At 38.7% G+C, this 1,150,771-nt stretch overlaps 6 protein-coding genes and 1 non-coding gene across 13 annotated transcripts in view; 3 read left to right on the top strand and 4 right to left on the bottom strand.

Moving 5' to 3' along the window:
- MYPN (myopalladin) overlaps positions 1 to 33,616 on the bottom strand; it is a 47,932-nt gene extending 14,316 nt beyond the window's left edge. The window contains exons 1-11 of the mRNA XM_086466567.1: positions 32,685 to 33,616; positions 22,498 to 22,673; positions 21,022 to 21,073; positions 18,733 to 18,880; positions 17,255 to 17,326; positions 16,899 to 17,040; positions 16,343 to 16,366; positions 14,239 to 14,355; positions 13,182 to 13,548; positions 10,519 to 11,106; positions 7,370 to 7,517 (exon numbers count right to left, since the gene is read on the bottom strand). Coding sequence (XP_086322693.1) covers positions 7,370 to 7,517; positions 10,519 to 11,106; positions 13,182 to 13,548; positions 14,239 to 14,355; positions 16,343 to 16,366; positions 16,899 to 17,040; positions 17,255 to 17,326; positions 18,733 to 18,880; positions 21,022 to 21,073; positions 22,498 to 22,673; positions 32,685 to 33,616 — 2,766 coding nt within the window. The remainder of the gene's footprint in view (positions 1 to 7,369; positions 7,518 to 10,518; positions 11,107 to 13,181; positions 13,549 to 14,238; positions 14,356 to 16,342; positions 16,367 to 16,898; positions 17,041 to 17,254; positions 17,327 to 18,732; positions 18,881 to 21,021; positions 21,074 to 22,497; positions 22,674 to 32,684) is intronic.
- Positions 33,617 to 64,404: 30,788 nt separating this feature from the next.
- On the top strand, positions 64,405 to 100,264 carry HERC4 (HECT and RLD domain containing E3 ubiquitin protein ligase 4). Of its 4 annotated transcripts, none has more exons than XM_086467227.1 (25): positions 64,405 to 64,424; positions 66,832 to 67,123; positions 69,863 to 70,022; positions 71,394 to 71,470; positions 72,686 to 72,907; positions 74,408 to 74,499; positions 77,994 to 78,124; positions 79,177 to 79,337; positions 79,731 to 79,807; positions 81,853 to 81,977; positions 82,514 to 82,573; positions 83,107 to 83,218; positions 83,550 to 83,739; positions 84,834 to 85,006; positions 86,905 to 87,021; positions 89,573 to 89,596; positions 90,084 to 90,182; positions 91,998 to 92,165; positions 92,290 to 92,433; positions 93,359 to 93,525; positions 94,268 to 94,334; positions 94,549 to 94,631; positions 97,018 to 97,201; positions 97,783 to 97,885; positions 98,907 to 100,264. In XM_086467227.1, the coding sequence occupies exons 2-25, from the start codon at positions 66,898 to 66,900 to the stop codon at positions 99,113 to 99,115; spliced, it is 3,171 nt and encodes a 1,056-aa protein (XP_086323353.1). In that variant the 5' UTR covers positions 64,405 to 64,424; positions 66,832 to 66,897; the 3' UTR covers positions 99,116 to 100,264. The 4 variants fall into 4 exon arrangements, with proteins under 4 accessions (XP_086323353.1, XP_086323352.1, XP_086323355.1 ...); XM_086467226.1 differs by lacking the exon at positions 64,405 to 64,424 and adding an exon at positions 65,549 to 65,576; XM_086467229.1 differs by lacking the exon at positions 64,405 to 64,424 and adding an exon at positions 65,549 to 65,576 and having other exon boundaries at positions 98,882 to 98,937.
- A 7,179-nt stretch (positions 100,265 to 107,443) lies between these two features.
- SIRT1 (sirtuin 1) lies at positions 107,444 to 129,518 on the bottom strand. The gene is made up of 9 exons (XM_086466583.1): positions 129,077 to 129,518; positions 126,115 to 126,231; positions 124,469 to 124,710; positions 123,022 to 123,174; positions 120,146 to 120,293; positions 116,802 to 116,881; positions 112,369 to 112,555; positions 110,435 to 110,995; positions 107,444 to 109,493 (listed from the first exon to the last, which is right to left on the bottom strand). The coding sequence occupies exons 1-9, from the start codon at positions 129,516 to 129,518 to the stop codon at positions 109,171 to 109,173; spliced, it is 2,253 nt and encodes a 750-aa protein (XP_086322709.1). The 3' UTR covers positions 107,444 to 109,170.
- A 4,884-nt stretch (positions 129,519 to 134,402) lies between these two features.
- Positions 134,403 to 149,969, top strand: DNAJC12 (DnaJ heat shock protein family (Hsp40) member C12). The gene is made up of 5 exons (XM_086467069.1): positions 134,403 to 134,480; positions 137,378 to 137,456; positions 139,847 to 139,986; positions 147,861 to 148,059; positions 149,875 to 149,969. The coding sequence occupies exons 1-5, from the start codon at positions 134,403 to 134,405 to the stop codon at positions 149,967 to 149,969; spliced, it is 591 nt and encodes a 196-aa protein (XP_086323195.1).
- Positions 149,970 to 157,585: 7,616 nt separating this feature from the next.
- TRNAS-UGA (transfer RNA serine (anticodon UGA)) lies at positions 157,586 to 157,667 on the bottom strand. The gene has a single exon. It is a non-coding gene; the product is annotated as a tRNA-Ser (tRNA).
- An 18,934-nt stretch (positions 157,668 to 176,601) lies between these two features.
- Positions 176,602 to 713,282, top strand: CTNNA3 (catenin alpha 3). Of its 4 annotated transcripts, XM_086467519.1 has the most exons (19): positions 181,176 to 181,277; positions 188,587 to 188,779; positions 198,341 to 198,511; positions 200,935 to 200,968; positions 210,582 to 210,663; positions 299,745 to 299,939; positions 300,986 to 301,005; positions 303,107 to 303,362; positions 487,594 to 487,674; positions 492,794 to 492,946; positions 530,420 to 530,512; positions 556,980 to 557,136; positions 579,931 to 580,131; positions 614,991 to 615,142; positions 645,827 to 645,919; positions 655,983 to 656,164; positions 693,031 to 693,136; positions 700,011 to 700,145; positions 712,995 to 713,282. In XM_086467519.1, the coding sequence occupies exons 1-19, from the start codon at positions 181,176 to 181,178 to the stop codon at positions 713,280 to 713,282; spliced, it is 2,694 nt and encodes an 897-aa protein (XP_086323645.1). The 4 variants fall into 4 exon arrangements, with proteins under 4 accessions (XP_086323644.1, XP_086323645.1, XP_086323646.1 ...); XM_086467518.1 differs by lacking the exons at positions 200,935 to 200,968; positions 300,986 to 301,005 and adding an exon at positions 176,602 to 176,626 and having other exon boundaries at positions 181,171 to 181,277; positions 198,341 to 198,507; positions 210,544 to 210,663; positions 299,745 to 300,008; positions 303,159 to 303,362; XM_086467520.1 differs by lacking the exon at positions 300,986 to 301,005 and having other exon boundaries at positions 299,745 to 300,008; positions 303,159 to 303,362.
- On the bottom strand, positions 333,535 to 421,240 carry LRRTM3 (leucine rich repeat transmembrane neuronal 3). Its single transcript, XM_009960665.2, has 2 exons — positions 419,660 to 421,240; positions 333,535 to 333,744 (listed from the first exon to the last, which is right to left on the bottom strand). The coding sequence occupies exons 1-2, from the start codon at positions 421,238 to 421,240 to the stop codon at positions 333,535 to 333,537; spliced, it is 1,791 nt and encodes a 596-aa protein (XP_009958967.2).
- Positions 713,283 to 1,150,771: the final 437,489 nt, after the last annotated feature.

Here is a 1,150,771-nt window from a genome sequence, read left to right as displayed (position 1 = left end):
TGGGCTATCATTACTGGCGGCTGCTTCTCTGTCCATGGAAGCCACAAGAGTCATTCTGTTCCCATGCAAACGCAACAGTCTTTGGCTAGGAACTGTGCAGGCTGACTGCATGTGTTTGGACTGGTCATTTTAAGGAGTTATATTTGAAAATACATTTTAAATTAGAAAATACTGAAGTTAGGGTTCCCACAGCCCTGCAGTGTTGCCTGTGTGTTGTGGTAATACTTCAGTCTTTATCTTTCTAAATGTGTTGTTTAGTGTGCTTATATGTGCTTATATAAATTTACACACAAACCAATAAGACTATCTTAACACTGCTGTGAAAATTTTAATGCCAACATATGTAGACTGAAGGTGTTATACCAAACTTCGTATAAAGAACAGGAATCTCTGAAATAAAGTGGAAACACACAGTTATATAGAGAATATAATCTTGGAGTGTTTTGCTTGTTTGGTAGATTTTCTTCTAGGATTAGCAAGCACAGAAAAAAGCTGTTAATATGGCTTTCTGAAGAACTGTTTTTCTCAGATAAACCCCAAAACTGTTTCTGAATGTGATTACCTAAGTGGAGTAGGGCAAAGTGTTTGTGGTTCAGACAAGTATTTCGTAAAGTGTCACACAAAGAACAAGCCAGTGTTAAAACTAGGCTGCAGTTCAGCATACTGGGAAGACTAAGGGGAAGAGTACAAAGGTTCAAGCTCTGGTTTTGGGTCAAAAATGTAGGGTTCCAGCTGCTTTTAGACAACTTCCCTGGAACACAAGATTTTTACCAACAGGAATTCACATGGTTGTTTAATATAGTAGCCAGGTATTAAAATTGTGCTATCTCCCAGCTAGAAAACTGTAAAATTCAAGCTCCTATCTAGAGGAGTAAATGTTCTGTACATTGTAATATATATAAAATACATATCTATACACAGAATATATATACATAATAATTGTATATAATTATCTATATATGCTAAAAACCTGGATATTTCACTAACATGCATTAGCAAAAGGGGAGTAGGCAGTGGTGGTTGCATTGATATTGTCAGGGTATAGCTAGAAGGGTAGAAGACTTAAAACTGTCCAGAGCAAAGCCAGGAAATGCACCAGCAAATGTGTCTTAAGCAGTTCAGTACCATTGTTTTCTAGTCATTAGTAGCAGCTTGTAAGTGAGCTGCATAGCTCACTTATTACCACAGAGACATGTAGTGTATTCATTATATGATTTGACAATGTAGCTGAACTGGTTTAGTTGCCAGCTTGTGCTAGCAGCAGCATTCCCCTGCTTCCCGCCCTGCTCATATTCATCTACTCCCACACGTCCCTACTGCTGTCACTGGCGGTCATCTGATCCCACAGTGTCCTGTTCTGCAGTAGTGAGCTAGAAGGAAGTTAACTCAAAAGGAAAAAAAAAAAAGTCAAACAAGTTCTAGGGCAAATTTGGGGCAGATGGAGAAGTGAAATGCACCTTCTCTTCTGTGGAGCTGCTAGCCTTTGCATTGCCTTGGCAATATTGTTGTAGGGTGCTGCTGAATGGTTGTAATTTGACCAGTATGGCAAACAAAACCTACTCTTAATACAACTTTTGTTGAAGGTACAGATTCACATAATTTTGTCTCTGATCAGTCTGTTTGGCCCCATCACCATCATTTTTTGAGTGACTGACAGCAAGGCACACTTCAGGGCAGGGGCTATTACCTGCATTTTACATGTGAGAAATTGAGGCTTAAAGAAGCTCAGTGACCTGTTAAGGTAACATGGGAAGCCTATGACAGAGCACAGAGTTGAATCATGGTCTCCTAGATCTTGAGTCAAGTCATCTAGATCCTGGGCCATTCTGCTACCCGTGAACCTTTTTGGCAAAAAGGGGAATTGCATAGACTGTAGTAATTCCTGTAAGTTTCTAAGCACCTTTGTGTGTGAATATGAGTTCTAAAGTCCTGGATCTGTTGAAGTTGAAACCTGTTGACTTCAGCAGGATTCTGATCCTAGTGAAAATACATGCTAACAGTTAGTAGAAGCTTGCAGCATCAAAATAATCTGATGTTAGCATAGTAACGCATAGAAATTGCCACAAATAGAAAGGCTAGAGGAACTTTATTTGAATGTTGATTCTGATATACTGTATAAGAACATAATTCTGTTTGCTACTCATTGCCAACTCCAGACAACTTTCCCAATTTAATCCCAGTTTTGTAGCTTTTACTAGATTGGCTTTTTGGAGGAGTTACTCTAAATCCACTTAACAGTTTATCTAAGAAACTGGCATATATTGCATCTCAGGGTCTATTTCTAAGCTGTAACACTCCTTAGCTTCAAAGTGTAATCTAGGCTACTCTGACTGAAATCTTCTGTTTAATTTGGATTCTCTGTCCTTCCCCTCCCACCCCACTCCCCTTTCAGTAGTGGGGGTCAAAAAGCAACAGATCCAATGTGCATGCTTTTCTTCATGTCCCATGAAGAGGTATCACTGAAGCGACTTATTTCTTGCACATTATTTATGTTGGGCCATCTTACATGGCACAAGGCGTGAATATTGTTCTATCCAAATGTAAACATTGTAAAAATTCTTGAAGAGTCTAGCAAATCATCTGTGGCACACAGCTAGACAATATTCGAAATACAGTTCGGCTCGAAGTGATTAAGCAAGAGGTAAACAGAAGAGAAAGCAAATAAGGTTTGCATCTCCAACTTCCACAGACTTATCAGCTTGGAGTGAGTGGCTTATGAGGGTGTGTGAAAGCATGAGGAGCTCAGGTTCTCTTTCCTATGTGATGAGTTCTGCAAGCCAGTATCCTTACCAGGAAAACCTGTCTGTAATTTGTTGATTAGATCTAAGTCTTGAGAAGACAGCTACGAGTGGTTGTTCAGCTGTTCATTCCCACAGTTATTTGGAGCATATATCTATTAATATCAAGATCTGATAATTTGTCTTGGTGAGGTTCTTAAATCTCTTCTCATTTCTAGTACAGAGCAAACAAGCTTCTGGGAGGGCTCCTTGTGATTTAATTCCCATCCTTAGTCCAAAACTATCTACATTTGCTGACCTTTGAGAGATGACCTGAAGCTTGTTTTGAGCAAGATTTTTGGAGTGATTGAATTAAGTGTAACTCTTGTGCTTTGGGGAAAAGAGTTCTTGGTGATTCTCGGGACCTTGCTGAGGCTGACTGCTTAGTGTGGGAACTGCAAGGAGGTGATTCTGATTGATCAGTCTTGATGTGTTGGTGGTGATGTGGTCTGTGTGATGAGTTGGGTTCTGCATATGGCTTTACAGGCCGTGGTTTGTAATGATCTAAAAGCTTTTAGACAAACCCTGCATCTGAAATTTCTTATAAAGTATTCCCTACCAAAAGTAAAGAATATTCATGTGAGGGCTGTGCATAATTTTCTAAACAGCTGTAGGTTTACTCTTTGTCCTAAAAATAAGGCAGTGACCACACTGCTATTTGGGTCTTACATAAGACACAACCAACCAACATTGCCACATAATGTTCTTCATAGTAAGTGACTCAGATATGTGAGCACAGTTTATAGTTCTTGTAACCAAAAGGTATAAACCAGGCCCAGGTACATAACTCCCTTTTCCTTTATTATTGCACAGTTAATTCCTTTATTTTTATTACTGTACAGAATTTTCAGGTTTAATTACCTAATTTTTCTATTTTGTATTATTTGTATAGCAAAGTTTTGAGGAGATAATATAATTAATTTCTAAGTTTTGCCTGTAAAGCTGAATTTCCTTGATTTATAGTCCCATTGGTGAAGCCTGTAAATGTTTTCAAATACCATGGTAAAAGAATCAGTTTGCATTACACATTTATGTTTTTTGCCAAAATGCTCCCAAATTCTAAGTCTGCCCTGTTCTCCACACGTGTCTTTTTCTTTCTACATGATATATTGCAACTGAACAGCACTGAGACATTTTGCTTGTAAGGATGGTAAGAGGCCCAATGGACTAAACTGACAGATTTTGGGAAGTGGAGATAACATTGGCTGTGCTCTCCTTTCATCAAATGGTGCAGTAGCCCAGACACTCACTGAGATTATGAGACTTGGATGCTTTTCTCACAGGGTTTCAACCTCTGTCTCCAAGAGTAAGTTCTGAGCTCCATGCTAATAAAACATTATGGGGCTGGAGATGAGTGGACAGGGAAGATCTTGGTCCTTCTTGTCCTCTTTCGTGTTGCAGAAATACTGAAACTTCCACTACAGAAGGACAAGAATCCAGATGTTTGTTCTGCTTCCTGGGCAGGAGAGTGATTCTCCTTTTCTCTCTCTGTCACTCTCAGTCTGTCTCTGTTTCTTTTCTCCAACACAAACTAGAAGAAAGGATTCTAGCAGCATCCTCAAACAACCCTAACCGTTAAGCTGAAATGCTGTCTGAAATGTCCTGCTAAAGGAGGGCCTGTTCCACACTGCGTGAAAGTCTGTTTTATTCATTGAGCTGGAGAATGGGAGAGAAAGGCTCAGGTCTCCTGTTACAGGAGCTGTTCTGAAAGGTGGAATTTCCAGATTTTTATCCTGCTGATAAAGAATGCTTAACTATTTGTGCAACCTGAGACAGCACCAACAGTACACATACCTGTTGTGAAGGAATTAGGCTGTCCATACGGGATTAAGAGTTATGAATCTGACTGTCTTCGGGCCAAGGAAGAAACTGAGTTGTCTCCTATATCCTGGGATTTGTCCTAACTTCTTCCTGCAGTTGCCTAAAGCTAAACCTCATTTAGTGTATTTTCTGTTTGAAAGAACTGAGCAAATCTGACTGAAGACATTTGGTATAACTGAACCACATTTTTTCAACACTCCTGATTATGAAGAAATTTCACCTGGCAATATAGCATACTACCGTCTGTATAAATGACAGGTTATGGTGGGTTTTTTTCTGGTAAAAATGACAGCTTGTTATTGCATATACTTGATCAAAGTTGCAGCTAGAATCTTAGCAAAATCATGTTTGTATTTCTGTCAGCACTGCATGTTTATCATAGCTGTAGAAGACCAGAGACTAATCTGTTCTGTCTCATGCAACATCAGCAAAATTCCCAACTATGTTCTGATTCTGGATTTCTTTATTGTTGGTGATGAATGATGCACTGAATGAAACAGAAGGAGTACATCTGGATTATTAGATATCATGCTGAGTGCATAATGCTGACACTTAGGAAAGTGTTGACTTGTAAGCTAAACACTTTTCATATGGAAGTCAATGATAGATAATAAATAGAGCACCAGGATGTAAATCACTTATGTTCATTACTGCACTTTATATAGTAATATAAGACAATACCAATACTTTAAGACACAGACTTGTCATCTGCAGCTTTCATTCTGGATGATCCCTACATGCTCTGCAGATATTGTAAATGAGACCAAGTGTTGCTATTGAAACATGGGGTTACAATACAATTCTCTAAATTAAAATATGCTGTAGGACATACTTCATGAGAAAGAATTTTTAAAGTAACATGTAGAAAATAGAGGGAAGCCAACACTTTGAGATTCTTATTGGATGCTGTACTCCATTCATTATGCAGTGATCTCTCCCACAGAGCAGAGTTGCATTTTTATTTATGAGAAAGTGAATAAAAAGTCCTTCCCTACCATTATAATAGTCAATTTAATGCAGATATGTTGTATGTAGGATGAAAATGTCTCCTTTTTAATGCTGTGTTAACTACAAGAGGAAAAAACAGGACAAAATCTATGGGTGTTAATCCAGCCCTCCAGCATATTATTCTCAAGATGTTGATTGTTCTATAAATGACAAAGCAATAGGGATTTTGGAAAATACTGTGCCTCCTCTCATCTCTTTAAATAATCACTGCTTTAACTGAGGAGAAAACTCAGACTTGAATTTGCTGGAGACAGTTTGAGCAGTCCTTTTCCTGCATGTGGAAGAATAAAGTCAGAAGTGATTAAAGGTAGGAACTGAGGGGAAAATGAGGGAACTTTCATTGAACAATCCTAAAATTGTTTGCTAGTTCATTACCATTGGCATTCTAATTACCATAACAATTAGAGAAGTGCCAACTTTGAAGTTTTTCACTGTTTGGGGGGATTTGGGAATCAAGATTTTGATTTGGTCTCATACAGAATAGCAAATAAGTGTATAAATAACTTTTGCTGTCAGCAGATAATTTAGACACTATTAGTAAACATTGTTTGTAAAGGGGTTATGCAGTTAACTCAAAAGACTGATTGGTATTTCACAGTAGCACTCTAAATAATTCGTCTTACTACCATAGCAAGTACAAATTGTAACACTTGTGATTCATCTGCAAAACATAACGCTTGCCAGTTGTTTTACTCAAAGTGCTTTGGCAGCGTGATCTGTCAGAAAGAAAGGTCAACAGCAAAATTAAAACCCCAGGGATTACACTGCAATTGTCCGCAGAGGGTAATTTGCTCCAGAGACTCTATGGCTTTTTGCTTATCTTTGCATGTTCTCTGCATGTCAGAAGGGCGAGCAGAGGTTGTGAAAAGTTCCCTTGTTGATGACAGATCAGGGTAAACCATTATTTGCTGTGTTAAGCCTGAGCTGGAGGGACAGCTATGGAGGGCGCTGTGGCCAAGGTCAGAGTAGCGTAATCACCTGCAGAGGGAACAGCTATCTAGCAGTCCTTAGTATGTCCTACGGTGATTGAACCTGATTTACAGTGTTTTCAACCTCAAATTATTATTTTATTTTTTATTTCTTCTTTAATTTCATAGACACTGCCCAGATCTGGTGAATTTATTGATTCCAGTTAAGAGTGAACTGATATTTAGTTCCTTAAACTAAAAGGCTTGTTATTTTGCTAAACTAATAATACTAGGCCTGAAGTTTGGTGTATGCCAGTAACAGCTACCAAAAACTTTCAAGTTCCTAACAAGTCCCTGTCAACTCATACAAGTTGGGAGATCTGAAAAAACAGTTTAATGCTAAAAATTAAATACCACATTTTAGTTTAACCAAAGTGAAAACAGATAACTTTTTCTTAAACAGTTTGATTACTTTACTCCTTAATTTGTGTTAAAAATATACAGTGTATGAATGTGTATGTGTGCAATGAGTTGAGCAACTTGTAAAGTGAAAAAATGAAATCCAATGTACAGAAGCTTCCATGAAAAGAAAAAAGTTTTACATTCCTACCTAATAGAGATGGTCAGAAATTAAAAATGTTACTCAGTCACAAAGTAAACCTTCTACAGCTGCAGCTCCTCATACTTCCTATTTAAAGCTCCAGTTCGCTATTCCAAACCAGTACTTACCACAAAACCTCACTTTGCAAAGTAGCGTAGCAGCTCAACCACACAAAATCACCTTTTGTTCCAGACGTCATAATACATGTCTTGTTCATAATTGAAGTTTATTGTAATAACACTCGATTTTCTTACCTGCTGACCACTTTGTTGATTAACATCCTCTCTGAAATGCAGTTTTCTTTCCAGGTCTTTTACAAGTGCAGCTTTATTTTCCCGAATAGAATCATCTGTTGCTAACAGCAGAGGCTTCAGATTTTTCTTTGTTAATCCCTGGGTCGGGCTATTAAAAGAAAATTCTGATACTAACATGCAGCAACGAGTATATATTTTTGTCACCTGTGTGATATGGTATGTTACACTTCAGTTGTCTGGAGGAGCCTGTTATTATTTATGTAGAAGCCAAAGCACAATATGGTATTTTATTTTTTTGGTAATATTTTAATGGTGCATCCCATTCCCATGCCAGTAGGAATTAAGGAATAACATCTTAAAGAGTATAAGCATTATAATACTATAATAAGCATCTAAGTTCCATTGATATTTATCCTGGAATAATGGTGTCACAATGAATGCTAAGGAAATGTCTATAGTTGGTATATGATTTATACATTTTACTGTATTAGTCAATAACTTAAGAGTTAATACAATTTCTCATTGATCTTTATCTCCCATTTTCATTGATCATTTATTCTTTCTGTGAACTTTAACTTCTTTCATTTCTCTCACTTTTTTATGACACCTAACATCAACAGTTCTTTTTGTTTCATAGATATAGTCTGTTTTATTTTAGTAAGATTTGAAAGTAGTGAGATTCTTAAATAAGACTGTTGGGAGACTGTGGGAGCACACTGCTGAAGTGCAGCAGCACACCACTAGACAGTGTGAACATTCTAGTAGTTTACCAGGAGTTGAGATCTTTATAAGAGGGAGTCTAGGGAAAATGCATAACTCAGGATTGCTGTGCAATATACCTTCCTTTTGTTGTTCTGCAGGCATGGTGATCTCTCACGGCTTTTGTAATCAGAATTGTAATTGATAATGGCAAAAAAAGGAAGCTGAAACTTCGATAGATATTCCCAATTAGCACAGATATTGTTCAGGTTCCTTCCAGATCTTTTGTGCCCTCATTTTGACTCTTTCCCTTGTGGAGACCTAGATGTGAATCTCAGCACGATGATCTCTAGTTATGTGGGAATTCAGCTCTGGGCTGGGATCCAGGAAAGGTGAAATGAAGAAAACAAAACTAGTGCACCTGGCAGACATTGTGCAAGCATTTATTTGGGAATGCCTGTACAGCAGTTAGAAAAAGTCAAGCACTTTGCGAGGGTTAAATGTCATTAATGCAAAGAGAATAGTGCTTGAGCACTTGTGCACCGGCTCTGAAGGCGACGAAAGGGAGGGGATAAGTAGTTGCAGTTAATATTTTTCTTGCTGATGCACTGTTGTGAAAGCAGGCTGAAGGCTTAAGTTGGGTATAGTTAAAGCCTTCACTGTGAACCTTATAACTTTATTATGTATGCCTGCCCATGATACCAAGGCCGTGAAGGCCTCCAGCTTGTGCAACAGGGTGATGGTGATTATGTGCCTGTGTGGGCAACTAGGAAGTCTGTGAATAGGAGTTCAAGTGTGGTTTGAAGGCAGGATTGACAGCAGCCCTGGGGAGAAGGACTTGGGGGTGCTGGTGGATGAAAAGTTGGACATGACCCAGCAATGTGCGCTTGCAGCCCAGAAAGCCAATCGCATCCTGGGCTGCATCAAGAGCAGCGTGCCCAGCAGGTCAAGGGAGGGGATTCTCCCCCCTTGCTCTGCTCTTGTGAGGCCCCACCTGCAGTGCTGTGTCCAGCTCTGGGGCCCCCAGCACAAGACAGACATGGAGCTGTTGGAGCGAGTCCAGAGGAGGGCTACCAAGATGGTCAGAGGGTTGGAACACCTCTTCTACGAGGACAGGCTGAGAGAGTTGGGCTTGTTCAGCCTGGAAAAGAGAAGGCTCCTGGGAGACCTTATAGCGGCCTTCCAGTACCTGAAGGGGGCCTACAAGAAGGCTGGGGAGGGACTTTTTACAAGGGCTGAACAGTGACAGGACAGGGGATAATGGTTGGAAGCTGGGAGAGGGCAGGTTTAGACTAGATACAAGGAAGAAGTTGTCTTGTCTCTGACAGTGGTGAGACACTGGAGCAGGTTGCCCAGAGAAGCTGTGGATGCTCCATCCCTGGAAGTGTTCAAGACCAGGTTGGATGGAGCCTTGAGCAACCTGGTCTAGTGGCAGGTGTCCCTGCCATGGCAGGGGAGTTGGAACTGGATGATCTTTGAGGTCCCTTCCGACCCAAACCATTCTGTGATTCTATGATTTCTTGGCACACGGTGGTGAATATTATGTATACAGAGGGACTTTTTCCTGTTATAATTACAGATTGGTTGATGTGGTATCAGCAAGATAGTTAGGAGATTGTGACTTACTGATGGCTATAACTACCTTGAAGTTTGCCATTGGTAAAAGGGGAAAATATTCCTTACTTTGTGCAGGATTTGGAGTTCTACATATAAAAAGTTATATCAGTGTACTGGTGTTAGCTGTGCTAACACAGGGTTCACCAAGTCCACAAGAGGGATATTAATTTTTACTAGCACAGAAGGAACTCTTAAGGCCACAAACTTTCCAGTACATCATCATTGTTATTTGCTTGTATGGTGGTAGCCATTTTGTCACAGAAAGCATGCTGGCAGTCAGTTACAGTATTTATGTGCAAACCATTAAACCATTATCTCTCCTGAGATTTTCTGGTGGCCTTTAAATATAGAAAGTATTGCAACCAGAAAAATATCTTTACGTAAGTTATTTCTTACATTATGAGGTAGCTTTTCAAAATTTTACTTGTTGCTTACAATAGGTAGGAAGGTTTTTATAGCTCATATAGGCAGATAGTCTTAGAGTGACTTATTCTGCAAGCTCATGAAATCTCTTTACTCCCACTAGTACAGTCTTATGAATCTCCGAGCCACCAATTTCTTGCATATACCTGTTTATATACTCACATTTCTCTTTCTTGAATTTATCTTACTCTTGATGTATCTTATTATAGAAGCTACTATCTCTTCCTTTCTTAACTGAATGTAAAGGTTAGATGAAATGACCAGAATATACGAATAACTTGCTTTTCTATTTTATGACTGACTTGCATTTCAGTAAACTCCCCACTGAGCCCTTGAACAGAAATACATCTTAGTTTCCTTTATGCGTATTTCTCATCCCTGCTTCTGCACTTATGGTTTGTGCTACTTACGTGGCTGGTGTACTTCTGGGCAGTCCCATAGCGTTGGTTGATGGCACAGTAGGAAGTGAAGGAAGAACAGCACTAAGGAAAGCTACGGGATTCTGAATCCGTCCAGTTGGGGAGATAGGAGCAGGAGTCACACTCTGCGGCTGAAACTGTTTTGCACTGAATGTGGAAAGTGTTAATGGAGGCAACATGGATTCTTTAGGGCTTGGTAGAGACTGTTCACTTTTGCTTGTAAACCCTCCTGAAGACCTTGATTGGGCAGGTGGAGGATTTACTGTGAAATTTTCCTTGTTATTTGTTCTTTGAGTTCCTTGAGGGATGTTGCTGAATGTTGTAACTGAGGAGCTAGGAGAGGAGCTGGTAGGCGCTGTGGTTTGTGATGGTAGGAACTGCTTAGGTCGGGTATAGCTGAATGCTTGTGAAGCAGAGGCTTTGCTTTGTTTGTAAATAGTTGAGGTGGACTGTTGATGGAGTGAAGTAGCAGAATTCAATAAAGCTGTGTTGAATGACAACTCTCTTGTAGATGTCTGATGCACCTGCTGTTGTTCAAGCAAGACCTGGTTGTGGAGCTGTTTTAACTGGGTCTGATCACTGCATATAAAACAAAGACGAGCAAAATCGGTCATGAGCCCTGAATGTGCTGGATGACTACATTTCCACATGTGTATTGTGAGAGAAAACTTCTATGCCCTGTGATACAGTAAGAGGTAGGGAGAACTGCTACATGACATACTCTCTAAGAGTATGAGGACAGCATAACATTAGTTTGCTACTGAGATTAACTTTTCCTTCCTATCCCCTTCTTTGCCAGAGGCACAAAAGCTTTTTGTCTGAAAATTATTTGACTGAAGATGATTCTTACATTTTAACACATGAAATACAGATATAAATCTTACTTAAAGATATTTAAAGGATAGCATTGTCAACTTCTGCTCTATGTCACCTTAGCACTTGTCTGCTCGTGTCACTAAGAGTAGGTTTTGGGTTATCAGATTTTAAATGAGCATTTGTAAGCCAGATTGCAATTTTTTAGCTCCTATTAAAGTGGGTTCTGGAAACAGCATTTTGGCTAATAAAGCTTTGTAGTAATCCCCCAAAAGAGATACTACCAACGTAGTTTAGGTGGTGATGACATTCGGTGACAGGCAGGAGTGCGTAATTTAGAGAGGACTTGCATTTCATGCAGTTGTTGTTTCCTAGATGCTATCTACTGTATATGTCTTCAAGGCTTTTTTACTTCACAATTAAGGAAAATTATTTTGCTTTGTCAAGTGTTTTTTTTAGTTATTAGGTATCTGGAAATACAGCATATAGAAAACAGGCTGACTTTTCCCCTTGCAAAACCAAAAAAGACATAGAGGATATGGAAAGTGATCAGTAATAAACGATTGAGTATTAAACAACTATTGTTAAAAAGTGAAAAATGTAGACGTAGAGACCAACTACAGCTGGTACTCTCAGACCACATACATGAAGTCAATAGAGCTTCTTTTTATTTAAAAGAATTATTGTTTCTCTAATTTACTAAACAAAAATCACATTAAAGGTAGATAAAGATAGCAATTTCAAGCTTTCAAAAAGTAGAATGTTAGAGAGTTAGAAGTTGTGCAATCCTGATTTTGTGTCCTTCATATACACATCTGCATAATAATGCTCTCCTTTGTTACAGGTTTTTTTGGGGGGGCTGTTGAGAGAAATTCTGCTTTATGCAAGCATTGGGCGACTTAAATACTGCTTCTGCTCCCCCCTTAAACACACTATAGCTCTGAAAGTCAATAGGGCTGTGAATATATTAACAAATTAAAAAAACACTGCTCCAAGTTCTTTCTCTGCTACATGGTATGTAAGTTCTGTCTTCTGCTTGTAATATTTATGCTATGAAATTACATCCCTGCTTAAGAGTATTAATGAATTACTTTATAAATTCTTTCCTGAGCCTTAGTTAAAGCTTCTGCCTGTTTGAGATGTGAAATGAAGGACTCTGCATGGTTTTTGTTAAACGAGACTTAGAAGATTTCAAAAATACTGGAAAGAAGTTTCTTAATAAATTCCATAAATTGTCCTCTAAGAAAACTACACTACTTCTTAAAATACTCCCTTGAGCTTGCAGTGCACTAATTGTGCAGGTGCTTTTTAGTTCAAGTGGTTTCACATTATCGAACATTTCCAAGTATTTTATCTGTTTTAGGAGGAGATTACGTTTGTGAGACATAAAAGTCATGAGGCATGGCCTTTGGGACTACAGTTGCTAGCTAGTTGCTAGCCCACACTATGTATAAGACTGAATAAGTCTGGTTTTGGCAAAATTGCATACTCAGAATTGAGTGAGATGTATTTGAAGAACCTGCTTTTATTTTGCCTGCATAAAAGCAATGTTCACATTTTGTTTGCAGCAGAAAACATAGTGTAATTAAATAGAATTTCAAGGGGAAAACATTTTCCTTTTAAAACTGGAGAACACTTTTCCCAAGAGGGATATACAGAAAAAAAATACCTAGCTCTGTAGGATATGTTTTCTAACAGTATGGTTTATTAGGCCAGCACCATGTGATACTGTCTTTTTGTTCTATGTTTGGAGTTTTCTGCTCTAGTGCAATAGTTTCCTGATCTATGAATACTAAATAATATCAGTGATGCTCCTGAGACTTAGAATTCCTTTTACTTACAGCTTTGGTTTAGCCAGTACTGGGGGGGGTTCCTTGGATGGTGATGTTGGCTCTGGTATTTTCATTGGCTGTCCATTTATCCTCTCTTGGAAATAGTTGGGTCTGATTTGGTTTCTGGCGCTGGGTCCATCCTCTGGTGATGATTCACTTCCTTTATCATCTTCAGGCAGCTTGAAGTGCACACGGAGCCCTATCTTGGAACTTGATCTGGGTTCATTGTGGTTCACAAGAACACCTTCAAGTTTAGGTTTGGGGGTTTGATTTCCTACATGATGGGAAGGAGTATGTGGGGGAAGTTGATGGTCAGTAATTAAGTTGATTGAGCTCGTTGTGTGAAGGGTAGCAGCATTATTACTTTCTTCAGATGCTGAAATAGCAAATATAAAACTTTTGTTGACAGGTAAATAGTATAAATTATAATGAAATGAAATCACAAAAGTTACAGTTGGAAAAACTCACTCTTAAGTCCTTCCAGCTGTTGGACTGAGTTGTTTGACCTCATTGTTTAACAACAAATTCCCTTAACAAAGGTATATTGTAAAGGCAGAGGGAAGAGAGACACAATTCTAGTTTGGAAGATCCAGCGTGTCCCCCATGAATTCCTCTAGCATCTTTGAAATACAAACTTACTTTTCAGAGAATTCTCTAACTTTTTAGTTATGAAGAATATTGCCAGAACTTGAGCTGAATTGGAGTCAACAGTGCACTCTGCTTTGCTCACTTAACGGCTTAGAACCTTGGCAGCATAAATCATATAGACAGTATGAAATAATCTGTTTTGAGGTTTCCTCCTTTAGGCTCTGCACCAAAGGGTTATTGAAACAGCAAACTAGACAGTGCGTAGAGATTCCAAAAGTGGCTATTGCCCAAATCTTGAGGTCAGCAAGAGTTGTGTTTTTGGAAGGGCAGTGTGGGATTCATTCCCTAATGTTCCTTGTTCATTCACATTTCTAGCTGGGGAAGGACATTTTGAAAAGACATAGCAATCTGTATGTTCGATAAGCAGCCTGCTCTGCTTGTGTTTGCTAGCAAGCAAAGGACTAAAACAAACTCTTACCTTTGACAGTTAGATGAGCTATACTAGATACTGTGCCGTATTTATTGCTTGCAGTACAGGTGAAACTGCCAGAATCTTCTGAAAATACCTCAGCGATAACGAGAGTACAAATTTCCTCTGCAAAGCATCAGAGCAGTATTATTACTTGAAATGAACATGTGTTGAACAAACACACAAAGCCTTGACTACCCTCAGGGACATTTCCTTAAGGTTTTACACCTTGCTCAGTTTGGTTTTAGTTTCATCAGTCTTATCAATTTTGGCAGCCTTTGTGTGCAGCAGCTGTTATCAGCATTGTCTGCAGCAACTGGTACCCGCTGTGCTCCAGCATGCCCGATGAAACTGAAGAACAGGTGTCAGCAGTGTTTGGAAAACATTAGAAAATGTTTTCCTAATCACATGAAGTACAGACTTTCTCTCTGGAGAACTTAAAATTTAATTTTGGAGAAATATAGTGCTCTATACTCACAACTCACTAAAATATATGTATTCTTATCTCTTTGCAGATTGAAAGATTAGTTATAATTAACTGGGAACAATTCGAGTGGAGTCACTCTGTGAGGTGAAGAAATACAAAACACATAGGACTAGTGGCATTTTCCAAAAGTACCAGTGTAGGTTTGCAAATAGAGGGGATTGTGCTAATTGTGCTTATAGAAAGTTGCCTTTTCACTTCTTTGTGAAGAAGCCTAATGGGCACCAAAACTGTGCTAGCAAAATTGTGCTAGCAAAAATTAAATTCCATTCTGAAAAGTCAATCTGGGGTTATGACGTTCCTGTCTGACCAGTGTCTGATGTCCGGGCAGCAGTACCAGCTAATAAATACCTATGATGAGGGGATTTTAAATCTTTTCTTTGGCTGGGTAGCCACTTTTTCAACTAATCTGTAACTGTTTTGCTACCATTTTGCAGGAAACTTTCTAAACCCTACCGGATTAGTATTTTAGGAGTACTTCTGTAGAAGACCGTACCATACTTAAACTTGATTGTTTTATGTCATCACTGAGGAAAATCTAATAGCAACAAAGAGATTATTTGCTAACAACTATAGGAGAATAACAGTTTATTATAGTACTAGGAATATAGAACTAGTTTAAGGCATTACAGTATCTAGTTTATAGTACTTGGATTTGCCAACCACTGCATGCATGGAAGTCCAGATTCCTTCTGAATGAGCAGCAGATGATGAGGCAGTGACAACTGCACCGAACTGATTACCCTCTAGAAACTGCTTCACATTACTCAGCAGTGATGCCACTGGACAGTAAAGGAACAACATTGGTGGGTTCTGATAGAAGCTCCATTTATTCATTCCTAAGTCTCACCAAGAGACATTGCAGAGAGAGGGAGTCTCTTTCAAGACACTTCTTGGGGTAAAAAACTTTTAATAGGGCAAGAAGAAGAGTTACAGAAGTTTATATTCCATAAGAATTAATGCTCTTTTGGTAATTTTCTGTCCTAAGAGGGACAGCTTTATATTTTTAATAGTGAAAAGCCTAACAGGGGGAGTGATTGTCTCATGGAGAAGTAATCAAAATCTGTAAGGCTCCTTTGCTCAAATCAGGCAAAGTAGCCTACATTCTGCTCTGACCCTTGAAATTGGCAAATCCAGCCACTTTTATAGGACTTGCTGATATCAGGGGTGGAACACCTGATGTGATACTCTCATATTACGCTGGTAGGGAGCAAAGGGAATGGCTGACATGGCTAAACATCTGATGCAATTTTCCCTAACTGGTAAACTAGATAAAAATAACTCAGTCCTGCATCATCTGGTGTACTTCTGAATCTAAGATATACAGGGGTCCCTCATACATTAATTTTATTAATCTTTAGCTCATAAGGTGGTAACATTTAGGTCCTAAGTTAGAACTGGGTCAAAGCAGAACGGAAACATTATTTTCTTCAAAAGTAATAGAATTAATTCAGATTATATATATATAGAACAGTCTACATCGAAACGCATCTCACTAGTAGCTATAGAACATGGGGAAAAGAAGAAATTATGTTAATTAAATGATGGAGTTTAAATAATTAATATTTTGTGAGGTTAAATCACCACATTTGTATAATCAGAAAGTGTGAGCCTTTCGGTGATCCTTACCTGGTTCAGCCATAGATCGTGGTTCTAAAAGGAAAAAGAGCAGAATTAGTAGATTGACTGCATTTGAAAATTAAAGTATATGTTTACAACCTATCATGTATCATGTGCAAACATATGTATGTGTAAGCGTGCTAATGTAGACATCAGGTTACTTTTGTGGATAAATAAGCAATCCACTGCCCATAAGCGCTATTATAATAGCACTTAACTAAAAGAAGAAGGATTTGCGGGCAATGGAACTCTACATAAATGGTGCAAGCTCAAAACCAAACAGCAGAAATAAGGCTGAATTAGAAAAGGGCATTGAAGTGGCAAAAGGGATAGAAGCAGAAGACAAAACAATTCAATATCTTGGGGAATCTCAGACCAATACTACTTGTGAGTATGCTGTTCAATTCATCCCCAGTTTTGGCTTCTGGAACCCAGATTTATTGACATAAATACGGTTTATATAGTTCTTACTATTGTAATAAGAAATTCAAAGTGTTGCTATGTTATCAGTTTTGTTTGTTGCCTATATTTTATTAGACACAATATTTCTGCACAAGAAACATACTTTTCTGTAATATCCTAAAATCTGGAGAATCTTCTATCAGTGTTCCTTCTCTATACCATTCAACCTTTGGGGAAGGAGCTCCTTTCACCCGACATTCAAAGACAACAAGCTGCCCCTCAGAAGCTGAAATATCCTGTAACATCTAATAGAGAAAATGAATAGACAGTCAGTAAATATGTTATTGGTCTGGAAGTCATACTGATTTCAGTAAGATTTCATAAAGCCACTTAAATCCTTGAATGTCTTAAAAAATGCATAATTCCTTTTTTAATCTTTGATAGATATAAAATTGTAATGATCTCTTCATACAATTCATTGACCTCTTTAGTTTTCAAATATGTTGTAGAACAAATTACCTTTGTAAATACAGGAGCTGCAATTATAGGTCTTCCATCCAGTCCTTGCAAATAGTTAGTGGGGCTTTGAGCCTATGGGTTGCAAAACATCACGTGATAAAGTTTCAGTGGACAGAGGCTGTTTTTCCATATGCAGGACAAACATGCTTTTGGTATGACACAAAAGAGATTTCAGTGGGTGAAGTTCAAAGCAAGGTATCTAATGCCATGAGTAAAAGTTGCTCTATTGCAGACAACTGCTAGTGATCTTCCTGGATGGGTTAATGCCTGAGTAACAAAAAAGCTGCCTTACTGCGTTGAGTTAATCATGGCAAGGAAGGCTTTACTGCAGTGTATTATAATATCTTTCATTAATACTTCACTAAGGCGAATCTATATAGGTTGCTTGGTGGTAGTGTCCTTTTGAAAATTCTTATTTTTAAAATATTTATGGATGTTAATAAGGAAAAATTAAGTCAGTCATGTGAGTGACTGCTACTGTAATTCTTCTCCTTTGCCAAAACCATACAATTTCAAAGGTGGAATGCCACCCTGATGATCCTACTTAGTGAAATCAGAATGAAATTATTCCACTCCTGGAAAACTTCCTTATATAACTTGATTAATAGAGTTTTTGTTTTAGTGAAATAGAAGCTTTCCCCAGAAGAGCAAAACTGGTGATTCAGTATCTCAGGAAACAGCCACTTTGTAGTCAAAAGTAAAGGTGCATTAATTCACCTATTCAGTATCTGTTTATTGGTTACCACCTAATCCTAGGTGTAAACCTTGAAAAGGCAGCGTAAAGCATGTTTCTCATTAACTTTTCAGTTTTATTTTTAAGTAAATATGGCTCTTCTTTCCTATTAGGAAAGAAAATATTCGGATAGTTTGCAACAAAAAGGACTCAAAATGCATGCTAACATTAATCAGAAACTCTTTGATATGGATATTAGAATGTTATTTAGTAAATAAGCTTATCTACATAGAAAGTAAACATAGTAGTGAAATGATTTAGCTTAAAATAAGTTTCATTGAAAGAAAATAATTTTGAGTGAGTTCTGCAGAGAGGGAGAGGAAAAAGTCCTAGGCTGCTGCTATTGAAAGTGAATGAGTCAGTCTGCAATGTGAAGAGGGCAGTGAGCTGACTTACACATCCAGTGCCCTTCATGGCATGCAGTCTCTGACCTGCTGGAGCGCACACAGATTCCCGCCAATGGCTGAGCTAGTAGCAGCTGCTCCTTCTGCTCACTGCAGCAAGAGATGCCTGTAACCTGGGGATGAAAGGTTCCCTTCCCTTTGCCAGGTGCTAAAGGTTAGGTAGTAGGCAGGACATCTCTTCTGTGTGTGCAGCTACTGTATGGCTGTAAGGTTCAAAGCTGAGGTTCAACAGCAAAGCAAAAACTAGAAAAATTGGGGGTTCTGAGTCACAAACTGTCGAAGAAACACATTTTTAAGAGCTTGCTTTTGGTCCTTGAAATTCACCATGTTGCCTCCCCTACCTGATTAATCAGTGTTGACACAGGCTGGACAGGTACAGATACAGGCTGAACCACGGCAGATGGTGTCTTCAAGGTTTCTTGATGCTTGGTTGCAGTTCTAACAGCAGAAGATGCTGCATTCAAGGAGGTGTCAGCTGGCTTTGGTTTGCTGTGAAGTATTTACCAAAAACAAGTTTCTAATTGGAAGCTATGTGTGTATCCCTTAGTTATGTCTGTCCTGGTTACATGTCAACCCCAGCCTCATTTCTGGGATCGAATTCCAATTGATCTAAACTGATACATACTCTTAGGTAAACTGTGTTTTATAAGAATAAGGCTGCATGTCTTGCCACTCTAATCTCTCGTACTTTGTTCAGTTACACCAAATGTAATAAATGGCCTCGATTAACCCAATTGTGGCTTGAAAGCTGCTATTACCAACTCTGAGCAGCATGAGAGAGGAATGCTAGTTTCTCAGAGGGCAGTGCTAGTTTCTCTTGCAACTACCTAAGCTTGTATGAAGATTTGGACCTATAAGGTAATGAAAATGCCATGGTCTGCTTGGATATAGATTCAGTAATTTACTGCTGAAAAATAAAAAGAAAGATATGCTTTCTGACCAACATATCACGCAATTTTGATAGTGTACAGGTTGTCACTCTTCACTTCTAGGTTTTTCTGGATGGAAGTAAAAGAGCTGACACTATTTATTTTTATTGCTAAGTAAAATAATACAGACAATGAAGAGATGGTCTTTTTATTCCATTTGAGGTTTGCACTGGCTGCTCTGGAATGTACCACAGGTCCCCCCAGGAAAGCCAGGCTTCAAACCAGGGGGAGCCTTGCTAAGAATGAACATACAGTTGTTGTGATCATTGATTTCTCTTTTGAAATTGTGACCTTTTCTTTTGCACCTGTTCTCATATTAATTCACTTTCATTACAGGTGTTCAGATTCATGTGATGACAGCTGGAAGCTAAGCAAAAATAAAGACACTGATTATATCCAAACTTGATCTTTCATAATTCTATCATTTGAGGATATCCCGCTACAATGTCAGAGCAGCATTCTCTTTTTTTCTAAGAAATACAGAATGCAATACATTACTTCACAATTTAATGAGGTAAGCAATTTAGAGATGCCATCACGTGATCAGGATCATGGTCAACACTACAGTAACACCTAATGAGATTAATAAGAAAAAGCATTATGCCTAAGACATTTGGAAAAGTTTGAGCTAGAACTATGAAAAATGTAGCAATTTGTCCCAAAACTTTTGAGGTTTTCTTGATCTTAAGTTTTATATTGAATGCTTGTATTTGTCAAAGTCTATAAACCAATCCAATCTGAGGTATTTTATGACTTTGAAGTAAAAATCACCTCAGGATTTGCTGTCAGCCTGAGATCTTCAGTCAAACACACTGCAGTGTTTTGTATTTGCATTGTAAAACAAAATGACATTTTTAATGAGTATAAGCCTCCTTAGTAAATAATGGAAAAAACCCAGTGTGCATAAGTCTATCTGAATAAAATTTCCTCTTTATAAAGCACTTGTTGCTTTTGGGGTTGAATTAATCCATACAAAGGTGTTCAAAATAAAAGACTGATTATTTTACTTTTAATCAGTCTGACTGTCTTTCCAGTTAATAAAAAGACTTTGATTCTGAAAGACTGTGGATTTTAAAAGCATTGGATCAGGTTCTGAATGCACAGGGAATGGATTTCATTTAGGAAAAATAAAATTACTTCCCAGGTTTTAGGTTACATCTGACACCTTTTCTTTCTTTTTATTATTAAATAGTCTTTTATACCCATCATTTCAGTTTACTCTAGTTCATATCTATTAATTTCATTCTCTTAAATCTAAAAAATCCATGTAAAACCATCTGCTGCCAAAAACTTCATGACATAATGTATTTTTGTGTGAGAAATTTTACTACACTGTTTTTCCAAGTCAGACACTGAAGTCAGCATTTAAGTTGGGTCTAGTCAAATGGCATCTGTTTTAGTCAATTAAATTTAGTAGTTTAATCTTTAAGGTAATGTATTTATTCTTATGTTAATATTTAATATTAAAGTTTCAATTCTTAAGCTAAAGTTGAGGATGCACAAGCGAATGTGTGTTTGTTCCATACTATTTGTAAAGCAAACAAACACATAAACAAAACCCAATCTAAATGATCCAAACAAATCCCAAACAAAAGCCTGATGTGTTGGAAGTTGTAAAATATTAATGGAAACTGAAATGTCTACACTTGTGAGTTTTTATACTGTAAGAAGTATGGAAGATGTAATTGATTTTAAACTTACTGATCCATTTCGTCTTTGATGATTTCACCTTCAGAGTCAGAAGAAGAGACTCCTATGAAAAAGGAAAAAAAATCACTTAGCAGAGGTGTTTTTGGAGAAGTTCATCTATGAATGATCAACCGTTTATTCAAACTTCCTCTAGAGCATTCTAAAGATATATATTATAAAGCTATGCCAAAAGAAATTATCACATTGCAATGGAAATGAACCAATGTTGCTTACTGTGTAAGATGCAGAACTGCTATTGACATAAGGCAGATTTGGGATGAGGTGCAACTGAAATGAGGAAAACAACATCCAGGAGTGAATGTATACTTGGCCCTTCCTCAGATTACTTTTAAAATGCCTCTAGTATGATTTAGTCTGTAATTGCTGTTGTGAATCAAGTGAGAGCTTTTTTTCCTCATATACTGAGAGCTTTTTTTCCTCATATACCTGATACTAACAGGTTTTTTTCTAAAAAAAAAGAGAGACCTGCAGTTCCTGCCAGTGAGCATCTCCATCAGCCATGGCTTCCATCCAGCATCCACTGAGTTAGGTAAAAGCAGGCCTTGGCCTCAGTCTCGAGAACTAGTAAGCCCCTGCCAAGCGCAGACATCTCCCATTAATGCCGGGGGCAGCGCAGATACTAAAAAAAGGATTTGTCCTTTCACTGTCTGATTAGAGACGTGAAAGAAGAATAACAGTAGAGCAAAGTTAACCTTTTATTAAGTAGGGTAGGTCCTTTAATTTATGAATGGTTGTCAGTGATAGTACTCATAGTGTATTTCTCTGCCTGGGAAATGGAAAAAACACAAAAGGAAAAAAAATTCTATGCGTTTATTTTAAATTTTTAATCCAGCTAGCACAATGATGGATGCAATCTAAAACCTTACCCAAAAGAAGTGTTAAAAAGAAATATAATAAATAGACCTCTCTTAAGCCAAGTAGGATATATTAAAAAGCATAAGGAGAAAGAAGAGACCTAAGTCTGCAGTTATATATTCTGTTTTATTTACAGCATCTATTCTGCAAGTAAAATATCAATTGCTGGCATATGTGTTTTGATAACTATCTCCCAATAATGGGTTAGGATGAAGCTATGCTGTATTGAATTTGTAATAATGACTGTAGGGAAAAGGGATTAATAAGAATTAGAAACAAAGTTTAGGTTCTTATATTTCTGTAGAGTACCATAGACAAAAAATTTAAGGTGGCATCAGAATCTGAATAGTTCTAGATTTTGATCTTGCAGTGAGACATGTAAAATCTCTGGGAAGGAACACAATAAAGTTATATATAAAGGGCGGTCACTTGTCTGAAGGGTGTTTTACAGAGAAATAATAAATACATTAATAATGACGAAAAGTGTTGACTCCCTGCTATGTATTTTTGGTGCTGAATCTATTTCACAGTTAACATACAAAATACATAATTGTATCTTAATCCTGTATGACCAATTTCAACAACCAGTTTCTGGAACAATTCTGACATTACCTTCTATGTAAATCTCTGCAGAAGTGGAGTCTGTCCCATAGATGTTTGAAGCAAAGCACGAGTAACGTCCTGTATCCTCCTCAAAAGCTTCAACAATAACCAATGAGTGTTGATCACCTGTCTGGATAATTTGAATGTCTGGTGAGTTTTCAAGCTCCTTCCCTTCACAGTACCACCTGCAAGGCAAAAATAGTGTTTATCGATGCAAACAACTTGACAACTAGAATGACAATGGTCGAAGTCTTTCTGAGGATAAAATGGGTGAGGTTTAGCCTGCAGATTCTGACAGAGTACTGCGGGCAACTGCTAAATCAACAGTCATAGGAATAAAATATTTATGATTTGCAAAGTATTCAACTACAGTAAATAATAGAGCTCCTTTTTTGCAGTATTTAAAGATACTAACAAACTAGTTTATGTAAGTGACTCTAGCACATATTTTCCTTGATATACAGCATTCAATAGTAGCTCTGAATTTGGAACGCTGGCAATTTCTCTGAATTTCTCTTGAGGTACATTCAGAGCTGTGTGGTGGCTTAAACTGTAGCAAAACACCCTGCCCCTAGGTAAACAAATTTCCCTCAAACTTGTGATTCCAAAGTTCATGTTGATCCAGAACGTGACTGAAATTTACTATAATATTACTCTTTATGTTGTCATATATTTAAGACACTTGTTTTTTATAAAAGATGGCATAAGTGTATCACAAGGGAAGAGAAGCGATCTATTACAATATAGAGGCACTTCCTTACAGGGACATGGCCAGTGAGACAGCTGGACCTTGAATTTGTTTCTGCATTGTATTGCTATGTTGCTCATTTAAACCCGGCTACACATCCAAGAATATATTGGGTCCTTTAGAGACTTCATGCTTTCATCTAAGGCATTTCTAAGTCCCTCAGTGTTTCAGCAGAAAATACAGGAATCCAAGCAAAAGTAAAAGCAGCACCTGAAAAGACAGCTCCATAGTATATGTTAATGATGGTAACCATCAGCTCAACCTGAGAGCTAGTAGGAGGGGAGAGCAGGCCTGATTGCTATTGCTTGTTAATATGGAAAAAACAACAGAAAGAGAAAAAGGTGGGTTTGCAAAACCAAATTCAAATTTAATAAGGCAATCTACGTTTTATAGAGCAGGTGTAGTACTATGTATAGGGATCCAGAGTTAAATGTTTGGGATAATACTCAGAAATACCTGTATTTTTAGATAACTAGCTAAATTTGAAAAGCCAAACTGAAGAGCATTCATCTTCACCATAACTTTTCTCATAAATATAGAAAGACATGAAACTCCACAAAGCTATTTATGTTTTCTGTTTACTTCTGCTTTCTTAACTATGTATAGTTGATTAATGTGTCTTGTGTGTGTGTGGGCGGAGGCCGACATACTGATAACATTCTTTATTAAACTGATTTTTTAAAATGAATAATTGTTTAATGCATCTTTATATGGTAAGTTAGTAGAAGTACCTGCTAGCTTTTGAGTGCATAGAAATGCTATCAAAGCAATGGCAAATGTATTTACTATTATATATTACAGCAAATAAGATTAGTTGTGGAAAGGGTAAGGATAGGTTTTTGAGTAATAATTAATATTTTCTGGCTCATACTATAAGGTGCTCTGATACATTTCCTTCTCAGATAATTTAGAAAAGCATTAATAAATAAATTTATTTAACCATTCAATTGTATTCACCTCTTGGAAGCACACATTTTCACAACAGTTTGTGCTGCAAATTGAGCATGAAGAGAACCCCGAATTAATATCTTGGGGAGAAAAACCCCTATAAGACAGTCCATACCAATGGAAAAACAGAATTTAATCAGAAGTATAATGTAGAATTGAAAAAGAAGCCTCAGAGGGCCTATGAGGTATGAAGGAGTACAGATCTGCAATTTAAATGCTGATGACATAGCTAAGAAGTAAACCATGCACTATTTGTGTTCCATCAGTCCTAGACATCCAACATGGCTTTCTTAAAGTAGACAGGGTGTTCCCCAGTCTACTTCGAGTTGCCCGTTAGTGTAATCTGTAGCTGTACAGTTAACTGACTTGAATGTACAGCTTGGAAAGCGTTCAGGTCAGCCTGTTATGGAGGGAAGCTCCTGCACTGTAGAATGAATCATACTGCTTAACACAATTTCCCCTTTTAGAAAGGCAAACCTTTGTAACGAGAGAGCTAGAACTTAAAAGTCTTGGCTCGTGTTTACATCTGCTTGTTTATCCTCTTCTACAAGCCTTTATTGTAACAAGAATTGAATGTGGGTCTAAGAAAATGACTTTTACAAATTTAACATTTCCAATTGCAATGAACAGTCATGTCATAAATATCATGTTAAAAAAGGATGCCAGCAGGGTGTAAAATGTCCCAGCTCTCTTCCCTGACGTTTAACAGCTGAAGTATGACTTCATCCACATCCTTCTTGCAGGGTTTTACCAATGAGAAACTGGCAGTGCTTTATGCAGAGAACTTCAGCCAAAGTCACTCATTTCTCTCCAATTGAGCCTCAGAGCTCCGATAGACAAGCTCCTGTGGACGTGGCAGTACTACTTTAAAATGTTAAAATCCTCATGCTTACTTCTTTGCTGGAGGTTTCTTGCTCTGAAGTAAGGATGGCAGGTTCAAATGTATTCCCAGGCCCAGCTGCCCAGGTTCTGGTCTAATGAAAATGGGTTTGCGCCAGGACACTAGACATGTGGGTCTAGGATAACGGAACCATAAAAATTCTCCTATATATCACTTTTGGTAAATGTTAACAACCATAATAGAAGGGACTGGGCAGTGAGGAGGCTACAACTGCATCTTAAATGGCCATGGGTGTTTGCTTGAACTCAATGTGAGCCACAATTTAAGGGAGTATTCCTCTGTCCCTTTGAAGTTTGACATAGTTAATTTGCAAGGTTTTCTACCACTCTGGTGGGCAAAATGAGATGCTCCGAGGTACTTTCTGTCAGTGGACAATCTGTCTATGACAAACCTTTACTCCAGGATGGCTTTCAGCAGCCATTCATACTGCTTCTCAAACCTCATTGGAACTTGTTTATGGTGCTTCACAATACAGTTGAAAGCAGTGTTTTGGATATTAATCAAACCCATACAATGTGCAGCACCTTTGGAAATTTAAGAGACAGCTGCCATTACAAAAGGGATTAATAACATCAGCACATATCCTAGGATGCCAGGTGAGCTAACACATGTGAAAACATAAATAAGAACTTACTGAGTGTTCTGGCTCAGACTACAAGTCCATCTAACCCAGCATGCTGTCTTGACAGTGGTCAAAAGCAGACACTTATGGAAGAGTATAAGAACAGAGGGAACATATACATGTACATGTATGTATATTTGTACATTTCTCCCGAGTATCTAACCATTCTCTTTATCTTTTTTATCTTTAATCTTTATCTTTCATAAAGATAAAGCAGCCCTTAAAATAATTTTTAAAAGGGAAAATCAGTAGTCTCAAAGTGGTTATTTGCAAACTACTTCTCTTTTAAAGGATTTCACTATCATAGTACCATTACCATTATTTTCTAGTAGATTAGATTCTATGGTTCTTCACTAACATTTAGTTTGCAAATCCTGCTTTTTATTTGTGTAATCTGTGTTTTGAAATAATTGGTTTACCCTTCCATTCAAAATACATTTCCTTTAAAAATAATGAACTTTCAGTCTTCTTCTGATTGAGCTATAGTGTTCATATTTGATCATAGTCCAGTCAGGAACCTTCAAATCCTCTAATACAAACATCTTCAAAGAGAAGGAACAGCTACATCTGTTTTAGACTTTGCCCATAATGACTTGCCCAAAGCTGGTATTTTCTCCACTAATAATTAGCTACGACAGGGTTCTTTTGACTGCCTCCCCAGAAGTGCATATCACATTTACTTTTCTGTTCAGTGGTGTCCTTATAAACATGCAGAATCAGACACCACAGCTGGCAATGGGGTCCTTGGTCTCCAGAACACAAACATCTAGTGCCTGGGAAAAGGAATAACTGTACCATGGGTGAGCAGAGGAAACGTTTAGCAGTCCCAAGGGAGCTCTCTGATAACGTGCATTACCAGGTTGGTTGAAAAGGTCCTTTGAAATTGGTTAGGTATATGAATGTACAAGTCACCTTTGAGGTGTGTATTCATGCAGACAACTGTGTACTTTGGGAGGTGAGTCATGGCACTTACTCATGTCTTTTTATATACCTACCTCATGCCTCTTCCTTATAATGTAGCCTTGTTTTAGCACGTTAGCCTTAGCAGACAGGAAAAACTATTAAAGACAATACCTATGTTCTAGAATTTGATCTCATTTTCAGCAGCATCTTTTCAGAACATTAAAATAACTTATATAGTGCAGTGATAGTATATTTTTGTATTCACTTAAGTGTGGCTCCTCACTCAAGTGACACATAAAGCAAAACACATTACACAAAATGCTGTGATATAACCATCAGTAAGATATAAGAACTCTTTGTGTTATTGCTGACTGGCTTTTCCGGTTAACCTGTTGTGTTTGTGTAGAAATAAGTCTCTATTGCATGCCTTTGTGAGGCACGATTCTAATTTCCTATAAGCAAATTTAAAAACACCATGTAAGCTATTTCTCCTAGTTATTTTAGTAGTATGTGATTAGTATACATATATTCCTTTACTAGACTTAAACACAGTGAAGCAGGACTGAGTAGTTTCTTTCAGTTAGTTTTTCCTTTGACTAGTCAAAAATTTGCAACATAAGTGATTTAAAACTTCAGGAATAAACTTCTGTTACAAACCTGTATTTAGTTCTCCTATGCAGTGTGTTCTTTAGTCACTATTTTCACCGTAACGCTAAAGTATTTTGAGATTAAGCTGAAAAAAAGAGCATGCCACATATATGTTATCTCTTTGCAATGCTTATAAATGAAAAACTATTCTCTCCTGTAAAATTAAGCTTTATGTAAATCTTTGGTATGGCCATATCTACTACTTGATTATTAACATTTTATTTTACTCTTCGCATCAAAATGTTGCACATGGTAGCAATGAAATGTCAGTTCCAAGAGGAGTTCTGACATTGAGATACGTGGCATGACTGAAGTAGCAATGCTCTCTGTCACTGACATTTCATTCCTGCCATGAATTGTAATGATAGCTTCATCATACAAGGCAGGTTCACATTAAGCACAAGCACCATCATCTGCTGTGCCAAATTCATCCTAGGTCTTAATCCATTGACTTGACTGGAGTTGCATGTAAGAGAAGTTTGGCTCCCTAGACTTTGAGCACTAAAACAGATAAATTTTCTAATTTGTCAGCCAGGAAGAAAAGATCTTAATCAACTTTATGTGGCTTCCGAGTCTAAAAATCTGTGATTAGTTGCAGATCTAGTCTTCTTAAACAAAGCAGCACTAAAATGCGCTTTCTAAGCTTTGTATGCCTATGTTAAAGAATGTTTTCATGGAAACCTTATGACATACAGCCTGTTTTTAGAACATCAAATCCTCATGACACTTCCAGCATAGCTGTGTATGCCAAACCATGCAATGTGATTCATAAGTAAAATTAACCTAGGAGTGATGTGCCAAACAGTTTGGAAAAATGTAGGCACCTCTGAGCTTGGAATAAGGAATGCTCTCCTCACGGAGAGGAGTGAATGTCACACCTATCGTTACCCATACAGAAGCAAAGCTGTAGAAGGAAGCATGAGGAGGAGGTCATCAAAACCTTTAACACTTTGGAAATATCCTACACACTTCTCTCAAATGCTTCTTTCTAACCTGCAGTATACTCAGAGGAAAGTAGTTAATCAATAATTGTAGTAGTGCTCTTTAATTGCAAGCTAGTGTTTGAGCTAGCTAGAGGTCCATATACTATAGTGTCAATCTTTGTTCATCTCTTCTATGACACTGCATTCAGCTGATGATACTGAAAAATGGGTAATGTTTCATTGACACTTCTTTCTAGATAGGTAGACTTAACGAGCTTCCTCTAACATGTGGCATTGTTACATTAAGGCTGAGTTATGTTAAAAAGCAGTTGGACAGGTCTATCTGTATTCAGCCAAGCAGGATTTAGCTTTCCAGATACTGATATTTCAAATCAGTTCCCAGTTTCTTTTCTTGCTCCACCATACAATTTTCTGTCCCACGCTGAGCCCTCATATACACCAGATAATTACCTACTAAGCCTGCAAATTATACTGCTTTATTGTTGCCAATGATATTTTGACCCTTATCCATAATGAATGTAATTTACATAATTTTTTACATCATCAGTTTTGTTTTGTACTATCTTGCTTTCAAACGTGGTATCTGTCCATCATATTTTCCAGTCCTTTTCGTTCCTGTGATCAGCTTCCTTCTAAATGTCCTGTCTCTAGTTTCTCTCTTATCATCCCCATTACACCAGTTTAACTGTCTGATTTCTGCTAGTGTTGACTGAGAAACTACATTACAGAGCTTGTTGAATCTTGTTCTTGTTTCACAATGCTCTGGCTTCCCCCAGTACCGCTTTTACATTGTAAGTGTATGTATTATAAGCATTATAAGAAACTTGGGGATTCCTTTCTGTGGTTAGGAAGTCCATTTTAAGTCAAAGTACACAGGCAAGCATGCATTACTACATGTGTGTCCAAAAGATGCTTGTTTACTGAGCTTGGTCATTCAGCTAAGCTGAAAGGAAGAAGAAATCATGCCTTAAAGTCAGTCAGCATTAAGCTTTCTTTCATCAGTTGTCACCTTGCCAGTTAGTCCTTTCCTGGGACTACTGATTTTTGTGTCTCTCTTGCTTATCTATTCAAATCTTTTCTCCTTGCCCAGCTCCACAGATATGGAACTAACTCACCACAAACCTCAGAAAGCTATTACCCTCAAAGCAAGATGGTTGCCAGTTCTGAGCCCAGTTCTGAACACAGTTCTGTAACTATGGATGTGTCCTTCACTATTTTGGAAGCTTTGCACAGCAGATCAAAGAGATTCCGTATTTTTAGTGAAAGAAACCTGCATTCTCATGGTCCCCAGGGTTAATGGAACACGTACCCCAAAGTACATTGTATTTTCTGATTTCCTCATGCTGTAGCAGTCACTAAAAAGGCCACAATCACACACATATTTATCACTCAGTCAAGTGAATTTTTTTTACACCCTTTCTTAGTGTTACTCCTACACATTGGTGGAGTTGAAAGAATTTTGGATGAAGGGGACAGAAGTTTTGTTAAAAAGCAATTATGATCAGGAAACTCTGTTCAAGAAGCTAACATTCCCAGCTTTCTTCTTAATACAGCACACACATACACACATACAAAAACACAAGGGGAGAGACAGTTCAAACTTACTCCTTGTGATTTATCTTTTATTTGTTAGTTTAATTTGTGAAACTGAAAGCTGAGCCTGATCTTCTTATTGAACTTGACTGCTTGGGACTGATTTTTCTCTATGGGCCTTCTTTCTCCCTGTCACTACTTCCCTTGCCCTTGGGGCATCAGTGTATGACTTCTGGACTTCTGTGTTAGCTCCTCTAAGACCCTGATCTGGCTACATGAATGAGTCAGTAAATCAAGTGTGCATTTCTGTCTGGAGCACTACAGTGTCTGATAGCAGGATATTATCATTGGAAAAGTCTGTGAGAACATAACAGCTCCTGTATTGATTGTCATTCACATTAGTAGCTTATTTTATTATTTTATAATAAAGAAAATCAAATGTTGAAATAGAAATTTCAGTGGAAAAGCTTCAGTTTTGTTGGGACAAAAATAGACCCAAGTTACAAAGATACCCATCATCCAATTCTGTGGAATCAAGTGGTCCCTGAATTGGGTGTATAGGCATCCTGGCCATCCCTGGATACTTCATGGGATGAGTCATTGTTCCTGCATTCTCTGATCTGCCCTTGTGAGGCTTCAGTGACTTTATAGTGTCATCTTCTAATTCAGCTGGTTGTTAAACGCCTAAACTTTGATGGCATGAACACCTTGTCAGTTTTATGTATGTGTCAACGGCATAGGCATGATGTGCTGTTAGAAGGATAGTGTTGTGGCCTTCTGGAGAAATACATAAAATTAACATTGTGCACTGAAGTATAAGTCTATAAACAAGCAATTCAGTGTTGACCCCTTCTGAATACAAAGCAAGCCAGACTGAGTTTGTATACAGGTTTATATCCATAGGAGAAGATTATTTCAGTTGTTTTCTTTGTATTATAAACTAGGAATGATAAGAGAAAAATTAAAAATCTTTCTCATGTCCAGGGATCTTGCTGACATTTTTAATATCAAAAAGATTTATCAAGGCAAGTGCCTGGAGAAATAAGTCTCAACATCTTTATAAGCTAGAGAAGTCTTCAGAAAGTGTTGCTAATATCTAGGGGAGAAGATATTTCCTGTCTGTTTTTTGACAAAACCCCCAAACTTCTGGCACTGTTTTCTCTTTTAATCAGACTCCTCTATAAATTTAGGGGCTGAACACAATACAACATTTATAATGGCATAAGCTCCATCAAGGGAATGCCTCAAAACTGTTGATTAAAGCAGTGAGTTTAGACATGAAGCATAATAGAAAACATATGCTTCCCAAACAAGGTATTTCCTACAGCTTTAGAACAGATTTGTCTTCTATAAACAAATCATTTAGTCCTTTGGAAGCTCACATTGCTGTCATGGACAAGAGACCCTGCGTGGCACCACGGGTCGAGGTCTTGTTAGGGACTGAGAACCTACTGAAGGCACTAGTGAGGCAAAATGGTCTGGCAGTCACAGTTCAGGGACCTTATGAACTGGGTGACTTCTTATTTTCATGACAAGGCTGTCCATAACAAGAGCATTCATTTGTACATCCTTGTTCCTATGTACTTAATAACGCATTGTAAAAGCTTCTTCCTTCTGAAAAATCAGCAGCTAGTGTACCAGAAATCCAAGGGAGAGGAAGACAAAGATTCTTCACAACAAAAATCTTTGGAGCTGTCGTCCTTGGATGTTGAGATAGTTTTCATTTGATGATTGTGCCTATTAATTCAGTGAGAAATATCATAAAGGGTGTTGACTGCAGTAAGAAATGGTAGTAGTGCTCTACTCAGCGTTGTTAAAGTAGATAAGGAAGACAATGAGCTGACAATTGGAAAAAGTGGACCATCTGTGAAGCTCGGAGTCCTTTAATTAGATGCTGAAGATGCAAATAGTTCTTTTAAATATTTAGAAAAGCATCACAGATTTCTAAAATGCCTATAAAAGGATAGGCGACTGTCTAGACTAAGGGTATCTGTTTATGATACTGCAGATATTAGGATGCAAATACATACAGTATGTCTCTAAAAGATGGATAGTTTTCCTTTCTTTGGATTGGTACAGTCCCAGCAAAGGAAATATATTTCCGCCACTGTAAGTGAGAGGTAAATTTGACTATATGAACAAATTTAGATTCAGAAATGCTGATGAGATCTAAGAATTTTCAAGATAAATTTAAAATTACAATAAACTGTTTCTCATTCCACTGATGTCATTGATGAATAAAGTGTAGCTTTTTCACATTTCCTTTCATCTCCAGTGATCTTTGCAAATGTTATTTATTTAACTTTCAAAATCCTCGTAGATATAGGTGAAAACTGAAGCATTAGACTTAGCAGGCTAGTCATACAACATGAATAAGTATCATTTAATAAGGATGTCTTGGTAAAACAGAAGTGTTTATTCTAAGGTCACAGCAGAATCATTGTCAGAATCTGAATTAGAACTGAGCTGCTCCTGGTTATTTCTATAATAACCTAAATGAACTCCTTTCCTCTCTGTTCATGTATGGATGTTTTTGGTTTATAGGATCCTATGTTCACTCATCTCAAATACCTTCAGATATCAGCATGAGGTATCACAGCCATCAGTGGTTTTAGCCAGTTTACATAATCGATCTTGATTTCCATAAAGATAACTAATGTTCTCACTAAGGAGTTAGCACTTTCTTTTAATTATAGAAGTACAGTATTTAAAAACACTTCTCTAAAATTCAAGGAAAGTAACATATCCCAAAATATGTTGTCTTAAAATATAAGCAACCTTCTGTATGATTTAAAGAAAGCAATTTTTTTTCTTATTTGGTTTTAATAACCAAGATCAAGAGACTTCTGCTACAGATTACTGAAACATATGCATCAAAATATCTGGATAGAGTTAGGCATACACCTGCTGTTACAGAAATACAAAATGACAAGTGCAGAATGTGTTTACCTGACTTCAGGTGCTGGGATTCCTACCACAATGCAGTCCAATTGCACTTTAGTTCCTTCAGGAACTTCCCTGCTCTTCAGTTTTTGAGTAAAGCGTGGTGGCTGTCCAATAGGCTCATCAGAATACACAGATGCAGATTCTGACTCTGATTTTAGCTCTGCACTTGATAATTGATTGATAGAGTCCAAGTTTGCTGCCTGTTGATCATCCCTTTGTTCAAATGTTTTCTTGTTTTCCAAGTCGTGCGGTACTGGAATGGAAAGCCTTTCTCTGTTTTCTGATGTGCTAGATAGGCTAGAGCTACCTTTCTGAGCAGGCTTATTCTTAGAATCAGTTTTGCTCCTGTAGTTTTTGCATGTTCGGGGTCTTATTCTTTCAGAGTTGTGAGCTTTGAAAAGTGAGGAGAGTTCCTCAATAAAATCTGCTGCCTTGTTTAGGAATTCCTTTTTTGATTCTGATTCAGAAGGGAGGTGTTGTTTCTTTAGATCTTGAGAGGTCCCTTTGGAGCCCTTTGTATTTCTGACATGGTCCGGACAAAAGTTTGAGTGCAGGCCATTGTCTGATGTTTTCAAAGCTGTAGACTGGGCCATTTGTTTGTGTTTTCCTGTGTTTTTCAGCTGATCTGGGGGATGCTGTGAATGTGCCTGAAGCTCATCTTGTTTAGTTTCCAGAGGATTCTGATCGATAGCTTGTCTTGCCAGGTTTACACTTTCATCTAGCTCTTCTTGGCTCAAAAAGGCAGAGAGATCTGGAAGGTCGTCCGGGGCAGCTACCTCATCTGAATCACCAGAAGCGTTGCCATAGTGGAAATGATGAGAAGCTGGTTCTGATCTGCTTCTTTCACTCTTCCCTTGATGTTTAGTTTCAGCTAAATAACTTTCTCTCAGAAGCTGAGATATTGAAGTTGAGGATTCTAAACTGTCGTCTTGCATGCTGCCAACAAAAAGGACAAATAAGACCACACCTTATCAATAGCAAATTTTTTGATTGCAAACAATTACAGGCCTCTGAAAAGCAGAACACAACATTGTCAAGGTGCACCTGTGTGCTGAATATTAACTTGTAAGTGTGGCCTTGTTGTAAAGGCCTGCTTCTGTCCATACACCAGATACTATTGTCTTTACCCAGTAAAATTAATCTTTTATCACTTTCTACCATTGGTAGCCTTACAGAGCTAAAGCAACTGCAAGTGGTAATCTATATCTTTTTCCAGGCAAAAGTTCAACTACAGAGCTATTAACTGAGTTTCAGTGTCAAATCTTTATCCTTGCTAATGTGTGTTTCTTAGCTAAGAAACAACCTGATCAGATAGATTAAATGCTGAGTATTTCCAGGACTGAAAGTTGTGAGAGAATAACATTACTTTTAAATTAAGTGAATTTAGCTTGAAAGACATTGAAGTAGTAAGTAAATAAACCCTCAAAAGCATTTGAGGGATGGGAGAAGGGGAGAGAACAAAAATAGTCTATAATGACAAATTTTCATTTAAAATTCTTTAAAATATTACATTATAGGAAGCAGTAATGGTGTTAAATGTTCTATACCTTCTTAAATTAAACATCATTTCTAATAAGCTATTTAAAGTAAGTAGAGAATTATGTAGTTATTTGATAGGAACATCATTTGTACTACAAGCCTTTCAAAATCATTATCTTGGATCATCCTGATTCTGAAAAAATGTACCACAGATGAAAAGACAGTATCAGAAAGCCCATACTTAACCTGTGTGCCTGATAAGCAAAGCCAAAGTAACCCTTTTGATATTTAAGTACTCTGCATAATATTCTCCCTTTTATTTGCACAAGAGCAGTTATGAATGTAAAGGGATTCAGACATCCTATTAATACACTTATCTTAAGATGGCTTAAACATGAAAAAAAGTAAGATAAAGACTCTTCACAACCTTTTAGGGAGCTGATACCTTGCAGATACTGAAACAAGTGCATGACTATTTACTGGATCTGTCTCTCAGAATATGGAGTGCACAGTGTCTCTCTCCTACTTCATTTATGGCCCAGCAAGTCTTGCTGTGATGGTTTCAAGTAATCCTTTCCCAAAGTGTCTGATTCATTGCACTGCAGAAGGTTCTGTTCCTGTTGTGGCATCAAGAGAAAGGAATATGCATGCCCTTGCCTCAGCCCTTTCCATTCATACCCTTATGTAACAGCTTAAGTTGCCAGAGAAAGAGAAGAAAAGTAAAAAAGGTATCTGCTGTGAAAGGCTTTCTACTCTACTAGCAGGACAGTTGTCTGTGGAAAAGGGCTGGTAAAAAGCAAATGAGCTGGTAATATCTTATACTGCTGCAGTATTTCTTCCTAGAATGTGAGTGACAGCCCTTCTTCCCTATTTACAAAAAGGAAAGTGTCAATTTAAACTGTTTATGTTCTTCTTCAATGAATGAACATAAAGCTATCATATTCTGATGTACATTTTGAGACCTTAATCCCTCTGCCTGAGGCACAATTTGTTACTTTGAAATTCTTTTTCTTACAGAAATATTTGGCATTTTAGATTTATTGATTTTGCTTTATTTTGGTACTATGAAACAAGCAAAATCAGTAAGACAACAAAGGCATCCAACCAAAATATTGATGAGGTTTTGCCTGTATGAAAAATGACAAATAAAATACCATATAAATTATATGCTTCTAAGCACCCAATCTAGTCCCTGAAACTGAACGAGGGTCTGCAATACTAATTGAACACTTGGTGTTAAATTATGTGGCACACTGTTTCAGTGAAGCTGTGGCACATAAGAGAACATTGATAATGTTGTAAGCTGTTTCATGACTGGACAGAGTGTGTAATTTAACCTCTTGAGAGAACAAAAAGGACTCCATGAGGCTTACAGTTCCTGCTCTATGGATACTACTTCTGCTTGCTCAGCTTTTACTTCTTGAACAGCTGTGCAGCCTTACTGAAGCTGAACATGTTAAGGGGTTGTATTATCTTATGTGCTGATAGCATACTATGTGCTGTAAAGGTCACAGCCGAAGCTACGGTTTCAACTCCAAAAAGTTTAAATACATTCTAATGTAAGGAGTTTACAGCCTGGAAGGCAAACCTGGTGCAGGAATGAACTGCAAACCTAGAATATAGCTGTAACATAGAGCAAGTTTGCTTTAGACCTCCTCCCCGTGTGCCACCTCGTATCTCCTTAAAAACGGAAGGGAAGAAGCAGAGCTATAGCCGTCTCTTTTCTGCACCATGCAGCTGGCTTAGCCTGCAAAAAGAGAGCAATGAGTGTGCTTCTAGTGGGATGTCGTAGAAGGTACAGTCCCTTGGAATATCTCTGAAGTGATGCAGCTCTATGTTAACCTCTCTACATGTGGCCACGGCTAAATGATAGCATCCAGCTGTATGTACCTTTGTGTAGCTTTAGATGCTACAGCGGAAGGCTGTATTTTACCTAGAAGCATGTGCAAAATTTAGCTTGCAACATTTCTTGGCCACTCTGAAACATTTCATCTCAATGTCTGTAAAGGTCATCAGAGCTGAAAAAAAGAAAATATAGAGCACTGGACACTCTAACAAGCAAATGCAAGTAGGAAAATAATACTGTGTGATCAAAACCTGCCGAAGTCAAATGAAGTTAAAGAACTCCTGCAATAATTTTGTTGAGGGGGTATGTGAAAGTCATCTGACCATCACTATTCAGGGTTTGTTTTTCCTCTGTGGTACAGATTTTGCTTGATTTTCTCACTTAAGTTCTATGTCTTTCAACTAAGGTTGTTAATCACAGGGCAGCTTTTCTGCAGATAACCAGAGTAAAGCAACTGTTTGGTGTGGTTATTTGAGACTTTGTTCTGGGTCTTGCATATCTTCTATTCATCTTTTGAACAAAGCATTGAAATATGAAAGAAATAATTTCTTCTAATGTAAGAAATAATTTCTACTAATTCCCTTAAGGAGTGTTACTGGAGTATGAGGAGATGCTCTTAAAGAAGATGTGTTTAAATTGGTAAAGTAGCTTTATAGTTCTAGTTTGCAAAAAAGTATAGTTAAGAGGCCACTGTCTGATAGCAAAAGGAGGAAAATTACAGGCAAATTACTGCAACATAACAAAACCAGGGGTGCCTATACCTAGTGAAAATATAAAATGATAGCGGAAATTAAAGTAGTCAAATCAAAACTTCCTTGTACTGGTGGTTCATTTTGGCTAGCTGCAATGCAGTTGTGTAAAGTATCTTCCATTCGGATGGCCAGGCTATTCAGCACAGCCATACACGGAAGAGCAAAACCCACTTGTCTATCATAGTCCTGAGTGAACACATAGGAAGCAAATGGACAAATCTCTGGTTCAACCCTGTCTCTGCCCCTCTGAGGGGCAAAGGAGCTGGAACAACTTCCTTCCTTCTGCCCATCAAAGCAGAAGAGGTAGAAGGGAGCAGAGTCTTCCTGCTGGTGTTGGGAAGCAAGTTATTGATGAGAATGAATCTGATGCCAGATTCTTAATCCTTAGAGCCGTCACTTTTCTTTAGAGCTCACCCAGGGTCAGAATATTATATCTAACTCTTCTCTATTTTCAGCTGGTGTAGAAGATAATTTTTTATTCTATTTTTAGTAAGGAAGAAGTTGGGTACTAGTCAAATGTAGCACTTTGAGGCAGTGCTTGGCTACTGAAGTTGTAAGATATTTTGAATTATGTGATATTTCTAATTAAATGGAAAATGTTGAGTTTCAGCGAATGTCGCAGTGAGGCTACCAGACAATCCAGTTACAATTATTAATTATGCCTTGCTTATGCCTTGAGAGATATCCAGTTTTTGTTTTGTTTTGTTTGTTTGTTTGTTTGTTTATTTTCTACGAGGAGTTATACTCTCCAATGACAACAGTGGGTTGATGATTGAGGGAAGCACAGGGTAGGCTGAGCCATTCATTCTAGTCTTGAATTCAGGCTTTCTCTTTGCCTGACTTTCTGGATTGTTTAAACTGAGATGTGGAATTGGCCTTAATATGCCTTGAGCCTTCCCTTTAATTTTTCCTTATTAGGACTTTGGAACAGAAGTTTCTTTGTGGCTGCTCAGAAACCATCCCACGGTCCCCCAGTGTGCAGTGGCACAGAATGCTGGCACTGAGTGGTAGTGCATGGCACACTGCTGACATATCATGGAGCTAGCAAAATGTGTACAGTAATTGTAGATATCTCTGTTGAGCAGGTAACTGGAGATAACTCTGTTGAGTAAGCAGTAAGAAGGACAAACTCTAGTAAAAACACAGTAGGCAGCAAACTGTGGTGTCAATGAAAGCACCAATAATTTTGCAGACTGGAAAAATCTGTCTCATAATGAACCAGTATCAGGCGGAAGAATTGCAATACTAGTTACAAATAATAGCTCTAAACTGGTGTTATTTAGGATTGAAAATGGGATGACTGACTCCAGCAGTTAGCAGTTCTCCTCTCTTGACTGGTTCATTACCTACAGCACCAAACAAGTGCATTGAGGTCAACATTTTTTGCTTTCCTGGGACACTAACAGCAGTGACCTCAGGCACCTATTATCTTGAGAGGCATGAGAGGATGTCATGAACAAAACTGACTCCATGAACTTCTTCAGCCTACTAATTCAGTTTCCGCTAGCCAACTAATTGCACAAGCTTTCTGAGTTTTCAAGAGCCTATATTTATGGCAACGCTCTCTTATTAGCTAAGTGATTTTTAGGATAAAATATTCACAAATGTAGAATTAGTTTCCACAGTTTGTTTTGGCAGTGGCTTGACCTGAAGGTCCTTATGTGGAAAGGAGGAAAATTGCATGCAGGAAGCTTGCACAGTGTGACACTGAACCCTTTCATTTCCTCTGTTCTGAGGCTTGTTAGACTCATTGCTGAGTCATCACTGAAAGAATCTGAGCTTTTCATAAGAAAACAGCAGTAGTGAAATCTCAGCAAAGCTGAAGGGAATCCCAGATATATCTGAGTGCAGATCCTGTTTTATGTGATGGGAGACAGCTTTGAACGCTTGATGCCCTAAAGATGTTTTTTTCAAACACTGCTTCTCTGTATCATGATAAAATGGTGATTTGCAAAGGGCAGATTTAATGTAAAAAAAAAATTGAACATCTTGTTTGGCCTTCAGTAGTTAAAAACGTGTAATTTTAGTCAGTACATGTTATTCCTGTCTAACTTTTCAAGCTGCCATTACTTTAATTGAGACGGCTTTTGTGTGAAAATCCAGTATCAGAACAGCCAGCAAACTGCTGCTTCTTTCTCTGCATAGTGGCACCTCGGTGGGCTTTACACAGCAAAGCTCTGGACTTGTATGCCCAGCACCTCTGTTTGGAAGCTGGAAAGTTTATCAGATATTAGAGGCTATATCCTTTTCCAATTTAATTGGACATATATTGCATTTATCCATAGGCTGTTGAACACTAACAGTTATATGGGTGTTTCAACTGTATGATTACAGCTATGAAAAACAAGCTAAGAGATGACACAAGTCATCTGTCTTGCAGACATTGAATGATCACAATCACATTCTTATGTGCTTGCAGGAATTCTCACTTAGCAGTTGCCATTGTCAGCATTTCTGTTACTGCCTGTTGACAAGCTGTAGCTACTGCAAGACAGACTTTGAGACTCCAGACATAGGAAAGGTTAGGCTGAAGCAGAGGACTAAGGTTAGCTGTCTTGTGTGTGTTTGGGGATGTGAGTGTAAGGTGGTTTTAATAATTATATTTAGAAAGCTATGTACAAGAAGGCGGCTTGCTTTTCTGTTTTAGACACATTAGTAGCTTTGAGTTCTATTCCTTGTAATGAATCAACAAAGTCAGATAACTAAACTCCCATTTCCAAGTAATGTAATTAAATAACGGAAAATAGAGAGCCTACAAGCCCAGGAGCGTAACAACTTCCGATGGAAACAATATCCCTCTAAGAACAAGTAGGCTAAAGGTTATGTTCAAGTTTAGTAAGCATCCTACTTCTTTATGTACCTTTTGCAATATAATCTTTTTAATGTTCTAAGTATATGTTGAATTTTCTTCTGTCTCCAACCTATTTTATAAATTCCAGACTTTAAAACTCTCACTTGACTGTAAGTCTAAAGGAGGCTGGTAGCTTCACTGTTAGGTAATTTTGTAAATAGTGAAAAGACTGGTGGTGGTGTTTTAAGTATCTTCACATACTGCTGCTCTTTGCTTTAATGTAAATGTCTGCTTTTCAAGGGATTTTTTGATTGCTGTTGTAATTTATGTATGGCTACTACTGCTTCTGTCCAGAAAAATAAACAGAATAATAAATAGAATCAGGCCCTCTTCTGTAAAGAAAACTCAAATAGTCCAGCTTCTGCCCTTGGATACGTGGCAGGATAGACCTGGAGCAACTTGACTTAAACTGCCCAGGATTTACTTTAGCTGTGAACAGAATTACTAACTCCCACCTTGTAGCCTCTCTATTAGTAAATGCCACACAGTTAAATTTTTTAAGCACTTTCAGGTAAAATGCAAAGTTTTCCTCTACAAACTTGAATCTTAAACCTGTTACCTATAAAAGAATGTTCACTTCTAAAAGGAAGGGAAAAAAGAGAAAGGAAGGGTAGAAAGGGAAGGAAAAGGGAAGAAAGAAGGAAAAAAAGGTAAATCTAGAACATCCAATCTTTAGAATTTTGGGTAAATTTAATTATTTTTAATAAATTTTTAATGGCTTTGGAGTTGAACAATGCCTCATCTTTTGAATACTTGTGGTAGTGTGTTGGGGCCTTACCTGGTAAAACTACTTCTACATTCCTTTTAAACAGAAATTACTATCTGGATTTTCATTAGAAAGGAAATAAAGAATTCAGTTATCTATCTACAGTTATATATAAACTATATTTAGTTAAAAATATTATGCTAAAATAATAAATAATTTTAATTTGCAGAGATGTAATTTAATGTGTGAATATTTTATGAACATTATGTAAATAATCTCAAACCATAAGCAAGTGATTTGAAGACAGGAATATTTAAGAGTCTCGATTTCTGTAGCAGAGGATCTATCAAGACTGCTTTTTGTAGTGATATTGGTCTCCTGTAACACAGCTCTTTTCCTCATGTCTGGAGATGTTCATTATTTCATCCACAGTCACTTGAATGCGACTCAAAGTGTACAAATGTTAAAGCTTTAAAAGCACCTATTTTGCTTTAGGAAACTTTAATGAGCCTTAAAAGCACCTATTTTGCAAGCAAACGGTGCTATTTATCCTTCTGGTGCTAGAAATGTGAGAGGTGAAATGCGGTTCTTCATTGCCACTGTATTTCATCCCTAATATCTCTTCGCTTTCGTGCTGACAGCATAATCACACAGCCCACAAAAGAAAAAAAAAGTTGGAATTCATCATCTCAGAAATGGAATGGGATAAATCCTCTCTCCAAGTCATTCTGCAGAAGACACTGCCAGAGGCCTATGTGCACTTGGAGTCGTGCTCTGGCCTGTGACTGCAGTGTTACAGTAGTGGGCATCCTAAGCAGCATAAAATATTCCATGCTTCTTCAAGGAAAAAGCACATTCAAAGCTCTTTAACTTTTTCAACATTTCCTTCATACTATCATATAATGAAAAGACCTTCTTTCTTTTTACTCTGATCACAAAAAGTCTTTATTTTTTTGTAATTAATATTGTCACTTATTAGTTATCAAAATGAGAACTGAGACCCTTTCTTACTCATGTCTCAAGTTCTCTTTGCCTTCTCAGTGAATCTCCTTAAACTGCAAGGTAAACAATATCTTGAAGAAACTCCAATTAAAGTCAAATTGAAACTGAAAGAAATTAGAAGGTCAAGAAGGAAAACAGGTGATGGCTGTCTTTGAGGCCTGCCTGGGATGCTTCTCCATCCTTCTCTCCCATTGGCCTGTGAAGGCCAGGCCTCAGATGTCAGGACAAGCTCTGAGTGTAGTACTTCAAGGGATCATAATGTAGGACAAGTTTTTTTGATTCAAGTAATGTATATAGTCCAGTTTCCTTCAAGGATTGCCCATATGAGAAAGAGTTTATATGAAAGGCCCAAAAGATACAGCAGAGATCCACAATTTGGTGCTGAATGTACAGACGAAAGTCCTCAGTGGAAAGTATAACTAACAGGCAACAATATTAATTTGTCCTGGTCCAAACAGAGGCACACCATTGTGCAATCCTTTCATGGCTAAAACTGCAAATCCACTTTCATGGACTGCAACCCAAATGATTTCAATTAGGTCATTTCTATTATTCCTGCTAGCAGTATGCATGAGCAGTGCAGAAATCCACAAACACATGTGGTTGAGGATTACTGTAAAGTTTTAGTTTGGGACTGAATCTACGGCTTAGCTTTCAGTATTAAAAAGTGATTTATGTATTGCAAGGGCTCAGTCTAGACTGACAACTTACAGCACTGCAAAGGTACTGTAATGAGAATTTGCACAACTTAAAATGCTGAGCAAAAGTCTCTATTCTACCCGTGCGTGTAAGTGGCATCAATGTTAAGGGAATTGTACACCTATATCTGAAGGCTGGACAACTGACTGCTTGTGTAGCAACACTAAACACACACGAACTGGACAAAGAAAAGCCCTGAAGAGCAGGGGTATTCAAAATACATGGCATTTGCACATCTTTTTGTCTGGTAATTTCAAATCTATGGGCTGTTTTGTTTTTAAACTGAGATTCATCTTTTCGTACAAATACTGGTTCCTAGTTAAAAAAGAGAAATCAAGCCTTAAATTAGACATGAAAGAAATCTGGCTTGCATTTTTACCCCAAGGTTTTTCAGTTGCACCTTTCTTTTTTCACATCCTCACTGTATTTGTTTCTTTTTGTCCACTGTTCTGTCTTTTTTATGCTTTTTTATCAGTCTTCCCTAAGAACATTGTAACATAAAAGCCTTCACATTTGAATCATATTTTCAAACTACAATGTTTAAATGAGATTCATATTAGGTGGAATTAATTTGCCCGTCCCTGTAGAATATTACTGTTTACGAAAACAAGTACTAAACCAGTTAAGTTTTAAACAGAAAAGTGATTTGTTTTTCTCCCCAGTGATTTAGATTACGATTTACATTTCATTGCCAAATTGCTGTAACTGTATTGTGTAAATTTTTAACAAACGATCTTCATGTTGTATTTATGTGCAAATATACCTAGACTGCTAGTTCTTAGCAGCTGTTGATAAGAAACATTCCTTCAGAACCACAGTGAGACTTGCTGTAAAATCTCTAAAGAATGCACAGGAATAGCAAACCAGCACAGAGCACACAGTGCTCCTTTGTCTTTCATAGTCTGTCAAATACAAAACCTAACTAACTCCTGAATTGACTATAAATAATCTCTGATACATAAATATCATTCTGCTCAGCTACAGGAAGTAACACACTTCCTATTGCTGTTTAATTTTGTTAGCTGTTTCTGAAAGAAAAAAAAAAAGACAAAAAGAAATATCCTGACCTTAGGAACCTTCAGCAGGTGTAGGAGAAGGAGAAGAGCAGAGTTGAAGTTTATGAAATTGTTCCATTAGCATTTGCTGATTTTGTTTCCACTCTTAAAGTCCAGAGAGTCTTCCCAAATATAAACCTCATGACCAGAACAAAACTAATGGTAAAGTAAATGGTGTCTTTAGCATGATTTGTAAAATGTTCTATTTGTGTAAACTCAAGAGCTACTCTGTTCTCTTGTCACTTGCTGACATATTATTTTGTAAAACTTAAGATGGGCTTCTGATTACTGCTTAATGTTGCAATATATTGGGCCAAACATTTGCTACTGACAGTCAAATACTTTTCTGAGAGAGAGAAAGAGAGCAAGGGAGATAGTGAGAGCTCAAGGGTGAGAGCTATGCCCTTCTAGCAGGACTGTTTCTGCAGCTGTTGTGTACATTAATCCAGAGAGCAGATCTCCCAGCACTAAATATAGCCAGTGGGGTCATTTTACATGACAAAATAAATAAATAAATAAATAGAAAGTATTTAACTATGGGGTCATGTTAAATTAGGTTTGATTTTGCTTAAGAAGGAAATCCAAATTACGGCATCTTGGTTTAAGGCTGAATACCAGAATGCAAATGTTTCAGAATGTGGAGGGAAACTAAGTAGGAAGAAGAATACAGTCCCAGCAAGGAACTTTTCAGTCGTTACAATCTTCTGTTGACTCTTTGGAGGAGTCAGACTGGCTCCAAGGGATTTTGAGAACCTCACCAATGCTATTCAAGCCCTTCAAACGCTGCAGAGCACCGTTTCCCTTTCACTGCAATTCACATGCCTCAGCATAATTTAGTCAGTCAGTTTAAAAATTATTTGTTCCCTGTATATGTCTTACCAGCAATAATTAGCATTCAAACATACATGCGCATCAAACCCTTCTGCACCTGTGCTGCCAAATCAAACGTAGACCGATCTAAAGATGAAGGATTACCTTTTTTAATTCCTCCAGATGTTGCTGCCCAACTCTGGCAGTTAGTAGCGATGATAATTATCCAGAAGTGTGAGATTAAACTTAAGGAGGCGAGGCAATTCTTCGAGTCCTCAGGAACAGAAACAGCTAGGAGTCCATACAGTGAAGGAAGTTAACCTTCGTTATTATGAGGATGGCTGTAAGGAGCTGGACAACCTGTCACCACCGGAGCAATAGCATTTGTCAGTTTGCAGGTCCCAAGTTATTTTGAGCAGCGTAAACCATGTGCCCGCGAAGCATTCCACCTCATTGGACAGGGAATCCACTGCTCTGACAGCACCTATGGGCACCGAGTGCCTTCTCCTCACTCATGAAACATCCCCTATAGATGCTTATGCGGGTTTTGCTGATTCATCCAAGACGCACTGTAGTGGCATTGTATTGCTCTTGTCAGCCGGTTTAGACTTCAGCCTTTCAAAATTACTAGTTACTTCTATTGTCTTTATGTTTTGATCAGAACTCGAAGATTAGAGTCACTGGGAAACCCATCAGCCGGTAACAATATAAAAGCTTTGCAACTCCAAAGGCAAACTGGGCAAATGCGTGTGATGTAATAGGAAAATATTCCTGACTTCCTTGAAGTGTTCGATTTAATAAACATAGTGCAACAATGCAGAAATCCTTAAGGATGGCCTGTAACTACAAATCCTTAAAAAGCTAGAACTTCTGAACTTGTTAGTGAATGCACAGAAATAAACTGTTGGGGGAAAAGTAATTAAAAGAGGCAAGTGAAAGTTAGCTGTAAGTAAAACAGATATAAACATAGGTGGAATAATTTAAAAATATTTTAAGCAGTACTCAGAGAAACCATGTTGCCATATAGAATTTCTACTGGTTAAAACCTTGAGTGACTAAAACCTACCACATCACTTGGAAAATTTAGAGACTAGATTTTCTTTTCTACTCATCCTATACACCAGCAACAGAAAATAATCTGAAATTCTAAACAGTTCAGCTTACCAGAAATGATGCTTGATTGCTGATACGTTATTTTATTAAAAATGCTTGTCACAATTCCGACTTCAAAAGTTTACTAAAAGGTTATGCATTTATTATAGGGAATTGATACATAGACTTTTCCACAGCTAATGATGTAATTAACTGGCTTTTTGACCTTCTCCCAATGCTCTCAAAATTTCTTTGCTAGAAAAGATGTTCTCCTATGGGATGTAGTTCTTTAGAAAGAGGCGTAACAGTATGAAAAATCAGACGTAAAGGCAATTCTTTTATGAAAAATTTCCTGATGCATTGGAGGTAGTTTTGTTTCTGTCTCTTTTTGTAAAATATCATTGTCAGAATAGCTTGTGAGCATTAGTTTGTGATGTGGTTTCCTCAGGGATATGGAAAAGTTGTATAGTGAAGTCAGCCCTTCTTTTGGGGACGGGTTAGGCATTTTATGGGTTGGGTGATGCCTAATGTGACTTTATACCTGGATCAGAGATCTAACGTATTCTTTTTAATATCTGTAACAGTACATGAGAGCTGTACAGTGCTGACAGGAACAGGATACTGTACTGCAGGCTGCTGTGGTTTGGATATTACAGTATCTGTAGACCTGTAGGCCACAAAGTCTGAACCCTGAAAATAAAGTCTGATGTGTCTGATAAAATAACTGTAGATCTATGTGGACTTCTGCTGAGATGCAATTATTATAAAATGTGCATGGAGTCTTGCTGAGCTGTGAACTCCTGTTTGTGCATGATATGCAAAATTAAGCAATCCAAAGTGACTATTCAATCTGATCCAAAGAAATATGCCAAACTTTTCCACTTTAAGAGAGAGTTTTAGATAAGATGCTAGAATTGCAAAATCGTTGAATAATCTGTGCAACAAATGAGCTAAGGGTTATGCAGAAAGTACAGCATTGAGAAACCTTAAAAGTTACAAGCCTTTACTGGGGCAAACAGACTGACTATTGTAACAGCAGGTGGAACAAGGACAAAACTTCCAGGAATAACAAGAAGTTAGAGCATACACAGTAAATGTGCCAGGTCTTGCGGAGCTGTCATCTTGATAGAGCAAATCAGAGAATTTCAGATTCACTAGTTTGCAAATAACAGCATGAAGCCCATGAAAATACTGTTATTCCTCTGTCTACTCTTTTACAAGACAGTGAATTGAGGCTTTTGACTGCTGAGCACTAAAAAAACACTTCAAGATATCATGACCTCCAGCTTTATGTCCTTTGTCTTTGCTAGCCAGCCTCTCTAGGATAAGGTGTAGTGCCCTAGAATAAATTACATGAGCATTAATTCTCTCCAGATTTTGTCTGTCAAAGCTCAAAGTACCTTTACAAGCAGAAGGAGTAAGTCTTAAAATGGAACTTTGTACATGGCTGGTTGGCTGTTATTCCACAGTAAGATTATCAGTTGTAATTGTAAACCTTCAGGATTTATCATAAATGGAAAATTCTTGATTTTCTAGATATTAGGATGTAATGAATACAATCCTATTAATGGCATATGCTGAACCATTAATTGAGAAATGAGTTACACATTATTAGGTAGAGAACAATTATTAGACATCCATGCGGACGGCCCAAAATTGTGTGAGGAGTCTGTACTGCCTTTTGGGGGTCATCGAAAGGCATCCCTTAATACCGCACATATTATACTGCCTGACAGTAAGCCTATGAATACGGCTGAGGCTGGAAGAAGCCATCTAAAGTACAGTATTGGAGACTTTTAGAGCCTTAGGACATAAAAAAGAAAAGGCACCTGAAGATCTGAAGAAGTCATTGTTCTTCTAAGAAGCAGGGCTTAGCCTACTAGCCCAGAGTAACTGAGGAAGATGAACACCTCTCTGGGGCACAGGCTTGCCAGATTTGCAGTGATTTCAACATTACAATTAAGCCCATAGTACATATAGGTCAGTATCATGTACGTAGCATATATTTGCTTAATTCGTTTGGAATAAGAAATTCTCCAATTCAAGCTACCTGAAGCTCGTAATTACACATGTACAAAAGTTTATTTCGGCTTTAGAGATTAGGGCTGGAAATAGTGCTGACAGCTGCAAGTTGGCAGTAAGCTTTGGGATGTATATTACAGGGCATCCTGATTAGTTAGATACTTATCACAGAAGCTAGTGGTGAAAAACATCTGGACAAACCTCAAAATTGTATTCTGAGCAGGACTACTGCCTTAGCCAAAAGGCATAAAACTGAGGGCTGCTGACATTTAGTTAGGCTGGAAGCAGAGAGGGGATGGAGGCAGGACCAGAAGACTGGCAGCCAGCTGAGGGGCTGTACACGTGGAGCCAGACTGAGACTCAGGCAGTCCAAGAAAGAAAAACAAAACCTGCAGCAAGCTGAACATTAGCAGCGCAACTCATGGGAAAAAGGGCATCAGTTCCTCAAAGGAAAACTTGCCAGCAACTTGTGTTAACAGATGTTTTGTGAAATTACTCTGATTTTACTTAAGCTCAACTGGACTAGACCAAGCCACTTTCACATTGGCTCCAGTCAGTTTACAAACAGCCACTGTCTGTGTGCCTGTAGGGAGACCAAAGTAGTGAGAGTTTCTGCTGTTACTTTTTTAAAGGCAAGTATGTAAAATGGTACTGTAGCTCAAATGATGCTAACTCATTCAACCAGTATAACTTCATCTGAATTTTTAGGGAAAATTTAAATTTATCAATGATTTAATTGTGTACTGTGGACACACCAGTCAAGAAATGTGCAGAATCCGAAAAAGATGTTGAAGTCACAAAGTGACCTAAGAAGCACAAGTCACAGAGCCTGCCACAATTACACTTCCGTCAGGAGCTGATCAGTTACTGTCAGCAATCTCTACACCATGGAAAGGGTGTTCCCTCCCCTGTATAACCAGAATTGCCGCTGATCCTCACAGCTGTCCTATGTTTCAGATTAGCATCTGTCATCTGAAAGGGTCTGGATGTATTCGAGTATCTTTGCCTACAAGAGTAGTTTGTGATACTTCCTCACATGGCAGTCTTTCTGCCATGTGAGCTCATTCTAATGTTGTCTTGCCTTTCTTTTGTCATTATTTCAGAAGAGCATAACAGCGCTTAGCGTGTTTATTCTGGGGTGCTAGAAAGTGCACAGGGGAAAGAATGTTCTGTTTTACAGCTCATCAATCTCTTGGCTTAATTTTCAAACCAATAAAAGGAGTTTGCAGTACAAATAAAGATATGGGCAACAATGTGCATGTTGCAGGTTGTGATTGTATACTAAAAGTGTTGGCTGGTGGGCAAATACAGATTACTGTTGCCATGTCTGCCTCTGCAAGGGACAGGCAAGAGTGCTGAGGCAGATTCCAAGAGCGCTGATCTGTGCTATATATCACACTGGCAAAAAAATAACAAACAAAAAAAGAAAATGGTGGTCCAGCACTGCTTCTACATTGTGAAAAGCAAGTAGACTGTCATTCAAGCAACAGTGGGCCATTTTGTTGCTCTAACAGGACACCTAAGTACAACTAGAGTATATATTATTGTGTAGAAAGTCTGCATATTCTGAGAATTACAGCTGGGAATGTACAAATGAAGATCCTCCGGGAGCTTTGTATGGAACTCTTACAAAAATGGTAGAAATGACAAATCAGTGTTTGGATTGTCAGCAAACTCATGTCCCACTGTCTCTCCGAGACTGCCAAAGGGCCTCATGTCTGAAGGGCTCCAACTGATAGCAAGAAAAGCTGATATCAGAAATGTCATAATAACTTCTTACCATGCTGTCACAAATGCATTCGCGAAAGTGTATGTGCCATTAAGCTGATGAAGGTGGTACACAATGCAATAAAAATTTGCTCTTGATTTAGAGGAACGCAATACACGCTTCTGAAAATCAAATACTGCCTATGAGACATAATTACAGGTTTCATATGGACTTTATCAAAGCCCAGTCTACAAAAGACAAGACATTCAAAAGAAACAGTGATATCATACTAATAATTACACTTGTGTCTTCAATTTTCATATATAAGAAAAAGTTTTGAGAAAAGACACAAACCCCACCTTTTGCATACCAGTTTTATTGGATTTTTTCTGAGCAATGATTAGGAAACATCCAACGTACAACACAACAGCAGACTCTGTCAGTGCCCATAAATAGGTGCAATAGCAGCAATAATCATTGTGTTCTTATGACTACCATGTGTGACCTACAATTATAGAGAGCAGGAAGGTGGTGTTTATACAGCTATCTTACAAATAGAAAATGTGGAGAGATGGGAAAAACTGGAAAAGGAGGAAAAAATCTCACCATGTCTAAACAAGATTTTCTGCAAGACCAGGTTTTTGCCTGTGGTTGTAATCCAATTCCAAATTACTGTCGAAAGTATTGATATTGTCTTTGTAATTGGTCCTAGGTTTCTGATAGGGTTTTAGATTGTGATTGAAAATTCTGGAACAAAAATACTAAACGTTCCATTTCTTTGAAAGCTTCCTAAAGATTCTTTGCAGTCAAGTTCTACTGAGGTAGTGATTTTGCAGATCTCTCTGGAGCCCTGTGGAGCACAAGGTTACTACCCACTCTTGGTTTGCATCCTACTGACCACTGGTCTTGCTCATCCCAAGGCTGAACTCATCTCTTTCTAATGCAGAGTATGAAATGGACAGTGCGTTAAACAAGTTTGCTCTACTAGGCTGAAGGAGTAACTTCAGAAGAGAGGCTTAGCAGACCTGTAACCATTTTGCTGGATGAATATGAATGTTGACTCGTGAAATACCCACTTTGTCTTTTGTTATACCAGCATAGTTATACTAGCTTACTCAGTGAATTTCTCTGTACCTGTGCAGCTTCGGACAATAGCAAGGATATCTCTTCTTGAAGCATCAGTGACTTGCTGCTTGAGGTGTTACATTTAAAGGTCCAGTAATTTGAACAGCAGTGGCAAGCCCCATTTCTCTTTTAGATTATAGACTTTGATGAATTACCTTAAGGCCATAATTCTTTTGGTAAGAAAAGTGTTAATAGAAATTTTCTGGACATTTCTGGTAAAACTAGTTCAATAGTGATTTGCGAACCTTGTGTAAGATAATATGAGTTGGATATTTTCTGTTCATATCATTATGCAGTGCATCTCTTAGCATGAGCCTGCCAGGTATTGTGTGATTCTAACTCAGATTCTAATTTTAGAAGTGGAGATATACCAGAAGGATGAAAGAAATTGTAGCTCTTTCCTGTAGAAGGCACAAATAATAATGTTCAAACATTCCTTTGATGCCTATTTCTTTTTTACCAGGCCCAAAACAGGCTTCATCATTTAACAGTGCAGCGCTCATGTGAGGATTGCCCGAGTGTTGCTACAGCATTTTTTAGTCTTGTTAATTATTTAGATGAAATGTACTAGAATTTATGGAGCTTGGTGCTGTTTCCAATGAAATCAGTGATTGTTCTGTCACCAAAATCAATAGGAGAGAAGTCAGACTTTTCCAAAAAGTCAGTTATAACCACAGTAATGAAAGGAGTCTTTCATTCATCCACACAGAGCCAGAGTCTCTTGTACTATCCTCATCCACTTTCATCCAATGTTCCATCTATTTGCTTTTCAAAATGAATCAACAGGTAAAAATACACCAGTATTTTGCTTTGTTGCAGTAGAAATGGCGCAGCTGAAAAATGTTATGAAGATTTCTATAAACCACAGAGATAATCTCCAGAACATGAAATAATTGATGTTATGGGTGGCAATTGTAAAAAGGGATTTGTAAAATCCCTTTTTGTGTAAAAAACTTTTACTCAGTTAGAGAAGTGTCAGGTTCTTTAAGGTTGATTCCTTGGCTAAAACACATGTGTCCTTATTTTAAATTATGATCTTTTTTTTCTTGTGCAGTGTTATCCATTGTACAATACTATCTTGTATAATATTAGCCTTTCGAAGAACTTGGTCAAATTGTAAAGCAGCCTGTAATACAAAAGAGTTAGCAAAAAGTGTCAGTTCACAACCATTTTACTGTTCCCTATATAGTTAATATTTTATTAGGTTCTCCTACATTCTTCCTTTTGTAAGGGAAATATCTAAACAACATTCTACAAACAGCTGGGTTCTTTAATTTGCTAGCATTCAAATTTTAAAGTAGATAGTTTCCCTTTACAGTTCAAATATAAAGTGCACGAGCTCTACCTGGAAGTGCTCATGTGGCTGAGTAGGATCTCCTTGAAGTTACCACCATCTCTGGGTGCAGGGTTTGGCTCACATCAGCCTTCTTTCTGGGATCAGCGCTACCAGACTTCAATGATTTGTAGAGCACACAGCATGTACTGATATATAGAGACTGGCAGTTGCCCAAAGAAGGAAAAGTTTGATGCAACCTGTTATATGACTGTTTTAACAAATAATTAAAAAAACAAATTAAAAAAAATGGAGGTAATACTAATGAGGACTCCTGTCTATAAAATCCAATGACTTGGTGGAGACTATGTCTGGTGATCAACAGAAACACAAGATCAGAAATCAATGGATTAAAATTAATAGCCCAGAAACTGGGTTTGATTACTGAACAAAATACCAAGGTGATGTGCTGTTCCATTCATGACTTTCTTTGGGCAAGTGAAGCAGGAGGAAGCTTCATTTGACATTGATGCCAAAAAAACAACTTGATTGAAAGGTGTGAGGTTTACAGTCAGCGTTACTTCTCCCAGCATTGTCAGAGACTACAGAATCCATTCTGACACTGTAGGATTTCACTGTCCTGATTGTGAGGCATGACTAGGCCAAGACAGACCATAAAAGGGGATCTGATAATGCCAGTTTTACTGTCTTCATCTAATTTGGGACACTCTGATACGTGAGATTTGCGTTCCTACTATGACCCTCTCCTACCCTGTCTTCTTTTATTTCCTCACTTTATTTCTTGTGTTTTATGTCCTTCCTTCTCTTGTTTTTAATTGGCAGACAAGACTAATTTTGCTATGTTGTTTCAGGTCTCAAATTGAGAGAGCACCAATTGGCACCGACTCAGTCTGATGCTGGTACAGGTTTGTCAGATCTTGCTGTAGCTGATACAACAATGGCCTTGTTTTCCTCAGATTACATATAAGAAACGGCACTAAGCCAAACACTGTGTTTGTACTTTTGCTGTTCTTTTCTGGGTTTTGCTCCCCCCTTTTCTGTGACTTGTCTAAGTTGTTCTTCAGGTAAAGTTCTATCCATTTCAGTTGGCTTCTTTACCTTTCTTCAGAACATACACCTCCAAAACACGTAAAAGGGATGATGATAGCCATGATTTATACCAACTGTCAGAGCATCAGAGGGACTGGTACAAAGGTATATTGTTACCTAAATCTAAAGGAAAAGGAAATATGGGAACATTACTAAAGTGAAAGCCATATTATATACTTGATATTTTGATTATTTGAACATTTTATCCTTTTATTTGTATTGTAATAAAAGTTTAATTATTTTTTTCTCATGGTAGCTGTTTCTGTGGTTGATATTAAGCAGAGCTGACATCTACACTGTCTGCCCTTGTTAACCGCTTACTGTTGTCCAGAGAAAGGGTCATATATATGAATGCTTTTGACTTGGGGTTGAGATTAACACAACACCACATTATGGACTGTATTTTTAAAACTGGATTAAGAGTCACTCTGGTGAGGTGTATTTTGTAACCACACAGTCTCTATTTCCAATTACACATTTGTCAAACAGAGATTACAGTGCAGTCCTTATTCTTATCACCTAAATGGCATTACGTATCTAGAACAGGGTGCAGAATTTCATCCAGGCCACTTACAGGCAAATTCCAAAACCCTTAAAGAACTCAGAAACTTCACTGAGAGTCCATCTGTAAGTGCTTTTAACATAAAAGAACAAAATAAGTGTGGCTATTATTTGCAGAAACTTGATTAATATGAGTTGCACAATAATGAGGGAAATATACTCGGAGGTTCTTGCCTTCTGTCTGAACTAAGAACGTATAGACCATTTATATAAAATACAGGTATCTTCAGTATCTTTTTTCTGATTAGGTGTAGTGGCTTTCCAATGTATTTCCTTGTTTTATATTAGAGGCCATGAGGCCTACAGCAAATTAAACACAAAGGGCCAGGCAGCTGGCAGGAGCTTGAGGCAGCTCAGCTTAATGATAGTGTAGATCCAGGACCTTTAGGATTTTAGACTATCCAAAACCAGAATGAATAGCTGGTGTTTTGAGCATCAGAGGCTTTTGTGCTTGTTACAGACAACTAGAACTGTAGAGAATATCAGCTCTAGTCAGATATTTGATAGGACAAAACATTCAGTAACTCAGTTGCCAAAATTATACTTCATTAGGTACACCTCTAATTAGATTGTTGCTAGAAGAGAGTAAGGAGAGGTTATTCATGGATAGTCTCCATTTTAAAAATAATTTCTTGAGACCTCTTCCTTTCCAAGCGCACTCAGATGGGAGTTTCAGTGGTTTATCAGCAGTTTGCATGGCAGTGAGCTCATTTCTGAACTTGGTCATTGGATCACCTCAGCTAGATATGCCTGGGATAAACAGTTTGGAGGACAGCAACATGGTTGTTCAGTGAGGTGACTAGAGGAACTAACTAAAGACAAGAGCTTGACATGGGTAGGTTAGGTAGCAAGAGAGCATAGTTTGGTAACAGTTTGCTAAAATATGACAGAAGCGAACTCCATGGAGAGACTGTGTATAGTATATTACAATGATGCAAGGAGGTGAACTGAGAAATGGTCAGTCTGAAGGTCCACAGCTGGGGAAGAGAGATTATATCCATACTTACATGGAACCTTTCATCTCGACACATGGTGGCAGCAGAAAAGCATGGCAGTCTTTGTGCCAACAAATAAAAAGCAGAAACACCCTGTGGGGTTAGGGGAATCATGTTGTCTGGTTATAGTCAGGAGAATGAGTGCTGGCTGCTATTATTTGACCCCTTGTGAATAGCATTCAGAAAGCACTGACTCTGCCCAGCTCTCTGATTGTACAGACAAGGGAGAAAAACAACTTCTGTTTGGCTTTTAGAATTTTCCTCCTTTGTATTAAAACAGTGTAATGAAAACATAAATAGGGTATCCCAAACTCTGAATCTCATTAGGTGACTGATTTGAGAAATAGTTACTGTTTTATCAGCACTTTAGGGTGTCACCTTATTCTGCACACTTGAGATCAGTTTACCAGCCCCTCCCGATGAGTCTGGCACACTTTCCCTTATGCTGCCTCATCTGTCTGGAATGCCTTCCCTGAGGCCACTGAGTCACCTTCCCACTTTAAATGTTGCTTTCTTCATTGTAATTTTAAACTTACTTGCATTATAACATAATTTGTAAAAATGTATCTGAAGATGCACTGCAAAAATAAGATCTATAGATACTGATGAAGCTTCAAAAAAACTGGGGTTTTTTAGGATACAACTTTACTGACAGAATTAGTTTTAAAATAAAGGTCTTTTTTGTCAAAACACAAGCAAACTTTCAGAAGGGACAGACATGAGAATTAAAGTATTTTTGACAGTACCAGCTTATTAAACACCAGCAGTATCAGCATCGCTTTGTCTAGCTAAAGAACAAATGATATTCAGATGATGTAAGCTCACTTACCGAAGTAAGGATCATGACCCAGAAAATTACCTCAGAGCAGCAGTAGCAGGAGGTACTGGCCATTCTGACTAGCCATGCAAACTGTTAACTATGCCAAACACGACTTTTTCGCAAGTATGTAAGACAGAGAAAGAGACAGAGAAAGAAAGAGAAAGAGAGGAGGATATACCTTTTCTAGTTTCTAACAGGAAATTAAATAAGACCTGTAATTTATTTCAAATAAATCACTTAGTAATCAAAAATTATGACTGCTTTCCCAGGTCACATTTAAGCCAGTGGTTCTGCTTATGCAGTTGTCAGTCTCCAGAACCATCTAATTTCTAAAGAGTCAAAATATTAATTTACTCAATGGAAGGAGTCAAAAGATATATCACAGGATTGAAAATGTATTCTGATCTGATAAACCATGCATATTACAAGCCAAGTTTAGACCAACTGGTACATAAGTGACGTATAGTAATGCCATGTGCTATCACAGAAGTTATAAAAGACATTTTCCTTCTGCCTAGGTTGCCTTTGAAAGTGCTTTTTTAAATGTCTCACTTCTTTTTGCTTTAGAAAGGGAAGAACATTGGAAGACTCCAAACTGTGACACTTAGAAAGAAAATGCAAATATTATGGCAAGTAATTTTCATTTAATCTGATTGGTAAATGCCTTTTAAAGCACCATAAAACATTTGTGGCATGCTTAATTGGTGGTGTGGGGCTGTAGAAACTCAGTATTTGAACTAAAGCTTAGACATAATGCTCTTAAAGTGTATGCTTAATGTTAAATCAGGACAACATAGTAAATCAAGAAAACACCTATTCTATAAAGAAATATTTACTAGTTTGGAAGTTTAAAGACAGATTATGAAGACCAAGCCTATGTTTTCATTAAATAGTTAAAAAGATATCCTTTCAGTTTTCTTATCTATTTGTTGAAAAGCTAAGGGATTATCTGTGTAGATCCAGTTGTATATTCTCATTCGGGGTGTTTATATTTGGCCAAGGTTTTGACATTTGAGTTGACTAGAGACAGTCACCTAAATCTTTACTTACCATTTTTTGAATATCAAAATACATGTTTTCAAGAGACTTACTCTAGAATGTCTCAACCATTATGTTCATAACCCATAGGTATCACATATGAAAACTGTTCCTCCATATAGAGCAGATTTGGTTTGTTGTGCACTGAGCTGTTGAATAGGATTTAAGGTGATTGAGTGAATAGAGAAGTTTAAGTGGGGACTGGAGTGCGAAGGGCAGCCAGAACTGCTGATATCATGCTGTGATGGACAGAGTTTACATGAAATGCATTTCAGTTTGCTTACTGCACTGCATGAAAGGAGTATAAACATGTATTTTTTCATACTTGACATACTCAGTTGTGGAGTTTTGAGCTGTGATATAAACCCATCAAGACTCGGCTAGTTTAAATTGGCATTAGTTCCATTGATTTCCATTGAGAAACAATTTACCCAGCTGAGGGGTTGACCTAGAGGAAAGGGAAGCAGGGAAAATGATGACTTTGACTTATTGGCCAGGGAGGGCCATGAGAAAGAACTCTGTGGGAAGAACTTCCAGAGTTGTCCCAGCTTTAGTCAAGATAATAAAGTCTAAAATCCAAGAGCCAATGAATAATTTGATTCCCAAGAATTAAGCCTCTAATAACAGTCTCCACCTTGCAGATTTAGCTACTTTCTGTGCGCTCCCATGGGCTCCTTTTGATTGTATTATTGAAACTATTAAGGAGGGATAGCAGTGCTCCAAGTAGTATTGTTTCCTTTCCTGGTTTTGAAAAACTTAGGAAAGAAACTGTTTACATGCTGTGTGCTTCTTAATCCTGAAATACTTGTTCTCTGCTTACGTCGTGCAAGAGAAAACCTTTGGTTCTTTTGCAGAGAGGTGGAGATCTCTCTGGTCTAGATTCTGAGATGCAGGATTTGATGCAGCGAAATGTTTACATCAGAAAATATGTGATGATGAATATATTATTAGTTTCTGGGTTTATTCTTTTTGTTATCACTATATGTCCAAAGAAGTTATGGCAGAGGCAAGCATGATGTTTGAATCTTTAATTTTTCAAATATTAAAAAAATTATAAGTTTCCTGAAATATAGCTATAAACGTAAATTTATTTGTTAATTCTTCAGCTTTTAAATCTCACTTCGAAATAATGTAAATTTAAATTAATGTTTTAAAAAAAATAATTCTACCTGTCAAATGATGTTTGTTTTAACTTTCTGTGGTTTTCTTAGAAAACATCAGGAAAATTAATGTAATAACAGCCTCTGTTTCATTGTTACTTGGGCAAATAGTGAGTTCACTATCCAGTCAAAATTAGCTATAAATCTGATGGTGTCAGAACTTTTAAAGTGAAGACTTTAAAATTGCTATTAACTGTTCCAAACTAAATCTTGGCCAAAAGATAACAGCTTCCATAAATTTGACTTGAAAATGTGCAGACAATGTAATCACAAATACTAGATTCTTAAGAGATCATTGCTGATATAACTCTTTGGGAATTATGACTATTTGTAATGGTTATAAGCAAACCACTTCTAGGTTCATGTCTATGATAATTCTGCAGGGAAGCCAGTAGAGATTATTATAGTTATGAACAGACTCTGTTAATGCTTATGGTTATTATAAACTCAGAAGATAATACAAACAAGTTTATAATGGTGGTGAGCTATTTAGATGCTCAAACTTGAACAAGACGTCAGGAAAAATTATAAAGATGACATATCATTTGCCTCTCAGGAAGAGTGATTTTTAATCCTCATGCTGTTTATTACAAAGCAACCACTTGGCCATAAAGCCAAATAAACATTCTTTTAATTCATTTTATTAAAAAAATTGAAAAATTATACTCAAAGGAATTTAATTTGTAATATTTATACTGTCTGCTGAAGAGCCAGTTTGCGTGGCTGAGTTTGCTACAAGATTATAAGCACACAAATTTGTTTGTATTGAATTGTTTGTATTTGCAAAATTTTTACCACATTGGCACAATATTTTTTTACAAGTCTACTGGCTAGAAAATATTGTGGAACTATTTTCTGATGAAATTGTAGTTTCAAGCTGACTTTTCTGCTGGTAATCTGTCTGGTTTTGGATGTCTCCACTGGGTCATGGGGTAAACAGAAGCTGCTGTGTCTCAGCTGGATACTGTGGAAATGCTGTCTATTTTCCTGAGACAGTCTCGGGAACAATCTCCCTTGAATATCCAGGAATTCAAGCCCTAGGACTACTCTCAAATTTATGTCTATTTACATTTAAATGTAATTTTGCTGCTCTAGAAGCCTGCCCAGAAGCTGGAAATAGCCCTGTATTCTTCTTTTATGAAAGTAAATATGTGTGTGTTAAGTGGGGGCTATCCCCTCAAATGATCATTTCTGATTGGAACCAGTGATCATGTTTAGTGGTCTTCTAGTGGCTTGCTGACATTAATGACAAGAAAGGTGATGAATCACTGCTACCTCCCTCCCTATCCAAGGGAGGAAAAAAAAGCCAGCTAAATGCAATGGAGCTTTGGCACAGATGGCTGCTCTACTGTTTCTGCTTCCAAATGATATATAGTTGCTTTGGCCTCGGCTTTACAAGCTTGAAGTTTTAAATTGAAACAGGTTTTGTATGCTGGTAGACCAAACAAACAAAGAAACGTTATCCCAAAAACATTGTCCCAAGATTTTCTGGAGAGGAGTAAGAGCCTCTAAATCACTCACATTAGAAAATCAACAACAAGATTTCAGCATTTTGCACAACTCCAGTGTCAGTAAACAGAAACAAAAGATTACAAGTTTGTGGCAATTTTTCTTTCCTAAATGGGAGCTTAGTAACTATTGGCATAGGAGATCTCTGGGAAGTCAGAGGAGTCAATAAGTTTCTGTAAATACAAATTGTGTGTAGGTAGCAGCAGTGATTCCATTTTTTATGAGGATTTGATTGCTCATCTCATACAGCTCACTTTCCTTCTGTCTCCAAAATCAAATAATTTTGGAAATCTTTTATTCTAATGCTAAGATTGAGACTTACATCATAGGACATTCAGAGTTACAGCCCTCCAAGGACTCCAAGCTCTGACTGCTCACATATAATTTCTGTGGAGCTCCTTAACAAGCTCTGCAAGAGAAATCTAATTTTCCATCTGTCCAAGAGTCTTTGTCCACTCTGAATATTTAAACCACTTTTTGAACAGAGATGTCCTGTACTGTAGTTTATACAAATGCAGTTGATACCAATTCATTACCACTTTGGCACCACATTTCAGTCCATGCTATACCAAATATCTGTCAGTTGCTAACTGCACCAAAATAGATCTCACAGTATCATGCCCCTCTGGATTTCAGCAATATATGTGAAAACATGAGTCTTACCCTGAATTAAATTACAAAAGCTGCAGAGTACTGTCCAATCATCTTTACTAAATGGAAATATCTTTGTTGCAAAATAGTCCTGTAGTTTTGAGTGATAACTAATAGCAGAAACAGCTGGATGTAGTTTGAACATACTGCTCACAGTTTATCCCTCAGAGTTATTTCCTTTCCAGCTATTCTTCCCAGAGTCCTACCATAGCAATAGAGAAAACAGCATGTCCTGACAATTGTTTATGCACAGGGCCACAGGCTATTACACCTAGCTGATGGTGGTATCTTCTGCTTCCTAGAGATGCATGCTGTGTCTTCTTCCCTCCCAGCGATCAGCCCCAACATCCATTCATGTCATGCCTATTGTGCCCTCTGATATTCAAATGCTATCTTCCAGCTTCTGTTTTCTCTTTATCTGCAAGAATTATTCTGGTCTAGGACCTCTTCATTCACTGTTTCTGTTCCCATACCCAACACAGCCATGCCTCCCTTTCAACTGCCTGGAAGGTTTTTTTCTCTCAAGTCCTACTCCTTAGAAAGCCACGGACTTTATCATCCAAAAAATGGGGTGGAGAGAGAGATGAATATCAGGAAAAAATCAGTCTGGCTCAACAGAGAGGGGACTTTATTGTGGTGTTTCTGATTTCCATACCAGCACAGTATTTTCTTCCGTTCCCAGTTCTATTCCACTAACAAACTTTTCTGTGAATTAAACGCCAGCTCCCATCGCCCCTCTAAGGAAAGAGGCCATCCATGTCATTTGCACAGTTAGTCTTCCCCCCTGCTGTCTCCCAAGGCCCCTGAGAGAACAGGTCCCTCTACCCCACCTCTGTTTACACGAGCACCTTTCTTCTTTCACAATCAGGTCACCCTGTGCTTGGGATAAGAAATGACACTAAACAATCCAACATGGAAATCTGCAAAGAAGCCAAGAGTGCTCACCATGAAGCGTTGTGACCAGCCTGTGTGTGAGCCTCAGTTCTGGTCCTGTCCTGTGCTCTTTGTTCTCCTCGGTGCAGGCTGCTACCTTTCTGCCGGCTCTTTACGAAATAGTAAGAAGGCTAATTTTAGGGTGCTTCATCATCCTGCCATGCAAAGACACAGTGTCATGTCAGAATCAGCAGCATGTGGCACCACTTGGAGCTGCTATTTTATAAGCTGAGGTTCAGTGTGTTCTCAAATTGGTCTCAGCGGGGCGGAACTGGCTCAATTAGTGATCTTGTATTCCTGTAGGATTGCACCTTGAAAAATCAAAGATCACTTTCAGCCTGACCAAAAGCCCAGTTTGATGATATGGGAACTGGTGTGTCAGCATCCAACACTTAAGCGAAAAAACCCAAAAGATTAGATAGCAGTTTCCTGGTGTTCAGTTAGCACCTGGCCTGCAGATCTATTAACAGAAAAATTCATGTGATGGTGCAAAACATCACTGCAATAGGAAAAGAACGTGCCATATGCGGGAAGGAGCTGCACTCCCAGACCTCCGTGTAGGATGCTCAAAAATGTTCGGCATCTTTGGCCCCAACCCGCAGGTGTCTGGGCACTTGTGTGGCTTATGCTGTGCTGCCAGGAAACGGGGTGGTCACTCTGAGTGCCAGGTGCAATTTGTGTGGGCTTGGGGGTATTGGATCCATGTAGGAGTTTGTGACTACAAGAGCTTCATGCCTAATGCAAAGGTCAGCTTGTTTCCATCATTATGGTCTCCCTGTCCAGGATTCATCCTTGTCCTTCACTGCTTTTCCATTTTCTTCACATCTGTCATCCTATGACTAGCATTCTTTTGGCTATTTCAGCTATATTTTGTGGCTTGAGAGGATGTGGGGAACGGGGTGTTGCAGGTTTTTTGTTTTGTTTCTTATTTGAAGGTGTGACTCCTCAGCTTATCCTTAAAGAGCTTCCTTAATTAGGTGCCTCAAATTAGACACAGAACTTGCAATATTGTCGATTTAGTATTTATATAGTGATTTGCCTTCACAAACAAGTCAAAAACTGTTCTTTTTTTTCACTCTATCACCATCAGTTAATAAATAATTTGCCTTACTGGTAAGCACATTTGCATTTGAGCTAACCAGAATCATTACAGTGAGCAGGGCAGGCAGAGAACGAAAACATGCTCAGCTATAAAGTAGCAGAGCATATACAACATGCACGCTACAAGTATGTGTGAATTGTCTGGCTGTCTACACAGGCACTTTCATTAATTACTAACATCCAAATATTGATACTGTGAAGAACATAAGAATAAAATGTAAAACTGAAATGGCACAAAAGGGTCTGACTGTACCTTGTTTGTAAGGCTATTTGCGTTCTAAAGCCTTTCCTTTGTCTTAATCAAGAATATTCTACACAAAGGCTTCACACAAAGGTTAGTAATTTCTCACAGCAAAATGCTGACATCTCTAATTTCACGTTATCAGCTGTTGTGGACACCGATTTCTATTTTCCGTAGTCTGTGACACATCAAAGTGTAAAACGAAGGGGTTTGAAGTGAGGAATTAATGTTTATAAAGTAGGTACTGACTGCTGCCAGGAGGAAATGTAGGCAGAGAGCAGAGTCCATCTCTGTTATTAGCCACGCAGAAAGTTTTGTGCCACGACACTGTAGGCTTCAAAAAAATGTATATTAACTGAAAGATGTTTTCCAGTAATAAAGCAGAAAGTATACATTAGTTAATTCTATATATGATTTTTTTTTCATTTTTTTATTATCTGAATGAGTGATTAACTGGGGTACAATTTAAAAAATACAATTGTGCTGACAGCAATCGGCAGGCAGTAGCCAAGCATTGCTATTTTGATAATGTCAGGGCAACTGAAAATAGTTTCCTGCTTGTTGTGACCATCAGTAAGACTGAGCAAGTGTAGTAGGAAACCTTCTGTGCTGGGGCACTTAGAAAGTTACCCGGATTTACATTTCTTGTTTTCACTGGATTTTGCATCACTGCAAAATACTACTAGAATGGACATGGGGAATTGAGAGGTGCAAGCAGCTCACCTGCAGTTCTCTTGACCACTGCAGCTACAGAACGCCATTTTGGCAGATTTAATGCCAGTGGATGCAGAACTGGTTGTACTGAGTGGCAGGGAGTCCAAACAGTGATGTGGCATCAGAGCAAGTACTCCCTTCCTGCCACTACCTCTGTATCTTTACCCTGTGAAGGAAGGCGCTTTCTCAAGGTGTTAAGACAGGCAGGATAAGGTTTCTCTGGCACAGAAAAGAAAATTTGCTAGAATAGGTAGTAAGTGGAATAAAAATATGGCTTATACCTAATGTGAAGACACATTTGAATTATTTAACTTACAGTAATCTGATTTTAGATCTAAAATAATTCTTTTGAATAAAATAGCCATGTCTTTATTACACAAGGAAGTTGAGATTTGTGCAACATTGTGTGCTGTTTCATGCTTTGTGTATTTGTTATTTAATGCGTTAGGCCAGTTACACCAAAATACTTTTCTATGTAAAAATTGTACCGGGCATATAATGTTCTTTTCAAGTACATGGCCATATCCCCACATGCTGGTCAGAGGACACATTGCACAACGAATCATAACATTTACAATCTACTGCACAGTGTAGCTATTCACAGGTACTACTCTGGTGGTCTTACAAATAAAGGGAAAAGGAAGTTTAGAAGATAATGAATGAAACGTTTTCCTCCACTTGCTCTGTGTAACAGCTACTGCTAACCTTCCATTCGTTACGTGTGGAATGGAAAAAGGCAAATCACTCATCTCTCCTTTAAATTACGAGCCTGTGTGTTTGCTACCCTGAAAAGTGCTGCATCATTTAGCCTTTGTCAGCTGTGCAGCTATCTCATCTTCTCTGTGTCTGAATTTAGTATTTCTGGTTTGGATCTTTACTAACAAATCTATAACAACAAATCCTGAGAAGTCCTGTAGAATCTTACCTATTTAGATATGCAAAGGAGCATTTAATGTCTGGACCAAGACATCCCATTTGTTGTTTTTTTTTAAAAATGTTTTCCATTACAGGGCAATATGACAGCAAACACAGAACCATTCTTACCCATAGTTTGAAAAATCACTTACTGTGAAGTATGGCTGGTCCTGGTCTTTTTAACTTCCTGACCTACATAAAGGTGGATTGCAGTACTATGGAGAGGCTGCTAAATAAGGAAACCGCCCTTGGATTCCCGACCTGGTCCACTTAGGCAAATTGCAGTGGATTTTCCTCCTAGTACTAGCAAAATCCTAAAAAAAAAAAAGCTAAACAATGTGTCTAGTGTGTAAACGTATCTTTAGTTGTTCCACTAGAGATACGTGTTCAGCGAAAGAAACATTCAACATGCCCACACGCGTATGCTCTGACACACAGAAAAGCTTGTAATGGGAATGCGAGATTCAGAAAAGTGCACTCCTTTCTGCCCGAGGGGTACAGCCAACACCCTCCACCTGCCCCTCTGGGAGCCAGGAGGGCCAGCGGCAGGGCTGGAGTTGGCACTGCAGCCTCTCTGCACCGCACCAGCTGATCACCCTCGGGGAAGAGGTCTGTTGTGTCAGAAGTTAATGACAGGTAATTGGAGTAGGAAGAGCAGTTTATTCCTGCTTCTCCCTGGTGGATGCACTTCCCTCTCCCTCACTGATCTCATTCTTTTCGTGCCCTCAGAAATCAAGCAGAGGCTTCTGCAGATCTCTGTAGATCACAGGTAAGGGATAGCAACACGCAGCCAAGCCTCAGCCACTCTGCGAGGAAGGAGAAACTTGCCATCGCGAAGGCCTCTTCTCAGCAAACATAAGACTGATTTGCCCCAGAACATAACTTTTTTAGTTCTTTATTTTAATGCAGTGATGTACTACAGCGATGGCAAGTTCTAAAGCTGCTCTGCGTTTCTGCGCTCACTTGGGCTGAAGCCCAGAGCACACACAGCCACATCCTCACCGCAGCGAGCACCTGAGCCGGCGGCCTGCTCCCTCCGCCAGCCCCATACTCCCCGTGCCGGCCTCCAGCCGCAGCGGCACGGCAGCCGGCACCCCGCGCTCCGCGGGTGCTCTCCGGCATCTCTTTTTTGCAGTCAGCCTCTCGCTCAAGCTCTTCACACCTGGTGACTCCGACGGCAACCTCCCTCCCTGCCCCCGCCTCGGAGCCCACCCCGGCGCGGCTCCTGCTCAGCGCCCGACGGCGCAGTCTGTGGGCCGCTAAACCGCCGCCGGCACCGCCCCGGGGCACGTAGCGCCGAGCCCCGGGCTGATGTCACGCCTTGCCGCCTCTGCGTCAGCGCCGCTGACCACGCGGGCAGGGAGGGAGGCAGGCGGGTAAACGCGCGGCTGTGGCCCCGCCCGCTGAGCTGGCGCCTGCGCAGGAGCGGCAGCCGGGCCCTGTCACCGCTCGCTGCCGGGGCTGCTCACGCCCTCGCGGTGGCCGGTGGGTGCCTGCGGCGGGCGGGCAGGGCCGGGCGCGGCCTGGCGGCGCCGGGGGGGAGCAGAGCAGAGCGACTCGCTGCCGCGCCCGCCGGTGAGTTCCGCTGAGCTGTGACGCGCCGCTCGACCTCGGCGGACCCGGGCACCGCCTCCCTTCGGCCCCACGGGGCGGACGGCAAAGGGGACGGGGCCGCCCTCGGCCCGCGGGGCCGGTGGCTGTGGGAGCGGCGCGGGGGGCAGGTGCGGGGCGACCGGTGGGTCGGGGCGGTGAGGACCGTTACGGGCGACGCCGCTTAGGAGCGGCGGGCGCGCTGAGGGGACCTCGGCGCTTGGCGCCGCCCCCGTCAGAACGGGCGGAGGCCTCGCTCCGGCCGGCGACCCGCGCTTCTCTGCTGAGGTGGCCCCCGCCCCGCCCGTGGCGCGGCCGCTCCCTCCGGACCCCAGCGTGGCGGCGGCGCCCGGGGGAGCCGTGCCCCAGCGAGAGGAGCCGTTCAGCCTGCGCCGCAGGCTGTGGCGGCCTTTGGCAGCGCGTCGGGCGGTGTCCGGCTTGGAGGGACGGCTGGAGCGGGCGGGAGCGTGTGGTGCCGCCCCAGGGAGTGCCGGACGCGCCGCCCGCGGCTGGGGCGCTTTAAGAGCGCGTTCAGTGCCCGTGACCGTGCCCGGCAGCATTACACAGCCCGCTCCAGCCTGCGGGAAACATCCAGACTCTTCCCGTAGCACCATAACTCTCTCTCTGCTGGTAGAACATGAGTTGGGTGGTTTCCCTCGCGTTCTGTATTTGGTGTCGGCATTGGGCTGCTTTTGACGTCACTCATGGTAGTGACCACGCGGGTTGGCTTTCATGACTACATGAAGGGATGAAATACCGCCGTGATTTGAGATCAAAGTACAAAACGCCTTTGGTTTCTGACTCTTAAAAGAGAAAAACCAAAACAAACCAAAACCCCTGTCTTCTATGGAAATACATATCTGTTTCAATAGAAAGGAGAACTTCTTGTTTTGTCCTCCAGAGATAAATCTTGACTACGGAAATCCTGAAGCAGTCTAGTCATACGTCTTTTCTAACTTCTTGTGTTGCAGGTTGAAGTTTGCACTGCAGTCACTGCTGCAGATGTGTGAGATTTGCTGTTGCATAGCTATGTCTTAACCGAAGATGTCTTCGTTTTGATGTCCCCTTCTGAATGTGGTAGGATATAGCTAGTGATAGCTAGGGAAATACTTGATCATGCATCATCTCCTGAGATAGGTAAACAATGCAATATATTTTAAGCTGTTTTGCTGGGGTTTTTTTGGTGTGGTGTTTTTTTTTCTATGAGATCACAAAAATAAGCATCTCGTTTACTGCGTTTTGACTTTTGCAACTTTTGTTGTGGTAGCAAGAATTCTGCCCGCCTTTGGTTTATGTAATGCTTAGATGCTAACTGATGGCTTGCTACTCCAAGCAGTTTTATATTTAGGCAGTTTATACATGTTATGACCCTGCAGAATGTAAGACTGAATGCATTTGTAGTGCATTGTATTCCACATGCCATTATTCATGCTGTCTTCCAAATAATGGTCACAGATGAAAATTTATAGCAATTTTACAGTGTATTGCATTGATTTTTAAATTGCTCTGAGAATATGGGGGAACTTACTGTTGTGTAGTATAAGTAGTAGCGAAAACGTTGTCATAAATTCTTCATCACCTGCAATACTGAAAATGAAAAAGTAGTGTAGCTTTGTATGCTTTCCAAAAAGGTTCAGAGTCTGTCAGCACAAGCGCTGGTAATTGCAGTTTAGGCATTAGGGGTGGGAGTTTGCATGGGGGAGTCTGTTTATGTGGCGTCCTGGTACTGCAGAGTGACTCTGAAGCTGTAGCCTGTGCTGACTGCAGTGCAAGACCAGGGACTTGGGTTTCAACTTTTTTTTTTTTTTTTTTTTTAAATTCTAAGTTCAGTTGACTCATAGTTGTTCAAATGTAATGACTGACACATCATATTATTCTTTGTGTTGCATAACTGGATTGATCAGAGCTGACCAGTTTTTTCCAAGCTATGAGTCAAGTGTTGTTTTGGGGGATGATCTAGAGGCTGTACACAGCGCTTTCTGGAGTCCTGCAGCTCCTGGTGTAGACAGTAGCCTGTACTGCCTCCTTAAAAGGTGTTTGAGGTCGTTTCCACTGGCTAGAGTTGGTTGTGACTGCCATTTGTATAGATCTGGGTTAGGGATTAGAGAAGTTTTACAAAGAATGATATTTCAAGGTTTTGAAACAAGGTTTTATAAAACGGAGGACCTGCATATCTTAAAAGTTATATCTGAAGTGGGAAGGAAAGCATTTCACTGCAGAGTTAATGTAAATACTGTCCAAGTAAATCACACTCTTAAAAAAATTGTTCAATGTTTCAATATATTGGTATATAGAAAGCGAACTTGTGCATTACATGCTATATAGAAGGTAACATAAATGTTAGGCACAATACTGAAAACCCATACATTTTCCTTTTTTTTTTTTTTAACAGCTACACAGAAAGGATATTCTAGAAAAGTGAAGTTGGAAGATCTCTGCAATCAAGAGAAGCATAAACATGTTGTGCTGGGGAAATGCATCTTTTGGACAGCTTGGATTGGGTGGAATTGATGAAGAGATTGTTTTAGAACCCAGAAAAAGTGACTTTTTCTTAAATAAAAGGGTCAGAGATGTAGGATGTGGACTGAGACATACTGTTTTTGTCCTGGATGATGGGACTGTTTATACATGTGGATGCAATGATCTAGGACAACTAGGACATGAAAAAGCCAGGAAAAGACCCGGTAAGTTAAGAATTAGTGAATTGTGGACAGTATGTGTGGTTGTGCCTATATTTTTTGTTTCATTATGCTAGATCAAACCCAAGATTGCCAGGGTCTGTGCATGTGCTGAACTGTATGCACAGTAGTCCTTCCAAGAATGGGCATATTTTTAAATTGAAAAGCATTCCTTTGCTTGGGTTGCATCTTGTGACAGTTGGAAACAACCAACTGTGAAACATGGCTGCTCCCCATATTTTTGCCTGCTGTGCAGCTGGACAGTGCCACTTTTTTATTTCCAGCGTTGAATCACTTTACCTAAGATGGTGTGAGACTCAGTGGCTGGTTTTAATCTCAAGGGGAGGAGACCTGCTTAATACATGGATTAGCACTGTACTGTGTATAAGGGTTTGGGTACTGGAATATGGTAGAAATGAGTATTTGGCATACCGTAGTTGAGAAACACACTGTGTGGTTTTAGTCTAGTGTGTGACTTTTCAGTATATGCAGTGCTACAGGAAGAGGATTTGGAAAAGCCTAAAGGATGCAACATAAAACTTCTTTGGGGTTTTTTCTTCCTATCTATGTTATATGTATTTCTGCTTCTTGCTAGTGCAGTTTGGTAGCAGAAGTGGGTAAACATCTTGCAGGGACTGCAGAGGAGTGTGCACATGGGCTCTCTTCAGAGCTGTGCATGTGAGTCATAACTGCATGCTACTGAGCAGTGCTTCTGACAGTACTTTCAGTGTAACATAAGCAAGCTGAAAAGCATCAGGAAGAGTTTATTCCAATCACTGCTGTAGCAATTTTACAAGTACTTGGTGTGGTAGTTGATACAAATATTTCAAAAGGAAATAAGGCATTGTGCAGCATTTTAGCAGTGCTCCTTTATTCAGAGTTTTGGATTTGGTTCCAAGTAAAGGTTGTGGGGTTTTTTTAGTTGATATGTAACTTTTAAAAACTAATTTGGACTTCTATTGGGAAACAGTAAATGGATATTAAAACTGATAAACTTTAATCCTGTGCAAACATCTGCTTCATGAACATGAATAGAAACCGAGCTTGTCAAACTGAATACTTGTTACCCACTTGGAAAATGATGCTGAATTGTCTTTTAAATCTAAAAGTTACAACAAAAGTATCTGACTTAGTTTTTGTTTTTTAAAAACAATCTTGTATGACCTTTCATATATAATGGACAAACACCTACTACAAATCCTTTTTTTTTTTGACATGCTCAGACACAGCAGTCATGAGTGCTGTAGTGTCCTCCTGCCTAATTTTTCTTCCATCTAGAGGTTACTGGCAGTACTGTTGAATGTTCTAATGTGAAGTCAGTGCAGTGCATTGGGATAACTTCTCTTGTGCAGTCTAAAGCTGCTCAGTGTCTTTACAAATGGGTGGATACTCTCATTTGAATGTATTTCTGCTAACTGAAGATAATTTTGTTGCTGACTGCATGTCTTTGCCACCTCCGTGTCACCAGTGGCACTATTTAGCTGTGCCTTCCCTCTTTCCTCCCCACCGAGCTCTGCTTGCCATAGGGATTGTGTGAATGTTCCTTAATCCATATTAGGCAAAGTCAGCCTGGCTAGTTTAGCAGCTGGTGAAGACAATCTGAGCTAATCTGCATGCAGTTGCCTGAACTGCAGAACACTTACATGACCTCCTCCACTGGCAGAGCTGTGGAGGCCATAATGGGCTGAATTGGGGTGGTAACCCCTTTAATCAAGCCAGCTATTTGAAAAAATGAACTTCTGTCTGCTGCTTGTATTACTTTATTTTGGAAACTGAGTGTCTGTGTGTTGCAGATCCTGTTAGCTACTGTTTTGAAAGGGACTTAGGCTGTGCTAGGCTCTGTTTACAGTGCATGTCACATTGATGATACACAGGCTTTTTTGGTGGTATGCCATTCTTAGGCAGAAATAGAATTTATGTGTTTGAAAACTGAGCATAAAATGTCGAAGCAGGCCCTTATTTAAGGGGACTGTTGAAAATTCCAGTCTTAATGACAGGCCCTGATGATATTTCTCCACTTCACTGTTGCTGGAAAGAAAATGTTAGACTTCTGATCACAAATCATGAGCACGAAAATGAACTTTGAGTTTTTCCCGCTATATTTAAAGGTATTGATGCAGGTTACTGGAAAAAAAATCACAGATATTTTAGTGTTTGCTTTTTCAGAGGCATGTACGCTGTATGTGTAGAAAAATTACTCTTTAGGATCTGTTTCTAAAGTATTTTGCATTATAAAGAGGACATTGTGTAACTCATTGCAAAATCAGTAGCTTTAGTCTTTTAATTTGTCCTGCCTTGTTTTGCAGACTTTTTTGTTAATAATGAATAGGTGAATTTAATTTGCTGTGGTGGAATGTTTTCCTCTTACATAATGTCTACACACGTAGTCATTTGACAATAATCTATTTGACCTTAATGTTAATTGAGTTTCTGCACTCATTTTCAGATGGCAAGATTAGAAGGAACCATTATGATCAAGCTGCAATTTTTGTGCATTTCCATATATTGCTCCAGATAGCACTGTTGTTTTGTTACTTTGGGGTGTGAAATTTAACTTGCTTCTCCTGGAATAGCATGCTTATCATTTTAAATAAAGGATGTTTTGGCAGACTTCTGGACTTACATCTGTGTCAGTTCAATTGATCTCTTAGTACTGAGTATAACTGTCTTGAACAACACTTAAGTTGTTGGTATCTTTTTTTTTAAACAACTGACTTTTTTTTTTTTTTTTTTTTTTTTTTGTAGAGCATGTAGGTGCACTGGATGCCCAAAATATTGTAGCTGTATCATGTGGAGAGGCCCACACTCTTGCATTAAATGACAAGGGTCAGGTATATGCTTGGGGTCTGGCTACTGATGGACAGCTTGGCTTGCCGGGAACAGAGGAGTGCATCAGAGTGCCCAGGTTAAAAATAAGTATATGTTAAGTTTTAGTGTTTGGTTTGTTTTTGGTTTTTTTTTAGTGTGCTTAAATCACATTGGTTAAGCTATTCTGCTCTTATAATTAAAAACGCACATTAGAAAGTGTATTTTAGCTACGGCACTTGTATGCTGCAGACAGTTTCCTTTCTCAAAAGCCAACTTATGAGAAGTGTATTACGGGTTTGCTTGGTTTGGTTTTGTTTTTATATTCTTTTTTTAATAGTCATCTACTAAGAATGAGAGTTATGTTGGAAAAGTAGGATGGGTATTTTCAGAATATAAATGGGGATTGATACCTGCCATTTAAGAGAAGTTAAAGAGAAGTAGAATGTTAAACTTTCCAAACCAGTTGTGGGAGTACATTTGAAGAAGGTACGTTTGCTCTCTGACCTTTGTACTTCAGTTTGCACCCCAAAGTTTTTTAGCTGTGATCAAATAATGTGCCTTCTAGTTATAAAAATGAATGCAAGCCAGATTCACTTGCTTGTTTTCAGAATGCTGTAAGCATTCCAGCTAGCTGAAGTCCACATTTTTGCTGTGATGAATAGGTTCACTGAAATCAGTGGAACTGTTTGTAGCATAAGTTTGTATGTTTGCAAGCTGGAGGTTTTCTTTTCTAATTTTGTTGTTTATGCAGGAAAAAGACACACAAAAGGAACAATTCCTTGAAACATTAGTAATTTATAACTTTATCATGGCTATCTGTGATGTACATAAATATGAAAGATATAAATAACTAATATAAAGGAGTTTTATTTCTGTATCAAATTTTAAAGCCCACAGGCCTTTTAGAAATTGCTTTTCTCGTCAAAAGTTGAAAGCGTACTAGATGTAATGCACATTTGTATGTATTTGCACCTTTATAATATTGTGCAGTACTTAATAGCTCTGTAAATTGAAGTTTTGACTGAAGTTAATGTTGGTAGAGATGAAAAATTAAGTGTTCAAATTTTAAACAGAAAGTAGTTCAGTCTAATAGTGATATGAAGAAGAATGTAAACCTTTTTCACTTTCGGGAACTAGATTTTCTTCTTGCATCCAGTATTCATTTCCTTTGTTCAGCTGTGTGACACCTCCTTCCTAGCTCATGAACCTCTAATTCTTCATTATGCTCTTTTACAGGCTATTAATTTGAAAATAAGATAGAACCTGTCCTTGAAAGTGTTAGAAAAGCAGCAGTTACAGTTTAAGACTGTACTAAATAGCTCCTAATTAATCTTAACATATTTAAATAAGTTTCATATACACTTCAGTGAAAAGGATTCACTTTTTATATATTACCCTTTGACGTGACTTTCTATTTCATACCGTGACCTAGTAGCTTAATTCTTTCTCTGTTTTCTTACCCTGATAGGAATATTAAAAGCTTATCAGAGATCCAGATCGTTCAAGTTGCTTGTGGTTATTATCACTCGCTAGCACTCTCAAAAGGTAAGGCAAATTCTTCTGAAGTTTTGTGTAATTTCTTACCAGGTATTGAATTATATGCATTGTAGGGTGTTTTTTTGTTGGGTGATTTCTTGGTTTGTTTTTTTTTGTCCTGGTTGTAAAAGAATCCACAGAAGTTCTTGCAATATAGCAAGGTTATGGCCTTAAAAATAGACCCACACAGGGAGGAAAATTGGAGCATTTTCAGAGGGGACTTTGTAATAATTTTAAACCTGTAGGGGATGTTGATCAGGTGGATTAGTTTATGTGATTAGAAATGGTTGGCATAGTATTTCTTTGGTGTTAGGAAGATTATTTTGTATAAAAGTGGTGGTTTGGGGGTTGGGTGGGTTTTTTTCGTGCAGTTTGTTTTGATTTGGTTTGGGGTTTTGGTGGTTGTTATTTAAATAAATAAATACAGTCTGAGACACCTGTATACCAGGGGATGAGTTTCATTGTTTCCATCTTGATAAAACTGTTAGGGAAAGATGGAGGTAGGAGAGACATAGGAAACATAAGGATGTTTGAAACACCACATCAGCAAAAGCAAAGTGTCTTTGTGATTAGGTGTTGATCTTTAGGAATAGTGAATACTTTGGCAACATGTTTGTTGTTCAGTAGAACGTTTTATTTTGGAGACAATCTTTACATATATAGATCTGTGATTTGTGATTCTTCAAAAAGGCTTTTTTTTCTTTGTAAGGCATCAAATGACATTATAAACTTGGTGCTTTGTTGATCGTATCAGTAGCACAATATTTTAAAACCTAAAATATATGTACTTAAGTTGTATGTCAAAATTAAGTATTTTACTGTATAAAAGCTTAAATGAGGCTTGTGATTGGAAATTTTTGCATGTCCATTATGTGACTTGAACAAGATCACTGCTTAAAAATATATGCAGTGGTGGAACTCCCAAAGGAACAGCATCTTGCTTTGTAATAACCAAACTCAGCTTACCTAACACTGTTGAAACAGGAATGTTAAGAGCAGTTTTGAGGGTTTTGAATCTGATTTTTCAGTCTGATTAAATATTTGAGTTGAATGTCTGCAAATTACGTGAGAATGCCTAGCTTCAGAAGTCAGTAATTTGTATGCATTTGAAGAGTAACTGTCCAACTTCTAGCTTTTCTTACAGTACGTTAAATTTATATAATTAAACTATATTGATTCTATTTCTTGTTGTTTGTTTTTTTTTTTTTGTCCTCCTTTAAACAGGAAGTGAAGTGTTTTCCTGGGGACAAAATAAATACGGCCAGCTGGGCTTAGGTTATGAGTATAAAAAACAAAACTCGCCACATGTGATTAAATCTCTGCTGGGAATCCCTTTTGCACAGATTGCAGCAGGAGGAGGTCATAGTTTTGTACTAACTCTTTCTGGAGCCATTTTTGGATGGGGACGCAACAAATTTGGGCAGCTGGGTCTTAATGATGATAATGGTAAGTAAACATTACTTCAGTAAAACGTCACGCTGAAGGTTTTGGTTTGTGAATCTAAAGACAGCAGTATTCCTAGAAAAGAAGCAGACAGAACAAACCTTTGTTGAATATTGTCGGAGAGTGTTGATGTCATGTGAGATGGCATAAGGCTTTTTTCCCATGGCTGTTTTGTAGTGAAAATTCTGACAGTGTTTTGTTGAAATTCTAGCCTGCTTGCCTTGTTTTCTTTCCCCGTTCTAGATTTTTCTGTGACTTAAACTTCTGAATGGGATTAAGTTAAGATACTGTGCAGTAGTTAAAGCTTCAGCTGAATTTTAGGTAGATGAAATTGCTTGACAAAACCTAACCGTAATCTGACAAAACTATTTGGTTGTCCTTAGTAGACACATGTAACATCTTCATTGTTTTACTGCCATGTGTGTATCTGCCTTTCTCAGGCCACTTTTGATAATCATTCACAGTTTTCAGCTAACCATTTCTAAAATTTCCTCTGCTTGGGTGGTAATGATTATTAACTTATTAATGATTTTAAGCAAGTGGTTAGGTTAGTCAAAAAATTGTTTCTTTGTTAGTTGTATTACATTACATGCACACTATCTGTGCACAGGGCTCCGAGATGGGAGTATATGCTATCAGGTTCCTTTAATATACAGTTTAGTACAGAATAATCCGTAGTAGTTTCATGAATTCAAATTTTTTCACTGGTTTATTGTTCTCAACACCATTTAAAATAAGAAAAATGCTCTGTAGTTAAAATGTGTATCTGAATTAATGCTTTAAATCTGGTCACACTTGTGTAATAAGAAAATTAGTTGTATTTTTCAGAAATGAAATTTTCATGGGGGACTTTAGTTGCTTCTACATATTCTTTGGAATATATATGACCCCAGTTTTTTATGTAGCATCACTTCTCAGTAAAATCCTTTTTTTATGTCTTGATAGGGCCTCTTCCAGGCATCTAAGCGTACCTGAGAAATTTTAAGTCATTGGCATTAACAGTTAAAAAAATTGCCTCTTTGTGCAACTGGATGACAAAGCTGATTTGTTGTGGTGATGGAGGGAAGTTAGTTGTGCTTCCGAATTATTTGGTATTCCATTCTAGTATACGTTTAGTAATACTGAGCTATGACCAACTGATACCAATTTACAGGAACGCTTTAAAAATGTGAAGCACGTAAACAACTCAAAACAACTGTCATTTGTATTCTTTTCTCCTGGCCAATAGCAGGTCTAATGTACTGTTTCATATTTCACGATTTAGGTATTGAAAATGAGACTATTTGCTACGAAGTATTTCAATATGGTAGTCTTTCTGTTTTATTCTAGTAACACTTCCATCTCAAAGATACATAAACTCAGTCACAATGATTGCATTATGCTGAAAAATTTACAGCGCTTGTTGGACTGGAACCAAATTCAAATAAGTGAGCAAAACTGTTTTCTGATTTTTTTTTAATTATTTTTTTAAAAAGTGACCTACTGCTGTATTAAACCTTTCAGACAGGTATGTTCCTACACTGCTAAAGTCACTGAGAACTCAGAAGGTTGTTCATATATGTTGTGGAGAAGATCATACTGCTGCCCTTACAAAGGTACAATATTTAAAGATATGTTTATGCTTTGATTGTTTTTTTTTAATATTTTCGGGAGAATGTGCTGCCTAAATAGAAAATAATAAACAAAATTCCGCATAAAATTTCTTCAAAGTTTATTGGATGAAGTTGCGGAAACACTGGAAGAATGGTTAAACATTTGAAAATTACCAAATACAAGAACTCCTTCAGTAGTTTTAAATTTTTGTCAGATTTGGTGAAATTGAGCATACAAAATACATCATTTTGATATGACAGTGCATGTTGCATTATTAAAAATATGCAGATACTGGAATTTACGTTAGTGTATCCTAAAGAGATTAGCTGCTTTGTGACTGTAACACCTCTAGCATTGCTGTTATCACTGATCAGACCAAGTTAATTTTGAATTTAATTTGAATGGGGATTGGTGTGTGTGGTTATTTATATATATATATATATATATATATATAAAATTTATTATTATTTAGTTATTATATATATATATATATAAGTTTAGTGAATTGCTGTTTGGTATTGTGGTGGGTTGACCCTGGGTGGATGCCATGTGCCCACCAAGCCACTCGCACTCCCTCTCCTCAGCTGGACAGGGGAGAAAAAATAATGAAAGGCTCATGGGTCAAGATAAGGACAGGGAGATCACTCGGCAACTACTGTCGCAGGCAGAATGGACATGACTTGAGGAAATTAAATTAATTTATTGCCAATTAAAAGTCAGGGTTAGGGTAATGAGGAATAAAAGCAAATCTTAAAACACCTTTTCCCCACCCCTCCCATCTTCCTGGGCACAACTTTCCTCTCAGCTTCTCTAGCTCCGCCCCCCTCCCCCCAGCAGCGCAGGGCAATGGGGAATGAGCATTGTAGTCAGTTCATCACACTTTGTCTCTGCCGCTTGTTCCTCCTTGCTCTCTTCCCCTGCTCCAGCGTGGGGTCCCACCCACTGGAGACAGTCCTCTGTGAACTGCTCCAGCGTGGATCGCTTCCACAGGGTGCAGTCCTTCAGGAGCAAATGGCTTCAGCGTGCGTCCCCTGTGTGGTCACAAGTCTGCCAGCAAACCTGCTGCAGCCTGGGCTCCTCTCCTCGGGTCTGTGGGTCCTACCAGGAGCCTGCTCCAGCACGGGCTTCCCACAGGGTCATAGCCTCCTTTGGGTGCATCCACCTCCTCTGGCATGGGGCCCTCCACAGGCTGCAGGTGCATCTCTGCTCCACAGTGGCCCTCCATGGGCTACAGGGGAACAGCCTGCCTCACCATGGTCTTTCACCATAGGCTGCAGGGGAATCTCTGCTCCAGCACCTGAAGCACCTCCTCCCCTTCCTTCTTCACTGACCTGGGTGTCTGCAGAGTTGTTTCTCACATATTCTCACTCCTCTCTCCTGGCTGCTGTTGTGCAGGAGTGTTTACATACTACTGCAAACCAATAGCAGAAACCAATGATTTACATAATCCACTAGTAAGTATTATGGTGTGAGGTTCTATGAAAAGTTGGTCATTTATTTCAAGGCCAATTTGGAAAAAAAGGCATGTATTCTGTGTCAGAGTGGCATGTTTGTACAGAAATACAGGAATTGATTAAAATAGCTGAAATGTGTCAAATTGCCTTACACATAACTGTTGGCTAAATGCATTATTTGGAGTCTTATTTTTAAACTTATTTGCAAACACTTAGGAGCAACATAGAATGTATAATGCTAGTGCTCTTTCTTACACTCATTTTAGTGATGAATAGTGTATTTCAAGCATCAAGTGATGATAAGTACCTTCATTTTGCAGTGGCTAAAAAAATACATACATGTCTTACTCTAAATGATTGACTCCTCTACTTTTCTTTCTGTGTCTTGATAGTTGGATTGGATTTCAACATTTAGGTATAAATCAGTCTGTATTAACATTTTGACATTTCCTGTTGTTCCTTGCTCTCAATAAAATATATCAATTTATAAACAGAATATTTTGAGCTTGCTTCTGATAGCAGTAGAAAACAGTTCTGTCCAATCAAGATTTGGGCAAGTGACTAAGTGTCCATTTCATGTCTGAATCTGTTGAATTCAGAATAGTAGAAGGCATTAAAGTTTTGAAAGTAACTATTTTTAGTGTCTTATTTTTGAAGAAAAAAAATCTAATTTTACTTACTTTTGGAAAATGTATAGATTTTTTTTAATGTTTTAGTTTGCTTTTTTTTACACCGCAGCAGGTTAAAAGTTGTTTTGAAGAATATGGTCTGCTTAAATGTGGTCATACTTTTGTTGTTTACACACACGTAATTTTCTACAGTGAAAGGAAAAGACTGTTCACAAACAATTGCTTTTTATCCTGAAATATTCTGTCGCTTTGACTGAAAAAGATGTGGCAACTTTGTAATCCTGAAGTTGATATTGATGTGTTGTGCGAGGTTAGGGAAATACAGAATGTAAAGAAAACAGCAATCTGTAACTTGCATGCTAAATGTTTTTCTCTTTTTCATGTACAAAAGTTAACTTCAAACTTGAGGTAAAGCTAATGGACTTGATTAAGATACTGACTTCACTGTAAATGTTCTACAAATTATTTATGTTACCAGTCTGTATAGCTTCATTTTCCCTTGCATGTGAGGCCTTGCAGAACGAGGGGTCTTGATTGGTATCATTTGTAGACAGTACTGAGTATATGTGCGAGCATTCTTCAGGTCCTTCTGAAATGCAGAAAAACCTGTTACTGTTTGTTATCCTGATTCAGTGAATGAGGCTGTTGGTTTTTCTCAGCGGACACTGCCATTTTAATGATGATTTCCAGCAGAGGTCCAGTCTGATGCAGAGTAGAATTGAAACAGCCAGCTTTACAGTTTCAAAGCATTTGAAAAGGGAAAGTTTCAAAGTTGTTGTAAGGTAGGTTTTATAAATTCTGAAAATGTTTCTGATTTAACATTCTTTCATTAAAGTTTTTGGTTACTTTCTTGATTAAATTAATCAAAACACTTTAAAAAAAATTACTTGCCTTACAACAATGTTGGAAGTTTTATGGTTTCTTACGCTTTCAAATAACGAAGCTGACTATTTCAGTCATACTCTGCATCATCTGCCGAAGGAGGACAGCTTCCTATTTGGTAATTTCTTTAAAATTTGTAGTCAGAATTTAAAAGCCAAAGTATACTTTTTTAATAGTGTGAGTTTACATACTGTTGTAGTTCATCAAGAAAACTGGAAAAGAGGAAAAATGAGGATTAGTATCCATTAATGACACAAGTTAATGGCAGGACTATTGTATAATAATATGGAAATTACAATAATGTGTTTTAACATGAGTAAGGTAATACTTGATAGCTGTGCCACGTTTTCATAACTGCAATTAACTTGTGACCCTTCTGTGTCTCGGGGCCCTCTTGTGCATATGTGTTTTCTCTCCTTTCCCCAGAATTCCAAAATCATCAGACAAGGAGATTTATTAAACCCCTATTTCTGTTAAGTTTCTTGTTCTGAGATATACTGTCATTTTAATGCAAATAATTTATTTGTTTAGGAAGGTGGGGTTTTTACATTTGGAGCTGGAGGCTATGGTCAGTTGGGTCATAACTCTACCAGCCATGAGATAAACCCACGGAAAGTTTTTGAACTTATGGGAAGTGTTGTCACACAGATCACTTGTGGCAGGTAAGGTCTATTCTGGGCTAGCACTATGAATCTTACAAATAACTTGTTTTCTATAAAAGTTTATTGATATTGCAATAGGAAGTGGGTTTTTTCTTACCCTTTGTGATTATGAAAGACAAGATAGTCTCTAACAAAGGGCATTTAGAGACCTTACTGGGATTTAAAAAAATGTTCAATAGAAGAGCTAAAGGAAGTTATACCATTCGAGGGGCTCTGATTTTCTAAACTGAAAGTGTGAATAATCAGTGTGAAGGTGTTGTTTATTGCTGTCACTTCATCATTTCCTATTAAAGAGCAAGTGTGTTTGGGGAGGTACATGAGTGTCACTGAGGATAAGTGTAAAATTTGGAAACGTAGCTTGTTTGGTGAAATACCTGTAATACTGTATGGTACTTCAGTTTCTAATGGGTTTTTATTGTATATATTATAATAGGACCCAAGAAATTGAAAAAATTCCCAGCAGACAGGAAAATTCTATGAATGATGTTTCAAATCAAATGAAATTGTCCAAAGAATTGTGTTCTAAGACAAGAAAATGAGGGAGGCAACGTAATTTTTTAAGATATGGGTGCAGTTTATGGCTTGGGTTAAAGAATATGTAAATGTAAACCTATCTTTCTAGCAGTTTGGTTGACACTGAGTGGACCCATTCCCTTTTGGTCGTTTATGTAAATTCAATACTGGTTCTTCCCAGGCTCATGATAGGAGAGAGGGCATCTAGAGTTGAGAAGGATGGTAGTGGAAAGGAGATGCAGCCAATCTGGTAGAACTCCAAATTTCTGAATGTCTAGAGATATGCTCTAAAGGTCAGACTGTGGCTAAGCAGGGGTTCAAGGCAGAACCTGACATCACCGTTCCGTGAACTTGCCCATGAAAATGGAATGTTGCCTGTTAGAGTATAAATGGAGTATTGCCTGTGCATTGCCAATGGACAATTGCAGTGTTTGATACTACAGGACCTTAAATATACTGTTTAACACAATTCTTAGGCGGGCCTGCACAAAGCACGTTATAATGCTTAGTTTTTTGTTACTGAATTTTGTTTGCCCTAGGCAGCACACTACTGCGTTTGTTCCTTCATCTGGAAGAATTTATTCTTTTGGGCTCGGAGGTAATGGGCAATTAGGTACAGGAACCACCAGTAACAGGAAAAGTCCCTTCACAGTGAAAGGAAACTGGCTTCCTTATAGTACTCAGTGCCCAATAGCCACAGGTAAGCAACATCTGGCATATTTGCTTCTTGGATTCCTATTCCTTTTTAGTGTCTTACAGATCTTGAGATTTAAACTAAATATGGGCTATAATCACTTTCTTCCAAACAGTCTATTTTCACTGTGCTCTATTCCCCAAAGTCCGTTTCTGCCGTAGGAGATATATGCTTACTTGAGCTGTTGGGTTAGGTCCTTTGTTAGCACTACAGCTAAAACTTAGAGCTGTTAGCATTTACCTCAGTTACAGATAGTCTTAACTATTGTGTTGCAGATGCCTGCTTCAGCGAGGTTAGGTAATGAAGGAACCTTTTTCTAATTGACTGTTGATTGCAGTGTCTTAAATCATTTCTCAAATTCATGTTTTCACAGTTGCCTGTTTTTTATTCCTGTTGCAGACAGTGAGGAGTGTTATTGTGTAAAGAGAATTTTCTCTGGTGGGGACCAAAGTTTTGCACACTACTTCTATCCACAGGTAACAAATTAAATATACTTTGCTTCCAAAGTCTGTCAAAGTCAAATTTTAGTTTTTTCTGATACATTTTAAAAGGTTTTTGCATTGAAGGTGCATTTTACTTTGTAGAGTTTATTAGAGTGGTGTGGAAGCACAAAACACTGTCAGTTTAGCAACTGGAGGACTTGGATCCAGTTACTGAGTGTTAGCTGTCAGTAAGCCCGTGAGGCTTTTTGGCATAAGCTTTGTTCCTGAGTGGTGGATGCACACACTTCCTTTCATAAAGGAAAAGGTGGTTGACTCTGTGAGTTCTTCACCCCTGCCCAGTTCTCTTTAGTGCCTCCTGACATTTTAGCATACCACAGTGATGAGGAAACAAATGGAGCTTTTTGCGAAAACTTGCAGGTGGTGACATAGTTTGTTATGTGATAAGAGTTTTATGCTAGTCTTAACTTAAGTTTTTAAAGGACAAGAATTGATCTGTTTAAATTCTAGTATGGAGAAAAAGTCTAGAAAGACTTTACAGTAAAAATGGCAATGTGGGATTATGATGGAAAAGAAATGCTATTAGAGAATGAGTTGCAAGACATGTGACTGTTTCCAATATAGCCCAGCAGATATTAGACCATAGGGGTTAATGAAGCATCAAAGTTGAGTATGTGGGGTGAAAACTAACTTGGATGCGAAGGAAAAAAGATTTTAGTGGGAAACATATTTGTTGTCAAGAAAAACTGAGTACAGGTCAGGCTTGCAGCAGCCTTTTGCTTCCACAGCCCGTTCTGGTGCTACAGAATCAACAATTTTTCTAGTTGTGGGGTTTTTTTGTTTGTTTTTCTTAATTCTGATTGAGTTGTGGTAACTGTTTGAGAGAAGTTTGTTCGGCAGGTCTAGACTGGAAAAATTACTGGTAATATAGGCTCAAAACTTCTCTGTTAAAATTCCTGTCTTAAACACTTTCTCGTGTGTAATTTTCATAATTACTGAAGTAGATTCTGACTAATTGAAGTGAACTGGAGACTGTATGAATGCAGTTATTGTGGCTTGTTCTGTACAAGAAGTATTAGCAATAAATGAACTTTGATGCTGCAAAACTATCCCTTTTAATACTCTCTAGTTTGGTAGTTTGTACTGAATTTTTTAAAAGTTATGTGAGTTCTGTACTCTTCGGACTTGTTTGTCCTTGCCAGTTAAGGGATCTTAGCCAAAATCTGTTTGTTTTCTCAAGTTAGTCTTTGGGCAGCTTATTTTCCTGAGTTGTTTCGTTGTGGGTTTAAATGACACTTCAGCTGGACACAAGGGACACGGCAAGAGGATATCTCATCCTGATCCTGTAGGATGGGATCAGAAGTACTGGTAGTACAGCTAGTCATCATTCTATTGAGTCAGCTGTGTTGTCAGACATCACCCTCAGGAGAAATATGTTTCCTTTCACTAGTTTAACCTTATTTTTGATGCTAATGCAGCTCGTTTTGAACCAGTGCTCCTACTCAAAACAATGGTTCTGCTTCTCTTTACTATTAGAAATTTTACTGGAATTCATTCAGTATGAGCAGCACATCAAAATACAGTTCATCTGATGATGCGGTGAATGTTAAGAGAAACATGATTCATTCTCAGAGGAGTCTGATGGAAGTGAGGTGGGAGAACAGCTGTCCAAAAAGAACAGCTGTCCAAAAAATTGAATGGCTCTTTTCTGTATGCTCACAGCTTGGCAGTGAGCTAAATGGCTCCTAGGGACTAGGGAGAAGAGATGCTTGCTACTCTTGTCAAAAGCTTGCTTACTGTTCATCATATAGGAAAGTACTGTATGCTTAGGGATTTTACCATTAAGTAAGCTGTGGTGTGAATTAACACACTCATCTAGATGTTTTTAGTGTGTGCTCTGCTTTCATAGTGAATTCGGAACTGCTAGAATAAGGTAAATTTATCCTTGGGCTTATTTCACAGTAGTAGTCTGTGTAGGCAAATTGTCAGTCAATGAAGAGATAAAGAGCTCGGCCACAGGACTGATTTTTCTGGAAAACAATTTTGCGTGCCTGATTCTTTACGCTTTCTTTAAAATTTAGAACATGGTGCCACCAGATGATTTTAGGTATCCTGACTATTTGAAGCAGATCTGGACTGTGAATGAAACATTTCTTCAAAGATTGCTGACTTTCCCATCTGGAAGACTTCCTGTAGAGATAGCTAAGTAAGTGATGTTGAGGAAAGAAGTTGTCTTTTATACTTTTACTTATGAATTTGGCATTGATGGGGTTTTGTACATACATAGCAAAGCTATTTTTAATTACTGATTTTGTTACATACATAGCTTTTGCTATACTTTCATTGTCATACTTGTTGAGTAGTTCAGATCCTTTAGTGTGTGTCATCTCTGTCACAGTTTAGATGACTGTACAAGATGAAATTAAGTATCTAGTTGCACACTGAAAAATAACAGTACATGTAAAGGAATATGAGAACAACTCAAAGATTATTGCTTCTGCTTTAATAAAGGAGGATGCAAGGAAATTAAAAACAAACTTCAAGACTTGCTTTGATTTGAGCGTCTTAAGCATTGAGTCTTGAATGGAGGTTTTATCTAGTGTTGTTCAGTCACATTAAAGTCAGTTCCATCCTTTGTACAACGTAATGTATTAGGGATTAAATACAGGGGTTTTTTTGCAAATGCTGATTTGCAAGAAGAAAACAAAATAAATGTAATTTATTTCGTATGAACAATTTCAGTGAAATTGATGGAACGTTCTCCTCAGCTGGGTGCCTGAATGGGAGCTTTTTGGCTTTGAGGTAAGTGGTCAGGCTTTTCAGCAAGTATTCCTGTGAACAGAATTAATGGTGGCTACCTTCCACTTAGTGTCTCTTGTTTCAACTGTAACACCTTCCCAGTATTTCCTTGTCTTACTCTTACTCTGATACCTGCAGTTTAAACTTCCTGCTCCTTTACTGCCACATGGTTTGTCAGCTGGCCCAAATGCAGCATGTCTCCTGCCAGTCTTTGGAAGTGTGTGCCGCTGGCTGCTGCCATGTAAGCCAGCCAAACTCATTACATCTCTGCCACAGGTTGTGTATAAATCAAGGGGAATGTATTGTACAGGCTGGTTTAGATCCTAGTATTTTTACACGATTGTCTTGTAGCTAAGAGAAGGTTTTTATTTCAATTGCTTCAAAGGTCATGTAAGAAATGGAAGTATGATGCTGTGATTTCTCATATTTTAATTCCTTAGTTGTTAGGGCAAAAAATTCAAGGTGGAAAAAATTCTCGAGTTGCTGAGAATACGGGATTCAGTCTTTTTCTCTGTGTTTTTTTTTTATTTGTGCAGCAATGATGATCATTACAAAACCAGCGCTAGATTCTCAGGGGTTGATATGAATGCTGCTAGACTACTATTTCACAAACTTATACAGCCTGACCACACTCATATATCACAACAGGTTTGTGCTGCATATTTTCCTTACATTTGGGATTATCTTTCTGCATTACACCTGTCCAGAAATACTATCGTTATGCTTGTTCAGACTCTTTTTAATAACTCTCTTTACTCAATAATATATCAACTGCAAATATGTAAAACTGTATTGTGTTGTGACAATTAGGTAACACATCAACATACTGTATTTTAATATTTAATAGTCTGTCTTTTCTAAATGTATAATAGTCTAGTTTAAACACTTAATGATTGTTTTCTAGATTATTTATCTAGGTAGGCATTTGCTTAAATTCACAATTGCATTAAAATAAACAGAATTTTATCATGTGCTCTAGGTGGCAGCTAGTTTGGAAAAGAACCTTATTCCCAAATTGACCAGCTGCTTACCAGATGTTGAAGCTTTGAGGCTGTATCTTACTCTGCCAGAATGCCCACTGATGAGTGATGCAAACAATTTCACAACATTAGCTATTCCTTTTGGAACAGCTATTCTGAACCTAGAAAAAGCTCCTCTGAAAGTTCTTGGTAAGAAACTGAATTCTTTGTTGTTAAAACTAAGGATCTCCAGATGAAAAGGTATAGAAATTCCATCAGTGAAGACATGGTCTCAGCAACACCTGTTGTGTATTTACATTTCTATAGAATTACTCAATGAGAAAGTTAAGGGTTAACATTGCTTGATGCGTAAGAAGACACCTAATCTGTTGCTTCTGGATGAGTTAACTGGCGATCCATATGAATTCATCTGGTATTGTAATTTTTGGACTGATTCCATTTGGGAGGAATTAAACTGTGTAGGTCAGTGTACTTGATACGTGTCTTTGCACTTTAAAGTGAAAATTATGTGGTCAGACAGCTAACAAGCTCTAAGCAATTTAGAGAAGTGTTGCAGTGCAGATGTTAAATTCTCTTGGTTTTGACTACAGCACGTGTTTTGTTGCTTTTGAGCGGTTGGTGCTTTCTCACTGATCCTAAGATGTCGTCTCCAAACATGCAGCTGCAAATAGCTCTATTTTTTTAACCCTTCTTTCTTACATCTTCTTATTATGACTCCTGTCACCTGAAATTCAGCTTAAAGAATTGAGGTTTCAGAATATTAGCTTTTAAAGTGGTGTATTTTTGAGAGGTTACTTTATTATTCTGCAATTTTTTTTTTTTCCTTCTAACCTATCTCTTGTGTTTTTCAGTAGGTTTTGGTGAGAGTAAAGGGCTTGTCTGCCATTAAGAAAAGCAAACTGCTAACTTCTTTGAACTGTAGATCCTTTTCTTTTCCATGGGTTTCCATTGCTCTCAGGACTGTTTGCTTAAGTCAGGGTTTCAGGGTTTCAGCCATCTGTTTTTATGTCAAATGTTACTTCGAGATACTGTCATGTACTCTGAACAGATTTAGAGTTGGTGTGTAACAGCGTTTGAACAGGGGTTTCATTACTTATACAGAGAGTAGTTTGCTGTTTAAAAGTCAGCACCACTCTTGCTGTGTTCAGTTTTCTTTTCTAGAGAGTGTGTTTGGTAGCTGACAAGTATGCTTTCTAGCAAAATGTGTTTTAGTTGAAAGGGTAGCATAACATAATTTTGTAGTGTCAAGTACTAAGTCTTCAGTGTTCTCTGTTTGTTGACAGAAAATTGGTGGTCTGTACTTGAACCTCCATTGTTCCTCAAGATAGTGGAACTCTACAAGGATGTCGTAGTCCACCTTTTGAAGTTGTGCAAGATGGGTGTTCCGGCTTCTGAAAGAAGAATACTTACCAATTTTCTGCACACGGCTTTCAGAGTTCTGGAAATACTGCATAGAGTATGTTTATGTTAGTTTTAACCGATTACTTATCTGTTTGTTTTTGTCAGCATCTGTGCGCTGTGTAGTTGTTAAAATAAGTTAAGTTACTAAAGAGTTTTAAATACTTAGACTTGTGTCTGCAGAGATACCTGTTCTGTTTGAACCTATGAACCGCTGGAATTCTGGATTCCAATCTGACATGGTGATGGAATTACCTGTGTTCTTGGGAACACAGACTGACCCAGTCAGTTGCATCTGTGAGGGTACGTTGGGAAGAATTGCCTCTTAAGCTTGAAATTATAGCAAGTAAGAGCACAAATGGAAGATAAGAGCAAGCTGTACTTTGAACAAGAAAGATCTGCATGGTTTTACCAAGACAAATGTTTATTTTTCCGATTTGTTAATTCGGTTTGTTAGTATTGTAACTTCACGAAAACTAATGAATTTATGAACTTTGAACAAAAATAGCCCCAATCGTTCGAAGTAACCAGACTCTGCACATCACAGTGCATTATCTAATTGCTGCTGAGGTCTCCTCTCCCACCCCCTATTTTCTTCCCTCTGTACTTCATTCTGGTCCTATGGCATTTTGTGTTTATGTGCTAAAAGAACATTTTAGACAGTCCTTAAGTGCTCGTCAAGTACTGTATTTTTACAACGTAGAAATGGGCACAGGTGTCTGAACTGGACCTTTGTGTGCTATATGTGACAGCCGTCCTCCCCAAGGTAACAGAAAGAACGGAAAAGACTTCTGCTTCGAAAGTTGGAATTTGTATGCTGTGGTTTGCTCAGCTTTTCTTTATTCTCTGTGGAGACCGTCAAATTAAGGCTGACAGTAAGACTATTCAGTAACTGTCTTGTGTTAGAAGTGCAAGATGTCCATTGCAGATTCCCATATGGAAAGCTGTTGGTATATAATAATTTATTATTTTGCTGCCTTTAGAATTTCTGGTACTGCTCAGGCTTGCAGTAGCTGTAAACCTTAACAGCTGAAGTTGTTCTTAAAATCTTAAAGCCTTGTGGGTAATTGTAGAATTGTAACGTGGCTCTCCTCAGTTCCTATTACTTTTTAAACCCAACTTTGACTAATATGTAGCTACTTTGTAGAAATAGTTAAATTTGTACCTACGCTGTTGCCCAACTGTTTATATTGGTGTAGTCTGGATTAGCTGGTAGGGACTAAAGTAAGAGTTAAAAATGGGGTGACATATCTAGGGTATTTTACAGATTTACTAACTGGTGGTTTGCAGGGGGTGGGGATGGTGCGGGAGCTGTTGGAGAAAAGTAGACTTAGATTATCTGGTTATGAAGACAGAATCGAGGATCTTGCTCTTTTGGTAGTTAACAGTGCTTAACAGTCCTTGGGAAAAGAGGTGTGTGTTAGACAAGTGTGGATGCTTCTGGATTATGCTGTAGAGACAAGCCTTTGTATAAAGTTAATTTTCCATGTCTGTTTTTTCTAAGCTTAATGTTTTTGAATGGAAACTATTTCTCTGCTCATGGGTAATATAGATAGTATTCATACGGTAATTAAGGACAGAGTTCTTGAACATAGTACTTAAACTTGTGCAAATACAGGAACAAGTATTTGTTCCACTGTGTACACAGATACGTATATTCATCACTGTTCCTGTGAGATCGTATGATGTTTCGAAGTTAGCAGCACTGTGTTGTGTGATACTGTATCCTCCCTTAATCTTATTTTTCTTTGCATCTTTGATAGGATTGTGAATAATCCATGTATCCATGTCTTTAACATTGTTTTTTTGCGTTCTTTTAGGCACTGTTGTTTTTCTATAATTTTTTAGTAGCTGGGTATCTGTGGCTGACATATCAAATGCTTGAAAAACATGGAAAATGTCCTTTTGAAAACTGTTATACAAAGTGCTAATAAAAAATAAATTGTATTTCTTTAGGTAAATGAAAGAGGACAAGTTATACAGTATGACAGATTTTACATTCATGAGATACAAGATTTGATAGATATCAGAAATGACTATGTCAACTGGGTCCAGCAGCAGGTATTTGGAATGGTAAGTTGTGTTGGTTTATATTTGGGTTTTTTTTGTGGGATTTTTTTATCCCATGTTTAGGTTTTGTCCCTTTAGAGAAGCCCCTAGATTCTCTAAATATGGGCACTTTCTTTTCATAAAGATACCTTCACAGGTCACTGGTGCTGAACCCACACATCTTCTGTCAGGTATTAGCTGAGGAAGAATCGTTAAAGAGATGTGCTTCTTGTAGGGTATCATTCTTAGGACTGACACTGTTCAATGTTTTAATCTATCAATTAAAAAGTGATTTAGAATGCTGTCACTTGAGACTTGCCATGGCAAAAAAGTTTGGAAAGTGATAATTCATGATAGGAAAACATCCAGAATAACCTGAATTGCTGTATAAGATGGGTTCAGTCAGTGAGAAAGCTGAAACTGTCTCGGAAAACTAAGTCTGGAAGCATCATAGGGAGTTGCAGGGGACAGATAACTAACAGTTTTCCACTTTGAGTATAGCAACAAGAACTGAGATAATTAATTCTTGGATCTGTAACAGGAGTGGGAAGTGGGAGTAAATTAATGACTGTGCAAAGAATTAATGAGTTGATTAGGATTTTGCCATATTCTTTGACTTATGCATTGAAAGAATATGGAGTAAGTTAAGTTTTGGTGGCTGGAGAAAGTAAATTAATTTTTTTTGCAGCAGTACCTGGAAGGTCCTGAAAATGGAAGACCTACTTTAGCTGTGGTTTATGAATACAAAGCAAATTATGCTGTCTAATAAAAATTGCAATGTAAAATAGCAACAGCAGGGGGATTGGGAAGTGTAAAGAAATAATAAGTCACTAGTCACTACTGACAGTCATGACGGACACTTGTTTTGGCCAAGCTTGTCTGAAAAAATAACCAGTGTGTGATGTGGGTTGGTGTTGGTAGCTAAGAGGGGTGGTGTACTAAATGGAATGTAGGAGCTAGGGATAAGCATTGTAAGGGTCTTGGAATTAGAGACAGGTATATATACCCTTCATGCCAGTGAAGGGTACAGAAGTGGTGGAAGTTAAAAGATGATGACCTTCGCAACTATGCTTTAAATGGATGCAAACAAACCCAAATTGCTTGTGTCATAGTCAGAGAAGAAAATACTGAGAATGGGAAAACAAGAGTTGGAAAATTGCTTTGTAATAAAAGTCTTAAGCTCCATTTGTTAATTAAATCAGAAGGTTGAGCAGTAGCTTGACACTATTGAGAAAATACTAGGTACTGAATTTCTCTTTAATCATCATTACTTTCTCATGCATTTCTGCAGTTTCAAGTCAGCAGAAAAAGTTATTTTCACTTATTATAGGACTGAAAGAAATCTCATAGCCTTAGGTTTCCCTCATAAATGGTTTTCATGGCCTTTTCCTGGCTTCATATCCACTAGTTTCCCGTGTTCTTGCTTTTAAAATTGTAAGAAACCCTGCTTGCCTATTGAATGAGTAATAATGAATCAGAACTTTTTTTGCTAGTGTAATTTTTATTGTCATAACTCGAGGCAAAACTGTTTGCTCAGTTCCTTAATTAAAACGTGGAGGGAAAAATATAGAAGAAAAGAGAATCTCAAGAGTATTCAGAGTATTCTCAGAGAAACTTGGAAGAAAAAACTTTTATTATTTCAACAACAGAAAAACGAGTGGGGAAAAGCTGAAGGTACTAAATAATGAACTGTTGATTTGAAGAGGCATTCTTGAGATACGGCTTAAAGGAGTTGAGAAAAAACATTTGAATTTGGAATAAATAATGGTAGATACAGTAGGAGTATGAAATTGCCTAAATCTGCCTACTCAAATCTGATGTTTCCTGTAAGAGTTGGAGATACAGACAGCAAGCAAAGTATTCTGGCCATCGCTTTCTCTGAGCCTTGGATGTCTACATACTTGACTTCTGAGTCTCATATGAATAGTAAAAATTAAAATGTATTAGTTTGTCGTTGCCTTTTATTTTTTTTCTGTTTTCTGTCTGCTAGGTACATAGCACCAGATGGATAACTTAGTTTCTTAGCACAGTTGATCTAGCTTGTGGAAGTCTCCACGCAGTCCCAGCCATATGTATTGGTCTGTCTCAAATTTCAAGAGTCAATTGCTTTTTTCATGTCATATCTCATCATAAACCCCAGTGATTCTTCAGACTTCATGATAAAGTGGTGGGGTTCTCTTGCAGTTTTAAATTTTTGCTCATGAAAAATGTTTTGCATTTAAGTTGTCATGCTACAGTCATTTGAGAATGAAATACATAGGTAAAAGCAAGTGTCATTTATTAGTGTATGGTAGCAGACATTTAAAATGTTTAATTTTTTGCATCCAAGAAAACGTGATACTTTAATGGTCCTTTTTTTAAAGACTGATATATAGGGTGTTGAAAGGCATGGTTGTATTTGGTAGATTAATCAGAATGTTTATGGTCAATATTTATTTCTGAGTAAACAGTCTCTTGGGGGGAGAAGCTGTAGATAAATATTTTTAATTCTACATCAGAGATGAATGATTAATGCAGACACTAATGCCACTTTTTCATCTTGATTATTGCTACCTTTGTGCAAATGCTGTCATAGGATGTCAACCATGGATTAACGGAGGTAAGATTGGTTGCAGTCTGATTTCTTTTGCAGAATGTAAGGAAGTCAGAAATATGAATGTCGAGGATTGTTTGATGTGTTCTATGGGGAATAAAGCTTTAAGTTAGCGTTGCTGTAATCTGAAAAGGTTTTTATGGGGCAAAAATATGTAATTCTGTAAAGAATTGCAAATTCAGAGCAGCATTTGAAAACAAGAGCTACTTTGATGATATTCACTAATTGTAATAAAAGTTCCAAAATTAAAATGTATGAAGTGAGAGTGGTGTTTGAGTGTGTTTTGGTTTGTTGTTTGTTTTTGCTGAATTCAAACAATTGAGAATCTACTTAATTTTCCTAAGATGCTTTGGTCCTGCATTGACGATAGGTAAAGATTTCTTTCTCTTTCCAGTAAACTAAAGGTATTAAATGAGTGCTATTGCAATGGCTTCTTTAGCCATGATTGTAGTTCTTAAGTAAGCAGAGATATGACATGTTTTTTTCATTCTAGTTAACAGATATTCCTGTTACAATTTGCACATACCCTTTTGTATTTGATGCCCAGGCAAAGACAACTCTCTTACAAACAGATGCAGTCATACAGATGCAGGTAAGAGTCTCTGGTTTTAATGTTACGAATTTTTTTTTTTCAGTTGGAGGTCTTTGGGAGTTGCTGTAGCTGTTGGATTTTTTGTGTATGTTTTCTTTGATTTTTTTGTTTTTTTTTTTTTTTTAAGGGTTTTTTTGGTTTTCAACTGTAATCTCTTCTCAATAAGGAGGGATCTAGTTAATCTCAGGGTATGTAAATGATAGAAACTAGTGATTTTGTGGGCTTGGGATTTCGTTGAAATTACATTGTTAAATAATTGCATAAATTTCTAAGGAACTTCTTTTCCTTTCGTTAATGAGAGAGCTTTTTTTGAGGTGTTAACAACCCATACTACAGGTGCAAAAAAAAAAAAAACCCAACCAAAACCTAACCCCACCTCCTATATGAGTGGACTTTAAATGACATATGTGTAGAACCCAGAGCTGGAAGTAAATCTATCTTGTTAGAGGCAGCTAGAGTTACTTTTAATTTCTTACCTTGATGCGACTTAGGAGCTAGCGCTGTACTTGATGGGTAGTATCAGAGACGCAACACGTGAATACCGAGTGCACCCCTAATTTCTCATTTCATCTGTCAAACCACCCTCAAAATGCTGCTAAACTCTGAAGTCTGATCAGTGTCTGCAAGGCAGTAGAGAAGAAGCTTATCTTGAAAATCTAGCATCTACTTGAGATAGTGGGAGTAGGCTTCCTGATCTTGCAGTTTGCAGTAGTTTTTGGCACTTTTCCTGTTAAATGAAATTATATGTTACTCCTAATTTGTTCCCTTCTGTTTTAACTACACTTTCCTAGAAATTAGGTACTTGATACAAACAATTGTGTATCTTTACCCATATCTCCTATCTGAGACAACTGTAAAGTAACTGAGAGGATCTTAAGTGTTTTCATGTTTCTCTAGGTAGAACTGAAACCACTGTGATGTGGTGAGCTATGTTTTTATTCATATAATCCATACCTGTTCAGTTGCTGTAAGGGCATAATAAATCATATTCTTAAAAAGGGAAAGGAAGAATGAAGGGATGGTGCTGCAAAAGTAAGAGTAGGAAGAGCACCAGCCCCCCCCCCCCGCCATGTTTATAATGTTTAGCATAATAAAAGTCATTGTTCTGAGTCTGAAATTAAATGGAAGAGATAAGTTACGCTCAAGTAATGGGCTTATGTAGAAAAACACTAGTTTGCTTTTGTAGTTCATAATAAACATGGTTTCTTCTTCCTTTAAAATGTATATACACAGTCAATACGAACATAAGATGAATTCAGGGAAATGTTCACATTGAATGTTTCTGTTAACAATATAAAATAGTATTAAAACCCACAAACTTGCAAGAGTTCTATGCCTTATTCAGAGCATTTGCAACAGTATTTTGGTTTTGAACAATACAAAATTTAGTACAAAAAATACAAATACAAAATTATAATACGAATTAAATAGATGAACAAATCACTTTTCATTCTGTGAATTGGTTTTTAATGGATCTTTCCTTGCCAGATTTATATTAAACGTCTTAGTCTTCATTAGATAAAGTGCAGTATCTTTTTGCTTCCTTTTGTTATCCGAAGTATTTTGACCAGAATGTCAAAAATGGTATTCTAAGACTTCCCTGAACATTAGCATTGATGAGGCTAATGGGTATAGGAAAAATACTTCCTGAGATAAATGGAATATGAAGAAAATTTGGGCAACTTCAGTAGCTCTCTTAACAGCTATTCCCATTCGTGTATTCTGCGCTTTTTAAGACAAGAATGATGGATGTTGAATGTTGACAAGAGTCTTATGTTACCTACTGACGCTTTCGCTTTGTGTTTTTTTTTCCAGATGGCTGTTGATCAGGCTCACAGGCAGAACTTGTCTTCTCTCTTTCTGCCAGTATTTGAATCAGTTAATCCATGCCTGATATTGATGGTACGGAGAGACAATATTGTAGGGGATGCTGTGGAAGTCCTAAGGAAAACAAAGAATGTGGACTACAAGAAGCCACTAAAGGTACTATCAGTACATATTGCTCAAAGTGTCTGTCACTGATGTGCAAGTGATTGAGAATATTTTTGGACAGATCTTGTTTCACAATCTGTTTTTAGTTCAATGCTAACCAAATTGTGTGGTTCAGGTTATTTTTGTAGGGGAAGAAGCTGTTGATGCTGGAGGTGTTCGCAAAGAATTTTTTTTGCTTATCATGAGGGAGTTGCTAGATCCCAAATATGGAATGTTCAGGTATTATGAAGAGTCCAGGCTGATCTGGTTCTCTGATAAGGTAGGGTATGATCTATAGTCATTAATTTTCTTTTAACTTACAGTATTTATATTAACAATGTATGAACATAGTAGTTTGTGGTAATTTTATTTCCAGAGGAGAAGCTGAAGTAACTATTCTTAAAAAATGTTCATTTTGTCATTGTTAGATCAAAACTTTCCCCTTCTATTTTTCTTATTCCTCACTTCTTACCAGTTGTACCCAACTCAGACAAGTTTAGCAGGAAGAAGTGCCAGCCAGAGTAAACTGATTCCGAGAGCAGAATCAGTAAATCAAGGTGGCGGAGAAAAAATCTTGTGGCATGTTTTGGCATGTTGAACAGGTCTTTCTGTGTTTAGTCACATTTATGGGTCTATTTTGTAGGTGGTCACCTGGTCATACTTTCTTGAGAGTTTTGATCATGTGACTTTTTAGTCTCTTTCAGAGAAGACCACAGACTAGGGTGGCTATATCACAAATACCTGAACGTTAACATTTCCACAGGTGTGTTTTAATCCTTGACTGTTATCTCCAAGGGAGTCAATAGTGACCTCCTCCTTCCTTCTGCCAAAAATATTTTTTAACAATATTGACATATATTTAGGCACCGAATAGTGCAATAGTAAGTCATTGACAAAAACAGATTCTTAATGCATTACTACTAGTAGTAAGCATCACTTGTAACACGAAATATGTTGTATCTCAGGTATTTTGGGTTTTGGGGATTTTTTTAAGTAGAAAAAGTTGTATTTCCTGGGATTTCAGTCTGTCTCAGCTGGTTAAAACTTTATCATGTTTTCCTCAGTACTTATGGGTACATACATATTTAAAGAAAATATAAATGAAACTTACTTGGACTATACTGCACTGTACACTTTTTTCTGGACTCTGCAAGATTAAAGTAACTTCTTTATTTTAAACCATCTTGTCTGTTTTCTGTTCTTAGACCTTTGAAGACAGTGACTTGTTTCATTTGATTGGTGTTGTCTGTGGGCTAGCAATATATAATTTTACTATTGTAGACCTTCATTTCCCTTTGGCTTTGTACAAAAAGCTATTGAATAAGAAACCATCCCTGGATGACTTAAAAGAGTTGATGCCAGATGTTGGCAGGTAAGCAAGAGAGAACAATGAGTGTTACTAGGAATTAATTTCTAATTAGAGAAGATAAAGGAAAAATAAAGAACATAAAGAAAATGTGTTATTTTTACACTAACAGGATAAACATCTCGGAGAGATGCAGCCATCGTGTCATTTGAGAAAGGATACATGCTATTGTAAAACACCTCCTTCTAATGCTTGGGTGTAGTATTTGTGTCCTGTTTTATTATCCTACAAGAATTTTAGGGGAAAATAATTTTACATTCAAAACCTTTGAATTTTAGCCATCAATTTTATAAGCCTAAGTGTGAACATAGTTTTAGTTCTGAACAGCTTTAGTCCATCAAGGAAATGTTTTCACTTATTTCAGGAACAAGTACACGCTAAATATCTGCCCTTGAGTAGGGATTTGGATAGCACTGACAGGTAGGAGGTTCCAACGAGCGGAAGTGGGTGTTTGATCACCTCAGTGTTCTGAGTGCTGAAGTTTTCATAGATGCAAGGAGAAATCAAACAAATTAATGGAAGAGCCCATCAATGGTTGTTAAGTACTTATTGCCTCTGGTCTGGAAATCCCTTAGCTGAAGGCTAGGATTTGCATCTTCTCTCTTCACACCTGGAGATAATCAAAAGGAAATAACACTACAAGTAGTGGGTTTTTTAGATTTGATTTATCAAAGCATAAAGAATGCTTCAGGAAAATAAGTTCATCTTTCTTTCCACTGGTACAAGTACTTTGTAACTTATTTTGCAGGGGAATGCAACAGTTACTGGACTATCCAGAGGATGACATAGAAGAAGCATTTTGTCTTAATTTTACTGTAAGTTTTATATAGTGTTTGGTGTATTTCTTATCAAGCTCATACCATCTATTGTAACTGCTCCTGATGGGGTGTTTGAGCAAGAGCACCAGCTGCTATTTCTGATGAATTTTAGCATCTATGTCTGTCGTTCATGTTGCTGGTAGCTAAGTGGTGGGATGAAGTACTCTACACAGTACATAAGATTAATACTGTTTGTGTTTGTTTGAAATAGATCACTGTGGAAAATTTTGGTACAACAGAAATTAAGGAGCTTGTTCCTAATGGTGCTGACATTCCTGTAGTCAAACAAAATAGGTGAGTTTTATGGGTTACGGGGTAGTTCAGTGTTACTGTCTGCCTTGGGAATGTGACCGGGCTGCTAGAAATATCCTTTGCCAAGATGTTACACTAATGTTGGAGGCAAAACTACTTTGGTTGTTTTTCCAAGCTGTTCTCATGTGTATTGTTAAAATAGCTATCGCATATAAGGATTTGCCAGCTGTGGAGAGGCTATCTAATTCTAATCAGAACATGTAATACTTCTTTTTCACTTGGAACTTAAAAGTATTTTGAAGCTTTTTCGGGCCCGTTTTGGCTACGTGGTCTTATTTTATAAGATGAAAAATAGTTGTGGTTCTGCGGGAAGTTGTATATATGATTGGAATTTGGTGAGTAATGATGAAACCTTCAACCTAGATGCCGTTATGAGGCAACTATTCCTATATGAAGTATTATTTCAGAGAAGTCTTCCGTTTGTAGAGTAGATAAACTAGTCTAATGTTACCTAGTGTTATTGTCAGAAGAGTGTGTGAGGGATGGGGTTTTTTTGTTGTTGGTTTTGTGTGTTTTGTTTTGGTTTTTTTTCCCCCCCTTGGTCAAGGATTCTGTTACATCTGTTTATAAAAGCAGCCTCTCCCACCCTTTGTTCCCTTTCTGCTCCCGGAGGATAGGCAGCAGATACCTGGTGGTGCTTTTGTCCAGTTTCGCAGAATACTACCATTTTCCTCTCTCTGTCCATTCCTCTCATGTATTCCTGTCTATTCTTTAATCTTTGTGAATTCTCTGTGCTTTTACTTCTCCCAGAGTAAAGGGAGAATCAAATGGAAAGAGCATATTCTCTGAGAACAGAATGCACCTAGGCTGTGCATGGTAGGAACAGGGGAGAAAATGTACCTCTAGGCATGTTCCTAGAGGGCAAATGTTTGGGGCATCATTTTCTGTAACTAGCTAGATCTGTTGGAGAGGAAAGAGTGATGATGGAAGATTCTGAGGGTATAATAAACCTGCACATAGCCATGTGCAGTGACAGTACCGCCCCCAATGGAGTGATTTTTTTTTTTATCCTTCTGACTTACCCTATCATTAACAACTGCAATCACCACCTATACCTAAACCTGTGCCTTTTTTTTTTTTTTTTTTTATAAAATCCTTGTCTCATAGCTGAGGATTTGTCATACTTTATCTTAAACACAGTAGCTTTGAAGTTCTCTGGTGATGGTTTGATGTTCTGGCACAAAGTGACGGTAAAGTTGGAATCACAAGAAAAGTTTTGAGGTGCCCATGGAATGTATGCTGCACTGTTGTCACCCTTTGTCTTGCAGTAATGAAGAATTCCTGTTTCCCAAGATCCAATAGTCCGTGATGCTTTAATTCAGTTTTTAAAATATTAACATAGAGTACAATAATGCTAAGTAGTTTCTTACTATGAATTTTCTCTGGAACAGCCTTTCCTTCCACTTAAGTGTTACACAAGTTACCTGCCTCTCTGCTAATTACATAGCACGCATAAAGTGGATATATCATTGAGTGCTGGAAGAGGAGCATGATTCACCACTTTGCTCATCTCCAATATTTTCAGTTCAACAACTTTAATAAATGTATTGTCAAAATATGTTTAGATGATTCTTTAAATTATTGGTGGTGGTGTTCAAATACTGTGGATGTTGTTCAAATACCGTGGGTTTCCACAGGGGATGTGTGTTGGTAGAATAACTGTAATCTAGAACTGAGGGCACTCTGCCAGTGTTAAAATGGTAACTAAGAAAAAAAAAAATCATAGTCACGAATACTGTATGACATCAAGGAATTCTAGTTCTCTCCCTGAATGCTGCAGAAGAAGACGTTTCCAACAAGATATAAGAGCTCCTAGTACCGAAGCCCAGATAACAGGCTGGCTGTTTTCCAGTATCTTAGCTCCTTTGCACAGAGCTTTCTACTATATAGGACTCAGATGTCTGTCTGAAGTTGATTTGCATTTTTAGTGCAAATATGGTAATCTTTTTAATTAAAAAAATACAACAGTGAGTTTGACAAGTTGGTTTCAGGACACTGCATGTAATTCAAGCCTTTAAGCTTGTTGCCATTCAGTCCAGTTCACTGCAATGCATACAAGCAGGAGAAATGTTTGTAGTGCCTAAAATAAATCATGCTGACTGGTACTGGTTTTCTGTGGCACGTTATGGCCTCTGTCTTGGGGGGCGTGGTGGGGAAATACATTTGTGTGTCATTTTCATCAAGGTTGTCTTCACTGTGGTTGTAATATGAAGCAGAGAGTATAATACATTAGGGTCCTTTTTACTTAACTTTCTATGTTGTGTTCTGTACAGAAGTGGCTACTGTTTATTAGTAGAAGGGTGACACGTATGTTTGGTTTGGGGTTTTTTTTTCCTCTCCACATAATTCTTTTTTTTTGTTTGTACAGGCAGGATTTTGTAGATGCATATGTGGATTACATCTTCAATAAATCTGTGGCTTCCTTATTCAGTGCATTCCACACAGGCTTCCACAAAGTATGCGGAGGTAAAGTTCTTCAGCTCTTCCAGCCTAGCGAGTTGCAGGCAATGGTGATTGGGAACACAAATTATGATTGGAAAGAATTGGAGAAGGTAAGAACCATAGTTAGCTATTTATTTCATATCTTTTTAATTTCAAGATGTGAAAGCAAAATCTTGAAGTGTCCTTTTGAGCTCTGTTTTAATTAATGTGACTTCCAGCATTAATTGGATTGACTGCATGAGTGAGGAACTTTTTTCAAAATGTCAGTGAATGAAGATATAAAATATTATTTACCTTCCTGCTTAAAGTGTTTCCATCCGATTTCTGAAGGAAATCAGACTTAGAAGAAGAGAGAGGAAGAAAAATCCACAGAACCAAAAGGCAGCATGATGGATTGTGTTAGAAGGGCAACAGTGAACAGAATTCCCACAGTTAAAGTAAATACTCTTGATTGCCAAAACTCACTGTGAGATTTTATCACTACTTTGCTGGGATTGAAAATCCTTTGGAGTACATGCGTCTGGCCATGTAGTTGAAGTCAGACTGTACAGCTGAAGCAGATTGACCATGGAAAACAGTAATATGTCACTTGCAGTATCACTTGACACAAACCACAATCATTCTGCTTTAATGTCAGATTATCCTGTTAGTTCTGCCTGCGAACAATAACCTAATTTCCTGCTCATTTTAGAATACAGAATACAAAGGAGAATACTGGGCAGACCACCCTACAATTAAAATATTCTGGGAGGTTTTTCATGAGCTGTCTTTGGAGAAGAAAAAACAGTTTTTGTGTAAGTATTTGAAACTACTTCACAGAAGTTGCTAGCTGGACAGGATCGCTGTGATTTGAGGCTCTTGCTGTAAGAGGGCAGACGTATTTGTCTATAATGATGTGATTAACTTTATTTGGAAGAAAAAGATTGTAGTAGAAGAAATCGATTATGAGCTTGTCTCTGATTTTGCTGGAGTTATCCTGACTAATTCTGGGTGGTGGGCAGTTACAAGATCACAGTAGACCAGAGCAGCATTAAAAACTGTAAAAACAAAAACAAAAACAAACAAACAAAACCAAAAACAAACAAACAAAACCAAAACCAAACAAACGAAAAACCAAACCAACAACAACAAAAAAAACCCCACCCCACCACAACAAACAAAAAAATTCCCCTAAAACCACAACAACCTAAACTGCTAGTGTCATTTATCTGATGACCAAATTTTTTTTCCCATGTTTTGACATCAGGTTCACCTCCTCCAGTTCTTTCATTGCACATAAATGGAATGTTGAAGTTATAACTGATTGTAAATACGCCAAGGTACTGATATGAGTGGCAATGTACAGGGAAAAACAAAGTTATTGAAGCTTGCTGTGAATGAGCTCTTGTTGAGAATAGATCATAGATTAGTTTCCAATTCAGATAAATTTCTTACTGAACAAACTAATTCTGTGTATTTACAAATGCTCAGTAAAGGTATCACCACTGTTTTTTAAATAACAGGTTTTGATGCGTGAAGAACTTCCTGCTTTTTTTTTTTTTTTTTGAGACTGTTTGGTTTCATATGACAAAAGGAAATATTTTCCTTTATATATCACTTGTTATGTTAGAGTTAAGAGTTCATATGTGTAAGCTGGACATTGGGTTAAATTGTCATTCCCTGCTTTTCAGACTTACTAGAACAACTTTGGTGTGAAAAGCTAACCATTGCTGGAATAATTAAAAAATGCAAATAATGATTAGAACTGTATATATGACATATATACAATGTTAGTCTTAAACTACTTTCAGGACTTTGTTTGTTTTTTCTTGGCAGTGTTTCTGACAGGCAGTGATCGTATTCCAATTCTTGGAATGAAGTGTCTTAAACTAGTCATCCAGCCAACAGGAGGTGGAGAAGGTTATCTTCCGGTAGCTCACACTTGCTTTAATCTTCTTGATCTTCCAAAATACACAGATAAAGAAACCCTGAAGTCTAAGTTGATCCAGGCTATAGATCACTATGAAGGTTTCAGTTTAGTATAACTTCAGAAATGAGAGTTCTGTGTAACGTGGGATTATTAAACTAACTTTTTGTGTCTTGTGGTGGTAAATTCAGTGGAGTAAATGGAGGAGTTGATAATATAACTGATTATTTGCAAAAATGTTCAGTGGTACGGATATTCATGGGAGTCAAAAAACATTTACAAAAATGACAGACTGTCTTAATACATACCTTGTACAGAACCATGTGGATTTTGCCATCTTACAATAAAAACGAGAGTATTGTGAATGGGAGTCAAGTTTCACTAACATGGGTTAACATTTCACCTTATGCAAACAATTTGGCGTGTGAGTGCATGAGAGACTTGCTTAAGGTTTTCAGGTCACTTAGTGAGAACATTTAACTTTTTCCCTGATAAATTCACTTGGTAACTTTTCATTTTGTAAATAATAAATTTTTGTGATAAAATAACCATGTTCCAACAGCAGTATGGTTTCTATTTGCTTGTAATTGAATATGAGCTTATTTTATGGCTTTTAACAGAAGTGACGACTGATTTCTGAAGATATATATTTTTCTGGTTTGTTTTAAGAACCTTAATAACAAAAGTGATTGTTTAAGAGACATTCATCTTCACAATGTACAATCCATGAAGCAGTCACTTAGTACCGATACAAAACTGCATACAATGGCATTTTTAATATGTGGATGGACAAGCTGACTTAATACACTATTTTATTTTTAAGGACTGATTCTGTAATTAAGTGGACACAATTATAAAAGAGGTTAATTTATCATTTGAAACCTCTGCAGCCATGTGTCAAGAATACAGCTTAAAAGAAAAAGATGCACGAGACAATTGTTGCTGTCAAGAGGTTAAACATTTATTTTTAAATGCTGAAAGCCTAGTTTATGGTTTCTAATAGAATTTTCACTTTTTTCCAGATAAATGCATTTGGAATAACTCTTTAACACCCCCTTCCCCTTTTCTTAAGATTTTATTTTTAGTATAATTGCCCTGAGATGATTGTGCTTAGCTGGACACTTTTGGATTTGACTTTTCTTCTCTGGTTAAATTCCAGATTTTGTGGTGTTAATGCATATGTGACTTGCAGCTGTGAAACAAATATTTATTTTTTTTAGTTTTTTAAATGCAGTGAAAAAATTCAAGCTATAATAAAAGACTTGAATGAAAACCTTTGTTGGTTGATGTGTATGGATGCTTGCATCATGCATATTTCTGCAACTGGAGGGCAACCTTTGCGTGCGTTAAATTGAGAGTACAGCGAGGATACCAAGATCTCCCTTGAAAAGCAGGGGAATTCGTTCATTGCAGTAGATTGTGTAACATGCAGTTTCTGAACTGGCAGTAGATGTGGGTGTAATAGAAAGTAATCAGTACAGTTAAAATAATTCTTTTTTTCCTCAACACTGTGTTTTTACAGCTGTCTCATGCAGTGTAACCTCTAGTAATGTCTTTGTGTGCAGGCCATATTCCATCTTTTCCGATGTTCATTACCTGGCTGGGAAATTCTTCCTCTTGTGAAAAACAAGAAACCAATGAAAGCAGCTTAATCAGACTATACAGGGAAGAAAGAAAAGGAGAAAAGAAAAAAAAAAAGGGGGGGGGGGGGGGGGAGGGAAGTGTTATGTCTTCATTTTACCAGGCAGTATTAAAACACTTTCTAAATTATGAAACACCAAGATCCCAAAGGCAAGTACTCAAAAATTAGGAGGTGGCAAACGTAAAGCTGTCTTCTTCCTTTTTCCTTTGTGTATTATTAACATTATCAGGTGCTGGGTTGTTTTTTTTTTCTATGGGACTCTTGCTTCATTCAGCATACACAGTGGATGGTGTTCACTGAATAATACAGGTTCAGTTGTGCAGGTCCAAGTCTAATTTAGCCCATATCATCTAAACCCAGTGCTGTATAGATGTATTTCATTTCCCTTTGGCACTTTCTCTGACTTTTGCCATATTGGATTTTTCATCAATGTTAATATTAATCTGAAAGATGAGTAATAGCCTTATTAGGCTAATCTGAAAGATGAAGGGGTCTGAGGCAGAATCCAAGCCATAGTTACTGAATACTTGATGATTTTTTGGTGCCCAACTTCAAATGCGCTAGAGAACTCAGAAGTTCCTTGTCTTTGAAGTGCAGTTATCATTAAGTAAAACTGCTGTGGCAATTACTTTATGTTGCTGCAACAGTTTCTCCAGCATCAACAAGACACATTTCTTACTCTCCTGGAATGTTAGCAGACTTTAGTTGGGAGGATGGGGGGTGTTGAATGGTTGGTTAAGTGACACATTAAGAACGCAGTGGCAGAGCAGGGCTAGAGACATTTTCCTCAGGGCAGCATTCACTTGAGATGTCTTTCTGCAATTTTGATCTTAGATTTATCCACCTCTGCAAGAAACGGAGTTGGGTCCTGCAGAGCATAATTCCATTTGCTAAATGCTCCTGATTATCTTACAGGTGTTGGCTCACTCTTGCTGTGAGACAGCTGCCCTGTTGCAAAACAGACCCTATCTACATTACAAGGTAAATTACTTTTATGTAGTACCAGAACAGTTGCTAGTCATTGTATTACTTCTGTCAAGCAGTTGGATACTTTCTGTAATTCTTACGTTGCCATGAGTTCTATTCACAGTCGTAACAGCCCTGTGAAGGATCTCTACGGAAGTTGTACACTTAAGTGTTTCTTCTGGCTGTAAAAAGATGGGCAGCGGGAACTACTTTCTCTTTCTTGGATCAAGTTATCATTTTGTATACAGTATTTGATGCTGTGCCTCAGTTGTGGAAAGGGGGAAAAAAAACCATTCTATGCTTAGCTAAAATAGCCATGGTGTTAATGAAGAAAGCCTAGGGCCTTCCTCCTTGTATGGTAGTTAATCAGGAAAACTTGCATACCACTTGTTTAAAAGGATAATGCGAGCAACTGGGGGATAGTAGTACTTTGGGCTGCAGTGGGAGCATTTTACACTTTTAAAGAAAGTCTTTTTATTTGACAATTAGATTAGCATTTTGATAAAGATTTGTAATTATCACTGGACAGGGCTCAGTGCGTGTCAAACTTGTATCCCCCTCCGTCACAGTTACTAAAGGAGGACTTCGTGTTGTAGCAGTGTGGTCATGTACTGAGTTTATTGCACCTGTTGCGTTAGTACAGGGCTGAAGATTGAATTTGCCTGACAGATCTACACAGGCTGTTTCAACTGCATGCATAGCACAAGTTTGTCCCCTGTTCTCAGGGAAAATCTGAGAATGTTGCTGCCCTGTGCCAGTGTAGAACGATTAAAGCAGTGAGCGCTGCCTAAGCATAATGACTTGTCTCCTTTGGCACTTCATGGGAGTTACTACTAATAAGGCTGTTATTAATGGAGAGCATTAAGCCACAGTCTTCCCTTCTGAGAAGGTTTATATGCTACTTTAAAAAGGATTTTAATTCATCGCACTGCTTTCTGCTGCAATAAACTTTATTTATTTGGAACAAATTAAGTTTAATGTAATAAAATACAAACCACTATAAAAACTCTTTAAATAAAAGCACATGAGGTTCTGCAGTTCAGATAAATACAGAATAAAAGCTTTCTTTTAACAATATAATTTTCAGCTTGATAGACTGGTATATAGTGAGCACCATGAGCATGGCTATGCTGGCCGCCTCCATCGTGCAACCAGAACTATGTACTTGGGTGTGCTGTGTACAGCTGTCGGAGCTGTTGAGGGGAAAAAACCCACTTGTTTCTCCTGGTAAGTGACAGTTCCCATTGCTCCACAGGTGGCTATTTCTTAATTGGTAGGGCAGTGTGGGGTTTGGGTGAACTGATTACCAAGCTACTCTTCCTGTCTTTCAGTGTGCTGTTCAGGTTTGTGTTGATGAAGTTCGGAGCAGTAACTTTAGAAACCTTACCTTGACCTCGCAGGCTTAGAGTGTCCTCTCTTACCTGCCACAGCCAGATTTAGTGCTGCACCTTAGAGCCCCAAGAAATCCCCTTGACTGTTTTCCTGGAATGTGTGCACATTTAATCAATATAATAACACCAGCAGCTGTTAATTTCTATATACTTTAGTTCTCTAGCCGTTTGAGTCTTTTTTTTTTTCTTGAGGAAAGGGGCCTGTTCAAGCCTATGCACATTATTTAACTCAGTGTTACCTGGCACAGTGCCTGCCTTCCAGGGGCACGTGCTAAAACTTTCTAACTGCAAACCTCTGGCTCCCCCCTTCTGCACTGATGGAGATCTGTTGGGTGAGGAAGATGTCTTTTATCTTCTGACCACAAGACCGCTGGGGGGGAGCACCTAAACCCAACTGTGGCGATACCAGAGACATACTAGAACTGTGGTAGCAGTCAGCATTTTTTTCCAGCTAAAGGCACATGCGTCAGTCGCATTATTAGAAAAGGAAATGAGGTTTTATGAGTCTTGTTCCACATATGAACTACGGAGCTATGATGTTCAGCATACTTAGTGTGGGCGGGGCTAGTGGGGATCTTCATCTCACCGAAGCTCCAGGCTAGCCCTCCCGGGGTATGAGCAAATACACCTGCTTTTCCATTGGAAGGAACAGAGCTGGCAGGCCAGCTAAAAACCAGCTTGCTATAGAAATCGTATTTGCCGTGTTCTTAAAAAACTTTAAAGGTGAAACTAATTTGATTGCTCGTGGCTTAATTCTGCCCGGGGGCAGTGCAGGCGCCCCTGCTCGCAGCAGCGCTGCGCGTCCCGCCCGGCCGGGGACTGCCGCTGGGCAGGGGCGGGTGTCCCGCCGGCTGCGGGTGCCGAGGTTCAATCGGCGGTGGCCGGAGGTGCGGGAGGGGTCGGCATAGAGCTGCAGCCGCTCGGGGGAGCCCTCCGCGGCCCCACTGCCTGGCCCTGCCGTGGAGGCGGCTCCGCAGCAGCGTGTGTGAGCGCAGGCGGGGCGCAGCCCGGGGCCCGGAGACTGCCGTGGGCAGCAGCCGCTGCCGGGAGAGGCGCCGAAGGCTGGGGTGAGCCGGTAGCGACGCCCCGCTGTGGGGACGAGGGGTGACTCTCCCGCGCACCCCGTGACTGGGCTGGTTGCCGCCTGGAGCCCGGCGCGGATGCGCGTAGCGAAGCGAGCGGCTGAGCTGGCGTCGGTGCTACCGGAGCCCGAGCGGCGAGGGAGGGAGCCGGGCTGGGCCCCCGGCCGCTGCGATGCCCCACCTCACAGTCGGCCGACCCTCGCAGGGGCTGGGGCCGCATCCCTCGGCGGCAGAAGGCCCCCCCCCCCCCCGCCGCCGCCTCCCTCCCGCGACGCGGCTGCCCGGGAGCGCCTTTCACCACGCGAGGAGCTGCCGGCACTCGTCCTAGGCGGGGCCGCCCGGCTCCTGCCCCGAAGCGGCCGCTCTCCCGCCGGCTGCGGAGAAGGTGAGTGGGGCAGTCCGCGGGGGGCGAGCGGGGGCTCCAGCTCCGCCGCCGGGCGGGTGACCCAGTTGCCCGAGGCTGCCGCGGCTCTGCGCGGCCACCCACTGGCGGTTGGGACAGGGTTTCCTTCAGCCGAGGTTTGTGGCGGGAAGCAGCGGGTTGCCCTCTGGTAGTACCGCGAGTGAGAAACAAACCCCTGAGCAAACGACAAACCGCTGAAGTGCGTTTGTGTGTTGTTTTTAAGGACTTCGGAATTGCATTTCTCTTTGGCTTTCAAAACCTTACTCCCTTACTAGGAATATCCAAAATCTGTAGCTGAACTGGTGGTTTGCTCCCCGGCAGGCGGTGCCGGCGGAGTGGCTGCTCTGAGGGCGGCCGGGCCGCGGCTCGGGGGCCGTGGGAGCGGGGTTTGCGGGGCGGCAGCGTCTCTCCTGCTCTGCGGCAGTAAAGCCGACAGTCACGGAGCACTCGGGGTTGTGGCTCTTAAGAAACTTAGTTCTTTAAAGGCCTGTGGTCACGTATCCGCTTCCACCATCTCCGAGGCAGGACGCGTACGTGCTTAGGGCGTGCCTCACGGCTGTTCGCTTGGCCCGGTGTCCCGGTACAAACCGCTGCAGTGCAGCGCTCCATTTCTCCACTTCGCCGGGGAACGGCTGTGCTGGGTTAATCTGAGTTACAAACTGTCTCCACCTGTAGCTAATCCAGGTGCTTACAGGAGATCGTAGAGAGGAAAAGCTGCTTTGCCTTGGAGTCCTCCTCGGGGAGCCCTGTCCCACCTGAATTTGCCCAATTCCGTTTTGAGGCCATTTTGAGCTCCCACAGCACCTTGCGGCAGGGAGTTCCACAGATCCTGTGTGATGCTTTACCTCATTGCCTCAGCTTTTCCACAGCTTCAGCTGGATGGTCCTTGGCCCTCTGCGGGGAGGGTAAACAGCAACTCTTCCCTTCGGGCACCGTTATTACTGTTACTACTTTTCCTACTGAGTCCTAGCAGCCTGTGTGTCTTCTCAGAACTGCTGAGCAAAGAGTGACTCTACAGAGGGTACTGTTACTCTCAATGAGTTGCAGCTAGTTTAGAACCCATTGTTACATAGCCATGGCCAGTTGTTTTAGGCTGAAACTCTGTGTTTTGAATTGGATTTTATTCTGCCGTCACTCTGTAGATAAGTACATTACGCAAATAATTGCAACTGTCTTTAGATTTGACCATTTTGGGTTGGTATTTAAGCGTAGAGAGTGAACGTGAGGTACTGAACCTCATCTTCCTTTTTCTCAAACTTTTTTCAATTTTTTCAGGTTGATTCTGAATGCTGGTTTCATTCGACTTTTGTACTCCTATAGCCCCTCCCAACCAGATGTTGTTCCACACTTTGCTGTCATGCATTTAAAACCATCATGTGTTTTCCATAATCAATTTTTTTTTAAAGAATTAAAAGCATACTGTATTCAAGATAAACCCATAGAGAACACATGATCATTAAGAAAAAAATTCTAGGTTTTTAAATATGGACTTCTTTTACATCACTTGAAATACTTTTGCAAGGTCATTATTATATCTAATGCAGCAAAAACAGGCTGAAAGGGGGCTGGGGAATGGTGGTGTCTTATGAAACAGTTGCTTGTACTCTGCTCTTTTCAGTTGTCTGTTTAATATAAATACTAAGAGGGTTAAGATGCTTTCGCAGGGCAGTAACGCACATTATGAGAAAAATAAGTAATTTCCCTTTTTGAGATTGCACAAATTGCAGCTGGAACTGAACATACTCTTCTGCACTTCCAGGCAAATTTTGTGTGACGTGCTGAATGCTGAGAGATAACAAAGAACTGTGGTAGCAAATGTTTCCTCCTCATCATCATTTGCCTTATGATTGTTTTAAACAGTATTTAAAGATGACGTCTTCACTACAGTGAAAGGGTGGTGTGTGACAGGGAGAAATAAAGCAATATGTTATAGTTTGGGGTTCCCTTTCTGTTCAAATAACATTGGCAAAGATACAAGAATGAACAAGAAGCAAAACTTCTTCATCTAGATATAGAAAAAGGTGCAGCTGTTCTATTCTTGCAGAAAAATGTTTTCAAATCTTTTCAGAGTAATAGGCAATTGATAAGGCAACATTATCTGTGTAAAAAAAAAATCTTAGTATTTCTAATATGTCATGCCTCAAGTTTGTGAGTTTTATAAACTTTTTTTTTTTTTTTTGCCTATTACAAATGTAATTTATATTTGCGGGATGGTGGTTCAGAAGCACAGTGGAATCATCAAAATAGTGTTACATAGTGGAAAAGCAATTAAAGCGGACTCTGGCCCTCAAGGGCCGACAGGAGTGGGTCTTCGCAGTGCATGGGGGTCAGTGCAGCTGTAGCCCCCAGGAAGCTGTGGGACAAACCAGACTGACCCACCCAGGGCTCTCTGCAGTTGGGCTTCACCTGCGGCTGTGCCAGGCAGGCAGGACGGACCACCACCCCAGGGGAAACACAGGCTCTACCTGCCGGCATTACCTGCGCGAAGACAAATCACAAGTGAAATATTTGTGTATGCAATGGCAAAACATGCCCCAAACTCCTGCGCGGTGCAGGTTCCTCACAGGAAGCTTCTCCTGGATGTGGCTGTTCAGGGTTGGGGTGGAAGTGGCAAGTGCCAAGCATGAAGGAAGCTTTGGGCTGGGTAGAGAAAGGGCAGCAGAGCTGCAAGGTGCTGGAACACCAGCAGAAGTGCCGTGTCTCGTTCAGCAAAAGCATCTAAAGTGAACGTAGGGTTTGAAAGGAGAAAAGCAGTGTTCTGAAGGACAACATTACATTGCAGTGTAGGAGGTCATTTTACCGAAGACAGTGCAGAGTAGCCCGTTCAGACTTTTTTTTCCCAACGGAACAGATGGAAAAACCAATTTATGTATGATGCCTTACGTAGCTAGGGTATACCTTGACTTTATAGGTCATCTTCTTAAGCTTTTAAGCTCCAACTAGAAATTAACAGAAACCAGAATCAAATGACAATTTTAATAGACTTTAGAACAGAGTGTACGAGTATAAAACACTGGGTTTGTATTTCAAAAGTTGCAGGAAGATAGCCAGTCATTTTAAACAGTCTTCTACAAAACGTATGCCAGTAGATTACATAAAAGACACTATATACAATATAAAAGAGCAGAAAACAATCCTCACTGTAAAAATAATTTAAAACAAAGTATTTCAATTTAAAATATCTCCTATAGCACAAACTAATACATTGTGACATGCAAGTGAAAACTAAACATATTGCATTCTTTAGTGTAGCCAAATAAGAGCTGTATTAAATTTGGACAATGAGACAACATGCCAACATTTTCTGATGAATACAGGAGGCTGTTCTCAGATATTTATTAACGGAGTATTGTATGTTCGAAGAACAGCTGCTATACATCTTCCAATATGTAATAAATATTAAAGCAAAGTATATGAATAATCTACATCGTAGAGTTCATTTGGGCCAATGTTGAAAAAGTGGTTTATAGAAAAATGCTGTTTCACTTACTACTGCACTGTGCAATTTCACACGATGGTTCTAAAGGCTTGGAAACAACCTGCACTTGGAGATCAGCAACATCCAGTTTTAAGGCAGCCTAAGTGCTGGAATATGTACAATTAACAACTTGAGTAGCTGCTTTGCTTTTAGTACGCAGGGTGGAGCTAGCAGGTGGAGAGTTATTTTCCCAGCCTGAGGCATGACCTCCAACCAGTGTGCTTCCAGCTCAGGTGTTTTGCCCCCTCAGCAGTGTGAGCAGCGGCTCTCAGTATTCAAGTTAGTTTCTCCTGGTTTCATTGCGTCAGAAAGTACAAAGGAAGAGCTTATTTTTTTGTGCCTTCTCACATGCTGGCAGAAACACTATGCTGAACTCAGCCTAGCTTCCTGTGAGATCCTTGGCAGTTTATCAAACAGTGCTGTGCTCCACTTTTGTACACCTTGTGAAAAACTTCTGCCCTGGGGATCCATTTTGTTTAAAATACCAGTATTGTAGAGCCAATGTCAACATCGCTTATCTCCACAGGAAGTACTAAACCCAGTAACTTGAGCATTTTCACAGCACTTCTTGATTGGTCTAAACCCCAGGATTTCGCAAGTGCTCGCTGTCTTGTTTCCATTTAACTATCTACTCACATTTAAGTATGTCTCAAACGTACAAGGTAACTGTTAAAGCAAAAAATTAGCTGCCACAGTAGGTCTTAGAAAATGCCAGTGTTTAATGACAGACTAGGCAAGAATGAAAGGTTTAGCAGAAGCATCATAAGAAGGTTTTAAATAAACCAAACGGTTACATAGCAAGAGGTGTGAAAATACCATTCTTTGGTCTAAATTAGCTGTTCCCTTTATATTAGTTTAACATTCCAATGGCTTTTTCAAACTGTTTAAAAATAATATAAGCTGAAATTCATTATGCAAAAATATGTATTATATACATGGATGCCTGATCAGACAGATGACCTTAAAAGTGAACATAGTGACAATTGTTTAGATATTCCTAGTACCTTAAAAAAAAAAAGTTAGTGTTGAGTGCACAGTAATAGAATTTTATTGAAAAAGGTAAAAAACTAAGCATGAAAATCTGTTTTAGTTATTTATAAACACTACATCCTTATGTTTTTGTTGCTCTAAATTCAGACGTAAACATTCATTCTGACATGCCAAAGCTCCTAATGCTGGTGGAAAGTTCCTGTAACCAGTCAGTGATCACTTTACAACTTGTTGCTTGGATGGTCAGTCCCTGCAGCTTCATTTGTATAAGCTGATTCATCGGCCGCCAATTCATCTTGTTCAACTCCATCTTCCCCAAATCCAGGTTCCTCTTCCCTTTCAGGAGCATCGTCATCCTCCATGCCATTGTAAAACTCTTCGATCTCACTCTCATCCTCCACATCTAAGCTCTGGCTATGACACGAACCACTTTCACTACTACTCCCACAAGAGCTAGAAGATATGATATCATCTTCAGAGTCGGAGTATACCTCAGCACCATGGAAAATATAGCGATTGGGTGCTAAAAACAGATACTGAGTACCTGAAACAGAATTTCAAAAGTCAATCAAAGGCTAAAACAAATGATTCATGCAAGATCTTGCAGACTCCTGGTTAGAAGGCACCTTCATATATGAATTTTCAACACTGAAATTTAACCGACAGATCGGGTTGTATCAGAAACGCGTTTATTTCAATGTACGTGTATTTATTACGAAGCACAAGACCAATGCTTCACTGGAAAGCTCAGCATTCCTTCTCCCTGCTCCCTCTGACACCAAAGAGCATTTAAACTTCAATGTTTAGCAGCTTTTTTCATTAGTACACGTACTCTCAGCTAGATCTCCGTTACTTGCAACAGAACTGGAAGCCACTGCACAGAGTATTTGACAAAGTTTAAGAACAGCGTTTGCTTTGGAAAGTCGCAATGTAATACCTGGTTTGTCATCCGTGCTGATTTTCTAGTGTGATAACTCTTTATATCAGTTAAGAGACTGCATACTGGAAGGCTTCCTTGGAAAGTCTAAAGTTTCCTTCAGGATGTGCCTGGGTCCATCTGTGAGACCTGTTTTTAAACTTCTATTGTGACTTCCATCTTTCTGTTCTACCGCCATACCAATTTATGACCTAGTGTGACCAGCTTCTTAACACCTGAGGGTCAAACTAATGTTTCTGAAAATGCGTTTAAAAATGTTAGATATGGATTTATTTTTTGATACCTACCTTCAACCTCCTAAACTGTGATCTTTTTAGGGAGCATGTAATCACTGATTATAAAACCTATGGCCAATTACAAAAAAAATTCCTATCTGCTTCTCCAAAAGAAATGAATGATACAATGGTAAGTTATGTTGACACTTGTCTGAACAAAAATAACTGCCAAAACCCACTGATTCCCTCGAGTAACTTATTTGTTGCTTTAACGCAAGTCTAGAATAAACACCTCAGCCAAAAAATGCAAAATACTGAAATGAGTTAACTTACCATCCAGCCTTTTGCTAATCTGTTCTTTTGCAGATCTGTTTACCCAGCACTTCTTCACTATTTCATTTTTTTCTTTATTTTCTCCATTGTTAGATCCATTTTCCTTCATGGTTTCAGAGTTCATTAGTTCACTAGTAGGATTTTCAGGGGTTTCTGATGATGTCTGTGTGTCCTGAAGCTTCTCCTCTGTGCAGGTCCCTTTAGTTTCTGAGGCAGGATCACAGTTTTCTACCTTACATTCAGCTGGGTGTTCTGAAGACACCACCGAAGTATCTGGTGGAGTCATTCTTTCTGGTGAACTAGAGCCTTCTGAAATGTTTAAAGGGGTAGGTGGTAGCTCAGATGAGTGCACTTCCAGCTCCTTGTGCGTTCGTGGAGGCTTTTCTGTTATTTCTGAAAGTTTTACCGAGTTGTAGCAAAGTTTTGTATATTCACTACCTAGCCTTTGACATAATTCATTAATAATAACATCACAGTCTCCAAGAAGCTCCACGTCAAAGTGTAGATGAGGCAAAGGTTCTCTATTAATTAAGATCTGAGGCACTTCATGGGGGATGGAACCTATATATAGAAAAGAGAATTTAAAGGTAGTCGCTTCAGTTTTACTTTCAGCAAAGATCCACTTAGAAAGCTTGATTCCTCAGACTTGTCTTCATACCTTCACTTGCAACAAGACCTAAGCAGACAGATCAGGAAGAAGACAAGCAAATCCCAAACCTAACAACAGCAGTTTGAGGTGCTATGCCTACTGTAGCCTATCTAGACTTTTCCCCCTGTTTTTTCCAGTAGAAAGTGTTCCTCTACTCAGTCCCTGAGAAACACATGTGCAGAAATACTGACTACAGCAGTGTTTGTTCAAGTGTTAAAAAGATTATTAACATTAGTGCTATAATCTCTTAGAAGAATTATGCTGATTTTGTGCATTCACTTTTATGTGCTTAAGTGCACATGAAGAATACACTGTTGGTAAATGACATCCCCTTAATTGGGAGAAAATATTTCGAGGTACAGTCTACACTGTACAGAGTTGCTCAACTAAGTTCTGGCATTAGGCATCCAAACCCCCCAGTTTGGTAACCTAGCATTGATTCCTCAGCTAACCAACTCATGGAATTCATTTCTAGGACACAGAAAGAGCAATGGTTTGTGTAGTGGATCTGAGCTTTCCAGTCCTTATGCATTTCCCATCAGCCTCAACTCTAGGCTCTGCCTCTTGTATAGCGAAGAGGATGTTACTACGAAGGCTGTGGACACCTCTCCCAGTCAACAGCAGATGCCAAGCATGTGTCCTTTGCAGGCTTATGCGTGAAGAGAATTTCTTTAGTACCAGTAAGTCTTGCACTCAGTAGGCAAATAAATCACTTGTCATGGTATTTTCTCAGCCTTCCTGAAGGGCATTTTTCTTTAACATGCATTAGCAGAGTTGTTTTTCCATGTCACTTTTAAAAGCTAAGGATCCAAATGGTGACACACATATAATGCACCCTGTGGATCATTTAGTACTGAGTTTAAAATAAGCTACAACTCAGATACCTGATGTACTGGATCTGAGTTGTTGATACTACATTTATTTTTTTAAAGATGATTCCTTTCTAAATCTTTCACATAACTCTGAAAGCATATTGCAAGCAGGAAGAGAAATTAATTGAATCTCAGAACAAAGTCATTCAAGTTTTAGGAAAGCAGTTTTTCAGATTATCACTTCATTACCTTGAGATCTGCCTGGAGTGTAGAAAAAGCACTTGGAATTTGTTACTTTCTCTATTTCGCATTTCAGCTTTACATAGGCAATCTGTTTTCATCTTAGAAAACTAGATGCTTAATCTAGTTTCTTCACAGAACCAAGCCAAAAGCATTTCTTACAGCTTTTAACTGAGAATTTCACTTTTGATCCAAATTTTTGGAAGACAATTTTAGCAGAAATAGTCACTTACTTGGAATCAATGCTACTGGTCTGACTTTCAGTGAAGACCCAATGACAATAAGGAGATCGACTTCGTTTTTGTCGTACTTCATGGCACGATGGAACTGCTCAGGTAGGTTCTCTCCAAAGAACACGATGTCTGGTTTCATGATAGCAAGCGGTTCATCAGGTGCACATCTGGGACATCTAGGTACAACCTGCAATAAAACAGTTTCTATTACTACAATTCAAGGCTGTGCCCTTGAAAACATCAGATTTTAGCAATTGACAGCGACTTATTTTGTTGAAAGACAGGGAAGTTTCAGTAATATTTCCTCATTTAATTTTTCTTTGGATATACAGACAAGTACATCTCTTACTCTAGCCTGCAGCAACTGCACACAGAAATAAAACTGCAGCGGGAATAAAGCGGGAGTCCTCTTAAGTCAAAAGGGAGAAACCATGCAGTTCTACACCACAGTTCTTACCGGACAACTAAGCCAAAGTCCAGAAGTCGTGCTCAGCACCAATAAGCAATTACCTTCTATTTGATAGGTAGGAATATGTTTTCCTTAGTTTAATCAGAGAAAAAACTTCGATTTTGCTGTCAGTTTTCACTACGGGATCTGATACAAAACCCTTCCTAATCAAAGAGTATATTGCAGAGCTTTACCTCTCTCCTTTCTCCACTCCTCCAAAGGGTACGTGTGTTATACACATAGAGCAACACGGCGCTGTAGCAGATGGCTAGCAAAAAGCATACAGGACAAGAACATAGGAAAGAACTTTTGTTTGGTCTCCATTTTAAACTTTTCCAGTTCCTCCAAAACCAGAGCAGAATCCTTGTTCACTAAAAACTGGACGAGAGTTATGTTTGTGGAGAAGTAGGCTCCCTTTCTTCCTGAAACCAGAGGGTTTTCTGATCTTTGGGACTTCTTTCAACTCTTTCCTATCTTAAGACTTTTTCAGAGAGAAGAAAAGCAAGAAGGTGAGTGATATATGTACAGACAATACTTCAATTACTACCAAACAATTTTTTTTTTCCAAATAGTTCAAGTCTTCTCAGCTGTAGTGTTAAAACACAATACCCCAGAATAAATCTAAGAAGCTAAATGTAGCTGCAATCCTAGAGCAAGCAAATCCTATCACAAGCAAATTAGTGCTATGTAAAGGTATAAAGAGATGTATATTACCTATTGTAATAGGAAAATACATGAAAACTGATGTTTAAATCCATAACAGCTCCCTCTCGTACAGAGAACATACGCAGAAAAAATAACACAGAACTTATAAAGTTTAAATCAAAGAACTAGTTTATCGATGCCTGCAGTAGGACAAAAGACAATACTTTCCAAATGAGAAAACAGCACAAGTAAAAGGCCTTCCTCTAGTATCAAAGGACGTTTCCCAACAATCTAAGTCTTTGAACAAAGAATCCAATCCTTCTTTGAAGAAAACCTTGTGGGAGGGATGCGTAAGAAGCACTATGACACAAGAACAGGAATTGGTATGGAGGAAACCTTCACCGTGTACCCAAGCTGAAGAGTGTCTAGTAACCCCATGCTAAAGGGAAACCAACTAAAGAATTCCTCAAAATGGAGCAGATGGGTAGAATGAACCTTGAATTTTGTTCCTGGATCTTTACATACGAGAAACAGCTCGTAACACACAAACAGCTTAAACTTTTCTGAAGCTTTTTACCCTGCTGTGTCTTCTGTTGGTGTTAGTGATGCCTTTGCACTTGCAGTTGGAAGCTTCAGGAGGGAAAATAATTTGCTCTGTATTAGGGGGAAGATGAAGACCTCTAACTTTTGATTTAAAGAGACTGAGTAATATTAACTCTGTTTTCATCATTTCTCACAGGAAGTCCAGTGACTTGTGACTTAGTGGATCTCTGTAGAGCAACTGATGTCCCTATCCAAATCATTTGAGTCACTGTAATGGGCCCATAAACGCATTTCAAAACTACACTACTCACCAGCTTCTCTGCTAATCCTCAGAAAGGTCATCAGTAAGGGGGAAAATCTATTCCAAGAGCTGAAATTGATACCAAGAAGTTAAACCTAGATAATTGGGCCACTCAATTGCCTAGGCTCCTCTTTCCCTCCAGAAGCAGCACTTCCCCAAAACCCCACCACCTCTGCTGATGTATTTGTCTAATGAAAGAGAAATGGAATTTCTCGTTGGCTATTGATGGTATCCATATACCAAAACTGAGATTAGTAAAGATTACGTTTGTTTAAGAACATCCAGGAACTGGTGCATGTTTGCCATTTCTTGGGCCTTTTCTTCCTAAATCTGAGACCCTTTCACTATTTCTTGAAGCTGCCTAAAATAGTCAAAAGCAAAATAAAAGTGTTATTTTTGGAAGTGACTGACAATTGTTTTACTCTTGATGTTCTATGTGTGATTTATAACTGCTTCTCCTTCTCATCCATGAAGGATGGCTGTGTACAGCAAGCAGGAGAAAGAATCATGCTACAGGGAACTAGCAGGTTGTCTTGGAAGTGGCAAAAGAATGACAAGCAGCAACAAGAAACTGGTAGTTTTCTAAACAGATGATCTCAAACAATTCTCAGTCTAGAATATGTTGAAAGGGAATCCTTGCAGGAAGATGCTAGCTAGACTCACTTCCTTGTGAAGCACTGACGATTGTCAGGGGATGGACCAGAGCAAAGGAAAGGGATTTTTAGGGAAAACTGAGGACCCAGGGCCATGTATAACGGAACTTCCAAGTAGTAGAGGACAGCAGAGACTAGAAACTAGACTATCTGATGGGACCCAGGTGCCAAAACCATTTTTGTGAAGGACTTGTTAGAGAACAAAGCTGTTGAAATGGATGGTGTTTTGTATCCTAAGTACAGAAAAGGTTTCTTGTGATATCTAAGGAACCAAATTCTATGTTCTAGAGAGGCAACAGAAAAAAGGAAGCGCATAGCACTGGTTTGGGAAATGCAGGCTACAGAATAAAGATAATGATGGCAAATGGAACAATTTTTTTTTTTTCAGGCATAAAGGAGGAAGGATATGTTTTCTTTCAATAGCTCCATTTCTTGTTGTGTGAAATTATATTTGGCAATAACGATATTTATTTTGCATTATGAAAATAATTCAGTACTACAGCTAAGGCCTGCCCTGGAAAGAGACACCTGGCAACAGTACTGTAAGATTAGAGCTGAGAGATTGAGTGTAAAAAGCTCCTTCAGTCTCATCTCAGGAGTAAGAACCCTCTTCTCATTATGCAGAAATATTGCTAGAGGCTTCTCTCCACTTCCTGCGCTTCCATTACTGACCACCAGCAGGGACAGGGCATCAGGGCAGAAGTTTGGTTCAGCATATGAATGTACAATGACTGAAGTGTTAGGAAAAGGAGACCCAACCACTAAATCAAAACAGAAAATTACAACATGCTTAGGAAGGCTGTTTTGAAGGAAGAAAACCTAAACTCCAACCAGGTGGCTTTGAAGGTAAAGGAGCAGCAAACATCTGTAAGATAAAAAGTTCTCAAAAATAATATTCTTAATAGCAAAGTAAACAAGATTTCACAATCAGTATTTCAGTATTATGAAACTTCAAGCTTATGAGATTCACATTTCTTAAAGCTTTAACTCAAAACATCTCTTCTGAAAGGCTTTCAATGAGTTCCATTTCAAATGTACTACGTAAAAGATTTACATCCCTTCCATGTTTCTCATCTAAAGTTGCAAGTGTGGACTTTAAACATTTATCAAAAAACATAAGCCTGCAGAAAAACAGTTACCCCTTCCATTTGTACAAACAAGACCTTTTTGATCAGAGAATCATCATCTCTCTTCCTTCAAATGAAGGGGAAGAATAGCAAAGAGGGTCTCGCCAAGGCAAAGGTTCATTGCTCTGACAGAGCAGAACTAACTCCTGCCTTGGCCCTGTGGCACTTGACGCCTAGATGTGGGGAATTTGGAATACAGAATAGTTCAGAAGTCCTAGAAAGCAATGTCTGATATCTCATTTGATCCTCGTCCTTGCTCAGAGGCTGCTCTGTAGTTAGCAGTTTCTCTGTGCATCATCTACTGTTTAAACATATTTTTAACATAGGTAAATGCTCAAAGAGCAACCGATGTTATAAATAGCTAAGAATGCTTTCTCAGTGTGACTGCAAGTTCAGATTAACATAAAACAGGTATAAATCCGATTTTCTACTTACCACGTTAACCTCTGCTTTTCTCAGAGGTGCCATTAAAAATGGACTCTTACGGGTTTGTTCTGATTTTTCCCATTACCTAATTTTTGCAGTACAATATTTGAGTGTACTTTTAAATACTAGAGGAAATGCTAAAATACCGATAGGCACTTTTATAAAATACTTGCAAAGATATGCAGCCTTTTAAAAGCAGATCTTTTAAGCAATCCAAGCATGGTGTTTTCATTGTTTTTGTTTGAGAGAATTACTTATTAGAAAGCTGGAGTGCATTAAATTTTTTTTACCTGATTGAAAATATCTCCTCGAACAATTTCACAATCAACTTTGTATTTACAGATCAGGCAGGAAGCTGTTGCAAAGGAACCTGAGGGGAAAAACCCATATGGTAGAAATGAGGATTTTCAGTCATACAGATTTGGTCTTTTTGCCCAAGCTGCTTTGACCCAAAGGCTGTTATGTTGCAGCACTATAAAAATCAGTCATTAAAAAGTAATGTAAAATTAAGAGAAGATACTTGTAGTACCAAAAGTAGTTCTTCTAGATGTTAGTCAGCAGAAATCTTGTTTTAGGATTAGTGATATACCACATGCACGTTAACACAAATGATATTGTGTCCTCTCATTCCCCCAACCTGTACAAGTATATACAAAGAGGGGAGAACACAACCTTCCCTCTTCCTCTTTACACAATCAACAGTCATGCCAACAGCACTGCAAACGGCAGCAGCAGAACATGAACTCTGCAAGAAACTGCAGGGCAAAATAATTAAGAAAAAGCACTAGTAAAGACTTAGGTATAGGCAACTAAATAGCACTACTGTTCCTTTCAGCAGAAGTGAGAAGTTACAGCTATATTGTTCAAATTGAAACACTGCTCTGAACTTGGGTGTCCAGCTTAGCTACTGTGTTTATTATTTGGCAAGACCGTGTTGAGTTCGTTGCTCCATCCAGCCACTTGGTAGCTCTAACTGTCCTGTTTCTGAAGCAGCTGGAGGTGATGCCCGAGTATCTAGTAGCGCATTGGTGTCTCTATCTAAAGGGAAAGCTGATCAGGTGGCTAACACACACAGGAAAATACACAGTGTGAAGTCATTGTGGCAAACTAGAATGTCCTTCTGGTGCGCGCACATGCAGGAGAGATAAACCTACAAGGCCTTTTAGCTGTGGAAGGAATAATGCTAGAAGTAGACAGAATGCTGAAGAATAAAGTAGAAAAATTGACAGATTTTCTCCTAACCATGAAACAAAAGGTTAAAAAAAAATATTTGGGATCTTTGACCCTGCACTGCAATGTGTCACTCATACAGTAAAAGCCTGGAGCTTTCTAATTTCTCATGGTGATTCGAGGGCAGTAAGAAAGCCCTGTGACTGAGTAATGTACGAGGGGGGACGAAAGTCTCTCTTCAAAAGGAAACTTTTAGATAGGTAACCATTAAGACATTGAAAGCTTTGCAGAAGCTAGGAACAGCTAAAAACCTCTGGTACCAAAACTTCAAGTGGAGTATTATTTTAAGCCACCCAAACCAAAGGTGTTTTCTGCTCATAACCTACGCACAGCAGGCAGCCAACACTTATACTGATAAAGGAGGGGGATTCTGGGGCTAAGTACAACATCCAAATATGCTTTGGGGTTATTGTATCTGGGTAAAACAATAAGAGTGAAAGCACAGAAAAATGTGGAGCACATCATTTATGAACAATTGGCAGTTCAGGTCTGCTAATCACTGCTGGCATGGAAAATGCACAGCTTCTGAAATGCTTGCTCAGCCTTGCAACGCCCAGAACTCAAGGGATTCCAAAGACTACAGAAAGTATGGCAGTTATTTGTTCATTATAAGGTATTTATAGTAATAATTTAGGCCGTTATATGGTGTGTTAGGGACATGTCTGTTGGACTAGCAGATCTAAGCCTGCCTGAGGCATCTGTTCCTACCTACTAGCAGTTCTATTACGTGGCTTATTTTTCACTGTCAGAAGGACTTGATCAAGCAGTTAGTTATGCTGCCCCGTGCATAAGTCCTGTGTAGCCAGCAGGCCTCTGATCATTCAGGTACAGCAATGGCAAGCAATATGATCCAATTCCAGATGTTGGTTGAATGCAATAGACATTTTTAATTCAGAAAATACATCTCTAAGACACAATAGTTTTCATAGTAGCAACTCTACTGCCGGTCTGCAGTGTGAAATGAGTTCAGAGGTTCATATATCAACTCCCCAAATCATTATAAAGTTCCTTGTCAATTGGCACACTGATGATTAACTTGCCATTGCCACAGCTAAACAAAAAAGACAGAATAAATATAGCAGTAGGAACCCTTACATAACAGAGCTTCAGTTTCTTTTCAGCCACTACCATTAGTCAACTTGTATTTGTTAAAGAGCAGCATAACTAGGTCGGATAAAGCTTGATGTGCTCAAAACAACCTTTGCTAATTTCTGAGGGCCTCAAAATTTCAGAGTCTGTAGCGTGTATTTAAAGAATCTTTTTAATTTAAAATTGACTTATTCAGGATATATACTAAAGACAGCCTGAAATCTAATTACTGTAGTGCGCAACTGAAGAAATGGGAAGCTTGTGTCAGTGATGTGCAAAAACACAACCACGTAAGAAGTTCATGATAAACGCCTCGTATAGAACGACAAGCAAAAGAAAATGCATGACACGCTAAGCACAAATGGAACCAAGTACTAGGTTTGGGTTATCTGACAGGTAGGATTCTACTGTGTGCTGTTTGATCACCACAACAGAGCATCATATTTGCTCTGTCTGAAAAAGGAAACTTGACAGATCTGGCATGGAGCTAAGCTTTGCAGGTAAGGAAACAAAGTGAGTTTGGTCTCTGGAAAAGGTGGAATTAGACAGACAGAACTTACAAACATGCCAATGCTACTTTTAAACTATTCATTTGCCAGAAGTCTACTAAATGATCCAAACGTGCACTTCAAGAACTAATTTTCTGTGTCCTTTCCTTAAAAATGAATCCTTAGACTTTTTGCTTGACATTTGCAAGTCCTTAGAAATGGAAAGCATATCAAGCATCTGATTGAGAGATTCCACTTAATTTTGTATCATGTTTACATAATGTGTATGACACTGAAGGTGTAACAAGATGATCTTCAGTTCAAGTGAAGTGAACTGGTGATTAATCCATAATATTTTGTACATGAGGTAAAGTCATGTTTAGATTTCAATGGAGTGTAACCTAAATAAAGAATCTGGTAAGATCCAAACTCTATTTAACTGATAGACAGTGAGAGGGACCTATGAAAAGACTGGTTTCCACACTATATTCTCATATATGAATATAAAGAAGCACCAAATAAATTTGAAAAGTTAAAGTCTAAGCTTGTGCAAACAGGGTGTGGATCTTCACTGTCACACAAAGACCACCATTTGTCAAGCATCATTTCTGAAAGATGTATTTCCCCTTGAAACACCTCTGATTTAATTACTTAAGCTACCTAAAAAAAAAATAAAAATTGCCATTTTAAAAGCAGGGCATTTGTTGCCAAGAGATACCAATTCAAGAAAAAAAATAATAAATTCCAATAGCGATTACCTTGCCACATGCACCAGTAAAAATCATTCCTACATATAAAATGAGAAAAGGGAAACTGACACCACTAACCATGACACTGTATTATCCTTTGAATTCCTGCAACCTGTTCCAGCGTGTCTATGTTCTGAGTATAGTTGCGAAGTAGTTTTCCTTCTTTATCCATCAAAGCTATGAACTTGTGACAGAGAGATGGCTGGAATTGTCCTGGATAGATTTCCTAGGGAATTCAGACATACATTAGAAAGTGTAAATGGATGCACAATGTCTTTATTCCAACCGCAGCAATTCATGCTGAGCTAAACGATAATGCTGATGATGTCAGCAGTTAATGTTGTCACTCCCTTTGCATTTTGCCATTTCTCTCAGATCCAACTCTTCTTTCAACAGCTGAGCTTCTCATCATGTCAGGATGAATTGCTCCATGCAAGCTGGTATTTTGTTCTTCAAACAGCATAAAAGCAAGGTTTAGATAATTTTTTTGTTTTGAGAAATATGAAATAGGAAAGCTGTTTTTCCTTTGTAAGTGTCAACTAACCTCACTATTTGTTATTAAAAATATACATGGTTTAATTGCAGTCCAACAAAAATGTCATGAGGAATTTCGATTTTGGTCTTTTGGGTTGGGATCAGCAGTTTTTACTCCTCAGCATTATCCGCAACCATTCCTAGAAGATGGTTGCCCAGAAAGCAGAGAGGCATTAGATACAAAGGGGAAGACAGGTAGTACTCGGACCAGCTTTCCCAATTTAGCCCGTCACAGTAGGCACCAAGTTAAAACCATATGGCTTAGCAGAGCAATTCCACTGCGCCTGACGGATACTCAGCCCTTCCATTAGATCAAGGTAGAGGAGGTAGTGATATCTAAAGAGCATGTGGAAAAATTTATAGGCACTTTTGCAGAATGACTTGATGTTTGCTCACAGTGAACAAGGAGCCTGCCAGAGGAAAAATTAAATGTGGACACCCTGCTGAAAGCTTCATGCTGGGAACCTCTGTCTAGAGCTGACCACCCCAGGTGGTACCCCTGGCTGCTGTGCGACAAGGAGGACAGCAGCGGCGCCACCACCACCGTGTTGCTCAGGAGCATGTATTTAGGGGAGGAACTTGAATTCCAGACCCTCTACTCTCCAGCCACTCTGTCACCACTGAGCAGCAACTGGGGTGGAGTCTCACCTGGGAAAGTGAGGCCTTTTTACAGAAAAAGCACCACTGGCCAAAAGAAAGTTAGCAAGAAGGAGGCTGCTGCCTACCTTTACCGGTAGATACTTAAAGCTGAATCAAAAGTTCTAGCACAACAGTGAACTGTTAAATTAACCTTTGTGACAGCTCTGCCTCCAGCTACCATATAGCCCAACTATTAACAAACAAAAAAGACATTTTGACAGCATTTGTCCTCCCCAAAGTATTGCAAGGTAGTCATAATTCTGAAGCTACATGGGTCTTTGGAGTTAAACTGCAGCAATGATCAATGACTGCTCATAGTGCTATATTACCTAGACTATGATTAGGCTATTACACAACTATAATCAGATATTCATGTGGTCCTAACAGCTTTTATATCTTAGTCTGAAGAAGCAAGACATGTACTGCCACTGAGCTCTTCTGCTGTTCTTTGCTCCTAGAATTAAAGGAACTTAAGATTTCATGGAATAAGAAATCAATATTCTAACTAAGCTGATGGACAGAAAAGGAGAAGGAGGAGAAGCTATTTTAGTAAAAAAGTATCAGTGAAATTGGCTTTGGACTATTCTGCTAAAACCTGTGTATAGACAGGCTTCAAGTTGTTGGGTTTTTTTTGTTTACTGTGGGGTTTTTTGGGTTTGTTTTTATTTTTTAAATATTAAAAATCCAAGGAACTGTGTATACTAATAACCATCAAAATACGATAGTATCTGCACAGGAAGCTTTCAGAGAAAGCCAAGCAGCTAAGGAATGCACTGTTTTTTCTTTCCCAATCTTTGTAACATAACAGGGTACCAGTGTAAATTGTGAGCTAAAGGAAGAAAGAGTGAGCACAACTAGTAATGACTGATTTTCACAAGTCCTTGCTGGTTGCGTAGTAATTCTTGTAATATTTTAGTTTTGATTTTTTTTTTGTCCAGAGGAAATTCCAGACTAGATGCAAATTTTTTTTTGTTTCTACATATGTCTACAGCTTCTACAATTCCTTCTTGTCTCAGTTATACTCCCTGCTTTTTTAAACCATTTAATATCACTAACATCTTTCCAAAACCTGCTGTGTTCTCTCTTTTAAGCAAACACAGTCCCTGCAAAAAGGCCTTAATTCTCTAAGATGTACAGATCTTTGTGACAGCTATGTCAAAACCTGAAAAAAGAACAAACTTATTAGTGCATGAAACTGCTTTTGTCCTCTTTACTGTAAATACAGTGATAAAATGTGAGTGCATTGTATGACACTGAAGAGCACGCCACAGCGTATCAAATTCAAATGTAGCTTTCCACATTACTCATGCACTGGCCAAAAGTTTCTCTCATTCTTTCATTTTTCAGAGAAAGTAACAGCAGCTAAGATTATTGAGGTTTGATCAAAGAACTACAAGTTTTTATTCATCCTCCCTGAAATTAGAGACACCATCTAGAATGGCTGTATATATAATGAACTTATAGCAGTAAAAAAAGCTTAAAAAAAGAATGTTGCTAAATATTTCTGATAAGGCTAATGTGGTTGCATACAATGACTGAAGTAACACTGAGGATATAAAATCGATACATTGCAAAGACCAGCCTAAGCAGAGAGTCTGTATGCCACTGAATGACATCTCTCATTCAAGTAAAATCAATATATTAACACACTTTTCTGTCTTGTTTAAAAAAAAAGACAAAGATACTGTTTTGTCAACAAAATAGTTTTATATCTGATCTATGCATTCTAATATTGCTGTCTGTCTTCACTGACCAAGATAAGAACTGTTGGAAAACCATACCTTTGCAAACTTAAAAAATGGCCTGGGATCCTTTCTGAAGTATTCTATATCAAACATTGCTTGAGGATCTGGAAGGTCTGGGAAGTCTACAGCAAGGCGTGCATAGATGCCATCTCTTGATCTAAAGTCAGGTATTCCACAAGACACAGACACCTGAAATACATTTTCGCAATCTGAAATAAGCAAAACTACATATTGGGCTGTTAAAGACTTGCTGTGATACAAACTATTTGGGAAACCACATTGCTGTATGCTCACCGTGTTCAGAGACATTAAGAACAAAACCAGTGCGGGTTCTCTGTATTTATTTTTCTGGGCTTTTTTTTTCTCTTTTTTTCTTTTTTTTTTTCGGACCAGTATAACAAATCCCAAATCACAAGCAGAAGTCTAACAACTGGGCAAAAAAGCCCTTTAGTACAATCCATACAGGCAGTCACAGGACACCAGAACTTACTTTTACTACTGAAGCTTTGTAAGAAGTGAAGAAAAATTTTAAATGGTGTTGCATTAAATTTGATTAGTAAGTGTTCATTGATCTGCCAGCTTAGGCTTGGACAAGGCGGTCGATTTTTATTTCTTTTTTACATGCTAATGCAGTAACAGAACAGATTCTTACTGTTGATGAATAAACCCCTTTTGATAAACAAACACTGTTTATAATAGCATGGTAGTAGTGAATAAAGACTAACATTTGTTGTCTCGAACTACCCCAAAATACTATGGGAGGAGGAGAAACAGGTGTGTGATAGCAATTACAGGAAGAACAAGATTGGGTAACAGAGGTAGCAATGCTTTTCTGACACACTGATTTGAATTACTCTTCTTTTCTGAATGGTGTCACGCCCTCTGTGTATGAACAACAGAAGCAAAAAATGATCGACTTCTGTATTGTGATCTGGTATATAGGTATAAAGCTGCAAACGTACAACAGTTTAAAAATGATCTTTAGTAAAACTAAGTAATCTTGTGACCATTCTAGAGCAGCATGTTAGAAGCACAATGCAGTCTACAGAAATCTAACCAAACTCCCCTTATAATTCCCCCTTCCTTTTCTTCTTTCTCTTTTCAAGTCCTAGCCTGCTAGTCCCTGTAGCTCCATCAGGTATTTTAACAGATCCACTGACACTTTATTCAAAAAATCATTACCTTTGTTCCAAATGAAAAAAATGACTAGGAAATGTTCTGGAACAGGCAGATGTGATCTTATCCCATAACTATTTTGCATGGAAGCAACTGTTTCAGAGTTTAAATGTTCAAGAATATTTTCTTGTAAGAGAGATCTTGTGCGCATCATTTTAGGGGACAGCTGTGCCTCCTCTTCCCACCTAGCACCATCATTTGATTACCAACATTGCCAGGGTCAAATCACCTGCATGCTGTAAAGCACTGGATAAGGATTTAACCAACTGTCTATATATTCTGTCACTGTCATTGCAGCAATACATACCCCAGCTCCAGTCAAGACCATTATTTTTTTGCATTCTTGTAAAAGTCTCACAGCATCATCAATGGTATTAATATCTTTTCGTTTTTTTCTTTTTGGTGGTTCTGAAAGAATGTTTATAACAATTTGCCACAGTGTCATATCATCCAGTTCAGGTGGAGGGATTGTTTCTGGTAGCAGGTCTCTCAGAATTGTCCGTGGGTCTGTACCTAACATGAGGTGCTGCTGAACAAAAGTGTAGGGACCTAAAAAAAATTAAAAATACAAATATTTAAAATTGAGTCAAGTATTTCAGATGATTATGATCATCATCCCATTTATTAATGCTTGCTACTACAATGTTATTAATCCCATTTAATGTTTCATTCATCAAAACCCCTGTCTGTTTTGGTCTGAATTCTGAAGTGATAGTACAGCTAGCGTTTTTACTTTATTATTATTTTATGTTAATCCATGAAGGATTTCCTAGAAAGTTAGTCAAGGTAGAAGCCCCAGTTCATAGCAAACTTGATGAAAGGTGCACTTACTTAGCAACAAGATTTTCACAATGTATCTCCATTTCGTGGCTTCATTTGTATCTTTTTGTAAGGTATCTACAGTATTAAGTTGAAGAGACAACAAACATACATATACTTTCTAGTCTTATTATAAAGCCTTGCTCTAAAGATAGAAATAGGGCCCACCAGTCCATGGATTGCTGTTGTTTTACTTGTCTAACGCTAAGGATTTCAGACATGGCCTCCTAAATCTTTCAAATTTGAGAAAGATCAAATCAGTCTTTCCAGAAACACTTCAGATTAGAGCAGCAGAAGAAAAGCAGGCAAACCTTAGGAAGCTAAACTGACTAAGAGGACCCCAAAAGCTATCACTAAGGCTAGTTACCGTACATATGAAGAAAACAATTGTACGCATTTACCCAAAAGGTACCAGCAGTGATCCTGTGGTGAGGGATCAGCAAAGACAACAGATTTTAAGTGGAATATTGGGCTATCATAATGTGTTTTCTTGCTGCTATTCTTATCAGTACTCGCAAAATGAATGCTGTGGTATTATCACACCTGCATAAGACAAAAGACCTCAAGTCCCGACCCCACTGCACCCTGGAAGCCACTGTCCCACACAAAGCACCAATGACCTTAGCAGTTATCTTGCCTCTGTGTGTGTCAAGAACTTTCTCATGAGTTCCTAACTGCCATGCGTAACTTATCTGTTGCTAAAATATGCAATATATATGCAGACCAATAATTCCCAAACTGATGTAATGCTTAGGACAGTGAGCCCTACAGATTGGCTAAAATCATACAAGAATCATCTTCCTGTTCCTTAAAGAAATAATAATAAGTAAATAGGCTAGAAATATGGCATAAATGTTCAGTTTAGCGAGTCTGTGCATTTGCTTTTAATATAGATCATGGCAGGATCTCTACACGAAAGACATTGACAATTTAAACCAAAATACAGCAAGTTTAAAGAGGTTCATTTTTAAACTCCTTATTAAATAACATACAGAATACAGTCAACAACTCTAAGCTGCTCAAAAGCAGTAATTGCCATTTTTTTTGCAACAGAAGAAATCCTTTGAAGACTGGGAAGAATGAAGGAACTGTTCAAAGGCAAACAGCATCTAAGAACATTATATAGGCTTCTACCTATACGTGGTCGTGGGGTCCAGTCACTAGAACTTGCATGTGAGGCTCTGTCATCTTCATCGCTATCACAGGAGTGAAAACCATTGGCTATGATTTCATCACTAAAAAGGAAGTTATCTGCAAGACAGCACAACAATGATGGGTTACACTTGAGCCAAACGGCACAGGTATATATATATAAAATATATCACAAAACCTAAAATTGTATGCTTTTACATTTGATTGCAATGAGTTACAAATAGGCAGTTTTGTCAGACACAGAAAATGTCTACTTTTTTTGAGTTTACAGATATGCTTTCAAGCCTTCAGTAGATTTACTGCAGGATTTGCTATCTTCAGTGGGCTGGATGTTGAACTTAGTGAAATTTTCATTCTATTAAGTGTTAGGCATTAAGGATATTGTATCTCAAAAAAAGCCCAGATGTTTTAAAAGTACAATTAAAAATTCCCTTCTCCTGCAATTCTCACTTCATCCAGCTCACTGAGAAATTGGAATACAATGAAAAAGTAGGTTTTAAGAGCACAGCATTTTAAAAGAAACCCACAAACACACATTAGGGGACAATGTAAGTTACAGCATTTTGTTAGGCTGTTACCTCACAGCTGAGCTGCAACAGGCAACCACATACAGTATTTCAGTTATGACAGGAAATGTGCCCCCTTGAACCACCTTCGCTACGGCGCTCTCATCCATTTAACCCTGCAGCTGGGTTTGGCTTAGAGTACCACATTGTTACTTCAGCTCAACTCATGGCCTTGAGCCAGAGTAACTCAATCTAACTGCATCACATATCTAGATGGAGTCCAAAGCTGAACAAGATACTTGTCTTACAGAGTGCATTACTAAGCTAACATTTAAGGAGAAATCTAAATTTTAACCTGAGCAGCTTATTAGACTTTAGACTACTAAGCATTTTTATTGACTTTATTAGAAATAGCAACAGCAACTGTAGCTTAATTTGTTGAAAATCTAAGAGGGGGAGAACGGGGGGAGAACGGGGGGAGAACGGGGGGAGAACGGGGGGAGAACGGGGGGAGAACGGGGGGAGAACGGGGGGAGAACGGGGGGAGAACGGGGGGAGAACGGGGGGAGAACGGGGGGAGAACGGGGGGAGAACGGGGGGAGAACGGGGGGAGAACGGGGGGAGAACGGGGGGAGAACGGGGGGAGAACGGGGGGAGAACGGGGGGAGAACGGGGGGAGAACGGGGGGAGAACGGGTTCCAGTCATGCTCTCTAAAGCAAAGAATCACTATAATAGTTTTTAATCTCTATTTGAATAAACTCCTGCAATATTTTAGCTATGTTACTTCACTTTACTTTTAAAAAAAGAACACCACAAAACATCAGCATTTTTTTATTCAGAGACTGTGTTGTCCTGTTCTTTCCCTTGTTGGCATAAATACTTTATTCTGATTAGAATGGAAAGAAGGAAAGGACAGAAATTTGCTTTTTGTATTTGTCATCTTGTTCTTCTGAGAGCACAGGTGCTCACTGACATTACTATTTGTTATTATTAATCTACATATTTACAGCATTTCACTTCCATCTCATTATGCATGAACACAGTGAACATTATGCAGAAAGCACCATGAAGAAGAAAAAGGTTGATTAGTACACACAGTAAGCACGAAGTACAAGTTTTACTAAAATGATCTTCATGTTTACTGTATAAAGAATCAACACTTACTTTGTTAAAGACTCATCCTATACAGGTCACATGGTATTTAAGAAAGACTGTGACAGGTACAAGCAGGCTAAAGTAACAGTTCAAATTGTAACACTCCCTGAGTATTTGAGTCCTCAAAGGTCTAAAGGGAGTGCTTGCCAGAACTAAGCAATCCACAGCAAAACATGCCTGAGGATCTGAGTAACTTGAACAAAAAGGCTTCATATAAGGCACTGATAACAGATCATCGGCTTTACTCTTGTGCTGTTCCAATGAAGTTTTTAAATACCAAGGCCATTCCCAGCTTCTCACACAGCTCTGTTCCCTTTTGGATTGCTTTTGCACAGGCAGGAGTTTTCTGTAGTTTTACTATGGAGTTAAAGGGAAAATATCTTTAACCGCATTCCAGGATTAAATGGAAAGACTTTACTGGCAGAACGCAGTACCTTATACCTTTTAAGAAGGCTTTCCAAAGCGCTAGCTTAAAAAAAAACAAAACAGCAAAAAACCCTGAAAACATGTCTGTTTCAATAATGCAATGCAAGGTACTTCCATACCGACGCTGCCCAAGCAGTACGCCTTAAACACGGTCTGCAAAGAAACTTCTGAAGGTTATCATTTAGTTTTGTGCTGCCATCACTGTGAATCTTAAAACCAAGACTGTAACTTAACATTATTTAAAGAATTGTTCAAGACTGCTGCTCCTGTGCTTTCTGTGCAGTTTCCAGGAAACGGAAATAAAATAATTACTACGGCAGAAATTTGTTCAAAGGCTTATGATTTTTCACTTTTAATAACTTGTTGCCAGCAACGCAGCAAAATGTTTTCAGCAGGGAGAGCCGAGCCGACCTCCTCCTACGAAGCCAGCACAAGAAACGACAGGCTCTGACAAGGGCCGGTTAGAACCGAGCGCGCTTAGAAAAACGGATGCAGCAGCTCGCTCGAGCTCCCGCACGGTCAGGGAGGCGAGCGCAGCCCAGCCGTGTCCGGTGACCGCCTCGCGCGGAGCAGCCGCTAGCTGCGGCGCCCTCTCCCTCGGCTGCGGCAGGGGAACACCGGGCCTCCCCGAGGCCGGCGCGGCCCGCGGGGCTACCGCCAGGCGGGAGGGCCCGTGCGGCTGTCTGCGGCTCCGCGCCCGCGGGGGCAGCCAGCGCTGAGCCGGCCCCGAGCGCCCGTGCAGGGAGGGTGGCACCGCCGCGGCCGCCGCCTCTCCCGCCGCCTCCCGGCCGCGAGGGGGCGGCCGGCGGCCCGTCCCGCCGGGCCGAGCGGAGGAGGGGAAGGATGGGGTCCTCACCGGGATGCAGGGCCGGCGCCTCGGCCGCCCCGTTTGAACACTGCGCCCGCCTGCAGCCAATGGCCGCCTCCGCCGCGTCTTCGCCGGGCGCCGCCTCCGCCCCCTCCCCCCGGCCCCGCGGCTGCGGAGGCGGCTCCACCCGGGGCAGGCCCCGCAGCCCGGCCCTATTGTCCGCGCCGCTCCAGACCGCCGCCGCTTCTTCGTTCTCCTCCTCCTCCACCAGGCCGCCGCCATGGGCGGTCACGGCCGCCGTCTCGCCCGGCAGCTCAGCCGCCACGGCAGACGGCGGCCCCGCGCCCCGGTCCGGGCGTTGGGCGGGCGCCGCGCCCCGCCCGCAGCCGCCGTCTTCCGAGTCCAGGCGCTGGCGCTTCAGAGCGGGCTCGGCGCTCTCGGCCGGGCCGCCGTCGCGCGGACAGAGGAGCGGAGCCTCCTCGTCCGCCATCTTGGAGTAGCAACCGCCGCCCCCCTCCCGCCCGGCGCAGCGCGCAGCAGCGCCTCCGCCGCGGCCCCCTCCCCCACCCCCAGGGAGCGATTTAAACCCGGCACGTGACCGCGCCGCCGCCCACGCGGGGTCCCGCCCCGCGGAGGCAGCAACAACAACAAACCGGGTCACGTGAGGGGGAAGTGGGGGGTGGTGTGTGTGCTGCCGCCGTCACGTGACGCTGGTGCTGGCTCAGCCCTCGCACGGCGGGGCGCCACTCCCCTTTCCCCACCTCTCTCCACGCGGGCGCCCCTCGCGCCATGGCGGTTTCTCGTCACGTGGTCGCGCGTCTCAGCGCCAGTGTCGCTCAGGCGGGGCCAGTGCCCCGGGCCATTGGGGCTCCCGCCGCCCCCTCCACCTCACTGCGGGGTCTTGTTTTCCAGAGACGCGGCTGCCGCCGGCCGCGGAGGCATAACAGCCCGTGGCGGGAAGGGGGAACCCCGTCCCCGTGGAGCCTGTCCGTCCGCCCCCGCGGCTCACGCCGCAGCGCTCTCCTCCGCCGGCGCCCTCCTGGCAAATGGCGGCTCCGGCGTGGCCTCGCGGGTCTCGATACGCCTCTCGCCACAAGCTGTTTGAGAAACCCTCGGGCTCTTCCGTCAGGGTGTTCAGAGTGCCGGGTAGAGAAGGCACCTTCCCGGGAAGCAAGCGGCGTCTCCCGGCGCAGGCTTCGCGTTGCGGGGCAGGTCGCTGGGCTGCCGCGTAGCTGCGCAGCCCCTGGTGAGGCCGAGCCTCCCTGTGAGCGCGGTTGCCAGTCAGGGAGCGTTACCGAGTGGTTCGTAGCGGCTCGATTTTCTGTAAACAGAGCGCAGGGTAAGGAGTATTTACAGGCTCACGGCTTCTGCCGGGGACGTGTGCCTGCCTGCTGGCTGCCGGGGAAAGGTTTTGCACCTGCAGGCTGAGCTTTTGGTAGGGATCCTTCAATGGGTTACCGTGGTGCTTGAGCTGCTGTGCTACGGGAGGGTTGTGGGGGTGGGGTGGTTTCAGCACCTGTCTGGCCAACAGCTGTTTTAAGAAGGATGCCTGCGTAGAGTATGAGAGACCCGATGGTGAATTGCAAGAGTTGGGGCTTGCTCTAATGACACTCACAAATGCATTCTTGTTCACATCAGCACTCCCAGGTGGGACGTGCACAGGTAGTAGCTGTGGTGACCTGTGGTTCTCCAGCCATGTCTTCTGTGATGTAGAGACAATCCTTAGTGGCCGAGCCAGAGGCTGAATTGCGGACCGTCACTGTGTAGTAAATACAGAGGTACCGCACGTGGGCTTTCTTAGGCGTAGTGTCTCTTTCTACCTGGAAGTCGTGTCAGGGTAGAACTCTGCCACTTTCCCGGGACTTCTACCAACAGAATTTTGACCTAAACTTCATGGATATAAATTTAAATGTTGTTTTGTTTAATGTTGCTGCTCAACATCACAAACTATTTGCAGAACAGTTTTAGTCAATACAACTGAATCCCTAAGTTTAGTGTCAAGACCAAAATGAGGTAGAATCCCTTGCAGGCCTTGATAACAACAACTTTTAAAAAACTTTGGGTTAAAATTGTTGATATATGGGTTTTGCCTTCAAAAGGGACTATTTTATAGGTAGCTGACTTTGTAGGTTGTATGTGTATTTGTAGAAGGGGGCTTTTTTTTTTTTTTTTCTGTTTCTTTTGGGTATTAACAACCCCCAAAAAGATGTACATGCCATTTCTCATACTGACTATTTCTCAAAAACAAGCTAAGTAACCGGGTGTGAGTCAGAACGTTTTTATTATTCTGTGCACATTTGTATGGAAGCATCCTTTTTCCTTATTGAAGCTGAGGCAAGATTCAGATTTCTTAAAAAGCATGTGCAAGATGCTTTTGTCAGCATATAAAGGAGAGGCGTGACTTCAGAATTGTTGTTTTGGTGTGTAGTTATGTGAAGACTGCATTCTAGGGAGGAAAACGTGTGATACAGGTGTATGATCTAAAGCTTTCTGCGAAGCTATGGGTGAGGAAAAGATTCAGTTCAAGGATGCTAAAGCTGACTCTGATATTGCAAGCATTTATATGTGGTAATGATGATGTTGCAGTAGTTACCTCCAAATCGGGAAGTCAGCTTGATAGTGCTTGGGTCCCCTTCTGTTTCTGCAACTCTCAGCACTCAGGGGCCAAGGATGGAGCATGAAATGCAAAAGTCATTTGAGTTCTATTGTGCCTTGAACTTCTTGAAAATGTGTACTCTGCCCTTGGGAAGCAAAACAGCTATAGTCAGTTGAGAAGAACAGGTACTGGAAGACTTTTATGGGAACAAATTAAAATGGAGATTTCCAGATCTTGCTGGTTTATTTAAAGGACCGTTTATGACTTTCACAAGTTGATGGTAAGTCTCCTGTTATACTGAATGAGAATTTAGTTTCACTCGAGGCTCAAAACAAGCAAAATTACTGATAATGCATTAGGAATGAACAGAAACGTTTTGTTCGTGATTGGGTACAGAGAACAAATACTAGATTTCCTCACTTTCAGTGCTGTGTGTACATTCTGAGCAACACTAACCAAAACCCGTGTAGCCACGTAAGCTGTGCCATCTCCAAATAAAGTTTATGTCCTGAAGGCAATCTTTGTATTCTTTTTCCTGCGTATTATATACAAGTTCTCTTGTTTTCTTCTTTTTGATGATGCTTTGCTCTGTGGGTTGTCCCACTGAAGTCAGTAGGAGCAGTAAAAGACTTAAGTTATTATTCAGTATCAGTATTTTGTGTCCTCCACAGGCAAAATTTCAGGCTGTGCTGTGGGACCCTTTGTGCCCCAAGTGCTGGAAATCTCAGGGCAGGGGGCACAAGTGTGGTCACTGCTCCAGTTTGGATCAAAGCCCTCGTTTATTTGGTCTGAACAGACAGGAGTATAGACGGGACCAAGGCTTCAGCGAGCAAATTCTGTGTGAACAAGCAGCCGGCAAGTGTCACGGTTTTCTCATCCAAATCCAGCCCTTGGACCTGCAGTTCACCTTGCAGGACAGAACTAGCCGCTGAAAGCTGGAGGGAAAAAGGGTTAACGAGCCTTCCCTTTCACCTTATGCAAATATGCAAGAAGTACTTGGACGAGAATGGTGTGCCAGGACTGCTGTTGGGAAGAGGGACAGCTGTTTGTTTTTTATCCTCCCCCAAAGTACCATCTATTTAAATATTTACATGATCTCTTGCTAAAAGGCTTTCTTTTCTTTCCTATGATTTTCTGGTTTATTATTAAGTTATGAATGGGGGAGGGGGAGAGATTTGTAGTTGCTAATTCATCCACTTTGTTGAAAAAGGTATCTATTGTTTTATTTACTCAGAGAAATATGGTAGTAGTGTTTTCTAACAGATTTAAATGGCTTCACTGAGGCTTGTGCTTTGCTGTTCAATATTACTTCTTCTTTTCATGTACTGTATATATTTTATAATCCTAATAGGCTATCTGAACATACAGTAAAAATAGGAAATTTCAGACAAATTACTTTTTTGAAGAGAAAGCAGTGGAAGACTAGTATTATAATTAGATAATGTCAGAAGATTAATAATATAGGTAAAATAAAGCACTTGTAAATGCAGGAATTATATATTCAGTATTTTATAAACAGTTCTGAATGGCCTCCAGGTCCTTCACCGATTAGCACACACCAGTTCAAGCCTTGGCCATGCCCTATGTACCTGTTCCGCATAGGCTCTCCAACTAGGTCTATACATCTACAATTGTACAACTCTTCAGGGCATCTACTTCTAAGTGTTGGTTTAAAGAATCAGCAATATTTAATGGCATGAAACATCTTGGATTACAAAGCTCTTGCAGGGATGAGAGAAGTAAAACCAGAGCTCCTTAGGCTCCAGAGGAAAGACTTCAGCAGGGGGTTAGTATTATACCTAGGTAGTAATATTTTAAATTAATAGATCATAGGAGATGCTACAGTTAAACATGTCTGTAGTCTTTGGTGGACTGAGGCCTTGATCATTAATCACAGTTCAAAAATAAAAGTATTGCACTTCAATGTAAAATGAGTTTTTCAAGGAACGTGTTTTGCACACAACACAGACCTTCAAGACACAAATTGAGGGTAATTTAGCCTGAGAAAGTATTTCTTTTGATAGTATACAGTATTTCATGTTGTCTTTTCATAGTTTTAATTCCATCAGACATGCAACCATTGCACAAGAGCTGTTTGATTTTGAAGAGTAGTCTGTACGTACCCTAGGTAGCCTTCAAAGAGTGAAGATTCACCCCTTTCTGTTGAAGGGACTGACAGAACTCTCAGAGGCTTTGGCAAGGTCAGTACTTCATGCTCCAAAGTTTGCAGCCCTGTAATTGTAAGGTTGGAAGTACTCCTTACTCTTTTCTATAATTACCCATAGAATCCCCCTGTGGGGGTGGCAAAATTTGCAATTAAAAATTAAGCAGGAAATATATTTTAGTATTTGTAGGCTCAGGTGCACGAAAGCCTTTAAGTATGTGCCTGATTTTAAGTTTCTGTGCACGTGATGGCATGATCTAAATCTCAAACACAGCTAGATTTTAGTTAGCATCCAGAACTCTTTTCGGTCTGCATGGGACGCACAGTTCAATGTTGGAGTGACTTTGGCAACTACAAATCCCAGGGAGCATTGCCCTTAGCAGGTTTGTGCAACCGGATTGGCATCCTGCAGGGACCAATGGCAGGAGGAGAACTCAAGAAAATTCATGTGTGTCAGCGGCCAGTATTAAAAAGCACTGCAGAGAGCTGTGGACCTGAGTGGAAATTGCCTCTTTCCCTGGGGCTGCTTTTAAACCCGTGTGTGAGCTCCGTGTTGGTACGATATTTTACACCCTCTGTGCCTCGGCTTGAAGAAGCCTGCTGGACGGGTCCAGATGGACGCAATTCTGAACTGCAGACCGGGTGACTTGGAAGATTACTACAACTTGCTAGGATGCGATGAACTAGCTACGGTGAGAGCCTCCCCCACCTCCCCTCCAGGGCTTGTCTCTCTGCAGCGGGGATTTGAAGCTGTTTGCAGGCAGGACTATTTGAAATGCACTGTCAGCCTTCTTTCTTGCCACTTTTAATATCTCCCTTCCTAATGTTCAATTTTCTGATCTGTGTACCCGTGTTAAGATCCTTGAATAAGGCTTTTAATATATGTGTCTTATAAAACAGGAGTGTATTACAGCTACAGCTGAAAGAATGGTTTATTCATTAGTTCAGTTCAACGTGTGATACAGTTGTGAATCATGAGCCAACTGCATAAATTTGATAACATCCAAATAATATCTTGGAATATATTTTCGGTTTTAAAAGACAAACCCCCCCTGTTTATATGCAACTGACATGATGAATGTTCCTAGCTGTAGGTCACTGACAATGCTATTGATTTTCTCAGGTTTTTATACATATTTTAAATTTTTTAAAAGAACCGTTGGGAGGAAAACAAAAAATAACGTAACTTTTTAATTCATCATATTAGTGATTTTTAAATGCTAATTTTAATGACATTCAAATACGACTTTTACTATTTTGTTTTGGTAGCAGATACGTACTTTATAAGGAGATCTAGGTAAGCAATTGTTGACTGATTCGTAGCTGAAACAAGTGTCCTTTTCCCTAGCGGTGTCCATGCAACACCTTGAGGTGGCCCAGCCAGCGGCACGCTAGTGTTTTAGTCCAGGGGTACATTGGCTGGGGCTGCGTTCCGGTGCTGGAACGGGAGCTTTGGGGGCCCTGCGGTAACGAAGGGCGCGTCCCGCGTGGCCCGCGGCTGTGCGTTGCCTGGCCCGCCGAGCGGGATGCTGCCCCGGCGCTGTCCCGGCGCCGGGGCTGAGCCCCTCCCCGTGCGGTCGGGGACGCCGGCCCAGCAGGGGGCGCCCTTGGGGACGGGCGGCCGGTGCCTCGCCGGCCCGCCGCTGCCTCCCGCCCAGCCCGGAGGAGCTCGGCCAGCAGCGACCCGGCCGGGCACACGCGGCAGTGATTTTTCGACTTGCTTAACAATGACATTCCACGTGCCGTGGGTCCTGAAAAATAACCCATCGGCAGAAGCAGCAGGTGCTAGGAGGCTGTTTGGCCTGGGGGTGGAGCTGAGATCGGCAGCTGACAGGTACCGCGGCGGCCTGCCTTCTCTCCGGACGGTGCACGCGGCCCGCAGCGCTTAGCAGGCCTCTGAACGGGCGGGTGTTCTGCCGCCCCTTAGCTTTGTGCATGCAGGGAAGGACCTGTAGCGGCGCAGGCTTCCGCGGGTGCCGCCAGCCCATGCCCAGCTGCAGTACTGCCGTCGGAGCTGCTGAAGGGCCTGGTCTTGATGCGACCGGGTTAGATTTAAGCACAAATAGTCTCAATTTCTACAGATCTTCCCTGTATTCAAGTAAACACCCGTGTTCATGCTTGGCTTCTTGTAGAACTGAGTTCACGGACAGCTCAAGTCTGACATCTTCAGACTTGAGAGGAAGAGGGGAGATTTAATCTACATCCTTCTTCCAAGAACAGCGTTATTCATATGTAGTGGGTATTGGATACCTTTCTTAGTAAAACATCTCACTGAATATTTTATCGAGATTTCATATGTTTTATATAAACTTCTTATAAAGTTCTTCTACTGATTTTTTTTTTTTTTAACTGAAGACTTCCATGCTACCCTTCTGCTACTGTAGGTATTTTAACTTTAAAGTTCTCCTTTATATAACTAAGGTTTAGAGATGGTAGCTAGCTATGTAGTGACCAGTTAGAACAAGCTCTCTGTACAATGTATATATGTTAAAGTGTCTTACTGACTGGAAATATACCACCTTATATCTCTGCCTCTGGAAGAAGTTACTGAGAAGAGCGAAAAGTGTAGAATTCTTAAAATACCACTGTAGACCACATTTTTCCCAGCATATGACAACAAAATTGGGCCAGCTAGTTGAGTGAACTGTAATTTTATTCTAAAGAAAAAAATGTGATGGGCCTTAATTTTGAAATAAATAATTTAAATTGTATAGGGATATCAGGGTTTGAAGGATGAGGAATCCGTATAAACAGACTTTCTCGCATGGGAAAGAATAGTAGCCAATTGATATCTTAGGGCAAATTGTTATGACAGCTTAAGCTGTACTGGAATGATACAAAGAAGATTTGGCTTCTGAATTATAATAAGAACCAAGATTTCAGAATTTTGAAAAATCTGACTATTTTAAAATCTAAGATGATGCCCATGCCAGTGGTTTCCTGTATTTTGTTAACTGTTAATATGTCTTTGTTTTTCCAGTGTTTATAATACTTTCTGGTACTATAAACTGTGTGGGAACTTTTACTAACTAGTAAACCAATACAGGCCTATATTCTAAATTGATTATAAATTTATTCTATTCCAAGCCAGTTTTTTTTCACAGAAAATTAATTCATCAGAAGAATGTGAACGGCTTGTTATCTAGTTTTGGGGTATCCAAGACAGAAGAGTCATGTGTTACTGGCTAAATTTCCTATGAAGAGGATATGGATGAAGCCACCCAATCCCACATTTCAATCCCAATTGATCTTCAGCAACTGAAATGATGCATTTTTGCCTTCTCGGTCAAATGTGAGGAAAGGGTTTCACATGTACAATCTTCACACATTTTTCTGAAAGCCAACTTGCCATATTGGATGGCTGAGTTTCACAAAACCAAGAATGAGTGCATGGAAAATGAAATTAAATAAGCAGTGTCACTGACAGATTGTTATCTATTTTGCTTGTACTAATGCTTGTAAAAATGAACAGGAAAAAAAATCTTTCAGCATTCTTCATTGTTCCTCCCAACCACTTTCAAAAAGCAAATTTGAAAATCATTTCTGTGGGTATGTATTTTCTCACTCTAAGTCTTGGCATTCTATTTAGGTGGAACAAATTCTTGCAGAATTTAAGATTAAAGCCCTTGAATGTCATCCTGACAAACATCCTGGAAACCCCAAAGCAGGTATGTATTCTTACGTGTTTAAAAACCATGTATTTTTTTCTTACATTAACATGACTAAGATATTAAATTCAGCCGTAAAACTTCATTAAATATTCTTTTCCCCCAATATATTTTAATTGTCATGTGTATTGAGCATATTGTCTTTAAATAGCAAGCTTTAATATTCTTTTCTAACACTTGCACACTCCTAGGTAAAAGAGCACAAAGACACTTTTTGGAATTTTTTTTTTCCCTAGGATTTTAAATTTTTTTTCTTTCTGTGGTAGAGCATCTTTTAATCCAGAAATTATTTATGGAGCGTATGCCTTTCTAGACCTATGAGGTTGGCCTGCTTCCATGCTGAGTGGCATTCAGGTGCCATACTTGCGTCAACTACTTAATTTGCTTCCGTGAACAAGCCCATCAGGAACACATTAAATGTACTTTATTTTCTTTTAATGTAATTTAATGGCTGGAAATAAAGAGAAGCCAGCACCACATGAGTAGCCATCTGTCTGCAGAACAGCAGCTAACATTTGCATTGATGAAGGCACGCAGTTTGCACCTGTGACAGCTAAGCAGCGCCTGAGTTACTTGGAGACAGCCTTACCCATTCATAACCACAGGATAGCTCTAATCAGTGCTCACCGATGCCTGAATAGTTTATATTCTTATAATAAAGGCTCTGCTGATCATAATTATGGTCCCCACCAAAAATTTGTTACAGAATAATTAAATATGCTTCTCATTTTGATTCATGCACAATACTTTTCCTTTGGATTCTTTCTATTATTTAACTGTAAACTGAACAGTGTAAGCATAAGCTGAACACCGTGGCCTACCTGCTTGTGCGAGTTTGACCTCATCCACACCCTCCTCTGAGACAGCAGAGCTCCGAGTACAGCAGATGTTAGATGAGACCCGCACTCCCATTGCCTTGAGCAGAGCTCTCAGCAGGGCTTGGCTTTCCTTATTGGTGTGCCATCCTAGCCTAGAATCAGAGAGTTGATGGGGGGGGGAGTTAAAAGGTGAAATAGGTGGGATTTTTTTCACTTTGAGATTCCCTCACAAGGAACCCCCTGAGATTTGGTGTTTGAGAGACAATCTACCACCCCTTAACTATAACCTGATCATGAATATTTCTTCTAAATGTTAGCACAAGTACCAATGAAACTAATGGAATCAACTTTGTCCGCAGAAAATTCTGGCTATTGCAGCAGGGAAACGAGAGACTGTTGCAGTTCATGGTCCTGTTCTGTCTGTACCACCTCCCAGTCCTGTTTTCCTCCCCTCTCCCACCCCCCCAATTAATTGAAACTAGGTAACTCAAAAGGGAGAACAAGTGCCAAATATTGGAGCAGCTTTGTTTGTCAAGAAGAAACATTTTATGCTCCATTTACCTGAACATGCCATATTTACATTAAATACCTTTTTACAGTACTGGTGAAAGTTTACTTTATATTTTTTATTTCCTCAGCTTAAAGCTCAATAGACCTTTTATTTGTTGAAAACTAGTAACTAGAAAAAGGAAACCTAATAGAACTGCCCCCTCAACCTGTTGTCTGTTGTTTGATTTATAGTTATCCATTTTTATTAGTGTTTGGGCTTAGTGTATGTCAAAAGAAATCTCTCTAATTTGTAAACTGGAATAAATTAATAATAATAATAATAATAATATCACAGTAACATAGGTGACTCGTAGATAAAATCTAAGTCTTTGTAGCCCTTCCACAAATAGTAACATGCAGCTGCATCCTTAGTAACCATTTAATGAAAAATTAACCTGTAGGGAAAAATAAGAGCTCTCTTTCATGCAGTCTGGTATTCAAGACAACTTTTTAGCCTGTGTAGAAAGCACACCTAATAAAATGCACAAGTTACTTGATTTGAACTATATTTAGGTTCCTCTTCTTGCTTGTCAATTTTTGCTTGTCATTTCTGTGCCCCATGGCACAACCCTCGCCCCGCATTTTCTTGGTGTCGTCCTTTGCTCTGAGAGCCTTGCTGCTGTGGATGTTAAGTGTGTTCCCTGTAAGTGTGCATTATTACTCCAGTTTAAGTCCCTTTTTAAGATTGTCTACAGGGGGCAACTTGGGCCTTTTGCGTGCTCTACTCTGTACGTTTCTCTGAACTTAAATTTGAGAGATTTTGAAGCTGGTAGACAAATGAGCATTTTTAGCCCTCATTTGAAAAGGATGTCAGTTGTCCACCAAAGGGGCTGTGATCCTAAAGCCAGCTAAAACTGTGCAAAGCTGTAAGCAGAACAACCACACACCTTGGTCACTTCGTTCTCCTTCTGGCTCCTCTACTCTGTTTGCTCTAAGCCATTATTGGCAGCTCCCCTTTCACATCAATTCAAATTTCTTTGAAAACAAATACTGGCTTTATTATGTCTTTGGTTTGTATTCTAGTGGAGAATTTCCAGAAGCTGCAGCAAGCAAAAGAGATTCTTACTAACGAAGAGACTCGAGCGCGTTATGATTACTGGCGACGAAGCAAAATTACTATTCCGTTCCAGCAATGGGAAGCCCTGAGCCATTCTGTGAAAATGGTTGGTGTTGTCTAAATTTGGGCCTTCAGGAGGAGGGGGAGGTAGGGCTGGTCCAGAGAAAACGTTGCAGTGAGGGAGGGGATGAGTTACAACACTTCTGCTGCAGTGGTGGGCTTTGGGGGTGGGAATAGTGCAGAGCGATTCCTGCACCAAGGATATCAAGGAAATGCAGTAAAAATTGGAGGGCTATAGAAGCCCGTTCACAGAAGGGTTTTAGGCTGGTAGTTTTAGAGTGAATTTGTCAAGTTGCTGCTTTTATGTGTCTTACATGAATTTCAAGTAACTTAAAGACTTTTTTTTTTTTTTTAAATGCTTCAGCACACTTTGCTTTTGTAGGAACCTTTTATTTATTTTCAAAGTTAGAATCATTGTATATATATTCTCCTTTTGGTATATTGCTTATCAGATAAGTTTTCATGTTATCTGATTAAATAAAGAGCTCATTGAAAAAGCCAGAAGATGGGTTCCTTGGAACTCTGGGCTTCACAGAGGTCTTTGCAGGGGCCCTCCTTGGCTACCGGGGTGATTTGTTGACAGTCTGAGGGTTGTTTTCCCTCCTAACTTTGCTAGTGAGATAATTTGGTAGTGTGTTCCCAGTAGATCCTAATTCCATATGGTTGATTTTTTTTTTTTCTGGCTTATTAGGATGAATGATAGTTACATGTCTATATGATCATATTTTAAGGCAGGTGAATAAATGTTTCCCTTGCCAATTCTGCCCACCTCAATTCTGCTTGTGTGAGAAGTTTGAGATCCTCTTCAACTAAAGCATTACGTCTGAGTTAAAATGTTTGCCAGAATGTCTTGGTTTGAAAGACAGGTGTCTGTGGAGGAAGGCAGGAGCCTCCCTTGAAATGGAAAGTGCGACCCCCTTCCCTCCAAATTATTATAATTTTGAAATTAACGGGCCTTCAGGCAAAGATACGGGGAATAGGACTAACAGTTCTTTACTAATATATATATATATATATAACACAAGGCAGGGAAAAAACAAACAACCCACTGGTTTACACTGACAGAGTCAGGAATACAACCTGACACCCTGTTAGGGTGGCAGTAGCAGTCTGATAAGATGCTGGCTGCAGTCCTCCTGAAGCCATGGATGTAGTTCTGTGGAAGCAGCGATCTTGTAAAAGGGTCTGGTCTTCCTCCGAAGGTCCAGTGGTAGGTAGGTAGCTCTTGTCCTCTGGAACTCCACTGGGGGGAAAAGCTCCTCTGGGAATCCAGTGGAAGAAGGCTGCTAGGGTGTTCAAAATCTCCGTTTTTATTTGGCATGGACTGCTTGGCTCCTTCCCCCCCCTCCCCGGGCGGAGCATCTCACAATGGGATGGGGAGTCGTGAGGCCGTTCCTTGATGGGCCATTAACAGGAGATAGCCCAGGAGCGAGTTCTCGATGGGTCAGGCGATAAGGCATTGTTGTGCCCATTAACAGGAGATAGTCCAGAGGGGGGAGGCAGGGAGCACCGCCCCACCTGGTCTCAACAGCTCCTGAAGATGGTAATAGAATATTTTTTTTCCTTTTGGCACATTTTACACTGTAACCCAGGACATAATCCACCCCTTATTCTATTACCATCTACACCATACCCAACCCAATGCCCCCTTACAGATACATATATACATATACACACAATGAAACCTTACACAGAGTTCTCACTTAAAATTAGGTCTCCTTGTGGTACACAACGGGTTTCCCCATTTTTCTGCATTACCCACCAAGTGTAACCAGGTCCTTGAGCAAAAACAACCCCACGGAGGGGTGTGCCTTTGCCTGATGTGGGATTAATCCAAACAGTCTTTCCTAACATACCTCTCGTATGTACCACAGGGACTTTATCTCCGTCCACTGTGTGCAAGGGTCCAGACTGGGCGGGACCAGCTCAATTGATGGACCCTCGGGTATTGACCATCCAGGTGGCCTTTGCTAAGTTCAGTTCCCAATTTTTGAAAGTCCCCCCTCCAAGTGCTTTTAGGGTAGTCTTAAGTAGCCCGTTGCACCGTTCAACTTTCCCGGCAGCTGGTGCATGATAAGGGATATGATATATCCATTCGATTCCGTGTTCTCTGGCCCAAGTGCTTATGAGGCTGTTCTTGAAATGTGTCCTGTTGTCTGACTCGATTCTCTCAGGGGTGCCATGTCTCCAAAGAACTTGCTTTTCCAGGCCCAACATGGTGTTCCGGGCAGTAGCATGAGGCACAGGGTAGGTCTCCAGCCACCCAGTGGTTGCTTCCACCATGGTCAGCACGTAGCGCTTGCCTTGACGGGTTTGGGGAAGAGTGATGTAGTCAATTTGCCAGGCTTCCCCATACCTGTACTTCGACCATCGTCCACCGTACCACAGAGGCTTCACCCGCTTGGCCTGCTTGATCGCAGCGCAGGTCTCACAGTCTTGGATAACCTGGGAGATACTGTTCATGGTTAGATCCACCCCTCGGTCCCGTGCCCATTTATAAGTGGCCTCTCTGCCTTGATGGCCTGAGGCATCATGAGCCCATCGAGCTAAGAACAACTCTCCTTTATGTTGCCAATCTAAGTCTATCTGGGACACCTCTATTTTTGCAGCCTGATCTACCTGTTCGTTGTTACGATGTTCTTCATTAGCCCGACTCCTGGGGACATGAGCATCTACATGACGGACCCTCACAGGTAGCTTCTTTACCCGAGTGGCAATATGTTTCCACTCATCAGCAGCCCAGATTGGTTTTCCCCTACGCTGCCAGTTGGCCTTTTTCCACCTTTCCAGCCAGCCCCACAGAGCGTTGGCTACCATCCACGAATCAGTATAAAGGTAGAGCTTTGGCCACTTCTCTCTTTCAGCAATGTCCAGGGCCAGTTGAACGGCTTTGAGTTCAGCAAGTTGACTTGATCCACCTTCTCCTTCAGTAGCTTGTGCGACCTGTCGTGTGGGGCTCCATACGGCTGCTTTCCACTTCCGGTTCATCCCTACGATGCGACAGGAACCGTCAGTGAAAAGAGCATATCGTGTTTCCTCTGCTGGTAGTTGGTTGTACGGTGGAGCTTCTTCAGCTCGCGTCACTTGTTCCTGCTTCTCTTCGTCAGTGAGGCCAAAGTCTTCACCTTCCGGCCAGTTCGTAATTATCTCCAAAATCCCAGGGCAATTTGGGTTTCCAATACGGGCGCGTTGTGTGATGAGGGCAATCCATTTGCTCCATGTGGCGTCGGTGGCGTGGTGGGTGGAGGGAACCTTTCCTTTAAACATCCACCCCAGCACCGGTAGTCGGGGTGCCAGGAGGAGTTGTGCTTCGGTGCCAATCACTTCCGAGGCGGCTTGGACTCCTTCATAGGCTGCTAGGATTTCCTTCTCTGTGGGAGTGTAGTTGGCCTCAGACCCTCTATAACTTCGACTCCAGAATCCCAGTGGTCGGCTGCGAGTCTCTCCAGGCACCTTCTGCCAAAGGCTCCAGGACAAACCATTGTTCCCGGCCGCAGAGTAGAGCACGTTCCTCACCTCTGGTCCCGTCCTGACTGGGCCAAGGGCTAGTGCATGAGCGATCTCCCGCTTGATTTGGGCAAAAGCTTGTTGCTGTTCAGGGCCCCAGTGGAAATCGTTCTTCTTGCGGGTAACCAGGTACAAAGGGCTCACAATCTGGCTGTACTCAGGAATGTGCATTCTCCAAAAACCTATGGCGCCTAGGAAAGCCTGTGTTTCCTTCTTGCTGGTTGGTGGAGACATCGCAGTGATCTTATTGATGACCTCAGTGGGGATCTGACGCCGTCCGTCTTGCCACTTTACCCCCAGGAACTGGATCTCTCGGGCAGGTCCCTTGACTTTGCTCTTCTTGATGGCAAAACCAGCTTCCAGGAGAATCTGGATGATCTTCTCTCCTTTCCCAAATACTTCCCTTGCCGTGTTCCCCCACACAATGATGTCATCGATGTACTGCAGATGTTCCGGAGCTTCACCCTTTTCCAGTGCAGCCTGGATCAGTCCATGGCAGATGGTGGGACTGTGCTTCCACCTCTAGGGCAGTCGGTTCCAGGTGTACTGTACGCCCCTCCAGGTGAAGGCAAACTGAGGCCTACATTCTGCTGCCAGAGGAATGGAGAAAAAAGCATTGGCAATGTCAATAGTGGCCTACCACTTTGCTGCCTTGGACTCCAGCTCGTACTGGAGTTCCAGCATGTCCAGCACGGCAGCGCTCAACAGTGGAGTCACTTCATTCAAGCCACGATAGTCCACAGTCAATCTCCATTCTCCGTCAGACTTGCGCACAGGCCAAATGGGGCTGTTGAAGGGTGAGTGGGTCTTGCTGACCACCCCTTGACACTCCAGCTCGCGGATCATTTTGTGGATGGGGATCACGGCATCTCGATTTGTCCGATACTGCCGGCGGTGCACTGTCGAGGTGGCAATTGGCACTTGTTGCTCTTCCACCTTCAAGAGTCCTACTGCAGATGGGTTTTCTGATAGTCCGGGCAAGGTGTTCAATTGCCTAATGCCCTCTGCCTCCACAGCAGCTATCCCAAATGCCCACCTGAGACCTTTTGGGTCCTTGTAATAGCCGTTCCGGAGGAAGTCTATGCCCAGAATACACAGGGCCTCTGGGCCAGTCACAATCAGATGTTTCTGCCACTCCTTCCCAGTAAGGCTCACCTTGGCTTCCAACAGAGTCAATCGTTGCGATCCCCCCATTACCCCGGCAATGGAAACAGGTTCTGCCCCCACATGTCCCGATGGCATTAGGGTACACTGCGCACCAGTATCAACTAATGCTTTGTATTTTTGTGGCTCTGACGTGCCAGGCCATCGGATCCACACCGTCCAAAATATCCGGTTTTCCCGTGCCTCTCCCTGGCTAGAGGCAGGGCCCCTCTAGCACTGGTTTTCATTTCCTTCCTGGACATACATACTAGAGGTTCCTTCAAGGGGATCTGTCGGATCATCCTCCCTTCTGTAATATCTGGCAGCTCGGTCCTGGGAGGTTGAGGCTACCTTCACTTTAGTGTTACTCCCCCGGTTAGTGTTTCCCTCCTTGAGTTGACGCACCCGTGCTGCCAGGACAGAAGTGGGTTTCCCATCCCACCTTCCCATGTCTTCCCCATGGTCGCGCAGGAAGTACCATAGCTCAGCTCGTGGGGTGTACCCTCTCCCTCTAGCTGGGGGACGTTGGGCTCTGACTTTGGGGCCTGTGACTTGTACCGGTGCCAAATGGGAACTGCTCCTCCTCACCTCCTCCTTTATTTCCCTCATCTCCTCTTGTAGGCTCTTAATCACAGCAGAAACGTTAGCCTGCATTGGGCCATTGATCATGCTTTCAAAATTTCTAAGCTTGCTCGTGACAGAACCCACTGTCTCTCGGTCGTTATCTGCATTAATCATTGCAATGAAGGTGGAGTATTCAGATGGCCCTAGATTTGCCAGATTCCACAACATTTGCCCTGTGCACCTGACTTTGTCAGGGTCATTACCATGCTGTCCATCCCTCCCAAAGAGTACCTCCAATACTGCCACTTCTCTCAGCTGCTGGATCCCTTCCTCAAGGGTCTTCCAGCGCATTCTGTGATGGTGCTCCTGCATTCTCTCTCTGTGGACAAACCTCTCTCTCACACTCATTAAAAGCCACTCCCAGAGGGAAAGGGTCCCTGGCTCCCTTACAAATACCAGATTGACACCTGAGTCCTGAGTCAAGGGTCCCAAATTCCTTGCCTCACTGCCATCCAGTTGCACACCCGTACCCATAAGGTCCCAGACCCGAAGTAACCAGGTTGTAAAAGCCTCACGCCCCCCCCCGTACGATGTCTTTGTGCAGATTACGGAGACTGTCGTACGTCAGGGACTCGGTGATTATCTCAACCACTGGCTCGCCTGCAGGTTCTGAGGGCCCTCCTTTCTTAACTGGGCGCTCTGACTTCATCTTAGATTTCCTCATTTCCACAGGGGCGACTGCTGCTGGCTCTGACTGCCCTTGCGGTTCAGCTGGAACCTGGACGGTTGTAATGTCTGTGGGTTCTACTGCTGCACCATTAGACTCTCCCTCTTCGAGGCAGGAGGAGGGTTTCCCAGCAGCTGAGAGAATGCACTCCTTCAGCATCTGGCCCATCTCACGTATCTCCTTCACCCAATCTGGGTGGTTCATTTCTGATGTGAGCTGTGAGGCAGGGTCAGGTTCTGGAGCAGCATTCCTAGTCAGGGTAGTTATCCAAGTCAATCTCACCTGATCTCTGAATACAGAATAAAACAGGACTATCAGCAACACCAGCCACTGTATGATATCATTAGCACTTAAGGAAGATCTGAATCCTTTGAAAACTGGTGGAGTGGACCCAAAGAGCTGGGTTAAGGGTTGGGAGAAAGTTTCTCCCGGTGTCATTTCCTCACAGTAGGTACCATTATTAAAGTAACTCCAAAAACATACAGTTAGTGTGTGATAGCTCTGAATCCATGTGCCCGCCTTCCAGAGGAAGTTAATAAGCCATGAATTCCTCACCTTATTAATCCATAAAACAAACTGGATAACAGTCACAGTAGCCTTAGTTATAGGACCCATGTTTAGATAAGGGCCTGCAAATGGGAGAAATACAGCCACCACCACATGCCACACGAACCAGGATAAGCTAGCCCACATGATGCCACCTAACGAGGAATCTATATCCAACGCACAAGAACCGTTATTCTTTTTATCTCTCGATGCCCTCGGGCCCCACGTTGGGCGCCAAAATCTGTCTTGGTTTGAAAGACAGGTGTCTGTGGAGGAAGGCAGGAGCCTCCCTTGAAATGGAAAGTGCAACCCCCTTCCCTCCAAATTATTATAATTTTGAAATTAACGGGCGTTCAGGCAAAGATATGGGGAATAGGACTAACAGTTCTTTACTAATATATATATATATATATATATAACACAAGGCAGGGAAAAAACAAACAACCCACTGGTTTACACTGACAGAGTCAGGAATACAACCTGACACCCTGTTAGGGTGGCAGTAGCAGTCCGATAAGATGGTGGCTGCAGTCCTCCTGAAGTGATGGATGTAGTTCTGTGGAAGCAGCGATCAGGTAAAAGAGTCTGGTCTTCCTCCGAAGGTCCAGTGGTAGGTAGGTAGCTCTTGTCCTCTGGAACTCCACTGGGGGGAAAAGCTCCTCTGGGAATCCAGTGGAAGAAGGCTGCTAGGGTGTTCAAAATCTCCGTTTTTATTTGGCATGGACTGCTTGGCTCCTCCCCACCCCCCCCGGCCGAGCATCTAACAATGGGATGGGGAGTCGTGAGGCAGTTCCTTGCTGGGCCATTAACAGGAGATAGCCCAGGAGCGAGTTACCGATGGGTCAGGCGATAAGGCATTGTTGTGCCCATTAACAGGAGATAGTCCAGAGGGGGGAGGCAGGGAGCACCGCCCCACCTGGTCTCAACAGCTCCTGAAGATGGTAATAGGATATTTTTTTTTCCTTTTGGCACATTTTACACTGTAACCCAGGACACAGAAGTATCCCATCAAGCTTAGTTCAGTTCCAAACAGAAGCCATTTGACAGACTTAAATGGTAAATCTTTCCAAATTGTCTTGCTTTCAAAGGGCACCTTGAAGTCAAAGACACCTTTGAAAATGGGTATTTTCTAGGTCACTCAAGCTCTCTTAAAAATGCCTCTGAAGTCATAACAGAAGAAACTGGACGAAAGACCCTTAGAATTATTTGATGCACTTATACATTTTGTTTGTCAGCTCCCCCTGACATAAACTGGCCTCTCAAATGCTATTTGCAATAAGTACCGTGATTTCCCTTTTGCTATTGACCTGCAAGCTTCTAATACGTGCTTTGTTTAACCATTTATTACAGCAATGTAAGAACGAAAAGAGAAGTTCATTAAAAGTCTTTTAAAGCAAAGGAATTAGTTCTTCGGTATTTTTACATTTCTTTAGTCAATGCATTGGGCTGTCCAAAGTAAGAAGGACCAAATGCTGGAAGCTCCTAACCCAAATAACAGCAACATAACTAATGAGATTTGGACCCAACAGACTGAAAATAATGAAGATGGATTGTCAGATGGGAACAGGGAGCAAGAAGATGTTGCAATTCCTGATGTGAAAGCACAGTCTTCAAAGAATCCAGACTCCCCAAGTAAGTGAAACTAGCAGTTACAGAAAATTGCAGGGTTTGGCCTGAAATGGAGGCTTTTAGTCATGAGAAATTCTTCTCCAGAATAATATGTTTAACTGGTAGCTTTTTTAATGTGGTTTTGGGTTGGAGTTTTGTTTAGGGTTTTATGTTCTTTATGATTTCTTTAATCTTGAAGCTTTCAGACCTTTCTTCCTCCCTACCCCATGTTTGCTTTCTTGTTTGCTAGTAAAACCAAAAACTGGAGAAGAAGAAGAAAAAGAATTATTCTTGAACCAAAATGGAAATTTCAGTTTTGCTGCTATATCAAAATGAAAAAAAAAAAGGCAATTATTTTCAAGTGATTTAAAAAAAAACCCACTTTAAAAACTGTTAAATATAATATTTAGGTATTATATATATTTTTTAAAATCCAGCATTCAGTACTTCTGCACGGTTTGCATCTCATGAATTAATGAGGACTACAAATTGAGACTTGAAGGCTTCTTTTGTATTTGAACAGGTTTTTCTTAAAAAATAGTGCATGCAGCAGAATGACTGTGTATTTCAAAAGCTGTCATCTGGCCACTTAGTATTTCCTGTCTGTTGTTTAGGTTAGTATGCCTGAATCAAAATTTAGTTGCCACAACAGCCGCCCTCTGTTCTGCTTGATCCTTCAGGAGTTTCATATTAGACTTATGTTATCAGAGAACTATTGTTAAACAAAGTCCTGTCGTTTCTTCCCAGCTTGATCCAACAGGAAATTAAGTTGAACTGTGAGCGTAGCAAAATCTAATTTAATCCCAAACATTTGTGGAATGAAGAAAATAGGCAAGAAAATGCTACAAAGAAATGTATGTGAGGCATAACTGAAAATTTTATATTTAAAAATTATGCTCTATAACATTATGCTATTTGCTATTTTGGGGTAATTAAACTGTCACTGTATCCTTCGTAGAACAGTAAAATTTCAAGGTAAGGAAAACATCATCTTGTTTGTGTGATGGTGAGCTTTCTTTGCAGGCATCTTCTTTCTCGTAATTTTTTGAAGTTTTAATTTTCATAGATTTGAATAGGAAAATATCAAACCCATCAAATGCCTACTTAATTTATCCAGTGGGCATATATATATTAATAAATGTTAGTATTAGAATATATTTATTTGACAGGGCTTATATGCACTTCAGTCCTCGTACTTGATGTCAGGATGTTGATAATGCCTTTGTTTTGGTCCGGGAGATTTTATTATATTTGGTCCCACTTTTAAACGGATATTTTCAGTTCCTGTCTGCTGGTCTGTAAGAATTATGGACTACAACTCCATGTAGCTATTTCAGCCTGAATAAGAGATTTTAACACTTTAACATCTTCCTGATACGGAAAGATCACATTTTAGTATTAACAGCCCGTAGATCACAAAAACATAGCGCAGGGTCTGAAAAACTCCTTTACTCCCTTGTGTGTGGAAAGGGCCATCTGTACCTTCCCCTTGTGCTGCTGCCTTTTATGTACTTGGAGATTTATTGTGTCACCCTCTCTTTAGATTCAGCAAATGCAATTTGTTCAGTTTTTCTTTGTAAGTTCTCTTTTCTGGACTGCCATCATTCCTGCTGTTCTCCTTTGGACTCTTCTCAGTTGATACATGTCTTGAAGTTTGGGGTTTGCTTGAGTTCTTGTTCAAATGTGCCAAGACTACAGAGGTTGTCCCTGCTAGCCAAGAGCACTGAAAGTGACCAATTTTTTACTTACTTTTTTTTGGGGGGGAAGATTGTCAAGTATTATTTCACATAGTTTTATACATGTTTATAGTAATTCCTTGCCTTTGTCTTTTTTCCTCAGGATTTTCAGAGGCAAATCACTGGCACTTGCGTTTCCGCTGGTCAGGGGATACTCCATCAGAGCTTCTGAGGAAGTTCAGAAACTATGAGATCTAAAATGCAAAATACACAGGAGTGTGAGGTCATCTGTTCAGCAATTCAGTATTTTTTTGGTCAGCAGTTATTTGTATTTTGTATTCATTTATTGTGATATAAGCATTGTTCGAATAAATGCTATGAGCATTACAGATGTTTAATAAGCAAACATTAATAAGCAAAGCCCTTTCCAGTGTTAACATAAAGTGATTTTGTGAAGTTATCTAACATCTTATGTATTGTTTCTTGTATCCTTAAATCTTGTGTAGTGAATAATATTTTTCTCAATACTGTGATGTTATAAAGGATGTACTCTTGGTAGAACCAAAAGTCGATGTTAGACTCCAGCGTATCTCCTATTCAGTGATGATCTTCCAAAAGCTGTATGATAGTGAACTTTAAAACTGTGCTTGTTTGTAAACCACGTGCTCTGGTTCACTTCTCCATGGCATTGTACTTACTGTAGTGATTTGTAGTGCACGCATGCACAATACTATTACAAACTTAACTTGCTGGAGAACTGTGATCTTATGATATAGATGAAATAAGAACCTTATTATCCAAGAAGGTCACCGTGATAGATCAAGCACTTTTAAAAATCACTCGCTTTCTATCTTAACCAAGTACACTTTTTGCACCAGCTGTTTATTTTGGAAGGCAGTTCCAGAACTTCACTTCTCCAGTCAGCAACTTTCTTCTTCATAAGATTTATTGGTGGACAGCTGATACCCCTGTATATGTGCCAGCATTGTCCTGTGGCTTAACAGTAATTTCCCTCCCTGCTCTGGCCTGGTAGACGGGGTCTTATCAGGGTTTTGTACAGTGAGGAATGAAGAATCAGGTCAGTCAGCATTAATGTGTACAAAATCTCACATGAAAGTTTTTTGATATTTTGGGCAACTTTTCAAATTCTACATTGTATTTATTTTGTGTTTGCTTTCTTCTTTGTAAACCTGGCTAATATGTTAGTTACTGACATTGTTGTTTTGTGCAGGCAAGTAATTCCATCAGCAACAAATAAAACTGCATGCATACAGAAAGGGGTTGTTCTCATTTTTAAAAATTGAAATCCTCTCCCACCACAGAGATCCCTTTTGAATTTCTTGTTATTTGTCCCCTCAGTGGGTAAAAGCTGAAGGGGGTCCAGTTATGAATCTTGGGCATCTCCACGGGAAGTCTAATCTGAAAACTGCAGGTCTTCTCCCAACGTGGAAACAACATTGCGATGTCCGTCTCTCCCTGGAGGGATGTGTTTGGCTTTACCGTGCAGGGGTACGATGTGCTGACTGACCTACTGTGCTTCTCCTGTTTGGTTCCTATTTGCTATAAATTGTAACACGAGTGCCTGCCAGTGGAGCCCTGATAATAGCGTATCTTACTAACCTCATTTGTATATTCATTCTGGTGCTAGTTTTCTTTACAGGGGCTGATACCAGTGTTAATGTTGTGTTTGTACCAGTTTATAAAAGCTGAAATTACTGGTCTGCTGGTACAGCTACATCAATCCTAGATTTGATGGCATCAGCAGCAATAGCTATTTTACAGCACATCATCCTGCTTATCCAAAATATATTTTTTTAAATTCTATGTGCTTTTCCCTTGCATATTTTGCAGCTGAAAACATTACAGGGATGAGATTAATAATTTTCTGTAATAATCTGCTAAATGTAATCACAAATTTTCTTCTAGTGCATATGCTGTTTTCCTTTATATAAAGGTATTTGCTCAAGAAAGACTTTCAATCCATTTTATAGCGAGGGACTGTAAAGAATGTCACACAGTAGTAACAGAAGAAACTAGTTTATGCAAAGGATACAAAGTAATAGGGTACAATTTTTCTGTCTTTAACAAAAAGATGGAAATGCAACCAGCTGGACTACTTCGAATCAGATGGCAGCTCAGACTCTCCTCTCCCCTTTCCACTTGCTCGTAAAGGTAAGAGAGGTAGTTGGATGGATGATTTAGCACCTAACCAGCTGGTTTCCCTCAAGAAGTGAGTACACAATAGACCTTTGAACAGCAAACTCATTTTTCTTGTCATTAAAACTGGTGTCATTATTAGCCAATTATTACATGGTTTGTTTTGGCAAAGCAGCTTTACATACTTGTTCTGGATGAACAATCACAGATATTTGGAAGACTCTTAGCCTAGCGAAAGCTGATGGCAAAACTTGCATTTTGCAACGTGCCTGCCAGAGAGCAGTACTCTAGTTTGGTTTTGACCTAGTGAAAGGGGCAAATTATTAACTAGTGGTTTGGCACACAGATACAGGCTTTTTTCCTATTTATATATATATATTTAACTTGAAATGGTCCAATTTTCCGCATTTCTCAAATAGAGCTGAATGAATTCATTTCTAGCACATCAAACCCAGAGGTACTGGAAAGCAAGAGGAAGCTGTGCAGCCTATTTTGCTTTTGGGACAGCACTGGTGGGACCTACCTGTTGGCGAGTAAGAACAGTTAACTGGAATAAGTGGGCAGCTGAGTTCTCCCCCCATGTTAGAAAGGAAAGAAATAAGCGTCTGACAAATTACTGTTAGATCATTTGGGGCACATCTCCCCAGTCATAAACTGCTTATATTTTTTTTTTACATACAGAGTATTTTTACAAGATTTTTGCTAGTAGCATAAAAAGATCCAGCAAATGTCCCGCATGACCTTACCCACAGTAATGTGGTGCCTTGGTCTCTGCACTAGTAAGCACATAACATACTTAACATGCTTAAATATTAATTGGAGCAGGGCTTGGAAGGTGGATCTCTCAAGCTTGGCAAAAATGTGATTAAGAGGTAACAGTCAGGTATACATGGCTTTCCAGTGGTCAACAGAGAACTTCCTTTGGAAAGTGGAAACAGCTGCACAAGGACATTTGTGGGGATGGGGAACAACAGCAACAAACCCAGACACTATATATCAGAAATAGGGTCTGTGAATCTTGAGTTGGGGAAGAGGGCAGCTACCTGCAAGGGATGGTAAGGTCCTATTTTCTTCTTTAGCACTGTCTGTGAGTTGTTTAGGTATGTCACAAAGGGGTCCTGAACCTTCTGGGTATTTATCTGAGGGGTCTGACTTGGTGCGTGCTTCTACTGCACAGCGATTGAGGATTAATATGCTGGAGTGCTTTGCTAGCTATAGCTCGAAAGGACTTAGTGTAGCTTTGTATGAAAATAAACAGACCTGAGAAGTGAGCCTAGATCCTCTGGGGTCTAGCCAAAAGTATTGATTAAACTTGGCCATTACTGGACTTGTGAGGGCTGATGAGATTTCAGCTGGAATTTAGGAGACAGCAGATGGGGGTGCAGGTGGATGATGATGATGATAAAATACAGAGAATAGAGCATGTTTAATACTATGTTTCTAGGTCTCTGAAATTGTATCAACCAGTTTTGTGGTATCAGAAATTAAGCAACTATTTAGCCTGCTGTTTACAATGAAACTGAACAGCTCTGGGGGTTCTTGAATTATATAAAAATAATATGTTCTTAATTACTGTAGTTATGCCCATTCTATAAGATTGAAAATATTCTAGTTCTTCATAAACTTTTTGTTTTGCCAGTATTTGCCAAGTTGTTTTGTCAATGTTTCCCAAGTGGCAATGTAAGAGTTAACATTTTGATGATGAATACAGACAGTACATGACTTAAAATCTCAGGCTGAGTATGCTGAATTATAGGTAAGGTTGTTTCCTGAATGCTTGTTTTCCTCTTTGAATGAGAGAGGAAAAAAAAACAACAAAGAAAAAGGCAGTTTATACGTTCTGTAGTAGAAGCAAGTATCCTGATGATTAAAACAGATACTGGCTAGCTGTAATTTCCTGAGCATGAACATTGCTGTCTCACGCTTTCATATCCTGAAATGAGAGACAAGACTGCTGGGAAGGTGAGCAGTGAAGCTGTTGTAAAGCTGATGAAACCACACAGCAAAAGATAAAGCAACTCAGTAAGTCGTCAGCCTCTGTCCCTGTCAGATGGGGTGATACTGATCAGTTTATGCTGGGTACTTTAATTGCAGCCCAGTGTTCAGGCTCATCCTGCTGTTATAAGAGTTGCCAAGCCTCTCCCCAGATGTTGGGCACTGCGTATGTTTGTTCTTTCACCTTCAGTATTATTTGTCTCTTCTCCCTCCCATGTTAATTAAGATGAGATTCTTCATATGCTGTTTGTCCCAGCTTTGAAAGGCTTGTGTTTTGAGTCATGACAGCGGTGCACAATATAGACTGGGAACTTTTACACATTTTAGGTCTCCGATGAATATCATAACCTGTCACAGGTAACGGATGATGGAGAAAACAAATTTTCTTTCCTCTCTATTCCATCTTCACAGTGGTTTGCTCTTGCACTCTTCTTCTGGTGGGGTAGTAAGGGAGAGGGATTACTTCTAGAAAATGAAATTTGCTACCAATGTTCAGGAGGTTTCCAGTCTTGATGTGCGATGTGATTCTCGATGCTTTGGACAAAATTATTTACTTGCTGCTTTGTCAAAACTACTTCTCTGAAAATATCGAAGGACTCTTGGCATGAGGCAGACAGCTTTTCTAAGGAGATGCAGTTTGACTCTTGGGCATCAGTCCTTACAAAAACTACATTTACTTTGTCAGGATTGTCAGAGCTGGTCCTTTACTAGCAGTTAATTACCATGGAGCCCCCAAATTCATGCTGGGTAGAGGACTGTCAGCTCCCTCTCTTTCTCATAAACAACTTTGTGTCAATGATATCGATGGGACTGGGGTGGGTGGGGGCAAGATAATGAGCAGAAGGGTCCAGATGAGTAAGAGGTTGCTCCAGCTGGTTGGGCCTGGGCGCCTTTGGTGCTTTCTGCTACTTGTGGTCCCCGCTTTCAAAGGATCTGAGTCTTTCCCCAGGATGCCCATGTCCATCCTTGGCCTGCCGCTGCCAAAGGACTAGGCTGCTTGCTTCAGTGTGGATAGCTGATGATGAAAAGGAGACTGGACATCTTAAGCATCTTTGTGCTTAGCTGGCTGGAGGCATCTCAATCCCTGAAGGTACTGTGCAGAGGGCCAGAGCCAGGTTTGGGGAGGAAAATTGCACCAAGTGACAGAGATAAGGAGCAGTAACATTTGAGCCCATATGTACCTTTTGAGGTCTGGACTCCCGCACCAGATTCATCGCTGCCTTGCTCTTTGTCACTCTTATAGCTGCAGTTTAAAAAGAGATGCAGATCAGAACAGTAGCACTTGAACTCTTTGCTACAAAATGGAGATGAAAAGTGATAGGAATCAAGAGGAGAGCACTGAACCCAGAACACTAGTGCTGCTGATGCATACGTAACTTTAGTAAGCTGTCTGGCAGTCCTGACTTACTTTCTTCTGTAATTACAAAAGCTACAAAAAAAATAACTGCAATCAAAACCATATGGCTCTTCCCCTTTAGTGCCTTGATGGGAACATTTTCATAAATCTTGCTGAAGGGTGAGGGTGGGAAACAACTTGGGTGTTCGCTGCTACTCTTTTTTTTTTTTTAACTGCAAATTTTAGGGAAAATCAGTTTCAAGGAGAAAAGGTTTACTGAATGCAAATACTTCCTTAGACAGAGGAGATTTTTTCTTGATTTTCTGGCACACTGGCCTCTTATTTTTCAATATAAAATTTAAAATAACCACGGCTTTTGGTGTCAGTCACATTTCCATCCCCAGCAAGGCCCAGTGAAAAGGACATCTTGAAGTTCCAGACTTCCTAATAAATATTTATTGGGTTGCTGCTTTGTCTTCAGCTCTATTAAAGCAATGAAACATGTCTTTTGGAAACAAGGCATTTTAAGTGGTCAGTAAAAAAACTGGCAACTTCTTCAGGGATGGGGTGGGAAAGAAGGACTTAGTGCAAAGCTTGCCCACTGTGGTTAGTATTTTGACGCTTTTAATACTGTCTTCTTATTAATTTGGAATGCTATGCCAAACTGCATTATGCAAAAATAGAGTTTCTCTCATCTGTTCCTAATTACAGGGGTGGGTGGGATCTTCAAGTTATAAAAGAAGAAAAAAAAGAGTTTAGATTCCTGACTGATTAAACAAAATCAAGCCTTATGTGTGGAAAAGAAGTTATATTTTTTGAATTTTGTATCTGAAATGTTCACACTCACTGAAAATTTTTATATTTTCCAGGGTAACTAACATGTTGTACTGCTCTAAGCACACAATTTTAAGTGGCTGTTAGAATACAAATGTGCTAAGGTGAAAGTAAGTAGCATGTGTACTGCACCTTAGCAAAGGATGCTTAAGTCAGTGCTCTTGAATTTAAAAACTGTCTCTTCTGCAAGGTCTGAGATAAGATGTCCAATTCCGGTACCCCTTGGCACATACCCTGACATGTGAGAACTTAAGGGAAACATTGAATGTTTTGCTTACATATTACACAGTACCATTGTCAGTTATTTACCAGTTTAAGATTCCCTCTGAAGTGTAACCTCTAACACTTGCATATGCCCTAACAGAAACAAATACCCAAACCTGAAATCCCCGGAAGCTTTGTTAGAGAGCACTTGGAAATGTTCATTTTGTTGCCAGTTTAACCAAGTGTTTGTTTGTCCCCTCTTTCTTTTATTTTGTTCTCAGCAAGGATATTTCAATGTTTCCTCTTCTTCCCTTGCCTCCATTTTCTGATTAAATTAAGTTGCACTAACAAAACATGACACTAGAAAGCATGGGTTTGCATGTGTGTGTGTGTGTGGTTTTCGTCTTTTTAAGAGACATGAGTGAAAAGTGGTTCTTCCTACTCTAGCCTATCTTGGCCTCTGTGGAAATGGCCTTTTTCTTATTTCCAGCCTTCTCTTACCCGACTTTGCAAATTTTTCAGCTCTTTACTAATGCTGGGGTCACACATAGGAGGAGATCGACACAGCTGAGTGGTGAAAGGTCAGTTTAAGCCAGTCAGAAAGAGGGGATATATGTGTGTGTGTGTGTAGGAGAAAGTGCCTTGTTCTTATGTCTTTCCTGGTTATTAGTTGCATAATAACTTCTGTGTTTTTTGGTTTTTCCCCTCCTTGCCAGCTTGTGTGTTTCCATGCTTCATGCCTGTGCAGAAGGCCATAAAAGACAGGAAAAGATGTTCTAGGATCCCCTCACTGGAGGTCTAGAAGTAATCAGACCAGCTTCCTTCATGAAAGGGAGGGTTTGATGGAGCAAATGCATTCAATATAGAGTAGCCTGCAGCTGATAAAGTTTTATTTATTTTGTATCATCAGCTGTAGGATGTGGGGGCAGGATTTGCCTTTGGGCAAATCAAAACACTGTCTGTGTGTAATGCATTGGATTAACCCTGAGCTTTGCACTTGGACCGTGCCTGTCCTGTCTACAGAGGACTGAGGAGGTGAGCTGTGGAAACAGCAGTGATCCTAACATGCCCTTCTCCCACCTCCACCAAGTGCTGTTTATCACAAGTGTTTAAGATGCAATGCCGGCAACTTGCCCTGGGACCTATTGCTGCTTTGGTACTACCTTCACTTCCTGATAGAGGAGCACTGTGTAGGCGGGACCTAACGAGTTGCAATAGGATAAATACTAGATTACCCTTCTTGTTCCCGTAGAGGCACGCTTCACAGCGAAGGCATGAGGAGCAAAACCTGCGTGTTATAAACGAGAGGACTAGGGGGAAAAAAAAAAAAAAAGAAGCCCCACCGGGCCGCAGCGAGCAGGGTTCGAACCTGCGCGGGGAGACCCCATTGGATTTCAAGTCCAACGCCTTAACCACTCGGCCATCGCTGCTGCTGGTGCAGTTCTTTTACAGCCGCAACTCTTACCGACCGCCGGTGTAGGAAGTCCCGCCCCGCAGCCCATGAGGGGCCAATGGGCGCCGACGTGTCGCCGGGCCGGGGCGAAGGGCTGTGGCGGCGGCCGACCGCCCCGCTGCAATGGCCGCTCCGCAAGTGGCCCGGCGGAGGGTCGTACGGGCCGGGCTGAGCCAAGCCGATTTCCTGGCAGGATTAACATTTGCGCGTGGGGAAGCAGACGCGTCAGTTACTGCTATCGCCCTTTTAATTTCTCGTTCTTTCTGCCCAGCTAAAAGCGTTCCGTTTTGCTCAGCAGCTCGAGTCGTGCGGCGGCGCTGAGCAGCGTGAGGCTTAGGCGGTTAAAATAGGTGCCACCGTTCCCTGGGTGATCCGTTCCCGCTGCTGAGAAGAGAGCCGCTGGGTGGCACCGTGCGCTTCCCAGCGTCGGCAACAGCGTGAATGGACTCGGCAGGCAGCTGCGGAGCGCGGGAGGCCCCGCTGCCCCTGCGCCTGCGGCGGAGCTTCCAGCCGCAAACGCGGAGGCGCTGCCTGCACCTGCCAACGACCGGGGCCTGCGAGCGGCTGCAGGCACGCTGGGCTCCGCTAGCGCGGACACATACGTGAAGCCAAAAGTCATGATTCGTATCAAAGTTTTATAATATTAGGTAAATAGCAAATGTGTGAAGAGCAGGGTGAGAAAAGGTAGTGCCTTCAGTATACCACACTGTAGTCAAAGGGAACTTCTTAAAGAACAGCCATAGAAGTGGAGAGAGATTAGAGATCATGTTTGCTGGTGGAGAAACAAGTATTTCTCAGGTGTAAATGCCAGAAAAGACTTCTTGGGACTCTTAGTATAAAGCTTTTTTTTTTTTTAATTAATTTGAGGACAAGGAGCAGAGCTGTTTCCTTCTACACAAATAGATCTGCTGCAGACTTATTTTCCTTATATTGTAGAAAACAGACTATTTGAAATCCATACAAGTTATTTGTTTTTAGGAAGATCTTATGAATAGCAAGAACATTTTTCTATTCAAAGCCAACAGAAACCAAATTATAACAATACATCAAAGTTCAGATTTGGTAATACCCCCTCAAGTAAGGGTATTTGTTCTAACTGTTCCTGAAGGGATTGAACCACAGCTGTTATTTTTTTGGTTGTTTCCCCCTAGCGTTGGACAGAAATTTATGCATGTGTGCTTTATATTGGTCTTCATGTGCTACTTACCCGTGTTTGCGTTGCAGCACATGCCTGATGGATAGCGCTGAGATTCCCAGTCATCCAGCAGGCATTTGAAGTTTGAAGTGAACTGTTGGATATTTATAAATCCTGAATGATTACACAAAATCTTCACCTGAATAGGTGACATTTCCAGGATGAGCAAAGGGCAGTAACTTGACATATATTCTGGTCACGAATGAAGGCCTTTTGCCAGTTAAGGTTGTTTAATGGCCTAGAGATCCATGCAGTAAATGGCATGTTACCACCTGAGTCTTTTGTTATTTGCACAAAGTTATTTTACCCAGAAAACAGTAACAGAAAACTTTAAAATACTCTACATTTTGACCCATTTATTAAAGATGATTTGTAAGAGGGAAAAATTTCCCTTATCTATATGAAATATAAAATATGCCTTCCCTGCTTTTCCACATGGCTTGTTCTATGGAAAAAAAAATCATTATATCACTGGGAGACATACATTTAAAATGTTCTTAAAGTCTAAATCGTCTTGCTTTTAGACTACAGAAACAATTCTTCCATTTAATTCTACTGAAGTAGTACTTAGTACTAGGTAGTACTTAGTACAGCAGTTTCTGAGAACTCTAGACCTTTTCCTGTACTTTATTGAAAGAGGGTCTTTCTTAAATACTCCTTTTCTTGACTGAAATGCTAAATACAATTATTTAGTTAAGAATTTTTGATATTCGGATAATTATTCTGTCAGCTGAGAAAATATGGAAATTGTTATCTACAGAGAGGTTTTGAGCTGCATAAGGGAAATGTTCAAGAGAAAATGAAGAACTGGTATGTTTGTTACTATTTTACGCCATTTTGATAGCAAGCAAAATCAATGTGAATGGTATCATTAGTCTGCACTATGCAAATATTCACATCGTGGGAGGTCACATGGCATTTGACCTTTGTTCTAATAGCTGCCCCAAACTCTAATAGCACAATTCCTGTGTCTCGGGAATTAAGTTAATTGGCATCAATACTAAAGTATGCAATCATGTTTTGGAGTTTGTATTTGATCTCCATGTCAAGACATGTGTTTTAAATCTGCTGAAAATTACGCTGGAAAGACAATTATATTCTGAAGCCAGGCACAATACAGAAAACCCAAACAAGACACAGCAAAAATAAATTACAGTGTGGTCTCAGTAACAAAGGAACTTATTTACTTGGAAGAAAGAGAGGGGTATAGACATTGACTGAATACAAAGCTCACACTAGACTCTGCCTTTGGATTCAATGGAAATGCCCCTACTACTTCTGGCAAATCCCAGCTGCTCATTTAAACCAAACTTATTTGATGCCAAACCCAAGGTTACTAGTCTGGGCTCATGAGTGGTAAGCCCATGTCCTTTGGAGCACTGTATACTTGAGCACAGTTTTGTGTGGTAACACAAAGACACACAGAACACTTAGGAATGGTCCACCTGGAAACCCTTGGGTTGCTGACAGTGATGTAGGAATAGCCAATGCATTTCTAAGGCTACTGAGGTCGGGGGGTTTGGATCTGGAGCTTGAGGGAACCCTTGATTTCAGCTATTCTCCATCAGGCCTTCCCTGGAAGGTGAAACCCTATAGCCCAACCATTCCAGGCCCACAGGCTTTTGCCAGGTTGCAATGAACACAAGCTTGTGAAGAGACATCTAAAATATATATGCAGTATCCTGAGCCATTGAAATCTGGAAATAGACTCAGTGTTCCTTTTGCCTCACAATCTGCAATGTCTAACTTTTACATTTTGAATTTAGAAGCCTTTATTTCCTAGCAGGTCTAAAAAGAAACTTATTTTTTTCTTTAAATGATAGTTGCCTTTATTTTGTGTTCCTGTGACTTCGTGACTTACATGTACAATTTCAGTAAAACATAATAAATCATAAGAGCTGGCTGACTTGTGTAAATGACACACAAAGTGTTATATTTAACCAACTACATTCAACTTGAGTCTTAAAAAACTCCTCGTCTGTCTCTTGAGAGAGAAAATTGTTACTTGAGCAATGCTAGAGTGACCTCCAGTGTTCTTTGTGCAAGCTGCAAGTAAAAGAGCAGATAGGCTGTGTTGCAGGTACCAAGTTTAAGCACTTCCATATAATTTTGAAGATGAGTAGCGATCATAAAGGGAATAGGGAAGAGTGGTATCATTTGCAGAGTGCTATTTAAATTCTAGCACTTAAGCTATTGTGTTCCCAAGACAGCAAGAGATCTTAATACAACACAAATCACTAAAAATATCCTAAAGGAAGGCTCAACTGAAATAGCGTTGGAGTGTCCTAGATACTGAGATAGGGAAGCTCAACAATATATAAAAAAGTCATTAAAACCTTGAGATACAAGCCTGAAGTAAAACTCTGAAATTCCTAAAATGTAATAAAGTCTGTTGCCAAGTGCTGGGGAGCCTCTGCAAGTACAGATGCTTAATTAGTAAAGCATGGTACCTACTGTATATAATCTTATTTTAAAGACCTTAAGTCTGAGATATTTGACTACTTTAAGAGGCCGAGGGAATGGAAGGGGAGAGAGGTCAAATGAAAACTGGTCTTGGGCACTTTGAGTAGCATAGAGCTTCCCCAGCATTCAAGCAGGCCCTGGGCTTTTAGATGCCTCAGCCAGCTGCTCAGGCCATCTTTCACAGACATCAAAGAGGGAGATCCTTGTCTCCACTGGGCAAGTAAGCTCACCTATTTCAGAATGGTGTGAGCAGCTCTTCAGAAACACTTTCCAGTAGTCATTGAGCAGCCCTGAAGATGAGTAGAGACTAAAAGCTGAACTAAAGCATTTGGTATGTCATAGGCAAAAATTAGCAATGTTTATGCATGTACATGGTTGATTTGCATACAATGATGTTGTCAAATAATTAGTTCATAATCAAAATTCATGCATGTAACATTGCTGTATGAATGTATTGTTCTATAATTATAGAATTTTCAAGCCTATGGCACCTGTTTTTAAATGGAAATAAAAACTACATCTGACAGCCTTCAGGAAGGATTGTGGCATTTATAAGTTTTTATACACTGCAAATGCAATTATAATACACTTGCTTTGGAAATGCAACCTAAATTAAAACCGTCAATGCTTAGAATTTGTCTTCATGGCAGTACTAAATTTGAAGTAAACACTAAAAAAAAGCTTTAGTATATCTCATGGACTTTTAATGAAGATTTAACTGGTCAAAAATTAACAGAGAATAATAAAAAATTTCCCAATGGAAAAGTGTATTTCGGATAGTAAATTTATCTCCCAAAGGAATCTTAGAAGTTTTATTTATTAATCACTTAAAACTAGTAAGAGCTTCACACCAGAATAGATAACGAAGAGCGAAAAATCTGTTTTAGGACTGTTATATAAAATAATGGTACTAGGATAGGTTTGCCCCTATTTTTTTCATGTCTTTAACTTCTGTAAGTAAAGAGTACAGATACTGCAATATCTTTAATATAGATACGGACAGTTTAACCAACCAGCAGAAAAAAAGTGCAAGTGCTAATCAGCATGCAGATGTATTCTGCTGCATTAAATAATGTCTATATTATTACTGTCTTCTTTAGAAATACAGGACTGATCCCCAAGCACTTCAATGCTTCTTTTTTCTTTCCTTTTTTGACTTCAAATGCAATGTTCATTTGGAAAAGCCCATTTCATCCCTTCTCATGCATTTGCTTTGTGGCCTTTTACTTAATTGATCTCTATCAGCTTTACAAATGCAGGAGTTTCAACACTTACTCCTGTTAGAAATCTAGTAATATGTTAGGTCTGTGATGCTTGCAACAGAAAACTTAGATTAGATTTTGCCTAAGTTAATAAGAAACATTTACAACAATGTCAGTGGACAGTAACTTTATACTTATGTGTAACTTAGAATATTCAAGGGTAAATTGTATGTCCCTTGAAGAATGTAACCTAATTAATGAACCCAACACAAACCATGTATTACAACAGATGATGCTAGCACCACTAGACTACATCATTTCATGTTTTCTTACTGAAGAAACCAATGAATAACAACACCAAAAATAATGCTACATACTGAAGTACATTTCTTCTGTATTTCTCTTATTCTATCTATTAGCTTTGTCAATCATTTCAAAAAACTGAATGCCTAATCCACACAATCAATAAAAATAAGAATTTACTTCAGAAAACCCTAGATGGCTAAAATTTTCCATTCTATGTGCCTAAGAATAGCTCTAGGGACCAGTTTCAGCTACAGAATCAGAAGTGGCTTCATTTTGGAGCTGCTACATAATCTTGTTACAGCCTGCCTTGATAGCCTATTGTTTCATAAACTCCCACACACAGTAGTTCATGCTGTGCTGTACACCCTTACTCTTAGTCCACTTATTTCAATTCTCAAATATAGAATTAGTTTTTAACATTATACCTCTGTATTAAAACATTCTGTTTTTTTAATTTATCCTAAACTTTGAGAGTTCTTACGGCATCTCCAATATCACTGAAGAGCCTTTTAGGGATCATTTGCTGTTTTCATCTATCTCATGAATAACAAATATTCATGGTGTAAGACTGATGTTAAATGCATGTTACTTCTGTTTGTTTTTTTAGTTTTTTTTTTTTTTTTTTAATACAATATTCTTACAATCATTTAGGATTTTTTGGGGAAGAGTGATTTATTTAGCTTTTCTCCAAGTTTTTCTTGCTACTTCCATTAAGACATCTGGAGACTATTAGACACGAATGCTAAATAAAATTAAAAGCTATTATTCATCACTTATAATTCCAACCACTACACCAAATTAACTTGCTTGTGAAACAGATACTAATTTAGTATGAATTTTTTGCACGCTCTATGAGAATTCTCCTTTAAGTGGTCAGTAGAGCTGTCAAGTTTCCAGGAGTTTGCATTTCACCATACTGTGCTTTGTGGCACAATTTATTTAGAAAAGATAAAATGCAAGAGAACTTTCAATCAATCGAAGTGCTTAAGACTTGACACATCTGATCTAGTAATCGTGCATTAACATTAGAAATGTTGAATGGAATCCTGCTATCTTAAACCAAAAGACTATTTAGTGGATATTGCAGATGTTTATCTGGATAATGGAAAACACGAAACCCCTTTCCTTTATTGAGATTAAGACATCAATTACTGGTTGGGGAATGTAGTATTTTTAGAAATTTTTAGCACCTTTTAAAGTCAGACCTCTGCTCTGGCTTCACCTCTCTGGTCTCCCTCACATATTAACAGGGAGTACCAACATGGTCTCCAAGACACAATTCTAATAAAAACTTCTCTGTCCTGAAACAGAGAAAGGTTCTCATGGAATATATGTTATTTTGCCATTTTCTTTTTCTGCTGTGGATGGCTGTAACTTTTGTGAATATGGCATTTATTCTGGGACTGAACTGCAACTGAAGAATGCCAAGAACTGGAGGACACAGATGGCTCAGGTCCCTGGTTATGACAGGTGGAACTTTTCCTTCTTTGTCAATTTGTCGATGATGACAAAACTTGTTGGGCAGCTTCCATGGAATTAATTGGTATCACAAGGTATTTTTTTATAGACATTATCTAGAAAAACAACAAAAAAATTCTGATAGTTATGTAAACCAAACTGTCCTTCTAGTGCTGGTTCTTTCTGGTCAAGAACTTAAGGCTGTTGGCAGGGTAGTCTTGAGAAAGTGCTGATGCTTTTGATTGACATGTTCATTGTATGCAAACATAGCTGCAGTTTCCCATGCATCTGTCTGGCTCTGCTCACAGATACTTAATCAACTTAGTTAAAGAAGCATTTTAAAAGGAAGACAGACATGTGTCAATACAAGTATGTGAATAAACGTGTACTGTTTACTAATCCTGCTTATGCAGCTAAATATTAATTTAGCTGTCTAAACAGCCATGTCTATGCAAAAGGAGGCACACAATTTTATGCTGAAGCTTTCATCTAACTCTTGAAAATGTGACTCTTAATAGACGGCACAGAGTCTGCTTTTCCCTTTTGCCTTCTTGGTTCCTTTTTAGAAAGGTGCTATTAGTTCTACTTAAATTTTAACGAAATTACAGCTTCAGTGTTACAAGATGGTCAAACTATATCACTGAACATCGTTGCAGGTGTCAATGCAGCCAAATGTTTAGTTGAATTCTTATTTTTAAGTAAATAATCCTGGTAAATTTAGGCATGTGTGCTGGGTACTACTGGATTGGAGCCTTTTTCCTTAATGCATTTTTGCCAGTTATTTGGTTTTATACAAAAAGCAACTGCTTTATACATGTTTACTACATTTTTATGAAAACAGAAACAAGGTAAGTGGATAGGCAAATACCTCTAATGTGGCAGGTGAGTGGATATGCTTTCAAAATCTGAGTATGCTAAATCTCATCTGAAAATGCTACTCTATGTGCCAAAAATATGCTCATGATAGGATTATTAATTAGGCCTGGCTTTCACAATGCATCTGTAACACCGTAAATAAAGAGTAACATATTTACCACCTGTGTGAAAATAATATATGCTTCTGGCTCCCATTCTGTATTGCTTGACTCTTGTTGCTGTCCTGACCACAAATCCTTATGTTAGGTATGGATACCCTGATTTACTTTGAAGAGTTTTTCTCTTTTGTATGATTCAAATCTTAAAATACAAGACATTTTTTTAATTTTTCATTTAATCATGTTTTTCCAGTTTGATAGATGTTTTTCCCCATAAAAATAATATATACAGAGTCTATTTAATAGTTGTTATAAAAACCTGATTTTACAGGATGCTTTTCTCATTGTCATTACACTAAGGAATTATGATATTGGGTAAAATCATATTAGCAGATTAGAAGCAAGTTTAAATGAGATAATGGGCAATTATGAAAAAATCCCTTCAACAGAAAATTCCCCGTGTTGACCAGTGGTTGGCTTAACCCTGAAACACATATTTGTGCTGAAACATAAAATCTATTTGTAGTATTGACAGGTTGCAATTATCCTGGGTAAATGACCACTCTAACTTTAATTCCTATTAAGCCTCTGTGATAGATTGTAGGAATAAACCTTTGCAATTCTTTATACCTGTAAAATCAAGTACTTTGTATATTTTGAATTAAAAGACCTTGAATATAGGGAAGCTAAAACTCAGTAACAGATAGAATAGATGCAACTTTGATTATCCTTTAAACTCAATTTACCATGGGTCTTTCAGCTCAATGTCCTCTGTTTCAAATTAAGCTTTTAGTTTGTTAGCTTCTTCTGTTATAAACTATTAGAAGATCTACTAATTACACATCTACTGTTAGCATTTTGTTGTGCAGAAATCTATGGTATACAATATTAGCACTCATGGTTAAAAGTTTGATTTTTATACATCTATATTGTTGATTTCTGATGCTGGTGGGCTGCATGTGGAGAAACACAGTGGTAAGGTGCTTTTGTGGAATTGTCTGAAAACCTTGTGATCTTCATGAATATTCTAATCTTTTTTGATCTTTGGTTATTCTCATCTTTATAGCCTACATTGTCTATGTAAGAAAAATACTTGTGGTGAAAATTCCAAAAGATAGTTTGAAGAAATAAATGTCAAGCAATGGAAGTACTGAGATTTGTGTCTCTTCTTTGTGTGGATCCCGAGAAGACCTAAACACAGGTTCAGGAACTGCAGGCACTGCTGTTTCATTTCCAACGCTCACGGTGATATGATTAATTTTGCAATTTAAGCTTCCATATTACTGATTTCATACTGCATGGCTTCTCTGTAGTAGTGGGAAGTAATGCCTTATAAGCAGGCTAAAGAGTTCTTGCTTTAAATAATGTTATCTATTGTTCGTAAAAATTATAGCTTATGGATTCAATTACAGTTCTGACAAGTTTGATTAAATAATGTACAAATGTGAAATATACTAACTCTGTTCAGTACTTCCAGTAAAAGTAAATAAATTATTAAAGCAACTGAAAATAGAAAGAAATTACTAATTCATTAATTTACTTAGAGATAACAGTTGAAGTCAAATAGACAGTCAGAACATTGGAATGTGCTGTCTGTAAAAGAAAAAAAACTTTTATTTCGGAAGTGATTCAAGTGACAGCTAACATCAGAAGATATAGCGGCAGTGTGATATTTTGTTAAAGAATTTGATTTTAAAATTTCCTTTGGCCTAGTGTAGTCTAAATTATGTAAGCAATCATGATGACATCTATAGTGGTGGACACAGGGGTAAGTTTAAGGCCGTGGGTCTGGCCACACACTCTGTTGTCCATGCCCTCATGCCATGTTGGGGCTACATTCAGCCACTCACCAGTTACGAATTTTTGACTTGCCTTCTGTGGGAATGAAATCCAGGTATATGAGATGCATGAAACCCTGATGTTAATCAGCCAGGTTTGTGACCTGGATGATCACAGACCAAGGCTGGGATGCAGTACAGATTGTGTCCACCCAATGCAAATATGGATACCTTGTTTGATTTGAAATTTGATTTCTTTTTATGAATACCTTGTTTGATTTGAAATTTGATTTATTACAAGTTCCAACGTGCTCTGTCACAAGTGCTGGGTCTAACTAGGTCCAGCTCTCATTCAACGCTATGAAATTCCATCCAGAGTCCTACAGCAGAACACACAAGAGCAGAACCTTGCCTTGTGAACCAAAGGAGAAAAACCCATGACTGTTAGTAAAACAGGCAGGAAAACCTACCACCTAAAAAACCAGCATATGTCAGAAGGATTGATACATGAGCACCTAATATATAACGATTTAACTTAATAAAAATAGGCCTAGTGCACATTTGTGCATTCAGTTTTCCCAACCACCGTTAAGAAGTGGATCTGACAGAAAGAGGTGTCAAGAGCGGGATCTGTTCGTGGAAGTCCCGTTTGCCCCCGGAGCCCAAGCAGCCCCGGGCGGCAGGCCTTCTCGCCAGCCCCTGTAGAACCACCTCCCGGGCAGGTGCGGCTGGCAAACAAGCTGCGCAGCACCGGCTGCTTACCGCACGGTGTAGAAGAAGAAACTCCGTCGATAGAACTGCGGTTTGGCGGGCAGCGGGTGGATTAGAAGCGTGACGTTCCCGCTGTAAATTACCTGTGGCGGCACGAACAGAGAGCGGCAGGCAGCCTCTCCTCAGCGCGCGGGAAGGCGGCCGGCTGGGCGGGGCAAGGCCGAGCCGGGCCGGGTCGGGCCGTCGAGCGGCCCTTGGCGCGGAGCCGTCGAGCGTCGTGCCGGGGCGAGGCGCCGGAGCGATCCCTCTGGCACTGCCGCCTTGGGCTCGTAGCGGGCCGCGCTGCTGTTCCACTCTAGCTCGGGTGCGAGGCAGGGCCGGGGTAGGGTGAGGAGAGGAGGGCAGCAGCGGGTGGGCTCCCCCCGCCTCAGGTCTGCCCTCCGCCCGGACGGGTTTTCGTGTGTGTCTCAATAGGGTAAGGGCACCTGTGTCCTCCTGTGGAGGAGGCGAAGGGGAAGAGAGCGGGAGGGGTGAGAGGTGGAAATCGAGAGCTGAGCACTTTAGAATGCGGGTTGTGACAGGGGCATGGGCCTTCAACAAGCTGTTGAGACAGATGGCCACCTCGGCGTAGAAACTGGGAAGGCTGGGGAGCAAAGAAGAGGTATATGAACGTCCTTTCTTACTGAAGAGAAGATGCGGCTCAGAGAGGTGTTTCCAGGTACAGCGATAATACTCTGGTTTATCATGGGCCTGGTTGCTTTTTTCTCAGAGCTGTTTTGGGATTTTACAATCACTTCTGTGGCACGAATGGTATGAACATGTAAGTAAGTAAAAATATGTTTAATATAGGGATTTTAACATATGTCTTTTAGTGTGGCATCTTCTGCTTTTGCCGATCTTGCCAGCCCACTTGCTGGGGCTAAGGCAAGCGCTTAACCTCTGCTGCCCTGTTCCTGCCGTATTAGCGCAAACGCTCCTCTCAACCTTTACCAGTGACTGCCTTAGCAACATTTGAAAGTGCTTTCAGGGCCTTTTGTTACAAAGTGGTTGTTTTTATTGGTTTGGGATGGCAAGACCTTTGTTCAAAACCTGCCTGTTCTGCCTGCAGCCCTAAAGTTGCCAGAGCTTTTGAGGTAATCCCTCTGAACAAGCACCATGAATTGGAGAGCGAAATGGAGGGAAAGAAGGGTTGAGAGTAGGGTTTTGTGTCCTTTTGCTGTTGGCTTCTTGTTTCTGTTGGGTTAAACCTTTTGATATTGCTTAGTGGATATGCTGCCTGGTTGATTCATTTTGTTTCCAAAAAATGAAGAGTAAAATCCCTTGGTATGAGAGAATGAAATGACTCCAGCATATAGAGTTCTTGTAATTTGTCAGAGGAATTGCCAAATTGCTGACGTATAAGAATCTACTGAATTCTGAAAGTAGCTGAATGAGGGATCATCTATTTTGTAAATTTATTAAATGTAACAGAAAAGAACAGAAATCTTTGAACAAGGGAATAACTTCACCTGTTTAAAAAGACACTTTTTTTTTTTTTTTTTTCCTCTTTAATAAATACAGCTATAGAACAAGGGAATTGAGGAAAAAAAACTCCAACAAGCTTTATTTTGTAATTGCTTTAATCTAGTTTCCACATCAAAATGACTGGTATTTTTTTGGTGAGAACTCATTTTTCTGTGGGGATGCCAGCAGATTAGATTGCACAATGGATTAAAACTGTTCAGTGAAGTTAGTGAAAGATGGGCTAGTTATAGAAGTCAGAGGAAGTTATAGGAAGTCAGGAAGTTATAAGGAGTTACGGCTAGTTAAGAGAGCAAATGTTAAAGAGGCTAGGACAAGGTTAAGAGAAGGCTGTTAAGATAATCTTGAAGACAGCCAAGGTGGAAAAGTATAGTATATAGTAGTTTACAATAATGCGTACCATTAACGTATTTTTAGTTATTGTGTGTGGAATATTTTGATGATACTTAAGAATTAGTGATGCAGTGGCATTTGCAGTGGCTACTGCATAACTTCAACATCTGTGATGTGCCTACCCCTTTAAATGTTTCACAGGTGACCTATCAAACCAAAGTTCCAGTGGAAAAGCTTTATAGCAACAAACAGGAGGATTTGTTAAGATAAAACACAACCTGGGAATGATTCAGGTGCCTGAGCATAGGTGTCTAGAGCCATTTTAGACACTTTTGGCCTGCTGAGCATCTCCATACCCAGGCCTGGCACACGTGGTTGAAGTCTGTGGAGACCTGTGGTACTCTAGAGGCTTGTATGATGCATACCCTACAGTATCTAAAATGCCACTAGCTGCCTTGCTTAAGCAACTGAATCCCAGTCCTCATTTGATAACGCAGATGTCGGGACAAAGAACTTTAAATAAAACTAGCATTTTCCATGCCTCTCCTTAGTGTACCTATTAAAATAAGGAGTATCTCTGTTTACCACTGTAGTAATTCGATTCATAAGTGAAGCGCTGATGTAGTTACAAAGTTCTAATGATTAAAAAAAATGTAATAGGGATCATCTACGTAACTCCACTTGGCTATATTGAATCTTGCAGTCAAGTAAATTGCATTTTTTTTTTTGACTTTCAAATAACATTTATGAAGTAAATAAGAGAGCTAAGAAATGCTGAGAAATGCTAACTGCAGTTAGATCTAGACTTGGATTGCATCACACAGTTTTAATATAGTGCACAGAAAATTAAATCTTTCTTAGTCCAGCAGCTTTCTTCTCTGGCTATTGTTGTTCATGCCTTCTAAATTCATGAGTTGAAGGTGAGCAAAGAAAGGATTATTTTTCAAGGTTGAACCTTGAAAAAGAGTTTTGAGAGGAAAGAATTATGAATAAAATTTTAAGTTTAACATGGCAATACCAGGTGCATTTCCCCTTAATAAATTATTATATCATCTAGGAAAATCTGCTTAGTTTCTATGAATAATATTTGATGCTTTTGCAGGAGAACAAAATCTTCTGTAAGGTGTTCTGTGTACACCTTTTATCTGACTTTCAAATCTTTTCCTTCTAATGCAGCTTTCAGTGCAGAAGACTACTGAAATCAATTGGCCGTTGCACAACAGGGCACAGATGGGTTTATTTTTTTTTCACCATTCCCTCCAATTATTTCAGTACTGTCTCTTATGTCTGTCCAAGTCTTGTTTTTTTTCCTTTACCTGTGAGTAGTCACAATATGTACTCATTCCTCAAGTCTCTTTTTTTTATTTCTTTTTTTCTTTTTTTTTTTTTTTTCTTTCTTCTTCTTCTACCTGAGCCTCTCCAATGCTGTTAGCTGGTGTCAGATTACCTCAACCTTCAGGCCGCCTGTGCCCTTTTTAGCTCTAAATAAACTAAAAATAGACAAACTGCTGTGGCTGAAATTCTCCAAAAAGAAAATTCAGCCTGGCACATGGACCTTGTAGAAATTTTCAGACTGAATGGTTTAAGACCATTAAGATCTTAAGCAGCAGAATAGAGAGTCTTTAGCAGAACAGATATAATTATGGATCAACCTCTGCCTTTTTGGAGTATCCAGAGATTTTTTTACATGAGCGCTATTGCATACTACACTTCAGGGTACTGAAATTTCCTATAATAACAAATTAGCAAAACTTTACTCATGCCCATTTCTTAAATGGCTGCCTTGGTGGAAAACCTAATAAATGTGGGAGCATTGATCTATAAGTATGTTTTGAGTATTTTGTGAAGATAAAAGATGATTATCATATACAGCATGGTTTGTATGAACTTCTATGATATATATTGCAACTGTATTTGATCTGGGTGTTAAATAATAGCCTTTGCTTTCCTCCTTCCCCTTTCCCCTCTCATGTTTAATATGTACCTCATTAATTTCTGAGGGGGCTTTGCTGTTGGCTTCATTGGTGTCTGATGTACAGTCTAAAAGCTCGGTGCCAATCTATGTTTGCAAGACTAGGAATGAGGTTGGGGTTTCTTTAAGTGGTATTTTCAGTAGCAGGTTGTCAGTGAAGTCAGGAACTAACAGTTTAGGAGGAGGTCCCAAATGGGTGCTGCCCTTCCCATTTTGACTCTCTTGCCCTCCTATTTTGTTTCTCATAGACTAGGAATGACAGGCAGCCGTTAGCTGTCTCACTGTTAGTGCTTCTGGAGTCAAACTGCATCAAGAGGAGTTCTTCACAGAGCTGTTTCTAGGATCTCTTGCTAGATTCTTGATACAAAAGGTAAGATTGAAGAGAAATGAAGGGAATTTTCCACTTAGTGAAAGTATGTGATGCTGTGAAAGGAACTATAGTTGCTTAATGAAATAATTGCCTCGGAAGTTTAAGTTAAAAAGCTGGTTTTCTTAACCAACTTTCTAGGAAAAGAACTTTTAAACATGATTTTTTAAAATGTTCTAAATATTTTAAATCAGCATAGTCTTGAAGCCAGTAGCCAGTTGTGCAATGTGTTTGTGTTTCTATTTCCAAATATGAAAAAATGTGTTGTGATATTGGAAAAGGAAGGATAAACTGTTGCATGGATGCTGTTATTTTAAAAAGTTTAACTTGCCTCCTGGTACTTTGCTAGAATTTGCATTTAATGAAAGGAAGGTTTATGTAAATGTACATTTGTCACCTCAGTGTTGAAAATACAGAATTACTGTACAAGGCAATTTTATACAATTATTTTTTATTTTAAACTATAAAAGGCATTTGTTTATAAGCAGGGGGGGGCTGTTACATTCAATGGAACGTTCAGCAGATTTCAAAAACTTTATATATGCTAAGACAATTTTCCATTGCTTAAAATCCATTTTTAATCCTTTTATTAAAGACGAGAGCTATGTTCAGAGCTAGTGAAGCCCAAAAGCCGTCCAACAGCAAAGAATTTGGCCTGATGACATGCATTTAGAAAAAATGCATAATGAATTGTTGCCATTCTCTCCTATTCCTAATCAATTGGTCGATGTTAAGAAACCAATCCACCTTGAAACAAAGTTTGTTTTGTTTTATTTTATTTTATTTTTATAGTTGCTCTTTAGCCAAATCCTTTTGAGTTGAAATGAGAGCAGAGGTCAAAATGGGCAGGAATGTCTTTAGTCTTTATTTCTGAAGCTGTTTCACCAGAAACGATGTCTCAACTAAGTAGGGTTTTTCTTCTGTGCCATGTTTTGATTTGAAACTGGTTGGGTAGAGGATATAGGGTGCTGTGCAGCACCAGGAACCCCATTGGAAGAACTAACCTGCACGTCAGACGTCTGCCCATGTATACAGGCATGGCATGGTAGGATTATGTTTTTGCTTAAATACTGTTTTTCTGTTCCCTGTTTTTTACATGGTGCTTTTGTAGGTGCTAGGTAACTAGTTGCTTGCCAACATCTAAAATGATGGAGATTCTGAGAACCATTTCTCTTTTATTTTCATGCATGTCTCAAAATTAATGTATACTTAAGAAGTATCAATCACATATGCTACCCTTAATTTTGGGGTTATTTTGTGTATGTCTGTAGACAACGGGGAAGAAGAATTGTACTATTTGGGTCACTGGACAAAATAAATAATACAAATCTGTATATAAATTTGAAAGTAGTTACATAAAATGGTACGTGATGATGAAGCATCCTAGGGTAATGCATGGATATGAAACAATAAAATCAACAAATCAGCTTTACAAACAGAAGGAAAAATCATGGGTTTTTTACCTTATTGTAACTGAGTAAGAGAGAGACATTTGTTGAGGAAAACAGTATAATATAATGTTGCAATAGATAACCCTCAGCAAATAACAAAAAGGGCAAATGAAGGTATTACATTTAACAAAAATAAAATTTAAAAACCTTTTAGTAGCACATCATGGAATTTTTTGTTGTCTATTTTTTTTAACGAGTTGAACAATACCCTATTTTTAGTGGAAGGTCAACTTGACCTTTATTTAAACAGAGTCTCTGGTGCTAGATAGAGATAGGAACACTTTAAAAGTGATAACAAAAGGGAGGGCTTGGAGCCAGACCTTCTTAACCTATCATTACCAGCACAGGGTAGCCATCCATGTAGGAACTGTATGCCACTTAGAGGGGGATTCTTGTTCTGTGCTCAAAGTGCATGCAGTGAACATAGCACAGAGACTCATGTGAAAGGATTTTTTTTTTTCTTTAAGATTTTGAAATAGATCCGTAGAGTACTAATGAAAACCTTTTCTTTTTGAATGAAATGTTGCTGTCTGATGCCACACCACCTTCACTTTTTGTCTTTTTTTGAAGGAAATGCTTTTTCAATATCTTAAATATTACAATTGCAGTTCTGAGACCAAAACCTCCAGTACCTGCAAAAGTGTACCTGGAAGAAGTGTATGAAGATAAGATTGGTAAAGCACTTCTAAACCAAGCAAGATTGGTTATGCTGTCACCCATAATGGTGTATATCCACTAGAATTTCATTGATATCAGTGGAATTGTTTGTTTTTGTGCTAATATAGTGAGAGCATTGTCAGGTTCACAAGTTTCCATGGTTATACTTCAGTGAAGGAGACTTTCTTTGCTGAGGTTGTAGGCTCAGGACCATAACACACATTTTTGGTTAGCTGTTGGTTGAAAAGCAGTCTGGCATGCTAATGCAAAGCCAAAAGTTCTGTAGCTGGTCAGGCTGTGGGATTCGCACCTCTGCTGGAACGTCTCCTGGAATTCTGAAGTGGAATTGCTTGCGTTCGACCAAGACAGTGATTTTGATAGTAAGTTTAAGGGAGAAGAATGTATTAGTTTACCTTACTAAAAAGAAGAAATACTAGTATCTGGGTAACTTTCATATGAGTATGGAAGATGAGATTATGTTCTTTAGATTTATAGTGTAAATTGTATTTGGAAAAGTTTTACTCTTCTTAGCCTGTTTATTGGCATCAGTTAAAGAAAGTGTGATTAAGGTGCTTTAGTGGCTAGATGGTTGTATGCCAGCACTCCATCCCTAATTCTGCCAGTGGCATTCTGTGTGATCTTGAGTAAATAATTTTTTTCTCTGTGATTCCATTTCCTTATGTGATACTGCAAGACGACCTCTGCTTGAAAATGTGCCTTGTTAGAATGCACTGTAGAAAAAGTAGGCATGACTATTAAACAAGGAAAAGAGAGCATGTTCTGCATGTTATAACCCTGGCAAAAATCTTCATTTGTTATCTCACTAGACATCAGAAAGTCTGCAGGAGACAAGTTCATTGAGATGTAATGCTTTCCCCCATCTCAAATGTTTTGTTTCCATAAACCTTAATCAAAGTTTTTCATGTCATTAGGTCAGTCATAACCTGTTCTTGACGCGTGGATTCTCTGGTATCCAGTAAGAACTAGGCTTTTATGATGTGTTCTTTTCTGTGTTCATTGTATGGGATGGTGTATGTCAGTATCTATGCTGAGAACTGAGTTGAAGAACTTGGAAATCTTGTGTCCCTGGGAATTTAATCTACTTTTCAGATGTGATTAAATTTGGACAATGGATTGAAAAATTGCTGTAGAGAGAAAGTAGACACAGAGGGAAGTGAAAAGGAATGTTAAAAAAAAAAAAGCGTGGAGGTTTTTTTTTCTTCTCTCAGCATTGAAAATGACCTTCCAGTTACTTCACTGCAAATCTACACCTAAATGTAAAGCCTGTTTAAGTAAAGTAGCCTTCAGTGGATAAATGTTATTAACAGCTCTCAATCCTGCAACCTTCAGTTCTCCAGCTCTTCTTTCCTTTGTGGTGTCTTTGCATTAACAGATGTGTTTCCTGTTACTAGTGATAAGAAGTGATAAAATCTGAGGTGGTTAGAGTGTAACCTGACAGCATTGTATGGAAATGTAAATCATTTGGCAGGGGCGTTACAGGTTTCCCTGGTGTTAAATGGGCCAGATCCTTCCCGGGTGTCAGAGATATTGCTCCATTTCAGCCATTGTTTGGCCCACAAAGTACAGCAGGTCTTCAAGCAAAAAAAGTCCATGCTGTTGTATTGCAAACAGGACTAGTACATTTTAGCATTCTGAATATCTTATTTCATGTATCGGCTAGAGGATTAAAGAAAAATGCAGTAATTGTTTTTGTGGTTTTTATGAAACCTGACTTGCACTTGCTGTATGGACTCTGTAGCAAAAGGAATAACAAATTTTATTCCTAGAATGGTATTGGCACAGATTGATGAAGCTGTATAATAAATATTGAAATTGAGAACAAGTAATAAAACATATTCTGTTACATTTTCTTAGCAGTGTTTCACGTCTTGGAAGTCCTCAGGTGTCCTGTCCATGTGCACCTTGTTTAAAAGTACTAATCCATTCTGCTTTGTTTTAACATTTTTTCTTGTCTTCCCTGTCTTTCAGAAGGCAATAGGTCTGTGCATTTTGTTAAATTGATAGGATAATCTATTGTATGTCAGTGTAGAGTAACATACAATAGAAAAAAAAAAAAAAACAAAGAAAACAAATTTGGTGCCAAGTCACTGGATGAGAGCCTTATGAATCCCTTTGCTGTCCAGCTCAGAAGTCTGAGACTGACTCATTGCATCGAGACAGAAGTTGGCATACAATCAGAATGCATGGGAAAACAGTACTGTGCTGAAAATTACAAGAATAAGCACCAGAACTATTAGTAATGACATGTTTCATGTCATCTAATTGTTCAAAAGCTTTTTAACTTTAAATTTTTTTGACATATTTGTGCTTTAGTGTGTAGCTTTAAGGATGCCCATCCCCCTGCCACCCCTCCAGCAGACGCTGTGTCCTGTCAGTCATCCTGAAATACACTGGAGAGCTTGTCAGGCAGTCCCTTGCAGATGCCTCAGAAGCCAAATAGTGAGCCATAGCAGTTGCACTGAATACGAGGAAATTACATAGGCAGTTGCTTTAGTGCTGAATATGGACCATATATATTCTAGGATAGGTGAGTGATGTGCTATTGGCTTTCTAATGATCTAGCAGGAAATGGATTCTAAAGTTAACGTTTTCTAATTTATGCAGAATATCTTTGGCTCTGCTTTCTGACACTAATTAGTGTATCTATATCTGTATACAGTATACTTACAGATTGTTGAAAACCTGCAGGTACTATATTCACATTGTATTGCAGATGGATACAGACTTTGACTGTTTTTCATGTGTCTCTTTTTTTCTTGCACCAAAAGACTCAGCAGTTTCAGTTTGCTGAAAGACGAAGTTCTCATTATCTTAAAGTTTGTAGCACTTGATAGGAGTGTGCAGGTGGTTACTTTTCTGGCTGTTCCGAGACACAACTGTATCTTGTGACACATGCTTAACATCTTAAGTGTTGTAAGAGCTGCTGGTCTACAGTGCTGAAATTGCCTACTGTAAAGGTTGATATAACCGAGTGTGAGGTTATAGCAGCCTTTTACCAAAACATCTCACAGTCAAGATCCCTGCTGTAATTAGAGGGTGTAATATACTGGTGTAGACATATGCATTTTTAAAAAAATAGAAGATGGGCTGTTATTCCTATTTTTTCCTGAGGCAAACCCCAAAATTTCTTGTCTTAATGAAGATGATCTGGAAGGACAGAATTGTACTTTCTAAGTGGAAATATCAGAGAAAACCCCAGAAGGATCTTTACTGGCTGCATATTTTTCTTTACTGGCTGCATATTTTTCTTTCTATCACCTATTACCCCTGCCTTGTATTAACAAAATAAAACAAAACAATCTATTTAAATACTGATTAGCTAATATGGTAAATAACAGTAAGAAGAGCCTGGTAAGTTAAAAATATCTAGTCAGGGTATAAAAATAATTTAAGATTTTGTAGTTTTCACTCTATTGGCTTACAAGCTTGTTTTCATATTTTGGCAGCTTTAACGGAGTTTCAGGAAGCATTAGAATTTTATTTAAAAAAAACCCCAATAAAACCCTAGAATTGGCAAGTGAGCTCTTAGGTGGGTTATTTATACCTTAGAATATAATTTAAATTTTCAGAAACAGTAATTTTTGCAATTGGCTTTCAGTTAATGATAAGTTACAGGCCTGACCCAACACTAAAAAGCTACTGTTGAGTTCAAAAGCCAGTTGAGCTCAAGCAAAGAATAAAAATGCTTATGTTTGATAATATGCTAAGGTTAAAAACTGACCAACCAACCAAAAAACCCCAAACAACCCAAAAACCCAGAAAAGGGAGTGTTGCAGCACATAGATTCACATTTTTCTGATCTGCAAAAATGGTATTGGATTTGTAACGCTTCCCAAGTTTGAGACTGCTCAGTGGTAGGATTCTGAAGCACAGTGATCTCTAGTAAGAGGAAGTGACTGTGTAATTACAATGACAGTAATTTTATCTGTCAAATTTTAGAAAAGATCTGATCGTTGTAGATGACCTGTAGTATAGGAAGTTGTGCTGTGAGAATGGAGAGCAGCTCTTGCTGCAAGAGGCAAAGGTTTTATTTCTGGATTTTTGGTAAAGTGGTTGCTAACACCCTTCTGTCAAGGAATTGAGGGAAAGCCACTGAGAAGTTAAAGTGTGAGTGTATCTGTAGAAAAAATAACCTGAAAATCGTCTAGTGATTACCTCAAGTCTCAGTAGAAGCACGAAGTGCTATCTTTGTCCAGTTTTTTGCCTGTCCCCTTGCAACTGATGTGTGTCTTGACCAGAAACAATTTCACAGCACAACTGATACCGTGTATTTGTAACTGTTGTGATGGATTTCAAGAAGTGCCCATATACTGGGAGGCTTGTAAAAATGTTGAAGATAAGGGCTGTGAACCAGCAGTATTGTAAAGATTTTTTTTTTTTTTTGAATATCAATAAAAGGCAGATTCATTGACGTGTTGGTCAAAGATTTAGAGAACCAGTGAATTGCAGATGGTAAAAAAAGAAAGCCTGTCTTTTCAAGAGTGTGAAATGATGTGGTTTGATGCATTCCCAGTAAACTGGAGGAGAGTATTGTGTCAAATTAAAAGGCTTTTTGATTCAGGGGTGGACACAGCAGAAACAGCTTTTCACCAGTGTGGGTGTTTCTCTGCTGTATGTTCATAGGCTGCTCCAACAGACTGACAGGCAAGCATAGACATGATCCACCAGTTGTCCACACTGCATGCACTACTGTTTTATTATGAGAGAGGTGGTTTAAGAAGCTATTAAATAGCAGTGAAGTTTGTATAAGAAGCTATTAAATAGCAGTGAAGTTTGTAATTGAAGCTGAGAAGAGCAGGGATGTGAATGACAGACATTTGTGGCTTTCAGAGCAAGTTATTAGTACTGTAGGAAAGCTTACTTTAATGGGTTAAAAAGGATCTCCCATTAACATTTGCTGTCTTTAATTCAAGAGATTCTGTGGAGGTCTGAAAGCCAGTGAGGACGTGGCTCCAAGTTACTGATAGCTGCCTTGCTAGTATAGCAAATGTTGCTGAAAATAACTATATAGCTGTAGCTATAAGAACGCTTGCATTTAAATCTACTTTGCAGACACTGAACCTTTCTGAATATTCATTGTTCAATACAATGATGCAGTTAGTAGGTGTTGGCCCTTTGAGGTTGTATTTTGTATTCGACCTTTCACTCTCGAGGTTTACGACTTTACTTACATCATTGTATATTTACTGTATTTCCAAAGTATTATATGGTTGAGAAATTGGTTTCACTTTTGATTTTAGTTTCCATACATTAAGAACCAATGGGTATTAACAGCAAGAATCATTATAGATAAAATAGAAAGTAAAAAAAAAAACAAACCCCACAACCAAACCTGCTTGTGTGAGTACAGAGTGGACATGCCTGGCCTGAAGTGTAATAAAAAGCTCTTGGTGTAGAGCTCAGCTTACCAAGGATGTTATGTACATGATATAAAGAAACCAGGAGGTGTTGCACTTTTGTGATGACCTAAGATGAACTGTTGATCTGATTCAGTAGGATATTTATTATGTTGAATATGCCTGCAGATATTTTGATTTTTTTTGACTTTTGATGTCTTCTGTCTCTTGTGGTTCTCCTTGGTCAGAAATTCTGTAAACAGTAGTTAAGCAAAGTTTGGAAACAAGATATTTTCGCTTCTGGGAGTATGCCATAACTACCAGCTTCAGCTATGCTGTGTTTTCAGCCTATTTTGTTCTGAGATCAGTGAGTAAATAAATATTTTACATTGAGTACAGCAGAACCAGCAGAAGATACTGAGTCATCAGTATATCATCATACTGTATGCAGCTGAATCTGTGGGAACTTACGGCTGCGACTAGTATGGCTTGTAATAAAAAAAATAAACTTGGCATTTGTATAACCTTTACTAAGAATGGCAAAACCCTAAATTACCTTTAACCTTAATGCTTTAATTATCATTCATGTTATCTTTGCTTACAAATGCAATGTGGAGAACTGTTCTGTGATCAACAGTTCTGATCCATTTCTACACAACTTGCTATAGAAACCCTAAACTTGCTGTGTTGTATTCAATCAATGGTAGGTTCACCAGAAGGTGACAACATATCTCTTTAGCCAGCACAATTGCAGTACCTTATTACTTTATTATACAGCAGCAATGGTTGTAATAAATCCTGCTTAAAAAGGAAAGCTATCCGTTATTTGTGAGTTTGAAGTCCTTACTGGCTAAAAAGGCTTTGCTGAGCTATGTTTTATGGGAAGTTAAGTTAATGGAAAATTTAAAGTGTCTTTTATTTTGGGACAATAATCAGTTGCATTCCTACTAAAGCACAGTTACAATTCTTCATTGGCACACATGTTTCGCTGTGGCTGATGGCCTGAACCATGGCCCAGCAAATTCAGTGAAAGCCCTTAGATTAACATCAGTGGACTTTGGATCAAGCTCCTAATGAATCATTTATTTGCTTTAAAGACCTTACTTAGCTTTACTTCCATCTTATTGACTTTAGTAATAGGCTTTCTTTGACTTACTCTGTTGTGACACTTAGAAAATAGTTGTTGTTACAGGCTGTAAAATAACTGTTTCACTTTCTTCTGCTATTAATTGCCAGGACTTCTAAGGGCTGCTGTATATATTTTTGTTCTTAAAGTATATATTATGACCACTGTAATTTGGCACATGGAATAAGATACAGGTATTGTACACATAGCATTAATGTTTTCGTTTTGTGATAAATTCAATAATGTAATATATAACTTTTGCTGAAAAGCTACTTTTTATTGACTACTAGAAAACTTATATTCAAAGGTCTTCTAATGCAATTATCCATGTGTATTATTTAGTGTACGGTCAATTTAGAAGTCTGGAAGAGAAGACAAGGCATTGTGTGTACTTTAAATCTTTTATTTTACAGTTGATGCAAATATCTGCATAGTTTTTTCACAATTAAGAAATGAGGAATCAGGAAAATTAATTTTATCTTTTGAAATCCTAAGGCTGTTATGGAACCACGTCTGTACCATAGGCAGTCTCTGGGCTCCAGCAGAGGGCAATGACACTTGCAGTTGTGGCTAATAATTGCTTATTGCAATTTTTTTTTTTGTACCTAGGTGAAATGTCAACAGAAGTGCCAAGCATTAAACTGAAAATTGATCCTTGGAATCTGCAGATCCAGACATTTACAGTGGAGAAACTGTTGGAACCATTGATAATTCAGGTATTTCAGTATTGCAGAGAATAAGTTGGATAACCGTAGAAGGAGGGAATAAGGCTGAAGAACTTTGTCTAAGACATACCCACAGCTTTTTTGTACTTGTAGTTTACTCTGGCTTAGAAACTGACCGGGGGGATTGATCTGATTTTCCAGATTTGGTCATTCATTCAGTGACTTCCATTTTTGGAAATGCCACACAGTATGTCATAGCAAATGTTGCATGTTCTAGCCAGTACACTATTATCTAGTGGATGTTTAAATGTAGAATATACTGCAAATGGATTTCCAGCACATGGAACATTTCATATTGTGAGTGGTGGACAGAGCAGAAAAGAGCTTTGAAATCTGTAGGTGACTTTATTTAACTGAATTTTGAGATTAATTGCATTCTGTGCATTTTAGAAGAGATGCCCTAAGAACAGTGCAATTGTTGCATATCATATAAACCTCTTTTACTACTTTTCCTTTCAACTAAGAAAACTTGGACTGAGGGATTTACAAGAATGCCTTCAGGTTTGTTGATAAAACTTTCTTTTTTGGAGGAGCAATTTTACTGCATATTCCAGTTCTATTTCAGGTATTCACTGGTTAAATATGCAGTGCTTATTGTGTTAAAGATTATCCTTCTCTTTGGCATGGATTAGACATGTCTTTTTTTAATACAACGGAAAGGATCTACTTGAAGGCCTGACCTCATTTTGCAAATAATGTGTATAACTAAGAAACTGTTAAAAGACCTCTGTAGCAATATGTTACAGGGTAAAGACATCTTCTGTTTTGAAAGTCAAGCTATTTTGAATTTTCTCTTCATTTTACTTAAAACAAAGGTGTCGGGGTATCTGCATTTAATTAGTCAATAATACATAGCAGAAGGATGCCAGCTTATCACTGTCCTTCAGCCTTGCCAAGATGATGTAGATCAAACTACTTGTCACAGCTGTACACAGCTTATTATTCTTTTCCTGGTGCCTGACGGTACGTTGACATGACACTCACTGCTCTGACTGCAGTTTGTGTAGGTAAGGAAATGTGTGACTTCATTCAGAATTTTCTTTCACTTGCTAATGTACAAAGAATACTGTGTTGTTTTTCGAGTTATGAAGATGGTCAGGTATAATGGCTATGAAGTAGTTTCAGTGGTTGGTTGATTAAGATCTTTCCAAGCCCTGTGAATAATGCCTCTTACAAGACAACAACTTTTTGTTAAATAGGTTATGTTAATAATCAACAAATAAAACTGATACGGGGAGGATGACTGTTGGTAAATAGAGCAAAGCCAGACTGAATGCTGTATGCTGGCTGTTAGTCTGTTTATATGCATGTAAAAATTGGGGGTGTACAGCTTATTGAGAAAAGGTGAGGACATATATACCAAGTTATCTATTATTTCCATTTTTTTGATTTGCAACTTTTCTGTTTTTTAAAAAAAGATAAATAAAATTGTTTTAATTAAGACTGAAACAATTACTACTGTGCTTAGACAGATATCAAAGGAAAAATTTTTTCCTTGTACAACTCATGGGCTTCATTTGACTGCACTCTGCCACTTAGGTACGTGGTAAATTTTGTTACTCCAGGAGTGCACTGCTTTTACACACACTGCTTTGATATCGTCTTTCCTCCCCTCCGTTGTCCCGGGAGCCAGTCCTTTGTGGCTTTTTCCGTAGGCTTGCCAAAGGTGGGGACCAGATACAGGGGAACAGTCAGATTATACAGAGGCAGCTCCTGATGATTGGAGGGAAGGATAATACGGAGATGAAAGTTGAGGACAATAAAATGATGAATGTGTTTGGTGTGATGATTCTTGTGTTTATTTGGACTTCCATGTTGGAAAAGTCCTTTATTTATTCCAGATGTGCTGTGTGTACTCTAAAAGCTAGGAAAATCAAAGAGGTGCTGATCATGTTTTATAGTAGTTCTAGGAAAATTTGCTTTTAAAAATCAGTTAGTGCGTTGAAATAAGTTCCTCTTTAACAAATAAAGTTGTGTTTTCCCCATTTGAAACCCTTGCCTCTGCCTAACTCATCCAGTTTGTGTTATTAATTTTTCTTATCATCTTAGAAATTTCTTCTCTTACTTTTGACTAGATCTTCTTTTCCTCCCTTATTCATTTGTCCCTTCTGGAAGATTCTTTTCTTCAGAAAGTAACCTTTTCTTTTTATCATTACTTCATTACCAGCTGTTATTAACTGAGCTGCCTATCACTCATTTTGTCTGCCTTTATTTATTTTTGCCTCTGTGTGATTGAGGGTAGATAAAACCTCAGTTAACAGTTCAGTGGTTTGTGGAAACTTGTCAAGCTGGAGCATTGTATGTGGATGGATTATAAAATTACTTTCGGAATAGGTGTCCTGATGGACGGCATTTTAAAACCTTCTCTTGTATATACCGATAGGTCAGACTATGCATAGGCAGCTGCAACACTGTGGGTGTTTTTAGAGGAGATGAAGAAATGTAAATTTTGGCCTGAGTTTTGCAGGATCAAAGAAACCTGACAAAACAAAGAAATACAGTTCCAGAACAAAACAAAGAAACCATCTTTTTGTTTGTTTGTTTGTTTAAAGGTCTTCTCAAGCAACTTTCAAAAGCTTGAGTCTGTTAAAAATGGAAATACTTTGGTTCAAAGAGAATTTTGACTGTTTCCCCCCCTGCCCCGTCTCAACCTTAATGCTTTGTTTGTTTCATAACAGAACTGTGGAAGGGAAACTTGCATTTTGAGTGGGAAGGAGACAACAAACGTAGAAAATGCAAAACCAGGAATTAAAACTAATACTCAAGGAAATATGACTGAGATGCTGGAAAGGCAATAAATTAAAAATATCTATGATTAGAAAGAGAATCAGACCAGTCACAAATAAAAATGAATAGTACTATGCTCTGGCCTGATTCACTTAACAGCTGCTGTTTTGAGCACAGTTTAGCTTTGTTTTGAGATTTAAGTTCTAAATTATTTATTCATTTGTCTTGTAATGCTCTAGTAGGAAAGAGGCAGTGGAAGTGTTTGAGCTTCTCTGAAGTCTGTCCTAGCCAGTTACACTGTATTAGAGCAATCATTAGATTAACAGCATCAATATGGGAGAAAATAAAGGCAAAAAGCAGCCTATGCGGAAGTAACTTTGCTAATGACTTTACTAGATTCTCTCTATCTTCCCTGCAATCTGCAATTGCCAGTGATGATCACTTTGAAACTGTGAAAACAATATGATGCATTGTTTTGTATAAAATCCTCTCTGATGGCAGTTTCTCCATCCTTGGAATAAAACAATGCCCTTGCATTACAGTGTTCGGGGCATTGCAGGGGCACCAATCTCACTGCATTTCCCTCTCTGCATCCCAAACAGTGGCCTGACCCAGGGTGGTAAGTTCAAATAGTGCTGTGCAGGGCTCAGCAGAGATAAACTCCTATGTTGGAAGTGGTGTAACTGCATTAGTGTAACCCTGTGTCCAACCTTATAAACTGTATTCTCATGGGATGTACTGCTAGCCACACTCTGTTTTCTATGTATTTCAAAAAAGTCTCTTTAATCCTGTCCATTTGCCTCCTCACCAGAAGGGCTTCCCTCTGGCTGTGGCTCGTATTTTATTTTATTCTGTTTCAGGTGTTTTGAGTCCATTAATTTTGAAAGGAAGGCTTTTAGGTGAAGTTCTCTATCAATGCATCTGGCACATTAAAAATGATAGTTGTCAAATTGACATTATTCAGCTGACAGCTGGCCTGATGTAAGTTGGGTACATGCTCAGCCAAATGATCTTTCCTTAATTCTGGGCTTATATCAGAGGGGTACTCTGTCATGGAGCAATTAGTCCGAAGCTATCAGTAGATCATAAAGCATTTTCATTCACAAAGCTGATGTCTAATATTTGTCATGCTTGTGCTAGATTTACTGACAAAATATAGCAATTAATATAATGGGAAAATATCCTCTTGTTTTATCTCATCGTCACTGACTGAAGTCAGTTTAATCTCTTCGCTATACTATACATTGCTGTGTAATGATTACAGTTATGGCTAGGTATAAATCTGTTCCTGTATCAAAGTGTTGTAAGACTTTTTTTTCCTTTTGAATTTACTTACAAGTAAAAGTTTTGAAAGATATGACTTGATGAGATTCGTATAGCTTCATTAATTCATGCAGAAAACCTTCATAACTGCCTTTGCAGTCATTGCATGTCTTATAAGCTGTAAATTTGCCACTTATTTGGATGTTGTATCTAAAGCACTCTCTATGTATTTATGTATACACACAGACACACACTTAGTATGTATGTTGTGTGTGTGTATGTGTACATAAGCAAATAGTTGTAAGAGCTTTTCCTTGCCAAACCTCTTGCTTCCATCTCTTTGTATTTTATACATACACGAGCTAAGGAAATTTCATGGCTGCAAGAGATAGGTAAGTTTTACAGAATATGTAAAAACATCCATGTATTTTAGAGTCCCGTGTATCACTGATGAAAAAGTAGGCAAGTTGAAAGGCATTTATTATCACCTGTCATCCACACCGACACAGAAAACATACTGTTATTCTGGTTCTAAAAACTTTAATGAGTTTACTTTATGCACACTGAAAATGATTAATCAGTGTTTATTTGTATGAGCAATACGTCAGATTTGATACATTAGATCACTGAGTTCATATCTTGTTTTTTCATATGTCTAGGGATTGCAGTTACACTGAACTACATTTTAAACAAAACCAATGTTTTATGATTGATGCTTTAAAATACTTTTATATTAATATCAAAGGTGAACCAAATATTTTGACTTAAGGTACCAAAACTTTGGTTCCTTAACTACTGCAGTATTAAAAGATTGTCTGTAAGGGCTGGCAGGAACTGAATATAGTGTTGGAAGAACTGCTGCACAGTTCCTCAGGAATTCAGTGTTTGGGATAACTATGACAAAAAATCTGACCCCTTCAGCGTAATAAATGATGGCAGTAACAGGCAACAAGAAGATGAATCAACTTTACAACTGTGATGGCACATGGGCTTGAAAACCTCACTTAAAAAAACCTTGTGCCTCTAGCACAACCCTGTTACTCCTACTAGAGGTACAAAATAAGCTCTCGACAATGAGTTCCAATGGTGGGAGACCTGCTGTGTATGGCAATAAGAAAGTGTTAATAACTGGGAAATACAGTCGAGCATGAGCAGGATTAATAGGGATATGTTTTTCTTTTTTCTTAAAATGATATAATTTTGACTGTGTATTTTGCTGCTACAGGACAAGCTGTATTGACAATGGATCAGAAGGGCACGCTATATTAGCTACTGTGTAGTTCAATTCTTTCTGTGTAGGATCTGCATAAAGTTTTTGCATTCCTCATTGGAATACTGTGTTAGAGAATTCAGAGCAGTTTTTCTGTATTCCTTAATCTCCATGAGTCAAGAACTACCTATCAAATTTTGACTTGTATTTGAGAGCAGAAGCTGCCTCTGCTATTTCCTGACAGTGATGCTTTACAGTCAGGAGTTTTCAGCTGCAGGAATGGTTATTTTTAATATTTTTCCATTTGTTTTGTTTCCTTTCCTCCTCCTCCAAAACATATGAATTAACAGTACATAGAATGGTATTTTATGGAAAAAGGAGACTATAGTAAAAATCTGAGAAATAGAATATATTCTTTTCTGGGAATGGTGATTAAATAGCTAAGACACCTAAATGTCTTTTTCTTGATAGGTTTTTGGGGCAACTTCTAATTTTTTACAGTGTTTTAAACCTTTCTTATTGGAAGCATCAGCCTATAATCTCTTTAACTTACTCTTAAAAATATAATAATTGAAACTGCATTAAGTGCTCTAGAAGTAACGTTAGAGGGTTTGTAAAAATAAAAGATATTAAGATTCTTATTCCTAGTACATTCTCTACCAGTTGGCTAATTTATGTGCAATAAATAATTTAATTTACTTTCTTTGAGCCACAGTCAGAAAAAACACACAAGCCTTCTTTAACAATCTGAGCCAGAGTTATTTACATTTCTGTCTCCCTTGTGACATGCTGAAACAGTTGATGTCAAGTGGCTGGTCCTTTTTCAGGGCTTCTGTCTTTCAAAGATGTGTTCCTAGAAATGCTTCCCAGAGGATGTTTGTCAGTTACTTTTAAAGTACCAAATCGTGAAAAGCACTAAGGTGCATGAATTCATGAACAAGATCTGAAGGTGAGCAAGGGCACAGCTAGCATGCTTCACATTATATACCTCTGAATGGAGCCCTTCTCCGTAGACCAGCTCAAACCACAAGCTGTACTGCAGCCATTAGCTGAGTTTGCCTGCTGGACTGAGAAATTAATATACAGCTTTTGCTTTGCTTATACAATATTGTTGATAATTGGAATACTGTTTCATAAGATGAAGCAATTATGTGTGTATGAAATGTGTTCATTGGGCTCCAAGACTGCATCTGTACTTAGTATTATACTATGCATGTTCTGGCACAGAGAACAGAATAAAGGGAGGATTAAGGAACATCAATGAAGTTAATGAAAGTAAAGTATGTTTTAAACATTCTTTTCTTCTAAAATCTTTTAGGATTCTTTCCTTAGTGTGACAGCTTAAGCAATGCCTCAGAGAATAAACTGTTAGAAATGTTCTGTTGGAGTGTGGAGGCTGTGCTCAGATGATGAGGAATGTGGAGTGGGATGCTATATAAAAATAACTTCTTTATGGGTTTTGAAGTGCATTGTTAAAAAGCGTAATTTGGACAAAGCTGCAGTAAACCTACATTCTGGGGAGAATGATGTACAATAATAATGTTGAGAGACCCCAGAGAATTCTGAGGTGCTGAGTTCTGACCACTGCGTTCTTCCTCTATAAGAAGAGAAAGCATTTTGAAATGCCTCTGTGCTCATTTTGAGTATTTGCTTCTGAGGTAACTTGGGAGATTTAAGCTCAAGTATGGGAAGATTCAGCACTGAATTTATTTCCTGCCTTGGCTGAAGTCTCCTTAGATAACATTGGTAATTTTTTTTTTTTTATCATGAGGAAATCTTAAAATAAACAATGTCAGGAGTTTGCATCAGGGTTAATATAACAGTGAAATTTCTATTGACTTTGCTTTGATCACACAGAAAGAAGAATACAAAAATGAGGCATATTAAGTAAAATTATCTGTCAGATTTGATTCAATAGTTTTGCCCATTCTCTGAATGTACGCTGAGCTTGCCTGTCTTTCTCTAAAGCAGGGGGAGTCTCATTGCTTATTCTCAACTATATTAATTTGATTGGGTTTTTTTAAAATTTGAGAGCAATATAAATTAACTTATTATAGAACTTAGACCCCTGTTGTCTTTTTTTGTTTCTTTTAAATGTAGGTTACAACACTAGTGAACTGTCCACAGAATCCTTCTAGTATGAAAAAGGGATGTTCCAAAAGAGCTCGTGTCTTGCTAGCTTCTGTGGAAGAAGCCACTTGGAATCTGTTGGACAAGGGGGAAAAAATTGCCAAGGAAGCAATTGTGTTTAAAGAAGAACTTCATGTAGCACTCGCTGATGTCCAGAAAGAGAGTAAGTATATGACAAATAATTTAGGCACCACAAGGAGTTAGTTTAACCATGTAACACTGGTATCAAAATGAAGCTAGGATATCCATGAGAAATACATTTTGATGTGCAAATGTCTGAACTTTGAGTTGTCTAATTGTATGTTCTCAGATACCACTTAGAAGGAGGTAAAGTGTGCAATCTGGGCCCCGTTGTGGAAAAACACTTATATCAGTGGACGTTTTGTTGTGTGTGTTTTTGTTTTGTTTTGTTTTTTTTTTTCCAGTTAAGATAGAATGCCCCTTGTTAATTTTCGTGGCCGATAAGCACAAGTTTAAGTTAATGCATACTTTAATGCTCTTCTTGAAAAGAACTGTTTACCTGAATCTGGGGTTAAGGCCTTTTAGTTAAAAATTTAAGAACAGAAATCTTCCCTTTTTTGCGCAGTAGTAAGGACTTGATTTGGGAAGGTGTAATAGTTCTGTTTGGAGGTATGTTTTGAGACTTCAGAGGGAAGAAGATGGATTCTTTAACCTACTGTAAGAGTCATGCCCTCATGACAGAGCAGCTCGTCTTTGGTGAGTTTTGCCATGTTGCATTTCCTCATGACCTATCTCCCCATTCCCAACCAGGCTCCTAGAATAGGACTAGGTTTTATGATCTGCTGAGAACACTGAATTAGCCACTTTCTTTCAGGCTCTTTGTTGCTTTGTTGATTTTTACTCTCCCTGTGGATGATCAGGGCCTATTGGGTGAATATGAAGGCCAGGCTCAAATAGTAATAAGCCAGATGACAGACATCCAAAACGTGTTCCTGCAGAAATAAGCCTTGAAAACTGATTCAGGAGAAAGTTTCAGAGGAAAAATGGGACAGAAGAGTAATGCTTTTAGTTCCTCGTCATTTGAGACCTTTCATCAGTGCTTTGTGAATTTTGTAAACAAATAGTTCCCAAGGGTTGCCTGGAATCCGATTAAGAAGGGTGATGAAAAGCCTTCCCAAACAAGCGGGAGCAGACAAGCAAGGACCAATGGTCTGTACCATAAAGTTATTGTCAGGCCATGATATCGAATGAGCTAGCTGCCAGGCTTGGTTTTATGAAGGGGCAAAGTGGGCTTCCGTTGCCTTTTCACTGCTGAGCAGTGTGGTGTATGTTCTTATGCCATGTGACAACCTGTGCCTGAAAGACTGTGTATTAGTCATTTAAATCAGGTCCTTATATCACCCTCCTCTTACTGAAGTTGCAACTTAGTCAGGATTTTTTTTTGTCTTCTACCATGTGCAGCTGAGGCAGTTTCTGAGTCTCTGCTGTTGTTCAGGGTAGTGATTACTAGTGATTGGCTTCCTCTGGATCCAGAGATGGCTTGCATTTAAGAGTTTGATATATGCATATGGTGTCTGAGATACCTTAAGGTCCTTTGTGATTAAAAGCGTTATGGCCAACAAGTATCATTGTTGTCTGTCACACTGATCAGCTGAGGCTTTTAAAAAAAATCATTCATTTTGGAGTACTCTTAAAAAGGCCCATCCATTCCAGGCTGATAACACAAAACGAGAATAAAATATATAGTTTTATATTGATTTTTTTTTATACATAGAGAGTATAAAAATATTTCACATTTTCAATTTATTTATTGATTCTCAGCCAAGACAAGACATAACTACAAAAATAAATAGTACATAAAGTAGATTATATGCACTTCATACATTTTAAAAGAAAGTTAAGTCCATGTTATCACCTATCATTATGCAATGACAAATTGTGTTCATGGCCTATCTTCCTCCAAGGATTTGCCAAACTGCACAAGTTAATTTTAAGAAGTTGTTGAACAATTGTAAAATAATAGCAGTTTGTTAATTTTGCAGATATTTTTAGTCCTTCGAAGCTGTGTATTATTTTTAATTTGTGGTATGCTGCATCATATGTAACTTTATTGCCTGTTATTCAAGTCACGTTCTGCTGCTGTTACATCTCATGTTATTTACTTCAAGCTCTTTGAAAGAATGGGGGTTGTAAACTGTGCTTGCATGCAGTCACCCGCCACGCATGTCATAGCATATAATATTTAATTTTCTGAGGGCATATTTTTCTGTGGTGACTGGTAGGTATTTTTATTAATATGCTCTTAAATAAATTATGAACTTTTGCTTGTGGCTACAGGTTGTATTTACTGTGTAGTGGAATTTTGAAACAATGCTCTAGAAAACTTCAGTCAAACGTGAAGCAAACTATCAGTCCCAGAGTTGCACACCAACATCTGAAAAGAATAAATACTTTCTCACCTCTTCTCCCATTTTAGCTTATGTCATTCACTGAGCTTGTAGAGTTGAAGACTGTAACATGAGAATTAAACGCTTATTTATTTTGAATGTCAATCACCAGTGTGAAAATGCTGCTTTGTTACTTTTGGAGCTCATTTATAGGGGTTCCTTTTAGAGGATTGATAGACTTTATTCAAGCTGCTGATGATAATCCTGTTCATAAAAATGTTTTGGGGAATAAAGGGGTAAGTTAGTAGGATAAAAGTGAACACTGGAGATAAGATAAACAGAAGATTTGTCTTATTTAATTGATCTGATGCATTAGTGACTCTTCTAATGTCTTCAGAAATGGGGACAGGCATATGGCTTTACTGACTACAGTTTGGTCTTGCCAACACTGTCAGTAGGTGAGATTTTGGTGTCTGAATTTGTTCAGTTGAGTTCTCTCAGTGACATCTGAAAGAAGGTGTTGCTATAATGAATGTCAGGCACATTCCCTGGATAAATCTAGCTTCTGCTTCCTTTGACAGCTGTGAAGTTTTACTGAAGATTTATAGTCTTGGAGCTGATAATTTTAATACAGAGGTGCTCTGTGTTTTTCTTTGAGCTTCCTCTTGAGAAGGTACTTTTTAAGGCCTATCTCTTACCTATGTCTTGTTTCACTTTCTTCTGGAACTCTACTGAATGAGTCACCAGGCAGGCCTCGTGGATTATGTGCATCACCCAGAAATCCACTAGCTAACTGAATCCACTGGTAACTGAAGAACTGCTATGTTTTCCTGTTGATCTGATTTGGTGAAACTTTGTTAATAGACACTCGTTCATGTTTTTACTCTAAAATACTGTAATAAACCCAAATATAAATATTTTGAAAAATTCTTACTGACAGATTTCATGTATACAGCATTTAAAAAAATTGCCTTCTGACTCATGATGTGCTGTGAATCAATAGTAAAATAACTGACCACTGTATAAAGGAATAAGAAGCATTGTTCAACCGTGAATGTTTCTGACACTAATCAATTTTAAGACAAAAGCAGTGATGTAGTTTATGTGGGGAAATATTCTCTTAGGAATTTGCCTTAAAGTCTAGCATTATACTTGGGATAATGATTTTTTGCACTTACGTCAAGGTGTAATGGCTTGTGGTTTTTGAACACTTGTACAGGCATAGCTGAAATGTTTGGTATTTATTGCCATTGCTTACTGACTATATATGGTCAGAAACACAACAGTTGTTGTCTGCGTTGTTTCTATCTATTGCAGTGTCAATGTTTCATGCGTTTAGCTGTTATCACGCTCAAGTGTGTTGCTAGATAAGCTTTTCATCACACATAACAGTGAATTGAAAGCAAATTACTTACTGGAGTTACATTTTGAGCATTCAATTACTATTTAAAAGGAAATGAAAAAAGATATTTTGATATTTCAAATGTCCTTATTTAATGTCTTTTGACATTTACAAGGGGAGGCAAGACTTTGGTGGCATGGAACAAACTACCATTCACTGGCAAGAAACAGAGTACTGTAAGGATATTTGCTAAAGGAAGGGGATAGTGATACCTTGTATTATACTATATTCTTATTTGTTCCCGCCCAAAATCTTAAAAATAAACTTTGCTTTCTCATCCTACATTAAGAGGTACATATGTATGCTGTGCATCTAAGGGACGTTCATTCTGGGACACAGAATTTAGATATTCAAGTGGCTTAAAATAATCTGTGCTGTACTCGCTTTTCATCAAACCAAGAACTGATACCTTGTAGAAAAGCTTCTGACATCACCATTACTGGATCAGGTGTCCCTGAGTGGGAAAGGGGGAATGAAGGGGTGGGTGTAAGGCATGATGGGGGTGTGTGGTGGCTCTGATTACGCATTAGGAAGAACCGTATGAAATGTGGAAGTGGAACTTCCTGGTATGCAGCAGTGAAATAATTGCAATACAACAGAATACAGTGGTATCTGAGTGGGGTAAGAGACTGTGTGACAGGAACAAAATGTCCTGTAATATCTACAGAAAGATATTGTGAGAATCTGAGTTATTATGGTGTTGAATATTAGGAAGATGCAGGAGGTATCAATCTGCTTCACCCTGATAGTGATAACGTCACTTCCAGCTGATTGGCTGAAGCAGATGGGGATGGTATTTGGAGCAGAACAGGTGATTATACTAGTGACTAGTATTGTTTAATCTCTTGGTTTTAGAAAGGGTAGGTTGTTTTGTGCTCTGATGTGACATTGACTCCCAGGCTTCTCTGATACTGATTCTGCTTTCATGTTAGCTCATGTTTGCAGAACTTGAGGCTGCAAATACTAGTATAAATCAGAGTTTATAATTTTTCTTTTATTGGTATAAACTGTAGATTTATTTTTTTTCCTCTCAAGTTTCAGACTAGGACGTTTGAAATCTGCTTTTTTTACTGACTTTGGTACATCCCTCCCTACCTTAGTCAATGGGCTCCCTTTCTCAACTGTGTTTCTCTGGAAATGTAAATCCACCAGCCTCTAAGGGTGCAGTTCACAGGAGTGGGTGACAGGACTTTCTTGGCAACAATACCCCCTTGTGGGAGGACATAAGAATGGCATAAAATTCAGTGCATTCCATGTGGATTTCACGCTGCTGCAGTTAAAAATAAGAAGTGAGAGGAGAAAGCCAGATGTAAAAACAGATAGAGAGAAATAAGATGCTTGGGTGCGATTTAGTAGGAGAATGAAAATCTATTCTAAGAAGTGAAAAAAGAAAGCATAATTCTGGCCGTCGTGCCTAAAACAATAAACATTTAGCTGTTGGCAGAGTGTCATGTTGAACACTGTCTCTGAGGGGTGCTCACTGACTGCAGTTAGTGGTATTACTGCAAGGATCTGTGTAGACCGATTGCCTGCCATCAGCTAGCAGCCCAACAGAAGCGTGTACCTTTTGTCAGATTTTTGCCAACAGCAAATTTGCCAACAGGCTTACAGTTGACTCTTTTTTTTTTTTTTTTTTTTTTTTAAGGAATTTTAATGCAAGTTTTTAGATATTTTTGGTCCTGGATAAAGTACATGGATCCTCTAACTTTTTTAAAAATTACCTGTGGCTGAACTGTGTTTTTCCTTTCGTTATGCCCAAGCATAGATTTATTTATTTACTTTTTTTTTTTTTTTTTTTTTTTTATGGTAAGCACATGCATAAGTAGTAGTCATTTGACAGTAGCAGTAGCTGTCAGTAGCTGATCAGCTGATGGTAGCCACACCATTTACTTTGGGAGTCCTCTATTTGTGTCTGCTGAATAAAGCCTGGGAAGTATCTGCCTTCCCATTATTATGTTGTTATGATATATCCTGACTTGGGTTCATTGAATTGCTTCTGATTTGAATGTCTAAAATAATTGAAATACTATGAATACTCCTATCTTTCTGCTTCCCTATTTGTGCCACTAAAAGGGCCCTGTCTTTCATGTTTCATTGTTTGTGACAAATGTAATTATGGAAGAATATCACTTGATGGGAGTTACAATAAAATGGATGAAATTGCATCAAACTGTCATGTTGTCTACTGCATTTTAAGAAAGTCCTAACATCATGTTCCTGTTGGAGCTGTCATTTTTTACTGCTCGTACTCATAGCTCCTATTTACCTAGGCTCTATCTCATAACTCTTTTTTAGGGTCGTGATTTTATCCTTCTTCATCTGGCCATTTCTGCTTATGACCAACACATTTCTAAGGGCTTGGTTGTATTCAGATGCTTCTGGCTTGTCTTTGCTCACACACTCAATCACAGAGGTCTGGATTCTCGTCCAATCCCTCCCCTCAGGCAGGTCCAGCAGTCTGCCTAGGACCATGTCCAGTCAGCTTTTGAGTATCTCCAAGGATGGAAACTCCACAAGCTTCCTGGTCAGCCTGTGCCGCTGCCAAGTCACTCTCACAGTGAAAAAAATGTTTTGTGGTGTTTAGTCGGAACCTCCTCTATGTCAGTTTGTGCCCATTGCCTCTTGCCCTGTCTCTGGGCACCACTGAGAACAGTCTAGCTCCAACTTCTTTGCACCCTCCCTTCAGCTATTTATGTATACTGGTAAGATACCTCTGAGCTTTCTCTTCTCTAGCCTGAACAGTCCCAGCTCTTTCGGCCTTTCCTCATATGAGAGGTACTGTAGTCCCTTAATCGTCTTTGTGGCTCAAGTACCTGGAAGACATCAGTGTTGAAATGTTTTCAGATTTTAGGACTATTTGAGGTTTTGAAGTGTCTCAGGTGCTTGAAGGACATCCAAATCTATACGGCCATTCTCTTCTGAAAGGTGCAATAGCAAAGACCTGGGCAAATAATGACATGCGGGACCTGTGAACATGGGAGTTCGGCCTTGTGTTTATGAGTAGCGGGAAACATGACATTAGAGGTTTCTGAGGAGCCACTGTGCTGTCAGAAGATTTTATTTTTTGTTCCCAACTTTTATTAAGTATTCCTGATAGTGGCACTATCTCATATCCTCAGCTAAGCTATATGTCACTACTCCTCTGATCTGTTCAGTTACTAACTCAGGCTCACCATTCACTCCTGTCTGGGCTTCTCACAACTGAGTACTTTCACTCCTTCCTAACCAACGAGTTCTGTTTGAATCTGTAGCTCTGCTTTCCTGGTCAATTTTTGTTTGGACCATGTTTACTGTGCACAAAGAAAACTCTACTAGCAGGATATACAGAACTTAAAAAATAAGCAATAGTTGGTTATTGGCTAATACATGCAGTAGATAGCTAAGACTGAGTGACTGAGCAAAGGGTTAATGTATTTATTATTCCCAGTAATGCTGGCCAGATAGTTGTCAGTTATGTGGGAAAATATTGGCCTCTGTTGCTCCTTTGAAACTGTGGCTCAGTTTTGCAGAGTTGTTATCTTTCAAGTTTCTGGGTCTTTTTGCATTTTTGCTGTTCTTGTCTGTATTTTTTCCTCTTGGGATTCTTTGACTGCTAATTACTACTACCTTTACAAGTCCACTTCTGTGTTTTTACTTACCTTGTGTGATGTTAGCTAACATACTTTCTTGCACCTTACCAAAAATTTTCTCAGCTAAGGTCACACAGTTGAACTACACCAAACTAAGCCTTGGATCAGAGAGAGCTGAACCACAGGACTGAGGGTTCCACATAGTCTTCCTCTGGTTGGTTGATTCTCTCACACCCCACCCCAGATTACTGGGCTCAGATTAGTGTTTTGAAACTTTTAGCACTGGAAACAGTACTCATCTGGAGAGGTGTTTCTGTCCATTGCGGATGGGGCAATAAAAAAAAACCTAAAAATTGGTTGTTCTGATTAACATTTGATTTTTATTTCCTGTAGTTTTGTTTGTTGCAATGTGCTCAGTTGTAGAGTGTTATCTCACCAACTGCTGGCAAAAAGTTCTAATTTGCTGTCCTGAGCATAAGAAATTGACTTTTTTTTTTTTTCACTTTCAGTTTTGTGATATAGCAGGTGCTAGAATGAGATTGCAAATTAGTATAATTTTTATTTATTTATGAAGTTTGCTTAAGTAAAGATACATGATTTGCAGAAAGACTTTAACAAATCTAAGAGAAAACCAGAGCACTATTAAAAATGGGTGTTCCTGGAAAACTGATGAGTTTCAGCATGTTGGAAGTATTCAGTGTTCTGAGAATCAAGCCAGTGCTATCTCAGGTGCTGGTATGCAGACTCTAGTAATTGATAGGTTTATTTCTGTAGCCTTTGCTCAATATTTTTCTCAAATGCGGTTTTTAGTAACAGCCATAAAACTTGTTTTTTCTCTGAATCTTGAGAAATGAAGTCACGTATAGAACCAAACTGGTGGACTTGAATAGTCCATGCTCAATTCTGATTGAGGGAACACAGAAGTCTATGTAATTACAGGAAATCCCTTATGTTTGTATGTATTTCTATGAATATGCATTAATTACTGATTATATGTATTTTATACAAACCTTGTTGCCTAGTTTTTGATTTGAGGACTTGGTTCAGGTAAAAAAACTCTTTGCATGACTTTAGCTTTGACTTTACTACTAGATGCTCTGAAGAGACATGCCAATAGTGTTCCTGCATGAGGCCTGTCCAGACTTCTTGCCTTTGAGTGAAGCTATACATTGCTAAGGGTACTGTGAATTTTATTTCAGCAGGCAATATTCTCCCTTTACTTTTGGTCAGAATTTATAGAACAAAATGAAACAAAGATTGCATGTTCCTGCACACTCTCTTGCTATGTAGAAAACCTCTGTGATACAAATGACTGCTTGGAGAAACCTATCCTGTTCTTATACCAAGACTTAGGTTAATATAGGTAGAAAGAATATTGCATAATAAACAAAGGATTTAACTCTGGAGTGATATCAGATTTTTTAAATGCCATGTTTTTCTTTACTGTTGCATCCAAAATCCAGGACATGCTTAAGGCAGTTGTCAACAAAGGGCTGGCTTCATGAATATGTACTCTTTTAATAGCTACATTTACTAATGACATTTCCTAATTTTAGCACAACTGAAACTATTCCATCTTTGGTTTCCAAGCTGATATAGAGAGTTTAATTGGGTAAATGTTTATTTTAGCAGTTTGTGCTTGTGTGATGAGAGTTTTCAGTGCTGTTCTGTCAAGTGAGCTCTCAAGGTTGTGCCTCCACTAGCAACGCTCTTCAGGTGAGAATAGATTTTGAAATGCTTTTAGAAATGAGTGTAGTGGCATTTGTTTTCCTCAGAGTAAGTCTGGGTGACAGACTGCTTAAAATAAACTTGGGTGTTTGTCATTTTTGTTCTTATTGTTAAATTTAATTTGCAAAACTTCATGTTGGAGAGCAGTATATTATTGTCTACTGGCACAGTTACTAGCTCCATTGCATAGATTTCACATATTTTATGTCAGAGTCAGATGTTCAAGTATATGAGATTTTCATTCCATTAACTTATGTTTCTAATGAGAAGAACGATATTTGATTCACCGCTGTGACCAGGAATTATTTGATTGCAAGGACAGCAAAGTACACAGCAATATAAAAAGCAGTGACTAGAAAAGTTTAGCATAGCACCTCTGGCCTCGTTGTGTGCAGTTAAGAGTAATGATGTGATTGCCAAGGGAATTATTTCAGAATTAAGGGATTCAAAAGAACAGAAAGGGAACATCATTCAAAATTTGTAATATTCTGCGTGATCTGTGATAATTACCCTTAATTTCAAGGCATTGGGGCAACAAAGAGATGCCAAATTTATTGGCAATACTTGTTACTTGCCAAATAAGTGATGTAGTTTTAACTTTTTTTTTTTACTTTTTTTTTTTTTTTTTCTTGAGGGTTGTGATATAGCCTAAGGGAATTTATGTCTTCATTTTGCAGGTCAAGCCTTAAAGGTATCAGCAGAGGCGTTTACCAGTGATCCCTGCTATCTGCCAAAGAGGCAGGATGTTGTCCAAGCAGCACGATCTCTACTTATGACTGTCACAAGGCTTCTAATTCTGGCAGACATGGTTGATGTGGCATACTTGCTAGAACATTTAACTGTGGTGAGTAGAATTTGACTTAACTCAGACTTCCTTTAGCTAGAGCAGTGTCTGCTGATGGTTCTTCCTGCATTGAAAATTCTTTCTGTACTTGGGAATTATATATCTTTTGGACGTAACACCCTGACAATTGGTAAAAGTGTAGATTCTAGATGAGATTTGCGGAACATACCGTTTGGTCTAGGGAAGCTGATGGTTATCCATACAAGTAATTTTAACTTCCTTTTTATTTCTTACTTCCTATTTTCTTACTTGAATTGTACTCACATAGCTTTTTATGCATGAAACCTTCCTGATATTTGTGGCAATAGTAAAGAATATACTTGTAGAGAATCTTAAAGGTGGAATTTTATGTGGATGTTTACGGAGGGAAAGAACTCAGTAGGTAAGGATCTGCCTCTGCATTCAAGTCAGTTTATGAAAGACATCAGCTCAAAGGATTGGGAGATTTGTGAAAGATGCTTCCGGCAACTCCCCAGCTCTACTGTGTCATAATAGCGCTATGGTTTGGGTCATCTTTTTTTCCACCTGGCTCTCTTTATACAGAAGGGATGTCTTCCTTCTTCTACTCTCATATAAGACTAAACAGTGGTTGTGCCACTATTGCTGAATTAGGCAAAATGTCCACACTTCTGTTGTTCAACTTCAAAATACTTTCCTGTCTACATAAGCTGGAGTTCCTTTAATGTCAGCCATAGTGTCCTATATGAGCAGGCTTCCTTCCTTTTTTCCACAGTGTGGGTTTAATCTTGCCAGCATCAGGTGTCTGACCATAAAAATGTGTTTACTGAGATTTTTTTCTCGGGCTGCCTACTCCCTTCAATCTGGTGTGTGTCTTTGCTGGGGAGGGCAAGGAATTGTTCTATTTTTGTTTCCTTTTTTTTCCCCAACATCTTCAGTAATGTGTGACAGACTGATAAAAATTCAAAGTTCTATTGACTACTTAATGTTTCAGGGCAGAGGTGAATAATCAATGCCACCTCTAATAATGCTTCATGCCAGGACCCACTGACTTACAGGACCATTTTGAAGCAAGTTCAGTTTGTTGAGGACAGGGGAATGAAAGTGTAGCTCCCTGTCAGAGTAGGAACAGTATTTCATAGTAAAGCAATGTTGTGTGGGTTTCCCAACTTTGACAATTATTGGAGGTGCAGTACAGGCTAAATGAACACTGACTTGCAGAAGTTTCTATGTTGTTACATATGTATGAAACTCGTAATCTGTAAGAGGAGTGGCCTATGTCTTTTATATTGTTTGAGGAGGATTTTCTTAAATTGTGATATTTTTCTTTGGTAGCCTGTTATGTTTTTACATACATTATTTTCATAATCCTGGATGTAACCTTCTAAAATGTTTTCGGTATGTTTTTTATGAGAGAACAAAAATTGGGTAGTCTTCTTTCTGAGAGTTTCGGTATTTCTAAACAACCATGTAATTCACTTCATGATTTCAGTTTGAAAACAAAAAACAATAACTGAAAAGCATAAAAGAATGCAAAGAAACATTCAGGAAAAACTCCAGCACTGCAAAGAGTGCAATTAAGTTACCACCTTCTTCCGTACTTTAATTTAGTTCTTTTAATAGGGGTGAGAACTGAATTCTTCAGTTAACTCTTAGAATAAATTAGTGTGGCGTGACACTCTAGAAAATGCATATGTAAAAAGGCTCACCCTGGTCCTTAGAGGAAGGTAGTACATTTTCCATGTTTATTCAGTCTCTGCCCTGGCTGTTGAACTTGCCAACAGTTGTATTAGCTGTAGTGATGTATTTTTATGTTGACGTCTAATTAGCAAATCAACTTAGAAAATAGAGTAATTTTAACATATGCTACTGAACAACCTTCAAATTATGACAACTTCTGGTCATGACTAACTGAGCCAGATTTACATGCAATTAAATATTTTAATGAGTCTCAACTTTGCTCTTTTCAAGTCTTTAACTTAATTATTATACTTTAAAACTCCCTCAGGAATTCAGTTTTTCTTCAACGTGGACTTGCTCCAACAAAAAGGTGTTGTGTTCACACAGTGACTGCACTGTAGAAAGTAGACCTTGTCTTTGCTGTATCAGCTTTAATATTCTCTATGTTTGCAAGTTCATATAACTTGAAAATCAACTCTCTTTAGAAGTCATTAGCAGTTTTCCTTTGAACTTGTTCTAACATTTTAATAATTCTACGATTTTTATCCTCTTCTTCACAAAACCATGGATGTTAGAGCTTTTATTAATCATTTAAGAGATGAGAAATGTAATTCCATTTTATTTCCATGACTCTGAGCTCTGTAATTGTCATAGAATAAAAGGAAGAAATTTAAAGGGTTGAGCCAAAATTAATTTAAATAATAACATTAATAAAAAATTAATAGTAGAATAAATGACATGAAAATTCTAACCAATAAAGTTTTTTTGTTTGTATGTATAAAGTGAAAGAAAGTTGTCTAGAATCATTAAAGAACTCTGTAAAGTATTAATCGGATCTTATTCAATAATAGAACAAAAAAATACCTTTGTGAACATGAGATTAGCTTTTTTTGAAATTTCACTAATAAAGTGGATAGAATTTTGGTTGTTTTATGGATTCTATAGAATCTTCACCCAGCATGTATCAAATAATGCATATTAGAAGCCAGAACAGATTCTCAGTGACTGATCATATCCTGGCATAGTATGTTTCTAGCCATTTGTGGAATTTACGGCCTTACAGGAGTATGACAGTGCAGTGCAAAAAGCAAGCTCATTTTAGAGTTAACTGAGAAAATGAAGTACATCACGCTGATAAGAAAGATTTTGCTTTTTTAAACAATGGATTTTTTTTGAACAGGGAAGAGTTTAAATAAATAGCTGTCCATATCTGAGTTTCCGTACTTATTTTAGAGTTTGAAGTCTCTAGTCATAAAACTGAGTTGTGAAAAATGTATTCAGACAAAGGGCTATCTCATGTATTGCACTCTTTGATTCAGAGCTGTATTACCAGACTCATTTGTCATAGTTAGTAATGCTTGTATTATTTAAATGAATTAACAGACTAATGGAATTGCTTGAATTTATTGATCGGAAGAGAACAGCAAGAAGATAACAAGTTCTAAGAATTTTATTCAAAGTGCATTGGCAGTTTGTCTTTCTCTAATCTATTTCAGATCATGCTGATCCAACATGTTTTATCTGTGTTTTCCCCCTTCTTGTCATGCTTGTAGATTTACTGTTTAAGTATTCATATTTTTCATGAATGCCTCGGACAGCATGATCTTTATAAAATGCTTGCTTAGAGTTATTTAAAACTCTTGCCAGGAAAGAAACCCACGAGAATGACTACAGATAAAAAGCAACTTGTTAACTTGGGTTCTGTGGGCATAGTGCTGTCTTTTCCTCCCTTCCCTGCGGGGTATTCATTAGCATTAAAAATGTTTTGAGCAGGAGGAAAACAGTATGGTTACATAAAAGAAGAGAGGTCAGTCATCTCAGGCTTACCTACACTTCAGATTTAGGTATTTGGTTTGACTCTCATATCTCTGCTAGAGATAGTTAAACTAGAATTTGGCTTGCTGCCTGCATTACCTTCTGACTGTTGGTGTTGTGGTATCGTGCAGTAAAACACTAAAATGGAAGAAAGGCAAAAAAGAAAGTAGGCTACACTGGGTGTACCAGGCCAGGTTGTGAAACTGAAAATGATCAGAATCTTCCCACCCTCCCTTTGGTGGGCATGGGTCACTCCCATGGCAAGAGAAGTCTCTGAAAATAAGGGTTGTTAAGATGATGACAGGAGTCTTTGGGAGAGGATTTGGCTTCTCCTTTGGATCATACTCATATTTATTTTCTCATCAACCAGCAGAAATGGATTCTTACTACCAATCTGAGGTCAGTATATGCCACATGGGATGCATTGTTTGTAATCAGGGCTACAGCGTTTATCATTCCACTCTGCAAATTCTGTGGCAGTCTGTAATGTGGAATAAATGACAGAGGAAAAAGCAGCCTCTAAAGAATTTTGAGAGTTGAGCTTTTCAAAGGGAACATGGTTTTGAGTGCAAGAAGAACCTGGATCCACTTCTGAAAATAATAATTCTCTTTTTTTTTCAGTGATTCCCATGCTAAGACCAAAACCAGATATTGTATAAACAGAACTGCAGTGACTGGGGAGTCTGTTCCTTAGCTGATTTTGGCCTTAGTGTGGGAAAAAGATTGTTATCCTTTTCTTGCCAGTCAGAAACGTGGCTTTGAAGAGACCCTAACTGGCCAGCTTCAGGTACTACTGTTTCAGAATTCTTTGAGGTGAGCAAGCCTGAAGGCTCCTGAACCCATTTTACCAGAGCACAAGAAAACCAAATGGAATATAGTGGCTGTATTTCCAAGAGAAAAGCACAATTTCTGGGTTAAAAACACACTTAAATGCAAAAGTTTAAAACCAAATCAAATCCTTGTTTCTTTGCAGTGTAGAGGCTTCCCTTCAGACTTATTTCTAGTTCAGTTCCTCTCAGCAGATTTGTGTCTGCAATAGACTCTTCAGTGTCGTCTTTATGTGTATTGAAAACTTTTCTTTGCTCTCACATCCGAGACTTAGGACTTGGCTAATTCTCAACTCTGTCAAGAATTTCTACTTCTCAGTAATTTCCTAGTTTTGCTTCTGCTGCAGGTACCTTGTCTGCTGTCTTTCACTATCTGCTGTCCTACTTAGTATCCTAGAAGAGTCTCCATGAGCAGAGCATGCCTAATAGCTTTGAGAGAGGATAGTTTACGTTTCTTCCAGAATGTCTGTATGATTTGGAGTACAGTAGGACCAGACTCTCACCCTTAGTGGTGGCAGGGCAGTCTTCCTCCCTACTGCTCAGCCACCGCCTTTTTAACAGAGTTATGGGTCAAAATAGCAAAGGAAAATCATGCCCATCTACTGCACTCTAGAAGGCAAAAAAAAAAAAAAAAAAAAAAAGTAGAAAGCAACAGGAGGGAATAGGTTGCCCTCTTAAAACTCCTGTTTGGGAGGGAGCGAGTTTTGGCATCTCTTGATAACTGTGCAAGTAGTGATGGGAGGACAGACCTGGGAAGGGAGGGTATAAACTTTTTTTGTTATGAATTAAGAAAAAGAGTTAAGGAAAAGATTCCTAAAGCTGGGAAAAGCTGCCTTAGACAGTAGTGGTATTAGACAACAGTTGTATCCCTGAGATGATGAGAAAGAATATAAGCAGCAACCTGTAAGTTACACAAACCAGGAGCAAATTGTGATGAGAGGAAATTTATCTGGACTTACTTGGTCCTAAGCTTTATACAAAGTGTGCACAACCCAGGTATAAGGGGAGAGGGAGAAAAAGAAGTAGGGTGTATTTTAAATAAATAAGGCTTTCTTTAAGTAAGATGGAGTTTTTCTGGATTGGTTTAACATGCATAGTATGAAAGATACTTACATACTAGTTTTTCATAAAAATAAATAATTGTAAAGTCCTGAGATAATTTCCAAATGAAGTTGTAAGCATAAAGCCTGGGGAGATACATGATACAAAGGTGGTTTATAGCATAGGTTAACACGGAGTGCATGAAGTTGCCAGAAGTACGACTGAGTTTGAGAAATCTGTATTGTATCCGGTGATGGAGTTTGAAAATTATTTTGGGGAAGTTGGAAGGTGGGATGTTAGAAAAGCGGACACGTATTTTAAATTATTACTTGGGCTACGTGAATAACTGTATGCTTCAATCAGTGACTAGGTCTCTGTTGCAGTAGACTCTCTTCGAACCTATCAGGAAAAAAAGAGCATTGCTAAATTGTTTCCTTCTGAGCAGTTATTACTGTGTTTTGCTTCTACAGCAACACTTACTTAACACTGAAGTGCAGTGCTTATAAGAGAATAATGTAGAAGTGACACTCAAATTTTCTTCTGTGAGCACTAATCTTGGAAGGCAAATTCTAGGTTGGTAAAACAACCTTGGAAAGTGAGTTTCTCTTGACAGATTATTTATTGGTAGCATAGTAATGAAGTCCGTGTAATGTAGATTAGCTTGTCTGATCAACAATTATTTGTACCTCAAGCATGCACTGATCATTCTGATCTAGAGAAATTTATTTTATAACCTGCTCTTGCTTTGGGAGGCAAAAATGAGGAAATGCATACAAACCAAACAGTATCTGCTTTATCATCACAATGCATGTCTTCAGACCTTCTTAAAACGAGATCAAAATCATCTGATATTTTCTGAATGTAAAAAGATGTGTGGCCTACTCTCCATAAACCTTTCCAAAGAGGCACGGTCCCCATTCCATTATAGCAAAATATTGGGAGAGCAACTATTTTCTCATAAGTATGTTGTTCAGTAATTGGAATTTCAGAGAGGTTTTGAATGTTTGGTGGTGGTGGTTTTTTTCCAACTGTATCTCCTGGTAATATCAAATAGTATATTTGGTTTAATTAAGTCTTTTAAAGAAGTAGTATGTTATTAAAACAGGAAGGTATTTGATAGTGAATGGCTTCCTTATGTCAGAATGGGAATAAAATTTGCTTCTTGTCCTTAACTTCTGCTAATCGATGTGATAATAAAGAGAAATATTCACAAATGGATTAAAATAGTTCAGTGCTATTTTGCTGCCCTGCACAGTGGAAGATGGTAGTATTGATATTCTGAAAGACAAATACTCTTTCACTTCTGCAACTCTAGACAAACCAGAAAAGAGCCATTTCTCCTTGTTCTTGAATGACAGACTGGCTTTTTGCAGCGTTGGCGCTGAATCTGAACTGTGTATGTAGATGGGGACTAAGTAAAGGATGTTGTCTTGGTTTGAAAGACAGGTGTCTGCTGAGGAAGGCAGGAGCCTCCCTTGAAATGGAAAATGCAACCCCCTTCCCTCCAAATTATTATAATTTTGAAATTAACGGGCCTTCAGGCAAAGATATGGGGAATAGGAATAACAATTCTTTACTAATATATGTATACATATAGATATAATATAACACAAGGCAGGAAAAAAAACCCAACCCACTGGTTTACACTGACAGAGTCAGGAATACAACCTGACACCCTGTTAGGGTGGCAGTAGCAGTCCGATAAGATGGTGGCTGCAGTCCTCCTGAAGTGATGGATGTAGTTCTGTGGAAGCAGCGATCTTGTAAAAGGGTCTAGTCTTCCTCCGAAGGTCCAGTGGTAGGTAGGTAGCTCTTGTCCTCTGGAACTCTGGGGGGGGGGAAACTCCTCTGGGAATCCAGTGGAAGAAGGCTGCTAGGGTGTTCAAAATCTCCGTTTTTATTTGGCATGGCCTGCTTGGCTCCTTCCCCCCCCTCCCCGGGCGGAGCATCTAACAATGGGATGGGGAGTCATGAGGCAGTTCCTTGCTGGGCCGTTAACAGGAGATAGTCCAGGAGCGAGTTATCGATGGGTCAGGCGATAAGGCATTGTTGTGTCCATTAACAGAAGATAGTCCAGAGGGGGGAGGCAGGGAGCACTGCCCCACCTGGTCTCAACAGCTCCTGAAGATGGTAATAGAATACTTTTTTTTTTTTTTTTTTTTGGTACATTTTACACTGTAACCTAGGACAGATGTGCAGCAGGCCATTTGTTTACATCACCCTTATAGCTTAGCTAGACTCCCAGGCAAATGGCATCAAAGGTATATGGTTTTTCAAACAGCATCGTTCACAAGCAGAAGCAGGATCTCTATACCTCTTTCTGTATATATGGACATTGTACGATTATTAATAGGAATTAGACTTTCTGCTCCATATTTAATGACATCTCCTCCCACATCTCTGAATTGTAAGCAATTGTAAGTACTTTGCACTGCATGTTTATGATCTCACGTTTTTGTGGCCTGGCTCCTGTTTAGCTGACAAGTGGTTTATTTTCATGGCCCGTATTGAGGTTCCCAGGTTTGTCAAGGGAATCTGGTTAAATTTGGAGAGAATTTTGTCCATCTCAGACCAAACAGGCTCAAACTTGTCTAGTGCAGAAGCTGTTTCCTTGGGATTCCATAAAGGATGCTATGAAGCGCAGCTGCAAAGTTATGTTATTGAAATGTAATAATTAAACTAGACTTTAAAAAAATCAGAGAGCAGCTGCCTTTAATATCATTGCTTATTCCACAAATACTTTTATTATGAATCAGTTTGCTTCCAACAGCTTGAACATGGTAGCAACAGTGAACAGTGACCTTAACCTTTTACAGAAAGACCCGGAGCTAAGTGACAATATGAGAAGACTTAAGTCTCTATTAAACTGGATAAATTAATTTGAAAGAAGATCAAAGATAGTAAATTTTAACTTAAGTGATATCAAAATTTTAGTATGATTTCCCGTTGAAGCATTATGCAACCCCTGTTTATGCCTTGGCCTTTTCTCTTTGAACTTACTGCTTCACATCTGTTACATATGACAGAAGCGCAGAATTTCCAAGATTCCTGAAAACAGGTAGATGGATAGTGGAGAAAAAACCAAAAAGACCACATCAGGAGCTTACAAAGAGACCAGAGGATTCTCAGCCCTTATAAATGGCTTTACTACAGGAGAAACTTCAGTCAGAGCTCACATCTCTACTTTGACATTGCAGTGAATAAACTGTGAGTCTATAGGAAATGTAGTTCTGATGTTTACAATTATACTTGCTAATTAAATAGAATCATGGTCATTATCTGAAAGGAGGTTGTAGGACTTCACCATACTAATCAAGGGTGTCATGAAGGGGGCATATTAATAACACTCTTCTGGTCCATCCACATTTCATATCTTTGTCACTTACAGAGTTTTGATGGTATTTGTTGCATCAAGATACCTAAAATGGGACTGTGAGAGTTGCTCCACTTAGTTTAAGACCTCCATCATATGTTGCTTTCCAGTCTGAACCTTCATTCAGCAATGTCTTGACAGTGTTCAGGACATAGGGTCTGGTGTGTCATCCACCTTCTGTGTTTTAGTGCCAAGGTGCTTGGCTCTAGTTTTACAGTTGTTGATTTTTTTTTTTTTTTTTAAATTATGAAACGAATGTTGTAATGTTTGTGAATGTAATGTAACGTTCCTTTGTTTTGAAAAGTTATAAAGTTGTCTATGCAGTATCTGTGCTATGAAGTTATCTACGGTAACCTGACAAATAGAAGCAGCTCTTCAGAATTGTTGAAATACTGGTATTTCTTCTCTACTGTGGTCCAGCTTTCCTCAGAGGAAAAATCAGTCCAGGTAGTTACCCGGTAGCGCTGCAGAGAGCAAAAGTAGTAAAGGAATACTACTTCTCAACTTTCAGAAATTATGTTCAAAGTGCTTTGAAAAAATGACAGGCAAAAAACAGCTTCTGTGGATCTCTTATTTACAATTGGTTACTGATAAGATAGAGAAAAAAATACATTCTGGAGTACTAGTATTTCTTTTCATGTCTAGACAGTAAAAGTGTCAGTGAGAGAGGTGGTCTTGCCTTTCACCCAAAAGTGGTGGTTCACACTGGTAGCAGGATGATACAGAAAGTGCAAGATGTGGTTTTAAGTTTAAAAGACGTTCTGATAACTTTTGTATGTCCACGGCACATTTTTGTGATTTCCTGTTGATGGCAATGAAAATAGCATAAGTATGTTTTCTTAAAATAGCTTTTTTTTTTTTTTAATTTACTTTTGAGTTAAATTTTAAAAAAGTCTGTTTCCCTCGCATCTAAAGACAAACTTCTAAGTAGATGTGCTGGCCATTACCCATCTATTTTATTGACGTATATTACCCTTGTAGTTACACATTTGGTTTGTGTTTACTCATCCTCCCATGCTGGCTCATACCTCTTTCCAGAGAGCTGGATGCATTGGTAATGTTTGGGTTGATTCAGGACATAAAGAATTGAGTGAGCTTGCTGGTAGAGTTCCTGCCAATGGAAAAACTGAAGCTATGGGATTAAGTACATCCTTAAGAGGGTGATGATGATTCTACAACTGTACAACTGTATTGTAGTCTAACATGTGGATGATAAAAAAACCAACCAACCAACCAAAAACCTCAAAAAACCCCTGTACCTCTTGTCCACTTAGTGAGTTTGGGAATCATTAGAGATCTTTTCCCTGTATTACTTAACCCCGTAACAGGATGCAGCAGCTTTGGGGTAATTTCTGGAGATGTGTGTCGTGGTTTGGAGCTGAAGGTGTATGATGAACTTGTACAGATACATTATGAGCAGTTTCTTACACACTTATAAAGAAGGAGCACTGTGGATAGCTTTTGGTCAGCTTAAGCTGTATTAGGTTTTGCTTGCAGATATTGTAATTAAATTGCTTCCGTCTAAGGGGGTTACCATGGAGTGGAAATTGGTGAAAGCAAGCATTGCAAATTCAAGGCTTTCAGAGCAACTCTGGAGCAGAGATAAAAATCTGAAAACAGCAGAGCCTACAAAAGGTGAAAGGTAATGAAGTCAAACAGAAAAGAATAGAGTGTCTTGTGGTTTTTGTCTTAGCATTTGTGTTCTGTCACAGAATTCAGTGAAGTATACTTCAGGTGAGAAAGCTTTCTGTTGTGTTTTGGTAGCAAACATTTCACACACAACTAGAAAGTCTCCAGTTAACCTCTAGTGGTGCTGAATGAGGTATAGTAAGATAAATTACACAGATATAAACATTGCCTTAACCTGCGTGTTGGTTATGAGAGCAGTGAGACTGAAATAAAGGCAGCAAGGTGGCAAACAAGAAGTGCGAACTTGCCTGAACCTTCCAGGATGTATCTGTCTGTTGTAAATTGGCAGCTGAAATTCACTGCAGCTGCTTATTATCCCCAGAGAGGAATTACCTATTGGCTGTTCAACAGCATATACCACTTGGGCTTGATCTCAGTCAAATGCCTGCAGAATGAGTCACACTGTGGAGCTGTCTACATCCATGGTCAACGCTAGCTGTCAATTCTGTTATCAGCTTTTTAAAGAGAGACTGAAGATGAGTGGAGGGTTTTTTTTACTGTCTACTCTGATGGTTCATTTTTCCAATTCAATGACTCTAGCTTTAGCAAAGGTATAGAGAAATGTGTGCTGTAGTTCCTACTGAAGTGCTTGGTTTTCCAGAACTGACTGGAAAGCAGTCCATTTCCTTTGGTCTTTTGCCTCATTCTCTGGATGTCAGTACCACATGCAGCTTACAGTAGCTACTTCATCTACAGGGCCTGTAACTGTAGTAAGCTAAGTCAATATTTTGGATGGATTTAGAAATCATGTAGCTCTTTCTGATTATGTCTGTGTAAATAAATGTTTATAGACTTGCTTCTGGGGGTAATCACTGTGATAACAAAATATTTCTAAACTACTTACAGCTGTCACATGCTTGTGAGGTGAAGAATATTTACAGATGGGGAAACAAAGGAAGTTAGAGAAGGTTCATGAATTCCTGAAGGTAGTGAGGACGCTGTAGCTCCCATTTTTCTTTTGCACGTCTTAACCTTTCTGTTACAGTTCCCTACAGTTGAGTTGGTATTGTTCATCTCTTTGAAAAATACCAGTATGATTTTTAGTAATAGTGTATGCATGAAAGAAATTTTAAATTTAAAAGTAAAATCTATAATGAAGTATTATTAACGTTGTCAAAGCTTTCATACAGAAGTGAGCACATTGCCCGAGGTGAGTATCCTGTCTTGCAGATTGCTCTTAAGTAAATCAACTTGATAAGGAGTACCCTGTTATGTAGAAGATCTACTGTCATGTTTGATAGAATGAGTTTATGGCCTATATAAAGTTGCAAATGCTTTGTTGTATATTTGTTTTTCAACTAATAAATGTGATATCTGTAGGAATATATTCTATCCTATAACATGGCATAGAAAAAGAACTAACCTTTAGAGATGATGTTGATTAACTAATGTTTTGTCTTATGCAAGTCTGACCTATAAACTCAGAGGATTTAATTTTATTAAACAGGGCATATATACTATGCTTTGAGTTCTGGGACTGATTTAAAAACAAAATTGTAGGAATGTCTAGAAGGTGGTATACTCAAGAGGTGACACAGCTCCATAAGATTAGTATTTAGTAGACTAAAATCCTAAACCAGCAAAAAATACAGCAACTGTGTGAATGATGGTATTTGTTGGTTTTTTTTCTTTTTTTTTTTTTTACCATCACAGTTTCAAAGAACATTTGAATCTTTAAGAAATGTATCCAGTAAATCTGATCTACAGAAAACCTACCAGAAGTTTCGAAAAGATCTGGAAAATCTTGATTATTTGGCATACAGACGTCAGCAGGTAAGGATATGGAAGCTTGTTAGGAAGACATAGAATACTGGGCATAAACGTGGTGGGTGGTAAAAGTGATTCATTTGATATTGTTCTATCAGGAGGGTTTTATGCTTCGTGTAATGTCATCAGGTAAGCCAGCAGGAGGGGTGACAAAAGGGGTGACAAATCTGTTTAATGCGTATGATGTTGGACTGCACGGATTTTGATTCTCTCAACAAAGATAGGTAAAGCCACTAAGTGAGACTTTGCAGACTGTTAAATTTTGCATTAACGCGTAACCAACTTATTTTTTAATTAAAGGGTATAAAAGTACTGTTTGGATTTTTTTTACTTGAAAAATGAACTAAATCCACATAAGTTAATGGATTCAGATACTGTCTGTGCCTGCAAACCACTAATTTTTTTCTGCTTTAGAAATGAATTTAAAAGGCTAGATTGCATAAAACTTTGCAGTGTACATGGTTCTTTGACTCACGCCTGCAAGATCAAGGTTCAATTGAATCATTAAAATGTATTTAATGTGGGACGTACTTTCTGTCACTTACGCATGGCTTCTGTGAAAATGTCAGCTCTCATAATAGGTCTTTTTGTGTGTTTTCTTGGTAAAGTAAGACTTCACCTCTTACAGAGCATACTGGTGAAATTCTCTAAAGTTTCTATGTGGGGGTTGTTTTGGTTTGTGTTTTTCTGAGTTCTGTCGCTTGGTGTCAGCGTTGTCAAACACTTGATTTGCTTGAGGACAGATCATTTACAGTTTATGTCAGGTGATTGATTAGATAGTTAAAAATTAGGAAAGTGCTCAGGGACAGATGGTATCTGAACACATGAATATTTGATTCTTGAGAAAGGGAGGTCGGAGCAGTTGGCTTGGGTGACTTTCAGTGTGGTGGGAGTTGTTATTCTGGTAGCACTATAGCATAGTTCTTTGTGCCCTTTGACATGGGGCTGCTGGCAGCCAAAAGACGATGTTTTAACTAGCAACTAGTGTAGGTTTATGTTATCTGATTTCATAATTATGTCAAACATAAATGTCACATCTGCCAGGGCCTGGAGACCATTTCTGAGCCAAGGAAGTGTAAATTCTGTAATTACTTCTCAGGCTATCATCACACTTTTATTGGGAGTGGCTTTCTCGAGTCTGATTTCTCACTCAACTTTGCAAAATTACTTGCTATTTCAAGTTAGATGTGTCTGGTTCTCGAGAAGACTATGAATAGGTCCCTTCCAACTCCTGCCATTCTGTGATTCTGTGTAGTAACATACTTCACCTTGAGCAGAGCATCTTTTCTCCTGTTTTCAGATCTTTACTATCCTTATGTCAATAGTTTGCACTTTCAAGCCATTTGGAGAATCTAAACATCCTTGTTTAATATCAGGCATGCATGTATCTCCCCATGCTGTTTCTGCTCTATATTTAACTGTTGCCAGAAACTTTTGTGTTTGGAGGCACTAAAGATGTGTTAGGTATAAAATCACTTTCTGCTTTCAATCACAGAACTGAAGATAGGCTGTTCTATCCTCTGTTCTGTGGTGGACTCTAAAATGTTTTACAATGCTATTAAGAAAATAAACCAGACAAAGGCTGAAATGATTTTTTAAAAAAAAACCAACCCCCAAACAAAAAATAAATGAGGGAGACTATAGTTGTTCTCTGTATCTTAGTTAATTTGCATTGTATCCCTATCAGTAGTTTTATGGTTTTCTTGAGTAGTATTTTACCTGGTTTTGATACTGAGATTTTAATCTTGATAGAACTTGTTGGAGAGTCTGCAGTGAGGGATTTGAAAAGCTGCCATATCTATTTATTGTTGAATTGTGTCCTGCTTTGAAAAGAAAGCGATATCTCTGTGAAAAAATTAAGATTTGATTTGATTACTGTGCAAAAATCACACAACCTGGATTGGGACTGAAGCTGCTCTGAGTTCTTGACATTTGTATCTGAGTTTGTGGAGTGCGTGCATTTAATTGATAACAACTTACATGCTCTCTTATAAGATTAAGGGTATATTCATAGCCCCACTGGCAAAATGTTGAGTCACTACCATCTGTTTGGAGACGAACAATTGTATACAATATGAATATGAATCCATTCATGGTAAAGTGTTTTATGTAGTTAAAGTAATGAGTATTGCTTTTGAATGAAACACGGTTATGTGCTTCTGTCCTTATTTTTTAGACGTGAGCCATGAAGTGCAATATAGCAAAGTAATTCTTCAGTGGTGAAGTTAGAGGACAGATGGGAAATTAAAACTGTGTTTTTTAAAGGATGCTTAAAATGACCCACATTGACTCTGATTTATAAATATAGACCAAACTTCTATGATTGGTAGACGTAAACAAGAGGCAAACATGTTTGGGATGATGGTTTGTATTAAGTAATTTCTAACTGGCAGTTTTCAGAATGGGGTAGAAGGTCTTGAGTTTTCACATAGCCAGCAGATTGCCAACGGAAATGTCTCGTTAAGATGGGCAATGAGGTCAAGAATTCAGTTCTGCCTTTCTTTATGTAAACCCCCCGAAGTTCTTAGCATATGTTGGTCAAACTTCTCGGAGCTTTCAGGTTCTAATTTTGCAAACAGGCCGAGTGTATGTATGAGTTGGCATGGAACTGGTCAGGGTGGCTAAAGCCTTTGGTGATTACAGAGGAGGAAGATGGGAAGTTCTTGGAGTTGGAGACTTTAATGTTGCAAAACTGAACTGTGTGGATGACATCTAGTATTGTGGTCAAGAAGCCTGAACGATGCTCTTCACCATTCTTCTGTGTCCCAAACACAATATGAAGTATTGAATTGCAGCTGTATGCCAGGTCTAGTTACTGTTGCTGTCTGTGATGAAATCCCACCACATTCAAGTCTTTACCAAACATATTGCTGTGTGTCAGAGCTTTCCTTCTTACTGTTGATTAATGGAACAGACATCTCCATTTCTACAGACTTGCCATGCTTTTCCAAGAGAGATGGCTTCTTAGCCAAGTTATTAGAAAGTATGTTTAACTCAGGATAGATGAATGTAAAATACAGACAAAACATGTGTACTCAGCAGTGGAATGTAGGCTGGCTCCTTGCAAATGTCGATAAAAGATGTGAGTGAAGAAATGCACAGGATCTGCTCATGCTCGAGTTCTTGTCGCTTGGTTGGCCAAGCTAAGAGCTGGTTACTACAGACCCACCTGCAGCCCTGGCATGGGCTTCATGTTCCCGCGCCTTTCGTTCTTCCCATTCTGGCACTTTTCTAACCCTACATGGAGATGCTTCAGTGCTAAACTGAGTTAAAATTACTTGCTTTTCAGTGATCTTATTTTGTTAATCGCTTACCCCTCTCTCTTCCCCATCCAGATGGATGTCCCTTCATCCATCTAGCTTGCAATGACCTGATCTTTCTGCATGCTTCTAGAGTTGGGTTGCATCCTCTAGAGAAATTTGTTTGGATTGAGAACCTCAGTTTATAGCCAGTCTGCCATTTTGAAGCCTTCCAGGAGATACCTGTCTGCAAGAAATGTAGTTTTCTTTTTCTTGTCCAGGAGTCTAGCAATTCCTTTGAATTAAAACAAGCTTTTTACTTCCTTGACACTGTCATCTCTGAAATTTGACTAAAAAAGAATGGCTCCGTGCCACAATAAGTAGTAAAACTCTGCTCGTGCTCTGTGACTTAATGGAATGTCTCCAATAAGAGTTAAGTAAGCTTTACATTGAGCATTGTTTTGTATCAACCTAAATATTAACACATCTGCAATATGCATATTTACAAGGGAAATGAGATAGGACAAAATGGTAAAGCACTTTGGATAAGAGGGGACTCTGTGATGGATCCCAACGCTGTTCCTGGGATACTGTAGTAGGTGTACACTTCCTTTTTTCTTATATGGGACCTTGTTCCTATTGGAGGGAAGTTGTCCATATATTGTTCAGCTGCAACAGTACTGGTTTAAGGCCGTTCATTATAATGATCTTATTGTAAAGTAATTTCAGGAATATTGCGCAATAGCTACAATAAAAATGGAATTATAATCAAATTCAGTGGTATTTAGCACCTGTCAAACAAATGATGGTTGCTGCTTCTGTTCTTAGTGTTAACAGCGCCTTTAGGATGCCTGTAGCCGTGCTGGCTGTAATTCAGAGACATGTAGTTTTTACTCAGCAATGTGGTAATCTAGCAGTTGACAACAGAACTTTAGTATGTGAACACACACAAAAGCAGTATCCTAATGTAAAGGTATGCTAATTTAAGGTTTACTTACTTGGTTTTGATTATATGCCCTCAAGGTAATCGTGTGTTAAAGGACTGAATCTGTGTGAAACCATTTTGGTTATTCCATTTAAAAATCTTTTTAGGATTGCTTCCTGATGATTGCTGTATTTAGAAGTGTTTTAAGAAGTTGCATGAGAAACTGAAGGAGTTAAAGGCTGTGTCAAAGACATTTATGGAGCACAGAGTGATTTATTTTGCTTATAGGAAATAACGCTTCCAGGAGATGGAGCAGAGCCCTTAACCTGTTTCAGTTCAGAGCAGTCCGTCATTATCAGTGCTGCAGTTGTCTTCATGGTCATACAGATCAAATTTTCATTTTAAAAGTCTTAATTTTGGAATGAAGACTTGCTTCTACAGTCAAATGGTATTTCTCTTTGTTCAAGTGGAGTAAGTGTGCTTTTATTCTCTACATTTGATTGTTCACTTTGCTTTTTAAGATGGCATTATGTTGAGCATGAGATTTGTTCACCAAAGTGATCTCCAGAAACTGGAGCCAAGTTTTCAAGAGAGATTGTCATCTATCAACTGGCAGGTTTATTGTGTGACAAACACTTTTAAAAGTATGCTGAAAATTGGAGGGAGTTCAGGGTAGAGGTGAATTATTTGTTGTCAAGAAAACTAGCATTATGATGGAAACCTTAAGGAGTTCAGTATTGTAGCTTATCTGGAAAAGGTTATGGCTTAGAAATACTGCAAATAGAGGTACTTTAAATAAATCTTTATTCTAGTACACAGATATATGACAAGATCCAATGGATGGAAGTCAGAAAAGTTCAAACCAGAAAGCAAATGAATGTTTTTGACAATTAACTACTGAGATGGCTTAGTTAAGAGGTGCAGTATGTTAATTACTGCTTGTAGCCTTTATATCCATAATCCATGCCTTTCTAAAAGATGTACAGTAACTACGATGGAAATCAAAGGGCAGGAATTATTATGGAAACTTTTAAGTCTTGTGCTATTCAATGAATTTGAATGAGAATTCATAATTTTCTTTCCTAGACAAGAATGACTGTATATTTGGTTGTGTATTTAAGGGTAAAGGCAGAATAATGTCTTTTGAATTGCCATCCTGGATTAATAAATGAATGAGTTTGTTTACTTTTGTATTTACCACCATGCCACTGTCTATTTTTCTGCAGGGTTGGGTGTGTTGTGTTCTTGTTTAGGAGGTTTCAAACAAGCCTAGCACTTCACTTTAGAGTAATTTTAAGGACACACATGCATTTGATTCCCATAGGCTTTTCTGAAAATGCCTTCTTTCCTTTCCTTCTTTAATATTTAGTTACACAATATAAATTATAAAATGAGTGTATAGGTTGTATTTCCAGTATTCTAGTTCATCTCCCCTTCCCAGAAGAACAACTATCTCTCATGTTGTGTAATTAAAATAATTGATTTATGCATTCATTTAAAAAAAACAGACAACAAATCAGTCTCAGTAGCTAAGAGAGTGAAAAATTATGACAATTCTGTTTTCAGCCACCTAACATTTCTTGATGGTTCTATGATTATAGCTCTCTCTCTTAGCCATTGCTTCTGTCTGACCTGGGTGTGTCTATAGTTTGCTTAATGGAGGAAGAGGTTTTCCTTTCCCCTGCCCACCTGAAAGTGCTGATATTCCCATTTACAATTCTTTATTATGTATTCAGGGTGGTGATGTGGAAGACTTTTGTATCCCTGATCAGCTTTGCCACTTCATGAACCATAGTTTTACAGCTCAGCTCTTCAATTGGTTTTGTCTGTCTGTAGTGCTAGCCTTACAAGATTTTAACCTGCAAGCAGTTTGTATCTCTGTGTGCGAAATTTTTCTATTTGTGCATGGAAGCCAGACCTCTGAGACAGTCAAGCCTTTTCCATTTGAAGGAAAGAGAAAAGAAAAAAAAAAACAACCACCACAGACATGGTAGAGAATTTCTTTAAAAAACCCAACTGTTTGGCAGCTTCTGTGTGTTGTGGGTGGTTTTTTTCCTTTTTGTGTATGTGTGGCTCCTGATACGGAGATCTGGTGTGCTCACTGTGCAGCTGCATGAGGAGCAGGAGGAAGGTTTTGCTATTCTTCTCATAGATACAGTTTTTACTTGTAATAATCTAAGCATCAAAATTAGGGAAAATAGACAAGAAACCTTAGGGGAGAAACCAGGAAGGTAATATCTATGTAGTTGCTCATGTTTGCACCTAAGTGTCTGGTACTGTGGATGCTGATGGCTTCAGAATCCAGCCTGATGTTAGTCAGTTCACTGAGTAACAACATGATTTTTAGTAAGTAATTAAAAGTCTCACTATAAAGGAGTACTCTAATTTAAAAAAGGTATTGAAATTTCTGCTGAAAGTGTGAACACTGACAAACTGAAGATGGGTGGGGTGGGTGAGTAGGATTCCTCTTTTGGACCAATGAAGGTATATCCAAAACTCAAAGAGGAACCATTTGCACTTAATTGCTTTTTCCACAGCTGTGATAAATGGATGAAGTTTGAAGAGGCAGGGAAGTATATTTTTGTTTTCCAAATATAAAAGGAGAGTAGTAGCCACGCAAATCCTGCTGAAAATCCAGTCACAAAGGTAAAAGCCTAACTGTCTTGCATGTTTTTTGAAATATTCTTGTGTGAGCTAGTGTGTGTGTTTTGGAGTTTGGGGGAAATGGACAGAATTCTATTTTACCTTGCATCCAGAATGAGAATTATGAGAAATAATCTATTTCCCCCTTTCGTACAGTCTGTGGACGATATAAGTAGTTAGCAAGTAAAGCCTTCAGCCTCCAAGATACGAAGAGTCAAACTATTATCTGTGGTGCTCGTGCCAAAAAGCCCTTAAAACTTTGATTTTGGAAGGGAAATAAAATAAGAGAGGGGAAGTTCTGAAACAGTTGTATATTTTTCAGGAATAAAAACAGTGGTGCTGTAAAAAGGTTGAGAGAGATGGTGGTGTTTATTTAAACCAGCTTCTCACTTTCTTGAGAAAACAGAAGGGGACTTGTAGGGAGCCTGGGACTTGAGCAGAGGGCTAAAAGACTTCACCCGGGTCTTTCCAAGCTCAGTCCATTGCTGTTTCTGTGAAACTGAGTTACTGTTTAACTGCACCCAAAATGTCCTCAGTTTTAGTAAAAGATTGCAGTCTAGTCTTGTCTCTGATAAGTGTATCTAAAATGTCTTGGGAGCCAAGGAAGGATCATGCTTTAGGTTTAACCACAGAGTGCCCAGTAATTTAAAAACAAACAAACAATACAAAATTGAGTATAACAGTAGGAAGGAAATGAGATCTTTGGCTAGGAATTAAATTACAGTAGCAACTAAGTAAGTTACACTAAAAGGGCATGACTTAAAAAGCTGATAAAGAATTTTGAGTGGATGCCATGGGGGACTTGCAAACACCACTATTTTTGTATCTGAACACTTGGTATGGTACCATATATGTGCCCTATATGAATTTTGATGTGTGGGTATTTTATTTCAGTGGTATCTAGTGACCCATATTAGAACCCTGTTCTTTCAGTAGACTAAAAACTGGTTGTTTTTTTTTTTTCCCCTAAATTAAATAAACTGATACTTGAGATGATATGTTTATTCTAATGCAGGATAAAAACAGAATTTATGGAATGCAAATAGGGTCAGAGTCTAATGAGAATGGTACTTACTGATGCAACAATAATTGATAATATGACAATTAGAGTATTCTGTTAGGCACCAATGTCCTCTCAAGGGGCTAAGAATACTGTGTTTTTATGCAGCGGGAGTGAAGTGAGCCTTAAAAGGAAGAAATGATTTGGGGTTAATAGTTTCTGATTTCTCAGGAGAGTTTATTAAAAAAGAGTGCAAAGTATTTGTCAAGTGTGTTTTAACAGTTGACGTCTCTGATAAAGCGAAGTTAAGTTGTAGAACTCTGTTTCATGTTCACACTAGATGCTAGAAGGAAGACAGAAATAAAGAGCATCTGATACGGAGGAATAACTGTGGGTGGGACAGAAACTGTGGGTGGGACAGATACAGCGCTTTAAAGTAGATTATATGATTTAGCTGAGAGTAAAGGTAAAATAAAGAATCTGTGTATTAAAATGCACAAAGGAATAATTATTCTGTGCTACAGAGCCTAGACTCTGAAATGGCAGTCATTAGCTGTGACATTTCTGGTAAGATAACTGCTGGAGTTGGTTAAATTTTTTTATTAAAAAGTTACATTTGGGTATATATAATTTTTTTAAAGAGCATGAGACTGACAGGCTGACTGACTTCTATCCAAAAATAGTATTTGCTCCAAATTCAGATTAAAGTTCCTGTTCTATTTGATTTGTGAGGCTTAAACCAACATGGTCTAGTGAGTTTGATATTTGTAATTCTGGGTAATGTGTTTCTTCTCTTGATAAAGGTTATTCCAAGTGCTTCATTTTCTGGTTCACTGCAAAATGGGAAAAATCTTGAAATCTCTGGGACGATTTCAGAATTACAAGTGATCACCAGCACGTCTGATGAACAAGTACAGGAGAAATCAATGTGTTGCTGCATTAGCTTTATGTCCAGTGATCCCAAATATGTTAAGTACTTTGAACGGATGTTTTTTAAAAAATTGGATTGAAACCAACTAAAGGCAAGGTTCTTGGTACACTGGCCTGTTAGATGTAAAATCGTAACAGCACTGAAGTAATCACTTTGGTAGAATTCAGCCAGCTGAGAGAAATTCCATTCTTTGACCTTGAAGTTATAAAAGGGATTCTTTAATACCTCTAAATGCTGATATCAAACAGGCACCTTTTGCTTTGGACTTTGGAAATCAACACATTTAAACTGTTTCACCGTGGTCTGATATTTTATAAGACCATAAAGAATTGCAAAGCACTCCGCTATCTTTTCTGGAAGTTGTCTGGTTTTGCTTTCTGATAATAGTCATGACCATCCGAGTTCACCTGGAAGTTCCTGGGCAGTCAGTGTGGGTCTGCATTTGGGGATATCGCATGGGGTTCCTAGGCAGTTTCTGTAGCTGAAGAGGCACCGCCTTTCCTGGAGAAAGATGAGACAACACAGTGCAGTGGTTGCAGGCTCCTGCTTGATTCAGAACGTTGGGGTAATTGAAGTACTGTTTCCTTACAGATAGGAAATTGTGCTGATCTTGTTGCAGTGAGAGGCAGCTTGCTTCTCTGGGCATACAGTGCTGATATAAGATGATTGACAGTGTTTTGCCTCTGGGCTGATTTGCTGGGCTCCTCTGAGCCCCATATGCACATCCAGGATACACACAGAATGAGGCACAGAAGCTGTGTTTCTGTGTGGCCTGTCTTGTCCACTTTATGATCCACATCTGAACTGTAATCACTGCAAATTTTGTCATCTGTGCATGATCAGCTTCTTATTCGTGAATTCTCTCCATGACAGAGAATGAGTCATAAATTTTAAGAAAAACACCTGGATGAGTTTATAGTTCCTAATAAGATAATCCCCATATTAGCCAAATGGCTTTGAGGTGTATAAAGTTCTTGAGAAATGGTAAGGGAGCAGTGGTTTGAGAAACATATCTGAACTGGGCATACTTTGAGCTTATATGACATGTTTTCTGATTAATGGAAACTCCTCTGAATAGAGGATTACTTTTTAGTAAACTACTGTATTGAGGAAATAATCAAGGATCATAAATGATCCACTTTGCAGGGGACTTTTATACTGTCCTGCCTGCTTCTGGTTAGTACTTCATTTTGTCCCATGTCTCTGTTACAATATCAATAGATCTATATAACCTAGGTGGTTTATGGAGACTGGAGAATTACCATATTAGCTCATCTGCCTTCCATTTTATTTTATTGACTTCAATACTTAGTTTCTATATTCTGAGCTGACTTTATACTGGTTTAAATGTGAAGTAGTTTCAGGAAGTTAATAGTGTTATAAACTTATAACAATATAGCTAAGGTCAGAGCCAATTCTAATTGGACAAAAGCAATTTCAATAAATTAAATGTTTTAAAACTAAATTGCTTGCCATACTTTGAGGCCTGGCTTTGTTTGCTACCAACATGCAATTCGTGTGAATTGTATTCAGAATGAACATTAAGAAGACACAGCAGTATTACTATTACTGTATAATTCACTTCAAGATAATGGAAAAACTTCAAAAAATTGTCTTACTTTGGTGGCATGGGTAGACCTATTGCACAGATATTTTCTATGCAGAGTACCAAGATGGTGTGTGTGTTTTGTTTGGGTTTTTTTTGGAGTATCTGTAGTTGTAATTTTGTTTCCTTCCTGAATAGTTTTGTGTTCAGGAGAGACACAAAGCATTCTGCTTTTTAGACGAGTCCAAAGGATAGTAAAATCAAGAGGAGCCTGTAACAATTCCCCATGTTTTAACACTCCCAGCTAAAATAAAAATTCTTTGAAATGTTCCAGGAGATATCAAGCAATCTTCAGGGTTTTTTTCTTGTTTATTTTGTTTAGCCTTCCTTTTTCAGAAATAATGTTCCTTCTGAAATCCTTTGTGGTAATTTTCATGAATTATGCTTAGCCCTACTGCTGGGGAAGAATTTATCAGCAGTAAGCTTTGCATGGACTGATGTAGACTTCACCAATACACAGCTGTGAGCGCCACACATCTCTCCTTTGCAAATCAGTATGAACTTCAAGAATTATATCCTGTACTTATGGAATAGATAACCTACTAGAGAAGAGAATAAAATATTCTGTGTGTTCAGGAGTGATTAAGAGTGGGCTTGGCAACTGGGAAAAAAATGGACTTGATAAGTGAGTCTTAGTTGCTGTGTTTGTTCTGTTGATCTTTTTCTATTTCCAGATATACAGGCAAAGTAAATTTATGGAAACCTGCACGAATTTTGCAGTAGAAAGGCACAGATACAGATGTTAAATGAAAAAAAAAAAAACCTCTATATGGGCGTAGAGGAAGAAATGTAGTACTTTGAGTTGTTGTGAACTGCTCAGAGATAGAAGGGAATCCAAGAGACATGGGAAGAGAGAATAAACAAAGAACCAAAAGTACAAAGAGAAGACAAAGTACAGCCTTAAACTTGATCACAATCCTTGTTTGTGGTTGTTTCTCTAATTATTCTGTCCAAGAAATTTGAACCTGCACTACCAAGTCCACCACTAAACCATGTTCTTAAGTACCACTTCAAGGAGTCTGTCTTGTTCATGTTCATTTTTTATGGCTCCGATTTTGCCTGCTAAAAAATATTTTATCAATGGAGATTTTACATTATATATATGAGAAGCAACATGTAGTTTGTTTTAAGCAGTCAGCACACAATAAGGAATGTCTTATTCTTCATGTCAAGATATAGCTAAACTATCCCAGGGCAATCTTAAAAATTAAATTAGTCTGAAAATAACAGGGTCAATTATTTGATAATGGAAGTGTCTGTGATTATGGCAGTCCATTCTGTGTACAGAAACAAACCCTGTTCTTTCTAGTTCTGGTGAAGCTTATTTTAAAAGAAAAAATGAACAAGAGAAGATACTAAAAAAAATTAAAGACATTAAGTACAGTTGAAGTTCACATGATTAAATTAACAGCAAAACTACATGCAAAAGTTTTGTGGGAAAGGTGAGTGTTTTGACAGGTGTGGTACATTTATCACAACGCTTGTCTCTATTAGTCAAACAGTATGTTTCTTTTCTGTTTTTGTTTGCTTTCTTCATTGTATCTGCTATGTTAGTTTTTAGAAAACAATGGTGTGGCACACATCAATTGGATTGTAGTTTTCCTGATTTCCCTTCTAGTTTGCCCCCCCCCCCGCCCCGATATGCTGTAGTGTTTGTCAGATTCTAAGTACTGGAAATGGATCATGAACTCATCAGGAATTACTTCCAGCAAATAAGTGCTGTGCTCTTCTCCATGGACCTAGTCCTACTGTATTTATGCCAGACAGTTTTGAACCTGGAGCTCTGCCAGTAGACAAGGCCCCTGCAGTCAGAAGCTTTCTGCCTTCTCTTTGGGAACTGTATCATCTTTTATCATATGTTTAGATAAGAACCTTGGGGTAAAGATCCTGACATACCATATTACCATATGCATTGCACAATGCTAAAAGCATAGAGTACTCAAAATAATGTAACTCTTCAAAAACTTCATCATAATGCTCTCGACCGTGAATGTCAACAGGCTGTGGACCTGCCAATTGTCTGGGTTTTCATGGGCTTGCCCTGGCCTTGGAGAATGGTCTTTCACACAGAGCTCTTTTTCTAAGGGAGAAAAGTCCTAGCTATCTTGATTATGGGGTAGTTCCTTCTGTTTCCCATTAAAAAGCAGATGATGATTATTTTTCTTGAGTCACCCTTTTTTTTCCCCACACCATGTATATCCCCCTCCCAATCCTCCCTTACATCTTTATGTTCCGAAGTGGTTGGTGTGTAAGGCAGAAGGAGAATATTAAAACAAAAATTATGTAAAAAAGAATGTAACTAGACCACTACACATGGAGACCTCTGCTAACAAGGTGCTAAACTTGGTTGCAGAGATCATAGATGGACATAAAGAGCAGAGGTATGTGTTACAGAATGTGGCTTGCTCAAGGACAGTATACACTGACTTCACACAAAACACCAGTACTTGCTTTGCATAGATTTTATTCAGTTCTGTCGTTAAATGTGCAGTTATAGCCCCTGGTATCTCTACTGTTAGTTGACTAGGTTTTCAGAGCTGAGCTTAGGCATAGGCCACCCTAAGCAATTGCTGAGATTGGCTGAATGAAGGGTTGTAGTATTCATGTCCTCTCTGCCTGTGCTTCAGGTTGCATCAGGCATAAGAGCAGAGCTCCTCTTGAATTCCCTGTGAGGCTGGGATATTTCCATGTACCAGACTCTGCTTTTATTGAATCCCCCAAGACCCTGTGCAAAGCTGCAGCATGCAGTTGTGTCTTGGTCTGTCACCTTGCTTCTCTTCTGTTCTCACACAGCTCACCAAAAAGGGCCAGCTCTGCACTATTTTCTGCATCCTGTTGCTGGGCTACAGTGCAGACCTGAGTGGATCTATTTAATGTCACAAAGTGCAGTGATGCTAAAGTTGTACTATGCACTGTAGTATTTTATGTAGCTGGGTATGAGGAAGAGGGGTGGGGTAGCAGATATGCCCTGTAACTTTCTGAGACTGGGTGAAAGTTGGGGTCCTTCAATGTTTTTTGTGACACAGAAGTAGACAGTGTCTACCTGCCTTAAACAGGTGCATTCTGAACCCTAGGTTTCCCAGAGCAGTCTCAGGCATTGAATCTTATAAAGTAAATAATTTAGTAGAATGGTACAGCAGCAGCAGGGTGCATCTGGAGAGGGACCCTGAATTATGGAAGCCCTGGGGATTTATACCTGGCAGACTATGCATCTGCCTTTCATGCGCCTTCCACACACCCCATGGTCTTATGGTGATTCTGGCCTGAGATCCTCTGACACCTTCTGACTCCGTATTGGATTCCTTCACTGTCTCCAGGCAGGCATCTTGACTAGTTGCAGTGCTGTTGACGCTCATATCCTCCTTCTGGTTTGTGCTGGCTCTGGAAGCCCTGTATTGCCTGAATGGATACAAGTTCTGTGCACGTTCAGTAAATCTAGGTCAAGGTTTACAGCTTGTGGCCTAAGCTCAGCAAATCTAGCTACTCATGCTAAGTCAGTAAAGCTAAGCAAACAGCATACTAAATCACAAAATGTTATAACTCGAAGTGATTAATTCTATTTAAAACTTATTTATTTGAGCTAAACAACTATCGCTTAACAATCTGCCCTGGCCTCCCTGTCCTTGTACTATTCTTCGTCCTTGGACAACACATCCAATACAGCTGTGTGAAAACTGAAAGAGGCAAGTGACAACTTCCTTAAGAATGGATTGAATATGCTTTGGGGAAACTTTTGCTCACAGGACCCAATAATTGACTGATTACTTCCAGTGACTTCATCCATCCACAACTGCCTGAAATGCTATGGCTCTCTGCCAGCTTTGTTTCCTTAGGACCTGCTGTGCTGAAGACCTGATCTTGGCTCTCCAATGAGGAGGACAAAATAGGCTTACCAAAATTATTTGTCTGAGAGCATTTAGGACTAATGATTTTCACCTGAAATAGGCCTGTTAGGATTTTTGTGTGTGTGACAGTTCTAGAGAGAAATGCGGAAGTCTGGCAGGAGAAAACTAAGTCTTTGTAGGCAACAGAACACAAGATTTATTCATATAAACCAACAGTGATCTCATGTGCTAGATAGCTGGTTGATAATTTTCTGTTAAATTCTAATTAGTTGTCACTAAAAAGTAAAAACATATATTTCTAGTTTTCAAACTTGTTTCTTTTTTATGTTTTTATTCCGTGTAGCAATGGTCGGACTAAAATCCAAAATTATACTCTGGCCCTTAACAGTCAAGGGAGGTGAACATAAACACATGAACAGAGTTAATTGAAAACTGCCTGAAAGCAGGAGACTAGCAGCAACAAAGCACTGAAACAACAAACTCCATCAGTTACAAAAGAACTTTAAAAGCTGGCAGGTCAGCTCATAGCTTTAGAGTGGCTTCCTGTTACTGGCACAGAGGATGACTTCACAAAGAACACTAGTTATTTTCTGTAAGGTTTGCATATCATATGTGAAGTTTGTTACTGTGACTTTTCCTCTGATTTTCACCATTTAAAAAATAATTTCCAGAGTCTATCTGTGAACACAGTTTTGATGAATGCAACTTGGAGCTCAAGCACAGACTGCTGCTGGTGATTTTGTTTTTTCATCCATTTACCAGTATGTTGCTGGGTAAGCTGCTTAGCCTTGCCAGTAATGTGTCAAAGCAAATCTGATTTTTGTTGCTGTAGAGCTACCCATAACATACCGGTCCAGGTAAGGGAGAGGAAGATACACAAAAGAAAAAAGATACCAACCAGCATGAGTCTTCCTGCTGCCACTGTGAGAACCAGCTATTACATGTTACTCTCTCCTCTCAGTAAATTACCGCAGGGAAGGCTGTAAGAAAATGAAATACATCAAGGTTCCGTCTTATTTCTTGTATGAATGTGGTTGTACTAAAATGAATGTTCTCACTGCTGAATAAGAAAAACAACCACAAGCCTAGATAGCTCTGAAGATAAAATAGAAATACATTACACTGTGGAACGTACAACTGAAAAATCTGTCGTCTTCTGAGAATTAATACATGAACATATAAACTCCCTGGTGACCTAATAACCCCTAAATAAACCAACACTTTTTCCACTAATGAACTGAAACCACATTTTTCTTGTATATATGTATTAATTAGTTATAGAGTTGGCCAGCTATTTCGTGTTGCAGTAATCTGATAGGAGAAGAATGTTCCGTCCTTAAATTGAGAGGTTCTTTTTCTTGCGGAACTGCATTTCAAGGTAATCAGATTGACTGAATTCCAGCTATTAAGACATGAATACTTTATGTCTTAAACTGTGACATTCAGCTGAATTCAGTACAGCTAAAGATGTAATTTGAGGAGGGGAAAAAAGGAGTAGACCGCATTCAGAACATGCAGAAAGTCAGAAATGGGGAAGGGGGGCAATGAAGCATTTACAAACACTTGCATTAAGCAAGTTTGTTTGATATCAAATGTTAGGCTTTTCTTACTTGATATTAACTAGTCTAAAGAAAGTAGTGGGCCCTGAGAGCTTCTTAAATTTGTAAAAACATTCTGTTTCTAGTAGTACTCATGGAAAAATACTCATGACTTATACTGTGTTCCTTAGACTCTAATCTGTTTGATTTCTACAGATGGCAAAGATCTGGTCCTTTGGACTTCATGCAGATATATTGTCTTAATGCAAGTTGCAGGGTATTAGCTATACCAAAACTTGTCCTCCTTAAAGTAGGCAGTACATTTGTTCAGTGCCCTAAATGTAGCTAAGTGTACTTGTGAGGAACTGCATTATACCTTTATTTTGCATACAGGTGTCATTCATGGCTCTGTGTTGATACACTAACGTTAGACTACTGTTTTGCTTTAATGCAGATGAGGTGTATTTAGTATCTTCTAGTTGTCATCTTCCTCTCTGGATACTTTGTAAACTGTATATGAGACTTCTGTAAACTAACAAGTAAGGGAGGCAAAATATGTATTAATTCCATAAGTTAGGGTTGATGAATGAGTGTTGTTTCAAGAAGAGATGAATGCAAAATAAAACCAGGGATTTTTGTTTGGTTTTCCACATCATGGAAATTAACATGCTGAGTAGGGCAACAATCCACATTACAATTAGACAAAAGAGAGAGGAAAGCAGCAGTCTTAAGTTAGAAGACTAGACCAGCTAAAGAGAAAAAAATCTAGAAGCATATTGCAGATAAGAACGTAATATATTTTGGATGAAGATTTTGCTGTTGCTGCCAAATTCCCCCCAGCTAACTCAGTTTAGGCTAGTGCATTTGCAGCATGAATTAGAGATAGAAGTTGTAATATACAAACTTGAAGCTACTTCAAGTAAGTGTATTGAGGTTCAAAGGTTTTGCAGCATTTAGAATATAATTTATTCACAGTAATGACATTTATATAGCCTTTGGTTTGTAACCCTAATATATGTACAGGGGTAAAAAGAGATGGTAGCCTACTAGTAAGGCAAACCAGAGCTGTTTGTGCTTTGGAAATGCTTCCAGCACGCTCTCTGGTTCTAGTTATTTCTTCTATGGTTTACCAACTTCAGCTTCACCCTTAGTAAGTCTCTGTCAGCCATTTGCACCACCCAGTCCACTAGCATATGTTTGTTTTTCCTTTGCTGGCATGTGGTAGTGCCATTCTGCCAGAAAAGCTGCAGAGTGCCTGTCCTGAAATGCTTCAGTGACAGGATCAGTGCGTTTGTGTGGGGGTGTGTGGTTTTTTTTTGTTTTTTTGTTTTTTTGTTTTTTTTTTTTTAATGGGACAGAGTAATTATTTTTGTGCAGGCCTCTGATGTTTTCACAATATGAATGCGGCATAGCAGATCGTTGTCATAAAGTAGTATGCATGCTTGTTATGGCTTCTTCTATATGGATGTTATGGGATCCTTGTTTGGGAGAATATAGAGAAAACCACCTTTCTTTTTCTATGCATCTTGCAAATTGTATTTAGTTTTAAGATTTTGGTCTGGTCTTCTCTCTATGTTCCTGTTGAGTTAAAATGATTAAAAACATTCCTGGGTTTGCTTGCCCACACTGTGATCTGTGTAAGTCTGTACTTACAGTAGCTACTTGCAGTGAAATTTAATTTGCAGTGAAATTTAAATTTACTGAATGAAGTGTTCTGATTGCCCTTGATAGAATGTGGGAAGTATTCTTGGATTTTTCCAGATTAATACTGTCATGTAAGTGTAACTGGGGGGCAAATTGTTGATTTGTGTGGGTGAGTGATTTGGAAGAAAGAGTTCAGGCTTGTGTGGTTTTAGACTGCATTGTTCACACACTGGAGATGGCAAAAAAATTGGATTTGTATGAATATAAAGTACCATAAGGGAGTGGGATGTTTCATAAGTGAAAGATTAATCTTTTAAGTCATCTACTTGGTTGTAAGAAAGTGATTGTGTCATTTTCATGAGAGCTGTGAGAAACTTGAAAGTTGTAGTGATGCTGCTTCTTGATACTAATTAAACCATTTGTGACTACTTTTTTTCCATATTTACCTCAAAGTTTAATGAGACTGAAGTATGCTTGTGTCCTGGAACTGAATGACTGAATATTTTTGGGAGTAGTTTGCATGTTCAGGTTTGGTATCTTTAATTTCCTTACTCTGTGATTTGTGCATATGCATTTCTTTTTGTATATGGCAGTCATGAAATGTGTGTATGGGGTTTTTATGAACATGAAGAGTGCAGCTATCCCTACTGAGGACAACCTAACTCTGTTACACTTTCATATGTTGCAGAGTTATGTGCAAGCCCTGAAAGGCTTGAGGAAGCAGTGAGTTTGTTGACTGATGGTCCTTGTTACCCTATTAATCCAGCAGGATGTCTACAAGTAGCTTAGATTCCAGCAGGAGAGCCAGTGCTCAGAGATTAAACTACAGGGTCTTTTAAAGAAAAACTAAAAAAAAACCAAAAAAATTTTTTTGCAAGACCAGTTTGTCAGTCTTCTATTTATTCTTGGAAAGGAACGTCTAGTGGTTTTGTTTTGTCTTTTAAAGATTTCTGCTCTGTATAGACAGTTAATGAAAAATAACTTTTTTTTTTTTATGTGCCAGGGTAACAAGAACATGCTTTCTCATAAAAATCAGTAATTTTTTTTAGTCATCTTTCATGGGTTGACATAGAGTTGGTGCTCAAACAGTTGCTCTTTGAGGAAATTTTCCCGGTTTCTGCTATCTAGACTGTCTCACATGAAAGTATCGTTTCATTTGCAAGGAAATCATAAATTTCATTCCATGTAGATCTTCCCAAAGCATGGCTAATCTTTCTGACAAGAAATAAGCTCATGCGTCAGGTGGAATGGTAGTGGGATAATGGCTCTATAAGCTGTGATATATATACAGGGTTGAAGTTTTATTAGTAACATGTTTATCACAAAAAAAGTTGAGTCACATTTCAGTTGCTCTGTGAAATTCAGAATTTTGAGAACTCAGGTTGGTTTTCATACAATAAAAGATTGCAACATGCAGGACAATGAAAAGGCCAATGATACATAGTTTGCTTCATAAAGTGGTCTGAACTTCATGGAAGAAAAGTACGATGGCATCTGAATTTGACTACAGGATCTCTGTATCACTGGGGACAGACTGCTCCAAATTTTATTTCCTTCTCATGTTAAGAGCATTAAAAAAAAAAAAATCATGATTTTTTAAACATAACCGCACAAGTGAAGTTCTCTGTCTTGGTACAGTTTATACCAAGAAGAAGAGTTTATTTGGTGATATAAATGATACCTTTTCTGGACAGAATTTTGTTGGCATGAATATATTGATAAAGCCTTTGTGTTGTAATAGTCTTTGTGTCAAATTGCTTTGGGAGTTACTACAAGAATGGAAAAAATATATTCAAATCTGTTTGTGTTTTTGTTTGTAAATGTAAACTAAAAGGTACGTGAAGAGAACATTATTCTGGCTTTCCACTACAGAATTAGATAAACTATTTCAGTAATGTCAGACTATGACCTACTCTGACAGGTGTCTTTATCTAAAATTTTGTTAAAACCTCCAGTGGCTGCCCTGATGTTTCACTGAAGTTAGACTGATTTGGCAAGGCTTGCTCTGGACAAACCCATGGTGGCTATTAGTCATTCCTGTGTGTATTTCGAAGGAACTGAATGGTGTATTTCATTATTTGTTCTAATTTTTTTCCCCAGGAATTTAAGTGTAACTGACTGGTGTAACTCCTTGGTTTCTCTCTTTGGAAAAAGACTAGTCAAGTTTGCTCCCTTTCAGTCTTCCATGGCCATGCAGATCTCCACGCTGTCCCGTAGGGGAACATTAGTATGAACGGAACGTTGAATAGCCTTGCCATCAGCTGATGAGTTCTCTGTTGTCATAGGGTGATGTTCATTCAACCCAACTGCCTTAATGGAACACATTGCTGTTTATTTTGCAGATTTTCATCATGCCTTTCCAAAGGTAATGAGTGCCATCATTAACCTAAAGTGGCTTTCAGAACTCAACACAGTTTGTTCACATTGGTTAAAATAAAATCTAAAAGAGTTTTCACTCAACACTTGCTCCACATTCCTTATCAAACACTAATGCATTCCCAAGATGTTGCTGAACAGTTTCTATGCTACTATATTCCCATCCCCACTGGGTAGTTCAAAGCCTATGCTGTAAGTCCTGCACTTTGAATGCTTCTACCAGCTGTATACAGAAAAATTTCCCTTATGTTCTGTTCTCAGTATGGTTGCTGTACAGATCTTCCTCTCCCCTGCCAGTTCACTCTTGCAGAACTCCTGTTTGCAACAGCTTGCTTGCAGGTCTTGCTGGCACATGGGACTGCTGGGTTTTAATGTCCTCCTTCATGCACCTGTCAAGATTCCTATATTATATAAGCCTTGTGTAAAAGCTTATGCAACATTATGATCTGTAAAGTGTTACATTCTAAGGAACTTTGACAAAGTTTTAAATCAAAAATATTATAAAACATAACACTTTCATATTTGTGCACAAGAAGCAATATTTATATTTGGACTAGATCTAAGTGCTGACTTTATATCTCTAGAAATAATAAAAATTTGGCTTGAAATCTGAAATACTTAAGGGAAGTTATTTTCAAAGACTGTGCCAAGTTCTTTGTCCCTGTCTTATAGATCTACAGCTTAGTACATTTTTATTGGGTGAAATCATCACCTAGTAAAGTGATGCACGATTCTTAGCCATAATTGAAGGAGAAAACACATTCCCTAATTATCTGGGAAGTCACATATCTGAATACACTACAGAAAAAGCAAGAGTTATAGACAATGTTTCGTTTGTTGAACACTATCAAAGGTGATGTACATGCTTTTTTCATTTATCCTTGTTTTCTTCTTTAAGTAAACCAGTCTGGAGCTGGTGATTAGAATAAGGTTTTTCCTTACTGAAAAGTGAAGCAAAAGAAGGAGGGAGGTATGTATACAGATGTCTTGTAAACATTTTCAAATTTGCTTTCTCACAGCTTGCTTATGTGACCTTGAGCAAGCCTCTTAGTACCAGACCTACTGGAGGATGTCACTAAGTGCCTCCAAGTGTTAAAAACCTATATTCTGTGAATATTTGAAGTTCCTTTTTCAGACAATGACATTTATTTATGTCAGACTAAGTAAGTCCTGTCAGCATAGGATGTTGGCTCCTATATTAGGGCAGTCTGGCGTGGGATCTTCTTATTAAGAATTTGCTCTTACTTGTCTCACCTGAGTGAAGTGGTTCAATGAAGTTCAAACTGAGCACAACTGACACGCTTTTACAGGGTCAGAGGCAGCATAAAACATACAGTATAAGCCACTATTTTTGTGTTTGTGGTGGTCTTTTTTTTTTTTTTTTAAAAATATGAGAAAACTCTGTTGTTCAGATACTGAAATAATGCAAGTTAGAAGTGGAAAAACAGTTTGGAATGTAAAGCCCTGATTAGGAAAGGCTGTCTAATGAATAATGTTATGTCATGGTGAAAATGACAGGGATAGTAGTTGCTGAAAGAGTATCTGAAGAGGATTTTATATTGTATTGATCCAAGTCTGACAGACGTATTCTAGTTTCTCACAGAGAAATAACTTCTCTTCTAAAATATTTCTCTACCTTGGCACTTCATAAAAGTCAGGTTAGATGAAATTCAGGGCTGTGCAAAAGGACTGAGCTGTGAGGGGAAAATAGTTTGAGAACATTATGCTTGGGAATGATGGACATATCCTGCAGGAACATTATTCCTGAAGTGCTTGCTCCCTGAACCCTTAGCACACAACAGCAAAAGCAGACTCTGCCAGGAGCAGTTGTGTCTTCTTTCTGTATTTTTCTAAGGCTAAGCTTGTGTTGCAGTTACTATGCCCATACTACTTGCCCATACTTCAGTGCTTTAGTAGATAGAACATTCACATAGGAAACAGAAAACCTGGATTTAGTGCACTCCTCGAACCTGAGAGCGCTAACGCAGGATATAGAATTTTTTTTTTTTTTTAGTTGTCATGTGGATACCCCTAACTGCCTAACCACAGGTTAGGAGGTAGAGGTAGGGATCCTTGTGTCTCCGATGAAACTCCAGTTCTGTAACTGGTTACAATTATGTAACAGGTGAGCTTCATAGCTCACTCCTGGCTAACAACTTTTGTTTTGAGGAAGGAACTCATAAGCCCAATTAATGAGGTTTCTATCACTCGAATAGTAGGTACCCATGCAGCCTCTGGATTCCAGCTGTTTGAGGATATTGCTAAGCTGGAACAATGCTACCCAGGGCTGAAACAAAACCCTAAAGATAGAAATCAATGTTGTGTACACTAACTAATTACTTGTTAGTCTTGGCTTGAAGCCAGGACAATATTCTTACTTTATGATTTGTGACATTATCAAATTGGGCTTGTAGTCCTTCTTCTTGTCTCCCCAACACCCCCAGCTGCCTTCCACAGCACATATTCTGCATAAATTTGCATTCTATATTTTGCATTTACATAATGTTACCCATATGCAGTTTCCCCTCTAAAACTCACTCTAATCATTCAGCACTTAAATTTCTTATCCAGTCACTCTGCATCAATTTTTGCTCAATCTGTCTCTTTCCTCGTCCAAGCCTTTCTGTCATCTGTCATCCACACCTCATTTCTGTTTGTTCATTCTAAACATATTTACTCATTCATTTTGCTCACAGAAAGGTGTTTATCGCGTTACATTCAAATAAACATAGCAATCCTGCCCACATATATACCATTTCCATTTATTCCTGTATGTCCATGCACAAAAGGTGCAGTGCTGTTGGCTGTGTATGTTTTTTTGAATGGTTACCATTAAGAGTTGGAGCATGTGTATGCATGGACTGACAGGTCGCTGATTTTGTGCATGGAGGAAGGAGGGCAAAGGATGGGTCATGAAGAGGTCACTGCCCCAACCTAGTTTTGACCTTCCTGAAGTCATCATTCTTGTCCCTCTAGAACTCCAGATCCTTATCCCAACCCAGCTGAATGCATCTGACTGTCTGCAATATATAGGCGTGTCATTACTGACTCTTTGTCTCATCAAGGACTTGGGAGACCACAGTTAGACCTTCCCCTTGATGGGGCTCGCTGGGCTTTAATATTTTCCTTTATTTGTTAAAACTTGAGTCTGTATTGTGAGATCTTCATGGTTTCAAGAGTCCTACAGCTGGTTCCTTTTCAGTATAGACCTTTTTACTCAGTTGATCTACTTTGAAGTCTTCCTTCCTGTCATTTAGTGAAATTGTGGCTTTATAGGTGGTCATTATGGAACAAAACTTTCTTTGTAGGTAAGATTTTGATACTTGTAACAGTGGGTTTTTTGACTAATGATTACAAATTCTGCTGATGATAGAACAGTGAATGCTTTCCCACGTCCAATTTAAATCTAGGTTTATTTCCTTGTGTAAGAAAGATTATTTTTTTCCCTGCATAAATTTAACCATGGATCTAACTTTATATTGTAAGAACAAGAGATAATATGTAATAAAGTCTTACTTCAGTCAAGCTTTACATATGCAAAAACAATTATATTAATTTTAGCTGTAACTTGGCTGGTGTTAACACTGGGAGAAAAATGAGCATCCTCTTTGATTTGTAGGAGACAAGTACAAACTATACTGCAGTACAATTTATGTAGTTGTTTATTTTAGCTAGATCACAAAGGGTTGCCAAAAAAAAAAAGAGACGCTTTTTATTGATTAAATTTACAGAGTAATCTGCACTCAAGAAATTCAGCACTGGATTTGCTGAAGTGTAAAAGAGATTAGCAGACCACATGGTCACAGAGTTCAGTTAAATATCCTTTAGGGAAAGGAGAACTGGAGGCTAAGATCTCCTGATGATCATTCCCTTTTTTGTTTTTGGGACCTGGGAAGGATGTGTCTGAGCAGTTCCTGCAGATGGTGTGTCTGAAGTTCAGAGTTACTGTACTAAAGGGATACATTTAGTTTGTGCTTGGAACACGGCCCAGAAATGGAGAACGAGACCTGGAAGAATTGCCATTACAGATTCAAAAGGTCTGATTAGCAGACCACGTGTTGGTCTTACATGATCTTCATATCATCTAGTAATGTGCAGTAAGTATAGACTGAATATATAAAAAGTTACAATTCAGACATATTATCAGGAAAGTACTTCAGATTGTCTATAGTACAATCAATACTAAATCTAACTTAGAACAGTGAGTTTAGGCACAGTCAGTTCAGAAAAGATCTGAGAATAAAGCAGCTATTTCAAGTGCTGGTTGAATGGGAGCTAAAAGCATGGAGAAATCAGGTGTTTGAGGCATATTCATGATTCAGTTCTAGTATATGATCTCTAATCAGGGGCTGAAAAATGTTTAAAAAGCTAGGAGAAGGCAGAGCCTTGTTACTATCTTCCAGATCTTTCTGTATACTGCTGTATTGAGGATATGCTAACCATGGAAATAGTGTTGAGAAAGAGAAAGCAATTCTTTTTACGGAACAGCCATTTCACTGTCAGACTCTGTCCACAGTATATTCTTTGTACATATATTTTAGTGATATTACAGCTGTATGGCATGGCTTAAATTAACTTTTACTATCACTAGAGCTATAAATGAGTGTCATAGCTAGATTTGGTGGTGGATATTGCTGATATTCTCCAGTCTTTACGGTAACTAAGCAAGCCTGCTGCTGAATTTCTTTTATGCAGAAACCTGGTTGTGCTCCAGCCCAGTACCTAATTGTACTCAGAAATACTAGTTGTGTTCTCTGAACTGTTCACAAACTCACAGATCATTGCAGGAAGTGGCAAAGGGGAAAAGTATGAGGCAGAAATCCTTGGAGCTGATAGTGTCAATAAGTTTGATCTGTATTTTGAGTAATAGCTTTCCGTTCTAGTTAGTTACTGATTCTCTTTACTGACTGGTATAGATATTATACTATGCTTCTAGGAAGGACAGATGAGAGAAGTATTGTAATGTTTCTTCATATATTCAGATGAGTAAGCTAATGTGAAATTAGTCTTTGCTAGAGCTTCTTGAGAAAATACTGTAGTATTTCTCCTCTTCTACTAAGTTAGTAGAGGCCAATAAATTGTTTCAGGATCTGAATAGAGTGTGCAGCATTACATTTGACTTCCTTACTGATTATTAGTTTATAGACAAAAAACAAATGTGCCAGAAATGAGCTGCTCACCATATGTCTCTGAGTTAAGGTTCCTGGCAAAGCTTATGTTTACTAATAGCCAGCGTTCTTCGAGCAGTACTTTATATGTCAAGGATCGGAACGTAATGGAGTCCATGGAACTAAAATTTGCTTGCAGAATGAAACTTTGGGGATGCTGATTATGTTTTACTGCTAAATCGATAGATAGATAGGAGAGTATAGGTTCAGAGACAATATAAGGAGTAATGTTATCTCCTTGTCTTTTCTTGGTTTGTTTCTTTTTTTCCTCCTTTTACAGGTAGGTTATTGTTTTTAAACACAAGTAAAATGATAGTAAAGTCTCCTGATATACTTGAGCCTGTCTCCTCTGAACTCAATGGGGAGTGTTTCTTAGAGAGGTGGACTGCATTTTATCACAGGAAGGGTGGGTAGATTCATTATTATGGTATGTATAGAATTGAACCTAGGAGGTCAGGAAAAGGAGTTAGTGAGAAAGATAATTGAAAACATGCTAAAGAATTCTTGATCCTTGGCCTTGGCCACTTTCTTGGCTTATTGGAAATGAAATGGGAAGGTTTTTATGTTGCCCTGGAAAATGATTCATTAGATTTACAAAGAGCTAGCTGAGAAGCTCTTAAGAATTTTGAAAAGGTTAGAACAAATGAAGATTAATTTAAAGAAGTGTGTGTATCTCTGCCTGCTCACTGCATGAATCTTGCCTAACCTTTTTCCACCATTGTTGTCAGCAGTAAGGATAGACCAGAAAGGCAATGTACTCCCTTTCCAAATGCCTTTTAATAGTTTAGGGAAGAAATGACAGATGCTTCTAACATAGTTGCAAAATTAAAACAGTTGGCAGGGGAGGGGGGAAAAACGGTAATTCTGAAAATAAAATATGAACAGAAATAATGTAAAAAGAGATTTGAGGACTATTGGAGGCCTCCAAAGAAGATGCAAAAGAGAAATATTTTTAAGGAAATTGAAAATAATTTCAATACATTGTCTCTCTTTCCATTCTTTACTGATTTTAGTAGCTTTCTTCACTGCTTTTAGTAGTCTCAGTAAGACAACTCTGAAAAATCTTTATCTGTAAGTAGACATAAACCTTAACCTGTTTTACAGGAGTCTTGCAAGGAGTATTACTAGGAATCTGATTTTTAAGAATGTTATTAGAGATGACACCTTCAAGTATTATGCAGGGAGCTGTCACCTATCCATTGGGCACTGGTACCCTTCCCTCTAGGAACCAGTACCCATGGAGGAAGTGGAACTGAGGATACTGACCACCCACATGTCTTAGCAGTCTGTGGGTTGCTGGTAAGCGAGTCTACCAAAGGTGCAATTGTACAGTGACCTGCAAGGCTACTGCTCCTACATTTGTTACTGCTAGTCTATGTTACCCTTATTCTTATGGTCCTGCAGTTTATGGATCTTTGCTCAGGATGGACTCCCCAGTGTGGGGTGAGTGCTGTCAGTAGTATTCATGCACGTCTGAGTGGGGTGGGAACTAGACAAGAAAAAAGTAGTGTTTATTTAGTCTCCAGCTAGTCAACTGACTAGTATAGAGATCAACCTACCTATCTAATATAAAAAAAAAGAAAAATATTAAAGCTAGAAGGCAGTGTTTTTTAGTTTGGCAACAATGTACTGGACAGCCAGGAAAGGAAAATGTGTTTAATTGGGTTAAGTAGTTTTTCTCTTTGTTACAATTAATTTGCAATCATCATTGTTCATGTGACTTGTGACACAGATATCTTTGTGATGCTCGTTTGTAAACCAAATCAGAAGTTTATGAAGCTATGTGTGAGGCATGCTGTGAGCTACACACACCAATATTTCTCATTTTCCAAGTTCTACTATAGTAAATACCCTGAAACCCCAACAAGAGAAGTCAGACCCTGGTGCATTCGTTGATATTCTTTGAGATAGCTGTGACTGACTGTCACGATTTGAGGCTGGGCCGGCCACTAACAAATGACAGACGCTCTCTATTAACCCCTCTCCCCTCCCAAAAAGAGAAAAGGAGAGAGAACAAGGGAGAGAGACTTTATGGTTTGGAAAAGAAAACTAAAACAGCTTTAATGAAACAATAACAATAAAAGAAAAGATAATAATAAGAATAAGGGAATAATGAAATATATACAGTATGTACAAATATATACAAAACCAATACCGAACCCAACTCCCCCCACCCTGATGATGATACGTCACTACCACGCTGCAGGGCTGGCACTGGGGCCGTCCCAGGCACCCCCACCGAGTGCTCATTACTAGCTTATGATTTTGTCTTTTTATATAAAGTTCATTAGGTTTATTTAGTTCGTGATTATGGGTTTCCATCTTCCATAGCAGTCTCTCAGGGCAGGAAAGATGTTGTGAAGTTCATTGTGGTTCATGCCCACAGTCTGCAAGTCCGTCTCGAAGAAGTTATTGGACGTCACTTGATGAGGCTAGCTCTGGTTATCCTGAAAGACACTTATTGAACACTGTTAGTATTATGTAGCAATTAACACTGTACAGGTCAGAATTAAGTGTTCTCACCCAGAGTTAAATTCCCTTGAGGTACACATTGGACTTCACCATCCTTAATCATTACCCACCAAGTATGACCAGGTCCTTGAGCGAAAGCAATACCATCAATGGGTTTGCCTTTGCTCGAAGCAGGAAATAACCACACAGTTTTTCCCAACAAATTTCTTTCACACACGACAGGTACTTTATCCCCTTCAACTGTATGTAAAAGGTCAGAGTGGGCAGGACTGGCTCGATTGCTAGATCCTCTGGTGTTAGCTAACCAGGTGGCTTGTGCTAAATGCTTGTCCTAATTTTTGAAAGTTCCACCACCCATTGCTTTCAGAGTAGCTTTTAATAGTCCATTGTACTGTTCAGTTTTCCCAGAGGCTGGAGTGTGGTAGGGAAATGATATACTCACTCAATACTATGTTCCTTAGCCCAGTTGTCTATCAGACTGTTTTTGAAATCAGTCCCGTTATCCGACTCAATTCTTTCTGGAGTTCCATGTTGCCACAAAATTTGCTTTTCAATGCCCAGGATGGTATTCCGGGCAGTGGCATGAGGTACTGGATATGTTTCCAGCCATCCGGTGGGCACTTCCACAATTGTAAGCACGTAACGCTTACCCTGGTGGGTTTGAGGCAATGCGATATAATCAATCTGCCAGGCCTCTGCATACTTATATTTCAACCATCGTCCCCCATACCACAAAGGTTTTAACTGTTTAGCTTGCTTGATTGTGGCGCATGTTTCACAGTCGTGGATAACCTGCGCAATAGCGTCCATAGTTATATCCACCCCTTGGTCACAAGCCCACTTGTACGTCGCATCTCTTTCCTGATGTTCTGAAGTGTCATGGGCCCACCGAGCTAGAAATAGTTCACCTTTATGTTCCCAGTCTAGGTCTGTTTGGAACACTTTCGCAGCCTGATCCACTTGCTGATTGTTTCGATGTTCCTCAGTGACCTGACTTTTAGGTATGTGAGCATCTACATGACATACCTTGACAACTAGTTTCTCCATCCGGGCAGCAATGTCTTGCCACAATGCAGCAACCCAAACTGGTTTACCTCTATGCTGCCAGTTATTCTGCTTCCACTGTTTCAGTCAACCCCACAAGGCATTAGCTACCATCCATGAGTCAGTGTAAAGGTAGAGTACTGGCCACTTTGCCCATTCAGCAATGTCCAAGGCCAACTGGGTGGCTTTTAGCTCAGCAAACTGACTCGATTCACCTTCTCCCTCAGCTGCTTCTACGACTCGTCATGTGGGACTCCACACAGCAGCTTTCCGTTTCCGACGTTTCCCTACAAGGTGGCAGGATCCATCAGTGAACAGAGCATATTGCTTTTCATTATCTGACAACTGATTATATGGTGGGGCTTCTACAGCACGCGTTACTCCTTCTTCTGATGTCATTATAAAGTCTTTACCTTCCGGCCAATCAGTAATGACTTCTAAGATTCCTGGACAATTGGGGTTTCCTATCTGGGCCAGCTGTGTGATTAATGCAACCCACTTACTCCAGGTAGCATCAGTGGCATGATGAGTAAAAGGAGCCTCACCCTTGAACATCCAGCCTAGTACTGGCAATCGTGGTGTCAGGAGGAGCTGTGCTTCAGTACCAATCACTTCCAAAGCAGCTCTGACTCCTTCATATGCTGCCAGTATTTCTTTTTCAGTTGGGGTATAGTTGGCCTCAGAGCTCTTATATCCTCGGCTCCAAAATCCTAGGGGTTGACCTCGAGTCTCCCCTGGTGCTCTCTGCCACAAGCTCCAGGTTGGACCATTATCCCCGGCTGCAGTATAGAGTATATTTTTAATGTCCTGTCCTGTTTGAACTGGCCCAAGAGATACTGCATGTACAATCTCACGTTTGATTTGTTCAAAGGCTTTTTGCTGTTCAGGGCCCCAGTTGAAACTGTTTTTCTTTCGAGTCACTTCATAGAGAGGTTTCACAATTTGACTGTAATCAGGAATATGCATTCGCCAGAAAGCCACAATGCTTAAGAAGGCTTGTGTTTCCTTTTTGTTAGTTGGTGGGGACATAGCAGAGATTTTATTAACCATGTCCGTTGGGATCTGGCGGCGCCCATCATGCCACTTGATTCCCAGAAACTGGATCTCTTGTGCAGGTCCTTTGACCTTGCTCCTTTTTATGGCAAAACCGGCGTCTAAGGGAATTTCGATTATCTTCTTACCTTTCTCAAAGACTTCTTCTGCTGAATTACCCCATATAATGATGTCATCAATGTATTGCAGGTATTCTGGAGCTCCACCCTTCTCCAGTGCAGAATGGATCAGTCCATGGCAAATGGTAGGGCTGTGTTTCGACCGCTGGGGCAATCGAATCCAGGTATACTGGATACCCCTCCAGGTGAAAGCAAACTGTGGCCTGCATTCTGGTGCTATAGGAATAGAAAAGAATGCATTAGCAATGTCAGTTGTAGCATACCACTTAGCTGCCTTTGACTCCAGTTTGTACTGAAGTTCTAATATGTCCAGCACAGCAGCACTAGGCGGTGGCGTAACTTCATTCAGGCCACGATAGTCCACTGTTAATCTCCATTCTTCATTAGACTTCCGCACTGGCCATACAGGGCTGTTAAAGGGTGAATGAGCCTTGTAAACCACCTTTTTATGCTCAAGTTCACAAATGAGCTTAGAAATGGGAATCGGTGAGTCTTGGCTGGTACGATATTGTCGTCGATGCACTGTTTTGGTAGCAATCGGCACCTGTTGATCTTCAACCTTCATCCGTCCCACAGCAGTGGACTCCTCTGAACGTTTAGGCAATGAAGCTAATAGTTCTTTAGCCTCTATAGGTGCTATACCAAAACCCCACCGATGACGTTTTGGGTCTTTATAGTACCCTCTCTTTAAATATGGCAAGGATGCATGGAGCACCAGGACCAGTCACTATAGGGTGCTTCTCCCATTTGCCACCAGTTAGGCTCACTTTGGCCTCCACAACAGTCAGTTGTTGAGATCCTCCTGTGACTCCAGCAGTAGTAACAGCTCATGTTCCTTTGCGATTTGATGGCACTAGGGTGCATTGTGCACCAGTATCTACAAGGGCTTTATACTTCTGTGGTTTTAACGTGCCAGGCCATCGGATCCACACAGTCCAATAAATTCAGCTGTCCCTCTCCTCCACCTGCCTGGAGGCAGGGCTCCTCTAATCTTTAGCACAATACCCATCAAGAAATGGGTTTGTATTCACTGGAGCAATCGCTCTGGTAGAAGAACTTTCTCTTTTGTTCTACCTTGTAACCTACGTACTTGAGCCCGCAAGGCAAAAGTAGGTTTACCATCCCATTTACTCATGTCCTCTCCATGCTCACGCAGGAAAGACCACATGGTACCTTGGGACATGTACTGTTCCTTTCGGGCTGGCCTTGTAGGATAGCATCTTCTCCTAATGGCTCCAACACGAGTCCATTCAGGGGAAGAATAGGATTTATCCTCTTTCTTAGAGAGTTTCTCATACATTTTTTCCATTTTATTAGATATTTCCTCAGCCACTTCCTTAGCTACAGCTGAGACACAGGCCTTCATGGGAGCAGAGAGACTATCCTCATACTGTCGCACTTTGTTAGCCACCTCATTCGCAGTTGGTGTCTTGGCATCTCCTCCCGAGACCATTGTTGACAATGTATGGGAATACATTGATGGTGCACTCTGTACAAACTTCCTCAATATGGGTTGCTGACATGGCATTTAATCGGGATCTATAATTGCTTGCACAGCTAATTCCCTCAGGTACTTAATACCTTTTTCCATAGTGTTCCATTTGCCTGGGTGACATTCAATATCTTCCTTAAAGGGATACCTGTACTTTACAGCTGCTGAGAGTCGTTTCCAGAGGCTGACATTGCTTTTCTTTCTCGCAAGTGCCTTGTCAATTCCTCCATTCTTAGCCAGGAATCCCAACTGCCTAGCTTCTTTACCGTCCAGCTCTATGGTGTCGGCCCCATTATCCCAGCATTGGAGCAACCAACTGGTAATAGGCTCTCCTTCATGATGACTAAAGTCCTTATATTATGCAGCTCTTTCCTAGAGAAGGGTGTACTTTCCTCTCTCTCTGACTCCTCCTCTGATGGTTTTGTTTTAGAAGGACCCTCATCATCTGTCACTGGGCGATATGTCTTTTTAAGGTGTTTTTTCCCAGTCACAGGGGCCTTATCCTCCTCTTCTGATTCTAACTCCTCTACGTCTGCTGGTGGGGCTTTAGTAGGACCCTCTCCTGGATCTGATTTCTTTGTCTGTTTCCTTCTGGACATAGGGGCAACTTGTGCTGCTAGAGATGGAGTGGGAGCCTTAGTACTTATCGGTGTAGCTGCGGAGCTCACCGGAGTTGGAGTAGTGCCAATGCTCACTGTTAGAGTTTGAGCAGCGGCAGCACTTGCTGTGGGAGCAGCAGCGTCGATTGCGGGAGCTGGAGCAGCAGCAGCGCTCAGCAGGGGGGCCTGACAGCAGCAGACAGGAACGGGATGCAGGAGCTGGACTCAGGCACTGGATTTCAGGGATGCACGGATCAGGATCAATGACAGAAGAACAGTCAGAGTCCCCCTCAGATGTCGGCCATCGAAGAAGAGAGAAGAGACCCTCGTGATCTCTCAGCTTTATACTGAATATGACTTGTAGGGGATGGAATACTCTGTTGGTCAGGTTTGTGTCACCTGTCCAGTTTGCTCCTCTCTGCAGGTGTGACCTTTTTCACTCCCAGCACCCCAACACAGAGTACAAGATTCAGCATTGACCTTGGTCGGTACAAGAACAAGTGTAAGCAAGGGCCTCTCTGCGTCCCATTCCTTGGTACGAACTATAAACATCAGGCCTTATCACTGCTAGAAGCAGCCACTGTCTGGAAAAACATGCTGCTGTTTCAGAAAGTGCCATTAGAGGAGACTTAACTGAAAAGTTAAAGCACTAAACCAGAATTAGTTCTGATTTAACCCAAACCAGGACACTGACATAGTGCTATTCTGATGTCAGAGACAAGATGCTTGACTAAATATGTGATCCATATAGGTTATTCTTTTTTTTCCTTTATGGATATTGCTTTATGCAGGTGTCCTCTGAAAGTGAAGTGTTCTGCCAAGATCTTGGTTTTTTTGAACCTTCCCTGATACAGAGTTTGACAGATGTAGGAACAAACATGTACGTACAAACATGACTGTGTGCTTTCGAGAAGCTGCTTTGGGGTTGGAACTGAACCATGTTTTGTGTAGTTGGATTTAGAAACATTAAGGCTCATCTCACACTATTTAAAACAAAACAAAACAAAAAAACCCGAGAACACACACAACAAAACACCCCTCTTCTGGTGGGTTCAGGTGAATTGATGTTAGCCATAATGTAAACAAAGTTCCAGGTTATTGCAGCACATTTACTGTTCTTGTAGTTAAGTTGGAAAAACAGACTTACAGGACAAAATGAAGAGAGTGGTCCTAGTCAAAGAATCTAGTTTGAATTAGAGCTTCCTTTGGTATTAATGTGAGTTCAGTAGAGACAGTATTAGCACTGTTCTGTAAAATTTTCTGGCACAGACAAGATTTATTTAGTTAGAAAATCAAGGTTAAAAGCTGAAGCATGTTCATTACTTAAATATTAGAATGCATACTTGCCTTTTAGCAAGATGTGCTTAATTGTAATACTTAATCCTCTTTTTTGGAAGGAAGAAATGCTAATAAAATGTAACTAGTTAAATCTTATAAAAGTTTTAAATTAAACATTTTACTATGCATATAAATTTTACTATGTTCATGCATACTATAAGAATAGTTTTGGAATTTCTGTATGAAGACTTTATACTCTTGTATAGTAATTTTGCTGCAATATTATTTTATACGTCACAAAAGTGTCACACTGATTTATTTATGACTACCAGCTCCTTTAGTTTCTCCTTCTAATTATAGAATCACAGAATAATTTAGATTGGAAGAGACCTCATGAGGGTCCTAGTACAACCTCCTGCTCAAAGCAGGGTCAGCTTGGGGGTCAGATGAGGTTGCTCAGGGCTTTATCCAGTTGCATCTTGTAAATCTTCAAAGACACAACCTCTCTGGGCAACCTGCTTCACTGTTGGAGTGTCCTCCTGGGGAAAAAAGATTTTGCTTACATCTAATGTGGACCTTTCTTTTTTTCAGCTTATGCCTGTTGTCTCTCATCCTCCTACCACACATCACTGTGTAGACTTTGACTCTGTCTTACAGATGACCTCCTTGTAGGTACTGGAGGGGCTGTTATTAGGTGCACCCAAAGCTATATCTTCCTTAGGCTCAGCAAGCCCTGTTCTCTCACGCACTCTTTACGGGGAAGTGCTCCAGCCCCCTGATGGTTTGATGGCCCTCCACTTATATCACTGCAGCTTACTGGTGTCTTTCCTGTTTCAGAGGGCCCAAAATTAAACAGTTTTCTAGGTGTGGTCTAACAAGCTCCAAGTAAAGGAGAATGCTTCCCTTGACTGCTTGGCTATGATTCTGTTAATACAGCCCAGGACACTTTTGATCCCTCAATTCCTTAAGGATCTTCCCAGATAATCACTTTGGCACTATACCTGGAAGGCTGTATCTTCATTGGCATGACTAGTGTCAGTGAAGTATGCGTTCGAAGGGTCGTGGCCTTATAACTATGTTTTGTATGTAAAATATACAGCAAATCCCTTTTCTGTGGAAGATGCATTTAAAAAGAATGTAGTGCATAGACTTCATAAATTCTATTTGATGAATAGAATGGTATATCTGTTTATGGTTCAGGTTTTGTTAAAGGCATTATCATAAAGCTGTTTTCTGCATTCGTTTACACATGAAGAAACTTTTTCCTGCAACCTTGTACGTTGCTTCCTTGTGTAACTGGCAGCAGTGGCAGACCAAAAGACTTAAAATTAATAGGTTGGTAGAATCAGTGGTCAGTCCAATATATGGTTGTCTTGAGTGGAAGAAGCTTTAATCTTATTTAATGATTGTTTTGCATTTGTCTTAGAAGAGGAATTGTTTTCCAATATGTCTAATCCATAGATTTTTTTTTTAAGTATAAGAGAGTTGTCTCAGAACCAAAGGAAGCATATATTTGCTTGGCTGGAAAGAAATGCCATCTTCTGGTTTATGTTTTGTAACTCGTAAGAAGAATTCTAAATAAATTAATCTATGATACTTGGTCTTCATTGCAGTGGGACTGGGAACTGCTAGATAGGAATGCATGATACTGTTTCACAGTGGATGACTCTTCTATATTTGTTACTTCGATAACACGTTATGATATTGTGGCAAGTAGAGATTATAATCTGGGTGTCACAAGAAGGGGGCAAGGCAGTCTTCTGATTACAGGCTTGTTTCCATGTGTTGGTTCCCTCATCTCTCTGAAAAGAATCTGTTTCCCTGACGCTGGATTCTCTAGTCACCTTTGAGGAGTCCTGAGTAGTACTGAGGGGCCATCTATTTTCATACCCTTTTCTGAAACTTCAGTTGTAATACTTTCTCCTCACTGCTGGTCTTATTTCCATGTTAGCTCCTTGGAAGCATTGTGCCTGTGTCTCAGCAGACAGGCAGCCTAGGGACAGTCTGGACTTTCCGTGGGTTCTGATAGGCATTCAAACATTGTGTCACCCTCTTTATCTGGAAGAACTACTGCTTCTAAAATTTTTACCGAGTGTCCTAGTTTGATACCTGTACTCCTTTCTGCAAACATTATCTGTGTAGATGTTTGCTTGGAAGAACTGTAAAACTCATAGCTGTTTGGTTGTAGACCTATTCATAGTGTACTAATAAATACCTTATGAAAATAATGGAGTTTTCATAAGACACTATTTCTGCCACCTTCACTGTTAAATCTTCCTGTAGATATGAGGAGAAACTTGAAGAGTTTGTGAATTGACAGGTTTTGCTTGTACATTGTAATTCATTATAACATTGAAGAGAATTTCTGTGTGGCACAGGGGAAAAGTTATTTTCATAATAGAAACTGTAAAATTGTATTTTCATATCATGTCTGTTCAGTATAATCCTGTCATGATGGGAAGAGACAAATGCCGCTGCTGCACTAGTAATGGAAAAATGAATGGCAATATCTCCCTGCTCCAGAGAATCATTTACTGTTGCTTTTTTTAATAGCACTTTTAAACAGGAACGGATCAGAAATTTTAGGTATAAATACTTTATGAACAGGACTTTGGGACAGCTCTGGTAGTCATCACACCTGTTACCCATAAGCTTTTTACTCCATGAGCTGGGCAGTGGCTTATTAAAATGATATGGTTGAGTACATTTTTATAATTGTATCTTTTTGTATCTATAACAGACAGACGATGTGTATGTACGCATACTATCAATTCTAAATTTAAACACAGAGAGAATGTAAAGAGATACGTACCTTTTCTGTTTCATGTCTGACACTACCTGCCATGTACATTACCTATTAGATTAATTTCTGTAGTACTGATTAATTCTGATCATGTAGGAAGGTCCCTTTCAACCCAAGCTATTAAAAAAACCCCAACAAACAACAAAAACAACAAAACAAGACATGTAACTGGACCAAATTAAGACTTTTTTTCCTTTTTAATTTTTCTTTCATTTCTCTTTTATATGCTCTTGAAAGCAATCTTTCACGTATTTTACTTAAAAAATTATTTTACTTTAGCCCATGTATCTTTGGCTGTGATTATAATTTAGGTTCTCCAGGCAAAACTAATAATTTTGGATCAAATAATGTGTGACTAAACAGAATGTTCTTTCACAGATACATGTTTGTATTTCCCTCATTGTACTTTTTCTCTTCAGCTTCACAGTCATCTAGTTAAGTCAGCATTTCCTGAACATCAGCAATAATTTTCTATAATACATGTATGTATGTATATTAATATGTATTAACTTCAGTTTGGTTTTGTACCTGTTAACTTCTCTTAACAGATGAAGCACTAAATACAAGGTGTGTTCTTTGAAATGTTCTGGCATGTAAACCAGAATATGAGATGATGATTTGGTTGGTGTGGGTTTTTGTTTTGTTTTGTCTTTTTAGTGTTAGCTTCTGAAACTTGTCAGCTCTTCCTGCCTATTTATCTTTTATAAAGGACTCTTCCAAAATACAATTTGTGTGCCCAGGAAAACCTTTACCATATGCACTCTTGTTCTTTTGGTAAGTTAAACCTACATGAAGTATAAAACTTTGCAGTACAGAGTTATGTCCTAGCATGAAGGTTTAAAGCCAGTGATTGTGTTGTAGCTGTAGCAGTCTGAAGATAAAAACTTGTCCAGGTCATGGGAGAGCTAATGTTTCTGTTAGGCTAATAGAATGCTTTTGAACAAAAACATGCCTACTTTTTTCTCCAGATCCATGTATTGTTCTAGTGGTATACATTAATGGCCCATAAGGAATCCCATTGTCTATATGACTACTTTTTCTTTTCTTTCGCCTTCTGAGAAAAATGTAAAGTAACTGTTTTCTGTAGTCCAGAGATGCTATTTTTTGAAACAGAAACACAAATCTTACTTTTATAAAAATCTAGTTTCTTCCTCATCTCCCTATCCTCCTCTTTTCTTATTTTAAATTGTATCTCAAACATTTGTGAGTCAGAGTGGACTGAGATCTAAAGATTCCAGTCTAGCATTGGCTTGCTTCTATGAGCAAAATACAAAAAAACCTGCTTCATACTTTCAATCAGACCACTTATGGAAGCAATTACCTATCTTCGACAGTCCTCATTATTATGAAAGTGTCATTTTTGTATTTGCTTATTACATATCTGATTCTGTTCATACGAATAGTCTTAATGATGAGGTGGGGGCTATACATGTAAGTGAAGCCTTATAGTTTGATTTGAGTGGTGGTTTGCGTGTGTAAATACTTATCTGTTGTACCCTGACGTGTAGGCTCGCTTTTCAGAATTACTAAGGAAGCTTCTTAGACTAAGCTAGGAGGACTGCCATTTTACCATCATATGTATTGATTTAGGAAACTTTCCTTGTTTAAATTTTAGTGACTTCAGTCTGCTGTTAGTAATGTTACTGACATGCGTAAGGTCTGGATGTGTATTACGGAACAGTGAGCCATCTTAAATTTCCTGGAGAGCCTGGTCTTTGAAAGTTTGTGTGATATATTGGGTGTCCCTGTATTCAGTTTGTTGCACACAGGTTTTTTGCTTTTTGACTGTAGGGCTTTTTCCTTAAGATTATAGTATTTCTCCATTGTGAATGGTTAGAAAATACTTTATTTTCACCACAAACCACTAAACCAGATGTTAGCTTTATCCTGTGATTGAAGTTAGCATGCAGTTACAGGTGCATTTCTATCTGGGAAAACCACATTTTTTCATATGGAATAATTTGAGTGGGATAATCTTTGTTCATGTGACCTTTTTATGATTTGTATTTTTTTGCAATACTGGTAAAACTCGACAGAATTTAATGTGAATTTTTAGCACATTATAAATATCTTGTATTCATATTTTTAATGGCTTATACATTCTTGGGAATTTAATTATATAGATGGTGCTGTTGTAAGAAATTCAGGAAGGAATTAAAAGACAGTGGCAGAATAAATCTTATATGACAAGCATTCAGTATTTTCAAGTTCGCTCTCTTCATCTGGTAAATAAGTTGTTTCAATGGCCCCTAATTGCCTTAAACACAGTCTTACTAAACAAAAAAGAGTGTTTCAAGGGGATAAAGTGAAGTGGTTTTTGAGGAACTACAAAATCTGCCATTGAAAAAAATGCGAAGTCAGTTTGCTAGGCTTACGATTTTTCACTCTATAAAGATTTTACTATGGAGTTGTTGGGGAAATGAAAATGTGAAGCTGTACATTTTGAAGGTAAAGTACGAACAGATGCTGTGGACAGTAGGAGGACTGCATAAGGCAGTCTGCCAGTGTACAGAGCAGCAGGAGGTTTACACAAGTCAACATTCATCTTCATTCTGAAAAATTCAGTAATGAAACTGAAAGAACTACAGTAACATCTTTGTAATAGGAAAGTCATTAATTGCCACTGAGTTACAGTGCCTTGGGGAAGACTGGTATAGATGTAAACTGTGGGTTGTTTTTTTTTTTTTTTTTTATAAAGTTGAATACTTTTGGGAATATACATGATATACACTGATTTATGACGGAAATAAGACCTCCAGTTTAGAAATATGGACTGTTATTTGTTTTTCTCTATATATGTGAAAGTCTGCAGGATGTTAATGATTTGTTTATTAAAGCATAACTCACATGAGTAATTTTGTTGGAGTCTGTATAAGCCACCTTAGCATAATGAAACAACCGACCTCTAAACTGCTTACTCTAAAAGATTAAATTCCTTTCATGTGTGTGACTAAATTTGTTGGTGTGGAGATAAAGAAAACAAAACAGTGTAAGAACATTATATATTTACATTGTAAATTTTTTAACAGTCACTGACTGAAATCCAATGCTTTAGAAACAATTGTGAAAGAAATTATGATTTTTGAAAAGTCAGCTCTAGCTTTTGTGCACAAATATTTTCTTAGGGTACTGCATATTCCATGACTATGTTAATTCACTCTTAGGAGAGTAAAAAGTCAATGTTCCTATGATACTGTAATCTAAGCCAAAAGGCCATATGGCTTTGGTTCTGCCATTTTTTAGAGGATAAAAATCCTGTTGAGTTGAGTGAGACTTCTGTGTACAGGGAGTTAAAGCATCAGTCTTCATGGCTGTAATCCAATAAAGCTGTTTAAACATGTAAGTAGATTCATATGCAAAGAGTGGTGGCAAAAACATAAGCAAGAATACATTTATATATTGCAAAATTGCTTCCAGGAACCAGTCAGCTCTCCAAAAGTTTACAACTTGCGTTTACCTTGAAAATATTGGAAAATAATTTTGGTTTTGAAAGTGCTTTTCTTTTGAAACTAGTTTACACAAAATTGTTGTAATGTTGTCAACATTTCATTTCTGAGAAACTTTTAAAAAAAGGGAAAAAAGAGGGGGGCCAGGGACTGGAAAGTTTTGACCAGATAGAATTGCTGTATTTTGACATTTGTTGTCAGGGTAATGTTAATCAACTACAGCAAGTTTGGAAGTTCAGTTCAGTTCTGCTCAATCACTTACTCACTGAATAAGACGACAGTCAACCATTAAAAAAAATGCATGTTACTAAGTCCTTCATAGCATTCAAAAGGCTGCTGTAATCTTAAAAAGATCAGCTTCCTATTTTTTGTTTGTGCTCTGAATTTTTCTTTATGTCATGCAATGAACAGCAGATAGGACCTCATGTGGATTTACAGATTATTTGGGTGACTTCATGATCTTTCCTGATACATCTGCTTTTAAACCAAGGGTAACAGAAAGAATGTAGATTGGAGTGCTTAAATGTATGATAAATAATAAATTCACAGTAATAAAAAGTAAATGCTAACAACTATGTTGACTGATCAAAAATAATGTTAACCTGCAGATTAAAACAAGTCTAGCTAAACCTTCCCATAGTTACCGACATTTTATAGAAGTGAGGTTCACAATGTAGGTTGAGATTCTAGACCTAATCCATAAGAATACGAGTTAAAGTCCATATTAAAGCATTTTGGAGTGTGATGTTTTGATCTTTCATTTTCAACAGAGTTTTTTTTTGTTTAAAGCATCTTATTTCTTTATATAAAGATTAACAAGAGAAGAAAACAGAAGCTTTTCAAAATTATCGCTAGGGCATAAGGCAGGATAGAGTTTCTCAAAATGCATTGCAAAATGACATTTCATCGTCCATAGTACTTCTGTTAACAAGTAATAGTGACATGTAAGAGATCCTTGCGTGTCCTGGCTTATATATGCCACACTAAAAATATTTTCCTACTCTACTGATATCCAACAAGTGAAAAAAAATAAACAAAATACTCAGCCTCTTATATGTTCCTGTATACCTATCACATTGATATTTGAACCCTGCTGCACAGTCTTTCCAGTGACCCTGCCTCTAAAGATCTGTCAAAATATCTTGATTACATTGTCTTAAAGAACTTCTGTAAGATTAGTAAGGAGTTAAGTAGGAAATCAGTGATGTCAGTACACATGCAAGCAATGAGTGACGGCTCTGAGAAAATTCTGTCTTTGTTAAGTAATAATCTTTAAACAATAATTATTAGGAAACAGGGTAATATTATGCGATTATGTATTTATCCAAACAACAGAACCCTGGGTTGATAGTTGATTTGATTTTTTAAATAGAGGTTATGACAGTCATTAAATTTGTTAGGCTGGCTTCTAACAAGTGAAAGGATATGAAATTGTAAGTGGTAGAAATTCAATGGTATTGTTAACACTTTTGATGGCTAAATTTAAAGGAATTTATTGTGGCACTAGTTTGTAGAGTGTAGTGCTTGTAGGTTTGTTTTTTTTAAGAAGTTCATAAACTGTGACAAGTACCTGCTGTTGTTCTTGAGCACATTTGTAGGGGTTTAGCATAGGATGCTACATAGGACCTACCTTCTTTATTCTGAGCTGTAAAGCTACATTGGAAAGGAGCTAAATCATAGAGTGTGTTTCTTCTCTGCAAAGCAATTTAGTAACAATGGAACAGTACAGCTATACGTTTGTCTCTGACTTCTGTGTTGAATATCCATACCATGAAACTAGAAAATTCACCAAGGAAATCTCCAATCTTAAAACCAGCATTTGGTTGGAACTTGGTCCTTTAGATGTTACTACATAAAAATGCACCACAGTGTGACTGATGAATTTTAATCTGCATGAATTAGATATAACTATAAATCCAATTAATGATGAGTGAATAAGTAAAAGAAAACTCTACAAGCCTGTATCCCAAAAATCAGATTGGTTTTGGTTTGGTCCCTGCAACTAATCCCATTAATATGCAATCTAAGTAGGACAACTTGCACGAAGTTGTGGATTCTTTGACTTTTGGTTCCCCCTCCCCTGCAAAGGGCTCTGAAAAGCCTTTTGGAACAGTGTTCATTGGGTTCAAAGTAATTCTGAAAGGCATAATTCTGAGGATCAACAACTCCAGCTCTGTGAAATCAGACTGTCTCTGACAAAATGGCTTGCAAGAAGAGAAATCAGGGCAAGCTGTTTTTTAGAAATATGGATGTTGCCCTTCAGCCAGGGCATGGTGGCTGCAGCAAAGACTGTGTTCAGCTCTATAGTGTGGCTTCCTTTTGGTAAGTGATATAGTAAATTAAAAGTAATTTAGTAAGTAATTTAGTAAAAGAATTGTCAGGGCCTTAAGATTTAACCAAGAGCATTGGGTGCACATTATCAACAGCAGCTGCACCTTCCCTGTTCCTTGCTTTTTAAACATGTTGAACCATGATGCTATATCCTATTATGCTACTGCCTTCAGCAGTGCTGGAGTTGGGTCTTTTTATTATGTTTTTTGAACTGATTACAACTCTGAATGTAATGCAAAGGCACTTTGTGCTCTCTCTTGCCAGATAACAAACTGAAGCTTCATTAACTAACCTTCTTCCCTTTCAAATTTGAGAGTTTTAAACTTCAATAATACACAGTGAGATTTCTATACAGGTTTGAAGGATTACTGTACTGTGTGTAGACACCAAAACACATTTTAAAGCTCTGACAACCGGCGTATCTCTCTTATCTGTCTCATAAATTATATCTTCAAAGAGCTCCAGCAGATTCTTTTTCTCACACTCATTTCAGATTTACAGGTCTGTCATTTCCTTGTGCATCTATTTAGCGCTTCCTTAAACAGTGATGCTTAGTGTTTATCTCTCATTCATGGTCAGCCTTGAGAGTATTTTATGTATGAATGAAAGAGATGGTTCATACAAAACCTAATCTTCCCAGTCTTGTTAAAAAAAAACAAACCCCAAACAAATCCATGAAAAAAAAAATTGCGTGCAGAGAAGCTTTGGATTCCTTTTGAACATTCAGTAGCTCAGTATGGCTCAGGTTCTATAGGCAGTTGATGGCAGGAACCATATGTAAACAGCATAGTTTGTCCGGCAAGAGAGAAGTGTTATAATTTTATTTTGGTTATTTTCTTGATGCAATAGCAGTGATTTTGGTTAGGTGAATCTTAAGGTTTTCATTACTGCGCAGTTCACAATTCTATTCTATGCCAGATTTATGGTGCTTTTTGTGCCTTAACTTGATTCATCATAATCTCTAATTCTGCTGTCTGTCTTTATTGTGAGGCTTTACAGTGAAAAGAGTCTCTTCTTGGATATGAAGTAGAGGGACTTAAGTAAACAGAACACTTAATAAACCAAAGTACAACCTGTAGAGGTATGCATAAGCTAAGAATAATTGAGATTACTGTATTTATGGTTATTCTTGTTGTCTTACACGTATATTTGACCTATATAATATACATGATACAGTATCATATATAAAATACAAAAGTACTTCAAAAACATCATTTCTAAAGAAATATGTTGCAAGGTTGGAAAGGAAATTGAATTTCATATGATGTGCACTCATTTTAACTGTTTTTGTCCATTTTATTTGCTATCCAAGTAGTTAGTTAACCATCTCTACACCGTCCACTGTTTTGGACACAAGCATCCATATTCTTTCCTTCTGTGACTTTCCGTCAAAGCACTTTAATTGATCCACATGTCTATGTCTCTTCATGGACTTCCATTAGCACCATTCATGCAGCATATCAGAAACAGGGTTAACTGACTCCTAAGCCATCAGGAACCATCTTCATTTACATGTTTTGGTGAAGCTGAACCCCTAGGACCTGCTATGTTTGGGTGTCCCTGTAGTTGACCTAAAAATCTCTGATAGACCTAACTGCTTTTGATTCTATGCTCCACAGAACTGTGATCTCAGTAATATGCAGTATACATGGAAATAAGGCAGACATGTAGATCAAAAATACAGTCTCTGCCCTGCTGGTTCACTACCTCTCTTCTAAAAGAACAATGTTGTAGCACTTTCAGTGCACAAAAACACCAAGCAGAAAGCCACCTCTAGTGGCAGGATCCTGTTGATTTGAGTGGAGCAAGGATTTCATGCCTGATCACAGCCTGTTTGCTGGCAGAAATCATCCTGAACTGGAGGCATCACTACTTTTGGGTCTCTTCAGGAGTTGTGCTTTGAGTAGTTCCCCTTGATTTCACTGGGCATTATGCTTGAGGAAGAAGAGCTGAGCAGAGGCTTTAATGCAGTGTATTGTGTTGCACTGATTGTCTGTGCGGGATAATGTTACTGTAAATTTGGAAAGTATGGTATTCAAGGTAAGATTGATAGTAAAGCAATCTCATTTTGGTTGATCTCTTAATATACTGAACGAACATGTTCAAATATTTCTAGTAAGGTCTTGGTATACAAATAGCTAATATTTTTTCTTTTCAGTATCTGGAAATCTTGGTTGAAAGGCAGTGGACCAAAAAAAATTCCCACATTGGAAGTTAATGTGCTTTTTTATCAAAATACAATTTTAATCTTCCAAAGCTCAGTTATGTAACATTTCACGAATGTCATAGGATCTGATAAGTCTGAAAGACTGCTGTTAACAAGATGGAATCGTATTATTCCTGCATTTACAATTTATCACTGGCTTATGTAAAAAGATAATAATCCATCTTTTCTCCTATTGCTATGCCTAGAAGGCCAAGAATTGTGGGGTGTTGTGAATCTAAAGATGTTTTTTAAGATCTGCTGTGAATGAATTGCACGGAGTGCTGTCATGTGTGCTGTTGCCCATTTTGCTCTAATTTGCAGGATCTCAGTTTTTGCCTAGTTCTTGAACCAATATGAGGTAGCCAGTAGAACTTTTGTGTGTGTTCAAGTCTGTAAAAATGCTTTTGCCACAAAGCAGAGAGGAAGCTCTCTCCTGGAGAGAAGAGGTGACTGATTCTTCTCAGAAGGCACAGATCATGCAGGGCTCTGCACGTGACTTTCTAGGGTTCAGGGTACAGCAGGACAGGCAGCGCGATACAGCAGGTATTGCCTCAGTGTGGACAGAACAGCACCTGAACAGAACAGGGGTGAGGCGGTGAGGGTGCTTTCCTGAGGGATCAGTAATGGTGGAGTAGAGTGGGACAGGAAGCAATGACCTGAGCCTTGGGGACAGTGTGGCCAGAGAGCTGTAAGGTTCTCGGATCTCATATAAGAGCTCTCTCCTAGCACAGCTCTAGGTTTTGTTTCTTTGGTTTTTTACTTTTTCTTTTCCATCTCTTTTTGAAGATGTCTCCTTGTTCTAAGTTGCTGTTTTGCACAGTGTTAAATCACAGCTTTACCAAAGGGCTGCTACTCTCGTATCTTTTTGTATGCCCACCTGATGGAAAAGGTGCAAAACTTCTGTTATCTATCATTCTGTTGTTATATCATGGCAGATATAATCACCCATCTTCAACAAACACAGCAGATTATTTTGGTTTTGACTATTAATGGTTATGATTCTTTTAGTGGGAGTGGCTGCCTGCACATTTCAAAAAAATATCATCAAGCTGATGCAATGTGTGTTTGGGGTAATCTCTGCGTTCGCCAGTATTAGGGACTGAATCAGGGACTTCTAGCTTCAGGAGCAACTATGTGAGTTCATGTAACTTAACCAGAAGCAGCAGGATCTCTAGTTCGGAATGCTACTTGTGAGGGTCTCCTTTGGAGGCGCAGGTGTAATGTAGTGGCGTTGTTGGCTTACACATGCCTGTCCTGTTGTCTTCTATGAACAAATGTTAATAGTTCATATGAAAGCAATGTGGGCCTTGACTGCTGATAAATTTCGCCTTTGTATATTTGGAGTGGTTTTCCTGTTCCTAATCAAAACACTTAAGAATGTGAAACACTTTGGAGACAGCTTATCAAAATGTATTCAAAATAATTTGAGCCCCAGAGACTTCTGAAGTAATCTTTTTTTTTTTTTTTATCATTCCTGCTTTTTTCTTTATTGTTGGTGGATAAAAAGATATAATGCCGCTTCTCACAGTTCTCTTAACTTGCAGTTATTTGTAGTCTTTCCAATAGACATTTACAATGTATTGTTTTATTTTTCTCTCCATTATAGACCTGACTAAATCTTTAAATCTAAATGTTAGCAGAGCTGTATTTTACAGTCTTCACCGGTTCAGGTTGCCCTAAAGCCGGTGAAATCACTAAGTCATGTCAAACGTGGCCAAAATGTGGGATAGAAAGGGGCTCAGGTAAGCAATGAAACAGTTCTTGAAGGTATAATATACAGTAAAGATCTGTGTTTGGTAAACTGTATGCAGTGCATTTAATTATGTATAAATATTCATGAGAACAAAATGGGTTAGCACTTCTCAGTGCAAATAATGGAGCAAATGGGTTATTTAAAAGGCACACTGAAATGGAAAATATTTGACCTTTTTTGACCTGCTCTTCCTTCTACAGATCATCCCTGAAAATAGCTGAGCAGAAAGAGTTTTCAACCATGTTTTTGTTTTTAATGTATATAATGTACTTGTGGTTTATTTACCACCAGGAGTGAAATTGGAAATACGTATAATGAAAATACAGGAAAATGTCCATAGATATCTTACTGTGTATACTTACTGTTTAGTTGAGAAACTACAACTTTTAATTAGTCTAGGTTTGGAAGATTTTATTTCATTTAATTGCAGCGTTGGAATGGGAGATAGTAAACCTGAAATGGTATAAAAAAGGTTTTAAGTAAATAGATAAATAAATTATATTCTGTATAGATTTTCCAGTATACTTTCCCATACAGAGTGAACTTTCAGGCTATAATCTTTGGAATGGAATGGCTGAGAGAGAGACATCCTGGTCTCTGGTATGTGTTATTGAAAGAAACTGCAAAATAGACAAGGATGTAACTCATTAGAATTCTTTATAGGCTACAGGCTGTTAATATTAGTTCTAGAAATGAATCCAGTCAGGTTCTTTACCTACTATTATAGTTTGTGCCTTATATTTATGTATGAATTCCTTATTCTTATAGATGCTATAAATACAGTCAAAAACGTTCTCTCCCATAAGTTTAGATATTTTTTTATTACATACAGTTTGTCTAGAAGAGTGGAGTTAGTATGTCTTTGATAAAATTATTTTAAAAAAAATTTTCATTTTCCAAAATGAGTGGCTTTTCAAGGAAAATGAATTCCCTTGCTCACTATATTTGGTGAGGAAATAAAAATTTTCACTAGCAGTAGACTATATTTCTCCTTCAAAATTTGCTGGTTCAAAACACCAGTGTGCAGTTTGAATGGCAATAATACTTTTTTTTTTTGACATTCTGTTTTATATGCTCAGAGCTTTCCAAATATTCATCCTTAAGGCTGAAACTTTTAATGGATGACCTTTTCTCAGAGGTGAACTTATTTTTGAATGCAGGAGAAAACACTGTCTAGTCCCTTTACTTGTAAAGCTATGAGGAAAACACAGAAGTTTAATCTACTCTGGAAGGTTCTTAAAAGTTAGCTTTATGTTTAGTGTGTCGTATGCTCAGTATAGAGTCATGATATGTACTTTGGTGCTTTTAAGATTAAAATTTCCTTTTAAAATGGCAGACAATGTATACCTTGAGATTCAGTATTACTCTTTCTGATATAATTCTAAACAATCCCTGAATTCTTAAGGAACCATAACATCCACATTTAGACATAATTTTAAGATAACTTCTGAAGAATTGTCTGTTCCAGTTTTCCCTGCTGACTGACTCATGTGATACTAATGTTTTAATCATAGCAGCTTCCGCAGGCAGGCAAATACAGTTTCTCTTCTAAATAAATTCCCCCAAAGTCAAAAAATAAGTAATTATTTAGCTGTACAGCCTGGAAAATGTGGAGGGGTTATGCTGGCAAAACTTCATGCCCTAAATATTTTTTTTCTCTGAAACTGTTAACTACCTGTCTAAAGACATCTGGATCTGGCTTTCCACCTAGGTAATGAATTCCAGGTGGTATGTTGTGTGCATTTGAAGATGGGACTTTAGAAGCTTTGTAGTAAGTTTCTTGGGGAGAAGAAACTGGGCATATTCTAAAAGCAGGTTGTTTTTTCTTGGTTTTCTTCTACAGATTTTTCCCTCTCTCTACCTCAGTCTAGGAAATCTTCCTTTTTTATTGCTTTCTAACTTCTCTCTGCATATAGATCTTCATATTGCACTTGATAAACTTGCTGAACAGTTCCAGTTGCCTAAGCCTTGATGTGGGATTACCCATTTTCAGTTATGGTCCTCGTACCATGCAGACAGTTCAGTGTTTTCAAATGCAGTAGCCAGGTTTTCTGAATTGCTAGCCACACCTTTTTTCTCACTGAATGGTTGGTGTTATGTGCCTAATCATTCTTAAAAATATACCTCACTGACTTCAGACCTCAATGCCTAATTGGCTGACCACACTTGAAAAAAATAATGCCTGTTGAGAACAGCAGCAGCAGAAGAGTCCCTAAAGTTGCTACAAAACCAACTATGTGTTTGTATGTTCAGGCAGCACATGCTGAAAATGCCGAACCAGCTGTGTTACAGGAAAGTGGTTAAGGGGAAGATGGGATTTTTTTTTTTTTTTTTTAAGTGGATTTTAAAAAGCAGTGATGAGTGACATCTGCATGGAGATAACTGTGTTGTAAGGAGTTTATCTATACCGTGGTGCTAATTGTAACACTTTGCTGCACAGGTTTGCAATAATGAGATGATTTTTCTTCCTCATGGCCCTGTTCTGCAATCCTTTCTTATGCTGAGTGGTAGTGCTATATACTGACGTGTACATGTCGCGTATATGGTCAGCATACCTGCTTTCGATGTGCTGGTCTACTTGCAGCTACTAAAAAAATGTCAAGAAATCTGAATGTTCCAGTGTAGATGTAAATTTAAAACAGCCTGCAGGATAGCTTTGATTTTACATGGTTCTTTAGTTTCTAGCTTGTTAGTGAAATCAGCAGAAACTTTATTAGCAATGTTAAGCTGCAACGAAATGCAGTGTGTTTTGAATGATGGTGATATATGTGAACTGAATTTATATTTTTGATATAAGGGGTCATTTCCTGCTACATAATAAAATCAAAGCATTGTCCAAGACCTTTCTGGTTTGGATAAAAGAACACAATTCAAATTTTAACTTCAGCACAGTGTGGCACTGAAAAGACAGTATTGTACAAGTCTATTGCCATGTATCTTTGCCAAGTTGGGACTAGCAATGTGGAGAAGCATTAAGTTGAGATACAGTATTTTTTTTATTTTATTTTTTCCCCCCTAGTTCCTACTTCTGCAGTTTTCTGAGTATTTCCTGTGATCTAAGACTGCAGATACTGTAGCAATTCTTTTTAATACTCCATCACATGCCACGCTGATGACTGTTGCCTAATTTTGACCTGCTTATCAAGTATCTGTTAATGCTTCTCACCCAAAATAACTTTTTGACTATGATCAGGGAGGGGAGGACATCATTGAGTACTTGTGCCATGGTCCATCTGCCAAAATTTTAATGCAGCCACTTCTAAATCTGCACAAAAGGATAAAACATGAGCTTTTTCTTGTCACTGTTGCTTCTGGCTTGCACTGCTCCAGACCTTTCAGACTTTGTGCTTTTCTCACAGGAGTGGTTTGGAGAAAAAATAAGTGCTTACATACAAATTAAAAGGAATTTTTGAATAATCTTTTTGCAGAAGATTGTGTATTGTCTATCCAGAGTCACTTCATGTCTGAAAAAAGATAACAGACATGGAAGAGCAGGCAAACTGCTGCATATTCAATTTAATCACTCGCAATTAAAGAATACTCAAGAGAAAATAATACAACTCTATTCTGTAAGTACTCACCTAGTACATTGCGTCAACAAAATCAAACGTAAGGATTCTTCCAGGTATTGTAACCCAAAGCTTTTGCAACAGCACATGAAATATAAGAAATCATAGAATCACAGAATGGTTTGCGTTGGAAGTGACCTCAAAGATCATCCAGTTCCAACACCCCTGCCATGGCAGGTACACCTACCACTAGACCAGGTCGCTCAAGGCCCCATCCAACCTGGCCTTGAGCACTGCCAGGGATGGAGCATCCACAGCTGCTCTGGGCAATCTGTGCCAGTGTCTCACCACCGTCAGGGTGAAGAACTTCTTCCCTGTATCTAGTGTAAACCTGCCCACTCCCAGCTTCCAATCATTACCTCTCGTCCTGTCACTGCAGGCCCTTGTAAAAAGTCCCTCCCCAGCCTTCTTGTAGGCCCCCTTCAGGTACTGGAAGGCCACTATAAGGTCTCCCTGGACCTTTCTTTTTTCCAGACTGAACAAGCCCAACTCTCTCAGCCTGTCCTTGTAGGAAAGGTGTTTCAACCCTCTGACCATCTTGGTAGCCCTCCTCTGGACTCACTCCAACAGCTCCTTGTCTTTCTTGTGTTGGAGGCTCCAGAGCTGGACGCAGTATTCCAGGTAGGGTCTCATGAGGGCAGAGCAGAGGAGCAGAATCATGTCCCTCAACCTGCTGGCCACGCTGCTCTTGATGCAGCCCCAGGACATGGTTGGCTTTTTGGGCTGTGAGCACACACTGCTGGCTCATATTCAGTTTTTCATCCACCAGCACTCCCAAGTCCTTCTCCCCAGGGCTGCTCTTGATCCACTCATCACCCAGCCTGTATCTGTCCTTGGGATTGCCCCGACCCAGCTTCAGGACTTTGCACTTGGCCTTGTTGAGGCCTTCATGAGGCTGTCCTGGGCCCACCTCTCCAGCCTGTCTAGGTCTCTCTGGATGGCCTCCCTTCCCTCCAGCGTGTTGACTGCACCACACAGCTTGGTGTCATTGGTAAACTTGCTGAGGGCGCCCTCGATGTCGCCAACAAAGTTGTTAAGTAGCACCGGTCCCAGAGGAACACTGCTTGTCACTGATCTCCGCTCAGACATTGAGCCATTGATGGCAACTCTTTGAGTGTGACCTTTCAGCCAATTTGTTATCCACTGAGTGGTGCATCCGTCAAATCTATATATTTCCAATTTGGAGACCAGGATGTCGTGCAGGACAGTGTCGAAGGCTTTGCACAAGTCCAGATAGACAACATCAGTTGCTCTTCCCTTGTCAATTGATGCTGTTACTCCATTGTAAAAGGCCACCAGGTTTGTCAGGCAGGATTTTCCCTTGGTGAAGCCATATTGGTTGCCACCAATCACCTCCACTTTTTCCATGTGCCATAGCAGAGCCTTCAGGAGGATCTCCTCCATGATCTTGCCAGGCACAGAGGTGAGACTCACTGGCCTGTAGTTGCCTGGGTCTTCCCTTTTTCCGTTTTTGAAAATGGGGGTGATGTTTCCCCTTTTCCAGTCAGTGGGCACTTCACCAGACTGCCGTGACTTCTCAAATGTGATGGAAAATGGCCGAGTAACTTGGTCTGCTAGTTCTCTCAGGACCCATGGATGCATCTCATCAGGTCCCGTGGACTTGTACACTTTCAGGTTCTTTAGAAAGTCACGAACCTGTTTGTCACTTACAGTGGGTGGATCTTCCTTCTCTCAGTCCCTGCCTTTGGCTTCTGCAACTTGGACAGTTCAGCTAGAGCCCTTGCCAGCGAAGACTGAGGTAAAGAAATCATTGAGAACGTCAGCCTTCTCCATGTTCCTTGTGACCAGAGGGTTAATCATGGAATCTTAGAATCACAGAATAGTTTGGGTTGGAAGAGATCTTTAAAGGCCATCTAGTCCAACCCCCCTGCAGTGAGCAGGGACATCTGTAGCTACATCAGGTTGCTCAGAGCCCCCTCCAACCTGGCTTTGAATGTTTCCAGGGATGGGGCTTCTACCACTTCTCTGAGCAGCCTGTGCCAGTGTTTTCACCACCCTCAGTGTGGAAAATTTCTTCCTTATATCTAGTCTGAATGTACCCTCTTTTAGTTTAAAACCATCACCCCTTGTCCTGTTGCAAGAGGCCCTACTAAAATGATTGCCCCCATCTTTCTTATAAGCCCCCTTTAAGTAATGGAAGGCCACTATAAGGTCTCCCTAGAGCCTTGTGTTCTCCAGGCTGAACAACTCCAGCTCTCTCAGCCTGTCGTCATAGGAGGAATGCTCCAGCCCCCTGATCATCTTCATGGCCCTCCTCTGGACCTGCTTGAGCATGTCCATGTCTGATAATCCTTGGTACAAAGAAGTGATTGCTGGTGGGAAGTATAATCTTTTGTGTTTGTTTTCATCTTCATCTTGCATTTTTAATAAACAAAAGATCTGGTAAGTAAAATACTATATCCATTTTGTAACAGTAATAAGAATATGAAGAAATGCAGTGTACCACAGGTGGTCGAAGTTCCTGGACTTCTGACTGCGTACCCTAACCTTTATATGTCCAGTAGCCACGAGATATATGTCATAAAATCTTGGAAAGCCTAAGGGATGGAGAGCTGACTTCAAGCTCACAAGCAGGGGTTCCTGTGATCACTCAGGATACAGCTGAACCCTGGGGTGATTTGGTGATGGTGGCCTACTTCTTTGAAGAGCCAGGGCTTTTGGTTATCTAATATCCTCCTTTGCATTCCTGCTTCCTTAGTTGGAGATCATTCATGTGATCAGCAACATGGGAGGGGCATTTAAACTACTTTTAAGTCATGTGCAGTTCAAGGGGCATAGACACCCTATTTGCATGTAGAGAGATGCATCTGCATTTAAAATAGATGTGACAACTGGAATCAGACGGAAATAAGATCCTAGGTGTAGGAACGCAAGTTCTGTTTAGTGTTAATGCTAACTGTTTTGTTTGTGAGATGTGCTGGCTTCTCAGGAAATACTTGACAACAACATTGAAAAAGAAATTGGAAACGTTCTTTGTAATGAAACTATTTCAGACCTTCACAGGAGTTTACTTACGAATTGCAGTAGTGCCTAGAACCCATTAAAAAAGCTAAACCTATTTGCAATAACAGAGCACAGAAGTGTGGAATATGGCAGGCATCTGTGATGAAAAATTGTAACCACATTTACTCTTTTCAAGAGCTGTGCTTTTTTTTTTTTTTAAAGAACTGGTAATCATGTGATAATGAAAAATGAAGGGAATGGCATGCAGCTTATCCTGGCAAGTATTCAGTGATCAATGAAGACAGAGCTCAGTATGATGCCAAATTACATAGTTGTATTACAATCTTCTACAAAGAAAAGATTTTGGAGATTTGTAAATATTAGGACCTTCGGCCTTCTCTGAAAAACTTATTTACTGTTAAATAACTGCAACGTTAAGTGCTTGAAAAATATAAAAATAGGCACAGCTATATAAGCATTGGACTAATGTAGATGCTGTTGCTGTCAGAGAAGGGTCTGTCTGTTGGGCTTTGGATCAGACTGGATTTAACAGGAAGTTGCCAGCATTCCTGTTAGTACTGGCCTAAATCCTCATGAACGGCATTTCAGAAGCTTGTGAAAAGAAGAGTTGGAACATAACCCATTCTTTCCAAAACATTCTCAAAAAATAAATGAGAGCCAATCAGTCAGTACATGATGTGCAGTGAGTATAAATCTTTCAGGGCTGCGGATGAAATCCAGTGTGAAAAAATCTTAGAGTCGAACTGTACAGTATCTGGTTCTACAGGAGAGCAGTCTAACTGTTCCTGTGTACCACGGAATATGGCTATATTCCATTTTGTTAGAAGAAATTATTTTGGCTTCCACAGTCTTTAATTTTTTAATGAATAAATTTTACCAAAATGAAACTGCTTCAGTATTACTACAGTAATATAGAATTCAGTAGATTTCTGTTCATCCTAGAGCGTCAGAAAAAATGTAAGATTTTTAATGTTACATAGCTTCCTGGTATGTGAGAGGTGTTCGTTTCCCTTCTGGCTCATGACCTATATAAAACTGAGCAGTGTGATGTGCTTTACATACCCTTTCTAATACAACCTCAATTAATCTTGGTTTTTTTCCATTTTCAGCATTTGCTGCAATAATTTTCACATGATTGATCACAGCAATCATTAGGGATGCAAGGTTACAGGATTTTGGAAAAAAAGCTACTGAGACAACATTATACCAGATTGTTTTCAATGACAAACTGAAAATAAAAAGTATGATGAGCAGTGGTATTCTAGCTGTTAGCATCTTTGACCTGCAGATTAAAGAAAAGTGTAAGTGTTGCAAGAAAAGAATATGTTTAAAATTCTTGTTCTAACTTTATTATGTAACTTAGCATTTGTAGTGTTTAACTATACATATTTTTGCAGTCTCGAAAGTATTTTCAGTATCATAGATGATTTTATGGATCTAATGGAAATATGGATTTAAATTCTCATGAATAATATCTCAGGTTTTTCCTTGGCTTTGTGAAATAACTGAAGCTGTAATACATGGCTATATAAGCTTCCAGTTTTCTTGTTAAATTAGTGTGACCATAAAAGATAATGCACATTGATAAAATATTTTTTTCCTTTTTGTATTCATAACTTATTCAGAAAAAATGACATAACCGTGCTTGTAGAGTTTGTTTTATATAAATACATTTTGGTGTCTGAATTTTAAATATCTGATTATTTCTTCCAATTGGACAAGAGCCCTGGCTGTTTACACAGCTGCTTGTACAGGCATCCTCCCTGTTTGTTTTGTCTTTTGGATGGCATATAGTGATCTTAGGGATTGTTACATGGCCAGAGGATGCTGAACCTGCTGCCTCCTTCTGCTTTGCAGTCCCTTCGTGTCGGTGTGCAGTATGCAGGCTGGGGAGTTCACTTCCTCCCTCTGGCAAAACAAGAGGAGATAGGAAAAACTTTCCTGCTTCCTATAGAAGTCTAAACAAGATAGAAATGGAAGATGGTTTGTCTCCCCAGTAACCCCTACCCCTTTTTTAATCCTTGGTGCAGTAGCTGGAAAATATTGCAGGGTACCCTTGGCAACCATAGGGAAATAAAGCTCAAGTTATCATTAATGTGTGGTTGCTAAGGAGCCCCTGGTAGTTTCCTGGTTGTCATGATTGGGACTACAGGGATTGTTCTCTGTCCCTGCAAGTGAATCTCCCCATCTACTACTTAAAAAGAGAGCTACCTCCTTTTATTTTTTTTCCTTTTTTTTCACTCAGAATTGCTGAATGGTCCATTGATGTAGAGCAGAGAATAGGGCTACAAGAGAAACAGAGTAATTACACTGTACCATGAAGAAACTGCTAGGTGTGATAAGTACTGACTTTCAGATCTGTGGAAGAATGGATCCCAGTGAGAATTTTTACATGGCTGAATTAAGGTGTTTGTAAATTATGGAGTTTGAGTCTGTACTCCTCGCTAAATCTTTCAACTATTTATTAATGAATGTACGTGTCTGTGCTGGTCTTGGCTGGGATAGAGTTAATTTTCTTCATAGTAGCTGGTGAGGGGCTGTGTTTTGGGTTTGTGCTGAGGGCAGTGCTGATAACACAGGGATGTTTCAGCCAGTGCTGAGCAGGGCTTGCACACAGCTGGGGCCTTTTCTGCCTCTCACACCAACCCACCAGCAAGCGGGCTGGGGGTGCACAAGAAGTTGGGAGGGGACACAGCCGGGACAGCTGACCCCACTGACCAAAGAATATCCCAGACTGTATGATGTCATGCTCAGCATATAAAGCTGGGGAAGAAGCAGCAAGGAGGGGGGGACATTCAGAGGGATGGCGTTTGTCTTCCCAAGTAACCGTTACGCGTGATGGAGCCCTGCTCTCCTGGAGATGGCTGAGCACCTGCCTGCCCATGGGGAATGGTGAATGAATTCCTTGTTTTGCTTTGCTTGCGTGCGTGGCCTTTGCTTTGTCTATTAAACTGTCTGTATCTCAACGCATGAGTTTTCTCACTTTTACTCTTCTGATTCTCTCTGCCATCCTGATGCAGGGAGGAGGGAGTAAGTGACTGCGTGGGGCTTAATTGCCAGCTGGGGTTAAACCCGTGACAATATTACATATGGACAGAGTGTGTTTCTGACATAAAACTTCAGGAAGAATGCCCTTATTCAATGTTTATTACCTGTCACTCACTGGTTTTCATAAATATTTGGTTGTCTATATATTCAATAATAGATATTTTCAACACTAATAGTTATAAAATGTTCAAAAATTGCTTAGCTTTACAGCTTGTCGAAGAGTGTGCACTGATTAAATATGCATTTTTGGTTGCCTTACTGAATGTACATTTTTGTCATAGTCACCCAGTTTCCAAACAATCTGACATTCAGTAAACTAATCAGTAGATATATTTTCCATTATTTACTGAAAAATTTCCAAAGAAATATAAGATTTTTACCATATATTTTCCTAATTCTTGATCTTTAGCACTTGTGAAGGAATGTAACATTTAATCTATTGTGCTGCTGCTACATACTATTTTTAGCTTGAGCCAATGGTAGTGCAGCTGTATTACCAAATTCTGTGAGATTTAAAATATGTTGTGTCATAGTTGTTAAGGGTTGGACTGAAGCTGTGTGTGGATTAACCAATCTATTGGAATCATTCTCTATTTTCTAGAGATTCTTTTGATTTTGTAGTATTTGTAGGAGTAATTTTCTAATTGAAATGCATGCTCGATAGTGCTGCAGATATTATTGCTTTTGTTTAAATGGAGAGACTTCTCAATTATTAGGATTTCCTTTTATGTTCAGGTAGAACAAAGTAATCTTGGCCTTTTCTTGTGTAAAATGTCTTTGAGACCAGCAGGTATTTTGCTTTATAAATGACTTAAGACACTTAAAATGTATTTTTCTTTCCTTTTTTTTTTTTTTTTGGTCTGTTTTCTTTCTTTATTAAAGTCAGTGCTAAAGATCTGATGGGGGACAGGATGCCAGCACAATTATTTTAAATGTGTTCTGTTAAAGCTGTTCCTTAGCTCTATGCAGAGGTGTTTAGGAAGTTCATTGAGTGCAAAATGACGGACAGAGTGATGAGCAGTGACTGTTTATGAAATATATAGAGATGTGTCAAGTAGCTTGTTCTCTCTATGCTTATGAGTTGTTTCAGAATTTCCAGAGTTACACATAGTGAAGAAAAACATTGATTGATTTTTATTTTCCTACCCTTTGTCTTCTTTCAAAATGTTGCAGTGATGTAAAATGTGAGATAGGTGGCTTAATATGGCTTTATCGTGGATATGAAATTTGGAGAGCGGGAAGATACTTGAAAAATGTTCTTTTTGAGTATTATAAGTCATGAATTATGACTAGGGATACACAAAAAATGTTTTAAAACAGGGCTGGTATAGACTAAATTAAGTTGGTTTGTACAACAAAGCATGATTCTCAATTGTCCTTATCTGCTGGACTGTGAATAGAAAGAGCTGATCCAGTGCATTGCTTTTGGCAGAAGAAAGTTATAGGAAGCTCCTTCTGTTCCTCAGCCATGAGTACTTACTGCTGGGCTTCTTTAGATGACCCCATCAAAGCATATGACTGGCCTGAAAGGACAGACCTTCTGAGATCATATACTTTTTTGAGGCAGGTCCTGGTCATCACTGCCAATTATCAGCTAGCTGATTTTTTTGAAGGCTCATCAGCTTCATTAAAGCAGTTCCTGACCCTACAACCCTGTTGTATGACATCGTAAGAGAGTCATTGTAAGAGATCCCACAATGACTAAATGCAAAACTATTGTTAATTATGATCTAAACATGCTGTGGGAGGAGATATTTCGGGGTGATTGCTGGTTTGATGACGTTAAAAAGGACCCAGGGTGGTCTAAACCAGTAATAACAGATATTTGTCACATGCTTGCAGGGAGAGAATAACAAGACTTTGAAACCTACATTGCCTTTAGAACAGATTAGTGTGATGTCTATAATTTGCCTGCCTCACTCACAAGACCAATAAAGCAAGTAAATAAAGGGCTCTTAGATGAGGAAGTTAAAGAGGAGGGGAAGAAGGTGATTACAGAGGCACATCAGAGGCACATAATTTTAATCAGTGAAGGGAAAAAACCACCACTTGATGGGATGCCTGTTGAATTCTATGAAACCTTTAACATTTATTAAATAAGCTCCCTGCTTATGTTTAATCAACTCCGTCTGCTACTTTTCAGTCTGTATAACACTAATTACAGCACTGTTGTGATGTATCAAGACCCTCTAGATTAGTGGTCTGCAAAGCTGTGGTGTGCAAGGGGATGCAGCTGATTCATGGAACTGTTGTAAGCAGTGTTTTCCAAGAGATTTTTCAGTTAAAAGTTTGGAATGTGTTCAAGAGTCTGTGAGAAGTTTTTAGGCCTGATATTGTGTTTGGTGTTAAGCTTGAGAATTTTTATAATAATACAGGTTCCAGAATATGAGTAATAGCTTTGTAAAAGATTATATGAAAAGTTGGAAGAGACATCACTAAATTATTGCTATTAATAATGAAATGAATATTACTATGATTAATGAATTCTTTTCCACAGGGTGTATGAAAAGAAAAAAGATACTTCTCAGCAAACACTGTGTGTGTTTGGTAAAATTTCTGTGATTCATATAGCAGAGACATATGTATGTAATGGGTTTCATATGTAGCAAGGAAATAGAGATTTAACTACTAAGCAGAGGAATATGGTAGGCACACACACCTGAATCAGTGCTGATTCAAGCTGTCATGTCTGTGTACAGCTGTACAGAGATGGTCAAGAATCCTAAAGTTGTCCAGCTTTGCACAAGGATAATAAACTTAGATTTCCTTCTGCTGTGCCACACTGATCATTGTAAGACAGCCCAAAAATATTAATCCTCTGGATCTGAAGGGGTTATTCTGGGACAGTAAAATTATGCTGTGGCTTTAATATGGCACAGCACTGTAAAAACATATTGAAGTTTCTTCTGAATTGAGGCTGTTATCTCTGTGTGTCTCTGTGCTGTGATGTATTACCCTGGGTCAGAGCTAGTATGGGCATCTCTGCATCATGCATCGCTGCACAGGATTAACATTCAGGCTCTTAAGTAACACTTTCGGGTGCAGTCTGATGCTCTCTGGAATAATTTCAAACCTACTTGATAAATAAATTTGAGATGCCAGCCCTACTGAACTGAGGATACTTAAAACCTGGGACCAAACCACAAGCATTACATGCCATGGTAGGTCATTCTGTAATGTAGGACCTTGCTCAGACATAGTGTATAAGAACATGTATGTGTAGGAAGTAGTATCTTCTTTTTAGATTTCTGCACTTCACATGCAGCTTACTCATTAAATTGTCATTATAATTGTTGTGTGTTTTGTAGAATTTGCCCTGCTTGCCCAGAGAAGCTGTGGCTGCCCCTTCCTGGAAGTATTCAAGGCCAGGTTGGATGGGGCTTTGAGCAGCCTGGTCTAGTGGGAGGTGTCCCTTCCATGACAGGGGGGTTCGAACTAGATTGTCTTTCAGGTTCCTTCCAACCCAAACCATTCTATGATTTAATGTAGTGGCTGTGCAAGCTGCTGCATTGAGCAAAATTCACATGCAGAAGTCTGTTTAGCCACAAGGCCAGTAGAGCAGAAACACGGATCCTGTGTACTTTTGGCTTGTTCTGACAACATGCCTGATGTTTTCACATAAGCCTGTACAAGACAGTTATTTTGGTCATGACCAGAGAAAGCGAGATCCAGTTTACTGACCCATAATGAAACCTCTTTATGCGTTTGTAACTCTCTTGTCTTGGTTAGACACATTTCCTTCTGTATTGGATGTGAAATCTCTTTGCTAGTCTAGTGGAGAGCTGTGATATTTGTTATCTGTTTCAAAATGTGTGTTCATAGAATCAGAAAAGTAGGTCTGAAAGCAACACAGGAAGTCATCCAGAATCCATGCACAGAATTAAATATAAATGAGCAATTCCAATAGGTTTTTTTCTTTAAAATCCCTATTTGTGCTACAGCCTCTATGTACAATCTATCCCAGTATTTTACTATCCTTAGTATTAAAGTTTCCCCTTTTATTTGTTTTCCTTGCTATCATTTAAATTTTTTTTTTTACCTTTGTCCACAGTGATCACAGAGAACAGATAATTCACTTCCTTTTTAATATGTTTGAAAAAGATTCATAATTCATACAACTTTTCTCTTTGCAGCCTCAGTCTCCTCAGTTTTTTAGGATTCTTGTGCACTCTTGGTGCTCTCTTCCGTCTTGTTTTGAAGAGAGGTTTTTGTGGCGGGGACCAGGGGTTATAATGTCCATAACTATTCACAGAACTTCAACTCTGGATGTATCATTAAAGATGATGGAAGGTAACCAGATATTTTTATAGGCTACAGACTATTCATTCACTTCTCTTTGATATTTGCTGTTTCGAGCACGCTGGAGAGGGGTTTACCACAGGGCAGCTATTTCTCTTGCACTAAGCTTGTGAATTCACTGTTGTGATTCTTTTTTGTAGGACTGTAATATAGCCAGCAGTTTATTTTTTTTTTTTTTAATTTGAATAGAGGCATCCGTGCATGTTGAAATGTGTGCTTTTAAATTTGTTTTTAGGTTTAGGCCTGTTCCTGAAAGTTATTGAGACTATTTCAGTTTTAATCTTGCCCTTTGTCATCTTGTGTTCTCTTTCAGCTTTCTCTCTTTTTCATAAACTTGGTTGAGGATATTTAGTTTTTTCCAGACACAGAAAAAATTTCTGGAGAGCCTTATTTGGTATGTACTTCCATTTGACAGTGGTCCGTTGTTACCTACTCCAAGATACTTCCACTGCCAGTGTTTTTTTGCAGCCCTTACACTAGTTTCATTTAGAGCATGTTTTCTGAACCTGCTTTGAAGAACCTGATTCGTGATGGGGTTAAAAACCATATTAGAGAAATGACATATGTCATTGTCTTCTACTTTTTTTGGTCACATACCCATGGCCCTATTATAGAAAGAAATGAGATTGAACCAACCCAAATTAGCTTAATTCACTTGTCACTCTTCTTTTTTGTGCTTACAAATGATCTTTTTTTTCTTTTTCAGGATTACTGTTAGATTTCTTATTCCCTTGCTCTTCCTTGTTTTCCTCTTTCTGAGGAATCTCTGCTTTTAAGGATTTTTTTTCTTTTCCCTTAGGTCTCCAGTTACCTCATCAATACTCCAGTAGGGTCTCAGTTTAATCACTTATGACTCTCAGCCTTGATCAGGGTATCATGGGATGAAACTTAACAGGTTTATGCAATTTCAAAGCTGCTAGGTTATCCTAAGTATTCTTTAATGTGTTCTCTTCCAATATTAATCTGAAATCTTACTATTTTTTTTTCTGATTTTAATTAATGAATGCAACTGATCTTTCAAGTCAAGTCTGAAGCAAAAAAAAAAAAAAGTGGTGAACATTTTGTCTTTCACAGTATAATCTGTCTGTGGAGATATTGCTCTGGTGCTCCAGGACTTACTTCAACATCCTCCTACTCCTTCAACATTTCCAGAACCTTTTCTTGCTGTGTTTGGTGTCCCTGAATAATTCAAGCTCATTTTATGTTTTGCCAGTATTGATTTTTGTCCTTTATGTGTTTGTGGTATTCTTCTAAATTTAATTGTAGTAATCTGACGTAGTTTCTATTTTGAATAGGCTGCCTTCATTCTTCTGAGAAGGTAAAGAAATATTTGAGGATTAACCCAGCTGGTGTTTTTCTCTCCATTTCCCGCACTGTTTTGTTTGTCATAGGTCACTGTGTGTTTGTCAAAGTTGTCTTTCTTCAAGTCTGTCCTTGTTATTTTGCTAAAGGCAGAAAGTAACCAAAACTGTATCATGACAGAGTAGAGTGCGTGAGTCAAATGGCATCCTGCATGCATATGATGGTGTAATCTAGATGCAGAAATGAGCAACAGGCTGTATCCTGAGGACTTTTTGCTCTGATGTGGCAATTACTAGAGTAGAATTAGTTTGCAGAAGAATCAGTGGTCATTAGTATGAGAAGGAAAGCTTGTAATATTCAAGAGTGTAGAGACTAGACCAGTGACTTGCCTTGATCTGATTAAGAAAGATGAACGGTGCAAGAATAGATTAAGAACTGTGCTGTAATTTATTTGGAAGTGAAAATCATAAGGATATCTGACCTGTAAAACTTGTGCTAAAGTGCAGTACCCCTGAATCATTTCTGGTGGGATTGGTTAATGGAGATAAAAGGGCTCCAAGATGGAAGCTCTTTCTTTGTCTGATTGGTAACAGTAGCATGCATCCACTAGCGAGTTATTTCATTGAGGTCTCCAGCTCGTTGTTAGCAACTGTGGAAGAACACCACCAATACCAGTGAAAACAAACAGGATTTGGGTGGTTTTTTTGAAGCTGAGTAGTGAGTGGTGCAGGCCAGGTAACTATGTTCTAGCTCTGCTGCTCACCAAACGTCTTCTGGTTTTCCAGGTGATCCCAATCACTGTACAGCAACAGCTGCGTGGAAGGGCTGTGTGCCTTTCTATCACCAAGTGTTTGTGTCTCCTGGATGTAGTTACTTCTTTATTTGAGCTTAGTAACCTTATTTCTAATGGTTATTCTTATTTCTATTTCTTATTTCACTCTTCCTCTGTGGACTTACTTATTTATTCTTTCATATGCGTTTTTGCTTGGCACTGAAGCTGCTGCAAGAAATGGAACATTTTTCCCGACTGTCCTGAGCAAATACTTTTGATAATTAATCTGAGAAAGCTGAACTGTTCAGAAATCCTCTTAATTAAAATGAAGTTAAAATGAGTTACTGGGTTCTATGTTTTCAACTTGTTACCCACTGAAATACTTCTGAGTATGGTAAGGTTTTTTTTTTTTCTTCAATGATTTAAATATTGTGAGTAGTGCATTGCAAAATGGCTGTGCATAAGGCTTCCTAATGAAGCAGTAGCATGATGTCATTTAGCTGCTGTAGCTTATCCATTTGACCTTTAGTGTGATAATAAACTGCAAATGCGAAAGTATATTCTTCAAAGCAAATCCACATGACTTAAAGAATTGCAGATGGCATATAAATAGAGAAGTAGTTCTGTACAGCTATTATTCTAATCACTTCTATCTTCCCTCAGCTGAAAGTTTCACCAAGGAACTGCAGGCAAAGAGGTTTCAAAAAGATTTGCAGAGTGAAGTACTGAGTCCTACAGAAGCTAATCTATTTCTGCTATTATATAGAGCTATAATCCTGATAAAGGTATCTGTATCTGTAAAAACTCGAGATTCTGTGCACTAATGTGGAAAATGGAAAATATTGGAATTTTATGTTGAGTATTTCTGGATTTTGATATGCAAGACAGGCTGCCTTGATCTCTTGGCTATACTCATTACACCGTATTCTGAGCATATGGCTTTTGGCTTTCTCATAACTACCATCATGAATTATCTATTCGTGAAAAGCTGAATGCCTTCTGTGGATATCAGAATGAAAATGTCTAGTTTTCTTTCTTGACTAGACAACAGAAAGATGATAAACTGATTACCTGTAGTTTTTCTAATGGGCAGTCTTTCTTTGTGGTTTATACAAGCTACCAATTTGAAGCCTTAAATTCCTTTTAGAAACTAAATCTTTACTTTTTTTTTCTAAAATAAAAGAATCTGGCAAATCCTGAGAAATGTGTTTTGTCTAAGTGATAGAATGATTTTTCATTTTGGATTCGTTACTTACTAGGAAGACTTGATTAGAGTCTTTGATTTTTGACATATGGTATTTGATGAACTGTTTCGTCCTAGGATTTGATACCAGTATATGGAGCCTTTAGTTGAAGACCAAAGGTTCAAATCTGATTTTTCAGATGATTAGAGATGACATGTAGCAGCTGTTGTCTGTCTTACTGGCAGTTATCTCTGTACATTTATTAGTCTACCAATGCCTAAATTGTAATTATTTTAAATTAAGCAGAAAGTATGTCTGTAGTCCCATGGAGGCTGATGACGTCACTTGTGTTTTCAGTTAGATTTATGTAGTCCTTTGCTGAATCAGAACCTCAGTAAGAGAATGGTTTCAGTAAAGAGTAGGTGCTAAGCCTCTCATGAATTAGGTTGCTTTGTTATCTTAAAAAAGTTATTTCTAAAAAAAAATGTTCCTTGCAGAAAAAGGAGTGAGTTTTAATGACTTTGGTATAGCTTTTCCTGGTGTTAATGGACACATATATAGTCTGTTGGAAAATTCTGTACCTCTCCCTGGAGAGAAACTGCAGAATAAATTATTACTTAGCCTAACAATAAAGTTTGGGTCAATTCTTTGAAAATAAATTATTCCTCATTTGAAGGTCATGTTGCAGCTAATACTGTTTCCAGCTCAATGATTAAAAGCTTAGTCATCCTCTTCAATTTCTGCTGGATTGGTGCCCTGTGTGTAGGAACTGAGTCTGAGCTTCACGGGGACCAATAGGCCAGTACGTTGGTCTGTGTATTGATAAGGAGCCTTTTTAAAGGGCTAGATATTAGTAACATTCATTTTTTTGGTTTTATTCTCTTTAAGAAGCAAACTGCTACATTTTTGAAGCAATTTTTCTTTGCAAGTCAAAAGTAGCTCCAACTTGGTTTACTGATTTATGCTCTGAAGGTTTTTTTTTCTTTTCTGTTTTATGGTAGGAAAGAACAGACCAGTGGGAAGTGAAACCTTAGGGAAACGTGGACTCATGAACTTAGGTAGTCACTGTTTCTGTCTGGGTTTCCAGATGCACAGAAGGATTCTGTATGCTTCTTTTACTCTGGACCTCCCTTCTAATCAGGGAAGAAATGTGTTCAGTTGTTGGAGGTCACAGCCCTTGCTGGTTCTCTGGCATTCTCCGAGTTAACCTCATTCATGTCACACTGTGGAGCAAGCTGGAGCTCAGTGAGTTTCCATTCCACATGTGATTTTTCATCGGGGGGGAAAACAGAAAAGAGCACTTTAAACAGAATATAATGCTGCTTTGAGCTGCACCTTTGCAAAGCTTTCCAAAAGCTACTAATTAGTCTATGCAGATTTCACTTAAGTACTGAGTTGAGTAGTAATATTAGCAAGATTTTGCACACTGCAGTACACTTCAGGTACAAGGTCTTAGGGGAAGGAGGGGGAAATCTTCCATCTCTGTTGGAGAAGTCAAGCAGCCTCATTTGGAAACAATGATAATTATCCCCTTATTTCAAGAGGGAAGTAAGGAGTATTGCATTTCTTCCAAGCTGACAACAAGCCACAGGTCCTAGCCTCTGTTGCATACCAGTTTGACTCAGAATTTTCACTTGGGAGGGTATCCTTTTGTCCAGGCAGTCTGTGAAGCACCATACTTCTGCAGCAGTACTGCCCATACAGCAACTAGTGGGGTAAAAGGTGCCTAGATACTTTAATTGCACAGATAATGAACTTTTGCTCTCCTTTTTTTTTATTGTGTTGGGTTTGCGTGGCAAGGTTTAGGTAGTGGGGGGGCTACAGGGGTGGCTTTTGTGAGAAGCTGCTAGACACTTCCCCTATGTCTGACACCAGCTGGCTCTAAGATAGACCTGCCGCTGGCTGAGGCCGAGCCCAGCAGCAATGGTGGTAGCGCCTCTGGGGTAACATATTGAAGAAAGGGAAAAAGTTACTGTGCAAGAGCAATTGCAGCCAGAGAAAGGAGTGAGAATATGTGAGTGAAACAACTCTGCAGACACCAACATCAGTGAAGAAGGAGGGGGAGGAGGTGCTCCAGGTGTCAGAGCAGAGACTCCCTGCAGTCCCCATGGTGAAGACCATGGTGAGGCAGGTTGTTCCCCTGCAGCCCATGGAGGTTACTGGAGGACCCCATGACGGAGGAGGTGGATGCCCAAAGAATGCTGTGGCCCTGTGGAAAGCCTGTGCTGGAGCAGGCTCCTGGCAGGACCTGTGGACCCATGGAGACAGAGAAGCCGGTGCTGGAGCAGGTTTACTAGCAGGACTTGTGACCCCTCAGGGGGTCCATGCTGGAGCAGTCTGTTCCTGAAGGACTGCACCCTGTGGAAGGGACCTACACTGGAGCAGGGTAGGAGTGTGAGGAATCCTCCCCTTGAGAAGGAAGGAGCAGCAGTAAGAACGTGTGATGAACTGACTGCAACTCCCATTCCCCACTCCCTTGTGCTGCTATGGAGGAGGAGGTTGAGAAACTGGGAATAGTTAAGCCTGAGAAGAAGGGAGGGATGGGGGGAAGGTGTTTTAAGATTTGGTTTTATTTCTCATTACCCTTCTCTGATATCATTGGTAATAAATTAAATTAATTTCCCCAAGTTGAGTGTGTTTTGCCCTTGATGGTAACTGCTGAGTGATCTCCTTATCTTGACCTGTGGGCCTTTCGTTATATTTTCTTCTCTCCTGTCCAGCTGAGGAGGGAAGTGACAGAGCAGCTTTGGTGGGCACCTGATGTCCAGCCAGGGTCAACCCATCACACGTATAATGCATTGCTAGTTGGCTATGTAGTTTTCTCACACTGATTGCTTTTTTTCTGGTATATGTATCCATTTATACCACTATTTTTGCAATTTACTCTAACTGCAAGTTTAGACAGATCAGATAAAGCATGCATTTTGCTTTTGCTAGTTACTGTCTAATTACTGTAAATGGACATGGTTATCGTCATTGGAATTCTCAATACATAGTTTATGTACATATCAGCAGTCAGGCACACATCTCACTCTCTTTTGAACGATTCTCACTGATAGGCACACAAGCCTCCTTGCAGGTGGCTAGGTGCAAGCCCACAAGCAGTCCTGCGTAAGGAGAATTGCCGAATGTACCGAGTTGTCCAACAACATATGTGGCACTGGTCTGGAGCTATCGGAAAGTTTCCTTGCAATATAGCAGCTATTGAATGCAACATGCTGTAGAAGGAGTTCTGTTACGATACAAAAAATAATGTTCTTATAGAGATATTAATGGTTTTTTCTTGATTATCTGAGGAGACTTTAAATCAAAATCGTTTTCCCATGGGAATTGTTATTGTGTGGTTGAATTTTTGGCAGCTTCCTATTTTTACTGTGTCATTAACAGGCTGAATAAGCAGCAGACTTGAACATAGTTCGCTGGCTTTCACAAACCTCAGTTTTTAGGGCTAGCTGTTTAATACAGTGCTCAAAAGAATTTTAAGTGTTTTGCAGTTGGGACATTTTTCTATGCTGAAGTGATTGATGAGACTGATTTCAAATCTAGATGTTTGCATTCTGTGACAGCTTAACAAGGACAGATTATTTTTGTGTAAGTTAGAAGAAGAGTGTCTAAAAAGCAGGAAAAATAGTTAATAACAGACACTCCACAGTTGCTGTGTGGGTGTTATGAGTTGAGTAAGTATACAGAATGCAGGTGTATGCATTTGTTAAAGATCTTTTTTTGGGTGGGTTTGTTGTTATTCTTAATATATGAGTAGCAGTTTAACAGAAGAATATTTTCCATGCTACAACTTCCTAATACAGTTTCCAGTTTGTTCACAATTCTGTAGAGATTTGGGATGAAGAACTTTGAAATTATGTTGTAGACTTGGGCAATTTTTAAACAGACTTCTTTGATTTTGGTGGATGGTTCCTAAAAAAAAAAAAACACCACCACAACCAAAACCCCAAACAGCAAAAAAACCCCAAACAAAACAAAAACCTCACCAAAAAAACCCAACACAAAAAGAATGCTCCAAACTAGGAAATACATGGCTTCTGAGAATGAGATAGGAGTAGTTTTTACTGATATTTGATTCACATGAGAAATGCTGGAAGTGAAGGATTCTTTAGCTTTGGAAGGATATGGTTGCCAAGGTTCTGTGGGACTCCATGTGCGGAATCTTCTTTGCTCCATGCCACAAGCTGTGGAGTGAGAGCACAGTACAGCTGGCCTGTTCAGAGCCTCAAAACAGTCTGTGGGCTTGCGGTAGTCCGGACAGCTTTTGTTCCTGTTTCCCACTGCTATTCTTTTGTTCTCATCAATGTTTATAAATAAGTAAAGGGCAAGCGTCAGGAGGATGGAGCTGGGCTCTTCTCAGTGATGTCCAGTGACAGGACAAGGGGCAACGGGTGCCAGCTGGAGCATAGGAGGTTCCACATTAACATAAGGAAAAACTTTTTCACTGTGAGGGTGACAAGGCACTGGAACAGGCTGCCCAGAGAGGTTGTGGTGTTCTCTGGAGACATTCAAAACCTGCCTGGATGTGTTCCTGTGTGATCTACTCTAGGTGGTCCTGCTCTGGCAGGGGGATTGGACTAGATGATCTTTCGAGGTCCCTTCCAACCCCTCACGTTCTGTGATTCTGTGATTAGACTACTCCTGTGCCAGGTGCTAATCTTTTCATTTCCATAATAGTCAAAAGGAGTGAGATATTTTTTTTTACTATTACTATTATTGGCATACTGAGATTTTCACATACATTTAACAAGCTTTCTTAAGATTGCTGTAGTCCCATAAAACTACAAACACTTCCTGCTGCCTTCTGTGCCATTTCTTTCTCCCCCTAGCCTGACTGTGCTTAAGAGAACTAAAAGCAGAACGTGTGACTAAAATGATGTATCCCTCTGCTCACATGTTTATTTTCTCCTTTCCATATAGGTTCTGTTATCTGTTTATAGCATGACCTGTTTCTGTTACCTTGTGTCAGGAGCAAAGCATCCCCCATGTAAAGTTTATGCAGTGCCTGTATGCTGAGGCTCTGATCTCAGCTGCTACTATGCAATTCTACAGAATGTTGTTCCAGCAGAGGAATGGAGATCCTTTACCTCTTCTTTTAAGGAGCTAGTATTTCAGAGTTAGAATATGGTTCACAAATTTAAAATCTATTGGGGGGGAACCTATGAAACTCATTTTTGAAATATGCAAATACACAACTGGATATCACATTCATGTTGAAAAAGTTTGTGTTAGAAATGTTGGAGCTTTTTTCCTGAGCAAGAATAACTTCTCCAATATTGTCTAAAAATTGACTGTTATAATAAAACACAAAAGATTTGTTTGCTTTCAGAAGGCAGTTATGATTCTTAGCTTTGAAGATCAGGTCTCTGAAGGATTACACTTTTTAAAAATTCTGCACACTTTTCCGAAATGATGTTCTAATAATAATCTAAAAAGTAAATTGATTAGATAGTAATTGAATGTGGTTTATCATTTTAACAGTTGAGATACTGTCTTATGAAAAAAGCCTTAATGCTGCATTAATGTATCACAAGAATAATCTAGAAGAAAGGAAACATTTCAGAAAGGTTATTTTCATGTTAGATAAACTTTCCAAGACAAGAGAACTCTACTAAGTTTTTATATAAATGTAATTCACAGTTCTGAAATTATAAAATATTATGCTGATTGCAGTGTGGCTTAGGGTGGATATAAAGAGAATATAATTTACCGTGGTCTAGTCTCAGCAACCTGGGAAATTACACAACTCATCCAGAACTATAAATGAAAAGCACTCTAGATACTTGTAAATCTTAGAATTTGTGAGTGTGCTGCGATCAAAAGACTGATAATGTAATGAGAGGAAAGTAATTAAATTTAAATTAATTGGGCAATACTTAGCTAGTCAATGGAAGAAATGCCTAAGTCAACTTTTAAAAAACAGATCCAGAAATATAAAAGAAGACTCTGTTATTGTTTATGGTATTTTACACAATTTTTTTGCAAAGACTTATATAGCAGTTTCCCCTTGGCTTGAGGGTATTTTGGATCAGGTCTGTGCTTAGTCAAATCATAACTAACAATGGGAAATTACAGGCTTATTAGTAACATGGTATTCATCTGAGAGGAGTGACTGCTGGCAAGAAGTATACAATGGCACGAAGTCCTAATGCTTAAGAATTCAACACTTGCTGAGCACATGAAATGGGTGTATTCTACTAAGGCGTATTATGCTGAGGGGTTTATAAGAAAAATAATAAATTGCCCCAGAGCAAGAATTTGATACTACAGAGAATAACTGTGCTTAAGCAAAATGCTTGAGATCAAAAGCTTCTCAACCGGTTTAATTAGATGAACACTGATGAATTACAACATCTGGAGATTCTTCCACAATGTTGATACTATCATTAAAAAAAAAAAAAATACCCAAAACAAAAAACCCCAAAACAAAACCAAAAGGAAAACCAAACCAAACTAATTCTGATAACGATTTTTAGCCATTTACAGAAATTTTCCACTTCTAATGAAAAGGTTGAATTAATAAGGAAAAATTATTAGTATGAGGAAAGGTACCTCTTAGATGAGTCAAAAAAATAGGGAAGTCAGCATATGAATGGGTGGAGGACATTTGGCAAAACTGCTGCCACTGCTGCGTGATGCTGGAAGTTCACCATTTCCACTCTTCCACGGCCAAGACCATTATAGGCTATTTTGATCTGGCCTGAGGTAGGGAGATGATGATAAAATAAAGCAGATTTCTTTGTTTCTGATGATGACTGTGGATTTAGCTGTGGATTCATATTTTGTTCTTTAGGAGATACAGTGCAATACTGTAACTAATGTATGCAAGGAAAATTTGGTGAAGGTAAAAATTGCAGTGTTTCACAATGCCTGCAGGGTCCTCATCAAGTTTTCCCTAATACACTTTAACCTGTGACTGCTTTCCACTGCTTTTTCTTGTATTAGTGAGAATCATTATGTTTTGGATGTTGTTTTTACTGAACGCAGCTGTCTTGTATTAAGGTTAAGAATTGTGTTGAACCCACTGAATCGTAACAGCTAGTGCCATGTGAGATAATACAAACAGGCTTGCCGTTTTGTGTTGTCGTATTATGTGTCTGGTACAGGGATAAAGCTGAATTATGGCCAGTTTGAAACATTTTCATATGACTGAACTTCTGATAGAGCATTCAGTTTAGGAAAAAAGGAAATTATATATTGGAACTCTTCTGATTTTCTGCAAAAAAAATCATAATGAAATGTCTTATTTCAGATCAGCTTACCTCAACTGGATTTTTTCATGGATCTTGAACACCTTGTTTGTTATGTTATTTAGAAGTCAAGACAACTGCATTTACTAACCTTATTACTGTATAAGAAATGCGCTACAGGGTTAGCTGTCACTTGCTGTGAGACCAGGAAGACATCCTTTCCTACTGAGTCATTTCAACTATAAAATTTGGAAGCTGCCATGTAAACTAAAATGGGGGTTTAAACTACTGTTAACAGACAGTAGTCTTTTAAGGTAATAGATGGCCTAGGAAATGCAGTTCCATAGTGATCTCATTCTTGAAGGAACTATTTGTAATGTCTTCAAAAAGCCAAAATCATTTTGGTTCCATAAATTTTGAAATTATTTATAGAATCATTGAATGGTTTGGGTGGGAAGGGACCTTAAAGATCATCCTGTTCCAACCTCCCTGCCATCGACAGGGACATCTCCCACTAGACTTTTAGGTTGCTCAAAGCCTCATCCAACCTGGCCTTGGACACTGCCAGGGAGGGGGCAGCCACAGCTTCTCTGGGCAACCTATTCCAGTGTCTCGTCACCCTCACAATGAAAAACTTCTTTGTAATATCTAACCTCAGTCTACCCTCTTTCAGTTTGAAATCATTACCTCTTGTCCTATCACTACCCTTCCTGATCAAGAGTCCCTCCCCACCTTTCTTATAGGCTCCCTTTAAGTACTGGAAGGCCTCTCTAAGGTGTCCCTGGAGCCTTCTCTTCTCCAGGCTGAACAACCCCAGCTCTCTCAGCCTGTCCTCATAGGGGAGGTGCTCCAGTCCCCTGATCATGTTCATGGCCCTCTTCTGGACCTGCTCGAGCAGGTCCATGTCTTTCTTGTGCTGGGGGCCCCAGAGCTGGATGCAGTACTGCAGATGGGGTCTTGCCAGAGCAGAGGAGGAAAATCACAGTATCACAGAGTGGTAGGGATTGGAAGGGACTTCTGGAGATAATCTAGTCCAACCCCCCTGCTAAAGCAGGTTCACCTGCAGCAGGTAGCACAGAACTGCGTCCATGTGTTTTGAACATCTCCATGGAAGGAGACTCCACAACCTCCCTAGGCAGCCTGTACCAGTGCTTTGCCACCCTTAATGTAAAGAAGTTTTGCCTCATGTTCAAGTGGAACTTCCTGTGCTCCCGTTTGTGCCCGTTGCCCCTTGTCCTGTCGCTGGACACCACTGAAAAAAGCCTGGCCTTGTCCTCTTGACACCTGTCCTTCAGACATTTATAAGCATTGATAAGGTCCCCTCTCAGCCTTCTCTTCTCCACGCTAAAGAGCCCCAGGTCTCTCAGCCTTTCCTCATGAGAGAGATGCTCCAGTCCCCTCATCATCTTCGTAGCCCTCCACTGGACTTTCTTCAATAGTTCCCTGTCCCTCTTGAACTGGAGGGCCCAGAACTGGACACAGTGATCTGGATGTGGCCTCACCAGGGCAGAGTAGAGGGGGAAGAGAACCTCCCTTGACCTGCTGGCCACACTCTTCTTAATGCACCCCAGGAGACCACGGGCCTTCTTGGCCACAAGGGCACGTTGCTGGCTCATGGCTAACTTGCCATGCACCAGGACTCCCAGGTCCCTCTCCACAGAGCTGCTCTCCAGCAGGTCAGCCCCCAGCCTGTGCTGGTGCATGGGGTTATTCCTCCCCAGGTGCAGGACCCTACACTTGCCCTTGTTGAACCTCATTAGGTTCCTCTCTGCCCAACTCTTCAGCCTGTCCAGGTCTTGCTGAAAGGCAGCACAGCCTGCTGGTGTGTCAGCCACTCCTCCCAGTTTTGTATCACCAGGAAACTTCCTGAGGGTGCACTCTGTCCCTTCATCCAGGTTGTTGATGAATATGTTGAACAAGACCAGACCCAGTACTGACCCCTGGGGAGCACTGCTAGCCACAGGCCTCCAGCTGGACTCTGCGTTGCTGATGACAACTCTGAGCTCTGTCCTTCAGCCAGTTCTTGATTCACCTCACTGTCCAGTCATCTATCCCACACTTCCTAAGCTTACCTATCAGGATGTGGTGGGAGACAGTGTCAAAAGCTTTTCTAAAGTCAAGGTAGACAACATCCACTGCTTTCCACTTGTCCACCCAGCCATTCATGCCATCACAGAAGGTTATCAGATTGGTCAGGTTTGATTTCTCCTTTGATTTGCATTCCTCATAGTCTTTTCCTCCACATGTTTAGTGATAACAACCAGGATGAGCTGTTCCGTTACCTTTCCTGGGATGGAGGTGGGGCTGACTGGTCTGTAGTCACCTCCCTCAACCTGCTGGCCTCCATTCTCTTGATGTAGCCCAGAATGGGATTTGCTTTCTGGGCTGTGAGCACACACTGCTGGCTCATATTCAGTTTTTCATCCACGAGCACCCCCAAGTCTTCCTTTGCAGGGCTGCTCTTGATCCACTCATGGGCCAGCCTGTATCCGAGCTTGGGATTGCCCCGACCCAGGTGCAGGACTTTGTACTTGGTCTTGTTGAACTTCATGAGGTTTGCACAGGCCCACTTCTCCAGCCAGGTCCCTCTGGATGGCCTCCCTTCCCTCTAACGTGTTGACCTCACCACACAACTTGGTGTTGGCAAACCTGCTGAGGGTGCACTCGATCCCACTGTCCATATCACTGACAAAGATCTTAAACAGCACTGGTCCCAATACTGACCCCTGAGGAACGCCACTTGTCACTGGTCTCCACTTGGACATCAAGCTGTTGACTGTGACTCTTTGAGTGTGACCATCCATCCAAGTCCTTATCCACTGAGTGGTCCAGTTTAGAGACAAGGATGTTTTGCAGGACAGTGTTGAACACCTTACACAAGTCCAGGTAGATGATGTTGGTCGCTTTTCCCTTATCCACTATTGGTGTAACCCCATGATAGAAGGCCACCAAATTTGTCGGGCACAATTTGCCCTTAGTGAAGCCATGTTGGCTGTCACCAGACACCTCCTTATTTTCCCTGAGCCCTAGCATAGTTTCCAGGAGGATCTGCTCCATGATCTTTCCGGGCACAGAGGTAAGACTAACCAGTCTGTAATTCCCTGGGTCTTCCTTTTTTCCCTTTTTAAAAATGAGGGTTGTGTTTCCCCTTTTCCAGTCAGGAGGAACTTCACCAGACTACGGCAACTTCTCAAATAGGGTGGGTAGTGGCTTAGTAATTTCATCCTCCAGTTCCCTCAGGACCTGTGGATGCATCTCATCATGTCCCATGGACCTGTGTATCTTCAGGTTCCTTAGATGATCTCAAACCTGAGCTTTCCCCTGCAGTGGGTGGTTCTTCATTCTGCCAGCCCCTACCTTTGCCCTCTTCGACTTAGGTGATGTGGCTGGAACACTTGCTGGTGAAGACTGAGGCAAAAAAGTCATTGAGTACCTCTGCCTTCTCCATATCCCGGGTAGCAAGGTCTCTGGTTTCTTTCTGGTTAGGGCCCACATTTTCCCTAGTTTTCCTTTTGTACTGACATACCTACATAAGCTTTTCTTGTTGCCCTTGATGTCCCTGGCCAGGTTTAATTCTATCAGGGCCTTGGCTTTCCTGGCTGATCCCTGGCTGCTTGGACAATTTCTCTGTATTCCTCCCAGGCTACCTGTCCTTGCTTCCACCCCCTGTAGGCTTCCTTTTTGTGTTTGAGTTTGCCCATGAACTACTTGTTCATCCACGCAGCTGGTGTTTTTTGCCTGCCTTCCTCTTTGTCAGGATGCATCGCTCCTGAGCTTGGAGGAGGAGATCCTTGAACACTAACCAGCTTTCTTGAGCCTCCTTCTCTCTAGGGCTGTATCCCATGGTATTCTGCCAAGCAGTTCGCTGAAGAGGCCAAAGTCTGATCTCCTGAAGTCCAGGCTAACGAGCTTGCTGTGCACCCTCCTCACTGTGCTAAGGATCTTGGACTCCACCACCTCAATGATGGCATTAACTTGTGTTGATAGAGATGTGATTACAGAATGGTTTTTAAACTGTTAAAATGTCTGTTGTCTAAAAAGAAATTTCAGAAGTTTTTCTCATTTTCTGAATGAAAATCACAGGCTGATAAGTCATGCTTCCTCATTAGTGAAAAATTCGGATCTTGTTCATCCCTTAAAAATCCGTTGCTTAGTGTTCACAAATAAGCAATCATGTATAACTTTGAATGGACATGTGACATTGGGACCCAAAACTTTTGATTTCTTCCATAATATTAATGAAATTCTGCAGTTTTTAGATATTGGTTACAGTGTGTACCACTTTTGCAGCTACTGTGTTACGGTATATATTTTTATAGTGCATTGGATCGTACTCTTGGGCTGGTCACACTATGCTGTGAACGTGATGCAGTTCTCTCAAGCATGAAGAATAGGAGTGTGTGATATGGAGGCTGTGAGTACTGTTGGTAAGGGTGCATGTTGAGAAAAACACAACTGTTTAAACCTTTGCCCCTAAGATTTGCTTCTTGTGGATTTGTGTAGCATACATCTGTTATGTAGTATAAATCAAGTGATCAGGGTACTATATTTCTCTGATTTTCTCAAGCATATTTTGTGTAAAACATAACATGCTAATCATTAGCTTTTTACACACTTTTTACAATTATTTTATAAAACTCTCTTTGTGTCTATGCTTTTTGAATTTTATTTAACACTGGTAAGAATTAAATGGCGTTCTGCATTGAAGTGCCATCAGGGAAGATGAATAAAAGTTCTAATCTAAATAGAATCTATGTAAGGGTAATTTCTAATTTTTATAGGAATGTTAAAACCAAGAAATCAAGTTCTGTATTTGCAGCATTTCTTGACAGATACTGATGCTGTAAATTATACAGCTGTTCTTCCTCTGTATGGATTTTGTAGTACTCACAGCGATTTATAGGTCCAGAGTGCAGCTGCTGGAAGTCATTTATTCTCAGTTCTGTATTGAATCTATCATATAGCAATGCATTAACATTCAGTACAGAGCTCAAGGGCTTATGGCTTTTTCGTTCTTGCTCTGAGTTGCTGTTCTATAAGAGAGGTAGATATGCAGAAGGTTTGCAAGGTATGCAGAAAACAACATTAAAACACTTAAACTGATATACAAGGAAAAAAAAAAGGAAACAGTATTGTCCATGATAAATACTTGAAACCAGCTCATTTTGTAATTTAAGCTGAACAGCAAAACCAAAACCTACTGTTAACATTTCCGAAATTGGTAATGCCTATAACCTTGTTTTGATAGATTAGCACTGCAGTTCTGTTTGCTTGTGTGCCACTCATTACGCATGTCAATTGTACGTGTCTTCATGTTATTGAAACTTAATATTCCATGTGGTTTTTGAATTGTATGCATCTTAAGAGAGTGCATGAGGCTATGTCATTGATTTGATTCAGCTTGTTTTAGTTTTGAATTTTTTTAATTAGAAAAAAGGAAACTAGCTTATTTTAAATATTTGGGAAGTATTTATAATAAATGTTAAAAATAGTTAAACTGTAACTGGAGTTTGTCAGAAGAATAGGGGCAAGGGCCATGCATATTTGAGTAGATAATCTGTGAGAAAATAACAGTTGGAACAAGCTGCCTAATATGAGTTGTATACCTGTTTATTGTTGAGATATTAAATCTAGGAAAACTGGTGCTCTGTTTAAGACCAGGAGAAACTTGTACCTAGGGGAACTTGAGCTGATTTGTTGGAGAAAGAGATCGTGAACTCTTGTGGCAGATGGAATGTGTTTAGACATGGTTATTTATATAAAAATAAGACTAAATCAGAACAGGGTAATTGCGAGCGATCTGTTTGTTCTGCATCTGTTAAACTGTGTATCAGTGAAAATGCTAGTGGACCATGTGTAACATGATCTTCCACTACTAATAGTTTTACTTAAATTGTTTCTGTGTAGCCTAATACCACTAAGGCAGAGAATGAAACAAGTTTTCAATCTAATACCCAAAAATCCCGTCTAATTTTAAAATCTCAAAAAAGCAAGTAAAAAATAATCACATACGGTATTATGAGAATTTAATAAAATTGCAGAAATAAGCAATTGTGAATAAATGCCATTCTGCCACAGTTTTCAATGAGTCATCTTCCATTGAAAAAGTTCCAGGCCAAAATATTTCCTGAAAGCTTTAACAAATGTATTCTGTCCATTGTACTATACATGAATGTTGGTACTTTACATTTTCCGTACCTTTGAAGTAACTACAGTATGAATGACCTTCTATTGAGTCTTCTTTGATGTGGGATTAGTTTTGTTTTGTTTTGTTTTTTTTTGGTATGAATGTTTACAGAATAGTTTTAACCTATCATTTCTCACAAATGGCAGTTTTCAAGTGGCTTTGCTCCTATGAAAGGAGTTAGGTCCTGCTTTGGCATACCTACTGAACTTCATACTTCTGCAAGCTCCACGTTCCGAATTTTTTGCCTTGTATTACTTAGGCGTGTATGCACAAATTCCTAGTCTATTGAAAACTGTGATACATTGTTTAATATTAATTTATGATTTAATGTAAAGCTTATCTTGACTGCCAGAAATATGTATCAGTCTCTGAGCTCTTTTCTCTCAAGGATGGACATTAAACAGCAGATTATTTACCTTAAAGTGTAAGATGGAGTTTAAAACAGCATAGGTCAAGCTAACACTAACCAATACAATGCGTTTCTGAAACAGTTACACCTACCACCTCTTCAGCTTTCTGGAAAGAGATCTATCTCCAAGTCACATTAAGAGCTAAGCAGTGAAAACAAAGCAAGTTTAGATAGGAAAAGAAAATTATGCCATGAAAACACTGGACTTCAGAAAATTTTAAGAGAGATTTGACAGCAGCATAAAGAGAAGGTATTCCTTAGGTAGAGAGTTAACAAAGAAAAAAAATTGCTGCTTTACTAATTTTTTTCTTTAAGAAGAAAATATTGCTGCTTTACTCATTAAATTACATTAAAGGACTGTAGGCTACTCCTGCCCTACTTTTGGGTGCTTCTTCACTAGCTATCTTATTTTCAACTGCTTGGAATCAAGTGGGGTTGATATTTCACTGACTCCTTCCCATCCATTATTTCTTCATCTTAATCTTCCTTACACTTTTTCTCGCTCACTCTTTTGTGTTTTATCTCCCATGTTTCCTGTTTTCCTCTCTTTAAATTAGTCTATATTTCTGCTCTATTTCCTCTCATTTTCCTTGCTTCCTCACCTTCATATCTTTGTTAGCCATCTCCTTCTCTTCAAGATGTGATAAGACCTTCTGGAGGTTCCTAACTTCAGAGCCCTCTCCCTGATGGATGTTTCCTGCCCTAGTGCCAGGCAAGCTCATTGATGACAAATGTGACCATAACTGTAATAGGAGAAAACCTTTGTGAGCCAATATATTAAGTGGTATATGTTTGCAGAAAAAGGATTGCTGGACTTAAAGAAAAAATTTTTACATTAATTCTTACAGTGAAAAATTGCTTTGCTACCTTTCAAAATCAGCTGCTTCATCTAGGAAACTGAAAGTTAACAGAGCAGGGTGTTAGAAGTGTGATGACCAAATCCTGAAATAGTACATAGGGAAGTGACAGCAAGCTGTTGCTCTGTCATCTGTAACTGGGCTAGAAGTTGCTGAAGCATGAGAGACTCAGAATATTGTGCAGTAGTTGCAGAATCATGTGCAGTAGTTGCAGAATATTGTGCAGTACTTGCAATCTGATGCAACAGTCATCAAAAGAAATTGTATCTCCCCTAGCTGAACAGCAAATTCTTGAAAAACATTAGTAAATTAAAAAAGCTGAGATATTAACCAGTCATGGACAGGTTTTGATACTTTGTATAGGATAGCCTTGCTTTTATATACTGTATTATATATCAGTTTGAGTATGATTTATAGTAAACAGGTATAGATACAGAGAGAAAGTTGCAAGGCTTCACCTCTACTGGGAACCTCACTCCTGCAAATGTTTCCTGCTTGTGCTAAGTTGACTGTAAGTTATGGTTTTATAAAGACAGTGCAGAGTCTTCTTAGAGGCAGAGGGTATTACTTAAGGCTTAGTCCTATGGTAATGCTGACATGGCTTTGTACTGTAACACTTTGCATTTTGTGTATTCATGCATAAGTCCAATGCAAACAAAATCTGTCTAGTTTATAGCTATACAGAGTATATATGTATGGTGTTTATGTACTCTGTATACATGCTGCAGTGTAGTTTAGCATGACACTAAGAACTGCTGGTGACTTCTGAAGTCAGGAAAAATAAACGTAGAAGCCAGTTAAGACTTTTTTTAGTAGAAAGTTAGTTTAGAATTTGTGACAGTTAAGCACTGTGTTCTGCATTGTAAAGATAGGTTCCTATTTTTGCCTCCAGTCCTGGTAAGTCTGGAAGATACATCTTTTAAAATGGCTTACTGCTGTGGTGCCTGCAAACACTGTTGTTTTGGGGATTGTCTGTGTTTCACCATTGTCTGTCTATCAGAGAAGAGAAATGAGAAAGTAAACATTTTTAGGTTTAACAATGTTAATTTATTTAAGCTACCTGTTTGGACTGGAATCATCTCTGGAAATGTATGTATTAAAAAAAACCAAAAAGGCAAAATGCAAACAAACTGGCTTTGGGAATACATACTTCCTCTGTTAAGGAGCAGATGAGAGATTTTTAAGAAAAGTTTCCAGTGAGTTTCCACCTCTGTGACACCAGAAGATCTAATAATTTGTTTTGTAGAGGTAATGGCAGGATTTTGATTCAGTCAATGAGAAATGCGCAAAGGCGTGTGTCCTGGGTTACAGTGTAAAATGTGCCAAAAGAAAAAAAATATATTCTATTACCATCTTCAGGAGCTGTTGAGACCAGGTGGGGCGGTGCTCCCTGCTTCCCCCCTCTGGACTATCTCCTGTCAATGGGCACAACAATGCCTTATCGCCTGACCCATCGGTAACTCGCTCCTGGGCTATCTCCTGTTAATGGCCCATCAAGGAACTGCCTCACGACTCCCCATCCCATTGTGAGATGCTCTGCCCGGGGAGGGGGGGGGAAGGAGCCAAGCAGTCCATGCCAAATAAAAACGGAGATTTTGAACACCCTAGCGGCTTTTCTTCCACTGGATTCCCAGAGGAGCTTTTCCCCCCACTGGAGTTCCAGAGGACAAGCGCTACCTGCCGAACACTGGACCTTCGGAGGAAGACCAGACTCTTTTACCTGATCGCTGCTTCCACAGAACTACACTCATCACTTCAGGAGGACTGCAGCCAGCATCTTATCGGACTGCTACTGCCACCCTAACAGGGTGTCAGGTTGTATTCCTGACTCTTGTCAGTGTAAACTAGTGGGTTGTTTGTTTTTTCCCTGCCTTGTGTTATATACATATATATATATTAGTAAAGAACTGTTATTCCTATTCCCCATATCTTTGCCTGAAGGCCCGTTAATTTCAAAATTATAATAGTTTGGAGGGAAGGGGGTTACACTCTCCATTTCAAGGGAGGCTCCTGCCTTCCTCCACAGACACCTGTCTTTTCAAACCAAGACAGATTTTTGGCGCCCAACGTGGGGCTCGAGGGCATCGAGAGATAAAGGAATAACGGTTTTTGTGCATTGGATATAGATTCCTTGTTAAGTGGCATCATGTGGGCTAGTTTATCCCGGTTCGTGTGGCATGTGGTGGTGGCTGTATTTCTCCCATTTGCAGGCCCTTATCTAAACATGGGTCCTATAACTAAGGCTACCGTGACTGTTATCCAGTTTGTTTTATGGATTAATAAGGTGAGGAATTCATGGCTTATTAACTTCCTCTGGAAGGCGGGCACATGGATTCGGAGCTATCAAACACTAAATGTATGCTTTTGGGGTTACTTTAATAATGGTACCTACTGTGAGGAAATGACACCGGGAGAAACTTTCTCCCAACCCCTAACCCAGCTCTTTGGGTCTACTCCACCAGTTTTCGAAGGATTCAGAGCTTTCCTAAGTGCTAATGATATCATACAGTGGCTGGTGTTGCTGATAATCCTGTTTTATTCAGTATTCAGAGATCAGGGGAGATTGGCTTGGATAACTACCCTGACTAGGAATGCTGCTCCAGAATCTGACCCTGCCTCACAGCTCACATCAGAAATGAACCACTCGGATTGGGTGAAGGAGATACGTGAGATGGGCCAGATGCTGAAGGAGTGCATTCTCTCAGCTGCTGGGAATCCCTCCTCCTGCCTTGAAGAGGGAGAGTCTAATGGTGCAGCAGTAGAACCCACAGACGTTACAACCGTCCAGGTTCCAGCTGAAACGCAAGGGCAGTCAGAGCCAGCAGCAGTCGCCCCTGTGGAAACGAGGAAATCTAAGATGAAATCAGACCACTCAGTTAAGAAAGTAGGGCCCTCAGAACCTGCAGGCGAGCCAGTGGTTGAGATAATCACAGAGTCCCTGACGTACGACAGTCTCCATAATCTGCACAAAGACATCGTACGGCGGGGGCGTGAGGCTTTTACAACCTGGTTACTTCGGGTCTGGGATCTTATGGGTACGGGTGTGCAACTGGATGGCAGTGAGGCAAGGAATTTGGGACCCTTGACTCAGGACTCAGGTGTCAATCTGGTATTTGTAAGGGAGCCAGGGACCCTTTCCCTCTGGGAGCGGCTTTTAATGAGTGTGAGAGAGAGGTTTGTCCACAGAGAGAGAATGCAGGAGCACCATCATAGAATGCGCTGGAAGACCCTTGAGGAAGGGATCCAGCAGCTGAGAGAAGTGGCAGTATTGGAGGTACTCTTTGGGAGGGATGGACAGCATGGTAATGACCCTGACAAAGTCAGGTGCACAGGGCAAATGTTGTGGAATCTGGCAAATCTAGGGCCATCCGAATACTCCACCTTCATTGCAATGATTAATGCAGATAACGACCGAGAGACAGTGGGTTCTGTCACGAGCAAGCTTAGAAATTTTGAAAGCATGATCAATGGCCCAATGCAGGCTAACGTTTCTGCTGTGATTAAGAGCCTACAAGAGGAGATGAGGGAAATAAAGGAGGAGGTGAGGAGGAGCAGTTCCCATTTGGCACCGGTACAAGTCACAGGCCCCAAAGTCAGAGCCCAACGTCCCCCAGCTAGAGGGAGAGGGTACACCCCACGAGCTGAGCTATGGTACTTCCTGCGCGACCATGGGGAAGACATGGGAAGGTGGGATGGGAAACCCACTTCTGTCCTGGCAGCACGGGTGCGTCAACTCAAGGAGGGAAACACTAACCGGGGGAGTAACACTAAAGTGAAGGTAGCCTCAACCTCCCAGGACCGAGCTGCCAGATATTACAGAAGGGAGGATGATCTGACAGATCCCCTTGAAGGAACCTCTAGTATGTATGTCCAGGAAGGGAATGGTAACCAGTGCTAGAGGGGCCCTGCCTCTAGCCAGGGAGAGGCACGGGAAAACCGGATATTTTGGACGGTGTGGATCCGATGGCCTGGCACGTCAGAGCCACAAAAATACAAAGCGTTAGTTGATACTGGTGCGCAGTGTACCCTAATGCCATCGGGACATGTGGGGGCAGAACCTGTTTCCATTGCCGGGGTAACGGGGGGATCGCAGCAATTGACTCTGTTGGAAGCCGAGGTGAGCCTTACTGGGAAGGAGTGGCAGAAACATCCGATTGTGACTGGCCCAGAGGCCCCGTGTATTCTGGGCATAGACTTCCTCCGGAACGGCTATTACAAGGACCCAAAAGGTCTCAGGTGGGCATTTGGGATAGCTGCTGTGGAGGCAGAGAGCATTAGGCAATTGAACACCTTGCCTGGACTATCAGAAAACCCATCTGCAGTAGGACTCTTGAAGGTGGAAGAGCAACAAGTGCCAATTGCCACCTCGACAGTGCACCGCCGGCAGTATCGGACGAATCGAGATGCCGTGATCCCCATCCACAAAATGATCCGCGAGCTGGAGAGTCAAGGGGTGGTCAGCAAGACCCACTCACCCTTCAACAGCCCCATTTGGCCTGTGCGCAAGTCTGACGGAGAATGGAGATTGACTGTGGACTATCGTGGCTTGAATGAAGTGACTCCACCGTTGAGCGCTGCCGTGCCGGACATGCTGGAACTCCAGTACGAGCTGGAGTCCAAGGCAGCAAAGTGGTAGGCCACTATTGACATTGCCAATGCTTTTTTCTCCATTCCTCTGGCAGCAGAATGTAGGCCTCAGTTTGCCTTCACCTGGAGAGGCGTACAGTACACCTGGAACCGACTGCCCCAGGGGTGGAAGCACAGTCCCACCATCTGCCATGGACTGATCCAGGCTGCACTGGAAAAGGGTGAAGCTCCGGAACATCTGCAGTACATCGATGACATCATTGTGTGGGGGAACACAGCAAAGGAAGTATTTGGGAAAGGAGAGAAGATCATCCAGATTCTCCTGGAAGCTGGTTTTGCCATCAAGAAGAGCAAAGTCAAGGGACCTGCCCGAGAGATCCAGTTCCTGGGGGTAAAGTGGCAAGATGGACGGCGTCAGATCCCCACCGAGGTCATCAATAAGATCACTGCGATGTCTCCACCAACCAGCAAGAAGGAAACACAGGCTTTCCTAGGCGCCATAGGTTTTTGGAGAATGCACATTCCTGAGTACAGCCAGATTGTGAGCCCTCTGTACCTGGTTACCCGCAAGAAGAACGATTTCCACTGGGGCCCTGAACAGCAACAAGCTTTTGCCCAAATCAAGCGGGAGATCGCTCATGCACTAGCCCTTGGCCCAGTCAGGACGGGACCAGAGGTGAGGAACGTGCTCTACTCTGCGGCCGGGAACAATGGTTTGTCCTGGAGCCTTTGGCAGAAGGTGCCTGGAGAGACTCGTGGCCGACCACTGGGATTCTGGAGTCGAAGTTATAGAGGGTCTGAGGCCAACTACACTCCCACAGAGAAGGAAATCCTAGCAGCCTATGAAGGAGTCCAAGCCGCCTCGGAAGTGATTGGCACCGAAGCACAACTCCTCCTGGCACCCCGACTACCGGTGCTGGGGTGGATGTTTAAAGGAAAGGTTCCCTCCACCCACCACGCCACTGACGCCACATGGAGCAAATGGATTGCCCTCTTTACACAGCGCGCCCGTATTGGAAACCCAAATCGCCCTGGGATTTTGGAGATAATTACGAACTGGCCGGAAGGTGAAGACTTTGGCCTCACTGACGAAGAGGAGCAGGAACAAGTGACGCGGGCTGAAGAAGCTCCACCGTACAACCAACTACCAGCAGAGGAAACACGATATGCTCTTTTCACTGACGGTTCCTGTCGCATCGTAGGGATGAACCGGAAGTGGAAAGCAGCCGTATGGAGCCCCACGTTGGGCGCCAAAAATCTGTCTTGGTTTGAAAAGACAGGTGTCTGTGGAGGAAGGCAGGAGCCTCCCTTGAAATGGAGAGTGTAACCCCCTTCCCTCCAAACTATTATAATTTTGAAATTAACGGGCCTTCAGGCAAAGATATGGGGAATAGGAATAACAGTTCTTTACTAATATATATATATGTATATAACACAAGGCAGGGAAAAAACAAACAACCCACTAGTTTACACTGACAAGAGTCAGGAATACAACCTGACACCCTGTTAGGGTGGCAGTAGCAGTCCGATAAGATGCTGGCTGCAGTCCTCCTGAAGTGATGAGTGTAGTTCTGTGGAAGCAGCGATCAGGTAAAAGAGTCTGGTCTTCCTCCGAAGGTCCAGTGTTCGGCAGGTAGCGCTTGTCCTCTGGAACTCCAGTGGGGGGAAAAGCTCCTCTGGGAATCCAGTGGAAGAAAAGCCGCTAGGGTGTTCAAAATCTCCGTTTTTATTTGGCATGGACTGCTTGGCTCCTTCCCCCCCCCTCCCCGGGCAGAGCATCTCACAATGGGATGGGGAGTCGTGAGGCAGTTCCTTGATGGGCCATTAACAGGAGATAGCCCAGGAGCGAGTTACCGATGGGTCAGGCGATAAGGCATTGTTGTGCCCATTGACAGGAGATAGTCCAGAGGGGGGAAGCAGGGAGCACCGCCCCACCTGGTCTCAACAGCTCCTGAAGATGGTAATAGAATATATTTTTTTTCTTTTGGCACATTTTACACTGTAACCCAGGACAGCGTGTTTAAACAAATTCCTTTGATTCAGTGGCATGCTGAATTTACTGGCATATCTTCTCAGTGGTGTGTAACTTGCTGTGAGTGTGTGTAAGGTGACCTTCTGTGGTCAGTGTGGTACAGCTGTATGATCTAGGTATGTTTAGTTTGTGCTAATAAAGCCATTATCCTGTCAGGTGTTTTTCCCAGTGCATGTTTGTGTCTGTCTTGTGTGGTTGCAGTTGCTTGTGTAGTTCAGATGTATAGTTAAAGCCTAATATTGAGGAAAGGGGCCATTAGGTTATGTTGTTCAGCTTCTGTAAACTTAGCATTTTGGCAGGGTCAGCTTTATGATAGAGTTTATAACAGGTGATCTCTGCTAATGGTAAATGCTTATCTGTTTAGAAAAAGGTATTGTGGGTGCAGTGAGGGCTGGCTGTTCTCTGAGGCAGGTGCCTCACCAGCCAGGGCCCTGTCCCACTGCCCTGCATCAGGGTGGGCGAGGTGGTGGTAACTGGGTTCAACCAAGAGTCCAGATCATCAGGAAAGTTTGTGGTGATGAGGCAGGTCAGAGGACAAACTGGGAAGTCAGTCCATGGATCAGGTTGAGGGTCAGGCCCAGTGAGCATAACCAGGTGAGAGATAACTCAGTGATATCTCAGAAGCACCATGGTGACAGGGCGGGACTGAGCTCAGGAGGTCAGTCTGTGGGCTGAGGTTTGGATCGATGGGGTAAGGTGGCATGGCAAGGTAAGGGGGGGCAGCTGTGGCTGTGCTGGAGACCGGCACTCCTACGACATAGCTCAGACAGGGACTGAAGGTCCCAGAGTGAGCTGAACCAGGGCTCTGTGGCCCAAGGGTGAGGTGTGGATGGGGCCCCAGCTGAGGGTCAGCAGGGCTTTTGAGGCCTAGTAGTGCTCTCAAGGCCCTGACAGGTATAAGCCTTTAAAACCGGTGTGAAAGTAGTATTGTCTTGGAAGAACATCTGAAAAGCAGTGTGGCAGTCAGTATCAACCCCAGATCTTTCTCACTTTCTTGTCTATGAGATATTTTCTTCCAGTGATTACACAGTACTTATGAAATACATGAAGTGGAGCCTTACCCAGATAGTCAGTGAGTGCGCTCGGAAGAGTTTGAGCTTTGTGATTGTCTTTGATTCATCAAATACATGCGATTTGGCAGTCACTTTTGACTGAAAGCTGAACACTAAAGCCCAGGTTTAAGCTGTGATGAAAAGTGACGCTTTTGTTCCCCAGCCCTATAGTAGTATGAAATGGTGGGCATTTGTGTGTGTGTGCTGTTCTTGGATATAGAACTCAGTTCAGTGATGTCTGTCTCTGCAAAGAGTGAGATAGGGGTCTGCAGTGCACTTTGAAGCTGCCTTTGTGAACTTTGTGTTGACTGCAGCCAGTGCAAAATATGGCAGCATGATTTATACCCGCAGTGAGGCCTGGATCCCATCAGTTCTGCTGAGAAGAATACTCAGTGAACAAGAGCTGACTTCCTGGTTTATTGTGCTGTCAAACCTTAAATGTATTAAGTGTTATAAAGAACAGACCTTTTTTTTTTTTTTTTTTTTTTTTTTTTTTTTCTTCTTATTGAAGTGGTGCAACCAAAACTTAACTTAACTGTTGAAGGTAGTTTTCAAGTTTTCCATTCAAAGTCTTCTCGTCCATTCACCATGTTTGGCTGGAACAATCCACATCTGGGAATCTGTGACTATCCATTCATTTCCATTCTTATCATGGACAACCAGGTATGAGGAAGATATAATTGTACATCCCGGGAGGGCTGGGATAGCAGCCTGGGGAAGTATCACTATACTGGGCCTCTTAGATTGGTAATGGTTAGAGACAGGATTATCTTTGATCTCAACTGGTCTCATATGACAGATCTAGAGCTCAGTTGCTCACTTGATGTGGAAGAATCCATCCCAGACCAGCGGAAATAATCCACTAGTTTAAAAAGTTGGAATAAGAAGAAAGTGGTAAGCTGTGAAGTAAAAGAAAAATAGACTAAATCTCAGTAATGTAGCTGGATGAACTGCAGATAATCGGATGTTATGGTATGAAGAGAGTGGTAGGAAGAACTGGTTTGGACTCTTTACTCCTGTTTGTCTTGTGCCTCTGTGCCAGGTGGAAGACTATCCATCCATACTTACAACAATCTCTGAGTAACAAAAAACATAGTCATAGTTTATGTTCTCCTATTCCTCTTGTTCTGGTGCTATGTTTTCCAGATATTTTGATCCTATATGTCCATACTTTTCCCTGTATGATTCTTTTGCACCCTTGAGTAATGTGTTGTCTTGTGCCAAAGTTAATGTAGTATATTTGGGCAAGCGTCAGTATGTACCGAGTACCTGTTCGAATCCAACTTTCAGTGCAGCCAGATTTGACACACTGAATGCTCAGACCTTTAAAAGTCCATAGTCTTAGTTTGGAAACTTGTCTAAAAGTGTGCAAGTCATTTGAATTTAGCACAGTGCCCATCAACTTGTTTAGAATTGTGATGGTTTGATAGTTCATAGGAGAATGTTAACACTGTAGTTCTCAAGTGATATGTTCTATCACAGGATAACTTGAAAGAAACTGTATGCTTTCTCAGTGTTGCTTTCTTGTGTTTCCTGTGGTGTATTCTCTTTGATAAGTAAAAAAGGAGTTGGATGGTTTCTATATTTTTTGGTTTCCAGTGGAAAAAGTTTATGGGTTAACAACCTGTTTGTAGAGACTAACTTCCTTTTTCAGAGAACTAGTTACATTATTCTGATAATCCACATAGATTTGATAGAGAAATCATTTTAGGGTTTTTTTCGCCTGTTTGTGCAGAAGACCAGACTAAGATTATCAACTGTCTCTTCCCGTTCACATGAAAAATCTTGAGGAATTCTTCATCAAGATGGAAAATAACAATGGCCCTGCAGCTTCTTTTGGGGCTGTCCAAGGCTCACAAGTGAACAACAAATGTGATGAATTTCATGTGTCTAAGCATTAATTTTTTTTTTTAAAGTGTTACTGAACAAAAGTGAGCTTTTCATAGGTGAATTTATCACTACCATGATTCTGAAACTCTACACAATATTGTGTGAAACAAAACATTCTATGTTTTACAAACATTGACATGTTGAATTTTTTGCACTGTTTCTGGATATGTTTCCAGATGCCATATTATTGACTTGCCATTACTGACTTTGTGCTACTGGCTTGCCGGTTTTGGATTTCTTATGAATCTCTCATTCCTGGTTAGACAGTACTGTTTTAGAGGGAAAAAGCCATTTGGAAGGACTTTTGAGTTTGATTGTTTGCATATGATGCAAAAGAATAGAAGGCAGCTACACTGAAGTGTTGTATTGACTTAACCATTGTACCTCTAGGTCTGTAGCTTCCTTGCAGCACACAAGAAAAGAGGACATTGTGTTGTCTTGTAATTTAATTGTAGGAAAGGTAATTCACTAATAAGAACAAGAGTCTGTGTTTAAAAATAAATAATGCTTTTTGCTGAGAGTCCACTGGATAAATTGCAGATGATTTACTGAGATTGGAGTTGTGCTAGTATTTGAATTTGAGCACACTGGGCAATGAAGTAATTCCTGCACAGTGGTGTTGCATTTACATATTCGTTTATTGAAAATGTAAAAATATATTAAGTATTAATATGCCCAAGAAAATAACTCCGTTTTATAATTCAGATGGTCAGCTAGTTAAACCATTGCCTGCTTCAGTTTAAGGCTCCACTTCTTTCTCTCTCTCTTGTTTGCAGTGGGTTCTTCTGGGTTTTTGTTTGTGTTTTTTACTGTATTCCTGAGATTTCCAAGTTAGCCTGAGGAAGTAAGATACAATGCTATGTCCAATGTGTATCTTGCAGTAAATGAGGTTTTAAAAACGTAGGACTGGTTCATTTAATATTGAATGCTTTTTTCTTCAGCCATAAACTTAGAAACTTTATGCAGCAAGAAGTGGATACTGTGATGCTTTTGTAAATAATGCATATAGAGCCTGGTGCAGTGCAAAGGAAAATAATTAGAAAGACTTCAGCTTGCTTTAGAGCAGGCTGCGAGCAGTTTTGTATGCATTTTGTTGTTCACTCTTCATTGTGCCTCTTCTCATCATTTGAAGCTGGTGCCACAGGCTTTTATTGTTCTGATGTGCTGTTTTCCCTTCCTTTTTTATTTTTCTCTTAAGTTTAACTGTCTCCTTCACCCAAGCCATTCTGCAAATATCTGTGAGGTTCTGGTTTGATTTTTTTTGTTGGGTTTTTTTTTTTTTTTTGTTTTGTTTTTTGTTTTTTTTTTTTCAAAGGGACAAGGTGCAGAAGGAGAGTGGGGAAAATGTCTAGAGTAAAATAGGATGAGACAGGAGACTCCTTACAATCCTGATACTGGCTGTATGATTGTCCCAAGGTCCGTAACTTTCAGCTGTCCAATTAACAGCTCCCAAGCTTGATTCCTAGAAACAGTTAAATCTGATTTGTCAGCTCTGTCAAGCTGTGTGTTCCATGTTGTCTGGGCTGGCAGGAGGCAGTAGGGTTTCAAGATGATCTGAGTGGAGAAGGGAGGACCAAGATGAGTATAGTAAGATCCCTGTGGGCTTTAAGTGTGTACATAGCTGGGAGAGGAGAAGCAGGCAGTGGCACTTCACAGAGATGGCCTCTCTCAAGTGCCTTTTTGATTTCCATCCCTTCCAAGCTCTCCATTTCCCAGGTGTACAGGATTCTCATCCTTGACCTGCTGTTCCTTTCTGCAGTGTGCTTAGGGACACGTGCTGGTAGGGCAGGGAAGCAAACACAGATGCAACAATCACAGAATTCCTTGCTTAACCCTGTCTGCGCCTCTGTCCTTCTCTATTGCTTTTGAAGAAAGACCTGTCTGGGAGGAAAGACAGCTAATTTCCAGGCCAGTTTTCTCATAGGAAAACTGTGCTTAAAAACAAGCAAAATGTGGGCAGTTCATGGTGCTGGTCATAAGACACAATAAAAATTGGAGTTGTTTTACGCAGATATTGATCATTTCTCATGAGATAAAGATAATTCAATTGTAATTACTGTTGTAGTCTGTTCTTTTACAATCTTTGATGAAGTAGCTTGATGCTTCCTTAAACAGAGTAGAAGTAGGAAAAAATTTGTTTATACATTACTTGTAAATTTTGAAGTTTTGAAGTGCTTTTGGAAATAACCAGCATATTCTTTTGCTGACAGGATTTGAAATCTAGCAATCAGCGAGATGAAATTGCTGCAGCACGTGCATCCTTGAAGGAAAATTCCTCTCTCCTACATTCAGTATGTTCAGCTTGTTTGGAACATTCAGATGTTGCATCCCTGAAAACCAGCAAGGATTCAATTTGCAATGAAATGCAGAATGCTCTCAATGTAATTTCTAACGCTTCCCAAGGAGTTGGAAATAAAATGGGACAACCTGCATCTCACACAGCTACTCTTGGAAGTGCGCTTGATGAGCTTGAGGTATGTAAACCTGTAAGACCAAAAGATTTTTGGAAAAATGGTTGGTTTCTCTTTTTTTTTTTTTTTTTAAGCTTAACTATTGCCATCATAAATGATAGGCATTAGTAACTGATGCTCTGCTTAGTCCTAGTCTAAATAGTATCACTCTAAATTATTTCCTTGGGAGGGATTGCTTCCATCAAAAGAGTTTGTGTTTGTACATGTTCAATATTTGGCCTCCTTCTAACAGGGGGGAAGAATTAGTTCCAAGTTTGTCACTAGTGGTGGAGAAAGACATATCCTTGACGAAGTGGACAGAACCCATTAGTTTAGTTTACAAATAACAGTGATTGTAAGGTGATGGTGATCACTGCTACCTTGACTGCATCTGAACTAGTACAATGCAAGTTGAAGTCCTTTACTCGAAAACTTGTCATTGGGATCATTATGCAATTTATATAATTGAAGGATTTTGAAACCTAATTGTTTTCTGCTTATCATTAAAAAAGTGACATAACCAATATACTTTCACAAACTGTGCATTTCTTCTTCCATTATTTAAGCAAATACTTGGAGAAAGTTAGTTCTTTCTCTGCTCCTGACCTGATCCTAGGCTTTTGTATGGAGCTTTCCCTTTTTCTCATGGCTGCTCTGGCGCTTACCAGTGTTATTTTCCATCGTGCTGCCAAAAATACTAAAAGATGTCCTGTAGATGAGATTACAGACCATGTGCCTCATCTGGGGTAACTGATGTAGGCCCAGATCATCAAAAAGAATGGAATTTTCAAAACGCATTTGCAAATATGAGTCTTTTTGGTTGTAAATTCTCAGACTTAGTGGATTTCAGCCTTTGGAACTCTAATATTGTTGATACATTTTCAGGACAATTGGTGTTATGACTGATGGTAATAGATTTTTGTCTAAAATTTTCACTGAAATGTTAGAGAAATATGAAATAAGACACAAATGTTGTAGTGGCGGTTTATTGATCAAAACAGACCTCTCAGTCATGCTCAAAGTTGAGTCTGACGGGTTTTTCCTCCTGAAGGAACAGGCTACAATTGCATGTTACGTGTCATCCTTCCTTGCTTCTCACACCGGGTTTTAAAATTATAGTTTCTAATCTATTTTCTTATGGAAATGAAAGAAAAATGAAACATTTAAGAGTAATACATGATTTATTACAGTGAAACTCTGAATGTCAAATGATATACTTTATATGAGAGCTATTATTTACCTGTTTTACTCACAAATTTTTTAAACAAAATTTGGCAAAAGGGTTGCATCTTCTAAGCGCAGATGAATTCATCATGACTGTATGTGAGCTGCACCACTGTAATGATTTTTTGGTTTTGTGTAATTAAATTTATTATTGTTTTAAAATTCAAATTTGTGATAATCAAAAAATGCTTGAAAATGTCTTTTGGATTGAATTTGGTTTTATTCAGAAACATAAGAACATAGAATTCTGACTTGTAGTAAAAAGCCATTCATTCCTAGAGTTTTAAATGTATTTTTGCCTAGGTAACAGAAATGGGAATTGAAGCTGTGTGAGTTAGATAAAGCACAATTTATAGAGCATTTAACTTCTTAAAATTATTTTATGAGTTAGATGGTTGCACTTTTCTTTCTTTACAGGAAGTTCTATTTGCTAAGGACCTGAAATAACCTTTGCTCTATCTTCTTGTTGCAAATACAGTGCCATGAAATAGATTGATGTAGTAAATAGTCTGTTGGGATCAAATCTCATTAAGTGTTTATAGTGTGGAAATGTATCATGGAGCTTACCCAACAATCTAGTATCTAGATGTTTTGCAATGTCATTCTTCCTTTTCCAGTGCTGGCAGTGTGAAAGTTATTACAGATTTATAGGTGAGGAAACCACCAGTAAAACTAGAGCATCCAACTCTTAAATCAGTAGATCCTCAAGAATTCCTTTTAATGGCTCCATATAACTACCGTGTCATTCATAAATAGACACAAAATTGTAACATTCCAAATTTAATTGCATATGAAGATCTGTGTAAAAGAGCATGTAGGTGCAGGTTATCTAATGCCTTTCATTCATCTTGCATCTTCTGAATGTGAAGAGATTTCTCACAAAATGATACAGGTCTTGCATGCCTGACTGTCAGTGTATTTATCTGATAGGTGGTCCTTTAAGGACTGTGGCTATCTAGCAGAGCAATTACATACGAGACATCAAAATACTGTAAATCAGTCCAAAATGTCTGGAAATATAACCAGGTTTCTGGATACCCATAATCCCTCTTTTTCATGTATGGGAGGATAAGGAAGACAGATGGCCTTCGAGAAGTGTAGACAGACATGAAAGAGATTGAAAGAAGAAATGCTTTTTTTTTACAACTGCAGTGATAAAACTTGAAGAGGAGAAACAATGCTGCCTGAGAACTTGGGAAGATGGCATGCAGTTGCCTGTTTTAAGACATACCTTCTGCATGACTCTGAACCTGGCAGTCTGGGTCCCAGTTCTTTGCTTATAAAATGGGGTTGACAGCTTTTCAGTGTAGATTAGAATGTTGTGAAGATTGACAGACCAAACAGATACTGCAGTGATAAGAATGCGTGCATATTTATAAAGGTAGACAAATAGCGTTTCTGTTTCCAGGAGAAGTGAAATGCCTTGCAGAAGAAGAAATACCAGATACAGGTGTAGGAGAGACTGAAGCTGAGGATGAGAATCTTGAAACTCATGCAGCAAAAGTAGGAAACGGAGGAAGGACTCAGACATGAGGCAGTTGTAGTCAGATGTCAGCATGGCCTGCAAGTAGAGGTGATCTTGTTCTACTTGTTCTGCAAGCTGCTTAGGTGTGAACCAGCTCCCAGCTAGAAAGCTCTGTTGCTGTCTTAGCCCAGGGTCCGGGCCAGTAGGATTTGATAACATGAATGTTGGCTTAGAACTAGCGAGATCTGAATGGCGGAGTGAACTTGGCTTTGTCTGCAATAGACAATGTATTTGTCTGACCTGTATACATAGACCCAGTAGTGAAAACGGAATCTGCCATGGTCAAAAGTATTTTGGATACTTAAGGGGAAAGGGCTAGCTGTGAGCCTAGGAAGCATGATGTCACTGTAGTTCACGCACATAAAAAATAAAGCAGCAACTTAATTGGGCTGACTTTTCTTACCTGTACTGCTAATGTTTTCCAGAATTTAATTGTCCTGGATCCTCTGGTAGTGAATGAAGATAAAATAAGGCCGTCACTAGAGAAACGCCTGGAAGCTATTATCAGTGGAGCAGCTTTGCTGGCTGATTCTTCTTGCACGCGTGACTTTCATCGAGAACGCATCATTGCTGAGTGCAATGCTATCCGCCAAGCTCTCCAAGACCTGCTTTCTGAATACATAAACAATGTAGGTAACCAGACTTTTTTCCTTTTTTTAATGTCTATCTCAAAGCCTGTTTTAATGTATATTAGAATTTCACCCATAATTAGTGTAAATTAGAGTTTAACCTATATTTCTCAACATGCACTTTAAAAGGTTGAAAGGAGCAGTTTTCTACAGAAATCTAAGCAAAAGCTAAATATGGATGGATCTCCAGAAAGCGTACGAGTTCTATTATATCATTCAGTCTGCGGAAAATGCTGTATTACAAATACAATGTACAGCATGTTTAGGTTATTTTATACCTATTCTGAACTGCCGCTAGTACAGAAGAGACATAATCCTTCCTATGCTAGCAACAGGAGTTGTTCGTAATGTTACTTCCTAGACCAGAGTTTTAAAATGTAATTATATTCCTGTAGAATACATAAATTTAAATAATAATTGATTAAAATGTAAGTAATCTGTTAGTATCATTTTAAAGTAGAGTGTTCACACCACTACATTTGATCTGTGTAAGAGCACCAAGTTACAAGTGTAAAAATGACTTCATTGCTAAATTGGAAGGCTAAGACTGCTTGGTAAATGCAAAAATCTGGTTGTCTGGCATGCTTATAAGCCAATTCATCTGTGAATTTTTGAAAAGCAATACAGTTTGATTGTGTTTTAAAAATAACAATTAGATTTAAAGAATGAATTTGGCACTTCTTATGTCTGGCTGTTAAATGATAAAACAGTGGAGACTCGGATACTATTAATATGGGTACACAGTGTTAATATGCTTTTCTTCTGGAAACATTTTCTGTAGACATACTGTTCTTATCTAAAGATACCTCAAGATGATTCATCAAGCACATTGAGAGGATAATTGTATGATACAGCTATTTGTTTCTTTTTGGGGAAGCTGAAATTCCTTTCTGTTCTGTAAGTCATACTAGTTAACCCAGTCCGAAGCTGTTCTAATGAGGCTGTTTTCTTTGTCTTATCCTATTGTCGTTAGGGTAATGAAGTGTAGGGACCATGCATTTTTCATTTCACAGATACTGTACTTTTTGATATTTTATCTTTGTTTATTGGGGGGTAGGTGGAATTTACAGCTGATTTATTTAATTTCCTGTGAATTCAAGTGGCTTTTTCAGTCCCTATACCAGATAAAGATATTGATATTTTTACTAAAAATTTAGCTTCAGTTTCTGTTGAATGCAGAATGTTGAATGTCATAATTCTTGAACCTCTCTGGTGCTGCTTTACACGTGGGTTAGCTGTGTGAGATTTCTTTAGCTCTGGTTAGCTTTGAATGTTAGTCTTTGATACCTTCTTGTAGCAGATGTCTATTGTGATATCTGTTCTAGGGTGGATCAGGTTTGCTGTTAAATGGCTGAAAGTTTAATAAGGGAAGGCATCAACCTTTAATGGTTGGACTTGATGATATTAAAGGTCTTTACCAATCTAAATAATTCTATGATTCTGTGATTCTAACCTGTAGCAGCCAGAGTGCATGGGAGGATGCAGATGTGATGTATAGCAACACATATTGGTCCAAAAGATCACTGTGTATTTGTTGCGAGAACGCTTTACAGGAATTCTATGTCTTGCAGGAGTAAAACTTACATGATTTTAAGTCAAATGGTCTTAAATTCTTGGACTCTTTAAACAAAATTATGATTATCTTTTCTATTTCAGAAATAATTATGGTTTTAGGATTACATAAAGCAGACTAATAGGAAAAGAAGAATGCATAACCCATTCCACTTGCTTGAGAAAGTCAGGAAGCAGCTATTTAAATATGGCAGAAAGGGAAAGTGTCGTATAATTTGCTGCAGAACAGTGTCTGCACGAGTTGGAAAAGACAAGGAGGGAAGCAGAAAGGAAGAAATACAAAAGATTTAAAGGTATGAGGTGTTGTACTAGGGTTAAATGACAGGAGTGAATTTAATGATTTTAGTTTCTTTTAATACTCTTGATCTGTTTATTCAATTAATATTGATCTGAATGGAAAAACTCTTCGCAAGAATAGTTTATGGCTATAACTGAGACTGGATTAAATAAGTTTTTAAATGAGAATATTATCAGGTGTCAGTTACTTTATTTCACAACTTTAACTCGCTGAAGAATAGATGAAAGATCCAAGAGACAGTACTGATTTATCACGGTCTTCTGGGCTCTTCTATTAATAATTTCAATAAGGTAGGACTGAATTGAGCTATAAAAGTTATGCCAGCCATTTGTTGACATAGTACAATTTAAGAACTAGGTTGCAATTCCCTTCCTGTCCTTGGGAACACTGTTGTACTCCACAAGCAATCTCTCTCTCTGCATAATACTTCATGTGAATTTATTTGCATGCTTTTATGGTTTGTTTTTGCCCTTTGCCCAGAGTGAGGCACAGAAGCTTTGTACCACAGCTTGTACATGACAGTGGAATTTTTCCATGCACACAATCCACTGGGGCATGCTTTTGCTCCTGTCTTCATCCTGAAGGTGTACGATTCCCAGAACATAGCCTACCCGCTGTCATTTCAGTTCTTTCCAATCACTCTAATGAGTTATAGTAGTCAGCTGCTTGGAACTTTTTTTTTTTTCTGGATACGTGTCTGTCATTTCTTGCTAGTATATTGGTTTGATTACTTTTCTTAAGGCTTCTTCCTATCTGAGTGTTGCTAGTGGGACCTGCAATGTTCCAGAGGCACCATATGCCATAAGCGCCACCTTTGCAAATCCTGGCTGGCAGCTGGTTTGTCAGGGAGCTGTATGAGCTGCACCGACACTGGTAACAGCCAGTGTATCTCTAAAGCCCCTGGGTCTGGTGCTGATGGTAGATGTGGCCTGCCTGGTGTTTATCTTTAACAGGATCATTGACAAGGACCTGAGTGCCTAAATTCTGTTTAAATTCTGCATCGTCTGTTTTTTTGAAACTAGCCCGCAGTGCCTGAACAAATATACAGGAACTTATGATTTAGCCCTAACTGTTTGAAACGGTATAAGGAATACAGCTTTTGTGGTTCCTAAATTTGCTTCTTGTTGTTTGTTGTTTTGGTTTTTGTTGGGTTTTTTTTTGTTTTTTTTGTTTTTTTTTTTCCCTCAATTATTCAAAGTTTCTAATAAGCCTTAAGGACATCAAGTGAAATCAAGGGCCTATTGATATCAGTGATCAAATTTAGAGTTTTTACTGCAAACTGGGAGAAATATCTTTTCAGCAGGTTTTTTGTAAGTGGCTGTTTTTCATAGAAGCTATATCATGGTGAGGTGATGCAATGGAAAGTTAAGCAAAATGTTCTCTACTCTAATAAAGACCCACTCTGTGTCCAAGAAGCTTTAAGTTTTTCTGTTCACAAAGTAATTCAGTCACATAGTAAATTGCAAATATATTTATAATTCTTCTGAAAGGCAGAAATTTTTCTTTTGGTATTTCAGAATTAAATGTATATTATTATTACCCTCTCTGAATTTTACTCATGCCTTTTTACAGGATATATTTGCATTTCAGGACATCAAATAACAGGAATTACTACTGTGAATTTGGATAGCTTATCAATGGCAGAATCATATGGCTTATGGATAATAATGTATCCATAGGAGCAATCATTTTCTTCTAGTAATAAGCGCTTGCATTTTCCTAATGACAAGCTCATGTCTTGGCTGTACTCATCCTTTAAAATGAAAAGTTATTTAATATGTTGGAGTGCAGCAATACTAACTCCATGTTTCTTGAATTCTTCATCTGCTTTTACTCTCAGTCATGATAAGGATAGGCACTTACTTGGGTGATCAAACAGGATAATAGAGTTGTGATTGAGTGTGGGTTAAAGTGGCTGTTGTGAGCAGCAATTAGGATGATTGCAGGCAATGATTTGTCTGCCTTCATTAAATAGGGAGGGTGTGTCTGAATAATTATTCTGCACCCACCTGTGGGTTTGAATAAAGATCACTGGCAGGATTGTTCAGACAAGACTGAAAAAAGGTTAGTAAAGAGAGGTCAAATATACTGATGGTATGATAGCTACTTTCTTGAATTAAAGTTTCCTTACTTTTGGAATGGTGTTTCACAATATTTGATCTTTATTAGTTTCTTAGCTTATTCTGGATATTGATTGGTTGTATATGTATGTCAGGCCAGTATACTTTATGCTTTTTCTGATAGGTTGTGATTTCATTCTTTCTTGTGGTCTATTTCAAGCACTTCTGTTTCTTAATACCTAAATTTTTGTTTCAAATAATATCAGTAAAATAGTTCACGTTTTTGTTGTAATTTTCAAAGTTTGTACATGTTTTCAAGACTTCTGTCTGTGCAAACTAGCAATAACTCAGTAATTTAGTCTGCAGTTCTGGATGTCCCTGTGCTTCTTGTGCTATAGGTGGTGGCAGCTGCTGCTCCTTGCTGCACCACAGCTATACCGTGTGTGTGGCACTGCTGTACTGAGTGTGGCATGGAGCAGAGCCAAGCCATCCCTTCTCACACCAGTGGTGGTTTCAGTCTCTTGATGAGACATTTAAGAAAATAGGAGGAGACTAATGATACATTTTACCTTGAGGCCAGATCAGGAAGTGGACTAAAGTTGACCACACTGTACATATTTGTATTACATATCTAGGGTACTGAGAGTCAAGCCCTGACCATCCATGTAGCTTAAGGACGAGTCCAGCGGAGGCTGACTATAAATCTCATTGACTTTGTGGCAGACAGCATCGGGCTGCTCCAGGAATGATGCTGCAAGAGAGGTGAAATAGTCGGTGGCAGAGAGTGAAGCCACCTGTATTGCATGTAGGGCATACTTGAATCTCACTGGGAATGCAGCAGCTGGAGCTTTATCTCCTTGGATTCCTTGAAGGTTCTCTGAAGCCTGTTGCTTCACCACAGGTTTGTATCCGCAGCTTCTGGATGTGAGACACGTTTGGGTTTGAGGTGTATTTGGGTCTGAGCACATAAAATGTAATGCTGTGAGGATGAGACTAGGAGCTAGGATCCCTGACAGTAGGGGGGCATCTGAGACAGGGAGTGAGCTGCACTGTGCCAAGCCCCCTAAGGAAAAGGTGTGCAGTACAGAGCCCTCTGCAGCTATGGGGAAGGTCCAGCTGCGGGAAAGATGATACAGTGGATAGTTGGGACTCGTGCAGTTGTGTCTGTCTAGATTTCAAGACGTAATTGTTGTTCCGTTACTGGAACCCCTGAGCGTTGGAAATTGAAAACCAGAAAGTGGATGGAAACCCAGGAGTCTTTATTTACTGATGGCATGGTGTGGGAGCTGCGTGAGGACACTGACATGATCAATGTGATCTAACAAGTGAACCTTTATTTCCGTGTTTCCAGTGCAATTTATAACCCTCGACCACACCCAATAAATATTTACTGGCTTCATCGCAAATAACAGCCCATAGTCCAACCTGATTGGCCACATTGCGAGTCATGTTCAAGTCATGTTCACAAATGTTCACACCCATCTTCTTCAAGAAATTAAAACTGCGTCATTAATGGCGGCTGTCTCTTCTCCTGCACCTGTAAGATGTTCATGCCCCCTGCACCAGAAGTTGTTTATGCTTTCAGCAGTTCCGGTACGTCCCAGCTCGGATTCTCTGGAAAGGCTGGATTGTTCACATGTCCCTTATTTCATAAATGTCCTCCCACAGCATGGTTGTGGGCTTTACCCTTTGTCTCAGCTCATAAAGTGTAGTGCTGTGGAGTGCTGATGCCTTGCGTTACCCTATATTGAGTACTTTTCAACAATAGCTTAAGGTCTGCCCCACTGTCTCTATGTAGAGACTACCTGTGACTGATAATGTTTTGTGTAGTATTTTATTGCCACTCTTTTTAAGAGTGAAAGGACATATAGATACCTCAAGCATACAGATACCTCAAACTTTATGTTACTCGTACTTTACGGTTTCCTGTTGAAGACTTTTAATGCTTCCCTGGATAGAAGGAAGACAAGACACTTCTGTTTATCATCACAGCAGTGCAGTGTATCTTGCATTTAAGCTACTTTATCTTGCTCTGAGAAATGGATTTTTCATTTCAGTGCTTAGGGGAAGCATTTTTAGTAGTTCCGGAAATTGCAAGAGTTCCTCCAAAAGAGCCATTTTGGATTGAAGAAAACATTTTGTTCAGCTTAAAAAGGGAATGTTTATATTTTTAATTTAAAGAATTTCTTGGTTGTCTTTGTTAGATGTTTGCTATTTCCATTAATTATCTATGTGCTATAGGTGCCGACAAGTGGATTACTGTTGGTTAATAATATGTAAAGACTGTACTCCATAAATAAGAAATTAGGGCACAAAATGTTATCTCTTACCAGAGAGAATTCACATTGCATGGATCAAATAATTGAACTTGTGAAAAAGCTCCAGACACTTCATATCTGCTGCAGCTCTTTATGGTAAAGCTTACGTTCTCTATTCACATAAGGGTTCACCTAACCTATTCCTCTCAGATGGGCTTCAGAGAACACAGGCTATTTCAGAAAACATAGTGTTTGCCACTTTTTAAGTTTCATTAATTTGGCGCTAATTTGCATTTATGTTTTTGGAGTATAATGGGGGTATAATGAGCAGTCTAATATGAATATTTTGTAATAATATGCTGAAAATGTATTTGGAATGTATCATTTCCTTCATGAATGCATTTTTCATGACTTAAAAACTTAAACCTTCTCATCTTAGTACCTGCCAGCTACTGCTTGCTGTTCTATAGAAAACTGCTATGGTGATGTGTGTTAAAATTTTGTCATAAGAGATCTTCGTGCTAGATACCACAAGTATTACAACCAGTCCACAGATTGTATATTGAGACATGTCTAACTATGTGTATTTTACCATTTTCAAATTGTTTGTCCTTTGTTATTGTTGTTGTTGATGGTGAAACTGCTGGAAGGACAATACAAGTTCTGGTAAGGCATATACATCTTGTTACAGAGCTCCAAAATGTGGTTTGATTGTAGCTTCCAGTGAAATTGTGTGGCTACATGAGATTGTAAATCTGTAAAATTGATAATTCAGATCGTTAATTAAAGAATCTAAGAGCTATGACTGAAGAAATGCATTTTCATGTTCAGCTTTGTACCTCTTTAGCTTGATGTGTCTAACTTTTTCCATATAATGAAAATGATTGCAAACAATCATATATGACACAGCTGAAGATTACAGCAACCATTTAGAGTTATGTTGAATATGGTTTTTATACAATAATATACTCTAGTATTGTTGCTAGTGACGTCTAGGGAGCTAAGAATAGGAGACTGTTTGACTCTTCCTTCTTGGTTACTTCCACTTTCTTTCACTAATATGCAACTTGAAAAGGTCTATGTAATTGCTCTCTGGTTGAAGAACTAAGCCCAAACATGGCAGACTAGACTAACCAGGGAGTTCAAAGACTTTCCTTGTTAAAGTTTTCAAGAACAGAATAGGTGTTGGTTACTCATGCAAGTGGTTGAACTAACTGACTTCCTGAAATCCTTTTTTCTGTATTTCTGTGTAGAAACATGAACAGACAGAGTTTGTATTCATGTCTTCTTGTAAAAAGAATGAATTCAAATGTTCCTGCTTTACTATCCTCTTCATATTCAAACATTTTAAAAACCTGCTGTTCCAGAGAAGTCTGGAAGTCAGGTATAGCAAAATGTAAACTACAAAAATTTTATGTGTGATATGTGGGTGGAAAGTGTCACTTGGATTTTTCTTATTCAGGGTTTTTTTAATGACTTTATCGACTATTATGTTTTCAGAAAAAAAACATTTGTTCCAGTAAAATTGATATGTCCATATGGCATATTATGCTGGCATTTATGCAGGAGAACATGTAGTTTTCGTAATTCTATTGTTGACATTGGCCAAGTACTTACTTCACTTGACTTTGAACACTCCTGTAGAGGGTTTTCTTACTTTTTATATGTAATTGAAAATTATTTTTTTAAATGTTAACTTTTGTCAAACATTTAGTTTTATAGGGAAATTAGACATGAACTGTTCAGGAAGGAGATTTTAAGTGTGCTTAAAGGGCAAAAGTAGTGTAGTGAATTCCCCAAATAGATTTACAGTTGAAAAATAAGCTGCAGTTAAATTTACCTGATTATAGATGGTCTTGCAGAATCTGCAATAAACTGGGATCTATGCACGTGAGCTAGAGAAAATTAATGAAAGATTTTCTATTCTTAAGCCTTGTTTTTCATTTAACGGTTCTGAGCCAAGCTATTTCAGCATTAATCGAATCTTAAGGCTTGCATTGAAGTAATGTAGCATGATGAGCGACTCATGGCTCCATAGAGGATGATTCAGTACGATAGTCAGTAATCTGTATTTGGTATACCTGACAGGACTGGAAATATATTGGGTTGCTGAAGACTAATTTTTTTTTTTCAGTGAACCTTCAATAAAATAGTATTTTCTGTCTCCAAGATGAAATAAATCCTTGATTATAGTAATAAACAAGCATTACAAATAAATATTAAAGTATTTGTTAACATCTACCTAGCTGCTTAATTTACATGCTATTTTGGCCTTCTTTTACAGTTTATTGAAAATGGTTGTCATTGCATGAGGTTTTTCTTGATCAGTTTCCTATTTTCTGGAGCATGTTAAAGACTGATATTTTTCCAAGTGTTAGTATGCCATTTCTAGGAATGCTACTGAAGTCTGGTATTTCAGAATACATTTATCTTATTTTTTATCTTCTGTATAGGGTAGATGATTTTTGTTGTCCAAATAAATTTCTAAATTATATTCTGTTTCAGATTAAAAGTTATTTACTTGTTGTTTATGTTACATTTCTTATGAAAAAGATCAGTCATTGGTAGTTTAGGGAACCCTTAATAGAATACTGATATTGCAGACAAATGAAGACCAAATCCAACTTTTTAATGAAAGAATGAGTTTTTTCTAAACAAATCCAAAATGCCTTAAGATTTTCACTTAAAAAACCCTTGATTGTTAAGTTAACCTACGCTACCCCAACTATCTCTGTGCAATCTTTCAAAGTGTTCAATGTGACAGCATGCTGGATGTTGTTTAACTTGGCTGAAAACCAGCTAAAGTCCCAATCCAAAGGGTTGGGATCAGCAGCACAGAGTCCAGCTGAAGGCCAGTAGCTAGGGCTATACCCCTGGCGTCAATACTGAATCCACTACTGTTTAACCCATTAATGTCTTGGATAATGGGAGAGTGCACTGTCGGCAAGTTTGCAGATAATACAGAACTGGGAGGAATGGCTGATGCACCAGCTTGTTGTGCTGCCTTTTAAAGGGACCTCAACAGGCAGGAGAAAAGGGCTGACAAGGGATCTTGCTAAGTTAAACAAAGGGAAAGGCCATGCCCTACATTAACTTGTCCCTGAGCCTGCAATGTGCTCTTGCAGAAAAGGCCAACAGCCTCCTGGGCTTCATTAGGAAAAGCGTAGCCAGCAGGTCAAGGGGGTGATCCTTTGCCTTTACTGAGCTGTGGTGAGACACATCTGGAGTGCTGTGTCCAGTGCTGGGCTCTCCAGTAGAAAGCAGACAGGGCTATACTGGGTAGAGTCCAGTGGAAGGCTGTGAAGTTAGGTAAAGATTTGGAGAGTTGACCATACAAGGAGAAGCTGAGAGAGCTGGGATTGTTCAGCCTGGAGAAGAGAAGGCTCCAGGGGGATCTTATCAGTGTGTACAAATACTGATGGGAGGTGAGTAAAGAACACAAAGCTAGACACATTTGAGGGGTTCTTAGTGCCAGGACAAGAGGATGGGCACAAACTGAAATACAAAAATTGCATTTAAACAAGAAGAATCTTTTTTTCTGTGAGGGTTGTTGGACACTGGAACAGATTTCCCTGAGAGGTTGTGTAGTTCCCATCCAAAACCCAAATGAATGTGGCTGTAGTTGACCATGCTTTGAGGAGTGTGTTGGACTGAATGATCTCTGGATGTCCCTGCTGACTTCAGTATGTGGAGTCTGTGATTCTAAACATTCTGAAAAGCTAAAAATTCTGAAATCTTTGCAACTTCCTGCCATGGATGTCCCTGCCAGCATCAAGGGTTAGCAATCAAGGGGTTTTTAAGATAAAAACTTTAGGCATTTTGGATTTGTTTAGAAACTTTAATATAAAGTAAGTGAGATTATTTACTAATGGAAGATAAAAAGATACTCTGGTAATGAGGGAAGGGGAAGACATTACATAGAGTAAAGTAGTAAAAAGGAAGTTTCTTTAGTTTGAATAATCTCTGGCAATCTTGAGGTGGTGAAAGGGAGAGTAGTTACTAAGTTAAGTTCTGTGCTAGTTAATCCTTGATATAAAACAAAGGTTAGAATGACACCTTTAATTCCTTGTAGGAATCATTTGGGAAGTGGTTGATTAAAGACTCTCCCTATGAATTTTGTCAGCCAGAGTGTTGAGGTCTGATTCATGGCTAAAAACAATATTTATTTTATTTTTTTTTTTTGTAGTTAAGATATTTGTATGCCAGCAGCCTATGAGATGCTGCAGTTCTTTATTTACAGAACCAGAAGTCATGTGTCTCTGACAGAAATGGAGATACCTGCATAGATCTCAACTGGCTTTTCAACTTAATTTCTTGCCTAACTTCTGTTGACCTTTTTTATGAGCTTGACTTTATTCCCCAGTTTCTCTACCTCCTCCCTCCTCAGCAGCACAGGACGATGGGGAATGCAGTCAGTTCATCACAGGCTGTTTCTGCAGCTCCTTCCTCCTCAGGGGGAGGACTCCTCACACTCTTCCCCTGCTCCATCGTGGGGTCCCTTCTCACGGGAGACAGTCCTCCGCAAACTTCTCCAACGTGAGTCCTTCCCACAGTCTGCAGTTCTTCACGAACTGCTCCAGCATGGGTCTCCTCCATGGGGTGCAGAATATTCTTTTGTATCATTGCATTTGTGACCAATGTGTATGATCAGAAGGCTGAAAAAGTAAACAATCAAACCAACCCCCACCATCATATTAATTTTTTTTTTTTTAAAAAAAGTCCTTTCAGGATCAGCTTTTCTCAAGAACTGCTTCTTGTGGTTGTTTGCTAAGCCCATGTTGCCAATTGGCACATTTTCTTTCTGTTTGACTATGTGAAGAAAATAAATGTCTCAAATCAGACAGCTGTAATTATAATACATTAAATAAATTATTCTAATTACTGTATTTACTGGAAAATCCTTGCTATCTTAAGTTATTCTAATTATTTTTGACCATTGTTTCATTATCAGTAGCAAAAATTAAAGAAAATTTATACCAAGATGGAAATAAAGGATATATTAGCTACTTAACTAGGGGCTGCACTCAGGAATAATCTAGGATTATCTTTTCTATCAAGTAGCGAAGTTTCTAATTTTTTCGAAAACTTAATATTGTATAGGAGGTATTAGCAGTCTGTAAAAGGCGATAACTAGTAAAGGAATCCCTCCCTCCATTCTTACTGAATATATTTAGCTCTTTGCAGGAGAAATTAAGAATAATAATCAATTTGAATTCCATCAAGTAGGAGAAAATAAGAAATATAATAATTACATACACCCTGGAAGCAGTTAGTGGAAAACACAACTGGAGCCCGAGGTAAACATCTCTGGAAACTTGATTAGTACTTTTTTTTTCTTTATACAAAACAAAAAGCACTGTATTATTAACGTGTCTACTAACCATGCACATGGACAAATGGACAATGCATACATGACAGAGCATACGCACACAAGCAGGAACCATTTTGGTTTGGTAATGATGTTTACAGTCTGTTTGGAATAATAAAGAGGAGAAATAGATGAAAACTTTACAAAGTTCCAGCAGAAAGTGTGAACTAAATGAAACCAAACAATGACTAGGTAAAGGAATTATGAAATGCTGTATGACAGCTTGTAGTCGTTTTTTAAGGAGGCAAGTTCATAATGACGGTTTTGATCCTTGCTACAATTGGCTAGGAAATAGAGTTTTTATTTCTTGACTTTCAAGTTACTGGAAAACTTTTTGTTTGTAATTTGAAAAAAAAGAGGCCTAATAATCTAGATTCCTCCAGCCACCTCCTGTGTTCAACTGTGCACACATTAAAGCAAGATTTCAAAATGAAATACACTGGGCTTTCTTAGGTGATGCTGACTGATATTGCCAAGATTATTATCAATTTTATACCTGTTCACTTCTGAACAGCTGTGGACCAGCTGACCAGATTGTTGAGATGAGAGATAAAGTATTATTCTAGATCCCATGAGAAACTAAAGTGAGGTGGCATATGAGTGAGCACGCAAAATCTGAATAAGGCCCAGGTAAGGCTGCCAGGTTCTTAGGCTGTTTGGCTCTGTAGTTACTGTGATCCTCAGAACACCTGCCTGTCTGAGCTGTAAGAACAGAATTTGTGTAGAGCAAGACTACTCAGGGACTGGTACCTCCAAGAACAGTCTAGGAGCAGCGAATCTTGCAGAGATGGCAGGACATATGCCTGTGTTTTGTTAGAAGATGTGTTGTGCTTGCTCTATTTCCACGGAATGTCCTGCTTTTGATAACATGGAAAAACTCAATAGAAGAAAGATTCCTCTGGAGAATTTCCAGTCTGATGTATTCCTGATTTCTGATGTTGTGCTTCGATTCTCGCTATGTTTGTTTTCCAGTTAGTCTGTAGCATTTTCAATGCCATTTTAAATGTTTGATAGAATTGTAAACAAGTTGTAATCCCTCTGACTACTTAATTGGTCTCTAACTTCCATCGATATTAACTTAATCATTGAAACTATTAGTTAAAATAAGCTAAAATACTGTATGATTGTATGGGGGACAAGGGCCCACTACAAGTTAGATCAGGTTGCTCAGGGCCATGTTCAGTCAGGTCAGATGCAGATACTGGTGACACTCTGGGTGCCTATTCCAGTGTTTTGTTGTCCTCATTGTGAAGCAGTTTTTCCCCCTGTCTCTCATCAGAGTTTGCCTTTTCCCTTGCTTTGACCTAAGTGCTTGATTCAGCTGGAGTAGGTAGTCACATTGTGTACTTTGCATGTTTGTGCTGTCAGCCACTCAGGTCTGTGCCCTTCCCTGTGCTAGCTATACTTTGGTTACACTGTCTGTCAGCTAGGTCAGCTTTCCAAAGTGACTATTTACTTGTTCTTCTTGGATTAATTTTCTTTCACTTTTACTGAGCTGAGTGAAACTTTGAGAAGGGCAGACAAGCTTATATACAACCCCAGGGAAACAGGAATGAGTAACTGAGAGTGCAGAAGTGTGCTAGCTGAGCAGAACTGGACCTTTTGTGGACTGTGAGCTATTAACTCAGTCCACCCTCGGAAATCAGAAGGACCACTGCTCTTTGTCCCTTGTCCATCTGACTCTCATCATCCTTTCCTGGCAAGGTGTGTATTACAGATTCATTCTTAACGCATGTCTTAAGCCTCAGGTTGCACCTGTAGAGAGGTTCTTACTAGAGAACTTCCTTTCTAACACTTGTTCGTTCTTGTAGCTAATTCCTTCTTAGAAATCTTAGAGGAGTTTTTCCTCCTCATATTTTTTCTTGTTTTCATTTCCATAGAAAAATAATGCTTATTTTAGTGAAGAAATGTAAGCCTGTTTCACTTTCTTGGATATACCAACACCTCTTTTTAGATTAACAGCTCTTCCTCTCAGAAACGGTAGAGGCCTTCTGCCTCCTTTCACATGTTTTTGTGCCTTACTGGTTTGTTTCAGTATGAAATGTGTTTTATGCTAGCCTCTATGTTCTGCATGTATTGTAGATTATAATTGGCTCTTGGTTGAGACAAAAAATAAAGATGTAGTGAGTCAGGTTGGGCAAACTGGGTTTTCCAGAAACATACTGTAACTGAATGGCACGTGGGTTGTGTATGAGCTACATGATGGCAGTTTCCAAGGATGAGTTTAAAGAAGGAGGCAGATGACGTTCCCTTTAACATAGGTTTTAAAAAACCCAACAACATACAAACAACAACAACAACAAAAAAAGAAAGGTAAATTTTATTAGTGGGAGTATCATTTGCAACATGCGGAGGAGGTCATCCTGCTCAACAGTGGTGAGGACAGAGGTGAACTGGGTGATGTAATTCAGGCTTCTGTATATTCACAGGCATTGCCAAAGAGTTTGGCTTTTCCGTATCTGGAGCAAAAATTATGTTTGGCAAAGGTCAATTAGTCAAATTATTTGCTTGGCATATATTTAGATATAACTCTGGTGGAATACTACTACAAACCCAAATAGTTATTATAGCTTAGTTAAAATAAGGAGGTTGAAAAAATAACCAGAAATGTTTTTAGATTTTTGATTTTACCACTAATTCAGGGAGGGAGTTTTATTTTTTTTTTTGTTCTCTAGTTTATTATTGTAGTGGAGAGTCTGTGTGTATCTATGATATAGATCTATAGGCCAGCCTGTAAATCTGAAATCATGCATGGCTTGCAAACAGCTGGAATACGATCCTGCCCTTGATATTTCCTCTGCTGGTGAGAAGAATCTTCAGTGACAGAACGAAGTAAATGAAGAGTTTGAAAATAGTGTCATGGGATTGCTGTGAGATCTAGCTCCGTGCTTAGGACAACCTTGTAACACAGTGCTCCTGTGGGATTACTGGGAAAGCATTGCTGCCATCTGTCTATGAAAGTCATACCTTCCCCTCAGTTCCGTAAGGCCTAGCTGTTGGCTAAATGAAGAGTTTTGTATGTGGTTTCTAGGTCAGAATGGCTGTTTGCTCTTTTATCCAAATAACAAACATTCTACTGCAAAAATAATACAGCAAGGCACGCTCCAACAAGTTTTTGTATAGCATCAAAGACTTTTTTGCTAATAAAAGAAAGAAGTAACCAGTGAATTTTAATAGTGAAGAAGAGGGTAAAAATCTGAGCATTGGAAGTAATTTCATCAAAAATACTATGGGAAAATGAGAACCAAGAATCTAAAGATTACAAGCGAAACAGCAAAATAATGAATTAAAAACAATGGCAATAAAGGCAAGGGATACAAAAGAAGGTAGAGGGTAGAAGCTATTTAAAGCACAAGAGCAAACTTCTGGAAAAGTGGAAAGCATAGGAAGAGACCAACTTGCCTGCATCAGGAGCTTTTTAGTGACTGGGAAATAAAATAGAGATGCAATGTAAATTAAAAAAAACGAGCATTGAATGTGGACACAGCCAAAAAAGCTGTGGCACAGCATGTGTTAAAACCAGTAGAAGTTGCATAAGGCAAGAAGAGAAGTTTCTACTAATCCATTATTAATAAGAGGACCTAAGGAAAGTAAACAACTTTCTAAATGGGGGACAGCAACTCAAAAATCCTGTGATTTTTCTACCTGCTTCAGGCTTCTTGTAAACAGTTAGCTGGCAGTAAGCACTTAATGCAGTTACTAAGACAAAGTGAAATACATGCCAGAAAGAGGTTAAAGAATATATAAGAAAGGAGTCTCTGAACCATTGGCCTGGTTTATAAAAAAAAGTGAAGAATGCTTATTTGCAAGTAATAGAAAAGCAAAACTTATCTTAAAACTAGGGAATTTATAGATCAGTCTCTGTAACTTGGATAACCAGGAAGAAGCTGCAGGAAATCCTTAAACTTTCATGTCCTAAAAATCTTCAGGATAAGAAGGTGGTGATAAAAAACGAGCATGTATTTTCAAAATATGTTTTGTCAAATACATCTAGTTCTTTAATAGAATAGCTGGCTGCCAGTTAAAAGGGAAGTAGTAAATGTGATGTAACTGCACGTGGCGTTTCACACTGAGAGGAGGACGTTTTCATAGGTAAAATTGAGAAGGACAGTTAATTAGTATTAAGGGAAAATACAGTTCACTGGAAAACAATATTACTGGTGAATTGTTATTTGTACTATTGCAGGTCAACTTGGGATAGTTTAATAGAGTGTGATTCTGCAAGGACTGGCCTGGTTCCACAGGTATTACATGTTTTCATTAATAAGGTGGCTGAGGGAATGAAGAGTGGACTTACTGAGAGTTTGACTGATGCTACTGTGGTGAGTTCGAAATATTTTATAGGACAGTAAAATCATCTGTGCCCCCCCCCCCCCCTTTTTTTTTTTTTTTTTAAAATTTGGAGAAATGGTCTGAAATCTGTAAGGTGAAAGGACAGGTGCAAATGATTACCCTTGGGAAGAGGTCAGCTGTATAAATAAAAATGCAGGATTTCTGGCTTAGCTGTGGTACTGTTCATAATGCATTGGGAGCTGTAGAGAATTACAGATTAAATGAACCATCAGGGCTCAGCTCAGCATGTACTTTTGGGCATCACACTTTAGGAACAGCATGGACTGATAAAAGGAACGAAATGAAGCAAAGATTTTAGAACACATAAGAAGAAGCTGACTTAACTGAGACGGTCTAATTTTGAAAGGAAAAGATGGAGTAGAGGAGAAGAATACAATAATGTTTTCAAATATGGAAGAGGTTTTCATAAGGTGTATTTTTTTAAGTTATTCTCCATGTCTGTTAAAAGAAAGACAAATGTAATTGGCAAAAGGCGAAATTTGTGCAAGGTAAGGTTAAAAAAAAATCAACCATATTGATGAGTGAACACTGGAACAGGTTACCTTGGGAGGCCGTAGAGATTTGTTTATGGACACAGTTAAAGACTGGTTAGACAAACAACTGTTTGGGCAGCCCTAGGAGCACTTGTGCTGTTTCAGAGTGGGCAGCATGGAAAAAGTGACCATAAGGTCCCTTCTAGCCCCACTGATCGTTGGCTTACATTTTTACTAAAGTAATCTTCCTAGTCCTTATTGTGCATTTTCTTACCACAAATTGTTTTTTTTTCCCAGATTAGTGTACAATTGTCCTGGTGAATGCTTTTCATGGGCAGTAATCAAAACCGGACTGAAATTTGGTGGGGCTTTTAGACTTTCGAGTTATTTACAGATAATAACGTGTCCCTTCTACAATTTTGCCTTCAGTATATGGGGAAGACTGCGTATACAAAATAAGCTATTAATAGTTGTATGCACACTAAGAGTCTATTTCCTCATGAGCTATTTACATGAAAATGGTACATCTAACAGTGATTCAGCTTATCATATCAGCAGGATTTTTTTTTACCCTACCAAATTTATAAGTACTTTAGAAAGATTTATCTAAATTTAGTATTTTAGAATCTACCTAACAATTTTACATCCTATAATCTGATGAACTGAAACTCAAGTACAAGAAATAGAACATTGGAATTTTGCTGTACACAAAACTTTAGCAACTAAATTGCATTTTTGTCATGCAATATGTAAGCAGTTCTTTCATATTAACAGTTTTCGCTGAATAAAGTTGATATGCACTGTAAGAAAACAAGCGACCAACCAACAAAACAAATCTTTCTGGAATTTGTTGTATGGCAGAAATCCACGATATTTTTCCAGTGTTAATAAAAAATTAATAATTAATATTTAATATTTAACATTACTCTTTGTACTTACTGTTACTTTTAATATTAATTATCTAATAATTTGAGAAACATCACTGTCACCGTTCTTGGTGCTTTTATGTAAGAGGGAATATCACTTTGGCTTCTTTTGACTCTGGTTGGAGGAGTGATTTACCTAACGTTTTGTCATGCAAGTGAAACTTTGCCTAACCTGGTAGCAGGGAAGCAGCCAGCTTGACAGGCCACGCGTGATTGTGGTGTCAAGTGCTTATGCTCTCAGTGTCCTCTGCATGCACTTCATACCATGCTATTTTAAAACCAGGATGCATTGACCTACCTGTTTTGGTTGTTGCACTTTGGATGTGAGGGTGCTCTGCCACGTCCTGGAGGCTGCTACTGCCTTCAGGTGTGCACAAGTGAGGAAACTGCCTGGGGCGTGGAGTCGGCTGGGGTACACCTGGGAGGCAGGAGGCTGCCCTGGGCCTGCATGTCCATAGGGAGAGGACTTCCACCCAAGCCTCACCTGAAATTCGGAGGGAGGAAATTTTCCCAAGGTTCTAGAGGAGGCTATCTAAAACTGCTGCAAGTCAGGAAGCTGCTGAAAGGTGCTGGACTAGAAAGCAAGAACAGAGTAAGCTACCCACTGTGTCACGATACCGATGAGGGGGAGGTAACCCTTTTCTTGTGTTTTGTGTCACTTGGCCATCTGAGCTTTCTTTCTGAGATAGTTACTGTGTTCAACTTTATAATCTTTCTGTTCGAATAAACAGAAAGCTATAGTAAACATAGCTTTAGAGACTGAGTGTGCTTCCGCTACAGTCATGTGAAAGAAAAAGCCGGTCCTGTTCCATCCCAGGACCCTGCCACACTGTACCTTTTCTGAAATCTGGTATGCCGAATGAGCAGAAGATTTGCAAGGGTGATGATGCGGTTTTGTGTGACTGCCCTCTTCATGGACTTCTGCCAAATGTCAGGTAGATTTCTTGTAGAAAAGCTATTCATGAAAGCGTATCTGCAAAAAAAGCAGGATGAAAACTGGAGCAGGGCACTATGTTGGATATGTTGAAGATGTGACTCCTGTTGTCAACTGAAAGGTCTGTTTATAGTAACTGGTTGATGTTTCCCTGACTAGAATATAAGAACAACACAGAATATGTAATTGCTTTTTGTTGGGCAAAAATCTTGTAAATATAAGATATGAGAGAGCTTTGCAATTCTTCCAGAATTTTTAGTGGAGCTTTAGGTACAAACTGATGGATTTGTTCTGGAATAGACTGTAGTTTGTTCATCTGCTCTGGTTGAAGCAGCTTTTTTTTTGGCCCTTTTTCTTTTCTTCTATAATTGGGTTATAAAGGAAGAAAGGACTTCATTATGTGTTGAACTGACTTTTTCACAGTAAGCTTGAGAATCTAAAACCATACTATCAAATGTCACTGTCTTATGTGATATATTTCACAGTTTAAAACAGAGGTTTTTTCCAGAGTTGAAATTAGAATTGCTGAAGATAAGGAAATAAAAATGATTGATGGACTGTTTACACTTGACCAGATGCTGATGAATTCTCACTCAATATCTTGTTAGCTTGTGCTGAAGTAATACATAAGGCAATCTAGAAAATAGCCTGAAGTTCCTAAAACTACAAAGAACAAACGTTTAAGTTATTCTGATGCTTTTGATCTATGATCTGTGACATAAGATGTGACTTTTGATGTTCTGGGATGATGTGATTGATAGTATAATTTTTGTTATTTGATTCTTTAGTCTACTGAATGTTGACGTATGTTATATTTTGGCTCAGAGACAGGGATAAAGGTCACTTATTTTCCTTGTTGGCCCCTGTAGCCCTTCAGGTGAAGCTTTCCAGAAGGGAGAGAGAATGCACTTCCTTTGAGAAGAGCTGAGCGTGCTCAGATGAGAGAAGTTTCTGGAGTTTCCTAAGCTAGGGACTGGTATCTCTTGGAGGAGACTTCAGAGAAAAGAAGATAATATTTCTGTGGATCCTAAGGGAGTTTTATAAAGTTATTTGATCTCAAAACCCCCCTACTGAGCGTTTTTAGCCTGACAACAGGCTTGTAGGAAAGGAAGGATATGCGACGAGCAAGGGAGGGATTGGCTGACTAGCACTTTGCTTTTTAGTTTCTTTTATCCAGCAGGACATCTTTTTCAGTCTTTGAGAATTGTGTTGCAGTAAAGCATAGCTTTGATTCAGTGTCTTTTTGACTCTTAAGGAGAAGGTGGAGGCAGTTCTGGTCAAGAGGGGGGCACTCTCTGGGAGGCTTCTAATAGCCACTACTCAATGAAACGAAATTTTAATTCTTAAATGACTATATGGATGAGCTGGGTTTTTTTCAGTGTCAGAAGGAATGAGTTACCCTCTCATCCAATATTTTGTCAAGTATAGGAAATATCTCAGAAGGCTGCAGGTGAGTAGTTATGAGATTAGCTGATGTGTTGTGGGTATTGCCTACGTTGAACTGTGCTACATAAAACACTCATTCTCACCTCCGTTGTTGACTCCTGACTATCATTTGTAGAGGTGCAAAATCCCACTACTTTAAAAGGTCAAATCCTCTAAAGCCAATGGTGGAACTTCAACTGAGTGTAATGCAGCCAGAATATCATCTTGTTTCGAGGAGTTAAGCTCAGCTCTGTGGATATAAAAGGACATCTGTGTGGCATCTGGTAAAAATAAAGGGGGGATGAGGGGGTGAACGGAATGTTGTTAATTTTTTTTTTAGAAGTGTAGTCTGTGTTGAAGATTTCATGCTGTGCTTTTTGTTGTTGCCTATATTGCCAGACACCAATGTTTATTGTAGTGTCTTATAAACGTTCATTGAAAAATATATTCAGTATTTTTGTTAAAATACAGTCCTAGTTATATCTCTTCTTTTATTGGAATTGTGCTCTATTTTTGATGTTTTGACATTCTCTCTATGCAGTTTGGCTATTACTTTATTTTTCTGTTGACATTCGTGATGCAAAATGTAAGAATTTCTGCAAAGCAGAAGGAATAAATTGCGGTTTGACCTACTGTTTAAGCTAAGCAAATTAGTAAAAGAAAAAATGTTGAAAAATAGTGTGAATTTATCCTGTTTTCCTCATGCATTTTTTAATCAGTATTTCGTGGCAGCTAAAATTTGAGTAGGACTAGACTATATGTTTCTCTTAGCCTCAAACTGCATGTAATCATTCAGAGTATGCTGTTTCTCTTTGTAGGGAGCCTTATTACCCACAAGCAAATGTAATTTATCATCTTTTCCTTCAACAATTCCCCTTCTTCCTCTATCCCAAAATAAATCGGAAAAGATTTATGAGGTTCTGAAGTCCACAAAACCTACTTCATTACCCTTAAATCACGTATATCTTATTGCAAAGCTCTTATTTTTGTAAGAATTTTGGGAGCAGAGTATTTTACGGGTTTTGGTGTGCTTTTGTTAAAGATGAAAAATGCATTTTAAAAAAGTAAATCTTTTGAGAGTTATTGCTGCAAAGTAAAAGCCCTTTTTGTCAGAAGAAAAACAGTGGATCTACCTTGAGATGTCCAAACAGAATGAAGTATTCAAGCTGAAAAAATAAGATCAATTCAGATGATATTGTCTTATTATATATATTGTGTTACTATCCTATCCTTCTGACGTAACATAATATCTTATTCACCTATTTTTCCTGCCATGGCAGATGGGGTAGACAGCTTGTTGAATCTAGATGTTGTTCTGTTCACTCCTCTTCCTCAGAGGATTAAATCTGATTTGTGACCAATCAATATGAATGAGCAGCTTAATTTGTGCCTTCCCATTTCCATTACTTCCTGTTTATTTGGTTATCTTAATCTGTTACCATAATGACCAGTTACACAGTTTTGTCGAGTCCTGTGTCAAGTCATAGTTGAATCATTTTGGTCGTCTTTATACATCAGCTTCTCTTACTGTTTTCTCTCCTTTCTTTCTTCATTTTATACATCTGCCCCTTCTCTTGCATAGATAGAATTAATTTTTTTCGTAGTTGATGTATTTCCTAAAGTTTGTGGCATAGGAGAAGATGTTTTTCAATGAAATGCTGAATAATTTTTGGACAACTTTAATGGAGATACTGGCTTTGCATGAGAAATAATTGTAAGGGTCTCAAGAGCTGTTGTTGGTAGTTAGCACATTTCACCCTCATTCTTAATGGCTGGTTTGCTTATTTATCTCTTCAGTCAGACAGTAAACTTACAAAGCAACTCATATTATTTCAGCTTGCTTGACCTGTTGATGCCACTATATATGTTAAAGATTTTCTTTTTACAATGCTTGCTTATTTTTAAAATTATTTTCCAAGGTTGCCTTTATAACTGAGAGTCTTGAAAACTGTGGTCTTAATAGAAAAATATGCCACTAAAGCATAGCAGACCTCTGCTAAGCAGACCTTTTGATAGGCAGCATTGTATGTCCTCATTGCCACATGTAATTAAATTAATTTTCTTATGGGCAATAGTTTGGTGTCCTTACGTACATTATTGTTTATTTATTTATTAAATAGTTCTGTCTTTGATTTAAGTTTTCACTTCCTTTGGTTCCCCTAAAGTCCCCTTAGATGAAACAGGTCATTTGCAATAAGTTATTTTTAACTTAAAAGCACTTGATTGAGGCTCTAATTTAGAGTTACTTATTTGCCTCCCAGACCACTTAGAGAATTGAGATTTAAATGTTTGCATATGTGGGTCTTTGTCTTCTTTTTCGCTGTGGTCAATTACTGCTTTTAGTTCATGTATATAAGGCCAGCTTTTTTACCCCTCTTAATGACTTACATTTGGATATTGTCTTACTGGTTATTCAGGTATACAGAAGATATTTAATACTAGAGAAAATGGGAATACTATGTTTTTCATTTGGGAGGAGGGCAGAAGCTTTTTCATTATCAGGTTGTTTGCCTTTGTGTCCAGACTTAAATTTAATCCTTCTCATCTCCTATTTTATTTAGTGCCTTATTAGCCTGTACCTCCTTTTAAAAAACAATCTTAAATATATTCTATTCTAGCTCCATATAATTTTTGAGAATATATTTTTTTGTTCCTGCAGCATAACTTAGTTGCATCTATGTTTATATCCCCTTTCTTTATACCCACTCTTAGGAGTTACACTGAATTATCTCTCATTTAAATCACTTCAAGTTTTAGCTAGCAATGTGAGTGTTTTACTTCAGTAACTTGTATTTTTGTGATATTAGCAATGCCCCTGCATAGATTTCCCCCCCTCCTCTGAATTTTGTAAAAGAAAAATTTAAACACAGGGAGTTGTACAATAGGCCATTAATGCTTATTTCTGGAAGCACAAATTAATTTATTTTTTTCTTTTACTAATAATAATTTTGGCTTTTAGTAAGATACTTGCATATTAATAAAGGAATCTTAAAATATAATTTAGCAGTATAAATGATCTGAAATCAGTTCTTAATTTTGGTGGGTTCCTTAATTTCTTTGCTAAAGAAAAATTGGAACTTCAAAAATCCTGAGGCAAAATGCATGCAGGTAGAGAAGAAAAGAATGAACAAGTGCCAAAGCTTGTGAATATGGTAGAAGAGACTGGAAGAAATTTACATTTCAGTTGTCATTTTAAATTTAAACTGTGAGGTTGATCCTGCAATGCAGAACAGAGGCAGATCTTTATGTTTGGGGTCCAGATATCTTCAGCGAGATTCTTTGTAGATTCCATGAGTAATTCAAAGAAATAAAGAAATGGAAGAAAGCTTCAGGAAAAAAGTAGCACAGAAATGGCTATGTTTAAGCCAGACAGGATTATGAATCCTGTCTTACAAATCTTACGAATGATAATGTATTAAAAATGGAAATAGAAATTTAATCAATAATGCTTATTTACAGTCAGTTTCATTAACTCCATTCCTATTTAAGTATATAATTTAAAAAATATTTAAAAGAAAAAAAATACTGGTCATCTTCACAAGCAGTGCATCTGTCTTTCTGAAAGCTCAAATTTTGGAAAATATCTTACTTTTCTTCTCTTAAAACATCATGAGACTTTCAGTCAGTAGTAACCTGTATGACGTTTTTCAAGATGGCCGCAGCATATATGGGTGTAGACCTCCAGCAGCTACAAGCAGCAATTAGGTTAGGCGTAAGGAAAAATGTTCTGTTAGCAAGAATAGTTAAGCATGGATACAGATTGATGTAGATACTGTGTTCTCCAGAGACTGAAGGTTTTTGAAGTTAGGGAAGCATCTGTCATAGTAAAATTGATTTTGCTTTGAGATCGGGTGGACATCATGTTCACCCCTCCCAGTTCCACTTTTAAAGTTTGTGCTGTAGTAAGTTGATGAAAGAGGAATTAGGACTGTTTATACTGACATCTATTAATCATAGGTGCTCAAGGCTTTAGGGTGCAAAGAGAGAAAAACCAAAACCAAAACCCAACACCACCTTGTGTAGTGGTAGAACAAATAAAAAAGGTTGATTTTTATTAGCATGTTATAGTGTTAGCATATTTATGAGTTTATATTTACAGGATCTAGTGGTGAAGTAAAAGGCACTTGAGTCAGACAATCTTTAGCGGGTGCTCGGTAGGCAGCAAATATGTTCAGCTCTGGAGATGGATATCTGAAAGGCATTTAACATTTTTTTTCTTTACAGTAACTCAGCCTGAATAGTTGGTCTTTTTTTAATATTTGGCATTCTCAATTGCAACAGTTAGAACTTGGAGAAAGAAGCAATTTGCAGAAGGAGAAGAAATACAAACTGTCTAGATAATGCTAAAGCAGAAGACAAGAAAAAAAAAATCTTCTTTATGAATCTTATTTGCATATTAAGATATACCATTGACAGCTGTACTTTTTCCTTTCCAAAAAATGAGAATAAGACTTTTGGATAGTGAATCTAGACTAATCGTGTGCGTTTACAGGTTCTTTAAGAATAAAGTTACCAGCAGCAAGTAATAGGGAGGTGCATCATCATTGCTAGTAAAATAAACCAGTTTCATTATTTCTTTTGAAAGAATAAATGACAACAAAAAATGTATTCAATATGAATGGTTCAGTTAATGGATTTCCATGCCTCATTTATGACACACTCTTGTATAAAACTACTGAAATTAATGAGGTGCATAGTGCTGGAGTGACACATCGTTTTCTTTTAATGAGTATTCTCATCTCTAGTTGATGAGTTTTTGTTCTCTAAGAAGTACAGAATTAGTATATACAAAGTTCAAATTATTTGATTTTTGAGATATGTTTCATTGGTGCAATCGCTTTACGATTAGATTGCAGGTAGAGCTATTGCTGAATTGCATCCACCTTAACAGTCTGTTTCTTGTGGAATACAAAGTGGAAGGTACTCTGTGAAAGCTGGAAAAAACGTACTCTTATATACCTGAACATTTTTAATTCCTTTAGTGTTCATTACAACAGTATCTGGCCTGTTTATAACAGTTGACCTAAGGCAATTAATGAGGCAATCAGCAAGTATTAATATTAATCCAAAGAAATTCCATACTAATGCAATATTAATTAATGCTCACTTGTGTATTATTACTGTTACATGTGTCATGTCTATAGTGGTGACACTTTGAAGTATCCACTATTACAAATGTTTTAGAGCTTTATGTAGCAGGACTGGGTATGATGAATTCTGTGTGGCACACTCGCTTGCTGTTACACGGCAGGTGCTCCTTTGTAGTTAGCCATCTAAAGAGACAGTTTTAAGAATGAGTTATTTACATACAAACTTGATGTTGATAAAGTAAGATGGAAGCTCCATGCCACGTGGGATTTTCACAGTTGTACATGCTGCACTTCAGCTTACATAAAAATTCTTGACAAGGTTCTAGTGGCAAAATGTTAATTCCTTAGGTGTTCATTAAAATAACATTAATCATGAACTCTGATGTTCACGTTGATTTATTCTGAAACTTTATAATTAAAATTAATCAGATTCTATAATTAGGTAGAGCAGGAAAATGGAATTTGGCCTTCTTACTTTATAACAGAACTATTAATTCACTTAAATGTTAGAATTTTTTTGAGAAATGTAATGAACATCTGCTTTTAAATATGGATCACACCATCGAACTTGTATCTATTAAGAGGTTCATGTGTGTCTATGTTGAAAAATATTTTGCAGTACTTTGTGAGAAACAGGCTTATTTTTTGTTTAGCATTATGGTGGACTTGAGAAATCTAAAAAAATATTCTGCTTTCTGGTGAGCTGAATCTTGATTTTTAAGGGGTGCACACACTCCCCCCCCCCCCCCCCCCCCCCCCCCCGGGAAGTCTAATAATTAAATCTACAGGGTTTCAGATAATTTCCGTACGTTAGATGATTGGATAGATGTTATTTAAGCTACCGGGAAGTTGTCAGTCTGTCATTATTAATTACGTGATAATATGTTTCTGTGTCAAAAATGGAAGTGAAAAGTGTTATTATTACACTACTTTTATCATTAATTTCTACTAGAACAAAGAAAAGAGGCAGCTTTTCTTGTCGAAGTAAATTGTTACAAATTTATATGGCTTCAAAGAATCTGTGTGCATGGTCAAAGAGGGACTGTTAAAACTCCCCATTTGGCTCAGTAAGTCCCTGACCTACAAATTGTTGGGGACTGTAGGGGCATTCTGGGGAAGTACTGTGTGTGCTTGCCCTATTCTTTAGTTCTTTCCATTTCATTTTGCAATTGCTGTTTGAGACAGATTATCAAGCCAAGGTGTACCTTTGGGCTGACCAAGTAAAACTATTATTACATTTATTTACAGGTATTTATGCTTTTCTGGTAAGATTTGCCTTTGGGAAGCCCAGGCCCGTGAAGCCCATGGAAAAGTCTGGAGCAAAAAGATCTTTCCCTCAAGAGGGGAGGATCAGGCTAGGGAACATGAGCTGAACTGTTCTTTCTCACTTGTTCAACAGACTATTTCTGCTAGACCAGCTGGGAACTGAAAATAGCTGCTTGTATTTAACACTATACATGATCATTTAATTTGTTTCCGTTAACCATCTTTGAGTACCTACATTTCTAATAAAGCAATTTCCAGAATTTATTACAGTTCCATTGACACTGGAATCCTGGCTTTATTTTTCTAGTCAGTGGTGTTGCCCTAGCAGTCTTGTTTTCATGTTTTTACTGTTCATATTATGCCTTTTGCACAGTTTTTGTTCTCTTGTCCAATCTGAGGATTGGAAATAACAGAAAGAGCTAAAAAATGCCTTGAGAGAGAAGGGGAGAAATTGAGAGGCTGTCAGTAAAGCAAGCTAGTACACAGCTTCTGAGGCTGGTACGTTTTCTGTTTGTTGTATGTTGCCAAAAGAAGTCTGGTATTTGCTATGTGTATCTGAAAACTGTGAATTATTTTTTTAATTATTTGGTTTTGTTAGCAGATCCCTTGCGAATGTTTTGTACAATACATTATACTGAAAATTTGGGTCGCTTTTTAATTGAAAGAGTCATTTGTTTTCTTCTATAGATGTTATTTTTGTCTTTGTTATTTTTTTTATATACTGACTTGAGACATACGTAGTCATTTGTCAGATTAATCATTAATCTTCCTATATACCTTGTTCTTTAGATAGCACCTCCATTCAGATACTTGTGCTCAATTTCCTAATGGATTTTTCAGCCCTGTAAGTTGCTGTACAAGCATGATCCACTGATGGATGGTGTGAATTGTTGCTTGTAGCTGGATTTAGTTTTAATTTGTCTGGGTATTTTTATTGCTACAGGCTATACTCTCTGTTTGTATTTTGCAAGCATAATGAATTAGCCCCACTTTTTCTTGATAAAATGATCTACCAGGATATGGTGGTGTCACTTAACTGTATGACTGAGAATGATGCTATTGGCTACTATTTCTGGTTTATGGATCTTATTGCAAAGGGAAATGGTATATGAAAGTGACCCTCTGTAAATAAATATTGGAACCCATAGGCTCAACCTCCTTTTTTCTTGCTAACTTGTCGCTTGGAAGGCTAGGGCTTTATTAGGTGATACTTTTTTGTTTTGTTCACATAACTAGGGTGTTTACTATTTCTGTGCACTCTGAGACACTATATAGCTGGCAATAATATGCTGGAAAGTACGTGTACACAGACTAACGTAGGACCTTAGGAGTGAGTCCTTGTTTTGGTTAGCCGAACCTGGATTTTTTTCATTATATGATTTTTTTTAGGGAAGTTACCTACTTGCCATCTACTTTTTTAGAAGATATCCATCTCATTGAGAGTAGCAGATTTTGTATTGATGTAGTTAGTCCATTAAAAAGAGTGGCGTCCAGTTATATGTATGGGAACATATGTTTTAACACTCAAGATCTAGGGTGGGCATGCATTCCACTGCTGCTTTGGGCCTTGGGATGTTGAATGTGCCTTTCAGAGCACTGGAGTGACACACTGGGGTTACAGAGAGTCTGGCACTACAAATGCCCAGGAAGTTTTTTGTGATAGTATAGTAGACCTGTGAGGTGCAGAACCGCTGCTGCTTCTGTGACCCTGCTATTCTACCATTCGTCTATTGATATGTTGGTCTGAAATGACAAGTGTTTCAGGAGAGGTCCAAGACAAACCAGGTTCATTAATGTATGCTTCCTTATCAAGGAAAAGAAACAAAAGTTTTGTGTGTACGTGAATATATATACCTAGTTGTTCTTGTTTAACCAGATACATCAAAAAGATTTTCATCTCTTGGTGTAAGAAAATGGTTTATCGTGTTCCTTAGCCTAAGTTCATTAGAGTATCTGACACTGAAAATATTCATGCTGTGCAGTTCTCTATACGTTAGAAGTTCATAGAGCCTTTGAACATTTGTGCATTTTGAGTAACTGCATAAATGTCGGGACCATGTTCACACACCATAAATATTTGAGGGCAGTAGGTCAAGGTAAGGAATAGCAAGGACAGAGTAAGAATAACTCAAATAATTGTTTGGGAGGACAGTATTCGATCCTAACAGCTCAGGCCTTCTGTTATGACCGGAATGCCTAATTGTTAAACCTTAAAACCAACTTTGAAATTAAGCAGTTAACTTCTTCCTGCCGTACAAAAGTCACTTGACTCCAGAATGACACCTGCATTTTTGCTTTCATTTTATAAATAGAAAAATGTATTTTAAAACTGTGCATAGTAAAATTCCAGCACTGTATAAGAAGACTAGAAATTCAAGAACCCATGTAGTAAAGAAATAAGAAACTGAAGTGTGGAGGTTTAAGATGAGTGTTAAAAAGACAAGCAATGTTTTGAATAGCAAATAATTTATGCAAAATATGTTACAAAATCTAAGATGCTAAATAAATAACCAATACAATGTGTTCTGTTTTGACACTTTGTTTCCACTTAAAAGATAGTGAATGCAGATTCATTTGTTGACAATATTTTGAAGCTATTTTTCATTATATTTGCTTTATATTTTGTACAAACAGTTGGACTGTAATTTTAAATTTCAGTCTTCTGCTTTGAAGCTACATGAAAATATGGTGGGATAAACATTCAGAAAAATAGATTTGTGGTTATATAATTTCCCTTTATTATAAAAAAGTTGCTTCACCATATGAAACTTTTTTCTCCTCTATTTTGGAAGGCTCGTGTTCCCTTTTATGTTTCACCAAGTTGGCATGATCGAATGTGTTACTAATTTCTGTAATCTTTTATGATTACAACATGAGGGTAGTATTGTAAAAGTTACTTGCACACAGTATTGAGAAGTCTTGGAGATTTAAAACTGAAGAATTGGATATAAGTATGCTTCAGTCCAGATATTAAATGGTAGACAAATAAACAACATAGTAATTGTTAAAGACTTAATACTACTTTTTTTTTTTTTTGTATTTAAAGGTTTTGGGTTTTTTTCTTAGCTTGATGTGTCATAATGTTAAAGAACTATTAACTTTTACCATTTGGTCCAAATTACTATATTTTTCAGGAAAGTAGACGTTTCTTTCTTCTCTGTAACATTTTACATTCGAGGAGTAGTATAACTCTAGGGTTTTCTTTCTGTTGCCACTTCTGTCAGCAGCTGTCTTTGACAGAAGTAGGTTTCGGGCCCATTAGTCTTTAAGTAGAAATACAAATGCCTGATCTGGCAGGCTATACTTTCACAGCAGATTTTGTAAAGACATCTACCTATTGGTGTCTCCTCTCCATATTGTCTTGTAGAACATGAGACTTTATAAAACATCATCAGCGCTGGCTAACAGTTGCATACATAAACTTCATTGTTAAAATATATCTGTTTATGCTTACATTTTTCTGATTTAGAAATCAGGCTGTATTTCAAGGCAACAGATAAGTAGATTTGTTAAATTCTTTTTTGATTTTCATTTATAAGAAAACTTGGCTATGTATTTCAATAATTTCATAGAAGTGTGAATAGTTAAACCCTCCTTTTGGTTAATGCGTGACTTCTGGAACCAGTAGATAAAATTCTATTAAACACGATAAAAATGGTGCATATTCTGCAAAGGACAGAATTTTAGATTAAAGTTTTCTGGGCACAAAAGCAGTAACAAAATGATCCCTACAAAACAGAGTAACTTAATAACACAAGAAATAACTTTTGTTAATTTGAAACTTTAGAAACTGAAACTTGTAAAGAAAGATGTAATTAAATTATGGTACTATACATACCAGCTGTTCTTGGTAATTGAAACTTTACAATATGAAAAATACATTACATCTGTACAGTTTATACAGGTAGGTAGGATGAATTTTGAAAAAGATTCACTTCAAGGGTCATACTCTGAAGTCAAAAAAATACTGCACAACTTAACTAATTACAAATTGTAGACTTGAAACAATTAATCTTTGTGATTCATTTTTCATTTGGACAGGGATCCTAGAATCCATAATATTATGTCTCTCACTTCTGTCCATAACGTTACATAGAATTTGGTTGCAGCCTCTGCTACAGGAAAAAAAAGACAACAAACCCCTGCCAGTTAAGCCAGCTGCTGACTGTGTTCCTTGATTCGTGCTGTTGTTGTTATTGTGCTCAGATCCAGATCAGTTTCTAGGTGTGTTTCCACTGTTTCTTCCTGGTTACTCGAGTCATAGGGCTTGTGAGCAAGCAGTTCATGATGTACTCCACAGTAACTTATCGTGGGCTGATCATAGGCAAGAAATGTTGACACATTCATAGACAACGGTATCTAGGGGAAAAACAAAGATGAAAACCAGCCAGTTACCAAAAGATGTAATCAAACTGTACTTGCCTGAATTTGATGTTGAAGAAACACTATGTAAAACCATTGGCTAGTGCCAAATATAGTGCTGCATGTAAAAAACCTCTTCTTTCTCTTTATTCCTCTACCCACTCCATTCCACCCAAACCCGGGTCTTTACTAGGGTGTTTTAAGCCTATCCACTGCCACCTTTGATCTTGTGGCCCACGGCTAGGTGCGTGCTTGAATGTGTTTGTGTGGATTAAAATGTAATTGAAATTAAATTATCTTTAGAATGTAATTAGCCTCTGCTGAAATCAATCTATCAGGGAGGAGAAAGAGGAGTGACTCAGTTGAGGATACATGGAATATTTCAAATGAAATTTAAATGGCTTTTCAAGTTTAAGAGTGGTTAGTGGATCTTGCTTGAATTTATCAGTGGATGTGATACCTTTGGTCTGCTGGGAAATACTCACAGATTACAAGTTTCCTGTTATTTAGAGCATAAACATCTGTTTTAATCTAGCAGCTTTCAATAAATATTGGACCATGGTAGAGGATATCTTCATCCACTGTTATGCTATGGTAGCTCTGGAAGCTTCACTATTGCAGGTGCAGTTTTAATTCAAATGCTTTCAGCTGAAAAGTTATTAAATTTTTTTACTGTTTTCTTGGGAATTTTGAACACATTTCCACATAGGATTATTTATAATACGCTATAGAATCAGAGGTGAAATTAATACAGATTTTGAATTGTATGTATTTGTACTATTAGATTTGTTTTTACATATATATTAAGAGAATTGAAGGGTGAAAAAGGTGACTATTGTAATGGCTGTGTGAGTCGTGTTAAAGTATTTAAAAATCTTTATAAAACTAAAGAGAACAACTTTTATTTGTGACTTCTGTTGTTCTGTTGCTGTTATTTTGAAGACTGACTGAAATGTAATAAAACTAAATATGAAGACAGGTAATATTTAAAAGCATTTTAATTTGAAATCTAACATAATACAAACCAAAACTGTTTTGCATTAGCACAACTGGTTGATGCATTTGGATGTCCCACCTGTACCTCTACATGCTTATGACAGCATGTTGGAAGTCCCATTATGAACGGTGCTCATACGCAATGCAAGACATGGAGACAGACTGAAAAGCATAAGTAAATGGATGACTTTTCTACCTACATATGATATATCAATAGCTCGTGAAGAGCTAAGTAACATTCAGCTTAGAAGATGGATGTATGTAGCATATCATGTGATTACACTGTCTGAATCGTAAGAGTATCAGTTAAATCTGTGTCAAAACTGTGTCCTCATAAGGTAGAATCAGAAAACCAGTGGAACCTATCTTTTTCTATCCTTATTCTTGTATTTGAAAGATTTAAGACACCATACTGTATCACAGGTATCTGGTAATCTTCACTCACAATAATTCACGAGCACTCTCTGCATTTCATGTAGCCACCTTGGGTGTTGGCTGTTGTTTTTTATTCCTCGTGATGAAACACTGGATGAACACCTCAGGCTTTCTTAAAATAAAGAAAAGACTTTACCTGAGGAATAGCTCTGGCATTTTAAATACATGCAATAAGAAGAAATGCTCCCCATTTTCCCCCCTACATAAACACTAACAGTGTCTTTTCTTAAACTATTGAAAATTTCATTTTACAGCTCAAAATGTATTTCCTAACCTAGCTTCATGAATGTGGCACAATATTGGATGGTGTCAGTTTGGGCAAGTGCTACTTTTGGAGGCTGCAATGCAACATGTACTGTCTCCTGCAGCTTTGCTGTCACGATAGAGGAAGGGCTACAGTGCTACACTATGTCCTCATCATTACTGTGATCACATCCAGAACCCTGACCCCTAAGTTATCTCCTCAAGTAGCAATTTCAATACAACCAACACAGTTCTTAAGCTGTACTGCAAACAGGGCTGATCCACTCCCTCCCAGGTTGATTGTGCCTTCAGTTCCCATGGTATTGTACGGTAAAAACATCTCCGGTCCTCTTTGTACCTAACCTAAAAACTGCCATAAATTCTGGAGATTGATATAAGCAAAGGCACTTCCATCTCCATTCGCTGGAATTCATTCTCTCAACCAGATATATGTGCCTGAGAGATACACAGAATTTCTTGCTGAATGAATGACCTTAGTAAACAGTGAGGCTGAAAGGCAGGAGATGTCCCAAGGAGCGTACAAAAAGGAAAAGTGGTATAAAGGCCCTGGCTGTACAGGGAATCATGTAGATGGCTGGTACTTGTTCTCTGCCTGCTCAGCTAATTTAGTCATATTTGCATGGTCCTTTTTGTACAGGAGCAATGTTGGTGAATGGCCTTGAATTACTATCCACACTTCCATGGAAACCAGACAACCAGACAAAATGTTGGACAATCTGGCTTCAGCTGTGTTGTTGCCCACATTTTGATGGGAATAGTTGATGAAGAGTTACTTAGTGCCACATCTATCAAGGTAGAAGATATGGGTCGACATACTTCATAAAAATTAAAATCTGTCTCTGTGTGTTCAGAATAAGAGCTAAGGCTCGCACACATCTTTGAAAAAAGGATGTTTTATGTATGTCGGACTGGAAAAAGGTGCATAGCCATTGCTATTCAGAATGTGGTTCCATTACCATATGGTCTGGGATATCCCTTTGGTCAGCGGGGATCAGCTGTCCCAGCTATGTCCCCTCCCAACTTCTTATGCACCCCCAGCCTGCTCCCTGGTGGGGTGGTGTGAGAGGCAGAAAAGGCCCTGGCTCTGTGCAAGCACTGGCTGAAACATCCCTGTGTTATCAGCACTGCCCTCAGCACAAACCCAAAACACAGCCCATACCGGCTACTATGAAGAAAATTAACTCTATTCCAGCCAAAACCAACACAGTGCGGTATGCTCTTAATACCTGGTCATATTTGCAGTAGCCTTTCTTCATGTATTTTTCATGTAATGTGTCTAAATTGCTGACATTTGATCATATTCTGTTTTTGGCAACATCAGAATAGAAAGAAAGCAGAAGGGAGGAAAGGAGCACTTTAACTTCTTCAGACCTATAGTCAGAAACAAGCTGATTAAGGTTATGGGCTTGTTCTAATTTCTTTCTTTTTGCTGACATGATGGCCCTGCAGTAAAGCAACTCGACAGGAAGTCGGTCAGCAGCATTAGGTGGGCTAAGCAAAGTATATGTGCAGTTGCCATGAAATGTAGACAATTACATACATACATTTCTTCATGCATACACATAGATGCCTGAGTAGGAAGAGATCTAAAGGCTAGCTGAGATTAGAAAAATAGAACAACTTTTGGATTGATGACATTTTCCTTAGTCTGGTAAAGTTTCTGTTATGAAAAAAAATTAGCTTGTGTGATGCTCCATTGCTGTTTTCTGCAGTGATATATGAAGTCGTGTGGCAATTCTACCTAGTTCTGGGCAAATATGAACCAGGAATGATGACACTCTTCAGCAGAATTTGCACTGGTTCTCTTGTAACCAGGTCATTCCTGTAGAATGCAAAATCTTCCCCTTTTAGAAAATTAGTGATACGCAGACCTGTTACAAAATCTCCCAGATAGTTTCTTCTGATCTACTCCTTTTCTCTTGATGTATCTTTTTCCCCTCCTTAAGCGTGTCCCCTTCTGTGTCCCTGTTTCCTAGAATGGTCAGTTTCTGACCACTTGCCATGTTTCTTTTCAGTGTAAGTATTTGGAGAAGGAGACTTCTTGATCACTCCATACTGCAGCTCATTTGTAACCATCAGGTGAAGCTGCTACCAACTGCTGCTTTATTGCTCTCTAGGTGTGCTGGAGCACTTTGGGCTTCTCAGGTTATAGTCCTGGAACTAAGGTGTCAACCTTCATGGCATTGTAATTAAACAAGGAACATCCCCATTTGTATTTCCTCCTTTGCATTTTTCTTTCCTGTTTTCCTTCTGGTAGTGGTGTGTGTCACTGTAAAAGTTCTATCTCTATAAACCTCCTGTTCTTTGAACTCTTTTTAAAATTTGAGCAAGTACTACCACAGAATTTGTAATGATAGCTCTCATCTCTGACAGCAATTCTGGAGTAAAAACCACTGCATAGTTTAATTACTAGTGATGTGTGAACTTCATATTATTTGGAGTTCAGGTTCAGATGAGCATCCAAACAGCCTCAGCTTATCTCAGATTTACAGTTCAGAAGCCTTAAAATTGCAATTACTGTTCAAGGAAGTGTCTATCCTGCAAGCTGAATTTCATTGCATAGTATTAAATCTTTGTACAGTGTGTGTGTTAGTTCCAGCAACCTTATATCTTTTCAGTAAGGAAGTCTAAAACTCCAGACTTGTTTTACATGGAAAATGTAGCTAAAAGGTTGCATAGCAACGAGAATTTTTTCAAATATAATTCTGTTAAATCCTGACAAGAACTTAATCCAAAGTTTGGGTTGCAGATGTTTTCACATTTCTGTTTTGATCCTCACTGACAGTTGAAAAGTTACCACAGATTAAAAGGGAAGGTTTTTTTCTTAAAAAAAAATGAGACTGAGAATTTGACTCTGGCTTCTCTAGCAGTTATGGAGAGCTGCAGGAAATGGGTTGTTTTACGCAGACTGCAGTAGTATATTCAATACTAAATAGATGTGATCTGGTTGGGGAGGGGAACGCTTCTAGCTGTAGATGAATATCTTGGCAGTCAGCAAAGATGGGAAAGGTTATAGTGAAGGCATACAGCATTTATTAAGATTCTGGTGTGGTGGCTGTGTTCTTATCTGATTGCTTGACCTTGGCTTGGCTTTCATAAGAAACAGAATTACATTTTTTTCTGAGTTTGTTGTATTTAGAATTAGAGGCAATATTGTCAGCCTAAGGATTTTGGAATTTTGTTAAATTTAATGGACATGGGGTGTTCAAACGTCCCGGGGGGATTTCAAGACTCAGCCACAGAATCCTGGAAATGAAGGCTTGGAAACTAAAGGCATAAGGGCACAGCCACAGATCTGGAGTGGCTTAAGAATGTAGGCATGGGAAAATACGATAGGGCAAAGGAGTGTTACCTATGGAGATGGCAGAGATAAGGAGCTGAAAAACAGAAGTTCATCAACAGGAGGGATGAAAATAAGTAAACCAGGTTGTATAATGAAATAGGAGAATAAAATGAGCAGACGGATGGAAGCAATAGAAGTGATGGAGTTGTGATGTATCATTCTGAAAATGTACAGAGTATAGGAATGTCATTACAACATAGGCATGGGAATATAATATACCAGCATACGGTAAACATATGGGAATTAATACTATTTCTTATAAAAGTCAGTGGAATTTTGCTATTGACTTCAGTAAAAAAAGAAAAAGGAACAAGCACTTGTAATGTGTATCAGGGAACCATAAAGGTTTTATTGGTGTGAATCAAAATTAAATGCTTTATTCATGACCACTGTGAAGAATCCTGTTATTTCAAATGAACCTCAAAACAAACCTGATACTTTACCATCCATTAGTTGGTCTTTGTGGTGTGTTTGCCATATTATTTAAATGTATTGGAGGTTAAATTTTGAATAGTACTATTTTTGAATCTTTATGCATGTAAAACAGAAAAAGGCTTGGAAGGAATAAAATACCTTGGATTTATTAGGTAATACATTAGAATAAATTATAATTAATGTATTTTAAAAATCGTATCTAAATTGACTCTTTCATGAATTTTAACAACCTGATTTCAGACTTTGAATTACAAGTGAAGGCAGTTTCTATCTTCATTTGGGAACCCCCTGAATTCCTAGTTTCTCTCCTATTCCCTGTACCTATGAACATCAAATGTTGTTCTCAGCAAAGCATCACTGCATCCATTTTATTCATATTTACTAGCCGTTATTTCTGGGATATCTTTGATTCTTCTCTAAATACCCCTGTTTCCCACAGTTTTTCTTATTTGCAAAAAGCTTGTCAAATTGTGCTTTGGTTTTACTACATCTGTTTTTTCATCCCTCTCTCGACTTCCCAACTTGCCTACTCCAAGCTTCATTATGCAGTTCTCTTTGGCATGGTCAGACACATTCACCTCTTTTCCTCTGTCACCCTCTGGCCTGTTTTCCCATATTTCTCGTCTGCATGTTTCCTGCCTTGTCCCCTGCTTTTCTCTTCCATTTCTCTAAGTCTTTGCTTTGCACCATGCCTAGTGACTTCTGCATCTGCCTCTCGCTCTCCAGTGACTCAGTCCTTCTGCCAGCCCACTGTTTCTGTCTTCTGGCCTACCCTGAGCTCATTCCACTGAAATGCATCTTATCGTGCCCTCTCTGAGAGCTATCTCTTGTAGCCAGAGCTACCTTCCATGATGGAGGCTATAGGCACAGTTTCTCAGTATTTTCCTGTCTGCCTTCTTTCCGTGCAGTCCTCCATAGGTGCCCTTTTGTTTTCATATGCAACATCGCAGGGCATTGTAATGCCTATCCCAGATTTTACCGCTGACCTTTCAGAACACTTTACCCTGTTTTCTATGTCCTGGTTTTCTCTCAAGAGGAACTGATTTTCCACAAATACTTTTCCATTGATCTCTAACACTTATGTCCTCAAGAGGTCTATATTAACTTGGTTGTTTCTTTTTCTTCTGCTATAAGATGCAGAGAAAATGCTATGTAAAAATGTAATCCAAAAAGTCTTGTTCCGGTGCTGCAGTTCTGTGGATTTTTGGACTTGTGTTAGAAACTACTTGTGCTGAATGGAGGAAACCAGTTGAACATACACCCCAGGCACACTGTAGTAACCTTGCAGGTACTCTGCTCCTTAGTGGTCCTGTATTCTTCCAATAACTTAGGTAGGTCTTGGAATATTTGAAGTACTTCACAGGGTTCTGGTTTACTGATAAAGTTGCACAATTACCTGAGTGCTCTTTCAAGTTTTTTAACAGGCTTCTCCTTGAAGCTGAGTCCCTGTTCCATATGGAGTCTTAGGACAGGACTGTAGCAAGATTATTCTGTACCTTTGCCTCTGTCTCCTGCCCCTGCACCCCTGTGTAAATCCTCTCTGTGATTTAGGCAGGTCTTACGTGTAACATGTCTCTTATTTTCTCTCTTAAGTAGTGTGCTCAATGGCTTTCTGTGAAAGCCCTAGAGCTGTCTGGTAGGTCTAGTTATGAAAAGAAAGTACCTATCTGATTATGATCTCATCCCATTTCTTTCATAGTCTGCTTCTTCAAGCATGTGTTTACTTAAAAGTGCTGTGCTGTGAAACAAGGGAGATAATTAAACTCAAGCTTCTGTTAAAGGAATAGATAAATCTGTTATAGCCAATTTGTGACAGTCATGGATTTGCAGTTCAGATCCTCCTAGCTCCTCTACCAAAATGTAACTCAGCCACGGGGGTAAGGTTACCAGATGTTACTTTTTGGTGGTGGTGGTATTTGCATACACTGTGTGGAGGTCTTACTGTAAGGCAGTGAGTGCTCTGATTGAATTGTGATCCCTTTAAAGTGCTGAAAATGAGTGGCTGCAAAAATTACTAGTCACTTGTAAAGATCTTAGTTTTCCTTTAAAGTTCTAAATTGTTAGGTGGTTGTTCCTTAAAACTTGTGTTTGCATATTTCAACCTTTCAAAGTCCAAATTCTGAAGACCTGGGAAAGGGCAATATGTTGTTAGAGCAGCTGGTGAGAACTTTGGCATGAAATGTCACAAGGCATTGGTATTAACTTACCCAGCTTTACTTGTGAATGGCAAGGAAGAGTTGTGCAAGTGAAGGAATGAAAAGGGAAGGATGTTTTCAAGCTTTTTATGCTTCTCTCAAAACTCATTTCTGCTTAGTTCAGGATGTAATAAAAAACCTACCAAAAGTGTAAGCGGTAACAATAGCTTTCGTTGAATAGCAAAATTTTTTTCACACAAATGTTAAGTTAATGCCCTCTTGGTGAGGGACAATTGTGTTTTCTATTCAAAGGGCACACCTATGCAGATGTTGTACATGATTTCAACATGAAAATTTCTTTTATGAGCTCAAGAACACTTGCTTTTCTTCTGCTGTGATTTTCCTTCTCTGCAATAAATCTGGGCAATAAAATACAGTAATGATACGTTTCATGCACTCTGCTTGGTTTTGGTAATTTTTCTATTCCAACCTGTTCATCTCTGGTTACCTAAATTGGGGGGGTCCCACTTTGTGAGAAATAATGCAACCGAAACCAAACATGTATTACTATGCATTTTGTGCCCAATCTTCACTGTCACGTTAGACTGAACATGTGTCGTAACTGTACATTCTTATCTGAGAAAGACGAGTGAAGAAGCAAAGCACAGAAGAGAGGTCTGTATCACATCTGTATTTTAAGGTTTTTAAACCATCTGTTCAGTCACACTGAATGTGAGGACCAGTTGTCTCCATGGCAATATAAGAAACATACTATTTCAGAGCTCCTGTTGAAGTAGCTGCTGCTTCTATACTTTACTTGATCTAGTGGCTGAATGCCCTCTGTTTATATTAATACAAAAAAGAAAAAGCTTTACTAAGTACATGATTAGAATTATAGTCCATCAGTTATAGTGTTCTTATCTGTTCAATGTTTAACATGGATTTTAAGTAGTGTATGATGCAGCATATTCCCTGGGAGAGAGTGGTGGTTAAAAGTAAGAATCACCTTTAAAAACAAAGGCCTTTTGAACCTTTCTGTTGAATGTTGGACAAGTAAATGGTAAGCTGATTTTTCTGAGGTATGGGAGAAGATGCAGAGAGCATTCAGCCACTGCTGGGTTCCATGAGAAAACCATGCAATTTATTTTTAGTTATGACAATGTAGATTTGGTGTCTGAATTTTGAAGTAGAAGGAATTGGCAGAAATGTTTTAGCCAGTTGAACATACTAGTTTTGACGATGGCCTTTGCCAGTTTTTGACATGCCAAAGTGAACAGCTGCTAATGGCTGCTACAGAATATCATCCCTTTTTGTTAATTTTTAAGAAGCAGAAGATAAGGAAGAGGAGGAAGAGAACTAAAAAGGTTTTATTTTTTCATTCTGATTCAGTTCATTGGTGTTCAGGCTAAGGAATAGTGAGCTGTGGTTTCCTAGTTGCGGGACATTTTGTCTTGCATGTTGTTAGTTTTCTCAAAATTCGAACAGAGTGACATTTGCTTAACATCTTTCCTTCCTGCAAAGAATGTGACGTTTGTGGGATAAGAACAATTTGTGACTTGATTAGCTTTAGTTGCTTGCTTGGCTTCTGAAACAGTATGTGTTACATTTTCTTTTACTTAAACATTCATGTTAGCTGTTAACGTTAAAAACTGAACAAGTTTTAAGTACTGTTCTGCCTGACAGGGTAAATAGCTGCCTTGCCTTTTTGATTTTTTTTGTTATTTGTTAGTGTGTGTCGGTTTGTTTGGTTTGGTTTTTTGTTTTGGTGTTTGGTTTTTTTTTAAACTTTAACAGCTTGCAGTTTTGGATTTTTTTTTTTTTTTTAAGGTGACAGTCCTTCAAGTTCTAGTGTAGTAAATTGAATTAGGGAAGTAGGTATGAGAGTCTGTGATTATGAGTAAAAATCTGTCCTTTCAGTTGTTGCATTTTTTGAAATATGTTTCATAGTATTTAATAATGGAGTGTATATTACTCTAAAATATTTCAAAAAATGTTATTACAATTAGATCCATATCTCTTGAGCACTAATCTGTTCAAGTTTCTCACTTGTTTTTCATTTGTATAGAAGACTTGGTGTTTATTGATAGGCTCTGAAGGCATAATTTCTGAGTTATCATTTAAAAAAAATGGCTCTGAACTTTGTGGGACTGAAAGTAAATCAACATGGATAAAGCTTTTATTTTGGATGCTGGATAAATGATGAATTCAGTTCAAAGTATTAGATAGGAAGCATTTGTTACATATAGAAAAAGCTAGCTATTTTTGTCTTAGTATGTTGCAGCTTGGAGGACCTGACCATCATACTGTATCTTAGTTATAATTAATTATTTAGAAATCAGTAGATAAAGTTAAAATATGAAGAATTTGCATGACTAAAAAGCACATGAAAAAAAGACACCTTTGAAAAGTAAATAATGTATTTGTAGAGATGTTGCAAAGTGAGTATGTTTGTAAGCCACATGTATGTACATAGATGTGTGTATATTGTACACATACACTTGTAAGTCTTGTGGACAAACCCTAAAAGAGATCAGTGCAGCTCCTTCCCTTCTCCTTTAAAAGTTTTAGAATACTAAAAAGGAAACTAGAATTTATTGGTACATGTAGAAGGAAAGGGAGCTGAATGAAAGGAACCAATGAGGTTTGTTTATATTATAGATTGTTTTCATATTTAGGGGAAATCTGTCTCCCTTAAAAAAAAACCAACATGTATCATAAAGTTGAAGAAACAACATATTACAATAAAGTTTAGAAAGACTTGTCCAAACCAAGCTTAGTTAAACGTCAGAGTGCCTTGTTTAGTTAAATACCCTACGGCCTGGTCATGCAGGATGTCTTGCAGAAACCGAAGGGAAGACTTTTTGTTTAGGAGAGCTATATGGAGAGTAAGGTCCACATGATAGTCTGTGGTATTCCTCTTAACGAGCAAAAATCACTGAAGAGTGTCTATATCCAATATCTAATCAGTTATGGCGCAGGCTGCAGTTATTTTTACAGATTTTCATTAAACGTGATTATTTTGGTTGATAGTTGAACTTTTTGGCCCACCATAGGGATGTAAGTAGGTTTTTTCGAGGACTCTATTCCTCAAAGGTTAGATTCTCGTATATTGCATAAGCTTGTGTAGAGTGTGATTAATATGATCTCATGTTCTTTATCCTTCTCTAATCATTTTAATGTAATAAGCAATTTTGATATCCCCTAAGTGCTATAACAGGCAATCTCATTTCTTTTAATCAGGCTTGTTTACAGAGAAATAAAACAGCAGCAAAATAAATAACACTGAATAAACCAGAAATTGAAGTATTACCTACTCTGAGCATTCAGAACCACGAGTCAGACTCTGAAGAAGTTATGAGCCTGCCTTAAGAAAAGGAGGGTATTTTTGTTGATAAAATCTTTAGCTTCTTGTTTACTTTTTTGGTGTGTGAGCAGTTAGGGAGTATTGTGTAGCTTTTGTGTCTAACTATGAAGACTACGTTCTAACTTTAGTGAAAGCTGAAATTCTTAAAGCTCCAATAGTAGACACTTTAGGAAATATCAGGAAACTTGATAATACTGATGATAAAAATGTCTTTTTGCCCTTTCTCTCTCTGTTATCTCACAGCTGTTAACCTCTTCTTTCTTATCTTGGTTTATTGTTTTCCCTCTATTTCTGTCTTTAAGAGAAAGTATCCTTCTCATTATTAATGGTGTTAATCATTTGTGTAACCACTACATCTTCCAGTGATATTGTTGTTGGCTGCCATTAGTCTATTGTCTCATTCACCTTTGCTTTTCTTTGTATTCTACTGTATCTCTTCGGCTACTTTTCAGTAAGGTGCCCTAGTGTTCTCTTTGCTTAAGTGTCATATCCCAAAATATACTTTCTTGACTCCAGGAAAGGAAACAGGAAAGCCTGGTGGTGCTGAGACAAACTCACAGTGAATCCACCTGCTTTTAACTTAAAATTAGGTTTTAGCCCTTGATATTGAAACACGTCTGCTGAATGGACTGTGGTTATAGGTTTCATAGTGTCCAAAGGCTGATCCTGCCAACTGTTGCATGCAGTTGTGACTCCTAGAATGAGCTGATGAGACATCCACATAGTTAATCTAGTGTTTGTATGAATTGGAATTGTATGGGCCAACAGATGCCAGGGCCAAAAGATTTATAGTGCAAGTTCTTTTCCCTTCAGATCTATGAGAGCAAGGAGGAGGCCTTATTTATTCTGCTAGTTTGATTTTTCTTTCTCAAAATTTTGTGTGTAGAAAACTGAGTTGAAGATAAACTTGATGTATTTTATTTGAATGCTACATTACTAATAGCTTGAGATTTAACTGGGGTACAAATTTAGAAACTACAAAACCCCAAACTGAAACCTTGTGCTTTCAGTCCTTTTCTCCTAACATTTCTGGAGAAGGTGTTTTCCAGTCACACCTATAGCTGACAGAATCCTGTCCACAGTGGTGTTGTAACTGAAAAGTCATCATGCACTCTCAGCAACATGGTTGTGCTGGCAAGACTCTTCATGCAGATGCAGCCGTGCTTAGTTTCATTAGCTTAGCTTGTATCGGTCAGGATGTTCTTCAGCTGGTGCAGGAGGTCTGCTGTTACATTGTTCTGATGGGATTGCTGTTACAGCTCTCAGCTGGCTTTTGGTAACATTGAGACATTCGATGGTCAGCGATATGTTACGATATCGGGAATATTCCTACGTAATGAAATCTCAACTCCCAGGAGCCTTGGGAAGTGTGTAATAAACGTTAAAAAAAACCAATAAACCCCCCACCCCCCGCCTTCAACCTGAGCTTACCATTCTCTGAGACCTCTTTGTACTGCTGCATTATTTTGTGAGGCAATGCTGATCAATACTTGAGGTTGGCCAAAGCATACCTAGATATATATGGCATGTGTGGATTCATTTAAAAGGCATATCATGAAAATGTCTCTTTGGATGTAGGAAACGACTTATGAAGAATGAGAATGTTAAGTATGTGGGTTTTATTTCATTCTCAAGTGTGTTGCAATATAAATTCCTCTTTTTACATTTTAAACAACAAGTTTCCATGGAATGGTGTCCTCTTGTGCACACCGTTCTCAAACAAATTAAGAAATAAAAATTAAAAAAATCTAACTTGCATTCATAGCTTGCATCAGCTTATAATACGAGCAATATTATTTCAATGATTAATCCAGACATACCTGTCAGAGATGGGAAACTTATACTGAGACTGCTTTAATCCATTTGCTGATTTTTGTGATCCCAAAGTCCCTTGAAGTACCTGACTGAAATCCAAATGTGCTCCACATGCTGAGTTTTTCGTGTGAATCTTTAAATTAGTTGGGAGACGTAGACAGATTCACTTGGGATTCAATCATTTGTTGAAGCTTAAATGGTTTGTTTATTGTGGGAAGTGTTTTATTTTTAAAATCTGTTTTGCATCTGTTCTCATTGAAAAACTTAGTACATTGTGCACAGAATTCCAGGTATTTTGCTCCCGTCCTTCCTTTCTTGTTCCCTCTCCCCACCAAGGTGATAAAGGCTATTTTTTGTTTCTGTTGCTGTTGCTCTGAAGTATACTTTGCTGAAGAAGCAAGAGCTGGGAGCTCCTGGCTTGGCCAGAGGCAACTCAGTGCTAGCAGTGGTAATTCGCAGGTGTGTGTTACAGTCAGTGTTATGTTGAAACTCAGGCAATGCGAGGACATGACAGAATGGGGGGGTGGAGGCAGACAGGTTGAGGGGGATTAACTTGGGTGTACACAATCACAAAACAACAGTTAGGGAGTAGGAGTCCTTGTTCTGTGAGGTGGGTTTGTATGGCTCAAAGAGTACAAGTGAGGAGTGGAAAGAATTGGAACATCATCTGTCTATTCAAAGAATAACGGAACTAGCAAAATATCAATTCTCCATCGAGTTACCATTACACTTTAGTTAGTGTATTGCTCTTTTCTAATTGCTTGAACAAGGGCATTTTCCTGTATCTTGAAAAAAACCCACTTTTAAGTACTGCCAAAATGCTAGTGCAGTTTAGGCAAAGGCTTTCCTGGAAAGAAGTCCTCTTTCTTTGTTAGCGGTAGGAGAATTGACATGTTCACCCAGAGAGAAGAGACTTCCTGAAGGATATTGGGAGAAACAACTCAAAGCACAGAATGATTTAAACCAAAAGTCAAATGTCTAAGTGGAAGTTTATAAAATTAGTAGAGATTCATGTATCTAAAAGAAAAAAGAGGGAAATCTACACATAATGTTCAAATAAAATACTGCTTTAACAGATTCGGTTCTTGGAATTTACCATGCAATGAGCAGTATTTTGTTTATTTCTACAAAATAGTGTAATTTCATAAAACTTATCTGAGTGAAGTATTTTCGATTACATTAGTGAATAAGCTCTGTGTAATTATTTAGCTAAATTAAAGAAAGATTTTTGTTAAAATTGAATGATATTGCAATAGAAGACTAATACGAGATGCACCTTGAAAAGCAGGGGTTAATATAATTTATATACCTCATGGATTGGGACTGTTTGATATACGGTTCTTTCAGCTCACTGTGTTTACCTGACAAATATAAAATTGTTGTTTTCTGATGTGGCAGTAGTAGTGATATAGGATTTCTTTTCTTTAAGCAAGATGTCCTCTATATATGTTGTTTAATATTTGTGCTAATAAAATAATTTTGTTTTTCTTTTTAAAAATTTTTTCCTTCTGTGAGTGTGTTTGTGGCCTTCATATTACATTTTACCACTGTATAATTATAGAGAGAAAAAGCTCTGTTACATTCCCAAGCAGTATACGCTAGATTATTTCTATTGATAAGAAGTATTTATATTTGCACTTGTTAAAATATTTATATCGTGTGCATCCATTGCACTGCTTCCAAGATATTTGCATGGCACTCAGGCTGGATGTTTGATTACAGATATTGCAGGGTACAAAAGCAGTATTTGGCCAATTTAATATTAATTAGTTTAAAATCTAGGCCAAACATTCAAAGCATAAAGTGGCAGTTTATTGATAGCTGGGCTGTTCATCATCCTTTTCACTCTTAAATGCTGCACTAGTTAGTTACTGTGGCAGATTTTCAGGTAAGCAAGGGAGCATGGACAGTACACTGTGACAGTTAGAGGTGTGCAGGCAAGGGACCAAAGCTGAGTAGTGTAGTTTAAAAAAAAAAAAAAAAAATATCCTGGAAAAGTTGTCATAGACCTTTTTGGTTCATTAAAGATGACCTTAATTGCCTGTTTGCATGGCTCATAGAACAGGGACTGGAATTCAAATATTCAGATATCCAGGTGGCTCACCTACTTAGCCCACCCTGGTAGTTACCAAAAGCCATTAGGAGGCTGCCTGGTTATCTCTGTTGAGCTAGCTCCTTTATTGCCCTCGCGGTACAGGAACTTGAATAGGACTAAGATAAAAAAGTGCCTCTCTCAGTCTGTATCTGGGTTATTATTCCACTTCAGGGCCTTTTTGAGAAGTGGACCTTAAAACCCCATCCTCCTCTTGATACCAGTCGTATTCATTTCAGATTTGTACAGGTAAAGGGTATTACCCCCTTAAATCCTCAAGTAGTGATGGAAATGAAAACTGTTTAGGATATTTATTTGGAGCGAGCCAGTTATACCCTGTCACTTTGATCTTTTTTAGTACCCAGTCATGCAAATATGTTTACTTTCTTATATTAACTGTGGAAAGAAACATCAATACATACTTACTGCATAGCTATTTTGGTTAACATGTTTTCTTTAGGTGAAAATGGAGTCATGTTGCTGTGATAAAAGAAGCAGCTTCTACTATTTTTAGTATTGTGGGTAGCCAGAGATGGTTCTCTTCAGAACATGCAACCTGAGCTGTTAAACAGAATTTAAACAGCCCACATATATTGCAGGAGCCCTGCATGAGTTTAAGGAACACACAAAATGGGTGGTGAGCAGCACTGCCAGCACTTCTGACAGGCCTTTCCTGGAGGAAAGGAATGGAGCCTGAATATTTTTGAAACAAGTGAAAATATTACAGAAAATGTAATAAATATATTTGATTTACGTAATTCTATATGAAAACCTCCACAGAAGTTACAAGAGAAGATGTGTTTCTATTCAGATAGCTTATTTGCTGTTAGAACAAGTGAGAAAACTCTGGAAAACAAGACAAACTTAGAGGGCTCAAGAGCTAGGTATGGTAAACCAGCCCAGCTGTATGCAAGGGAAGAACAAATACAAGTATACTAGGTGTTCATCGGTCTGCTTGGCCGAATGTCAGTAGTTACAGCCTGCAGGTGGTAGCGAGAGCAGGGGCAAGAGGGGGAAAACTGTGCTGATAAGAAAGGAAATTACCCTCTGTATTCGAGAAAGATTAAGGTTATGTGTGAACCATCAATATTAATGGGAGTGTACATGTGTAAAAGGTAAAAAAACAGTGCTGCTTTTCAAAATGTTGAGAAATGGACATTCTGAAGCCTGCATGATTTACCTGCACTAGCTCTAGGCAGCTCCTGATGATAGAATATGAAATTCCACTTTGATGGAAATTCAAAAAACTGGGAGATTTTGGATACACAGTGAGTGAGAATGAAAAATAATTTAGGACTTTTGAAGTTTTTCACAGCACCGAAGCATTTTCAATTTGAATTAGAATATTTTGTTCTGGTTTCATTGCATGCTGTATTAATAATTAAACTTGCAACAATACAAATTATCAAAATTGATTTTTGAAAAGTTAATTAGAGTTTAAAAATGGCAACAGTGTATTAAAGTCATGATGGAAACATTTTGATCTAATCCAAATGTTCCAAAATTTTTAGTGAAATATTGTGGATAGATTTCACCCCCTTTTTAAAACACATTTAACTAATTGTAATTTTCTGATGGAAAAATCCATCCATGTGGCTTTGACCAATTCAGAGTGCCTTGAGAATAATTCCAAGGATTGGTTCCTTTGCTGAGGCCAGATCATGCCGTTAGCATGATGATATTCACAAAGTACTGTCATATCTCATCTGAGACATCAGATTCAGACCCAAAGGCAATCTAGCAATAATAGATTGAGTTAATGCAGTGCTTAGTGGCTCTTACTAATTAAAGGACTTAAATGTCATGAAAGAATATAGATAATCACTATGTCAATTCTTCTTTATCATCTGGCTTGAGCAAAACATTGTCTGGTGTATGTTATGCACCAGTATGTGGCATGGATCCCCTTTTTCTTCCTTTCTATTTCCATAGGCATTTCTGGGTTCTCTCTTTTGGAGTATAGAGACAAAAAACAGGTGCAGACTTTGGCACGTCTCATATGAAGGGCTCTCATGCCACCTATTCTATATAATATTAGGAGTTTTAAGGCAAAAGATGTTATGAATAATGTGGCTTTACGTAATCATAAATTTCTGGTTTAGTATTTATTTGCCATAAAGAAACAAAAAGGTCAGTTAATACATGTCACTTCTGTGGAGTGTTGTTCTCTTGCATGGCGTTGCTAACAATAGGGTGGTAACAGCTTACTTGCGTTTGCTTGACTTAGATTCACAGCTCAAGTAGTATTTTGTCAGTGAAGGAAGAATAGGATTTTTCCTCCGTTTGGTTAGTCATCGTGGAGTGCTCTTGTGCTTCTACAATCCTAGGCAATACAAGATCACTTCTGAAAAACTGCTTTTGAGTTAGAGGATGCTGGCAGGCATTTGGACTGTTCCCTGGGAAAGTGCTGCATGTTCAAAGTAATGTTTATGGCTCTGTCTTTAGAAGTCATGCAGCAGATTCAAGGCCTCATTGACAGAAGGATATCCTAGGTGGATGCTAATGTACCTGAACCAGAGATGGCAATACCAAGTCGTCTTCCTTAGTTTTTTGACCTGTAAGTTCCTGCGGTGCTGCAGTTCAGTGTTATTTGTGGACTCAGAACCATCCTAATTTGACTGCCGCTGAATCCATCAGCTGTGGTGTTTGGATTTGGAAGCTGGATTAAGTGGTGCTGGACACTGCAGGAATGATAGATAGATGTTTGCTTGCAGCACTGGTTACATGTGCTGACAGCACTACATTTCACCCAGGGAATCTGAATAGACCTGCAGAAGGGCCAGTATAGGTGCTTGGTCAACCTCTATCTTTTGACAGACCACTTTGTGATTCCAGAGAGAATTGTCTTGGCAAACTTTACGTCTTAAAACCCCCCCTCTAAATCCATCTTCTTTGAAAACCTTTGTGTAAAACTTCCATTTCAAGAATTTACATGAGAATGACCAAAACACAATTAATTTCTACTACAGCTTTTTTAAATCTGGATTTGCATGCTTTAATATACACACCAGATGGGCTGAAAATCTGACCAAATTTCACGATCAGATGTCACAGTTAACATCTAATGAAATGTATAAAACAAATATTTGAGCAGAATTTCTTTAGGGTGATTTTGGAATAAAAGAGAAATATCTTATATAACTTTATGTGACAGAGATGTTTTCTCCCTTTTTAAAGAATAATTTGCTATTTATTGTTTTGTTCCTTTTGGTAATGTGCTTTGCACATTAAAAATAGATGAACAGAGAACTATTCAGCTGAGCTAACCAAAGACACAGATGGCTAGTATATAAATCTGCCAGTCTCTCAAATCTATATTGAAAAATTCCTTATGAAAAACTTTTTACCTTGAAGCTAGTGAAGTTAACTGGAATAGATCACGTGTTTATTTGCTAGCAATGGATTTTACAGTTGCACAGACAAAATTTCTTTAACCTCATGAACATTAACAACACATTTTATAAATCACATAAGGATTTGAAAGTAGTAGTGTTGTTCAAGGAAAGGATTTGATTACAGGGAAGCTAATGTAGACTTCAGTGCTATTGAGAGAGTTCATTCCTTTATGCGCTGAGTCTGTGGCGCCTGCTCCTAAATCAGACAGCTGGCTTTGGTCACCTAGAAGTCTAGTAGAAGGCTTTGTGCCTCCACAGTAGTTTTGTGTTGCAGCTACACAGGTGGGTCCTTGCTTGTAATTTGCCTTTCACAGAGCCATCTGGGCAGCCACAATCTTTTGACTTTATCTGCACTCTGGATCTGGCATTGATAGGGAATGGATCCGGAGAAGGCAAAGTGCTGCCCATGAAAGATTACTTTTTCCTAGGACTATATCAGGACTTGGTGGAAACCCTTAGTTTGGCACTCTATTGGAAGGGAAAGGTGATAAAATAATTACTTGACTAGTCATGATTTTTGAAAGACACAGCCAAATTATTGGTTGTTGAAGGCAAATGCAGTAATATCATATGTATGAATTTCTGTAGTAAGTGAAGGCTGGCTTGATAAGGAAGTTACTTTAAAGCAAACAGGTGTGTAGATTGATTTATGCTGCAGTGATATCCCAAGAAAATGCTCTTGCTTTATCATCAACACAAGGTAACCCTTGGTAATTTTCCTGCCAGTTAAAATAGTACCTTTTCTCTACCAGTGTTTTTGCCATTCCCAATGGTATCAAAGACATGCATATCTGAAGGTGGTGTCCTTGGCAGTACACTGACATGTACTGGTTAGACTTCTGGAGATCTGAAAATACTGAGCAAAGGTGCTCTGCTCAGGGAAGTAAATGTCTTAGCCTACAGTCCAATGAAAATGCTCTTAAGGGAGTTTCTAAGTTACACACTGTGGTGCAGAGCTGCTAACTCAAATCCCAGGATAGTCACATTAGGTCTGTGTGGCAGTGTAACACTGCCAGCCCTATTGCCTTTTGTTTATAAGCAAGCTTGGTCAGGGTTAGATTAACTTCCTTTCTTCATTGCTCTGTGTTCTATAGTGAAGGTTTACAGGCAATGTCTTTTAAATCTTGTAACAGTGATAGCTTAAAATTGGCTAATATAGAAAATAATAACTTGTGGTTTGAAAGTAACAAAGCAAAATGATAGAGAACGCTGTTTTCAGTGTTACAGTTGTCTGGATGTTACTGAGAGAAGGGATGGAAAAATTCTGTTGCAACCTAGTCCAGAGATAAGGCGGCAGCTTGGAAGGAGTGCAACAAGGAAAGGAGGAACAATTAATTTTAAACTCAGGTTGTGTCTCTAGGATATACCACTCAGCATCCTAGATATCCAGCTTTTTCAGTACATGCTGTCATTCAGTTTATGGAGTAAATGTAAAGATTGCAGTCAAGCTTTCAAAAACCTCTTAGAATTCATTTGCTGAAAAGTAGTTAGGCACTTTGAATAAATGACATACATTATCTTTTTTGTTTAGAAAGAAAAGTTTTAACAAGCAAAAAATGAGAACGGTAAAAATAGTTTGCCATTCAGAGAAGTTACTGTATTGCTGGGCTGATGACTTGCATTAAATTGTTGATATGTTCATTCGTTCTTCATTACACGGTCTGCTTTAATCCATAAGAACAATACCTACAGCCTAATGGGATTTTCAGTTTCCAAGATTCTTTATATTCTGTTTCTGTTCAATTAGAATGTGGTGCTTTCACGCATGTTGTTTGACTAAAGGAAAATGAGGAGACAGAAACAAAAAGAATGTCCTTTTTATTCCTTTCTGCCCCTGGAGATGTTTGAGCAACATGTGCTACTGCTTTGTATCAGCTCTTTGCTTCCCTGCAGCAAACAGAGTCTCTAGACTATAGCATTTTTACTGCATGTGAGAAACCAGATTGTTGCTGCATTTACTGTACTTTCACTGATACTACTCTGCTGCCACTGAGGTCTGAATGACATTGATATGATGCTCACATCCTAGAAATAAAGCCAGTGTGAGCTGTGCAGAAATCTCATGGCTACTGCAAGGAAATCATTAAGTCTTGCAGCTTGTTTGCATAAATAAAGGTAACAGTAACTTAATCAAAATATGAGAAGCATGATGATATTGCTGGGACAGGACCTCTGCTGAAAAGCAACACAAATGCACATGTCATAAGAAGAAGGTTTTAGAAAGCTAAGCATGTCTAGATATCTGATTTGGAATAACTAGTGCAGCGAGGGCCGTAGCATTTGAGAGCCTTAATGCTAGATTTTCAGAGTTATGGGAGTCTTTCTCATTGTCAGGCTATGTATCTTTGTTAATTTCCTTGTTGACAACACCCTTTTGGAGAAAAACTCTGCATCAATGAAACAGTTTTCCTGAGAAGTATTGCGTTTTAATTAATTTTTTTTAAAGCATAGTGTAATTTATTGATGTGTCTCTCCAGTGTTGTTCTTCTTGGTCAGGGGTCTGTTTTATTCTCCCTCTTGTGTTGTGATCATGGTATATTGAGTCTTGTGCAACATCATGGTTGCTATTCAGGTAGATGCTTTTCATTTCCTTTTCTCCTTTACCTGAGGTAACATAGCATTACTTCCTATGTAGTTTTGCTTGTTAGTGAGTCTCTCGCTGGGCATCCGTTTGTGCATGTGTGGCCCAGCACCTCACTTGCTCTTAAGAGCTCTACTATATGGACATGGTAACATGAGGATTGGCAGAACTTTTTTTCTATCTTCGTTTTATTTTGTAACCAGGAATATGCCTGCTTGGTGGACTGTTCTATATCTAAAATATATGCAACAAATGTGAATTTTGTGGAATCTTCTGCTTTGATGGGTAGAACTGTATGTCCTTTAATTTTTTTTTTTTTCAGTGGTGGAGGATTATTAATACTTCTCAGCTGCCTCTCTAAATGTTTTTCTTCCATCAGGGCCAACTCTAACTTGATGGAACAGGTGGTTGCTTAACCAGCAAATTGTTTAACATAAAGCCCCAGCCAGAATGTGGCTTCTTATAATTAAAAGACTCATACTGCTCCTGCCAGCCATTTTTCCCCTTGCTCAGCATTGCACCACCATTTCAGAAAGAATGTGCAATAATAAAATAAAGAACGTCTCTAATGTTAACCCTGTCTCATCCAAATCACCCAAATGTTTCTCACATGTATTGTAATACTAAGGTGCCATAAAACTGGATGGGACCTGCTTTCCATGTTTCAGGATAAAGTTTCTTTTTATTTCTATATTTCTTTTGAAGATGGCAATCCTTGTCATCTTATGGGGAAAAACCCCAACAAAAGCGTATGGTTCCACCTTTGCATTGTAAAATGCTGTCACTCAGGGACTCCAAAGCCAGTGCATGAAGTGAATGTTTCCATTGTGTGTTACTGAAACAGCAAGTGAATAGCCACTGACACTGGGGCAGAAAGAGAGAGGCTTTTTATGTTCTCCTCCTTACCTAATGTCTTGACTCCATCAAAGACTGGCCCTCCTTATTCTTATTTGGAGGCTGTGGCTGGTGGGGAAGGGAGGAGGTTATCCATATGAGCAAGAGGTCAAGTGCACATACAATGTCCATTTTTTCCTCAGTAATTTGGGAATATATTCAAAACTTCTAGGATGCTTACTCTTGGTGAGCAGTTGTCAAAACAGCCAACCTGGTAGCTAATTTGTAGGAGGTATTATTAGCTTCCTCGATGATAAAGTCATTACTTTCCAGTCAAACAAACGGACTCCTCCATCATTAAGCAGGCAGACTGCTCCATTGCCTGTATTATAATACTGTATACTAGCATGATTGTTAATCATATGAACATCATAACTATAGGGTATTACAAGATCTTTAAATCAACTGGTCTGTATTTCTGTTAAATTCTGTAGTTTTAGCTCTTTTATTTATTTGTAGAAGAACTTGCTGTAAATATGTGGTGGATGGTTGTACCAAGATGCATAATCAGCAAAGTGGGATTGTTACCAGCTGCAGTCCTAACTTTCAGATTTGACAAATGTAATATAATTCCAAGTATTTATGGTGACCTATTTAGGAAAGATGTAGTACGGCTATTACTGTACTGTTTATGTAGACATGCCAAATAAAAAAGAAGTCTGATATTGTTACATTGTAAGATATTATCTCTTTGGTTTTTTGGGTAAAGTACTTTTCTCATGTACCAGTTCATAGTGAAGAGTTTTTTACCAGATGTCTGAAAAAGGATCCAAAAATGCTTTGTTCGGAACAAATCTTATGTTGATGAAGGGGGAAGTGGGGCCTCCAGTATAGTTCAGCCTTTGTAGTCTGAACTAAGGAACTGGCAGCTTGTTTACACATAAATCTGCACTGAAATAACAGAATTCCATTTAGTGGAAGTCTTTGCGCAGAAAGATTTTAGTGTAAAACTCCTAGTCCATTTTTGCCTTTTTTTTTTTTTTTGTCTGAAGTTTAAATAGTTGTTTGTGGTGTCTATAGAATATGCAAGAAGTTAAAGCTCTATACTTCAGATTGAAAAAGTTGTTGAGACTAGTTTTGTTTAAGCAGAAAGAGAACTATATAGATATCTATATACATATTTATTCCTCATGTTACTGGGTGCTTATTGCCAAATTATATTGCTTGAAGTATAGGATAGGGATCTTTAAACTAGTCTTCGTTAAATATTCATTTTCTCTTTTAAGTGTCAGTGTCTTAAGTGTCAGTGTTGAAGACTGATGTATTGTCTTAGTATTGTATCTAATCTGTTACTATCCTTTAAAGCATTATGTATTCTTTGTTCAAATAGTGTTTTCAGCTGACTACTGAATTAGGAGTGAGAAGCAGACAGTTATATTCACTCTCACTGAAAAATATATTATTAGTCCTTGAATAATCCCACAAATCCAGGCTTTGTGTCACAGTCTGGCCTCCTTTATCTACAGGCTGAAATCACTCATTTATTATAAATTAGGATAGAGAATTTAGTAAATCAAGATTTCAGAGTATTGAAAGAGTATTCAGTATCATCTGGTGTCCTTTCAGAAATCTCCTAGTTAATTGTCACATCAGGGCTTAATACATGATAGTGGGTTGTCACATACAAAATCTCAATTTTATACACAGCACTGGGCATCTGTTTATTTTAAGTGAATTCTTAGAAGCTGTAGTGAGATTAGATTGTAAACTGGCTTTATTTCTAACATCCCATGTTAAACTCTCCCATGTGTCCACCCTGCATAGTCGCATTTGTCTGCTAGTTGCAAGTTAGACCTTTTCAAAATGAGTGTGTTGAGTAACACTAGTTTGGTGTATATAATAGCCTGGCTTTGAAGTGTTTGTTGATTAGTTTTGATAATGTCTGTTAGGTATGTAAAAGTGTTACAAAGAACATCTGCTCCTGTCATAACTGGTGCCACTTTTCATCAAGATCAGCACTTTAAGCTGAGTAGGGCATTGATTAATATCTGAACTGGTGCAATTGTGAAGACTTTTTCCTCTGGGGACAACCATGATCCATTTGGCTAGTATAACAGCACTAATCCTGATTTCAAACCTGTCCTGATGAAAGGTCCTTATACTTTTTCAGTTTTTCAAGGAAATCTTTTGTGTTCCTGGATCCAGCTCTCAGTTCTCTTGGGGTATGCTGCATTTCCAGGAGGGATGTGAAACAGAAATCTGATAAATCCTGCCCTTAAAGAAATACTAAGCTGTTATACTATTTCATGGCAGTTCTTACAATTCTCTCCATTCGTGTATACATATATTTTCATTTGCACTTCAATACACACATAAAATATGTCAGAGTTCCAGTTGCTTTGGCAACTTTAATTTTCAATTTTCTTATCTTTACGTTTAAAATCAAAGTTTCCATTGATGGCTATTTCTTCCACTAAGCTTTAGAAAGAGTGTATTTCATTCTCAGCCTACAGCTACAACTGCTTAAAACAATTTTCATGGTAGCTATAGACAAATGCATGGTAAGTGAATTAGCTTTTATTATACTCACAGTCGCTTCTCTTTTCTATTTGATTTCTGCACGTTATTCTGTGAATTCTCAAATTTATGTATATTAAAATTGGAGAGAGATGATTTCTAAGCTGTATGGATGAATATTTTCTAAGAGGTCACTCTGTGCTCCTGAGCTGCGCACATGAACAGTAGAGCTGGCATACCTCCATTTATTGAATGTGTGCAATTGATCTGTTTAGCGCATTTGGCTCAGCAGGCCCAGGATTTATTGAACAGAGGCAGTAGACATGCCTGACTCAGAAAATGTGCTTAGGGCACGTGCCACAAAACCAAAATATCCTATGGTTTCAGACTCCTTGTTGCACTTGTGGTACAGTGTCATAATCAGAGTTGTCCACCTGGTTGCCATACAAACTACAAACGCTATAGAAGAAATCTGAATGTCTTATTTTGCATATTATATATATTTTAATTGTGTGTTTAGAGGGTAGGGTTTTGATGTATTTGTAGCATTGGCTGTCTTTCTGGTTATTTATACATTGCCTAAATGTTATTAAATTGAAAAAACAGTGATAAAATGGATACTTTAGATCTGTTAGTGTATGTTAATTTGAGTATGCAGCTATAGGAAAAACTTGAAAGTGAAAGAGGACATGTTAAGGAACGTGAACTGGAAGGTGAGCTTTTTTGTTATGTGCTGAAATGCAGGTTGGTGAACGGGAGAAGCATTCTGACAAAAGGGCTGTACAGTTTCACTGTCAGGTTAGAAGAATATAGCAAATAAAGTCCTGCACAAGTCTCTCTTAGATATGTTGGTCACAAGGCAGCTTCTTAATGGAGTTGAATATTAAACTTGTAGGAGGAGACTAGGGGTTTGTTGGAGGACAGAACTAGAATTTAGGTTCACTGGCAAATGGGAGAGGTGGTTTGAAGAGATGTGCCTGGTTCTGCCTTCCTGTGGGACTAGTCAGCTCTGTCCCCATTGGGTAGAGAAACAACTGGGTAGGTGGCAATTCAGTAAGAAAGTGTCTGTGCATGGCACAGGGCATGTGAGTCAGCATTATCATGCTATTACAAAAAAGACATGACATATGAGGTAGTTCACTGCCAAGGCATGTCTAGTAATTCTTTTACTCTGTCCAGCACTGGTGAGGAATATTGTCCAGTATTGAGCAGTGTAGTTAAAGAAATCATTAGAGACTATCTGAAGGACAGAATCAGGAGAAATCAGAATCTAGAAATGATGACTTAGGGGAGTGAAATGGAGTCTTTATTGAAGAGGCGATGAAGCAAGTTGTGATAAAACCCTTCAGATAAATAAAATTCTGCTGCAAAATAGGGAAGATCTGTTCTCCATCACAGTGGTGGGTAAAACAAAAAGCAGGTCTTAAATAGGATTAAACTTCTCATGTTAGGAATTATTGAGTGGTTTCCAGAGGAAGTAGTGAAGTGTACTTCACAGGAAGCAAGTTAGAAATAGATTAGCCAGACTTCTGTCAAGGATGACAGCATCATGGCTGTTCCTGCTGGGGAAGTGATGGACAAAGTGATCTCTCCCAGTCCTTGCAGCCTTATTCTAAAATGTAAGTTTTCAAAGATGCTTTGAATCTGAACAAAAATATTCACCTTATTGTGTTTCCCAAGGCTGGTTTGATGTAAACATTTTCTCAGTAAGCTTATAGATAGAGGACTTTTTGTTGTGGTAGCTGGAATTGTCATTCCCCTCCCGCAAAAGAAAACAAGCCCCTTTTTAGCCTTGAAAAGTTCCTAGATAAGTAAAAGCTGTTGATTGTTTCCAGAATTAGAAGGTATACGTCAAAGAAATACACACTTGAGTGAAGATAGTCCTTGTTAGATACAGAAATAGAGCCAACAAGCAGGTTAGAAGAGAATTTGGAAATATCTGTGTTTTGTGTGGGATCAGAGATGTTCTTGCCAAAGTCCCATCTGTTCAGCTTTTATTCAGCTGTTTCTTTTCACCTCTGTCGGGCTAGCGCTCCAAATGGAGACATAACAGAATGACTGAAGTTAAGTCCTGAAGTTGTGCTGGTTGTCTCTCCAAATGCAGGTATCACAAATAGTGACTGAGATTTCATTGGTAGTAAAGTCACCTGATTAAGGAGTGGCCTGACCCAGGAAAGCTTAAGAAACTGTCTTTAACAAACAGGGAGCAAGTAAAGGAAAGGTGATGCTATTCTGAACATAGATGACAACAGTACTCGCCAAGATTTCTGTGACTGACTGAGAAACCCTGTATTCGGGACTCTTTGAAAAGTCTGTCTATGTTAGTGTATGTGTTAATCTCACCTATGGTGTTCCTCTTTAAGAGTTAAACTGTAAGACAGGAAAATTGCACCTTAATTGAAATTAAGGGAAAACGTGCCTGAAAACCAAGGACTGAATCCTCTGTTATAAGCATATAGCTTATAGCATATGGCATGGCTCTATCATAAGGAAATCTTGAGTAGCCTGTAGCCTTGGAATGTATTTAGAGTGATTGAAGGGTAGCCCCTACAGCAGGCTTAAAACATTGGAAATTCTGCATTTGCATCTTACCACAGCACCCTTGTGGGTGGCCCGTAGGTGTGTGTTTATTGCTGGCTCATTGGAGGTACAAGAGGATATTTCCTCTTGAGATAAGCACTTCTAGGAGAAGAGATCATTTCTGGTTTATCTTGAACTGGCTTTGCTGAGGTAATATTTTGTTTAAAGTAGGTGGCTGCAGTATCTGTCTGTTCTATATAGAAGTTCAAATAGAGTTTATGTCTTCCTCTATCCTGAAGAAAGAGACCTTGGTGAAAGTGGTAGCAGTAATTGGGAGAGACAGCCCTGTAGGATGCACAGCATAGGGGCTTTCATGTTGGAATTACAAAAGATTTGGGCTAGATGGAATATTTTTCCCCTCATAAAGGCACTTAGAGTGGTATATATCATAGCTTATTTCTAGGAGAGTGGGATAATGGATTTAATTATTCTTCCACTTAAAGCATCATAAATCAGGACTGATTCAACTGGGTTCATGCTAATAACACAGTAGATGTAAAAGGAAAACAGAGGGTTAATCTGCTGATCTATTTCATTGAGGCTTAATACATTGACCATGCTTGTCAAAATAACTCTTGGGTAATTTGCAAAATTAAATGTGTATGTTCTAGGCTACTGAGTTTTTCTTTGGAAGCTAGGCATCTTTTTGCTAATGCTTCTTTCAGAAACCATAACTCTGGCAATGCATTCTTGGCCTGGCCCTGTTTTCATACCGTGCATGGCAGTGATCTGAATCCGCTGCAGTACTGTAGCAAAATGAGTGTTGAAGCAGTGTAGAGTTGGCATAGGCTACTTGCTTAAGGACAAATTCAAAAAGGATTAAAAAGTTCTCGCTGTCAGATCTATTTGTAAAGAAAGTCATGCAATTGTTGGGAGGGTATCTGTAATTGCTGTGGAGGGTATCTGTAATTGCTGTCTATTCCATATACTTTTCCCTGAGAGCACAAGTCCATACAATTGCAAAAATTCAGCTTGAACTTCAGGAGTTGTTAATTGGCCTCGAGATTTGTCTTCATCTTTCTACAACAGTTTTCCCCAGACTTTGAGTGCTAAGTTATTGTCAAAGATAGTGAAGTTCTATTGGAAAAAGATTTATTGGTGTTTTGAAATTCAGATAATTGAATAAAGCAGATTTCACAGTTTTGGCCTGACCAGTGTGGCTAAATAGCATAATATGGTGTGCAAAGGAATCAGTGTGTAGGCAGAGCCTGTGTGCAGTACAGTTAGCTTGAGTTGCCTCTCCAAGCACAAAGATGTGTGAAGTTTCCATCTCTATTTCTGTATCAGCAGCTTTATCAACTGAACTGATAGTAATGCAGTTAGAGATGTGTGCATGCCTACAGGGCTGTGATCTTATTGGCATCACGGAGATGTGGTGAGATGGCGTCTATGACTGGAGTGTTGGAGTAGAAGGGTACAGTCTCTTTAGGAAGGACAGGCAGGGGAGACAAGGAGGGTGTGTCATCCTCTGTGTCAATGACCAGCTGGAGTGCATGGAGCTCTGCTTGGGGATGGATGATGAGCCAACTGAGAGCTTATGGGTCAGGATTAAAGGGAGGGCAGGGACAGGAGACATTATAGTGGGGGTCTGCTACAGACCGCCCAACCAGGAAGACCGAGTGGATGAGGCCCTCTATAGACAGACAGGAGCAGCCTCGTGTTCACGAGCCCTGGTCCTCATGGGGGACTTCAACCACCTCAATATCTGTTGGAGGGACAACACAGCAGGGCACAAGCAAGCCAGGAGGTTCCAGGAATGCATTGATGCTGACTTCCTTCTCCAAGTGATAGAGGAGCCAATGAGGAGAGGTGCTGTGCTGGACCTTGTTCTCACCAACAAGGAGGGGCTGGTGGGGAATGTGAAGCTCAAGGGTAGCCTTGGCTGCAGTGACCGTGAAATGGTGGAGCTGAAGATCCTTAGGGCAGTGAGGGGAATGCACAGCAAGCTCGTTACCTGGTTATGTGGGATATGGAGAAGGTGGAGGTACTCAGCAAACTTTTTGCCTCAGTCTTCACCAGTAAGTGCTCCAGCCACACTGCCCAAGTTACAGAAGGCAAAGGCAGGGGCTGGGAGAATGAAGAACCACCCACTGTAGGAGAAGCTCAGGTTTGAGATAATCTAAGGAACCTGAAGGTGCTTAGATCCACGGGACCTGATGAGGTGCATCCTTGGGTCCTGAGGGAGCTGGCTGATAAAGTGGCTAAAACACTGTCCATCATATTTGAGAAGTTGTGGCAGTCTGGTAGAGTTCCTGCTGACTGGAAAAGGGGAAACATAACCCCCATATTTAAAAAGGGAAAAAAGGGAGACCCAGGGAATTACAGGCCAGTCACTTTCACCTCTGTGCCTGGCAAGATCATGGAGGAGATCCTCCTGGAAACTATGCTAGGGCACATGGAAAATAAGGAGGTGACTGGTGACAGCCAACATGGCTTCACTAAGGGCAAATCGTGCCTGACAAATTTGGTGGCCTTCTATGACAAGGTTACAGTTTTGGTGGATAAGGGTGTAGCAACGGACATCATCTACCTGGACTTGTCGTGCATGACATCCTGGTCTCTGAATTGGAGAGACTTGAATTTGACAGATGGACCACTCAGTGGATTGCTAATTGGCCAGATGATCGCACTTGAATAGTCACAGTCAGTGGCTTGATGTCAAGTGGAGACCAGTGATGAGTGGTGTTCCTCGGGGGTTGATATTGGGACTGGTGCTGTTTAACATCAGCAAGATGGATAGTGGGATTGAGTGCATCCTCCGTACATTTGCCAACGACACCAAGCTGTGTGATGTGGTCGATGTGCTGGAGAGAAGGGAGGCCATCCAGAGGGACCTGGACAGGCTGGAGAGGTGGGCCCGTGCAGACCTCATGAAGTTCAACAAGGCCAAGCACAAGGTCCCGCACCTGGGTTGGGGCAATCCCAAGCACAGGTACAGGCTGGGCAATGGGTGGATTGAAAGCAGCCCTGCAGAGAAGGACTTGGGGGTGCTGATGCATGAAAAGCTGGACATGACCCAGCAATGTGTGCTTGCAGCCCAGAAAGCCATTTGCATCCTGGGCTGCATTAAGAGAATCGAGGGCAGCAGGTCAAGGGAGGGGATTCTCCCCATTCTACTCCGCTCTGGTGAGACCTGCAGTGCTGCGTCCAGCTCTGGGGCCCCCAGCGTAAGAAAGACGTGGACCTGCTCAAGTGGGTCCAGAGGAGGGCCATGAAGATGATGAGGGGGCTGGAGCATCTCCCCTGGAGGACAGGCTGAGAGAGCTGGGGTTGTTCAGCCTGGAGAAGAGAAGGCTCTGGGGAGACATTCTAATGGCCTTCTGGTGCTTAAAGGGGGCCTGCAGGAAAGGTGGAGAGGAACTCTTGATGAGGGAGGGTGGTGATAGGACAAGGGGTAATGGTTTCAAACTGAAGGAGGTTGGATTTAGATTAGACATTAGGAAGAAATTCTTCACTGTGAGGGTGATGAGGCGCTGGAATAGGTTGCCCAGAGGAGCTGTGGCTGCCCCCTCCCCGGCAGTGTCCAAGGCCAGGCTGATGGGGCTTTGAGTAACCTGGTCTGGTGGGAGGTGTCTCTGCCCATGGCAGGGGTGTTGGAACTGGATGATCTTTAAGGTCCCTTCCAACCCAAACCATTCTGTGATTCTAATCAGATAGCAATCCTGGTGGATTCCACATGGGGGTCTTAAAAGCTTCTTTGGGGGACGGGGCTTGCTTTCCTGGGCTGAGATCGGTAGGACAAGAAGCAACAGGCTTCACTTATTTTAATGCTAATGATGGCAAAACATTGGAACAGTTTATGTAGGGAAGGTGTGGATTTTCTGTCATGAGGACATCTTCTAGATGTCTGTCAGACTGATCTAGGAGAAGCTGATTGTGTCCTGAGGCTGAAGGTGCACTAGGTGACTTCTTGACAACAGAGCAATGTGCTACAGTAAAATGAGATTTTTGCCATCTTGGCCTACATTAGAACTCTTTTTTGTATTAGTTACAAGTATGTCAGAAGACAAATCAGGAAGTATTTTGTTTGACATTATATCACATTGGAACCGCACTTTCCCACTGTGCTTGAGTTCTGTGTGCTGCGATTTCCAAGTAGGATTGATATCTACAGAGTTTGCTTTGCATTTCTTTCCTGTGCTGTGCTCAGGTATTCACTGCTGGTACTACATCTGCTTTTAGACATAGCTAAATTATAGCAGCCTGGTTTTTGTCACAAGTGGTTTCCTCCCAAGTTTGGATGCCCACACATCGCTAGCATGTAACAAGTTATAATAAGCAATTATTTTCTAATGCAGGTGATTTTCCTACGAGATCTCAGTGAGAAATAGAGTGCTTGTAGTACAAAACTTACAGGGTACATTTCCAGTTTTTCATATATGACAATAATGGAATTATTTTACATTTTGAAATCATCTTTACTGGGGTATAAAGTGCAGAAAGCTTTGTGAGTAAATACTTTGCTAACTCTGGTCTATAACTTTCCTAGGGAAGCTGATCACATTTGACAGGGGAAATAGGATTCCACAGGAGGTTATTTGAAATTATGAGATGATGCAAAAGGAAATATATTTTCTTTGGGGGAGGAGAGAGAACAACTTTTCTGTAATTGAGTTGCAGCTGAAATTGAATTTAAAGGGTCCAGCAAGCTTGTTTGAAGTTCAAAGAAGCTTGTGCATAATTTTGGCCTGCCTGGAGTTACTGCATCTTAACATATATACCTTGATCAAAAGAAAAGTAGAAATGGAGTAGTTCCAGAAATCCAGATTGATTAAGTCACTCTTTCTTGCCCAGTGATGGAATTTAGCAAAATATCATTTGGTCTTCTCTAAAGTATTATCCTCCTGGATCAAAGGATTTCTCTTCCAGCCTTTCTATACTAATCACACAGTGAAAAAAATGAACTCATATAGAGAAAAGATTATGTTCTTTGTGATCTATTCAAGTTAGCAGTTCATGGGGGCTGCTGTCCTGCAATATAAGCTACAGAAATACTAAGTCAGTAAAAATATTACTTACCCCTTTAATAGCTTGCATTTACCTTTATGACAAACTTGGAGAATGAAATAGTAAAATGCAGTGTGATCTGTGAAAGTGTACTTATTTTGTGTTGTGATTTATTATTTTGTTTCTGTGAAATGTATACGTAGGGGATGTATTACTTGAAGAGCCTCTGGATGATCCTGCCAGCAGTGCTCTACAGCAGGAAGAAGTTAGTAGCAATACAGAGTGTGGGTTAGGATCTAAGTATCCAAGAATGCACAGAGTATGCGTTTTTTGGGAGGTATGTGTTTCAGTTGGCAGGAATAGGTGCTTTTTAATTAGCTAGACTGAAAAATCTGGGTAGAGACAAATGTCCTGGTACTATTCTTAGTATCTCTAGTTTTTGGAAGCCTTAATTTAAGGAAGCAAGACATGAAAGTATCATTTAGGCCCCAAGGTGGGACAGGGTTGGACAAAGATTGTAGAAGACTGAGAAAATCTGTGGCACTGTGAACTTTCACATAGCAAATAGTGTTCTCTGATACTGATAATTTTCCATTCTTTTGAAGTCTAATAAAAGCCAATTTAGGGGAAATAAGTACAAAAGTTTTCCATGTATCTATTTCCGTATCATCCATATATAGTAGAAATACAAACAAGGAAATTATAAAATGTCCTATTTAATAAATTTTCATTTGCTAGACACACAGTCATTTTGGAACTTAACTGACTGAAAGAGGTCTCTTTGCCAATCTACCAGTGTGAAGCTAATTGCATTATTAGAATCTGCCATAATTTATACATATTGTAGTTTTACTTTCTACTGTGATGGTATTCATATCATTCCAATGCCTCATAAATACCCTTTGACAGTGTTTAAAATAGGCCAAAGAAAATATATTTAGATGAGGTAGTTTTAGTATAATGAGCAATTTCTCCTCCTTTCCCAGCAAGTTTTTGTGCAATTCTAAAGGCCTGTTAGAGCCACTGAGGAAGCTGACTTTTATGGAATGTGGGAAGCATCATAGCTCATTTTAAGTGTGTGTCTAATATGCTTACGTGCCTAGTAACTTAAGATCTGGCCTCTATTTGAGGTGGCACAACTATTTAATTCTGTGAGGCCATGAGAAATAATGTAAATCTATTCAGTCACTGACAGCAGTTTTTTTTTTTATTGTGTGGTGATTTGGGATTATATGAGTTATGGTGGAAGGTGACCTTGATGCCAGTTTAAGTGCAGCACTTCTTGACACAATACAGTAGAGAACAGCTCTGGTGTTAACTTAATTATGTTATTAAATGCAATATGGGTGAATTACTTGAAACAAATTAAACAAGTGATGTTCTTATTTCATAAACTGCATTTAATGTCATGCATGGCTGTGTTTATGATAGAGTTACTGCAATATAGTAAATTAAATGTGACTGGAAGGCTCACCAATATCTTCAAAAGCAGATGTTTTATATTTGAACCAAACCAGAAATAGGATATACCTTAAGTAATTCAGGACAAGAAGGTTGAAGTCTCATGTGTTTACTAAAAAAAGATAAATTTGCGATTTTGGATGGTTAATATTTGCTCTCTTATTCAGTCTAAAGCATTCAGAAAGAAATAAGGCTGGTACTTATGTCATGGAGTGAAAGTACATTAAACAGAACTTTGCAAAGAAATAAGCACAGGTGATAGTATAATCAACTTCAGGGCTGCTGATACTTATTTATTATGGGTCTTGACTTTTTTGTCTGTTGTAGTTCAGTTTTTCACTGATGTTAATTAGAAAACCTGTATGACGTATGAAAAAGTTGTAAAAGTATTTTTAAAAAAATTGCTACTTGTCAGTACATTTTTTACTTATTTACTGAAATTTCATCACAACCTTTTCTCAACAATTCTAGCTAGCTATGGGGAGGGTTGAAAATCCTAAATAAAGGAAAAACGTTTTGAGTTACATTAGTATCCTTGATGGTCTCCTATTTTTTTTAGTGTTTTGGCCAAAACAATTTGGTGCATTTGACCCATATTTGTCAAATAGTTTTAGGAAATCATTGTTGCCTTTTGTGGTGAATAAACTGTTTGGAAGGAAAAAGGCAGCTCTGCTGCTGAGTATTCCTGCTACAGAAATGTATTTGTATAATATTGTGAAACCCCTGTGTACCCATTCACATGTGGGTGGAATTCGTAATTCTGTAGTTTATGTAATGATTCCATTACATTTTGCAGTGACAATTTTCATTAAGACTACACTCATTCAGAGAATAGAATAGCTAACCTAATAAGAGTAGCCTCAAGTTAAGGGACCTATCATTGTCCTTTTTTAATATTTTACTTATTCTGAAATGGGTATCATTTAGCCATAACAAAAAGTTTGTTTTTTTTAAATTGTGTAATATTTTTTGGAGTTGTTTAATGTGTATTACTTGGAGAATGTGCAGTACATATTTGAAAAAAATAACTTTTTTCAGATAATGAGGTACGATTGAAATGACTGTAAAAAAAAGAAAAAAAGTTGGTCAAAGCTATAGCCACAGATGTCATTTGAAAGTTATAGGGACTGCCATAATTTTACCTTCTGCATGGTATTTTTACAATTTTATTTGGGTTGGTTTCAGTGTGAAAACAAAGGGTTACATGGGGTGGGGAGTGGGGCTTTTAGGGTTATTAGCTTAAACACACTGTAGAAAATATTTGCTTTTATTTTCAATGTTAGTATTTAACTTAACTTTCACATTGTGTGTCCCATCCAACGTAGTATGTATTCAATAAACCCGTGACTACTTTTTATGCCTGTAGATTTTGAGCTAAAAACTGATCAGTGGACTAGAACCCATATAAAAAGTCATGCTGTTTGGAGTTTGATTTAACAGTGGGGATGTCTGAATACAGGAATATTGCAGCAAAAGTGAGAGAATTGAATTTGGTTCCATAGTTTGGAAATAGTTCTCTCTCTCTCTCTCTTTTTTTTTTTTTTTTTTTTTTCTGAGAGGCTTTGAATTCTGGAGAGTGTCTGTGTGGAGATGGTTTGTCCTCCTGGGAGACAGACAGGGTGTGTGGCATCTGTGCTGTTTGAGGGAGAACTTTTCCCCTGCTTGTGTTTTGGTGTGCTGGTTGCTGAGAGAAAAGCTTTGCCCCGTCTTCTGCTCCGATTTAAATGATCATACCCACCAAAGGAACCTCTCTTTACCCATTTTAGCCTCTTAAGTGCTACGGGCCAAATGCAGTGCCCTGAAACCTGACCTCTCATCTGTGTTTGCCCATAGAGAGACATATGAGGCAGAGGGAGGTTTAAGAGAATAACAGTTAGAGACAAATGTACCTGCCATGATAGTATATCTATATACATAGTATAATTGTTCTTTATGTTGTAAAAATAGTCCTTATGATTCTAAGGTTGTCTTTTTAATGCCTGATAACTTCTTTTTTTTTTTTTTTTTTTTTTTCCTGTCATCTAATAAAGCCATCATTTTTTGTCACACATTTTTCATAGAACTAGAGCTGTAAAGTCATTGCCACAAATTTTTCTGGGTGTGTGCATATATAAGTACAGAACATTATGGCTTTTGCATTTCTCTGTTTTAAAGGAGGCAAGAATCAAGCTTGTAAAGTCTAACACAAAAATAAAGCAATAACAAAGTCTGGAAAAAATAATTTCAAAGAATTACCAAATGAGCTTTTAGGAGGAAAACAGGATACACCTTTTGAAGAGAAATTGAGTTTGAAAGGTGTCAGCAATATGATTTATCACACATTCCTGGATATTACATCACACCCAAATCCTATTTATCTAGTCTATTGCTGTTGGCAATTAATCCCAAACAAGGACATGAAGCATACTGAGACAGGTGAAATGACAAAAAGACAAAGAAAGGTGTCCATACCTGCTATAAGATCTTCTGTAAGAGCTTTGCAATCTGAGGTATCAACCAGAGATCAGGAGGAGATTTCTCCTCTGCCCACTTTCTGTGTTTACATCTTGTTGGTGTAGTGTTTTCGTTAATTTCACAACTATATGAAATTTTACTTCATATTACTCTCACTAGAAGGGTTGGAAAACAGAAATTGTGCATTGTGTAGATAAGAGCAATGTAAATCCTGGCTTGAAGAGCTTTATATTAGTTAATAGCATTATAGTAGGTAAGTACGGATGCTACTTGATCGAGTTACCTTCTCTTTTTTTTTTTTTTTTTTTTTCTTTTTTCCTCTTTACTTGCCCTGTGCCCTGTAAGACAGGTACTTTGAAGTTGTGGTTTCAGGACATTTGACTGAAGATTTATTTAAGATTAGTAGAAACAGACTTGAATTGAAAAATTTGCATCCAGATCCTAGTATCTTATGACTCAGAGTTCTGGGAGACATTATTTATATTGTAACATTTTAGAAACAGTGCTTGGGATCTACAAACGAGCTCAGAATTCAAATGCCAGCAAAATAAACACATTTTTGGGTTGCACCTATTTGTAATTGTGATGGATGCAGAACTGATTTGTTAGGGAGGTCTCTCACAGCAGTTGCATACAAAATAATTTGCTTGTTACCTTTCCCTTTTTCTCATACCTCATCTCCTTTGAAAGTCACTATTTATCATTTTACGGCACTGGTGAGTAAGTGCTGCTGAGTCAATGCTTGATTAGTTTCCAGCTGGTCCTGTGTCAGTAATTTATTTAGATGCCAAACAATCAAATTAAATTTTCGGAGTATTATGGCTTTACTAGAACTGCAATGTGGTGTTGTTGTCATGGTGCCCTCCCCAAAGACTCTCATGGCCGATGACTACTCTGAAGTCATCTCCTCAGACTGGTAGTGACATCATTTTACCATAGTACAGCAGTCAGTCCCTCTGGATTTCATTACCTTCTGCAACAATGTGATGTTGTAACAGTACCACCAATGGCTTTCATTAATACCAGCCTGAAACTATTTTGATGAGAAACATTGCAGAGGGATTTTTGTCAAGAACATCTGAAAAGTTTTCTTTTACTGCAGAGGCAATGGTTTGCAAAGAAAACCACCAGTAAAATAATTCTTGTGAATTTTTTGAAAATACTAGTAGATTTTCTATGTGTCTATGTTATTGATGCATATTTGATTTTGTTATTAAAAAAGTCTGAAGTTGATGTGACATGAAACAGAAAGCAATCCTTAATTTGACAAATGAAAATTTTGGAAATTGTGGTTAGGTGATATTTATGTGCCTTTGCTGATGTTGACTCCATCATTTAATGTAGTTGATTCAAATGTCAGATTTTACTTGAAATATTAATGTGGCCTGCTTTCATAGCTTCTCATACTTTGTACTCATCACGCCTCATGTGAAAAAAGGAGAAGAATTGAAAATGGGCATTTTGCTTATATAAAATGACCTAGCATGCACATGATAGTTTGAAAGTTTAGACCTGTTTCCTGGGGAGAGTGGCTTCTGCGTATCAGGATGGGTACATCTGGGAGAATCACAGAATGTTAGGGATTGGAAGGGACCTCGAAAGATCATCTAGTCCAACCCCCCTGCCAGAGCAGGACCACAGAGTAGACCACACAGGAATGCATCCAGGCGGGTTTTGAATGTCTCCAGAGAAGGAGACTCCACAAGCTCTCTGGGCAGCCTGTTCCAGCGCTCTGTCGCCCTCACAGTGAAAAAGTTTTTCCTTATGTTAATGTGGAACCTCCTATGCTCCAGCTTGCACCCCTTGCCCCTTGTCCTGTCATTGGCCATCACCGAGAAGAGCCTGGCTCCATCCTCCTGACACTTGCCTTTTATGTATTTATAAACATTAATGAGGTCACCCTTCATTCTCCTCTTCTCCAAGCTAGAGACCCAGCTCCCTCAGCCTTTCATTATAAGGGAGATGTTCCAGCCCCTTAACCATCTTTATGGCTCTGCGCTGGACTCTTTCAAGCAGTTCCCTGTCCTTCTTGAACTGAGGGACCCAGATGCGGTCTCACCAGGACAGAGTAGAGGGGGAGGAGAACCTCTCTCGACCTGCTGACAACACGCCTTCTAATACACCCCAGGATGCTATTGGCCTTCTTGGCCACGAGGGCCACTTAATTTTTCTTTCTCCTCTTTAGTCTTGTGCTAGGGTCTCCTCTGCATTGAATTATGGTACCAGATTAAATTATTATTACTTTTATCTTTCATTAGGAAAAAAAAAAAAAATTGATTTCACTTAGCTTCCACTGTTCCAAGAACTGTCAGGGCTAATGGGCCAAGTTTCAGGCCAGTATTGCTTTTGTTAGAGGAGCTTCTAGAGAAACCACTGGCTACATCTAGATTAGTGAGTGCAATAGAGGCAGATGTGTAGAGTGAAACAGTTGGTGAGGAGGACCCAGTTTGTATTGTGTGTATTTTCTTTCAGACCATATCTGATCTTGTTGAGGAGCACTCGGAAGCAGTTGAAACATTCCTGGAGCACATCCTCTGATTTAGTTTCATGTAAAAGGAGTGCAGTTTGTTTGATTTGAGACCTCTATGCAATGCGAGCCAAAATGTGATAAGCTCCTGAAATGCTTGTCTAAATGCACTGAGATGTGTACATTCAATTCTCCACTGTTTAAACTGTGGATTTTGTCAGACTACTAAAATTATTTTTCCTCAAGCAGTACGGCAGTCCACAGCTGTGTTTGAGTGGACATAGGGATGGCAACCTCTCAAGAGATACAGGATCAGCACAGATCAAAGGTGGTAGGAACTACCAATAATGCACAATATCTATATTGCTGGTAATGGATAAGCTTCATGATTCCCATGCTTCCCAGGTTGTCATTGTTCTTTTCAAATAGGAGTACCTTAAGTGTCTCAAGTATTTACTGTGATCTATCTGAAAGCTGCAACACTTTCTGTAAACAAGAGAGTTTAAAATATCAGTACCCTGCTTTCAGGCTTCTATATAATCCTAAAGTTCTCTGGAGAAGTGTTATAGCATTACAGGGTGTGATATCTGGCATCTCTACTGCCTCAGGAATATTTTAATGATTAAGGCTTGTCATTCATCTCCTGAAATCCCAGAGAATAAAAATACATTTTATACTAATATAATGTCTGGAACAACACAGTCAAAAAAGCAGCTGGGTCACATTTCACCTTTATTAAGGAGTTTGGTAAATGAATAGGATAGTGTCATAAAAATCTATTCTGACTCTTCTCTCATAATCGAGGATTCACTGTGGAAACCATAACTGTGACCTTAAGCATTCTGCGTCAAAAGGTAGTGTCTCCCTGGAGGATTATAACAAGATTACTAGGCTCTCTAGTTAGCTTTGCTCCTTTTATTAGTAATCTTTATGTTAAAGGGGACCTTTTAGGGACAAGAAATAGGTCTATGTGTCTACCTGTTGGTAGTTTGATTAACTCTTGTGATGATCAATTCCAAAATCTTACGAGAGATGCCTTAAAAATAGCTGAGTAAGTGTTTCTTGTATTTGTCAACACTAAATTTGGTACAGCATCTGTCAGAGATTTGAGGTTTCCCATAATTCAGAGCATATAACCAGAGATGTTGTTTTGTATGAATATGAGTTAGTCAAGCAAACCTAGGGAAGTAGGTTAGCCTAAAATCTGAAGCAGTTAATCCGATTGCAAGATATAATCAAATGTAACCTGGGGAAAAAGATACAAAGGCTTGCGGAATGTCACTTTGCTGAATCCAGCTTTTGATTTCCATACAAAGGGCTCTAGAACTGCTTGCTACCAACTCGGGAACCTACACCAGTAATTATTAAAGAGGTTACTTCAAAATAGCAGTGTGTTGGAATGAATTAGGTATTTCTGAGGTGTCCTCCTCATTAGTTGCCTGACGCTTCTTCATTCCCTGTACGCTCAAACATTTAGAAGTTGCTAACAGAAGACAATATGCATTCTTGTCATAAACCCTCAGGCCTCTGTGCAATCCCATCAAGGCTGTGTTGATTCAGAGCAACAAGAGACAAGTCTCAGGAAGGGTTCTGTATGACATGGTGGTTTGGGATAAACAGAACATAAATCTGGAGGTGCCTTTTTTGCTGCTTAAGCTCATTATTGAAACACAGACTTCTTCCCTTTCCTTTTCCTTTACTAATTTTGTTGTAGGACCTCATCTTCCTGATGTTAGAAATTCTAAATTTCTAATTACAATGTTATAGGGTCAATATAAACACATTTAGCTGCCTTTCAGTTTAAATTAACCTTCTTTTTCTCTGGGGTTTATTTACTGATATATACCTAATTTTCTTTGTCATTAATTTTTGTATACTAAAAATCAAAGCTGTTAATTTCTTTTCATCCATCCTAGTGATTGTCATACAGGTTCCTCTCTCTGTCCGGGATTCACTTTGAAGCTCTTTCTCAAATATAGCTGAACAGAAGTACATATTACCCAAAACAAAGTCTTCCTTGTACCTTTTATAATAAAGTTAATGCCTCCCTTTCTTTACTAAAAATGACTCAATTGACATGTTTAGGATCAGGTTTATCTTTTTCAAAGCCATATTGCATTACTTCATGTTAAGTTTGGAATTTACTTATTTCGCTTGTTTTTGGTGTTATATCATTTAAGCTGGTCCAAGTGCTGTAACTATATTCGGTGTGAAAACATCGGCTTTTACCTGAGTTTATAGTCTATTTAAGTAATTGGAAGTAATTGGATTATCAGTCAATTAAGGGAAGCACAAGATCATGGTCACATTTTAATGTGATATATAGACAGCCTGACAAAGATAATGGGCAGGGGATAATCTGGGGGAAGAAAGCTGGCAGAAAGCCGTTTGAATTTATGAAACTATAGATCTTGGAAAACTTGTAAAATCCAAATGCGTAACCTGTTTTAAATCCCATGGGTGGGATTCTTGTTGTTAGAGGCTGTGTCTAAGCAATCTAACATCAGGCACCTATTTAGAAAATATTTCATGTCATTATTTCTTTGATTCCTGTCCCCCTGCCCGCACCCCACAGAAGCATGACTGCATTAGTTTGAAAGGTTTCCCCATCTCCAGCAAATGTCACAGCTGTTAGGGGCTCCCATGGGTTCCAGAGCTGCTTCACAGTTTTAAGAGCTACTGTTGCTTGCAGTTAATCGTAAATAGCACCTAAAAATATACTTCCTGCTGGAAGCTTTCGTGTAGCCTCCCTTCTCAGTCTTTTAAAATCACCCCAGTGGGCACCGTTGTGCCAATTTCATCAGTCTGACAACTTGATGGGCATGAGTTTCTTTCACTAATCTGGAGGTGGTCTCTGCAGAGCAAGAGAGAGTAGCAGTAAAGAATCATTTTCAGCAGGTGTCCCCTGAGACGAGGAAACTACTGGATATTTCATGAACATGAATGCACAGAATCTTAACCAGAAGAATTCTGGTGGCCTTTGTTTGAAGTGCTGCTATTATGTCAACTTTCTGAGGAAGTAATCATTTTTAAACACAGAAACCTTTCAAGAACTCTTACAAAGGAACTTTGTATTTATATTTGTATGCATGTAGAATACAGAAGGCTGGATTTATTTGAGAAATATGGCTAAAATATGGAATTAGCATCTTATTTTGTGGCTTTTCCCATTAATTTCAGAAGCTGGTATTATAAGCTAAAAAGCAGATGGTAGTTTTACAATGGGTCAGTGTCCGTAACTTTCAGTTACATATTTACATATTAGTGTCTACGTTTTTGATCCTCTTTTGCTTCTCCCGTCTTCATGATACATCTGATGTAATGGTCTAAACATCAGGCGACTGGGCTGTTTTATCCAACATGGCATCAAGAAATGGTGCAACTTTTTATTCCTGAAGTTGACTTAGTTTGGTAACTCATTGTGATCCTCAGATTAAACCATGTGGGCATGAACTGCACCTTCTTCTTCTTGTCTTCTGCTCCTCCTATTCCTTACACAGTTGGTAAGAAACTTCCATATTGGAAGTAAATTTGATGACATATATTAAATAGAGACAATGCACTTCAGATGTGAATAGGAAAGTAAGAATTTGAAAGAAAATTAGAAATATTATAATGTATCCTGTTAGAAGATCACTTTAAGCGAACTTTAGTGGGAACACGAGCAAGCTGTATAACATTTTGACGTATCAGAACTATCCTTCTTGTACAAAAATACTTAACCATTGAAACATTAGAGAGAAATGTGACATAAAGCTGACCTTTTAACACATAGTCATATCCTAAATGCATCCTGTTGTTGCTGGCTTTAGCTATTCCCTTGTTCCCCTGGTTTCTCTTTCTTCTACAAAATCATGGCTTCTAACAACTGGAGGAGAATGCAGCATACTAAGAGTGCCTGGAGGGGATTAGTAAAGTTAATTTTCAAATACTCCAGATGAGTTTCTTGGCTGTCAGCTCCTTCTATTAGGCAGAAACGTGATGAGTTCCCATTTGTGCCTCCACAAAAATGCTGAAATGTGCCTGATGATACATTATTAAACCTGTAGGGCCAAATTTTCTGCCAGTGTAAATATTCCACTGATGACATTTTACAGCATCCAAAGATTTGGCCCGTTACTAGCCAGTTCCTTAGGATTTAATTTCTTGTATTGGCACTGTAATTTATTTGGGAGACTGTGACACCCAATTACAGCTTTCTGTTGTAAGAAAATACTGTAAGATACCTACTCAATTTCAGAATTATTTTAAAGTCAGTGAAAACTAGTGATTGCTACTGTGAGAGATGCATATATTGGGGGAAGTGACTACTAAAATCCAGTCAATAATCTGAAATAGGTAGTACTCACAAAGGCTTTCAATGTCTTTTAATGCTGTTATCAGACCATGAAGATGACCAACCAGTGGTAGCATAAATTATTAATGGACTACTGCTGTTGTACTTGTTTTGCAGTGGTTGAGAAAAGAATAAGGGTAAATGCTGGAAAACTCTTTTTGGAAGAAATAAAAGGCGTTATAGAAGCTGCATTTTATTTTATGATCACTGTTAATTTTAGAGTTTGGTGCAGTGGCTTGCTTGGCAGTGGTCATAAATTGTTGACTAGGGAGCTGGTTTATAGAACTATCTGGTTGATATAGACAACACCACCTTTTTATCTGTCTCTTTTGTTGAACTCGTAAGTCTAACCCTTTAAAACTGTGATTACTAGCAAGGCAGTGGTTGCTTTTACTGCAAAGGCACAGATCAAGAGGTTAAGACCAGTGGATTTTTCCCTTTACTGAGTCTGCCAGTGTAAAAGAAGCTTCAGCTAATGAAAAATCCTTATGTTCAGGGGCTGTTTGCAAGGGAGAAAAAGCAGTATTGCCAGGTCGTACTTTCTTGCCTAAATGGACAGGGAGGATTTAATCAAGAGTTAATGCTTCTATATAGGGGACTTGCCAATCCTCCTGCTGGCCCTGTTATGAACATGAAGGTAGCTAACAAAAGTCTGGCAACACTAGAAGTTCTGAAATTATATTTCCTGTAATTTTTTTCCATCTTAACTTTTCTCAATCAACAGCAGCCTTAAGAAACATGGTGTATCGTAATATTTTTTTTTTAACTTTTTTATTCATGAAGCATGAAACATTTAAGATCCACTGGAGAAGCAGCCTTGGAAGAGACATGCTACAACATCAGAGGTTAGGACTCATGAGTATTCACAGAGCTCTATGGAACTGTATGAACAAGACCTACCTGGCCTTGTTCATTAGTGTCAATGCTTCAGTTTCATAAAGGCTATGTTTTACATCCACATTTACTATACACCAAAGCTATGCCTTCTACTAGCAGTATGCTTCTAATACTAAGTCTTTCAAACTCTCAATTTAAAGGTGGAATTATTGCATATCAGCTAGTTTTGTGTTTAATGCTTGATACAATATAGTATGCTATGGCTGTATAATCCTGAAACTTTAGCTATAAAACCTTGGCTAATCAAAGGAAGAGGAAGTTCAGATGACTTTTTATATTAGATACATTATCCTGGACAGTTAAACGATTTATTTACGTGAAGTGACATGTTTCCTTTTTAACACCATTGCCTGGGTTTGCAAAGGGTCAGTAAACTGTGGCGGGATTTCTGAGTTATGTCAGTCTAGTGCAGAGGGTATGAGGTGCAGGAAACCTGGCTTCTGTCACCTGCCTCTGCCAATGGCCTGGTCATCTTTGGGACTTCTCTTTCTGAAACTCAGTTCCACCTCTCAATTACAGATTTAATGCTGACCTTTCGACAGTGGTTTTCAATTTACTTGATGAACTGTCTTGTTATTAGTCGTTACCTATTCATGCCTATCCACCTCTTTATAAAACTGTTCTGGAGATAAGTAGTAACTGTGAATTTTGGGCTGGTGTATTATGGCATGAGAAATCATGCACTGAAGTATCAGACCCAACAGTTGATGTACAGAGAACAACAGGAAGGGCTGTGAATGAAATGGGAATGTTCTTGCGAAAGCAGCACTACAGAAATGCAGGACATGCTGTGGAGGTTGTCCTGCTCCAATAAAATAAAGAGGCAGCTGGCATCAGAACAATTAGAAGTTAGAAAAAAATACTGCAGGTGAAAGTACAAGTATCTCTAATGTGACGTAGAAGAGTGATGCTTTGAATCACACTATCAATGGCCTAGGTTAATGCCTTGAGTTACGCTGTTTTATTTTGTAACACAGAGAACACACTGACATGTCAGGTTATTCAGCACTCCACCATCAGAGTTATGTTAATCTTCATATGAAAAATAAAATTCTCTCTTATAGCAAAACAAGCACTGTCTTCATGGGAAGAAGAGCCTGACAACTTGAGACTCCCTGGAAAGGGTTTTGAGGGCTTGTGTTCGATATACTTGTGAAAATAAAAGGTGAATGGGTACTTTACTGTTATTTCAACAATGTTTTGCTTCTTTTTTTCCTGATAGAAGGTAAATTTATGCTTGTCTCTGATAGCTTGAGAATGAAGTGGTTCTTCACCTTTTTTGCAGTCTTTTTATGCTGAGTTGTCTGTTGGTTTAAAATATATTTGATTTTTATCACCTGTGGAAAGAAGAGTAACTGAAGAAAAAAGCTTGCTAGAAATAAGTTGCACCTCTTTTTATACTGTGTTAAATAAGATGAATAGAAAGCTTTTCTTAACCTCATGCTCTTCAGAAGTGTTTTGAGCCTTTAACTTCTACTGGCATGATTCCCATGTGTCTTGTTTCTTGCATTATTTTTCTCACGTCACACCTAAAATTACCAAGTCAAAATCAATGTGAAGTTGAAGGATTGTATCTACTGAAGACAGAACTTCACATGTCTTTTGTGCACAGTGAAAATATATGTGAAAATTGCTTTCTCTGACCTTAAGCCATTTTTCATTCTTGGAGATCATGTGAAAGAACTTAATCCAAATGAGATTTCCAGCTTCGGTTTTTCCAGAGTACTCTTCCCAAGATCAATCATGATGTGTAAAGCTGTAAAGCTGGTGTAGAATACTTTTAATGAGCTATGCATGACAGTATTCATTTTCCTTTGGAAACAGGAAATGCAAAGTGATGTTAAGAATCAAATTGTAAAATTCATAGTATGGACTAACATATGATTTTACTTATGATTTCCATTACGCTAGTGCTGACACAGCACCGGGACAGTAGGTAGCTTTTTATCCTAAATGTGGCAGAGAAAACAATTTTCAGGGGTATCTTTTGCTTTGTTTCTTGTATGAAACACTGTCAATTTTTCAGAAGTGGGAAGTGTTCAACATCAACTGGACTGTCCAGAATCACAATATAAGGTTTGGAAAAAGGAGATGAGGAATGAACACATTTAAAAGTTATTTTTATTTTTCACCTCAATTTTGGAATCTTTACTGTTGTCTTATTTAATATTTTTGGTCTTTCTCACAGCCAAGGCAGGAAGACTTGAATTTTTTTATTCTTTTTTTTAGTAACATGTAATTCACTTTTCTCACCATTGTATGCTGGGAAAATATGCACACAGCAAAATCTCAAGAAGTGAGAGACTCAATTATATTTTTACAAAGATAACAGATACTGCTGAAACATTTACAATGTTCATGCTTAGGATAAGTGCGGTTTGGATACTACTTAGTTATGAAAAGTAAGCATATTATGTTGGGTTTGGGCATCACTCTTAGGATACAGACAAGCTGGAGAAATAGGATTGACAAGCGACTTAGAAAATAATGCCTTTGAGGAAGGATTGCAAGTGCTGGTCTTGCTAAGTCTAGAAATGAGAAGATGAAAAGAGATGAAGCAGTTTTGCAATATATAAAATACTGTTGAACTTGCTCAGTGTCTTCAGAATAAGGTAAGTTCTAGCAGTTTAAATTTAACCCTTGAAGTCAGTGCTGGACTTCAAGGCTAAAACTAAGATATGAGGCACTTTGCAGCCTTATGCAGGTGACATAGGAAAAAAAATATCACAGATTTTGTTGTTACCATTTTAGTGTTCTGTTTCTGAGATCATAAGACCACATTTTGGGGTTGTAAATGATAAATATTTTTGACTAAAGGTCCTTGGTCTTTGGGTCAACCCTTGATTGTCTCATCAAAAATAATGATTGAGAGTCTTGGCAGACAGGATGGGTGTCAAGATAGCCTGAGTATTCCAATTTAGTTTTCTAACCTTTCTTCAGTGTGTGTGCTGTTGCTGCTGCATGGAATGTCATTCAATGTTGTTCCATTTACACAAGATCAAACCCAAACAGCTCATGTCCTTATACCTGGGCTGTCATGGAATTAACAGAGTGAAGTTGCTTCCTGCTAAAACTAATGGATGCAGATGATGAGAAGATGAAGCTATAAAGAATGAAATTTCAGTGGAGGTTAATCATCAGATTAAGAGCTCCACTAATATCACAGAATCAGAGAATGGTAGGGGTTGGAAGGGACCTCTGCAGATCATCTATTCCAACCCCCCTGCTAAAGCAGGTTCACCTACAGCAGGTTGCACAGGATCACATCTGGGTGGGTTTTGAATATCTCCAGAGTAAGAGACTCCACAACCTCTCTAGGCAGCCTGTGCCAGTGCTCTGCCACCCTCAGAGTAAAGAAGTTTTTCCTCATACCAGTATCAAGGAAAGTATCGGAATTTAAAGCTTGCTGAGGATACGGCTGTGAATTGTTTGAAAGCCAGAAATAGTTCTTACTCTAAATTTGCTTTTGATTAAAATCTCTTTTGTAAGTGCAGTTCCTTATCTGATGTGTTGGGGTACCTTGAATGTATGTTGCACTTCTTGGCTTTTTTTCTTAACAAGGCCAGGCACTGGTAATGACATGTGTGGGAAAAACAATAATAGAGAGATGTATGCAGCATAATGTAACAGGGCTGAATTTAGGTCTCGATCCAACTTAGCAGGTAGTGGTGGTGTTATACATCAGCACGGCTTCTCTCTGACATGATCTGAAATACATATTTTGGGATGGGGATACCGAAATACAGTCAAAATTTCTTCCAACTTTGAGGAGTTTGCCCTAGCTGCTTTATGTACCAGTTACAGGTAGTCTTCAGTAACAATTCCCCTCTAAACATCTCTGTACAAAACACGTTTCTGACAATATATGCTAGAGTCAATACAGTCCCACTGAGTAAAGAAGTGTAATACTTTAAAGTGACTCATGCACAGTCATTTAGAGGGTAGCTGCTTACAATTTCCAGGTGCCATCAATCTCCTTGGTAAGATAATTTCCTGCGTTCATATATACGGAGGAGGAAAGTGTACACCATGAATTCCTGATGATGGGGATGATACTTAGCCTTCATATAGTGTTTTTTTTTGACTTCAAGGCAGTTTACAAGTATGACTTAATGTTCAGCATATCCTTCAAAGTTGGTAAGTATTAATATTTCCATTTTATAGAGGGGGAAATCGAAAGAAAGAAGTTAGATAACTTTTCCAAGACTTTGGAAGAAGTCATGGGAGTAATTTTTGATCTTGTGTCTAGATTATATGTATCCCATTTTTTCTTCAGATGCTTCTGTATTTATCCCACTGTTCCCTAGTGTAAAGGACTACCAGTATTTTTATATATTTTTTTAATATATATACATATATATATATTTTTAATATATATGTATACACACACACACACATACACTATGCAGTGTCAGAAGGTGTGCTGACAATTAGAACAAGTAAATAATTGCTCTTGGACACTTTTTAAAAAATCATAAGCTAAAAACTTGAAAATTTGTAAAGAATGTTCCCTAAATGGTGTTTAATGTAAGCAGGAGAGATTTAAATCAAGTGATTAGCTCACTAGAATACATTAAAAAGTCTTCAAAAACCCTTCAGCCACAAGAATGAAGCAATGTAACTGCTTGGTTGAAATCCTACACAATTCAATATTGTTGCGGTTTTTCCCATTAACTTTAATGAACTTAAATGGAAATCTTGGAGGTAGTACTTGCAGATTTTTTTTTATATATATATATATATTTATTTATTTATCGATGTCTGCTATTCCTTCTAACTTTCCTATAGCCTGAAACAAAAATACAAGCGAAGGCTGCAGGTGTAGAAGCTTTCTTTTGAAGTGGTGGGAAGTCTGCCAGGGAGACAAAAGTGGAAAACATTGATACTTATTTACAAAAGCCTGGTGTCTATCAGAAACATATTTTATTAATATAAAACAATTAATAAAATGTCAAAAAAAAAAAGTGAAAGCTTATTTACTCCATTCTCTTAAGCAGAATGTTCACACAGTTGAATGGAAGTGCCACATCTAATCAAAGGACACTATTTTTAGTGTGTGCTGCTTTAGAAGCTATATTTTTTACTGTGTGTTCTATACGATGATCATTATGGTACAGAAATGTATGTAATATTGAACGGACTGTTCAGGAATTTATAAAAAGTAAAAGATGATGATTCCTGATGTGTAGGTAACAGCAATTAAATGTTCTTTGGAAAGAGCTAAGTTTTCCTACTAATTTGACTCCTATCTGGATCTTTTATACATTTGAGTCCGTTCACTTGCCAAGCCAAATGCACATGTAATTGAAGGGTATGCATTCTTATACACCTCATGAAAAGATTATACTTAAAGTGAAAAAATCAGCAAATTGAACATATTTGACTTGTATGAATTCAGTGGTTGTGAAAGCTGGAACTGGTATGGAGTCAGCTATCAGCTCTTTTCCTAACCTAGCTTTACAAATGGGTTGTGAATCCCAAGTTTCAAACTTTATTTCACAGACTTGGATTCCTAAAATGAGGAGAGTTTAATCTATGCTGAATTAATTCAACTAGCTTTTTTAAAATGAATTTTGTAGCTGGCATTCCTTTGTAATGCTTTCAGTATAGTGGCATTAATGCAGAAGTACTGTACGTGATTCAGGAGATGAGGCATTTGAGTTGCGTTCTGTGTGCTAGCACAGGCAGAAAGAAGGGCTGTAAACAAATATACAACCTTGACTGTCCACAAAGGAGAGAAAAAGGAAAAAACTGTAAGCATGAAAGAGAACAGAAAACAAATTTTAGAGGCTTTTTGTTTTGAACCTGAAATGATTAGAATGGTTTCATAATGATTTCTTAATTCTGAATATTTTTACAACTAAATTTGTGGTTTCAGGCTGAGGTTTCATGTTTAGAAGAGTAAGCATTTAGCTAAACTAATGGTGTGCTTGTGGTGATAGCTGTATTTGTGCATCCATTTCTAGAATTTAAAAGTAATAACCGTGCTTAACTCTTCTTTCATGTTAGTGCTAGTGTTTAGCATAGGCTCAAAATAGCCAAACGGGTTTTTTTCCCTCTGTTCTTTTGGTCATTAGGAGCTTTTGAGTCCTTCTGTCTTTGTGCAAATTCTTTTGTTTGTTTTGGTTTTTAAGAATAGATCTAGTAACTTCTAATTCATTGTCACATCATGGGGAAAAGTTGTCTATTTTGGAGTTAAAAGTGATTTTTTCTTTTTTTTTTTATTCTGGTAAAACAAGGTCATGATAACTGAAAAGTAGACTTTTCTACAGCTGTGAATGCTAATGTTTAATTTTTAGTCAGCTATTTAAAAAAAGGTTTTCATTCATTAATACCTTTGATGCAAAAAAAATAATTCATAATGATAAGAATTTTTAAAATTGGAAAATATTGAAACATATTTTAAAATTTTTCACTCTCTTAGGCTACTTTTAGTCAGTTTCTGAAATTTTCAGGGATTTAAAAAAATAGTGAAAATACTTTCACAGCTTATTTTTTTTTAGCAATTCATTTATAAGTGCTTTAATGGCAAGCATTGTAAAAATTCAAAGCTTTTAAGCTTCACGTTCATTTGACTCTCCTGTAGAACTAACATTTCTAATGACAGGAATTGTTGTGCTGCCTTCTGTCTTTCCAAAATAAAAATCACCTGTGTCTTAAAAAAAGATAGAGGTCAAACTGGGCCAGAACAGGCTAGCTGGTTAAAAACTGTCAGGAAAGGAGACAAATGGACACAACGATATGGAACCACATCTCCTCATCCAGACATATCTACAGCAAAATTTTCTCTGGCTTAATTGTATGTATTCCTCCACTTTATGGAAAGATCCTGTAGTTATTTTTGATGGACTATACTTTGGATGGATCATCAGTTCTCGGATCCATATACACCAAAAAGTTTAATACTCAACAATCCGAAAGATTTTTTTAGCTTAAGAAATAAATTGGTGCACATTCACTGTTTATTTTACAGTCCCAAATCTGCATGTGAGCTCTGTTGAATAAAAACAATATGTGTAATTTTTTGCTTCAGAAAATTATTGTCATTTAGCATTAACAGTGATTTTACTAACGAAGGATTTGCAAGGTGAATATATTTATTGACAATCCCCGTGCTTTTTATATGTGATTGCTACAGTCCAGCAAACTGAGCTGTAACTCGCGAAAGTGAGGTACAGAATGCTTCAGCTCTCTCACCTGGCTGAGTGTGCTCTGGTTTTGGTACCAGCAAAACACTTTTCTACCTTTCTTTAGAGTGACGGGCATCGTTTCAAGACAACTGGTAGCCATGCTTTTGCAAACTTAGCACCTACTGCTGAAGTATGTTTAGCAAACAGCATTTCCAGATGTTCAGTCTTGATGTATGTTCAGTGTTGATGGGAGCTTTTACTGCGTTGGAGGGAAAAGTTACTTCTTTTCAATTCTATGGTATCTAACAAGCTCAGCCCACTGCATCTTGCCTTCGGTGGCACTTTTCATACAGTCTCTCTCTTACGTTCTGTTCCCAGAATTTGTAAGAACTTTGTATTTTTAAGAGCTTTGCCCTCTACTAAATTAGGCCAAAACAGGCTAGTTGGCTAAAAACTGACAGGAAAGGAGACAAATTGGCACTTGCACATATACAAGCATGGAAAACCATTATGATTTCCTAAGGAAATTTGGTTTAAGAGATGGGCTAAAAGTAGCAGAAACCTTCACACCCCAAACATAGCTTTGCTTCTCTAAACATTCTCCTCTTCTCCCCTCCTTTATGAAATCATTACAGGAGATGTCATAAGTAAAGACAAGCTTCGTATAGCTGTTTACTAAAGCTCTTGGGGAAGGTCTAGCAAAGTATGCTTTCATAAATAAACGAGAACTAATTAAGAACCACTTGAAAATTTAGCATAGGGGAAAGATGGGAGAAAATGACCATGTAATGTGTATGTGGTTAGAAGAAGCATAATTCTAGCTGAAATGAGGCAGATACCTTACTGGGAGCTGGATTCATCCATTCTTTCTCATGTTGGGTAGCATCTTATTAAACAAATGATGCCATTAAAATTGATTGTACTATTTGGCAATACTAATGACAGCAGAATAAGACCTTCCCTAAGTAACTTGCAGCTAAAAATGTGAGAAATGTCTGATATGTTACAGAGAAGGGTACTGTGTAATTATAAGAAAAGTCAATTTTATTGCATGTGTTTATTTTTCAAGTCAAAAGCAATGAGTTATGTAAAAAATACCAAGGGGATAGTGGTTACTTGTGATATAGTAGGGAAATACAGTACATTTCCTGACTTGAGTTCTATGTGGCATAGTTAGAAAAGGAAAGCAAACCTTGTCCTTGAGACTAGGGTGTCTTGAAAATAATAACTAGATGTGTAGTTGGTGCCAATGGACATTTAGACAAAGGTGGCAACTACTAATGCTTTTACTGTCTGCTGTGTGATTGTCACCAAGAAGGCAGTTTGGTTTGAATCCATCTCTGAGTGGTCAGATGAGGTATTTGAGAACTGGTCTCGTTTGTCTGAATGTGGCACATTAAGCTATGCTATTAAGTCTCTGGATAAATTTGTCTTTCACAAATACGCCTCACAAGAACGGGATAGTTCTGATGTATTTTTAAATTTCTTTAGAGGAAAAAAAAAAAAAGAACACCTTTTGGGGCTTTAGAGAAGCTTTCTTTTGGGCTTTGAGTGGTTGAAGGTACTAGGACATGTCAAACATAGAGGAGAGGTTCTTGAGAGATTGTGTCTTTTAATGCCCTCTGGCCTCATGGTTAGTTTCTGCATACATTTCATGCACATGGAACACACCTGACTGATACTGCCTGGTTTTATTAGCACTAAATTTTGGTATATAAAATCTTTACAACTTTTTTTTAGTTCTGATCTGCTCACAAATTGGCTGATACTGTCTCAGTGCTGCAAGACAGATTATGTAATGACTCATATCTGTCTATTTCACTTGTTGGGAAAAGACCAGAAGAGCACATGTTTGGAAACAAATGTGAAGAGAAAAGCTGCAGATACCTTGTCTCTTGCAGAAAATCTTTGTACTTGCTATGTTGTGTAAACACCTAATTTGTTAGTCCTCTTTGGGGCATGCTGGCACAAACTGATTTCATCCAGTTGTGCTAACAAAAATCAGTCATGATGAGGATGGCTTTGCCTTCAAATGGGGATGAGTTACTTTTTCTCAGCTTACATCCTAGCCAGCTTATAAGTAGAGAAGGGTCACAAAGTTTATAGGAATATTTCTTAGGAGGACTGCACACTGTCCAGTATTGAGACTTTCCAAAGTTTAGGATGCTGATCAGATCTAGGATTTTCATCCAAGAGCATCTTTGAGTTGTATTTAGGTTTGCTGCTGCTGCTTTTTTCTGAAATGTTTTATTCAAGCATAGCATTTGACAAGCCTAGCTGCCGTATTGACTTTTGTTCTCCGTAGGAAGCCTGCACCGACACAATCCTGTTCCATAGGAGGTGTACTTGTACTTATGAGTGATAGTTTCTCCTTTAGCATTTGGCAGAGTCTCAGTAGCAGCTGAGCTGGGATTAGCCAAGCCTACCCTTTTCTTCTGGTTTAGGTACAGGAGAGAGACCTATAGGACTGATGAAGGCCAGTTTTCTGCTGAAACGTATTACATAAAGCAGAGTTTGATTATAGCAATGTGTATTGACTGTTGGCTTGTGAAGTGAGAATTCTAGGTAAGGAACCAAAAGAGAAACTATTCAAATATTGAAAACGAGACAGTTGTAGCAGTTCTAGCTGCAGTATGTGGCGTAAGGAAGTGGAGAGCTGGAGTTTTGAGGGGAAAAAAAAATTTACTAGCCCTATTTACCTAGTTGTCCAGGCAAAGAACAGCTATTAGGCATTGCAGAATTTACATACATGGATGGCAACAAAAACTACTCTTCTTGGAGCATTTCTAAAACCTTTGGGCTGTGGAAGAGCAACATGGAATGCTGCTGGAATGATGTAAGAACCCATATATGAGGTGGACTGACCTGTCCGTACGCTGCTGAGCCATCCATTTAATTCAGACAAATACTGTCTATTTGCATTTCATTTAATCAAATATACTTGTTAAAATCCCTTATTTTGAAAACCCACCTGTATTTTCTTTCAGAGTTTTGGTATTTCTAGTCACATTTTATATTAATATTCTGCAGTTTTTCAGCTCCAAAGTGCTGGCAAGTTTCATAATTTCACCAAGACCCCTAGGTGGCATTTCTAACTAGCTGTTAAGAGAAGAGTACACAGCACAACTGAGGAAAACCAAACTGATATAATCTGTTGCTTTTACACAATCTGCTTGCTGAATTAATTTCACTGACTGGCAGCAAGTGAAAGGAAGGTCTGAACATCAGAAAGATTTGGTTAAATGGCAAGCCTTAACTCGTATTTTTCAAGGTAATGGTCAGGTTTAAAATCTGCCCATTATGTCTGGAGCCTGTGCTGTGTACTGGGTAAATGAAAGGCAAGTCTGAATCCATTTGCTTTAGGGATTTGGGGGGTGACATGGAAAAAAAGGTAGGATTATTAAAAGTTTTAGTTCTTTCATACAAAGTTTTAGTTGCACCTCAGAATTCCCTGATGCATTAACCAGCTGTTCATGTTCGGCTTTTTTCTTTTTTTTTTTTTTTTTTCTTAGAACTGTTTGTAACATGTAGGCTATCAAACTGGACTCCACAAAGTGCCGTGCACATGATTTGTCCTAAATAATATCCTTTTGTATCTGCCAGAAGCTAAATACCTTCCAGCCATATATATTTACACATGATAAAAGGCCATAGTAATTTCTGAACAATTTTGAATGCTACTGTGTTCACTCATATTGCTGCCAAATTCCATGCCATATTAGCAGGTTCCTAACTGAGCTGCCTTGAAATATGCTACTGAATATTGCCATTTTTGTAAAGAAGGATATGCCTTGAAAAATTGAATTTACCAAGTTTCAGGGAGATGCAAGGAAGTAAGAATCGATGTTATCTCTTCATCATGCAGTTAGTGCATAGACTTGATTTATCCTGAAAGGTGAAATGAGCTTGGCCTGTTAAAATTAGGTTTAGGCAGATTTTAAATGAGCTTGATGACATCATATCTGGCTACTTCTACTTTTCCTGTATTTCTGAGGCCTCTTTATTACTCATTGTGCTGAGTATGTGATTGGTAGTTTATTGGCGTGGTTTCTGTATTTAGTGGTTTAGAGTCTCTCTTTACTGGAATACATGCTGGTTTTACTCTTTGATCCAGGGGAGAGAAACTTCTAGGACATCTTGTCATTACCTGGTCTTGGAACCTCAACGTTCACCTCTTTTGCTAACCTATTGACAATCTCTCATCTTCCTCTTTATCGTTTGTACAGCTAGCTGTTTATGTTTTGTCATATGCAAATCTGTGCTTTTCTTTTTTTTTTAAAGCCTTGTTTTCTACTTACACTGACAAAGTTGTAATCCATTATATTGCTTTAACCTAAGACCGCTTCATATTTTTGATAGCCTAATATAGGAAGTATTAAAGTTGCATAGAGCCTCAGATAAATTGTGGGTTTTATTTGTGGCTGGTAAGAAGCTTACGTATTCTTTGCCAACATCTGGCAACTCAGAAGCATGGGAGAAATCGAATGAAAGTTGCTCTTAGCTACCAATTGTGTTTGCTTCAGTGCCTAACAGTGTGCTTTTAGATAATGGTCTTTGTACAGATCAGGATTTCTTCACTGAGTAGAGGCATTAAATACTATTGCTGTGAGAGAAGGATGAAAAGAAAACTGCAAATGGGGTTTGAAGAAGTGCTTTCTGTTACCCACCCTAAATCTTTGTTGCAAATTACTGGATTTTTTCATGTTGGTTTTTTTTTTCCCATTTGTTATTGATAATGTTGATTATTACTCCTTTTGCTACAAATTTTGATCAAGTGAGGGATTATTCTCTTGTTTCCATCACTCTTTTCCAAATTGAACCAATTCAACAGATCATAGGTAATTTTAACAATATTTCCTCTAATTTTTTCTGTTCTCTAGATCGTTTTACCTTTTTTTTAAATTTTCCTTAAAATGCAGTATCTGTAACTGGATGCAGTGTATCAGCTCAGGTCAACTGGAGCGAAATAATTCCCCTAGACTTCCTATTCTTTATGTAAAATATCCTGGAGCTAGCATTAATTGCTTATCCTCTTTGAAGGTAACTGTTATCTGCTCTTTCCTCCCTCCAATCCCATTTTTTATGTAATCATTCTTTTTGAGTGCTATCTCATCAAGAGTTCCCATCAGTGCTATTTTCAGCTTTTCTTGAAAATCTTTTTTCTCTTAAATTTAAGTGTGCTAGACTAATTAGAACTGTGGGGCAGAACTTTAAAAAAGATGCTCCCACTCATCCGTGGTTCCCCTGAAATGTGATTAAGTAACAACTGTTACAGTGTCTTATGCATAAAAAATTTAGTGATCCATATCCACAGTGCTTGTGCACCATAGATTAGGTAGTTTTGATGTCACTAACACTTATTCTGATCTATATTTCAGATATTTTAAAATTCTTCTGGGTACATTCTTAGTGGGAATCACAGAATTTCAGAAATACTAGTTATGGGAATCAGCTTTTCAGATACTTTCTTTGGCTAATGAGAGTTAGTATGTCTTCCTTTCCTCACAGCCCTTTCCTGGCCCATTAAAAATCACAGAAAGAGAGGACTAGTGGTCTCTGGCACTGAAACAAAGCTAAAGCACCATCCAATTCCAATGATGAAACACTAGCAAGTCTTCCATTAACTTTCATGAAAGTTGTTTCAGAGTGAGACCAGTTTTCTCCATTAAATAGCAGTAGGTTTGTTTTGCTAGATGTGCAGCTTGAACTATATTTGGGTGAGATCCTGTATTTGTTTATATCCGATTCCCACTGAAGTCAATTACATTTATTGTTAGTCTATTATGGGCTTGGGGATTTTTTCTCTTTGACAGTTTTTCTGTTTGACAGTTAATTGGTTATCAATAAAGACCTCTTAACGCTACTTCTTAATGCTATGTTGTTTTGTACTACTTAAAATTACTTAAAATTATTTTAAAATTAAAAAGTCATCCTTTTTTGTATGAAAGAAAGGTTTGCTTGTATCTTAAATTCAGAACACTTTTCAAACATGTTGATGAGGTTCATTTTGCTTGTCTTTCTCTTGTGGCGGTACAAGAATTATGTGTGTGTGAACTTTGGGCAACAGAATGTGTGTCTCTGATTTCCAATACAAATAGATACCACTCCTTTTCTTTCCTCTTTAAATGGGAAAGATTACACTGTGAACTCCTTTACTTATTAATTGAGCAAATATTACAATATAGAATTTTAACGGATGATAAGGGAAACTGTGACCATGTCTGTGCCTTTGTTTATTCAGCCACTGGCAGCAGCATAATCAATTGTGGCCTCCCCAGGGGTGCATTTAGCCTGCTAAGAGCTCCACTGGGGAATATAGTGTTTTACAAGCGGTCGACAGTTTCTTATGCAGCCTTTTTAGAAGCTCTGGGTTTCTGTGAAGCCGAAGCTTTGTAAGAATCCTACTGAAGATGCTTTTTCGCAGAGGTCAATGGAATTAGCTGTTTTGCATTATTTTTGTAAATTAGGCCTTTACACCTGTTTATGTGCAAAGCTGTTCCTCAGAAAGCTGTTTCCCCACTTCTCTCTTCAGTTTCCATTGAAGAAAAAATGGCTTTGTCCTCAGGGAGAATGAACAAATGAAGTTTTCACTCATCCTATTCCAATTATCTCTTTCAAATTCGTGACAATTAAAAAGTTGTATTTTCTATAAACATACTACTAGGATATACCACACTGCATGTTAACCTGAGTAATAAAATGTTGCAGTAAATATCTGTTAACTATACTTGCATTACATAAAAAACCAGAAAGAAATGATCTTGTCATTTGTCATCAAGTGCAAAAGAGACACTCTATGATAAATTGAGTTTCACATTGAAAAGGCAGGGAGTTCTTATTTTAATTCATGGTTATGTAATCATGTTAAATGAAGATCAGTCAACTCTTCAGTGCTAGCTAGTCTTGAACAGAACTTGGTTTTTTGTAAATCACTTCTGTCTATACTATCTGGCAGATATTTAAGACTTCTCAAGGTGCACACAGCACTAGAAAATCCTACAGTAGTTTACAAAACTTTACCACTTACTTCTTCCAACCATGTTTCAAGGATTCAGTGGTACTGGCCATCATTTCAGACCTATGGAGGTCAATATTTACAGGATTAGTTTTCTTAGAGTTGCTAATTTGACCCTTATTTTAGTATGAAACAAAAAGGGGAAGAATAATTCTTGGTGGTTAAAAAATGTGGGAAAGTACTGCTTTCTCTTCTGTTCCTGTAAGAGTACTCTGATTCCACTTTTCAGGAAAGCAGCTATGTTAGGGACTATTTTGTCAACTCTCAAAAAACATTTCATTAAATGATCTTTCATAACTTTCTCGTTTGTCCTGCTTGAAGCCCAAGAAGCTGGTTTGGATGAGATTAAGACATGTGCTATATTAATTTTATTATTCACCATCCTACACCAAATCCTACTGGAATTCATAAAGTGAAAAATCATCTTTCATAAAGGTTTTGTTTGTAAAGTGTTCTATGCCAACAGCATAAAGTACTTTCTGTTGCTATCTAGTATACTGTGAGAGTACTAAGGAGCCTAAACTAGGTTTGAGTGAACCTGAATAGTATGGCATATTCATGGCAACAATGATCCAAGAAAATGCTGAAGTATTTTCCATTATTTCAGTATTCTTGGGAAATACCAGTAAGGTAATAGTTTTCATAGACTTATGGCTTAGAAAATGAATAGATAAACTGTGCGAAATTGGTCTTAAGTGAGTTCCTAAACCTTTCTCTGCAAGGGTGAGCTCTCAGTATTAGTCTGCACATCCATAGTATTTTTAGCGTAGGTGTGGATTGGCAGTGAACATACAAAATTTTGTTATTTAGTTCAACCAAAAGTTTTCTAAAAACTGTTAATGTGACAGTAAACGCAGATACAAGGGTTTTAAGGGTAGATCTATCAAAGATGATATTTGTCAGTTGCTATACACTCCCTCCAGACTTACACAGGTCTTGCTTTATCTGTTTCAGTAGTCCTTTTCCTCTCAGATTTCCTTAATATTTCTGAGGCACAGCAGTGGAAGAATTTTACTGTTAGACCCATATGCTATGTGGTAGCTTCCATGAAGAACATTTAATGTTAATTTTTGGTAGTAGTGTCTTTGTTTCTGGATTTGTCTTTGACTTGTAATTACTTCTGCAGTCTCGGTTCCAAGAGCCCTTGATATAATCTCCCTGCTTCCTTTTCATCCTACTCCTCTCTCCTTCTGGGTGGAAGTCAACTGTGATGCACTTCATAAATGGTCCTACACCTGACTTGTACATGTCTGAAGCCAGTTTGTTTCAGCAGGACCCCTAAATTATTGACTTGGTACCTCCTTGCATTTTCAGGTTAGAATTAGAGAGTCCAGGAGGAAGAAGGGGAAATAAAACCTAACAAAAACCCCTAGAAGAAAAGTTTGTCAGTTGTGGAGCTACAGAAGAGCCAGAAGGAGCGACTTTTAAGTAGCTAAAAAAGGACAAGGGCCTAGAGAATTGCCAAAAGGCAATTCTTGCATCTATTTACTGTCATTGAGAAACTTCAAAGAGGAGCTTTAAAAATGGTTTGTCTGAGCAGGTCCTGAAAAGAAATTGCTTATTTACAGACAAATATAAAAGGCCATTCTGCTTATAAAGAGATTCTTATTTCATTTTTGAATGATTACTACTTGATTTGCAGAGCTGGAGCTGCTGCCATTTGATCCCTCTTTTAGTTTATCACACAAATTAATTTCTGTCCATTTTTGTCTGTGAAGCATGTGGTCTTCTAGCCAAGGACCCCAAAGACATACACTTTAAATCTCAGAAGTATGAAGTCTGTTCTGAACATTTGTATAAAATAATGATATGAAGAACCAAAAATAGAAAAGTGACAGATTTCTAGAACTTGAACAGCTTTATTGCGAATTGGCTATTTATGGAAAACTCAGACAAATGTTCTTCCCTGATGCCTCACTAAACTGTGTCATGTTACTGGAAGTCTAAAATCTGTCTCCACTACACATTACATACATTGTAACTGCTTGTTCGCAGTCTGATAGACACACAAAGGCTTTCTCTCTTGTAGCCCAGTGCTGTGAATAAAAAACCTTAGTGATTTGAGCAGATTGGAAAGGTTTGTAAAGTAGCAGTGGTTGGGGCTTCTTAAGAATCACAGGGAGTTGCTATAAAGGTAGGAGAGTTGCCCAGGACCATGGGTATTTTCTGTCTTTCTAGGTGGAGCTGGGGCCTTCTCGAGGTGTGGTTTCATGCTTTGTTTTCCAAGTGTGCCCTTGAGGTGCTTGGGCAGAGCCAAAGAAAGGAACTGGTTCAGACTAAGTAACTTGGTAAGAATTTAAAAAAATCCGAAAAATTAGTTTTCAATTAAATCGGTGCCCTGTGCGAAACGCCAAATTCTGGTCAGTGTGCCCAGTACCAGGTCTAGGGCAAGCACAAGGGAAAATACTGTCTTTCCCATCCTCTTTTGCAACAGGCTGTAATTAGGTCACTTTAAAGTAACTGTGAAGGTGCAGCCTGGGGTGGAAAAGATCAGCAAATTCTCCTCCTTGACACGGGTTTCTCTCTCATTATCTAGTCTGATAATTTTCCTGAAGGTCTTGCAGACAGTACATAGACTTTTGATTGTCTTATATCAGCAGCAGGGTGTAGCTTCTGCAGTGAAAGCATGCTTTAGGGTCAGTCCTCTTTCCCCTGTTCTTGCTTGCCTGCAGCACCATGGAATTTCCCTCCAGTGCTCCAAGCCTCCTTGTGCTACTCATTAGCACCTTTCTCTCCTCATTTCCTGACTCTTATCACTACCCTATTGCTTCCTTAGGATTTATTCCTGCATGTCACTGCTACTAGTTTGCAGCTAAAAGTATTACTGTCATCAGGGAGCTTGGAGAATAGCTTTGCATCTGCAGTTGCTTTTGGAAGCTGAGGTAGTGAAGACAAACAAGCAAACCAAACCAAAGCAAAATCACAGAGAAATGTGTTTATTATTTGTCAAGCTGAAATTGAAACATTTCATCAGCTGGATAAATTGAATCAAACAAATTATTTAAAAAACAGAGCAGGTAACTGGGTAGTTCAGGCACTGATTTGGGACAGTGGTGATAAACTTTAAATCCCAGCTCTGCCTAATTTGAAAATAACAGATTTCGTTAAAAAAACAACAACCAAAGCCACCCAAAAGTCTGTCTCCCTCTAGTTACCCATCTCAGACAGAAACTTTTGATTTTCTAAGAAATGTTTAGAACAGTGTCCCAGGCACAGGGAAAATATCTAAATGGTCTATCTTCATCCTTACCTAGAATAAAAATGGCGTCAAAACCTCACCAGTGTTTTGTCTGATCTAAATACAAATTCCCTCTGGAGAATGTACTCATTAGCAGTACTCACTGGTAAGTGATAGACCTCATAGTGATTACCTAAGGGAACCATTTTCAAGTGCCGAGTCATTGTAAATCTTTTGGGGGTTTCTGCTGTTTCAGCACAGTAGCCTGCTAGTTAATGAGTGTTGGTTCCCTTGCATGAAATAGTTTGTTATCCTATGTTCTCTGGGCAGGAGGGAGAGTCTTGAATTTGGGGGAGCTTTGCTTATCTTAAAGACTTTTTTCTATTATATTCCCAGTCTTCTGTGTTTTGAGACCTAGACAGGTCTCCTTAGTTCCCATGGAGATAAGTTACTCATATGTTATGGAAACACCGTTGATTAACATTAGCCAATATAAGTAAGACAATCACAATCTGGCCCTTAAGCTTTGTTTTTTCTTCTTTATAACAATTTATAACACAACCGTTCTATGATTCTGTGATTATCCCTAGCAAATTCTAGACCTGGGCAAATCCTTCTCAACAAATAATTTGCATTAGACTTTATTTGCTGATCTTGCAATGTTGGGCTGTGGCTGCTGATGCTATATTAATAAGGTATTCATTTATATTATATTTTCAGTGTTATCGATCAAGAATGTAATTGTTCTTTCTTGATGTTTAATTCTGAATATTAAAAAATGCTGGATATTGTTTTATTAGTGTCAAATAGATGAGTCATGAGGGAGAACTCCGGTTTCCTGACTGCTCAAGTAGGTAACCATTTTTGGCTTGCATACAGATATAAAACATTTTCAAGGAATAAGTTTGTGACTCAGGCCAGGAAAGCATAATCACTCATAAATGTATGGGAAGTAGGTAGAATAAGCATTGTTAGATTGGTAATAAGGAACCAATTTTAAGAGACTATTCTGGAAAATCTGCATGGTTTGGGCAGTCCTAGTTATTACAATGAAATGCAGATTGCATCTATGTGCAGAGCTTCCATACTGCAGATTTGTTTAAGGATCGCTGCAAGCAGGATGAATTCCTGCTGCACCATTGACAGGGCACACATTCTTTGAGCTAAACTTTAAATTATGCACCTCCTTAAAATTATATTATAATGATGCAATATAAACCTCATGAGAACATCTTTCTGAGCGTAATTCTCCCTCAGATTTTTTTTATTTAATAATTTGGCTTGCTTAGAGACCCTGAACATGGGGCCCCTTTGTGTAGTTGGCTGATAGAAACTGCCATACTGCCTTTCTGCTTTAAGGGGAGCACTGCATTCTTCTGTTTTGTATTTATAAGCTCCAACTAATTTTTAAAGCATGAAAAATAGATGAATTAGGAAAAGTCAACCCTGTATTTTGACAGACTTGTGTTTTGATGTTAGAATTGCTTAACGTGCTACCCTTGCTTCTCTGAACAGTAATGTTGAGTCACTGAAGGCTCTATGTTATTTGAAAGGCCATATGCTTCTGATTAGCATGAAGTGTATTGTATTAGAGTTTTTCTGAAGTTGAAGTTTGGAGCTACTTCTGTTTCATTGAAGCTGACTGGAGAATCTAGTCAAGTGAGGGAAATTCTTTTCCCGTGCACCAGCTGATCTGGCAAATATAGCTGCATTAGAGCACTTAGTAAATGAGAGCACTGGTGGCTTATGGCCTGTGCATTAATGCAGATATATTAAAAGTCTTCTGAAGAGGTTGGCAGAATTCTCTTATTGCTAAATGAAATACAAATTAAGGTTTAATTGCTAAATCCAAATCTCTTCTGTATTATAAAGTTTTTACTTTACTGTTGTAAGAGAAGAAGTACTAGCATAGCATATTAAATTAACGTTTCTTCTAGAAGTCACAATGGTACTATATAAATAAAGCTGCTCAAAAAATATTTTGAGGAAGTTAATAGAGAAATATTTAAAAGCTTTGCAGCAGAAGGTTTTATTATGAGCTGCCTAACATGCCTGGGCAGGAAATGAATGCCCTCCAGTTCCCAGCACTGCGTTTAAGGCCAAAGAGTGGGCAGGCGTGACTAGGAAGAAGATTGAAGGCCTCCATCTCATCAACTCCTGAGACAGTGGGCAACACAGTTAAGTCAGCTTGCCTGGGAAAATGGTCTACACTAAATACTAGCAGGAAGAGATGCCGACTGCTGCAGAAAGTGCACATGCTGAGAGAGGGGTTGCTGGTCCACATGGACATGTAGAATTTCTCCAAATCTGAGGATACTGTACAACTCTTAGATGTTTAGGGTGTAGCTTTAAAACTAGCCTAAATCAGTTGGTTTCATTTCCCCTAAGGCTCTGTTCAAGGAAATAGTGACTAAAGTGAAGATGGTGGCTATGAAGGGCTGGTTTTGGAAAGAATGAATGTATCACCTGTTTTCTTCACTCTTGTTTTTCAGATGAGATGTAATTTTTTTTTCCTTTGAAGTGTATGCGTTTAGTTTTAGATGAAACTGCAGCACTTTAGTGAACTTCTAAAGCTTTTGTGCCTGGTCTTGATTAATGCAGAGCCCTTCCAAAGAAGAAAATTCTACAAGGGAGAAGCAGAAAACAACCACCATACCTGTGTTTCAGTGCAGTATTCAACACTGCTATATTAAACTGCAGAGCTACAGTCATTGGGTTTTTTTCATTTGTTTTAATCCCTTTGTGTCTCCAAAGGTGCATGGATTCTCCTCTTCATTATCCTACTTTCCCTCTTACTCCACTCCCTCTCCCCATACTCTTAACTTTACTCTTCCTTTCACTTCTACTTTAAAAAGCTCATCGATAGAGATGTGCTGTACAAAACCAGAAGCTTGCTTTGAGGTCAGAAACCTTGGGCCCGACGTGTGGGACAACAGGGAAGCTTGGAGGGGAAATGGAAAAGAGCTGCCTTCTGAATCAGACACAGGCAACTTGGCTTTTGGGGGACAGGGCAGTGACAAATAGAAGCAGACCTTCCTGGTGGGGGCTTTTAAACAGGGTGTCCCCCTGCCTATCTCTTTCCTCCTCTGGTGAGCTCTTACTTCCTTGGGGGCATCCACTTTCACGGAAAGGGTGAATTCATAGATCTTCGCTGCCTAGAAACTGGCTGTCTTTCTCACTATGAACTTTAAAAGTATATACGTGTTAGGTGTCTGCCATGTTGTCAGCTATCAAATACCTACTGGAGTGTGATGAATAAGGGCTGAGAGAATTTTGAAGGTAGGAGAACAGTGATGGTGAAAGAAAAACAGTTTATTTTAAACTTGAATAGAAACTTGGGATTTGTATAATTATGGTTTTCAAGCAGCAAAATAACGCCACTCCAGGAATTAATTTTACCTTGAAATAACAGAAGTGAGTTGGAGGTGGTGGTTGGTGGAGTGGCTGAAGCTAACTTTGTCACGGGACCATGTCAAAAAATGTTAAATTCCAGTATTTAAAGAAGTACCTGTTGGTGTAACCTTTGAAAATCCCAGCTGAGAAATACAGCATTGAGAGTCTAGAAAGATGGATTTTATTCTCTGTGTGTGATAATTTTGATCTTAAATTTTGTGAGTCAGTCTCTCCACAGTATATATAATTTTAAGAACTAGTTGAAAAGTTCTCCCAGGTGTTATTGGAGTGTTACATAAAGTTATAATAGCTTTGTGAGGTGTGAATTTTATTTACAAAAGTCTCCTTAACCCTTTATCATGACACAATAATTGTCCATTTGCCTGTCACTTTGGTTCTTTATTATTGCTCCTACCTACTGTTTCATATTAAATGGACATTGTGCGTACTGGTCCTCGTGCTCAAGGCTTCTTAATAAGAACCTGGGTCACTTGTGCTGTCTTCTCTTCTTTTGAGACTGATCTATTTCAAAGCATTAGATTGCAAGCCACAATGATTAGTTTACTTATTTTATCCTTGAATTTCTTTTGAATTTGCAGGTGAATTCTGGCTAGTTCTGATGAGTTTTTACAGTTTACTTTTTCAATTTTTTGTGCAATGAAATGTCGTTTCATTTTTGTCAGATTTCCAGTCCTTTCATTTATGGAAACCTCCCAAAGATTTTCTGCGCTAAATGTGCAAAAATATTAGCTAGGTTTTGTGCAATCACTGTGTCTTCCATGGATAGTCCAGCTTGATGATCCCACAGGGTTTGACAGCCTTCCTGCTCTTGTTGAAATGATAAAGAAGGTGTGTTATAGCTTACTGTGTTGTTGCAACATGCTCCTTAAACTCTTTTGTGGCCTATCATACTGTGTTGATACAGTTGATACAACTAACCTGCCATGGTTTATATTCCTTTCTGTTTGAATTATATGCATATGCCATGATCTTTTTTGACACTGTTGTTTCTAATAGCCTTCCTTAACTTGCTGTTTAAACACAATGACTTTTTTGCTGTTAGTCTTCCAGGTGGGTGCTGTATGCTTGCTCTCACCTTCTTCTATGCTGTGCTTACTTAACCTTCATGTACTTACCAATACTTACCTTTTGATATTTTGTTTTCTTTTAATAAGCTTTCATTTTTAGTTAGATCACCTTTTTAAAATCAAGTGGATTTTTTATTATTATTTATCTACATTAGAGATGTTGAGTCTAAAGATATTAGGGTCCCTCTTACAGACTGTCGATTTGGTAGTAATATCCTCAATGAGGTCTTTGACATTGCTGATGACTGTGTCACAAGTTGGTTTTCTTTTAGTGGATTCCCTGTCTGGCCACTCTGTGAAGTACAATCTACCAATTAGGTCTGGCACCACAGCGTGTCTGAATTAAGTAAACCTTACCATTATTTCTGGTTTTCCTGTGCTAGCAATTATTCTGCTTTCTCTGGGCATGACAGGGTCACTGTTGCCAAATGACAGAGATAAGATTGTCCTTAATAATATATTTTTCCTGTATTTGGACATGGACTTTCAATTCCGTGGAGATTCTATGTTATTTATTGCTACATTTCACCAAGGTCTGATTTGATTCTAAGCTATTTGTAATATGATTTCTTAACACAAATCCTCTATTGACATGAATTATCGCATCTTTTCTTTATCCTTTATGTTTGGGTAGTAATGTACCAATAATTGATCTCTTTCCTCCAAGTGTTTGACAATGCTTCAAAACATTTTCTTTCACAAAGTAGGTGTTTACCCATGTCTTAACCTGCTCAGCATTTGTGTAGAAACACTATATACATTTGGTTTGGTTTTCTTTTTCTTCTGCCTCTTGGGAAATGCTCTCACTGTTTCATTTTTGATTTTGGCCAGTGTCTTTTCTATCCTTGTGCCTGTGCACGGATGGGGGAAAGGAGACATAAAGTCTCGCCATGCATCTGGGGATCCTCTGCTGCTTTTACAAAGTGTCAATACTCAGATGGATTTTGCAGGTAGACTCGTGAGTATCTGTGCTTTATTATGGATTTATGTTTATGGGGGTGAGTGACTCAAATTAATGAAATTTCAGTCAGCTGCTTAAACCCATTCCTGAGTCAGCCTTAGTTAATGTTTTTCGTGATTGATTTTGAGCATAGTTGCAGATGCTGAGGCTGAAGACTTGCCCTGAAATCTGTAGAAGGCCATGGGACATTGTGAGACATGCTGTTTGTAGATTACATTCAATAAATTTTTCAATACTGTTCCAGTTTCACTTTAGAAATACAAGGCAAGTGATACAAGGACAAATGGGAGGTGCAGTATTTTGAGAATGTTTGTATCATTATGCACACTGACTAGTGAAGAATGAGCCCCCAAACAATTAGGGTTAAATGTTTTTCCATACTGCTTTGCTGTAGAAATTTGGCTGGATCATTTCCTAAAATAATCTTTAAAATTATTGGCAATAATGTATCATGGAGAGAATAATGCAAGAAGATCTTTAGTCTTATTTTTGCAGTGAGATGCATAAAGCTATACAGTGAAATAGCATTTTGAACCACTGCGAATTTTGGACTCACGTGGCAATCGTGTTTGCTTGTTTCTCTCGCCACTAGATGCTGTTTTAGAAGTACATAACATTTTACATGCAAGCAAAGAACAGCTGATTTATTACAGAAATGAGAGAATATTTGACATTCTAGGGGGCTGTAAGACAACATTAGCACAAATACATCTAATCTTCATCTGATAATGGCAGGCAGATGAATCATAGAATTATTTAGCTTGGAAAAGACCTTTAAGAACATCAAGTCCAACCATTAATCCAGCACTGCCAAATCCACCACTAAACTGTGTCTCGAAGGGCCACATCTACAGGTCTTTTAAATACCTCCAGGGATGGTGACTCATACGTGTTTTATAAACAAATAATTTATATAATGTTATTTTTCTTCTCTTTTTACTCTAGTATGGAGGCATTAATGCATGGATTGTTAGAATAACAGACATTAGTTGAAGCAAATATACCTTTATCTGAACATTGGCTATGCTTGTAAACTTGCATGCTGTTTGTGTCTAGTATTACATACGCTTCTGTTTGTCAACTGTAAAATAAATAGACTTTAATTTTTGTCATTTACATGCTTTTGCATTGTTCATCAATAAGACTCTAATCAAATTTAATTCTACACCCATTACTGAATGGTACTTGTTAACATAATAAGTCTTGATTTTTATATTCATCTCACTGATTTCCAAAGAGAAAGTGAAAGAACTGTTGACTGAATTCTACCTATAGAATGATAGCTTTGTAATAAACTTTTCTAGATTTAACCCAGTGCATTTGAATGGAGATAGCAGCTGTATCTTTACACTCTGTTAAGCCTTACTGCTTTGTAGTATGTCTACCTCGTATAAACACATCCTGTTGGAAACTAGCACTAAGCATAACAGGAAACAGATAAATTGAGGATTACATTACGGGTCTGACCTGAACTCACCAAAGAGGAAAAATTCAGAACCACTGCTGGGAAGTCCTTCTTATGTCTCCCCTGGAAGATGGTACAGTAGACATTTGAAATATTGCACTTAGCTGCTTTTATCAGTCTCCTAAATGTCATGTCAAGTAGATGTGGTAAATGGGGGCTAACTGCTACTGTCTTAGGTGCTTAAAAGTAGCACCAACCCAGAAAATATATTTTTTTTTCTAGAACAGCTTTACCACAACAGCTAATCAGTACTGGCTGACAGGGTAAAGAAGAGCACATTGACTGAATTTATTTAGACTCTTCAGAAAGCCTTTGTTAGGGCTCCTCATAAGAGGCTATTTAGGAAACTAAATATTCCTGAGGTGAAAGAGGAACTACTCTTCTGGGGTAGGAACTGGCTGGAGACAGAAAGCAGAAGGATTGAATGTAGGTTTTACACATGGTTTCCAAAAGGTTAACAGCACGGAGCCCTCAGGTATTCGGGTTAGATTCATGTGGTACAATTTGAAGTCTCTGTGAAAGGGAAGATGGCAACATGTGCAGATAATACACATTTCTTTAGGTCTGTCAAACCTCGGAAATGCAACCAGTACCTTCCAGAACTCAGCAAAGGTAGATGAATGAGCACTACCATACCAAGCAAAATTAATTGACAAATGAAAAGTAATGCCTGTTGGCAGTGGTAGGAATAATTTGAACTATAAACATCTGCTGTTAGTTTTAATCGAAGTGTAGCAGTGTGTGTAGAGTCTGTGGTGTCCTTCTGAACACTGTGTTCAAAAGACTTGTTCAGAGTACAGCGATGACATAATCAGACATATTTTTGATAGACTAGAAAATACACTGAAAATTAATAAATGCCTCTGTGTAAATATTTCACCTTTTCTCTTGGGTCTATGTTCAATTATAATTATGTGTTATCAAGGAAGATTAGTTGAAACAGAAATGATTTGGAGCTTGCTGAGCAAAATGTTTAGGAGCATTTGATTCAAGGAAAAGGGAATGATTTAAAAATGGCCTATTAAAATCTTTTTGTTCACAGTCCATAATTAATCTGTAAACTTGCTGCCAGAACTCAGTGATGTTAGGGTTTCAGTAGAATTTCTGTATAAAAATATTTAATTTCTAAATGTATAATGAGAAAACTTACAAGTATGTTATTTAAAATTGAACATATGATATGTGTTCCACATGCCTGAAGGGATAATATGTTAAGGGCTAAGACAGTAGCATCTTTTTCTCCAGGCAGGTTTAGTATGACATTTCCTAGTATGATTGTGATATCCTTAGCTCAGGAGAAAGCACAAATTGTTAAATGCCTTGTATATAAATTCCTTCAATTTATGAGGTATTGCAATTGTCTGTTCTTCTGCAAATGCATCCCTGAATTTAAGCTAGATTATTGTATTGTGTATCACCATGGTCTGAGCTTTTTAAACAAAGTCACAATGGAATTAAAGAAAACAATTTTCATGTTGATGTTTGTTTCGGTTTCATTCTGAGTTTCTCTAGAGCCATGATCTCGTTAGTGTTCCAACTCCTTTGTAATGCCAATGTGGTCAATGGAAGTTGGATCAGAATTTTCAGCTTGTAAAACACAATTTATATTTCCCCCCCAACATCATGTTTTATAGGGAGGGAAGGAGAAAAGCAGTGTTTGGCAGTTTGTAGCTGGGCCCCATTTAGGAATGTAAGAGAAGTCTCCCATGCTGCTACTGCTGTAGAGGATGTGGGGTAGAGGGTGGGGTAGCACATGCCTTGATGTAGTCCAGTTCCTTCTGGATAATCCCCAGTTCCTTCTGCATGGGCCAGTCTGGCTGTCTGTGCTCAGACATTTCTTTTCAGTTGTCTGGGTTTTGGACACACCTTTTGTTTCTGTATGTAGTATTAGTTATGAAACATAATACTGATGTGTGGTCATTGCCAGGATAGATCACTGCTTATCTTTATTTAGGTTGGATTTTGTTAGTTTATCATAGACAGATGTGTTTCAATGCTACTTGTTGGTACTAATATAAATACTAAGATCAAAATGAGTTGTTTTTTTAACAGTAAACATGGATCTTTTGGAAATGATAAGCACAACATCAGCATGCTCTTGCCTAAGTCATGTTGGGTAGGATGAATAGTAGAACCCAATATAGAGAGGTTAGCAGTGAAACTGAATTTTGTCTGACACTATAAATACAAAGTTGTTATTTCCGCTGTTGTTCATAAAAAAAGTTTATTAATGCTAGATTACTAGATGATACATACAAAATATGATTTTAGTAATTTTCTAAATTTATAGAAAGTATTCATATAAGTAGACATTCCTTGTAATAATTTTACAATAATCTGACTACATGAATCTCTAAGCAATCAGATCATGAGCCACTTCAGAAAGAATAGCCATAATTCACAAAGTGTAATGAGTCTTTTGAAACTAAAAAACTCAATTTATTATGGTGGTCATAATTGCTGGAATGGATATTGTAACAGTTCTAGTTTGTTTATTTTATTGGAAGATATACAACACTTTCCAATGCCATGTTGTTCTGCTGTCGAGCATTATGTTTCCCTAAAGTTCTTTGGGCCACCATCATCTGTTTTATATTTGTCAATGTAGGTGGAGAGCCTGCCAAACCACAACAGGCCTATGTGATTTCTGTGACGATTATAAGCTCTGAGTAATTTTATTTTATGGGCTGGCAGGCTATAGATTTTCAAGCAACACTTCTGAAAGTGTGCAGTTGTTATTAAGGTTATATCTTAATTTAAAATTTCTGTACCTTTCTAAAGTCAGATGGTAGTGTCTGGGGTTAATCCCTTGCTGCTGCATAATTCTTCGCTCTCACTTAATCTGACTCGTGAGAGCGAAGAATTATGTAATGAAGGGCAACGAAGCTGGTGAAGGGTCTCGAAAACATGAGGAGCGCCTGAGGGAACTGGGGTTGTTTAGCCTATTGAAGAGGAGGCTTAGAGAAGACCTTATTGCTCTCTATAGCCACCTAAAAGGAAGTTGTAGTGAGGCTGGTGTTGGTCTCCTCTCCCAAGTAACCAATGACAAGACAAGAGGTAATGGCCTAAGGTTGTGCCAGGGGAGATTTAGATTATATATTAGGAAAAATTTCTTTACTGAAAGAGTGGTTAGACATTGCAACAGGCTGCCCAGGGAGGTGGTGGAGTCACCGTCCCTGGAGGTGTTCAAAATATGTATAGATGTGATGCTTAGGGACATGGTTTAGTGGTGGCAGTGTTAGGTCAATGGTTGGACGTGACAATCTTAAAGGTATTTTCCAACAAAAATGTCTCCTACGCAATTTCCACTTTCTGAGTGAGTAAGAAAAAACAATAAAGTAATGTTAACGAATAAACTTAAAAAAAATTAAGTATATAAAGGGAATCATATATAATTTTCACTGTATAAAATGAGAATATGTTAATCTGACAAGCAAAAATGCGATCAGCACTGCTCCTGAAGTAGGGGCTAGACAGTAGCTAAGATGAAGACATAATTTTTACCATGTCTAGTGGGGTGAAGACAATTCCCATTATGGTTTCCTGAACTGCAGCTGAGAGCTACGCGGTTTAGGAGGTGCAGACTCCCTTGCACATTTAAAGCTGTTTGGCACATCTGAGAGTTACAGCACACCTGCCTTTGGGAAAAACCTCTGAAGTTGCTCTGACAGTTGCAAGGCACCCATAGCTAGCTGTGTGTGATGGGTGTTCTTCCCACCCGTGCCACAAAGAAAAAAAAAGTTCTTAAAATGCAGTGAAGAGTAGCCCCTTTCCCAAGTACTGATAATGTACAAATGTTATTTAAATACCAGTTTTAATATATAAACAGAAATGGAAATCCACTCTGGCTTGATTAAACAAGTTGCACTGAGTTGTCTGGAACAGGCAGTCACACAGATCTAATGGTCAGAGCTGAGGACTGGTGGTGGGAGGCTGAGCGTCTGCTCCCAGTGCTGCCATAGCCTGTAAGAAAACCAGATCATGTGTCTTTTCTATATAAATGGCATTAATATTGTCTTGTAAAGTGTTTGAAGACTCTCTAATGAAAGGTGCTTCAATATTTTTGTTGTTAAGATTACTTTAAGGAGTCACATTTATTTCTAACTACAACTAATTAATTCTGTTATGAAGAAGTTGTGGAGGAATGTTATAATCTTTAATTTATTAATTAATAGATACCTGACTTGATGAGCTGTTTATTTTTACTTTAAAATTCCTGGAAAATTGAGTGAGTTCTTTTTATATTTGATACTAAAACTCCAAGTTAGAAAAATACTTGCCAGATTGATGAGTTTTATTTCCGCATACACCAAACAAAGAAACAAAACAAGAGCAACGTAGTCTTCTTGTTAAGGGTATAATTTAGAAGAAATCTTATCTACTAACTTCCCAAAACATAAGGTTAGCAGGCAAAGATCACAACAGATATTTGGCTTACTGGGGGAATGACTTGACTTGGAAGAGCGAATATAATTTGGTGTTTCTTGGCCTCCTTTGGTTTGGGAGGGATTGTGGGCTGGTGGGCAGTAGCCTGACTCCTCTGCAGCAGCACACTGCAGCATGTCAGAACATTGCCTGCGTCCGTTGCCTCGCCATCCCACCTGGAGTATTAAGCACAGGAAAGGCAGTGATACAAAAGATTTACAGAATCCATTACTGAAAGCCATCAGCCCGTTAAACTCAGAAATAAAAAACCAACTCTTTTTACAGTGTGTGGTGTCTCTAGATTCTTCTCCCTGATGAGGATTTGGGATATGACGTAAAGGGTATTATCAGCTGTTTTTCACCTATGGGTCAAGGTGGCCTGAATCCCCTGACCCCTGTCTCCTTCCCCCTCTCAATGGCTGTGCTGAAAAGCTGATACTGAGAAGAGCGGATTTGCTGCAGCCATCACAAGTCATGCTTATTAAGTGAGGAAATTGTTAAATGCTAAGGCCTCTTGTCAGCACGATACCACTGTCCTACTTTCATACTGCTGATTTACAAACTGCAGCATATGAGAGTCTTCTGTAAAATGCAGCTAACCTTTTGGAGTGCTTTGATGTATGAATTAGTTATGAAGGTTAAACTTCCTGAAACGCTGTTGTGGCTTTATGGTAACCATACCCACAGAGTCCTCGTGCCAGCTGCCTTCTTAATAAGCTCTGTCTTTGAGTTTTGTGGGACACTTATCCTTTGGAAAACTCTTAACTTGTCTTGAGTTCCAATGGGCCAATCTGAGTCAAAGTAAAGGGGAGAATGAGAGTACAAGAGTGATTTCTTGCTTTTCAATAGCAGTAGAGTTTCCTGCTGGATCCCTATGGATGGCAAATGAAGAGCTAGGTATGCTGTCCTAGCTGTCACTCCAGCCCTGATTCATCCAGTCTATCAACAGGACATTCAGGGTTTGAAAGACAGTCAGGTGTTGCCTACTCAACATGACTTCTCAGGGAGGTCTGGGGACTTACTGGACTGGCCACTATCAAACCAGGAGTCATTTCTTTGTGACAAAAGCATATAGTGTCAGTGGTGCAGTTAGTGCAAATTTCATAGAATTCGTAATGAAGATTTGAAAATCTCTATCCCTCATCTATTTGAAATCAAAACTTTGTCACATTTACTCCAAGTAGGGAAAAATATGTTAAGTGCCTTGAAATCAATTTTGCATTAGGGCTGGAGGAGATGACTGGAGGTCTCAGGAAAAGAGCACGTTTGCTGCTTTGCTGTATTTTCCTTCAGTCTCAACTCTGCAGCCTGAAGGCTGCAAGCCTGAAATTATAAAAGCTTAAATAAAGTGAAGGTTAACGGTCACTGGCTTCTTTCCCACAGGCTCTGCAAGCTTTGATTTCTGGAATGTTAATAGAATAGGAAAGCATAAGGCTATTGCTGTTATGCATTGTTCTTATAGTCAGTGTTACTCCTGTCAAGCAAAACAGCACTTCCTCAAAAATAACACACCTGAGCTGACAGTTGACCAGAGGAAGCTAATGCTGCTGTTGAAGATCCTGGAAAGTGAACTGTTTGGTCCGTTAAACAAACTCTTAAATAGAATGAAACCAGCAGAAGAGGGATGGGCAGTGATTCTTCACTGATCCATGTTGCTTCAGTGGCATAAAAGAATGTAAAGGTATTTGCAAAGGTAATTGGACTGCCCTGAACACCTGTTCAGTATGGTTTGCTGATAAGGGGCCAGCTTGCAGACTGCACCATGGAGGTTACTTGAATTTGCCCGTTAGAAAGGAAAATATGGCTTAGAGAGCATCTTCTTTTCAGTGATTTTTTGGTAGGATCATTGGAGAGCTGAATTTAAAGCAGATGAGGCCTAATATATGCAGAAGTTCGGCAACTTACTGGAGACTTCCAGTATTGCTTGGAAAATATGCATAGGCCAACCCAGTCAAGGTACTTGACTAGACATCTACAGTTAGATGTTTGATAAAGAGGATTGTTTTAGAGTACTGTCATAAATAATCCGCGTTAGCTCTGGGTGAATGACAAACTGATCTAATACATGAAGGAACTGAGTCAGATACAGTCAGAACTGAAATCAAGCTGAAGATGCTCAATATTCAGATATCCACGTGTTTTAGCATTATTGACTAAATGAGCCTTGAAATTACCACAGTGATTTTTACACTGTATCAACAGAAATAGGGAGGGGCTGTGTTTTCAAGTGTCCGCTAGTTTTGTATGGTTGACTTTGAGGCATTCCTTTATTCCACGCTGTTTTCCAAACAGTTTAATGCCTATGTGTCTTCAAAGTTAATATTCTTTTGCAAATCCCCTTCGTCTTTCAGTTACTTACATTAGCATGCAGCATCACTGCAGTGTGTTAGCTAATGCTACATTGCAGGTGGATTTCCACTTTCATTCCTGCTCTGTCTACTGCCTGGCACAGGTTTTCTATCAGCTTTTGCAGTTCTCCCAGTTATCCTCCCCCTTCAAATCTGTTAATATGTTCTTCTGAATTCATTCAACAAAATTGGGCTTACAGATTCATGCTGGAAAGAACATGCGATAGTGTTGCGTGGTTTTTCTTTATGTTGGGGATGCAGAGAAGTGGAAGTATTAAATTATATAAAACAAACATTAAATTGAATGAAGGTGCAGGTAGGGGGCACAGGCTGCAGATATTCAGAAGGGATCTCTATGAAAAGAAGTGTTTTATTTGAAAACTTTTGAAAAGGGGAAGAGTCCTTGTGCCAGAGTGTAGATTGGAAATCTTTGATTAAATCCTGAAACAGCCCTATTAAATAGACGCAAAGAGTTCTGTGGTACTGAGAAAGAGGGATCATGGGTTATTCAGTTGCAGTTCTAAGAGAGCCTGTTATAACCATGCATTTTAATTAACCAGATCAGCTGAAGAAATGTTGTCTATATACTGCAGCATAGCTGTCCGCCTTGAAAACTATCCTATCGATAAACAGAGGACTTCTATTTGCAAAGGCCTTTTTAAGGCCATTAAAAAAAGCATTTGGGAGAGATTAATTAATAATTAATCTAGTGTGGAATTAACCTTATGCAAATCTGCTTCATTTTTCCAGTGTAGGGACATGTCCTGTTTGTCATATCCATATAGTGCCCCAATAAAGAATTGATACAAAAAGTTCAATTCAATCAGCATACTGTTATAGCAAGGCCCATAATTTGAGGTAACTGGTAACTTTTGTTTTCTCATGCATAACAATTTTTTAACATTATGTTAATTTTCACTTAAAATTGAGATGATAAAAGGTTCTTGCAGAAGGTACAAATATTCAAACCTGCTTTATTTTATTTTTTTCTTAGTATTTAAGCATGCATCACTTCACTGAATCTTATTTTACTTGTTATTTATTCAGTGTGTCTTCTCTGCTGGGGGAAGTAATTTAAAACTGTTGTGAAAATGGCTCCAACATTTCTTTTGCCAAAAGCTTGCTTGCTGTTGGAACTGAATTTGTTTGTAAACAAGGCTTTGCAGGGGCTTAGCTTGGTAGAAATTCAAGGGCATCTGGTACACTTATATGTAGCCCTTGGATTCTCTTTTTATTTCTTGGAAATAGACAATCAGCAGAGAAGAGGAACCCAGACTGTAGCAAAGAAAGGGCATGGTGTGGGAGAGAGAAATCTGAAAAAGAAATCAGATTAATGATACTTTTCTTTCTATGAGAAGGAGATCTAGGGGAGTCTTGCAACTGGGAAATCCACTTAAGAATCTTTCATAAGGTTATTAGCATATACGGAAAATCCTGCAGTCTACAACACGGATGAAAATTTATAAATCCTGATGTTGCTGAATTGAAATGAAATTTGTAAGTTTCAGAGAACAGGGATATGTTCCTCAGACTCCTGTCTGCCCCTGTTGTGCTGTAGTAGTTCACTGGTAGTTCTGTAAACCTCTTTCCATTGCTCTTCTGAACTAATTCAAATAGAGGATCTATCCAAAATAATTATAAAAATTTAGAAGCCTGGGCATGCTATGTAGTCTGCCACTAGTGTTCATATTACTTATTTGAAAAATTAAAATGCTGGACAGTTAGCCTAAAATACCATTCTGACAGTTTCTTCTCCCCCGCTTAAGGCCTTAACACCCATAGAGCTTAAAAGACTATTTTAATTTTGATTATGAGGTAGAGTTTTGTCACCTGCCAGGTGACATCGATTTTGGATAGCCATGCTGCTGGATGGTTGAGGAAGGGTTTGGGGATAGGGAATACTTTTTCAAATGAGCTGCTGGGACTGTGTGAAAAAGTTATCAAAAGCTATAGCAAGCTCCACACAGGAAGTGTCTTAAAGTTTGAATAAATAGCAGATCACAGCTGGTTAGTGTGTCCTACTGGCTATTCTGGGAGCCCTCTAGGATAGGGAAGAAGGTCATCTCTCTTGGAAATGACTGTCAAGCCCCAGATATGCATACAAGCATATTCACAAACAAACAAGATTATTTTGGTGTCTTTCTCTGTTGATATTGGAATGTAGACATAAATATGGGACACTTCCTTAAGTATATAATCTAGGTGGAAATAATGAGTACTTGTAATAAATTCTCACTACAGAGTCTGTATGTGGGAACATTTTCTTTTCATCATCTCATTAATGAGTTTGAGCCATTAACAGCTTAGAGTGCTGAATAAGGATTCACATTTAATTGAAGTCCTCTGTTCTTAGCTGACAAAATGTATTTTACACACTTGATGGATGTAATTAGCGTGATGAGGCTTTAAAAGAAATTGGCTTTGTTAAATTTAGAATTTGCCATGTCAGTTTATACATGAAGCCAAAGCATACGTATCAGTAGTTCTGTGGCTTTGCAAAAATGCATTTTAATATTGCTACTGATATATAGGTATTTTTAATTTATGATACTGTTACAGTCCAAATACAACATGCTTTCAGATTTGAGAATGCAATCTATTATGTTATGATTTTGAATTATTTTATACTGCTGCAAGATTAACACGTCAGAACTTACCATTATATGCTATGGCTACAGACAAACCTGTATCCTTTGGGGTAGCAAGGAATTGTGCGTAATTGTTTAAGTTACTGTGCTTTATTAAGCTTTTGTAAAAACAAACTTCCATGAATACTGCTGGACTTTTGTACGTGCAAACTAAGCACAACTGCACACCACTGACAGTCGCTTTTTCCCCTGCTATGTTACTGCCTTCTGCCCAGCCTGATAGGCAATAACTTCTCACTTGAAAATATTTCAAGATTTGTCCTAAGAAGGGTCATTTGCAAAAATTAATAAAAAAGTAAGAGAATGTTGAGACACCATAGCTGTGTACTGTAGGCTTCCTTAAGCTGTAAAATAAACATTGCATAGAAGCTCAAACTCTCAGTGAAAAGAACATAGTTACTGGCAATTACATGCAGACTGCCTCACAAAGTTTATTGCTTCCCCTGTGGCAAATAGTTTATTTTTGACATACATGTTTTAAAATAAGAAGCCGCTTATGCAAAATGTGGAAGGTATAAAGAATAAATAGACAGGATTCTGATTTAGAATTATGGACATTTTCCCCACATATTCTCTGTGATTGCAACTTATTCACTAAGAAAAATGAAAAACTATTTTTATGTTGCCAGCATCACTAGGGATGAACAGAAATACGCTGTCTAGTATCAGGTACGTTTGAAGTAAATCTGTTTTTTAATGAAGGACAAGTTACTGGCTAGTAATTGGAGCTTCTGAGCTCATGTAATAATACTGCTAGTTTTTGCTGCAGGCCCACATTTTGTATCAGTAGTGTAGCCTGTAAACTGTTGTTAAGGATAAATGAAAGTAGGGAAAACTAAACATTTAGTCCCAAAAGTAGAGACTGTTTGTGACAGGTACAGTTAGCCTTAGGAGAAGTTCCTGCTGAACAGTTCCCATCCCCATCTGTTGTGATCCTTTGTTGGAAGGTGGATAGTAAGTACATTACACTGTGAGTCACAGGTGGATCACATGAAATTCATTTTTTAATTGGAAATTGCTATTATATGCAATGCTTATGTATTCTGGATAGTAGAATGTGATTCAGGAGAAGATGGCTGGTATGAAGCAATGTAGAATGAAGCCTGCGCTGTTCTGCACTGGGGATGTGACTCATATTACAGATGGCTGGAAGGCTAATACTGTGATATGAAAGTGTTATAAGTAATAGTGCACTGCTAACAAAACTCTGATGTGCTGGAATGATTATTTGATGTTATGCTTTTTTGAAAAGGAAAAGATGATCCTTTTCTCAAACTTTAAGTATTTTTATATAAGGTTACTATGATTGTTATTAGTGAAAAGTGCGGGGAATAAACTCATCTGGTTAAAAATCCAGACCTTTAAAGGTCCCTTCCAACCCAAACTATTCTATGATTATTTTGAAGCTGATTTGTGAGTTTTGCAGCCTTCAAGGAAATGGAAAATACAAGTGCCTGATTTAAAAGCAGAACCATGAGTTCTACAGAATCAATTTTTATTGACTCTAGTTAAAGAACTGATATTCAAAGATTCAGTAAGTTGTTCTTCACCATAAAGGGCACATGTAACACTCAACAACACAACCTATGATTTGTCATGAACTGCAAAATAAATCACAGAATCACAGCATGGTTTGGGTTGGAAGGGACCTTAAAGATCATCGAGTTCCAACTCCACTGCCATGGGCAGGGACACCTCCCACTAGACCAGGTTGCTCAAAGCCCCATCCAACCTGGCCTTGGACACTGCCAGGGAGGGGGCAGCCACAGCTTCTCTGGGCAACCTCCTCCAGCACCTCACCACCCTTGCAGTAAAGAATTTCTTCCTAATGTCTAATCTAAATCTCCCCTCTTTTGGTTTGAAATGGTTACCCCTTGTCCTATCACCACACTCCCTGATCAAGAGTCCCTCCCCACCTTTCCTGTAGGCCCCCTTTAAGTACTGGAAGGCCACTGTAAGGTCTCCCTGGAGCCTTCTCTTCTCCAAGGTGAACAACCCCAACTCTCTCAGCCTGTCCTCACAAGGGAGGTGCTCTAGCCCCCTGAGCTTCTTTGTAGCCAGGAGAGTCCAGGAGGTTGTACTCAGAGTAATGCGCGTTACCAGTTAGCAGTATCATGTCATTCCTACAGATGTTGGAAATAATCATACAAGAAACAACAAAATGTTAAGATGAATTATATATTGATTATCCCCATCCCAGCTCAGTCCCACAGCTTCAGAGATTTCATGTGTTTAGTACATCACACTGTGGGATATAGTGCAGGTATAATACATAACAAATGTAGAAGGTACTGCTGGATTTCAAGTGAAAATAACTAATAAAGGCTGAGTTCATGATGACAACGTCTGCAGACTGCTGCCAATATCAATGTGTTTAGGTTTTTTTCTTTCAGCATTAAGTAATAGGTTCCTGGGAGACCTAGCTAGTTAAATGTTTTGTTAGTTTGAAGAAGAAAAGAATTTGCACACAGAACTGGGCAGATTTCTCTTAATGGTGTAGTGAAGTAATAAACCTTGTAATGCATTTATGCCCTTGTTTAGAGAGTAAGTAGATGAGTAATTAGGATGTTTTATTTTCATATGTTCTTATGATGTATTAATAGAGTCTGGCTGCCACAAAACACTTTGAGAATTTGCAAGGTTGAACTGTAATTATGAAGTCCTACAGGGTCTTAATGCTACTACTAGTGTTGAAGTAATAGAATTTAACATTCAGTCAAGAGTGTAAGCTGTGACATATGGCCAATGTATTAGTTGCACAAGAACACAGAAAGGGAATGCTTTTAGTGGTTAAGAAGACAAATGTGAGGGCTCTTTGGAGAACTCTTTGTCAAGATTACGTCTCCAGTGATTCAGTTTGTTCTTGGCAAGCAAAAGAGTTTGTGAGAAACAGTAAAAAAGCGGTAAGTAAAGAACAAAATATTTTGTTTTGTTAAAGAGTTTGGTTGTTTTCAGTAATGAAGAATCTTACACTTACAATTTTTCACATGAATCTAAAATATTTGCTGTAACATCAGTAAGTTTCTTTAAGAAAGAAAAAGTTAATAAATAAGGATAAAATGCCTTTTTGTCTCTTCTCAGTAAATGATATTCATTCTTACATTAAAATGCTAATGCTGTGGTCATGATAGTCTAACAATACGAGTAAGAAAAGAATTACAGGGAGACGTGATTTCTGTGATGGGTTGGTCAATAAAAAGTACTGCCTACTACTTGCAAAGCTTTTTTCGTTATTGCTTTTGTGATGTTTGTGCTCGTTCTAAATGAGATTTGCAATTTCTTTGGTAGGTAAAATGTTGGCCATCAACTCACAGCTACCCATCCCAGAGTGTCTTGAATAAACTCCTTTCTACTACTTCATGACCTTCTTGGTCGTGTGTTCGTAGCTGTTGAACTCAGTCACTTCTTTCTTCTTTTGTGCCCTGCTGTGTTCCATTCACTGTTATGCCAAGAAATAGTTTGGCTATAACCCCGAGAATCACATCAAAATCCTGTACTGTACTACTGTGCTAATACCCATTCTAGAAAGCCTAGCTAGGAATAAAAATCAAGGCTACATATCATGGGCTGATAGATGACATCTGAACACACCGAAGTACATAAAAAGTTAGAAATACAACTGTATTTCATTGAGTGTGGAGTGGAATGAGTTCTTATGCATCTTTTTAAGGGAAATGAAATCTGTCTGTTATCAACAGAGTTATAATCCTGATTTCATTGGCTTATGTCGTTCACTGTGGTTTCAAATGCCAGTAACATTGGCATAGAGTTACTCTGAGGCCTATGCAAAACATACTAGAGGTTGCTGCAAGCAACCTTTGCCCAAGCAAATATGCTGCATATTCATGTCACTGGTGTGTTTCCCATTGTTTGGCTTTATTATTGCTTGTGAATTTGATCTTTCATCATTTGATTCTTGTCTGTTTTGTACATTGTGTGTTTTTTTGATGAAACTGTTACTTTAAACTTGCTCCCAGGTGGTGAGTGCCCTTCCTCTTGAGGTCTAACAATATCTTTCACTCATTCTTGTAAAAATAAACTCAAATTTTAATTTTTTTTTTAATCTTCTGCTGTTAGGAAGTTGAATGAGTTGTTTGTAGTCTGAATTTATTTTATAGTATCTTAAAGTCACTTAGTGGTGTTTTATAAGTAACAAGTTCTAAATCAGTGGCCACAAATTTGTTACAGCTCCTGTCCTTGCTTGCTTTCTATATGTTTCTTGCCTTTTATTGACAGTAGGGACTTACACATTGGATAGACCATTTCTTGCTAGCATTCATCGACTCTTATTTTCCCCACTGATTCCCTACATTCAGGTTATGACTCCTATACACAGATATGGTTGAATATTTAGTATTCTGAAAGAATTTGATGCTACTACCATGTAATACAGAAGAAAGCAAAGTAAAAAGGCAAACACATCTGTGTGTGAATTGATATAGACAATAGATACCTGTGATTAAGCTAACTACCCACTGGATGTCACTATTGTTCCACAGAAATTCATCTAAGAGAATATTTATCTAGAGTTCAGTGGCTGACAGCAAAGACCATTAGCTTGCAGCAAACTAAAAATTTCTAACTGTTTTTGCAGGAATATTGTACATTTATGTTCATTTTGCAAGTGAATTTTATATCAAGGTTCACTATTTCATAACAATAATAATAGTAATTAAAAAAAGCCTTGCCAAACCTTAAGCTGTGATAACTGTGTAAGTGTGGATAGTGAGTAATGAAAACCTACCAGCCAGTAGAGAAGCTTGCGTTCTTTATACTCAAGCCACTTGTTCTCATTATTATTCTCTTACTCTGCACTTGCTGGAGGTAATATCAACACAGTGAATGAACATTACCAGTCTCTTTGAATTTGCTTAGTACATTAGTTATTTTCTTTTTTCAAAGATGTGCATTCTGTGTGGTTTATTATTCTGAAATACCACTTGAATATTCCAGGAGCTAGGTTTTAGTTGAGAGGCCAAGTAGTCCACCGGCTAGGAGGATGTCTTGGTGTGAGGAGACTAGATTATATTCCCGGTACTCAACTGGTGTGTAATCTCGAGCAAATTCCCTCAAATCTGTCATGTTTATTTGCCATCTTCTGTCTGTCTTCTCAACATCCCTTGTAAACATTTAATGTAAGAGATTGTGAAAAGGTGCTTGTGCACTGTCGTTTAAATAAATGTAGTCTGGAAAACCAATGAAAATGAAACTGGACATGGAAGAGTACTGCACTTTGCAGCTTGAAAAGCCCTGGTCTTTGAGTGGTAGCCCCAGAACACGACATATGACTCAGGAAAAGGAATAGAGGTTGATTAAAAACAAAACAAACAAATGAAACGAACAAAAAACCACAACAAAACAAACTCAAACACCTTCAAAAAACATTGTTGCTCTCCTGAAGTTGGAATATATAGGCAGCATCAGATCCATTAAGGGATAGCCAGGTCATTAGAGGCACTTAATCACATCTCCTTCCTCAAGTTGGTGCCTAAAATGCTTTTAGGAGGGCTTTGGTAAGGGAGTTTGTAAGAGCCACCGTAGCTGTGGCACATCCTCTGAGGATTCCTCGACATCACCCCAGCAAAGTTTTAACAGTTTTGTGAGAGACTGGCACCAAAATATCCAAAACCCAAGACAAAGTGGGATCAGAATTCTAGATACCAGCTGCTCAAACTGGAGAGAAGCAAAGGAAAAACTTCTTCACTGGAATCTTTGAGGCTTTAGCACCTCATTTGTATTCATGAAAGAGGCGACCTTTCACAGAGACTGAAAGTTTTTCAGCTAAGACCAGGTCGTTTCCTACAAGGTTATTAGAATTTGTGACTCTGGTGGCCTAGCCAGCCAAAACAAGTCACTTCTATAGTGTTTAATTTGACAGTGGTGAGACCAAGTTTAGCTTAGTTCATGTAGTCTTTGCACAGGTGAAAGTGTTATAACGTGTTTTAACATGCTATGAAGCTGGATTAAACTGTTTTCTAAGCCACAGCCACTAGAGTGGGATTTAACAACTCATCTTGGAGGCCTAGGGCTGTGCAGGAAGGTTCAAAGAGTTATGCTGGGCATCTTTTTTTGTGTAATCAGACAGCGGTTTCATTATCAATGACTATGGCAGCAATTATGCATTCATCTGTGTTTGGTACGTGGTTGGAAATTCATGAAAAGTTAATCTGTAGTTTTTCAGGCAGTAGATTAATTAGTTCATCTGAGCATGTCTGTGCTTGAATATAGACATGCTGGACTTTCATTATTATTTTTGTTATCCATCTATGAACAGTGACATACTGGCCTTACATTCTTTTTCATGCCTATAATTAAATATTTTTCAAAGGGAGTTAGTGAAAATTTGACAGGTGTTGATTTCTATAGGAGGCTGTGGATTGGTTCTTTCTCAGTATTGTATGGTTATAACAAGGCATTAAAGAAACATAAAAGGAAGCATATACAGTCAAACTCTGTTATATACAACTTATTCACTATCCATTAAGAAGTTTTGGAAGAGGTATTATTTTTAAATAGCAAAATGTCCAAATTAATAGTATGAAATATTTTTTGCAGTTAGCACACCCGAAACTAAATAGCAAAATTTTCTTTTGTTTATTTTTTTTTAATATATATAGAGAGAGATATACACATACACACGTCTGTGTCTGTGTGTGTGCGTGCTATGTGTATATATATATGAACACATGTATGTTTTGGGCCAAATCTTTTTTGTTTTGGCTGCGCCTAGTATTAGTCACCACTGCAGACATTAAAGCCTGTAGAAGTATAGAGAAGATTCTTAACACGGAGTTTACAACAAACTCTAATCTTTCAGTACAGAGATAACCAAGACCTTCTGGTAGAAGCCTGAATCTCATAATACCTAAGGTAATACAATGTGTATTGACTTTGTAATAGCAACTTTCAAGGTACAACTCAGGTTAAAAATCACAGCCTGCTCAGTGCTGCTAAAGCATCTCAAGACTTGCATTATTAATTGTGTGGGATCTTCTTTGTACTCTGCAAAATGGGGTCTCAGTGTTGCAGGGTTCAGTATAGTCTCAAGCTCCACTGTAATATATTTCCTCACTAGTCCTTGAAAATGAGAATGGTTCCATTATAATGAAAAAAAAAACCAAACCAAAAACCCAAAAAACCCCTTCCAGTGAATTATTTCTTTCAAAGAGATTCTTTCTAGCTTTGTTTTCATTGTACCTAGCATATTTCAAGGTGATTGACTGTGATTAGGTTTTTTTCCAGTAAAAATTCGGGAGAACATTCTGCTAAGGTTTTTCTTTTTCTGATCTGCTGCAGTGAAACTGCTTTGTAGAAACATTCCCTCCCAAGTGATTGAAGACGTGCAGTTTACTAAACCAAATCAAGTTACAAAATAGAGATAACTGAATTACTGACTTGCTTCTATATAGGCGCTGCTGTATTATTTCAATAATTAAACACCCCCACCCCCCACCCCCCCCTTCCTGACAAGCAAAATAAAAGGTATGATTCATTTGGAAATATAGGGCATGTTATATTCTTCTGCAACCAACAGAAATACACTATTTTGGGAGTGGGAGGGCAGGGAGTAGTCATCTTACAAATCTCTGTTTTGTCCAGAACCACTGATGAATGACTACACATTAAAAATTAATATCTGTCAATTCTTATAATGTCATTGGAGTTTTGCAAAGATAGAAAAATAATTCTCACTGATTTCTTTAAGGATTTTTGGATGCACTCTTCTCAGATCAGTGAGTAACCAATTTTCTCTGGAAGCTCTTTGCAGTTGTAGTATTTCTGAAATGTACACTGTTTGGCTTTGTAAGTAATGAAGCTTTATTTAGTTATTAGAGGGACAGTGTGCAAAACACATCACAAAACCCTAACAAGCCCAGCCCAGCAAATAAAAAGAAATAGAAGAAAATGACAGATTTAATGGTTTCCTCAGCTACATTAATGTCTTTGACAGTCTTGAAAAGAGAATTTCTAATGAACGCTGAAACAAATGTGTGCAGGAAGTGATCTTGCTTTTGCTGCGGCTCATTCGAGTTCCTCTAATTGCATCAATAAGAAATTTCTGCTCCTCATTTAATGAATGCCTTTTGATTACTTTCTGAAAGGCAGCTGGATGTAAGGGGTAAACACTGGCACCTTTTGTATGAAGTCACAAAACCAGGTTTCAATTAATAGTTAGCAGCCCTAGAAACACTATGTTATAATGCAGTATAGTAAATTTCGTTGTACGTTTTATTTTAAAGTTTTATTAAGCCTAGGTTTCCTTCTGCCTTTTTTTGTGTGTGTGTGTGTGTGTGATACCTCATGTCCTAAGACAGTGCTTTAGTTCCCCACCAGCTTTTTATTATATCTTGTGTTGGGCAGAAATCGGGCATTCTTTCAGAGCTGTTCCTGCACCATCTCTCTCCTCAGACAACTCAGAATTCGAATGGTGCTACAGTACCTAGTTCTTTAGTTTGTTCTTAGTTTAAAAAGTGAGTTTCAGAGGAAGGGCTGGGTTTAGGTTGGGGCAGGAGGTGGGGACAGGGGAAAGTGGAGTTTGATTTTTTTTTTTTTTTCATTACTGTCATTTTTCTCCCTAAACAGAGGCACAGTCGCTGCAGGTGCAATGGTTTGCTTATGAAAGAAATTTTCTATTTAAAAACAGGAGAGACTTTAATGAAATCAGTAGAGGGTTTGTACAATAGGTATTGTATTAAACCAGAGCTCAGGCTTCACATTGATTGCGGTATTTAAATTTCAATGAGTTGATTATGTATGAGAGTAAAATGACCAGTATTATGAATGTACAAAAAAGAGACATGGAAGAGCTGTGCCAGAAAAGTGAGAAAAACGTTCCCTTTATAGTCCCTAGAGTTCAATAAAGCACCACTATTTCCCAGCTTTTAAAAGCTCTTTTATCACAATGGTTCATACCTCACATTCCCTGGAGCCTGATTTGTTATACGTGCAGGGTCCTGTTCCATTCAGCAGCATCTCACTGGTTTCAGTGTTGGTAGGTTTGTAATCTACATAAAATTCCTGTGTGCTTGGAGTCATTTGCTTCAGTGACTGTCTTTTCTTTTTCCTGTGCCTTCGCATGAGAGAGCGCTGCTGCAGCTGCTTCATACTGGCTGGGTAACGCTTCCATGACACATAGATTACCAGCAGGATCACAAGCACAGACAAGAAAAGGGCCACACTGCCTGCTATGATTTTATGGAAGGAGATGTGTTCTGTGTCGTGCTCGGGTTCGGAGCTCGATTCAGTGGCTCCAATAGTTGGGGGCAGAAGGGGCTTGCTGTCATGTTTAGGCCTGGTGAGTTTTGGTTTAAACGTTGGCTTTGGGAGAGCTCGTGCTAATTCAAACCTTTCCGTGGTACTTTTGCCACAGATGCTGTAGTTTTTCACTGCATCAATAACATTCACCCCTTGCAGCTCTTTGGGGCTGGCACAAAGAATTGTATTTTCCCTCAGCCCTTTAAAACTTTTAAGCCAGTTTACCAGAGAGCAAATGTTTCTGCTGCATTCCCATATATTCCCAGCAAGGCTGATGTCATTGAGGGATATCCAAGAATCCAAAATTTCTTGACCAATAAATGTGAGCTTGTTTGAATCCAGGTTGAGGCGCTGTAAATTGGGCACACACTGAAAAACACTAGGTCCACTGAAAGCTTCTATTTCATTGCCAGATAAATCAAGTCTTTGTAATGAACTCCAGGTCCAGGACATAGTTTGTCCTATCACACTGATTTTATTCCACTGTAAATAAAGGTTTTGAAGGCTGACTAGCCTTGGAAAAAGTGCCAGGTTGAGCTTAGAAAATTGATTGTGCTCCAGATGAAGCTCTTTCAGTCTGATCATGCCTGCAAAGACATTTCTTGCTAAACTTCGGATGCGATTATAACCCAGGTCCAACAGTTCAAGGTTCCTACAATCTTGAAATATTCGAACAGGGATGGTTCTTAGGGAATTGGACCGCAAATGTAAACTCAGCAGCTTCCTTAAGCCCCTGAACTGTTCAGATCCCAGAGACTGCAGCTGATTGTATGACAGATCCAAATTCCGGAGATTTGTCACAGGTCTGAAGGTATTATTAAGAAAATAGGAGATTCTGTTGGAACTCAAGATCAACTCTTTTAGTCTGCGTATTCCACTGAAAGCATTTTCGTCAATATTGCTGATGTGGTTATGGTCTAAATAGAGCCAGGTGAGTTGATTAAGACCTTTAAATTGATTGTATTTTAGTTTTTGGAGGCTGTTATATCGAAGGGACAAACCTAAACAACCAGCAGATATACTTGAGGGAATCTCCTGCAATTTCTGAGATTCACAATATACCATTTTGCCTTCACACCTACAGCCCTTAGGGCATCCTCGTTCAGCAGAAGAAAGCATTGTCAGTAATACAGTAGGGGCTATTACCAGAGCTACAGCTGATCCGCTCAGTAGCCTAATTACATTGAAACCTGGAAATAAAAACAACTTAGAAAAGTTATCCCCCCACACATCAGTCATTTCTTTCAATCATGCTAAAATCTTATATTTCAACAATCATTTAAAAATCTCTAGCTCGACTCAACTACTTTTCACATTGTTTTCTTTACTCAGTTTTTTCTTAAATAATACCTTTATATAAATACTGAAAAACAGTTGGGTAAAAGGTGTAGTCTCTAAGCAATTTAACAGTAATAACAAATCACATCAAGGTAAGTCTATGGAGTAATTAAAGCACAGGCTATGCAGTGGCTATGAACTATACATTAAAAAAATAACATGAAAAACATACCCATCCTTTGTGTTGTTCAAAGGTCGTCCTTAGGTCTTTTGTTTTTTGCTTAGTGTGCCACAAGCATGGCAGCCCCTGTCAGCTGCACTGTAGTGAGTCAGGGCTTGCTGACACCCAGGAAGAAAAATTGGACCCCTTGGGAGATGGACCGATTTTGGAACATTATTCTTTGCCAGCCATGCAGAACACTCCAAGAATAAATCAATTCCAACACAGCATTTGCAGCAAAATGTCAAATTCTTCCTAGGTAATAGGATCTTCATGGATATTATATTTTTGCATCTTTATAGTTAGGAACCTGGCTTTTAAAATTTCTCTTTATAGGAAAGCATGTTAGATTCCTCCAAGCACCATTTAGCTATCTGAATTCACACATCTGTATTCCATAGCACAGCAGTTCCCTCACTTAGTACCCGATCCAGTCAGGAAGCTGCTTTGTAGCATAGAAGGTGGAAGAAGCCCGTGCAGCGAACAAGCTCGGCTCACTTCTGCATACTGTCATGCTGAAAGCTCCGTCCGACTGTTGCTTTGGTTTCGGCGAATGCAGGCTTATGTAAAGCTGCCCCCAGTGGTGAAGAATATTATGGGCATGTGCAGAAATGTCTTCCTTTTATCTTGCAAATGAGTAAGCCCTGCTGGGAAAAGAGGGATTGTTCTGAGTGACTAATAGAAGCAGAACGGTCAGCTTCGATGTAAACTAGCGAGGTGTGCTGAAATACCCAAATCCTCTTAGTCTCTTTTGCATTTGTGAAAGCTGTTTTGCATCCTTGAACTTAATAGCTCAGTATGTGTGGCTGAGACTTTTGTCTGAAGTGCTCTTATGACATTTGTAGGACATAGATATAAAATTTTGGTCCGAAGGGGATTTTTTTTCTTACTGCATTAGATGTGTGTTCACATGACCTTTTCACAGTAACTCACTATTTTTTAGTGAAGTATCAGCCCCCTTAGTGTGTCTCTTATCAAGTGTTTCAGTGGGGACACTATATTTTACAACATGAAAAATGTTTTGGAGTTGACATTTTGCCTTTTTGCTTTTTTCTGCTCTGTTAAAAGGCACGATGCCAGGAGGTTAGAAGAGAGTATTGTGCTCATTTATTTCCCAACTTGCTGTCACTTTGTTCCATAACACTAACACTTCAAACATAGGCTTCCATAACCCTTACACTACGGGGACTAAGCACCTTGGTGTAGTACCTTAATCAGGTGAATTGTTTTTACTGTAACTTATGACATGGGCAGGATTTGATGTGAAGGTGCAATATGCAGAGGTTTTTTTAGATGTGTGACTCTGGGCAGTCGTTATGTATCACATAAAGAGCCTTTTCCCCTTTCCTTACTCTTCCCTTCTGTCCTGCGTGCTGTAGAGAAAGGAAATGCACCACATTGGCAGTCTTCCTTCACCAAGAAATACGTGATCAGAGATGATGGTGGGAAAGTGTAAAATCATGGCTCTTTGTTGTGCAAGAATAGGCTAGAGCCTGAAGAGAAGTGTGCTGCTGGCTAAAAGAGGAGTAGAGATTACAGTCCCTCAAATGCAACCAGACAGCTCTGAGAACTGCTTTTCCTTTCTGAGGCAGAATCCTTACCCCTTGGAATAATGTGTTTTGACTTCTCCCTTATTATTCACTGCTGTGAGCATGAAAGAACTTAAAATGAGGTGAAACCTGAAATTTTCCATGCATTAAAATGCCAACATTGCCTAGTATTTAGTCTGTGAATGACTTCAGGCTTGGAGTAATGCCCCTAGTATTAATGCACCTGTCTATAGTGCCTAAATTAGGAGCACAGTCACCCCTGGCTAAAAACTATGAACATCTTTAATGTCAGGAGTCAGAAATACATACCTGCATCAAGGCACATCCTGTGAAAATTCTACCCTTTGGGTCAGATTTGTGGAGAGGGAAAGGGTTACTTCCTCCATTAATCTCTATCATTGTCACCAATCTCCCCTTCTCTACTACAGCTTGTTTCTGGATCTTAAATCTGATCTATAGGGTAGAGGAGCCAGTGACAAACTGCAGACTGCGCTGGGCAGTGTGATAGTCTGGGGAGCTATTCTGCTGACAGGAGTGTCACATGCCAGTCCTGGTGTGCCTGTTACAGGTTTTCCATCACTGCCTTGGGGTCCCTCTGCACTTGATGGAGCAGGACTGACAGCTTCAGAAGACAATTCAGACCTTTCATAAGCCAATTTGCCTCTTGGAACTGCCACTCTTCCTCTGTTGACAGTAGAGGATGCCTGTGACAAGTAAACTTTTTAGTAAAATTACTCAGGTTCCTAAACTTGGATGGCATGAAATTAGGTCTGAATCTTCACAGGATGAAACACAGCATGTAAAGCTTCAGATAATATCCAAATTCTATCTCCTGAAGAGTTGATGCTACTTTGTATACCAACTCAGTCTGAGCCTTCTCTCCAGACTTTGCCTGTTCTCTAGCTTTTCCTCCTTTTTCTTCTCTCCCTCCATCTTCTTTGTGGAATTAACAAGTAACTTCTCTGCCACCATGAGTCAGCAGAGCTTCAGTAGCTTTTCCAGGGTTTTAATACTTGCCAATATACTGGACAAATAAGAGGGAACAGCCACTCTTTTACCATGAGTTATTTTCATTTTTCTGAAAGGGGTGAGACATCAAGGGATGAACACAGAGAGCATCAAATCTATGTTAATGGATTGCCAAATTACATTTTCTTTACTGAGCTCCTTTTTGAATTACACAAGCAGGAAAAGTGCCAGTGTCTGATAAACAGTTTTTTAAAATTACATTTCTGTGTCTTCATTCAGCTGAATGGGTTCTTTTCAAATCGTGAAAATAAAGCTGCTCCCAGTATGAAAGATTTCATACAAAATTGCAGACCAGTCTGGCCATGTTATAAACTATGAAAAACAGAGAATTAAGTTAAAGCTGCATGTCAGATAAGAAGATAGATTTTTGTAAGTGGTTTAAACTTTGCCTTGTATCAGCTACACTGTATACATCTGTGCAACCCTGTTGCATTACCATTTAACTAATGTAACCAGGAAAAAAGAACTCAAGGCCAAACTGGTTAACTTCTCTTATGGATAGGCTAGTTTTCGTTAGAGCTAATACTGCAGCTCCTGAATGCCTAAACTGCAGGAGTTTGTTGAAGGCTTGATGTGAATTTAACTTGTACTCCATGCAAGTTTGTGTGTATTCATTCTGCAGGATAGTTGCTGTAGTCACAGGGTATTTTAAGTTCACCATTCTGTGCCATTGCTAGGCCGCTCTGCCTCTGTCCTAGAACAGCAGTTCCCAGTCAGGAACAGAAGTTAAAAGCTGCAAGTAACAGAAGTCTCAATGACTTCATGCTGACTGAATATTAGTGCTCAGAAGCAATGTTATTCCTTCTCTTCTGCCTATGAAGACAGCATTTTATGCAATTCTGCAAAGATAGATACTCTTAAGAGAAAGATTTCATTTATTTGTGTACTCTTGCACACAGTCAGTGTTTTGGGATTTCAGCCTTAGACACAAATTGATATGCTACAGAATCTGGGAAGCTTTTTGGTTTTGAGTTTTATGCCCCCATTATCACTCCTGTTTGTTTTTCTGGGCTTTTTGGAGGGGGAGAATGGCATACGTCAGAAAATTCATTGACAAATGTGTTGCTAAACATCTTAACATTCATACAGATGAAAAGCAATGTGTTGGGCGAAGCCTGTGATGAACACATTGTTTTCTTCATTGGCATGACAGACATATTAAATTCAAAATTGGTTGGAAATGATGCACTATCCCAAGGTAGTAATGGCCCAGATTTTTGTCTTGGTGCTAAACTTTCAATAGGTTTTCTGCCTGGAAATTGTTCCAGATGGATTTTACTACTATCTGATTTTGCAGTAATATGATATAATTTAATTTCATGTTTTGCTTATGTAGTTAAATTCTAATATAATTTATTTTCTCATTCATTCTGGCTGTGGTCTCTATACCTAGCTGCAACTTCTGTATGGAAAGCTTAACATGAACTGCAGCGAGGATAGTAAATGGTAAATCAAAAGATGACATTCACTGTGAAAGGCTCTTCCTCCACAGAGCTGGTTTGGAATTGAAACGTTTTGCAGAGGAAAGGGGAAACAGCAAATCTTACACTTTTCACGGTTATGAGAACACACCTTTAATGACCAGCTAAATACGTTTGAATAGGGGAGATGACAGAATTACCAGGCTTTAGTAGAAGGGGGATGAGCTGTTCAGGGAAGAGCTGTAAACTTCCCTGTCCTAGGTTACAGTGTAAGATGTGCCCAAAAAAGTATTCTATTTACCGTCTTCAGGAGCTGTTGAGACCAGGTGGGGCGGTGCTCCCTGCCTCCCCCCTCTGGACTATCTTCTGTTACTGGGCACAACAATGCCTTATCGCATCACCCATAGATAACTCGCTCCTGGACTATCTCCTGTTAATGGCCCATCAAGGAACTGCCTCACGACTCCCCATCCCATTGCGAGATGCTCCGCCCGGGGGGAAGGAGCCAAGCAGTCCATGCTAAATAAAAACTGAGATCTCGAACACCCTAGCAGCCTTCTTCCACTGGATTCCCAGAGGAGTTCCCCCCCCCTTGGAGTTCCAGAGGACAAGAGCTACCTACCTACCACTGGACCTTCGGAGGAAGACCAGACCCTTTTACAAGATCGCTGCTTCCACAGAACTACATCCATCGCTTCAGGAGGACTGCAGCCACCATCTTACGGACTGCTACTGCCACCCTAACAGGGTGTCAGGTTGTATTTCTGACTCTGTCAGTGTAAACCAGTGGGTTGGGTTTTTTTCTGCCTTGTGTTATGTATATATATATATTAGTAAAGAACTGTTATTCCTATTCCCCATATCTTTGCCTGAAGGCCCCTTAATTTCAAAATTATAATAATTTGGAGGGAAGGGGGTTGCATTTTCCATTTCAAGGGAGGCTCCTGCCTTCCTCAGCAGACACCTGTCTTTCAAACCAAGACATTCCCAAAGCATAAGGAACTAGAGGTTATCAGGTGCTAGAGGGAGTCCACATAAATCAGCAGTCAAAAGCCTTTCCTTGTTCTGTCATTGGCTATTTATCAGCCTTCCTCAGGATATTTCATACTTACTCTTTAAAATGCAGTTCTTGTTAAACGATGTTACAAAAAAAGATATAGTTTTAGAAAAAGTTTCCATTTCTGTTACTCCCATAAGAAAGCCATTCAGAAAAGCAGTATGATCCTTTCTAGGCACAGTGCATTATGTTCTCAGTGCACAAACTTCAGAATTTAGACTTCTGGATACAGCATTTTTCTGTTCACAGATACAGCTCCTCGGTCTATCAGCGCCTTTATGTGTATAATTGCATGTCCCTTTGGGGAACTGTAGTTAAGAAGTGCTGCACTGTGTTCTTTTTGGGTTTATGAAGTGACAATGTATGTCTTTCCCTTGACTTTATTTCACTATAAAGAAACTAGGAGTCAGCTGGATTCGCTTGTTCTAAATGCTACTATAGTGTGCTATCACTGTATTATTAAGAGTAGGTATCTCTAATAAAATGTATTTGCAATTTTTGAGGCAGTGATTAAATGAACCTGCTGTTCCATGAGGATCAGATTAGAGCTGGGGGGGTGTAACTCCCAGTGTAAATATCAAAGCGTGGGAAGACAGAGGGAAACTCGGGATGCAGGATTTGCCAAAGGCAGACATAAGGAAAGGGAAGTGTGGGAAAGCCAGGTACAAGGAACATACAGGCAAAGGAAATCAAGGCAACAGAAAATGCTCTGAACAAACAGGGAAGGAGGACTGTCAGTAGGGAGGGTCTTATCCCAGCAGTTTAACATTACTGACCTAAAGGACTATGGTGGTAAGTCATAGATGGGGGAGGCAGATAAATGAAAATATCTCCTTGCTCTTCTGCTAGGAACAATTAGCTTTGCAAGATCTCTGCTGGCCTCTGTGCAGGTGAAAGGATCCCATGTTACAAGTTCTGTGATAAACTGAAGGAACATCTGAAGGTGAATAGGAGCCATGCTCCCTTTCTAGCAGTAACCTCTGTAACAGTCAAATGTGTGTAGAGGACATCAGGGACACATCTGTCTGTGTATACCCAGAGGATCTCCTCAGTGCCATGGTTCACAGGGCAGCACAGGCTATCGCTTTCCTTGTGCATAGTTACACACTGGTGAATAACGAAGCTTTTGTAGCTGTACAGTTTTGTTTAAATCTGTGCTTTGTGAATAGGTCACAGGGGCCTCTAAGCTGTCCCAGGGTAGATAATGCTACATACAATCCTACAAGCTTTGTTCATGACATCCAGTGACTACATTTTGTGGATCCTGTCATAACTCTTGCATATCCTTAGTGAGGCATCGGACACTCAACTGTTACCTGATTGACTTTTTGTCCTATGATTTTGAAGGCGAGCAGTCTGTGCTTCAGTCTTATCCTCTGGAGACATGACTGCATGAGATGCAAAGCTATCATTTTACTTTTTCTCTGAAATTGGTATGTGCTGCTTCTGTTTCAGTGGATTTAGTGTTGATTCATTCAGGCTTGTGCTCCACCTTCTTGGTGGAAGGCGAATATGAGTAGAAGCAGCAAAAGGCAAATGATCATCACCGAAGGAAAAGAAATTAATTACATTTTGCGCATAATGCTAGCTTCAACCTGCAGAGCATGAATGATACACACCGTAAGTGCCCTGGAGATGTGTAGGTGCAAAATGAAAAGCAGTCTTAGTGGCACCTGCTTGTGATTCTGCCTGTAGTCTCTGTGAAGATGTCAGGGAGATTAGGTTAGAACAAACCCAGGCTTGTCGCAAATGCTTCCCACTCTTTTATTGGCCAGGTTGCCATTGCTGGAAGAGTACCTACTGTCTTATTGTCCAGGCAACACCTATGGGGCTTGTGTGGCCTAAAGCATTTGGAAACCCTTAGGTGTCATCATGAAGTATGCTTGCCTATGAAGTATGATTTGTTCTCCTAGGGGCATCTGAATTCTACTTTGCTATAGCAATTCTGCATATGCATCAATATCAGGCTGTGATAGGTGGCAAAGGTAATGAATGTTTTTCCTGGGGAGCCAGATTAACATGGAGATCTAAAAAAGTTTTGTTCATGGAGAACTCTTATGATGGCTGGGACATCAGGCTGGAGTGTCGCATAACTGAACTCAGGCAGAGTTGCAGCCTGATCCCAGCAGTGTGACATCCAGGGAGCAGCTCTGTGCTGCCATGTGAAGAATTGGAGGGGATGGGGAGCAGCTGGTTTGAGAACATGTGCTGCTGTGGCCTTCAAGCTCTGTTTGATACCACAGGCTGGTCCAAGCTTTCATTGACTGAAGAATACATGACTTGCCAATGGTGGTCATGGTTGATGAGCAGCAAATGGGAGGAGTGTAGGTCTTTGGTGTCTCGAAGACTGAGGAGAAAGCCATGGGGCCATTCAGGATATTGGAGTGTCTGGCTCCACCGAGAACTAGGGTGATGAGCAATTTAACCATGGGTTGGTGGGGCATATGCATGCACATAAATACTTTTTCGTCTTTGGAGAATGAATTAGAAAACTGGAGGCATCCTCTGATGAAGTTTTCCTTTAAATGGACATGTTTCAATAGAAGTTTTATAGAAATAAATGTTTTCAACAGAAAGACACTTTTTTTTTGGGGGGGGGGGGGCGGGGGCGGAAATCCTGACAATGTCTGGTTCTGGCCAGAGTGAAAGGAGGGAGCTCTGAGCACATCCTGTCTTATTGGTAAGAACAGGAATGGTAACATTTGACTACGGACTAATAAGGTGTTGGTAGTGTCAGTAGTATGGCCATTTTGACAGTGTTTTATTTTCCACCAAACCCTAGTCCTTTTCAGTCTTCGATGTTGATGTGTAGCTAAAAATCTCAGCGCTAGCCTTTCCCTCTCAGCTGTTCCCTCTGCCTTCATGCCTTTGCCTATAGATTCTCCTTCTCAACTCCTACCCTACGTATACTTCTCTGAGGAGTGAATATTTGTCAGTCACTCAGCACAGAGCATATATACACAATGCATGCTCCCACATGTTCATAGGAATTTCAGACATGGTCCCTATTACACATTTAACTAGTTGCTTCTTGACTTTGCAAATGCAACTGCCTTGGTATCTCACTATACGCTGAAGCTGTAGTGTTAGTTATTCTGTCAGGTCGGTGTGGGAGTATCTGTTGGCTGCTGTGGCTCCTTCAATGCTGGAGGGAGGCAGCTGGCAAGCACTTTCATTATAAGAAAAGCATGACATCCACCTCATATCAAAAACCATTAAAAAAAATCTTGTAACTTGCTATCCAAACTTCAGCTTTTACTCTAATTTTTCTTGGGTCTCAGTATCTCCACTTACGAGAGGATAGTGACATTTAATTATCCTATAAGTTGATCAGCATAATAGATGACTTGCTTTACTTTTTGTCTGACACTAGTTATTTTCAAACATTTGTCTTTTCGATCAGTTACGCCATCTATTCATCGTTGGACTTCCAAAACAAGTTATTCCATATCTGTTGTCATTTTTATTACTTGCTATGGGTATCATTTATTTTGATGCATTTGTTTTGAGCTAGAGTGACCAAATAGCAAAATTCCATGTGAGGACAACGTAGTTGTCAAATAGGAAAACAGGCTTCTTTTTAAAGTACAAAATTATCTTAAATCTTTGGTTAATAAGCTTGTCAACTTCTGTTCAATGTAGGACTTTTTTTTGGTATTACAAGAATACCATTTTGAAACCTATTTAAAAATCTACTGAATTTTACCTTTAATTTTTCTTATAAAAATTGTGACGGGTGGCTAACATTTTTCAGCTAGTTGAAATAAAAGATATGTCTACCTACTGTTTCTTAGGATTAGACCTAGATTAGTAGATAAGGCAATTATTCCTGTACTTCCTAGTTTTATTGCTCTTCAGTGTGAACAGGCATACAGGTACAAGCAATTAAAGAGTGCTGAATAGCTTGATTTCATTTGACCTGTTGAAATATTCTAAAATAATTTCCGATTTCTCCTTTCTTATGCATGAAAAACTCTACAGAGAAGAAAGCGTTCTAACTTACCTCTATTAGGACTCAAGCTTGGACTCAAGTATGTAGTGTGGTATGTATGAGATGGTAATTTCAAATCCAAAGACAGAGTGATCTGTTACTATACAGCATTAGTAACATTTTGAAGAGAAAACTAAACATGACAGTTTAACAGATTTGTAACTGAAAGAGAAAAACATGAACAAAGTTAAGCAGCATATAATTACATTCATTCACACTGTGACTAGCATAAAAATTATTTATTCCAAATGGTTATAGTTGCGTGCTTAGTCACTTCCTTCCCTGGCTTCAGCCTAATTCTGTTTTCTGGCGTTTTCCTGCAAAAAATGTTTGTTCTCTTTTTCATCAAAAGTTTCAGATTTTTGTAGCTTTTAATAATTCAATCAAGTCTTTTTCAATTAAGCAAGCTACAGCAGTTTTTAGACATTCCAGCTTTGGTAGCTGGTGTTCCTGAGAAAGCTCAGAATCTTAATTATACGGGCAGTTAGTTAACCAGCCTTAATCTGCCTCTACTTAGTCACAGAGGTCACTCGTCCATGCTCAGTAATGATAGACTAGAACTTTCTGGTTTAAAAAAGGCAATACAAGAGGCAGATTGTTGCAGGTATGTATTGGCTATTCCAGTCCGTATTTGCCGTCCTTATTCTTTTCCCATCAGTGTGCCTGGCAAACAGAGCTCTGAAGAAACCATGTGTTATTTAGATGACTTATTAGCTCACCTTTTCAGGCCATGTCTGCCCAAGAAATTTGTCTTAAATTAAATATGATTAAATAAAAAAATAAACATACAACCGAAGTCCAGCATTATTTAAGTGATTTGCAAAAGTGCAACAGACTCCCATATAATTAATTTCAAAACAAAAACCTTGGTTACTGCAGATTTATTCTGGTTTCTGAGACAATATACTGTTTATTAAAACTAAGTGTCTTTTGTCTGGTGGACAGGACAGCAAACAAATTACAAAAACAACTCCAAGGAACTCCAGTATTATACATGGCATTTACCACAGTGTAAAAAAATAAAAATAAAAATCTGCAAAATGTTAGTTTCTGATTGACCAAAATGTTGAAGAGTGCTGCAGGCACAGGGAAGAAGAGAGGAAGCTAACATGAAGAGAAGAATTGGTGTTTTCTTGCAACGATAGTGGGATAGGTATGTTGTAGTTTTTGAATTTTGTGAATCCTTCTATCCAGTAGTCTGTATCTCCTAAGTAAGTAAGAAGCTTAAAAACATGTTTCTCTCTTACAGCTTAATTGCATACAGAAAAGGTTAGAAAACAAGAAATGCTGCCAATTGATAACCAAGTAGAGACTCTGGTCAGCCCACATAGTGGAGACACAGGAGGGCTGAACCTGAGTGAGTCAACAGCTTCATTCCTGTGTCCCTAAATGGTAACAGGCTTTGGGGGAAAATAGAAAGGACTTAAAAATGTGAACTGGGTTTCAAAACCAAACATTTTGTCTCCAGATACACAGGAAGCAGGCGCATCTCCATCTGCTTGTTCTTACAAGGTACCTCTTTTGTCATGGATTTATGACAGGAAAATCTTCTGTCTATGTAATAGGGAAATCATGTGGCTTGCTGATTTGATCTTACAGCATATGTTTGTGTCACCATTTATTTGTCATTTGGACAAACTGACCAGATTGAAATCCAGAGCATGAATAGACGTGTACTAATATAATTAGCACAACAGAAATACTTCCTGTGGGGATTTCTACTGCTCTGTGTTGAGCAGTTTGCCATGTTGCTTTGCAAAGATGTAAGCTCCTAGGAGAAGAATGTACTTTATTCTGTCAATGTAAGACTAAAAAGGACCATAATCTTATGTTAACTATGTGCAAATCTAACACACAGAACAATCATAAATAGAGTGACGTCAAAGTGTTCTTTAGTTTGAAATTCATAGGAGAACTAGAAAAGAAGGACTTTTCAGGGGAAGCTAAATATGCCTTTGGTTGTTGGTTTTTTGGTTTTTTTTTTTTAATTCATCAATATGCATCATTTCAGCTGTATAGTTAAGTTTATTCTATGATAATTGAACCCACAATATAATCTTTGTGGGATTCCTTCTAAGGTGATGCCTTGGTGCTTTTTGCATGCATAAAGAATTCACACAGGATAGTAAAAGCTAAAAGACATATAAGTCTCATAATTCAATGTAAGAGCCAGAAAGTAACTAATGGGTATTTGGAAAATTAAAAAAAAAAAAGCTACTGCATGGCCATGTTACTGAGTAAGGGCTGTCTCCTGTGAAGATCTTTGCAGTTTCCTTTAAAATACCTAGTACTTGCCACTCTGAGACAGAAAACTGGAAGAGATCCAGTGCTGTTATCTGACACAGCAATTTCAGTGTTGTTCTCTGTGTGATTTAAAGTCAAGTTGAAATATACTGTTAGAACAGAGGTATCCGTAAATGGGTAAAAGTCTTGGAGTTGTATAAGAACACCACTGTATGAGAGAATCTCCAAAAAGAAAACTATAAAAGCCCTTGAATATATTTGCTCTTTACATAAAAAATATGGTATTTGGAATTCTGTATCAGGGACCTGCTGATTGAAAGATTAACGTTTTAAAGAAGGTGATGATTCGTATGTTCGTGTAAAGACTATGTCCTAACATTCTACCCTTTTGTACAACAGAAACGTGAGACGTAACTCAGGAGTGAATATGCCAGGCTCTGTAACAGTTGAACTGCAAGACTTGATTTTGCAAAGCTCCTTAATTTTGATGAAACAAAGTTTTATCCAAAGCCAGATTTAGAAAAGGTTTCCAGTTAACAGTTACTACTCTGGTTATTCATGTCTGTCCACAAAGTCCAAGTCTGCTTGAGATGGTTATTGCACCTTTAGTGAGAACTGTGAGAGCCTACTTGGGTTGTTACCCATTACTGACATTGTGGGAGTTAGCATAGTACCGATAAACTTCCAGCTTGGATCTTGTGCATAAAAAGGTTGTTGTAAATTAGATCAGGGACACCAAGAAAGAGAGAATTCCTACTTTTTGTAGCACTTTTTACAGTGAAATGTCTTAACTGATGACAGTATTAATTATCACATAATGAATGTGATTCATTTGCAGATTTTCACAGTGGGAGAGGATTCTCCATTGGTATATTTTTCTCTCTCTCACTCTTTTTGAATATTTAATCCCATATCCTATCATGAAATAATACAAGTTGAATCCAAAATATTAAGGGGGTGGGTTGCTGATCCTTTTAAGTCTGACAAAACTAGCCTCTTGAATGTTCAGCATATAATTTAATAGATATGCCAGTGACATTTCTTCTGCTGCTGTTCTCTTTCACAGCTACTGAAAGTACTTGATGGGTATTTTATGTCCTTTTATTTTAAAGTGTATATCTAGTACATTTGTATTTTTTGCTTATGTTGCCACTTACCTGATATTTTTGACTTTAGGCCACTTGCGGCAAAAATGTATGAAATCCTGTATGTCCCACTGTGCCTAGATTGTATTTCAAATGCTTTCAGTGCTTTACAAGTTTGCAGCCTCTTCCACCCCTTGCTAGTATTTGTCTTTTGCTTTCTGCACAATTTGCTTGGTACCATATGCTATTTCCTTGTCAGAGGCTGGCTGGAAGTGTCATGTGTGTCAATAGTGGCTTATTTTACTTGCTACAGTTTAATGCAAAAGCAGTCAGCAGCAGCAAAGGAATCTGCTTTGTTTCAGTTCCCATTCTTTCCATTGTTGCCATTCAAGAAAGATAGAAACCACATATGAAACCAGTTATGAAATCATTAGGGAGTTTCTCATGTTCTCAAACAAAAAGAATTTTAAAATTATGGAGAGTTTTACTCATACAGAGTGATATATTATCTAAACACTTTCTAGGAGTCCTAGTGAATAGGCATATCAGTGAGTCAGATATGAATGTGTGTCAGAACAACAGTACCCTTCAGCATGTATTTTTGGTGTCTGACAGAGGTCATTATTAGGAACTTAATGATGAGTTATGTGATTTAACATAACAATGACTGTCAGTATATTTTTCTGATTTCTGTTCCGTATGGAATTAATAACTGTCTCGATGTAGTCTCTGATTTATATTCTACATGATTAGAACAAGGGTCAGAGGTAAATATTTTCTGTAGAATCACTGTTTGGATAGTTATACTCCTGATATTCAAGGTGATTCATCTATCATATTTTATACTAAGATTCCATCTATGCTTTAATAACTCTTAGAGAACTTGTAAGTATGTGTTAGACATAGCTTCTGTGTGCTGAAGGTGATGTTTTTGGAAGACTGATAAAATCCAAAATGGAAATCTGTTGTCTTGGAGTCTAAGACAATCTATAGGAGTTGTTGGGTTTGAAGCAAAATGGTAAGTGGGAACTCACTATAAAGTGCTGCTCTATCTCCTGAGTTTTGTCATTACCTTTTTTTAATGGAACAGGTTTTGGCATTTGTCAGTCAGCTGTACTGGCCTACCATTGTCTTTACTTCCCCAAGAAAGGACATTATTTCGTGTGAAGAAAATACAGTATGAATCTCTGCTAAATGGAGACTGCCTTTGTAAGTCGAGAGCCATGTGAACACCACAGAGTTGAAATTTGCTTGGCTCTGCTTACTGCAAGAGGTATACACCATTTGGTCTAAACATCCTGGCATGAAAAATGTTCTTCTGTTGTAAATATCTGTACCTCGTAGTGTTGAATGTCTTAATTTAGGATTACGGAGCTATGCTGTAACATTGTATCTTCAATTTGCATCTTAATTAACTTTGAACTGTAGCAGATAACTTACTTGACATTCTAAATGGGAGCTTTTGTGTCCAGTTATTCAGGATTAGTATTCCACAGGGAAAGAGGCTGAGATAATCAGATTCTCACCACCTTGTGAAAAGTCCCTCAGGTCCTGGTTAAAAGTCTTGTTTGCAAGTTTCATTTCAGCTAAGTAGTATGAGAATATAGGATGTCATGTTTCACCGTTCTCAGCTCCTTCTGAGATCTACAATTAAAGGTCAGTTTAAGTCATGCTTATTCATCCACATTACACTGAAGTGAGTAGTTTCTGTGAATCTGTGTTCATATCCAAGTGTACTGGTACCAGTTTGTAAGGTATCAGCCTTCAGGGTTATAAAGGCCTAGTGACAGTGGCTTCTGTGATTTGAGGTGTTTTCTTTCTCCCCAGTGCTCCCTTTAATCAATACATACATCTAAGTTGAATCACTTTCTAAGAAGTAAATAAACATGTGTTTGATATTTATATACAGGAATTTTGCTATAGCAGACAAAGGATGTGTTTTGATTTTTCTGAAGACTGTTGCAAAATGTTATTGCTCTGGAAAAATATTACAAGGGAAATGCGATAATCCTTCTATCAAGATACTTGTCATTCTTGTTTAATCATAGCTGAAACAATAATGAATGCTTCTGAAGACAGTCAGTCTATCTGTGCTCATTTCTTCAGTTGGTTCAAACACTGTATAGATAACCAGTTTTGTGAGACTTTCAAGTAACTTTCACTGCTATTCTTGAGCTCTTCAAAAGTGGAAAGCTGCTATGCACACAGGTGGAGAGGAACTGAAGTTATTGTAGAAACATGTGTCATGGTTTAAAAAATTAACATAAAGAGTTTTCATGATAATATAACATTCATTGAAAACTCTGCACTTTTCTCTGTAGTGCATTTCCTGTGACTCAGACCTCTTGTTTCAGTTGAGCCAAGTGGGGATTATTACATAAAACAAAGCAAAGCATTATATTTTCTGCCATATTTAATGGCTTTATCTCAGTCTATGGCATATAATTATTCTTGCCAATTCAATACGATACTTAATAAAAACTTCAGAAGAGGTTGTAAAGTAAATTTCTATTTTTAATATCTAATTTTTAACCTGTTGAGTTTAACAGGTCACGTTTAAAAAAAAAACCAAACCAACCCCCCCCAACACCCCCCCCCTCCCCCCCCGAACCCCCCAAAACCGCAAAGAATTATCATGAATTCCAGATTGCTAAAAAGGTTGTTCTTAGGCACCCCTGCAGTCTCTTTGGGATCCATTTCTTGTTCAGGAAATGCAAATGAAAATAAAAATATGCTTGAAGCTCAGCAAGTAAATACAGCAACTAGATAAAAAGGTATCAATTCTATTAATTGATTCAGACCTTTTCTAACTGTGAGGAACTTTGCTATTCTCATTTTGTCCATTAAAAAAACCCAAACAAACCCACCTGATTTTCTAGTGGGCTGCTGACCATGCAGGTTTCCATCTCAAGGAGAGAAAGCTGAAAACATACCTTCACCTTATGAGACAGTATCTTATTTTGCTGTCCAGATGGTCACTGTTGTATATCAGCATATCTTACTGTTACCTCCTTTAAACTGGGAACAGCTTCTCTAGACAGTTTTTTTTTCCCCCTCTTCCTCTCTCTCTGGACAGGCAATACATTTTACTAATTTTATTAGAATTTCTCTGTGTATGTAATTCTCTTTCTCAAAATCCTGAAATCTCACCTCTCTAAAGTCTTAAAAATCCTTGTTATAAATAAGGACAACATACTTAATAAGTAACTATAACCCTGTGTTTCCAGTCCTTACATTTTGACCTTGTAAACATTTGGGTTTTTTCCTCCTGCTTCTTCAGACTTTCCATGTTTGAAGGCAATAGTCAGTTCTGTTGCAGTTCTTCAGTGCTTTCTTTAATGGCTGAAGGGAAGGGAGCCACTGGATTTTGAAACTGAGATTTTTATTGTTTTTCTGACATCAGGACTTCTTGCTGTCCCAGTGGACTGTTTCAGTGTCTCTACATTGTCTCCTCTCTCTGAGGCCGAGGTGCTATCTTATCTATCATCATGGACTTGTGCAAATGAGCCGAAGAGTCTCAACGCTAACATTTGTTACTGTCAAAGAACTAAATCAACAAGAATGCATGTGAAATGAGTGGGTTATCACCAAGAAACACTTCTCTCTGAAGAATTATTCCATTCCTTACCTTTATTTATGTCTTCTTCCCTATCTGGCTTTTTTATTTTGATCATTTTAACCAGAGGAGCATCAGTCATGAACCTCTTTACATACTTTTGGACTGCATAGATGGTGTAGTCTGTTCATATAGAAGTATTTTTTTTTCCTAGGAGCTGCTGTTTTAGTAAATTGACATCAGATTTTAGGTTTTGTGTATTAGAAATTTGCAGGGAAAGTTACCACTATCCTTTACCAGTTTTCAAGGTTTGGGTTTATTTAATGAGGTGACGATTTTCAAAAGGAGTACAAAATTATTTCAGCTTATTTGAAGTGCTTTATGTTGATAATTTAGAAACGTTTAATTTAAATTACACACACATGAATGTAGCAAAATAGAAGTTTATTAATAATGTGCTTAAGGTGTTAGAGTTAGTTGTTGAATTTCTTTGAACCTGAAATGGTTTTCATTTTCACCCACTGGCCTGATTTAATTTTGGGTTCTTGTAAATAGTGTCAAAGCTTCTGACACTTTTTATCAAAGAAAAATACAGACTGATATTTTCTCACAAGTAATTTCAGATTAAGCTAATCAGCATTTTAATACAAGTATGATTCAATAAAACGTTAATCTACTAATTTATTGATATTGTGCATATATATGTAGAACTATGAGTTTTTAGACACATAAACCTGATCTTAAAAAAGGTTAGTAAATAGAGGCCAACATGAAAACTATTTTTCATAGATAACATTGCAGCCTGTGCAAATTTTGTATGTGGGCTGTTTGCTTTGGCAATTTAAATAGATTAATGTGTTTAGAGATTGGCTTCTAGAAATCATTTAGGAGTCTCTTTCATGTGGTGTAATTTATTGTTTATCTTGGGCCAGAAAGTTGGAAAGTTGAATTTTTTAGGTTTTTTTACTGGTCATTTTTCAAATTAGCTGTTCCCTTTATACATAATAAAAATTTACAAGACGCATTCTTGAAACTGTAGGGGCTGGGAAGTAAAGTCAAGAATGTTTCCTCAGAGTAGAGTCACAGCTCTGGGTGTGTTTAGGCTTATGTCTGTGTTGGTATCCCTTCTGATGTGAGAGGTGGGCGAATGTTAAGTTCTGCCCATAGCTTTGCTTAGGAGGAAGGGTAAATGTTGGAGGCAAAGATTATCTTCTTTGTTAACTCCAGTTTCACTGTACGCAGCAAAAATCAAATAGCAGTTGAATTAAGCCTCATCAGTACTGTTTCAAGTCTCTTTCAGCTGGGCTGTAGCCCAAAAAACATACTCCTTTAGTTTTTTTCTGGGTACTAAAGTCCCAGGATCTGGTGAGATTAGGTAGTTTAAATTATTTTTGTTGATTCACTGATTTGTTTCTGTGATGTTTCTCCCTGCTTTTCCCTACTGTGCATGCGCAAGCTTCCAGAAAGCAACAACCATTACCACTTTAACAATATGGTCTAATTTCTGACCAGTTTTGCATGCCTTGTTTTTTTGTGTGACGCTGGCATAGACTTGTCTTTTATTGAGATAAAGGCTTTTGTGGCCGTTATTTGACTGATTGTATGGAACCGTAAGGACTCCTCTCAGGTATTTTCAGTAAAGTATTTTTTAGAGTTATAATTGAGGTTGGGTTTTTCTCAGGCTGTCATACCTGGGCCCAGAGTGGATGTGCCAAATGTAAGGTTGTGCTGAGGATTAAAATTACAGATTCTTGTGTTAAGAAAGGTGCTCAGAAGCAGAGTCATAGTAGAGTTGGGGCAAGGAAGATCACTGCTCTTACTGAGGAGGCATTTCATCATTTGTGGTCATTTAATTATTTGCTGAAGCTATATGGAAGTAGATGGGGTCGGGGTTAGGGAATGATTGGAGCTTTCCATTTTGGTGTTGATCTGAACAGTACTGACAGAGTGAGGATAGGGCAAGAGCTATTCGTTGTTTGGGAAAAACTTTGATCATTTCCCTTGGTCCAGTCCAAAGAAGGGTTTATCTTACCTATGCTAGTTATATGTCCTCTTCAGATTAAATCTGAGTGTCTATGTCCAAAGAATTTTTGTGTAATTGCTGTAACTTTACTAAAAAAAGCAATAGCAGGTTAAACTGAGAGGTAGTATAGGTTAATATATGCCTGTTTCCATATCTAGGGTCTTCCAGAGATTTATAATCAGACAAACATGTTTTGAATGGGGAAAAAACCAACACAACAAAACCAAAAAACCAGCTTTGATTTAAGGCACAGAATGTTTAATATTCCTTCCCTTATTTCTTCTCTGCCAGATAAAACTCCCGCCACTCCAGTGTTGCCATGCAATAGATTTGTTTTGTTGGTTTTTTCCCTCCTTTTACTGGTGATTCATTGAGATTAAGTATTTGTTATACTGCACTTAAAAAAATTCTGTTTATTATTTTTTGATGGTTGGTATTCTGAGGGCTGCTTGAAAAAATCCCCACATTTTTCCACCATGCTAACCCTAACTCAGATTTTCTGGGATTAATTGTATTAAAGAAATACAAGTTTAAAAAACCTTGCAAAGTGACTTTTTTTTGTTGTTGTTAATAGAGAACAGACAAATGGATGTATTTGCTATTGAACTTGGATGAATTCTGGGGAAAATTGCCATGCAATGTTCCTCTTCTCCACTCGGTTCCAAAGCATTTTCTTGTCCCTATGCTCTCACCAGGAAAGAGGGGTTTTTTGATAGTTGCAGTTTTGGGTAGTTTTTTTAAAGTTGCTCTTTCATTCCCCTTCTTCCCCATGTCTGCACCCAAGCAACCCCACCCTACAAACCTTAATTTGCTTAACTGAGTGTCACGGTTTGAGGCTGGGCCGGCCACTAACAAATGACAGATGCTCTCTACTAACCCCTCTCCCCTCCCAAAAGGGAAAAGGAAAGAGAACAAGGGAGAGAGACTTTAAAGTTTGGAAAAGAAAACTAAAACAGCTTTAATGAAACAATAACAATAAAAGAAAAGATAATAATAAGAATAAAGAAATAATGAAATATATACAATATGTACAAATACATACAAAACCAATACTGAACCCAGCTCCCCCCACCCTGATGACGATACGTCACCACCACACTGCAGGGCTGACACTGGGGCAGTCCCAGGCCGGACTCAGCAGCAGACAGGAACGGGATGCAGGAGCTGGACTCAGGCACTGGATTTCAGGGATGCACGGATCAGGATCGACGACAGAAGAACAGACAGAGTCCTTCTCAGATGTCGGCCATCGAAGAAGAGAGGAAGAGGGCAAGACCCTCATGATCTCTCAGCTTTATACTGAATATGACGTGTATGGGATGGAATACTCTGTTGGTCAGGTTTGGGTCACCTGTCCAGTTCGCTCCTCCCTGTAGGTGTGACCCTTTTCACTCCCAGCACCCCAACACAGAGTACAAGATTTAGCAGTGACCTTAGTCGCTATAAGAACAAGTGTGAGCAAAGGCCTCTCTGCATCCCATTCCTTGGTACGAACTATAAACATCAGGCCTTATCACTGCTAGGAGCAGTCACTGTCTGGAAAAACATGCTGCTGTTTCAGAAAATGCCATTAGTTAGAGGAGACTTAACTGAAAAGTTAAAGCACTAAACCAGAATTAGTTCTGATTTAGCCCAAACCAGGACCCTGAGGTAAAGAACAGGCATATGGTGGACTCAAACAGCTGTACTGAAAGAGGGATCAAAGGAGGGCTGGATTATAGTCATTGTGGGATTAGGGTTGAAGAACACAAACTCAGATACTACGAGGGCAGGAGCTCATGAGATGAGAGCATGGTGTAGCATGAAGATAGGAGAAAGGAAAGAGAAAGGATACCACTGGATTTAGAAGGAATTTTGGGAAAAAAGGAAGAACAGAACCTCTGATAGTAAAAACACAAGTGTAAATATGTAATCTTCTCCTTTAGCACAAAAAGATCATGACTGCTTTAATTGTAAACAGCTTTAATGAAAAAGCCCAGTTCTTGTAAATGAGAAACTGAGGAAGTTTAGTGCAGAAGGGATAGAAGGGATTCTGTCAGACAGGATTTGGGGTAGGAGGGAAAAGTTCTTGCAAGGATTAGAATTGTGATAACTCTGGAGTAGGCACCAGGCAGGAGGGGTTGAGACCTGTGGAGAAGGTTGTGGTATTGAATAGGGTTGGAGAATTTCTGGGTATTAGAAGAGGAGAGAAAGTGTTTGTAGAAAAAAAAAAAAAGTCATTTGGGATGAGGAACACATTGCAGAAAATATAGTCTGGTCATCTTTAACTAAGACCCTGTTTTCAGATGGCGACACTTAACACAAGGCTGCTTGCATACTTCCTTAAAGACTCCCTAATTTCCTTTTTGTTTTACAAAAGGTCCCACAGGATCTCTGATATTTTAATAGGAGGACTTTCCATTTATTAGACCATTGACAGGGTCCAGGTAGTACAAAAGTATTCGGTCTTGCACTTGGGTCACAACAACCCCACGCAGCGCTACAGGCTTGGGCATGAGTGGCTGGAAAGCTGCCTGGCGGAAAAGGACCTGGGGGTGCTGGTCGACAGCCGGCTGAACATGAGCCAGCAGTGTGCCCAGGTGGCCAAGAAGGCCAACAGCATCCTGGGCTGTATCAGAAATAGTGTGGCCAGCAGGAGTAGGGAGGTGATCGTGCCCTTGTATTCAGCACTGGTGAGGTCGCACCTCGAATATTGTGTGCGCTTTTGAGCCCCTTACTACAAGAAGGACACTGAGGTCCTGGAGGTCAGTCTCTTCTCCCAAGTAACAAGTGACAGGATGAGAGGGAACAGCCTCAAGCGTGCCAGGGGAGGTTTAGATAGGACATTAGGAAACATTTCTTCACTGAAAGAGCTGTCAAGCGCTAGAAGAAGCTGCCCAGGGAAGGGGTGGAGTCACCATTTCTGGAGGTATTTAGAAGACATGTAGATGTGGTGCTTAGGGACGTGGTTTAGTCGGTTTAGTCGTAGATTTGTCAGTGCTGGGTTAACAGTTGGACTTGATGATCTTAAAGGTCATTTCCAACCTAAATTGTTCTATGATTCTATCATAAAGTTAATTCTCCCTGTTGGCTACATCACCTTTATCCTTTGGATCTCACCACCTCTACAGGAGTAAAGCATTTACAACCGGATTGGGACTAATAGTCACTGTAATGTGGTTACTTCATTTATTCTAGGTTAAAAGTGCAATTGGGGGAAGTTCTCACCTGATAGGGAGTAACTTGGTTTATCAAAGTCCTTGAATGCATTTGGATTAGGAAACTTTGTGATGTACTTGCTACAAAGAACTGGTAATGGCTGAAGTTTTGCTTTCCTGCAGTCCAAATCCAGATGTGTGTTCTGCTGCCAGACATTTAGCCAAGTCCAAAAGTTTGATAATTTAATATTCTGTGTATAATTTCTTCCGAACACCATTGCTAGAATGATTGTTGTATAATATCTGAGGTGCATGTGTTTGATATTCTCAGATACTCACTGGTTGCTGATTAGAGCTTTTATATAACATAGACTAAAGAATAGGTTCTGGTGGCCTTTCCTTGTTGTGAGGTCACATAATCTTTCAGTTTAATGAAACCATTTGGGTATACTGAATAAGAGAAAAATCAATTTGTAAGGTATTGATTGGAACAAAATTCAAAAGGTCAAGTATAATGCTTGATCTTGAAGTCTTTGGCTTAATACTCTGTTCAGCTAGCTATTAAGTATTAGGCTTGGCTGCTCATCATGGATCAGGATCATGAAACAGAGAATGAAATGCTGTTTTAGGCAAGAGTACCTGGCTCTGCATTTAGGTCTGCTGAATGGGGAGTGTTCATGAACGAAATGGTTCTAGGTTTATCAATCTTCAGCACTTGCTAGCATGATTTTAAATTAAAATACAAATTCTCTGTAGGTCTTTAATGTATAAATTATTGGCTGGAGCAGTGACAGTAGACAGAAAGGGTTAATCCCAGCCCCAGGAGTTTATGATCTTACTGAGAAAAAGACATGAAAAGTGTATTCAAAAGATGAATAGTGGAAGACACAATAATTATTTTCAAAACTGTGTGTAGACCAACTTTCTGTACAGCTTGATGGTTTGACATCGAGCCATATTGAGTTCATTGGAAAGTTGAGAGTAATTGCTGCCATTATTTAATTGATGCTATGAAGCTATCACAACAGACAAAGACTGTGTACAGTAGCTTTGCTGCTGTTAGCATCACAGTGCTTCAGTTCCTTAGCGTTTTATGCACTGATAAATCAGGGTAATCTACCAGCTTTACCTGAAGGGTGGACCTTAGCACAGACAGGAAAAGCATATTAGATGATAGACAGATAGACAATTGGACAGAGAAAAAGGAAAACCTGATTGTACTTTGGATTTCAGTCTTAGTGTATTTACATCTCTAATACAAACTATTGTTGTCCACACTGTGAAGAACGATTTTTGAGAGATTTCTTTGGCTTCGCTAGATATTTAGTAGTGTTATTGTTGCTTCCCTTTTCAGAGGTGTAACTGTGTTCATGGAATGAAAAGCACATTTCTTTCTCCATCCTCACTGCTTTAATTAATGACAGTATGTAAGGGTGTTAACTTGTTTGTTGTATTGAGTATGGAATGCACATCTCTAGAAGGTCTCCTATAATTGTGCTACCAAACATTACTTTTGTTTTCTTCCCCACTAGTTAGGCTTATTATGTGAAAAGACAACCTAGGAGACAGAAAGGCATAGTGAATCTTTCTGCATAGAGCAGTTAATCATAACAAAAAGAGAGGAGGAGGAGAGTCAACTGACTCCAGCAAGATACATTGTCTGGATGGAGCGTAATGTAGTCAGGCTGAAGGTATTGGACACTGCATGGAATGAGTTAAACTTCAGTCCTGAATGTTTAAAATTCTGTTTATCCTGCAGCAAGAAAAGCTCGCTCTCTTTAAGGGAAGTTAAAATTATTCAATGGGAATAAAACTTTTATGGGAAAGGTTGTTCCCTGAGGAAGAATGGAATTATAGGAACATAAGAGACTTGCCTGCCAGTCAGGTCTCAGTGGGAATGACACCCTGTTCAAACAGCATTGGTTCATTTCTGAGTGTGTATTAAAATGATTTCTTTGGATGCTTGTGGTGATGCAACTCTCATACCGCAGCCAAGTTGTCTCCCACAGTGGAAGCTGTTTGAATTGAAATAATTAGAAAAGTTCTGTTAGAAACATGTTACTCACAGAGTTTTGCTGTTGCAGCAAAAGGCAATTCATTCCTCAGGACTATAGAAAGGTATTTACTTTAAAATCAGTTGACAAACTGGATATAAGTGACACCTAATAAACATGGAATTAATAAAAACTAATGCATATACAGAATAGTCTTACTTTATTATACTCTTTGCATTAGCACTTTTTAAATTGCATTAAATTTTAGAATGTATAATGTTTGAATGCATACATTCCCTGAGACTGCAAGCAGCTTAACATTATTGCAAAAGATGACAGGCTGATAACAATAAAAGAAATTAGCAGTTTTATTATTTTGTTTAGATTCTGAAAATCAGAGATGAGGAACAAGATAACCGTGTTCATAAATTTTATTGGTAAACTCCTCATCTGCATAAATGTGACTCAGTTAATGACAGCCAAATGGTTTGATGCTGAAGTGAGGGTGCTTTAGGAAAGGCTCTTTACTGGGAGGTTTGTTTTTCTTTCAAGGAAGATGGTATAAATATAAATCATATTAACCTGCTGATGATAGAAAAATTATAGCTTTAAATGACACCAGTGTAGCAGAACTTTTAAGGTTGGTTGACCTGAATATAACTGGCAGGCATCACCTCTGGCATGCTTGTAGCGGTTGCCGAGGTGACATACTGAAATCAGTGATGAAGTACAATTTTTAATCCACAGTATGCCTATGGGGCTGGACAAATACTCTTTCCCTGAAAGTATACTGCGTTTTCAGGGTATTTAAAAAGCTGATTAGGGAAAGGAGGTATGCTGAGCTTCATGCTTCCACTGTTTTAAAATCCTAACTCCTCTTACAACTGGTAAATACAGTTGTCCAAAGAAATACATGGTTTGTGTTGAGCAGACTTCTTTGTTAAATTAATGCTGGGTATATGCCTTTGTTTTTAGATATGCTGTAAATTAAATTAAAAAAAAAATTTTTGTTTTGATTTACTGCTTTGTCAAATTACCATTGATTAAATAACTAAACCATATGATTTCCACTGAAAGCCAGAGAAATGGAGCTTTGTATTTTATATCTTCTGTATAAGCTCAGATGATCTGAGTAATCTGTGTCACTTCAGTGAGCTGCTTTCCTTAAAACCTCAGTGGGCCAGAGGGGATTAATTGTGATCCTTTGGTTACTGTCCCATAGCAGCTCTCAAATGCTTATTCTGCACTCAGGGCCAAATTCAATTTTTGTAGAAATAGTGGCAGTTCTGTGCAGTATAGAAGAGTTTAATCAGGTTTAGGATGCCAGATTTAAAGTCTCTATTCCTCAGTCATTTTCATAGATGCTTTAACTGTATACAACTCTATCATTGTGTTATCCGGAAACTTTGTTTTAAAGTAGCAATAACTTTTTTTGAATGCCTGATTCTCACCATAGACACTGGAAATGAAATGATAGGAAAAAAACAGGGTTTGTGAGACTTCTCTAGCAACTGAACTATATTTTATAGAAATAAACTTGTAATTGCAGTGTGTAAAGTATGAAAATATTAGTTTCAGTTTTTAGCATTAGGTTTATTGGGCACATAAACATACAAATGTTGCAACTCTACAGAATCCCAGAGTCAAAACTTAAAATGTAAGTTGCAGGAATGTTACTAGTAGTTTGAGCCAAGATGCTGAACTTCAGAAATAGGCTGAAGTACAAAATGTTCTCTGTAAGAAGGCTTAAGTTTCTGCATTTCAAAAATAATTACACTTAGCAATTATTGGATTTCATTTCTTTGCACAATCAGGCATAGGTGTGAGACTATGTATGCACATGATAAATAAAATTATAGACATGAACACATTTTCAAGTGAAGTCAGATCCTTGGAATACCAGTTAGGTGAGGCAGCAACAGAAGCAAAAGCATTTATACCTCTAGATGCCCCCAGCAGGCAGGTGAAAGTGTGTCACTTGCCTGCTTCACAGAGAGTGAAGTGTTTTGGAGTGAAAAGGCAGCACCTGGGCTTGTGGATTTGTGAGCTGGGAACCACAGAGGGGTGAAAGCACAAACATGAGGAATCCAAACTCTGAGGGAGGAGAATTGAGAAGTGAAGGCTGTAGAGCAGCAAGACAGAGTGGGAAATATAAGGATTACTTGGGGGCAACGTTTACTTGGCGTTTGGAAAGGTGGACACTTGAAGATGACTGCCCAAGATGCCATCAGACAGCTGAGTGTCTATCCTTCCTCCTCTGTTCTCTGCAGCACAAGACTGCTAGGTATGTGTGTCCATTGCTGTTCATAGCCCACTCAGGGCTGTTTTCCACCCTCTCACAATTCCCAGATCTCAATTTTGATTATGGTGTAAATATCTGTTAAGGCAAATATTAGCTATGTTAAGGACCTCGCTTTATCAGGAAATGCATTAAGCAGGCACATAGAACTGCATGAGTATCTGTTCATATGCACATGACCCAAGTTTGTGTTTTCAAAAACATTTAGATCCACAGTTAAGTATTTGGGCTATTTACTTATGAAAAAAAATCACATTTTTGAGATGTTTGTTTCACACACTTTTTGTATTTGCACTGACTGGAAGGCCAAGGAAAATGTCACTTTCAGAGTGTATGGCATAATGTGGTTGATCTGATGATAAAATCATTAACACTGGTATATTTCATCTTCATTGCCATTCAGAACAGTGAGGAATTCTTATGTGTGAGAATGTATATTTGGTACTGGTCTAAGACATACTGAATTTTGAATGGTATCCAGAAACACATGCTTTCTGCTGACACTCATATTTTATACGAATTCATGTGGCAAGGATTGAAAATGATAGTGGTATGTACAGTGAATACTATTGTAATGGCATACACATTTTATCAGCTGTGAAACAAAGAGGATAACTTACTAAGTTTATTTTGATGAGCAAGATTCGGAAGAAGAAGAATGTCTGTATAATTTCTTTAGTAACTGGCACACCTGTTGGAAATACTCTGTTTCTCTGGCTTAATTTACTACGGGCTATTTTTTTAAATGAGTATTTTAGTTAGCATACTATGTTATTGTTTAGTCCTTCATAATGGAGGAGAAGACTTTTGTAGGAATTTTCAGTAGTTCAATATGAAATTTTCAAAGGAGTGCAGGTGATTTAGAAACACAACTTATGGAATGTGAAGACAAATCTAGTACCTAAAGCTTGTTAGCATCATGGAGTCTATTTGGTTAACTTGAATAGTATGGGATCAATCCCCCCTCCTCTTGTTTTTAATCATCTAATAATGTGCATGATACCTCAAACAAACAAACAAACCAACAAAAAAGGAGGTTTTTAGCTTGCAGTATTGTAAATCCAGTTTTACTTTGACTTGGTATCCCCTTTCTGGAAGTGGACATGCTTTGATTTTATTTTGGACTTGTACAGGCAGGGAAGAAAATGGAACCCTACCAAGTAACAACAAAATTAAATAATCTGTCAGTATTAATGGAGTAAGCAGGGGGTTTGGTTTTCGTGACTGGGCAAAGCAACTGAGATCCCAAATGATTGCTGCAGTGATGTGAATACTTACAAAGAGTGCTTATACAGAACTTATCTAGGGGACAGAGCTCATGCTTCTCCTGTTAACATCTGAAAAACAAAAGACAAAAAAAGCCCACAGTCTGAGTGATCTAGTGAAAATAAAACCTAGTTGTTTAGAAATTGAGTGCAAAATCTGAAACTAAGCCAAGAGTTTTTAGTTATTTTTTTCCCCCCTGCCAGATGGGACCCTCACAAAACAGCAGTGTTCCAGGAGAGGCCGGAAGCCATACCAGTGCTTAGTAATGGAAAGTTCTCCTTTGGAGCAGCTTTACACTGCATTTAAAAGGGGGATGACTCTTGACTTTACTGAAGCCTGTAGTTAAATCAGAGGCCCAGATAAAAGTTAGAAGCATAAAGCCATCATGAATCCAATGTCCAAAGCACGCAGTTCCCCTGTGTGTGGAACTTTGTAAGTACCCCTGTGTGTGCAGAGTGAATCTGTAAGCAGTGTTGAGTGAGTGATGTAGGTGTGCCACACAGAGGAATGACTGCAGGAGTGTGAATCTGTGGGCACTCACTTCGGAAGGAGACAACTGAGTTCTGGTTCTATCTTAATGAATTTTTTGGCTTTTTGCCTCAAAACTCATGAAACAGTCCTGTGAGCAGGGACCAGGTGGTCTACCCTGAAGTCTGTAGCACTCTCTGACCCCCATGACACCTGCATTGTCACCCTCCTTCACTGTGAGGGATGAAACACTGCCCTACCTCACCTATTCTGTAGTCTGGTAGAGAGGCCTGGAAGCGAGAGCTATGGTCTGAAACGATGTCAGGCTGAGTTGTGTGATATCCTGTGACGTGTATCTAATCTCCGGAGTGAAGGGGGGAATTGGATGCACTCTATGTATGTTACTTTCTACTAGCTACCTCTTGGTAGCCATTCTTTTTGTGTATCTGAATTGCCCTCTGGGAGCTAGCTGTCTCTCCCCATTGATTATTCAGGGAATGTAGAGTGTTGTCACTAGGTGGCATCTAATTTTGTGCATTGCAGTTACTTGGAAACATTCAGATGGGTGTCTGGATCCAGCCTTAAATTTCCAGTCTGTGCTAAGGAAGGGGATACTGCATTTGAGGATGAATTCAGTTGTGCCTCTACTCAGTAGAAATTCTTTGTTTAACCTCTCTAGCTGTTTTGAAAACTATTTCGAAAATGCTGAAAATCGAAGGGAATTAAGGAGATATACATGGAATTTGGGGAAAACATTTAGAAGGGGCTTCCACTGTTTGGTACATAGTGAACATCAGTGTCAGCAGTAGGTAGCGTGTTTTTCAGCAGATAGTTTCTAGTAGTCTGCTTTTCTCTCAGATGGTAACATTGAGATGTGGTTAGACATTCCAGGAGATATATATGTCTTGTCTTGTCTTTTTGCTCTTTGTGTCAGGTAGCATCTTGAATTGAAGGAAAGAGGAGAAGAGAAATACCTTTGAAAAAGCTCCAGTATATATAGAAAATTAGCTGTGGAACTGTGGTCCTGAGTAATTTCTGTTTGCCTCATGCCAGGGGAAGAAAAGCAGTCAGAATGATGAGATAGACTTTAGCAACTTAGTAGTCCCCATCTCTCAATCACTGGCATCCCCCCAGATGGGACCTGGAGGGGTAAAGAGAAGGGGACATTGCCAAAAATTAGCAGTTCTCTGAGTGTGGGAGTTGGGCAAACTCTTTGTCACAAAAGAGTTATCTGGCTAAAGTAGCATTTGTTTTGTCTGTGGATTGTTCATGAACAGGCATTACTCTTCAGTTATGTATTATTCACGAATGATGAAATATTTTGTGAACAAATGTTAGCCCATGGGCATAAACTGTTTGCTTGAATTATTTGCAATTTATTGTTCATAGTGTGCAGTTGGTCACTTAGGTCACAGGGTTTTGTTTCTACTTTTAGATTCAGTGACTAAAGAGTAATGAATTAAGCGTAGCTAGCAGTAAGACTTATTTTCATTCGTTGCAGCTGTGGATTTGTACTGAGGTGGATACCACCTCTGTCTCAAGAAGTAGTGCTGCATGTTGCCAGTAGGTGGGAGCACATAATTTAGAAAGTGTCAGTGTGTATTTTTTCTGTCCTACATACCTTGCCTAACCGTTCCTGTCTGATCACTGTCAGAGAAAGGATACTTAGCAGTGCAGACCTGTGGTCTGAACTCTTATGTATATCCTTGTATTTATATGTAATCCCAAACACCTGTGTATATATCTTTTTTTGGTGTGGTTGGGTTTAACATAACACTAAGTTAACTGGGACTAATCTTTTGGGGACCACCCAAAAAAGGTGCACATGAGTACAAACGTCATACATGGAGTCATTTTTATGGGTTGCTTTTGTATTAGGTAGATTGTTCTGATGAGCTATGGCAAACATTATTTGTGCCCACTTTACCATCGTAAACTAAGTAAATGGTTCTTACTGGACCTATACTGTACTCTTAAAGAGAGAGAAAGTCATAAGAAAATTCAGTGAATTAGAAGTCTGAGAAACAGTATATTTTTAATGCTTTTTCAGTATAGTTTGGAGTAGCTGAATGGGATGAAAGAAACTTAGTAACAACAACATACTAAAGATTTGACATCTATTCATTTGAATCTTTGCTTTCATATTTATTCTTTAAGAACATTTCTTCTTATTAAAGGCTTCCTCTCACCAGTCTATTCCTGCACTCCATTATAGATGCAGTATATGTCCTATACAGAAATGTTGAAACTTCTTTGCATGGCATTAGATTTTCTATTGTTTAAAATTGAGAGGAGAAAGAGGGCAAAAGATCTTAAAAATACAATGTCATTTTAATGGTACATTAAAATTGTTTATCTTTTTGTATGTGTTATAGGTAGTTGGTTACTGCATAAAGTAAGCATTTTTATATGCTAGTATCTAAATATTATAGTATACACTTGCAGGCAATGTCATTAACACAACTCTAGCTACTACTTTTGAGCAATCTAAAGCCATATTTTGGAGGTTATATCATCAATAAGAAATCTCTCAAAAACCATTTTTCACCGTCTTGAATCTTTGTTTGAACTTCAGATTAAAAATGTATGTATATAGATTACAGAGAATGCTAGACCAATACTGTACACATTGTTTTGGTTATAAAGAATCTATATGCAAAAATAAAAACAAGGAAAACCTTTCAAAACCAAGGAGAAAAGTCTTATTTTACATCATCAGAGCAGGAACTGACGTGAGCTCATTTGTCTCTCTTGCTGGTGGAAGAAGGTGAGACCAGTATGAGGGCGCTCTTATTTGTTGTGTAAAGTTTTACTGCACTCAAAACCCCTCTGCTATAGTACTGCTGACTTGATTTGATTTCTTCATACTTAAAATTGGAAACTTATTTAATGTGTTTTCCTGACCTGGGGCTTTTATATAGCTTGGTTTCTTAGGAAAATGAGGTTTAAGTTTATATTGCTGACTGTGGGTCCCCCCTTGATAATTTTTTGAACTATTGGATGATTTCAGCCGAATCTGTCTGTGCATTAAAGTCACTATGATAAAGATTTTTTTAAAAAATAAATTGTTTGTTGGAGAAGAGAGGTCCACATTAAACCTTCCACGGAGCACAAAGAAGTTGTAACTACACATTAGCTATAGTGGGGGAGTCGTTGGCCTGTTGGCCAGTCAGCATAGTTGGATGGGTGAATGAGCATGTAGCTTGCACCAAGCTTCCCACACTGTATGCTGCCACGTGGCCTGTTAAATGAACAGTGCATGTGGGAGGGGGAGCTGACAGAATGGGACAGGCTGTTAGGCATATAGTACAAATCCACTGGAAATCACACTGCATGGATGTTCTGCTCATTTTTCAAAAGTCAGTGTAGTCTTATATGTCTGTCTAAGAAGAGCCAAGATGATATGTCCTGAATATGAGTTGGTTTTACTCTCAATAGGTTTTGAATTTCACATTGCATTACGTTGTCTCCTGTGGGCTTATTCATGTCTTGCTCTGTAATGTGTTGAATATATGCTATAATAAGAAAAAAAACCCCTGAAAATAATTTGTGAGAAACATTAGTGTAATTTTCAGATACTAATGTGTATTAATGGAGGATTAATAGGTGAGTCTTGAGGATGTTCTAGGAACTTTACAAAATCCATTTACTCTTCAAGGTATCCAGCATTGCTATTGCTATGATGAACTGGTTTGTCTTCAGTAAACAGGAAATCCTTGTATATTAACTATAGCAACATCAATATGTTCTTAGTACACCAGTCAGCTATGTTATAAGCTCAAAGCTAAGCATCTTGATTTGAGAGCGTGCTTAACCTGGAGGAGTGTGCTTCTTTCCTTCTTTCACGTACTGTGAATCTTCTCATATTACCTTAAATAAAGAAAATAAGTAACGGACACCCTCCCACCCCCCATCCACCGCAGCAACATGAAAGTACTATTGTGAAGCTTGGCCGTGTTCCTTCCACCACTTGGTAAATTCTTTGATGCAGGGCACAGCTTTTTGCTTTGTGTGGGGAGGAGAGGGAGAGAGAGTGTGCTCAGGGTACTCTTTGCAGTAGAGGTCTATCTGAGACCCTTTGCAGTATGCAAAAATTCCAGTGATGCATCTAGAATGACTACAAAGGGGTGGAGTTCATCAGATGCCCTCAGGAAACATTTTAGGTGACACTGAACTTCTGCAGGGTTCTCCCTGAAGTCACCCAACAAGATCAGGATCAACAAATACAGAGGGCTCAGTCGGCTTTTTCACAGAGGATACACAGGGGCTGGGGCTACTGTCATGGTCATTGCCTGTCTCCTAGATGAGGGGTGAAGGCAGGACAGTAAACTTGGATTGTCTTTACTCATGTGTGATGATCTTAAGGCAGTGGAATGGCCCCAAACAAGGTGCAATGAGATTTTTGTGGTCTCTGACGAGGGGATGCAGGTTCACTTCTGGAGGGGAAAATCCTACAGAAAAGACCTCAAATGTGGGCTCTGGCTCTTAAAAGATATGCAAAGTCTGTGAACGGGGAATTAGGGGACAAAGAAAGCCTGAGGAAGAAATGAAAACAGAGAATCATGATTTCATAGCAGATGAAATGAAGGTAGCGAAAGAGAGGCCGTGCTAAATGTAATCAGGCATTGATTCCCTGTGGGGGATGACAGAATAGGCAATGCTGCTGGGACTGTGTGCCAGTTACATTCATAGCCAAAGTATGCATACAGCTGTTGTTTTGAGATAGCATTTCTCTGTAATGTGCCATTTTGTTTTACTCGTATGAGTGGTGAAGCAATAGCTAGTTTATTTGAAATCCATCAATGTAAAATGTATTGCAAAAAAAGGCTGCATATGCTATCATGTTATATTTCTCCCCATTTTTATAGTCTCTCTGCATAAATACATACACCTTCCTTCAGATTTTTCAGTTGAGGAGCTGTACATGAGTGAATTGTGGAATACATCAGGCTCTTGCTCTAAATAATAAGCAAAATTAACTTAATTGTGTAGAAAACCACATTATTTATGCTGTTTTAGAATGCACTAGCTCAGATCTTAGGGCAAACATACTGTTGTGTCTTGTTGGATACAAACAGAAACGAGTCTGTTGATGACTGTCCAGGGCAGTTCTCTGCCACTTCCTGAGCACTGAGCTGGCTGTCTTCAAGCATCCTCAGTTCAGCTCTGAGGAAATGGCTTTTGCCCACCTGTATTCTAGCAGCTATTGCTAGAAATGCAATTGGAGGTGTTCTCTGTGAGAAGAATAGTCCATCACTAGGAAAGTCAGGACCTTCTTCTGTCTCAAAGACTTCATATCTGAAACAGCCAAGAGCCAAAATTAGGACAGGCAAAGAAAAATTTTAAACCAGGAATTTAATCTTTAAAAATCAGAATATAGTATCAGGCTGATTCTGAGGAGAAGGGTAAATAATTTGCCATAATTTTATCATATATTTTCATTCCATATTTTTAACTGTAGTTAAAGTCCAAGTTCTTTAGCATGTTCTGCTGGGAAAAAAAAACAAAACAAAATAACAGAAAAAGAGCAATGAAAACCAAAATATCAATGTAGTTGCATACATAGCAACACAGTTTCTCTCTTTCATTCTTTGGATTGTAAAACTAACCATCTAGTCCAGCTGCTTTATGTTAAGTTACACTAATCAAGGTAGTGTCTGTAGGAAATACCGTAAGATATGTTGTAGAGAGTTCAGCTATAACAACAGAAAGAGAAAAAGCATTAAATTAGTTCTTTGAATTATGTTATACCAAACCTCCCCTAGTTTTTTGCAAGTGTAACAGCAAAATGTTATTAAAATTCATAAATCTAATTGATATCTATATATTGCTAAATTTTCTAGTTTAGACTTGGTCAGTGCATAACGCAGGCTTTTCTTTGGCTAAAAATGCTTGTTACTCTAAACTAATGACAGGCAGTGAGGGAGATTTAAAGCAAATGGATTTATGATAGAAAATAAAATTAGAATTAGCTTCGTGAGCAGAATTTAAGAGCTATACAAAGCATCAACCTCTGTCCTGTTTACTCATCTTTGACTTTTTGTCAGGTAAACATTATTTGCTGCTTTTTCTGACTTAATATTTGCTTTCAGTTGTCATATTCTTTCTTGACTAGTGTTACAGATTGTGTCTGTAGTTTAATATATTAAATTATCTCTGAGTTTCATAATATGCTGTATCTGTCAATGAATATACAGCCACAGGGGAAGGTTTATCTGTAAATCTGAGGAGGGTTTTTTGTGCAGAAATCTGTCTTGAAAACTGATGTTAAAAACCCTCGAAGTCTTTGTCCCGGCTCCTGGAGCACTGCCACACACCCCCCCTCCCCAGCCCCTCCAGGTGCAGGCTGGGCTGTTCCTCACACTGTTTTTCCTCATTCCTCTCCTGTCTGGTGTTTTTGCCCTTTATTAAATCCGTTTCCCCAAGGCACCACCAGTGTGGCCGAGGGGCTCAGCTGTTTCTGCCTGCAGCACTCCAGACCCTTCCAGAACCATCTGGAACTGGCTGTGTCCCGCGCAGGGCATCCCCAGCCTCCTCTCTCAGAGGCCTCTCAGCCCTGCTTCCAGCGCCTGGGCATGGCCCGTAGACTTTTAAATGGCATTTCCAGGAGTAGTGTTTATTGCCCCGTAGAACATACCAAACGAAATATTTTGGTTTGAAGCTGCAATTTTTAATCTTCTGAAAAACTCCAACTTTAAATCATTATTCTTGCTCTGAAAAGGGACCTTGAGCTAAGAAAATGTTGACCAAGACTATGGAAACATGGGCATTTTATTGTAACATTTCTGACTGGGATAGAAAGCTTTTTACCTTTTGGCGTTAAAAGAGCATGTTTGGCTTTGCGGACGGGACCTGATGGAGTGCCAGGCTGAGGCCAGCCGTGGGGCGGGAGGGAGGTGCCGGCTGCGCTGCCCCACCACCACCTCTGCCTGCCTGTCCCGCAGGGCCAGCTCGCTCTCGGGCAGTGGGCAGGCCTCAGTGCCGGGGGGAGGGGCGTGGAGGGCTTCTGCAGAATCCCAGCTATCGTTCTAGTGAAGTGCACTGGGAAGAAAATAAAATGTCACACTCTTTCGTGTGCTAACTTTGAACAAAGCTCTCTGAATGTACAATGAAATCTTCCCATTTGGCCGAACTCTGCTGGAAGAGAATATGTTGGTATGATTTATACATAGGGAAAATCGAGATTTTTCAGCAACATTTCTCTTAAGACTGCCCTTTTCGTTTGAAAATCATTCAAGCAGGAAATCCCAGTTTTCATTTCATTTTTACTTTAGAAGTACTTTGGAGTTTTTGAAATTAAAAAACTCAGGAAAAAATGTGATCTAAATTGAATGTGTATTTCTAAAAACCGTGTATTTTTTGAAAACAGGTGTTTTAGTTTCAAAACAGTTCAAAACTTTCTTGTGAAAAAATATTCCTATTCAGTTCTGCTTCCATTTAAACAAGTGGTAGTGTTCCTGCTGCCTTCAGTGGATGCAGCATTATGTCTTCTACTTTTTTCTATCAAATCTTTGAAAGAGTTTTTGATGTTCTAGACATTTTCATCCAGATTTGCTGATAGCTAAACAATTTCATGTGTTTTAATTTAATGCCTAGGAAAGTTGTAAAAAGTTTGCTTGATTCAGGGGACAGGCCTTTTATGTTTCTTTGCAAAAAGGAAATACAGAAAATACAGAAGCCTTTAATTTACAATTATGCAGTGAAAGAAATTTTTATAATGATATTGTCAAACCCATCTAAACATAAAGTGGAACTCATGTTGCTTAATTTTCAGTATCTCCAGTGCAGTGATCTACACCTAACCTAGCTGCCTAGGTTCCCATCCAGTCAGTGGAGTCTACAATCTGACCAGATATAAATGCCAGATTTAATTCCATTATTTGAGTTGATTTTATCTGCACTGGCACAGTAGAGTTCAAAGCAACTCATACAGATACCAATACTGTAGATACCAAAAGTCAGATGATTTTAATTGAGTAAGAAATGCGATTTTTCTGTATTGTCATGTGTGACTTTTCTCATTGTGCATTGCCAAGTGTTGATGAATCAATAGACCCAGATATTAAAAACAGATGACTTGAAATTTAAAGTAGCACACATTTGATACACTAGAGTCTTTAAAACATTGTCTAACAATAACTAGAAAATAGATCAGTACTTTTAATCTATTAATTTATAATGTTAAAGATCAATGAGCTTCATCAAAATATAAGAGGTTGGAATAGAATTCAGAAGATAACCAACCTTTAAGATCAGAAGCATAAATTCCTTTACATATAATTCCTCCCTCCACCCCACCAGCTGTCAAATGCTATCTTGTCAACATAATGCGAACAGTGAATTCTGAGATACCATAACTAGCAGAAAAGTAGGTGAGAGTTGTTTGAGACTATCCCGAAGAAGATAGGTTGTTTTAGAAAGATGAATTTGCAGTTCTGAATGTGATGCTAGATGTCCTGCCAGCATGTATTCCACTTCGATTTTTCATTCTGTGCAGCTTTTCAGCCATTCAAAAGGAATTGATATTTCTAAGATCTATGACTATACCGATCAGCTAGGCCCATTTGAGCATAAATCCCAAACACTGCACAAATTATTTTAAAGTAAAAAGAAAACAAATTTAAGTTTTGCGGTGGTCAAGTGCAAAATTGTGAAAGCTTGATTTTTTACCTTCCTCCAAACTGGAATGACTATGAGCCTAATCAAAATACTTACTCTGTGGAGGAAAATGAATACCAGGTTAAAAACAGAATGAAAAAGGAAATAAATAACCACCATGTGGCACTATAAGATTTGTGGCCTAAAGGCTGAGAAAATTAAAGGGAATTTGGATGTAATAAAGGTACTGTATCATACTGAAGTGTAACGCAATTGTAATGTTAAGTAGGAAAAATATTGCAGGAACAATAAAAAAGACCTTAAAAGGATTTTTAAAAAAAACCTGTCCCATGTGACATTGCAAGTAACCATACAAATATTTCGTATTCTTAATAATTACTTACTTTAAGCAAATCTACTTGACACACACACTGGTAAATTCCCATTAGGTGTGTATCAGCACTAAATTAGGCCCTGTATTTCCTAGCAATCTAAACAGCTTGAAGGTGCTTATTGTTATATTTTATTTGTGTAGCAGTTGCTTCTGAAGTAATTGAATCTAGGTGTCCAAGAATCTTTTTTTCCCCCCATGCTGAAGCCAGTGAAAATCTTGTCCAGATATATTTCTCTGTACTTAGCAAATAATTGTGTTCCTATAATAGCGATCAACAGTATGTCATGTGCTTGTCTCATAATAAGAATACAGAGGTGAAGTATGAATAGCATCAAGACTGTGCCTTTCACATTATGTGAGACGCCACATTATAAGATTGTCCTGCTGAGTTATTAACAAAGACTTGGCTGGTCATAAACATTTCACAATGGCAAAGAACGCTTTGCAGACTGAGTAATACTAACAGCCTTTTAGCCCAGAGTATTTATCATGGCTAAATGCATTAACCATTGGCTTATTATCTGCATGATTGTACTCTTATGTGGCAAAGCTACTCTGTGGCATAGTGAAGCCAGAGAGGCGTGTAGGGGGAAAGATATCTCTGTTGTCAGACCTGTAAAGCAGCTGTAGATGTTTCTATTACAGTCTGATTGTGACAGCAAGTTATACAGCCTCAATATTCAGCTGCTTCACTGCAAAATGAAGACATGACCATCTTTTGGCTCCATTTCTGGATCCACATGACCCCTTATGGCTTTTGACGTTTAGTAAGCAACAATGCACTGGACTTGCAAACCCCAGTTTGCACTTTTTTTCTGCCAGTGGATCTGTAGTGGGAAAGGAGATGTCATTGTATTGAATATCCCACCTGATGAAATGTTTTCAACTAGGTGAGGTATTGACTTGACAATACTGTTAATAGATTTATTTTTTTCTCCTTACTGCTCAGCTTTTTTGTAGATGCAGCTTGAATCCTGAAGTTATTAGTGACCAAAAAATGCCTACTCTGTGAAGGCTCAACATTGGCCCATGTACAGCAATGATCATAGTTCGGACTATTCAAAAGATTGATTTATAAATCCAACAAAATCTGGATGGATTAGCTGTTGTGCTAGCTAATAGATATGCACACGTGGCTGCCACCTCCGTCCTGGGTTGGATGTTTCTGGCTCTTCCATCCTGTCATCTTTTGCAGTTCATATGGTTTCATACTTATTGCATCCTGTGTTAGCACTTCTTATCAGTCACTCTAAGACTCAAAGTAGTTCACTATTCCCTTTCTGTCTTCAGGCAACTTTTGTACTGGTGGTGTATTCCAGGGGTACCATTGGTTCCTAAACTCTGTAAGAGCTGAAGAGCTTTAAAGCTTTGTGACATTGTTCTCTTTTTCCCAACTGACTAATGGGAGACCTCTGCACACTCCCCCCGAACCATATGTTTGTTATCTGTGAGTGCTATGTGCAGTGGTCCTGCTTGTTCCCTGCAGGCTGGAGGGTGTGGGCACCTTTCTGGGTACGGGCCCATGGGGAATTGCCCCCTAATGGCTAATAAACCTCCTCAGTGCCATTGTCACAGTGTAGGGAGAGGTTGCAAGGACAGCAAGACAGTTGGTCCTTTTCTGTGCTCTGGGAAGCACGTCCATTCTTTCCCTTTTTGGAGAGACGGATCTCAGCATACTCACACATTTTCACAATGGAGATTCACCCCTGCTCTGTGGCAGTGCTGAAATGGCAGCACCTGAGAATCTAAGTGGTAAGGAAAAGAGCTTCTGGAGTTAAGTTGTATGAAAATAGGAGGAAAGCTTAAACTTCAAAACATGCATCTGTGTTTGGTCTGCTGAAAAGAGGGTGTATCAACTGCAGTCAGAAGGGTAGTGCTTACTTTTATTTACTGGCATCCTCATTTATTATCGTAACCCCCAAGCTAAGGACTGTGTGGATTTGTAAAATGAATTAATTTCATTCTGAGAGTAATTTCCTAATATGAGAGAAGAAGAAATCATGAATGAAAGATTGCTGTGCTCTGACCTGCCCTTTGGCTGTAGTTTCATAGCTAACAAAGAACTGATCATCCAAAACACTCTGAACGTGTCACTTTAGAGAACTTAAATAAGATTTATCCATCCCCAAATCCACGGAACAAAGTAACAGAAAGTGTTTTTCACTACTGTTTGTTTAATGATGACCAAGACAGATGGGGATGGCACTGCCCGTAAGGGCATGTGATGTACAACATTCCAAAGACATTGAAACAACTTGCAGAGACTCATTCATCTTGGAACTGATAAATTTAAGCTTTTGTTGTAATCTTTAATTTGTGTCTTGGTTTGTAATGTGCAGCAGTACTCCAGCCAACTCAGATTCTTTCTATAGCCCCAACTCCATAACATTTGCAGAATATGTTTCTGGAATTTATAGGGTTAGTTCAGGAAAATGTATCTAATTTTTGGGTCCTTGTTAGGATGAGTAATGAAACAATTATTTAATTCTTCTAATGCCACACAGAGTAAGATCCAGATTAAGCAGAATAAATGCATTTTAGTTTTTCTAGCTTGCATGACCATTTTGTTCTCCAACAGCGAGTTCATTCCTACCACAGTTATCCTGCTGTTACTTTCCAGTTGGCTGATATCCATAAGCTGTACAGAGAGATCTCTACAACTCTGCTTTTTTCTTTAATACTTTTTATTGCTCCCAGGAAATAGGAAAGGTTTGTACTGATTATTGCCCTAGATAGATTTTTGACTGCAAAAACCCAGGGAGGTTGGGATTCCCTTCTTGTTAGCCTTGTCTTCAGCTGATGTAAGGTACTTTTCCATTACTTAGCAAGTCAGATGGCAAAAGCAGAAGTTGGACTCTTCTGCATTTATGAAGGGGGGAGGGAAATGATTACAAGATATAACTTTGTAAGCACAAAAGCAGGGAGATTCAAAGGTGAAATTATTCAGCTTTTGGTAAATTGAGGCTTTCTATTCAGTTTCCCATGCATGCCTCTTCAGTTTAAGATTGTTAGCTGGATGATGGCAGACTTTTATTTGATATTGTATTTTATTTTCTTCACAGCAATAAGTTAGAGTAACAACTGCTGTCAGTGGATGCTGAGTTTGTATGGTGAAATCCTGACCCACTTTGGGAGTCTAGTGGCAGGAAACAAAGATTATCCCATTGTCTGCACTGTTTCTTACCCTGTATTATGTATTCAGTCGTGCTTTCAAGTGTGACCCTTTTGAGTTAAAGAACGGGTTTTTTAAGTTGTATTTTCTATCCCTGGCTTTGCTATTGGCCTGAAGGTGGCAATGGCCAAGTAACTTCACTGTTCTATGTTTCTATTTTCTCATGGGAAAATAAGGGAGGAATACTTGCTTTCTTTAGAAAACACTTGGGAAAAGCTCAGTGTTAAGGGTTAACTATCGCTATCATATTTTACAATTTTGCAGTGGTACTCATTACAATATGAATTATATATTACGTTAGGCTGATTGTATTCACATAATAACGAGGTATAAATACTGATGAGTCAATGTGTGTCCCCGAAGTCACAGAAGATCTTTTGGCTATAGATCTGATTCTTTTGCAGGAAGAGTAAAATAAAGAAACAAAGTAGTTTATTGGTGGCTGAGCCGAAAGTGTCTCTCAGGATGCATTTTGTAAACTGTGGGCTGGTAGCTTTCTACTCCGGATGCAGTGAGAAGTCCAGGGCACTGCTTATTAGGTCTGTCAGACGATGAGTGCTTAAAATTGTCTCATTTCTGTGCTGAAAAGCATCAGAAGATGGGGTTGGAGAAAAGCTACCATTGATCTCACGCAGCTGAGCGTCTAGTTACTGTGATTACGCTCAAGTTGATTATTTGCTTTGGAGGTTATAAGAGAAGTAGGAGCATGGCAGATAATAAGATTTTAATCTTTTCAATGTTTACATAGGCTTTAACTAGAGTGGGTTTTAACAGCCATGTTAAAATTGTATGTGCATCTCCCTCCTTTATTACTGAGATGGCTTGCTGTACATCTCAGCTTAACTCTTTCGATTGTAATCTTCATAGCTAAAGTAGTCTGCCTTTGTATTAGACTAAGCTGCCTTAAATTTTCAGTTTTCATCCCTATTACAGCTGAGGCAGTTATGTAGCAGGTGGTATCCATATTTTTTGTTGTCTTTGAGCAAGCTTATGTTGTGTGGATTTGTATCTCAAAGAGGGGTTTCTCTTTGAGTAATAACATGCCACTTAGGTCCTTAAATTGTTTTCTTGTCGTAAAGAATGGCCTAGTCAAAATCAGGCAGTTCATAGAATTGGCTCTGAATGTCAAAGTACCCAGTTTTTTTGCTTTTTGCCTTTTAAAAATCTTTCTTTTAAACTAATGATGCAAAATTGTCTATAACAGAAATTCACTTGAAAAAGCATTGATATCTTTAAAATGGGATTAGCAGTTGCTTTAGAAAGTGCAAGGAGTTCACACAGAAATTCAGTTACAAATAACTTCCTGTGGATTTTAGGTGATTTGGGGTGGTTTTTTCCAGCAAACTAATGATATTCTTTTAACATTAAATATTTATTAAGGAAAGCATTTTATAAATGATATAGCGAGATACCATTCTATATATGGATTCATTAAATCATAGAATAGTTTGGGTTGGAAAGGACCTTTAAATGTCATCTAGTCACACACTCCTGCAATGAGCAGGGACATCTTTAGCTAGATCAGGTTGCTCAGAGGTCATTTGAATGTTTCCAGGGATGGGACATGTGCTACCTCTCTGGGCAGCCTGTTCCGGTGTTTCACCACCCCCATTGTAAAAAATTTCTTCCTTATATCTCATCTGAATCTGCCCTTTTTTAGTTTAAAACTATTACCCCTTGTCGTATCGCAACAGGCCCTGCTAAAATGATTGCTTGCATCTTTCCTGCAGGCCCCCTTCAAGTACTGAAAGGCTGCTAGAAGGTCTCCCTGGAGCCTTCTCTTCTCCAGGCTGAACAACCCCAACTCTCTCAGCCTGTCCTGACAGGGGAGGTGCTCCAGTCCCCTGATCATTTTTGTGGCCTCCTCTGGACTTGCTCCAACAGATCCATGTCTGTCATGTGCTGAGGGCCCCAGAGCTGGACACAGCACTGCAGGTGGGGTCTCACTAAAGCAGAGTACAGTCCTTGTCAGGGCTGCTCTCAATCTCTTCATCCCCCAGCCTGTACTGATACCAGGGATTGCCCCGACCCAGGTGCAGGACCTTGCACTTGGCCTTGTTGAACCCCATGAGGTACACGTGGACCCACTTTTCAAGCTTGTCCAGGTCCCTCTGGATGGAGTCCCATACCTCAGGCATCTCAACTGAATCACTCAGCTTGGTTTCATCTGCAAACTTGCTGAGAGTGCACTCGATTCTACTGTCTATGTCATCGATCAAGATACTAAACAGCACTGCTTCCAGTATGGACCCCTGAGGGACACCACTAGTCACCAGTCTCCATGTGAACATCGACCCATTGACCACTACCCTCTGGATGTGACCATCCAACCAATTCCTCATCCACCGAACAGTTCACCCATCAAATCCACCTCTCTCCAGTTTAGAGAGAATGATGCACATGGGGGACAATGTCAAAGGCCTTACAGAATTTCAGATAGATGACATCTGTGGCTCCCCCCTTGTCCACTGATGTAGTCACTTGAACATAGAAGGCCACTAGATTGGTCAGGCAGGACTTGCCCTTGGTGAAGCCATGCTGGCTGTCTTGAATCACCTCCCTGTCCTCCATGTGCCTTAGCATAGCTTCTGGGAGGATCTGTTCCATGATCTTCCCAGACAGGGCGGTAGTTCCCAGGGTCCTCTTTTCCACCCTTTTTAAAAACGGGTGCAACGTTTCCCTTTTTCAGTCACCAGGGACTTCACCTGACTGCCACGGACTTTTCAAATATCATGTAGAGTGGCTTGGCAGCTGCATCAGCCAATTCCCTCAGGACTCTGGGATGGATCTTGTCAGGTCTCATTGTCTTAGGTATGTTTGGGTTCCTCAGGTGGTCATGAACTTGATCTTTTCTTGTGGTGGGAGGGACTTTGCTCCCCCAGTACCCATCTTGCAGCCCATCCGTTCAAGAGGTGTGCGAAGAGAGGTTGCCAGTGAAGACTGAGTCAAAAAAGTTCTTGAGTACCTCAGCCTTCTCCTCATCTGTTCTTACCAGCTTGCCAGTCTTGCTCATCAGGGGGTTATGCTTTCTTTAACCTTCATTTTCTGGTTGACATACCTGCAGGAGCCCTTCTTGCTATTCTTTGCATCTCTCACCAAGCTCAGCTCCAGCCGCACCTTGGCCTTCCTCACCCTGTCCCTACACAACCAGGCAACATCCCTGTACTCTTCCCAGGGTACCTGTCCAGGCTTCCACTGCTTGTACACTTCCTTCTTGCCCTTTAGTTTGCTCAGCAGGTCTTGATTTAGCCACGCCAGTCTCCTGCCTTGCTTGCCTGATTTCTTACACTTGCGGATCAAGAGCTCTTGTGCTTTATGGAAAGTGCTCTTAAAGATCTGCTAGCTCTGTTCTGTGCCTTTGTGTCCGAGGGCAGTTTCCCAGGGGGTCCCATTGACTAACTCCTTGAAGAGCTGGAAGTTTGCTTTCCTAAAATTCAGGGTGCTCAAACGTGCTCACCTACATGGGTGTATAAAGAGATAAATGTTACTGAAAGTAAAAAGCATCTGAGTAAAGAATCATGATGGCATTCATTCTGACTTAGCATCACTTTATATGTACATTCTTGACATGGGCAATCTTGCCTCTTTCATTGGGCTTTTTTAGTTCATTTCTACTATCTGTCCATTGAAGTCCATGCAAATGGATCCTATTGACTTTGTTTCAGGCTCTTAAAGCATATGCTCATTTTAAAGGCCTATTTTTTTATGGTTGAGTGAAAAAGATGGAATTATTCATGTCATAAAACCTGTCTACTGAATGAAGTTCATAATTAGACCTATAGTGAAAAATAGTTCCAGTCTGGCCAAGTTCTTGTTTCCTGTTGTCTGGGTAGGTGTATGTTTTAGTTAGATACCCAGAAGACTGTTTTTTAAAAAAAGTTCCGTAAGTCTTTCAAGGTTAGATATTGTATTCTGAAGTTTTAGCTAGGATAAAAAGCACTATGATACAGCATAATTCTTTTGGCACAATTATCCACCTGTTTTAATTCTCATTAAAAAATTGGAGTTAAATCATGGTATATAAAATAATGATGCAAAAGCACGAGTGGGAGTAGTACCTCTTAAATGAATTCACATCAGATGAGAAGAAATACACTACATAGGAACAACAAGAACCAGTTAGATTTCATATAAGAAATGTAGCTATCATAACATACACAGTTTTTGCCCTTTATTATCATGCTGCACATGTCAAAATTGGAGTCCTCTGTGTGTAAGTTTGTTTTTTTTTGTAAACCGAATGTTTAATGATCGGAAGTCAGCCACAATGCCCAGATTAGAAAACTTTTAAATCACACTGGTTGACAGTTTCACCAAACAAGACAAATGATAAGTGAGTATGAGCAGAAATTTAATTGCTTCTTCACCAGCAACTTTTATTGGCTTCTTTTAACAAACTATACAAATTTGGCAGGTCTTTGATGTAGAAGCTCTACAATATGACTGAGTCCTGGGAACACTTTTTTTTTTTTAAAAAAAAAGGGGGCGGGGGGAGAAGAGAACACAGCCAATAGCCAATTTCAACTTCAGCTTGCACAGTTAAGCATGACACTTTCCACAACCATTGCAAAATTATAATACCAAAATTGGACAGTATTTCAAAGTGAGCTATAGATACAATATTATCTGTTGTCTGAAATGGCATTATTTGTTGTTATTATTGTAACTTCTTTCTTTTAGTTTAGACTAAAAAAAAGGAATGCAGAGACATTGCCATTCAGGCAGGTTTCTCTGCTATTCCACCTTCTCTTGAGAAACGATAAATTAACCCATGTTCACTTATAAAGAGGTTTCTTATGTGAATATAGAGTCCCCCAGTTACATATGCCTGATGCAGCAAATTATGCTTTTGCGGAAGACTGCAGCATAACTCAGTCCTGAGGATATATCACGAGGTCTACACTCCCTTATACCTGGTTCTCCTTTATGGCCTACAAGAACTGGCTGGTATATTTCCTGAATTGCAGTCTGCATCTCTTTGGCTGTTCAGCTTGTTGCTTGCCTTCTCCCAGTTATTTTTTAGGTGTAAAATAAGAAGAAACTACTCAGTTATTCCTAAGTGGTACACTAAACTTAGGTAAAAATGTTCCTTTTTAAGAGCTACTTTGTAATGGGTGTAGATTTAACAACTTTACAGAAGTAGAAAAAGTAGAAACATCGGATGTGGTAGTACTTGATTTGGAATAGAGGACTTAAAGTAAACAAGAGAAAGAAACTAGGAAGATCAGTTGTGAATAAACTGTTTCAAAATTGTGTGGAGACTGAATATACCATATTAGAGGCCCAGAGCAAATACATAGTACCTATCAGAGAAGACTTTGAAACAGCCACAGGAAGCTAAAATGTCTGAACAATAATGTGATTGTAAATAGAAACAAAATAAAGTGAAATCACAGTGACTTTAAACTAAGAGCATGCAGAAAAGCTTGGAAGAATTGCATGAAGAAAACCCTCTTTCAGATAGGTCAGGTCCAGCAAGTCTTGGTAAGAAGAGTTGGTAAGATGAGCCAGAAATGACTGAAATCTGCTGCGTAATGTTTTATGTTAGACAGTTTGACTTTTTTTCATGTGGTGTGGTTTCAAATTAAATCTCTATTTGCTCTTGCTCCCAGATACTCCTGTATTACCAAGATGTTGAGACCAAATAATGCATTTGTAATTACATCACAACTCCATCTGCTGTCATAGGAAGCTATTATTGCTATTCTGTAGGCTATTTTTGTAACTGTCACATTTTCTTTCTGGGTTCAAGAGTCTGGCCCACTGGGTTTTGGCAGGCTGTCTGCTAAAGTCCAATATTACCTAGTTAAGTTTTCAAAGATCTAAAAGAGCCTGCGAAATACAGCTTGAATATATAAATGTTCTTTCCTACCAGTTAACACAAAAACACTTGCAGTGTAGCCTGTGAAACCGTTTTAACATGCAATTATGAAGAAATACCGAACTGTAATGTTGAAGCATAAATATTTCAAAATAAGCCTAGTACTTAGGGTACAGTCTTATTCATTATATTATTATAATGTATTTGGTATACCAGTTAAGAAATGCTTTTTGAAGATGTTACAAGTTGTAGATGTACTGTTTTCTTGACAAGTCTTCATTGTTTCCAGATCAGTATTATAACTCATATTTTACAGTAGACTAAAGATGAACATTTCATGAAAATCTCACCGCGTTAACTACTGTGCAATAAAAGTTGATGAGAACAGTTTTATACCAGTACTCCATTACTGTTAATTATTACTACCTTCACTGCACGTGTTTCCAGCAGAGGCCTCATATTTGGTTGTGTCTAAACAAAGAAGGATTTTTAGAGTTTATAATATATACAGATGAATGTTAGAAAACCAAGTTAATAGCACAATTAAGATGACAACTGATCCTGTCTTAATAATACAGTGTTGGCTCTTTGTTACATAAACTGCAACTGCGCTTTGTCCATCAGGCTTGATAATACTCATCAGTCAAATTTTCTTGCCACAGTAGCACTCAGTCTTCGGAGAGGAAGGACTGTGGTCCTGCAGACTAAAGCAGGATGATAATTCCACTTGTATATGAGGTAGCCCTTTCAGAGGCCAGATGTGCACACACCTCAGTGCTGTGCTCTGTAATAACACGTTAATTAGAGTGGCTAATACTGTCCACTCTTTGGCAGTTTACTGTTGTCTTCCAGTTTGTCTGTTCTGTGTTTAGCTGTGCCAGCTTCCAAATTACCGCCAGTGTTACATTTGAATTGGGTTTTTTTTTGAGATTGTATCTGTGGCTCGACTTTGCTTTTATTTCCTGGCAGATGCATTTCCCTGCTACTAGCAGTAATATTCCTTGATTTAAGCTGCTTCCCACCCAAAGTGAATTTGTGGGAGTCTGTCTCCATCCATATACTGTCTTTTTCATGTTAAGATATGCCCAGTTGATACTTGCTGGTGAAGAGCTATCACAGACCATGCTTGAAATGTATTTCTTATTTTCGGTCAAGTGATAAAGATGAAAATATGCCTTCCTGTTTTGTAACAGGCCAACACACTTTATTTATCTGTTTTCCATTTCAGAGTGGAAATAGCATTTTAATCTAATAGAAAATAATTTGCAAAAATAGTTGTTATTTTAAAAGGGGCAGGCATTTAATAAATTTTTCAGTGATTTCTCAGTTTAGTCATAGAATCACAGAATCATAGTCCATGCTTAACACCATCAGATAACTCTCTGTCACTCACAGACAGGTTGTCCAGGCTGCAGGTGAACACTGTGGCAGATGTGGAGGCCTCTGACTGGTTCCATACATTGAGCTTTGTGCTGTCAAAAATACCATGGCCCCACTGCAGCCAGCTCTGTGCCGCTTCTGGCACTTTGGGAGCAGTTACGCACCTGCCTTCTGGCTTTCCTCTGTAGAGATCTAAATGGAGAATTGTTGTGATCATACGGATGTGACACATAGGTTAGTGGAAGACACATGTTCTAAAATTATATTTTCTGTGTAATTGACTTATTTTCTCTACTTGGGCTCTCAATATCTTTCTCTCTTATTTCAGATAAACTGAGGGTTGATAGTCTCACATAACAACTGTTAATGAGAGAAGTATTTTTTGCTAATTCTAGATTAGACTATTTGTTTTAAAGCCATTGTGCTATTTATTAATTCCTGCTGTTTTCAGAGGAGTGTTTTCTTTCTGAAATGAGCAGCTGTGGAAAAGCATGGGTCTGTAGTGTAACCTGCTATTTTTGTCTTGGCTTATTTCACTGTGGAGCATAGGGGAAGCGTATAAAGTGAAAACAATTTGTTTAAAAAAAGGTGAGAGTTATATAGAACAAAATGCTTGCACATATATATATTCTCTCTCTCTGTCTCCACTTTCACTTACCTTCTCTCTTGGTTACATAGAAGGCTAATGGTGCAAGTTATGTGCATGAGAAGACATGATTTAAATAATCTCTTCGAAGATCCTACACAGAATCTACTACATAAAAGTTCTGTAAGTCCATGAATGATGAATGCAAAGGTAGACAAGTAGCAATAACCAGAGACTATCAGTCTGAGAAAAGCTGGATATAGAGGAGGCTGGTGTAGTATCTTTGGTTATTATGAGAAAAAAGAGGACTGAAATCAGTGTGTGTATAGAGAGAAGCTGTAAGGAAGATGCTCAAGCAGGAGTGTCCTGAAGCAAATACAATTCAGAAAAGTATTTGATATGTGTAGAGAAGATGAGTGAAGCTTATAGAAAGTTGCACAGTTCCAGGAAAGGACTGTGGTGATTTTGCCTTCTGCTTTGTGGAAAATAACAGTATTTCTAATTTGTCTCTGTTTTGTTTCCCTTCACTGAGGTTTGGATTTCTTTTTCACTCTTATCACTTCTTGCTGCTGCAGCTTATGTGCTTTAAATTTCCTGCCACATGAATATTCTTAATGCTATTTTTTTTCTTTGCTTCCTTGTAAAAATTGTTTTCCTAGTCCTGTATCCATCTTTTGATCCTAGTCCTATATCCATCTTTTGAATCCACAGAGTGTATTATGCATATTTTAAAGTAACTGTATAATATTCATGAACACAGACAGAACTCCCATTTGTATAATACAATTGTGTAACTTAAGTAAAGAGGCCATACAGTGCTCAGAAACCTCCAGGTAATGACATCACCAAATTGTCTGTGTTGCTTGTACTAAAATATCCATCAGGAGTGCATTCCCATGGACAGTGTTTAGCCAGTTTGATTGCACACTGTATTCACTCATGGAAGAAAAATCAGCTACAGAAAAAGACTGCTACTTTCTCCTAATTTTCTGATGAGTAACATTATTGAACTAAAGAACATTCATGTTATTTTTTTTTTTCATTTGTATGAAAGGCGGGTCCTGCTGGACTAACCTGATCTCATTCTCTGACAAGGTGACCTGCTTAGTGGATGAGGGAAAGGCTGTGGATGTTATCTACCTACATTTTAGTAGAGCCTTTGACACCATTTCCCACAGCATTCTCCTGGAGAAACTGGCTGCTCATGGCTTGGATATGCCTCCTATTTGCTGGGTGAAAAACTGGCTGGCTGGCCGAGCCCAAGGAGCGGTGGTGAATGGAGTTAAATCCCGTTGGTGGCCGGTCACAAGCGATATTCCCCAGGGCTCAGTATTGGGGTCAGTTCTGTTTAATGTCTTTATCAACGATCTGGACAAAGGGATTGAGTGCTCCCTCAGCAAGTTTGCAGTTGACACTAAATTGGGTGAGAGTGTTGATCTGCTGGAGGGTAGGAAGGCTCTGCAGAGGGATCTGGACAGGCTGGATCGATGGGCTGAGGTCAGTTGTGTGAGGTTCAACAAGGCCAAGTGCTGGGTCCTGCACTTGGGTCACAACAACCCCACGCAGCGCTACAGGCCTGGGGATGAGTGGCTGGAAAGCTGCCTGGCGGAAAAGGACCTGGGGGTGCTGGTCGACAGCCGACTGAACATGAGCCGGCAGTGTGCCCAGGTGGCCAAGAAGGCCAACAGCATCCTGGCCTGTACCAGAAATAGTGTGGCCAGCAGGAGTAGGGAGGTGATCGTGCCCCTGTACTCAGCACTGGTGAGGCCACACCTCAAATACTGTGTGCAGTTTTGGGCCCCTCACTGCAAGAAGGACATTGAGGTGCTGGAGCGTGTCCAGAGAAGGGCAACGGAGCTGGTGAAGGGTCTGGAGAACAGGTCTTATGAGGAGCAGCTGAGGGAATTGGGGTTGTTTAGTCTAGAGAAGAGGAGGCTGAGGGGAGACCTTATTGTCCTGTACAGCTACCTGAAAGGAGGTTGTGGTGAGATGGGGTTCAGTCTCTTCTCCCAAGTAACAAGTGACAGGATGAGAGTAAACGGCCTCAAGTTGCGCCAGGGGAGGTTTAGATTGGACATTAGGAAACATTTCTTTACTGAAAGAGTGGCCAAACATTGGAAGAAGCTGCCCAGGGAAGTGGTGGAGTCACTATCTCTGGAGGTATTTAAAAGACGTGTAGATGTGGTGCTTAGGGACATGGTTTAGTGGTGGACTTGTCAGTGCTGGGTCAATGGTTGGACTTAAGTCCAACCTAATGATCTTAAAGGTCATTTCCAACCTAAATGATTCTATGATTCTGTATTTCTTCTGTGGTAGCATCTGGATTTTCTTGTGAACTGTGACTCTGCTAGGCACAGTATAAACACATTGATGTCCTCTCCTGTATACCATTTGTCTTGAGGTATTCTTGTGACCAGACTGGGGACTTCTGCTCTCAGGTGCCCCATCTATATTCTTATGTTTTGCTCTCCATCTGACATTGGTACCACTCCCATGTGTGACTCTCCACAAAAGGCATCTTTGCTTAGTGATCAGGGCACTTTAATAAGACTGGTCTTAAATTAGCCCGTTCAAGTGCATTCGTATTGCATAGAGATTCAGAGAAGGAGCTTTTTGCTATTCTGTGTTTCAGGGAGTCAAACCAGAGAGATTTAAACTGGGCTTTAAGTCTTTAGATGGAGGTACATTAGCATTTGAAGCTGAAGTCTGACCTGGGTGTAACAATGTGATACAAACCTATTCAGAAAGCTGTTTCTGGTAAAATTATTTGCAGTGATTTTGCCAAATATGTGTATATACATTGAGGTGTTGTCTTTGTTTAGAGTTGTTCTGTGTCTGGCTACAAGCTTGTTGAGAAAAATGAGAAACTACTGTTAACAAAGGCAGACTTCTAATTTCATCTCCCATTTCTCTGATCACTAGGGATAGCTGTTCTTCGGCATTCTCTTTATTGAGAAAGTTTCCTTAATCTCTGTGTGGATCTGGCAAGAAATTACTAGCTAATGTGACACAGATAACAAGCATCACTGAACTTCTAGGGCCATGTCATATGAGATATATCTTAGAGTCTGAGCAATTACTTAATGACAAATTGTAGTTTTCAAAAGCTTTTGACCTACCCAAGTTTTATTTAAGGTATAGAGGGACAGGATGTAAACAGACTCTTGTAGCAGAATCTGAAATGTTTACAGCTTTTATGTTGTTAAACTACAACTGGGACTTATCTTTTTTAACCCTTTAAATATCTAACTTTATTTTTTTAGCATAGTTTTTTTGCAGTCTGCAGGCAGGCAAAGTATTTTACAAAACTCTACTGATCTTGATTTGCAATTGAATCACGTTGTCACCATTGAGCCTTACTTGAATGAGTTTCTGCAGTTGGCAAAACTGAGTAAGAAAGGCTTTAGTTTTGTTCTGGCACATATTCAAAAACTGAAGAGATTTTTGGAGTGTGTTGTTAGAACTGTGGTGAATGGTCCAAAACCTCATGGACGTTAAATTCTTCATGAGGTCATAGATGGTACCTAGCATCCTTTGTATGAACCACCAGCTTTTAGAGATTCAGTCTGAGTCTTTGGTGCTCACTTCTGTCACTTTGCAGTACATGTACTAATGAAGGGAACTAATTTAAAAGCATTTTCCAGTTTAGCAACTTTTTATATTCATTTAAATATAAATGCCAGGAGTGGTACCAATTTTGTCTGTGTTCTAAATAAGCACATGTTGTGCACACATAAAACACGTTGCTGCCTAATAAATTAACAGTAAACCTGTTGAAAATTACAGATATTGTTTTCAAACATCCTTGTGTTACGCTTCCCAAGATACCATTCTGTCATCTGGCTTGTCCATTCTCAACTTTCCATTTTCTATTACTGAACTTATTCCCAAAGTGGGAAGCTTTTCCTTTTCTGCTTCAGTCTCCAGAGTCGGTCGATTCCTTCATTTTATGACAATAGCTCATCATGTCATGCTTGAAGTGGGTGAGGAACCAGATTTTAAGTGATGGTGTGTTTTTTAATCCTAATTTGTACTTTATAAATTCAGGGATGGCAGTGCTGCATGGAACACCTCAGAAATTTAAAGTTAGCAAGAACTGGCATTTCCTGTCTTTCCATGCCCTGTGTTGAATGTTCTGTAGGATTGGTGCTGAAACCTGGTTGCTTGATTTTTGTTTCTGCACTGATTTCCATCATGTATCATTTAGAGTCTCTGAGTGTACTACTCTTTGGTATTTCAATTATACATGAAAATGAAAGCAAAGTGTTGTTTGTTCTTCTTAGCAGCCTGTTCTTATTTTCTTTCTTAGCTTTATCAACAAAGTTGCCTACAGTGTATTTAGGTTTAACATCTCTTTCAACTAATGCATTGAACCTTTCAGTTTTATTGTCTTGTTTTGATTTAGGCTCAGTTTATAGGTAAAATTTGAGTGTATTTATCTTTCAAAATGACATTGGATACCCTTAGGTAGGATCATTTTTTTAGTGGATGAAATTTGTTAAAAGCACTTACTTGTATGTTGCATATTTCCCAACATTGTGATTGCTAGCAAACTAATGTTAAAAGAGTTAATAATGTTAAATTAAAAATGCAACATTTTCAGTAAATGCCATAACTAATATATAGAGTGATAAGTGGTGAAAGATATTTTGCAGTTCATGGGATCTTTATCTCTTTCTTGTATGAGAAATAAGTGGATATCATTCAGTGTATTTCATTTAGCCTGTTTCAACTACCCTATGCACATAATTTCTGCTATCACTTGAGCGGTATAACAAAGCTAACATGGCTATAAGCATCAGGTTTTGAGCTTTTGTAGACTATGCATGTTTTATGTATTCTAAACAAAACCTGCACCTCTTAATGTTTTTGCAAGTACTGCAACCTCCTTCCCTTTCAAAACTTTGTGAAACATGGATAAAAATACACAGAGGCTCCAAGTACACGTTGTCCATATATTGGGAGTTTTCAAAGCACACTGCTGTTGTGCTGCTTATGGTATATTTAACTGACATGTTTTAAAAGCTCTGTTTTGTCCCAGTCTCTATAGCCTCTATTTACATGTTTTTCTTCAAATGTCGGTAATTTAAGAAAGAGAATGCTGAATTTAGATGCTTGAAAGTGTCATGGGATTACCACTGATAACTAATAATGATTTAATGAAGTCCCTGCTGTGTTGGACATCTCTCAGCTTTTGGGTTTGGACTTCGTCAGTATGGAATATGTGAAATGATCCTGTTTGACTATGTAATTTACAACACAAAGTTACTTTTTCCTTTTTCTTGGAATGCTTTTGGATTGTCATTTCAGGGTAGTACAGATCAGTCATAGCTTCTGTACCCTGTAGCTCTGTGTTCTGTTCCACTTGCTTGATCACTCAATGGGTGCAAGCAGTTGCCCTGAGAAGGTTAATGGGATTCCCCCAAAGAGCATCTTGTAATGTCACCTGCTCTGCTAACATAGGCTTAATGTCTTTAAGCCAGGAGAAGTACTGTGCAGGTATCATGGCATGTCATTTATTGCCATCTTCTGACTTCAGACAGTGGCATGGTTTTCTATGGCTTTCTTTAACTGCTATAGTTTCATTAGCCAGCATGTGAGAATCGAGGTCTTTCTGATCCTGCATTAGCAGAAAGATCATCTGGAATAATTTTGCATCTTCTTGCCCAAGTAGGATTACTATTACAATAATCCTATTTAACATTTGCTGTTAATATTCTGACTTTGTGTATTTTTAACATTCTTTAAGTGTCACATATAATTCAGTAACACACATTTATAGAAAGAGGAGGTTACTCACTAGTTTTCAGCCATGTATTTTCATTTGTTTCATTGAAAGTGAAGGAAAGAGTATAAATCTGAAAGGAAAAAATGTTCTTTGAGATCTGTGATACTACTGCATTGGTGAAAAAACTCACTTTATTTTTCTGATTTTTTTTTTTAAAGCTCCTTTTCTCACCTATTTTTCTACTGTATGGTGGCAGTGTACCACCTTGTCTCCAGTATTATGCCAATAAAGGTGTACCAAGTGGGTGTGGTGTCTTAAAGAAGCAGTATGCTTGCCCACCTTCAACACAGCCTTTGCTAGACCCTGGGTTTGTAATTTTTATTGATCTCTTGAGAAAACATAAGTAGCATACTTTTAAAGTATGTTATCCTCCACTAAATCTTAATTTGAATCTGTAAGGGTTTTTAGCTTCTGGGTACAATATGTACATTCAGCAGTGGTAGTCCATGAAACTAGCTCATGTCATTGGGTATTCAGACACCTTGCCTGGATTGTCTTCAGCTGAGAGAAGCTGGTGTCATTACAAAATGCTGTCACCAGATTGCCAACCATTAACTTCTCTTTTACAGAGCATTTATTCATCATACCCATTGCTTCTTTATGTATGGCTACCTAAAAGTATGAACACTACTGGTAAAATCGATAGGCGTTACTTCTACAGGGTATGTTCCTCTTGACCTCCGAACTTCAGCAGTCTGCATGACTATTACCTTTTATAGCCACAATTCATAATGCTTCCTGTATCTTTTCTTCTACCTATGTATGAATAGTTGTCCTTGAGCTTCCTCCTAATGCCAAGGACTTTGCATTAGCTGTTCCTTGATCTTCACTGCTGCCTGTCAGTTAAAAGCTTACTCTGTACAATTAATGATGCATCAGCACAGGATTTTAACTTACACACATCTCTCTTAAGCCTTTAATGAATCTTTCTTCTACTCCTAGCTTTACCCAACATAATTCCTAGTTAGTTTTCAATTGATTCTGTTCAACTTAGATACTTTTATTTCCTTTCCTTTTTTGCTATACTCATTCATGGAGTTGATGACAATTGTATGCAAATTTAGGTTAATTTATAGTACATTAATTCTTTGGCTAATTAGGGATGTAAATGGTTAAAAAAATGAAACATGAAACTTTAGAATCTTAATTTAGACAAAAATTCTCTACAATGTTTAAACTAAAAGTCCTGCAGAAAAGGAACTTCCAGCATTAAGTATGATCACTTCATTAGAATGTCATAAGTGTTGCACACTGAGTTTGAATTTTTCCACAGGTAAATTTGTTTTTTTTTTTTCTGTGCAAAAATAAGTAGGGAAAAAAAGGCAGAGAATTTCTGTGTAGAACTGCAGAGGAATATGCCCTGAATATCAGACTTGCTGGATCTTATGCAGGATTCTGCAGATCCCTGCCCTGTAGGAGACTGTAATTTTCAGTTGTCTTCCCTGCATGCCATCACATACAGCCTCCCTTGCTCCGTTTGTTAGCTGCTACATTTAACAAATTGCTTTTTTTTTTCTCTCTTGTAGCACAGAAACCCAGGATCTTCAAACTTGTACTGAGAGTATAATCCAACAGCCACAGTAATACTCCAGTTCCTCACTGTCTAAATCAATCTGCTAAATAAATGGCTATGCAATGGCCTCTTTCCTGGCAGTCGTCAGTGTGAAAGGATTGTTCAAGTGCTCCTTTATCACTCTTCTCTGTTCTTTTCCCCATAAGTGCTAACAGCAGAAACTATCTGAAATAGAACAGATTTTCTCTAGTTAACAATAGCAATTTTTTAAAAATAACATTTGGGTATTGAAAACATTTAGGCACAAGATTCTGGGAATAACACCTTAGAGTTGTTTCATTGTGTTGCTATAGATAATGCTGTGTTATATTCAGGAGTGACTGATAGTACTGACTTCAACTGGTGAAGTGAGTGCATCAACTGTTATTTGCTCTGACAATCCCCAAAACTTATGGTGCTACCTCTTACCTTGTAGTCTTCTGTATAGACAAGACACGTATAAAGGAATTCATACAAACTGGATTCATTTTATGTACAGGATGCTGATGAGTGTTTAGCTGAAGTATTTTTAAATTTGAGAGCTAAATGTTCTAATGACTTGCCTTAGTCCCCTCCCTAAAAGCTGGATTTTCATTCACTGCACACTTTTAAGTGACTCCCGGCCTCCTAGATTCACATATAACATCACAGTATGGTGTTAAATTAAATTAATTACTCTGGATTTGAAAGGTATTAACTAATACATTTCACACATAATTACATGGAATTACAGTTTTTTGACTTTTTGTGGTTTCGGCCATTTAAATGTACAGGTATGAACAAAACCAAATCCATAACATGCGCGTTAGCTGAGATGACCAAACTTAGGCTAGTTTAGAGCTGAAGTCTTTGACAAGCAGCTATTTTCACAAGGTTTCTCTCTGCAGACCAAGTTCTGTCATGGTTCCATCCATGTTTGTCTCAAATAGCTTCCTTCAAATCATTCAACAGAAATGTTATAGAGTATGAGTTATGCGTGAGTGAAACTAAATGTTTTGTTAGAAGAATTACAAGTGGAATTTCTTTGTTTATGGACATGTGCATAGCTGAAAACTCAGATCAAGGGAATCAGCAAAATCAGTTTTCATTACCTATCCATGGTGATAGAAGAGTATGCTGGTTTTCCGTTAAAAGAAATATCATGGCACGTCTGTTCTATAAGTGATCATGAATAGGATCATAGAGATACCTCAGAATAATAAATTGGACAACATAGAAAACTTCATAAAGAAAAAAAAAAATTACCTTAGTTTTACTATGAGGTTTAACAAGGCCAAGTGCCGGGTCCTGCACTTGGGTCACAACAGCCCCACGCAGCACTACAGGCTTGGGGATGAGTGGCTGGAAAGCTGCCTGGCGGAAAAGGACCTGGGGGTGCTGGTCGACAGCCGGCTGAACATGAGCCGGCAGTATGCCCAGGTAGCCAAGAAGGCCAACAGCATCCTGGCCTGTACCAGAAATAGTGTGGCCAGCAGGAGTAGGGAGGTGATCGTGCCCCTGTACTCAGCACTGGTGAGGCCACACCTCAAATACTGTGTGCAGTTTTGGGCCCCTCACTGCAAGAAGGACATTGAGGTGCTGGAGCGTGTCCAGAGGAGGGCAACGGAGCTGGTGAAGGGTCTGGAGAACAGGTCTTATGAGGAGCAGCTGAGGGAGCTGGGGTTGTTTAGTCTAGAGAAGAGGAGGCTGAGGGGAGACCTTATTGTCCTGTACAGCTACCTGAAAGGAGGTTGTGGTGAGATGGGGTTCAGTCTCTTCTCCCAAGTAACAAGTGACAGGATGAGAGTAAACGGCCTCAAGTTGCGCCAGGGGAGGTTTAGATTGGACATTAGGAAACATTTCTTTACTGAAAGAGTGGCCAAACATTGGAAGAAGCTGCCCAGGGAAGTGGTGGAGTCACTATCCCTGGAGGTGTTCAAAATATGTGTAGATATGGCACTTCGGGGGATGATTTAGTGCAGGTATGGTGGTGTTAGGTCAATGGTTGGACTTGATGATCTCAGAGGTCTATTCCAACCTCATGATTCTATATTACTCTTTGATGTAATGGGAATATAAGGAGAAGCTGTGATGCTACTGGGTAGAATGGAGTGGCTATGAAGAATTGAAGGAGGTCTTTCTTTCAGAAATATATTTGTAATCACGATATATTTTTTTTTAAAAAATACATGTGTGTATAAATAGATATAATGCTGGTTGATTTGTATGCTGTTATACTTCTCTTAAGTCTGTTGAAATCTATTTATGTAGAACATAGTCCATTAAAATACCACATCTAAAACCACAGTAAGATTCTTTTTCTTGTCTTGAAAAATGGAGGATGTGCCTTTGCTTTGCTGCAGAAATAACACTTTGGAACGTTTACTAACTCAGTCTACCCCTAGGTATGGAAGAATTTGAGTAGCTTAGCACAGGACTTTTTTCCCTGTTTATGACTCCTGTTTAAGACCATGACTTTCTGATTTAGAGTACAGCTAAGACCTTTAAACAATCTGGATGAGAAGGCCTGTCTCAGCAACTCTACTATATTTTATTTTGAATTTCATTCCCCCTCCATCCCCTTCCTCCCTCTCATAACAGTGCATAGTCTCCAGGCAATTCGTGTGATAGTTCAACATAGGGAAGTCATGCTGCTGCTGTAGGACGAGCTTTTCTCCAACTAATTTCCTATTTTCCTGCTGTAAAACTGCCGGAACACTTCGGTGACTGGTAGATGGGTATTCAATTAAAAATGTCTGTACTAGGAACTTGGAAAACTGCTTCTTAGTAAAAAGCAGATGAACCTTAAGTATGCTTCTTCTTGTCAGTTCGATAGTATGGATATTGCTCTGTTTCTAGTTATTTGCCTTTCCTTCCTGCATCATCTGTGAATGACAGTACATCTGATTCAAAGAAATTTAACTTCTTTTTTACTTCCTGCCAATTCCTCCAATAGTTTTAAAGTTGAAATACAAACCAAAATAAAGTACCATTGACCTTTATGATTCCTCTATCAATTTTAAAGACTGTCATATTTCAAATATGAAGTACCTGTGGCTTTTGGTTTTGCATTAGAAATAGTAAGTGATCATTACACTTGCTTTGCAACTGACCAGTTATAATGCATTCACATCCTGCAACTCTTTTCCCCAAATAAGTATTAGAAAAACGTGGGGGTGTTGTAGTATCACCTTGGAATCATGCTGAATTTTTCTAGTATTGCCAGTATGAAAAAGTAAGAGAAAACCTGATACAATAAGATATTTGCCTTGTATATCAGAAAGAAACAATAAAAACTGAAACCAGCATAGGTTTCTCCTTCCTTCCCTTGGCGTGCTCTCAGTCACTTTTAAGAGAATTTATGATCCTTATTCTGTTACCAGAAACCAGGGATCTAGCTCTGTCCTTTGAGATACCCTGGCTACCCTCACCAACTTCAGTTGCCTGACACCATTTTTTTTCGGAAAGTGGATATAGAACATGCAATATTATGCATATTCCAGCAACATAATTCTTTCTGAGAATTTAGGATTAATTAGGATCCAAAAATTTCTGCTTTTTATTAATTAAAGGGTTATACATTCTGAGTATTTTTTCTGTTGTTTTTTTTAGGCTGTTTTATGTGTGGTCATTTAGAATTAAATTCATTTTGCAGTATTAGGAACTAGATATAACTGAATGCTAAAAGAGAGTTATACTGAGAGGCTTTAAATGCAAGACTTTTCCTGCATATTGTTTAAGAAAGGGTAATTCATGCATTGAGGAGAGCTCTTGGTACTCCAATTGATATCGACAGAGGTTGAGGTAATCCATTTCTTATGAGGTACTTCTCATCTCACAGCATTAGGTCCATAGGGACCTGTCCATGATAGCTTGAACAGGAAAAAAATGACAATCTTCATGTTGAAGCTGTTGAGGAGAAAAAAATATCTATAATGAGAAACAGTTCCACATGAAAGATTCCTTATTTGCTCCGTGGCATATGATTTTCCATGCCCTTGTTGGTTTTCCTTTTCTTGGCTTCACCACCCCCCACCCCCTTTTAAAATATACTTACTTGTTTTTCACAGAAATGGGTATTCTTGGGTCAGGTGTCTTTAAAGAAGTGCACTAGGCTTGGTTTATTAGAGTAGGGAATCTGTGTTACTGAGTAAATATAGTGGTTTTCAACTTAAAATACTTGTGGGTTATTCATTCTTCATGTTTCTTATATTAACAAAGAAAGGTAATAAATATACTTGTAAATGAATTTCCTTTTTCAGGCTTTTGATGTACAGTAAAAATATACTTTGAAACGCTGTATGAAAAGGCCTGGGAGCTTTTGCCTTTTCAAAGGAATTTCTGTTCTTTAAAATGTTGGAAATGTCAAGTTCTGCCTTTACTGACTTGTCAGAGGATTCCTTGAATAACTTCTAAAATGTTCATTTAAGAGTTTTCTCAGACAGCAGTTAATAAGGTGGCACTGCTGTGAATCCTTAAAGAATACTTAAAGAATCTTTTAAAATAAAATAGAAAAACCTGCATATAATTGTTCACGCATCTAAATAGTTCCATCGTTTCAGTGAGGTTATTTGTCCTCAAAAAGTTATTCCTATCCACTTCCAGGATGGGGAACAAAGAAGTCTTTTTAAAAGTTTGTTTAAAAGCTTGAGACGTACTTGCAAACTAGAATTGTAAATGACTGGCTTCCTTTTGTGTTCGAATCTGACGCGTGTTTGTCCATTCAGATCTATAGCTTTGGAGAAGATCATAGTTTTGGGTTATTTAACTAGACATATGACCTTCAACAAGGGACGTTGCTTTTTACATGGAGGTTGTACTGTGAAGAACAAGATGAGAATTTGAAGGGTAAAATATTGTTTCTATTAATTCTACATGTAAGGGGCAAATATTCCTAGGGCCTAGTGGTATACAAATTGGTACAAGGAAGTACAAAGAGGTTCTTAATGGCATTTAAATTTTGGTTTTGCCTATTGGTTACAAGGTTTTTGCTCCTACTGTGCTGGGAACTGTAGGATTAGGATTGAACAGTAAAGGGACAGAAGGATTTATCAGTTTAAAATGAGACAAGAAGGCAGTGAGAAAGAAAACTTACTTGAGAGGTCTCCTCTTTATAGTAGATTGAACTAGGAAGCCAAATGCATTTGGGTACAAAGAGCTGTATGATGAGAAGACAGCTGAGGCTTGATTTTCATGTTCTGGTAATAGTATACTTGTGGTGCCCCAAGAAGAATAGGGACTCAGCGGGCCTAATGCCAGAGCAGTTTCGGTGGCTGTGCAGTGCAGGTTCTGCAGCTTGCACAGGCAGGGTAGGGAGCACGGGGCAGGGAGGAGGCTCACACAGCAGCTTGGTGGCAAGCAGATTGATTACAGCAAGGCCCGCTGGTGGGAGAAGGGTTTAGATTATATGATTCTAGTTACTTGTTCCTCTAGAGGAGGTGTCAGAGGGAGGCAATCCATACAGAAGTATCTGCACCGAGGCCTCCCTTTGGCAAGAACTGTGAAAAAGGCAGAGGTTATTCAAACACTGCTGATTTGGACCTTCTGTGCTGTCTTATGTTGTTCCCATCATCAGATGTTTCTGGGGCCCTGTTACTGTTCTTGCAGTGGGGCTGCCCCAGACTTAGCACTTCTCACAGGTGTTGGACAGCCAAGCACTCATCTCACATTTCTTCACTCTTGGTGTCACCTTCAATGTGACAAGTCCTTTTGCCTTCTCCCAGCAAAGAATGTAAGCAGTGAAATTAGTTTCAATTGCTTACTGATGGCTGAAGCACTGTGTTAACTAATTTTGGCAGAAGCAAACCCATGTAATCAAGTTAACAAACCTCTTGGCCCTTCTCTATTAGTTCATATGTTTTAATGTAAACGAAGACTGCAACAGGGTTGTACTGGACCTTCCCTTATAAAGGCTTATGGTTTGGGGTCTTTGAGAGATATACTTGCAGTTGTTTTTACTCTGTTGAATGGCACAATAGGATTTGAAAAATCAGGGTTTCTACGAGCTGGGTATGAAAAAAAATCTCATTTTTGTCTTTGCACAACAAATCCATGTGTGGAATTTTCCCAAGTAATAGCAACAGTGTTTCAACACACACACAAAATTGTGAAACTGCTTTTTATACAACTTTTTTTTCATCACTGTTATGGTTTTATCTAGAATCCAAAATTACTTTATGATTCAAAAGAGGAAACATTTATAAGCACCATATACCAAAAAATATTAAATGGTAAATATAAATGCGAAATTGTAACGACAGACATAAAATGCCTGGTACCTCTATAGGGATTGTGACTTTGTTTTAACATCTTATTTAGGTTAGGTGAGGGGTTTTTGATTTTGTGTTTTTTTGGGGGTTTTGGGGGTTTTTGTTGGTTTTTTTTTTTTAGTATTATTAAGGTACAATGTACAGGACCCTGTAATTACTGAGTATAGGATTATTGTCAGTCAACACATAGCCTGAAATGATCAGTCATTTAATTAGGGCTCTGACATTTATTAACTTATCATAGTATTGATTGGTGTTTACCTTTTAGCGTGACTTTTTTTGAGTATTTCCATAGAGAACTGATTTCAATAAATGTGCTAGTCTTATTTTTAAAAATAAAGTTGTCCTTGAACTAAATCAAAACTTGTTTATCAGAAAGTCATGGTACAGCTGCTGGAGATAATCAATGAAAAGCATGCTAGTGAGTTGGATTTTTTTTCTATTCAGTCCTTCCAAGTTTGTCCAACAAATGTTTGGGAACAGACACATCGCAGGAAAAAAAACCACATGCTGTTTCTGGCCCTAAGTCTTTAAATATGGAAATCTATTTTCAGGAGAGCCTTTGAATAAAGTACAGATGATAGTCATAAAGTTGGTTTTAATTGGGTATGTAATTTTAAAAGTATCATTGCTTTCTTTTAACTTCTGTTATTTTAAACCAATATGTAAGCTCACAAGTGCAAAATGAACATGCATCTGAATATCCTGAAACAACAGGAATGCCCTGAATCTCAAGCCTGTTTTATGTGTTTACAAATAACTCTTCATAGTGGTGTTTAAGGAAAGAAAGTCAGGATGCCTATCAAGATAAATTACTTACTGCTTCTTAGTTTCTGTAGTCAATGGCACACCCAGTTGTGTATGATACAACTAGGCTTATATTGATGTAGTCTGTTTATAACCTTATACTGCCTGGCACCTGCATATATTTATTCCTTTACAAGTCATCTTGGCTGAGGAGGACAGTTCTTAAAAATTCAGAGTGAGGCTCAAGCTCCAGATTGTGTATTCACTGCTCCAACATCACTTTTCGGCTAATTCGGCTATTGTATCTTGAGGCCCTGCATAATGGCATGGATAGGATCTCTTGCCTGTGGTGTTGCCATAGAAGTACTTGAAGGAATCCTTTAGGATTAAAGTAAAATAGTTTTTAAGTTTATAGCTAAGACTCCATCTGGAATATGGAATTCAGAAGACATCTGATCTCACCATAGATGTGATAAACTAATATTGCTCCCTTTTATTCCACAACACTGAAAAGCTGGAGTCTACAGATGTGTTTTTGAACATGTATGGCTACTTTTGAAAAACAACGACTTTATATTTGCAATCTTGATATCTATTTCAGGTTGGTATGTCCAAAATATACAGGGTGCTTAATGAAGGCCTGTTACAATTTACTTTTAAAAGTTTTGGGGGATTTTTTTAAGAGAAAATGAGCATTTTGTGGGACTAGTCACAAGACAAAATTTCAGCCTACCAAACTAGGTCTCTCACCAGCCTCTATAGCAAGTAGAGGCTCAGGACCTTCAGAGGTGATGCAAAAGTGATTACTTTCCCTGATGACTGTAAGGGGACCTCAAGGAGTGTGGCCTTGCAAGATTTCAGTAAATCCTTGTGTGTACTTTACCTCCAGTACATAGACAAATAAACTGGCTCCATTTCACTTTTTTTATTTCAGTCCTGCTAATGAGAGTACTTCAGTTTTATGTTGTAACTGAATTGTTGATTCTGGCTAAAGGAGGGGTGTTCTTTGATTCACTCAGTGAATACTAATAGTATTTATTGTTTTAATACCTATGACTGCTTGTATCCTTTTTTATAAATTTAGCACATGTCTATTAGCCTCAGTACTTGAAGAGACAGATGATCACTTGAGTAGTTCTGCCCAAATCTTAATAATCTACTGATCAGTTTTCAGATGTGAGACACAGTGCACACATCTGTAGCACTTCAGAAGGATAAACAAAGTGAAATTAAAAACCTTATCAGAGTAACTATATTCCTTTGTTTAAGCTCTCTCTTCAACTCAATGAAGTATGCAGGTTGTAGAATTACTGCTGTCTTTGTTAATACTGTTAACTGTTGGCATGTATCCCCCAAAGACTCCACTGGACACATGTTCTTGAGTCCTTCAAGGTTGTGTAGCTAATGCAAACATATTAGTTTGCATTTATATACCTTGCAGTGCGGAAGGATCTGTAATGTCCATGAAGGTCATGATCCCCTGATGAGATAAATGAACTCCATTAAAAACAGTGGATATAGGGTGATCTGTGTCAACTGAGAATCTTCCTTTAGATATGTACTGTTTTAAATGAAAATCTGACAGGAAGGATTTTCTGCACATGTGGTTTTTGAGTCATTCAACTAATGTTGTTTGCTAGTGCGTGAAATAGATAGGCCTGTGTTATTGGCAATACTCAGCATTTATCTTCAGGCTATGCAGCATTAATTAAAATACTTGTTTTCACTTAATGGCGTATTAATAACAAAGTGACTTAGTGCTTCTAAAATGTTTCATATGTTAAAAATGTATTGAAATAGGAGCTGGATATTGTTTGTAATATCTTCACAAGGGAGCCATTTAGCTATTATTACACATATTTTACAGAATAAAACTGTAGCTGAGTGCAGGGAAACTGAAAGGAGTGAGCTCAACTGCTTAATTTTTGAAATCCAGAGCCTAGAATAACGTGCATAATTTTCCTAGCCCTTTTCTTAATTCAGTCACCCTGTGCAAGAATGAACTATTTCAGGATAGGCTTGTTTGTTTTTAAGTACAGCAGTCATGAGAAGAATGTTAATTGACAAGCACATGCAGAGTATTGCAAATACAGACATGTTAGCTACGTTACTGGAGAGTGGAACATAGTATAGAGATGTTCAGATCATGTTTAGTTTTACTATGCCATTGTTAATATACACTTTTAAAATATTAAATCTGATATTTTTCAGCTGCTAAGAAGTGTAATCATCTAGTGTAGATCTTGGACTGTTACTGTCATGTATGTATTTGAGATGGAAGGAGGAATATAAACTTAACTTAAAGGAGTAATTCAGCATTCAAAGGGTACTTGGGACCAATGGACAATACCTTGCAGAAGCTGGACAATATGGTGCAAGGCCATTGATGTTTAAGACTACTCCCTCAGTACACTTTGTAGTCAGTTGTCCCCCTGACTTTAACAGGCTGTCCACAATTTTGAAATACTTAAATCTTTATAAGAAGGATTTATCCAAAGAGTAATGTGGCTTTTTGAGTTTTAAATTTCTATAATGAGAGTCTGCAGTTACGAGGTTACCCACATTCTGGACTTATCCATATTCTATAGTCTGAGGCTGCATTTTATAGCGTATTTAGTTCCTGGGGAAAACACGAGGAGAAGAATAATTTCATTTATAGTTAGGTTTGCTTTCTAAACATTGGCTATTGACAATTATGTTAAGAATTTGCAAATAAAGTATTTTTTTTCCTTGTTCAATGTTCAGTATTTTTATGCCACACTCTGAGTGAGGTTATTTCATATTAGCTGCCTCAAAGACTTCAGTTTGCTTAGAACCAGTTGTATCATTAGTTGCCACCTTCGAAATTACAGCTTACTAGAGGACTTAAGAAAAATGCCAATATTTTACATTGATTCTGTCTTCTTAGAAAAATAGGCTCTAAATACAAAGCTTTAAAAGAATGTACCAATGTGAAACTACATCTCTGTCATCTGAAAATGCATAGGCATAAGCTGAGTTGTATCCACAATGCTTTTACTGGTCCTGTTTACTAGCAGTTTAGAAGGGATCAATTTGTTGTCAAGGCTGACAATAGCTTGCAAAACATAGTAGAAGAGTTATTATTTACTTGGGTCCTATACAAGCATTGGTATGAGAAATGGTCACATTACTATGAATCAGAAAGACAGTATCTACCTTTAGGGACTCCTTGAAGGTTTCAAGGTGAAGTTCAGACCTCTCTCCAAGACTCGTGTTTAGCCATCTGTTCCCTGCGAGACTGTAAGCCATGTCAGAAACAGGAAGTAGTAGGAAAATTTCTAAGTCACTCTGAATATATAAGCTCCGTTTTTTAAAGTCATTGCTTCTTTCAGTTGATAGAGAATGTACCAATCATTTCAAGGCATTTATTATATTGCACGTTCACTTTTAACGTAAAAATTCTTTCTTGTTCATCTCTAGTCTTTGCTTTAATATTAAGCATATTGCTCTGTTCACAGATTCTAATTTTTTTTTAGCAAGGAAATAATTCTTATTGAAGTATGAGATATTGCATATAACAAGGTTATGCACCTAGGTGCCTACTAAGATATTACTACTTTTGTTTTCACTAGTATTTATTTTAGTATGATTTATAAAACAAGACAGTCATGTTCATAATATAGACTTCCTATTGTACTTTAACTGAAGCCCAAATATTATGGTCAGTGTACATAGCTATTTCTTTTAACATTTATGAGAATCTGGTCATTTCCCTGGAAGTGTAATGTGTACTGGCATAAGATTTTGAGTAAAGACACTTTCACTGTTTATTTCCTTTGGACAAGAGCAGTCCAAGGTAGTGAGTAATGAATGATTGCTTTAGAGAAACAAAGTTCATCAGACATTTTGGACTTTCATACAGTTTCTGCATTAACATGAAAAAAAGATTATTCAAAACAGCTACTAGGCACCAGAACTACTATGGTAGTATCGTATAGAAAAAATGCTGAAGTGTTACAATAGAAGTGTTAACTACGCTTTTCAAATAGCTAATAATGATATAAGAACTTTGCTTATAGATAGAAATAAAAAGTTAAGATGGTTTGGGAAGTATGCAACTGATTCTCTTAAGACCTCTCAGATATCTCCAGAGCCTAATCTTCTATTGATGCTGAGAATGAATGTGCTGTTAAATGAAGAGATTGTCTGTTTTCATTGACAGTGTTTGCGTTGCAACATGTTGGACATTTTGAAACTCAATCATTCTGTTTTACAGGAGTAAAATAATGAATGCTGCAGACTAAAGCACTACCAAACTGCATTGTGTGCATCTGAATTTGTAAATTGCTTTTAGAGGGATAACGTGATTTTTCATATCAGTATGGTGATAATGGATTGGCATCAATAATAATAACTATATTAATATTGTTCCATAAATACCCCTGGACTACAAAAAGAGTATTACAGCAATTCAGAAAATAAAAAGTATTTAATTTCATTCCTATATACTGGCAGTAAAGCCTATGTTTTGATTCAGCAGATTATGCTTTACACCACAAATAGGCATTCTGTGAATATTGTGGTACTAGCTCTTGAAACATATTAAAATTTGAAAAAATCCTTAAGCGTGTATAATTTTTGAAATGCTTTGATGAACTGAGGACACAAATTGCTTGCTAAGAGATCACAAGTGACCATTGTTATGTTTTCTATCATATTTTTTACAGACTGACAAGAAAGAGAGAAGTAATGCCTTGAATGTTGCGATAGATAGTATGTGCAAGAAGACAAGAGACCTCCGCAGACAGGTAAGCTACCTGGGGAACTGAAAAGGTAGAAAAGGACACTTAAAGGGCGCTTTTCCAAATTGTTATTTTCAGTTGTAAAATATAGCACCGCATTTTGAAAATAAAGATTTCTTCTATATTAAAAAAATACTGAAGATAGTTACACTATTCCACAGAATATAGACATCCAAATTTTCAAAACTCTGGGAAAAAAACCCTACCAAATGATGCTGGCTGAATATATGTATGTACATAGGCAAAACTCTGCATATGTACATGTCTAAATATGTATTTGCTATAGATAGATATCAGTAATGTACTTTGCACATCAAGATTATTTTTATTTTATATAAGCTTGAATTATTATTGGTTATTGGAACAGACTGTGAAGGGACCACTGGGTCACTATGTCTAGTTCTTTACAGTTGCGAGAACTCATACAACAGAAAAGGGTCCTTGGAATACCTGGTCCACAGTCCACCTGCCCGTTTTGCATCCAAGTATCCTAAAACTAATGTCTTAAGACATGGACCAAAATACACAACTTCAATGTACTGCAGAAGGTGAGCAGTAGACATCAGCTGTGTTTACATCCTTTCTCTGCAAGGAACATCTTTTCAGAAAAATTGCAAATTGTGTCGCAAGTATGTAACACGCCAGTTTAGAAAAGAGAGCTAAAAAGCCAGTAGTTCTTTCAGCCAGGCTGCCCCAACCAACTATAGGAAAATTTATGGCTACACAGAACATGAGCAAATGCTGCTTTCATCCTCTCTCTAGCTGTGGCTATTTATCAAGTCTCTGGTGGAAGAATATCCCTCCCAGCTTTGTGTACAGTCTTAAAAGCCAGCCTGTGCTTCAAGATGATGAATGAATTCCTTCCTGTCTCCCATAATCAGCCAGGGGAAGCCTTGAAAGATTAGATGAATATAATACAAATATAGTATTTACAACTAACTAGCTGTCCAATTTCTGCTCACATTCCATCAAAAATGTGCTTAGCTCAGACACTCAGTGACTTGCATCACAAGCTCAGTCTGTCTAGGAATTGTTCCATTCTGTCCTAGTCTTTTCTGTGAGTTAATTAAACTCTAGCTTATAACAGTTTACTGACTCTGTTACAGTGTTTAAAATCTGTTAACTAATTCAATTTTTGTGTTTCTATAAACTTTGTAAAACATTCAGGCTGAATGTAATCATGCCCAATTTATAGTCTATCTAGAACCAGTAGTTTTCTCTAAGCAGAATAGCTCTCTGGCTTTGTGACATTTTCCACTGGAAGGTATTTATGAGAAATACTTCTTCCTCCAATTCTGTGTTCATACATGTGAATGGCATAAGAATTGTTTTAGGAAGAGTGCTTACTGCATGTCTAATTCCTGATCTGGGAAACATGAAATTGTGAGCTCTGTGCCTGCAGATACTGCAGTGGAGTCTTATTTGCTTTCACTTACGAACATTCATTATTCTGTCTCCCAGCACTTTTACTAGAAACATGAAAATTGTTATTTGGTCTACCCTTACAGCTTTTATAATAGTTAAAATTTTTTTGAATGATTCTGTGTACCATAGCTGGTATTACATTAGGCACTCATAGTGGATTTGGGGCTATGGTGTGCACAATGTACTCTGCTTTCACTCAGTTACTGGTATTGCCTCTGCAAAATTGGGGTTGAAGATGAAAACTTACGAAGTTGTATTTTTGAAATCTCTTCAGTGTAGTCCACAATAAACAAAACCATCATGTAAGTGCTGGCCCAGTGACCACCTGATTGTGGGTTATGCCATGGGTCCCTATGGAACATCTTTGTAGACCACAGTCTGTAAAGTGAAGGAAGGCTGGTATCTGGCAAGACTTGAAGGCAAAAGTAGCTACTTCAAGAACAGTGTATGCTGCAAGTTGTAAAAATCTCTAGCTTTTCAAATGAAATTATTTGTACTCACTTCAGGAACTTCGCCAGTACTTGTGGGGATTTTAAACTCTTCTGTTTTGATTTTTGCTTGTATTATGCCAGAGATGCGCATGTCATTTGTGTGTGTGCAGTTTTGCTTAGATCTCTGCTTCCCTGCCTAGTAGAGCTGTATGAATAGTTAGGAAGGAACTGCCTATTCATTCCAATTTCTAATTCTGAGACATTACCATACTCGGTTCTTACCTCCCAGTTGTTTCCCAGTGTACCAAGACTGGACTACATAGTTGTTTCTCCTATGGTTGTTCTGCAGTTTTGGTTGGTTGGTTTTTTTAATAAATGTTATTCTTGATGATGTTCTTATATTTCTCCCTTGCTTCTTCATCATGGATAGCTTTTTCTGAACACAAAGGAGATTACCTTCCTGGCATTGCTTTGAAACAGGAAAGAGAGATCCCTCAATAATTAATCTTTAGTTCTTCCAGGACTTTTGCCAGTGTCATCTTGTGAGGCAATAGGCAAATAGAGGGAAACACAGTTTTCTGTACTCATCAGGATACTGATGTTTAATAGTGTTGCAAACAGCTTCTGGGATTTTCTTCTCCACCCTCCACTGTTTGTTTTTGACAGCCTTATGCCCCACGTTTTATAAAAAACATGTTTCTATGTTATTTTTTAATGCACTTTGATATCAAAACAAAAACTCTCCACTTCTGTAACAGTCTGCTCAAAGGGTAAAAATAAGACCTTGCACCTTAAAAATAAAACAATTTGTCAGACATCATCCTCCCTCTACTTTCCTTCTTCTGATGGTGTCTCTTTCATTTACAAATATGAGAAAAATTCTAATTATAGCACAATAACTTCCCTAGTATTGCCTACTAGCACTACTGGTGCTGTTCTTTGTTTATATATCTCCCTATACGGCTACTTAGCTTTTAGCATTTTGCTCTAGAGGTGGCCACAGTCAGAAACAGACTTACTGAGTTCTGGAAAAAATTATTGTTATGATTACGATGAAGATAATTAGATATTGCTTCAGATATACCTTTTTTCTTTTGTCTTTTTCCTTTCTCCATTCTGCATTGTATTTCTTCCTTCTTTAATGCTACACAAAGCATTTTTTAAAATCTCAGCTTCATGTATTCCTTTGCATGGCTGAAACAGGAACATAATTTCAAACTTTTTTGTATTCAGCAAAGACACAACATTATCTTTCTTTTTGAAGATGTGTTTCACTGTTTAGTTGCAGGATAGAGGACTTCTTAGAACAAGGTAATAATGATAATTTATACGTGAAAGGTTAATTAAACCAAGCAAACCAGTAAAAAGCTACAGCAAAGAATTATGTGATGAAAGATAAAATTAGGCTGCTGGTTTGAAAATTGGATGCTTCAAGCTCACCACAAATGTGACTAAGGTCATTGGTCCTCAAGTAATAAATGAAGGCTATGAAAGTCCTACAATCTGGACTGTGCAGAAGCCAAACATATCATCGGCTATGGGTATGGTTCCACAGCTTTTTGTTGCTGATTATTGTAAATTGAAACCTTAATGTTTAAACTGTGATTCCTTAAGGTCACATTCACGTACTTAATTTTAAACAGGTGAGTATGTCTGTTTTTCTTCAGTTGATTTTTCCAACACAGAAATTTTAACAAGTAACTTGGCAGGACTGAAGGTTCAATGTATTTTGTTCCTGGTAGGAAAACTTTTTATTATCTCTTTATTTTTTGAAATTTCAGCCTGAATAAAGCTAGAAATGTGAACATGACAGTAAAAATCCAATTTTGTATTGGAAGCCCATAGCTTTGTCTTTGTAAATTACTTTTGAGAACATACAATGTATCCAGATAGTATATTCTAATGCGGTAAGCTATGTAAGTTAGAAGACAAAAAAAAATTCCAAACATAAACTTACCTGTATTTTTTTGGAAGATTTGTCTGTCTCATGTGCCTGGTGAGTCATGCAAGCTGGCTTTAGATGGTGAGGCTATCCAAAAGCTAGTGGTGGAATTCATACCCAAAACTTTGTCTTGATAATCAACAGATTTCTCTGCTATTATTTCTGCTGTGCATGTCCACTGCCCTACCTACAGGCATCAAAAAGATTGTGTTTTTCATATTTTTCTAGCTATAGGAGTCTCTACTGAGTTTTCACATAGATACATTGGAGCAAAATACTAAGTGAAAACACGTCCTTTGGCAACAAACCTGTCAATATGTGTGAAAGCCTTTTGTATTATTTTCTCTTCCGGTCGTTATCTTCTATATATATTGTAAAAATAATTTCTTGGCAGTTGGAAATTCAGTGAACTTTATAATTTAGTTGCATTGCATGTATTGTTACGATTGGTATATTTCTTGTAGTGTTCTATGATTGAAATGAACATCTTCCATGTGTAGGTTTATAACATGGAAAATAACCTCTTAGATGAAGTATTGTCCCAATTGCCAGTTACAAACTTTCATGAAACCTAATTTGAGAGACATAATTTGTAGCGGCATGTTACGCTTTTTTAATAATTTAAGTAAGAAGTTCAAGAACAATTAATTTAAATTAATTTATAGTTCTTTTTGCTCTATTAACCTATTATCAGGTAGCATAATCAGTAATCTCATTCATATAATTACCTTTTGCTAATCAAACTGTATCACTGGGTTTTCCAACAAGGTAGAAAATATTTGGGTAATTCTGCAATTATGAAAACATGTGATGCAGACTATTTCCTGAGTAAAAACATAATTAAATTAATATTTTCTTTGTAAAATGAAATAGTCTTCTCCCTTAGCATCCGAACTGCAAGAGAGAATACCCAAGACACACTAGGTTTAGTCTAACAGTAATTTTTCATGTGTGGAATACTTTAAGTAGTCTAGGCTGTTCATCAAAGAACAGAGTATTTGTTTGGCTCCCCTGATTTTAACAGAACTAGTACATGTTTTAAGTGTTTTATGTATCTGCACTTGTATGTGTACACGCACATACACTCACACATACAAATGTGCATATTTAGGTAGCTGTATATTGAAATTGCCCCTGAAATTCAATGGAGTTTTCTGTGTAATAGATAAATTACAGCTGCAGTAGGATTCAGACACAAAATCCTGCAGATAATGCAGAAATACAGTGTGTACATGTTTATGTTCTAAAATACTAATGGACAGTAATTACATTAGACTTTAATAAACAGTCTGATTAGCAGATACTAATGTACTGCTTTCTTTTACAGCTCCGTAAAGCCATAATAGATCACATCTCAGACTCCTTCTTAGATACCACTGTTCCACTTTTAGTTCTCATTGAAGCTGCTAAAAATGGAAGAGATAAAGAAATAAAGGAATATGCTGCTATATTTCGAGAACATACCAGCAGGCTTGTGGAGGTATGTTTGATGGAGTTGCACTGGTTTTGGATATATGGTATAATTGACTTGCCACTGCACATTTCTTTTGCTGGCAGATTTAAAACAGTTAAGCCTGACATTTCAGGAAAGAATACGTAAGTGGCCTAGGGTAATAGTAAACATACTCCATTTTTTATATAATGGTACGCAGTAAGATACTGGGTTTTGTGGTATTGGCATTTATATAGTTTTTCATTGCATAGAATTGGGGAATTCTAACTTGACAGGTTAGTGTACACCTTTCCACAAAGATACTCAGTAGGAACTTGATCTAATGTGTGATTCTAAGGAGCATTAACTCAGTGTTCAGAATACTACTACCCAAACTACAGGAGACACCCTATTAGTGTTAGTTGTTTGCCAGTTTTCTCACTTTGAAAATTTATAGCCTGTGTAATCATATGCTGAAGAGGAAATGGTGCTCTGACACACAGTTTAGAGCCATGAACCCTTTAGCAGACTGAAAACAAGTTGGCATATATGCTGAATAAATTAACTTGCATACATTGAGTACTCATTAATTTCTAAAGGATATACTTATTTATTACTTACAAATAATACTTCTTTGTCACTTAAAAATTTGCAAATAGAATTGGGGGGAGATTTTCCTTTGTTCAGTCCTGCAAATGGGGCTAAATATTCACTGACTTAAACTCATTCAAACTGAAGCTTGAAACACTGCTGGAACACTGAAGTCATGCATTTTGTAGGAATCTCAAGTGCCTGTAAAGAATGCGTTGCTAATTTTTGTGGATTTTTTAAAAGCCTTTAGTGCTTTTATGTGCAGTAATGCAAAAATGGGAAAAATCAATGAATGCACTCTGTGGCTAAAAATTTACTTAGGAAAACTATTTTACTCAGAATGAATTCATTAATCTTGAGTGATCTACAGGTAATGAAAGACAAACAGGTAAACAGCTAAAGTAAAAGTAGGGCATTGCATTTATGTTTCTTTTCATGGCTGTGTAGTTACAGAATAAGACTAGTTATTATTCTCTGATTTACAAGAGTGTCTCATTTTTGACCATGCTGCAAAATCAAATGGAAGCTAAAACACAAGCCCAAAGTTTTACAAGTTTTCCATATTTTTAATACTGAAGCTAAACCAGCCTGAAGTGGCTTGATTTTTAGAAAGAACAGGTGATCTCTGAAGATCAGATAACTTTACTGAGATTGGAATTGAGTCCAGGTCAGCTGAAATACCCAAGTAATTATTCAGTATAGAAGATGTGAACCTAAAAATCCAATATTCATTTAATTTCATGGGTTTGAATTTGTTTCCCAAATGCAAGGAATAGCTGGCCCCAGCGTAGGTTATGTAGGGCTGATGGCTGCACAGATACACTGCCTAAAAAATCAACAAGGTCATGTAGCAGCTGCCTATGAACATAAGACTTCCCAGAAGAGAGCTATCCTTAGTGATGCAGGAGAAACTATAGCAAAGTTTTGCAATTCCAGCATAGTTACTACCTAGAAAGGGATGGGGGGTGGGGGAAGTCAATGTTCTTTTTCAGCATAGACATTACTAGTCCATTTAGCAGTGTCCCTTCTGCAAAGTGATAACCGGACTAGACAGTGATGCCTCAAACTCTTAGAGGGATTGCCTTTGTATGCTGCTGGGCCTTGTGCTAACAAATAAAGAAGGGTTGGTTGTGGATGTGAGGATTGGGGACAGCCTTGGCTACAGTGACCATGGGATGGTGGAGTTTAGGATCCTGTGTGGAAGCAGCAGGGCAATAAGTAGGATTGCAACCCTGGACTTCAAGACAGCTAACTTTGGCCTCGCCAAAGACCTACTTGGAGGAATCCTGTGGGCTAGGGCTCTGTAAGGTAGGGTGGCCCAAGAGAGCTGGTTGCTGTTCAAGCACCACTTTCTCCAAGCTCAGGATGGGTGCATCCCTGTGAGTAAGAAATCAAGTAAAGGAAGTGAGAGACCTGCATGGATGAGCAAGGAACTTCTGGAAAAGCCCAACTGGAAGAAATAAATTTACAGCAGGTGGAAAAAGGGACTGGTCACTTGGGAGGATTATAGGAATGTTGTCAGAGTATGCACGGGTGCAACAAGGAAGGCCAAGGCCCACTTGGAGTTCAAGCTGGCAAGAGATGTCACGGACAACAAGAAGGGCTTCTTCAAGAGCATCAGTAGCAAAAGGAAGACGAGGGAAAACGTGGGTCCACTGCTGAATGAGGCAGGTGCCCTGGTGACAGAGGATATAGAGAAGGCGGAGTTACTGAATGCCGCCTTTGCCTCAATCTTTACTGCTAAGGACAGTCCTCAGGATTCGCTGACCCTAGAGGTAAGAGATGACGTCTGGAGAGAGGAAGACTTTTGCTTGGTCAAGCAGGATTGCGTTACAGATCATTTAGGCAAACTGGACACCCACAAATCCGTGGGCCCCAATGGGGTGCATCCACGAGTGCTGAGGAAGCTGGCAGATGTTATTGCTAAGCCACTCTCCATCATCTTTGAAAGGTCATCGTGAACAGGAGAGGTGCCTGAGGACTGGAGGAAAGCTAATGTCACTCCAGTCTTCACAAAGAGCAAGAAGGAGGACCCAGGAAACTACAGGCCAGTCAGCCTCCCTTCCACCCGTGGAAAGGTGATGGAGCAGCTCATTCTGGATGTCATCTCTAAGCATGTGGAGGAAAAGAAGGTTGTTGGGAGTAGTCAACATGGATTCACCAAGGGGAAATCATGCTTGATCCATCTGATAGCCTTCTATGATGGCATGACTGGCTGGATAGAGAGGGGAGAGCAGTGGATGTTGTCTACCTTGACTTCAGCAAGGCTTTTGACACTATCTCCCACCACATCCTCACAGGTAAGCTTAGGAAGTGTGGGATAGACGAGTGGACAGTGAGGTGGATTGAGAACTGGCTGAAGGACAGAGCTCAGAGGGTTGTGATCAGCGGTGCAGAGTCCAGCTGGAGGCCTGTGGCTAACGGTGTTCCCCGGGGGTCAGTACTGGGTCTGGTCTTGTTCAACATATTCATCAATGACCTGGATGAAGGGACAACGTGCACCCTCAGTGAGTTTGCTAACGATACAAAACTGGGAGGAGTGGCTGACACACCAGCAGGCTGTGCTGCCATTCAGCAAGACCTGGACTGGCTGGAGAGTTGGGCAGAGAGGAACCAAATTAAGTTCAACAAGGGCAAGTGTAGGGTCCTGCACCTGGGGAGGAATAACCCCGTGCACCAGCACAGGCTGGGGGCTGACCTGCTGGAGAGCAGCTCTGTGGAGAAGGACCTGGGAATCCTGGTGCACGGCAAGTTAGCCATGAGCCAGCAACATGCCCTTGTGGCCAGGAAGGCCAGCGGTATCCTGGGGTGCATTAAGGAGAGTGTGGCCAGCAGGTTGAGGGAGATTCTCCTCCCCCTCTACTCTGCGCTGGTGAGGCCACATCTGGAGCACTGTGTCCAGTTCTGGGCCCTCCAGTTCAAGAGAGACAGGGAACTATTGAAGAAAGTCCAGTGGAGGGCTACGAAGATGATGAGGGGACTGGAGCATCTCTGTCATGAGGAAAGGCTGAGAGACCTAGGGCTGTTTAGCCTGGAGAAGAGAAGGCTGAGAGGGGACCTTATCAGTGCTTATAAACATCTAAAGGGCAGGTGTCAAGAGGATGGGGCCAGGCTCTTTTCAGTGATGTCCAGCGACAGGACAAGGGGCAACAGGCACAAACTGGAGCACAGGAAGTTCCACCTGAACATGGGGAAAAATTTTACTGTGAGGGTGACAGAGCACTGGAACAGGCTGCCCAGAGATGCTGTGGAGTCTCCTTCTCTGGACATACTCAAAACCCACTTGGATGTGATCCTGTACAACCTGCTGTAGGTGAACTTTGCAGGAGGGTTGGACTAGATGAGCTGCAAAGGTCCCTTTCAACGCCTACCGCTCTGTGATTCTGTGATTCGTTCACCTCACTGAATGATTAACTTCAGAACCCTCTGTTTTTACCTAAACTTATTACTTAAATGCTAGTAAGCAGAGCAGTTGAAGAGGGAAAGTATGTGTATGAATTCATTTGTGAATACATTTCATGAATGTAAATAATAGTGGCGATTCATTTATCCAGATTATTCTGAGGACATTAGATGTATTTATTTTACAAGCAAATTAGTAAATCATAAACAAATCACGTGAGGGGATAAAAGCAAGAGTCTCATGACTGTTGTATAAAAGGGGTTCTATTACATGGTAGACTGAGGAGGAACAGGGAGAGAAGGGATGGAAAGAGTTAACAAGATTCAGGCAGCTCCTGCCCTGAGCCTTGAACAAGAGTAAAGGAAGAGAACAGGGAAGTAAACTGGTGCAGACCATTAGACATGAGAAGAAGGCAAGCCAGCAGGATAGCAGCCAATGGGGTTAGCGGTAGTGGCGCATGGACAATGCCTCTACACCGATCACAGCTTACTTAGTGGCATGTATACTAGTAGAGAAAAGTGTATGATGATGCTGTAGCAAACAATAAAGCTCTTCTGTTTATCCCCAGTTGGAGTCCGTGCCCTTAATCCGCCACAATAGACTGATCTTACTGTATGTGTAAATACACATTGTGTGTGTGTGTACATATTTGTATTTATGCTGTGACTTAATATGTTGCCTACAGAGAAGAAAACATACTTTAAAAAATGTTCTAAGTAACTGGCTTTCAGAGAGACTGTAGACAGTGTCACGTCCTATTGTTGAATTAGTTGTTCCAAATTGTCATTTTACTGGTACTAATATCATGTGCTGCTATTGAAAATTAAGGTAAAATAAAATTGAAGTTATCTTCCGCATATCTACTAGAACTGAAATATCTTATTTAAAAGTTGCTTATATTGGTTTAATGCACTTACCAGTATCTCTAAGTGAGAGCTTGATTGATGGCTTTTTGATAAACTGTACTGATAAACTCTCCAGCAAATCAAATAGATAGTACTTGTACTGCATCTGTCAACTGCTAGCCTATCAGATGTAAAACACAAATGAAAAATGTAAAACAAAAATGAAAAAATATTAACAGCTAAGCAAGTGGCCACAAAGGGGCCACTGGTAAAGAATTTCACAGCTTAACTATGTGTTGTGTAGAGAAGTATCCATGAAACCCGCACATGATCATTTCATTTGCTGTCCCTGAATTCTTGTATCAGAAGAGAAAATGAGCAGTAGTCCCTCTTTTCCTTCATGCCACTTGCAGAACTCTGTCATGTCTTCCTTCAAGTGTCTGTTTTCAAGTTGATTATTTCTGGTCTTTTTAAATTTTCCTGGTTTGGAAGCCCTAAAGGATCACCTTGCTACTTTCCCTATACCTTTTCCAGCACCTTCCAGCTCATCAGGTGGTAGGTCAGAACTGTGCATGCTATTCAGGTTACTCAAGGTATTTCATGATGTTCTCTGTTTCCACATCTATGTAATTCTTAACAGTGTTTCTTCTCAGACGAGTGCTGAACATGGAACTGCAGCTTTCACAGCAAGTTTATAGGATAATCCCAAAATCTTCTCCATGATTAGTACTAGCCTGTTGTGGTCCATCATATATATGTAACACTGGATTTTTTCTTTTTCCAAAATGGCTCACTTTGCATCTCTCTAGATTGAATTTTGTCTTCTGTGTTATCATCTAGTCTTCTAGTACCATGAGGTCCTTTTGCAAATCTTCGTTAGTTCTTTTATTTACTACTCCAAATAACTTGGTAAAAGATGTGTAAAAAAAATTAATAAAAAGTTAATACACCGTGACCACAAGGAAATTTCTGGCTCACGACTCTCCCAATTTCCTGCTGATTTGTTCCTGTGGCTGAAAAAAGTGATTCTAATCTATCCTTATCCACTGAGAATTACTGGTTACTAAGCCACCCCGATCTACATGCCTGGATCTCAGTACTTGCACAGTACAATTAATAGTCTAGCTCTTTCTTGGCAACCTCAGGGATGGCATTCTTCCATTGCCTCCATGTATGGAAACAGGTCTGTCCATTTCTGCTTGATTTTAATGTTGCTCTTCTTAAAAGATACCTATGGCATAAGAAAGCTTTATGACTACTTTCTTTTCATCATAAAAAGGTAACTTTTTGCACTTGAAGATATGTGCTGTGAAATCAGCTGTATGTACTGTCTGCTGAAATTTAATTCTCTCCAAACTAAGGAAACAGTGTTTTTTAAAAATGTAGCATTTCCTGAATCCAGTCATGAGTTCAACTTCAGTAAGTCTTCTCTTTAAAAAGCAATGTCTCAGCTCTATCCTATCAAAAACACTGTTCCAGCTGAATGTGCTCCACACATGTACAACACTTCAGAGCAAGCTGAGCGTTGAGCTGGGGTGGTGACGTTAGTGTTGCACCAATAATTAATTCAACAATATCAATTTGAAAATGGAGACAGAACAACATATTGTAATAAAGACATGATATTGCATTCTCAAAATAATCAGCGAGCCATAGTTTGAATCAGCATAGTTTTATTACCTACTCTTTATTTTCCTTTGTAAATGTTAATATACGCTGTTATCCTATAACTCTGTTAGTTGTCAATGATGCTATTGTTGCCATATTTATAAAACCATCAGTGCTTAATTTTTCTTCCATGATACTTCACTTGATTGCAGAAATTTCCAAAATAAATTTCTAAATCTGGTCCACAAAGACCTATGTATTTGTGTAGTCAGATTCCCAGTCACATAAAAATGGACTTTAGTATTGCAGCCAGCAAGTCCAACAGTGATGGATAATGCAATGATTTTGATGTTAGGGGATTAGGATGTAAGTCCATTTTTAAGTAAAACAAACATTGATATTTGTGTTATTTCCAGTTTAAGCATTTACTTGTCCACCCAAAACATCTACTAACAATACTGCCCCCTTCCTCCCCCAACCCCTACCCACCGGTGTCAGTTCATTTGTCGTTTTGTTTTTTTATCTTTTTTTCTAAGTTGAAAAAGTCAGGTAGATATTCTAAGATTCAATTGTGTTGTGTCAGTCTTTTTTAATTTAAAACGTTATTTACCCCATTTACTTTTAACCCAAGATAAAGATTTCCCAAAGGTTTATCTTGCTTATATTAAGTGTCTGCCTCTCCTTTGACTAAATAACTAGTTTAGTCTGGATGTCTGATTTCTGGATGGCTGAAGTGAGGGGGGATGAATTGTACTTTGAGAGATGAGTGTTGGCCTATTTTAAGACATATATTATGTTGAATTTTCTTATGCTCTGTATAGCAGTTTTTAATCAGGTGTATCCTGTTTTTCAGTGTGGTTTTTGCATCTGTTTTTGAAAGATCAAGGATGTTTGAATAGTAGGTTATGAAACTGTTTTGTGTATAAATACAATAGTCTGTGCTGGACATTATAAAAACAAAAGTTCATCTTCTCACAAAGGTTTCTCCAACAATGAATTTGATATGGAAATTAGAGATACTACTTAAAATAACAAGAGAGATTTTCTGGGATTTCTATTTTAATCTGAAAATGAAAGCTTCTCAAATAGAAACAATAGGTATTGAGAAAGAACATACTTTTTTTTTTCTCCTTGAATATGAAATGTTAATTGAGCTAAGCTAAATTGCTTGCTACACTGACTCACTGCTCATATTGTAATTTAAGAAACAAACAGTATCCTCATAGACCTTTGTAAATCAGTTTAAGGATTAATATGTCTTACAAATACCTCTCTTCTGAATTAGTATTTGGAAGTTACAGTCTTTCCTTTAAAAATTGGATCCGGTGCGATGATGTTTCCAAAGACAGTAGCAACTATAGATAATATCTTCTCCCTTGTTTTCTTATGTTTTCTCTGTCCTGAGTTTATTAACTACTCAGTGCTCTTACCGTAGAGGTTCTAGGTTCTGTTAAAAAATGCATACACTTGGGTTGTTAGCCACACTTACCAGGCATATTAGCTAGTGCTTGTGAACAGTGCTAGTATTTGAAAAGCTCAAACAGTGGCAAAGCATTTGAAATACCTTTGTTAACATCTTTGCACTATTATAGCTGCACAATAATTGCACAAAACAGAATCTCTTAGTTGTGAATGTGAATAGTATCTTCAGATATATGGAGGAAGTGAAGTAGTCCTAGTTACACAGTAGAAAGAAAAAAACATTAAAATGCCCACTTTGGCTATTATATTGAACATTTCCCATGTATGAAATGGGCACTCAGCAGCTGAAATATTTTCATGAGTACCAAAGGTCACATTAAACATTCTTCAGATGGAGGTTATTCTAGGCTACAGTGCCTTATATTGCACATACACTGCATCAAATATTCGTGAGTCTGAATATTGATTTTGTGACATTGAAAAACTAGGATATATTGCAGAGTGAAAAAAGCAACCAGATTTGGGTGAAGATTCTGTCTGTACTCTATGACTTTGTTCCAAAAGATACGTTTGTTCAGAAATGCTTGTTATTAATTCAAGTTCCTTACTATAATGCAGCAATTTTGATAAAAATATTTCAAAAAATGAAGATTAACTGCTTTGAGACTTCACACATTTAGATTTTGCTTTGAAATGCCTTTTCATTTAAAATGTTACAATTAAATTACAAATCTAATTGAAATATCTGGTTATATGGAAACATTTTTGAACACTCTCATCTTCTAGGAAATTTCAAAATTAGCTCTGAATATAAACACTATTTAAAATTATGAAAATTATGACAAAATAATAATGAAAAGCCTTAGGGGACTTGGTTATACTTTATAGTCCGTTGTAAGACATGCCTGTTTTTAGTGAATATAGTGTTCTGGCCTGTGGTTCACTTCTACGAAAGATGAAAATAAATTCTGATATTGAGAGAACAAGTATGTAAAAAATGAACAAAAATAGGTAAAAAGGAAGACTGAAATATCACATCTACACAACAAAAAAAGCAAGTCCTCTTTAAGTAGAAATTTCTTGTTTGGGAAAGCTGACAGGCTGTTCTTCTGAGCGGATCTATCAAACAGATGTAATGCATTCTGAGAGGAGGAGTGATAGGCTGGGTGAACTTGAGATTAAAAAAGGAATTTGATGGGAGCAGGGAAGAATCCGCTGATTATCTTTTCTTTTGGCACAGATGCAAATCTCCCACTGCAGTGTTTAAAGGTCAGCTGTACCAAGCAGAGGCTGAGAGATTTAATAGGAGAAGTGGAAGCAATGATGAAGTGAACTTTGTGTTCTTCATCTCTTCTCTCAGTACACGAATATATCATATTCTCCGTAGTTTGATCTAATAACACTGACTACAGATCTACTATGATACATAAACTTGAGGGTTTAGCCTATTGCCTAATTCTTGCTCCTGTGTTTTTCAGTTTTGACTGTATTCCAATATGACAATGCTGGCTTCTAGGAATTAGGATTTCTAAGGTTGAATCTGTTACGAACAATGGACAGTAACAGACAGCAGATGTATTTAAGTGCATCAGTGTTGTGATGTGTTGATATAGAACAGGAAAGGCATGCAGGACATACAGAGTGTTGCTAAAAACAAATTTGCCAGTTAATATAATGATTTCCAGTGCAGGAAATCCAGCACATCTGTTGAAGGTAAGTTCTCCTTAAGACATCTTGAGTTATAAAAATGTATAGAGAGAAATAAATTGTTTTGTCACTTTGTAGTTCAGCAAGATACAAAATGCATAGGAACAAACTATACAAATACTGACAGAATCTTAATTTACTTTATGAAAAAGAAATATTAAGATCTTGAAAAAAATAACTTGCTGGCTCTTGTTACTTCAGCTACTTCTAAAACTAAAAAGATGGGACTGAGGTCCTGAATGTTTTGGGAGAACTTTGCTTCACAGCTTATAATTTGGGTCCAGGCACTCCTTGCTTAATATAGGGCTCCTGGCCCCTTACCTGGCGAGGTTGTCTCTGTCTCTGGATAGCAGAGCACAACAATAAGGATAAAGGAAATTAATTTCAACTACCTTCACTGGAGAGTTCATGGATTTTTGCCACTTTAACATGATCAAACTATTGTGTGTGGAATGACTGCAGTCTGGGATTGGCACCTTTATTATTTTAAATTTAAGTATAAATATTTTTTTAGTTTGTTGGTTTACAGACTTTCCCATTTACCTAAGAGCGGGGTCCAGAAAATATGTTTGAACTAATGTGAGCCAGACTCATGGAACTGCTCATCCTTCACAGAGATTAAGTTCTTCAAAGGTAACATTTATTTAATTTTTGTTTCAATAGCACTCTGGAGACTCCAAGAAATATCAGGTCCCTAGATTTGGGGAAATAGATGAGACAGATAAACTGTAGAAGGAGACGGAAAAGGAGAGTGAACCTGTCATGTGGATCAATGATGGAACCTGGAATAAAACAGAGATAAGTTAGCTAACTCAAAATCAGTCACCATTAAACTCAGTTAGAAATGTCCATGTAAGGGTTTATCTGAATTAACTCCTTATGTTTAGAAAACCATTAATTGGTGCAATTTCTGTAAAGAAATTGAGCTTTGAGATTATACATAGATATAAAAATTATTTTTCATTCAATGCTATTACAATTACAATGCCATTTCGGCAAACAACATGGAAGAACTTACATATGGTATAAATGAAAAGTTTTCAGCGTTAAACATATTAATCAAAATGTTTGCAAAAGCCAGCACAGTTGAAGTAACGGTAAGTATCTGGTAATCAAAAAGAATCTATATTGACAATAACTTCATAAGCATGCTACAAGAAAACTCTTCCTTTCTCTCAAGCAAAACACAGGGCCACGGGCTCTTGAACTAAAGCTTTCTATGTCTGCCTCTTGTGGAAAACAGCTCTGCCAAAAGTGCTTCATTACTAGTTCTTTAGTATAGATTTTACTCAGCTGTTGAAAAATAAAACTATTTCTGACAGTGGCAAATCTCCACAACTGCATGTGTAGAGGTCAAACTGACAGATTACTGGAGCATCTTGATAAACTTTCAGAAGAGAGCAGAATCTGTTATTATTATTCTTAAGAGCATAATCAGAAGACAAGAAACATGAGTCCTGTTATGTAGAAGTTTAGAGTTTCAGACAGTTCAATGCTAAGGAATTTCATCCCCAGACCTAAGATCCAAGTCTGGGGCTTCTCATTTTTTTGCTGGCACTTTTGTTGTTACTATTCTTCTTTAACCCATAATACACTTCCAGTGGTATTGCCATACAATCACATCTGTGTCAAAATAGAAATTACAGCCCCTGAGTTGAAAAGTACATCATCATCCCTCTTTTTGCATTACAGTTTAACTTTTATTAGTCATGTACATGAACACACACAACAGCTGTCACTAGGATGCAGGATCCTGTTGTGCAGTGTCATCTGCAGACACAGAATTTAAATGTGGTTTTCTGCTTGAAAGAGCCTATATCTACGTATGGTACATGAAGCAGTTAGCATATAGAGATCTGCATGCAGAATATTGGTCAGCATTTTGGGAATAAAATGTACCTGTCAGCAGACTAGGAGGATATTTTTGTAAATAAGATGAGCACTTTTAAGCATAATCACTACTTATGAATGGGAAGTGGATTTTCATTATATTACCATACTAATTTGTAGAATCAGTCTATCCTTGACAAATTAACTTTTATCACACACTTTTTTTTTTTTTTTTTAGTCTTATTTAACTAGTTAATACAATGCTTTGTTTTGGAGAGGAAAACCACCTTCAGTTTGCTAATTTCTGTGCATCCTCAGTTTGTGTGATTCAGAATTCCTATTTGGCTCTCCCCTGTTTTTGTCTGACTGTCGTTTTGAGTGAGACCAGTGTGCAGCCTGCCTGTTCAGGCAGGGTCTAGTTAATGGCACATCCGTGAGATCTGGGCAGCGGAGGTTCCTTTGTTGTAGGTTCTTCATTGCTGCAGTTCAGTTTAAACCCAAAGATCTTAGTGGATCCATTTTAGCAATCCAACTGCTGACTTTGCTAATTTTAGCAAATCTGTGATTAGGTAGGTCTGTAGCAACCAATACCAATCTAACTACAAAACAAAAAATACACCTCCTCATTTTGGTTACAGATAATTTTTCTACAGCTTTTGAACTTCTAATGTCTGGAACACGAATCTAATGCCAGTAAGCCCAAGAGTTAGGTCTAAAGCCCTGCTTTCTCATTTCAGCTAGAATTAATTTCTGTGCTGAAAGCTTTGAGAGTCCTTCAGCAAACTGACCACTTGTCAAGACAATGTGACAGCTGTCAATAAACAGCATAGATAACCTCACTGATTGCAGCCTAGAAACCCTGTATTGTCGGGTGTTGCTCTGGTTGGTTGGTTGGTTGCAGATAGCATGCAAAAGGGAAGCCTAAAGATGGTAATGGCATTTGTGGGGGGATGTGTGGAGTTATTTCTAAAACGAAAGGCAGCATAGGAGAAATGCACAAATGCTTTAAATGCAAAAATGCTTTAGATTCTGACAGAAGAAGCCAGGTAATAGTAATTGAGAGGTGACAGGCAGATGGAAGGAGGCCTTTAAAGACAAGTAACTTGTTCTTGATATGTTGGAGTTGGTAGATGGATGATTAATGGAGAGCTAATGTGGTCAAACCAGTGAACTAAGAAATTTAATTCAATAAAATTAGCTTTAAGTCAAGCATGTAGTACTAAGCGTATGTAAACTTTAAGACTTTGAACCTTGCTATTTTGGGCCTCACAGAGTTCCAGCATCTTGCAGCAAGTCCTGAATTCATAATATGAGAATTTTTGCACCTTTATATAATTAATCAAATAAAGCCCAACTTTCCTACTAGTGATGGAGCTTCAGGTGATAAATGGTGACATTTTCATTAATCCTCTTAATCACAGCCTTTATTGCATAAATGTGAAGCAAGGGAACAAAAGATAAACAACCCAAAGATTTATCAGACTTTCTGTGTCTGAAGGGCATTTTTCAAGAGCTAGAAATGTCAGCCACTAGTATGGTGAGGCAGGGTGTACTGTATGTTACCTGAGCTCCAAGAGGGAAATGTCTTGGTTCAACACGGACTCCTCATCGTAACACACCCAGTTAACTTTTTTGCTGATAGTGTAAAGACAGCTGACACAAGTGCAGTGGCAGTGACTTTTTTCTTGTATTACTGTAGAAACCAGATTTAGGAGTTCCTCAGAACATTACAAATTGTGATAATTGTGATTCCATCTTATGTCGCCAAAAGTCTCATGGTTTTGATAGTACTGATCTCTAATGAGCCAACCACCAATAACAGAATAATTCTGAAGGTGCTAAAAAAGGCACACATCATCAAAGTGTTAACATCAGTTTACTAAAGCTTGTGCTTCTTAAATAGCAAGTATCTTTGTGAGTGTGTGTACTTGTTAGGGTTTGTTGCTTTGCTGTTTCCCACCCCCTTCCCCCCCCCTCCCCCCCGAACATGGATTCTGTGATGCCTGGTGAAGGAGGAGGTTTATTCCTGTCAGTGGAGGTGCTGAATGTTTGTTCTATGTGACCCTCCATGCAAATTGCATCTACTACAGACTGTTATCAGTCTGTCAAATGATCTGGCCCATATTGGGTCAAATTGGCCAATGGGATCTCAAGTCCTTCAGTACAGAGAAACATATCTATATTTATAACATATGTGTGTGTTTATATGCATGTATGCATAGAAAATAGGTTTGCATTAATTTCACCTCTTTTGGAAAAGAGGTTTCTAGCCTAAAACAGGAGGTTTTATTGTAAGTTGTTATTCCACAGGCAAGAGAACTCAAGAGGCATATGGATGACAGGGTAGTGATTAGAGATGGCCAACATGGCTTCACAAATGCCAAATCATGCGTGACTAATCTGGTAGCCTTCTATGATGGAGTGGCTGTGTTGGTGAATAAGGGAAGAGCAACAGATGTCATCTGTCCTGATTTCTGTAAGACCTTTGACAGGGTCCCATACAGTATCCTTCTTGCTAAGTTGGAGAGGGAGGAGTTTGATGGGTGGATTATTTGATGGCTATGGAATTGGCTGGATGGCTACATCCAAAGAGTTGCATTCAATGGCTTAGTGTCCATATGGAGAACAGTAATAAGTGGTGTCCTTCAGGGGTCTGTGCTGGGACCAGTACTGTTCAGTATCTTTATTAATGACATTGACAGTGCAATTGAGTGCACCCTTAGCAAGTCTGTGGATGACACCAAGCTGATGCAGTTGGTATGCTTGAGGGGAGGGGAACCCATCCAGAGGGACCTGTACCGGCTGCAGAGGTGGGCCCATGCAAACCTCATGAAGTTCAACAAGGCCAAGTGCAAGGTCCTGCACCTTGGTTGGGGCAATCGCTGATACACAGTGGAGGATTAATTGATTGAGAGCAGCCCTATGGAAAAGGACTTGGGGATGTTGGTAGATGAAAAATTAGGTATGAGCTGACAATGTGCACTTGCAGCCAAAAAAGCCAGTCGCATCCTGGGCTGCATCAAGAGCAGGGTGGCCAGCAAGTAGAGGGAGGGGATTCTCCCCCTCTGCTCTGCTCTGGTGAGATCCCACCTGCAGTGCTGTGTCCAGCTCTGGGGCCCCCAGCACAAAAAAGACATGGACATGTTGGAGTGGGTGCAGAGGAGGGCTACAAAAATGATAAGAGGGATGGAACACCCTGAAAGAGTTGGGGTTGTTTAGCCCCTGGAGAAGAGAAGGCTCCAGGGAGACCTTACTGCAACCTTCCAGTACTTAAAGGGGGCTTATGAAAAAGATGGAGGTTTTTTTTTTTTCTTCACCAGGGCCTGTAGTGATAGAATGAGGGGTAATGTTTTTTAACTGAAAGAGGGGAGATTGAGATTAGATATAAGGAAGAAATTCGTTACTGTGAGGGTGGTGAGGCACTGGCACAGGTTGCCCAGAGCAGCTGTGGCTGCCCCCTCCCTGGCAGTGTTCAAAGCCAGGCTGGATGGGGCTTTGAGCAACCTGGTCTAGTGGAAGGTGTTCCTTGCCCAGGGCCAGGGAGTTTGGACTGGATAATCCCTTCCAACCCAAAGCATTCCATCTTTTTCTAAGAGTATTTTCTAAAGGACCAGGCAACATATCTGTTTGCTCAATTTAATCACTTTTTTATGAGTCTTTCTGGGTATTTTACCATTGCCAAATGGCTTTTGAACTAGTATTTTTTTTCCCTGCTTCCAGGGTGATGCTTTTTACAAGACTGTACTGAGTAACATGAATTCTTGAGCACATTGAAATAACTGAGAAATGTTCTGAAATGCAGTTTCCTCACGGTACTTAGAGAAGCTATCTAATATCTTGTATTTGAGGCAAAAAAAGTAGGCCAAATCCTTTCATAATAAGTAAAAGAAGTGTGGCTGAACTCTCCTTAGAAAAAAAAAGCAAGGAAATTATCAGGAAAACATACTATGGAGAGTCATGAACTAGAATTTCTGATCACAAGGAAGGCAAGTGATCTTTGTTTAGGGAAGTTGGGTGGTTTTGTTTATGACAACTTGGCTGAGACAAAAGGCACATACTGTTAGGTATCCCTTTGGTGTAATCCATCCTCTGAAGAAGCTCTTTAAGAGAAACTGAACAACATACTCAGGCAATATGCAGTAATGTCAACATAGTTACTTACAAGGAGATCACATTCCTTAAATTTTAACATCATTAGATTAAACTGTTTTATAATAACTGTTAGCCTAGTATTCAAAATATTGAGTTCATGACAAATTTCTAAAATCTTCTGAAAAACATAGGCTGGTCCTGCTAGACACAAGGAACCTCCTTGCTAGGAAGGTTCAGTAGGACAGCATTAAAGTATCTGGGCATGTTTCCTCTTAATGAACTGTCCTCAGTCCCATCACTATCAGTTCTCTTTTACCCAGCCTGTCCAGTAATGGGACAGATGGACAGTAGTAGCCATATCCCATATATTTTTGTGATGTGAACTTCAGATCACCATTCTGAGTTTTAGCTTAATTAACATGTAGCCTGTCAGCCCTTTATTAGGAATCATCTGTAGGTTATAATTCTAGACTTCCTTGCAGAGGGATTTGTTTCATTTGAAACCCATGAGTAATGCCCACATCTCTTACTCTGTTGTTGTCAGACAGATATCTACCGTGTGTTAGGATTGCTTCTCATCTGTGCATCGCTTTACAGTGTTTAACAGTGAATTCATTTACCCTTTTTCAAGGCCAGTGTACTGTAGACAAGGTAGTGTCTCCATAGGAGTTTTGTCAGTGAATTCAAGTAGGATCACAACCTGCACTTTGAATTCTATCCACATGCTTACGGGTGAGCCCACAAGATGCCTCAGATTGTGTTGCAATCTGCAGTTTGGAGATCTAGGTGAGTTTATCTGTAAGTTTTGTTTGCAAGGCTTATAAACGGTTTTAAGTGTTTTGTGATCAATTTTTCCTTTCCTAGACCAGAGATTACATTGCAAAAATGAGTTAAGGATTTCTTATAAAATATTTTATGAACTTTTAAACTCAATTAATGTGAAATAAAGACTTCCACTAACAGAAACGTTTTATAGTACCACATTTATTCCATATAAACTACAGTAGCTAGGAGGCTACCTCCAGCTCTGCTGCAATTGCAATTTGCTGTCTGTAGATGGGTTTCATAGTAGCTGCAGGAATGCACCTTTGGGCACCATCCACAAAGAGCAGAAGAAAAACTAATAAACCTGAGAAAATTTACTTAGATATTCATTTAAGGGATATAGGAAGGGTAAAAATGAACACGAGTATTAATTACATTTTACAAGATATTTGAAATGTAGCCTATAGTGAATGTATAAGAATATACAGTAATACAGCAATGACATAATGTAATGCATAAGAATATACTATGTGCCTGTGGCACAGAGTAGATTTTTACCACAGGAGCAGTTTAACATTTATTTTGTTTTACAGACAACGTAGTTATCTATTATACATATACGTATCTACTTCATTATGACTGAATAATGGATTGCTTTATAGCACTGCAAATACGCTTGGCATGGGCATTTCCTATAAAGCTTCCTAAGCATGTTTACAGCCTTAAATTCCAATTTAAAATTTAGATTCACTTCAGTATGGAAATTTTTTTGAATACAGTGAGCACACACCCAGACCTCATGCCTGTCCTGTGTGGTTAGGTAACATCCAGCAAGAAGAAACATAACCACTGGCAGTGGGAAATCATGGTGTTTAAAGTGTCTTTTCACGAAGCTTCGCTCGCCACGAAAAAGCTCTTCCAGGCTTTCCAGGCACAGGCCCTTCTGACCCGGCCGTCGCTGTCGCCAGGGCCAGGCCGGGCGCTGCCGCGCTCCGTGCCGTCAAACCCCTCGCTTCCCGCCGAGGGACTGCCGCCTCCGCCCTCAGCCGTCCGCGGGGTGCGGACGGGGCCGGCCACCGTCCGGCCGGCTGGCTGGCTGGCTGGCTGGCGAGGCCCAGGCGCCCACCCCTCAGGCTCGGTCCCGTTTCAGCGCTGCCAGCTGAGGGCGCGGTCGGGAGACCGCCCCCATACCGTAATATGGCGGGGAGCGCGCCGCGCACCTCCCGCTGGGCCGGCCCTCGCTGTCTCGCACCCTTGCCCTCCGGCTCCGCCCCGCTCCTTCTGGAAGGTTCGTGGGCGCCCTGCGCTTGTGGCGCCCCGGTGAGCGGCGGCGGGTCCTGCCTAGCGGGAGCGGGTGGGTTCGGTTGCGCGTTTCTCAGTGGAGCTTTTAAGGTAGATTGGCAAACGTGCGTTTGCGTCTTCTGGAGAGAGAGCCCGCCGAGGCTGGCCAGAGCGCCCGGGTGCTGAGGGGAGGGCTGCGCCGGCAGCGGGGCGGGGTGCGCAGGGCCGGTCAGGCCGCTGAAAGCTGGTAGCGTCTGTGGTTCTTCTTTCTAACTCGCCTGCGTTAATAGATGGGGTTTTACTTTTTGCGAGTAGTAAGTTCAGCAGAATTGTTGTTTTAAGGCCTGATTTTGTGCAGCATAAAATCTACAAGATCAGTTCGTGAGGTGGTAATACAAAGCAGCATATAAAGAAGTACCTTTTTTCCTAGGTTGCAAATTACCAGTTTCAGTTCTTCAAGTTAGAATGTTTCGCTTTTTTAGAGATGGAGGACTGCATTTGAGCAACAGTGAGCTTTTGGGAGGACTTGTGTGAGCAGCTGCTCACCAGTGGATGCAGTCTAGTTTAGAGTAGTATTTTGGTCAGTATTTGTACTTAATTATTATGCATTATGCTTATGCTTAAAGCTGTTTGCTGATGGAGTGGTAAAGTAGTCCTTCTCTGGACATTATTTTTCCAAGTCCTGTTCAGTGGAAGCAGGACAATAATAGACCAAAGGTCTTCGTAATAGTGACACTGGAAACATTAAGGTATATTATATCCTGTGTAACTCTGTGAAATTAATGATTTTTTTTGGTTATGGCAGACACAAATTTATGCATCTGTGTTCTGTGATTGTTTCTTGTATTGAATGAGGCTATGTGAAATTCTGTACCTTGCTTGCTGGTAAACATTAAGGTAGTTTTCTCTACAAGGGTTACTCTGAGTTACTTGCCTTTATTGTAATGCCAGGAAACAGCAGTTGTCAACATTTCAACTGTTGGAAAGCCTAGGGGGAAAAAATGAGTCATCCATTTAATTATAAAGTATAAACCCAAAAATTTTTCTGAAAACAAGGTTATTATTTTTTCTTGCCTGTGTGCAAATGTGCTGTGAGGGTTGCACACCATTTAGCACTGAAGTGGTGCTATCCTGTCTGAAAGGGTTGGAGAAAGAGTGCAACTGAAAGAGAAACTTAAATCATGACAAGTTCTGAAATGGGACTTCTTTTTCTGAAAAAACAATATTTGAAAATAGATCTTTAAATGCATCTGATGTGTTTATTTGTATGAGGTAGGTGGAGCTTGTGCATCACATAAGGTGCCTTAGGCTCTGATCTGCTTTCTTCAGTGAATTTCATTCTCGCTTAAATGGTGAAATGGACCATGTACTTGCTCTGGGAAGGTATTCAAAGTGCTGGAATTCAGATATTACCAGAAGCTGAATCTTGAAAAAGTTGGTTGATGCTTTTGGGTTTTTCAGGCTTTGTTTTCGTTTGGTTTTATGTTGAGGTTGGGTAGGTTGGTTGGTTGGTTTAGGGTTTTTTTTGTTTCTGAGGGTGGGAGGACGTCCCGCTACACTTCTGCATGGGTACCAGGGAAAATTACTTGTATGATAAAACTACTTCTGTGATAAAGGATTTTTTTTTTCCCTTGTGAGAAGTCTTCTCAGCATTGACAATAAGGATGCTAAAAGTTTCAGGTTAATCCTGCCTGTCATGCAACATGAAAAGACACACAGCTTTATACTATTTCCTGGTTTTGTTACGTATTACTTCTATCTATGTCTTAATTTGGATTTTCATGATAGTACTAACCAATTTGTACCATTAATAATAAATTAGCAAATACTGCTTTCATGGATACTGTGTTGTCCTAGTTTACTAACCATGTATTCTGGTATACATGGTTGGATGGTTTTATGCATTTGTTTTGCAGTACTGGTTTGCTTCAGTTAAATATCTAGGGAGGAAAGCTGTGTTTCTGGAAAGTCAGTGACACCTTTTGATGCAAACCTTTACCGAAGTCAGTGATAGTATCTGGGATTTTCACAAAGTGACGTTAGAATCTTGTCCTATGCTTTGGTAAGTTTTAGTACACCTTTGGTTATGCTGGTATCATGGAACTGCTGTTCAATATTTTGCAGGGAAATACAAAGTTGCTGCACTGATTTCAGGGTTAAGGATCTAAGGTAGTCTTTGTTCTTAGTCCTGTGAACAAAAGGACAACCCATCATTGTGAAACTGTTGTCTCAAGAAGAGATTACTTTTTAAAGAGAAATTGGACATGCTGAATTCTGCAGTAATTTTTACAGGATAAACATTTTCACTGTTTTTGAATTTGTCTTATGCAATTTGTAACAGTATTGTGTCCTGCAGAAAATAAAGTAAGTACTGTTAATGGTGATTGTCTGAAAATTAATGTCAAAGTTTGTATGGCTGATGTGAGCTACTTTATATCTGGTAGTATGGTGAATTGAATTGTATTATTGAGCAATGTATGCTTGTATCTCCCTGCCTTGTTTGTTCCGCTGTGGAGGAGAAAGTGTTCTTTTGTTGCTGAAGAGTTAATTTATACTTCTAGGTAAAGTGTGTTGACATTCTGCATATCCAACTTTATTCAGCTGTAGCTAACCAACAATGTGTTACTGTTGACTCCTATTATTCTCATCCTAGATTTCATTGTAAGTGCTCAAGCACCACACATGTCTATAATTCTGTACCGGTAGTTAGTGATAGCTGGGAATGAACTAGAATATAGATTAACTGGTTTTTAGTGCAAAAAATACGTATTTCAGAAACCTGTACTGCTACATACTTTTTATATTGTTGAAGCAGGTGGTTAATGTAATGTTAGATGTAAAATGAATTGCCATAACTTTCTGTGGAGATGAAAGTTCTGTGGTGTTGATCTTGAGATGGATTAAATTCTGAGGGTATGTTTTGTTGCATTAATCTTTCATTTTCTTTGATTATATGTGGGTTTGTTGGTGGGTTCCCCTGCATGTCATGATTTTTTGGTGTTTGTTGGACAGTATTTATTACATTTCTCAGTGGTGGTTCTTTGTAGCTTTCCAGAGGTGAATTCTGTTTTTTGTGTATTGTCAAATTAATTAATTTATGCTTAGCATGATTGACCTTTTATTTATAAAAATGTGAATCTGTAGCACATATAACTAATCCAGGTGTTGCATCAGAACAGCGTGCTTAAAGCATAACTGTTTTTGTAAAAGGATAAATATATAATTTTGTACTTTCTTAAGAACCGTTACATGAACTGTATTTTTTGTCTCTCATTCAAAAACAATCATTTAATGTTTTATTTGTCAGGTGTCCTACTTCTTCAAGGAACTGAAACCATTTACATTGAAATGAGAGAATTTATGGCATTGTAACTAAGTGATTACACTGCTGGAAAGAAGTCTGTTACTTCTCCTGCTCCACTAATATTTATTAAGTGCTAAGTGAGAGCTGTGTGGTTTCATTTTGTTAGCATACTGAGTCTTCTTAACTCACGCTGATTTCAGTAATAGAGGGTGTATGCCTCTTGCAGGAAATACACTGCATCTCCTGGGGTCTATTTCCATCTCTTTTAACCACTCAGAGGCAAAGAGGTGAAGATTTTGGTGCTCACAACAGGAAGAGTCTTAAGATTTTGAGGCTAGGGGAAGCAACGGTCACCCGAGTATACTTGGGTGTTTGTGTGACAAAACTGTATATTATTTAGTCTAACAGAAAAATCCTTAAAACAAGGGTAATCGGTGTCATTTCATAGAATATTTGAATGATGAATAATAAGAAACGAGAATGTTTGGTCCTGCTTTGGCAGGGAGGTTGGACTAGATGATCTTTCGAGGTCCCTTGCAAGCCCTAATTGTATGTAATGCAGTTCTGTGATGTATTCATGCATACGTTTGGATGTTACCTTTCTTTTATAGAGGAAAAGAGCCTGAAATCTTGAATATTCTAATGATGGTTTATTATATATGTAGTATTTGTCTCTTTATTATTTAGGTGCAGCAAACAGAGGGTTTTATTCAGGGAGGAAAGAGAAAAAGAAACGTTCATGCAGAAGGAAAGAGCCACTTGGAAATTTTACTGGGGATAGATGTTTATGAAATCCTGCTAGTGTCAGACAGGTCAATATTGACAGTCAAGCACAGCTCTCTAATCTGTTCAAAAGCGCTTCTGCAGGTGTGGTGCCTGGTTCCTTCGAAGACTGCTGTCCTGGTTTGGCTGGGATAGAATCACAGCCCAGCCATGCTGGACAGGCCGTTAGCAGTTTGGAGTCAGGCAGGGCAGCTGACCTGAGTTAGCTACAGGGGTAGCCCATCCCGTAATGTCATGGTCATTATAAAGGGGGAAGGTTTGCTGAGGAAGGAGGAGTTTCTGTGGGGTTCCTCTTGTTCCTTCTCTAGCTTCTCCCTGCTTCTGAGGACTGGATATTCATTTGAGTGAGTATAACTCTGTGTATCTCTCTTGGTATTGGTGTTATCTCATTGAAATCTTCTCACTTCCACCTGAGGGTCTGCTCTGCATTTTCCCCATTCCTCTTCCTGGCTGGTGGGGGTTGTTGGGTCATAGAGCGACTGTTGACAGTTAAGCTGTGGGTACAGCGTAAATGTAGACAACTGCATATTCTGGCGGTGAGTTTTGATCACTCCTCCTCTTGGATATTTTAAGGAATTAGCTAATTCTGTGCATGAGTGATGCCCTCTCTTGCTGCATGGTTAGCTGCTATCTTTTTTGCCATATTTGTTGTAAGGCCGAGATAAGGAAAATCAGAAGGTTGGTTATTGGTTACACGATTATAAAATTGAGTAGTCACTTTCTCCTTTTGAAAACCATGCTTTCTTCTGGTTTAATATAACATATAACATCTCTGTCTACTGCTAAAGTAAATTTTTGTCTTTATACTGATGTTTTTTCTGTCTGTGTGAAGAAGGAGGTGAGGACAAGGCAGTAAAATGGTTGGGTTATAGCCAGTTCTTTACTTGTCCTAGTCATCTTTTCAGGTAGTTTTCTTTATATTTCTGTGCTTGTGTGGTACTGCTAGAAAGCCCTCTGTTGTTAAGATTTCAGCAAATGGTGCCAAGGGTTTTGTAAAGTAGTTCACGTTTAGGTCTTTCACCTGCTGATATATTTGGGCCCATGGAAGGACCTTTCTTCAAATATCAAAGGCCTCTTTGTGGATATTGCAGTAGATTAAGTCTGGTGCTGGTGTGGATGGTACGTTTTTTGAGAAACTGTTGGTGAGACACAAGTCATGCCATACATACATACATCAGTGTAGCCTTTTCCTTAAAAAAGTATAGAGTCATTATCTATTGTTGAACTTCTTAGATTTTTCTATGGCATTTTTCTGTATGAACAGTCATTTTCCTCAAAAAGCTTTTTAAGGCTTCATGAATAGAGCTAGTGGTAGAAGCTAAGAACATGTAACAAACTTTTAGAAGATAGCTCAGTATACCACAAAATTAGAAGCAAAGAATATGTAAGTACCTTTTTTCATTTATAGTTGGAGGAGAGCAGACTAACAGTTAAAATCAGTTTGCACAGAATATCGAATTTATATCAAAAGTCATGTTGACGGCTGAAATTCAAATGTTATTCCCTAGTCTGGTATTCAGTTGCACTCCTACAAATGAGATAGCTTCTGAACTCTGATTACTCAGAATTGCTCTATTGTATTTGTGGCCATTTTTGTCATTGTGGGTGTGTCCCCCCCAATTGTTTGGTTTGTATTTGGTGCCCATCTCATTGGAAGTTATAAGGATAAAGCTTGATGGGTCAGAAGATCTTTGAGGCTTTGCCTTTTGTGAAACTTTTGGCAAAGCAAGGTCCTCCTCTTGGTTTTAGGCCTTATTAACCACCTACATTACAGTCACGTCAGTGACTTGGTAAATTCATATACACGTTAAAGTGACAGTGTATCTGGTTAGTGTTTTCACCTGGGTCAGATAAAGACAGTTTAATGAAGCAAAAGCAAAACAAAAGATCTTATTCTCTACTTCCCATCAGCAGGCGATGTCCAGCCACTTCCTGGGAAGTAGGGCTCCGGTACGTGCAGCGGTTGCTCTGGATGACAAATGCGAAACGAATGTCCCTGCTTCTTCCTGTTTTCCCCAGCCTATATTGCTTAGCAGACGTCATGTAGTATGGAATATCCCTTTGGTCAGTTTGGGTCAGCTGTCCTGGCTATATCCCCTCCCAAGTTTTTACCCACCCCCAGCCTACTGGGGAAATGTTGGGGAAACAGCCTTGATGCTGTGTGAGCCCTACTCAGCAGTAGTCAAAACACTGGTGTGTTATCTAGCTACCACTGCACAGCACGGTGAGGGCTGCATCTCAGGCAGACCCGTTACAATATCCACCCCTTATTCCATACCATTTGTCATGGTCAGGTACCACATACTTTAATGCACATCCTTCTTACCAATACTTACAACTGATGCTACATACTTAAACCATCTTTATCCCCAACATAGAGATTTAACATTCTCATTAACTACTATCCCTTGTCCTTTAGCAGACAGATAGTCTTTTTTCCCAGGTCTACAACTTGTGTCCTATCTGTCAAGATGAGTGTTCAGGACAGGAGAAGCTGTATGTTCGACTGTTGGGCACCAGTGCCGGCTTGGTTCTGGTCATTGCTGCACTCTTCTGGTTCCTTGCAAAACTCACTCTTTGCCAGTCCAGGTCACTCCTGCTACATTACTTTCCTACAACGTACAAATTGCTTCTTGGCAAAGGTTCAGTCTCCTTGGGGCACACATTGGGTCTCCCCATCCTTCTGCATTACCCACCAAGTACACCCAAGACCTTGAGCAAAGACAATCCCATGAATGGGTTTGCCTTTTCCCATGGGAGGAACAACCCACACTGCCTTTCCCAGCCACTTTCTTGTATGCACTACAGGGACTTTATCTCATTCCACAGTATGCAGAGGTTTTGTTTGGGCAGAACCAGGATGGTTAGCAGATCCTCTGGTATTAACTAGCCAAGTGGCTTCTGATAAATTTATGTCCCAGTGCTTCCATGCCCCATGGCCCAATGCTTTCAACATCATCTTTAACAGTCCGTTATATCGTTCAATCTTTCCAGAAGCTTGTGGGTGATAGGGGATGTGATACACCCACTCAATGCCATGTTTCTTTGCCCAGGTGTTTATTAGGGTTTTTCGGAAATGTGTCCTATTATCTGATTCAGTTCTTTCTGGGGTGCCATGTCGCCACAAAATTTGCCTTTCGAGGCCTAAGATGGTGTTTTGGGCAGTGGCGTGGTTTACAGGGTATGTTTCTAGCCAGCCAGTAGTTGCTTCCACCATGGTGGAAGCAAGTCGCGCTTGCCTTGATGTGTTCATGGCAGTGGTCCAATATAGTCAATTTGCCAGGCCTCACCATATTGAAAACCCAGCCATCCTCCTCTATTCCAGGGAGATTTTACTCGTGTGGCTCGCTTGATTGCAGCACATGTTTCACATTCATGAGTAACCTGCGTAATGGCCTCCATGGTCAGGTCCACCCCTCGATCATGAGCCCATCTGTATGTTGCATCTCTTCCTAGAGGTCTGGATGCTTCATGGGCCCATCGAGCTACAAATAGCTCACCCTTATGCTCCCAGTCCAGGTCCACCTGAGCTACTTCAATTTTGGCAGCCTTGTCTACATGTTCATTGTTTTGTTCTTCTGTGGCATGGCTTTTGGGCATGTGAGCATCTACATGACATACCTTTAGAGTTGTGTTTTCTACGCGAGCAGCAATGTCCTTCCATAGTGCAGCAGCCCAGATGGGTTTACCCCTGCGCTGCCAATTAGTTGTCTTCCACTGCTGTAACCAACCCCATAGGGCATTAGCCACCATCCAGGAATGGTATAGAGATAGAGTAGTGGCCACTTTTCTCTCTCCACAATCTCCAGGGCTAGTTGGATAGCTTTTACTTCTGCAAATTGACTTGACTCGCCTTCTGCTTCAGCAGCCTCAATGACTTGTCGTGTGGGATTCCACACAGCAGCTTTCCACTTCCGACAGTTTCGTACCACACGACAGGATCCATCCATAAACAAAGCATAACGCCTTTCATCTTCTGATAACTCATTATATGGTGGTGCCTCTTGGGCATGAGCCATCTCCTCAGGCAGTGCTCCAAAATCTCTGCCTTCTGGCCAGTCCGTGATTTCTTCCAGGATTCCTGGATGATTGGGTTTTCCTAGTCGATCTTGTTGGGTGATCCAGGCTACCCACTTACTCCATGTAGTGCTGGTCGCATGATGCGTAGAAGGCATATCTCCTTTGAACATCCAGTGTAACATAGTGTGGTGGGTTGACCCTGGCCAAAATGCCGGGTGCCCACCAAAGCCATTCTATCACTCCCCCTCCTTAACTGGGCAGGAGAGAGGAGAGGAAAAAAAATAACAACAGGCTTGTGGGGTTGAGATAAGGACAGGGAGATCACTCAGCATTTACCGTTACAGGCAAAACAGACTCCATTAAAGGAAAAATGTAATTTATTGCCAATTAACTCAGAGAGGAGTAATGAGAAATAAAACCAAATCTTAAAACACCTTCCCCCCACCCCTCCCTCCTTTCCCGGGCTTAACTTTGATCCCGATTTTCCTCCCTCCTCCCCCCAGCAGCACAGGAGGAAAACAGGGAATGGGGGTTGGGGTCAATTCATCACTCTGTTGTTTTCTGCCGCGTCTTCCTCCTCAGGGGGAGGACTCCTCACACGTTTCCCCTGCTCCAATGTGGGGTCCCCCTCACGGGAGAAAGTCCTCCATGACTTCTTCAGCGTGAGTCTTCCCATGGGTTCAGTCCTTCATGAACTGCTCCAGCGTGGGTCTCCTTCATGGTGTGCAATCCTTCAGGAGCTGACTGCTCCAGTGTGAGCCCCCCTCACGGGGTCTCTGGCAGCAAACCAGCGTGGGCTTCTCTCTCCACGGGCCACAGGTCCTGCCAGGAGCCTGCTCCGGTGCAGGCTTCCCACGGGGTCACAGCTTCCTTCAGGTATCCACCTGCTCCAGCGTGGGGGCCCTCCACAGGGTGTAGGCAGTCATCTGCTCCACCGCCCATGGGCTGCAGGAGGACAGCCTGCCTCACCATGGTTTTCACCACAGGCCGCAGGGAAATCGCTGCTCTGGCGCCTGGAGCATCTCCTCCCCCTCCTTCTTCACTGACCTTGGTGTCTGCAGGATGTTTCTCTCACATATTCTCACTCCTGTCACTCACTGCAATTACTGCTGCACAACATCTTTTTCACTCTCTTAAATATGTTATGACAGAGGCGAAAAATGCTTTTACTGATTGGCTCGGCCTTGGCCAGCGGCGAGTCCGTCTTAAAGCCGGCTGGCATCGGCTATATCTGACATAGGAGAAACTTCTAGCAGCTTTGTACAGAAGCCACCCCTGTTACCCCCCCGCTACCAAAACCTTGCCACACAGACCTGTTACACATAGGCAATCGTGCTGCCAAGAGGAGAGATGCTTCTGTACCAACAACTTCTGAAGCGGCTTGAACCCACTCATATGCTGCTAGTATCTCCTTTTCAGTTGGGGTGTAGTGGGCTTCTGATCCTCGATATCCTCGGCTCCAAAACCCTAATGGTCGACCTTGAATTTCTCGTGATGTTTTCTGCCAGAGGCTCCAGGTGAGACCATGCTCCCCAGCTGCAGTATAGAGTACATTTTGCACAGTTCGTCCTGTCCGGACAGGCCCAAGAGCTACCACACGAGCTATTTCCTGTTTGATATGTTCAAAGGCTTGTTGCTGCTCAGAGCCCCACTCCAAACAGTTCTTCTTTTGTGTTACTTGATAGAGGACTCACAGGCTGACTATAACCTGGAATATGCATCCTCCAGAACCCACAAGGCCTAGGAAAGCTTGTGTTTCCTTTTTGTTAGCTGGTGGAGACATAGTTGCTATCTTGTTGACCATGTCCATAGGCACATGATGGCGTCTGTCCTGCCATTTTATTCCTAAGGGACCTGCACAGGAGATTCAGTTCTTAACTTTGTTTTTCTTTATGGCGAAGCCAGCTTTCAGAAGAATTTGAATTACTTTTTTTTCCCTTCTCAAACACTTCTTCTGCCTTATCGCCCCACACGATGACATCATCAATGTATTTTAAATGTTCAGGGGCATCACCCTTTTCCAGTGCAGTTTGCATTAGTCCATGACAAATGGTAGGGCTGTGCTCCCACCCCTGGGGCAATCGATTCCAGGTATCTTGGATACCCCTCCATGTGAAAGCAAACTGTGGCCTGCACTCTGCTGCCAAAGGAATTGAGAAAAACGCATTGGCAGTATCAATCGTAGCATACCACTTGACTGCCTTCGACTCCAGTTCATATTGGAGCTCTAGCATATCTGGTACAGCAGCACTCAATGGTGGCGTCACTTCGTTCAGGCCATGATAGTCTACTGTTAACCTCCACCGTCCATCAGACTTTTGCACTGGCCATATGGGGCTATTGAAAGGTGAATGAGTCTTGCTGATGACTCCTTGTCTCTCCAGTTGATGAATCAACTCATGGATGGGAGCCAAGGAGTCTTGGTTGGTGCGATATTGCCGTTACTGCACTGTCCTGGTAGCAATTGGCACCTTTTGTTCTTCAACTTTCAGCAATCCCACAATGAATAGATCCTCCGAGAGAGAGCAGGCAGGGCAGATAGCTGTTTGATCTTCTCGATGTTCACAGTGGCTACACCAAAAGCCCATCAATACCCCTTTGGGTCCTTGAAATACCCTCTCTTGAGGTAGTCTATGCCAAGGATACAAGGAGCCTCTGGGCCAGTCATGATGGGGTGCTTTTCCCATTCGTCCCCTGTTAGGTTCACCTCAGCCTCCAATACAGATAATTCTTGGCATCCCTCTGTCACTCCTGAGATCCAGATGGGTTCTGTGCCCCTATACTCTGATGGCACCAGCATACACTGTGCACCAGTATCTACTGAAGCTTTATACTTCTGTGGGTCTGATGTGCCAGGCCATCGGATCCACACAGTCCAGTATACCCGGTCATCCCTTTCCTTCTGGCCGAAGGCAGGGACGCTCTATTCCTGTTCCTCATCAGAATATTCGCTGCCTGACTTTTGCAGTGCTAGAGCAGAAGTTCCCTCACCAGGATCAAGGGAGGTGATCTCAGTTCTTTTATGTCTGGGAGATTGTTGATTGCCGCCTTCTGTCTTTGCAGAAACTACGCTGACAGCCTTCTTGGGTGAGCCCTTAACAGGTGTCTTCCCTCTCAGTTCACGTACATGGGCTTCCAGCTTGGAGGTGGGTTCACCATCCCACTTCCTCATGTCCTCCTCCTGGTCACACAGGAAAAACCAGAGTGCACCACGTGGCATAAGTCTAGGGCTTCCTTTCCCTCTGACCGGCGCAGGAGAGGACTTTCTTCTTGGGGTGCCCCTGACAGCTAAGGTGCTGTCCAGTAAGAATGAGGTACACAGATTTTCTTCAAAGTTTCGGAGCCAAGCAGATACTCTTTCCACAGTCAGTGTATCCATAACTGGTTAATACATTGAAGCCAGGCTGCTAGATTATGACACAGGGACACTGTGAACCACCTTCCTCCACATGGCCCGTGTGCACAGGACATACTCTGGATCTTTGGGGACTTCGTCTTTGTCCAGATCGCTGTAGATGATTTCCAGCACTGCTAGTTCTCTCAGGTACTGGATGCCTTCATCTGCAGTAGTCCACTTTCCTGGTGAGGTTGCAAGATCTTCCTTGAATGGATATCTTGCCTTTACACTTGAGAGCAACCGTCTCCAGAGACTGCAAATTGCTGTCTCTTTTCCAATTCCTCTCTCAATTTCCCAATCTCTAGCAAGGGATCCCAGCTGTTGGGTTTCCCAGCTGCTGACTGTCAGCCCCGTTATCCCAGCATTGGAGCATCCAGGCAGCAATACGCTCACCTGGCTGGCGGCTGTAATCTTTCCACATGTCTCGAAGTTCTGATGAGGGTAAGGACCGAGTAGTTTCTGCTTCCTGTTTGATTTCTCTTACTTCTTCCTCCAGTTTCCTTGTTGAAGGACCGGCTTCTTGATCAGATTCCTCCCTTGTTAATCGAGGATATGGACACTTCCTCCCTTGTTAATCGAGGATATGGATCTGTTGCTTTTCTTACCCACTGTTTCATCTTCACTACTGGGGCAATTACTGTAGTCGTTGTTTGGGTTCCTATCTCAGCCATGGCGTCCTCAGATGTAGTTTGGGTCCCTGCCTCAGCCACAGTCCTCTGAGAGTATTGAACTGTGGCTTGATAGGCACAGGCCAGGCCCCAGTACAGAGCTAGATGCTGCTGGTTTTCATTAGGGTGGGTAAGGCACCCTTCTATCAGGTGCTGCACTAGTTTGCCAGGATCGCTTGCCTGTTCAGGTGTGCAGTCCCAGGTTATGGGAGGTGATAACTGTCCTAAGAATCTGCCCAAATCCTTCCACAAACCCTGCCACTCGGGGACCGGCCGCCTCGGGCACTTTTCAGTGTTGCCTGACCCAAAAGCTGTCTTCTCTTATAACAGGATGATGCCAGATTCCACAGAACCCATACCATGCCAGAAGTATTAATGAGTAGTATTAAACAACTCATGTAAGGGTGAATGAGAACCTCGGGAGCCTGTGGAATAAAATCATCCACATCAATTTCAGGTAGGGAGAGGGAGGTGGGTTCTCTCATCTTCTCCACAATACAGCTCATGAAGCGCAACAAGGCCATCAATACCAGACAGGAGCACATAGCTATTGTTTGTGCTAGCATGCTCCTTCATCCTCCCCGCACAATAAAGCCATCAATGTGAGACCAAAGAACATAGCAACTGTTTGTGCTAGCATGTTCCCAAGCGGAGTGAAATAAAGAGATAAGCACTGCAACTAACAGACTCCATGACCTGCACGGGAGTTTGCCACTTAATAGCTACTACAGCTACAGCACACTTAATGCAAAACTGCATTGTCCATCAGCAGGCGTTGTCCAGCCACTTTCTGGGAAGTAGGGCTCCGGTACGCATAGTGGTTGCTCTGGATGACAAATGTGAAACGAATGTGCCCCCCTTCTTCCTGTTTTCCCCAGCTTATATTGCTGAGCAGACAACATGTGGTATGGAATAACCCTTTGGTCAGTTTGGGTCAGCTGTCCTGGCTATATCCCCTCCCAAGTTTTCACCTGTCCTAGGTTACAGTGTAAGATGTGCCCAAAAAGTATTCTATTACCATCTTCATGAGCTGTTGAGACCAGGTGGGGCGGTGCTCCCTGCCTCCCCCCTCTGGACTATCTTCTGTTAATGGGCACAACAATGCCTTATCGCCTGACCCATCGATAACTTGCTCCTGGACTATCTCCTGTTAACGGCCTATCAGGGAATTGCCTCATGACTCCCCATCCCATTGTGAGATGGTCCGCCTGGGGGGAAGGAGCCAAGCAGTCCATGCTAAATATAAACTGAGATCTCGAACACTCTAGCAGTCTTCTTCCACTGGATTCCCAGAGGAGTTTTTCCCCCCCACTGCAGTTCCAGAGGACAAGAGCTACCTACCTACCACTGGACCTTCGGAGGAAGACCAGACCCTTTTACAAGATTGCTGCTTCCACAGAACTACATCCATGGCTTCAGGAGGACTGCAGCCAGCATCTTATCGGACTGCTACTGCCACCCTAACAGGGTGTCAGGTTGTATTCCTGACTCTGTCAGTGTAAACCAGTGGGCTGTTTTTTTTTCTTTTCTTTCTGCCTTGTGTTATATATATATATATATATATATATATTAGTAAAGAACTGTTATTCCTATTCCCCGTATCTTTGCCAGAAGGCCCCTTAATTTCAAAATTATAATAATTTGGAGGGAAGGGGGTTGCATTTTCCATTTCAAGGGAGGCTTCTGCCTTTCTGAGCAGACACCTGTCTTTCAAACCAAGACATTACCCATCCCCAGCCTACTGGGGAAATGTTGGGGAAACAGCCTTGATGCTGTGTGAGCCCTACTCAGCAGTAGTCAAAACACTGGTGTGTTATCTAGCTACCACTGCACAGCACGGTGAGGGCTGCATCTCAGGCAGACCCATTACAGGCAGGCATTGCTAATAGGGAGTAACTCACTTGGCTTAGCTGTCCAGATGCAAACCACCTGGTCTGTCAGGCAACAGACAATGGGCTGGGTGTCTTGCGAACCTGACCTGGCAAACTAATCCAACAAGCAGGACTGTTCATATTACATATTATGTATGGATCTAATCTTTTCAATATTCAACTATGTCATTGTTTTTCCGTGGTTTTGTTTAAGAGTATATTCCAAGTACTGTAATATCAACAAAGCATTTGTCATCCAGGGCTATATGTGCTGCCAGTGTGGTTGTAAGCCTTTCTGTAGGGTTATCAGTGGGAGGGACTGGGTTGCCAGAGCGTTCTTCATGCTATGCTAAAAAATTCTACAAAGAACAGACTTTGGGCTTACCCTGCAGTGTGGTGAAGGACCTTGTTAACTTTAGGGTAGGCAGAGCTTTCAAAGGTGGTTTTTTAGTGGAGAGAATTTCTTTTCAGGAAGTATTCACTGTGAAGAATAGAGAGTCTTCACCAAGAAGAGGAAACACAAGTTTTCTTGGAATTAACAACTTGGTTATCCTTAGTGATTTACAGTATAAGTGAGTTCGAAGTCTGGATAAAACAATGAGAAGAAACTGAGCTCTTATTGGAGGAGTGAGGGGCATCACATCTAAAGAACATGTTTCATTGAGTTCAACTTACATAAGAGGAATTTAGTTAGTTGGCAGACTATCTGTTCCCAAGCAAATACTCATTTTGGGGAGTTAAGCAGTGAATTTGAAAAAAAATCCTTGGGCTGCATTGAATCCTTAGTTCAAAGTTTGGACAATAGAGCAATAAAGCTGTTGTCAATTGAGACTGAAACAGGTGATGAGGCAGTGCAGTGTTTTATTTACTTTTTTACTGCTTTAGAATTTAACTTTTGCATTTGGCTTTGCATATGTGTTCTCACCTTGGATTCATTCTTAAGCCACTATCATGTGTCCTTGACTGACAGTTAGAATGTCTCTCTCAAGGACTCTGAGCAACAAGATCTGCTTTCCTCTTTCTTTTCAGCAGAATCAACATGGTAAGATCTCTTGATCCTCTCACAGTGAAGAGGATCACTTTGCACGTGAACTTCCGCTTCTCCTGAGGCTCCTGATAGATTGGGAGCACTTTTCTTTTGTCTACAGGAAGGATGTTACAGTATCTTCATTGCCTCCAGCAATACATGGCTTTAGGGCATTGGCTGTTGCAGGTGATCACACCTTTCTGAGGAACTTTTTTGTCATGCCTTTCAGGAGATCCACTGGAATTAATTAGCAGATCTCTAATACATTTTGCCTATATATATTTTCTGTTTTGCCTTGTAATCTCTAGTGGAAAGCATTTGGAAATCTGAGGTTGAAAGAAGCTGAGGACTCCATAAAGCATCTATCTTCCACCTGGGGAGAGAACATTAGGATACACAGTGCGAGTGCACTTGTGTGAGCATAGTCAAGGTAAAAAGCCTACCTCTTGGAGAATTTTTGACAACAGTGCGAACTTGTTCATGTATAATATGTCTCAAACAGCCTCTAAATAATTCTTTCTTTTTTGTTCGGTTGTTAGATAGAGTAGGAACTGAAAAAGTTCATGCACACATTTTCAGATAAAAGCTTTTCCAGTTGTGCTCTCTTCTAGATATACATGCATGCTCCTTGGAATGTGTAAGTCAGTGGGAGGAATTGGATTAGTTGATTTTTTTTAAAAAAAATGTTTTTATTTTACTGATACATCTAGTATACACAGATACTAGTCTTCAACAGTTTCTAGCCTGAGAGGTTGGTGGCCAACCAAATTCTAAAAGAGAGGAACCCCCTCCGCCCAATAAAGACAGACAACCCTCAGTCAGTAGTAAAAATAAACGCAAGTTAAAGTGCCTGTAAGAAGCTCGTTTAATAACTTCAGGAGTATAAACGAGGTGTGCATTGGCATATGATTTGTGTGCAGGTAATGGTCATCAAATAATAGTCTTTGGTGCCTTCATAGTCTAAAAATCCATCAGGCTAATGGAGTATTTTATCTACTGTCAGTGCTGCACTTATCTACTCAGTTTAAAATCTTCCTTTTCCCACTGCACCTTAATTAGTGTGTTAATTGATGTTGCTAAAACTCATCATGGATGGTTTTTTCACTGTTCTTCATGTTTTCGAGGAAGAGCTGTGTAACTGTTTTTGTAGTATCTTGCAAATATTTGGAGAGAATTATTATGAATAGACGTGTTGTGTCGAGTAGTACAAATTGAACAAATGTGCTTTTTCATGTGGTAAAAAAAAAGTTGGAAAATTTCTGATTTTTTTTTTTTTTAAGTTCTGTTGGAGCTGAGTTCAATCAACTAACCTCCAAGAAAGTTTTGTCTTTGTCCTGACAAACTTTGCTCTTCAGAAAAAGAATGATTTTCTGACTGAAAAGAATCATTGGCTCTTCATTTTGCAATTTTATTTATTTTTGAAGTTACAGTGTATTTGGGCTTGAAGTCCCTTTAAGGGAAGCTAGTGACTCTCTTGGAGAAAAGTAGTGTGATGTATTTGCGGAGCTTATATTGCTTAGGGGAGAGATTGTAGTGTAATAAAGGATTTTTGCTGTTTGGAAAATCTTCCAAGATGTGCCTGATACTTTCCTGAAGCCAGGGTGGATGATAGGTCTTCTCTGAGCCAGGGCTTGATTTTCTTATGGGTAATAGGCATGTAGTATTGCTGAAACAGCTTGTCATTCTTACGAGCAACTTTACAGCTTGGAAAGAGACTTCAGGTTCTCAAGTACCCTACCCTATGCTTGGAAAAATTAGAGAGACACCCCCCCTCCCCCCAGCCATTTGACTCTTCTCTGCTTGATATATTTGGATTACTGTGTTTTGGATTTGTGTTAAGGAGATCTCTTCAGAAGCTGGTGAGGAAAATACTAGTGGTGAGTGTACTGATGGCTAAGGCTGTGTTAATGACTTATTGGAATCTGGATTGTCTTTTGGGTGGAACATCTATTAGTCTAATCACCTATTGAGATCGACAGAGAACCCTTTTATTGTGTGTAAGATACATGTAGAAAAGTGGTGCCACTTAAATGCGAGGAGAAGAAAATTCTACCCATTTTCTAATGGAGAAAAAAGATTTGCTAGTGTCGCTCAAAATGAAAGGCAAAGGACTAAATTCACTGTTGATGTAGCATGTATGTAGTATGAATTCAAAATACCCAGCAGAAATGTAACATGATAAATGTTTTTATTCTAAGGTAGCCAAATACTACTTTCTTTAATTTTATTGATTTTTAAGACATCTAATGTAAATAATACAGACTTCCATTTGGTTTTTTGTTTGTTTGTTTTAAAGTGGCTTAATGTAAATTCCTAATTCTTACACCCTTAGTTTGCTGCTTGTGTTTTGTGAATACTGTTGTGAATTGGGCCATCACCAGGGAATGCTTAGAGCTGAATAATCAGGAGGGGAAGTGTAAGGCCAGAAACATTTTTTTTTTCCTCAATAAATATGTAAAAAAACCTCATGGCTGTTGACTTCAAATGAAAGAGAATACTTGTGGATTAAGTCATCCTTCCCAACCTGAGTAGGTTTTGTCAGAGAAGAGCCACACTTTTTTTTTTTTTTTTTTATCCTTCTAAGCTTCAACATGATCTGGTAACATACATGTAATTTGTCTCCAGATGCTGATCTGCTGTATAGAGCCATTGGCACAGATTGCTTTAGAGTTTCTTCTCATATTTTGAGCAGGGAGTTGGACTATGTGACCTCTGGAAACCTCTTCAAGCCTAAATTATTGTTCTGTGATTCTATGACACAATTTATGTCAAGGACTGGATTTGTACCGAGATGTTGCAGCCAGTGCAACTGGGAAACAGGATAAAGAAAATTGTTTTAAGCTGTCTCTGTATCTGCCTTGCACATCTAGACGGGGTCAAAACATTTATTGCTTACAGCAGGGAACTCAGAACTGTTCTTATTGATGAATGGGAGCTATGTATCGCATATGTTTGCAGTGAATCACGAGAAAGTAAAACTATATTTTTTTTCTGGTGACTGTGAAATGAAATCAGAAGACCTGGGGAACTTTATGACAAAGAGAAAAACCTTCTGAGAGAGTTTATTTTCTCCTGGTGGAATGGCTTGTATGGGGTTTTTTTGTTCTTGTTTTGGTTTTTTTAACCTTTGAAATGTTACTGCTTTAGGCATTGAGGAGCTCTTCTAAGAAATAGATCAGTAATATTTGCACTGAGCCTTGTAGATTGCTGCTTTTTATATATGATGGTACATCAATGCAGTGTGAATGAATGTGATGTTACATTTGGGATACACAAGCAGCTTAGTGACTGGGGCAAAGAAACTAAAATATTCAAATGAATGCAAATTAGTTGTTGTAACCAATATTGAAACCCCCTGACCTTTAATCCAAAGAAAAATCACTGAATTTTTGGAGGGAATAGTGTTTGTTGTAGTTGAATTATGATGATACCACACCAACTGTAGGTAATTTAGAACTGAAGAGTCAAGAAGGGCAGTGTAGGATCAAAACCATCTTTTCTCAAGATAAAAAAGTTAAAAAACCCAAGTCAATTTACTTGAAATAAGAGAACACAGCTTGAGTGCATCCATGAAAATTGTATTTCTTCATTCTTAACTCTTTTTTTTTTTTAAAAAAAAAAAAAAAAATTTATGTGGACAAGACAACGCATCACACAAATGGGGAACCAGTGAGTTTTATTTGAATAGCAGGGGCAGGTTTATAAAGTATTTATATGTAGGCACAGGTGTACATGGAAGGTCATGTATTCTAGCCCTCATCCTCTTCAGAAAGTGTCTTACTTTGTCTGTTCTGAATTTTGGATAGGAGAAGGAATTAATTTGGTAATGCATTAATTCCTTGTAATGATTCACATCGATTAAGTAAGAGTAATAAAAGCTTTGGTAGTAGAACATCATTGAACTGTTGTTCTTTCTTAGAAATAGTGTCCTAAAATGTTGATAAATAAAGATTTGCTTTTATCTTGCAGCTGCTGGGCTGTAGAACTCTATGCATGAGTTTTGAATAATTACAACTTAACTATGCATATCTGTGTTTATATCGATGTTGGTGTTTGCAGCACTACAGAGGTTTATTTCTCAGGCAGTTCTTGATCTATGTTAACATTGGAGTGATATATATATAATACAGCTTCCTCAGTGAAGCGTGTAGTAGTTTATGTAAGGACATTATATTACTTAAGGAGGATGAAAAGATCTACTGGTCCCAGTATCCTAACCCCTCTTGTGCTTTTGTCAAGCCTGTCTGATACAGCTGTTAAATGTTGAGTTGCAGTGAGCTGAAGCGAGTGATCTTTTTCCTTCATCTCTTGAAACATGCTGAACTGCGGAATGTACCGGAAGAGCTTTTTTTTCTTTAAAGGAAACTGTATCTCCATGGTGTACAGTAAAATGAAACAGAAGATAGACTTGTTCTTTCACAGATTTCACGTTTCCTTATACATTTTCAGTGTAGGTTGCACTGATATGAAAATTTCAGTAGAAAATCGTACCACTAATTAAAATAATGATCTGTGGATAGCTTAGGGTGTAAGTCATTCTGTGTTCCGTTACAACAAATCAATGCAAATGTTAGTTAATCTTTAAGGTCTTTAAGTTTAAAAAAAAAAAAAAAAAAGCTGGACATGGTTTGAAGGGCTCTGAAAAATTAACAGGTGTGATCACAAGAAATCTAGCTGAAGCCTTGGGACCTTCCCTTGACGTTTCCTGATGTTATCTGAACACTGCTATGCAGCTGCTATATGCTGAACCTAAACTGGGGAGAGGTTGTGGCACCCCTTTCCACAGCACTTCTCCCCACCCCGTCCTGTGTTTTGTTGTTCAGATATGTTCTTTGACACATTTTTTGTCAAGTTTGAGAGTCTGGGGATGAATACTTGCTTACAAAAATGTTTGTTGTTTATTTAAGGTTGCTAATCTTGCTTGTTCATTGTCAAGAAATGAAGATGGAATGAAAATTGTCCAAATGGCAGCTAATCACATAGAGACTTTGTGCCCACAGGTATGACTTTTTCAATTAATTCCCATTACAGTGCACTGAGCATACACTTGTTATTTTTGCCACACAACGTAGGTGTTTAGTCATGCTCCTTCAGTCTAAATTCACATTCCATTCACACACAGATCAAATGATAAATCAAGGGCAAATAGTTAATTTGTTTGTTTTTTCTTAGTGGTTAACATAGGAGTTGTTCATAGTCTGTATTGACTGGGAGTTTCAAAAAGCTGTGAAAATTGTAATTGAAGAAACATGCTGCTTTGAAATTAAATGTGATTAAACAGTGTAATGTGATAGGCAAATTGGGAGTACTTTTACCCTTAGAAAGCATTACATATTGTGAACTTTAACTTGAAATATTATTACTGCTTGCTGTGTTTTTTGTGTATGTGAATGTTAAAGTATGAATTCTTCTGATTATTACCCATTCAAAAGCTTGAGCTTTTGTCTTAAGCAAATGAATGAAAAACAGCTCAGCTACGGATACATTTTTGGTACTTAATATCTTATAAAAAGTGTATTCACTCTGTATTTGTCATGTTCAGAATTACAGAGGTGTAAAAACTTCTGCAGTTACATCTGTTTACAGCAAAGATTTTATTGATTTATGCTAATCTGATCTGAGTGTTTCAGCCTTGAGGCTGTATAAGATGATTAGTTCTTTGAAGAACACTATAGTTTATACAGTGGCCTAAATATTCTTACCCTTTTTTCTGTTTGAATGCTAAATGTAGTTGAAATAGAAGGCGAAGAGCAAATTTTAATAATGTGTTCTATTACAAGCTTGAGAAGTGCATTTTATGCCTGTGGAGTAAATGCAAGACTTGGGGAAAAAGAAACTTCTATCAGGGAAATGTGATACTCTGAAAATGCAGATCAGCATTTTCTCTTGACTCATGCAATTTCAATGTGTATTTTTAACTTCTACATTTCTGTGTTTCACATCCCACTTTATTTAATTTAATGTGTTACTGGTTTTGTAAGAAGATTGCAGGCTTGTAAGAAGAATTCATGAACAGCGTCTTTGTCTCTCCAGGGGGTAAAAGTGCACTTTTATAATACATTATTGTTCATCCAGATGTAGTTTTTAATTGAAAACCTACACTTCCACATTGCATCTGATACCAGAAACTCTGAAGATCTAGTTTTGACTAAAATACTGATTTTCTCCACAGCCATTTAAGTTGTTAGGGTTTTAATTTCCTATAGTAAAATGGAAGTTTGTTTGGTTCTCCCCCTACTTCTTTTTATTTAACCTCGAGGTAAAGCAGGGGTGAATTAGTTGATGATTATAGATCTGTCTAAACAGAGAATGTGGTATGCACATGATAAGATGATGCTACTATTAATGGTGTGTTCATTGTGCAGGATTTGCTGCTTTCTTAGATAAGGACATTCCCTGCAAAGCAAAGCAGCTGGCGTTTTACCTAAGTAAGAAATAGCAGAATAAGGCTCCTGTGTCTTTCAGTAAATCAGATTATGCCATATCATTTAAAAATCCTCCATAGGGAAAATAATTATCTCTTAGATCCCTGCAGGGCATATGAATTAGATTTTTTGACTTGGGGAAATTTGCATTTCCCAGTGTTCTTAAATCTTTAGATTAAAAATGGGATTTTGTGCTCTGAAAACTATTTTTATTGAAGGGAACCATGTGGTTTGGATTCAAATCTGAAATGGTTGAATTAAAACAGAAAAGAAAAAATGCCCCACACCCTCCAAACATACTAACCAAAAAACCCAGCAATGAAAACAGCACCTACAGAAAACACCTTGCGGTCTTGGGAGTTGTGCAAAAACTTCAGCAAAACTTCACATGTAACACTGGGGGAAGGGCAGATACAGAATTGGCAAACCCTGGAGGAAAGCCTTTTGATTCTTAGAATTCATAGACACACTTATGTTATATTACTTATGCTGTACTGTAGTTAAAATGTAGAGGGTTGATTCTGAACTCTGACCATATTTTTATTTTCTCAAGTGAGATTTTTAGCAAATATTCCAACTGTTCAATAAATAAGCTAGGCATGTATGTTAGAGCCAGTACGGAACACACAATGCCTGTTGTTCCTGAAAATTCATGAATACTTAATGAGAAATTAATTTTAAGAATATTTCATGTTAAATCAATAATAATGAACAGAATAAAGAAATGAAGAGCTGCTACCATATATTTTGATGAAGAAATAATTATTTCTGTTTATGTTAATAGTTTTTGGTTAGGAGAATTTTTTTGAGTGTTGTCAGGCAGGCATAATCTACAATGTTACTTGTCCTGTGTGGGAGTCCATGTTACTTTCCTGGTGTGCAAGCAAACTTATGACCTCATCAAATACTTGAGAAAGAAAGAAAAGGAAAAAAACACACAAAAGCAAACAAATTTCTGTTTTTGAATAGCAAGGATATAAATCTGTAGAGCTGTTCTGCTAATACAGATCTTGAGTTTACTACCCTTACGCTTCAGATCCAGTGGCATGTTTGAAGAAGTCTCTGGTTCCTCTAATAGCCTTCTGGAATAGGCAAAGATAACTGATAGAGGGTAAACCTGTCAATATAGAGACGGAAAAATATCCTAAATGTAGGAAACCAGAGATTAGCAGACAAAGATCCGGCTGGTTCTTACATTTTTATGGGCTGATCAGCTTTCGGGTGGTTCGACAAAGATGTCTGGCACACCTGGCCAACAAGAGGAGGAACAAGGGAGAAAAGACCCAGAAAAACCTGTGTGTCTGTGTATAAGGAGCATCTAGCCTGTTGTTTGATTTGGCTTCTGTGTTAGCACTGGGTCCTCTTCCCATACCAGCCTTAAGCAGGCCTCTGGTTTTGCTGGATTGGGGAGCTCTGCTGAGGGGTAAGCTTGAGTAGTAAGGATGCCTTCTGCAGTAGGCTCTGATGGAGGGCAGAGGTCCAAAGGAAGCCATTGATCAGATCTTGGGTGGAGCTGAAGGCCTTAGATATGTGACTTAACCTGGGATAAGCAAGAGTGAGCAGTAGCAGAGGTAGGTGACAGTGCGCTTGTTCTCTGAAACTCATGTTTGTCAGAAACACATACTGGAGGTGCTGTGTTGCACATAAAGAGAGATAAGGACATTTTCTTCTCTGAGGGAATGGAAGCCAGGGAGTGCCAAGGGCATTGATGCAAACAGATCGTGAGCTCTGATATTTTTGAGGGGAAGAGTGACCTTGAGCCTGAAGCTGGAACAAATGTTTCAAGGTAGAGATCAGTAGTGGCTAATCTCAAGGCAGCAGCTAGTAAGAACTTCAGCCTGTCAAAGGGCTCTGGCTAGAGCCTTTTTATTAGCATAAAGCTCCCTGGAGAGTTTTAAGAAGCAGGAGGTTTGGGCTTGTTTCAGAAGGACTATACCTGAAAAAGTGAATTTTAGACTAATTTCCTTTGAAGGTGAGATCTTGCTAGAGCTTGTTACTGCTTACGGAAATGGTGCAGGGTGATTAGTTCTGCAGTGAGCCATGTTTGTTCTGGTACACCACGCAAGGAAGCAAAATGAAGGAAAAACACATGAATGTTCATGGTTTAGCTTAATCTTTATTTGGTGATAAATACATTTTTAAAAATTATTCAATCCCATGCAGTATTTTTGTTGGGTATTTTAAAACAGACAAGGTATGAACTGGTGTAACTAGAACCTCAGATCCTAGTATTTTTAGTGACTTCTGTTTTTCTCTTAAATATTAAGAGAGCACGATGGAAACCATCTAGTTATAAAGCTATTAGGTGAGAAGGAAATATATGTAACAGGAAATCCATTAGAGGTGGAGTTGCTCTTTGTGTTTAAAAAAATAAAAATGGAGATGAGGTAATAGCCTTAAAAAAAAAGAAGAGAGTGCGTCTTGAGCTATTTTAAATGTATATGAAGCTGTCACCTAATTTCTCTTCTTAACTTGCACCTAACCAGAAATATATTGGAACGTAAAGCAGATGTTGCAGCATATTTCAGAACTAGTTCCTTAGCCATGAAAGGAAGTTTTCAAAGACATAAAAGTCCTTCTTTATAGGTAGCTGTTGTTGATGCAAAATGTATTATGTGGAAGACATTTATTTGATGGATATGAAAGGCATGCTGAGCCAGTTAAATTCGGGGTTACTTCTGATGCAAAGCGTACATGCTTAGATAGTGATACTGGCTCTGAGAATGCCATCTGCCTGAGTCTTATCTTTGTATTCAAGCTATTGGAGGTATTGGCTAAAAAGTACTGCCCATTACACGTCATTTACTGAGTACATATGATGAAGAGTGAGTGCCTTGTGGTAGGCCAAAAACTTTGCTACAAGCAAGACAGAGTTACAACCTGTAGTATATCTGTATACTAGAGTTTATTTAAGAACCAGGGAGAGCAGTTTTTACCCTGCTTGATGATACCATGTGCTCACTTGTGTTTTCCCCACAGTGTTATTTTCACTAGGTCTTGACTTTCCTACCCAGCAGGGAGAGTGCTGCTAGTCCAGGAAGGCTGGGCAGAAAGTTACAATGGTTTTGTACTGTACATCTACTTGCAGTCACCTGTCTCAGGCCTTACTGTCCAAGGTCGCTGGGTGTCTCCCAGTATTTGTCTCCACATATTTTTCCTGACCTCCAGGATCCTTCCTCACTTCCAGGACTGTTTCTCCAGCCACGATCTTCATCTGCCTCATTTTGGGCCCCATAACACTTGATTTTTCCCAATCTGAGTGTCTGTGCAGAAGCATGAAGTGTGATCCACCTTCTAATTAGTGTCTCTGGTTTGTGTCTCTTGGTTAATTGGACAACTCTGGGTATGTCAGCTTTGTTTAGTTGAGATGTTAATTTAAGTTTAAAACCAGCCCGTAGCAGTCAGCAGCTAGCTAGTACGAGGCTTGAGCTTGAGAGACCAGGCATTCCTCTTCCTCTGCCCCAGTTATCTGCTGCCTATAGATGTTCACAGTTTAAACTATTTTTTGCCTACCACAGCCCTACATTGTTCTGAAGGAACCATTTGGAAGTAGTGGAGGCGAGTAGACCTGTAATGGCAGAGCATCAGCTACGCAGTCACTGTAAGACATCATGGCTGTCAGACATCCAAGTGGATTGGTGTGGTTGACTCCTGTGGTGGGATATGATGTCAAGGGTACCTTACAGCTTGCTTTGAAAAAGAACAATTTGCAGTACAGAGTAGGCTGTCCAATGAAACTACACATCGTGCTGTGTCTATTATATGAGGAGGCTGAGGGCCAAGACTCATATCTTAATATGATAGAATTTGTCTAGTGAAATACTTGTTATTGATTAGATGCGGACTGGCTTCCTCTTAGTGCTTGGCGCTCTATGTAAGGGCATGTTTCTGCTGAGCATGGAACACTCACTTCTGTATTCTCTTATGTGCTGGTGTAACATCAGTAGAGGCTAGTATTTTGCCTCGATGACTGGTTATTGAGGAAAAGTATGAATGGGAAGATGTTATTTTTGAAACAAATGACATGCTTCTAACATGTCTTGACTTTCAGTTTCGCCACTGGTGTATGTGGAGTGTCTTAGCTTGGAAAAAAATATTTGAGATTCGGTACAATTTTGATTTATTTGTTTTGTAGTTGTAGTTGATATGTTAGTTCTCTTGATGTTTGTAGTACCTCTAATCTTAAAATTGTTCTACAGTGGAGTACCCAATTGTAGAGGGGTTTGGTACCTGCAGTAGCATAGCATTTCTGCCCTGCACTGCTTGTTCAGAACTTTTTACTGACAAAGATTAAAATGTTTATTGTCAGTAAGCTTTGTGTCACAGGCTGTGCTCTTACCTATTCATACTGGTTTGCAGAATTTGTAATATTCAGCAAATGGGTATCTAAGTATGTTTTGGTTTCTCCCTTATCCTGTTTAACTAGAAATGTCTTCTGTTGTTCATTTAGTGCTCATACTTACCTTCTTCTCCCACCCTTGTTTGCTTTGTACATCTACACCTATAGTTCCTTTTGTGCCCTAACAAAATAGCATGCAAGAAATTAAGTTGGCTTACTTGGAAACAGAGGCATGAGTTTTGTTAGTCCTGTTCCTACAACACTTCTACTTCGACTGTGAGGGAAAAGCTGTAACAAACACCAAAAAGCTAATCAGGATCTAATTAAATTCATAATTCTCTAAGTATATGAAAAAGAGTGAGAAATGCAGTGCAGTTGAGGTTAGACTCTAGCAACTTGCAGTGATGACTCATGACAGCAGACTTAGTTTTGAGATCTTGCAAAAACCTTCTGAGAATACTTCACACGGGATTTCTGACAACTTTTAGAATGGGAGAATTATATTGTTACAAAATATTAATATTAAAAGATCTGATTTAAAAACCTCCTATGTGTCTTTGTTAGATTTCATGCTTATGAAACTGAACTGCCTCTTAGCCCTTCGCCGTTTCACTCCCATCTTCAATTAGTGGGGATACATGGACTGACTTCAGTGGGTCCCATAATTTACTCTTCATTCAAATTCTGTTAGAAGAGTCCATCTTCTATTTAAGCTTCTAAATTCACTGATCAAAATGTAAGAAACTGCTTAATGTAAGAAACTACTTAACTTCTGTTCTTAATGCTATTTACAGGGGAACACAAATCATGCGATTTCACTGATGAACTCCTGCACAACTTCATGGGAGATTTGGGAGAGAGACCCCTCTCCATCCATAGGTTAGAAAGGACACAAGGCATTTTGGTGTGTTCACGCTCTTGAAGGTTGTCTCAGAAATTCCCGGCACTTCTGTTTTAATTTCCGAGCATAAAAAAAATATATGTATAGACTCATCTTCCCTCGCTCTAAAAACTCTCAGGAACAGCAGATGAATGTTCTGGCCATACTTCTTTTTGCTTCTTTCCTGAAAACGGCCTTGTTAGTATTCTACTCTAATTCAGGCTGATTATTATTTTGGTTTGCAGTGTGTTAGGACCTGTTTTGGGTGTCTGGCTTCGCTAGGTTTGTTTTGCTAAGATGTAATTTTTCTTTCAATATAGAATTCAATGCAGAAATTACATAAACCACAGAATTACTGCTTTTAAAATGGGGGCTTTCATTTTCCCCACAGAAAGAACTCTTTGACTAAGAAAGTTTACTGAACGTGAAAGCTTCTGGTAAGCATCCTATCTCAGTGCGCTTTCACAATCCAAATCAAAACGTCTATTTCTAGGCAGGTGTACCTAATCGTTTAAGTAATTATTTGGATTATGTTATTTAACACTGTACAGGAGAATCACACTGCAAAATCTACTGTTAGTAAATTCCTAATAAAATGGTTGACTCCTAAAATGGAGTTTAGACGTAGCCAACAGTCAAAAGTCCTGCTGATAACTGTCTGTGAAAACAGCTACCACTATTCTACCACCCTGCTGGTCATAGACTGGAACAGACGTAGTGTGTTATGTGTTAACCTATGTCACCTGAGCACTGATCTTTAACATACTTAGTGTATGGTATCTTGGGTTCATTGTTGCAGTTGGGTTTTATTTTTATATTTGCTGTTCTCTCCCCTCCTACAGTACTTCTAAAAAAATGATGCTAACAAAAAGAGCATAACATTTGGCACGTTTGTGGAAGATACAGCTCTAATTCTCAGTGCCATCTTTTCTTGCTGGTTGTAACTTAATAGGCTGTTAGTTATTTTTAATACGGCTTGGTATGTGAAACACAGCTAAAGATTGAAGCTGTATTTTTGGCTGTGTGAGTTTGTAAATAAATCGATGTGGTAGTTCGGGTAACATGGAGAGGTACTAGGGTGAGATGCTGAGCTGATCAGTGGGAACGTATTTATACACATCATGTTTCCAGGCCATTCAAATACTGTTCTGACAGCTGTCTTTAACATTTTGCATTTGGCTTGTCCAACGTAATTCGTCTGTTTTTTTCAATGTCAAAATTACTGTCTGGAATTGACTGCTGCATATTGGTATTACAGCTCTGCTTCACTTTTGACCCATGTATCTGCAGTGAGGAGAATGGCAAAACCCACCAAGACTCCTTAGAAGAAATGATCCCCTGCAGCCTGCCTTCCTTTGAAGTTTAGTAATTTCTGCTCCATTATAGTGATACTTTCTTTCCTATCTAGCAGACAGTATTAAGCCTGTTGCACATTTTTTAGGATCATGTGAAATGGTCTGTATTTATGAGTAGATTCAGAAGTATCGTGGAACTAAGAGTTGAGACGTTAAGGTGGTTTTGGAGAGTATGCATATATGTTTGTCTGTAGAAGAGATCCAGATGAAGCATCTCCAGTCTATTCCACAAGCCACTTGTGGTGTTCTGTCCTTTTCTGAAACAAATTGATTACACCTACAGTTTGGTACAAAGTAGCGTGGAAGCCTTCAGCAGCCTAACAGTTACAGCAGCGTGCCCCACACATGAATATTCAACTGAGAAGCTTTAATTTCCAAGTGGAGCTTGCATGTTCTCTGTGTTCTTTCTTAAAAGTATGATCATAGCTTTGGTATGCTTACTATAAGTTTTGCTCCAGCTTTAAATGTGAATGTCTTATAAATTATTTTTTTTTCTCAGAATTAAACATTTTATCAATGTGTTTTTCCCTTATAAAAATGAACAGGGTGATTTAGTCTTTCCTGTGAGCTATGTTATGATTTAAACTTAAATTGTTTAGCACTTCTGGGTTGATATAGATAGATGGATATTATTTGCTTCTGTGTTGTTTTCTAGTAGGTATGTGTTGAACAAACCTGAAAATTCTTGTTCACAAAAATGAGACTTGATAGCTAGTAAATGGGCAACATCTTTTGATGTGTTACATTTTTCAGGTATTGGAGTTTAATTTTGTATTTTATGATGCTGTGGATTTTTGAAGCTAGCAATTTACATTTCCTATATATTTACTTTTTCACGAGAGAGAATCAGTCATCTATTTTGTTATTTGCTCTAATACATTAAATGATGGGGGACACTGAAGAAGTTTTTTATTAGCCTCATAACTCTTCACCAATATCACTTCAGTAACCACAATTGTTTCATCTTGGTTGAACTGTCTGTGTGGCATCTGCTTTTGTCTGTTGTAATACCATTTTCTTCAAATACAGCAGTCTTGTGCAAGGGCAGAAGTAATGGGGGAGAACGTGGTAAATCAGTGAGTTCTCCACCATCTGCTTTAAAAGAGAGAAAACAGATGTTGGTATCTCTAACAGTATCAGACATCTTAAGAACAGTCTCCAGCCTTTCAGTTGAGAGATTAATTAAAAGTACATATCATGCCTTAATAGTAGTATTTCTGAAGCTAAAGGGAAGATATTTTGGTGAAGTGAGACATTTTTCATGTACGTTTTCACCATCATAGCAAAGTCCACACACAATGCTGCTGAAGTTAATGAAGAAATTGTCATTAGCCTATAGCTATGGTAATCTGCTTGAACATTAGTATCTTTAATTTCTTCTCTTATACCTTTGTTCCACAACCAGTCTAGTCTGACATAACATCATCAGTTCTGTGATAGACTTGATCTCCCTCCCTACTCTCAAGCTGTTATTTCTGCCTCCTTCCCTTGTGACTAATGATAGCGATCATACGGCTATTCTGTGATATGGATCAGGAGACTGCTGAAGCTGAGAATTAACCTGGGGAGCAAGTAAGAAGGTTAGTTTTCATTCAGGTCAGCTGTGTGATGTTGTTTGCTGTATGGATATATGAATACTGCTTGCTGGCATGAGGGAAAAGGAGTCTAAAGGAGGAGCAGACCATGGCTTTTGGTGGCAGTGCAGACTAATGCCAGGTTGAGCTGACAGTGGCCCAGCTTTGGTGTTAGAAGTTAATGTTTCTTTTCGGTGTTAGTAGATAGCTGTCATTATCAGCTGCCAGGAGATGTTGCATGGAAAAAGCTGTTAGTCTAGTCCTCAAGTATCATAATACTACATGATCCTATTTGAATGAATGATCCTTTGTACCATCAGAACACTGCAGTCTTAATGCGATGGGCAGCCTGCAGGAAAGGAACATGTACAAAACCAGTTGTGCTCCAGTTTCCAGTTTGGCTATCTGACAAGGAGTGCAAATGATACAAAGAAGAAAACCTTTCTCATATCCTCTAGCATAATTTACTGACATTAGTACTTGCAGGATATTAACCTTTTTCTGTTCGTGGAAGTTGAGGTTTGTTGTTTTAAAAAGGTTATAAAGCATGTGGCATTTTTAGCTGGTTGGGGTACTATGGAATCCTAAAGCTTAGAGCCACCAAAATATATTGGAAGGCCTAATGCTTTATGCTCTTGTTTAAGTAGACTTAGTTAGATGTTTGCTTTGGCTTGAACTTCCCTAGTAAACAGTATGAAGGGGAAAAAAAAATCCCAACTTTTAGATTCCCGTGGAAGTCTCATGTTGGCTGAGACCGCATGGCTGTTTTATGATGGAACTTGGAGGGAGAAGACTTAACTAGAAAATGCCTTGAGGTTTTCAGTCTTAACTTTCATCTTCGAGCATCTGTTGTGTTAGAATAGAAATCTCAACAAATTCTCAGTTTGTAATATTAAATAAAAATACCTACCCTGAGTAGCCTCAACTTCTGTAGCAATACAGAAGCTATTCTGGTTTATCCTATCTTCTGCTTGCCCCACCTGCAGTTAGTGGATGTAAGACTGAGAATGATCAAGTTTCTTAAAGTTGTTGGAGGACATTTGCTGTAGATTCATACTGCACGAAAGTGCTATGAATGTTTTATAAACAATTTCTATTTCCCCATGCCTTTAAAACTTGAAAGTATTCTTCCTGGAAAGGAATTTCTTTTTTATCTCTTCAACTTCATCCTTTTTTCTGAATTTATAAATTTTCCTGAGATGCCACATTTTGTTGATGGCAATCCTGCAGCAGAATGCCAGCAAAGGAAAGGCAGGTAATAAAACATCATTATTAGAGACTTGTGATTAAAAAAAAACTAGTGTAGATGTTTTGGATGTTTTTGGGACAGGGGCGGACGGCAATAAAGAGCAGAGATTATAAATAGCTATAGCATGCAGTAATAGGTATAGATAGCATAGATTGACAAGGGAACACATTCCACTTGTTGAAGTAAGAAGCTGAGATCATTGATGCGTGGTTCCATCTGACATCTTTGTTCTGTGGCATTGTGCATATTGCTGTTACCAGCTTTTTACCTGATTCTGAGATTTTTAAACTGGAATACTGGAAGGGTGATTGGGATCCTCATGGGTGCTTCGGCACCCCAGAGGCAGCTGGTGATGTAGATGGTGGGGAACAGAGGCAAACACCAAGGGAAGTGCATGAGGTGGACATAAGTTCGATGTAGCTGTAGCATCGATGGGGTGGGACTGGTTGGTCCACATTCTTGTATGTGTGTATACGTCTTATTAGCTGTAGCTAAGGAACAAGGTTTTTGGCAATTTCTAGTGTCTAACTGCATAAGCTTGGAAAGCAAAGGCACAAGAATTTTTTTCTTTTTGTTTCCTGCACACCCACCTTCTTCCTCTGTCACTGATGCAGGGTCAGACTTCAGTCATTTGGGGAAATTCTAGCATGTCTCTGAGAGAAATGTCTGATTTGGAGAAGTGTGAAGAGGTGAATCTTAAAACTTTGGCTGATTCATGTCTCTGAGCTTCCAAGCTTTTAAACTGAGCTTTTAAACAGTTTCTGTAGAAGTAGCATCAGATTCAAGGTGGCAGATGACTACCGTTCTTGTGTTTTCATGATTTCTTCCTGGAAACTGAAATGCTAAAATGTCATTCAAGACAGGAAAGAGACATAATGTGATCTGCAAGTGGATTTTCTGTGTTACATTTGTGGAATGATAAATGCAAAATATATCTAGCAATTTGACTGTCTGCTTTACTAAATTCCAAATTAAAAGGCATTAGGAAATGTATCAGTAAGAGCAATTTTGGAAGTAGTAATAAAAGTAGCAAGTACAGCACCAGTTTGTTTGAATCCTCGATCTCTTGTGCATTATTGTCGACACAGAGTCTAATTTGCAATTCTGAGTTATAAAAAGCTTCGTTTACCGTCCTAAGGCTGTCAGTACTATTTTTAACAGAATAATCTCAAGCAAAGTTTTCTTTCTGATTTCTTTGGAACTTGCTGTCTGATGAGATCTGCTAGCTAGATGTTTACATTCATGCATAAAATAGGGATAAAGTATATGTGTTTCTCATCACACCACTTCTGTCTCCTTTCCACTTTTTCTGGGAAAACGCAAAATGAATTTTAAATTAATAGCTGCAGTTGCACTAACTTTGTGTTCTATAGCATCACTGAAATTCTAGAAGAATGCAGACTGTTGCTGTTGATGCTTGATCCGTATCTCTAAGGCAGAATTATTACCTATACATGCATAATTTTCTGGGAAGAATGTTCTTATAAGGAATTTTTTTCTGGATAGCACACTACATCCTTCTTTTTACCTGTACCTAAATCATGGCGTGTATAAATAATTAGTGATGCTTCAAAAATCACCCCATTTCTCATTTCCTTGATGGCCTGTCTTTCCATTGGAGGCAATTACTTTGAGTCAATATTCTGCTGGGGTTTCTGTAAGTGGAAGATAGACTAAAGGTTTGAAGTCATTAGAAACATATGCCAACAATAGGGGAAAAATGTAGTCATTTGATGGTGGGTGACATACAGTTTAGGTAGTATTGGGTTCTTCTTTTACAGAATGATAGTGTGAATGATGTGTAGGGACCTAATTTCATGATCATGAGTCTCTGCACCTGGGCTTCAGAAATGATTCTTAGCAATAACTTGAATAAGTATTCTTTCCTAAGGGGGGCAAGAAAAGATTTTCTTTATTTGAATTTCTCCTTACCCGCCCTGAACTATCCTCACTGTCTAGAACTGGTTTTGTTTTGAGCTCAGAGGGAGCACGGACTGTATATATGAACTACAGGACAGAAAATGAAAACTAGGAGGAAATGTGGATGTACTTAGCCTTACCTTAATGTCATGCATACCTGCTAAGATGCTGACAATGTATTGTTTTCACTTTGCACCATTTTCTTAATTCTTTTTAATTTTGGGTTGGTTTTTCTTGTTTTTGTTTGGCTGCAGAGGATTTTGCTTGAGAGAATTCTGGAAAAAAGTTATTTGAAACTCTCTTGGTGGGAGATGTTTCACTGGGGAAAAAATCTCTATCTTACCAACACAAGCCCCTCAAAATGAAGCAGCAAGCATCTTTTGAACTGCAGTTGTTTACCAAGGGGACAAAGAAGGTGTTTTGTTTTATTGGTTTCACTTTGTAGGTGGTGTGACATAAAACATTGGTTTTGGAGGAACTTGTAAAATCTACAGCAAGCAGGCTGGGGGTGCGCAAGAAGTTGGGAGGGGACACAGCCGGGACAGCTGATCCCCGCTGACCAAAGGGATATCCCAGACAACACAACATCATACTCAGCATATAAAGCTGGGGGAAGGAGGAGGAAGGGAGGACATTCAGAGTGATGGTGTTTGTCTTCTCAAGTAACTGTTAGATGTGACGGAGCCCTGCTCTCCTGGAGATGGCTGAGCACCTGCCCACCCATGGGAGGTGTGAATGGATTCCTTGTTTTGCTTTGCTTGTGTGCAGCTTTTGCTTCACCTGTTAAACTGTCTTTATCTCAACCCATGAGTTTTCTCACTTTTACTCTTCACAGCCCACCCGGGGGGTGGGGGGTGGGGAGAGTAAACAAGTGGCTGTGTGGGGCTGAGTTGCCAGCTGATGTTAAAGCATGACATGAGTATTGAGTTGTCTTAACCACAAGCAGGATCCCTCCATTGCTGGTCCTGTTATTGAAGACAAGTGCCTCACCTGAAGCGTTGTCTGGAAACATTCCTGCTAGAGAAAGAAAGAAAATGGTAGGTGTGGGCTGTTTGGCTTTTTCTTCTATTCACAGTTGTGTTGTTTTAGGTCCCTTAAAAATTAATTGCGTGAGAGGATCAGGAAAAGAAGATTTGAGTGTGTATAGGTTGTCACAGAGAGAGAAAGCCTAGCAAGGTCCTTGGAGCCTGCAGTGAGGAGCCATACAGTGAGGCCACAGGAGGACAGAAAAAACTTCCAGGGATCAGGAGGGGCAGGGTAGTGCTTGCTGCGGCTTAGGTCTTTGGCTGTGGCAGCAACAAGTGAAAAGTTGAGGCTGGGCTCTTCCGTCTGCATGAGTGATATGGAGTGTATTGGAGGATGTCTGTTGGTCCCACTTGTTCATCAAACTGTTTCTACCTATTCTTTCCAGAGGTACTTCAGGGATTCTTTTGACCTTCATGTCCTCGTTTCTGTGTAACCCTCCTAAAGCTTTCTGCCTGTCTGTCTATTCAGTAACGCATGTTTCTGTCAAGTTGAAAACTTGCTTTTGTCTTCAGTTCTTGATTTCTTTTACTCAGTCCATACCATAGTTCATAGATGTTATAGGAAATGTAGTGCAATGGCATTTAGACAAATGACTACTGAAAAAGGTTGTCTGTAACGGTGACAGTTTTGTTAGAAATCCCAAGAGGGAATGAGGAACTAATTGGGTGAATTTATTAAACTTTTAGTGGGTTGTTTGGGGTTTTTTTTGTTGCTGTTTTGGTTGGGGTTTTTTGCATAATATACTTCAAAATGTACATGAAGCAACAGTTGTGGCATACGTGTTGAGCTTTACGCATGTCTTTTTTTTTTTTTTAATCTCAGTATAAAAACTTAATCCGTATGTGCATTCATCTTAACCAAATGTTCAAAGTCTGTAATGGTAGTGTAGTTACACTGCAATTGTTCTAGTTCCATTGCAGTTGTATTTACCTCTGTAAAGTTGGCTACATGAATGGTCCATAAGGACCTTTCTGTTTTATATGCAGTACACTATAAACTGGAATAAAGATCTGCTTGGGTATGAAATCCAATAAACAGAAGCTTTGTTTTTTATACTGTAATTTCAGTATGCAGCTAACTTAATTGATAATTATGGGCTTTGTATTCAGATACAGGAGTTTTTAATGCTGAATGCCTTTCAGGATCAAGTCCTGAGACTGTAAACTCCTATGGAGAGTTTTCTTTATGTCTGCATACTCTGGAAAGCTATACTGTAGCTATAGGAGTGAAACTTGTGCTGTTGACAGTACGGCTTATCCCAGTTTGATCAGCTAACTCTTATCACCAGTGCTGTTAATTTCTGTACCATTATAGTTGGTCTATTGTAATGGAGCATTTATCTTAAGAAAATGCAGAAAACCACAAAAGGCTTCATTCTCAATTTAGTATGTTTATACAGAACTACTATACAGAACAGTTCTGGATGGAGCACTGTTTAAGGTATGACTCCCACTATGGTTTTGAGTTTAAAATAACAAATGAAACGTTATAAACACAACTTTGTTTTGATTATTTATTTCTTTTTCCATATATCAGTAAGTCTTGAGGATTACTTTAGCCTTCCATTTCAGAAATTTGCTTCTCTTGAAGTTAAAATTTGCATTTGAGAATGCATTGCTCAAGGCTTGATGAAATCTTGTGACGTGTTCTGTGCTTTCTGAGCAGAGTCTCATTGTCTCATACATACACAAACTGTGGACACAAGAAAGTAATTGTTTAGTTAGAAAATTAAAACTGTAGGTAAAATTGTTTAAAGTAATTGACCAGTGTTGTTATTTGCTTGATCTGAAGTGAGATACTGGATACTGTGTGTATATCCAATACAAAAAATACAGTCTGAGGAACGGTGTTATTTGGTTGATTGGAAATACCCCTACTTTATTTCAAGAATCAAAAGTGCGATTTGTGTGATCCACCCCCTATACCTTTGAATACCGTATCCAAAACATTTCCTGTGTCGTTTACAGACACTGTTCAATAAGGCAGAAATAGAAATGCTTGTTTATGCTCATTACTTCAGTTTCAGTATTGCAAAATAGAGAAAGTGAAAGTACTTAACAACTAAAATTACTAATTTCATGCAAATGAAGCACCTGCAATCTGACCTGCAGAAAAGACCCAACCTATTTTGTGATCTGCTGTCTGCTTCGCTTGTCAGGTCAAGTGAATTAGTTCTGGAAGGGAGGTGCTGTCAGGGTGGATTTGAAAGTCAGTCTTTGTGTTCAGTCTGTTTTATCCCCTGTCTCCAAAATATAAGGAAACTATCCACCCAGATGTGAATCCTGAATACTTTACTGCATTTTCAGTTCTTTTGCACTTTTGTAATATTTTTAACTAAAATTATAAGGTCTCTTTTTTTAAAAAAAAAAACCCTTTATTTTTATTTGCTTGTCTCAATATTTTTATTAGGCTCTCTGCTGAAGTGTTAAATATAACTGTGTGCCTTTCCTGTAGAAGGTTTCCAATTGCATTCAGAAATGTGCATGTAGTCCCTGTATAAAACAAATACATGGTTGTGTATGGGGGGGGGGGGCGCTTTAGAGGACTGTGTTTGGTGTGTGTGTTTTTGTTTTCGTAGGGCTTGTGGGGTTTTTTGTTTGTTTCTTTGTTTTCTTCCTCAAGAGTACACTACGCCTCTCAGCAGTGCTGGGCTATGTTGGGAGGTATGCTTTTGAGTAAGTTACCCAAATCATTTTAGTAAAGTACAAAAACTGTAACCTAATGTAATAAAAACATATTTCTGTATATCACTAGCAGCTACTGCCTAGACATCAGGAGATAAAGCTATACAGGACCTCATAATTCTGTTAATTCTTGAGTGGATGCTTTACCTGTGTGCTCATAATTTATTTGCAAGATTCTTGGCCAGTAGCTTGTAATACCAATGTAGAAATTAGATCTGCCCTTAGGGGTTGGTATCAAGAAGGCCTTTGCTAGATTTGAACAAATACGTGAACTTTGTTCAGTGACCTTTTTTCAAAGCTTAGTTAAAGTTAGTTAATAATCTCAGAAGTAAATCCATATTTAAGCTCTAAAATTTACTACCAAACATAGTCAATGATGTCATTATCAAACCAAGTGCCTCCAGTGCAGTCCCTTCTTCCTGCTTTAAATGATTGGAAAGGAGGAAGAAACAGGATCCCACAGTAAATTATTTACATGCTAGTTCTGCTGAAATAGAGACTGTAAATAGGACTTTGAAATTTTATTTTGGATTGTAATTTGTCCGAGTATTATAACCATTGCATTTAGTATTATAGGGATAGCTGTGTTCTTATGATTGCATCGTTATTTCTTGCTGGAGTGTTTGAGTCTGAAGCAGTAAGTGTCTGACTTCTTTTAATATAATGTAAAAACTTATATTCGTGTGTTTATCCCATCATACCACTGGTACAGCTAACTCCTCATAACTATCAGTACATGATAATGCTGATGAGAGTTGTTTTTCAGCATGTTGTGAGAGAGAGCAGCGTGCTGTGGATAGAACTTCTCTTTTCAGAAGAGGAAGGAAGTTTCTTGTGGAAGTACAATCTTGCTTTGTAGTTGATGTGTCACTTTTGATATAATGATTAAACTATCTTCCCTAACTTGGCATCTCCTTTTAGCTGTTTTCAGTGGGGGTAGATTTCACCTTTTAAATTCACTGAACAATTAATCTTGGTTTTGTTAATAAATACAGAAAATAATTTATTTACTCTAGGATTGTACTTACACCTTGGGTAGAATTTGTCTGTTGTCTCAAGCTGCGTTATGATCTCAAATTTACATAATTATATTGACTGGAATACATTTTATGATTAAATGTTTTGTATACAAGATGCTCAGCTTTCAAAGCTTTTAAATTGATAGGGGTTTTTCGTATGTTTGTTATTTTAATAGCTTTTTACGTGGGTTGCCAAAGCAACAGTATCATATATCCCTGAGGTGTTTTATCATTATAGTGGGGTTTTTTTGCTTGCAAGTTTGTTTTTTGGGTTAGTAGTAAATATGGATGCCTTCTTACAGAGCTTGGGGATGTCTGGATACTTAAGATCCCCCACTGTGTTGTTTAAGAGAAATACAAAGCACAGCTTGACAGAAGTAGTTCTGCACAATTTTCTGTTAAAAAAACCAAAACCAACAGACTGATGTTTCTGCGGTTTCATTCGTAGTAACTGTTGTGTCAGGAAATACTATTTCATGATGTAGCTGCATTGTCAATTGACATTTATCTGTTTACATTTCTATTACCTTAGAGTATCCCTGAAACATGAGTTGCTCTTGCCCCAGAAGGAGTTAGTAACTAAGTATGTGTCATACAATTATTTTGTAACTCTGCATTACAGAACAGAATTATAGAATATTTCAGGTTGGAGGGGCCTTAAGATGTCTATAGCCCTGTCTTCTACTCAAAGCAAGTTCAATGCTGAATTTCAAACTGCCTTTTTCTGAATTTTCACTGATTGGGTCTTGAAAATCTCCAAGGACAGAGACTGCACAAACTTTAGGCAACCTGTTCTACTGCTTGACTGATCTTGGTGTGAAAAGTGGTCTTGCACACCTCTGTGCTCTCTCCTGTCAGAACCTCTCCCAATTTCTGACCCCGTCAGAACGTCCTCCCACCATGTGTCGCTGTGAAGACCCTGTCTCTGTTGTCTTGTATTCTATTTGTATGTGTTGAGAGGCTGCTGTTAGGTCCATTTGAAGCCACCTTTTTCCCAGGCTTTTGTGAAGTAGAATGAGATGATTAGTTCAGTAATAGCTTGGAAAAAAAAAAATTCAGCTTCTAAAAGCTCAGAAGAGTTTTCTGTGTTATTTTTTTGTGTTATTCATGCACATACCTCAATGAGTCTTGCAAGGAATGCTTAGAAACTGTTCACATTAGATAGATGAATTGAGATTAATATAAGATGCACAAAATAGTTTTGATTTTAAATGAAAACAGGCATTCTGATCTTAAGAAGTGACAGAAGCAAATGACACATTTGATCTACTGTTCATGTTGAATATGACATCCCATTATACTTATACAGACTGTTGAGCTTGCCAGTTTGGTGAGACTAGAGAAGGCAACAGGCAGAGTCCTGATCTGGACTTTGCCTTGTAAGTGTGTGGTTTACATTTCTGCAGTAGAAGTTGGTACTAAATCTTTGTAATCTGTGCACAAACACTACACTTAATAAGTGTGTCTAGAAGTCCCTTTTGATTGAGTCCATGAGAGCTGTGCTGTGCTCGAGTGCAATCGATTTTCCGTATGTGTACTATTTGTGTAGATCTTATTTTTCTGTGTAGTTATCCATACCTTTCCCTTAGAGATGAACACCCCATCCATGCACAACAAATGAACATGTTGTCGTTCTGAAGGCTAGAATGAAGCAGTGAATTACTCAATGGTGAAGTCCGAAGAGAAAAGTTGCCCATGCTTTTGTTAGAGTTTGCGCTTTTCATAAGAATCTGTTTTAAATATTAGTCACTGTTAACACTGTGGCTTTGTTTACTGGTCAGTGTGGGTAAAGGTGGTACAACATGGCCAGTGGAGAAGAGAAAGTGAGGGACAGAATGTGAAACCACCAGAAATGTGAATTCAGAAGGCCCAGTTAGATTGGGGTCTCCAGTCTTAAGATCTTGTTTTGAAAAGTGTAAATTGAGTTTGAAATAGAAGACTGTCATTTTAGAAACACGTTTCTGAAGTTCTTATTTTGATGTAGTAGCTGTTTTTTATATGTCGTTGTATGTAATTGGAGAAGATACTGCATGAAGAAAACACAGTGAATGAAATCTGGTAGGATAATTCCTAATGACACTATGATAATGACTATCAACCAGCAGATGAACTATGACATATTCACCTTTTGTAGCATCTTCCTGTGAAATTGGATCAAGCATGGTAGGAATGAAAACAGTGAAGTTTCAACTCCTGCAAGTTTCTTACCTTTAAGAGCGTATTGGGGGAGCTGTTGTAGAACCAAAGAGACATGGGCTTTTATGTGTTACAATGTATATGGAAAGTTCTTATATCTTTGGTATTGATGTTGAAATAAAGAAACCAGACATTATTTCTTGTATGCAACTATGGAATATCCAAATGTAATCAGATGTTAAGATCCTGTTTCAGTTTAACAAGCTCAGAGGGCATTTAATTGGCCATGCTTTCTCTCTATCTTTGTGGCCCATCTCCTGGACCCTTTGGGCAGCAGACACTGGAACAGTTATATAGCCAGTGGTCTCAGTGCTTTGTTGTAGCTCATATTGTAGACTGCTAGGTGGATAGAAGATGGGACCTAATACTTGGAAATCATGCAGAAGCCTGTGTGCTGCAAAGCCTAGCTTTGTGAGGACTGTTGTTCATGCTTCTCACCGGCAGTGTGAGAGAAAGCACCTTTCTGAAACCTGTTTGCAAGTTTGTCCATCTTGCAGTATTGTTTAGGATGCAGTTCTGATATCAGAGCCACAAAGGCTGAACAGATCTGTTCCTGTTGTGTTGGCTGAGTAGTATTTCTTCCTGCCTGCTGCAGAAACAAAATCTGGGCTGGATCTCCATCTGGCAGGAGCTCAAAATCTTTATTCTAAAAGCCATGGCATGTACAAGGATTGACAGTGAATTGTTTTTCGCGTGTGTTTTGCATCTTAAAAAAAAAAAAGTCATGAATTGTGTAGAAATATATGCTTGTTGCTTGAAACATGCTTTCCAAAAAGTACTCAATTTTGAGGCTTAACTAGTAAGGGCAAGTATTTATTTCATTTATAAGATTTTCAAATATTTACAGTTAGTATTGAAAAAATATTAATTACAAATTAATCATCCCAACTCTTTTAAAAATGTCCCACAGTATATAGATGATGCCTGTTTGATGCCAGCCTTGATGCCTTTTCTTCCTGGCATTTAATTTTAGCTCTATTTTGATGTCAGTTGATGCCATGTGTGGTCCACTTTCCTTCTCCTCTTTCTTCCACCAGTACAGGATCAACTTTTCCGTGGTTTAGAAGTTTAAAACATTCCTGGTAGATGTTTCAACTGCCCTGCTCTTAAGTACTTCAAATGATGGAATGTTTAGAGACTCTCCAGGCAGTCTGGTTTTGTGCTTATCAACTGTCCCTTGAGTTAGGCATTGAGGAAAAAACCAACCAAACAATAGAAAACCAACCCAAAAAGCTAAACAACATTCTCTCTTGCTACAGCTCTGTCCAGTACTTCCTGACCTATTCCTGGTGACAGATTGCAGCTTATTTCTTGTACTTAGCAGCTACCTTTTATGAATCTGAAAATTGTCGTATATCCCCTCACTTGTATACTGCAGTTTATATATGTTACCAGTGCTACTAGTCCTTTGTATCACAGTCTTTCCTATTACAAATCTGCAACATAAAGGATTGCTAGTAATAGGCTGACCAAAATGGTGAAGATTGTATTCCTGTTGCTGATGTACCAGCATATACTGGTCTATTAAGGTGTCTTGCAAAGTTTTTTTTATGGTTTGTTTTTGGTTTTTTTTTTTTTTACAGGACCAATGTGCAATTTGAACTGTTTCTTCCTTTCTGTAGAAAGCAGAAGATAACTTGGCATTTGCTTTATTGGGGATCTTGGTTTTATTCTTCTCTTCTGCTTTTTAATTCTCTCCCATTTATTTGTGTACGTAGACATTGTCCTGTTGTTGTTACATTGTGCAGTTTCTGGGTACAATTTTGGAATAGTGATAAGCACCCAACATGTTTCTTGCTTTATAAATTTTTCTTCTGTTTAACAAATTTTTTATTCTTTTTCTCATGACTTATTTTGTTCTAGCTTATGAAAACAAAGCTTAAGGTAGAGTAGAATGTATTACATAAGTGTAAATGCTTATCAGTATGGCTTTTACCTTCGAAATAACAAATAATGAGTCTTGTCTGAAGGACAAAGGAAACAGTTTTCTACTAATTCCTAAAATGGTTAAGCTGCTAATACTATTTTTAAAAAAATATATGCAGGTACACCGTTTCTGCACTGAATTTTCTGTTTGTATATTCTACGCTTCATTAGAGAAGTAGCATCACAGGCAACATTGTCTCTCAAACCAAAGAGGTTTTGGCACCAAGGTGAAGCTTGGTAGGGTTGCTTTTGTTCCACAGAAGTTTCTGTGAGGAGCTGAAGGATGTGATACATACTGTCACTAGAAGTGGTACTCCTGAAGTACCAAATGCAGAATTGTTTTAAAAACATGGTTGGTGTGCAACTCCTGAGTCACCATGTTTTCTTCCTCATTTTCCAATGTCTGGGAGTTAAAACTAGGCATTAACAAGAAGGCCTTGTGCCTCTAGTATACACCTGGGAGAACAGGAGATCAGTCTGTTTTAAAGGGGTTGAAGAAAACAGTATTAGTGCAGGCCCTTTCCTGCTTTAGGTTGTCTGTTCATCTGTGCATGTGTGGGATCTTTTTATTAGTTTTGCCAAGTCACGTGGAGTAGCCACAGTCTGAAGTTCCTTATAGCTTAAAAATAAAGTTGTTTTAGCAAATAAAAACTTCTGATTTATTGTATTGCTGAAGCACCTTCAATCCAATGGAAACCTTAAGCAATGAACTCCATCACCACAGATCCTGAGAAATGTGGTAACAAAACTGAAAAGGTGATCTGAAGCCTAGTTCATAAACCAATTAGAGTTGCACTTTTGAATTTTAAGCATTTGTTTTAATAAACAAAGGAAGTAGTTTGTATTACTGGAGAAATTGGAAGTCAGTTGAAACTGGCTTTAGCGTAGTGTGTTATTGCCTACTTTGAAGTATTTATTCAAAGTGAGTGTTTAGTGCTAAAGGTGAGTACTGTAATGGAGGAAAATGCTGAACACCTACCTTTATAAAAATGAACCCTAATAAGCCCTTAAATTCCCTGCTTTAACTGTTGTAAAAAAAAATAAAAACAATCTGTACTTTCAGAACCTTCAGTAGAAGAAATGTACAAAAGTGGAAATTTAAACCTTCAGCAGCTTGAGTGGTCTGTTGTCTTATTTGAGAAGCCAGAATCAATTGGCTATCCAAGCATAAATAAACATCTGCAGGAAGAGACCCCGTTTCCAAAGTGGTGCTGCAAATGTATCATGCATGTGGGAAAGTAGGCAGAGGGTTTATTACAGTAGTTTGCTTGTGCCTGGGGGGTAGGCACCTTTGTTGGTGTCTTTGAATGGGACTTCAAAGTCCCTGGTGACTCATTTTTAATGCCTACGTTCTGATGAGGTAGAAGTGATCAACCTTTTCAGCATTGCTGTGCTATTACTGTTTTTCAGATGTTAGAAATGATGCGTGATTTTTAGCAGTGCTCTTCTCTTCTAATCTCCCTGTAAGTTACTGTGATTCTCTCCTGCATTTTGTTGGAGGAGAGACTGTTATCTACAAGCTAAAATATAAGGCATCTTCTGCACGTTCAGTATTTTAACTGTATATGTTTCCTAGCAATTGCATTTGGAAAAAACAGTAAATGACCGTGGGGAATTGGGATCGCGTTTTTCATGTAAGATACATAAATGGCGTGGCTGCTCTTAGGGGTAGGATTGTACGCCATCAAGACAGCATCTGCTTCCAGATGATACAGCTGATAAATGCTTTTGCTGCAGATTTTGTAGATCTGGAATATGGATAAAATAAAATTGTATAACAGATAACAAAGGGGCTATATTGAAAGGGTGTCTGAAAACCATGGGAAAAAATGTGTTTAGCACAATCCAAATTATAATCAGAAAAGGAAAAAAGTAGTCAGTTCTAAGTCCTTACTGGGCCTGGCTAGAGCAGTGTTCTGTCACTTGCTTGTGACATCTACTGTTTTAAAAGTCAGTGGCATTCTTTTAAGGATACTGCATGAAATCAGAGTTTTAAGTGAGCCTTTAGACTTTATTATGCATGTGCTGCATGGCTTGTGAGCTGTGCTTTTTTAAAAAGCTGTGTCATTGAGGTGCTTTGATTTTATTTTTTTTTTAAAGAGTATTTCATATTATCTGAGGTGCAGATAAAGCAATTTTTTTGTTGTTGTTACTATTATCATCAGATATTTTTAAAACAACAAGCTGTTGCAGCTTTAAAAACAGAAAAAAGACTGATCAGACTCAACTTTAAAGCTGTTCAGTGCTTCTTTCCGGTAAGTGGAAAAAAGTGCCTTTAATCACAATTAACTAGATTCTTTACTTTGGTTCTTTATTCTTCTCTAAATACAGGTAGTTTGATAGTGTGTTCTTTAAGGTAGCTGTATGTTGCTGTCCTGTGTATATGAAGGCAGAATTCATTGTCAAAAAACTGAAAGTCTGATGAATCAAATAATTTGGGTATTAGTAACCTGGAAAATGGGGAGAATGACAACTTCAGCTTTATTCACTGTATTTTGTGGTTTTCTGCATAACTTTGCAGATGTTTTGTCAAAACAGGAAGGTTGTGCAGTGTAAATCACCACTAATCCAATAGGAATTCTATGGCAGTGTTGCACCTGATTGGTAATGTTTAGACAACAATTAAACAGCGTCTATATATATTTGTTATGTCATTATTTAAAATTAAGTAACACTTTTATGATAACTCCATTCCTGTTTTATTGATGTAGATTCTGGTGTGTTGGTGTAATATTGCATATTGGTGCTATTTTATGCAACTGATGACATGTTAATAATGTAGTCTTCCTCAGTTCTGCGTTAGTCTGCTTGATGTTTTAATCTTAAGCAAATTGTTGTTTTAATTTGTTAGAGAATTTAAGGTAAACTGAGAGCTTTTTGTCTTCAAAAAGTTGAGTTAGTGTTTATTTGCCTGATTTGTGGTTGGTTTTTAAAATTGTGTTCTTTGTTGAATTTTTCTTTTCCTGCAATTTAAAGATGCTTCTTTACTTTTCATGATGCACATAGAGTGGTTTATTCATTTAATCTCTGCAGTGACTGTTTCTCTTCAGGCTCTTTCCTGCTCTAGACTGACTTAATTTCTTTTTCATTCTTTTCTCACAGTTTTAGGATTTTTACGTCTATGATGATGATGGCATTGATGTTGTTCTGTCTTCAGTGGGAGAGAAAATCTTTTGTGTCTTTCCAGAAGTATGGTGCCCCAAAATGAATAGGGTTTCAAAAAAAGCCAATAGTGCAAAAGTAGAGCAAAACACTTGCCTCATGTTTTTTCAGGTATTTCTTCTGGTTTTACTTCTCAGACTGTTGGTTTATCTGACAGTACCTTATTTTTTGCAACCACTTGGTATGGTGGACTTGCATTTGTTTACTGATACACTGTAAAAGCAGATGCATTTTTGCTGCTATCTCTCCACTTGGTTCCAATTCTGAATTTGTTTTGCCTATTGGGTTTTTTTTTTTTTCCTTCTCTCTGGAGAATAGGATACTTTTATATTTGTTCTTATAGGACAGAATTCTAGTTTTTAGATCACTTGTGGAGTTGGTGATACTGTCCTTCATTGTAATTGCATACACTCTGACTTCTCCAACTGCCTGGTAAAGTAATAAGCACATGGTCTTTTCTTCCTTATCAAAATCATTAATAAAAAGACTCAATCCCAGCGGTATTCTTATGACAGCCTAATTGTGTATGTTCCTTCATTACAAGAGCACAAATATTACTAAGTTTGTCATTATTTAAATTTTGCCAGCTGTGTAAGTACATGTGCTATGTAAAAATACCAGCCAAACAAAACTGAATACAAATGTAGCTTACGATCCAGAACAAGGTCAAGAGGTTTAATATTACTGTAAAGGCGCATCAGATGGGCTTAGAATGAGGAATTTCCTAGCTCTTACTCTTTGGTGCAATGACTTAATTACAATGGGATGATATACCAGAATGTTTCAGAAATGTATACTGTCAGCACTGGGGATTAGTGTGGCATATTGTTTTTATTTATCCCATTTGTTACTTTACATGGTGTTTTGTCTTCTTAAAACCATTCTCTCCTTGATAAATAAGCAATATTGGGAAGGGGAAAGAAGGTTAGTGTAATTCAATGTTCAGCTTCTACCTGGGATATGTATTAGTTTAAATTTAAAAATGTTTATAGATACAACATCAACAAAAAGCTGTCTCAGGAAAAAAATCTCGTCTAGCAAATTAACTGATTGAAGAGGTACCTATAGAAATAATCACTTCAGGATCCAATGTTTCTATCTTCAACTAGTCTTTCCTGGGAGAGATGGAGTCTACCCTCTTCATGTGAACATAGTATTTTTAGACCTGACTTATAAAAGCAGCAGAGTGGTGTTTCTATAGTTGTGGTATGTGTTATGTCCAGTGCCAGTGATCCTAAAAGAAATACCTGTTGTCCTGGCAAAACTTTCCACTTACCTGACAGAGGCTGTTAATATCTCTTTCAATGAAGATACTCCATAATAACCTCCATGATAGCAGTTGTTAAGGAGTTTAAACTCACAACTGAAGTGATGTATGCCATACAAATAAGTATGTGCCTTAAATGTGTGTAAGTAAAAACCTCCTTGTATTAATATCTTGCAAACTGGAGTAGTATGAATTCTCTAACTAAAAATAAGATGTAGGTGGTTTTGCTATCCTATTCATTTAGTTCTTAAGTTATGAAGCTAAAAGGGAAGTTGGCCTAAGCAATATCTGACTGATATTCCTGCTGAGAACAGAAACAAAAGCTGAGCATCGCTTTTGCTTAGAGAACAGAAATGCTGCTCTGCAATTTTAAGTAAAACATAAACGTTTGTTTCTGAAGACATAATTATTTAGATGTTGGGTTTTGTGTTTATTTTTGTTACAGGTTATTAATGCTGCTTTAGCTCTTGCTGCCAGACCAAAAAGTCAAGTCATGAAAAACAACATGGAGATGTATAGGAGTACATGGGAGAATCACATCCATGTTCTCACTGAAGCTGTGGATGATATAACAAGTATTGATGATTTTCTTGCTGTATCAGGTATGATAATTTTCAGAATCTGATTATTCTTTTATATGCTTTGAAAACTTTTCAGCACATTTCAATAGGAAATCGGTGGAAGATTAGATTGTGTAAGGTTTTGTGAAGCTGTTGCTTCTGTGTAGAATGTCGCCACGCAGTAGATATTTCTACTCTGCACAGCATAGAGCTTGGAAGAAGTTATTGGAGCAAACTAGGTACATGAAGCAGAATGGGTATATTACAGTGGGTACATTAATCTATCCTCACAGGTTCGTTTAACTCTGTTTCAAAATCCTCTCTGCAGCTGTGAGAAGTGTCCTAGAAAAGGAAGTGCATATCAGTGTGCATATACATAAACCAGGAGATTCTCATGAGGAGAACGCACTGTAGCATTTCCAGAATTTTCAGTCAAGCAAAATGTACTTCACTGAAGAGACCTTTGAAAGCAGTAAACTGTATTTACTGGAGCAGTGTCTTCAACATTTAAGCAGAGGACAGCAAACAGTTGTTTTCCTGCCTGCAGTTTAAAGATCCCAATTCTGGTTTTGACTTCTCTTAAGTTAGTGTAACCTGGCCAGGAAGAAAAAATTTCTCCTCTTCATTACATGTCATTTAACTTGCGTGTTTCCTTATGGCCTGTGGATCCTGTGCTTGTCCATTTTTCTCTGGGTGTGTCTGTTGGTCTTAATTCTGTTAGGATTATTTGGTTTATGCAGCAATATAGAACATGAATAGTTATGCAGATGTCAGCAGTTTGAAAACGTTGAACTAAGTTCATTTTCCCAAATTACTCTTTACTCATTAAACATGACGGTGGACTCTTGTCTAAAAGGGGATTTAGCTTGGATTTTTGTTGCTTTAAAGCTTTCTATACGAGATATGTAGTCTTCAGAAATACTACCTGTACTGTGATAACTGGCAGCTGCTGGACTGCAGTAACTGCATGGTGTTTTTTTCTTTTGATTGGGATGTGGATATTGGAGTGCAAAAACTGTAAGCAGAGATGGCTGTTCAGGCCCAATCTGAATCTGCTGATGCTCTCAGAGCATGAGAGTTCTTGCTTTACAGTGGTCAGTGGTATAGCAAGTCATTTAGGTCTGAACGTGGAAGAATTTACTGCAAATAGTGCGAGTTGGTTATTAATTGATCTACTTTCCTACATGTATCCCAGCATCTTAGTACAGAAAAGCATAGCCAGAGGATTATTATTTTTTTTTTTTCCCCTGTGTAAGTTAGCCTTTAAATGGAAGCAGATTATGAACCTTTCTATTGCTTATAGGGTCTGGGAGGTTGCAAGTCTTTCCTGTTGGACTGAAACTGAAATTTCTGCAGGTATTGCTAGTGCTGTTAATACAGAGATAAAACAAGTCAATTGCCAATGAATTAAATACATTAATCTCTTTAACCTACTATGAAAACAACTGAGTTTTAAAATTATTCTTTCAGATTCATTGAGCTAAATGTTTCTTTTTAATTATACAACTGTGATTCATTTAAATGGCACATTTCAGATTTTTTTTTTTTCAAAATTTCCTTGACTTGAATAAAGTTAGATATTCTGATAATTGGGGGGAAAAGTCTGTCATTGGGCAGCTGCTGCTTTCAGAGTAGACTTCTGTTTTTTTGTGTTTTGTATTCTTTGTTTAAGTACGGTTGAATGATTGGCAATATTTTACAGCAAGTAAAAGCAAAAACTGTAGCTTAAGTAGCAGTGATGTGTAGGCCTACATATCATGAGGTCCAAAAAAGGAAACATTTGCTCTAATCCATATGTAGACCATCTTGTGTAAGCTTTCGTAGAACCTTTTGGCACATGTTAATTTGATTTCTTTAACTTAGTGTCATGCTTTTTCTTAAGTGGTCTGCTGAGTAGATGTTTCCCTATGACTGTGTCACCTACTTGATTTGGGAAGAATTTTTTTTTAATTAGCTTATGCACAAAGAAATAGTTATTAAGAGTAATTATAAAGAACACTGCAAGCCACTCTCAGTCTGCTCCTCTGTGTATTAGCACCATTACTATATTCTGAGGGAGTAAAAATTCGTATATTGCTCTGTCTTAATAGAAAAGTTAAATGTGTGATAGAATAACTTTTTCGGAAATTATTTGGTAATTGGGAAAGATAATATGTTGAGTGTTTGTGTCATGTTTGAGATGAAAGGAATACGAGAATAGATTGATAATGGATCTGTTATTTCTTCAGAAAGTACTATTTTACATCACATGCCAACATGGGCATATTGGGGGGGGAAATAACATACTTTATTCAAAATTGATACTGTGCTATCTCAGAGTGTCAGATATTCACATTTGATTTGAATCATAGAATGGTTTGGGTGGGAAGGGACCTTAAAGATCATCTAGTTCCAACCCCACTGCCATGGGCAGGGACACCTTCCACTAGACCAGGTTGCTCAAAACCCCATCCAGCCTGGCCTTGGACACTGCCAGGGAGGGGGCAGCCACAGCTTCTCTGGGCAACCTATTCCAGTGACTCACCACGCTCACAGGAAAGAATTTTTTCCTGATATCTAATCTAAATCTCCCCTCTTTCAGTTTGAAACGGTTACCCCTCATCCTATCACCACACTCGCTGATCAAGAGTCCCTCTCCACCTTTCCTGCGGACTCCCCTTAAGTACTGGAAGGCCACTATAAGGTCTCCCCAGAGCCTTCTCTTCTCCAGGCTGAACAACCCCGGCTCTCTCAGCCTGGCCTCACAGGGGAGGTGCTCCAGCCCCCTGAGCATTTTTGTGGCCTTCTTCTGGACTCACTGCAACAGGCCCGTGCCTTTCTTGTGCTGGGAGCCCCAGAGCTGGACTCAGCACTGCAGCTGGGGTCTCACCAGAGCAGAGCAGAGGGGGAGAATCCCCTCCCTCGACCTGCTGGCCACCCTGCTCTTGATGCAGCCCATGATGTGACTGGCTTTCTGGGCTGCAAGCGCACATCGCTGGGTCATAGTCAGTTTTTCATCCACCAACACCCCCAAGTCCTCCTCCCCTGGGCTGCTCTCGATCCACTCATGGCCCAGCCTGTATCTGTGCTTGGGATTGCCCTGACCCAGGTGCAGGACCGACACTTACACATAACTGTATATATTTGAGCTCTGTGAATTGTTGTATGGCTTTTCAAAGCTGATGATATTGATTGGATTTAGGACTTCCTGGGAGAATGCCTTATGGTAATGCAGTAGTCATGCTGTAGTGAAGATTATATTTTGTATGTCAGAAAGAATACCCTTTCTTATAATAGGAAAGGCTTTACATAGACATTTCATTTGTAATTGTTTGCTTAAAATTATTTACTAAACAGAACAACTGAAAGTTACAGAAGCACATCATTATTTGATACAAAAATAATTGCAGTTAGCATTATTATAAAACTTTTTGCTTTCAAGTATTTCAGTATATTAAATAAACATTTAAGAGGATGGAAAGCAAAAACTTTAAATAACAACATATTTAAAAATATTTTGACCATATATTGATGTTTGAGATTTTGCTTCAGAAAATGTAGGCTGCCTTCTTACTTAAGAATGTAGTTTCCTGTTTTTCCTGAAATGGATGTAATTTTGGAAGGTCTGAAATGCCTATGTAATTATCCTTCTCCTTCTTGGGTTTCAGACTGGCATTGCTGAAGCATTGTGCGGGGGGTGGGGAGGCAACCAACATTGCTTTATTATTTCTGTGTAGTACTAAAACAGAGTTGTTGAAAAATTTTAGAAGAGGTCCCTGGCAGAAACCTCTTGGTTCATTAGACACATTGTTGGGCAAATTCCATAGCAGTTCAGTTTCTGTTTTGTAATTTTTTCCTCTAAGCTGTTCTGTTTTTTAAGTACTATGTTTGGGTTTTGACATCCTTTAGAGGAGCCATGTGAGATGGACTTTTGTGTACCAATTCTGCCTCTGCCTGCATTGTTTGTGTTCCTTGTAGGCTTTCTGTTAATTTGAATTGTATGATTGGTTGCAGAAGTTTGTTGATTTGTTTGGTACAGTTCTTTCCTCTGTTATTCTCCTACACTCATGAGTACAATTGATTTCACTGAGCAGTTGTGTTAATCTTACCACACTTTACCTTTAAGATAACTTAATTTATGGAGTAATCATCTTTCCATATAGTTCTCTCTGAATTAAAATCAAGCCGGTGTTTGTTATGAATCATAACCTCTGTTCTTAACAATAATTCTTAAATAGGTGGGGTTTGCGGTTTGGGTTTTTTTTTTTTTTTTTGACAAAATCTGATGAGCATTTATTCTTCAGTATATAGCTGAATGCATTTCCTAAGCTTAATTTAATCACCCCTTTTGTTTTTCTTCTGTACTCAGTGGACAGAGATATGGTCATTTAGAAATATTTGGGAGAGCATCACTTGTTTTTCTGGATGATTAAGTCATTGTCACCTGAATACAGAGAAAGATTGTTGAGATTAGATTACCATAAAATTTTATGAATTCTTCTCTTGATCCTTCTGTCTGATGTATTTCCTGTGCATAGCTAGGTTTCTAATAAATTTGAGTTTGTTTTTTGAAATCTGTCACAGATCCCTAGTATTATCCAATTTCATACAATGAAAGCAGATCTTTTCTGTACTTCTCCAAGTCTACTTTGAATCAGTCCTTTTTTTTTTTAAAAAAAAAAAATCATGCTATCTTTTTAGTTATTCTGACTTTTCACATCCCTAGAATTCAACGAGATTTCCAATTTTTATAATATTCTCTGAATATCACACATTCTTCCTTATGTCTGCTCTGTAGTAGTTACTCCACTGTTGAACCATCGTTCTTCATTATTCAGGGTCACATTCTTGTCTTGGTTTGAAAGACAGGTGTCTGCTGAGGAAGGCAGGAGCCTCCCTTGAAATGGAAAGTGCAACCCCCTTCCCTCCAAATTATTATAATGTTGAAATTAAGGGGCCTTCAGGCAAAGATATGGGGAATAGGAATAACAGTTCTTTACTAATATATATATATGTATGTATATAACACAAGGCAGGGAGAAACAAACAACCCACTGGTTTACACTGACAGAGTCAGGAATACAACCTGACACCCTGTTAGGGTGGCAGTAGCAGTCCAATAAGATGCTGGCTGCAGTCCTCCTGAAGCCATGGATGTAGTTCTGTGGAAGCAGCGATCTTGTAAAAGGGTCTGGTCTTCCTCCGAAGGTCCAGTGGTAGGTAGGTAGCTCTTGTCCTCTGGAACTCCAGTGGGGGGAAAAACTCCTCTGGGAATCCAGTGGAAGGAGGCTGCTAGGGTGTTCGAAATCTCAGTTTATATTTAGCATGGACTGCTTGGCTCCTTCCCCCCGGGCGGAGCATCTCACAATGGGATGGTGAGTCGTTCCTTGATGGGCCGTTAACAGGAGATAGTCCAGGAGCGAGTTATCGATGGGTCAGGCGATAAGGCATTGTTGTGCCCATTAACAGAAGACAGTCCAGAGAGGGGAGACAGGGAGCACCGCCCCACCTGGTCTCAACAGCTCCTGAAGATGGTAATAGAATATTTTTTTTCCTTTTGGCACATTTTATACTTTAACCTAGGACAATTCTATATAAAGGTATTCTTAAGAAATAACTTCATGCTGCCTGTCCTTTTAATCTCATAATAGTCATTTATCCAGGATTGTGTCATACTCTACCTAGTGCTGCTCTTTTCTTTTTTTTTTTCTAGGACCTCAGATAATCTGAAACAATAATTTATACTTGTCATTGCAGTTTGAGGATGGAAACAGGCTAAGATGTGAAGGAGGTGTTAATATGTCTGTTATATTTGAAGGAAAGAGAAAGCTTTGTTTTTTTAATATAAACCCTCTTTTTCTTGTTTGAAACAAGCAGCAAACTTCAAGGTAAAAACAGTTTAGGATTTAACTTAACACTAATTGATGACACTTTGAGAGAGAAGGATGCTGAGCACCAGAGGTAAGGAACATAATTCACCTTGTCCTGCTCCATGCGTTCTGTCTGCTAACCAGTGGTCATTGTTCTTTTAGGATCTGTGTAATGACTCAAACTGATCATCTCCGAACTAAAATTGCAGTTGTTGTTCCAGCTTCAGGCACTCCTCTGCTGATGGATTGAGGGGTGAGAGGGAAGGTGGTGTTAAAACATAGATTATTCTTTGTGTTGGGGTCATGTTGTGCTGGAATCACGTTGAATGATTTCTTAATTTTTGGATATGTATCAGTTATTTCGTAATCGCAGGAACTGTTAAATAATGGAGTTCCATAAAGCAGTTGGTCGTGAGTAGAGAAGCATTGTACTATAAACAAGTTAGTTAATTTAGGGGAATACAATTTACCTGTTCACAGTGTTAATTTCTGATGCGTATTCATTTTCAAGTTTTTAAATTCCTTGTACTTACTTCTTTTGTGTGGAGTGACTGAGGCATGTTGATTTTCTTTTATGTAACAACTGATCTTGTTTTCCTCAGGTTAATTGCCAGAAGGTTTGGATGGTAAAAAGAACTGTTTGCTGCCCTGTTGGTTTGAATTGAGTGACGAATTCTTGATAGGAGAAAACTGGAAGGAGAATGGAGATTAGATATGGATAGGTTTTCAGCTCTTTGTATATCATGCCTTCCTGCCAGAATACAGGTATTCTTGTGGCATCATCTGTCCTTCACGGCGCTAAATCAGTGTCTGGAACTAGACTGTATTTTGTGCTCTTTGCACCATTACTAGAGAATGCATCATATCATAGAATCATAGAATACCCAGTTGGAAGGGACCTCAAGGATCATCTAGTCCAACCTTTAATCATGTGGTAGACCTAGTATTTTTATCCTTTGCAAACTCTTTACCTTGTAAATGAGTTATTGTGATAACCTGATGATATCAGTGTTGTTGAATTGTGATGCTAACCTGGCCAAAAATTTTGGAAATCAGTGACTGTTTATTGAATTCTTCCTTCTGATCTCTTCTTTGATGACCGTCTGGGATTTTTACGTGTAAATAATTGCTACAAGTATGAGCCTAAACATGGAAAGAGCTCTTTGTAAAGGTGCCATTTATAATTAAGGTCATTTTAAATACATAGACAGGGGCAAATAATAGAACATTCAGAAATACTGAGGCTTTTTTTTAAAAAAAAAAAGTTTAGTGGAAGAGAATCTCTACCTTTTCTAGATGCTTTTTGAAAAGTACTGCTCTAACTGTGTAAAATCCTGTTCATCCTTAGTTCTCATATTCCACTAGAAGTTTTAGATATGCTGGGAAATTTATTTAATGCCAACTCCTGAAAGTCAGTTAAAAATTCTAAAAGATTATATCCAATGTTGTAGCATTTTAAAATTTGGAAACCTTTTTATGTGTGATTTCTTCTCATTTTATTCCTTGGTTCTCTAGTATGCATTTCCAGTGAAAATTTCTCATTTCCTTCCTCTCTCACCCCAAAATCTTCCAATTTATTTCCTTTAAAGTTTATCTTATGACACTCCTAGAATCTCCTTCCTCCCTAGACTCCCATTCTCATTTAAAAAGAAACAAAAAAACCCACAAAACAAAACTCCAAAACCTTCAGCAACATTCTAGTACACTGCGGTTAAGGCTTTAAAACTTTAATGCTTTGTGTGCTAGTTTAGTGGAACCACTTGCAAACAGAAACAGTGTATGACATCTGTATGTTTTTCAGATGCACTTTATTCTGTCATGTGTTTATTCAGTGATTTAGGAATGTATGTTAGGTTTCATCTTGCTGAACACCTACACTAAGCCTGCATTAAGGATGGTGCTAGTCTGGGGTTATTGCGGTTCAGGTACTTCTTCAGGCAGAATTTTTATGCTTTACTAGTCACTTGTTCTTTGCCAAAATACACAGTTGTGGCTAAGCCACATATAAAGTGTTGGATGTAATTTGGGATAATCAAATTAGTACGTTACTCCATTGTCTTGGGGGTTTTGTCTTTTGCCCCTGGAGTTAGGTGCTTTTCTTTTCTTTTGCATTTAAAAAATTGGTCTGTGAGCAACAACTTTTTTAAAGGAGCAAGTCTAATGAGTGAAATCTTTCTTTCATTGCAGAACAGTTGGCATAGAGACCACCCAGTAGATTTTTAAGGAGCATCACTGAATAAATTACTTATTTCCTACCTGTTTCTCTTAGCAAATAGCCAGGTATATTGTAGGGAGAGAGAGGGCTGTTGGAACATCTCAAACTTTGCCACTACAGATATTTGCAGTAACTTAGTTATTATAATACTATAACAAAACACTATGAACTCATTGAAGCCGTGAATAGTATCGTTAAGGCTGTCCACTTCAAATTGCGCATGCATCACTGTGGTTATGGGACTGATTGCATGTTTGTGTGTGTGATCGAATTACTGTGGGTAAAGCGCTCTCATCTCTATTTTAATTACTCTCAATTTATTGTACTTGGACTTTACCTATGACTGTTGTAATTGAGCAGATGAGTATTATATGAACCCAGGACTCCGCTTTGGTGAGATTGTTTCTATTAGCTATGATGCCTTTTTTATTAATCCCTAAAGGAAAACAAAGCTAGGCTTTTTATAGAATAACAGTTTTTAAAAAAGTCAGCTCATAAAAAGCATAAAATAACTTCAGTCCATATCAGATGTAATAAGTGAGTATGTCTATCTTTAGCTTAAAGGATTCCGTGATTTGGCGTAGTAGAACCGTGTCCATCTGTGGAGATGGCCTGTGACCATCGGAGGTCTCTACCATTATAGGTAGATCTAGCGATCGCCTAAAACTTACTTCCTTTGCCAAAGCCAGAAGAGGTCAGTGCACTATTGGAACGTGTGAATACTTCCCTTAAATTCTACATGCAGGTTTTATTTAAATATCTTGCACAACTTGTAGCTATATTTATATGTCACTTACGTGCCCAAAGACATCCTGCTTTTTTTTTTCATAAGTGCACAAGTAAGCCCGAGTCACAAAATCTTGAGCCTGTTGCTTCTGTTGCCATGGAAAAATCACCTTGTTCCTTGTCCCTGATGGTTTCTGTTGCTGTGCAATATGGGAGGCCTTTAAGCCTGTGTGGAAGAGCCTCTTCCTGGATGAGTCCTGAGTGTAAGTGATGCCTCGTAGCTCCTGGTTTTAGTGCTCATTTCATGGGTAAGCGGTGGAGTTTGTTGTCCAGTGCCTCCTTTGTGAATGTGATTTGGATCATAAAGCATAGGCTTGTTTTTTTTTTTTCTGAAGGAAGGGGAAGCCCTTGTTCTGGTTCCTCTTGAACTGTTGTTGAACAAGCTGCAATTGCACTAGAATACGAAAGAAAGTCTGAAGTTTCTGATAAAATGTTTTTAGTTTTAAAAAACCACAAACACACACCACCACCCCTCTTGAAGCCCCAACAACTGAACATGTTATTTATGGGTGGAAGAGTGTTCTTTTTACTGCTTACAAAGAAAAACATTGTAATGCCTGTTTACTAATACCATCTATTTCTTCTTTATGGATACTGAAAAGCTCTTATTTAGTCAGGACTGGGGTTGAGAGATCTGAGGTCCTCCCCAGTGCTTGTTTGGAAAGCCAAGATCACCCTTCTTTTAACCTTGTAGCATTGCTACATCTTCTATTATGTTAAAAAAAACCCCTACACGATGAACAGCACTCAAATGCAATGAATCATAGGGCCATGCCTCAGTCTGTAAGTATTTATAGCAATAAATTTTAGATTTTGACCAGGATCATGTTTCACATCACTATGGATAGTTACAGTCATTAAGATGGCAATCTGGACAGTTGGAGTCACTCTAAGTAAACTGCAAAATATACTTGGGCAAGAAGTAAGGGAATGATTCAGATTCCTGGCTTGCTTATCTCTCTTGATACAATTAGTTTTCCATCAGTGGTTTAAAGTTCTGGTTCAGTTTATTACTACTTTTCCAGTTTATATAGCATGTTTACAGAAGAATAGATGGCAAAAATTGCTAACTCTAGATTCACGCTTAGCATAGCTATGGAGATAGGGGAAAAAACAAAGATACTATTCAGAGACTTAAGATTAAATTTAATGTTTTCATGCTGCTTTTTTGGTACCTGCAATAGCAAAATACCGAGCCATGCTTTTCTAAAGAGAATAAATGTGAAAATTTAAGTAGAGATATGTGCACTTACTTATGGTGAAATGGTATTGTGACAGGAAGGTGTAAATTACGCAGTGGGTTTCAATACCATTTATTTCAAGTTTGTTTGGGTCAAATACAGTGTGCTTCAGGATCAGTATGAATTCCCTAAGCTAAAATGGTTAAGCTCCCTCTTCGTGGTTCTTACCTACAGTGTAAGAAAATGGCTTTGGATTTTTCCCCTTTTTGATCAAGACTAAAGGCTTGATGTGTGTGTCACTGGCCATGCAAAGTTTGTATCTGCTGGTATAGCTTTCATCAGCTGTCAGTTTAATGACTCACCTGAAAGTTCTGTCAAGGCCATAATATGACTTTGCCCTTGCTGGATGTATCCTCTACTGCTGCTTCTGCTTTCTTTTAACCTGATTGTCTTCCATAACATTCTGTGACTGTTAATTTCAGTAATTTCGAGATGTATTTTGTGAAGAAATAGTGTTTTTTGGTTTTAATCCTGCTGCTTACTGAAATGGATGTTTTTAGGTGAGAGTAAGGACAAGAACTATTTGCAGCATTTAAGATGTAGGAGTACGTATCCTGGATTTTGCTGGCATAGTACAACCCTTTTTTCTATGCTGTTAGGTCTTCCCTGGGAAATCCTAGCACTGTTTACCTTGGAATCATCATTGAGCTAGTGTGCTCCTAGAATTTTCTTAATTGACTTCAGAAATTTCTGTGCTTCGTAGCAGTAACTAATTTATAGCTCAGTATTCTGTATAGGCTTAGGGCTGTGTTTTCACTATTCACATTAATTTGAGTTTATTGACATATAATGTGGTATCTTTTAGTGACTGATCTCTTGGTATTGTGATAGCTATCTTCAGTTCTTTGTTGTCAACTTTGGCTATTGTAAATGAGGAAAGACCAAAAAATATCCTTCCTTTGTTACTTCAGTAATTGGTTTTTAGATTATTTCTGAAAGTGTTGAATCACACAATTTCAGTGCCAAACCCTGTGGAACTCCTGGCTTATGTAATTCTGAAAACTGTCTGCTTACTTCTATCCCTTGTTTTCGGTTCTGTAAGAAGAAACACCCAGGTAAAACTGGGTGTCATCCCATGCCATCTGAGTTGTCCAGGAATAATAGTTGCAAGACCATTTTGAAACCATTTTGGAAATCCAGTCTATAGTTAATCAAATTAATCACTTACCTCACTGTTTGCTGGTGCCTTTAGAAATCTGGTTTTTGATATGCGGCTTTCTACTGTACAAAGCTATTTTGACTACTCTTAATTACATCATATTCGGATATCTCTCTGTTCTGTTTTATATGAAAGTTTCTACCAGTTTGCCCAGCAGAAATATTATATGTAGGTTTCTGTTTCCCCCAATTCCTACCAAAGCCTTAAAAATTTTCAGCAGTTTGTTTTCAGTTTCCTTTGGAGGAGTTTCTTGCTCTTGGAAATTTGTTGATGCTCGTTGTATCCATTTTGTTTTAACTGAAAAATCTGGTTTTACCTCATATCTCCTTTTAGTATCCATATCTTTGCCCCAAAAGCAGCAGTCGGTCCCTGGTACACCGATCTAAATGCAGATTACTCCTGTAACACTGATTGCTTGGACTAAAGGCTAAACATTGTAATGGTGTTATGCTTCTTAGATAATTGATGTGTTCTTAGGAACTGCTTGCTTTGATGTGCCATGTCATAGCCACCAAATTTGACCTTGTATTATGCACTGATTTTTGAGAAACGGTTTTGGCACATGTTGTCCCTTAAAAACCTGCTATTTCAAATTAGCATTTGCTAATTAAAGATTTTCTGTACCAGTTACTAAGGTTATGGGAATGTTTTAGTGGTGAGCTTGGAGAGCTGTAGAGGATAAGAGCAAGTCAGATGTGGGAAGTCATTCAGTAAGTAGGCAGGACTAAGGAGCTCGGTTGTACAGTTCAGCCATGGATTTAGTAATTTGGATTATTTAAAGTTTCCACTCACAAACTGAGATTTCATATTCAGTTCCTGCTCACTTGTTACTGAATTTCAGTAAGTTGTTGCTGAGACCTAGTTGTCTGCACAATTTGTTTCTCATCACAAGCTTTGCAAACTACTGGCATCCTCTTCCAGAGTTTTGAAGACTGATGCATTTGGAATTCACTTTCTATTTGATCTGGCTGAGTTCAGATTTGGTAGCCTTTGGAGCATGGTCTAAGATGCATGGATTTGATGCAGATTTGGATTAATTTTTGTGTGTTTGTTTCCTAACAGCTCGGTTGCTAATAGCTTTCCAGCTGCAGCTGTGGCAGTAGCTTTTAATGGTTTTGTGCAGCTTTGCAGGTATTGATTTGCTTGCTTTTTATAATGAGGCCTACTGGAAACCCACAAATGTTCTAAAAAGCGGTATCTAAATAAACAAAGCCAAATGATAAAGGAAGACTTTTGATCAGTGGCACTAAGAGTTTATAGTCGGGATGCTACTACGGTACAGAATGCCAGACTTCCTGTTTCGAGGATGTGATGCAAAGTCTTTATCTGGGAGATCAGGTTCCAGGTGTGTTGTATTTCTGAAATTTATGGTGTGTGCTTTTAGTCCTGAAAGTTAGCCAGCCAGGCTGGTGCACAGCATGTCAAACCCATATTCTCTTTAAAAATGCAACTTGAGAACACAGACATACATGCACAAGAAGATCAAAAAGCTGATTGTTCAATGTGATGTGTTGCCTTAAGGTCCCCTCTTGTGAACTTGATAACAAGCAGTAGGATACTAATGAGGTTTTCTTGATGATCAGAAGGCATTCTACCCTTTGGAACCTCCAGCAGCTGGATAGGACATGTGCCTGTTTGCTACAAAGCTGGGAATCCCACATCGGGGGGTGGGGGGGAAGAGTGCAAAGTCAAGGAACGTGCCTAATTGAATTTGTGGATTGCAGAAAGTCTGACTTATGTGTCTAGACTTCTGTTGCTAGTGAATTTGGCAGATGCTTTAAACTCGGTCACAGAGACGTGGTGCATGGTAGTGTAAAAAATCCTTGAAAACAAACAAACCCCGAAACCTTAACCTCTCCAAAACCTCAGAGCTGCCCCAAACAAAACAACACAGCCCCCTTAACAACAACAAAAATTATACCAGCTTACACTGTAGTGGAAAATCCTATCTAACAAAAAGGCAGCTTTTCTTTCTGCAAGTTTGATAATTTGAGAGGTCGCTATTTTCAACAGTGAAGAACACAATTCATGAGTATAATGCTTCACCAGGAATACGGATGCATTTATCACAGTTTAGAATTTATCATTTTTGTTAGGGAGACTTTGGTGTTTCCTACCCAAATTCTCTTGTCAATTAAATGGTTTCCATCTGTTAACGTTTGCCCTTTCTGTGGGTTGTCTGTTGTGTCAAACAGAATTATTAGATGTTCATCAGATGTTCACTATAGCAGATACAAAGCTGTTACAAGAGATATTATCATAAAGTCAGTGTTTTCACCTGAACAGTTATCCAAGAGTGGCAGATGACTATTATCTTTTGACAATATTTTATAGATATAAATGAAATAGTTACCATTTAGCATAATGTGGTCTGCTTTGTTGCACACATTGTAAAACAAGTAATGGAAAAGGTCTCCGATTACACACTGCTAATCTAGCAAAAAGAAATAAATGGTAAATTTTTGTGTGTTTTAATTCCCCCCCTTCCCCCCTCCCAGGAAATTAAATCTTTTGTATGTGACAAATTGACCAAATCCTCAGTATGATCCAAAGACAGACGTTGAATATTCTCTAATAATTGCAAATTTCTTCTATGCTGTTTGGTCCAAACTAGGAAGATTGCCAGCTCTTCATTCTGTTACATTGGCCCCAAAATTATTAAGTAGAATATCAGCTGTGCATTGTTTTTTAAGATCGGTGCTGTGAACTATTTCCCTGTAATCTGGGTAGTTATTTTGCTGTTCAAAAGACTTTCATTTCCAGTAAGATCAGCTCAGTGAAAAACTGTAATTCCTGGCATAAACTAATTCTTTAGATAATCAGTTCTTCAGAAAACACTGCTTTTGGCATTTTAGACTTAAGGATTTATGTCTTATCAAGGCCTTTCTGAGTTTTTAAGAGTTATTTTCATGAAGTTAGATAATATTTTAGCTAGATTTGAATTTTTAATGCAGAATTTAAAAAGCAACAATAAATTTTCCATTTCCCAGCCACAGAAGGGCAGAAAACAGATTTATTTATGTCCTGTTTAGGGCCAACTGGTATTTCACCTAAGGCAATAAAACTGCAAACTTAGCTCTTCTCTTTCGGCAGACCAAATGACATGGAAAATTGAATCTCTTACTTTCATAGCACTGAGAATACAACTCCTTTTTCTTTTTTTTTGGTAGCCTCTATCTGCTTTAATTTGTCAGCTGTGTAAGCAATGCTAGCTTCAAAAGGCGCAAGTGGGGCACAAAAGACCAGACAAAGGTTTATGGAGCATTTTGTGTATGACACAGTTTTCTGCTGAAGGAGAATCCTCTCTTGTAGTTAAGAATTCTCCCCCAGACAGTCCTAGTAGACTGCTGAAAAGGTGATGGGAATGAAGAAACAAATGAAAACCATAAAAATTCCAAAGAATAGTCTATTCCCTTTTGTAGTTCATCTACTGGAAGAAGAAGCCTCCCAGAATTTTCGCCTGAGGTTTATAAAGGTGACAGAAAGGGAAATTATCTCCTGTATATTTTTTTAAGAGAGAATGTTCTGCGGGGAACAATAAAAGCTTTGGTTGTACATTGCTGCATAAATGAAGGGAACAGGCCCAGACTGAGTATAAAGAAAATGGTTTCCCTGTGTATTTTGTGAACCGGATGCCATATTCTAAGGACAATACGATGATTTTGTAAGGCAAACAATTCTCCATTATCTAGTAGCTGAAGGGAAGAGTGAGAAGTAATTGTTACATCTGATTTAACAAACTGAGAAGTCTTAAATTAACGCTGACAGTTGGTGCCAAATGTTCTGAAGAATTTTATGACTAAATCTGTAAAAGGACTTGCTGATGCAGAAAGGTGTGTGTTCAGTAATTTGTGGAGCTGGATATCTCGGCTGTGGCCCATACTCTTTTTGTCTGGTAGTTCTTACCATTTTTTCCCTCTATCATAGAATTGTAAAATCATTCTGGTTGGAAGGGACCCCAAGATGTCGTCCCGCCTACTGCTCACAGCTGGGCCCACATTGTCTTCAGACTAGAAACAGAGATTTTACAACCTCTCTGAGCAACTCTTCATTATTCTGGTGAACCTCATTATCCTTGCAGTGATTTTATGTTTTTTCCTCTCTTCCATTCAGATCCTCACCTGTTTCATTTTGACTGTTATCTCTCATTCACCAGCCTCACACCTCAGTGAAGAAAAAGAGCAGAATCAATTAAGCTGTTAATGCAGAGTTAAGGTTACCTGGCAATGCTCTTCCAGCAGGCTGTATTCACTAAAACGTAAATTTCTCTAAAGTAGTGTAGGAGATGAGGGATGGCAATTAACTCATGTCTTCTTGGATCTGCCTGAAAGCACTTAAATGTATTAGGTGTAAATGTGTTTAAATGGTGGAGTCACTTTTTGGAGCAGTTTAGTGAAGCTGGGTGTGTAACGCAGGTCCATTGAAGTACTTCTTGCTATGGAAAAGGAAGAAGAGGGCCATTTGTTGGTCCCCACGTTTGTGATCAAGTGTAAGAGATGTACATGTGCCACGAGAATTTTAATATAAATAATGTAATGTTGAAGTATCAGTCTGTCTGCAGGTCTTTTAGTTCAGTGCTACCTAGTCTCCTAGTCTAGGCGAAATGGCCTTCTAGTCAGTGTTATCAGGAGTTAGCATGGTCAAATTAAAGTTGAATGTGTTTATTCCATTGTACTTCAAGAAGCTGAAGTTGTTGAATTTGGTTTTTAGGAAGGGAAATTACACTCTGAAAACTTTCACTGTATGTAAGTTATAGCTCCTTTGATGAAGAGAATGCTCTTTTAAGAGAGAATGGTTATTAACATAATTATAGTTACCTCGGTTCATATCTGAGACATGGCTGGTCTGAGTAAAATTTGCTATGTACATTCTGGAAGTTAGTAGCAGTTGGGAAGAGGGGGATGCAAACATGATTTGTGGTTATAGTGATTTCCAAGGATTAAACAAGAATGCTGTGTTTCTTCTTAGTCATTGTCACCTCTTTCATGTCCTGCTACCATTTCCAATTAATTATTTTTCCCTTGTGCTACAAAGTCAGCATTGTATTACAGAGTGTTAATACATAAAAAATTCTTTGTTGCCCTGTACATTATCATGGATAATGGGAATATGAACTGTCTCCTGTAATTTATAGAATAAAAACTGAGCTAAGCTTTCTCAGCTTTTTATAGCCGGAGGAGAGAAATGGGCACCTCTAAGGCCTAAGTTGATTGAACACATTTGCATGTGCACCTAAAGGATGAGGTGGTTTGTTCCTAAAACATGTAATTTCTCTCAGTTGATGTAAGAAGAATGTGTTTAAGATGACTAGGCCAAATGAAGAGGCTAGGGGCAAGTTATATGAGTGTGTGTCAACCCTGTGTGTTTTCTGAAGGAAGGTGTTTCCTTGGTCTTGTAGCCCAGGAGAGAATTGGAGTATGTAGATAGAGAAGTGATCCCTACCCAGTTTGGTATGCTTATGTTTCTGCTTTTTCTGGCTTCTGTTTATCTCTTGCCTATCCATGTGTCTATGCTTCTGGTCTACTTTTTCTTTGCCTTTCCAGATCCTTATTTAGATACCAAGATGGCCTGTATGCTTTTCTAGTGTACTTCCTTGTTTTCAGAGATCTCAGAGCCTGGTTCATGTAAGGCTCTAGGAAAGGAGAGAGAAACATGCTGAGAGTTTAAGACTGTACTTCCTTCAATTGCCCATGATCCTGGAATACATCTGGATGCTGAATGAGGAAGCTGACAGTCCAGGAACCTGTCTGTAGGCCTAAGAATTTGAGGGCAAGGATTGAAGTACAAGCAGTTAACATCTCAAACCAACCAAATCTTACTGTAATCACGTTAAAATGAATGAGGGAAAGAAATAAAACTGTGGAAAGGATTAATATTTCTATAAGGCTTTCAGTTATGCAGAGAGAAATTTTCTGTAATCCGAAACCTTTATTAGCCAATTAAACTGACTTGGGCTACCAACTCTGTAATTAATAGACAGTTTAAGAAACACTCTTATTTTCAGAGAGTCTTTTTTGGTGGTGATGTGGTGGGGGATTTTTTTTCTTCTTTTTTTTTTTTTCTTATTGGCTTTCTTGTGTTGAAATGCTGACGTCTTGGAATCATTTGTGCATATGTGAATGAAAATTAACCTTAAGGAGAGGCTGCCAACTCAATCAATACTTTTTTCACCCTAAGGTAAAATCCAAAAGAAATACACACTTCAGTTAATATTTTCTGTGAACAGAACTACAGGTTCACTTCAGTTAATATTTTCTGTGAACAGAACTACAGGTTGACGTTTCTAAAAACATAAACAAGAAATTTATTATACAATTTAAAGTGTTGCTGCTTCTTCAAAAATCATGTGCAGGGACTTGCACAGACAGTGATAGATCCTGAAGAACTTTCAGTATCTTGCCTAGGGGGGTACCTTTATGCCATCCCCTCTTTTCTCTGCCCATGTTAATTTTCATTTTCCATCCCTATTCTTCTGTTGTCGTGCATCCTCCAGCTCGCTGTTTGAGAGAGCCACCATATTTTTGTTCTTATGTCCCATGATACTGGACGCTTTTAGATTTTACCTTTCTCTGTTATCTCACTCTTTCCTGGAACTCTGGCACACTTTCTAGGCATGTTCTTCTTTCATGAAAATTTTTCCTTGCAGCCCAGTACCTATTAACATGAGGCATAGCTGTTAACTCAGGAGGCTTTTCATGTATGGGCTTTTCCAAATTTGCTATCACTCAGCATCACAGTTCGTCTTTCAGGAAGAGATTGTAGTTGTGGCAGATGCACCCCCCCAAGTTCTAAGTTCCCTTTGCTTTAACTTCTGACTGTCTGTTGATGCATTTGCCTAGCTTGCCAGGGTTGCTCTGACAGGCAGCCCTGTCCTCTAGAGTACCAGGCAGCCAGTCTACCAAGTCCTTTTCACCTCCAGACTTGCCCAAGGTGTTAATGAAGAAGTTAAATGATACTAGCCTCAGCATTGACACTTCCTGAGGAGCAGCTGTCCTAACTAGCCTCTGATCTGACTTTGAACTACTGACCCCTCCTCTGTGAGCCTCATGGTCTGACTGCTGTGTCATGCACCTTGTTGTTCATGCGCTCAGATGCTGTTCCTCTAGTTTTTGTGTAAGGAGGCTGTGGGAGACTGTGTCAAAAATATTCTTGAAGTAAACAGTAACCACATCCACAGAGCCAGTCCTTCATCATTTAAAGCAATCCTTTGGCCATACTTGATTTGCCCTTGGTAAATCAATGCTGTATGTTCATAGTCATCTTCCTGTCCTTCGTGTGCCTGGAAATGCCTTCTGTGAGGTTTTATTCCATAACTTTTGCAGGAATTGAGTTGAAACCTTAGACTGTAGCTTTCTGGATCTTCCTCCTTGTCTTTTTTAAAGTGGACATAACAATAGACATTTATGAGTATGTTGTATTATAGCTGTCTGTGTCTAAACCCAGAGTGTTTTGCAAGCAGCATGCGTACGTTTGAGTAAATAGCAGACAGACCATTGTGAACACTGCCTCTCAATATCACTCTTGGTCTGAGACAGAATGACAGTGTTGTCAGCTGGATTAGCAACAAATAATGTTAGAAATTAACATCTAGTTTCTTAGTTTTGGTACATTAAAAATATATATATTTAGTTAATACAGTCAGAGAAGAAAGAATATTTATTTTCGTTTGTTCTGAGTAATTCTTTTTCACCAGTTCTTTGTTAATTTAAAAATTCTTCTATTGAAGTTGCCAGGAACGTTGAACATTATGTGAATACTGGTGATTTCTTTTTTGAATAGTGACTAAGACGCTCCAGCTTACAGAATGTAGATATATTCAAAGAGCCCCAAGTGCCAAGAAAATGTATTTCATAAGATTACTCGTGGAGATTTAGCCTTGAGTATTCTCTGAACTTTGGTATGTAGTAAAAAGGTGGGAATTAAATGCAACTTATTTTTTTTTGTCGCAATACAGGAGGAGTCGTAACAGGGAATTGTACGCTAGGACTTGCATCTTCCACCTAGTGGTCTTGTTATCTTAACTTTGGCACCAGAAAGTGGTAAATGCAAGTATGGCTATTATTAATAATTAGTTGCTTTCAGATATCTTTTCGGGGTTCTCCAAAGCATTGTGGTCTGCGGGAGCACGGCTTTTGCCATGCTGCACAGTGCCTTTATTGGAAAACTCGGGTTCATTCTCTGACTAGCACTATAAGGTACATTTCCAGGGAGTAGGAGTGGTCTGAAAGGGAGTTTACTTTTTGTACAAAGTTTCTTTGTTTCCCGTTTTATCATGCTAACAGATAATAGGAGACAGAAATAATTTTGGTCAGGCTAAGCTCTCACTGCATACATTTCTACATGTAATTTTTGGTTTAGGGCTTGTGGAGAAGAATGTTTTATTTTACATCTTATCTTCATGAGACCAGACAAACTGAGTTTTCTGATACTTCTTCATATGCTATGTTTCTTAAATCTCTAATAATTCTTTCTCTTTGTTTTTCTGTCTCAATTTGGTCCGCAATTTTCTTGAACTGAGTGGGGGGACTTTAATAAAAAGTCCTTCAACTGATGCCTTACCACTGCCAAGTGGAGTGGAAGGGCATGACCTGTCTTTTTCTTTAGATGACAAGCAAAGGAAGAACTATTGATTATTCTCTGAGAGACAGTCTGAGCCATGGCTTTGTGAAAGACAGCTTTATTATCCAGTGGTTAGCTCAGCTGAGAGATGATTTTTGGCTGGTACAACTAACACCAAGATCCCCCAGGAAAATCAGAAGGTACGATGCACTACTCATGATGATTGCTGTTGTATGACTGTGGCAATCTGACAATTTCGTTAAACATCTATCAGTCCACTGTTAGAACTAACCTTTATACTAGACACTGACTCATGACAAAGAGGTGGTACATCATCCTAATCTTCCTTTTCTGTTTTGGGAAGTAGGGTAGGTACTTGAATGAAAATCAAAAGTTGATCTGATGCATTTTGTATAGGAGGAGGAAGCATCTGTAAGAAAGATACAGGTTAAAACAATCTCAGGTGGACTGTGATCAGTGCTGATTCCCTTTCCGTTAGATGTGTGAAGGCAAATGTGTAAGCTTGTTTATGCTTTGGGAAAATTAAGCAAGATTTTATCGATTGTTAAGTACCTCATCTGGGAAGACCTTCAGAACATTGTGGGAGACTGTGTTGGCTATGGATATTCAGAAAGGCTACTACTGTGTACTACCAGTATGTGGGGACATGGTCATTTATGCTTATTGAGTGCTCATCTTGTCTGTGCACTGTCATGCTGACAAGGGCTTCTGAGTTTTTGATGTGTGGCGTTTATGAAGTTCTCAACTGACCCCTTACATGTGACAATGTATGGATGTAGCAAGAAAAGATGTTGCACATCTTCTCTAGTACAAGGTGGATGGACAACCTACAATTATTGAAATCTGTGTCTCTTTGTCTTCTTTGAGACACAGTATCTGGAAGGATATATCACATTCTAATTTATATCCCTTGATATTATGGGCTTTGATAGTTAGATTCCAAGATGACTTAAAAGTAGTCTTACTAATTTGGAAGGAAGCAGCTAATTGGGATCTCAGGCCACAGCATACAGGTCTAATTGCATTTCCATTGAGCATCTCGCCTCAGGTTTGCTTTTTCTTTCTTCATGAAAGTGTTGTTTTTAACATCTCTTAGAAGGGTTTGGAAACTGGGAGCTTTACATTATGTGTTCTGTTCATCCAGTATTTCCGTTGGGCCACATGCAATAATTTTTGGGTTTTTTTTGATATACTTGATATTCATATCACACAAGACAACCAGTTAACAATGTTTTTCCATTAAGGAGATTTCCCTTGGTAGATACCAGAAAAGCCATATCTTTCTGTTTACACAGGACTAAGCCCATTAGTTGTCTTTGCTGAACAGTTAAAAGACGGTGTGTTCTTCAAATAAAGGCCTTTAAAGTGGAGGTTGCACTATCTGCTGTTCTAACTATCTCTGTTAACACTTGGACAATATTAAACCTAATGCAATGGTGACCTATACTACTTCATTGTAGATGTAACTGTGGCACCAGAAGTGGTGTTTTGTTAGTCCTTTCTCCTGCATTCTGTGCATATCAGCCCCCTCTTTGCTTCAGTGCTTCAGCCTTTTTCAGCCTTATGCACATTCACAAACTCTTCTGTTTGGAAGCCTCCCACTATGGAAGGCACCTGGGAGGAGATGCCTGAAGCAACAAAGGTGAGATATGAACTTGTACAGCACAGGGTAGTTCCTGGAATGTCTTTGTGCATCTTGTCATTTGACCATTTCTTTCTCAGTTTCTTGTGTTCTGTTTGACATGGGTGGAATTGAAATAATTGCAAGTCCCCTCATTGCCCTACCTCTGTGTAGATGGTTGTCCATGGATGTAGTTACAGAATATGCACAGGCTGAACAAACAGTGCTAACAAAGTCACCATTATTAAACTTTCCTATTTCTGTTGACCTCAGAGATTGATGACATGTACTTGAAAGGATACGGGCATTTCACATTCACAGAGGCATTTTGATTTTTGCCTGTCCAAGTTACTGTGGTTGTCCAATATATTGTGTAACATAAAATGTAATTTAATACTGACATATAGAATGGCAGTCATGTGAATTAACAAGAAACATGTTAGCTCTGAATTATTTCATGGCTTAGCACAAAGAAGTTTTACAGTAGTACTTCTGAAGATTGAGCAAATCTGTTGCCTTCACATCTTGCATTTCTAATGTTCTTGGATTACGTTCTCTGAGAGACAAAGCAGATTTTAGGACTGTGTAGGAAAGGGAAATCAATACCAAAACTAATATGGAAGCTTTTAAAAAGTGTTTAAGTTTTAAAGCCATAAATATGCTCTTTTAAAAATTATATTTTATGGTATTGTCCTCTATACCATAAGCTAAATTTTATGTTTACATTACTTCACCTGAAAAAAATGGGATATGCCTTCCAGTATTGGTGGTGTAGATGGGAATATTAGTATATCACATACCTGTTCTCTCTGTAACTCTTGACATTACTGTCTTCTAGCTTGATCTGAATTCTTACTGAGGGTCTGTTACCCTTTGATTTTATGACCAGTCTTCCTTTAGTACCAGTAGTTTCTCACTCATCTCCATTCTTCCTGCTGATTGCTCTTTTTTCCATTACTATATATTTAAGTATCAAAAAATAGTTTGTTAAGCACAAACACAGCTTTACTATTGTCGTTTGAAAAAGTTGAGAAAATGGATGTTCAGAAAGACAGAAGGGGAATAATTTTTTTAGAAAAAGGATTATATAATTCTTTTCTGCTTGGCACCCTTCTGCGTTTGTCTACATTTTCATTTCTGATCGTGTCAACCCAATGGTTACTTCCAATGGTTACTTCCGTCAGTCTTTAAGGAACCATTTTTTCCTTGTACTTTAGCCAAATCTGTGTTCTTTTCCAAGTGTTCACATTTTGCGTGGGTGTTTTGCATTTGCCAATGCAGTGTTCCCTCAACAGGGAAACAAAAAACGCAATCAACTCCATGTCTAAAATCTGTCTGATTGTGTAAGAGGTGCCATCTTAAAAGAAATGTTGTTTTATTTGCAGAAAGCCATATTCTTGAGGATGTAAACAAGTGTATCATTGCACTGAGAGAGCAAAATGCAGACTATTTAGATCGTGCAGCAGGTGCAATCCGAGGGCGTGCTTCAAGAGTAGCTCATATCGTTTCGGGTGAGATGGACAATTATGAACCAGGCGCTTACACTGAAGGAGTGATGAAGAATGTTCAGTACTTGACCAAGAATGGTAAGTCTGATTTCTAAGCTATATTCTCAGTTTCTTTAGTGATATAAATGTTCCTTTATATGCCACAGTTAGTGAATCCTGTGATTTGCTATTCTGATGCACCAATGATTCACTATATGATCTCTAATCTCCTTTCAGCATGCTATCCAATTATGATGATACCATGCAGTTCAAAACTAATTTTAAAAATTTTATTTTAATTACATAATTTGTGTAAGGTTTTTTAACTTATGGAAGACTTTTACTGGAGTTCTTAAGTAAGTGCAACAATGCTTGGAGACTTGTAACTGATTGGGCAGCAGCTCTCCACTTTGTTGTACTGGTCTCACCACATCTGTTCTAAACAGAGGAAAGGCAAACTCAGAGAAGGAGGTTCATGATTTGTGTGTACTACCACCTTAAGGACTCATGAGCAGTCGTTAAATAGCCCTATATATCTTGAGTTTCACAAAGCAACATTGGAACTTCCTAAAATGGTTGGTAGTGTCCATTTACTTTTTCTTAATATTCAAAAAGAGGGTATCCTATATTGAAGTATCCATTACTGACAGCAAGGGCATAAGTGCACTATGCTATAAATGGTTTCTGTTGTTTATATACATGAATCTATGGCCTTTCATAGTGTATACTTAAAAAACTATAAATGTCTGTGGACCTCCGAGGATATCCCTGTTTTCAGTGGTTGCAAGTCTAACAGTTGGGTGGTTAAGAAATTACTATTAAGAAATTTTCTGGCAAGTCTGTATGTCTCTGGAATATAGAAAGCTTCATGAACTCAGAAGTCTAAGTCCTAGCTCTGTCAGTCTAAACAAATGTCTAGTATCTTACATTTGACTGACATTTACTTTATTTTACCGCAAGAGGACAGAGGAATTTTGTTTTGAGTTCTTTCTTAATCAGTTCAAATATGTCCAGGGCAGAACTATCTTCGTGTGAACAAGTGACCTGACGTTGCAGTGAAGTGGCAAAAGGGATAGAATAGTGAGAAGAGTTTGAAATAGACTTGCTTGTTTTTATCTTCTTTTCTGACATTCTGATTGAAGCCGAGAAAACTCAATAACAGCTAAGTGTTATTAAGCAGGTATTCTTTATCGTGGCGCCAGGCAGCACGGGGGATAGCTCCTTCCATACGTGCGCACCCAAGTCTTAGGATTCTTGCCTTATATTTACAGCTCTCCTGTTTATTCATTACACCTCTAAGAAAAGGTTGGGTTAATCTAATTATTTCCAGGAATTCATTAACATAAGTTCTTCCTATAGTCCCGCCTCAGTCCGCCCAAGTTACGCCCCCATCGGGGGTCCTTGGTGGTCGTTGAGGATGAAGGTCTAAGTCTTCCCCAGGGTTGAACTCTTGAACTTGTCCTGTGGTGCATGCCCTGTACCATCCTGGGTCTTTTCCAATTTGCAGAACCAGCTCTTGCTCGCTGCCCTCCATATCTCTCCTGCTTAGTCTTCTGTGTTCCTTGAGCCCCACAGTCTGATTGGAGGATTCCACCTGGTGTCCTTTGCTTGGTGGATTCTGCTTCATTCTTATCTTTAAAGTATTAGTTAGTCAGGAATGGATATATGCATAAGGGTTAGTACAAATCAGCCTTCCTCCCTATCTCTAAAGGCTGGTTAGCAGTTCTTTTCTAAAAGCTAGTTAGCCATTCTTTATTACATGATGAGAAACCCTGCGAACTTTCAACATGACATTCTTTTTTTCATAACTTCTGAAAGTAGTATGAGAAACACCAAGGGAAGCAGCAATTTCAGGAAAACATAGTTTTGATTCCCATGTAAAAGCTGAGCCTTTCTTTCTTGAAACTGGTAGTGTTTAAACCTGTTGGTAGTTGACACTGATTCCTGTTTAGTTGCCTTGCTTTGACAGTAATACATGATATACCTAAATCTGTCTATCCACAAAAGATGGGAAGATGTAAAACTGGTTTTGGTTGAAATGTTTGCCTGTGTCAAGGGACATGAAGCAAGGTGTCATCTCAAACATCTCTGCAGTACTTCAAGCCTAAGAGTCCTCTGTTTTTACGTAATTCAGAAAGAGTGGAAAAAAGAAAAATTTGCTTTTCCGACCTGTATTTGTATGATCTTCAGTGAACTGACATCAAATCATGCGAGTATTTTTTGGTTGCTTGATGGTTTTCTTTTGTTTTGTTTAGTTTAACTGTTTCAGCTTACAGGGAAAATGCAGGTAGGCTGCAGCCCTTGGGTGTAACCCAAAGCATTCTATCACTGCTGGGTCTTTCAGGAGTCAGCCCCTTGCAAGGTGACACTTTACCAAGAGAGATCTCTGTATTTATGCTGCCGTTAGCTACTAAATTAGCTTACATGAGTAACCTGGGGCAGTGAACTGCATCCTTTATGCCTGGTGAAAAGGTATCTGTTACTGAAGAGAAATTATTGCAGAGTATAGAGTTAGTGAAAATAGAATTATAGACTAATAGCATACGTAGAAATTGCAGAGAAATAAAAGAGAGAATTAAAGAGAAAATGAGAGCCAGAAATGGGAAGAGTACAAATTGGAGGTAACAGGACAGAGAAATTGTGCATAAAGAGGAACAGATACATTTACTTTAAAACAAAGACTGAGGTTAAATTGTAGCACATATGCTGAGGTAGTTTATAAGAAAAAGATTAAATTCCCAACGTTACAGTATATTCAAGAAAAGAGCATAAGATTACTGATTCTGTCCCTTCAGCTGAAAGAAACATTTGTGATAGTAAAGTTGAGCTGTTCAACAGTGGTACCATAATACTGCTGTAAAATGAGTATTAAAAACTGGTGCTTAATTTCTTAGGTCAACTTGTATAGTCCTGTTTAGATACAAGTTGTGGACAGCTGAATGGATCTGTACAGCACCGTAAAATGGAGTGTCTGCTTATGTTGTGCCACTCTTCCATTTTGCCTGTTCCCTTTCCCCCAACAAGAAAAAAAAGCCTGAACAAACTAACAACAAGGCCTTGTAAGAGCACCATTTAAGTTGTGGAGTTGAGCTCTTAGAAGTTAGGTAATGTAAGAACTAAAGTTATCTTTGCAGCCTGGATTTGGACTCTGTGTGTGTATGCATTATGAGATTGTGGTTATGTGATCATACACAGTTACATTACTAAACAGCTGCTTAATTCAGGTGACTGGGTGGGCCTGCTTTATGCCAGGATCATATGTTAGAGGAGTCTGGTGTCCGTAGGATTGGTTTGGAAAGTAATGAAGCAGAAGACTGCAGGAAGAGAATATATGGTCTGATAGTGAGGATAGTTATGCTTGGACTCAATGATTTTAAATTGTCTTTTCCACCCTAAATGATTCTATGGTTCTGTCTGTACAGAGTTGATGTGTGATACTATGTTAAGTTCATGAGGCTACAGCTAATTGTGGGACGCAGAAATGTTTCCCAGCTCCTGGTCTGAGTGAGCCCTACCTTGTTCTACATCACAGTGAGATTGGGACATACTCCATCCCCTCTTGTTTCCAGGTTTCAGTGGGAAGGGGATGTTGGCATGGGGGTAGGAAAGAGAGCTGCAAAGCATTCCAGCCAAGTCCCTACTCTAGGTGACTGGAAGTCAGCATTGAGAATCATGCCCTAGGGTCTGTGTGAAACCCTTATGGACCACTGGAGAAAAAAGTGGTCAATCACGCAGTCTGTAAACTCTGTGCAGACAATTCCTGCATTTCCTGTCTTGATTTTACAAGGACAAAGGTAGTAGAGCTTCAGGCTGTATACTGGTATGCTTAAGACTCTGAAAATGCTTGTACTGGTACCTCTCTGTCATTTCTGATGCCTGGTGCTGCTGATTAGATTGAAATATGAAGATCCTTGCATTTAGGTAGGATTTGTGTACTGTTGCATGAAAGCAAAATGAAACCTTTAGAAACACTGTTTTTAAAAACCTAAGGTATTTCCATTTCAGAACTGGAAGAATAACCTTGTACTGTATTTTTAAATATCAGTCTACTCTGTTGTTTTACTGCCTGCCAGCATCTGCAGCAGTTTAAGTGAACAATTTGTGTTGCGGTATATATCTGTTGATATAGTAGAAAGCCTGTATTTATTGTAAATTTTGTCTGCAGTTTTTTCTTTCATGTCAAAGTTTAATGATGTACTATATACATATGTATGTATGTATACACTGCATACACATATATAAATCCTCTAGTTACTTAGATCTAAGGATCTTGTAAAAAAACCAAGGAAAAAGAATGGAGACAAAGATGCTAAGTATTTAACAGTCTTAAGGGACTAGTGGAGGTATCTTTCTCTGAATCACTGGAGTTTTGAGTCCACATTTTTTTATTCCAGTAATGCTGATGAAATTACAGCAAACCATTGTCCACAGCTTCTTCCAAGCAGAATCATGCAATACCTTGTAACTCACATAGGGATAGGGCTTAACTTTTAAGTTTTAGGAATAGTAATGAAGTTGTATATGGAATGAAAAACAAATTGAACTGTTCTCAAATTAAAGGTCGGCTGTAGATGTTGTTCTGGGACAGATACTGCTATGACGCAAAATACTGTTCTCACTCCCTTTGAAGTATGGATTAAGACAGGGGTTTAATCTGAGACAGAATGGTGATATCAAATGTAAAGTTTAACATGGTTTTGAAAATTTCTTCCTGCCTCAGAAAGTGTTTATAAACCCAGTCAAATACTTTCTCAGTGGGAGAGGGAGGGAAGTCAGGTTTTTTTACAAATACCCATATGCCTAAATTGTGCAAGTCTCATTGCAAGTCATTGAAACTGTTATTCATGTGGTATTTGCACTCATAAACTGTTAAGTGTGGTAACTGAATTGACTGGAATGTTAACAGTTTTAGAGATTGCTGTTCTTACGATGTGATACCAGCAATGTGACTTGTAATTGGGGACTGAAGGGCAAAATACACAAGAGGTGTTTTTTATTAAATGAGTAATGATCTGGTTAAGTACAAGTTTTCAGAGTGAGGGGAAAACCTCATACCCAAACGGTCACCATGACTTAGGAGGCTCAAGGAGCTTTATGTTGAGTATTACATAATTGTAATTCCTTGGTATAGCAGTTTGTGGCCCATTGTCTCCTTGAGAGCTGTATTGGCCTGTTAATTCTAATTGAAGGTTTTCATCAAATTTCTAGCATTTATGCATGGCCAGTTTGTACATTTTGTCCTTGTGTCAATGTGAACAACTCTTCTGCCTATCCTGGATTAAAAAAACACATGGCCCAGGGGGCCAAACATGTTAAGACTTTAGACCTGTTCTGGAGAGATTGTGTTTGTGTTCAGTGACTCTTCTTTAAAACCTTCACAAGTTTCAGTTACTTTTTTTTTTTAAAGTCCTTTCCTATGATTTTGTCGAAAAGTCATTCTATTCTTCCTGATTCAGCTGTCTGTCTTCTGTATTGACAGCATTTTAACATCATACTATTTGCCAGTGTCACTAACAAATTTATTTATTTGTGTATTTCTTGGTCCTCAGACTGTTGTATTGTACACCTTCCAGAGTCTCCCCTTGCTCTGTAGCCTTTTCAGAGTGGTCAGTTGTGTAGCCTCCATACTAATACTGATCTAGAACTCCACCTGAAACAGACCTTTCCTGTACAGTACTTTATTAAATGATTCTGCAGGTTGAATTAAATCTACTGCATTGCTTTTCTCTCAAAAAAGGTAATTCGTCTTAGCAATAAAAGATAGTAGCATTTTCTGATACAAGCTTCCTTCCATCTTCTGTTTTTATTCAACTTTTCCATTTCTTGCATGCTTATGTGCACAAACTAAGGACTTTGTATTTTCCTAGATGCTTCACTTGCCTTTTTCAAAGGCAGTTTGCAGTCTTGTCACAACAGCTTATGTAAAATAACTGACAGTTGCCTTTGTCCACTGTCTTGAGCCTGTTGCAATAGGAATTGTCTGTTTCCTCCAGTTCAAGAGTGTTACACTCTTTAACCCAAAAGCAGCCACCAAGGAGGGAACATAAAGCTTTGCAGTCTGTTTTCCCCTGCCCACTCTGACATTTGATACTTTTTTTGTCCTCTTTTGGCATGCTGTCTAAGCCAAAATGGGGAGAGAAAAGCACCTCCAGAGACTTCATTAGCTTTTCCTAAGATACATCTTCAGGTTAGATAGCATGAATCAGCAGTTGAAGCTCCTTACCTCTTCCTGTAGTATAAAAGATACCAGTATGACCAACTTTATTCTGGGTGATTTATTTGGGGGTAGCTAAAATGAGGAGGGTGAATTGCACTCATTCTGCGGTACATGCAAAATCAAACATTTTCATTAATTTAAGAATACAAGTATTTATAATGAAAAAATACTTTCTACTGCTCATTCATCAGGAGGAGATAATAATTGTTGTTCAAGTCTGTGTAGTATTCAGAGGTTTTTACTCCTGCTTGTGAATTCCAAAGACTGCCACAGGGGACTGAGTCTTTTCACTGTAAAATATTTTAAAAAAGAATAATCCCCAGAACATTTGGTAGAACAACTGGTGTGAGGCTTGAGTATGCAAGCTTGTGAAATTGATGTACAACTCGGACAAAAAACGGCTTGTAAGAAACTATTAAACAGAGAATTATTGTAAAAGCTATGAGGGGGAAAAATAAAAAGCCTTAACTAAGAAAAATGCTGAAGATGTTTGTGTGATTTAGCCTAAAATATTTTTTGTTTATAATTACATGACGATTGTAAGACTTATGCAATAACCTTTCATTCTTGTGACTATTACAGAATCAATAAACCTTCATTTAGTTAAGTCTGCAGCTAGCTTTTTTCCTGTAAGGTTCTGTTCTAATCCTTCTGTGAAACAATGTTAAAAATGTTGGCTTTAAAAACTGAGATTTGTTTCAGATGTGAATAATGTTCTAAAAGAATAGGAAGAAATGTCATCAGGTGGTTTTTTTTTGTTCCAGATAATCAAATAATGACCCTAAACATAATGCCATTTCTTTTTGCCAATCTTTTTTTCATTTCCTGTAGCTCAAAAATAGCTGTTCTTCACTGTTAATAACACTAATGTCCATGTTGATTATAAACACTGTGTGGGACTTAAGATGCCTTTTACTACGCATTTGCTTGCTTTAAAATGCTGTTGCACTTGTTGATTTTCCAAGGTACTGAGAAGAAACTCCTCTTCAGTGCACTGTTTCTCCAGGTTTGGTTCAGTAAAAGCTTCAGAGTGCCCAGTGCAGGCTCATTGTCTAGGGCACTAGTCCTTAAACACAGAGTCTCCGAAAACTTTCCTGCTTCACAACATTAAAGTTACTAAGAGTACCATTTAAAACACAGCATTAATTTAAAATAAATTTATGTTTATGAATAAGATAATAACTTTATTTAAAAGATTTTCAACTTAGTTTGGTATTTTTTTGTTAGATCGTTTTCCTGAATTAGGATAGTAAATACATTTCTGTTACCAGCCCAGATTTGACATACATTCTCTTGCTCCAGCTAGTTACATGGGGGGAGGGGAGGGAGTTGAGGGAAGGGTCTTTCAGTTTAAGTGGCATTTGTGGAAGAAACTGGAAAAGGGAGATTTTCTTGTGAATTCTAAATCTCCCTCCCATGATAATGAATTTGTCATGTAGCCTGGTGGAGCCAGATTTACTTGCAGTCTGATTCTGGAGCAGAGGACACTTGCATAAGCCTTCCTTAAAGTAGGAACACCACTGTTGTCTTTGCTTCTTTCATTTCCACAAGCCCCTAGTAAAATCAGTTTTTTATTCCTGTAGGGCAAGTGAGGGTGACAGTATAATAATGTGCAGTAGGTGCCTTTTTTTTTTAAATTATTTTCTAGTCAGTATAATAAATCTGTAGCTATGCGTGTTCCAGGAGACAATTTTTGTTGGGTGGGTGGGTTTTGGTGGCTTTTTGGGTTTGTTGTGTTTTGGGGGTTTTTTGGTGTGGTTTTTTTTTTTTTTTTTTTTTTTTTCTGTAGAATTGCCCTTCTTCTGTGTTCATATGTGACACTTTGTGATAAATCTTCACTGCTTCTCCTCACTTGAGGCTTCTTTAAGAAATGACTCATGACTTCCAGTGTGTGTATAACCATTATCTATCCTTTTTAATATGTTTTTCCATTTTTTTGATCTTAATAATAACTGTCCTGGTCTTGTTTAGTAGAGTCCATTAATAATGACAGCCCTTCTTTAAGCTGATGACAAGATCAGGGAACCACTACTGCTTTTTGTACTAAGTATTTTTAACTGAAGGGGAGTCTCTAACTGGGACAGTTTTTATCTCTGTGCCTGTATCAAAACCATTACCTTCATTTCAGCTGTGACTGTCTTGAACCTGAGTCTTAAGTGCCTTAACTTCTGTAGTGTTAAGGACCTTTCATTTGCAATTCTTTAGTCTGCCTTTCACTTCCAGCTCTGTAACCTTTTGTGTTATTTTGAATGTATTTTCCAAAGCCTCTGCGGCAATGTTTTTCCATTACAGTTGTCATGATGTTTTTCTCATAGTCTTGCACCTACAAACCCTGATACTATTGTTATTTGGCATTCTTTTGGGAGTTAGGATAAGCATGCTGTGCCTGTTGCATTTGTCCATGATTAACTTCCTACATCTGGGACACCAGTTTAACAATTATTTCCTTTGCCATTCAACATTCAAAAAATCCTTTTGTCCTGTGTCTTTTAGAACAGTGTAGTGCATTGGAAATGACATCTGCCTTACAGTAGTTGAAGTTTTTGTTTATTTTCTGAATTCTCTGTAATAGGAACATTCTGGTTCTTAATCTAGTAACTTCGGCTTTTTCTGATGCTTCCTGGAACCAGTTGGTCAGACATACCTACTGTTTGTTTTTTTTCCTACAGACAAAAATGTTTTGAATTATTTGGGATTTACCACTCTTAAACCATTTAGTTTTATAACATCTATGTGTCAGAGCATCTATGTCTCCTGAGCAGGACTGTGGACTGAGTAACTTTATTTCATGAATCATTAATGCTTAGGAGTTAATTCTGTATTCCATAGTCTATGAGGACTTTTTTAAGTCTTCAACACAAATCCAGTCTCATTAAGGATTTCCTTAGACCTGAAAAATTGCAATAACTTCCTGTTCTTCAGCTTCAGGTCTTCATAGCTATCACTTGTTGTTTTCTAACCTGAATTTACAAAAAAGTACCTTCCACAGTTTTCACTTTTTCATGGAATACTTTTTTTACTGTTTTATGATACAGCATGACAGTTACGAATCTTATTATAATCATAAAATTATATGGTTGCCCCCAATAATATTTCCAACTATATACAGCTAACCATTCCAAAGTCTGCTCCACTTAAGATTTTCATAGTGTCTCACCCAGATTCTTTGCTGGCAAACATGCCCTTGGCACTTCATGGTTCCCTCCTTAGTAACTATAGACTGTGAGATTTGGAAATGATGCAACAGATCGTGATGGGGGGAGTGTATGTAGGATTTATGTATGTAGGATTTATGTATGCATGTGTATAGATGGATGGATTATCAATCCGTTAACATAGTAAAATTGAGTCTTGCTGAAATCATAAATTATATACTTGTGGTCATTTTGTTCATCTTAGATCTCAGTAAGTCTCTTGGCACTACCATTCATGGCAGTATTTGGAGAAGTGGCATTGAGTGTGTTATGTACCAAGTAAATGTTTCTGTAAATAGGGCTTCTTCTGGGGACCAGATTCTGTTTACTGCCAGCACTGAACAAGGTCATCTCTGAAGTCAGTTTTGTCTGTGGTGGACTTTGTTTTGACTCACGGTTGATGAAAACGCCAGACTATCTCCTTAGTTTACCCAGGGCTATCAAACAACTGCAGCTAGGGTAGTTTTGGAATGATTCAGTAGGTAACAGACAAGCTCTAAGTCATACATCCATCAATTTTAGAGCATTTATCATGGCGTTTCCTGTAGAAATGTACATCTATCCATCACTCATACTCCTTTATGACTGCTGTCAGAATTAAAAATTAAAAGGTAGACAGCTTCAGTCAGTGGATTAGAAGGTGTGTGCCTTGGGCATTGGACAAAAAAAATCATTACAGAAACCTGTGTCTTTCCAAAGCAGTATAAAGCAGCAGCCATGCTTCTTTCATGGAATGCTCAGAGCTTGACAGCTCCGTTAGGCAGTAAACAGCTTGATGCCCCTCCTAATCAACACAAACATTTGTAAGAAGCCATAGATGTTCCAACAGCTTTTCTGTTTTCTTTTGCTTTATATGGAGCAATTTCATAACTTTCCTTACCTGAAGCTACAAGTTAGCGTTCCATCAGACTATTAGTGTTTTCCCAGTAACTTTATTCTTGGTGTTTGAGGGAGGCTTAAAATAATTTCCTGAAACTGATTCCTAAGTTTGAAGTCAGAAGTGTTTAGTGATCTGTTCTAGAAGATGCCTGCAAGTAATAGACTTTTTTTTTTGTTGTTCTTAGATTTCCCAGGACTCTTTGTTTTGATACACTTGTTTTTTAGGAAGGGAAGCTAGATTTCAGAAAATACTGTGAAGCAAGTCGCTGAGGAAGCATTCATGGTAAAACAAATAATACTTGATGATAGTATGTCAAACACTGAAGAAAGAGTGTATTGAGTATAACAAGAATGCCAAAAAGAAGGTGGGAAAAATCTGAGAACGTGTCTTTTGGAAACAGGAAGGTACTTGCTGTACAGTTTCCAACGTAGGCCTTGCTAAATTCAAAAATGCTGGGGAGATTTCTGGAAAACAGAGGGCTCAGGATGGCAGAGGGCCTAGAGCAGGTGACCTGTGAAGAGAGGGAGAGATTGAGGATTTGTTTAACCTGGAGAAGTGGAGGCCAAGGGGCAATTGAATAGAAGCCTTACAGGTTCTTGAGAGATGGTTACAGAGGCAGCGGTGCCAGGCTCTTCTTGCTGGAGACGGACAGCACAACAAAGGGCAATAGCCACAAGTTGCAGCACAAGAAGTTCAGGTGGGACATGGAGGCCAAGAATTTATTAAAAGTGTGATGCAACACTAGGGCAGAGATGCAATGAAATTTCTATTCTTGGAGGTTTTTGGGACTTGCCTAGACAAAACTAACTGACCTGAAAGGACATAGTAGAGAGAGGTAGGTGCTGGTCTCTTCTCACAGGCAATTAATGATAGAACAAGAGGGAATGGACTCAAGCTGCATCAGGGTAGGTTTAGGTAAGACATTAGGAAAGATTTTTTTCACTGGAAGGGTTGTTAGGCGTTGGAATAGGCTGCCCAGGGAGGTGGCTGAGACACCATCAATGTGTTTAGAGGTCGTTTAGATGTGGTGCTTGGAGATACGATTTAGGGGTGTGCTTGGTAGAGTAGGGTTGATGGTTGGACTTGATGATCTCAAAGGTCTTTTCCAACCTGAATGTTTCTGTGATTCTATGATGTAGTGTTGATGTTATTTTTGAGGAGGAGACTGATTCAAATGATATATAGAAGTCCTTTTCAAACAGTGTGTTTATGATTTTTTTTCTTAATGTTATACACCAGCTGCGTTCATATGAGTGTCATGTTTTCTGGGTAACTAGATGTTTTTATCGTGTGCATTCGTAGTCTGCAGTAGCAATCTCGAATTCCCAGAGAAGAATTCCTTCTCTTCCTTAGTGACTTGCTTGCTGTTAAAAGTACATAGTGTTAGTATTTGAGAAGAATTTGTAGTGTTAAAAGAGTTGCAGATACTGCATGCTGATCTATGACTTTCTCAAGAATGGTAATGCAGGTTTCTTATGTGAAGTATCATGTATTGAACAGAGGTGAAGCATGGCAACGTTGCAAATGGATGCAGTCTATCTGTATGATTTAATCTGATACATTTCAAGATAGGCAGATAAGCATTTAAAGCCTACTGGTACTTTATTTTTTGAAGTGTTTGTTTGCTCTGTAGTGTGCTCTTTTAAAGCTATGTTGACTTTTTTTTTTTTTTCCTGAGAGCTAATAGTAAGATTTTCAGCAGTGCTCCAGGTTTCTTCCAAATAACATAGTAACCTCGTATTTACTCAATTTCTTCTCTTGTCTTGCTTATATATTATTCTGTGAGACAAATAGGGCAAATACGTACCTGTACCTAAGAACACTTTCAAAGATCATATCTTGATAGTATTAGAAGAATGTTAGTTTTACTCCGTATAGTTTTATTTGGTTTCTAACAATTGTTCATAAGTTTATAACTGACGTTCTTGAATCTTGAATAAAGTCTGCTATTCTGAGTTTTGGAGAAAAGTTATTCTTTCCACATTGCGGGTCAGGAGGAAGTATTCTTGTAGTCAGCCTTTGTAATGTCTAAACCACAAGTTGTAGAGAGAGAGCGCAAAGTTAATCGCAAAGTCTAAGTCATGTACACCATGTAGCTGCATGCCTGGAAGCACAAAATTCAGCACTGGGCAGGGGGCAGCCATCACTAGGTCGATAGCTGGTGTTATGTGGATGCCCAGAGGAGTGTGAGATGGGGACGAGGCCTCGTGTCCTCCCAGTCCCCCATTCTCTTTGCCCTGAACAAAAGGAGCCACTACCTCCACCCATGCAGGTGTAAATTAACAGACTTTGTGGCATTAACATAAGCGATTAAGATTGTCATCCCCACCTGCACGTATACCAGGGTGATGTAATGTAAAAATTCGAGTATAAATATCACCCCATTTTCGGCCCAAAAACTGGGACAGGATCAACTTGGAACCATACCGATGACTGGACGGGTTGACTAATTCGCTCCTCCTCCATCCCCCCTATTTGGGACGCCATGTGGGTAATATTATTTACCTCAGCTGATGCTGAGAGATCCTTTTTCTCCCGGGGTGTATTTCACATTTTCTCCTCAGGTGCATTTCTATGCTTCCCTGAGTGTATCCTTGATTCCTGTTTGTCGCCACTTTACTGTCTCTTGTTCCACTGTATCTCTGTTGGACGGGCTTGTCCCTATTTGCCAAGTGGCTGGGCCTACAGCAGGCAAGTTGTTATTGTTGTTAGTGTGTATGTGTGCGTTTGGGGTGTGTTGTTGTTGTTATATTAGTGATAAACTTTGTGTTATACCTGTAGCTTTTAATTTATCACCTGCAATTCAAAAGAACCTGTAAATGTTGCTGTAAATAAATGATTACTGTTTGTCTCCCGATTTGTGTCTGTCGCATATTCGGTGCTGGCTGCACAAGACTGGATTTACTTCCCCGTTTTCGCAACACAAGTAAAGAACAAAAAGATCTTCTAGGACTTTTTCAGTCTTTCTATACTGTCTACATAGAATTGAAAGTAGCAGGAAATCTAATGGACAATCACTTTCCTGTCTGTCAGCAGTCTGTTGCAGTTGGAGTTCACCATGACTGTATGTGCAGAACAGTCAGTACCTATTATAATTAATCATTCTCACTGTTTCTCTAGTTCTTGAATGGAACTTTCCTTACCTAAAGAATTTCTTCCTGCTGGTAATACTAGCATTAGCACTAATGACTGTTGATAATTTAATTAGTCACTAGTTGAGGTTTCATGTAAATAGTGAAGAATGTTCTTTTTAATGTTATTGGTAGCTGGTTGTTAAGGCAAGGTTTCTGTTATGGGGCAAAATATGTAATGCAAGATGCAGTTATTGTCAGTATACTGAGTGCGAACAGCCTATTTAGATTCTTGCTTTAAATGCTTTTTTACCTCTGGGATAAGAACGAAGGGAAGGAGCAAGTTGAATAGTACGACCGGAATGAGTTCAATACTCTACCTTCCCCCCCACCCTCCCCACCCCCTCTTTATTTTGTGTGATAGCCCATCCTGCTGTTTTCAGTAGAGAACTGGTACATGAGAGAATCATGTTCTCTGGTTTTTCATCTTTTAGCATAAAAGTAGGAAAGATACAAGCAATTTTGTTAAGCTGTGTGAATAGTTTCATTCTTTGTCAATCCTGTCTGGTTTGGAGGCCATTGTGTATCTCATCATCTGCTCATTGTGTTGTGTCTATGCTTGATCTTTTGGGCTTCCAGTTATCTTCAAATTCCACTTGCAACAATTTTCAGAATCACTTTCCCATTTGGTTTTAGATTTTAATTAGATATACAAAAAATGTTCTAAGATACTTGTGCCCCTTTTGGTAGATACAGTTAAATTAGTTTTGATAGCATAAAAAGATACACAGATTCTATCCAAATGTAGGTGACAGCTTTTGAAAGGTTGTCCATGTTTATTCTGGTCAAAGCCCAGTTGGACAAAGTCTGGCACAGCTTGTACTGATTTCAGCAGTAGATGACTTCTTGAGTTCTTGGCTTGGGTGGGTTTATTTTTCCCTGGAGCACTGTCTGTATGTAGGGATTTTTGCAAAGCACCTGGAGATGCCCCTCCTTTGATGCATACTTTCATGCTTGTGTTGCTTTTGCAGTCATCTGCTTAGAGGAAATTAACTTTTTGCCTCCTGACACTTGTTTCAGTGGGCTGAAACTGCTCCCTCTTGACTGGTTTTATTAATTTGATATTGCTGAGTGGTTTAAGGCAGATTTAGGGAACCTGAGCCTTCTCAAACCCATAGCAAGAAGAAGCCAGTAGAAGTGGTTTCCTTAATTTCCTCATCCAGACCTAAGCTTTTTTTGTGAAAGAAGGTGCTCAAGCACAGCCAGCATTATTTTCACAAGAGAAAGGTGTTCTGTGTTTTCTTCTAACTCTCTAATTGCTATTATTTTATTTAGAGGAGTGTGGGCAAAATGGTTGAGTGTCCCAAGACTGAAAACTGCTCTTCTGGTACATTTTCATCTTCAGGGAAGCCAGGTGTCCAGAGGGCTACTCTGCTGCTTGCAGTAAGAGAAAGATATAATTTTCATCTTTCATTATACCTAGAATTCTAGCAATTTCCACTCTGGATTCCTTTGTTATAAAGCCGCCTTCTTCAGCCTCCTTTTTCAGCTCAGTCAGGTGGTGAGCTCATGCTTCAACACTTCTGAGAGGAAGGCTTTGAAAGCTCAGCTGTAATAAAAACACAGAGATCTGTGAGTCTGGAGATTGGATTGCTAATTTGGGTTTACAGTTATATTTGCGACGTAGCTAGTTTCTTGATTTTGTGATAAATGTGCTTAGTGTGTTTGTACGTACAAACACTTTGATTTGCTTAAAGATCTTCTAATTGCAGTTATTTTGTTCCCTAATCTGTAAATTTTCCTCCACTACAAATAGAACCACCAAGATTTACCACTTTGGGTAAGGTTTACTCATGTCCTTATTGTTGATCTTGACAGATGTCAACCTGACATGTTAAAATGCAGTGTTCTAAGTGTCTTAAGTGTATAATGAAATATCATTCTTGATTAAATTATTTCAGTTATTCCAAGTTACTACTGTAATATGTACATAGTACTAAAAAGTAACGTGACCTTTTCCCAAATACATTTTGCCAAAGGCAATTTTGTCTTTTATGTTTTTGTCATTTGCTAACATATATCGTAGAATCACAGAATTGTAGGGATTGGAAGGGACTTCTGGAGAGGTTCGCCTACAGCAGGTTGCACCGGATCACGTCCAGGTGGGTTTTGAATAGCTTCAGGGAAGGAGACTCTGCAGCCTCTCTGGGCAGCCTGTTCCGTTGTTGGCCTTCTGATTCTCATGTTGGGAGGCAGCTAAGGAACATTTGTCACTGCTCTGCTTGTCCTGGCTTACTCCCCAGTTGGATGTGATGGCATGAGCATTGCCATTCTGGATCCCGCCCCCCGAGTCCTTCAAGCCTGCCTTGCCAAGTTGGCCAGCCTGCTGCCAAAGATTCCCCTGCCTGTTCTAGACAGGTGGATTCCATCCCTCCCTAGAAGGTTACAGTCGTCAAAGAATGGCCTTTTGTCATAACCTTTGTGAAGGCACCAGCCAGGAAGCCAGATTGATATGCATTATTCATCTATTTCTGACTGTCCCCTTTCCTCCAACTGGTAAGATGGAGGAAAAGATAACTTGGGTGCCAATATTTTTCACTTGCACCTCCAGGGCTTTATAGTCTTCCTTGATTCTGCCCAGATTCTGCCTCGCAGTGTCATTCGTGCCCACATGAAAGAGTAACGATGGATAGCAGTCCATGATCTTGCCAAGGTGTGGTACCCTCTTGGCAATGGCTTGGATCCAGCTCCCAGAAGGCATCATACCTCTCATGGCTCCCTGTCAGGTCGACAGATGGGCATCTTGGTGCCCTTTAACAGAGAGTCACCCGTTACAAGCACTTGTTTCTTTTTACGGTATCCACTGTGTGCTACTGGTAGTTTCTCTGTGCAGACCGTGCTTGTGGGTGGCCATAGCAGTTAAAGCTTGATCTGTTTTTTGTTGTGGTGCTGGAGGGTGGAGACTGCTTTTGTGGGTCACTGGGGTCCAAAGTGTCTCATTCTCAGTGATGTCCGCTACAGGATGGTGGTTATGAAAGCCATTCTCTCTCAGTCTCAGCTCCTCTAATACTGTACAGCCTTTTAACAGTTTCCTACAGCTCTGCCACCTGATGTAACAGATTCTCAGCCTGTGCACACCTTGTGCAGGTACTTACCTTTTCAGCAGGAGAAGGGTCTGGACACTTGCTGCAACCTACTGCCTGTAGTGAGGTCTCTTTTAGCAGTTCCGTCTGGGTGGAAATGCCAGTCGTCACAGGGGCTTTCTCTGTAGGGACAATGACTTTGGCTGTGAGGAAGTGCACACCATTTTTGGCAGAGACCTGGAGCACTTCCCTGGGCCATGAACCTGCGAGTAGAGTGCAAGGCCCTCCTGTGCAAACCGCTACCCAGGCCCTGTTTTCCGGCCCTGGTCGCTGGTGCTGCCTAGGGCCTTTTCAGTCGCCAGTGGTTGCTCCTGGCACCGCTGAAGCTGCGTCAGGCATGCTCGGAGAGCTGTTGGCTCCTGGCAGGACTCTGCTCGTCCTTGGCTTTCCCTGCCTCTGGGGACCCTCCGTTTGCCTCGATCTAGCGCTCAACCACAGAGCTTACCGTTGCAACTGCTACATTCCTTGCCAACTGAGCGTGGTGAAGTACCTGATTCCGCCTAAATCAAAGTATATGGCAAAGTATCTGATTCTGCCTAAAAAAAGTGTGTTCACTTCTGGTGTTTCCCAGTGGGGTATGCAATTATTTTTGTCTTTGGTCTAAAGAAAGTTGGGATCTTGTGCAGGATTGTCACTTCTCAGTAGTTCAATTACTTTCAGGTTTTCTAAGTTGATACTACACCCACTGGGAACCAGATTTCTAAAAAGACAGTATTTCTAGTAGTCTACCAAAGTAAATGACTGCATTTTGAAAGGAAATGTTTAGTTTCTTGTCTGCTGCTAATGTTTTGAAGACAAACTTATTGTCAACATGATTACGATATTGGGAGATTTGGCCCAGTTACATGTTCTAAGCTTTTGAAACTACACTGGTGCCTCCTGACATAACATCGCCATAGTGCATGAAGTACTCCCTGTGCCAAGTCTGTAATAACCACTTCAATACCAGTCTTCTTCTTTCTCCCGACACTGAAGGATGTGATGGGAATAATCTGGAAGTTTGTATGTTAGTAACTGTTGGACTCAGTGTTGTGTTTCCCTGCTTCTCTGCCTTACAGGATGACTGGAGTTACCTCAGATTTAGGCATTCCATTTTCCTGATTCTTCTCTGGATCTGTTGCTCATTAGCCTCATGGAAGTTTTATTCCTGTTTTATTTATATCCTAAGTTTGAAGTTTTATATCACTTGGAAAATACATGCTATGGAAGTTGTCTCTATAGCTCTGTAATTCTTGGCCTCAAGGACAAGCTTCGGTAGTGTTGCTTTTTTTTTTTTTTTTTTTTTTTTTTTTCTTCTCTAGTGATCTGTTTTGGATTAGATTTGTATCAAGATAACCAACTATAGGCAAGAGAACTGAATTGTATCTAACCTTTCGGTACCATGCTTAAAATATTGTAGATTAATGTTCTTTTGTCTTAGTATTAGGAACAGCATCTAAATAAATAAATTTTAGGTCAATATTGGTACAGCAGGAATACTTCATAAGCAGCAGATCTGTAATGTGTGCACAGATCTCTGGAGGTATCTAAATGGAACTTTTTCCTCAAGATGTTTTAGATCTGGAAACTTCTTAAAAAACAAAATACAAGCTTTGCAAATTGAGCTTTGCGTGTAACTTGGAGCCAGAGTTCCTCAGCTGTATGAACAGAGTGTTTGCATGTGCACTGTACAATGCTTTTTGATGATACAGTGGAAAAGCTATTTGTTAAGGTATAACTCACCACTGTTGGACCCCGCATCCCCAGAAGCATGTTCTCAAGTACTCTCGGAGCATGCTCTAGCCCAAAAACTTAGGTATAGTCATTTAATACCCTGCAGGTTGTCTGCAAGCAGGCAAGACGTAAAGAGGAGACAGAGCACTCCTCGTGGCTTTGAAGGCTCTCTTTCATAACACTGTAGTCGTAGCCAGTAGTTTTCATTTCTGTGCACAGTTTGGTTTTGCTAGTTATTGTGGTAAGTAGAGGGAGAAACCTAAAGAATGTTATTGCTGCAATTCTGTCTCTATACCTGCAGATTCAGTCCACCTTTGCTTGTGAGCATTCCACTGTTTTCGTGGGAAATCCTTTCTCTCCACTCGGAAACCAATTCTTTCTGTCCCTATAGGATGATTGCTTCATTTAATACTAGTTTAAATAGCTATGCCTTGTGGTCGACTGTAACAATGATAACATTCAGATTTGTTTTGATTCTTTACCTTACAGGTATGAAATATTCTAAGGTGAGTGGGGAAATAAATCATTCATATGTCAGAGATGCAGATGATTTTATAGGTTTATATTTTTACTGCCAAAAGCAACAAATGTAGCAGTCTTGTTTTCTGGTTTCTAGCAGTGTTGAGCAGAGGTCCCTGCAGTGTTCCTGTGCACACACATCTGCCCGTGTGCCTTTCTAAATTTTATTTTTTTAGCAAGAGTTGGGCAGAAGAGCTGTAATTACTGCTCACGTGTTCTACCTGATCTGGCCCTTTTTTCAGTAACTGAGAGTGTTGGATGTAGTCTGATCTTGTGTTCCAGGTGTATAGTTGGCTCAAGAGTCCATAATATTTGGTACTTAAGACAGTATACACCCAGTGCTTAGTGCTTCTGTGTAGACAAATTAATTCTTGACATGTTTGGTAAAACACAGTCTCTACTGTGAAACTTTATTTGTGAAACTCTGATATTTTACTGGTTTTGCCATTGCAAAAGAGACATTCTGTGCAGTGTCTCAAAATGGATGGTTGAAAATAAAAAATAGAATCAAAATAGCTTTTTTTTTAGTAAAGGATCTTGTTTTTACATTCCTGTATTTCATCTTTTATGACTTTTATGAAGTGTAGTGTGGCATGCAAAGGAAAAACAAAAGCATGTTTCTTTCTTGTCCTTCAGATGTAAAATAAAAACAACAACAACAAAATCTCAAACTTTAGTAAAAACTGCAAAGAAGAGTGGCTAGGTAATAAGAAATATTAAGAAGGATCATACAAACAACACATATGTTAAGGTACAAAGGGTTCCTTTGCAGATTTGTGGCCTAGACTTCTTGTTCTTAAAATAAAAGTTTTCTGCCTTTTTCTCTGTAGAAAGCATATAGTACTGCAGGATTGCATTGGCGGTTTGACATTCCAAGTGAAACTGAAGTAAGATGTGACAGGTAATGGTGTGAACCACTAGTCAAAGTACTGTATACTTAGTTCTAGTGTTTTACTGAACACATGCATGCCAGTCTGTGTACTACAAATTTAAGTAACATCTTAACTCATTGTAGACAAAGAAGGCCCCTCTTGGAGTAGTGAGGCAGGATTAGATAATTTCTTCCTATTTTGCTTATTCTTATTTCTGTGTTTGGTGACTTTTTTCTAAATTGAGGTGTCCCTTGCTCTGCTGTAAAAGCAGGGCCTGGAAAGTGTCTATAGTTACACCACAAAGAGAATACAATAGGATGGAGAAAATGAGATAACGTTGTATCAGACAGTATTGCTTGTTTGTTTGGAAAAGAATTTAAACATTTTTCAGTTAATAATCATTTGGCAAAATTAAATTTCTCAGTTTGTAGTTGAATTGCATCATTCTTTGTCCCTCAAAAAGTCTATTTAGAGGAAACATTACTTTTGTAAAGGGGAAGAAATGTCTCTGTTTTCGATCTTTAGTTGAATGATGTTTAAAATTTTTAGATTATTTTATAGTTGAAATTGATTCAAGAAATCCTTAAAAATACAATTTTAATACCACTCCTGTATAGCAGGAAAAATATGCGTAAATACAAGCATTCGTTTGCTGTTCTGTCTGGTGAGTAGGGTGTTGTGCAATAATTGGGACCTGAATGCAGAAGTAATCAGCCTTGCAGCTTATGAAAGTAGTGCGCTCCTTCGGTGTGGCAGTTGCCCTGTGCCGACCTGAGATAAAGGGGTCTAGAACAAATCCTTGCGCTGTTGAGTTCATTGCAAGTTATATGGCGATCAGTAAGCAAAGCCTAGAGAAGGCTGTTGTAGGCATCACAGACTTGTTTCTTTCCAAAATGATGCAGTTTGTTTTTGTGCTCTGTATACAGATTTGTGGCAAAGTGTTCTTTGCAGTTGTGTAAGTGACAAAAGCTTCCCTGTTGTGAGGATAGTGACTCATTTCTATTGCTAGTACTCCCATACAGTAAGCACTGCTCAGTACAAAAAGAAGTCCCCTACCAGGTCCTTAGAGTAGATGTTCCTTTGCTTTGCAAGCACTTGGTCTTGTTCAAGTCATGTTTCTTGCAGTCATTAAGAGCCTTTTCTGGACCATTTTCAAGCTGTGTCCTATTATCTGTTTTCCGTAAAAGGCAGAACTAAAGGTAACTATTTCAGGAGATGTGCTATTAGTGATTATTACTTTTATGTAAGGTAAGAAATTCTAAATCCCATTCTGGTGTCTACTCTGTCTTTGTGCAGCTATAGCAATTCATTGTTTCTGGAGGCCTTGGGGGAGTGTAGAGAGCAAGGGCAACACAAAGGAAATAGCTGGACCTATGCTGTTCTTGTTGAGCCCAATGTAAAGGTCAGCCCCGCTTCCAATGTTCCCATTAGAGAGGCAGCCATTTTTGTTGCCATGTGTTAGCTAAACTTAAATGAACTTAACTAAAGTAAAACCTATCCTGAACTGCACTGCCTGGTTTTCCCCAAATGTCTTAAGTATGTCTGGAGACTATTGCGGTCTTGAAGATGTTTAATTACTCGGGACGACAGGAAAGAGTCTAGCTTTATCCCCTTGCTAGCTTTGGCCCTTTAAAAATGTCAATGTTAGCTACAGACTCTTACTGTGTCAGTTAGCAGAGGGAGTGTCCATTGATGTGTGTTGAAGGCCTTAAGGGAATGAAGGATACAAACACCTTATCAAGCCTAGATAACTCTTAAAGGTATACAAATTTGAAAGTGTCTATGAATAATAGTCTCCAAGCCTGCTGATACATTGAAGCACCATATGCTTAACTCCTCACTGCTCAGAGACGATGCCTTTCACTTTAAATTTCTTTCCTATCACTTTCAGCTTTTAATACATTGCAAGCCTTTGCCCTTTGCCCTGTGGCTTTTTTTTCTTATTTATTTCTAGTGTCATGTATCAACCGTTCCTCTTAAATTATAATTTTCTGAGCACTGCAGCAGATTAGACACACTTTTCACAGGCTAAGTCATTCAGACATTGTAGTGTTAGATCTGTCCAAATGTTACCAGGGTGTCTTAAGTGAGGCTTTCTGTGCACGTGCTTCCCCCCCACCTCCCCTTTGGGAGAGGGGGCAACCAGACACAGTAAACCTGCCGGTATGTGATTCTCTTGATTCTTTGTGCATTTTCGTTTAATTTTTAGAGTCAACATTAGTGACCTAATATTCAAGAACAGTAGTTGCGTTTAGTTGTGCATTTGCACTGTAGTTTTGGGAAAAGGCAGAGCCCTGTAGCACCAAGTGTTCTGTACAATTTTAAGAGCATACAGAAAGGTGTCATAGGCAAACATGCTCTTATCAACAATGAATACTTCTTTGCTGTATGAACACAAACATGTAATCTATATATCTGAAATTCAGAAATGATCTTACAACAATTTTGTTTTACAGAGTCCCTTTCCCAAAATGAATTGCCACATACCCATTCGCTTCAGTAAAAGTAACTCTGTCTCATAATGTCTGGGATTTGCATTACCTGAAGACCCATCTTAATTGGTTTTCCCTGCTTATCCCTGCTTACACAATTTATATTTTTCAAAACCGTGTTTGTAAAAAAAAAAAAAAAAAAAAAAAAAAGCTATTAATTTTTAATAAAGCATGTCTGCATTTTTCCAGATAAGTCAGCATAAGCTGACTTTTGGGGAAGATTATAGGATGAGAATATAACTTTGCACTAAAAAATACAGTTGGTTTTCTGTAACTTCTAGCTGGCTTTCCCCAGTACTTCTACATGCTTAAATTAAATTAACCATCTTCTTTTATACTCCAAATGAAAACGGTAACTTGCACATCCCACCCACTGTAACAGTTTTTAATTGGAAGTGAAATCAGATACTAGGTATTAAAAGTCAGTGCTTTGTCTGTCCTGACATAAAATTAGCAAAAAATCAGTGCTAGAAACAGGTTCCTTAGAGTTCTTAACATCTCACCAGATTATCATCCATTCTTGTGGACTCTAATTCTCTTCCCACTGATTTAGAACAGTTTTCATTTTTCTTTTTTTCCATTTGCAAGTGGTAAGACAAAGGGATTGTAATATCTTTCAAATCTCTCTTTTTGTCTTCAGTAGATATGACAGTGTGTATGTGTGTAAATACAGCGTTTATGTAGTTGAATAAAAAAATTACAGAGTCGGAGTTTAAAACGGTAGAGAAAGTGTTACAGTCCTACTCAAGACAATAAATGAAGCCAGTCTTCTAAGACTCAAAAATTGTAATCTATCAAACAAAAGGTAAAAAAAATAGTTTTGCAATATCTTTTTTTTTTAAAAAAATCGTTGTGTACAGACTCAGTGCTTATATGGAATGTGTTTGATGTGTTACAATAGGTATGTTTACAAACAAATCCACCTTACCAGGCATCAGACTGTTTTGTGAAATTCCTTTTTATTGGGTGAAGCCTACTTCCATCCTGCTTGGAGATCTTCTGAAGATGCTTAAATTGCCTTCAGGGAAAGGAGAAGGTGTGCTAAGAGTTACAAGCTCAGAGCGTAGGTCAGGGTAATGCTAACCAGTAATTTCTGGGATGTAACAGTAAACTTGTGGAGTAAACAGAATGTCAGTTTGCAGGTAGTCTAAACATTATTAAGTGAGTATATGAAGAAACCCACACTTCAGTCATGGCAATGTTGGTGTGTAAGATCTTAGCCAAAACTGGGGTTGTATGGCACATGGAGTAAGAATATATTCCACGTTCCAGGGTGTCTGTTTTCCCGAATATGTAGTCTTTGATGCAATGGTGAATTTATTGCGTGAAGCGAATTCTGTTGTCTTTTCAGTACTTCTCTCCAGATCACCATTAATAAGATTTCTATTATAGTTCTGAATATAGTTTTGAATACTCTTAAATGACTTTAAGTATCTTTTAAATGCACTTCTCAAAGGTCAGTCTTTGTAAAGAGTTAAAATAGTCTTGCTTACCCCAATGTATCCCTTTATATACTGTAAGCATATTCTTACTACTTCAGCTTTCATAGGAATTATCATACTAAATATAAAATTAACAAAAAACATCATGTAGTGATACTCATGAAGTATGTCTGGTATGGGTTTTTTGCTAATTAACACCATTCTCTGGCTTAAGCAGTATATAGCATAATGCTTTTTCACTAGAAACAACCCAAGTTTCACAGAGAAGTTTTTCTTTTCTATTCAACTCTAAGGATTTCTCTGGCCCATCTAAATTAATGAAAAGCTATTCTCTGTTCACGTAGTCTTTCTTACATATAATGAAGGGACTCCTCCATAGGAAGACTTCCATTTCCTTTTAATCGTTTGGATGGTATTTCCTGTGTTCTAGTCGGTACACTTGAAGAATCCTAGTTCAGGAGTATTTGTTCAGTAGCTTTTAGAAATTGCCTGATGTGTTATTTGGCTGCCTGTTCTTGCTAGCAGAGCTTCAGCCTAGGTTATAACAAAGCCGGTGAAGATTATCTTCGTTGGAAATCTGTGGTAACAAATTCTCGTCATAGAAATGGGGGCTGCAATTCACAGACATTTTAAACAGCTCTAAATGCAGCTTTTGTAGACAGTAGTGGTGCCCACCTGCCCCATCTGCCTTTTTTCTGCCACCTTCCTTTTTACCAGTACTAGCATGTCAACTATCTGGCCTGATAGCAACTTGAATTAGGATACTGAACCACCTCACAACTAGCTTGGCAACCAAAACCCGAAGTCTTCAACTGCTTTAGTTCATTGAACTTTGTCGTCATGCTGCTGTATGATCACTGGTTTTGAAGTCAGGGCATACATGTGGAGGTTTGCTAGCAGTCCGCAGTTGGACTGAAGGTTAACTGAAGCCTGTGTGCCCGTGAAATTCACTTACGAAAAGTAATCATGCCTTTTGTTTTTTTTTTTTTAGATACTTCTTAACTTACGTGTATCATGAGACATTCTATTTTGTGCAGATGCCTCTAAATTAAGCCCAGTGACATCAGTTAGACTTAAGAAGGTCGTGCTGTTCTGTACTGTGAACTGAGTTCAGGAGTGGATGTTTCCACAGCACGTAAAGGCTCTGCAATAGGAAGGAACTGATGAGATAAGACAGGCCCACATGGTCCACACTGTCTGCTTAGAAATGCAAAAAAAAATTCTGAAAATCTTCACCAGTACGCTCTAGGGGGAAATGTCTTTCTCATCTGAGATCTCATGGTCAGTCTGTCATTAAGCATGGCAGCAAAATGCAATAGGTAGAGAGCTTTAAAAAAGGTAGATTGTTTATATGATCCCAGAGTATCTTTCTGCTCTTATGGATGCTGTGGCCTGCCTACAATACCTTTTATAGGGAGATCCACCTACCCGCACAAAACCAAAAGCACCTTTTTTTTTCTTTTTTTTTCTTTTTTTTTTTTTGGATGCTGCTGCAGTGGAGGGAAAAAAGATCTCTTTAAGTCACCACAGAAGTCTTGAACCATGATATTTAATTGTAGGCATTGTTTTAATTTCCAGCTGCAGTGTCACGTGCATTTGCTAGAGTATACAAGGACTGTGGAGAGAGAGCTTTAGTAGGGAAAAGTCCAGAGGCTCACAGAGTCCAAAGTCGCAAGCAATTACCCATATCCATCCAGGCTGCTGTCTTACAGAGTAACAGTGGCTTTTATATATCTAGATTGTCTTGGTGCAAATCAAAATACGTGAAAACATAGGTTTTCTGGGTCGGAAGTTAAATCACTGTCATGGGTGTGTTTAAAAGAGGGATAAATTACGGCCTTTTCAAACTTAAAAGCAGCAATTTACTAGATTGCCATTCATTATTAATGCACATTGCCAATTAGGTCTCACTCGTTATCAATCATTTCTCATATTCAGGTCAGTTAACACTTAAAAATCTTGCCCTTATTAGCTGTAAGGATGTAACACCACAAAACTGCTGTCGTACATTCTGCATAGCTTACATATAAATATATATGTAAACATACACATATAATGTAGAAATTTTTTTACACACAGTGTTGCAAAAATGCTTACACACAGTTTGTGGTTTCACAATTCTAGTATGAATATGTCTGGGTTAGAGAGAAGCAAATACTAATTATGTCTTGCTTCTACTATCTTGCTTTTAATATGCAACTTCTTTTTACGTGCAACAGGCCTCTGCTTTGGCTGCTTCATGTTGTATTACACTTTTAGTATGCAAAAACTGAGCACGAAATACTAAATCCCACAACAATAACTTATAGTTCTTTTATGCTCAGAATAGTCAAGGGTGGGGGATGGGCACAATGGGCTATTTGGAGATCTTTTCTCTCATATGTTGGCCTAGAATTGAGATTGTCAGAGGAATGTGAGCTATGTGTTTCATGTGTTAGAAGTTCCGAAAATGTTAATTGCTTTTCCTGCTTAACCTGTAAGCTTGTTACAATAAAGAAGTTGATTAAATATGAATGGTAATATTTGAAGAAGTAGAAGGAATATACCAAATATGCACACAGTCAAAAAGCTCTTGTACTCCTTATATATACATATGTATGTATGTATAGGTGTGTCCAGGCAAGTCATCAGATACAGTGTTATAATTAAATGTCACCAATTTAACATTGTATCACAAAAATACAGGCTTGAAGTTAAGGGTCTGTGCCATAGTGAAATCACATTTAGAAACAGCTTGATCTTTGTTTTAGCATTGTATTATGTGGGTTTGTAACAGTCAGAAGTGATTGGAGTTTCAAAAACCTGTTTGTTATTCAGGTCAGCTTTTTGCACTGAGTGCAGAATCATCTTTCTTTGCAGTAAGTCCATTATTAATGTGTTTATAACGCATCTAATGAAGATATCTTCATCTGTCGTTAAACAGTCTATTCCGTTCTAAATAGCATGCCTTGAGTGATGTTACTCCAGCTTCTACCAGAAGCAGCCCTTGTATTTTGGATGGTGTGCCCTGGCCAGCGTAGTTGCCTTAGCTTAGACAGTTTATATTTGGTTTATTTATTAGTTCTTTGTATACCACTTTGGATTGAAATGACGGTAAGAAGAGACATAATACTTAGCACTAAAATTGGGTTACTAAAATGTACAATGTTCTTACTACCTGAAATTCTTAAATTCCACTCCAGAAGAAATATGCAAATGCTATTTTTAAAATCACGAGAAGTGCAAGCTATTCTTTGGTCACAAAGAGTGAAATGAAATACGAAAGTACTGAATAAAGACTGTGCAGTTATTAACCAGATTTCTTATTTACTCCAGTATTACCTTGTGTTTAAGCCGTAGCTGTCATTTTAATGTTTTCAACCATACTTTGCTTGTGCTTCATTTTAGCTGAATTCCTGCAACTGGAAAACTATTTAATCCTCTGAACGCAAACTATCTGTACCCATCACGCTGACTTTCATGCTAGGTGATCATATTATGGGAGATAATAAAATACTTGAGATACACACCACTTGCCACAATTCTCTGCTTATGCTAGCAGAGGAGGACTCATCTAAATTTCTTGCTGAGAGGACATCTTTAAAGCAAATCTTTCATTGCCATGAATGAATTCTAGATTAGTTCAGTCTGACATACTGTACAATTCCAGGATATAGTATTGGAAAGCATCCTCAGGAGCGCAGAGTTCAGGCATTTATTCCTTTTATTATGTGGCTTTGTCAGTGCTAAACACTGCTAAACAAAATTAGATGAACACATCAAAAATTAAACTCAAGCTATGATGATGAGCGCAGAAGAAAATGAAAAGGCATACAGAGAAGAAACAGTGAATTTACCTGGTGTCAGGATTTAATTGTACATGGCAACTCTTTTCCTTACAAGGATTGGTGGTGGTTTGGTGTCTGGCAGGGTTTTGGTAGTGGGGGGAGGGTGCTATACAAGTGACTCTTGCGAGACTTCGAGAAGCTCCCCTGCCTCCAATTTCAGACCTGCCTCTGGCCAAGGCCAGGCCAATGGCGCCTCTGCGAATAACTATTTAAGAGTGAAAGAAGTGGTTGATTGCATCTGTTGGTGTTGGTGAGTGGGTGAGAGAAGGGGGATGGCAGAGAGACAGCCCTGTGGACACCCAGGTCAGTGAGGAAGGAGAGGGGGAGCTATGCCGGCGCAAAGGTTCGCCTGCGGCCTGCGATGGGGTGGCGGCTGAGCCTCTGCAGCCCCTGGAGATCAGCAGTGGCCCAGAGGTTGGCCTGCAGCCCGTGGAGGGCCTGGGGCCGGAGGAGCAGGGACCGGGCCCGAAGCAGACTGTGACTCCAACCGTGCTGGAGCAGCCCATCGCTGGGAGAGCGGCAGCCCCGGGAGGGACCCGCGCTGGGGCGGTTCGTGGGGAGCTGTGGCCCTGTGGGAAGGACTCATGTTGGAGCAGTAGGTGGAGGGCTGTCTGCCGTGAGAGGGACTGAGCAGTGGAGGACTGCAAGGACCTCTCTCAGGCTCTTTGACCTCTGAGGATGAAGGAGCAGCAGAGACATCTTGTGCCAGGCTGACTGTGATCCCCATCCCCTGCCCCCCTGCGCTGCTGAGAGGGGGAAGAGGTAGCAGAGCTGAGCCCAGGAAGACCGGAGGGGTGGTAGGGGGTAGGTGTGTTGTATTTAAGGTCTCGTTCTGTCTCTCATCCTTGATGGTGGTGGTTGTTTGTATTAAATTTACGTTGTTATCCCCAAATTGAGTCTGTCTTTTGCCCGTGAGCATAATTGGTGAGTGAGCTCTCCTTGTCCTTTCTCTCGACCCTCAAGCCTTTTTGGTTGTGTTTTCTTCTCCCTGACCCTCAGGGGACATGGTAGGGGTGAGCGAGTGGCTGTGTGGTGCTTTTGTGGCCAGCTGGGTATGCTCAAACCACAACAGGATTCTTCCTTTTAACTAAGAGAATCAGAAGAGTGTTAAAAAAAAATGTCACTTATTAGCTGTCTGTTAGGAGGATAGAATTTCATAATCAACAGCTCCTGATAATTTTTACCCACAGAACTTAAAAGCATCAATGGTATATTTCTCTGAAGTGGAAATAAATTTTTACTCTTAGAAAAGGAGGGGAGTTTCAGACTTGATGGATATAGTTCCTTTATTTAGGGAAGCATGAGTTAACATGTTGCAACATACAGGGTCTAATTAAAGGCCATATCCATCCCAGTGTGATCCCAGACCTACTGAGATCAAAGCGAAGAACCCCCTATGGTATGGTAGATTTTAGATCAGGTTCTCAAAGTTCAGTAGAGTTCTATCTTTGTAAGGTAGAGTAGTGCAAAACTTGGTTCAGTTTTTCAGTGTATTTCATGAAGCGATACAACTTTTTTTAAAGTTCTGCCTGTCTTCTGTTGTTCAAAATGCCTTGAGTTTTCCTTATAATGATAAAAATACCTAAGCTAGGGAAGAAGTTGATGAGCCAAGAACATGATTAAATGTTAGGAGGATGCTAGGTAATTTGCTCTGTGATAACTTGATTTCATATAAAACCAACGTATTTCATATCATTAGGTGTGGTGCTCAGAAACTAGTATAGAATGCATATTTTAAAAACGGGATCAGAGTCAATGATAAGTGGATTTATTGTATGGGCTATGAAAAAATATTCTAATGCGGTCCAGCAATTGAGTAAAAGTCAGTGCTCTTCTGGGAAAAACTTGTTTTAGTTTAGAGAACATTTTGGATAGAAATGTAAATTGTTCAGTTGAAGAGAATTTAAACAGTAAATAACAAAATAAAGAACATGGGACAGCTGTTTTAAATAGAAATGTGGGATTTTTTTCTGAAGTAAGTCTTTTCCAGGGGTTGTTGTCAGATGCACTTATAGCCCTGTGGTTAAGAATGGTAATATATTAATTACCTTCTATTTTTTCTTTGTCAAGACATATTTTCTGGATGACAGAAGACTGCATTTTTGAGCTACAGCATTAGGCAGGCGGTTTTGGTGTCGGGACTTGCTGCGTCTCTTGGCTTGGAGACCTGTAGCTCTTCCTGGGATTTCACGTCTTCTTGCAACAAACCAGGGTCACTATCAAGACCTGAGCCTCTGGGATTTTAACATCTTGACTGCCTAAATGGTGATTGGTTTTCAAGGTTTTAGTGGGGGTCTTCTTTCCTGCTTGGAGTTTAATTAATAGACAGACATAGTGTGCTTAAAGAACGTATTAGGCTTAGGGGTTGAAACACATGGCTTGGCACAGGTCTAGGTTGCATTCATCTCTTAACTTTCCTACCTGCAAATCTGGTTTATATCTGTGCTCTGAAAAAAACCCAGACATGCTAGTTTCATATTAGGTTCATTCAGCATCTTTTTAGGCATTACATGACCATGCTTTTGGCTTTTGCTTACTTCTTTAGAATCCGTCTTCTGGTGGGCTTTTGAAAGTTCTCATGGGGCTTTTTCCTCCTGTTAGAATACTAATTAATCTGTTGTAACTGACCCGGCTTTTATTATCTTCAGGAGGAAAACTATTCTTCCACTCAGTCTTGCCCATATTTTTCTTTTTTTTAAATTGTCTTTTTCATAGCAATTACTTCAACTACCTGTGGAAAGTGGAGATGCCCATTCTTATAACAGATCCTCCTTATGCCATTCTCATTAAGTTCTCCTGCAGTCTCTACTCACTTTGATATTAGAGGTTCAGTTTAGGTATTAACCTTCATGTGATTTTTATTGTGCTTTGTTAGCTGAAACTTCTTATTCAGTCTGGGTATTCTATATTTTGTATATTGACAAGACAAACTTTTTAAGAAGGCTGCGCATGCTTTCATATCTTCTACCAAACACTCCTGCAGCTCTTTTATTTGAGCACAAATGTCTCTGGATGGCTGACTGCCCAACAAAGAGTCTTCTCCTTTGTTGAAAGGTCATTGAAATTAAGTTTAATTAATAGCTGTGGCAGTATTGCAGAGTCCACCTGTAGTTGGGATCTGTAGGTGACACAGAGACCTTCATTCATTCATCTGGGCACTGTTGTTTTCATTTCCATTTCAAAGCTGCCTTCTTCCTTCATTCTAGTGGGAGCTCCTGAACCTTTTCCCAGTCTATTTATGCCATACAGTAAGTTGCTCCCAGTGTTTTATACAAGTAAACAAACATTGAAGGTGAAAGATTAGTTATTTACCGCAAATTCTATTTCTTGAAATAAATTGTGTGTATGCGCATTCAGTAACCTACCACATCTGCTCCTCCTTGACATCCTTGAGAAACTGTGGCATTCTAAGTTGAGAGGAACTGAGAGGGAGAACCGTACCCTGCCGATACGCTGCCTGCTTATTTTCCAACATAAGCACAAGGGATGGGACCTGGGGATTGTCCTGCAGAGACGGCAGAGTACCAAATAGTCTTATTTTTGGTACTTGAGTATAAAAATGATGAAAAATAAGTAATCTGTGTTCTCATTTTTTACGAAGATGTTTCTTGGGTTTTTTTTCTCCCCTATGTCAAATAAATGAACAAGATTTTTGTTGGGTTTCTCTTATTTTTTTCTCCAATTAAAAACCATGAGCATTTTTTGGGGGGAGGGGAAGAAGTAATTATATTTTGGTCAGTTCTAGGAGGTCATGTCAATTATATTCATTTTGTTAAGGTATTCTTTAGGTGAGTGTTGCATGTCTGTGGACATTTTCGATGTGGGGACTGTTGCTTTTTTGATATCAAGCTGCCTTGATCACTGGTGATGGTGATGTTAATCACTTAACACAGCTTCATTAAATGGCTCATGTTTTCACCTGTTGTCACTGACCTTCTGCAAGGTTGAAAACGTGTTGTCCTGATGGTTTTGTAATTAAAAATAGTAGGTACAGGGTCGCTGAAGTGGTTAGTGAAGTTTACTTTTCTGTATTACCTAATGCTATTGTGGCATGTAGATGTGATAACCTCTGAATTAAGAGCTGGGCCATGACAGTTATTAAACCACAAACAGGATTCAGTAGTTGGTTTTTTTTGAAGATGACAAAATCAAGCAAAAATTCTTAGGGGTTTAGGATGACATAACCTACAAGGAAAGACATAATATTGTTTATTTAAAACAAGAGGAATTAGGGAAGACATGATGAATTTTAAAATAAATGAGCTTAATTTCAAGAAGAGTGCAGAATGTGTTTTTGGTGACGTGAAATCTGTAAATTAGTTTGGGGACTTCCAACATTATGATAATAAGCAGTATTGGTACTGCCCAAAACATCCTCCTTCTTCCCACACCTTCCCCATCAGGAAAGGCAGGTTTACAGATGTTTATGTTGAAATGCGCTCATAATTCTCATTGAGAAAAAGAAAATAGCAAAAATTCAAATGTAAAGTGTAACGTTTTGTTCAAAAATGTTTTACAAGATTTTTTTAAATATTAATACTTTTCTCATTTAATTTTTCTTTGCTTTTGTAAGACTGAAAAAATCAATCTTATCTAACCTATTTTTACCTGCATCCACTTCTCCTCTATATTTAGGCTGCCTAGAAAAATAAAGCAGAATACAGCAAAGATCCACATTATTAGCGTATTTCTAGTCCACTTAATGCAGTGTTTCAGAACAATGCCTGAACCATTTGAGGGTATTTGAAGTAAAGTATTTTTGATGCCAGTGATCCATGGATAAGAACTTGTGTATCTGCCAAAAACCTTTTTAAGTTATTTGGTTGGGAACTCAAAAATTAAATAAATCACATGCAATCAAGAAAGGAGTCTTGGATTTGAGGGAATTACTCAATCAGATACAGGGTATGTGAACAAATAATAAGAACTGTTTGATAACCTTATAATAGCCCAAGTGTATTTTTACACTTTATTAGCAGATTATGTACATATTTTAGAGTTACAGTTTAGTCTTGTGTTTTGCCTTATGTATAAAAATGGTACTGATGAAAAGCAAACATCTTAAAAATGTTATCAAAGGGAAGCCACTGAGATCATATTTCTATCATCAAGTGCAGCATGTGGTTTAACACTGAATCCACCAGTAGCGTATGAGCTACAGTGTACGTATTTGTGTAAAATCCTTTTTCGTAGGTGATGTGTTCATTCAGACAAACAAATACACGGTGATAATGAGTCTGGCCTTGGAAGGAGCTGTAGAAAGGCCATTAATAAGCATATGGAATAAAGATGGAGTGCAGCATGGCGCCTGAATAGGTAACTGAGAAGAAATAGCCTGTCCTGTAGAAGAAGAGGCCTGTAGGCAGTCAGCAGCCACTGAAAATTCTTCTGGTAAGCAGGGAGTCTGTGCTTTACAATACTGCAAGGGAAAGTATATGAAATACAGCCAGCTGAGAAGTGAGGATGTAGGAGGCTCTGAAAAACACCTGATGATTTTGACTATACCAATGGAAATCTTGAATTCCTGGAAACATCTTACTTTCTCCTTTGCAGCGTTTTTATAACGGATACGAAGAGCTGAACGGTTAATTTTATGTAAACGTAGTAGGTGACTGTTCAGTTCAAAATTGCCACAGTTGAAATTATTTTGATAATCTAGTGGCAGAGATCTTTGTTTAACAGAAAAAAAAAGATTTAATGTTCTTAAATTGTGTATTTGTGTTTCTTTGGAAAAAAACTCATTTCAAAAAGCACTAAAATAAATAGATTCTTGTTCTCCCTAATTATTCCATTTGTTTGCTAATGAAAGCCATACCTTGTGTTTTTTCCATAACATTTAAGAAATCTATTCTTCCCACTGACCTTTTCAGAAGGCAAGGGTAATTCAAGTGATAATCTGGAGGGAAGCAAGGATTTTTAAATATCCTATTTTTCAAATTAAATGGCATCTACTTGTCTCATGCTTGTGGAGACCTTCCCACTGCCACTGAATTTCGTTGTTTCTGAGAACTGACACGTGAAGTAACTGTTCTTCACTCTAGAGAGAAACAGCTGAGCTTGAAGACAGTAAAGTTACTGTAATTTAAGAGTGAATTTAAATGGGTTGTGTGCGTTTCTCCATGTAAAGTTAGGGGTTAAAGCATTATTGTGGCATCTTCCTAATGTTTAAAGTATATGTTGCCAGGTTTTCTAATTCAGAAGTGCTGTTGACTTCAGCTGAAGCTTTGTCTGCCTAAAAATTTATTACCTGCTTCAAAATTTGATAGGATGAGAGGAGATGGCCTCAAGTTGTGCCCAGAGGAGGTTTAGATTGGATGTTAGGAAAAATTTCTTTACTGAAGGAGTGGTCAAACATTGGGACAGGCTGCCCAAGGAAGTGGTGGAGTCACCATCCCTGGAGGTATTTGAAAAACGTGTAGATGTGGCACTTCAGGGTATGGTTTAGTGGGCATGGTGGTGTTGGGTTGACAGTTGGACTTGATGATCTTAAGATGTCTTTTCCAACCTTACGGTTCTATGAAAATTTGCCTGAAATGATTCATATTTAAGGTATTGGTAGAGTTGCTTTTATGTGGTATGAATTTATGAATTACACAGTGTGTAATTGTGGAGGGCGGAATGGAAAGCATATTCTAGAATCATAGAACAGTTTTGATTGGAAGAGACCTTCAAGATCATAGAGTCCAACCTTTGTCCTAGCAAATACTTCTATTTGAAACCAACTCATTGCCTGAAAAAACCTTCCGTTCCACAAGGTATATGCTACTCATACTGAATATTACAGAAGTTGAGTTCTATTGCTTATTTTCCATTTTTTTCTACGTTTTCAGTCTCCGAGTGATAGGAAATGAGTTGTTGCAAATGAGTTTGATCTGTACTTGTCTGAGGTCCTTCTGCGTACAATGGATTTTCTGACTGCATTCTCTCTTCCTTCTATATTCTCTATGTTGGGTTTCCTTTGCTTTGATTTCATATGAAGGATAAAGGGAGATATAGTGGTACCAGGTCACCCTGCAAAATAAGGCTGTGGAGCACCAGGAGAAAATTCCTGGGATGTTCTGGGTAAAGCAGAAGTTAATATCAAACTGACTCTAAACTTAGAATTTGTTTGATTCAATCAAATAAAATAAACTGCCTTGGTAAGTCCAGGCTACAATTGTGGGACTTCCAACTTTGGAGAATAAGCATCCATCTTTTGGTAGTTTTGTGTCCATTCAGACTGAAAGCAGATTCTGAAATAGTAGGAGTCTATTGAATAGTAGTTCAGCTTTGAGCCAGGTTATTCATCCTGAATCTTTGGGTAAAAGTACTATTGAAATCACTGGCAAGTTTTTACAGCTGCTTCCCTGATCTCTGTTTTAAAGCTTTCTTCTTGTTGTACTGTGTAGCCATCCACAGCTTACATGCACTTTTATCACTGTGATAAAAATTACAAATGTGTTCCCACTTAAAACTAATCATGCCATTACTAGAATGCATTTTAAAAATAAAGTTCTAATCAATGTGAGGCAGTTTGTCAGAAGAAAAATCACATGGTTTACCCTTTTTATGCTTACTGGATTTTGTTTGTCTTTTCTTTTTTAAATAGTGATTCCAGAGTTTATTAGTCAAGTAAATATTGCATTGGAGAGCTTAAGCAAGAACACAGTGCATCTGTTTGATGATAACCAGTTTGTGGACATTTCTAAGAAAGTATATGATACAATTCATAATATCAGATGTGCAGTCATGATGATTCGGGTAAGTTTTTTGTTTGTTTACTTGATATTCATTTCTAAGATAGTTCAGGACATCAGGGCATTTTCAGGAGAATTTAGAATTGTGTATGTGAACAATACCCCTAAGCTTATATCCAGATTGAACTGATATGGTAAATTTGGATTACAGTGAAACACATGTGTTTATAACTCAAGAAAGCTAGAATTGTGTTGAGTACAAGATAAGAGCGTTGCATAAAAATGTGTTCTTCAAAAATATTTATTTATGTTTTGTTGATAAAGATCTTCATTCAGTTCATAAATGATCAGCTTGTGACTACAAACCCAAATCTGCTTGTAGCTCTTTAACCTTGACCTTATTTAGTGGAATGTAGGAACTGGGAGTATATTCAGGTGATCCTGATAATCTCTTTTTGGAGTTTTGTCAGCTTGACACCAGAAGACTTAACAGCCTGGTTTCTGTCAATCTTAAACAATCACAATCAATGTACTTACCCTAGCGTTTTTCCTGAAGTTCAAGAAAATACTTCAGAACAGCCTATTTTTAAAATTTGAAACAGAATTTTGTCAGGTATAAAATTTCACCCAAATATCTTTAGTCTGCAATTTCCATTTCAAATGATATCACATCTGAGATGTAATATCTGTATGATCAGCTATTTTGTTTTTAAGTAAAATTAAATGTTAATAAAAATGTAGATAAATTTTTCAAAGGAAGGTTGTCTTCTGCATTGTCTTTTCAGTTGAGAAGAAAGTAAGAAACACGTTTATCTTTTCTTTAAAAAGTAAAAATATATTATAGGGTAGTGTGGCCAGCAGGTCACGGGAGATGATTCTGCTCCTCTAGTTTGCTCTGGTGGGACCCTACCTGGAGTACTGTGTCCAGCTCTGGAGTCCTTAGCACATGACAGACATGGATCTGTTGGAGCAGGTGCAGAGGAGGGCCATGAAGATGATCATGGAGCTGGAGCACCTTCCCTGTGAGGACATGCTGAGAGAGTTGGGGTTGTTCAGCCTGGAGAAGAGAAGGCTTTGGGGAGACCTTATAGCGGCCTTTCAATGCTTAAAGGGGTCTTATAAGAAAGATGGGGACACACTTTTTAGTAGGGCCTCTCATGATAGGACAAGGGATAGTAGTTTTAAACTAAAAGAGGGCAGATTCAGACTAGAGGTGAGGAAAAAATTGTTTTACAATGAGGGTGGTGAAACACTGGAACAGGCTGCCCAGACAGGTGGTGGAAGCCCCATGCCTGGACACGTTTAAGGAGAGCTTGGACAGGGCTCCGAGCAACCTCATGTAGCTAAAAATGTCCCTGCTCACTGCCGGGGTGTTGGGCTAGATGGCCTTTAAAGGTCCCTTCCAACCCAAACCATTCTGTGATTTTGTGATTCTAATACGGAAAATACTAGTGAGTCTTAACATATTGCGGTGTGGAAGTTAAACAGTTTCAGTAGGAATTCAAATGTGCGAAATCTTTAAAATGTTTCGTCCTTACTGCAGTTGTCAGTTATGAAATCATTTATACACTGAAGAGAGATCCTGAAACTCTGTTGTATGGTTTGTTATTTGTTCATTTCATCTACAGTGATTTTTGATTGGTTGCCAGCAAGTAAGTCTGCAATGATTCTGTCTTGAAGTGATTGTAAGGTTTTTTTAATCTGGTGTTGTGCATGTAGCCAGGCATAAAAAAATTAGATAATGATATGCTTTATCTGGAGGGCTCACTAAAGCCTGGTCTGCTTGTCTTGTTCAGCGCCTAACTACATGATGCAGGATGCAACTAGTACCATCTAATTTCATTGCAATTGCCTGAAAAAATTTTATTACTGTTTTGCAAATTTTCAGTCCCTGCAACATTTTAAAATTATTTTGTTTCTTATCAGATTTAGAAGTTTCCTAATCGTATTTGAATTATATTCAGCTTCTGCCACATGTTACTCAAGGAACCTTCCTGTGTCTGCTTGCCTTCTGTTTGTGCCTGTCACTGGTACTCTCGAGTAGGCTTCTGCTCTTACAGCATCTTCCAGATGTTTACTTCCTGCCTTGATCAGATACCATTTACAGATCCCACAGCAGCAGGCACATCTACAAAGATGAAACCAACATCTCCTTTTACTGCTCCTTTAAACTTTGTACATTTTGAGAGGAGTCCAAGCTGGAACTATTTCTGCTCAAAAAGGCTGTTTTGGTGATGTGTTCTCACTTTATACTGTAAAGAATGTAATTTCTCTTCTAATTAGGGAATTATAAAAGTTGGGTTTTTTTCTGTACACCTCTGGAAAAGGGAGTTTTACAACAGAAGATTTCAGGATCAAAGAGGAGAGGCAAGTACCTTTCAGGAAAATGACATTTTATGTGATGAGTGACACTGCTATTGCAATATGTTATGTTAGTGGAGTTTTGAATGCCATCCTTTCCTCTGTAAGGGAGCAGACAGTCTTCAGAAGTGAATCAAGAGCAGATTCAAAGTTTGCCTCTTGCACACTTTTAAGTATCCTGGTAGGTGATCTCAGCTACTTCATGTGGTTAGACGGTGAATGATGTTAGCAGTATGCGGATGTTACTTGATGGGTTCAATTCCAGTCCTGCTAGGACTGGAAGTATTTCTAGGGTGAAGCTCCGTGCCTCAGACACAAAGAAGAAAGCATCAGACCTTTTACTTGCAGGCTAGACAACTTCCCAAGTGACTGGGACACTAGGAGGTCATTGTATTGTTTTACTCTGTCCCCTTTACTTCTATGAGACCTACTAAGGGAAAGCCAAATGCCAGGATAGAGAAGCAGTTTTGATATAACAGTCTTTGTCAGTGAAAGTTTTCTGGACTCTACCCCTCCTTAATTTCTAATGCTGTTCATGTCCTAGGTTCAAGATGCCTCACTTCATAGGTTTGTACCCCCTGGCTCCGTTCCTCTACTTTGTAGAAGATTCTTACCTATAGCAGGACTAGTTTATGTGAGTTGGATTTATCTGGCAAAGTGAACCAGATTGAGGGTGATCCTCATTAAGGTCTTCTCATCAATTCCTGTTTTAATGATCATAGGCAAAGAGTTTTGGTTAGGATATCTAACTTTTTAAGCTTCATTTAATTACCTGCATTGCTCATCCTGCTGTCCCTTAATGACTTGAGGACTCTTGTTTTTTTTAAGATTGCAAAGTTTTTTCTATCTGTTCCTCAGTAAGATCTGAATCTTCTATATGTCCAGTCTTCTTGGGTTTGAACTCCAGATGATCATGACTGACTATTCCTTTATGGAGTTTTCTGTTTGGGGGAAATGCACTGAGGAGTTTAACAAAGCTTCAGTCAGTCTCTATGAAGACACAGACACTGCTCTGCAGGAAACTCTTGAGTGTATATTCTTACGGTCCTCTGTGGGTGCATGTATGTATGTGGACAGTCACTCAAAAAAGAAAAATATATTGTATCCCCTGTACTTCTTCTGAAGCACGAGGGGAGAATACTTCGATATGAAGAGACTGTACGGATGCATAATGCATATTAAGTGCAGTCTGTAACTGTACTATGTAAGTGCATAGTGCATCTGTAAAATTGCAAGTCATTGCACAACACCTAAACGGACAGTATTAATTTATTGATTTCTAACAGTGCCTCCTTCAACTTCTGCTTTCCAAGTGCAATTTGACAAGTCTAGAAAAAACGAAGTATCAGTAATTACCTCATTGGCTGTACCTGAAGCTGTGGGTAGCAAAGAACAGATACTCCTCCTCCTCCTCTGAATTGAAGTTACGACCAATGGGATAAGAGCCTGCCTCCACCTGTACTGAACCTCCCATTATCCTAAACAATGTGCGTTTGCCTTAGAAATCAATGTGGTTTGAAGTGCATTCAACTGCACTTGAATGTATTCCAACATAGCCCAGCAATTGCAGAATCCTAACAAACGCTCAGGAGATTAAAAAAAAGTAATTCATTAAAAAGGACATGTGCAGCTTTCTACTTAATGAATACCATTATTTGGACACTGTCATGAGAAGGTTTTTTTGAGGTTTGGCAAAATGATAGTCAGCTAGTCCACCGTCCCTAAGAGATGCTGACTGCCAGCATAGAGAGAGTGCTGAGCAAATCCTTGTATTAATTTTTTGAGTAAATACGTATTTGTATTCCTAATTATATATATTCCGGACAATGCCAGTTTCATTTCAGTCGGTCTGTAGGAAGCTTTAGTAAATCTGATGGTTATTCAGATGTATGCTCTTACCACAGCAGCCAAGGTGAGGAAATAAAAGTGTTCTGCGGTCAGCTTACTTGATAGAGTGCGAAAGAGCAAGGCGTTGCTGATTACAGGGGATTGCAAAACTGAATCAGGGAAAGAAATATAATTGAGAAGTGTAAATGAACAAGGACACTGATTCACAGGGGACAATTTTTCAATATCAAAGTAAAAGCAGAAACTCTCCAGATCAGTTCCTCAGGAAGCATTTCAAGCATATAATTACATAGAGATAATGTTTTCAAAAATAGCGTTCCTAACTGTAAAATGCTGCCAGATAGTGTTGTTAATGCAGATCATCAGATAGGCTTTTCAGTGTCCAAGCTTAACTATACATGTATAAAACATTCCAGTCCTGCAGATATAAGGTAACACTTGAGAGCAACTAAATAGTGGAAGGTGTGCTGCTCTGATGAGCTGTAATAGAAATGCATCTGGAACTGCAGGATGTTTTCCTTAAGGTACTTTTCACTGTTTCACTTGCTAGGATTATTTCATCCAGTGGTAGCTGTTGATTTGAAATCATCAGATACTTGATCCAGGGCATGCAGTTGCACATGCTTATTAGTGTCCACATTCCTCAGTTGTTGTTTGACTCTTGAAGCATCTGATTTTTGTTCAATTGTAGAGGCTTTGGGAGCTTGATTTTGCACAGAACATTTGGGCATTATCTGGATAGTGTTTTAATCAGAATATTGCTGTTATGGAAATAGATTAAGATAGAATTAAAGACGTGAAGTCAAAGGACACAGGTTGACAGCTTTTGAGACAATGTTTATTAAATGTTGCATAATGTTAAGACTGATGCTAGAACTTTTTTTTTTAAAAAAAGGAGCTTCTATATGAAAGTGTAGTTTGTTGAAGAATATGAGACAGCTGGATTGAAGTAACAGCTAATAATATCCCATTAGGATATTAAACACAGTGGAAAGTGGTAATGACTGCAAATGAATAATAAGTGCTGATAGCTGAAGCACTTAGTAAAGTCATCCTAACAGAAATACACCAAGAACAGTGGAAAAGAATTCACCATGTCAGAGTTTCATGGAATTCTTTGTTTTTGCTGGAGGATAAACAAGTGAACTGCTATGAGTTTTCTAGAGAGGAAAAAGAGAGGAAAACGTTCATATACTCTGTGTTCATGGAAGCCGTGAATGAGGAACCTGTGTTCCCTGATTTTATGAGAGATGAAAAATTTATATTGAGATTGTAGTTCTTATCTGATACTATGCATAATTTTGATGCATTTCTTACACATTCAGCAGAAGGTATTTTTTATTCCATGTTCTGTTTCTTCCAGAATTATGACATGGAGACTACAGGTTCCCTCAGAGTTTATGGTGTTAAGCTTTTTGAGTGTTTCATTTGCAGATTGTGCCTTTCTTACCGTTGAGCAGCCTTCTCTCCACCATGTGGTACATGATCTCCACCTCTGGTCCCCCTGAAAACTGGTTTTCTGTCGTACCCAGATAGTTTAATTTCAGCTAGGTCCTCCCTTCATCCCTATTCCATTCCTTATCTTCCTATTTCTTTAGCTGATAGTCTTTTACTGTGGGTTTTAATTTCCTTTGTAAAATCGAACTCAGTTTATCTACACATTCAGGTGTCTACAGCATGATCCTTTTAAAAATGTTTTTGCTACCTCAAAATATGCTTGGAATGGGTTCCTTTATTCTCCTTTTGTTGATTGCAAATTCTGGGTAGCTTTTAATCCTGTTTAAAAGAAATGTGAGTGTTCATCCATAACAGAGCTTGTGAGCTCTTCAACACACTTGATTTCTCTCAACAAGAGACATCACAACAGATTTTGATCTCTTGTATCCAGCAGTTAGAGAAATTTTCAGTACATGGAAACATGGACTTCTTGGAAAGGAGGATAGCAAATGGTGAAAACCTTCCTATCATCCTGTTTCTCTTTCAGCCAGTTAATAAGCATTAGTTTAAATTCTACCTTTGCTTTTATTAATGACAGAATTATCCTATGCGTGCTCAGTTTTCTACCTGTTTTTGCTTCTGCAGTAAGAATGAATTAGATCCTGTCAGATGCAAGCAATAGCACACATGAATTGAACCTCTATTTAAAAGCTAGAGAAAACAAAGCAAAGCAGGGAAGTGTTTGAGAAAAAAGACATTTACTGCAGTCTTAGTGTTTGTTTTTCCAAGAGAGCCCTGAGACCTCATGGGGAGGAAAGACAAAGAATAATTTATGTGGTCTTGGTAAACTTCATTGTTGTTGGTCTGAAATTTGAGTGATGCAATCTCATTACAAATATATATATATTGGGAAGTTTGTTAAATACCTTTTACTTCATTTTTCTATCGTACACCATTTGCACAAGAGGAAGAACTTCTGCAGTGGTAGTTAGCAAGCCAGTTGGACCTGCACCTCTCATTGCTTTCTTGCCATTTCTGACCTAAGTAGGTCAGAGCTGACCTTTCCTTCCTTCAGCTCCTTGTCAACTTCCCTGGCAGAAAGCAGGAACTCTGGTGTATTTTCAGTTGTGCTCCCTTATGCACAGGCTTCTGGTATAAACATTGTTAGTACTTGTTACATTGTCATCTTTTTTTTAACCAGGAGAAGGTTTTCTTTCCTTCTTATTCAGGAAGAAATATTCTCTATACTGGGTGTTAACCAAGCAGAGGTTTCCATGCTCTGCCTTCTTCAAATGATGCTTTCCTTGCTTATTCTATCAGTCTTATCATCCAAAACCTGATACATCTAAATACAATGACTGAAAAAGGATATAGTATCTGATACCCTTTAAAAAAGAGCATAGAAGTGGTGCCTGTCATCTGGTAAGGATAGTTGGACACCTGTTCCTTTTTCAGGTTTTTATCCCGAGTCACATAACATGTATTACTGGGGAAGGGTATGTTTGTGCTGCAGAAAGAGTGAGAGGTGGGTAAAACTGTTTAGTGCCATGATCAAAATAGAGATACTTGCAAGCAAAAGCTTCTGGCAGCTATTTGTCCCTGCCTTATTACTTGGCTTTTTAGAATCACCAACCTTGAGGTACCATTATGGGGAAAACTTAACTCAAAGCGCTATCCCACATAGGTTACATTTCATATTTAATTCATCTGCATGTGTATTTTTCAAAAATGTCAATGTTCTTTAGCCCACAGTATATCTGGAAAGTGATCTCATATAGTAGCAATACTTACTTCTTTGTATTTACATCTGTATTAGTATCATAAACTCAGTTATTATGACTCTACCTTGCAGATGTCTTACCAAAATGCTCTGTACTGCAACAGTTGTGGGACACAGTCTGTGTACCTTTCAATTTAACATGCTGACATGTTTTTAAATGCTGATCTCCGTTTAGTACCAGGTCACTTTGTGTTCTCAGATAAATAAAGCTGATTTCTGTTTTCTGGCAAACAACTACACATACAATTTTGTGTGTATTTCATGTTTATGTACCATATAACAAACTCTCAAAGGTCTGATTTTTCTGCCAATTTCATTAGTTTAATGTCTTGAATTTCTTCAACAAATCAGATGGCTGTTCTGATTTTCTGTGTAATAGTGTTGCTGGGTTTGTTGCTTTATAGAGCAAAAAGCCACTCAGCAGTTTATCTGTAAATAAAACCCACGCTCTCATTTTCCTTGAAAGTTGCATCCTGTTTTCTTGACCATGTGGGCAGGTTGTTTCCCTAAGAAATATCTTTAGAGTTTGGAGTTGCCACAGTTGCCATAACAAGTATCTGTTCTTAACAGTTGAGGTGTTTCTACAAAAAAATTAATACTTTGTTAGTAGAAAAACAGATTCATTTAAAAAGCAGATGGTGTGTTCACATCTCAGGTAGAGGGAGGGAGACAGAAGAGGAAAAAGTGGACATTCACCCTTTTAATCTCGAACATGGCAGTGGAAGCCAAAGCACAGATACATTATTATTTCACCCAAGGAGGGATGGCCCTTCTCCCACATCTTCAGGTCCCCTCTGCTTAAACCTTTGAATTAGAGTCAGCAGGATAGTTGGAAATTATAGATTTTTTTTATTTTTTTTTTTTTTTTTTTTAACAAAAGATAAGAGAAACTATGTGGCTTCTGTGTTTCTACATTCCTGCACTTTCAAAGTTTTAACTTTTAGGTTCATTGCACATCCTTCTGACTGCTGTCCCCACTCCCATGCTCTGGTCATTCACTCAGTTTCTACAGGGAGATTTCTGATTTTATATTCTGGGTTCTTTTTACGTATAGAATTAATAGTGGTTCATTCCCATATGTGCAATTCCAAAATTGTCCTTTTACACCTATGTACTATATTATTTCTATGCAGACAAATCATCCTGTAGTGTAGGATGACAAAAGCAGATGCCCCCTTTTGAGCGAGAATATCTGGAATGTTCCTGTTTTACGTATGTGTTGGAGGAGTAGACCCTTTCTCTAATTGCATGTAGAAGCACATGAGAAAGCCCATGGTGTTATCAGGCTACATCTTGTGTACAGGTCTGACAATGAAAATTTTCTTTCCCCTGCAGCAGCTCTCACATGCCATCCAGGTGACTCTAGATATGACTAAATGGAAGTAAGTACTTAAAAGGAGTGCCAGGAAGTCACCGCTTGGATAGTACCACATTCAAACCTGTAGTTACTGTATGTTAACATTTATTACTTTTTTTCATTATTTGAAATTCTTTTAATAGTATTCACTATTACTCTTTTTGTCCAAATTATGCTTAACTGAGCCTTCTTTCTAAACCAAAAATACTGCAGTGTCTTTTGAACCAAACCTTACTTTTCACTGTTACACCTTTTACTCATCTCACACTCTTGTCAGTGAGGGGAAAGAGAGAAGAGATACATACATAGAGGATCACAGAAGGAAGGAACCTCAAGAGATCATCTGGTTGCACTGCCTATTGAAAGCAGAGTGTTATCCAGGGCCCTGTCAAGCCAAGTGTGACTTCACTGTCTGGTTTTTCTTTTATATATTAGTGTTAAGGCAGGAATGAAGAATTGATGGGGCAAACAAAGCAGTAGTGTGTGCTAAATTTTATTTATAAAAGCAAGATGCTTGCTATGTTGCATGCAACTAACTATAATACTTCTTACTGTTGTTTGCTGTGTTTATGCCTGCTTGTATACATTAAGCACATGACTATATGACCCATCTTCTTTTTTATTCCTTTTCCACTTAACAATGTAATTTTTAAAAATCTGCCTTAAGTTTCCAGTTTGTAAAGTGTCAGCTAATGGGAAAGATGTTGTGTTGGTTTTTAAAAGAGAAAGAAAAGGAAAAAAAAAAAGGCTTTATCCATCTGTAGCCATACCGTATCCATTACAGTATAAATGTGCAGTTATCCATCCTGGCAAATCTGCATTATCTTCTGCCCAAGCTATACAGCCTTAGGCATCATGCAAGGCTGTGAGTTAAGAACTTCTTAGCAGCAAATTGCTACATGGCTTACCATCGAGGTCTGTTAGTGCTGGGCTTACTGGTTCAGAGAGAGAAGCTGTGTGTAAGAAACCAGGCAAGCAAGAGGAGACTGGCATGGCTGAGTCGAGACCTGCTGGGCAACCTAAAAGGCAAGAAGGAAATGCACAGGCAGTGGGGTGCAGGGACAGGTATCCTGGGATAGGATGAACATGTAACATATGTTTATGGGTTTAATTGTTCATAAAATTATCCCTCTCTTTCAAGAAAACAGAACTTTCCAGAATGATTTTTAAGCATAAGGCAGTATGTCTTCTGGAACATTAAAATCTTTGCTGAAGGTTTTTTCTTAGAGCAAGGAAGAGTGATGTGTATTCCTTCCTCGCCATTTGGTGCTTACTGTATAATGTAATTTATATTCCCAGATAAATTGAATGAGTATTATTCTGTTAAAAGGGAGGGACTGAATTTCTGGAACTAAAACTGAGAGGCATAGCAAAAGTGTTACAAATCACAGATACTATATTAAAATATGCATCCTGCCACAAAGTTCACTGGAGTATGAGAAATGCAAGCCTGGAAATGGAAATTGCAGTCTCTCAGTAGCGTTAATAGCTCTGGCTGTGGTTCTGATTCTGAAATCAGGCCTTTTGGTGCTAGTGCCAGTTGTGGCTCACAGATCTTTAATTGCTCACGCTCACTGTAAATCTGGCCATAGATCCCTTTTACTGATCCTAATCATCTGTACAGTCCATGGCCTAGTTGCAATTTCTCAATTGCCATTATTTTCACTGTATTTAACTGGTAGGTTGAACATCTCTTCATGATGCAGGAAAGGGATGAGGTACACTACAAATGTGTTAAATAATATGTAATGGCCTTCAGAGATGTAGCAATAATTGTCTGTATGCTAGGTTGTGGTCTTAGTTTTGCTGGCACAAGAATGGAGTAACAGTGCTGTAGTCTTTGTCATTCTGTGCTTTGATGTTGCTGTAACTGTAAGATCTGGTTCTGTTATGCGTGTCCTTGCTGATGCACCAGTGTGACAGTGAAAAAGGTTTTGGAGAAATTTATTTGTTGATTTAACCCTGAATAGTTCTTTTGGTTTATGTTTTTATAATTTCCTTAGTACTCCATAGGTATATTTGAGTTCATGTTTTGCTCTTAAACATGCCTTCGTGCCCATTTTTTTTTTCTTTTTTAAATGCGAATTTGCATCACACCGGATTATTTTCTTGAATGTGTGCTCATAGAGTTTGAATGCAGAGTTGATGGAGGCAGGTGGGCATAGGAAGGAAGGAGGCATAGTAATAACAGGGAAACTAAGTCAGCAAAACCAGAAACCTTAAAAGAAAATTCTTTGGAGAACTTAAAAAAAAAAAAAAAAAAAAAAAAAAATTCTCCACTAAGGTACTGAGCTTGATAAATGGGAAGATGGTATTCAAGTACTGCTTACCTGAAAAGATAGTGTAGAGGTTGGCAAACCAGATAATTACTTGAGAACCTCTAGGACTTACAGCCTATTCTTAAAAAGAGAGAAAAAAGGCCCTTTATTATATTCAGTATCAACAAAGTCCATGTATATTGATACTGAAGTGAAGTGTGTTGCAGCAAGGGAGTACTGTGCATCATCTAGTGCATGGATTGTGCTGAAATTGCAGTTTTAGAGCACCATTCCTTCAGTGTAACTTAGCTGTTGGCTTTTGAGGCCCTCTTGCTGTTCCCTATACCAGGTACTTCACTTATTAGGAAATTAGAGCAGGAACATTAACAAAAAATTAGTTTGTTACTCCAAGTACCTTGTTACCCTGATCTCCATGAAGTAGTCCTCATAAAATGATTATAGAAAATATAAGAAACCCCAATTAATTCAGCAAGTTGGACAGAATTCTTTCTGAAAATAGAAGCTTTCCTTTTTCCTAGACATGGTCCAGCATGAGGTAGTGCATGAGTAATGATCATATGTGATTAATTTGATTAGCCTTTGAAATATGCTGAAATATGCTGAAATGTTATAGTGTTAAGTTCACCTACAAAAACAGTAACAACTTTTATGTTATGATAAAGCAAAGTATATCCATATGAAGTTCTGAGAGTAAAAAGCTGTCAGTAACTATCTAGAGGGAGGCAGTGGCAACGTGGGCGTGCACACAGGTACAGTTACGTGTCCCTGAGAATGTCTTTGTCAACAGATGACTGCCTTAGCATCCTTGCACCCAGAGCAGCTGCATGGCCCCCACACCAGCAATGGCCCATCCCCTTACTATAGTGTAATCAGGTTTCCTCTGTTGGGATCATGGCCAGCACAGGTAGGGCAATACCATCATTCTTTCAGGTCACGGAAATGCACTGGCTGACTCTCTGTGGTCTTGCAGTGAGGGCCACATGTTTGATTGCAGTAACTGGTGTCAGAGACAGATGAATAACTAACGTCTATTGTTCTTCCACCTATATTTATTGTATTAATCACAGCACTGCCTGCCTTTTGCCTTCTTCATAATCAGTGTAATTTGCTCATTGAGGAAATCAGGTAAGCAGGTGTCACAGAATCACAGACATTCTTTGTTGCTGATGTGCTATCAGAATGGGAATTGGTCCCTTTTGCCTTAGTGAGAAACCAGTCTGGGATCGCACCAGAACAGGGTATGTCATGTTATATCTGTGAGTTTTGCTGACCCCACAGGGTTGTTCTGTCAAATACAGTCTGCAAATGTTTGCGGGTTTGTGAAAGCTGGATTCCAAATGTGTGAAAAAAACAAGTATGAGACTTAATTAATATTCAGCAAATAAAGAACAGAGCTGAATTCAGTTGCTGTTTCGCTGAGGAAGAGCTAACAAGCAAAGGTAGACCTATTGTAGGACACAGTTACATGCTTGAAGTGCTGTGGTGTCTCACCAGCGCCCTGGACCTGTGTAAGTACATAGCTCCGTCTGACTGGTTGATGGCCAATGAATAAGACAAGCTTATCTCCTCCATAAGTGAAATCAGAAGCAGATCTTACCCAGAGTTTAAGTAGAGCAGCACCAGCACAAATTGTGGCTTCATTTGCCAGTGTTGGGGGTTGCAGACTAATCGCTTACTTCTGAAATGGAGTCAGTCCCCATTAGAGATGAAACCTCAAATTGTGGCTGCCTAAACTTAGGCTTCCCTTTCCACTTTGCTGTTCCATTCCAGTACTACAGCCTTAAGTCTGGCATCTTACAGCTTTCACCATCTCAGGTTTGACTGCTTGTTTTGCCCTTGCCGTTTATAGGAAACTCACAGATCAGAAAGCTGATGACTCACCATAATTGCCTTTTAACTGCAGAAAGGATTTGTGTGATGGGGGTTATTTTTTCCTGAATGAAAAGTTCATTGCATCACTGATCTTTAAGGCTCCTTCCAACCCGAACCATTCTATGATTCGCTAATTCTATCTGGTGGTGTTGCTGCTGTTTTGTTGGTTTTTTTGGTATGTGAAATTGGACATTGCATTTGTAGAAGACACTTGCTTTATAATTCACAGGACTCTTTTCTCCTTATAAAATTAACACGTACATCTCTACTGGTCGAGTTAAATCCAGATGAAATTGTAGGCTATTCATCAATAAAAAACTTGATTTTCTCCTGATATTTTCTGTTCCAAAAAACTCAACAGCAAGTATTACCTGCAGCCTGGATATTTAGAGATGGAATGATTCACTCTTAGACAGTCTGTAGGATTGCCAGATGGCTCAGAGTTTTGGCAGACAGCTTTTACCTGGAATAATTGGGGGTTAGGCTGTGATACATCTCTGCTCCTTTTTTGTTTATTCTTGGGTGTGTTGATGAGGTCAGAGATTTATCTACTGCCTAAGCAAAAAAAGTTTAGAGCATTATTAATTGCCAACAATACTGTCATCCACAAAGAGAAAGTAGAAGAACAATTGAAATTCATGTCAGGGACCATTCAACAATTCGCATGAATAGCTTACTGTGAAGACATAGGATAGTATTCTTTGAAGGATCATGGTGCTGCATCACAGGGGTAGCTATGCTTTGTCCTGTCTCACATGGTATTGTTTGTGTGTCCTCTTTATTTCTTTTCCTTCCCCTCCTTTTTTTCATTCCTTTTCTATTTTCTCTCCTATTACCTTAAAGTTTGTCTCATGTTGTTTATATGCAGATTTACTACCCATGCCTGATACTAGGGTAGTATAAGAATTGGCTTCTGCAAAGCATGAAAACTGGGATTCCCACAGGGTGTCAGTCTCTTTGGAAAAGGGTAACTAGCACGTGAATTCTGTGTTTTTTGTTTTTTGTTTTTTTTTTTTTTATCTTAGCTAAAATAAATGCTGTAATTAAGTACGAAAGTTAAAGATACTAAACTATGTATAGAAATTGTGTAACACGGTAATATGATGCAAAAAGTCTTGTTAATAGAAGGGATGTACATACTAAAAGCTACCCTGGCATACGGATGTAGATTAGAAGATGGATGCTTAAACAGGAAGTTTAAGGCCCAGAGACTCATGTGCACATGCCCTGAAGTCTACCTCAGTCTATGTACTTTGTATTTTCTACAAACCAGGGAAGTCCTCTGAGCTAGACAAAAATGAAGCAAGTGGCACCATGGCCTCATCCCCAGAGTTAAATTCACCACTCTGCCATGCCTTCCCATGCAAGATAAGGGAAGTTCTGGACAAATGAGAATATGATCCACAACAGCCACAGTACTGACTAGGAATGCAATTTAAAACAGTTGACATTTTAGTGGAAATACCGTCATCCTCATGATTAGTAATTTCCATTCTCTTCTGAGCCAGGTGACCTTGCTGAAGGTTTTGAAGATTAAAGACAATTCTGTAGCCTGGGACTTTCTTACGAAAAAGGAACGTTTAGCCTTGTCTTCCAAAAACCAAACTGTGATTGCTTTTTTAGAAACCAAAAGAACCCCAAGCTGGAAACCACAAACCCAACTAAAACCAACAAACCCACTGCAAGTAAAATGTTTGATAAGAAAGAAATTGGCATTTTGTTGTGATAATATATGTGGAGCACTCATGGTGTTGCAGGTTTTCTCAGTTTATTTCCCTGATTGACAGTGTTGATCATGGGATGGTCTGTGCAACATTAGGTCTGCTGGTACCTGATGGGATTCAGCTTTCTCAGTGGGGGAAAATTGTCTATGACCTTTTTCTGACCCCATGTGCTTATCATGAAGTTATGAAGGATCAAAGCAGGCTTACTTTAAAAGCATGTTAAACATTTAATAATACTGATAGACCTTGGGCTGCTCAGTCACTGAGTTGGAGAACAGCGGGTGTGGAAACAGTGACTTTCCATTTGTGAACACTGAAGTTGTAAGGGACCAGCTGTATCAGCTGAATGTTCACAAGTCTGTGGGGCCTGATGGAATTCATCCCAGAGAACTGAAGGAGCTAGCAGATGTTAAAGCCAGCACCCCTCTCAATCATCTACCAAAGGTCTTGGGAGTCTAGGGAGGTCCCTGCTGACTGGAAGCTGGCCAATGTTATTCCTATCTACAAAAATGGCATGAGGGAAGACCCAGGGAACTACAGAGCTGTTAGTCTAACCTCAGTTCCTGGAAACATTATGAAGATTTTATTGTGTACTAATGAAAGGCATCTAAAGAATAATGCAGTCATCAGGCACAGTCAGCATGGGTTCACAAAGGGAAAGTCCTGTTCTATGATAAGGTTACCCACCTAGTGGATGAAGAGAAGGCAAGGCAGTGGATATGGTTCTTTTTGGGATTTTAATTGGGCTTTTGATACTGTCCCTCACAGCATCCTTCTGGACAAGTTGTCCAGCCGTGGGATGAGCAGTTTCATGGTATGTTGAGTGAAGAACTGGCTGAAGGACAGGGCTTGAAGGGTTGTAGTGAATGGGGCTGCATCTGGCTGATGACCAGCGGTCTTCCTCGGGGTTCAATTCTAGGGTCAGCTCTGTTCCATATATTTATCAACAATCTGGATGCGGGAGTTGAATGGCCCATTAGCAAGTTTGCTGATGATACCAAACTGGGCAGTGCTGCTGACTCTTTTCAGGGATGCTTTGCAGAAGAATCTAGATAGATTGGAGCACTGGGGTATGATTAATGGGATGAAATTTAACAAGTTGAAATGCTGGGTTCTACACCTAGGATGGAGAAACACCAGGCATAAGTATAAACCAGGCGAGGAGTGGCTGGAGAGCAGCCCTGCAGAAAGGGGTCTGTGGGTGCTGGTCAACAGCAGGCTTAACAAGAGTCAGCAGTGTGCCCTGGCAGCCAAGAGGGCAAACCCCATCCTGATAATGACCAGCTGGGCAAAAGAGGTGATTGTCCTGCTGTGTTCAGTGTTGGTGCAGCCTCATCTTGAGTGATGGGTGTGGTGCTGGGCCCCACCATTTAAGAAGGATGTGAATGTCCTTGAATGCATCTAGAGGAGCACAACAAGCCAGTGAAAAGGCTGGAAGGAATGTCCTGTGAGGAGTGGCTGAGGACTCTGGGTTTGGAGTTCGGAGACTTGAGTTTGGAGAAAAGGAGGCTGAGGGGCGACCTCATTGCTCTATGCAGCTTCCTTAGGAGGGGAGGTGCTGAGCCCTTCTCCCTGGTATCCAGTGATGTGATGTGTGGGAATGGTTCAAAGCTGTGCCAGGGGAGGTTTAGACTGGACATTAGGAAACATTTCTTTACCAAGGTGGTCATCAAACAGTGGAACAGGCTTCCTAGAGAGGTGGTTGATGCCCTAAGCCCATCAGTGTTTAAGAGGCATTTGGATAATGCCCTTAATAACATGCTTTAACTTTTGGTCAGCCCTGAAGTGATCAGGCAGTTGGACTAGATGGTTGTTGTAGGCTCTTTCCACCTGAAAATACTCTGTTCTATTCTGTTCTGCTACATATGCTCCGAAAAATCGAAGCAAAATAAATACCAGAGAAGCAAGTAGGTGGTATTTTTTTACTGCACTATTACGTAGAATAACTACTAACCAATTTGTTGGAAAAAAATCTATTTTACCAAAAATACCATGAAAGCAGATTGAAATTTCAAGGTAGTTTAATGTATTTTTAACCTCTGGCAGAGCATACCACTGAAGAGTGGGCCATGGCAAACTGATACATGCAGATGCTATAGGCTCCATCTTCTGCTTGAAATCAATACACTGTGTCAATTACTCTGCTGGAAGGTCTGACTATTACTACTTTGTATGACAGAGAAATAGGAATTGTCAATAAAATATTGAAAAGGGGAAATAGATATAGGCCATTCCAACATTGTGAGCAGCAGACCTCATTTACCCATCTCACTCAGTCTACACCTCATCTTCATGTGGTCCTGTGGTACGGCACAGTTCATTGAGCATTCATGACTAGGTATTTGTCTTATAACTTTTTGAAGCTGTCTTTTACGCTTTTCCTCCCCATTTGGCATTGGATTTCTTATTTCTGGAGGTCAGCTTCCTCTCTCTTCTCTTGTAAGTCTTAAATTTTAAAGTGTCAGACTCACCCAGATGTTTGCAGCTGATTTCCATTCCCTGTTTCTTATGTTGCCTCTTTTCTGTATTAAAGTACTACACTAAAAAACTGTGAAAGTTTTAGAAATGAGCACTTAAAGATCTAGTAAGTAGCACTGGTGAGGTTCTCTGCAATCTTAATGCACTGTAGCTGAATAATGTGTCATTATATGATCCCTAGTGTATATTTAGCAAGCAGTGGTGTTTTTTCATGGTATCTCAGTAATTAAAAATAGTAAATCTTCTTGCACTGCTTTAAATAAGTACACCTTAATATCCATACTGCCTGCATGTATATGGATACTAATATATTAGTATTTCTATAAAAGTAAACAGAAGTTTAAACCAAACCAGTGAGTAGATTATGGTTTTTAGGGTAAGAGGAAAATTTTAGAGTTTGGATGATTGAAATGGTTCTGAGCAGTTTACTGGGTGTCTGATCAACACATAAATTAAGGCAAATAAATTGTATAAATGAACTAGAGTATCATTTATGTGATCACTGTTTTCAAACATTGTTTTCCTCTATGAATCAAGGATCTATGACCAGTTGTGTGCCAAATCTATTCAATTGTGTGTGTGTTTTACATTATGTTAAGTATTGCAAGTCCCATTCTAAAATTTCAAGCGGTCATAACTCCAACAAATTAACAGTAGTGTGCTGCATTAATGAAGAAATAAGTGCAATGATTCTTGGATGTTTTTTCATCTATTTCTCAGGGTTTACAATATTAATTAGAAATAAAGTGTAATTCCTATATATATATCAATTTGTATTTAAATGTATCATTCTTGTAAAGACCTTACTTGTACTCTAACAACAGGTATTCCACAGTGTAATCTGTGCAAAAAGTACTTTGCTTTTAAAAAAAAAAATTGTTTGGTGACAGTGTTTATAGACTTGATTCTTCTTTAATATTTGCTTGTATTTCCTTCATGTCGAGTTACAGTTCAGTAGTTCAAGCACAGTAGTACTCTGTCAGTACTGTTTCCTGTGCAGACCAGGATAACTACAAATAATTCCCGATGTTCATTTGTCTGACCTGTTCTTAGAAGCATCCACAGCTGGAAGCTCCCCAGTGTCTTCAAGCAATCTATTCCACTCCTTCATTACCTTTAGAAAATTCTTCCTAAAATCCACCCCACATCTCTCGTTACGGCAGTTAAAGCACTTCTTGTCTAGTCCGTCAAGGATGTGGAGAACAGGCTATCTCCTCCTTGTTTCTTGTATATGTAAGCAGTGTTTCTTTTCATATCATGCTCATGCTTGTTGCAGTCTGAAACTTTTCAGCTAGTTTACCTCCTTTTGGAAGCATAGTGCTAACACTAGATACCATACTTCTGGTGGAGGCTTCAACTGAGTTGAGTAGAATGCTTGTTTCATGCAGCTTGCTGACTGGGCTCCTGCAGATACTTATAACAATCTGATTGCCTTTATTTTCAAGAATGTGACTTTGCTGTTCCTGTTTAACCTGTGATCTACTGTGATTCTTAATGCTTTTTGAGAGCTCCTGCTTAGCCAATGAGTTCCCATCTCTTATTTGTACAGTTGATTTTTCCTGCCTAAATTCAGTACTTTACATTTCTTCCTACTGTGCTTTCTTTCTTTCTTTCTCAGTCTGTTAAGAGTATGTTACATTTTAAAACTGGCTTTATAATCACAGTCTCTCAAGAATTCAGTATCACCTACAGATTCAGTAAGCCCACACTGTCCTTCGTACGAAGTTTTTATGAAAATGTGCTTAGTGCAGTTGCCCATTGAATTCAACTTGATAAAACCTGTCCTTTTGACAGACAAATTTTGGTAAATATTTTGGAGTATATCTTTTAACTAATTATGTACAAACGCTATCATAGGTTCATCTAGAACCTATTCGTCTAGCTTGCTTAAAAGGTGATCTTGTGAAAGCATAGAAAAACTTTTTCTGCTTCCTTATCTGCAAAGGGACATTATCCCATCAAAAAAGTAAGATTGATTGTTTTGCCATGATTTATTCTTGATAAATCTGTTTGCTGTTACTCAGCTTGTTTCCTTTCAAATTTTCCTTCTTTTGTCAGCAAGTGTCAATAAAGCACATTGTGTATTCTCTCTGTATAAAAATGAACACTGATGAAGAGGCTGCTCTCTTGCCATTTTGTAGAAGCATAAACTCTGCTTCATATTGTAAACTGCTTGATTTAAAATAGAGGTTCACTCAGTTCACAGGACAGATCTCTGTTTTTCTGCTGCTTTACATTTTATGAGTTGCAGATTAATATAAAGTAACAAACTACTATTCATGTCGGAGACTTAGCCTTTGAAGTGCTTAGTTTATTCATGAAAGGAGTATAGCTTCATCCTTGCTGACCCACAGCTCTGGTTTGTGGAGATGAGAACATACTTACCAGGGCCCTGTTCTAACCACAGCTTTTTGGGACCAGTAATTCCGAATGAAGGACCTCACTGAAGTGGCGCAATTATGCACATGTGTACAAGTTGGAATTCGTGTGCCTTACAAACCTTTCCTCTGTTGAGATACCTTGGCCATCACATCAAATACATTCTCTAATGCCCAAAGCTGTGTTACTTTATCAGGGAAGTTTGTTCTCATTGCTAAAATTAAACTTTTTCAGGACATTTAGATCTAGTTCTAATACTTAACTGACTGTGAAGGGGTTTTACTGAAATTATGTGCCTGAGCAGTTACCACAAAAACAAACAAAACAAAAACCGAAACCAAAAAACCCCCAAGAGGTAGGCAGCACTAATGACAAACCAAATGAATGTCATTAATACTTTTCTAACAAGTATTATCAAAGGCGTTTTTTTCTTTTCATGAAGAAAAGTCTTTGTATTCTGTTTTGTTCTAGTAAGAAAGACTTTGGTTTTGTTTTGAGTCCTTGGCCATGGGATCCATGCTGATCAGCTCCAGTTACTGATTGAATTTAGGCTGGTTATGCTTAATTTGTATTTAGATTCATTAGTTCTTACTGTTCACATACTGTTCAAGTCAGACAATACTGGAGATCTCTGGAAGAATAATTTCACCTCATGCAACCAAGCAAGAGTTTATTGAGTTACAGTTGGCTGTGGTTATTCTGCTTTTTATGTACCTTAGTAAAAAATAAGGGAAGTGGGGTTCTATGATCCCAAGATGAGCAGTGAGCACTTCCAAAATTCCCTAGTTGTTTAAGCAAATGCACTCTGATTAATTGCAGCTAGAATAGTCACAGTATTAGAAAATGTGACCTATGAGAATACCGAATAGGTTAGTCTTAGTTAGCCTAGGGAATAGAGCAAGAGAAGGGAAAGATATGATAGCTATTTTCAATTATATAAAATGCTGTTGCACAAGAAAGGAGAACATCTGTGTTACATGTTCGTAATGGATAAAAGAGAGTAAGTTTAGACGTTAGGAAATCATAAGTAAGATTTTGTTAAATTTTCATAGATATGTAGGATCTTGTGTCTGTCTGTGTCATTTTTATCTGTGGCAGTCTGTGTTTGTAAATGACAGAATTATGTTGAGTATTTCCTCTTCCATTTCACTGGCCAGCAGAGGCTGGTGAAGATGCATATTGTGAAAACATATGCAAAGGAAATTAATTCCTCATTTGATGTGCTAGAAGAGAATATTCCTTGGTGTGGTGTTTCAGATGACTTTGTCAAGAAACTTTCCCAAATTATCATTTCACATACAGGGATTTTCCATGGACTGTTAAATGCATTAGTAATAACAGACAGTGTACCTATAACTAAAAAGCTGTTGTTGTATGATTCTCTTTAGCATCTATAAAAATTATAACAAAATCGTGTAATAGTTCGTAGCACCTGAAATAGCGTTCTTTGGGATGAGGGGGGAAAGTGGTGTTTCATTCCACTTCACTTGGGGAGCCTAATTATTAATAAAAGCTATCAGCCTCTCAAAGCAGAATCGAATTACCGATTTGTGAAATGAAGGCTGGTTTGCACAATGATGTGTTTAGCGATTTATTTAGTTCCGTGTTAATGGGCACTGATCACTCAGTTGAACAGTTATTGGTTGCTGAATGACTAAATGTGGGTGGATGCGTGTTCTCAGCATCAGAAGCCTCTGATAATTAAAAGCAGGAATGAAAGTAATAGATATAGGATTCATGGATAGGGTGGTTTTGTTTTTGCTCTCTTAGTGTCTGGGAGGAACATAGGCTAAAACTGAGAAGTTTACATTTCAACAAGAAGTCATAGGTGGGAATGTGTGGGAAGGGTGATGGTAGTGGTACCTGTGCATTGAGAAATAGCCTGTGCATTAGATTCTGTATCTTTACAATTATGCATAAGTTTTTGTTTGACAGGCTTATTCTGTGTACCTTTTTTTAAGATGATATGTTGTACTTGTAGGTCAGATAGTAGAGAGGGTAGTTTGAGACTGAAGAGACTTGAGTGGATGTTGAGGTCGTTGATAATAATTTCATCTACTCCAGTTTGAGAAAATATACTTACTGTTGGCAGTCTTTTGCTAAGGGATATATTCATCTATCAGAGGGAATTACTTTTTTTTTTTTTTGTATGATCATTTAGCGTAATTCAGTTAACAGAGACAGATGGATTTGGCATGTTACAGAAAAATCTTCGATGGAGGGGCTGCCATTGCTCAGGCTTTATTCATCTGATAAACCTACGATTTTTATAGAATTATGAGTTGTCTGTTTTGTCTCTTGTTTCTTGTCCTTTCTGAGCACTGAAATGTCTTTTTAAGACAGTCAAACTTTGAGGTATTCACTGTACCTTTTTTACCTTTAACATATTGATGTTTTGCAAATGCAGTTTCCATTTTCGTATCTGCATTTCGTAGGACAGTCTGCCTTGAAACAATATTTTTATTTGGCTTTGGGAATGAGGCTTTGTGATATATTCTCCTTTTTTACCAAACGTGGAGCCTTCTAGGGAGGAAGGGAGTTTCTGTGGGAAGACAGGCTGTATCACACATTTTTGAAGCGTAATTTCAAACCTTCTGTTCATCAGAAGTAGACTTACCTTACCACACCTCGCTACTCCTTATCGCAATGAAGAAGATTTACAGAAAGTTCACCATTATGTGAGATTAAAATACAAACTAAATGTTAAAAAACAAAACAAAACCAACACAACACAAAAAAGCAAACAAGCAGGAAAGATGAGGAAGGAAACAAAGGCTTTTGTTCAAAGTACCTGGAACCTATAACTTAATCTAGCTAAGTGGATCTTCATTGTAATCATCCCCTCTGCTTTGGGGTTTTTCCTGCCTTCCTTGAGACTCCTTAGTCCCATGGACAGGATGTTAACCAGCTGTGTCTTGGAAGCCTCTCCAGATGGAGACTACGCAACCTCTCTGGGCAGCCTGCTTCAGAGCTGGGCTGTCTCATGGGGGAAAAGGCTTTTCTTATGCCCAGGCTGAACCTCTCTTGTTCCAACTTATGCCTATTACCTTTCATCCTCCCACCATGCACTGCTGTGCGGAGTCTAGCTCCGTCTTGATGATCTTGTTGTAGGTTTTGGTGGGCTGCTGTTAGATGCCCTGAAGCCACCCCCTCTCTAGGCAGAACAAGCCCACCCAATTCCCGCAGTCTCTCCTTGGAAGACAAGTGTTAGAGCCATCAACTGTCTTGATGGTCCTCTGCTGACCTTGATGCAAATGAAGTGTCTCCTGTGTATTGGGTGGGGGCCAAAATAGGGTGCAGCATTCTGGGTGCTGTCTGGTAAGAGTCAAGTAAAGGTGGATAGTCACTTCCCTCATTTTGGGGGATGCCCAGGGTGTTGCTGCTTTCCTTGCTGTCAGGGCACGCTGCTGGCTCATGCCCAGCTTGCTGTGTGTTGAGACCTCCCAGGTCCTTTTGATCTGATCTGCACCCCAGCCAGGCAGCCCCAGCTAGTTTCACTTATAGCAAGGGGTTCTCCCTTCCCAGCTGACAGACTTTGCATTTATCCTTGGTTAATTTTATAAGATTCCTGTCAGCTCATTCCTACAGTGTGCATAAATCCCTCTGGATGGCCTCCCTGCCCTTCAGCATATTGACTGGTCCCCCAATCTGGTGTCATCTGTAAACTTGCTGAGTGTGCGCTCAATCACCTGCTCCAGACCCTTGGTTAAGATGTTCTACAGAACTGATCTTGGGATAGGCTTCTGTGGTACTCCTCTTGTTCCCAGCCACCAGGTGGGGTACAGCGCATGAACCAGTGTCCTCTGAGCCTGATTCTCCAACCAGTTTTTATCCAAGTTGTTCAATCATTCAAAGTCTAATGTCCCAACTTGGTTACAGAAACTGGGAGATAGTGTGAAGAGCCTTTCTAAATGCTAGCCACTGTTCTTCCCTCATCCAGAAATGTAGGAGAAGGTAGTCAGGTTGATGAGGCATGATTTACCCTTGGGAGATCCATGCTGACTATTCATAGTTAACACTGTGTACTTCATGTGCCTAGGAGCGTCCGTGATTAAATTCAGTCCATGATTTCCCAGGGACTGAAAAGAGGCTGAGCAACCTGTACTTTCCCGGTTTGTTCTGTCCTTTTTTGAAAATGTGAACCGTTATGAATTTTTCAAGAGTCAAAATGCAAAGCATGTTTGGTTGCCTTTGGAATTAGCCAGTCATACAGTAATGATATTTTAGACTACCTTTAATACGTATAGATGGGGTAGAGAAAACAAGTTCCATTCTGTTTAGAAATAAAGTCTTCTATTTCAAACACAACTATAAAATTGGTAGTCCAGGTCTTAATTAGCTTCCCACTAGATGGAGCAAATGTATGTCAACTCAACAGAGGAAACGGAATACATTTTAGATCAGCAGAACAACAAATCACTTGTATTAAATGCTACTGTTGACGTGTGGAAAACGGACTCCACAATCTGTGAGATTGTAAAGTAGGTATGTTTATTCAACACTGGGCAGCACGGGGGGGTAGCCTCACCGAAGTCGTGCGCGTCCCAATGCAGCAACTTGTCTTAGATTTATACAGTTAAGCATTACATATACATAAGGTTTCCCAATACGCCTATACATATGTATGACCAGTCCCCGCTTCATATTAAAATTAGTCCCAAGTAGTCATTTTCATAATCTTCTTCCATCTGCCCTTGTGCAGTGCCTCCTTGTGATGGTTGTTGGGGGTCGTAAAGATGAAGGCTGATGGCTCCTCTTCGTCACTGCTGATAACCCCTTGTCCTTGCACAGACTCAGTTGCTCTTTGGCTCTTGCCCAAACTTCAGAGTCTGTTTCAGCCGGTTCTTAAGACAGGTTCATAATTCTTCTTGGGGACTGTCTATTGTAGGGGGGCACAGGACTTCTTGCTTCAACTAATTTGTACAATGTGTAATGTAACAGAAACATTAAGCAACATCTATTAATTCGATCCCCTGGACTATACAGCAATCTAGGTAATCATTAAGCAACGCCTTATCTACTAAGATTCCCTTAATGCCTCTCACTGTTCTGATCTTGTTAATTATTAATTTTCTGAGTTTAAAATGGAAGCTTCTAAGCCAGATGGTGAAGTTTCCTACTTAGTTATAAGCAAAGGATACAATTTGCATGATGCTATGTATCAGTTGTCATAGTTTTCACAGAGTGAAGACAAGCACTTTGGTTACAACAGGGGTGTATGATTGTAGTAGCTATGTTTGATCGTATTTTCTGTTGTTGTTATTTGGGATTTTAAATTCCTTTGAAAAATGTCATACCAAAAGAGTGCTTTGAAAAATGAAATAAGTTGAAAAAAGAAAACAAGCTTTCAGATTCCCAAGTGAGTCCTCAGGTACCTGATGAAGAATCTGTACTCCTGAAATCTTACCTTCTTTTCTGATCACACTGTTTCATTTTATAAAGACTGCTACCTCAGCTATAAATCTTATCTTCCGTGTATCTTTTGACCCTTACGGTAACAATGCCATTACTAGTTTTGATTTTCAGGCAACTTTCAAGTTTCCCCCAACTTTTTAGATTTAAATATGTGTTCAATGCTTTTATACAGCATAACTAGGTCAGTATTTTCAGGACTAAAACTGTCTTTGAATTGTTCTAGGCATTATGCAAGAGTGGCATACATACAAAGTATTATCAGTGCTTCAAGAGGTAAAACCAAGCTTCAAGAAAGGAAGGAATGTAAACAGGGCTGAAATAGGAGTTTCCAGCAAAAGAGGTATAACTTAGGATAGAAAATAGGTGCTAAAACTCTCTGTACCAACTTACTTATCTGTGACAACTTCACAGTTTTTACTGTAAAAGGATTTTCAGGAGGCAGTTCTCAAAAATTTCACTGTAAACTTTTCAATTACACTCCTCTGCTCACTTCCTATCTCCCCAGCCATTTATTGGGAAGACTGTTATCCTAATGTGTGCTCAGTGAGAACTGAAAACACAGAAATTGTCACATTGAGTCAGGCTATTGATCTGTCTAGCTGTTTCTAATGGTGATTAACCTTAAATTTTTCTTCTTAATCTTGCAGAGCAGAATGTTATAAGTTGTCTTATTGTTAAACGAGCAAACGAAACCTCCTAGCATCCAGTAGTAATAGAGTAACTTTTGCCTCATACTGTGAATTCATGGCATTTATTATTTTTAAAACCCCAGATCTTTACCATACAGTGTCATCTTTTTTTTATTGAAAATACTTTCATCTTTCAGTGTTGAAGGTCTCATCATTAATTAAACTGTTTGTTCTCATCATTAATTAAACTTCTTCACCGAAGTTTATGTTCTCACTAATCTTAACCTGAAATTACATCTTAAATATATAAAAAATTTTTTGTTACAATTCTCTCTGTTAGTAACAAGAACTGTTTGTCAAATATCTTTGAAAATGAACTATTGGTAATGTGTACAGGCTATGACAGGATAATGATTTTACTATTGATGACAAATTCCTTGTCAGCAGTTGGTGACAATGCTCCTATCAAAGACAGAATTCTGATCCCTGGTTTAATTAATCATTTGTTAGCTTTAGATGCGTAATATCCCAAATAATGTGGTATGAAAAAGATGTCATTGTAAGGGAAGTGCCAAGAATAGATTTCAAGAATAGACATATGATCATTTTTAGTACTAAATAGGGGGGATGATATTTGCTATAGAATAGAGGTGTCACAATATTGACAGATTAAGAACATAAGGTTTTGATTTGCCTTTTGTAATGTGGGGTTTTATTGTTTTCAAAATAACACTCAAAATAATTTATTTTAGCAAAAACCTGAAAATTGCTTTTAGCAAATAAATAGCAACAATTATATCAGGTTCTTACTGAATTAGTCAGGAAAAATAAACAATGCTTGCAATTTCTTCTCCCTCTAGTGCATCAAAACTCTTTCTCTGGCAGCCTGTCATCTGGCAGAATTAAGTGTGGGATAATGGCGGTATTGTGACTAATACACAGAAATATCAGGTGCTACCTAAATATTTGTAGAGGGCTGGTTTGTGACACTTTTACTATAGTTTGTTACACTGAATGACATGCTGTTTGACATGATGAAATCTTTGTAACACAGGCATTAGTCAAATGTCCAGAGTAGAACAGATAATCTCTTTAAACCCATTTTGTTCTCAGTGAAGAGCGTAATAGACAAATTCTGATCATTCTAGAGCGCATACAAGCATTTCTGATTTCTGTTGCTGCTGTGGTATTTACATACCACAAATAACTCTGTGTTTGCAGTGGTTTAATAAAGACATCACTTATCAATTTAGATCCTGTTAAGGTGTTAGTCTGCACTGCATTTTAGCATCCATTTAGGAAAAAGAATGACTGAGAGAGGGTGTTGAAACCAAGATAAGATAAGGCATTAGAGCATATAGTGACAGTTTAAAGGTCAGCATTTAATTGAATGTTAGATAAGAAGAGGTAACTTCCTTCTTTCACATCCTGATGCCTCTTTGTCCATTTACATCATATATCTTGAGATTCTAGACTTGGCTTTGCATTATTTTTTGGCAGTTGAGACCCTTTATTTTCAGGATTGATGGTTTCGAGGGTGTATGTGACCTTTAAAAATGAATAATCTAGATGAAGTTGTTTGGATAATCACTTTTGAGGAGGGTTTACGTAAAAAACTTTGTGTTGGAGAAACCTATTCAAACACACTGTTCTATAAAGTTACTTTAAAAAGCAAATAAGCCAAAGAGCACATTTGCACACAGTTTGGAAAGACTGGCAGAGATCTAAAAACTAAGTCCAGGCCTTGGTTTTATTAATTATTCTCTTTAAAATACTAGTAGAAAAGCAAATTAAATGGTATGTTATCAGTAAGTGTTTTTCATTTCATAGGTGAAAAGGTAATTCATAGCCTGAAATCACTGATGCACAATAGTAATGACTTGCTATTGCAGCTTGGAGTTGAATACCAGGAAGGTGTAAAATTCATCAATACTAGACTTGTCTATAAATATGATTTCAAGTCCTCAGCCTGAGTCTTCAGTAGCAAAACCATCAAGAATGCAGATTTATTACAAGCATTGAAATGTGGAAAGGAATACATACTACTTGTGTAACATGTCAGCAGTAGTAATGTAATTAGGCTTTAAATGTCTAGGGACATACTGAATGCATTTTTGTTGGGGTCAACAAAGGCTTTTCACAATTGACTGAAATCTCTCTTAGAAACATGGGCCAGGAGGCAGGGGCAGGCGTCCTGTCCCATCCCGTGTCTCCACTCTTGTAGCGCTCTGTTATGTACCCTGTTTGTAGGCAGCTCCAGCTTCATCTTGTCATTGATTTCTGACTGTCTTAAAATTGTTAACCATTCTGCCCTGTCACAACATCTTGTATTCCATGTTTTATAGAAGAAAAAACTCCTGTATTCTAAATGTGCAATTGTCAAACATTCCTGAGTATTTGTTCACCCAGGAAGGAATAGTGCCCACTCCTGTGAAATCCAGCTTATTGATCATTGGGGGAAAAAAATGGTAACTAAGGTTTAGAAAAACCTAAGAATCACAATGTATTTCTGTTTGTAGTAACCAAGTATTGTGTAGCTTTAAAAAGAAAGTGATTTCTTTTTCCTATAAACTTCTCAGTTAATAATGGCTATTACCTGCTTGAGGGCCCTGGTCAATGTAATCCTGAGAAGCTGAAGTTACTCTGTTTTAATACCCTTTTTGTTATTGGTCTTCTAATAAGAGTGTCTGTAAGTGTTCCAGTTAAAGTGAATTTGTGATAGGTTTTTTTTTTTTATTTCATGGATATCCACCCGAAACAAAATCTGATTTTCCTTCCACACTCCAGGTTTTCAAACAACTTTTGCATGGTAACACCTTTTGGCTACTGTGGAATTCACTACGTCTACTCTCAGGACTAAAGCTAAGAGACTTCATCACAGTCTTTGCCTGAAAATAAAATGTCCCTTTTCCCTGCTTTACCAGTGTAGCCTTATGCTCATCTTTGCCCCCAAAATTGATTGCCTATTTTCTTGAAGAAGTCTAGGTGTATTTTTCACCACCAGCACTATATTTCTGCTAGAATGTACACCAGCTTTAGGTTCTTTACTTCTTACAATGATAATAGAAATTATTGTTTACTTCATTCAGTGAGCGAAATCTACTTTTGTACTCTTGAAGTAATGGAGTGCTATTTAAACCTTGTTTCGAGGCTGGTGTTTAAGTCTAGTTGTTTATACACCACCGTCTGGCTACAAAGGTGCTTTTCCAAATGATACAGATGTATGCAGGTGGATGTAATTCAGTTTAATGTAGTGCCACTACCATGCTATGGACCCAGAAATAAAATAACAGAACACTACAGTGTCCCTCTAAACAGATCTTGTTTATATATAACTTGTCAGTAAAAATAAGAAGGTGAGAACATACAGCAATTCTGGATTAAAAAAATTACATTTGACATGATTGAAAATTGGGTAGAAGTAATGACCAGCTGTTTTTCTGACTGCCTTTTGTCAGATAGTCCTTCTCTTGTCATGTTGCTCTTGGCATGTCAGGCTTTTGGGATACTAAGAATGTCAGGATTTCCCTCTAATTGAAACTGTAGATGTCAAGCTGCTAGTACATCATTCAGTAGATCTGTCGCCAGTTATATATTGAGTCTGCTTCCATATAATTTTGGTTCTTTAAAATGTGAATCTACTTGATAAAGGAAAAATTGAGTGCCATATTGCATTGGCAGAACCAGTATTGTTTTTTAAATAGTTCATAATCCTGAAAGTTTTCTGTGCTTCATTGTGCAGTGTTTTGTTAATATGAGTAAATTTGCTGTTAATGTTTTGTTACATAGCCATGTTCATGATGCTTTTTTTTACTAAGTTATTTGTGATAAAATCCAGAACTTCGGCACGAAGACGTGTTTTTTTAATAGTACGTTGCTAAGTGGGAAGGAGGAAATAAGTGTGAAGACCTAGATTGTGTGGAAAATTGTTCTTGTCGTAAGATAAACCATGGGTTTTGATGTAGTTGCTCATGTACAGTTGAAGAAATGTGTATCCAAAACCTGTGTTACCAAACAGATTCTTTTAGCTGTGCGTACATTACAGTACATACAGTATACACAGTAAGAGTCAGAGACTGACCCAAATCCACCTGTGTTTTGGAGTCTGTGGAAAAAAAAAAACAAAACAAAACAAAACGTGGGGAGGAAGAGAGAAGAGGAGAATTTGGAGCACTTATTAAGAGAGGAGGCTAAAGATAGAATTTAGATTTTTTCCTAACATATATAATAACTGTTGGAAGGATAATAGTTTAAGGGTTGTGGAAGTCTTATATGCTGAATAAAGCGTAAATGTGTTTACCTAATGCTGTTGGGATTAACTTTCCCTTGTTGAGAAGATGGCTTGATATCATTAATTGATAACTGTAAGAACTACTTCTTCCTATCCACCTAAGAAAACATCACAACAGTAGAAAAGGATAGCAAATTTTCATAATGCAAATGTGTATCTTCATGTAATAAACTGGTGTTGCTTAAATGGAAGTTGAGATGAGGAAGGAACTAGGAAGGAACAGACAGTGGCATATGAAATAATGCCATGTACACAAAAAGCACATTAGTGCCACTTAATTTTTCTTGTAGTGCAGGAACTTCTGCCACTTGATAGAATTGAGAAGTGACACATTGAAAACTGGGGAAGAGGTGTTCTTTCCCTCCCTAAGCACATAGCTGACTTGGAGTACTCTTTGATGTCAGTGTAGCAACAGAAATCGGCAGGATTCTCTTACTCCCACTGCCAAAATACTAGGCTCTTTCGAGGGCCTACTGGATCTGGTAAGGTGTGCATGTGGGTGTTTGTAGACAGTGAAGAGAAGTAGTAGAAAAGCTTATTAAAAAAAAAATGTTGAAAAATCTTCTGTTTCTAAAAATGCAGGCATCCATTCTGCTCATGTAAAGGTTTCTTGTAAGACACCTCTGCTAGCAGCAATAACACAATGTTTAAATACAAAATAACTAAGTACCGACTTTACAAGTCAGTGCTTTAATTAAAGCATGGCCATTCTGAACTAGTTCAAAAATGTCTGACAGAATTTGATTCTAGTTAGCGTTTAGTAACCAGTGCACTGCTAGAACAGGATTGGGTTTTGTCAGATGTTGTGTTAGACCAAATTATAATACATGTTTGATCTTAATACCAAAGTTACTAACCATAAATGGTAATAACCCATTTCTACATTGTTTTTTTCCAGACACCTGAGGAGCTAGAAGATGTATCTGACCTTGAAGAAGACCATGATGCACGTAGTCATACAAGTATTCAGACTGAAGGGAAAACTGACAGGGTATGTATTACCACAGTTTATTTAAAAGGCAATTTGATGAGGGGGAAAATACTATTGTGTTACTGTTCCTGTGAAGCCACTTAAAGTCATGCAGTGAATTATTAAAATCTTGTTCAGCTCTTAATAGATTTCTGAAAATGTGCAGAGGGCACAAAACTGATCTGTATGACCTGAAAGAGAAGAAGGCAGTGTAATTAAGTTGTAAATACTTGGTCATGTAAATTAGTCAGAAAAATTCTTATACTTACCGAATGAAATTCTAACAGGTTACAGTTTCGTAAATGTGGCTTGGTCTAATAGAAGCTAGGTTAATAAGGAGTTTTTATAACTGGGTCTTTCTGAAGTCTGCAGTGTGTATTAACCAAAAATAACCTCTACGTACGAGAAAGTTCATGTGCACAGAAGAGAGAGGGATATATCTGGAATCTTAGCCACTGCAGTATGTGAGTTACAGACTTTTTCTGCTGTCTTCGTGTGTGAATCTATTCTGTAGTTTATTGCGTAGCTAGTGGATTCATGAGGAGGTATGAAAAACTTAATAAAGTATTTGATAATTTCTGTAAGTTCTGAATCTGGTTTTCCTGTTGTGACATCGTTTAACCTGAGTGTTGCATAAAATCATTAAATTTAAAATGTTAGACCTATGTGCATGTTTTGAAATCTGTAAGAACAGAAACCTCACCAGGTGATTACGGTTTAGAAACCAGAGAAACTTTAAACCTGTTATGCACCAGTGATGCTGTTTGAAAACCCCTTATTTCTTTTATTCTGATTTGAATATCAAGAATTCTAATTAGTAGATATTAATAAGGATGACTAGTGATAATTTTAGGTAGAACAGTCTTAAATAGAATAAATTATTAAATATAAAATAAAATCTGTATTGCTTATGCTGCTAGCATGCCTCTGTAAAATTCCAGACCTAAGGTATTCATTAATCAATAATCTCTTAGTGATTAGCAACAAGGACAGCATGTTGTAGTCCAAGATGTCTGCAAGACAGGATTTATGGTAGTACCCATTGTGTATAATCTTTGAATCATGACCGAAGCAGGTACAAGCCAAGAGCCTGCAAGCAGACATATTCCCTGACCATACATGGTCAATTCGAGGAGTGGTCGAGACCTCTGACTCACGGTCCACCTGCCCAAATTATACCACCTACTCAAAAGAGAACAATAGAAGACTACAACAGAGGCTGCTCCCTAATTTGCATCAGAAGCGAGAGAAGAAGAACCAATCATCGAGAGGATGAAATTAAATATGTATTGTATAAATTAGCTATGTATGAATTTACTGTATAAATATCTGTTGATTTCAGCGTGCAGGCGGACATCTTTGGGAAGGATTCCATGTCCTTGGTGCGCATCGTTATTAAAGGACATCTCTACTTATCTAACTTTGTGTAGATAAGTTTTTCTTAACCCACTGCAGATTTGCAACACGAGGACTTCACTACATTACTGCTTTTTGTTTATCGTTTACATTCAAACATTTTTAAGAGCCTTAAACCAGTTTTGAGATAGCAAAAGGTTTCCTAGTACAAAACGGATGTATTTAGCAACCATTAATCCTCTTTATGTTTCCATCTTAAATAATGTTTTAGCAAAACTGTACTTTATTCACAACTTCCTGAAGTGGAATGATCCATGGGGCCAGAAATGTCTGCTTCATTACTTGTTTGTTCAAACCCTAAAGCAATAACAGATCTCTCACACTTGATTGGTTCTAATATTATTCCCAGAATGTAGATTAGAAATGATAGAACTAGTTGGGGGAAAAAAGCAAAACTTTTCGACATAAAATGAACTGTCGACGAAATGGCATTTTAGTTAACATCTGTTTTTCAGCACACACATTTTTTAATTGAACAAACACAAATATTTTCTTTAAGACCCTAAAATACTAATGAAAAAACACTAACCAAAATTAATGCTGTTCACTTGTGTTGCATATGTGCGTATCAGTTATATTTATTATTTGTCAGTTAATTTTTAAAACTTTGTGAGAGATGTAACAACTACAAAAGTATGAAAATCACCTCATACAATCTTACTACTCAATAAACATAATTGGCAATTAAAATATACTAGCTGCCCTTTTCAATTTAAATTACTCTTTGTAAATGTTAGCACATCTTCCTCACATTACACACTAAAATTGCTATTGTAGTTAAGAAAGGCAGGGTTTTCCTTCAAAATATTATCCGTATAAGATGCTATGAATTTGTTTGGAACAGGTACAGATGGTGTTCTTGCGTATTTTCATAAATATCCCATAATGAATGCACTTGAAGTTTTTCTTTCGCTGGGAAAACAGTGGTAGTTTGTAGACATTTACTATCACAATGTAGTAACAAAAGATCCACTAAAGCTTTAAAAGATCACATTTTCACACATCATCTTCCACTTCTCAGATAGATAAACCAGGGTACTTCTTTAAAGGGAAAGTTTTTTGAAAAGAAAACCGTAAATAACACATACTTCCAGATGACTACACAAAGCAAGAAGTAAATGCTGAAGGCTGCTGCAGAAAGGGAGCCATCTATCATGTCAAGAATCAGAGGCATAGATTATTGCTGTGGAGAGATATCTCTGGGATATGCTTTTCCTTGTATTACGTAAACAATATGTAATCTGCACGGTGAGTGAGTTTGGTGGGGAGGTGGAAGAGAGCATTATTTATAGATAAACTATGGTTAATACATCTGAAAATACAGTATTTTAACAGTGTAGGATGTGCATTTCTATTATTCCTTCAGTTTCTCCCCAAAATAACACCATTACTGTAAATGTTCCTTTTTGGAGAATCTAGATAGCAGTCATTACTTAAAGCCTAATTCTGTATCTTTACTTGGGAACAATTTTCCTAGATTATACTATCAGGGCCATAAATTGTACATTACTCCCAAAATAATAGGTGTGACTAAATTAGATACATACCCTCTCAGCCTAGATCAATATGTTGACAGAAACCTTCATGTATTTTTTTTTTTTTTAAACAAATGTTTGAACAGATCTATTTGCTGCTGCAGCAAATGTGAACAATGATTTAAGGCCTCTTTGTTTGGACTGCTGCTTGATATTGATATTTGAAGATTTGTACCTAGAACCTATTTAGCAATATGGAGAGGCTGTATAGGAAAGATAGATTTTAAGGTTTAATCAGGGATTGTTGTGTTTTGTGTTCTGCAGCAGATTTCTGTGCTACTGTGAGGCTTTCGCCTGTAGTGGTAACACCAGGAATGACTGTGTTCCAGAAGTGCTGTGGCAAGATTGCAGAGTAACCTTCTTTCCTCCTTGAGTTCTTTCTCTTGGGCATTTCCACTATAGTAATTCAATTTTATTTATACATGTCTGTCTTGATACTAGTTCTGCACGGCAGTGCTCTTGATTCCTCTTGCTTTGTCAAGAGTGTTGTATTTTCTCCTACGTCATGTCTCTCACTGCTTCAGTAGGGAACTAGTGCCTATGAAATACCTTTTTTCTTTCTCTTTCTATCACAGCTTACAAAGCTTGTAAGACCAGATGTAATGTGCATGTGCCTCTTGTAACAAAGGCTACGTCTGAACTAGCAAATTTCATTTTTCTTATGTAGGAAAAATTCATACATTATTAATTATAAGTTCCTCAGAATCTGTCTCTAAAGAGAGAGTATACATTAGTGGGGTGAGATAGCAGGAATGAGATTTGACCTGGTATTTATGTTCCTTACTCTGCGAGTATATAGATAATCTTGGAAATGTTACTTCATTGATCTTTCTCTCAGATAATTCTGTATCTCTAAGATGAATATGATAGTGCTTATGGCACCATCCCACACCATGGGGTGCAGGTTAACTTGGGCAATATGCTGTGAGATCTCTTCAGTAGTTAAACTGGGTAGCAATACTGATTATTATTTGTAGGGCTGTTTTACATTCTTGAAGAAGATTCTTAGGACTAAATCCTTAGCTACTATAAAAACAGGTACTGGTTGTGGATCCAAAGACCAACACAGTTTTTCTCAGCTGAAAGTTAGATCTTCCTCTGGTTGTTGTGTCTAACTCGTGTAGTTACTCTGCAAGTATATCACACAGTAATTTTGCTTGAGGAAATTTATGCCATCGTGATCAGTGTAATTCCACTGAGGTAGTTACTGCCTTATTATCATACGCTTTTGCATTGAAGAGAAGGTCAAGTAAGAATTTGCCCAGTTAATTTTCGGACTTAGAAGACAATGTACATTCTGATGATAGGAGAAAATTTATGTGTTTAAAGTTACTAAATTTCTGAGGAAAGGAACTTAGCTAAATTATTGCTTAGTTATTGCTACAGGTTAGGTGTTCATATTGAAGAAGAGGCAAAATGTTTTAGCTCATAACATAGTCCACTTAGAGATGACAAGGGTAGAAATGCTTTCAAGCAACCACCCACCCACATTTTTTTCTCAGAGGTCTGCAGATGGTTTTGTAAATACGTAGAAAAAAACATCTGAGAACAAGATCTTCTTTTATAGAGATTTGTTGCACACTATGTTTGTGCAGCAGTTCAGGGCTGTTGAGGAGTTGACTGTGTATTATCATGAATGAGAAAATCCAGGCTGAATTATTTTACTGTTTTATTTGTGTTACATCTTAAATATAGCAGTCATTAATATACATCTAAAATATATTTAGCCTTGAAAAGATGGCCATATAAATGTCTTTAAGAAGAGAGATTACATATAAAAGCAAACACCAAGAACACGTATTGATACTTATGTTAAAAAATACTTAGAAGGGAAGTTAATTTGCCATCAAATGCATTAGCTAGTCTTATTGAAGTAACAAGTACTTTACATCTAAGTTCCTACATTAATATAAATGCTGTCATACATTAACAGGAAGCATGTGCTATTTTGTTAATAAAAAAAAAAGTTTAAAATACATCGTGAGTTTAATTTTTATCAAAGCCACACACAAACTTGAAAATCTTGATGATAAGAGTTCAAGCATAATGTAATTTTGAGTAGGTTCTATGAATAGTAATTTTGACACTTAATACATGGCAAAAGATTCTGTCAGGGATCATGATCTATCAAAAGCATTTAATTACCTTGCTAATTCTTAAGTTACCCGGATTTAGGTAGAGGGAAGAGAAGAAGTTAATGGAGGATTCAAGATTGTAGCAGTACAATATTGTGTACTATTACAAAGTGGGACTGGAAAGAACCCCAAGTAGTAGGCTAATCCAGCCGTTTGTCCCGGGGGAGAATAAATATATCTCTTCCTGAAATGTACTTATATAAGAGCAAATACATTGCTCTATGTAGCTCATTACTGGAATTGAGTGTTTATTGGAAAGTTTGTTTCTTTAAACCTCATATGTTGCAGCTGAGCACATTAGTACAAGTCTTATCTGCAATGGGCACAGAGGATGTGAGGTTTCCTTTCTGTATGTATAATATTTTTTTGTACTTCTAGATCATTGTTCTATGTTCTCTCTATTTTCTAAACTCCAGATTAAATAACTCCAATACCCTTCATTTATCTTTCAAGATAGTGCTTTCTGCATGTCTTTTTGCTCTCTTTTTTCTGTCTTCTGGCTGCTCTTGAGCTGCTTCATGACTTCTTAAATTTTGTGTCCAAACTACTTATTGCTGAATGCATTATGCCAGCTGTGGTCTTAACAACAAGCACTAGCATAAGATTTACACTGTTTTCTTCTGTATGCATACTTTAGAATGAGTTTTGTATGAGGGTTTGCCTTTTTGCCGAGGGTACAACATTTTGATCAACTACAAATCCCCACCCATAGAACTGCTGATAACTGGTTTTGTCTCAGTTCCATGTGCATACTGGTGATTTTTCCTAGGTGTAAGACCTTGTCTCAGCTGAAGTACATCCTATTATTTTTCCAGATCCGTTCTCAAAGTTTGTCAAGATTGCTTTGAATTGTAAATCAGGCCTCCTACATGTCAAACCAGGCCTCTTACACTGCAAATGCGTGATGCATACTCTTGGTTCCGTCACCCACACTGTTAGTGAAAACACTGAATAGTGCCAGAGTTGTGGTAGGTCCCTTCTGAATTCCGCCTGATGGATCACTCCAGTTTGGCATGCTTTCCTGATAAATATTCTGTGAGCAGTTTTCTAACCAGTATCATGTCTACCCAGTGGCAGTTACATCTAGATCATATTTCCCTAGATTATTTATGAGGATGACATGAGAACCAGTGACAAAACCCTAGTGAAGCCCAGTTTTATGACATGTTGCCTCTTCATCTAAAGGCCTGTTACCCTGGGACAAAGACAAATGAGATTAATTTGACGCAATTGCCTCATCTAAGTCAACCTTTTTAGTGAAAGCTGGTGCAAAAATGGCATTAAACAGTTTGTTCTATTATCTCCCGATAGCTTTACCTCTTTATCTAATTACATTGTATCTAAAAATATATAGGAACTGACATGGCAGCACAAATGAGGCACTCTCTGAACTTGTTCAAAGAGTGCTTGACTTAAGTGGGCATGCTGCAATTCTTAAAATTAGGAGGAGACAACTGATGACAGTGGGTAGTAAACTTAACAAAAGAAATTCAGCTTCTCCCAACTGTCAGTATCACACAGCCACACAGTTCGTCTCTAGGGAACAGCCTGTGTATTCACTTTGCCATGAATTGCTGCATATCCACCATTCTCTTTTTCACCTTTTTATCCAAAATAGAACAAATATTCACTCAGTAGAAGGAGGACATTTTGTAAAGGGTAGTGGACAAATTTTAAGAGAATGACTTTTGACTTTGTGCTGTATTCAAGAAATGTACTTAGATGCTGGCGTTCAAAACACTTTTGTGTAACAGTCTTTATAAGTGCCTATCTTATGCTTACCTTCCTGATGAAAGAGGCTCAGCTGATGTGCATGTATTTTATGACAGTGATCTACAAAGTTTGTTAAAGAAAAAACAATTAAAGGCCATAATTGGAACTGTTTTACACAGTTCGATTGAAATATATTACTGTCCTTAGAGTGATTTGGAGGGATCTTGTTCACTTCTACCATAATGTTCAGCTGACGCTGCAGCAGGGGAGCAAGAATATAGGTGAGATGGCTTCTTGTGGCTGCTGAGTCTGTGATGGAGTGAAAAGCTTAGCTTTCAGCAAAGGCAAAGCAGAAACATAAATCAGGTCTTTTTGGATCTATGCCATTATCTTATAACTACAGTATGTGAAGAGCATGGTATTTTGCGTTCTGGCTCTGAAAAGCAAGAGCAAGACCTATAAAAGCTCTGAAAAGTTTTTCATGTGCTCCATCAGGAGTGTGGGGCTTGTTTTCTTTCTAACATACAAAATTATGGAAAAACAGCTGCTTCTCTATAGTTACACGACACACTGCAACCTACAAAGGCGGAGCTGTTAAACAATTTTCAAAGGGAGGTTCTTCCCTTTGAAAAGTGTATCTGACTTGCCTCTGACAGGAGTTTTTGATAATGCAAACAATTGCTTGAATGTTTTGTGCTTCTTTCTGTTACTGTTCTTTCCTTCCTGGTTCCCTGTAAGTGCTAAGAATTTTGGTGATGTGGATCTGACCAGTCATTTGTTTTAGAGGATCAGGAAAGAAAAAATGCCTGCCAGTCTAAGACTTGGGGAGAATAATCATAAGTTTATTCAAAAGTCAATTCCTTAGAGTATAGCCGCTCTATAAGACAAAGGTAGGCGAAAGAGGACGGTTCTTTGGGTTGGGATCTCATTGGCAAGTACTACACCAGTGAGAGTAGAGTCAAAATCTTCACCAAGTAGAAGAATCTTCCCTATGTATTCTCTATTTTTATCATTATGTGGACAATATGTTCTGACCTTAAAATGTCAGTATCTGTGATAGTGAGTTCACCGAAACTTGGAAGGGGCTGAAATGAAAAGAAACACCTATCTCACATGGTAAGTCAAGTTGCAAATGGGATGATGCAAATAACCCCAGTGTTGGAGACTCCCAGCTCTGAGGGATAAATAGCCTTCTGAAGAGTTAATTCAAGGAGATTAGAGGAAAAAAAAAAATTATACTGATTGGGGGTGGGGGTGGGGGGGTGAGGTGGTGTGTTAATAGAAGAAAGAAAAAAATAGCAAAAGTGTAACTTTTCATCTCACCTAGTTTTAACTCTGTCACCTGCTACTGCAATGAAAAACATTTTGTCTCAGAAGTAATGAAAAAACTTTTCTCCTTGTGGAGGAAATAAACCTGCACTCATGTAATAGCAGTCATTCAATTTAGATCTTTATTTCACATTTACCATTATGTTGTCTATTTTGATACAGAATCATATATGTGCTTAAAGGCTGTGTATATAATTGTTTTATTTTGTTGCTGTATGTGGTTTTAAAGCAGTGTGAGGAAAATGAAAGAAAAGTCAAGGTCAGAATTGTTATTTCCTTTGCCCATTTGTTCCAGCAGATAATGTGTCTCATTCCACCTGAAAGTCATTATTGTTGGCACATAGCAGGACACTATATGTCACAGTTCCCTCATTAAATACCATCTTTCTTGTGATTTCCACATCTAGGCCTATGTTCTTGAACTCAAAACGGTATTGAAGCTGGGGGCTCGGAAAATTATTCCTTAAGATAGTTACACTTTCTAATTCTGTGACTGCAGTTATAACATAGTTATAATTTGAGAGACCTGTAATTTCCAGTAATTCAGATAAATGGGAGAATTAACCTTAAGACAGAATGATTCCATCATAAATAAAATCTCTGAAATGGCATGGCTTGAAAAACATATGTATTACATAATTGAACTGCTTACCCATTATACTGATTATAAGTAATTCAGCCACTTTATGTTCTATGGATGGGAGATAATGTTTTATAAACAAGAATAAGTCACAAAATATTTATTATTTAATTGCAGCATAATTACAGTGTGTTAACAGTTGCTGTATGTAACTGAGTTCCTGATGGCCTATGATGCAAGAGGGGGACCACTTCATAGAGCAGGTGCTAGATAAAAACCACTATGGTGGTAGAGCCATCAAGGCCAACAGGCCAAAAGGACTCTTCCCCTCCTGTGGTAGAAGGTACTACATAGGGCCAGGATCGCCATATGGCCACATAATATGTTAGCCTCTCTGCTTCCTGGCCTGTTTCGCACACAGGGAGTATATCTGACCCTTGTTTGGAGCAGCCTTATAATCTTGCCCATGATGAAGAATATTAAGTAAAATTATTTCTCTCACCATGCTGCATTTTCAGAAGTAGTTTCAGTCTTTATATGTAAAATACTCATCTAATGCCTAAATGTAGGATGAATACATGCATTCAGTGTCGATCGAATGTTCTGATTCCATAGTCTGAACTTGCACAAAACTTACCGCTTTTCTAGCTATACTAAACCTTTATTTGAAACAGGTTTAGCTGGTGGAATGTTTACAAACAGTCCAATCTGGAGCTGTGGCTAGGTATAGGGCTGTGTCCTGTCTGAGCCTAGTTTGACTATGGGTTTATTTGAATATTGAGTGTTTTCCTGTTGGCATTCAAGACAGTTTTTTGGTAACCTTATTCACATACTGATTTATGACATGTTCAACTATTTATTTCTCTCTTTAAAGACAGGAGATGCATATTTGAACAATGAAGTCTTTCTCAATTCTTAAAACGGTGTTGTAGAACCTCCTCAGGAGAGAGGGCAAGCACATTTGAAAGTTTTAGGACAAGTAAACCTTTAGATTTATTCTTTCCTACCTGAAAGAATGTTGCATTTTGTAACTTGCATAGATATCATACTTAAAAAAGTGTAGGCTCCTTCATCACTAAGAAAAAGGAAAATCTATCAGTCATATTTCATAAAGGCTTTTTGGAAGAATTTATTCTTCTTTCTCTCACTACATTAATATTAACAGTTTCAAGGACACATCTGTCCCTGTTGTAATTACCTGTAAACAGGTAATTTTTTTGGCCTAACCCAATGATAGCATACAGATTCTGAAATTCAGATGTGCTTAGGCCACAATATGTTTAAACTGTGTATTTAATAATATACAGTGATTTTGTTTAAGGAAAAAAAACACTCCAACATAGACATTTTGCGAATCAAATTATTTTATGTTTCAGGCCAAGATGACTCAGCTACCAGAGGCTGAAAAGGAAAAGATAGCTGAGCAAGTGGCTGACTTCAAAAAAGTCAAGAGTAAGCTTGATGCAGAGATTGAAATATGGGATGATACCAGCAATGACATCATTGTTTTGGCCAAGAGGATGTGTGTGATTATGATGGAGATGACTGACTTCGCAAGGTAATTACGCAAATAAAGGGTCTTTGTAAATGTTGGAGGCCATTGTCATATCACTACACCAGGAAGTACTGAGTTTTTAACGTCAGGTGACAGCATCTACAAAATTGAGTGGTTAAGCTAATGTAGTTAGTTTTACCACACTACCTGGTAGTACTGAAATGTTGGAAGGGAGGTTTGAAGTTTTGAACTATGGTTGTCCTTAATTTTTTCTTTTTCTTTGTTCTCTGTTATTCCTTTGGTTGGTTGGGGTTTTTGCACGTTTTTTTAGCACTTTATTTCTGCTTTCAATGAAAGGGAAAAAGTAACAAAATAATCTTGATTTTAAGCTGTAGTTCTGTTTCATCTGTTGTTCTTTCTACTTGTACCATACCATGCTGTCAAGCATAAAACATGCTGTACAGACCATATGTCTGGCAGTACACATTCAGACTCATGCATCTTTTATATCGCATTATTTGCTGTTACTTTCATCAGAACTATATATTATGTTGCTGTATGTAATTCTAAAGAATAAAGTGTCCTATAGCAGATAGCTTTCAAAGCTTCTATTTCTCTTTGCTGCCAGTGTGTTCTGTTGTGCTTGTATACAGGAAACAGTCTTAAGTTCGGCAGCTTTTTCTGCCATGCACTGAATAAATGTTCAGTAAATGTCACTAAATTAATTGTACCAAAGGTAGGTACTAGTGTTCAGGTTTTTTTCCATCTGGTTGCTGGTAAAATAGTTGCCGATAGGTAAGTGAAGCCTTAAAACACAGCCACTCTTGCAAGACACTTCATGTCTCATAAGTCTTTCATGGAAGATATCAAGAAAAATCTAAGCCTCTTGAACAAAGTCTTCAGGTGTGTAAATTAAACAGAGTTGCATAGAGCTGAACTGGCTAACAAAGCTGAGGTCCGGCTTAGGCCTGTTCTGGGGAAGATAGTTGTTGCACTTTATCATGCTAGCAGCTTCCGAATTCACCTTCATGGGAGAGAGGTTTAAAGACCTGCATACTGAACTCTGCAATCCTTTTATTCTTTTTAAGAGTATGTGATTTATAGTGAGACCTTTGAAAAAGAACATATTGTGCCATAAAGTCGGTCTTTACAATTAAAGTCACCTCCCTCACAAAAATTCTTTAGTTTATTAGCTTTAGATTAATCAAGATTAACAAGGCCACTTCATAGTCTTAGTTTGCATCTGTTACTCTGTTGAACACAGCATAATCTGCAGTTTTGATTCGAAGAACTGCTGTTGTCCAGTGTTGCTGATATCCAAAGAGTCCATAAAGAGCTCTGAAATTACTAGAATCATAGAATATCAGGTTGGAAGAGACCTCGGGAATTACCTAGTCCAACCTTTCTTGACACAAGCACAGACAAGATGGCCCAGCACCCTGTCCAGCTGAATCTGAAGTGTTCTATTGTTGGAGAACCCACCACTTCCTTGGGGAGATTACTCCAATAGCTGTTTGATTCATTGTGAAAATTTTTGCTCCTGAGTCCAGTCAGAATCTCCACAGGATTAACTCTTACCCATTACCCCTCATCTTTTCCATGTGACTCCTTGTAAAAAGGGAGTCTCCATCTTCCTTGTAACCACCCTTTAAATACTGGAACATGGTGATAAGGTCTCCCTTAAACCTTCTTTTCTCAAGGCTGAACAAACCCAGTTCACTCAGCCTTTCCCCATACGGCAGGCTTCCCAGTCCTTTGATCATCTTTGTGGGCCTTCTGTGGACCCTCTCCAGCCCGTCCACATCTTTTTTTTTGTATAGCGGGGACCAAAACTGAACACAGTATTCCAGGTGTGGCCTGACAAGCACTGAGTAGAGTGGGATAATGACTTCTTTGTCTCTGCTGGTGATGCCCTTGTTGATGAAGCCCAGCATCCTGTTGGTCATCTTTGCCACAGCAGCACACTGTTCACTGGTATTGAGTTTGTTGTCCAGCAGGACCCCCAGGTCCCTTGCCACAGCTGCTCCACAGCCAGGTAGGTACCAGCCTGTGTTGCACTCCTGGATAATGTTTTCACAGGTGGAAAACCTTACACTTGTCCTTGTTGAACTTCATAAGGTTCTTGTTAGCCCACTCTTTCAGCCTATCCAGGTCTTCTGCAGGGTGGCTCTCTGTTCCGAAGTGTCCGTTTCCACATTCAGTTTGGTATCTGTGATGGGTCTGCCTGAGATGCAGCCCTCACAGTGCTGTGCAGTGGTAGCTAAATAACACACCAGTGTCTTGACTACTGCTGAGTAGGGCTCACACAGCATCAAGGCTGTTTCCCCAACATTTCCCCAATAGGCTGGGGGTGGGTAAAAACTTGGGAGGGAATATAGCCAGGACAGCTGACCCAAACTGACCAAATGGATATTCCATACCACATGACGTCTGCTCAGCAATATAAGCTGGGGAAAACGGGAAGAAGGGGGCACATTCGTTTCACGTTTGTCGTCCGGAGCAACCACTGTACCGGAGCCCTACTTCCCAGGAAGTGGCTGGACATCGCCTGCTGATGGGAAGTGGAGAATAAGATCTTTTGTTTTGCTTTTGCTTCATTAAACTGTCTTTATCTGACCCAGGTGCTTGTTGTTCTATTTTCTCTCCCCTGTCCAGCTGAGGGGGTGAGAGTGATAGAGTGGCTTTGGTGGGCATCTGGCCAGGGCCAAACCACCACAGTATCATCAGCAAACTTCAGCAGGGTTCACTTGATCCCATCATCCAGATCACTTATGAAGATAACAAACTGCTCTGGGCCAATATCGATCCCTGTGAGACCCTGCTTGTGACAGGTTGCCAGTTTAAAAAGGAGCTATTTACCACCACCCTCTGCATGCGGCCTGTCACCTAGTTCCTCACCCACAGCAGAGACCACTTGTCTAGACCGTTACACATTAAGTTTCTCTAGGAGGAGACTGTGGGAAACCATATCGAAAGCCTTGGAGGAATCCAGGTAGACAATTTCCACTGCTTGCCCCACATCAACCAAGCAGGTCACTTTGTTGTAGGAGGAGATCAGGTTTGTCAAGCACAATTTGCCCTTGGTGAATCTGTGCTGGCTTTATCCAATCACATGCTTCATTTGACTTGTGGTAGCCCCCAGGAGGATTTCTTCCATGAATTTCCCAGGGACTGAAGTAAGACTGATGGGCCTATAATTTCCTGGATCCTCCTTTAAGCACTTCTTGTAGACTGGGATGACATTAGCCTTTCGGTCTTCTGGGTGTTCCCTGATCTCCATGACTTCTTACAGATTATGGAGAGAGGCCTCGCAGTGATGTCAGCCAGCTCTGATAATGCCCTCAGGTGGATAATGCCAGGGCCCATTGATTTACTGTCGGCGTCAAGCTCCCATAATAGTTCTCATACCAACTCTTCCTTCACTGATGGTAGGTCTGACCTAGTTTTTCATTCTCAAGTCCTGGGGCCCAACAGTGCTTGTAGAGACAGAGGTGAAGAAAGTGTTGAGAACTTCTGCCTTTTCAGGGTTGTTGGTGACTAATTCACCTCTCCTATTTAACAGCAGGCCAATATTTTCCTTTTTCATTTTAGGAAATGTATTAATCTTTTTTCTTAATAGACACTTAGACTGTAATTTGAGATATGCAAGTATATACAAGTTACACTCCTGTATTACATGTTTGATGCTTAAATTGTAATTTCTTGGGGGTAGGACTACCCTACCAAGTCTTTTGTTCAGTTTCCAGGACTGTTAGTAACAGAAACCAAGGTTATCCTGTGATACTGTATATACAATAATGGTCTTACAAGATACTTTTGTATCTTACATAACTTTACCTCACATCTTTAGAATGGTGGTTTTGAATAAGTCCGTCAGTAATACGTTCTCATGTTTTGTTTCTTCTTTAATGATGCCAGACAAAGTTTTGTAGAATGAAAGTTTGTATCTGTCTAAACAATCTGTGAACTCTTGTGGATCTCCCCCTTGCTCTTGTTGTGCTGTATCAAAGGTGGCAGTTAAGTGCTGAGGAACACAGCTGGCTTTCTCACTTCCTTCTCGGTGAAAATCTGGGGATGAATAATGCAGAGGCCACAGCAAGCATCAGCTTACCTTACGGTTTGATCTCTCCGGTTTGTAATTCCAAGTTCTTGGACGTGGAAGAAATAAAAGATTCTGACATTTTGTATTTGTTACATCAGAAGCTACTCAGGCATATAGTAAATTTCTGTATTTCAGTCACTTGTTACCTAAGCTGATTTCTGTTTTCCTTCAAATATATTACCTTGCATTCATTTTTATTTAATCTCAATGAGTACTTTCTAAAGCTTTAGTTTTTCAAGGTCATCTTGGCATCTTTGTGTTTGCATGTGTGCATTATCCTGAATATTTATGCAACAGTGTTATATTCAACTAAAACCAAGTTAACATTGGTAACAAAATAACTCATTATTCAAACAGAAGATAATGGGAATGATGATGGCATGAAGTATCAATGTGTATGCCTCAGATTAACAGAAATACTTCAGGATGACTTCAGTGAAGGCCAGTGATAATCAGTTGATTGCTCAATGGAAGTTAGGACTGGTGTAAAGAGTAACCATCTGAAGTAGCTTGTTATGGCTTAATTTCCTTATTTGATTATAGAGGCCGATGCTGCTGGCTTTTTTTGAGTCCTAGCAGAAGGCACCTGCAGAATCTCATTTGAAACAATTATTACCCTACTGAACATTCACAAGCATGTCCTCTGCAGACAGACACGAGGGCAGGCTACTGTAATTTTATGTAACATGTATTTTCCCAGCTTTCTTTAAACTTTATATGTGCTACATGACATAAACTTACTAAAACTTGATGTTGAAACTTGCTTCAGTGAACCGTTCTATAAATCATTGTCATAGAAAACTTAGACTTGACAGATGGAAAAGTAATTGAGCAAGAGTAGAAATCTATTGTTGGAAGTTTGTAGCCGCTAGCAGCAGCTGCTAATCGGTGGTATGAACAGGGTAATCAGGCCTGTTTATGGAAAACTGGTTAATTGATTACTGGAATCTATTAAAAATTCTGTAAAAATACCATCATGTTTGCAGTAGTAAGCTTTGGCCCTGACAGGCAGAGGTGGAGGCTGTGCATAACAGGCATTTGTTCTGCTGAAAGCCTGGTCCCTTATTCCTCTTTGGACTCCGCCAGACTTGTTGTTGCGGGGTAGCATACGAAGTTCCTGCCAGTTTTATTCTGTCTGTTCACTGAATGTTGTTGCTGAAATGTGAGATTTTGGTGGAGGTTTCTTTCCTGAATTTTACTGTACTGAAAATGAACTGGATTATAGTTTTAGTTTCTTTATGGTGGCTACAGTGAGTAAGGCAAAAAGAAAAGGAGTGTGAAATTGTTCCTGTATTGCCATGGCTTCAACAGCAAAGGCAATCAGCAAAACTGAGAAAGAAATGAGCCTGTAGCTAGCAGCCCCAGTTCTGTCTTTCTCATGAAATACCATCTTGGCTTGGCTCTGCTAGCTTCCCCAGTGGTTGACCAGAGACCTGTACTTCTCCCTCTGGCTGTATGCAGAAATGACCAAAGCCTGAAAGACGGTTCTCTTGTGCCTGTCACTTACCATCCTCCTCTGAATATGCGGGAGAGGTGCTTTGTCACTTCTCTGTTCAAAGCTGTTAGGTGTTTTCAGAGTACCTTATTGGGCCAGGTGTCCAAAGTGTGTATCTGCATCTTCTTTGAATGCTGTGCAGAACTGTACAGAATAGGGTTTGTTTCATTTTCTGATACCTTAGGGATTCACTCAAGATAGTAGGACATTTGCTTTCTTTGGCTAGAGGTGGTGTAAATTTGCTTTTCACCTTCCGGAGTATTAGACTATAAATTATCAGGAATTGCGGGAGATACTTTAACCCTGTCCCGTGGATATTTCCCTGTGCAGAAGAGGAGTTTGCTTGGCTAGTGTTTAGGGATTCTAATTGCTGTTCCAAAAACTGCATATGTTTTTGTCTGTTAAGTATTCATTGGACAGTTTGAGGACAGGAAAATGAATGTTAGGTTCCTCCTTTGCCCAAAGCCATCATTTCTATAGTCCTCGCACATGGTGTACCCTGTAGCCTAGCAATTATGACATTTCTTAGTGAGAGGTGACAGTAGACACGGATTTATATTTCTATGCATTGAAGTCAGACTTGGCCCAAATTCTGACACTATGGTGAGTGTTGATTGGTTAATGTTACGGAGAAGGGAAAGCAGGATTTCAGTTCTTGGTTCAGCTTTTGAAAGGCTTTTGTTTCCTGGGTGAGGACGAGAGACAAGGATTCCTTTGTCTGTAGTTTTTCCTATTGCCTATCTTAGATAACATCATGATGAGCTTTTTTTTTTTTGTAGATCCCATTTTGCATTACTAAACTCTCATTTACAGGCTATCCCACAGTCTAACAGGGCAGTGTGTGTTATGTGATGAGCCAGGCTCTTCTCGGTAATGGCTAATGACAGGACAAGGGGCAACGGGTGCAAACTGGAGCATAGGAGGTTCCACATTAATGTAAGGAAAAAATTGTTGGCTGTGAGGGTGACAGAGCACTGGAACAGGCTGCCCAGAGAGGTTGTGGGGTCTCCTTCTCTGGAGACATTCAAAACCCGCCTGGACGCATTCCTGTGTGATCTACTCGGTGGTCCTGCTCTGGCAGGGCGGTTGGGCTAGGTAATCTTTCGAGGTCCCTTCCAACCCCTAACATTCTGTGATTGCTGAAGTGTGTTTTTAAGTGCTGTGATGTTCATTTAGTTGCTTCTAAGTCCCTTTCTGAAATGCTATAGCTGTACAAGGACCATTACTAACTTGAAAACTCAGTCCAGATCTTAGGCCTACTGATTTCACACTAGAAGTAGTTCATTCTGGTTCCGAGCTTCCACTTTTCCAGTGGTGACAGATCTACCCTGTGTGGGAATATACTATTTTAAAGGAATTGCATCTGTCTCAGCAATGAATGGAACGAGTTTTCGCTCTTTAAATTGAGCTTTTAAGTGAGCGTAATTCCTGGAAAGAATCTGTGTAAACATAGAGCAGTCAATAAATTTAACTTGATGTTTAGACTTCACTATATGTGACGTTGTTTCGTTGCATTGATGGGTGGTATCTAAATGAAAGATTAGAACAGAACTGGCATCTGAACAGGCAGACTTTTAGGGGAGTAAGAGGAGGCTAGTTTGGATCTGGGACATAGAATCTATCTGGGAACCGGATACTGTGTGCTGTATTTTAGTTTTAAATCAGGCTGTGAACCAGTTGGTTCATCCCAAAGAAAAGAGGGTGGACTTACAAAGATCTGACATTAAAGAAAACACACTTTCATGGAACAAGGAACTCTGAAGCTCTTATAAACAACTACATTAGGGTACAACCAGCATGTAGGGTACAACCTGTTGTCTTAAGAAAGGCTGGTTACAATTTCTTGCCAATTAATTCAAAGTTCTCCTCTGACTTCTAGAGTTACTAATTTTCAAACAGAAGCTGAACAAGTAGCTAATAAAAAGGCTTGGATGCATCATTGAGTCAGTGTCCCAAATGCACTCATTTTTCCTCTCAATAAGAAAATATTTCTTTTCCCAAGCTTTCTACCCACTTTGCAATTACATTATTGCTAAGAAACCGTGCAGGGCTTTTGAAATAACTGCTTACTTATCTCAAAAACAGGCATGACTTGTGTTTTTAAATGCATGAAAAAGTGTGGACAAAATTACCACAAAGACAGCATTGGGTTAGGGAGATATACACACACAGGTGTCTGTGTGTGTATCTGTATTCTCCTTAGGAAGCAACACCGCTATGCGGCGGTCTCTATTCTCCACCAGTGCTTTGAAATGTACAACAGGCAGAATTGCCTATGAAAGGAATGAAAGGGTGAAAGAAGAGGGATTTTGGTATGCATAAACATATGTGTGCTTTTGTAATTTGAAATTTTTTCGTACTTGTGTCCTGTCACATTACACTTTCCCAGTGTAAAAGCATGAATATTCACTGATTGAAAATGTCTTAAGTTTAAGAAGAACTTAGAGCTTTTAATTTAATGGGAAAAATGTATTTAATCACATGGGTCAGTCACATACATGTACTGTCCTTTTGTTGTGTCTTCTGTAGAGGTAAATAGCAAGAAATTGCCTCATCTGCTACAACAGTTTAAATAATATTTTTATAAAATATTCTAATTCCTCTGCTGATTGGCTAAAAATGTACAAGAAAAATCCTGGGGTTTTGTTTTGTTTTTTTACTAAGCTTTATGTGTGAATGGAGCAGGATTGGTTTTTTTCATTGCCACAGCAGATTTGTAATTAAGAGGGTATTTACCAGTGTACCTAATTCAAGCAGTGCTTAGTATCAGAATGCTGCAAATTTTAATTCGTATTGAGAAAGCAGCAAGAAAGGGTCAGTGGGTTAAGCAGAAGAGGAAGTCTGTCATGAACTTTTTGGGACTAGTTTTAGTGGACAGCCTTACTGTTTTGAGTCTTGCTGGCCAAGGAAAGTTCCTTCATAATAGCAGACGACGGCAGGATGTCTTCACTGCAACTTTTTCACAGCACTTTGCCGATAGGAAACAAACTACTAGGTCCTCAGATGAGATTTGGACATACAAGGCAGACATATATTGCTGCCATGTCTGAGGTGTTTTTAAAGATATGCCAGGGCGAGACCAGCTCTGGTAACTGACTTCTAGGTTGTTTCACAGCATATCTTAATGATATTGCAGTCCATGGGTTCAGGATTCACAGTGCCTGGTTGAAGTCTCTATGACAAGCCATTTCATTTTTCTGTGGGATAAACAGTGAATGAGAATCACAAGGCTTTTACCCTTACCTGTTTTGTAGGTTTGTTGAGATTCCAAATAGGGCCATATGAACATTTAAAAAAAAAACCAACAAACTGCAGCTTTTATCAAGTTGTTCAGAAAACATCTCATATTTGCTATTGATACTTGAATTTGTTTCTAGAACAGCATCAGTATCAGAGTTAGTATTAGAAAAATAGCAAAACAAATTAACAAGACTTGGAAAAATAAATCTAGCAAAGTCCTCCAAAAGCTGTCCCCCTTGGTCCTTACAGTAAGCCTAAATATAATTCTGCTTATACCTCTAGTACTCCCAAGGACTGTAGCTTAACCTAAACTTTTCTCTCTGTAGTATTCTTTGTTAAGGCCAAGTGCAGCTGCCCAATCTAGCAAGTCTCGTTGCCTGATAACAGCCAGTCTTCAGCCTTAATCCATTTGGTTTACCTGGTCTTCTAGTCTTTGCTTGGAGAAAGCAAGAGGGGGAATCTAAAAATAGAAGATGGGAAGTTAAGATGGTGGTTCTCTATTTACTAGGATTTGAAGAAACCATGGGACAAAAAGGTGATGATGGAAGAGGAGAGGAGAAGGATTATATTCCTATTCAAGTTTATCCATGAAGCTCCTCACCATAACTAACTCTTTGCTTTACCTTTCCTGGTGTCCCTTTCCACTTTAGAGTTACCCATGATCCTCCTAGTTTCTTTTCAGCAGCCATATGCTTCTGAAATATAGTGGAACTTTTCCATTGCACCCTAAAATCCACTGACTTCCTTGCCTTTTTCTGGCTCCTCCTAACCCTGAGATGTCTTATCAGTTCCATCCAACTCCTCTCACCCATCTGGAAATCACTTACATGTCCCAGCTCGTCTACTCAGTCTTCTTCCTGGTCACCAGCCCAGTCTTGTCACTGAAACAAAAGATAGTGGTACCTTTACTACTAAAAACCTTGAACTGCCTAAGTGCCATTACAGTTCAACTTCAGATACATACAAAAATTTCACCTTGCCCTCCCCTCGTTGCTCATAGTAGAGAATTCATAGGTCAGCATTATTTCATTAAGCAGTGTAGGATGCTTTGGAAAGTCTATAGCTACTCAATGTTTGCATCATAAGATGCAAAAAGAACATGCATCATAAGATGCATACAAAAAACCTTTCAATTTAAGTATTAAGTCACCCAAAGATTGAAGGTTGTAAAAGTTTGCCAGCAGTGATGTTGTCCAGCTGAGTCATCAGAAAGGGCAGAGTTACTTCGGGCAAAACCCCTCCTTAGGGTTCGATCTTAAAAGCAGCTTTTACTAGAGTTAACTATATAAAGATGTTCTTTAGGATAAATTTATTTCTAGAGCGAGTACAATTTAGTTGTGTGTGCATATTTGCATGTGTTCTATCATACATGCTTTGATGAACAGATACTTGTTACAACATAGTAGATTAACCAGATAAATTTTACTGTTAAAGTGAGCAGCAGAATTGCATTAGTTAGAGTAGCGTAAATGTTATTTAAGATTTTGCAGTACTTGCAGGATACTGACTGTCCTGCCAGAACTACATGTAGTAGCCTCAGGCAGTTGTTAGCCTCAAGTAGAAACATGGTCTCTCAGATTTGTGATGAATTGTTGGAAGTGTGTAAAGTTAAATCGTATCATGTAAGAGAATCAGCTGATACTGCTCTTTCTTCCTGAATGTCACAGAACTTCTGAAATGTGTATATTCAACTTTCACAAATAAGTGAGGATTTTGAAGGCAAAAATCTTGTACCTCTCCTCCTGGCCATCTCAAAATATTTTGACTGTCTGAATTTCATGCATGGCACTACTATGTCTTTATTAATGGTATTTACTTTTATAGTAAAAATAGTTTCACTGTTTCCTAAAGATGTATTCCTGCAAATATTTAATCAGAAATGGCCATCGCTATCCTGGTGGCCTCAGTAACATTCTAAAAGATAAGTGCTAAACATTTATCCTCTGGTAGTACAATTTCTTAAAAAGGAAAATAAAAATGTCCAGATGTTAGTTATTTCATACAACCACAGATCTCAGTGAAAATCAGTTTTTCTCTATTGCTCAGAGTATTTCTCAAAGTATTTAGATACACAATTTGCCTGCAAGTTGAGTGATTATTTTTTTTCCCCCTGTAGCATGCATGATAAATACTACTATTAAACAAACGTGGTAAATCATGGGTGCATAGTCTGTTTTAGATACTTCTGTTAGGAATTACAAAGTCAGAATTTACTTTTAGACTGTGACACAAACAGTATGCAGCTAAAGAGGAGGTTAGGTGATGAGTAACAAATATAACATTAAGATGTTTTGTTAACCTACAAGACTGCAAGCATGTTAAATACTTGTAAACCAATACAGGGAATAGCTAATGACCAAAGTAACAGCATAACGTGGCTTTCTTTCCTCTGCAACATTACTGTTGCAAACAACTAAACCATGTACAACTGCCTTCAGTAAACAATTTTTGCTATTGCTCACAACTGGACTAGAGATACTAAAGGGAATGGATACACTAAAGCTCTGTGTCAGCATCAAAGTAGGAAGAGCGGAGGTACATTCGCATGCCTATATGCATTGGCTTTGTTTTAAATCTGCATTTTTGCAGCGTCCTCCTCCTTTTGCATCATCTCTGTTGTTCCTTTAACCACAACCTGTTTACACACTTCTATTCTCACCTCCACTGCATCAAACAAACCACCTGTCTTCACTATCAAAGCTGTTAAGCACACCTCTCATCTCAGTACTGCTTCTGTCTCCAGTCAGCTCGTGACATTTGTAATACCACCCTATTCCTTTAACACCTACTAAGTTTCTTTAAATTAATCCTTTCAGTGCTGTGCTGTGGAAGCTTGTTATTCTCCTTTACATCACAGAAATGCTTCAGGTTGAGAAATGGACACTGACAGGCATGTTAGTTTGCTGGGTCACTTGCTATCCAGCAGTACAGTCTCATCTCATTGCTTATGTGTTTGTTCCTACCATCTCATAGAAAAAATGAGATTAGAAGGGACCTTTGGAAGTCATGTAGTCCAACCTCTTCAAAGCAGACTGATTTCTACATTGGATCAAGTTGCTCAGGGGTTTGTCCAGTAAAGCTTTAAAAATTCCTAAGATTGGAGATTCCAGCATGTCCAGCCTCTGGGCAACCTGTGTTTTGCCACCTGCAGCAAATAATTTTTCCATCTCTATGTAACAGGATTTTTGTAGCTGCAGTTGTATCTCATGCACTTTAGGTTTGTTGTTTTTTTTTTTTTACTGTGAATCTCTGAGGAAAAAGATAGTGCCGTCTATATCCTCCCTTTCAGGAGGCGGAAGAATGCAGATTAGACCCCTCCTTTGCCTTCTTGTCTTGAGGCTGAGGCTTTGTTCCCTCAGCCTCTGCTGTACACATCATAGGCTCCAGCCCCAAATCTCTCGACTCTCTTCAGTTTGTCAGTGTCTCTGTAGCTCCAAGGGCCCAGTATTAAAGGACTCAAGATTCAGCCTTGTAAAGGCCAAGTACAGGTCTATTACTTTCCTTAGCCTCTTGGCTATGCTTTTAGCAATGCAGCTCATGATGTGGATTGCCTTCACTGTGCAAGGGCACAGTGCTAACTCATGTTAGGCCATTCTATGCAAAGTTATTACCTAACCAGTTAGTTCTGTCTCTGCACTGGTACATGAAGTTATTCCATTCCAGGTACAGAAATATGTGTTATGTTTTATTTAACTTCAAAAGTTTGTCAGCTCATTCTTCCAGCTTGCTGAGGTCCTTCTGAATGGCAGCCCAACCATTCAAGTATCAACTACTACTTCCAGTTTGTGTCATCTGCAGATTTCTCTGGGTGTGTTCTGTCCCAGCATCCAAGTCATTGATGAAGGTGTTAAACAGCATTGGCCGCACTAACAACGACTGAGGAACACAGCTTGTAACAATTAATCAGTTAAACTTTGAACCACTGACCATTACACTGTGAGACCAACAAGGCAGCCAGCTTTTCACACACTTTGTAGTCCACCTATCTAGCCATGTGTCTTCAGCTTGTCTGCAAGAATACTGTAGGAGACTCCAAAGCTTTGTTGTGGTGACCAACATCCATTGCTGTCCCCCATCCACAGAACTAGCCATTTCATCAGAGAAGACAATGGGTTTGGCAGACCCACAGTTTGCCCTTTGCCCTTCCTAATCATATTTCTGTCCTCAAAATGCCTTCCATGAGGACTTGCTCCATAATGTTCTCCAGGATGGAGGTCTGTAGATGCTCTTTAACTTTCTAAAGATGAAGTTGAAGAGTAGCTTGAATCTCTCTGTTGTTTCTTCTTTTATGTTAGCTTGCAAGTTCTTTGGCAGCAGGTGCCTTGCACCGGGTTCAGAACAGAGGGAGGGAAGGAGGGAGGAAGGGAGGGGGGAAGGGGGGAAGGAAGGAAAGAAAATGCTGATCTGTGCATTAAGTTACGATTCCAGAGTAAGGCTTTAATTGAAAGGATTGGTTTGGGGTAAGCAAATTTCACAAAATTTGCAGGAACTGTTCTGCTACTGAATCACTGTTGGATCTGTGAAATATCTGAGCTGGTATTTTCTTGCCTCTATGGGGAGAAGGATAGACTTCTAAGTCCTTGAAATTGTTCATTAAGAGAGCAATCATACTCTCCAGTAAAAGATCAGGACAAGAAGGATTTTTTTTCTGCCTCTTCTTTTCTACTATTTTTTCTTTCTTTGAGTGACATAACTACATTATGGATATCTTTCTGCACTATAAATATGTGTAATTATTTCACTATTCTTCTAATTGCTTCTTTCCTTGGAAGGGCAAGGCATTCACCATTTGGTCTTTCATTTAACTGTATTTTTTAAAAAAAGACACTTTCTTTCTTTGTGTTTGTGCAGCTTTCATTTCTTTGGATCAAAACTGATAGTGAACATAACGCTTTTTTATTATCAAGCTTAACAGTTACACTTAGACTTCTGATAGAAAAGTAGTAAAAAATTATTTTACCTTAATGTTTGACCTTCCTAATTTCAACCTTTGTGTTGTCAATGCTTGCAAACCATTTTTTAAAAATTTTTATTTTTCCTCCAAGAAGACTAAGTATTGATACAAGTAGCAGGCTCAGAAATGGAGCATTTTTCATGGGGACATGAAGTTCTTTTAAAATAGTGCTTTAATTGATTGGAAAGAAAGAGTCACTTGCCAGCTGGAATGGAAAATAGCTCCTATGTTTCATATATACAGGCAGAAATTCAGACATATTCTCTCAAAGAAAATTCTACTAGTTATCTGGTTAAAAGTCTATGTAAAATCATAATCTTAAAAATTCTGGTGATGGTTTGCTTTTGTGATGTTTTCAGTTGACTTACTGCTGGACTGTACAAAGCCGTTTCTGAATCATTTCTTTGATGCTACAGAACGCCTCGTAGTCACGGAAGCTGTGAAGGTTAATTTCTCTGATTAGAGGAATTACATGCTCCACATCCTAAAAGAATTTATAAATTTAAGACCAAGAAAATGTGTTCCATTTTAAACAGTGAGCCTCTTAATTCTACCATTTCTGTATAAATCCTTTGTTTGTGCTGACATGTTAGTTATACCTCATGAGGAGGTAAACAAGTTGTACGTGTAGGACAAAACAATCTACTAATAGGAACAAAAATGTTTTTAGACCTCCCTGTTTCATTATCTTAAGTGTAACTAGTATTTCCTTGAAAACAATGGGTCCTCAAGAAATCAGATAAGTAGCCATTGTTGCTACTTCTCTACTCCTCTGCAGGATTTCAATTAATTCCTTGCATTTTTTAGCTGTGTTACAGATAGGCTAACACTTATTTCAAGGTACCTAGTACTACAACCCTTAGCATAGAAGTTGAGGCAGGAAAGTGAAGGGATAGAGATGTTTGTTGGTTGGGCAAGGAGGTTAATGAGGAACTAATGTTCATGCCTCATGTACATAGTCAAAGACAACTTAATAAAACGTAGACATGCTCAAATATAGCAAAATAATGAATAAGGCAGATAAACTGATCTATCTACCTATCAGTATAAATCCATCCAGGACTAGAAGCAAATCAGCCAAAATCACAGCATACATTACAGCAAATACCATCCTGTTTTAATAACAAGTTGCATCTCTTGTGCCAGAAAGAGCTATCTTTTGTCTTTCATCTTTAGAGACTACTATACTCAGAGGACAAAGTGAGTTCAGGACTCACAGGTGTTAGCTCCTGCCAACAGAGACATAAGGAGTATAAAGCAAGAGGGGCTCAGGCAGTAATTTAACAGCTTCCAGGCCAGTTTTCATAGGCAGCTGGGAAGCCTGTGGCAGGGCAGTCTCCATTCGGTGTGACAGACCAAGGAAAGACTGTACCTGTATAAGCAGCATTAGGCCCAGTATAAAGCAAGATGCAGCGCCACCTCATAGCAGTTTAGGTTGTGCTCTGTAGATGTTCACTGTTCAGCAGGGATGGGCAGCGGTGGTGTCAGCTCCCCAGCAAGGGGAAGCAGAGGCCCCCAGAGGTGACAGCTACTTCCTCAGTTGCAGGCTTCTGCAGGGTCAGCCAGCACCACCACTCTGACTCAGGTGCTCAGTATCCATCCATGGTCGTCTTGCCCCTTGTCCTTGAGGCAGCAGGAGTGACATCCTGAGGTTGTGCTCATATAGGCCAGTGTCAGGGAGCAGCAAGGGCCTGCTGCTCCCTGAGGGAGGCAAGGCGGGATCCAGGGGTCCCAGTGCAGATAGAGCTTGCACTGAGCACAGCTCACTGCAACAGCATCTGAATGTAGCAAGGAGCACAGGCTGCTGGTGACAAGATCCATTGGCGGTCCTGGACAAGGTAAGCAGTGAAGCAGCTGTATGGTCCATCCAGGATCAAAAGAAGGGGCTAAAGCCAAAATCCAGCATGTGCATGAGGGGCCCATCTGGGAGACAAGCTACTGGTGGGGCAGGTCCAACATCCATCTAGAGGGTAGGGCTGGAGACAGGTCAAGGCTTGAGGGTGGATGCAGGCCAGAGCTTAAATGGAGCTCTTGGGCCAATGGGTAGAGGCCATGGGAGGAGGCCTCAGGTGAGACTGGTCAGGACCATGAAGGGTTATTGGTGCACTCAGGGCCATGGCAGCTGGAGCAGAGGAGGTGTGTTTCTCCTCTGTCCCTTTTCTCGATCCATTCTGGTGGCTCAGGCATACCTTGAAGGGGAAGCCAAGAAGACAGTGTCCAAAATGGATATGAGGTCATGATCAGTGATATATTACAATTTGCTGTTCTTATGATAATGTTCAGGAAAGTAACAGTTTTTGTAGCGTTCTCCAATTGGCACATCATTGAGCCTGCCGTTTGAACTTCTGTGGCTTGATGCAAGACTTGTTTTTCTGTTTATTTTGCTCAAGCTGTTGTTGGGTAAGGACGCCCAGCAATGTCTCCTTGAGAAAAAGTAGTAGTCATTAAAAAGGCAAAGCACCTCTCCCAACTTTTTTCCCCTTTAAAATATAGGCCTATTTTTATGGCATTTATTTGCTATATTTTGTACATGCTATATGTTTTTTGCTATAACACCATATGTTCAGGTTCCTCCTGAATTAATTAGCAGAAATTAGAAGTTTAAACCTTTGAAGGGTTTTCAAGAAATAAAGACTGGAAACTACGATCTCCTTCATTGGAAGTGTAGGCACATCAGTGAGTTAATCATGACCAGAAATTTGACATAAAATGTTAGTTACTTTTTTTTTTCTGTGAATTTAATGCTGATTCAACTGGAAGTTGTGCCTACTTCTGTAAGAGATCAGTCACATTCAGAGTATGATGTACACCCACACTTCTCTTGACTACTTATTGTTCAAGGGTGAAAAAACCTGATTTATGGCAGTTACTATGCTGTTGACCTGGCTGGTGTCTGTGAAATAGAAGACTGGAGTAATTGTCAAGCAGAGTTTGTGAACTTGATAGTACAGATAATACCCAGTGTGAGTGTGTAAAAATGAGTAGTAACTGTTAAAAGAAAGAAGGCAAATAGTAGTTACAGATACTGAAATAGAAAGGAAACAGATCAGTGGGATGTTCTTTTATAAAGTGAAATGAAGTGCTTTTGATGCTGGGTAGGCTTTGCAGGGCTCATCACCACAATTTGCAGATACTTGTCAGAGGTTTGCTCGTGATTACTGCAATGAGATGAATCTAACAAAAGGGTGTCATTTTCTGGGCTGCTGCTTGGATCTTAGCGAGGAGGCAAGTGGGCAGTCTGGAGAAAAGGGAATGAGGAAGGCTTGTAGTCAGGGAGTTCTCTGCCATCTTTTCCCCTCTTCTTTAGCCTTAGAAGCGATGTTACCCACTTCATATTTTAAGGCTTCTCTATCAGAATCTAAAACATGAAAAAACTTTGAGGGAGTGAGACACATTTTCCAAAGCAAAGAGATTTTGTAGTATTTTTGTAAGAGTTTGTTACTTTAAGCGAATTATCTTCTTTTACATTCACATGTGCAGTAAGTCATAAGCACCAGAGAAAAACTAGGCTTTGGCCCTTCATGTTCTGGTTGTATCCCTTATCATGCAGGTGAGGTGAAAGCACAGCACACCCTAAAAAGCAGGTTTTGTGGTATCGTGGATGAAATGTTTTCACATGATTATGATTTCGCTACAGTTTGAAGTTTATTAATGGTGTGAGATCGATCAAAAGGTTGAATTTTAGCAGCTTTTAATCGTTAACCAATTTAAGGTTTGACAAGGTAATTTAGTAGAACAGATTAAAACAGCGACTTAGTTACAGATTTGAGAATAACAAGGTTCATACTAACTACAGTATCCTGAATTAAAGCATAGATATATATAAAACCCAGAAACACAGACAGACAGACAGATAAACACATAGGTGGGTAGAGGGGTGAAGGTAAGAGGCCAGCCTGCAGTTAGAATTTCACTTTTCAAGTTTTGGAGTAAATACTCACAATGCATCGGCGTTCGTCAACAGGCGATGACTGAGTCTCAAGAAGGTGATTTCTTGCCCCTGCCCAGTCATTGGTGGTGCCTGAGAGGTGTCCCAGCTGAGGTGAGATGCTGGTCATAGCCCACTGCAATCCAGGAGAACTCAAAGGGTCTCACTTGGGGTCACTATTTACAGGATGTGAGATAATTAGCTTTTGTCAGGTACTTTTCCATTTCAGCCTGACTGAGATGATGTAATATTCTGGTATTTTCCACCAGTTGCACAGGCCCAGAACTCACTGAATCTTGGAGTTCTAGTATCTCTCCCTTTGGACCGCAACCTGGGTACAGATGTACTAGGCTTGTCTGTCACTACTGTTCTTCAAACAACAGGGGAAGCAGGAGTCAGATATGTTAAGAGGGCATCTTAACACTCTGGTACACTGTGCATGACCTGGGTGCAGATGTTCTGGTCTGTCAGGCCTTCCTGCTTCCCAGACAGTAGGAGGGGCAGGGGGAGCGTTAATGCTCCAGTTCACTGTCTTTTGCAGTCTATACCTGACTTGTTCTAGGTTGGTATGTAGCCTGGGGTGGGGGGATCACGTCAAGTGCCAAGAAGCCCAGGAGAGAGATAAGGCCTTCATCTTCATAAAATCAATTCACCTGTAGTTTCTCCTCCCCCTGTTCACTCTACCAAATGTCTAACTTTCTTCTGCCTTGAGTATCAATCCGCAGCAAATCATTTCAGTTGGACCTTTGATTTCTCTATGCCCAAGAGTCAAACTAGGATGGAGTTGCCATCTAATAAAATATAATTGTTCCCAGAAGCTACGGGGCTACAAGCAGCCTTACTATATTTTCTGTATGATTTATTTTATTTACTGTCCTTTTAGTTTAGTTTTCTTTTCTGAATATGCGTACTTCTGAGAAAAGCTTTTCACAAATGCTCACCTTGGGAGCGTGCTGAACAATGAAAACAGTGCTGAACTGCTGTGTTTTCTGCTAAAAATATGACTGGAGTCTGCTAACCTTTTTTAGTTAAACCAGGACTTTCAGGGTTCACACAGCCTGCCAATGAGTTTCACACTTTTATCTTCAACATTATACAGCATTTTTTAAGACACATTTTTTATTCAGTGCCTTTGGTGGCTGATGTTTTGGTGCCTTTGGGGATTAAAACTCTGTCTTTCTCCTTAAAATGGCACTGGTACCGGCATTCAACTTCTCATAGTATGCCTCAGACCTGATGTAGTACTGCTGTTCATAAAGGTTAGCTAATAGTTTTGCCTCTCCATCCTACTATATTCTTGACACCTTTGAGGCATAAAACTTTAGGACAGAAAGAGGTATGCCCCTACTGAGCCTCTGGCCCACACTTCTGACTGCCCTGACAGCAGCTGGAGCAGCTTTCACTTGTCTTAGTATAAAGGTGGCATTTCAGTTGTCATAGCCTGTGTAGAGACATACCTCTGGTTTGCTGGAAAGAAGGTCAAATGAGAAATGATGGACAAAGCTTGTGTTCAGATGAACTGGCACTAGATTTTCTGTAAGCCAGATGCCCACCCATCACCGTTATTGCAGAGGCATGTTCACACAAATATGGTAAGAGCTGCTCAGAGTACGGTGCTGCCTACCTGCACCAGATCTTTTTTTCATTAGCCAAGTTGAAGTAGAAACAGAGTAGATGCCCTTCTGTATGGCACAGACCATGGGGGCAGGGGAATTATTGCTGCTTCAATGCTGATTTGTAGAATGACCACAGCCAGTTGACCACTTGGAGGTCAGTATCTGGGGATATGAAGGGTGTGTGACCTTAATGTGAGTATCATATGGTATTTGGGAATATCCAGGTCATGCAGACGTCGTCTTGATGCAGCGTTTGCCCAGCAGCAGTAATACCATGATTTCTTTATTGAAAGATTGCATCACAGCTGTTACCTGAGCTGGTAGAGATGGTGAAAGGTAGAAATGTACAGGGAATCTGTATCACAGATTTCAAATGTGAGATTTTCTTTCACAACATTTTCCCATACTTGTCTCAATCCTGAACTGTCAAGGTCATCTGAGAACGATCCTTAGTGTTGGCAAGTAGTGGATTAAACAATTCCACTAGATTTGGGTGCTCTGTGATGGCAGAGGGAAGGAGTGACACTGTTCAGTGTACCCTGGGTGAATGAGAGTTAATGGAAAGAGTCTCAGAGGTCATCAAGGTATCTTCATTTCATGGTAAACTTACAGATATTTACAGACTACAGGTACCTGCTGTAGTCATACTTGTTTCACAGGCCACAGACATATGCCCCTCTGTTATTCCCCAAAAGAAGTAACTGACATTGTCATTGAGGTCGTCTTTATAGATTTACAGAAAGGCCACATGTCATCAACATACTGAGAAGCAAAATAAATAAATTGAACCAAAGCTGTAAAGGAGGAGGGGAGGGGCATTGTGAGCACACTTGGTCCCACATGCCTACCCCCAGGAATGGGTGGTATTCTGGAGGTAGTGTGCTTCTGATTAATGTTGTGTCAAAGAAGGAGGAAGCAGAGGAATGTAGTTTCTCCTTTTCACCATTCAGGTCAGCTTCTCACTTGCACATGGATGACTTGTATGAGGTTGGACAAGGCCAAGTGCCGGGTCCTGCACTTGGGTCACAACAACCCCACACAGCGCTACAGGCTTGGGGATGAGTGGCTGGAAAGCTGCCTGGCGGAAAAGGACCTGGGGGTGCTGGTCAACAGCCGGCTGAACATGAGCCAGCAGTGTGCCCGGAGCAGGAAAGTGATTGTGCACCTGTACTCAGCACTGGTGAGGCCACACTTCAAATGCCGTGTGCAGTTTTGGATCCCTCACTACAAGAAGGACAACGAGGTGCTGGAGCGTGTCCAGAGGAGGGCAACGGAGCTGGTGAAGGGCCTGGAGAACAGGTCTTATGAGGAGTGGCTGAGGGAGCTGGGGTTGTTTAGTCTGGAGAAGAGGAGGCTGAGGGGAGACCTTATTGCTCTCTACAACTACCTGAAAGGAGGTTGTGGTGAGGTAGGGTTCAATCTCTTCTCCCAGGTAACAAGTGATAGGATGAGAGGAAACGGTCTCCAGTTGCGCCAGGGGAGGTTTAGATTGGACATTAGGGAAAATGTCTTTACTGAAAGAGTGATCACATTGGCACAGGCTGCCCAGGGAAGTGGTGGAATCACCATCTTTGGAGGCATTCAAAAATCTTTTTGATGTAGCACTTAGGAACATGGTTTAGTGGGCATGGTGGTGTTGGGTTGATGGCTGGACTTTATGATCGTGGAGGTCTTTTTCAACTTAATGGTTCTATGATTCTAGGTAAGTGAAAGACTGATTTTGTAATGTTCCATGATCCACTATATCAAATAGGCTATCCAACTAGATAAAATACACAGACAGATTAAAATTTGCCATATCATGAACACTGAATGCCAGGTGAAGTATGGTGAAACACTGGCACAGGCTGTCCAGAGAGGTGGCAAATATCCCATCCCTGGAAACGTTCAAGGTCAGGTTGGACGGGGCTCTGAGCAACCTGATCTAGTTGAAGCTGTACCTGCTCAGTGCAGGGAGAGTTGGACTACATGACCTTTACGGGTCGCTTCCAATCCAAACCATTCTATGATTCTATGACTTGATCGCTAATTCTCTTGCTATCCTGAGGTGAGTCTGTCTCTCTTTCCCTAGAGCTGAAGGTAAACTGTATAAACTAGGATTAAAATTAAGAGACTACTTGGCTATTTACTCTAACACCTTAGATTTATGTTTATCATTAAGCAGTGGTTTATTTGCAGACTTTTGTTCATCACTTTAAACATCCTCTTTTTCCTGTTGGCTGAATCATCTATGCACAGCAGTGTATTCCTCAGTGAGTAATGGCTCAGAAGCCTCTTCTGTATGTACGGGCCTGTGGTAATTGCTAGATGTATTGTAATGCTCTGCTCTTAAATAACAGGGGTTTTTTTGGCTAAATAGTTATAAACAAATATAGTTCCCAGTTAATTTAGTACTTCAAGGGTTTTTATACTGGAATGTACATGATTCCATTTCTCTCTTGAATGTCTTCATTAATGCTGTCTGGTCTCTCTCTGTATTGCTTTTGAAGTGGGCAAGTCAGCGGTAGCAGATGAGAATGCTTCTCAGTGCTTATACGGGAAGGCATGAGTTGTAGGCACCAGATGCTGGATGTTTCTTGCTAGCAACTGGGACAGCTTGGTGCTGTTACACCAAGGCTTTTGGCTGTCATGGTGTGGGTAGCGCAGGATGTGGCAGGAACAAGTTGCTGCCAAGGAAGTTACTACTGTTGGAAGGGGTGTTGCGATTTTCACTCAGTATTTCCTCTAATTTTCCTTTTATGCCTAAAAATGCACTGTTTGCATTTCTAAATGTTCAGCGGCTAGAAATGTGTAGGTCATATCCAGATCATCGCAGCTTATCTCTATCAAGAGTATTTGGTTTTTCACATGTGGGTGTTTTTGCAGCTTTTCTTTCCATAAGCCATAATTTTCCTTTTGGGATTTGCAGTTCACTCTAGATTAATAAATCAGTGAGTTACTTGGAGAATCTTATCTTTCTTATGGCTTTTTTAACTGATGGTGGGATTTGTTTGTGCTTTTTCCTCAAAGGACACTTTTCAGAGTAGTCTATCAAATTCTTTCAAAGAGCAGTTCTTGACTGCAGTATGGCAGGCCCCGTAATCATAAAGCGTGCTCAGTGGACCTCATGTGACGTCCGGCTGGTGTTTAAAGAACAGCCGGTTGTTGGGATTGGGAATGCACATCATCGACTCCTTGCTCTCCCAAGTGAGAACCACTCAGATAAGGTCTCACCTTGGCCTCTGACAATAGGCAAAGCAAACAGAAGGTGGGTGGAAGGAAGAATTATTATGGAAGTACTGTAGATGGAAACCCCCACTAAGTTTCTCAAGCACAGAATGGCAGTTCTTCTCTTTTAATCTTTGCTGCAGCGTGGAGCCTACACCTTGTGTTTCCTTTTCAGAGTCAGGATGTGCAGTGTTTGACTAAGTGAGTATTACTATTACTTTAACAAAATTTGGAAGAGTTGTCTTCCCAACCAATCCTAAGACAAGCCGTGCTAAAAAGCTACACAGACCCATAATTCTCCTCATGCAGTGGGAGGACCATTATAAATGTAAAGATAAATATGTAAGTAAACATGGCTGTTTAATGGGTTACTTAATGGTGATAAAAGCTCATCAGTAAAGCAGGGTTATTAATATAGAAAGAGAACTTCTCATGGCCTGGGACAGAGCATAAGCCTCAGAGCAGAAATCCTCAGGATTTTGTCAGGATTTCAGTAAACAAGCAGCTGTCTGTACTGTATTGCCTGCCAAGGCAGTAACTTATTCGAGAAGTGGTCTTCAAATTTAAGTCCTGTAGGCTGAGGAAACAAGCTGCAGCTATAGATCTAAGCCTTAGAGTAGAGTATGGTTTAATTCTGATTAAAAAAAAAAAAATTAGAAAAAGTGGTGGTTTTATTCAGGCCTATCATGTTACTTTTTGGGCATGTTGTACTCAACTGAAATACTTGCAGAGGATACTTCCCCCTTTCAGTCCTAGGAAATTTCAACTACTGTGATAGAATTAAAAATCATTTACCAGAGAGCCTGTGCCAAACATCTCTTCCAGTGCTTTCATCTTGACATAGCAAAGTAACAGTGACATTTGCCAATGGCAGATAACTTGCCCTGTTGAATTGTGTTAATTGTATTGATACCATTTTCTGCAGAAACTGTGTGTCCATTAAGAAAAGTTTCTAGCCTTCTTGGTTGTTAAGAAAACCTTGGAAGTAGATAATTAATATAACCAGGAATAGTCTTTCTTGCTGTGGTTGCACTAGGCAGCTCAGAACAGTAAGGAATGATCTATGTAAGACCCAAATTCTGGCTCTAGTTTGCAGTCTCTGCAGCCAAGGATTTCAGCAGGTGAGTTCTCGCATCACTGTGGGGAAGGAAATCCCTTCCTCACCCCAACACTCTGTGGCAGGAATGATGAATGCTCTCTGTTGCCAGTCAGTAGCAAATTCCTTAAGTTGGGGGAGGGGAGTAAAGTGAGCTAAGCAGCTTTGTACAACATGATGATGAACAGACATAACTGTCTGCCAGAGAGTACACATTCTAGCAGACAGCACTCATGTTAATTTTTCCCATATCTCTGCTCTATGATTTTTTTTTTATCATCGGTGATGGATTCTAGCCAATGACCACATCCTCGTCTCATACTACCACTTACTTCTCACCATCATGTGGCTGCAAGAGAACTTTTTTATTGATGTTGATGAGCAGAACAGGAATTAAGACCTGCCGTGTTTTAACTGCTCTTTTCTTAGGCTCATATAGTCAGTGTGGACAACTCACAATGTTATTAGAAGTCTTTCTATGTATCTTACTTTGTGTGTTGGTACTTGAGATATGTTAATGTAAGTGAATCTTAACCTCCAACATTTTTTAAGTTTCATGACTGTTGAGCAAATCCTGAAAATACGACTCCTGCAGTCTTGGAAAACAGAAAGCAAATACAAAGAACTTCAGATTTATTATTTCAAGTCTCATGATATTTATTGCAGTTCTGTGATATTTTGGAGCCCGACTCATGATGTTTGAATGCTTGAGTCTGACAATACAAAGATTTCATTGATACGCTCTCTGCGTTACCCTGTGTTTACATAAGTAAAGAGCAATGAGGAGAGCCCACCATGAAAAATGTGGGAGATTTGGGGTGATGGGAAGATCAAGACCCTTTCTCTTCCGTGCTGTAGAACTGTTTATTTAGTTTTTAACTGTGGGCTGTCAACAGTGTAAATGAGAATTTGTTTACTTACTTTTTTTTCAAAGCATGAACAAGGCAAGTATGAAATTGATAAAGTACAAAGAAAATACAATACAATCTGTCTCTAAAACTTTTTCATTATGCAAAAGATACGTATTTTTAATCTCAAAATCTGAAATCAGTTTTCTCTCTGCATAGCATTTTAAAGCCGGGTACTTTTTCAGTTAACAGTCAAGTAGTGTAGTCATGAAGACTTCCTAGGACTGAAATTGCTTTTTCTGATCATGCCCATTAGGCAATTGTAATACGGAGGAAGTAAAAGTAAAAATTGTATTTTTTTACTCAAAAACCAAAAAATTGTTTTTACCTCAAAAAAACAAAATGAAACAACCTCAAAACCCCCAGCCCTTGAAATGCAACAAATAGGATGATGCTAGGTGGTGTTTTAGCTCTGAAGAGTTTTGTCTGAAGGATTCTGATCATATCTGGTGTCCAAGGCAACACTTCTAAGAGCTTCTCTTGCCTTCTAGTCTGATTCTGTGTTAGTGCCACATGAAACAGCAGCTTGTCAGAGAGCTTGACAGTGTCTAGTAGAAAAAAAAATGGGGCTGAAGTACCACCAGAAAAATCAAGGGAATTCAAAAATTCAAGATTTCATGAGGGCACAAAAATTAGGAGAGAAGTTGGTAAGACAGTATGTCTGTGGTAAAGGTGAGTATAAATGTGTAGTGGACATCACTAGTTAATGGCTGGGATATTAGAAAAGGATACTATGACCTTTAATTTAATAAACCATTATTATTTCCACAGTTTGAGAAATCTTAGCACGCTGATGTTCGGCTGTAACCAAATATTTCAGTAATTGACTAAATGCCAGTGTTTCAGTGCATGATCTGTAGTACTCTGACAGGAAGATGTGAGATTTTCTACTCAGAGATTTTGAAGTTGAACAAGGAAAAGAAATTTGAAAATCAGTATCTATCTTTGTTGTGGGGAAGGTCACTACTTTCCTCTGGACGTAGGAACCAAACTGAGAGGAAAAGACAGGTTGCAAGGCATGAAAATTTTAGGATGGGCCAACGCATGAGGAAGTAGTGTTTAGGATCGGTACATCCCTGAAGATAACTGAAAGGAGCAGTGTCCAGCTGAGTCACCTGTTTCGTGGACACCAGCCTTACCATAGAACATACTCTTTCAAGAGATCTCTCATATCAAACCACATTTCTATTAGCTGATTTTCATACTGGTTACCATATTAAAGGAAGTGCTTTTAAAGTAAGTGTTTCGTACAACATACGTATTACAAACACAACATGTAAGTATTGCTATGATAGAACTGTACATCATTGAAATGGAACTGCAAGTTAATGGTGCTTTTCAGAGGCCATAGAGGTAAAGAAGTAATTCTTTGGAAATATTTTGATTATTGGTTCAACATATAATCAGAAACCTGTGTGGTGTTTAGAAGATGGATTACTGAGCCATTAGCAATCTAGCAATATGATTAGATAGCCATATTAATAAACATCTGTCACAATGGCATAGCAGATGTGCTAGGTGCATATATAACATAAAATGTAAATTTTTGATGAGTACTTTCTTATTTTTTACTGCAAAATGTTTTAATTACATTATACATCATGCCATTTGTTTCATTTTGCAACACTGAAAAGTGTTTTGTTGGGGTTTTTTTAAGCAAATCTGTTAGGATAGTTTTCTGATAAATTCTAAAACATGACTCTGCTAATTGAATGAACTAATTTTGAAAGGTCAATTTTATTGTCTTCCATTACTGACCTGCAGCCTATCATTACAGGTTTGATGCAGCTTTTTGGTTCTGATGATCCTGATTTTGGTACCTTTCTGGGCTCAATGACATCTTAAATTCCAGTTGCTGTTGAATTTATAATTAATGACATGTAGTGTTTACATCTTCATGATTTGCTTTTCTAAATGTCAGATGTCACAATAAGGCAAAAATTGCCATTGTCTTCTGAAAATTAAACTTGAAAACTTGATATTATTATAAGGTATAGTAGTTTAACAAGAAAACTGACTCCTTAACTCTAAAAATTTCTTTCATTCCCATGTTCTGTGTCTTAAACGTCGTTCAACTTAAAATCCATTTATCATATTTGCAAAATCTTTTATCATTGTGAATTTTTTCTTTGCAAAACACTAGATGAGCACTCTGAAAGACAATTTTGCAGTATTTTATATACCATTAATCAAATACATCTTTTCGAGCAAAAATATTAGCCAGGTGAGTTTTTGAATCAAACTTTGTTATTTATTTATATTTTTCTGGGGATTTTTCAGAAGACTGATTCCTTTGCTGTGACATACTGGGTAGTTAAAATTATAATTGTACCACTGAGAGGTCTTGTTCTTTCAAGTAGCTTTAAAAGCTATTAATGATAGCTTGTGGGCAGAAGCGTTGAAAAATATGATTATTAATAGCACATGTTAACACCAGAAGTAGGATAGCACGTGTAAACTCTGAAAATGGCATGACTGGTGATGAGCAAGATGATGTTACCTGTAGTAAAGGCATTCTGACAGATTCATTTTGGAATCAGCATTTCAGTGGAATGAAGAACCCTTCAGTAAAGGATATTATAGTAGGAAGCATTGGCAAGAAAGAAGTAAAATGATTGTACTGTGAATCAACTTGAAGAATTTGAAGAATGTTAAGAGGGAAGGTGAAAAAGAGATTTGCAGAGGCTAACTGCATGTAGTAAAATAACGCCAGAAGACATACCTGATTGTAGCATGGCCTCCTTTCTAGCCCATGATATTACTACCGTTAATCAGTTTTGCCAGTTCTCCCAATTTTCTTCTGCAAGTTTCGTTTTCTTTTTCCTTAAAGTACCTGCTTGTGAAGATCTGTGGGTAGATGAGCCTCTCAGGGCTCTGCTTCACATATGAAGATGTTTTTTGTTCTTCCAGCCTCTCTCTCCAGTTCCTGCAGAGGTGTCCACAGTGACTACAGTCATGGCACCAAGCTGCAATGCATCAGGGTCTCCTTTGCTACTGTCTGGCGGGGTAGGGCTGCTGGAGAGGATGGCGTAGTAAAGAGTGGCTGTTCAATCACAGCTGACCATGCTAAGGAAGCCCTTGTTTTGAGTTGGACAGGGTCTCAGCCTTTATTTAAAAATAAAATAGTCTGGACTTTCATGATTAGAGATTAAAAGCTTGAAGACATGACCAGTGTGCAGCCTTGAGCTTCAGAAATAAAGCAAGCTCAGAATAACCTGAGCGGCATACTTTTTGGCCAGTCTTGTGATTTTTGTGATCTGGGTGAGGTTTCTTAATTACTATGACTGAAGATATGGTCAAAGGGAATGAGAAAATGTGAGATAACTGTATGTTGTTGATACAGCTCTTAGCTTAATTGTGTTAAAAGACCTCGCAGCATCTGTGTTCACACCTGCATGGACTGCACAGCTAGGTTCTGGCTTTCTTTTCCATCTTTAGGTAGTCTCTGACATACCCTCAGCAGAAAACACGTGTCTTACGAGTCTTGTGACCTTGTAAGTACAGAAACCTGAAGTTGTAAAGGTGCTTAGTTAGCTGCATCATCCATTGAGGACTCATGTTTTCTAAACACCTGAAAGCCCCAAAGTAGAATTTTTTGTGTAAATGGCAGTAGACCATAATTCCTGTGGTGTATTCAAGGCACATGCATTGTGCATCGGCAGTCCTTGTGTCAGGATGGCTGCATGTGGCAATAGATGCAGAGTCAATAAACACCCAGACAATTAGGAGGTCTGGGGAAGCACTGAAGGGAATTGCCAGGTGAGCTGGTGGCAGGTCAATAGTGCTTTGCCTGCTAGAATACAGAGAATTGCATGGAGAACATTCTCCAGCCCTCGTTGCTTGCCCTCACCCCTGTTTCATAGCTGGAGTTTATGGCAGAGTGGGACTACCATGATTTGTCTTGACCAGCTGCATAAAATACCTATGTGTGATCCATTGGCCACAGATATTTGCAAGAAGTCAGGTGGCAGATAGTGGAGAAGGATTCCACATTTCATGTATTTGTGTCCTATGTGCTCTGTTAATCTGGGAGGTGTGCTGAAAGCTAGAAACTTGTTAAGAAAGCAGGTCAGTCTTTGTGCGTGTGAGACAGGTTTCCCAGACTTTCCAGTTCGGCTGGTATTGAACTCTAGATACAATCTTTACTTGCAAGGTAGTCTCCATGTAGAGGCAGTTACCCCAAAAGGTATCTAATTGTATCAGCATATGTGGTGTTTAATGAGGCCAGCTATGACCCACGTGAGAGCAAACTGAAAGCATTGATCTACCTTTCTTTGCAGTGTCTACTGTCATCTGAGTAGTGGGATTGCAGTCAATGGGATTAGAGAAAAAGCCAGCTCAAAAGTGTAAACTCAAGAATGACAGATTGGTCATATAGTATATAAATACATAATTACAGCTCTTTGGGTATATAGTACAGCTGGCACTATAACCCTGTATTACTGAATCAGAGGTCTCACTCTGTGACTCTAGTTAATGTGACATTCTTTTTGTCATACTGTAATTCATAAAAAAAAACCTCTCTGAACTCTCAAGTTTGGGTTTTTCAATGTTTATTTTTTGGTGATGAATTTACTATCTCTTTGGTTTGCTTTCATGTTTGTCTAAAAATCCATTAGAAGTTGGTTCTTACATTGTCTGCATCTTTTGCTGCCATCCATTTTTTTTCCCCCAGGAATAAGTAAAGTGTACCATATATTTTACTCTGGGTTTGTGATGATGTAATTAAAAGCTTCTCCATAACTCCAACTCCATGTCCAGAGGGTAGCTGGCACCTTCAACCTTTAGCTCAGCCCTTCTGAATTTAAGTGTTTAGTTGTGCATCTGCCGGAGTTCCTAATGGTTTTCTTCAAGTAGTTTGTGTTTTTTTAAATTGCATTGATTTATTCTGTATTAGCTTATTTTTCTACATCCAGAAATGATCACACCTGCTCAAGACCAGAGGGCGAAGTACTTTCTGCTCTTTCATATATGCCATTCATTTTACTAAGTGTTAAAACATGTAGGGTTAGATCCTACCATGCACTCCGTCCCTGCTGGGTTCTAAATACATGAAAGAGACTTCAAAAGTTAGAAAAAAGTGATAATTTGATGTTTCACAGAATGTACTAGTACATTCATTTGATTGCATGTGTGGTCAAGGAACACCACATGTAGTCGTCTGCATCCACAGGGCAATGGATGGACTTGGAACAGCGGACTGAGCGCAGACAAGGTGATTGACTGAACTTCTAGCCACCTTCACCAAGAAAGGTGTAAGCAAGTGGTGCAGGAGCTCTCTGGATGGAAGATCTAGAGTGCCCTTAAGGCTTCCCCAGGCAGCTCCTGCTGTGCTGATAAACAGCTGGGGTGGAGAATCTGGCCTGTTCAGACTCCCCAGGCAGTTCCTGCTGCAAAACTGATGAAACTCTACACAGAAGATACTGATGCAGAAATGGTTTTTAGGCAAGTCCTTTGTACCTCACTTAAAGTTGTGAGGACGCATGTACTTTGGGTAACAAACAGCAATGGATTGATTATGCACAGGCTGGAGTGGCCGTGCAGGACCACAGGCCAGCGGAATGATAAAAACTCGGCAGAGGAGCAGTTTGGGAAGTCTCTCACAATCCAGCTGAAGATGCTGTTGTGAGGATGCTTACAATAGAGAGTCCAGAGAGAGACCAACTGTCCTGTTTTAGAGAGATGATTTCCTGCAAGAGCATCACCCTGTGCCAAGTTCCCAGTAACTCCGTTTTAACACTCTGGTTGTGAGTGTCTGTGCACTGCTGTAAAATTTCAAAAGGTAAGGTCTGCCATTAAGTTTTGGTTTGTTGGTTTTTCTAGTGACACAATTAAACAAGGGAGAAATAAATACCCTCAAAAATCATAGCGTGGTGGTCATAAACACCAAATTCAAATTTGCCATCTGAGTTTTAACTTCTGCCTTTTGGAATTCACTGAGTTTTAATTGCTCTAACAAGCCATGCTACAAGACGTGTTCAGAAATAGTCTGGATATATGTAGTTGGATTCTTTTAAAGAAAAAAAGTTAATAGAAAACAGTTGCAACAAATAATTTTCAGAACAGTTCATTTACTTTCTCTCATTGGAGAACTGAAAAGATAAACTTTGAAGAACAAAGGGAATGTTCTGGTTTTTTAAAGGTTACAGCATAGCTAGAGAATTTTATAAGACAATATTGACTTATTTAAGTGGCATTGCTATATGTTTGCACTATACAGCTTACATTCATCTTTTGTTTCATTAGTAACCCTCCAATGGCTTTTTTCTGCTTCCAGGCTGTTAAGACTTGCTTTTTCTAGGCCTTGTTATAACTCCTGTTGAAAATTCAACACATGGTCCACAGGAGTGGGAAGCAGATGGGCCTCTCTGCAGTGGGAGTCCTTAGAGATAATACTGACTTTTGGCTCGGTCATAATTCACCCCTGAGCTTTGAGAAACTGCAGATGTGGAGCTGCAGTGCTGTTATGTTTGAAACATGTCCCACATAGGCAAACACCTCCATGTTTGCTCTTTCAGCTCTCACAGGAGACAATGCTGAGCACCTCTGCAGACAGGCTGTCACTGCCTACAGAAGTATCTTAGTCAGTGTGTCTGACCTGTTTATAAAGGACAGAATTTGACATCTCCTTTTGCATTGTCCACTTCGTTGTATAGTTGAGCTCGAACTGCAAGGAAACCGTGCATTTCTTAACACGTGTGCGTGCAATTCTAATGTTATTTGTTTATATTCATAGTTCATATCCGTAGTTTCTATTTCTGGAAATGATTGGATTTTAAAAATTATTGAAACATAAAGTCTGTGAGGCTATTGGATGGTTTCTTTATATTAGAGACGTTAAAGTCTCTGGATAGTCTCTCTTTGTGACAGGGGAAAAAAGAAGAAGGGAGGTTCATGAGGCAAATAGCAGAGACTTTTCCTGTAATCAGTGAAACAGTAACTGCAGATACGTAACATAGCGATTAAAAATGATAGACATCCACATTAAAGCCCAGGACTGGTAAGGTCTGCTGACCTTCGTAGCAACTAAAAAAAATCAAAGTGTCCTTTGAAAAGCTGGATTTGGAAGTAGAAAGAGATGGAGAAACATCTGAGAAAGAATGAGAGGAAAAGAGGTGAGAAGCAAGTAATATCTGGTTTAGATACCAGAACTCACTCGTGATGTAGTGGTATTCTCTTACATTGTACCAACAATGTTTGTGTATGGATGTGATAAACAGATCAGAGGGAGACTTGGGGAGAGATTTCTGGTGGCATAGGAAAAAGTGGTTATGAAATAGCGAACTGGGGGAACCACTTTCTACACATGTAAATTGTTTCATCTGTAACTTAACAAAACATAAATCATTGAGCTTCGTGGATGGCATCTGCTCAGTAATGGCATCATCAAATTCATTCATGTGTGCTGTATTGTACAAACCACTGCTTTTGTTACAATTTCATCTCTATTTTTAATAAACTACTACCAAACCAGAAGTGTTTCTATGTTTACATGCACCTACAGAACTGAAACTCTGAGAATTGTGAGCTCTTTCCATACTTACAGTGTGCACACAGATGAATACCCTTGGATGTTTGGGCTTCTCTTGCAGTCTTTGATGAAATGCATCATCGAAGCATCCAGTTTATACCCAGTTGAGACTGGCTGCAGGAAGGCAGCTTTCTGTCCTTCCACTTGTCTTACCCCTATGGGCTTTTGGAATTCTTTTTTTTTTCCTTGCTCTTTTTTGAGTCCAGTGTAAAATCCACTCAAAATAATTTAGTAACAACTAAGTTTGTGAAGTGCTTTTCATCTTCAGATCACAATTATGACAATTCTATATTGTTACTATTTATATATATATTAAAAAATATATATTTATCTAATTATATGGTGTTTTGTTTGTTTAATGTATACACCTCCTGCAGAGCTGGTCTCAACTGGGTAGAAATTGGGCATTTTCATTAACGCATTTCATCACGGTTGGCAAGAGAACTCCAGACATCTTTGAGACAATTTCGACTTCTGGATTTACAGGGGAAGGGAAAGGGTGTCTGTCTGTGTGATGTCACATTTCTTAGATTTTCCTCTCTATAAATATATGTAAACATACAGACGCTTCTGTCTTTCGTTGTTGCACATCTATATATTCAATGCATATAATTACACTTCAGAGTCAGACAGGTAGAAACGTACCCCTGTGATGATTTGCTTTCCATGTTCTGTCATTGCTCTGCTGAGTTTTGTCAGACTTCTGATTTAACAACCTGTAGTCAGAGCTTCAGCTGCTCTTCCACCTCCCAGGCTGCATGTCCAGCTCCTGACATACCTTCTTTTCTGTTCCCACTTGATTTCTGCCTTGTGTTCTCTTCCATGCTATTTTAAGATGTAGATCCACATTATGAAGCATTCTTGACAGGTAACATAATATTCAGTAACTGTTCAAGTAATATCAGTGGGTTTTGCGTAGTAACTGTTTCAGAATTTCTCAGTTTTGAAAGTGTCATGATTAGGATGATGGAGCAGCACTATGCTATATAGGATTACATTCTGAAGCAGTAATTCCTTGGTGTTAAGCCATATACTTTTTAAAATTGGAGACCAGAAATAGCACTTCTGGTGACAGTTACTTTGCAATACTGTCCTGTTCACCTTTGAGCCTGCAGCCAAGTTTTCAGTGCCTGGATTTTTCTAATAAAGTTCATACAGCTGACAAAACAGGATATGTGATTTTAGAAACACGAGTGCTTTGTTTTGTCCTTTTCTTGTTTAGATAGCTGTATTCCCACTTCATTAATCAGAGAGAGGAAGAAAACACAGTGGATCATTAAGAAAAGCTCTCTTCTGTGTTTTAATATTATCAAAAAGTTTGTCCAAAGAGTAATACAAATGAAGGGCATTTTGTTTGTTGTTATACAGTCACATTATACTTTACAGGTTCAGAAATGGCCTGCTTTGGGAAGAGTATGAAGAGGTCAGGAACAGATACTATCAAGGGTGGACCTAAGGGCTTTCGCAGAGGATAGCCAGGGACCATCCCACTTGAAAGCAGCTGGGGGCAAAGGGGGAGGCAGGGCCATGCTGCTCCTGCATCGCAGTGCCTGAGGGGCAGTGGTGGTTCATGAATGAGAATCACTGTTGCATAGGCATGGTACTGAAGATGAACTACAAATTCACAAAAAAATGCACAACTGTATTGATAACGGCAACACACATTGAAACTCATAGTTGTTCACCAAACAACAGCAATCTTTTGTGAAATTTAAAATAACAAAATCGTCGGACTGGGAGAGACCTCAGAAGGGACTTAAATCATCCCATTGTACCAGATGTCTGTCTAGTCTCATCCTGTGGTGTAGAAGCCACAGCCTCCTGGCTGCTCTGTTCCTGTTCCTCATGATCTCAGTGCCTCACCTGAAACTTCCTTCCCAGCATGTAAAGCTCAACACTACCTCCCCTGTCACTGCAGCCATTTAAGCCCATTTGAAGACTGTTGCCATGTGTATCCTACAGCCTCTCTTGCTGATGCTCCCTCCTTTACCCCACTCCTAACTTTCAAATTTCAGTATCAAAAAAGGGTTTAAACCCTTCAGTCATTCCTTATTGATCATGTTTATGACAGGTCTAATCGTCCTATTTGCACAGTCTCCAATCGTGTCAAAACTTTCATTATGGAAACTCACACAGAACTGCAGCTGCAGTCTTACCCAAGATAAGGTATCTTTGGCTATCTGTGTATTTGTGTACCTTGTGTGGCATCTGCTGTTTTCGTAACAGCACTGCCTCATGGACTCTTGTTCAGACCGACGCACTGTAATAACTCCTGTATCTTTTTTAAAAACTACTGCATGGGCTGTATCTCTCTCTTTCTATGCAGTTCATTATATATGTCTAAATTTAGAGTTTGCAGTTGTCCCCATAGAAATGTCATCGTGGGTTTTTTCTGTCTGTTTCTTCCATTTGGCTGGTGATTCAGCAGATTTGGTGTACTCTCCCAAGTATTCTTTTAAAAGTACTTAGTGGGTAGAATTGCCAAACATCATAAATTGGGACTAATGGCTCATTATGCCATACCCTAAGGCAATTAAACTTGTACTTTATGTAAAAGGCTCTGGATTTTACGTGAAGGTAAAAAAAGGAGCACAGGTATTTCATGTTGGTTGTGTAGAAAAGGAGCCCTCTTTGTATGTGTAACTTATTACCATGCTGGTTTTTCAACACTTTTTAATATAAGCTTGAGGCATTCTTAAACACTGTTTCTAAGCATTTATTTCAAGATTAGCTGTGGTTTATAGCTCATGAGCATCCTACTCCACGTTTCTTACAGAACGTCGTAGAGAAGAACTTGAACCATTGATGCAATTAGGTGGCAAGTGGGGCAGCAGTCTTGTCAGTCCTCATTGCTCAGTGTTCCTCTAATGGCTCTCACGGTGGCCATATTTGCAGTGGAAAGAAATACTTTCTTCATTTGTTTGAAATACCTTTCTTGGGTAGAATTGCTTCATTCTCATTAGCCAGATTGTCTGAGGGCCTTGCACAGGTACAAGAAAATTGCTAGTTTAATTGAACAACTTCACCTTCGAAATACTCAGCCAGCATATCTTCAGGTGTCAAAAACACTGCTGGCTGATACTCACAAGAATTACCTAATAAGCAGAAATTACTTGCACTGTTACACTGTCTCTCCTTTCCCCGCTTCTTTAATGCTGGATTGTGTTCACGTTTTGCGTTGTTTGATGGGTAGACTGGGTTGTAACTTTCCAGGAGGGTACTGAACTGCTTACAGTTTGTAGAGCACCTAAAGGACTTGCTATGGACAATGGACATTCCTGTGGTGTTTGGAACTTGCCACAGTGCAAATAAAAATGAAAAACTGACCAGCGGACTGAAATGGTTGGAAGGTTCAGTATGCAGTTGTAAGGATTCAGTTGTGCAGCTAAGGGTTAGAAGGGAAAATACTGGTCAAGGCAAATGAAGGCTATGGTGAAGTCTGAAGTACTTAATCCTGGATGCATTTGCAAGTTCATTCCCCACACAAACTATTAAATATTCTTCTATAAATGATCCATTTGCTAAATAGGTTTTCCATAACAAGAAGCTACATTTCTGTAGAAAAATAAAATGTAAAATACCCAATTTTAGGTTGTTCCAAATGTGGTCTTCAAAACTTCAGAATAGGGGACTGTAATTTGTAAAGCATATGTTTTCCCCAAGGATTAACAAACAGTTCTTTGCTAAGCAATAAAATTAATCAAGAAAAGAGCTTAAACATCTGTGATATTGTGTTGTCATCGCTGTCTTTTTACTGAATGAAATGTTTGTATACTTATGTATGATAATATTTTTAGGCTAAAAGTTTTTAGCTGGAATAGTTTGACTTCTCAAGGAAAAGGGTCTTCTCATTTGAACAAAGAACTATAGTCTTTTTTTTTTCATGTTGTTTACTTCATTTGTCCATTGCAGAACTTGTAATTGATAGGAGGCCTTCAGGAATTAAATGTTCACATGATAAAACTAAAAGTATTCCTGTTGAAATGCAAAGCTGAATTTAGCAGGGCTGCTTGCTTTGTACATGTGTGAATTATAATTGTTGATTTTAGTTTAGCTGAGTATTTTGGCATTGAAGAAGCACAAGAGAATGTGAAGATAATGGTTGTCAGTATAGCCCACCTTCAGTATTCGCATTTGACTTCTTAGATTCTAGAAACATTCTCATATAATTAAAGCAGGGGTTTTTTGGGTTGGGGTGGGTGTACAAAAAAAAGAGGTTGGCCTCTTGACAGAGTGTTTACAAGAACTTTACTGTTTTCCTGAACTCAAAATTCTCTTTTGAATAATTTGTGATATTATTTGGAAAGTACTTTCAGATATGGCATAGCTGTACTTTGAGTAGCATGTGTGTGTTAGTTTTATTTGCAGCCCTGTATTTCCATTCGTGCTTGTGTACATCAGTTACATTTAAAAAACAAAAAACCAACTATTTTTCTGATGAGAGATCCATAATGAGTCTCAGAATACATCACTGTGCTGAACTTTCTTTGAACATATTAACTAGAAAATTCCTGCAAGGGAAAGGAACATTAACTTCATATAACCACGGGAAAAGCAAATGGCACAAGTAGTCTCTTAAAAGCTGTATGCTCAGGATTCAGCATGGGTTGTATGTCCCAGACGAAAAAACTGTGATATCTTTCTGGTACTTCTGTATCCAGTTGGTGCCAAACAATACAAATTTGTGCGATATCAAAACAAAACAGTTTGGGGGGGGTGGGGATTTAATTATTGTTGCTTCTGTATGGATTATTTTTTTTATTCACTTGAGGAGTTCTGTGCCTAATTTGCATGGATATGATTTATTCTTAGTTTTTGAATAATGTAGTAGGGTTCTTTGTTTCATTTGAAGGGGCAGAGGACCACTGAAGAACACATCTGATGTAATTAATGCAGCAAAAATGATTTCAGAGTCAGGATCAAGGATGGATGTCCTAGCACGGCTGATTGCCAATCAGGTAGGTTATTTATGCAGCAATGCATTAAACTTTGTCACAGAACTTCCGACACTGAAGAAGGTCATTTACAAAAGTGCTCGTGACATTTTTACATCTACCTGTCTGATCTTCCTTTTCAATTTCTGAAGCGAGTGATACATAGATCCTGTCTTAATTGTTATCTGTGGATTCTCTTCCTCATACATATCAATGTGCCTGTTTATATAGACTTACAAACACATACAAATGTATGTGTACATACATTACAGATGTATTTGTACCTATATTGATCTATGTATGTATTTGTACATACGCGTATATTTGTAGGCTCCTTTAAGCTATGAATGCAACAGACATAGAGTATATATGAATATATATATGTATATATAAATATATATATATATTCATAGCTCCTTCAAGCTGTCATGAACGCAACACTTTATAGTATAGGCCGTTCTTGACTGTTTTGGGTGAATTACCCAGAAACACTTGAGCTGTTTCAGGTGAGTCAGCTTAGATATGGGACCAGGGGATTGTTGCCTTGGCATAGAGTTCTGCTGAGCGGGCTGACTGTTCCGGACAGGTCACCGTGCTCCGTCAGGTTACTGACTCTTCTCTGTCTTTGAAATGGCTTGGTTTTCACCCTTTCCTCTCTCTGTCTCTCTCTCTGTAGTTACAGAATCTGTACCTAGGTTAGCTTTCTTCCATCTCTGCCCTCCAACACTGGTCGTTTCTTTGGAGTATGTCTGTCAGATATTTGTCTATGTTAAATACTCTCTGGATATTCCAGAGCATTGGCCTCTGCGTGCCTGCAGTCTTAAGGTGACTTTTTTAGCATTTAAAGGAAATATGTATCATCGTCAAATACGAACTGTTAAAGCCATAAAGTCTGCTTAATTTCCATTAGATTTTTAAAATGTCTGCTCAAAAACCCTGCCAAAATACCGAGACCAGGATCTACGTAAATCAATAAGCGTGCTCATTTTCCTGGCTAGGACAGCTGCATAGTAACTTAGTAAATGAATGCACCAAGCAACTTGTCACACGCAGCCCTCCTTGCTAAGGAGGGTTGGTTGTTTAGGGCTAGTCAGTGCCAGTAGAAGAGTAGTGAAATGTCAGTGTGCAAGTATTGAATCTAAAGCGTTCACGTTCCTAGGCTTTGTGACGGCCTTTTAGGTCCAGGGTAGCATAGTATAGTCACCATCTTCCACACTCTCACATACTGTCTCTCTTCCCCTCACTTTTGATTTTCATGTACAACGCTTGCTTTTCTACTGTCTCTGAAGCAGCAACAATCTGTTAGTGTTTTATCGTATGTCTCTCTGAATTCCAGCTAACAAGTAGACAAAGAATTTTTATCTATACAGTTTATCTATGTAGTTGTGGAAAAACTAGGTAAAATGTCTTGAGTCCCCATTTCTGATCTCGACAAATACTCTTTCAACACATCTCTCTTTTCAAGAGCATTGGAGAATGGCTCCTGTCAAGATTTTATCAATTGCAAATTAAAATTCAAACCCATCACTGATCTATTGCAGAAAATGATGTGGTATCAAAGCCAAAGATGAGTAAGGGTGATAATCTCTTGCTTTTTTTTTAGAACAGGGAATCCAGACTCACTGAAATATTTCTTTCCTAACGTTTTCCCTTTTCTGTATTATTGAGTGACTCCAGACTAAAAATGTGAACAAATCAGTGTGAGGAAAAAGTAGCCATGAATTGTTAGTGCTAATAATTCATGTGTACCCTTATAGCTGCTGGGAAATGTGACATGATTGAAATTATTGTAACTCTTTTACTGAATTCACTCAAATTATTTCCATGTGTCCTAGCTCAGAGCTTTGCACATACAAAAAAACCTTCCTCCTATTGCAAAGATGCAACTTTACATTCCTCTGGGCTACCTGATGGCTGTTCTCTAAATTTGGTCCGAACTGAAGGAACCCTTCAAGAATTTGGTGCCCATACTGGAACGTGAGTGCCTTTCTTAGCAGCATTAATACTTCTTAGTGGAATATGTCACCTGTTGCCTTTTAGTAACATCTAAATTATGTGGAATTTTTATTCCATGTAAAAATGTATTTGTGTGATTTGCTTCAAAAGTACAAATCGATAGCTCTACATTGTATCGATTTTCAAGTAACTAACATACTGGTCTTTGCATTCCTCCTGCCTATACTTTCCTTTTGACACTTTTTCACCACTTGCTATCAAGCTTAGGCTACCCTAGAAGTATTTATTACCATTTCTGATACTGGCATTTAATTAGGCCACATCACTTTACTGTTCACAGTTGTCCCATGACTCAGCTATTGCTCTGCCTTTGCAGTTAACAGGACAACAGTAATGTACAACAGCATTTTCGGTATTCAAAGCTACATACAAGGAAAAAAAGCAAAAACCTCACTCTATTTCCTCCATCTAGCTTCGGGCCTGAGCAAGAGCCCAAAAGAAGCAGTCAGTGCATAATGAAGAGTCATTGTCATATCTCTTTGACCTTTTCCTGTTCATAAAACATTTTCAAATGAATGATTTTGGTTCGTACACCATGTAATTTCAGAGGATCAAAACTGGGAACTGTGGAATTACACTATTCATACAGTCTTTCTGTTAGGTGGAAAAAAACCCCCCACCACCGTGAAACTGTATTTGCAGTATTTTGTAACTAACTCATCAGCCACAACAGCACCTCACTCTCTGATACACTGTTCTTCATTTCAGATTTTTATAAACCCTCTTCCTGTGTTTGAAGGAAAGGGACAGAGTGCAGCACAATTAGCAGCATTCAGTTACATTTCAGTCCATACTCACAGTGCTTAAAGTTAACAGTAGTGCGAATAATAACATATACCTGGTCAAATTAATCACAAGTACATTGATAATAAATATAGTTTAAAATAAGATTGTTTTGAATTCGCTGTCAAATTTGTGACCTGAAATCCCTAAGATAATTAAGGCAGTTTTAGTACGTCCTGTTTTTAATGGAATGTGCTGTAGATTAAGATTGTTATTGAAAGCCTCCCCAGTATTCCAGTTGTTTTGCACCAGGAGGTGCTGGTCTGTTACAATCCCAGTAAGCCAGGCACTCAGACTCTGAGATGTCATTTAAAATGGTATTTGTCAGAGCTAACGCTGTAAGGAAAGAATTGTGTAGATAATCTCACATCCCTTTCAGCAACAGGAACCCCAGGTGGCGTAGCATCGAACAGGCCTCTGATCTGCGCACAGCATGCGGGGCAGACCCTTGTCCATAGAAGAGATTCCCCCATTTTGGTCATTATGGGGGTTTCTTACAAGGAAACAACTAATAAAACATCACATTCACATGAGAACTTCTTTCTGCAGTCCTGGATAAAGGCAAGGGTACGCAGGTGACCTAATCACCAGTACCAAGTGGGAGCTGCCCGCAGGCTCCTCTGCTGCCATAGGTTAGCTGGGTGTGTGCTGCGGCCACGGGGTTTGTGCCCCACAGCACAGCCCAGGCCTGGCCCTACCCAGGTTAACTGCTGTGTGGGTCACTAACGCCTCCACCTACAGTGGTCTCGGTCAGGATCAATACATCAAAGCAATAAAACGTTAACAACTGCTTTTAAATTCTTGAAGTGTAGGGATCCATACGAAACATTTCTTTTTGTAGGACCAGGTAGTCTCCTGAGAAGCTGATTTCATGCACTTTTTCCTGAAAGTAAAATTAAAAAGGCATCCTTTAAAATGATCAGCTGATAAATATGATGCAAGCAGATGTGCCGAAAAGATCTTCTGATTACAGGAACATCTTACCTAAAAGCTTACAGTTAAGAAATAGTTTCAGTAAATGATACATTTATGTTTATAGTAGTGGGTCTGTGTGTGATTACACCCTGTATTAATCACTATGAAGACAGATTCAGATTCTAGAGCAATCCTACTGACTGTGTTAGGACAGGGATGAAATAAAAGTAAAGGAAGACCAGTATTGTTTACAGTCAGAATCTGCTACAGAATGTTTGACTCGATTTTTTGTGCCACTGCTGTGCCAATGGCTTTTTCACTTGGCTTGTGAATGTTGTTTTCACGGTGTTTTTAATCACTGCATAATTTATCAAATCACTTGGAGGTTTCTGTGGATATTTCTATTAGGTAAAACACCACTGCAGCTTTTGGATGCAAGTCCATTCCAATCCTGTTCTTATGGAAAGCTCTTGTTACCACCCCACTACCTTCACTGTGTATGGGGACAGAACCTCTCATAATTTGCCAGGATCTCTACCTAAGAATGTGAGGCATTAAACTGGTAACCATCAATTGCCTGCAGGATGATTTAGGAATTTAGAAATTGTCCTTCTGTTGCAGCCTAGTGTTTGGTTTCACTGATGAGCAAGTGTTGCTTGTACCAGATGCTTCTGAGCAATATGTACAGCATTCCTTATGGAATATCCTCTCTACAGAGTACACTTCTTTGTAACATCTGCTTATGGTTGATTGGGATACACTATGAGGCATGAGGCTTTAATTTTTTTGTAGTGCTTTATCCTGCTTGAAGTAGTGTAGAACATTATCTTTATTCATGTAAATGCCTCTTTGTGCTGTGTTGGTCCCTGCCTTGATCATATAATCAGGTAAAGCGTTATGGGTAAAGTACATAAAAATGAGCACATTTGGTCAGACTGTAGGTCCAGTTAGGCCAGTCCTGTTGCTGACAATAGTTAATAGTGAATATATACAGAATACCTGTCTTCATAAATCTTTGTTGTCGTTTTTTCTTGTGTGCCTTGCAGCAAACAAGGGAGGGGAAAGGTGCACTGTAGCTACATGAGGTAGTAAAGCTGTGGGTATACCACAGAGCTGTACAGTTGCGTAATTACATTTCAGCTGTCTTCCCTAATAATGCCTAGCATTTGCTTTTTTTGAATGCTACTGAGCACTGACCAGTGTTTTCATAGAACTATGTTAACCTCAAGGTCTTACTCTTGAGTGGCAATTTCCCGGTCTTTTGATGCGCATCATCTTAAGCATTCCTGAAACGTTACACGTTTCTTCTCTAATTGTATATAAGGAAGACAGTAAATGTGACTGGCCTGCCAGTATTACTGTACAAAAGGGTACTGTATAATAAGGTTAAATTATTCTTGTCTCTGAACTTCTGTAATTGGCATTGGCACTATTTGAAGTGGATGAGACACTATATTGGACCCCTGTGTGCCCATGTCTTGATTTTTCCCAGTGGTAAAAAAAAAAAAATAAATCACAGCTTATTTAGGAAAAGAAAAAATGGAGGAGCAAGCATCTCCTTCCAGGAAATACACCCTGTCTTGATCTAATTAGTACTGATGCTTAAAGGGATTACAGTTGCATTTGACTGGAAGGACAAATGTTTATTAATTAAAATTAAATAAACAATGAATATTCCAGTTTGCTAAACAGTCACTGAGATACCGGTATTTAAATACTGATTTGTGCAGTTCTCAAAGCACTGTTGGGTAAGGAAGAAACAAAGACATATTTCAGTATAGTTTTCTGTAATACTCTAACACTTTGAAAACATCACATGTAAGAGGATGTCAACAAACTTCTATTTTTCTTCTAAACTATGCAAAAGCACAGAAACCATTTTATTATGAATAACACGAAGCAGAAGACGGACTGAATTTATCTCATGTTAAATAATTCAAAATTGTTCACTCTAATCTTTATTATTCATTGTTATCTTTTCCTAAAAGTCTAAAACATGAAGTTGTTTGCTTAACCAAATATATTGCACAGTCATGAAGAATAGAATTGTCACACCCCCATTTTAAACAAGTGCCAAGTTTCTTTAGCAAAGCCAGCAGTTGAGGTAAAAGATTTCATGAATTAAGTAGAATTGGTGCTTTTTCTGTCATCTGGCAGGTTTTGGATTTAAATCCGTTTACCACAATTCCATAAGACCAAAAGTTTAAATAACTGTACAAAACCATAGATTGTTGCCGCTGCAGTTGGCGGGAGTGTATCTTTTCTTTTTTAATAAATGAAGCTGGACACAATTTCCTATCAGAAGAAGGTGACCATATATTCATAAAGTACAGCACACAGGCTAAAAACACATCTCTGGAAAACTGTACGGATCTGTTTCTGACTTACTGTGCTCACTTTTTACAGCTGTAGTAGTGTGATAGGGACTCACCATTCACCTTAAAATCCCTTTATTCCTCCAGAGCAACAAAAAGCAGCTTTAGAACAAATGCATACCAGGTCTTAGGTGCCTGGTCTGATACTCACAGAACAATATTTGCCCTTCACATACTCCAGGTATTTTAGGAGTTCACAGAAGCGAGGGGAGAAAGATGCTATTTTTATTAAAAAACGCTGTGATGTTTAAAGTACTGAAATCAGTGAGTTTTCTGTAGGAAATTCTTCCTTTCCTGTTCCCACTGATACAGATCATCTGCAGATCAAGTTGAATAAAATCTGGATGGAACACAAAAAAACGTAGATAATTCTGTAAGATAAGCATAATTTCATATAAATGTTAACATGGCTCTGCATTTTTCTCTACATTTCCCCACATAAGTATCACTTGTTAATGTAGGTATCTTCTTAAAAAGAAATCATAACGTCTTAAGAATTGAAGGGAAAGTAATTATTCTGTACATCAAAGAATTTTTTTAGAAATATTGCTAAGGCAAGAGCAGCAGTGTTAAATAAAAAATGAATATGGGGAAGTTTAGGATTATTCTGAGCTTCCCCAATTACCTTGTTACAAAGCTTCACAAGAGGAAAGAACTACACAGCCTGGTACAGCTGCAGTGAAAAGCAAGGCTGCACTCACGTATGATTTGGATACTCCTCAGCGAAGTATTAACCTGATGTCTGAGACAAAATTTTGAATCAGCATTTACTGAAATGCTTTATTAATGGTTCTTTTGTTCATCTTCAGTGTCCAGACCAATCGTGCAAACAGGATTTGTTGGCTTACCTAGAACAGATCAAGCTATACTCTCATCAGCTCAAAATCTGCAGTCAAGTTAAAGCAGAAATCCAGAATTTAGGTGGAGAGCTCATCATGTCTGCTGTAAGTAGAAAAATGGTATAAATTACTCCATTGTTAATGCAAATAAATCTTAAAACTGAGTTATGCTTTCCTGTGTTTATGAGATGTTCCAGTGTAATCCTGAATCCCTTGTTTTATTCCCCACTGTATTTAAACTCACTCTCTCAACACAGAGAATCTAAGGCAGCAAAGCGTAAGAATGGTGGCTTAAAAGGAATAGCAATCACTTTGTTTTCTCTATGCAGTCTCTGATTTTGTGATCTCCTTGAGATTTATTATTTGTCTTTGGCATTCTTCTGTCTCTCTGAAATTTGGAAATTTGAGATTAGCTAACTAGTAAATTAGCAAGTTACTGGAGGACTGACAAGTGCGACAAGTGTGCAACACAAACATAAACCCTACTGGCTTACAAAACTAGTTAAAAGATACAGCTTCTTGTACATCACAATGTGTATCTGATTTGAATTGTTCACTACTTTGGCGAACTTGGATGCACATGGATCCTTGACCTATAAAAGTCTGCACGCTGCCTGAAACATATGAACTGTAGTTTTCCTGGTCCTGTTCCCGTAACTAAGTACAACTGATGGTGGAGTCACTGCAAGAAATTTTGGAAGTTTAGTTAGGTTCTTGCTATTTTTTTTCTCCCACTGTAAGGATACTCTCTCACCTTGTTTTCTTTACAGTATCACCCTTATCTGAACAGTGGGAAGTACATAATCCTGGTGCAAAAATTTTAATTGTAAAAATGAAAACTCAAACTTAACTTCATTCATAATCCCAGAGGGATGACTGTAGATCTTAATCCTCTTTCAAGGAAGGAGGATGAGGACATACATTGCATGCATCCAGAATCTCCAGTTCAGGAAAGAAGTTACTTGTTCAAATAAATGCTCAAATTAGTCTCAGTTCAATAAACACACTTACTTAAACAGGCATTTAGCTTGGAGTTGGGCGAAATTAAGAACATGCTTAGAGTCCTGGACAGTTTTGAAAGTGTTTTGTAGAGTCAAAGTGAGATGATGTAAATTCTAGTTGATATTCTGTTAAAGCAATCTTGGGAAATACTCCAACAGTGATTTTTTTAATTTATTTTTTTTAAATATGGGTGATACAGTTAGGCCTGTAAAAGAGAGGAAAAACTGCCAGCCATTGCTCCAAGAGATGTATCTTAAAATAGAGCTAAAAGTCACAACATCTGTCTTACTGGTATCTTCTTCTGGATGAAGCTATGGAGGAGAAAGTAGACATAAAATGGCATTACAGATTAACCTTATATACTGCTCTATAACAGTGGTCAGTAATGCCACAGTATAAGGGCACCTGTATGTATCTCTGTCAACAGGGAAATGGATTCTCATCTTTAGAAGCACTGTACTGAAGGAGGTACTGGTGACTGCCACATAGTTCAGTTCAGGACTTATTCCCAGGACAACAAAGAGCATTATGCCTATGGAAAAGTATGTTGAAAGGCACAAACACAGCTCATAGTCATTCGTTCTCTGTATCACATTATCTTCTTTAGTTGTTTTTCATCTGTGTCCCCTGTGCCCTTGTCCTGTAACATTCCTCTGATAACCTCCCCTGGAACGTTTCTTACATAAAATTAATAACCCTGCCCACATCTTACTGTAGGTTAAATGGGCCAGTTTGCCTAGGGCAGTTGAGATGCTTTTGGGGAGTATCCAGCTGATAGTCCTTCTAACTGTTCTCCTCAATTAGTGTTTTTCTGAATTCAGGCCATATAATCATGTAGTCTCCTACTGCGCTTACATGGACACCAGCCTTTCTCACTGCCCATTCTCTGAGCTCCAGTACTTTCATTCTAGTCAGTGGCTCAGTAGTGCACAGAGCCCCAGTTATGGTGGTTCTAAAGGGCTGTGTACAGAAAAAGCGAGGAAGAGCTGTGTGGATTGTTAGCTTCTGTTGGAGCTGGTCCAGAGGAGGCCACAAAGATGATGCTGGAGCACCTCCCCTGTGAGGACAGACTGAGAGAGTTGGGTTTGTTCAGCCTGGAGAAGAGAAGGCTCTGGGGAGACCTTAGAGCGGCCTTCCAGTGCTTAAAGGGGGCTGCAGGAAAGGTGGAGAGGGACTCTTGATCAGGGAGGGTAGTGATAGGACAAGGGGTAAGTTTCAAACCAAAAGAGGGAAGATGGATGTTAGATATTGGGAAGAAATTCTTCACTGTGAGGGTGGTGAGACAATGGAACACGTTGCCCAGAGCAGCTGTGGCTGCCCTCTCCCTGACAGTGCTCAAGGCCAGGTTGGATGGAGCCTTTAGCAACCTGGTCTAGTGGAAGGTGTCCCTGCCCATGGCAGGGGGGTTGGACTAGGGGATCTTTTAAGGTCTCTTCCCACCCAAACCATTCTGTGATTTTAGTTCTTAATTTACTGTGGTTTTGGTTTTTTTCATTCATTAAAAATCCTTTGATTGGTATTTAGTCTTTGATGCTGCCATAATATTTTATTTTTTTTATTTATTAAGTTTTTAAATAATGCAGCTAGCATTGCTGATTTGTAAGCTGCACAAGTAGAAATGGTGAGGATTCAGTAGGTCTTCACTAGGTGTGGTTAAACAGGAAACGGACAGTTTCTCCTATTAAATTTGTGCCTCTTCAGGCAGAAATTAATGGGGTAACCATATGCAGTATGCAGATTGACAGTAATTGCATTCATTTATGTAGATAAGCTGATAATCCTTTTTTACAAGTACTGCACAATATAGGCTTGCACGTTGCCAGCTTGCTTTTTTCCCAACAGTGGCTTTAAATAAAGAGAACTATATTGCAGGGCAAAAAATTAACATATTTTATACGTGAGCATCGTGCTCTCAGTCTTCTGGCAGGCAATTCTGTGCTATTTATAATCATTACTTTCTTGTATTTAATTTTATATTGTATATGGCAAGGGAGACAAAGCTTTTGGGCCTTGAAATGGAAATGTGGAAGAGACAGTTCTTAAGAGTTACAGTATCACAGAATTGGACTAATGGCGTAGAAGAGGTCTCTCAGGTTAACAGCCTTACCTGTGCACTGATGAGTGTTTCACTCTATCTTTGACTCTTCCTGTTGGTATCTCAAGGAGCATGCTTACTTAAACAGCAGTGATGTAAGTCCACTTTTGTGCCAAATGTAGGTGCTTTAATACTTCTAACTTCATGCTTCAAGGCTGGATTTAAATGTCTGTTTCACTTACCGAGTTCCCCTGCCAGTTAAATCAAAACTTGCCTGCACAATATTGCTGTGAGCCTGTTTCACCTTTGAAGGCCGTACCACAGGTAAAAACACATGGAGTCAAAGGTAAAGGTAGCACATGGAAAAATACAAGGTAGGATATCTGTAGCTGCCACCAGGCCTTTGGCTGACACAGTCCCAATCCTTGGATAACCATACCCCAGGAGAATCATGTCTCAGCCAACGTGCAAGTACTGTGGCAGCTGGCAAGCAGCGCAACGCCTTCGTTACAGTTGGAGGTGTTCAGGCACTGCTAGAGAGGACCTGGCATTTTGCTGAACTCTTTTAAAGAGCTGTTCCTTTGGCAGGGGAGGAGATGGGGTGCAGTGCGTTTCAGTTCCTTTTAGGGTTTGTGTTTGGGTTTGCTTTTTCCTCCTAAAAGAGAAGTCAAGATGGGCAGAATGGCTTCCAAGCTGCAGCTCCTGTAGGACTGAAGAATGGGAACTAAGGGCTAAGCAGCAAGCTGGCAATCATACTGAAATATTGGCTACTGTAACAGCCCACTGCATTTATTATAGGTAGACAGTGTGTTGCACTGACTTCAGTACCGCTGTCCTGCTTTTACTGCTGTGCGGCCTTCCATGAAAAAATTTCTCTTTTGTCTTGCTCAAGTCCATTGCTGCTGTGCTGACAAAAGTGATGCCTGCATGTACCAGTTGCACAGCTACTGCTCCTTGTTCAGCCAGTTTGTTCCGCCTTGTTGGTATTTATCCCTGTCATTGGGAACTTGCAGTTCAGTTTCTTTGAACTAATGGTGGAAGGCTGCTTGTAGGGCCTTAATAAAATGACTTCTTACATCAGTATTTGATTCTGAAAATACTAAACCACTAATTTTCTAAGAGTTGATGTTAACCCCTAAGAGCTGGTATATTATTTTAAAATTTTCTTTTACTGAAAGTTGACAGAAATGTTTCACTGTTCGGTTGTTTGTTTTTTTTTTATGTAAAAACACTACATCTTTCACTAGTGTATGCCAGTGAGTGTGTGTGTATATAGAACTCCTGGGCGATGGAAGCAAAGCAAGGGGTATGTTTTTTCCTGTTAATTACTTACAGACAGCTCAGCTGCTATTGCTTTCTAAACCGCATCTACTGAGAAGAACTAATTTAAAGCAGCAAGAAGTATTACTGGTAATGTACACTACAAGACAATTAACTTTTCCTAATAATAATTACTTTGCTAATTAGCAAAATCAGGATGTATTTTATAGTTCTTAGCCTCAGTGCATGTAAAAGATTACTGCAACAAGAACTCCCATTTCTTCACAAACTGAAGCAACTGATGGAAACAGCAAGGAAAGGATATATATAATAAACCATGAATCTCTTTTTCTCAAGATCCTGTTTTTTAAAAAATAGTTTCCTTTTTTCAAACCCTTCCTGCAAGTGAAAGCAGCAGTACTTGGGAGGGACTGAGCTACCGCCTGTCTAAGCACAGGTTCCATGATGGTGTTTCAGGGAAGCAGTTTTACAGCACTTATGTACGTTGTTGACCATTTCACTTGGACTCAGGGCCTGGTCTAGTTATAGGACACAATTTCAGTTCTTTGCATCCTGCATAGCCTGACACAGATTCTGGTAATGGTTAGGTATTTAGTTCATTAGCTTCCATTTCCCCACCTGAAAAATGGGTAAACCACAGAACAAACCCCAAATAGCCTTGAGGTGTATGATGTAATTACTAGACAGACAGACAGACATAGAGAACCAACAGAATAGCCATATTTTTAGGAAAACTCAGCTCATTGAAAACACACACCCCCAGATTACCCATCCAAAGGGTGAGGCAGATTTCCCAAGGCCAGTTCCACAAATTGGGATGAAATCCCTCTGATATCCCAAAGGGAGAGCATGGCTAAGCAGAGGTGAGGAAAAACCCTGAGGGAACAGTTTCCAGTAATGGGAAAAAAGAACTGCAATGGCAAGTCTGCCTTTGTCTTATTTTATATACAGCCTGAATCCATGATAGGTTTTATGTATCATCTGGCAGTGACTTGAAGAAACATGGTAGTTAATGAAATGCTTCCAACTCTTGAACTTTTTCCTGTGTTTTTTTGAACACACATCTTCTGGTGTCACTGTTGGACTAAGATCTCAATTTTCATTAAAATAAGATTATCACTATTTTGAGTGGAGAAAAAACTGGAAATTTAACACTTGTTTTCTGAGCTAAGGATATTTAAAATCTTGGCCCAAGCCAAGGAAAACCCCAGCGCCTTCAACAGCCAGGATTTCACTCTTAGTGCTTTACCTGTTCGGATTGTTCTGCTGCTTTTAATCTTAAGGGATTATATCACTTTTTGTTTTATAGAGCAACCTTAATGAAGGACCCATAGAAGTTACTCAAAACAACCAATTGTCACACATAGTAAAAAAGTGGGAAGAAAATGAAGAGCGCAATGTAATAAGTACTCCTTACCTTAAATGGAGCACTACTCAGAAGCTCACTAGTCTTCACAGAAATGTAGAATTCATGTTCTTTTCAGAAGTACTTGTCAAAGAAATAAATATTCAGTCTTAGTCTCTCAGTATAGTATAACAAAGAAAACTTGCTTCCAGGAATGTATTTAAGCTTAGTGGTTCAATTAAGATTAATTTTTAATAACTGACCTTATTTCCACAAGAATTTTTAAGTTCAGACTTCAAACACTGATTAAAGAACTGTGTGTTTGATGTTTTATAATTAGTTTTTCAATTTTCATACAGGTGAAGTCTGGTTGAACTGTAAGTAAGACTTGGGAGATTGTAAACAGCCAATTGAGAACTCTGTGTTCAAACAGTAAAACCTCAGTTCCCAGCAAAAAAAAAATAATGCTCGCAGCAGACCAATCAAGAGTATCATAACTGGGGTTCTGGCAGACTGGCACACAAGAAGTGTTTTGTGAGTATTGTTTTGCGTAGTCTCTCACAGCTTTATTCCAGAGAGCAATTGCCTGCCACTTCTTTATTTGAAAGAGACAGCGTCTGCAAATCTACGCAAGAATGTAAGTGGGAGACGGACTTATTTACATGCTTTGAGAATAGGAAATTCTATATTTGTTTAACAACTGCTACAGACACATGACAAGGCAAGCTTTTCTTAGTACACTGAACAGAAAATATTATATAGCATAAGACTTCCTTTAAATTCTAAGTCATGAGTCTCTTAATCATTCTGAATATTAAATAAAAATAACTGACCATATCAGTTATTACATTGTTAAACTCCTTGCAGAAATGGATTGCTACTACTGCCAAGACAGGAAATTATTTTACAAAAATGTGAAAAAGTATAGTGCACGTAAAGAAATTGAAAATGAAGTTTCAAAATCAATTTTTTTTCTGAAATCCCATTTCTTCAGGTTTGTTACTCAGTGGAGAGTTTGATTACTTGCACACAGGACTCATTACAGAAGAGCAATGCAAGTGCTGGAGATGAGAGAGAGTAGATTTCAGCCTGAGTGCCACCAGTCTGATTTTTATTGGTTGGTGGGGTTTGGGTGATCAAGGTTTTCTTTAAATTACTGTCTTCAGGTCTGTGTCTTCTCTGTTTCACCACAAAGTGAAGTTACAGTGGTTCAGTGGTTATAGAATCATTCTTTTTTTTTTTTTTTTTTTTTTTTTCCAATGGAAACAAAGTACTAATGCTCACAGGGCAGATGGCATATTTAGATAAGAAAAGCTACGGCAAGGGATGCTTTCCCTAAATCCTTTAATGAATTATTGTCTTGACTGACACAGTCAGACCTGTGAAATGTGGAGGCTGGAACATTGTGTCTCCATGGAAAGTGACAAAAGAGCAGAAGTGGGAGTCTCGCAAAAATAAAACAGCTTTTTCTGGGGGTTGGTTTGTTCATTTGTTTTGCTAGTGAGTCTTTATGTACCACTTGCTGCACATTGAAGAGTTTGCAGCTACATCGCTCTAAATGAAATGAACGTAAATGCACAATGAATATTTTATCAGTCTTTCATTTATGCCAAGTTTCATTTCATCAGTTTTCCTAGATACGAGGCCTTGAAGAGCCTGCTGAACATCTGAGATAAAAGCATCCAAGTGAAGGTAGTCCTTGAGTACGTTAGATTTATAGAAGCACAATAGATTTACACCAAACTCTTACGTTACTGTCACTGAAGTATAAAAACAGCTGCTGTCTAGAGACAAAAAAAAAGATTAAATGTATGGCCTGATTCTTGCCATCTGTAGTACATGTCCAAGAATATCTTCTAAAAGCTTCTCCAAACTCTTGAATGCAGTTAAGAAATACCTCCCACCCCACCCCTACATCCACATTTTCTGTATAGAAGTAAGACTAGTGTGAGATGCATCCAGAAAACTGAGTGGGAATGTGGACGCTAAGACACTGCAAATAACATGGATGGCCTAAAGGGCAACATTAAGTAAGTCGCCCTGTATTTCATTGCCTACGCAGAGATGTCAAGAGCAAAGTGAAATAAATGGGGATTGCTGCCTGCACCACCTACCCCTGCACCCCCCTGCTACTGTGGTAACTGCAGCAAACCCCCCCTAATTTAAACAGCCTTAGTGGTAGCTAGGTCATCTGCTTTTCAGCAGGGAGGCACATAGCAGCTGGGTTTTGTATTTCTTGTTTTAGGTATCTTCCTGCAAGCCTGTTTGCATCTCAGGGCATCTTTTAAGAGCTTAAATAATAGGTCAGAGGTTCAGTTCACATGGCATGGCAAGGGGGCAGTGGAATTCAGCCACTTCAGATTGGTACAGCCGTATAATTCAGTTTATAGTTCAGTCTTCAGATTTTTGGGATTTAAAATGCTGGCACTGATAGGTGTCCACTCCTCAGTGTCAAACTATGAGGCTGACATGCCAAGATTGGTTTGTAATTACAATCTCATAAAAATGAAGAGAGCCATAAAGTTTATGGTTTGTTTGTAGTAGACAGATTGTAATTTTAAGAAGTAAAAATAGTTTTCTTGATCACAGTGGTGTGCTGAAGGAGCTGTGGACTTTTCCACAGCTGTGGCCATTTTGTGAGCAGAGCTACAGATGCCAGAATGAGGCGATAACTAACTGTTCAGTTTCCACAGGAGAAGAAAGTGCATAAGTTGCAACCATCTCCTGAAAGGATTCCACTTCATTATCGATATTTCACAGTGTAAATTAGTCACTATAAAAACTGGATGAAGTTTTGGAACAACCTGTATCCTGCCTGGATGCTGCTACCAATTTCTTCTAGCAGCATTTTCCCTTCCATGCAAACAGTTATTTTTTTTCTTCCCCACGCCCAGAGCAGCAGTCACTAGACCTGCCCTTGACACTACAGTCCAGTTTGCTGCCCAGCCCACCATCCTCCTAGTGTGGCTCTAACTCAAGGCAATTTTAAAATGTGGAAGGATTACAGACACTGAAGTCACTGAGAAACTTCGGGGGGGGGGGGGGGGGGGGAACCAACAAAAAAAACCAAACCACAACCCCGCAAAAAATCCCCCAAACCCCTGCCCCTAAAGCCCACACACCTTCTGCCATAGAAGCAAAACGATGTTTTGCAACCTCTGGCACACGGCAGCTTTGTAGTGGTGTTACTACACAGCCAATGCTAGAAAAGTGAGTGTGTATGATGCCACCAACATTGACCACTGGAGGAAAAAGATTAGTCAAAGCTTTTAAGAAGTTGTCAGGATCATGGCATTGTCAGATATTCTAGAAAACAACAGATAATGAAAATTTTGTGCGTGTGTGTGTGTGTGCATGTACATGTGTCTGTATAACTAATCCTCCGGTTAGCATGACAGAAAAATGTTCTTATGAAACTTTGTCTACCTCTCCCCCTTCTCATTCCAACAAACCAAAAAATAATACATAAAGTGACAGTGAGTATTCAGCAGTTTGAAATTTGGATAGGACATCAGTTCATTTGCCAGTGGGCTAATGCTACACTAGTCGGCCTCCCTAGAAAAAGGGACACACTGGGGACTGAAGAGGTACCAGGAGTGGAATGACAAGGCCTCTGAGCAGTACACCTTACTGATAGCCTGGAAGTTTAGTAAATATTTGGTTTAAAAGCAGCAGTTGAAATAAGCTTTAGGCTTGGAGGTCACCATGTGGTTTGAACATATGTCAAAGTCTATCATTAAAAACAACTATGTGGTTGTACTGCTAAACCTAGCAGAGCGGCTAGGCAGCCTGCCTCTCAAGAGTTGCTGATAAATCACAGGCCCCAAATATGCCTACCAGCTTATGTTAAAGAAGTGCTGCAGCAAGGACTGAACTTCAGAAGCCAGCTGGTAAATTTTGCACCTTTGCTTGGTGTATAGATATAATTGCAGTTTGCCATCACCCATATGTGTGGATTCAACCAGGCCACTAAGGATTTTAACTTGCAGGGGTCAGAGGGGGCGGAAATAGAAGGGTTTTGGCACTTCCAGAGAGAGGCACTGAACGTGGTAGTAACTGGAGGGGCTTTTCTGCCACTTCAGAGATGTTTCTGAAATGCAACTAAATCCAGCCCCTTGGGCTGCATTTTTATTACTGTTATTTGCATTTGTGTGTATGAGTATAAGGAAGTGTCACACACTTGACATGAAGACAGACAGTAACACACTCCTCTCACCTGATCAATTAATTTGACTTGGCAAAGGGGAGAAGCCCTTGAGCCTTTCTTAACAACTGTTTGCAAACCTGCATATTGCAAACAACTACGTGGTTAGGCTGGATGACAAAATACAAGCTCATTCTCCCAGTAAAACCAATGGCTGTTTTAGAGAACCGACTGAATTGCTTTTACAGAAGACAAATGTTTCTACAAAGAAGATGTTTAGAAGTTGAAATGTAGGCTCTCCAGTTATATAGCGTAATCCCTACTATTTTTATGTCCAAACCACAGTGGGCTTTCTCTGGGTTAGCATATGTGAAGTGACAAATATTCCTGAACAATGCGCTTGGAATATGGAGGCGTGTGTGTGTGCACGTACACACATGTATGTGCTTGCACACTGCACAAACGTACTCTCTAGAAAGTAGAGTGTCTTGTGTTTGAACTCTGTATTTTGTCCTAAAACCGATAATGTTCTCATTATGGCACACTGATGTAACTTTGGCTTTTAAGACTCCTCTTCCCTGTTTTGGGGAGGATGTCATAAAATGGAAGGTGGCTCAGGTAGAATTTATTTATTTAAATAGTATTTATAATAACAAATATTTCTAACTAAATAATAACTATATAGTAAACACTAAATAATATTTAAATAGTAAATATGTAAAACAGGGCTTTCTTAAAGGTAGTCAGACTGGAGATTCCTCTCTAAATTGAAATTGTCGGCCTTGTAATTAAATAGGGATGGGGTGTCTTCTTTCAAGGTAAAAAGCTAGTCGTTTAGGTCACTGTGATGATTTATGCCCTATATTTGTCCTAGCAGTTCTTCAGCAGCAAAGGTACCTTAAGTTGAAAGAGGAGGACAGCCTTTATTTCAAGCAAATAAATCCAAGAGAAATTTAATGGTACAAAAAGCATTGTGCTCAAAATTACATATGGCATCATTCAGCTGTTAGCCAACCCTGTATAAAAAAGGTTCCCCGCTGAGCAAAAATACAATTGCGAATATTTCACCTAAAATGGTATAATCTTTTTGCTGTTTGAGTGCACTGGATGTGTGGCGATGCCTTCTGAAGTGCCCAGGGTGGCATACAATGTCTAGTGGTAACACACACAAACATATGCGCACACATGCACGCAACTAGATGTGGAATGACAACACACACACAGACAAGATGTGGAAGGACAACCCCCTCTGTGCACACACACCAAGACATGCAAGGACACCACCCACACAAAGACAACACGACGTGGAAGGACACCACATACAAACACACACAGACAAAGATGACAAGACATGGAAGGTCACCACACACCCCCAACCCCCAAGACGTGGAAGGACACCACACACACACACAAAGATGAGAAGACATGGAAGGACGGACGGACACATGGACACACACACACATAAAGCACACACATGAAGCGTGCGCACGCACGCACACACACACAAAGACAACAACATGTGGAAGGACGAGACACACACACACACACACACACACGCGGTATGAAAGGACATCACACAGACACACACAGAAAGATGACAAAATGTGGAAGGACACCCCCCCACCCCACCCTCCGAAGATACCAAGATGTGGAAGGACGCCACGTACACACATGTGCACACACACCCCCCCACACCCCGCCCCCAACAAGATATGGAAGGACACCACACACACACAACAATGACAAAATGTGGAAGGACCACCGCCCCCCCCCCCCCCCCCCCCTTTTGTGTGTTTTTTGTCCCTTTAACTTCTGAAAGGATGAGCCCAAGCCTTATCAGTCTGTGTTTTGAAAACCTGAGAAATGAGAAAAAGGCTTTTCTCATTTCCAAGGGCTGAAGTAATACCGATGGCCAATTACAGGCATCAGCTCTTTGGCCAGTGTTGGTCTTCTCTCAAATACTTGCGCTTGTTCTCAGTTTTGTCAAGCCGCTGTCCCCAAGATCATAGCTCTCCCCATCAGAGTAGTGACTCTGTTCTGCACGCAGCCTGCTTGAAAGATCTTTATGGAACATGTTGGACCAGATTGGTGACTAGAATTTGAGATGAAGATTCACTGGGAGGGTTAACACGAACTAAAATGCCTCTACCCAGCAGATATCATAGGATCATATTTGCCATTTGCACAATGCCACTAGCCTCTAGCTGGACTGCCAAAGTCCTTGGGACTGTGGAGGTGACCAAGACAGTGAAGTGTCCCCAGCACTCTTTGCTTTCAGCCCACAGACACTGTGCAGCCTGCAGGCCTCAAATGTATGAAGGAAGCAGTGCCATCAGTGAGTTTGCCTGTATTACACTACAGAGCAGTATGGCAGAGCCAACTTGCTTGTTAAAGCTGTCATTTTTTTGTTCCTGTTAGCAGATTTTTCAGTTCGAACTAAATGCGCTATTTCCAGGAATATTGATGGAAAAATGCCTTTGCTTTAACACTTGTATGCCTATGTAGTATGCTGTTGAAGATGGTAGTAGGTGATAGGGATTAATTTGTTATGCATTTTTGCCCCTTTCTTAGGCTGGCACTCCTGAAACAGTCTGAGAGGCCACACAGTCACCGCAGTTCCTGTGTGCTGTCTCGCTCTTAATTACCCTTAAAAATCATGGCTGCCGAGACTAGGTTCAGCAGCTCTGACAAAGGCAGCCACTTCCCAGTATCTCAGCATTGCACAGGAGCATGGGTGGGAGCCTGGAATGTGACAGGAGCAACTAGAGGCTTTGCCTAGTGCTGATACAAAGGCAGTAACAGGTCACATTTTCGTAGCTCTTCTTTAGTTGGTTTCATTACCCATCACTAGTAATTGCAATGAGACCCAGGAGACAAGCATCATGAGTATACGTTTAAAAAAAAGGAAACAACAAACATTACCTACATAAGCATTTATAATTCACCAGCACAAATTTCTGTATGGCACTTCTAAGTCTGGAAGTTGTGGAGCAGTGGAACATGAATATAATGATCAAACGTACCAAGGGAAAACAAATTAGGGTTTAGTACGGCAGTCTTACTTTTTAACCGTTGTTTTATTCCTGAGCATATTATGATTAAAAGCAGACCGGCTTCCTAGACTAATGTTTCTGTTTCTTATTACAGTTGGATAGCGTCACTTCGCTAATTCAGGCAGCCAAAAATTTAATGAATGCTGTGGTACAGACAGTGAAGATGTCCTATATTGCGTCCACAAAGATTATCAAGATTCAGAGTCCTACTGGCCCACGACATCCTGTTGTGATGTGGAGAATGAAGGCGCCAGAGAAGAAGCCCCTAATTAAAAGAGAGAAGCCAGAAGACATCTATGCGGCTGTCAGAAAAGGTTCTGCAAAGAAGAGAATCCATCCTGTTCAAGTCATGAGTGAATTTAGAGGCAGAGAAATGGTCTAATACTCTGACAGTTTTTGTGTCCCTGTCTTGAATTTCTGATGATTTTTTTTTTCATTTTCCCTCCACTTATTTAATAATGATATATGTTTTGCTTTTCTCTATATCTGTAAGATATCACTTGCTTAAATTATTTGAAAATGCTGTTGGATTAATTAGCAGCACACAGTTGAAAAAATACCCATTCTCTTGCAGTGACAAACTATCCTGTCTTTATACTGGCATGTTTTCAGCAGAACACTTCGAGTGCTACATTATGGGATTGTGCTGTAGTTGGAAAGGAGGATGCAATGTGCCAACCTGCCCAAGTCGTACTGCACTCCCTAGGCTTAGGCATTCCTTCACCAGGGATGAATGTGGCCAATACTCAACTGCATGTATTCTATGGCATACAGCTTTTTAAACATCATATTTATAGCGTCAGATCCTTTATCAGCATCATTACACTGTGATCAAATCAGCAGGACTGCCTGATGCTAGCTGAGAGTCTGAGCCCTTAACTTTTATCTAGATTGAAAGATGTAAAGATCTCCCCTCATCCAAGGCCCAGCCTTGGAAATCTAAGTTTGAAAACGTTTGATGAAACACAAAAAGTGTAATAAAAAAGCATTGACTGCAACATAGCAGTAATAATAGCTCTTTAAAAGCCTTCTGAAACATTAACATTAATCTATGTTCTGCTTCCTACTCTATTCTGTAAGCCCTAATAAATCTGCTGACTGTCACATTTAGAAGTTCAGATAAATCGGCTATTAACAGTAAAAAACTTTTCCTAATCACTGCACAAAAGAACAAATATGAAATACATCATTATTCTGAGATCAGTGTGTGAAATACACATATCTTGAATCTTAGGAATGATGAGGTTTTTTGCAAGGTAACTGTAGTGATTTAGATCATTTTCTTGTGACAGTCCTAAATGCAGGGCTGTGCCAGTAAGGGAGTTGCTAAATCGCTGCACTCTTATCTCAAAGCGTGTAATGAAATAAGTGCTATTAGTCTGATTACCACTAGGCTTCTGTAAAATAGTGAAAGAAAATTTTTCTAAATCTGTTTGAAGCTGAAATCCACTTGGACTGATTTTGGCCATGTCACTAAGTTTTCCCAGACTCCACTTGTTACTCAAGATGTCTTTTCTTGGCAATTAAGTAGATCCTTTGATATGGTTTTTTTTTGTATTTGCTAAGGCAAAAGAGCTCACTCAAATGCCAGAATTTCATGATGTGTTATTGACTGCTGTTATAAGGTGGCTCCAGAATATGGGCTCCTGCTCCCTGTTATTTATTACCATGTTTTGCACAGCAGTGCACCTACCTAGCACAATGTGGGCAGCAAAAATAATCATGAACTGTTTTTCCCCTTGGGACCCACTCTGGTTCTAAACTCAGGACAGTGGAGCAGTATAATTTCCGGGCTGTTGGTTAAACCCCATCAAACCAATAGCGATCATGAATTAAAAAATTTACAGATCACTATTCCACCTTCCATAATTAGTAATACTATCTGTTAAACGAAACAGAAGAGAAGTTTGGAAGAAAAATTACTTCTTTCCAACTCAAATTCCCTCCAGCGTGTTTGGTTTGCATCAAGGTCTCAGTAACATGTACAGGTCTTTGATAGTCCTCTCAGGGCTATGGAGTGGGAATCTGCCAACAGGCAAGCAGAGCTGGCAGAGGTAATACAGAGCAGGTCATAGAACCTACTTCCAGTAGGTCTGCTGGCAGACTGAGCAAAGCTGAGATAAAGATCCTGTGTGGTACAGAGATCAGAAGAGTGTACATTATTGTCACACCTTAAAGCCAGATTCTCCAAGTAGTTGTTCAGGTTCTGGCCCACCCCCTCAGGCTACCTACTCCCCCAGCAAGGCTCAGGTCCAGAAGCCAGCAGGCGAGGCAACATCACCTTGTTTTGGGTGGTGTCACTCTCTTAATAAATCATCATGTCTCCAGGTTACGCCTTTGATATAGGTCACCTTGACATCAAATGTTTGTAACTAGCATCTTGTTATCACATTATTAATAAAAAGCACGTACGCCACTGAGAAGACGTCTTTTAGTGTTGTGGGATTCTATTTTTATCTTGTATGTCTCTCCTTATTGGTTTCCAACACTAGTGAACACCCAGTTCAAAAGCCTGCCAGGTTTGCTTATAGGAGTGCCAGCCTTCTGGCACACTAAGCGCATGTACTCTATTAGTCTGGTTTAAGTGAGAGTTTTTCTAGCATTAGTATCACTAAAGCACAGTTTACTGCTTAATTTAATGCTCCTTTCTGCAATGCTAGTCACTACTCTCTCATCCTGGCTACGCTTGATAGCCAGTTTGATCTCAATGTCAAATACTGTTCCTATTACATAGGAATTTATTAGGCAAAAAACAACCCTCTAAATGAACAAGAAAATCAAACCCACTTCTGGTTTTTGAGAAGAGCCAAACGAATGACGAGTTGCTTATATCTAGACTTTTTCTTTGCTAAAGTTCAAACCCAAGTGAAAACAGAAGGTGAACTGTATACCTGGCCAAGGAGGCAGAGGGATAAGAAACACATCCTGGAGATGTAAAAAGCCCAGCAATTAGCTCCGTACCCGCCTCAGCAGGTCTGTGAAGCATCACTTCCTGCCACTATTAATAATGCTGAAAGAGGATATGCTGCTCAGCAAGTCTTATTCAAAAGCAGCTACTCAATTCATCCTTCAATCCAATCATTCCTTCCTAGCCCCAGTTTTCAAAGTATAATTTTTCACGTAGTTGCTGCTTGCCTCTCTGTTTGCATGATGTCCCTAGTGTATCAGCCTGTCCCTCAAAAACCAGGCTCTTAGCTGCAGCTTTGCAAGGCTTTCTCACCTCAGCAGCTCAGATTGTTTCATTAGCTTGCCTTGTCCTCTCCCCATTACCACATTACAGAATAAAGTATGACAGACAATTGAAGGCAAATTTATTTAAAAAAAAAAAAAAAATATCAGTGGAGCACTAAAAAATGAGATTGTATTTTTCACTGTTGAAGCACATTAGTACAAGATGACACATTCATGCCACTTCCACAAATCCCAAAGTTGTTGAATTTTTATTTTTTAATAAACAACTTGGTTGTGTCACTTTGCTCTCACTGCTGATGTTGTTTCCTTTAATATTTAGCAATTGTGATTTGTGAAGAGCAGTTTCTGTCACTGCAGATTGTGCTGAGCACAGTTTGCAGTTTGTCCCAATTAGTTCATTATTGCCTTGACTTAGTGAGCCACTCCTGGTAAGTAACCAAAGTCTCTCATCTCTTGGGCCCTCAGGAAAACAAATCCACACGTCCCTCTACTGCCCACCCCTGAAGCCCTGCTCTTGTGCATGCTAAAAACTGTTCTGACATAACTAACTGGCTTTGGGTTTTTTTTGGAGGGGAGGATGGGAAACAGATGTGGTTCTCTGCACTTATACCAATGTACTTTTCCCCACCACTTCATCTGGTATCACCTGGGAAGCTTTATAGCTGCAACTCTACTGAAGAAGATGACTAAGCAGCCTGACATCATGCAGGTCTGATGTTCCAGATGGTTTTAAAAGGTCTTCAGCTCTTTTGAAAAGGTGTTTTGTGTTGTTTATTTTCTGTGGGTCCACAACTGAAGGATTTAAGAAAAATTTTATACAGCAAGCTCTTTAATGAGTTTTTACAAGTTTTCTTTTTGAAGAAAATATTTGTAAGTCTTTACTAGTAGTAGACAGTAAGAGTTCTATGTGGTCATACCTGCTGTTTTTCCTTCCAGGTACTAATTCGCCTTTGTGTACTGCTCTTGGTTAAACTCTGGGGACTTGCCTGAATATTTGGCTCAGGAAATAAGGAGATAAATAAACCCCTATACCCTCAGGTTGGATTTACAAACAAAACAGAACAAACCAAATGTCCTGCATTGGAAGAGACAGACAGGAACTGGTATGTATGTGTGAGCAGCAGAGGAAAGAAGTCTTGGGCCCTGGAGTGAGGAGAGCAGTGAGGGTGGTAAGCAGAGGTGGTACTTTTGGGAGAGGACATGGGAGTTGTTGAAACTCCAGATGGAAGTGCTTGATAAAATGGTGCTGGACGTCTTGATTTGTACCTGAGACCAGCACTTTGGATTCAGCAAGTGAATGGTGCCTGTTCTCTGCCTTGCAAACCCCTGAATCCCAAGAGCCTTGAAAAGCACCATTCACCTCCCTCGTCCTCTTGGCCTTGCCAGCAGCTCTTGGTGGACAATTGAGGCACAAGTGACCCTCCCCAGCCCTCTTCTGGACTCCCGCCTCCATTCTTGTTCTACAGAGTTTCCTCTGCATCCCACTGAATTTGGCCCACAACACTGAGGTAGCTATGGTAATACAACTGTTAATAAACTGCCCCCTCTTTAATCGCCCACTAAAACCACTGGGGTGCTGGGAAGAAAAAGTTAATGTAACAAAAACAGCCATCTGAAATTGTCCAATAGAGTGCAATTTAAGAGCCTATTAGTAGCGTAATTAAATAATAATTAAAGATCAAGCAGATGATGCTATGCACTTCATTTTTGTTTTCCCTAGGAGATCATTACAACTGGCTTACTCTTTCTCCTAACATGGTTAGTGGGTTTGCTTTTTTTGCAGAACTACTTCTTAAAGTGAAGAAAATGCACTAGCACTGTTGATGAAAATCTCTTACGGATTTCGTGTTGTACACTGAAAGTGGTATTGCTGCAATGAAAATTATTTTCAATTAATAAACCACAACTCTGGAAACTTTCTTGGGATAAAAAGAAACAAAATATAACCAAAGCAGAAATGGCTTACGAGTTATGTACAAACGGAACAGGAAAACACTTCAAAGCCCCTCGTTGTCTACCGTCAACAGGAGAAACTTGCTGCTATGGTCAAAGGAATTGAAAGCTGAGGCACTAATTTTTGACTCTAGCATACAAGAAATAGTTAAGAGGAAAGCTTGCAGTGCAAGAGATGGATCTAGCAATTTTATTTTTAAGAAGCTTTTTACAAGATAGGAAATAATTGTACTCTACTTCCTGTTGGTGAAAATGAGTGCATTTAAGAAGGCTGGAGACTACAGAGATGCCTTGTCATGCAGAATGATGTTTCCTCTGGACTCTCAGTCTTCTATCAGCCTGGCCATTTTAGAGCCATTGACTTTGCTGCTGTAGTTCTCAGTTGTTTTACAGAAGACAGTAAATGATCTAACAGCAGCTGAAAATAGTCAACCAGCTCATTAGCTGTGGGGCAGACTGTGCCTTTTTGGCACTGCCCTTTCAGGGAGGCAGGCAGGGGGGCAGGATGTTAAGGGAGCTGGTGCTAATTGCTCCAGCAAGCCTGCTGGTAGGTATTTTGTCTGCTTAGTTCCCAGAGCTCTCTTATTAGATGGAAACATTAAATTGTCCCCACATTTTCAAAATACAGGACACAGCATCGTACTCTGTTTGCCCAAACTAGCCAGTACAGCTGAGGGGATGGGAGAAAGGAAGAAAACTAACTTCTTTGTGGGGTTTTTTTCACCTTTTTGGGTGGAAAAAGGCCATCATTCAAAGGAATGATTTCTCCAGGAACGCCGAATTTCTCTGGAGTCAGGGCTTTACAAGGATCAAAGGAAAACCAGCAAAAGGGCTCTTTTATGCCTTCCACTACCTCTATGAACCCAATCTAGTCCTCTGCTTTCTCTGTCCTAAACGTGTTCCTAATTGCAGATTATCTAAGTATAAATTTTGCATTATTCACCCAGCTGTTATTTTACAGTAACTGATGCACATACTGGAAGCCTTCCTAATAGTAAGTTGCACTGATTAATTGTTTCATATTACTTCTTATTTTTATTTGAGGTACTAAGGACATGACTTAGCAAGCTGTAAAGCCCAAGCCCTCAGGGATGTCTCTCAGAGCTTGGGTAGGCAGCAACCAAGAGAAGTGGGCAGCAAACCATTCCTACTGCTACTTGAGTAAATATTTTGCGTGCAGAAGTGTTCTGTGGTTTTTATTCCTCTGCTCAGTAGTAACTGTTACACAGTCATAACTAAGCCCTCTTCTAGAGGAAAGGGGACAGCACTGCAGATGTAACATTGTATGTAGATGGTACCTGGTCACACATTAAGATTCAAGCTGTCATGGCAGGCTACCTATTTAAGCATCAGCACCTGACATCTGCACATTTGGGATGTGGCTTTATTCTTGCTTTATTCTGCCCTTTACTGTCAGGTGTGAGAATAGGCTTACTTGGACTAGCACCTTTTACTATTGTTCATCATCTGACACACTGTAACCACACTGTGCAGACTCTGTGTCCTTCAGAGGAGCCACAGCTCATGTGATGCTCAGGAATTTAATTGTGAGCGGGTGCTCAATGGCTCACACAGGACCTTGGCTTGCGTGTCTGCAACGTTAGCCAAGAAAGGAGGGGAGGAACCACTGAATTGCTTCCCCACAACTTCCCAGCATTATTTGTATGCAGTGACCAAGTAACCCACTGTTCTATTCCCTTCTGATCCACCTTCTAACTTCCATCTATCCTATTTTCATATCATTTTGGTATCTGTGTTCTCCTTCAGCATTAGCTTCCTGTCTTCTGTCCTGGACACCACAACTTCTTTACACGAAAGGACAGCATAGAGGTTTTCAGCACCTCCACCCCCATTTCCCAAGATTCTGTTTCACTTCATCTTCTCAAAACACTACAACAAAGAACAAGAAGAAATGGTGTGTGGCCAGCTCAGCAGCCAGGCTAAATCAGAACAGCTATTTTGAGTTCAGTGGTAAAATATCCCCTTGACAGTAGTTACTGTAGACCTTCCTCTGTAGCAGCTCTCTAAAAATGTTATCCCTCATTCAGCCTGGCTAAGTCTGATCAGTCACCTTGAAGTTTGCTTTTGAACCAGTAGAAAGCATGCCACCAGTAAAGAGATATGCTCCCCAAAAGAAAATATGTCTTCCTTGCCCTTTCCTCTTGCTGAATTTCAAACAACTTGTCTTTATTTAGACACATCAGGGCCAACTTCAAAATACCAAAATACAAAATATGAAGGTTATTAACAGCAATCCAAAGGGCAAAGAGCTTATTGGTAGTGTGAGCTACTGAGTCATGTGGGTGGTGATGGCACATCCTCAAGCACTCTATTTTCTTAATGCCTAGGCTAAAGACTCCATTAATTTTCTGCATCGCCAGCAGCTGAGGACCAAAGCTGACAGCCAATAATACATGAGTCCAGTGTAAGCAAAATACATGCACAAACTTTCCCATCACCTCCTAAACGTTAACAGCAAAACATAACAGATCAGAAAATACATGGCAAAAGAAGGAACACAAAGAAAATTGTTGCTAGGTATAAAAGTCTCTACAATATTGTTTTACAGAAACACTGTATTTCAGCTCCCAAGCAGCCGTACATGTACCTTTTTCACTAGTGAGGGAATTCTGAGGGTCTGAATGTGCTAAAATATAGTCTTGTACTTTGATTTTTCAAGGTATCAAAGGACAGAAAGTGAGCAGCTCTTCCTCTGTTTTTGCTTAAGGTACCTATTACATGCAATGTATCCCCAACCAGTGACTTACACAGAGAGATGCGTGTTATTCCAGGAAAGGATTTCTGTGAATTAACTTTGTTAGACTACTCATCAGATAAAACAGTATGTCTTTTTTTTTGTCTTTTTTTTTTTTAACAAAAGCATGTTCAGCCACATTTTTAATGGAACAATTTGCAAGAGATTTTTTTAAGAGCTTCTTTCCTGTCCAAATCTTAGTTCCTCATGCAGAAAGTTTGCGCCCTCATACTGCAATCTGTTTTTCCTTAAACAAGGCATCAGCTAAAGAAGAATGGTTATCCAGCTACATCTAGCTGAGATCCACACTTTGGCACAGAAGTTGCCATCAAGTATTTGAAGGTTCCAAAGTTTATTTCCAATGAAGGAGGACTGGAAAAGCTACTAGAAACCTAAAGACTACAGTTCAGTATTTCTTTTGAAAAATAATTAAATCTTATTATCGTTGGTATTTGACTTTTACGTAAACAGACTTAACAAAAACTCAAAAGGAATACACAATATGCTACCTAGACACTGGAAACAGACTTATTTAAACCAGGCATCCTGCCAAGTTATTTATTAGATAGCATAATGCAGACTTCTCACTTTTTGTTGGTTTGGTACTTTTTGACAGATTCATGTAGTTTGTCGTAATGAAAAACAGAGTTACTAATTTCAGATATAGTACTCCCTATAACATGCAAATGTTGGGTAAGGTACTGAGGAGTCTGTGGGGAAACCTTGGCTGAAATACCTGTTTGTTTTGGGTTTTTTTAAGACATTAATGTAGCCTTTGGTATAGCCACTGAGTTGACAGCTACCAGTATTTGGTCAGACTAATGGTAACATGCTTTACCTTCCAACACATACTGATGTAACATACCTCACCACATTTTATCACAGTGAGCATAAGCAGCAATTCCCACTGAAAAGAACTCTCACGATCTGCCACTATTGCTAACTTTAAGCCTGCACTTAAAGTATCTGTTCAGCAGGCCTGGTCTTAGGATAGTATGTAAGTGCTTTGCTGAATCAAAGGTGGCGCATTTAGGTAACAACCTATCTCAGAAATCAGCGAGGTATGGTTACTAAGAGGAATATTTACTACCCAAATCTTATATGGATTATTACAGAAAGTGTAAATGGGAAAATAAAGTGGTATCTTATCACTATAAATATATTTATATAATTTATATATAAATATATATTGATAAAATTATTAAATAATATTTAGCTATTAATAAACTAAAGTTGTTAGAATTCATAACCAGTACTATTGGAAGTATGGGAATGTTTAATCTTAGTAAGGTGCAGCATTTCCATATTCAGCCTCAATCTTCTGCTTTTGAAATAATCTGACAAAAAATATAATCAGCTGCAGTTTATAGCAAAAGTTGAGCAACTGCATCTGGTCAGTCATAAAGTAAACTGGAAACTAAAACCCCAGCAATTAAAAATAGAGCATAGAGTAACTATGTCTACAAACCTCTGAAGAGGCCGAATAGGATATTTGTATTTGGTAAAATACAAAAAAGTGAAACAAGACAACTTTTTTGCTAACAGTGAGCTCTGTTTTCACTGAAGTCATCTTTGCCTAGATGCAAACATTACACAAGCCAATATAATTTCACATCAAATAGCTGTTATGTTAACAAGACCGACTAAGACGCTTCACTTTACCCAGCATCCTATCTTCTAACTATTCTAGTTCTCAGGGCTCTGGAAGGAAGGTAGCATGTACAAATGTACTAACATTCTAGCACAGGTATCCACCTGAGAGGTCTCATCTGAAACAGTTACTGTGAATTAAACCCATAATGTCGGCTAAAAAGAAACAGGGTGTAGGCAACCCTCTTATTGGCATGAAATTCCAGACTTAAACCTGCAGAACTATTCTGTCTTCATTCCTCTTGGCCTAGGCTCTTATTTATTCTACTTTGGTTTTTTAGCTTGTATGCAAGACACTGCCTGTCACTGGATATTACTAGATACAGATTTCACAATATAACGGGTTCAGTTTGTCATCACAACGAAAGTTTGATTTTTTGGAAATCTGGTCAAAACCCAGGCTCTGTTACAATACCTTGGAGCCTGGTGTCTAATGAACGCAAAGCTTAAGGCAACAGTTTCATCTTCCCCTCACTGAAGTACATCGAGTAATTCCAGCTGGTATGCCACCTGGTCTCACCTTCAGCCTCCCACTACTTTGCTCACAACTGTCTCCTTCAGTTTTTTCACTGCTGGCCACACTCCCTCTTCTAAGTCATTTAGCTCTTTTCAGCAGCCTTAACTCTAAGTGTGGAGCCTATGGTCTAGGAGAATGCTTGGTGAAGTTCAAACATCCCCCAGCAGCCATGTGTGGGTGCCAACAGCAATCCCTAGTCTTGTCTGTGCTGCTGCTGGGTACTGCTGAGGATATTTTTGCATGACAGAACACATTACCCCTTTATGAGCTGAGGGGAAAAAGAAGCAAAGGAGGGAAAGTGACATTTACATAACATGGAAATCTTGTGGTTTATAATTCCGTTGTAAAGTCAGCATTTCCCGAGAGGGCAGAAAAAAGTGCTATTTTTCTCCAGAAAGGCCTCTGGAGTTTCTTTGTAGTGAGTTCCTACACATGCCCACCTTGTACTCAGCACTCTGCAGCTACCAATGATCAGTACACAATAAGGATTTTTAAAGTAACTACCAAACACCTTCCTGAGTAAGTTCACTTTTCATTTTCATTGAATTGCTCTCTAAAGATGGGATTCAGGGGACACACTGCTTAATCACTGAGGAAAAAGGCAGTATTAGGGTTCTTTGACACATCCGTAAGTACTGGGTAAGAACTACCCTGATGGGCCAACCTGCCAGAAGCAGATGAGCTGGGACAGCAGTCAGATCACTTTGCAGTAGTTTTAATACTGATATTATTTATACAAGTCCAATATTTACTGAACCCTATCCCTGCCTCTGGAGTGAAAGGTCTTTCTCCCTCCTGTCAAATCCACATGACCCTGCCCTGCTCACACCTTCCTACTTTTATAACCTGGCAGAAGCAGGCAGGTATAAACTCCCCATATTTTTTCAACACATCTTTTTTTCCCTTACAGATAGATCTCCATAAATAAAGATTCATTGACCAGCTTCTACCATAGCCTCAGTCTAATTGTCACCATTTACAATACTTCCTCCCTGTCAATAAGACTCCAACTTTCTTTTTTTACTGAAATCGCAAGCTCTTTTAGCAAGCTGTGTTAATTGCCCATGGTAATGCCCAAAGATTCTGATATCTAAAGTGAGGATAAAAGAGGGAGGACTAGTAGCAAAACACTAAACAATTAATGCAGCAAACCTCAAAACCTTAGACTGCAAACAGAGCAGGCTATGCTTGCAAACTCAACAAACTAAACGCAGTGGCCAAAGGCTTCTCTCTCTGTTTTTGCAAAACACAATGTAATTTGTCAACAGCATTAGTATTTCCTTGTTTAGAAAAAGGTTACCTTATTTTTTTAAAACTCTGTTAAACTTGTGTGCTCCGGAAACAGATGGCAAACCACATGTCATAAAACAAAATGAGAATTTTAGAAGAGAAATGAAAAACAAGTTTTCTCCTTTAAAAACAGGAATTCTTCACTGGACTCCTGAAGGCACTGCACTGCAATCCATTGTTACCTATGCGAGTCTGACAGGGTCCCAAATAAATCAGCTATCTCCTGAGAATTACATTTAAAAAGGGGATAACATGAAGTATCAAAAAGACCTCAGCCACCTCTCTGCCACTGTAGCTGTCTCTTGAGTTTTAGGGACACCGATTTCAATATTCTGTGGTCACTGAAGTCTAGCTCTTCCCAGAGGCACAGTGACCATCAGCTATTTGTTTTTTAAATTCTTCCTGCATCTTAGAGGGAGTAATTTTATTTCTCTCTTAGCCACATAGGTAACGAATGTAATGGATATGCAACACTGCAGGGCAATTCCAAGAAACACCTGGAATGGAAAATGGGCCATTGCCTATTGCTCTCCATCAAAATGGTAACATGTTGTAGGCAACCTTCCCAAGATCTCTTGTGCCAAGCAATCTACTGCAAGCAGACCCAAGTTTATTTTATGAGGGGAACGCTGTTCCTCTAGAAGACTCAAATACATTATAATCTTATCATGTTTTTCTAACACATGTTTAGGAAGATTATTTCATCTTAAAGGAGCTTTCAAAAGGTACTGACTACCTGAAGTGAGCAGAAGGAAGAGAGATGACAGAAGGAATGCCTCCTCCTGCAGCATGGGAGTGTTCTGTGTGTCAGAGATGCAGAGCTTACAGAAGGGAGCTTCCTTCTAGCCTCCCACATCTGCACAACTGCTGTCAGGCTGGTCTGATTTCCAGAAGCAGGAAGGCACAGAGTAGGCCAGCATAGGGTGGCCACCTGAAAGGGTTGTGTCCTCAGCTTTCAGGGCAGCATGCACTCCAAAATAGTTTTGTATCATCTCCCAGGAATAGAATGTGAATGGGACAGCTGTGAATATTTCATTGCAGGACAGTAAAATACAGACTGTAACAAGGATTCCTGTTAACTAGCTGGCAACAAAACAAAGACCGCACTTATGTACTCCACTTCAAAACCAAGACAATTTTATTTCATGTTTTGCTAGGTCACCTAAGCAGCAGGCCATGTCTTGCTTCCTGAGTAGCGATGACTTTCTGTAGCATAGGAACGGATTAGGAACACCTAGACTGTAAGTATATTATAACTGTATAAACTCCTGCAAACATTTAAATTTCTGTGTTTTGGTGGTGATGAATTAGTTTAGTCTGAATTTATACAAAGTACAGAAAAGAATTAATTATTTGGATAAATCTTTTACGCACAAGACTGTATCTGGACTAACAATATCATCTTCCATAATTTTGTTATATTTTATTGAAGAAAACTGAAACATTTGAAGACTCAGATAAATGAATTATTAAACCCAGTTGAACTTTCTTCTTCCAATTATCTGCCATATTGAGAGAGTGGATTTTTGTAATAGAATTGAATGTAATGAAATTTGTAAAATGAGAAATTGAAATGCATTAAACCCATTGATTTTTATTCTAAAGACGCATTTTCTCTTGACATCTCTCACTTTATTCACTATTTTAGCAGAATCACTAAGTACCATATTGAGAAGACACTCGGCACCTCCAAAGCAAAAGAAATTTATTTTTGTACTAGCATGGCACTACAGTAGCAAAACTACAATTTTTCTTCACCCTATTCTGCTTAATACCATTGAAGGAGGGAGACATTTGAATGAATGTGTCTTTGTGTATGTGTGTGCGTGTTCTGTCCACACCAACATATTTTCAGGGTAGTAAGGCTGTACAAAGAATAACTGGACCTATCGTAGATTTTATGGATAATCTTTAATATGCACACAGTTTAGATAAGTGCAAAACCTTGCTAAAGGATTAAACTTAATATCCTTATTTTTTGTCCAGAATACAATATATAGACTCTTGTCTCTCTTTCTTACATGTGACCTTAGGAAAGTCACTTGGCCTTTCTGAGGATTATTATAAAGTAACACAAGTGATGTAATTATAAAATATATGTGAATAACTTCTGTAAAGCAATTCAAATCAAATGTAAAGGGTAAAGCAGAATAGTAATTGATTTTGACATTGCAACCAGTTTTTACACATGTTTTCACCCCCTATGTCAGCACCTTAAAAAGCAAATTCCATTTTTGCTGCCTGTATATAGGAAACTGTTTTGCTCTCCATGACAGTCAGTATTCACCCCACCAGAGCTGGGATGCCTTAACTGTTGACTACTGTAACTAAGCACTATGAAATTACATTATCACTAAGCTCATTTTTCCAGGTCTCTCCATAATTAAATGAACTTTATTTGATACACAGTGCTTCACATGCATACAAACAACAGAAGGGAAGAAAGCCACGTAGAACTTATTTCTGCTTAAGAACAGCAACATACAGAACAAACCCTTTACATGAAAGTCCCTCATATGATGACAGAAAGTAAGATGAAAACAATGATTGACAAGCTTAAGGTGATGTAGAAGGCCTGCATACTCTGATTATTCACTGATGACTGGGGAACAAGTGAAATGCTCTTATCGGGAAGAGTAAATTCTGAGCAACATCAAATAGACTGCAGCAGAAAAATGGAACTCTGGCCTGTTTGGAGGAGGGAGAAGAACCAGAGGGAGATGGCAGGCATTCAAAGTAATTAGTGTTTAGAAGCAGTTTTGAAATTGCTCGTTAAATATACTGAGGAAACGCCCTATTTGTTAAAGTTTCCATATCTTCACTTCTGTGGTTAGCAAACTAAATATTCAGCAACAGCGAAGCTGGAATTGAAAAGGTACTGCAACATAGAAAAAAGCGAACTAAGATTAGAAAAAGCAACTTTCTTAGTATCATAAATAAATTAATAAAATTTAAAAGAGACTTGGCAAGTCAAACAGAGGTAAATGGATATAAGAAACTTCCCTAGGAAGTTGCAAACTTAAATGAGTTTGGGCCACTGGTGATTTGCTCCATTCAAGTGAAGTTCCTAGTGAAAGCACCTGGAGTTCTGCTGCAGTATGAAGTGCAGGAATAGTGATTTATCTAAGATAATTTAAAAAAGCATAAGATGATTTATAATTGAACAGTTCGATTCTCTACAGTGAGAAGAAAGGTAAAACACACAAGACAGTGTGTGAAGGCTAAGCAAAGCCAGTAAAGACAAGAACAGTTACCTTAGATGCTAGGGACATCTAAGATATTGTTTACAGGCCAGTAATATAACATTTGGTATTTTTCTGAATGAATTAGATATACTGAAGGCTAACCAATTGCATGACAATCAGAAAACAAACCAGAAAAATTCAAAGTTGCCTTCAGAAAATCATTGTGCCAATGCTTTCCATGCTAGCGTGCCCCATGAAAAACACTGCTGATTGTGAGCTTGTCCAACTGCTTGGAAGGACTTGTTAAGGAAGTCTGTGTCTTTGCTCTTGAAGAGACCAAACAATGAGTGATACTGGAAATACACTTCTGGAAGAGGCCTTCTAGTTAAAGCCTGGCTCCTCCTTCGTTAAAGCCTGGCTCCTCCTTCGTTAAAGCCTGGCTCCTCCTTCGTTAAAGCCTGGCTCCTCCTTCGTTAAAGCCTGGCTCCTCCTTCGTTAAAGCCTGGCTCCTCCTTCGTTAAAGCCTGGCTCCTCCTTCGTTAAAGCCTGGCTCCTCCTTCGTTAAAGCCTGGCTCCTCCTTCGTTAAAGCCTGGCTCCTCCTTCGTTAAAGCCTGGCTCCTCCTTCGTTAAAGCCTGGCTCCTCCTTCGTTAAAGCCTGGCTCCTCCTTCGTTAAAGCCTGGCTCCTCCTTCGTTAAAGCCTGGCTCCTCCTTCGTTAAAGCCTGGCTCCTCCTTCGTTAAAGCCTGGCTCCTCCTTCGTTAAAGCCTGGCTCCTCCTTCGTTAAAGCCTGGCTCCTCCTTCGTTAAAGCCTGGCTCCTCCTTCGTTAAAGCCTGGCTCCTCCTTCGTTAAAGCCTGGCTCCTCCTTCGTTAAAGCCTGGCTCCTCCTTCGTTAAAGCCTGGCTCCTCCTTCGTTAAAGCCTGGCTCCTCCTTCGTTAAAGCCTGGCTCCTCCTTCGTTAAAGCCTGGCTCCTCCTTCGTTAAAGCCTGGCTCCTCCTTCGTTAAAGCCTGGCTCCTCCTTCGTTAAAGCCTGGCTCCTCCTTCGTTAAAGCCTGGCTCCTCCTTCGTTAAAGCCTGGCTCCTCCTTCGTTAAAGCCTGGCTCCTCCTTCGTTAAAGCCTGGCTCCTCCTTCGTTAAAGCCTGGCTCCTCCTTCGTTAAAGCCTGGCTCCTCCTTCGTTAAAGCCTGGCTCCTCCTTCGTTAAAGCCTGGCTCCTCCTTCGGGATCCTTTATATTCTCATTCACAAAACTCGGTAAAAATTATAGAAAAAGTAAAAAAGTAACAAGGCCTTTTGTTTTAATCCTAAAGCAACTCTATTTTACTTTGACTTCGTATCTTGGTGGTAGCTGCACAGAGCAACATCAACAAATCCGGGTTTTCCTTTATATTTATTTATATGATAAAACAGCAGAGAGTCTGCCTGGAACCTCTTGGGAGACCATGAACTGGAGCAGCAGGTAGAACGCTTGAATAGGAAGAAACTGGGCAAATGGAAGAGGAGGAATGGACAATTAACACTGATTCAATTCTGAAGAGCAAAGGAAAATTTCTGAGAAGTTTGGATAAACCATATTTGTGGTCAAAACGTTCTGGGATTAAGAAACCTTTCAAATCATATAAAGTTAATTAGTCAATAAAAGCTTTAAGATAAAACTCCAAGTTTCATGTCTGTGCAGCCTCTTTGCTGTAGGATACATGACACACTGCTGCAGAAGGACAATGTGTAGCCTGGAAGACTTCCATTTTAGGCAGAGTGCTGAGTGTAACATACTGCCGTCTCACCATAAGCACTGTAGACCAACAGAAGCAACAGTTCACAGAATCCAGCAGTCACCAAGATTACATCTGTGAATGACCCCTCAAGATTTGGCGAGTTTTGGAAAGCACATGGAAACTTATCAACACTTATCAATATCTAAAGGGCAGGTGTCAAGAAGATGGGGCCAGGCTCTTCTCAGTGGTGCCCAGAGACAGGACGAGGGCAACAGGCACAAGCTGGAGCACAGGAGCTTCTGCTTGAACATGAGGAAAAACATCTTTACTCATCTTTACTCTGAGGGTGACAAGAGCACTGGAACAGGCTGCCCAGGGAGGCTGTGGAGTCTCCTTCCCTGGAGATGTTCAAAACCCATCTGGACGCATTCCTGTGTGAGACCTGCTCTAGGCTAACCTGCTTTGGTGGCGGAGTTGGACTAGGTGATCACCAGAGGTCCCTTCCAACTCCTATCATTCCATGATTCACATGGTTCCAACTTTAGGCACCTACATCAGCTAACTAAACAAACTCACTAAATCTCTACTTGTGTTTTAAACTCCTGTGGGCAATTCAGAGCACCTGCAACAACAGCATACTTCGAATTACCCTGTGGCAGTACTCTCCTCATCTCTTTCCACTGACTGTAGAGCAAGCCAAGGGAGATGAACCACATGGCCAGCCCAGCTAGCTGAGGTCCCAAACTAGGGAGGGGCTCATCTCCTTACATTCAATGCATACACTTCACTAGGAAGAGTCCTGCTGGTGACTGCAGCAGAGCTCAGCTCTGCCTCTCTGTCTTGCCCTAATGCTGCACCTCAACCTGCCTCCAACGGCATATGGCTGGGCATCCTTTTTAATTTAAGCACCGAAACAGAAATCCAAGAGGTGAGGGAAGCAGTCAGACCTATATTTATCTAAGAAGGAAGGAAGTGAAGGGAATCATCCAGTTTCAGGGTCCTCCTTTTAATTGATATTTGCTTGCTTAAAGAGCCATTTTGTCTTTATGACTGTCATTAGTATAAAGTGATACCACCTATACATTCAGTAAGCTAAGAGCTGAAAGGTACTGTATGCACTGTACAAGGTATCTAATGCTTGATCTGCAGGGACAACACTTGTCACTGGGCTTTGTCTCTGTATTGTACTGCTACTTTTCTAATTAAGTGTGACAAAGCCATTTTCTTTTGTCAGTCACTCCCCAAACTGCACTGAACTACTGCCTGAACTGTCTCCATTTGTACAGCTATGATGCCATGCTGTCTGTAATGCTCTCTTGTCCATTTTAATACATTAAGCCATCTGCCAACAACAGAGCATGAATAACAAGATTCAATCCATCTTGAATATGAGTGTTGCGCTCTTCTGTGGTGTTTCCATTCATTTGATTAGCTTTCCTTCCATTTCTGTTCAGGATGAGAAAAAAACAGTATTTTCACTTCCCTATTTTCTGCAAGTACAAACGTATCTATTATTCCAGAATTTAGCCTAATCTAAGCATAATCCCTTTTGTTTACTTCAGCTAAGTAAGACACAAGAAAATCTGTGCCACCTACTTAGAAGAAAACTGCAACACAGTGTATTTGAATAAATTTTACAGGTCACCCTATGTCTTTGATGTGAGACACACAGCTAGTGTACTAACTGCATTTGGCAAGCCCATACTCCTGGGCCCAATACACTATTCTCTGTCTGTTATTCCAACTTAAATTACAGGAGGAGCTGAGTAACATTCAGCAGGAGAAAATTTTCATTATTGGGCAGGGGTACAGTACAGCTATAGGAAGGAGCCCAGGAAAAACTATTCCATACAAATATCACTGTGGGTTATAGAATCATAGAGTGGTTTGGGTTGGAAGGGGCCTTAAAGATCATCCAGTTCCAACCTCCCTGCCATGGGCAGGGACACCTTCCACTAGACCTGGTTGTTCAAGGCTCCATCCAGCCTGGCCGTGAACACTGCCAGGGAGGGGGCAGCCACAGCTGCTCTGGGCAGCCTGTTCCAGTGCCTCACCACCCGCGCAGCAGAGAATGTCAGGTTCCTAACATTTAACCTCAATCTCCCCTCTTTCAGTTTGAAACTGTTACCCCTCATCCTATCACCACACTCCCTGATCAAGAGTCCTTCCCCACCTTTCTTGCAGGCCCCCTTTAAGCACTGGAAGGCCACTATAAGGTCTTCCCAGAGCCTTCTCTTCTCCAGGCTGAACAACCCCAACTCTCTCAGCCTGGCCTCACAGGGGAGGTGCTCCACCCCCCTGATCATCTTCGTGGCCCTCCTCTGGACCTGCTCAGGCAGGTCCATGTCTTTCTCATGCTAGGAGCCCCAGAGCTGGACTCAGCACCGCAGGTGGGGTCTCACCAGAGCAGAGCAGAGGGGAAGAATCCCCTCCCTCGACCCGCTGGCCACAATTCTCTTGATGCAGCCCAGGAAGCGACTGGCTTTCTGGGCTGCGAGCACACATCGCTGGCTCGTACTCAGTTTTTCATCCACCAGCACCCCCAAGTCCTTCTACATAGAGCTGCTTTCCACTCATTACTCAGACAGTATCTGTGCTTGGGATGGCCCCGATCCAGGTGCAGGACCTTGCACTTGGCCTTGTTGATCTTCATGAGGTTTGCACAGGCCCACCTCTTCAGCCTGGCCAGGTCCCTCTGGATGGGATCCCATCCCTCCAGCATGTCGACTGCACCACACAGCTTGGTGTAGTCAGCACTGTCCATGTCATTGACAAAGATGTTAAACACCACCAATACCAATACCAACCCTTGAGAAACGCCACTTGTCACTGGTCTCCACTTGGACATGGAATCATCGTTCATGTCTCTGAGTGTGACAATCCAGCCAATTCCTTATCCACCGAGTGGTCCATCCGTCAAATCCATGCCTCTTCAATTTAGAGACAAGGATGTCATGAGGTACAGTGTCAAACAATCCAGTATTTCATCATTTTAATACATGATCCTGAATCTGCCCATACAGATTCAGGATCTAAAGAAGCACTAACAAGAGCACTAAGACAAAATGTTAGGCTGATCATCCAGAGCAGCATAACCTGAAAAACCCTACTGTCAGGACTCTGAAGATGAAGTGTTTCCTCTCAGTGGGAATCCTAGTGCAAGGGGCTGGGTGCTTCTGCCAGGCCTTTGTAAGCTGATGCCCTCATGAACATCTGAACTCCATGCAAGTCAAGACACCTGTTCACCAACTTTGTTGAGTATATACGTTTTGGGACAAATTTTGTCATTGCCTCCCTTTTCAGCTTTTCCTAAAGCATCTCTGCCTGTAATACCCAGGATCAGCATCTGATTTAATTTTAGTTTTGTTACCTGAAGTATCTTAGACATTTCTTTGTTCTTACTTGAAAATTCAGATGCCTTACTGAAATCTGGATACCATAATGTTTTGGGAGAATAGATATGGAATCTGTTTCTTATTTACACTATGGTCTCTTGGCAGTACAAAGAGTACAAATTACACCTTCATCCATGGGAAGGCTCTTTGCACTCCCGGAGCAATTTAAAGGTATCTTAGTATGAATAAGAATCAGAACCTGTGAGACATTTCTTATATAGATTCTGCTGGAAAACTGCATTCTGCTGCCCTAGCTGCTTGGACATGCTATTTTCACATTTTTCTGCTGTCAGGACAGTCTAGTGTGAATATGAGACACACACTGGCTTCTTCAAGTAAAGAAGAGAAAACTTAATTTTCTGCTTCAGAAAACAGAATTGCTGTTTCAGAAGGTCATCAAATACCAGCCTCCTCTGTGGAGAGAAAACACTGAAAGGGAGTCTTGTAAAGGAAAACTCTCATATGCCATTAGATCCTAACAAGCTGACTTTCAGTGGTGTGTATGAGAGAAGATGGAGAAAGTACAGAGGGCAAATTTATAACTCTACAAAAAGACTAGTGTTACTTTTTTGCAGAAATATCTATGTATTTAATTCCATCCTGCAATGCAGTAGCAGTTGCAGCTGAGAACCCTTCTTCAAAACTTTAAGACTGACTATAAGAAATACAACAATTTGTATGTTGAAGCTATGATTAAAGAAAACAGACTACTGCAACTTAGCATGCATGTTTTGTACTATTATGAAACAAAATTTTCCTACGCTATTTTACACATTGAAGTGTGCAAGACAATTAACTCTAAACAGTCTTCATAAACATAGAATTTTAGTGAGAAATCTAATGTAAACCAATAATCTGAACAAGTATAGAAATCAGCACTACAAATTCTCTTCATGTTGGTCTTACAAAAAAGAATAATCTTTCTCTTTATGTATATGGGAATTATAAGAGATGGGTATGAATCACACCAGGCTTATCTTCAGAATGTATCTAGTTCCGTATTTCCAGCAAAGAATTACCCATGGGTAATACCTGTAATATCAGGAGTCTTCACGGCATCTAACGAAAATCATCCATCTTAGGACTACAAACCATCCTTCGGAAGTGCTTCTCTCTCTCCTTGATTATGCAAAAAACTTAAGCTCTATGTAACCCAGCATAATGTACATAAATGGTGAGAGCATCCCTCCTATTATCAAAGTAATAGAAAAATTTCTGCTGAAGCCCATGCTATTTATTAGTCATATTACTGAAAGTACTAAATAGTTTAGAGCTGGACACATGAAAGGTTTAACATACCTAACAATCTCATACTTCACATATTCTGAACTTGCATGTTGCTGTTGCCCCCTCTGTATAGACATAAGTTTCCTAAAAGCCTCATTTTCCACCAGTAGTGGGTCCCTAGATGACTAAGTGCGTGCTCTGAGGAATGTATTCACAGAATCTGACTGCATTAAAGTATAAGACACTTCAGCCTTAAGAAGATAGAAAACTGATGCTTTTTTGGTTTGTTGTAGTTTGGGGGCTTGTTTGTTGTATTCCTTCAGCTTCAAGACTTGTTTCGGAAGGCAAAGGAAAAAGACCATGTCACACAGTGGACTAAGCAACTCAACCAATTCAAACACTGCTCCAAAGTACAGGACACAGCTCTCTCTTCTGCTTCATTTGGACTGATGACCATATTACTCCCTGTTTTCTCAAAGCTGTTCCATATTGTGTTAAAATAAACAAACAAAACCGAACACCATAACAGGGGCATGACTTTGATTCTTTAGATCTCTAGAGTGCTCAAATTCTTTTCCTCTGTGAAATAGTGAATATATACACTTTACTCTGGAAAGTGGAACAGCTTCAACAGATAACCATAGCAGATGGAAAACTCAGACAATGAAAGCCTAAGTTACAAGGATTACAAAATAGTGACTTTTGCAAGGCTTATAAATGGACTACACTTAGGAGATTTTCAAAAGGAGAAAGGTATTACTATTCTAGAACTACCCCTCTGCTAAAAAGCACGCCCCACCCAAAACTGTTTCGCACTCTTTATTGAACTGAAATGAAGACTGAACATAGAAAATAGCAGCGCAAGTGGACTTTCCTAAAATCAAAGGTGAGCAATATAACAAAGGTAACTTCAGATTTGGGGTGAGAAAAAAAGACAGGCCTAACTCAAGCATCCTGGCACTCAGTGGAAAACATAACCCTAACCTAGCCCTGCATGTTCCTCATGGATGACCATTTAAGATTCCTTGCTGAGTTGACTCCTAACTCGTCAGTATCTCTTCAGAAACAGCCCCAAATAAAACCAGATTTTTTTTTGTATCTTCCTGATCAATTACACTTCATATTTAATTGACAGAAATTCAGCAGGACAAGTGCCAAGTTTCAACCTCACCTCTGACTAAGCTACTGTTAAAGAATGGAAACTGAAGTAATTTGCTTCTCATTATACACTTACATGAATATAGATCCTTATATATACACTACTTATTTACTTCATAAAGCAGGTCTTAGCAGAGCAACTTCCTCACCAGTACTCACAGTGGAATATTTCAGAACGACGTTCCACCATGACTCTATGTAATTATAAATTGGAATGGCCAGCTACTCACCAACAAACCCAGAAAGATTTCTAGGTTCTTTATAATACATAAAAACAGAGACCCAAGATTTGGCTGAATTTTTAGTATTATCCATAGTAAAGAATAACCATAGGTGTAACTTTAATTTCTTTTAAGGCAGTAAAGCAGTACATAAATCAGAGCCTCTTACTGTATATTCAGATCGGCTCAATTGGGAAAACTCTTTTTAAAATGTTTAAACGTAAAGAAATCTAAAAGCCAAATTACCTCTGAAGCCTGTAGTGCTTGTAGAAGAAAAAACTAATGTATCTCAGAACGAATATATTAGCAACAAAGTCACAGAATGCTTGCATCAGGTTTTCCTGCAACATTTCATGGTATATTAAATAATTGGTTCCAGAGAGCAAAGCAGAAATGTAGAAATGTATTTTCAGAAAGCTAGAAATAATGCACATAATTCTGTATTACACATGCACTGCTGCGCATTTTAAAAGTTCAATGGATTCACCACCCACTAAACACAGTACATTCACTGTACCTTGAACACTTAAACGGGAAATAAAAATGGAAGTCAAAGGTATGATACGAAAGCCATAACTCACAAAACCCCAAGAGCAACTTACGCGTTAGAAATCCTCACAAAACTTGCTACATTGCAGCATGGAATCCAGCATGGGTTTCTGTGTGCACAGGACACTGATTGAAGCATCTGTGAAGCACACGGGGGATGAAAACAGCAGTGGAAGATGCACAAAGGAAATGCTGCCTCAGAACAACTTACCCACACAGAAAGGCTGCATGTAGCTAAGGAACTATTGGTTAATAACTTCACTGGTTAATTATTGCTCCACTGGATTTACTGAATCCAGTGAAGTCTGCCAGTATGTAACTCTGAAAGTCTGTCTCCCTACTGTCAAGAGAAGCAAATACACCTCAAATGGCAATCTTTTCTCTTACCATTTTAAGAGGAACAAGGAAGGACCTGTATTGTTCTTAAGCATAGGTGCTAGCTAGCACTACCTTGAAACAGGTAACATTGCAACTGAGCAAACCTACTGACTGTTTGGTCATTCCTAAACATAAACTGTATATTAAAACTTATATTGATTCTGAGCATGCATTGATTAACATACTGTTGAGACTTGGTTATAAAATGGAGACATGGGGAAATAAAACAAACCAACAAAAAAAAAAAAATCAGACACACCCACCCCCAGCTCAAGACCTAAACTACACATAATGGCATAAGAAAGCTCTGGAGGGAATATCTGGACAGCTGCCAAGGAAGGCATCAGAATTCATGAAGCCACAGTGAGAGGACAGTGGAAAGGAACTGGAGGAAAAAGATTAGGCGTTCACTTAAAGGAAGCAGACACAGCATCAGACTTCTGGGCCATTGACTAAAGACCCAAGTAGCAAAGTGAGTAACTAAGTAAGTAACTGCGGAGGAACATTAGTGAGACAACTCAAGGAAAAGAATTCCATTTCTTCTCATTCCATTTAGGGAAAGTAGCACTTTGAAAGAACATAAGGAATTGAATAGCTAAAATAAAATACTAGTATATGGAACAAGAAGGAGCAATCAGTCAAATGTTTACCTTGAGCAGAGTGATGATTTAAATTAAGCTTGTGAGCTCTTGATATACATGAAAAACATCTCTGTAATAAAACTACATTTCTCTCTAGTGCCTGACTGCTTCTTTCTCCTTCCTAGACCCCTCCAACTAATAAAATCCAGTCTATTTAAATCAATGTTAGTACATTGGATCCAAGACTGAATATCCGTAAATGGGAGCTACTGACATTCATCTTCAGATACTGTTTGTTCCTTTACCTCCTTTGAAGGAAGCTTTCTCTTCTCTTTCTGCAGCCCACAGAAAAGGTGATGGCCCTTTCCCTCTGTCTCAGGACAGAGTTTTATTTGCAACTATGCAATGGAGCAGAGGATTTCAGCTGAAAAGCAGCATCCTGAAGAATATTTGCAGTAAGAGATAGTGGCAGATGCACTTTGAGAAGTGTTCTTTGTACTATGCTTATCTTTCAGTTGATAATACAGATCTCACCCACAGCCACCTTTGCGTTAAATGCTTCTGCGGTTTGCCATTTCCCCTGCCTTTTCTTCTCCCTTGCTTTACCTTCCCTTTCTAACCATCCCCCCCCCGATTAGCAACATGTTATTTGTTTCCTGTATTTCTTTCTTTTTCTCAGACGTTACTCATTTTCCTGGACTGTTTTGATTCTTTCTTGCTCCTCATCCAGTGAGACAACCCTGGAAGCTAATGTTTCCAAATGCTACCTCCACTACATACTCTACTCAAGGCCAATAGCTGGTCAGTCTCTTTTTGCTTTATATTTAGGACAGTAAAAATCATTCATCATAGATAAAACAAGGCCTTGACAAATAGCTTCTGAGCATACTTGACTTGATTATCTAACCACATTTAGATGAGATGGACTACTGCCTTCAAAGGTAACTAGTTACATATGTCGATGTTATTTAACTCAAAAAAAATCTGCAGATTTGGAGCCAGAGGGTTTCAAGTGCACAATAATTTTACAATTCAACTTCAGGGTGAATTCAGTATTCCTTAAAGTCTGCTTGATCGCAAACAATAGAAACAAAAGCATCCACATTCCTCCTCTGCAGTGTGCTGCTGCTCTGCCTGCAACCATCACTGCTGATGAGGGAACTGTTCATTCACTTTCACATCAAGTAAGGTTCCTGGGCTTTCTCCCTAGTGATCACCATCACTATTGCTTTTAGCAATGACTACAACGACAGCTTTCACCCAAAGGTGAAAGGCACTGTTTCATTATCAACTGCCTGAGCCATTTAGCGTCCAGCCTGAGAATTTAATAAAACCACAGGATTTCATTAGAATTTTACACACGCAGTGTTAGCCATTGTTTTGGCTTCCCAAGAAAAGATCCCCAATTAATCATTTTGCCGGTATTAAATGTGTTGCTGAATTGCTCAGAAATCAAGTTACATTAACATTAGCATTAGCTATCAAAAATTGGCAAAAATACTATTACCAGATGAAGCATCATTTAAATTGTATGCGTTATTTGTATTTTTTTCCTCTCAAAATAACACATAGGAAATGGGCATACCCAACTTCAAAAATAATATTTATTTTTGCTGACGAAGAAGGTGAAAATTATTTTTCCACTGAATAGAACTCAATCACATTTGTTTTGTTACGCATAATTTTAGAAATGGAAATGAACACTTGACCTACCACTTAAAAATAAATATAGGCACTTCTGAAAGAAATGATAAGGAGATACGTAAGTGGTTTCAGACATTAATTTAGATATCTAACTTTGAACATCCCTATTTGAAAATCTCTACTTGCATTTTCTATTATAGCATATATTTACAAATGAAACAAATTTATAAAAATATTTTATTATAATCTTGCCAAGTAACAGGTTCAAAATAAACAAAAGGAAGTGGTTTTTATTCAGCGTATAACGTTAGCATTTACTACCACAAAATGTTGTTGAAACTAAAAACATGTGGGATAGAAAGAAGAAGTATTAATAGAGAATGGATTGCCTCATAGATGTTAACACATCGGGTGGGCAAATCCCTGGTTCAGAATTAACTTTTTTCAGGGATACTTTCCCACTTCCCAGCAAAGAATCCCATCGTACGTGTCCTGCTCCTATACAAATTCCCTTTGAATTTGCTACTGCACATTTTCACAAGCTGTGAGCCAGGATGACCCTCTATGTCTGATTAATATGGAAGTTTTTATGATTAAACACTAACATCTAGCAACTACAGTAAGGCTAAGCTGTCCTTGCAGAAGGCAGGTACAAGGAACCGCAACAGCTGAAAAAGTTCTGATAGTCAAGAGTAATGTTTCATGTTCTTAAAGTAACTTAAAATATTTACCTGTGCTTTGTTCTCAGTGACACTGAAGGGTTATCTTCATGTTGAACCTATATAAAGCAGAAACTGGCAACTTGTTTTAGAGACACTGCATAATGCTGTCTTGCTCAAGGATTTCCGTAAGGGCTAATACTAGCTGTCAAACACTGTAGCTGTGAGATTATGTTCAATAATTAGTCAAGTAATAGGCATTTCTCTTTGCAGTTATACGGATTCCTGTGTCTTTTTCTTTCCTAGTGGAGGAGAAAGGGAGGGGTTTGTGGTAATACACAGTACCTACCATAGTTATTCTTAGACAAATGCACATGGAAGCAATTACATGCAATGTATGTAAATGTTAATTATACTGAATTTTTTTAAAATCTTGATAAATAATCTCCTCAGAGAAAAATCTTGAATTTACTCTTAAACCTCATTGCTCATGAGACTTTTTCCTACACAGAGAAAGTTAGTAACATTTTTTCTTCCTCAGCTCCCTCTTCCTAGTTTATAAATGTTGGATTGTCCTCTGTAAGAGTCAAAGGCTAACCACCACAAGGCAGGTATGTTTCTAACCAAGTTTTCAAAAGGACTCACTGAGCTTTATAAAAGAAAGCAGCAGGTTGTTGGGTTTGGCTTTTGGTCTTTTTACATTTAAACAAAAAACTGAACAAATGAAAACATATCACCCAAGTAAAGTCACTTGAGTAATACTAACACACTAATGAAGAATAACACAATTTAACATTTAAATCAAAATCAAATAAAGGTCAAATTAATACATCAATAGGTTAGCCTCAATGTTGATTGAATTAAATTTAATAAATTAGATCAAAATATTAATACTATGACTAATCAATCTTTATAAAAGGTGATAATAAGCTAACCTAGTTAGTTGGTTATAAACTCAGCTAAAGAATTTCATTTGTGTTGGCCACAACTGAGCTTAGGAGCTTATTAAAGATCTTAAACCTGAAAGCAAAGTCTAAGTCACAATGTCTCCTCTCATCTACCTAAGTCTTTTCTCTTCTGCCCCACATTCTTCCTCTACTAGCAGGAGCAAAAAAAGGTCTTAAAAGGAGACCCTAAAAAGCAAAAGTGTTATAACCTTTGTAACTCTTAAAGGTAGGACATACCCTAAGGAGAACTTTTATGATGCATACTCAGTGGGAACTTTTCTCTATTTTCCCTATATTCAAGTACTAGTGCTCATATGCACATGGCTATGGATTCATACAGTAAAGCTGAAGACTAGAAAAAGGCTGGACTCTCTCTTACTGTTTGTATTTTTAAAGTAGTTAAATAAAATATCTATGAAATGGAAACAGCACGAAACCTCTTCCTGAACCACTGACCTCTCACAGGCTTCCTGCCTGGGAGCACAAACTAGAGCTACAAAACATACTCTGCTTGCACAGAGATTTCTAATCAAAGGTTTTTTTTCCCAGGAGGGACACAGGTCAAATACACAAGCAGAAAATTTCTTAATGTCACAACTACTTCCACTTGAGGCAGCTGTGTTTTGAGAGATTATGAATTTTACCAGTTTCCCTTAAGATTTTTCACTACCCCAGAAGGCAACAAGGGAATTTTTCTGCTGTCAAAGTTTAACTTGCTCTCAATGATGCCAAGGGCTTCAGGGAAATCTGGTAAAATGCTACTCTGGAGCCACAGAACTTGGTACAATCAAGTCTTACACATGAAATATATCTCAGTGTACAGATTGGCTGCTGTACTTCTGAGCTGTCTTCAGACAAAGTAGATTGATTAGTATCTCTTTCTTTCTTAGTTATGTATTTGACAGTCACACACGGGAGGGTGGATAGTTCACATACTTGTTTAACTATCTGTTGAAAAAGCCATCAAAATGAAAACATGGAAAATACAGACCAAAAATACAGACCAGCAAATTCATTTTTAATTTCACCGCTAAATCCTAACAGTAGATTTCCATTTCCCTAAAACTGTGTATGAGTTTAATTGCTAACACAAAAATAATAATCAAACTAGGAAAAAAAAAAGTAACATGACATTTTAATGGGTCAAATTACAGAAACTCAGGGGCAAGTGCCATATTAGAACCTCCAGCCACTAGAGGCATCCACAAGAATTACTTATTTCAGTGACTGCTATTTTAAAGTGAAATAAAAAAAAAATTTCAATTTCCTTACTAAAAACTCTGTTCAGTCCAAACTATAAGGATTAGACCTTGTGTCACAGTATTTCAAAGCCAAGTATTTAACATTAATATTAATTCCATTATACTTGAGACATTTGTAAGAATAATTTTGTGGCAGTGGTGCATGTTGTAATAGGTGCTGCTACAGTTTGGAGTTATATTTTCAGTGGCTTACAGTCTGGTAGAAAAATTCACGGCAGTAAGAAAAGCCACAGACTAAGACAAGTTCACCTATGTCATAAATACTTTCACTGTAGGCCATCATCATTAGAAAAAAGTAATTTTGTTTTATAGGTATCACTCATCTGCAGCAACATATTCAAGAATTTTTGGATTAAAGAATTGTCAATGAGATTATGAAAGGATTGCTTACTGCTTTGAAGGCATGACTACATTCAGTTATAGCAAAATATGAATATGTATGGTACATAATGAGTCTTTTAAAAATCCCCTAACCATGTATTTATGTAATTGCAGCTATTGTGCTTTATGTCACATCAAGTGAAGAGGAAAATACCAAATAATTAAAGCAGTACTCACTAGTGATATGAAGTTGGCAGCTGTATGATCAGAAAATACACCATTAGTTTCTTTTCTGTAGCACTAAAATACTGTCTGCAGTGTGTCTTGCTTAGCTGTAGGTTTCATGTTAACAAAACCACTAACAATGGACTAATATTTGAATAATCATCTACCTTCCCACCTACCCAGAAAGGAAGTGGGAGCTTCACCATTAACTTTACAGAAACACAAACTGATTACTGAGGCTTAGCCAAGCCAAAAGTATGATTCCGCGGGTTTGTCTGTCTAAAAAAATACATCAGAGATACCAGAGGTAAAATAAATAAATAAATACATACAGCAATACTGGAATTAACATCCAGTAGTAAATACAGACAATGAAATAATGCTGTTTCATCTGCTATCTCTTTTAGTGTTGATTACATGAAGTATAACATTCTAACTCACCACTTTTTGGTGGATTCCAAGACAGCACTTCAAGGCTTACAAAACAGAACTGGATTCTGAAGCTTAGTCATTGAGGTTTTCTGTCCTAGCCCAATGTTCTCTTGACAGATGACTTCCATTACCATACTATAGATAAGCTCTAAAAGACAAAATGGATATGAAAAACTTTTACAGGAAAAAAACCCAAACAAACACGATTATGTGTTTCCATCATCTTGATACACAATAGATGCTAGGACTTAAAAATGAAGTCTAATACACAGCCACATGCAGAAGGCGGACAGTGAGGAGTGAAATATGAGTGACTGGTCAAGCAGATCAAGGAGGCTAGATTTTGGGGGGGTGGGGGGGTGGTGGTGTAGGTCAGTTTAAAAATATGAGAACATAAAAATAATGCCATTATAAACACAGATCCCCTTCTTTGTAGCAGTCCTATACAGAAAGGCTCCCTGGAGCTATCTGTATTTCACTGATTGCTCTATCAAAGCAATGTTACGTACTTATAAAATAGGAAAGCATTTATTTGAAATTTATGTTTTATTAGTTTGACAATGTGATCTGGATTTGAACTTTCTACAAAACATACCAAAGGACGTTGAGACCATATGGTAACTTTCCAACAAGCAGGTTTTGTACATCTGCTGGCTTCTGCATGTCAAGTGCTCCCAATAATTTTACTTGGCTCTCTTAATCACACACAATATTAATGTAAGCAAATAATTCAATGGATATGTGTAACAACTCCTGTTCTATACCCAAAGTACCAAATATAGAGCTAGTACACTGCTTTTATTTTTCCTTAAGTGTATCTTCACTGCAAGGATTGCTTTACATATTTTCTAAATAAATATGCAGTGCTTAATTCCATACAATCATCTTGCAATCAGTTTTAAATTTTATAGGTATGACACTGTTGAGGGATATGGCCAAAAGTGTCTTTAAGTAAGTTAACATATAGATTTTAAGACTGTATGTAAGAACATGTTGATGTTTCTACAAAAGTGTGTATTGCAACTCCTGAGTCCCTAGGGAAGAGATAGCCTAAGATTCAATGGAAGAGAGACTGGACTGAGGGAAGAGATACCAAACCAAGCATGTTCTTCTCTGTAGTTTCATGGTATAAGGGCAGATTAGATGGGAAGGTTAGAGAGGCAGAGGAACCACTGGGTTAGCTTCCACAAATCAAGACAAGAGACAATATAACTACTTCAAAGATCAGGACTCTGTCAGTAAGCCACTTAGTACCCACAGGCTGAGATGGGGCTCCAGTCTAGCTCTCCACTTTCTGCAGCCAACTTCTTTCCCACACACCAGGGGAACTGGCCATGGAATCAGGACTGTGCTTGGGCTGGGCTTATGCCAACGAGTAACTGCATATCTTTGGGCAGCAGCATTATCGATGAGTAATTCGACTTATGCTATCACTGCTGTTTCTGACTAGCCTTTGCATTCCTTCTGATGTCTTAGTCTGAGCCACTACTGAGTAACTGAGTCTTCAGTTCAAGGCAGCCTTTGGAGGAGGCTAATATGTGGCAGTTTAGACTACACAGGTCAGTATGAAATAGTAAAACCAGAGCTCTGGGATTCATATGTAGCCAAAGGTTAATGACTTGCTAGGACAGTAAGTTTCAGGAGACACAGGGCAAACCAATTAGATTTTGAAAACTATGGAATAAAACAAACCAAGAAGCAATCTCTAAAAACAAACAGATTTTTTATACACGTGGTTTAGCACCCAAAACTTAACAAAACCCCATACTTCATGAGAATTTTTCCCCTTCATAAAAAAGCAGCACACCAGTTACCAGCTGTAACTCACAAGTGTCACTTACTCTCTCAACAGTTAAATCAGTTGTACCAGCCAATATGACAGGCTGTCAACAACCTTGACGTGGTCTTGTAGGAATAGAGAGTTAGGACTTATATGAACTCTTACCATATAGGAGCTGCTTATGCACATATGGAAAAGTCTTTAAGCCCTGTCATCCTACACATGTAAGAACTGGAGCTAGTTGAAGCAGTGGACGGAACAAAAGGCAGGACATTAAATTAGTAATGATCCTGATTTATCAAGGATCTATCAGATGATCAACACACAGTAGTAAAAATCCTACAGTCTAGAGAGACAAAACAATCTCCCTTTTGATAAAAGGGATTGTGGACAAAAGCTGCTACCTCAAACTTCAGTTTTCACATAAAAATGACTCGAATGTTTTTCGGTCAGAATTGGTGTCCATCCTCTGTTCTTGCTAGAACACAGAAAATCTCTAAAAGCCCCTTTTGTGTTTTAGAACTTTAACATTTATAGCGCTAAGCCTCCTATAGGAGACTCTCACAAGAGCATTCCCTAAGAGGAAGAAGGGAAGACTCAGAAACAATTGAAAAGAGGGCTGGGAATCATGAATTTTTAATAATAGAAGCAGTTAAAAAAAGTTATGGAGTAAGTGTGCAAAACCAATTTTTTTTTTTTAAACTGTAGGCTGTCAAATCCAATAAAAAAATAGCAGCCCTGAAAATATACATTCTAGTAAACAACGACAAATACAAATTAGAATTTTTGGTTTAGCCCTGCAATTTATATCGAAATTTTGTCATGGTGCTGAGATGCCCTAGGTTTGAAGGCTACAGATAAATCACACAGCTACACAGATAAATCACATAGCTACACTGTTTCCCTCTAGAGAGCACAGGCTGAATGAATGCCCATCAGGTACTTTCAAGACACAGATCTTGGAACTAGCGGGAGCGGTTACCATTATACATAAGAGCATACACACTAAAAGACACCAAGGCCTAGGCCCCATAAAGGACTAAAACCACTAACACAGGCTCTTGAAGGTACTGAAAGAAGACTTAAAACCAATCAACATTGAAAGCAAAATTCAGCATTTAGACTCAACTGCAATGAGCAAAAAAAAAAAAAAAAAAATCTCCAGCTGACTAAAAGGAGAACACATGCCCTCTAGACTGCAATGCTGCTACAGAAATGCCATTATGATCCCTCTACTGTTGAAATCAATTTAATCTGGACTTCAAAAGCTGGTATGAATCCTGTACCAATTTGATTTCTATAAGAGAGGCAGAACCACCGGGTAGATAAAAAGCATTGGTTAGTGATACTTGAATATCCAGTGTGTAAATACTAGCTAGCATTTCTTCTAATTGAATACAGACTCAAGCTGACTTACAAGTCAGAAATTGGATTCAGGTCCAAATTCAAACTCCCTCCAAGTCAAATTCTATCTGGAGCCAGTGATCTAGTCTGTGGGTCTCAGAGTCTGTTGCCCTTCTGAAGGAAGTCTTCATTCTTTCAGATAGCTGCTGCCCCCAGCCTCGTTAGCATAAAGCTCTCAGTGTAAGAGAGATCCGATACAGTGCGGTATATGTACTTGGGACAGAAGAAGGTATCATGCTAGATAGCATTATTTTCCAAAGGCTGTGTTATCCTTTTATATTTCATCATCAACACTAGTACCTGCTCCTACAAGTAAGCAGGGAAAAAAAAATTAGTATAAAACACACTTCAAATCAGCGTAGTGGCATTTTCTGATGTAGGCAGAGTACATTCTGATGGGCAATGAATTCAGCCTAGTCACATGGTTTCCTGGAGGTTTTCTTCCCTACTAGGAAAAACACTTTTTGGTGACTGAGTAATAACAATTTTGGTCAAATTAAGTATTGTATTGATATCAATGGTTCAGTGAATATTTATATTGTAATACTCTTTAAAATCAAAGCACACTGTTGGAATAAGTGGTTTAGTAACTTATTTTTTTCAGTTCTACAGAGCAACTGCTGCATTTAAAACAGAAAAAAAAAAAAGACATTCAAAAGCTTTTATCCAAACACTTTGCACATACAGTAAAAAGGCATAAACATTTTTGTCTTATTTGACATTTCAAGGATATTCCCAATATTTGTAATAACAGTAAACCAGGTGGAACAAATCTCTGAAGAGTATAAACCAGAATATCCAATCTTTTCTAATTACTTTCAAAAATCTTTATGTCTACTTCACATCTGCCTCCTCCATACAGGGTGCACTTCCCCCCAAGTAAATGTGGAAACAGTTGTTGCACTCTCAGGCTAAAAAGAAATCTGACATCTGGATCCAAAGTCAGCCAGATGGCAGTTATTCATTGACATACAATTTCACTTTTCATTTGACTTGTTGTAATCTATGATGCTAACCCCAGTGATGTGGGATGCTCTGCTCTCCTGTGCTCTTTCAGTTCTCCTCATTTGTGTCCCTTATGTGCCTGGAGAAAGCCAAATGGTATGCTGGTTCTCTGCTTCACACACTAGTCTATTGCTCAGAAGGCAAGTAAACTCTAATGTAGAAGAGTGGTAATTCAGAAATAGAGAACCTGTGAAAATACACCCAGATTTCTGGTACCGAAAAACTTTCAGCCCTCACATTCAGAAGATAAATAAGTATGTTTCAAGAGAAAATAATTATATCAATTAAATAATATTTTCTTTCCATTAAATATTATTTTCTTTGAGAAAAACAGGACTACCCATGACTGTAAGACTGCAGAATGATATCTAGAAAAGATTTTGAAGTCAATGTCTATATACACCTATTTGTATACATACAGTAATTCCAGCAAAGCTACCAATATGGCTTAAAAATATTTTCCATCATCTCTTCTACATCAAGATGGTCTGAAAGTATTTTATTTTGAAGTTAATCTTTCATATACACAGCCCCAAACCTAAATATTTATTCTCAGAATGTGTGCAATTTCATTCAGCTGTTTTTCAGGCATCTGAGATATTTAGAATGTATTTTCCATTTTCATACACTTGGGGCGTAATTTTATTGTCATTGCTATTAAAACTTCAGTTTGTGTAACCTACATGTAGAGTATCCTGGCTTTACATTGAGAAAATGAGACAGAAGATATTGAAAGAAGTATCACACTGAACATGAGCGATAAGTTTTGCTGAGACTGTTAGTCCAACAGCTTGACTTATGATACCATGGATAGAATTGTATATTTTAAGTATTCACATCACAGCTTGCTTATAAAATCCGAAAAAACATCCCTGTTCTGGGGTACAATAGTGCTGAGTACATCCTCTTAATGGAGGAGAAATCCTGTAAACTAAACAGACCCATGAATAGGAGAAATAATTTCTGATTTCATAACAGAAGCAGGATCTTAACCTTTTCCAAGAAGCTTATCAACACGAAGGAGATTTATTTCTTGTTGGGGCAGACTGAACTACTTTACCTGACAGACTCAAATCAGAGTAGAAATTACTGAGATTCCACTCAATCCTCTCCTTCTTTCATTAAAGTATGAAATCAGCAAGTTGGTGATGGAAGAGAAGGACTAGACTTTGAGAAAGCACTTTTATGATGTGACTTGGCCAAATCCAGCTGTTGTGGTTCTTGAGTGCAAAAATCAAAGTCAATCAAATTTAAGAACACAAATGAATGGGTGGAACTTCTAAACATCTTGCACTGCAGTAACTGCATTAATTGTAAAAGAATTAAAATTACAGACAGCAGACATGCTGGGAATTGTGGCCATGAGTTAGATCAAAATAATTTAAATGCATCAGTAAAGAACGCAGTGCTATTTTATACCACTGAGGAGAATCATAACCTACATGGCTACTTCTGCATTATGAATGAACACAGAAGTTAAACAGGTATATTTCCAAAGGGAGAGGTACTTACATTTTATCATGATAAATGCCAAAGTTGGGAAAAATTAAGGAAAAAAATAATGGGCAAGAATATAAGAAAAGTAAAAGGAAGGGCTAGCAGCTAGGGGAATTCTGTACTGAAAGTCTGTCCAAGAAAAACATGTACACTCTGACACTGCCAAACCTACAGTCAGGAAATCAGGACACCTGCACATAGTCAGTCAGATGGAGACCATTACAGCACCAAAGGAGAATTTATTTTGGTACAGTTTGTGATCCGTTAGCTGTACTTGAGAGTTAGAAGGTAAAAGGAAGAGAAGGCCTTGATTTGTTGAGTTTCAACTTTGTGTATGTAACAGAAAACATACTGCAGGTACTAAAACCTGCACACGGTTGAAACTGAAAGAAGATCATGATCCAAACATAAAGCAACAGACCAAATTTTAGAAAAACAAATATTATTAACATTCTTGAAATACATGACAATAGAATATTACTAAGAAAGAAGGTTCCTAGATAAGCTACTAAGGCTTATTTAGGATAGAAAAACAAAATACAAGCAGAGAATAATTTATATAAATTCAATAACAACTTTAAAAAAACCTGTAATAAGGAGATCAAAAGGTGTTCCAAAAATCAGAAGATGGCATAACAGTTGACTCAAATAAGGTATCTGTAGCACTGTCACTACAGTGTTGCTTAGAAGCTCCCATCACAGGTACTCAGTCAAAGCTGATAGAATCCCAGTAGAAGAAAAGCAAGTAACCACAGACAGGAAGAATACTGTCAGAAACTATGTAAGGATAAGGAACAGATGAGTTATATCAATTGAGCAGGTAAAACAGAACCACCACCACCATTATAGTCTAAAGCAGCACATGCTGCTAAAAGAATGAAGAACGGAGATGTTCAAAGACATTATGATGCACCAATAAAGCTTCTTGAATAGTGACAGCAGAAACGTTGCTTTCTATACTCATGAAGCTACAGGAAACTGGAGGGTAGCCAGATTCTTGGAAAAGACAGATGTACGTTCCCGGACCTACAAAAGAGTACTGGCAGAAACATAGAACTACAAATCAATCTCATTGATACTTCGTGGAAGCAAGGTCATTATTCTGGAAAGGATTCAAAGATTAAAAAAACCAACTCAGAATATCAATGTGAATCGGTATGACAATTGTGACTCTTCGCAGAGGCACAAGGAACAAACGTCAAAACACGATCAGCCATGTTTGAATATTTTAGTAATCATCTCTTTTGCCTGTTGACTTCACTAAAGCATTTGGATCAGTAGGAAATGATTGGTTATGGCCGATGATGCTTGAAATGGGTTTTCTATCATTAGATGAGCTACTGTGTAAAACTCAGCACAATCATAAATTTGCTGTATGAGAACTGAGAATAATGTAAGAGTGGCTCTCAAGCAATAAAGGTGTACAGGAAAAGGTGAATTCTACCGTACAGGAAAAGGTGAGTTCTACCATCCTACCCAGCATTCTAGCACAGATGGCACAGAAGAGCGCATTAAAAAATTTGAAAGGAGTTCTGTGACTTCAGGTATGCAGACCGTAAAACGTTGATAACCAATTGGTCTGAGGATCCACAGAAAATGTCAACATGGTATATATATGAGGAGTGTAGATTCTCAGTTAATCTCTAGGTAAAGAAGAGATCATTCTATGTTTCTAATGGAGGAGAGAGAACATCAACACATTGACAAGTTTTTATATCTAGGCTCAAGCACTGACCGAGATAATTTACATAAAAATAATACCTGAAGGAACAGAGTACTACAGAACCAAGGAAGACAAATGTATCAACAATCTGGAAAGAAATAGAGGTCAGCACGGAAAACAGAAACCCGTGCTATTTGAATACAACAGTATGCTAAAAAGCAACATAGACCTGTGCGAATTGGAGGCTGAGAAAAAGGGGTGCTTCAGAGTTTGCACTTTGAATGTTGCTTGTTTCACAGAAAAATAGCAGACACACAGATTTTGGGGGGAACATAGTAGACTTTGTTAGATCAAAGACAACCACCCCAGATTTCAGAGATGTTGTAACTACAGTTTCAGCAACAGTCTTATAACTGGATGTTAAAAAAAAAAAAAAAAAAAAGAGTGGTATGACAAAAGAACCTGTCAATATGATTAACAGGGGAAATACTATCATGTGATCAGGAAGGAGAAAAAGCAAAAGCCCAAAGAAGATAACCATTCAAGAATGTATTGAAAAGAGGAAGAAGAGAGTAAGACCAAGAAGAGCATAGATAAAAGATATAGACTGCTGGATTTAACTGCAAATCAATCAAAAAGACTGCAAAAGAGAAACAAGTGTGGAAATGACTGGTTTATCATGACATAAAGCTAAGAAGAATTCACATGGATAAGAAAATTCCTCAAATAGAAGTGCACACAGAAGCCTCACAAAATTCTGAGGTCTTAAATAAGAAGTAGCTTTTCTGCTTTTATCTTCTTAGACAGATATAAAAAACCAACACAACCTGGTCATCCAGCTGACTGATTACATGGCTTCAATGCTGTGCAGAGGTATCTGAGCCATCATGGATCCTTCCAGCAGGAAATTTATGTCAGCATGGAGGCCTATTTGGGTTAATGCATTTTGCTTCTTGGCAGACCCATCAAGCCAGTGAAGACATGAAAATTCTCTGCCAATTTTCCGCTGATTCGCTGTTTTACAGGCACTGCTTTTGGCTTTTATCTTTTAGCTAGCTTTTCCCTGTTGGTCCTTCATCATATTGGTAAGCTTTACATCAACAAATATGTTTTAAAATACAGAAAATAGTACATCCAATAAAACAGCGTAATGATATTGGGAGTCTTCTGAGACTAGTTGAATCCTAAGGCCTGCCCCTCAGCTTCAACTAATCTCGCTCTTACAGCTAGGACTGAATATCGTTTGACTTTTTATCAACATTTTATGACTCTTAAAATTTTTAAGTATCCCACAAGTTGTCAAAGAATGATTAGTGTATGCTATTATTTAATTGGAAGTATGAATTTTATGACGTTTCACATACTATACTTTGCCTTTAGCTGTAAGGTTCAGTTGCACAATTTAATCAGTTTCATTCTTTCTAGACAGCACTAGACAGCCATTCTGTCTCACACTTAACTTTGAACATATCAATGTAACAAAGCAATCACTTTCTACATGCATATAAGACAAAAATATAGAACACAACATACTCTCTCTATATATATTCTTCTAATAGATAAAAGACAGCAAAGGTAAAGAGGCTTGTGTGTTTAGCCATGTCAGAGTGCAAGTCTTTGCAAAAGAAACCAACCAAAAAATTGCAATGCACAGGTTTTCTTTCAAACCCATAGAACAGAGTATCTTTCTCTTTGACTATCAATATATCCCACATAAAAATATTCCCACATAAAAATAAAGCATGTATAAATTCTATATGCATCCATATATATTTAAAATCTATGCAAATAATATATACATAAAATTATGTCTGCATTATAGGAAATCTGTTTCCACAACTTAAGACTTACCCACCAAAGTCCTCAATAACATTTAATTCAATTAAAGCAATAGTGTTTTATAGTGATCATAAGTGAGTCCAAGGCAGTTCATATTTCATCCATTACAAGTGGTACTTCCAAGGTTGTTTTTCCTTCATTATGTTCAGCTGTATCAGAGTTGTGCCAGGTATTTGGAGCAATCACAGTCCCAACTGTATTATGGACATATTGAAAAAATTCTTGTTAATGTTTATGGACAACTTTCTATGAGAGTACTTAATTTGACTGAGTTTTAGTCATTCTTTGCACTTAGCATGGCTACTGGATTTATTTGTAACTGGACAAATAACTTCTAACCTCATTTCCACCAGTATCTGGAACAGCTCCAGTGAAGCTAAAATTGTTGCACTAGTATATAAAAAAGGGTAACTAAAGTGGAATGTATGCCAGGAATTTGACCACAAACTATGCCGAAGTAGTCACCTCTCTTAGCATTACAGTTTGCGGGAGCTGTGTGAGGACACTGACACGATCAATCTGATCTAACAAGTGAACCTTTATTTCTGTGTTTCCAGTGCAATTTATAACCCTCGACCACACCCAATACATACTGATTGGCTTCATCGCAAATAACAGCCCATAGTCCAACCTGATTGGCCACATTGCGAGTCATGTTCAAGTCACGTTCACAAATGTTCACACCCATCTTCTTCAAGAAATTAAAACTGCGTCATTAATGGCGGCTGTCTCTTCTCCTGCACCTGCAAGATGTTCGTGCCCCCTGCACCAGAAGTTGTTTATGCTTTCAGCAGTTCCGGTACGTCCCAGCTCAGGTTCTCTGGAAAGGCTGGATTGTTCACATGTCCCTTATTTCATAAATATCCTCCCACAACAGTTTCTTACGATTTACAGTATGTATATCATGAAACATTTTTCAGCATACCTTCACTATCATGTTTGAATGGAATCATATGAAAAGAGCATGTATAGCAAAGGTCTCAAGCAGAGCTATAAGGACTAACACATGCTATCATGATCACATGACTCAAGGTCAGAAGAAAAGAAAATAGGTTAATTGCTTCATATTGATCTATTAATACAGTCCTTTTATTTTGTTAGTTCTGCACTCAGGAATGTATTTAAGCAATGGCCTAGATTCAAGTTTAACAGCGCCATTCAATTCTGCGGGCCTCCTCTCACACTAGGCATTTTAAACATATTCTTGATTTGGGACCAGAGACAAATAGATAAGTGAAGAAGTCAGCATTGAGAAGGTTATGAAATTGCAATGGTTTTTAAGAATGCTTTTATTGTCTGTCAAATGCAAGACATTCAACAACGCGAACAAATCATGGATGGGGAGTGAAGCTCTACTGGATTCTGATTACATTCTAGGAAGTACAGATGTATCAGAGTAATAACACAGAAAATACCTAAAACAAGAAACAAACAGGCAAAGAGATTTTACACTACAAGAAATTTACATGCAACATGCACACACAACTTCCTTCCTCTGTCAACCAGGAATCGATGCAATCTGCCAATTTTTTCAGATGAAAGTCACATTCCTTAACTATCCTGCAGCAACAATCTAAGAAGCTAACCTGATATGAAAGCAGGCAATAAAAAGAGCTTCTTTACCTCTAAAATTAAAATGAGCAAATGTGACAAGGCAGGTGTGAGACAAAACAGCAAACATCAGGAGGATTAAAAAAAAAGTTATAAACAAAACCCCAACAAAACTGAGTAAGGAGAGAAGAATGACTTTATTACATTTTTAGAATGAATGAGGAAAAAATGTGTGATAGTAACAAACTGTATGACCTGTTTATATTTTTTGATCTGTTTTCTAAAATAAATCTGCCTTCATCTCTCTTACCAAACCATCCCTGCTTCTGAGAACTCAGAAATTTTATGTTTAAAGAAAAATTATTCTAATGAAAACATATTTATATATTTCCATGTAACAATCCCCTATGGATACAGTAAACATAATACATCTTCTAAGTGGAAGTTGCTAGAATGAAAATAAAATGCCAACTAAGAGTTTCATAGCAATCAAAAATATTAAGAGATTCTTTGGGATGCACAGTTTGTCAATACATTCACGCCATAGGTGGGCACAAGCAAAAAACAAGCTAGCAGCATTTTAGCCCTAGCAGTGTCTGAAGAGTGTGCATATCTTATTATCTCAAGTGCACTGTTGTATGAGTGGAGCTCAATCCCAGATCCCAGATTACATCCTGGTAGAACTCCAAGGCGAAAGAGAAAGACACCAGTACCAAAAAAATGCATGTAGGGATAACAGTTCTCAAAAAATGTCAAGGTAAGTCAGAGTAACTTGTCTCTTTTTTTGTAGTAACTGTTCCTATGCACATCTGGGTTACCAGTATAAACCTAACCTGTGTAGAATACAAACATGAAGATTTCCTAGAAGAACGGTAACTGGAAAGCCACTTTTTAGAGAACTGGTAGTTTCCACAAAGCATACTGCTTAGCAAAGGTGTGTATAACACTTCGGACAACCTTTGGGAACAAGAAGATTCATCAGAGATGCACCAAGGTTGCCTGTATTCTCCTGAAGAAAGTTCAGGTCACAGATACAGCTTGACCTTTGCAGAAAAGGCTTAATATAGTCATCCATTCAATGCAACAGCATTTGAGTCTAGTTAACTTAATGGCCTTTCTGCCATGGAAACAAAGAGGTTAAGCTTCCCCCAAAATGGCTTTATCCTGTAGAGAGAGAAATGGAAAGCACCACCAAGCATACTATGTGAATTCATTTTTTTGAAATTGAGATGGCATAAGGTTTAGGGAAACAGTGAGCCGAAGAGTTTTTTTGACTTAAATTTAATTGAGTGATAGTTTGAGAAATGAACTGGGAATACTAGAAAAAGAACTGGTAAAGGCGGCCAGTAGTTATGACTTGAATCCCTAGTTAATCTAGCAGAGTCAACAGCCACGAAAGGGGTCCATGAGACTCAAAGACTTTCTTATGAGATGTTTCAGCACCAAGATGCATTCCATTAGGGCTGGAATGCTTCATTGAACTCTGAAAGAGTTGTAGCTGTTAAGAAAACAGCAAAGAAAACCCACAAACATGTCTCCCCGTGACAAAAGCAGAAGTGGCATCTCTTTTATTGACTTGTCAGACATCAGAAAAATCCAAGTCTTACCCACAAAAGTGTTCACCTTTCCCACTTCCGCCTGGGGCAGTTCAGTATTTCTAATGGCTTGGGCTTTCAATTTACTCTCAGCAGTTGTTCAAAACATCTCCGCAAAATCATCTATTCTATGGTTGCATTTGGACCGAGTCAAGTTCTTCAGTATTTTTCTTTGCTACTCCTCAATGTTAATCGTATCACATATATTGTCCATCTGGTAGAGAATTCTGGCATGCAAATATGGCTTAATAATTAAGTGCTTAAATCTAAAATGTAAATCCCTACAACACTTGCTCAACTACCACTTAATGGTGTTGCTGATTGCTAGGTACAAAAATCCCACTGGAACAGTGGGCCTTGAATGAACTGAGAGACTTTTTTTTTTTGGGGTCTTAGTTCTTTCAACTGATCATATTTTGCAAAATCAGAATGCATTCCCATGCAAATCCATCTCTACACACGCAGGCATTTTTTTGGCCATGTAAACAGTAACAAAATGACCAAAGCCTGATTCCCAAAGGCTGGACCTCTCTTACTCAGATGATTTTTTTAGTTATTAAGGAAAGTTATAGACATTCAATCTTTTGCCAAGGGGACTATGATTTTGAACATCCAAGGACAGCAGACATATTATTCCTGTGCTCTGGATCATGTGGATCTTTGAGCTTGAACGTAGGGTATTCCTAGGATGAACCTGTATGTTCCTGCTGGTTTCCAGGGGAACCAAAAGTAGAACATTTGTTCCTCAGTGAGGAAAATGACCTATGCCCACCCACTAATCCATGCACCCACATAAATGCATAAGCATACGCAATCTGCATTTACTGATTGCAGCCATTATGGAAAAGTGCAGATTTCCCATCCTTTCTCTTCCTATGTGTAGATATCCAGACATTACCATAAACCTTGAATTCATTCAAAAAGATGCGTAGTGCTGCCTGTAAGATGCATGGAACTTATGTAAATAATGTGTCACAGTTTGTTCCCAAAGTTAAACTTGCTTCTTCAAATAAAAGAAGAATCGAAGTCCTAGTTTCTCAGGATTGTTAGGCCAATGAACGACTGAACTCTATAGGACTTCAAGCCCTTCAGTGCCCCCTATCTACAATGATCAGTGATAGTAAACTAGAGTGGTGGGAAAACATCTATGCTTCCTCCTTAATACCATTAATTTAAAAATAAAAATAGGTATAAAAAAAATCTTTTTTATTCTGGAGCTTAAGACACTTTATCCCTATAGGCTCATTTGGAGTATTTAACTGGGAAATCTACAATTTTCGTCAAAAGAGTTTTAGGTAATTATTAACTGTATGCACGAACATTTACGTACAAGCTACTCAGCACTGAAAGTAAAGCTTTGTTGCTGTCTTGGAAGCCAAAACCTCCTAGATTTGCCACAGAATTAAAGTGCGACTTTGTGCGAGCTGTTTAACCTACATGTCCTCTGGTTCAGAACTTACAAACAGGGCTACTGCCAACTCTCAGATGTGTTGGGAGAAGGACTTCATCAACTCTTACAAAAAGAACTCCAACATCCTGTATAGACAAAAAGCTATATTCTTGAATATTTATACAAATCCTCAATGTAAAAGCAGGAAACGCTCTGTACAGGCACATGAGACAAAGCCCCTGACCTGAATGCTTACCCTCTAAAATAAATATGCACCAGGAAAGTGAGCATGCTTACACCACCAAGACCTTCCAACTCCTAAATCTAGTTTTTAGTAAGATACAAACCAAAACAAGGTGACCCCTGAAACAAAGAAAACTCAGATCTGTTGGGTATCACAGCATGTATGAATAACTTGCTGGTCTCACAGATTTATTTTACTCTCCTAAAAAAAAGGGGAGAGGAGGAAATAAAGCAACAAAAGCAACATAGAAGCAAAGCTACACAACCAGATTCTAACTTCCACTTAACTGTGTAAATTCTGTAAATTCTAGAACCGCTGACAAAATACTCCCAGTTCATACAGTTTGACAAAAATTCAGTATGTATTTTAGCAGGTCAGTTGAGTGGGTGAGGCTGCAAGATGCCGACAAATCATCGTCAGAAAATAAGCCAGATCAGAACACATCTGTTTAAAAAAACATCATAGCAACTTCCCTCCTCCTTCTTGGGCAGGTAAGCATTCCAAGTCCTAGAGCCCCTAAGGGACTTGCTTTTATAATAAATCTTACATAAGCTAAGCTACAGAAATGACCTAAACTCCTCTGACAGTACAAGCTGCAAACTGAAAATAAAATTTTAACATCAGAAAAGCAGTACTATATCAGAAAACGGTCATGAGAGCCGATGTTCTACCTCCAAGAGTGGCAATGAGCACTTTGAAGGTAAAACTCTTTTAACTTCTTTAGCTTTTAAAGTAGAACTCTTCTAACTTCTCCCTATTTTTGGCCTAGGGACTCCCTGACTTGGATGATGTTTCTATAAATTTAGTATCCCTTCACAGACATCTCTTCCATTAACTCATTTCTTGAATTTATCCAAACTTCTAGAATCCACAGCTTCTTTGGTTTGGGGGGGGGGGGTTTCCACAGCTAAACTACTTGTTGTATAGGGAACCCTGCCTCTTATCTTTGTTTTGAAACTGGCTATTACCATCTTCACTTCATCCACCTCATTCTTGTACTGAAATATGGGTATGAACAACTGATCCCAGTTTACTCTTTGCATTTGGTTTCATGGATCTCCATCAGAGAGATTAATAACTCCATTGAGTTATCTTAGTATATGCCCCTTGACTATGCAACCCAGGAAGCCAAAGAGAAGAATATGCAGTTCACTTTCTAGTACTTCAAGGAAATGAGCCACCACTGTGTCAGTGATTAAAAAACTGCACAGCTCCTAGAGCCAGAAGAGACCACTGCTGGTCATATGCTATAGGCCTAACACAGTAATTACTTTTACAGCCCTTTGGAGCGACCCTTCCTTCATTAGCAGCCCTGATTATCTGCTGCATTTATAACTGACTTTTACCAATTATGCTGGTGATTTCATTTTTCAGATCACTTTCTGACAGTTTAAATACTAACAAACCCTAGTTGCTTATCATTAGATTCACCCATTTTTCTAATTATATGGCAGTTGTTAATGATTTATTTGGTCTAGCTGCCTATTTGCATTCCTTAGTGTATTTGGGAACTTTGATTGAAAGAGTGATTCAGACAAAACACAGAATGCAATTCCTTGAATGTTTCTTTCATCATTTAAGTAATGAAACTTCGAGCCACCTCCATGCAAAATAACAAACTGCATTGAGTTTTTGGTGCAATTTTATAAAACACAAGTGACACAAAAGTATACTAGCCAGTTCCTCAAGTACAGAACAGAAAACTGTGCTTTTTAGGCTGTTTAAGGCAAAACTCTCATCTACATCAGTAGCTATGTGTAATATGGAGTGCAGCAGAGACTGTGTGATTGTGTGGAAAAAGCTTTGCTGGAAGGGCAACTTCCTTGAATTCATAATGTCAGAGATACACCTGTGTAATAAGCAGTTCTTTAACAATGCACATCAGTAAAAGATACTGTTCCTAGCTGAGTTTAAAATATGTTAAGCTTCCACAATAGTGAATTTGCCAGTTTTACAGAGTAACACACCCCTTAACTGAAAATAGATTTACAAAAAACATTTCAAAAGGCCTCAATAAAGATTAGCATTGTATTTCCATTTCAAACATTCTATATAATTAATTCCCCAATAAACAATTGATGAATTTGGAACAGACTGAAAGTAAGTTTTACATGCTCACTAGCAGCCTTGCAAATACATATATAAGCTATTTTCTCTTACTCATATATACCATACAAATGGTTTCAAATCACTTAACTGCTTATTCAGAAAAAACCAAACCTACCCATGGCATTTGCAAACCAATTAAATTCCACAGTAAAAGTGTAATTTTAATAATTGGTGTTAGTGGGGAGCCAAAAAAAAAAATCTTCCTGAAGTGTGCTGTGGATCTATCCGCAGAAATAATATACGTGTTTTTACACCCACCCCCACCTACAGTGTCTCTATGTATCTCTTGATGAAGATAATACACCTTCTATTTACATCTGTTCCAAAGCCGATTAAAAATACAATTTTCAAAATGAAAATTAAAAAAGAAAGAGAAATTTAGAGAGACAGGAAAAGACTTTATTCCTAAAATTGTATCAGTAACTGCACTGACTTTAGCATGACGTAAAAGAACAAAGTAAAAATGTAGTTGCCTACATAAGGTCTCCCTGGAGCCTTTTCTTCTCCAGGCTGAAGAAGCCCAACTCTCTTGGCTTGTTCTCATAGGTGTGGTGCTCCAGCCCCAGCATCATCTTCATGGCCCTCCTCTGGACCTGCTCAGGCAGGTCCATGTCTTTCTTGTGCTGGGGGCCCCAGAGCTGGACACAGCACTGCAGGTGGGGTCTCACCAGAGCAGAGCAGAGCGGGAGAATCCCCTCCCTCGACCTGCTGGCCACCCTGCTCTTGATGCAGCCCAGCACGCGATTGACTTATATTCAGTTTTTCATCCACCAGCACCCTCAAGTCCTTCTCCACAGGGCTGCTCTCAACCCACTCATCACCCAGCCTGAAACACTGGCACAGCCTACCCAGAGAGGTGGTGCATGCCTCATCCCTGGAAACACTCAAAGTCAGGTTGGACAGGGCTCTGAGCAACCTGATGTAGCTAAAGACATACCTGCTTACTGCAGGGGGATTAGACTAGATGGCCTTTAAAGCTCCTTTCCAACCCAAACTATTATATGATTAGCAGCTAGCCTTATATTTTTCAAGGGGAGACTTTTCATTGTCTTCCATTTTTAACTCCAGTGGCTTGTTTGTTAAGCACTTTAGCAATAAAATAATGGACTTCAGCAGCTATAACCTTTGTTTGAGGAGAAAACATGACCACAGCAGATACAATTATTTTTATCTATCAAAAAGAGAAAAGTACTGGTGTCTAAACAATGAACATTTCATAAACGATTCACTCCACAGTTGCCAACTTTTCTCAGCTGTCTCTGCTAATCACTGCAGCTACTACAACTCAAGTTTTCCATTTGCCTGGTTGGCAGGAACCATAGTGACAGGGCAGTATCTTCAAACTTCTCTCATTCAGGAACCATGAGGAAGTCCTTGAATCTGACAGATTAAAAATACCTGAAACAATACTGAAAATATTTGCTCCCTTAAATTATAATTTCCTTTTCTTCAATACTATGAGTTGAAATTAAAATTCCTGTGTGGCTAAAGTTATGGAATGAACCAAATACACCACGAATACTTTCAAGCTTTCAAAGTTCAACTTTAACCAACCAGATTTTAGGAATACATAAGAAAACAGATAACAGCAGGAAAGACTGAGAATAAAAAGTAATGGCAAATGACTGAGTGGTAGGTACAGCAAATCCTGTTTTAATACACTGGGTATTTTCTTTGTTAGATGTAATTTAGAAGGCACTAATAAACTCCATCTGATTCTGGACTGCAATTTTATATTAATTATGGGTGTGTGTGGGATTTAGTTTGTAATTTGGTAGAAGTGTGAAGGTTGATACTATTCGTCAGCTGAATTGGCAAGTTGACTTCCAGCCCTTCCCTGGCTACTGCTAATATCATTTGCAGGGTACAGCCTTAGCATCTACTACTTCTCATCCCATCCTGACAGAGTGAGTTCAAAGGCAAGGTAACCTTCCTATAATACTTCAAACAGATTTTGCTGTTCTTTTCCCCCTCTTTCCTTCTCATTATTGACTCCTAAATTGGGCTGACCAAGCTGAAGTAGTTCTTTTTATGAACAAGCAACCAACTGGAGTACTTTAGCCCTGATAGAAATGCTACAAAAGAAGAGTGTATCTTCCAGCTCCTATTCTACTTCTGAAAAACAAAGACAAGCAAAAATCTGGGAAGCTTCTGTTCTACTTTAGTATTATACAACCTTGCTTATTACCCTGATGTGAAATTTGCCTCTCACTCTGTAATCTGGTTTCTTCTTGGATTTAATTGCAGGAGAAGGAGTAAAGGGAATAATGTGCTTGGTTGTTGCTATATAGTCTATGTTTGATCACAGGCATCTTTGCCTCTACAGTAAAATAGTTTGAAGAGAAATGCAACCTTCCCCCAATATACAGGGATTTCTAGATGGGGTCTACACATTCTTTACTGTATATTGGTAATTTAGTGATGAAAGACAGTAAAAGAAACCTTCTAGTGGTCCTGCCAAGTACAATGGAAAGTAAGAAAGAGCTGTGATATGGCACACTGACAAATAGTTAATATTTCAGATGATTGCTTTGTTTCACCCTGACTACTGAAGTAGCTGTAGAAAACCTTTATATTACCTTGAAGAATAAAATATATCTGAAAATCTAGCATAATTGTACTAGGAATCAGTATTTTAGAAAGTTAGCTTAATATAGAACTAAGCTTTCTCAACACTGTTCTAGAAAGTTGAATACAATGTCTGTGAAGGCAGACTGTCAATGAAACAAATGTTTCTTTTAGAAAAAAAAAGTAAACCAATAATCCTTTTCTATACAGTAAGAGACACCCCCACACATATTATTACCATGTTACAAAATGATGACGTCCTGTTGTGTCAAATTTAGACAAACAGTAAAACCTTTCATATATCTTTTACAGATAGTGACAAAGAAGCTGAGGGTATCATAAATGAAATGACAAAACACTTTATTGATGGCAAGAAGTCTTGATTTAATCCCATAATAGCAATTGAGGCTATGAAAAAAAGTTTGTGTAAAATATTAACTTACTAATTCTAAGCTGTTAAGATTTTTACAGTCACACTCCTGTTGTCGCCGCCCCCCCCCCCCCCCCCCCCCCGGTCATTCCTGGAACAAGTCTTTTTCTTAGCTCTAATTTCTTAGCTCAGTTCTTAGCTGTCATCTTCTAGTTTTATTTTCATTGAGAAAACCATGAAACAGCCTCTCTGCTGCCTCATTTTTTTAACTGCTCTTCCTCCAGTAGCCTTTCTCCTTACCAATCTTACTTGGTTTCAATATAATAAAATGCTGTCTCTCCTGATCACTTCTTTCTTCTCTCTCCCTCTTTCTCAGTGCCAGCATTATTAATTATGAGCCTGGGAAATTTTAGTAGTTATGTTCAACAAAGCTATATAAACTATGATAAACTCCTGTCTCCAAAAGTGCTTGCTTTACCTTATCTGCCTGAAACAACTAAATCCTGAGTTATTGTGGAACACACAGTTCTCTTTAAAGTGTAAGAGTAATTTTTATTGAGCTAACCTATATGAAAATTACTTTGAAGTGTATTGTGACCATAATATAGTCTAAGATAATGCTGGTGAGCCTTGGAGCTCTACATTAAGCAGCATTTTTAGAAACAAAATTTTCTAATTACCTGCACCTAAAACATCAAAAAGACAACGAAAATACTAGAAAATTTGAAGTTTGACAAGACTGTGTGTGTATACCTATATGCACAGCAGTATTTTTTACAGCAGAAATAGTTATTTGAAAGTAAAGATGTACTTCTGATTGTAGTATTACTTGAATACAACTCCAACTTAGTATTTCAATCCACACATCTTGCAAAGTCTACTTACTAATCCATGAATCTGTTTTCATAGTTTTAACCCTCCTTCTGAGTTCCTCAGATGTCCATCTGCAAGTCTAGGACTTACAGGTGTGAAACAAAAAGCAGGTTGTACGTGTAGGCCATATAGACATAAGCACACAGTAGAACATGAGGTAATATTTAGTACTGCTGTATGTTACGTAACTTTCCAGCTCCACTCTCCCTTCTCTTACACAGATGCATTTCAGTGCAGTGCCAAAACTCTGTAACAAAGGTGCACTTTGTGCCAGCAAAAACCCTTGATAGAGGCATAGTTTTAATCAAAGCTGTATTCAAGAAAGTCCCAATCTTTCTCCAACAGAATGAGGCTTTCGGGAAGCAAATGTCCTGTGTAGACGCAGCTCCCTGTTGCAGGGTATTTCTGCTCAGTGCAGCAAAAATGAGAGGTTTCCACATTCTAACTCACAATGAGCTTACCCTAGAAGATAGATGTCTTCTATCCTTTGCCAGGTGGCAACAGTTACTAAAGCTAAAATAGTATTTTAAATTTTTGCTAGCCCTGTCAGGTCAGGTGTGTAATGTGCCTGCCATAACAGTATCAACAAAAATCATTACTGTAAATGGTTATCTGACAAAACTGTTTCTACTGCTCTGACCTGTTTCTCTCTGATCAGGAATAATCCTACATCTAACAAAGGAGCACCTCCCACATGTCACTGCAACTTTAAAACACGTCCTCACAAACATTGAAAAAACATTTGGGCTACTCCATTGTCTTGTGTCCCTGTGTTGGCGTAATTTTATTTCTGGTTCTCTTACCTTGTTTTCCATAGGCTTACATCTGCTCTTCCAGGTCCCAGTCCAGAATACCTGTATTTCTAACAGGAGTTGCTCCTTCCTTTTCCTTACTGTGAGTAACTTCTGCTACAGGCAGTCCAAGCCTACTTCAATGGCTTTCCCTGGTCCTCTTCCTGGTCTCTGTGCCAAGCATGCACTGTTTCTATCACAATTTCTCTAAAAGTTCTCCAGCACAGCCTCTCACCTGCTGCTGGGTGGGCAGTGCATATTACACACCTGGTTCTTGTTTGCTACTCAGGCACAGGAGGAAGAGGTGATGAGGCCACATTAGGTTTCGGGGGAGGGAGGCTGCCTGTCCTTTCACAGGTATTTCAGGTGCTGCAGGCTTTGCAACATGCAGAAAAATAACTTGTATCTCAAATACTGTTATGTGGCCATTTGCTTTCAAAAAGACAGTAGTACAATAAATAACAATGTCAGCTTGGTTTTGTTTTGTTTCAATATTCACTTCTAACATTCAGAAACTTGATATGAAACAACTGAGATGGCATTTCTTTGTGTCTGTAGATGAAGTGGAGGAACTTTTGTTTACTGCAGGTGGGCTAGCATCAGGTCTGGAAGAGTAACTTCCCTTCTCTTGCAGCTAAGTGAGACTCAAGAGACAGCTGCTGAGGTATACTGGAGCAACTGCAGTGGAGTCAGACTATTTTTACAGGTCGAGGACATGGCTCACAGGATTCTCTGAAGAAGCCTTTAATTGTCTGTTCACAGAGTTAGTTTATTGATAACTCTTTGGCAGAACACATTTTCGCGTATTACAAACTCTCATATTGTTAAGTTATGGATAAATATTGAAAAGCTGGCAACTCACTGAGAAATTTCAACCCAACAACTTTTCCTAGAAAAAAAAATTAAAAATGTCAGCTAGGATCTAAACAACTCTGATACGTTCTTACTATGAGCTTTGTTTTTACAGGCTATGCTATCACATTGCATAGTCCTTACTTACAAGACTGCAGAACTGTAGGTGTAGCAGTTTCTAAGCATCACAACACAATTTACTCTAACTATAGCAAATAAATAATAACCATCTCAATTTCACAGCAATTTATATGATATGTATCTATTAAAACAGTTTGGCTTTTTATTGTTGTTTCTAATTACTCAATAAAAACTCCACAGTATTTATGATTAAGAAGCTATATTACAGCGATCAAGCTCTACAATTCTCAGTCCCAAGCCATACTGTACTCCTATGGCTTCTGCAACACAGTTTATAACCATACTCTATTTGGCTTACTGAAATTTCACTGGATATGATCCAGTCTGTAACCAAACCTTAACAGCTATGAATACTTTCACAAAGGATACTTGAATGTTAAAAATGGGTGGCTATTTAGTCTGATCTTCACAAGTCATCTACACAATTTCACTCAATATTCCTGCATCAAAACTGTAATTTCTGGTTGAGCTAACTCATAAGACACACCCTATGCCTCCTTTGGTGAGGAAGTCATTTGGAGGGGCTGACAGGATCTATTGAGAAAGCTGTCTTAATCATGAAAGACTAAAGATTCTTGCTAATTCCTGTCCCTTCTAACCTTTGAAATCTAACCTGCTTGTATTGTTAACGCTTCTCTCAAATGGCTACACTCATCACCTTTTCTGCCAAATTTTTATTATATAGACAAGACATTTACACTACTACAATTACGAGTATTATCTGAACAAATTTCTCATGTAATAGCTGCTCATAGTCTCTCTAGTTCCAGTTTTGTTAGTTCTCCTGAGTGCTTGTACAGAGAATTTTAGATGTGAAACACTTCTGTGATACATCTTTACACAGGAGCATCACCCCTACTAGACTAAAGAGGTGTTAAATAAATCTGCTCTCTTCCACCTAACCTTACAGTCAGGATTTGTCTGAGCTGGGTCAATGGCTAGGCTATTGTGCGGCCTCTATTGTTCCAGAATCAAGCATCATGCAAGCATGTGATTCTTTCATATGTTATTTTCTTTTGTAAGGAATGATACTATACTGTACTGACTTTCAGTGGAGCTGAGCTAGCACCGCTCTGAAATGAAAAGGACAAGCTGGTCACAGCTCTTCAAGCTGTTACTCCAGATTTAGAGCTCCATCTCAATCACAATTTCTTGAAGTCCCTTTGTAATCCAAAGCCACTAGGAATTCATTTTGAAAAAGCAAATCAAAACTGAGTGTGTGTCTGCAGTGCACATGGTAATAGAGAGGTCAGGCTAGTATATGTCTGCACAGAACAGTGTTAACGTGTTAGTGGTGTGCTGTGTCTGTGCTCACAACTCCTGCCTCTCATGAGAGTTTATTAACTCTATTGCAATGTCAGCTTGACATATTCGTCTCCAACATCTCTGCAGCACTTGCCACAGTGACCTTGAATGTCAGAACAATCAAATCAAATCCCTGTTTGTCTCAAACAACCAAATTCAAATCTGCACATTTCCTAGCATCACCTTTACTAAGGGTGAAGTTATTACCTGAAATCTGTTTGCTTCAATGGAAATATTCACACATTAGGGCAGGGTCACAATCCACACTAAAAGAAAAGAGAACTGAAATTCAAGATTACTGTTTTAGAAGTTAAATATGAATGATCTTAAAAAACACTGACCAACACCAGAAATTCTAAAAATTCGTATTGTTATTAAATATTTTACAATAAAGATTTTTTTTTAAATAATCCTTGCTTACTCTCTATCCTCTATTTTTTCAACAATTGACCATTTTACACTGCATGAGAGATCTAGGAATTATCTACTAGAATGGTAAGAAAAAAACTTTTAGATAAACTTCTTTCTACATTTTGGTAATATTAATAGCTTGGACAGAATGCACAGTAAAAGATTCCTGAAGTATTCAGACAGGTTATATTATCTATCTTTAACTGCTGAATGTTCAGATCTAACAAATTCTGGATAAATTGCCATGACTGCAAAAAATGGGATATGCTGAGTTACTGCATTCTGGATGAAGGAAAGGTTAACGTATTGCTGCAATACATTCACATGATATGCAAAGTGTACAAGAAGTCAAAAATTATTTTTGTAATCCTTTGCTTTAATTCTAAGTCTGATTCAAGAAAAGAAGGAAACTTTACTCAGAGCCAGTAGCCAGATGACAAAATGCATCCTTCCATAAAAGTAATTATTAAAGAGAGAGTAAGATTAGAAATAGTAAGTAGTTACTGTTTCATTCGATCAGAAAATTATTTTCAGTTGGTTTAGAGCCAAAGATTATTAAGCTTACTGATAACACATTGCAAACAAGTAGCAAGAAATGTGTCCTATTTATCAAATTAATTACCAATATAACCTTCAACATGTAGCATTAATAACGGTTTACTAACTCTTCCTAATCAAAAGTATAGTTCTTTATTAGTAATTAACACCAGGGGCAAACTCAAATTTTACATGTGTCTTCTCTGTGCATTTTCTAGTAATAGTTTCCTCACAGCATGTTTTTTGGTGTCAGTCCGACCAAAAAAAATGCAGTTTTAGGTACCTAGACTAACCTATGCTCTGGAATGGTTTTAGACCAAACTTTCAAAATGTTGTCTCTCAGTATCTGTGGCTAATTCAGGGTAACCTACTTTCAATGACATTTAACACATGTCTAAGCTAAAATGATCCTATTTACAAAAGAAAGCTTTTAAGGACTTTTACCTCCACTCCTGAGACTTAATAGCACCTGATACAAGTTAGACTCATACAAAAAGTGAGAATTGACCCACAAAGTTACCTAGAGAAATGGGATGGGTGCCCAGCTGCCTCAGTAGCCAATTCTAAGCTTTCTCTTTGGATGTTAGCACTAAGACCATACCACATACCAGTCATAGTTTGAGTATCACCTCCTGCAAATAGCAGTCACACCTTTCCCCCTTTGCCTTTATTGTCTTTAACCACCACAGATGATAGGATTAGACACTCCTTAGGCAAAACAGTATGAATATTCATCTAGACCCTTGAACTTGGGTTATTCCTGCAGCCCTCCAATTCCTCTCTGATCAAAGTATATCTCTTAAACCTTTATTTGTCTCTCATGAACCACATATCCCTCTTTGTACCCTCTGTTTTGATATCTCCATCTGCCAACCACACACCGTCACACACTAAATCCTATGAGACTGCTGAAGAAGAAATGGAAACTGGAATGCTGAGTGACAGATGGGAATATGTATGTGTGTTTAGTACATAACCTGTGTGGGAGAACATCCTCATATCCCACACCAGCATCCAATTTAGCTTTGGCAGGGATGTGTATCTTGTCACAAGTACCTAAAATATTTCACTTAAAACTCCTAATATAACACTTAACAAATATCCACACACAGGCATGACAGAATGCTTGGTTTAGTAGCACCAGGTTACCAGGACTGCTCATGAGGGAGCAGCCCCAAGGCCCAGTTGCCCTGATGGATCACAGCAGTTCACTGGAAAGGTACTCACAGGTGTAGGATCTTCCATGCTCCACCATAGCGGAGTTCTGAAAGAGTTTTAAAGTTTCTGCTAAACTTTAGCTACGTCTTACCTGTGGCACAGTTCTGCATAAATTTGCATTACACAGAAAGGGAGAGAGCATACTAGAAGTGTGGTATCTCCGCCATTCCTATAAAGGTAATACTATGAACACGTGTTTTCCATTTCCCTTCCATGCTGTTTTTTTTTCTTCCTGCCTAAAACCCCCTCTATTAAATATAATATTAAAAATAATCATACAAAAATGAAGTAACTGACTTAATATCCAGATTACTTTAAAAAAAAATTAAAATCATAGAATACATTTATCTATCTGTTGCAACTATTCTTCTTAACCTGCAGTAGTGTAAACCTTCCTCAAGTATCTTTTCCAGCAACAAGGTGCTCAGTATTTCAATCAATACTAAGATAATTCCGCAAATTATTTTTGACCCCTGTGTCTCTTCTCACTTCACTTGTCTCAGGAAACTCTCTAGCTGTTTTGAGCAGATGCTTATGATTCTTCTGCAAGACTTTTGCTTTTTGCTTATGTTATTAAACAGGAATGAAGGTTACTTCTGTTTGACCAGAGGAGCTCCGAGTGACTTGATTTCACGTCTTCCCCTCCCCCTTATAGAAACAGCATCAGATGATCTTCTGTTTTATATTGTAGTCTCGGAACAGTCACTTTCCAGAGGAAAGGGTGTTCTGAATTGCCAGTTTTCTGCAATGCTACTGAGCATAACCTGTGTTTCTTGAAAAATTTACGAATCGAGTTTTTAACAGTGTTTTGGTCACCTCTTAAAAACAGAGAGGAATACTGTCCTTTTTTTTTTTTTTTTTCATAAAAGTATTAGATAATGTTAACAACAGTAGCTCAGAGCAATTGCTGATAGCATTTCTAAAAAATTACAAGCAAAAAATTGAGTTGTTTCTTTGCAATGGAAAGTTATAATCCTACAAGCCAATATGAGGAAATAATCCTAAATGTTGTACAGCAGTGTTTGTTTGGCAGGTATGAGTATGTGTTCTGAAAGTATGTCAAAAAAAGTTAGCAGTTAAATAGAAACACTGACAAAGAAATGGTAATTCTAAGCTTCATTGGTAGTAGAGATGGGATTCATGAAATAAAAGTTTAGTTGATATGAAAAATCTAAGATTACAATCACACACTCTTGAGAGAAAAAAAGAATGCTGTCACCAAGATAGTGAAGCAGGTGCAAGCCTTGCTCTGCTATAGATATATGCTATAGCCTTGGTCAAGTAACTTTTTGTAGCATCAATTTAGACTGTATTTCCTACATAATGGATGCTATGCTATTATTTACTTCTGTAGTCCTTTGCTCAATACAGATAAAGTACATATTTTTCATAAAAGCAATGAGTACAAGCAAAAATGCATATTTGGTGTCACCATAACACTGTATCTGTAATCCCAAAAACCAAGAGCTGTATGAATATTCAACTACCAAACTGAAAGCTAAATAGCAAGTCTATCATAAACAGAAAAGTACTGACACATAGATAATTAAGCACACAAAATAGCACAACAAAGCAACAAAGCTGTTCTAGCAAAAAGAGTAAGGCTGTATGAGGCAGTTTCTACAGCACACGCAGACAGCAAGCCTATTTATCACCCTGCCTCCACAAGTCTACTTACATTTAAACCTCAGTCCGTTTAAATTATTTTTTTCCATTTATAGATGCACCTGTAGCTAAATTAGAAGTTTTAAAAATAACTTTTTAAGAGCATGTTTTTAACTGTTTATTTATTTGCCTTTGAATTTTGATTTGATTTTTGAAGAGGTAAATTATAGACTTCTCTAACTGAAAACTCTAATCCAAAAAACCACTTTAACTTTATGAAAACCTTAAAAAAAAATTCCTTAATGATTGCCAGGTGCTGTTCTTATAAGCCTGCTAACCCCTATTACTGTTCTTTTAACCAGTCAGAAAAATGGAATAAATTTGGAGGGTTTTTGTTGTTCTTTTTAACATATCCTATCTTCTGCATATGAAAAATGTATCTCTAGATGTTGATGTAAAGTAAAAGAGGTATTAAACTACATACAGTAAAACTATGGAATAAGCAGGTTGGTGTCAAAAATGTAAGAGAAACATTTAGAAGGGGATAAAAGGAACGAGGAAGAACTCTCAGCTAAATATTCTAAAAAATATATCTATGTTTTGATACTGGTATCAATAGCATCACAGTGATTTAAAGAAATCCTGGTGTACTGGAAGTTTGAAGAGTAATTACACAGCTCCAGCAAAACCATGACAACTCTGTTGAATTCAGAAACTACCAACAACTTAGGATCATAGGATACTTCAGGTTGGAAAAAGACCTTAAGAAAGCTCCAGTCCAACCTCCTGCTCAAAGCAGGGTCAGCTGTGAGGTCAGACAAGGTTGCTCAGGGCAATATCCAGTCATGTCTTGGAAACCTCTCACAAGGGAGATTTCACAACTCCTCTGGGCAACCTGATCCCCTACTGGGCTGTCCTCTTGGGGATAAATGTTTTCCTTGTAGCCAGATGAACCTCTCTTTTTCCCGCTTACTCCTCTTGTCTCTCACCCTCCCACTGTGTGCCACTGTGCAGAGCCTGGCTCCATCTTCTTCATGACCTTGTGTAGGAGGGGCCGCTGTTAGGTGCTATTAGGCTGAAGCCACCTCTTCTCCAGGCAGAACAAGACCACTTCCCTCAGTGTCTCCTCACAGGGCAAGTGCTCCAGCCCCTGATCACCTTGATGGCCCTCTGCTGAACTTGCTTCATCTAAGTAGGTCTCTGCATTTGCCCATGTTGAATTCCATTACGTTTGTATCAGCCTATTGCTTGTTTCAGCACTGTTTGAGCTACAGTTCCTAAACTCCACATAGGCTTGAAATACCAAAAAGAAGTTACATAAATTTCTTCTTTATCACAAAACATTGCTCTGTGAGATGACTGTAGCAAGTTGTATGCAACCAGAACTGGTGTGAGAAGATGAAACAGTAGAAGAGTAACAAGTTCATAAAAAGATTAGAATTTCTGTGACACACATACAACATCTGTAATATCTGCCCTTAAAACAGCGGGTTTTATCACATAAAAGTTTTGCTCAGAACCGATGGACATGAATTAAAATGGAATCCCTATGCTATGCATATACAGTTGCATGAACTATTATTTTCATTATCACTGCCTCTTTCCTACCATACTCCAAAACCAAATTGTTTTCTTAACTATAAATTATAATGATTTTTGTAATTTACTGCTATAGTGAACATTAATTTAACATTAATTTCATTTTGAAACACAGTGTTTTACTTTAAGTAGCACCTTCCTGAACAAAAAAATCATGTTTGTTGAGGCTGGTTTTGTCAATGATTGACAGTGAGCATGCTTATTGCAATTTTGCTTAATTGTAAGGTTAATTGCCTTAAAATTATTGATCCCACTTTATATAGCGGTATATAAAAAACCCCTGCTTTCCTCATGGCACATCATTTCTTGCTCAACTTCTGTGTCTCTGTGTGTGTGTAATATACCAAACTGTTTTCTTTTTTGCATAGAAGATAAAGAATATTGCAGTGAAACAGATCAGACGTTTTCTTTACTAAGCAAAGTCCTTGCGAATGAAAATAGTGGTTCAGCATAAGACTGTTCAAATACACAATAATTATAAAATTATTATTTCATTAAAATTATACAACAACTCTATATACTAAAGGATTTTTTGGTATTCTTTGAGAGGTTTGGTAATCTAAATTTTCATTGACTTTTTAATAGGATTTGTCATTCTTAAATGTGAAGATGCTTTGGAAAAGCATCTACTATAAACTATATCGTTTTTACCAGTTCTGGAAAAATCATTACTTCATTTTTTTAGTACACTGTTGTTTAATAAGTTTTGTTTTTTTCTTAAGTTATAACGAGAATTATGTGGAAGACAGAGGTATTGTGCTATGTGCTTTACAAACACAGAATAAAAGACTGGCCCTGACCTAAAGTCTATGACAAAGCTTGTAGCACTAAGACCAATTTTACACAGGGAAGACTGAGGTCAAAGTTATAGTCCCTGGCCTTAGCAGCAGGATTTTCTTGCACTACTTACAATTCTTACTGGAAATGTATTATTTGAAAGGAACAATTTCATAAATGTGATGAAATTAACATATAGTGAAAAATTATTGAATATATTTATTAATCAAGATTAATTTGCTTAAGAAATTTAGAAATTATCTTGACAAACAGATTCTTTACAATCATTTGTGAAATCAAATGGTATTCTGTTCCTTACTGAATAGTTCAGATAATAAGTGCAGTGGGAATTTTGATACATGCTCAGGCTACTTGTGAGAATTCATGAGGGAAACTGATTCCCCAGACAGACATGAATAGTAAATACAAAATTATTTCAAGGCACTCAACATTAATTAGTTAGAAAATCCAAATGAATATTCACAGGAAAAAAAAATGAGTTATTTGTCCAAGACTTTGTTCCCTAAGATTTTTCACACAGATAATACTAATATCTCTGTGTTTTAACAGGAGGAGGAAATTGGTGCTTTTCTGCGAGGGCTGATGTGAGCATGGTAGGCTATGTCATGTTTCCACCCTACATGGCTTCGGGAGAGATACTCTTGACTGAGGAATCTTTCATTTTGAAGCACCCAGAGCAAAATACCTTAACCAAATTTTTTGCAGGTGTTTAGAAGAACGTAGACTGATATGCAGTCTTAGTTTCTAGTGTTGGCACGATCGGAAAAACAAAACCAAAACCACACTTCTAAAGCTCATTTTGTCTGTCGTTGATGAGTGGTAATAAACATGGAAACACCACTTCTAAGGTAACTTTTCAATGCAGAGGCAAATTTAATAACTTTTTGCATTGCAAGAAGCTTTTTGGGGCTTTGGTGCAGAGCTAGCTTGCCGTGAGGCAAATTAGTATACAGATGGTTTTAGATTCAGTACTGATGTTGCTAATAGCAAGCAAAGAGGAAGAGCACTGCTAGATGGTGATGAATGACTAAACTCACAGGAAGATTTTCAGCTATAGTTTCTTGCCTATGTTCCCTCTTTATACAGCAAAGGGTCAAAAGATGACCTACACTCAGGACTGGGATGCGGGTCAGAGTTAGGGTTAAGTTTGGAATTAAGAGAAAGCCTACAGCTCCATTTGGAATAGGACTGGAAAGCAGGTGCCAAAGGAAAGGGTAGACTGCAAAGAGAACTTGGCTGTGAGAGCTTTTTCATGTGTACTGATGGGGGCAGGGACAGAGGGGAGACACTTGCTTAAAGCTCAGCCTTTGCTTGGGTTAGGGTTATGACTGAGAGGAAGCGAAAGCCTATTTCTTCCCCCTCAGTTTTTGTTTTGTTTTCATTATTGTAATGAAATTCATCAGGACTAATGGAATCACACACTTTCTCTTAGTCACTTTACATGTTAAATGTTATTAATTTGCACAGTGTTTAGCAGAACTGGATGTGGTTGAACAAGAGTAAATGTGAAAGACAGCAATTGAATGGTAATTGGCAAGGCTGCTAGACAAGAAATTGTTTGGGAAGGAAAAGTAATTTAAATGAAGGAAAAAATAATCTTTCTGATTTCATAAAATGCAAATGCTATACTTTCTCATTTCATTATTTTCCTCTCAGTTTTAGAATAATTTTTATTTTGCTTCCTTTCATTTTATTTTACAACTACATATTTAAGGTAGCAAGGTGGGACAACAGAATAACAGTATTTAGGTTTTATACTGCAATTTTCCTGAAGTATGTCCGAGTTCTCAGAATTCACTAAATAAAGGTAAATTTTTTTTAATAGAAATTATAGGAGGTTCATACATTTGTTGTAAACAATGCAATAGGCTGAGACAAACCTTATGCAATTCAGGAAGGACATATGCAAAGTCCTGCAGCTGGGAAGGAGAACATCCAGCAACAATAAAAGCCAGGGGCTGCTGGCTAGGGAGTAGCTCTGCCTGAAAAGGACCTGAGCATCCTGACAGACAGCAAGCTGGGCATGAGCCAGTGGTATGCCCTGGCAGCAAAGGCGGCCAAAAGTTGCCTGGACTGTATGAATCACAGCAGAGCCAGGAGCCTGTAATTATTCTTCTTTATTTGGCACTCAGTAGACCACATCTAGCTACCACGTCCAGTTGTGGGCTCCACGGTAAATGAAAGACTAGATGAGCTGGATGAGCTCAGTGGATGCCCACCAAGACGGTCAGGGGTTGGAGCCCTTGCCCTGTGGGAAAAGGCTGAGGGAAATGGGCTTGTTCTGCCTGGAGAAAAGGTGGCTGCAGAGGCACCTAACAGCAGCCCCTCCGAAACCTATGAGGAGGTCATGAAGAAGATGCAGCTGAGCTCTACACAAAGTATTCTAGCCCACAGCAAATGCATTCTATCCTACTAGCAATACTTCTGAGATGGATAGAATAAGAAGAGAAAAGACATCCTTTGTAGACAATGTCTGGAATTTTTCACCATTGAAGGTAAAATGCAGGACACATACCAGAAATGTGAGTATGACTATTCTGTCAGCAGATCAATTGAGGATACTAGTAAGCATATCCTCTAGCATGTGTGTTGAATTCTATTTTCCAGCAAATCCAGAAGTTTTAATTTGTGCTTGGTGATAAAATTACCTGATGAATTTCAGGAAGACCTGGAAATGACACTGAGAGGTGAATACTCCTATAAGTTACAGATGCATATTTATGTAGAGGTCAAATGATCTTCCTTCACCTAACTTTATACCAAGTTCATTGCTAACATACTGTTATAAAGCAATTGTCCACATAAAGAAGGTCTTATGCAACATGATATCCAAGGTGTCTATCAACAGGAAATAAAATCTTTGTAAATGGGCTACAGCAAAAATGAAAAGCAGGGCTTTGAACCGATGATACTGGTCCTTACCTGCTGAGAACTAATGCAATTGTCTGACGGAGATACAGATATGTAGGGACTACAGCCTGAGAAATGAAAATTACTTCCTTCTTCAACAAAATTACTGCCCACAGATGCACTGTTCCAAATCAGAAGTTTTTGATCAAAAAATCCAAAACATTTTCTAGCCTTCACCCTTTTAACTGGGGAAAAGTTTCTGAAAAACTCATTTGCACCAGTGTATAGGGGATCAATTTTATAGCACCTGGATAAAATGATGATAGGATTTCAAGATCCTGTGATGGTGGCTTAGAAAGGGAATGGGGAAAGAGGTATAGATTGAAGTATTCTCAAGCATTAGAAAGTATAGCCATAGACTAGAATATTAAAAGCCTGACTTGCAGAATTTATAGACTGCCATTACGACTTAAATCTGTTGGTCTATCCTTAAAAAGACACTTGACTGGAATTGTGGGTGGTGGACCTATTTGTAGGGTTAACAGCTTTCAGCTTTCTGGCAGTGCTGTCTCACTGCTGAGGTATTTGATGCTGAGGACTCATGACAGCAGACTGTTATTTACTCCCGAAAAATTTCTGGAGCATATGCTAAAAAGGGGCTAGGGTAAAGAAACAGAATAGTTTGCAAAAAAGCAAGGCTGTAGACAGGATTCTTCTCTGGGAGTGTCTTGGAATATTCCTAATGATCTCAACACAGGAACAGGATGCTCTGCAGAGTACAGTGCTTCAAGAAGTGGGAAGTGGTAGAAGTCAGTAAAGAGTTCAATCAGTAGATGAGAATAGAAGGTCTATGCTGCTTGGTTTCTTTCTGTGACAAAAGCTGACACTAATGAAGTTAGGATAGCTGAAGAAAAAAACCTGTATACCCTCAGAGGCAATAATTCCTATCAAAATTATAACAGACAGAGCCTCAAGATGCTGTGTTTTATCAAAACACACAAGCAGGCACGGGCTGGTAATACATCATGTTCGTTAAAAAATGGAATTCTTTCAGAGGACATTCTCTGAGGTTGCTAGTCTTTCTGATAATTACAGGAAAAATTTTTTGACAACACCTTCCTGCAGTCAAGACAGCACATGGTGTGTCAGTACTAAAACAATACAGTCTGAAGAAATGCCCTTTTAACATAGAGGAGTTAGGGATTTATGAGGAGAAAGATGACGTAGGAAAAGATGAGTGTGACTTGAAACCACAAGTAATCCCAGATAGATTTGTCTTCTGCACTGATTTGAGAGCTGCATGGGGAGAATGTATTGTACTGCTATTTTCAACAAGCAGGTCTGTCCTGGGTTACAGTGTAAAATGTGCCAAAAGGAAAAAAAAGGTATTCTATTACCATCTTCAGGAGCTGTTGAGACCAGGTGGGGCGGTGCTCCCTGCCTCCCCCCTCTGGACTATCTCCTGTTACTGGGCACAACAATGCCTTATCGCCTGACCCATCGATAACTCGCTCCTGGACTATCTCCTGTTAATGGCCCATCAAGGAACTGCCTCACGACTCCCCATCCCATTGTGAGATGCTCCGCCCGGGGGGAAGGAGCCAAGCAGTCCATGCCAAATAAAAACGGAGATTTTGAACACCCTGGCAGCCTTCTTCCACTGGATTCCCGGAGGAGTTTTTCCCCCACTGGAGTTCCAGAGGACAAGAGCTACCTACCTACCACTGGACCTTCGGAGGAAGACCAGACTCTTACCTGATTGCTGCTTCCACAGAACTACATCCATCGCTTCAGGAGGACTGCAGCCAGCATCTTATCGGACTGCTACTGCCACCCTAACAGGGTGTCAGGTTGTATTCCTGACTCTGTCAGTGTAAACCAGTGGGTTGTTTGTTTTTTCCCTGCCTTGTGTTATATATATATATATATATATTAGTAAAGAACTGTTATTCCTATTCCCCATATCTTTGCCTGAACGCCCGTTAATTTCAAAATTATAATAATTTGGAGGGAAGGGGGTTGCACTTTCCATTTCAAGGGAGGCTCCTGCCTTCCTCCACAGACACCTGTCTTTCTAACCAAGACAAGGTCCAAAGAGAAACTCATTGATTTCCTGAGTAAAATGTCCTGCTACATGTCTCCTCTGAACAGATAACTCAAAGTAGCTCCTATCTGTTCTTTCCTGGTGTACCGGTTTTGGCTGGGATAGAGTTAATTTTCTTCATAGAAGCTTGTATGGTGCTATATTTTGGATCTGTGATGAAAACAGTGTTGGTAAAAGAACCACAGTATTGCTGAACAGTGCTTACACATCAGCAGGGCCTTTTCTACTTCTTACAATCCCCTGCCAGTGAGGAGGCTGGGAGTGCACAAGAAGGTGGGAGGGGACACAGCCGGGACAGCTGACCCTCCACTGACCAAAGGGATATCCCAGACCATATGACATCATGCTCAACAATAAAAGCTGGGGGAAGAAGAAAGAGGTGAGGAGTGTTCAGAGTTATGGAGCTTGTTTTCCAAAGTAACCGTTATGTGCGACGGAGCCCCAGTTTCCTGGAGATGGCTGAACACCTGCCTGCCCATGGGAAGTGGTGAGTGAATTTCTTATTTAGCTTTGCTTGCGTGTGCAACTTTTGCTTTAAATATTAAACTGTCTTTATCGCAGCCTACACATTTTCTCACTTTCTCCCTTCCAATCCTTTACCCCATCCCACTGGGGGTGAGTGAGTGGCTGTGTGGCATTTAGTTGCCTACCAGGGTTAGCCCATGACACTCAGAAAGCTTCAATCTTCAAGCTGTAAACCTCCTGACAAAGAAGCTTCATACTGGCTTTTGGCCATGATGCATTTGTACATCTCACACTACTGAATGGAAATGTGTAGTCTTGTGTTGCTATTAGGTAAATATTTAGCTCTTAAAAGCTGCAACTGACTTAATAGCTCAAAAACACTCTGTCACTACTGGTAAGACATACAGAGTTACACAGGGTGGTATGGCAGAGGTCTCACTAGTGCTGCCATTTTTTTCCTCCTCATATTCCAGGTGTTACTGTCAGCTCCATATTGATTTGAAAGCAGCTCCAGAGGTCATGACTGAATCAGCCACAGTTAATCATGATGAGGAAGAGAAGACATGGGTGATTTCAAGGAAATCCATTATATTGCAAATGAGGAGAAAGAAAAAGAAAAAATACCCAAGGTCTGAGGAAACAGGTCACAAGGAAGACAGATGTTTTAATTTTCAGATACGCAACTGATAATCCCTATTTCTCCTTCTTTTCATTGACCCCTGTTGCCTGTTGTCCTGATTTTTAGGAAGATGACCTGGTTTTCAGGAATAATTGGTGATGTCATTCTGACTTTGGAGATCCCCTATGTATCACTGTTAGCTTCTCAGAATAACAACTCTGTAACACCTAACTTCTGCAAACAGAATTCCTGCAGACAGACTTAAAGATTCTGATATACAACTAGGTCATAATCCACAGCTGCAAAGGCGAACAAGGTCTTCCCTAGACATATGAAGGTTCACAAATACCTTGCTGTAAGCATAAAACAAAGAGCAAAGGCAGATTCAAATAAAAGCAGCCTGATGAAAGGCACTAGAAGTAAAATTGAACAAATTTCCTTCCTCCCCAAGACACCATGGATACATGTGTCCAGATGTAACTTAAACACCACAATAAAAATGAGATTAACAAAAAATGTAAACGTTATCAATTATAGGAAGCATAGAAAGGGCATGCATCCACAAGCCCCAAATCCTCAGCTAGATGGTTACCTTTGAGTTCAACATACTAGCTTTATGTCTTTTTCACTTAAGTTATTTAAAAAGACTTTATATAGATACAGGCTTAGTGTCATTGCTAAGTATTTGAAGGGGAAATTCAAATTGTAACTGTTCAGCAGTGGTAATTTAGCCACGGCATTGTCTTCTAGAAATCTTGGAATGCCAGTGCTCAGGGGCCACCTTTGGACAAGAGAACTGGCGCTGGGGGATGGACCCAACGCTGGGATGAGGCACCCAATGACAATGCTCACGGCAAGCGTACATAAGGAATCATCTTGTGATGCATCTTTGCAGACTGCTTGTAGAACCACTTATGGCAGTAGAATTCTGTCCAATGCTTTTAAAAATATATTTAAGCATCATTGTGTATTTAATTTGCGTCAAGGAGTACAATAAAAATTCCCCAATATATTACTGAAATCAGCTTCTTGCTGTGAGAGACTATTTTCAGATTGTAAATCTATTTGAAGTTAGTTTACTCTAACAAAATATCCTAAGTTACATAAAATATTTTTTAAAACTCAAATTACTCTTCCCTTCTCCACCAGCAAAATGGGAGCCAGATCTCTGTGATAGAAAACATTTATCCTCCATGAAGGCTCTGGAGTAAATTCCGATGGGCAGTTTTCAGTTATTATTATCTTCTTTTAAATTACGCTGGAATACCACGTGCCATATTTCCTGGATGTATAACAAATGCTGTTTCTGTGCGATTTGTTTACACCATTGGAAGCTTGCCATCAATAAGCTCCATTCCCCCAAGAAGAGTTAAAGTTGAAACATGAGTGCTGTGTAGGCAGTATACTGGGTAAACTGCTGCCATTGACTGTGCAAACCCGCATTAAAATTAAATTAATATTAAATAAACATTAGTCTTTATCTATTATCATCGTCCTAAAAATGTCACCCTTTGGTCTTTTCCATTCCATTAAAATTGGGCTATTGCTTCTATTCTTATTACTCTAAAGGAATTTGCAGAGCTAAAAGCTGGATGAATGAATTCTCTCTACTATACTAGAACCGCTAGCCATGTTTCTCAAGGTCTATTAGGTGTAGAGGAAGGCATTCACCTACCATCCTCTTCTCCTTCTCACCAGTTTTGTTTATATTGACTCACATAGGATATTGTAAACTTGGGATCCTTTTCCCCCAGAATGTGATTTGCTTTCAAACAGTTCTTTTTGCTAAAGTTCTCACTCTCCTGTGTTTTACTGCCATGAGAGTCTCACTGGTAAAAGTACTGTCAGAGAGCTCCATGGATTTTTTCTTCCTTTATTATACTATAACTGCTAAATTATAAGATTCTGATCTTGAGGGGAATAAACAAAAATAATTCCCTTTGTCTTCCCTTCTCCTCACACACCACTTCCAGAGAGTATCAATTCCACTTGGGTGATCATGAATTCCAGTGCTCCCAAAAGACAGAGATTCAGACTGGAAAAAACCAAAAAAGTTGGTTTTTTTTTAACAGCTTGTTGGCAACAGCTTTATTCAAACTCATCCTGCCATCAGCTGTTACCATTTCCAATATCCCAGGTCAAATAGAAAAGATTTATTCAATCTGAGGCTGGGAGAAACTACTCTGACAGTCTGCTCTGACCTGCTGCATAACACAGGACACAAAACCTTGCATAACAATTTCTGCATCACACCTGTAAGCTTCTACGTAAGCCATGGCATATCTTTAGTAACAGGATACAACCTTGACTCAAACATTACAAATGTAGGAGGATTTGCCTTGTTTCTGCTGGTTATGTTAACAGCTTAACTATGCTTGGTACTGAAGGCCAAGAGTAGGCAGTGACTGTGTATCTTGAGGGTTCTGTAGCTGCTTTTTCCCATAGTCAAATGGGTCAAGTTTCCAAAGTTTTTGAACATTATTTATTTAATTTTATATGCATAAATGATAACTCATATACAGAAAAAGGTGTGGCAGTGTAAGTCACCTACAAATGGGAATTGTTTACTAGCAGCTCCATGTAGCTCTCGTTAAGAATAATAACACAGGCAGTGAAAGAGTATATAAATTGATTTTCTACAACCCAGACTATTGTTAATCCTGTATTGTGCCTATTCACGTTATTTTATTAAAGTCAATGCAGATTTCATGTCTGCTGATGGTCATTCAGCAAATACAGAATGTTCTGAAAAGTTGGGAGGCCACCAGCGTACAAACTGCTTGAATTAAAAAAATAAAATAAAGTTATTCCTGATAATAAATAAAATTTGAAAGTCTCAAAAGCCATGAATATTTGCTTAATTAGAAGTTGAAGAGAAGTTTTTTTTCCAGAAAATTACTGTGGGAGAGGAAAAAAAGAATGTATATGGAATAATGCCGAATATAGGAAATTTCACGTTAATATAACCACGAAAATGAATGTGACAGAATCTGTCTGTCTGTTCATCAATTACGTAAAGACCATATATACTATATAGTCAGAGAGGTATTTCCACAAATCATTATATAAAGAAATAATGCACACAGTAAGTCAGCTTCATCTGTTTCCTCAGATTACACCGATATACTACTTATTAACATCACTGTATGCACCTGCTGTAATATATGTGCTGTTAGTATGTATATTTGGTCTACTCTGGCAGTAGCCAGAGTAAGATAAATTATTCTTGCTAAACCAAAATTGAGGCGATCAGTTTAGGAGATTTTATGATCCAGAACTTCTTTTCCAAGGATTCATAGTACACAAATGGCATATTATTTGTCACAACAAACCTTGAGAGGGGCAAACATTGTTTAAAGCCTTTGGCAGATATTTGAATAATTTACTTTAATAGTCAGCCTTTCTGCTTTGTATCATCAGGTTATGGACAAAATCAGCCATTTTAATTCATTCAACTTTCCCTACTTCTTTCATCTCTTCCACCCAGAATATGTAAGCATAAATCTAACAACTAAAATACTATCCAATGCATCACCAGATCATGGAAACATTATAACAAACTGTTTTGACAGACTGAAGTCCTGCTCCATAAGCATAATTACTCTTTTGGGACAGAGCAAGATATGTCAATATACTATGTCTTTGTGGCATCTGACAGCAATGCTTACCTAGCTGGCCTAGTTGCTTGATAATGAAAAGGACTCAAAAGTATTGCTGGCTCTGCTAGTGACCTGTTCTGATGCTGAACATGTCCCAGTTGCCTCTTTGTGCTTTATCTTCCTTACCTACAGAAAGACAACCCCCCCCTACATTCCATTAGGACTCTCTAAAATCTACAAGTAAAAACAATATTGTGATTTTATTTATTTATAAACATTTATTGTATTTACTAATCGAACAAACAGAAGCTCTATGAGTACTACATAAACTCACAGTACCAAAAAACAGTTTTACTGCCATAGACTAAGTTTGAACAAATTTGTAAAGACAACTATGAGTATTCACAGTATATGAATCAAAATCTCTTAATTACTTGGTCTCTAATGCAATTCTTTTAAGTAATATGTAATTCTGAGCACTGGCAACAGATACCAACATACAAATATCAAATAGAGAAGCTTCCTTAACAATTATTTTGCCTAGTTATTAGAGTAGAAGAATTGATGTTTTAGTATGTAGTAAGACACCTCTGACAACTCATGCATCGTTTGAGCAACTTCATAGGAATTGTTCCCCTATCATTTCAGTGAGATTTCAGCCTTACAAAGAGCTGGTAATTGTATAATCCAGTCATTCTCCACATTACTACATGTTGGCTGATACAGTGAAGTAACTAATTCCAAAAAGTGGGCTCCTTACTGCTCTAATTCTGTATTTCCTGTATACATCATTCTTCCTGCCATTAATTTCATAAGTGCCAAGCTACTGAGACACACTAAAAATAGAGACATGAGCATGTAATTTACCGACTTTTCAAAAAACTCTGAAAAAAACCTTGTGGTTTCTTGCTCAATTCTTCTGAATATATCAAAATCTGGATAAATACAGTTAACTTTTATGAATATTACAGGGATTATAATAGAGATACTATAAATAATACAGGGTTTCAAGTGCAGGGCTTCACTGACCCTAAAGTAATGCACTCTCTTGCACAGATTTCCCCCCTCCCTCACAAACTTCCCCAGCACAGAGTCTATCCGGCTGTTATTACATTACTTTGAACAGTACAGCTTGTCGCAAACCATTTTACTGGTTAACTCAGTTGGCCTGAGTGAGTGAGAACAGAGCAAGAGACATCATCCGCATGCTCACTAGGTCAAACGGAGTTTTACAGTACAGCAGTAGACACCAGGAAATCATTTGCAATTTCAAAGCCTGAAATTTTGCCATGTCTTTGAAGGGAGCAAAGTAGGGGAAAGCTCTTTTTGTCTTATCCTCCCATGAGCAGCTCCTTACAATGAGTAAACATACTGGAAACCCGTATTTTCTGCTAGCACCACTTTTCCCATTAGTATCAAAACATGAAACCAAAAGGTCCCACTAAATGACAAATGTCACTGCTTTTGGAGCCATACATCTGAAAAAATGATCAACTAAGTCACTTAAGTATAAGATTATAGATAAAGAGAAAAGCAGAACCTTACAGAGAACTTCTAAAGAGATTGGTAAATGTTATTATGAGAGAAGATTCTCATTCTTTGGTGTCCCATTACAGTCCGTTCTCTCCTTTTGAGCTCTTAGGCTCTTATAACAGGAAGTGCACTTGCCATCTAACTTCCTGCTTTCTCTATTGTTCAACATTTACAATGTTCTTCAAAGCATTTCCCTATGCTGAGTGAAAAGAAGTTAATCAGTCAAACCAACTCTGGGAGGTAAGTCCTTCACCTGATCAAGTCTGTTACTCAATGATGTAGAAGATGAGGGGACCCTTATTTGGGAAGTCAATAAATTATGGATTCTTCTTACATAGATGACTACTTATGAGTTAGATAGACTCACCCTTACTAGAAATTAAACAGCAAGGGTCCTACATTTTACATTAATTAAAGCAAGGTTTCTACTCCTTTTCCTCTTAAATACGTAGTCAAGTTAATAAACACTGGCATCCTCATAATGCAATTATAAAAGTGAAAATTCCACAGGAAAGCTTGATTACATTTTAATTACATTTAACAGATTTTTAATACAACACATTTAAAAAGAGAAAGAAAAGAGTGTTCTGATATATTTGCCAAATTCATTGCCTAAAATAGATGTGTTCCTACTTTTAAAAATACGATTTTTTTTACCTTCCTCTACATAGTGAGCCTTTTTGATTGGCTACTAATTTTTAAATAGCTGTAACTGAATAGCAAACATCTTTAGTTCAAATGTTTTCTAAAGAATATTTATAGTATTTTCCTCCCCTGGAGATTCTGAATTACGTTTCCTTTGTAGAAATAAAAGATACACAAAACCAAGTCAACCCTGCAAACATTTCTTTACCTGCATCTTCACCTTTGGAACAAATCACTTGAGTAAAGGTGAATTATATGAATCAGACTGCATTTAGAATAAATTCACTTCAGTCACACATGCTTGGAAGACCCCAGAAAGTATTAATATATATTTGTTTGAGATAATGGCCTAGAAACTCTCTTGGCACCCAGCAAATCTTTAGAAAACATAGTTCACTGCTTAACAAGACTTTACAACCCAAGACAAAAAGAGAGAAAGAAAAAGAGAAGAGCAATGAAAGAAAATTAAAATTCTTGAGGCATTTCCTCCCCCTGAGAAACATCTTCACAAACATAAAGATATTCAGAAGCACCTCGCAAACTTCAAATCTCATTTTCTGGGGTATTTGGAAATTCCTGATTTATTTATTTCACTACTGAAATTATTCAGAGTAGCACAACCTGCCTTTCTCCAAACTAACCAAAACTCAAGTGTGGGAGATGTTTCCTCTTTCACCAACAGCATTTTGGATATAGGAAACAATAACAAGTCAGCACTTTTTGTCTGATCACAGACAGTTAAATACCAGCTAAGAACAAAACACTAAAAGATGCACTGATGACTCCAGGTGCTGCCATTTTTATTACATATTATCCATATGGACAGCTTTTCAAGGATTCTCTCCTATTTAGGCATCTATAGGGAAGGAAAGATGTTTCAAATTAGATTTTCCCCCACCAGAACACGAAGCAATATCACACCTTAGCATCTTCCCAACAGAAAGACCTTTCCCAGGAAAAAGTATCTGTAGAGGAGGCACTTAATTCTGTATGGCCCTATATGATGATGATCATTTTAATAAGAACGGATGCAAGCATGAAAAAACCTATGCCTTTCTTCATCAGATGATATGCATGACAGCAGGTACATACAGATAACAGTTAACAAAACCCAATTTTGCAACAATACTGGCTCTAAGATGGGTAATTTAATTTTGTGGTTCATCTAAGTAGGTAGTTAGGGATTTCACTGTTCTTTAAAGCCTTCCTAGTCTCACTCCTTAATATCAGAAAAACAACTGTCAAACCTTTTGCATTGACATACATAACTTCTGAGATATGCCTGATCCATGGGACATTATACCTTAATCAATGTACAAGTATCACATCAGTTAACTTCCATTAAATAAACTTCCATCACTTCTAGGTTGTTTTTTCATAACTTATTATATCTTTTTCCCTTGGTTCACATTTTTTTACATTGCCTTTAATATGCCAACTTAAGCTATTGCTTATCAGTGCTACTGCTTAGCAGAGGTTTACTGCTAAGTGTGTTTAGCACGTACCTGTCATTAAGCAGACGTGAAGGTAGAATTGAATGTGTTGGTATTAACTGCTGGATAAATACTTAGCCAATATAAATAAATCTGTAAGAAATTGATTTGCAGTACATTACGTGAATTACATCAATAAACCACCAGCATGTTCTGTTAACTCAGAAGTCATATACAATCCTGAGTTATCTACATTTCATTGATTCATGCCCACAGATCACACTAAAGGCAAAAGAAAATCTTATAAAAACAGAAAAATGCATTACAGAATCAAAAACTTAAATTCTAAAAAACCAACTCGTGCAGTCACTTTACTGTATAATATAAACAAACATACAATGCTTAAAGTGGGAATAAAAGGTGAGGGAACATTATCGAGTTACTATAGGCAAACAGCTTGAGCTGTGTAACTTAGAATGCAAACAGGCAGCATTCCCCTGCTTGCAAGAACTCAGTAAGATCTGGAAGGCACTCCTTTAAAGGACAGAAATCCTCGGATTCTTCTCAATTCATCTATCGCTCTGGTTTTGTGAAATTTCACTGCGGATTTCTAATAGTCAGCTTTCTTTAACACAAGAAAGATATCTAGGACAGCTTTTGAAAATTCATCCTAGTTTCTAATGTCCTTTCTACAACTAGTCCTTACAACTCTTACTCTACAGATAACAAAACAAACCAGACCTTTGCAGGTTTCATACACAGACAGGCGGAGAACATATTCTTAACCTAGTAAAACCAACTAAAAACATAAACAAAAAGGGAAAATGTCTTCCACGTACTAGACTCCAATCCCCTTACAACATTCTATCTGGACGCACCTCCAGCAACCTAGATAATGCCTTCACCTTCAGTTTGCAGCCCTCCCTACAGGTAGTGGCCTCTATTCTCCCACCTTTCTATGATACTGGGTAGAGTGGAATGGCTATAAAGAAGTAGTAAACCACCTTACCACCAACTGTTTCATGAGAATTGTTACTGCTGGGTCTAAGAAAGTCAAGAAGAAGGATAAAAACCTGTTGTAAATATCCCAGCAGGTACCAACTGAGCTGGCAACATCGATTTAGGTACCTCTGTTTCTGACAGTGATCAGACACCAAACCACCCAGGGAGTTTGTACAGAGGAAGTTAGATACTTCCTAGATTATGCATCATCAAAATGTGGTGTCTGGAGTCTCAGCGAGAGGCTTACGCACTTAATGACTTTTCAGGAGTTATGTCACTATTTATTGCTTCAAGTTAAATTAATGACAAAATACCATAGAAGTAAGTTAGTTTAGGCTTAGTTTTCAGACACTTGCACAAGGAAATCTTCTAGGCAATATCATCAACAACAATGTGAGACTTCTGTCTCACGCTGAACACCAGTCTCACAAGGCATCCTTTTAAGTCAGTAAAAACCCCTCTATCTTTGAAGGATCAGGACTTTTGGTTACTTGTGGCTGCCTGAGTTTTCTATTTGATTTTTCATTTCCTTTCTCTAGCTGTGAACATGACACAGGAAAAAAAAAAATTAAGACATTTTCTGCCACATGGGTTCAGTTCTCAGACCTGTGACTTATGCAGGAGATGATGAATAGGAATATAAATGCAAATGTAGAATGAAGTAAACACCAAAATGCACGTGTTATGAGAAAAAGGGATCTCTTCCCTTGATTGATACTGCCATTAAACATAGCTTTAAAAAAACGGCCTGTTATTTATATAATTTATAGCTACAAGTAGACGCCTTTTATTATCTTTCTCCAAGGACTTAAAATATTGAAAAAAACCTATTCCACAGCTTGTGAAGTTACAGAGAAAAGATGTATCTATCAGAGTGAAGCAGACAGGGTGATTTTCATAAAATTCAGGTATCCAGTACAATAACAGTTAATTTTACTTAAAACATCTTTCTCATCTTTTTGCTTCCACTGTACTCCTATCTTACAGCAGCAGACATTAGAACAGTGAATAGAATGCAAAGCTCTTCTTGTCCTAGAGACACTCTCTGGCTGACCTCAAAAGATTACCTAAAAGAAGCAGTAAACATCAAGTCACACCTGAAAGAAGATGTCATCATATTTACTAATGAGAAACCCGAGGTATTTGCTAATGTCATAAAGAAAACAATTTAATATTCTTAAACAAACACCAAAGTTGAACTCAACAGGTCTGGTATGTGCTTCAGCATTAAACTTCATTACAGTTCACAACTGCAAGCATTTGATAAATTGAAGCAAGTTCAGCAGAGGGCCATCAAGATGGTCAAGGGCTAGAGCACTTGCCCTGTGAGCAGACACTGAGGGAACAGGGTTTGTTCTGCCTAGAGAAGAGGTGGCTTGCGCCTAATAGCACCTAACAGCAGCCCCTCCAATGCGGAAGGATTGGTAAAACACACGGTACAAACAAGGATAGGAAGGGGGGTGGAAAAGATGTTTGGCTGAAGCTGAGCCCGGGGAACAGGGAGGAAGGGTGATTCTCTAAGGATTAAAACATTTGTATTTTCTTTTTTTCTCAATATATGAATCAGTAATTAACTTTGTGTTAATTGCCAATAAATTAAGTAAAATTCTCTGAGTCAAGCCAGCTTTGCTCAGGACAAATATGCTATGATTTGATGAACTATATGCTTACACAAAATTATCCCATGCCAAGACTGTACAGGACTATACAAACTGATAATGACTTTTCAAATGATTAAAAACTGTGTGCTTGACTGCATATGAGTTAACTAGACAGTGCTAATATTGTCATTAGTATTATTATTTCCTCTGAAGTACCAAAGGTAGATATTTTCTTGAAGTGTATGTTTAACATGCTTGGAAGCTGCATCAACTAATAAAGGATTATTAATAGAAAAAAAAAATCATGTACTACTAAAAACTTTACAATACTTGATGGCAGACACAGGAAAATAAAAATAAAGTAGAATTTGATAGTGAAAAACTGCTTTTCGGTGAAGAAAGAAAACAAATTACATATGGCAAAAAATGTTTGCTGTTAAGGTTATTTTGATTATGTGTTACCAAAATGACAAACCATTTCCTCCCTCACCAAAAAAAAAAAAAAAAAAAAAGAGGGGTACTAGCTGTATTAGAAACCACATCTGTGAGGTCTCAATGTACTAATAAATTCCCTTGTGACAGTAAAGTGACATGAACTGATTCTTATGAACTATTAATAAGCCCATACTTAAGTATTTAAACAATGCTCTACTCGGAGCTGTCAGACATAAGGTGATAGACAGAAGGATGGACTTCATTGATTCAGCCCTACATACTACTCCAGATATCAACCAAGACAAGTCTCAGGTTTGGTCTATTCTGACGGTTTCTGAAGATTCTAGATACTGCAGATTTTAATAATGAAATTTGGTTTTCAGGTAGGCTCCAACCTGCCTGAAGTGATATTGCTGATCATTTCTGTCCTCAGTTCTGTCAGGATCCAAAAAATTCGCAGTCCTCTGACTACTATAAGATGATCTGTTAGACATGATCAGAACAGGTCTCAACTCAAACACAGTCCCTGAAGAAGCAGCATCACCATCTTCTAATAAGTTAAGTTCATAAGGTGTGGAATAAACATAGGTTCCATTCCATCTGTTATCTGAGAATAATCTCAGGTGGATGGCAATCTCTCCAATGAAACTTGTGCATTTTGCATAAACTCATGAAGACACAGTAAAGCCAGAAAGAGAACAAAGGAATAAACATGACTAATCTCACAGTTCAGCATAGGGAAGTGATGGAGACCTCATTTCCTAACCATGCCCTCAAGAAACCTTTTAAGTAATTTATCCCATGTATCCCATTTTACTAAATTCTTGTCAGTCTTCAGAATTCCCTTGGAGAGGGAAGAGCTGGATTTCAATTTTCGCTGTCAGTGCTCCTTGTCCCAACTACTCAGCATTTCAAGAACCAATTGACAAAACACTCAGACATCCTTGCATTCAGTATGATGGGGCAAGAGCTGGGCAGGAACCTCCTGTTTCTATACTACAGCGATGTCAAGACAGTTCCAATGGAAACGCATGGATATGTCCACAAATGTGTAGTTCTGAGCTTTTTTGCCCAAAATAACACCTATGTCATACAGAATACCTCAGGAAGCCTCCAGTCCAACATCCTGCTCAGAGCAGAGTCAGCTGTGGGGTCGTACTAGGCCAATGCTTTGTCCACAGGGAGCAATCCCATAGCCTCTCTGGGAACCTGTCCTAAAGGCTGGTTGACAAAACTCGCATATTTAGCTGTACCTGCATGAGGATAATTATCAGGACAGCTATGACTTTTTTTTTTTTTTTTTTTTCCGCACAACACCAAATGGCCATAACTGTTTAGGATACATTTTTAATGCAGATCTCCCACTTAAGCCACTTCTGAAAAATGTGACATCTTTTAAGTTACCTGTGCCTTACAGACCATCTTTGGCTTCCGCACATGGTTCTTTGTTAACATACTGGCTTCCCTAATGCTAAAGAGCACCTTTTAACACCACATAATGCAGAAAGGACAGCAATCTGCCCTGGAATATAGAGGGTCTGTTTCACCAAGATGACAGCATTGCATCACCTAATCATGAAATCCATCCAGTGTCTCCACTTTCCTTGCAGGCATAGCTTTAAAGGTGGCAAAGGGAAAAAAAAAAAAAAAACAAATGAGAAAACTGCCACCACTGCATACTTTTCAAAATACGACATAAAGCTTCAACATTTACCTCTGAAATTTAAACAAGACTGGAAACAAACAGTAAATAAATCCTCCTGTGTATCACATTTAGATACATTCCTTAGCATGTCACCTATATGTCACAGTTATTTTCTAAAGTTCAATTAAAAGATTAAAAAGAAATAAAAAATTACTTTGCCTTTTTATTATACCTTTGTAGAAAAGAGATAATAATGAACTTGGAATTAAAAATTTCCAGTGTAGTGTTGTGGTCTTCTCCAACACCATTTAGCTTCCAGTTACGGCTGTTGTGTAAACAGCTCTTCATATGCCTGCAAATTCTCAAAAATGACAAATTGGTGACATCTAATTGCAAAGCAATTAGCTTTACAATTTAGATCAAGTAAATATGATATATCTATACTATACAATATGTAACTGGGTGGACAGATACATGCACTCATATGAAAAGAAAGAGAGAGAAAGGGAGTGACCACACATGCTGTGTTATTCTGACACTATGAAATCAAGAATTAATTAAAAGCATTCATGCATGTTTATTAGCTATTCTCCAACTTACATTTATTGACACATTCTTCCTCAGTAAGTAAGCTGCATCTCCTAGACCTTCCGAATTCAATGTTACAAAAAAAAAAAAAAAAATTTCTAGAGAACTATCAGACATATTCTTTAATGAGTATTCTTTAATCAATGTCTTTGTTTAAAAATAGCACTATAAAATAATTATTAACACAAGTACTGGTGATCTACATTCCATTAGTCCATAAAACTTGATAAACTATTAATAGTTCAACTGTCATCAGCATTTTTTTGACTGCTTTGTGATACAGATAGATTGAGTAGGCTGAGCTTTAATTCCAGTTTTATAATAATGCTCCTGGGAAATGTGATCTGGCTTTCAAATCACTGCAGCAGTGCAGCTGAAAAAATTAAAACATATTTTACTGTGAAAGAGTATAAACAAATCCTTTTCTCACCACACTACTAACATTAATTTTATTTTTCATGCAGGTACCCCTTCTGTGTCTTGAAATATTTCACTGATTATTCGCCTCTAGAAATCAGAAATGAGTAACAAGTAAAGTCAGGAATTACTCTCTGTGTCTGAACTTTCATAATTGACAGTATAAGGACTTTATGCGTGCTGATAACAATCCCATATCACAGAATCACAGAATGGTAGGGGTTGGAAGGGACCTCTGCAGATCATCTAGTCCAACTTCCCTACTAAAGCAGGTTCACCTAGAGCAGGTTACACAGGATCATGTCCAGATGGGTTTTGAGTATCTCCAGAGAAGGAGACTCCACAGCCTCTCTGGGCAGCCTGTTCCAGTGCTCTGTTTTTCTCCATATTCAGGTGGAACTTCCTGTGCTGCAGTTTATGGCAATTGCCCCCTGTCCTGTCACTGGGCACCACTGAAAAGAGCCTGGCCCCATCCTCTTGACACTCACCCTTTAGATACTGATAAGCATTGATAAGGTCCCCTCTCAGCCTTCTCTTCTCCAGGCTAAACAGCCCCAGGTCTCAGCCTTTCCTCATGACAGAGATGCTCCAGTCCCCTCATCATCTTCATAGCCCTCTACGGGCCTCTCCCCAGTAGTTTCCCACCTCTCTTGAACTGGGGGGCCCAGAACTGGGCACAGTGCTCCAGATGTGGCCTCACCAGGGCAGAGTAGAGGGGGAGGAGAACCTCCCTCAACCTGCTGGCCACACTCTCCGTAATGCACCCCAGGAGACCATTGACCTTCCTGGCCACAAGGGCACGTTGCTGGCTCATGGCTAACTTGCCATGCACCAGAACTCCCAGGTCCTTCTCTGCAGAGCTGCTCTCCAGCAGGTCAGCCCCAGCCTGTACTGGTGCACGGGGTTATTCCTCCCCAGGTGCAGGACCCTACACTGCCCTTGTTGAACCTTATTAGGTTCCTCTCTGCCCAACTCTCTAGCCTGTCCAGGTCTCACTGGATAACAGCACAGCTTTCCAGTGTATCAGCCACTTCTCCCAGTTTTGTGTCATCAGCAAACTTGCTAAGGGTACATTCTGTCCCTTCATCCAGGTCATTGATGAATATATTGAATAATACCGGACCCAGTGCTGACCCCTGGGGAACACCAGTAGCCACAGGCCTCCAGCTGGACTCTGCATTGCTGATGACAACTCTATGAGCTCTGTCCTTCAGCCAGTTGTCAATCCACCTCACTGTCCACTCATCTATCCCGCACTTCCTAAGCTTACCTGTGAGTATGTTGTAGGAGAAAGTGTAAAAAGCCTTGCTGACGTCAAGGCGACAACATCCACTGCTCTCCCCTCTCTATCCAGCCAGTTACACCATCATGGAAGGCTATCAGATGGGTCAAGCGTGATTTCCCATTGGGGAATCCATGCTGACTGCTCCTGACAATATTCATTTCCTCCACAAGAGATGACATCCAGAATGAGCTGTTCCATCACGTTTTTAGGGATGGAGGGGAGGCTGACTGGCCTGTAGTTTTCTGGGTCCTCCTTCTTGCCCTTTGTGAAGATTGGAGTCACACTGGCTTTCTTCCAGTCTTCAGGCACTTCTTCTGTTCACCATGACCTTTCAAAGATAATGGAGAGTGGCTTAGCAATAACATCTGCCAGCTTCCTTGGCACTCACAGGTGCATCTCATTTAGGGCCCGTGGATTTGTGTGTCTAGCTTGTCTAAAAGATCCTTAACCCAATCCTCCTCAACCAAGGGGTAGTCTTCCTTTCTCCAGACTTCTTCCCCTACCCTCAGGGTCTGGGATTTCTGAGGGCCAGCCTTAGCAGTAAAGACTGAGGCAAAGAATGCGTTCGGTAAATCTGCCGTCTCCAAATCCTCCGTCACCAGGGCACCTGCCTCATTCAGCAGCAGGCCCACATTTTCCCTAGTCTACCTTTTGCTACTGATGCACTTGAAGAAGCCCTTCTTGTTGTCCTTGACATCCCTTGCCAGATTCAATTCCACGTGAGCCTTAGCCTTCCTGAATACTCTAACAACATTCCTATATTCTTCCCAAGTGGCCAGTCCCTTTTTCCACCTGCTGTAAATTTCCTTCTTCCAGTTGAGCTTTTCCAGAAGTTCCTTGCTCATCCATGCAGGTCTCTTGCTTCCTTTACTTGATTTCTTACTCACAGGGATGCACCCATCTTGAGCTTGGAGAAAGTGGTGTTTAACAGCAACCAGCTCTCTTGGGCCACCCTACCTTACAAAGCCCTATCCCATGGGGTTCCTCCAAGTAGGTCTTTGGTGAGGCCAAAGTTAGCTCTCCTGAAGTCCACGGTTGCAATCCTACTTATTGCCCTGCTGCTTCCACACAGGATCCTAAACTCCCCCATCTCATGGTCACTACAGCCAAGTCTGCCCACAACACCCCCCAACCTAGCTTCACATCTCTGACCGGTCCTTTATTTGTTAGTAAAAGGTGCAGCCGTTCTTCCACCACCTGTGTCAAAAAGTTATCATCAGTGCTCTGCAGGAACCTCCTGGACTGTGGGTGCTTGGGTGTGTTGCTTTTCCAGCAAATATCAGGGTGGTTGAAGTCCCCCATGAGAACAAGGATCTGTGAACATGAGGCTGCTTCCAGCTGTCTGTAGAAGGCTTCATCTGCTTCCTCATCCTGATCAGGTAGCCTGTAGTAAACACCCAGAACAGCGTCACCCACAGTAGCTTGCCCCTTAAATCTTACCCATAAGCTCTTGACTCATTCTTCACTCTCCCTAGGCAGAGCTTGATACACTCCAGATGCTCTCTCACATAAAGAGCAACTCCCCCACCTCGCCCAGTTGGCCTGTTTTTCTTAAAGAGTACATAGCCATCCATGATGGCATTCCAGTGATGCGAGCTATCCCAGCATGTCTCTGTGATTGCAATGAGATCGCACAGATCTCTAGCTTCCCCATTTGTTCCCCATGCTGCACGCACTGGTGTACAGGCATTTGAGACAGGTACTTGAGCATCCAGGTTTCCCTGGAGGGATGCAGGAGGATCCACCACAGCCATTCACACCGTTGAGGCAGCTGGCCTTCTGCTTCTCATCTGGGGAGGCAGCTAAGGAATACTTGTTGCTGCTCTGCTTGTCCTGGCTTACTCCCCAGTTGAATGCGATGGCATAAGCATTGCCATTCTGAACCCCACCCCCCAAGTCCTTCAGTTTAAAGTCCACTTCACCAAGTTGGCCAGCCTGTTCCCAAAGATAACCTTGCCTCTTCCAGACAGGTGGATTCCATCCCTCCCTAGCAGGTTATAATCATCAAGGAATGTCCCATTTTTTGTCATAAAAGCCAAAAACCTCATGACAGCACAAGCCACGTAACCAGAAGTTGATGTGCATTATTTGTCGATTTGTGGCTGCCTCCTTTCCTCCAAGTGGCAAAATGGAGGAAAAGATAACTTGGGCACCAGAATTCTTCACTTTCAACCCTAGGGCTTTGTAGTCTTCCTTGATTCTACCCAGGTTGTGACTTGTATCATTCATGCCCACATGAAAGAGCAACAGTGGATAGTAGTCCATGCTGTTACCAAGCTGTGGTACCCTCTCAGCTACATCTTGGATCTTAGCTCCTGGAAGGCACCATACCTCTCATGACTCCCTGTCATGGGCCCCTCAGTGCCTTTTAACAGAGAGTCACCTGCTACGAGCACTCACCATTTCTTCTTCCAGTACCCACTGTATGCTGCTGGTGCAGGTTGTCCATGGAGACCTTGCTCGTGTATGTCTGTATCTGGTCAAGTTTGGTATCTGTTTTTTGTTGTGATACTGGAGGGTGGAGACTGAAGCGGAGTCCTGCTTTTGTGGGTCACCAGGGTCCAAAGTGCCTTATTCTCAATAGTGTCTGCTACAGGAACATAGTTCTGAAACCACCTATCAGTTTCTGTCTCGGCTCCTCTAATACTATGCAGCCTTTTCACTGTTTCCTACAGCTTTGCCACCTGATGTAAAAGATCCCCAACCTGTGCACAACAAGTGCAGGTACTTCCCTTTTCACCAAGTGAAACCTCTGGGCACTCACTGCAACCTACTGCCTATCTCCTTCACTGGTTCCATCTGGGTGGATGCATCAGACATCTCTGGGGTTTTCCCTGTAGGAGCACTGGTTTTAGCTCAGAGCTGAGTGCTCACCATTTTAGCAGACACCTGGAGAAATTGCTCAGGCTGCTGACACACAAGCGGTTTGGAGGGCCCTGCCTACACACCCTGCCTGTGTCAACTCCCATGCAAACTGCTGTACCATGCCCTGGTTGCTGGAGCTCCCCAGGGCCATTTAAACCTCCGGTGGTAACTCCTGGTACTGCCCAGGCCACATCAGCCGTGCTCAGAGAGCTGCCAGATCTCTGGGCTCTTCCCCGGGTTCCCTTGGTTTTGGGGACACCCTTGTCTGCCCGCCACAATCTAGTGCTCAGCCACTGAGGTTACCTTCACCATTACCGCATTCCTCACCAACTGAGGGTCATGCTACTTTTCAGAACAGTATTATTAAACACTTCATAAGTTCATCTTAGACATTAGAGTCACTTAAGGCCAATTATTAATAATAAACTAAAATATCCAAATATCACTGACATTAAAACTCAAGAAGTACACCACCAAGTTGCAGTGAAAGAAATCATTATATTACCAGTTTCTGCACTGTACTTTACATTTTAATCATTACCATTCACTTGCAAGATCTTTTTCATATTCACACAGTCCCAATAACAGCATTTTCACTCTGAAATTTCAGTTCTAGCTTGCAGTGTATCCTTAGTTATCTTGGATCCCGCACTTGGCCTCCTCACTAGGTGGCTGATAATACTTAGATGAAAAGCTGAATATGAGCCAGCAGTGTGCACTCGCAGCCCAGAAAGCCAATCACATCCTGGGCCACATCAAGAGCAGGGTGGCCAGCAGGTCAAGGAACGTGATTCTTCCCCTCTGCTCTGCCCTGGTGAGACCCCACCTGCAGTGCTGTGTCCAGCTCTGGGGCCCCCAGCAAAAGAAAGTAATGGACCTGCTTGTGGGTCCAGAGGAGGGCCACAAAGATGATGCTGGGGCTGGAGCACCTCCCCTATGAGGACAGGCTGACAGAGTTGAGGATGTTCAGCCTGGAGAAGAGAAGGCTCCAGGGAGACCTTAGAGCGGCCTCCCAGTACTTAAAGGAAGCCTACAGAAAAGGTGGGGAGGGACTCTTTATCAGGGAGTGTAGTGATAGGATGAGGGGTAATGGTTGCAAACTGAAAGAGGGGAGATTTAGATTAGATTTTAGGAAGAAGTTCTTCACTACAAGGGTGGTGAGACATTGGAACAGGTTGCCCAGAGAAGCTGTGGCTGCCCCCTCCCTGGCAGTGTTCAAGGCCAGGTTGGATGGGGCTTTGAGCAACCTGGTCTAGTGGAAGGTGTCCCTGCCCATGGCTGGGGGGTTGGACTAGATGATCTTCAAGGTCTCTTCCAATCCAAACCATTCTATGATTCTATGAGCCCAACTCTATCACAAAAGAAGACCTAGCTCTCCTCTCTTCATTGACTTTTTTCGTAGTTGACTGCAATCCATACAAACAAAACAACCAAAGAAAGCACAACTTCCAATAACAGCAACAACAAAAAAATTCAAAACAATGTGAACAGGTGTCGGTTAGCAAATCCAAATTCTTGCCAGAAGATGTGTGTATGCCCCTCAGCTCCCTGTAGGACAAGATAGTAATCAAATTGCTTATATTTCTCTTTCTTCATGAGTAAGATGGCAGTGCTCTCAAAGGTATGATTTTGCTGCAATATCTTCATACAGTTTAAATGAAAGCAGCTGTATGCCTGAGGGACTTCCTAAAGAGCCTATACCTGTGGAGAAAAATGAGAGTCCCGCTGACTCAGTGGGTGTGAAATACAGAGCCTGTCTTCAAATACAGGGTGTTATGATGGACTTGACACAACTTTGTAAAGGAAGTTTGGGAGAGCATGGAGAAACTCTTCAAAAGGTTTGAGGACCAGTTTTATGAGCTGAAAACTCTCCCATCTGTTTATCGAAGGTCATAGTGGTCATCTTTACAAAGAATAAAAAGGGAATGATGTACTCAGAAGCACAAGGGTTGGTCCTAGAGAACTTAAGAGTGCAAGGTTCAGATATTGTGGGGAGGTAGATAACAAGGAGGAGAGTACATTTTGAAAGCATGGAATTTGGAAATATGGAGATTCAACTCATCTCAAGACCGTGGCAGAGAAGGTCAATAGCTGAACCTTTACTGAGCTGAAGAAGAATTCCAATTCCTTCAGCTCCAGGAGCTAACAAAGATGACTGAGACTGAAGAAACTTTTCCTAACTTCTACTGTTCAACAAAGCAGACCAGAAATATAAATCATCATTCCAGTCCTCCAGAAAGTCTATTATATTTTATATAATAATACATGATGAAATGAAGCGAATAAAAGGCCTGCCTCTTGTATCGTAAGAAAGGGAAAAATACAGAAGATAACTCAGGTTCTATTAGTATTATTTTAAATCATACAGCTCCATTGAAAACAATAGAATCATGGCACTGTAAAACCAGAGTTATGCAGCAGGCAGTTATTCAGGTTCAATAACACTAATGTCTTTTAGCATAATGATCAAAGAAGATAAGTATCTTAACAAAACACTCAGCTGGGGAGGAATAATGCCAATTTACTTGATCTGAAGGACAGTTCTCTGTCTGGAGGCAAAGTCCTGTTCCACACTGGATAAAACAATGAATGTTTTAGTTTTTCCCATACAAGCACCTTCTTTCTAGTTTACACTACCCATTGCTTGTCAAACTCACCATATCCCAAGGTATTTTCCAACCTTGGGACCTGCAGTCTGCTAAAAAAAAGTTTTACTTTTTCCTTGAAAAAAAACCCCACAAGCCAAACAAAATAAAAAAAACCCTTATGATTACTTTTTTTTAGCAATGTAAAACTGAAAGAGCTTACAGTACCAAACTGTGAATAAAATATTCTACTACCTTGGCAGATTTTACATCACATTTTAATCAGTGCATCTCACTTCAAACAGGTCTTAAGCTCTGTTGACTTGCATGGCCTACTGCTTCTGTACTTAGCTCTCGATCTGTATGCTACATTGGAATGCAGTGAGTCTTTTAGAAAGCAGTTGTTTTTGTAGGCTGATTCTAAGTTTATATAAATAAAACAAAATATTTTTGATAGGAAACCTGGAAGACCATTTCCCTAACTGATCCCAGTATCATAACAGTGATGCCCTCTGGACTTCCTCCTTTACCAAACTTCAACTGTCTAAGCCAAGTCCCTTTTCCTCCAGCAATCTCACACGTGCCTACTTCATTTTGTATCTGCCTTTCTCTACAAAGGCTGTGAAAAGGCAGTTTCCATCACAAAGTTTTATGAAAATAGTGACTAAAACCTCTTTATCAGTACGTACAATACCAGTTGGCTCAGGAGGGTATTTCCATGTTTATGGAAAGGAATTTTTAAAAGCCTGTAACTTTTTATAGTGAGGATCACACAGTTCACTACTTACTCTCTCAGAATATACTAAAAATAAAACCATGTTTTGTAAGACAGCAGTGTCACATCAATGCTACAAAATTACTTTCACCGCGACATTATGCCTGGGCTAAAAAGCAGGGATTTCAACAAGCTTCTGGACTGAGTGTTTTTGAGTGTTTTTTCTACTACAGAAATGCAGCCTGGGGCTTCCATCTACTATTATAATTTTATATGTCTAGCAGTATATACATGAACCTCTTCTGGCAAATCTTTCACCAACAACCACACTATATTCTGCAGGTAGAAAAACTTTTAGTGCCCTGGAAAGCTAGACAATACATTTGAATAAGCTGTTATTGACATTTGGGGGGGGTGGGGGTAGGGAAGTGGTGTGTAATCAACCAGGGTTTCTCCCTCCTCCTCCCTCCCACTCTCTTGGCAACCCTTCTTTTTCAGGGTGCTGAAATGGAACACAGATTAGTTGCCAGTAATTTGTTTTCCCTTGTCTTCATGGAATTATCTGACTGCAAGGGCTACTGTTAATAACTAATTAAAACTGAAATTGTACGCTCTAAGGACATAGTCACATTAAATGGAATAGAAAATAATGTCTGGTTGCAAATCATTTCTTTACAGTGTAGCTAATCATCCCACAGAGTGGCATATTCCCCTGATATGAGAAAGTAAGTTCAAGAGCAAAGGCAGCTGAGTCCTATGAGCTCTTGCTGGCATGGAAGAAGTCTCAATTCAACAGCATTTTGGCCTGAGGGCAATGGAATCAACTTTGAAGAATACTACCTCGTCACATACAACACTGTAAAATTGGAGACAGCTGTAAGACAACTTGTAAGTTACCTTGACCCTAAGGTAAGAAGGTTTCTGATTGTGAACCTGATATAAATCTTCCTAGGTATTAAAAGACTTGATGGTTTTTGTTGCTGAGCCATAGATCAATTTCTGGATGACCCTGATCTTAAGAAGATGGGTCTAAGATCTATCATTACAATCCTAGAAGTCAAATTTCCTGAGACTTTCTTTTCATATGCATTCTGTGGTCCGGGATGCTTAAATGACTGGCGGATGCTCCATGTAAAAATTATCTCTTTTCACATGGGAGGTATTCCACATCTGCCAATTAAAAATATTTCACAAGAACGTGAGAAATTCGTTGTATAGGATCAATGGTCTAATTTGCTTTCTCATAGGACCAGACACTACAGGTGCAAAAATAATCTTCGTTCTGGCATTTGGTATCTCTGCAAACACAATCCATTCCCTTGTGCGTGAGTTGTAATTATCTTTCATTACATGACCACAACTGTTTTTCCCAAAGAACTCCAGCCTCAGTTATTGCTGAGAGTGAATGCTGGTCAATTAAGCACCCAGCAGGTATTATTTTGTTTAATCCTTATTGTTCCTTATAAGACGTGTTAACATATCAGAATATTATTGCATGCTATTCAACCATTAGATTAAAGACAGAATGACTAATGCTGGATGAACTTCTCCATGTCTCATTCGTGTATTATTTCAGCACTTTGCAAAAAAAGTAATTGATTAATCCTCAGTGTACCCCTATACGATGATACTGAACTATTATCCCTAAGTTACAGAAGAATTAAAAGAGAGAAAATTACCTCAGCACTAAAAGGTAAGTAACTTCATTTGGATGGAACTTCTGAAAATCAGATCTCAAGTTTAGTGAACAAAACTAAAGTACCTGCCACTAGTAAACCCTCTTGTTGTTTAGTCCAAGTGACTTAATTTGCCAAATGCAGATGCTCTGTTAAATGGACAAAACCAAAAATCAATTGAGCAGGGCAACCTCTCAAATCAGCCTCTGAGATCATCCTCCTACTTTTCTCTTCTCTCTGATCTACTATAAAACTTAAAATATCTCCAACCAATGGGGTTTAGACTATATCATACACCTTCTAGTACACAACCATTTAATCAGGTCTACCCTGTTGAATGAAAAAGTATTAAATCCACGGAAAAATAGTACACTGAAGTGCCATAGAATAATATGAAGAATATAATAATCGGAAGAATTCAACAGGAGCAGAACTAAACCTCACATACCTGTTCAGTGGAGACTGCTAAACCAAAGGTTTAATTCCAGCACTCTTCTAAATTTGGTGGACAAATGAAGTATTTATGTCTGCATGTTTACTGATGTACCTTCTCATGTTTACACTGTAGTTCTTTCTAGAAACATAAACAATTATTTAACCTGTAGTTTAAAAGATACTATGACTGCCTTCTTCACTGAGGTAACTCAAGTTGAACTTAAATAAAACAATGACTCAGAACCATGGGGAGACAAATTTGTAAATGTTGATAGAGAAATCTTGCTCAGGAGCTGACTTGCTGGTAAGAACAAAAATCACAATTTTTTTATTTAAAAAACCATTAAAATGAAAGTTTTGGCATTGACCTCTGTTAGGACAAACATAGATCTTCCTTAATGACAGCTAGTTTTCTATTTCTCTGAGATTTCATGCAATTAACCAGTACCATGTACAGAGTGAATAAACCCCATTATTTCTATAGCCAACAATGTCAATCCCAAACGACAGATGGTTCTGCTTCTTTAGCATATAACAATATCATCTAATACAGATTAAAAACACGTTACAAATTCTGATGTTTCTAGAGTATGCCAGTAAAATGTTTAAAAATGTGGCTTTAAGGCCCAAATATATATTTAAAACTTTTTGTAGTACTTTCCCTAGGGAGTTCTATCAATATGCTTAGTGTTTTGTAAGACACGAACATGATTTTATTACATTTGAAAAAATCACAGTCCTTCCGAATCTAGTGTATTTGTTTTTTATTTAAGTCTGTTGATTTGCTATAGTTATCCAGATGGTTTTGTATTTAATTACAAAGATTAAAAAAGGAAATCTCTAGATATGCATGGCTTTTCTTCCTTATTTTTCTCCCCGTGTTTTTCCCCACCCCTTTTTTCTATCACTGAAAGGCTATTTAAAACAGGAGTCATGCTTTTCCAAACATGATGTTCTTAAGCACAACATGGACATACCTGACACATTCTCCTGCCATCTTTTCAGATTCTGAACTACTGTAGTAGGAATCAACGTTTTGACAAGTGGGTCTCTCACCTCTGCACTCTCATATACATTTTCTATTAGTTAGCTAATGTATAATTTTAAAAAACCCTCAATATAACTGATTGTCTAGCTGCCACTGTCTTTGTTCATTATTTCAGGAATGGATCAATGGCATTCAATATTTCAAAACATGAGATAAACTTCCTGACAATCCTTCGATTTTGAAAGCATCTTATCTACTATCAGAATACAACTTCTGTTCTCCAAGACAAATTATAGCAAATAAAGATCTGCCAGTGATGGTAAAATAGCAGTCTTACAGAACATTTCACCTGATAACAGATGTCCAGTTAGGCTCTGAGTAATGATACTTGATTTCTACAACTCATCATTCCTATTTAAAAGCTTCCGAATTTTCTTTGGTTTTGCAAACAAAGGTCTCTCTTTACGGATGAAGAGCCACTTTATGTTTCAATCAACCTTCTACTTCTATCCCCTATTCCAGTGCTATTACAGGAAAGAAAAAGACGCTCAAGTGTTGTTTGGCCTTAATTAAAAATTAATTTCAAGCGATATACAGTTTCTCATCTATTATCCTTATACTCTTCTCACGTTCATTACTTTCCAAGCAGATAGTACTACTGAATCCAGTAAAACTTCTTTTCTACTTTGACTCAGCTTTTTGTCAAGAAAGTTCATGTTATAGACCCTATAACAAATCAATGTAATAAATTACAGAATGCAGAAAAGTTCGTTATTTCTCATAAAAATGGCACTTTTCAGCTGGAAACACAATTTAAAACCCACAGTTTTCAAAACAAGTATATGTTATTGGCTTGTGTGTTTTTATTACAGAGAAATGTCTGTCTTGGAGAAAAAGTAGATATTTAACCCAATAAATTTTAAAAATCATACTTTTGAAAATTAACCAAATACTTGTAAAAATTATATTCAGTGGAACAATTAGAGCACAGTTATATAACTGCTATTCATGCTGACTAGCACTCACTCCAATAGTTACAGTGAACTACTCCGCCTTACAGTAGTAATTCAAAGTCTTCAATAATTTTATTATACACTTTAGAGTAAATATTACTCAGTCAGAATAGTGACTGGAAAGCTTGTGCTCTTTCATTAAATTCTGCAGAATGAGTGAATTAATGCAATTTCACAAACAGGGACAATACACCAGAGGTGTCTGAAGAATTCTTGGGAAACAGTTACGTATTTGTTAAGCTCATGTCTGGTTTTACCAGTTTAATATTTCAAGTAAACTACACCTGTTCACCGCACCTATAGACATTGTTGGTCCAAGAAGCAAATGGCTTCAACCCCCAAAACTGCATCAGAATTTTCTTCCTGAGACAGGCCAGCCACTGTAACCAAATCACTTGATTATCTTAACATTATAATTTTATTAAGGGGAAAAGAAGGTTGCTATTGCTAGATACAATGCTAAAATTAAGTCTCCATCCACTAGCAGTGGTTTTAAATAAGCAAGGAAAGATCATAGCAATAAAAAATAAGTCTTAGCACTGGATAGACAGATGGGTGAGAGAAACAGAAGGGTACCTTTTCAAGGGCTAATTAGCATAGCTGCACTGAGTAAATGAATGTGAAGTTTTTGTACGCATGCCAAATAAAGGCTATTATTGTAGGCACTTGAAGTACTCAGAATTCATTGGAATATCAACTTGAAGGTAATATGTGCAGCAAACAGGTAGGTTTTGCTTATGAACACAACATACTATTCTTTGACTCATGTCCTTGACAGATACACTTTGGGCATAAGCTTCTGGATCACTTTGAGCTTAGTGTTCACTAGGTGAGTGGTCACAACTCATATACAACCTGAGAGCTTCCAGCTGCAAAAAAAAAAGTAATCATACAGCAGAAGGCAGCCTGGGTGGCAGATGAGGGTTATTCAGCGCCTTGTCAGATTCATTATTCCTAGTGAAATTGCATTGTTACGGGTATGTTACATTCCAGTGACATTTTCGACCTAACTTGAAATACAACTGTGGGAAGAAAGTAAGAAAGGGATCCTATGTCAAAACTGCACATTACACTATTTAGTTCAGTCAGAAGTATTCACCTGCCCATTGCAGTCTGTCTCTAGTGATGTTTCCAACACATCTGTATTGCAGGGTTTTGTTAAGCTGTTTTAACCATAATGGGTTTAGAACTGATCACTCAACACATTTGCAAAAAAAAAAAAATATTCCAGGATGCATGCATCACTCAGAAGCACCTTGATATATAGGTGTTTCATAATCTCTCTTCTTATAGTTAACATAAATTATTAATAAAACTTCAAAAGTCTTACAGTCCCAGTCTCTAAGATAGCTAGCACCACTCTCCTAGTTGCACATCAAGCTCAATGCTGAGGATATACGTAAGGTCTCAATTATAAGCCATGCCCTTAGTTCCATGGAAATTACCAGGGTATTCACAGAGCTTACATTTCAGCACATGTCAGTATCTTCACAGGATGAATGGACGTTGTGTCTGACTTTTGCCATAGGAAAGCATTTGGTCATAGCCCTCCTCCTACTTTCATATGACTGACCGTAACCTCCTAAGTTCAAGCAAGAAGCATATTAAAATACTAGCAAATATCTCCTAGATAAGGAGGATGCAAATTCCAAATTCAATTTACAGGTGAGTTGCTCAGCTATGCAATTCTTTGCAAAGCTTTATTTCTGCAGTAAGACAGACTGATGGCTGTATCTGGCTAGTGCTAAACCAGCTCCAGAGGCACAATGGGGTTTACTTGCATCCTCTCTTCAGTTCAGCCTTTTTGGTGCATTTGATGCCCTCACAGCTTCTGCACTGCTCAGTAGTCTCACACTCCTGTTTGAGTCACTGCACTGCACACCACCAGTGGTAAGAACACTGCAGCTATGTTTTATTGTAGTTATTTGCTGTAGTTCCAATATCATAGCTAGCATGTGGTTCCAGTGACCACACTTTCTCCAAAATATTTAAAAACATGGAAGTTTTTAACAGCATCTTTTACTAACAGCTCCATGACTAAGTTATACAACAAAAAAAAGCAAGCATTAATTATTATTAATGAAAGCACAAGACTGCTTCTATTCACTGATTTAAACACTCTCGGATCGTGCATGTGTTATCACATCAATGTTAATGGCAAGGTACTGCATCTCTGTAGATGACAGCTAACTACTTTTGATGGAATAAACTCTATGCTGATAATTCGGTATCTTGGCAACTTAAAAAAAATATGACCTTATTTGATATCACACTCATCAAAGCATGCAGGTTATAACACATGATGTCTAAGAGAAAAAGTGCTTTATGTCATCAAGAAATATTAAGAGACCTATTTGTCAGAATAGTTCAACAGACTATTTTGCTTAAATTTGATAATCCCTGTGATACTTATATATCAAAACCTATTTTAGTGCTATAAAAAAAAAAACCCAGAACACACTCTGAATAACCGTTTGCTTCTATGATTTGCCTCAAACTGCACTGCTTTGACAAGAAATTTGTAACCAATTCCTAAAATGCAAATTTTCAGGGGCTCAATCTCCTGAAAGAAAGTATACAGCATATTATGTAAATAATTAAATATGTGAATATTATGTAAGTAAAGGCTTACATTTGAGGGACAGAAACAAGGACTTTACATAACAAATATGCTTTGATAAACCTATGTAATATATTCTTTTGTATTGCCTGTTTTTTTAAATTCTATTAAGGGACACCAACATATTTCTAAGTGCAAATTCCACTTTATTTAGTATCCTAAGTACAATAATGATACACAATTTTTTAGTATAACTAGACCTATGTCATGTACAAAACCTGTCCATAAATAGACCCACAAGTACCAGTGTTTGTTAATTTACTGCATTTGTAAAGTTTCCAGTGAACTTATACCAGTCTACATATTACTGATGAATTTAGCTGCTAAAAAAAGAATCGGAAAATTTTGACATTAAAATGAGGATGTAGTATTATTTCTTCTAGTTACTATTAAGTATATATTTAATATATAAATTTAAAACCTCATTATTTGAATATGTATTTAACTGTTGCAATTCTGCAGAGTAGTATGACCTACTGAGGCCCTGATTATGTCAGGAAAGAAAATGAAGTCAAAATAACGTGGGATGTTGTTTCTGGAAATCTGGAAGATTTTCTTTTATTCTTTTGGCTAAATTCTACTTTGTTCCTTCCCAGCTGATGGAAAGACAGACTGACCTCTGGTGGTAAAGCTTCTGGCCTGCTTACAATGGTCTTAACACCTATTGTTTTCTATTCACACATAGTGTATTTCAACATGTGCAGTCCTCTCTTGCTTTGAACCTGATCATGTCTTTACCAGTTCAACTGCTAAATGACACACCTCTGGCCAGACAGTTGCAACAGTAACTCAGTGTTGTGATAACGAATTTAAAATGCTTTGTGTGTGTAAATATCCGTGTATTCTCATGGAGAGCAGATGGTGATTAATAGGAAACAAGAATGTATCATATACACTAACTCTGTTCCACAAAAAACATCATCTCACTCAGTGCGCAGGTAAAAATATAACTTCAAACCCTCCTCCTTCTCCCAACCAGTTCAGTGATGGTCAAACTCAGGATACACAGCTCAAGCACCACTGAGTTCAGTCCTAAACAATTAAAATCTGCTGCTGGTGAGCATTCACACAAATAGAGACTGAAAGGAGAACTTGAAAACCAATTTCCCAACAAAAATTCCATTTCACCACATTTGCAGGTTCTGAAATAAATGCAATATTCCCATAAAACACAGCTGATGCCTTGCCCAAGACTACTTTTGGGTCCCTGCAATGATGCACTTGGATACAAGAAAAGGACTGTTCAAAAGAGAATTCAGGAGAGTGTCACAGTGCTGCATTCTCCCCTGACAATCTCCATCTTGATCTCCATTATTCTGTCAAGTGTTGTATCTTGCAGGCATACACAACTACCACATCATCTCTGCACTTGATGAGAAGGCAGCTCCTTTTAAGACTATAATGTTTTACAAGCAAACAGCAGAATGCATTAAGCAACAAAGAAATCTACTCATTTAACTCCCAACCCCCTTCTCCATTTCACAAGACTAATATTCAGCACTCCTCCCTGACACAATTCGTGTAAGCTCAAGTTGAAAAAATCACAATTCTTCCAGAATCTAAGAATTTTGTGTCAAGTAAGAGCTGTTATGCTGTGCTTTGTTATTTTTTTGTGGTTTTCTCAGCAGAAAGGAGATTGCCCTTTTCCTGTTATTTTCTAACTATAAATAAATGATTCATGATACTTATGGTAATACTTTTTATAAAAAAATACCAATTGCATAGTATTGGTAATTACAGAAGGCTTTACCTTGCAAAAGTTACAGTATTTTGCTGGTCACCCATGGTATAAATGGCCCACAGAAGGGTATTTCTGGGCATTTAACCTGAAAAGGCAGTCTTCTTCGATAGGAAGTGTCCTTATTTTACTACATCCTATACATCCTCTCATTTTGCTTTCCTCCTCTCTTAAAAAACCCAGATAAATTAAGAGACATTTGCTGCTCACATCAAGATGGATTCCTGCTTAAATTTGGTGTTTGGCTCATGAATATTTCTTTGAGATAACGGAGTTCTTTGTTTTGCAACTCTTACGCCTCTTTCTTTGAGTAACTGCTCAAATTTAGAACAGGCAAAGAAACAGGGAATCGGTTTCAGATGGAATTCCAGTAGGGCAAGTGAGATCAGTTTATCATTCTAGAGAACAAATCATCATTGTGCTCATAGTTAAGAGCCATCCATGAGACCTACATGAAGGGACACAAGAAAGAAAAATTAGCCATATGCAAATACTGATGCCCTTAATTCCACCTTCTCTTACAGCTTCTGGTGGAAGTTATGCTGCACAAAAAGACGCTGCAGATTGTGAGGACAATTAATTGCTGTTAACTAATGTATATGCTTAGTTGATAGCTAGTAGACACAGTGTGCCAGGTTCCCTCTATAGTCAACAATCACAAGACACCTGCAGGGAAAGATTCATCTCTCTTGCTTGAGCTAGCTGTATGCATTTAAACATGTACTGAATTATCCAACAGAAATGTCCATTACCCTTCCTAACTGTAAAGAAATCCTAACCAACTACCTGAAACTTGGACTGTAACTTTCACAGGGTTAACATTAAGCTATTATGCTACAGGTTAAGACCACAGTGAGGCAGTAAAAGAAAAAGGTGTTTGTTTTTTTTTATTGTGTCCCCTCGCCAATGGCAGAAATAAGGCTCTAAACAGAGAAAACACATGGCACATAAGGAGGAAGAGAAGACAGCTAAGAAAGAAACTTTCCAGACTGGTTTGGATCGTGATATTTTCAAAAATACCATAACACACAATTTGAAATATATTAAACCTATGGCACGGAAGAGAGCACATGGAAAGGTAACAGGGCAATACCTGTAAAAAGAAGGGGATGCTAAAGCCAGGAAACCTATCATGCAGAGCAGGAAGGAAAAATTGCCTTTAGGGTAGTTTGTTTATAGCAGAGAGAATAAAAACAAACCCAGAAGAGATCAAAGAGAAACAAGATTAAGCCTTGGTGAGAGAAAACACACTCAAAGATCTAGAAAAGAAAAGGTAGAACAGAGTCAGCCAGCTATTTGGTGAGATCTTACACCTCATATGGATCAAAGGACAGACTTCAGAAAAGAGTGCTTCTGAGCAAGAAGGCAGATGGCAGAGCAGGTCAGCACGAATGATAAAGAACAGAGAATTGTAACACAGGATAGAAAGCGAAAAGGAATAGCTCAAAACAAGGGCTCAAATAAGTAGACACGATTCTTCTGGACGCAGCAGGAGGATAATGCAATGAGATGGAAAGCTCTTGCTAGTGCCAATCTTGCTAGAAGGTGTCAATTTAATCTTAAGAAAACACGAGACTATCATGATTTCCTTGGGCAAGCATTTTTTATTTGTTTGCTCTCATTAATAAGCAAGACAGTTCCTGCACTCAAAGAACTGTTTTGCTATACTTACCAAAATGTGAAATAGGCTAACAATGTCTTCAATATAAGCATACGGGTTCTATAGATTCAAAGAAGGCCTTGCATTCCTGAAAGCATGCTTCATTTTTCTCAGCTGAATTTGTTGGTCTAATACAAGATACTATCACCCCACACAAACTTTAAATTTTAACGGTAATCTGCATATTTTAAACTTTAAAAAATGCAAAGCAACATCACAAAACCATGCTCCAAAATGCATTTTTGGTTAGAATAATCAAAGTCATCAAAGAGCTAGCAGATAAATTCAATTTTTTAGGTTACCTGCTACTACAACTGAGTATTTGTTGCTAAGAGCTGGACCATGCTAGTACAACGGTAACTTGCAAAGTAATGTTCCACATGTAATCCCTGATTACCTCTTGCTATGTTTTATTTTTTAAATTCTGGTTGAAACCTTGATACTTTTTATAGTTCTGATTTGTGGCCTTAATCTTACATTCTTTTTACTAGATTATGTTCAAAAACACTGCTACACCAATCAACCCTCTTCAAATTTCGTCCAGGTCTTACTTTTTAGAGTGATTACTTATTATATGATTATTATGCCATCAACTACCAGTCCCCATTAGCTGTTTTTGACAATGTTTAAACAAGCACTGAAGACTCCTTCTTCATGGTTCAGTTTTAATGAAGGTGCCTGTCTAATAATATTCTTTTTATATGATACAGTATAGCAATTTATAAGAGTACAGCCCTGAAGAGAATGATAACACATTATGTACATTTCTTCTTTCCAAGACTTCAGCAGCCTTCTGCATTAGCAGAAAAGGAATGGATTTTCAAAAAAAAATTAAGAAAAAAAGACATCAGACTGCAAGGTATATATACATTTTTGCATTAGTTATCAAGTAAATGATTTTTAAGTACTATCCAGTAAAACCATATTATAAGTGGAATTTATACTGTAAATAAGCATGATTTTCTTACATCGCTTTTTCTAGACAAATTGGTTTTTTTGCTAAGATATGCAAGTATAAAATCACATGTTTAAAGAATAATGAACTGAATAGGAAAACTACAAATAATTAAATCTAGTTAATTTAGGAATTTTTGTAAAACATCCTTGAAAGTGAGGTATTCTTCTGCTCTTCTACTGCTGAGAGAAAGAGGAAATCATGACTCGCTATAAGAGGGCATCAATACCATTTATTTCTATTCTGTGTACCTGCATGATACCATTGATTTCTATTCAGTGTCCCTGCATTCTTTTAACAATATGAGTTCCTACCTTGTGGCCTTAAACAGGATCCATTCTAAAGGTCCCATAGGTATACACAGTAGGAGACAGCCCTGCCCCAGGCACTTTACAATCTAAACCTGAAATTAAGGTTAAAAAAAAGTACGTGAAGTAAATTCTCCAATGTCATAGATCACATCACTGCCAAAAAGCATAAATGAGGCACTTTTTAATATTCTATTACCAGTACTGTAACACCTATTCATAGGGTTTCACTAAAGAAGTGCATATTTGACTTCCCCTGAAGTCACTTGCAAGTCCACCACTGCATGCAACGTATTTCATGCCTAAGCGTTTATCATTTCGTATTGTGTTATCTCTGTGTGATTACAGACTTTTATCTTTGAGTCATCATTAAATGAAAAGATCAAAATAGCCCTGTTGCCATAAACTAAGGTAATCACTCTATTGCAAATGTGAGGGGGTTTTGTCGGTTTGGGGTTTTTTTTGGCTTCCAAATAATCTATTTCTTGATCTTTTATTATTCCTTGGTGATTCCACGTTAAAAGTATCTGAATTACAGTTTAATGGAAGAGGCAGCTCTACCCATAACCCATAAGGCCAAGGCCATAAGGAACATAAGGATCCCCTTGTCCGTCGCAACGTCTTTACAGCTACATTTCCACATGGCAAGCACGACTCTATGACAAAATTAATTGTTCTCATTACATAATTCATCTACATGATTTGCAAAGAACAGTGAGGTAAGGTCCTTATAACCTTGTTATAGAAAAAATGAAATTAAATTGTTGCATGCATCCCATTTTTATCTTGTCCCATCCTTTTGGTAAACCTATCAATGCCTCATCCATTTTGCTTTGCTCAACTCAAGCATCAAGACCTAGATGCACTACAGTGGGAAATTTAATTTCACGATTCCTGGAAAATATATTTGATCCGAACTGTGATCTGGCAGGAGTGCTGCCGCCTTTGTCAGCTGTTCAAGAACTATCTGGTGTCACTGAGAAACTCCTTGATCCTCTTGTATCCGAGTCCAGCGTTGCTTTATTTCCATCACCAACAGCTATTATCAGTAAGGGGAGTTACTTCTGATCTATCTGTCCTTTCTTAGCAGTTTTATTTAACATCATCTGTTATCCCAGGAGCTTCCATAGGTCTGAGGGATTTGAAGAGAAAAAATAACCCTACCTACTTTTCATTACTTCAGAAGAACTGAGAACTTCCAAATTCTTTTTCAGGTAACTAAACAAATCTTACCTTACTACAGCCTAGACAACACTAAAGCAAAACTGTATATGGCACTGCATACAGCTATCATTTTAAAAATAATTAGAAAGGCACCGGCAGTAAAAGTTCTTTTGAACAACAAAAACATCAGCCTATCATAAAAGTCATCTGTCACCTGTATTAAGAGTTCCAAGAAGAGTGTTCAACGAAATACATGGTGTTCAGTCCGGAAGCACAAGAAGGCATACTATCATTCAGACCACTCTACAAGAAAAACAGCCACTACTTCAAACAGAGCAACTGTTTATGTGTGTGAAGAGTTTCACGTATCCAATTAATAACACTGAAGCTAACATTATGTATGTCTTTGCAGTATTAGACCAAAAAGGGATAATATGAAAGAGCAATCCAGAATAGAGAACACCAGAGCAAGTATACAACATGAAAGTAACAGCCATAGCTTGCAGCAAGTTACAAACAGAAGCAACTGTCAAAACCCATATAAAGTAAGATTCAGATGGCAACAGAGGAAATAAATCAATGGAATCCTAAAAACTAAATTAAGAAAAGAGGCCACTGAAAGATCGCTGCAAGAGACCATTTAGAAAGCATGAAGTCAGTTGAAAGTTGCTGGAAGTAGAAACAATGTAACAGAAGCAGAAACATGCAACTTCTTTCTCCTTTTAATTCCATTTTATACAGCTCTCCATAACTAGCCTTATTTTAACTTAGTGGTAATTGGAAAGTTGATGATTAACCTAAGGAAAGCACAAAAACCTCTGTCTTAAAAGGAGTTCTCATCTCTATTCCTTGTAGCATATTTAGTTCTCAGCAGTAGAGACTATGTGTAAAAGGTCAGATGAAGATGGTAGTAGCACAGGGAAAAACTAGAAAAACAGCTGTTCGAAGAAATACTTGTTCCTGGATGCTCTTAAAGAGGAGGAGGTTGAAAACTCAATGAAGGGATGCAACGATAAACAGGTTACGCAGAACAAACAACACAGTAGCAATTTTCATTGTTAGGTTGCAGAAGAGTAGCACTGTAAATCCAATGTTCTGCAAGGGGGACAAAGACAGAACCAAAGGCTATAAGGGACAATTTCTCTAATGCCAAGTGTAGGGAAGTACTGTAATCAAGGATAGTATTTTGGCTATAAATTCAGAATGGTGATTACAAATGCAATGCTTTTGAAAAGTCAGTTCTGAAGAGCGGGAAAGTGCGTGCTACTAAGGTTGCTTAATGGAACCGGTTAGGTTAGTTTGACACAGTTTCCATAACAATTCTGGCAATGCTGCTTCAGTCAGCGAATGTTCACTAGAAAAACTATCATTCAATCTCAGTTCAAAGAAAGAGAAAATAAAAGTCCTCTTTCTGTTAGACTCCCAAATTTGCATTTTTGTAGCAGCATCATACTGCATGCTTATGTTCAATTTAGCACTCCCAAGATCCTGCTTCTCTAATACTGTTTCTTAGTCAGCATTCCCACATTTTTTGTTTTTCATTGCTGGTTTTTACACTGAGTGAGAACCTCTTTGTATTCATTTTGATTACATTTTACTCTGCTAACACCTGTCTCTCTGTTAACTGCTCTACTTCCTACAGCCTTTTATGTCCAACTCGGCAAATGTTAGCAACCCCTCCTAGACCCATTTTTCTCAGTAAATATGATTGGTGCAATCTTCATTCTTTCCTTCATTTGCTTTATTTTCTTATGACAACCTTCTTGCCAAATTTTTTAACTAATGCACGCATTGTTTCAGTACTTCATGAAAGTCATGTTACTCATTAAATCTAGCTGTTAGATCTCCTATTTTCACTGAATTTGTTACATGAAAACATTCAGATAAGTAGGGGTGCACAAGAGCGGACTTCATCAAGTGAGTTACACTCAAACACTGAGGGACATAAATGCTACATAGCACTTCCTCAAACGTATTTTAATTTTCAGTATATCAGTATTTATGAGGTCCCTCATTTTTTTCCCACTTTGAAAAATGGGAGAGTCTTATCTACCACTTATTTTATGATCTATACACAGTTGTGACTGCAGTTCTGCATGTATGCAACAGAGCATCAAATTGGTTTGTTGGACATGTGCCCTCTTCCGTTCTTCTTTACCTCCTGATGCTCTTAATGAGTCCCCAAAATAGGACTGCCAACAATTCTGAAACCTCTTTTGCCAGTTCTTTATGAATTTTCCTATCTGGTACTGCTGCCTTTACACATTGAAATTACAAAAGGCAGTGAAGCAACAAAGTCCTATCTGCCAAATGCAGGTCACGGACTATCCAGGCTCACTCCCCCATTCCTGTACATTTCAGAATGCAGTCAAAGGGAAGAAGAGAGATTAACAAGCAAAAGGGCCTTCTGTTAGAGACAGAAGAAAAAGAAGCAGGTTTTGCCTTTAATAGAACTTCAGAAATTCTACTTCTGCTGGTTTAACCAACATTCTGGAAAAGGTGAAAAGTCATCCCATTTTCAAACTCTCTCCAAACACTGTCTTCATGCAGGCATTTTTTTGAAAAAATGTTTTAAAAGGAAGAGATACTACCAAGATCTCCACACCAGTCTGCAAGCTTCTTGAGGAAAGAAAAGTCCTGTCTTCATGTAGGAAGGTGAATTATTTGAACTCAGGAAAGAAAGGAATAACTTCTTAATCTTACCATGCTACTCTTTGGTATGCTAAAAATAACTACATACAATAGAAACAAAAGTTACAGTAAAAGGAAGCTATTGATTGAATTTAAGCTTCAGAAATTTTTGTTGGCTTGTGCCTCCTTAATGAACTGTATTTTTCCCCTTTTAACAAAGTGAAGCATAAAAAGTGCACATTTGACAGCTAGCTGTTGGATTCAGGACAAGAATCTATAAAACTGTAGCCAGGGCTATATAAAGCAGATGGACTGAAAATAGCTCATTTCACTGTAGTAAGTGGTACACTATAGGAATATGCTCTTAGAGCCATATTCTGTTCTTTGGTAAATTAATACACATATGGATCAAAACTTAAGAGGCTGATCTCTACTCCTACTGCAAATGGCCTGAGAGCATTTATCCCTGATATTCAAGAATGTTAAGCAGCCTCTCCAACCAATCACACCAAAAATAAGGGCTAAAATGTGAAGATTCACTAATGTCTTCACATTTACTTCCTTGCTGACTATATACTTAAACAACACCATTTGCACTATTTCATTACAGCGAATCATAACTAGTGTTTTTTTCACAAATCAGTTCTTCCTACAGTGAGCAACAATTTTTCAATGTAAGGAAAACTTTAAAAGTGTAAATATAGATCCCCCACTCCCAGAAGCTTTTGTTTTCTAAAATTCTTGTCATTTGTCTGGTAGTTAGCTTTCCAAAGACATGAATCTGGCTAGGACACAACATTCTATTTTAAACACAATTTAAAAATCTCAATTCCTATTGTACCAAAGAAGCTTTGTATCCCTTCACAAACTGTGAGGCCCAAGTGTTGATGTTCACATATAGTTCAAAACTTTAACGTTTACCACGCTTTTTGAATGTTGAGTTTGGGGCCAAACTCAACAACTGTGCTCGTAGAATGAAATTCCCAAAAGCATTCTTATTCAAATGATATTATATGTAAGGGCAATTTTGCAGCATTTCTAGCACTTTAAGAATTAATAATCTTGCCACACTAACTGTTCTCATAACATCCTATCTATCTAGACCAGAAGAAAGCAGTCATTTCACTTTTGGAATGTTACATAACAATGTTCTGTTCTAATCCAACTACAAAAACGTTTTAGCAAGTTGTTTCTCAAGATCTCTTCATGGTTAATGCCTTGGAGAGAGGATGCTGGGCTAGTCAGCCTTGTTTATTCCTTTTGGTTGCATCTTAACACTCCACTGGTAACTGAACAACTGCCTCCCAGTTGGTGCAGCAATGTGAGATATTGCCAGCTACCTAGTTCTCATGAAAAAAACTGGAAGATGCTTTAGCTAAGCTGTACAGAAAAGGTAGGCCTATACAGGAGCATCCTGATGGTAGGAGAGACCCCTAATTTATGTCTCATTCTCAGGCCTATGATCTGCAGAATATAATCCTACAAGGACTGACTAGCTTCTGAAGTTGCTAGACCAGAGGAAAAAGGGTAAAATGAATCTGTACTGAATTGAAAAGACTAAATCATTAGACACCAAATTAGTCCAAAAAGAAAGAAGTAAACAACAAGTAACCTAGCAAACCGGAAGATGACAAACAACCTTTGACAAACTATGACACACTAGTTCACATCAGGAAAGGCCTGCTAGTTATCATAATCTCTTCTACACAAATTCATGGACTTTCTCTTGCAAAAGGTTCCCAAACACCCACTAACAACAGGAAAATCTGTTGCATCACTCTCCCTATCACAAAACATTAAATATTCCTCCTTAACTACCAAATCTAACAAACCTTATTCGCATCCTTTTTCCCATTGTTTCTGATAAGACTAGTTACAAGTGCAAGGACTACTTTTAGGAGGAAAAAATGTGGGATAATTGTTACAGGTTGAAGAAATAATATATTACATTTCAGGAAAACAAACTGATCACCTAACTACCTGCTTGATTATAATGTATATAAGTAAGAGTGTATGTGACGTTGTGAATTCAGTCTTAACTTTCAGATTTCCCTGCTTAAGTTACTGCACTGTTAAAAAGCAATGTGGAAATAATGTGGGTTTTTTTTTCCACTTTATTTAGATATCATTCCTCATGAAATGTCAAGTCCAGGGGAAAAAAAAAAAAAAAAATTAAGACAGACTTATGTAGAAAGGCTTGGGGCAGGTAAAAAAAACATGGGTTTTTTCAATGTACAAAAATTAGTTCAGTTAAAGTGAAATACTAGGCTAACTCTTCTTTTACTCAGATCATGTATTTCTATTTCTTGCTGTTCTTAGACCCTTTGAAATTCACAGTGATCCTAAACTCTCCTTGCCTTTCATTTTCTGCTTAAGAAGTTCTCTTATGCCCCTAAGCAGAAAATACTAAATGCTGAAAAATATTTTTATAAAACAGTTCAGCATTTAACTTGAATACATTAGCATTACTTAAGCGTTCATCACAACCACAATCAAATGCATTCAGCACTGCTCACACTTGTAAGCTGCATGAAGGCACTGAGCCAGTGGGTTTTGGAGATTTCTCATCTTAACATAGACCAGGACAGTACTGAAAAACTATCTGGTGTAAATGATCAGAAAGTGCAACTCTGCAGTATTCATAGGGATAAGACAGACCGTTAAAATCAAAACTATCGAAGGCCACACCAAAGACAGACTTGGGGAGAAAGGCTACTCTCATGCACAGACAGTATTCATTTGCTACATCAACAAGTCAGAGCCTCACATAGGCTCACTGGACTTCAGAGTGCTCTTCCACATTCGTACAAGCTTAAGCATGGGTTCCTAAAGTAAACATTACGAACAAGTCACTGATGTAATTTTAAGGGTCAGAGCGCGTGAATACGTGTTAATTATCAAATTCAGTGATTTCAATGAAGAGATTCAGCCATTTTTTCTGGGAGACTGTTCTGAAATGTTCTAAAGCTATCACTATTGGACACACTTTCCTGCTACTTAACCAGAATTTCCTCTTTCTCAGCTGCATCTCGTTAACAGATAGTTACAGTTACACATATGCTGAAAAATTGTGTTCTTCTCCTATAGGTAATAACTGACTTGAGTTTTTAATTAACCTAAATTGTAATCAGAAAAAGCAACCTTCAGGTTATCAATTAGTAATGTTTTGTTCATGTGTTTGAGTGCTGTAATGATGTATACAAAGCCCTTCATATAAAATTCTGAGATCAGGTTAACAATTAAATTGAGCTGCTTTGTCATTTTAACAAAGGCTGCCTTTGGACAAATTGATACCCCTATTATTTTATACTTCACATTCTAGTCAAAACTAAGTTCCAGAGAGTAAATCACTTTATAAACGGAACTAGTGCAAAGTGGAAGACCAAAGCATGACTCGATTAATAATTATCCAATTATTTTGAAAAAGAAAGAAAAGTCAAATTATGTAAGTTTGTGAAGCCTCATGAAGATGCAGAAAAATACATACAGTCTCTGAGGGACATCAAATGCTACACAAAGACCTTATCTATCATATTTTGTAATCCTTAGCATCCTCCTCTTATAATCCTGTTTATAGAATTCCTTAACATGTGAAAAAAACTCTTACTGTTGAAGAAGCACTGGCCACCACAGAGGAAAACATCTCAGGACAAGACAGCTGTGCCTGTGGGCCTAGAAAGAAGTTTGCTCATAATGAGGTCACTGTGAACAAAATAATACTAGTGCCTGGGATCTAAATAGCCACTATCAAGCACAATGAGTGGTGCAGTGGATAGATGTTGGATGAATTAGCATGTAAGCCCACACAGATAACAAGGAGCTGCCTTTTAGTGCCCAAGGCACTGGCTGCACATTTGTACAAGCTCTCACTACATCAGAGAAACAGCTTCAGGCAACTCAAGCATAGCAAAATTTAACATCTTTTCTGGGGCCCTACAGGTGTGTCTGAACATTAATCTATTGAGTCCCAATTTAGTTCATCCTTTCTCTTCCATTAATTGTGACAGATAATTTTTTTATTTTATACAAGTACCTCCTCACAGAAGCCAATAAAATAGAAACTCAAAAACTTGGCAACATGCTACAGTCGCTAGGATCTTGAGATTTCTATTTACAACAAGTGGTACTTGTGTGTGAATCATCACATCTGAAATTCTTGTAATTTAATATACAAACCTAAACACAAATGTTCCACTGCACTTAATGCTTCCAGTTCTAGCCACTGCTTTTTATCTATGTTGCTATTGAAGTCTCCTGAGATAGTTAAGAACACTAGAAAGCAGTGGCTCGGGCAGAGCTGGAAAGGAAAATCTTTAGCCACTCATACTGTTATTTGAATGCTCGCAATTTTCCTTTTTTTTTTTTTTCTTTTCAGCCAAGAATGCAAAATGAAGACTATTAATGAGGACCAAACAGATCATTTGATTAGCAATTAACAAGCATATCAGAAATGTATCCTTGAAAGCATATACCTTCATGACTGGGCTAGGGCATTTATCAAATTAAAAGTTATTTAAAGTACAACACAATTCTGAAGCAGATGAGTTATACAGCTTTTACAGAGTATCTGACTAAACTTTCATTTAATTTGTGCTATGATTTTCCATGGATAGGTTATAAATTTTAACACAAAGATAGAACTGATTTACCTTGCTTTGACTATAGCTTTTATCCATTCACTGATAAATTGAATTTCACATAGGTTTAGAGTAGATAAGCACAAACCAGTACCAACTGAAACAAGTCTTCAGATTTTCTTGAACTGTTGTAATAACTTGAAGTGCCAGTGCCCTACAAAGAAATGCTTACTCCGACAGTTAATGGAGGACTGAAATCAATATCTAGGTTAATTTTTTCCTTATAAATCTGTGAAAGCCTGCAACAGCAATTACTTCTCCCTGGCATAAGCTTTCAATGGGAATTGTACCGGGGCACACCAGCACTGATTTCAGTCCCACACAGGTGTGTGAGGCTAAAACAGAAAAGAAACAGAAAAGAACTTGTGCTCCCACACCACAGATGATAGATAAGCTCTACCAGTAAGGCCATCTGAAACAAAGCTAATGCCAACAGTCTGCTTTACTGGAATTATCCTTACACTCTGTTCAGACAGATTTGTACCAAAAATTCTCTCTACCCTTAGTTTTCATAGAATTAAGTTGGGTATTCCATATCCCATGCATCCCTCTCCTCCAGAGCCAAGCTCCTCTCCTGTTTTCCTCTGCAATACGTCTCATTTCCTGACACCCTCTTGTCTCACTCACTGTAATTCTTTCTGTGCATTCTTTCTGAAGAGGTCTGTAAAATTCTGTTCTTGCTCAACTTTAAGTCCTGAAAATTAACCCCAGGAAAACCGAGAATAGTAAGACCAAAAGGAACTAAGACATGTACAGTGAGCTAAGAGGTTCACATACAGGTCAGTCTGTCCCAAACAGACAGTTACATGAAAGGCCAACATGGATTCTCTGTGTGATACTGGCCATTCTTCTAGGCAACCACCTTGAATGAATTACAATATAGTCCAAAATACTACAAAAGTTTAATGCATTAAAAAAAAAAAAAAAAGGCTCTAGGATTCTGACTGCTCTAACACCAGTTTATCCTAATGGAAGTGAGTATATTCTTTCCAATATTCCGTTACTGATCTCTGTCATCCCCAAATGATTTGATCTACTAGGGCAATTTCTATGCCTAATAAATGACAATGCAACAGGGATGTCAACAGACGAGCTCTGTTCTAGTTTGTACCTTTGTAACACAGGCTGGAATGGGAGAGAAGGATCAGGGAAGATTTCAGTGAGGAGCTTCCTAGGAAGCTAGGCAAGAGAGAATGGTAATTGTCAGTCTTGGCCAGAAAAGGAAACTTTTTTGCTTTCCAGGGACTTCTGCTTTGCTAGGATGTATGACTACATTGAAATAAATTGCTTGAAGAATATGCCTGGGGCAAAGAAAGAGGTGTGTGTGGTAGAAGAAAAGAACAAATACAGATGGGGAGGAAAGAAAGAACTCTCTAGAAGGGCACACATCATGCACTCCAACACTCAGGATCAGTCCTGGTTTTCCAAATCACATAATCCAACAGAATGACAGTACTGTTTGTAATATATGGTTAATATTCGAGTAATTGTTAACAATTAATACTTAAACTAAAACAACAATAAACTAATAAACTTTAATTGAATGTAACAATATAGAAGAGTGAAAGGCAAGCATGCTCGTGGGATTTTGCTTCATGCTCAATAATGTCAAATATTACCTGCAATTCAAAAGCAGTAACAGTCAAACTTGGGGTAAATATTTTTGCTCTTGTTTTTTGCAAACTTTGAATAACCAAGTGTCTGCACGACACAAAGTTTGTTAGAAGAAAATAGTGCTAATGGGTGCTCTAATTTAAAAAAAAAAAACCTGAAAAAATTTCTTCCAGCAGCAGGCAATTCTCCCCCATATTTTAAGCCTTTTTTAAACTCTTTTATGACTGCATAAAGCTTTCAGTGATCATTAAATTCTCTGTTAGGTGCCACAGAATCACTTCAGATTTAGGGAACTGACATTTATCCTTTGACGGTCTTACATCTATGGATAAGAAGTATCTGAACTATCTTTGCCTATACACTTAAAGGCTATATACCAACCATATGGTTTTAGCTCTAGACTTTGGTCTGCTGAGCTTTTTGACCCATTGCCACTGTGTCCACTTCTCTCAGCTCAGAGATCGCTATTCCTCAGCTAGGACCACAGCTGGGCCGAGGAGATCCTCCCTCTCCTTTGGAAAGTAAGCTGCGGCTGACTGCTGCCAGCTACTGGCACCTCTCTTCAGCAGAGTGCCTGCCTCTAGCAACCACAAACAGGTGGTTACGGGCATTGTTTCTCAGCAGCAATGCACTTGCTGTTCAAACTACAGGAGGGACTCTCCTCTAACCTGAGAACCTGAAAGCAGCTGAAAATGTAGGCTAGGGATCACTATAGACAAGGGTAAGGATTTAACAGTATTAATAAGGGAGAACTTACAACCCAAACCCAGATTATGATCCAGGCTTAAAATGCTGTGAAGCCATACTCCTCACCCAGTACTCATTTCCTTGTTTGCTTGATATCCTTTTCCTTCTCTCTCTGTTCCTATGGAATTCAAGAAAGAACAGAAAGACACAGCACAGCTATTTTTTTTTTTTCCAAATGCTGAATAAAGTACTGGTTACATTAAATGAGAAAGTTAAGATGCAAAAGTTACCTCAGCATTCAACTGTTTGCAGCTTCCTAAAACAGCTTTATCAGTTCTGAATATTGATGAGGACTGCCATCTGGCTGAGAGCAAGAGTGTCTATCATAATGCACTGCATAATTAAGAAGACAATGATAAACTGGTCCCTGACCATGCAGAGCAAAATTTGGTGAGTCCATGAAGTTACTGCCTAAATGAGTATCTGCCTGCACCGTAAGATTGCCTTAGTTGTACTGTATATTAAGGACCGTTTACTGCTGGCATAAAGTGTTCTCAGCCCCTTATGCTCATTCCTGCCAATTCCTAGGCATTGACCAAGGACTGATCAGACTAAAACAAATAAATATTAAATATGATATAATTACTCATATATCTTTACTTCTCTGACACATGTAACTTGTACAGGTCCCACAAACAGATTTTTTCAGCACAATCAGGAGTGGCACTGCAAAGCAAGCCATGCAGGAATTTCTTAGAGCAGACAGGACACCTGGCCTGAAGCAGTTGCAAAGTATTATAAAGACAGTACATAAAGGAGTATAGGAAGATGCCGTCCTCTGTCTTCCATTGTACACTTTTCTGGTGCTTTCTCTTGATGAGCTCTTTCTTTCTTTTCTGGTTATTAACTGTGCAAATTGCGTCATTCAATATGCACTATGTTTTAATGTCATCCTTAAACTTGGCTCTTGAGAATAGGGGGAAAAATGCTAACTGCTAAGAAGTAACACATAGCAATTCCATTGCCACAAAACTTATTGGCAGAACAGGGACTTGAATTTGGCTCTCCCACAACATTAATAAATGCCATCACACAACCAGCCTATGAATTAGTTTGAGATAGGCTTATCCCAATTGTTCCTTCCAGAGCTGTTCCACTGTATAAGCTGAATATTGATTAAAGTCACAATTTGAACAACGGTTTGCAGGTAAGTGAGCACAAAAAACACATCTTCGGAGTCCATCTCTCTCCTTAACAGCTGAGGAACCTTTCATCTATAACAGCTGTATTCTTACACAATGTTTAAAGTTTAATGAATCTGAATTTCTGATAAAGCCAGTTAAAACAAAATTCCTGACCAAGTCTGACACACAACCTGAATTTCTCTAGGGACCCGAAATATCCAGTAACACTTTTTTTTGTAATGCCTAATGAAATTTCAGAGTCTGATTAAATGAGGCACAAACTAGATATATGACTCTGATTTAGAGTTTACAGACTACATTTCAGTGAGATCTCATGCAATTCTAGTTTAAAAAGCTAGTTAATTTCCACTAAATAAATTATTGTAAAAATACAGGGTTCTGAGGAGGAACTGTAAGAGAGCTTATTTTTAATACTGAAATGCATACATTATTTAGCAAAGGAATCAACTTACTACAACGGACAACTTAGGTAACCCACCATCATGTAAGAGGAAGTTAAAAATGGCTTAAAATTTGTTCTCTGCTGAAGAATTATGGTCAGCTTTTAGCAGAAATTGATATATGAAAGTGGAGAATGTAGATTGAAACCCACTGTTGCTAGGGTCAACGCAAATGGACTTTGTTTTTCCTTCACACAGATTCTAACCTCTAATTATTCTCTGGATGTTTAAAGATGTTTATCAGATATAAACCATTTAATTTTATAATATTATAATAATATTTTATTAATGCATGGTATCACATTAGTATTGCATATATATTGTATTTAACTTCATGAGATCTAAACATCTCTGTATGTTTAGAGTTGTTAATTAGAACGAATTAAACACCCTGGACAATAGCTCTAAGTATTCATAGATAAGACCAAATCCTTCTTGATGAAAAAGTAATTGTGATCCAATGCTAAGTATGTCTTTCCTAAAGACCAAATAATGAAAATAGAAAGACTGAAAACAAAACACAACCATAAAGCCCTCTAGAGGAGAGAACAGAAGGCAGAAAAAGCCTTCTGCACAGAAACACTTCAATGCTGTAACATCTGAGGAAATCACATTTCAGTGCTGGAAGGGTGTTCAGATAGGGCTGGGCAAGTACTGTAGGAAATAATCTTTTGACAGCAACACTACAAACAAAGCAGGAGTCCCCGGTTTTGTTCCTGTTTGCCACTGAAGGTATACAGAGGACACACGGATAATTGCCTGCACAATTAATCCCTGGCTGACCTCAGTTACAGACAACGGAGACATCTCTATGCTACCCTGCAATCAGATCTGTAACCATGAAGTGTACAGGTATTCTGTCCCTTTTGTACAATTTAGTCTGCAATTAGTTACGATATAGTTTGATGTCACATTTGGTCCCCCCCAATTCCCTTTCTCTGTTCATCTTTCTCACTCTTTTCTCTAGCTTTTGTTTGTTTCTTTGAAGTTCTCTCTGGCATTTTTCTCTGATTGAAAAAAAAAACAATGACCACATCTACAACAGTTTTTATGAGCAATTCTGCTTATTTAATTTTAACAGGGGGCTCCATAAAGCATACCAGTGGTAAAGTTCTTCAAAGGTATAAAAGCATTCAAAAATTGAAACATCATTTGAATATATGTCCTACGTTATTAAAGATGTTATGAACGTAGAAGGAGAGCTAGGAGTCTTTGATCACATTTATCACAGAAAGCCTATAAAACATCACTGCTTGAAGAGTTCTTAGATGTTTCATCTCTGAATGCTTTTTTGGCAAGTTAAATCGAAAAACTTTTGGGATGAGTCCATGTGTCCAGGAACACATCTGAATTTCTTGCACTAGCTAGTTCTTGTCTGACCCTAACGCCATCAGTGACATGACTATAAATAAGTCTAAATCCTCAAAAGACAACCTAGTTCAGTGCTCAGCCCACTTTCTTCAGTTTGTCCAAAACAGCAAAAAAGAAAATTAACTAATCCAAAACAACAGCTCCTGTAAATCTGGCAGAACTTCCCCTAAAACCCTTCATAAATGTTAACACTTCCTTCTGGATGGGTTCACCAAATTATTCTTCTAACATAGTTAAATGAAAGATAACACTGTCTGAAAAAAGTTGCCACTGCTACAGATTTTTCAGCAAGACATTGCCAAAGCCAAAACAGGACACTGAATTTTAAGAACACATTTGTTTCACGAAGCTATCCCTCTTATACTGAAGAAGAATAAAGCTGAGTTATAAGCACACCCTAATCATGTTATTCATTTTTGTGAGCATGCTCTGAGTGTTTGGATTGTTCTTTCTAGAAATTTCACCTCCCCCCCCCGCCCCCCCCTTGATGTTTATGCATGCAGAAAAAATGGGGTAAATTTCCTAAATTTTAGAGAGCTAAATGACAGACACAATTAATTTTCATAAAATGTCTTGTTTTAGAGTTCAGTTTTAAAAAAACCCCACCACAAAATACAACCCAAAACACAACCCAAAACAAACTCTCCAGAAACCTCTCCCTGACCTAAGATTTGAACCTGACCTAAGGCTTAATCACAAGACAGCCAAGAAACCTATCAGGAAGATGAGCACAAGTAATGTTGATATTATAGTAAATATTTTCTCTCAGAGTGATTATACTGGAAACATCTTCGGATGAGCATGGGGGTTTTTTGTGAAGAATGGTTTATCATGGCAGTTGTAGTGACTTTATTACATATTCACAAAGCTATCTTTGATATATCTCGTGGTTTGGTTTTTGTGGGGGATCTTGTGTGTGCGTCTGCCCATGGATATCACCCGGTATTTTCCTCTTCATATTTTATATAAGATCTAATGCAGAGTTCTTCCTGTAAATCATCCTGGTAAAGAATATTTTCATTCTTACATGATGTCCTGGAAGACAAATGTCATTATTATCTTTTGTCTGATAGTTGGAATTTTGTCATTTAGTCTTAAATGAAGCCTCTAGGCTAAGTCACTTCTCAGCTTCCACACTTCTGACATTGTTAGATTAGATTGTGAAGAGTAGGTACAAAAATTCCACTGACATGTTTCTCTTACTTGTCTAAATCAAATGATGCCAGTTGAAAAGCTACACTGCAGCATGGCTTGACATACTTAGCTTGTTTTTCCTTAGTAGTATCAAGCTGTTTCATCTGAGCCACAATAAAGCTTACAGTAAAGTTAAAATCTATTACTTGGTGTTGTATTGCACGGACTGTGCTTCTCTTCTGAAACCACTGAAATTGGCTTTTTTGGTATGGCCATCCTTCAATGGTGATAGAATTTGAATTCTGGGGTCAACTATATTTGGAAAAATGCTGAGAAGTATTTCTCACTGTACATTTCCTCCCTTTTTCCGTTTCTGTGTTCGTTTGGCTGTATAATTGTATAGTTGCATGATCCATAAAGTGCATAAACTGCTGTTGCTATCACTGTAAGCTTATCTTTGTATATTTAGGTCTTCTTACCACCTGAAGCTTTCTTGCAGCTTTCTGTGGATCCTCCATGGTTTCAGATGTCCTATCTGCTTGATTTGCTTTTATTTGATGCAATTTTAATTTGATGCTAGTTGCCTTAATCTCTCATTTTGCCACAGCATTTTTTGATTTGGCAGCTCTTGATCTAATGTTTGATAAATTATGAATAAAAAGTAGACAACCCTTGTTTTCAGTTTTTGCCAGCTGTAAACTCTATTGCTTTACTACCTTGCCCTATTTCCCATAAAAATAACCTTAGTTGTAACTGCTTACAAGCAGCACATCATGAGCTGTCAAAACAGTTTAAATGATAGGGAAATTAATGTCCAGTACAGTAGTGTAGAGAGCACAACATTTTTTTTTGCCCTTTAATCTTAAAAGGTTATGACTATGATTAACAGGCTAATCATATGACTATTAATGTTTTACTAAGCAAATGACTGGTTGTATCACTGGGCTTAGTTCCTTCAAGATGCAAAAAACCCCAATGTTCTGAACAGGAAACAGATTACTGTCAGGTCTGTTTTCAAGAAGCAAATTTGTGCTTATCGGTTCTGTTTGTGTAGGGTTTTTTTAATTCTCTATTAATCACACCAAATATAATATAGGCCATGAGAAGAATGACTGTCACTTCCTCATTGCCAAGAGATCCAGTATTTCCACAGATTCAACAGCTACATTCCTCACTAACGTATGACACCTAGTAGGTGCTGTCCTAAAGTAATTACAAGCTGAACAAAATTGATTCATTTGACCCACTGCTTGGGACCTGCGGGACAATGCAATTTACTGAATTCAGAGGAGGTAAGTTACATAAAATGTGATGTTATTTTAGGTATGTTGCTAAACCAGTAAAAATTCCTCTACTTAGGCCAGTCACCAAATGACAATACAACTATGTCTTTTGGCACTCTGGTGCCAAACTAATGTCCCCTGTAATCCTGTGTGTTGGGTTTTTGTCTGGCAGGATTTTGGGAATGGCGGAGGGGGCTACAGAGGTGGCTCCTGTAAGAAGCTTATAGAAGCTCCCCTGGCTCCAATTTCAGACCCACCTCTGGCCAAGGGCAAGCCAATCAGCACCTCTGCAATAAATCTATTTAAGAGGAAAAAACCTGTCAGGCAACTTTTGTTTGTGAGCTTTTGCCTGGGAAGACTGCAGCCCGTGGAAGGACCCGTACTTGTAGCAGGGGAGGACTGCAAGGATCCCTCTTCCTTAGGGGAAAGGAACGGCAGAGACACCTTGTCACAAACTGACTGCAACCCTCATTCCCTGCCCCCCTGTGCCGCTCAGGGAGAGGAGGTAGAGAAATCAAGAGCAGAGCTGAGCCTGGGAAGAAGGGAGGAGTGCAGGGAAGGTGTTTTTAAGGCCTGGTTGTAATCCTTGGTGGTGGTGGTGTTCAAATTAAATTGATATTTTTTTCCCCAAGTCGAGTCTGTCTTTTGCTTGGGACCATAACTGGTGAGTGAGCCCTCCCTGTCCTTTGTCTCAACCCTCGAGCATTTTGGTTGTATTTTCTCCTCCCCACCCCAGCAAGGGCAGGGAGTTGCAGTAAGTGAGTGACTGCATGGTGCTTTGTTGCCATCTCCGTGGGTTTAAACCATTTAGACTCTCCCACAGGTCTTTGGAACTATTTAGTTGCGTACACATAAGAAGCCCACTTATCCTATGATCCTCTTACCACAGATTTTACCACGTATTATGTTCAACATGAACGTCTATGTGTGAGTGTATTTATGTTTTGTTCACATGTATGCATATTTATAAATACAAACAAAATCTGAAATCCACATAAAATTTGGAGAGATTTGTAAGTCTTCCAATTAAGTGAAATGTTTGAAAACATTCTGATAGGTAGACTATATGTAAACTATTGTTATATCATTTTCCAGAACATAAATAAAGTATTGTACAGCAACTTAGATCCATATGGAGAGCTTCCTTTCTTGCCATCTAAACTCAGACGTACGGTAGTTTTAATATTTAACCTTTAATGGCATCTTCCAAAAATTCCAAGTGCTCTCAGAGCTGGGCTGCTGAATTTCCAGACTATTCTTTCACCAAATTCCCAAACCTCAGATCTTACTAGATAAGTCTCTATATGAAAGCAGTAACTGTCAGCTAGAACTCTGAAGCACATTAAAAATTTAAGGAAGCATAAACTAAACTGAATGTAGTAACAAGCCAAGTTATGTAAAGATCATATTCTGTTTGTATCTTCATTTTCATAATATAGGTCAATAAAAAAAAATCATTCTGCTTTCATATTTACACTAATTTTCCTTGCATTTGCATTGCCACAGAAGTCAGTCAGTCTTAAATCTACTGACTACAGAGAATGCAGGTCCTGCAAATAAGCAGTTTCTGGTAAGAGTTTTAACCTCTTGCTTATAGAAATCCATGATTAAAGAGCATAGTTCTGAGTTTTTATTTAGAATAGAAAATACAAAGAAAAAAGCCCACTTAAAAAAGAATTATGTGGATTATACATGACCAAGGCAAGGAAGAAGAAATGAAAGTTAAGTTTACCATCCTGGAAAAACACTCAATGTAAAAATGCCATGTCCTAAAAAGTGGGACAAAAAACCCGAAAAAACTTTGAAATATTCTGTGAGTCGACAAACTGGTTTTAAACAACATTTCTAACCAAAACGCTTTCTCAAAATTTTACCAAGCTCCTATAAGCTTAGCATGCGTCACTGTCATCAAGAACAGGACACAATGTAATCAATGATTTCTCTCCAGAGGCTGCCATTTCTGGTGGACATTTCACCAATAGATGCTAATAAAACATATTCAGTCAGTCTTTGTTTCCTTGAGTTATTATGGGCCTTACAGAAGCTCTGCTGCATTCTGTTGATTTACATGGATCAAATTGAAGCAGACATTTAGGTGGCACTTTGAGCAGATGCTAGTTGTTTAACTAAACAAGAGGCTTTTTCCTAGGCTTCGATTAAAACCTGTGTGGCATCCAACCTTTATTTTTATGTATGTATCACAGCTACATAAGTAGTATTATCTGCTTCACCTGAGAAAGAATAGACATTAACTGGTAATAGGCCAAAACAGCCTCTAACTTTTTGGGGGTTTTTAAAGTCAGTTCTCACAGACCTTATTTTTTATTGGATTTTCTGTGCAGAATTCTAAGATAAATTTTAGTTCCACCTGTGCAGAAAGATTCTGGGCTGACATGAAGTCTTCTTACTAGTATCACTCCCAGCTATTTAAGTGTGTCTCCAGGCAGGACTCAATTTCTGCCCAGTACAGTTGCCCTGCTTCCCTATGGAGGATTTTAGAATCAGCCTCTCATATGTGTGGAACTTACACAGCTTGAAGTTTCAAAGCACTTTATCAGATTTTTGGAACAGAAAAAACTTGACTACATTAAAACTGACAGATTCAAGCAATCATATTTTTTCAACTGTAGAAAAAAATAATCATTTCCTGTAGTTGTTCCTGTTATAATACTAATCGAAACTGTGCCTATATGTTTGAATATTCTTTGTACTACAAGAAAGGACCAGGCAATACTGATTTAGAAGTACACTCCATACTTAAAAGGTGAATGTGTAAAATTTTGGTGAGATTCTTTGAGACATACCTCCCTTAATATCCTTTTCCACAAAGACTAATTTCTATTTGTATGGAAGAGAATGGATTTTTGTGAGTGACTTCACTTGGGAAAGAACAGCTCATATGTTATGTGACAGCTGGTAGACTCATGTCCTGTTCTGCTCTACCTCTTCCTCTTTTTTTTTCCCCAATTACAAAGAAATAAATACAGAGTGGCAATCAGATGACGTACATCGTGTTGTGTTTTGAAATCAACAAGCACTACACTTTAAACATTCACACTGCTTAGGCACATCCTTTAAGATTGGTTTCATAAAAAAATTGTGGATTTCATCAGTGCAGAAATTGTAATGCTTCCAAACCCCTAAATAGTTCCAAACTCCCATTTCACTTCAACGACAGGCATAATTCAATATTTTCTCTGCCTCCTAGAAGATACACTAGGCATATTCAAAAGCAAAAGAGAGCTATAGCAAGAAAACATATTGACCAACATGTTGCCTACTTGAAATGCTGGGTCGGTCTAACAATCCACTCCTCTACAATTACTTTTCCAAGAGCCAGGTAGTGACTGGAGATGAGATTTTCTAGTTTGCAAGCAGGTGATTTAATATATTAACACACAATCTAACACAGAGAAGTTGGAAAAAAACCAACACTTGAAGCCTGGCAGGCCACCCCATGGCTGGTCATGGGACTGGAAGAAAGGTGGCAAAAAGCTGAGAGGTCTCAGGGAACTTTAGTCAGTAGGGAAGTTGAAAGAGTGCAAATCTGAGTGTGCAAAAAAGCAACAGAAAGAATTGAACTCCGGAGGTGAAAGGGCAAAGATTATATATGTATTATCCGAAGACTCTAAATCTGCTCCAAACCCAAAACATAACACAGAGTGCCTGGTGTGTGGACACAGCAGTTGGATATCATTTCTTGAAAATGAATGCTTGTATTGGACAAAGCATAAGTCCCACATACAGATGAAAGCTGCTAATACCACCATCAGGCTGGTTTTAATAACAACAGTTTTTAGAGTGAAGAGTTGCAAACTGACGTATTTTTCAAAATATATATGAAAAAAGTTCTACAGAATCCTTAGCATGCAAGGTCTCAAAGATTCTACCCTAGAGAAAGTAAAGATTTTAGTGTTTTCACATTTTTTTTCCCAGCACTATGCCGCATATAATAATTTCCGGAAAAAACAGTTATGAAGCATGTGATGTAAGTGATGAAATCCCTCAACAGAAAAGCTGAACACATAAATATATGGAAAACACAGTTAGCAAACAAACCACAAGATGAAGTTCATCCTCATTAAGCATTTGCCAAATAACTCGGGAGAACAAAACTGTAAAATTCGAAGTGTGTTGTAAAACAATTTGCAAAGAAAATAAAAGGCTAAACCAGTGTAGCAAACGGTTCGCCTCCAGGATACATCTTAGGAAACCAACTTCCCATTTTACCCTTTTTGAAAGTTATTTCAGAACAGTATTGGAAAGTAATAATTTTGTTCTTTCTGCCTGTCAGAACTCGCTTTGTAAACACCTTGCTTTCTATGCTTCTTAAGTGCATGTTTGCCCTTCATCAATGGCATAATATCTGGGCTTCTGATTTTGTAAAGGAGTTCCCTCAGAGGACAGAAAGCAAACACATGCTTAACTAACTCATCTGAAATCTGGTCTAGGGGGAGGTGCTGCTGCCATGGCAAGGAGGTTGGAACTAGATGAACTTTGAGGTCCCTTCCAACCCAAACCATTCTACGATTCTATGAAATCAACCTAAGAATTTAGAAAAAAGCATTTGTACAAACATTACTTGAAATAAAAACTGACATAATCCTGTATATCCAAGTTATCAAGAATTGTGATCTAGAGCCTTCTCATTACATAAACACAATCTTCAAATTCACTAACTCTTATCTATAAAGAAATTTTACTAAAAGAAGTAAGCAGCCAAGATTTTTCTACACAGGTTGACTTGGGGACTGTCTTTGCTTTTTCAAACATTTTATATTTGGAAGAAGAGGTTAGGTAATGTGGGATTTTTTTGGTTTGTTTGGTTTTTAACAGAACTTAAAATGGCTTCCTGAAAAGTATTCCCTTGAGATTTTGCACACAGTGATCCTCAGATGGTCATTTATCATTTATCTCTTTTGCTGGAAATATTCTATTTGCTACACTTCCTGTGGGAATGAATGAGTATATTCTTTCCAGAGTCACAAGCTTTTTATTTCTGAGAGAAATCAACTTATTTCCAGGTGGAAAATGCATAGAGGTCCATGAGGGCTTTTGCTGTGAGAAGGCAGCCTGTCTGTACAGTAATAGACTAATCCAATGTATTGCAGTTTCCTGAACTGACATCCTTATAAGGTCTGCTCTCACAGCTAATGAGATGGGATTATACAGTTCTGCATTTATTAACAGCATACAATTGCGTTTCATATGATGACTTTTCATCCCTAAATTTGATGTCCAATCATTCCCCAACAAACTGAGAGCATCTGACTTATGCAGGCTTTTGTGTCTTTTGTTACAATTTATATTTGCATAAAACAATTTGTTGCCCTGACAGTAAAAGTACATATTCCCTAACAGAGGAACAGGATCTAGCATATTGACAGTGTCCTTGATATTTTTTGCCCTATTCCTATTACACACCATCATTGCTGTGGCTTTTTGATTCCTTTATGTGACCTGCTGTTTAAAAGTAGGTTCCTGCACCATGTTTGTGGAAATCTACGCAAAAAGTGTATTTGATAGGTGATATTCACACTCATTATTCAAATGGGGGCTTTTAAACAGAAAAAGCTATGGATATTATAAAACCAGATAGGCATTTATACTTTTAAGATGTCTAGCTAAACATAGCTAGGATCTGTTATAGAAGAAGGAGGGCAACGTGTAACAAAAATAAGCAAGGAATGTTGACTGTAATAGAATAATGATTTATTGGTTTTATTACTAGACTGACAAGAGCAATTAGTCTTCTAGTACAGAATGACCATCTGTGTGTTCCTAGATTCACAGTTCGAAAGGATACAGAGAAAAATCCTATTCAGGTGAAAGTACAGGACAAAGCACTGTCCTGAAAAATTTCCCAGGACACTGAGATTAATTCGTGAATCACAGGGATAACATCCAAGCTTCATTAGAAAGACAAGACACCCTAACATATTCATCTGTTGATCTGAAATATTTACATGATGCAGTATACAGCAGTACTAAAGAGATATTCATGAAGAAAGGATGAGTATTTTTGATAACTTGCAAAGTCAACATTTGGAAAAACAGTAACTATTTTGACATGAAAATGATGCGGGTCATAGAGCAGGAAGGAACTCTATTAGCTAGGCCATCTCCTGAACTCAAGGTAGGTTTAGCAGTTCCCCGTCATTATTGACAGAAATTGTCTTCACTGTTTAAAACTCTCCTATTATGGATACTCTACCGTCTCCCTCTGTGAATCCACTCCAGGACTTCTGTACCCTCTTATGATAAAGTTTTCATCTGTATCTATCCTCAATCTTTACTCTTCAGATTTAAGTTCACATTTCTTGACATAAGCACTACAGATATGTGGGAACAGGTAGTGCCTTTTCAGCTAGAAACAGTCTTTTATATACTTAAGTTCTCCTCCTACGCTTTCCTCCACCTTCTTATGTGGAGAAGGCTTCTTTAGGCTAAAGAAACTCCATTAACTACCTTTGAGGAATTATAAAAATGCAGGGAAAGGGAACTACTCTCATGCTCTCCTCTGAACCCTCTCCCAATGGTTTTCATCCACCCTGACTTTTTTCCCCCCAAACTGAGAATATGACTCCATCTAAGCTGAGTTGAAGGACTTTATTGTATGTATCTTATGTCTTAGAAATGCTACCACTATGTATGTAATGCAGTCCAGCATATGTCATTTTTTTTCACAACAGCACAGTATTTTTGATTTCTCTTCAGCTTGGGAGAATCAACTATCAGACCCTTTAAAAAAATTTTTTTTAAAAATTTCCTACTTAATCCTACTGTACCTTTCTTTATGTACTTGGTAAATTCCAATTGCAATGTACACTTCTGACTGAACCGTGGCTTTGATTTTTAGACCATTTCTTCCATTTGTCATGACTTTTTTCAGCTACAAACCTGCCTTCCAACCTGACCTGTTCTTCCCAGCTGGTTGCTACTGTCATGTATAATGATCACACCTTCTACTCCATTATTTGACCCACTAATGAAGATACCAAGCTGTACAAACCTCGTCACAGTGCCCCTGGAAAACCCAGCTAAGTCCAATTTAGTAGCAGATCACTGAGAACTACTGTCTGTGAACAGAGTACCCAGCCAGGCTTGTGTAAGTTCTGCAATAGTTTTTCAAGACCATTATGAGAAAGAAAAATCAGATTACAGAGACTTTCTAAATTCAAAATAATATAAAGGGAGGGAGGCAAGTACTGGTGCAAAATGAATAAAGTAAGATATTCCACATATATTGTTGTGTACCTGACAGATATGTGAAGCTTGTAAATCTGCATGTCAGTTGGGCAATCTTAAGACAGAAGGGGTCATGTCTGAGTGTGTATTTAAGAGAAAAGTCTGCTTCTACAGCTTCAGAGCTTATGATGTCATTTGTCTTATTCTTGCTAAGAAAAAGTAGTAGATAGTAGAAAAGAAAAATCAGACTTTTGCTTTGTCCATCTTTAAATGTTATTAGTTACAAAGATGGCCATATCTACACCTTATGATTTCTACTGTGCAAATAGCACAAGCATTTTCTGGGAAAAATTAAACAGCTAAGATCGGACTACATAAAAAGAGAAAATTATTTAAAGAGCATACATTTAACTGGTCTAGGTTTGTCTAAAGAGCACTTTCTTTCAGTTGTAGAAAACTTCATTTGGCACATACAACCAGCTATAGACATAGTGCATATCAGCAACCAAACAAGACCAAAGCAAAATCTTACCTTCTGAGTAACCTGCATTACCTTTGAAGCTTGATACCCATTTAGTTTTGAATAAAACAGAAAAACAATAAGCTTTACTAAAATTTGCAAATGCATCAACTAAAATTCCCAATTGTATCAAAATAAAGCTTCCATGCTGCAAACACTTACATGTGTGTAAACTCAAGATGTAAATAAGCTCATCACTTTTAATAGGATTATAAATACACCTCAAGCATATGAAACACTATTTGAAGGCTTAAATAACTCAGATGGCTGATTCATGTATTGTTAAACCAACATAAGTTTGGGCTCCTGCCAAATGAGGCAGTCCTGTTGTCAGCTTCCCACTCCGATTGTACTCTAGAGGTTTCTTTTGTGATGATTTAAAGCCAAATCAGTCCCCTAAACTTTCTGACTGCACAACCACAAAAGTGCCAGTATGAGAGAGGCAGCAAAAAGCCTAGGACAGTCCTGTTTGGCAGCAACCCCAGTGGGTATTTACTTCAAGTGATCATGGCACTGTAACCACACCAAAGCATAAGACATTTTATTTGAATTTGGTTCAGCATTTTTTCCCAAAATGTCAGCAAGAAGGTACTGTAAAACATCACTCAAAACAAAGTGCCATGTCATAGAAAAAAAATTCTTTTTTCCTCTTTCTTTACCTTCCAATTTATTAATGAATTGTCTAATCTGTTTGCATTTTGAAGTGATTTATGTTGCATTACCTAAAAATTTTATTGGAGAGCTCACAAGTGAAAAGATGAGTAGAAGTACACTCGCAAGAGGTAAGCGATGAAGACGAAAAGTACTGTGTATTAAAAAAAAAAATATAAACATGAATCAAGAAAAAAAATTCCCTAAAGTAAAGCACAACCTGAACTGTGACTTAATATATTGTTCAAGGAATTGCAAAATGCCCAAGTATTCTACTTTTGCCTGGTAACAGTATTTATGGAATGGTTTAAATCCTATCAGTATTATAAATACTCCTCATAATATCAATCTAAGATAAAGAAGCGGTTTCACATTATTAAGAAAATAAAGAAGGCAGCACATGTGTAAAAGACTGAAATCCTAGGTGATCAAACTCTGCATTCTTACTGTAACTCTGCTCTACCTTTCTCTTCAGGGAGTTCCAATGAGATCTACAAGATGTCTATGATTATAGTACTTCTAAGCTGAACTGAAGATAAACCAAAGTTTTAACAGCTGCTCAAGGCCAGTCATTGAACCAATAATCTAATAACTATCTCAAGGACCTCATGTGTAACTGAGCTCTGTTCAGCACAATAACCAGTAATGTGTACATTAAAATTATCAAACACCTTAAGTATACCTTCTCTCTTATTCTGTGCCCATTATGACTATTTTGAGTGAAACAAATACATTTGTACCTCCATAGAAGTACAAATATTCTTTCTTTCTCTTACCCATAACTTGTTTTTCTAATAAAACATTTAGGATTGATCAACGTTATTCCTCAATGGACAATGTAATGAAAGTCTGAGGTTAGTCTTCTCAGCACTTTATTAACTGTCCTCCCAATCTGTGCAACTATTCATGTGCTCTAATTTAACTTAAACCTGCATGCCTTAATTTAGGATTATCCAGCATAATCCATCCTTGGAGCAGAGTGGTGCAGCTGTGAATACTTAAAAAGCAACAATAAAAGACAATTATTCTCTACCAGACTTATTATTTCTCATTTCAAACACCAAAATCATAAAAATTACTTGTCCAGCCTCTGGATGGCTCTGGGTCCCATTTTCCCTCCCGTTTTTATTATGTGTAAATCTAAACAATTTGCTCTTTTTTCATTCTTGTATGTCCTTAACATAAGATCACCTCAGCACTGATCTTTGATAAACTCCACATAGTGTCAGAAAGCAGACTGAAGGGTAAATCTGCAATACCATTGTAAGAGGGGAAGAGAAACGATAGAAAATACAAAGACAGCAAAGTAAGTTTAAGAATAGACTTAATGCATGGATCTAGCAAAATGAGACACAAAAGAGAGGGGTCCAGGATCAGCTAATAAACTGAATTCAGGTTGCAACTTGACCTGAAGCTAGACACCTATTAACTGCCAATTTCTCACAAAGCATGGTGCTCCACCAGAGGTGAAAAAACCTAAAAATAGGGGGGACAGAAATAAGGGAAAAGGAGAAGCAGAAAGAGAGAAACTCCTGACTCCTCCTAAGGTGCTGAGTAGGAGGAACTCCACTTGCCTCCAGACACAGAAAGCCACTGCTTTTCTTGCTAGTGGCCTGTTTCCTGAATTCTGTGTGATTTATCATCTTCTGAGCCCAAAACAGTGCAAGAAGCATTTTTATAAATTACAGCAGAGAAGGTGCACTCAGCTTGCACAAGACCACCACTCCATTCACATAATACAGAACAAAACCGTTTTCATTTAGTTTAGTGAGGCATTTGGCTCTGGTTTCATCCTTTCGGGTTTTGCTGATGATCAAGCTTTTCCTTTACTACCTCCTTTTCATCCCCTCTTTCCCCTGCACCACCTCTGCTTATTTCATTATTTTGCTGTCCTCACCTCCTCTCTTGAAGTGTAACTTCAAGTTACTTGCCTGCTACTCTAGCTGCTACCCTGCTTTTCTTTCCTTATTAGTTACTGACCATAGTCTGTTTTCACTGAATGATACAAGCAGCATACATAACATCACACATTTTCATAGAGGGGCATGTTTAAAAGGTTTACTGAATGCTTTTACTGATTATTAAACACTATACTAAATTCCAAAATCAAGACTCTACAACTTAAACGCTGACACCTCACTGGCTTCTAGCAGGCAGAGGAAAACAAAGCTGCTGTTCTTTGTCGCAAGTGGAAGTAGTTAACCATTTCCTAGGTGGGTTCAAGCCACTATATATAATGTGCACATTCCTCCACGACCAATGCTGACTCAAGACTTGTACAACTACCAAGTCAATATATGAACATCACCTTTGATTTAGATCTAGTAGAGCCACTAAATGACTTTGAAACTGATGACAGTTTCAGAATGAAAAACTGAATCAAGTCATTATAAAAACAGCTTACCAAAGCATAATTCAGCGCTGTGCTTTCTTCTCTTCCTCCTTAGTCTGCATGGATATATAGACTATCAGAACAAAAGAACAAAAGGCAATGAGAAAAAAAAGAAAGTATATTTCATAGCAGAACACTTCGTTATTACACAAAGCATCAACCTCCATGCAAGTACAATTCTGAGCTCTCAAAAAGATGAAACGCTCTTTCAGGAACATGTAACACATTTGCCTTTAAAGTGATATCTAAAACATGGAAATTAGATATTTATGGAAGAAATTCTTATTTCAGTTGAGAGAGATTATATATGTGATTAGATAGGAGAGATTTTAGATATGTGTATACAGACCAGTTAACCCGCTTTCTAAAGCCACAATTTCTCATACTTTACAAAATACCCAAGTTCTAGTTCACTTGAAATTTAAGTTTCGGAACTTTATCCCCAGTCTCTTCGGTACATTGCCCACAGCACACTATGAAATGTGGAAGATCTACATATGGAATTCTCAGCAAGAACATCCCTTAATCAGATTGTGTGCATAGGCAAGTCAAGTCAAAAAGACAAACACATGATACTCCATGAACATCCTTAACTACTTTGTTTAACTTTGAAAGACTGAAGCTCCCTGTACTGGCTTTTAAACACACTACAGTGCCAGTATGCTCTGTCTTATACGAGACCTCCAAAACCAAAATGTTATAATAATCCCACATTAAAATAAAGACAACAAAATAAATTAAAATAATAACTGTGCAACAACAAATATGCAGGTAAGATGCATCCTGGAATTGTTTAGTCAGAAGTTTTCAAAACCATTAACTTGAAGTGGCCAAGACAACCTAGTAGAGTACGACTGCTGAAAAAAAGTCTGCTCCTTACAGAAACAGCAGCGATTGGCCGGGCTTAAACAGCACTGTGCATGTCAGTGAAACCCTACATTTATTTTAAAATAAAAAAAAAAAAAAAAAAGTGTTGTGTGCATAGTTTAATGAGTATGGGCTGAATGGCAATTTATTTTGCTTAAAGAAATGAGCTTGAGATCTGACTGCCATGGCTATGTAGACTCGTTTCTACTTTCAAAGACTTTAAAACCTCATTCAGTAAGTAAATGCCTATTATCTCTTAACAGACATTTTGTCGAACTAAGTCAAAAAGCATATACTAACTCAGGTTGACTAAGATTTTTAAGAATTTTCTGATTTCACAACAGTATTACCCAGTTACAGCTTCTAAAACAGACAGTGGTTAGCCACATCTCAGTGCCAAATAAAGAAAGGCAGATAAAGTAACAGTTTTAAAAGGGCTGACCAATGGGAAGCTTAAATGATGATATCTGCTCATGTACATTCCTCTACGGAGAGCAGAAAAGTTTTACTTCACAGTGTTTTAACAAAAGAGATCAAGTAAAACAAAATACACAATGGTATTGCACACATGAGGGGAAAGACTTAAAAGCTATCCAAGCTCTAGAAATTTGGTTAGACAATTAAATTTGTCAACAAATTCCAATTGAATGGGCACAGCAATTGACATCTTATCAATCAAGACAAAAATAAACATTTTCATTTCTCAATTTCGTTAACATTTTATACAAAGCAGAAATCTTCCAAAGTAGTGTCTATATCAAGGGCATGTGTGTAAGCACATATGCTGAAAGGCAGTGCAGGAGCTCAGGGTCAGCACCAGGAACAGCTAGGTCAGCCAAGCAGGCCAAGTGACCAAGACTGCAGTGAAGAATGCCTGAGTGCACAAAGCAGATTTGGTCATTGCAGTTGTGTCTGGGTGGTCCTGTGGTAGTTTCTTAGCTGGTGGTCAACCTTCAACAGAAAAACAGAAGTTTTCAACTAGCAATATAAATAAAAACGAATGAGTGGTGAAAACAGCTTAAATTAAAAAGATATCAATAAGGCAATATATTACATCAGTTGGTCCTAATCCAGCAAAATAACAAAACACAATGCAACCACAAAAATTTCTGAGAATCACAGGTATGATACACCGAGGGAAGCTGACAGCGCTCAAAAGCTAACAGGGCCCAGTAGCAAATAGTAAAGGGGCAAAAACACCTTATGCAAAAAAGAGAAAAAGTTATTCAGAAAACAAAAATTTCTAACAAATCAAGTGACTAAAATTTCCGCTGTTATTCCCTTTCATCTTAGAGAGCCAATCTTAAACAAAAATGTAAAAAAAAGTGAAATACAAAGCACACAAAATCAAGATCCTGTTGAAATGTAGCACACCAGCTAATGTTCTTTTTTCCCTTCCAGACCACCAATGGTAATGCTTCTGTTTCAGGTGAGCCTACTCCTACATGTAGAGTCCATCAATTTGAGTAGCTTCATTAATTAATCAGCTATGCAAATGTCTCAAAAAAATAAATGAGAGCCTTCATCCATTCTGTTCTATTCACAGAAGCACTTCAATGTATCCTAAAATCCAGGACCTAGTACAGCAGTAAACTGGAGCTTAACTAATATTAACATAGGTAGTGATCCCCAAGTAAGGAAATGTTCCACTGAAAATTTTTACTTGCAGCCTTATAAATATGTATGATAATACCATCTGAAATTTCTCAAATCACAAGCTATACAACTTTCTACTCAACATTAGCAATTTATCTGATCATCTAATTGCCAAATTTTTCCTCAAGAACGAAGGTGTGAAAGAATGCATCTTACAAGCATGGTTCCTGTACAAAACTTTAACATAAAAATTGCAACTGAATTAAGAAGTAGCTACAGAAATATTCAAGGTACGTGCACATATCAGGATATTGCTTAAAATTACCTTCAGCGTTGTCAGGTCACTGCTGATCCATACTGTAATTTGGGAGGGACAGCTTTGTGGAAAATGGACAAGAATTAAATTGCATGCGATTTTGAAAGCCTTCTAACTCAGCAGAAGGTCTACCAATCTATGTGGCGAAACTTTTCCCAACCTCTGATCTATAGTTTTCTCCACAGAGAACAAAAGCCCCTTTGTATTAATTTTAACTGGATTCTCTCAACAATATTTAAAACTTGGTTTTCTCAATGTAGATTCAGAGTGTGTTACAGAACAGTCAGTATCTATACTAGGAGCAATATTTGCAAAACTTTTGATTAATGAGTAAATCACAACAGAGTTCAGGTGGTGCTACTTTCTCTTTGGTCCAAAAACCTGGTTATGCATGTTTTTGCCCAAAATTTATGTGTCTTCATGAGGTATGAAATTCTAATTTCATAGCCCTCCTATTGTCTGAAGAACCTTATGAGGAGAAAATATGGGTTTAATAACCGCATTTCTGTACAATTTACTGTATTGTTACAGTATATTGTTTACTATCCACTTTGTCTCCAGATGATCCACAGAGACTGTCTGCTATTGCTACCAGCCAAAGGTATTCAGATGCCTAAATATATAGCCAGGTGCCTTACTAGGATTTCTAATGCACTTGGTTACAACTTTTGACAAATAATTACCCTTAAAAATTGTGATACATTACTATAAGGGATAGTGTTCTCTGCCTTTGCATATTCATGTCACTAGCTCCGTTTCTGCTAATGGGAAAAACTCGTTTGTTAAAAGGCAGCGATGCTTTATTTCAACAGATGTAGATAAATTAAAAAAAAAAGAAAATGGTTATTTTAAAATTAAATACTCTTTCATCTAGTGAACATCATAGAATTTTGAAGATACGTTTCTGAATATTGTTTAAGCACATATGGTACGTAACATCCCGGTTTTTACCCCTGATATCTTTTGTTATTTCCTCTGTGGTTTTTCTCCTAACACAAAGAAAGACGTCAAGCTCTAAGGGAGAGACAACGGCAACTGTCATTCTGTGGTGATGTTCAATAAGAATATCTAACACAGAGTACCAAAAGACAGGCCTCTGTTTTCAGTTCTTTCTCACTATCAACAAATGCTATGACAGACTAAGAGTTACCACACTTCTAATAGTTTTCAGAAAAATTGCATAAAGTCTGTACACACCCATGCTATAAATAGCAGCTAGCAGACATTTGTTTGAAATCCATGAGAGTTCTGTTTTTTCCAATAATGTCTTGTATCCAGCGGTGTTTGTATTTCATTACAGGTTTATACCATTTACTAGTGATACTGTGCAAGTAGACCTCTCTTGAAAACAATGACTTCTAAATTAATTGATAACCATTAAGTAATAATTACTCAGTTAAAAAAAATCAGATATAATTTGAAAAAATAATATTGCTTTTGCCACTTTACAGAAACAGGAATGGATAAAGTAATAAAATGTCATCTTGCTGGAAGTATTGGGCCCATGTGTTTGAAATCTATATTCCACCAGAGCAGTGAAATGCTCGAGCAGCAACCTGGCAATTTGACCTTCACCTGCACACTCATGAATCATTAATCAGAACTTCTGAAACGTCCTCTATTACAAATACTGTCCCTTGGAGCCATTTATGGATTCAGAGAAAATGAGTTATGATTATGAGTAACGGAGTAAAGAAAGACTGGAAGAACATAGTAAATTGAATAAAGAACATAGTAAGTTGAAACAAAGGAATGAGTCAACAGTGGGGGAAAAGACTTAATATTAGAACTAAGAACTCAAGGAATAAGTATTAAATAGGACAAAAGTTGTAAGCATGTCAAGAAGAAAAGAAACTGATGCTAGTTTCAATCAACAGAACTGTCCCAACAATTATTAGCACTGATTCTATGGAAATGTTGCTTCAGAATGAGGAACGCCCCTGGATACTGAACTAATCAAAGGACAAAATTAAAAGCAGTGTATTAGCCTCAGCCAGGCTATGCTTGAATCTTTAACTCAATGACTAATGTTAATGAAGCTTTGAAATATAAAATAATCGTAACAAAAAAGATACACTCCAGATGATGTAGCACATGGCTTACTCCTCAAGAACTCTTAATTCCATTCGATTACCTCTTAGTTATCATTCTTAAGGTGAAGCATTTTCCATTTCAGCTATATCTCTTTACCACTTTCTTTCCAGTAGCAGAAGTCCCTTTAAAGAAAAACGTCAGAGAACTGTAGAAATTGCAAAATAACTTGCCAAAGAAATCTCACAAACATTTTTCTGCCACCTGATTTAATCTCTTGTTAGCATTCTTTATCGTGGGTTTTTGTAACATGCTGCATTTGTCAGATCATGAACATTTTATCAGATTAGAGACATTCTCTCCCTTCTCTTAAATCTTAAACTGCTAAATTTAGATTATACTGGAGCAAGAATGAGGTATGTTAGAACTGCAATTTTAAATCAAAGTGACTAACCACTGACAGTCTGCTTTATTCAGCTATTACAGCACTCCATTTTCTAACCAAATTCAACTTAGGAAAAATAAGAATATTTACATAAACTTACACCACATAAAAGCTGTGACAATCACTGACTATACTGGATTAAAATATTTTTGTGCCTGTTAGTAACTGTTGTATTTCTGTTTTGTCTAGACATAATTTTCTCAGCTAGAAGCTTGGTATTCCAAATATTGCACTGAAACATAGAATGGTAGATCTTGTACAGATCCTCCTTTAATTACCTGTGGCCCAACCACAGAATACAAGATCTCTTTCTCTCCCCAGTATAGGTTATGACCGAATCCTTGAATTAAACCAAAACCAATGAAAGCAAGAGATAATTTCAATTACTGATTTGCATTGCAAAATGTATTATGTTCCAACAACCCGTTTGAGAACTCAAATTCTGTACCTAGCACAGCTTCTGCTAAGTATGGATCCACTGTTGCCTTCAAAGTTCAAATTTCTGGGGATGTCTGGACTCTGAAATAGACCAATGCTCCTAAAATATTTTTAAAGGCCGAAGTGTAATATACTGTTAATAGAAATATATCATTATCAAAAGAAGTATTTTTATGATTTTGAAGCAAAATTTTATTTTCTGCCATTGTATTTGCTCTAGTTTTTGTTCTTTGCTGTCAACAGGCATCCCCTGCCTCCACTCTAAGAACACTCCTCTTCCTGGATTTTTCTAGGAAAAATCTTCTCTATGCTTATCAGCCTACCCTGCTCCATGTATACATTTCTTCACTATACATTATGGGATTCTGCAAAGATCAGAGTATTTGTATGGTTTTTCATTCCTAATCCATTTTCCTGTCCCTTCACTTTTCTAGACCTGTGTCTACTATCTAGTATACTTGCTTACTGTTGGTTATAGAACAATGTAAATCTACATTAACCTTCCTTACAAACCATATAAGTACTTTTAAGAGTCATTTTCCTGAAGATAAATTTTGATAACCTTAATATGTAAAAATATTACACTTTTGTAATGAGATTAAAGTTTCTAACAATACTTTCCATTCATGTGAGTTTTATACCGCAATCACAAATTCTCGAACTATGACATATTCATTTTCTACAGCCAGATGGAGTTGTTTCCCACATACTTATTTAATGAATTTCACTGTTAAATAGAATAGATTGCCAGGGCTGATCAATAAACATTTTTGATATTTACAGAGTAAGCATTATGAAGAACAGCCATGAACTAAAAGGACAGAGACAGAAGATTTTATTAGCTTAATTAGTAACGGTTTTGTAACCTTCACAGAACACACATGTTGCCACTACCTAGTGATTTACTTCCCCCCCCCACCCCCAGTAACTATCCCACCCTAGCAAGCAAAGATCACTTCAACTGAAATCACAATTAAAGCAAATTTTTACACTTCAGAAGAGACACACATAAGGACTTGTGGTTTGGGGGGAGTTCAGAATCCAAATCAGTCAGAAACAAGTGTAATCCCTACATTTGCAGAAGGAAAAACTCTAAACGCAAAAAGGTCCAGATGTAACATGCTATCAAAAATTTGACTGGGATACAGATTTCACATTTTGTATGAGTGCAATAGGTACCTGGACATACTGGATGGAAAGTGCAAGTGATATAAGATCCTTGATGTGCTCAGATTATGAATTTGCTGGGTACATGCAAATCAAGTGTACTGTACCAGTTCAGCAGGACTGTGGTAGACACATCAAATCCCATGCATCTGAGCCCATTACTTTTAATAGATCTGTGATTTTCTCAGTTTGACCATCTTCACATATTCTGGCCAAACTGAAGCAGACTGGCCATGACAAAAATCACGGTTAAACTCCGAACTGGAATGAGGGCAAGAGAACACCTTATTGTAGACAACTAAGTAGCTTATGTGGATTCAAAACCACTGGTGTCACTACGTAGCCACTGGACTAATAGCGCACCTCTGTCTGTGACACAAAACTGAAGGATTTTATACCACAAATAAATGTAATACCTACGGACTGTGAGCAGTTAACATGCTGGAGGGACCTGGACAGGCTGGAGAGGTGGGCCCATGCAAATATCATGAAGTTCCACAAGGCCAAGTGCAAGGTCCTGCACCTTAGTCGGGGCCATCCCAAGCACAGATACAAGCTGGGCGATGAGCAGATCGAGAGCAGCCCTGGGGAGGTCGACTTGGGAGTGCTGGTGGATGAAAAGGCGGACATGAGCCAGCAACGTGCGCTCGCAGTGCAGCGTGGCCAGCAGGTCCAGGGAGGGGATTCTTCCCCTCTGCTCTGCTCTGGTGAGACCCCACCTGCACTGCTGTGTCCAGCTCTGGGGCCCCCAGCACAAGAAAGACATGGACCTGTTGCAGTGAGTCCAGAAGAGGACCACGAAGATGAGGGGGCTGGAGCACCTCCCCTGTGAGGACAGGCTGAGAGAGTCGGTGTTGTTCAGCCTGGAGAAGAGAAGGCTCCAGGGAGACCTTAGAGCAGCCTTCCAGTACTTCAAGGGGGCCTACAGGAAAGGTGGGGAGGGACTCTTGATCAGGGATTGTAGCGACAAGACAAGTGGTAATGGTTCCAGACTGAACGAGAGGAGATTTAGACTAGATATTGGGAAGAAATTCTTGACTGTGAGGGTGGTGAGGCACTGAAAGAGGTTGTCCAGATGCGCCCTCCATGGAAGTGTTCAAGGCCAGGTTGGGTGGGGCTTTGAGTGGAAGGTGTCCCTGCCCATGGCAGTGGGGTTGGACTAGATGATCTTTAAGGTTCCTTCCAACCCAAACCATTCTGAACTGAGAATTTTCTGCAAAGGGCAGGGCTCAAGGGCCAGGATATATAACAAGCAAATCTGATTATATCTGTTTTCATCCTTGCACACAGGAAAGCTGCAGAAACGCTAAAAAATTCAGAGGAAAGTAAATTACACAATAATGGAAATACTAAATAGGACAATATTTTTCTTCTGGGAAACAATATTCTAATTCATAGAGCAAATGTTATTTTATTTCATCCAGCCACTCAAAATAGTACAGGTAGAAGTTTCTTCTCATAAGCAGTTCAGGGAGACTAGGTTATTCACAATAAGGGAAATCAGTACTCTTCAAGTTATCACCCACACTGTAGAATCATGTCTTTATACTCAATTAGCAACCTGCAATTCTTAAATAGAGCTAAGCAATTTAATCCTGTATGATGTTCCCAGATTTTCATATCTATTCTGATTGCTGCTTCCTGTAAATACTGTGTTCACAATTTCTACACTGCATCCACTTCGACCTGGTTGCTTATATGGTATTTCACACGAAAATAAAGCATCTGTGTAATTAACCATCTACTATCACAAATGGATTAGAATCACAAAAGAAACAAATGACTTTGGGAAAGCAGGAGGGAAAAAAAAAAACACACTTCCACACTTTTTCCCTCTTTTTGACATTAACTTAAAACTGCACTCAAAGAATGATCTGCCACTTACTGACATGAAACTTATGAATTCATAAGTGTAGTATAATAGCTCATTCCCTCAATGTAACAGGTCGCCTTAAGTCTATTTCTTTGCAAAAAATGCAAGAACAATAATCACATTAATTCCAAGAAATCAGCAGAGAGTTAGACACAGTTGCGTGATTTTCAAAGAGTCAACTCCAACAAGATGAAAGAAACAGATCTTTAAGTAACAGGGATTAAAAGAATAACTTATAAATAATCAATTACATAATTAAGACCTAATGCAAACTACTAAGAAAAAATTAATTCTATAGCTTAAGTTTTTTTTATCCTCAAACCTGTTATTTGGTTTCGCCTAACTCACGTCAAGCTCAGATTCCACCCCAGGTTGCATCTGCAAAGCAGTCCTCAGGGCATGAGCCCTTCTGTTACTGCAGCTGGTGTAATCAGCACATCAGCTGTGCTGGACTCTTTTTGGGTCACAATAAAGGAGGACAAAACAAAGTTTAAACCAGCTTTACCCCTGTCTCCTCAAGGAATGGAGATTTGATTGACAAAGCACTGTTTCTACCAAGTAATTTCATTCTCCAAAGCAAATAAACTTTCAACTGAGCATTTAATTTTTTTTTTTCCAGTAAACCTCAATGTCCTGAAATTCAGTCCATATGGAGTGCAATTTAAGGTTTTTTTAATCACTGTTGTAATCAAATTTGCTAGTTATTTTTAATGCAAATAATTTTAATCACCATTGTAATAATCATCTAAGGCTGAAACAACTACATTAGCAGTTCTATCATCACACACTTTTATGAGATCAGCCTTAGTGTCTGTGGTGTAAGCTCCAAGTTGTGAAATTTGGATTATCACTACAATAGCTCTTTACCTCAAATATTTAACAATGCTTGTTATGTATTATTATGCTTTTATAGCTGCATGCGAGGGCCTAAGGCGCATACTGCATCAATGACTCCAAATGACTAACTAGCTTTGTTACTTCAACAACTGCTGTTTCATTTATCATACCTGCCATCACAATCACCTTTTATTTCACAGAAGTACCCTGATTTCAAGTTTTCTAAATTAGAACATTAAATGAAACAATACATTTTTGAAAATATGCCACCTCAGAAAAAATTAAAGATGAAGAAAGGGCATTAAAAACATACTTTTGAAGGAGGCTGTTCTCAGTAAATGAACAGACGTTAACAGCAAATACTAGTGTAGCTATTTCTGAGCCATATTCCTATCTCTCAGCTAAATTTAAAGAGGCAGCTATTAAGATTTGAGAGCATGATACTCATTTAAAAACAACCCAATTCTAGCAAGAATTATTAGGGATAGGTAGCAACAAAGAAGGTAGCTGTTCCTGTTTGCTGTTATTAAGTCTCAATTTGCAAGTATCGTTTTGCCAACAAGTAAAAGAAAGTAGCCTTCCCCTTCCAACTTCATGTTTTTGAAAGCTACAATTATTCAAACCTTCTAAAGTTGCTTCTATAATCACTTCAATTTCTCCAACTCGGATTAATTTCAGAAACTAGAATGCAATTTAATTATCATTAATAGTACTTTCAAATTAACGTAATTCCTTTTCAACCCTAAGTAATCAGACATGACCATTTCCTCCTAAGTAATCTGTAATGGCTTCTGAAGTGTTCTTCTGTTAGTCAGAAATCTGAATTAATATCTTTTTTCTAACAGTATTAGAGGGGACTTTCATCTCTCTGTTCCCTATTGCTGCAATATCTCAAAAGCTTTGGATTCAAATGGTAACAGTTCCATGCTGATTTACAAGTTAATTTCTTAAAACTGGGATTTTGCCTTGCCAAATCTCCAAATAAGCTCCATGATACCAAACAAGTATCAGATACCAAGGACTGTAAATTTTCAGGGTAACTTCCATTTTACATTATGAAGTCAAGAACAATAATGTCTTTCCTACTTTCCACATATAATTTACTTTCTCCAAGTGGTCATTACAAAAGAAATCACTTTTTAATGGTCTATGACTTTTTGGCTTTATCCTGCTATACTCTAAGGTTCATGTACTACGTGATTGCGGATTGCCTAAGACCTTTCTGGGCAGTCTCTCATTCTCAGTACAACTTTCCCTTCTTCCTATGGTTTGGACTAAACATTACTTAGTCTTCCCTAAGTTATGTTGGAAATATATTCTGGGAAGCGCAGCTTCTCAGAATACAACTGTGGTTTACAGTCACCAGTCACCACTGGAAAAGCAGTAAATGATTTTCTTGAAGAGACGTCAGTTCCCTGGATGTCATACTGATTTGTTTTCTTGATCTTATTTATGTATTTATATTTCTAACAATTGCTAGTTCCTCTGGTCATGTCAGTCACTGCCATGGTAAGTACTCTAGTTCCCTTTTAATGTCATCTTTAACAGCAATGGCCTCTGACTTGTACTAATTACAACTTTTGGTCTGATTTCATGGAGGTTTTAGAAAGCGTATTGACAGATCCCATTTTCAGACCTCTCTGTCTCATAGTTCACAAATATTAACTTCACACGCATGATTGCTGCTCAACGGAAGCATCTCACAGCAAAGACCTCATAAAATCTCATGAAAGACAGATTAATATTCCAAAACAACTACATAATTTGAAAATGATGGTCTTGTTTTGCTTTGCTTTCTGAAGTAATTTTCTCCTTAATCAAATTTTACGTCTATGACGTAAGTAAGCTTTTTAAATTTCTTTTTTCCTACATTTCTTCACATATTTTACAGTAATGCTAAAGGCATTTATTCAAACAAGTCTACCTGTGACCAGTGTAAAATAACTGCAACCCTCTATGTGTCAGGCCTAAAGAGCTTTCACTTTATTTTTAACAACAATTTAATAAGCCATATTCTTCTAACATTTTAACTCCCTTTCTGAAGAGTCTCTGTCTCAACCATAAGCTTGGGCATTGTTGTATGTATTCAATCTGAGGAGAGAGAGGTATTTAAAATAATTCAAATCAGAAGACTATGTATAGCCCTGGACTTGGCTCTATGGTGCCATTTAAACAACTGGGCTTGAAAGTGTGCTTTCATGCAATGCGCTTCTCACCTGTATATAGTCCTAGTCTTGAATATATTATTGCATGAGGACTGTACCAACGTCCTCCTTGAAAATATATTTTGAGTCTTGTTGTTTCATCTCATTTCACATTACTTAAGTTATACAGCACTGCTAAACTAACCTCCTCAATTTTCCTATTAGCAATGTACTCACCACAACAGTACTATGAACTTCACTGAGTTTCAGCAAAAGTTTGTTCATTCCAGGCTTTCATATTACTGCCTCTGATAATGCGCTTTTTAAACTATAGCTCCCTACACTTGTCAGCCTCTTCTGTACTGCAGCTAAAAAGTCACAAGAAGAACTTTATCTTCTCTAGTACTATGTAAAATTATACAGTATTCTTCCTAAATTTGTCACAGAAACTAAAATGCAAGCCTTGCTGAGCAGGTTGAGGGTGTTTTCTGGACTGCATAAATCTCCAGTACTCACAATTTCAGTTATGCGTCCCCCTGGAACTCAATTTCTAAGTACATCATGGCACTCCATAAGCAGCTAAGGTGACACTAATTTGAGGCTGTCCTTGAAATGCACCCATTCATGGTACCTTTAATGAGATTATGACAACCCAACCTATATGAAAGATTCCAAAGCTTTCCAGTAGAAAGATGTGACAGTAGATAATGAAAAATCCTCACTTATGTTCTGGGTAGTTAATTTGGGATTATTTGTTTTGTTTTTTAAGTTTCATGCCTTTTCCTTAGATTATTTTGAACATGCTTAGTGACTGACTGTGAACCTTATGAACTGGCTCCCAGGCTCTGCCCTTTGCACTGAGTTTACATATACTCTGATCGTAGCAGGTCCTCATTTCACATTTGTTCACAGTTGTAACAGTTGCACAACAGGGCCCTGCCAAAGAACTTTATTTCATGTCATTATTTTACACATTTCCTAAGAAGTGATGAGAACGTTTCAGAACACAATACAAGTCTATTTTCCTTAAGAAACAATGCTCATTATTCAAAAATCCTGCAGAGATCACCACATGGTTGAGAACTCCAGAATGACAGTAGAAAAGGCAAAATTATATATTTCTAATTCAAACACGGGAAATAAGATAAAAAATGAAAGTAAACATGCAATGATCCATCAGAATTTGCCGTAGCGATTACTTGAAAATTAAACAAATACTAAGTAGTTAAAAGCTGCAGTCTTCACAAAGCACACTATCTTACATACTAAAAATAAATGACAGTATTGTAAATTTGAAAGATTATTTATTTAAACTCAGAGACGAAAACCTACTCCTTATACAAGGAAGTTTCCAAATAACTCACTCGGAAGCCTGGACTGTTTCACAAACAGTACCTGGGCCAAAGAAGAAAGAAAACCAGTGAGTCTTAGAAGATCAATGTGCAAAGAAAGAGATTCTTAATTAGGTATCTAAACTCTTCTTGCTGTATTTTTTATTTTGTATAGCACTGTGTGAGATGGAATTCGGAAAGAGAGAGAGGGAGAGAGTGCGTGACAGAGCACGAGTCAGTGAGCATTAGCACAGGAAAAATAAGAGGGACATTAAAACAAGCTTTTTCCTACTTATGGGATACACTAAGGTAGGTTGAGTAGTGGAGTGATCACGGTGACAAAAGGATTTGCTTGTTTAGCACCTCTTTACATTCTGGTAGCTGATCAGTTAAAGCAGCTGGAACAAAAAGAAGCCACAGTATATGAACCTGGTCAAAAAAACAGTAAGAGCTGGACCCTACATCATTACAAGGGATTTCATTACAGGACCATGTAAAAACATGAGAGATTAGGCAACAGGCAGTTGGTCTTCAAGGAGAAAAGGTATTCAGTTGTTCACTTGCGAGATCTGCAGATCGTCAGAAGTTTTAGAAGCTCTCTCTTTATACTCTTCCTTGTTCTCTCATCTTAAGAATGAAATATTGCTACCACAGTACATCATTTCCTCTTTCAACTTACACAACAGAACAGCAACAAAACAGTTTACACAGTGATTACATAAGACTCAAATGAGAATAAAGTTTCTGGAAGTTTGGGTTGGGGTGGTATTTCTTACCTCAGTTAGTAAAAAAAAACCCTATTAAATATAAAATTCCATGAAACAAACAAAAAAAGACTAGCTACCAGCCACCTTGCTAACTGAAGAAAGGTTGTAATTCACTTAGTTCTGAAATGGCATAAACTGTTACACCATAGCTTAAATGGTTTATGAATAACAGCAGAGTTCGGAGTGAATTATAGTTATCTATTATTAAAGTTCTAAAAAGAACTTCAGGTATGCCAGAACAGCTGCCTAACACTCCTCTTATGGCTTCTCTCTGTACCACAATGCTAGAAGATAGGGACGTGGAGATGAATAACCCTTCAGAAGAGTTCACTGTTGGCCTAGTCCTGTTCCCATGAAGTTAAATAGCATTAGCATTGAGCTGAGGTTAAGTGCTCTCAAAAATCCAGCATAAAGGGGTACTTCTGGCACATTTTCAAAAGGGCTCCTTCCGCTTTGACGTACATCTTGGAGACAAAACACTCCACTTTATACTTCATGATGGCCCTCCACTGGTTCAGAGCAGAATCTAGAAAACTGTTCCCAACACAGTAGCAGTCTACTTACATTTTGATAATTCCTCTTCAGAGATTTACTTTTACAAAGCATGTTATATAAACATATACAGTTAGTACACATTTCTCAAGCTGAATAACTGAGCTGAGGCAAATCCCCAGGCAGAATGCCATTTACAAGTTATTATGCTGTAGGTGCTTTATTTCTTGAGAGCTGTGCTTGACTGAAATAAAGCGGAAAGCAACCATGGATCCATATATTACAGTAGTCTGAATGCCTCTTCGGGTCACATGGGAACTTAAACCAACCTTAGGCTGCTTTGACCTGCATTTTGATTCAACAGGCTCAAGGCAGTAATCAGGAAGCAGGAAATTTGGAGGAATACAGCATGCTCAAATAGTCCTTCCTTCAACATTCCCCTACCATGCTGGATTTCACATTTTCCACAGAGTCAAGACTACTCACTCATGCAATAAATACTGTCCATTTGAAGTCTTACCTGTGCCAAGCAGTTTTGTACCATGATGGTATTGCTTCCTTGTGCCTAGAACAATTTGCCCCGTAGCTTGTCAGTTCATACTCACCTTCCTTTTTTTAAAAGCCTGTTTCAAACTAGAGCAAAATATCTGTTTTCTATGTTTGCACATTTATTCTGTCATAATTAGGCCTACTTTCTTTTGTATTACACTGAAATTAGGAAAATGAAGAAAACTCAGCCAGACAGATCCAACCATGCTTGTGTCCATTTGAAGTCCACAGTGACCAAGAATGCAGAGGTAGAGCCTCAGGGTGACCAAGAATGCAGAGCTAGAGCCTCAGGGTGCAAGGGCAAAGGACCAGTATCTGAGCATAAGCTCCTCCACTCTCAGAAGTGGAATTAAAATTATCCAAAGGCTTTGATATTTATCTAAGAGATTTTTTGCACATAATGATTAGATGAGGTCCCTAGGACTTAACCTAAAGTTCTTTTGAGATAGGAAATTTCATAACCCCATTATTACAGTTTCCATCAAGATTCTTAACTGACCTTGTCCATTATTACTCTGATGTCTCCCTTGCTCCAATCTGACCACTATATGATGCTGAAAAACATACTGCTTTCCTGGATAGATATTTCTTTCTTGCTCAATTTTATCATTTGGCTACTGTCCATCTACTGCTCATCAGGTATCTTATGGTTTTTATTTGTCTGCATTAGTACTATATACCTCTATGAACACACATTAGGTAGCAACTGCACTGCAGCTTGTTGGCACATGTTTTCATCTCCATTTGCTGTCATTTCCTTCAACATGAATAGCACTGGTTACCACACACCAACATATCAAGTCATAAACCATTTTTCAGGGCTAAGAAAAAATGGTTTGGTAAGGTACCGTATAACAAAACCAGAATGACTGGATTAACTTGCTTATTCTAAAATTAAGTGTCTGATATTTGAACTGCAAAGCACAGTATATGATCCCACTCTCTAGTAATAAAATATACAGCACGCCTATACAGAAAATTCTATTAAATAATAAGTACGCACTGAATCAAATTAAAAATACAGAGCTCAATTTGCATTCACCAACTTTTAACATTTGAAAAATTCAGCACAGCAAATAAAACCAATTTCTCTCCCTTCTTAGATTTGTATATGCATCATTTTTACAATTAAGTCCACATTTTTACAATTAAGTTCCCATCATAAACTGGATAACCAGTATAACGTTCACACAGCACAAATGTATCCTCTGTTGTGGGGCTTCAAATTATTGTATTTTCTTGATCAGCACAACCAAGTAGGAAAGGTTGGTGTCAAATGCACACAATCACATCATGGCTAGATGCTGATGGATTGATATGCATCACATAAAATACTTTCTTAATTTTTACTGCCTTCATAAAATGTTGCAGACTCCTGTGTTCATTTTAGGAGTACTATTCAAACTTACTTATACCTCATCCTCCTGCATGGACGGAGAGAGCCATGTTTATGATTTCATTCATTAGCAAAAGTAGAAATTGCATCCAGTTTTTACCACTAATAGTGTTTTCCTTGACTTCCAAGTCAGTACCTCTATACAAGTATTTGCTTCCAAATTTAAGCTGTCTCAAAAAAATTCTTTACTACAATTCTGTTGATTCCAGCTTATCTGGAGAGGTTAAACACTGGCAAAGGAGCAGTCACTAGCATCTAAGCAGAGTGCATGTTACTTGCTTTGAAATAACTTTTGTCAGTGCTACACGGGCCTCTCTATACTATCAACAGAATAAATAAATACTCTTTGCAGTGACACCAAAGCTAACAGACACGACAGATGCAGCATATTTTTGAGATAACTAGAGCATGCACACTCACTTGAATGTACATATACATGTATGTACACACATGCACACATTTTTTCCCTATTAGAGCTCCCATTTTGCCATGACAATCCTTGATTCCAATCACTTTCATAGGCTTTAGCTACTTTATAGTAATCACCAATGAGAAAATTCTACAATCTATGACATATTGGCATGCTGAATGACAGAATACAAAAATTTATGACATCTAAAAGGCTCTACACTTTTCCCTGTATTCAGACCTCAGCCAGCCCTCCAAAGCTGGGCAATAGCTTTTTCTCTGGTTGCGAGCAGAATGACCACAGTGACCTAGAGTTCCCAGGCTTCTTTTGAGAATGACAGAACTACACGTTTTGTTTCTGCAAACACTGAGGATGTGAGCCAGCAATGTTAATCCTCAAAACAGAAAGCTACTCTGGTATAAGCAACAACAAAACCTGTTTTAATTTCCCTCCATTCTGTTAAAAGGGTATTAGAGTCTGTTTTGCAAAGTTCCAACTCCTCCAGTTTATTAAGATATTGTTAGACATATAAGTTGGACCATTAGAGCTGTAAGTAAAAAGACATGAACAGGAAGAAAAGGAGACACTGAATAATCTTCTCCCTCTCCAAGTGTACAGCCTGTCCTCAAACGGTGCTCATAAAGACCCTGCTGACCTTTCTGAACTTACAGGGCAATTTCATATAATTCATGAATTTAAGTAATATCACATGATTTTACCCATAAGCCACAAAAGTAACCTCTGTTTAAAAAAAAACCCCAAAAACAAAAAACAACCAACAACAATATAAAAATCTTAGTATTCAATTGTGTTATCAGAAGGGTCTCAAATTTACCGTTAGCAAGCCAGTTATTGCAATGAGTCAGTATTCCATCCCGCAAGAACGACAGAAATTTTCACGCACTAAACACTCCTGCTATTTCTGTGAAACTTTTGAGCCAGCTCAGTGATCTATACTCCTTTGATCACAAAGGATCCAGCAGCATAAGTTATGACAAATAAGGAACTTGTTGAATGGGACTGTGGTCACAACACATAGTTTTGCTATTAAAGACTAGGCACGCCCCTTCAAATCTGCTAGAAAAAGATGATACAGGTAACAGAGTTGGCTATGGTTCTAAAGTATCTCACGTGCACTGTAGAGATTTTCAGCTGATCACTTAATTTCCACTTTCTTGTTTTGAATAGAGTTAAGAACATCCTGGTCATAACATCCAGAAGCTCAAACAGCAGATTAGCATAAATCAGACTTCATTTCAACATTCGAATAACCTTATCTATGCTTAACGTAAATAAGGGACTCCGCATGCTAGTGACTGCTAAAAAAATATAGATTCTGTTTTTAATAAAGAAAAAAAAACCCGAACCAACAACCCAACAACAAGAAGAATGACAGAATGAACATTAGAGAAAATATTACTTTTCTCTACAATCCTTTGGAACAAACCTGAAAGGCAAAAATTAAGACAAGCCTGTTGGCAAATAATTTTGGGCTACACTGAGTGAATAAAGATATTTGCAACTTTTTATTTAGATCCTCATATCCAGTAAACTGGTGCTTCAATGGTGGTAACCCTGATCAAAAGCCCTGACCTTTTGGGTCACAGGCCATCATCTGACATGAGATGGAGATGATGGAAGATGATGATGAAATGAGAGAAAGGTTAGAAAGTTATATTTCTATTTGCTACTAAAATAGTATTTTTTGCATGTAACTTGTATGTGTTAGGAATGTCACTACAAAGCACAGAAGCCAGGTCCCCGATAGTACTAAGGGACCCTATATAGACACAAAGCAGCAAAACAAACAAACAAACAAAAATCTTCCTTACTTCAAGGCACCTAAAACCCTAAAGACATCATGCACTGATCAAGTTTTGATCCCTAGCAGTGACTGTAGCATAGCTAAAGCAACAGGCCTTTCTGCTGGAGATACCACATATGTAAGAGCTTTTCTGTGGTATAGCTAGTAGGTCATAAATTCCCAGCTACCATGAGCTAAGCCAGCAAAGACACTAGTCAGCATAGCTTCTAAACTAGGAGTCTGCTGATGGTATGCAGTTTGTTCAGAATTCCTCAGTGATGTTACCATGGGAACTTTTGTAGTGGGAGTTCCTTATATCTGATCCAAGCTTCAGAAAGACAGAAGTAGGAACAAAGGAAAGAAACTGAGGAGAATGATAGGAAACTGTATCAGCACATTGTGTCCCATTTACTATCCTACTGAAGAATCCCGATGGAGACGAGGCACTTCTTATAGGCAGTAACCAGGCAAGATTAGCATCACGTCACTGAGTTACGATGCACTTCATGTTCTTAATGATTTAATTACCAACTATTGAACATTTTTTTACATTAACACCCCCCCACACACCCCCCCTCCCCCAATCAGGGGCTTTACCTGACTATAGAGGTAAAAGACAAACATCTGCTAGCCAAAACGTTTGCAAATACTTCTGAAATGCAACTTAAATACTCATCTTGGTACAGCTCTAAATCCACTGAGTTAAAAATGAACAAAAAAGTATACACACTTGGCACAACAGCCCACTGCCCTACTCCCAATAAACAAGAACTACTGGCTTGCTACCAGAGAGAACAAATAGCACAGAAATAGCAACAGTGACACAGATCTGCTTACCCCACAATCAGAGTCAGAAAATTGAATGGAGAAATTTGTGTAACACTTAACATGTATGCTGACTGCTCCTGCTTTCATGTTGTCCTGGTTTTGCTGAGACAGAATCTTACATCAGTCACAGCATGCAGGCTGTTAGCAGTTTCAAGCTGTCAGGTGCTCAAGCTAGGAGGGGCAAAAGCCAGGGCAGCTGACCCAAGCTGGCTAACAGGGGTATCCTGCACCATAAATTTCATGCTCCCTATAAAAAGGGGAAGTTTGCTGAGGATAGGGGGGCTTCTCCTCTTCCTGCTCTTCTTTTGATTGTGACTGCTGCACGTTCATTTGGCTTAGTATAACTTTGTATACCTTTGTTAGTATTAGTGCTGTTTCATGAAATCTGTTTTCACTTCAACCCACAGATCTCCTCTCTTTTTTCTGATTCCCCAGCTGGTGAGAAGTCATCAGATCACAGAGCAACTGCTACAGTTAGCAACAGGCTGAACACATGTACACCTCAAAGCCTGTGTAGGTTGTAGCTCAGACTCCTAGTTTTCACACAAATTTTGTAGTATAATGACAGATAGGAAAAATTACTCAGTTAGGGAGTCTTCCTTACCTGAAGCATAGCAATATTACTGGAATCATCATTTGTCTCTGGGAAATAATGGTACTTGGAGGAACTTACTGAGCCACAGAACATGCTTAGTGTACGAGAAGTTGTAGTCAATATCAATTTCTGTTTTATTTTCCCATTATTAATGCTGGCAAAGAACAGTGCTCAGTCTCTCATCCTCTCCAGTGTATTTCTGTTTCAATATACATATCAATATTAATCTCCCCTGCAGAGTTACTGTCATATCTAATGAGCAAACACATGCTATGTAGCATGTCTTTTTATGCCCTTGATTTTTAGATTATCTCTAATTAATTAAGATCACTAATAATATATTTTAAGTGGTCACGATTAAATAGTCATGTACTGTAAGACTACGAAGTTAATATAATGCCCAAACCCACACACAATGTCTCTGTTTCTGTTCCTTGCCACAGAAGAGCTTTCCAATTTTTTCTTTAAAATTTTCATTTAGAAAGACCCTCACAAATAATAAAGCTTCACAATACACAATTACATTATTAGAAAGAATGTAAATACAGCCTAGCTATAGCAGAGCATTTAATTTATGGTAATAAGTTGGTTCTGCAGACATGCATCCTGAAAATGTTATCTTATGGAACCATAGAATGGTTTGGGTTGGAAGGAGCCTTAAAGATCACTTAGTCCAACCCACATGCCATGGTCAGGGGCACCTTCCACTAGACCAGGTTGCTCAAAGCCCCATCCAACCTGGCCTTGAACACTGCCAGGGAGGGCACATCCACAGCTTCTCTGGGCAACCTGTGCCAGTGTCTCGCCACCCTCACAGTCAAGAATTTCTTCTTAATATCTAATCTCAATCTCCCCTCTTTCAGTTTGAAACCGTTACCCCTCATCCTATCACCACACTCCCTGATCAAGAGTCCCTCTCCAGCTTTTCTGCAGGCCCCCTTTAATTAATGAAAGACCACTAGAAGGTCTCCCCGGAGCCTTCTCCAGGCTGAACAACCCCAGCTCTCTCAGCCTGTCCTCACAGGGGAGGTGCTCTAGCCCCCTCATCATCTTCGTGACCTCCTCTGGACCTGCTCAAGCCCATGATACAAGCTCGGGTCCCTGAAGAGGCCAAAGTCTGTTCCCCTGAAGTCCTGGCTAGCGTGCTTGCTATGCACTCTCCTCACTGCCCTAAGGATCTTGGGCTTCACCATTTCATGGTCATTGCAGCCAAGGCTGCCCTTGAGCTTCACATTCCTCACCAGCCCCTCCTTGTTGGTGGGAACAAGGTCCAGCACAGCACTTCTCCTTGTTGGCTCCTCTATCACTTGGAGAAGGAAGTCAGCATCAACGCATTCCTGGAACCTCCTGGCTTGCTTGTGCCCTGCTGTGTTGTCCCTCCAACAGATATCATGGTGGTTGAAGTCCCTCCATGAGGACCAGGGCACGTGAACATGAGGCTGCTCCTGTCTGTCTATAGAGGGCCTAATCCACTCAGTTTTCCTGCTCAGGTGGCCTATAGCAGACCCCCACTATAATGTCTCCTGTCCCTGACCTCCCTTTAATCCTGATCCATAACCTCTCAGTCAGCTAATGTCTTCTCCAAGACATTTATGTTTTAAACCAGTCAGGCACATTGACAGTACTTGGTAATAACAATTCCACACATGAGCCCTCTAAATCATGCTCCACTATTTTTTAAACTCAGAAGATGAATCACAGTCTCAAATTCTTTTCAGATACTTCTTTCCTTCTTATGATTTCAATTTCATATTAAATCTCAACTGAATTGCTCCCCATTTCTGCAAGCCATCACAACAGTCAACATTTTTCAACGAAGCCATTAAAGCACCAAAGAGCCTTTCAAACCAAAGAATACATACACCAATCCTGGATTCACTGGTCATGTCTATATTTGTAAATAATGTGGCCTAGCAGCAGAAGACTTAAAATGAAACAGCATTGCATAGAACTTTATACCCACATTACATCCATTTGGCAGCATTTTTGTTTCCCATGGTCTGAATGTTCATTTGAGGTTGATGTGCATTAGGTATACGTCTGGAATGTGTCCTTAATTTCAGTCTAATTCAAAAGGACCTCAGCTGGTGACTCTACGATCACTTCATGATGTGAAACAAAGCACAGTAAGTGGTGATGATCTGCTTTAAAAGCACACTCCCGATTCAAAGTAAAGCACAAAAGAAGTGTCCATTGAAGTCAATAGGAGTTTTATCATTCCTTTCAGTGTGATAAAACTTATTTGAACCTTCCCCCCCCCCTTTTTCCCCCCTCTGATCTTTCAGTTTAGGTTTAGTGAGACATGAAGTGTAAAAAAGAACTGATAAATACAGTGGGAAAATAGTGTGTTAAATAAAGCGAAATTTTGCTGGCATAGTTTAGATTGCTTTAATTTACTCTGGCCTCTGGCTTTCTTCATTCTCACAATCATGCACATAGAACCGAAGCAATGGGATAAAGATGGTGATAATTCCATGCCTGTGCTCAGAAGTTCACTTTAGAGTAATATTGCAAGCTGATCATTTCTGAAGGCAACAGGGTTCTCCAGAGGCTGAATGGTCTGCTCACATTCAGCGAGTTGTACGTCAAAGCTTTAAAGAACATGTCTATGATAGCAAAGGTAACATACATAAATTTGTCAGCTCTTTAGTATCCTTTTGTTCGAAACGGTTTCCTCAAAAATGCCTCCCCTCACTCTTGCTGATCTAGAGGGAAAAGAAATGCAGGTAAGGTACCAGCATACTACAGTGCCCTGAATGAACATGAAAATCTAGTTGTTATTATAGAGGGACTGTTTAAAAACCTCATACCTAGAAACAAGAAAACTTTTTATTTTGTATTATGCCTCTCCATAATTTCTGGCAGAAGAATAATCTAGTTTATAAATTACATATTTTTCATTGTCTTTTTTTAACTGTTAACACCATTCATCTTGAGATTTATCATTTACATAGAAATTATTAGATGATTATGCATACTTACTGTGTACCACAGATAACACACGAAATCCAAACATATATTATAAAGATGATGTTTATGCCATTAAACTAAGACACTTAATAAGCACTTAACATGGCCATAAAGCAAGTGGCAATATGCTGAGCAGACTATAAACATAAACCAGATCTTTTAGCATAGTAGTTCCTTATGCACCTTTTCTATGAGTTAGTTACCATCCCCCTCATACTCTTTACTCGAGTCAAAGGAACTGCTACCACTTCTTCCAAAGTGGAAGATGAATTCAGCACATCCATCCGTCCAGAAAACACACTCAGTACAAACTGCATTCCCAGCCACAAGCAGGTTCAGGAGGAAAAATCACAAGGAACTGCCTTCTTTTTTGCCCCAGTCTTTAATAATAGTGTCATGACTTTATGATGTTATAGTTTGCATAGCTTTGCTGTCGATCTTGCTCCCTATGGTATTGCACCAACAGCATTGGAAATTAGCAAGATCTTGCTTTGAATAAAGAACAGATTTGTTTTTCAAGAAAGAGAAACCTTTAACAGTGTAAAGCCCACGCCTAGCAAAGCTTTCCAAAAGAGTAAATGTTATAGGGAAGCGGAGACTGTAGGAGGTATGCTGTGGTATGTAAATGAAGTCTGCAAAATCACAAGTTTAGTAGCTTCTCAGCTCTCCTCCAAGATGCTGAGATCTGAGTCAGACTGCCTATTTAGTACAGTAACCACTCCATACAACTGTGTAAATAGAAATGTTTGTCAAAGTTTTGTTGGCTGACCCACCTTTTCAGAATCTCTTATCCATATAAAGTTCTTCTCAGTGCACTCTGTATTTACATCACCAAGAACTGATAAGGCATCAAGCTCAACAGAATCCTTGGTATGAGAACTGCTAGACCTGGTGTAGATGTCACTTGGTCACCCGTCTTCCCATCCACAGGGGGTGGGCTCGAAAGAAGAGGAGGAAAAAAAAAGTGGTGTTTAAATTCATAATCCAAAGACCAGAGGAGTCATATACACTGCACAGTGTCTCTCTGCAATCTTAAGACACAGGAATCCTTGGACCCTCAGCTCTGCAACTCTCACTTCCCCTTCCATATGACAGGGAAGAAATGAACCTTTAAATTCTGCACTCTCCTTTCTGTCCTTGTTCAATAACAAAGGACCTCTTTCGCCTTCCTTTGCCATTTGCCCATGCTGTTCCTACCCATTGCTGGATGGCTATTCTTCCTCTGGATATTTCCTTTTTGAAGATTCTCTCACCTGTATCACACAACTACTCCACCTGCTGCCCACACTGTTTCTCACTGGCTGCTTGGTCACAGCTGGAGGAGGTAATTAGGTTCCACATTAAGCCTCTTCAGCTGTTACTGAATGGAGAGCATGCACTTCATCCCAATCATCCTGCACGAATTACTTGTGGATCCTGTGCAAATTGCATGGAAGGTCTGTGAACTACCTGGCCAAATTCTACTAAGATACTCTGCAATTTCTTATTAGTGCAAAATCAGATTAGATTTTGGCCTCAGCCCTATGGCAGGCTGGAATTAGACTGCATTTTCTCTTTCCAATCCCTGTACACAACACTCTCATACAAACCAATTCTTTAGGTGCACCTGGGTGTCCAGAACCTGGCCTGCAAGAACAGGTGCGTAAGCAGTTTCTCTGACGCACCTGAAACAGCCTTCTCCCAATGATAAACAAACCCCAACTGTATAAAGCATCTCTTCCCTGGTCCTCATTTAGTAAATATGTGCACATGTGCCAAGGCTTTCCTGGGCAAAAAATAAAACAGCTGAATACCCATGGCAGACCATGGTGTTAAGTATTTCAGCAAATTTGTATTTTTAGCCACAGCATTACCATGACAACTTGTTTTAAGAAAACAACTTAGGAATGTTAAAACACCTCTTTACAGTTTAAGGCAGACTTTCAGAACAGCTCAGAAGTTGCATTCTTTCTATTTCATTTAAATTCCTAATACGAACTTGCATTCCTCTAGTGCTTGACAGAAAGGCTTCATTGAGGCTGTCGAGTTGTTAAGGATGCAAATCCTGTATTGTGGTATTTCTTGCTGAGATCTTCCTATTCATAATTATGGTAAACATACTCTTAAAATTATTCTAATATACGCATGTACTTTATTACAGATGGTTCCTTTTGAAAAAGTCATTGAAACAGCATAGCCAGTTTTAGGTTTTCTAAACCTGTCAGAACTCAGTAGCACTCATCCAGCTGAGACCAATCACTGAGGATAAGTTAACAATGTTTACAAGAACATTTGAACAACTCTAATCCAGTTTACACACCTGCTTTCAGGCAACATGTGTTTCTGCCAGCCTCTTTAGAGCTTGCGTGGCAGTTGCGATTTTTTTGCACATTCAAGAAGTGGGGGAAGAGTTAGCGGCACTTTTGAGACTATCAAGGACTCTCACATCTCAAGACTTTTTTTAAAGACACTCATGTTTTCAAGAGCCCTCTGGAAGGAGAGAGTTAAACAGTCACAAGGTCTTCAGTTCTTTTATCATTTCCAGCAATGCTGATTTAGAAAAGATCACAGGACCTAGCACTTGCAGAATGTACCCGTGCTACCAGAACTGCCTGGGCAGCCGAAGGGCTCCCTGCAGAAGATACGATGCATGGCAACTTATACAATACTGCGCAACACTGATATTTTAATTCAAGTGTAACATTTATAGGGCAGATGGATGAAGTATAAGACATCTTGAGTCGCGTCTACCTCTGATTTATGTGATCAGGTAATTCGTTATATAGGAGGCACAAAAGAAGACTTTTCTTCTGCTCTGTTGAATAGGTTGTAGAGCACAATTCAAAACAGTCTTGAGGCCAAAGTACATACAACTAGTCTGCCTAAGGATAAGGACAAGCGAGAGATTTATAAACCGCATGAAGCCACATATGCGTTCCTATTCAGTTTTAATGAAAATGGCAGTGAATGACATAAGAATCTCATTTGCAAGCACTAAAGCCATATATATTCGCAAAACTGCAGGAGAACATCAATAAACAGACCCTCCAAAAAGCAAGAAGGAAAATGCAATAGGCAATAAATTTCTGGTTTGAGACAAAGAAAATCCCATCCTACAAAGAAAGGCCTTCAAAACAAAACAACAAAAAAAAATGGTAGTGACTATTAACTTCTGAGACATGAAAATTTTCTCCTGAAAATTTAATGTTTCTAAACTGTATTGTATTCATTACAGAATTTACTTAAGTTTTCTTCTCTTTCAGAAAAATGAGAGAACTATGATCACCTTTTTGCACATAGCAATATATCACTCAACATAATCTGAATCCAGAGAATTTTAAACAGTTAATGCAAATTATCCAATATGGAAAATATCCAAGTACCCTTTAAAGCTACTGTTAGAAAACTTTCAGACAAAACTACCCTTTTGGAGCACTAAGAATTCCAGTGAGACAAAAATAATAATTAAATTATTATTACGGGTGTTGTCACATTAATGGTAGCAAATGAAGTGCTTTAAGAAACACCTAAGAGAAGCTGAGGACAGCAGAGTAACACTTTATAAAGCCAAAACAGAAACTAGGCTATTAAAACCTTCTTCCTGACTTGTTTCATGCAGAAGTTTTTGAACCATGCTACCAAAGGTGTAATACTTCCGGAGTGCTCAGAAGCAGTTGGAAGCACCTCTTGCGTAAATTACATTCGGTATGGAACACTGTGCAAAAAAAAAAGAAGCATCTGCTGGGAATGTTTGTGCTGTTGTGGTTTATTTCTACTATCAGAATAACATCAATGAATTCATAACCTAAATAATCACAGCACCTTAACCAAAAGGAGGAAGCCACTAGAAAAAACTATTCAATGGCATGATACGTTTTGAAGATCATGATTTTTCCAAGATGGTTTGAGCTTTATGCTTACTGGGAAACCCATCTTTGTAAAACACTAAATTCTTCATCAAGTGCTTTCCAGTAGCATATCAGAGGTCTCAAATACATTCTAATATAGGAGTAACTTGTTACCTCTGCCTTTACTTCTAAAGGATTCAAAATTACTATCTTCTGGACAACTTCAGATAACTTCATACTAATTTCATACTAGTGAACCATGACTGTGAACTCATGAAGAAGCTAGAATATGTAAAACCACCATCATTAAAAGTGCAGTTATGTATAGACAATGAACTTGTAACTATTACTTAATTTTAATTTAATATTTGCCCCAGGTGTGATACAAAACTATCCCATTATAGCATATAAAACCAGTTGTATCACATCATTCCAATCAGCATCAGTAACTTTTTTTTGTTTTTTTAATTCAGCCACAGAAACAATTCAGTTGACTTCTACTTCAGGTGGAAGAAAAAATGAAAGTTTAAATGCTTTAGGACAAAGAAAAAGAAAAGAAAGCAGAAATAATGAAAACTTTTCTTGTGAACAAATTTAAATACTTCCTTTGTTCTAAAATAAAAGTTTTGTGGCAAAGAAACAGATTAAAAGTCATAAGAATGGTACTTATATTAAACTATTAGTATAAAATAACCTTCTAAAGAGAAATCAAAATTTCAGAGTATATTAAGAAACCAATCTCTGATGTATTATTCCTATTGTATATGTCAAATAGGTTCCATTGTTGCCAAAGACAGCATAAATCATCTTTAGTAAAGTCCTGGATTCTGCAGATGTAGCATTGATGCTATGCTTTTGTGAATATAGTATCACATAACATAGCACAACCAAGAGCCTATCGCTATGCTTACTGAGAAGCCACATGGTAAGTTTAAGTAAAGGAACGAAATCTAATTGGTAGCATACTACTTCCCTAAAAAGAACACGGGATTTCAGTGATACAGGCATTCTGTAGTTAATCAGAAATTCTAAGTATGAAATTTTTTTTCCCTCCACTCAAAGGTTTCAAAGGTTGAAGGCATTGATACAGATTTTAAGAATGGCTCCATGTATCAGTGATGAACCCCTACACAGGAAAAGAAGACATAAGAGGATGATTCTTCTAATATTGCAAAAAGGGAAATAGGAAGGTAGCTACCCTCTAAATGAGCCTTCCTTTAGCCACCACCTCCCAGGAGTAGGCCGACTCCCGTCCTGCCTAGTTAAAACCCAAAGGTAATACCAAAGACTGCCTCTCCTTCTCACTTTCCAAGGACAGGAGGTCACCAGGTGCTGCAGGGAGCGCCGGCTGTCTCCTCGGCCCTGCGGGGCACCTGAGGCCCTTCCCGCTCCCCGCGCGGGGGCCCCTACAGCAGCCCGCGCGCGCCGAAGAGCCATTAATGCCCGTTTCAAACAAAAACCCGCCGTCGGCCGCGATGGGGCGGGTGGCGGGAAGAGGGCGCAGAGGCGGCGCCGGGCGGTTTGCAGGACCGAGAATGCGGGTTAGGAACAACCCGCACCCACACAGACCTGCGGTTATGTATATTCTTTAAGCGTCGGGTTAAAACTGGCCGGCCATTCAAATAACACCTGTAGTGGCTGTAGGTTTTGTCTAACCTACCCCCTTTGACATTTTAGCCTAAAAAATCCCAAAGAATTTGGGATTTAAATAGCCTATGATCTCTCTAGTGACTCTCACCCTTTCCGTATTGCTACACATAGTCTGCGGAACGCACAGCCGGTCTAGCTACCCTGTGTGTAGCAAGGGTTCTCTCTGCACCTTAGGAGAACCCAGCAGAAAAACTCTGTTACATGGAGCAACTAAGTACACCAAGATAATGTTTGATCAAATATCGGATAATATAATCACAAAATGCAGAATTTTTAGTCACTGATAATTTGTGAGCACAAATATCTGTAAAACAGAGAAAGAAAAAGACTGAAAAAGATAACTAAAATTAATTCTTCCAGCTGGAAAAAAAGAAAATCGCTAAATGCCTGAATGAACAGGATGGCAGAGTCAAAGAATATAAGATCTAAATTACCCAGCCAGCCTCGATACACAGTGAGAATCTGGCCTCACTGAAACATAATGGCCACGTACTTGCTGGCTTGCAACAGGACAGTTTCCCCTGTGAAGCACTGGCAGCGCTCTCATCCTGCTTGCAATTAGGAATGTGAGGAGCACCACTCATGCATTTTTACATCATGGGGCTTTAGTTGGGCAAGTACCTCTGGAAATGCACCTGTAAATATCTGCAGTGATGATGCACCGATGCCTCATACACTTGTTTCACATTATGCGGTAGCTAGGTAGCCACTGATTGCATCATCCCTGTGCCTGAATTCCTCTCCCAGCAGTTCATTCATTTCACTCATGCTCTCCTCAGCATGGAGCACAAGTAATTACAGCACAACTGGAATCATAATGAAAGCTGTAATGCTATTTATAGACTTTTTATGACATTATCACATCCAATTTCCTTCCAATACTTCATGGCCATCAAGCACATAATAAAACTAATAGAGAATGGGACAGATCCCTACAAGGATTTAGAAAGGATTTAAGGGCTACAAAGGTTCTTCCGATCAAAAGGGGAAATCATTAACTGCCTCTTCCCTCTCCCCTTCCCTTGAATCCAAATGAGCAGCCTCATGACTTCAGGATGCCCAAATTCAAATGTTGCTGTCTTACGCTAAAGGCTTTGCACATGCATTAAAAGCTCCCTGGACAGTTCTGCTCCTACCCAGGCTCAGAAGTTTCAACATCTTGAGAGCTGAGCAGTCCACTGTTGATTTTGTGGATGACAAACAGAGGTAGGAGGGTCTATGCAGTCCCTGCAGCAAGGAACTGACTCCACCATTCTTGTTCTCTAACAAGCTGAGACGAATCCTGCAGGCTCTCAGGCTTTTACCCTAGCCAAACACAACTTGTATAAACAGATACTTTCTTTGGCTCCAGTAAAGTGTGTAGAAACCTCTTCTTACTCCAAACCAGTTTCCATCTTAATGGGTAAGGCTTCCCCCAAGCAGGTGGCTTGATCTGCTGCCCCACAGAGAAAGGAAATGCAAATCCCAAGATTTCAGCCTTGCTAAATGGTTTGCTACTTACAAAGCTATATAAAAGGGAGTTCAATAATGACTAATTCTTCATCATTTGCATTGTTCTACTCTTTAAAAAGTGTGGCGTAAGGCATTTTATTCGTACATCGTGTTTGTTCTAGAAGATTCACAGCCACATCTATTTTTGTGGTCTGAACTACTACCCTTCACAGTGAGGGCTAAAACCACCCAAGCCTCAGCCACTTCCATTTTGGCTAGGCCGAAGCAGCTCCGTATTGAGCCCGCTCACCCTACGCAGCTTTCTCTGCAGTTCCTCAGTTGTTCTAGATTGTACCCCTCTTCACAGGGAATCAAAATGCACGGTATATATCCTGCATTTTCTATTGCAAGGACTAAGAGCCTAAAATTTAGACACCACAGTGCCCCACTTTAAGATGCAGTTCCATTTCCGTTTCATTTCTGATGAAGTATTTTCTTCTGGAAATGTACGGTGTAAACAACTAAAGGGGAGAATGTTTCATGTCTTTTTCTTGTCAATTGAGACCGTTGCTTACTAGTATTATTCTCTGTATTGGTTAATCAAGCCTAATCTCCTATCCGGCCTATCTTACTATGCAGAACTCTTGTACTAAAGCAGGCAAACATCTTTTTCAGAGTCTTTAGCATTTAAGGAAAAAGTACTATCTACTCCACACATCACAGAATTTCCTTTCTAACTATAGGTAAAAAAATACGGAAAAAATCCTTAAGAGCAGAAAGTAATGCAAGCCCAAATGAAGGTTACTGTGAAAGACTGAGACGAAATGATTTTATATATGTTCAACTCTTGGCCTCTGAACACTCATTTATAATGCTCTTTAGAACAAATTCAAGCACATAAACAGAATAATATACTTTTATACCTGTAAGAAAAAACAATCCAAAAGACAAGTAAATCTTATTTCAATTGCAATTTCTTGCTTATTTTTTCTGTTACAGAACCATTGTGAGGTAATTAAAAAAAAATTCCACGTTAAATTTTCTATCAAAATAAACTGTTAGCTATTATTAAAAATTTATAAAATAACCAACTGCTAAGGATCACTTTGGAATGCTTTTACACATGCCAAGTACTGTTCTCTTTCTCTTGTTAGAGGAACAACTGCTGTTCAAAGTTTAAATGTTTGGGTGGTTTACAAGGAGATGGAAGAAGATATAATTTCCAGGTATCCTCTACAGAAAAAAAATATTTTTGTAATACTAAGTAAACATGAAGCCATACATTAATAATGTGCTTAAGTGCCAAAAACTGTTTGCCAGTGTGCTATTTCCTCAGCAGAACTGAGCAATGACGGCTTCCTGAATTCTTGGGATACTTTCTAAAGGATATGTGAGAATGAATATTTTAAAAGTGCTCATCTCTGATTACATGAGATGAATCACAAGATACATCTAAACTGACTGCATTACAATTTATGACTTATACAAACTTTTCATGATGTAAATCTTCAACACACAGAAAAGAAAACCTTGAAAACAAGCAGTTCTGCAAAATCCTCAAATACAGGGAGTCTGTTTTGCTGCTGTGCAAAGTAGGCTGCTTGTCCTTCAGCACCAGCCCCAGGAACATCACCCAGTGCAGAGAACAGAAATGAGAAAGGCAGGCTTTTCAGTCTAGTTCTGGCTGCAGTGTTCGTATGCTTTTCATTTGCAGCCAGAAACCATACCCCATTAATATTTTTGCAACCAGCTCTTGCTGTTTTATCCAGGCTAAATTTATCCAGCAGAAATACCAGCTTGACTGAACAATTGGGTAAGCTGGCAGTGGAGGGTGCAAGATTTTGGGTCTTGCAAGAAACAGTGAGGTAACAGGGCTCTGGAATACAGGGGGAAGATGAGGTGTATAAAATTCTGGCCTGAACTCTATAGGAACCTTATCCCATGTTTTTTTTTTTTTTTCTTTTCTGCTTTGGACTTTGCTTAAAGGAATTTAAATGTTCGTTATAATCATGAAGTAAGAGTGCTAACCACCAGGATAAAAAACCTATTTCTGTGTCCCAGTCCCAATGCAAGTAACTCTCCTGCCTCAAGAGTCTACTGTATTTCAATTAACTACTTCCAATTTATACCTCCTCAAATCACCTTCTGTAATTTCTTCTGTCAGCTTAATGGTGATGTTTTAAAAATACCTGTAGACATTGCATTGATGTGCCATGTAACAGGGCTCCTACCCAGAACATCTCCATTTATTGTCATTTCTCCAAAACACAGAAAATGAATGTGTTTGCCAAGCTTCATCCCTTCTGGTTACAAGCTGAAGTGCTGGTGCTGCTCAGGATCAGTTTCCTCTGAAACAAAGGAGCTCTTCCTGCGTAAGAAATTTTTAACCAGGCCATTTGTGAATGAAAATGGCCAGTAGCACACCTTTTAAATTCTCACTTATTATACTGGCTTGTTGCTACCAACAAAGTTAAAATCAATATGATAACAACTAATTTAATTTGTATTCAACTAAAACCTGCCTTTCATTCATCTGTAATAAAAATACAGGCGGTGGAAAAAACAGTCCTCTGGATAGACAACATTTCTTTCCATCAAAATATTCCACATCTGAATTCTGACCACCAGCTAGGTGATCATGTAATGAAAGCACTGCACATTGCAGGCTCATTTAGCCTTGCTTAATAGTCATGTCATTGCTGCAGCCTTTCAATAGACACAATTTTTGCCTAATGCACAAAGAAAATGGTGTCTTAAAGCGAACGTGAATCTGCAGGCCAAAACTGCCACAGAACTACACTCTTAAGTAGGTGTCGTTGCCTCCAGAGATCTTTCAGGGACATGATGCAAAAGGGAGGTACAAAGCAAGAAAGAAAAATGTCTTTCCAAGTGAAGAACGTCCCTGAAGTTCTCATGAGCATAATGGCCCTGACAATCATCTTCATGAACAAACACTAATGTCATAAAGGCCTTTCCCAAACTTAAGAATAAAAAGCTGTGGATGTAGCTGTATTGTCTAAGGATTTATCTTCACAGAGCTGAAATGCTGATGATAATCTCAGCAAACATGAAAAGAGCAACCACTGAGGTTGCTGCAGCCAGTAGAAATGTAATTAGCAGTCTGAAACACCATATATTTCACTTATATAGTAGTTTCTTTACCACATTACTTAGTATGGAAAATGTTCCAGTTTTGAGAGGAGGAAAATTAACTACCAGATCATTTCCAGTTGGTAGCAGCTCCTTTTTAAGAAACCCATATTAATTGGTTTGAGGCATGAGCATTGATAAAGGGTAATATTTCTATTACAAATAATATGCATTAGATATTCTACTTTTCTTAGGTCGACACCAGCAGTGCTTTGTCTTTAAAACTGAAATAACATTCTTTGAATTATTTAAAGCACACATTTTGGGGACAAACCCACAAATAGTTCCTAGGGACACAGTACGGTAAGAAAATGGATTGCTACCATGAGGCTAATAAGTTAACACTCACATTTATTTCACAGCCCTTTCATTTCTGTCCCTAAGGGAAAAATTTATTCCACTATAGAGTTATGAACATGTGCTTTTAATAAACTTAAATCTGTCAGAACTGTTGGGATGGAGCTTTACATTTTAAGGCATTATGAGGCATTGTCAGCAGAAGGTTTGACTGACAGTAGCCTGTGAATCTGAACTGCACTGTGACCGTGTCCAGCAAAGAAAATTACAGTTTAACTTGCTTTTGGAATATTTAAACTTATAGCAACTGTATGAGAAAAGGACACCTTTTCCACTCCACTACGGAGCAGTCCTAAACCTCTGGGGTGTATCTGCCAAAAGATGTTAGGCACTCGCATCTATAGACAGTATTTGAACAGGAAATAGATGCCTACATCCCTTAAGGCACTTTCACAATTCTCAGTTGTGAAAAGTTGTATCTTTAATCATTCTCAGCTCGTTCCTACCTTTCCCCAGTTTTCAAACGTCTGTGGTCAAGGACTGTGATTTCAGAACATGATAGATGGTACCACAAAGATGGTATCTAACCAAAGTGTAAGTCCACCAGTCACCCTAACTCCATCTGAACAAATTAATTACCCATTAAAGTGGAGAACAGCAGAAAAGAAAACCCATTCTGTAGTATTATTTATTTATTTCCCTGTAGTCAGCCAGGTTACAGAAGCCAGTTATGAAACAGTGCCAGGAACTGAGATTTTCAATGGGGTTTAGCAGAGTTAAGTGAGTAAAAAGAGGATTTTGATTTTGAAAAGAAAAACACCACATTTCGTTAACATTTTTTCCATTTATCTTGATTCTTGTTCATTACTGACCCAGCCCAAATTAATCTGTAAACTTGTCATATTATTGAGGAATTGGCTCAGTAAAAATCTCCTTGAACTGCACAGAAATTCCCAGTCACCTGTTCTGTAAATCTCTGCCTGTATTTCTGTACCTGAAACTAAAAATATCACATACAATTTCATTTTACTTCTTCAGTGCCTTCGTAGTTTCCAGTCACAAAAAATAGAGGTTATTTATTCTATCCTCTTGCCAGCTGTCTACATTTATTAAGTCATTCTGACACATCTGTGTCTAATGTGTTCTTAAATATCTCCAATGCTAGAGATTGTACAGCTTTTCCAGGCAACCTATTTTCATGCTTTCTGCTACAAATAGTTTCTAATAAATAACCTGAAATGTTTTAATTTTTTTTTTTTCTAAAATCTGAGCTCATTGCTTATCCAGTTAATCATGGAAAAAGAAAATAGGTTAAATTATACAAAAAATATATGACAGGTTATTTATCCCAGGCCTTCTCTGGTGCATTTCTTTCTTTGTTATGACTTTTTGTCCTGTAATTGTTAATGCTAAACACTTTTTTTTTTACATTGCAGATTTTAACCTGATAATGTATAGCTTCAGATTTGAACATTCTGCCTGAGCGTTGAGGAAAAAAAATATCTATTTGCACTGTATAAGGATATACATATTTAAGTAAAATAACATTAGACTAAAGCCAAAAATCTTATTAGTAAATTAAAATTTGTTTGTAAGAACTGAAAGTGTATTAAAGAAGCTTTTAAGCAATTATTTCAAAATAACTTCTATAATGTAATGATGTCCCTTCAAGGAAATGAAATACTAGTAATTATTGTATACCTATAAATCTTCATTTTCTGTAAATGCTCATAGCTCAGCATTTTTTTGCTAGCTATTTTGTTATTATTTTAACTACAAATCACCTGTTGTTCTTTACCTGGATTCATGACATGACCACAGTGATTGACAAACTAGTTACATTTGGATGTGGCCAGATGGGAGCCAGGACAACGTGTCACCACTAGTGAGTTTGCTTCCTAACAGACGCCATGGCAGCATGTGTCCCAGCTTTGGCATAGTGCTGTGGCTCTTTCCCATCATGTGCCTTGACACATCATATATACCTCCCAGCATGTAAGAGCATGACTGTGTCACTCACTGGAAATGAAGATACACCCAAAGACTGCAGTAGTGTAGTATATTTAATCTGGACAGCGGCTATCAACAGAACTGCACATCACAAGAAATTCCGTAACACCACAGAAACAAGTCTTACATTAACACTGTTGTATAATTAGTGTTAATTTTAGCATAACAAATACTAAATACACCAAATGACATATATTATAAAAGGTGACAAATATGCAAATAAGAGTATTCCATCAAACTGAATTCCAGCTTGTGCAAAAGCACTGTAAGCCAAGGCAGGTAACAGCATCCTCTAATGCTAAAATTCTTCAAATTTTATATTATTTAGAGTCCATTCATAACTATTCAATATTTCTCAAAAATGTAAGGATTTAGCATAAAGCCTTCCTAAGTCGTAAATCCATCCCAGACTGATTTTTAAAAACTCCGGCAAAATTACTCAGGCACTTATAACATAGCTGAGGAAAGTGGTTGCCTCCACCCGCATAACCCAAAGATTAAAAAAAAAAGTGCTGACTTTACATGAAATGCCTTCTTATTCTTACCTTGTTGAACAAAGACTTGAAAGAACTTTGTCCGTTCTGTCACTGTCTTTTTTTCCATCTCCTTAAATAGGACAGTGACAACATATCTCTGCTAGGACAGAACAAAGCGCAAATATGCAGACTGGACAAAAGGCTCAGAAGACTATCTGAAAACTACAGTTTAAAAGGCAGGAAGAGTAGAAGTGTCATTAAAAATCCTTAGCAGGGCTGGCTTGCATACTCCTCATGAGGAAAAAGGGACTAGTATGAGGAGTCCGCCAAAAAGGATTCGTTGGGAGGCAGAATGGAAAGATGGTGCAGAAGGAATGCAAAGCTTGAAGGACACAGGCTGAGCATTCTCTATTCATTGTACGAATTACTTTCACGGTTTGTAATTTAACCCAACTTCCACCCTCTGTGCCAGCAATTATCTGTGAAACCTAAGACTAAAGTGTCCTCAGATCTGCTGGAACTGCTGCAGGTACAGAGTAGTGCACAACAGCAACATCTCAGCAATGCAGATAGCACAGGCCTATACGGGACAGTCAAAGGTTCTCACTATGTGCAGTGCTGGAACCCTGAGGGTCTGAAAGTTTGACTCTGGTGTGGTGTTATTTTTTCAGTTTGTTCTTGAAAAAGTTTTAAGAAACCCATCAAATATGTTAAAAAAATGTTATTAAAGTTACAACATAAAACTCTATAAATTAGTCGGAACTGTTAAGACTAATGCTGCCTTTAAAATCTTTATCACATATATTACAATAGCATAGTCAATGTAAGATTACACACTTATTGGGGACTAGATACCATTAAATCTCTGCAATATGCTCAGTCATAAAACGTGGCTAACAGCACTGGTCTCCCTGAGCAATGAATGAGGCGCATGCCTTGTGCAAAAATAATGTATGATTATGAAATTGAATGTAGCATCAGACTGAAAATGGAAAAGGGGCTAAATTAACTGTTACCGTAATTATGGAAATTTCTAGCTTTTGAGTATTTGATTTACAGTCTAAATAACATTGGTTTTCTGTATTTGTGTGTAAAGTAGTCAGCAAACACTAAGCAAGTATTTTGTTCAGCCATGTTTACCAGTCTTACTAATCAGTTATGAATAATTGCGGAAAAAAGTTTCTGTTTGTACTACAAAAAAATTGGATAGGTCATAGCAAAGCCTTTTCAAGACCTTACATGACTTAAATGACTTCTCACAAACAAGGCGTAAGATGTATATTATACAGTTACTTCAACCTCAGTTTTGGTTGTGCAAACTATCAGGCAAGTATTTGTAACAGCCGTCACTTCGTGGCATTGAGAATCTACAAACAATTGACTTACAGGAAAAGGTCTACCTTTGGAGATTCACTTGCAAAGAGTATTTTGGGAAGATCTAGCCAGTACAGGCATAGCTCTAACAGTCAGTTAAGGAGTCCCACATATGAAGACACCTGACCGAGGTGGTATACGGAGCAGAGAAAAGTAACAGGGAAGAAAGAGAAAAAGTGCAAGTCAGCAAAGCCCGATGTGTTCCAAGCACCTTTTTTATGGCTATCAATTTCTAATATCAGTGACCAAATGGCTGCAATAGAAGGTTTATTTGACCAATGTTTACTTCAGTAGGATATTGCTTTAGCTGTATTTCACACCAAAATGTTTTACATTCATTGCTGTGAAGATTCTAATAACTGATTTAAAGGACTCTCTGTGGTGTCTTCATACTACAAGCTTATCTCTTTTGATTCTCAGAATATTAATTAGCAGCTGCATATAGTAGTATTACTGAAATCAAGTTTGGAACTGCTAGACAGCATGAATAACTGTTTTGAATTAGTTGCTTGGGCTTTACAGTTCAGCTTTTACTCACTGCAATCAATTGTCCAGTCATTGTGATCCATGTCTGCTGCGCAGAAAGGGGAAAGTATGAAGTGTTTTTATTGCTATACACTTTATTGCCCCTATATTTGAATTTTATGGGAGGCTCAGCAGGGAGTTGGAAGCAAAGTATTCTGCAGTCAAAACACATTCCTCTAAATACTAGTGATCCTTTAAACCGTACATGTCCAATTTCCCAAAACCAAGTAATCACTTAATCCCCTCCTCTGTACTGGTTTAGCACACGCTGTCTGATACCGTCCTGTTGTTTACAAAAATGAATATGAACACTAGCTGTATCCATTACAACTTTTGGGCTGTGAAGATTTATACACAAGCAGCACCAGTGAGAAATTCTATTATTCCACAAAGCTGAAACTGAAATAAATCATAAGCTTCAACATAAGGAAGCAAACATAATTCAGCCTACTAGTCGCGTTCTAGAAATAGTCTTGGAATTAGGTTATAATCCACAAAAGATTTGTTCTACCCTGATTCACAGGAGAATGCTATATAATGTATTTATGCTCTATTCGAAGAGATTTAGATCAAGCCAGTAAGTCTCTGTTGTTTTGATTTTAGCATCACCAAAACTAAAGGTTTTGAAATCAGACCTTAGAGGATATTAGTTTATCAAAACTAGTAAGTTTTTTAAGATTAGTCCTTGTTTGTGCAGTCAATAACGGTTTCTTTCTTTTTTTTTTTTTTAAGAAATGAAAGCCTAAATCCAAGACATTCCAATAAATACTTGTCCAACAGTTGCACCTGCATAGGTGGCATTCATTTGGAGAATAGGTGGTGTCTATGCTTAAAGAACTGCAATATCCCCATGGTCTGCCAAAACAGTCATTAGTTGTCTGATGACCATAAACCAGAGATTTACTGAGAAACTGGTAACAGCATACAGAAGTATTTGAAACACGAAGGAAAGAAAATAGAACTAAATACAACTCAAGTCTTACAAGTCTGAAAAAATTTTCAAAGAATGTGGAGGGTCCCACTAAGAAAATCAGAAAGTGCATCATCAGGAAAATACTGAAAATCAGCTCTGTGAAAAAGAAGAGGAGGAGGAGTAAAAAAAAAAAAAAAGACAAAGAACTGTGTCAAACATCTGATGCCGAAAATAGATCCCCTGTCTTTGTGACTTTTTTAATACTACGTTACATTACATGCTTACAACATTACTGATTACACACTTCTCACCTGCAGCAGCAGTATAATTTATTTATGGGGCTGGTGCAACCTAGGCTTTGCCATTTGCCTTTGCCAACTCCATCACTGGTTTTCAGTGGATTAATGGTTTTCTATTCTTATATGCTTAGCAAACTCAGTAAATGGGTGTTTAGAAAAACTTTGGGTAGTGTCTCAGAGCGATAAGCATTGTCATTTAAGACTAGTGATTTTATGTCAATTTTATATTTGATCCACTGCCACTCTTCTCTTGTAAGGTATTGTTAATATTATTATGATTTATTGCCACCATGTCTGTGAGCTCTGGATGCCTCAGGGCCCTGGTTCCATTAGGCCACAGAAGCATATAGCAGAAAGGTAGGCTCTACCACACACACTGTAGCAGATGCTATGGAGTATCACATATAATACTGAATACTGCGTTCAGCTGCTAAAAAAGAAAAACAAACAAAACCAAAAAAAACCACAAAACAAAGAAAAGCCCCCCAAAACCTACCAAAACCCAACATCCCAAAACCCAAAACAACTGGAGTTCAAAAATCAGAAAAAGTAAAAATTAAACAGAGGATGAAAACATTTCAAAGAAGAAGAATTCACACGTAGAAAGTTTTGTTAGCTATTTTAAGAATTAAAAAGATACAAGTTTCTCGGCTTAAGAGCAGATAACATGAAAAGCAATGAATAATTTATATCTGACAGCAAAGGTACTTCTAATCTTATTAGCAATGGAAATACTCTTTTGGTGATGATAACTTATTTACAAGTACAGAAATAGCAAAGATGTATATATACAAAAGTAACTTTTTTACAGAACAGGTGGAAAAAAATACCATTAGAAAGCTTGTTTTTTGTGTTGTTTTTTTTTTTTTTTTTCCTCACAGATAGAAGCAAAAGAATTTAACTTTAATGCATATACAAGAAAAACTAAGTAAAAGTAAAACCACAATTCAATGGTATGGATGTTAAGGAAAAAGTAAAGGAATGTATTCTGTTCCTCTTTCCTTTCACAAATCAAATGGGAAAAAAATTCTGATTTTCTGCAACTTTCAGTCTTTTTTTTTGACAATGTTCTGTCACTCATGTTCAAAAACTGCCAATGTTGCAATATCCACTGTTCACTCCAATGAAGTAAACGGGATTAAGGAGCCACCACAGAGCAAGATTTTACCTGCCAGTCATGAAAGAAGACTTTATTCAGATGTAACATCTGAATAAAGTTTAACATCACAATCCACACTAAAGATCACTAGGAAAACCAAAACCAGGTTGTAAATACTGAGCAATCAAGAAAATGAGAACTTCCTAGCTTTGCTGATGTATAGGACTGACTAATCTGCAGTGAAGTGACTGCATATTGCTCAGTGCTCCAGAGCTCTCTTGAAATAGTTATTGCCACTCACTTTTGTTACTAAAATATCAGCATCAGACTTCAAGCGTCTTAAATATATTTCACACTCAGTTAAGAGCTTGGTGATTTGGAGAATGTTTAAAGACCATTCAAGGTTCCTAGTTTTTCTCTTGAGTGCCTCAGTTTTACTGACATACAGTGGCTTCAGAATATTTAAGCACCTAGCAGTATCCTAGGGCTTTCAAGAAAGAAATACTAATTAAAATACAGCTAACAAAACTATCTTAGGTTTGGCTCTTAAGCAGGTCCTTTTTTCATAGTGTCATAAATCTGACCTAAAAGCATGTTGAACACACAAAGCTTTGACTGCTCAGAATTTAGTCATAGAACGGACTTGTTATGGAGAGATTGCTAAATGCATCTGATATTTTTATTTCAAATTTTTCTCCCTGTATTACCTTTAGACTGGTTTTGTATCTGTAAAGCCCTAGCTTCTCTTTGAAGAGTAAGGACAAATTTCCTGTAAAATTTCAAGACAACTGGTGAAGTGTCCAAAAAATGTTAACTAAAAATTTTTTTTCCATTTTTAAATTTTCAGTCTATAATGGACTTGTTTACCTCCTTTATAGCAGAGGAGCCTTGATTCAGAATTGTGCTTTACCTGGGGAAAATGGGAGGAAACTTCACCACAGTATGTAAATACAGAGGGACCCAAATAAAGCATGCACACAAATTTCTGTGAAACTCTAATTTGAGTTCACTACATGCCATGAAAGGTTGCTGTATGGGAAGCAATGCAAGAAGGGTTTGTTTTTTTTTCTGAAGTATGGAGTGCTACTTTTCATGCACACTAGGATGTGCACAAAAGACAGAGAGATTGTGAAAAGTATTCCTACTGTTTATTTTCTTTCCTTGTCCATTAAAATTACAGTTTCTCCTATTTTTTTATATATACTTATGGGACACAATTTAAATAGTCCATTAGCATATAAAGCTGAAGACTGCTGGAAAAAAAATAAAGCACTACTTCTATTCTGGACCTGTACTGCATGTGTGTACATGACATTCACATACAGGGGTCAAATCAGAATAATTAAGAATAAAATGAAACCTCCCTGATTTATCATTTAACTGAAAGCTCAATAAAAAAATATCACATTACACCTAGTTTGCAATAATGTACCTCTGCCACTGAAACAGCAATGTAACACCATCCATTCTGAGGACTGCTTTGCTGTCATGGGATACATGCAGTTAGGGTAGAAGAACAAAGCTTTTCTATCATACTATGTATAGAAATATCTGAGCCATGAAATCAAAACAAAAATTTATAACTGAATTATAATGCACCTGGAATTTCTTTCATGGAATAGCACTCACTGAAAGCAATAAAGAAAGAAGCAGAACATAAAACTGGATGCATGTGTATAGCAGAAAACTTTTCCAATGTGTGTGTTTTTTTAAATACAGGTACTTTCAATTGAATTTAATATCTAGGTATGAGAAATAATAGTACTCCTTAAATACTCCTTAAAAGTCCTGCTCAGTTAATGCTGGGAAACAGCAAAACAGTCCTCCTGTCCCTCTCCCATGGAAAACTTCTTAGATCTAAATGCTTTTCCAGGAAACCAAATAACTACAGAATACTGAATTTTGCAAATTGTCACATACTATCTATTTCATTTTACCTGCATTTTATATGTTCCTAACACTAATTTAAAAAAAACAACTTTTGCTTCTTAGCTTAGAATAATACCTTATTCTGAAGCAGTTTCATTTCAACAGAAAAATCTGAAAACTGAGCTAGAAATCAAGTTTTCCTGCTTAAAAGAATATCTAGCTAATCTTGGGAGAAAAAATTAGTTCCCTTACCCGTATATTTTAAAAAATATACACCCCCTCCAAAAGCAGGTAGCTAACACGCATAAGACAAACACACTTTGTTATGAATAATTCTATTTCAAAATGAAAATACTTGCCGTTTCCATTTATGATTTTTCTCTTGTAATCTGAACTAATACACCTCCTCATTACCATGTCTTTCACTTGTAGTACAGAAGTGTAATAATTTGTCCTAATAATTTTTGACTATAATTATATTTTATCACAAGATAATGTTAACATAAGGAATGCAACCTCCTTTAATAACCATTTCCAATAATTACAACTGTAGGCTTTAAGAATACTAAAACACACACTTTGTACTGAAATGAACGGGATTTAAACCTCCTAAACAAGGACTGATTTAAGACATGCATAAAAACCATTCCTAAACTGGAGCACACTGCAATTCAAACTATGCTGAGTCTAACCAGTAAGCAGGTTAAATGACAGAGGAACATAGCTTAATGTCAGCCCTGCAACTCAGTGACAGTATTCAAACATTCATACAGATCTGCAAATTCAGGAATGTCGCTGTGCTCACTGCATACCACAGCCCTACAGTCCCATCATCCCTTCTCTTTCTCTGTAGTTGACTCCTGCAGGGAAGCATACATACAGTGTTTCGCACAGAGATTCATTTAAGGTGTTTCACATTTATTTCTTAAAAGCACAATTTCTTTTCTGTTAGAAGACACTGCTATTTCTCCTGATAATATGGATATTTAGTACTACTTCTTACAATTCCTATAAACAGCACCTATTATTGATTTAATCCACAATGTGACATCATACGTTCCAGAAAACCTAAGTAGCAAGCTATGATTAAACTTACACTAAAAATAGGCCAAGGTGTTGGCCTTCGTATTAAATCATACTAAGTATACTTGAGAGAAACAATTAAATATTTAGCAAAACGATCACAAATAGTTGTTTCTTTTTCTTTTTGTAGAAAAAGAGTAGAAAGATGAAATAAAAAGACAGACTCCTGAAGGACTGGATATTTTACCTAATAGCTCCATTTTTTCAATACCATGTCATGTATAAAAAAACAAGCACAGAACACAAGCTTACCTAGCACTCACACCAAAAAGTACAGTTCTTCAAAAAAGAAATAGTTTCTGAACCTTCCAGTCAAGCAACAAGAGAAACAAAAAACAACCACCAAACCTACACCATCTGTTCTTGTAACATGCTTTTTTCTCTTTTAAGAGACTTGTTAAAACTAGAGTCGAGGCTGAATCTGTTTTACAGGAAAACCGTATTTAATAGAACCTGCCATCACCTCAAATATGTTCACCATGAAATGTGAACTGTTATGGTCACAAATATATCACACCTACCATTACAGAAAAACATTTTCACTTAAAGTAACAAAGAAAATGTAAATGATCTCATAGCATCAGGGATCATACTCTGAATATTCCTTTGATCCCCTTGAGTCCTGCAGTAAGAGAAGGGTGAAAGCACACTGAAGACCCAGTGTGAACTGCAGCACGAATATTTTCTCTATTGTCTCAATTCCTTTGCAGGGCACGTACATGGATGCATGTTAAAATGCCAAAAAGGTTGATTGTTTTTGTGAACTGCCAAAATTCAGGAGAAATTCCTGTAAAATGCAGGACATACAAAGAACCTCAATTTCTTTGCTTCTACACTAATACAAGCATGGCTCAAACAATTTATGCTTTTGGGGCTTGTAACCTACCCTATAAAAACAGGTCTATTAATGTATTACTGTTCATTAAAGGTATATAACTGTTAAATGAAGGGAAAAATTCCCTTTGGTTCATATGGAAATGAACATGCTTGCTGGCACAGGTAGGCAACAGCAGACTGCTGCCTTTGAGATCCCACGTGCTAATTTGGTTACCAAACCCAGCTCAGGAAAATGGCTTTTTAGCAGCAATTCCCCTCTCAGGGTAGCACCAACCAGTGTCTGTCTTAGGATATCCTTCCTGGGGGCTAGTAAGGGAATGAGAGTCTATAGTCATGCCTATGGATTTTGCCTCTGTGGTTCATGAGGTAATATTTCCTTAGTTCTCTACTGCTTCTTGTCTGGCTGCTCTCCTAAAGCTTCCCATATCTCTCTGCCGGCCACATCTCCTGACAGTATGCCCTCTTGCTGCCAGAGTGCTGGGTCCCAAATTCTTGTCAACATCATCCTTTGGGTTTGGCTCCTCTGGCAGGTGCTCCCATTTGCAGGCAGCTCTTACTGCAGCCCACTGCCTGTTCTGGGAGAATATCCCATCTCTGTCCTCTTCCCACCTACCCAGACCTCAGATACACAGCTTAGTAGAATCATAGAACAGCTCAGGTTGGAGGGGACATAGAAAGACCATTTGGTCCAACCTTTCATGGGAAAGGCAGCTTAGATCTAGCACCCTGATGAGATTACCTAGCACCTAGACAGCTTGTCTTCGATTCAGGAGTCAGCACATGCAGTGGGAACAGACTGGCCCTCAAAGGATTACCCTGCTACACGTGGATGCTTCGCTCATAACAAGGTTGAGCTTAAACTCCATTCAAGCTCTTTCTTCCCAGAATTCAAGACTCCTGTCCCTGTAATACACCTTAATGTCCTTTAGATCTACAGGGTCTGTTCCAATTCAGACAGTATTTTTAAAGTTTTTTAGTCAAATAATGTGTTACCTGAACTTTTCATTAGTCTACAAATCAAGTTTTCCTTACTGCCTGGTAACAGTTGCAGGGTTGACATTAACTTCCATTTCCACTGAATTCCTTTGGTACAGAGTACTTTGGCTCTACTTCAAGACCACACTCCCCTGCTCTCATTAGTTTTTGGATTGGGATCATCTCTGGCTCACAGTACCATCACCATCACTCCTCACACCTCATTTTTCTCTTGCCTGAAACAGCTGCTGTTCCAGTCTTCCTGTTAGTGGTAGAGTTTTCTATCTTAGGGCTTTTTTTCGTTCACCTCTTGTTCAGTTTTTTGTAGTAGGAGAGTCATAAAGCATCTTCTTTGTACTTCTCAGCAGCCTTACCATATGTTTTTTGAATCCTCCAGACATCTTCCAGTTTGTGTGTGCTCTGAAATGATGCTACAGGTACGTCTTCCCTCATCCCTTTCTTCCTTTTGTCTTTTTGTTTTGTTTTGTTTGGATTTTTTTAGCAAGATCTGAGTGCCTCCAGTATGCTCTATATTTCCAGTTCAGTTTGAGATATGGATAAATTCATTTATCCATGAAGACAACAGAAATCATTTGGGAGATGTCTGAGTATTACAGTGATAGATACATGGGTTGAGTGTCTGCCTACAGATGAAGCTGAAGAGCATTGAGTAAGAGAAAGTTTGGCTCTTTTTGTAGAATGTCTGAAGACTTACAGTTACAACATCCCACTACATCACTGGTGGCATTCTTTCTCTGAAGGCTCTTATTAGATCACAATCAGATAATTAGGTTTCTCCAATTGCCTCTTCAGGACCTTTAGTTTTACTAGGATGAAAATAGATCCTCATATTTAGGGTCCCTGAAAACTCACACTCCCTATTATTATTCTTCAACCTGGCCCTGAAACATTTAGGCAGCCATTTTGCAGATGATTACTCCACTTTTGGCAGTCTCCTGTTATGTATATGAATTGATATTAATGAAAATATTTTTACCTGGATATTGAGATTTCTGGGAGAATGGGCAGATAGTCAGCTAGGGCATACTAATTCATGGATGTGAACTCCCTACAATTATACTTTTTTTACTAGTTGATAAAATGGCCCTATATATTTGCAGATTGTCTCATATAGAAATTACAAGCTATATACTCACCTAGATAAAATTAATTTACTTATTGGGATATTAAACTGACTTGCATGCAGGAAAATCTTTACATACTTCAATGCCAAGTAAAAAAGAATACCTACTTTGTTGAATATGTACAGAGATTTGCGGTTTTTTTAAACCCTTGTAATGACTATTCAGTTAATAGGTAATCCTTCTACAGTATGTGAAAACCAAATAAAATAAACTACATGAAATTACTGAAGTGCTTTACTTTGATATCTTGTCACCTCACGGCTACAAAATCCATTTTAAAAAGCTGCTGATTACATGCAGAAACATTATCTCAGGCACATCAGGAAGCATCACTATATCCCAATGACATCTTCCTTCACCAATCTTCTAATTACAAGAAAAACAGCAAGACTGAAATATTTATCTAGTATCCACAAAAATCCCCAATTGTAACTGACATGGAATGAGATGATAAAAGCTATCTGATAACCTTTAATACATCTCTTAGGCCACAGGTAGTGTTTCACACTAATAACCACTTAAATATTTTTAAACTGCTGCTGGAAACTCCTACCACTTCTTCAATCAGTTACCACTAAGCAGTGAGTGCTACATAGCTACTTATCTTATATTTGTAGCTCTTTAATCTTAAACTTTTAAAAACACAATTGGTTAGACTGATTATATGATAATGACATTAATATTGCTAAAATGAACATTAGTCTACATTAATTCTATCACAGAAAACAAATAAGCAAGCAAAACCCATAACTCTTCCAAGCAGATAGATACACTCATTAACTGTAATCCATTAATTTGACTCAGTAATTTCCTTCAGTGATTAGCAATACAACCATCCTTATCTTATCATTGGTCAGTGAGGCAGCATGTCATGCCTAGAAGCTAACTGTTAGCCAAGTGCAATAGTTACACCAAGAAATGTAAACTAGCATGAACAGCTAGTAATGGCATGAATGAGATATCACAACCTTTCCTTCTGGATGAAAGGCAGATTCTCCTGACTTTGTTCAAATTAAATGATGTCCTGACTAGTGGAAGTCAGTAAAAGTTTGCCCTTATTCAGCCCAGCCAGAAAGCTTGGTTCTAGCAAAAGGATGTGAAAAGCAGCAGGCTTCATCTCTGGCTCACCATGCTTTTTTCTTCTCACAAGCTCTTCTACCATATCATGAACTGTGGATCATATAGACTACACTGCAAGACATATTAACTTTGGATTTTTCCTGAATTTATTTAAGTTCTGGATTTATAACCTTCAAATACAGAATACGAACAAGCTGAGGATAAGCACACAATCTGCGCCACAATGTGCATGTGTACACAAGACAAAACAGAAAATGAGACAAGCTAATACAGCAAAAATTAACTGAGGAATAAGTTCATTGCAGTGCAGTATGAGAAGATGAGGGGAAAGAGGAGAGAAGATGAGGCAGCAAGAATAGATAAAAGCAACCACCTCTGAAGTCATCCAGAGACAGCCAGAAGAGTAGCTATGGCAAGACACAGGAAGCTAAGAAAAATGGGAATGAAGAAGCTGCAAAATGAAGGTACCAGAAGGGACTCATTAGCACCAGAACCATGCGGCAGATTGTCTTGGCAGAAAGACTATCTGTCACCAGAAAATACAAGCTTTTGAGGAGATGGAATACAAGATGTAGACATACAGAAAAAGTTGAAAAAAAAGGATCCCCAAGATACAAGAGATTAATGTGATTGTTATGTACAGGGAAAAAATAATTGATTCCCAGGAGAACAGATCCAGGACAGCTTTACAAACACAAAGTCCAAAAACTTTGCTATCTAAGGATATACTGGAAATATATTTGAATAAAATGTTCTGAAAAAATAAATAGCTGAATCAAAGAAACCTGGACTTGAAGTAATAGGAAAAGCAAGCACAAAACTAAGCTACCTGTGAAAGGATTCTTTCAAGGATATGTACCCTTCTAGTGCTATGGCTGGTAGTGTCAGCAATGGTTTACATGAATGCAAAAACCTTTTGACTGCAAATGAAAGCATAAACTGTGACTGCCAGAACTATAATGCAGGATGAGATCTACAAAATGTGAAGAATGTATTTGTAACAGCAATTTTCTAGGGTTTTTTTCAACAGTTTGGGAGTAAACACTCAGTTCCATCTTGGTTTTTATTTAGCTGTAGTAAAAAAAGACTTTTAAGAAGTTACGGGGGGGGCAGGGTCTGTGTGTGTGGTGTCACAGAGAGAATAAACCAGAAAAATTAATACCATTTTTAAACTCAAAAATCTTGGAGAAACAATACTAAATATTTCTTTGGGTTTGTGGTATACAGCTTAAAAGTGAGGTCGAGTGAAACAAATTGTCATGTGTTGATGATGAAAAAAATCGATCCCCTAGAGCTAATATAGCATTGATTTAAAATTATTTAAAATTACTGTAAGAAAATTACATACCTGTAACAGACTTCAATTCTCAGGTCATTGACACTGACAGGATACTCCTGCTGAACAAAAAGTTATGAAGAACAAATTGATTCTTGCTAGGCATGATACAACTGATACTGCATCTGTGGAGCCTAGAGAGTGGAGCACAGGCTACCTGTGGTAAAGTCTGGGTTTAGATGTAGTAATGCATTGTCCTCATTATTTCTAATCTACCACTTGTAGTTAAAAAGAGATTGAAATACGAAGGTTCTTAATAACAAAAGAACAGTGAATCTGGTCCTTGATACTTTACCCTGCAAATTGCAGAGTAGTAAAAAGAAAGCAAAAATGCTGTGCAATTTTCAGATATGTGCAAGTAAACCTCAGAGTTACACAGTCTGTACTGATGGAATCTGTGGCTGAAGAAATTAAGGATTTGCAGCAGCATATACAGATAGAGAATAGTAAAGGAGAAAGCAACAAGATTTAGAGTTTCAAAAGATGCTATGTGTCTCTGAACATGAGCATGGTTCCAAACAGTAACTGCATCCAGAGCTCTCCCCAGAGGCTGGGGATCCCCCAGCAGGGTCTACATTTATCAATTCTTAAGCCATATTTTTTCTGCTTCCAGAGTGAGGGAGATAATGGATGAGTTTGTTATTTTGCCTGAAATGAAAACAGACTGAGCAAGCAGACTTCCGCTACACAACTGCACTGCTGACAATTTAAGGGGGATTTACAAATTAAAATATCTCTACAAGGCACCTCCAAAACTGGCTGAGCATTGCTGGAAAGCTACTCAATAGGTCGGCTACATGTATTTGGAACTGCACATTACAACAATTTGTGAAGAAATTCTATTATTAAGAATTGACTGGAATGGAACTGGGATAAATGCATCAAATTTCTGTTGCTACGTAAGTATTACAACTTGACCGAATAAGACTTTGTGATGGTAATTAGGTGCCACTGTGATACTGCCCTTAATACAAACTAAAACTTTATTTTAAACAGCAGAGGCTTATTGTGTTGTCTTCATGGGCTATTACGAAAACACAGACACACCCTGACTGGGATAGCTACACAGATCTTCCTCTGAATTCTGATTCTGGAACAAGCATAGCCTTTGGAAGGTAAATCTGTGCAAGCAGAGAAGCAACTGCTACAAGTGACGTATGTGCTGCATACAGAGATGTGAACTGCATCATTTGGTTTGAAACAACCGAAGTTTTAAGGATCCTCAATTGTTTTATTTCACGTAACTTCTCCAGTATATTGCTGGCTTCCAAGGCAAACACATTATTGTTATTCTGTCATTTAGACCTACTGCTCCAATAAAGAAACCTTGTGAAATTTGTAATTTGGTAGTAGTACCTCAGCAATTTTATTTCCAGCTGAAATCCTAGAATGAGATTGTCCTCCTTTTCATGATGAACCCTTTAATTTTTTAATTTTCTTGTGTTTTTTTCTAGAATATTTAAGGGTAGGCTGACAGTGCTTTTACATTTCCCTAAAGGTTTGGCTTGAAATATTTGTATTCCATCTCTATTGAAATTATTTACTGTCAGACTCAAAAAATTCACAGCCCCAATCTGGAGCTGCAGCCTAATAATTCTTTCACACAGAAAATGTAATGTCTCTTTGCTTATATCCAATGTGGCACTCAAAATTCTTTCAAGATGATTTATGTACATAATACACATCAATATGTGGAATATGCCTCTCAATTAATTTCTTGTGAAACTATTCTCTTTAAATATTTTAATTTTGGGAACATTTTAGCTGGTTCAATAGAAGTCAAGACACGATTTAATATTGGTTTATGTGTTAATCATGTCAACACTACTGCATTCATTTATCTTGAAATTCTGAATGCCTGTTATAACTTGGGTTATTGCAATGCTTTTTCTATCAAACAGTTGTTGATGGACTACACTTGGACAACTCCTACTGCATTATTTCAAGATGATTCAACTGTCAATTTTTAGACTGCTAAAGTGTTAAGCTTTATTGCATATTGTCAAAGACAGTCTCTTCCAGCAGCAATTTTGTTTAACTGTCTCCCACTTATATACATTCTTACATTAATTTGCTAATGGAGTAATAACCCATGCTATTTTTCATGTTGTGATTAAAAATATTATAATATAATGTTGACTTAAAGAGCTGTCAAATTACTGAGTCCATAGCTGGTCAGAATATGGATTGGCTTTTCTAATGTGCTGTAGCTAATACTCCATTACTTGATAAAATGCAAGTAGAACCAGCAAAATAGGCAGCCAAGGCTTATTATATCGTGTTGAATTTTTTCTCAGCTCTGCAACAATCAACAGAGACACTGCTATTGATATTGATTTCACTGGGACAAACATTTTTCTCCTAGAAAGCAACTGTGATGAATACTTGGCCATCTTGTATTCATCTTTTTCTCTCTTTGTATTTCACACTGCATAAAACTTCATTAAAGAAATCTCCACCCTTCCAGCAGTAAGGAACCAGGCAAAATATTCTAAGTCCATTCCTCCTATCAGTGCCCCTGTGATCATGAAGGACATCGGGGACCACCCAAAAAGGCAAGACTACCGAATGCACTTCTCACCTTCCCCATCAGAAACCCAAAGGATCCAGTATGCTTAAGAAGCACACAGACAGGGTTGCAGCAGCAGGAAGGATAAAGCCATTGCTCTTTGCCTTTTGAGGGGGAATAACATAACTAAGCAGAAGCATCTGAGATGCTGTCACGGGTAACAGGAGAAAAAGGCAGAGTTGGTTGTCATAAAGGAATCACAGCAGAAGTATTTTTGCATAGATAGGATGCACAGTAAGGAAGAACCTATGCCTAACCAACATATTCCAAAAACTGCAAGTTGTTGGGTAGGAAAACTCTCTAGCAGCGCCTTCGGTTTACATCACAGAGTAGGAAGGAGCTTGCAGCCTTCTGTGGCTTGTACTCTAATTTGTGAGTCCCCTTGCTGTCCAAAGTTAACACAAACACACAATGGATAACTTCTTTAGGATTTTGAATTCTGCCGCACTAAAGACATGATACAACTTGTCAAATCCTGGCAAAGTCAGGGCAATGGTTTTTATTAATTATCTTCCAATATAAGAATAATCACTGTGCAAAGAAAAAATAAGCCACTGTTAGAATTCAATTTTAACTACACTATGAAACTGTATTATTTTAAAATATAATTATACCTGGGATTGGCCTCAGAGTCTGTCAGAAGATGATGTCAGCCAAAATGTTACAGATTTATTTTTTCTCTAAAGAAACAAATTTTTTTTTCCCCTCCCACATCACATTTCCCTCTGGAAATCCCTCTAATTGGAACATTTGTAATTAATATATGATTCTTCAGGTCAAACTATTTTCAAAATGAATGCATAAAGTTAGACACTAAAATCTACATTTAGAAATCCAAACAAAAATACCTTGACTTCAAAAGGAGCTGAAAATGCATATTTGCAGTTCCCTTTATTTCCAGAAATGGGTCTGCTTTTCAGTCAGGCACACACCTATGATTTAGAAGCTCAAATTTAGGTACTGGCAAGGCAGAACTTGAGACACCACAGCTTTCTTCAGTGAATATGAAACCTGAACTCAGAAATAAAACTGCTGTCTTGATTCACAATAGAATAGGTTAACTTCCTAAGAGATCAGAGAACAGTAGTGGATGTAAGGGACCTCTGGAGATCACCTAGTCCAACCAACTGCTAAAGCAAGTTCACCTGGAGCAGGTCACCCAGGATCACATCCAGTCAGGTTTTGAGTATCTCCAGAGAAGGAGACTCCACAGCCTCTCTGGGCAGCCTGTTCCAGTGCTCTGTCACCCTCAAAGGAAAGAAGTTTTCCCTCATGTTCAGAAACTTCCTGTGCTCCAGTTTGTGCCTGTTGCCCCTTGTCCTGTTGCTGGGCACCACTGGAAAGAGACTGGCCCCATCCTCTTGACACCCACCCTGTATATATTTATAAGCGTTCATAAGGTCCCCTCTTAGCCTTCTCTTCTCCAGGCTAAACAGCCCCAGGTCTCAGCCTTTCCTCATGACAGAGATGCTCCAGTCCCCTCATCATCTTCACATCCCTCTGCTGGACTCTGTCCAGTAGTTCCCTGTCTCTCTTGACCTGGGGGGCCCAGAACTGGACACAGTGCTCCAGAGATGGCCTCAGTGGGGCAGAGTAGAGGGGAAGAAGAACCTCCCTCAACCTGCTGGCCACACTTTCTTTAATGCACCCCAGGAGACCATTGGCCTTCTTGGCCACAAGGGCATGTTGCTGGCTCATGGCTAACTTGCCGTCCACCAGGACTCCCAAGACTTCTTCCACACAGGATCCTGAAATCCGCCATCTCATGGTCACTACCTACATAGACTAGATACACTACAGCTTTTATTCTGTTCTAATAAAATCAGAAGTATGTAACTTTTAGCAAAGTTGGACATACACTGGCATGAAAACATTTCTTGCTACAGGCAAAATAATTTTACTTTTGGCAGGTTTACAGAAAACCAAATCAGTTACATTTTCACCTCAGGTGGTTTATGGTATCAAAAAGGCAATTCTTGCAGATGGAAAACTGTCATTACACGAGGACAAGCTGTTTGCTGAGGGAAATGGAAATATTTTGCTCTCTGTCAAACCTGTGAATATTGGAGAGAAAATCTGTTTTCATATAGGGATACTCAAAACAGAAGCTGATATTTTACTGGAGTTCTATTTGACTTGGCCAACTTGTGCTTCAGTTGTTACACGAAGTTACCATAAAATTTCAGTGAGGAGTTGCATATACAAGAAAATAGTAGTGTGGACCTAGAGATTCTTTCAGATAGCCTCAAACAGATCTGGTGAGCTGAGCATTGGCATGTATCTCTGGAAATGATGAGTCACTAAGTCAAAGACCCCACACCATATCTCCTGCAGAAAAGGCACCAGTTCTCCACTCAGGATACTGTTGAGTACTTTATTCCTGCTATAAACTGTCCATCACTAATGACCTGATGTAGAAAGAACCATAAAGAAGGCACACAAACAGGTGGAGAGCTGCTAGAAAATAATGTGCAGCTCATTAGCTTTCCCCAGGCTTTCCATGTGGATGCAAAGCAAGGGTGTGGAAGTATTGTCTGTTGCCACTGCATGTTATCTATGTGTTTAATCAGTCAGAATCAATCCGTAGGTAGAAGGCAGTAAAAGCAAAAAATCTTCACTGGTGGATCTGAGGGCATCTTTAAAAGGACGCACTAATGACACCTTTAATTGGGCAGAGTCATTAGGTTCAAGATTTGCAGAGATAAAGTTTGCAAATCCCAGAATTTTAGCACAGTTGTATATAAATCAGACTACTTATCATGGGAAATTGATCCAACCAGGAAATCCTGAAATTCTCCGCAAAAATTCAGACTTCAAGCTAAATAAAATACAAGGTATGTAGCCCAGCAGAATATTCAGTTGAAAGGGATTTACTTACATTAGACTGAATCAATATTTCTGATTTTTTTTTCAAAATTTGGGTGCACCTACCATACTGGCTTAGTTCAGTTTTACACTTTGCTCCCAGGCTCTGGTCTTAACATCGTCATCCACACTCCTCACATTCCCTTCTGTGACAAAACCCACAGAGCAATTAGTTTACGCAGGGGTGGTGGTGGCAGGGATACACCTCTGTGCCTGCCATGCTGAACAGCTCTTCAACACTGTTCCGATAATCCTTATATTCCTGTATGTCCACACACATCTTCCTGCACCAGCAAGTGAAACATATCCTGACAAAGCTGTAAGACCACTTTTGCTGATGCACAGCAGCATGCTCATTATCTTAAATGATGGACTAAAACGCCAAAAAAGCGAATCACATTGACCTTCCTCAGGGCACTGATGCAGGCCCATAGAATCTTACAGCAAGACCAGAGAAGACCAGTCTACTTCCTCTATGGGCCACCACAGGCTGCCTGACAATGCCAGTTGAGATTTATAAAGCTCAAAGAGTATACCTTCAGGTGTTTGCTGCACAAAGAAAATGTGCTTCCACAATACCATGCTGCACCAGGTAGGCATAGTACTCTTTAGGAGAGAGGGTGGGAAAAGTAGTTTGGCACCTACCACAGCTTCTTCATCAGCCTCTGCCTAGTATGGGAAAAGTAGAGTATAGGAAATGGTCACCTCTGATGAGATCTCCCAGAGAAAACCACTTACCATGGGGAAACAACACAAAGTTTAGGCCTTCTGGTTAGGTTTTTGTCACTCTTCCTGCAAAGGAAACATGCATGAAAACATGCCCGGTGTCTGAGCAACTCAGACATGACAGAAGACTACACTGCAGAGGGAAGAGACACTTCTGTTACTATCAGTCTCCCATAGCCACTCCAGCTGATCGTGTAGCAATGCACAGAGTACATTTCCAGCTACCTTACAGCTTCTATCACCATCCACTGAGCATGCAACATGCATCTGCAGCAGAACATCTATGCTGAAAAAATCTCACAGTAGATACTGCCCAGTGAGGTTAACCATTTATTCCCCCGCACACAGGTGCAACACTTCCAGCATGAAAGAAGCACACAAAGCATAAGAAAACTCAATAATCTGGGGAACTGGAAGGTCTAGCTCTAATTGATACAGTATCAATGTATTTCACGTCAAGAAATTTGATGATAGGAAAACAAGGCAATGCAAAGAAACAATAAAAATGAAAGACCGAACAGGCTGTGATGGTTAAAAGAGCTTAGAATTGAATCAAAATAGCAAATATCCCAGTGAACAAGTAATATAAACCCACAGGCCTCGATCAGAAGAATTTAGTTTTGTGTTTATATTACCCATACGCCATCCAGGATGGGGTGACTGATCATGACACTGGGATGGGAAGGAGAGACTCAGTGTTTAGGTACTAGCAAAAACTGCCTCAAGAAACAGCTGCTAAAGGAGCTCTGAAGAGAGGATGCAACCTTGGTTTGGTCACAAGGAGCATCCAGGATCTGGTTGAGAATCACTCAGCTAAAGAGCATGCATAGCTGTGTGGGTAGTCTAAAGGCCAAGATTGCAAAAAGGATTTATTCCTGTGTAAACTGCCATAATTGCAAAAGGATTATAAAGACATGCAGTCTAAACATACTGAGTAAGTTGAGAAATTTTATACCATCTAGTGCTTGCCCCTAATAATGAATGGTGAAGTCAATGCCCATTTTTGCTTGCTCTTCATTTTAATAAGCATAACACTAACCCTACACAAGTATTTTGGCATGTAATACAGAGGCTAACACAAACATGTTTGGAAGCTATCTATTGAAACAGGCTGAATCAAACAATTTCTAAATCATCATCAACAATTGTCCAGTACGATTTAACATTTTCCCATTATTTTTAAGTGCCAAAAAATCTCTTACAATTCAGTGATGTTGGCAGCACACTAATTTCCTGCCCTTATGAGATTTAATAGCCTTTTTTCATCACAATTAAAACCCATTCACACAATCCTTTTCCAACTATTCTCCTTCCAGAAAATTCAAATCCCGTTACATCTTACTCACTGGTTTCCATCTGAAGGTTCAGATCTGTAAAGCTTGAGAGGAGTTGGACTACAGTTTGGAATTTTGTTTTAGGTTCATCTCTCACAGCTGAATAACTGAGGAATAAAGTTCATGACTGATGTTTTATGATTTAACAGGCTCAACTTTAGTGCTTGCTTTCTTCCAAATCTCAGAAAGATCTATTTACTTACGCTTTTACACTTTATGAACTATAAATTGTTCACATTCTGATTTTTCTTTGATAGCTACATTACATTTTTAAAACAAGTTTTCCACCACAACAAATACCTGTGTCTTAATAAAAGACACCTTGCTTTTCCTAATTGCTCTACTGCAATTTTCATTCTGCCCTGGGGTGTTCCCAGTAGACTTTGAGGCACTTGTTATGATCTGCTGGCAGTGCTCTAACACTCTTTATCACAAAATCACAGCAGTTTTTACCATGTTTTAGGCAATTTATAAAATTCTACAAACCTACTGTGTGACAATTTAAAATAATGTTTTAAAAGATTAATCTATAAAAGGGTAAAAGTACAGTATGTGCTTTTAAAAAGTCATAGAGAAGCTTTCCATTAAAGAAATCAATACATTCACAAACAGATCCAGCAGTCATATTACCGTTTTAATTGGCTGGCACAGCCTTCTCACAGTTCCACCTGAATAGTGACATTAATTACAACTGTGAGAGTACAAGGCTGTGCTAACACAAACAGGAAAATAATTATTACACATTGGCTGGCTATCTTTTGCTACTACCCAAATATATCAAAGTTACTAAATTAAATTTCTAACATTATTTTCTACTGAATAGATTCACTTCTCTCTTGGACTGATTTTGACTTTCTGGTCTTCAGGACGTGATATTAAAAACGTTAAACCCAAGCATACCAAACTGGAATTAAAAGCACAAACAGCAAAAAAACCAAATCCCAAACCAAAAAACACTTCAAAGCCACAGTATTGAGCAGCATTAAGACTGGCTGGCTAAAGAGTGATGAACTTCTTTGCCCTCTTCCCAGAGAGATGTCAGGGCAGAAGCCACACTGGTGAGCTGCAGAAGTTGCTAAGAGCAGAGGAAGAGGAAGGCTGCCTGTCCCTGCTCCCCATTCTTGCCTTCTGTAAAATACCAGCCTCATTCTTTCTACTGTGGCTCCTTCTCACAGTTTGTCTGGTTTTTTTAATTCCTTATTAGTCTCTCTCTCAAGCTCATGTCTGCATTAATCTGTTTACTTTCATGTCAAGCCTTTACACATTACTTACCAAGTTAAAAGTTGCCTCTCAAAGTCGTGTTCAATGTGTGTGTTCCCACTTCATTTCACTAGCTCCCAGTTTTTGTCATTAGCCACAGTCTCACTGATTACCACATCCCAAGCTCCTCTAACACGCAAAAGCTCTGCTTCCTTTCCTGCCAGTCCTATAGCCCCAGCTCAGATTCGCCAAACTAGTCCCTCTTCCTTCTCCCTCCTGTCTGTCCCTCAGTTCTAGCATCACCATTGTTATTCCAAAATATTCCTTCCTTGTCCTTGGTCTGGCTCCAGGCCATTCTACATTCAAATTAGACATGCCATCTTCAAATCCACTCAGCTTGATTACCAGCAAGGGTGTTGCTGAAAGAATGTAAGACATACTCGAGAGCAGCTGGGGACAGCAATTACAAGAAAAGTTAGATTTACTCCATGGGGATGGCATATGTGCCATCTAGTCAGACCCAGGAGTTATGAGAAGATGGTGCTTGCTGTGCTGCTCGGTGTGTTAAGTGCACACAAGCTGGCCAGCACCGCAAGTGCCAGAGGGATGGAACTTGATCAGCGAAGGCAGAGTCCTCAGAGCTTTCAATCTGCCCTGAGATACACGCAAAACTGTGTTTTTTGTAAACATAATTTGGCCATATTGGGGCAGATATTTTCACAAATACGGCAAACCAACAACCTTAAATTTCATACGTTTTCTTGAAAACATGAAAAAGTTTAAGCTTAGTAAATTATCTTAAACCTATTTTTAGCTTTTATTTTTTTAAAGTTATTTTTCATTTGTCTAATTTATGAAAAATATGTGAAATTGGCTGAAATATTAAAAAAAAAGGAACTGTCTAGCAACCAACAGTTCCAGCCCACACAGTAAATTGACACAAAGTTAAGAGAAGCTGAAAGTGTTATGAATACACTCTGACAAGAGGATGTGTGTGTGTGCATGTATATGTATGCACACACATCTACATAGTCTTGTCTGTATCTTAATTTGAAACAATCAACATCTTTATATTCTTTGCGGGGGGGGGGGGGGGGGGGGGGGGGGCGCTGTGTGCATGGGTAGTATTTGCTTCTTAAAAGTAAATGTTTAACAATGTCCCAGAAACAACTTAATATATTTAGTAATTACGTGAAGTGTATTTTTAAAGTCATGTGGAGTTCCTTAATGTTATCAGATGCTACGAGCATAAATACAAACAGATTTAAAAGTAGGATTTTTATCCCTTGTATTTGTAGGCTCTGTGCTGGAGACAGTAGACTACAAATAGAAGAAACAGTTAAACATTAAAATTCAACTTAGGAATGAATCTGATGATCTGTAGCTGACTTTTGAGATTGCAAAAATGTATCATACAGGAGAAAATTATTAAAGACTAACTTTGGCATATGAAAAAAAGTGTGCAGGTTCTATAAATAGCCAGGAATAAGATGACAGAAAGCATCTCTGGGCTTAAAACACTTAAGTAACTTTTGTCCTTGATCAGACCTTTGAACCTTATGTGTACAAATCAAGGTTCTGCTGTAGCAGAGTATCTCTGACACATGTACAAGAATGAAGGAACAATTTTAAGAAAAAAAGATCAGGTATTTCTCTAGTTAAGATGAACAAAACGTAGAAGCTGTATCTCCTCTTGCTAAGACGCAGAACTCTATACATCCCAGACAGTAATCCAGGAGGAGTAAAATTAATCCCAGCAGATACTAAAAGAACCAAACTGCAGTTGCATCCTAGCACATATATGGGACTTACAAAAGTCTTTATCACCAGAATTCAAAAAGCATTATGTAATATACTATAAATAAATTATTGTATAACCATTAACAACATTTATTTTTATACAAAGTTAGGGAGACGAGTAGTTTGCCTTTATGTATAACGGGTGTATCACCTTCAGGTTGCCCTTACCAATTTATATGTATCTTCAAAAGCCCTTCAAAAGTGACTTTATCCCTGTACTGTGTTTACATATATATATTTCAGCATAAATTAGTTGCATAAGCATAGTTAAATTTGGTTTCATCTAGAAAAATTCAAGTTAATCTTAGAAGACTTCTGTTACAGGAAGCAGTATCCAAGGCTGGGCTGATACTGCACCTCCCTGACTTTCAGGAGTTTTGCTATGTAGAAACCGCAAAACTTTGTTGCTGAGATTTTACCTGTAAAGATTAGGTCATTGTCCATGACCCAGAGGAAAACACTTAAAAATAGAAGGTGTCATTCAGATTTCTTCTCTTCAAAACAGAGGAACTGAGGTTGGAGCAGATGAAGTGAATGATCACTAGGATGACGTGGGGAAGCGAGATCCTGTCTTATGAGACAACATAGTCTGCAGTAAATAATAAAGCATGACATGAATAAGCATCCCAGGGCTTAGCCCCAAGGAGAGAGAATAGCCACTTACATTAAAGGACCGACCACTGCTTATTCCAGGGAACATTTTTTATTTCGTTCCTCCATCTCATGAGTACATGAAAGGCTGAATCAATCAATCAGACCTGTGAAGAGCTGTATTATTGATTTAACCTTGTTTTTAGTACAGAACTCAGCCTGAATAAAATTGACCTCTTAATGAATACTCAAAACAAAAATACCCTTATTCTCCTTTTTTATTGTTTTAAACCAGCATTCAATTGTGCACATGAACTAATCACAGACACAGCATGCTGCTTACCTTGTTACAAAATTGTGCTACTTCAGGCCTCTACTTGTGCCTGAAACATACTGCTTAAAATCCAAAGAGGGAAACGTTGTGAAGGTTCATTAACAGCTATGCAATCAGTGAAATCTTGCCACATGGGCAGGTGATACTGGGGGCCATGGCAAAAGTTCAGCAAGTACCGTGTACACAGGGACACTCTGAGACATCTGAGAAAACAAATCCTTCTGAAAGGTCTGGGCATTTCCAAGCAGGAGCTTTATAACAAACTCTTGAAAATTTCTATATTGATTCAGCAGACTATAAGGAGAGAAGGAATCTAACTGAAAATGATGCTTTGGCATACAGACACTATTGGCTCTGAGCTGGTGAAGATATTGTAGGATAAGGGTATTGGTTCTGTGAAACGGAAAGTCCTCTCTCCTCTCTACATAGAGATGGAAGTACCTGTCCAGAGGGAGGCAAATATGAAGGAATGCTACAGAAAAACAAGTGACAACCTGTTCTCCAGGACTTTTGATTACTTCCTCTTCCCCAAGCCACCTCGCTGTCTGAAATTATGCTAACAATAATAGTAGCTCCTTTTTACATTGAGAAAACAGAGTTGGCTGAAACCCACACTTTTTTTCTCTGTGGCCAGCTTTGCCTTAAACAACTATCAAAATGTTTCTGATAGCTGTTCACTGCCATTCATGTGAAGGAAGAATGATCATCATCTTCATTATGACTTTCAAAATACCAATGAAGCTGGATAAGGAATATTTGAAAATACATTAAAAATGCAAATATATTTTAAAATGTGCATTAAACTACGATGGTTTTAATTCTGACATGTATTCTTTTGCATAATACTACTATCAATTCAGAAGATTCCTTTCTGCCAAGAAACAAGTGGAAAGGAAAATGAGTATCTTCTTTCACCTAACTGTGTAGTTAATATACTGCTAAAGAAAGCTATAGATAAGTCTTCATTTCATCTACTATAACAAGTTCTAGATGAGTTTTTTCTTCTCCCAATAGTGTTTCAAAATTACAGGAGACATTTTAAACAGTTTTCAGGCTTGATTTTATGGAAATGCTAAGCAATGTCCTTGAGAAATGGTACCTTTATATTCTTCAATTGAAAATAAAAAAATAGTTTCTAGCTGTTAAGAAATCAATGCTTTCCTCAGTTGGACTGCCTAGTGCCTATTTTTAAGTTCAGTGGGAGTGGGAAGGAAATAAGGATGATGCACAAACATTTTTAGTAGCTGAATATTGTATATATTTCTACCAGAAATCAAAAATTAAAATAAATCAGTCCAGTATATATTGAATTATATGACATAAGAATTTGCTGTGTGTGTTGAGAGAAATAATTCGTAATCTAATTCTCTGGTTGTAAATGTAATTTCTATAAATAGAGAACATAAAAAAATGGAATCAAATTTAATTCAGCCATTACAACAGTTCTCAAACACCTGACAACTATTTTTTTCAGGAAAAGTATTACTTTAATCTAGATTGATCACTTTTTCTTTGAAAACAAGGGAAATTTTTAATACCTAAGCATTAAGTAATTTGACAGATGCTTAGATATAGACTATTAATATGAGGGATACCATTTTCTCAGAGATTCAAGAGAGTATATTTGCTCATGCATCTGGAAACAAACGGATGCTCTAACATTAAATCCTGTTTCTCATAATGCTATAAAGTTTCTGCAAATTATCACGTGAATTCCTACCTCAAATGCAGTAACAGACAGGTTTTCTGTGTGACAGCAGATCTGCATAATCCAGAGAAACTTACAAAGTCCTGATTCAGTACAGCGAAGTTCCAAACGGACATTTATTTTATTAACACTGCATATGTAAAACATTTTATGAATGTTTTAAGAAAGATGTATTTCTCGATTAGCTTCTGGAAGCTAACTTGTCTGTCTCTGACAAGAAGGAGCTGGCCTCCACATTTATTCCTTTTAGTCTGATATTTCTATGAGTTACACATTTCAGCAGCAGTTCCTACACAGTGATTTCCTACAATTATTTCATAAGAAACTGACACTAATCCAATTGAAGTCAATAGAATCATTTCCACTGACTCTTGCTGACATTCATCCATGCCCTAAGTTCTTTAGTAACCAAAGGAGAAGCCTTTGTGTAGCACTATAGGAACAGATTCAAAGAGTAAAATAATCTGCTTTCAGTATTTATTATATTAAAATTTGGCTCCATCTTTCCTCAATGGATTAGTTTAAACACTAAAATTTAAGGTACCATCACTAAATTGCCTTAAAACATGAGGGTACTACATCATGAACCTAAAAGAGAATACAATTTAGGAGACTTCCTTTCTCCAGACCATTTTCATAAGACTTTTTCATGAGTGTATTCCTGTCAATTAAAACCTACATCATAAGCATGCAGTCTAATTTAGATAAGCAAATTAAAGTTGTGTTTTGCTCAGAACAGGATCATTACACTAGCTACATGGTGTCATATGTCACTACATAGACACTATTTTTAGTCTGAGAATTTACAGACTTTGTGTGAACCACTGCTATACTAATAACACTCTAACACTAATACACTGTGCCTGGAAGGTGCAAAGAAAATATAAGTGATGACCACAGAGAGTTTAACCCTAAAAACAGGCTCAGAAAGAAGACCAGAGGACACATTTTAACATTTGGTGACTGAGCAATACAATGTTTTAATAATGCATCTGTATTTTTGATACTTGATACTTGCCAGCTGATTCATCATGTCTTTATACTAAGAAGACTTTTCTTGCAAGTACTCTGGGTGGAATAAGCAACCTTTCAGATGGGATTTATATATAAACTAGCTGAGGGGAGTGCACAAGCCACATGAAGCATCTGTCCAGAAAAAACCCACTCCCTTTTCTGAAGTAGATGAAAAGCCTCAGCAGCTGCAGGCTGCACAGGAGGCTGGAATGAGCAGGACAGGTGCAGCAGTGACCCTCTTGGGGCAGAACTGAACAAGCTCACACATGGTGGTGGCCCATGAGGGATTAAATGCATAAGAAGCAGGGAAAGAGGGTGAAAGGGAAGGAAGTTTATCCCCATTATTAGCTGTGGTTTAAAAGGGGAAGCTCTGAAGTCTAGGCTTCTGATAACTCACTCTGTGTTGCCTTTAACTATAAAGAAACTCGCAAGTTGATGAATGAAAATACAGTCATCATCAAATAAAGGGAACATAGAGCTGTCATGGACCTTTTGAGGTCGTTTAGTCCATCCCTGGGCAGAAACGGGGGAACAACTGCTCCTGCAAGGGGTTTGTCTCACTTGTTCTTACAGGCTTCCATGGGACCCATCCAACTCAAGGCAGATTATTTCAGTGCTTGTTCACCCCTGTCGAAAAACTTCACACCTTTTCCTAGCATGTAACTTTACAGTTAACCTAACCTCACACTTAATGGAGAGTAGAATTGGGTTTTATTCTATGAAAATCAATGCAATTTACACATTATATGTTTACATAAATTATTGGCTGGAGAGTGCTGTAACAAAATTACAAAACTAGTGGGTTTGGATCAAGCAGAAGTTCTCATATTATTGCTGGAGGGAAAAGTTATGGTCTTACATGAAAACAGAGAAATAAATGAATGCAGGGGGAATTACGAACAGAGCTATGGGAATTTGGAACAGGCCTACTGTCAAACAGCAGATAAGAAAGCCTGGCTTTTCAGACACCAGGAATTAGTTTCCAGTACGCACAAATAGCTACAAAGAAAAGCGACTACCAACTTGCATGATGGTGATGACTTAGACAAAATGAATGTAATCTCTTTTCTATACTTTCAGAGCTCAGTGCTGTATCAACTTTACCAGTGAAGGTTACCTAAAATGCAAACACCTTCCTCCCAGCTTTCCCAGCTCAGCAGGTCTGAATAAAAATTTCATCCAGTCCCAGAACTAAAGAATAAGCAAAGTTTTTAACAGGCCCTTCAGATGAAACAGCTGCATATGCACACTCATATAGAGAATCACCTTGAAGAAATGATCAAACACTGGTAATGGTATAGAGCCCATAAAAGGTTTTGGTTTTGATTAAAGTATAAAATGTTAGCAGTGCAGGGGGAAAAGCGTTCTCCTAAAAGAAAGCATTATTTTCTTAAGTTAATTACAAACAGCACAAATATAGGCACAGTCCTCAAAAGATGCCCTTCGTCTCTGCACTAATATATTTGTGTGGCAGATTCTGCCAAGGTAGAGAAGGAAGAGAAGGAAAACAAGAGAAAACCCGTTTTATCAAAAGAACAGAGGAGATATCCCTGGACCTCTAAAGCACTTTGCTAGAAACTAGAGAGAGCAGCACAGAGGAGACAGAAAGAGAGATAATGTCAAGTCCGCACAAACAGTCCCAAAGCAAGAGGCCTTTTATCACCAGCAAAAACTATAGATGAGATAAAGCTGAAATGCCTCTCTGCCTAGGAAAAAAAATTTAGACTGTCTGGATTTTTCAAATAATCTGACTTGCAAATTGCCTAGAAAAAATTCAAGCTGGAGAGTCAATTCCTAAATTAAATCCCACAAAAATGGTGTCTGGGATTGGACTGTTTTTCTCATTTGCATTCAGTTCTACTGCCACAATGAAGTAGAGGAGATAAAACAACAAAGCCAGGAACAAAAATTGTTTTCTGCAGCAATTCTGCTGAGGATTTTCTTTTCTTTCTTATTCCCTCCTGAAATAACATAATGTGTGTGACATATGTAGAATTCTTGTAGAGACATTTTGGTCTGAATAAATTTAGCTGTTTTAAGAAGGGTAACATCAAAATCAGTAAAAAGTAGAAGGCTCTACTAAGACAAAGCACAGTCCTGCCACCTCCATGGGCAAAGTCTGTAACCCAAAAAACACATGTTCACAGTTAGAAAGTAAAGTATGTTTTAGAAAGTTAGATATTATTTTTTCTGTTTGTTGTAAAGGGCAGTAAGCAAACAGCCTGACTGAATCAATTTTGTTCCAAACAATATCAGTAGACCACCTCGTGTCCACGGCCTGCATGTGAGTAGTTCATTATTTGAAATTATTGGGGGTTTAAACTTCAGACTTTTCTGGTTATCACTGAACCCATGAATTGCATGACCCACTTCTGGGTTTTGATTTGCCAGGCAGTATCTCTACAGCAGATTTTTTGATGAACAGTCATACTTACAAACTAAAAAACTGTTTTCAAGACTCTGTTCTAACGATTATACAACTACTTCTGTTTCCATGGATATCCCTGGTAAGCAACATGCCTGAACCAGAATATTTATGAAGAGCTAATACAGAAATGAGTTAGTGCAGTCAAAAGCATAATCATGGTCTCATTCAAGTGAATATTCATTGAAAAAATGCTCAGCAAGATTGACCATGTTATATGAGGCTCTGATCCTGCATGATTAAAGGTAATGGAATCTTTGTCATTGACTTTCAATAAGCATTGGAATGAGCCCCAAGGTAGCAGCTATCAGAAAGGGCAGCCACTTAAAATTTTTACTGCTCTTTTACTTGAGAGCTATCAGAATAAAACATATATTACAGACACAGGCATACACAAATGCAAACGTGCCCACACATCAAGCTTTATTTTTTCTCAGGCTTTTGTAGCTGAAAACATCTACAGATTCAACAGTTTGTTTGGAAGCAGTGCCAGAATTTTACATTAGTAACTAGTCAGCCTCGAAGACAGTGGTTTCAGTGCTGGCAATGTCCAAGGTTGGCAATTTCACAGACTCAGTTTTTAAGTCCTTGATATTTCCTTCGCTGTGCATCCACTCAGGATCCCTGGAAGCTGTTTTGTCTGTATCCTTTTAGTTCAGCACACCTGTGGACTTCATGTGCCTTTTCTTAGTAGCAAGAAACCTGTACATAAGAGATCTGCACCAAGTAAGTCTGTCAGCTGATCACTTTTGTAAGCAACTATTTTAATCCAGGCCACACGTTTAGGTTTAGACCTGAGCTTTCAAGTCTGCAATTGCAAAAGGGACTAATTGGAAAGCTGAAAGCTTTTGGCTTCTCCAGGAAACTCTCTGCTTACTATGCAGGAGTTAACAGCTGAGTTCCTGGTTCAGCAGTACCAGGGGAAAGATGAATCAATTTGAGATTGTTTGCAAGACAAGGCAGCGACACAGTGTTAAGGTTTACCAAAGGAAACTTTTGTTAATGGCCAATACACACAGTATTTCTGCAAGTGTGTAGACGAGGAAAAAAAGTGGAGGGGCAAGTGATTAAGTTTGAGGAAAAGTCTCACTCACTCTCTTAAGGTGTTTAGAACACCTTTAACCATCTTGTTCATAACCCAGTGCTAGCTATCTCTCAATGATCAAACAGCTTTCTTCTCCTATCCCTTCAGTCAATCCTTACACTTTTTCTTTTTTGTTGTTGTTTTTAAGCTCAGGCTTCCCAGTTAACTTCTTTTGCCCCTGAAAAAGTGTAAACAAGTAATAAACAAAGACAGAGTTATCTTTCTAATTGCTGATCTGTGAAATATTTCCTGTAGTAAGACCCAGTTCTCATCCAGATGAGATGAAAATGATGAAATCAAAAGTTACTAACTTAGTAGCAGATGTTATACTGCTTGAATATCATATGAAATACTGGACTGTATTCAATAATCAGCCTTTTTGTCTATTTTCAATATCCTCTACAGTAATATATTGCAATATTAATAATACAGTGTATTAGTAATACAGTATATTTAAATATGGTCTTAATGTAAAACTACTTTTGTTTTGATGCCTGTTGTATTCCAGTATATTAATACAACATTACTTCTAAATTCCTTGACAGGAAACAAGACAAATCAGCCAGTTTAGTTACAAAATGAGTTATTACACGAAAATTTTGGGCACTATAATTTCAAAGCATCAGTTCAGTTTTCCTTCCAAAAGTTCCAAAATTTTTGGTAGTTAAATGGTCTTACTGTTCCTTTTTCCCCCCCTTTTTTATTTCTTTTTACTTTAGATAATTTTATTTGTTTTAAATGTACACATATTTTTATATGAATTTTATATGAAATTTAATATGAATTTCCTTACATACAGTTCCATTCATTCAAAAATCCTGAGCTTATAACATTCTTTTGCAGTTTTGTTTAGATTTCAGAAGCTGGGGATCTGCAGTTTTCCTGATCACTTTTGTTTTCTGTTCCTTCCCTTTCCCCTCCTTTTCCTTCCTTCTTCTATGAGGTATCCATTTGTGGTATTTGTAACAACATCCATTAAAACACATTCATACAACTCTGTTGCCTTTGCCCTCCTCTCAAATTTGCTCTTTGAAAGCAGCCTGCGTCTTTTCACAATAGCTCAAACATAAGCATACAATTTAATACACATGGAGGAAATCTAGAAGGATGCTGACAGCAGAAAATGCATCTATCATCACTAGACAAGGGAAGCCAGGGACACTGAGATTGCTGCTTTTATCCTGCCTATGCAGGATGATGATGAATACAAACTGCCTAGAAATTCACGTGCTACTTTGCTGATAGAATTTGATCATAGATATACTATACTAATTCTGAAATGTATTTTGAATGTTTTTTTGATTTCCAAGTGAGTGGGGAGTTGCTAACAATTTTGTGATGTATCTTTTTTTTTTTAAGAACAGCAGTAATGTACTACCCAAGAGGTTATTATTTCAAAATATGAAACAGAGCTACTGTAATCATCTTCAGAGTAATTGTCCCTCAGGCGTTGCAGTTTATTTTAACTATGCATTTTCATCTGATTTTTAGATACTTGTTTACCCTTTGCATTACATTTTATTTCTATATATCTATTGATGGTTTTTTGATCACAGTGTTGCATGAAATTTTGATTTACAAGCAATTTAATATAATTTTCATGGTAGCAATCACTATGTTTTTGAAGTTGAGATGTTTTTAATGGCTACTACTAAAGAACTCTCTCCTTCAAGTATCTTCACAGCAAATACCTAGTTCAATGTCTGTTATCAGCTTAAAACACAGAACTGGTAACTGAGTGCTCACTAAACCAAGGCATAAATGGCCAGTACATGTAGGGTGCAGGAGACTGCCAGCACTTGCATGCAGTCTTTCTTATTTACAAAATTGTGGAACGGTTTGGGTTGGAAGGGACCTCAAATATTATCCGGTTCCAACCCCCCTGCCATGGCAGGGACACCTCCACTAGACCAGGTTGCTCTAGGCTCCATCCAACCTGGTCTTGAACACTGCCAGCGATGGAGCATCCACAACTTCCTTAGGCAACCTGCTCCAGTGTCTCAACACCCTCAGGGTGAAGAACATCTTCTTTATATCTAGTCTAAACCTGCCCTCTCCCAGCTTCCAACCATTATCCTTTGTCCTATCACTGAAGGCCCTTGTAAAAAGTCCCTCCCCACCTTTTCTGTAGGACCCCTTTAAGTACTGGAAGGCCGCTCTAAGGTCTCCCCGGAGCCTTCTCTTCTCCAGGCTGAACAACATCAACTCTCTCAGCCTGTCCTCACAGGGGAGGTGCTCCAGCCCCCTCAACTTTGTGGCCCTCTTCTGGACTCATTGCAACAGTTCCATGTCTTTCTTGTGTAGGGGACCCCAGAGCTGGACACAGCACTGCAGGTGGGGTCTCACCAGAGCAGAGCAGAGGGGGAGAATCCCCTCCCTGGACCTGCTGTCCACCCTGCTCTTGATGCAGCCCAGGATGCAGTTGGCTTTCTGTGCTGTGAGCACACATCGCTGGGTCATGTTCAGTTTTTCATCCATGAACACACCCAAGTCCTTTTCCCCAGGGCTGCTCTTGATCCACTCGTCACCCAGCCTGTATCTGTGCTTGGGATTGCCCTGACTCAGGTGCAGGACCTTGCACTTGGCCTTGTTGAACCTCATGAAGTTCACACAGGCCCACCTCTCCAGCCTGTCTAGGTTCCTCTGGATGGCCTCCCTTCCCTCTAGCATGTCAACTGCACCACACAGCTTGAAGCAAGCCTAGAGGGAACGCCAAGACTGTGCAGCAGGGATGTGGGACATGAACGGTACAGATGCTTTGGCATTGGCAAACCTACCACTCTGACTTCTCAGTGGATTTCAGTTAGGGACTTTCAGAGATAAGAGAATACCTTTTTTTTTTTTAAACTGCTTTCAGTGAATTTTTCTTCCATTAACTTATCCATACATATTTTTAATCTATGTAAAATTTTAGCATCCACAAGTATGTAAATATGATTGTTGGCCTTGACCTTTCAAAAGATCACACCTGTATGCACGTATTAAGGAAACAATAGTAAAATCTCAGTGTTCAATGCTACAAGCTTCATGATACATACGCTGCTTCTTTGAGATGCAGTTGTCAAGAGACTGTAGTCTGGTAGGAGTGAGAACATAGTTTTTCAAAATATAGAAACAGAAAGAGGGAAGAAATAAGATGGTTGGAAAACACTATCCAAACCATACTGTAAAGCAGAGTTACTGAAATGTCTCAAGACTCAGCATGTATTTTGAAAGATCTCAGTTTCCTAAGTATATTACATATCTAGCTAACATTCCTGGGGAAAATCCTGTATTTCTTGCTCTTCTCATGGTCACCTGGCTGGCCTGGTTGGATTTCATGCACACTTTCAACAAGATGATCTTGCTAAAACTACCTGTCAAATCTTCTTACCGGATGAATTTGCAACCTAGCGTTACAGGACCAGAAAAAAAAGATATATCAATAAAGAACCCAACATTCATGATATTTACATTTTTAGAAAGGTCCTCAATTTACAGGGCCCAACTCATTATTTTTGTTTTTGAGGTTCATAACACTACCAATAAATCTATAAAGGTTGTGGACCTCTTACACCCCTGTCTGTTTATCCTGAAGTCAGATGTCTAAGCAAAAGAGCTCTGGTTTTCCTAAAAATATTTGTAAGAAATTCAAAACCAAATCTGTGCCTGCAAATAGACAGTAAACAGAAAGCTACAAAACAAACTCCTACAGCAGGAGCTGAGGTTGCATAAGAGTAATCAGAATATTCTGTCAAATTTCAAGAGCCATGAACACTACTGGTCATTCCCTTTTGAACGAAAACTACTGCCTCCAAACAGGGGCTCACAGTTATCTCTGTACCAAAGCTGCACATACATGCTGCACATGTGGATACTCTGTACCAAAGCTGCACATACATGCATGCCAAGTGGATTTGCAAGTCATGCAGCTTCAGTAAGAGGTATATATTGCTTAACAAGAACTCAGGATGTTTATTTAAAGAGTAAAAATGTAATTCATATTATAATTCATAATATAATTAAAGTTAAAAAAATAATAGTAAGTAAAATACCATTCATTTTCACTTTTCTGTCAAACAGAGATGATTTGAAATAGAGAAATTGGCTCAGGTATAACGTGTACTTATGGTGTAGAGGAAGGCTCTAGATGGTATCAATGAAAGGAAGCTGACAAAGAAAGAACTCTCATTAAAGAAAACACAGGAGCAAGAGATAAACTATCTAAATTGTAACAACAAAGATAGATTGCAGGAGAGTCAGAGATACACAAATAACTTGGATACAAAGAGATTACAGAAAGTGTTATGTGCTCTGTGTTCATGAATCACTTAACTCTGCATGTGTTTGACTGCTACATTTCAGTAACTGTCTTATTGATGATGCACAAGTTTCCCTATATTGTGTGTACTGGTACCCTACCACCAACACAAGAATTGCACTGCAATGCCAGTGTCAGTGGAGAAGCTTTGTAGCAAAGAGACACTTTTACACCAAATCTTGTTCTAAACTGCTATCTTTCTTTGAATAATGACATCAATAAAAAGAATTTTTTGTAGTAGGTGAACTAAGGATATGTAATAAGCTGCAAAATCTGGTATATCAATTTCCAGCTTGAATATTTTTCTCTTCTGTCTGGAATTTTGTAAACAAAAACCTAGTTCAGAATATCTTACTATATTTTCACATTTGCTGTCAATGAAATAGCACGTAAGAGTTTTGTTTTTCAAGTTGCCGATTTTTTGAAATGAGACATTCAATGAGAAAGTATGTTAAATGACTGGAGATGGTGATCTTTAAAATCTTTCATAGCAATTGAGACATTAGTCATAAACAGAGAATTGCTCAGGGAGGGAAAAAAAAAAAGAGTATCTCTCTGGAGGTTTTACTTCTCAAGGAAAATGGATTCTTCTTAATGAAACAATGGAAGACTCAAAAATGTAAGGGCAAGGAATAAATAAAATAAAAATAAACTGTTTTCAGAGCAAAGTCAAAATTGAAAAAAACGCTGCTGCTTAGAGATTTCTTTTTAACAATTTGTTAAAAGATTCTCCCTGTGACCTGATAACTACTGTTCAAAACAGAAAACTGAATTTATTGGCCTCTAGAGACTTCTAACAGCTCACAAGCCACCACCCCTACACCCCCCCATGCATTTAGGGAAGAGTTTGTAAGTCATTTTCTTACCAGCCTACACCCTAGGAAAAGCACATGTTATCAGCCCTAGGACTGCCCCTACTTAGGAGTCCTTCAGGATTGTGGCTCCACATCTTACCAGGGTTAATAATCTAATTGTCTGGAAAGAGTCGTCTTCCAGCTACAATCCACTTTGCCAGGATTTCTTCCCAGCACTCTTGTCCTCTCTTTTGTATCTAGTTTCATTTGCTGCAGTAAAGGCTGCGCTGAAGCCTCACTCTCTTTCACAGAAGAATTTCAATGTTTTTATCCTAAACTGCCATGAAACTGAATTTTGGTATTTTACAACTGTCCAGCTCCTATACAAAACACTTTTCTGAGGTTGGTTTTACCGTGTTACTTTATGCTTTAAGCATGAGAGCCCAACAGCAAATATGCTACTGAATTCTTGTCAGGCTACAGGCTTAAATCAAACTGAAATGTATAGAACGAGGCATGCAGCCACCATGACCATCAGGATAAAATGTGAAGTTCTTGTCATACTTCTAAAGATCTTCCTAACAAGAGGTCAGCTGTGACATATCAACTCTGGATCTTAAGATTCTGCCAGTGACTTATGGAATGATGTAAACTCAGAAGCAATTTTTAAAGTAATTTCCTTACGACTTATTCCCCGAAATGCCACAGAAGGGACATGAACTTACATGTAAGGCATTCTGCAGTCTCAACTGCTCTCCTGGTTTGCTGACAGCTAGCATCAGGCAGCAGTTGACTGATGATCCTGCCACCCCAACTGTATATAAGAAAAGTCAACTGGAACCATTGCATTTAGTTTACTGGATACTCCTCAGGCTGATTTGGGCTTTAGCACAGCAAAAGCTGATTTAACAATGAGAACAGATTTGGAAAGTGATCTTTGAAGACTACATAAAACTGCGCTGTACCTATTGGCATTGTGTACATCTCATTCTTTCTTAGATTTAAGTAATAAACTTACCCTTGTATTTTATGCTTTCCTGATAAGTGTAGAGAAAACGCTTTAATAAGTTTTGAAACACTGGTGGCTGCCTTAAGGGGTATATTAACTCCTCTAAGAAATTACATCAATCATTTTCTAAAAAGGATCTAGAAATACTGTGACAGCTGTCACCATCCACTACTGTAGTGACAGGGTGAATCTAGAACAGTGGAGGCAGATGTCACACCACAAAATCTTGTGGAAGTTTGTAACTCTTGAATAACTGATACAGCATATGTAACAAATCATGTTAAAAGTATTTCAGAGACTGATCTGTAACCTCGAAGTTAATAAATATGTTTTCATTGATTTCAGCAAGTTGCCCTTTGAGGCTGTAGTTATTGGAAAAGTAGAATGTCAGCAGTACATACTAAACAAGTGAACTCATTGTTTCAATCAGACTTTTACTGAAAAGTAACCAGATAATTTTGAATGCTCTCTGCTTTATAAGTGAGAAGAGTATTCAAAGATGTACTGCTATATTTACAGCAAGAATTTATTAGCATCATCTTTTAAAGTCATTACTCTCTATTTCTACCCATTTCCAGCTTTCTTACAAGCATTTCCAGTCTACTAGTCTTCCAGGATCTATTTGAACTGTATCAGAACGCAAACAGACCAAAACCAATCTGCTGTGATATCTACAAATACAATGTATAATTTTTATGCTTCTTTTCTTACATTGCAGTCTTTTATCATTTAATTGTATCACAGGGCCTTCTTGAATGTTAGTCAAGAGCTTCCCTTGTGCAGTCTTTGACACAAAATTCATATGGTTTCATGATGTCCTCACAAAGAAAGGCTTAGAGGTGTTGAAAAAATAAGTGCATTTTGCAAAATATCTGCTAACCACAAATCACCTGGAAGCTCCTCAGTACTGGGGAATCTTCTGACTGACACATGTGGAGGAAACAACTCTACAGCTAGTGTACACAGACATGACTTTGGCAAAGCTGTGAAGCAGATTTGAGTATACTGAGGAAAAATGGTGCAGGTTTAACTAAAGCAGATAAACACATACAGGTATATACCTACACATGCAGCGAGAGAGGGAGATACTGGAGCATAGATTCCCATCTTTTGAAACCAATGATAAGATCTCTGGAGAAGGCTAATACATACCACTTAGAACAAAAACTACGTTGGAAATGAGATTTGTGCACTACATGCTGATTCACCAAAATCTTAAGGTAAAAGCTGTTCATCAAAACTTTTTACACTATATTACTGTTATTATTCTAATCTCTTCCCATGTGCAATACTATTTCCCAGAGTTACAGCATATAAAGGAAAAATTATTATTATTGTTGTTATTATTCTAATCTCTTCCCACATGCAATACTATTTCCAAGAGTTACGGTATATAAAGGAAAAACAAAGATGTCAAGTTGTCTAAAAAATTTTTGTGATAATTCTCCAGCAGTGATAAAAACAAATCTAAAAAAATTTTGCAACATAATCAGCTGAAGATTTAACATAATTTTCAAAATCACTGTGGAAAACACTATTCAATATTCAAGACATGAAGCTCCATGGTTAGAAAATAAAAACAAAACCAAAAGCCCCAAAACAAACCAGGGATGTCAGAAATCATTACCAGAATTCATTAGCTAAGTACCTTTTCCTTTAGAGGCAAGTCTTTAAGAAGAGTGTACAAGCACATTGGCTGGGCTGAATTAGTTTAAACTTCTTTCTTTTTTTAAAAATAGACAGATAGCTTTCATTATTATTATTCTGTCCACTGTGGAAGGATATTTACGAAATAAGGGACATGTGAACAATCCAGCCTTTCCAGAGAGCCTGGGCTGGGACGTACCGGAACTGCTGAAAGCATAAACAACTTCCGGTGCAGGGGGCATGAACATATTACAGGTGCAGGAGAAGAGACAGCCGCCATTAATGACGCAGTTTTAATTCTTGAAGAAGATGGGTGTGAACATCTGTGAACGTGACTTGAACATGACTCGCAATGTGGCCAGTCAGGTTGGACTATGGGCTGTTATTTGCGATGAGGCCAATCAGTATGTATTGGGTGTGGCCGAGGGTTATAAATTGCACTGGAAACACGGAAATAAAGGTTCACTTGTTAGATCACATTGATCGTGTCAGTGTCCTCACTCAGCTCCTGCAATCCACTGTGTAAAATAAGCTCAAATTGATTCTATTCAATAGTAACTTACAGCAATATATTAATCTCAGCTTATCAATAAAGTCCAGTCTGAATTGTCTGACTGGGAGAGGGAATTCGAAAAGTAACCCCTCTGCCAGAGTAGTCAAAACACTGCATCCATTGCCAATCCAGCTGAAACTCCTGGAAATCAAACATGGTAATACCCTCCGAGTTTTAGGATATTAAAAAAAAAAACACCTTAGAAGAGCTGATGAGAAAGCTAAAGAGGGAGATACTAAAAACAACTGACTTGAAAACAAAAGAATAATTCATTAAATAAGTCAATAAATAATTAAAATTAGAAACAATAACAGTAAGGAAAAAACATATAGTGTTGTATTTGAAACTGCTTTACAGTAGTTTGAGATTTATTTTACCACTTCTTATTTCATAATGAATTTTGAAGTTCTTTATGGTGAATTTTTAACTGAGAAACATTTTTTCCATAATTTAGCCCACAGACATTTGAATCACAGACTTCTACTCATACATCTGCATATAAGCAGTTCTCTTTTAAAATTCATCTGCTTCAATTACTTCTTTCTCACCTGAAGTCATAAAGCTCCATATGGGATGTATGAACCTTTCTGCTGCCCAGGGCCACATTATAGCGGGGCACAGGAACATACTCTTTCTCTGTCCAAGACATGCAGCTGATGAAGTGGTGCAGAACACAGTGCAGAAAAACTGTAAGAGAAAAAGAAGAGTTAGCACTAGTAACTGAAAAAAAAATGAAGAAAAATTGTCTGAAAAACAGTCCATATGTGCTGTCAGGGAAAGACAGAAATAGGTAACAAGAAGGGGAAAACAGTCAAAGAGTTTTGGAAATGGTAAGCTCCAAGTCAAGCCCATTTTCTCCAATGTCACTGGAGTGTAATTTATAATGGTGTTTCCAATTGCAGACAAAACCACTAGGGTCGAACGAAACCAGGATCCTACGGTTGAGTGGGCATCCAGTAAAGAGGTCTGGGATCTAAATCTATTATCCCCAGTGTGTTCCAGGGGGTTATGCAGAGAACACTGCTGTTAGCTGCCATAATTACTGTGAAAGAAAGACGAAAATTTGCAGCACAGTATCTGGTTGCAGACATACAAACACAACTGCAATGGCGTAGTTCGGGCTGTGACACAGAGATGCTTCACAGCTGTTCTTCCTCTGTGAAGAGGAAGTCCTCCAAAGGACTGCGAAACAATCAGCTGGAGCTCACAAATGCTGCTGTGAAATACCACAGTTCCATACCAAATACTAGGCAACTGGGCTGAAGTGCAATGAATTTCTCTCTCAGCTGTCAAGAGTTCAAGCAAAAGCTAAACCAATATTATATGCCCTCCTTGGCCACCATGGCACTATCTCTTTTGTGCATGACCATGTCACTCAGCCTTTAAGCAGAGAAGAACTGATTCTAAAAGTTCATTAACTGACTTGTAACAAAAATTTGTTAATTTAGCCAACAATCAAAGAAAGCAGTATCCAGCAGCAAAATAATTACTGTTATTTACATATTTAACAGATTGCATATTTATTTACATATTATAACAAAATACTGCCTTCCTCAATTCCCTTCAGCACAGTAGGAGACATTTTCATATTTTAACTTTTTTAAAAAAAAAAAATTCATGTGCTTGTTTCACGTCTTTTACTAGATTGGGATAGGACTATCATAATTCTAATGTATTCAGAATTTAGATAATTTAGACTGAATTTAGAATGTCATATGGTTACTGGTTTTTAAAATCCATGAGTCTTTAAATAATAAATAGTATTTTGGCCTGAACCACCACACACTGCACAGAAAAAAAAAAAAAAAAGAAATACAGAGTACTTTGCTGCAATTTCTACTCATCCTTTCCTTACTATTTACTCAACAGTTTAAAAAACACTCTATTTTTAAATCAATTACTATTTCATTATTTTCAGAAGTCTCTATCAGTGTGAACTGCTTTTCAGAAATTTGTCAATACCTCCAAATATTTTTAAACATCCACCTAAATGACTGATCCTAGATTATTAATCATAAATCAAGACAACATTAATTCAACAAGGTTGCTTGTACAAACTACTTTATCCTTACTAATCATTCGATTAAAAGGCTTAGTTCAGCTTCCACTCCAGTCAATGAAATAATGTATGAAGTGACTATGGAAACTTGAGACTAAACCAGAGACTAAATATAGAAGTCAACCACCAGTGTTGTGACAGTGTTTAGATCTACACCCACTGCCCTGCAAAATCGAAGCAAAATAGTTTACTTGCAGGACTGTATTAATGTAACAGAACCTTACAAAAACAATGATGCGTGTGCAAAGCTATTCACAATGCAGAGAAATGCTAGAGACTAGAACAGAATACAGAGATAATTATAACAATGTATAATTATTAAAACCAGAGTATTCTTCCAAAACTCTAAGAGCAGAAACAGCAGGAGTCTAAGAGGAATACAATGAGCATTGTTAGGAAAATGGAGAGCCACGTGTGAACAAAAATTAAAAAGACTGATGCTGTTCACATTAGTGATTAATGAATTTAGGATATGCCAGCAGAATGCAAAACAATGAAGTGTATAGGCAGGGTAGATCAAGCGCTTTCTCGTAATACAAGGAAGACGCAGTTAATGAAATCATAAGGGTACATTTAAATACATAAATACTGATTAACAGGATATTTTAATAAAACATAAAATTAACAAGTAAGAGATTAAAAATAGATTATACATTTCAGTGATTGCACTCACACTCATAAAACGTGTATTTGAGGAAGCAGTCAGCCACTGCTTAACACAAATTGAGATTTTTCTTCTTCTCTGAGCTGTTCATTGCCCAGTGAGCAGTAAGTCCTAGAACGGTCCTATTGGCAAGTGAAACTCCAAAACATGGGCAGCATACTGTGCTGCAAAAAGTTAGTCCATGTCAAGCGAGCTGTAATAGCTGGCCATGTGTCTGCTGTTAGACACACCAAATTCAAAGCAGATAGGTTTAGCTTAATTGCTCTTTCAGGAGGAAGGGGAATTTGATAACTAAATAATGGCTAAAGGGAACAGTTAAAATGGGTATTTTTCTGAACAGTCAAAATGCATAAACATAAAAAATTAAACCTGCTTGTCTGGCATGTTAACTTGATGGTAACTGTGCACAGAAACAAGAAAGTACTTAGGCAGCTGGACTAGCTTTGTAAAATAGTGAGAACTGCATAGGGAAAGTTGTCTAAGTCAGGCCTTAGACAGATGAATGCTGCCACGGGCCAGGGATTTGTCAGATCCAGTCTGTCGGAGAAGGGCTGACTTCTACTCACTGTGAATACATGAACAAATACTGACAAAAAGTCCAACCTGAACTGCATGGGTCCTGCTCCTAGGTGACTGTCCAAATCTCACAGGCATTTTTGTTCACTGTTTCAGCAAATACTTGACCTTTAACAAGATCTTCAACAGCTCCAACAGACTTTAAGAGGGATCTACATGGAATCAGTGAAGGCTGGGACTAGTTTTTTAAGTTTGCAAAGTTGATTAATGCTTTATGAGTAGCTGCTTTTAATAGTTCCTTACAATAAGAAAGTTACAGGACTCTGTCTTGACCCTTTGTCTGCTGCCCCTCGATAACAGTAACAGGCAATGATTTTACTAGTGCTATTGCTCCTGGGTCTGATCTTTTCTGTTTTTTAAGACAAAGCCGACATACCTTGAGAGGCAGCTAATACCACAGGGTAAATAATTTTCAGGCACTAAGTCAAGAAACTCTAGAGAATACAAGCCTCAGCATTTAGGCCTCTGCCCAAGAATAATACCAGGTCAGCCTCAGGCAGACAACGAGTGAGGAACTTTGATATCAATCATGAAATAAATGTATTTCCCCTGGCAAAATTGGGAGATACCGATGTCAAACAGATACAAAATCAAAATGATAGTGTTCCCAATGGGTATTTGAAGGTAAGAAAGAAATGCACAGTGCCACTGCTTGTCAGATGGAGCTTTATACAAAAGTTAGATGAAGCTGCTTTTTCAAACCAAACCTGGATTTTTCCAAATACCTCTCAGAGGTCAGCTGAAACTCATCCAAGACAAGTGGAAGTGTCTGGGTCTAACAAGGCTTGATCTTCCTAATCTGATAGGTTAAGAAAACATAGTATCAGGATACAGGAACCTTACTCCAGCCAACAAGACTCACACCTGAAATTCAGACCAAGAAAAAAACAGCCAAATAGACAATTGTTCTCCATGACTCCACTGACACTTGTCAGACAGACTCCTAGCCAACTAATACTGGCTTGAGCATTCAAGAAAAAAAAAAAAAAAAAAAAAACACAAAAATCTTTGCAAGCACTTTTGAGGTTATTGTTGGTTTTCTGTATATATTCTTCTCCCCACTCAGTGCTGTGAACAGAAATGTTAACAACAATGGGAGTATTAAGAAGTTTCTCTTCAAGCTGTGACTGCCATAAGCAATGGGAAATCAACTTCAGTCTACAGTGATTTCTTTTAGCTTAAAGGAAACAGAACAAAGGCAAGATCATTGGTATGTGGCACAAAATATTTACGTCATTAACACTTCAAACTCAGAAAACAAAATGGCTGCTGTCCCACAGAGCCCTAAAAACATGAAAGAGGCCCTTCCCAGAACACACTGCCACATGCATCATGTTTCATCATCATATATTCCACAGAAAACCTAACTACTCTTTTATTTACATTAAAGGAGACACTCTGCAGTCTTCTGCATTTTCCTAACTTATAGTAAGCTATAAACTTCCTAGCTATACATCTCCCAGCCAGGCAATAATGCCACTGACAGCACAGGTTATGATATAGAACATCAACTCTATAGCTACGTTTTTTGATGTTCTGCTACCCATGCTGTATAATTACTTTTTTTTTTCTCTTAGATACAACCTTTTGGAAACAGATTTGTCTTTTCTTTCTCTTTCTCTCTCTACCTGAAACTATTTGCTGTCACTCACTGCTCTGCAACAGGGACTCTGCATCCCTAAATCTTCAGTGGTTAACACTGAGGCACTTGATTTTACTAGAGCTATTCCCCAGGACCCTGTCACAACACTGGATCACTGCAGCCTAAACCCAGCAAACAGCAAAGCATCATTTATTTCCCCAAAAGATACAGGGCACACAGAAAATGGAATAAATAATAATAAAAACTAACAACAACAACAACAATCAAACACACCCCACACAACCAAAAACTACACCTCACTTAAATTGTAATCTTTCCGAACCACAGCTAGTACATACAAGATCAGCCTTCAGGACAGTGAAACTGATAGAGAAACTGCCTTGCTACAGCTTCACTGTGAAAAACTCTTCAGCTACAGCCATCAACTGCCTCCATGTCTTTTTTTTTTTTTCTTTTTTTTGGTGGCCTTTTCTAACTCAGACTTCTTAAGTGTTGCCTCTGTATCTTTGGTTTTCACCTGAGAATATGATATGAATCATGGCCTAAGAAAAGACAGGGCCATCTTATAGCCCCCCCCTGCATTGTTCAACTCTAGGATTCAGCATTTTCTGTATCGGGCCCATTGCTTCCAGCCATTGCTTGCTCTTGCTTTGTTTCCAGCTCTCAGCCTCTTCTGAGGTAACACTTTCCAGTCAAAACAGCATAAATGTATATAAATTAAATTGAATCCAATACTAACAGACAATTTCTTTATTCTCAGTAACACAGATTTTGTGTTGTTTTGAACATGTGGATGCTTTGTTTCAAAATACTTTTGTTCTTATGGATCCTACTGTAAATTTTAAATTAAAAAAAATCATTGAATGCTATAGGGTTCTGAAATGTACCACTTCTGCCAAAACTAGGACACACTTCTCACCAGTGACATTACACAACAAAAGCATTATTCTTCTCCTCTACCCAGTCAAACATGCTCTTTGGGCAAGGACTGTCCCTCTTTGAACAAATATCTGAGTATCTCAAGTACATCTAAAACTCTGACAATATAAAATACACAACATACCAAAGAAAGACTTGCTTCTTATTCGTTTTAATTAAAATGTTTATTCACTGCACTCAGATGTTAAGGCTTTACCTTATTACACTGGTTAATAGAAATCTTCCTAGTTTTGTACATTGTAATGGAATGCATCTAGTGATCAATATGAAGCAGGTACCTATTTCTCCAGTTTCACAAATTAATTTTTAATAGTGCAGCTGTACTGTACATACTGTACATACTAATGTATCTGTAATTTCTTTCAATGTTCATACAAATTTGCTCTATTTATTGATGGATTGGAACTTACATTTCACCTTCTGTAACGGTCATAGGACCAATTACAGTCTTCCTTGTTTTATTTGCCATTCTTGGAACGAATGAAGCTTTATGAATTTGATATCAAAAGATTTGGTCCCCTTGGCTATTAAAATATTTCTGAAAGTTAATGTTAATAATATAGAAGAGACCAAAAAGCTTGAAATTAGGGCAATACTCTCAATATTTCTGAACTGCAATACACTACCTGTAATCGTCCCTCCATTTCTCAGGTTTCTTTCTGTTTCAAACTTTTGAGAGATATAAAGCTAGGGAGCTTTTAGAGCAACATGGCAAAGGGAAAATCAGAAGTGAGATGGGAGCTGATATAGCAAATGTACAATAAAAAAGGCTAAAAGTGGTATGAGCTGTCAAAAGAAGGTACTGCAAATAGAATCTTAAAGGTCTCGTATTCTCAGATATGGTATTTCAATACCTGTCCTTTTCCATCTACAAAGTGAAATGCTGAACCAAGGCTTCTTAGCCTTACTTTGATGTAAATTAAATATGTGGTTTGCTATTTTTGAAACGGTTGCTAAAGGAGACAGTAAATTACATGTGTGCTGAACTGAAGATGGAGTTTGTTTTGCACTTTCCTGCTGTTTGCCTCTCTTCTATTTTGGGAATATAAAACCATAAACCGTTTGATGGACTTCAAAAGTTCAAAGGCTATAATGTAGTGTTGACCTTGCTATTGCTAAAAGAGGAAGGCAACACCTGCTTCACATTTCCCCTGTGCAAGCTTTACACTATCAGTAGTAAAAGTTGTGTATTAACTACTGTACCTGATTTACACACTGTTTTTAAACACACACTGGTGGGCCAAAAATAGCGGACAAATTAAAAAAAAAATTGTTGTAAAGTCATTTTAGAACAATCAAACCAGTGTCATTTATAAAACAAGCTCAGAACAATTTCAGTAATTGCCACACTGAGAAAATAGGTAAATTTTTATGTCTTTGGTTTTACCTATGACTTAAGCAAAGGATGCCTGTTGACTGCATCACAAGCAATTAAGAAACATCTTGTCCCCTTCACTGAATGGAACAATGAACAAAGCTACCCCAGTCTTGAGGAAAAAGTGGGATGAAAGTGAGTTTACTAGAATAGTACAACCTGAAAGCATCACAAATACTTTCAAATAGACTACTCTCTGAGCTTTTGAGCTTTGCCCACGAGAAAAAGGTTCAGAACTACTGAATCCATTGGAAACTTTGCCCAAACATCTTTCCTCCTGGACTATCCTACTTGCTAGGGATGAAGACCTTTGTACCTGTTCATAAGATCATCCCCAAACAGATAATACAACCTAACTCTCTGCTTTCATTTCATTATTCTTCAGAACAGTATCACCGATAGCCAGCAAAATTACTCATTATAGGAAAAACAGGAACGTCCAGACATAGGCGAAATTTATGTTTAAGGCAAAAATTCCCTTTAGACTCTAACTTTGAAAACATGTATTCCCTACTTATTTCACGAGCAGAGCATTTCCATTTGTATGTTGCCTCTTGCTTTCTAAATCTTGGCAATGTAAATTGACAATGTAACATAAACTCTCTGTATCAACGAACATACAAGAGCAGAAGAGAATTATGGGCTGAATATCCAATTGCAGGGGATGCTGCTAATAAAACTTATTGTCAGGTTTATCTTTGAGATGAAAGAGGTTTAAGGAATTGCAAGTACTTGAACAAACACATGGAGTATTTCTGTCCAAGCAGATAAGTCCAGCACATTGCACTGTTTTGCCCAACTCATGCATTTCATTAAATCTTTTAAAATATTTTTCTGCAGCTTGTGTAGGTCTCCTCCTACATGTCTTCTACAGACATTTCATAGCTGAGCTTACATGGACTACTAATTAGATTGATAAGAACTGTAAATAAAGGCTGTGAGAGCAGGCCCTGGGTTTATAGGCATACTTGCCTGCATAAAAAAAAATTGAGAACTCTACTATTAGAGGTTTCTCCTTAGTGATTTAATTCCAAATAAATTCTCACAAGCAGAAATCTGATAAAATTGTCAGTTCATTATAAAGGCACAAGTGAAATACATTAAATACAGAAAAATAGGCTTGAACAGTAATTTGTGATGTCCTATACTCCCTGCCATTTTTAACACTCCCAAGTGTTCTTCATCTTTCCAAAATGCATTATCGAATTTCAAACTGGGATAACAGTCTTATGAAATGGTTTCATTCGATGAATAATAATTCTTTCAAACATATTCAGCTGAGTTCTCTCACCAGGTATCTATTCAACAAAAAGGATGTTTAAAATATTCTTCTCTGGCAAGTTGCCTCATTTTCTTTCTGAAAGACTCATGTGCTCTCTTAAACAATTTCTTGAAAGATAATTCTCAACATGTGGGACTAATCATAGCCCAAAGCTTGCTTCTGACATGTGATTAACTATTTCTACCTGACTCAAAGGACACAGGCCAAAGCATTTCAGTGTTGCTGCTCTTCACTCAAGACTTGCACATAAAGATCTGTAGTATGGGAAAAGGGGAGGGAGTACATCATTCATACTTCATAAGCAGAAGGCCAAAAAATAGGACAAAGGAGGATTTTTATACGATTCGTTGATTTCTTTTGTTTAAGAACTGTCCCAGAATTAAATTTCCCTGCATTTATCATGTCCCAAGAATGCAATGATTGATGCAGTGCATCAGATGCCATTACAAGGTTTCTCACATCATAAACACAAATCATAATGCATCTCATGCATGATATACACCACTTACAATTTCACTTGATGAAAGCTATCCTTATGCCTTTTATCATTCAAGCATGTCAATGAGATCCCCCAAAAGATTAGTGAGGAGCCTAATAGACCAAAAACCTATTTCAACAATCGTTTTACACAGTCTTTCAGTGAAGCAATGTGAGCTTCTGCATCTAAATGATCCTTCCCTTTATAACTCAGGAATAATCACACCCTCTTGCACTTGTGCCAGGCCATTAGGGTATTTTAACAAATTAATGAATTTATATTTTTATGAGGAACTGTACAAGGAGAGGAATTATCCTTTGGAACCAATACATCTAACTTGTATGAAAGATGTTTGCACTGAATGGCTTACATCCTCTTCTTCCCAACAAGGAGGTATAAATGAGAAGGAGATTGACAAAAAATCACTGTTGCTAGTAAGAAATACCTTGAACCATTGCAATCAACCTTTCTTTGATCCTGAGGTGATTTTCCAACAGAGTACCCAACATCAGCGGAAACATTTGGTTACTCAGAGAATTTCCCTTCCATTAGTTATTTAGATATGGAACCTTACACGTTTCAGGGAATGAGCAGGTTTTACTCGTTTCCTCTTAAGGGAAAATGCTTGATGTCTCACCAGAAGTCAAGCATTAAAGAGACAAAAGCCTCATATAGACATCCTGGGCCAATAAGCTGGGTCTGAAAAACAGCTACACTCTCACCAACAGAGAACATAATTCAATAGACTAGTATATCAGAAACTGCTCCCCACCTACTTCATCAGCCTTCATGATCACTAAGCTGAATTTCTGTCCTTCTGCTAGTTCAGTAACTTTCCTCTCTTGCCTGTATATATTGGGAAAGATTTAAGTGAAGATAAAAATATAGTCAATTAAATCAAATTTCTGATCTGAACTTTGTATTCTTAAATTATTTCTTGTTCTCTCTCCCATGTACTTCTTCATCTCCTTATTTCAAATAACCAAATTATTTTCTTAAGAATAAAATGTTTAGCTTCGCCCAGTAAGAGTTCCTTTGCCCTTGTCTAGGCTGCTGTCGGACTATTTCTTTGTCTTCACACTTCCTTTATTCTGTAATAGACCTTGCATTTCAAGTGCTTCAATACTCTTTTCGTGTTCTGCTTTAAAGATCAAACTACAAACCAGTTTTATCATATAGAGTTCTTGCCACAAACCCAATATTATGCTTCATTTTTCCAGTTACATTTCTAATTCTTTAGTTGTGTAATTTGCCTAAACCATTATCTTGTACTGACATAGTTGGCATGCTGCACAATGAAAAGCACAATTTATTACTGCACAATTTTCAATACACAAGCTTTGCTACACTGAATTTTATATAGTCTGCTTGAGCAAGGTCATACCTGCATTTCCAGTTACTTCTTACATCAGTTTGTGTGATTAAATTGAAAATATAAATCACCAGGTTGAATCTTGAACTATAAATAAAGACATTAATAGGCCATTTTCTATTAATTTTCCTCCAGTATAGTGGGACTATTTGCCCAAGAGCAGATCCGGAAAATATTGCAAAGATTTTAGATTATGTAGAAGATTTTTTTTCTTACTGACTCACTAGTATTTTACTTCTAGATGAAAACAATCTAGAAATAGCCTTGTATCCAAGGAAGTTTTTTTGATTAGTTCTTTAAAACTACAGTGGAAGAAGTCCTTGCAACCTCTCTGTGGTCTGCCTCTTCCAGAGGTCACTACTATAGATTTCAAGAGTCTTATGAGAGAGGGGAACTGCAACAGCCTCTTGTTATCACTACAACCCATTCTCAGGTATTTCACATGTGATTATTTCTATTGGCACTGGAAATCTGAAAAGGAAAACTTTCACAGAAACACAGAATGGTAGGAGTTGGAAGGGACCTCTGGAGATCATCTGGTCCAGCTCCCCCACCAAAGCAGGTTAGCCTAGAGCAGGTCAAACAGGAAGGTGTCCAGACGGGTTTTAAATATCTCCAGAGAAGGAGACTCCATAGCCTCCCTGGGCAGCCTGTTCCAGTGCTCTGTCACTCTCAGAGTAAAAAAGTTCCTCCTCCTATTCAAGCAGAACTTTCCAGTTGATCTTGACAAAATAATAACTAATGAAATGTAGTAAGAAATCAAATGAAGACCATTATTCATACAGGTACCTTAAAAGACAGGACAAAAAGCCTATAGGTATTGGATGCTAAGGTGGGATCTAAAACCTGGGAAATCAGAAACAAGGATACAACTGTACAAGGATGCAACTTTTGGACAGGTCTCAAGAGATCAGCAATGTTACAGTGAATTTCCTTTCCAAAAGAAATGGTAGTGATTTGCTCACTACTGACCCTGTTTTCCACACTATCCTTCATTGATTTGTTTCCACAATTTCACATGACCTTACTAGTTTGTAAATTATTTCCTTTTGCAGAACTTCGAGGTTTCTGTCAATCCATTTCTCCACCCTGTTATGGTCCCAAAGAATGGCAGCACACCCAGTCCTCTCAGTTCTGTAACTTCTGCAAGCTTGCCAAGGGGGCATTCTCTCTCATCATCCAGGTCATTAATGAAGATATTTTACAGTACTGGCCTCAGTATCTGGTGTGTACCACCCATCTGATGCATTCTCTCCTTCGTGCTTCCCAAAAGTATAATCCTGACTTTAAAGGTGGCCACCTGAGAAGTCAATAGCACGCAGTCGAGAAAATATGAAAATTACAGCTCAGATTATTTATTTAGATTACACATGGATCCTATGCATGGGCTGGTGTGGTATATAGGGAAAGTCCATTTCTCTGGGGCAGTTTTCTACTGCCTTAACCATGAAACTATGCTTTCTGTCCTCCTGAAATTCCTCTTCTGCTCACTGTGCAGATTCTGCAGTAGTCTAGCCAAGAGTACTGGCAACATCTGTCTTTCTTATGTGACACTGATTCAATGCCAGTGCTTTAGAAGACACACAACCTAATGTAAAACATCATGAAAAATCATGCAATTTAAAAGAATTTTATCATAATGAAAGCATTTCAGAAGGTTATTTATATCTCATTAAACAACGAACTCCTAAGGAAGCAAAGCTACTTCCAAATGTAAAAGTAAGCCATTGAAAACAAATGTGGCTACACAGCTAGTGAATGATTACTAAAAAGGTACTGTCAAGCAGTCTTCTTCCTAAACTAGAGCATTGTTTCACCTGGAGGTGTTTACACTGGCTACACTTTAGCTGTACAAGCCTTCTTCCAAATCCTGCTATTAGATGGATTTTCTCAGGATATCTGCTAGAATGTAAGGTAACGAACATCCCAGAGGTACTTTTCTTTCTCAAAGTGACTCCTAAAGCAGATTGAAGGATGACAGCTCCACTTTATGGTAATTTTAAAATTCTCCTGACTACAAAGAGCTTTTAGAAAGCTTCATCTGAAATGATAAAACCCCGGATTAAAGGCCTCAATTTCTCTGTTAAAAAGTAGTTTCTGTGTATTTTTCCTCGTGGTGGAATGTTAGCTTGGCATAAAACCACTGGTTAAGAGCCTAAATCTTTACACTACAATACAGAACTGTCCTTTTCCCCACTGCTCACAGAAAAACAGGGAAAAAAATCCAATTCCAATGTCACTATTGTCAAAAAGTATATTTTGGAAATACTCTGACCTGTAATTATTCAGTCATTTTTCAGTTCTTTTATTTTTTTTAAAATGTCCTCACTCTGGACTCTCACTACCGTCACTGATCATCTATTCCATGAGCTCTACAGTTGTTTACTATGTCCTTTAAAATGAAAACACACCTAGGTTTGTCTAGAATGAATCGCTTTCCAAGTATGTAGCCCTGCCTATAAAGTATCACACAAGTACTTAAACTACCCTCAGTCAGCAGGCCTATAGAAATATTTTTTTGTTATTTTGCGACAGTTGCTTGATGAGATGCATCGCAATGAGATGATGATGGTCACTGAAGAGGAAAATTGTCCAAAACGGATTTATCACAGTTGTTTCTGCAAGGAAGCCCAGAACACTCGGTAATGAGTTAAACAGACACTGATTTGACTTATGCTTCTGCTGTTTCTTTCAAATGAAATAAGGCAAGAAAAGAGATACATATATTTTTCAACTGTCTGAAACTGGAAAACTTCCACTATAACTGACATGCATACATGAACGCCACAGAAATGTAAGCAGAGACCACAGAAATACTCAGAGCATTATTAGAATCTAAACATAAAGAGGAACCGATAATTTAAGCAAACTCTTCAGGGTTCAGTCTGTATGTCTCTAGAAATGTACTCTGCAAAGAATAACCAACATATACAGCTTCTTCAAAGCAAAGATGTGATCAGAGATCATATTTATGTCACCAAGTGATGTAAATAATGATGCCCTGGAGTTAAAACTGTGCTGAACTTCTCCAATCTAAATTGATTCTTGTATGATCTGACATTCCCTGGATTTTGTGAAACCATATCTAATATATTTATGAATCAGACAGATGTCTTCAATATTACAGTGCTGAGAGCAATCCTGCCTCTTTGATGTTTAATATTTCATATTATAACAGAGAGTTTGTTCAGAGAGCTACTATCTGGTGAGAAATCTCAGAAGAGAAATTTTAGTCCACCAATGTCAATGACCAATGTTATACTTTAAAGGAGCACTGGAATGGCCATATTAGTGTAATAGTGGCTACAGAATAGGAATTGGATTAAACAGAATTTGAAAAATGCTGACTTTTGATGCAGCTGGATCAAATCTGGTTGTAAGAACACTGAATCTTTTTTTCTGTTTCAAACAGAAAAATCCTGCCCTGGCCAGGCTAAAGGGAGTCCTGACACGTACTTTAAAAAGACCATGCCATCAACAGTAAGAGATGTCAGTTTAATCACATTGTTTTTAATGCAATATTGTTTTACCGTTCACTAAATAAAAGTTTGAACAGCTCTATTTAACTTCAAGTTCTCCATAGACTAACTGTTAATACATCAGAAGGCTTAGGCTGTGGATCAATAGTTAGATCTCGACCTCGCTAATGCTATTCCCTCAAAAAAAAAAACCCCAACCAACTAACATCAAAAAAATCAATGCTTCTGTTTACTTTCAGAGACCTCCAATGAGCTCTAATGCAGGTTCCTCATCTGATAGCCGAATTACTTGCATATAGAATAAGAAAAATAAAGCTCTAGCTTTTCCTGGCACCATCAGATCTGATTACAGCATCAATAATTAAAACCTTCATTGTCCAACTAGTACCAGCACAATAATAAACAAAGAATGAAAATGAAGAAACCTGTTGAACTGTAGGTTTATCTGACATAAACTGATGTTGATTCTGTTATTGAAGTTTACTGTCATTTTATAAAAAAAAAACCCAAGGGACTAAACTAGAGATACTGCAAGAAGAAGAAAGAACTGTCCTGTTATGTAAATAAATACTGACTCAGGCTTCTGATACAGATCTGAATCTGATATATAGACCTATCAAGCAAGAGTTTTGCAGTAACTTTTAATGCAAGAAGTTCAAAGATGGCTTATGTCAGGTTAGGTACCCAGCTGGCGAAATAGGGGAGGCACTGAAATAATTTCAATTCCTACTCTGTAATTCAGGGGAATTGGTAAACATCCTTTCAGCCTTCCAACACAGTGGAAACATTTGCAAATGTTATTTCATCAGCTCTGTATTGCAAAGTAGTTTCTTTCAGAGAGCTTCCTTCAGTTTTCTGGGAACATGAAAGCTGCTTTGGTACAGTTAATTTTGGTGCACAGCATTAATTACATGTTTATGTTGGCTGTCCATTTTTGGTTTGATTTGTTCCTATGGCCACAAAACATGACTTTCGTAAACTTATTCTAAATATCTCATTTGAGACAAATTCTAATTTTAGAAACCTCTTCATCATTAATATCTATTTTCTATTTATGCAACATTATTCATTAAATGCCTACAGTTATTGATCTGTATTATGTTGTACTAGCTTTAATGTTTTCCTTTTGTGTATTTTTTTCTAAAAAAAAATAATATTGCTTACAGATCAGTTTATTGTCACATCTAGTTTTACTTATTATTCGGCTAAATCCCTGAAAGCTGCAGGCTTGTTAATGACTGCTACATGGATATTAATAGCAACTGATATCAAAGCCACTAGGTCAAATGAATGCTTACTTAAGATAGCACGGTTTGTCACCAAGATAAAATGCCTTGTCAATGTTATACATAAAATAATTGATTTTAATTTTCTGGCATCCGTTTCAGTTCTCCTCACTTATTAGTGACTAGTATTTGTGGCTTTAAGGGAAAATTACTAAAAAAGATGTGCTTTATCTCCAGCTATAGGTGAGCAGCTGGTGAAATTTTCAGAGGTCTAATGGTTGCTAAAAAATTGAAAACAAATTTAGACAAATTCAGTTACAGCACTGGAAATCTACGTGACACACGAATGTTAGCATTTTCAGGATCTCATATTCTCCAGATACATGGTATGAAGTTCCAGTCCAAGTCAAAAGACCAAAGAACACCCTCAGATTCTCTGTCATATCCACAAAAACACAACAGATGTTGCCCTGTTAAGACTAGCTGGAATTGCAGCACTTCAGTGTCAGAGCCTTCACAAAGCACGTAGTTCGTCTTATACAAACTTGTCACCTGCAATACCCAGGCTTTATTTAAGCAAGTCTACATGAACTGTTGAGAAGTCCAGACAGAACCAACGTCCTAGAACACCCTGAAGGAAAAAAAAATATGATGAGAAAGGCAACCATTTGTACTGGGGAGCAAGACAGCAGCTAGGAAGCACAGATGGCAGAAGACTTACTGTGCTGATTAGCGCAAGAAGAAAGCCTAAGGAAAAAAAAACAATTTCAGCCAGTCACATGGAGATGGACCAGCAGGTATGAAGCAGCTGACAGAAGACTCCTTCAGCACCAGGAAATTCCTGTGAGTCTCCGAACTGAGGAACACATTCAGATTCAAAGGGGAGATCAGTGTGAAGGACTATCAGATGCTGTACTACAAGAAAAATATACTTCGATACATTCAGAAAAGAGGGAGAATCTTGTGGAGTAAGGAATAAATATGGCAAAGCTGGACGGTTGACCAAAAGCCAAAGAAGTGACGTAAACTAAGAAATCTACAACTTTGCTTAGACAGGGTAGCAACAATGGTGAAATCTCAGTGGAAAAGGCAGACTGCCTTTGATCAGATGTTGAAGAAAGTAAGTCTGAAAGTTGGTGGTATATCAGCAGAGCCTAGTATAGCAAGTAGTGATCTGAACAGACTAATATAGGCATATGCTATGCAGTGATATCTATAAAGATCACCAGCAAGTATGGGAGTTGATTCTGATTGTAATATCCCAAAAGGTATTATGACGACTTCAGAAATATCTTGCCAGAGCCAAAATTTTGTTTTTCTTGGGAAGATTCAAAATGCAGAAAGAGAAAATTTCTATTCTGCTTTCTGAAGAGATAGAGACACATTGTAATAAATCCTGTGCCTGAGGCTAACCACTGACAAACTCCAAGGTTGACAGGAAGGTTTTCTGATGACTTCTGCAACTGGTGCCTGAGGATGAGCCTGATTTCAGAAAAGCATTGGGCTAGGACACACTATGGGCTTTCCAGGTGACTAACGCTGCTGAAAAGCAATTACAAAGAGGTGAAATCCCAGTGAACAGTGAGCTAATGAGTACTGCAGAACAGCAACTACCAACACCGAGGGAGAGTCAATGTCAATCAACACCCTCCACCCCATCAGTCTTGACTGTGGAGTACAAAGTCCCAGGGCCCAATAGTCCTGCAATAAGTGCACACTGCATGGGAGCCCCTGGTGTTCGCTGACACACCCTGATCTCCTAAATATAAAGAATAAGACCTTGCATCTTCTGGGGCAGCAAAATGCTCCCAAATAGGGCATGAGAAATACAGCTGGTATGAAAATGAGTTTGAATGACCTGAAGCTGGTATAAACTCTTATGGGACACAAAATGCTCGGACTTTTTAAGACACATGTGTTTTCCATGGTTTTGATCATTATATATGTAACTTCAACCCTGATTCTCAAAAGAAGGCCTTTGGCAAAAACATGCTACCGTTGCAAACAAGCTGCTTGTGGTAAATTGGCATGACCATGTTAAGAATGAGATAATGACAAAATGTAACCATGAGAAAAAGGTTGTGACTCACGAGAGGAAGTGTGCCAGATCATGACTAATCACTTGCAGAAGACTGCTGTTCTCAGTTGGATAGAGGGAAGCATATAAGAGGAAGACCAAAGAAAAGGGGCCAGCTGCCACCCAGAAGAGTTTAACTCTTAGTAAGGCAGAGCACAGCACATGGTTACAGCTGCAGTGTGGCCCCTTCCTTCAGCGGACTTCTAAATGGAAAAAGCCCAATTATGGGAGACAAGGTCCTTACCCAGCCTGGAAACAGTGGAAATACCAAAATGAAGTGTCTTTCCATCTGATACTAAATAATGAAAACACACAACCAAATCTCTCCAACCAGGATACATGAAAAATAAAGTGCCTATGGTGACCTTGACTGCATGAAGAAACTCTAAACAATTTCTTAATATGTGGAACTTAAGAAACTGTGAGTAAGCAGCAGGTATGCTACCTATATAACACTCCTTCAGGTTTTCCTCCAGATTCTGAGCATAGATGGTGCTATGTAAAGCATCTGACAGACTGTTCTCTCTAATAATGACACATAAATATTAAGCTGGAAGAATAGACCAAGGAGGATGGCAGTGTAAACAATGAGTGCTGGAAAGAAAGGGGAAGCTCCAAGTGACTAACATAATAAATACCAATTGGATTTCTCAGGAATAAATTACTTTTGCAATTCAATTTTAGGTTTCAATTTATTTTGAGATTTATAGAGACTGTAAAAAATAAAGTGATTTATAGATTACATATACCCAGAACGTAGAGAAATGAGAACATGTGATGAGTTGTGGAGGTATGCTTTATAAAGTCATAGCTTCCACATTAGGAGAGTACTGTACAATGCAATCCAAAACTCACATCTAATGCAAACTTAAATTGACTATTTGTTCCAGAGGTAAACTAAAAGAGGGAGGCATGGTTTGCTGAAGAAAGCTATTAGTTTTGATTGCCATTCAGCAGGTTGGAAACATGGGGTTTAGAAATAAGAATATTCAGGGATTTAAAAAATGCCCAGGATCACCAACTGACAAGAAAACGACCAACCATTCTAACGGCTGTCCTGCCATTATATGAACTATGAGGGAGATCCAACCAATGGAAGTGCAAAGTTGACTGCGACTTGGAATGGGGAATTCTAGTATTTGATTTGTTTCTTAATGAAAAGCACTACTGGGAGGAGGGATATATGTTCTTATTCATGCACAATTCACCGATTTTCTAAGTGTTGCTGTACCTGTTTTACTCTTTGATCTTCCAGTAAAACAACTACTAATAATTGTTTACCACTTCTCATAGGGAGCATTTTTATGCCAGACATAATTACATCAATAGATATAATACGATTCATTTTAGAGCCAAGCAGAATTACAGATTTCATACCATGATCAACATGAATTTGATTACCTTATTCAAATGAATTTCCCTTCAATTCTCATTTGAATATAGTGACCAGAAGGGCCAAAACTTCCATTGCCAATGGCATCCATTTCAGAAGCTTTGTGTAAGTCTATCTTACATGCTTATCTTCTTTCTTTCATGAAAGATTAAACTCAGCCATGACATGTAGAAGTCCCAAGTGCATTTTCATTGCTCCTTACATGCATTAAAGGCCACAAAGGAGCATTAAATGTGGATAATTCTTAGAACATATATATGTCACTGCTGTAATACATATATACAGGAAGGTATACATCTATTAACATGTAAATGTAAGAAATTCTAAATTGATGACTACAAGGTTAGACATGGTGGGTTTTTTTGGATAAAATATCAGTTCAAGATATGTCACAAACTATAGACTGGGTGCAGATTTCATGAATAGCTGCACAGCTTATGGTAGGAGATAATGATGTATATAGAAGAACATTACTTTAATATTAAGCTGATGTAATTTGACTTCCTGATATTCAACACAGTATTTTTAGTCTAAGAAACACCTTTGTTCAGTTACTGAAGCAGCAAAGCTTCAGTTCAGACTTGAACACACCAATGTTAGCAATATTACGTTGCTTTGGCTCTTCAAATTAAAGTTATAATTAACAGTTTAAACTGTAACAGCGAGAAGCTCTTAGCACTGCGATATTTAACCTATCAATTCTCCGGTATTTGCAAATGCTCATTAAGACACTGGCAGAAGCATGCCTCCATAAACCATACAAAGAGTTTTCTTTTTCATCAAAAATCCCTTATGCAACAGAACAAAACCTCCCCCCACCACTTGTAAAGATTATAGTTAACAGCCATCAAAGCATTGAGTCAAATCTTTAGACACGAGTAAGGAAAGGTGTAATGTCATAATCAGAAGTCTCAAAATAAGAAGAAAGTTAGCCTCTGAATGTAGAAGGGCTGCACTTGTGAACTGGAACAAATTAGGCTCAACACACTGCTGCATTTACTGCACATTTGAACCATCACTAGGAATGATGACAAAGCCAGGGTTTTTTCCCCACTGAAATACGAAAAAAAATATAAAAATTTCAAGGCAGCAGCACTTCTGTAACAGACGTTATAGGATTAGTTCACTGCTGAAAATAAGGCATTTAGGGCTTGATTGCTTATCTCAGCTGATAGCTACCTGTCGGAGCTGAGTGAGGACACTGACATGATCAATGTGTTCTAACAAGTGAACCTTTATTTCCGTGTTTCCAGTGCAATTTATAACCCTCGACCACACCCAATAAATATTTACTGGCTTCATCGCAAATAACAGCCCATAGTCCAACCTGATTGGCCACATTGCAAGTCATGTTCAAGTCACGTTCACAAATGTTCACACCCATCTTCTTCAAGAATTAAAACTGCGTCATTAATGGCGGCTGTCTCTTCTCCTGCACCTGTAAGATGTTCATGCCCCCTGCACCGGAAGTTGTTTATGCTTTCAGCAGTTCCGGTACGTCCCAGCCCAGGCTCTCTGGAAAGGCTGGATTGTTCACATCTCCCTTATTTCATAGATATCCTTCCACAGTTACCCTGTGCCGGTTACAGTCTCCCACCTGGTACAATGCTTGCTGAATTGCAGGAGTGCTGCCAACCCCTGCCTAGTGCTTAACAAGCCCTCACCAAGGCAAATCAGTAGCGTACAGGACAGTTAACACAACCTTTGCCACAGCAGCAGAAAGAAATGTTTCCTGCCTTCCAGCTGACCTTTTTGGTGTTCCCCTCCTCCAACCCTGCTAGGCTGCGGTCTTGCTTTGAGCATCACAAGCATGTCCAGTGCAAACCCTCTGGCTTTTTGGTACTCAAAGGGGAGCTATCATCATTGATTCCCAAGGCAACTTTTAGCCAAACTGTCCCAAACATCACACAAATGCTGCATTCATTAAACTTTGATTGTTGTCTTGACTGAATTCACTAGTATATCAGTCACGTGAATATTTTGAAGTATTAAGAATATATAGATAGTGTGTGAATATTTCACAACCTTTTTAAACTTGCCAATACTGGCATTTTGGGGGATGTTGAGAAGAAGAAATGTATGAAAATATGAATAACACATTTTAGTAATGGACTAAGTTAACTACCATTTCAATTTTCTCTTCCTACAGTGGAAACACTTTAGCCAAGACTTAGGCAGCATACAGCTTCATTTAAAAAAATTTTTTCCCCTGCAGCATGTTATTATTTCCTACCTGAATTTGTCAGTGAACTGTCTACCACCCAGTTAATAATCACAGTCTCCTCCTCCCAGAACCATACTAAAATCCAGGTACTGCATCTTGCTAGCACCTCTTCAAGGTATTGCTCAGATCTGAAAGTGTGCAGCCCTCCTGCTACACAGTTCTTTGGGGCTGGAATCAGTGCCTTCATTCCCTTAAAACTTTTTTTCAAGGGCCTGGGAGCTGCTGAAAAAACAGGCTACCTTCCCTAAATGATGTCAAACTACCCTTAATTTCTTACCCTGAACTTCCACTCAGGCCCTGGTCCTGTTACAAATCTTAATAGTCCCTGGAAGGCAAACTTCCCTGCTTTCAAAAGCCCTTTTCCATCACATAGCTCTACCATATGATCCCTGAACTTTCATTTACTCCAACAGCAGAAGGAGCTACAGCAGAGAGCAGTGAATCTGATCCACCAGTTCCCTTAAAGCTCCTTGCAGCCGCACATAAATGATTTACTGTTAATTCTACAGAGAATATTTGTTCTACTTCTGGGCAAAACCTAAGGAGGCTAATGCTGGACATTACACTGACAGAAACTACAGCTGAAATACTGTATTTGAATCCCATGTGAAGGGAGGATTCCTCACATATTGTCATACATTAATTACAGCTCTAATTAGTGGCTTTTAGCGTCTCCTGATGCATTGCTCCCTCATGTTGCAGAGAAACCTTTGGGAATAAGAAATCTGCAGCTGGAAGGGGATGCTGGGGCAGTCACTCCTTCCATTAGCTCACATGAATTGCACAGGGGAAAAAATTAAAATGAACGCAGTCTGACACTTTCTGCAGTTTTTCCACTTTCCCATGCCATGGGATTTATCTGAGAGTCACAGAGGGTCCATTTTAGAGGAGGAGTCTTAGCAACGTGCTTCCGCTATCAGTTACTGTGTCCAAGAACTAAAGTAATATACTGATCACAAGGCTTTCTTTGATGCTTGGATGGGACTTTTTTTAAAATTGATACTATCATCAAAGAATAAAGCCACCTTCAGGCTCCACCATACCCCAAGCTCCACTTCCAAAAGCAGTAACTTTTGGTAAAAGCAATGAAATAAATTTCGCTCACCCCAAGTGAGCCTTGTATCCACCCTTATTACCTATTAACAGCAATAGTTCAAGAACACTCAGTTGTACAGTCACCCATAGCCCTAGTAAAGGTGATTTTGCATACACAACACCAATATGACACCCAAGAACTAGTGCACCTCTCTTTTACTGACAGTTCTTTTTAGCTCTTCTCCTTGACAGAACAATAATTTAGAATAACATAAGTCATAAATAAAAAGAATACTGAAGAAAGTCAAGAAAGAATTCACATTGTGCTGGAAGAACAGATAATAACAAGAGGAGCTATTAAGTACAAATTTTCCTACTAGAATAGACACGACTGACTCTAACAGAGTATTTCACTTAGAAGAATTTTTTTCTTTTAAGGGAAGTGGTCTACAATTTATGCAAGCCTAAAGAGAAAGAAAAAAACCTACTGAGTATCTAGCATATGGAAAATGTCTGAAATTATATCCCTGACTGACAGAGCTGTGAAAGGCAACAGTCATAAATGTAGCACAACCACGCCTTTCTGTTAAACAATGGCAGAACATACCTCCGTGCTTACTGGTAACAAAATTTTTTTCATTTGCACTCATTTAGGGTCAGATTGACATACCCCTACTCAAAATCAAATTGGTATTATTCTTAAAAGCAGTAGCGTGGGAGTCAAGGAATCATTTTTTATCATGCTGGTAACTGGTTTTAATTTTTAAACCCCAAAATGTCTTATGAACCTTTAATATTAGAGGGCTAATGCTGAGTCCATTCACCCGCCTGACATATTCCAGAAAAAGAATTTGGGTAAATTCCTCAGCTGACACATGTACAATGAAACACATGAAGCTTCATGGATTTACAACAAAGGCGAATTTGATCCAGAAACAGTTAAATTACTTGCTTACACATATAAAATGAGACATCAGTGGAGATGATATAGAGCTCAACAGCTCCCTGGCTCAGACCACTTTGTCCACAGTGAGGTTTCTGTGAGCACACTGGCAGAGGTTTGGGTTCAGCGAGCCACATTTTTCTACCTGTAGCCACTGTTTCATTCCTCATTGTCCAAAGTGAGAAAGTGGTGTGTAGCCCTAAATGGTAGAAGGTCATATCCCTGTTTTCAAAGTTGCTTTCAACTTCAGTCAAAAATATCCAGTATTTCAAAACGTTTAAAAGAGCAAACAGCTGAAAAGCTGAAAAGCCAGTCTAGGGTTTGAAACAATTACAATGAATAACATGAAGATAAAAGTAAAAGGGATTGAGCCAGCTGCACTCTCACTGTGGCTGCCACAAATGTTAGTTGAGCCTATGTTAATAATGATAAATCTCCAAGAGAAGGTGTTTTTTCTGTACTCAGAGATTACAATGGCATTGTTTCATGGTAAACAGATTCTGCTGATTAACAGACTGGGCTCTGGAATTTGTATCTTGCAGGCAGTGTAAAAAACAGTCAGGATGAAACAAAACATTTTCAAAATACCCTATTAAAAGAAGAATTGGAGAGGTTAATGGATACTTTTTGGATATTTATAATTCGGAAAGAGTTTGAAATTTTATTACCACGTAAAAATTTTGTTGTAGATTGGTACTTCATGTTTTGGCAGAAGTTGTTCATGACACATATGACATACTAGCACTAGTATTTTTTACTCTTACAATAAAACATACCCCAAACATTGTATTTAATATTTTGTTTTTAAAAATCAATAGCAAGAGCTGCTTTTTAGTCCTGGTTGAACTTTTCTACATCACAGTAACTGTTGTAATGAAACTGTCTGGCATTATGAACAAGTAACATGATACGTACTCAGTATGCTAACTAGTGGAACAGGTGTTGTCAATAAATCTGTGTTAGCCTGAAATAATTTTTCTACAGATATAAGTATGCACTTTGCTGTTTGGCCAATCCATAAGAGTTTGATTCCAGTAGGATTTTTCCCTGACTAATGACAGTGTCCTCAGGATTCACTTTGTGATATTTTATTTCTTCTTCTAAAGTAAAAGGGAGTATTTCTTTCCCTAAATAAAATAGGGCTGGCTTTATGCCTCCTGTCACGAACTCTTGTATCTAGCTATTACCACAAGTACATCCCACACCTGATTTTAATGGAAGATTTTTAAAAAGTTTGAGTCAGTTTGAAGTACAAAACTAAGACAAATTTTTTTTTTCTTGTTAAAAATAATCTAACTGCTGTAATTACGTGACACCCAAATATCATTGGAATCTGGAAAAGAAGCTTGAAACATGGCAAGCCAGATACTTGGGTTACTCAAATCTGAGAGATGCTTGCAGCCAAGCTGCAAGCTTTTTTTTTTTTTTTTGGTAGAAGTTTGTTATCTAAACTCCCTACAGATTCCATCTGCCATGAACATGCTTCAGCATGAAGCTACAAGACCTGATGGGGAACGTTTCCTCACATCAGGAGACTCCCCAGCTCCAGCAACACAGACATGACCTGAGAGGCTAAGACTGAGCGCTCAGGGCTGCTGCTGAAGGGGCCCAGGTGCAGAGAGAGGAGGGAGAGGCAGCTGGGTGCTTCCCACTGGTGCAGAGAAAACCAGGCTCTGCTGCTCTGAAGATGAGGCACATCAGGGACGCAGAGAAGGGCAGAAGGAACAGAAGAGGAACTCAGACCTGAAAAAGATTCTGCTACTGGCAGTTGGATGGGGTGAATGAACTAGCGACTGCTCCAGAGCTCATTCCCCCATCAACTGCAGAAGCTGTCTCTCTGTCTTCAACAATTTTCGCAATGGCAAGGCCATCATCAGGAGGATTACTTAATTGCTGCCTTTAGGAGTCTACTGCCAGAGGAAGCTTGGTTGTTTTCAGCTTGAGTCAGCCCTAAGAGGCACTGTAGCTCCAGCCTTGCATAGGCAAAACCAGGTATCAGTTGTTTTTCACAACATACCAGGGTTGAATGGCATGGGAAATGAGAGAAATGCTGAAGGCAAAGCATTTGCAAACTGACAGGATAATCCTGTAGCAACATTACCTCCACAGAAAAGCAGTTCTATGTTTAGTAGTGGGTGGAAGGCCTTACCTTTAGGCTGCTTCAGAAACAATCACATTTTTCCATATTGCCATAGGAAGCTCTGTTTGAAGCTCTCTAGGCACTGAAAATCCTGTCTGAAGGGACAATGGTAGGGGTAAGGAGAGTTCCTTACTCTTAGGCTGCGGTCCTAGCTTGAAATTGTATGACCAGATAAAAACATGAGATTAGTGAGGTGAAAATAAAGATGAAATTCTGACTCAGCTAATGGTGTTGCCTGTTCTGGAATGAATAAGAAAGAGACAGAAATCCAGCTGTCTGTAGTCCACTGACTAAATTACACATATATTTAACTTTGCAACATGCAGAACGTCAGGAGAGAAAAGGCATGGATGCCTGCTTCACTGTCAGGCACCAAAAATCCAGCGCAAACATTTTCCCATATAAATGTTTTTTACCCCTAGAAAACATAAGAAAAGTACTATCTAACATCAACCTTTTTCCTCCCAGTTTTCCCTGTATTTTATATCAGAAATTTGGTATGCAGCATTTGGCACAAAAACAGCATTAAAAGAAACTTTAATTTTGTTCTCACCTCAGAGGCAGCTCATGATTTAGTTTCATTTAAGTTTCTTTGAAGTGGCTCCAATATGAAAGCAGAAATCGGTGCACATTTGAACAGGCCCCCAGAACAGCTTCTGCACCTCTCAAGTACAACCACTTCCACAGGTACGCATGACATTTTAAAGTTAACTCAGACAGAAGAATAACATTTGTGTGACTTAACATGTCTTTTAGATAAATAAACCAGAAAGTTTTAATTTGCCTCTCATTCAAGTCAATTTTCCACATGTGGTGGCTAGTACTGCATCAGGTAGACACTTTCAGACCAAGACAGAAGTGGACAACAGATCACTTGTGCAGTGAAGCTCTCAATGGCAATGGGCAGATCTTTATGACTCAGCGTTCTCCCCTTCAGTCTAATGTAAAGACCTCAACCACGTTCTACCACTTCAAACAGCAATTGCAGCGACTAACTACCACGCTCTGTACAAAGCTAGGCTATGCTCTGCGAACATCAACACCAATGAAAGACGCACAAAAAAGTAGAAAAGAAGAACAGATTAGAAAATAGGAAATCCCCCTCAGTTGTCTTTCAAAACTGCCAAAACTTCCGAAGAGGTCATGTCTTGTTTTTTCATATATTGCCTTTATTTTTAGAAAACACTTGCACATCTGCTACATAAGTGAAATTAATACTGATGTGAAATTATGTTTATTAATTATACTGTTTGATTTAATGAAAATTTGAAAATCAAAACATGTTCTATGTTCAATTTATGTTGAATACTCAGTTTGCCATAAGAATTTTGATTAAATACAGAAGATCTTTTTTTTTTTCTTCAAAAGTTTGCCCTAATTTTAGACTCACACATACATAGCAAAATGAAACATTAATGCAATATAAAGAAAGTCAAGTCAATCTTAGATTAACTCAATGGTTAAAAAAACCCAAAAACGGCAGGTGGGGCAAAGAGGAGGGAGAAAATGAAAAAAACAAGCAGTTGAGGGGCCCAAAATTGAGATTGCCAACTACATTCTGCAAGAATATGCAGAGTTCTGGTCCTCGTATTCAAGGTTAATAAATTTAAGCATTAATATGCACTGGAAGACAGCTGGGGAAGAGAAAGCCAGTGATAGCAGAGGAGTTTAGCTACTGTGTATTACCAGTTTTACAAGACTTACAAAGTTAAGAGAGGAAAATATTGCTGCCCATAAATACACTATGATGAGCATGTGGGAGGGAGAAGCACTGCTGTTTCAGGATCAGAGAAGAAATAATTCCAAGGACAAATGTGTGTGAACTGATTGTGTGTACATTAAGGCTCTATAAGAAAAATGGTTTTAGCTATTCCACCATTATATTACTGGGACACATTTGCAAGTGACATGGTGGGACAAGAAATTAACTTTAATTCACAGTTGTGTACAATAAGTTCCATAAAAGTGACTGCATGTTGTTGTCCTGATGAAGTAGGGTACCATAATTAATGACACAGTATTTTCCAATCCCTGGTTCTTATTTTCTTGTGACAATGAAGGAACATATTTATCCTGTACACACGGGGATTCGTGTGACTGCAGGAGACACAAGCGTCAGAGAAGTCACAAAAAAGCAAGATACAGGGATCCTCATGTCCATCAAAGCCCAATTGTTGTTCATAATAACACACAAACAAGATCTTTCACTCTATAATCCTTTGGTGCATTAGCAATGATATCACAGTTTCAAAACCTTACTAAAGCTGCCTAGACAATGGAAGACTTTGAACTAGAGACTTGACAACAATAACCTTTCAGCTGATTTGAAATTGCAAAAGAATGAAAACAAAGTATCAGTACGTTAATTATTAGTACATACATACCCCTTAGTGTCCTCAGTATTTATTAAGGCACCAAATTAATTACCCACATATGTAGGACTTTTTTAGGGTCTTAGTGTCCCTGTGTGAAACTAGAATACAACTGGAAAGAAGGCAGTGAGATGTGAAATATAATTCTGGTGATGCACAGCATTCAAGTTTCATTTGATGCAGTATCTTGTATAACTTGATTTGTTTGTTCTTGCCGCAATTTAAAAATCTACAACTGCAGACACATTGCGTGGTATTTCGAATAAAAACTACTACTGTTTTAAAAGACAAAGATATTTTGGAATTTATATTATTATACAAAGATGATCACATATATAATTTTTATACTTAAACCTTATTGTGAAAAGGAATACCTTAATATGTAAGCTAAAAAAGTAGCTCATTCAACAGCATCTGGCTAGCATTTATATAGCTTATATATGATGAAGGAAATCCTTCTATTTTCAGAATATTTCAAGATAGGTGGCTAGTTAAAACAATATTTGAAAAGCAAAATCTTGATCAAAGGTAGTATCCTAAAACTATGTGGACTTTCAGGTATTTATTGAATATTCACAGTCAGTCTTAATGAGTATTTCCTGCAAAAGTTCTCTGTCCCTACACAGTGGCATATTTTTCACATTTTCCAGAAGACAGAAACATTCTGCCATTGAAATGTTATTGCTTCATTTGTGAGTTACAAAGATTTATAGCTTCTCTCAGTTGGTCTCAGAAGCATCACTAACACAAGAGTATTGCTCTCCAACTGAGAAGCTGTAGACTTAAAAAACATTTGCAGTGACCGTTTTTGTGGTTTTAGCCTTTGCTAAAAATGCTGAATATGCTAGCATTCATCTGCATTAGTAGCAGTGCACTTCAAAACATCAGCCACCACTTTGCACTCTAAATAGCATTCCAAGAAACTTGTCTTAATCCAAAATCATGGAAACCCTGCTGCAGCTGCTGTTCAATATGGAAAAAATCTAAAGTCACAAGGGGCTTTCTAACTGCAGAACATTGCCAGGGCTTCTTCATCTCTGCCCCTGGGCAGCACACAGGAGCTGGGTTCACTGCACCCCTCATCTTCCCACAATGTTATAAAATCAAACCTCTCCTATCCAAAAGGAGTTTCTTACCTGGCTGCTGCTCGGTTATTCTGTGGATGAGAACGGGATAGTCATAACAACTTCTCTTGCTAAACCTGGGTCACTGTGAATTAAAGACAAGAGACAAAGGCTTTAAGAAGGAGAGAAGCTCTGTAGCCTTTGCCTTCCTAGCCTTGTGTAGCTGTCAAGCTGCTGCAGGGCAAGATTTTGCACATATACCAATGCTGCAGGCTGGTTTTCCCAGAGTAATTATGGCTCGTACCCAAATCTCATTTACCTCCTCCCCAAAGAAACAAGAACAAAAGACAGTGTCTGGATATAGGGGGAAATAAAGAGAATAAAGTTCAGAATTTAAGTAAATGAAGATACTGCTGCTGATTATAGGATTTCCAGAGTAAATTAACCTGCACAAAACTTCCACCATACCAGAACTATAATGCTACCAAATACCCAATAACACCACCTCACGACAATCCCCTGGTAATGGAATCACTGTTGTTTGCTTCAGGTAATGCTTCACGTAGTAAAAATTTTCTAGTTGCCCCAAGCAACTGGGAACACAGAGATCACTTCTTAGTCCTAATTTGATGATTTTTTAAGGAGGAAAATTATTTTTTACATTTTGTCATTATTTTTATTGCAAATTTTCCTAATAAATCACAAAGATCAAGAGCTATGCTTAAAGCCAAATCTCACACAGTAAGGGTGAGGAAAGAAAGCTCGTCAAATTTTTATTTTCCTCGTCATTGGCTCTTTCATACCACAATAATCCATTTTTGGAACAGATTCTAATCTCAGATGCAGTATGAGCATCCCAGTACACCTAAGAAAAATCTGTTACTGTGCATCATGCATGACATTAGAATCTGGCCCTTCCATTGTAGATGGAATATTTGCATAAAGTTCTTATGACTTTTTATAATAGCCATATTTTCTAATATTTGCAACTGTGCACATTTTTGCCTGAATTGCCTTTCATTCCACAGATGGCAATTATGAAAAGCCTTCACATATGGCAACTACAAAAATAAATTTGTCTAAGGCTACAAACGTATAAATTCACCATGAAACCCAGCACTCTGAACACAGTCCCTTTTCTGAGAATTTGGGTTGTGCCTTAGTCCCTGCTCCCGTAATGAAGTCAAACTGGCACCGTCAGAAAGTAAGCCAGACCTAAGAGCTATAAATTACTATGATTTTACCCTGATTTATTTCTTGAGTTTGAGAGTGAATGAACTTTTTGACTGTATCCAGGAAACCTTCTAGGCATACATTTAACTTCATATAAAGAATGAGCCTGGGGGAGATCAGTCACATCTCTAGCTGCCTGGACAGGTCATCGCCATTTTGTTCTGATTTTTCTTTTTTTTTTTTTTTTTTTTCCTCACGATCAAGCCAGTATGCAAGTATATGAGGCACAATATGGTCTGTAAAAGGTGGCCTTTTCGATCCACAGCTTTCAGCTCCTTTTGTATAAATGCGGAGGATAAGCCTAAGTTTCAAACCACCCCTGCTTGCTCTGTGCCTGCTGGCAGGCATGCTCCAGGGTGCTCAGCTCTCTCACCAGGCAGGGGGGCACTGGGGCTGTCACTGGGACTCCTGGCAGGAAAGGGCTGGTGTGCAAACACACCCCAGACATCTTAGAACGATGGCCACTCTTTCCTAATGTATTTCCCTAAATGCCCCTCAAACAATTTTTAATATCACAGTTAATTTTTCCTTCAGAAAGAAATAATCTATTGTCTGCCAATTTATTCAATGCTCCAATTACCTTAATTTCAGTCTCAAATACCAATTACTTTGTTTTCCAGGGGCTGCTCAATCTAACCTCTATGTATATGTTATTTTTTATTAAATCCAGATAGAAAACACTCATTCCCTCTTACTTACTTTAAATTACGCATCATTCCTTAGTCACAGTGTTTCTCTAGTGTAGGCCTCTAGTCTACTAACAGCTTGCTCATAGCTGTAGATTTTCTAGAAATATGGCATGTCCTTTATTTCTTTCTATGCATCTAAGATCAATGCAGCTTTCTGCATTATTTAATGGTCATACAATTTGGAAATGTTACGTGCTAGATGAATGTATGTTATTATTTTGCCTCACTGTGATGTTCACAGCACTTTTGATTTTTCACCTGCTATTGACTAAACTGTCATCTTATACTGGCCTTAAGATTTACACTTATGTTTAAATAATAGTTTTCAGTGCTTCAGATTTAGGTCCACAACACCTTTGATTTTTAGTAGGTAACCAGCTCCAGGTTTTGGGGTGGCTGTTGGTTTTTTTATTAATATAGTCATTACTTTACTTTTTTAATTTGCTACATTTTCCTCCAAAATTTCTCTGACAATACAAACCATTCTTAGAAAGGCATTAATATTCTGCTGTGTTTTCCTGACTATCAAGTCCACTGTCTAACTATGTACTATTTATTTTGAGAAAAATATATAAAGAAAAGGCTGAGTCCCAAACCTGCAACGGCATGAATCTGCACAACTTACTCAGAAGCAGAGACATTTTGCTGATCTCAATTAAACCTACAGCAGGTGATGGTTTGGCCCAAACATTTTAACCCTTCTACTTGCCTTCAGCAGACACTACAAAAAAGCTGAAGTCTTTTCTAGTTTATCAGTAGATGCTTTATTACTCCAAACCACCATCAGCAAACTGCAACCTCCTCTTATATTTCTGGCTATTACTCTAATGACTCTCAACTTTAGGAATGTCTCATTCGCCTTCATCCAGCCACTGGAAAAGGCTCTCATCACTGACCTTTTTGTACTGTAGTATTTCTGTCCTGCTAACTCAACAACCCTTTGCACCTTCAAATCATCTTTATGCCCGCTTGAGGCTATCAGCCCCATTTTCCTATTGCTGTTCTTGTCACATACAGTAAAAGCCTTCAAAACCGTAACCCAATTAATTTGTCTCCCTAACATCAGGCGATGCTATTTGGTCTGTCTAATTTACATTCCATGAAATCCTAGTGACTTCCGTAAGTTGCACAGGATGTAAATCCACCCACAAGTAGTTCACAAGCACGTTACGCATTACGTGCCAATATAACTGGCTTTTCCCCGTTAACTAAACCCAGCAACTCTTTCCCTCTGATAGTACCTGTCTTTTCTTGAAGAACGTTCCTCAGACGTTCAGTTCTCCTAGCTCCTTAGCATTTTTCTCTAAAAACATACCTTTCTGTTCTTTACAGAGATACTGCGGTGTACTGTTTCCCAATACCCTTTCTCAACTTCTTTACCCTTACCCCTATAATAATTTTCATGCTATTGAAAGACTAACAGCATTATTTGCCAACTTGCCTTCTCATGCTATTACACATCAGAGCTTTTTCAACAGCTGCTTTGGTACAATGTACATCTAAACCACTTTGCTTGCACTACCCTTGTTACAAAACAATAATTAAGAGTAGTTTGTTTCCAAGTAAACAGAAAAATTCAACACTAGAAAATTCAACTGAGACACTCATGTGGCTATATTCATCCATCTCACTTAGCTTCCTTGAAACAAAATCATCTGTATACAGAGGATGTTCCAAAAAGACAGGCCTATTTTATAAACCAGTCCCAAAATATATTCTTGCAATGGTGTTTTAAGTATTGACATGAGTTGACCATGAAAAAGTGCTCACAGTCAGAATGGCATTCACTGTATCAGTGAGGTTTTCCATGCATCCAGGCAGCAGTTCTCAGCTTGCATACACTGGGGAGAATTTAAATCAGGAGTCTTTGAAGGCATATCTATGCACGGTGGCAACAGCCCAAGGCTGTATAGAGAAAAATGCATCTTACAACATTACTGTGAACAACATTTTAAATCAGACTGTAAGCACTCATTGATAGGGACCATATTTACTCTGGTCCTAAGTGAAGGCTGAGGAACAACTCAGTTTTGATTGTGCTTAGACTGGGTGTGTAGTGCAAATAACTGATAAGTGTTGTTCTAATACTCTGCTTTCTGTCTTCAGAAAGAGTAAAGATCTCCTGTCTAGCCATAAACTCTAATTTTTCTGTCTGGGCAGAAAACCAATTCAAATAGCACTGAAGATTACAAAATAGAAAAGAGGGGAAAAGAAAAAAGCAATTTACTTTTTTCCGAGTCTGGAGAAAAATAAAAAATAAAAAGCTTCCTAAACATATTTGCAGCATTAGAAGCACAGCAAAATCACAATCTGTTGCAACCACGAGGCAACATCCATGCTTGTATTCATCACTGCCTGCATATCTGAACCAAAAATCACACTGTCCCATGGAGTATCCAGCCTTCCTCCCCTGATCCAAAAAAAAGAAATTCTTTCAGGACAAGTAAAGTTCATTGTATTCCTGCAAACTACAAGTCCATTAACCCATTTCTCTGAGAGAAACATTTTATTCAGTATTCTATATTTCATTCATTTATTTCTAAAGAGAAGTGAGCTCACATTTACATTAATGGAAATTAATGACTGATGAATGGCAAAAATACACTTCTTGTCAAATGCTATTGCAATTGTTCTGGCAATGCCAGCATTGTAGTGGTGTGTTTACATAACTTCCTTTGGTGGCACATTACCAGGGGTCTGACAAGCTAGGATGCCGTCCAAAGTTATACACAGCACCAGCAGTTCTACAGGGATTCCTCATCAGACTCTTATGGCTGCAATATATTTTTGGAACAAATAAAATAAAGGTTCCTAAGATAGTCTTGTCATTGCACATTTATCAGCTAAAGTTGCCAAGATTGTGCATGGATACGGCACAATCCTAGTTCTTCCATTAGGATGTGGGCCATGTATGCAGCTTGCTGCTCATTCCATCTAAGAGCAAAATGAGTAGAGTATTACTGAACAACATAGTTTAATTAAGGTTGGAAGACCAGCTTTCTCCAGCATGCTGTCATGAAATGGACTGTAAAAAGGTCCTGCAGTATGAGAGAGAGGCAAGAAAGGATGTTATGATAGCCATACTTAATACAAGGTAGAACCAGAATTTTAAACACAAGCTGATGTGTTTAAAATTTCTCCGTTGGAATTCAGTATAACTGCAACTTGACATGTGAGGCAGAACAATTGCTAGAGCTTTTTTCCTGTCCTGTAAAGATTAAATAGGTTTTTAAAAAGTCACACTCCAAAAGACAAGAAGATGAAGATGCATATATATAAAAATGCAGCAGAGTCTCCTAACTGTGAACAGCTAAGTGGTTCACATGGTGAAGGTGGCATCAGTTCAAGTCCTAGCTTTACCACTTCTCCATTTCAGTTGTACAATGCCCTATTAGTGAAATAACTGTTTATCCCAGAGTAGACACCAGCCACCTTGTTTTAGACAATTCTACACTGTATCAGTAGTTATGTTAGGGGACTCTGACTTTCCTGTGTCTCCACTAGCACACAACTCTGTCATTATCCATGAAGATTTCAGCATTTATGCAAAAGACACAAAAACAGAGAGTAACTATTCAACACCCAAGGCAGTTGCTGGCATGAGGGAGACAAGGATGAGGACATTCTTCTGACTAATTCAGATAATAGATTTCAAACAGCTGCTTCCTTGATGGTTGCTCTCATGGAGCTAGCACCTCTACTCTTAAGGAGTTCAGGGAAATATCCTGCATCCAACTCCAGGCAGACTTCCAGGCAAATAAAAGACATTTTCTTGAAACTTAGGTGTTTGCTCCCTCTCCGTTACAGACTATGCTCTCTCCTGGCTTTCCCAAGGCTTCTCTGACTGGCCGCACTGGCAGGAGCCCAGCTACTGTATCAGAACTTTGAGAAGGTAAAAATAATGGTAGTTACACAGGGAAATATGCTTCAAAAGCACTTCCATGACATCTTCATCTGACTAGGACACCTGCAATATGATTAGGATGAATTGGAGTTTTGGACTCCAGCTGGAGTCTTTGAGGCTACTGGAAGACATGTACAAACAAAAAAATCCACTCAACACCTCAATAACTGCACTTGCCTAGACCACCTGGTCATGGTAAACCATCTCTTTGTGAGTTCCAGCCTCAAAGTTGATGGATTAATACTTGGGAAGGAAGCCACAGTTGACTGAAGTAGTCCAATTAGTATGAGAAGCAGCAGCCCATCTGCTCACTAACGGGGGCCATGGAAACACATCTCTTTTGCATACCTCACTGCCTTCCAGTGAAATCAATATCTCTGTCCTAATAGTCAGAGCATTGCAATCTGCTAGAGCGTTTGTGAAACAAAAGAGTGTAAGCAATGGCAGCAAGCACATTGCAGTATTCTCACAAAACTGAAGTGTACTTTACGGGGAAGGACAATCTTTCCACTTCTGTTACAGACAGAAATATCTCTGCTATAGCACCACAGTTCCAGATAGAGATGGTGGAGCTTGAGTGAGGGCATTAGCTGTTAGCCATACTGTGCAGTCTGCCAAGTACAGGTCATCCAGCTTTTCATAGTTAGAATACTCACTAGACACAAGACAGAACGAGTACAGTTATTCTGTATATAGAAGGCTTTGAAAGGTCTCCAGGGGAACCTGAACTGTAACCAGGTTCACAGGCCAGTCTTCAGAGAAAGGAAATACAATAATCCTACACCTTAAAATTTAGAAAAATAAAATAGCCGTAAAAGCATGAGGGCAATTCAGAAAATCACTGCTCCTCTTGTCAGCTACTCAAGTAAATACTCCAGTTATGTAAATGGCTACAGCACACATACAATTCCTATTTTAACCTGTATAAAGTAGTAGAGAGTTTGGGTTTTTTCAGCCACTGCTGTAATGTATTGATGTTTATGGATGACTTGACTCTGTTGTCCTTCGTCAGACCAAAGGTCCATGCAGCACAGCATGTTATCTCTAACAATGACTGTTTAGGGGAAGTATATAAAACCACAGCAAACCTATTTCATCTTTCCTCTAGCAAACCCTTCAAACTACCTGAGCCAGATGTTGTATCTTCGTACTTTACAGTCTCTTCCAGGATTTTCTTTTATGAACTTGCCTTTATAATACTGTATTTAATCCAGCTAAATTTTTGGTATCCACAATATTTTTGAGCAGCAAGTCACACAGTTCAATTATGGGACTGGGGAAAAAAAGAGACTATTTCTTGGTTTTAAACCCACTTCCAAATAGTCTCCCCACTGGGGGAAACATTTACTAATCCTTCCCTACTTCCTGTCTGTTTTCTACTTATTATTTTACAGACACCCTATTTCATACCACTTCAGTTATCTCCTCTCCAAGATGAAGACTTCTTGTCTACTTTGTCATTCTTTGTATGGAACAGCTTCAAAAATGCAATAAGCCTTGTTAGGCTCTCCTCATCTATCTTTCTGAGAGGGGAGAGGTGTCAGAACTGTATCTAACAATCCAGATATAGACACTGAGCACCAGGCTGATAGGCTCACAGAATTATCCAAAATAGCTCAGAAGCAATAACCACTAGTTCAGCACCCTTCACATTACATGTACAGATTAGGACTGGTTTCTCCAAGGTACAGTGCATTTATCAACACTGCGCTTCATTTATCATTTGATCCCTTAAATCACTTGTTACTTTGAGATCCCAGTATACCTCTTCACAGCCACTTTAATTTTTACTACTGTAAATAATGTTACACTCAGCAAATGCTTCCTCTCTACTGCTACTTTTTCCTGAGACTATTTATGAATAGGTGATGAGACTTTTCTGGGACATGCTAGTAGTCTCCCTTCTCAGTGAAAATGAACTGTTTATTCCTTTAGGGGGGTTTATGTCTTTTATCAGTCTACAAGTCATGTTGTCTTTTTATCCTTCAACTTTTTAGCTCTTCTAAAAGCTTTTAGTGAGAGACCTCAATTGAACTTTTTTGAAATCCAAACAAAATTCTATACCTTAAGGCATTTTCTAACCACTTGTGTGTTTAGCCACCAGATTTTCTCTTAGATAATTGCACGAGACTTACATGTAAGCTAAAGGTTGAAAACACTGACTGTGGACATATTTTCAGGAAGGAAGAAGTACTATACCTAATTTTCATCAATTATAACACTATAGTATCATGATACATCTACACAAGGTAGACAGAAATATAAAAAAGCTACTTATTTGGTCAATTTAGAGAAAATACAGCTATTTTTATTGAAAAATAATCTGTAGTGCACCTTAATAATGTTAGGTGTTAGAAACTTTTTTCCGAAGAGAAGCATGAATAAACTTCCTTAGCATGACATATACTTCCCTATAGTCTTATTAAGGACTGGTGGGATGCTTGAAGAGAGAATAATTTAGTTACTTGAATGTTCAATGGAGAAACCCTCCTCCAAATAGGATCAATTTTCCTTCATTCTTTTCCCTCCCAACAAATACTCTTTAACACCTCCTACAGCAGGAAACATATCAATACAAAATTTAAGTGGTAGCCATAGCTTCTAGGAACTCTCCAAGAAATACCTCTTTTCACAAGGAAGGAAAATTACACAATAATACAGAAAAATACGAGAAAGAAATATCCTCAACTCTCTGGAAAAACAAAGATTTTCCACTTAAAAAGCAAGGAAGACAAACTGTGCATGACGTTGGGAGAAAGCAAAAATACCTTCAGGAACAAAATATATAAGATATGGCAGGCTGCCAAGGAATCAGGACTGGGCAATAATGCAAGACAGAGATACGATCTAAAACACTCCCATGGCCAATGTTAACCAGTTTCTAGAAACAGACAAGAGAGTTGGAGTATTAACTCTGGCAACACTTCCCCGCTTTGTCATGGTAACAGTATAATGGAAAATGAAATACTGATTGATTGAACTGCACATGACTTGCCATGAGATATGAACTGTATTACTTACAGAATCTTGAATGGATTCTCAGTAACTCTGCTTTGTAACTAGTTAGTGTTTTATTTTTAACCACTTTAGAACTGTAATGTGCAGTTGGAAGTGGATTTTACAGCCCTGCTTTGCTTTATTTCGTGTTTCAGACACTGCTGTGCCATGGCACAACGTCTACCTAAGGGACTGCAAACAAATCAGTGAAAGCCCTGTGCAATAAAGTCCACGTTTGGCTTTTGTGTAAATGCTGAAAACCCTCTGAATACACATCCTACTCTGCACAGCAACCCTACAGGGCAGGCAGATTTTGAGCCGGGCTGTAAATGTGTCCATAGTTAGGACCCAGTAATATGTTGCAGGTCCTTATTCTGTTCTCATGAGTGGTGTCCTGAGCTGTTCCTTGGAATTACAGGACAACATTTTCCTTTGACAAAAATCGCAGTTGCTCTGACGCTTGTTGCTAAGGTAGTGAAAGGCAGCAAGTAACTGCTTCTAAAATGCACAGAATCCCAAAAAGTGTGCTGAGTAACAGCGCTACTTAAAGCCATTGAATATATGCAGCTTCCCTGGTATTATCCGAGATTACAAAGTGAGTTAGCAGGTCCCAGCACATTTTTTATATTAAAATGCTGGAAAACTACTTAAATATCGATGCATTAATTATGAAAACATCTTTTCAGTATTTGCTTCCAATTAATGCTTGTGGTTTAACACAATCAGTTTTCCTCATTATATTCAAATGTGATGGCTATATGAATGACTGAACATGATTATGTAAATGCTGGCTCACATACCCTGAAACCGGTATGTGTAAGGAGGTTGTCAATTGGCAATATTTGGAAATCTCTCAGGAGTTCAAGCCCATTTTAAAAGGACATCTGTGTACAAGAAGCAATCAAAATCAACAGTGTTATCACACATGGGCATTGGGTAACGCAGCAGAGGTGCAGTTGGTGAGCATTATGTTGCACTAACAATATACAGTCCAGCTGTACTGTACCATTGCCCATTCTAGCTGTATAGTTATGAAACGAATGGATACCAAGTAACAAATATGAAGTTAAAGCTAAATCACAAGGTTGCATCACAATCAGCTGGATATCAAAAAGGGAGTAATTTGTTTTCAGAAGCCAAAAGGCTAAACACAAGATCTGTTATTAAAAAGTATTTGCAGCACAAAAACAAAGGCTTTCCTGGCACAGGCACAACAGAAATTATAGCCACATCTATCATCCAAGTGGTTTGTTTTAGAAATGAGTTCCATAAATTTTCAAACAGCTGCACAGGACTTGGCTTCACAAATCTATTAAAGTAAATAAAGCATGAACATTGCCTGTCTACTCATCTAGTTGGACTTTATCTTTTTAAGCTGTTTGCTGGATTTATTCATATTGCTGCATTTGACTTTTATTTTGAGGAAATTGTTCTCATTAAACAGGTGGATTACAAATCTTTCATTGTGAAAGGACAAAAGGCTCAGTTCAAGCTTTCTAATACATTTTAGCCAGCATTCATCTCTGATAATCAGCAACATCCTTCAAATTGCAATCCCAAATAATTTACACATGCTGAGCTGCCCACCGTAATGAAAGAGTTTCAGTAGCAGAGAGTTTATTTCGCCCCTAGTAGCTCTCTGATACGCTCCAATACAAGGGGCAGAAACAGCCCACCTTAGGCCATGAAACACAGGAGGCTATCTGTTGTTCTATTGCAAAACCATGGTAATTTTCCCCAATATGCTGCTGTAGTGAGAACTCGTTGCTCCTGAAGCCACAGCAAATTAATCTATGTAACTACGCAGCACTAGATAAATCTTAAGACCAAAGAATTTAGTTTTTTCCTGTTATGGTTTATGCCATGTTCAACCTGTGACAGAACAGGGAATGTTGGCTTGTAAGGTTGTGAACCACAACAACAAATGAAATAGGGAGAAAATAAACCCATTTTAAGTTTGGGAGGTGGTAGTGGTGTGTGTTTTGGGTTGGGTGGGGTTTTTTGTTTGGCTGGGTTTTTTTTTTGAGGGGGGGTGTTATTATTTTTTATTCTTTCAAAAATCTGCCTATTTGCAATATACACCTGAAATCCGACTCTAAAAGGTTTGAAGATTTGTGACTATCAGGAAGCAGACAACAAAAAACAACCACTGAAATTTCAAAGCTATTTTTCCAATGTTGAAAAGTGCAACTGTTTTTGACACCAGTTTAAAACAGATCCAAGTACTGTGGTTTGCAACTGTGCAATTACTGCAGTCAAAAGCAAACGTAAAACCCAAGAAAGACTCATAGTCCACGTTACAGGGTCCCACTGCAGCCATTTTTGTATACAATGGTCAACACTTTTCATTATTTCTTGTAAGACAAGAATTCTACATTCACAATTTAGTTTGTAAATTATAGCATCTGTGAGAGAATTTTTCTTACAAAGAAAGCCTAAATAAGTTACATTCGAAAGGATCAAAAAAAGAAACCAGACTGATTTGTACATCCAACCGAACTGTAAGACTTGAAATATCTGAAGCATTCATCTAGCTTATGTTATTTTACAAATCCATGTCCATGTACGTGCCTTAGCTAGCTGCTCAATGTTTTTTTATTTAAAAAGCAAACACAAACCTCAATGTAGTCTTTGACAGATGGGTAGAAAGAAGAAAAAGACAACTGTATAAACAGAGACCATGTTTATAAGAACTCATTAATGCCAAATTAAAGCATCAAACATGAGGAGTGCAACTTGTCTCAGCCACCAACAAGAGTGAGACTTTACCACTGAATGCTATTGTGTGCAAATCAGGCTAGTTTCTTTCCGCTCACAAGCTCCTGCTGAATCATCCACCAGGCTGTCTCAGGGTATCTAGTTGACTGGCTGTCAGAACTGTTTTTTTAATGGGAGAGCAACAGATTAAGAGAGGCAGATGTTCAAGCTTGCATATCAAAATAGGTGCGCCTGTAAGCTGTTTCCCAACATATTTCTGTGATCTACAATCCAGTTAGGCAAGCAAGAGGGCACACAGGTGGTAAACCTCACCAGTGATCCCAGACTGAACTATATTTTAATGAACTATGTTCTGCAGGATTTTATTATTTCTCATCCAGACCAAAGGAACAACTTCTGAAAACAGAAAGTCAATGCTTTCTGTCTGATAGCTGCAAACCTATTACGGACAATGTCTTTGGAACTCTGGAATTAATCCCTCTTCCATGCTTCGTTTGCTTCCAGGAGAGTGGACCTCAATACAAATATACCCAAATGCAAGCAATAACCACTATTCAACACATTCAGGTACTGTTCCTTCACATCAGGTGGTTATACCCAGCACCATATGGCTTACATAATCAGAAGGGTTTCAGAAATAAGCTGTTTAGCACCACAACATACTTAAGAGTGGACCCAGGAGAGACACTTGCTCAGGTGCCCCTCTAGGTAAAACGCAGATTACCAGAGACATTATCAATGCCAAGAATACACCAAACACATCAGTGTTTGTGGAGAGGTCTGCCTGGGATTATCCTGCCCAGATTCTGCTAGGAGAATTAGCAATGCCTTGTGGAAACTGAATCTAGAAGATACATGTTTTTAGCCTGCAAAACAACTGCCAGAAATAAACAACAACAACAAAAATGTTTGCAGTCATGGTCACTCTGAACTACAATAAGGAAACAAGGGGCAAGCACTGACAGGATGAATTGAGAAAGGCAGCCCATCCAACTAGGAAGCTAAAAAATCCAAAGATGTGAAGAACATGCTGCACTGCACAACAGACATAGCAATCAGCAGCTCCTCAGGAGGGTTGTGTGTATGTCAACACAGTGAAGACCCTTCCTAGAAGTGAAAAATTACAGGCTAGCAGCCCCCACCGTGTAGAAGGAGGGTCCCAAACCGAAGTTGGAAATTATGTTCATGAGAAATCCTCCTCACAAAAGGTAAATACAGTCTTGGGTCACGAACCTTACTTACAAGTTGCAGGCTACAGCGTTGAGTAATTCACCTCCTAGGAACACAGAGCCAGATTTGTGTGAAGTTGCTGAAACTGAAAAGTGGAAGAATGCCAATGAGTGCAGAAAGCTCTCTGGGGGGAGTTAAAAGAATTTATATAAAGGATAGGATGGAAGCTAGAAATAATCAAATAGGAAATAACAAAAAATAGCAACAGTTCTACCTAAGAGAAACTTTTACAAAGAAACAAAATAAGAACAACTTATACATGTTTTTCTGCAGCCATCTAAGCAATGAGATGAGGAACTAGACTGCCTACCTGACTGGCCTGCCTACGCACTTTTAACTGCCAATATCAAACATGGGCATAATAAGCATACAGGAGTCTTAGTGGAAAGAAAACAATCAGAGCCACTGTAACATGAAAGTCAAAGCATACATAAAAGATGGAGTAAGCTTTACCAAGCAGTAAGTAGTGTCATGTGTTAAAGAGTAGTTTAAAACTAATCAGCCAAGCCCTCTAGCCAGGTTAGTAAGATATGACCCCATAAAATGATACTCTAGGCAAAGAGGAGAAATACACTATTAGCATTATATTATCAACCATGTAACGACATGGTGACAGGAAAGCTTCACTTATACCCAGTGGAGAGTGGTAAATATACTGGGACACACTGCCAGGAATCACTATTTCATGGGCAGCTAGAAAACTCAGAGAGGAGGAAGCAACTCTTGGCTTAGTTAGAAGAACTGCACTGAACCAGGTTTTTCTTTTTTCTTTTTTCTTTTCTACTTCTTTAAACAAGTGAAAGTCTTAAAGGCTGTATGAAGGGTATTCAAAGACAACTTCAGTCACAAATAAATTGTGCCTCCTAAAAACTTAAAAAAGAAACCAAAAGAACCTGATGCTACTAAACAGCAGACTAAGACATCCAGATGAAGAAACCGGGGAGAATCATGAACTCTGGCAGGCATAATGTGACACACCAAAAAAAGGTAATGAAAAACTTTAAAAAGGCATAAAAAATACATAAGAATCAATCCTGATGAGAATCTGTAGGGTAAAAAAACCAATGAAGATATAAAAGAAGTGCTTAGAGAAGATAAAGCCATAGCAGAAAAAAATAAATGCATTTCTTGCATGTGTTTTTGGTGGAGAAGATTGGAAAGACTCCGATGTTGGAATCTCTTTCTACAGTGGTATGTGAGAGAACCTACCTCAAATCAAAACTAATGGCAGAAGACACTCAAAAAGTTTTTCTAATGAGCAAATGAGCAGTAACAAAGCACCAGAACCACACGGTAACTGCCAATAGCACAAAGAAACTCAAGACTTAACTACCAACGGTGCGATTCAACTTCTGGCTTAAATTTGCTTTGATACCAAAGGAGATCTGGGCAATCATGGACCAGTAAAGCCAGGCAAATTGGCGGAAATTGTTTTAAAGAACAGAATGTGTACACTTATAGACAAATATATTTATTGGCAATGAGAGAAATAGATTTTGTGAAGGAAGTTGTGCCCCGTCATCTATCAAAATATCTTCTAAAGGCATCAGTAGGTATACTGACAGCAGAAAACCAGGCTATATTTATATAACCAAAGGCACCTTAGCCAAAAGATCTTAAAGAAACAGCTGGTATAGAGTAAGAAAGTCTTTAAAGGGATAACCAAATGGTTAAAAAGTGGTAAAGAGAAGTAGATTTTTAAAGCCCAGAGAGAAGACGAAGGCAACAGATATGATTTAATAGGCAAAACTGATTAGCAGGGAAACTGAGACAGAGAGGTGACACAGTTTTGCTTTTATCACCTTCAGGGTCTCAGACAGACTGACCTCTCTACTTAGCTGTCCAGTGCCCAGGGCATGCTCTCAGGAGGGAATAGATACATCCATACAGATAGCTCCCTTTCATCTCCAAAGGCAGAATTTATGTATATGGAGCTGGCATTTATCAAATGATTTTTTTGACAAAAGGGGAAGATTTAAATACCTGATACTAGTGACAAAAAAAAAACCCACCCTTTTGGAAATACATTTTTCTGTCACAAAGTTTGGTCAGGTATTTTCTGTTTAAAAGATTTGGTTTGAGGAACCTGAAATACTACAGAAAGAGTGGGTTTATATTTCAGTTCAACTGTGATCTTGATTTTATCCCATGTATTTTTATTAAAAGCAAGAGACACTCCATCCACAAAGCAATGCTCTATATTTAGGCCTGAATAAGCTTTCAGTTCTTCCACAGCTAATACTGACACCAGCTTTTAGAGAACTTAGCTTAAGTGGGGAAAACTATCCCTTTTTGATTGTCATTCCCTCTTGCACATCCCTTCTCCACCCCAATTAGCCTTTCTTTCATTATTAAAACTGTACTTTGTGTATCTCCAGATTTCGGATACCCTGAAAACTGCTGGTCCAACACAGACTTATTTTTCTTCGGTCCCCTGGCAGTGCTCAGAGCAAAAGCTGAGTAGGTACAGGAGAGGGTAGAGGACATAGACATTGCCCGCTCTGATGGCCTTCGCTGCCCACGTGTTGCAATCAGGCTGGAACAGTTGGTGTCGTTCCACGGGCTGTCCTCTGCTATAAAACTGAACTTCACAGATGACAGCACTGGGAATGAACAAGGTTATAATCTCCTTCCCCCACCTCCCAGAACCAGCAAAAATCAATTTAACCACTGTTGCTGAAAAGTCTCAAACTACCTCTTCTGAAAAATTTTTAGGTTGCCATCAGATCAAATACCGTGGGCCCTAAAAGGACAAGAGTGCTTTCTAGGGCTGCTGCTGTAAAAACAGTAACTGTTTCCACCTTCTCCTGCAGATCAGTATTACCCTAGCTCAAGCAGGCATTTAACTGTTTCTGCTATGTACACTAGCCACACTAGAGCACAGCACGAAGAATTAGGGCAGAGTGCTGGTTTTTTTAATGGAAATTTCATGAGAAATTACCTGAAACAATAGGGTGGGTTCCTCATATAAACTAACAGATTTCCTATTATTAAAATAATAGGAGAAAAATCCTGAAACCTTTAGCTTATATAAAAAACTTTAAAAGATTTGAAATACTGAATATGGAATATTGAAATTAACTGACTCCTGTTCTCCTTCAAAAAGAGTATTCATCCCACATCAAAAAGACATATATTCCCCTCTGACTTTTCCTTGAAATACTCTATATATGTGAGAAAGTATAAAAAAACCCCAAACCTGATTTTTATAAATTCTGAGAACCAGTACAATGGGATCTCTCTACTGCTATTTGTAGAAGTATCCTAAGTATTCAGATCATTTATTTTTATAACGTTTTTTGATTCTCAAAATGTTAGTAATTTTAAGAAAATAGGCTTTCTGAGAATTAAAAGCAGATGTGTTTTCATCAATATTTCACATACCTTACGGAATTTTCTTGCCTAAAACTTTACTCATGTAAGTGCATTGGTTGGCCCATCACACTCATCAAACACAAAGCTGTACAAACAGACGTGCTCATGAACTGTTAATTGAGGAATTTGCTTTCTAAGACTATGCAGAAAATACTGCTGAATAATAAATTAAACTACGTCTATTCCAGAAAGAGATTTTCATGCAGGTCTGCCAATGCAAAACAGTTCTATATCCATATGAAATTAAAAAAAAAAAAAAAAGAAAAAAAAAGAAAAAGAAATCAACAACTTCTGGCTCTTCTTGGTGATGTCTAATGACAGAACAAGGGGCAACGGCTGCAAGCTGGAGCATAGGAGGTTCCACATTTACACAAGGAAAAACTTTTTCACTGTGGGGGTGGCAAAGCACGAGAACAGGCTGCCCAGAGAGGTTGTGGGGTCTCCTTCTCTGAAGACATTCAAAACTGCCTGGACACGTTCATGTGTGATCCATTCTAGGTGGATCTGCTCTGGCAGGGGGGTTGGACCAGATGATCTTTCAAGGTCCCTTCCAACCCCTAACGTTCTGTGATTCTGTGTATAAGGAAGTATCTAGTCTACAAACTAATACAAGAAACTGAATTTACAGTATGCATATTTTCACTACACACTTCAGGCCCGACAATATTCATTTCACATTAGCGAATTAAGATGTAACACATTCACATTTAAAACAGCATAAAACCACATGTCTCCTCCTTCTTGCTATTCATCTGTCATCTGTTTTTATTGATGTACAATAAAAGTCATGTAAATATTATTTTAATTTGGTGGTGGCTGAGATGATGTTTACTGATCATATCAATAAGACCAATAAAATATAATAAAAATCAGAAATAATTTTAAGACATACAAGATATGCTCCTCAGATTAATGCAGTGGTATGTTGTATCTCATATCTTTCTCTGAGTTTTAAACATAACAACATTAATTATGAGGATAATTATAACCAATAATTAGATTATCATGTAATTATTTTTAGGGGAAACAAACCTTTATAAAAAAAGAAAGGCCCCAGGAGATGTGAGTGGAGCTGCTAGGGTGCCCTAACTATGATGTCAATTTATTTGCATACAGCTATGTTTATTGAACAATGATTAAAAAAGAAAAAATGCCTACAAGATATTTATGGGCTATGTAAATCAATACTCTTCATTACTAGAATGCTGGCAGCACGTTGGCCATAGACCAGCAGATTCAATGCACCCTGAACACAGTGGTGACGGAAAGAGAGAGTTGCTGTGTTCTAACAAGCTATACTAGCACCCTAAGCAGTGCACTTGTAACAGTCATGGAAATTATTGATGGGCAGAAGGGAGATGAAGCACTTCAGTATACATTTGCTGGGAAGAAACAAAGAATTCTCTAGTTTTGGCAAATGGAAATGAGAAAGCATAAAGACAGCACACGCTGCCCTCAAAAGGAGATGAAGGAAAGGTCCTACTAGGATTTCACTTACTTAACTGGCTGCAGCAGCTGGTTACCTGAAGCGGAGGGTGACAGCACAATAATCGAAATTTAACTCTAATGCAATTCTGAGTGTGCCATATGCAAAGCTGTGCTTACATCACTGCCTTTTTAAAAGCTGTAACTCAGCACCTTTTGTGCTCAAGTCATCACTAGTTTTAGAACTGCTTTGGTTTTCAAATAATCCTTATTTCTGTGATATCCCATTTGGAAACTGGAGTTTGGAGGAGAGTTTGTCCTGCTATGGAATTTCTACATCTAGTAAAAGTCTGCATAAATTACAGCTTGTCTTTCATTTAATTCACATGCAACTACACAGACAGTAAGTTCTCCAACAGGACAAAACTACTGAAAGCACTCCTGTAGTCACAGCAGCACAGGACGACACTACCACCATGCTAGTTACTACACCCATGGAAACAGCTCCTACTGCTCTACTAGCTTATGTATCAGTCTCCCAATATATTTTCTTCAATATATTCTTGTAATAGGTACCTGAAATAACACACCTCTAGCTGCATGTCAGCTGTTCAGGAGCCTGACTGCCATAATACCCTCCCAAGGCTGTTTTATCATGGGGAAAAAAGCCTTTTCCTGCAATATACTACCCACAGCACTGCTTACACAGAGAGTGATAGAGTGGTAAGAACAATCGCTTCTCGCTTAAATACTGTATTTAATTTGATTTAAAGCATTTCATATGACAATCCAGTCTGACTGGAGAGAGTAATTACAGTTAAGCTATTCATGTCACTTGAATCTGAGTCTGTAGGACCTTAAATGTGTCTCTTAAGCTTGTCCAAACCTGGAGCATCTATTCAAGGCCAACATGCTTTCAAAGAGTTTGGAAGAAAAACTGATGTCTTCTTGTTTTGTGGATCTGTGAGGTAGGTGTGGATGGTTAATTCAGTGACAGCAATGAAGTTCTTTGTGAGAGTTCTTAAGCATTAGGCTTTCCTTTTTTTTTTTTTTTTTTTTTTTTTTAATTTTTCAAATTATTCTCTTATGAGGAAGAAGTACTTTGGAGAAAAGCATTTGAAGATCCTCCCTAACTGCTGCAGTCTTAGTAAAGCTTAATTCAACCTAATGCTGTTAACATTACTGGCATTAACAAAGAAAAATACATGACTGCAGCTAGATACGCCACTTGGGAGCTGTCTGCTGTAAAAGAAAAGTTTCAGTCTAGTAAAACAGAAATGCTGATCTCAGAGGCTCTAAAACAAACAGAGACACACTCCAGAAGTTACTGTTTAATGACAGTTCTGACAGTTTTGATGAGATTGCCTGAAGTATCAGAATTTTTGTCAAATATTTCTCTGTTGCTAACCCCGTATCCTATTGGATTAATTTACTAGAGCACAACAATTTCTCTAAAGAATCAGCAAGAAGTAATGATAACTGGGATAGCACCACAACCTGGGCTTTTCCAAAAATTGAATATTAGGGAACACTTTCTCTCACATGATGCTATAAAAAGTAGTAGAAACCCCCAATCTACAGGGATTTGAAAAACTGGTGATGGATGGAAGTGATCATACCCACCTAAGCAGAAAACAAGCTAGGATATTAACAGATCAACTATATTACACCATCTTAAACAAAAAGAGGGGCAAGTGAACAAAGTATGTGTGCTTTCATTTGAGCAGGGAGGGAGGGAGTTTATAACTATGCAAATCAAATTACAAGACAGAAGCAATAGGATTTATGCATTCTATGACAACAGTATTTACTACCATTACTATACAGCTGCATCAAGGACTTATTTTCAGTTACTGCATCTAAACTACTTCTATCACTCTTCAGTTAGGAAAATTCTGTAAGTCTTGAAGTTACCTGACCATTAATCCTGTCTCCACTGCTGTGTTACAACATCACGTATAACATTACTGAGCAGAACTTTTTCACCCGAAGTTCTTAACACTCCTCTATAATTTCCATTTTCCAGGTAGAAGGAACAGAGAAGTGATTTGCTTATTGTCATTGAGGAAGCCAGGAACCAACTACACTGAATTAAGCCTCCGAACACTGTTTCATACACTACCAGTCTGAGCAAACAGCCCTGTAGGGTCAGGATGCAGCTAAGCTAAACTTGAATGTGCCATTTCTTGATAGCAAGTAGATGATCTATTCCCTTCTGGAGCCCTGGCAGGTCATGTTTGGAATACAAGCGCATGTCCGCACACAGACAAGCAGAGGATCAGACGCACAGATACCACACTGCTGTACTGCACTTTTATCAATCTTTTCAGTTTGCCTGCTTTTCCCAGAATCACTCAGTCCTCTCCAATGCAGATCTTGTAGGGTATATAACAAAGCATTGCAAGGGATGAAGGCTGGCACATGGTGAAGCCTTAGAGAACTAGTTCCTCTGAGAGAAGGAAGCAGCACAACCACCATCTTAATAGACTCCACTGTGCTAACCTTGTGAATATTTTTGCTTGACAGGACTGCTTACGGATTAAGAAATTACCCTACTCTGCTATTTCTAATAATCGTAATTCCATTGCTATTCTTAGATAATCTGTATAATCTCTACAAAGAAGACACAGTTCATACTAAATTCTTCACATTTTGAGCCTGGTAACTTATCTAGACAACATTCAAGTTTGGACTGTCTTTTATTTGTAACTGAGTCTGACTGCTCTCACTCACCAGCATGTTCACATATTTTTATTTTTACTGAATAATTGAATGATTAAATTCTAAGACATCGGGGATGCACCACAGTCCTTATCATGCTAGACAGACAAGCAAGAACAACGTTGAGCATGAATACCTGCTACTATTATAAACGACAGTGCCATTTACACACAACGAATTAGGTTTACAAAAGATACATTAAGTACTAGAGAAAGCAGTTTTTGCGGTGTTCATTGTATACTATTTTGATACCTCAAGAAGAGTGTACTAATACTAAATATATTTGGCAGATGTTAAGTCTTGAGATCGTTATGAGATTTCTTGGCACAAGTAGATTATTTATTTGATGAAATTTAACTAAGACATTTTTCTCTCCAGAATTCATCATCATGTCACTCAGAAAAGTATGTGGACATTAACCGGTGTTTAGGTAACATTCAACAATTCAGTGCTCCAGCAGAAAACGCATTCGTTGCAGAGACATGAAAAATAAAAAACCAACAATCTTGTTCAGTCTCCAACTTTCTGACATAAGCTGTCTGATGAATATTCTACGTACAGGGACGGCAAACTAAAAAAATCCCAAGCAATTAGTGGATAAACTCTAATTGTATAAATAAGGCTAATTATACAGACAGGAAATCTTTTTAGTTCAGTAAATCAGATGCTAAACATTCCTCCCATTCACAGGAAAAGCCTTCATACCATGTAAACAAATAAGCGCATGAACACCAGTGAGCTAATCAAGCTGATTCTTCTATAAAGAACCTCCTTGCTCTGTAAAGGAAGAAAAAAAAAATGTTAATTCAGTTTTTGTATACTGGAGACCCACTCGGATGCTACTACAGCTAGGGCCTGTGCTTTGTAATGAAGGACACAGAAGAAGAAGAAAAGCAATTGCAAATTGATGTTATACTCTATATGTAGTGGGCAGAGGCAGCAAAAGCAACCAGCAGGCTGTTTCAGAGCCACGACGGCTGCACAGAACAGGGTATTTCAAGAAGACTGGGACCAAGTCTTTCTACAATGGTGTTACAGGATTGATGGATAAAGGAGGAGCAATGGACATAATCTACCTGGACTTGCGCAAAGCATTCAACACTGTCCCACACAAAATCCTTGCCTCTAAATTGGAGAGGCATGTGTTTGATGGATGGACCACTCAATGAATAAGGAATTGATTGGGTGGTTGCACTCAAAAAGACATAGTCAACACCTCGATGTCTGAGTGGACAGCAGTGACAAGTGGCGCTCCTCAGTCAGTAGTGGGACTGGTGCTGTTTTACATCTTTGTTGGCGACATGGACAGTGGCATCGAGCACACCCTCAGCAACTTTGCTGATGACGCCAAGCTGTGTGGTGCGATCCATATGCTGGAGGGAAGGGAGGCTGTCCAGGGACCTGGACAGGCTGGAGAGGTGGGCCTGTGTGAACATCATGAGGTTCAACAAGGCCAAGTGCAAGGTCCTGTACCTGAGTCAGGGCAATCCCAAGCACAGATACAGGCTGGGCCATGAGTGGATCAAGAGCAGCCCTGGGGAAAAGGACTCGGGAGTGGTGGTGGATGAAAAACTGAATATGAGCCAACAGTGTGCGCTTGCAGCCCAGAAAGCCAACTGCATCCTCGGCTGCATCAAGAGCAGGGTGGCCAGCATGTCGAGGGAGGGGATTCTCCCCCTCTGTTCTGCTCTGGTGAGACCCCACCTGCAGTGCTGCGTCCAGCTCTGGAGCCCTCAACACAGGAAGGACATGGACCTGTTGCAGTGAGTCCAGAAGAGGGCCACAAAGATGCTCAGGGGGCTGGAGCACCTCCCCTGTGAGGACAGGCTGAGAGAGTTGGTGTTGTTCAGCCTGGAGAGGAGAAGGCTCCAGGGAGACCTTAGAGCAGCCTTCCAGTACTTAAAGGGGGACTACAGGAAAGGTGGGGAGGGACTCTTGATCAGGGAGTGTGGTGATAGGATGAGGGGTAATGGTTTCAAACTGAAAGAGGGGAGATTTAGATTAGATATCAGGAAGAAATTATTTTCTGTGAGGGTGGTGAGTCACTGGAATAGGTTGCCCAGAGAAGCTGTGGCTGCCCCCTCCCTGGCAGTGTTCAAGGCCAGGCTGGATGGGGCTTTGAGCAGACTGGTCTAGTGGAAGGTGTCCCTGCCCATGGCAGGGGGGTTGGAACTGGATGATCTTTAAGGTCCCTACGAACCCAAACCATTCTATGATTCTAAGCATGCTCTCCAAGTTACTTCTACTGAAGGCCCCCAATTAAGAGCATATGTTCCTTTATATGCAGGACCTGGATTACACAGGTAGGGTTCAGCCCTGTGCTCTCCACTGGCTGACTGCTCTCAATAAACAATTTTCCACAGCATGACACCATCATCAAGCAGCCAGCCTATGCCTTGAGTACTATCATGTATCTTCATCATACAGCTAAGAGAAAAACAGCTAAGAACAAAAAATCATCTCCCTGCACTCATTTGCTGCACTCCCAAGCACTCCCAGGAGGAGGCACCATGCGAATTTAGAATCTGCAATACTTCCACAAACAGATGTGCTGCCAACTTTTGCACAAGACGCCAAAGGATTAAGGGACTAAAATTAAACAGCATTTATTGTGGCAGCACATCCAACTTATATATGACCACTTAATTGTTAAATTGAACATTAAGTAATAAGATTTGTTAAAGTGCTTTTTACACTGTCACTTTTTTTTATTGGTCAGCTTACAACGTGCATGTGTATATATATATTTTAACATTCACTGTATTTCATTAAATTATTTCTTTGGCTGTGACACCATAGCTGCATGAGTACAGAAGAAATACTGGAAAATTAGAGTGAAAGCTGACTGTTCAGAATATTATTTCAGTAATTAAATTTGGATTCTACAAATTCTACAAGTAAGTATTTAATACTATTTAAAACCTCTTTCCTACAATACTTGCATTCTAAATGCAAGTGCAGAATACTGCCAGATTTTTCTTTTATTTAGCTTCCATATAATAAACTAGAAATGCTGATAACTTTCTCAGTAAGGCAGTCGAAGAATTTTTGTCTTGAACACTTACTGCATTTCCAGCATTTGTATTTAATAAGAAAGAAGCAGACCACTCCCACATAAAAACATACCAATACTGAGGGAACCTCTTGGCTTTGAAAATTCCAATTTGTGCCTCTGCCAAATTTCCAGGCTTAGTTTCATTTGCTGTCTTCTGACTTTGACAAAAGTACTATAAAGCAGTATAAATGACATTGGATTTCTAGAGAGGACCACCAGTTGCTGGAGTTACTGAGAGCTATTACTGAGTTGTGACAAGTAAGAGCTGCCACAGGAGGTTATGCAGAGGCACACTGGAAGTCAGACCACCCAGCATGGAAAACAGTAAGACGTCTCACAGAATAGGGTATGTGCACAGGCTGGTCACTGGTAAAAATTTGTTTTCATCAGGCAGCCAAACGAGCAGAGTATAACTTACTACCTAGATTTTCTGAATTTCAGCAGCACAGTGCTCCAACTACTCTACCTGGCACAAGGGCTCCTATGCACTGGATGCTTCACCACATGGACTGAAACAGACAACTGATATCCTTGTTTTCCGTAACGCTATTCCCTTGCCCACAGCCTTATTGATGGACCAGATAGATTCCACAGGATGTAACAAGCCTTGAAAATTGCTCTAAAAATGGACAGCTATTCCTGGATGCTTGTCTGACAACATAAACCTGTACCTAAGATGACATATTACTGGCTATAAAAAAGTCTCTGAGAGCATGAATCTGAAAACAGTAGCATGCGTTTTCCGACCGTTGATGAGTGCTACTGCTCTCAGTGTGTCATCTTTGATGAATTCTCCTTTCCTACCATACCACATGCAGGGCATGAGGTGGAAACCAGAACACCATCCACTCTGGCCCCTTCTCATGACACATTTCATATCCCCGTTTCCTTCTTCAAGCAATTGCAAATTAAAACTTTGATGTTAGGCTTTGGTCAGATCTTGGTAACTCACAACAAAGAAAGAAGTGTTTTTTGCAGATGCAAAACAACCTCTTCGGGTTTTTTTTGGTTTTTTGTTTTTTGTTTTTTTTTCCCAGCATGAAACATGCCAGTGAGATACACTGAGGTTGCCCTTCGGAGACAGAGCTTGAACACCAATAGCAGAACAATGCAGATAGATACACCTTTACTGTATATACCAAGCTAATTGGCAGATTTTTTTCATTCTGGATCAAGTCTGCCAGAAATCACTGCCTTAGCCTTTTGGGCAGATTCAGATTTCCAGGGAAATTCATGTGGAGTCAGGCACTGCTCAGCATGAGCAAAGGTGACCAAAGTGCTATTTCTATATCTGTAGGGATTCAAGAGCTGAAAAGAGTAATGATAAAGGTAAATCTAGCATACAATAGTCAAGATTAATCCAGAAGACTTTCCACTTGACATAGAAAGACTTTTCTATTTACTTCACCCAAGCAATGATTCAAAATTATAAATGAACCAGCTTTAGAGCTCCTACATCAGGTGAAAAACATGCAATGCACTGCCTAAGTCAAAATACTGATTCAATATAAATTGATGCTGTGGTTCAAATGTGATAACCTTTTCCTGAAGAGTTAGCTTTGTACTATAAAATTTCTCCCAGATAGTTCCTCATCCAACCTTGTGAGGGTATCATTATGCTTGACCCAATATCATTTGCTGTTCTACAGTTGACACGAAAACTTAAAACACGTTTAGGCTTCATATAGCACACAGTGGATGATTTGGAAGAACTGGGCCATGTGCTGCACACCAGATCAGCTTGGTGTGTTATACTGTGGATGCCTAGTAAAATAATGGAAGTACAGCTTGCTTCCAGCCACTCTTGCAGCTCTTCTGCATTGACTTGGTACTGGAAGAGATAGTTGCTTTCTAATTGCAGACACACGTCTGTTGATTACATACAGAGCCTTGAACCTGTCTGTAGACTACACCACAATATCGAGAGAGACAGCTTTGCTTAAATGCACTAATAATTTACCAGGTATACTGCAGATGTGACTAATGATTTCTTGCAACCAGCTGATGCTTCCTTAGCCACACAATTAGATCACCCAGCTGCTTTTATAGAAAATGATGGGATCCTGCTGGGCACTAGTGAGGAGCTGGCAGAATGTCTGTTCTGTTATGTACTGTTCTTGAGCGGCTTAATTTATGGGGCTGGTTTAGGTCAGTGCCACTTAGAGACACAAAGGAAACTGTCAACAGCTTTTACCTGGGATTTTCCAAGAACTTAGGAGATTTGTCTTCTATTGGTTATAATTATATCCTCCCCCACCCTCTCATTTCCTCACCCCAGCCTCTATCTACTACTTGGTTATGATGATAAATATTTACAAACCTAGGAACATGAAGTGATTGATTTTCTATTAGATTGCAACTTGCATACCTAGACTATATCTTTATGCATAACTTTCTGTTGGCACCTCTGAGGGCACTCATTTTAACAGGAATGTAAATGCCTTTTTGATGAGGTAATTTAAAGACCACAGGGATGCATACAATCCATTATGCCAAGAAAAAATATCCAACTGACACCAAACAAACAAAAAAAAACCCTGGACATTTTCCGAGTCTGGTTTAAGCAGACTTCTGCAGCTGTGTTTTAATTGAAAGTTTTAAAGAGGTTAACTGTCAGCCTGGGCTGTAAATAACAAAAATGAAACAAGATGTTCATGTAGCCAACACCCAACTTATTTACAACAAATAAAGGAATACATCCAGCTGGAATAATCTTACTTCCTTTGGTAATCTTGGTAAACATGTTTACAAGAGTTTATATTTTTCCTAGAATGGAAACATCTGAAAATTGTTTTGAAAGAGAGATATTTGGTAGAACCAGTCGGTAGGCTGTCATGGCAAGGGCACTAAGACTGCAGCTGAGAGAACAGCCTAGCAGAAACTTGATTTTGCCTCTCCTTTTCCCAAGAGAATTCTGTAGCCTCTAAGGTGAACCAGCTGGTATAGCTTTTTGATTGCACTTTACATGTACTGTTCTCAGGGCTTTTTAGTAAGGAAAAAAAATAAACAGTGGTACACACAAGGTTGCACACACAACAAACTGCTGCATGCAGCACTTTCTCATGAACATTGTGATCTGGGGTTAAACCCTACACATCAGTGCAAAGTACCTGATCAAATATATATATATACATATATATATATACATATATATATATATATATCTCCTCTTGCGAAGCAATCAGAAAGGCAAATTCTGTCCTGAGGACAGTCCTCAGCAATAAAAATGAGAATAGCTATATCCTAATAGTCTGTTCTCCATCCTTTATTCCTCAGAAATGCCCTCACAAGCTGAATCCCAACACAATGACACTGGCAGGAGATGCCTCTTCTGTTTTGTGCAGTCTAGGAAAGGAGGGGAAGAATTAATTTCTGCATCCAAAGCAACAGGCCAGGTACTTTTCTGGCAGGAGATGGCCACAGAGTGCCCAGGCAGTCACAAACTGCTATGAATATCCCCATCACTAATCCGATTGAAACGAGAATGCTGTAAAAAGGAGAGAGAGAAAATTGTTGTGTGCTACATGGCATAGAGCTGAATAAAAATTGGCCATCTATTTGTACTGCGTTATTTCCCGACAGTTTAGAGACAAGCTACTCACTGGCAGTATGTTCACCAATGCAAAGAAGCCCCATGAATGCTCTTCCTTTATTCCTTACGACTCCACTGAATAGAGCAAGCAGCACCTTTTCTGCACCTGGAAGAAGTGAAGGGTGCTGGGACGTTGATGGCAACAGTCAACTATTTCTGGATTCAAGGTTCCTACAGAAGCTTTGCTATTCCTCAATGTAAGCAAAAGCACATGGGATGGTTCACTGAGGAATTCCTAGGGTCCCTACAAGCTGCAACTCCAACTCTTAAAGACAAAAATAAAGGTATTGCATCTAGCATAGCACTTGTGAAGAAGGAAAGCAATGCTGCTTAGTTGATCTAAAATTGTTTCAGCTTTCTATGAGTCTTACAACCTCTTGTAGCTCTTGTCCTACTGCTAAAGAACAATCGTGGGACCAGAACAAAGCACGCTCTGTGCCATATCAATTCAACACAGTAAGTTGGTGCCTCTATCTGTAGAACAGATATTGACAAATTACAGTGATTACCTGATAGCAGTTTAGCTTGAATTTTTGTTTAGTCTATTGGACATGCTGCACTTCTTTCTGTTTCAAACTACTGTTTTGTAATTTGAATAGAATTTTTATAGTCTTTCCGTCTGAAACATAATTTTTGTTCTGAACCTGTATGGCATCTACAATAGCAGCCTGATCAATAGCCTAAACAGTAATATAAGAATAGTATCATCCTCCATTTTCTGACAGCAAATATGTGAGCATTGCCTACAAGATTCTACAGTGGGTTTTCATCTTGTTTTGTATCTCAAAATAGAGGAAAGCTGGCTGGATTTAAGGCCCATCCTAATACTGTGATCAAAAATGGTGCAGAAGGGAGAGGTTCTCATTTAATGAAACTGAACAGAAAATGCTGACTTAAGAATTACAGTCATCCAACAGTTACACTTCTTCTTATACATCAGCTTCTTAGTCAGAAATAAGATGTTAAAAGAGGTCAGTGAAAGCATCAGTTGAAAGTTTTCACTAGAGAAAGTAGCAAAATAGAAAAGTCATAGCAAAGACTAGCTTTTTTTTTTATTTCTGATGTCGCTTTAAAAAGACTTTTTTGTCCTGTGGACATGAAGTGCAAAAGTTTTCCGAAAGAACTTCCATCCTCCTGCTCTTTTGAAGCAGCCTCTGATACAATACCTGAGATGTGGATGTGGATGTAAAAAGTGCATTTGGTCAGCACTGTAGCTGCTGGTGTGACCTTATTTGATCAGTGTCTTTAGGGTTTTAAACTTCCTTACAACCCGACAAAGAGAGTTCTGTGACTCTTCTAAAATAGCAGAGACACACTGCATATCCTAACAAATGTATTAAAAAAAATTGAGTGAAAAAATAGTTAATGAAAAGGAGATGAAAAGAGATAAAATTCGCAGTATTGCTAAACCAGTAAAGCGTATTTCAAGGCAATTTGCTGAACACAGCCAAAGATATGTTGTACTTATCTTTTGGGGTGTAGCTTATCTGGGGAAATAAGGGCAACTTCAAACTTCTTTGGGGGGAATAGATGGTGTTGGAATTATAAGTATCTTGATTGCTTGTTTTTACTAAAAACAGAGAGAGCTTTTTCAATACTCTGTTGTTACTTTAATTTTATCTAGGAAAGCCAGCCACAAATAAGAAGATAGATCTTGACCAGCACTGTATTTCTTCCTATATAGTTTTGTTTAAACTACAGCCATTCCTGAACCTGTTTTTCCTTTCTGAACTAAATACCTGAAGATTTTATAGTCATCATCAAGATAAGGCTGGAGAGTTTGCCTTGATTTTCCTGAATTTTAACTTCTCAAACTTCCCTTTACCTTTTCAGATAGCTAGAAATATATGTAAACATTCATGCTTCTCATTTTCAGGGATAAAATTCCAGAAAAAAGGCTCACCTGGGCTGGGGTAATCCTCATAATCAATACAAGCTGGGGGATGGCGTGATAGAGAGCAGCCCTGATGAGGAGGACTTGGGAGTACTGGTGGATGGAAAAACTGGGTATGAGCCAAAAATGTGCACTTGCAGCCCAGAAAGCAAATCACATCCTGGGCTGTATCAAGAGAAGCATGGCCAGGAGGTCGAGGGAGGGGATTCTCCCCCTCTATTCTGCTCTGGCAAGACCCCACCTGGAGTACTGCATCGAGCTCTGGAGCCCTCAACACAGGAAGGACATGGACCTGTTGGACCGGGTCCAGAGGAGGGCCACAAAAATGATCAGGGGGCTGGAGCACCTCCCATACGAAGAGAGTCAGGGTTGTTCAGCCTGGAGAAGCGAAGGCTCCGGGGAGACCTTATAGCAGCCTTCCAGTACCTGAGGGGGCCTTACAGAAAAGGTGAGGAGGGACTTTTTACAAGGGCATGTAGTGATAGGACGAGGGGCAATGGTTTTAAACTAGAAACAGGTAGATTTAGATTGGCTATTAAGAAGTTCTTTGCCATAAGGGTGGTAAAGCACTGGAACAGTTTGCCCAGAGAGGTGATGGAGACCCCATCCTTGGAGACATTCAAGATCAGGGTTGATGGGGCTCTCGACAACCTGATGCAGCTAAAAATGTCCCTGCTCACTGCAGGGTGGTTGGACTAGAAGACCTTTGGGGGTCCCTTCCAGCCCAACAGATTCTATGATTCTATGATTCTGTTGGAAGCTTTTTCCTGGGCTTTCTAGATAGTACCTGAGGATTCATATTCTTCAGAAACAACATGACAAATTGAAATTAAAAGACTACATACTGTTTTAAACCCAGCTTTTCAATCCCCATTAGAATCTGTGTGTTGCTGAAGGAAACCATTTACACTAGTAAGAGCTATTTCATACTGTCAGGAGACCAATTATCCACATAGCCTATTTTGCATCTAATCAAGGAAACATATGTACAGAAGAGTTTGGTTCTGCTAGAGACTCAGAGCTTTGCAACAACCAATTCGGAATCTGTTCATGCAACTAAAGCAACTTTCAAACCACTTGCAACAAGAGCTCAGAAAGGTATTTTTAGAAGTATGATTATACATTGATATGTCTTTGCAAATCCACATAAGGGGTAGATCCACAACCAAAACCTGACAAAATAAATAGTCTATTAACGTAATTTCTATGTAAAAGCATTTTAAAGTAAATCAAATGCTTTTGCAGTTTGGACTGCCAAATTAACTGCAAGAGTGTCACCAGAAATCCATTTCTTATTTTCCTATTCAGAAATAAATTTCTTATTTTCCTATTCAGAAATACGTACATTTGGATGAGTTATTTTAGTAGACATCTCTTACAAATTGTCTATCAAGAACTAATGTGTGTTCATTTGTGAGTTCTTCATAGTTTATCTGGAATACCAGAGATACTCAGGTCAAACTAACAGCCTTATAATTGATGGTCATATTACAAAAAAAAAAAAAAAAAAAAAATAGAACACCACTTTGCATACAAGAATCTGAAGATTTTCATAATTTCCTTTTTTTGCCTCCAAGCACTATCCAGTTTGGTCTTCAAAAAATATGGATTCATAGGAGTCTGAATCATATTTGATAAGCTGGACAGATTCACAGGTTTTTGACTTGTCTGTGGTAATTTTATTTAAGCTTATGAACACAGTTCACAGCACATTTTCACATCAGAAGTAGACACTGTTTAAAAGCAGTTTGATAAGCTCTTTAATAGCATATTAACTCTTTTAGACTTCCTGGTTTATTTGGTTTTTTACTCAACCTATCCCTGACCAACATCCCTCCTTCAACTATTTTTATTTTTTGATGCTCTGCTACTTTTGTGCAAGAATTCCTTTTCAATATATTCCTTTTAGCATTCAACTGCATGCAGTAATGACCTACACCTGGTCACCTCTACACCATCTCATGGTCCCCTTCTGACATTCCGCTCTTTCTTTTGTATTTTTCACCCTACCTCTCCAGTGTGCTGCAAATTCAAACATTACACCTTCTTTTCAGCTTCATAATGGGTTCAGAGTTTTATATCCTTTATGATCTGTGTCTGTTATTTTATTATCTCACATTTTTGTCATGAAGCTTTGTTTGGGGAAAAAACCTTTTATCTCTCAATAGTTATCTGATGATTAGTACTTATATCTGTACGGCTTAAATGATTCCATTATCTCTGAAAACAATTTCCAGCACTATAAAACTTGTGCATTTTACAGTTCATATAGAATATCTTTTGTTCTACCTCTGAATTTTTATGTTTTTATGTGATTAATATTTACATATAGTACATCCTTCTCACGCTGCAATAGCTGTTTTTTCTAACACCTTTATACCTACTGCAACTCTTACCCTTTTTGTGGTTGTTTCTTATTAACTCACTAGTAAAACAGACTATTTACATACAGGAGAACAAAATCTTGGTGCTACAACTCTGCATTTGTAATACTGTGAAGATATTTCATAGCTTATTCTGCATGTCTATCAACACAGTTCTCTAATTGTCATTACTTGGAAGTTATATACGGTGATGAGTAGTTACATATTTTATGATTTCTGACTATCTTTTGAAGTTATGATTTAAAAGTCTTGAGTGTACGTTTTCAACAACAGAAGCTCAAAGTGTTGACTCGTTAAGTTAGCTCAATCACAACTGCAAATAGGTCTTGGCTTTCTCTTTGAGTGGGGGCTTTTTTTGCCAATATCCCTCAAAAAAAAATTCATAACCACAGAGGAAACATATTAAAATACTAGAAATAGAGTACAATATAATTTGCATCCATAATTTCTCTGCTCTTCCCTTGCGTATCTCACAAACATCTTCAGCAGACTAGCCTATGAGACATTCTCTTTCCACAGTCGGAAAGAGATTATTTTTGGTTTTCTGTATGCTGAGTAACAGAAAGGCTGAATCATTGCAGTATCCACATCTTGCCAACAAACCACAATGTCCAGTTAGTACCTGTCTTTGAATAATTATGACTAAACATAGCTGAACCAAATTCCACCTTCTCTCTTTCTTCCTATCCCAAATTCCATCATATTCAGATCCTGTAATATGTGTTTAAATCTTTCTATAGCATTTTCCTGTGTCTTTTCCTAAAGGTTACGCACCAGTGCAAAGTTCCCATAGATATTACACCATTTATCCTCCCCTTTGCATCATCTCTTTTGAGTTTATTATTTACTCTTAATTTCTGGAAGAATTGCAACGCAGTGTTCATTTCTAGGATAAAATGACTCTCTATGAATCAATGTCACAAGACAACCTTATAATCTTCATTCCAGGGCCACCTCCTTTGGAAAAAGATCTATCCCAGTGCCTGTAATATTTTTACTGTATTCCTGACATAAGATCACGGTATACATCAGGATGCAGAAAATTCAGGTAAAATAAAAATGACCACCCCATACAAATCACAAACCAATCTGAATTACCTTAAAATGTCTGGGAGGCTGATGTGATGGTATTATTTAACTCTAGGTCTCAATGCATTTTAAAAAGATTGATGTTATTATTGATGTAGCTGCAGTACAAGGATTCCTAGAAAATCACCTCTGTGGGCCAAGACTCGGTCACCTCACTCTGCAGGTGAGTACAAGTAGACCCAAAGCCTCTAAGATTCGACCCCATGCCTCACCTCCAGGGTCCGCTGCTGCTCCAGAGAGATGTCAGCTCCCCCCTACAGGGGAGTGGTATAATGAGCTTTCACAAATGAGAAAATACCAATAAACATGCACGTACTAAAGCATATTTTTTGAATAGTAACACTTCAATTTTTACATTGTTCAGTTTTGAAACTCAAGACTGGCAATTTAAAAAAGAAATGTGCAGAGATGAAACATTCCACTTTATGACTCATTTTCAAGTGACGGGCTGAGAGGGGGAGATGCAGTGTAGAGGAATGACATGGAAAAGCCCTTGGAGGTAAGTGCATTGTCCTCAAAGATCCACGTAAACAGATGCAGAAGAGAAGATGGAGTGTTAGATCCCTTGTCAGCATTTGGGAAATTGTTTCTGTTGATTTGAGTATACTTCCAGATTCTCTATCCAAAAACATTCACCAGAAAGCAGGGAAAAAGAAAGCTTGTTTGTTTTTAAAGTAGAATTTTCTACTGCAAACAAGCCTAATTTTTTATACAGTTCAATTTCATTCCTGTGCTAGGATTTAGAAAGGGAAACATTGTCTCCATTAGGCTTTTATGTAGTTTACTTTCCAGCCCATTTGGACATCAATTAAATTTAAACTGCAAGGTTGTGTTTCTCTATATGGTAAAAAGTCCCTTCAAAAACTGACTCATCTTCCTTGTAATCCTGAAACATGCACATAAAGAGAAAATCCTCTTCCCTCTGTGAGAGTCTGTGTTTTCTGTAGGCTCAAAGCTAAGTTAGAAAGGTCTGCAACTAGTTCTGGCACCACTGGAAAAGCTAGTCTTACTATTAAAGTTACCATGAGAAGAGAGTTCATCTTCAGAGAAGAAATACCTTGAGGTCTAGCCTTAATGTTCAATGTGTTTCTAACAAAAGTGATCATTACACAGCAATATCAAATGAAGAAATATGTACAACTCTCAACAGGTAACAGATTTATAGCAATTTAGTCTCAGATTCTTATCTCAAGTCAGATAAGTTCACGGTACCTCATGAAGTTGCACAGGTGTAAGCAGATGAGGTTACAGGCATACAGATATGATGTATGAGACATTTGAGTGATGTTATTGGTTATGAGCTGAATCTCAAACTTGATATTCAGGTGAAACTCCCATTAGGTTCAGTGAAAGTTTTGCCCTGGTGAGTCTAAAAAATGACTGCCAGTTTTGGCATGGTTCTTTATACTTACTAGATATTCTCAATAGCCCCAACAGTAGATATGCAGGCAACATTGAGAAACAATTTATCATCTACCAATCTAGCTATCAAATTTCTCTCTTTGCCCTTGGCAATGTCCACGCATTGTACTTACAAATACCTGTTCTGTATCAAAAGCTGAAACTGTGGGAGCACATGTAAATGTATTGTATGTAGTAAGAAAAAAACGGACTGAAGTAGCAAGGACATGCTTCCATATCGTAATCATAGAGACTTAGACACGCCTTTTCATTCAAATCGTAGAGCTGCACAGTATTTGTTCTGTTGCAGATTGCAAGAATTTTAATTAAATTTATTACAGATTAGCTATGACACTACTGCAATTAACAACTCACAACTGGCTATCGTTAGTAGAGGAGTAACCTCTACTAACCTCCTTTCTTATCATGGAAATATCAGCAATACTACTTCTAGCTCTAAATATCCCAGGCACCATAAGAAGCAACTAAAAGCAATTAGCATTTAATTATGAAATAAGCATTATTGTTCACTTCTGGATACTATCAGAAATACAGATCTGTAATACCATGCAAAATGATTGGCAGCAGTTTCTTGTTTCTAGAAAGCAGCAGGATGGCACATATCTCCCTTCCCTACAGCAACACAGTCTCTTTTGTATTCAAAACTTAAAACATGCCTTTGACTACGGGGTACCAGTCTGCATCTTCAAGTTAAATCCGTATATAAGGGAAAGAAAAAACAACAGCCTGAGTCACAACCTGATGGGTGCAATGAGCATGGAAATACAGCCAATCTTTCACAATCACATGTAGCCTCTCCTCTCCTAGAGACATCTTTAAAACTCTATGGGTAAGATGTACACTTACTGCTTCTTTTGTTCCTGAAATGCAGAAGTCCGCATTATACAGAAAGTATGAATAGACTGTTATAGCACTTTGCCTCAAAAATAAATTAACAGCTCTGTACCCTTGGTCTCCAAGGTTACCACTCGTGTTTTTCATGAATGCTACTTTTTATTTCCTTCATTTCCTTCTTGTTTACTTGTTTTGCATGCATAAAAATAGAGATATTTTTTAAAATACGCATGAGAGAGAGTTGCCATTTACAACTAAGGACAGAATGTTAGGTACCAGCGACAAATTTGCCAAGTATCTTCCTTCTCAGCACAATCTGTGAAAAGGGCTCAGAAAGCTACATGGCTCATGGCAGCTGATGTTTATGGCTGTAATTAAAGTCCTGGATCACAAACCTCTGACAATGCCAGTTTTTCACGCACAACCTGGAGGAACAAAAGTGGCAAAAAATGTTTGGGGAAAGCAAAAAGGCAAAGAAGAGTCCTATGATTAGAAACATACAAAATCCACAAACAAAACTGTGCCACGGATAACAACATTCAGCGTGAAATGAGATATAGGGTAGCCCCTAATTTTGGAAGGTCCATGTCGCCAAGCCTGACTTTCTGATAGGCTTGCAGAGTGTCTTGCAAAAAGGATTTGGGGTCATCAAAAAGAGGTAAGAGTTGCTACAAGAATTTGGGTAAAAGAAAGTTTGTATTTGCACTGGTAGTATTAAATAAGGCTTCCAAAACTGTTACTTTCCTTCTGACTAGAGAAAAACCCTACTTTGGTAATTCAAAACCATTAGATCCCTAGAGCTCATTCACAGTAATGGCTTTAATGTTTTTTGAAGCAGACAGATATGCATTTACTCTGCCTGTGTTTTGGGCCAAAATTACAACTAATGAGGCCTGCAATTCCATTGATTTCAATTGAACTACATTTTTTTTTAACATACCTGCTGAGAGTCTAGCCATTTGGCAAATGAACAAACTCCACACAAAGGAGATATGTTTCAAATCTCAGGATACACCCATCCAATTTCAGAGAGCATCCTGTAGGACAACATGAGCGCTGGAAATAGCAGATGCTAGATTCAAAAGCAGGTGTTTGCAAAAATGCTATAAATATCAAGTCTGCTCTCTATGTTAATAATTTATCATCAGAACTATGAAGTGGGGAAACTGCCAAGAAATGTTTCAAAGGGTAAATACAAACATATTTTTATAACATATGACTCAAAATAGTATAAATACTCTTGAAAACATTGTGATTTGAAGCAAGGACACTTAGGGAAGAAGAAAGGTATTAGATTAAGGAACACAATATGACTCAGAGGAGCCCGGTGGGAAGAGAGACTGGAAGGAAAAGGCAAGACTACAATCATTAGTTTCCCAAGTGCACTGAAAAACAGAGGAGGTTACAAAAAATAAATTTCGTGCTAAACAAAACTTGGTTTATTCTTCTTTTTCCTAATACATAACCCAACCCTTTGCTTTGCTGGATCCCATCTGTTCCCATTTTTGAGAGGGCTCTCAGGTGACTTTGAGGAGCCATAAAGCACACGGGTAAATAAATCAAGAAAAAATGTGCACATGCTCTTCAGGTATGTGCCACTTTGGGCAGGCTAACTAATCCTAGGAGTTTGGATGTATTTTCCACCAAACTGAACTGTTAGGACTGGCACACACCAGGTCTCCAGATGAGTTGCTTCCCATATAAAAGGCAGAACACTTCTGTGGGGGAAAGCCAGCAGGGGAACAGCTTGTCACTGCCAGTGACTCCGAATTGTCATAACCTGTAATGACAGGTCTCTGAAATCCCTAACTGAACTCCCATCTTTTGAAAGAACAGAAGAGCATGGCCAAGCTGAAAGTTCACATTTGTCATAATTCCACTATGAAGCTCATGAAGTACATGTTGTTGAAACTTTCCTTTACCTACTGGAGAATATGTTTCAGACTCCAATACCATAAATTCTATATACGCTACCAATTACATCAAGCACCTGAAAAAAACAAAACCAAACAAATGTCCTAGGTTACAGTGTAAGATGTGCCCCAAAAAAGTATTCTATTACCATCTTCAGGAGCTGTTGAGACCAGGTGGGGCGGTGCTCCCTGCCTCCCCCCTCTGGACTATCTCCTGTTAATGGCCCATCAAGGAACTGCCTCATGACTCCCCATCCCACTGTGAGATGCTCCACCCGGGGGGGAAGGAGGCAAGCATTCCATGCTACATAAAAACTGAGATCTCGAACACCCTAGCAGCCTTCTTCCACTGGATTCCCAGAGGAGTGGTTTTCCCCCACTGGAGTTCCAGAGGACAAGAGCTACCTACCTGCCACTGGACCTTCGGAGGAAGACCAGACCCTTTTACAAGATCGCTGCTTCCACAGAACTACATCCATCGCTTCAGGAGGACTGCAGCCACCATCTTATCGGACTGCTACTGCCACCCTAACAGGGTGGCAGGTTGTATTTCTGACTCTATCAGTGTAAACCAGTGGGTTGTTTTTTTTTTCCCTGCCTTGTATTATATATATATATATATATATATATATATGTAAAGAATTGTTATTCCTATTCCCCATATCTTTGCCTGAAGGCCCGTTAATTTCAAAATTATAATAATTTGGAGGGAAGTGGATTGCATTTTTCCATTTCAAGGGAGGCTCCTGCCTTCTTCTGCAGACACCTGTCTTTCAAACCAAGACAACAAACAAACAAAAAACTTTGCACAAAGGTGCAGGAGAGAGGAAATTCTTTAAAACAGAAAAATTACACATGAAGATGGAGAATTCAAGGGAAAGATGACCAAGGAATTGCATTTTTTCTGAAAGCGCAGGGTAAGTCTCTGGGTGTAGTACGTTTTTCACTCAGCACCAGACAATATGTCTGAAGACATATGCAAAAGACATTGTATCTATATAGGGTCTACATAGAGAAAATAGATGTACACCAATATACGCCAAGGCTTCATCTTAAACTAGCCTATCCCAGTTGACTCACAATACCTAAGCTAAGTAGGTTTTCTTCATAAATCTTTTATTCCTACCATGTATTTTGTTACTGCAGATATTTGTTACCGTACTAATAAATCAGGCTGTAGAATTACAGCTAAAGTTCTAGCAAACAGTACTGTAACTAAAAGGCACAAATTCAGGTAGCTATTTTTTGTTGTTTACTAACTTTTATGTTATGGTTTTTGTAAGTATTTTATTCACAAGACTATGTGGGAAAGCCAAAGGTTTTTCAAATCAACATGCATATTTAAAACAAATGTAATAGCATGATAATTTTAAAAATGCTGGGGTCGGTCTCAGGCAATAAAGTGCATATGCTGCTCTAAGCACCCCCAAGTGGTTTTGGTTAAAGTAAACGTGCTTAAGAAATACATATACACTCACATACTGCCCTGACTGGGAATCAAGGGTAACTTTGATTTCAAAGGGAAAGGAAGGAATACATCATGCTTTCAGTCTGGAGGAACAACTTAACATTTTAAGTTTCATGTATATAGCCCATTTTTTTAATAATTTGTTGTTCTATAAAAGTCATCTGTTTTTACAGGCCTGGAATGCACCATAATCTTCCTTCAGCTTTTTTCACAATAATTGTCTTTTGTGCTAAGCTTTACTTTTTTTTTTCCTCCCCTCCCTTTCTAAATTCTCACATGCTACAGTATATACATCTAGGGCTAATATCAACTACCCATTGATACTCAGAGGATACACTGACAGGTAAATGTAACAGCAGCCCTATTAAAATGCCCCTATTGGTATGAAATTGCATGACAAAAATTTCAAATCTGGAAAATTAAATAAAAAACAGAAGAAAAAAATCAAACAGATGACTGGCATCTCTGAGAAGTCTGTAATGTCTTTTACATCAATTTTTTCATATTGTTTTGGCAACTGCATGTGCTCTGTGATTCTAAGATACTGACAAAACATCTCCTCCACCATGGAAAGATCACAAAACAGAACCAGGATGCTTCACGTCATTCTAGGAAGCAGAGCAGGCATGAACATTCATATAAAATTCTTTCTGTGTGGAAATTGCTGTATAATAAGATATTTGATCATCTTAAGAAAAAAAAAAATAACCCCAAGCTTTTTCTCACTGATGTCTCAGGTTCTGAAAAAAGATGCATTGAGCTTGCTGGGATTCAGCATTGCTTCTCACCAACATGGTGGTGTATATCTCAGCTATAAGAGAATCTTATAATCATCTCCTCATGGATTTCTCCTCCTCCAAGTGTAACCTCGATAATCTATGGCTGATTCACTCAGATGCACAAACTCACCATAATTATTGGCATTTCTATGCTTGATGTTACCAGAGGCTGAAAAAATACACTATAATGGAATGATACTGCAGAGCAGCATCTCTATTTTATGCTGTTAGCATGCTTAGAATTTAGCAGGACATGTATTATTTCTGCTATTTACTCATCCTTCCTGAGTTCAATGTTATGTGGAATGTTAATTTCTATTTCTCGTCAACTGGATTCACTTAATACTGCACTGTTTCATTTGAAATTATATATAGTTCAGAAAAATTAGATGAGCACATGAGATAGGTCACTTATTTTCTATCAGTATGCATGACTTTCTTACACACACAGATATACACACACATGCTCTTAAGTTTCCAATGATCCAAAGCAAAACTTTACACTAACTGTACTCTAAAACGAACAGGGACAGATTTTTTTTTTTAGGAAAGCCAATTTCAAATGAGAATCATGAATACAGAACAAGGAATTCCAAATAGCATGAAGATAGATTTTAGAGACAGGTTCACATATAAAGTAAGCGACTGCTTGTGTAACTGGCTTAACTTTGAATACTGTTTAATAATTTAACTCTTAACTTTTGCAATCACACAGCTCATAATTCACTTCAAAATTTCATGCACCAAAAATTTCTTCTTACCCCCTGCTTAGCTCAAAAACAATGTCCTTGCATGATGGAACAGGGTGCCTTACTACGTCAGTTTGGGGACACGTTTACAACCCAGGGAAATCAGTCTCCCAATACAGAGAGTATATCACTGTCATCACTTCTCCTAGAGATGTTAAGCGTAGATTTTAAAATGCAGTGACTAAGAAATTTTCCCAAACTCATTGTGGCAAGCTTTAGTTACCCTCAAACACAAAAGGCTATGCTGTTTATTTCCCCTTTTAAAAAACCAACCAAACAAACAAAAACCACAGCTGTCAATACCAGGTTTTCATACAGGTAACTGTTACTGTAACTGCATGTTAGGAAATAATTGCACTCAATTATAAAAAAAAAAAATGAGACAAAAAGATGAACAAGAAACGAAAACAACTATTTTCATTACATAAAGAATTAATTTTAAAACATGGAAATAACCTTACTAAAGCTGTAACTAGCATAAAGAATGTAATTTTTCTTCTGCTTTCACAATGCTTGTCATAAATCTATTGAAACACCCCAAAAGTACACCAATAAAGTGTTGATGTTATTGAACTACATAATTCAGTGTTAGGAAAAAAAGAATTCAAAACCAAACATCAAACCAACTATGCAAATAATAAATGCTTTAGGTTTTTGCCCAAACTAAAAAGAAAAATTTACAATGAAGTAAAAGCTTTTGTTATCTGCTTTACGGAGAAAACCATAAACTATTCAGCTACTCTTGAGTCATATCATAGAATCACAGAATGGTTCAGGTTGAAAGGGACCTCAAAGATCACCCAGTTCCAACCCCCCTGATATGGCAAGGACATCTCCCACTAGACCAGGTTGCTCAAGGCTCCATCCAACCTGGTCTTGAACACTGCCAGGGATGGAGCATCAACAAAAATTAATATCAATATAAAACAAAAATGATATAAAACATCAATATAAAACATCTTTAATAAAAAGACACTGGAATTTGAGGGCTAACCTTGGCTGGAGGCAACCGATGTGATTGCTATTTCGAGGTGTGCAACCAAGACACGGTTACAGAGCTTAGGTGTCCTTTGCTGCTCACAAGCCTTCAGACTCACCCTTGCCCTGCCTCGGGGGACAGGCTAGGTCTGCCGGGAGCAAGGGGATCTCAAGGAAATGGCAGTCACAGAACCACACTGTCTCTCACAACAGCATCTTCACTATCCTCAGCCTACAGTGCTGTTCTTTGTCCACCTCACTCATGAAATTATTGCTTCAATAAACACATGTATTGCTACAGCAAAACGTGTGGGGCTACAGCACCATTCCTGCTACAGGGTCAAATATTCCATTCTCCTGTGTTTTACAAGAGGAATGCCTTTCAGTTATGCAAGACAAGCACTGTCCAGACCCATACAGCATTCAGTCACACTCTCAACATTCAACAGGGCTTTAATAGACACAAATAGATGCCAAATTGGTCCCGTAGTTCGTAGAAACTAACTCAGTAACAGTTCATTATTAATTAAAACAACTGTAATTCATTATTTTCAAACAATATAACCCTTACAGTCACACAGTTTTTTGTATTTGTAAAGCTCAAGTTTTCTATTCTTTGTATTGATGGCTAAAATTTTAATATATGTAAAAAAATATGTAACTGCTTTTCCTAAGTCAGGAAACTGTTGGCCTTCACAGGTAAAAGTTTGCCTGACACAGTTAATAAATCTGGGTTCAACCAACTAAATGGGTTAATTCTATGTAGATTTATTTCTATTTAGTACCTACTGGAGATACCAGTCCATCACCTCCATCCAATACACACACTGCAGATGTTCAAACTCCTGTTAAGTCCATTCTTCCTCAGCAACTGAGGGGCATCCCCTTGGAGATTTATCCCCTCCAGGCATTTTTAGGAGGCCATGACTGCTTAACATGAGCAGACTAGATCAGATCAAATGTATGCACAGCCTCTACCAGCCTACGTGCTGGAATAAAAAAACCCTGGGCTTGTCATGCACAGGCTGAGCTGAGCCACACGTGTCCTACTGCTCCATTAGCAGTGAAAGGCTGAACAAGGCAAATGTGGGCGTGCTGGATGAGGCAGGTGACTTAGTGACAGCAAACACAGATGAAGCTGAGCTACTCAACACCACCTTCACCTTAGTTTTCTCCAAAAATGCCTCTGTATTTGGTCAAAGGAATCAAAGAAAGAGCAGATGAAATACCAGTACCATATGAGGATTCAGGTAGAAATTACTTGGGAGAGAGTGATCCTTACAAGTCACTGGGATGCAACAAGTTGCATCTGAGGGCATTGAGAAAACTGACTGTGTCCTTGAAAGGCCATTCTCTGTCACTGTTAGAAATTCATGGAGACCAGGAGAGATACCAAACTGGAGAAAGCATCTTCAAAAAAAGGCAAAAGGTCAACGTAGGGAACTGCAGGCCAGACAACTTCTGTAAGTCACTTGGGAAATCATGGAGTGAGTCTTCTTTGAACACATTTTTGGGCACATAAAGGAGAATTAAGTGATTTGGAACAGTCAGCATAGATGTATCGAGGATTAATCATCCCTAACCAACCTGATTACCTTCTATGATAAAATGAGCACATTTGTAGGTGAGAAAAGAGCAATAGATATCATTTACTTTGACAAGGCTTTCAACACTATCACCCACAGTATTCTTGTTAGATCATTACAATCTGGAAGGATGGATTGAAAAAAGTGGCTGGATGATGGGGCTCAGAGGGTGATAGGAAATAGGTCGTGCTCTATCTGGATGCCTGTGACAAATGAATCACTGCAGGGATTAATCCTGAGACCTGTCCTGTTTAACATTTTTATCAATGCCATGGAAGAGGTGACAGAAGGCACACTTTTCAAACTTGCAGGTAACACCAAAATGAGGGCAACTGTCAACACACTTGAGGGCAGGGTTGCCATCAAGAAGAATCTGTATAGCCTGGAGAAATGGGCCAACAAGGCCTTTCTTCCTCCATGAGGAAAGCCCAGCAGCACACCAGGTTGTCCAGAGATGTTTCCAAGATGTGACTGAATAAATCCTTGAGCAACCTGGTCTGACCCCAGAGCCGACTGCTTTAAGTGGGAGGTTGGACTAGAGTCCTCCTGAGGTCCCTTCCAACCTGAACTATGCTGTGATCCTATCCTGCCTGCAACTGCTTGCAAACTGAAACGGTAAGAGTATTTCATTAGGTGACTACAGGTTATGAGAAAAACACATATTCAGCTGCCTTCATACACAGAGGAGAGAAACTTAAGGCTATATTTTGAGCAAGCAGAGATGGCCTGGCTACATTTCTGATAATGTGTCTACATCTCAAAGTTAAAGGTGCCCAAGACACTTCTACCTTCCTGTACTCCTGAACAACGGTTTGGATTTGGTAGACAACTGCACCAGGCACTTGTCTTTTGCCCCTGTGCATGGGTTTGTCTGCCACCCAGAAAAACTGTTCTCTGGAGAAGTCTGGAATAGGCACAACTTGCTTTAGAAAAAAAACAACAACAAAACCTCGACTCAAAACTGTGCGGTATCAACAAGAAACCTCACGTTGACAACTCTAGATACAGTAACAATGAATTTCCCTGTACATAGGTGTCAAAAGAACACCACCAATACTCCTCTTCATACTGTAACAGCTTTGCTCTAGGAAAAAAAAAAAAAAGAAAAAGAAAAAATCGACTAAACAAAACAGTGATTAAATGGGAGCTATACGGAACTGGAAACTGCGATCTTTCTAAACTGAGATAACACCTTTTTCCCCCTGTACAAATGTCCTTTGTCTACCAGTTACCACCTTGTGACTTAAATTTACATCCACTGAAAGACTCTATTGAGCCACACAGCAAAAAAACAAATGCTTTTTTCTTCTCTTAGTCCACAGTAATATTCCCTTTTACCTAATCCTCCTCTACTCTAATAGTTTTCTCTATCCACTCTATCTTCTGTTCCACTCTCCTTCTTCAAACCTTCTATTGTACACAGGAGAAAAAAAAACTATCCCTATCAAACTCTTTTTCATTCTTTTTCAATAGTACAGCGTGCCAAGAGACTCTTAACGTCACACAGCTTTCACACGACTATAATGTTCTGACAGTGTTGGCATGTTCTGCATAGTAAAATGCTATTTCAAAGTTTGGTCAAAGTCTCTTTGGATTTATCAGTTACATGAGATGGAGGGGAAAAAAATATATCTTATATGTGGTGGGGGAAAAAAAAAACCCTCCTTTTTTTTTTGGTGCCAAAAAGAACAGACTCTTGCCCTCTTGCCTTTTCATCTGACAAGTAAAAAGAGCTCTTAACCTATCTTTGATATTGCTTGCAGGAAAGGAGACAGTAAATTGTTGACAGTCACATCCAACAAGTGTCATTGAAAATTTAAATACATGGCAATCAAGATGATCTTAAAATAATTAAAGTCCTACAATAATTTTCTGGTAAATTATGAAAATGTGATATAAACTCGCAATATTTTTTCTAATAATTAAACTTAATTTCTCACACTTATGACCATGGGAAAATGTTACAAAAGGAAAACAAGCATTTTTACTAAAACAGGCCAGCCAAGAAAAATAGTCAATGTTGGGGTTTTTTTCCCCTAAATTTAAATAAAATTCTGAATAAAATCAGAAAAAAGATGAAAAGCAACTGCAGATTTATGGGCTGTGATGTAACTACCCACAACAAATTAATTAGTCAACTAAAAATGTCTACCTAAAAATCATACTCACTTTTATGTTTGAAAAGACAGTATCAAAATTAAAACTAAGGAATTTTAAAATGGAGAAAATGAGGACAACATGAAAATGTTATGCACACTGTAGACAACAAACAATCGCAAATTTCTATCCCATTTGCAAAATCCAGCCACAAGTAAAGCCAGTGGTCTGAACAGTGCATGTTTAGTTACAAGCTATTTGAATATTTAAAATATCTTACCATAATTGGAGTCTTCCAAGTCCACTACTATAATTTACTCCTTTATTGTCATCTAAAGGGATCCCTAGAGCATTAGGAATGCAGTTTCTTGTTGAAGAGTGACTATGGCTTGAGGGATCCTGGCTCTCAGTACCGATGACAGCAATGGAGTCTCTTGCAGCAAAAGCTTTGTGTTCATGCAGATAGTTTTCCGTCCTAATTTGAGTCTTTCTGCCCCAGTAAAGATCAATCAGCTGCTAATGATTACCAGTCACTTGTTCACTATGTATTACACTCAGACCTGCCTATTCAGAGACTGAATAAAAGGACAGAAATTTACTAAGCCAAATGTTTAACAATGCCTCAGCACTATTTTAGCAAGTCCTTAAAATATGAGAAAGATTTTTTAATTAAAATTCTGAAGTATTATTAATTTATTTGAAGCATAGCTTTTATCAATTCGATAATTTTTTTGAACTAGTGTTAACAACACAGCCAGTGATATAACATCAGGGATCTATTTGCCTTATAGGTTCCAAATCAGCAAAGCATTTAAGAAGACACTTAACTTTGAGCTAAAAAAAGAGAATCTATTTCATTTACTACTGAATCAGATGTTGCAAGTTTAAATGAAAACCTAAAAGTTTAACCTGAAAAATTTAATGTCAATTTTTGAGTGATAACCTTTCAGCACCATCCACAGATATTGAGCTTAATGTTAGAAATGTGCAGCATTAACATCTTTGATTTTACTTTACAACACAGCAAGCATCAAATTAGTGAAAAGAAAAACTAACAACAGATCAACTGGTTGTGTGGGTGTTCAACAGGTTTGGCAGCTAGAGACAAATGAGCAAGACTGTGTATCTTTTTCAAACGTAAAACTCACCAGGAAAGTATTGAGAGGGGAGTGGTCATATGCTATTATACAGGCAAAGTATTTATTCTCTTTCACTAGGAATTCCTTTATTGGAATACTGCATCAAAAATATTAATAAACTGAAGGCCAAAGATAGCTACAGGCTGTCTAGAAAAGAGGCAAGTGAAGAGAGACTGGAAAAACTGGAATCATTTAGTCCCAAGGGGGATATGAGAGACAGTAAGATTTGTTTTGAAATATAACTTCTTTATAAAAAGCTCACTTTTGAGCCTTATTGTATTTTAAAGTCTTTATTTAGACATAAATATTTGAATAAAGAAAAATAGAAATAGATATTTTAAAATTTGTAATTATATTATAAACACTTTTTACTAATTTAGGTACGATCTGAAATGGAATGTGCTCTAAAGATTATAATCCAAATGTAGTATAATTTTTCCTGCACCCTGAGTGACAGATTTTTATCAACTATACGAATCATCTTTATTACTTTCCAAAAAAAAAAGCCTATGTGCTGTTTAGAAGGAGAACAAGAAAATTATCTTCCTCTTGCCCTATAAAATTCCAATTATTTTATAATGTAAGAAGAAATTAATCTCTCCCTCTCCCTTTTTGCTACATAAAGTTCCTATTTTGACACCTTATGCATCTGTATTATTGAATCAATTTCAATAAAGAACAAGAATTACATGAAGAAAAATTGAAACCTCTCTGAAGTTGAATGCAGCTCACCTGACAGGCAGAAAAATGGGCACAGATAACAGAATCATGCAATTATTAAAATCACTAGCAGTCAAAGACTGGGTTGTCCAATAAAAGGATCTGTAAAAGTACTGATTACATCTGGGACCGGAATACATCCTTGTTGGAGTTCACTGCAAAAACTACATACCAAAAGGAATGCCTGGGCCTAAGGACCCCTTGAACTGTTTAAGACTACAAAATTTTCTGCTTGCTCAGATCTGGGGTACCTCTACATTTCAGGTTCCATCAAAACATTAGCAGCTAATACATTTGCCTTTTGTCACTGAGTCAGACACGCCTGCCTACTTCTTACAAGCGTTATTTCATCTGTCTGAGAGAATAATTCAGAGCCTTTTAAGGACAAAGAAATTCTTAATATTAAACCTTCAGGATAGAGTTTCAACTCTAAGACAATTTAGGAAAGCTAAAGCAACACTTGTGCCTCACTGAGAGCAAGAAGATATCATCAAAAGAAAGAAGGGACTGCCCCAAACTACCTGCTGTAAAAGATGGTATTATTCAAATCCCCATAAGCATCTAGTGAAAGGGAAAAAAAAAATCAGTACTTTCTGTTGAAAGATTCCACAGAAAAATCTTCTTTCTTATTTAAAATATAATTCAGAATTTGGTCTTCAAGTTCAGGGTTCACTAGAATATTGAGAACATTAAGATCTCATCTCAAATTCAGATTTCTACACCTACAGCATTTAATAACTGGAAACAGACAAACTGGTAAATTTAAGCTATTCTAAATATCACAGAGATATCAATTCCTAATGATAATACGAGGGTTCATTAATGTAGAAGCTACCTAAGCAAAGTAGGCTTAAGTTTTTTAAGATTCTTCTTAAAACCAAGAAACAGATTGAATTCTAGAACTCTTACCGGGCAGATTTACTGTTGATTCAGTGCCACCCGTGGCAGTCACAGCCTAGCTCTAGCCCATCATTCACAAGGCTGCAAAGTTTAATTGCAACTGCAGTACCTAGAAATCTACCCATGATGCTCTGGATTGCCATTTAGTGGGACTATGCTCTTCTCCGAAGAGACCAACATCCCCAGGTGACTGAGAGGGGTACTTTGATGTTTCTGTACTCTAGGCTCGGGTTAGCTTTGCATATATCCAACTGATTTACGTATCCAGCAAGATGCCTGAGGTTGAACAATGGAATATTTCATATCGTGTTTAGTCTTTACATAAATTAACACTGAGACCCTAACTGTCTGGCTGAGCATGAAGCTACAGTGTATCAGCATATACTTCTGAGTATTTGTGTAAATCTCAAAAAAGGGGAAAGACACTTTAAGACTCATAAAAGTGTTCCCTACTCACAGATGAGCATCAAAATGAACAGTAATTTCCTGCCTTAATTTGTTCTATACTATCCAGTATGTTTCCTATAAAATTCAGAATATTTTCCTTATCGATTTTGAATTTACTGTGCATTTTTTACTCAAATAAATATTCCATCTATGTGTGAACGTCACATAGTTTTCAAGCACCATCCTTAAATTTTTAATTTGGAGTGGCAAGTTAGCATTGGTCACAGTAAACCAGTAAAAACTACCATTAGTCTTAACACTCTGCTGTGGGTATTTTATTTTCTCATGTATTCTCTCTGCCCAGGCTTACACTAGATTTTTATATGTGACTTACCTTTGGCAACCTCTTCTGTGATCTACATCTACAATGATAAAGACAGTTAACTTTGAAATCATCCTCAAACCCCAAAAGGCCAACCATCCTCACTGCAAATCCTTCCAGAGAGGATTCTAAGGCCTGGAAACTTGCTGAGCTTATGGATAGGAAACCAAATCTATTCCTTTCAAGCTTCCATCCCCTGACTCCACACCCTCAGATTCTTTTTGCAGTAGATCTGTGAAAAACAATCATAAAATTTCGATTTATCTCTTTTACCTTCTTTTTCTACTGGTCATAAAAACAGAGAATCCCAAAAAAGACATTCAAAAAGTAAACATCACAATCTGTACAAGAGCTCAGTTTCACAAGATATTCTAAGGAAAACTACAGATATTAGTTACATATTATCATAAAATCAGGAAAGGATGGTTCACATGACACAGCCCAGGTGTCATTCAGTTTAACCAGAAATGGAAACATAGATAGTCCATGGAAGGAGAGACTAACTCATTAAGTGACATAAATGCCTCACTCTATCCTAATGAAGTCTTTTTCAATGTTCTGATTGTTCCTTTCTAGTTCTTTCAATCTGAAAACCATGTACACTACTTTCAACTCTTTTCTTACCTTTCAACAATTTCTTTTCTTAAAGTGCTACCAAACCAGATTACACAGTGTTATTTAGAAAACATGTATGATTATTATACCCTTGACTTTCATTCATGTAGTTGCTACAACAACCCTCTGCTAGGCACATGCACACGCATAACCTCGATCTGTAACAATCAGTTAGTCTTGGAACAGTCATTGAGACATACACCTTATAGATAAGCATGATAAGTATTATAAAGAGCAGCTTTGAGGATTTGATTTTATGGTTGAGATTTTTATGTTTTTCTCCTTAATAGTGGTTAACTACTTTCAAGTGTAGTATCTTCTTACCAATTTTAATTCTGATTATTTTCTTCAGAATCTCTAGATAAAAGTTGAATTCTGATGTTAGTAAGCAAGCTTACTGTCATTGAATTTGCATGAAGTTATACATCACTATTTCCCTAAATATGACTACTACATGTTGCCAATGATCTAGATTACTAACCAACCTCAGTTCAACACAACCACTCTTGGACTTGCTAGAATTTTAATTTGCTGCTCTTGATTTTCATTGCTTGTGAAGCAACTTTCATGATACACTTCCTTTCAAGGTATTTAATCTAACCATGTTATAATTTTATAAGCCTTGGGACATCACTGTGATGTTCTTCAAACATTAACACATTTCATCACTTGTTTAATTAATTTCCTTTATATGGGATACATTACCAATAAAAAAATTCTCTTTATTTCAAAATCAATTTCATTTGCAAATTTTGAAGGTGAACCTTCCTACATATGCAGATCTTGCATTGGTGACAGCCAGAATGCTACTCCGAACTACTTTCATAAATCACTACAGAGAATTATTGTAATGTTGAATTTCTAATCTAAAATGAATTTTTAATTTGTCTTAAAATTTAATGATATTTGAGGTTTTATTTCTCTGAATTACGTCACCTGTTTAACAGCTGAAAAATAATTAAATCTAGTTGCCTTCATAAAAACAATTATAATAATTGGCTTGTTTTTCCTTTGAGAATTTTAGTTATTCCGAAAAAAACCCTTTCTTCCTGACTGTTCTAAATGACCTGGTAGAGGGCAACTGAAAAACTTGTTGGGGAGAGTGAGTGACCAAACCAATGATTTAGTGGATTAAATGCAACCAGTACACTCCACCAAAAGCAGAGACACTTCAGACTAAAGACTGACTTTCGTTGACGCACTGTTAAAAAAGAAACTTGCAGTTGTAAATAATTTATAGGCTTTCTTGAGAACATCTGAGCTGAAGAAAGGCCTCGTTCTCTCTACCACCAGGGACTTTGCTGCTTGGTACTAAGGAATCCACAACATATCTAGCTGTCTCTCAGAAAATTCAAAAGTCCAGCTCAAGCAGAGAAGCTCTCAATGCTCTCCGCACATCTATAAGGGTTATGGCATATAATGCTCTGGTTTCATTCAGGTATTTAATTGTTAGAGAAGTCATGAGCTTCTTGATATAGGCAATAGAGTTCACAAGAAAGCCATTCCGTAAGAGGTCAGGAAAAATCAACAGCAGAGATTTTAAAATCTTCTAACAACCAATATTTAAAAAAGCACTGCCAATTTATACATCTAGACAATGAAAAGCTATTCCCCTCTCTCCAGGCTGAATTGTTTCACTGGGTTACAGCCCACAGTGACACAGCAATTGGTGTCTCAAATGAGATTCAACCATGCACTGGCTAGTACCAACAATCTTCACACACACTCTTACTTTCTCCAAAATTATTAAAGTTTAGCTAGAAGAATAAATTTATCCCATTCAACATTCCATCAGATGGTTTATACATAGCATCCAGTATAATGATCAGTCTTTGCTGACTGTTGGTTGTCAACTGCACATTGCAATGAGTCTGAATTCTCAGGCAGCAATACAATAAAGCTTCCAGCTTCCCTGGAAATGTTTCTGCCACAGGAATCTCAGGAAAATCTGATGCTGCAGAATAGTAAACAGGATCACATCTATGCACAGAATGACAGATACTCTGCTTCCTACTGTCCGTCCCCTTCTCCAAATGTTGGTCCAGACTGACACGGGCACGAGTCTGTCCAAATATATCCTGGATCATTACACTGTACCGGATTTTGAAGAGAAACATCGTGGTAAATACCATAGACCACACCCTATCCTCCCGTCATTTTTTGTACTCTTCTAAGTATAACAAGATGGGGGGAACAAGGCCAACTCAAAGTAAATAGTACTGAAAGGCGATATTGATACTGTTTTAATATAGCTACTCTAATAATAACTAGGCAAAGAAAACTAATTTCATGCTTCCCAGATGGCATTTTCATAGCATCTCAGTAGACAAAAATCCCACAGCTACAGTTTGCCCAGTGACAGATGTCTATTTTGTACAATGATAGTACACAGCAGGAGACAACAGTTCCTGATTCGGAAAACTTTTAGTGTAAGTATGTTTCAATTGCATGTGTTTCACTATTTATTACTACATGTTTTTGATGCATTTCCATGTTTGTGTTCATGACAGATCAGACATCTGTGCTTACTGTGTGTCAGATTGCCTGATCCAGTCTTCCACGCTGGCTAAAGAGTCAATTTTCCTCAACCCTTTTCAAGTTTCTTTTCAGGGACAATTTATTACCCACCTCAATTTCACTTACGCAGTTACCTCATAACTTCTTTTAACAAGTTACATTTAACTAAGCACAATTAAAAACAGCTAGGAAAGCACTGTCAGTTACACGGCTAAATCTCCAGGCAACATTCCCAGTGAAGTCTATGGGACTTGGGCCATACTAGGACCATTACAATACAATTCTCATTAGCACCCTGCACTGCAGCACCAGGTACTATGCAAACAAAGACTAAAATTCCCTTTAAAATCCAACCTTTGCTTTAGAAATGGTATAAGGTATGAAACAACAGATAGAAGCAGACCAACAGGGAAGTACAATGCAACATCGTCCTGATGCGCAGCGCTGCAGGCAATATCCCCAGAGGGGGCTTCTCCCCAGAAACCTCATCACAGTCAAGTTGTTTTATGGCCATCGTCAAGGACAGAAACATAAAGAAGAGCTACTCCTAAGAGTGAGGAGTAGGAGGGCAGAAGGGACAAAAGTGTGTCTTCAAAGCCAAACATGTAGGTGGGGGTCTGGCATGAAAGGTTTATCCCACTTAGGAATCACCATTTTGTATGTGAGAGAATGGTATCATTTTAATGAAGCAAAAAATTTAACTCATACTGACACAATAAAAACACCAAGATAAGTGATTTGACCAAAGCATTAGTATAGAAAAAATGAGCTAAGCAGCAGTAACCCACACGGGCACTAGAGACACAAGCACAAATTTGTTAAAAACTTAGAGACAGTCTAAGAAATTCTTTCCCTTAGAGCAACAGGAATTCAGCTGTGAAAACTCTGCGTCCATATACACTGCACAGCTACCATTTCTAAGTGCTGAGACTGTGTTTTGGCTCAAGAACATAAAAAGAATGACATAAACAGATGACACCTTTGTTTCTTTCCCATGATGGAATCAAACTCGCAAGTTCGGCATGTCTCAGCTGCAGCCATGTTCCTCACTATTCCTATTCAAGGAGAAGTTAAACAATGGAAGAGGTACCTGTGCACCCCAAAGGTCACTGCCTGCTTTAAACGACAGGGGAAGTCAGGCTTGCACCACTATTATGCAAGAAAAAGAAAGCTTCACGCTGAGAAAGAAAAATTAATAAGTTTTTCTCCTTAAACTCAATTTGCAGCTTTAATAGGTACAGGAAAGTACAGCACAAAACCATCTTACTTCGCTCCGCTGTAACTTGGTTGAACCTTTCTTTCCAGTGTGTAAAAAGGCAGCATCAGAGAGACACTGATGCTCATGCTCCAAGAAGGAAACCTGCCTCTCGCCACTATGGGGATTTCAAAATGAGACTGCATGTAATCAGGGATAGTCTTGGGGAAGCAGATGAGACTTTGCTTGTGCAAATGAAATTTAATGCGTCTTCAGAGCCATCTAACTAATCATAATTCCTAAAATGCAGTTACTTTTGAGAAGAAATTGCACAGCTGCCCCAAGCTGCCACTTCCTTAAACCCACAATGCTACCTACGCCCTGCGGCACTCACCTCGGGTAGCACAAGGAGACAAAGGACTAATCCCAAGAGCCCAAAGCAGACTGATTTCATCTTTTCTTCGTTTCTAAAGATCAGCACATTTTGCACACACTCCAGGCATACAGATGTGACACACTCCTCCCGCTGACCATTTCAAACAACAAAAGAAGTTTGCCATGAAAGCCTGGAGACATTTTTCATTCATCCAATCACTCTGATGCTACTGCTCCCATCTTTCCACTTCTAACACTCCTCTACAACCCCTCAGCGTGTAACACCACTTTGAAACCACTGACTGAGAGGTAATACTGAAGTGGGTATGCAAGCTCCCTACTATCTCCTTTTTCCCTCAGTCTGGTTTTGTGTCAACTCTGGTGATTCCTTTAAATACACTTCCAGCAGGTGTATCTCCCCAGTCTTCTCCATAGAGACGATGCATGAAAAAAGTTTTTCTCCCATGCCTTCATATTGGGCTTCATGTGGTGTTTTAGGAAATCACAGGGGTTTTTTATACCATTTTCAAGTTTGGGGTTTTTTTGTTTATCATGGTGGTGGTTGCTTGTTTGGGGTTTTGGCCTGCTACATTGTACTTATATTTCATAGAAGCGAAGAAAGCTCTAGGTAGGAAGGGGTCACTGCAGATCATGTAGTTGAACCTTCTCTCAACACAGGATCTAAGTTAGGTTAGTTTATCATTCTTTCTGTTTTTCTGTACTTTAATTTTTAAAAGGTTATTGCCTTATTTCTAAAATCCTCACTTACCCTGTCACTTGGCTAGGCTGACTTTCCTTGGATTTTCCTAAAGTCTTTTCTGATTGGTGATAGGCATTTGCTCTGAGCCACCCATGAGTTGACTACAAGAGGAAACATACATGATGTATCAGCTCCTTCTGACAGCATCATGTCACAGAGATTGTCTGTCTCAATCCACTGCAGTCATTCCTGTGATTTTCTTGCTGAAACGCCACATGCTACTTATCTCTGACCTCTCCTTTTTGGAAAATGATAGAATCATTATTCTTCATTACTGTGTGTTCATCTGGTAAATCAACCTTTTAAACCTGCAGGATCATCTATGGGGACTTGATCATTGAGTTTTGCAGCAACAGATTACCATATATGACAATACAATTCCTGTGACCTCAAGTCTCATATGAAATATTCTGTTTTGTACAGCCTTTTTACTTCTGCAGAACTCTGTCATAAATTTCTAGTACTACAGGAGCTCTGGGTCTCAGTTTTCTGCTAAATGAAGTATTACCTGATGACAGCCTGCATTTTGCTGCTGCTATCCTGTAATTAAGAAATCTAAACATAGACCAGATACTGTTTCTCAAGGTTTTCTGTTCATTTGATGCTTTATTATTCTGACCTCCTTTTCTATTAGCATATTGAACAGAGTAACGGATACATATTGCTGCCTATTTAAAGCCAAATTACATTGCAATCTGCTTTAACTCAAGTTTGTAACGATGTGATTTCTTTTGAATTTATACTCAATTTTCAACTCAATTTGCTATTGAAAAAGTAACTTTTCTGGAGAATGGCTGTATTTTCTGGTAAGCTTAGCGTTTGTCCTGCGTTTCAAGCAATGGTGTCCTCAATAGACAAAGAAATGGAATGTATCCTTGAAACTGGTACAAGAAAAACTTCTAGTAGTTCAGGATACTGATGCTTAGTTTTTACTAGAAGCTGTAATCTTTTAAGTCAGTTTATATTGTACCTGTGAGGGGGCTGGGGCAATGCCTCTATGAATGCTTGTATAAACATTTCAGTTTCATAATTGCCTTGGTGACTTAAGGACTTAATCCCTATATCATCTGTACCCTCTCGCAAACTTTTTTGTAAATATATACATCCTATATACACTGCATAACTTTTATAAGTGGGTAGCCAGTTTGTGACATATATTTCCTTAAAGGTATAGCATTATGAAGAATTTGTACACTTCCTTCTCATGTAGACTCATCATTACAGGGTTTTAGAACAGCTTCCACTGGAGTCAACAGAAAAATTCTTAGCAGCTCTAGAGGCAGTTAGATAATAAAGTTGTCCCTGATGCAAGCAACAATGTTCATCTTTAAATAGTTGGAGCTGGTGATTAAATAATGGCAGAAGACAAAATCTTTCATTTCACTACTGTGACCAATGTTTATGCAAAAACTTCACAGTATTATATGTTTTCCCTTGTTCTTGCTCTTTTTTATATTTTTCAATATGGTTTATACCATCAAGGAAGTCTTTCAATGTAACTGTGATTATAGCTGCTGAATGGTTTGCAGCTAACAGCGTGGATAGTTTTCTGTATTGCACTTTGAACACGCATGACATAAAATTTCATACCCTCAAGCAATTAAAGAGCTAATATGTGTAACGGCAGCTCTGTGCCACCCCTGATACGGCCAGTCATGAAAACTGCAGCAAGCTAGGTTCAATATGGTAAGCGTACAGCAACTGCCCACCTTTCCTGTCCAGCCTCAGGAGAGCTCTGCCCCATGCCTCTGTGCTGGGCACCCACATCACCCTGCCTGGGGGACACACAAAGTCTCTTAAGAAACAGTCGTGATTGATTGACTGCAACAGCATCACCATGTAGGAAAGCCTCCTCAGGAAGATTATGGAGTCCTTTTTGAGCCCCCACAAGGAGCTCCAAGCATTTTAAATAGTACAATGAGGCTGGAGTGGGCACAAAAACTAGATCCAAATGAAATTAGGGTGGAGGTTTTCTTTTAAAAAAAATTAGTCTCCAAATCCTACATTGTTTGCTAATTCAGGTGGATATTTCAGTCCCCCCCAACAGGTGGAGGAGAGAAATGTGAAATAGTGAAAACATTTCAATTATTCAAAACCCAAATGTTTCTTTTAGAAGTGCTAACTTGTTTTGTTGAGAGAAAACAGAAACAGAACTGAAAAAAGAAAAATTATTACAAAATTGACTTTAAATTAATATTCATCTTTTCTCCTATTCCAGCAATACAACTCTTATGTGATGTTGGCTTCATCTCAACCACCCCTTCTTTCTTCTCACTCTACACCCTCCTTCCCTAGCTTTTAGGTTTTCCAGTGAGGCAAAATATCCATTGTTCAGCCAGGTTGAGAGCGAATCCCACTCAAGTCACTACATTTCCATGCAATCTTTTTTAATCAATTATATTTTTTAAGAAATTATAGAGTATAACCAGCATGCCAAATGCAATTTAATTTCGTTTTGGGATTTTACTCTGAGGCAGCACTATGAATCATCTCCAAGTTCACAAACTGTGTTTTGTTTCATTCAACCAAATAGCAAACTGGTTTATTAGACATTTTTCCTTTTGTAAGCATGCGCTTTTTTTGCCTCTTAGAGATGTTGTTCTGTTGGTAATGTTTCCTGGTGAATAAAGGATGTTTCTGTAAAACAGCATGCCACTGCCTCTCCAAAGACAAAAAAAGGAAACAACTCAAACCCAAAACAACAATAAAACAAAAAAAATCCCACCCCAACCTCATAAAAACGTTTATTGTGATCTGCATTTGCTAAGAAAACTCCTTGTACAGACTCTACGGCTGTCGTTAATGTAAGTGGATGTCGTTCCAGGGTTGTGTCCTGCACCCCTGTAGTAACTAGAAGAGATATACCTGTCCTCTTTTGGCATCTTCCACGGTGTTGATTTTCGCTACTCATTACAATACCCCTACTATGTTCAGCATGCCTCACATCAATCTGTGTCTACATCTCCTTAGTTCAGCAAGCTACAGTTCACAATATACTGTAACTTCTATCTTACTACAACACTGAGTCCCATTTTAGACCTGATCACATTCTCTCAGCTTCCTTTCCTTCCACATACTCAGCAGATCCTTGTTGAGCAGATGCTCTGAGCTTCTAGATTAAGCCCTACCTGTGCAGCACAGCAGGCACGCAGTAATTGGGTAGCAAAAACATACTCTGCTAAAGCTTCTTTTAGTATCGAAGACCTAAACCCCCACATCTTCACAAGGAGGGTAACAGGCAGATCTGATGTGTCCAATCGCAAACTTGAGATCTGGTGTTGGGTCAGTATGTCAGGGAAGACAGAAGTCTCTCTCTGGCTCTGCCTGTCTCCAGCACACAGCAATACCAGTCTGCCTCCTTGGGATGGCCTCCCTCCACAGCAGACACGAGACTCTGCCCAGGGATACCCACAAGAAGCTTTGACCTCTCTCCCTAAGAGCCAGGCCCTTCAGATGGGCCAAAAACCACAAAAAAAACCCCAAGAAAGCAATCTTGAGATCCTCAGACAAGCATTTAAAAAGATGTCAAGCCAGCCACACAGAGATCGACTCCAGCATGAGGGTCACACTCCAAAAGAGACAAGGCAGAAGTGGGTCTCACACACAGAAACACACACACACAAATACAAACATATGTGCACATATATACAGGCACACACATATATACAAATTTTTTTTAAAGTGCTTGCAAAACAATATGGTAAAGACATTCTCCCCCATGCAAAAGCAGGGACAAGTTCCTTCTCCCTTAAGTTTGTCATAAATATCAGGGGGGTCCTGTGCCAGGAGGAACAGTATGACAGAAGCTTTCATCAAAGCTACAAGATTTTTTTCTTCTGCTGTTTTAAGTCTCACAGCAAGCACAGAAATCCACTGAAAATATGAACACAAATGGAAAAAGAAATTTCCTATATGACCATAAATCTTAGAACCTTAGAAACTCCTCTTTAAAAAAAAGGAAAACTACAGCTACGCTGTTGCAGTCTCCCGGCTCTTGGAGCTGTTGCCCACAGCCCAAATCAGCGAGCAGGCAGGGCTGGGCTGAGCCCAGGGCTCCCAGCCTCCCCCAAGGCAGGCAATCCACACTCACTAGTGTTTCATCTTGCAAAACAAAGGTTTTCTTGAAGGTCCCTAGCAAAAAGCATTTTACCTTTGTGGGGCTTGTGTTAATGATTATTTTGCCCAACTCAATTGTTAAGCTGCTCCACACCCAAATAGTATTTCATCTTGACTGGAAAAATATTTCTTTGTGATTTTTTCAACAAACCATAAGGACTGAGAATATATTTCCATACAAAATACATAATTTGACATGGAACAAGTTGTTTCACTTAATTTGAAAATTAATAAGCCTTTTAAACATCTTTGAATAGATTTTCATAATATTGAAAAAGAACACTTGAAAAACTGGAAAAATTTCTTTAGGAAACCATGCCACAAAGTAAACAGCAAATACATATCTTGAAGTGCCCAATTATGCGTTCTAGTCTCATAACAGAACATGCAAGTATCCCCTGCACATCTAATAAGAGATCCTCAAACATTTCCTGGCATATGTCCATGTCCTTCCTTTGTTATTAGGTGAACATGAAAGACACAGGGTTTATTCAGAAGTTAGGAAGATGTGGGAGCTTTTAAGGACAGAGTGGGAAGACAGTGGGAGCTGGGAATATGATTTCCTGCACAGTCTAAACCAGTGGTCTCCAAAGTGGGGCATGCACACCCCAAGGGATGGGCAAGGTGATCTGCTGGGGTGAAGGAAGTTGGGTTTTTTTGTACCATTAATAAAATAAATAATATTTTTACAAGTGTTTATTTTAGCATTATTTCATCCTTTTTCAATTTCTATTTTTGCATATATTTTATAACATACATAATACATTAGTACAGTAGTACTAATAAATAAATAAATAAATATAAATTTGTTGAGGGTGTGTGCTCAAACACTTTTTTAACTAATAGGGGTGTGCAATCAAAAATGTTTGGAGACCACCGATCTAAATGTGAAGTTAAATCAATAAATCTAATCTCATCATAATGATTGCCTTCAGCACTATATAAGTCTTCCAGAAAATAACTGAGTGAAGACCTGGAGGTCACTGAATATGAAAATGGAAGAACTATAAGCTGTTTGGTGTGCTTCTGCCACAAAGAGGAGATTGTATTTACATTAGGAAATACATGATGATGCACGTACTAGCAGCAGACACTGTAGAAAACATCCTTTACAAAATGCAGTAAATCACATTCTTTTTCCCCTTACAGGCATATTTTGCTGGGCAATAACTTGACGTGCTATGATTTGACTTCTCTGAATGCCAAGAACGCTAACTTTTTTTCTCCCCCACCAGCTACCTTAATAAATTGCTCCTAGACTTACTGAAGGTCTGAACTGAATGAGCACAACTAAAGAGTAACACTTAACAGCATCTGTACCTCGGAATACAAATTTAAATCCACCAATGACTGCCTTGGTCTGTACTTCTGTAATCAATCAATATTCCATTTTTACTCAGCTTTTTATGAAGACATAAGAAATTCCATGCTTTAAAGTAAGACCTATGATTCTGACTTTCTATTAATACAATAAACTTTAATATTAAATGGCTCCATAATCATTCTTTCAGTAAGCCTGGAAGGTCAGTAGTGAGAACGCAGGCTTTTCTTTCTAGGAACAGTAGTATGGCCATCAAGGAACAAAGGCAAAACAGGATTTTAGCATTTCTAATAGGGGTAATACAAATTTCAGTTTCTTCTCAAATACATCAGTCACATACAGCCACTTTCAGTTACACTACTGAGTGCAGCAGCTTAGGTGTTTGTCATAGCACCTCAACATCACATTTTAAATAGGCAAAACATTTAATTGTTATCCTTGAAAGCACCCATAAGGAAGTTTTGATGGCTAAAACCATACTGTCAACCAGAGACCATCTTGTGAAAACATTTTTGAACCTTAACCTCCCAGTGCTGTGGAGGATAAGAATAAAAACAGATAAAACAGAGCTCTTTTCCTATTGCCTTCTGCTTGTTTTAAACAGGCATGTATTTTACGTACACTGTTAGTACACTCATTTTCTAAAGGGCAATTATAAAAATTCTTCTAAAGAAAATAAATTTCTTGCACTTCTATGTGACTGCTGCTGACAACTCATGTGATTTGACTTTCTGTGTGTCACAACACACAATTTCTTCCACTAGGCCCTTCTATAAATTTCTTGGGGATGACTTCGAGGTCTAATTCATACATTCATAACTTGATCGTTAGTTCCTGTTTCTATAAAACAGCTTAGTAGGAAGCATTATGAAACTTATTTGTAATCATTCAGTGCCCCATGCAGAAATTCAGTTGAATAACCTGAATACATTGCTTGAGTGTATACTTCTGATTTATTTTTTCATTATGTGGAAGCGTCTATAAACCTAACACATGATATTTTTGTTTGAAATCACATGAGGTACTGATTGACTTGATGGGATGTTTGAGACTAATACGCCATTATATTAATCAATAACTTCGGCAATTATTGGACTGCTGTATCCATTCTATACATAGAAGGGATATAAACCCATAAAATCATGTTTTTGTCAAATAATCCTTAAATACTTAAACTGACCTCTACCTTTAATTTGTACAGAAACAGTTAGAACTGCTTTTAATATGACATACCACATACAGGTGGTGCAAAATCAATGCTGTTTATCCCAGCAGAGTAACTAGCATCTGTTTTTTAGCTAGGTCCATTTCTGTGTAACTTGGTCACTGGCCAGGGCACTGCAGAGACACCCTGTGACAGCAGAACACAGTAATTTCAGACCTCCTCAGCCAACACATGACACTCACAAAGCTCCTGCAATCAGGGAAATGTAAGGGCAGCAGTTGCTGCCAGACCCTTCCCAAGAAAGGCAGCCAAACAATCCTTTCAGCATTCAAAGACTGTCCAATAAAGTTCTCCTTTGTTTCTCATCCAGCAAGCTGAGTGCTAGACCGTAACTTGCTTTAGAGCAAGTGCCTAGAGACTGCACAGCAACATACACATTTATAATTTCCACTGAGGCAAATTCTAGTTTCCAGATAATTTTTAATTTGAACATGGTATTAGCAGACAGAGACACAGCTTTTTCTTAGCAGTACTGACCTAACAAGGTCCTCAAACAGAAAGAGAAAAATTATGGCCTCATGTCACATCCAGGTGGCAGTTATATGCCTGAGTATGACCTGAAGAACAACCACTCTAAAAGACTGATTCCTCAAGATCCCCTGGGAACTGGTAGGGGGTAGAAGGAATATTACAACAGTCTAGGTTCAAGTAAAACTGCTTGGTCCTTAGAGATGTAGTGGTTTTGTGTTAGCTCTTGATCGCAAAATGTTGTTTTGCTTCCCTCCTCTCCTCCAGTGGTATGTAAGAATAAACATGCAAGAATAACATTCTGCATTAAGATCCTGTAACCGATTCTTACAAGGCCATTTTATTTATAAAAAAAGGGCAGTCCCCAAAGCCCACACCTTTCTTTGTCAAGAATTTATGAACTACCTTTAAGCACCATTGACAGCCTGATACATGGGTCACTTGCAAATCAGTTTTTCTTGCTGAATTATTACACTATTAACTCTACGGCTTTCTCAGCTTTACAAAGTGCACTTCTACAGTGTGTGTGAAGGATGAATAGCCTCAATAAATTCCATTATACAAAGGAACAATGAGGATAGCATATTGCTGACTTTAGGATAATTAAAGCAAAACTGAATTTCAGATTGTTTTCATGTGATTAGCATTGTGTTCTCATTTCTCTAGGTGAATGATGTTTAAGCCTCTCATTTTCTAGAAGCATGTATGAGAAGCAGATTCAGGAGATGAGACAGGATTTTATTATTATTTATTACAGTATTATCATTACAGTAGCATCCATATGAACAATCTGATAAAAGGTCTCATCATGCTTTACGTTTGATAAGCGTATAACAAGATGCAAGACACCCCCTGCCTCTGACAGCTTACTTAAAGCACACAAAGAGCAGGCAGAAGGAAGCATCAGAACCCTATTTAGTGCACTGGGAACTGAGTCACAGATCCCATCTTTGTCAAACTTTAACTACTTGCCAGAGAAGCCACAGGATGTGGCAAGATCAAGAATGTCTCTTAAGCCACATAACTTGATAGTAGTCCGTTCTAGACTGCATGGAAAAGCTAAGTCCTCAAGGAAAAAAAAACTGAAACACAGAAGAAATTTTCCTTATAAAACTCTTTTCTCAAGATCTTTCCCATGACTAACTGGCCATAATCATCATATAGGCATCTAAGCTAAATAAGAAAATAAGGACATAACCGCCTATAACAGATCTTAAGTTTTATCATAAAATAAGATAATTAGTACCCAAGCATCTGACAAAAATTAAGAAACCCAGTATCTTTTCACTTATCCCTGCTAATAACTTAATCAGCTGCACATGCAGGAAAAGTAGTGCTGGAAGTCAGTTTCTGGTGCTGCAGTTACAGGTTGTCCTGTTTTCTCCTTTTCACTGTTGCATCCTCTGTTCAGCATGCAGGGTAAAAACTGTATACTAACAAGTTTTAAGGAGAATGGATGCACTGGCATTTCAGGCTTTGGTCTGCTTTTTCTGCAGTACCAGCACAATCACATTTCAGCCCTCCATCTGCTTTGTACTGTGGACAATAAGCAAAGCCCCTGAGCTTGAACATCCAAGCCACCTATTACAGCTTGTGGTGATCTAGAGGCCAGCAGTCAGCAATGGGGAGAGCCCCCTGCACCCTGCTCCCACGCACACAATGTCCTGCTTCCTGGCACTTCAGGGATGCTTAGTGAAGCCTACACTGAGCCAAGGAAGCTTGTTAAGTTCACCGAAAGCTATTCACTTGTTCTTTTTCTCTTGCCAGTTGAATTAGGTCAGCAAAGGAATTAAATAGGGCTGGAGACAGCACCATCAACAGATGCGCGTGCATTGGGAGGAGCAGGAAGTGGGATGTCTCCTTTTGATAGGAGTGAGCTGTTTGGCTTAGCTATCTTTTAAGTTTGCCCTATGCATAAGAAACTCATATAAAGTTCCTTAGGACAGAGTAGGTCTCTCTCCAATTGGTAGAATGTTGCTAACATTTCGTAGTTGCATGAAGTAGTCATGACACTTGGTCAACATACAACAGAAAACAAACATACCATGAATGTATTGTGTTAATATTACAGTCAATAGTTTTAAAGCTCTGTGAATACCTCAAGGAAAGCAACACAGATGGCTATCTCTGCCTGTCACTGTCTTTGAGTATTTGAATATATAAACAGTGAATATGCTTCAGAAATGTGAGACAATCAAATACTGTTTTCAACCCTAAAATGTTCCAGCCACTCCCTACCAATATCTAGCAAGAGTAGCATTCTGACTGCTGTAAAAATATTGACAGACCATTCGGCATGTGTAAGGAAAGTCAAGCTAGCTTCAAACTAATCAATTTGGATACTGTTCAAAAGCAAATCATATGGCATAATACCTGTCCAAGATGACAGGGAAACAGTTGTCTTAATAAGTAAGAGAAAAAGAAACGGAGCCTGAGATCAAGGAGCAACCCTAGGGTAAGTGTTGTCACAGCTACACAGCTAGTGGTACTTGAGCTGCCTGTTTAAAACGAGGTTGGATACACCTCTGTGACTGCTGCTTGCAGCAGAAGCTGCAGGACAAGAATATGTCTTGCTTTGACTGGCTACAGGCTGGACAGTCTCTATCATCACCAAGGCAATTCTGGCAGAGTAAGAGCAAACATTCACTTTGGAGTAGAACTGTAGAAAAACTGGAGCCACCTTCAAGACAGGGAACTACAAAGTCCCCCAGTCCCCAAATGAAAGCAGCTGGATGTTTCCCATTCATGCCTAACCTCACACCCAAACACTGTTACACCTGACCTCACTTCTGAAGGCCTTCTTCTCTTTTAATTTCACCTTTTTTTTTAAAAAAAAAATCTTTTCAATGGGAAAGTGTGTAATGGGTCTGCCTGAGATGCAGCCCTCACTGTGCTGTGCAGTGGTAGCTAGATAACACACCAGTGTTTTGACTACTGCTGAGTAGGGCTCACACAGCATCAAGGCTGTTTCCCCAACATTTCCCCAATCGGCTGGGGGTGGGTAAAAATTTGGGAGGGGTTATAGCCAGGACAGCTGACCCAGACTGACCAAAGGGATATTCCATACCACATGACGTCTGCTCAGCAATATAAGCTGGGGAAAACAGGAAGAAGGGGGGGAAATTTTTTCGCATTTGTCATCCGGAGCAACTGCTACGCGTACCGGAGCCCTACTTCCCAGAAAGTGGCTGGACATCACCTGTTGATGAGAAGTAGAGAACAAGATCTTTTGTTTTGCTTTTGCTTCATTAAACTGTCTTTATCTGACCCAGGTGCCTGTTGTTATATTTTCTCTCCCCTGTCCAGCTGAGGGGGTGAGAGTGATAGAGTGGCTTTGGTGGGCACCTGGCATCTGGCCAGGGCCAAACCACCACAAAGTGGAATAAAAATTTATGAATTGGACCTGAAGAATGCAAATAGACTTTAAAAACACCATTTATAAACATACAGCAAAATAAAATGACAGAACACTTACAAACACATGTAAAAAGCCTAAAAAGTAAAATTTCAATTTAAAAAGTCAACTGCATTTCTTTCAAAGTTTTAATGACAGGCAACTATTTTCATTTCCCTCTATATCATTTCAGAGTAAAAAAAAAACACCTTTTTTTTTAAATATACAGTTTTCTCAGATCCCTGGGCTTTTGGGTCTGCTTCACACAGCTGTGGACCCAAAGGCTGTGAGTATATGACAATACCTCCTCACTGAAGAAAAGTCCAATCAGTGGGAGCCAAAACCTTCTCTTGTCAGTGGGAGTCAAAGTCAAGAATCTTTCTCAAAATTTATGGGAAGTGATGTCCGTTGCCCCCACCCAGGATCCTTCAGAGAACCTTTCGAAAGGCCCAGGCCAAGGCCCTGAGGGCAAGCTGTGCTGTGGACAGCACTGGCACAGAGCTCAGCAGAGATCCCAAGCACCTCTGCAGCCAGAGATGGCAGAGAAGAGACACTGGCATAACCTGCAGCTTATCGATAATGATCTAATTATACTATTAAAACTTGCTACATGAAAGTTATAATTCTAAAATAAAACAGCCAAAGTGACTTAAAATTTATTTTCAGAGTGACTTAAAATAAACAGAAGAGACTTTCGTAAGGCTCTCCTGGAAGTTACAAAGGGTTGTATCAGTAGACTAATAAACGCAAATTTTCCTGCAACCACAAGCCCATAGATAGACCAGCTTTCCATTTCCCCTGGACCAAAGAGTTGTAGCTCACGAAGATACACAGAGAGCATAGAGTTATTTCGGGTCTCCTCTGCTGAGGGCTGTTTATGCCCATTCTGCCTATTTAGAGAGACAAAATCACATTCTCACTATTTCCACAACTATCTGAACAACACTTTCACTTAAAAAAAAAGCCTCTGATCGCCATCCTCATAGATTAATTGCTTCAAAAAGCTTTCAGCATGCCCCAATGACAAGCCGTAATGGCTTTACAAGTAGAGTACGGATACCCTCACATTCATATTAAAAAACACCCCCAGGTTCTCAAGCAAACTGAAGAGAACAGCACCTTGAATTTTCAGTGCTCATTCAAGCAGCTGACACACACATAGTCCAGGGCTTGTGCTTCTGCTCTGTGACAATGGGAAGGAGTGAAATGCATGAACCCTGAAATCCATGAAAATGTATGAACCCTGAGGAGGCATGCTTTCTAGCTCTTCTTAAATTGATCAAAAAGTTTTTACCTAAAATATTGGCTATAGGAAAGCACTAGTAAGTTGACTGATTTTGCTTACCGACTTACTAAAACACTCTTTGTTATACTGAAAGAACATTAAGGATTTATCCTCAAAAAAAAGAAGATCCTCTCCTTTCTTCAATGAACTTAACACACTAACATAATGTACTGTATGTTTAGATGTAATATTCAGGTACCATGAAGTATAAATTAATTATTTTTTTTTTCTGGGAAAATAATTAACACAAATATTCCATTTCTAATGATATCATTTTGTATAAGAATAACTCATTTTAATAAGTCTGCCTATAATGGTTCACACAGAATTCTGTGGAGAACGTTCTAAATCTGTATCTATTATGAGGAATTAGTCTTTCTATGGGAAGATGTCTAAACTTCCACTTAAGAAGTCTGAAAAACGGTACAGCTCCTGCAGATGGAATACGTCTTGCTTTACCACAAAAGCAACCTATTATTTGAGAATGTTAATGACCAAATGATAATTGGACTTTAACCTATTTTTCATAACTAAGATTCTTAATCCATTTGTCATATGAATAGAAAATAGAATTAGTTTTGCAATACTTATGATAATCCTTAAACCACGCATAAATAGAACAGAAATGATTAATTCTTAAGAAAACATAAAATTACGAGAAGGCAGCAAAATGCCTAGTAAAATACATGGTCAAATATTCACATTGTATGTATGTGTGTTTATTTTTGTAATGAAAAACAAAATTGTTTCATTGGTTTGGTTTTGGTTTCTTGTTTCCCACGCCACCCCCGCCCCAACAAACACCCTTTAGGTGGCTGATTACATAAATGAGCATAAAATAATGTTTCTCTAGTCCTTCCTGAACTTCAGCAAAACCATCTTACAGAGAAATTCAACCCACCTTCCATCCCCCAAACATTTCAAGCTCCATTTGCTGCAGAATGCTGATACCCACCATTACCTGATCTAACAGAGAATCATTAAGCACAGCTCTAACGAAAGGTCCCCTGTGATCCCTAAACCTCCTCCAACATCTTTATGAGAAGCGGCACCCAAAGAGAGAGAGTGGTGTACAAGACCCAACTACTGAAATATAGGCCCAGAAGAGACTTCAATTTATTGTTCTGAAACAGTGTGACTGGACATTTAACAGCTCTGCTACCGAAACAGAAGCAGTTAAGATTTTTTTTTCCTGTGAATATTCATAGTTTACATTTAAATAGTTTACCTTTTATTCTGTTTTAGCTTGATTACTTATAAAGTAATTTGAGCTATATTGAATCCAATGCACAAAAGCAAACATTCTTAGTTGAAACCTACAGAATGCATAAGGTTGTACTTTGTCTTTAGAATTTTAGGTTATTAAATAAAACATCTGCAGGAAAATGTAAAATAATGATCTTTAACTCCAATAAAAACCCCATTAATAATCACAAATTTTAATAGGAATAAACTATATTTCCTATTTAATTATATTACATTACTATGAAATGTCTATTACATTATCTTTTTAGGCCTTCAATAAAATTATTTTGGTAGAAATAAGGAAGAAACATTACAGAAACATAGTTTGAGCATTTCAATACAGTAGATCACAGGGTTATTTAAAATGTAATGCAAACACATTGAGAAAACTGTGAGCAAGAAATATCAAGCCCTTCCACTGGTATTTCAGAATGACACAAAACCTGCAAAGTGGGGCTTGGAGCAACCTGATCTAGTGGAAGGTGACCCTGCCCATGGCAGGGGGGCTGGAACTAAATGATCTTTAAGGTCCATTTCAATCCAAACCACTCTATGATTCTGTGATTCAAAAAAAGAGAAGAAAACTGTTCCAGTTTAAATTAATAAACTTGATATATATTGTATATTGTAAGTAGCCTTTTCAAAATACTTACACAGATTGAGAACAATTACAAGGCATTTTAATAGCATTTTTGCATACACAAAAGATTTTCTTTTTTTACAAATAGGATTTTGACAGAATTGGATATTTGAGTTCAGATACTAGTCAAAACAAGGCTGAAGACATTGGATTTAAATAACAAATAGAGACAACAGAATTAAGGCACTTAAAAAGAGATTAACGATATTTAAATAAATGACCTGTTTCATAGACAGACAACACTAGAATTTCGGTTGCACATAATACAACATTTTCAAAACCCACTAATACCAACTGAAAGACTCCCCCTGACAGGAGAGCTCAAATCAATCAGTAATTATGCTACTTCACTCAAGAGTAAGCAGCAAATGATGAAGTAGCCCAACTGAGAAAAAGACATAATAACTAAAACTTCAATTTTCATTTGAATACAACCAAATCCAATGTATTGAGGCACTGAAAGAAAAGATTTAGTCAAAGAGCAGTGCTAATACTTGCAGTGTCATTCAACACATCAAAATAGATCCCCTCCCTTCAGTAAGGGAACATACAGAGAGTTTCCATCAAACAACCAGACTTTCATGACCAGCTTAAGGTTTGATTCAGGGCCAGTAAAAATCAGCATGGCTTTTGTTTTCCTCCCAAATAGAGTGAAATTGATGGGGTTGAGATTGACAATGTTCCAGCCTCAGGCAGAAAACTATCTCAAATCCTGCAATTATTTTAAGGACATAGTGATGAAACATTAGTGTCAACCAGTGATTCATCAGAACGGCTGAACAGCAGCCCCAGTCTCACCTGGCAGGTGACCATGCCCCACCTCACCTTCATCAAAACACTGACCATGCACAATGTGCCTTGACAGAGCCTCTGTCTCCTAGCTATCAGGAGGCATTCACATGTCTAGCAAAAGACAGAGCTCTGCACATCAAAGAACAGCAAACAATCACACATTGCAAAGAGAAGTAACTCCCACCAGTAATGACGTTACATTAAAAGCTAACATTCCTGACATTATTTGATTGGGTTTTTCACAGCATATGAGAGTCCTAACCCTGAGCCTCTGTTGTTGATCCTGTAAAAATAGAGTAGAACATGCACATAAATGGTGAGCCTCTGACAACACCGAAACAGACAAATAATCTATATTAGAGACAAAATTAAAGTTTCTCATTGTCAAATTGAAAGAGCACAGAACATCTGCAAAGAACATCACAGGTTTATTGCTGCCACTAGCTGCCCAAGTCATTCAGCATCTACACAAAGAGGTTACCTAGACTCTGCAACTGCTATAAAAACAGAAAAAAGTAGTACTCGCCTTTGCCCTATGACTGAAAAATTATAAAGACAAATGAGGGAGTAAATTATGGATCATGGTGAAAGCCATTGAACCCATTACACCAGCCAAATAACTTCCCTCAAGCTTTGCATAAGCGTTACAGTAGAGCAGCATTGTCATAAACAACAGGAAGAACAAAGGGCAGTTTAAGTGTTGTTTTTTTGGAACTCTACCTGGTCACACTGGCATTAGCTACACTAGAAGAAATACAAAGATATTTCAAAAAACTAGTAGGTGGGAGGAGAAATGTCATGATGAGCAGTTAAGCAGTAGGGATCACATCTGTACTGGGTAAGAAGTGACAGAAGGTCTGTCCTAGAACAGGAAAGTAATTTTTTAAAGCAGAGAAGTTTTATTTAATGTCAGATGGGAGAGAACAGACTTGGAAAGAATAAACGTAGAAAACTGCTCTGAATACAAATCTAGAGATAGCCTGTGACAAATGAGAGAGATTCTCAGTGTCTTTTGTTCCTGGTCACGGATAGAGCAAATGGCAAAGCTGAAGATATAAATCTGATCCTAAAGTCTTTAATCATTCCAGATTTGCTTTGAAATACAAACTATCTATCTAAACTACAAGTACTCAAACTCTTTGCAGGTATACTTGACTTGAAAAGTGAATCTATTTACTGCTTGCCAGCACCAGGGCATGTTGCACTGCAGTCACCAACCTTCTCCTGATGTCTGTGGATTGAAGAAGCAGAAACATAATGCCATTCATGCTACAGTTTATTGAACGCCTCCTTAAGGAGGCTGTAGTGAGGTGGGTGTCGGTCTTTTCTCCCAAGTAACAAATGATACGACAAGAGGAAACAGCCTCAAGTTGCACCAGAGGAGGTTTAGATTGGACGTTAGGAAACATTTCTTCACTGAAAGGGCTGTCAAGCGCTGGAACAAGCTGCCCAGGGAAGTGGTGGAGTCACCACCCCTGGAGGTATTTAAAGGATCAAAACATGGTGCTCAGGGATGTGGTTTAACGATGGACTTGGCAGTATTATGTTTATGGTTGGACTTGATCTTAAAAGTCTTTTCCAACCTAAATGATTCTCTGATTCTAAGTCCAATCCTTACTGATTTTTTCCTGCATTAGACCTCATTGTAGACTTACAGAACAAACAGCTTTGTGTAGCACAACAGAAATTACAATGCTCTTCTACCTGACCTCAGAGCAGCATCTATGAAGGCAATGAAAACATCCAGGTTTTTTCCACTAGCATTACTCACCATGGATAAAATCTACACTAGGTGACTACTCATGATTTTCATAAGTAGTTAATTTGAATTCAGCAAGGCAGAAGTTTAACTAAGTGTATTACTTTTGCCTCTTAACTTTAAAAAAAAATCCAAACCCAAAACCCCCAAAAAAATAAACCACCAAAACAACCCCACACACCCCTCTATAAAAATGGTGCAAAGAAAAAGTTACTTATTTTTTCTACAGGGTTTTGACCCGTACAATTTTCAGCTTGTTTATGAACTGCTCTTAGAGTTCTTCCTACCTTCATGAAAGTGAAGCCATGTGATTCAGCCTGCTACGTTTCTCTTTGACCTTCAGTTTACCTACTCTATTGGGACACAATTTACAGTTCTCCTAGATGAAAGTGGAGTTCAGAAGAAAAAGGATGGAGTTGTTAGCAAAAACTGCTAAGCTAATTTTTGCCTGTAGCAACTTTCATAAATCTACTGCAGCCAAAGCCTTAACACTTCCACCTGAAAAACTAAGGGAAGAAAAATATTATCCAAACACATTCAAAACAAATGAATCATGTTCATTTTCAAATTTCTTAGAAATGCAGTTTTGTGAGAAGTAAGTCCTGCAACAGCAAATGAAATTTACCAAAGTTCTTATATAAATAGACATCTGTATACTTACAGCTAACATGAAAATGTTTCTGCAAAATGAAAGAAAAGTAGCTGTTAAAATGTAAAGTAACTGTCAGTCAAATTACTTTTTTCTGCACTACAGTGAATTTACTGTGTTTAATAATAAGCAAAATGCTAAGTGAAAAATAATTCATTGGAAGTCTTGGTCTTTACTGACAGGCAGACAGTGGGTTGTTTGACCCAGTCCTTTTCCTTTCACATCAAATCGTATAAAGGCATAGCCATTTTTCTAACGCCCATTCATCCTTAAAATGTTTTGGTTTACTATTTTCAGCTAAGATAGAAGAGGGAAGAACTGCTTTAATCCCACATTATAAAATAGCTTCAGCGAGGCCTCTTAGCACTGATGCATTGTCTCACCTTTTGAGAGAGGCCCAGTTTGAATTCTCAGCTCAAGCAGTAAGTGGTGATTACATGCAAGTGCCTGTTCAGAAGTACCATCAGGCAGGATAGCGTTGCTCTCAGAGAAGACTGATAATTGTCTTGTATAAGTCTGATTGTGGACAAAGCCTGAACAAAGGATCCCATGGCTTTGATAAGCAGCTGATATTCTGGGGATGTTCTAATTTAATAAGATAGTATTTTTATAATGCATATCCTCTGCAAATCTGAAATACTGAAAAGACAACCAGGCTGTTAGATGATAAAGATTTTATTACAAAGGCACTCTGAAAGGAAATCACTGCAATTCTATTACGTCTTTGTGATGGTACTGGAAAGAGGCAATTCTGTGGCAGATTTCTACGCATTTGCTCCTCACACCTTGGAAGAATAAAGGCCCAAAGAGTAAAGAGCTTTAGAAGAACAGGAATTTGACTACAGATTTTCAAGCTTGGATTCATTTCTAGTTGCCTTCATTATCTGAAGGAAAGAGAAAATAAGAGAAACAAAGATTTCATCCAAACAACAACTTCACAGCTGTTTCTGTTGTTAATATGGTTGTGCCATGGAGGGAAACAGCCTGCTTCCTCCTCTTGTCTGGGCTTCTACTGTTCATATCAGAAGAAACAACCGAGAGTTAACTGTGTTCTCACTGCTAATACCAACCCAACAAGCGACTAGAAAACAGCATTGTCTGGTCAGGTTTCAATGACAAGCTATATTCATTTCTCTCTGTTGCTTGGAATCCTTACCTTCTGGAACGAAACTGTCAAAATCAGCAAGAGACCAGACATAGATTTTCTTCTTGGGAAGAGCAGCACAGCTCAACAGGAGCTAGCATTGGAAGCCAGCAAACCCTACTAGAGCTGCAGATAAACCTTGTGTTTCTGTTCCCTAGTTACATCAGAAAATGAATGTTGAAGTCCTATGGTTGCCTACTGCTGAAAGCAAGTTCTTTGCTGACCCTCAGTGATTGTAGAGTGGTTCTGAGGATTGATGGTGGAGCAATAATTGAGGAAGACTGCAGAAAACTACTACAGTAAGAAAGCAGCAGTAGCACTAATTTCTCTATCTCTTCTGCTAATTTTTAACACTTTAAGCTGCAGCTGTCTCTGCAGCAGCAGCATGGATCACTCAGCTGTTGTTACCTTGGCTTCAAGCTTGTCTCATCAAAATTACAGGACATCTTTTCTCCCTATAGTTTTAGGTGCATTTTCCAAGGAACACCCCCTTCAGGTTCTGGCAAAAGCAACCCAAACTGTAGCAACAGCAAATCTCCTTGGATGCAAACAGGGACAAAACTGAAGAGATGGAAGAAAGAAAAAAATACAGTGTTTAAAATGGAAGTGGCATTAAAAAATAACTTGTCTTTTGCTCCAAACATATGGGAAATTATTCAAGTTATGGAAAACTGAACTTTTAAGTCTTTTCCACTAACCTTTCTACCATCTGTTTCTTGAGTCTTCCTGTGCTTTGCAGGTCACCAGTGTACCAGTTACTGTCATCAATGTCAGCCTGACTGCTCTAAACTCATTGCCTGTCAAAATTACCAAGGTGATCCAAACCAAAACCTTCCACAAGGCCACCACTACCTTTTCCTCTAGTTCCTCCCCCAACGGCACTTCTTTTTATGTTCATCTGTGTCACCCCAGTCGCTAACACAGGTGTATTTCAAACAGCCTGCAAGAGCCCTCAACTTTTTCTCTCATACAAACATAGGAGAAAGATTATTATCTTCACAATAGCAAGGGATTTGATTTATACCTAGACAAATTAGAAGCTAGTCAAAAGGAAGATGGACATTTTAAAGTTAACTGCACTAATTTTTTCTCAGTACACCTTATTCTTCTGTGACAACCTTTCGTCCTATACCCCCTCCTTGCCAAGAATGAAAATCTCTTTGGTCAGACTCTGCCTTTTATCACTGAATTGTCCTTTATCATCATCTATTCAGGAACAGTCTCAACAGTTAGAAATGGCCTCACACTTTGTTGCAAGGAGACAAGATGTAGTTTGGAGTTAGAGCCTGGCATTTTCTTTTGTTTCCTCTAGAAAGGTGGAATGATTCTTTGAATCGTTTTTAAACAGAAAGACAAACTCCTTTTTCCATGACCCACAAGGCAACCTGGGATGTGGAAACTGACCTTGATTCCCCTCCTACATTATTTTCTTCAAAGTGAGAAGCACTTTTAAGAGTTCTGCTACTGTGAGTTTTCTGAAGGAGCAGAAGTATATTGTATAGTCAATGATAAATCAGATACTGACACTTACACTGAGTTTGAGGAGGTCAAACAGGCAAAAGCACTCTTGCCAGAAGCGTTAGTGTAGCGACATGACAGAGCAGTACTACTTTTGCACAGTGTTCTTGTGCAGAGACATATGTACAAAGACAGACAAATTTAGAAAACTACTATCAGCCTCAGTCAGACATGATCCATATGTCATTGAACTGCCTTTGATTTGCCCATTCACTAAAAGTGAAGGAACTTAGCTGCATTGGCGTTCCTGGCATTGAGCTGCTTTGTCAGGAAAGAAAAAATGTTACTGCTTGTTCTGGTTGACAAACACAAAATCCCTGAAAGACTTACATCTATTGTTTGAAGAGCAGGAACAAAATACATCTTATCAGTGTTTGCAGACTGAGTGGTTTGTAAGATTCTGATCTCTAGCTTAATTTTAATTAATTTCTTTATCTTCCTCAAAGCTATCCAGGTAGTACAACTTTCAGGTCGGTTCGTTAGCAGGGATTGTAACTACTGAAAATATAAAGATTTTGATCCATTCTATTTCAAATTAAATTTTCATCCTCTAAATATTAAGGAGTGTGCAAACACATTGTTTGAGTCTACAGCTAGTTTTGATGCCTGTAGGCCAGAGGTACCGAAATAAGAAACTGACCTAATTCCACTAATCTCAAAGGAAAGACCCTTGTTAAACTTCATGGGCTTTCATCGGCCCTTGAAACGACTGAATTTAGATTAATTAGGCAATGCTTTCCTTTTTATTCTAATCTAAATCAAGCTTCTCATAAACTATATTTTTTGTATTCAAAAATAAGACAAGACTGAAGGATAGGACAATTTTACTGAAACATCTAAACCAGGCTTAGCCAGCTGTACCTTTGAAACCACTCTTTTGTGTGATGGCAGGTAACCACTACCCAGTGAAGAAATGTCATTCAAGTCAATTTCTATCTAGCTACCAAATTCAGGATTCTGCACAAATAGCTTGTAGGCATTTCTCCTCTTTAACTGAAATAAATTTGTACTGACACCTAAGAAAAGCCTACCATCTGTTGGGAGCCAGTGAACCCTTATTATTCCTTACCGGAGATGAGCAGGCATTTAAAGGTCATGAATGTTCTTCACGTTCCTTTGGTTAGATAGCAAAGCAAAGCCCATGTCAGTGAGAAGGTCAAGAACAGCCAAGTGAATACTCTTTAATATTAGCAGAATAATTGGGCCTAGAATATAATAAAACAGTCTTGCACCAATAACAAAAAAAAAAAAAGGAAAATCCAAGAAAATTTCACTCTACTAACTTTTCTTTACCGCCTGCGGAAATGAGTCTCAAAGGTATTAAAAACAAAGAAATTAAGTAACTGAATACCCCAAGATGTCACATTTTCACCTTTCAAGTTAAAGCTACCACTTCTGGGGAAACAAACTCCTTGGCTTGGGTCTTGATGCTCTTAATGAACACGAACCCACCAAAGAAGACGATGTAAATGAATATTCACACTGAAATATTCTTTTATTATTTTTTATCTGAAAATCTTTTCCTGTAACTTTCAGTTTTGATTGCACTGTTTTCAGCTATGTTAATTAAGAAAGTGTCTATGCTCCTGCCTTAGCAAATGATCAAGTAAATGTACTCTGCACTATTCTACACTTTGTTTCTTTATTCTGAATATCAGTTCTCATCAATAATGTAGTTCCACCTGTTTTCTGTTGCTCTGCCTTTACTTAGGAGGATGCATTACTATTGTCTTACACAAACTGTATCCTAAGGGAATTAAGTTTGTCACCAATAATAAAAAAAAAAATCAAAGTTGATCCTGTATCATAAACATCTCCAAAACTAACTACAGTGAGCTATGCAGCATGTGTGTGACTACGGACACCAACAACTACATTAGCATTATTCTCTTGCAATATCACTGATATGACAAGGCAGAGCACCTTTGGTGATGAGCAATGAACACAAAGGTGAAGCACTACCGAAAGGTACATGGGAGGGATGCAGAACTGCCTTCTCAATTACATTTAGGGAACAGTGAGACATGGAACCTTTCTTACAGGCTGCATGAAGTAACTATCAACATATTTTTGTGAAGGGTCTGTTCCCTTCTGAAGTCAATGTTAAAAGCTAAAAGCATAGAGTATGCTTTAAGAAGTTTAATAACATTTTGGCTTGCCAAGACATCCAATTCTTACCAGTTCCCTTAAAAATTAGGGACCCTAGCCAATGTGCAAAATGCATGGGCAACTCTTCCCATTTAGACAACCTGAATCCACCTTGCAGAAAAGATCTGTCCCACGTTCTGTTAATGCAGGTAATATTTCCTAATTACTCTTGCTGATCTGAATAATTAGGACTTCATTCTTTTTATGAGAAGTTCTCTAATATGTGTAGGCAAAGAAAGGTAATGCTAATTAACCTACCCTTGAAGTGCCCTATTATCAAATCATATGCATTGAACACATTTTGAGATGCAGCCTCTGACTTCATACGTTTACTGACTTACATTCCATGAAAAGGCTACATTCAACAAAAGGGAGGCTCAGACAGTATTAGCTGGTAGCAATCACTGAATGATGATATTTTGAACATTATTTGGTTTTACTTATCTGTTAACCAGTCTCAGAGGTTTGTAATCCTCTCTAGTACTTTCTGTTTAACAAGCGGGTGAAAAGAATCAATCCTTCTCCTGAATGTAAATGGTTCACCGAGGCATAGATCCCCACTACACTCCAGCATCATGGATTAGGTATCACTTCCTATTGTAGCAAAACTGGTCAAGAACAACAGTTACTAGGCACACCGCAGTTCACCAGACAGCACAGCTGAGCTTGATTATCAAATGAGAATTTGTCCCAGCTTGCCATGATTTAGCACCCGACACTGAAACAACATGGCAGTAGATATTATGCAAATCCTTGCCTTTCATTTTTCATGAAAATAGTTTTAATTTTTGTTTTGATTATGCAAATTACATCTCAACCGAAAGTGAGAAAACACTTGACTCCCACAGCCTGTGCTGAACTCAGTACAGTTAATGTACGTGAGCCTGTGAATGGGTTCTGCTGGAAGTGAAGGAGTTCACTTTTCCTAGCGATGAAGTACCAGAAAGCAGAACCACATGAAAGCAGATGATATGAAAGGATATAAAGGAGCCTTATAGGCTTCCACAAGTTTTATTTCTGTGACACTGATGATATCATGTAAGAAGCTACATTTTTCACTAAAATGGCAGCTTTTAATACCCTCTCTCAGGATGCGTACACCACTAGAAATACCCAGGAACATTGCAAGTAGACGCCAAGATTCTGTTCTTCACATTAAGACATGAAGTCCTCCACACACATCTACCTTCCAGTCTCTGACCTCCTCCCTGCCCAGAAGCTGTTTGGGCTACAGCTGAAACAGGAGGGACTTGAGAGTAGAGCCAGCTTACGTTAGGCAGGGGACATGCACTCAGGTCTTACTGGAATACCAGACCACTTTAATCTCAACCCTACACCACATGTTGGTGTTCATACACCCAACGTGTGCTATAAACTTTGAAATTCAGTTGTTTGGTGTGAAAAAGTAATCTAAGTCATCTTCAAGACAGTAAAAGTCTGACTGAAGTTACTATGTGGATTTTCTGATAGAGAAAATATTTGCAAAATAAAGTAGAAAACTCTTTAAGGAAGATTTAAATTATTATTTATACTAGCGAGAGACTGATCCCCCTCCCCCAGTTTCCAATGTGTTTTCTGGATGAACTCTGCTGCTTTTGACAGATGAGTATTAATGACATGCTGTGGGAACTAAACTCTGCGTGGAAGACCCGGAATAGGGTCTCTCTGCCACTGAATTTCTGCCATGATGCTGAAGCACAGATCTTCTGGATGAGAGATTCCAGAGAGGGCCCAGAATAGAAGTACCAGTACCAAGTGTCTATATAGGAAGCCAAATTCATGGTTAGGCAGAAAAACGGTTGGAAATTTATTGTATAAATCCATCTGTTCCACTTCCCTCCAACACAAACAAATACAAGATTTTTTTAGCTACAAATATGGGGGTGTGATTATTCCTGAATTCAAACTCATTTAAGCTCATGATTACAGTGCTGAGTTTTACTATCCTGGCCTGTAACAACACCTAATACTTATTAAAAGTATTTCTAATTAAAATATTTTCAGATATTTCATTCACTGTACTGCAACTATTTCCCATAACAGAGACTTACTGAAACAAAAGGCAATGCCTTTTCATATGCTGAACTTAAAAAACCCAAACCCCTCACTTTTCCTTCCAGTTGCAATTTCTTTTTTTTTTTTTTTTTTTTTTTTCTTTTCTTAAAAAAAAAGTACTTCTGAGCAAGCTGGTGCTCTCAAAATCTCTGCTGGTTGTGGCTGGGATAGGGTTAATTTTCTTCACAGTAGCTAGTATGGGCTGTGTTTTGGGTTTGTGCTGAGGGCAGTGCTGATAACACAGGGATGTTTCAGCCAGTGCTGAGCAGGGCTTGCACAGAGCCAAGGCCTTTTCTGCCTCTCACACCACCCCACCAGCAAGTGGGCTGGGGGTGCACAAGGAGGTGGGAGGGGACACAGTCGGGACAGCTGATCCCCGCTGACCAAAGGGATATCCCAGACCACACAATAGCCTATAAAGCTGGCGGGGAAAGGGGGGGGGGGGGGGGGGCGGGGAGGTGCGTTCAGAGCGATGGCATTTGTCTTCCCAAGTAACCATTACGCATGACGGAGCCCTGCTCTCCTGGAGATGGCTGAGCACCTGCCCGCCCATGGGGAGTGCTGAATGGATTCCTTGTTTTGCTTTGCTTGTGTGCGTGGCCTTTGCTTTGTCTATTAAACTGTCTGTATCTCAACTCGCAAGTTTTCTCACTCTTGCTCTTCTGATTCTCTCCCCGCATCATACCTGTGGGGGGGGGTGGGGGGGTGGGGTGTGAGCGAGCAGCTGTGTGGGGCCGAGTTGCCAGCTGGGGTTAAACCATGACAAAATGTTTCAAAAGAGAGAAGAGAAACTCTTGCACCACTCTAGAGTCCCAAGTGCAGGATGCTGGCTATAGATGACAGTACCAGGTGCTGATGATGCTCTGCCAGTTTCTACAGTTGTTTCTAGACCTGCTCTGTATCATGTGCCATGTGTTGCCTTAGAGTGAATTCTCATTTTGATTTCCTGCCTAATTGCTCAATTCAGCATTCACTTGCTAGTGGAGTCTGTCCTTTGCCAGGCTACCATGTGTTTTTCCATCATTCCACTTTACTGTTAGAACTGGTTGTACAAACAACAATCCATAATTCGCATTTCCACATTTAAATGACAAGTTTGGTCCTCAGTCATATATAAAAATCCTAATAATACTAGTTATTTGTAAATATTTGTATTACAGATTGGTAGAAACACACACCAACTCCTATAATTTTTCAAGTTTAAGTAAATTATAATTTGGTACTAAAACTATACTGGTTATATATATACTATACTATACTCATTATCCTGAATCTTCCATTCTGTTAACCCCATCAGAGTACAGACAGACACAGAAAGCTTTATGGCCAAATGTATAAATGCAAACAATACAGCTAACAAAGAGCCTGCCAGCTGAAACTGTGGTTTTCAAATTAATGAGAAATACTCTTAAACATCCCATCTTTTTCTGTGCACTTCTGTGAGAAGGCCCTTAATTACTGTTCTTTAATGATCTTCAGTGCTCCTGTCAACACCACGTATGCAACGGTGGACATTAGAAGCTGAGTTTGAAGCTGCTGTGAACATGAAATCCCCATTGATTTCAAGTAGAAATACACACTTTTATTGATAAAGAGATGCTTAGCTCATCAATCTCGAGCCCTTATCCCTGAAATTAGATAACTGATTAGATAGCACCAAGTAAATACAGAAAACGAGCTCCCAAGTGCAAAGTAACCTTCTCTAGCCAGTATGTTAAGAGCTAGCCATTCCAGAATGAGTCTCAGAAAAAAGTAATCTTTTATTTTCCTAAGACTAAACCATGATGCCACAGACAGGAGCAATCTGCAGTTCAGGTCGCAAAGTTAACCTCCCCCCCCCCTCGAAAGTCTAGATTCCTTCCAAAAGAAAATCTGAGTTTTCACAAATGGATAAAGCCATGTCAGAAGTGCCTGCATACCTAGGACAATTGAGGCACCAGGACTGCAGGGAGCTATGCTGAACATCCCTCCCCAGTTAGGTTTCCATGAGCCTATAAATAACTTGTTCTACAGTTTTATTAGTTATCTTAGCCTTGAACCAATCCTCTTAAACAAACCTGTCCTGGGATCTCTAAACTTAGAGAAACTCAACTGAACAAAGGTACGTGTATTCGACCGTGTTGTACTGGTAAAAAGGCAGAAAATTTTGAGAGAAAGCTAATGCAAACTGATACATTTCAATTAACCTTGAGAATAATTTGTCTCAATGAGTTTGCACATGTTCAGCCCTTCTCCATGTAAAACAAAAGTAATGTAACTTTTTCCTACATACCGTTAAAGGACGGGAAGAATTCTTACCCAGCCAGTTGAACACCAGGTATTTCCCTGAACACCTTCATGCATAAAATCCTATTTATTGTGCTTAAAACCTAAATTCACTCATAGAACATTTATTTACTATCTTGTTGACAGAAAAACCAGTCCATTCACTTTACCACTCTTTCCTCTACTTTCCTTATTCAATAACGCTGAGGGACCTAGCTGATATCACTGCAAAGCCACTCTCCGTTACCTTTGAGAAAGGTCCTGGTCATTCCTTTCCTCAAGGAGGGTCAGGAGGAAGATCCAGGAACTTCAGACTGGCCAGCCTCACCTCACTCCCAGGGAAGGTGGTGAAGCAAATAATCCTGGAAGCCATTTCCTAACATAGGAAGGACAAGGTGGTGATTGGCAGTAGTTAGCATGGATTTACTTGGGGGAAATCATGCTTGAACAACCTGAGGGCCTTCTGCGATGAGCAGCAGATACTGTTTATTTTGATGCTGGTAAGGCTTTCAGCACTGTTTCCCATAACGTCCTCATTGACACTGATGAAGTACAGACTAGGTAAGAGGAAAGTGTGGTGGACTGTCTGAAGTGTCAGGCTCAAACAGCTGTCATCAGTGGCAGTCAGTCCAGCTGGAGACAAGTCACTAGCATAGTACCCCAGCAGCTGATACTGGGAGCAACATTTTAACATCCTTCATTAATGCCCTGGATGGTGGGACAGAGTGCACCCTCAGCAAGCCTGCAGATGACACAGAATTGGGAGAAATGGCTGATGCACGAGGTGGCTGTGCTGCCATTCAGAAGCACCTTTAGAGATGGAGAAATGGGCCAACAGGAACATTGTGAATTTTGACAAAGCTCCCTGTACTCGAGAAGGAGCAATCCCAAGCACCAACACAGGCCAGGGTCCAAATGACTGGAAAGCAGCTTTGTAGAAACATGGATGTAGTGTAGACTGTCCAGTAAAAGGCCATAAAGATGATTAAGGATTTGGAGTATTGATCATATGAAGAGAGGCTAAGAGAACTGGGATTGTTTGGTCCTGAGAAGAGAAGGCTCTAGGGGGATCTTAACACCCTGGGGGGGAGAAAGAATCATAGAATGGTTTAGGTTGGAACGGACCTTTAAAGGTCAACTAGTCCAACGCCCCTGCAATAAGTAGGGACAGCTTCAAGCAGATCAGGTTGCTCAGAGCCCCGTCCAACTTGACCTTGAATGCTTCCAGGGATGGGGTTTCTACCACTTCTCTGGGCAGCCTGTGCCAGTGTTTCACCATCCTTCTCAGGGGATAAGAGGCAAATTTTCATTTAAAACATAGGAAAAAAGCTGTTTTATTGTAAGGTTGATTGAACACTGGCACAGGTTTGCCCAGAGATGGTTGTGGGGTCCCTGTCCTTTGGAGACAACCAAAACCTTAACAGATATGGCCCTGCTCTAATTCACCCTGGTTGAGCACGGTGATTGGTAGATTTCCAGAGGTCCCTTCCAGCTCCAATGATTTGGTGAAAAACAAGGCAATAGGATAGCCCATTCAGCTTTGTCCACCCAGAAATGGCTGGTAAAGGAGACAGACCTGAACACACCAACAAGGAAGTGATTTACAAAATAACATTTGTTCTGGCTGACACAACAAGCCTGGCATAGCTGCACTGCAGCCTGACAGTACAAACACCAGCTGAACTTCCATCTCCTTCAGGCTGTTCTGTCACAAGCGGAAAAGTTTCCAACTAACTGAAAATACATTGGTGAACTGAAGTTCTTCCCTTCCAAACAAGGAATGCTGCTTTACAAAGAGCAAATTAAAACAAATTAATGTTTTATCTTTATCAAAAGTCTCCATTAGCTTTTAGTGAAATCCCCAAACAAACAAGAAGTTTCAATATAATTGTATTTTAGTTGCCAGTCTTTTTTCTCAGGGGCACCCTAAACCATAAAAAAAAAAAAAAAAAAGCCTCCGGCATGAAATTTCCAGTGTGTCATCACTGTCAACCTACCAGCATTCAAAGACTGATGCCATATGTAATCTTTAAGTGCTATTTAGTAAAAGGATCAAACTGATTCTTCAACTGTTCCTTAATTCTTTGAACACATGTGTTCATTTGAAACAAATACAACTGCCCCTCCACAGAGTGCTGCTAAAAGCCAGCTCCACAGGAGCAAGTGGACTGATCCCTCTCATAATGCGCTAACAAGAGCACAATTTGCAGCCCTAAAGAAGGGTTGCAGATAGGGAAAAGTTCAAAGCAAGATTTTAAAATTTTGTATCAACTATTAAAACTGTCTAAAATCAGAAGTCTAATCACAGGATATAACATCAAATATTCAAATGACTCTGCACTATTACACAAAGAGAATGACAGTAAGCAGTTAAAAAAGTATTTTGTTGTCTTAATTTGAATTCAAAGAAGTCAGGATTTTTCTTTTATCTTACAGATCAGCTAAAAAGCTGCCAGGAAAGTTAGGAGAGAAAGAACAATGTAACGAGCAAAGAAATTGAAGAAATAATTAAATTCTGTCTGAAGACATTTTTCCTTATCATTTCCATTATATTAACAACTTATTCTGTTGTTTGGTTGGTTGTTGTTTCATTTTTAAATTCACTGCTTTTCAAACACTAGCCTGCTCCTTTATGTAATACTAAAATTGTGAAATCTCCAGATTTAGATTTACACATTCTGCTAAAAAAAATTATGGATTAGTAGACAGCCACAATTACTGTGAATTTTCCAACCTGAAACAAGTAATTTGTGAACCTGCCTGGTGACAGTAGCAGGGTTAGAACAAGGAAGCAACTCTGTTTTCACGAGAATCTGTATGTACGTGGCAAGTCATTGTATGCATATTCTGGCAGATTCTTCTAAAATATCATGTAATTTGGAATCATCCCTCAAAAATTTTTGCTCCTAAATCCCACAGGCAGATTTTAATATCCCTTGTTTTGTGGTATTTATACCTTCTTGCTTGTTTTGCTTACAGGTATAGATCTAGATAAATTCACAAAATTAACAATATGAAAAAAAAAAATGTTTAAATATGTTTCATCACCTGAAATCAACCTACAACAGCTAAATTAGATACAGATATGGTGTAAAATTCTTACTTTGAACTATGGAAAAGGTTGAATTTCAGCTAACTAATGCAGCTGGACTTAAAAAAACCTGAGGATCTGAGAGGGCAGAGATTACTTTTTATCTGTGACAGTTCATTCTGATATGCTAGGAGCAGAGAGGCAGTAATTACAGCTGCAATTCTACCCTTTTCCTCCCTGCCCAGTGCTGCGTTTCTCTGTATCTCTCCAGATGCACATCTCATCTTAGGCACCAATTCTTTCTCTACTTCAACACACCAGTTTCGAATTCCCTAAAAAAAAAAAAACCTAAACCCCAACAAAACCAAAACAAACCCCAAAACGAAAATACCATACAAAAAACAAACCCACACAAAACTTCGCAACAAATATCAGCACGATGGATCTATAAATATGAGTTTATTTGGATGCTCTCCTTTCCCACAAAAATTAGTTTGGGTGAAGTGTGGAACCTTTAATGAAATGGACATCTTTTCAAAAGTCATCATAAAAATCGGTTAAATTTACAGCTAGGCCTAACTTAATCCCAACCCCTGTTTGAACACATTGTTAACATGCCATTAAAATGGGTAGACCTATCTACATATGGAGATTAATTCCAACAGGTGAAAGTAAATTACAGAATTGATTACATATATGACAATTGGCAGTATCCTGGATAAATGTCATGATGTATTTGGAGACAACAAGTGGGCACAACCATCTGCAATGGTTGACTACAGTGTGGGAACACATCCAATACACAAATGTAGAGAGGTTTCAAGAGCCAGATGGAGGTGTGCAGTATCGCATACTGAAAGGTTGTGGGATGAGATACACTGTATTCTCAGATCATGTCTGAGACAATTAAGGATGAAACTTCATTACAGATTTAATGCTAAGGTGCAATTGTGAGCCTTTTATTCAAATATTCTATAGTACTGTGAAATTATACAGCCAACTACTGCTACAATATTTTGGTACCTGGGACCCCTTTCTCCCTCCAGCCTAAATGCACGAAGGCCCTTCCCCAATTCAAAGGCAAGGCTAGCTGTGAGGCTAGAAGTCTTGAAAGCAAAACACCTGCTGGATTTTTACTTCCTTTGAATCACTGTCTATTCCCCTAGGCTGCACAATCCCTTCCCCGACTGCCAATGTGGGCAATTAGAATAATCTTAATTCAATGTAGATAAAATACTTCCTGCCCTATCAGTTTCCCCTTTCAAGCACAAACATTTAATATACTTTGGATATATGGAGAGTAACTCCAATTCAATACTATAATCTCTACAGAGAATCTTCAGTGCTAAGTGCCTCAGGATTATAAAACGGCCTGGCTATAGCTCTCTGGTCAAACTGGCTGACCTCCAACCACTTCAGTTAACTGTAAAAGTGAAATACAGTTGTGCTGTACTCAGGGAAAATATTGCAAGGAAATAGAGCCAAAGAGTCGCTTCAGGAAACCTGAAAGAATTGCAAAAGACCCAGTACAGTTTACACTCATCAAAAGCCAATGCTGAGCAACTTGGTTTTTCCAAATGTGTTTTTCAGATACTGTCTATAGCACGAAGATCCTTTTCAAAGGTGTTTACATAAAGACCAAAGTAATCAGCAACTGACAGATAACTCAGATACAGTACCTTATTAGCCAACCTTACTGTAAATACAAACGCTTGACACAAATCCTTGACATCTGGAAAGAACTCCAACCATTACCTAGGAGGATTTCTGTATCCTTTGCAGCACACTGTCAGTTACTAAGATAACATGCTTATGTTTCCCATGTAAATTGTCACATTACATGTGACAATCCCAAAACATATGTCCTCCTGAATGAAATGTGATTTGGTATTTTGAATATGTTAAAGGTTTAAAGAGAAAATGTAAACTGTGAGGACATTATAGCTGATAATATGCTAATGGCAGACAATCGATGTAAAGAGTATCAAGAGTCAGATTGTCACAGTAAGTCACAAAACATTCATAAGACAAGATCTCTTTCCAAGAACTGTTTGTGTTGGGAACTTCTCATACTACCATGACCATGCTCTTGTGATGTGAGCCCTAAGTCTTAGCTGTACCATTTTCAAAACCCACCCATGAGCAAGCTTTCAAATGCATGATGCCTAAAATGCCTAAGGAGGCAAGTTTGGTGATCCTAAAATATTTAGCAGAATAAACTCAAATTTTCTCAAAAGAAATTATGGGGAAACATAGACACAGCATATATACTACATGATCAGCTGAAGGCTTTGCAAAGGTAAGTCGACTGTACCATAACTGGGACCATAGCCTCAATCAGATCACGGACATGGGGTGTGGGGGGTGGGGAAGGTCAGCAGCTAAATTTTGCTGTTTAAGTACACTTGAAAGCTAAAAAATATGGCTTTGATTTTCCTACAATCACAGTTCAAGCACATGGACAAAAAGGCACCATCATGCAAATGCAAAAGCCCTGCTCCACTGACAACGTAGTATGCCTTTCTGAACTGCAGCCCCCGTTCACTGAATCACTTAAGTTTGTATTGAAGAGCTCTAATGAATCAAGTGTATAGGTTTTGGGTATTAGTAGTTCTCATGTACTAAGATATGAGCAATTCTCTCTCAGAAACCCACTGGGCCAAGTCAGCATGAGACACTGCATGAGCCTCACAGGCTCAACATTTCCAGCACTCAGGCTGTCTTACTCTGAAGAATAAGCCAATACCTGGGGTGTAAGAGCTTCTAATTATGGTAAATTACTAGGCTGCCCAGCTCAAGGAGTTTTGCTTTTCTTTACAACTGATCTGAGTCATAGAATATTCTGAGAAGTAAATAAAGCAGTGGCACAGCACCCGTCATGGGGAACCAGGGAATGTAAATTGCAGAATCCATCTTTGTGGTCCACAGTGCACAAGTAAGGCTCATACAGCTCTACAAATTCCAGGTGGTATGCGCAGTGCCAGATATGTGTGTGCAGTCTGTTGCACTGATGAATTAGGCTTTCTTTAGCGTGTAATACTTCACATACATGTAACACCTACACATCTGATATATAAAAGATGTAAAAAAACTGTTGAGCCTTTCTCAATTTTAAATTTCACATATGCTTCATCTTCAAGAAATAAGGGATGATGAGATGCTACCAAATGTGAAGAGTTCAATTACTGCAGTATTCATTGACAGTCCTCTTTAAAAAGAACAAACAGATGCTTAATTTATTACCCCTAACCTCAATGCAAATAAATAACACAACATACAGTTTGAAACATATAGTTTCAAAATGCATTTGGGGACACAGAAACGCTCAATCTATTTACAAGACAGATTCAATCCACCTCATCATATAACCCCTTTAATTTTATTTGGTGACCAGTCCTGTACCAGAAAAGCTCTCATATTTTGATTTCCCAACATGTATAGATTTTCACTATCAAGATTACTCTTAGTCAACAAAGAAGTAAATACTTTAACAATTATTCTCCTAATTTCTCAACTAGTCAATAGAAAGGGAAGTAATTACTAAACTAATTCAACCACCACCAATGAAATGATGGACATACATAAGTTGGAAATACAAAATTAATTTGTAAAAATTATATGCTTATTTAAATAAATAATGAATATTTAAAAATGTGATTCAAATCCCATATTACTTAGTTCCATTATGAAAGACTACTCTTGAAAATGCAACACTAACTTTAGCAAAAAGGGAAACACAATATGCACACTTTACTGTAGGCCCTGCTATTTATTCTCACCATAGAAAGTATTAACAACTGCACATCAAAATGAATTGTATTGATTGAAATTCAGACAGATAAAGCACAGTACTGAGGCATGCTACAGATCAGTGTATAACATCCAATCTAGAAAAAAACAAATGGCCCAAGAAAAAAAAAGTTAAAAAAAAAAAAATACCACCAGAAAACCACACAAATAAAAAAACCCTACCTTTTTCTTGGGTGTGATTGGTTTAATTCCTCTCATTGAATACAAGGGAGCCTGAAAGAAAGAATGAAAAACAGAATTCACAATTATGTTCTGTGAGGAACTACTGTAACAATTCATTTGCAGTAGCTTAAGGATTGGTTTTGTTTGGGTTTTTTTTGCCAAGTCATTACATTAGTACTCTGTCAACATTGCAATTGTGTATTTTAGGCGGAGTGTACAAGTTTCAAGACACCAATAACGCTGACCATAAAAATACTGCATTTCTGATCAGTTGTATTGGAAATATACACAAGGCAAATCTACTGAAGAACATGAAGTTTTCTTTAAACTTACCCTGCTCTGACGGAATGTGCGTATGACTGGCAAACAAAATTATAACAATGAGAAGAATGTGCAATAATAATTCATTCAGCAGGTAAACAAACCTATTTAAAATGTCATGTATTATAATAATTCCCTGCATAAGTGGCTTGTGACCAAAAACAATCCAACAATTTTAAATTATAAAAATATAAACACTTTAAATGTCAAGTCAAAATAGGACATAAAAGGAAAGCTGAATTTTTTCTAAAAGCATGCTAGAACTGACCAGGTATAGTAAAGCAAAACACTGAGAAGGGAAATTATGATTTGTGAACAGTTTCGGGGCTTCTTGGCTTCATACAGGTTTCTACCAAAAGGATTTGCTGACATAATTCTACATAAAGTTTGTTCTGCCAGTAGATACTTGTGCTTTTTTTGACAAATACAAAACTGTGCAAATGTTGAAAGAAAACTTCCCACATGAAAAAAAAAATCAATTAGGGATCACAGAGACAAAAATACAGAAGGGGAGAAGATGACATGCAAGCATACAGTCTGGAAACCAATGTAGTATTTTATTCTCAATGCCTTTTCTAAGACTTACTTCTTCAAATTAAAAAAAAAATAATCCTCAAATAGCCTCTGTTGATTTATGATGTGACTTTACCATCTGCAGAGTCTTAAATCCTTTCTTCAGTGTAAGATACACGTGAAAAAAAATCCAGACAAATCAACTGTTTCTCCCAATTATAGCCATCAATAAAACCAGAGCTGTATTTTCAGGGATTATATTTCTAAGTCTAATTGCCTAGTTAACATGTACATAACATTTGCATTTGACTAGGTTTTCAGAAATCACTGTGATACTAGAAACTTTGTACTTTGAGAAATGTAATTTGTGGTTCAGTGATGTCTGAACATCTAGTAGATAATATGGCCCATGGTTTACTACAAAAAGTTTGAGCTGTTTATGAGGGCAATACCATATAAAATATTAGCAGACCAGATCATCACTTACAGAGGCACCAAGCTTTTATTCAAGGTGCGGGGGCCGGGGGGGAGAAAGGGGATAACAGTGTTGGTTAAACCTTGGTAGAAGCCTCCTGCAGAATTGTGTGTCCTTCGCTTCTAATACATGACATTGACCATCAAATTTTTGGAGTCCAGGATTATTACAACCTGAACATCACAACCAAACCTCACCAAACTGGAGCTCTACAGTTCCTTGCACTGTAGACTCTCTGCTACAACACAACCTGAAGACGTCTCACACATTGGGACAGGGAAACTTTACCTTGGCTACACCCGTACGTAGAACAGATAAGAAAAATCAAATAGTAATTGCAGGTTTGGTAAGCTGTAAGAGTCAACTAAGCTTCTCTGTCCTTCATCGATTCAAGTTGGCAGCAGACACAAACACACACTAATGAAGCATTAAGACACTCCCTAATATCTTCCTGGACCAAAGATGATCCTCTTTATCCTCTGTTTCCCCCACACTATCATTTAATATAATTAAAACAGGGAATCTTTTCATTTTACATCTTATTTGATGCTTTTTGTCACTTGTTATGTGCTAGGTTTCAGTTCGAGGGCACAGGGTTTTTGGAGCAATTTTGGAGTCTTATTCTAGGGCTTCCCCACATCCACTACATAAGGGAAAAGATGAGTAATTTTGCCAACAGAGCCTCTCATTTACATTCAGCACAAAGACGACCAAAAAAAAAAAAAGTCTTCCAGGAAGGTGGAGGAACACTATTTGAAAAGCTGCTCTGAGACAATGATTTTAGAGTTCCCTTCCTCCTCTACTTTCCTCTCTTTTTAACATAGTAGGTCAGATGTAGAATCCTTTGTAGAGCAGCCTGCACTTGTGCAGTTGCCCCTTTCACTGTTAGGCCTTCCATGGATTTCTCTGTTGTACAGTAGCCAGCTTTTGAGGTAGCCACCTGGTCACCTGGGGTAAGATTGCCATCTAGGAGTTCCTCAAAACTCAAAGCCCAATTGATTTCCTTCTCCTTGATGTACTTAAGTGCATCAGCATAGAAGTCTGAAATGTGTTCAAGGCATTAGTGTCTGTGTAGAGACCACGATGACTAAAGGCCTAGTTCTACTTTGTCATCAGCTGCAAATCCTTACCCTCTGCCTTACATTTTCCTTAAAAAAAGTCACTAAACCCAGAGTTCTGTCTTTGAGTTGGTGAGTTAAATTTGAGCACGTAAGCAAAAATCAAGAAATCAAAATGGATTACAGAAAAGATGATGAGTAACTAGAACCAGTTCTTTATCGCTGATAATTTTTAGCAACTTCTAACTTACAAAATAAATAAGAGCACTTCTGTATATCTGACAGAGGCAGTTATACAATTATTAGGCAGGAGATTTTAATTGTCTGGTCTGCACATCGTATATGCAGATTTAAAACAAGATCTGAAAGTTAGGTGGGATTCTCTACATTTCCCACATTTGAGAAAAGGATACTGTAAAACTGGGATACTCTCAAGCTTCCAAATATTTCCCTCTTTAAATTGTTCTTTGAAGATTGTTTCTCATTCCAGCCAGGCACTGTCCTTTGCCCTTCCCTTTCTCCTCTCTGTATACCTATTTCTAAACACTCATTCAGTTGCAGCACCTCCGGGAACTCTGTCCATTGGCATCCTTCAGTCCAAACAGAAGTTTCACTGCATCTCATTGGCATCTGAGAACATTTGGATGCTCAGCGTAGTAAACCCACAGCTCCTAATCTCTCTGCGCAAGGCTGTACCACCACCTCTTTAACATGTCAGAAAACGTGACCAGCTTTCCCATCATTGCAGCCTGTAACTGGCAAAAGCTCTTTTACAGTGCATAACCACACATGTAAACAAAATAGTACAGAAGTGTAATTGTTATTGTCCAACAAATAAAAGTTTTCAACACAAACAAGGAAGTTCTTTATTTATATACATCCCCTATTCTTGAAGCAAACTTTTTTAACTTTTGTTTTCTAACATGGCAGTTTTAGACTATATGGCATCCTACCAGTTCACAGCAATGCATTATTCATTAACAGGTTCATCTCCGTTTGTAAAATTCTAAGGCAATTAAATAGGAACTGGTGTTTCTCCAGAGAGTCTTCTCCAGCTAAATATAAAATAGAGGTTAGACAATGACTGGTACTATTTATATCAACAGTTCTACTAGAAGGTAATACAGTAGCTTTCACACACAAATATACATACATTTAAACAATTTAGGATGGATTAAAATAAGGATCTTGATACATTTCTTCACTTGTGCTCAATCTTTTCATTTGCTTAAGAATCTTATGAAAGGTGCCTCTCAAAGCAATTCTTTGGACTGTGAAGAAATGTCAATACTCAAAAGTTTACTCAAATCAGCATTCAACACCACACTAAATCTAAAGAAATAACAAATACATTTGTTTAAACTTGTACATGTCACTAAGACACTAAAACTTTCAACAGGGAATAGGGTAATTTCCACAAGATTTATCATTAAAAGATTAAGCTGACAAATAGATTTGAATCTACAGCAACTATTTGTCTCAGCACACTTGAAATAACAAAGCACCAGCATAATGGGCTGGGTCCCACTGTTGGTTGTCTCAGCAGATGCAGTTAACAGTTCTTGTCCAGGGTTAAACAAAGAAAAATAAGGTCATGTCTGGAAACTCACGTTTGTATTTTCTGTGTAATATTTATTCATTGAAGAAATTCTGGAAAAATTAATATACATTGAATTTTCACAAGAATATTTTCTCACTATCCCAAGCTTAATGCCCTTTAGTAACTGTAGCATGAAGCTAAATAGAAACGAACAGTAAAACTGAGTTCAGATGCTAGTATTTCATTCTATGAAAAACAATACCTTATTTTCAAGGTGCTACAATAGAGATTAGCACACCATGATGTATTGCTGCAGAAATACCATAATATATTTCTCAAAAGAGCAACACACATATCTGAGGTCTTCTTTCTTGTTTATGCTAAATTCTTTACTTTCAGTTATCTCAGCATTGCCAATAACCAAGCAATTGCACAATACTTCGAATTTTTCTTCTAAAATTTCTGTTCCTCATATTCATGTGATCAATACTGAATTAGCATAGACACTGAAGTGAAATTTCCTTTCCACAAGAGAACTTTAAAATGCCTACATAGAGACAGACAGCAAATAAAACAGATGCTAGTTTAAAAAAGAAAACTCTTATCACTTCAAGCCAGTAATGATTTTTAACACTTCAGACTGACAATAGTGTGATCCAAAGTGTGATTTTTTAGTTGTAGCTGTAAAGTTAACATGTTATTAATTAGCATTCTTTTTCAGGTCAAAATTTTGCCTGTTGTTGCATGGTGTCCCCATGTTTGAGTGGGTTTTTTTCCATAAAATTCTACATTGTCTACAGTGTTTGAGTGGGTTGAGAAGGAGACAGCATTTGTGCCATCAAATATAGAAACATTTTTTTCTTCATGTTAAGATTTCAAATTTAATGACTTGCATTTCTAAGCATATAGAAGAAAACACATACCAAAAAATTATCCAACTTAATAGAATTTAAACATCCTGTGAGATTTCTTAGTTCTATTCCAAAAGGCTTACACAAAAGCAGGCTTCTCTTTTGGACAGCAACAATATAAATCTTCAAAACTGACTTCTTTCTGACTTGGTTATCAGATTCTTCCTATGAGCTCATGAATAATATCTCTCCTTCTTACACTGAAACTCTAACTAGCATTACAGAACGCTGTTATAAAATCATTCATGCTGTTGTGTGGGCTACCCCACAAACAGGGCCAGCAGTTCCAAACTGATCCTGCCATTAAAAGACTGGCTGGCCCCAAAGTTTCAACATTCCAAAGCGTGGAGGAGCTGAAGCTTTCCAATGGAGCCAGCAAGGCAATGAAGACTGACTGTCTTGGCAGGAAACCATTTTTCAAAGAACCACTGTTCTTTGAAATCTTACTCTACTGTTTAGTAATCAGAGCTGCTTGCTGGCTGCCACAGTACACTTACTTCAAAACTGTGAGGCTGTACGTATATGCCACGGATAAGAACAGACAACTTCCAGAGAAGCAAGAAAAAGAGGTTCTTCGATCCCTACAGAAGAGACAAACGACAAGGGCTGGAGTAGATGATTCATTAGCAAAGATACTCTACTTGTAACTCTGATATATCATGGTACAAGAACCAGCAAATAAAGCCAAGCTAGCCACTCTATCTCCCTGGTCTCCTAGGAAAAATGAGTATAATCTCTTGTCGCTCATACGTGAAGAATAATAAAATATGGTGGCAAGAGTCAGAATCCACATCTGTTCTTTGAAAGGAAATGCAAATAGAAGGGAATTCAATCTGCATGTTATCTTTTTATAGCAGAGAGATTAGCATTATGCATTAAATATATTAACCTTACCCTTTTTTTATTTGCTTTCTTGGTTCACTCCCACATACCCTGTATATAGATTAGAACGCCCTCTTCGTGTCCATATAGACCTGATGCTCACAAACCGAGAATAAAGTGCTGAAACACACCTCAGCACGAAGAAGGGGTAAACTGTAAGTAGGTTTTCTTTCAAAAAACCTCTGCAGATACTCTATGCTGTTATCTGTAAGTTACAGAGATTTTATACAGCGTTTTCAGTAAAACAGAGATCATGATTTTACTGCTTTACTAGCAATGAAGAAATATGATCTGGATTGATTCTTAAGTGTTCATCAACACTGATAACTGCTGTCAAATAGACTGGAATATTAATGTGCCTCTAACCTAAAGTCATAGACAACAGTTCTCCCTGATTATTCAACGGGTTTCATTTGAGATCTTCATTAAAAAGCTGCAGAGTCCAATCAGATCTATTTTACTATTGTCCAAAAATAGATACCATATTAAGTATATTGCAAACAAGAAAAATTGACATAATTTTGCAAATCAGTATCTAAAAGTAGATGCACTTTAATTGGTCTTGTTTACTTGAAGAACACCTTATTCTGGGTACTCGGTGATGGAAAAAGAGAAACATATTTGACTAGGGTCATCAGCTTTTGAAGTGCTAAAGTGAACACTTTATGCTATCTTAGAATACAACTTTCAGTGGGTGTAACAGAATTCTAATTCTATTATATCAGCTACAATCACATGCACTAAGCCTCTGTATTTTGTAAGATTATACTTGTAGAGCAAAGTTGAATATGATTCTACCTTTACCAATATCCCCTGGAAACTTTCTAGTATGAAGAGTTGACATCTGATTAATTTTCAAAAATAAAATAAATGTCTAAACACGACAAGTATACGTCACAAGTTTATTTCCTCTCCAATTACATGCAGGCTTCCAACATTAGTCTTTAAATAGTGTACCTGCACATGAAATTCAGAAAAAAATAAACTTGGGCTGATTATTTTAGATTGGAAACATCTTGCATTTAGATACATTTCATTACTTTTATGGTTCTGTCTTGAATAAATACAGAATACATGTCAGTAAGAGCCTCCTACATATTATGCTGATAACATAACCTAATATATTATAATGATACATGATGACAGTCTGTCAGAACATAAAGACACAATGGTATTGCACAGGGATACAATGACTTGACACAGACAGAAATGTTTTCATGCATCACAACTTGCCTGCTTTGGCCTGAAGGATAAAGATGAGAAACCCCACCACCACCTGCCATCAAGGTTTCTGTTTAAAGTCTGAAGATTCTGCCATAGTTTTGAAGGAATTTTTTTGGAAGGTCACAATACATTATGAGTTTTAAGAAAAAGAAAAAAAAAAAAAAAAAAAAGGCACATTTTAAATATTTCTACCACAATCAATTCCAAAGCATCAAGTATCTTAGCCATATTTAGACACAACTCCTAATCTAAATACTTTGTATAACTGTAGTAAGTTCCCGATAATTTAAATAAGGATGCCATTTTTCTGAGGAAAAAAAAAGTCAACTCTTAAACCACTTAGGCCTCACTTCCCTTCTGCATGTTGCAGGAAGCCACCCAACTCAGGGCTACGGAAGCCATGAATCTGAAGGCTGAGTGCTCCAGTGCCCACAGGCTAGGTCTAAGGGAGGTAGACAAATACATGTAATTGGAAATTAGATGGCTAATAAAATTCAGTTTTTAACAAATAAAATTAAATTCAGAACTAATTTTCCACGTTTATTTACTATGCTGTCTTGTTGATTTAAAATTATCAATCAAAAATTCAATTCTGCTTTGTCTGGGGAGTCTTAAAGCACAATACTGACAAGTTCATTGTCAAATGGGACCATGGCATTCCAAATACTTATTTAAAAATCCTAAAGAATCTCTGCCTTTATCACCTCTGATTAAAAATGGCAAAATTATTTCTTAATCCACATTTGCACACACAGCAATATTGAAATGTGAGCACTTTCCTACACAATAAGTGTTTTGTTGGTTCTTTTTCCCAACATAATTTTGTTTTCGGGGGTTGTTGCTTTTATTTTAATTGGCAGTACAGTATAGTCAATATCCATTTTAAGTTGCTGGGATTTCTTAAATATGTTTTTTTTACTTTAAGTCATAAACACAGTAATCTCAAATGAATAATTAAAGCGTTCCAGGAAGACCAATGTGAGCCTCTCATCTTTTCACCTTTACTTAAATTGTGAACATTGTGCTACTTACACTAAAGAGAAGGCCCTTGGCCAGAAGACTCCATGGTGCTTCCTGGTCTTTTCTTTCCACAAGGGTAAAAAAAAAAAAAAATCTAATAATGCTGGCTCAGGCCTCTATTTTATTTGTTTTACTCATCCACTTCTATCAATGTTTAAACTTTTACAAGCCCTCCACACCAAGTTTGAACTTCACCCTACCACAAATATTTTTACTTGTTGAACCACGTGTTGTTGCATCATTACATAGTAAGAGGTTATGCTTAGCTTAGTCATAAAAATGCTGGAAAACAATTATTTAGACACAAAAGATCTCATTTCCAACGTGACAGAGAAGGTCAGTCTATATTCCAGGTGGAACTGTACCTATGAAGCCAGAACTAAGCCAGCAGTAGAGCTTGAGGCAGCACAGCTAGGCTGCTACCTAGTGTGCACATACAGGCTGTCTTCACACCTAAGCCTGCAGGTCTGCCAGCAGCTGTGAGCACAACATACAGGTCATAGCAACTTGCATCAGCAGAATAATTGTGTGCACCACCCCTCCTCGCTTGGTTTAGATATAGCTAATTCATAACTCCACATACTATTATTATATTAGTTTGCTATATTTAGTTAGCCCTGATCACCAATGTTTCACACTAAATGTCTTTTCTAATTGTCACAGCGGCACCCACACAACAGCCAGAGCAGTCGCTCAGCACACCCCTACACACCTGAGCAAGCCCGGGTACCAGGTAGGGGCACTCACAGAACACCAAAGCAGCTACTCACAATGGGAATTAATTCTAACCAAAAGTTAGCTAACACTCCCACAGTCCAAAATAAAGTTCGGATGGCAGTCAGGAATGTACTACTACACAGCTTGACTTAAGAACTCCTAAGTTTTTTAAACAGGCCTTTTAGGAAAACAGTCCAAAATGCGCACAGGCTCACCCACAAAAAGGGGGGAAAGCTCTGACTCAAGGGTACCCAGAAACTAGAATCATTCACCCAAAAGGGCAAAGACTCGCACAAGAATACATCCAGAATTATTCACTCAGGCAGGTCCCGAACCCTGGGGAGACCACCCGGCCGCAGGCTCGCTGCCCGAGGAGGGCCGGCTCCCATCGGTTCTGCGGCAGGGCCCCTCACACCGGGTCAAGCCTGGCCTGAGGTCAGTTCTGGCCCCGCCGGCGGGAAAAGACAACAGCAATCAGGTTTCAAGGGCCGGATAGCCCCATCTCTGTGTGCTCCATCTGGTCTCCTGAAAGACCTGGTCTTTATCGGGTCTTTAGCAAGCCCTGGTCATTTTGGGGTCAGGGCAGGTGCACCTGACACACTAATTAAGAGACCTAAAAATACCTCTGCCAGCAGTGCCTTTAATAGAATCACAGAATGGTTCGGGTTGGAAGGGACCTTTAAAGGCCATCTAGTCCAACCCCCTCCCTGCACTGAGCAGGGACAGCTGTAGCTACATCAGGTTGCTCAGAGTCCCATCCAACCTGACCCTGAATGTTTCCAGGGATGGAGCTTCTACCACCTCTCTGGGCAGCCTGCGCCAGTGTTTCACCACCCTCATGGTAAAAAATTTCTTCCTTATATCTTGTCTGAATTTACCCTCTTTTCATTTAAAACTCCTTGTCCTACCACAACTGGCCCTGCAAAAAAATTGCCCCCGTCTTCCTTATAGGCCCCCCTTAAGTACTGGAAGGCTGCTCAAAGGTCTCCCCAGAGCCTTCTCTTCTCTAGGCTGAAGAACCCCAACTCCCTAAGCCTGCCCTCATAGGGGAGGTGCTCCAGCCCCCTGAGCATCTTCATGGCCTCCTCCGGACCTGTCTTCCAGAGGTGCATGAGCAGGTCCATGTCTTTCTTGTGCTGGAGGCCCCAGAGCTGGACACAGCATTGCAGGTGGGCTCTCATCAGAGCAGAGTACAGTCCTTCTTGTCAGGGCTGCTCTCAATCCCTTCATTGCCCAGCCTGTACTGATACCAGGAATTGCCCCAACCCGGGTGCAGGACTTTGTACTTGGCCTTGCTGAACCCCATGAGGTACATGTGGGCCCACTTCTCAAGCTTGTCCAGGTCCCTCTGGATGGCCGCCCATACCTCAGGCATCTCAACCGCACCACTGAGGTTGATGTCAATCTGCAAACTTGCTTAGGGTGCACTAGATCCCATCATCTATGTCATTGATGAAGATATTAAAGAGCACTGGTCCCCGTACAGACCCCTGAGGGACACCACTTATCACCAGTCTCCATCTGGACACTGAGTCATTGACCCCTACCCTCTGGATGTGACCATCCAACCAATTCCTCATCCACCGAACAGTCCACCCATCATATCCACCTCTCTCCAGTTTAGAGAGAAAGATGACATGGGGGACCGTGGCAAAGGCCTTACAGAAGTCCAGATAAATGACATCTGTGGCTCCTCCCTTGTCCATTGATGTAGTCCTCCATCATAGAAGGCCACTATGGTCAGGTCAGGCAGGACTTGCCCTTGGTGAAGCCATGCTGGTTGTCTCGAATCATCTCGATGTGCCTTAGCATAGCTTCTGGGAGGATCTGTTCCATGATCTTCCCAGGCACAGAGGTGTGTCTGACAGGTCAGTAGTTCCCAGGGCCCTCCTTTTTCCCTTTATAAAAATGGGTGCAATGTTTCCTGAAGTATTTCCTGAAATATTCTTCAGTTACTGTCTACTTGCAGAATATATCTGAAATCTGCTCAAAGTAAATCTCTCAATCTCCTCCCAAAACCCATGTTATTTTTAGAGGATTCCCTTTCTTAAGGTAAAGAATTTTTTTTTTTTCACTATAACAGACATCTGTAGCTCACTTTTCACTTTCCAGGATTCCAATGAAAAAGGCATGAATCTATGAAGCAGATAAGGACTGAATCCCTATAATAATACATGTTTGTATTAAAAAAAAAAAAAAAAGTAAACCATGAGTAACAGACCAGAAAAAAGCTTATTCCAGAATAAGTAACACCAGGTTTGTGTACCTTTTTAGCCTCAATTGGACAAAGTTAACACTACTGCCTAATATCAGCTGTACTGAGCATGCTGGCATTTCTTTCCCCCTGCAGCTACAATCTATCCCAGACCTGGTAAACCATTGTTTGTGGTTTGTGTTGAAACCAGCAGATTTTTGACAAGTTTATTGGACTTTTTTTTTTCCCCTCAAACCTGTATTTTTTAAACAAAAATTATATTGACAGAAAATACACAATTAGCTTTGTAATGAATTGGATCTTTTCACTAGGAAGAAGTGAAAAAAGGTTTCAAGTTCTCAATTATTTCTCATTTCATACCTGATACTTGAAATCACTTAGAAATTTCACACCCCACCCCACCCCACTGTTTTCATATGGCTATAAATATGAATTAAGAAAGCAACCAAACAGTTTAATACTGGGGGGGGGCAGAAAGTTTGTCTGTTTTTTCTTCTTCAGGGTCTCTGGGCTCACAGTGAAGATAAACTGTTTAGATTTTAACACCCCACGGTAATTGAAAGGAAGAAAAAAAAGGGCATCCTTTGTTGCTTTTGTCACTTGACAACAACCAGCCTGTGAACCATTTGAAGTTTCATATCAATGTTTTTGAGGCCAAATTGTTAGAAGGAAATTCCTAGTAGTGTTCCTGTAGACATGGAGCCAAGCCTTTAAGACATCTGCAGGTAAACACAACTGCAGTATTGATATTTGAGAGGTCACTGGTTATTTTCACAGAACAAGAACAAACCTCTCATCTGGGATTATCTGTGTGTCCTGGGTTACAGTGTAAAATGTGCCAAAAGGAAAAAAAAATATTCTATTACCATCTTCAGGAGCTGTTGAGACCAGGTGGGGCGGTGCTCCCTGCCTCCCCCCTCTGGACTATCTCCTGTTACTGGGCACAACAATGCCTTATCGCATGACCCATCGATAACTCGCTCCTGGGCTATCTCCTGTTAATGGCCCATCAAGGAACTGCCTCACGACTCCCCATCCCATTGTGAGATGCTCCGCCCGGGGAGGGCGGGGGAAGGAGCCAAGCAGTCCATGCCAAATAAAAACGGAGATTTTGAACACCCTAGCAGCCTTTCTTCCACCGGATTCCCAGAGGAGCTTTTCCCCCCACTGGAGTTCCAGAGGACAAGAGCTACCTACCTACCACTGGACCTTCGGAGGAAGACCAGACCCTTTTACCTGATTGCTGCTTCCACAGAACTATATCCATCACTTCAGGAGGACTGCAGCCAGCATCTTATCGGACTGCTACTGCCACCCTAACAGGGTGTCAGGTTGTATTCCTGACTCTGTCAGTGTAAACCAGTGGGTTGTTTGTTTTTCCCTGCCTTGTGTTATATATATATATATTAGTAAAGAACTGTTATTCCTATTCCCCATATCTTTGCCTGAAGGCCTGTTAATTTCAAAATTATAATAATTTGGAGGGAAGGGGGTTGCACTTTCCATTTCAAGGGAGGCTCCTGCCTTCCTCCACAGACACCTGTCTTTTTCAAACCAAGACACTGTGTGATTTTTATATGATTATTAGTGAGCTTCTAATTGCATAATCAATCTGCCAGGGAAGCAGAAGCCAAAAGAGAGATGACACATTTGTGACATAAACCCAGCTCTTTGTTACAAGGACTAAGCGTAGGAGTATATGCATCTTAACAGTAAGTTTCTAGGAACAGTCAAGTCTATTTACAGATAATTGATTCATGACCAAGTTAACCTCTGCAGAAAATCTACACCTTATTTGCATTACTGTAGGACAGAAAAGCCACAGTATTAAGTCAAGACACTTCTCTATCCTAAACACTGTTCAAACTCAGAGTTTGTTTCCAAAATAAAAAGAACAGAAGAGAGCAAGTCTAAAAGCCAGGAGACAGGCTGGGAGTCAGAACACCAGCCAAGATGGTCCTATCACTCATTGTCACCGAAGAATGAGATCTTAGCTGGAAACATGGAGGATAAGATGGATGGTTTGGACATAATAAGAACAAATTGACTCTAGAAATTAGTAATCAAAATTTCACATATAGGAAACCAGTTCAAATCTCTACGAGCTGTACAATAGTTTACATTTCATAAATACAGGAAATCCGAGCAGGAAGCTAGACCAGATGATATCCATAGGTCCTTTTCAAATTACATTATTCTTTAATTCTACTTAAGTTTCAGAACAGCCTATTCCACAGACATTCTCCTACATACTTTCTACCATTTAGTCCATGTTTTAAAAAGCTGAATTATATTTTGGTTTTAAACTCTGGTAAGAAACAGAGACAAAATACTCCAACAGAAATTCTTCTGCAAGTATTTTACTTTTGTCCAAATATAGCCACATTGAGTTTTTCTACAGCTCTCCTAACTGATAGATGCATCATCATGAAACTATTGACAAAACTAGTTTACTGACCAGAAACCAAACTTCTGAATTAGAAGAGAGACCAAATTATTCTCACTATCAAAAAGGTTATTTCTCCAAGAGAACAAAGAGATAGTCAAGGGGCAACATAGGCAGGAGACTAATTTTCACTTGGGTCACTACAGGAACCTTGACAAGCATCTGAAATAAATGGTGTTAAACTTGTTATCTAACACAAACACCTGCTAAAAAAAATTGTGAGAAGTCAAATGGAGGCCTTTTTGGGTTTGTTTTGCTGTTAACAGATCCTGTCAACTTTCAGATGTATACTTAATTCATTTACTGCTCAGAGAAGAATTATCTGTTGGGCTTTCTAGGGTGATGGAAGTGTTCATTACCATCTACGTCTAGTTTTAACTATTCCAGTTAACCCTCTTCCCAAAGTTACAAGGCTTCCAGCTGACAGTTCTATTATATGAAGAATAGAAACATCAGCTGTGGGTGACTTTGAATGATGGTGCTGTTCAATACCCTCAAGAAATCACATGTATAAGACTCAGGTGGCCAGATTTGTAATATAAATGGAGCCAGGTGTCAAGCTGCTTTTTTCAGTAATGAGACACTCATTTGTCCTCAAAAGAATTGGAAAAATTGGACAGATATAAACCCTAATTCAGTGCCAAGATCACAGACTCCCAGCTGTTTGGAGCTGACAGGAGGGCTAGTATCTTCAAAACCTGTAACAGTAGTATCTTGAATTTGCCAACGAGAGTTAATCTTTAAGACAGGTATTTTAAATGGCAATAGGCTGACCTCAGCTTAATGAAATACTGAATGAAAGGATCCTTGTGTGTAACCTTACAGAGCTGTCACAAAGCTTCTTACTGACTATGGATGATACGTTTTGCACAGCTTAACATATTCTGTAGAAGAGCAAAGTATCAAATGAGTTGTAAATTCTGTGGAACTGGAAAGAAAGAATTGTACATCAAGCACAACATGATTTCAAGTAATTTTCTTAACAAACAAAAAAAAAAAATCAGATGCCTTTAACAGAAAACGTGGGGGAAACAGTTATTCTAATCACTGCTCTCAAGAAAGTTATAAGCCTGTGGGTATTTTAGACGCTTGGTACAATATGCTAATGGACAAGAACTAACCCAGTCCAGGCCTCCTTTTCTAGAAGAGGGAACGGTCACAAACCAACACAAACTTTAGTTTGAAGTAGCCCTGTATTAAAAAAAATATCTCCAAAAGCCTCTGAACCTCCCCCCCGCTTTAGCACAACACTTCAGTAAAACGACAAGAGCAGCACATTCCTACATTGGTGGGAAGACCCAGCAAATATTTCTGCAACAGCCCTAAGGTAGATTTGATGTGAAAACATGTGCAGAGGTTTCCTATGTACTGAAGAAAAATAAGCACTTCCAAAGACCCACTCGGAGCATATCAGAAGGAAGTTGACAGCACCTAAAGATCATCTTAGCTATTCAAAATAGTCTGATTGGAGGAAACACCCTGTCAGGGCAGTGATTATTCCCACTTTGGTCAAATACACAACCATCAGGAAATGCCTATTTCTCTTAATTGACCGGAAGTATGAGATAACTAGCTCACATCCTCACATTCACATTCTGAATGTCTGGAGATAGGTAGGACAGATCTCCCACCCAAGATGTTTAACTGAATTCAAACAGGCTGACCAAGTGCAACTGTTTCCAGTATAGAGACCTATCTAAAGGGGAAGATGGACAGAAGCAGTAGAGCATTCCCAGCTTCCTCTTCACTAAGCTGAAAGCTTAGTTCTCAACTATCTCCTCCTACTTGTGTACTGTACTGCTTCATGCCCAAACAGTATCCTATTTCTAATGCTACAACAACAGGACTACTTCATGAAAAAATATACAGCATTAGTTGAATATCTAATTGTGTTATTAGTTTAACAAAAATTAAAACAAAACTCTCCTCAGTGTCAAAAAGATTTTTTTCTTGTGGCTTGTTTGCTATTTCTTATCACGCTTTCTCAGGACCATGCCAAAATACTAAACAATACACCCACCAGAACTTCTGTGCAATGAAAACAATGGTCATTAGACAATATGACATGGTACTGACAAAAATATGCAAGAAATATCTATATGTAGTGAAGAGGCTAAATGAAGTAAATACAAATTAACCATTTATTATTACAAAGCCTTGGCTTATCCATCTTTCTACTTCACAGAAATTCAGCCTCCATTATTACTGCATGGAATACAGATACTGCTCAGAGATCTGTAAAAGAAGAATTATTATTATTTCAAGATTTTTATTAAAGGGACAATTTTAGTTAGGTATTCCTGTCTATAAATACTGCTAAACTGCTATAAGCCAGCTCTGAGTAAAAACCTGCAAACAGACCTAATTTAGAGATAACTACCACTGTTGTCTTTTTATTCAAACATTCCCTACTGCAACATTGCTGAATCCAATAAGGATAGGCACGGAAACAAATCACTAAAATTTTGATTTTGCAAACTCCATCAGCACAATTGCAGTCTTTATTTAACTAGATGAGTGTCAAAGGATGAAAGTTATGTGTAGCAGGTGCTGTGCTAAATGACCACAGAAGGGCTGCTAAAGTGCAGTAAGTTGCAGGGTGAAGCCTAAGCTGCTACTATAAAGCACATGAAGAGAGTGTATGAGGGATCTAGAAGCTGTAGGACAGTCTGACAAGCTCCAATTGTTTAAAAGCAACGGTAAAGTCCGTGAGTCAATTTTTAGTATTCCACTGTATTGCACAAGCATTTACAGGCAATGTATTACATCAGCTTTATACTTCCTGAAGCGCAGTAAAAGATACAGTACTGTTAAAAGCACTGAACTAATACACTGAGTACAGCACTACCTTTTTTTGCATATTACTGATAATAGAAGTTCTCAGAGTTTTGTTGGGGTTTCGGTTGGTTTTGGCTTTTTAATAGCCTGACTAGTCTACATGGAACCTTCAATATGTAGACAGATTCTCTGCAAGAGGGAGCTGACTCAGACAAGATACAACATCCAAGTGCAGGCAATCAGGAACCTTCCCAAACACAGAATTGGGTTAATCATATGTGTTTTTCTAACTGGAAACAGAAAGCAGTAACCTTTCTATTGGGCTCTGAGTTCTTTTCACATACTTGCCCAACTATTAAAGTTCCAAGCAAACTACTATTTGAAAACTAAAGTTCATTTCAATATTTGAAACAATATAAATGAAAACTCAGCAAAAAGTTCAGCAAAATAAAATAAAAATTGATTCAAACCAGGAATTGTTTAAAAAAATGTATTAAAACATGCACAGTTTCCACTGCAAATGTCAAATACTAATTTTTTGGGGCCTTAGACTGGAAGGAAAGCAGAACTGTTTACATAGCATGCAAAATGTGTGACAAAGCCTGAGCAATAATAAAATAAGTGATAATGGTTGGACCTGATGATCTTAAAAGTCTTTTCCAACCCAAACGATTCTATGATTCTATAATGCAAGTAAGTGAGGACTGCCGAAGCAATCAATCTTTTCCCTGTGTTTGTTAACACCCAGAAGATGGTAGTACCACCAGCTAAAACTTGATTTGCAGTGCTATGCAGCAGTTTGGGAACTTTGCTTTAAAACTGTAGTTTAGCTGTGTTCAGGAACCCTAGCTGTCTCCACATAAAAATACCCTCTACAAGATACCATGTTAAACATGTTTGAAAGATAGAAAGGTAGCGTGTAATTAAAGTTTAACAAATAGTGAAACTCTTCTTTAAAAAAAGCCTGAATCATTAATCACATATGGTAACAAAATATATTTTTGTATTTGAAAATGACTCAGAAGTCATATGGTAGAAAAAAAAGTGAGACTGGTTATTTTGTCTGCTGGATAGTAATGCACTGTTATACCTTGGATATGCAAAACATTAATAAGCAATGAGTAATCAGTTAATTTTTCAACCAACCCAGCAGCAGTTTACAGTAGCTCTTTGATGGCACTAGGACACAGATGTCATAAACCACAAGGCTACATATATAGGTATGTGCTTTTCTTGCCCCACCCATGCTGCAGTTCAGCACAGGACAGTCAAAAAGGCAGGATCCTGTGAACAAAAACTTTTGCAGTCCTCTAACAACATGATAGCTCTCTTCCACTCTGCCAAAGAAGAAATCTTCAATTCAAATTGCATTATAAATAAGCTATTTCCTTTTGGAACAACTTAAATGTGAAATCTAACAGCTGTTCTGTTTGCTGCTCCATTCCAAGGATCAATGAACTTCGGATGTATCAGTTATGGAGACATAACCCATCAAGAACAACAGAAAAGGTGCTGCTAAAGACTGTAGGTTTTACACAGTGTCTTTGGTGCTAGGACCTATCAAATATCTCTATTCAGTAACTTTGGCCACATTTGCTATATTGAATTACAGTATTTATTTCAAATAGCTTCCATTAACAGGCACAAACATATTCTCTACTGCAATTCAGTTATTCGGACAACAATGAATATGCATAGGAACCAATGACTTTTAAGGGCCAAAACACATATGAAAACGATGATGATGAATTAAAAGACAGACAAGCTCAGTAACAAGAAAAATACAGGAAGTGAAAGATAAAACACTTTACAGAAGTTTAAGCAATCTCTTTTTAAGCTACCTTCTGCTATTGCAGTCTGACTGCAAGCTGTCAATGTACTTCTGTAAGCTTAGCCTTAACAATGTTGTCATTTAATGCAATTAGCTTTTGATTCATGGACAGAAATGCAGTCTTTGTATATGTGAGATTTGGATCCTGGAAATTAATGCAGTTCCACACAACAACTGCATGCGATTTCATATGACTCTAAGGAGAAAGATGGGCAGTATCAACTTCCTCTAGTTACTTTCCAGTATCAAACCAGAATTTCCAGTGAAGAATCCGTCTCTCCTTTTCTTGTATGAAGAGAAGGTGTAGGGAGAATGAAGCTACAGAAAGTTTCTGTATCTTACAGAATGATGATGAATGGATGGATGAAGCGTTTATTCCATAACAGTGCATAAAAAGACTTCCAGTCTCAAGAGATTACTAATAAAAGAAGTTTAAAGTGCTGAAAACAAAGACAAATGAAAAGTGAAAGATAGCAGAATATAAAAGACTTTTCCTTAAGGATTATTAGAAGTTATTAAATATTTATAAAGGCTATGCTAGCCCTAGCCTCAAGCTTTTTTTTTTTTTTCTCTTAATGTCACTCTGATTACAGAAACATCTCTGTAAAGCCAGAATTCAGAATTCTTCCTAGCTCTCTGCCCTTCATTTCTCTCTCATCAAAGAATTAGAATTTTGCTTTCAACAGCCTGAGAAAATAGGTGGCTGCCTATCAACACTGAGACCTAAAGAACAGATGCAATGTATTGAGGAAGTTTCACTGCTGTAATCAGTGTATTACGGAATCAAGTCTTATGGAATCAAGCCAATGATAAACATACTTAAAACTTTGATCAACCACACGGCTTACCATAATTGCAAGCAAGCAATTATCAGATGCCACAAATACAAAGACTAAGTTTAGGAATTAACAGTCTAATAGGGAATGCCAAAAAGTAAGTATTTTTCAGTTATGAACTTGAGCCTAAGTATTTATTAGTTAATGTTTCTTACAAGAACTGAAAAGAAGCACTGATATCCAGCAATAACACACTGAACTGCTGCCTATATAGTTCTTGAGCTGAACTGCTTATATCAAATGAACACTGACGAGCTTGTGAAGTCAAGCAGTTGAAAGTGCCAGATTAGTGATTTTATAAGCAACCAGGAGACAGCTACCCTATCTATTGTAATCATTGAACTGAGTGTCTCAAGTTCTATGGAAATGCAGTAGGTGATGACTTGGTTAGTGATGTCAAGATAGATGCAAGTTTGGCTGTCTTGAGTTTATACTGACACATACGGTCAGCCTTCATCTGAAACCAGTCCATAGCCTGGAAAGTATATAAGATCAGGACACACAGATAACTTTATTCTCATCCCCTTGCCTCAAGCCCAGCTGTTTTAGCATTGGAAATTACATGCCACCACGAGGTATTTTTAACAAAATTATATTGCAAGTACCTTTACTAATGCCTTTAGCATCTGTCATGATATAAAGCTTGAATGCTGCTCCTTTGCTGTACTGCAAAGCTTCTACCTGGGCAGAGGAAAATCCGACACCTCTGAATGAGCAAAAAGCAGCTAACCCTACCAGAGAAAAATACTTATTATTGGTCCTCTGCTGCATGATCTGTGAAGTACACTCAGATCAAAACCTGAACGCTGCTCACAGAAAATTCATCAATATTTTCAAATTGTTGCTCTTACTAATTAAAAAGGCTTGTAACTGTCTTAGGAGAGAGTGTTGTATCTGCAGCTGCCCTCCATAAATAGAAGCTTGGCTTCACAGAAGAGATGCGTAAGGGAAGAGAAATACAGCTCTCAAAATCCTCCAAAATTTAGTAGCCTTTTATAATGACATAATTTTTTATTTCTCGACAAAGATTTACAAAAATAGGTTTTAGCTTGAAAGTTGATTGACACTTGGTTTCAAATCAACCTGTTCAAGCTGAATACCTAAGTACTTTGGGATCCTCGTGCACAGTCTTGCTGTTCAGAAATTATTCAAACAAAATACACTTTCAGGCTATACTCCTACACTAGTCCTGTTTACTGACTCTATGCTAAGGAATAAAAAAAAGTTTGACATATAAAACATATTAGAAAACTCTGGCTCCAGAAAAAGGTGGCAATAAGTGCTTTGTAGTGATGGATCAGTTTTAATGAACTATTTTTTGGAAACACTTGCCAGGACCTTCCTGTCACATTCACAAAATTGAATGCACGGATTTGACAGACTGGGAGGGAAGGAGAGATTGTGTGTATAGACACAAACACATACATGTATATACACACCTGATAGATCTGAGTAATCCTTTCAGTGTCAAACACTCCTTGCAGGTTCAATCAGAGAAACACTCCCAGAAAAAAAACCTAACCCAGTTCATTTAATTACATTTCTATTCATTTGCTCATTACACAATTAGTTTATTGAGTGCTTAGAAAGGTGTGAGATTCACAAACAAGCAGTGATAGATATCCATCTATGCTTGCTATATGCCCTTTGTCATCTCAGTATGCCTCAGTGATAAATCAGAAAAAAATCATCCAAAAGTAAAATGTGGTCCATATTTTCATTCAGCTTTTAGCTTTTCTGCTGAAACTGATGACATGTACACTTGCAGAAGTTGCCTTTTTTTTAAAAAGCAAATTTTTATCCACTCTATGCTACACAGCTAGGAAATGAAATCTGCCCTGGGTCCTCTGGTGTGTCCAACTAGAGCTGGGCTGCACAGAAAGTTCTCAGACAACTGTAATGAAGACGCCTTAATTATCTGCCTCATACCTCAAACAGTTCATAGCTGCTAAAAACAGAATCACAGAATGGCAGGGGTTGGAAAGGACCTCTGCAGATTATCTAGTCCCAACTCCCGTGCCAAAGCAGGGTCACCTAGAGTAGGTCGCACAGGATCATGCCCGGGTGGGTTTTGAATATCTCCATGGAAGGAAACTCCACAACATCTCTGGGCAGCCTGTTCCAGTGCTCTGCCACCCTCACAGTAAAGAAGTTTTTCCTCATGTTCAGATGGAACTTCCTGTGCCCCAGTTTGTGCCCGTTGCCCCTTGTCCTGTCACTGAGCACCACTGAAAAGAGCCTGGCCCCATCCTCTTGACACCCACCCTTTAGATATTGATAAGCATTGATAAGGTCCTCTCTCAGCCTTCTCTTCTCCAGGCTAAACAGCCCCAGGTCTCTCAGCCTTTCCTCATAAGATACACTCCAGTCCTCTCATCATCGTCGTAGCCCTCCACTGGACCCTCCCCAGTAGTTCCCTGTCTCTCTTGAACTGGGGGGCCCAGATCTGGACAGTGTACTCCAGATGTGGGCTCACCAGGGCAGAGTATAGAGGGAGGAGAACCTCCCTTGTTATTTGACTCCAGAACTACTTAAGAACTGGAGATTTCAGGATTTCATACACATAAAAGATGACATCTGATAAGGAAACCACCATAGTCATTAAAAGACGCAAATGAAAAGTCAGTGACAGCTGCTTCTGTTGATATCCCATGTGTATGATTTTTTTATTTTAGTTCATAAAAGTCAACTGAGAGTCCTGAGCAGGGGTAAGAAGTATTTTTATGGCAGGAGATTAATATTGAATCATTTAACCATTAAATCATATCATTAGAGGAAATAATTAGCCACTTCATACAGATAAGCTATATATCAAAAGGCAGTTTATGAAACATTTTAAAACATTTTCTTTAAATTAATGGCATGTACTAGAATAAAGATGGCAATCACATTTTATTTCCAAGCTTAGGAAAAGTTTAAAAGGAAATATGGCTTCATTGGGGGCCTATTCAGTTTTCAAGAGAGGATTTGTCTTTGCTTAACCCAGTAAAAACAGCCTATTAAATGTCACCTATCAATAGTCTTCTAGAAAGGCTGGAGGGTTCAACCAGCGGACATAATCTTCTGGTTTGCACATAGATTATTTTTCAGCCATGCGAATTTGGTTCGAATAGTCAAGCAATGTTAATACAGAGATAAACCAAACAAAGCAAATAGTAAAGGAGGGCAGAGTTAATCACATGACAAAGCTCTGTGTAGAGAATGGTAACATTTAAGCTGATCAGGACAATAATCTGACATATGGGACTGGACCATGAGGTAGTTTGTACTCTTGCTTGACATGCTGTTATACCAGGGAGAATACAGCCTCCTTTGCTCATGTTACCAACTTTAAATACACTTGTTATTCAAGTCCTACATGTCATACTAGGGATCAAATGTCTTAGTATACCATATATAGGAAAGTCACAAAATACATTGTAGTACAGCCTGACAATGTCTTTTCACATGTTTACCAAGAGCTGGAAAATCCATATTTAGAAATAATATCCAGGTTGTGGCATATTTCAAACTGGAACTCGGTAGACCAATTCAACACACAAAATTAATATCTCCCCCTCCCCGAATTTAGGACTTGCATACCTTCAAGAACAGAAAAAAATCACTAAAAAAAAAAAAAAAAAATCCGAGGTTTGCAATGTTCAAATGTTTTTCTCAATACCTGTAAACAACAGAAAAGAGCAATGTAACTTCCACTTCAGATTTACTCATCTGTTTACCTCAATTGCAATGCCTTTCATTTATATTTTTTAATAATTTTGTGCACTGTAAAATCTTCTATCTTGGCTTCTCATAGTGTATTAGTCACAATTCTACGGTGGTTTCATTATCTGGCTTCATCATGCCTACCATCTTGTTAAGCTATAATGAAAAATCAGGCCTGCTTGTAGGAAGTCGTTCATCTTCATCTCTGAAATTGTATTTGTCTATCATCTCCAAAAATTTCTGTGCAACATCAAAGATAATGCAATAGAACAGTAACAGGGAAATTACTTTTCTTCTTAATGCCTCATTACTGATATTGCTAGTATTGTATATCTGCATCTGATATAAAAGGTATCTCAAGGGCAGTTTTAGGAGCACAACTGATAAATAATTTTGCCTTCATTTATCTAACAAGAAATACATAAAGATTTCTGCATTCTTAAGCCATTAAAATTATTACTGAATGCTATATTCTTTGATTGCCTCATGATAAGATATGTCGTCATTGTAAGTGTCCAGAAACTTCCATTATCAACAGCAGCAAGAATTTGCTCCCCAACCCCCATCAGCTACCTTAAGTGTTGCAGCAACTAGTTCACTTACTTTACAGTAAATGAAGTCAAGGCCTGTGAAAGTTGAATGAAATCACTGAAGTTCCATTAAGTGCACCAAATGTGGCTTTTAATACTTCCTACAATATTAAAAGAAATAATAAAGCCTTGGAAACTAATTGTGTATCAGCAGAAACAATGCTGTAAATGAGAAGATTTGAGATTTAATCTTGATTTTCGTACCACATTTCCCTGGTTCAGAATGACTGATCCTTCCAATACACTACTTAGTACTGTAGCACGTAAAGTTGAGGAGCAGAAAGAAGTCAGAACGCTGACTCTGTTCTACTGCTCCTACATCCTGTTTCACTAAATACACGTGTGAGACAGTCACAGACTTCACCCTGTGTTTCAGCAGTACAGCTTTGACAGTGTGGTTGTACTGCATAGGCACATACTAAAAGATTTTCCTTCTATGACTATGCTATCCAATGCTCTGGCAGTAGAAAGATGATACTTAACATCTGCTGTCTATGCTCCAACCTGTGCCTCTTGCACAAAACAGTCAAATTTAAGATTTTAGAAGTCATTTAACATCAGTAAGAATGCTCTCCAATGAAAAGTTCATTACGTAAAGGTTAAAGGACCAAGATTTGAAATTAATATCACAGCTTCTTTTAAAACACAGAATTTAGGGAATCTAGGCATGCCCAGAAGTCCTTCCAGGGGAGGCAGTCCTTTTTCACATATCACATCCCTTCACTTGTATCAGATATCCAGAACCAATATTTCTTTTGTTAAAACATGCCAAAATATAATAACATAATTTCTTAAGATACTACAAAATTATCTTTTCTACTCGTGTATTCAATTTCAATTATAGTACAGTGCGGCATTACCTACCGAAAAGTCCTACACTTGTTAGTAATTCCACAATATAGTAAAATTGTGACAACTACAAAAGGTGCACAGATACATAAACATGAATAAGTCTTCAGTACTATATAACCTTCATTTAAACACCAGAAAGCAACCATTCATCTTCTTAATAAAAACATCATTTTATTCCACCAAAGCTTAGTACTTCAAGAGAATTTTGAATACCCAAACTTAATGCAGCCTAGCACTATATTCCTTTCAGAATTTCTATTGCACATTTAATAAACTATACATAAAATCAGCTGTATACAACCAACAGTATATTTCCATTACAGAAAAGAAAAAATAGAGAAAGGAAAGGCTGAATGGTTATGCCAAAGCATGTGACAAAGGATTTTAAAACTAGCTAGATAATTTAACTACTAATTTCTCATACTGAAAAAACAGATTATGTATTCTCTTATGGGGAATGCACTTTCACCATACAATTTTAGGAAAAATTAGTGATTTATAATTATTAGCTAACCCTGATATGTATTCAGTTATATGGATACATGTTTCTTGCAGAGAAATCACCGCAAAAATTACACTAAGTTAAATCAGCATGACTAAACAGAAACATTATACTGTGGAAGATGGTCTGTACTTGACTTCAGACCCAAAGGAGAGTTGAGCTTTAAGAAGTCGCCTTCTACCTCCTCTAAGCAGATATCATTTAATGAAGATGTTCCTGAACTAATGTCTTCACCAGGTTTTACTGGCAGAACACAATGCTGTCGAGAGGAAAAACTTCAAAGCAAGTTTCCTGATCCTGTTATTAAAAATAAGACGTATTTCCAGTAGAAGGAAAGTTAATATTTCATTTGATTGAAATCAAAATCAGGTGCCAAGTGGTTTGAAGTTGAACTGGACAACGTTCTGAACTGAAACACATTTGCTTCTTTCTTTCTCCTGGTACTAGTAGGAGACTATCAATACTACTCCTAAATCAAGCAGCTCGGTTGACTAAAATGACACGGGTTCAGTCTGGAACTCCCCACTCTGTACTGAGTTACGATTTATTCTGTTAGTAGAAAGGAGACAAATATTTCCAAAATAACATAAGCAAAAAAGAATTTATACTATGAACTAGACTTTGGGTAGAATTTGGGGGTCTATATGGAATTTCTATATTAGAAACTGCAATAGAGCAGCCCGCCCTTACGCCTGCATTGGTTGTTACATACTGGAAGATGTGCTCTCCACAAAATTGAAATTTTGGTTTCAGTTTGAGGAGTAAAGTAATAACTGCTCTATCTTCTCTCATTTAGCAAAGGTGGTTTCATCTATTTAGGGATTTTTTTTAATTTTTTACATTTTTTTTTAGAAAAGTAACAGAGTAATTATTATGTATAGATAGTATTCTCATTTGGATGGTTGTATACCACTCCGTTCAGGTAAGAGGCACAAGCTGTAGCATTCCCCAGTATATAGCAATGACCACATAGAAGCATTATAGGCACTGTAAGCTGTAGCGCTACAAAGGTGCAAAGAGAGATTATGTTCCAGCAGAACATAAAATACTCCCTAAAGCAAAAATATTTATATTAACATAAAATGCATTTTTGCCAAGTCAAAATTACAATAAGTATTTAGGAAAAAAATATACTACAGCTACGTACTTATTGTGCTCCGTCTGGTCTTTTGACCTCTGTTGAGGTGTGAGGTAGCCAGTTGATGCTCCAACATATTTCACCCCATTAAGACAGATAGAGCAGTATTAAGACATCCAGACAAGATGACCTTAATGAGTGAGCTGCTTAGAAAACGATAAAGGAAATTTAAACCAGAAAAGGACATAACGGTGTCTGAGATGCAAACTTAGGACCCAGCCTCAGGAAATTAGTGGAATGTCATATACCAAGACCTATCACTTGGAGATTTTTCTTGTTACATACTAATGTCAGAAATTTACTTCTGCTTGCGAAGGACACAGAAGACTGCAGAATGCTAACAGTTCCTATGAAGAACCTACTGAAGATGAAAAACTTGATTTAAATCCCACAAAGGGACCAATATTTCAGTGTCCTTATGTGGGGCAACTTCAGAAAGCGATCACCAAAGCTTTGAATTGACAAAGGTGGAACAAGGCTAAGGAAGACAGAACAAAGCCCCAAAGCGACAGAGTCATGAAAATCCATCAGTAGCCCATGCTACACCTCTGTTTTGTTCACATCACTGCTATTGTTTTATGTTCTACACTCAAAACATAAAAATAAGCCTTTCAATTGATCATTCGTTTCACAGCTGGCAGCTTGTGCTCTGTAATAGGTGGCCTTATAGTTCTAAATTCACAGTAAAACTTAGTTCAACATAATCTGTTAAAAATTAAGTTACAACTAAAATTAGGCTAGCAAATTCTCAGGTATCTCTCAAAGTAGTACATACCCTGACTTTCTAATTTGGAATGAGAGCTACTGGGTGCTGTCAGGGGCAACTGCTGAGTGCTCATTATTTCTCAGAATACCTATTTGGGGCATCTAGAGAATCTCCTCGAGATAGGCCTTTCAGATGCATTTCAAGTTCCATGCTTTTACTCACTTCCACCTTTTCTGCTTTACATATAACCACAGTAGAGTTTCCATAGGTACTTTCTTCACTGACTCCACTGAAGTGACAGGAGTCTGTCATCTCCCCCCACCCCACCCTAAGATGTTTGCCCAGTAAATATTTCATTTCTTCCCTCCTGAACCCTAAAGCACTAGCATAAACAGATGAATTTGTGATAAGAATCCAAACTCTGGAAATCACTTAAATTTCCAAGTTCAAGTTATAATGGCCTAAATTGTGCTCTTTACTCCTTCAGGTAACATACCAGAAGCCATCTCAAAAAGGCCCAAAGCTATTTTCCCAGGCCAAGCTCCCAGTACAAAAAAGACAATATAAGATCAGGGTATTTTGCCATTTAATTTAGAACAATTATTCTGCCTGTATAGATAAAAAGGCACAGTATATTTGGAAAATTATAACATCATTTAAAGGAGTATTTTATTATTATCAATTCAGCCAGCTCTCAGGAGCACTATATTACTGAAGTACTGGTACTTTTCAGACATTCACTTGGTAAAGACATCTAAGATTCATGGAAATGTTTTCATGTTTCCTTTATTCTTATGGGAGAAGGGAAGAGAAAGTAGGATGCTGAGTAGGTACAGTGATAGTATGAGCAATGCCATAGACAAGGGGTAAGCCGACATACTTGCTCCATTTTGATGTTTGCTTGCCTTTGTTACCAGATCGGCGAGTCCTCATCATAAGTTTGAGATGTTTTTTCTTAATTTAAGCTTTACAGTTAAACACCCCCTGACAACAAACCACCTTTCCATAGACTTAAAAAATATATTGGATAATTTTGCTAAATCAGCTTTCCTACTTTTTTTGATGTGTCTTACAAATGTCATCTTCCCCATTTCTTAGGCAGCTGGAGGCACAGGAACTCAGAGAAGCAAAGTTATAAACGTATTTCATACTTCAATGACCTGCTACTTAATACATCTAAGCCACATTCATTTTATTTCCAGATTTTCTATTTATAACTACCTCCAAAAGGTGTTCAATGCATTTTAAACCAACTTTTTACAGGCAGGCAGAAAGTCTTTTATTGGGAGAGAAGGAATATTTCTAGGAAAAATATGAATGTTGTACCCCAAAAACAATATTTCAGTGACCTATGTTCACACTATGGAAGTGGCAAGTTGGAGCCAAGTTCCTTGGAAAAATCCTGTCACCCATGATAAAAAATGTTGTATATGCTTGCTATGTAGCACCCCAACCATTATTTGGAACCTTTACCCTGCACTCACACTATCCACCCCTCCAAGTTTGTCTGTGTATCACTACAACACGTGGTCAAACCTGAGCACTAGATGCATCACAGCTAAAGGTCTGGGAGAGTAGGGAACATTTTGAGTGGACTTCTGTTAAGAAAGAATGTTAACTGACCTGTTTTCTCATGCAAAAAGAAGAAGAAAACAGCCTTACATTTTTATGTATATCCATCAACAAAGCCGTAACTGCCTTCATGGAATACATTATATCAAATCATCTTCCTTTGAAGTAATCACTATTCTGAAGACACTGCACTGGGATCTGCCAGGATGAAACTGTAGAGCGCTGCTGAAGTGAGTTTTATGCCTGAGTACTGATGTACATTATGGACCATCTGTCTGTCTTTGGAGTGTGTGGAAAGAAGCAGGTTAAGCTATTGGACAGAAACATCAGTGCAGGAACGCTTTCCAGCTAAAAGCATTTGGTAACGTTACCACTTGATATTCAAAAGACTGAGCTCGCATAGAGACAGAAGAACAAATATGAATCAAGTTGTGAAGCTTTGAATTTGTTCCCCCTTAAGGTAGAACAGTACCAAACACTAGTGGCAAATACAAATATTTAACCTGAACTATATTATTATTTCAATCATCTATTTTTAAAGCATTTTGACAATTAAACTACATCACATTTCTGCAATGCCAGTTCATTTTTAGCAACAATTAGATCACATGGCCAGCACTACTAAAGGCATGCACTCAGAAACCAGAGGTAGAAGACCCTAGGATGCTCAGTGCTACGAGATTTTTCCAAAGATAATTCAAAAAAATGCATATTGGTTTACACTGGAAATTAAGGATAAATATACTGTAATCTTCTAAGAGGGAGAAGTTTGAAGATTAGCATCTCTGTACACACCAAGAGAGCAGATTTTCTTCAGCATGCAATACTAGCCTACATCATGGTGCTTCAACAGATTTCCTTACAGTACAGGCAGGTAGGCATCCCACAGTACAGGCAAATGATTCAATTAAAAAACAAAATGAAAAACTGAGCTGTTTTAATTTCAGTTCAATAGCCTTCCTTCTTTAAGACAGACTTGTATATCACTTCCACATGTTGAATCAAGCTATTGGAATTAGATTCATTGATATTTTCATTATCTATGTGATTTTCAATGTGCCTCTACATTTTCATGATTTTCATTCAAGATTTTTATTACAAGATCCCATGGGGTGGTTCTTTTTTGCTGCATACCTGATTTTTTCTAATATTTGTTTGTTGTGTTTTTTTTTGTTCTACAACTTTTTGAAAGCACGTTATTGTTCTTGTTTGGATTGTACCAGCACATAGTAGATGCAGCCAGTTCTCTGTTTCTCCACTCCCACAGTCTACATCTCTATTTATCTATATGCCTTTCCTATAGAAAGCAGTAAGTATATCTGACTACTGTGTGAATTCACCTAGAATTTTTATGGAAATTGCACTTGCTGCATTTCTTACTAATCAATAAAAATCACTTAACATCTCCTCTTCTCAGCCCTCAGCTTCCATGACAGAAGGCAGTGGTCATGTTCTATTCACTAAGGACATTGCTTGAAAGACACAGACCACCATGTCCACAGACACTCTCACTGAATTATGGCTTCTTCACTATTGCTGCTTTCTGCAACTGGTTGCCATGTTTGCCCCTCCCCCCCCCCCCCCCCCCCCCCCCCCGCTTTTTTGGGGTGGGCATCCAGCTGCCAATGAACTTGTAAACCAGCGTTTTGCCACACTTAAGGGTTTGTTTCACCTAAGAGCAACAGTTAAACACAGCACATTTGTGCACACTTCATGGGCACAGTAAGTTCGTAGAAAAAGCAACACAGAACAGCTGATGCACAGCACTTATCTGTAGCACATTTTGTTATTTCTCTCCATATCTCATCAAGTGAAGTTATTGAGCCCTACTGCTGTGGTAAAAGTTCTTTTGTCCACCACACCTGAGTGTAGCTAATATGACCAGAAATTTCACACCATTTAAGCAGGTATTCTAGCAGTTATTCTTGCAATACACATTGCTGTAGTAGTGCAATCCAGACTAGAAATATGTCTTATTGGGACTATTGCACTTATCTGCTTTTCTGGTCTGCAGACATCTGCACATCTCTGCTGGACTTTGGAAAAACCCCATTTAAAACAAAGTAAGTGGAATGAACTTTTTGATATTGATGCAACAGTAATATCTGAAAGAAAAACAAACAAAACCCCACAAAAACACAAAAAATCCCACCCACCAGACAACCACCATTGATGATGACAGTGTCATTGACTCTGTAAGGAAAAACATAAAAATAAAAACAGCTGAGTTTCAAGATCCTAGGTGAGACCGAATCAAGTCGCCAGATGTCAAATACATCTAGTTTTTACAAAAGTTCAGATCTATATCTAAGTTTCCTAATTACTCATTTAGCCTTAAGAGAAATTCCATAGACATTTGTAGAGTTTTTTGCCAAGATACAGTTCCAAAATTTTGACCTGTGCATCTATCACTCATTTTTAAACATATTGAATAAAAGCTACCAGCCTGTATAAAAAAGCAGGAGCACCTTAACATGCTTTTGTTTTCGTCTGTATGTTTTTCTGATGCTCAGTGAACTGCCTTCCAAGCTGTCTGTACACTGAGATTCTCTGTTTATTTTGCTATGTGAAGGCTTTAGAGAGGAGTGTATCAAATGCTTTTTTGACCCACAGTCAGTTGCTCCAAATAATTACAAAATGTGTGTTGCCCTATGTCATATAACAGATTAAAAAGATAATTGGCAGTCAGTTCAATTTAAAAAAAAAAAACAACCCAGCCTGGGAATGTAAAGAATGCCATTTTAAAGGTGAAATGTTAATCACAACTGAATGAATTAAGACCTTTGTTTACTGAGATGCTCAGTGAACTCCTCTGATTTGGGACAGTATCAGTGTATTTCTTCCTAAGGCCATCCTCACTGATGAACATTTGGCTACCACAGCTCAAGTTAATTCCACAGATTTTCTTCAAATATACAGCAGATACAATCAGAAATTGCAGTTATTCTTCATCTTAAACAGGTTTGAAGATGAGTGGATATGGAATTTTTACACATGCTCTCAGTATCCACATGCACAACTTCCACAGCAACTGTTCTCTTGCCCACCAAATAAGATAGAGTGGGAGAAAATATTACATGCATAGGTGGAGCAATAAATTTAAGTCAGCTTCTTTTCTGACCTCTGTGAAGTAAACACCTTAGGATTCTAGTCATCTTGTCTTTGCAAGCAAAACTGTGCAATTTTCTAAAGAAAACTCAGGGCCAGCAGATCCTGTTTGCTTTTACTCAGCAGATTCAGTTCAGTATTTTCCCATAGTCCTGTGCACTGCCTTGCTGCAACAGGAAAACCTTTTCAAAACCAACATAACATTAATTTTGTAGTAGAAGAAAAGCCTTTTTGCATAAGTATAGGCTGCTTTCTTTTAGGTAAAGGGTTAACTGCAGATGTCTTATTTCCCCAGGATACCAGAGACAGGTGAAAAAACATCTGTAGTCTGCTGCAACTTCCACACCTAGGAGAAACTCTCCAAAGCTTTTCGGTTTACCATGTCTTCGCACATTTTCTTTTATTGGTATTATCTATTAATAATACTCAAGTATTTACTAGAGAGCAGCTTACACTGAACAACATTATTTCCTCCCACATTATTTTGCACCTAACTGCCAACTAGTAAAACTAATACTCATGAAGTAAACTAGGACAGTACAGAATTTAAAGAATTTTCTTGAATTATAAAACAGTTCAATACTTCTGCATATTTTAAGAACTTCTGCTGAGCACTGCATACAATAAAAAAAAGTATGCATACACAGATTAGGTTGCAAAAAAGAATGGTGTACCACAAACAGTTCTGTAACTGAAATGTACTCCAGTGAATAAACATGCAAGTGTTAATAAAGAAAAATTTAACACTCCATTATTACCCCAAGATAACTATTTTATTAATCAGGGTCTTAAGAGCATTCACATGATAAATACACTGAGAGGTCTCGGATACCCTGGACACTGTTCAATTTTTTTAATATTGAGCATAGCAAGGATTACAATCACCTGTACTTGTGCTCGAAGTTAATTCTCCGTGGAAACTGGGGTCTGAGGGGAAAAGGAGAAGCTAATTAATATCATTTACAGAAGCAAGAAACAGGACTGTTGAATTCTTACCCCTAACAAGGGGAAACGAATGTTCTGAACCAAAGGAAGATAATTTAAAAAAAAAGACAATCTGAATTAATGGATGCTTACCGATACCAAAAAGAAGGAAAAACTGACAAACTTGAGTATTGAGGGATGCCTTTGTTTTGTGTTTTGCAAGCACATACAAGTAAACCTTGTCAATGCTTCAGGACAGGAGAAAGCCATGCATGACCAAGCAAGGGTAAGAGTGTAGCCTAAGATTAACAGACCACGTCTCTCACACACAGACACACACACACATCCCCCCCACACCCCGTGCACTGGGTATATTTGTTTAGTTACAGTCATAAATAACCCTTTTTCAACTTAGACCAGGTGGAGAATGAGTTTTTATTTGTCCACGGTGTACTAGTTACACATATGCACATAACAGGACTGCACAGGTAGTTGGTAATAGCACGTGTGAACTGCTTATTGACTCAAGATTCATTTTCTCTATATTGCTTGTTGCCCTGAATAAATACCACATATTGTGAAAGGTGGCTGGTTAACTTTGCCATTATCCCCAAATTATATCATAACTTAAGATACTGACTAAATTTGTACCAAAGCTATTACTTGACTGCAAAGGAACATAAGATGACAGTCACAGTGGGAAAGCAGAGAGATATAAGTTATTGCCCCAGAAGTAGGATATCCCTTAAACCTCCAACCAATTCCTAAGCCTGGCACCCTTGCAATGCTGTGCACAGTAAGAGAGACCATTCACACTCCTGGGTTGTTCCGTTAATTTAAAAATCGTTGACTCTTGAAAAGTAAAGGAGTGATTTGCCTGCAGCAAGATTACTTCTCTTTAACCACCCAGGTCTCAACACAAGCATTCTGGACTTTTTTCTAGATATTTGCAATATATTCCCCCATAAAAATACAGTTTCCTCATGACTTAAATCAGAAAATAAAAGACACCTCAAAAGAGGAGGAAAATTGTATAAATCAATAATCACAAAGGTAAAGCTGGAGTTTTGAGCAAAAAAAGTTATTCTTCCTGTTCTGCTTTTGAACTTTTTTTGGTAATAAAATGAAAGAAATCATAGATTTTTTAACTCATGCTATTGAATTAATATGTTCTCAAAACAGTAGTACTTGAATTTCAATTAACACTCAATTTATTCTTATTAAATACTTAAGCCACAGACTGACATTGTTATCCCTAATGCCATTTTTAAATATCCACAATACAGTTCTGTTTGCTAAGATATCAATAGCATGGCCAATATGTGAGGATGCATCCAAATCCTACCAAGCAGCAACTAATCCTGGGGAGCTCAGAAGAGGATTACTCCAGAGGCAGCAAATCCTGGTTCGGAACAGCAGCATGTATATTCCTGGTGCTAGCAGCTCCCTTCTGCTGGAGATAGCACTGCACTCCTAAAACACTATTCACACTCATGTTCGTCTAGGTTTGTTGTTGTGCCTTTCTGAGCAACAGACAGCACATGGAATTTGGATCTAAAAAGCCTTCAAAGCAGATTCCAGTGTTGGGAAGCTCAGAAATACCTTGTCAACTCCACTACTTAAACCATCACAAAAGCTTTGGGCAGCACAGCCTGTATTTACCCTAACAACCCTTCCACCCCTGTAGCCCAATTCCAGCCTGGCAGTAACATCCACCTGCCAGCTCCTGCTGCAGCTGATGAACATCCCTGCTTTGCACAGTCAGAAAGAGAAAGGAGTGTGGACACCCCCAAAGGGCAAGCAGGACATATGCTGGGTATGTATCTTCAGAGGCACACAGCTTTCTTAGCAAGAGCTGCAGGATATCTTTCTTCTGCCTATTGCTGCGCTGACTGATAAGAGCATGCTGAACTCTCTTCACTGAAACTCCTGCAGTGGTTGTCAGGCAAATTATTTTAGGACAGTGCAGGTGAGCTTCATTTGCAAGAAGCAAAGCTGCTGTGGGAACCCTAAGGATTGCAAGAATAGGAAAAAAAAAAGCCACAAACCACAAAACCCAAAAAACCCACGCACAACCAAACAAAACAAACAAGTGAACCAGGTAAAAATGCAGGTGAACTAGTCACTGTTTTAGTGGCAGTCACACCTCTACCAGCCATAACTACAGTAAGGTAAAGCAAAGGTCCCATTAATAGGCTGTATTAGAGTGGTAAGAAGTCTAGTGTATTGATGGGATGCTTTATTAATCCAAAACTGTAACAGCATTAACTTAGAAAGTCTCTATACTTACAACTGATAGTGGTCAACACATTTCCAATTCACACTGCCACATTTTAATTAAATTATCTTATGGTAAACATACTCAAAACTATTACTTGATGGCATTTCAATTTTAGTTCTCATTCTCAGACTCACTCATGAATGGTAAGCTTAGAAAACAGTGCCATCTAATGCTAGCGAGCACAAAAATAGAAGATTACTGTAATAACTTTAAAATATAATGTTGCAAATTTGTTTTACACTGATTTTCCACACAATTTTGCAATATTCAATAATGGCTTAAATAAAAGTTTAAAATTTGTCTGTCAAATAACACATTTACAAAACAGCATTGCTAGTTCAAACATATCTTTTATGAAAGTAAAAACATCTAATTCAGGTGACTGAAGTATTCATACTTGAACAGTAACTTTCTGACTACTGCGTTACCTTCAGGTTGTCTGAGAGTGCTAGGGAACCTGAGGATCTGTTCCCAATTAGATCCATTCCTAATCAGTAAATAAGATGACAAATAACATTACCTGCAAATCATGATACTGAACAGCTCTAAAGAAGATGCAGAGTAGTGTTGTCATTAGTCACAATTTATAAAAAGGATAATTTACAGTAAAAGCATGAAAAGCATTCCACAGTGTTCTTGGTCAGCTTTGTACAGTACATGCTTTTAAGTGCTCTTTTGCCAAGCTTTCTGACACTCAAAAAGCAAAATGAGCAAGATCCTCGTCTACACAGAAAGAAACAGAAGGAACATGTATTTTCTAGGGCAACTCTCTAGAGGTCTATCAGCTTCACGTAGTCCAGAGTGAGGGCTTTCCTCTCAAGACATTTTGCCAAACAGTTTCCTGAGGTTGGCTCTTTATAGAGCAATGAGGTATGCCCAGCACTGGCAAGACTAGGTTTGTCTTCCACAATCTAAAGTATTACAAACTTAGATGCACTTGAACATTGTATTAAATGAAGCAAAGGCAGTACAGTATCGACAAAACTGGAAACTTCTTTGCAAGTTTAATGAATATGAGAAACCAAGGAAACCTTCTCCTTTATAATCTCAAGTAGCTCACATACTGAAATCCAGCCCAGAATATTAGACAAGTTCACAGTGAACTGAATTAATGTATTAATGCTATAAGGTATTAATTCAAATTACATGAACAGCGCACTTGCATGAATTTCCAACCAAACCACCACATTTCACTTAAAAACACAAGCACTTTTCAAAAATATATTCGAATAACACACCTGTACTAGATGACTTTCCTGCCAAGTCATTAAATCATTCATGGTTTTCTCCATAGATACCATAATGTTGTGCTTTCCATCTTTCAATTAGTTGTACACAACAATACTCTTCTCAAAGCTGATACGGTGAGATTGCGGCCCCCTCCCCCGCATCCTTCATTAAAATCTCCCAAATGTCACTTCTATTTTCAGTATTTACTACAGGACTAACCCAAACAGAAAAAAGAAGTCAGAGACACCTTGCCACAAACACAGCCATTGTTTCATAACTCTGGTATGCTCAATGCTTTTACACCAAAATGCTAATAGTTTTCATACAATGCTAATTTCATCTTACATGAGAATTAGTCCTATAATCTTCAGCAGGCCTGCTAGGGAGATCAAGAATGGATGTGGATCAAGAAGTTTTGTCCTTCATTTCTTTCAACTGCCATGGAGTGAAATGCTACATTAATTAATTTGTGGGGCTTGAATGATGTATATTTTCTTTACTGAGGTAAATACCACCCTGGATTTAATCCCTTTTATTTATTTTCTTTCTTTTGTAACTATACTCTAAATATCACATTGCATTAGCATGTTATTATCACAACATCAAAGCTTTTGGGTTGGTTCTAATAAATTCTCACACACACACAAAACCACAAAGTGCATCTCCCCACACACATAATAAGGAAAGACACTGTTTTTGGAGGCTCAACGCAAGTGCCTCCTTTCAAAGCCAAAAAGGTGTTAGAAATATCGCGCAAAAGCAGACATGGCTAGAGAGTGGCTAAAAAGTGCGAAGAGACATCCTTCTGAAAACTGAAGTTTTGTCCAAAGGAAATAGAAACTATCATAAATCCTGGCAGGCTAGATGTAAGAACATAGGCAAAGAAAAAGGACAAAAAGTGTTCTGGGATCAGTTTGTAAGAGTCATAAAACCTAGCAATATATCCTTTTCCAAACATATCAGGAACAGAATACCTGTCTAGGAATCTGTAGAAGCAATTACTGTTCAAGATATAAAAGGAGTGCTCAGGGAAGATAAGGTTACTGCATTAAACAAAAGTTAATTTTTTTAAAATTCATTTTTACCGCAGGGCAGCTTAAAGAGATTCCCTTACTGGATCCCCTCATATTATAAGGCATAACCAGCCTGTTTGCCTGGATAGATACAGTAATGTCTGTCTCCGTGAGTCAGCAGAATGCACCCAGTTTTCTCCTTGCAAGACAATGAACTGGTCTGGTCACAGAACACAGATTTTCAGAAAGAATGTCACCACAGTGAAACACAAGATAAAAGAGGGGGAGAGGGAAGCCTTTTGGTTTCTCTCTCAAATATTCTATGATGGCATGACTGGACAAATCAGTAATGGTGTTAAAAGCATGTTTATTTTCCTCTCTGTCATAAAAAGTGGATAACCCTAAGCATAATTTTTGGTCTAGGTCCCATGTAGTATCTACCTAAACGAATATGGTGAATGAAATGGTTTTAACAGTTCTGCAGCAAAGGCAGCTTTACAATACCCTCTGCTTATACTATAGGTACTTAACATATGGAAAGATTTTGCAATATAAAAATACACATTAACATTGTGAACTTTGGTATAATTTCTATACACTAGAAAACGTATGCAGGGTTGTCCTTCCTTCTATAGAAAAAAAAAAAAAACCTAGTATAAATTATTCTGGTGGCTCATGGCAATTTTAAAATGGATTACCTCTAATACACCATGTTCCATTATGAATCATTAGAGGAACAGTGTTTTGATGGTCTATGTCACAATTTACGGACTCTCTGATGAGGCAGATAATATACTAACGTAATGCATTCCAGGGATTTAGCAGGGGAAAAAAAAGCTGCTTTTGTTCTCTTTAAATGAATATATATGGCCATACTCTATGCTCAATATACCCCTGCTAACATCAGAATTTATAAAGCCACATATCCAACATTGTCATGGTGGCAGGAAAGGATAAGGACCATATCCAGCAAATACATAACCAACATGTTTATTTCCCTTGTATCTTTCCATGACCTGATCTATCAATTGCAAATGACAGCCTTGATTCTCACTATTCAGCAACAGTATGACTGTTAGAGCTCAATGTGCACATGACACAAGCACATGGTACATTCCCAAACCTACTTATGTATGCATGCTACGGCCACTTGAAAAAAAGAACCAAGAGATTAAAGCATTGTAATACTGCAAACTGGACCAAAAGGAAAGGTATCATAACATCTATTATCAGCTTGCCTCTCTAGCACTTTTAAGATCTGTTCTGATGAGATTATTTAACCTCAGTAACAAGGAAGAGAGAGAAGATTGAAGAGGATGGGATTTCAGACTCTGCTCTTTTGCTTTCCCAGATAAAAGGAAAAAGAAAAATCCTTGAATTTTACTGTGGAACAATTTTCTTTCATAAGTCTTTTACAATCTGGTAAACATTCAAATAAAAAATGTTCAGGGCAAGTGTAACTGATACCAGTCTCTGCAGTCAAAAGCAAGACCATAGCTCCTCAGAACACAAAGTGCTCTGTAAATGACTCAATCATCACGATTTAGTTCTGTCTGATTAATAGCTTGATGTGACATGGTCACACAATATTAAAGATATTCACTCATCTGTATTGAATTCTTTGCAGTATTATTCCTTTGCTGCATCTTCAAGTCCAATTCTAGAGTCTTCTCAGTGAAACCACATTCTTTGTTTTGTCCAGGGATGGCTGTCCCACAGCTGCTCTAGATGGTCTAGTGGCCTCATATGCTTTAGTTTGGTTTTGTGTGTTGCGCTCTGATTCCCTATGGCTTTAAAGCGTCAGGGAAGATGCACCTCATTTGTAAAGTGGAAGCTTCAAACTATCCTCCTAGTGCCACTGGTGTGACCAAGCAGAATCAAATGCAGATTAAAAGTGTGAGGCACAGGGGATTAGGATCATTAGCCTGCATCTCCCACTGTGCCTCAGCACTAACTCATATGTTCCCAAAGGCAGCTTTCCTCCAATTCTATAACACAATATATGGATGCAAATGCTAGTCTTGCACATCAGGTCCCATAGCAGAGAAGCCGAAGCACTGCTCGTAGCTGAAAAATGTGCACCTCTCCTCAGTAAAACACGGAGCTGTGGATCTGCCCTTATCACATCAGCCTTCTTGAGTGCAACGTGCCCCATCATGCGATGCAGACAGAGTCCCCTTATTCATGTCAGGGCAGCCTCTGTCTCCAAATATCTCCCAAAGCCATCAGATCAATTTTTATGTTTATATGAACATGACCAGAAGTATAACTCCACATAAATTACATTTTGCTTCAGAGTAAATTTGCTCATCCTGTTCGCAAGTCCCTAGTTCTGGTATTGCCAGCTAAGGCACAAACACTAACACATCTGATACCATGGGGCATTAAAAATGGATTCTTCTTTTTGATTATTACATTCAATCTGTCTAATTTACGTTATTAAGCAAGTGTAACATACTAATAACTTCTCAATGCCCATCTAGTACATTGTTCTCACTACCTGCTACAGTTATTAGTATAAACTAAAAAGCAGTCATTGTAAATTAGTCATGGAGCAATTAGCCATGAAGTTGTTCACACGTTGCACTGACTTCATACCCACAGTACAAGGCTTTTTCAGAAGATAATTCTAATTTAAGTCGTGACAAGATTGCACTGCCTTCGAGAACTGTAATGAAAAGCAGTTCCCCTCCTCCATTCCTTTGTGCAAAGAAGTAACAAGAGAACAGTAGATAACTAAGGAGAATTTTGACTCTCAAGCTAAATAGAAAAGTGTGTATGACCTCTTAGGGTATCAGACAGCTAAACAGGAAAAACAAAAGCAATGAGGAACAAGGAGACGATCCTATACTGCTCAGTTAAAACAATGCTAGGATTATAGTCTGTTATTCTAACTCTAGTAAAACTATTTCCATACCATTCTTCCTATTGCATTTCAGGTGAAATGAACAGAGATTATTCTATTGCAGAAATGCACAGGCACTCACCAAGTGACCCTACAGCAGCACATACCAATACTAAATCAACACTAAGCTGCCTGTCTTTCTCAGATCACATATTCCTAGTAATTCAGAACCCTATTATCCAGGCTGTACAGTGAGTGTTTGTTCAGCATCTCCTCTGTCCTAGCGTGCCAGTTTCCTGTGGCCTCTATTCCGTGTTTTGGGAAAGACATTTCTTTTCTATTTAATGTGTCACATAATCACAGCAGTCATTGCTTTGTGCAAATTTTCACAGCAAATGATTCCTAGGATCAACATGTCATCTTAATATGACTACCTAGCAGAAAGTGAAACACGTTCTTGCTCATTTTTACATACCACCAATGTGATTTGGTCATATCTCAGATCATTATATCAGTAATGATTCACTTTTAGTCAGAAAAGTACCAGGAATTCAGCTCAATGGTAACAGAACGAGACGTTTGAGCCCAGTCTGAAGCTTTTCATGCTTTGAGCCTCGTTTATGAGCCCCATGATTTAAACCTTGGTAGGTCTCATACAGAAATACTGAGAAAGGATAGGCAGGGATAACAGCTTCACAGTACTACCTCCACCTTATTTGTTGTTCTCTTTCTTGTTAGAAGACCTATTAGAAACCATAAACGGAAGTTGAGCTGTGGATTAAATCTGTTCCATGGTAACAGATATCTGCCAACAAAACTTGAGTTTTATGTTAGTGCTGTCTCCACCATGATCTCAGAGAATAAACTGCTCAGTATGGTCATGAAAACTCCACCAGCATCAGTTCCTTTTTCAAAGGATGCAGTTATTGCTAAAAAATATGTCAATCAAAACTAGTCATCCAGCCAGTCTGAGCTACTCTAAGAGAAGCGCTGCACTCAGCCGCACTTTTATCTTGTACATTACACCTCTTTTAAAGTCTTTCTCTTTCTTTAGACCCTGTACATATCTCTAGCCTGTAGCTGGAGTTCCCTCTATCCCTTTACTGATAGAAAAGCCAATTTAGAACTCCTCTTTCTATCCCTGCATCCTCACGCTATTAGCCACTGATCCTAGTGAAATACTACCCTATTTTTGAACTGGATCAGTTTACTGATATCATTTATCAGGCATACTCATAAATTTATGTGATCTTTCCAGCAGCAAAGGAGGACAACAACTAGTAACTGTAACACCAGAACTGTTTCAACAGCCTTCCACTGAGTCACAAGAACCAACTGTAAACTGTATGTGGACCCACCTTATACTGTGAATACCTCCAGCCTCATGCAGCAGGAACAAATATCGCATAATATTTCCATTATATATCCCCACTGCTACTTTGAAAAACATGCGACAATTTTAAGAAAGAGGTAATTTATTACATCACACAGTGCAATGAAGTTGGAACAACAGAGGACTTCCTCCCCTCACCCCAAGGACAGTCAGGCACTGCAACAAGTTAGCCAAAGAGGTTCTGCATCCTTCATTCTACTTTTAGCAGTAGGTTGGACTACAGCCTTCTGGAACCTGAGTTATGATCCTATGATATAACAAAACCAAATGTATTTCTCTTATACGTGCAACACAACATTTTATTCAGTGATAGTCATTGATGCTTTGATTCTGTTGACATAATTAACACAAATATTTGCAGAAAAACAAATGAATTCACAGAATGGTTGGAACATAGCTTCTGGGGACAAACGTCATTTATAATAAGCAGGAAGAAAACAACAAGCAGTCTGGACTAGCAACGTATTCAGAGAAATATATTAGAAAACTAAATATCTATACCCACTTTTCGCACATCATTCCCAGACTAGCAGGAACAACAGCCATCATCCACTAAAGCATTTGCTACATTGCTAGTTAAGCTGGGGCGCAGGGCTGGGGGGCGGAAGGGAAGGATCTCAGTTATATCTGATGGAGAAAAATGTGCAGACATCATACTGAATCGAGTAATATTTTTTCTTTAAACAACAACAGTAAAAGCTAAGGGAGCAAGAAAATAGTTGTTTTTTCATTATTATTTGGACTGAAGCAGTTAAGAGGGAAGAAAGGGAGACAGGTCTTTACTTAATGTTTCCTCACTCTCAATTGCAAATAGAATTAATGGATGACAATCCTCCCAGCAGACTCGTATTTTCCCTCCTCAATACCCTACTCAGGGTTTAAAGGTCTTTCTACAGACTAGTAAGCTGCCCTTGCCATTTTCAGGGCATGTTCTGCAAGAAACCGTTGCTTACTCAGCTGAATAAAAGCCTCTCCATGCTCACTGATAGGACAAGGACAAATTTCAACCTACAGGTCAAGCTATCCTGAAGAAGCAGCCTGAGTACATTTTCAGCAAAGCCAGGAATGGAGGCAGGACAAGCAGCAGACAAAACGTAACATCTTTTTTCAGAAGACAGGAAGAAAAAAGAGCTGTAGTAAGCCTTACCTTGGATGCGCCCTTCTGCTACTGGATGCATTGCAAACATAGCTTGTTCCCCTGCCTCAAGTTGGTAAGAGAAGAAAATGAATCAGCATTTCAGTCAAATGGTGGTGGCACATTCTTGACATCTAAGGTCCTAAACCAGGAGTTTACCTGGTTGCTTTTGGCACAGATGGACATAGAGGACTAACTGATGTTGTCTAGATTAGAGCTAAACACAGAGTGGGAACATTGCCTTGTTCCCCGATAGTTTTCCCTCAGTTCTATGATTAGCGTGAGGTATTTCCCTCACCCAGATGTCTGACTTAAAAAGGAGGCGGGGTGGGGGGGTGTAGAAAAAACTTTATCTATCCTGGAATTTGAGAAGTCAAGCACAGTTTTACAGCTAATTCACAGATGTTGGGCAGGAACTATCTGAGGCTGTGACAGCTTAAAAGAAACATCTTCAGGTAGCAGTTAGTGGAGACCCACTAACCTCTTCATTTCACTACCACCACCTAAAGTGACTGAGCATGCCCCCAGATCTTCTTTAAAAAGACTAGTAGCCTCCGGCAAAATCCCATTTGTTGTTTCTCCTGCTTTTGCTGCATTCAACCCTACACAGCTAAACTAGCACCAAGGGCTGCAGTGTCAAGAAAAAAAAAAAAAAAATACCCAACCAAGCTGTTATTCTGGAAATAGCGACTTCAAAAATTTCCTTCTTACACTTCTTTCAAAGAGCCTACTTTGCTTCAGGGCTGTAAGCAGTCACAGTGTCAGGCAGCTACTCACAAGGAAAGACAGACTTGAAGGATGATGTCAGGAAACTACCACCAAACCAAAAGTATGATCAAAAAGTGAACATGGCTCAAAATACTTCCTGGGTCGCTCAAAACTGTTTTCTCAGTAGACTCAGTAAAACTAACATAGATTCATCATGATAATACAGGACTCATATTCACCTCATGGCAGATCATTTTAGCAAAACAGAGATTAATTAAAAAACAATGACCAGTTACATGGCCAATCTGTAAACTGATTCTAGCAGCAAGAGCACCAAAATATTTTGCTGTACCATATTTTACAACAGCTGTAACAGAGTAAACACACAGGCAGAAAAAGAGTCTTGGGTAGATCTAGTATCTTTCACTAGACCAACTGGTATTCCTGGAAAAGCCAGACAATAATCCAGACAAAACAGCTCTTCTTCATACAGAAATAGAAGCAGCAGTTTCCAAGGTACACATGGGTTTAGCAGAGCTGATCAGGGTTTAGCTATAGATCAAGTAGACTGTCTTTTAAAGAAAAGAGAATTTAAAACAAAAAAAAAATCTTATTAAAAATGTAACTTTGAAAACTTAAGTCTAACAATGCTGAATGAGTATTTCTTAAAGAGAAAATAATTCTGATAAATGGAAGGAAGTTCAGATACAACCACCAACCAGGTTACTTTGTCTTTCAGCATAGGACATACAAAGGAAAATGCGTTCTCAGTAGCGAGCACCTTAGACTTTTCTTTTTGTTTAGAAAATTTGATCAGAGTAGTAGTTCCAAAACTCTACATAAACAGTTCCCCTTGCAAAACCATTGCAGCTATAGGTAAACAGGAAACCCATTCTAATTTGTGCAAAACATAATTTACATTTTTGTCTACTTCAGACAGGTGAATAAACCCACTTTTTGGTTTGCCATTAGAACATTACTGGTTTATGAGCCATGTCTGAGAGCATATACTGTCCCTCCGATTATTCTTCCTTATCTACATAAACTGCAAGCAAACCTTTGGCTCTTAATAGACAAACTAACATAATTTCACAAAGGAATCAACGAGTTTGACACATACAGAAACCTACTGCTGCAAGCTAAAACAGACAGTGCTTTATTTGAGAGAATATATTTACAAAACAGAAAGGTCTAAGTAGATTTTTTGTTCCATTATACAAAATTTAGAATGACTCCTTTTACAACAACTCAGCTGCATTAGGGAAATATCAATACCTTTCCATCGTTTTAATGATGTTGCAGGGTCAGTTGAAGTTAATGGAGTTGCACCATGGATTAGTTCAGACCAATTAAGGCAGCAAATTAATTGAAGGCTTCTCGCTCTTGCACGACAACAACAAAAAATAACCCAAACAACTTTGTGGAATCTTAACTGCTGTCTGCTCTACCTATCTGTCCAGAACTGTAGCCGTGTAGCAGTGCTGGTTGAAGAAAACCTGTGCATCTGCCTGAGCTACTCCTAAAGTGGCTAAGAGAGTTCACAGGATCCTAAGGTAATTCAAGTTTGGAATGCAACTCAAACCTCCTGTCACTGCAGGGGGACCAGCAACCCCGAACAAAAGGATGCAATAGCACAGTAGTTATCAAAGATAACTTAAGTCTAAGCCATAATTACTAGATCCATCAGGCCTACTTGTTGACAACCCCTGAAGTGTCGCAAAAAAGAAAAAACAATGCACATACATCCTGCTCTCTGCTTTTTCAGAGAACTGCCGTGTAACAGCATTCATTGCTTTCTGATCCTTTTATCCTGATATCCTGATACCCTTTTATATTAGCTTTTACCCAGTTGAGCTAACTCTGATCTTATTTAAGTCAAGGAGACTTCTAACACTTAAATGCTGATGGACTTCTACCCATAGCAGCATCCAGGTAGGTACTACCCTACTGCCTAGAACATGGAGCACTGCAGGGTGTAGTCCCCGACAGTGTTTTCTTCTCCTTGCACTTCAAGTTTATAGATATATATACAACACGGTGGTCACAGTCCTGCAATGACTGCTCTGCTTAAGACACCCTTCACACATCGATGTGAAGCATCACTGCCTCTGCACAAGCACAAACCCACCAATCTAAACACTATAATTTACAGAATGTTCTCTTAATTCATTTGAACTCTGGCTGGTTTACATGTTCATGCCTTTTAGCAAGAGAGAATTAAAGCTCCTCAGAAAGACAAAGAAGCCACAAAGTAAATTCAGAAGGTCAAAATGAGTAGAACTTTAAAAGATTAATTTTGAGAAGCTGCATCATACGCTCAAGCCTCCATAACAACTGGTTTTAATCAAAACATTTCAAGTGGATTTTCACTGAATTCTTATTTTCATTGCCACTTGTTTATGACCCAGGACGTTCTGTGATTAGGTGCAGGGTTTCTTTTTCTTCTTTTCCTCCTGATGGACACTGCCATGAGAACTACAGTGAAATGCACTCCTCCTACTCTGGCAATAAGGTACATATTCAATTTTAAATTATGAAAGGCAATGCTTTCTTGGTGGTGTTACTTTTAGTAACACAAATCAAGCCAGCTGGAGATGTTATTTCTGCCCTGGAGAGTGTTGTGCCATATTTCACACTGCAATGGGAAATAAGTGATTCTAGCTTTTATGACAACACAATTCACAGTGACTTCTCCTGGTATCATTTTTCTGGGAATTGCTGCACACTGCAGACTAATGTAAAATTCTGTGAGCACTTTGAGAGAAATATGCATTTAAAAGTTTATTTAGACAAAGTAAAAGATTACATTGAGAAGAATATATTAGCATACACAAAGCAGAACAGTGCCAGATCTCCACCACAGTTTCATTTTCCTCATGTGTACAAGCGAGTTTAAAATTTCTACTTCCAACCAAATGCAAAGTCCTAACGTTTACATTCCAGTCAAGACCAAGAGACAGAAACACAAATTCCTTTGTCAGAATAACCGAAAACAGTTCTTCCTGGGCAACATGAGTAACAACCTAAGTGACACAACTTCAACTGGTATTTAGAAAATGTTTTCAAAAGTAGTTTGACAGTTGATCCTGAAAAATTTATTTCTCAAGCCAAAATGGAGTAAGCACCATGAGGGCTTTTGTGCTTTTGTTCAGTATTAGTTCAGTTTAGATCCTGAGATAGATGTCACAAATTTAAAATGAACAACTACAGTGAAGGTTGATAAGACTGAAGATACAAAGCTGACACTTTGCAGAATTCTTATGTCACATGGGCAATTTCTTCATTCTAAAATAGTCTCTGTAATGCCAGCATGCCCACCTTCCATTTGACACGAAACATACCTCTCCTAAACAATTGTTGTTTGCAGACTGTAACAATTATAGTGATTTCCAAATCCACATGGAAGTCAAATTGCCCCACCCCTGTGCTTCAGCATGGCAAACAGTTTTGAAAGGAAAACAGCCAAATTCCCTTTCCACTAATACACTTTAAAAAACAGGTCTGTACATACTATCTCAAGAGGGATGAGGAGAACAATTTGGAAACAGCACTCACTAGCAACTGGTGGCTCAACAGAGAAACACACCCTATCACATTCTCATAGTGTAACAAAATTCTTGCTACAACCTTGTATTTCACAAAGTCCAACAGATTTGACCCAAGCTAACTTTTGAAAAATCACTTTCAACCTATATTCCATCTGTAAAAAGACCATAACTAAAGCTCAAATAAGGTTTTTGACAGTGTATTAGATTTCTAACTTAGAGTTCTAATTCTTCTTTCCTCACACATAACTCATCTTTCTTTTCTTAAAGTGTAAAGGTAAATTTGAATAAACACCCTTAAACAAATGAAATTTAAAGTCAGTTGTGTCTCATAATAGAAATTATATAAATTGTCCCTTTTCCAACTGCTCTTTTTGCTTCCCTAGTTATATTTCCCAAACATTGAAAATAATGTTAGCTGTATGGACAGGCATTTAATATAAGTCTATCTTCTGGCACAGCTGGCAAGAAGCAAGATAAGAAAAAAGTGTAGTAAGAGTTCATTCTGCAGGAATTCGTGTGAAGTGTATACGAAGGAATTACATCAATTAATTTTCTTTACTGAGGAGAAAGATCAACCTAATAGTTCTGTAGAAATGGCAGGAAGCTGTTGTAAAAGAAAATTCTATCTTTGGGGGATATGGAAAGAAGTGGACTACTGTATTGTAGCCTCCTGAATTTATCCCTGTATCTAATCTGAATGTTATATATTTAAATCTAAGATTTGTAGCTAAAAGAAGTTAGCCTTCTCCCCTCATATGCTCCTACCTCCACAGAAATGTACATACCTATTTGTGGTGGTTTGGCCCTGGCCAGATGTCAGGTGCCCACCAAAGCCACTCTATCACTCTCACCCCCTCAGCTGGACAGGAGAGAGAAAATATAACAACAGGCACCTGGGTCAGATAAAGACAGTTTAATGAAGCAAAAGCAAAACAAAAGATCTTATTCTCCACTTCCCATCAGCAGGCGATGTCCAGCCACTTTCTGGGAAGTAGGGCTCCGGTACGCGTAGCGGTTGCTCCGGATGACAAATGCGAAACAAATTTCCCCCCCTTCTTCCTGTTTTCCCCAGCTTATATTGCTGAGCAGACGTCATGTGGCATGGAATATCCCTTTGGTCAGTCTGGGTCAGCTGTCCTGGCTATATCCCCTCCCAAATTTTTACCCACCCCCAGCCTACTGGGGAAATGTTGGGGAAACAGCCTAGATGCTGTGTGAGCCCTACTCAGCAGTAGTCAAAACACTGGTGTGTTATCTAGCTACCACTGCACAGCACAGTGAGGGCTGCATCTCAGGCAGACCCATTACACTATTCCATTGAAAGAGTTAAGCTAACTGCTTTGACTGGAAGTGAGGATTTCATTTTTTTCACAAAATTGTAGAGATTCCTCACAAAAAACATATAAACTAGATTTCCAGTTTGCCATTCTTATTACTGAGTCCCATTCTAAGCAAAGTATGTTTTCGTGCACAGTGTTTCTATCCTTAAGTGATGGTTATTCATTCGATCTTTTCCCTTGAATAAAATTTGGAATAAGCAACTCTTGAGTTCTTCTATATAAACATTTGCACAAATAAAAGTGACAATAGAAATACAGTGGGAGTATAGGAGTATGAGGCACAAGCATGTTTGGTGTGCTTCATCACCCTTCTAACAGAAGAGGAGAAAAACTCTACACCCTAATTGCTTATAGTTTATAGACACAGAGTAAAGGTTAAAGTATCAGTTAAAAAGTAATTTTCCCACACAGGAGACAGAGATGATCAGAGGAGTTATATTGCGTGGGTTTTGTTGCAGTTTTTTGTTTAGTCAGGGTTTTTAATATATGACACAGATTGTGATAAATTTTAATTAATTGCTTCTTAAGGACTCTTGCTGGAAAAAAGTCCCCATTCAGTAAGAATGTAACATACATAAGATTTTTAGTTGTTTTCCTGAGTAGAAGTCTGAATTTGTAAATATAAAAGTTTATTCCCAACACATGTTCAGCAGCTGCACTCTTGTGAGACACTGGACTACGCAGAAAGCTGACAGAAATTAGTTTAGGAGAACTGTCCTATGTTAAGGATACAATGGGGAAGAAGCACAAGGCGTCCATGTGGGAGCCAGGCAAGCAGGCAAACAAAGCTCACAGTTTTAATAAGACAATAGAGGTGACATGCAAAAAATAAGATATGGAAAAAACCCGGATGGCAAAGAGAATGGTGCAAACCTCCAAGTTAAGCAAGAAGCTTGGGAACAGTAACATGTCATCACCCTGCTCTGTCTCTGCAGTTCAATCCTTTGATTCGTTCTAGTCTGAGACATTTGCAACTTCAGTCTTCTTGAAGCAACCAACAAGTCAATTACTCAGGAGAAGATGAAACTGATTGTTAGAGCTAAATGGTGGTTCGTCAGATTGCCAGAATGACTCTTTAAAAGAAATATATCATTACAATTTTAGCAAGTCCATTAATGCCATAGTCTAAAGAAAGTACAATGGGCATCCATTTTCCTGTGTCACTGACAGGTATACATACATAGTCCTAGGATGAAGGATAAGCTACTGCATTCTATTTTCCTTCTCGCATTTTGCAAACTTCCTCCCACAGATGCACACAAACTGTGCTAGCCCTTCCCTGTTTTGCAGTCATATGCAGAAGCCTTCAAGTAAGATTAGGGTCCCGGTGTGCTGTACATCAGTAGCAGGATGCAATCCTTGCCTTAGAGAGCTCACAGGTTAAATAAAGACAAGCAAGTGACAGGAGAAACAACGGAGAAAGCTGGAGATAAAGTTACTTGTGCAAGTTTACAGAGCAGGCCAGGCAGTCTCTTCTTCCCTTCCTAACAGGTCACATTGCCTCTCACCTTTCCCTGAACTTTCTTCTCTGCCTCTTCTCCTCAGTTATGAATAATTCATTCTCCAGCTCTCAGGTCAAGATTGCTGTTAAGATACGATAACATTAACCAGGCAAGAAGTCTTATGCTACCATATTAAACATACTAAAAAGTGTGGTAAGACGAAAACTTTTCAGCCAAGAATGTTGCTGCTGTGATTTTTTTATCCACCTGCACTTAGAATGGGCTCCTTTTTACTGATACTGGTGTAATTAATTTTGCGTCTCTGCCTGTCCATGGCAAGGACTTAATTTCTGCAACTTGTAGCTTGAAAAGTGAAGAAATTCTGCATTCAGATTTGCTGCAACGTTTCCTCTGCCCCATAAGCATTTTGAGTTTGTAGAGTTTACTGCAAATGTGGCTACAAAATTTAGTAGCGTAAAGCAGAACTGTGAATTCCGCTACTAATAAGTGTTCATCACGTTTACATGTAAGACTGAATCACCCATCCAAATGACTTGGAGCCTGAAAGAAATTCTATCTAGTGACTTGCTCTAGGTAAACAAAAAGAATTGTTGCCTTGACGTTAACTAGACTAAGTTACGGCATTGAATAAAGATCACTGCCCTGATTTCTAAAAGTGCTAGATATAGTTCCTATTGACCACAACTGTGTTGATAAATTGACATTTTTTAAACTGAGATTGTCCATTGCTCAATTACCCAAATCAGTTTCTCAAAGAGAGTGTCCTTTAGCTGCCTTCTATTAATTAAACATCCAAAGTAGTTGTAAATAACATGCCTTAAGCCTTTAACAGAAATGCTTATTACACTTTCTAGATTCTGTACTTTTCAGGTTGTGTTTTCTTACTTTGAGGGGTACAATACTCACACTGCAGAGCAAACTGCTCTATAATTTTAAATCACCCATTAAAATAATGGAGACCATGCAATGATTACTAAGAAAATGAGAAGAGTACATTACACAATGAGGATGAATAAACAGAAACAGGAGATTTCTTTCAGTTGTCCAAATTGACGGTGCACATCTCCCACAGCAGAATTGTATCCCTTGGAATTTATGGGCAGTGGCCCCTCTTACCCAGCCCTCTGCCTCCAGTGAAAACCGCAAGGTATTGGGATTCCTTTGCCTAAATGTCATGGTGTATTTTTTGCATAGAGAATGGTCTGAGTACAGAAGATAATACAGCACTCTTTAGCAGTCATGTAAATTATATGACCTAACTATAAATGCCAAAATACTCCACAAGCATTTCTTATTAGTATACTTTATCTAACAAAATTTCAATGTAGCATAAGGCTGCAGGCCAATGAAGAACAAATAGGTGGACTGCCATAGCAACTGTATGAAACAGCTCCAAGTGAACTTAAATGAGAGTGAGAAAAATGCATCAGGGACACCGCTCAGTAAGAAGTCTGGATGCTAACGTCTGATTGCAATGCACCAACTTAAAGACTGCTCATCAACCTTAAGACTATATGGGTGATGAAAGAGGAGACAAACACCAAGTAAATGGTTGGCTGTACCTTGGTCAGTACAGCAGATGAGATAGCACGGCTCTGGTAAGCTGCGGTTGACAAATTCTTCAATAAATTAGGCTGGGTGATAAATAAATTCTTCGGTTCTAAAGAGCAGGCAGGACTTCTCTCACTAAAGCACAATTCCTCTTCCCAAACAATTTTGCTTACAATAAATCCCATGTCAAAAAAAAAAAAAAAGAGAAACATAGAAATGACAAGGCCATAAAACCAAAGAAACATGAGTCTTCATAGAATGGTTTGGATTGGACAGGACCTTAAAGATCAGCCAGTTCCAACCCCCCTGCCAGAGGCAGGGACACCTTCTGCTAAACCAGGTTGCTCAAAGCACCATCCAACCTGGCCTTGAACACTGCCAGGGAGGGCACATCCACAGCTTCTCTGGGCAACCTGTTCCAGTGACTCACCACCCTCCCAGTGGAAAAATTCTTCCTAATATCTAACCTCAATCTCCCCTCTTTCAGTTTGAAACCGTTACCGTTACCCTATCACTACCCTCCCTGATCAAGGGTCCCTCACCACCTTTCCTGCAGGCCCCCTTTAAGTACTGGAAGGCCGCTCTAAGGTCTCCCTGGAGCCTTCTCTTCTCCAGGCTGAAGAAGCCCAACTCTCTCAGCCTGTCCTCACAGGGGAGGTGCTCCAGCCCCGTGAGCATCTTCATGGCCCTCCTCTGGACCCGCTCCAACACGTCCATGTCTTTCTTGTGCTGGGGGCCCCAGAGCTGGACACAGCACTGCAGGTGGGGTCTCACCAGAGCAGAGCAGAGGGGGAGAATGCCCTCCCTCGACCTCCTGGCCACACTTCTCTTGATGCAGCCCAGGATGCAAATGGCTTTCTGGCTGCAAGCACTCACTTGCTCATGTTCAGTTTTTCATCCACCAGCACCCCCAAGTCCTTCTCAGGGATGCTCTTGATCCACTCATGGCCCAGCCTGTATCTGTGCTTGGGATTGCCCCGACTCAGGTGTGGGACCTTGCACTTGGCCTTGTTGAACTTCATGAGGTTTGCACAGGCCCACTTCTCCAGCCTGTCCAGGTCCCTCTGGATGGGATCCCATTCCTCCAGCATGTTGACTGCATCACACGACTTGGTGTCATTAGTAAACTTGCTGAGGGTGCATTCGATGCCACTGTCCATGTCACCAACAAAGTGGTTAAACAACACCAGTCCCAGTACTGACCACCGAGGAACACCACACATCACTAGCCTCCAGTCAGACATTGAGCCATTGACCATGACTCTTTGAGTGAGACCAATAATCTTCAAGCTGAACACTGACTTTACTGAGCAATATGTTACAAATAGGTTTGCGTGTGAGTGCAGAGATGGACAGAACGACTTCTAGAGATACTTTAGAGCCTACATCATTCCATGGTTTGGCCCCACATTTCAAAGCTTGCCCTGTGCTCATGCAGGCTCACATACCACTTCTCTTGAACAGGAAAAGAATGGAAAAAGATTTTGAAGGCAGAAAACTCCCACTATTTAACTCATGTTTAAATGAAGTGAATTTTAGGATAGGAAGTAGAAACATGTAATAGATTGCAATAAGAATGTAGTTGTAAGAATGTAATAGTTTTTTTTTTAAAAAAAAAAGTCTATCTGTAGAAAATTTCCTGTCATCTTTTCTGAAAATAATTTCAGAACACGGTAGTGTCTATTTCAGTTCCAAGCAAATAAATGCCTGAGACCTTAGTATGATAAGCACTAAAGAGAGGGCACTCCTATGGGGAGATGAGGCGCAGCAACACATGTGGTTACCTTAGTCACTGTTCACACATACTGGATTTAGAAATTAAAAAAAAAAAAAACAGATCCATGCAGCCTTACTTATCCTTAATCTAAAAGCCTCACATTTTCTACCCGTTCCATTTCACCCAAAATATATTTTTTTTTTTGCAATAGTTGCATTGTCTTTTGAAATCAAATAGCAGTGCAGAGATAAATTAGTCTGTAGTCTTTAAAGGCAGGCTGAAAGATGGACTAGCAATAAAATCACAACATAAAATCATATTACTATAATGAGAGAAGCATTTGAGCTGTCTAATACTATATGCAGTTGAGCATATAATACAAGTTTAAGCTTTTAGGTTCTCATGTGACTGACATTATTACAAAACAATAAACACACCAGGAATTAGATAATAAAGAGCAGGTGCTGCATGTGACTTAACCTCTTGGCAGATAAACACCGTGCAAAAGTCTCGCAGGTAAAGACCGTGTGTTTTGCACTGTTACTGCACTCGTCCCTCACCATTTTCAGCACTGTGCTACAATAAGGTGGATGTATAGTAGGATGTGCAGCAGCCCTTCACTGTGAGCTCTTCCTTAGTTTTAAGTAAAGGTTAACAAAAGTATCCTAAGCAAAATGGATCATCTCCATCTGGAAGAGGATGAGGAGAGATCTCATAACATCCCCTACCCCTATTGGACATTAGCCTGAGCAGTCAAAGTTACAAGCAAAACTTCTGGCAAATCAACTACTTTGCAATGCACAGCAGTGAAAAGAAACAACCATCACACACAGGAAGAACTATTTAAGTCTGAGCATATCACTTTCAATAGGAAATTTAGTATATGTTCACGTCACTTTTCTGGCAAAGTACTATTCATACACCTAAAATGAACAATATTCACCTCCCATTTTAATTGACACAAATGCACACTGACGTTGTATCTTTATGTTCCTTAAAAATTTTAGAAGGAAACTAATGTGAAATGGATCTAATGTGAAACAGATTTCGGAGCCTCCGAAATGCAGTGTTTCCTGAAAGCATGTTAAACAGCATCCAGACTCTCTTTCCACTAATTTCATTTATGCCAGCCAAGAAGACTCAAGGCTTCTGTTTGTCTAAGTGTCTTCAAAACCTGCCTACTGCTTTACATAGTAATTACTTTTCTTTATGATTGTCTAATTACTTTTCGATCCAAGTAGTGCTTACACTCATAAAAACTCACTACAGTTTTAACACAGATTAATGTTAAAAGTTATGTTCTTATACCAGAGACATACATAAAGCAATTTCTTGTTTTAGAACAGGTAAACAAAAATCACATAAACAGACTTTTTTTAAGGGCAGGGGGAATGATAAGTTTTGGATAACCAGAAGTGATTTGCAAGTTTTTATTTTAATTTATTCAGTGCTATAGGCAAGGATAAATATTGAGGAACACACTTTATTTGTTTCAAAACTCCTGTCACAGAACTTGGAAAAAACAGATAAACATCTCAGTTTAGTACTACCATAATGTAACAACACACATAAATTCTTGTCTAAACGAACATTTCACATCTAGAGTAAGAAAACAGCGGGAAAGACAAACCTCTTAGCTCAGCTTAGGTGCCAGAAGTTCCGACAGTAGCCTGCAAGTCCTGTGAAACATTTTTCCATCACCTGTAAAAAATACCAAAATATTTACCAAGTTAAGAAGAGAATGATTTTCTACCGTTTAGTAAGGTAATTCACCAAAAAAAAGAGTCACATTCATGCCTATCACGAATCCAAATCCTATTTAAAACTAAGTACTCCATTCCGAGTGCAACAGCACTAGTTACCTTTAGCATTAGGACATTTGTTTCAGTGACAGAAGATGCTAAAAAAATCCACACACAAATCTGAATAACTTTGAAAACAGATTGAAACTGATTTATTTCCAGAAACCTAAACTTTTTTAATATTTCTCCAGTCTAGTAAATAGCTTACACAAATAAACTACAATCTAGTTATTTCTTCATAAAAAAAGAATTAAAGGATGGTAATATAATTAATGCCAACCATGATACATTCATGGAAAATGCATCTCAACTAACTTGATGAGATTAGAAGTTTGTATTAAAAAGAAAATTGCTTGATGTATTTAGAATTTTATGTGGATAAATTAGACCTGGTACTTCCTGAAACGTTGACTGAGAACCTCAAATGAAACAAAGTCAATACGTGTCATGCACTAATCAAATTAAAAGCTGATTAACTGACAAATCTCAATTGAAAGTCTAAGCAGAAAATCCTCATCAGGGAAGCAGAGTTTTTAATGGATTCCTGTAGGCTTTACAGACTTTTAATAATTTATTTTTTACAATTAGCCACCTGACAGGAAAAAATAACTAGTAAAATCTGGAGACTGAAAAAAATGGTAAGCAAAAAGCAGTGTGTGTCATGGATGCACAAGGACAAATAGCAGTGGAATCCAGTGCAACAGGCACTTTAACAACACTAAATGTAAATGCATGCAAACATTTTGGCACACAGAATGCAGGGAAAAGGGTTCTTTCTGAATTACTGTGCCAGAGGTCAGTGAGAGCTCTAACGTGTTTAGGTCTTGCTCATTTGCTGTATTTTGTCTTCTTACAGAAGATCAACTTCAGTTCTTTAATACATTTAATTTTATACAGTTACTATATATATCTGAATGTGCATGCCAATCTAAATGCACATACCTGTATATAGGAAAGTATGTTCTTCCTCAGGGTAACAAATATGCAAGGGGAAAGCATGCTATTTACACAAAAGGATTAAAATGTTGCCATGGAGATTTGATTCATTTTTTGTGGATCCAAATTCCTCACCTTAGTGATGAATGAAATCAAGAACCCCTGTGTCATGACACTCCAATCAATGTGCTAGAGTCAGTGACAACCAGCAATTCTCTCCCTTCGAGTATGTTCCTGAGGGCTGGGAAATTGTATTTACAAAAAGATACAACATAAAATCAGTTGAAGGTATGTAAAACTCCCTACAAGACAAAATTCTGTTAGTTAATTCTCAAGATATTACTGTAATTACAGTATTATTCTTCTCTCTTACTATTATACTTTAAAATACCTAGTTTGAAGAGGCCCACAGTCAGCATTTTAAGCAACTCCAAAACAACCTTTAACAAAATTGATTAACAAGTACCAAGCAAAAATACCACCTATGCATAACTCAGACCAACTGCCAATGGAATGATGAGACTGAATAAGAATCCATATGAATGCACATCAATTTCCCTCATCAGGTTCAGAAACAACACAGGCAAGTTGTTCTTCACATACTTTGTTTTCGGCATGTCATGGTCTACTCAGTGGACAGTGTTTGCTGTGATCTCAAAATGCAAAATTAAGGCGATCACGCCAAAGGGTTTGCTAAAATCAAACAGTGAATCTTTATTGTTTGCCTGTAAAGTGGTGTGCGATAGGTAAAGAGGGTGAAAGCAAAGGAGAAAGTAAAGTGAAAAGAGGAAAGAAATTGATAGCCACCACCGCGGGTCCAAGGCATCCCTATGGTCCCAGGTCCAGGCAGCATCCTGCCGGTCCTAACGATCCTTGGTGGGGAAAGCTTCCCAAGTTCGGGTGCTGAGAAGCCCCTTTTTATGCCAAGTAGCACCCCTTGCTCCTCTCTGTATCTCCGCCTCTTCTTGGCTCCATCGATGCTGATCGATCCTTCTTGATAACAGTTCTCATGCTCGTCCCTGGCACTGGAGAATGGCACAGCACTCTTGAGCCAAAACAGAGACATCTTGCCTCCTCAAGGCTCCCTCCTTCAGCTGTTACCTCCCCCCACAAGGTTTCTAGAAGGGAGAGGCAGATAGCAGCATCTCTATCCTTTTGCTGTTTCCTGCCAGATGATCAAGTTGCTCAGTTCTCGTCCTTGCTCTGTCCAGGGCATAATGACCTTACAAGCCTGGCATTCCATTTCTAGGATCAGCAACTGCTTCTCAGGCAGGCTGCTGCAGACTCATGTCAAGATGTTAGCCTAACTTTCGGGGTACTTTACTGTCCATATCCCTGATGACAAGGTTGAAATAATGCTGTTTTCAGACCAACTCTTACACAGCATCACGTCAATTTTTTAAAATTCCAGTCAAAGATAGGATAGAAAGCACTTGCTAGCAGAGAAAGTACTAAATTTGTAGAACTGAGAAATAATTTTTGCTTACGATAGTCAACAGTCTGCCATAACAACTTTTCTGAAATGTCATGACTGTCCTTTCCTCAAACAGGGTGGTTTCATAAATAATAAATCATATTATCATATTAGTCTTGGAGCACAACCTACTATTTGCTTCACAACCACAATTCCCAGGAATTACTTTCATCAGCTATATAGGTTAAATAAATAGGTATGAGAGCAGGGAGGAGTATCTCGGAAGTTAATTAGGAGTATAAGTTAATTTTCAGAAGTGAAATGTACAATTTCATGTTGGATATAACCCAGGGCCCTTGCTAACTGATATCAAAAAGTGGACTCTCATTCTCATCCTCAGCACTCAACTACTTGTCTACAGCCCTCTCCCTGCCTTGGGTCTAGTGAGCATGCCGATTCTGACATAAAAAGCAAACCCAAATATCAAAACAAAACAACCGCCATCATCTTTCTACTTAAGGGCACATTAAAGTCATATTTCTCAAGTTATTTAGAGACCCAAAGACACATATATATGTATAACTACCTTTCCAAACCCAACCCTTTCTTATCAAAAATCTACAATGTTCAAATGAATGATGGGATTCAAACTTGATATTAAATGGCACATATGCCTCAGATATGATTTCAGCTATTAGCGTTCATATCTAATATTCGAGCATCTCCTGTGGTGAATTATTCCCTGTAACTGAGAAGTAATTATCAGAGAGTAACTGAGTTATCAGACTTCTAATGATGTTATAATCGCTTTCATTATACAATTGATTTGTCACAAATGCTCATATTACAAATATTACTGACCTCCTGCCACTCCTGTAATGTAATTAAAGTTGCAGTGCAGCTTTACACATTGCCCTCCTGTGCTGCTGAAATCACATCACTGAAGCCACAGAAGTATCTGCAGCGTCACTTTGTGGCCTGGCAGGAGTGCAAGACCTAGGGCAGATGATGTTTTGTCATCTATTCTCTAAAATCTTATTTTCTCAATACTTTGTCTTGGTGTTTCAATACCCTACTCTGCTTCTTTATTTAGACATGCCTCATTTACCTCAACTACATTATATTTCTCTTCAAGTACAAAACATATTTCCTATTCTGCAATTTTGCTTTGTATGCTTGCTACACTTGCACTAAAACCAAATTAGTTTCTGCTTTTCTTTGCCTGGTATTTTTCTTCTTGATGAAGTAACAGCCTAATTAATTCACTCCCTAATTTTTTTTCTGATTGTTCAACCTCTGCTTTTTAACATGATTATTTTTCCCATTCATTTCTCTCTGCAGATTTTGCTGAATCTGTCTGAAAGTTTAGAAGAACAGACCAAAGGAAGTGCAAGTATAGCATCAGTCTTATTTTAGCAGCCCTCTCGTCCAAACCTACTAAGCTAGGTAGATTTAGTACAGCATTATCATCTTCAACAAGCTGTCATTTTGATATAACATGACAGCTTTGTGAGTAACCTTTTGAAAATGAGAGCCCTAAAATCTAGTATTGTTAATATGTTTATTCAAAGTTGCTATTTTCATACAAATCTATGCAGGACCCTTTTTCTTCCTCGCCTCACAATTGCTTTGAAGCTTAACTGATTGAGGCTAAAGTGCCTGGTAGCAACAAAGGGTTAATATAGTTTGTATATTGACTGCTGAAAGTCCATGAGGCCATTAAACTATCCATCTGCCTACACATCATCTACTGCATCTCAGAGACAACCACATTTTAAAAGCCACAGAGGATGAAAAACACAGGATAAGGGGAATTTCCCCTCCACCCATAACGTTTAACTTTATTCTGTCCTCTAGGACTAATCCAACATGATTAAACATTAAAGAACTAGGGAAGAATAGCACTACAAAGAGACGTCCAAAACAGCAGAAATTCTGCAGCATGATAGTTTAAAAATATCTTTAAGTTACTAAAAAGGGAAGATAATACCAAGAACAAATAATGCTGAAAAAAAAAAAAAAAATCTAAAATACACAAACCATTAAAAACTCTAGAGAAAAATCTCGGCCAAAAGGACTACAAAGTAATAAGTATTTTAGGGTTTTTGGCATTCCTGGCATTTAAATTACTGCATTACTAAGTGAGAAGGAACGAAAACCCCACAAGTTTTGTAATATAAAGACATACTGAAAGGATGAACGAATCATCATTGTCAGAAGTGAGAAACAGAAATCCAGTAAGCCTTCTAAATTGTCATCATATTTAGATGTAATTCCTGCCTCTGCAGGAATTTGAAATGCTATGTCACAAGTAGACTACATCTGATATAGAGAAGAGTAGCATAACAGCACCTGACTTGCATTACAGTTACACCAGCATAGGTCAGGAGCTACTTCAGTGAAGTTAAGGGAATGAGTACAAATCTGGTCCATCATTCAGTAGCCACATATATTCCTAATCTATTTTCTGACATGCAACAAGAACATTAAGCAGCAAACATACAGATAAATTTTTAAAGGCAAATTTCGGAATCCATGTTGTAGTTCTCTAATGCCCTGCACCTTGTGTCACCATTTAAATCTTTCCAAAGACCTCCATAAATTATGAGGAGGAGCATACTGCCAGCTGTGTGACAATTCAAATCAGTAGATGAGATCTGTAAACAAGTGAGAATCAGCTGTCTCATTTATCCTGCAGACCACACTCATTCAGATCACAAAAAATGACAGAAACAATAGGAGAAACACACACTTGTGAAGTGAAAGTTACAGTTTCTACCTTAAAACTGAGTTTTATTAGTAAGGACACCTGTATCTCCCAAAATAGTCTTTATATGCTTATGAGAAGCACCCATGCCAGAAAACATATCGCAGCCCTATCAACTTGGAAAGAACAGGAAGTATCTTACATAGCACAAGACTTGTAGAATACCTTCAAAATTGACCTAAGTACTATGTAACTTCAGCTATGAAATTTGGAACAAATAACTCGGAAGATTTGGGGGTAGGAGAGGCTGGCTAGGACACACAAAACTTTCACATAAATAATAACGCTTACATCACATAAATCTTTCTAACTGCCGCCGTGCTACCTGTTGCTGAACAATGTCCTCTGACAAAAATTTATCTTTTGTTCATGCCAAGTTCACATTGTGAAACTTGTACTCGGACTTGAAAGACACTTAATCAGGACAGCTAAGCTAACCTTAAGAGCTCACTGCACTCCAAAGCATCTATCTTACTGCTTGTCTCTCTCCAACTTGCTCCATGCCTTGCTACACAGTTCTGTCTCCTTCTCTACCCCCCATATAGCCTCTTACTTGACTGCACTACATACAGTTTCAACTCTAAGACAGCAGAAAGCTACTTACACTTTCTACTGTGTTACATTTCCTGAGGGCTTATTGAGCTGAAGCAATTCAGTGTGGCCAGCAAGTCAAGGGAGGTTCTCCTCCCCCTCTACTCCGCCCTGGTGAGCCCACATCTGCAGCACTGTGTCCAGTTCTGGGCCCCCAAGTTCTAGAGAGACACGGAACTACTGGGGAGAGTCCAGTGGAGGGCTATGAAGATGATGAGGGGACTGGAGCATCTCGCTCATGAGGAAAGGCTGAGAGACCTGGCGCTCTTTAGCCTGGAGAAGAGAAGGCTGAGAGGGGACCACATCAATACCTAAAGGGCACGTGTCAAGAGGATGGGGCCAGGCTCTTTTCAGTGGTGCCCAACGACAGGACAAGGGGCAAGGGGCACGAACTGGGGCACAGGAAGTTCTGCCTCAACATGAGGAAAAACTTCTTTACTCTGAGGGTGGCAGAGCACTAGAACAGGCTGTCCAGAGAGGTTGTGGAGTCTCCTTCTCCGGAGATATTCAAAACCCACCTGGACATGTTCCTGTGTGACCTGCTCCAGGTGAACCTGCTTTAGCAGGCAGACAATCTCCAGAGATGTCTTCCAACTCCTACCATTCTGTGATTCTGCAATTCCTTGAGGGGTCAGGTGAATAGAAGTGGAGCCACACACAGGCAGAAGTGTGACAGGAGTCCTTTAGTTGCCACAAGCTGTTAGATCAGTTTAAACCACCTCATCTAACTTCAACCATAAAGAGTGACTGGAGATTCAATTTTACTTTCTATTTAAAGAAAAAAATTTCTGCTACACTAATGTGGGAGAAAGACAATACTGCCGTGGTACCAACATCTAAGAGCTCTTCACAGGAAATTACTCTTCTGAAGAATGTTCTTGCTCTTCAGAACAAATGATCTCTAACAGGCTGATGATGCTGCATGCAGGGAAGTGGAAGAGTTTAGGCAGAGACAAAGAAACCCATCAAGCATTTTTTCCAGTTTGGAGGCAGAAATTTAACAAAAGAGTCTTCTTTTTATGTGTTCCCTGGCATATCACTGTTCTGCCTGTGACTACACAAATAAATTTAAATCCCATTTCTGAGGAACTAAGTATCCCTCCAGTGTGCTCCATTTGGAAGCAGTGTAGGAAGCACTGAGCTAAAATAAGACACAATAACAAAGTCATAACAGCAGGAGTGAAAATAGAGACCTAGTTTAAAAATATCCAGGCAAAACTTATTTCAGAGGATTTATCATTCATATACCAAGGCACGATCTGATGGTGCAAATGTCCACTTGTATTTTTTTTAAAGATAATGCAAAGCACAACACTTATTAAAATTATATTAATTTATTTCTCCTCCTAGAATCCTGAAACAATATTTCTACCTTTGAAACTCAGCTGCACAAATACAAAGACACATCCATCTTAAACTCTGTCATGGTCACAGGAATTCCCCCCACCCCGGCCTCAGAATCCCACTTAGGTAACTGAAACAGTTGCATTCAGTGTAACAGTAATTCTAAATTACAGATGTCAAGATTTGAAACTAACTAGTTATCATTAGAGATACCTTCTTCTGTTTTAATCAGTTGTCTGTTAGTCAAAAAAATCAACTACGTGTTTAATCAATCATGCTATTTTTTAAAAAGGAGCAAAACCATAGATCATTTTGCTGCTGCTGTTAATTTCTCACTATTCTGAGTTTAAACTTAATGAATGTCTTTTGGAAACATAGTAGTACTTAATCACGCTGGTGAAAGTTAAACCGCATCATTCTTCACAGAATAAAGAACTCAGTTACACGATCACATCGCTTCTGTAAGTTTTTCACATTCACATACACGTACCCCTTTCCATTTCCACACATAATACTAATGACCACCACAAAACATTGTGGATACTGTAGAATCATCATTTCAAAGAGGATGTATAGAGAAACTGACAGAGGACTATTGATTCTTATCAGATGTACTTGGCAAAGCGATTAATTACATTTCCTTATTCCTGTGCTAAACTCAGGCTCAATTGGCAATAAGCACTCTTCACTAGACTTCAGTCAGACTCTCTGGTATGTGCCACTGGGCCATCCATCAATCTGTTACATATATAATGTAAGAAAGTATACGAACTTTGTGTTGGAATACATTCCTCATACAAAGCAATCCCCTAAAATACCTAAGGACGAATGCAGCAAACTGCAGTCATGACAGCAAAAACTGTAATCTACAGACTTTATGTGTGATTTCCCATGGCATCTTAAGACAGGTTCTGTAAAGTTCAACAAGGAATTACAATCCTTATTAGCAGCCTAACCATACACTATACACTACAATGGCCATCAAGGGAGCCCAGGATACAAAGGCAGTCCTAAGACTTCATAAAGCCTTTTGCCTCATCGAGGGATAAAGTCCCTCAGCACAGCAGCAGACAATGCAGCCAGCTAGGGCAGAAATGAATCTCTGCAAATACAACACAAGGGGTATTTGTTGGAAGAAGCATGCTGTCAGCGTTAAGAATACAGTCTTGACAGAAAATGACTTAGATTTTCATAGCACGCAGCTGAAAGGCCTAGAAGTTTCTGAGCAAGAAAACTGTTGGTGATCATTTCAGGAAAACATCTTACTTTCTGGTTTCCCCCCTTTGTTTGTGCATGAATTATGCTAAGGTGCAAACCCCATCCTGGAGTGCAGCAAACATGGCATTACCAGCCAGTCAAAAGAGGTGATTGTCCCACTGTGTTCAGTGTTGGTGCAGCCTCACCTTTATTGATGTGTGTGGTGCTGGGCTCCACCATTTAAGAAGGATGTGAAAGTCCTTGAACACATCCAGAGGAGCACAACAAAGCCAGTGAAAGGGCTGGAAGGAATGTCCTATGAGGAGCAGCTGAGGACTCTGGGTTTGTTCAGTTCGGAGAAAACGAGGCTGAGGGGTGACTTCATTGCTCTTTGCACCAAAGGCATGTTGACCAAATAAAGTTCTACAGATGCTTCAAGGTGAAGGCATGAGGAAAGTTATCACCATACTGTAGAAGACTTTAATTTCCAATATTTTTATTTTCCTGTTTTTCTTTGTATACGCTTCTCTGCATAAGCCCCAGTGAGAAGGTGCTCCACAACTAGTTATACAGAGCACTACTGCAAATTCAAAGGAGTTTTCACTCAGTCTAGGATTAAGAAGCTGCTCAAATCACTATGAAGAAACACACAATGCTGGATTTCTACTGCATAACACTGGCTTTGCCCAGATCACTGCATCACTTTTAGATCACTAAGTGCTAACTAAAGTATCTCTAAACAAATAATTTGCACTAAGCAAAACAAACCCTTAACTTTTTCCCATAAAATAATTCAGTTTTGGCAACCTTCTTGGAAAACTTGAAATGTCAAACCTAGATGAAATGCATGAGAGCCCAGGGGCAGATCTGTGTGGGCCAGTCCCTCAAAGCCAATGGAACTCAGCCATTGATAGAAACTCATAAGAGCCACAAATCTCATGGTTCTCAAAACACAAAATTTATTACTACACTAGAGCTTTTTTCAAAACTGCAGAAGGAGAAACAGAAAGTTGGAAGAAAAAAGAAATTCTACAACTATCATCTCTACATAGAAAACAAAACAAACCAGAGGAAATACGTGCCTTCACATTTTGACCCAAGTACTTCCAAAGTAACTAACTCTACGCTTTTTGTACTTCGCATTTGAAGAAGAATTTCTAAAAGCACAAACAGGAACTACTGCAGCTCTTATTACTCCCCAAAACATGTTAGTTTTTTTTCTCCTCAGATTTCATATTTATAATTTATTTTAAAACTTTAAATGCAGTATACAATTGTGCGAGCTTATATCTTACACAAAAAGGGATGACTGACTAGATCTGTCCCTAAGCAACTTCCACATTTATAGAAGTCCTTTTGTTCTCTCTTTGATTTAGCAATTACCACCATGGCAGAAGGAGGCTGTAATTTTTCTTCCTTCATATTTTGAAATTAAGTCCTGTGTATTTTAAGACTTTTAACTCTTATCTTCTCATTCGTTAGCAGATTTATAATAATGCTGACAGCCACAACACAGACATAGGACCTGTGCTTTGCAGCTCCGCTGTAACTGTTCTTGCAGAAAGAAAAAAAAAAAAAAAAAAAAAAAAAAAAAAAATTCATCTCTTTTTGGTCTTACAGCTTACTCTTCAAGATGCATATTGTGTAGATTCTAGAGAGTTTGATAATGTACCATCACACAATGAAGAGCCTTCTGCTGAATTCCCCACTCCAACTAACACCTGTGCACATTAGTTGTGCCTCATAGTACATTGAAGTTTCTGTATAGCATTATAACTTCTAAATTTATATATATATATATATATATATATATATATACACACTCCCTCTCAAGTGGATACTTCATATGCCTATATGCCTTTAAAAATCGTAAGTACGAGCAATTAATTGGAGGATATACATCTTCCACTGCTGAAAAAAATCAGTAATGCATCTAACTAATGGACTGCAAACACTATAAAAGCTTCAGGTTTATAGGAATGTTCTCCTCCCCACCCCCAGTGCTTTCCAGAGAAATATCTAATGAATTTGAAACTACATAATTTCAATACGTGAATAATCTCAGAGATTGCTGTAAGTAGATACTGATGCATTCCTACAAAAGTGTCTTCAATGGCATAGAACCTAGATACACTTCTTTCTTTTTGTGTATTTTAAGAAGTGCATTTTTAAAGACCTGCTATGAAAGATCAACACATGCTATAAATTTTAAATTGCCAGAGTTTAAATCCATGAGAAATTTCTCTGGAATTGACATGAGGTCATTAGAAGCTATGGGCACCTGTTTTAGACACAACAAAACAATCAAATCTCATCTGAAAGCTTAATAAAATACTTCTAGATAGTACTTTAACTATTCCATTAAATAAGAGATAGTACTTACACAAAACAGTTTATACTTGGTAATAACTTTCAAGACACATTAAGCTATTAAAGAATAGGTAACAGTGTAAAAAAATTCCAAAATGAAGGGTTAGTTATTAACTTCCATATTGTCCTTCCTCCTACTAGTTTCTGTTTATTACACACCCCTGAATAAGCAAGACACATTGCTGACCCCACTGAGGTTTTTCAGTTTTAGTAAGAAAGAGAAAAAGCTAAGCCTAAGTTGCATTTCAAGTCTTTTGACATATCAAACCTATTGCCCCAGAAAGGTTACAGTAACCTTTTCGGTTAAAAATGAAAAAAAAATCAATGTATGCTTTTGTATAAGGTAGACTACTTGGATTGTGTGTTTTGGTTAACAATGAGCTAACCAATGAACATTTGAGTAGAATGTATGTAAGGCAAACACCTAACAGCAAAAGCATTCCAAGCAAAAGGGTTTTTCTTATTGCTACATGAAACTAAAATATTTATATGTTTACAGATAATCAGTATATAAAACAAGATGCCTCAAGAACACTTAGAGGAAGGAAAGATTTCCTGATTTGTACCTGCCTCCCTGTTGACTCTGCCAGGCTTCTGTTGTAAACAGAAAACGGTAAGCTTCTGCTGAAGTGAACCTCTGGTTTTCTCTAACAATTTTATGGTGACATGTCAAAAGAAAACTCAGCAAAAGACAAAGAAAATTGGATGCTCTAGTCTTAGTCTAATCTAACATGCTCAAGTACGATCCATCTTTATATACGATACATTGCAAACTTCAAAAATCAGCATTTGGTTGACTACATTCTTTGATGCTGGAATTGTGCAGACTGGAATCTCTCCAGACTCTGATTGTTAAGACTTTTCACAAGAACCAGTGTAAAGCACCTCTGAATTAATTTTACTAGCAAAGGATGCTGCTGGGCTGAATGCAATGAAGAGGAAAAAAATGAAATATTCATGGCAGAAAGTGGTTCTAAGAGGAGGACTTAACAGAACACCAACATCCCAAAGTTGGAGCCACAACTGGTGGCAATATGAAGCTAAATTGCAGGCCAAAAGCACAATTAAGTGATGGTCAGTATGCAATTGAACACAATACACTGCAATACAAGAAATACTTAGTAATAAAGCTGGGCTGTTCAGTCCCTGGAATAGTTATGCAAGAGGTTTATCATCCTGAACATACGGACAGAACTCAGTATCTCTTCCCTTTCCAGATACAATGATATCGTTTTTGAAGTGAAAAGCAGCGCTTAAGTTTACAGTGTTAAAAAAACCAATAAAAATATTGTTGCCACAAACATAGAAGATTGCATCCTGTATTTACAGATGCAGTTTCATAAGAGGTATTTTGATAAAGAAAGTGCTTGTTTAACGAGATCAGTAATGAGAAATAACAGTATGTGTATTCACACTTCAACTTCTTTTAAGAAGAGACTTGCAAGCTACCTAAGCATACTTGAAACTGAGAGGAAGAAGGAACAATAATTTTGTAAAGGTGGCATTACACTGACCCTCTTCCAAAAGCATTTAGTAGTTTTTCATCTCAGGCAACTTAAATATGTTTGTAAATAAATGTTTTGTATACACAGCGAAGTGAGCTTACAATCCTAGCTTATTTTGCTTTTGCAAGGAAACATGAACAGCATCATAAGACAATAGGAATATTTTACCAGTTACAACTTATATGAAGTCTGACTGCTTGTCCCAGTGCTATAGCTCCTACACTCTTTCCAAACTAATTACAGATATGTTATGACACTCATGAGAAATGCAATTGGTGGCTTCCTGAGTTTTAATAAATTAACCATGTCATTTTATTCAGTCCCTTCTTTCCCTATTGTGTGCTTTCTGTGACATGTATCACATCAATTATTGTTTTTAAGGAGACCACATCTGTTAAATGTCAAAATAAAGAAAAAAAAAAGTCTTTGTCATTACAAGGTACCTAATTTTATAATAAAATTATCTCTATTGCATTCCAACCTGTAAGATCAACTATTTGTGGAATTCATTGAAGTGCAGCATGTGAAATGAGTACTTCTAAAAATCAATATTCAAATTTGACTGTCATGCAACTCTAGCAATAGTCAAAGCTCCTAGCTGGCCAATAAAATTATAAAAGAGGGAATGCTTGCTATTCTTGACCAATAGTAGAAACATTGGTAGTTATGACCTAAAGCTGACTGAAGTAAATGGGTAGCTTTCTACTCTTTTCTTTCATTCTCATTCAACCTAATCGTATTATTTGTTTTCTGCATAGATAACTCAGTTAAAAACAAAAACAAACCAGGGACACAAGAAATGTGATGCAGAAGACAACAGAAATGGGATTAACTGAACAGCTCCAAGAGCACATGGAAAAGCTTCTTCAAGAAAGATTTCATCTCCATCTGCATAGAAGTAGATGATCTTGGCATCAAATGCTGGAAGATGGGGGGTCTTCCATTTCAGCCCCAGGTCAAAAGGAGGAGCTGGTGAACATACACACAAAAGGACTCCAAGCCCTCTGCCTTACCTTACATCACTCTTTCCATGGAGCCTAATATTCAGTCACGTATCATAAGGGATAGTATTTACTGACTACCCTAAATCGAGTTTCGTGTCAATAAAGACAGAGTACTCACATCATACACAATCATATTCTGATTCTGACCTGCATTTAGTTTAAGTGTTTGGGTTGGTGTTTTTGTTTTCTTTTGAGTTTTGTTTTGGTTTGGGGAGGTGGGGAATATGCCTTATCACTTAATGTTGTAGATTCAAGAGAATGAGAGAATAAGTTTGGAGATCCTCTGAAAGAGTGTCAGAATGCTGAGAAGAGGATTATGCAGATTTGGTGCTGGCGAGATAGGCTGGATTATATACCACAAAATAGTTTACCATTGCTCACTGTTTTCCCAAAAAAAGAGAAAAAAATTTTGAACCTTGTGCTGGCAAAATGAACCATAACTAGGAAAAAAAAAGATGTGGGGGGAATCAACAGATATTTTCTCCAATATAACTAAAACAATCCCATTTTTTTATGTAAGCTGTACTAAGTTTTTAAGGTACACTACTCTTAACAACACTAAGTCATTAAGTAAGTCCTCTGATTTAAAGAAAGCTTGGAAGGTAATTTGGGAAGTCATCTGTATATCTGTCACAATAAACATGAAACTTTCTCTGGTGCCAGATGAAAGAAAGACCACAAAAGAAGTTGGTTTGCCCAGTAATTTGAAGCTTTGCCAGGCAAACAAGTCTCAATAGTTTGCCAGACAGAAATAAAGTGAAAGTGAGTGATAACCTGGTTTGTCCAGATCATACAGTCTCTTAACAACCACATCTCTTTGGCAGTTTTAGCCTTCCTTAGTGCACCTGCCACCATCAGAGAAAAGTATGCTGCACAGAGGCAGGCATCCAGCTCCTTAAAAATTGAGAACATGTCTATCAGACACGTAATAGCACAAAACCAAACATCTTCCTACTGCCTGAACCAGCTCCAGTATGGGATGTGGCAAAATCCCAGGGATAGATAGTGCAAGATGTCAAGCAGGTCTCAGCTTCTTCAGAGGGAATCACACAACATGCATGTATTCTTGTGTGCTCCACAGAAGCTGCAGAAAGGCCCCTGGTTTTCCTAGTGAATCAGTTTCTTGTTCATCGAGGTTAAGGGAAAGAATTCAGGGTCCAAGGATTAAGGAACTCTGGTAACAGATAGCAGTGGGAGAATGCCTTTGAAAGACAGGGCCCAAGCTCCAGTGCCCACCAGCTAGACAAGACTAACAACAGGGCTCAGAAACCTGCCACTCCCCTTGGCTATGCAGAGGTGCACCAACTCGAAGGACAGCATGATCTGCAGCAGGATCTCCTCCTGCAATGAGAAGTACAGAAGGGCTGCTCACCAATACTGCTGCACAAGAGAAACTGCAGTGTTGGGAGGGAACGTTGCTTCATGCTTCTGCTGCTGAAATATCAGTGCTGGAAAAGCACATTTGTGAGGATGAATAACTGAAGTGTGATGGCAGGGACTTGTTCCAGTACCAACACTGGAATGCAGCCAGTACTGTCCTTGAAGCCTGCAAACAGTTCCAGGAACAATGACAAAAGCCAGATGATACTGCTCAGCCACACAAAACCAAACTTGCAGTGTTTGCTGACAGCAATTCACAGCCATAGATGACTGCTTTGGCAAGAAGAATGTTACTTACCTGACAAAACTCCCTGGTGACCCCAGATGCTATGAGATCTTAGTACAGTCATAGGAAACCTTAGGTACTGCACAGCTGCAAGACAACAAAAAAGACAGTGGTCTCCTCACATGACTCAAAACATTTGCACTAAAAGTTTCTGGGGATGCCAGAGATGAGACTGAACAGCCAAAACTGGACATATCACATCTCTGAAGGGACAGTTCTGGAGTCAGCTCTACACACACTTATCTGAGTACATGGCCTGCACAGGTATCATTGCCCTCACATCTAGGGCATTCGGAATTGTGGGAATGATGATGACAGAGTGCTACCACCGCAAGCAGCACACAATCAAGAGGAAGCCTTGGGTCGAGGTAGGTAGATAGTAAACAGCACAAAACATTTGCTGCTCTACTGGAAAGAGAGTTTCAGAAGCGGAGTACTCCATTTCAGACAGACAGGAGAAAGGAACAGAAATAACATCCTCCTCATCTTACATGTATGTGCACCAGGCAGAAAGAAAGAACAAAGACATACTGTGGCAGAGGAGTACAGGGTGGGGTGGGGACAAAAGAGGTGAAAAAAAAAGAACAGGAAAAATCTTCTAGTCTGAAGTAATTAGGCACAAATATACTCATCATTAGAACGAACACACGGAAACAAAGAAAAATCGTACTCCTTAAAAACAACATGCAGGCGCCCTAAAATAGCTTCACCACTCCAAAGGAATATTGCTACAGCCCCCTGGTTAACAAATGTGACTACTGCTGAGACGTATCATTTAGCTATCTTTGCGAGCTGTGCTACCATAGGTGGCTAATTGGATAGTGCCACGGCATAACTGCACACAACTGTTCAGTGTAAAATCCTCAGTTACTGGAATGAAAAAGCTTTAGAAAAATAAAGAAAAAATCTGATAATTGTTTTAAAATATGTTTACAAGATACTTTTGCTTCCACTCCACTAAGCAGACTTCTGCCTTTCTTGTCTGGTGTAAGCTTACACTACCCAGCATGTCAGCTTTGTGCATGTGATAGTTAGTCTTTTCATTGACAGAAGAAAACCTTAGCAACGCAAGGAGACAATACTAGATTCTACTTACTGAAGTTGCAAAGAATTTCTTTGTTGAGACTCAGTAGCTTTTTCCCATATTCTTTTTATTAATCCACAATTGCCTACCCAGTCAGATTTTGAACTTTAGTCTAGTAGCTGTTACAGGGTTTCAAGGGATGGTTCCAGTGCACCGACATCTTACACAAAGAAAAACATTCAAAATACACATGCACTGAGTGATTAATTGTTGAAGCAGATCTAAAGCTCCAGGAAGCTGTAAGTGCTGTTACACTGTAGAGATGAATGAGCAGACAGAATTACTTACCAGGGGACCATGTTTAAACAATTGTTCTTTGCTACCCAGCAGTGAGGGAAGCCTACCGGGACAGCGGCACTGGAGTCCAGTCATCAGCTCTAGCACCTGGATCTGTGCACACTCATATTCTGAATTACGTTTCAGGAAGTACAGAAAGCTACAGAATCTGACAAATAATTTGAGCAAATATTCAGCATACTAGCTGTTCGACATACAATGCCTCCATTAGAGCACACAATCAGTTCACCTCAATCTGTTAAATGCTTTTTGGTACTGACATTTACATCCCTGGACAATCAGACACTACTTAAGTGAATCACTGTATCTGTTGGCTGGAATCAATCCTGCCCCATTTATCAGTTCTAAGATTTTCAGTTCGTAAAGATCACCAAATCAAAATTACATTCAATGGTTTTCAGGAAACAATTATTTAAAAAAATACAGTTATTCAAAACAAAGAGCAAGCAAGCTGGCACATTCTTTGGTGATAAAACCACTTTCCTGAACCTCTTCAGTAGACAGAAAGTTGGTATCTTTCTCTCAGAACCTTCTTACAGCTTGAAACCTCAATGGCAACCTGCTGTATTTCTTGTACACTTTTAATGAATTGTGCAACCACTTTAACCTCTTCCAATTGAGGCAATGGTTTATGACACTCAGTCATCACTTCTGATACTGCAAAACAAAGTTTTGCAAAGATACGGTACCTTCAAAACACTGTGTAGCTGTAAAGGCAAGAGATGATCATATGCACAGGCAAGAGAATACATAACAAGAAAAAAGTAAAAGCAGATTATCTATTATCAGGTCATTTCAAGAACAGTATCAGAACTGTATTCTCACTAATTCTGAGCTATATTTTGGCTTTCTTACTTGCTGGGAATTTCCATTCCTACCAGGATGAGTTTGGTGCACTACAAATGAGATGACAGATACAGTGAACTTTGTCAATGCGATATTGTTATATAATTGAAAAACAGTAAAACATATGTGGTTCCTTATATATATTACAGTCCTTGTTGTTGGTTACATTTGCTAGAATTTAATTAAGCGCAAAGATAAGTTGATGATTTCTGGTGCAGCAAAAATTTTATTCTTTCCAAAAACTATTGGTACATCATTGAATTTTATAGTGGAATAGTTGTCAGCTACTTCTGTAATTAAAGAATATAGTTAGTTTTTAAGATACAGATGCTGCTATACTTAATTATATATTCTGTACACAGTTTTTCTTCATCAACTAATTTATACATAGATTAGGGCTGTTTTATTATGCTATTACATATTTTATATACATAAAAGTATTTTCAATCTGAAAGATGAGAACTTGCAGCTAAAAGCAAGAAGAAAATTAATCTGATTAACTTCAAGTTATTTAAGTCACAATAAAAACACAGCTAAAGAAAATCTCATGCCAAGATTATTAGTCAGCAGTGATCCTGCTACAACAATGGTGGTAAAATGCGCCAGCAGAGTGCTACTATAGTCACGGAATATTGAGTGATTTTAGCTCTTGCTTATCTGAGTTAATATGATATTTTAATTATTATATGCACAGTTAGTCTGCAGTGCATCTTGATGTTTTACATTACTAGATTCTAGAGACAGTTTCTAGCACATGTTAATATGTATTCTAGAAAAAAGTGTTTATAATATGGACACTGAGAAGAGCTAGAAGACTGTGTTTTTAACTACGGAAGAAATCCCTTCTGATGCATAATGTATGGTCATGGGTAAATTACCTATCCCAAGTTTTCCATGAGCATCCATCTTGCTTGGGAAAATAGCGAAGAATTTAAATTTTAATCAAAATCAACCTCGCTAAAAAGGGAATCAGATCCAAGACCACTGCAAGCTCAGGAATGGGCCTCCTCCTCAGGCTCTCTTTTCCTCTCTGTGGACCACTGCTCCCACCACCTCCTCCCTGCCCACACCAACCTTTTCTCTGCCGCAACCCTTCTTGCTCCTGCTTTCGTGTGTCCTCACCGCCTCGGCACAGCCTGCTCGCCCTTCCTCTCAACCCCACATTTCAGCCATGCCACAATGCCTCTCCACAGAGCTTTCCCTAACAGTGCTCTGCCCTCTGTTTCAGCACTGGTTGGTTCAGTCAGTACCTGAGGTAAACTGATATTTTGGCCAAAACTGCCCAAAACCATAAACAACCAAACATCAAAAATAAGTTAATAAATAAATAAATCCTCAAGGACAGAGAGGCAGGTTCCCAGAGGTGCTCCTAGCCCTCCTTACCAAGGAAGGCCCTGCCCTGAGGCACCCCCTAGAGCACCCCTCCCCTACAGGGTGGCTGGTCCTGAGAACCCTCCAGAAGTTTCTGGGCCCTGCGACCCTCTAGATGCACCCTCTGGGAAACACACGCGTCCTTTTTAATGCTAGGTACAGAAAAAAAGCCCCCCAAAAAAAACAAAACCCACAACGGAGGTGTGTGAGGGGAGAAACAGGAGGAATGCTGATAAACACATGAAGTCAAAGGGGCTTGATTATTCCCAAAGCTGTGTTTTGAAAGCCACCATGTGAGCCTTCCCCTTCTCCCCCCCATTCCCCACTTCAGAAGCCCTTCAGCACACTGCAACCCAAGCAAGCAGCCAGAAGTTTACAAACAAACCAGCTTTCACACAAAGCCTTCTTTCAAGCTCGATGGGAGGTGGGAAGATGGGACAGCACAGAAACAACCAACGACCATGACTGTGCATGGACCAGGTGGACTGCTATAAACTACCTGCCAGTACCACAGAAAGCTCCATAACCCACCCTTGGTTCAGCACCACAGAGACATCAGGAAAATCCTCACTTTATGACCCCTGAAGGGAGGCTTCATTTTGACTTAGCCCTGAAGACTCAATGTGCCTGAGGAAAAGCAGCTATTAAATACCAAATGGTACAATACACCAAAGAAAAGCGGTTTGCTGCTTAACATCTATTCTCTTCCTCAGGTTTTCCCTTCACTGGCTGTTGTTTTATTAAACAGGGCCTTTCTTGCCTTTCCTGGCAGACTTTTTTACCCCCTTAGAGGTCTCCGTCCCATATTGTCACAATTTTTAACAGCAGAAACAGAAAGCCAGCCCCTAAGCCCAGCCAGTGCTTCAAGATCCACAGACACTCTACAGATACCGTGAAGAGGTGACAACCAAAGCTCATAACTCTCCTGATAAGTCTTTCAAGCAACAAAAGCAAGTTTTCCACCAGAAAAGAAAATATCACTGGAAAATTTAAATACAACCCAGTCTTAAGCTCTCTGCCTTCTTAAATAGGCATCAAGAGAAGTCATAATGCACAGATCTCCACACTCTTGAGGACTTCCGATCTGCTTATCACTGAAATTTGCCCCTAACCCAGAAAGGGAATCTATTCCAAGCAAGAAGATCATCGAATAAAAGCCTGACAAGACACTATCTCCTGTTTCTTGTGGAGGAGAGAAATCAAGTTTGCTTACACAAGAGATAAATCCAGCAGGAAGAAAGTCATGTCAGACAGATGAAGGAGTCTGCTTTAAAATCTTACTTTGCACCCCATATGTAGTTTGCCTACTTGGAGGGGAAAAAAGAAAGGGGGCGGGCGGGGAGGGGGGGGGAGTTACTTGCATGCGTTGTGGCTCTATTGTGAATGAACTGTTGAACATTTTTATAACGCCTTTTATCCAGGAGATATTCAAAACACCGCAAAAGATCTTGCAGATGTCTGATGCCTCTATTTGAGCTTTGGGAGATAAGCACGCAGAAATAAGGAAGCATTCAAGTACATACACCTCCCAATTTTTAGTGGCTGAACATAACATTGCTCATCTGGTTCAGAAGTACTGAGCATCCCCCAAACCAGCTGAAGTGAGTGATGCATGCTGTCATCTAGTAACACTATACTGCTGTTGCTAGTATCAGACCATAGACTTTCTACGCACTAAGTTTGCAAGGCCTCAGAGGCTTGTCAGACTTGCTCTGTCTGAAGCTCTTCAGGTCTACCTGCAGCTATGTTTTGGCCTGCTTAGCTGCAAAAGCAACATTTTTCTTCTGACCGTGTAGCTCAGACTAACCTGTTTTACTTTTGCTAGGCGCCACTGTAGTTTTATAGAGACAACAGTATCAAGTAGTTATTCTGTGTAGAATGAAATATTTACAGCAAACACCATGATGTATTACACAAAAATACAGGTTTAGTATAACAGCAGAGGCCTTTGAGAAGTCTAGGCACAGGATGCAGGGCAGAGCAGTACAACAGGGGATAAAAAGAGATGGGGCCCCAGGGCCAAAAACAAGTCACCTATGACCAGGTGAAGAAATGCAGACCTGGAACTGGACCAAAACAGATTTCAGGAATAACAGTAGTAGTAGTATCTAACATGTAAAAATGAATCACACACTGTAAATTGAGATGCACTGTGGAGTTGCAGATCAGTGAAGGAAGAAGACATGCACACAAAAGCACACATAAAAACAGCTCCATGTAAAGTAAAAGGGATAAGAAAAGAAAAAGGAGGATGAGGAAAAGAAACCACCAATGTAATATGCTCCAGGGCAAAGGGGGACATCATCCCCACCCCCAAACACCTGAGTGAAGTTCTTGATTTTAGTATTCAGAGAAGCAAGGAATGGTGAGCATAACACCAGGAAAAGCAATTGAAATTAGTGTGTGTATAACAATTTTACATGTATTATTTATTACTGAGATACACTTCTGTATGCAGCATTGATTTCTTTTGTTTTATTTTTCCTACAGTATATGGATGTGGATTAATAATGATTCTTCAATTAGACTGTGAAAGTTTCTATTATACTAGCAATAAATTCTTGGCTTATAAGATGTGTTTCCTTTTTTCCTACAACAAGATTTGGAGCATAACAATGCAATTTGGACACTCAACATTAGAGTTAACAGAATCAAATGTTCTACTTGAGATTTTTACCTCATCCCTTGTTCACAGCAGGACCAAGACACATGAACTTCCAAAAGAATGTGCCTTCACACTTGTCCAAACTATCAGGTCAGGATTTTAGTACTGCAGAAAGGGCTATTGGGCAGAGTCAAAATACAGCTTTTACTCCTTCCATGATTTCTTTTCTTTAATCAACATGGAGAAGCTGATTGCAACAAAACAGATATATTCCCAGAATATATTATCTTTCTTTCTTTGTTTAAAAAAAAAAAAAAACACAAAGTGATTTATCTCTTATATAAGAAATTTCAATCATTAAACAAAACTGCATGAATCTTCAAAAATACATTTTCCTCCCTTAAGTTTTTTCCCCTCTAAGGCATATATTACCACTAATATCAGCCAAAAAATATACAAGAAAATTGTTCGGTGAACTTTCTTGCCTTAATTACTTGAAATGGTTAACCACATGCTAGCAAAACCAGTAACATGCATGGCAGTATATGTATACTCTATTACTGGCAATTATAAGCATCATTGCGAACAGAACTTCTCCCAGTTTTGCTGCCCTATAGAATTAAATATGCAGCTTTTCAGAAACTAAGCAAAAATACTTGTTTGGTCTGTGAAAAAGGAGGGAAGTAAAGCAAAGAGCAGCAATTCACCCCCATCTGACAAATCACATCTGAAACCTATAGTTAAATATCACTTTGTTATCCTACATCTTTAGAAGCACATGAAAGATGAACATTTTTAAGGTAACAAACTGAGTATACAACGCAAGACATTGTTTATTGCATTTATACTACTATTACAATAGGATCTGATTTTAAGCATGATCTGAATATCTCCTGCCTGAAAGGTCCCTATTGACAGGGAGCTCTATTGTACCTCTTTCCCTACTGATCATACTTAATGAAATGAGAGTGAAAAGTAGGAATATTACAAAATAAAACTGAGAGCTTGCCTAGCAATGAGATCTCCTGGAACTCGTTTATGCTTTACTTTAGTCAGTTACAGGTCATCACCGTCCCTTTTACTTGTTTGAGCAAACATTTCTTTCTGCCTATTTACAGGCATAGTAATTCCCATAGTTACAGTTTTCTGCAAATGTAATGGCTAAAAAAAATCAATAGTCACTATGATTCTTTCAAAATTCATTATAAACTTCAGTGCAACCAAAACTAGTTAAGATCCTCTGTCTGCAAAAACTCAAACACATTAATAAATCCACACAAATTAATAACTATTTTGGGGTCAATGTGATTTTTAATCAGTGTGAAGAAAGTTTCAAAGAACCTTTAATAAACTGAAGGTTAGGAATGACGCAAAAATTTTCCTGGGAGAATTAACACTTAAGCGTATTCACTGCTGTAGTTTTGTTCTGATTTGTTTTTTAATAATGGATGCTTACTTTTTCATAAATTTCCATGCTCCCAATATCCCCCAATCCACCCCCATCCTCAAGAATGCCTCCTATAAAGTATCAGCACTTCCCTAACACTCTTAACATTGGAATATTACCTCTCCAGTTTTCACTAAGGAACCTCAGTTATCCCAATTCCATTGCAGGAATACCATGCATGAAAGCATAAAATAAGTTATTTTCTGTATCTCTAAGTTTGTATTTTCAAATGGGGGTGGGGTGGGGGCATCGAGAAGAATCCACCTTCCTGCTTACCACCAGCAGATGGGAAGCAGAAAACATCAACTTCTGCAGCACAAATTCCAATTTCTAAGCTCATGCCATTCTTTTTGGCTATGAAGAAAATCTCCCCAAAATGCAGTACAGAATCTCTGGGGAAAGCAACCATCAGCATATACTCACAAAATGCCTTGTGCTTCTGCTGCCTTTTACAGATTTGCTGAGCTGCAGTAGAATGGAATTGGCAGCACTAATCAGGTCCTGCTTGCAGCCCAGGAGGGAGCAGGGAAACTGAAGAATTGTGTCAGTAGTCTCTCCAGAAACCACCAGGTAGTTCTCTCAATGACTCTGTGCATGCCGTATGTTTTTCCTGGCAACACTGTCCCTTTGCATGAGTCTGCCAATGAAATGAAGGTTTTGTGGGAAAGTTGAAATGACAAGGCAAATTTCCTACCAGTGCTAAAGGCTTCCAAAATCAGCATGTTCCCTACACGTACGTGGTTGTCTCCCAAAACTTTGCATATCCTACATCTGGCTGGGAACTCTGTTCTCCAAGAACCTCTTTAAAGCAGTATAATTGCTGCTACCAGTTTTGTAAAATAACTGTTTTCCATAGTTTTCATCTCATTGGCAGGTGTCAATGCATACTTCCTATGCTCTATAAAATAGATTTATTTTAAATGCCTTCTCATACTCTGAGTATATAACTACTACATTTTATCTCATATTTTACTAGATACTCTTCTTCTTTTACAATTCAGGCGGCCAAACGAGGTTGGAAACATTAGACATTACTTCCATTAAGAATATGGCATATTTAACCACCCTTGCTTCCCTTTATTATCCTTTCAATTAAAACACTAGCATATGAGCCTAAGGTGCTTATAAGTCCAGCCAAAAATTCAGTTGGGTGACTTAAATTATCAGACTTTTGTAAGGTTCTACAAAAGAAGGGATCTTTCATACAGAAGAGGAAAACATCCAACGTTACAACAGGAAATAACTTTTAAATCATCTACCTGTGGAAAAGACATGATTTTTAGCATTCTAGTAGCCTCAGTTTAACAAGAGTCAGGATGAAAGCTGTCCTTTGCAAAGGTTTTCCTTAATTCTCCATTTCATGCCTGTTGATTTCCCTTTTAAGGTAAAATCCCACACACAGAACACACCAAACGACCTAGACCTCTGGTCCAAGTTATGTCAGCCTGTCTAATCACACACTACTCAGCTCTGAAGCAAAGAATAAACAGACTAACTGTTAGGTAGGATTGTTTTCCTTCCTCCTCCAGCATAGCAGCACAGATGAAGTCTTCTGTAAATATGCTGGCATGGCATGAAGCCAGTTTATGTAACCTAATGGAAATTATGTGCACAGGAAAGCCATATAGACTGACTGAATAGGGCTCTTGAGTAACAGAAGTATTCTATGAAGGCAGCATAAACAAAGTACTTCACAATATCTTAATCCTTTCTTAACTGCACTGTAGTTGTATACCATCAATATACCACTATCACAAGGACTGAAAATGTGACTGCAAATGTTTTACTCGTGTCACATACTGTTCTACAAGTGCCATTAGAGACCTAAGTTTTTACAGTGCCTCAGAGTATTGTTATAAAGTTATTTTTCTAAGTGTATTAAAGAACATAATGTACAGTTAAAGTAGTAAAACATCAGGTTTCTGAACTAAGGAAAAAAAAAACCTTTTAAGGCTGAAAGAAGATAAAAAAATACAAAGAGCAATTCCGTAGCCAAAGTTTCTGTTTAAAAAAAAAAAAAAAAAAAGCAACAAGCATTAAATAACCATACCCCTATTCTTTCAACAAAACTTATACTCTAAACTACTTGTCAGTTTTGAGACAGGAACTCTGGATTACAATTTTCAAAACCACCCATCAAACAACTGACATATATCCTTAATTTTTACTACCAGGAGCAATTTAATACTACTCCACTTGGCAGAGTTTGAAGGTCTGGAGATCTTCTGAATTTTACCACAAGTCAGGTATTTATTCTTTGTCACAGTGAAGATCAGAACAGTACGCTTTTTTCCCCTCTCAATATCTCATGAGGTTTACTACATAAGAACTACTGCTACAGAAACATTAATTAATTCATTCCAGAAATTACCAATAATCCCATAGACACTGCTTAAAGCTCAGTTTTACACTGACTATTGCTATGATACCTTGTGTGTTTACACCTCAGAAGATAGTACAAAAGTGAAGAGGCTCATGCTTATTATCATGACAATAAAAAAATCTGGTCTTACAAATGATTAGAGGAGGAATGGTAGAGAAAGAATGAACTTCAAACAAAACTGAAGACAGCCTTATAGCATGATATATACACACTGTCACCGACTATATATTGTTTTATGCTATGGCATTTTATCTTATACTCACTTGAAAGTACTCAAAAGTCAGCCTTTGACATTTTTCTTTGTAAACTATTTCTTATAATAATCTAGTTCGGTTCTCATTTTCCTGGATGCAATCCAGAATGATGCAAGAATTTAATAACAGAAACTATAAGTTGCAGTATGGTGATTTCCTTATAATTAACTTTGCTATACATTTTGGCAGGCAGTCTTCAAGAACAAAACTATGAAATTTATTAATACAATTTTTAAATTATGCCTACTCTTACTGATGAAAAATGGCTTCCTATTATTGCATGTCTGTCAGTTCTCATTGCCAAAAAATACAGTTCTTGCATGGTCTTCTGTCAGAAACCTATCCTACAGAATTCTTCTAGGTTTCTCTGGTGAACACTTGTTTTATACCCAATTCCAAAATCCTTACATTACACCAAAGATTTCACTTTTCACTGTACTGAAATACAGGAAAGTCTACATTTCTGCTCTCATAAAGCTTTAACTATTTTCACTAATGAGCTATTTCAACAAACTTAGGGTTAGCAACAGCAAAGGACTTCAAACAAGAACTAGAAGACACATTAAATCACCCATGAATACTCCCTAAGAAATATCATGCGTATTAGCTTTCAAAGTCTAGCCTGTCTGGGCTGCTTTCAGGACACAGCCTGACCAGCTCATTTGTCATTTGAGTGCCTGGGACATCATTCCCTCTCCAGGTCTCCGTGAGAAAGTCTGAAGGGAGCAGATTTACAGGTACCCTTCAGAGGCTTAGCAAAGCAGCAGGGATAGCTCTACAGCGGCCAAAAGCATTTTGATTCCATACCGTGCCTCAGACACTACTCAGTGGGCTGGCAGAGAGGACAGGAGCGAGTAGCTCATCAGCTTCCTGCTGCGCAAAATAAGGCTAATGAAAGCAGAGTGTTTAAGTGACTTGCCCAAACTTGAATGCACATTGAGCTTCAGAAAGTTTATGAGCTTTTGGCTGTTGAGTTATAGTTCGGTGATAATGCCTCCTTTATTTCTCACACCTGCACAGGAAAGTGATGTTGTGGTAGCTTCAGGTACCTTGAATTCTGTCTGATAATTTCCCATTCTCACCTCTATCAAGGGTACCATGTCAGAGATAGCAGATATAAGACAGGGAAAAGTTCAAGAGATTTGTTCAGGCATATTGCAATCCAATATCTTAGATATTATGATAATTAAAAAATCTCCTTATTTGTTACCATCCTGGTGAAGAGATGTATCCTTTAATATTATGCTATATCCCTTAATCCATTATGCCCAGACTGTCATGTGTAAAACCAGGACTACAGTACTTAACTGCACAACTCAACAGTTCTTATGAAGTAGTACCTAAAGCAATGGTTCCAAGTGCAGATGTAATCAGGTACCACAATCAGCTGTGCAAGACAAGGCACAGCTCATGAGGAGCTGGGCTTTCCTACCCTCCAGAGCTCATACACACACTCACAGACTCCTATACATAGTGAGTTATGTGACAGTACAAGCCATTTTCATGCAGGTGGGAAGACTGAAAGACTTTATGCAACAGCTAGGGGTAAACATGCTTAATGATACTTAATGATGTTCAAAGAAACTCAGTTAATACAATGCCATCAGCCTCACTGCACCAGAGAGATGTGAGACTGTCTTAAGCTGCTACAGTCCAGAAGAGCAAAGATACGATAATTTGAAATGCTAAATTTAGATTACAGTCCAGGCTACAAATTCCAAATAGTTTGGAAGAGCAACCTTCCAAATGCATTGACTGAGTATTTGGCTTAATGTAGAAGCTTCAAAAAATTCCAAACCTCCTTCATATGCTGTATTAAAATTTTAAGTTGACTTTCCTCAGTGAAGTAACCTCAGCTTTGTTGATTTGCAGTAATTTTCTTCCTTCTTTAATTACATGTATCATCTAGTGGCTTTACTTGCAACATTGACCATTATTAACCACTTCTGCTCCATGGCATCTTGGCACAGCAATTCATTACACAATAATTTTAAAGCATTTGAGTCACAGAAATGTGGCCATCTGTGTTTTCGCATTCTTTTAACCCTTAAACTTCAGATTTTCAACTATTGTTCACAGTCCTGGAAGCTACAAGTTTTTGGTTTCCCTTGCATCTCATCAGAAGAAACCCCAGACATTTTCACTGAAGAAACAGAATGTAAGAAAGCACAATCTCCATGGTAGTTACTGAGTAGCTGAGAATGCTGCTAAACAGTAAGAATTTTACCCTCAAAATGTCTGCGCAACTGAGTTGCCTCAACAGTAACAATCCACTTTAAATGCAATCCTCCTTTGAAATCTCTTGGCTACATTAACCAATACATCAAAAGGCTACAAGACATAAAGGTTTAGATGCCACTCAGAACTAAGTACCTTAGCGAATCTCTTCCGTTACATCATTTTACTTTTATAATACTCCTATCAAGTCTAAATCTGGCTGAGCTGCTTTTGAAAGTAGTTATCTTATAGCTACCAGTAGGAACTCATACATATTTTCATACAGCTATTTTACCCGATTTTCAAAATAAGAGATGCCACAACAAGAAAACAATGAAATATGAGAAAGGCAAGCTGCAATACTTCTGTTTACATTTACAAACTAGACTAGATGAAATATGAAACACTTCCAGTCTTCGGTGTAAACAAGTGTTTCCTACATTTTAATAAAGATAGATCATCCGAAGGAAAAAAAAAAAAAAAAAAAAAAGAAAAAAAGGCAAGTCTTTGGTTTAGATCAGATCAGGTCTACATATAGAAGGCTCCACATAGAACGTTTTATACTGAGTCCAGCTTAACATCCATTTGAAAAATACAATGTGGGAGCCATTACACAAAGTGTTATACTGAGGTCCTGGCCTGTTTGCCGTTCTCTTTTCTCACCTACCTTCTGCAAGCACATCATATGAATAATTCTTCAAGTAAAACAAATTGCCCCTACCATCTTCACTGTGTACAAGCTGTTTCATGAAAATTTTAATACTAGTTGTCATTAGATAGGAAAATATTTCATGTCACACTCTTGTTCCTATTCAATTCATTAATTTTGATCTGAAAATTTACATTTTTATTAATACTGACTATGTGGAAGTACCTATCAACATTACAATTACTTGTAGGAAGAGGTAATATTGCTGTGTTATTTAATGTATTTTATTAAATAAAAATATTCAAGACTAATCATGTTACTGTGCAAATTCATATATCTGCATCAAAATATTCACATGTTCAGGTACACCATCGTAATACAAATATAACAAGACATTATCACAGGTAATAACCTATAGCAGTATCCTCAGATAAGCTATCAAAACAGGAGCCAATTTTCATTTATGGTTCTGGAATAGTATTCCAGGCTTGATGAGTAGTTGCACAAAGGCAGTAAGACTCAGATTGCTCTAAGACATTTCTTAACATTTCCTCTTTCACACCCTATTAAAACAGAAGTATCCCTATGATACATAAATTGCCTTTGATATCCAGGCTAAAGATCTTCTACTACTGGATTTCCACGCTGTTTTTTTTAATTTATTTTTTTTTAAATGAAATTCACACACTCTTATATCACTGTCCCTTATCTAATGATTATCACAAGGCTATCTAAATTTGTTTGCTCTCCAACAAGGATCTCACCTAATGCATCTCTTTCCAGTTGTTTCTGACCAAGTCAAGCTCTACATATTATGGTTGATAAGCCCTCCCCTTACCTAGTTGCCCCAAGCCATAACATCAAATCCCTGATGTTAGCTCCTCCAAACACTAGGAGTGTCTTTTCAGCCTGCTGCATAAGAAGGAAATCTCTTTTTCTTCCTCAGCTCCTCTTCCATATATATGGAGCCAAAAGAGGGCTGTTATTCTAAGCAGATGACTCTACACCCCTAGTATCGTCAACACCTGGATATATTCTGCCAGAAGAGCTGCTTACATCACAGTGTATGACACTTTCGGCAAGTCAGCTCACACTGTGCTTCACGTCGCTGCAGAGAGATTTCAACCAGTTCCAACTTGGGTATCTTTGCATTACACCACAGTTATTGCTAGAAGCCATTAGATAACTTTGATATTGAGCATGATCTGGAACTAGACTAAAACATAGAACAGGCAGCTGGTCTGTACCCTGTTGCCACCATGATAAAAAGCAACCAATTCTGAAAGTTGTCATCAGTGAAACTGTACTCATATCATTTAGTTCATCCTAGAGTTTTACATTACTTTTCTAAAAATCTTCAGGTACCCACGAGTTTAAAATTCTTATGATGTTGAAGCATTAGTAAATGTACATAACAGAATGGAGAAACAGCCACCGAATAAAGATTAAGATACATAAACACGTAACATCCATTTGCTTGCTTGCTCTCTTGGATTTGGACTCTGACAACAACTGTGTCTCCTGCTGTAAACCAGCAGCTTCCCATGGTGACTAACGGAGAACGTTTTCACCCCTATCCTCATACTGCTGTGCAGGGCACAGCAATGATAGACGAGCAAATGGCTTTGGACATCTTCAGTTTGCAAGGAAAGACACTTTGCTGTATACTTAACAAACATGCTACCATGTTTCCATAAGTATGTCTGTCGGCATCATCACAACCACCTCTTACTGTCAACTTTACAGTACAGGGTACAACAAGCCAAAACAGTGGAAGACTGAGCTACTAAAACAACAATGGATTAGCATATTCAAACACTTTGAAAATCACGCTGTCTGGGGAGAATGAGAGCTCTGCTTATCCTAACAGTCAAATCATTATCAAGTTTATCAAGAAGCCTTGTTCAGGAGCTTGTCTTTCCAACTGGCCCAAGTTCACGTAAAAAATGAAGAGCACCTCCTGCTGCTGATATATTTCCATTCTTCTCCTGGCCACCATCTGAGTGCCTGTAGTTGGTCCCAGAAAAATTTGGAAAATAGACTCCCTTAAAGCCTATTATCATTTTGGCCTATTAGCAGCCTGGCAGTTGTCAGTGAATTATGTTATCAATTGCCTCACAAACACTCACTACCAAAGCAGGCATATTTGATTTGGCCTAAATCAGTCTAGTTAGGGACTGAGCTGCCTTATAGCTGCTGAAGCTTATTGCAAGCCAGTTTCTGCACAGCTATCGGATCCCTTAGGTAGGTACCCTGGCAGAAGAGAGCCAATACAAACCCTCTATGAATACATCATCATACCAAAGACCAGCCAAGTCTTGCCCATCTCTGTCAACTTCCCAAAGCAGATTCTCACTGAGACCACAAGAGGCACAAACAGAACTCCATGCCAGAAACACTTTACGAAAAAACACCCGTAACTAAGAAAGTGAGGACAGAACAAGCATGTGTTTTTTGACACTAAGATGAACTGCCCTTCTGCAGTTTTAAGTGGTTTAGTCTCTTAGCCTAGGCATCCTATGAAATAGCAATTATGGTGGCTTCTCAAGAATCTAGAAAATAAACATACTCTTTGTGCACACTGCTGGTCTCTCCAGAGAAGTCCTTTGCCTGACAAAAACCATCACCCAGCTTTCAATAGCTAAGCAATCCTCCTGCCACTCAGTCACTGTCCTTGCTTTCCCTTAGATATCAAAGGGCCCCACATCAGTGCAGGAAATAGCAAGATGGAAGGGCACTAAGAATAGCAGGTATTTACAACGGCAATGTCAGACACGGTCAAAGCCTCAGTGAAATCACTTTTGTTTGAAAGACACAGCTTTATTAACAAGGTTATTGTACCACTCAAAAATAGTTGAGCCATATAACCCAATCCTAAAATCCAACCATGCAAATAGGTCATCTCTAACAATTCTCTTCATTTAATGTATTAACAATACTCAATTTCATTGCAGTATTTTATCTTTTCTCTAAAACAGTAAACCACAAACTCTCAAGCAAATTCCAACAATTAAAAATTTAACTGAGCACTAAGTCAACAATTTGGTGATACAATCATATATTTTCAATTAGATATTCACAGTCTGCAAGTGAATTTATTTAGGCCAATGTATCAGCATCATCAACAGAAATATTCATCATAATTACTACTTTCATCTGGCAAAAATTAGTAGCAGATGTTGTGGAACTTTTCCATGCTTATATCCACAGATGTTTGACACTCCCCCATTGAGTTCAAAATAAGAAAAATACAATGAATAATATCCCATGTTCACAGAACACTATTTTGAATCATAATCTGTGCTTACTTTCAAGTCACATCTCAGACTGCAGCAGCCATTGCTTTTCAGACTTGGTCTTCAACAAGACAATTTGCTCTGCATAAAGGATGCAAAACACTAAAATGGAATATTGGCTTGCTTTTCAATTACTGCTCAATCACTATAATTATTCCCTGGCAAGTGTGATTTGCATGAACACCATACACTTACTCCACATCACTGGTAAGAAGTGTCAACCCTTCTACTCTGCAGTCCACTGCTAACCAGCAGTATCAGATTTACCTGTATAGTAGGACAGATCTTTATATTACATACAGCAAACTTCTCTATATTAAAGAATATTTTCTTAGCCGAGCCACACTTCCAACTAAAAATATTTATTCAGTAATGACAAAAAATGTGATTTAGCATTAAAAAACCAAACAAACTCAAAACCTAATACACAATAAACATGACCTCATTGGCTGCCCAAGCAAAGTAATACCTGTTCTTTCTGCTGGTTAGGAATCACTCAGCACAGACCAGTGACGAAGTCTGGGAAGGACAGGGAGGCAGCTTCTCCCTTTCTTGCATGGGAAACAGGGAAATCTAGCGATTTCAAGAATCGGACAAGGGAAATGTTGAACTTCTTAACACACTTACAGCCTCTTCTTACTTTCATATGACTATATCTTCCAGAAACGACACCCACTGAAAGTGGCTTCCCCTGCACACACACACACACACACCCCTCGCTTTTCTTCTTCAAAGGATTAGTTTTTCAATAAATCAAATTACTGCATGGGAACAGGAACATGAATGCTAAGACTAGGGAAGTAGCAAGGACCTGTGGCAAGGAGCACAGTGGAGTGAAGGAGACAGCTGCCTTTTCCTTGGAAGCTATGTGTTTGCACTGCGTCCCAAGATACAGCAGCCATGGATTAAAATGCAAAGGATCCACACTATAAAGGCATAACAGGAACAGACAGGTTTATTTCCATATCTTTTTATTCCACTTCACTCTTCCAGATGATCTGAATTCTCCAAGATCACACTGTTATGTTTTTCTAGTTTTACTATTTTGCAGTCTGCTACAGTCTAGCTCCATAGGCTGCACAGCATGAGGACTTCCAGCACAGAAGAGGCAGGGAAATGCTATAGTGCGAAGGAAAAAAAGGTGGTGGGGAGGAAAGCCAAGCCCAAACCTTAATTTTTGATTCTCTGTCAAATCAGGCAGGTACACCTGCCATCATCCTAAATGTATTCCATTGAGAAAAAGAACTAGAGAAACTGGTAGGGAAGCCAACAGGAATTGCAAGATCAACAGCATCATTCTAGAAAGGAGGTAAAAAGAAAGCCATAGTGCCTTAGATAAAATACTACCAACTCTAGCCCATAGCTAGCAAGATAGCGAAAGACTCTTGATATGCCCTTAACTCCTATTTCAGAGTAGACAATATAAGCAGAGAATCAGATCAAAAGACAGCATTGTACAAAAATATACAAAGTAAACTGATAATAAAACTGAAATATTCATGCAATGTCAGTCTGTCAAAGCATCTATTTGGTCTACCAGCTAAAAAAAACTAGCAAGAAAAAGCCCACAGCATTGTAGTACTCCCTTCCATTTATGACTGAAAAAGATACAGTAATACATCTCTTTTTATCTTACTGAAACCCTGAAAGACATGTGAATTGCCTGGCCTTCCTAAAGACAGCAGGAATATTACTTCATAACACATATACCAATAAGATGATAAATAGCTGAAGAGATTCCAAGTGTTTCATGAATATGAAGAATTAAGCACCATATTAAGAGATTGTCTACCAAATACAAGGAACCTGGCTATTCCACTCAGAATTGGTGTTACAGGGGAATAGCCAAACCAATCGTCTATGTTAGTAAGACTGCTACATCAGGTCAGGGAAAAGCACAGCACAACACATTCATTATGAAAATGAAAAATAGAAGACAGTTGTATCTTAGGGTCTTACCCACCACAGCACAGCGATTCACATTTTATGAATTCCCTTAAAAGAAAGGGGGGGGGGGGGGGGGGGGAATCCTCTCATTTAAACTTATTACCACTGAATTACATGGGCACCTTGATTTTTTCCTCTTGGAAGCAAGTATTTGCATTTCCAACTGGTTTCATCTTTTTTACTGGGCAGATATTTAGCCAATATTAATCAGGCTGAGAATCTGCACAGTTCCACTTGTCTACACCATAGCTGTTCCAGCTTGCACAGCTACTACCCATGCAAGCTGAACAGGCAGAGCATGGCTGAGCAGATCAGAAAAACTAAGAAACAGTCCAACTTCCTCAGAAGATCTTCTAGGAGCTAGGGCCAATGTACTTTGTGAACGTACTACACATTTCAAAACACAGTCATGCATGTTGTATACCTCTGATAAAAATTCAAGGCAAGAGGGGTTTGTCATTATATTAGTTTAACTAAAAATTTAGGGACTTTTTTTTTTTTATCATCGTACATGGCATAGAGAAACATGAGATAAAAAGGAGCCACAGAAAACAAAACATCCACTTGAATACTGCCTTGCCCTGCTGGGCAACCTAAGAACAAGCTTCTCTTCCTGCCAAGTGGCACAATCTCAGGACACCCAGCACAACATCTGGCAATGGCCAGCACACGCTCACACTGTGGCATGCAACACTCCGCCTGAGGGAAACCAAAATAAAAGTTTCCCATATTTGCTTGAGGTGCCCAGTGCAATACAGGGGTATTAGCTTGGGTTCCAACTTTTGTGACTGTGCCCAGTCTTTGATGTTAGTAAGAGTTCAGAGATCTGTTCACCTTCACCTTCCTGCTAAGAGCTCCTTAAAAAAAAAAAAAAAAAAAAGAGGTATTTCTCTGTTGCAGCCCTCCATAATGAGTCTTTCCATATCTGAATTTTCCCTTCACTGCTTGCAGACTAATATTGTTTAAAGTCAGTAAAGCAGAGAATGTAAAAGATAGAAGTAAATACAGATAGAGCAAAGGAGGGTTAGTCTGCCGTACTTGTCTTTAGAAAGGGTGGAGGAAAGCCAAAACCAGATGTGAAAATTGTACATATTACAATGCTAATTAAACCTCATCTCTTCAGTCTCACTAGACTATTGCAAGTTTTCTACAGACTGAAGCTTATACCAACTTCAGAGGGATCTGCAACATCCCAGAAAATCGGACAGCTTCTCAGGTGCCCAAATACAGACTTTGGAGCCTAGATTTAGTTTCCTGATTCAAAAAATTTTTATCCTGAGAGGGATTCTGGAGAAAGCTTCTTAATTGAAAATGCTGGGTCCAGACTGAAACAAAGGACACAATTCAGGAGCAAAGCTCATTCACTTAAATTGTCTCTCACATCAGACCTCTGCTGTCAGTCACACATTCTGACAGATTTTTTTTTTAAAAAAAGGATGTAAGATTCAGGGCTGACTAGGCAGAAAATGTAGAGTTACACTGAGCCTGTCAAACACCTCTGTCCAGGGCCGGGCTAGGATAGGATTAGTTTTCACACGAGGCTGGAAGGGGGCACAGCCAGGACAGCTGAACCAAACTTGCCATGGGGATGTTTTGATACCATATGACATCATGCTCTGCACAGAAGGGGGGAGCGTGGGAGGGCGGCAGGTGGAGGGGGTGCGCAGTTGCATTGTGTGTTACTTGCTTTATATATTATTTCATTAACATTATTGTTATTACTGTTGTTTCTTCTTCCTTGTGTTGTTCTGTTAAACTGTCCTTATCTCAGCCCACCAGTTTTAACCTTTTTCTTTTCATTCCTCTCCCATGCCAGCTTTGATGCTGGCTGGGCCTAAACCACAGGAACCACATTTTGGAGAACTTTTCCTGCACAAGAATAAAGAGATTTTACTGTTAGGTTTTGAAATACTAGTAAGAAGGCACATCAAATCCCATAGACAGAAGTTATCCTTAATTAAGCAGTACAAAGCCATCTGTGATGACCTGGTTGATAAATCACAGCAGAGTGAGTGACTACAACTACATCAGTAGGAAAAAAAAAGTTTTAAATTGTTGTATATGATCAGCATTCAGTGATAGGAAACAGCATCTCAACATGGAATGTAAAAGAGGGAATTACTCAGTTTTGCTGCTCTTTAGGAACAGTGGCTCCATGTAGCTGACAGCCGATCAGAAAGCCCCAGCTGTGCTGCAAGTAAATGTTACAAACAATTCATGCAATGTGTGTGTTGCATATTAATGAATATTAAAAGCCTACATTATAACTTACAATTATCCTGGAGACAATAGTGAGAAACTGTGCATGGACAGAGGCCAGAAAAGATTGGATTGCAAAGGAAATTCTTTCCATCAATGAAAATGTAAATGGAACATAATAAAAAGAGCTCTGATCACTGAAGCACATTTATTGCTACTAAGAAAACAAGGCACCACCTTCAAAGTTATTTTCTACTTTTTCTTGAGCTTTATAAGATAATTCATTTTTGGCAGTATACCTTTTGCTAATCCAGTTTTGTTAGCCTAACTGCTGATTTCCTGAACAGTTCTAAAAATTAGCAGAATACAAGATCAAACCTCTGAGGAAGAGGTTTCACTGACTTTGCCACTGAACAAAAACTACACTGAATTCTTGCACAGCAGGTGAGACCTTCTAAAATTTCTGTTGTTTATAAAACTCTACCATATCTAACAAACATTCATTAGACTTAAGATGAGTTCATTTATGTGGCTTTAGTAAACAACAAACAATTACACTTTTAAACTGTTTAATTATATTAAAAATAATAAAAGTTCAGGACATTTTAAAACTTGGAAGATGTGTAGGACACATCAGGCTTTTCAAACATTTTTCTTATTTTCAAAGGGAAAAACTAGGCACCTACGGAACAGTTTTGTTTAAGACACTGCTTAAATTATAGTCATATTTCATACACAGTGAAAGGCTGTCAGTTCCTGAACCTCACAGATCAGACAGCTGAACATCTAAGGCTTTGCCTATAATGAATTGCAGGAGATATATTTAAAACCAAAATGTTTTGGGCCTAAATTTAAAATGAACAAACTATGGTTTAACTTGTGTTATAAAATGTGAAGCAAATTATTTTGTAGGGTTCATGGTTTGTTCCAATACTCCTTAATCATAGAATATTCAGACTGGTTTAATCAACATCTTTATGAGAGTCAGACATGTTCCTTCTTGCTGCCACAACATCACCATTAATGACTCTGCAATGCGGAATACAGCAGAAGTAGGATTTAGGACTGCTATGGTAGAGAACAGCAAAACCTAGCTTCCGTTTTCAAAGTCACATTGACCATGAAGCACTGACAGATACAAAAAAAACCCAAACAAACCAGCTCTTATGGTCACGGCCCTCAATCTTACCCAAACAAATGGAGTCTTGGGTGCACACAGGATGTTGTTCAACTCTAAGTCACTACTGTTGTACAATGATTTGTACTGATGAGGGTTAGAGATTTGGTCGAAGTCCACATTTGTAAACTGGGTTGAGAACAGCACAGTTTTTACAATCATTTCTTCAGATGAAAATCACAGAATAATTTTAAGAGTCTTGAGGGAATAAAGGGATTGCTACAGCTAAAAGAACACCCAGCTGAAAAAAAAAAAAAGTCTCCTAGAGATGCAACGAGCAGTCTTAATTTAGTTTTGCAGTAGATTTAAGGCCTCTTCCTCCCATCCCAATCACATCCCTATGAATAATAAATCGAACACAGACCGGGGCAGATGAGGAGCTACAGCAAATGTCTGCACCATACAGCAGCACAAGGCTCTCCCACACTCACCCTCCGTCAGAAGAGAGAGGATATGTGGTGGAAATATATGTGCAGTGAATATTAAGAGACTGCAGTTATCCCTTCCTCTTCTGAAGAAAAAGCATGAGGAGCTCACACTGCTTTTAATGTATACCAGGACCTAAATGTTAACACAGGGCTAGTATTAGTCCTCTTCCTAACGGTTACCTGCTTGTTTAAATCAGTAGAAAGATGTTGATTTACAGGAATAGATGACTTGTTATTGACCTTATAATAGAAAAACAAACACAAGACAGGACTCATCATGATCTCCATCACAGGTTTATAATTACTTGATTTCAGTAAGATACTCGCATTAATATATAGACAGTGTATTGAAGCCAATATTAGAATAAGAACAACACTCTCACTTGATGCTTGTTACTTTTTCAGAAGTTAAATATATCTCCGTGATTGCAGACTTAGGCACACTTGCTCAGACTTTCAGCTGGCCTGATAAATGGTATGGTGGTTTTCCAAATCAACTGGGACAAATCAGGTGACAAATGATTTCCATTAGCTTCAGCAGAATAGAAACAAAACAGATCAATACAAATGATTTGCAGCAAGTTCAGATCATAAATTTCCTTTTGCGCAGTTCCATCTTTTTAAAATAGAAGCATTCTCCCCACAAAATATGAAAAAAGTGGTAGCGATCCAGAGATTTGATCATTCCAGTTAAAATAAACTGCTCATGATTTCAGCTTGGAGCGCTTTTTAATTAAGCATTAATTTTACTCAGTGATACATAATGATATTATTTTAAAAGATGGCAAACAATAAGAATTATAATGAGTGTATTTTTTTAAAATTAATTGGATCCTACTGTTATATAAAAGCTGTAACAGTCCTGGATTCTACTTTTACTGTAAAATCACCTGTTATTTTGCTCTTGCCTTTCCTCATTTGTCTATGACCCTTTCTAAACTCTGTTTGTGAAGGATATTTTGGGGTCACCAATTCTTGTATCTTTGAGATCAAACAACAACAGATTTTGAGCATGTACTGCAAGGAATAGCTTGCACATAGTTCCTTGTTCTTTGTAGCTGGCTAAATTAACTCCTATTTAACAAACTGGAGTCCCAAAATATACTCATCTACTGTAATGTTGAGAGGAGATATGGAGTGATTTATAAGTCTGCTCTTACAAGTAAGTCATCTATACTAATGAAAGAGACATTCATAAACAAAAAAAATATTTCAGTGAAGTAGGAAAACCATTACTTCCCTCAGAGGAGGCTCAGTGCACCCCACTTTCAGAGCTATATAATACACTTCCACAGGAACACGTTTTGAGGAAAATTCCTCTGTAAATTAGTTAACATAGTGATACACACAGATGTTTCATCTGCAGTTATATTCTCCCAATGTATCTATACAGTTATCAACATCAATGATGCCTGGCTCTGATTCTGGGTTCATTTTCATGCAATAGCTACTTCTACAGGTTCATTCTTAATATTAAAGGAAAAAGGAAAACAAACTTCGCATAAAATTAAATAATCTCCCTTTTCGTTTTATTCTCTTTAGCTCTTATCACTAAAAAAAAAAAAAAAGAAGAAAAACAGAGGGAAAAAATTGTCTCTTTTTCCATATCAATACATTAATAATAAGTTTTCAAAACATCTCTCCTCTTGACATATGGGAAGGTAGAGGTTGTGATTTCCTTCTCAGGACTGCTACACAAACATCCTGCATAGTGGCATCCCCCCACCTGCCTTGTCACAACACTTGTCCCTGTCTCTTACTCTTTATTCAGAAGTCACACAAACAGGTCATCAGTAAAAACCAGACCTTTCCCTGATATAAAGTGTAATGGGTCTGCCTGAGATGCAGCCCTCACCGTGCTGTGCAGTGGTAGCTAGATAACACACCAGAGTTTTGACTACTGCTGAGTAGCGCTCACACAGCATCAAGGCTGTTTCCCCAACATTTCCCCAGTAGGCTGGGGGTGGGTAAAAACTTGGGAGGGGATATAGCCAGGACAGCTGACCCAGACTGACCAAAGGGATATTCCATACCACATGACGTCTGCTCAGCAATATAAGCTGGGGAAAACAGGAAGAAGGGGGCACATTCATTTCGCGTTTGTCGTCCAGAGCAACTGCTGCGCGTACCGGAGCCCTACTTCCCAGAAAGTGGCTGGACATTGCCTGCTGATGGGAAGTGGAGAATAAGATCTTTTGTTTTGCTTCTGTTTCCATGCGTGGCTTTTGCTTCATTAAACTGTCTTTATCTGACCCACGTGCCTGTTATATTCTCTCTCCCCTGTCCAGCTGAGGGGGTGAGAGTGATAGAGTGGCTTTGGTGGGCACCAATCCTACCATTATATATTGACAACGTAAACCAAAAAATTGCTATAAATCACAAGTGGATTCAGTTATGAGTTGGGATCCTACTTCTAGAAACAAGGCTTAAGAAAAACAGTAAACTGAATCAAAACAGCATCATAGATTAGAAGACACAGCAAGTACTGCATTCTATTTGTACATGCTAAATATTTCTCTGGAGAAAAAATTCACCAAAATGTGATTTTAGACTTTAAATAAACTAGAGCTGTCTGGAAGCTAATTAGAATGAAACAGCTTCTCTTCAAAAGGTAGCATAAAAAACTGAGAAAATGCATGTTTTACTTTTCTCAAGACAGGACAGAACTTCAACATTGCAGAATGTTCTGTGCTGCGAATTACTTCAAATACAGAGCACCATTTCTCCATACACTAAAAAAAAAAAAAAAAATCAAGTTCACAGATACAGAACCTGATCAACATAAAACAGCTGTTGCTCTTTTAAGAAGGAAACAAAATGCAGTTTTATTTAATTTGGAGAAAGTAGAATGAGTATTGATTTTAACACAAATTTCTGGTGTAATTATGAGATGCACTTGGATTTTACCTCCCGTAGCTCGCCCACCTCAAGTTTCTTAAACTGTGCTTTTTCTCATATACAGCTTTTCTAATATCACAACTGAACACAGAAATGGAGGTTCTGCAGCCCATATTTCAGAACAGGTTATACACAGCTGTGTCACGGCCTGCCAAACATTCACGGTCATGTCACTGACTTTCTGTGATTCATTATTGCATTGATAAATCCTGTTACAGCTTTGGCCTGCTCTGTGGGACACTTTAAGGTCATTTGCTGAGAAGTTCCATGCAAGAGTCAACTTGTGAGCACCACCCCATTCAATACCTGCTAGAGATCAAGCAAAACAATGCAGACAGGCAGATTTCATTTCAGTTTTTTCAGTCTCTCAGGAAGTGCAAACCACATTGGAGTGTGGTAAGCAATTATCTGCTGTCCATCAGTAGTGTTTTGGATCTCCCCTTCCCACCCATATTTATCTCCAGTGCACTTCGTTCAATCCAAGTCATTTTGTACTATAAGTCTAAAGCTCAGATTTCAGCTACTAAGATGATGAGGGAACTGGAGCATCTCTCCGATAAGGAAAGGCTGAGAGACCTGGGGCTCTTTAGCCTGGAGAAGAGAAGGCTGAGAGGGGACCTTATCAATGCTTATCAATATCTAAAGGGCAGGTGTCAAGAGGATGGGGCCAGGCTCTTCTCAGTGGTGCCCAGTGACAGTACAAGAGGCAATGGGCATAAACTGGGGCACAGGAAGTTTTACCTGAACACAAGGAAAAACTTTACTCTGAGGGTGACAGAGCACTGGAACAGGCTGCCCAGAAAGCCTGTGGAGTCTCCTTCTCTGGAGATAATCAAAACCCGCCTAGACGTGATCCTGTGCAACCTGCTTTAGCAGGGGGCTTGGACTAGGTGATTTCCAGAGGTCCCTTCCAACCCCTACCGTTCTGTGATTCTGACTTTTTTTTATTCCTAAATAGATCTAGATTACAAAAAATATCTTTTTTCTCCCTCAGCAAATATATACTGAAACAGCAAGTTAACTCAGTTCACAGTATACTTCATCAGATGGTTTTACATCTAGAAAGACAGATTTTTAAATCAGTTTTGCAAACATCACCTCACTGCAATACACTACATCAAGACGACTGAGTAAAAGCTAGCCATATTAGAGCATTTGAGAGGTAGCCACTGCATTTACTCCATACTCAACTAACAGATCAGGAATAGAATGATGAATTATATTCTGTATTCTTATGCCTATATGGAAATAAATGCAATATCTATACCAGTAATGTTATGATACTTCACAACTGAACTGTGATATTTTTCTCCTTTGGGGAAAAAGAAAAAAAGACTGACAAAACCATCAACAGAAAGGACTGCAAGAGGCTGTCAGCTTTTCCAAAAGCCTCCATTAGGCTTGCAGCTTCTCAGAAGTAAAATAAGAGAAAAACAGACAGAAAGAAGAGATGCAGCCTCTAATATGGTGAGCAAATGGTCACTTTAGGACTGCAGCTGCTTTCCTCTGCAGGAGGCACAGACAAGGTATCAGAAGAATATTTGGCAAAGATGTTCAATATGGAGGGAAATACATAACGTGTGATCTATGGTGCTATGTTTTCCCCTTAAACAAATCCCATTCCCATTCTCACAGATGGCCTGTGAGATATTAAACTATTGCTTATGTTTGCAGTTCCAGCTGGAGACTGTATATAAACAAAACCACTTCTGTAAGCCTCTTTACAGTTCAGTAGAATGTTTATTCTTACTTTTAAATAAATCCTCTAAACAATATTATAGATAAATACAAAATACATAGAATTTCAACACTAACTTAACTCTCCACTGCAGAGTTATTAAAAAAAGGCAAGAACTTCTCTTGGTCCAGCCTACTAAAAAGAAAAATCAGATGTTGTAATTGAGTACTAACTCCCCTCTGTGCCTTAGAAGCCTCCTCTAAACAGCAATGCAAGAATGAACACAGGAACAAAGACTCAATTGAACCTAGAAAAATTCTCAGTATGAAACAATATATTAAATATTTTCTCTAACTTGGCTAAATGTACTATAAAGTACGGAACCCTCATTACTCTAATTTTTTTTTCCTGTTGCTTAATGTTTAATCAAACAGTTGCACCTAAAAGAAAAGTGGGAAAAACACATCCCATAAGAGGAATTCCCTGAGTACAACATATATTTGTAATTGACGGGCTCCAAATCAAGTTTCCATGAGTGTACACAAGGAAAAAATTATGTTAGAAGACAATATTGAGATCATAGAATAGATCTAGAGACAGCCAAGTATTTTAAAGGCATTAAAAGAAGGATGCTAAAAATATACTTGAGTACCAAAACCTAGACCAAATTGAGTAGGAAAAGTAATTAGCTCTCCCTGCTGACATTGCTTTCCTGTCAGTAGCATAACAGCATCTAGTGACAGAGGCAGCTGGTCAAGCATTTGACAGCTGTCCATGTTATGGGGAGTGTGGAAAAGGAAAAAAAGCTTAGACCATGGAATTGAAGAGCTTTGAAGTTGTCAACATTCTAAATATTACTTCATGAGCGAGCTGATGTACAAGTTTAGAGTTGAGCTGGTTTACTTAAAAAAATCCAACCCAACATATAACAACTATTGTTTATATTAAAGTTCATAGGAACAAGCAAAATTTTAACCAGTATGTTTATGAAGACATCATACTCACATCATATTGGGGTCCAATGTCCCAGTTTGAGCTAGAACAGAACTAATTCTGTTCAGTGATTTTACTTTGCAGCTAAGTCTCTTCAAAGCAACTGCACTTTCTGAAATTAACAGCATATTTTTCCAGACAGTAGTGATAGTGCTGATGTTCATAGTTACTACCAAGGAATGGTATGCAGAAAGACTCTTACTTATACTGCTCCTATAGAAATAAAGGTCACTGCTGAATCTCATGCCCCATGTTTGTACAATTTTCAACTGAAAGTTTATATGCTGACAAAAAATTTTGTTAAATGATAGTAAGAACGTCTATACTGAAATGTATTTGCCCAAGGTTTTATGAATTCCACCTCCTTCTCCTCCAAGCAGCAGAGTCCCTGATCAGCAAGTACACCTGTAATGCTAAGTCTACCCTAGAGTCAGAGGTCAACAGAATAATTCTTTGTTTAGGGTTGAGATCCAATTAAATAAAGGAAGATTCTTCCTCCTAGTTGGAATGGGAAGTCAGTCCTATTAAGCATAGCTCTGCTTCCTCATTACAGATCGCATTATGAAACCACTGGCTGTATTCCCTAGGCCTTCCAGAGAGCATAATTAACATTTCTATGCTGTGATCTTTGAAGCTCTTTTCCTTCCTGTAAACCTCTGATCCTGCTTTTACCTTCCGCCTTTCTGAATTCTGGTAATCCATCTGTTCTCTCCTGCTTTCCTTCATCTCTCCTCAGAACTCTCTACAACTAGAAGACTAACTCAAGGCATGGAATTTCACACACACAGTACTTTGATGCTTATTTACTGACAGAAGTTCAAAGACTACTCCAGAATTTGTCCTCTGTAATAACACATATGTGCACAAATGAGATGACGCACAGGGAAAGTTGGGCAGTTGCCATGCTAGCTATGAGATACATCCTGTTCTATCAACCTGGTGTTAGGGGAACACACAAGGTTATTCCTTCACAAGTGAAGAAGTAGTCCAGTGCTGTGCTAAATTGTTCCTCTATTTCTTTCTATCCCTTTCTGTTACTTCCTCTCCCCCTTTTTTTTTTTTCTTTCTTTCTGAATGTTAGCATGTAACAGTCATTCTTACAGCTCTACAGCTGATGCAGCCTTGAGAGCTAGTTTTAATTTCACAGCTGGGCCCTATTGTTTTTATTTTTTTCTGATGTTAACATTTCTTGCTCATTTTATTTATGCTGCTGTAAGATTGGAACAACAGCTGTTCTACACTTTCATATAACAAATCACTATAGCCAGGGTAAATGGATAACAAACCTTAAAAGAATATAGGCATTATCCTTACAGTGTTTTTCTTAAAGCAGTAAATCAAATGAAGGCCCCAATCAACAGAAAAATCTGAACACTATGAATGTATGTAGCAGTACAGACAGTGTCCATCCATTTTCTCAACTTTTTTTTCTTAAAGGCAGGGGAGTTTGACTTTTAATTTATATGTATAAAAAGCATTAACATAGTGATACTGCCCATGCTTCCATTTGTCTAAATCCAATTCTACAATATATTTACTTCCTGCTGGATGTAAGTACCACTCGAAGCCACTGACTGTTTCCATTTTACTTGTACCTATATGAAACTCTTTTAGCATTTGTACTGCTAAGAGGATTGAGATCAAATACTCTAAAAGCTATGACTGATTTTGCAAGAGCATAGTTACTTGCTATTTAAAATGTTCTCATAACTTTATTGCACTCACCAATACATTTTTACTTTTTTAAACAGACTTCAGCATCTATTTATGTTTGTCTGAATCTGTATACCTCTCCTGTCAGACAGGATTTGAGCTGCATACGGCCCAAGAACATCAAGAATCTGAGAAAAAAAGTGGAGCTTCATGCCTAGGCCTTTCTTCTAGCTCTAGTGCAAGACAGTTTCAAATGAACACTTTGAAAAAAAGAAAAAAAAAAGCAACACAAAACCAAAAAACCCAAACCCCATAATAAACCACCTTAAGCATGAAGGCCTTTCAAAGTCTTGTTCAGTAGTTTATGTCAACCATCAAACTGTAGTTTCTCTGTTCCAGGTTTCATTCACACATAAAGCAAGTTTCACTGGATATTTTGCCACGTATTTCAGTACAGCAGCTTTACAAATATCCCCAGGAAGCAGTGCAGGAGGAGTAACTGAAGATGGCAAGATCCCTTGGTTGTCATTTCCTCCAGATAAGTGCTAGTTACTGCTATTGCAGTCACCCACCTCCTGGGACTTTAGCATCTGCCAGTCCCATCCGCACTATACAGTCTCTTGCCTGGATTAGAGAGCAGAAGCCCTGACCCTATTCTCAGCTTCTTTAGACAAAGCCATTGCAGGAGACCGCTTCAAGTTTAACAGGGATATGGGCTTCCCTCTGGAGCAAGGAGCTGCACCAGGCACTTGCCAGCAGCTAAAAGGAAACACATCCCCTTCCCCATCCCAGTAGACCCCAAAGTAACAGGGGAGAGACAAAACTCCAAACTAAAACACCACATAGAAAGCAAACAGAATGATAGACAGCCTCAAAGCATGAAATCTTGTAATTTTGTGTAAAGCCCTAGGACAGTAACATTCCCAGAAGAGCAGGCACCCCCCTCTTTAACGAGCCTCAGAAGTGAAACCGCCATAAAGACAAGGGTACCAGGGCTCGGGGGACTCAACTCCTGCATTTCCACTTGCAGAGATGAAGGCCAACATCCTGCCCAAATCCCACAACCTTCTCCCACCAGCTTTGCCTGAAAACCCATAGGGCCCTCTCTGCCCTTCACAGGCAATTTTCAAACACTGTATTCAAAATGCAGCCTGCTGGAGTTTACTTATTTACCTCTCAGTGACCAGAGCATCCTGCTGGTGCTGTTCTCCTGCGTTCTTCCCTCCTGCTTTATTGAACAAATACTTTTGGATTCAATTCTTTTAGCTGTATTGCTGTCTTCCATTTCCTGGAAAGTCACCCTTTTCTGACCATCTGTCTTAAAATAAAACACCCACCACCACCCGCCGAACAAACAAAAAATCCACCCAGCACAAAAATAGCGTTGGAATCTTCTTCTCTAAACCAGGGATATACAAGACTTGGATGAAACAAAAGCAGTTTATTAACTATATAAACATTTCAGTTCAAGCCATCTCAGTCTTCTGGAAGGAACATATATGACTGTAATTATGCCACAAATCACTCCTGTTTGATTAACAAAACAACTGGTTTTAAAGGACGGTTCTATTTTGAGGCTGAAAGTAGCAGAATTAGCAGACGGTGATTTGCCAAAGTCAAAACATCACAGGTAACATCCTACTGATCACAAATAGAGGTAGAAGAGTCAAGTAGTTCTATTGATCTGTGTGAGATCTCACTGCTGGGAGAGTACTGCAGTCACCCCACACTGAATTCTTAAAACATGTTGCATAGATACTGCTTCAGTTGGTGTCAGGTGTTTCACCTACACAGGTCAAAGTTAGGCCCCACAACACATACTGACATCCAGAAGTAACGGCAGTTGTCAAGCTCCCCTTTAACCTGTCCATGAATTCGGGGGTTTTTTGCTAATAGTACTTGTAATTAAGATTAAGTACAAAGTCTGCTTTGATAGCTCCCCAGCATAAAGCACTTCAATAGGGAAGGAAGAGAAGGGAGCGGGTCAGGCTGCTTCTAGTTTTGCATTAAATTGCCTGGATTACCAAACTGCTTACTGCCAGCATTAGCCATAACCTCTAAAGCCAGAGTTGCCAGTATTACTCCTAGAATAATCAGCAGTCAGCTTGATCACTAAACACATACCGGTCATTTCAAAACTAAGTAGCAGCAAAGTTGAGTACTGAAGAATTCTTATCTGCAGAGCGGTATTAACTGAGCATAAATCTGCAATAAAAGCTTTGGCTGTGGATACAGACTATTGGAAACCAGCTAACTGCCCTGAGAGGGGTCCACAGCATGCTCCCCCCACAGAGAATACAAAGGCCATTTCCCTGGCAGAGACCTGCAGCTCTGCTTTACTTGGCTCACACTGGCCCAGCAGATCATATGGCTACCCAGAGGCACAGACCTTGTATTTGTGATGCTGCTCTGTGCATGCGGAGGAGCCATTGCTGAGTATTTATACCACATATGCTTTTGCTGTGTATGTCACCCTGCTGCTGTTTGGGGTGCACGAAACATAGGTCCTATTTTTCCCCTCTCTCCACGCATGCACCAGTAGCTGGAAAGGTCAAGAGAGCCCATCTCATCCCATGTTGTTCATATTTCCTGGTAATAAAGTCACACCACTTGCTTTCTAGCTGCTTCATTTCCTGCACACTCAGCTCCATAAACACAGCACACTCATCAGTCAGCTTTCACATTAGTAAGGCCAGCTGTGGAAATTCTACTGCTACTCCAAGATGGTATCATGTATTTTGAAAGGCCATATCATCTGACTAATGCTCTAGAACTCAATTCTCCTCTCACTGGCATCCTGAATGAAGATCAAACTAGCATAAGCAAGGGGAGTTAAAAAAAATACACAAAAAAAAACCCAAATAAACCAAAAAACCAACCCAAACCACAAACCTAAATGTCAGTTACAAATAAGTCAGCTAAAACACTCGTATAAAAGCAGGCAACAGAGACACAGAGCCACAAGAACTTATTTGAGGTTGAAAGTAAAAAGTACCATTTTTGGTCACTCCAAAAGCCTCCATCTTGCTACAAATAAATATTTTAAATATCAACGCTCATGGCAGGTTTCCAGAATTTAGCCCATATTAATAAGTCTTTTGTTTCATGTTTGCCCTGTTGAGACACTAAAGCCTTCGTAGAATGACAGTGATGTTATTTTCTGTTAATGCCTATTGAGAGTAGAACAGCTAATACATGTAAAAAACCTAAATATAAACTCATCCTTACTATAAATGCATTTGGAATTTGAGTGCAAATGAAAAAAAAATATATTCCCTCAACAAATAGATACTTGGTTAATTCCTAGCAAGTCCTAATCTCCACATGAACTCCCCAGAGCTCTGAGGAAGAAACTGTATAAGGCTGAAAGATGCAAAACCAATTGATTCCTTGCATTTTCTCTCACACAAAAAGAGAAAATGAAATGCTCACCATATCATAGTATCCCATCCTTTTTAGAAAGTGGAGCAAAATTAAAAATACAGAAGTCTACATCCTGGGAGGAGGGGAGGGAACTGTATTTGAATGTCTGTGTTATTTTATCAGGTACTGAATGTGTGAAACCAATTTGGCTTTTTTGACTGATGATTCTTCAATAGAAGAACTGAAGTTCAGCCCTTGGCCTTCTCTCACCCTCAGTCACAGCCTGCAGCATAGCAAGTCTTCTAATGCAGGAAAACATCATTTGAATCTCCATACACTCAAACTAGCTACTCTAGGACAAACATTTTTAATGCATTCGAGCACATTATGCTCAAGCACACCAACATTCTCCAGAGCACTCCAAGACCACAGATACTTTTAAAAACACAAGTCCTAGGAGTTGTAACAGATGTGCCTGACAGATCTCAGTTGCCTTGCTATTTCACATCAGATAAATATCAGTCAGAAACATTTCCTAAAACATACTGAATGTTTCTTACTTTTGCACAGCGTATTCATATTCAGAAATATACAGTATTACAAATGAACAATAAAGATCTATTAAAACAGAGAAAAGTGCTTTGAGGAAAAAAGTCTTTTCAAGTTTATATAGCATCTACAGATGACAAATCAGTCTATTTAGAAATAAGTTCTTAAATAGCATTTTTTATTTGATGTCCCTGAAACAGAAGCTAAGTTCTCATTTTATTAACAGAAAAGCCAAAACCAGCAGAGTCAGGTCTACTGAAACTCCCACGTATAAACAAACCAAGCACCCATCCCCACTGGATCCTACTGTTTCTTCTAAAGACTATAAAAGTATAATAAAACATGCTCATATTGATATTTCTTTGTCATGTCAAGGAAAATAGTTTTCCAGATTCAATCTGAAGAGCAGAAGGCAAGAACTATGGGCAAATCAATGACTATGTGATGCTGTCTTTGAAGATGCTTTTTAAAAACAGTATGCAGACATGATCCTCTGAGCAACCCAGGAGAGATGACCCAGGCACAGCCTGAACAGATGTCTTGCAGACATGATCATGCTCTGTAGCAGGCAGCGATGCACTTGCCCATTAATGACATGATAGCAATAGTCATCTCTCTGCACCCTTTCCCAGTAAACCCACCCTGTGGAATAGCAGCTGTACACCAAAAAGTGACTTAAAGCCCCCAAGGTAAAAAACTCTTAAAAAATTTGAAAAGGCTTGAAACTTGTATCCTCATGTGTAATGGCCCCACTTAACATCTCTCTGCAGCACCAGAAGTCTCACATATATGCAGTTCCTGCATTTTGTTGACACAAATAGAAAATGTTTTGCCTACCAAAGGATGCCTGTTTCTGCAACAGTCCCACAGAGGGCTTCCATACAAGATCCTCACTCCTGGACCCACATATTTTCCTGTTTCCCCACCTTTATGCTTAAATGTCTGAATAATTCTGTTGGCTCTCTTGTGATACAGGAGCTCTAAGATAGCACACCCTCATTCACATAGTAGCTCCCACTTCTTTAATAGCAAAATCCTGTATTTTTCTGTTGAATAGCTGTAGTTACTTCATTAAGGTACAAACCAAGTTGGGCTACAGATCAGTTTAAGACTCCATACTACACATTTTTCTCAACTGAAACTTGTGTGTAAAAGCCAGTTTGCAACACAACCAAAACTATAAAAAAAATGTTTAGTGAAGAAAGATTGTGCTTTGTCAATTACATTCTCAATGAACATCAAAACCCAACAATTGCTGACAGAGCTTCCATTCGTTATGTACAAAGAACCCAAAATCAAACAAAAAAAAAACGGGATGAAAAAAAAAAGAAATTAAGAAAAGGACCACCTGGAGTTTTTCCCCCCCCTCAGCAGAACACAAATGCTTTTTGAAGAATTGACTTATTCCTGTCCTCCCTGAGAAAATCTGGTCCCTTTCAAGGTAACAAACACTAACATTTTGAGATAAATGTTACACCAATCATACTAAGTTTTAATTAAAAGAGAAAATTCATAATTCTGGTCTATTAATATTCATAGAATCAGAATACAGTTTGCAACATATATCTTCAAGCCTAGGTTTGTAGTTTACTAAATTTGACTTAATTTGTTTGAGGGGCAATAGTTAAGTTCTTGTAGAATTGCTATAGATGCTTGAAGGTTAAACTAATAGAATTATAATTTACAGTTTTTAGCACATAACCAGCACCTGATTGCTGCAGAAATTTGATAAGGCTCTTATCTCTCAAACCAACCACACTACAGGATGTGCAAATCACAAGCTATTATCCTTCTGTTCCCCCTTTTTCCAGGAGAAAGGCCAGAGTTCCCGCGTTCAATGTAAATGAAGGCAGTTCAAGGTGTCACCACCATTTCAAATTCCTACTGCAGTAGATGCAGCATGAAGTACACTAAAACTAAAGGTTTGGGGCTTTTTTGTTTGTTCTCTTCCTTTTTTAAACACATTGTGTCCTACTGTGGACAAATTGTCCGTTTATTCTGGGGGCAGAAAGGCAGAGAGCACATAAGAGCAAACCCACCTCCTCAGTTACCAACGCTCCCTTGCCACCTCTCCTCAAGGTGACCTGTTGTCACTCATAGGAGTGTCCTAAACCAGAGCAGCTGCTTCCTGTCGTATTTCAAGTTCTTTTGATTCTTTTCTGCCAAAAAATACAACTGGAGAATCTCCCCTGGTCACCCACCCCCTTCCCCTGCCAGATGCACCTCTTCACACTTTGCTGGGCACATTTCAGTCATCTAAGCTGTGGGACTGCACAGCTGCTCTTATGTACAGCAGCTCTGCATTGAACGAGAGCCCCCACTCAAATACACCAACTATTCCCCTCAGTTGACCCCATTAGTTTGTAACAGAAGTAGTTGAATTTGTTTGACTCTGCCTAACATAAACCTATCTTACGTATCTTTAACAGTATTTAGTATATTCACTATTTTGTAACAGTATAATGGACTAGAAACTAAACTAGAAACATAAAAGACAGCTTTAGTACCATGCCTCTCTTCCTGTACCTGACATCTTTGCATTATGGAAGCATCTACTCCTTTGTTCTTGGTCTGAATTTCACCTTTCCCTAATCTTCTTTTCAATTCAGTGCTTCCTTTCCTTTGCCTTTGTTTTAAGGACATGAAGCTGAGACAATCTAAACCCACAATTCACAGGGTGTCAGACAGATGACAGGGCTATCAAATGAGCACAGACCCGAGGACAGGATACAGTACACAAACTCCAGATCAGTCATGAAATCAGCAAAGCAGCTTCAACACAGCCTCATGCCAAGACTACTGAGCCCTATTTTGCCAGATGCATTAGCTCAAGTGCAGTAGTACACTGACATTATTATATTGCTTTCCACTCTGCAGCTAGCCTAGTGTCTGTCAGCTTGTATGTCTTTGTCCAATACTACAGTGCATAGTAAAAATATACATACTATTTGCTTTTATTTCACAGCTCATGCGAAATGTTGACTTGTCAAAGCATCTGGAAGACAAGTAGTAATGGGTTTGAGACATAGTGGTAGGAAAAAAAATATTTATATTCTAATACAGATCCACCACTAGTGCTGCAGAATATTTCCTCCTGCAACTCACCACCATCTCTTTTCTTCTCATCACCCTGTCACTGCCACCAAGCCTACTCTTATAAAAGTACTTTATCATGTTTTGCTTTAGCATTTTTTTCCCCCCATGAAAAATCTCAGTGTAATGGAGCATTCCATCAGGAGGCCCACGGCACATAGCCAGGCCTCTGAAAAGGAGTGTGATGATAGAGAAAGGTAATTATAGTGTAACATTTGCCATACTACAATTTAAGGCTATGTCAGCACTTTCCCTCCTTTAAGAGGCTTATAACTCTATGAGAGCCCCTGGCCTAAAACTTAATAAATACATCCAGTGAAAAATAATCTGAAATGTGGAGTCAATGAGATGCCTTGAATTGAAAAGCAGTAATGCCAGCAGTAGTCTTGGAGTGATAGTGGATGGAAGATTAGATACAAGTTGAGATCTGATGGAAAGAAATATAAAAAATAAACTACTTTTCTACTTGTTTATTTCGAAGAAGTGCCAGCAGTTTTGGAATATATACTCTAAGTTTCTTGGTAAAATCAAAATTAAATGAAGAATGAAAAGTAGGACTGAATACACATTCCAGAACTCGGCAATTGCTGAGAAAAAGCTCTACCAAACCAACAAAATATGTCCCTTCCCCAGGGCAGTTCTGCTGTTGCGTGCTACTGTTCTTCTCCCATTCAACCATCTTAGGTAAACCACTGTAAGTGTACAATTCTCATTTTTCAATGAAACGTCTGTAAATAATCCCTGAAATCACAACTGCACTTTACAGACAACACTCAAAGCACATCTGATACAATTAGGCTCAGGCTACATGAATACAGGCCCAAATCCACTTGGCCCTGTACACACTACTAGCCTCAAGCCAGCTCTGGTCCAGGAGTCCTGTAGACACATCAGATGCACCTGAGCTAGCACTTCACTAGTAAAAAAGTTCAGAGGAGAGGGAAAAAAACCCCAACCCCACAACACAAAAGAGAAACATAAATCATAGTTTCCTGCAGTTGCCACAGCCTAAGGATGGTTCAGTTTGCTCAAGACAGTTTAATTACAAATCCAGAAATACTGGAGTATCTCTAATTTGGCGGCATTTTTTTCCATGTACATTCCCATAAACAAGGCCAAGTAGCTGAATTTAAACATCCTGAACCAGGATGAGCTTCACCCAGGCTCCAATTCATTTGGCAAAGCAGCTTAACCAGTATAAATGTGCTGATATACCCCAGTTTCTGTCAAAGGGAAGTGTGATGTCTAGCACAGGTCAGGACTTTGCTGGGGAAGAAAAATAAAAAGACTACTTGAGCCACAAAAGATCTCAACAATGGCATCACAGACATTTTTGATCACGACTTGCAAAGCTGTCACAACAGGCTGCACTTCATTTTTTTTAAGTCCCCAAATCCATCTGGTTTACCATCAAGCCTCTATCAATTTTATAGCATTCTCTGGAGCAGGACAGAAAACAGGAGCCATGACAGCCCCCCTTCCCCCAGCTGAATTTCTATATTGTGCCTTTTACAAGAACAGCATAAAATGTCACCAGTTGTGTTTTCAATAAAAAAGAGAGTAGTAGTCATGTAGTCATAAAACACAGTCTTCAACTGGAATCTGTTCTCATTAGGCACAAAAGAGATCCTCTCCTTTTCAGAGCAGACTCTCATACATTGGGAAAAACACGACTCAAGTCAGTAAAATCACACTATTGTGGAATTTTAAAAATCAGAGAACACCACAGCATTTAACATTTCTTCTTCAAAGTCATCACAAACAGCAGGAACAGTACCACCTACCAACCTATCCCATAAAACAAAATGAAAAATCACACTCTGATAAATCCCATTGCCACTTCATAGCCAGACGTCCTTGAAGAAGTAGCTATCTGTCTGTTATTTAGCAGACACTGTAAAAATGCAGCCTGGCACCAGCCTTATACATAAAAATCATGTCAGTGGGTAAAACTTCCTCCTTGGTGGAAGTCTGCAGAAAACAGACAGAGCAGGTAACTCCACATTGCTCCTCTTGCAGCAAACTTCTGGGCAACAGTCACCTCAGATCAGATCTCGTTCCAGGTGTGCAGGCAGAGGAAAGAGTAAACATAGCCCTTACCACTAGCTCACAGATGATAAAAATCTAAGCACAATAAACCTGGAGGTTGGGACCTTTGGCAGAACAGAGTAAGTGGTCCTAGAGAAGTTTTATATTCTGTCAAGGGTCTCCCTTCCATTAACATCCACATGCTGCCAGCAGAGAGAACTGCTTCACCGAAAAGATTTGGGAAGACAGTCAGGCAATATACAAATTAAATTACATTGGACTTGAGAGACAGAGATTGTGAAGGAGAAATGCACAGTAGCAATGATCCCAGTGAGGCTCCTGGAGGAAAGAGAGACTTACCTAGCTCTGCAGATTTATAGGGGATGAAACCAAAAGAACATGGGAAAATTACTAAGAGCATTTCAGAAGAACTTTCTGATATGGGTGGCTGAAACAGGAAGCATAAACAAACTAATATTGGCCACTGTCATTTGCAATTACAGAGTAAGAGAAGGATAAATGAAAGTGAGAAAAGAGAAGACTTTCTTTATGAGGAAACATGGATTTTTTTTTATCATCATCTCCATATTCCATAGAGAGTCCACAAAGAAGTTGATTTTATTCACTTGCTGCATACATGACAATTTATTGTAACATAAGGTGACACCACATATACATGTGTAAAGTAGGGAAAAAATATAGGAAATATCACTTGGACTGGAAACAAGGACAACGTGCAAAGATAAAATGACAGTAAGAAGAGGAACATATTAACCAAGCTTAAATATGAAACCAAAATGGTGGAAAAGTTATTTTAAATGAAATTATAACACAGTAGTAAGAATCAAGTTACTCTTCAATTCCCTTCTTTCCACTTTCTGTTTAAGATAGTCCACAAGTGGCTCTGATGGGACTGAAGGAAGGAAAAGTCACTAGTTGCCAAAGGGTCTTGCATTTTACTCTTACAGGGTTAAAAACAGACAGCACTCAGCTAGTAGTAAAAGATGATCCAATTAAAATTCACAGAACTATTGATCTTAGCCCTGTCCCAGTGAACCCTCTTTCTGCTTCTAGCTCATAAACAAGACATAGAAAAGAACTATCGATTTTCATATGATATCTTTTTGGAGACATTTTCTTAGAATCTTAAAATTGCATCAAGTGTTCATAAAACAAATAGACTTAATGTGGTCATATCTGGCAGAGAGCACAACCCATTTGCCAAGTACTTTAGATGGGGGGAGGTAAACCAGGTAAACAGGTTTGACTTAAAACAAACTCAAGCTTCCCACTTCGAAATCAAAAATCATCCTATATCCTCTTGCCTTCTTGTTACATGACAGTGCAATAGCTTTACACTCCAAATTAAGTATATGCTGATCAAAATGCTCCCAACTGACACTTCCTGTAACCACAAACAAGGCTGAAACTCACTGAACATATTCACTGGCCATGCAGAGAAATGCTCCCCATGGACTGGAGCCTTTGTCCCCTGAGGCACCTGCAAGGCTGCTGGGGTAACGCCCCACCTTCTTGATCACCTCTTGTTATTGACAACAGGCCCTAACTGCAACACCTTTAGGCAGCAATTCATGAAATAGCAGACCTAAAGTTTAACATTTGAGTCAAAAAGCAGTTGAAGAACAAGCACCAGAGAAAATGGAAATACCATGGGTGCTTCTGTGAAAAAGCTTGGGCAACAACTGATTATACTCAGACTGTTCCGGATGAGGTCGAAGCACAGTCCATTTCCCTGACATCTTCTCCCAACAAGTTTCAGGTCACCATGCTCACAGTGGCAGAATTAGCAACTACATTTGTCACTACTAGAAGAGGCAGAAATACTCTCCCCTCCCCCTCCTTATCAGACTTCCAGCATTTTCTGTCAGTCCAAGTCACAATGATACACTGACTTGCTTGTCATTTTTAAACTGTACCTAAAGTAACAAAGCATACCTGTATGGCATAAACAAGCGTTCACCACTGAAAGCGCAAGAGCTGAGGCTGTTCAGACTGTAGGCATTAAAACTGCCATTTTTACTACTGCCCTCTCATTTGAGCAACTCACTACATAAACTGGGCAGCCAAAAATCAGTTGTTGTACAAAAAATGCTGGCTTTCTTACCTACTTACAACCCGATGCAAAACTGATCATGCCTAGAACTCGCATAAGTGTACCACCTATTATGAAAACATTTCTAAAATAGGGTATGTGATAAGCTCAAGCATTACATGCCTTTCCTTGGACTAGATTTTGAATAAGGGACAACATACTGGTAATATTAAGAGTAGCTAAGAGAGCAAGTAGAACCACAAGCACCTTACAGGGAATATAAATAATGTCTTACTTGTAGAAATAAAAAGTAGTAAAATATCTTCTTTGAGGAATCCTTTTATCTGTAAATTGTTTTGTTCTTGTTAAAAAAAAAACAAACCTCACACAGGTAACAACAGAATACTCTGACAGAATTATTTTGTGACCTCCTGTTTTTAAGCAGAGACCATTTCAAAATATTCATTTGCTTCAGGAATTTGTTTAAAGCAGAGCAGGTTCATAAAGACTTTCTTTTCAGGACAGACTAAATTGTGGGATGATTCAGTTACCTTTTCACAGCTATCATCTTCTCCATATTGTTTAAATAACTACAAAATTTGCCTATAAACAAATGAGAAAAAGACTCCTAAATCTTTGCTTTCTGGTGTACTAGTGATTTCCCTAGAAGGCTGTATATAGCCTCTCTGTTTCCTATTACCAAAACTGAGTTAGAAGGGATGTCTTTACCGACAGATTTTTATCTAGCCTTGAAGATTTGACAGTGGAGAGCCCACACCTTTCCAGGCACTCTGTCCTTGTGCTGTCTGACTGCTAGGAAGTTCAGCCCCTACTTTGCATCTTTCTTGCTGAAATCTGGCTTTTTAACTTTTTGTTCAAACCACTAAGGATAGGTGGAACAAATGAGACTGTTACTCTTTCAAAATCCATTTTTGGCATCTTCTCCCTACGCAACCACTCCACTACCTTCCATCTTCGTTTCTCTGGACAGTTTTTCTCAGTCACACTCTCAAGTCATCTGTTTCTACCACTCTATTGACTTGACAGCTGGGTCATACACCAAAATATTTACTGGTCTTCAGCTAAAGCTGTATCTAGCTGTAGCCATTTCATGAGTATTTTCAGGTTGCCACTGCCAGTTTTGGAGACTCTTACATGGGATGTCAAAATCTTTACTAAAGTTACTGCTCTTATCAATACATAAGTAACAATTCCATCTTATGGGACAAATGGGAGCTTTTCTATTTTTTTCAGACTAGATAAAGTAGCTTGAGTTAACACAAATTAAAAAAAGGCAAAATCTCAGCCCAGTAATTCAGTGAGAAATCTCTAACTGATTTCAGAGTGAGTACCAAAGTTTTATAATAAAACTGAAGTATGCACTAGAGGTGTGATAGATCAGATGTAGCCTAAACCTTGCGCAGTTACAAAGCCTAAATTCCCTAAAGATGTGCGAAGGAAGACTGCAGGCTACGTGAAGTCAACTGTATTTCAACTTTTTTTTTTCTTTCAGTAACCAAGAAATGCATTAGTGTTGAGACTATGGTGACTTTAAAACATTCACCATCACTTTATTCAATACATAAGAAAAAAAAAAAAAACACAATAACCTGAAGCAATGCTCACAGGTGGCATTGGAAGGCAGTTAACTTCTGAACTCAAATAGGGCATGACGTCTGAACCTCTCCAATTCACCTTGCTTTTGCTCAAGTCATCAGGACTTTAGTTGCCTGAAGACTAGGTGTGTTGACAGCACCAAGAAACACAGCTTAGGGGTTCAGAGCCTACTTCCCTCTGTGGAAGAAACCCAAGGTGGAGGTCCCATATCCTGCCTCTTTAGCACCGCTGGTTTGCAAGGTTTGCATTGCAAATTATGGGGGAACATGGCCAGTCAGCAAATTTTCTGTTGTCCTGTTTTCATGTAACACTGGTTACAGCTTATGTTACAGCTGCTGTGTGATCCTCAGGACCATAACAGGTGGTATTGATAGATCAACTTATTTTCACACAGTGCAATACCACTAAAGAATTTAGCCATTTCTGTGTTCGTTGTTCATCACCAGCCTTTACCTACATTCTCATTTTGTCCGCATTCAATTCACATCTGAAGGTGCTGCCTTTTCCCTGGCATAGTTTGTGCCCAAACAGGAAAGAAGACAGCAAGGATTAACATCCAGAGGCAAAAAGTGCATTTTTCTGTCTTTAACATTTCTCAAAAAAATATTTCAAGAATCCAAGACTCCATTCTCACTTTCAAATACAGTTTTCTCCAGCCATTCCTCCTTAAAGCAGGGAAATAGAATACTGATAAGCATACTCCGAAAAGAACAAATCTCAGGAATATAAAGCAAATAACTATAACATCATTACAGAGCTAATACCTGCTACATTCAGCAAAAAATGTAGCTATTAAAAACTATACATGCAGTAAGTCAGTAAAGACTAAGGTACACATCCGATTTTAAGAATCGTAACTGCAGCCTCATCAAGCTTGCACAGCTCAGCTAGCATCCAAGCTACTCTACATTTCAACTGAAATGTAATGAAATGTAATGGCGTGATACAAATACAGCGAATAACAGTATTAGTGATGCTCAGATATTGCCAAGGCTTATCTTTTCTACCCCCTTAGATACATATCTCACCTTCCCTAGGCACTCTCTAAAGATAAGCATAAAAATATGTCACCTTCCCCATTCCAACTATGCAGCTTAAAAGAGAAGAAATTAGGATGACATGCAGTATACCCTGCTTAAATCTTCTTATGTTTCACCGCATGATCCAAACTTTTCAGACGTGAAAGACCAGTGCCACCATCTGGTGCCTTCTAAGTCTTGGACCTTTCTCTCTAGTTAGAAAGGTATTCACAGGAATTCGTTATCTAATTCAATACATAGAAGAGGGGGAGAAGGAGATAAGCAGTTCTGAAAAATAAGAGCAGAAGGGCAGAAGTCTTAAAAAAACCCCTTCAATGCAGCTGTTGCAAAAGAAGTCCGATATGTTAGGACAAGCAAAACAGCAATATTGGAAGCTGAGAGGGATTAAGAAAGCAAAATAAGCAAGCAAGGTCTTGTCAAAGGAAAAAGGATAAGTCTTAGAAAAAACACAGACTATTATTCAAATCGTATCTGTAAACTCAGCCTTCACAACTTATGAACTTTTAAAAATATTTTTGCAAGGGTTGCTCACAAGGAGGTTGGGAATCATCCAAGCAAAGCATTAACTATTTCTACAAGCTTCACACACAGGGGAAAAAAAAACACAAGCACAATTTGAAATTTCTTATTTTTCTTCAGTTAATACTCTAAGAAAACAAGGTCAGTTCCTGGTACAACTCAATTTAAAGAATCAGATAAGCATTTTTATTTTAAAACAGATTTTTACGTCTTTTTATTGATTTTATTTGGAGATGTTTGGAAACCCTCTGGAACAAACCCATGTATACCATTCTTGAGGCCAGGGAATATGACAGCAACATTCATTAGTATTTCCTCCCTCGCATCTTCAAGTGGAATTCTGTGCTTTTACAGGGGTCAGGTTAACATTCTTAATCACACTGACAGAGAGAGTGCATCCCAGCCCTGCGCATAGTGCAGAACAGCACTGGCAGAAAATACTCCCCATGCACCTCTGTGAGGGAGCTCTGCTGACATGAACACACTGAGAGAGACTCCATGACCTACCTGTGTACAAGGATAAGCAGCAGCTTGTGACAAACAAGAGACTAAAAAGCAAAAATGAGAGGAAAGTAGTCAGCATCGCAGCACTGACCTCTGGGCAGTGCAGCCAAGGTAGGGCCTGGGTGCGAAGTGCCTGGAAAGAAAGGGAAGCACACAGGGAGGGCCTGTACAACTCAGTCCTGGCCTCTGCTTGATCAAGGTCTGACACCATGCTCCAAAATCCATTACTTTTTGTTAAAGTGCTAGTCTGGCTCATATCATGTGGACATAACAAAAATGCAGCAATAAAAACAAAGGCAAACTGTAAAGTTCTCCATGACAGCAGCATGCAGCGAGCAGGGTACCACATAGCTCAGAGTGGCTCTGAGCAGTCCCTGGCTCGGGTTCAGGCACAGTCATGCTCAGCAGCACACATGGCCTCACTAATCCCCATGCAGAGCCGCACCAGGGCATTTCAGATTGCTTGTGCTCCGTTCCCAGCCTGACATGCTCCACTGCCCAGAGCAGACCAGGCCACCAAGATACACTTCTTGAAATTATGTAGATATGTCCCAATTACTTCTTACACAGATCCCCCATTTCCACCTCCAAAATGCCTTTCCCCTCTGCCTTCGGTGGTTTATCCTGCCAAAACGGCTGTCTACAGCAAGTACTCGAGGTTCTGCTCAGTTAATAACAGAAAAACAGCGTAATTCTTTGCAAGTGGTTAACAGCAGTTGTGAACCTGATTAGACAATGAGGATGTAGCAGGTGAGGCAAGACTGAGAAGATGCATATGCACAGCCAGTTATATTTGACACTGGTTAGAATTGAACTTTAGGCACCTTAACATTCAAAGCTCAGACACCATTCACCTTCCCATCTTCCCTTGAAGTGATAACTGCTCAAGTGTCAGCCTTCAGAGCCCTCAGTATGACATACACCTCTTCCTCCATAAAAAGGCCTCCAGCTTCCACAGACGCACCCCCTATCAATTAACCAACAATTTGTTTGCAAAACCATCAATCCACAGGACCTCCTTATGGTTCTGGGTTTTGTCATTCTGACTCTACTTTTCAAATTCCCTCCCAGATGCAGCCTGAAACATTCTGTCACAAAGCAACAAGGATTAATTACTGAGTGGACATTGCCAATACAGCTTCACGTAATTATTCATAACCATGGCAAAATATTTCCCATATTCATGACTTAGTAAATTACTAATTTAAGTGCACATTAGTCTGAAGATTATGATTCACATAGCAGCCTGCATGCTGTAACACTTAATCACTCCTTGAAAGTTAAGGCACCTGTCCCATGAAGATTACAAGAACAACATCTAAACTTCAACAAGTTTATAGCTAAATAGCACAATCAATCAGTATTCTTATCAGAACAGTTTGATCCATCTTTGTCATTGCTGCCTAGCAGTGTCACTTAATTGCTTTCTACTACTAGCTTCTCATTGGGTCAGCTTCATTAAAAGAATGGTTTATGTAAGCAGCATTTGAAAACATTGATTTTTACAAAGCCTAAAGTTTGAAAATAATAAATGAAGTCACATCTATCATACATGCTGTAATTGCTATGTCAGAGTAACTATATATGCTTCTAATCCAGGTGAGTACAGTATTTATTAATATGCAGATTTGAAAGGTAGAAGTAAGCCATATTTATTTATGTCATCTGGTAGTAGGTATTGGTATTCTCAAATACACCTAGTAAAAATCTAAACTACTGCTAAAGTAGGTGGAAACATTCAGGGTCTACCAAAGTTAGATTTGAAGCCTAATGCAGTAACCTGGGGATACTTCCCCTCCCAGCACCACGTAAGGGCTTTGTCATATATTAGCTGGTAGGAAAGTTTGTTCTGTAAGACAGCAGCAAAAGAGAAACAAGTTTAAGTCCCTACTACACAATACATATTTTATTAAAATCTGACTTTTTTTTTTTTCCTCCAATCCAACCAGGAAATTGTATTTTTATACATGAAGACATTCAGGGTTTTGCTATTTCAGAGGCAGGGTTAGATAAGTCATAGGTCCATAACATTATAGATCTACATTATGGTTTTCATCACAATATAAGAAATTATTTTTTTATTGCAGTCAGAAAAATCATTAACTGGAACAACCTCCCCAGGTACATGGTAGAGACACCATCACTGGCAGTTTTCAAGACATGACTGTACACAGAATTAGATAACCTTATCTCAGCTTCCTTTCCTACAGAATGTTGGAACAGATGATCTTTCAAGGTCCCTTGCAACCTGGGCTGTTCTGTGATGATTCTATCATTTCTAGACCAATGTCCACAGCATGATCCAAGAGCCAAAAGGTTTTTGTTGTTTTTGTTTGTTTGTTTTTTGTTGTTATCACTAGGACATTTCCCCCAGTGCCTGGCCAAGTCTTTCTTGCAGTAACTCCAGTGTGTTACTTCTTGCCCCTAGACAAGGGGAGCAGAGGAGATAATTACCCGGTGCTTCACAGCTCTCTCTTGCATCTCAGAGCTGATGCCATCTCTAAACCTCCCCCTTTAATTTTATCTTTGTAAGCCTATGCAAACATAGTTCTTCCAAGCCCTCCAAGATCATATTTCATCTACCTCCGATAACTCTTTGCTTTCTTTTGCCTGGTTTGCAACCTGCTGTAAGACTGGAGCCTGAACTAGCTGCAATACCCCAGGCTGCACCTGGCCGCATAACAAGCAGAGTGGGGGAGGATGAGTCCTCCTTTCTTGCAGAAAAATAAGTGTCCCTCATAGTTCCTAGCAGTGTTAATATTTTTCACAAAAGCTTGACATTGCTGGCATTGAAGTTCAAGTGAACAAAGCATAGTAACTCCCAGCATCCTCTTCTGAAGGGCTATTCTGTATCTCATGTCTGTGTAGATGCTGTTCTTACACTTCTACATGTTGAAGAGCTGAATCTGCTGTACCAGTAAAATAGCATGCTTGGGGGGGGGGGGGGGGGGCTTTCTGCAATTCATCCAGTTCATTTGGAATTCTATTCCCTCAGAGTTTGCTATCATGTGCTAATGTAAGTATACTCTCTATTCCTTCATTAAAGTCATTCACAAGAAAAAAAGCGTCCCACACACCACTGAGCAGTACCAGACCCAAGACAGACTGCTGAGGAACTCCAGTCAGTACACCTGTCCTCTTTCACAGTTGGCCACTTACAACTATTTCCCAAATACAGTTTTTCGGTCATTTGCACTCCACCAGTAGCTGTTCTTGCTAACAAAGTCCCCTCACAAAACATGAAATACAGCAGGGAGCCTCTGATTTGTCCTTATGTACAATGGCAGATCTGCTGGAGCTGCCTCTATTACTGCCAATTCAAGTCTGTGCCAATAGTGCGTGGTGCAGCTTACCTGCACGATGTTGAGGAGTGAAAGAAATGTAAAAGCACACTCTGCTTCTACCAGGCAGAACATTTTTACAGCTTTAGTAATTGATTGCCTTTGCAACAATCACACACCGCCAGCTTCATTTTTCAGGAAAAACACATCAGATTGGAGCAGATGGGAGCAGATCAAAACAGATTGCACAGAACAGCCACAGTCTAATGGTGAATTGGTAATACTGAGCAAATATCAGAAGCCCACGTGCCTCGTGTCTTAATTGGAAACAGAGCTCTTTCATCGCAGCTTTGAAGTGCTGGTGTAAATGCTCTTATATCTGTTCTGACAGCTAACGGCAAACTATCACCTATGCAATAGCTTTACTTGCTGTGTGAATGCTACAGTTATGACCAGGACTGCAGACCTGCGCAAAGCAGATATTGCACAAAGACGGGTGCAGACTTCTTTGCTCACAGAAGGCAAGGAGACACAGAGGGTCTCCTCAAGCCACAGCTGTTCCAGCAGCCCACAACTCATCCCTCACATGGTCATCAACATTGCATCCCCAAAGTCAACCATGCTTAGTAATGTTGTTCCCTCCATAACCATCTTTTGATTAACATGGGATGAATTTTCCACTTGGGAGCAGATATAGAAAGCAGTTTCAATAAAGAAAAAATAAACATTTTTAATGAAGCTTTCCATGTAGATCAAAATATTTTCTGGTCCAGTGAGGCAAAACAGGAACCAAGATAAATCTGTTAAGTAGCCAGTCCATTCAGAATCAGTTCATTTCTGTTCTTTCCATTGCATAGTTGTTAGATGCTGACTCTCACCCCTTGCCTTGCATTTCTAAGGAGTGATGAAAATTTCCATCTTACATTTTCATTTTTGGTTTAATTATATTGATGGAGTACTGCAGTGAAATAGCAATAAGTATTCATCAAATTGTCCTGTATTTTCACTGTGAATGATTGGGGGGGGGGGGGGGCAGCATGGGTTGCACTCATAGCACTGACTTTTTCTTTAGTGATTAAATCTAATCAACCAATTCTTTCTTTACATAGCAGGCTAAACATAACTGTTTTCATCTCTAATTTTATACAGCTGAAACAAATGAATTGTTCTTTGCCACAAAATTGTATCAGCTGTAGCATTTGGACCTGCCTTATTTAAGAACAAATACACTAAGGATCTGTGATTTCATCACTAGAAATTATCTATTTCCTAGCAAAAAGAAATAAAAATATTCACAGAAATCCACAGGAAAAAAAAAAATTACAATGGCAGGTTATTACTGAATGTACCAAGTGGAAATAATTAACACTTTTTTCTCTTTGTGAATAATGTGTAACTGCGTAAGAGCTACGTTTTGAATCACTATGACGTGTATCCAGGAGATACATCCAGAAAGTAAAGCCCATTACAGAAGTCATCCACCTCAATGCTCTTCCCAAGAGGATGATTCAGACACTGAAGCAATTACAGGCCTGGGGGGAGGACAGCCTCCCCTCAGTCCTTCCCATAGGCTTCCTTATGCTTTCTTCAAGCCAGTGCACAAAAATCCCACATGTAGTATTTCATTTTGAAAAGGAAGCTTTCACTCATATGAAATCTATTTTTATTGTTCAACTTCTGCTGACTTGTTTTTTGATGCTTTTCATTGCACTATGAGTGCCTCTGCCAAGTAAGCAATATAGCTTGTTAACAGAAAACTTGAGGTTAACCAAGTTCTGCTGAACCGGTTTTTCTCACTATGTTGCTGTTTCTATTCTGATTTCTTTGTTACACTTCCAGTCACCACAATCTCCTAGTATGAACCAGGAAGAGTATTAAATACCGTTTGGGAATGGTCACCCTTACAGAAAGCTGGATAGTAGTTCTTGGTCTCAGTGCATCAGGGTTTACTACTTCTACCTCTAGTTATTTATTTGGACCTGCTGAATTTATACAAAAAATCTGCAAGGAAAATAAGTTTAAGACACTACTGGTGCTCTGACACATTACTTGTCTTCTTAGAATAAGTAGTGAAAATCCCCACGATACGTTGAAGGTAAGTAACAGTTACAAACCTACCTACCCAAAACCTACAGATGCTGTCACCTTTCACATGCAGAGACAGAGATCTCCCAGATCCATGCCAACGCTTCCAGGCAAGCTCTAGCACTGTCCTCCCTTGTCACCATAGGGCTGCTGGAAGCCTGGGATGAGCCTATCCTGGAGGCAAATGTCTTCACAGGATTTCCAGCACCAGGAAACCAGCAGGTTTTCTTCCAGGAACTCCTGTCTCAAAACCGGCCCAGAGACCTCTCTACCAGCAGGGACTAGAGAGAGGCAGCTATTTCAGCTGCACATCCATCCTGGTGGGCAGTGCGGATACAGTCAGGGCCACCCCTGCTCTCTAGGCACAGGAGCAGAACAGGCTCCCAAAGCGGTACTGCTGCTACAGCAGAGCGCTGCAGAGACTGTGCTCATGTAGCAGAACTGTGAGGCTCTGCACAAGCATTACCTGTCCCTCAGCTAGTTTTGTCTTTGAAGAAGAGAATCTGCATATAGAAAGGTAAAAAAAACCCTTCAAATTTTGTTTGTTTTGTTTCCAGGGCATGTTATTTTAAAAAGTACAGCGATACCTCACACTGAATGTTTGAATTCAGACATCTTCAAAGAACTAGGCTAACAACAATTCTTTCATTCTATTTCATTTAAATTGAACAAAACACTTTGCTGCTGTTCACTTCAAAAGACCATTCTTAATCTATTAATAAACAGCAGCCTAAAAGGAATCATAATTGTACACAAGTAAAATTTTAATGCATTAGCCAAAACAGCAACCAGCAGATGGACAGGACTGAATTAACTGTGTGAATCCTTCTCACTGGTATCTTTGCAAAGTGTGAAAATTAATAGCAGAAAAGAAAAGTACTATTAGAAGGCATAATGTTTTTCAGCGTTTTCTGTTTTGAATTACTGAAGTAGGTTTTGTTGTACTCCAGGTTAGGCATTAGATATCTTTTCTTGAATCATATTGCACCTGTACAATAAAAATCAAACTGTATTTGTAGCTATTGATTGTATCAAAAATGTAATGATGACATCAAAATGGTAATGTAAGAGAAGAAAAAGCCTGTATCATTGCATAATCTCTCTGGTTTTGGTGACTATTTCTGACAGATTTGAACTAGGTTATTTTGAGTACCATACCACATTGTAAGCTGAAGTAAATTATCTGTATGAAGACTGACTGAACAGGTTCATTAATTGATAATTACCTGGGAAAAGTGTTTTCCACTTTTGGCATAACTCCTCCCAACTCATCCTGGGCTCTGACAGCTTTTTACATTGCCTTTATTGGCCAATCACCCATGCAATAAACAGCTGAAATCTGAGTTGTAAAGGAAGGTTCCCTCCAATAAAGACAACTCCCTGCAGGAAAACTTCATCCTTCCCCACACCTTAGCATGTTTGTTTACAAAAAGCTCATTAATTTTCCAGCACAGACCAGCTTCTATCCTAATCACCCATTCACAATTGTCTTGGCAGTAGGTCTACTCTGATAGCTACCAAACTCCACCGACCCTCTGGAGGGAGGGGATTCACCCCCTCTACTCTGCTGTGGTGAGACCCTACCTGCAGTGCTGCATCCAGCTCTGGGGCCCCCAGCACAAGAAAGATGCAGACCTGCTTGAGTGCATCCAGAGGAGGGAACTGAAAGAGGGAAAAATTAGGTTAGATATTAGGAAGAAACTCTTTCCTGTGAGGGTGGTGAGGCACTGGCAAAGGCTGCCCAGAGCAGCTGTGGCTGCCCCCTCCCTGGCAGTGTTCAAGGCCAGGCTGGATGTGGCTTTTGAGCAACCTGGTCTAGTGGGAGGTGTCCCCGCCAGTGGCCAGGGGGTTGGAACTGGGTGATCTTTGAGGTCCCTTCCAACCCAAACCACCCTATGAGTGTAATTGTAACAATTTTGGAAGGACTCCTTTCAACCCCTTTTTATGAAGTATCAGCTTTCCAGAACATATCCCATTACCAAAGGAAATCCTAAAGGAAAGGAAGTTTGAGGTGTTACCCCTCACTCTCTGAATTTTGAAAGCTATGGTGACCTTCAGCAAGTTTGGTGTTTATAACAAACCAAACACAATTCCATTAGCCTTGTTTCTGTTACAGAAGTATCACAGATCTGCAACACCCTATCCCACACTTTCTGATTTAAGGAGAAAAAAAAAAAAGTCACCCTGACTGGGTACATAACCACTACCGCTGCAAATATCAGTTCAAGTCTCACTATTGGTCAAAAAAAACAATTAAAAAAAAAACCAACCCAAAGTGAGGCTTGTGAGTTCAAGAGAAAATAAATCAACATGTCACCATTCAGCTCAACCCTCCTTTCAAGTACTGTACATAGATCTGGCCCTCCTTTCTGAAAATAAGTGTACTGTATGTTTAGGAAAGCAGAAAGGTAGAGTGGGTGATTGGAGGTATTTCTGTGCAAGGAACAATTAGGCAGGTTAAAGCTGTTCTCTGGAAGAATCATGACAAAGCAGCACTGTAATCACGTCTGTCAACTCAGTGACATGGGATGATGAATAAGGAATGACTATTAACTGTCTCACATTATACATAAGAAATAGGGGACAACAAACAAAGTTACCTGACGGTAGACTCAAACCAAGGAAACTGAAAGATTTCACAAAAGTGACTGGACTGGGAACTCATTGCCCTTGTTGCTGCAGCTGCTAACATTTAAATGGCACCAGTAAGCAATCAGTTAAATGAATAGATTTTATTTTTAAAAATCCATTTAGCCCCACGTGCAAAGGTGCTGTCACCTCTGCCTGAAGACATCTCCAGTCCACCACAGGAAACTGGTAGTTTTCTGAAGCATAATTCCTGCTCATTTGCTGTTTCCCCAGGCATCTGCTACCGGTCACTGCCAGACAGAACCATTCTTCAGTCTTGGGACAGGTGTTCTTAAAATAGTACGTAACCAAACCTGAAGTGAGTGCTGATGCCATGCCACTGACACCCATGAGCCTTGTGATCTGTATACCAGAAAGATTCCTCCTTTGTGTTACAGTGTTCCATTTTCACTCTAATATAGGGATGATTTTTTTCCTCTTTTCCTATACCACAGTACTAAGACCTCCCTTATGCTTAAAGCCTTGAGAGACAAAGAGGTTTCTCATTTGCATTAGACTCCAGGGTGTGAGGATCTGGACGCATCTTCGCCCAAGAAAGGGCCACAACAAGGTGGGATGGCTCAGTGGCAATGGATGCCCTCCCACCAAAAGCAGCTGCCACACACCATCCTGCTGCTAGCAGAGGGAACCATGATCACCCACCGCAAGCAGCTCCTAAGCACTCAGCAGGTCAAGCAGCAGAGATGCCAGGCAAGTCCAGCTGCCAGGCTTGGCCTGGAGGCAGGACAAGAAGCATTCCCATTGTGTATGAAGGACAACACTATTTGAGGGAGATGCAGCCACTGCTAAATAAAATGCTTCTTAGCGTTAACACTGAGAATCTGTCCTTTACACCCCTGGGAAAACCTGCAGAGGAGATATATCCTATTTAATTAGAAAAAAGCAGCAACTTTCACCTTAACCCTCAAGGACCTTCAGTTTAGAAGGGGAACAGGAAACTTAATTTAATTATCAAAGTTGGGCTTTTTCTTTTTTTTCCTTCAAGTAGACACACAGGATCTGTCATAAAACTATGGTGAACCCCTGTCCCCTCAGGCAAAGCCTTCATTGGGCTCTTGCTTCTCTCCTGCTTGTTCTCAGGACTTTGCTGATGCAGAACTGTCACCTTTGTGATTTTGCCACGCTCAAGCTCAGTCACTCCAACCGCAGGCTTTACACAGCCAGTGTGCGGCTCTTCCCTGCATTGGGGCTGGAGCTGTTTGCTATTCTGTATGAGACTCGGTTCTGCTTCAGGCAGGCAACTTCATCTGATATATTGTATTCTTCACAGAATAATCAAAATGTTAATCTAGCCAAAACTCTTACTGTACATACAAAAACTGTTTAACTCTTACTGATTTTATTTATTTCTCCTCCAGCCCAGTAAGCAAAGTACTTCCCCTCTTTTCTTTGTGATCATTATTTGAACTGCACTCAGTTTCAATATAGCTTGAATTTAATTTAGATCTTGCTTAACTGATCTTTATTCTATTATCTTTTGTTCTCTAGGCAAGCATATATTTAATCTTGAGAGTAAAATTGTTATGATTAAATCTGTGTTTTTAAAGGTAATATAAATTAGAGGTAGAGATGAAGTATTATGTAGTAGCTTGTATGGAATCATATCAATCGAATAACAACTCACTTCTATGAGCAGTGCACCATGACAGTGATCAGTTGTTACCAAAAAAAGATATTTGTTATTCAGATTTTAGTACCCATTGAAGTACTACATGATGCTTAACTATATTAGAAAAGCTTCTACAGAAGTACAAGTCTGTTCAAGACTCACTCAGAAATGTCAGCTTTTCAACTCAAACTGAAGTTTTGAGCATTCATCTCCCTGCCTAAATCCCCAAGATGATGGCCAAGGTGCTGCCTATGACAAGAAGGCAAAGAAAATCCTTTAGCCTCTTTTCACCTCACTGTGACACACAAACAAGTTTAATAAACAAAAAAGATGGGTTCAGGGAGGGAGGATATAAATCTGAATAAAGTTACTATAACCCAAAATTGCCTGCATGTCTTGTGTTTCAGGTATCAGGTCTGAACAGCTCAAGTTTATCTTGGAACCCAAAAGGCCACTTTTTACTTTGAAAATCTGCATCTATTTATCTCCTAGGTACAACATGAAGATCTTTGCAGCATAAGATGATAAACAAGTGCCCAATAGATTCACTTTCCCTTTTCAATTCAAATGATGTTTACATTTTTAATTCCTTTTTGTATTCTTGAAAAGCCAATGAGACAAGTGCATGGCGGGGCTGGAGTACGGTAAGAGGCACTTTAGCTTCTGCAATCCATAAATCTTATGGATTCACACATTTTTCTCTATATAGCACATGCTAATTCCACATTATTTGTAGATTTCACAAGTTGAATTATGCCCCTAATTGGTACCTCATAATAAAATGCCTGAAGTAGATCAGGCTGTTCTGATATGCAAGCAATTTTAGATTTAAATTAAGTTAGGGATTGATTTCCATGTAACAAGCGAAATACAGAGCTGCTTTCAAAAAGGGACACAAAAGATGGGAATGCAAACTGTTTTATCATGCAGTTGATATTTAGACATCAGAAGTACTGCATATATCAAAATATTCTTTGTTGTCCACTTGATTTAAGAGAAAAGAGCAGATGGACATTTTAAACAACTGCTGTATGAGCACATCAGAACTACATACCCAAAAGGAAAACCCCTATAAAAAAAACCCAAACAATGGTCTTTTCATAAAAAATACTAGCACTTTTTTGCAGGGCACTGCAGTAAGAGCCCAAGCCATTTTTCTCCAGGTGAAAATTGTAACGTCCACTTCTAATTTCTTTGGATATTTTATACTTATGGGTGGAGTTTGTTTTTCTGCTATTTTATTTAACTCTTGATTTTTCTTATTTTATAACCTAAAGCTGTATTCTTTCTAAAAATACAAAAAAAAACCCTTAAGTTGTGAAATAAAGATCATAAGGTGGTTTTGCAACTGCTTTGTGGGACATATTGTAATAACCAAAAGACTGAGAAATAATATTACTCCAAAATTAAGTGGAAGACACTGGCTTCCTTTGAAGGCCATTGTCATTAGGCAGGGCAGTCTCCCTTTTAACAATTTACACTTGTATAAATTTCATTTATACTTGCATAAATTCCATAGCACAATTCCTCTGTTCCCAAATAAAGAACATTTTAGACCCACAAACTCAGCACAAGAATCAAGCTGAGTTTCTTTTATTTTCAAGCTCAAGTATTTCCTAAAAATATTGAAAAAATTTTAAGGCATCTTACATCTAATGCTGCTGAAAATTAAAAGGCTTAAAAAGGGAAGAGTGAAGGATTTGGCCTATCTTGTTCTGTTCTGGAAGAATAATAAGAAAAAAAGCAAGGTTAACTTTTTGAAGAAAATGTTTTATTGGTAAATAAGCCATCTGCCTTCAGATTCTGCCTACCACAGGAAGGTTGCAGTAGCCATTTCTTCCAAGGCCCGTTCCAGGATAGAGGTTTACAATTACTGATCTTTTCTGGCCCCTCCATTCTTCTCAGGAAGATCTCCTATCTTTTCACTTATACAACTTTGCTCTGAGCTGCTGCTGCCTCCACCACTATCGCTAACCTAAGCTCAAGAATTTTCCACCTTGTAAAGTATCTCTGACAAAAGCTACAAAAAGGCACAAGTGTGTTCCTGGGGAAATACCACAAAGTCAAGGATGTCTGATCTCCATTCACAATAGCTGTATAAGAGCAATGCCTCTCAGCTGAGAGACATAGGGATTAAAAAGATAGGAGAGCAAGGGGATAAGAAGGAAGGAAGGAAGGACAGACCTGCCTAGGATAAGATTTACAGAGACTAAAGGATCTGCAGCATAATACAAAGCAAACAAATTCAATTTAATAAAACATCCTGCATACAAGGTATCACCTAGCACTTTACAAAGAGATAAAAGACCAAGATAATGCTTTAGAGAATTGGATACTGTGACTCAAAAGCAAAACAGGAAAATACACAAATAAAGTTGAAGCAGTTCAGATAAAACAAAACTGCTGAATTTAAAAGCATCTAGAGTACAAGCATATGTTCTTACAGAACAGCTACAATTAGAGAAAAAAATGAACCTCAAATGATTAAAGGCTCATTTAAGCATGTAAATCCCAAGTGTTCATCAAAGCATCTCTGTACTAGAAGTATTAAGCTGACAGAAACTCATTTTAACCTGGCAGTATTGAACTGCAGAAAAATCTCACCTTTTCAAGGTTTCCCACCCCAAGCAGGTACTTGGGGAATCTACTGAAGAAACCAGAAACCCTGAATATTGGGAATCACCAAGGTACCAGTAGAAAGAAACTGAAGAATGCCTTTGCACGCCAGTTGAAAGGGCAGACAGGCAACGCTTCAGGGCAGGGAAATGTAGGAGAAACAACTGACACAGCCTTGACTACCTGTACTTCCTGCTGGTGACAGTGAAGAGCTGTCTTTACAGCTGACAGCAAACAGTGGCAGGATCATAAATACAAGGTAAATGATTGATTCTTTCTTCCAGATGGGAGATTTTATCCTGGAAACAGAAAGTATGGGGGAGTCACAGAGTTGACAGGGTCTGGATGGACAGATCAGTGACTATATGGTAGTTAAGACAGTGACTGATGGCAATACAGCAGGGTATCACCTGAACAAGCTCTATCACCACTTCTAAAACTAAACCTGTGAGAAATGCCAGAAGAGACACGCTAGAAGGTCAGTCTAATTCAGACAGAAAAACACACCACTGGCCCACAAATAATGAGAACAGGTAGCTGTTGTAATGACAGAAGTGTGGCACAAGTCACTGCAATTCTAGAAACTCAACTACAAACTAAGGCTCCCAAGAGGTGAGGGTGGGGCTGCTCACTGCCCAAGTGCCAATGGTCAACTAGCCTGCCCATATCTAAACGCCTCCTCAGCATGGAGGGCACAGCCCTGCTGCACCTTGCAAAGGGCCATGCATGCCCCGCTCCTGACCTACATCGTGCACGTGGCAGCCGCTGCCCAGATTGTCATCTTTGCCTTGCGTAAGACTTCTTGCTCATCCCTTTTCCCTCCCCAGTGCACACCTATGTCAAAAACTGATCCAAACAGACTTCCTTCCAAGGCCAGAGTGCACTTGGATTTATTTCCCTATGATGCTTGTCTTACCCTAGTTCACATTAACACAGCACAGTAATTAACTCTGAGTTTCTTCAGAATACAAGCTCTACATTGACATAAAATACATCTGCTGGGAAACACCATCTCCTTACACTGGACCCA

This window comes from Leptosomus discolor, chromosome 6 (genome assembly GCF_034619465.1).
Source record: "Leptosomus discolor isolate bLepDis1 chromosome 6, bLepDis1.hap2, whole genome shotgun sequence".
Taxonomy (NCBI): domain Eukaryota; kingdom Metazoa; phylum Chordata; class Aves; order Leptosomiformes; family Leptosomidae; genus Leptosomus; species Leptosomus discolor.
Note: the sequence above shows the minus strand (reverse complement) of the source record. Positions and strands in the feature narration are given on the sequence as shown.

Bases quoted from the DNA above. Each gene is read 5' to 3' on its own strand.
- HERC4 (XM_086467227.1), top strand. From the start codon at position 66,898: ATGTTGTGCTGGGGAAATGCATCTTTTGGACAGCTTGGATTGGGTGGA. The intron at 93,526-94,267 runs GTAAGCAAGAGA...CTTATTTTGCAG, and splicing joins TTGATGCCAGATGTTGGCAG to GGGAATGCAACAGTTACTGG. The intron at 97,202-97,782 runs GTAAGAACCATA...TGCTCATTTTAG, and splicing joins ATTGGAAAGAATTGGAGAAG to AATACAGAATACAAAGGAGA.
- SIRT1 (XM_086466583.1), bottom strand. From the start codon at position 129,518: ATGGCGGACGAGGAGGCTCCGCTCCTCTGTCCGCGCGACGGCGGCCCG. The intron at 116,882-120,145 runs GTTAGTGGTGTC...TTTTCCCCTCAG, and splicing joins AAGGATAATACAGTGTCATG to GTTCCTTTGCAACAGCTTCC. The intron at 109,494-110,434 runs GTAAGTTAACTC...ATTCTGTTTCAG, and splicing joins GATTAGCAAAAGGCTGGATG to GTACTCAGTATCTGTTTTTA.
- DNAJC12 (XM_086467069.1), top strand. From the start codon at position 134,403: ATGGACGCAATTCTGAACTGCAGACCGGGTGACTTGGAAGATTACTAC. The intron at 137,457-139,846 runs GTATGTATTCTT...TTTGTATTCTAG, and splicing joins TCCTGGAAACCCCAAAGCAG to TGGAGAATTTCCAGAAGCTG. The intron at 139,987-147,860 runs GTTGGTGTTGTC...ACATTTCTTTAG, and splicing joins TGAGCCATTCTGTGAAAATG to TCAATGCATTGGGCTGTCCA.
- CTNNA3 (XM_086467518.1), top strand. From the start codon at position 176,602: ATGGACCATATATATTCTAGGATAG. The intron at 303,363-487,593 runs GTAGGTAACCAG...TATTTTTTACAG, and splicing joins TTTCTGAATACATAAACAAT to ACTGACAAGAAAGAGAGAAG. The intron at 557,137-579,930 runs GTATGATAATTT...TTTTATTTGCAG, and splicing joins TGATTTTCTTGCTGTATCAG to AAAGCCATATTCTTGAGGAT.
- LRRTM3 (XM_009960665.2), bottom strand. From the start codon at position 421,240: ATGACTGATGTGTGGGGGGATAACTTTTCTAAGTTGTTTTTATTTCCA. The intron at 333,745-419,659 runs GTATGAACCATT...TTTTTCCCCTAG, and splicing joins CAGGCTCCAGGGAATGTGAG to ATACCGTTGTCTATGAATGT.